Below are 1,084,571 nucleotides of genomic sequence, written 5' to 3'. Positions count from 1 at the left end.
TTTCGGATTTGTGGAGTTTTGGAGTTTTTAAGTTTTCGATTTTTGGAGTTTTGGATTTTTAAAGCATTGGAGTTTTGGTGTTTTGGATTTTTGGAGGTTTTGAGTTTGGAGGGGTTGTGGAGTTTTGGAGTTTTGGAGGTTCGGAGTTTTGGAGTTTCCGAGTTTTGGAGTTTCCGAGTTTCGGAATTTTGGAGTTTTGGAGTTTTGGATTTTTGGAGTTTTGGATTTTTGGAGTTTTGGATTGTTTGAGTTTTGGACTTTCGGAGTTTCGGATTATTGGACTTTTGGAGTTTTAGAGCTTTGGAGTTTTGGAGTTCCAGATTTTCGGAGTTTCGGAGTTTTGCAGTTTCGGAATTTTGGAGTTTTGGAGTTTCGAATTTTAAGTTTTAGAGCTTTGGAGTTTCGGAGTTTTGGAGATTTAGTGTTGTGAGTTTAAGTATTTTGGAGTTTCATAGTTTTGGAGTTTCGGAATTTTGTAGTTTTGGAGATTCGGAGTTTTGGAGTTTTGGAGTTTCGGATTTTTGTAGTTTTGGTGTTTCAGAGTTTTGGAGTTTTGGAGTTTCGGATTTTTGGAGTTTTGGAGTTTTTGAGTTTTGGATTTTGCACTTTTGGAGTTTTGGATTTTTGGAGTTTTGGAGGTATGGATTTTTGGAGATTTGGGGTATTGTTCCAGAATTTTGTAGTTTTGGAGTTTTGGAGTTTTAGAATTTTGGATTTTGGAGGTATGGATTTTTGGAGTTTTGGAGTTTTGGAGATTCGGGGTTTCGGAGTTTTCATGTTTTGGAGCTTCGGATTTTTCGTTTTTTGAGTTTTTAAGTTTTCGATTTTTGGAGTTTTGGATATTTGGGGTTTTGGATTTTTGGATCATTGGAGTTTTTGTGTTTTGGATTTTTGGAGCTTTGGATTTTCAGAGTTGCAGATTATTGGAGTTTTGGAGTTTCGGAGTTTCGGAGTTTTTGAGTTTTGGACTTTCGGAGTTTCGGAGTTTTGGAGTATTCCAGTTTCGCAGTTTTGGAGTTTCGGAGTTTCCGAGTTTCGGAGTTTTGGAGTTTCGGAGTTTTTTAGTTTGGGAGTTGCACCGTATGGAGAATCGGGGTTGTGGAGTTCCGGATTTTTGGAGTTTCGGATTTTTGAATTTTCAGAGTTTCGGATTTTTGGAGTTTTAGAGTTTCGGACTATTGCAGTTTCGGAGTTTTGGAAATTCGGGGTTTTGGAGTTTCCGAATTCTGTAGTTTTGGAGGTATTGATTGTTGGAGTTTCGGAGTTTTGGAGTTTCGGAGTTTCGGAGTTTCGGAGTTCCGGAGTTTCGGAGTTTTGGAGTTTTGCAGTTCGGAGTTTTGGAGTTTTGGAGTTTCGGAATTTCGAAGTTTTGGAGTTTCGGAGTTTTGGAGGTTCAGGGTTGTGGAGTTTCGGAATTTGAGTTTTGGGGTTTCGGATTTTTGGATTTTTGGATATTCAGGGTTTTGTTGTTCCAGAATTTTGCAGTTTTGGAGTTTTGGAGTTTCGGAGTTTTGGAGTTTCGGAGTTTCAAGTTTTGTAGTTTTGGGGGTTCAGAGTTTTGGAGTTTCTGAGTTTTGGAGTTTCGCAGTTTTGCAGATTCGTGGTTGTGGAGTTTCGGAATTTTGGAGTTTCAGTTTTTTGCAGTTGTGGAGTTTTCTAGTTTTGGATTTAAGGAGTTTCGGATTTTTGGAGTTTTGGAGTTTTAGAGCTTTGGAGTTTTGGAGTTCCAGAAATTCGGAGTTTCGGAGTGTTGGAGTTTTGGAGTTTCGGAGTTTTGGATTTTTGGAGTTTAGGATTTTCGGAGTTTCGGATTATTGGAGTTTTGGAGTTTTAGAGTTTCCGAGTTTCAGAGTTTTGGAGTTTTGGAGTTTCGGAGTTTTTGAGTTTGAGAGTTGCGCCGTTTTGGAGATTCGGAGTTGTGGAGTTTCGGAATTTTGGAGTTTCGGATTTTTGCAGTTTTGGAGTTCTAGAGCTTTGGAGTTTTGGAGTTCCAGATTTTTGTGGTTTCGGAGTTTCTGACTTTTGGAGTTTTTGAGTTTCGGAGTTTTGGAGTTTTGCAGTTTTGCAGTTTTGGAGTTTTCTAGTTTTGGATTTGTGGAGTTTTGGAGATTTGGGGTTGTGGAGTTTCGGAATTTCGGATTTTCGGAGTCTTGACTTTTTGGAGTTTTGAATTTTCAGAGTTTCGGAGTTTAGGAGTTTTCGAGTTTCGGAGTTTTGGAGTTTCGGAGTTTTGGAGTTTTGGATTTTTGGAGTTCTGGAGTTTTTGAGTTTTGGAGTTTTGGATTTTTGCACTTTTGGAGTTTTGGAGTTTCCGAGTTTTGGAGATTCGGGGTTAGGGAGTTTTCGAAGTTTGGAGGTTTGGAGTTTTGGAGTTTTTGTTTTTTGGAGTTTTTGAGTTTCGGAGTTCTGGATTTTTGCACTTTTGGAGTTTTGGAGTTTTGGAGTTTTGGATTTTTGGAGTTTTGGAGTTTTCGAGTTTTGGATTTTCGGAGTTTTGGATTTTTGGAGTCTTGGATTTTTGGAGTTTTGGACTTTCTGAGTTTCGGATTATTGGACTTTTGGAGTTTTAGAGCTTTCGAGTTTTGGATTTTTGCACTTTTGGAGTTTTGGAGTTTCGGAGTTTTGGATTTTTGGAGTTTTGGAGGTATGGATTTTCGGAGATTTGGGGTTTTGTTGTTCCAATATTTTGAAGTTTTGGAGTTTTGGAGTTTTAGAATTTTGGATTTTGGAGGTATGGATTTTTTGAGTTTCAGAGTTTTGGAGATTCGGGGTTGTGGAGCTTTGGAGATTTTGGAGGTTCAGAGTTTTGGAGTTTCCGAGTTTCGGAATTTTGGAGTTTTGGATTTTTGCAGTTTTGGAGTTTTCGAGTTTTGGATTTTTGGAGTTTTGGATTTTTGGAGTTTTGGATTTTTGGAGTTTTGGACTTTCGGAGTTTCGGATTATTGGACTTTTGGAGTTTTAGAGCTTTGGAGTTTTGGAGTTCCAGATTTTCGGAGTTTCGGAGTTTTGGAGTTTCGGAATTTTGGAGTTTTGGAGTTTCGAATTTTAAGTTTTAGAGCTTTGGAGTTTCGGAGTTTTGGAGATTCAGTGTTGTGAGTTTAAGTATTTTGGAGTGTCATAGTTGTGGAGTTTCGGAATTTTGTAGTTTTGGAGTTTCGGAGTTTTGGAGTTTCGGAATTTCGTAATTTCGGTGTTGCAGAGTTTTGGAGTTTTGGAGTTTTTGAGTTTTGGATTTTGCACATTTGGAGTTTTGGATTTTTGGAGTTTTGGAGATTTGGGGTTTTATTCCAGAATTTTGTAGTTTTTGCAGTTTTGGAGTTTTAGAATTTTGGATTTTGGAGGTATGGATTTTTGGAGTTTTGGAGATTCGGGGTTTCGGAGTTTTCATGTTTTGGAGCTTCGGATTTTTCGAGTTTTGGAGTTTTTAAGTTTTCGATTTTTGGAGTTTTGGATATTTGGAGCATTGGAGTTTTTGTGTTTTGGATTTTTTGAGTTTTGGACTTTCGGAGTTTCGGAGTTTTGGAGTTTTCGAGTTTCGGAGTTTTGGAGTTTTGGAGTTTCGGATTTCCGGAGTTTCGGAGTTTTGGAGTTTCGGAGTTTCGGAGTTTTGGAGTTTTGGAGTTTCGGAGTTTTAGAGGTTCAGGGTTGTGGAGTTTTGGAATTTTTGTGTTTTGGAGTTTCGGAATTTGTGAGTTTTGGAGTTTTGGAGTTTCGGATTTTTGGATTTTTGGAGATTCGGGGTTTTGTTCGAAAATTTTGTAGTTTTGCAGTTTTGGAGTTTTAGAATTTTGGATTTTGGAGGTATGGATTTTTGGAGTTTCGGAGTTTTGGAGATTCGGGGTTGTGGAGCTTTGGAGATTTTGGAGGTTCGGAGTTTTGGAATTTCCGAGTTTCGGAATTTTGGAGTTTTGGATTTTTGCAGTTTTGGAGTTTTCGAGTTTTGGATTTTTGGAGTTTTGGATTTTAGGAGTTTTGGATTTTTGGAGTTTTGGACTTTCGGAGTTTCGGATTATTAGACTTTTGGAGCTTTAGAGCTGTGGAGTTTTGGAGTTCTGGATTTTTGGAGTTTCGGAGTTTTGGAGTTTCTGAGTTTTGGAGATTCGGGGTTGCGGAGTTTCGGAATTTGTGAGTTTCGGAGTTTCGGAGTTTTTAAGTTTTAGATTTTTGGAGTTTTGGATTTTTAAAGCATTGGAGTTTTGGTGTTTTGGATTTTTGGAGTTTTGCAGTTTCGGAGTTTTGGAGTTTCGAATTTTAAGTTGGATTTTTGGAGTTTTGTATGTTTGGAGTTTTGGACTTTCGGAGTTTCGGATTATTGGACGTCTGGAGTTTTAGAGCTTTGGAGTTTTGGAGTTTTGGAGTTCTGGATTTTCGGAGTTTCGGAGTTTTGGAGTTTCCGAGTTTCGGAATTTTGGAGTTTTGGATTTTTGCAGTTTTGGAGTTTCGTAATTTTGTAGTTTTGGAGTTTTGGAGTTTCAGAGTTTTGGAGTTTTGGTGTTTTGGATTTTCGGAGTTTCGGAGTTTTGGAGTTTTGGATTTTTGGAGTTTTGGAGTTTTTGAGTTTTTAAGTTTTGGAGTTTTGGATTTTTGCACTTTTGGAGTTTTCGAGTTTTCGATTTTTGGAGTTTTGGATTTTTGGAGTTTTGGATTTTTGGAGTTTTGGACTTTCGGAGTTTCGGATTATTGGACTTTCGGAGTTTTATAGCTTTGGAGTTTTGCAGTTCCAGATTTTCGGAGTTTCGGAGTTTTGGAGTTTCGGAATTTTGGAGTTTTGGAGTTTCGAATTTTAAGTTTTGGATTTTTGGAGTTCTGGATTGTTTGAGTTTTGGACTTTCGGAGTTTCGGATTATTGGACTTTTGGAGTTTTAGAGCTTTGGAGTTTCAGAGTTCTGGATTTTTGAGTTTCGGAGTTTTGTAGTTTCAGTTTTGGAGATTCGGGGTTGCGGAGTTTCGGAATTTGTCAGTTTCGGAGTTTTGGAGTTTCAGAGTTTTGGAGTTTCGGAGTTTTGGAGTTTTGGAGTTTCAGATTTGTGGAGTTTTGGAGTTTTTAAGTTTTTAGATATTTGGAGTTTTGGATTTTTAAAGCATTGGAGTTTTGGTGTTTTGGATTTTTGGAGGTTTTCAGTTTTGAGGGGTTGTGGAGTTTTGGAGTTTTGGAATTTCGGATTTGTGGAGTTTCGGATTTGTGGAGTTTTGGAGTTTTTAAGTTTTCGATTTTTGGAGTTTTGGATTTTTGGAGTTTTGGATTTTTAAAGCATTGGAGTTTGGTGTTTTGGATTTTTGGAGGTTTTGAGTTTTGAGGGGTTGTGGAGTTTTGGAGTTTTGGAGGTTCGGAGTTTTGGAGTTTCCGAGTTTTGGAGTTTCCGAGTTTCGGAATTTTGGAGTTTTGCATTTTTGGAGTTTTGGAGTTTTGGAGTTTTAGAGCTTTGGAGTTTTGGAGTTGTGGAGTTCCGGATTTTCGGAGTTTCGGAGTTTCGGAGTTTTGGAGTTTTGCAGTTTCGGAGTTTTGGAGTTTTGGAGTTTCAAATTTTAAGTTTTGGATTTTTGGAGTTTTGGATGTTTGGAGTTTTGGGCTTTCGGAGTTTCGGATTATTGGACGTCTGGAGTTTTAGAGCTTTGGAGTTTTGGAGTTTTGGTGTTCTGGATTTTCAGTGTTTCGGAGTTTTGGAGTTTCCGAGTTTCGGAATTTTGGAGTTTTGGATTTTTGCAGTTTTGGAGTTTCGTAATTTTGTAGTTTTGGAGTTTTGGAGTTTTAGAGTTTCAGAGTTTTGGAGTTTTGGTGTTTTGGATTTTCGGAGTTTCGGAGTTTCGGAGTTTTGGTAGTTTTGAAGTTTTGGATTTTTGGAGTTTTGGAGTTTTGGTGTTTTGGATTTTCGGAGTTTCGGAGTTTCGGAGTTTTGGTAGTTTTTAAGTTTTTAGATTTTTGGAGTTTTTGATTTTTGGAGTTTTGGAGTTTTGGAGTTTTAGAGCTTTGGAGATTTTGGAGGTTCGGAGTTTTGGAGTTTCCGAGTTTCGGAATTTTGGAGTTTTAGATTTTTCCAGTTTTGGAGTTTTCGAGTTTTCGATTTTTGGAGTTTTGGATTTTTGGAGTTTTGGATTTTTGGAGTTTTGGACTTTCGGAGTTTCGGATTATTGGACTTTCGGAGTTTTATAGCTTTGGAGTTTTGCAGTTGCAGATTTTCGGAGTTTCGGAGTTTTGGAGTTTCAGTTTTGGAGATTCGGGGTTGCGGAGTTTCGGAATTTGTCAGTTTCGGAGTTTTGGAGTTTCAGAGTTTTGGAGTTTCGGAGTTTTGGAGTTTTGGAGTTTCAGATTTGTGGAGTTTTGGAGTTTTTAAGTTTTTAGATATTTGGAGTTTTGGATTTTTAAAGCATTGGAGTTTTGGTGTTTTGGATTTTTGGAGGTTTTCAGTTTTGAGGGGTTGTGGAGTTTTGGAGTTTTGGAATTTCGGATTTGTGGAGTTTCGGATTTGTGGAGTTTTGGAGTTTTTAAGTTTTCGATTTTTGGAGTTTTGGATTTTTAAAGCATTGGAGTTTTGGTGTTTTGGATTTTTGGAGGTTTTGAGTTTGGAGGGGTTGTGGAGTTTTGGAGTTTTGGAGGTTCGGAGTTTTGGAGTTTCCGAGTTTTGGAGTTTCCGAGTTTCGGAATTTTGGAGTTTTGGAGTTTTGGATTTTTGGAGTTTTGGATTTTTGGAGTTTTGGATTGTTTGAGTTTTGGACTTTCGGAGTTTCGGATTATTGGACTTTTGGAGTTTTAGAGCTTTGGAGTTTTGGAGTTCCAGATTTTCGGAGTTTCGGAGTTTTGCAGTTTCGGAATTTTGGAGTTTTGGAGTTTCGAATTTTAAGTTTTAGAGCTTTGGAGTTTCGGAGTTTTGGAGATTTAGTGTTGTGAGTTTAAGTATTTTGGAGTTTCATAGTTTTGGAGTTTCGGAATTTTGTAGTTTTGGAGATTCGGAGTTTTGGAGTTTTGGAGTTTCGGATTTTTGTAGTTTTGGTGTTTCAGAGTTTTGGAGTTTTGGAGTTTCGGATTTTTGGAGTTTTGGAGTTTTTGAGTTTTGGATTTTGCACTTTTGGAGTTTTGGATTTTTGGAGTTTTGGAGGTATGGATTTTTGGAGATTTGGGGTATTGTTCCAGAATTTTGTAGTTTTGGAGTTTTGGAGTTTTAGAATTTTGGATTTTGGAGGTATGGATTTTTGGAGTTTTGGAGTTTTGGAGATTCGGGGTTTCGGAGTTTTCATGTTTTGGAGCTTCGGATTTTTCGTTTTTTGAGTTTTTAAGTTTTCGATTTTTGGAGTTTTGGATATTTGGGGTTTTGGATTTTTGGATCATTGGAGTTTTTGTGTTTTGGATTTTTGGAGCTTTGGATTTTCAGAGTTGCAGATTATTGGAGTTTTGGAGTTTCGGAGTTTCGGAGTTTTTGAGTTTTGGACTTTCGGAGTTTCGGAGTTTTGGAGTATTCCAGTTTCGCAGTTTTGGAGTTTCGGAGTTTCCGAGTTTCGGAGTTTTGGAGTTTCGGAGTTTTTTAGTTTGGGAGTTGCACCGTATGGAGAATCGGGGTTGTGGAGTTCCGGATTTTTGGAGTTTCGGATTTTTGAATTTTCAGAGTTTCGGATTTTTGGAGTTTTAGAGTTTCGGACTATTGCAGTTTCGGAGTTTTGGAAATTCGGGGTTTTGGAGTTTCCGAATTCTGTAGTTTTGGAGGTATTGATTGTTGGAGTTTCGGAGTTTTGGAGTTTCGGAGTTTCGGAGTTTCGGAGTTCCGGAGTTTCGGAGTTTTGGAGTTTTGCAGTTCGGAGTTTTGGAGTTTTGGAGTTTCGGAATTTCGAAGTTTTGGAGTTTCGGAGTTTTGGAGGTTCAGGGTTGTGGAGTTTCGGAATTTGAGTTTTGGGGTTTCGGATTTTTGGATTTTTGGATATTCAGGGTTTTGTTGTTCCAGAATTTTGCAGTTTTGGAGTTTTGGAGTTTCGGAGTTTTGGAGTTTCGGAGTTTCAAGTTTTGTAGTTTTGGGGGTTCAGAGTTTTGGAGTTTCTGAGTTTTGGAGTTTCGCAGTTTTGCAGATTCGTGGTTGTGGAGTTTCGGAATTTTGGAGTTTCAGTTTTTTGCAGTTGTGGAGTTTTCTAGTTTTGGATTTAAGGAGTTTCGGATTTTTGGAGTTTTGGAGTTTTAGAGCTTTGGAGTTTTGGAGTTCCAGAAATTCGGAGTTTCGGAGTGTTGGAGTTTTGGAGTTTCGGAGTTTTGGATTTTTGGAGTTTAGGATTTTCGGAGTTTCGGATTATTGGAGTTTTGGAGTTTTAGAGTTTCCGAGTTTCAGAGTTTTGGAGTTTTGGAGTTTCGGAGTTTTTGAGTTTGAGAGTTGCGCCGTTTTGGAGATTCGGAGTTGTGGAGTTTCGGAATTTTGGAGTTTCGGATTTTTGCAGTTTTGGAGTTCTAGAGCTTTGGAGTTTTGGAGTTCCAGATTTTTGTGGTTTCGGAGTTTCTGACTTTTGGAGTTTTTGAGTTTCGGAGTTTTGGAGTTTTGCAGTTTCGCAGTTTTGGAGTTTTCTAGTTTTGGATTTGTGGAGTTTTGGAGATTTGGGGTTGTGGAGTTTCGGAATTTCGGATTTTCGGAGTCTTGACTTTTTGGAGTTTTGAATTTTCAGAGTTTCGGAGTTTAGGAGTTTTCGAGTTTCGGAGTTTTGGAGTTTCGGAGTTTTGGAGTTTTGGATTTTTGGAGTTCTGGAGTTTTTGAGTTTTGGAGTTTTGGATTTTTGCACTTTTGGAGTTTTGGAGTTTCCGAGTTTTGGAGATTCGGGGTTAGGGAGTTTTCGAAGTTTGGAGGTTTGGAGTTTTGGAGTTTTTGTTTTTTGGAGTTTTTGAGTTTCGGAGTTCTGGATTTTTGCACTTTTGGAGTTTTGGAGTTTTGGAGTTTTGGATTTTTGGAGTTTTGGAGTTTTCGAGTTTTGGATTTTCGGAGTTTTGGATTTTTGGAGTCTTGGATTTTTGGAGTTTTGGACTTTCTGAGTTTCGGATTATTGGACTTTTGGAGTTTTAGAGCTTTCGAGTTTTGGATTTTTGCACTTTTGGAGTTTTGGAGTTTCGGAGTTTTGGATTTTTGGAGTTTTGGAGGTATGGATTTTCGGAGATTTGGGGTTTTGTTGTTCCAATATTTTGAAGTTTTGGAGTTTTGGAGTTTTAGAATTTTGGATTTTGGAGGTATGGATTTTTTGAGTTTCAGAGTTTTGGAGATTCGGGGTTGTGGAGCTTTGGAGATTTTGGAGGTTCAGAGTTTTGGAGTTTCCGAGTTTCGGAATTTTGGAGTTTTGGATTTTTGCAGTTTTGGAGTTTTCGAGTTTTGGATTTTTGGAGTTTTGGATTTTTGGAGTTTTGGATTTTTGGAGTTTTGGACTTTCGGAGTTTCGGATTATTGGACTTTTGGAGTTTTAGAGCTTTGGAGTTTTGGAGTTCCAGATTTTCGGAGTTTCGGAGTTTTGGAGTTTCGGAATTTTGGAGTTTTGGAGTTTCGAATTTTAAGTTTTAGAGCTTTGGAGTTTCGGAGTTTTGGAGATTCAGTGTTGTGAGTTTAAGTATTTTGGAGTGTCATAGTTGTGGAGTTTCGGAATTTTGTAGTTTTGGAGTTTCGGAGTTTTGGAGTTTCGGAATTTCGTAATTTCGGTGTTGCAGAGTTTTGGAGTTTTGGAGTTTTTGAGTTTTGGATTTTGCACATTTGGAGTTTTGGATTTTTGGAGTTTTGGAGATTTGGGGTTTTATTCCAGAATTTTGTAGTTTTTGCAGTTTTGGAGTTTTAGAATTTTGGATTTTGGAGGTATGGATTTTTGGAGTTTTGGAGATTCGGGGTTTCGGAGTTTTCATGTTTTGGAGCTTCGGATTTTTCGAGTTTTGGAGTTTTTAAGTTTTCGATTTTTGGAGTTTTGGATATTTGGAGCATTGGAGTTTTTGTGTTTTGGATTTTTTGAGTTTTGGACTTTCGGAGTTTCGGAGTTTTGGAGTTTTCGAGTTTCGGAGTTTTGGAGTTTTGGAGTTTCGGATTTCCGGAGTTTCGGAGTTTTGGAGTTTCGGAGTTTCGGAGTTTTGGAGTTTTGGAGTTTCGGAGTTTTAGAGGTTCAGGGTTGTGGAGTTTTGGAATTTTTGTGTTTTGGAGTTTCGGAATTTGTGAGTTTTGGAGTTTTGGAGTTTCGGATTTTTGGATTTTTGGAGATTCGGGGTTTTGTTCGAAAATTTTGTAGTTTTGCAGTTTTGGAGTTTTAGAATTTTGGATTTTGGAGGTATGGATTTTTGGAGTTTCGGAGTTTTGGAGATTCGGGGTTGTGGAGCTTTGGAGATTTTGGAGGTTCGGAGTTTTGGAATTTCCGAGTTTCGGAATTTTGGAGTTTTGGATTTTTGCAGTTTTGGAGTTTTCGAGTTTTGGATTTTTGGAGTTTTGGATTTTAGGAGTTTTGGATTTTTGGAGTTTTGGACTTTCGGAGTTTCGGATTATTAGACTTTTGGAGCTTTAGAGCTGTGGAGTTTTGGAGTTCTGGATTTTTGGAGTTTCGGAGTTTTGGAGTTTCTGAGTTTTGGAGATTCGGGGTTGCGGAGTTTCGGAATTTGTGAGTTTCGGAGTTTCGGAGTTTTTAAGTTTTAGATTTTTGGAGTTTTGGATTTTTAAAGCATTGGAGTTTTGGTGTTTTGGATTTTTGGAGTTTTGCAGTTTCGGAGTTTTGGAGTTTCGAATTTTAAGTTGGATTTTTGGAGTTTTGTATGTTTGGAGTTTTGGACTTTCGGAGTTTCGGATTATTGGACGTCTGGAGTTTTAGAGCTTTGGAGTTTTGGAGTTTTGGAGTTCTGGATTTTCGGAGTTTCGGAGTTTTGGAGTTTCCGAGTTTCGGAATTTTGGAGTTTTGGATTTTTGCAGTTTTGGAGTTTCGTAATTTTGTAGTTTTGGAGTTTTGGAGTTTCAGAGTTTTGGAGTTTTGGTGTTTTGGATTTTCGGAGTTTCGGAGTTTTGGAGTTTTGGATTTTTGGAGTTTTGGAGTTTTTGAGTTTTTAAGTTTTGGAGTTTTGGATTTTTGCACTTTTGGAGTTTTCGAGTTTTCGATTTTTGGAGTTTTGGATTTTTGGAGTTTTGGATTTTTGGAGTTTTGGACTTTCGGAGTTTCGGATTATTGGACTTTCGGAGTTTTATAGCTTTGGAGTTTTGCAGTTCCAGATTTTCGGAGTTTCGGAGTTTTGGAGTTTCGGAATTTTGGAGTTTTGGAGTTTCGAATTTTAAGTTTTGGATTTTTGGAGTTCTGGATTGTTTGAGTTTTGGACTTTCGGAGTTTCGGATTATTGGACTTTTGGAGTTTTAGAGCTTTGGAGTTTCGGAGTTCTGGATTTTTGAGTTTCGGAGTTTTGTAGTTTCAGTTTTGGAGATTCGGGGTTGCGGAGTTTCGGAATTTGTCAGTTTCGGAGTTTTGGAGTTTCAGAGTTTTGGAGTTTCGGAGTTTTGGAGTTTTGGAGTTTCAGATTTGTGGAGTTTTGGAGTTTTTAAGTTTTTAGATATTTGGAGTTTTGGATTTTTAAAGCATTGGAGTTTTGGTGTTTTGGATTTTTGGAGGTTTTCAGTTTTGAGGGGTTGTGGAGTTTTGGAGTTTTGGAATTTCGGATTTGTGGAGTTTCGGATTTGTGGAGTTTTGGAGTTTTTAAGTTTTCGATTTTTGGAGTTTTGGATTTTTAAAGCATTGGAGTTTTGGTGTTTTGGATTTTTGGAGGTTTTGAGTTTGGAGGGGTTGTGGAGTTTTGGAGTTTTGGAGGTTCGGAGTTTTGGAGTTTCCGAGTTTTGGAGTTTCCGAGTTTCGGAATTTTGGAGTTTTGGAGTTTTGGATTTTTGGAGTTTTGGATTTTTGGAGTTTTGGATTGTTTGAGTTTTGGACTTTCGGAGTTTCGGATTATTGGACTTTTGGAGTTTTAGAGCTTTGGAGTTTTGGAGTTCCAGATTTTCGGAGTTTCGGAGTTTTGCAGTTTCGGAATTTTGGAGTTTTGGAGTTTCGAATTTTAAGTTTTAGAGCTTTGGAGTTTCGGAGTTTTGGAGATTTAGTGTTGTGAGTTTAAGTATTTTGGAGTTTCATAGTTTTGGAGTTTCGGAATTTTGTAGTTTTGGAGATTCGGAGTTTTGGAGTTTTGGAGTTTCGGATTTTTGTAGTTTTGGTGTTTCAGAGTTTTGGAGTTTTGGAGTTTTTGAGTTTTGGATTTTGCACTTTTGGAGTTTTGGATTTTTGGAGTTTTGGAGGTATGGATTTTTGGAGATTTGGGGTATTGTTCCAGAATTTTGTAGTTTTGGAGTTTTGGAGTTTTAGAATTTTGGATTTTGGAGGTATGGATTTTTGGAGTTTTGGAGTGTTGGAGATTCGGGGTTTCGGAGTTTTCATGTTTTGGAGCTTCGGATTTTTCGTTTTTTGAGTTTTTAAGTTTTCGATTTTTGGAGTTTTGGATATTTGGGGTTTTGGATTTTTGGATCATTGGAGTTTTTGTGTTTTGGATTTTTGGAGCTTTGGATTTTCAGAGTTGCAGATTATTGGAGTTTTGGAGTTTCGGAGTTTCGGAGTTTTTGAGTTTTGGACTTTCGGAGTTTCGGAGTTTTGGAGTATTCCAGTTTCGCAGTTTTGGAGTTTCGGAGTTTTGGAGTTTTGGAGTTTTGGAGTTTTGGAGTTTCGGAGTTTTGGAGGTTCAGGGTTGTGGAGTTTCGGAATTTTTGAGTTTTGGAGTTCCAGAGTTTTGGAGTTTTGGAGTTTTGGAGGTATGGATTTTTGGAGATTCAGAATTTTGGAGTTCCAGAATTTTGTAGTTTTGGAGTTTTGGAGTTTCCGAGTTTCGGAGTTTTGGAGTTTCGGAGTTTTTTAGTTTGGGAGTTGCACCGTATGGAGAATCGGGGTTGTGGAGTTCCGGATTTTTGGAGTTTCGGATTTTTGAATTTTCAGAGTTTCGGATTTTTGGAGTTTTAGAGTTTCGGACTATTGCAGTTTCGGAGTTTTGGAAATTCGGGGTTTTGGAGTTTCCGAATTCTGTAGTTTTGGAGGTATTGATTGTTGGAGTTTCGGAGTTTTGGAGTTTCGGAGTTTCGGAGTTTCGGAGTTCCGGAGTTTCGGAGTTTTGGAGTTTTGCAGTTCGGAGTTTTGGAGTTTTGGAGTTTCGGAATTTCGAAGTTTTGGAGTTTCGGAGTTTTGGAGGTTCAGGGTTGTGGAGTTTCGGAATTTGAGTTTTGGGGTTTCGGATTTTTGGATTTTTGGATATTCAGGGTTTTGTTGTTCCAGAATTTTGCAGTTTTGGAGTTTTGGAGTTTCGCAGTTTTGCAGATTCGTGGTTGTGGAGTTTCGGAATTTTGGAGTTTCAGTTTTTTGCAGTTGTGGAGTTTTCTAGTTTTGGATTTAAGGAGTTTCGGATTTTTGGAGTTTTGGAGTTTTAGAGCTTTGGAGTTTTGGAGTTCCAGAAATTCGGAGTTTCGGAGTGTTGGAGTTTTGGAGTTTCGGAGTTTTGGATTGTTTGAGTTTTGGACTTTCGGAGTTTCGGATTATTGGACTTTTGGAGTTTTAGAGCTTTGGAGTTTTGGAGTTCCAGATTTTCGGAGTTTCGGAGTTTTGCAGTTTCGGAATTTTGGAGTTTTGGAGTTTCGAATTTTAAGTTTTAGAGCTTTGGAGTTTCGGAGTTTTGGAGATTTAGTGTTGTGAGTTTAAGTATTTTGGAGTTTCATAGTTTTGGAGTTTCGGAATTTTGTAGTTTTGGAGATTCGGAGTTTTGGAGTTTTGGAGTTTCGGATTTTTGTAGTTTTGGTGTTTCAGAGTTTTGGAGTTTTGGAGTTTTGGATTTTTGGAGTTTTGGAGTTTTTGAGTTTTGGATTTTGCACTTTTGGAGTTTTGGATTTTTGGAGTTTTGGAGGTATGGATTTTTGGAGATTTGGGGTATTGTTCCAGAATTTTGTAGTTTTGGAGTTTTGGAGTTTTAGAATTTTGGATTTTGGAGGTATGGATTTTTGGAGTTTTGGAGTGTTGGAGATTCGGGGTTTCGGAGTTTTCATGTTTTGGAGCTTCGGATTTTTCGTTTTTTGAGTTTTTAAGTTTTCGATTTTTGGAGTTTTGGATATTTGGGGTTTTGGATTTTTGGATCATTGGAGTTTTTGTGTTTTGGATTTTTGGAGCTTTGGATTTTCAGAGTTGCAGATTATTGGAGTTTTGGAGTTTCGGAGTTTCGGAGTTTTTGAGTTTTGGACTTTCGGAGTTTCGGAGTTTTGGAGTATTCCAGTTTCGCAGTTTTGGAGTTTCGGAGTTTTGGAGTTTTGGAGTTTTGGAGTTTTGGAGTTTCGGAGTTTTGGAGGTTCAGGGTTGTGGAGTTTCGGAATTTTTGAGTTTTGGAGTTCCAGAGTTTTGGAGTTTTGGAGTTTTGGAGGTATGGATTTTTGGAGATTCAGAATTTTGGAGTTCCAGAATTTTGTAGTTTTGGAGTTTTGGAGTTTCCGAGTTTCGGAGTTTTGGAGTTTCGGAGTTTTTTAGTTTGGGAGTTGCACCGTATGGAGAATCGGGGTTGTGGAGTTCCGGATTTTTGGAGTTTCGGATTTTTGAATTTTCAGAGTTTCGGATTTTTGGAGTTTTAGAGTTTCGGACTATTGCAGTTTCGGAGTTTTGGAAATTCGGGGTTTTGGAGTTTCCGAATTCTGTAGTTTTGGAGGTATTGATTGTTGGAGTTTCGGAGTTTCGGAGTTTTGGAGTTTTGCAGTTCGGAGTTTTGGAGTTTTGGAGTTTCGGAATTTCGAAGTTTTGGAGTTTCGGAGTTTTGGAGGTTCAGGGTTGTGGAGTTTCGGAATTTGAGTTTTGGGGTTTCGGATTTTTGGATTTTTGGATATTCAGGGTTTTGTTGTTCCAGAATTTTGCAGTTTTGGAGTTTTGGAGTTTCGCAGTTTTGCAGATTCGTGGTTGTGGAGTTTCGGAATTTTGGAGTTTCAGTTTTTTGCAGTTGTGGAGTTTTCTAGTTTTGGATTTAAGGAGTTTCGGATTTTTGGAGTTTTGGAGTTTTAGAGCTTTGGAGTTTTGGAGTTCCAGAAATTCGGAGTTTCGGAGTGTTGGAGTTTTGGAGTTTCGGAGTTTTGGATTTTTGGAGTTTAGGATTTTCGGAGTTTCGGATTATTGGAGTTTTGGAGTTTTAGAGTTTCCGAGTTTCAGAGTTTTGGAGTTTTGGAGTTTCGGAGTTTTTGAGTTTGAGAGTTGCGCCGTTTTGGAGATTCGGAGTTGTGGAGTTTCGGAATTTTGGAGTTTCGGATTTTTGCAGTTTTGGAGTTCTAGAGCTTTGGAGTTTTGGAGTTCCAGATTTTTGTGGTTTCGGAGTTTCTGACTTTTGGAGTTTTTGAGTTTCGGAGTTTTGGAGTTTTGCAGTTTTGCAGTTTTGGAGTTTTATAGTTTTGGATTTGTGGAGTTTTGGAGATTTGGGGTTGTGGAGTTTCGGAATTTCGGATTTTCGGAGTCTTGACTTTTTGGAGTTTTGAATTTTCAGAGTTTCGGAGTTTAGGAGTTTTCGAGTTTCGGAGTTTTGGAGTTTCGGAGTTTTGGAGTTTTGGATTTTTGGAGTTCTGGAGTTTTTGAGTTTTGGAGTTTTGGATTTTTGCACTTTTGGAGTTTTGGAGTTTCCGAGTTTTGGAGATTCGGGGTTTGGGAGTTTTCGAAGTTTGGAGGTTTGGAGTTTTGGAGTTTTTGTTTTTTGGAGTTTTTGAGTTTCGGAGTTCTGGATTTTTGCACTTTTGGAGTTTTGGAGTTTTGGAGTTTTGGATTTTTGGAGTTTTGGAGTTTTCGAGTTTTGGATTTTCGGAGTTTTGGATTTTTGGAGTCTTGGATTTTTGGAGTTTTGGACTTTCTGAGTTTCGGATTATTGGACTTTTGGAGTTTTAGAGCTTTCGAGTTTTGGATTTTTGCACTTTTGGAGTTTTGGAGTTTCGGAGTTTTGGATTTTTGGAGTTTTGGAGGTATGGATTTTCGGAGATTTGGGGTTTTGTTGTTCCAATATTTTGAAGTTTTGGAGTTTTGGAGTTTTAGAATTTTGGATTTTGGAGGTATGGATTTTTTGAGTTTCAGAGTTTTGGAGATTCGGGGTTGTGGAGCTTTGGAGATTTTGGAGGTTCAGAGTTTTGGAGTTTCCGAGTTTCGGAATTTTGGAGTTTTGGATTTTTGCAGTTTTGGAGTTTTCGAGTTTTGGATTTTTGGAGTTTTGGATTTTTGGAGTTTTGGATTTTTGGAGTTTTGGACTTTCGGAGTTTCGGATTATTGGACTTTTGGAGTTTTAGAGCTTTGGAGTTTTGGAGTTCCAGATTTTCGGAGTTTCGGAGTTTTGGAGTTTCGGAATTTTGGAGTTTTGGAGTTTCGAATTTTAAGTTTTAGAGCTTTGGAGTTTCGGAGTTTTGGAGATTCAGTGTTGTGAGTTTAAGTATTTTGGAGTGTCATAGTTGTGGAGTTTCGGAATTTTGTAGTTTTGGAGTTTCGGAGTTTTGGAGTTTCGGAATTTCGTAATTTCGGTGTTGCAGAGTTTTGGAGTTTTGGAGTTTTTGAGTTTTGGATTTTGCACATTTGGAGTTTTGGATTTTTGGAGTTTTGGAGATTTGGGGTTTTATTCCAGAATTTTGTAGTTTTTGCAGTTTTGGAGTTTTAGAATTTTGGATTTTGGAGGTATGGATTTTTGGAGTTTTGGAGATTCGGGGTTTCGGAGTTTTCATGTTTTGGAGCTTCGGATTTTTCGAGTTTTGGAGTTTTTAAGTTTTCGATTTTTGGAGTTTTGGATATTTGGAGCATTGGAGTTTTTGTGTTTTGGATTTTTTGAGTTTTGGACTTTCGGAGTTTCGGAGTTTTGGAGTTTTCGAGTTTCGGAGTTTTGGAGTTTTGGAGTTTCGGATTTCCGGAGTTTCGGAGTTTTGGAGTTTCGGAGTTTCGGAGTTTTGGAGTTTTGGAGTTTCGGAGTTTTAGAGGTTCAGGGTTGTGGAGTTTCGGAATTTTTGTGTTTTGGAGTTTCGGAATTTGTGAGTTTTGGAGTTTTGGAGTTTCGGATTTTTGGATTTTTGGAGATTCGGGGTTTTGTTCGAAAATTTTGTAGTTTTGCAGTTTTGGAGTTTTAGAATTTTGGATTTTGGAGGTATGGATTTTTGGAGTTTCGGAGTTTTGGAGATTCGGGGTTGTGGAGCTTTGGAGATTTTGGAGGTTCGGAGTTTTGGAATTTCCGAGTTTCGGAATTTTGGAGTTTTGGATTTTTGCAGTTTTGGAGTTTTCGAGTTTTGGATTTTTGGAGTTTTGGATTTTAGGAGTTTTGGATTTTTGGAGTTTTGGACTTTCGGAGTTTCGGATTATTAGACTTTTGGAGCTTTAGAGCTGTGGAGTTTTGGAGTTCTGGATTTTTGGAGTTTCGGAGTTTTGGAGTTTCTGAGTTTTGGAGATTCGGGGTTGCGGAGTTTCGGAATTTGTGAGTTTCGGAGTTTCGGAGTTTTTAAGTTTTAGATTTTTGGAGTTTTGGATTTTTAAAGCATTGGAGTTTTGGTGTTTTGGATTTTTGGAGTTTTGCAGTTTCGGAGTTTTGGAGTTTCGAATTTTAAGTTGGATTTTTGGAGTTTTGTATGTTTGGAGTTTTGGACTTTCGGAGTTTCGGATTATTGGACGTCTGGAGTTTTAGAGCTTTGGAGTTTTGGAGTTTTGGAGTTCTGGATTTTCGGAGTTTCGGAGTTTTGGAGTTTCCGAGTTTCGGAATTTTGGAGTTTTGGATTTTTGCAGTTTTGGAGTTTCGTAATTTTGTAGTTTTGGAGTTTTGGAGTTTCAGAGTTTTGGAGTTTTGGTGTTTTGGATTTTCGGAGTTTCGGAGTTTTGGAGTTTTAGATTTTTGGAGTTTTGGAGTTTTTGAGTTTTTAAGTTTTGGAGTTTTGGATTTTTGCACTTTTGGAGTTTTCGAGTTTTCGATTTTTGGAGTTTTGGATTTTTGGAGTTTTGGATTTTTGGAGTTTTGGACTTTCGGAGTTTCGGATTATTGGACTTTAGGAGTTTTATAGCTTTGGAGTTTTGCAGTTCCAGATTTTCGGAGTTTCGGAGTTTTGGAGTTTTGGATTTTTGGAGTTCTGGATTGTTTGAGTTTTGGACTTTCGGAGTTTCGGATTATTGGACTTTTGGAGTTTTAGAGCTTTGGAGTTTCGGAGTTCTGGATTTTTGAGTTTCGGAGTTTTGGAGTTTCAGTTTTGGAGATTCGGGGTTGCGGAGTTTCGGAATTTGTCAGTTTCGGAGTTTTGGAGTTTCAGAGTTTTGGAGTTTCGGAGTTTTGGAGTTTTGGAGTTTCAGATTTGTGGAGTTTTGGAGTTTTTAAGTTTTTAGATATTTGGAGTTTTGGATTTTTAAAGCATTGGAGTTTTGGTGTTTTGGATTTTTGGAGGTTTTCAGTTTTGAGGGGTTGTGGAGTTTTGGAGTTTTGGAATTTCGGATTTGTGGAGTTTCGGATTTGTGGAGTTTTGGAGTTTTTAAGTTTTCGATTTTTGGAGTTTTGGATTTTTAAAGCATTGGAGTTTTGGTGTTTTGGATTTTTGGAGGTTTTGAGTTTGGAGGGGTTGTGGAGTTTTGGAGTTTTGGAGGTTCGGAGTTTTGGAGTTTCCGAGTTTTGGAGTTTCCGAGTTTCGGAATTTTGGAGTTTTGGAGTTTTGGATTTTTGGAGTTTTGGATTTTTGGAGTTTTGGATTGTTTGAGTTTTGGACTTTCGGAGTTTCGGATTATTGGACTTTTGGAGTTTTAGAGCTTTGGAGTTTTGGAGTTCCAGATTTTCGGAGTTTCGGAGTTTTGCAGTTTCGGAATTTTGGAGTTTTGGAGTTTCGAATTTTAAGTTTTAGAGCTTTGGAGTTTCGGAGTTTTGGAGATTTAGTGTTGTGAGTTTAAGTATTTTGGAGTTTCATAGTTTTGGAGTTTCGGAATTTTGTAGTTTTGGAGATTCGGAGTTTTGGAGTTTTGGAGTTTCGGATTTTTGTAGTTTTGGTGTTTCAGAGTTTTGGAGTTTTGGAGTTTTGGATTTTTGGAGTTTTGGAGTTTTTGAGTTTTGGATTTTGCACTTTTGGAGTTTTGGATTTTTGGAGTTTTGGAGGTATGGATTTTTGGAGATTTGGGGTATTGTTCCAGAATTTTGTAGTTTTGGAGTTTTGGAGTTTTAGAATTTTGGATTTTGGAGGTATGGATTTTTGGAGTTTTGGAGTGTTGGAGATTCGGGGTTTCGGAGTTTTCATGTTTTGGAGCTTCGGATTTTTCGTTTTTTGAGTTTTTAAGTTTTCGATTTTTGGAGTTTTGGATATTTGGGGTTTTGGATTTTTGGATCATTGGAGTTTTTGTGTTTTGGATTTTTGGAGCTTTGGATTTTCAGAGTTGCAGATTATTGGAGTTTTGGAGTTTCGGAGTTTCGGAGTTTTTGAGTTTTGGACTTTCGGAGTTTCGGAGTTTTGGAGTATTCCAGTTTCGCAGTTTTGGAGTTTCGGAGTTTTGGAGTTTTGGAGTTTTGGAGTTTTGGAGTTTCGGAGTTTTGGAGGTTCAGGGTTGTGGAGTTTCGGAATTTTTGAGTTTTGGAGTTCCAGAGTTTTGGAGTTTTGGAGTTTTGGAGGTATGGATTTTTGGAGATTCAGAATTTTGGAGTTCCAGAATTTTGTAGTTTTGGAGTTTTGGAGTTTCCGAGTTTCGGAGTTTTGGAGTTTCGGAGTTTTTTAGTTTGGGAGTTGCACCGTATGGAGAATCGGGGTTGTGGAGTTCCGGATTTTTGGAGTTTCGGATTTTTGAATTTTCAGAGTTTCGGATTTTTGGAGTTTTAGAGTTTCGGACTATTGCAGTTTCGGAGTTTTGGAAATTCGGGGTTTTGGAGTTTCCGAATTCTGTAGTTTTGGAGGTATTGATTGTTGGAGTTTCGGAGTTTTGGAGTTTCGGAGTTTCGGAGTTTCGGAGTTCCGGAGTTTCGGAGTTTTGGAGTTTTGCAGTTCGGAGTTTTGGAGTTTTGGAGTTTCGGAATTTCGAAGTTTTGGAGTTTCGGAGTTTTGGAGGTTCAGGGTTGTGGAGTTTCGGAATTTGAGTTTTGGGGTTTCGGATTTTTGGATTTTTGGATATTCAGGGTTTTGTTGTTCCAGAATTTTGCAGTTTTGGAGTTTTGGAGTTTCGCAGTTTTGCAGATTCGTGGTTGTGGAGTTTCGGAATTTTGGAGTTTCAGTTTTTTGCAGTTGTGGAGTTTTCTAGTTTTGGATTTAAGGAGTTTCGGATTTTTGGAGTTTTGGAGTTTTAGAGCTTTGGAGTTTTGGAGTTCCAGAAATTCGGAGTTTCGGAGTGTTGGAGTTTTGGAGTTTCGGAGTTTTGGATTGTTTGAGTTTTGGACTTTCGGAGTTTCGGATTATTGGACTTTTGGAGTTTTAGAGCTTTGGAGTTTTGGAGTTCCAGATTTTCGGAGTTTCGGAGTTTTGCAGTTTCGGAATTTTGGAGTTTTGGAGTTTCGAATTTTAAGTTTTAGAGCTTTGGAGTTTCGGAGTTTTGGAGATTTAGTGTTGTGAGTTTAAGTATTTTGGAGTTTCATAGTTTTGGAGTTTCGGAATTTTGTAGTTTTGGAGATTCGGAGTTTTGGAGTTTTGGAGTTTCGGATTTTTGTAGTTTTGGTGTTTCAGAGTTTTGGAGTTTTGGAGTTTTGGATTTTTGGAGTTTTGGAGTTTTTGAGTTTTGGATTTTGCACTTTTGGAGTTTTGGATTTTTGGAGTTTTGGAGGTATGGATTTTTGGAGATTTGGGGTATTGTTCCAGAATTTTGTAGTTTTGGAGTTTTGGAGTTTTAGAATTTTGGATTTTGGAGGTATGGATTTTTGGAGTTTTGGAGTGTTGGAGATTCGGGGTTTCGGAGTTTTCATGTTTTGGAGCTTCGGATTTTTCGTTTTTTGAGTTTTTAAGTTTTCGATTTTTGGAGTTTTGGATATTTGGGGTTTTGGATTTTTGGATCATTGGAGTTTTTGTGTTTTGGATTTTTGGAGCTTTGGATTTTCAGAGTTGCAGATTATTGGAGTTTTGGAGTTTCGGAGTTTCGGAGTTTTTGAGTTTTGGACTTTCGGAGTTTCGGAGTTTTGGAGTATTCCAGTTTCGCAGTTTTGGAGTTTCGGAGTTTTGGAGTTTTGGAGTTTTGGAGTTTTGGAGTTTCGGAGTTTTGGAGGTTCAGGGTTGTGGAGTTTCGGAATTTTTGAGTTTTGGAGTTCCAGAGTTTTGGAGTTTTGGAGTTTTGGAGGTATGGATTTTTGGAGATTCAGAATTTTGGAGTTCCAGAATTTTGTAGTTTTGGAGTTTTGGAGTTTCCGAGTTTCGGAGTTTTGGAGTTTCGGAGTTTTTTAGTTTGGGAGTTGCACCGTATGGAGAATCGGGGTTGTGGAGTTCCGGATTTTTGGAGTTTCGGATTTTTGAATTTTCAGAGTTTCGGATTTTTGGAGTTTTAGAGTTTCGGACTATTGCAGTTTCGGAGTTTTGGAAATTCGGGGTTTTGGAGTTTCCGAATTCTGTAGTTTTGGAGGTATTGATTGTTGGAGTTTCGGAGTTTTGGAGTTTCGGAGTTTCGGAGTTTCGGAGTTCCGGAGTTTCGGAGTTTTGGAGTTTTGCAGTTCGGAGTTTTGGAGTTTTGGAGTTTCGGAATTTCGAAGTTTTGGAGTTTCGGAGTTTTGGAGGTTCAGGGTTGTGGAGTTTCGGAATTTGAGTTTTGGGGTTTCGGATTTTTGGATTTTTGGATATTCAGGGTTTTGTTGTTCCAGAATTTTGCAGTTTTGGAGTTTTGGAGTTTCGCAGTTTTGCAGATTCGTGGTTGTGGAGTTTCGGAATTTTGGAGTTTCAGTTTTTTGCAGTTGTGGAGTTTTCTAGTTTTGGATTTAAGGAGTTTCGGATTTTTGGAGTTTTGGAGTTTTAGAGCTTTGGAGTTTTGGAGTTCCAGAAATTCGGAGTTTCGGAGTGTTGGAGTTTTGGAGTTTCGGAGTTTTGGATTTTTGGAGTTTAGGATTTTCGGAGTTTCGGATTATTGGAGTTTTGGAGTTTTAGAGTTTCCGAGTTTCAGAGTTTTGGAGTTTTGGAGTTTCGGAGTTTTTGAGTTTGAGAGTTGCGCCGTTTTGGAGATTCGGAGTTGTGGAGTTTCGGAATTTTGGAGTTTCGGATTTTTGCAGTTTTGGAGTTCTAGAGCTTTGGAGTTTTGGAGTTCCAGATTTTTGTGGTTTCGGAGTTTCTGACTTTTGGAGTTTTTGAGTTTCGGAGTTTTGGAGTTTTGCAGTTTTGCAGTTTTGGAGTTTTCTAGTTTTGGATTTGTGGAGTTTTGGAGATTTGGGGTTGTGGAGTTTCGGAATTTCGGATTTTCGGAGTCTTGACTTTTTGGAGTTTTGAATTTTCAGAGTTTCGGAGTTTAGGAGTTTTCGAGTTTCGGAGTTTTGGAGTTTCGGAGTTTTGGAGTTTTGGATTTTTGGAGTTCTGGAGTTTTTGAGTTTTGGAGTTTTGGATTTTTGCACTTTTGGAGTTTTGGAGTTTCCGAGTTTTGGAGATTCGGGGTTTGGGAGTTTTCGAAGTTTGGAGGTTTGGAGTTTTGGAGTTTTTGTTTTTTGGAGTTTTTGAGTTTCGGAGTTCTGGATTTTTGCACTTTTGGAGTTTTGGAGTTTTGGAGTTTTGGATTTTTGGAGTTTTGGAGTTTTCGAGTTTTGGATTTTCGGAGTTTTGGATTTTTGGAGTCTTGGATTTTTGGAGTTTTGGACTTTCTGAGTTTCGGATTATTGGACTTTTGGAGTTTTAGAGCTTTCGAGTTTTGGATTTTTGCACTTTTGGAGTTTTGGAGTTTCGGAGTTTTGGATTTTTGGAGTTTTGGAGGTATGGATTTTCGGAGATTTGGGGTTTTGTTGTTCAATATTTTGAAGTTTTGGAGTTTTGGAGTTTTAGAATTTTGGATTTTGGAGGTATGGATTTTTTGAGTTTCAGAGTTTTGGAGATTCGGGGTTGTGGAGCTTTGGAGATTTTGGAGGTTCAGAGTTTTGGAGTTTCCGAGTTTCGGAATTTTGGAGTTTTGGATTTTTGCAGTTTTGGAGTTTTCGAGTTTTGGATTTTTGGAGTTTTGGATTTTTGGAGTTTTGGATTTTTGGAGTTTTGGACTTTCGGAGTTTCGGATTATTGGACTTTTGGAGTTTTAGAGCTTTGGAGTTTTGGAGTTCCAGATTTTCGGAGTTTCGGAGTTTTGGAGTTTCGGAATTTTGGAGTTTTGGAGTTTCGAATTTTAAGTTTTAGAGCTTTGGAGTTTCGGAGTTTTGGAGATTCAGTGTTGTGAGTTTAAGTATTTTGGAGTGTCATAGTTGTGGAGTTTCGGAATTTTGTAGTTTTGGAGTTTCGGAGTTTTGGAGTTTCGGAATTTCGTAATTTCGGTGTTGCAGAGTTTTGGAGTTTTGGAGTTTTTGAGTTTTGGATTTTGCACATTTGGAGTTTTGGATTTTTGGAGTTTTGGAGATTTGGGGTTTTATTCCAGAATTTTGTAGTTTTTGCAGTTTTGGAGTTTTAGAATTTTGGATTTTGGAGGTATGGATTTTTGGAGTTTTGGAGATTCGGGGTTTCGGAGTTTTCATGTTTTGGAGCTTCGGATTTTTCGAGTTTTGGAGTTTTTAAGTTTTCGATTTTTGGAGTTTTGGATATTTGGAGCATTGGAGTTTTTGTGTTTTGGATTTTTTGAGTTTTGGACTTTCGGAGTTTCGGAGTTTTGGAGTTTTCGAGTTTCGGAGTTTTGGAGTTTTGGAGTTTCGGATTTCCGGAGTTTCGGAGTTTTGGAGTTTCGGAGTTTCGGAGTTTTGGAGTTTTGGAGTTTCGGAGTTTTAGAGGTTCAGGGTTGTGGAGTTTCGGAATTTTTGTGTTTTGGAGTTTCGGAATTTGTGAGTTTTGGAGTTTTGGAGTTTCGGATTTTTGGATTTTTGGAGATTCGGGGTTTTGTTCGAAAATTTTGTAGTTTTGCAGTTTTGGAGTTTTAGAATTTTGGATTTTGGAGGTATGGATTTTTGGAGTTTCGGAGTTTTGGAGATTCGGGGTTGTGGAGCTTTGGAGATTTTGGAGGTTCGGAGTTTTGGAATTTCCGAGTTTCGGAATTTTGGAGTTTTGGATTTTTGCAGTTTTGGAGTTTTCGAGTTTTGGATTTTTGGAGTTTTGGATTTTAGGAGTTTTGGATTTTTGGAGTTTTGGACTTTCGGAGTTTCGGATTATTAGACTTTTGGAGCTTTAGAGCTGTGGAGTTTTGGAGTTCTGGATTTTTGGAGTTTCGGAGTTTTGGAGTTTCTGAGTTTTGGAGATTCGGGGTTGCGGAGTTTCGGAATTTGTGAGTTTCGGAGTTTCGGAGTTTTTAAGTTTTAGATTTTTGGAGTTTTGGATTTTTAAAGCATTGGAGTTTTGGTGTTTTGGATTTTTGGAGTTTTGCAGTTTCGGAGTTTTGGAGTTTCGAATTTTAAGTTGGATTTTTGGAGTTTTGTATGTTTGGAGTTTTGGACTTTCGGAGTTTCGGATTATTGGACGTCTGGAGTTTTAGAGCTTTGGAGTTTTGGAGTTTTGGAGTTCTGGATTTTCGGAGTTTCGGAGTTTTGGAGTTTCCGAGTTTCGGAATTTTGGAGTTTTGGATTTTTGCAGTTTTGGAGTTTCGTAATTTTGTAGTTTTGGAGTTTTGGAGTTTCAGAGTTTTGGAGTTTTGGTGTTTTGGATTTTCGGAGTTTCGGAGTTTTGGAGTTTTGGATTTTTGGAGTTTTGGAGTTTTTGAGTTTTTAAGTTTTGGAGTTTTGGATTTTTGCACTTTTGGAGTTTTCGAGTTTTCGATTTTTGGAGTTTTGGATTTTTGGAGTTTTGGATTTTTGGAGTTTTGGACTTTCGGAGTTTCGGATTATTGGACTTTAGGAGTTTTATAGCTTTGGAGTTTTGCAGTTCCAGATTTTCGGAGTTTCGGAGTTTTGGAGTTTTGGATTTTTGGAGTTCTGGATTGTTTGAGTTTTGGACTTTCGGAGTTTCGGATTATTGGACTTTTGGAGTTTTAGAGCTTTGGAGTTTCGGAGTTCTGGATTTTTGAGTTTCGGAGTTTTGGAGTTTCAGTTTTGGAGATTCGGGGTTGCGGAGTTTCGGAATTTGTCAGTTTCGGAGTTTTGGAGTTTCAGAGTTTTGGAGTTTCGGAGTTTTGGAGTTTTGGAGTTTCAGATTTGTGGAGTTTTGGAGTTTTTAAGTTTTTAGATATTTGGAGTTTTGGATTTTTAAAGCATTGGAGTTTTGGTGTTTTGGATTTTTGGAGGTTTTCAGTTTTGAGGGGTTGTGGAGTTTTGGAGTTTTGGAATTTCGGATTTGTGGAGTTTCGGATTTGTGGAGTTTTGGAGTTTTTAAGTTTTCGATTTTTGGAGTTTTGGATTTTTAAAGCATTGGAGTTTTGGTGTTTTGGATTTTTGGAGGTTTTGAGTTTGGAGGGGTTGTGGAGTTTTGGAGTTTTGGAGGTTCGGAGTTTTGGAGTTTCCGAGTTTTGGAGTTTCCGAGTTTCGGAATTTTGGAGTTTTGGAGTTTTGGATTTTTGGAGTTTTGGATTTTTGGAGTTTTGGATTGTTTGAGTTTTGGACTTTCGGAGTTTCGGATTATTGGACTTTTGGAGTTTTAGAGCTTTGGAGTTTTGGAGTTCCAGATTTTCGGAGTTTCGGAGTTTTGCAGTTTCGGAATTTTGGAGTTTTGGAGTTTCGAATTTTAAGTTTTAGAGCTTTGGAGTTTCGGAGTTTTGGAGATTTAGTGTTGTGAGTTTAAGTATTTTGGAGTTTCATAGTTTTGGAGTTTCGGAATTTTGTAGTTTTGGAGATTCGGAGTTTTGGAGTTTTGGAGTTTCGGATTTTTGTAGTTTTGGTGTTTCAGAGTTTTGGAGTTTTGGAGTTTTGGATTTTTGGAGTTTTGGAGTTTTTGAGTTTTGGATTTTGCACTTTTGGAGTTTTGGATTTTTGGAGTTTTGGAGGTATGGATTTTTGGAGATTTGGGGTATTGTTCCAGAATTTTGTAGTTTTGGAGTTTTGGAGTTTTAGAATTTTGGATTTTGGAGGTATGGATTTTTGGAGTTTTGGAGTGTTGGAGATTCGGGGTTTCGGAGTTTTCATGTTTTGGAGCTTCGGATTTTTCGTTTTTTGAGTTTTTAAGTTTTCGATTTTTGGAGTTTTGGATATTTGGGGTTTTGGATTTTTGGATCATTGGAGTTTTTGTGTTTTGGATTTTTGGAGCTTTGGATTTTCAGAGTTGCAGATTATTGGAGTTTTGGAGTTTCGGAGTTTCGGAGTTTTTGAGTTTTGGACTTTCGGAGTTTCGGAGTTTTGGAGTATTCCAGTTTCGCAGTTTTGGAGTTTCGGAGTTTTGGAGTTTTGGAGTTTTGGAGTTTTGGAGTTTCGGAGTTTTGGAGGTTCAGGGTTGTGGAGTTTCGGAATTTTTGAGTTTTGGAGTTCCAGAGTTTTGGAGTTTTGGAGTTTTGGAGGTATGGATTTTTGGAGATTCAGAATTTTGGAGTTCCAGAATTTTGTAGTTTTGGAGTTTTGGAGTTTCCGAGTTTCGGAGTTTTGGAGTTTCGGAGTTTTTTAGTTTGGGAGTTGCACCGTATGGAGAATCGGGGTTGTGGAGTTCCGGATTTTTGGAGTTTCGGATTTTTGAATTTTCAGAGTTTCGGATTTTTGGAGTTTTAGAGTTTCGGACTATTGCAGTTTCGGAGTTTTGGAAATTCGGGGTTTAGGAGTTTCCGAATTCTGTAGTTTTGGAGGTATTGATTGTTGGAGTTTCGGAGTTTTGGAGTTTCGGAGTTTCGGAGTTTCGGAGTTTCGGAGTTTCGGAGTTCCGGAGTTTCGGAGTTTTGGAGTTTTGCAGTTCGGAGTTTTGGAGTTTTGGAGTTTCGGAATTTCGAAGTTTTGGAGTTTCGGAGTTTTGGAGGTTCAGGGTTGTGGAGTTTCGGAATTTGAGTTTTGGGGTTTCGGATTTTTGGATTTTTGGAGATTCAGGGTTTTGTTGTTCCAGAATTTTGCAGTTTTGGAGTTTTGGAGTTTCGGAATTTTGGAGTTTCGGAGTTTCAAGTTTTGTAGTTTTGGGGGTTCAGAGTTTTGGAGTTTCTGAGTTTTGGAGTTTCGCAGTTTTGCAGATTCGTGGTTGTGGATTACAAGTGTAGACGTGCAGGCTAGTTGGTGAACCATGATTTCTTTAAAACAGCGCGAAAGACAGGGACACAGATAGAAAAGACACACACAGCGCTGTGTGTGTCTTTTCTATCTGTGTCCCTGTCTTTCGCGCTGTTTTAAAGAAATCGTGGTTGTGGAGTTTCGGAATTTTGGAGTTTCAGTTTTTTGCAGTTGTGGAGTTTTCTAGTTTTGGGTTTAAGGAGTTTCGGATTTTTGGAGTTTTGGAGTTTTAGAGCTTTGGAGTTTTGGAGTTCCAGAAATTCGGAGTTTCGGAGTGTTGGAGTTTTGGAGTTTCGGAGTTTTGGATTTTTGGAGTTTAGGATTTTCGGAGTTTCGGATTATTGGAGTTTTGGAGTTTTAGAGTTTCCGAGTTTCAGAGTTTTGGAGTTTTGGAGTTTCGGAGTTTTTGAGTTTGAGAGTTGCGCCGTTTTGGAGATTCGGAGTTGTGGAGTTTCGGAATTTTGGAGTTTCGGATTTTTGCAGTTTTGGAGTTCTAGAGCTTTGGAGTTTTGGAGTTCCAGATTTTTGTGGTTTCGGAGTTTCTGACTTTTGGAGTTTTTGAGTTTCGGAGTTTTGGAGTTTTGCAGTTTTGCAGTTTTGGAGTTTTCTAGTTTTGGATTTGTGGAGTTTTGGAGATTTGGGGTTGTGGAGTTTCGGAATTTCGGATTTTCGGAGTCTTGACTTTTTGGAGTTTTGAATTTTCAGTTTCGGAGTTTAGGAGTTTTCGAGTTTCGGAGTTTTGGAGTTTCGGAGTTTTGGAGTTTTGGATTTTTGGAGTTCTGGAGTTTTTGAGTTTTGGAGTTTTGGATTTTTGCACTTTTGGAGTTTTGGAGTTTCCGAGTTTTGGAGATTCGGGGTTTGGGAGTTTTCGAAGTTTGGAGGTTTGGAGTTTTGGAGTTTTTGTTTTTTGGAGTTTTTGAGTTTCGGAGTTCTGGATTTTTGCACTTTTGGAGTTTTGGAGTTTTGGAGTTTTGGATTTTTGGAGTTTTGGAGTTTTCGAGTTTTGGATTTTCGGAGTTTTGGATTTTTGGAGTCTTGGATTTTTGGAGTTTTGGACTTTCTGAGTTTCGGATTATTGGACTTTTGGAGTTTTAGAGCTTTCGAGTTTTGGATTTTTGCACTTTTGGAGTTTTGGAGTTTCGGAGTTTTGGATTTTTGGAGTTTTGGAGGTATGGATTTTCGGAGATTTGGGGTTTTGTTGTTCCAATATTTTGAAGTTTTGGAGTTTTGGAGTTTTAGAATTTTGGATTTTGGAGGTATGGATTTTTTGAGTTTCAGAGTTTTGGAGATTCGGGGTTGTGGAGCTTTGGAGATTTTGGAGGTTCAGAGTTTTGGAGTTTCCGAGTTTCGGAATTTTGGAGTTTTGGATTTTTGCAGTTTTGGAGTTTTCGAGTTTTGGATTTTTGGAGTTTTGGATTTTTGGAGTTTTGGATTTTTGGAGTTTTGGACTTTCGGAGTTTCGGATTATTGGACTTTTGGAGTTTTAGAGCTTTGGAGTTTTGGAGTTCCAGATTTTCGGAGTTTCGGAGTTTTGGAGTTTTGGAATTTTGGAGTTTTGGAGTTTCGAATTTTAAGTTTTAGAGCTTTGGAGTTTCGGAGTTTTGGAGATTCAGTGTTGTGAGTTTAAGTATTTTGGAGTGTCATAGTTGTGGAGTTTCGGAATTTTGTAGTTTTGGAGTTTCGGAGTTTTGGAGTTTCGGAATTTCGTAATTTCGGTGTTGCAGAGTTTTGGAGTTTTGGAGTTTTTGAGTTTTGGATTTTGCACATTTGGAGTTTTGGATTTTTGGAGTTTTGGAGATTTGGGGTTTTATTCCAGAATTTTGTAGTTTTTGCAGTTTTGGAGTTTTAGAATTTTGGATTTTGGAGGTATGGATTTTTGGAGTTTTGGAGATTCGGGGTTTCGGAGTTTTCATGTTTTGGAGCTTCGGATTTTTCGAGTTTTGGAGTTTTTAAGTTTTCGATTTTTGGAGTTTTGGATATTTGGAGCATTGGAGTTTTTGTGTTTTGGATTTTTTGAGTTTTGGACTTTCGGAGTTTCGGAGTTTTGGAGTTTTCGAGTTTCGGAGTTTTGGAGTTTTGGAGTTTCGGATTTCCGGAGTTTCGGAGTTTTGGAGTTTCGGAGTTTCGGAGTTTTGGAGTTTTGGAGTTTCGGAGTTTTAGAGGTTCAGGGTTGTGGAGTTTCGGAATTTTTGTGTTTTGGAGTTTCGGAATTTGTGAGTTTTGGAGTTTTGGAGTTTCGGATTTTTGGATTTTTGGAGATTCGGGGTTTTGTTCGAAAATTTTGTAGTTTTGCAGTTTTGGAGTTTTAGAATTTTGGATTTTGGAGGTATGGATTTTTGGAGTTTCGGAGTTTTGGAGATTCGCGGTTGTGGAGCTTTGGAGATTTTGGAGGTTCGGAGTTTTGGAGTTTCCGAGTTTCGGAATTTTGGAGTTTTGGATTTTTGCAGTTTTGGAGTTTTCGAGTTTTGGATTTTTGGAGTTTTGGATTTTAGGAGTTTTGGATTTTTGGAGTTTTGGACTTTCGGAGTTTCGGATTATTAGACTTTTGGAGCTTTAGAGCTGTGGAGTTTTGGAGTTCTGGATTTTTGGAGTTTCGGAGTTTTGGAGTTTCTGAGTTTTGGAGATTCGGGGTTGCGGAGTTTCGGAATTTGTGAGTTTCGGAGTTTCGGAGTTTTTAAGTTTTAGATTTTTGGAGTTTTGGATTTTTAAAGCATTGGAGTTTTGGTGTTTTGGATTTTTGGAGTTTTGCAGTTTCGGAGTTTTGGAGTTTCGAATTTTAAGTTGGATTTTTGGAGTTTTGTATGTTTGGAGTTTTGGACTTTCGGTGTTTCGGATTATTGGACGTCTGGAGTTTTAGAGCTTTGGAGTTTTGGAGTTTTGGAGTTCTGGATTTTCGGAGTTTCGGAGTTTTGGAGTTTCCGAGTTTCGGAATTTTGGAGTTTTGGATTTTTGCAGTTTTGGAGTTTCGTAATTTTGTAGTTTTGGAGTTTTGGAGTTTCAGAGTTTTGGAGTTTTGGTGTTTTGGATTTTCGGAGTTTCGGAGTTTTGGAGTTTTGGAGTTTTGGATTTTTGGAGTTTTGGAGTTTTTGAGTTTTTAAGTTTTGGAGTTTTGGATTTTTGCACTTTTGGAGCTTTGGAGTTTCGGAGTTTTGGATTTTTGGAGTTTTGGAGGTATGGATTTTTGGAGATTCGGGGTTTTGTTGTTCCAGACTTTCGGAGTTTCGGAGTTTTGGAGTTTCGGAATTTTGGAGTTTTGGAGTTTCGAATTTTAAGTTTTGGATTTTTGGAGTTTTGGATTGTTTGAGTTTTGGACTTTCGGAGTTTCGGATTATTGGACATTTGGAGTTTTAGAGCTTTGGAGTTTTGGCGTTCTGGATTTTTGGAGTTTCGGAGTTTTGGAGTTTCAGAGTTTTGGAGATTCGGGGTTGCGGAGTTTCGGAGTTTGTGAGTTTCGGAGTTTTGGAGTTTCAGAGTTTTGGAGTTTCGGAGTTTCGGAGTTTTGGAGTTTCGGATTTGTGGAGTTTTGGAGTTTTTAAGTTTTCGATTTTTGGAGTTTTGGATTTTTGGAGTTTTGGATTTTTAAAGCATTGGAGTTTGGTGTTTTGCATTTTTGGAGGTTTTGAGTTTTGAGGGGTTGTGGAGTTTTGGAGTTTTGGAGGTTCGGAGTTTTGGAGTTTCCGAGTTTTGGAGTTTCCGAGTTTTGGAGTTTCCGAGTTTCGGAATTTTGGAGTTTTGGATTTTTGGAGTTTTGGAGTTTTGGAGTTTTAGAGCTTTGGAGTTTTGGAGTTTTGGAGTTCCGGATTTTCGGAGTTTCGGAGTTTTGGAGTTTCGGAATTTTGGAGTTTCGGAGTTTTGGAGTTTTGCAGTTTCGGAGTTTTGGAGTTTCGGAGTTTCAAATTTTAAGTTTTGGATTTTTGGAGTTTTGGATGTTTGGAGTTTTGGACTTTCAGAGTTTCAGATTATTGGACGTCTGGAGTTTTAGAGCTTTGGAGTTTTGGAGTTCTGGAGTTCTGGATTTTCAGAGTTTCGGAGTTTTGGAGTTTCCGAGTTTCGGAATTTTGGAGTTTTGGATTTTTGCAGTTTTGGAGTTTCGTAATTTTGTAGTTTTGGAGTTTTGGAGTTTTAGAGTTTCAGAGTTTTGGATTTTTGGAGTTTTGGATTTTTGGAGTTTTGGACTTTCGGAGTTTCGGATTATTGGACTTTTCGAGTTTTAGAACTTTGGAGTTTTGGAATTCCAGATTTTCGGAGTTTCGGAGTTTTGGAGTTTCGAATTTTAAGTTTTGGATTTTTGGAGTTTTGGATTGTTTGAGTTTTGGACTTTCGGAGTTTCGGATTATTGGACTTTTGGAGTTTTAGAGCTTTGGAGTTTTGGAGTTCTGGATTTTTGGAGTTTCGGAGTTTTGGAGTTTCAGAGTTTTGAAGATTCGGGGTTGCGGAGTTTCGGAATTTGTCAGTTTCGGAGTTTTGGAGTTTCAGAGTTTTGGAGTTTCGGAGTTTTGGAGTTTTGGAGTTTCAGATTTGTGGAGTTTTTGAGTTTTTAAGTTTTTAGATTTTTGGAGTTTTGGATTTTTAAAGCATTGGAGTTGGTGTTTTGGATTTTTGGAGGTTCTCAGTTTTGAGGGGTTGTGGAGTTTTGGAGTTTTGGAGGTTCGGAGTTTTGGAGTTTCCAAGTTTTGGAGTTTCCGAGTTTCGGAATTTTGGAGTTTTGGATTTTTGGAGTTTTGGACTTTTGGAGTTTTAGAGCTTTGGAGTTTTGGAGTTTTGGAGTTCCGGATTTTCGGAGTTTCGGAGTTTTGGAGTTTCGGAATTTTGGAGTTTTGCAGTTTCGGAGTTTTGGAGTTTCGAATTTTAAGTTTTGGATTTTTGGAGTTTTGGATGTTTGGAGTTTTGGACTTTCGGAGTTTCGGATTATTGGACTTTTGGAGTTTTAGAGCTTTGGAGTTTTGGATTTTTGCACTTTTGGAGTTTTGGAGTTTCGGAGTTTTGGATTTTTGGAGTTTTGGAGGTATGGATTTTTGGAGATTTGGGGTTTTGTTGTTCCAATATTTTGTAGTTTTGGAGTTTTGGAGTTTTAGAATTTTGGATTTTGGAGGTATGGATTTTTGGAGTTTCGGAGTTTTGGAGATTCGGGGTTGTGGAGCTTTGGAGATTTTGGAGGTTCGGAGTTTTGGAGTTTCCGAGTTTCGGAATTTTGGAGTTTTGGATTTTTGCAGTTTTGGAGTTTTCGAGTTTTGGATTTTTGGAGTTTTGGATTTTAGGAGTTTTGGATTTTTGGAGTTTTGGACTTTCGGAGTTTCGGATTATTGGACTTTTGGAGCTTTAGAGCTGTGGAGTTTTGGAGTTCTGGATTTTTGGAGTTTCGGAGTTTTGGAGTTTCTGAGTTTTGGAGATTCGGGGTTGCGGAGTTTCGGAATTTGTGAGTTTCGGAGTTTCGGAGTTTTTAAGTTTTAGATTTTTGGAGTTTTGGATTTTTAAAGCATTGGAGTTTTGGTGTTTTGGATTTTTGGAGTTTTGCAGTTTCGGAGTTTTGGAGTTTCGAATTTTAAGTTGGATTTTTGGAGTTTTGTATGTTTGGAGATTTGGACTTTCGGAGTTTCGGATTATTGGACGTCTGGAGTTTTAGAGCTTTGCAGTTTTGGAGTTTTGGAGTTCTGGATTTTCGGAGTTTCGGAGTTTTGGAGTTTCCGAGTTTCGGAATTTTGGAGTTTTGGATTTTTGCAGTTTTGGAGTTTCGTAATTTTGTAGTTTTGGAGTTTTGGAGTTTCAGAGTTTTGGAGTTTTGGTGTTTTGGATTTTCGGAGTTTCGGAGTTTTGGAGTTTTGGATTTTTGGAGTTTTGGAGTTTTTGAGTTTTTAAGTTTTGGAGTTTTGGATTTTTGCACTTTTGGAGCTTTGGAGTTTCGGAGTTTTGGATTTTTGGAGTTTTGGAGGTATGGATTTTTGGAGATTCGGGGTTTTGTTGTTCCAGACTTTCGGAGTTTCGGAGTTTTGGAGTTTCGGAATTTTGGAGTTTTGGAGTTTCGAATTTTAAGTTTTGGATTTTTGGAGTTTTGGATTGTTTGAGTTTTGGACTTTTGGAGTTTCGGATTATTGGACATTTGGAGTTTTAGAGCTTTGGAGTTTTGGCGTTCTGGATTTTTGGAGTTTCGGAGTTTTGGAGTTTCAGAGTTTTGGAGATTCGGGGTTGCGGAGTTTCGGAGTTTGTGAGTTTCGGAGTTTTGGAGTTTCAGAGTTTTGGAGTTTCGGAGTTTCGGAGTTTTGGAGTTTCGGATTTGTGGAGTTTTGGAGTTTTTAAGTTTTCGATTTTTGGAGTTTTGGATTTTTGGAGTTTTGGATTTTTAAAGCATTGGAGTTTGGTGTTTTGCATTTTTGGAGGTTTTGAGTTTTGAGGGGTTGTGGAGTTTTGGAGTTTTGGAGGTTCGGAGTTTTGGAGTTTCCGAGTTTTGGAGTTTCCGAGTTTTGGAGTTTCCGAGTTTCGGAATTTTGGAGTTTTGGATTTTTGGAGTTTTGGAGTTTTGGAGTTTTAGAGCTTTGGAGTTTTGGAGTTTTGGAGTTCCGGATTTTCGGAGTTTCGGAGTTTTGGAGTTTCGGAATTTTGGAGTTTCGGAGTTTTGGAGTTTTGCAGTTTCGGAGTTTTGGAGTTTCGGAGTTTCAAATTTTAAGTTTTGGATTTTTGGAGTTTTGGATGTTTGGAGTTTTGGACTTTCGGAGTTTCAGATTATTGGACGTCTGGAGTTTTAGAGCTTTGGAGTTTTGGAGTTCTGGAGTTCTGGATTTTCAGAGTTTCGGAGTTTTGGAGTTTCCGAGTTTCGGAATTTTGGAGTTTTGGATTTTTGCAGTTTTGGAGTTTCGTAATTTTGTAGTTTTGGAGTTTTGGAGTTTTAGAGTTTCAGAGTTTTGGAGTTTTGGTGTTTTGGATTTTTGGAGTTTCGGAGTTTCGGAGTTTTGGTAGTTTTGGAGTTTTGGATTTTTGGAGTTTTGGAGTTTTGGTGTTTTGGATTTTCGGAGTGTCGGAGTTTCGGAGTTTTGGTAGTTTTTAAGTTTTTAAATTTTTGGAGTTTTGGATTTTTGGAGTTTTGGAGCTTTAGAGCTTTGGAGATTTTGGAGGTTCGGAGTTTTGGAGTTTCCGAGTTTCGGAATTTTGGAGTTTTGGATTTTTCCAGTTTTGGAGTTTTCGAGTTTTCGATTTTTGGAGTTTTGGATTTTTGGAGTTTTGGATTTTTGGAGTTTTGGACTTTCGGAGTTTCGGATTATTGGACTTTTGGAGTTTTATAGCTTTGGAGTTTTGCAGTTCCAGATTTTCGGAGTTTCGGAGTTTTGGAGTTTCGGAATTTTGGAGTTTTGGAGTTTCGAATTTTAAGTTTTGGATTTTTGGAGTTCTGGATTGTTTGAGTTTTGGACTTTCGGAGTTTCGGATTATTGGACTTTTGGAGTTTTAGAGCTTTGGAGTTTCGGAGTTCTGGATTTTTGAGTTTCGGAGTTTTGGAGTTTCAGTTTTGGAGATTCGGGGTTGCGGAGTTTCGGAATTTGTCAGTTTCGGAGTTTTGGAGTTTCAGACTTTTGGAGTTTCGGAGTTTTGGAGTTTTGGAGTTTCAGATTTGTGGAGTTTTGGAGTTTTGAAGTTTTTAGATTTTTGGAGTTTTAGATTTTTAAAGCATTGGAGTTTTGGTGTTTTGGATTTTTGGAGGTTTTCAGTTTTGAGGGGTTGTGGAGTTTTGGAGTTTTGGAGTTTTGGAGTTTCGGATTTGTGGAGTTTCGGATTTGTGGAGTTTTGAAGTTTTTAAGTTTTCGATTTTTGGAGTTTTGGATTTTTAAAGCATTGGAGTTTTGGTGTTTTGGATTTTTGGAGGTTTTCAGTTTGGAGGGGTTGTGGAATTTTGGAGTTTTGGAGGTTCGGAGTTTTGGAGTTTCCGAGTTTTGGAGTTTCCGAGTTCCGGAATTTTCGAGTTTTGGAGTTTTGAATTTTTGGAGTTTTGGATTTTTGGAGTTTTGGATTGTTTGAGTTTTGGACTTTCGCAGTTTCGGATTATTGGACTTTTGGAGTTTTAGAGCTTTGGAGTTTTGGAGTTCCAGATTTTCGGAGTTTCCGAGTTTTGCAGTTTCGGAATTTTGGAGTTTTGGAGTTTCGAATTTTAAGTTTTAGAGCTTTGGAGTTTCGGAGTTTTGGAGATTTAGTGTTGTGAGTTTAAGTATTTTGGAGTTTCATAGTTTTGGAGTTTCGGAATTTTGTAGTTTTGGAGATTCGGAGTTTTGGAGTTTTGGAGTTTCGGAATTTTGTAGTTTTGGTGTTTCAGAGTTTTGGAGTTTTGGATTTTTGGAGTTTTGGATGTATGGATTTTTGGAGATTTGGGGTTTTGTTCCAGAATTTTGTAGTTTTGGAGTTTTGGAGTTTTAGAATTTTGGATTTTGGAGGTATGGATTTTTGGAGTTTTGGAGTTTTGGAGATTCGGGGTTTCGGAGTTTTCATGTTTTGGAGCTTCGGATTTTTCGATTTTTGGAGTTTTTAAGTTTTCGATTTTTGGAGTTTTGGATATTTGGGGTTTTGGATTTTTGGATCATTGGAGTTTTTGTGTTTTGGATTTTTGGAGCTTTGGATTTTCAGAGTTGCAGATTATTGGAGTTTTGGAGTTTCGGAGTTTTGGAGTTTTTGAGTTTTGGACTTTCGGAGTTTCGGAGTTTTGGAGTTTTCCAGTTTCGCAGTTTTGGAGTTTCGGAGTTTTGGAGTTTTGGAGTTTTGGAGTTTCGGAGTTTTGGAGGTTCAGGGATGTGGAGTTTCGGAATTTTGAGTTTTGGAGTTCCGGAGTTTTGGAGTTTTGGAGGTATGGATTTTTGGAGATTCAGAATTTTGGAGTTCCAGAATTTTGTAGTTTTGGAGTTTTGGAGTTTCCGAGTTTCGGAGTTTTGGAGTTTCGGAGTTTTTTAGTTTGGGAGTTGCGCCGTATGGAGAATCGGGGTTGTGGAGTTCCGGATTTTTGGAGTTTCGGATTTTTGAATTTTCAGAGTTTGGGATTTTTGGAGTTTTAGAGTTTCGGACTATTGCAGTTTCGGAGTTTTGGAAATTCGGGGTTTTGGAGTTTCCGAATTCTGTAGTTTTGGAGGTATTGATTGTTGGAGTTTCGGAGTTTTGGAGTTTCGGATTTTTGGAGTTTTGGAGTTTTAGAGCTTTGGAGTTTTGGATTTTTCCACTTTAGGAGTTTTGGAGTTTTGGAGTTTTAGAATTTTGGATTTTGGAGGTATGGATTTTTGGAGTTTTGGAGTTTTGGAGATTCGGGGTTGTGGAGCTTTGGAGATTTTGGAGGTTCGGAGTTTTGGAGTTTCCGAGTTTCGGAATTTTGGAGTTTTGGATTTTTGCAGTTTTGGAGTTTTGGAGTTTTGGATTTTTGGAGTTTTGGATTTTTGGAGTTTTGGATTTTTGGAGTTTTGGACTTTCGGAGTTTCGGATTATTGGACTTTTGGTGTTTTGGAGTTCCAGATTTTCGGAGTTCCAGATTTTCGGAGTTTCGGAGTTTTGGAGTTTCGGAATTTTGGAGTTTCGGAGTTTCGAATTTTAAGTTTTGGATTTTAGGAGTTTTGGATTGTTTGAGTTGTGGACTTTCGGAGTTTCGGATTATTGGACTTTTGGAGTTTTAGAGCTTTGGAGTTTTGGAGTTCTGGATTTTTGGAGTTTCGGAGTTTTGGAGTTTCAGAGTTTTGGACATTCGGGGTTGCGGAGTTTCGGAATTTGTCAGTTTCGGAGTTTTGGAGTTTCAGAGTTTTGGAGTTTCGGAGTTTTGGATTTTTGGAGTTTTGGAGGTATGGATTTTTTGAGATTTGGGGTTTTGTTCGAAAATTTTGTAGTTTTGGAGTTTTGGAGTTTTAGAATTTTGGATTTTGGAGGTATGGATTTTTGGAGTTTCGGAGTTTTGGAGATTCGGGGTTGTGGAGCTTTGGAGATTTTGGAGGTTCGAAGTTTTGGAGTTTCCGAGTTTCGGAATTTTGGAGTTTTGAATTTTTGCAGTTTTGGAGTTTTCGAGTTTTGGTTTTTTGGAGTTTTGGATTTTAGGAGTTTTGGATTTTTGGAGTTTTGGACTTTCGGAGTTTCGGATTATTGGACTTTTGGAGTTTTAGAGCTTTGGAGTTTTGGAGTTCCAGATTTTCGGAGTTTCGGAGTTTTGGAGTTTCGGAATTTTGGAGTTTTGGAGTTTCGAATTTTTAGTTTTGGATTTTTGGAGTTTTGGATTGTTTGAGTTTTGGACTTTCGGAGTTTCGGATTATTGGACTTTTGGAGTTTTAGAGCTTTGGAGTTTTGGAGTTCTGGATTTTTGGAGTTTCGGAGTTTTGGAGTTTCTGAGTTTTGGAGATTCGGGGTTGCGGAGTTTCGGAATTTGTGAGTTTCGGAGTTTCGGAGTTTCAGTTTTGGAGTTTTGGAGTTTAGGATTTGTGGAGTTTTTGAGTTTTGGAGTTTTTAAGTTTTAGATTTTTGGAGTTTTGGATTTTTAAATCATTGGAGTTTTGGTGTTTTGGATTTTTGGAGTTCTGCAGTTTCGGAGTTTTGGAGTTTCGAATTTTAAGTTGGATTTTTGGAGTTTTGTATGTTTGGAGATTTGGACTTTCGGAGTTTCGGATTATTGGACGTCTGGAGTTTTAGAGCTTTGCAGTTTTGGAGTTTTGGAGTTCTGGATTTTCGGAGTTTCGGAGTTTTGGAGTTTCCGAGTTTCGGAATTTTGGAGTTTTGGATTTTTGCAGTTTTGGAGTTTCGTAATTTTGTAGTTTTGGAGTTTTGGAGTTTCAGAGTTTTGGAGTTTTGGTGTTTTGGATTTTCGGAGTTTCGGAGTTTTGGAGTTTTGGATTTTTGGAGTTTTGGAGTTTTTGAGTTTTTAAGTTTTGGAGTTTTGGATTTTTGCACTTTTGGAGCTTTGGAGTTTCGGAGTTTTGGATTTTTGGAGTTTTGGAGGTATGGATTTTTGGAGATTCGGGGTTTTGTTGTTCCAGACTTTCGGAGTTTCGGAGTTTTGGAGTTTCGGAATTTTGGAGTTTTGGAGTTTCGAATTTTAAGTTTTGGATTTTTGGAGTTTTGGATTGTTTGAGTTTTGGACTTTTGGAGTTTCGGATTATTGGACATTTGGAGTTTTAGAGCTTTGGAGTTTTGGCGTTCTGGATTTTTGGAGTTTCGGAGTTTTGGAGTTTCAGAGTTTTGGAGATTCGGGGTTGCGGAGTTTCGGAGTTTGTGAGTTTCGGAGTTTTGGAGTTTCAGAGTTTTGGAGTTTCGGAGTTTCGGAGTTTTGGAGTTTCGGATTTGTGGAGTTTTGGAGTTTTTAAGTTTTCGATTTTTGGAGTTTTGGATTTTTGGAGTTTTGGATTTTTAAAGCATTGGAGTTTGGTGTTTTGCATTTTTGGAGGTTTTGAGTTTTGAGGGGTTGTGGAGTTTTGGAGTTTTGGAGGTTCGGAGTTTTGGAGTTTCCGAGTTTTGGAGTTTCCGAGTTTTGGAGTTTCCGAGTTTCGGAATTTTGGAGTTTTGGATTTTTGGAGTTTTGGAGTTTTGGAGTTTTAGAGCTTTGGAGTTTTGGAGTTTTGGAGTTCCGGATTTTCGGAGTTTCGGAGTTTTGGAGTTTCGGAATTTTGGAGTTTCGGAGTTTTGGAGTTTTGCAGTTTCGGAGTTTTGGAGTTTCGGAGTTTCAAATTTTAAGTTTTGGATTTTTGGAGTTTTGGATGTTTGGAGTTTTGGACTTTCGGAGTTTCAGATTATTGGACGTCTGGAGTTTTAGAGCTTTGGAGTTTTGGAGTTCTGGAGTTCTGGATTTTCAGAGTTTCGGAGTTTTGGAGTTTCCGAGTTTCGGAATTTTGGAGTTTTGGATTTTTGCAGTTTTGGAGTTTCGTAATTTTGTAGTTTTGGAGTTTTGGAGTTTTAGAGTTTCAGAGTTTTGGAGTTTTGGTGTTTTGGATTTTTGGAGTTTCGGAGTTTCGGAGTTTTGGTAGTTTTGGAGTTTTGGATTTTTGGAGTTTTGGAGTTTTGGTGTTTTGGATTTTCGGAGTGTCGGAGTTTCGGAGTTTTGGTAGTTTTTAAGTTTTTAAATTTTTGGAGTTTTGGATTTTTGGAGTTTTGGAGCTTTAGAGCTTTGGAGTTTTGGAGGTTCGGAGTTTTGGAGTTTCCGAGTTTTGGAGTTTCCGAGTTTTGGAGTTTCCGAGTTTCGGAATTTTGGAGTTTTGGATTTTTGGAGTTTTGGAGTTTTGGAGTTTTAGAGCTTTGGAGTTTTGGAGTTTTGGAGTTCCGGATTTTCGGAGTTTCGGTGTTTTGGAGTTTCGGAATTTTGGAGTTTCGGAGTTTTGGAGTTTTGCAGTTTCGGAGTTTTGGAGTTTCGGAGTTTCAAATTTTAAGTTTTGGATTTTTGGAGTTTTGGATGTTTGGAGTTTTGGACTTTCAGAGTTTCAGATTATTGGACGTCTGGAGTTTTAGAGCTTTGGAGTTTTGGAGTTCTGGAGTTCTGGATTTTCAGAGTTTCGGAGTTTTGGAGTTTCCGAGTTTCGGAATTTTGGAGTTTTGGATTTTTGCAGTTTTGGAGTTTCGTAATTTTGTAGTTTTGGAGTTTTGGAGTTTTAGAGTTTCAGAGTTTTGGAGTTTTGGTGTTTTGGATTTTTGGAGTTTCGGAGTTTCGGAGTTTTGGTAGTTTTGGAGTTTTGGATTTTTGGAGTTTTGGAGTTTTGGTGTTTTGGATTTTCGGAGTTTCGGAGTTTCGGAGTTTTGGTAGTTTTTAAGTTTTTAAATTTTTGGAGTTTTGGATTTTTGGAGTTTTGGATTTTTGGAGTTTTGGATTTTTGGAGTTTTGGACTTTCGGAGTTTCGGATTATTGGACTTTTCGAGTTTTAGAACTTTGGAGTTTTGGAATTCCAGATTTTCGGAGTTTCGGAGTTTTGGAGTTTCGAATTTTAAGTTTTGGATTTTTGGAGTTTTGGATTGTTTGAGTTTTGGACTTTCGGAGTTTCGGATTATTGGACTTTTGGAGTTTTAGAGCTTTGGAGTTTTGGAGTTCTGGATTTTTGGAGTTTCGGAGTTTTGGAGTTTCAGAGTTTTGAAGATTCGGGGTTGCGGAGTTTCGGAATTTGTCAGTTTCGGAGTTTTGGAGTTTCAGAGTTTTGGAGTTTCGGAGTTTTGGAGTTTTGGAGTTTCAGATTTGTGGAGTTTTTGAGCTTTTAAGTTTTTAGATTTTTGGAGTTTTGGATTTTTAAAGCATTGGAGTTGGTGTTTTGGATTTTTGGAGGTTCTCAGTTTTGAGGGGTTGTGGAGTTTTGGAGTTTTGGAGGTTCGGAGTTTTGGAGTTTCCAAGTTTTGGAGTTTCCGAGTTTCGGAATTTTGGAGTTTTGGATTTTTGGAGTTTTGGACTTTTGGAGTTTTAGAGCTTTGGAGTTTTGGAGTTTTGGAGTTCCGGATTTTCGGAGTTTCGGAGTTTTGGAGTTTCGGAATTTTGGAGTTTTGCAGTTTCGGAGTTTTGGAGTTTCGAATTTTAAGTTTTGGATTTTTGGAGTTTTGGATGTTTGGAGTTTTGGACTTTCGGAGTTTCGGATTATTGGACTTTTGGAGTTTTAGAGCTTTGGAGTTTTGGATTTTTGCACTTTTGGAGTTTTGGAGTTTCGGAGTTTTGGATTTTTGGAGTTTTGGAGGTATGGATTTTTGGAGATTTGGGGTTTTGTTGTTCCAATATTTTGTAGTTTTGGAGTTTTGGAGTTTTAGAATTTTGGATTTTGGAGGTATGGATTTTTGGAGTTTCGGAGTTTTGGAGATTCGGGGTTGTGGAGCTTTGGAGATTTTGGAGGTTCGGAGTTTTGGAGTTTCCGAGTTTCGGAATTTTGGAGTTTTGGATTTTTGCAGTTTTGGAGTTTTCGAGTTTTGGATTTTTGGAGTTTTGGATTTTAGGAGTTTTGGATTTTTGGAGTTTTGGACTTTCGGAGTTTCGGATTATTGGACTTTTGGAGCTTTAGAGCTGTGGAGTTTTGGAGTTCTGGATTTTTGGAGTTTCGGAGTTTTGGAGTTTCTGAGTTTTGGAGATTCGGGGTTGCGGAGTTTCGGAATTTGTGAGTTTCGGAGTTTCGGAGTTTTTAAGTTTTAGATTTTTGGAGTTTTGGATTTTTAAAGCATTGGAGTTTTGGTGTTTTGGATTTTTGGAGTTTTGCAGTTTCGGAGTTTTGGAGTTTCGAATTTTAAGTTGGATTTTTGGAGTTTTGTATGTTTGGAGATTTGGACTTTCGGAGTTTCGGATTATTGGACGTCTGGAGTTTTAGAGCTTTGCAGTTTTGGAGTTTTGGAGTTCTGGATTTTCGGAGTTTCGGAGTTTTGGAGTTTCCGAGTTTCGGAATTTTGGAGTTTTGGATTTTTGCAGTTTTGGAGTTTCGTAATTTTGTAGTTTTGGAGTTTTGGAGTTTCAGAGTTTTGGAGTTTTGGTGTTTTGGATTTTCGGAGTTTCGGAGTTTTGGAGTTTTGGATTTTTGGAGTTTTGGAGTTTTTGAGTTTTTAAGTTTTGGAGTTTTGGATTTTTGCACTTTTGGAGCTTTGGAGTTTCGGAGTTTTGGATTTTTGGAGTTTTGGAGGTATGGATTTTTGGAGATTCGGGGTTTTGTTGTTCCAGACTTTCGGAGTTTCGGAGTTTTGGAGTTTCGGAATTTTGGAGTTTTGGAGTTTCGAATTTTAAGTTTTGGATTTTTGGAGTTTTGGATTGTTTGAGTTTTGGACTTTTGGAGTTTCGGATTATTGGACATTTGGAGTTTTAGAGCTTTGGAGTTTTGGCGTTCTGGATTTTTGGAGTTTCGGAGTTTTGGAGTTTCAGAGTTTTGGAGATTCGGGGTTGCGGAGTTTCGGAGTTTGTGAGTTTCGGAGTTTTGGAGTTTCAGAGTTTTGGAGTTTCGGAGTTTCGGAGTTTTGGAGTTTCGGATTTGTGGAGTTTTGGAGTTTTTAAGTTTTCGATTTTTGGAGTTTTGGATTTTTGGAGTTTTGGATTTTTAAAGCATTGGAGTTTGGTGTTTTGCATTTTTGGAGGTTTTGAGTTTTGAGGGGTTGTGGAGTTTTGGAGTTTTGGAGGTTCGGAGTTTTGGAGTTTCCGAGTTTTGGAGTTTCCGAGTTTTGGAGTTTCCGAGTTTCGGAATTTTGGAGTTTTGGATTTTTGGAGTTTTGGAGTTTTGGAGTTTTAGAGCTTTGGAGTTTTGGAGTTTTGGAGTTCCGGATTTTCGGAGTTTCGGAGTTTTGGAGTTTCGGAATTTTGGAGTTTCGGAGTTTTGGAGTTTTGCAGTTTCGGAGTTTTGGAGTTTCGGAGTTTCAAATTTTAAGTTTTGGATTTTTGGAGTTTTGGATGTTTGGAGTTTTGGACTTTCGGAGTTTCAGATTATTGGACGTCTGGAGTTTTAGAGCTTTGGAGTTTTGGAGTTCTGGAGTTCTGGATTTTCAGAGTTTCGGAGTTTTGGAGTTTCCGAGTTTCGGAATTTTGGAGTTTTGGATTTTTGCAGTTTTGGAGTTTCGTAATTTTGTAGTTTTGGAGTTTTGGAGTTTTAGAGTTTCAGAGTTTTGGAGTTTTGGTGTTTTGGATTTTTGGAGTTTCGGAGTTTCGGAGTTTTGGTAGTTTTGGAGTTTTGGATTTTTGGAGTTTTGGAGTTTTGGTGTTTTGGATTTTCGGAGTGTCGGAGTTTCGGAATTTTGGAGTTTTGGATTTTTCCAGTTTTGGAGTTTTCGAGTTTTCGATTTTTGGAGTTTTGGATTTTTGGAGTTTTGGATTTTTGGAGTTTTGGACTTTCGGAGTTTCGGATTATTGGACTTTTGGAGTTTTATAGCTTTGGAGTTTTGCAGTTCCAGATTTTCGGAGTTTCGGAGTTTTGGAGTTTCGGAATTTTGGAGTTTTGGAGTTTCGAATTTTAAGTTTTGGATTTTTGGAGTTCTGGATTGTTTGAGTTTTGGACTTTCGGAGTTTCGGATTATTGGACTTTTGGAGTTTTAGAGCTTTGGAGTTTCGGAGTTCTGGATTTTTGAGTTTCGGAGTTTTGGAGTTTCAGTTTTGGAGATTCGGGGTTGCGGAGTTTCGGAATTTGTCAGTTTCGGAGTTTTGGAGTTTCAGACTTTTGGAGTTTCGGAGTTTTGGAGTTTTGGAGTTTCAGATTTGTGGAGTTTTGGAGTTTTGAAGTTTTTAGATTTTTGGAGTTTTAGATTTTTAAAGCATTGGAGTTTTGGTGTTTTGGATTTTTGGAGGTTTTCAGTTTTGAGGGGTTGTGGAGTTTTGGAGTTTTGGAGTTTTGGAGTTTCGGATTTGTGGAGTTTCGGATTTGTGGAGTTTTGAAGTTTTTAAGTTTTCGATTTTTGCAGTTTTGGATTTTTAAAGCATTGGAGTTTTGGTGTTTTGGATTTTTGGAGGTTTTCAGTTTGGAGGGGTTGTGGAATTTTGGAGTTTTGGAGGTTCGGAGTTTTGGAGTTTCCGAGTTTTGGAGTTTCCGAGTTCCGGAATTTTCGAGTTTTGGAGTTTTGGATTTTTGGAGTTTTGGATTTTTGGAGTTTTGGATTGTTTGAGTTTTGGACTTTCGCAGTTTCGGATTATTGGACTTTTGGAGTTTTAGAGCTTTGGAGTTTTGGAGTTCCAGATTTTCGGAGTTTCCGAGTTTTGCAGTTTCGGAATTTTGGAGTTTTGGAGTTTCGAATTTTAAGTTTTAGAGCTTTGGAGTTTCGGAGTTTTGGAGATTTAGTGTTGTGAGTTTAAGTATTTTGGAGTTTCATAGTTTTGGAGTTTCGGAATTTTGTAGTTTTGGAGATTCGGAGTTTTGGAGTTTTGGAGTTTCGGAATTTTGTAGTTTTGGTGTTTCAGAGTTTTGGAGTTTTGGATTTTTGGAGTTTTGGACGTATGGATTTTTGGAGATTTGGGGTTTTGTTCCAGAATTTTGTAGTTTTGGAGTTTTGGAGTTTTAGAATTTTGGATTTTGGAGGTATGGATTTTTGGAGTTTTGGAGTTTTGGAGATTCGGGGTTTCGGAGTTTTCATGTTTTGGAGCTTCGGATTTTTCGATTTTTGGAGTTTTTAAGTTTTCGATTTTTGGAGTTTTGGATATTTGGGGTTTTGGATTTTTGGATCATTGGAGTTTTTGTGTTTTGGATTTTTGGAGCTTTGGATTTTCAGAGTTGCAGATTATTGGAGTTTTGGAGTTTCGGAGTTTTGGAGTTTTTGAGTTTTGGACTTTCGGAGTTTCGGAGTTTTGGAGTTTTCCAGTTTCGCAGTTTTGGAGTTTCGGAGTTTTGGAGTTTTGGAGTTTTGGAGTTTCGGAGTTTTGGAGGTTCAGGGATGTGGAGTTTCGGAATTTTGAGTTTTGGAGTTCCGGAGTTTTGGAGTTTTGGAGGTATGGATTTTTGGAGATTCAGAATTTTGGAGTTCCAGAATTTTGTAGTTTTGGAGTTTTGGAGTTTCCGAGTTTCGGAGTTTTGGAGTTTCGGAGTTTTTTAGTTTGGGAGTTGCGCCGTATGGAGAATCGGGGTTGTGGAGTTCCGGATTTTTGGAGTTTCGGATTTATGAATTTTCAGAGTTTGGGATTTTTGGAGTTTTAGAGTTTCGGACTATTGCAGTTTCGGAGTTTTGGAAATTCGGGGTTTTGGAGTTTCCGAATTCTGTAGTTTTGGAGGTATTGATTGTTGGAGTTTCGGAGTTTTGGAGTTTCGGATTTTTGGAGTTTTGGAGTTTTAGAGCTTTGGAGTTTTGGATTTTTCCACTTTAGGAGTTTTGGAGTTTTGGAGTTTTAGAATTTTGGATTTTGGAGGTATGGATTTTTGGAGTTTTGGAGTTTTGGAGATTCGGGGTTGTGGAGCTTTGGAGATTTTGGAGGTTCGGAGTTTTGGAGTTTCCGAGTTTCGGAATTTTGGAGTTTTGGATTTTTGCAGTTTTGGAGTTTTGGAGTTTTGGATTTTTGGAGTTTTGGATTTTTGGAGTTTTGGATTTTTGGAGTTTTGGACTTTCGGAGTTTCGGATTATTGGACTTTTGGTGTTTTGGAGTTCCAGATTTTCGGAGTTCCAGATTTTCGGAGTTTCGGAGTTTTGGAGTTTCGGAATTTTGGAGTTTCGGAGTTTCGAATTTTAAGTTTTGGATTTTAGGAGTTTTGGATTGTTTGAGTTGTGGACTTTCGGAGTTTCGGATTATTGGACTTTTGGAGTTTTAGAGCTTTGGAGTTTTGGAGTTCTGGATTTTTGGAGTTTCGGAGTTTTGGAGTTTCAGAGTTTTGGACATTCGGGGTTGCGGAGTTTCGGAATTTGTCAGTTTCGGAGTTTTGGAGTTTCAGAGTTTTGGAGTTTCGGAGTTTTGGATTTTTGGAGTTTTGGAGGTATGGATTTTTGGAGATTCGGGGTTTTGTTGTTCCAGACTTTCGGAGTTTCGGAGTTTTGGAGTTTCGGAATTTTGGAGTTTTGGAGTTTCGAATTTTAAGTTTTGGATTTTTGGAGTTTTGGATTGTTTGAGTTTTGGACTTTTGGAGTTTCGGATTATTGGACATTTGGAGTTTTAGAGCTTTGGAGTTTTGGAGTTCCAGATTTTCGGAGTTTCGGAGTTTTGCAGTTTCGGAATTTTGGAGTTTTGGAGTTTCGAATTTTAAGTTTTAGAGCTTTGGAGTTTCGGAGTTTTGGAGATTTAGTGTTGTGAGTTTAAGTATTTTGGAGTTTCATAGTTTTGGAGTTTCGGAATTTTGTAGTTTTGGAGATTCGGAGTTTTGGAGTTTTGGAGTTTCGGATTTTTGTAGTTTTGGTGTTTCAGAGTTTTGGAGTTTTGGAGTTTTGGATTTTTGGAGTTTTGGAGTTTTTGAGTTTTGGATTTTGCACTTTTGGAGTTTTGGATTTTTGGAGTTTTGGAGGTATGGATTTTTGGAGATTTGGGGTATTGTTCCAGAATTTTGTAGTTTTGGAGTTTTGGAGTTTTAGAATTTTGGATTTTGGAGGTATGGATTTTTGGAGTTTTGGAGTGTTGGAGATTCGGGGTTTCGGAGTTTTCATGTTTTGGAGCTTCGGATTTTTCGTTTTTTGAGTTTTTAAGTTTTCGATTTTTGGAGTTTTGGATATTTGGGGTTTTGGATTTTTGGATCATTGGAGTTTTTGTGTTTTGGATTTTTGGAGCTTTGGATTTTCAGAGTTGCAGATTATTGGAGTTTTGGAGTTTCGGAGTTTCGGAGTTTTTGAGTTTTGGACTTTCGGAGTTTCGGAGTTTTGGAGTATTCCAGTTTCGCAGTTTTGGAGTTTCGGAGTTTTGGAGTTTTGGAGTTTTGGAGTTTTGGAGTTTCGGAGTTTTGGAGGTTCAGGGTTGTGGAGTTTCGGAATTTTTGAGTTTTGGAGTTCCAGAGTTTTGGAGTTTTGGAGTTTTGGAGGTATGGATTTTTGGAGATTCAGAATTTTGGAGTTCCAGAATTTTGTAGTTTTGGAGTTTTGGAGTTTCCGAGTTTCGGAGTTTTGGAGTTTCGGAGTTTTTTAGTTTGGGAGTTGCACCGTATGGAGAATCGGGGTTGTGGAGTTCCGGATTTTTGGAGTTTCGGATTTTTGAATTTTCAGAGTTTCGGATTTTTGGAGTTTTAGAGTTTCGGACTATTGCAGTTTCGGAGTTTTGGAAATTCGGGGTTTAGGAGTTTCCGAATTCTGTAGTTTTGGAGGTATTGATTGTTGGAGTTTCGGAGTTTTGGAGTTTCGGAGTTTCGGAGTTTCGGAGTTTCGGAGTTTCGGAGTTCCGGAGTTTCGGAGTTTTGGAGTTTTGCAGTTCGGAGTTTTGGAGTTTTGGAGTTTCGGAATTTCGAAGTTTTGGAGTTTCGGAGTTTTGGAGGTTCAGGGTTGTGGAGTTTCGGAATTTGAGTTTTGGGGTTTCGGATTTTTGGATTTTTGGAGATTCAGGGTTTTGTTGTTCCAGAATTTTGCAGTTTTGGAGTTTTGGAGTTTCGGAGTTTTGGAGTTTCGGAGTTTCAAGTTTTGTAGTTTTGGGGGTTCAGAGTTTTGGAGTTTCTGAGTTTTGGAGTTTCGCAGTTTTGCAGATTCGTGGTTGTGGATTACAAGTGTAGACGTGCAGGCTAGTTGGTGAACCATGATTTCTTTAAAACAGCGCGAAAGACAGGGACACAGATAGAAAAGACACACACAGCGCTGTGTGTGTCTTTTCTATCTGTGTCCCTGTCTTTCGCGCTGTTTTAAAGAAATCGTGGTTGTGGAGTTTCGGAATTTTGGAGTTTCAGTTTTTTGCAGTTGTGGAGTTTTCTAGTTTTGGGTTTAAGGAGTTTCGGATTTTTGGAGTTTTGGAGTTTTAGAGCTTTGGAGTTTTGGAGTTCCAGAAATTCGGAGTTTCGGAGTGTTGGAGTTTTGGAGTTTCGGAGTTTTGGATTTTTGGAGTTTAGGATTTTCGGAGTTTCGGATTATTGGAGTTTTGGAGTTTTAGAGTTTCCGAGTTTCAGAGTTTTGGAGTTTTGGAGTTTCGGAGTTTTTGAGTTTGAGAGTTGCGCCGTTTTGGAGATTCGGAGTTGTGGAGTTTCGGAATTTTGGAGTTTCGGATTTTTGCAGTTTTGGAGTTCTAGAGCTTTGGAGTTTTGGAGTTCCAGATTTTTGTGGTTTCGGAGTTTCTGACTTTTGGAGTTTTTGAGTTTCGGAGTTTTGGAGTTTTGCAGTTTTGCAGTTTTGGAGTTTTCTAGTTTTGGATTTGTGGAGTTTTGGAGATTTGGGGTTGTGGAGTTTCGGAATTTCGGATTTTCGGAGTCTTGACTTTTTGGAGTTTTGAATTTTCAGTTTCGGAGTTTAGGAGTTTTCGAGTTTCGGAGTTTTGGAGTTTCGGAGTTTTGGAGTTTTGGATTTTTGGAGTTCTGGAGTTTTTGAGTTTTGGAGTTTTGGATTTTTGCACTTTTGGAGTTTTGGAGTTTCCGAGTTTTGGAGATTCGGGGTTTGGGAGTTTTCGAAGTTTGGAGGTTTGGAGTTTTGGAGTTTTTGTTTTTTGGAGTTTTTGAGTTTCGGAGTTCTGGATTTTTGCACTTTTGGAGTTTTGGAGTTTTGGAGTTTTGGATTTTTGGAGTTTTGGAGTTTTCGAGTTTTGGATTTTCGGAGTTTTGGATTTTTGGAGTCTTGGATTTTTGGAGTTTTGGACTTTCTGAGTTTCGGATTATTGGACTTTTGGAGTTTTAGAGCTTTCGAGTTTTGGATTTTTGCACTTTTGGAGTTTTGGAGTTTCGGAGTTTTGGATTTTTGGAGTTTTGGAGGTATGGATTTTCGGAGATTTGGGGTTTTGTTGTTCCAATATTTTGAAGTTTTGGAGTTTTGGAGTTTTAGAATTTTGGATTTTGGAGGTATGGATTTTTTGAGTTTCAGAGTTTTGGAGATTCGGGGTTGTGGAGCTTTGGAGATTTTGGAGGTTCAGAGTTTTGGAGTTTCCGAGTTTCGGAATTTTGGAGTTTTGGATTTTTGCAGTTTTGGAGTTTTCGAGTTTTGGATTTTTGGAGTTTTGGATTTTTGGAGTTTTGGATTTTTGGAGTTTTGGACTTTCGGAGTTTCGGATTATTGGACTTTTGGAGTTTTAGAGCTTTGGAGTTTTGGAGTTCCAGATTTTCGGAGTTTCGGAGTTTTGGAGTTTTGGAATTTTGGAGTTTTGGAGTTTCGAATTTTAAGTTTTAGAGCTTTGGAGTTTCGGAGTTTTGGAGATTCAGTGTTGTGAGTTTAAGTATTTTGGAGTGTCATAGTTGTGGAGTTTCGGAATTTTGTAGTTTTGGAGTTTCGGAGTTTTGGAGTTTCGGAATTTCGTAATTTCGGTGTTGCAGAGTTTTGGAGTTTTGGAGTTTTTGAGTTTTGGATTTTGCACATTTGGAGTTTTGGATTTTTGGAGTTTTGGAGATTTGGGGTTTTATTCCAGAATTTTGTAGTTTTTGCAGTTTTGGAGTTTTAGAATTTTGGATTTTGGAGGTATGGATTTTTGGAGTTTTGGAGATTCGGGGTTTCGGAGTTTTCATGTTTTGGAGCTTCGGATTTTTCGAGTTTTGGAGTTTTTAAGTTTTCGATTTTTGGAGTTTTGGATATTTGGAGCATTGGAGTTTTTGTGTTTTGGATTTTTTGAGTTTTGGACTTTCGGAGTTTCGGAGTTTTGGAGTTTTCGAGTTTCGGAGTTTTGGAGTTTTGGAGTTTCGGATTTCCGGAGTTTCGGAGTTTTGGAGTTTCGGAGTTTCGGAGTTTTGGAGTTTTGGAGTTTCGGAGTTTTAGAGGTTCAGGGTTGTGGAGTTTCGGAATTTTTGTGTTTTGGAGTTTCGGAATTTGTGAGTTTTGGAGTTTTGGAGTTTCGGATTTTTGGATTTTTGGAGATTCGGGGTTTTGTTCGAAAATTTTGTAGTTTTGCAGTTTTGGAGTTTTAGAATTTTGGATTTTGGAGGTATGGATTTTTGGAGTTTCGGAGTTTTGGAGATTCGCGGTTGTGGAGCTTTGGAGATTTTGGAGGTTCGGAGTTTTGGAGTTTCCGAGTTTCGGAATTTTGGAGTTTTGGATTTTTGCAGTTTTGGAGTTTTCGAGTTTTGGATTTTTGGAGTTTTGGATTTTAGGAGTTTTGGATTTTTGGAGTTTTGGACTTTCGGAGTTTCGGATTATTAGACTTTTGGAGCTTTAGAGCTGTGGAGTTTTGGAGTTCTGGATTTTTGGAGTTTCGGAGTTTTGGAGTTTCTGAGTTTTGGAGATTCGGGGTTGCGGAGTTTCGGAATTTGTGAGTTTCGGAGTTTCGGAGTTTTTAAGTTTCAGATTTTTGGAGTTTTGGATTTTTAAAGCATTGGAGTTTTGGTGTTTTGGATTTTTGGAGTTTTGCAGTTTCGGAGTTTTGGAGTTTCGAATTTTAAGTTGGATTTTTGGAGTTTTGTATGTTTGGAGTTTTGGACTTTCGGTGTTTCGGATTATTGGACGTCTGGAGTTTTAGAGCTTTGGAGTTTTGGAGTTTTGGAGTTCTGGATTTTCGGAGTTTCGGAGTTTTGGAGTTTCCGAGTTTCGGAATTTTGGAGTTTTGGATTTTTGCAGTTTTGGAGTTTCGTAATTTTGTAGTTTTGGAGTTTTGGAGTTTCAGAGTTTTGGAGTTTTGGTGTTTTGGATTTTCGGAGTTTCGGAGTTTTGGAGTTTTGGAGTTTTGGATTTTTGGAGTTTTGGAGTTTTTGAGTTTTTAAGTTTTGGAGTTTTGGATTTTTGCACTTTTGGAGCTTTGGAGTTTCGGAGTTTTGGATTTTTGGAGTTTTGGAGGTATGGATTTTTGGAGATTCGGGGTTTTGTTGTTCCAGACTTTCGGAGTTTCGGAGTTTTGGAGTTTCGGAATTTTGGAGTTTTGGAGTTTCGAATTTTAAGTTTTGGATTTTTGGAGTTTTGGATTGTTTGAGTTTTGGACTTTCGGAGTTTCGGATTATTGGACATTTGGAGTTTTAGAGCTTTGGAGTTTTGGCGTTCTGGATTTTTGGAGTTTCGGAGTTTTGGAGTTTCAGAGTTTTGGAGATTCGGGGTTGCGGAGTTTCGGAGTTTGTGAGTTTCGGAGTTTTGGAGTTTCAGAGTTTTGGAGTTTCGGAGTTTCGGAGTTTTGGAGTTTCGGATTTGTGGAGTTTTGGAGTTTTTAAGTTTTCGATTTTTGGAGTTTTGGATTTTTGGAGTTTTGGATTTTTAAAGCATTGGAGTTTGGTGTTTTGCATTTTTGGAGGTTTTGAGTTTTGAGGGGTTGTGGAGTTTTGGAGTTTTGGAGGTTCGGAGTTTTGGAGTTTCCGAGTTTTGGAGTTTCCGAGTTTTGGAGTTTCCGAGTTTCGGAATTTTGGAGTTTCGGATTTGTGGAGTTTTGGAGTTTTTAAGTTTTCGATTTTTGGAGTTTTGGATTTTTGGAGTTTTGGATTTTTAAAGCATTGGAGTTTGGTGTTTTGCATTTTTGGAGGTTTTGAGTTTTGAGGGGTTGTGGAGTTTTGGAGTTTTGGAGGTTCGGAGTTTTGGAGTTTCCGAGTTTTGGAGTTTCCGAGTTTTGGAGTTTCCGAGTTTCGGAATTTTGGAGTTTTGGATTTTTGGAGTTTTGGAGTTTTGGAGTTTTAGAGCTTTGGAGTTTTGGAGTTTTGGAGTTCCGGATTTTCGGAGTTTCGGAGTTTTGGAGTTTCGGAATTTTGGAGTTTCGGAGTTTTGGAGTTTTGCAGTTTCGGAGTTTTGGAGTTTCGGAGTTTCAAATTTTAAGTTTTGGATTTTTGGAGTTTTGGATGTTTGGAGTTTTGGACTTTCAGAGTTTCAGATTATTGGACGTCTGGAGTTTTAGAGCTTTGGAGTTTTGGAGTTCTGGAGTTCTGGATTTTCAGAGTTTCGGAGTTTTGGAGTTTCCGAGTTTCGGAATTTTGGAGTTTTGGATTTTTGCAGTTTTGGAGTTTCGTAATTTTGTAGTTTTGGAGTTTTGGAGTTTTAGAGTTTCAGAGTTTTGGATTTTTGGAGTTTTGGATTTTTGGAGTTTTGGACTTTCGGAGTTTCGGATTATTGGACTTTTCGAGTTTTAGAGCTTTGGAGTTTTGGAATTCCAGATTTTCGGAGTTTCGGAGTTTTGGAGTTTCGAATTTTAAGTTTTGGATTTTTGGAGTTTTGGATTGTTTGAGTTTTGGACTTTCGGAGTTTCGGATTATTGGACTTTTGGAGTTTTAGAGCTTTGGAGTTTTGGAGTTCTGGATTTTTGGAGTTTCGGAGTTTTGGAGTTTCAGAGTTTTGAAGATTCGGGGTTGCGGAGTTTCGGAATTTGTCAGTTTCGGAGTTTTGGAGTTTCAGAGTTTTGGAGTTTCGGAGTTTTGGAGTTTTGGAGTTTCAGATTTGTGGAGTTTTTGAGTTTTTAAGTTATTAGATTTTTGGAGTTTTGGATTTTTAAAGCATTGGAGTTGGTGTTTTGGATTTTTGGAGGTTCTCAGTTTTGAGGGGTTGTGGAGTTTTGGAGTTTTGGAGGTTCGGAGTTTTGGAGTTTCCAAGTTTTGGAGTTTCCGAGTTTCGGAATTTTGGAGTTTTGGATTTTTGGAGTTTTGGACTTTTGGAGTTTTAGAGCTTTGGAGTTTTGGAGTTTTGGAGTTCCGGATTTTCGGAGTTTCGGAGTTTTGGAGTTTCGGAATTTTGGAGTTTTGCAGTTTCGGAGTTTTGGAGTTTCGAATTTTAAGTTTTGGATTTTTGGAGTTTTGGATGTTTGGAGTTTTGGACTTTCGGAGTTTCGGATTATTGGACTTTTGGAGTTTTAGAGCTTTGGAGTTTTGGATTTTTGCACTTTTGGAGTTTTGGAGTTTCGGAGTTTTGGATTTTTGGAGTTTTGGAGGTATGGATTTTTGGAGATTTGGGGTTTTGTTGTTCCAATATTTTGTAGTTTTGGAGTTTTGGAGTTTTAGAATTTTGGATTTTGGAGGTATGGATTTTTGGAGTTTCGGAGTTTTGGAGATTCGGGGTTGTGGAGCTTTGGAGATTTTGGAGGTTCGGAGTTTTGGAGTTTCCGAGTTTCGGAATTTTGGAGTTTTGGATTTTTGCAGTTTTGGAGTTTTCGAGTTTTGGATTTTTGGAGTTTTGGATTTTAGGAGTTTTGGATTTTTGGAGTTTTGGACTTTCGGAGTTTCGGATTATTGGACTTTTGGAGCTTTAGAGCTGTGGAGTTTTGGAGTTCTGGATTTTTGGAGTTTCGGAGTTTTGGAGTTTCTGAGTTTTGGAGATTCGGGGTTGCGGAGTTTCGGAATTTGTGAGTTTCGGAGTTTCGGAGTTTTTAAGTTTTAGATTTTTGGAGTTTTGGATTTTTAAAGCATTGGAGTTTTGGTGTTTTGGATTTTTGGAGTTTTGCAGTTTCGGAGTTTTGGAGTTTCGACTTTTAAGTTGGATTTTTGGAGTTTTGTATGTTTGGAGATTTGGACTTTCGGAGTTTCGGATTATTGGACGTCTGGAGTTTTAGAGCTTTGCAGTTTTGGAGTTTTGGAGTTCTGGATTTTCGGAGTTTCGGAGTTTTGGAGTTTCCGAGTTTCGGAATTTTGGAGTTTTGGATTTTTGCAGTTTTGGAGTTTCGTAATTTTGTAGTTTTGGAGTTTTGGAGTTTCAGAGTTTTGGAGTTTTGGTGTTTTGGATTTTCGGAGTTTCGGAGTTTTGGAGTTTTGGATTTTTGGAGTTTTGGAGTTTTTGAGTTTTTAAGTTTTGGAGTTTTGGATTTTTGCACTTTTGGAGCTTTGGAGTTTCGGAGTTTTGGATTTTTGGAGTTTTGGAGGTATGGATTTTTGGAGATTCGGGGTTTTGTTGTTCCAGACTTTCGGAGTTTCGGAGTTTTGGAGTTTCGGAATTTTGGAGTTTTGGAGTTTCGAATTTTAAGTTTTGGATTTTTGGAGTTTTGGATTGTTTGAGTTTTGGACTTTTGGAGTTTCGGATTATTGGACATTTGGAGTTTTAGAGCTTTGGAGTTTTGGCGTTCTGGATTTTTGGAGTTTCGGAGTTTTGGAGTTTCAGAGTTTTGGAGATTCGGGGTTGCGGAGTTTCGGAGTTTGTGAGTTTCGGAGTTTTGGAGTTTCAGAGTTTTGGAGTTTCGGAGTTTCGGAGTTTTGGAGTTTCGGATTTGTGGAGTTTTGGAGTTTTTAAGTTTTCGATTTTTGGAGTTTTGGATTTTTGGAGTTTTGGATTTTTAAAGCATTGGAGTTTGGTGTTTTGCATTTTTGGAGGTTTTGAGTTTTGAGGGGTTGTGGAGTTTTGGAGTTTTGGAGGTTCGGAGTTTTGGAGTTTCCGAGTTTTGGAGTTTCCGAGTTTTGGAGTTTCCGAGTTTCGGAATTTTGGAGTTTTGGATTTTTGGAGTTTTGGAGTTTTGGAGTTTTAGAGCTTTGGAGTTTTGGAGTTTTGGAGTTCCGGATTTTCGGAGTTTCGGAGTTTTGGAGTTTCGGAATTTTGGAGTTTCGGAGTTTTGGAGTTTTGCAGTTTCGGAGTTTTGGAGTTTCGGAGTTTCAAATTTTAAGTTTTGGATTTTTGGAGTTTTGGATGTTTGGAGTTTTGGACTTTCGGAGTTTCAGATTATTGGACGTCTGGAGTTTTAGAGCTTTGGAGTTTTGGAGTTCTGGAGTTCTGGATTTTCAGAGTTTCGGAGTTTTGGAGTTTCCGAGTTTCGGAATTTTGGAGTTTTGGATTTTTGCAGTTTTGGAGTTTCGTAATTTTGTAGTTTTGGAGTTTTGGAGTTTTAGAGTTTCAGAGTTTTGGAGTTTTGGTGTTTTGGATTTTTGGAGTTTCGGAGTTTCGGAGTTTTGGTAGTTTTGGAGTTTTGGATTTTTGGAGTTTTGGAGTTTTGGTGTTTTGGATTTTCGGAGTGTCGGAGTTTCGGAGTTTTGGTAGTTTTTAAGTTTTTAAATTTTTGGAGTTTTGGATTTTTGGAGTTTTGGAGCTTTAGAGCTTTGGAGATTTTGGAGGTTCGGAGTTTTGGAGTTTCCGAGTTTCGGAATTTTGGAGTTTTGGATTTTTCCAGTTTTGGAGTTTTCGAGTTTTCGATTTTTGGAGTTTTGGATTTTTGGAGTTTTGGATTTTTGGAGTTTTGGACTTTCGGAGTTTCGGATTATTGGACTTTTGGAGTTTTATAGCTTTGGAGTTTTGCAGTTCCAGATTTTCGGAGTTTCGGAGTTTTGGAGTTTCGGAATTTTGGAGTTTTGGAGTTTCGAATTTTAAGTTTTGGATTTTTGGAGTTCTGGATTGTTTGAGTTTTGGACTTTCGGAGTTTCGGATTATTGGACTTTTGGAGTTTTAGAGCTTTGGAGTTTCGGAGTTCTGGATTTTTGAGTTTCGGAGTTTTGGAGTTTCAGTTTTGGAGATTCGGGGTTGCGGAGTTTCGGAATTTGTCAGTTTCGGAGTTTTGGAGTTTCAGACTTTTGGAGTTTCGGAGTTTTGGAGTTTTGGAGTTTCAGATTTGTGGAGTTTTGGAGTTTTGAAGTTTTTAGATTTTTGGAGTTTTAGATTTTTAAAGCATTGGAGTTTTGGTGTTTTGGATTTTTGGAGGTTTTCAGTTTGGAGGGGTTGTGGAATTTTGGAGTTTTGGAGGTTCGGAGTTTTGGAGTTTCCGAGTTTTGGAGTTTCCGAGTTCCGGAATTTTCGAGTTTTGGAGTTTTGAATTTTTGGAGTTTTGGATTTTTGGAGTTTTGGATTGTTTGAGTTTTGGACTTTCGCAGTTTCGGATTATTGGACTTTTGGAGTTTTAGAGCTTTGGAGTTTTGGAGTTCCAGATTTTCGGAGTTTCCGAGTTTTGCAGTTTCGGAATTTTGGAGTTTTGGAGTTTCGAATTTTAAGTTTTAGAGCTTTGGAGTTTCGGAGTTTTGGAGATTTAGTGTTGTGAGTTTAAGTATTTTGGAGTTTCATAGTTTTGGAGTTTCGGAATTTTGTAGTTTTGGAGATTCGGAGTTTTGGAGTTTTGGAGTTTCGGAATTTTGTAGTTTTGGTGTTTCAGAGTTTTGGAGTTTTGGATTTTTGGAGGTTTTCAGTTTTGAGGGGTTGTGGAGTTTTGGAGTTTTGGAGTTTTGGAGTTTCGGATTTGTGGAGTTTCGGATTTGTGGAGTTTTGAAGTTTTTAAGTTTTCGATTTTTGGAGTTTTGGATTTTTAAAGCATTGGAGTTTTGGTGTTTTGGATTTTTGGAGGTTTTCAGTTTGGAGGGGTTGTGGAATTTTGGAGTTTTGGAGGTTCGGAGTTTTGGAGTTTCCGAGTTTTGGAGTTTCCGAGTTCCGGAATTTTCGAGTTTTGGAGTTTTGAATTTTTGGAGTTTTGGATTTTTGGAGTTTTGGATTGTTTGAGTTTTGGACTTTCGCAGTTTCGGATTATTGGACTTTTGGAGTTTTAGAGCTTTGGAGTTTTGGAGTTCCAGATTTTCGGAGTTTCCGAGTTTTGCAGTTTCGGAATTTTGGAGTTTTGGAGTTTCGAATTTTAAGTTTTAGAGCTTTGGAGTTTCGGAGTTTTGGAGATTTAGTGTTGTGAGTTTAAGTATTTTGGAGTTTCATAGTTTTGGAGTTTCGGAATTTTGTAGTTTTGGAGATTCGGAGTTTTGGAGTTTTGGAGTTTCGGAATTTTGTAGTTTTGGTGTTTCAGAGTTTTGGAGTTTTGGATTTTTGGAGTTTTGGACGTATGGATTTTTGGAGATTTGGGGTTTTGTTCCAGAATTTTGTAGTTTTGGAGTTTTGGAGTTTTAGAATTTTGGATTTTGGAGGTATGGATTTTTGGAGTTTTGGAGTTTTGGAGATTCGGGGTTTCGGAGTTTTCATGTTTTGGAGCTTCGGATTTTTCGATTTTTGGAGTTTTTAAGTTTTCGATTTTTGGAGTTTTGGATATTTGGGGTTTTGGATTTTTGGATCATTGGAGTTTTTGTGTTTTGGATTTTTGGAGCTTTGGATTTTCAGAGTTGCAGATTATTGGAGTTTTGGAGTTTCGGAGTTTTGGAGTTTTTGAGTTTTGGACTTTCGGAGTTTCGGAGTTTTGGAGTTTTCCAGTTTCGCAGTTTTGGAGTTTCGGAGTTTTGGAGTTTTGGAGTTTTGGAGTTTCGGAGTTTTGGAGGTTCAGGGATGTGGAGTTTCGGAATTTTGAGTTTTGGAGTTCCGGAGTTTTGGAGTTTTGGAGGTATGGATTTTTGGAGATTCAGAATTTTGGAGTTCCAGAATTTTGTAGTTTTGGAGTTTTGGAGTTTCCGAGTTTCGGAGTTTTGGAGTTTCGGAGTTTTTTAGTTTGGGAGTTGCGCCGTATGGAGAATCGGGGTTGTGGAGTTCCGGATTTTTGGAGTTTCGGATTTTTGAATTTTCAGAGTTTGGGATTTTTGGAGTTTTAGAGTTTCGGACTATTGCAGTTTCGGAGTTTTGGAAATTCGGGGTTTTGGAGTTTCCGAATTCTGTAGTTTTGGAGGTATTGATTGTTGGAGTTTCGGAGTTTTGGAGTTTCGGATTTTTGGAGTTTTGGAGTTTTAGAGCTTTGGAGTTTTGGATTTTTCCACTTTAGGAGTTTTGGAGTTTTGGAGTTTTAGAATTTTGGATTTTGGAGGTATGGATTTTTGGAGTTTTGGAGTTTTGGAGATTCGGGGTTGTGGAGCTTTGGAGATTTTGGAGGTTCGGAGTTTTGGAGTTTCCGAGTTTCGGAATTTTGGAGTTTTGGATTTTTGCAGTTTTGGAGTTTTGGAGTTTTGGATTTTTGGAGTTTTGGATTTTTGGAGTTTTGGATTTTTGGAGTTTTGGACTTTCGGAGTTTCGGATTATTGGACTTTTGGTGTTTTGGAGTTCCAGATTTTCGGAGTTCCAGATTTTCGGAGTTTCGGAGTTTTGGAGTTTCGGAATTTTGGAGTTTCGGAGTTTCGAATTTTAAGTTTTGGATTTTAGGAGTTTTGGATTGTTTGAGTTGTGGACTTTCGGAGTTTCGGATTATTGGACTTTTGGAGTTTTAGAGCTTTGGAGTTTTGGAGTTCTGGATTTTTGGAGTTTCGGAGTTTTGGAGTTTCAGAGTTTTGGACATTCGGGGTTGCGGAGTTTCGGAATTTGTCAGTTTCGGAGTTTTGGAGTTTCAGAGTTTTGGAGTTTCGGAGTTTTGGATTTTTGGAGTTTTGGAGGTATGGATTTTTTGAGATTTGGGGTTTTGTTCGAAAATTTTGTAGTTTTGGAGTTTTGGAGTTTTAGAATTTTGGATTTTGGAGGTATGGATTTTTGGAGTTTCGGAGTTTTGGAGATTCGGGGTTGTGGAGCTTTGGAGATTTTGGAGGTTCGAAGTTTTGGAGTTTCCGAGTTTCGGAATTTTGGAGTTTTGAATTTTTGCAGTTTTGGAGTTTTCGAGTTTTGGTTTTTTGGAGTTTTGGATTTTAGGAGTTTTGGATTTTTGGAGTTTTGGACTTTCGGAGTTTCGGATTATTGGACTTTTGGAGTTTTAGAGCTTTGGAGTTTTGGAGTTCCAGATTTTCGGAGTTTCGGAGTTTTGGAGTTTCGGAATTTTGGAGTTTTGGAGTTTCGAATTTTTAGTTTTGGATTTTTGGAGTTTTGGATTGTTTGAGTTTTGGACTTTCGGAGTTTCGGATTATTGGACTTTTGGAGTTTTAGAGCTTTGGAGTTTTGGAGTTCTGGATTTTTGGAGTTTCGGAGTTTTGGAGTTTCTGAGTTTTGGAGATTCGGGGTTGCGGAGTTTCGGAATTTGTGAGTTTCGGAGTTTCGGAGTTTCAGTTTTGGAGTTTTGGAGTTTAGGATTTGTGGAGTTTTTGAGTTTTGGAGTTTTTAAGTTTTAGATTTTTGGAGTTTTGGATTTTTAAATCATTGGAGTTTTGGTGTTTTGGATTTTTGGAGTTCTGCAGTTTCGGAGTTTTGGAGTTTCGAATTTTAAGTTGGATTTTTGGAGTTTTGTATGTTTGGAGATTTGGACTTTCGGAGTTTCGGATTATTGGACGTCTGGAGTTTTAGAGCTTTGCAGTTTTGGAGTTTTGGAGTTCTGGATTTTCGGAGTTTCGGAGTTTTGGAGTTTCCGAGTTTCGGAATTTTGGAGTTTTGGATTTTTGCAGTTTTGGAGTTTCGTAATTTTGTAGTTTTGGAGTTTTGGAGTTTCAGAGTTTTGGAGTTTTGGTGTTTTGGATTTTCGGAGTTTCGGAGTTTTGGAGTTTTGGATTTTTGGAGTTTTGGAGTTTTTGAGTTTTTAAGTTTTGGAGTTTTGGATTTTTGCACTTTTGGAGCTTTGGAGTTTCGGAGTTTTGGATTTTTGGAGTTTTGGAGGTATGGATTTTTGGAGATTCGGGGTTTTGTTGTTCCAGACTTTCGGAGTTTCGGAGTTTTGGAGTTTCGGAATTTTGGAGTTTTGGAGTTTCGAATTTTAAGTTTTGGATTTTTGGAGTTTTGGATTGTTTGAGTTTTGGACTTTTGGAGTTTCGGATTATTGGACATTTGGAGTTTTAGAGCTTTGGAGTTTTGGCGTTCTGGATTTTTGGAGTTTCGGAGTTTTGGAGTTTCAGAGTTTTGGAGATTCGGGGTTGCGGAGTTTCGGAGTTTGTGAGTTTCGGAGTTTTGGAGTTTCAGAGTTTTGGAGTTTCGGAGTTTCGGAGTTTTGGAGTTTCGGATTTGTGGAGTTTTGGAGTTTTTAAGTTTTCGATTTTTGGAGTTTTGGATTTTTGGAGTTTTGGATTTTTAAAGCATTGGAGTTTGGTGTTTTGCATTTTTGGAGGTTTTGAGTTTTGAGGGGTTGTGGAGTTTTGGAGTTTTGGAGGTTCGGAGTTTTGGAGTTTCCGAGTTTTGGAGTTTCCGAGTTTTGGAGTTTCCGAGTTTCGGAATTTTGGAGTTTTGGATTTTTGGAGTTTTGGAGTTTTGGAGTTTTAGAGCTTTGGAGTTTTGGAGTTTTGGAGTTCCGGATTTTCGGAGTTTCGGAGTTTTGGAGTTTCGGAATTTTGGAGTTTCGGAATTTTGGAGTTTTGCAGTTTCGGAGTTTTGGAGTTTCGGAGTTTCAAATTTTAAGTTTTGGATTTTTGGAGTTTTGGATGTTTGGAGTTTTGGACTTTCGGAGTTTCAGATTATTGGACGTCTGGAGTTTTAGAGCTTTGGAGTTTTGGAGTTCTGGAGTTCTGGATTTTCAGAGTTTCGGAGTTTTGGAGTTTCCGAGTTTCGGAATTTTGGAGTTTTGGATTTTTGCAGTTTTGGAGTTTCGTAATTTTGTAGTTTTGGAGTTTTGGAGTTTTAGAGTTTCAGAGTTTTGGAGTTTTGGTGTTTTGGATTTTTGGAGTTTCGGAGTTTCGGAGTTTTGGTAGTTTTGGAGTTTTGGATTTTTGGAGTTTTGGAGTTTTGGTGTTTTGGATTTTCGGAGTGTCGGAGTTTCGGAGTTTTGGTAGTTTTTAAGTTTTTAAATTTTTGGAGTTTTGGATTTTTGGAGTTTTGGAGCTTTAGAGCTTTGGAGTTTTGGCGTTCTGGATTTTTGGAGTTTCGGAGTTTTGGAGTTTCAGAGTTTTGGAGATTCGGGGTTGCGGAGTTTCGGAGTTTGTGAGTTTCGGAGTTTTGGAGTTTCAGAGTTTTGGAGTTTCGGAGTTTCGGAGTTTTGGAGTTTCGGATTTGTGGAGTTTTGGAGTTTTTAAGTTTTCGATTTTTGGAGTTTTGGATTTTTGGAGTTTTGGATTTTTAAAGCATTGGAGTTTGGTGTTTTGCATTTTTGGAGGTTTTGAGTTTTGAGGGGTTGTGGAGTTTTGGAGTTTTGGAGGTTCGGAGTTTTGGAGTTTCCGAGTTTTGGAGTTTCCGAGTTTTGGAGTTTCCGAGTTTCGGAATTTTGGAGTTTTGGATTTTTGGAGTTTTGGAGTTTTGGAGTTTTAGAGCTTTGGAGTTTTGGAGTTTTGGAGTTCCGGATTTTCGGAGTTTCGGAGTTTTGGAGTTTCGGAATTTTGGAGTTTCGGAGTTTTGGAGTTTTGCAGTTTCGGAGTTTTGGAGTTTCGGAGTTTCAAATTTTAAGTTTTGGATTTTTGGAGTTTTGGATGTTTGGAGTTTTGGACTTTCAGAGTTTCAGATTATTGGACGTCTGGAGTTTTAGAGCTTTGGAGTTTTGGAGTTCTGGAGTTCTGGATTTTCAGAGTTTCGGAGTTTTGGAGTTTCCGAGTTTCGGAATTTTGGAGTTTTGGATTTTTGCAGTTTTGGAGTTTCGTAATTTTGTAGTTTTGGAGTTTTGGAGTTTTAGAGTTTCAGAGTTTTGGAGTTTTGGTGTTTTGGATTTTTGGAGTTTCGGAGTTTCGGAGTTTTGGTAGTTTTGGAGTTTTGGATTTTTGGAGTTTTGGAGTTTTGGTGTTTTGGATTTTCGGAGTTTCGGAGTTTCGGAGTTTTGGTAGTTTTTAAGTTTTTAAATTTTTGGAGTTTTGGATTTTTGGAGTTTTGGATTTTTGGAGTTTTGGATTTTTGGAGTTTTGGACTTTCGGAGTTTCGGATTATTGGACTTTTCGAGTTTTAGAACTTTGGAGTTTTGGAATTCCAGATTTTCGGAGTTTCGGAGTTTTGGAGTTTCGAATTTTAAGTTTTGGATTTTTGGAGTTTTGGATTGTTTGAGTTTTGGACTTTCGGAGTTTCGGATTATTGGACTTTTGGAGTTTTAGAGCTTTGGAGTTTTGGAGTTCTGGATTTTTGGAGTTTCGGAGTTTTGGAGTTTCAGAGTTTTGAAGATTCGGGGTTGCGGAGTTTCGGAATTTGTCAGTTTCGGAGTTTTGGAGTTTCAGAGTTTTGGAGTTTCGGAGTTTTGGAGTTTTGGAGTTTCAGATTTGTGGAGTTTTTGAGCTTTTAAGTTTTTAGATTTTTGGAGTTTTGGATTTTTAAAGCATTGGAGTTGGTGTTTTGGATTTTTGGAGGTTCTCAGTTTTGAGGGGTTGTGGAGTTTTGGAGTTTTGGAGGTTCGGAGTTTTGGAGTTTCCAAGTTTTGGAGTTTCCGAGTTTCGGAATTTTGGAGTTTTGGATTTTTGGAGTTTTGGACTTTTGGAGTTTTAGAGCTTTGGAGTTTTGGAGTTTTGGAGTTCCGGATTTTCGGAGTTTCGGAGTTTTGGAGTTTCGGAATTTTGGAGTTTTGCAGTTTCGGAGTTTTGGAGTTTCGAATTTTAAGTTTTGGATTTTTGGAGTTTTGGATGTTTGGAGTTTTGGACTTTCGGAGTTTCGGATTATTGGACTTTTGGAGTTTTAGAGCTTTGGAGTTTTGGATTTTTGCACTTTTGGAGTTTTGGAGTTTCGGAGTTTTGGATTTTTGGAGTTTTGGAGGTATGGATTTTTGGAGATTTGGGGTTTTGTTGTTCCAATATTTTGTAGTTTTGGAGTTTTGGAGTTTTAGAATTTTGGATTTTGGAGGTATGGATTTTTGGAGTTTCGGAGTTTTGGAGATTCGGGGTTGTGGAGCTTTGGAGATTTTGGAGGTTCGGAGTTTTGGAGTTTCCGAGTTTCGGAATTTTGGAGTTTTGGATTTTTGCAGTTTTGGAGTTTTCGAGTTTTGGATTTTTGGAGTTTTGGATTTTAGGAGTTTTGGATTTTTGGAGTTTTGGACTTTCGGAGTTTCGGATTATTGGACTTTTGGAGCTTTAGAGCTGTGGAGTTTTGGAGTTCTGGATTTTTGGAGTTTCGGAGTTTTGGAGTTTCTGAGTTTTGGAGATTCGGGGTTGCGGAGTTTCGGAATTTGTGAGTTTCGGAGTTTCGGAGTTTTTAAGTTTTAGATTTTTGGAGTTTTGGATTTTTAAAGCATTGGAGTTTTGGTGTTTTGGATTTTTGGAGTTTTGCAGTTTCGGAGTTTTGGAGTTTCGAATTTTAAGTTGGATTTTTGGAGTTTTGTATGTTTGGAGATTTGGACTTTCGGAGTTTCGGATTATTGGACGTCTGGAGTTTTAGAGCTTTGCAGTTTTGGAGTTTTGGAGTTCTGGATTTTCGGAGTTTCGGAGTTTTGGAGTTTCCGAGTTTCGGAATTTTGGAGTTTTGGATTTTTGCAGTTTTGGAGTTTCGTAATTTTGTAGTTTTGGAGTTTTGGAGTTTCAGAGTTTTGGAGTTTTGGTGTTTTGGATTTTCGGAGTTTCGGAGTTTTGGAGTTTTGGATTTTTGGAGTTTTGGAGTTTTTGAGTTTTTAAGTTTTGGAGTTTTGGATTTTTGCACTTTTGGAGCTTTGGAGTTTCGGAGTTTTGGATTTTTGGAGTTTTGGAGGTATGGATTTTTGGAGATTCGGGGTTTTGTTGTTCCAGACTTTCGGAGTTTCGGAGTTTTGGAGTTTCGGAATTTTGGAGTTTTGGAGTTTCGAATTTTAAGTTTTGGATTTTTGGAGTTTTGGATTGTTTGAGTTTTGGACTTTTGGAGTTTCGGATTATTGGACATTTGGAGTTTTAGAGCTTTGGAGTTTTGGCGTTCTGGATTTTTGGAGTTTCGGAGTTTTGGAGTTTCAGAGTTTTGGAGATTCGGGGTTGCGGAGTTTCGGAGTTTGTGAGTTTCGGAGTTTTGGAGTTTCAGAGTTTTGGAGTTTCGGAGTTTCGGAGTTTTGGAGTTTCGGATTTGTGGAGTTTTGGAGTTTTTAAGTTTTCGATTTTTGGAGTTTTGGATTTTTGGAGTTTTGGATTTTTAAAGCATTGGAGTTTGGTGTTTTGCATTTTTGGAGGTTTTGAGTTTTGAGGGGTTGTGGAGTTTTGGAGTTTTGGAGGTTCGGAGTTTTGGAGTTTCCGAGTTTTGGAGTTTCCGAGTTTTGGAGTTTCCGAGTTTCGGAATTTTGGAGTTTTGGATTTTTGGAGTTTTGGAGTTTTGGAGTTTTAGAGCTTTGGAGTTTTGGAGTTTTGGAGTTCCGGATTTTCGGAGTTTCGGAGTTTTGGAGTTTCGGAATTTTGGAGTTTCGGAGTTTTGGAGTTTTGCAGTTTCGGAGTTTTGGAGTTTCGGAGTTTCAAATTTTAAGTTTTGGATTTTTGGAGTTTTGGATGTTTGGAGTTTTGGACTTTCGGAGTTTCAGATTATTGGACGTCTGGAGTTTTAGAGCTTTGGAGTTTTGGAGTTCTGGAGTTCTGGATTTTCAGAGTTTCGGAGTTTTGGAGTTTCCGAGTTTCGGAATTTTGGAGTTTTGGATTTTTGCAGTTTTGGAGTTTCGTAATTTTGTAGTTTTGGAGTTTTGGAGTTTTAGAGTTTCAGAGTTTTGGAGTTTTGGTGTTTTGGATTTTTGGAGTTTCGGAGTTTCGGAGTTTTGGTAGTTTTGGAGTTTTGGATTTTTGGAGTTTTGGAGTTTTGGTGTTTTGGATTTTCGGAGTGTCGGAGTTTCGGAGTTTTGGTAGTTTTTAAGTTTTTAAATTTTTGGAGTTTTGGATTTTTGGAGTTTTGGAGCTTTAGAGCTTTGGAGATTTTGGAGGTTCGGAGTTTTGGAGTTTCCGAGTTTCGGAATTTTGGAGTTTTGGATTTTTCCAGTTTTGGAGTTTTCGAGTTTTCGATTTTTGGAGTTTTGGATTTTTGGAGTTTTGGATTTTTGGAGTTTTGGACTTTCGGAGTTTCGGATTATTGGACTTTTGGAGTTTTATAGCTTTGGAGTTTTGCAGTTCCAGATTTTCGGAGTTTCGGAGTTTTGGAGTTTCGGAATTTTGGAGTTTTGGAGTTTCGAATTTTAAGTTTTGGATTTTTGGAGTTCTGGATTGTTTGAGTTTTGGACTTTCGGAGTTTCGGATTATTGGACTTTTGGAGTTTTAGAGCTTTGGAGTTTCGGAGTTCTGGATTTTTGAGTTTCGGAGTTTTGGAGTTTCAGTTTTGGAGATTCGGGGTTGCGGAGTTTCGGAATTTGTCAGTTTCGGAGTTTTGGAGTTTCAGACTTTTGGAGTTTCGGAGTTTTGGAGTTTTGGAGTTTCAGATTTGTGGAGTTTTGGAGTTTTGAAGTTTTTAGATTTTTGGAGTTTTAGATTTTTAAAGCATTGGAGTTTTGGTGTTTTGGATTTTTGGAGGTTTTCAGTTTTGAGGGGTTGTGGAGTTTTGGAGTTTTGGAGTTTTGGAGTTTCGGATTTGTGGAGTTTCGGATTTGTGGAGTTTTGAAGTTTTTAAGTTTTCGATTTTTGCAGTTTTGGATTTTTAAAGCATTGGAGTTTTGGTGTTTTGGATTTTTGGAGGTTTTCAGTTTGGAGGGGTTGTGGAATTTTGGAGTTTTGGAGGTTCGGAGTTTTGGAGTTTCCGAGTTTTGGAGTTTCCGAGTTCCGGAATTTTCGAGTTTTGGAGTTTTGGATTTTTGGAGTTTTGGATTTTTGGAGTTTTGGATTGTTTGAGTTTTGGACTTTCGCAGTTTCGGATTATTGGACTTTTGGAGTTTTAGAGCTTTGGAGTTTTGGAGTTCCAGATTTTCGGAGTTTCCGAGTTTTGCAGTTTCGGAATTTTGGAGTTTTGGAGTTTCGAATTTTAAGTTTTAGAGCTTTGGAGTTTCGGAGTTTTGGAGATTTAGTGTTGTGAGTTTAAGTATTTTGGAGTTTCATAGTTTTGGAGTTTCGGAATTTTGTAGTTTTGGAGATTCGGAGTTTTGGAGTTTTGGAGTTTCGGAATTTTGTAGTTTTGGTGTTTCAGAGTTTTGGAGTTTTGGATTTTTGGAGTTTTGGACGTATGGATTTTTGGAGATTTGGGGTTTTGTTCCAGAATTTTGTAGTTTTGGAGTTTTGGAGTTTTAGAATTTTGGATTTTGGAGGTATGGATTTTTGGAGTTTTGGAGTTTTGGAGATTCGGGGTTTCGGAGTTTTCATGTTTTGGAGCTTCGGATTTTTCGATTTTTGGAGTTTTTAAGTTTTCGATTTTTGGAGTTTTGGATATTTGGGGTTTTGGATTTTTGGATCATTGGAGTTTTTGTGTTTTGGATTTTTGGAGCTTTGGATTTTCAGAGTTGCAGATTATTGGAGTTTTGGAGTTTCGGAGTTTTGGAGTTTTTGAGTTTTGGACTTTCGGAGTTTCGGAGTTTTGGAGTTTTCCAGTTTCGCAGTTTTGGAGTTTCGGAGTTTTGGAGTTTTGGAGTTTTGGAGTTTCGGAGTTTTGGAGGTTCAGGGATGTGGAGTTTCGGAATTTTGAGTTTTGGAGTTCCGGAGTTTTGGAGTTTTGGAGGTATGGATTTTTGGAGATTCAGAATTTTGGAGTTCCAGAATTTTGTAGTTTTGGAGTTTTGGAGTTTCCGAGTTTCGGAGTTTTGGAGTTTCGGAGTTTTTTAGTTTGGGAGTTGCGCCGTATGGAGAATCGGGGTTGTGGAGTTCCGGATTTTTGGAGTTTCGGATTTATGAATTTTCAGAGTTTGGGATTTTTGGAGTTTTAGAGTTTCGGACTATTGCAGTTTCGGAGTTTTGGAAATTCGGGGTTTTGGAGTTTCCGAATTCTGTAGTTTTGGAGGTATTGATTGTTGGAGTTTCGGAGTTTTGGAGTTTCGGATTTTTGGAGTTTTGGAGTTTTAGAGCTTTGGAGTTTTGGATTTTTCCACTTTAGGAGTTTTGGAGTTTTGGAGTTTTAGAATTTTGGATTTTGGAGGTATGGATTTTTGGAGTTTTGGAGTTTTGGAGATTCGGGGTTGTGGAGCTTTGGAGATTTTGGAGGTTCGGAGTTTTGGAGTTTCCGAGTTTCGGAATTTTGGAGTTTTGGATTTTTGCAGTTTTGGAGTTTTGGAGTTTTGGATTTTTGGAGTTTTGGATTTTTGGAGTTTTGGATTTTTGGAGTTTTGGACTTTCGGAGTTTCGGATTATTGGACTTTTGGTGTTTTGGAGTTCCAGATTTTCGGAGTTCCAGATTTTCGGAGTTTCGGAGTTTTGGAGTTTCGGAATTTTGGAGTTTCGGAGTTTCGAATTTTAAGTTTTGGATTTTAGGAGTTTTGGATTGTTTGAGTTGTGGACTTTCGGAGTTTCGGATTATTGGACTTTTGGAGTTTTAGAGCTTTGGAGTTTTGGAGTTCCGGATTTTCGGAGTTTCGGAGTTTTGGAGTTTCGGAATTTTGGAGTTTCGGAGTTTTGGAGTTTTGCAGTTTCGGAGTTTTGGAGTTTCGGAGTTTCAAATTTTAAGTTTTGGATTTTTGGAGTTTTGGATGTTTGGAGTTTTGGACTTTCAGAGTTTCAGATTATTGGACGTCTGGAGTTTTAGAGCTTTGGAGTTTTGGAGTTCTGGAGTTCTGGATTTTCAGAGTTTCGGAGTTTTGGAGTTTCCGAGTTTCGGAATTTTGGAGTTTTGGATTTTTGCAGTTTTGGAGTTTCGTAATTTTGTAGTTTTGGAGTTTTGGAGTTTTAGAGTTTCAGAGTTTTGGATTTTTGGAGTTTTGGATTTTTGGAGTTTTGGACTTTCGGAGTTTCGGATTATTGGACTTTTCGAGTTTTAGAGCTTTGGAGTTTTGGAATTCCAGATTTTCGGAGTTTCGGAGTTTTGGAGTTTCGAATTTTAAGTTTTGGATTTTTGGAGTTTTGGATTGTTTGAGTTTTGGACTTTCGGAGTTTCGGATTATTGGACTTTTGGAGTTTTAGAGCTTTGGAGTTTTGGAGTTCTGGATTTTTGGAGTTTCGGAGTTTTGGAGTTTCAGAGTTTTGAAGATTCGGGGTTGCGGAGTTTCGGAATTTGTCAGTTTCGGAGTTTTGGAGTTTCAGAGTTTTGGAGTTTCGGAGTTTTGGAGTTTTGGAGTTTCAGATTTGTGGAGTTTTTGAGTTTTTAAGTTTTTAGATTTTTGGAGTTTTGGATTTTTAAAGCATTGGAGTTGGTGTTTTGGATTTTTGGAGGTTCTCAGTTTTGAGGGGTTGTGGAGTTTTGGAGTTTTGGAGGTTCGGAGTTTTGGAGTTTCCAAGTTTTGGAGTTTCCGAGTTTCGGAATTTTGGAGTTTTGGATTTTTGGAGTTTTGGACTTTTGGAGTTTTAGAGCTTTGGAGTTTTGGAGTTTTGGAGTTCCGGATTTTCGGAGTTTCGGAGTTTTGGAGTTTCGGAATTTTGGAGTTTTGCAGTTTCGGAGTTTTGGAGTTTCGAATTTTAAGTTTTGGATTTTTGGAGTTTTGGATGTTTGGAGTTTTGGACTTTCGGAGTTTCGGATTATTGGACTTTTGGAGTTTTAGAGCTTTGGAGTTTTGGATTTTTGCACTTTTGGAGTTTTGGAGTTTCGGAGTTTTGGATTTTTGGAGTTTTGGAGGTATGGATTTTTGGAGATTTGGGGTTTTGTTGTTCCAATATTTTGTAGTTTTGGAGTTTTGGAGTTTTAGAATTTTGGATTTTGGAGGTATGGATTTTTGGAGTTTCGGAGTTTTGGAGATTCGGGGTTGTGGAGCTTTGGAGATTTTGGAGGTTCGGAGTTTTGGAGTTTCCGAGTTTCGGAATTTTGGAGTTTTGGATTTTTGCAGTTTTGGAGTTTTCGAGTTTTGGATTTTTGGAGTTTTGGATTTTAGGAGTTTTGGATTTTTGGAGTTTTGGACTTTCGGAGTTTCGGATTATTGGACTTTTGGAGCTTTAGAGCTGTGGAGTTTTGGAGTTCTGGATTTTTGGAGTTTCGGAGTTTTGGAGTTTCTGAGTTTTGGAGATTCGGGGTTGCGGAGTTTCGGAATTTGTGAGTTTCGGAGTTTCGGAGTTTTTAAGTTTTAGATTTTTGGAGTTTTGGATTTTTAAAGCATTGGAGTTTTGGTGTTTTGGATTTTTGGAGTTTTGCAGTTTCGGAGTTTTGGAGTTTCGAATTTTAAGTTGGATTTTTGGAGTTTTGTATGTTTGGAGATTTGGACTTTCGGAGTTTCGGATTATTGGACGTCTGGAGTTTTAGAGCTTTGCAGTTTTGGAGTTTTGGAGTTCTGGATTTTCGGAGTTTCGGAGTTTTGGAGTTTCCGAGTTTCGGAATTTTGGAGTTTTGGATTTTTGCAGTTTTGGAGTTTCGTAATTTTGTAGTTTTGGAGTTTTGGAGTTTCAGAGTTTTGGAGTTTTGGTGTTTTGGATTTTCGGAGTTTCGGAGTTTTGGAGTTTTGGATTTTTGGAGTTTTGGAGTTTTTGAGTTTTTAAGTTTTGGAGTTTTGGATTTTTGCACTTTTGGAGCTTTGGAGTTTCGGAGTTTTGGATTTTTGGAGTTTTGGAGGTATGGATTTTTGGAGATTCGGGGTTTTGTTGTTCCAGACTTTCGGAGTTTCGGAGTTTTGGAGTTTCGGAATTTTGGAGTTTTGGAGTTTCGAATTTTAAGTTTTGGATTTTTGGAGTTTTGGATTGTTTGAGTTTTGGACTTTTGGAGTTTCGGATTATTGGACATTTGGAGTTTTAGAGCTTTGGAGTTTTGGCGTTCTGGATTTTTGGAGTTTCGGAGTTTTGGAGTTTCAGAGTTTTGGAGATTCGGGGTTGCGGAGTTTCGGAGTTTGTGAGTTTCGGAGTTTTGGAGTTTCAGAGTTTTGGAGTTTCGGAGTTTCGGAGTTTTGGAGTTTCGGATTTGTGGAGTTTTGGAGTTTTTAAGTTTTCGATTTTTGGAGTTTTGGATTTTTGGAGTTTTGGATTTTTAAAGCATTGGAGTTTGGTGTTTTGCATTTTTGGAGGTTTTGAGTTTTGAGGGGTTGTGGAGTTTTGGAGTTTTGGAGGTTCGGAGTTTTGGAGTTTCCGAGTTTTGGAGTTTCCGAGTTTTGGAGTTTCCGAGTTTCGGAATTTTGGAGTTTTGGATTTTTGGAGTTTTGGAGTTTTGGAGTTTTAGAGCTTTGGAGTTTTGGAGTTTTGGAGTTCCGGATTTTCAGAGTTTCGGAGTTTTGGAGTTTCGGAATTTTGGAGTTTCGGAGTTTTGGAGTTTTGCAGTTTCGGAGTTTTGGAGTTTCGGAGTTTCAAATTTTAAGTTTTGGATTTTTGGAGTTTTGGATGTTTGGAGTTTTGGACTTTCGGAGTTTCAGATTATTGGACGTCTGGAGTTTTAGAGCTTTGGAGTTTTGGAGTTCTGGAGTTCTGGATTTTCAGAGTTTCGGAGTTTTGGAGTTTCCGAGTTTCGGAATTTTGGAGTTTTGGATTTTTGCAGTTTTGGAGTTTCGTAATTTTGTAGTTTTGGAGTTTTGGAGTTTTAGAGTTTCAGAGTTTTGGAGTTTTGGTGTTTTGGATTTTTGGAGTTTCGGAGTTTCGGAGTTTTGGTAGTTTTGGAGTTTTGGATTTTTGGAGTTTTGGAGTTTTGGTGTTTTGGATTTTCGGAGTGTCGGAGTTTCGGAGTTTTGGTAGTTTTTAAGTTTTTAAATTTTTGGAGTTTTGGATTTTTGGAGTTTTGGAGCTTTAGAGCTTTGGAGATTTTGGAGGTTCGGAGTTTTGGAGTTTCCGAGTTTCGGAATTTTGGAGTTTTGGATTTTTCCAGTTTTGGAGTTTTCGAGTTTTCGATTTTTGGAGTTTTGGATTTTTGGAGTTTTGGATTTTTGGAGTTTTGGACTTTCGGAGTTTCGGATTATTGGACTTTTGGAGTTTTATAGCTTTGGAGTTTTGCAGTTCCAGATTTTCGGAGTTTCGGAGTTTTGGAGTTTCGGAATTTTGGAGTTTTGGAGTTTCGAATTTTAAGTTTTGGATTTTTGGAGTTCTGGATTGTTTGAGTTTTGGACTTTCGGAGTTTCGGATTATTGGACTTTTGGAGTTTTAGAGCTTTGGAGTTTCGGAGTTCTGGATTTTTGAGTTTCGGAGTTTTGGAGTTTCAGTTTTGGAGATTCGGGGTTGCGGAGTTTCGGAATTTGTCAGTTTCGGAGTTTTGGAGTTTCAGACTTTTGGAGTTTCGGAGTTTTGGAGTTTTGGAGTTTCAGATTTGTGGAGTTTTGGAGTTTTGAAGTTTTTAGATTTTTGGAGTTTTAGATTTTTAAAGCATTGGAGTTTTGGTGTTTTGGATTTTTGGAGGTTTTCAGTTTTGAGGGGTTGTGGAGTTTTGGAGTTTTGGAGTTTTGGAGTTTCGGATTTGTGGAGTTTCGGATTTGTGGAGTTTTGAAGTTTTTAAGTTTTCGATTTTTGGAGTTTTGGATTTTTAAAGCATTGGAGTTTTGGTGTTTTGGATTTTTGGAGGTTTTCAGTTTGGAGGGGTTGTGGAATTTTGGAGTTTTGGAGGTTCGGAGTTTTGGAGTTTCCGAGTTTTGGAGTTTCCGAGTTCCGGAATTTTCGAGTTTTGGAGTTTTGAATTTTTGGAGTTTTGGATTTTTGGAGTTTTGGATTGTTTGAGTTTTGGACTTTCGCAGTTTCGGATTATTGGACTTTTGGAGTTTTAGAGCTTTGGAGTTTTGGAGTTCCAGATTTTCGGAGTTTCCGAGTTTTGCAGTTTCGGAATTTTGGAGTTTTGGAGTTTCGAATTTTAAGTTTTAGAGCTTTGGAGTTTCGGAGTTTTGGAGATTTAGTGTTGTGAGTTTAAGTATTTTGGAGTTTCATAGTTTTGGAGTTTCGGAATTTTGTAGTTTTGGAGATTCGGAGTTTTGGAGTTTTGGAGTTTCGGAATTTTGTAGTTTTGGTGTTTCAGAGTTTTGGAGTTTTGGATTTTTGGAGTTTTGGACGTATGGATTTTTGGAGATTTGGGGTTTTGTTCCAGAATTTTGTAGTTTTGGAGTTTTGGAGTTTTAGAATTTTGGATTTTGGAGGTATGGATTTTTGGAGTTTTGGAGTTTTGGAGATTCGGGGTTTCGGAGTTTTCATGTTTTGGAGCTTCGGATTTTTCGATTTTTGGAGTTTTTAAGTTTTCGATTTTTGGAGTTTTGGATATTTGGGGTTTTGGATTTTTGGATCATTGGAGTTTTTGTGTTTTGGATTTTTGGAGCTTTGGATTTTCAGAGTTGCAGATTATTGGAGTTTTGGAGTTTCGGAGTTTTGGAGTTTTTGAGTTTTGGACTTTCGGAGTTTCGGAGTTTTGGAGTTTTCCAGTTTCGCAGTTTTGGAGTTTCGGAGTTTTGGAGTTTTGGAGTTTTGGAGTTTCGGAGTTTTGGAGGTTCAGGGATGTGGAGTTTCGGAATTTTGAGTTTTGGAGTTCCGGAGTTTTGGAGTTTTGGAGGTATGGATTTTTGGAGATTCAGAATTTTGGAGTTCCAGAATTTTGTAGTTTTGGAGTTTTGGAGTTTCCGAGTTTCGGAGTTTTGGAGTTTCGGAGTTTTTTAGTTTGGGAGTTGCGCCGTATGGAGAATCGGGGTTGTGGAGTTCCGGATTTTTGGAGTTTCGGATTTTTGAATTTTCAGAGTTTGGGATTTTTGGAGTTTTAGAGTTTCGGACTATTGCAGTTTCGGAGTTTTGGAAATTCGGGGTTTTGGAGTTTCCGAATTCTGTAGTTTTGGAGGTATTGATTGTTGGAGTTTCGGAGTTTTGGAGTTTCGGATTTTTGGAGTTTTGGAGTTTTAGAGCTTTGGAGTTTTGGATTTTTCCACTTTAGGAGTTTTGGAGTTTTGGAGTTTTAGAATTTTGGATTTTGGAGGTATGGATTTTTGGAGTTTTGGAGTTTTGGAGATTCGGGGTTGTGGAGCTTTGGAGATTTTGGAGGTTCGGAGTTTTGGAGTTTCCGAGTTTCGGAATTTTGGAGTTTTGGATTTTTGCAGTTTTGGAGTTTTGGAGTTTTGGATTTTTGGAGTTTTGGATTTTTGGAGTTTTGGATTTTTGGAGTTTTGGACTTTCGGAGTTTCGGATTATTGGACTTTTGGTGTTTTGGAGTTCCAGATTTTCGGAGTTCCAGATTTTCGGAGTTTCGGAGTTTTGGAGTTTCGGAATTTTGGAGTTTCGGAGTTTCGAATTTTAAGTTTTGGATTTTAGGAGTTTTGGATTGTTTGAGTTGTGGACTTTCGGAGTTTCGGATTATTGGACTTTTGGAGTTTTAGAGCTTTGGAGTTTTGGAGTTCTGGATTTTTGGAGTTTCGGAGTTTTGGAGTTTCAGAGTTTTGGACATTCGGGGTTGCGGAGTTTCGGAATTTGTCAGTTTCGGAGTTTTGGAGTTTCAGAGTTTTGGAGTTTCGGAGTTTTGGATTTTTGGAGTTTTGGAGGTATGGATTTTTTGAGATTTGGGGTTTTGTTCGAAAATTTTGTAGTTTTGGAGTTTTGGAGTTTTAGAATTTTGGATTTTGGAGGTATGGATTTTTGGAGTTTCGGAGTTTTGGAGATTCGGGGTTGTGGAGCTTTGGAGATTTTGGAGGTTCGAAGTTTTGGAGTTTCCGAGTTTCGGAATTTTGGAGTTTTGAATTTTTGCAGTTTTGGAGTTTTCGAGTTTTGGTTTTTTGGAGTTTTGGATTTTAGGAGTTTTGGATTTTTGGAGTTTTGGACTTTCGGAGTTTCGGATTATTGGACTTTTGGAGTTTTAGAGCTTTGGAGTTTTGGAGTTCCAGATTTTCGGAGTTTCGGAGTTTTGGAGTTTCGGAATTTTGGAGTTTTGGAGTTTCGAATTTTTAGTTTTGGATTTTTGGAGTTTTGGATTGTTTGAGTTTTGGACTTTCGGAGTTTCGGATTATTGGACTTTTGGAGTTTTAGAGCTTTGGAGTTTTGGAGTTCTGGATTTTTGGAGTTTCGGAGTTTTGGAGTTTCTGAGTTTTGGAGATTCGGGGTTGCGGAGTTTCGGAATTTGTGAGTTTCGGAGTTTCGGAGTTTCAGTTTTGGAGTTTTGGAGTTTAGGATTTGTGGAGTTTTTGAGTTTTGGAGTTTTTAAGTTTTAGATTTTTGGAGTTTTGGATTTTTAAATCATTGGAGTTTTGGTGTTTTGGATTTTTGGAGTTCTGCAGTTTCGGAGTTTTGGAGTTTCGAATTTTAAGTTGGATTTTTGGAGTTTTGTATGTTTGGAGATTTGGACTTTCGGAGTTTCGGATTATTGGACGTCTGGAGTTTTAGAGCTTTGCAGTTTTGGAGTTTTGGAGTTCTGGATTTTCGGAGTTTCGGAGTTTTGGAGTTTCCGAGTTTCGGAATTTTGGAGTTTTGGATTTTTGCAGTTTTGGAGTTTCGTAATTTTGTAGTTTTGGAGTTTTGGAGTTTCAGAGTTTTGGAGTTTTGGTGTTTTGGATTTTCGGAGTTTCGGAGTTTTGGAGTTTTGGATTTTTGGAGTTTTGGAGTTTTTGAGTTTTTAAGTTTTGGAGTTTTGGATTTTTGCACTTTTGGAGCTTTGGAGTTTCGGAGTTTTGGATTTTTGGAGTTTTGGAGGTATGGATTTTTGGAGATTCGGGGTTTTGTTGTTCCAGACTTTCGGAGTTTCGGAGTTTTGGAGTTTCGGAATTTTGGAGTTTTGGAGTTTCGAATTTTAAGTTTTGGATTTTTGGAGTTTTGGATTGTTTGAGTTTTGGACTTTTGGAGTTTCGGATTATTGGACATTTGGAGTTTTAGAGCTTTGGAGTTTTGGCGTTCTGGATTTTTGGAGTTTCGGAGTTTTGGAGTTTCAGAGTTTTGGAGATTCGGGGTTGCGGAGTTTCGGAGTTTGTGAGTTTCGGAGTTTTGGAGTTTCAGAGTTTTGGAGTTTCGGAGTTTCGGAGTTTTGGAGTTTCGGATTTGTGGAGTTTTGGAGTTTTTAAGTTTTCGATTTTTGGAGTTTTGGATTTTTGGAGTTTTGGATTTTTAAAGCATTGGAGTTTGGTGTTTTGCATTTTTGGAGGTTTTGAGTTTTGAGGGGTTGTGGAGTTTTGGAGTTTTGGAGGTTCGGAGTTTTGGAGTTTCCGAGTTTTGGAGTTTCCGAGTTTTGGAGTTTCCGAGTTTCGGAATTTTGGAGTTTTGGATTTTTGGAGTTTTGGAGTTTTGGAGTTTTAGAGCTTTGGAGTTTTGGAGTTTTGGAGTTCCGGATTTTCGGAGTTTCGGAGTTTTGGAGTTTCGGAATTTTGGAGTTTCGGAATTTTGGAGTTTTGCAGTTTCGGAGTTTTGGAGTTTCGGAGTTTCAAATTTTAAGTTTTGGATTTTTGGAGTTTTGGATGTTTGGAGTTTTGGACTTTCGGAGTTTCAGATTATTGGACGTCTGGAGTTTTAGAGCTTTGGAGTTTTGGAGTTCTGGAGTTCTGGATTTTCAGAGTTTCGGAGTTTTGGAGTTTCCGAGTTTCGGAATTTTGGAGTTTTGGATTTTTGCAGTTTTGGAGTTTCGTAATTTTGTAGTTTTGGAGTTTTGGAGTTTTAGAGTTTCAGAGTTTTGGAGTTTTGGTGTTTTGGATTTTTGGAGTTTCGGAGTTTCGGAGTTTTGGTAGTTTTGGAGTTTTGGATTTTTGGAGTTTTGGAGTTTTGGTGTTTTGGATTTTCGGAGTGTCGGAGTTTCGGAGTTTTGGTAGTTTTTAAGTTTTTAAATTTTTGGAGTTTTGGATTTTTGGAGTTTTGGAGCTTTAGAGCTTTGGAGTTTTGGCGTTCTGGATTTTTGGAGTTTCGGAGTTTTGGAGTTTCAGAGTTTTGGAGATTCGGGGTTGCGGAGTTTCGGAGTTTGTGAGTTTCGGAGTTTTGGAGTTTCAGAGTTTTGGAGTTTCGGAGTTTCGGAGTTTTGGAGTTTCGGATTTGTGGAGTTTTGGAGTTCTGGAGTTCTGGATTTTCAGAGTTTCGGAGTTTTGGAGTTTCCGAGTTTCGGAATTTTGGAGTTTTGGATTTTTGCAGTTTTGGAGTTTCGTAATTTTGTAGTTTTGGAGTTTTGGAGTTTTAGAGTTTCAGAGTTTTGGAGTTTTGGTGTTTTGGATTTTTGGAGTTTCGGAGTTTCGGAGTTTTGGTAGTTTTGGAGTTTTGGATTTTTGGAGTTTTGGAGTTTTGGTGTTTTGGATTTTCGGAGTTTCGGAGTTTCGGAGTTTTGGTAGTTTTTAAGTTTTTAAATTTTTGGAGTTTTGGATTTTTGGAGTTTTGGATTTTTGGAGTTTTGGATTTTTGGAGTTTTGGACTTTCGGAGTTTCGGATTATTGGACTTTTCGAGTTTTAGAACTTTGGAGTTTTGGAATTCCAGATTTTCGGAGTTTCGGAGTTTTGGAGTTTCGAATTTTAAGTTTTGGATTTTTGGAGTTTTGGATTGTTTGAGTTTTGGACTTTCGGAGTTTCGGATTATTGGACTTTTGGAGTTTTAGAGCTTTGGAGTTTTGGAGTTCTGGATTTTTGGAGTTTCGGAGTTTTGGAGTTTCAGAGTTTTGAAGATTCGGGGTTGCGGAGTTTCGGAATTTGTCAGTTTCGGAGTTTTGGAGTTTCAGAGTTTTGGAGTTTCGGAGTTTTGGAGTTTTGGAGTTTCAGATTTGTGGAGTTTTTGAGCTTTTAAGTTTTTAGATTTTTGGAGTTTTGGATTTTTAAAGCATTGGAGTTGGTGTTTTGGATTTTTGGAGGTTCTCAGTTTTGAGGGGTTGTGGAGTTTTGGAGTTTTGGAGGTTCGGAGTTTTGGAGTTTCCAAGTTTTGGAGTTTCCGAGTTTCGGAATTTTGGAGTTTTGGATTTTTGGAGTTTTGGACTTTTGGAGTTTTAGAGCTTTGGAGTTTTGGAGTTTTGGAGTTCCGGATTTTCGGAGTTTCGGAGTTTTGGAGTTTCGGAATTTTGGAGTTTTGCAGTTTCGGAGTTTTGGAGTTTCGAATTTTAAGTTTTGGATTTTTGGAGTTTCGGAGTTTTGGAGATTCGGGGTTGTGGAGCTTTGGAGATTTTGGAGGTTCGGAGTTTTGGAGTTTCCGAGTTTCGGAATTTTGGAGTTTTGGATTTTTGCAGTTTTGGAGTTTTCGAGTTTTGGATTTTTGGAGTTTTGGATTTTAGGAGTTTTGGATTTTTGGAGTTTTGGACTTTCGGAGTTTCGGATTATTGGACTTTTGGAGCTTTAGAGCTGTGGAGTTTTGGAGTTCTGGATTTTTGGAGTTTCGGAGTTTTGGAGTTTCTGAGTTTTGGAGATTCGGGGTTGCGGAGTTTCGGAATTTGTGAGTTTCGGAGTTTCGGAGTTTTTAAGTTTTAGATTTTTGGAGTTTTGGATTTTTAAAGCATTGGAGTTTTGGTGTTTTGGATTTTTGGAGTTTTGCAGTTTCGGAGTTTTGGAGTTTCGAATTTTAAGTTGGATTTTTGGAGTTTTGTATGTTTGGAGATTTGGACTTTCGGAGTTTCGGATTATTGGACGTCTGGAGTTTTAGAGCTTTGCAGTTTTGGAGTTTTGGAGTTCTGGATTTTCGGAGTTTCGGAGTTTTGGAGTTTCCGAGTTTCGGAATTTTGGAGTTTTGGATTTTTGCAGTTTTGGAGTTTCGTAATTTTGTAGTTTTGGAGTTTTGGAGTTTCAGAGTTTTGGAGTTTTGGTGTTTTGGATTTTCGGAGTTTCGGAGTTTTGGAGTTTTGGATTTTTGGAGTTTTGGAGTTTTTGAGTTTTTAAGTTTTGGAGTTTTGGATTTTTGCACTTTTGGAGCTTTGGAGTTTCGGAGTTTTGGATTTTTGGAGTTTTGGAGGTATGGATTTTTGGAGATTCGGGGTTTTGTTGTTCCAGACTTTCGGAGTTTCGGAGTTTTGGAGTTTCGGAATTTTGGAGTTTTGGAGTTTCGAATTTTAAGTTTTGGATTTTTGGAGTTTTGGATTGTTTGAGTTTTGGACTTTTGGAGTTTCGGATTATTGGACATTTGGAGTTTTAGAGCTTTGGAGTTTTGGCGTTCTGGATTTTTGGAGTTTCGGAGTTTTGGAGTTTCAGAGTTTTGGAGATTCGGGGTTGCGGAGTTTCGGAGTTTGTGAGTTTCGGAGTTTTGGAGTTTCAGAGTTTTGGAGTTTCGGAGTTTCGGAGTTTTGGAGTTTCGGATTTGTGGAGTTTTGGAGTTTTTAAGTTTTCGATTTTTGGAGTTTTGGATTTTTGGAGTTTTGGATTTTTAAAGCATTGGAGTTTGGTGTTTTGCATTTTTGGAGGTTTTGAGTTTTGAGGGGTTGTGGAGTTTTGGAGTTTTGGAGGTTCGGAGTTTTGGAGTTTCCGAGTTTTGGAGTTTCCGAGTTTTGGAGTTTCCGAGTTTCGGAATTTTGGAGTTTTGGATTTTTGGAGTTTTGGAGTTTTGGAGTTTTAGAGCTTTGGAGTTTTGGAGTTTTGGAGTTCCGGATTTTCAGAGTTTCGGAGTTTTGGAGTTTCGGAATTTTGGAGTTTCGGAGTTTTGGAGTTTTGCAGTTTCGGAGTTTTGGAGTTTCGGAGTTTCAAATTTTAAGTTTTGGATTTTTGGAGTTTTGGATGTTTGGAGTTTTGGACTTTCGGAGTTTCAGATTATTGGACGTCTGGAGTTTTAGAGCTTTGGAGTTTTGGAGTTCTGGAGTTCTGGATTTTCAGAGTTTCGGAGTTTTGGAGTTTCCGAGTTTCGGAATTTTGGAGTTTTGGATTTTTGCAGTTTTGGAGTTTCGTAATTTTGTAGTTTTGGAGTTTTGGAGTTTTAGAGTTTCAGAGTTTTGGAGTTTTGGTGTTTTGGATTTTTGGAGTTTCGGAGTTTCGGAGTTTTGGTAGTTTTGGAGTTTTGGATTTTTGGAGTTTTGGAGTTTTGGTGTTTTGGATTTTCGGAGTGTCGGAGTTTCGGAGTTTTGGTAGTTTTTAAGTTTTTAAATTTTTGGAGTTTTGGATTTTTGGAGTTTTGGAGCTTTAGAGCTTTGGAGATTTTGGAGGTTCGGAGTTTTGGAGTTTCCGAGTTTCGGAATTTTGGAGTTTTGGATTTTTCCAGTTTTGGAGTTTTCGAGTTTTCGATTTTTGGAGTTTTGGATTTTTGGAGTTTTGGATTTTTGGAGTTTTGGACTTTCGGAGTTTCGGATTATTGGACTTTTGGAGTTTTATAGCTTTGGAGTTTTGCAGTTCCAGATTTTCGGAGTTTCGGAGTTTTGGAGTTTCGGAATTTTGGAGTTTTGGAGTTTCGAATTTTAAGTTTTGGATTTTTGGAGTTCTGGATTGTTTGAGTTTTGGACTTTCGGAGTTTCGGATTATTGGACTTTTGGAGTTTTAGAGCTTTGGAGTTTCGGAGTTCTGGATTTTTGAGTTTCGGAGTTTTGGAGTTTCAGTTTTGGAGATTCGGGGTTGCGGAGTTTCGGAATTTGTCAGTTTCGGAGTTTTGGAGTTTCAGACTTTTGGAGTTTCGGAGTTTTGGAGTTTTGGAGTTTCAGATTTGTGGAGTTTTGGAGTTTTGAAGTTTTTAGATTTTTGGAGTTTTAGATTTTTAAAGCATTGGAGTTTTGGTGTTTTGGATTTTTGGAGGTTTTCAGTTTTGAGGGGTTGTGGAGTTTTGGAGTTTTGGAGTTTTGGAGTTTCGGATTTGTGGAGTTTCGGATTTGTGGAGTTTTGAAGTTTTTAAGTTTTCGATTTTTGGAGTTTTGGATTTTTAAAGCATTGGAGTTTTGGTGTTTTGGATTTTTGGAGGTTTTCAGTTTGGAGGGGTTGTGGAATTTTGGAGTTTTGGAGGTTCGGAGTTTTGGAGTTTCCGAGTTTTGGAGTTTCCGAGTTCCGGAATTTTCGAGTTTTGGAGTTTTGAATTTTTGGAGTTTTGGATTTTTGGAGTTTTGGATTGTTTGAGTTTTGGACTTTCGCAGTTTCGGATTATTGGACTTTTGGAGTTTTAGAGCTTTGGAGTTTTGGAGTTCCAGATTTTCGGAGTTTCCGAGTTTTGCAGTTTCGGAATTTTGGAGTTTTGGAGTTTCGAATTTTAAGTTTTAGAGCTTTGGAGTTTCGGAGTTTTGGAGATTTAGTGTTGTGAGTTTAAGTATTTTGGAGTTTCATAGTTTTGGAGTTTCGGAATTTTGTAGTTTTGGAGATTCGGAGTTTTGGAGTTTTGGAGTTTCGGAATTTTGTAGTTTTGGTGTTTCAGAGTTTTGGAGTTTTGGATTTTTGGAGTTTTGGACGTATGGATTTTTGGAGATTTGGGGTTTTGTTCCAGAATTTTGTAGTTTTGGAGTTTTGGAGTTTTAGAATTTTGGATTTTGGAGGTATGGATTTTTGGAGTTTTGGAGTTTTGGAGATTCGGGGTTTCGGAGTTTTCATGTTTTGGAGCTTCGGATTTTTCGATTTTTGGAGTTTTTAAGTTTTCGATTTTTGGAGTTTTGGATATTTGGGGTTTTGGATTTTTGGATCATTGGAGTTTTTGTGTTTTGGATTTTTGGAGCTTTGGATTTTCAGAGTTGCAGATTATTGGAGTTTTGGAGTTTCGGAGTTTTGGAGTTTTTGAGTTTTGGACTTTCGGAGTTTCGGAGTTTTGGAGTTTTCCAGTTTCGCAGTTTTGGAGTTTCGGAGTTTTGGAGTTTTGGAGTTTTGGAGTTTCGGAGTTTTGGAGGTTCAGGGATGTGGAGTTTCGGAATTTTGAGTTTTGGAGTTCCGGAGTTTTGGAGTTTTGGAGGTATGGATTTTTGGAGATTCAGAATTTTGGAGTTCCAGAATTTTGTAGTTTTGGAGTTTTGGAGTTTCCGAGTTTCGGAGTTTTGGAGTTTCGGAGTTTTTTAGTTTGGGAGTTGCGCCGTATGGAGAATCGGGGTTGTGGAGTTCCGGATTTTTGGAGTTTCGGATTTTTGAATTTTCAGAGTTTGGGATTTTTGGAGTTTTAGAGTTTCGGACTATTGCAGTTTCGGAGTTTTGGAAATTCGGGGTTTTGGAGTTTCCGAATTCTGTAGTTTTGGAGGTATTGATTGTTGGAGTTTCGGAGTTTTGGAGTTTCGGATTTTTGGAGTTTTGGAGTTTTAGAGCTTTGGAGTTTTGGATTTTTCCACTTTAGGAGTTTTGGAGTTTTGGAGTTTTAGAATTTTGGATTTTGGAGGTATGGATTTTTGGAGTTTTGGAGTTTTGGAGATTCGGGGTTGTGGAGCTTTGGAGATTTTGGAGGTTCGGAGTTTTGGAGTTTCCGAGTTTCGGAATTTTGGAGTTTTGGATTTTTGCAGTTTTGGAGTTTTGGAGTTTTGGATTTTTGGAGTTTTGGATTTTTGGAGTTTTGGATTTTTGGAGTTTTGGACTTTCGGAGTTTCGGATTATTGGACTTTTGGTGTTTTGGAGTTCCAGATTTTCGGAGTTCCAGATTTTCGGAGTTTCGGAGTTTTGGAGTTTCGGAATTTTGGAGTTTCGGAGTTTCGAATTTTAAGTTTTGGATTTTAGGAGTTTTGGATTGTTTGAGTTGTGGACTTTCGGAGTTTCGGATTATTGGACTTTTGGAGTTTTAGAGCTTTGGAGTTTTGGAGTTCTGGATTTTTGGAGTTTCGGAGTTTTGGAGTTTCAGAGTTTTGGACATTCGGGGTTGCGGAGTTTCGGAATTTGTCAGTTTCGGAGTTTTGGAGTTTCAGAGTTTTGGAGTTTCGGAGTTTTGGATTTTTGGAGTTTTGGAGGTATGGATTTTTTGAGATTTGGGGTTTTGTTCGAAAATTTTGTAGTTTTGGAGTTTTGGAGTTTTAGAATTTTGGATTTTGGAGGTATGGATTTTTGGAGTTTCGGAGTTTTGGAGATTCGGGGTTGTGGAGCTTTGGAGATTTTGGAGGTTCGAAGTTTTGGAGTTTCCGAGTTTCGGAATTTTGGAGTTTTGAATTTTTGCAGTTTTGGAGTTTTCGAGTTTTGGTTTTTTGGAGTTTTGGATTTTAGGAGTTTTGGATTTTTGGAGTTTTGGACTTTCGGAGTTTCGGATTATTGGACTTTTGGAGTTTTAGAGCTTTGGAGTTTTGGAGTTCCAGATTTTCGGAGTTTCGGAGTTTTGGAGTTTCGGAATTTTGGAGTTTTGGAGTTTCGAATTTTTAGTTTTGGATTTTTGGAGTTTTGGATTGTTTGAGTTTTGGACTTTCGGAGTTTCGGATTATTGGACTTTTGGAGTTTTAGAGCTTTGGAGTTTTGGAGTTCTGGATTTTTGGAGTTTCGGAGTTTTGGAGTTTCTGAGTTTTGGAGATTCGGGGTTGCGGAGTTTCGGAATTTGTGAGTTTCGGAGTTTCGGAGTTTCAGTTTTGGAGTTTTGGAGTTTAGGATTTGTGGAGTTTTTGAGTTTTGGAGTTTTTAAGTTTTAGATTTTTGGAGTTTTGGATTTTTAAATCATTGGAGTTTTGGTGTTTTGGATTTTTGGAGTTCTGCAGTTTCGGAGTTTTGGAGTTTCGAATTTTAAGTTGGATTTTTGGAGTTTTGTATGTTTGGAGATTTGGACTTTCGGAGTTTCGGATTATTGGACGTCTGGAGTTTTAGAGCTTTGCAGTTTTGGAGTTTTGGAGTTCTGGATTTTCGGAGTTTCGGAGTTTTGGAGTTTCCGAGTTTCGGAATTTTGGAGTTTTGGATTTTTGCAGTTTTGGAGTTTCGTAATTTTGTAGTTTTGGAGTTTTGGAGTTTCAGAGTTTTGGAGTTTTGGTGTTTTGGATTTTCGGAGTTTCGGAGTTTTGGAGTTTTGGATTTTTGGAGTTTTGGAGTTTTTGAGTTTTTAAGTTTTGGAGTTTTGGATTTTTGCACTTTTGGAGCTTTGGAGTTTCGGAGTTTTGGATTTTTGGAGTTTTGGAGGTATGGATTTTTGGAGATTCGGGGTTTTGTTGTTCCAGACTTTCGGAGTTTCGGAGTTTTGGAGTTTCGGAATTTTGGAGTTTTGGAGTTTCGAATTTTAAGTTTTGGATTTTTGGAGTTTTGGATTGTTTGAGTTTTGGACTTTTGGAGTTTCGGATTATTGGACATTTGGAGTTTTAGAGCTTTGGAGTTTTGGCGTTCTGGATTTTTGGAGTTTCGGAGTTTTGGAGTTTCAGAGTTTTGGAGATTCGGGGTTGCGGAGTTTCGGAGTTTGTGAGTTTCGGAGTTTTGGAGTTTCAGAGTTTTGGAGTTTCGGAGTTTCGGAGTTTTGGAGTTTCGGATTTGTGGAGTTTTGGAGTTTTTAAGTTTTCGATTTTTGGAGTTTTGGATTTTTGGAGTTTTGGATTTTTAAAGCATTGGAGTTTGGTGTTTTGCATTTTTGGAGGTTTTGAGTTTTGAGGGGTTGTGGAGTTTTGGAGTTTTGGAGGTTCGGAGTTTTGGAGTTTCCGAGTTTTGGAGTTTCCGAGTTTTGGAGTTTCCGAGTTTCGGAATTTTGGAGTTTTGGATTTTTGGAGTTTTGGAGTTTTGGAGTTTTAGAGCTTTGGAGTTTTGGAGTTTTGGAGTTCCGGATTTTCGGAGTTTCGGAGTTTTGGAGTTTCGGAATTTTGGAGTTTCGGAATTTTGGAGTTTTGCAGTTTCGGAGTTTTGGAGTTTCGGAGTTTCAAATTTTAAGTTTTGGATTTTTGGAGTTTTGGATGTTTGGAGTTTTGGACTTTCGGAGTTTCAGATTATTGGACGTCTGGAGTTTTAGAGCTTTGGAGTTTTGGAGTTCTGGAGTTCTGGATTTTCAGAGTTTCGGAGTTTTGGAGTTTCCGAGTTTCGGAATTTTGGAGTTTTGGATTTTTGCAGTTTTGGAGTTTCGTAATTTTGTAGTTTTGGAGTTTTGGAGTTTTAGAGTTTCAGAGTTTTGGAGTTTTGGTGTTTTGGATTTTTGGAGTTTCGGAGTTTCGGAGTTTTGGTAGTTTTGGAGTTTTGGATTTTTGGAGTTTTGGAGTTTTGGTGTTTTGGATTTTCGGAGTGTCGGAGTTTCGGAGTTTTGGTAGTTTTTAAGTTTTTAAATTTTTGGAGTTTTGGATTTTTGGAGTTTTGGAGCTTTAGAGCTTTGGAGTTTTGGCGTTCTGGATTTTTGGAGTTTCGGAGTTTTGGAGTTTCAGAGTTTTGGAGATTCGGGGTTGCGGAGTTTCGGAGTTTGTGAGTTTCGGAGTTTTGGAGTTTCAGAGTTTTGGAGTTTCGGAGTTTCGGAGTTTTGGAGTTTCGGATTTGTGGAGTTTTGGAGTTCTGGAGTTCTGGATTTTCAGAGTTTCGGAGTTTTGGAGTTTCCGAGTTTCGGAATTTTGGAGTTTTGGATTTTTGCAGTTTTGGAGTTTCGTAATTTTGTAGTTTTGGAGTTTTGGAGTTTTAGAGTTTCAGAGTTTTGGAGTTTTGGTGTTTTGGATTTTTGGAGTTTCGGAGTTTCGGAGTTTTGGTAGTTTTGGAGTTTTGGATTTTTGGAGTTTTGGAGTTTTGGTGTTTTGGATTTTCGGAGTTTCGGAGTTTCGGAGTTTTGGTAGTTTTTAAGTTTTTAAATTTTTGGAGTTTTGGATTTTTGGAGTTTTGGATTTTTGGAGTTTTGGATTTTTGGAGTTTTGGACTTTCGGAGTTTCGGATTATTGGACTTTTCGAGTTTTAGAACTTTGGAGTTTTGGAATTCCAGATTTTCGGAGTTTCGGAGTTTTGGAGTTTCGAATTTTAAGTTTTGGATTTTTGGAGTTTTGGATTGTTTGAGTTTTGGACTTTCGGAGTTTCGGATTATTGGACTTTTGGAGTTTTAGAGCTTTGGAGTTTTGGAGTTCTGGATTTTTGGAGTTTCGGAGTTTTGGAGTTTCAGAGTTTTGAAGATTCGGGGTTGCGGAGTTTCGGAATTTGTCAGTTTCGGAGTTTTGGAGTTTCAGAGTTTTGGAGTTTCGGAGTTTTGGAGTTTTGGAGTTTCAGATTTGTGGAGTTTTTGAGCTTTTAAGTTTTTAGATTTTTGGAGTTTTGGATTTTTAAAGCATTGGAGTTGGTGTTTTGGATTTTTGGAGGTTCTCAGTTTTGAGGGGTTGTGGAGTTTTGGAGTTTTGGAGGTTCGGAGTTTTGGAGTTTCCAAGTTTTGGAGTTTCCGAGTTTCGGAATTTTGGAGTTTTGGATTTTTGGAGTTTTGGACTTTTGGAGTTTTAGAGCTTTGGAGTTTTGGAGTTTTGGAGTTCCGGATTTTCGGAGTTTCGGAGTTTTGGAGTTTCGGAATTTTGGAGTTTTGCAGTTTCGGAGTTTTGGAGTTTCGAATTTTAAGTTTTGGATTTTTGGAGTTTTGGATGTTTGGAGTTTTGGACTTTCGGAGTTTCGGATTATTGGACTTTTGGAGTTTTAGAGCTTTGGAGTTTTGGATTTTTGCACTTTTGGAGTTTTGGAGTTTCGGAGTTTTGGATTTTTGGAGTTTTGGAGGTATGGATTTTTGGAGATTTGGGGTTTTGTTGTTCCAATATTTTGTAGTTTTGGAGTTTTGGAGTTTTAGAATTTTGGATTTTGGAGGTATGGATTTTTGGAGTTTCGGAGTTTTGGAGATTCGGGGTTGTGGAGCTTTGGAGATTTTGGAGGTTCGGAGTTTTGGAGTTTCCGAGTTTCGGAATTTTGGAGTTTTGGATTTTTGCAGTTTTGGAGTTTTCGAGTTTTGGATTTTTGGAGTTTTGGATTTTAGGAGTTTTGGATTTTTGGAGTTTTGGACTTTCGGAGTTTCGGATTATTGGACTTTTGGAGCTTTAGAGCTGTGGAGTTTTGGAGTTCTGGATTTTTGGAGTTTCGGAGTTTTGGAGTTTCTGAGTTTTGGAGATTCGGGGTTGCGGAGTTTCGGAATTTGTGAGTTTCGGAGTTTCGGAGTTTTTAAGTTTTAGATTTTTGGAGTTTTGGATTTTTAAAGCATTGGAGTTTTGGTGTTTTGGATTTTTGGAGTTTTGCAGTTTCGGAGTTTTGGAGTTTCGAATTTTAAGTTGGATTTTTGGAGTTTTGTATGTTTGGAGATTTGGACTTTCGGAGTTTCGGATTATTGGACGTCTGGAGTTTTAGAGCTTTGCAGTTTTGGAGTTTTGGAGTTCTGGATTTTCGGAGTTTCGGAGTTTTGGAGTTTCCGAGTTTCGGAATTTTGGAGTTTTGGATTTTTGCAGTTTTGGAGTTTCGTAATTTTGTAGTTTTGGAGTTTTGGAGTTTCAGAGTTTTGGAGTTTTGGTGTTTTGGATTTTCGGAGTTTCGGAGTTTTGGAGTTTTGGATTTTTGGAGTTTTGGAGTTTTTGAGTTTTTAAGTTTTGGAGTTTTGGATTTTTGCACTTTTGGAGCTTTGGAGTTTCGGAGTTTTGGATTTTTGGAGTTTTGGAGGTATGGATTTTTGGAGATTCGGGGTTTTGTTGTTCCAGACTTTCGGAGTTTCGGAGTTTTGGAGTTTCGGAATTTTGGAGTTTTGGAGTTTCGAATTTTAAGTTTTGGATTTTTGGAGTTTTGGATTGTTTGAGTTTTGGACTTTTGGAGTTTCGGATTATTGGACATTTGGAGTTTTAGAGCTTTGGAGTTTTGGCGTTCTGGATTTTTGGAGTTTCGGAGTTTTGGAGTTTCAGAGTTTTGGAGATTCGGGGTTGCGGAGTTTCGGAGTTTGTGAGTTTCGGAGTTTTGGAGTTTCAGAGTTTTGGAGTTTCGGAGTTTCGGAGTTTTGGAGTTTCGGATTTGTGGAGTTTTGGAGTTTTTAAGTTTTCGATTTTTGGAGTTTTGGATTTTTGGAGTTTTGGATTTTTAAAGCATTGGAGTTTGGTGTTTTGCATTTTTGGAGGTTTTGAGTTTTGAGGGGTTGTGGAGTTTTGGAGTTTTGGAGGTTCGGAGTTTTGGAGTTTCCGAGTTTTGGAGTTTCCGAGTTTTGGAGTTTCCGAGTTTCGGAATTTTGGAGTTTTGGATTTTTGGAGTTTTGGAGTTTTGGAGTTTTAGAGCTTTGGAGTTTTGGAGTTTTGGAGTTCCGGATTTTCGGAGTTTCGGAGTTTTGGAGTTTCGGAATTTTGGAGTTTCGGAGTTTTGGAGTTTTGCAGTTTCGGAGTTTTGGAGTTTCGGAGTTTCAAATTTTAAGTTTTGGATTTTTGGAGTTTTGGATGTTTGGAGTTTTGGACTTTCGGAGTTTCAGATTATTGGACGTCTGGAGTTTTAGAGCTTTGGAGTTTTGGAGTTCTGGAGTTCTGGATTTTCAGAGTTTCGGAGTTTTGGAGTTTCCGAGTTTCGGAATTTTGGAGTTTTGGATTTTTGCAGTTTTGGAGTTTCGTAATTTTGTAGTTTTGGAGTTTTGGAGTTTTAGAGTTTCAGAGTTTTGGAGTTTTGGTGTTTTGGATTTTTGGAGTTTCGGAGTTTCGGAGTTTTGGTAGTTTTGGAGTTTTGGATTTTTGGAGTTTTGGAGTTTTGGTGTTTTGGATTTTCGGAGTGTCGGAGTTTCGGAGTTTTGGTAGTTTTTAAGTTTTTAAATTTTTGGAGTTTTGGATTTTTGGAGTTTTGGAGCTTTAGAGCTTTGGAGATTTTGGAGGTTCGGAGTTTTGGAGTTTCCGAGTTTCGGAATTTTGGAGTTTTGGATTTTTCCAGTTTTGGAGTTTTCGAGTTTTCGATTTTTGGAGTTTTGGATTTTTGGAGTTTTGGATTTTTGGAGTTTTGGACTTTCGGAGTTTCGGATTATTGGACTTTTGGAGTTTTATAGCTTTGGAGTTTTGCAGTTCCAGATTTTCGGAGTTTCGGAGTTTTGGAGTTTCGGAATTTTGGAGTTTTGGAGTTTCGAATTTTAAGTTTTGGATTTTTGGAGTTCTGGATTGTTTGAGTTTTGGACTTTCGGAGTTTCGGATTATTGGACTTTTGGAGTTTTAGAGCTTTGGAGTTTCGGAGTTCTGGATTTTTGAGTTTCGGAGTTTTGGAGTTTCAGTTTTGGAGATTCGGGGTTGCGGAGTTTCGGAATTTGTCAGTTTCGGAGTTTTGGAGTTTCAGACTTTTGGAGTTTCGGAGTTTTGGAGTTTTGGAGTTTCAGATTTGTGGAGTTTTGGAGTTTTGAAGTTTTTAGATTTTTGGAGTTTTAGATTTTTAAAGCATTGGAGTTTTGGTGTTTTGGATTTTTGGAGGTTTTCAGTTTTGAGGGGTTGTGGAGTTTTGGAGTTTTGGAGTTTTGGAGTTTCGGATTTGTGGAGTTTCGGATTTGTGGAGTTTTGAAGTTTTTAAGTTTTCGATTTTTGCAGTTTTGGATTTTTAAAGCATTGGAGTTTTGGTGTTTTGGATTTTTGGAGGTTTTCAGTTTGGAGGGGTTGTGGAATTTTGGAGTTTTGGAGGTTCGGAGTTTTGGAGTTTCCGAGTTTTGGAGTTTCCGAGTTCCGGAATTTTCGAGTTTTGGAGTTTTGGATTTTTGGAGTTTTGGATTTTTGGAGTTTTGGATTGTTTGAGTTTTGGACTTTCGCAGTTTCGGATTATTGGACTTTTGGAGTTTTAGAGCTTTGGAGTTTTGGAGTTCCAGATTTTCGGAGTTTCCGAGTTTTGCAGTTTCGGAATTTTGGAGTTTTGGAGTTTCGAATTTTAAGTTTTAGAGCTTTGGAGTTTCGGAGTTTTGGAGATTTAGTGTTGTGAGTTTAAGTATTTTGGAGTTTCATAGTTTTGGAGTTTCGGAATTTTGTAGTTTTGGAGATTCGGAGTTTTGGAGTTTTGGAGTTTCGGAATTTTGTAGTTTTGGTGTTTCAGAGTTTTGGAGTTTTGGATTTTTGGAGTTTTGGACGTATGGATTTTTGGAGATTTGGGGTTTTGTTCCAGAATTTTGTAGTTTTGGAGTTTTGGAGTTTTAGAATTTTGGATTTTGGAGGTATGGATTTTTGGAGTTTTGGAGTTTTGGAGATTCGGGGTTTCGGAGTTTTCATGTTTTGGAGCTTCGGATTTTTCGATTTTTGGAGTTTTTAAGTTTTCGATTTTTGGAGTTTTGGATATTTGGGGTTTTGGATTTTTGGATCATTGGAGTTTTTGTGTTTTGGATTTTTGGAGCTTTGGATTTTCAGAGTTGCAGATTATTGGAGTTTTGGAGTTTCGGAGTTTTGGAGTTTTTGAGTTTTGGACTTTCGGAGTTTCGGAGTTTTGGAGTTTTCCAGTTTCGCAGTTTTGGAGTTTCGGAGTTTTGGAGTTTTGGAGTTTTGGAGTTTCGGAGTTTTGGAGGTTCAGGGATGTGGAGTTTCGGAATTTTGAGTTTTGGAGTTCCGGAGTTTTGGAGTTTTGGAGGTATGGATTTTTGGAGATTCAGAATTTTGGAGTTCCAGAATTTTGTAGTTTTGGAGTTTTGGAGTTTCCGAGTTTCGGAGTTTTGGAGTTTCGGAGTTTTTTAGTTTGGGAGTTGCGCCGTATGGAGAATCGGGGTTGTGGAGTTCCGGATTTTTGGAGTTTCGGATTTATGAATTTTCAGAGTTTGGGATTTTTGGAGTTTTAGAGTTTCGGACTATTGCAGTTTCGGAGTTTTGGAAATTCGGGGTTTTGGAGTTTCCGAATTCTGTAGTTTTGGAGGTATTGATTGTTGGAGTTTCGGAGTTTTGGAGTTTCGGATTTTTGGAGTTTTGGAGTTTTAGAGCTTTGGAGTTTTGGATTTTTCCACTTTAGGAGTTTTGGAGTTTTGGAGTTTTAGAATTTTGGATTTTGGAGGTATGGATTTTTGGAGTTTTGGAGTTTTGGAGATTCGGGGTTGTGGAGCTTTGGAGATTTTGGAGGTTCGGAGTTTTGGAGTTTCCGAGTTTCGGAATTTTGGAGTTTTGGATTTTTGCAGTTTTGGAGTTTTGGAGTTTTGGATTTTTGGAGTTTTGGATTTTTGGAGTTTTGGATTTTTGGAGTTTTGGACTTTCGGAGTTTCGGATTATTGGACTTTTGGTGTTTTGGAGTTCCAGATTTTCGGAGTTCCAGATTTTCGGAGTTTCGGAGTTTTGGAGTTTCGGAATTTTGGAGTTTCGGAGTTTCGAATTTTAAGTTTTGGATTTTAGGAGTTTTGGATTGTTTGAGTTGTGGACTTTCGGAGTTTCGGATTATTGGACTTTTGGAGTTTTAGAGCTTTGGAGTTTTGGAGTTCTGGATTTTTGGAGTTTCGGAGTTTTGGAGTTTCAGAGTTTTGGACATTCGGGGTTGCGGAGTTTCGGAATTTGTCAGTTTCGGAGTTTTGGAGTTTCAGAGTTTTGGAGTTTCGGAGTTTTGGATTTTTGGAGTTTTGGAGGTATGGATTTTTGGAGATTCGGGGTTTTGTTGTTCCAGACTTTCGGAGTTTCGGAGTTTTGGAGTTTCGGAATTTTGGAGTTTTGGAGTTTCGAATTTTAAGTTTTGGATTTTTGGAGTTTTGGATTGTTTGAGTTTTGGACTTTTGGAGTTTCGGATTATTGGACATTTGGAGTTTTAGAGCTTTGGAGTTTTGGCGTTCTGGATTTTTGGAGTTTCGGAGTTTTGGAGTTTCAGAGTTTTGGAGATTCGGGGTTGCGGAGTTTCGGAGTTTGTGAGTTTCGGAGTTTTGGAGTTTCAGAGTTTTGGAGTTTCGGAGTTTCGGAGTTTTGGAGTTTCGGATTTGTGGAGTTTTGGAGTTTTTAAGTTTTCGATTTTTGGAGTTTTGGATTTTTGGAGTTTTGGATTTTTAAAGCATTGGAGTTTGGTGTTTTGCATTTTTGGAGGTTTTGAGTTTTGAGGGGTTGTGGAGTTTTGGAGTTTTGGAGGTTCGGAGTTTTGGAGTTTCCGAGTTTTGGAGTTTCCGAGTTTTGGAGTTTCCGAGTTTCGGAATTTTGGAGTTTTGGATTTTTGGAGTTTTGGAGTTTTGGAGTTTTAGAGCTTTGGAGTTTTGGAGTTTTGGAGTTCCGGATTTTCAGAGTTTCGGAGTTTTGGAGTTTCGGAATTTTGGAGTTTCGGAGTTTTGGAGTTTTGCAGTTTCGGAGTTTTGGAGTTTCGGAGTTTCAAATTTTAAGTTTTGGATTTTTGGAGTTTTGGATGTTTGGAGTTTTGGACTTTCGGAGTTTCAGATTATTGGACGTCTGGAGTTTTAGAGCTTTGGAGTTTTGGAGTTCTGGAGTTCTGGATTTTCAGAGTTTCGGAGTTTTGGAGTTTCCGAGTTTCGGAATTTTGGAGTTTTGGATTTTTGCAGTTTTGGAGTTTCGTAATTTTGTAGTTTTGGAGTTTTGGAGTTTTAGAGTTTCAGAGTTTTGGAGTTTTGGTGTTTTGGATTTTTGGAGTTTCGGAGTTTCGGAGTTTTGGTAGTTTTGGAGTTTTGGATTTTTGGAGTTTTGGAGTTTTGGTGTTTTGGATTTTCGGAGTGTCGGAGTTTCGGAGTTTTGGTAGTTTTTAAGTTTTTAAATTTTTGGAGTTTTGGATTTTTGGAGTTTTGGAGCTTTAGAGCTTTGGAGATTTTGGAGGTTCGGAGTTTTGGAGTTTCCGAGTTTCGGAATTTTGGAGTTTTGGATTTTTCCAGTTTTGGAGTTTTCGAGTTTTCGATTTTTGGAGTTTTGGATTTTTGGAGTTTTGGATTTTTGGAGTTTTGGACTTTCGGAGTTTCGGATTATTGGACTTTTGGAGTTTTATAGCTTTGGAGTTTTGCAGTTCCAGATTTTCGGAGTTTCGGAGTTTTGGAGTTTCGGAATTTTGGAGTTTTGGAGTTTCGAATTTTAAGTTTTGGATTTTTGGAGTTCTGGATTGTTTGAGTTTTGGACTTTCGGAGTTTCGGATTATTGGACTTTTGGAGTTTTAGAGCTTTGGAGTTTCGGAGTTCTGGATTTTTGAGTTTCGGAGTTTTGGAGTTTCAGTTTTGGAGATTCGGGGTTGCGGAGTTTCGGAATTTGTCAGTTTCGGAGTTTTGGAGTTTCAGACTTTTGGAGTTTCGGAGTTTTGGAGTTTTGGAGTTTCAGATTTGTGGAGTTTTGGAGTTTTGAAGTTTTTAGATTTTTGGAGTTTTAGATTTTTAAAGCATTGGAGTTTTGGTGTTTTGGATTTTTGGAGGTTTTCAGTTTTGAGGGGTTGTGGAGTTTTGGAGTTTTGGAGTTTTGGAGTTTCGGATTTGTGGAGTTTCGGATTTGTGGAGTTTTGAAGTTTTTAAGTTTTCGATTTTTGGAGTTTTGGATTTTTAAAGCATTGGAGTTTTGGTGTTTTGGATTTTTGGAGGTTTTCAGTTTGGAGGGGTTGTGGAATTTTGGAGTTTTGGAGGTTCGGAGTTTTGGAGTTTCCGAGTTTTGGAGTTTCCGAGTTCCGGAATTTTCGAGTTTTGGAGTTTTGGATTTTTGGAGTTTTGGATTTTTGGAGTTTTGGATTGTTTGAGTTTTGGACTTTCGCAGTTTCGGATTATTGGACTTTTGGAGTTTTAGAGCTTTGGAGTTTTGGAGTTCCAGATTTTCGGAGTTTCCGAGTTTTGCAGTTTCGGAATTTTGGAGTTTTGGAGTTTCGAATTTTAAGTTTTAGAGCTTTGGAGTTTCGGAGTTTTGGAGATTTAGTGTTGTGAGTTTAAGTATTTTGGAGTTTCATAGTTTTGGAGTTTCGGAATTTTGTAGTTTTGGAGATTCGGAGTTTTGGAGTTTTGGAGTTTCGGAATTTTGTAGTTTTGGTGTTTCAGAGTTTTGGAGTTTTGGATTTTTGGAGTTTTCGACGTATGGATTTTTGGAGATTTGGGGTTTTGTTCCAGAATTTTGTAGTTTTGGAGTTTTGGAGTTTTAGAATTTTGGATTTTGGAGGTATGGATTTTTGGAGTTTTGGAGTTTTGGAGATTCGGGGTTTCGGAGTTTTCATGTTTTGGAGCTTCGGATTTTTCGATTTTTGGAGTTTTTAAGTTTTCGATTTTGGAGTTTTGGATATTTGGGGTTTTGGATTTTTGGATCATTGGAGTTTTTGTGTTTTGGATTTTTGGAGCTTTGGATTTTCAGAGTTGCAGATTATTGGAGTTTTGGAGTTTCGGAGTTTTGGAGTTTTTGAGTTTTGGACTTTCGGAGTTTCGGAGTTTTGGAGTTTTCCAGTTTCGCAGTTTTGGAGTTTCGGAGTTTTGGAGTTTTGGAGTTTTGGAGTTTCGGAGTTTTGGAGGTTCAGGGATGTGGAGTTTCGGAATTTTGAGTTTTGGAGTTCCGGAGTTTTGGAGTTTTGGAGGTATGGATTTTTGGAGATTCAGAATTTTGGAGTTCCAGAATTTTGTAGTTTTGGAGTTTTGGAGTTTCCGAGTTTCGGAGTTTTGGAGTTTCGGAGTTTTTTAGTTTGGGAGTTGCGCCGTATGGAGAATCGGGGTTGTGGAGTTCCGGATTTTTGGAGTTTCGGATTTTTGAATTTTCAGAGTTTGGGATTTTTGGAGTTTTAGAGTTTCGGACTATTGCAGTTTCGGAGTTTTGGAAATTCGGGGTTTTGGAGTTTCCGAATTCTGTAGTTTTGGAGGTATTGATTGTTGGAGTTTCGGAGTTTTGGAGTTTCGGATTTTTGGAGTTTTGGAGTTTTAGAGCTTTGGAGTTTTGGATTTTTCCACTTTAGGAGTTTTGGAGTTTTGGAGTTTTAGAATTTTGGATTTTGGAGGTATGGATTTTTGGAGTTTTGGAGTTTTGGAGATTCGGGGTTGTGGAGCTTTGGAGATTTTGGAGGTTCGGAGTTTTGTAGTTTCCGAGTTTCGGAATTTTGGAGTTTTGGATTTTTGCAGTTTTGGAGTTTTGGAGTTTTGGATTTTTGGAGTTTTGGATTTTTGGAGTTTTGGATTTTTGGAGTTTTGGACTTTCGGAGTTTCGGATTATTGGACTTTTGGTGTTTTGGAGTTCCAGATTTTCGGAGTTCCAGATTTTCGGAGTTTCGGAGTTTTGGAGTTTCGGAATTTTGGAGTTTCGGAGTTTCGAATTTTAAGTTTTGGATTTTAGGAGTTTTGGATTGTTTGAGTTGTGGACTTTCGGAGTTTCGGATTATTGGACTTTTGGAGTTTTAGAGCTTTGGAGTTTTGGAGTTCTGGATTTTTGGAGTTTCGGAGTTTTGGAGTTTCAGAGTTTTGGACATTCGGGGTTGCGGAGTTTCGGAATTTGTCAGTTTCGGAGTTTTGGAGTTTCAGAGTTTTGGAGTTTCGGAGTTTTGGATTTTTGGAGTTTTGGAGGTATGGATTTTTTGAGATTTGGGGTTTTGTTCGAAAATTTTGTAGTTTTGGAGTTTTGGAGTTTTAGAATTTTGGATTTTGGAGGTATGGATTTTTGGAGTTTCGGAGTTTTGGAGATTCGGGGTTGTGGAGCTTTGGAGATTTTGGAGGTTCGAAGTTTTGGAGTTTCCGAGTTTCGGAATTTTGGAGTTTTGAATTTTTGCAGTTTTGGAGTTTTCGAGTTTTGGTTTTTTGGAGTTTTGGATTTTAGGAGTTTTGGATTTTTGGAGTTTTGGACTTTCGGAGTTTCGGATTATTGGACTTTTGGAGTTTTAGAGCTTTGGAGTTTTGGAGTTCCAGATTTTCGGAGTTTCGGAGTTTTGGAGTTTCGGAATTTTGGAGTTTGGAGTTTCGAATTTTTAGTTTTGGATTTTTGGAGTTTTGGATTGTTTGAGTTTTGGACTTTCGGAGTTTCGGATTATTGGACTTTTGGAGTTTTAGAGCTTTGGAGTTTTGGAGTTCTGGATTTTTGGAGTTTCGGAGTTTTGGAGTTTCTGAGTTTTGGAGATTCGGGGTTGCGGAGTTTCGGAATTTGTGAGTTTCGGAGTTTCGGAGTTTCAGTTTTGGAGTTTTGGAGTTTAGGATTTGTGGAGTTTTTGAGTTTTGGAGTTTTTAAGTTTTAGATTCTTGGAGTTTTGGATTTTTAAATCATTGGAGTTTTGGTGTTTTGGATTTTTGGAGTTCTGCAGTTTCGGAGTTTTGGAGTTTCGAATTTTAAGTTGGATTTTTGGAGTTTTGTATGTTTGGAGATTTGGACTTTCGGAGTTTCGGATTATTGGACGTCTGGAGTTTTAGAGCTTTGCAGTTTTGGAGTTTTGGAGTTCTGGATTTTCGGAGTTTCGGAGTTTTGGAGTTTCCGAGTTTCGGAATTTTGGAGTTTTGGATTTTTGCAGTTTTGGAGTTTCGTAATTTTGTAGTTTTGGAGTTTTGGAGTTTCAGAGTTTTGGAGTTTTGGTGTTTTGGATTTTCGGAGTTTCGGAGTTTTGGAGTTTTGGATTTTTGGAGTTTTGGAGTTTTTGAGTTTTTAAGTTTTGGAGTTTTGGATTTTTGCACTTTTGGAGCTTTGGAGTTTCGGAGTTTTGGATTTTTGGAGTTTTGGAGGTATGGATTTTTGGAGATTCGGGGTTTTGTTGTTCCAGACTTTCGGAGTTTCGGAGTTTTGGAGTTTCGGAATTTTGGAGTTTTGGAGTTTCGAATTTTAAGTTTTGGATTTTTGGAGTTTTGGATTGTTTGAGTTTTGGACTTTTGGAGTTTCGGATTATTGGACATTTGGAGTTTTAGAGCTTTGGAGTTTTGGCGTTCTGGATTTTTGGAGTTTCGGAGTTTTGGAGTTTCAGAGTTTTGGAGATTCGGGGTTGCGGAGTTTCGGAGTTTGTGAGTTTCGGAGTTTTGGAGTTTCAGAGTTTTGGAGTTTCGGAGTTTCGGAGTTTTGGAGTTTCGGATTTGTGGAGTTTTGGAGTTTTTAAGTTTTCGATTTTTGGAGTTTTGGATTTTTGGAGTTTTGGATTTTTAAAGCATTGGAGTTTGGTGTTTTGCATTTTTGGAGGTTTTGAGTTTTGAGGGGTTGTGGAGTTTTGGAGTTTTGGAGGTTCGGAGTTTTGGAGTTTCCGAGTTTTGGAGTTTCCGAGTTTTGGAGTTTCCGAGTTTCGGAATTTTGGAGTTTTGGATTTTTGGAGTTTTGGAGTTTTGGAGTTTTAGAGCTTTGGAGTTTTGGAGTTTTGGAGTTCCGGATTTTCGGAGTTTCGGAGTTTTGGAGTTTCGGAATTTTGGAGTTTCGGAGTTTTGGAGTTTTGCAGTTTCGGAGTTTTGGAGTTTCGGAGTTTCAAATTTTAAGTTTTGGATTTTTGGAGTTTTGGATGTTTGGAGTTTTGGACTTTCGGAGTTTCAGATTATTGGACGTCTGGAGTTTTAGAGCTTTGGAGTTTTGGAGTTCTGGAGTTCTGGATTTTCAGAGTTTCGGAGTTTTGGAGTTTCCGAGTTTCGGAATTTTGGAGTTTTGGATTTTTGCAGTTTTGGAGTTTCGTAATTTTGTAGTTTTGGAGTTTTGGAGTTTTAGAGTTTCAGAGTTTTGGAGTTTTGGTGTTTTGGATTTTTGGAGTTTCGGAGTTTCGGAGTTTTGGTAGTTTTGGAGTTTTGGATTTTTGGAGTTTTGGAGTTTTGGTGTTTTGGATTTTCGGAGTGTCGGAGTTTCGGAGTTTTGGTAGTTTTTAAGTTTTTAAATTTTTGGAGTTTTGGATTTTTGGAGTTTTGGAGCTTTAGAGCTTTGGAGATTTTGGAGGTTCGGAGTTTTGGAGTTTCCGAGTTTCGGAATTTTGGAGTTTTGGATTTTTCCAGTTTTGGAGTTTTCGAGTTTTCGATTTTTGGAGTTTTGGATTTTTGGAGTTTTGGATTTTTGGAGTTTTGGACTTTCGGAGTTTCGGATTATTGGACTTTTGGAGTTTTATAGCTTTGGAGTTTTGCAGTTCCAGATTTTCGGAGTTTCGGAGTTTTGGAGTTTCGGAATTTTGGAGTTTTGGAGTTTCGAATTTTAAGTTTTGGATTTTTGGAGTTCTGGATTGTTTGAGTTTTGGACTTTCGGAGTTTCGGATTATTGGACTTTTGGAGTTTTAGAGCTTTGGAGTTTCGGAGTTTTGGAGTTTCAGTTTTGGAGATTCGGGGTTGCGGAGTTTCGGAATTTGTCAGTTTCGGAGTTTTGGAGTTTCAGACTTTTGGAGTTTCGGAGTTTTGGAGTTTTGGAGTTTCAGATTTGTGGAGTTTTGGAGTTTTGAAGTTTTTAGATTTTTGGAGTTTTAGATTTTTAAAGCATTGGAGTTTTGGTGTTTTGGATTTTTGGAGGTTTTCAGTTTTGAGGGGTTGTGGAGTTTTGGAGTTTTGGAGTTTTGGAGTTTCGGATTTGTGGAGTTTCGGATTTGTGGAGTTTTGAAGTTTTTAAGTTTTCGATTTTTGGAGTTTTGGATTTTTAAAGCATTGGAGTTTTGGTGTTTTGGATTTTTGGAGGTTTTCAGTTTGGAGGGGTTGTGGAATTTTGGAGTTTTGGAGGTTCGGAGTTTTGGAGTTTCCGAGTTTTGGAGTTTCCGAGTTCCGGAATTTTCGAGATTTGGAGTTTTGGATTTTTGGAGTTTTGGATTTTTGGAGTTTTGGATTGTTTGAGTTTTGGACTTTCGCAGTTTCGGATTATTGGACTTTTGGAGTTTTAGAGCTTTGGAGTTTTGGAGTTCCAGATTTTCGGAGTTTCCGAGTTTTGCAGTTTCGGAATTTTGGAGTTTTGGAGTTTCGAATTTTAAGTTTTAGAGCTTTGGAGTTTCGGAGTTTTGGAGATTTAGTGTTGTGAGTTTAAGTATTTTGGAGTTTCATAGTTTTGGAGTTTCGGAATTTTGTAGTTTTGGAGATTCGGAGTTTTGGAGTTTTGGAGTTTCGGAATTTTGTAGTTTTGGTGTTTCAGAGTTTTGGAGTTTTGGATTTTTGGAGTTTTGGACGTATGGATTTTTGGAGATTTGGGGTTTTGTTCCAGAATTTTGTAGTTTTGGAGTTTTGGAGTTTTAGAATTTTGGATTTTGGAGGTATGGATTTTTGGAGTTTTGGAGTTTTGGAGATTCGGGGTTTCGGAGTTTTCATGTTTTGGAGCTTCGGATTTTTCGATTTTTGGAGTTTTTAAGTTTTCGATTTTTGGAGTTTTGGATATTTGGGGTTTTGGATTTTTGGATCATTGGAGTTTTTGTGTTTTGGATTTTTGGAGCTTTGGATTTTCAGAGTTGCAGATTATTGGAGTTTTGGAGTTTCGGAGTTTTGGAGTTTTTGAGTTTTGGACTTTCGGAGTTTCGGAGTTTTGGAGTTTTCCAGTTTCGCAGTTTTGGAGTTTCGGAGTTTTGGAGTTTTGGAGTTTTGGAGTTTCGGAGTTTTGGAGGTTCAGGGATGTGGAGTTTCGGAATTTTGAGTTTTGGAGTTCCGGAGTTTTGGAGTTTTGGAGGTATGGATTTTTGGAGATTCAGAATTTTGGAGTTCCAGAATTTTGTAGTTTTGGAGTTTTGGAGTTTCCGAGTTTCGGAGTTTTGGAGTTTCGGAGTTTTTTAGTTTGGGAGTTGCGCCGTATGGAGAATCGGGGTTGTGGAGTTCCGGATTTTTGGAGTTTCGGATTTTTGAATTTTCAGAGTTTGGGATTTTTGGAGTTTTAGAGTTTCGGACTATTGCAGTTTCGGAGTTTTGGAAATTCGGGGTTTTGGAGTTTCCGAATTCTGTAGTTTTGGAGGTATTGATTGTTGGAGTTTCGGAGTTTTGGAGTTTCGGATTTTTGGAGTTTTGGAGTTTTAGAGCTTTGGAGTTTTGGATTTTTCCACTTTAGGAGTTTTGGAGTTTTGGAGTTTTAGAATTTTGGATTTTGGAGGTATGGATTTTTGGAGTTTTGGAGTTTTGGAGATTCGGGGTTGTGGAGCTTTGGAGATTTTGGAGGTTCGGAGTTTTGGAGTTTCCGAGTTTCGGAATTTTGGAGTTTTGGATTTTTGCAGTTTTGGAGTTTTGGAGTTTTGGATTTTTGGAATTTTGGATTTTTGGAGTTTTGGATTTTTGGAGTTTTGGACTTTCGGAGTTTCGGATTATTGGACTTTTGGTGTTTTGGAGTTCCAGATTTTCGGAGTTCCAGATTTTCGGAGTTTCGGAGTTTTGGAGTTTCGGAATTTTGGAGTTTCGGAGTTTCGAATTTTAAGTTTTGGATTTTAGGAGTTTTGGATTGTTTGAGTTGTGGACTTTCGGAGTTTCGGATTATTGGACTTTTGGAGTTTTAGAGCTTTGGAGTTTTGGAGTTCTGGATTTTTGGAGTTTCGGAGTTTTGGAGTTTCAGAGTTTTGGACATTCGGGGTTGCGGAGTTTCGGAATTTGTCAGTTTCGGAGTTTTGGAGTTTCAGAGTTTTGGAGTTTCGGAGTTTTGGATTTTTGGAGTTTTGGAGGTATGGATTTTTTGAGATTTGGGGTTTTGTTCGAAAATTTTGTAGTTTTGGAGTTTTGGAGTTTTAGAATTTTGGATTTTGGAGGTATGGATTTTTGGAGTTTCGGAGTTTTGGAGATTCGGGGTTGTGGAGCTTTGGAGATTTTGGAGGTTCGAAGTTTTGGAGTTTCGGAGTTTCGGAATTTTGGAGTTTTGAATTTTTGCAGTTTTGGAGTTTTCGAGTTTTGGTTTTTTGGAGTTTTGGATTTTAGGAGTTTTGGATTTTTGGAGTTTTGGACTTTCGGAGTTTCGGATTATTGGACTTTTGGAGTTTTAGAGCTTTGGAGTTTTGGAGTTCCAGATTTTCGGAGTTTCGGAGTTTTGGAGTTTCGGAATTTTGGAGTTTTGGAGTTTCGAATTTTTAGTTTTGGATTTTTGGAGTTTTGGATTGTTTGAGTTTTGGACTTTCGGAGTTTCGGATTATTGGACTTTTGGAGTTTTAGAGCTTTGGAGTTTTGGAGTTCTGGATTTTTGGAGTTTCGGAGTTTTGGAGTTTCTGAGTTTTGGAGATTCGGGGTTGCGGAGTTTCGGAATTTGTGAGTTTCGGAGTTTCGGAGTTTCAGTTTTGGAGTTTTGGAGTTTAGGATTTGTGGAGTTTTTGAGTTTTGGAGTTTTTAAGTTTTAGATTTTTGGAGTTTTGGATTTTTAAATCATTGGAGTTTTGGTGTTTTGGATTTTTGGAGTTCTGCAGTTTCGGAGTTTTGGAGTTTCGAATTTTAAGTTGGATTTTTGGAGTTTTGTATGTTTGGAGTTTTGGACTTTCGGAGTTTCGGATTATTGGACGTCTGGAGTTTTAGAGCTTTGGAGTTTTGGAGTTCTGGATTTTCGGAGTTTCGGAGTTTTGGAGTTTCCGAGTTTCGGAATTTTGGAGTTTTGGATTTTTGCAGTTTTGGAGTTTCGTAATTTTGTAGTTTTGGAGTTTTGGAGTTTCAGAGTATTGGAGTTTTGGTGTTTTGGATTTTCGGAGTTTCGGAGTTTTGGAGTTTTGGATTTTTGGAGTTTTGGAGTTTTTGAGTTTTTAAGTTTTGGAGTTTTGGATTTTTGCACTTTTGGAGCTTTGGAGTTTCGGAGTTTTGGATTTTTGGAGTTTTGGAGGTATGGATTTTTGGAGATTCGGGGTTTTGTTGTTCCAGACTTTCGGAGTTTCGGAGTTTTGGAGTTTCGGAATTTTGGAGTTTTGGAGTTTCGAATTTTAAGTTTTGGATTTTTGGAGTTTTGGATTGTTTGAGTTTTGGACTTTCGGAGTTTCGGATTATTGGACATTTGGAGTTTTAGAGCTTTGGAGTTTTGGCGTTCTGGATTTTTGGAGTTTCGGAGTTTTGGAGTTTCAGAGTTTCGGAGATTCGGGGTTGCGGAGTTTCGGATTTGTGGAGTTTTGGAGTTTTTAAGTTTTCGATTTTTGGAGTTTTGGATTTTTGGAGTTTTGGATATTTAAAGCATTGGAGTTTGGTGTTTTGGATTTTTGGAGGTTTTGAGTTTTGAGGGGTTGTGGAGTTTTGGAGTTTTGGAGGTTCGGAGTTTTGGAGTTTCCGAGTTTTGGAGTTTCCGAGTTTCGGAATTTTGGAGTTTTGGATTTTTGGAGTTTTGGAGTTTTGGAGTTTTAGAGCTTTGGAGTTTTGGAGTTTCGCAGTTTTGGAGTTTTGGAGTTTCAAATTTTAAGTTTTGGATTTTTGGAGTTTTGGATGTTTGGAGTTTTGGACTTTCGGAGTTTCGGATTATTGGACGTCTGGAGTTTTAGAGCTTTGGAGTTTTGGAGTTTCCGAGTTTCGGAATTTTGGAGTTTTGGATTTTTGCAGTTTTGGAGTTTCGTAATTTTGTAGTTTTGGAGTTTTGGAGTTTTAGAGTTTCAGAGTTTTGGAATTTTGGTGTTTTGGATTTTCGGAGTTTCGGAGTTTCGGAGTTTTGGTAGTTTTGGAGTTTTGGATTTTTGGAGTTTTGGAGTTTTGGTGTTTTGGATTTTCGGAGTTTCGGAGTTTCGGAGTTTTGGTAGTTTTTAAGTTTTTAGATTTTTGGAGTTTTGGATTTTTGGAGTTTTGGAGTTTTGGAGTTTTAGAGCTTTGGAGATTTTGGAGGTTCGGAGTTTTGGAGTTTCCGAGTTTCGGAATTTTGGAGCTTTGGATTTTTCCAGTTTTGGAGTTTTCGAGTTTTCGATTTTTGGAGTTTTGGATTTTTGGAGTTTTGGATTTTTGGAGTTTTGGAATTTCGGAGTTTCGGATTATTGGACTTTCGGAGTTTTATAGCTTTGGAGTTTTGCAGTTCCAGATTTTCGGAGTTTCGGAGTTTTGGAGTTTCGGAATTTTGGAGTTTTGGAGTTTCGAATTTTAAGTTTTGGATTTTTGGAGTTCTGGATTGTTTGAGTTTTGGACTTTCGGAGTTTCGGATTATTGGACTTTTGGAGTTTTAGAGCTTTGGAGTTTCGGAGTTCTGGATTTTTGAGTTTCGGAGTTTTGGAGTTTCAGTTTTGGAGATTCGGGGTTGCGGAGTTTCGGAATTTGTCAGTTTCGGAGTTTTGGAGTTTCAGAGTTTTGGAGTTTCGGAGTTTTGGAGTTTTGGAGTTTCAGATTTGTGGAGTTTTGGAGTTTTTAAGTTTTTAGATTTTTGGAGTTTTGGATTTTTAAAGCATTGGAGTTTTGGTGTTTTGGATTTTTGGAGGTTTTCAGTTTTGAGGGGTTGTGGAGTTTTGGAGTTTTGGAGTTTCGGATTTGTGGAGTTTCGGATTTGTGGAGTTTTGGAGTTTTTAAGTTGTCGATTTTTGGAGTTTTGGATTTTTAAAGCATTGGAGTTTTGGTGTTTTGGATTTTTGGAGGTTTTGAGTTTGGAGGGGTTGTGGAGTTTTGGAGTTTTGGAGGTTCGGAGTTTTGGAGTTTCCGAGTTTTGGAGTTTCCGAGTTTCGGAATTTTGGAGTTTTGGAGTTTTGGATTTTTGGAGTTTTGGATTTTTGGAGTTTTGGATTGTTTGAGTTTTGGACTTTCGGAGTTTCGGATTATTGGACTTTTGGAGTTTTAGAGCTTTGGAGTTTTGGAGTTCCAGATTTTCGGAGTTTCGGAGTTTTGCAATTTCGGAATTTTGGAGTTTTGGAGTTTCGAATTTTAAGTTTTAGAGCTTTGGAGTTTCGGAGTTTTGGAGATTTAGTGTTGTGAGTTTAAGTATTTTGGAGTTTCATAGTTTTGGAGTTTCGGATTTTTGTAGTTTTGGTGTTTCAGAGTTTTGGAGTTTTGGAGTTTTGGATTTTTGGAGTTTTGGAGTTTTTGAGTTTTGGATTTTGCACTTTTGGAGTTTTGGATTTTTGGAGTTTTGGAGGTATGGATTTTTGGAGATTTGGGGTTTTGTTCCAGAATTTTGTAGTTTTGGAGTTTTGGAGTTTTAGAATTTTGGATTTTGGAGGTATGGATTTTTGGAGTTTTGGAGTTTTGGAGATTCGGGGTTTCGGAGTTTTCATGTTTTGGAGCTTCGGATTTTTCGATTTTTGGGGTTTTTAAGTTTTCGATTTTTGGAGTTTTGGATATTTGGGGTTTTGGATTTTTGGATCATTGGAGTTTTTGTGTTTTGGATTTTTGGAGCTTTGGATTTTCAGAGTTGCCGATTATTGGAGTTTTGGAGTTTCGGAGTTTTGGAGTTTTTGAGTTTTGGACTTTCGGAGTTTCGGAGTTTTGGAGTTTTCCAGTTTCGCAGTTTTGGAGTTTCGGAGTTTTGGAGTTTTGGAGTTTTGGATTTTTGGAGTTTTGGAGTTTTTGAGTTTTGGATTTTGCACTTTTGGAGTTTTGGATTTTTGGAGTTTTGGAGGTATGGATTTTTGGAGATTTGGGGTTTTGTTCCAGAATTTTGTAGTTTTGGAGTTTTGGAGTTTTAGAATTTTGGATTTTGGAGGTATGGATTTTTGGAGTTTTGGAGTTTTGGAGATTCGGGGTTTCGGAGTTTTCATGTTTTGGAGCTTCGGATTTTTCGATTTTTGGGGTTTTTAAGTTTTCGATTTTTGGAGTTTTGGATATTTGGGGTTTTGGATTTTTGGATCATTGGAGTTTTTGTGTTTTGGATTTTTGGAGCTTTGGATTTTCAGAGTTGCAGATTATTGGAGTTTTGGAGTTTCGGAGTTTTGGAGTTTTTGAGTTTTGGACTTTCGGAGTTTCGGAGTTTTGGAGTTTTCCAGTTTCGCAGTTTTGGAGTTTCGGAGTTTTGGAGTTTTGGAGTTTTGGAGTTTTGGAGTTTTGGAGTTTTGGAGTTTCGGAGTTTTGGAGGTTCAGGGTTGTGGAGTTTCGGAATTTTTGAGTTTTGGAGTTCCAGAGTTTTGGAGTTTTGGAGTTCTGGAGGTATGGATTTTTGGAGATTCAGAATTTTGGAGTTCCAGAATTTTGTAGTTTTGGAGTTTTGGAGTTTCCGAGTTTCGGAGTTTTGGAGTTTCGGAGTTTTTTAGTTTGGGAGTTGCGCCGTATGGAGAATCGGGGTTGTGGAGTTCCGGATTTTTGGAGTTTCGGATTTTTGAATTTTCAGAGTTTCGGATTTTTGGAGTTTTAGAGTTTCGGACTATTGCAGTTTCGGAGTTTTGGAAATTCGGCGTTTTGGAGTTTCCGAATTCTGTAGTTTTGGAGGTATTGATTGTTGGAGTTTCGGAGTTTTGGAGTTTCGGAGTTTCGGAGTTTCGGAGTTTCGGAATTTCGAAGTTTTGGAGTTTCGGAGTTTTGGAGGTTCAGGGTTGTGGAGTTTCGGAATTTGAGTTTTGGGGTTTCGGATTTTTGGATTTTTGGAGATTCAGGGTTTTGTTGTTCCAGAATTTTGCAGTTTTGGAGTTTTGGAGTTTCGGAGTTTTGGAGTTTCGGAGTTTCAAGTTTTGTAGTTTTGGGGGTTCAGAGTTTTGGAGTTTCTGAGTTTTGGAGTTTCGCAGTTTTGCAGATTCGTGGTTGTGGAGTTTCGGAATTTTGGAGTTTCAGTTTTTTGCAGTTGTGGAGTTTTCTAGTTTTGGATTTAAGGAGTTTCGGATTTTTGGAGTTTTGGAGTTTTAGAGCTTTGGAGTTTTGGAGTGTTGGAGTTTTGGTGTTTTGGAGTTCCAGATTTTCGGAGTTCCAGATTTTCGGAGTTTCGGAGTTTTGGAGTTTCGGAATTTTGGAGTTTCGGAGTTTCGAATTTTAAGTTTTGGATTTTAGGAGTTTTGGATTGTTTGAGTTGTGGACTTTCGGAGTTTCGGATTATTGGACTTTTGGAGTTTTAGAGCTTTGGAGTTTTGGAGTTCTGGATTTTTGGAGTTTCGGAGTTTTGGAGTTTCAGAGTTTTGGACATTCGGGGTTGCGGAGTTTCGGAATTTGTCAGTTTCGGAGTTTTGGAGTTTCAGAGTTTTGGAGTTTCGGAGTTTTGGATTTTTGGAGTTTTGGAGGTATGGATTTTTGGAGATTTGGGGTTTTGTTCGAAAATTTTGTAGTTTTGGAGTTTTGGAGTTTTAGAATTTTGGATTTTGGAGGTATGGATTTTTGGAGTTTCGGAGTTTTGGAGATTCGGGGTTGTGGAGCTTTGGAGATTTTGGAGGTTCGAAGTTTTGGAGTTTCCGAGTTTCGGAATTTTTGAGTTTTGAATTTTTGCAGTTTTGGAGTTTTCGAGTTTTGGTTTTTTGGAGTTTTGGATTTTAGGAGTTTTGGATTTTTGGAGTTTTGGACTTTCGGAGTTTCGGATTATTGGACTTTTGGAGTTTTAGAGCTTTGGAGTTTTGGAGTTCCAGATTTTCGGAGTTTCGGAGTTTTGGAGTTTCGGAATTTTGGAGTTTTGGAGTTTCGAATTTTTAGTTTTGGATTTTTGGAGTTTTGGATTGTTTGAGTTTTGGACTTTCGGAGTTTCGGATTATTGGACTTTTGGAGTTTTAGAGCTTTGGAGTTTTGGAGTTCTGGATTTTTGGAGTTTCGGAGTTTTGGAGTTTCTGAGTTTTGGAGATTCGGGGTTGCGGAGTTTCGGAATTTGTGAGTTTCGGAGTTTCGGAGTTTCAGTTTTGGAGTTTTGGAGTTTAGGATTTGTGGAGTTTTTGAGTTTTGGAGTTTTTAAGTTTTAGATTTTTGGAGTTTTGGATTTTTAAATCATTGGAGTTTTGGTGTTTTGGATTTTTGGAGTTCTGCAGTTTCGGAGTTTTGGAGTTTCGAATTTTAAGTTGGATTTTTGGAGTTTTGTATGTTTGGAGTTTTGGACTTTCGGAGTTTCGGATTATTGGACGTCTGGAGTTTTAGAGCTTTGGAGTTTTGGAGTTTTGGAGTTCTGGATTTTCGGAGTTTCGGAGTTTTGGAGTTTCCGAGTTTCGGAATTTTGGAGTTTTGGATTTTTGCAGTTTTGGAGTTTCGTAATTTTGTAGTTTTGGAGTTTTGGAGTTTCAGAGTATTGGAGTTTTGGTGTTTTGGATTTTCGGAGTTTCGGAGTTTTGGAGTTTTGGATTTTTGGAGTTTTGGAGTTTTTGAGTTTTTAAGTTTTGGAGTTTTGGATTTTTGCACTTTTGGAGCTTTGGAGTTTCGGAGTTTTGGATTTTTGGAGTTTTGGAGGTATGGATTTTTGGAGATTCGGGGTTTTGTTGTTCCAGACTTTCGGAGTTTCGGAGTTTTGGAGTTTCGGAATTTTGGAGTTTTGGAGTTTCGAATTTTAAGTTTTGGATTTTTGGAGTTTTGGATTGTTTGAGTTTTGGACTTTCGGAGTTTCGGATTATTGGACATTTGGAGTTTTAGAGCTTTGGAGTTTTGGCGTTCTGGATTTTTGGAGTTTCGGAGTTTTGGAGTTTCAGAGTTTTGGAGATTCGGGGTTGCGGAGTTTCGGATTTGTGGAGTTTTGGAGTTTTTAAGTTTTCGATTTTTGGAGTTTTGGATTTTTGGAGTTTTGGATATTTAAAGCATTGGAGTTTGGTGTTTTGGATTTTTGGAGGTTTTGAGTTTTGAGGGGTTGTGGAGTTTTGGAGTTTTGGAGGTTCGGAGTTTTGGAGTTTCCGAGTTTTGGAGTTTCCGAGTTTCGGAATTTTGGAGTTTTGGATTTTTGGAGTTTTGGAGTTTTGGAGTTTTAGAGCTTTGGAGTTTTGGAGTTTCGCAGTTTTGGAGTTTTGGAGTTTCAAATTTTAAGTTTTGGATTTTTGGAGTTTTGGATGTTTGGAGTTTTGGACTTTCGGAGTTTCGGATTATTGGACGTCTGGAGTTTTAGAGCTTTGGAGTTTTGGAGTTTCCGAGTTTCGGAATTTTGGAGTTTTGGATTTTTGCAGTTTTGGAGTTTCGTAATTTTGTAGTTTTGGAGTTTTGGAGTTTTAGAGTTTCAGAGTTTTGGAATTTTGGTGTTTTGGATTTTCGGAGTTTCGGAGTTTCGGAGTTTTGGTAGTTTTGGAGTTTTGGATTTTTGGAGTTTTGGAGTTTTGGTGTTTTGGATTTTCGGAGTTTCGGAGTTTCGGAGTTTTGGTAGTTTTTAAGTTTTTAGATTTTTGGAGTTTTGGATTTTTGGAGTTTTGGAGTTTTGGAGTTTTAGAGCTTTGGAGATTTTGGAGGTTCGGAGTTTTGGAGTTTCCGAGTTTCGGAATTTTGGAGCTTTGGATTTTTCCAGTTTTGGAGTTTTCGAGTTTTCGATTTTTGGAGTTTTGGATTTTTGGAGTTTTGGATTTTTGGAGTTTTGGACTTTCGGAGTTTCGGATTATTGGACTTTCGGAGTTTTATAGCTTTGGAGTTTTGCAGTTCCAGATTTTCGGAGTTTCGGAGTTTTGGAGTTTCGGAATTTTGGAGTTTTGGAGTTTCGAATTTTAAGTTTTGGATTTTTGGAGTTCTGGATTGTTTGAGTTTTGGACTTTCGGAGTTTCGGATTATTGGACTTTTGGAGTTTTAGAGCTTTGGAGTTTCGGAGTTCTGAATTTTTGAGTTTCGGAGTTTTGGAGTTTCAGTTTTGGAGATTCGGGGTTGCGGAGTTTCGGAATTTGTCAGTTTCGGAGTTTTGGAGTTTCAGAGTTTTGGAGTTTCGGAGTTTTGGAGTTTTGGAGTTTCAGATTTGTGGAGTTTTGGAGTTTTTAAGTTTTTAGATTTTTGGAGTTTTGGATTTTTAAAGCATTGGAGTTTTGGTGTTTTGGATTTTTGGAGGTTTTCAGTTTTGAGGGGTTGTGGAGTTTTGGAGTTTTGGAGTTTCGGATTTGTGGAGTTTCGGATTTGTGGAGTTTTGGAGTTTTTAAGTTGTCGATTTTTGGAGTTTTGGATTTTTAAAGCATTGGAGTTTTGGTGTTTTGGATTTTTGGAGGTTTTGAGTTTGGAGGGGTTGTGGAGTTTTGGAGTTTTGGAGGTTCGGAGTTTTGGAGTTTCCGAGTTTTGGAGTTTCCGAGTTTTGGAATTTTGGAGTTTTGGAGTTTTGGATTTTTGGAGTTTTGGATTTTTGGAGTTTTGGATTGTTTGAGTTTTGGACTTTCGGAGTTTCGGATTATTGGACTTTTGGAGTTTTAGAGCTTTGGAGTGTTGGAGTTCCAGATTTTCGGAGTTTCGGAGTTTTGCAATTTCGGAATTTTGGAGTTTTGGAGTTTCGAATTTTAAGTTTTAGAGCTTTGGAGTTTCGGAGTTTTGGAGATTTAGTGTTGTGAGTTTAAGTATTTTGGAGTTTCATAGTTTTGGAGTTTCGGAATTTTGTAGTTTTGGAGATTCGGAGTTTTGGAGTTTTGGAGTTTCGGATTTTTGTAGTTTTGGTGTTTCAGAGTTTTGGAGTTTTGGAGTTTTGGATTTTTGGAGTTTTGGAGTTTTTGAGTTTTGGATTTTGCACTTTTGGAGTTTTGGATTTTTGGAGTTTTGGAGGTATGGAATTTTGGAGATTTGGGGTTTTGTTCCAGAATTTTGTAGTTTTGGAGTTTTGGAGTTTTAGAATTTTGGATTTTGGAGGTATGGATTTTTGGAGTTTTGGAGTTTTGGAGATTCGGGGTTTCGGAGTTTTCATGTTTTGGAGCTTCGGATTTTTCGATTTTTGGGGTTTTTAAGTTTTCGATTTTTGGAGTTTTGGATATTTGGGGTTTTGGATTTTTGGATCATTGGAGTTTTTGTGTTTTGGATTTTTGGAGCTTTGGATTTTCAGAGTTGCAGATTATTGGAGTTTTGGAGTTTCGGAGTTTTGGAGTTTTTGAGTTTTGGACTTTCGGAGTTTCGGAGTTTTGGAGTTTTCCAGTTTCGCAGTTTTGGAGTTTCGGAGTTTTGGAGTTTTGGAGTTTTGGAGTTTTGGAGTTTCGGAGTTTTGGAGGTTCAGGGTTGTGGAGTTTCGGAATTTTTGAGTTTTGGAGTTCCAGAGTTTTGGAGTTTTGGAGTTCTGGAGGTATGGATTTTTGGAGATTCAGAATTTTGGAGTTCCAGAATTTTGTAGTTTTGGAGTTTTGGAGTTTCCGAGTTTCGGAGTTTTGGAGTTTCGGAGTTTTTTAGTTTGGGAGTTGCGCCGTATGGAGAATCGGGGTTGTGGAGTTCCGGATTTTTGGAGTTTCGGATTTTTGAATTTTCAGAGTTTCGGATTTTTGGAGTTTTAGAGTTTCGGACTATTGCAGTTTCGGAGTTTTGGAAATTCGGCGTTTTGGAGTTTCCGAATTCTGTAGTTTTGGAGGTATTGATTGTTGGAGTTTCGGAGTTTTGGAGTTTCGGAGTTTCGGAGTTTCGGAGTTTCGGAATTTCGAAGTTTTGGAGTTTCGGAGTTTTGGAGGTTCAGGGTTGTGGAGTTTCGGAATTTGAGTTTTGGGGTTTCGGATTTTTGGATTTTTGGAGATTCAGGGTTTTGTTGTTCCAGAATTTTGCAGTTTTGGAGTTTTGGAGTTTCGGAGTTTTGGAGTTTCGGAGTTTCAAGTTTTGTAGTTTTGGGGGTTCAGAGTTTTGGAGTTTCTGAGTTTTGGAGTTTCGCAGTTTTGCAGATTCGTGGTTGTGGAGTTTCGGAATTTTGGAGTTTCAGTTTTTTGCAGTTGTGGAGTTTTCTAGTTTTGGATTTAAGGAGTTTCGGATTTTTGGAGTTTTGGAGTTTTAGAGCTTTGGAGTTTTGGAGTTCCAGAAATTCGGAGTTTCGGAGTATTGGAGTTTGGGAGTTTCGGAGTTTTGGATTTTTGGAGTTTAGGATTTTCGGAGTTTCAGATTATTGGAGTTTTGGAGTTTTAGAGTTTCCGAGTTTCAGAGTTTTGGAGTTTTGGAGTTTCGGAGTTTTTGAGTTTGAGAGTTGCGCCGTTTTGGAGATTCGGAGTTGTGGAGTTTCGGAATTTTGGAGTTTCGGATTTTTGCAGTTTTGGAGTTCTAGAGCTTTGGAGTTTTGGAGTTCCAGATTTTTGTGGTTTCGGAGTTTCTGACTTTTGGAGTTTTTGAGTTTCGGAGTTTTGGAGTTTTGCAGTTTTGGAGTTTTGGAGTTTTCTAGTTTTGGATTTGTGGAGTTTTGGAGATTTGGGGTTGTGGAGTTTCGGAATTTCGGATTTTCGGAGTCTTGACTTTTTGGAGTTTTGAATTTTCAGAGTTTCGGAGTTTAGGAGTTTTCGAGTTTCGGAGTTTTGGAGTTTCGGAGTTTTGGAGTTTTGGAGTTTCGGATTCTCGGAGTTTCGGAGTTTTGGAGTTTTGGATTTTTGGAGTTCTGGAGTTTTTGAGTTTTGGAGTTTTGGATTTTTGCACTTTTGGAGTTTTGGAGTTTCCGAGTTTTGGAGATTCGGGGTTTGGGAGTTTTCGAAGTTTGGAGGTTTGGAGTTTTGGAGTTTTGGTTTTTTGGAGTTTTTGAGTTTCGGAGTTCTCGATTTTTGCACTTTTGGAGTTTTGGAGTTTTGGATTTTTGGAGTTTTGGAGTTTTCGAGTTTTGGATTTTTGGAGTTTTGGATTTTTGGAGTCTTGGATTTTTGGAGTTTTGGACTTTCTGAGTTTCGGATTATTGGACTTTTGGAGTTTTAGAGCTTTGGAGTTTTGGATTTTTGCACTTTTGGAGTGTTGGAGTTTCGGAGTTTTGGATTTTTGGAGTTTTGGAGGTATGGATTTTTGGAGATTTGGGGTTTTGTTCGAAAATTTTGTAGTTTTGGAGTTTTGGAGTTTTAGAATTTTGGATTTTGGAGGTATGGATTTTTGGAGTTTCGGAGTTTTGGAGATTCGGGGTTGTGGAGCTTTGGAGATTTTGGAGGTTCGGAGTTTTGGAGTTTCCGAGTTTCGGAATTTTGGAGTTTTGGATTTTTGCAGTTTTGGAGTTTTCGAGTTTTGGATTTTTGGAGTTTTGGCATTTTGGAGTTTTGGATTTTTGGAGCTTTGGACTTTCGGAGTTTCGGATTATTGGACTTTTGGAGTTTTAGAACTTTGGAGTTTTGGAGTTCCAGATTTTCGGAGTTTCGGAGTTTTGGAGTTTCGGAATTTTGGAGTTTTGGAGTTTCGAATTTTAAGTTTTGGATTTTTGGAGTTATGGATTGTTTGAGTTTTGGACTTTCGGAGTTTCGGATTATTGGACTTTTGGAGTTTTAGAGCTTTGGAGTTTTGGAGTTCTGGATTTTTGGAGTTTCGGAGTTTTGGAGTTTCTGAGTTTTGGAGATTCGGGGTTGCGGAGTTTCGGAATTTGTGAGTTTCGGAGTTTTGGAGTTTCAGTTTTGGAGTTTTGGAGTTTAGGATTTGTGGAGTTTTGGAGTTTTGGAGTTTTTAAGTTTTCGATTTTTGGAGTTTTGGATTTTTAAAGCATTGGAGTTTTGGTGTTTTGGATTTTTGGAGGTTTTGAGTTTTGAGGGGTTGTGGAGTTTTGGAGTTTTGGAGGTTCGGAGCATTGGAGTTTCCAAGTTTTGGAGTTTCCGAGTTTCGGAATTTTGGAGTTTTGGATTTTTGGAGTTTTGGACTTTTGGAGTTTTAGAGCTTTGGAGTTGCGGAGTTTTGGAGTTTCGGAGTTTTGGAGTTTTGCAGTTTCGGAGTTTTGGAGTTTCGAATTTTAAGTTGGATGTTTGGAGTTTTGTATGTTTGGAGTTTTGGACTTTCGGAGTTTCGGATTATTGGACATTTGGAGTTTTAGAGCTTTGGAGTTTTGGCGTTCTGGATTTTTGGAGTTTCGGAGTTTTGGAGTTTCAGAGTTTTGGAGATTCGGGGTTGCGGAGTTTCGGATTTGTGGAGTTTTGGAGTTTTTAAGTTTTCGATTTTTGGAGTTTTGGATTTTTGGAGTTTTGGATTTTTAAAGCATTGGAGTTTGGTGTTTTGGATTTTTGGAGGTTTTGAGTTTTGAGGGGTTGTGGAGTTTTGGAGTTTTGGAGGTTCGGAGTTTTGGAGTTTCCGAGTTTTGGAGTTTCCGAGTTTCGGAATTTTGGAGTTTTGGATTTTTGGAGTTTTGGAGTTTTGGAGTTTTAGAGCTTTGGAGTTTTGGAGTTGTGGAGTTCCGGATTTTCGGAGTTTCGGAGTTTTGGAGTTTCGGAGTTTTTGAGTTTTGCAGTTTCGGAGTTTTGGAGTTTTGGAGTTTCAAATTTTAAGTTTTGGATTTTTGGAGTTTTGGATGTTTGGAGTTTTGGACTTTCGGAGTTTCGGATTATTGGACGTCTGGAGTTTTAGAGCTTTGGAGTTTTCGAGTTTCCGAGTTTCGGAATTTTGGAGTTTTGGATTTTTGCAGTTTTGGAGTTTCGTAATTTTGTAGTTTTGGAGTTTTGGAGTTTTAGAGTTTCAGAGTTTTGGAGTTTTGGTGTTTTGGATTTTCGGAGTTTCGGAGTTTCGGAGTTTTGGTAGTTTTGGAGTTTTGGATTTTTGGAGTTTTGGAGTTTTGGTGTTTTGGATTTTCGGAGTTTCGGAGTTTTGATAGTTTTTAAGTTTTTAGATTTTTTTGTAGTTTTGGATTTTTGGAGTTTTGGAGTTTTGGAGTTTTAGAGCTTTGGAGATTTTGGAGGTTCGGAGTTTTGGAGTTTCCGAGTTTCGGAATTTTGGAGCTTTGGATTTTTCCAGTTTTGGAGTTTTCGAGTTTTCGATTTTTGGAGTTTTGGATTTTTGGAGTTTTGGATTTTTGGTGTTTTGGACTTTCGGAGTTTCGGATTATTGGACTTTCGGAGTTTTATAGCTTTGGAGTTTTGCAGTTCCAGATTTTCGGAGTTTCGGAGTTTTGGAGTTTCGGAATTTTGGAGTTTTGGAGTTTCGAATTTTAAGTTTTGGATTTTTGGAGTTCTGGATTGTTTGAGTTTTGGACTTTCGGAGTTTCGGATTATTGGACTTTTGGAGTTTTAGAGCTTTGGAGTTTCGGAGTTCTGGATTTTTGAGTTTCGGAGTTTTGGAGTTTCAGTTTTGGAGATTCGGGGTTGCGGAGTTTCGGAATTTGTCAGTTTCGGAGTTTTGGAGTTTCAGAGTTTTGGAGTTTCGGAGTTTTGGAGTTTTGGAGTTTCAGATTTGTGGAGTTTTGGAGTTTTTAAGTTTTTAGATTTTTGGAGTTTTGGATTTTTAAAGCATTGGAGTTTTGGTGTTTTGGATTTTTGGAGGTTTTCAGTTTTGAGGGGTTCTGGAGTTTTGGAGTTTTGGAGGTTCGGAGTTTTGGAGTTTCCGAGTTTTGGAGTTTCCGAGTTTCGGAATTTTGGAGTTTTGGAGTTTTGGATTTTTGGAGTTTTGGATTTTTGGAGTTTTGGATTGTTTGAGTTTTGGACTTTCGGAGTTTCGGATTATTGGACTTTTGGAGTTTTAGAGCTTTGGAGTTTCGGAATTTTGTAGTTTTGGAGATTCGGAGTTTTGGAGTTTTGGAGTTTCGGATTTTTGTAGTTTTGGTGTTTCAGAGTTTTGGAGTTTTGGATTTTTGGAGTTTTGGACGTATGGATTTTTGGAGATTTGGGGTTTTGTTCCAGAATTTTGTAGTTTTGGAGTTTTAGAATTTTGGATTTTGGAGGTATGGATTTTCGGAGTTTTGGAGTTTTGGAGATTCGGGGTTTCGGAGTTTTCATGTTTTGGAGCTTCGGATTTTTCGATTTTTGGAGTTTTTAAGTTTTCGATTTTTGGAGTTTTGGATATTTGGGGTTTTGGATTTTTGGATCATTGGAGTTTTTGTGTTTTGGATTTTTGGAGCTTTGGATTTTCAGAGTTGCAGATTATTGGAGTTTTGGAGTTTCGGAGTTTTGGAGTTTTTGAGTTTTGGACTTTCGGAGTTTCGGAGTTTTGGAGTTTTCCAGTTTCGCAGTTTTGGAGTTTCAGAGTTTTGGAGTTTTGGAGTTTTGGAGTTTCGGAGTTTTGGAGGTTCAGGGATGTGGAGTTTCGGAATTTTGAGTTTTGGAGTTCTGGAGTTTTGGAGTTTTGGAGGTATGGATTTTTGGAGATTCAGAATTTTGGAGTTCCAGAATTTTGTAGTTTTGGAGTTTTGGAGTTTCCGAGTTTCGGAGTTTTGGAGTTTCGGAGTTTTTTAGTTTTGGAGTTGCGCCGTATGGAGAATCGGGGTTGTGGAGTTCCGGATTTTTGGAGTTTCGGATTTTTGAATTTTCAGAGTTTCGGATTTTTGGAGTTTTAGAGTTTCGGACTATTGCAGTTTCGGAGTTTTGGAAATTCGGGGTTTTGGAGTTTCCGAATTCTGTAGTTTTGGAGGTATTGATTGTTGGAGTTTCGGAGTTTTGGAGTTTCGGATTTTTGCAGTTTTGGAGTTTTAGAGCTTTGGAGTTTTGGATTTTTCAACTTTAGGAGTTTTGGAGTTTTGGAGTTTTAGAATTTTGGATTTTGGAGGTATGGATTTTTGGAGTTTCGGAGTTTTGGAGATTCGGGTTTGTGGAGCTTTGGAGATTTTGGAGGTTCGGAGTTTTGGAGTTTCCGAGTTTCGGAATTTTGGAGTTTTGGATTTTTGCAGTTTTGAGTTTTGGAGTTTTGGATTTTTGGAGTTTTGGATTTTTGGAGTTTTGGATTTTTGGAGTTTTGGACTTTCGGAGTTTCGGATTATTGGACTTTTGGTGTTTTGGAGTTCCAGATTTTCGGAGTTCCAGATTTTCGGAGTTTCGGAGTTTTGGAGTTTCGGAATTTTGGAGTTTCGAATTTTAAGTTTTGGATTTTAGGAGTTTTGGATTGTTTGAGTTGTGGACTTTCGGAGTTTCGGATTATTGGACTTTTGGAGTTTTAGAGCTTTGGAGTTTTGGAGTTCTGGATTTTTGGAGTTTCGGAGTTTTGGAGTTTCAGAGTTTTGGACATTCGGGGTTGCGGAGTTTCGGAATTTGTCAGTTTCGGAGTTTTGGAGTTTCAGAGTTTTGGAGTTTCGGAGTTTTGGAGTTTTGCAGTTTCAGATTTGTGGAGTTTTGGAGTTTTTAAGTTTTTAGATTTTTGGAGTTTTGGATTTTTAAAGCATTGGAGTTTCGGAGTTTTGGATTTTTGGAGTTTTGGAGGTATGGATTTTTGGAGATTTGGGGTTTTGTTCGAAAATTTTGTAGTTTTGGAGTTTTGGAGTTTCCGAGTTTCGGAATTTTGGAGTTTTGAATTTTTGCAGTTTTGGAGTTTTCGAGTTTTGGTTTTTTGGAGTTTTGGATTTTTGGAGTTTTGGATTTTTGGAGTTTTGGACTTTCGGAGTTTCGGATTATTGGACTTTTGGAGTTTTAGAGCTTTGGAGTTTTGGAGTTCCAGATTTTCGGAGTTTCCGAGTTTTGCAGTTTCGGAGTTTTGGAGATTTAGTGTTGTGAGTTTAAGTATTTTGGAGTTTCATAGTTTTGGAGTTTCGGAATTTTGTAGTTTTGGAGATTCGGAGTTTTGGAGTTTTCGAGTCTTGGATTTTTGGAGTTTTGGATTTTTGGAGTCTTGGATTTTTGGAGTTTTGGACTTTCTGAGTTTCGGATTATTGGACTTTTGGAGTTTTAGAGCTTTGGAGTTTTGGATTTTTGCACTTTTGGAGTTTTGGAGTTTCGGAGTTTTGGATTTTTGGAGTTTTGGAGGTATGGATTTTCGGAGATTTGGGGTTTTGTTGTTCCAATATTTTGCAGTTTTGGAGTTTTGGAGTTTTAGAATTTTGGATTTTGGAGGTATGGATTTTTTGAGTTTCAGAGTTTTGGAGATTCGTGGTTGTGGAGCTTTGGAGATTTTGGAGGTTCAGAGTTTTGGAGTTTCCGAGTTTCGGAGTTTCCGAGTTTCGGAATTTTGGAGTTTTGGATTTTTGCAGTTTTGGATTTTTCGAGTTTTGGATTTTTGGAGTTTTGGATTTTTGGAGTTTTGGACTTTCGGAGTTTCGGATTATTGGACTTTTGGTGTTTTGGAGTTCCAGATTTTCGGAGTTCCAGATTTTCGGAGTTTTGGAGTTTTGGAGTTTCGGAATTTTGGAGTTTTGGAGTTTCGAATTTTAAGTTTTGGATTTTTGGAGTTTTGGATTGTTTGAGTTTTGGACTTTCGGAGTTTCGGATTATTGGACTTTTGGAGTTTTAGAGCTTTGGAGTTTTGGAGTTCTGGAGTTTTGGATTTTTGGAGTTTTGGAGTTTTGGTGTTTTGGATTTTCGGAGTTTCGGAGTTTCGGAGTTTTGGTAGTTTTTAAGTTTTTAGATTTTTGGAGTTTTGGATTTTTGGAGTTTTGGAGATTTGGAGCTTTAGAGCTTTGGAGATTTTGGAGGTTCGGAGTTTTGGAGTTTCCGAGTTTCAGAATTTTGGAGTTTTGGATTTTTCCAGTTTTGGAGTTTTCGAGTTTTCGATTTTTGGAGTTTTCGATTTTTGGAGTTTTGGATTTTTGGAGTTTTGGACTTTCGGAGTTTCGGATTATTGGACTTTTGGAGTTTTATAGCTTTGGAGTTTTGCAGTTCCAGATTTTCGGAGTTTCGGAGTTTTGGAGTTTCGGAATTTTGGAGTTTTGGAGTTTCGAATTTTAAGTTTTGGATTTTTGGAGTTCTGGATTGTTTGAGTTTTGGACTTTCGGAGTTTCGGATTATTGGACTTTTGGAGTTTTAGAGCTTTGGAGTTTCGGAGTTCTGGATTTTTGAGTTTCGGAGTTTTGGAGTTTCAGTTTTGGAGATTCGGGGTTGCGGAGTTTCGGAATTTGTCAGTTTCGGAGTTTTGGAGTTTCAGAGTTTTGGAGTTTCGTAGTTTTGGAGTTTCAGATTTGTGGAGTTTTGGAGTTTTGAAGTTTTTAGATTTTTGGAGTTTTGGATTTTTAAAGCATTGGAGTTTTGGTGTTTTGGATTTTTGGAGGTTTTCAGTTTTGAGGGGTTGTGGAGTTTTGGAGTTTTGGAGTTTTGGAGTTTCGGATTTGTGGAGTTTCGGATTTGTGGAGTTTTGAAGTTTTTAAGTTTTCGATTTTTGGAGTTTTGGATTTTTAAAGCATTGGAGTTTTGGTGTTTTGGATTTTTGGAGGTTTTCAGTTTGGAGGGGTTGTGGAATTTTGGAGTTTTGGAGGTTCGGAGTTTTGGAGTTTCCGAGTTTTGGAGTTTCCGAGTTTCGGAATTTTGGAGTTTTGGAGTTTTGGATTTTTGGAGTTTTGGATTTTTGGAGTTTTGGATTGTTTGAGTTTTGGACTTTCGGAGTTTCGGATTATTGGACTTTTGGAGTTTTAGAGCTTTGGAGTTTTGGAGTTCCAGATTTTCGGAGTTTCCGAGTTTTGGAGTTTTGGAGTTTTGGATTTTTGGAGTTTTGGATTTTTGGAGTTTTGGATTGTTTGAGTTTTGGACTTTCGGAGTTTCGGATTATTGGACTTTTGGAGTTTTAGAGCTTTGGAGTTTTGGAGTTTCAGATTTGTGGAGTTTTGGAGTTTTGAAGTTTTTAGATTTTTGGAGTTTTGGATTTTTAAAGCATTGGAGTTTTGGTGTTTTGGATTTTTGGAGGTTTTCAGTTTTGAGGGGTTGTGGAGTTTTGGAGTTTTGGAGTTTTGGAGTTTCGGATTTGTGGAGTTTCGGATTTGTGGAGTTTTGAAGTTTTTAAGTTTTCGATTTTTGGAGTTTTGGATTTTTAAAGCATTGGAGTTTTGGTGTTTTGGATTTTTGGAGGTTTTCAGTTTGGAGGGGTTGTGGAATTTTGGAGTTTTGGAGGTTCGGAGTTTTGGAGTTTCCGAGTTTTGGAGTTTCCGAGTTTCGGAATTTTGGAGTTTTGGAGTTTTGGATTTTTGGAGTTTTGGATTTTTGGAGTTTTGGATTGTTTGAGTTTTGGACTTTCGGAGTTTCGGATTATTGGACTTTTGGAGTTTTAGAGCTTTGGAGTTTTGGAGTTCCAGATTTTCGGAGTTTCCGAGTTTTGCAGTTTCGGAATTTTGGAGTTTTGGAGTTTCGAATTTTAAGTTTTAGAGCTTTGCAGTTTCGGAGTTTTGGAGATTTAGTGTTGTGAGTTTAAGTATTTTGGAGTTTCATAGTTTTGGAGTTTCGGAATTTTGTAGTTTTGGAGATTCGGAGTTTTGGAGTTTTCGAGTCTTGGATTTTTGGAGTTTTGGATTTTTGGAGTCTTGGATTTTTGGAGTTTTGGACTTTCTGAGTTTCGGATTATTGGACTTTTGGAGTTTTAGAGCTTTGGAGTTTTGGATTTTTGCACTTTTGGAGTTTTGGAGTTTCGGAGTTTTGGATTTTTGGAGTTTTGGAGGTATGGATTTTCGGAGATTTGGGGTTTTGTTGTTCCAATATTTTGCAGTTTTGGAGTTTTGGAGTTTTAGAATTTTGGATTTTGGAGGTATGGATTTTTTGAGTTTCAGAGTTTTGGAGATTCGGGGTTGTGGAGCTTTGGAGATTTTGGAGGTTCAGAGTTTTGGAGTTTCCGAGTTTCGGAATTTTGGAGTTTTGGATTTTTGCAGTTTTGGAGTTTTCGAGTTTTGGATTTTTGGAGTTTTGGATTTTTGGAGTTTTGGATTTTTGGAGTTTTGGACTTTCGGAGTTTCGGATTATTGGGCTTTTGGAGTTTTAGAGCTTTGGAGTTTTGGAGTTCCAGATTTTCGGAGTTTCGGAGTTTTGGAGTTTCGGAATTTTGGAGTTTTGGAGTTTCGAATTTTAAGTTTTAGAGCTTTGGAGTTTCGGAGTTTTGGAGATTCAGTGTTGTGAGTTTAAGTATTTTGGAGTTTCATAGTTTTGGAGTTTCGGAATTTTGTAGTTTTGGAGTTTCGGAGTTTTGGAGTTTCGGAATTTCGTAATTTCGGTGTTTCAGAGTTTTGGAGTTTTGGAGTTTTTGAGTTTTGGATTTTGCACATTTGGAGTTTTGGATTTTTGGAGTTTTGGAGATTTAGGGTTTTATTCCAGAATTTTGTAGTTTTTGCAGTTTTGGAGTTTTAGAATTTTGGATTTTGGAGGTATGGATTTTTGGAGTTTTGGAGATTCGGGGTTTCGGAGTTTTCATGTTTTGGAGCTTCGGATTTTTCGAGTTTTGGAGTTTTTAAGTTTTCGATTTTTGGAGTTTTGGATATTTGGAGCATTGGAGTTTTTGCGTTTTGGATTTTTTGAGTTTTGGGCTTTCGGAGTTTCGGAGTTTCGGAGTTTTGGAGATTCGGGGTTGTGGAGCTTTGGAGATTTTGGAGGTTCGGAGTTTTGGAGTTTCCGAGTTTCGGAATTTTGGAGTTTTGGATTTTTGCAGTTTTGGAGTTTTCGAGTTTTGGATTTTTGGAGTTTTGGATTTTTGGAGTTTTGGATTTTTGGAGTTTTGGACTTTCGGAGTTTCGGATTATTGGACTTTTGGAGTTTTAGAACTTTGGAGTTTTGGAGTTCCAGATTTTCGGAGTTTCGGAGTTTTGGAGTTTCGGAATTTTGGAGTTTTGGAGTTTCGAATTTTAAGTTTTGGATTTTTGGAGTTTTGGATTGTTTGAGTTTTGGACTTTCGGAGTTTCGGATTATTGGACTTTTGGAGTTTTAGAGCTTTGGAGTTTTGGAGTTCTGGATTTTTGGAGTTTCGGAGTTTTGGAGTTTCTGAGTTTTGGAGATTCGGGGTTGCGGAGTTTCGGAATTTGTGAGTTTCGGAGTTTTGGAGTTTCAGTTTTGGAGTTTTGGAGTTTAGGATTTGTGGAGTTTTGGAGTTTTGGAGTTTTTAAGTTTTCGATTTTTGGAGTTTTGGATTTTTAAAGCATTGGAGTTTTGGTGTTTTGGATTTTTGGAGGTTTTGAGTTTTGAGGGGTTGTGGAGTTTTGGAGTTTTGGAGGTTCGGAGTATTGGAGTTTCCAAGTTTTGGAGTTTCCGAGTTTCGGAATTTTGGAGTTTTGGATTTTTGGAGTTTTGGACTTTTGGAGTTTTAGAGCTTTGGAGTTGCGGAGTTTTGGAGTTTCGGAGTTTTGGAGTTTTGCAGTTTCGGAGTTTTGGAGTTTCGAATTTTAAGTTGGATTTTTGGAGTTTTGTATGTTTGGAGTTTTGGACTTTCGGAGTTTCGGATTATTGGACGTCTGGAGTTTTAGAGCTTTGGAGTTTTGGAGTTTTGGAGGTATGGATTTTTGGAGATTTGGGGTTTTGTTCGAAAATTTTGTAGTTTTGGAGTTTTGGAGTTTTAGAATTTTGGATTTTGGAGGTATGGATTTTTGGAGTTTCGGAGTTTTGGAGATTCGGGGTTGTGGAGCTTTGGAGATTTTGGAGGTTCGGAGTTTTGGAGTTTCTGAGTTTCGGAATTTTGGAGTTTTGGATTTTTGCAGTTTTGGAGTTTTCGAGTTTTGGATTTTTGGAGTTTTGGATTTTTGGAGTTTTGGATTTTTGGAGTTTTGGACTTTCGGAGTTTCGGATTATTGGACTTTTGGAGTTTTAGAGCTTTGGAGTTTTGGAGTTCCAGATTTTCGGAGCTTCGGAGTTTTGGAGTTTCGGAATTTTGGAGTTTTGGAGTTTCGAATTTTAAGTTTTAGAGCTTTGGAGTTTCGGAGTTTTGGAGATTCAGTGTTGTGAGTTTAAGTATTTTGGAGTTTCATAGTTTTGGAGTTTCGGAATTTTGTAGTTTTGGAGTTTCGGAGTTTTGGAGTTTCGGAATTTCGTAATTTCGGTGTTTCAGAGTTTTGGAGTTTTGGAGTTTTTGAGTTTTGGATTTTGCACATTTGGAGTTTTGGATTTTTGGAGTTTTGGAGATTTAGGGTTTTATTCCAGAATTTTGTAGTTTTTGCAGTTTTGGAGTTTTAGAATTTTGGATTTTGGAGGTATGGATTTTTGGAGTTTTGGAGATTCGGGGTTTCGGAGTTTTCATGTTTTGGAGCTTCGGATTTTTCGAGTTTTGGAGTTTTTAAGTTTTCGATTTTTGGAGTTTTGGATATTTGGAGCATTGGAGTTTTTGCGTTTTGGATTTTTTGAGTTTTGGACTTTCGGAGTTTCGGAGTTTCGGAGTTTTGGAGATTCGGGGTTGTGGAGCTTTGGAGATTTTGGAGGTTCGGAGTTTTGGAGTTTCCGAGTTTCGGAATTTTGGAGTTTTGGATTTTTGCAGTTTTGGAGTTTTCGAGTTTTGGATTTTTGGAGTTTTGGATTTTTGGAGTTTTGGATTTTTGGAGTTTTGGACTTTCGGAGTTTCGGATTATTGGACTTTTGGAGTTTTAGAACTTTGGAGTTTTGGAGTTCCAGATTTTCGGAGTTTCGGAGTTTTGGAGTTTCGGAATTTTGGAGTTTTGGAGTTTCGAATTTTAAGTTTTGGATTTTTGGAGTTTTGGATTGTTTGAGTTTTGGACTTTCGGAGTTTCGGATTATTGGACTTTTGGAGTTTTAGAGCTTTGGAGTTTTGGAGTTCTGGATTTTTGGAGTTTCGGAGTTTTGGAGTTTCTGAGTTTTGGAGATTCGGGGTTGCGGAGTTTCGGAATTTGTGAGTTTCGGAGTTTTGGAGTTTCAGTTTTGGAGTTTTGGAGTTTAGGATTTGTGGAGTTTTGGAGTTTTGGAGTTTTTAAGTTTTCGATTTTTGGAGTTTTGGATTTTTAAAGCATTGGAGTTTTGGTGTTTTGGATTTTTGGAGGTTTTGAGTTTTGAGGGGTTGTGGAGTTTTGGAGTTTTGGAGGTTCGGAGTATTGGAGTTTCCAAGTTTTGGAGTTTCCGAGTTTCGGAATTTTGGAGTTTTGGATTTTTGGAGTTTTGGACTTTTGGAGTTTTAGAGCTTTGGAGTTGCGGAGTTTTGGAGTTTCGGAGTTTTGGAGTTTTGCAGTTTCGGAGTTTTGGAGTTTCGAATTTTAAGTTGGATTTTTGGAGTTTTGTATGTTTGGAGTTTTGGACTTTCGGAGTTTCGGATTATTGGACGTCTGGAGTTTTAGAGCTTTGGAGTTTTGGAGTTTTGGAGGTATGGATTTTTGGAGATTTGGGGTTTTGTTCGAAAATTTTGTAGTTTTGGAGTTTTGGAGTTTTAGAATTTTGGATTTTGGAGGTATGGATTTTTGGAGTTTCGGAGTTTTGGAGATTCGGGGTTGTGGAGCTTTGGAGATTTTGGAGGTTCGGAGTTTTGGAGTTTCCGAGTTTCGGAATTTTGGAGTTTTGGATTTTTGCAGTTTTGGAGCTTTCGAGTTTTGGATTTTTGGAGTTCTGGATTTTTGGAGTTTTAGATTTTTGGAGTTTTGGACTTTCGGAGTTTCGGATTATTGGACTTTTGGAGTTTTAGAACTTTGGAGTTTTGGAGTTCCAGATTTTCGGAGTTTTGGAGTTTCGAATTTTAAGTTTTGGATTTTTGGAGTTTTGGATTGTTTGAGTTTTGGACTTTCGGAGTTTCGGATTATTGGACTTTTGGAGTTTTAGAGCTTTGGAGTTTTGGAGTTCTGGATTTTTGGAGTTTCGGAGTTTCGGAGTTTCTGAGTTTTGGAGATTCGGGGTTGCGGAGTTTCGGAATTTGTGAGTTTCGGAGTTTTGGAGTTTCAGTTTTGGAGTTTTGGAGTTTAGGATTTGTGGAGTTTTGGAGTTTTGGAGTTTTTAAGTTTTCGATTTTTGGAGTTTTGGATTTTTAAAGCATTGGAGTTTTGGTGTTTTGGATTTTTGGAGGTTTTGAGTTTTGAGGGGTTGTGGAGTTTTGGAGTTTTGGAGGTTCGGAGTATTGGAGTTTCCAAGTTTTGGAGTTTCCGAGTTTCGGAATTTTGGAGTTTTGGATTTTTGGAGTTTTGGACTTTTGGAGTTTTAGAGCTTTGGGGTTTTGGATTTTTCCACTTTAGGAGTTTTGGAGTTTCGGAGTTTTGGATTTTTGGAGTTTTGGAGGTATGGATTTTTGGAGATTTGGGGTTTTGTTGTTCGAAAATTTTGTAGTTTTGGAGTTTTGGAGTTTTAGATTTTTCGATTTTGGAGGTATGGATTTTTGGAGTTTCGGAGTTTTGGAGATTCGGGGTTGTGGACCTTTGGAGATTTTGGAGGTTCGGAGTTTTGGAGTTTCCGAGTTTCGGAATTTTGGAGTTTTGGATTTTTGCAGTTTTGGAGTTTTGGAGTTTTGGATTTTTGGAGTTTTGGATTTTTGGAGTTTTGGATTTTTGGAGTTTTGGACTTTCGGAGTTTCGGATTATTGGACTTTTGGTGTTTTGGAGTTCCAGATTTTCGGAGTTCCAGATTTTCGGAGTTTTGGAGTTTCGGAATTTTGGAGTTTTGGAGTTTCGAATTTTAAGTTTTGGATTTTTGGAGTTTTGGATTGTTTGAGTTTTGGACTTTCGGAGTTTCGGATTATTGGACTTTTGGAGTTTTAGAGCTTTGGAGTTTTGGAGTTCTGGATTTTTGGAGTTTCGGAGTTTTGGAGTTTCAGAGTTTTGGAGATTTGGGGTTTCGGATTTTTGGATTTTTGGAGATTCGGGGTTTTGTTGTTCCAGAATTTTGTAGTTTTGTAGTTTTGGAGTTTTAGAATTTTGGATTTTGGAGGTATGAATTTTTGGAGTTTCGGAGTTTTGGAGATTCGGGGTTGTGGAGTTTCGGAGATTTTGGAGGTTCGGAGTTTTGGAGTTTCCGAGTTTCGGAGTTTCCGAGTTTCGGAATTTTGGAGTTTTGGATTTTTGCAGTTTTGGATTTTTCGAGTTTTGGATTTTTGGAGTTTTGGATTTTTGGAGTTTTGGACTTTCGGAGTTTCGGATTATTGGACTTTTGGTGTTTTGGAGTTCCAGATTTTCGGAGTTCCAGATTTTCGGAGTTTCGGAGTTTTGGAGTTTCGGAATTTTGGAGTTTTGGAGTTTCGAATTTTAAGTTTTGGATTTTTGGAGTTTTGGATTGTTTGAGTTTTGGACTTTCGGAGTTTCGGATTATTGGACTTTTGGAGTTTTATAGCTTTGGAGTTTTGGAGTTCTGGAGTTTTGGATTTTTGGAGTTTTGGAGTTTTGGTGTTTTGGATTTTCGGAGTTTCGGAGTTTCGGAGTTTTGGTAGTTTTTAAGTTTTTAGATTTTTGGAGTTTTGGATTTTTGGAGTTTTGGAGATTTGGAGCTTTAGAGCTTTGGAGATTTTGGAGGTTCGGAGTTTTGGAGTTTCCGAGTTTCGGAATTTTGGAGTTTTGGATTTTTCCAGTTTTGGAGTTTTCGAGTTTTCGATTTTTGGAGTTTTGGATTTTTGGAGTTTTGGATTTTTGGAGTTTTGGACTTTCGGAGTTTCGGATTATTGGACTTTTGGAGTTTTATAGCTTTGGAGTTTTGCAGTTCCAGATTTTCGGAGTTTCGGAGTTTTGGAGTTTCGGAATTTTGGAGTTTTGGAGTTTCGAATTTTAAGTTTTGGATTTTTGGAGTTTTGGACTTTCTGAGTTTCGGATTATTGGACTTTTGGAGTTTTAGAGCTTTGGAGTTTTGGATTTTTGCACTTTTGGAGTTTTGGAGTTTCGGAGTTTTGGATTTTTGGAGTTTTGGAGGTATGGATTTTCGGAGATTTGGGGTTTTGTTGTTCCAATATTTTGCAGTTTTGGAGTTTTGGAGTTTTAGAATTTTGGATTTTGGAGGTATGGATTTTTTGAGTTTCAGAGTTTTGGAGATTCGGGGTTGTGGACCTTTGGAGATTTTGGAGGTTCAGAGTTTTGGAGTTTCCGAGTTTCGGAATTTTGGAGTTTTGGATTTTTGCAGTTTTGGAGTTTTCGAGTTTTGGATTTTTGGAGTTTTGGATTTTTGGAGTTTTGGATTTTTGGAGTTTTGGACTTTCGTAGTTTCGGATTATTGGACTTTTGGAGTTTTAGAGCTTTGGAGTTTTGGAGTTCCAGATTTTCGGAGTTTCGGAGTTTTGGAGTTTCGGAATTTTGGAGTTTTGGAGTTTCGAATTTTAAGTTTTAGAGCTTTGGAGTTTCGGAGTTTTGGAGATTCAGTGTTGTGAGTTTAAGTATTTTGGAGTTTCATAGTTTTGGAGTTTCGGAATTTTGTAGTTTTGGAGTTTCGGAGTTTTGGAGTTTCGGAATTTCGTAATTTCGGTGTTTCAGAGTTTTGGAGTTTTGGAGTTTTTGAGTTTTGGATTTTGCACATTTGGAGTTTTGGATTTTTGGAGTTTTGGAGATTTGGGGTTTTATTCCAGAATTTTGTAGTTTTTGCAGTTTTGGAGTTTTAGAATTTTGGATTTTGGAGGTATGGATTTTTGGAGTTTTGGAGATTCGGGGTTTCGGAGTTTTCATGTTTTGGAGCTTCGGATTTTTCGAGTTTTGGAGTTTTTAAGTTTTCCATTTTTGGAGTTTTGGATATTTGGAGCATTGGAGTTTTTGCGTTTTGGATTTTTTGAGTTTTGGACTTTCGGAGTTTCGGAGTTTCGGAGTTTTGGAGATTCGGGGTTGTGGAGCTTTGGAGATTTTGAAGGTTCGGAGTTTTGGAGTTTCCGAGTTTCGGAATTTTGGAGTTTTGGATTTTTGCAGTTTTGGAGTTTTCGAGTTTTGGATTTTTGGAGTTTTGGATTTTTGGAGTTTTGGATTTTTGGAGTTTTGGACTTTCGGAGTTTCGGATTATTGGACTTTTGGAGTTTTAGAACTTTGGAGTTTTGGAGTTCCAGATTTTCGGAGTTTCGGAGTTTTGGAGTTTCGGAATTTTGGAGTTTTGGAGTTTCGAATTTTAAGTTTTGGATTTTTGGAGTTTTGGATTGTTTGAGTTTTGGACTTTCGGAGTTTCGGATTATTGGACTTTTGGAGTTTTAGAGCTTTGGAGTTTTGGAGTTCTGGATTTTTGGAGTTTCGGAGTTTTGGAGTTTTGGAGTTTCTGAGTTTTGGAGATTCGGGGTTGCGGAGTTTCGGAATTTGTGAGTTTCGGAGTTTTGGAGTTTCAGTTTTGGAGTTTTGGAGTTTAGGATTTGTGGAGTTTTGGAGTTTTGGAGTTTTTAAGTTTTCGATTTTTGGAGTTTTGGATTTTTAAAGCATTGGAGTTTTGGTGTTTTGGATTTTTGGAGGTTTTGAGTTTTGAGGGGTTGTGGAGTTTTGGAGTTTTGGAGGTTCGGAGTATTGGAGTTTCCAAGTTTTGGAGTTTCCAAGTTTCGGAATTTTGGAGTTTTGGATTTTTGGAGTTTTGGACTTTTGGAGTTTTAGAGCTTTGGAGTTGCGGAGTTTTGGAGTTTCGGAGTTTTGGAGTTTTGCAGTTTCGGAGTTTTGGAGTTTCGAATTTTAAGTTGGATTTTTGGAGTTTTGTATATTTGGAGTTTTGGACTTTCGGAGTTTCGGATTATTGGACGTCTGGAGTTTTAGAGCTTTGGAGTTTTGGAGTTTTGGAGGTATGGATTTTTGGAGATTTGGGGTTTTGTTCGAAAATTTTGTAGTTTTGGAGTTTTGGAGTTTTAGAATTTTGGATTTTGGAGGTATGGATTTTTGGAGTTTCGGAGTTTTGGAGATTCGGGGTTGTGGAGCTTTGGAGATTTTGGAGGTTCGGAGTTTTGGAGTTTCCGAGTTTCGGAATTTTGGAGTTTTGGATTTTTGCAGTTTTGGAGTTTTCGAGTTTTGGATTTTTGGAGTTTTGGATTTTTGGAGTTTTAGATTTTTGGAGTTTTGGACTTTCGGAGTTTCGGATTATTGGACTTTTGGAGTTTTAGAACTTTGGAGTTTTGGAGTTCCAAATTTTCGGAGTTTTGGAGTTTCGAATTTTAAGTTTTGGATTTTTGGAGTTTTGGATTGTTTGAGTTTTGGACTTTCGGAGTTTCGGATTATTGGACTTTTGGAGTTTTAGAGCTTTGGAGTTTTGGAGTTCTGGATTTTTGGAGTTTCGGAGTTTCGGAGTTTCTGAGTTTTGGAGATTCGGGGTTGCAGAGTTTCGGAATTTGTGAGTTTCGGAGTTTTGGAGTTTCAGTTTTGGAGTTTTGGAGTTTAGGATTTGTGGAGTTTTGGAGTTTTGGAGTTTTTAAGTTTTCGATTTTTGGAGTTTTGGATTTTTAAAGCATTGGAGTTTTGGTGTTTTGGATTTTTGGAGGTTTTGAGTTTTGAGGGGTTGTGGAGTTTTGGAGTTTTGGAGGTTCGGAGTATTGGAGTTTCCAAGTTTTGGAGTTTCCGAGTTTCGGAATTTTGGAGTTTTGGATTTTTGGAGTTTTGGACTTTTGGAGTTTTAGAGCTTTGGAGTTGCGGAGTTTTGGAGTTTCGGAGTTTTGGAGTTTTGCAGTTTCGGAGTTTTGGAGTTTCGAATTTTAAGTTGGATTTTTGGAGTTTTGTATGTTTGGAGTTTTGGACTTTCGGAGTTTCGGATTATTGGACGTCTGGAGTTTTAGAGCTTTGGAGTTTTGGAGTTTTGGAGGTATGGATTTTTGGAGATTTGGGGTTTTGTTCGAAAATTTTGTAGTTTTGGAGTTTTGGAGTTTTAGAATTTTGGATTTTGGAGGTATGGATTTTTGGAGTTTCGGAGTTTTGGAGATTCGGGGTTGTGGAGCTTTGGAGATTTTGGAGGTTCGGAGTTTTGGAGTTTCCGAGTTTCGGAATTTTGGAGTTTTGGATTTTTGCAGTTTTGGAGTTTTCGAGTTTTGGATTTTTGGAGTTCTGGATTTTTGGAGTTTTAGATTTTTGGAGTTTTGGACTTTCGGAGTTTCGGATTATTGGACTTTTGGAGTTTTAGAACTTTGGAGTTTTGGAGTTCCAGATTTTCGGAGTTTTGGAGTTTCGAATTTTAAGTTTTGGATTTTTGGAGTTTTGGATTGTTTGAGTTTTGGACTTTCGGAGTTTCGGATTATTGGACTTTTGGAGTTTTAGAGCTTTGGAGTTTTGGAGTTCTGGATTTTTGGAGTTTCGGAGTTTCGGAGTTTCTGAGTTTTGGAGATTCGGGGTTGCGGAGTTTCGGAATTTGTGAGTTTCGGAGTTTTGGAGTTTCAGTTTTGGAGTTTTGGAGTTTAGGATTTGTGGAGTTTTGGAGTTTTGGAGTTTTTAAGTTTTCGATTTTTGGAGTTTTGGATTTTTAAAGCATTGGAGTTTTGGTGTTTTGGATTTTTGGAGGTTTTGAGTTTTGAGGGGTTGTGGAGTTTTGGAGTTTTGGAGGTTCGGAGTATTGGAGTTTCCAAGTTTTGGAGTTTCCGAGTTTCGGAATTTTGGAGTTTTGGATTTTTGGAGTTTTGGACTTTTGGAGTTTTAGAGCTTTGGGGTTTTGGATTTTTCAACTTTAGGAGTTTTCGAGTTTCGGAGTTTTGGATTTTTGGAGTTTTGGAGGTATGGATTTTTGGAGATTTGGGGTTTTGTTGTTCGAAAATTTTGTAGTTTTGGAGTTTTGGAGTTTTAGATTTTTCGATTTTGGAGGTATGGATTTTTGGAGTTTCGGAGTTTTGGAGATTCGGGGTTGTGGACCTTTGGAGATTTTGGAGGTTCGGAGTTTTGGAGTTTCCGAGTTTCGGAATTTTGGAGTTTTGGATTTTTGCAGTTTTGGAGTTTTGGAGTTTTGGATTTTTGGAGTTTTGGATTTTTGGAGTTTTGGATTTTTGGAGTTTTGGACTTTCGGAGTTTCGGATTATTGGACTTTTGGTGTTTTGGAGTTCCAGATTTTCGGAGTTCCAGATTTTCGGAGTTTCGGAGTTTTGGAGTTTCGGAATTTTGGAGTTTTGGAGTTTCGAATTTTAAGTTTTGGATTTTTGGAGTTTTGGATTGTTTGAGTTTTGGACTTTCGGAGTTTCGGATTATTGGACTTTTGGAGTTTTAGAGCTTTGGAGTTTTGGAGTTCTGGATTTTTGGAGTTTCGGAGTTTTGGAGTTTCAGAGTTTTGGAGATTTGGGGTTTCGGATTTTTGGATTTTTGGAGATTCGGGGTTTTGTTGTTCCAGAATTTTGTAGTTTTGTAGTTTTGGAGTTTTAGAATTTTGGATTTTGGAGGTATGAATTTTTGGAGTTTCGGAGTTTTGGAGATTCGGGGTTGTGGAGTTTCGGAGATTTTGGAGGTTCGGAGTTTTGGAGTTTCCGAGTTTCGGAGTTTCCGAGTTTCGGAATTTTGGAGTTTTGGATTTTTGCAGTTTTGGATTTTTCGAGTTTTGGATTTTTGGAGTTTTGGATTTTTGGAGTTTTGGACTTTCGGAGTTTCGGATTATTGGACTTTTGGTGTTTTGGAGTTCCAGATTTTCGGAGTTCCAGATTTTCGGAGTTTCGGAGTTTTGGAGTTTCGGAATTTTGGAGTTTTGGAGTTTCGAATTTTAAGTTTTGGATTTTTGGAGTTTTGGATTGTTTGAGTTTTGGACTTTCGGAGTTTCGGATTATTGGACTTTTGGAGTTTTAGAGCTTTGGAGTTTTGGAGTTCTGGATTTTTGGAGTTTCGGAGTTTCGGAGTTTCTGAGTTTTGGAGATTCGGGGTTGCGGAGTTTCGGAATTTGTGAGTTTCGGAGTTTTGGAGTTCCAGTTTTGGAGTTTTGGAGTTTAGGATTTGTGGAGTTTTGGAGTTTTGGAGTTTTTAAGTTTTCGATTTTTGGAGTTTTGGATTTTTAAAGCATTGGAGTTTTGGTGTTTTGGATTTTTGGAGGTTTTGAGTTTTGAGGGGTTGTGGAGTTTTGGAGTTTTGGAGGTTCGGAGTATTGGAGTTTCCAAGTTTTGGAGTTTCCGAGTTTCGGAATTTTGGAGTTTTGGATTTTTGGAGTTTTGGACTTTTGGAGTTTTAGAGCTTTGGGGTTTTGGATTTTTCAACTTTAGGAGTTTTGGAGTTTCGGAGTTTTGGATTTTTGGAGTTTTGGAGGTATGGATTTTTGGAGATTTGGGGTTTTGTTGTTCGAAAATTTTGTAGTTTTGGAGTTTTGGAGTTTTAGATTTTTCGATTTTGGAGGTATGGATTTTTGGAGTTTCGGAGTTTTGGAGATTCGGGGTTGTGGACCTTTGGAGATTTTGGAGGTTCGGAGTTTTGGAGTTTCCGAGTTTCGGAATTTTGGAGTTTTGGATTTTTGCAGTTTTGGAGTTTTGGAGTTTTGGATTTTTGGAGTTTTGGATTTTTGGAGTTTTGGATTTTTGGAGTTTTGGACTTTCGGAGTTTCGGATTATTGGACTTTTGGTGTTTTGGAGTTCCAGATTTTCGGAGTTCCAGATTTTCGGAGTTTCGGAGTTTTGGAGTTTCGGAATTTTGGAGTTTTGGAGTTTCGAATTTTAAGTTTTGGATTTTTGGAGTTTTGGATTGTTTGAGTTTTGGACTTTCGGAGTTTCGGATTATTGGACTTTTGGAGTTTTAGAGCTTTGGAGTTTTGGAGTTCTGGATTTTTGGAGTTTCGGAGTTTTGGAGTTTCAGAGTTTTGGAGATTTGGGGTTTCGGATTTTTGGATTTTTGGAGATTCGGGGTTTTGTTGTTCCAGAATTTTGTAGTTTTGTAGTTTTGGAGTTTTAGAATTTTGGATTTTGGAGGTATGAATTTTTGGAGTTTCGGAGTTTTGGAGATTCGGGGTTGTGGAGTTTCGGAGATTTTGGAGGTTCGGAGTTTTGGAGTTTCCGAGTTTCGGAGTTTCCGAGTTTCGGAATTTTGGAGTTTTGGATTTTTGCAGTTTTGGATTTTTCGAGTTTTGGATTTTTGGAGTTTTGGATTTTTGGAGTTTTGGACTTTCGGAGTTTCGGATTATTGGACTTTTGGTGTTTTGGAGTTCGAGATTTTCGGAGTTCCAGATTTTCGGAGTTTCTGAGTTTTGGAGTTTCGGAATTTTGGAGTTTTGGAGTTTCGAATTTTAAGTTTTGGATTTTTGGAGTTTTGGATTGTTTGAGTTTTGGACTTTCGGAGTTTCGGATTATTGGACTTTTGGAGTTTTATAGCTTTGGAGTTTTGGAGTTCTGGAGTTTTGGATTTTTGGAGTTTTGGAGTTTTGGTGTTTTGGATTTTCGGAGTTTCGGAGTTTCGGAGTTTTGGTAGTTTTTAAGTTTTTAGATTTTTGGAGTTTTGGATTTTTGGAGTTTTGGAGATTTGGAGCTTTAGAGCTTTGGAGATTTTGGAGGTTCGGAGTTTTGGAGTTTCGGAGTTTCGGAATTTTGGAGTTTTGGATTTTTCCAGTTTTGGAGTTTTCGAGTTTTCGATTTTTGGAGTTTTGGATTTTTGGAGTTTTGGATTTTTGGAGTTTTGGACTTTCGGAGTTTCGGATTATTGGACTTTTGGAGTTTTATAGCTTTGGAGTTTTGCAGTTCCAGATTTTCGGAGTTTCGGAGTTTTGGAGTTTCGGAATTTTGGAGTTTTGGAGTTTCGAATTTTAAGTTTTGGATTTTTGGAGTTTTGGACTTTCTGAGTTTCGGATTATTGGACTTTTGGAGTTTTAGAGCTTTGGAGTTTTGGATTTTTGCACTTTTGGAGTTTTGGAGTTTCGGAGTTTTGGATTTTTGGAGTTTTGGAGGTATGGATTTTCGGAGATTTGGGGTTTTGTTGTTCCAATATTTTGCAGTTTTGGAGTTTTGGAGTTTTAGAATTTTGGATTTTGGAGGTATGGATTTTTTGAGTTTCAGAGTTTTGGAGATTCGGGGTTGTGGAGCTTTGGAGATTTTGGAGGTTCAGAGTTTTGGAGTTTCCGAGTTTCGGAATTTTGGAGTTTTGGATTTTTGCAGTTTTGGAGTTTTCGAGTTTTGGATTTTTGGAGTTTTGGATTTTTGGAGTTTTGGATTTTTGGAGTTTTGGACTTTCGGAGTTTCGGATTATTGGACTTTTGGAGTTTTATAGCTTTGGAGTTTTGCAGTTCCAGATTTTCGGAGTTTCGGAGTTTTGGAGTTTCGGAATTTTGGAGTTTTGGAGTTTCGAATTTTAAGTTTTGGATTTTTGGAGTTTTGGACTTTCTGAGTTTCGGATTATTGGACTTTTGGAGTTTTAGAGCTTTGGAGTTTTGGATTTTTGCACTTTTGGAGTTTTGGAGTTTCGGAGTTTTGGATTTTTGGAGTTTTGGAGGTATGGATTTTCGGAGATTTGGGGTTTTGTTGTTCCAATATTTTGCAGTTTTGGAGTTTTGGAGTTTTTGAGTTTTGGATTTTGCACATTTGGAGTTTTGGATTTTTGGAGTTTTGAAGATTTGGGGTTTTATTCCAGAATTTTGTAGTTTTTGCAGTTTTGGAGTTTTAGAATTTTGGATTTTGGAGGTATGGATTTTTGGAGTTTTGGAGATTCGGGGTTTCGGAGTTTTCATGTTTTGGAGCTTCGGATTTTTCGAGTTTTGGAGTTTTTAAGTTTTCGATTTTTGGAGTTTTGGATATTTGGAGCATTGGAGTTTTTGCGTTTTGGATTTTTTGAGTTTTGGACTTTCGGAGTTTCGGAGTTTCGGAGTTTTGGAGATTCGGGGTTGTGGAGCTTTGGAGATTTTGGAGGTTCGGAGTTTTGGAGTTTCCGAGTTTCGGAATTTTGGAGTTTTGGATTTTTGCAGTTTTGGAGTTTTGGAGTTTCGAATTTTAAGTTTTGGATTTTTGGAGTTTTGGATTGTTTGAGTTTTGGACTTTCGGAGTTTCGGATTATTGGACTTTTGGAGTTTTAGAGCTTTGGAGTTTTGGAGTTCTGGATTTTTGGAGTTTCGGAGTTTTGGAGTTTCTGAGTTTTGGAGATTCGGGGTTGCGGAGTTTCGGAATTTGTGAGTTTCGGAGTTTTGGAGTTTCAGTTTTGGAGTTTTGGAGTTTAGGATTTGTGGAGTTTTGGAGTTCTGGAGTTTTTAAGTTTTCGATTTTTGGAGTTTTGGATTTTTAAAGCATTGGTGTTTTGGTGTTTTGGATTTTTGGAGGTTTTGAGTTTTGAGGGGTTGTGGAGTTTTGGAGGTTCGGAGTATTGGAGTTTCCAAGTTTTGGAGTTTCCGAGTTTCGGAATTTTGGAGTTTTGGATTTTTGGAGTTTTGGACTTTTGGAGTTTTAGAGCTTTGGAGTTGCGGAGTTTTGGAGTTTCGGAGTTTTGGAGTTTTGCAGTTTCGGAGTTTTGGAGTTTCGAATTTTAAGTTGGATTTTTGGAGTTTTGTATGTTTGGAGTTTTGGACTTTCGGAGTTTCGGATTATTGGACGTCTGGAGTTTTAGAGCTTTGGAGTTTTGGAGTTTTGGAGGTATGGATTTTTGGAGATTTGGGGTTTTGTTCGAAAATTTTGTAGTTTTGGAGTTTTGGAGTTTTAGAATTTTGGATTTTGGAGGTATGGATTTTTGGAGTTTCGGAGTTTTGGAGATTCGGGGTTGTGGAGCTTTGGAGATTTTGGAGGTTCGGAGTTTTGGAGTTTCCGAGTTTCGGAATTTTGGAGTTTTGGATTTTTGCAGTTTTGGAGTTTTCGAGTTTTGGATTTTTGGAGTTTTGGATTTTTGGAGTTTTAGATTTTTGGAGTTTTGGACTTTCGGAGTTTCGGATTATTGGACTTTTGGAGTTTTAGAACTTTGGAGTTTTGGAGTTCCAGATTTTCGGAGTTTTGGAGTTTCGAATTTTAAGTTTTGGATTTTTGGAGTTTTGGATTGTTTGAGTTTTGGACTTTCGGAGTTTCTGATTATTGGACTTTTGGAGTTTTAGAGCTTTGGAGTTTTGGAGTTCTGGATTTTTGGAGTTTCGGAGTTTCGGAGTTTCTGAGTTTTGGAGATTCGGGGTTGCGGAGTTTCGGAATTTGTGAGTTTCGGAGTTTTGGAGTTTCAGTTTTGGAGTTTTGGAGTTTAGGATTTGTGGAGTTTCGGAGTTTTGGAGTTTTTAAGTTTTCGATTTTTGGAGTTTTGGATTTTTAAAGCATTGGAGTTTTGGTGTTTTGGATTTTTGGAGGTTTTGAGTTCTGAGGGGTTGTGGAGCTTTGGAGATTTTGGAGGTTCGGAGTTTTGGAGTTTCCGAGTTTCGGAATTTTGGAGTTTTGGATTTTTGCAGTTTTGGAGTTTTCGAGTTTTGGATTTTTGGAGTTTTGGATTTTTGGAGTTTTGGATTTTTGGAGTTTTGGACTTTCGGAGTTTCGGATTATTGGACTTTTGGAGTTTTAGAACTTTGGAGTTTTGGAGTTCCAGATTTTCGGAGTTTCGGAGTTTTGGAGTTTCGGAATTTTGGAGTTTTGGAGTTTCGAATTTTAAGTTTTGGATTTTTGGAGTTTTGGATTGTTTGAGTTTTGGACTTTCGGAGTTTCGGATTATTGGACTTTTGGAGTTTTAGAGCTATGGAGTTTTGGAGTTCTGGATTTTTGGAGTTTCAGAGTTTTGGAGTTTCTGAGTTTTGGAGATTCGGGGTTGCGGAGTTTCGGAATTTGTGAGTTTCGGAGTTTTGGAGTTTCAGTTTTGGAGTTTTGGAGTTTAGGATTTGTGGAGTTTTGGAGTTTTGGAGTTTTTAAGTTTTCGATTTTTGGAGTTTTGGATTTTTAAAGCATTGGAGTTTTGGTGTTTTGGATTTTTGGAGGTTTTGAGTTTTGAGGGGTTGTGGAGTTTTGGAGTTTTGGAGGTTCGGAGTATTGGAGTTTCCAAGTTTTGGAGTTTCCGAGTTTCGGAATTTTGGAGTTTTGGATTTTTGGAGTTTTGGACTTTTGGAGTTTTAGAGCTTTGGAGTTGCGGAGTTTTGGAGTTTCGGAGTTTTGGAGTTTTGCAGTTTCGGAGTTTTGGAGTTTCGAATTTTAAGTTGGATTTTTGGAGTTTTGTATGTTTGGAGTTTTGGACTTTCGGAGTTTCGGATTATTGGACGTCTGGAGTTTTAGAGCTTTGGAGTTTTGGAGTTTTGGAGGTATGGATTTTTGGAGATTTGGGGTTTTGTTCGAAAATTTTGTAGTTTTGGAGTTTTGGAGTTTTAGAATTTTGGATTTTGGAGGTATGGATTTTTGGAGTTTCGGAGTTTTGGAGATTCGGGGTTGTGGAGCTTTGGAGATTTTGGAGGTTCGGAGTTTTGGAGTTTCCGAGTTTCGGAATTTTGGAGTTTTGGATTTTTGCAGTTTTGGAGTTTTCGAGTTTTGGATTTTTGGAGTTTTGGATTTTTGGAGTTTTAGATTTTTGGAGTTTTGGACTTTCGGAGTTTCGGATTATTGGACTTTTGGAGTTTTAGAACTTTGGAGTTTTGGAGTTCCTGATTTTCGGAGTTTTGGAGTTTCGAATTTTAAGTTTTGGATTTTTGGAGTTTTGGATTGTTTGAGTTTTGGACTTTCGGAGTTTCGGATTATTGGACTTTTGGAGTTTTAGAGCTTTGGAGTTTTGGAGTTCTGGATTTTTGGAGTTTCGGAGTTTCGGAGTTTCTGAGTTTTGGAGATTCGGGGTTGTGGAGTTTCGGAATTTGTGAGTTTCGGAGTTTCGGAGTTTCAGTTTTGGAGTTTTGGAGTTTAGGATTTGTGGAGTTTTGGAGTTTTGGAGTTTTTAAGTTTTCGATTTTTGGAGTTTTGGATTTTTAAAGCATTGGAGTTTTGGTGTTTTGGATTTTTGGAGGTTTTGAGTTTTGAGGGGTTGTGGAGTTTTGGAGTTTTGGAGGTTCGGAGTATTGGAGTTTCCAAGATTTGGAGTTTCCGAGTTTCGGAATTTTGGAGTTTTGGATTTTTGGAGTTTTGGACTTTTGGAGTTTTAGAGCTTTGGGGTTTTGGATTTTTCAACTTTAGGAGTTTTGGAGTTTCGGAGTTTTGGATTTTTGGAGTTTTGGAGGTATGGATTTTTGGAGATTTGGGGTTTTGTTGTTCGAAAATTTTGTAGTTTTGGAGTTTTGGAGTTTTAGATTTTTCGATTTTGGAGGTATGGATTTTTGGAGTTTCGGAGTTTTGGAGATTCGGGGTTGTGGAGCTTTGGAGATTTTGGAGGTTCGGAGTTTTGGAGTTTCCGAGTTTCGGAATTTTGGAGTTTTGGATTTTTGCAGTTTTGGAGTTTTGGTGTTTTGGATTTTCGGAGTTTCGGAGTTTCGGAGTTTTGGTAGTTTTTAAGTTTTTAGATTTTTGGAGTTTTGGATTTTTGGAGTTTTGGAGATTTGGAGCTTTAGAGCTTTGGAGATTTTGGAGGTTCGGAGTTTTGGAGTTTCCGAGTTTCGGAATTTTGAAGTTTTGGATTTTTCCAGTTTTGGAGTTTTCGAGTTTTCGATTTTTGGAGTTTTGGATTTTTGGAGTTTTGGATTTTTGGAGTTTTGGACTTTCGGAGTTTCGGATTATTGGACTTTTGGAGTTTTATAGCTTTGGAGTTTTGCAGTTCCAGATTTTCGGAGTTTCGGAGTTTTGGAGTTTCGGAATTTTGGAGTTTTGGAGTTTCGAATTTTAAGTTTTGGATTTTTGGAGTTTTGGACTTTCTGAGTTTCGGATTATTGGACTTTTGGAGTTTTAGAGCTTTGGAGTTTTGGATTTTTGCACTTTTGGAGTTTTGGAGTTTCGGAGTTTTGGATTTTTGGAGTTTTGGAGGTATGGATTTTCGGAGATTTGGGGTTTTGTTGTTCCAATATTTTGCAGTTTTGGAGTTTTGGAGTTTTAGAATTTTGGATTTTGGAGGTATGGATTTTTTGAGTTTCAGAGTTTTGGAGATTCGGGGTTGTGGAGCTTTGGAGATTTTGGAGGTTCAGAGTTTTGGAGTTTCCGAGTTTCGGAATTTTGGAGTTTTGGATTTTTGCAGTTTTGGAGTTTTCGAGTTTTGGATTTTTGGAGTTTTGGATTTTTGGAGTTTTGGATTTTTGGAGTTTTGGACTTTCGGAGTTTCGGATTATTGGACTTTTGGAGTTTTATAGCTTTGGAGTTTTGCAGTTCCAGATTTTCGGAGTTTCGGAGTTTTGGAGTTTCGGAATTTTGGAGTTTTGGAGTTTCGAATTTTAAGTTTTGGATTTTTGGAGTTTTGGACTTTCTGAGTTTCGGATTATTGGACTTTTGGAGTTTTAGAGCTTTGGAGTTTTGGATTTTTGCACTTTTGGAGTTTTGGAGTTTCGGAGTTTTGGATTTTTGGAGTTTTGGAGGTATGGATTTTCGGAGATTTGGGGTTTTGTTGTTCCAATATTTTGCAGTTTTGGAGTTTTGGAGTTTTTGAGTTTTGGATTTTGCACATTTGGAGTTTTGGATTTTTGGAGTTTTGAAGATTTGGGGTTTTATTCCAGAATTTTGTAGTTTTTGCAGTTTTGGAGTTTTAGAATTTTGGATTTTGGAGGTATGGATTTTTGGAGTTTTGGAGATTCGGGGTTTCGGAGTTTTCATGTTTTGGAGCTTCGGATTTTTCGAGTTTTGGAGTTTTTAAGTTTTCGATTTTTGGAGTTTTGGATATTTGGAGCATTGGAGTTTTTGCGTTTTGGATTTTTTGAGTTTTGGACTTTCGGAGTTTCGGAGTTTCGGAGTTTTGGAGATTCGGGGTTGTGGAGCTTTGGAGATTTTGGAGGTTCGGAGTTTTGGAGTTTCCGAGTTTCGGAATTTTGGAGTTTTGGATTTTTGCAGTTTTGGAGTTTTGGAGTTTCGAATTTTAAGTTTTGGATTTTTGGAGTTTTGGATTGTTTGAGTTTTGGACTTTCGGAGTTTCGGATTATTGGACTTTTGGAGTTTTAGAGCTTTGGAGTTTTGGAGTTCTGGATTTTTGGAGTTTCGGAGTTTTGGAGTTTCTGAGTTTTGGAGATTCGGGGTTGCGGAGTTTCGGAATTTGTGAGTTTCGGAGTTTTGGAGTTTCAGTTTTGGAGTTTTGGAGTTTAGGATTTGTGGAGTTTTGGAGTTCTGGAGTTTTTAAGTTTTCGATTTTTGGAGTTTTGGATTTTTAAAGCATTGGTGTTTTGGTGTTTTGGATTTTTGGAGGTTTTGAGTTTTGAGGGGTTGTGGAGTTTTGGAGGTTCGGAGTATTGGAGTTTCCAAGTTTTGGAGTTTCCGAGTTTCGGAATTTTGGAGTTTTGGATTTTTGGAGTTTTGGACTTTTGGAGTTTTAGAGCTTTGGAGTTGCGGAGTTTTGGAGTTTCGGAGTTTTGGAGTTTTGCAGTTTCGGAGTTTTGGAGTTTCGAATTTTAAGTTGGATTTTTGGAGTTTTGTATGTTTGGAGTTTTGGACTTTCGGAGTTTCGGATTATTGGACGTCTGGAGTTTTAGAGCTTTGGAGTTTTGGAGTTTTGGAGGTATGGATTTTTGGAGATTTGGGGTTTTGTTCGAAAATTTTGTAGTTTTGGAGTTTTGGAGTTTTAGAATTTTGGATTTTGGAGGTATGGATTTTTGGAGTTTCGGAGTTTTGGAGATTCGGGGTTGTGGAGCTTTGGAGATTTTGGAGGTTCGGAGTTTTGGAGTTTCCGAGTTTCGGAATTTTGGAGTTTTGGATTTTTGCAGTTTTGGAGTTTTCGAGTTTTGGATTTTTGGAGTTTTGGATTTTTGGAGTTTTAGTTTTTTGTAGTTTTGGACTTTCGGAGTTTCGGATTATTGGACTTTTGGAGTTTTAGAACTTTGGAGTTTTGGAGTTCCAGATTTTCGGAGTTTTGGAGTTTCGAATTTTAAGTTTTGGATTTTTGGAGTTTTGGATTGTTTGAGTTTTGGACTTTCGGAGTTTCTGATTATTGGACTTTTGGAGTTTTAGAGCTTTGGAGTTTTGGAGTTCTGGATTTTTGGAGTTTCGGAGTTTCGGAGTTTCTGAGTTTTGGAGATTCGGGGTTGCGGAGTTTCGGAATTTGTGAGTTTCGGAGTTTTGGAGTTTCAGTTTTGGAGTTTTGGAGTTTAGGATTTGTGGAGTTTTGGAGTTTTGGAGTTTTTAAGTTTTCGATTTTTGGAGTTTTGGATTTTTAAAGCATTGGAGTTTTGGTGTTTTGGATTTTTGGAGGTTTTGAGTTCTGAGGGGTTGTGGAGCTTTGGAGATTTTGGAGGTTCGGAGTTTTGGAGTTTCCGAGTTTCGGAATTTTGGAGTTTTGGATTTTTGCAGTTTTGGAGTTTTCGAGTTTTGGATTTTTGGAGTTTTGGATTTTTGGAGTTTTGGATTTTTGGAGTTTTGGACTTTCGGAGTTTCGGATTATTGGACTTTTGGAGTTTTAGAACTTTGGAGTTTTGGAGTTCCAGATTTTCGGAGTTTCGGAGTTTTGGAGTTTCGGAATTTTGGAGTTTTGGAGTTTCGAATTTTAAGTTTTGGATTTTTGGAGTTTTGGATTGTTTGAGTTTTGGACTTTCGGAGTTTCGGATTATTGGACTTTTGGAGTTTTAGAGCTATGGAGTTTTGGAGTTCTGGATTTTTGGAGTTTCAGAGTTTTGGAGTTTCTGAGTTTTGGAGATTCGGGGTTGCGGAGTTTCGGAATTTGTGAGTTTCGGAGTTTTGGAGTTTCAGTTTTGGAGTTTTGGAGTTTAGGATTTGTGGAGTTTTGGAGTTTTGGAGTTTTTAAGTTTTCGATTTTTGGAGTTTTGGATTTTTAAAGCATTGGAGTTTTGGTGTTTTGGATTTTTGGAGGTTTTGAGTTTTGAGGGGTTGTGGAGTTTTGGAGTTTTGGAGGTTCGGAGTATTGGAGTTTCCAAGTTTTGGAGTTTCCGAGTTTCGGAATTTTGGAGTTTTGGATTTTTGGAGTTTTGGACTTTTGGAGTTTTAGAGCTTTGGAGTTGCGGAGTTTTGGAGTTTCGGAGTTTTGGAGTTTTGCAGTTTCGGAGTTTTGGAGTTTCGAATTTTAAGTTGGATTTTTGGAGTTTTGTATGTTTGGAGTTTTGGACTTTCGGAGTTTCGGATTATTGGACGTCTGGAGTTTTAGAGCTTTGGAGTTTTGGAGTTTTGGAGGTATGGATTTTTGGAGATTTGGGGTTTTGTTCGAAAATTTTGTAGTTTTGGAGTTTTGGAGTTTTAGAATTTTGGATTTTGGAGGTATGGATTTTTGGAGTTTCGGAGTTTTGGAGATTCGGGGTAGTGGAGCTTTGGAGATTTTGGAGGTTCGGAGTTTTGGAGTTTCCGAGTTTCGGAATTTTGGAGTTTTGGATTTTTGCAGTTTTGGAGTTTTCGAGTTTTGGATTTTTGGAGTTTTGGATTTTTGGAGTTTTAGATTTTTGGAGTTTTGGACTTTCGGAGTTTCGGATTATTGGACTTTTCGAGTTTTAGAACTTTGGAGTTTTGGAGTTCCAGATTTTCGGAGTTTTGGAGTTTCGAATTTTAAGTTTTGGATTTTTGGAGTTTTGGATTGTTTGAGTTTTGGACTTTCGGAGTTTCTGATTATTGGACTTTTGGAGTTTTAGAGCTTTGGAGTTTTGGAGTTCTGGATTTTTGGAGTTTCGGAGTTTCGGAGTTTCTGAGTTTTGGAGATTCGGGGTTGCGGAGTTTCGGAATTTGTGAGTTTCGGAGTTTTGGAGTTTCAGTTTTGGAGTTTTGGAGTTTAGGATTTGTGGAGTTTTGGAGTTTTGGAGTTTTTAAGTTTTCGATTTTTGGAGTTTTGGATTTTTAAAGCATTGGAGTTTTGGTGTTTTGGATTTTTGGAGGTTTTGAGTTCTGAGGGGTTGTGGAGCTTTGGAGATTTTGGAGGTTCGGAGTTTTGGAGTTTCCGAGTTTCGGAATTTTGGAGTTTTGGATTTTTGCAGTTTTGGAGTTTTCGAGTTTTGGATTTTTGGAGTTTTGGATTTTTGGAGTTTTGGATTTTTGGAGTTTTGGACTTTCGGAGTTTCGGATTATTGGACTTTTGGAGTTTTAGAACTTTGGAGTTTTGGAGTTCCAGATTTTCGGAGTTTCGGAGTTTTGGAGTTTCGGAATTTTGGAGTTTTGGAGTTTCGAATTTTAAGTTTTGGATTTTTGGAGTTTTGGATTGTTTGAGTTTTGGACTTTCGGAGTTTCGGATTATTGGACTTTTGGAGTTTTAGAGCTATGGAGTTTTGGAGTTCTGGATTTTTGGAGTTTCAGAGTTTTGGAGTTTCTGAGTTTTGGAGATTCGGGGTTGCGGAGTTTCGGAATTTGTGAGTTTCGGAGTTTTGGAGTTTCAGTTTTGGAGTTTTGGAGTTTAGGATTTGTGGAGTTTTGGAGTTTTGGAGTTTTTAAGTTTTCGATTTTTGGAGTTTTGGATTTTTAAAGCATTGGAGTTTTGGTGTTTTGGATTTTTGGAGGTTTTGAGTTTTGAGGGGTTGTGGAGTTTTGGAGTTTTGGAGGTTCGGAGTATTGGAGTTTCCAAGTTTTGGAGTTTCCGAGTTTCGGAATTTTGGAGTTTTGGATTTTTGGAGTTTTGGACTTTTGGAGTTTTAGAGCTTTGGAGTTGCGGAGTTTTGGAGTTTCGGAGTTTTGGAGTTTTGCAGTTTCGGAGTTTTGGAGTTTCGAATTTTAAGTTGGATTTTTGGAGTTTTGTATGTTTGGAGTTTTGGACTTTCGGAGTTTCGGATTATTGGACGTCTGGAGTTTTAGAGCTTTGGAGTTTTGGAGTTTTGGAGGTATGGATTTTTGGAGATTTGGGGTTTTGTTCGAAAATTTTGTAGTTTTGGAGTTTTGGAGTTTTAGAATTTTGGATTTTGGAGGTATGGATTTTTGGAGTTTCGGAGTTTTGGAGATTCGGGGTTGTGGAGCTTTGGAGATTTTGGAGGTTCGGAGTTTTGGAGTTTCCGAGTTTCGGAATTTTGGAGTTTTGGATTTTTGCAGTTTTGGAGTTTTCGAGTTTTGGATTTTTGGAGTTTTGGATTTTTGGAGTTTTAGATTTTTGGAGTTTTGGACTTTCGGAGTTTCGGATTATTGGACTTTTGGAGTTTTAGAACTTTGGAGTTTTGGAGTTCCTGATTTTCGGAGTTTTGGAGTTTCGAATTTTAAGTTTTGGATTTTTGGAGTTTTGGATTGTTTGAGTTTTGGACTTTCGGAGTTTCGGATTATTGGACTTTTGGAGTTTTAGAGCTTTGGAGTTTTGGAGTTCTGGATTTTTGGAGTTTCGGAGTTTCGGAGTTTCTGAGTTTTGGAGATTCGGGGTTGCGGAGTTTCGGAATTTGTGAGTTTCGGAGTTTCGGAGTTTCAGTTTTGGAGTTTTGGAGTTTAGGATTTGTGGAGTTTTGGAGTTTTGGAGTTTTTAAGTTTTCGATTTTTGGAGTTTTGGATTTTTAAAGCATTGGAGTTTTGGTGTTTTGGATTTTTGGAGGTTTTGAGTTTTGAGGGGTTGTGGAGTTTTGGAGTTTTGGAGGTTCGGAGTATTGGAGTTTCCAAGATTTGGAGTTTCCGAGTTTCGGAATTTTGGAGTTTTGGATTTTTGGAGTTTTGGACTTTTGGAGTTTTAGAGCTTTGGGGTTTTGGATTTTTCAACTTTAGGAGTTTTGGAGTTTCGGAGTTTTGGATTTTTGGAGTTTTGGAGGTATGGATTTTTGGAGATTTGGGGTTTTGTTGTTCGAAAATTTTGTAGTTTTGGAGTTTTGGAGTTTTAGATTTTTCGATTTTGGAGGTATGGATTTTTGGAGTTTCGGAGTTTTGGAGATTCGGGGTTGTGGAGCTTTGGAGATTTTGGAGGTTCGGAGTTTTGGAGTTTCCGAGTTTCGGAATTTTGGAGTTTTGGATTTTTGCAGTTTTGGAGTTTTGGTGTTTTGGATTTTCGGAGTTTCGGAGTTTCGGAGTTTTGGTAGTTTTTAAGTTTTTAGATTTTTGGAGTTTTGGATTTTTGGAGTTTTGGAGATTTGGAGCTTTAGAGCTTTGGAGATTTTGGAGGTTCGGAGTTTTGGAGTTTCCGAGTTTCGGAATTTTGAAGTTTTGGATTTTTCCAGTTTTGGAGTTTTCGAGTTTTCGATTTTTGGAGTTTTGGATTTTTGGAGTTTTGGATTTTTGGAGTTTTGGACTTTCGGAGTTTCGGATTATTGGACTTTTGGAGTTTTATAGCTTTGGAGTTTTGCAGTTCCAGATTTTCGGAGTTTCGGAGTTTTGGAGTTTCGGAATTTTGGAGTTTTGGAGTTTCGAATTTTAAGTTTTGGATTTTTGGAGTTTTGGACTTTCTGAGTTTCGGATTATTGGACTTTTGGAGTTTTAGAGCTTTGGAGTTTTGGATTTTTGCACTTTTGGAGTTTTGGAGTTTCGGAGTTTTGGATTTTTGGAGTTTTGGAGGTATGGATTTTCGGAGATTTGGGGTTTTGTTGTTCCAATATTTTGCAGTTTTGGAGTTTTGGAGTTTTAGAATTTTGGATTTTGGAGGTATGGATTTTTTGAGTTTCAGAGTTTTGGAGATTCGGGGTTGTGGAGCTTTGGAGATTTTGGAGGTTCAGAGTTTTGGAGTTTCCGAGTTTCGGAATTTTGGAGTTTTGGATTTTTGCAGTTTTGGAGTTTTCGAGTTTTGGATTTTTGGAGTTTTGGATTTTTGGAGTTTTGGATTTTTGGAGTTTTGGACTTTCGGAGTTTCGGATTATTGGACTTTTGGAGTTTTAGAGCTTTGGAGTTTTGGAGTTCCAGATTTTCGGAGTTTCGGAGTTTTGGAGTTTCGGAATTTTGGAGTTTTGGAGTTTCGAATTTTAAGTTTTAGAGCTTTGGAGTTTCGGAGTTTTGGAGATTCAGTGTTGTGAGTTTAAGTATTTTGGAGTTTCATAGTTTTGGAGTTTCGGAATTTTGTAGTTTTGGAGTTTCGGAGTTTTGGAGTTTCGGAATTTCGTAATTTCGGTGTTTCAGAGTTTTGGAGTTTTGGAGTTTTTGAGTTTTGGATTTTGCACATTTGGAGTTTTGGATTTTTGGAGTTTTGGAGATTTGGGGTTTTATTCCAGAATTTTGTAGTTTTTGCAGTTTTGGAGTTTTAGAATTTTGGATTTTGGAGGTATGGATTTTTGGAGTTTTGGAGATTCGGGGTTTCGGAGTTTTCATGTTTTGGAGCTTCGGATTTTTCGAGTTTTGGAGTTTTTAAGTTTTCGATTTTTGGAGTTTTGGATATTTGGAGCATTGGAGTTTTTGCGTTTTGGATTTTTTGAGTTTTGGACTTTCGGAGTTTCGGAGTTTCGGAGTTTTGGAGATTCGGGGTTGTGGAGCTTTGGAGATTTTGGAGGTTCGGAGTTTTGGAGTTTCCGAGTTTCGGAATTTTGGAGTTTTGGATTTTTGCAGTTTTGGAGTTTTGGAGTTTCGAATTTTAAGTTTTGGATTTTTGGAGTTTTGGATTGTTTGAGTTTTGGACTTTCGGAGTTTCGGATTATTGGACTTTTGGAGTTTTAGAGCTTTGGAGTTTTGGAGTTCTGGATTTTTGGAGTTTCGGAGTTTTGGAGTTTCTGAGTTTTGGAGATTCGGGGTTGCGGAGTTTCGGAATTTGTGAGTTTCGGAGTTTTGGAGTTTCAGTTTTGGAGTTTTGGAGTTTAGGATTTGTGGAGTTTTGGAGTTCTGGAGTTTTTAAGTTTTCGATTTTTGGAGTTTTGGATTTTTAAAGCATTGGAGTTTTGGTGTTTTGGATTTTTGGAGGTTTTGAGTTTTGAGGGGTTGTGGAGTTTTGGAGGTTCGGAGTATTGGAGTTTCCAAGTTTTGGAGTTTCCGAGTTTCGGAATTTTGGAGTTTTGGATTTTTGGAGTTTTGGACTTTTGGAGTTTTAGAGCTTTGGAGTTGCGGAGTTTTGGAGTTTCGGAGTTTTGGAGTTTTGCAGTTTCGGAGTTTTGGAGTTTCGAATTTTAAGTTGGATTTTTGGAGTTTTGTATGTTTGGAGTTTTGGACTTTCGGAGTTTCGGATTATTGGACGTCTGGAGTTTTAGAGCTTTGGAGTTTTGGAGTTTTGGAGGTATGGATTTTTGGAGATTTGGGGTTTTGTTCGAAAATTTTGTAGTTTTGGAGTTTTGGAGTTTTAGAATTTTGGATTTTGGAGGTATGGATTTTTGGAGTTTCGGAGTTTTGGAGATTCGGGGTTGTGGAGCTTTGGAGATTTTGGAGGTTCGGAGTTTTGGAGTTTCCGAGTTTCGGAATTTTGGAGTTTTGGATTTTTGCAGTTTTGGAGTTTTCGAGTTTTGGATTTTTGGAGTTTTGGATTTTTGGAGTTTTAGATTTTTGGAGTTTTGGACTTTCGGAGTTTCGGATTATTGGACTTTTGGAGTTTTAGAACTTTGGAGTTTTGGAGTTCCAGATTTTCGGAGTTTTGGAGTTTCGAATTTTAAGTTTTGGATTTTTGGAGTTTTGGATTGTTTGAGTTTTGGACTTTCGGAGTTTCTGATTATTGGACTTTTGGAGTTTTAGAGCTTTGGAGTTTTGGAGTTCTGGATTTTTGGAGTTTCGGAGTTTCGGAGTTTCTGAGTTTTGGAGATTCGGGGTTGCGGAGTTTCGGAATTTGTGAGTTTCGGAGTTTTGGAGTTTCAGTTTTGGAGTTTTGGAGTTTAGGATTTGTGGAGTTTTGGAGTTTTGGAGTTTTTAAGTTTTCGATTTTTGGAGTTTTGGATTTTTAAAGCATTGGAGTTTTGGTGTTTTGGATTTTTGGAGGTTTTGAGTTTTGAGGGGTTGTGGAGTTTTGGAGTTTTGGAGGTTCGGAGTATTGGAGTTTCCAAGTTTTGGAGTTTCCGAGTTTCGGAATTTTGGAGTTTTGGATTTTTGGAGTTTTGGACTTTTGGAGTTTTAGAGCTTTGGAGTTGCGGAGTTTTGGAGTTTCGGAGTTTTGGAGTTTTGCAGTTTCGGAGTTTTGGAGTTTCGAATTTTAAGTTGGATTTTTGGAGTTTTGTATGTTTGGAGTTTTGGACTTTCGGAGTTTCGGATTATTGGACGTCTGGAGTTTTAGAGCTTTGGAGTTTTGGAGTTTTGGAGGTATGGATTTTTGGAGATTTGGGGTTTTGTTCGAAAATTTTGTAGTTTTGGAGTTTTGGAGTTTTAGAATTTTGGATTTTGGAGGTATGGATTTTTGGAGTTTCGGAGTTTTGGAGATTCGGGGTTGTGGAGCTTTGGAGATTTTGGAGGTTCGGAGTTTTGGAGTTTCCGAGTTTCGGAATTTTGGAGTTTTGGATTTTTGCAGTTTTGGAGTTTTCGAGTTTTGGATTTTTGGAGTTTTGGATTTTTGGAGTTTTAGATTTTTGGAGTTTTGGACTTTCGGAGTTTCGGATTATTGGACTTTTGGAGTTTTAGAACTTTGGAGTTTTGGAGTTCCTGATTTTCGGAGTTTTGGAGTTTCGAATTTTAAGTTTTGGATTTTTGGAGTTTTGGATTGTTTGAGTTTTGGACTTTCGGAGTTTCGGATTATTGGACTTTTGGAGTTTTAGAGCTTTGGAGTTTTGGAGTTCTGGATTTTTGGAGTTTCGGAGTTTCGGAGTTTCTGAGTTTTGGAGATTCGGGGTTGCGGAGTTTCGGAATTTGTGAGTTTCGGAGTTTCGGAGTTTCAGTTTTGGAGTTTTGGAGTTTAGGATTTGTGGAGTTTTGGAGTTTTGGAGTTTTTAAGTTTTCGATTTTTGGAGTTTTGGATTTTTAAAGCATTGGAGTTTTGGTGTTTTGGATTTTTGGAGGTTTTGAGTTTTGAGGGGTTGTGGAGTTTTGGAGTTTTGGAGGTTCGGAGTATTGGAGTTTCCAAGATTTGGAGTTTCCGAGTTTCGGAATTTTGGAGTTTTGGATTTTTGGAGTTTTGGACTTTTGGAGTTTTAGAGCTTTGGGGTTTTGGATTTTTCAACTTTAGGAGTTTTGGAGTTTCGGAGTTTTGGATTTTTGGAGTTTTGGAGGTATGGATTTTTGGAGATTTGGGGTTTTGTTGTTCGAAAATTTTGTAGTTTTGGAGTTTTGGAGTTTTAGATTTTTCGATTTTGGAGGTATGGATTTTTGGAGTTTCGGAGTTTTGGAGATTCGGGGTTGTGGAGCTTTGGAGATTTTGGAGGTTCGGAGTTTTGGAGTTTCCGAGTTTCGGAATTTTGGAGTTTTGGATTTTTGCAGTTTTGGAGTTTTGGAGTTTTGGATTTTTGGAGTTTTGGATTTTTGGAGTTTTGGATTTTTGGAGTTTTGGACTTTCGGAGTTTCGGATTATTGGACTTTTGGTGTTTTGGAGTTCCAGATTTTCGGAGTTCCAGATTTTCGGAGTTTCGGAGTTTTGGAGTTTCGGAATTTTGGAGTTTTGGAGTTTCGAATTTTAAGTTTTGGATTTTTGGAGTTTTGGATTGTTTGAGTTTTGGACTTTCGGAGTTTCGGATTATTGGACTTTTGGAGTTTTAGAGCTTTGGAGTTTTGGAGTTCTGGATTTTTGGAGTTTCGGAGTTTCGGAGTTTCTGAGTTTTGGAGATTCGGGGTTGCGGAGTTTCGGAATTTGTGAGTTTCGGAGTTTTGGAGTTCCAGTTTTGGAGTTTTGGAGTTTAGGATTTGTGGAGTTTTGGAGTTTTGGAGTTTTTAAGTTTTCGATTTTTGGAGTTTTGGATTTTTAAAGCATTGGAGTTTTGGTGTTTTGGATTTTTGGAGGTTTTGAGTTTTGAGGGGTTGTGGAGTTTTGGAGTTTTGGAGGTTCGGAGTATTGGAGTTTCCAAGTTTTGGAGTTTCCGAGTTTCGGAATTTTGGAATTTTGGATTTTTGGAGTTTTGGACTTTTGGAGTTTTAGAGCTTTGGGGTTTTGGATTTTTCAACTTTAGGAGTTTTGGAGTTTCGGAGTTTTGGATTTTTGGAGTTTTGGAGGTATGGATTTTTGGAGATTTGGGGTTTTGTTGTTCGAAAATTTTGTAGTTTTGGAGTTTTGGAGTTTTAGATTTTTCGATTTTGGAGGTATGGATTTTTGGAGTTTCGGAGTTTTGGAGATTCGGGGTTGTGGAGCTTTGGAGATTTTGGAGGTTCGGAGTTTTGGAGTTTCCGAGTTTCGGAATTTTGGAGTTTTGGATTTTTGCAGTTTTGGAGTTTTGGAGTTTTGGATTTTTGGAGTTTTGGATTTTTGGAGTTTTGGATTTTTGGAGTTTTGGACTTTCGGAGTTTCGGATTATTGGACTTTTGGTGTTTTGGAGTTCCAGATTTTCGGAGTTCCAGATTTTCGGAGTTTCGGAGTTTTGGAGTTTCGGAATTTTGGAGTTTTGGAGTTTCGAATTTTAAGTTTTGGATTTTTGGAGTTTTGGATTGTTTGAGTTTTGGACTTTCGGAGTTTCGGATTATTGGACTTTTGGAGTTTTAGAGCTTTGGAGTTTTGGAGTTCTGGATTTTTGGAGTTTCGGAGTTTTGGAGTTTCAGAGTTTTGGAGATTTGGGGTTTCGGATTTTTGGATTTTTGGAGATTCGGGGTTTTGTTGTTCCAGAATTTTGTAGTTTTGTAGTTTTGGAGTTTTAGAATTTTGGATTTTAGAGGTATGAATTTTTGGAGTTTCGGAGTTTTGGAGATTCGGGGTTGTGGAGTTTCGGAGATTTTGGAGGTTCGGAGTTTTGGAGTTTCCGAGTTTCGGAGTTTCCGAGTTTCGGAATTTTGGAGTTTTGGATTTTTGCAGTTTTGGATTTTTCGAGTTTTGGATTTTTGGAGTTTTGGATTTTTGGAGTTTTGGACTTTCGGAGTTTCGGATTATTGGACTTTTGGTGTTTTGGAGTTCCAGATTTTCGGAGTTCCAGATTTTCGGAGTTTCGGAGTTTTGGAGTTTCGGAATTTTGGAGTTTTGGAGTTTCGAATTTTAAGTTTTGGATTTTTGGAGTTTTGGATTGTTTGAGTTTTGGACTTTCGGAGTTTCGGATTATTGGACTTTTGGAGTTTTATAGCTTTGGAGTTTTGGAGTTCTGGAGTTTTGGATTTTTGGAGTTTTGGAGTTTTGGTGTTTTGGATTTTCGGAGTTTCGGAGTTTCGGAGTTTTGGTAGTTTTTAAGTTTTTAGATTTTTGGAGTTTTGGATTTTTGGAGTTTTGGAGATTTGGAGCTTTAGAGCTTTGGAGATTTTGGAGGTTCGGAGTTTTGGAGTTTCCGAGTTTCGGAATTTTGAAGTTTTGGATTTTTCCAGTTTTGGAGTTTTCGAGTTTTCGATTTTTGGAGTTTTGGATTTTTGGAGTTTTGGATTTTTGGAGTTTTGGACTTTCGGAGTTTCGGATTATTGGACTTTTGGAGTTTTATAGCTTTGGAGTTTTGCAGTTCCAGATTTTCGGAGTTTCGGAGTTTTGGAGTTTCGGAATTTTGGAGTTTTGGAGTTTCGAATTTTAAGTTTTGGATTTTTGGAGTTTTGGACTTTCTGAGTTTCGGATTATTGGACTTTTGGAGTTTTAGAGCTTTGGAGTTTTGGATTTTTGCACTTTTGGAGTTTTGGAGTTTCGGAGTTTTGGATTTTTGGAGTTTTGGAGGTATGGATTTTCGGAGATTTGGGGTTTTGTTGTTCCAATATTTTGCAGTTTTGGAGTTTTGGAGTTTTAGAATTTTGGATTTTGGAGGTATGGATTTTTTGAGTTTCAGAGTTTTGGAGATTCGGGGTTGTGGAGCTTTGGAGATTTTGGAGGTTCAGAGTTTTGGAGTTTCCGAGTTTCGGAATTTTGGAGTTTTGGATTTTTGCAGTTTTGGAGTTTTCGAGTTTTGGATTTTTGGAGTTTTGGATTTTTGGAGTTTTGGATTTTTGGAGTTTTGGACTTTCGGAGTTTCGGATTATTGGACTTTTGGAGTTTTAGAGCTTTGGAGTTTTGGAGTTCCAGATTTTCGGAGTTTCGGAGTTTTGGAGTTTCGGAATTTTGGAGTTTTGGAGTTTCGAATTTTAAGTTTTAGAGCTTTGGAGTTTCGGAGTTTTGGAGATTCAGTGTTGTGAGTTTAAGTATTTTGGAGTTTCATAGTTTTGGAGTTTCGGAATTTTGTAGTTTTGGAGTTTCGGAGTTTTGGAGTTTCGGAATTTCGTAATTTCGGTGTTTCAGAGTTTTGGAGTTTTGGAGTTTTTGAGTTTTGGATTTTGCACATTTGGAGTTTTGGATTTTTGGAGTTTTGGAGATTTGGGGTTTTATTCCAGAATTTTGTAGTTTTTGCAGTTTTGGAGTTTTAGAATTTTGGATTTTGGAGGTATGGATTTTTGGAGTTTTGGAGATTCGGGGTTTCGGAGTTTTCATGTTTTGGAGCTTCGGATTTTTCGAGTTTTGGAGTTTTTAAGTTTTCGATTTTTGGAGTTTTGGATATTTGGAGCATTGGAGTTTTTGCGTTTTGGATTTTTTGAGTTTTGGACTTTCGGAGTTTCGGAGTTTCGGAGTTTTGGAGATTCGGGGTTGTGGAGCTTTGGAGATTTTGGAGGTTCGGAGTTTTGGAGTTTCCGAGTTTCGGAATTTTGGAGTTTTGGATTTTTGCAGTTTTGGAGTTTTGGAGTTTCGAATTTTAAGTTTTGGATTTTTGGAGTTTTGGATTGTTTGAGTTTTGGACTTTCGGAGTTTCGGATTATTGGACTTTTGGAGTTTTAGAGCTTTGGAGTTTTGGAGTTCTGGATTTTTGGAGTTTCGGAGTTTTGGAGTTTCTGAGTTTTGGAGATTCGGGGTTGCGGAGTTTCGGAATTTGTGAGTTTCGGAGTTTTGGAGTTTCAGTTTTGGAGTTTTGGAGTTTAGGATTTGTGGAGTTTTGGAGTTCTGGAGTTTTTAAGTTTTCGATTTTTGGAGTTTTGGATTTTTAAAGCATTGGAGTTTTGGTGTTTTGGATTTTTGGAGGTTTTGAGTTTTGAGGGGTTGTGGAGTTTTGGAGGTTCGGAGTATTGGAGTTTCCAAGTTTTGGAGTTTCCGAGTTTCGGAATTTTGGAGTTTTGGATTTTTGGAGTTTTGGACTTTTGGAGTTTTAGAGCTTTGGAGTTGCGGAGTTTTGGAGTTTCGGAGTTTTGGAGTTTTGCAGTTTCGGAGTTTTGGAGTTTCGAATTTTAAGTTGGATTTTTGGAGTTTTGTATGTTTGGAGTTTTGGACTTTCGGAGTTTCGGATTATTGGACGTCTGGAGTTTTAGAGCTTTGGAGTTTTGGAGTTTTGGAGGTATGGATTTTTGGAGATTTGGGGTTTTGTTCGAAAATTTTGTAGTTTTGGAGTTTTGGAGTTTTAGAATTTTGGATTTTGGAGGTATGGATTTTTGGAGTTTCGGAGTTTTGGAGATTCGGGGTTGTGGAGCTTTGGAGATTTTGGAGGTTCGGAGTTTTGGAGTTTCCGAGTTTCGGAATTTTGGAGTTTTGGATTTTTGCAGTTTTGGAGTTTTCGAGTTTTGGATTTTTGGAGTTTTGGATTTTTGGAGTTTTAGATTTTTGGAGTTTTGGACTTTCGGAGTTTCGGATTATTGGACTTTTGGAGTTTTAGAACTTTGGAGTTTTGGAGTTCCAGATTTTCGGAGTTTTGGAGTTTCGAATTTTAAGTTTTGGATTTTTGGAGTTTTGGATTGTTTGAGTTTTGGACTTTCGGAGTTTCTGATTATTGGACTTTTGGAGTTTTAGAGCTTTGGAGTTTTGGAGTTCTGGATTTTTGGAGTTTCGGAGTTTCGGAGTTTCTGAGTTTTGGAGATTCGGGGTTGCGGAGTTTCGGAATTTGTGAGTTTCGGAGTTTTGGAGTTTCAGTTTTGGAGTTTTGGAGTTTAGGATTTGTGGAGTTTTGGAGTTTTGGAGTTTTTAAGTTTTCGATTTTTGGAGTTTTGGATTTTTAAAGCATTGGAGTTTTGGTGTTTTGGATTTTTGGAGGTTTTGAGTTCTGAGGGGTTGTGGAGCTTTGGAGATTTTGGAGGTTCGGAGTTTTGGAGTTTCCGAGTTTCGGAATTTTGGAGTTTTGGATTTTTGCAGTTTTGGAGTTTTCGAGTTTTGGATTTTTGGAGTTTTGGATTTTTGGAGTTTTGGATTTTTGGAGTTTTGGACTTTCGGAGTTTCGGATTATTGGACTTTTGGAGTTTTAGAACTTTGGAGTTTTGGAGTTCCAGATTTTCGGAGTTTCGGAGTTTTGGAGTTTCGGAATTTTGGAGTTTTGGAGTTTCGAATTTTAAGTTTTGGATTTTTGGAGTTTTGGATTGTTTGAGTTTTGGACTTTCGGAGTTTCGGATTATTGGACTTTTGGAGTTTTAGAGCTATGGAGTTTTGGAGTTCTGGATTTTTGGAGTTTCAGAGTTTTGGAGTTTCTGAGTTTTGGAGATTCGGGGTTGCGGAGTTTCGGAATTTGTGAGTTTCGGAGTTTTGGAGTTTCAGTTTTGGAGTTTTGGAGTTTAGGATTTGTGGAGTTTTGGAGTTTTGGAGTTTTTAAGTTTTCGATTTTTGGAGTTTTGGATTTTTAAAGCATTGGAGTTTTGGTGTTTTGGATTTTTGGAGGTTTTGAGTTTTGAGGGGTTGTGGAGTTTTGGAGTTTTGGAGGTTCGGAGTATTGGAGTTTCCAAGTTTTGGAGTTTCCGAGTTTCGGAATTTTGGAGTTTTGGATTTTTGGAGTTTTGGACTTTTGGAGTTTTAGAGCTTTGGAGTTGCGGAGTTTTGGAGTTTCGGAGTTTTGGAGTTTTGCAGTTTCGGAGTTTTGGAGTTTCGAATTTTAAGTTGGATTTTTGGAGTTTTGTATGTTTGGAGTTTTGGACTTTCGGAGTTTCGGATTATTGGACGTCTGGAGTTTTAGAGCTTTGGAGTTTTGGAGTTTTGGAGGTATGGATTTTTGGAGATTTGGGGTTTTGTTCGAAAATTTTGTAGTTTTGGAGTTTTGGAGTTTTAGAATTTTGGATTTTGGAGGTATGGATTTTTGGAGTTTCGGAGTTTTGGAGATTCGGGGTTGTGGAGCTTTGGAGATTTTGGAGGTTCGGAGTTTTGGAGTTTCCGAGTTTCGGAATTTTGGAGTTTTGGATTTTTGCAGTTTTGGAGTTTTCGAGTTTTGGATTTTTGGAGTTTTGGATTTTTGGAGTTTTAGATTTTTGGAGTTTTGGACTTTCGGAGTTTCGGATTATTGGACTTTTGGAGTTTTAGAACTTTGGAGTTTTGGAGTTCCTGATTTTCGGAGTTTTGGAGTTTCGAATTTTAAGTTTTGGATTTTTGGAGTTTTGGATTGTTTGAGTTTTGGACTTTCGGAGTTTCGGATTATTGGACTTTTGGAGTTTTAGAGCTTTGGAGTTTTGGAGTTCTGGATTTTTGGAGTTTCGGAGTTTCGGAGTTTCTGAGTTTTGGAGATTCGGGGTTGCGGAGTTTCGGAATTTGTGAGTTTCGGAGTTTCGGAGTTTCAGTTTTGGAGTTTTGGAGTTTAGGATTTGTGGAGTTTTGGAGTTTTGGAGTTTTTAAGTTTTCGATTTTTGGAGTTTTGGATTTTTAAAGCATTGGAGTTTTGGTGTTTTGGATTTTTGGAGGTTTTGAGTTTTGAGGGGTTGTGGAGTTTTGGAGTTTTGGAGGTTCGGAGTATTGGAGTTTCCAAGATTTGGAGTTTCCGAGTTTCGGAATTTTGGAGTTTTGGATTTTTGGAGTTTTGGACTTTTGGAGTTTTAGAGCTTTGGGGTTTTGGATTTTTCAACTTTAGGAGTTTTGGAGTTTCGGAGTTTTGGATTTTTGGAGTTTTGGAGGTATGGATTTTTGGAGATTTGGGGTTTTGTTGTTCGAAAATTTTGTAGTTTTGGAGTTTTGGAGTTTTAGATTTTTCGATTTTGGAGGTATGGATTTTTGGAGTTTCGGAGTTTTGGAGATTCGGGGTTGTGGAGCTTTGGAGATTTTGGAGGTTCGGAGTTTTGGAGTTTCCGAGTTTCGGAATTTTGGAGTTTTGGATTTTTGCAGTTTTGGATTTTTGGAGTTTTGGATTTTTGGAGTTTTGGACTTTCGGAGTTTCGGATTATTGGACTTTTGGAGTTTTAGAGCTTTGGAGTTTTGGAGTTCCAGATTTTCGGAGTTTCGGAGTTTTGGAGTTTCGGAATTTTGGAGTTTTGGAGTTTCGAATTTTAAGTTTTAGAGCTTTGGAGTTTCGGAGTTTTGGAGATTCAGTGTTGTGAGTTTAAGTATTTTGGAGTTTCATAGTTTTGGAGTTTCGGAATTTTGTAGTTTTGGAGTTTCGGAGTTTTGGAGTTTCGGAATTTCGTAATTTCGGTGTTTCAGAGTTTTGGAGTTTTGGAGTTTTTGAGTTTTGGATTTTGCACATTTGGAGTTTTGGATTTTTGGAGTTTTGGAGATTTGGGGTTTTATTCCAGAATTTTGTAGTTTTTGCAGTTTTGGAGTTTTAGAATTTTGGATTTTGGAGGTATGGATTTTTGGAGTTTTGGAGATTCGGGGTTTCGGAGTTTTCATGTTTTGGAGCTTCGGATTTTTCGAGTTTTGGAGTTTTTAAGTTTTCGATTTTTGGAGTTTTGGATATTTGGAGCATTGGAGTTTTTGCGTTTTGGATTTTTTGAGTTTTGGACTTTCGGAGTTTCGGAGTTTCGGAGTTTTGGAGATTCGGGGTTGTGGAGCTTTGGAGATTTTGGAGGTTCGGAGTTTTGGAGTTTCCGAGTTTCGGAATTTTGGAGTTTTGGATTTTTGCAGTTTTGGAGTTTTGGAGTTTCGAATTTTAAGTTTTGGATTTTTGGAGTTTTGGATTGTTTGAGTTTTGGACTTTCGGAGTTTCGGATTATTGGACTTTTGGAGTTTTAGAGCTTTGGAGTTTTGGAGTTCTGGATTTTTGGAGTTTCGGAGTTTTGGAGTTTCTGAGTTTTGGAGATTCGGGGTTGCGGAGTTTCGGAATTTGTGAGTTTCGGAGTTTTGGAGTTTCAGTTTTGGAGTTTTGGAGTTTAGGATTTGTGGAGTTTTGGAGTTCTGGAGTTTTTAAGTTTTCGATTTTTGGAGTTTTGGATTTTTAAAGCATTGGAGTTTTGGTGTTTTGGATTTTTGGAGGTTTTGAGTTTTGAGGGGTTGTGGAGTTTTGGAGGTTCGGAGTATTGGAGTTTCCAAGTTTTGGAGTTTCCGAGTTTCGGAATTTTGGAGTTTTGGATTTTTGGAGTTTTGGACTTTTGGAGTTTTAGAGCTTTGGAGTTGCGGAGTTTTGGAGTTTCGGAGTTTTGGAGTTTTGCAGTTTCGGAGTTTTGGAGTTTCGAATTTTAAGTTGGATTTTTGGAGTTTTGTATGTTTGGAGTTTTGGACTTTCGGAGTTTCGGATTATTGGATGTCTGGAGTTTTAGAGCTTTGGAGTTTTGGAGTTTTGGAGGTATGGATTTTTGGAGATTTGGGGTTTTGTTCGAAAATTTTGTAGTTTTGGAGTTTTGGAGTTTTAGAATTTTGGATTTTGGAGGTATGGATTTTTGGAGTTTCGGAGTTTTGGAGATTCGGGGTTGTGGAGCTTTGGAGATTTTGGAGGTTCGGAGTTTTGGAGTTTCCGAGTTTCGGAATTTTGGAGTTTTGGATTTTTGCAGTTTTGGAGTTTTCGAGTTTTGGATTTTTGGAGTTTTGGATTTTTGGAGTTTTAGATTTTTGGAGTTTTGGACTTTCGGAGTTTCGGATTATTGGACTTTTGGAGTTTTAGAACTTTGGAGTTTTGGAGTTCCAGATTTTCGGAGTTTTGGAGTTTCGAATTTTAAGTTTTGGATTTTTGGAGTTTTGGATTGTTTGAGTTTTGGACTTTCGGAGTTTCTGATTATTGGACTTTTGGAGTTTTAGAGCTTTGGAGTTTTGGAGTTCTGGATTTTTGGAGTTTCGGAGTTTCGGAGTTTCTGAGTTTTGGAGATTCGGGGTTGCGGAGTTTCGGAATTTGTGAGTTTCGGAGTTTTGGAGTTTCAGTTTTGGAGTTTTGGAGTTTAGGATTTGTGGAGTTTTGGAGTTTTGGAGTTTTTAAGTTTTCGATTTTTGGAGTTTTGGATTTTTAAAGCATTGGAGTTTTGGTGTTTTGGATTTTTGGAGGTTTTGAGTTCTGAGGGGTTGTGGAGCTTTGGAGATTTTGGAGGTTCGGAGTTTTGGAGTTTCCGAGTTTCGGAATTTTGGAGTTTTGGATTTTTGCAGTTTTGGAGTTTTCGAGTTTTGGATTTTTGGAGTTTTGGATTTTTGGAGTTTTGGATTTTTGGAGTTTTGGACTTTCGGAGTTTCGGATTATTGGACTTTTGGAGTTTTAGAACTTTGGAGTTTTGGAGTTCCAGATTTTCGGAGTTTCGGAGTTTTGGAGTTTCGGAATTTTGGAGTTTTGGAGTTTCGAATTTTAAGTTTTGGATTTTTGGAGTTTTGGATTGTTTGAGTTTTGGACTTTCGGAGTTTCGGATTATTGGACTTTTGGAGTTTTAGAGCTATGGAGTTTTGGAGTTCTGGATTTTTGGAGTTTCAGAGTTTTGGAGTTTCTGAGTTTTGGAGATTCGGGGTTGCGGAGTTTCGGAATTTGTGAGTTTCGGAGTTTTGGAGTTTCAGTTTTGGAGTTTTGGAGTTTAGGATTTGTGGAGTTTTGGAGTTTTGGAGTTTTTAAGTTTTCGATTTTTGGAGTTTTGGATTTTTAAAGCATTGGAGTTTTGGTGTTTTGGATTTTTGGAGGTTTTGAGTTTTGAGGGGTTGTGGAGTTTTGGAGTTTTGGAGGTTCGGAGTATTGGAGTTTCCAAGTTTTGGAGTTTCCGAGTTTCGGAATTTTGGAGTTTTGGATTTTTGGAGTTTTGGACTTTTGGAGTTTTAGAGCTTTGGAGTTGCGGAGTTTTGGAGTTTCGGAGTTTTGGAGTTTTGCAGTTTCGGAGTTTTGGAGTTTCGAATTTTAAGTTGGATTTTTGGAGTTTTGTATGTTTGGAGTTTTGGACTTTCGGAGTTTCGGATTTTGGACGTCTGGAGTTTTAGAGCTTTGGAGTTTTGGAGTTTTGGAGGTATGGATTTTTGGAGATTTGGGGTTTTGTTCGAAAATTTTGTAGTTTTGGAGTTTTGGAGTTTTAGAATTTTGGATTTTGGAGGTATGGATTTTTGGAGTTTCGGAGTTTTGGAGATTCGGGGTTGTGGAGCTTTGGAGATTTTGGAGGTTCGGAGTTTTGGAGTTTCCGAGTTTCGGAATTTTGGAGTTTTGGATTTTTGCAGTTTTGGAGTTTTCGAGTTTTGGATTTTTGGAGTTTTGGATTTTTGGAGTTTTAGATTTTTGGAGTTTTGGACTTTCGGAGTTTCGGATTATTGGACTTTTGGAGTTTTAGAACTTTGGAGTTTTGGAGTTCCTGATTTTCGGAGTTTTGGAGTTTCGAATTTTAAGTTTTGGATTTTTGGAGTTTTGGATTGTTTGAGTTTTGGACTTTCGGAGTTTCGGATTATTGGACTTTTGGAGTTTTAGAGCTTTGGAGTTTTGGAGTTCTGGATTTTTGGAGTTTCGGAGTTTCGGAGTTTCTGAGTTTTGGAGATTCGGGGTTGCGGAGTTTCGGAATTTGTGAGTTTCGGAGTTTCGGAGTTTCAGTTTTGGAGTTTTGGAGTTTAGGATTTGTGGAGTTTTGGAGTTTTGGAGTTTTTAAGTTTTCGATTTTTGGAGTTTTGGATTTTTAAAGCATTGGAGTTTTGGTGTTTTGGATTTTTGGAGGTTTTGAGTTTTGAGGGGTTGTGGAGTTTTGGAGTTTTGGAGGTTCGGAGTATTGGAGTTTCCAAGATTTGGAGTTTCCGAGTTTCGGAATTTTGGAGTTTTGGATTTTTGGAGTTTTGGACTTTTGGAGTTTTAGAGCTTTGGGGTTTTGGATTTTTCAACTTTAGGAGTTTTGGAGTTTCGGAGTTTTGGATTTTTGGAGTTTTGGAGGTATGGATTTTTGGAGATTTGGGGTTTTGTTGTTCGAAAATTTTGTAGTTTTGGAGTTTTGGAGTTTTAGATTTTTCGATTTTGGAGGTATGGATTTTTGGAGTTTCGGAGTTTTGGAGATTCGGGGTTGTGGAGCTTTGGAGATTTTGGAGGTTCGGAGTTTTGGAGTTTCCGAGTTTCGGAATTTTGGAGTTTTGGATTTTTGCAGTTTTGGAGTTTTGGAGTTTTGGATTTTTGGAGTTTTGGATTTTTGGAGTTTTGGATTTTTGGAGTTTTGGACTTTCGGAGTTTCGGATTATTGGACTTTTGGAGTTTTAGAGCTTTGGAGTTTTGGAGTTCCAGATTTTCGGAGTTTCGGAGTTTTGGAGTTTCGGAATTTTGGAGTTTTGGAGTTTCGAATTTTAAGTTTTAGAGCTTTGGAGTTTCGGAGTTTTGGAGATTCAGTGTTGTGAGTTTAAGTATTTTGGAGTTTCATAGTTTTGGAGTTTCGGAATTTTGTAGTTTTGGAGTTTCGGAGTTTTGGAGTTTCGGAATTTCGTAATTTCGGTGTTTCAGAGTTTTGGAGTTTTGGAGTTTTTGAGTTTTGGATTTTGCACATTTGGAGTTTTGGATTTTTGGAGTTTTGGAGATTTGGGGTTTTATTCCAGAATTTTGTAGTTTTTGCAGTTTTGGAGTTTTAGAATTTTGGATTTTGGAGGTATGGATTTTTGGAGTTTTGGAGATTCGGGGTTTCGGAGTTTTCATGTTTTGGAGCTTCGGATTTTTCGAGTTTTGGAGTTTTTAAGTTTTCGATTTTTGGAGTTTTGGATATTTGGAGCATTGGAGTTTTTGCGTTTTGGATTTTTTGAGTTTTGGACTTTCGGAGTTTCGGAGTTTCGGAGTTTTGGAGATTCGGGGTTGTGGAGCTTTGGAGATTTTGGAGGTTCGGAGTTTTGGAGTTTCCGAGTTTCGGAATTTTGGAGTTTTGGATTTTTGCAGTTTTGGAGTTTTGGAGTTTCGAATTTTAAGTTTTGGATTTTTGGAGTTTTGGATTGTTTGAGTTTTGGACTTTCGGAGTTTCGGATTATTGGACTTTTGGAGTTTTAGAGCTTTGGAGTTTTGGAGTTCTGGATTTTTGGAGTTTCGGAGTTTTGGAGTTTCTGAGTTTTGGAGATTCGGGGTTGCGGAGTTTCGGAATTTGTGAGTTTCGGAGTTTTGGAGTTTCAGTTTTGGAGTTTTGGAGTTTAGGATTTGTGGAGTTTTGGAGTTCTGGAGTTTTTAAGTTTTCGATTTTTGGAGTTTTGGATTTTTAAAGCATTGGAGTTTTGGTGTTTTGGATTTTTGGAGGTTTTGAGTTTTGAGGGGTTGTGGAGTTTTGGAGGTTCGGAGTATTGGAGTTTCCAAGTTTTGGAGTTTCCGAGTTTCGGAATTTTGGAGTTTTGGATTTTTGGAGTTTTGGACTTTTGGAGTTTTAGAGCTTTGGAGTTGCGGAGTTTTGGAGTTTCGGAGTTTTGGAGTTTTGCAGTTTCGGAGTTTTGGAGTTTCGAATTTTAAGTTGGATTTTTGGAGTTTTGTATGTTTGGAGTTTTGGACTTTCGGAGTTTCGGATTATTGGACGTCTGGAGTTTTAGAGCTTTGGAGTTTTGGAGTTTTGGAGGTATGGATTTTTGGAGATTTGGGGTTTTGTTCGAAAATTTTGTAGTTTTGGAGTTTTGGAGTTTTAGAATTTTGGATTTTGGAGGTATGGATTTTTGGAGTTTCGGAGTTTTGGAGATTCGGGGTTGTGGAGCTTTGGAGATTTTGGAGGTTCGGAGTTTTGGAGTTTCCGAGTTTCGGAATTTTGGAGTTTTGGATTTTTGCAGTTTTGGAGTTTTCGAGTTTTGGATTTTTGGAGTTTTGGATTTTTGGAGTTTTAGATTTTTGGAGTTTTGGACTTTCGGAGTTTCGGATTATTGGACTTTTGGAGTTTTAGAACTTTGGAGTTTTGGAGTTCCAGATTTTCGGAGTTTTGGAGTTTCGAATTTTAAGTTTTGGATTTTTGGAGTTTTGGATTGTTTGAGTTTTGGACTTTCGGAGTTTCTGATTATTGGACTTTTGGAGTTTTAGAGCTTTGGAGTTTTGGAGTTCTGGATTTTTGGAGTTTCGGAGTTTCGGAGTTTCTGAGTTTTGGAGATTCGGGGTTGCGGAGTTTCGGAATTTGTGAGTTTCGGAGTTTTGGAGTTTCAGTTTTGGAGTTTTGGAGTTTAGGATTTGTGGAGTTTTGGAGTTTTGGAGTTTTTAAGTTTTCGATTTTTGGAGTTTTGGATTTTTAAAGCATTGGAGTTTTGGTGTTTTGGATTTTTGGAGGTTTTGAGTTCTGAGGGGTTGTGGAGCTTTGGAGATTTTGGAGGTTCGGAGTTTTGGAGTTTCCGAGTTTCGGAATTTTGGAGTTTTGGATTTTTGCAGTTTTGGAGTTTTCGAGTTTTGGATTTTTGGAGTTTTGGATTTTTGGAGTTTTGGATTTTTGGAGTTTTGGACTTTCGGAGTTTCGGATTATTGGACTTTTGGAGTTTTAGAACTTTGGAGTTTTGGAGTTCCAGATTTTCGGAGTTTCGGAGTTTTGGAGTTTCGGAATTTTGGAGTTTTGGAGTTTCGAATTTTAAGTTTTGGATTTTTGGAGTTTTGGATTGTTTGAGTTTTGGACTTTCGGAGTTTCGGATTATTGGACTTTTGGAGTTTTAGAGCTATGGAGTTTTGGAGTTCTGGATTTTTGGAGTTTCAGAGTTTTGGAGTTTCTGAGTTTTGGAGATTCGGGGTTGCGGAGTTTCGGAATTTGTGAGTTTCGGAGTTTTGGAGTTTCAGTTTTGGAGTTTTGGAGTTTAGGATTTGTGGAGTTTTGGAGTTTTGGAGTTTTTAAGTTTTCGATTTTTGGAGTTTTGGATTTTTAAAGCATTGGAGTTTTGGTGTTTTGGATTTTTGGAGGTTTTGAGTTTTGAGGGGTTGTGGAGTTTTGGAGTTTTGGAGGTTCGGAGTATTGGAGTTTCCAAGTTTTGGAGTTTCCGAGTTTCGGAATTTTGGAGTTTTGGATTTTTGGAGTTTTGGACTTTTGGAGTTTTAGAGCTTTGGAGTTGCGGAGTTTTGGAGTTTCGGAGTTTTGGAGTTTTGCAGTTTCGGAGTTTTGGAGTTTCGAATTTTAAGTTGGATTTTTGGAGTTTTGTATGTTTGGAGTTTTGGACTTTCGGAGTTTCGGATTATTGGACGTCTGGAGTTTTAGAGCTTTGGAGTTTTGGAGTTTTGGAGGTATGGATTTTTGGAGATTTGGGGTTTTGTTCGAAAATTTTGTAGTTTTGGAGTTTTGGAGTTTTAGAATTTTGGATTTTGGAGGTATGGATTTTTGGAGTTTCGGAGTTTTGGAGATTCGGGGTTGTGGAGCTTTGGAGATTTTGGAGGTTCGGAGTTTTGGAGTTTCCGAGTTTCGGAATTTTGGAGTTTTGGATTTTTGCAGTTTTGGAGTTTTCGAGTTTTGGATTTTTGGAGTTTTGGATTTTTGGAGTTTTAGATTTTTGGAGTTTTGGACTTTCGGAGTTTCGGATTATTGGACTTTTGGAGTTTTAGAACTTTGGAGTTTTGGAGTTCCTGATTTTCGGAGTTTTGGAGTTTCGAATTTTAAGTTTTGGATTTTTGGAGTTTTGGATTGTTTGAGTTTTGGACTTTCGGAGTTTCGGATTATTGGACTTTTGGAGTTTTAGAGCTTTGGAGTTTTGGAGTTCTGGATTTTTGGAGTTTCGGAGTTTCGGAGTTTCTGAGTTTTGGAGATTCGGGGTTGCGGAGTTTCGGAATTTGTGAGTTTCGGAGTTTCGGAGTTTCAGTTTTGGAGTTTTGGAGTTTAGGATTTGTGGAGTTTTGGAGTTTTGGAGTTTTTAAGTTTTCGATTTTTGGAGTTTTGGATTTTTAAAGCATTGGAGTTTTGGTGTTTTGGATTTTTGGAGGTTTTGAGTTTTGAGGGGTTGTGGAGTTTTGGAGTTTTGGAGGTTCGGAGTATTGGAGTTTCCAAGATTTGGAGTTTCCGAGTTTCGGAATTTTGGAGTTTTGGATTTTTGGAGTTTTGGACTTTTGGAGTTTTAGAGCTTTGGGGTTTTGGATTTTTCAACTTTAGGAGTTTTGGAGTTTCGGAGTTTTGGATTTTTGGAGTTTTGGAGGTATGGATTTTTGGAGATTTGGGGTTTTGTTGTTCGAAAATTTTGTAGTTTTGGAGTTTTGGAGTTTTAGATTTTTCGATTTTGGAGGTATGGATTTTTGGAGTTTCGGAGTTTTGGAGATTCGGGGTTGTGGAGCTTTGGAGATTTTGGAGGTTCGGAGTTTTGGAGTTTCCGAGTTTCGGAATTTTGGAGTTTTGGATTTTTGCAGTTTTGGATTTTTGGAGTTTTGGATTTTTGGAGTTTTGGACTTTCGGAGTTTCGGATTATTGGACTTTTGGAGTTTTAGAGCTTTGGAGTTTTGGAGTTCCAGATTTTCGGAGTTTCGGAGTTTTGGAGTTTCGGAATTTTGGAGTTTTGGAGTTTCGAATTTTAAGTTTTAGAGCTTTGGAGTTTCGGAGTTTTGGAGATTCAGTGTTGTGAGTTTAAGTATTTTGGAGTTTCATAGTTTTGGAGTTTCGGAATTTTGTAGTTTTGGAGTTTCGGAGTTTTGGAGTTTCGGAATTTCGTAATTTCGGTGTTTCAGAGTTTTGGAGTTTTGGAGTTTTTGAGTTTTGGATTTTGCACATTTGGAGTTTTGGATTTTTGGAGTTTTGGAGATTTGGGGTTTTATTCCAGAATTTTGTAGTTTTTGCAGTTTTGGAGTTTTAGAATTTTGGATTTTGGAGGTATGGATTTTTGGAGTTTTGGAGATTCGGGGTTTCGGAGTTTTCATGTTTTGGAGCTTCGGATTTTTCGAGTTTTGGAGTTTTTAAGTTTTCGATTTTTGGAGTTTTGGATATTTGGAGCATTGGAGTTTTTGCGTTTTGGATTTTTTGAGTTTTGGACTTTCGGAGTTTCGGAGTTTCGGAGTTTTGGAGATTCGGGGTTGTGGAGCTTTGGAGATTTTGGAGGTTCGGAGTTTTGGAGTTTCCGAGTTTCGGAATTTTGGAGTTTTGGATTTTTGCAGTTTTGGAGTTTTGGAGTTTCGAATTTTAAGTTTTGGATTTTTGGAGTTTTGGATTGTTTGAGTTTTGGACTTTCGGAGTTTCGGATTATTGGACTTTTGGAGTTTTAGAGCTTTGGAGTTTTGGAGTTCTGGATTTTTGGAGTTTCGGAGTTTTGGAGTTTCTGAGTTTTGGAGATTCGGGGTTGCGGAGTTTCGGAATTTGTGAGTTTCGGAGTTTTGGAGTTTCAGTTTTGGAGTTTTGGAGTTTAGGATTTGTGGAGTTTTGGAGTTCTGGAGTTTTTAAGTTTTCGATTTTTGGAGTTTTGGATTTTTAAAGCATTGGAGTTTTGGTGTTTTGGATTTTTGGAGGTTTTGAGTTTTGAGGGGTTGTGGAGTTTTGGAGGTTCGGAGTATTGGAGTTTCCAAGTTTTGGAGTTTCCGAGTTTCGGAATTTTGGAGTTTTGGATTTTTGGAGTTTTGGACTTTTGGAGTTTTAGAGCTTTGGAGTTGCGGAGTTTTGGAGTTTCGGAGTTTTGGAGTTTTGCAGTTTCGGAGTTTTGGAGTTTCGAATTTTAAGTTGGATTTTTGGAGTTTTGTATGTTTGGAGTTTTGGACTTTCGGAGTTTCGGATTATTGGACGTCTGGAGTTTTAGAGCTTTGGAGTTTTGGAGTTTTGGAGGTATGGATTTTTGGAGATTTGGGGTTTTGTTCGAAAATTTTGTAGTTTTGGAGTTTTGGAGTTTTAGAATTTTGGATTTTGGAGGTATGGATTTTTGGAGTTTCGGAGTTTTGGAGATTCGGGGTTGTGGAGCTTTGGAGATTTTGGAGGTTCGGAGTTTTGGAGTTTCCGAGTTTCGGAATTTTGGAGTTTTGGATTTTTGCAGTTTTGGAGTTTTCGAGTTTTGGATTTTTGGAGTTTTGGATTTTTGGAGTTTTAGATTTTTGGAGTTTTGGACTTTCGGAGTTTCGGATTATTGGACTTTTGGAGTTTTAGAACTTTGGAGTTTTGGAGTTCCAGATTTTCGGAGTTTTGGAGTTTCGAATTTTAAGTTTTGGATTTTTGGAGTTTTGGATTGTTTGAGTTTTGGACTTTCGGAGTTTCTGATTATTGGACTTTTGGAGTTTTAGAGCTTTGGAGTTTTGGAGTTCTGGATTTTTGGAGTTTCGGAGTTTCGGAGTTTCTGAGTTTTGGAGATTCGGGGTTGCGGAGTTTCGGAATTTGTGAGTTTCGGAGTTTTGGAGTTTCAGTTTTGGAGTTTTGGAGTTTAGGATTTGTGGAGTTTTGGAGTTTTGGAGTTTTTAAGTTTTCGATTTTTGGAGTTTTGGATTTTTAAAGCATTGGAGTTTTGGTGTTTTGGATTTTTGGAGGTTTTGAGTTCTGAGGGGTTGTGGAGCTTTGGAGATTTTGGAGGTTCGGAGTTTTGGAGTTTCCGAGTTTCGGAATTTTGGAGTTTTGGATTTTTGCAGTTTTGGAGTTTTCGAGTTTTGGATTTTTGGAGTTTTGGATTTTTGGAGTTTTGGATTTTTGGAGTTTTGGACTTTCGGAGTTTCGGATTATTGGACTTTTGGAGTTTTAGAACTTTGGAGTTTTGGAGTTCCAGATTTTCGGAGTTTCGGAGTTTTGGAGTTTCGGAATTTTGGAGTTTTGGAGTTTCGAATTTTAAGTTTTGGATTTTTGGAGTTTTGGATTGTTTGAGTTTTGGACTTTCGGAGTTTCGGATTATTGGACTTTTGGAGTTTTAGAGCTATGGAGTTTTGGAGTTCTGGATTTTTGGAGTTTCAGAGTTTTGGAGTTTCTGAGTTTTGGAGATTCGGGGTTGCGGAGTTTCGGAATTTGTGAGTTTCGGAGTTTTGGAGTTTCAGTTTTGGAGTTTTGGAGTTTAGGATTTGTGGAGTTTTGGAGTTTTGGAGTTTTTAAGTTTTCGATTTTTGGAGTTTTGGATTTTTAAAGCATTGGAGTTTTGGTGTTTTGGATTTTTGGAGGTTTTGAGTTTTGAGGGGTTGTGGAGTTTTGGAGTTTTGGAGGTTCGGAGTATTGGAGTTTCCAAGTTTTGGAGTTTCCGAGTTTCGGAATTTTGGAGTTTTGGATTTTTGGAGTTTTGGACTTTTGGAGTTTTAGAGCTTTGGAGTTGCGGAGTTTTGGAGTTTCGGAGTTTTGGAGTTTTGCAGTTTCGGAGTTTTGGAGTTTCGAATTTTAAGTTGGATTTTTGGAGTTTTGTATGTTTGGAGTTTTGGACTTTCGGAGTTTCGGATTTTGGACGTCTGGAGTTTTAGAGCTTTGGAGTTTTGGAGTTTTGGAGGTATGGATTTTTGGAGATTTGGGGTTTTGTTCGAAAATTTTGTAGTTTTGGAGTTTTGGAGTTTTAGAATTTTGGATTTTGGAGGTATGGATTTTTGGAGTTTCGGAGTTTTGGAGATTCGGGGTTGTGGAGCTTTGGAGATTTTGGAGGTTCGGAGTTTTGGAGTTTCCGAGTTTCGGAATTTTGGAGTTTTGGATTTTTGCAGTTTTGGAGTTTTCGAGTTTTGGATTTTTGGAGTTTTGGATTTTTGGAGTTTTAGATTTTTGGAGTTTTGGACTTTCGGAGTTTCGGATTATTGGACTTTTGGAGTTTTAGAACTTTGGAGTTTTGGAGTTCCTGATTTTCGGAGTTTTGGAGTTTCGAATTTTAAGTTTTGGATTTTTGGAGTTTTGGATTGTTTGAGTTTTGGACTTTCGGAGTTTCGGATTATTGGACTTTTGGAGTTTTAGAGCTTTGGAGTTTTGGAGTTCTGGATTTTTGGAGTTTCGGAGTTTCGGAGTTTCTGAGTTTTGGAGATTCGGGGTTGCGGAGTTTCGGAATTTGTGAGTTTCGGAGTTTCGGAGTTTCAGTTTTGGAGTTTTGGAGTTTAGGATTTGTGGAGTTTTGGAGTTTTGGAGTTTTTAAGTTTTCGATTTTTGGAGTTTTGGATTTTTAAAGCATTGGAGTTTTGGTGTTTTGGATTTTTGGAGGTTTTGAGTTTTGAGGGGTTGTGGAGTTTTGGAGTTTTGGAGGTTCGGAGTATTGGAGTTTCCAAGATTTGGAGTTTCCGAGTTTCGGAATTTTGGAGTTTTGGATTTTTGGAGTTTTGGACTTTTGGAGTTTTAGAGCTTTGGGGTTTTGGATTTTTCAACTTTAGGAGTTTTGGAGTTTCGGAGTTTTGGATTTTTGGAGTTTTGGAGGTATGGATTTTTGGAGATTTGGGGTTTTGTTGTTCGAAAATTTTGTAGTTTTGGAGTTTTGGAGTTTTAGATTTTTCGATTTTGGAGGTATGGATTTTTGGAGTTTCGGAGTTTTGGAGATTCGGGGTTGTGGAGCTTTGGAGATTTTGGAGGTTCGGAGTTTTGGAGTTTCCGAGTTTCGGAATTTTGGAGTTTTGGATTTTTGCAGTTTTGGAGTTTTGGAGTTTTGGATTTTTGGAGTTTTGGATTTTTGGAGTTTTGGATTTTTGGAGTTTTGGACTTTCGGAGTTTCGGATTATTGGACTTTTGGTGTTTTGGAGTTCCAGATTTTCGGAGTTCCAGATTTTCGGAGTTTCGGAGTTTTGGAGTTTCGGAATTTTGGAGTTTTGGAGTTTCGAATTTTAAGTTTTGGATTTTTGGAGTTTTGGATTGTTTGAGTTTTTGACTTTCGGAGTTTCGGATTATTGGACTTTTGGAGTTTTAGAGCTTTGGAGTTTTGGAGTTCTGGATTTTTGGAGTTTCGGAGTTTTGGAGTTTCAGAGTTTTGGAGATTTGGGGTTTCGGATTTTTGGATTTTTGGAGATTCGGGGTTTTGTTGTTCCAGAATTTTGTAGTTTTGTAGTTTTGGAATTTTAGAATTTTGGATTTTGGAGGTATGAATTTTTGGAGTTTCGGAGTTTTGGAGATTCGGGGTTGTGGAGTTTCGGAGATTTTGGAGGTTCGGAGTTTTGGAGTTTCCGAGTTTCGGAGTTTCCGAGTTTCGGAATTTTGGAGTTTTGGAGTTTTGGATTTTTGGAGTTTTGGATTTTTGGAGTTTTGAATTTTTGGAGTTTTGGATTGTTTGAGTTTTGGACTTTCGGAGTTTCGGATTATTGGACTTTTGGAGTTTTAGAGCTTTGGAGTTTTGGAGTTCCAGATTTTCGGAGTTTCCGAGTTTTGCAGTTTCGGAATTTTGGAGTTTTGGAGTTTCGAATTTTAAGTTTTAGAGCTTTGCAGTTTCGGAGTTTTGGAGATTTAGTGTTGTGAGTTTAAGTATTTTGGAGTTTCATAGTTTTGGAGTTTCGGAATTTTGTAGTTTTGGAGATTCGGAGTTTTGGAGTTTTCGAGTCTTGGATTTTTGGAGTTTTGGATTTTTGGAGTCTTGGATTTTTGGAGTTTTGGACTTTCTGAGTTTCGGATTATTGGACTTTTGGAGTTTTAGAGCTTTGGAGTTTTGGAGTTCTGGATTTTTGGAGTTTCGGAGTTTTGGAGTTTCTGAGTTTTGGAGATTCGGGGTTGCGGAGTTTCGGAATTTGTGAGTTTCGGAGTTTTGGAGTTTCAGTTTTGGAGTTTTGGAGTTTAGGATTTGTGGAGTTTTGGAGTTCTGGAGTTTTTAAGTTTTCCATTTTTGGAGTTTTGGATTTTTAAAGCATTGGAGTTTTGGTGTTTTGGATTTTTGGAGGTTTTGAGTTTTGAGGGGTTGTGGAGTTTTGGAGGTTCGGAGTATTGGAGTTTCCAAGTTTTGGAGTTTCCGAGTTTCGGAATTTTGGAGTTTTGGATTTTTGGAGTTTTGGACTTTTGGAGTTTTAGAGCTTTGGAGTTGCGGAGTTTTGGAGTTTCGGAGTTTTGGAGTTTTGCAGTTTCGGAGTTTTGGAGTTTCGAATTTTAAGTTGGATTTTTGGAGTTTTGTATGTTTGGAGTTTTGGACTTTCGGAGTTTCGGATTATTGGACGTCTGGAGTTTTAGAGCTTTGGAGTTTTGGAGTTTTGGAGGTATGGATTTTTGGAGATTTGGGGTTTTGTTCGAAAATTTTGTAGTTTTGGAGTTTTGGAGTTTTAGAATTTTGGATTTTGGAGGTATGGATTTTTGGAGTTTCGGAGTTTTGGAGATTCGGGGTTGTGGAGCTTTGGAGATTTTGGAGGTTCGGAGTTTTGGAGTTTCCGAGTTTCGGAATTTTGGAGTTTTGGATTTTTGCAGTTTTGGAGTTTTCGAGTTTTGGATTTTTGGAGTTTTGGATTTTTGGAGTTTTAGATTTTTGGAGTTTTGGACTTTCGGAGTTTCGGATTATTGGACTTTTGGAGTTTTAGAACTTTGGAGTTTTGGAGTTCCAGATTTTCGGAGTTTTGGAGTTTCGAATTTTAAGTTTTGGATTTTTGGAGTTTTGGATTGTTTGAGTTTTGGACTTTCGGAGTTTCTGATTATTGGACTTTTGGAGTTTTAGAGCTTTGGAGTTTTGGAGTTCTGGATTTTTGGAGTTTCGGAGTTTCGGAGTTTCTGAGTTTTGGAGATTCGGGGTTGCGGAGTTTCGGAATTTGTGAGTTTCGGAGTTTTGGAGTTTCAGTTTTGGAGTTTTGGAGTTTAGGATTTGTGGAGTTTTGGAGTTTTGGAGTTTTTAAGTTTTCGATTTTTGGAGTTTTGGATTTTTAAAGCATTGGAGTTTTGGTGTTTTGGATTTTTGGAGGTTTTGAGTTCTGAGGGGTTGTGGAGCTTTGGAGATTTTGGAGGTTCGGAGTTTTGGAGTTTCCGAGTTTCGGAATTTTGGAGTTTTGGATTTTTGCAGTTTTGGAGTTTTCGAGTTTTGGATTTTTGGAGTTTTGGATTTTTGGAGTTTTGGATTTTTGGAGTTTTGGACTTTCGGAGTTTCGGATTATTGGACTTTTGGAGTTTTAGAACTTTGGAGTTTTGGAGTTCCAGATTTTCGGAGTTTCGGAGTTTTGGAGTTTCGGAATTTTGGAGTTTTGGAGTTTCGAATTTTAAGTTTTGGATTTTTGGAGTTTTGGATTGTTTGAGTTTTGGACTTTCGGAGTTTCGGATTATTGGACTTTTGGAGTTTTAGAGCTATGGAGTTTTGGAGTTCTGGATTTTTGGAGTTTCAGAGTTTTGGAGTTTCTGAGTTTTGGAGATTCGGGGTTGCGGAGTTTCGGAATTTGTGAGTTTCGGAGTTTTGGAGTTTCAGTTTTGGAGTTTTGGAGTTTAGGATTTGTGGAGTTTTGGAGTTTTTAAGTTTTCGATTTTTGGAGTTTTGGATTTTTAAAGCATTGGAGTTTTGGTGTTTTGGATTTTTGGAGGTTTTGAGTTTTGAGGGGTTGTGGAGTTTTGGAGTTTTGGAGGTTCGGAGTATTGGAGTTTCCAAGTTTTGGAGTTTCCGAGTTTCGGAATTTTGGAGTTTTGGATTTTTGGAGTTTTGGACTTTTGGAGTTTTAGAGCTTTGGAGTTGCGGAGTTTTGGAGTTTCGGAGTTTTGGAGTTTTGCAGTTTCGGAGTTTTGGAGTTTCGAATTTTAAGTTGGATTTTTGGAGTTTTGTATGTTTGGAGTTTTGGACTTTCGGAGTTTCGGATTTTGGACGTCTGGAGTTTTAAAGCTTTGGAGTTTTGGAGTTTTGGAGGTATGGATTTTTGGAGATTTGGGGTTTTGTTCGAAAATTTTGTAGTTTTGGAGTTTTGGAGTTTTAGAATTTTGGATTTTGGAGGTATGGATTTTTGGAGTTTCGGAGTTTTGGAGATTCGGGGTTGTGGAGCTTTGGAGATTTTGGAGGTTCGGAGTTTTGGAGTTTCCGAGTTTCGGAATTTTGGAGTTTTGGATTTTTGCAGTTTTGGAGTTTTCGAGTTTTGGATTTTTGGAGTTTTGGATTTTTGGAGTTTTAGATTTTTGGAGTTTTGGACTTTCGGAGTTTCGGATTATTGGACTTTTGGAGTTTTAGAACTTTGGAGTTTTGGAGTTCCTGATTTTCGGAGTTTTGGAGTTTCGAATTTTAAGTTTTGGATTTTTGGAGTTTTGGATTGTTTGAGTTTTGGACTTTCGGAGTTTCGGATTATTGGACTTTTGGAGTTTTAGAGCTTTGGAGTTTTGGAGTTCTGGATTTTTGGAGTTTCGGAGTTTCGGAGTTTCTGAGTTTTGGAGATTCGGGGTTGCGGAGTTTCGGAATTTGTGAGTTTCGGAGTTTCGGAGTTTCAGTTTTGGAGTTTTGGAGTTTAGGATTTGTGGAGTTTTGGAGTTTTGGAGTTTTTAAGTTTTCGATTTTTGGAGTTTTGGATTTTTAAAGCATTGGAGTTTTGGTGTTTTGGATTTTTGGAGGTTTTGAGTTTTGAGGGGTTGTGGAGTTTTGGAGTTTTGGAGGTTCGGAGTATTGGAGTTTCCAAGATTTGGAGTTTCCGAGTTTCGGAATTTTGGAGTTTTGGATTTTTGGAGTTTTGGACTTTTGGAGTTTTAGAGCTTTGGGGTTTTGGATTTTTCAACTTTAGGAGTTTTGGAGTTTCGGAGTTTTGGATTTTTGGAGTTTTGGAGGTATGGATTTTTGGAGATTTGGGGTTTTGTTGTTCGAAAATTTTGTAGTTTTGGAGTTTTGGAGTTTTAGATTTTTCGATTTTGGAGGTATGGATTTTTGGAGTTTCGGAGTTTTGGAGATTCGGGGTTGTGGAGCTTTGGAGATTTTGGAGGTTCGGAGTTTTGGAGTTTCCGAGTTTCGGAATTTTGGAGTTTTGGATTTTTGCAGTTTTGGAGTTTTGGAGTTTTGGATTTTTGGAGTTTTGGATTTTTGGAGTTTTGGATTTTTGGAGTTTTGGACTTTCGGAGTTTCGGATTATTGGACTTTTGGTGTTTTGGAGTTCCAGATTTTCGGAGTTCCAGATTTTCGGAGTTTCGGAGTTTTGGAGTTTCGGAATTTTGGAGTTTTGGAGTTTCGAATTTTAAGTTTTGGATTTTTGGAGTTTTGGATTGTTTGAGTTTTTGACTTTCGGAGTTTCGGATTATTGGACTTTTGGAGTTTTAGAGCTTTGGAGTTTTGGAGTTCTGGATTTTTGGAGTTTCGGAGTTTTGGAGTTTCAGAGTTTTGGAGATTTGGGGTTTCGGATTTTTGGATTTTTGGAGATTCGGGGTTTTGTTGTTCCAGAATTTTGTAGTTTTGTAGTTTTGGAATTTTAGAATTTTGGATTTTGGAGGTATGAATTTTTGGAGTTTCGGAGTTTTGGAGATTCGGGGTTGTGGAGTTTCGGAGATTTTGGAGGTTCGGAGTTTTGGAGTTTCCGAGTTTCGGAGTTTCCGAGTTTCGGAATTTTGGAGTTTTGGAGTTTTGGATTTTTGGAGTTTTGGATTTTTGGAGTTTTGAATTTTTGGAGTTTTGGATTGTTTGAGTTTTGGACTTTCGGAGTTTCGGATTATTGGACTTTTGGAGTTTTAGAGCTTTGGAGTTTTGGAGTTCCAGATTTTCGGAGTTTCCGAGTTTTGCAGTTTCGGAATTTTGGAGTTTTGGAGTTTCGAATTTTAAGTTTTAGAGCTTTGCAGTTTCGGAGTTTTGGAGATTTAGTGTTGTGAGTTTAAGTATTTTGGAGTTTCATAGTTTTGGAGTTTCGGAATTTTGTAGTTTTGGAGATTCGGAGTTTTGGAGTTTTCGAGTCTTGGATTTTTGGAGTTTTGGATTTTTGGAGTCTTGGATTTTTGGAGTTTTGGACTTTCTGAGTTTCGGATTATTGGACTTTTGGAGTTTTAGAGCTTTTTAGTTTTGGATTTTTGCACTTTTGGAGTTTTGGAGTTTCGGAGTTTTGGATTTTTGGAGTTTTGGAGGTATGGATTTTCGGAGATTTGGGGTTTTGTTGTTCCAATATTTTGTAGTTTTGGAGTTTTGGAGTTTTAGAATTTTGGATTTTGGAGGTATGGATTTTTTGAGTTTCAGAGTTTTGGAGATTCGGGGTTGTGGAGCTTTGGAGATTTTGGAGGTTCAGAGTTTTGGAGTTTCCGAGTTTCGGAATTTTGGAGTTTTGGATTTTTGCAGTTTTGGAGTTTTCGAGTTTTGGATTTTTGGAGTTTTGGATTTTTGGAGTTTTGGATTTTTGGAGTTTTGGACTTTCGGAGTTTCGGATTATTGGACTTTTGGAGTTTTAGAGCTTTGGAGTTTTGGAGTTCCAGATTTTCGGAGTTTCGGAGTTTTGGAGTTTCGGAATTTTGGAGTTTTGGAGTTTCGAATTTTAAGTTTTAGAGCTTTGGAGTTTCGGAGTTTTGGAGATTCAGTGTTGTGAGTTTAAGTATTTTGGAGTTTCATAGTTTTGGAGTTTCGGAATTTTGTAGTTTTGGAGTTTCGGAGTTTTGGAGTTTCGGAATTTCGTAATTTCGGTGTTTCAGAGTTTTGGAGTTTTGGAGTTTTGGAGATTTGGGGTTTTATTCCAGAATTTTGTAGTTTTTGCAGTTTTGGAGTTTTAGAATTTTGGATTTTGGAGGTATGGATTTTTGGAGTTTTGGAGATTCGGGGTTTCGGAGTTTTCATGTTTTGGAGCTTCGGATTTTTCGAGTTTTGGAGTTTTTAAGTTTTCGATTTTTGGAGTTTTGGATATTTGGAGCATTGGAGTTTTTGTGTTTTGGATTTTTTGAGTTTTGGACTTTCGGAGTTTCGGAGTTTTGGAGTTTTGGAGTTTCGGATTTCCGGAGTTTCGGAGTTTTGGAGTTTGGGAGTTTCGGAGTTTTGGAGGTTTGGAGTTTCGGAGTTTTAGAGGTTCAGGGTTGTGGAGTTTCGGAATTTTTGTGTTTTGGAGTTCCGGAGTTTATGAGTTTTGGAGTTTTGGAGTTTCGGATTTTTGGATTTTTGGAGATTCGGGGTTTTGTTGTTCCAGAATTTTGTAGTTTTGTAGTTTTGGAGTTTTAGAATTATGGATTTTGGATGTATGAATTTTTGGAGTTTCGGAGTTTTGGAGATTCGGGGTTGTGGAGTTTCGGAGATTTTGGAGGTTCGGAGTTTTGGAGTTTCCGAGTTTCGGAGTTTCCGAGTTTCGGAATTTTGGAGTTTTGGATTTTTGCAGTTTTGGATTTTTCGAGTTTTGGATTTTTGGAGTTTTAGATTTTTGGAGTTTTGGACTTTCGGAGTTTCGGATTATTGGACTTTTGGAGTTTTAGAACTTTGGAGTTTTGGAGTTCCAAATTTTCGGAGTTTTGGAGTTTCGAATTTTAAGTTTTGGATTTTTGGAGTTTTGGATTGTTTGAGTTTTGGACTTTCGGAGTTTCGGATTATTGGACTTTTGGAGTTTTAGAGCTTTGGAGTTTTGGAGTTCTGGATTTTTGGAGTTTCGGAGTTTCGGAGTTTCTGAGTTTTGGAGATTCGGGGTTGCAGAGTTTCGGAATTTGTGAGTTTCGGAGTTTTGGAGTTTCAGTTTTGGAGTTTTGGAGTTTAGGATTTGTGGAGTTTTGGAGTTTTGGAGTTTTTAAGTTTTCGATTTTCGGAGTTTTGGATTTTTAAAGCATTGGAGTTTTGGTGTTTTGGATTTTTGGAGGTTTTGAGTTTTGAGGGGTTGTGGAGTTTTGGAGTTTTGGAGGTTCGGAGTATTGGAGTTTCCAAGTTTTGGAGTTTCCGAGTTTCGGAATTTTGGAGTTTTGGATTTTTGGAGTTTTGGACTTTTGGAGTTTTAGAGCTTTGGGGTTTTGGATTTTTCAACTTTAGGAGTTTTGGAGTTTCGGAGTTTTGGATTTTTGGAGTTTTGGAGGTATGGATTTTTGGAGATTTGGGGTTTTGTTGTTCGAAAATTTTGTAGTTTTGGAGTTTTGGAGTTTTAGATTTTTCGATTTTGGAGGTATGGATTTTTGGAGTTTCGGAGTTTTGGAGATTCGGGGTTGTGGAGCTTTGGAGATTTTGGAGGTTCGGAGTTTTGGAGTTTCCGAGTTTCGGAATTTTGGAGTTTGGGATTTTTGCAGTTTTGGAGTTTTGGAGTTTTGGATTTTTGGAGTTTTGGATTTTTGGAGTTTTGGATTTTTGGAGTTTTGGACTTTCGGAGTTTCGGATTATTGGACTTTTGGTGTTTGGGAGTTCCAGATTTTCGGAGTTCCAGATTTTCGGAGTTTCGGAGTTTTGGAGTTTCGGAATTTTGGAGTTTTGGAGTTTCGAATTTTAAGTTTTGGATTTTTGGAGTTTTGGATTGTTTGAGTTTTGGACTTTCGGAGTTTCGGATTATTGGACTTTTGGAGTTTTAGAGCTTTGGAGTTTTGGAGTTCTGGATTTTTGGAGTTTCGGAGTTTTGGAGTTTCAGAGTTTTGGAGATTTGGGGTTTCGGATTTTTGGATTTTTGGAGATTCGGGGTTTTGTTGTTCCAGAATTTTGTAGTTTTGTAGTTTTGGAATTTTAGAATTTTGGATTTTGGAGGTATGAATTTTTGGAGTTTCGGAGTTTTGGAGATTCGGGGTTGTGGAGTTTCGCAGATTTTGGAGGTTCGGAGTTTTGGAGTTTCCGAGTTTCGGAGTTTCCGAGTTTCGGAATTTTGGAGTTTTGGAGTTTTGGATTTTTGGAGTTTTGGATTTTTGGAGTTTTGAATTTTTGGAGTTTTGGATTGTTTGAGTTTTGGACTTTCGGAGTTTCGGATTATTGGACTTTTGGAGTTTTAGAGCTTTGGAGATTTGGAGTTCCAGATTTTCGGAGTTCCAGATTTTCGGAGTTTCGGAGTTTTGGAGTTTCGGAATTTTGGAGTTTTGGAGTTTCGAATTTTAAGTTTTGGATTTTTGGAGTTTTGGATTGTTTGAGTTTTGGACTTTCGGAGTTTCGGATTATTGGACTTTTGGAGTTTTATAGCTTTGGAGTTTTGGAGTTCTGGAGTTTTGGATTTTTGGAGTTTTGGAGTTTTGGTGTTTTGGATTTTCGGAGTTTCGGAGTTTCGGAGTTTTGGTAGTTTTTAAGTTTTTAGATTTTTGGAGTTTTGGATTTTTGGAGTTTTGGAGATTTGGAGCTTTAGAGCTTTGGAGATTTTGGAGGTTCGGAGTTTTGGAGTTTCCGAGTTTCGGAATTTTGGAGTTTTGGATTTTTCCAGTTTTGGAGTTTTCGAGTTTTCGATTTTTGGAGTTTTGGATTTTTGGAGTTTTGGATTTTTGGAGTTTTGGACTTTCGGAGTTTCGGATTATTGGACTTTTGGAGTTTTATAGCTTTGGAGTTTTGCAGTTCCAGATTTTCGGAGTTTCGGAGTTTTGGAGTTTCGGAATTTTGGAGTTTTGGAGTTTCGAATTTTAAGTTTTGGATTTTTGGAGTTTTGGACTTTCTGAGTTTCGGATTATTGGACTTTTGGAGTTTTAGAGCTTTGGAGTTTTGGATTTTTGCACTTTTGGAGTTTTGGAGTTTCGGAGTTTTGGATTTTTGGAGTTTTGGAGGTATGGATTTTCGGAGATTTGGGGTTTTGTTGTTCCAATATTTTGCAGTTTTGGAGTTTTGGAGTTTTAGAATTTTGGATTTTGGAGGTATGGATTTTTTGAGTTTCAGAGTTTTGGAGATTCGGGGTTGTGGAGCTTTGGAGATTTTGGAGGTTCAGAGTTTTGGAGTTTCCGAGTTTCGGAATTTTGGAGTTTTGGATTTTTGCAGTTTTGGAGTTTTCGAGTTTTGGATTTTTGGAGTTTTGGATTTTTGGAGTTTTGGATTTTTGGAGTTTTGGACTTTCGGAGTTTCGGATTATTGGACTTTTGGAGTTTTAGAGCTTTGGAGTTTTGGAGTTCCAGATTTTCGGAGTTTCGGAGTTTTGGAGTTTCGGAATTTTGGAGTTTTGGAGTTTCGAATTTTAAGTTTTGGATTTTTGGAGTTTTGGACTTTCTGAGTTTCGGATTATTGGACTTTTGGAGTTTTAGAGCTTTGGAGTTTTGGATTTTTGCACTTTTGGAGTTTTGGAGTTTCGGAGTTTTGGATTTTTGGAGTTTTGGAGGTATGGATTTTCGGAGATTTGGGGTTTTGTTGTTCCAATATTTTGCAGTTTTGGAGTTTTGGAGTTTTAGAATTTTGGATTTTGGAGGTATGGATTTTTTGAGTTTCAGAGTTTTGGAGATTCGGGGTTGTGGAGCTTTGGAGATTTTGGAGGTTCAGAGTTTTGGAGTTTCCGAGTTTCGGAATTTTGGAGTTTTGGATTTTTGCAGTTTTGGAGTTTTCGAGTTTTGGATTTTTGGAGTTTTGGATTTTTGGAGTTTTGGATTTTTGGAGTTTTGGACTTTCGGAGTTTCGGATTATTGGACTTTTGGAGTTTTATAGCTTTGGAGTTTTGCAGTTCCAGATTTTCGGAGTTTCGGAGTTTTGGAGTTTCGGAATTTTGGAGTTTTGGAGTTTCGAATTTTAAGTTTTAGAGCTTTGGAGTTTCGGAGTTTTGGAGATTCAGTGTTGTGAGTTTAAGTATTTTGGAGTTTCATAGTTTTGGAGTTTCGGAATTTTGTAGTTTTGGAGTTTCGGAGTTTTGGAGTTTCGGAATTTCGTAATTTCGGTGTTTCAGAGTTTTGGAGTTTTGGAGTTTTTGAGTTTTGGATTTTGCACATTTGGAGTTTTGGATTTTTGGAGTTTTGGAGATTTGGGGTTTTATTCTAGAATTTTGTAGTTTTTGCAGTTTTGGAGTTTTAGAATTTTGGATTTTGGAGGTATGGATTTTTGGAGTTTTGGAGATTCGGGGTTTCGGAGTTTTCATGTTTTGGAGCTTCGGATTTTTCGAGTTTTGGAGTTTTTAAGTTTTCGATTTTTGGAGTTTTGGATATTTGGAGCATTGGAGTTTTTGCGTTTTGGATTTTTTGAGTTTTGGACTTTCGGAGTTTCGGAGTTTCGGAGTTTTGGAGATTCGGGGTTGTGGAGCTTTGGAGATTTTGGAGGTTCGGAGTTTTGGAGTTTCCGAGTTTCGGAATTTTGGAGTTTTGGATTTTTGCAGTTTCGGAGTTTTGCAGTTTTGGAGTTTCGAATTTTAAGTTTTGGATTTTTGGACTTTTGGATTGTTTGAGTTTTGGACTTTCGGAGTTTCGGATTATTGGACTTTTGGAGTTTTAGAGCTTTGGAGTTTTGGAGTTCTGGATTTTTGGAGTTTCGGAGTTTTGGAGTTTCTGAGTTTTGGAGATTCGGGGTTGCGGAGTTTCGGAATTTGTGAGTTTCGGAGTTTTGGAGTTTCAGTTTTGGAGTTTTGGAGTTTAGGATTTGTGGAGTTTTGGAGTTCTGGAGTTTTTAAGTTTTCGATTTTTGGAGTTTTGGATTTTTAAAGCATTGGAGTTTTGGTGTTTTGGATTTTTGGAGGTTTTGAGTTTTGAGGGGTTGTGGAGTTTTGGAGGTTCGGAGTATTGGAGTTTCCAAGTTTTGGAGTTTCCGAGTTTCGGAATTTTGGAGTTTTGGATTTTTGGAGTTTTGGACTTTTGGAGTTTTAGAGCTTTGGAGTTGCGGAGTTTTGGAGTTTCGGAGTTTTGGAGTTTTGCAGTTTCGGAGTTTTGGAGTTTCGAATTTTAAGTTGGATTTTTGGAGTTTTGTATGTTTGGAGTTTTGGACTTTCGGAGTTTCGGATTATTGGACGTCTGGAGTTTTAGAGCTTTGGAGTTTTGGAGTTTTGGAGGTATGGATTTTTGGAGATTTGGGGTTTTGTTCGAAAATTTTGTAGTTTTGGAGTTTTGGAGTTTTAGAATTTTGGATTTTGGAGGTATGGATTTTTGGAGTTTCGGAGTTTTGGAGATTCGGGGTTGTGGAGCTTTGGAGATTTTGGAGGTTCGGAGTTTTGGAGTTTCCGAGTTTCGGAATTTTGGAGTTTTGGATTTTTGCAGTTTTGGAGTTTTCGAGTTTTGGATTTTTGGAGTTTTGGATTTTTGGAGTTTTAGATTTTTGGAGTTTTGGACTTTCGGAGTTTCGGATTATTGGACTTTTGGAGTTTTAGAACTTTGGAGTTTTGGAGTTCCAGATTTTCGGAGTTTTGGAGTTTCGAATTTTAAGTTTTGGATTTTTGGAGTTTTGGATTGTTTGAGTTTTGGACTTTCGGAGTTTCTGATTATTGGACTTTTGGAGTTTTAGAGCTTTGGAGTTTTGGAGTTCTGGATTTTTGGAGTTTCGGAGTTTCGGAGTTTCTGAGTTTTGGAGATTCGGGGTTGCGGAGTTTCGGAATTTGTGAGTTTCGGAGTTTTGGAGTTTCAGTTTTGGAGTTTTGGAGTTTAGGATTTGTGGAGTTTTGGAGTTTTGGAGTTTTTAAGTTTTCGATTTTTGGAGTTTTGGATTTTTAAAGCATTGGAGTTTTGGTGTTTTGGATTTTTGGAGGTTTTGAGTTCTGAGGGGTTGTGGAGCTTTGGAGATTTTGGAGGTTCGGAGTTTTGGAGTTTCCGAGTTTCGGAATTTTGGAGTTTTGGATTTTTGCAGTTTTGGAGTTTTCGAGTTTTGGATTTTTGGAGTTTTGGATTTTTGGAGTTTTGGATTTTTGGAGTTTTGGACTTTCGGAGTTTCGGATTATTGGACTTTTGGAGTTTTAGAACTTTGGAGTTTTGGAGTTCCAGATTTTCGGAGTTTCGGAGTTTTGGAGTTTCGGAATTTTGGAGTTTTGGAGTTTCGAATTTTAAGTTTTGGATTTTTGGAGTTTTGGATTGTTTGAGTTTTGGACTTTCGGAGTTTCGGATTATTGGACTTTTGGAGTTTTAGAGCTATGGAGTTTTGGAGTTCTGGATTTTTGGAGTTTCAGAGTTTTGGAGTTTCTGAGTTTTGGAGATTCGGGGTTGCGGAGTTTCGGAATTTGTGAGTTTCGGAGTTTTGGAGTTTCAGTTTTGGAGTTTTGGAGTTTAGGATTTGTGGAGTTTTGGAGTTTTGGAGTTTTTAAGTTTTCGATTTTTGGAGTTTTGGATTTTTAAAGCATTGGAGTTTTGGTGTTTTGGATTTTTGGAGGTTTTGAGTTTTGAGGGGTTGTGGAGTTTTGGAGTTTTGGAGGTTCGGAGTATTGGAGTTTCCAAGTTTTGGAGTTTCCGAGTTTCGGAATTTTGGAGTTTTGGATTTTTGGAGTTTTGGACTTTTGGAGTTTTAGAGCTTTGGAGTTGCGGAGTTTTGGAGTTTCGGAGTTTTGGAGTTTTGCAGTTTCGGAGTTTTGGAGTTTCGAATTTTAAGTTGGATTTTTGGAGTTTTGTATGTTTGGAGTTTTGGACTTTCGGAGTTTCGGATTATTGGACGTCTGGAGTTTTAGAGCTTTGGAGTTTTGGAGTTTTGGAGGTATGGATTTTTGGAGATTTGGGGTTTTGTTCGAAAATTTTGTAGTTTTGGAGTTTTGGAGTTTTAGAATTTTGGATTTTGGAGGTATGGATTTTTGGAGTTTCGGAGTTTTGGAGATTCGGGGTTGTGGAGCTTTGGAGATTTTGGAGGTTCGGAGTTTTGGAGTTTCCGAGTTTCGGAATTTTGGAGTTTTGGATTTTTGCAGTTTTGGAGTTTTCGAGTTTTGGATTTTTGGAGTTTTGGATTTTTGGAGTTTTAGATTTTTGGAGTTTTGGACTTTCGGAGTTTCGGATTATTGGACTTTTGGAGTTTTAGAACTTTGGAGTTTTGGAGTTCCTGATTTTCGGAGTTTTGGAGTTTCGAATTTTAAGTTTTGGATTTTTGGAGTTTTGGATTGTTTGAGTTTTGGACTTTCGGAGTTTCGGATTATTGGACTTTTGGAGTTTTAGAGCTTTGGAGTTTTGGAGTTCTGGATTTTTGGAGTTTCGGAGTTTCGGAGTTTCTGAGTTTTGGAGATTCGGGGTTGCGGAGTTTCGGAATTTGTGAGTTTCGGAGTTTCGGAGTTTCAGTTTTGGAGTTTTGGAGTTTAGGATTTGTGGAGTTTTGGAGTTTTGGAGTTTTTAAGTTTTCGATTTTTGGAGTTTTGGATTTTTAAAGCATTGGAGTTTTGGTGTTTTGGATTTTTGGAGGTTTTGAGTTTTGAGGGGTTGTGGAGTTTTGGAGTTTTGGAGGTTCGGAGTATTGGAGTTTCCAAGATTTGGAGTTTCCGAGTTTCGGAATTTTGGAGTTTTGGATTTTTGGAGTTTTGGACTTTTGGAGTTTTAGAGCTTTGGGGTTTTGGATTTTTCAACTTTAGGAGTTTTGGAGTTTCGGAGTTTTGGATTTTTGGAGTTTTGGAGGTATGGATTTTTGGAGTTTCGGAGTTTTGGAGATTCGGGGTTGTGGAGCTTTGGAGATTTTGGAGGTTCGGAGTTTTGGAGTTTCCGAGTTTCGGAATTTTGGAGTTTTGGATTTTTGCAGTTTTGGAGTTTTGGAGTTTTGGATTTTTGGAGTTTTGGATTTTTGGAGTTTTGGATTTTTGGAGTTTTGGACTTTCGGAGTTTCGGATTATTGGACTTTTGGTGTTTGGGAGTTCCAGATTTTCGGAGTTCCAGATTTTCGGAGTTTCGGAGTTTTGGAGTTTCGGAATTTTGGAGTTTTGGAGTTTCGAATTTTAAGTTTTGGATTTTTGGAGTTTTGGATTGTTTGAGTTTTGGACTTTCGGAGTTTCGGATTATTGGACTTTTGGAGTTTTAGAGCTTTGGAGTTTTGGAGTTCTGGATTTTTGGAGTTTCGGAGTTTTGGAGTTTCAGAGTTTTGGAGATTTGGGGTTTCGGATTTTTGGATTTTTGGAGATTCGGGGTTTTGTTGTTCCAGAATTTTGTAGTTTTGTAGTTTTGGAATTTTAGAATTTTGGATTTTGGAGGTATGAATTTTTGGAGTTTCGGAGTTTTGGAGATTCGGGGTTGTGGAGTTTCGGAGATTTTGGAGGTTCGGAGTTTTGGAGTTTCCGAGTTTCGGAGTTTCCGAGTTTCGGAATTTTGGAGTTTTGGAGTTTTGGATTTTTGGAGTTTTGGATTTTTGGAGTTTTGAATTTTTGGAGTTTTGGATTGTTTGAGTTTTGGACTTTCGGAGTTTCGGATTATTGGACTTTTGGAGTTTTAGAGCTTTGGAGTTTTGGAGTTCCAGATTTTCGGAGTTCCAGATTTTCGGAGTTTCGGAGTTTTGGAGTTTCGGAATTTTGGAGTTTTGGAGTTTCGAATTTTAAGTTTTGGATTTTTGGAGTTTTGGATTGTTTGAGTTTTGGACTTTCGGAGTTTCGGATTATTGGACTTTTGGAGTTTTATAGCTTTGGAGTTTTGGAGTTCTGGAGTTTTGGATTTTTGGAGTTTTGGAGTTTTGGTGTTTTGGATTTTCGGAGTTTCGGAGTTTCGGAGTTTTGGTAGTTTTTAAGTTTTTAGATTTTTGGAGTTTTGGATTTTTGGAGTTTTGGAGATTTGGAGCTTTAGAGCTTTGGAGATTTTGGAGGTTCGGAGTTTTGGAGTTTCCGAGTTTCGGAATTTTGGAGTTTTGGATTTTTCCAGTTTTGGAGTTTTCGAGTTTTCGATTTTTGGAGTTTTGGATTTTTGGAGTTTTGGATTTTTGGAGTTTTGGACTTTCGGAGTTTCGGATTATTGGACTTTTGGAGTTTTATAGCTTTGGAGTTTTGCAGTTCCAGATTTTCGGAGTTTCGGAGTTTTGGAGTTTCGGAATTTTGGAGTTTTGGAGTTTCGAATTTTAAGTTTTGGATTTTTGGAGTTTTGGACTTTCTGAGTTTCGGATTATTGGACTTTTGGAGTTTTAGAGCTTTGGAGTTTTGGATTTTTGCACTTTTGGAGTTTTGGAGTTTCGGAGTTTTGGATTTTTGGAGTTTTGGAGGTATGGATTTTCGGAGATTTGGGGTTTTGTTGTTCCAATATTTTGCAGTTTTGGAGTTCTGGAGTTTTAGAATTTTGGATTTTGGAGGTATGGATTTTTTGAGTTTCAGAGTTTTGGAGATTCGGGGTTGTGGAGCTTTGGAGATTTTGGAGGTTCAGAGTTTTGGAGTTTCCGAGTTTCGGAATTTTGGAGTTTTGGATTTTTGCAGTTTTGGAGTTTTCGAGTTTTGGATTTTTGGAGTTTTGGATTTTTGGAGTTTTGGATTTTTGGAGTTTTGGACTTTCGGAGTTTCGGATTATTGGACTTTTGGAGTTTTAGAGCTTTGGAGTTTTGGAGTTCCAGATTTTCGGAGTTTCGGAGTTTTGGAGTTTCGGAATTTTGGAGTTTTGGAGTTTCGAATTTTAAGTTTTAGAGCTTTGGAGTTTCGGAGTTTTGGAGATTCAGTGTTGTGAGTTTAAGTATTTTGGAGTTTCATAGTTTTGGAGTTTCGGAATTTTGTAGTTTTGGAGTTTCGGAGTTTTGGAGTTTCGGAATTTCGTAATTTCGGTGTTTCAGAGTTTTGGAGTTTTGGAGTTTTTGAGTTTTGGATTTTGCACATTTGGAGTTTTGGATTTTTGGAGTTTTGGAGATTTGGGGTTTTATTCCAGAATTTTGTAGTTTTTGCAGTTTTGGAGTTTTAGAATTTTGGATTTTGGAGGTATGGATTTTTGGAGTTTTGGAGATTCGGGGTTTCGGAGTTTTCATGTTTTGGAGCTTCGGATTTTTCGAGTTTTGGAGTTTTTAAGTTTTCGATTTTTGGAGTTTTGGATATTTGGAGCATTGGAGTTTTTGCGTTTTGGATTTTTTGAGTTTTGGACTTTCGGAGTTTCGGAGTTTCGGAGTTTTGGAGATTCGGGGTTGTGGAGCTTTGGAGATTTTGGAGGTTCGGAGTTTTGGAGTTTCCGAGTTTCGGAATTTTGGAGTTTTGGATTTTTGCAGTTTTGGAGTTTTGGAGTTTCGAATTTTAAGTTTTGGATTTTTGGAGTTTTGGATTGTTTGAGTTTTGGACTTTCGGAGTTTCGGATTATTGGACTTTTGGAGTTTTAGAGCTTTGGAGTTTTGGAGTTCTGGATTTTTGGAGTTTCGGAGTTTTGGAGTTTCTGAGTTTTGGAGATTCGGGGTTGCGGAGTTTCGGAATTTGTGAGTTTCGGAGTTTTGGAGTTTCAGTTTTGGAGTTTTGGAGTTTAGGATTTGTGGAGTTTTGGAGTTCTGGAGTTTTTAAGTTTTCGATTTTTGGAGTTTTGGATTTTTAAAGCATTGGAGTTTTGGTGTTTTGGATTTTTGGAGGTTTTGAGTTTTGAGGGGTTGTGGAGTTTTGGAGGTTCGGAGTATTGGAGTTTCCAAGTTTTGGAGTTTCCGAGTTTCGGAATTTTGGAGTTTTGGATTTTTGGAGTTTTGGACTTTTGGAGTTTTAGAGCTTTGGAGTTGCGGAGTTTTGGAGTTTCGGAGTTTTGGAGTTTTGCAGTTTCGGAGTTTTGGAGTTTCGAATTTTAAGTTGGATTTTTGGAGTTTTGTATGTTTGGAGTTTTGGACTTTCGGAGTTTCGGATTATTGGACGTCTGGAGTTTTAGAGCTTTGGAGTTTTGGAGTTTTGGAGGTATGGATTTTTGGAGATTTGGGGTTTTGTTCGAAAATTTTGTAGTTTTGGAGTTTTGGAGTTTTAGAATTTTGGATTTTGGAGGTATGGATTTTTGGAGTTTCGGAGTTTTGGAGATTCGGGGTTGTGGAGCTTTGGAGATTTTGGAGGTTCGGAGTTTTGGAGTTTCCGAGTTTCGGAATTTTGGAGTTTTGGATTTTTGCAGTTTTGGAGTTTTCGAGTTTTGGATTTTTGGAGTTTTGGATTTTTGGAGTTTTAGATTTTTGGAGTTTTGGACTTTCGGAGTTTCGGATTATTGGACTTTTGGAGTTTTAGAACTTTGGAGTTTTGGAGTTCCAGATTTTCGGAGTTTTGGAGTTTCGAATTTTAAGTTTTGGATTTTTGGAGTTTTGGATTGTTTGAGTTTTGGACTTTCGGAGTTTCTGATTATTGGACTTTTGGAGTTTTAGAGCTTTGGAGTTTTGGAGTTCTGGATTTTTGGAGTTTCGGAGTTTCGGAGTTTCTGAGTTTTGGAGATTCGGGGTTGCGGAGTTTCGGAATTTGTGAGTTTCGGAGTTTTGGAGTTTCAGTTTTGGAGTTTTGGAGTTTAGGATTTGTGGAGTTTTGGAGTTTTGGAGTTTTTAAGTTTTCGATTTTTGGAGTTTTGGATTTTTAAAGCATTGGAGTTTTGGTGTTTTGGATTTTTGGAGGTTTTGAGTTTTGAGGGGTTGTGGAGTTTTGGAGTTTTGGAGGTTCGGAGTATTGGAGTTTCCAAGATTTGGAGTTTCCGAGTTTCGGAATTTTGGAGTTTTGGATTTTTGGAGTTTTGGACTTTTGGAGTTTTAGAGCTTTGGGGTTTTGGATTTTTCAACTTTAGGAGTTTTGGAGTTTCGGAGTTTTGGATTTTTGGAGTTTTGGAGGTATGGATTTTTGGAGATTTGGGGTTTTGTTGTTCGAAAATTTTGTAGTTTTGGAGTTCTGGAGTTTTAGATTTTTCGATTTTGGAGGTATGGATTTTTGGAGTTTCGGAGTTTTGGAGATTCGGGGTTGTGGAGCTTTGGAGATTTTGGAGGTTCGGAGTTTTGGAGTTTCCGAGTTTCGGAATTTTGGAGTTTTGGATTTTTGCAGTTTTGGAGTTTTGGAGTTTTGGATTTTTGGAGTTTTGGATTTTTGGAGTTTTGGATTTTTGGAGTTTTGGACTTTCGGAGTTTCGGATTATTGGACTTTTGGTGTTTTGGAGTTCCAGATTTTCGGAGTTCCAGATTTTCGGAGTTTCGGAGTTTTGGAGTTTCGGAATTTTGGAGTTTTGGAGTTTCGAATTTTAAGTTTTGGATTTTTGGAGTTTTGGATTGTTTGAGTTTTGGACTTTCGGAGTTTCGGATTATTGGACTTTTGGAGTTTTAGAGCTTTGGAGTTTTGGAGTTCTGGATTTTTGGAGTTTCGGAGTTTTGGAGTTTCAGAGTTTTGGAGATTTGGGGTTTCGGATTTTTGGATTTTTGGAGATTCGGGGTTTTGTTGTTCCAGAATTTTGTAGTTTTGTAGTTTTGGAATTTTAGAATTTTGGATTTTGGAGGTATGAATTTTTGGAGTTTCGGAGTTTTGGAGATTCGGGGTTGTGGAGTTTCGGAGATTTTGGAGGTTCGGAGTTTTGGAGTTTCCGAGTTTCGGAGTTTCCGAGTTTCGGAATTTTGGAGTTTTGGAGTTTTGGATTTTTGGAGTTTTGGATTTTTGGAGTTTTGAATTTTTGGAGTTTTGGATTGTTTGAGTTTTGGACTTTCGGAGTTTCGGATTATTGGACTTTTGGAGTTTTAGAGCTTTGGAGTTTTGGAGTTCCAGATTTTCGGAGTTTCCGAGTTTTGCAGTTTCGGAATTTTGGAGTTTTGGAGTTTCGAATTTTAAGTTTTAGAGCTTTGCAGTTTCGGAGTTTTGGAGATTTAGTGTTGTGAGTTTAAGTATTTTGGAGTTTCATAGTTTTGGAGTTTCGGAATTTTGTAGTTTTGGAGATTCGGAGTTTTGGAGTTTTCGAGTCTTGGATTTTTGGAGTTTTGGATTTTTGGAGTCTTGGATTTTTGGAGTTTTGGACTTTCTGAGTTTCGGATTATTGGACTTTTGGAGTTTTAGAGCTTTTTAGTTTTGGATTTTTGCACTTTTGGAGTTTTGGAGTTTCGGAGTTTTGGATTTTTGGAGTTTTGGAGGTATGGATTTTCGGAGATTTGGGGTTTTGTTGTTCCAATATTTTGTAGTTTTGGAGTTTTGGAGTTTTAGAATTTTGGATTTTGGAGGTATGGATTTTTTGAGTTTCAGAGTTTTGGAGATTCGGGGTTGTGGAGCTTTGGAGATTTTGGAGGTTCAGAGTTTTGGAGTTTCCGAGTTTCGGAATTTTGGAGTTTTGGATTTTTGCAGTTTTGGAGTTTTCGAGTTTTGGATTTTTGGAGTTTTGGATTTTTGGAGTTTTGGATTTTTGGAGTTTTGGACTTTCGGAGTTTCGGATTATTGGACTTTTGGAGTTTTAGAGCTTTGGAGTTTTGGAGTTCCAGATTTTCGGAGTTTCGGAGTTTTGGAGTTTCGGAATTTTGGAGTTTTGGAGTTTCGAATTTTAAGTTTTAGAGCTTTGGAGTTTCGGAGTTTTGGAGATTCAGTGTTGTGAGTTTAAGTATTTTGGAGTTTCATAGTTTTGGAGTTTCGGAATTTTGTAGTTTTGGAGTTTCGGAGTTTTGGAGTTTCGGAATTTCGTAATTTCGGTGTTTCAGAGTTTTGGAGTTTTGGAGTTTTGGAGATTTGGGGTTTTATTCCAGAATTTTGTAGTTTTTGCAGTTTTGGAGTTTTAGAATTTTGGATTTTGGAGGTATGGATTTTTGGAGTTTTGGAGATTCGGGGTTTCGGAGTTTTCATGTTTTGGAGCTTCGGATTTTTCGAGTTTTGGAGTTTTTAAGTTTTCGATTTTTGGAGTTTTGGATATTTGGAGCATTGGAGTTTTTGTGTTTTGGATTTTTTGAGTTTTGGACTTTCGGAGTTTCGGAGTTTTGGAGTTTTGGAGTTTCGGATTTCCGGAGTTTCGGAGTTTTGGAGTTTCGGAGTTTCGGAGTTTTGGAGGTTTGGAGTTTCGGAGTTTTAGAGGTTCAGGGTTGTGGAGTTTCGGAATTTTTGTGTTTTGGAGTTCCGGAGTTTATGAGTTTTGGAGTTTTGGAGTTTCGGATTTTTGGATTTTTGGAGATTCGGGGTTTTGTTGTTCCAGAATTTTGTAGTTTTGTAGTTTTGGAGTTTTAGAATTATGGATTTTGGAGGTATGAATTTTTGGAGTTTCGGAGTTTTGGAGATTCGGGGTTGTGGAGTTTCGGAGATTTTGGAGGTTCGGAGTTTTGGAGTTTCCGAGTTTCGGAGTTTCCGAGTTTCGGAATTTTGGAGTTTTGGATTTTTGCAGTTTTGGATTTTTCGAGTTTTGGATTTTTGGAGTTTTAGATTTTTGGAGTTTTGGACTTTCGGAGTTTCGGATTATTGGACTTTTGGAGTTTTAGAACTTTGGAGTTTTGGAGTTCCAAATTTTCGGAGTTTTGGAGTTTCGAATTTTAAGTTTTGGATTTTTGGAGTTTTGGATTGTTTGAGTTTTGGACTTTCGGAGTTTCGGATTATTGGACTTTTGGAGTTTTAGAGCTTTGGAGTTTTGGAGTTCTGGATTTTTGGAGTTTCGGAGTTTCGGAGTTTCTGAGTTTTGGAGATTCGGGGTTGCAGAGTTTCGGAATTTGTGAGTTTCGGAGTTTTGGAGTTTCAGTTTTGGAGTTTTGGAGTTTAGGATTTGTGGAGTTTTGGAGTTTTGGAGTTTTTAAGTTTTCGATTTTCGGAGTTTTGGATTTTTAAAGCATTGGAGTTTTGGTGTTTTGGATTTTTGGAGGTTTTGAGTTTTGAGGGGTTGTGGAGTTTTGGAGTTTTGGAGGTTCGGAGTATTGGAGTTTCCAAGTTTTGGAGTTTCCGAGTTTCGGAATTTTGGAGTTTTGGATTTTTGGAGTTTTGGACTTTTGGAGTTTTAGAGCTTTGGGGTTTTGGATTTTTCAACTTTAGGAGTTTTGGAGTTTCGGAGTTTTGGATTTTTGGAGTTTTGGAGGTATGGATTTTTGGAGATTTGGGGTTTTGTTGTTCGAAAATTTTGTAGTTTTGGAGTTTTGGAGTTTTAGATTTTTCGATTTTGGAGGTATGGATTTTTGGAGTTTCGGAGTTTTGGAGATTCGGGGTTGTGGAGCTTTGGAGATTTTGGAGGTTCGGAGTTTTGGAGTTTCCGAGTTTCGGAATTTTGGAGTTTTGGATTTTTGCAGTTTTGGAGTTTTGGAGTTTTGGATTTTTGGAGTTTTGGATTTTTGGAGTTTTGGATTTTTGGAGTTTTGGACTTTCGGAGTTTCGGATTATTGGACTTTTGGTGTTTGGGAGTTCCAGATTTTCGGAGTTTCGGAGTTTTGGAGTTTCGGAATTTTGGAGTTTTGGAGTTTCGAATTTTAAGTTTTGGATTTTTGGAGTTTTGGATTGTTTGAGTTTTGGACTTTCGGAGTTTCGGATTATTGGACTTTTGGAGTTTTAGAGCTTTGGAGTTTTGGAGTTCTGGATTTTTGGAGTTTCGGAGTTTTGGAGTTTCAGAGTTTTGGAGATTTGGGGTTTCGGATTTTTGGATTTTTGGAGATTCGGGGTTTTGTTGTTCCAGAATTTTGTAGTTTTGTAGTTTTGGAATTTTAGAATTTTGGATTTTGGAGGTATGAATTTTTGGAGTTTCGGAGTTTTGGAGATTCGGGGTTGTGGAGTTTCGGAGATTTTGGAGGTTCGGAGTTTTGGAGTTTCCGAGTTTCGGAGTTTCCGAGTTTCAGAATTTTGGAGTTTTGGAGTTTTGGATTTTTGGAGTTTTGGATTTTTGGAGTTTTGAATTTTTGGAGTTTTGGATTGTTTGAGTTTTGGACTTTCGGAGTTTCGGATTATTGGACTTTTGGAGTTTTAGAGCTTTGGAGTTTTGGAGTTCCAGATTTTCGGAGTTTCCGAGTTTTGCAGTTTCGGAATTTTGGAGTTTTGGAGTTTCGAATTTTAAGTTTTAGAGCTTTGCAGTTTCGGAGTTTTGGAGATTTAGTGTTGTGAGTTTAAGTATTTTGGAGTTTCATAGTTTTGGAGTTTCGGAATTTTGTAGTTTTGGAGATTCGGAGTTTTGGAGTTTTCGAGTCTTGGATTTTTGGAGTTTTGGATTTTTGGAGTCTTGGATTTTTGGAGTTTTGGACTTTCTGAGTTTCGGATTTTTGGACTTTTGGAGTTTTAGAGCTTTTTAGTTTTGGATTTTTGCACTTTTGGAGTTTTGGAGTTTCGGAGTTTTGGATTTTTGGAGTTTTGGAGGTATGGATTTTCGGAGATTTGGGGTTTTGTTGTTCCAATATTTTGTAGTTTTGGAGTTTTGGAGTTTTAGAATTTTGGATTTTGGAGGTATGGATTTTTTGAGTTTCAGAGTTTTGGAGATTCGGGGTTGTGGAGCTTTGGAGATTTTGGAGGTTCAGAGTTTTGGAGTTTCCGAGTTTCGGAATTTTGGAGTTTTGGATTTTTGCAGTTTTGGAGTTTTCGAGTTTTGGATTTTTGGAGTTTTGGATTTTTGGAGTTTTGGATTTTTGGAGTTTTGGACTTTCGGAGTTTCGGATTATTGGACTTTTGGAGTTTTAGAGCTTTGGAGTTTTGGAGTTCCAGATTTTCGGAGTTTCGGAGTTTTGGAGTTTCGGAATTTTGGAGTTTTGGAGTTTCGAATTTTAAGTTTTAGAGCTTTGGAGTTTCGGAGTTTTGGAGATTCAGTGTTGTGAGTTTAAGTATTTTGGAGTTTCATAGTTTTGGAGTTTCGGAATTTTGTAGTTTTGGAGTTTCGGAGGTTTGGAGTTTCGGAATTTCGTAATTTCGGTGTTTCAGAGTTTTGGAGTTTTGGAGTTTTTGAGTTTTGGATTTTGCACATTTGGAGTTTTGGATTTTTGGAGTTTTGGAGATTTGGGGTTTTATTCCAGAATTTTGTAGTTTTTGCAGTTTTGGAGTTTTAGAATTTTGGATTTTGGAGGTATGGATTTTTGGAGTTTTGGAGATTCGGGGTTTCGGAGTTTTCATGTTTTGGAGCTTCGGATTTTTCGAGTTTTGGAGTTTTTAAGTTTTCGATTTTTGGAGTTTTGGATATTTGGAGCATTGGAGTTTTTGTGTTTTGGATTTTTTGAGTTTTGGACTTTCGGAGTTTCGGAGTTTTGGAGTTTTGGAGTTTCGGATTTCCGGAGTTTCGGAGTTTTGGAGTTTCGGAGTTTCGGAGTTTTGGAGGTTTGGAGTTTCGGAGTTTTAGAGGTTCAGGGTTGTGGAGTTTCGGAATTTTTGTGTTTTGGAGTTCCGGAGTTTATGAGTTTTGGAGTTTTGGAGTTTCGGATTTTTGGATTTTTGGAGATTCGGGGTTTTGTTGTTCCAGAATTTTGTAGTTTTGTAGTTTTGGAGTTTTAGAATTTTGGATTTTGGAGGTATGAATTTTTGGAGTTTCGGAGTTTTGGAGATTCGGGGTTGTGGAGTTTCGGAGATTTTGGAGGTTCGGAGTTTTGGAGTTTCCGAGTTTCGGAGTTTCCGAGTTTCGGAATTTTGGAGTTTTGGATTTTTGCCGTTTCGGATTTTTCGAGTTTTGGATTTTTGGAGTTTTAGATTTTTGGAGTTTTGGACTTTCGGAGTTTCGGATTATTGGACTTTTGGTGTTTTGGAGTTCCAGATTTTCGGAGTTCCAGATTTTCGGAGTTTCGGAGTTTTGGAGTTTCGGAATTTTGGAGTTTTGGAGTTTCGAATTTTAAGTTTTGGATTTTTGGAGTTTTGGATTGTTTGAGTTTTGGACTTTCGGAGTTTCGGATTATTGGACTTTTGGAGTTTTAGAGCTTTGGAGTTTTGGAGTTCTGGATTTTTGGAGTTTCGGGGTTTTGGAGTTTCAGAGTTTTGGAGATTTGGGGTTGCGGAGTTTCGGAATTTGTCAGTTTCGGAGTTTTGGAGTTTCAGAGTTTTGGAGTTTCGGAGTTTTAGTTTTGGAGTTTCAGATTTGTGGAGTTTTGGAGTTTTTAAGTTTTTAGATTTTTGGAGTTTTGGATTTTTAAAGCATTGGAGTTTTGGTGTTTTGGATTTTTGGAGGTTTTCAGTTTTGAGGGGTTGTGGAGTTTTGGAGTTTTGGAGGTTCGGAGTTTTGGAGTTTCCAAGTTTTGGAGTTTCCGAGTTTCGGAATTTTGGAGTTTTGGATTTTTGGAGTTTTGGAATTTAGGAGTTTTGCAGTTTCGGAGTTTTGGAGTTTCGAATTTTAAGTTTTGGATTTTTGGAGTTTTGGATGTTTGGAGTTTTGGACTTTCGGAGTTTCGGATTATTGGACTTTTGGAGTTTAAGCGCTTTGGAGTTTTGGATTTTTGCACTTTTGGAGTTTTGGAGTTTCGGAGTTTTGGATTTTTGGAGTTTTGGAGGTATGGATTTTTGGAGATTTGGGGTTTTGTTCGAAAATTTTGTAGTTTTGGAGTTTTGGAGTTTTAGAATTTTGGATTTTGGAGGTATGGATTTTTGGAGTTTCGGAGTTTTGGAGATTCGGGGTTGTGGAGCTTTGGAGATTTTGGAGGTTCGGAGTTTTGGAGTTTCCGAGTTTCGGAATTTTGGAGTTTTGGATTTTTGCAGTTTTGGAGTTTTCGAGTTTTGGATTTTTGAGTTTTGGATTTTTGGACTTTTGGATTTTTGGAGTTTTGGACTTTCGGAGTTTCGGATTATTGGACTTTTGGAGTTTTAGAACTTTGGAGTTTTGGAGTTCCAGATTTTCGGAGTTTCGGAGTTTTGGAGTTTCGGAATTTTGGAGTTTTGGAGTTTCCAATCTTAAGTTTTGGATTTTTGGAGTTTTGGATTGTTTGAGTTTTGGACTTTCGAAGTTTCGGATTATTGGACTTTTGGAGTTTTAGAGCTTTGGAGTTTTGGAGTTCTGGATTTTTGGAGTTTCGGAGTTTAGGAGTTTCTGAGTTTTGGAGATTCGGGGTTGCGGAGTTTCGGAATTTGTGAGTTTCGGAGTTTTGGAGTTTCAGTTTTGGAGTTTTGGAGTTTAGGATTGGTGGAGTTTTGGAGTTTTGGAGTTTTTAAGTTTTCGATTTTTGGAGTTTTGGATTTTTAAAGCATTGGAGTTTTGGTGTTTTGGATTTTTGGAGGTTTTGAGTTTTGAGGGGTTGTGGAGTTTTGGAGTTTTGGAGGTTCGGAGTATTGGAGTTTCCAAGTTTTGGAGTTTCCGAGTTTCGGAATTTTGGAGTTTTGGATTTTTGGAGTTTTGGACTTTTGGAGTTTTAGAGCTTTGGAGTTGCGGAGTTTTGGAGTTTCGGAGTTTTGGAGTTTTGCAGTTTCGGAGTTTTGGAGTTTCGAATTTTAAGTTGGATTTTTGGAGTTTTGTATGTTTGGAGTTTTGGACTTTCGGAGTTTCGGATTATTGGACATCTGGAGTTTTAGAGCTTTGGAGTTTTGGAGTTTTGGAGGTATGGATTTTTGGAGATTTGGGGTTTTGTTCGAAAATTTGGTAGTTTTGGAGTTTTGGAGTTTTAGAATTTTGGATTTTGGAGGTATGGATTTTTGGAGTTTCGGAGTTTTGGAGATTCGGGGTTGTGGAGCTTTGGAGATTTTGGACGTTCGGAGTTTTGGAGTTTCCGAGTTTCGGAATTTTGGAGTTTTGGATTTTTGCAGTTTTGGAGTTTTCGAGTTTTGGATTTTTGGAGTTTTGGATTTTTGGAGTTTTGGATTTTTGGAGTTTTGGACTTTCGGAGTTTCGGATTATTGGACTTTTGGAGTTTTAGAACTTTGGAGTTTTGGAGTTCCAGATTTTTGGAGTTTCGGAGTTTTGGAGTTTCGGAATTTTGGAGTTTTGGAGTTTCGAATTTTAAGTTTTGGATTTTTGGAGTTTTGGATTGTTTGAGTTTTGGACTTTCGGAGTTTCGGATTATTGTACTTTTGGAGTTTTAGAGCTTTGGAGTTTTGGAGTTCTGGATTTTTGGAGCTTCGGAGTTTTGGAGTTTCTGAGTTTTGGAGATTCGGGGTTGCGGAGTTTCGGAATTTGTGAGTTTCGGAGTTTTGGAGTTTCAGTTTTGGAGTTTTGGAGTTTAGGATTTGTGGAGTTTTGGAGTTTTGGAGTTTTGGAGTTTTTAAGTTTTCGATTTTTGGAGTTTTGGATTTTTAAAGCATTGGAGTTTTGGTGTTTTGGATTTTTGGAGGTTTTGAGTTTGAGGGGTTGTGGAGTTTTGGAGTTTTGGAGGTTCGGTGTATTGGAGTTTCCAAGTTTTGGAGTTTCCGAGTTTCGGAATTTTGGAGTTTTGGATTTTTGGAGTTTTGGACTTTTGGAGTTTTAGAGCTTTGGAGTTTTGGATTTTTCAACTTTAGGAGTTTTTGAGTTTCGGAGTTTTGGATTTTTGGAGTTTTGGAGGTATGGATTTTTGGAGATTTGGGGTTTTGTTGTTCGAAAATTTTGTAGTTTTGGAGTTTTGGAGTTTTAGATTTTTGGATTTTTGAGGTATGGATTTTTGGAGTTTCGGAGTTTTGGAGATTCGGGGTTGTGGAGCTTTGGAGATTTTGGAGGTTCGGAGTTTTGGAGTTTCCGAGTTTCGGAATTTTGGAGTTTTGGATTTTTGCAGTTTTGGAGTTTTGGAGTTTTGGATTTTTGGAGTTTTGGATTTTTGGAGTTTTGGATTTTTGGAGTTTTGGACTTTCGGAGTTTCGGATTATTGGACTTTTGGTGTTTTGGAGTTCCAGATTTTCGGAGTTCCAGATTTTCGGAGTTTCGGAGTTTTGGAGTTTCGGAATTTTGGAGTTTTGGAGTTTCGAATTTTAAGTTTTGGACTTTCGGAGTTTCGGATTATTGGACTTTTGGAGTTTTAGAGCTTTGGAGTTTTGGAGTTCTGGATTTTTGGAGTTTCGGAGTTTTGGAGTTTCAGAGTTTTGGAGATTTGGGGTTGCGGAGTTTCGGAATTTGTCAGTTTCGGAGTTTTGGAGTTTCAGAGTTTTGGAGTTTCGGAGTTTTAGTTTTGGAGTTTCAGATTTGTGGAGTTTTGGAGTTTTTAAGTTTTTAGATTTTTGGAGTTTTGGATTTTTAAAGCATTGGAGTTTTGGTGTTTTGGATTTTTGGAGGTTTTCAGTTTTGAGGGGTTGTGGAGTTTTGGAGTTTTGGAGGTTCGGAGTTTTGGAGTTTCCAAGTTTTGGAGTTTCCGAGTTTCGGAATTTTGGAGTTTTGGATTTTTGGAGTTTTGGAATTTAGGAGTTTTGCAGTTTCGGAGTTTTGGAGTTTCGAATTTTAAGTTTTGGATTTTTGGAGTTTTGGATGTTTGGAGTTTTGGACTTTCGGAGTTTCGGATTATTGGACTTTTGGAGTTTAAGCGCTTTGGAGTTTTGGATTTTTGCACTTTTGGAGTTTTGGAGTTTCGGAGTTTTGGATTTTTGGAGTTTTGGAGGTATGGATTTTTGGAGATTTGGGGTTTTGTTCGAAAATTTTGTAGTTTTGGAGTTTTGGAGTTTTAGAATTTTGGATTTTGGAGGTATGGATTTTTGGAGTTTCGGAGTTTTGGAGATTCGGGGTTGTGGAGCTTTGGAGATTTTGGAGGTTCGGAGTTTTGGAGTTTCCGAGTTTCGGAATTTTGGAGTTTTGGATTTTTGCAGTTTTGGAGTTTTCGAGTTTTGGATTTTTGAGTTTTGGATTTTTGGACTTTTGGATTTTTGGAGTTTTGGACTTTCGGAGTTTCGGATTATTGGACTTTTGGAGTTTTAGAACTTTGGAGTTTTGGAGTTCCAGATTTTCGGAGTTTCGGAGTTTTGGAGTTTCGGAATTTTGGAGTTTTGGAGTTTCCAATCTTAAGTTTTGGATTTTTGGAGTTTTGGATTGTTTGAGTTTTGGACTTTCGAAGTTTCGGATTATTGGACTTTTGGAGTTTTAGAGCTTTGGAGTTTTGGAGTTCTGGATTTTTGGAGTTTCGGAGTTTAGGAGTTTCTGAGTTTTGGAGATTCGGGGTTGCGGAGTTTCGGAATTTGTGAGTTTCGGAGTTTTGGAGTTTCAGTTTTGGAGTTTTGGAGTTTAGGATTGGTGGAGTTTTGGAGTTTTGGAGTTTTTAAGTTTTCGATTTTTGGAGTTTTGGATTTTTAAAGCATTGGAGTTTTGGTGTTTTGGATTTTTGGAGGTTTTGAGTTTTGAGGGGTTGTGGAGTTTTGGAGTTTTGGAGGTTCGGAGTATTGGAGTTTCCAAGTTTTGGAGTTTCCGAGTTTCGGAATTTTGGAGTTTTGGATTTTTGGAGTTTTGGACTTTTGGAGTTTTAGAGCTTTGGAGTTGCGGAGTTTTGGAGTTTCGGAGTTTTGGAGTTTTGCAGTTTCGGAGTTTTGGAGTTTCGAATTTTAAGTTGGATTTTTGGAGTTTTGTATGTTTGGAGTTTTGGACTTTCGGAGTTTCGGATTATTGGACATCTGGAGTTTTAGAGCTTTGGAGTTTTGGAGTTTTGGAGGTATGGATTTTTGGAGATTTGGGGTTTTGTTCGAAAATTTTGTAGTTTTGGAGTTTTGGAGTTTTAGAATTTTGGATTTTGGAGGTATGGATTTTTGGAGTTTCGGAGTTTTGGAGATTCGGGGTTGTGGAGCTTTGGAGATTTTGGACGTTCGGAGTTTTGGAGTTTCCGAGTTTCGGAATTTTGGAGTTTTGGATTTTTGCAGTTTTGGAGTTTTCGAGTTTTGGATTTTTGGAGTTTTGGATTTTTGGAGTTTTGGATTTTTGGAGTTTTGGACTTTCGGAGTTTCGGATTATTGGACTTTTGGAGTTTTAGAACTTTGGAGTTTTGGAGTTCCAGATTTTTGGAGTTTCGGAGTTTTGGAGTTTCGGAATTTTGGAGTTTTGGAGTTTCGAATTTTAAGTTTTGGATTTTTGGAGTTTTGGATTGTTTGAGTTTTGGACTTTCGGAGTTTCGGATTATTGTACTTTTGGAGTTTTAGAGCTTTGGAGTTTTGGAGTTCTGGATTTTTGGAGCTTCGGAGTTTTGGAGTTTCTGAGTTTTGGAGATTCGGGGTTGCGGAGTTTCGGAATTTGTGAGTTTCGGAGTTTTGGAGTTTCAGTTTTGGAGTTTTGGAGTTTAGGATTTGTGGAGTTTTGGAGTTTTGGAGTTTTGGAGTTTTTAAGTTTTCGATTTTTGGAGTTTTGGATTTTTAAAGCATTGGAGTTTTGGTGTTTTGGATTTTTGGAGGTTTTGAGTTTGAGGGGTTGTGGAGTTTTGGAGTTTTGGAGGTTCGGTGTATTGGAGTTTCCAAGTTTTGGAGTTTCCGAGTTTCGGAATTTTGGAGTTTTGGATTTTTGGAGTTTTGGACTTTTGGAGTTTTAGAGCTTTGGAGTTTTGGATTTTTCAACTTTAGGAGTTTTTGAGTTTCGGAGTTTTGGATTTTTGGAGTTTTGGAGGTATGGATTTTTGGAGATTTGGGGTTTTGTTGTTCGAAAATTTTGTAGTTTTGGAGTTTTGGAGTTTTAGATTTTTGGATTTTTGAGGTATGGATTTTTGGAGTTTCGGAGTTTTGGAGATTCGGGGTTGTGGAGCTTTGGAGATTTTGGAGGTTCGGAGTTTTGGAGTTTCCGAGTTTCGGAATTTTGGAGTTTTGGATTTTTGCAGTTTTGGAGTTTTGGAGTTTTGGATTTTTGGAGTTTTGGATTTTTGGAGTTTTGGATTTTTGGAGTTTTGGACTTTCGGAGTTTCGGATTATTGGACTTTTGGTGTTTTGGAGTTCCAGATTTTCGGAGTTCCAGATTTTCGGAGTTTCGGAGTTTTGGAGTTTCGGAATTTTGGAGTTTTGGAGTTTCGAATTTTAAGTTTTGGACTTTCGGAGTTTCGGATTATTGGACTTTTGGAGTTTTAGAGCTTTGGAGTTTTGGAGTTCTGGATTTTTGGAGTTTCGGAGTTTTGGAGTTTCAGAGTTTTGGAGATTTGGGGTTGCGGAGTTTCGGAATTTGTCAGTTTCGGAGTTTTGGAGTTTCAGAGTTTTGGAGTTTCGGAGTTTTAGTTTTGGAGTTTCAGATTTGTGGAGTTTTGGAGTTTTTAAGTTTTTAGATTTTTGGAGTTTTGGATTTTTAAAGCATTGGAGTTTAGGTGTTTTGGATTTTTGGAGGTTTTCAGTTTTGAGGGGTTGTGGAGTTTTGGAGTTTTGGAGGTTCGGAGTTTTGGAGTTTCCAAGTTTTGGAGTTTCCGAGTTTCGGAATTTTGGAGTTTTGGATTTTTGGAGTTTTGGACTTTTGGAGTTTTAGAGCTTTGGAGTTTTGGAGTTTTGGAGTTTTGGAGTTCCGGATTTTCGGAGTTTCGGAGTTTTGGAGTTTCAGAATTTAGGAGTTTTGCAGTTTCGGAGTTTTGGTGTTTCGAATTTTAAGTTTTGGATTTTTGGAGTTTTGGATGTTTGGAGTTTTGGACTTTCTGAGTTTCGGATTATTGGACTTTTGGAGTTTAAGCGCTTTGGAGTTTGGATTTTTGCACTTCTGGAGTTTTGGAGTTTCGGAGTTTTGGATTTTTGGAGTTTTGGAGGTATGGATTTTTGGAGATTTGGGGTTTTGTTCGAAAATTTTGTAGTTTTGGAGTTTTGGAGTTTTAGAATTTTGGATTTTGGAGGTATGGATTTTTGGAGTTTCGGAGTTTTGGAGATTCGGGGTTGTGGAGCTTTGGAGATTTTGGAGGTTCGGAGTTTTGGAGTTTCCGAGTTTCGGAATTTTGGAGTTTTGGATTTTTGCAGTTTTGGAGTTTTCGAGTTTTGGATTTTTGGAGTTTTGGATTTTTGGAGTTTTGGACTTTCGGAGTTTCGGATTATTGGACTTTTGGAGTTTTAGAACTTTGGAGTTTTGGAGTTCCAGATTTTCGGAGTTTCGGAGTTTTGGAGTTTCGGAATTTTGGAGTTTTGGAGTTTCGAATTTTAAGATTTGGCTTTTTGGAGTTTTGGATTGTTTGAGTTTTGGACTTTCGGAGTTTCGGATTATTGGACTTTTGGAGTTTTAGAGCTTTGGAGTTTTGGAGTTCCAGATTTTCGGAGTTTCGGAGTTTTGGAGTTTCGGAATTTTGGAGTTTTGGAGTTTCGAATTTTAAGTTTTAGAGCTTTGGAGTTTCGGAGTTTTGGAGATTCAGTGTTGTGAGTTTAAGTATTTTGGAGTTTCATAGTTTTGGAGTTTCGGAATTTTGTAGTTTTGGAGTTTCGGAGTTTTGGAGTTTCGGAATTTCGTAATTTCGGTGTTTCAGAGTTTTGGAGTTTTGGAGTTTTTGAGTTTTGGATTTTGCACATTTGGAGTTTTGGATTTTTGGAGTTTTGGAGATTTGGTGTTTTATTCCAGAATTTTGTAGTTTTTGCAGTTTTGGAGTTTTAGAATTTTGGATTTTGGAGGTATGGATTTTTGGAGTTTTGGAGATTCGGGGTTTCGGAGTTTTAATGTTTTGGAGCTTCGGATTTTTCGAGTTTTGGAGTTTTTAAGTTTTCGATTTTTGCAGTTTTGGATATTTGGAGCATTGGAGTTTTTGTGTTTTGGATTTTTTGAGTTTTGGACTTTCGGAGTTTCGGAGTTTTGGAGTTTTGGAGTTTCGGATTTCCGGAGTTTCGGAGTTTTGGAGTTTCGGAGTTTCGGAGTTTTGGAGTTTTGGAGTTTCGGAGTTTTAGAGGTTCAGGGTTGTGGAGTTTCGGAATTTTTGTGTTTTGGAGTTCCGGAGTTTATGAGTTTTGGAGTTTTGGAGTTTCGGATTTTTGGATTTTTGGAGATTCGGGGTTTTGTTGTTCCAGAATTTTGTAGTTTTGTAGTTTTGGAGTTTTAGAATTTTGGATTTTGGAGGTATGAATTTTTGGAGTTTCGGAGTTTTGGAGATTCGGGGTTGTGGAGTTTCGGAGATTTTGGAGGTTCGGAGTTTCCGAGTTTCGGAATTTTGGAGTTTTGGATTTTTGCAGTTTTGGATTTTTCGACTTTTGGATTTTTGGAGTTTTAGATTTTTGGAGTTTTGGACTTTCGGAGTTTCGGATTATTGGACTTTTGGTGTTTTGGAGTTCCAGATTTTCGGAGTTCCAGATTTTCGGAGTTTCGGAGTTTTGGAGTTTCGGAATTTTGGAGTTTTGGAGTTTCGAATTTTAAGTTTTGGATTTTTGGAGTTTTGGATTGTTTGAGTTTTGGACTTTCGGAGTTTCGGATTATTGGACTTTTGGAGTTTTAGAGCTTTGGAGTTTTGGAGTTCTGGATTTTTGGAGTTTCGGAGTTTTGGAGTTTCAGAGTTTTGGAGATTTGGGGTTGCGGAGTTTCGGAATTTGTCAGTTTCGGAGTTTTGGAGTTTCAGAGTTTTGGAGTTTCGGAGTTTTAGTTTTGGAGTTTCAGATTTGTGGAGTTTTGGAGTTTTTAAGTTTTTAGATTTTTGGAGTTTTGGATTTTTAAAGCATTGGAGTTTTGGTGTTTTGGATTTTTGGAGGTTTTCAGTTTTGAGGGGTTGTGGAGTTTTGGAGTTTTGGAGGTTCGGAGTTTTGGAGTTTCCAAGTTTTGGAGTTTCCGAGTTTCGGAATTTTGGAGTTTTGGATTTTTGGAGTTTTGGAGGTATGGATTTTTGGAGATTTGGGGTTTTGTTCGAAAATTTTGTAGTTTTGGAGTTTTGGAGTTTTAGAATTTTGGATTTTGGAGGTATGGATTTTTGGAGTTTCGGAGTTTTGGAGATTCGGGGTTGTGGAGCTTTGGAGATTTTGGAGGTTCGGAGTTTTGGAGTTTCCGAGTTTCGGAATTTTGGAGTTTTGGATTTTTGCAGTTTTGGAGTTTTCGAGTTTTGGATTTTTGGAGTTTTGGATTTTTGGACTTTTGGATTTTTGGAGTTTTGGACTTTCGGAGTTTCGGATTATTGGACTTTTGGAGTTTTAGAACTTTGGAGTTTTGGAGTTCCAGATTTTCGGAGTTTCGGAGTTTTGGAGTTTCGGAATTTTGGAGTTTTGGAGTTTCCAATCTTAAGTTTTGGAAACTGAGAAAAAACCAGTCACACAAGACGACGGACAAGAAGAGTGTACACACCACAACGACTGGACTAACAACTGAAGTTTATTGGAAAATACATGGTCCGAGCAAGGCCAGCAGAGCATGCGCAACAACATCATCACTAATCACTGCGCAAAAGAGACAAAGACAAGAAATCTAAACTATCGTGGACGATCTAAAAAAGCAAATTCTTTTTCAAGTAAGCTCACCGAAGTTGTGCTTATACAATCAGAGCCTAACAAACCGATATGATATGCCTCCAGTATTTCCCGCTCCTGTTTTCCCTTGCCTCTACCAAGAATGGTGGCATTACTAAACAAAGGATAACAGCCACATTCGTTGCAATGGCGAGGCAAGTTTGCACCGCCACCGGACCCCAGGGAGGAGTGATGCTCACGAAGCCGGTCATTAATACACCGGCCAGTTTGGCCGATGTAAACTCTCTCGCATGTGAGGGGGAACTTGTACACCACCTGTGCGACACATGTCGTGAAGCGATTCTCATGCTGCGTTGTGCACACGTGGTTCCTTTCCCTGCCTCGAGAAATGCGCGAACACAGTCCCGACAGCTTGCAAGGAGCAGAGAACACCATGCTCACTCCCTGCTTGGCCGCCACTTTTTTCAAGTTGTGGCTCACTTTGTGCACGTACGGCATGACCTCGAACTTCTTTCGTTCAGTTGGCCCAACGTCAGTCCTCTTCGTGCGTCCTTTCTTGAGGTTCTGAAGCAGCGATTCAGCCACTGCCTTCAAAAGGGGTTTAGGGAACCCCGCGGCTTCCAAACCTTTGCATTGATTGTCAAGGCTGGTTTTGATGGTATGGTGACAGCTTTTTCCCAGTGCATTGCGGAAACAGTTCATCGCAATCCCTCTCTTTACAATCTTAGAGTGCGCAGAACCGAAAGGTAACAAAGCTTTCTTGCTTCTAGGCGAAAACATCCAGCATAAATGGCCATCGTCAAGGAATGTTAGTTGCAGTTCTAGGAACCTGATAGAATGATTGCTAGGGAGTTCATGAGTAAAATTAAGAGTGCGTGAAGAAGCTTTAAAAGCAGTCAAAACATCGTCTACTGCTGCGGGCAGAGTGTCATTAGGTGAAAGGTCTAAAAATACTAAAAAATCGTCCACGTACCTAAAAACTTTGCACACACGCTTGTCATGAAGTAAGTTTTGAAGTGTTCTGTCAAATTTTGCTAAAAATATCTGGGAAAGCACTGGGGCAACGCTAGAACCAATACATATTCCATTTTTCTGAAGGAACAAGGAACCTTTGAATTCAACAACAGTAGATGACAGGTAAAAAGATAACAACTCCAAAAAAGAATCAACCGGCATGCCACATGCGTTCTGAAAGTTCACAGGACTGCAATAATCAATAAGATCACGCACGGCTGCAAAGAGTTCATCGTGGGGAATGCTGTAGAAGAGGTCCTCAATGTCAACCGAAAAAGCCGTGGTGGCACCGGGGATGCCGAGATTAAGTGCGTCAACAACCGCAGCCGAGCTGGCCACGCTATAAGGGTCCTGTACAGGAAGGGCCGTCAACTGCTGCTGAAGAAATTGGCTCACTACCTTCTGCCATGAACCATTCTCCGTAACGATGGCTCTCAGAGGGCAACCCACCTTGTGTGTTTTAGCTGAAAAGAACACTTGCAGGCGGTCACCCTTGCTTTTCGGAAGCCCTCAAGGATAAAGACCGCCGCCATGAAGCTCCTGAAAGAAAACAACTTGGAGAAACTTTCGAATGGTTTTTGGGAGTTTTGGATTTTTGGAGTTTTGGATTTTTGGAGTTTTGGATTTTTGGAGTTTTGGACTTTCGGAGTTTCGGATTATTGGACTTTTGGTGTTTTGGAGTTCCAGATTTTCGGAGTTCCAGATTTTCGGAGTTTCGGAGTTTTGGAGTTTCAGAATTTTGGAGTTTTGGAGTTTCGAATTTTAAGTTTTGGATTTTTGGAGTTTTGGATTGTTTGAGTTTTGGACTTTCGGAGTTTCGGATTATTGGACTTTTGGAGTTTTAGAGCTTTGGAGTTTTGGAGTTCTGGATTTTTGGAGTTTCGGAGTTTTGGAGTTTCAGAGTTTTGGAGATTTGGGGTTGCGGAGTTTCGGAATTTGTCAGTTTCGGAGTTTTGGAGTTTCAGAGTTTTGGAGTTTCGGAGTTTTAGTTTTGGAGTTTCAGATTTGTGGAGTTTTGGAGTTTTTAAGTTTTTAGATTTTTGGAGTTTTGGATTTTTAAAGCATTGGAGTTTTGGTGTTTTGGATTTTTGGAGGTTTTCAGTTTTGAGGGGTTGTGGAGTTTTGGAGTTTTGGAGGTTCGGAGTTTTGGAGTTTCCAAGTTTTGGAGTTTCCGAGTTTCGGAATTTTGGAGTTTTGGATTTTTGGAGTTTTGGACTTTTGGAGTTTTAGAGCTTTGGAGTTTTGGAGTTTTGGAGTTTTGGAGTTCCGGATTTTCGGAGTTTCGGAGTTTTGGAGTTTCAGAATTTAGGAGTTTTGCAGTTTCGGAGTTTTGGTGTTTCGAATTTTAAGTTTTGGATTTTTGGAGTTTTGGATGTTTGGAGTTTTGGACTTTCTGAGTTTCGGATTATTGGACTTTTGGAGTTTAAGCGCTTTGGAGTTTTGGATTTTTGCACTTTTGGAGTTTTGGAGTTTCGGAGTTTTGGATTTTTGGAGTTTTGGAGGTATGGATTTTTGGAGATTTGGGGTTTTGTTCGAAAATTTTGTAGTTTTGGAGTTTTGGAGTTTTAGAATTTTGGATTTTGGAGGTATGGATTTTTGGAGTTTCGGAGTTTTGGAGATTCGGGGTTGTGGAGCTTTGGAGATTTTGGAGGTTCGGAGTTTTGGAGTTTCCGAGTTTCGGAATTTTGGAGTTTTGGATTTTTGCAGTTTTGGAGTTTTCGAGTTTTGGATTTTTGGAGTTTTGGATTTTTGGAGTTTTGGATTTTTGGAGTTTTGGACTTTCGGAGTTTCGGATTATTGGACTTTTGGAGTTTTAGAACTTTGGAGTTTTGGAGTTCCAGATTTTCGGAGTTTCGGAGTTTTGGAGTTTCGGAATTTTGGAGTTTTGGAGTTTCGAATTTTAAGATTTGGCTTTTTGGAGTTTTGGATTGTTTGAGTTTTGGACTTTCGGAGTTTCGGATTATTGGACTTTTGGAGTTTTAGAGCTTTGGAGTTTTGGAGATCCAGATTTTCGGAGTTTCGGAGTTTTGGAGTTTCGGAATTTTGGAGTTTTGGAGTTTCGAATTTTAAGTTTTAGAGCTTTGGAGTTTCGGAGTTTTGGAGATTCAGTGTTGTGAGTTTAAGTATTTTGGAGTGTCATAGTTTTGGAGTTTCGGAATTTTGTAGTTTTGGAGTTTCGGAGTTTTGGAGTTTCGGAATTTCGTAATTTCGGTGTTTCAGAGTTTTGGAGTTTTGGAGTTTTTGAGTTTTGGATTTTGCACATTTGGAGTTTTGGATTTTTGGAGTTTTGGAGATTTGGGGTTTTATTCCAGAATTTTGTAGTTTTTGCAGTTTTGGAGTTTTAGAATTTTGGATTTTGGAGGTATGGATTTTTGGAGTTTTGGAGATTCGGGGTTTCGGAGTTTTCATGTTTTGGAGCTTCGGATTTTTCGAGTTTTGGAGTTTTTAAGTTTTCGATTTTTGGAGTTTTGGATATTTGGAGCATTGGAGTTTTTGTGTTTTGGATTTTTTGAGTTTTGGACTTTCGGAGTTTCGGAGTTTTGGAGTTTTGGAGTTTCGGATTTCCGGAGTTTCGGAGTTTTGGAGTTTCGGAGTTTCGGAGTTTTGGAGTTTTGGAGTTTCGGAGTTTTAGAGGTTCAGGGTTGTGGAGTTTCGGAATTTTTGTGTTTTGGAGTTCCGGAGTTTATGAGTTTTGGAGTTTTGGAGTTTCGGATTTTTGGATTTTTGGAGATTCGGGGTTTTGTTGTTCCAGAATTTTGTAGTTTTGTAGTTTTGGAGTTTTGGAATTTTGTAGTTGTGGAGTTTCGGAGATTTTGGAGGTTCGGAGTTTTGGAGTTTCCGAGTTTCGGAGTTTCCGAGTTTCGGAATTTTGGAGTTTTGGATTTTTGCAGTTTTGGATTTTTCGAGTTTTGGATTTTTGGAGTTTTAGATTTTTGGAGTTTTGGACTTTCGGAGTTTCGGATTATTGGACTTTTGGTGTTTTGGAGTTCCAGATTTTCGGAGTTCCAGATTTTCGGAGTTTCGGAGTTTTGGAGTTTCGGAATTTTGGAGTTTTGGAGTTTCGAATTTTAAGTTTTGGATTTTTGGAGTTTTGGATTGTTTGAGTTTTGGACTTTCGGAGTTTCGGATTATTGGACTTTTGGAGTTTTAGAGCTTTGGAGTTTTGGAGTTCTGGATTTTTGGAGTTTCGGGGTTTTGGAGTTTCAGAGTTTTGGAGATTTGGGGTTGCGGAGTTTCGGAATTTGTCAGTTTCGGAGTTTTGGAGTTTCAGAGTTTTGGAGTTTCGGAGTTTTAGTTTTGGAGTTTCAGATTTGTGGAGTTTTGGAGTTTTTAAGTTTTTAGATTTTTGGAGTTTTGGATTTTTAAAGCATTGGAGTTTTGGTGTTTTGGATTTTTGGAGGTTTTCAGTTTTGAGGGGTTGTGGAGTTTTGGAGTTTTGGAGGTTCGGAGTTTTGGAGTTTCCAAGTTTTGGAGTTTCCGAGTTTCGGAATTTTGGAGTTTTGGATTTTTGGAGTTTTGGACTTTTGGAGTTTTAGAGCTTTGGAGTTTTGGAGTTTTGGAGTTCCGGATTTTCGGAGTTTCGGAGTTTTGGAGTTTCGGAATTTAGGAGTTTTGCAGTTTCGGAGTTTTGGAGTTTCGAATTTTAAGTTTTGGATTTTTGGAGTTTTGGATGTTTGGAGTTTTGGACTTTCGGAGTTTCGGATTATTGGACTTTTGGAGTTTAAGCGCTTTGGAGTTTTGGATTTTTGCACTTTTGGAGTTTTGGAGTTTCGGAGTTTTGGATTTTTGGAGTTTTGGAGGTATGGATTTTTGGAGATTTGGGGTTTTGTTCGAAAATTTTGTAGTTTTGGAGTTTTGGAGTTTTAGAATTTTGGATTTTGGAGGTATGGATTTTTGGAGTTTCGGAGTTTTGGAGATTCGGGGTTGTGGAGCTTTGGAGATTTTGGAGGTTCGGAGTTTTGGAGTTTCCTAGTTTCGGAATTTTGGAGTTTTGGATTTTTGCAGTTTTGGAGTTTTCGAGTTTTGGATTTTTGGAGTTTTGGATTTTTGGACTTTTGGATTTTTGGAGTTTTGGACTTTCGGAGTTTCGGATTATTGGACTTTTGGAGTTTTAGAACTTTGTAGTTTTGGAGTTCCAGATTTTCGGAGTTTTGGATTTTTGGAGTTTTAGATTTTTGGAGTTTTGGACTTTCGGAGTTTCGGATTATTGGACTTTTGGTGTTTTGGAGTTCCAGATTTTCGGAGTTCCAGATTTTCGGAGTTTCGGAGTTTTGGAGTTTCGGAATTTTGGAGTTTTGGAGTTTCGAATTTTAAGTTTTGGATTTTTGGAGTTTTGGATTGTTTGAGTTTTGGACTTTCGGAGTTTCGGATTATTGGACTTTTGGAGTTTTAGAGCTTTGGAGTTTTGGAGTTCTGGATTTTTGGAGTTTCGGAGTTTTGGAGTTTCAGAGTTTTGGAGATTTGGGGTTGCGGAGTTTCGGAATTTGTCAGTTTCGGAGTTTTGGAGTTTCAGACTTTTGGAGTTTCGGAGTTTTAGTTTTGGAGTTTCAGATTTGTGGAGTTTTGGAGTTTTTAAGTTTTTAGATTTTTGGAGTTTTGGATTTTTAAAGCATTGGAGTTTTGGTGTTTTGGATTTTTGGAGGTTTTCAGTTTTGAGGGGTTGTGGAGTTTTGGAGTTTTGGAGGTTCGGAGTTTTGGAGTTTCCAAGTTTTGGAGTTTCCGAGTTTCGGAATTTTGGAGTTTTGGATTTTTGGAGTTTTGGACTTTTGGAGTTTTAGAGCTTTGGAGTTTTGGAGTTTTGGAGTTTTGGAGTTCCGGATTTTCGGAGTTTCGGAGTTTTGGAGTTTCAGAATTTAGGAGTTTTGCAGTTTCGGAGTTTTGGTGTTTCGAATTTTAAGTTTTGGATTTTTGGAGTTTTGGATGTTTGGAGTTTTGGACTTTCTGAGTTTCGGATTATTGGACTTTTGGAGTTTAAGCGCTTTGGAGTTTTGGATTTTTGCACTTTTGGAGTTTTGGAGTTTCGGAGTTTTGGATTTTTGGAGTTTTGGAGGTATGGATTTTTGGAGATTTGGGGTTTTGTTCGAAAATTTTGTAGTTTTGGAGTTTTGGAGTTTTAGAATTTTGGATTTTGGAGGTATGGATTTTTGGAGTTTCGGAGTTTTGGAGATTCGGGGTTGTGGAGCTTTGGAGATTTTGGAGGTTCGGAGTTTTGGAGTTTCCGAGTTTCGGAATTTTGGAGTTTTGGATTTTTGCAGTTTTGGAGTTTTCGAGTTTTGGATTTTTGGAGTTTTGGATTTTTGGAGTTTTGGATTTTTGGAGTTTTGGACTTTCGGAGTTTCGGATTATTGGACTTTTGGAGTTTTAGAGCTTTGGAGTTTTGGAGTTCCAGATTTTCGGAGTTTCGGAGTTTTGGAGTTTCGGAATTTTGGAGTTTTGGAGTTTCGAATTTTAAGTTTTAGAGCTTTGGAGTTTCGGAGTTTTGGAGATTCAGTGTTGTGAGTTTAAGTATTTTGGAGTTTCATAGTTTTGGAGTTTCGGAATTTTGTAGTTTTGGAGTTTCGGAGTTTTGGAGTTTCGGAATTTCGTAATTTCGGTGTTTCAGAGTTTTGGAGTTTTGGAGTTTTTGAGTTTTGGATTTTGCACATTTGGAGTTTTGGATTTTTGGAGTTTTGGAGATTTGGGGTTTTATTCCAGAATTTTGTAGTTTTTGCAGTTTTGGAGTTTTAGAATTTTGGATTTTGGAGGTATGGATTTTTGGAGTTTTGGAGATTCGGGGTTTCGGAGTTTTCATGTTTTGGAGCTTCGGATTTTTCGAGTTTTGGAGTTTTTAAGTTTTCGATTTTTGGAGTTTTGGATATTTGGAGCATTGGAGTTTTTGTGTTTTGGATTTTTTGAGTTTTGGACTTTCGGAGTTTCGGAGTTTTGGAGTTTTGGAGTTTCGGATTTCCGGAGTTTCGGAGTTTTGGAGTTTCGGAGTTTCGGAGTTTTGGAGTTTTGGAGTTTCGGAGTTTTAGAGGTTCAGGGTTGTGGAGTTTCGGAATTTTTGTGTTTTGGAGTTCCGGAGTTTATGAGTTTTGGAGTTTTGGAGTTTCGGATTTTTGGATTTTTGGAGATTCGGGGTTTTGTTGTTCCAGAATTTTGTAGTTTTGTAGTTTTGGAGTTTTAGAATTTTGGATTTTGGAGGTATGAATTTTTGGAGTTTCGGAGTTTTGGAGATTCGGGGTTGTGGAGTTTCGGAGATTTTGGAGGTTCGGAGTTTTGGAGTTTCCGAGTTTCGGAGTTTCCGAGTTTCGGAATTTTGGAGTTTTGGATTTTTGCAGTTTTGGATTTTTCGAGTTTTGGATTTTTGGAGTTTTAGATTTTTGGAGTTTTGGACTTTCGGAGTTTCGGATTATTGGACTTTTGGTGTTTTGGAGTTCCAGATTTTCGGAGTTCCACATTTTCGGAGTTTCGGAGTTTTGGAGTTTCGGAATTTTGGAGTTTTGGAGTTTCGAATTTTAAGTTTTGGATTTTTGGAGTTTTGGATTGTTTGAGTTTTGGAATTTCGGAGTTTCGGATTATTGGACTTTTGGAGTTTTAGAGCTTTGGAGTTTTGGAGTTCTGGATTTTTGGAGTTTCGGGGTTTTGGAGTTTCAGAGTTTTGGAGATTTGGGGTTGCGGAGTTTCGGAATTTGTCAGTTTCGGAGTTTTGGAGTTTCAGAGTTTTGGAGTTTCGGAGTTTTAGTTTTAGATATTCAGATTTGTGGAGTTTTGGAGTTTTTAAGTTTTTAGATTTTTGGAGTTTTGGATTTTTAAAGCATTGGAGTTTTGGTGTTTTGGATTTTTGGAGGTTTTCAGTTTTGAGGGGTTGTGGAGTTTTGGAGTTTTGGAGGTTCGGAGTTTTGGAGTTTCCAAGTTTTGGAGTTTCCGAGTTTCGGAATTTTGGAGTTTTGGATTTTTGGAGTTTTGGACTTTTGGAGTTTTAGAGCTTTGGAGTTATGGAGTTTTGGAGTTCCGGATTTTCGGAGTTTCGGAGTTTTGGAGTTTCGGAATTTAGGAGTTTTGCAGTTTCGGAGTTTTGGAGTTTCGAATTTTAAGTTTTGGATTTTTGGAGTTTTGGATGTTTGGAGTTTTGGACTTTCGGAGTTTCGGATTATTGGACTTTTGGAGTTTTAGAACTTTGGAGTTTTGGAGTTCCAGATTTTCGGAGTTTCGGAGTTTTGGAGTTTCGGAATTTTGGAGTTTTGGAGTTTCCAATCTTAAGTTTTGGATTTTTGGAGTTTTGGATTGTTTGAGTTTTGGACTTTCGAAGTTTCGGATTATTGGACTTTTGGAGTTTTAGAGCTTTGGAGTTTTGGAGTTCTGGATTTTTGGAGTTTCGGAGTTTTGGAGTTTCTGAGTTTTGGAGATTCGGGGTTGCGGAGTTTCGGAATTTGTGAGTTTCGGAGTTTTGGAGTTTCAGTTTTGGAGTTTTGGAGTTTAGGATTTGTGGAGTTTTGGAGTTTTGGAGTTTTTAAGTTTTCGATTTTTGGAGTTTTGGATTTTTAAAGCATTGGAGTTTTGGTGTTTTGGATTTTTGGAGGTTTTGAGTTTTGAGGGGTTGTGGAGTTTTGGAGTTTTGGAGGTTCGGAGTATTGGAGTTTCCAAGTTTTGGAGTTTCCGAGTTTCGGAATTTTGGAGTTTTGGATTTTTGGAGTTTTGGACTTTTGGAGTTTTAGAGCTTTGGAGTTGCGGAGTTTTGGAGTTTCGGAGTTTTGGAGTTTTGCAGTTTCGGAGTTTTGGAGTTTCGAATTTTAAGTTGGATTTTTGGAGTTTTGTATGTTTGGAGTTTTGGACTTTCGGAGTTTCGGATTATTGGACATCTGGAGTTTTAGAGCTTTGGAGTTTTGGAGTTTTGGAGGTATGGATTTTTGGAGATTTGGGGTTTTGTTCGAAAATTTTGTAGTTTTGGAGTTTTGGAGTTTTAGAATTTTGGATTTTGGAGGTATGGATTTTTGGAGTTTCGGAGTTTTGGAGATTCGGGGTTGTGGAGCTTTGGAGATTTTGGACGTTCGGAGTTTTGGAGTTTCCGAGTTTCGGAATTTTGGAGTTTTGGATTTTTGCAGTTTTGGAGTTTTCGAGTTTTGGATTTTTGGAGTTTTGGATTTTTGGAGTTTTGGATTTTTGGAGTTTTGGACTTTCGGAGTTTCGGATTATTGGACTTTTGGAGTTTTAGAACTTTGGAGTTTTGGAGTTCCAGATTTTTGGAGTTTCGGAGTTTTGGAGTTTCGGAATTTTGGAGTTTTGGAGTTTCGAATTTTAAGTTTTGGATTTTTGGAGTTTTGGATTGTTTGAGTTTTGGACTTTCGGAGTTTCGGATTATTGTACTTTTGGAGTTTTAGAGCTTTGGAGTTTTGGAGTTCTGGATTTTTGGAGCTTCGGAGTTTTGGAGTTTCTGAGTTTTGGAGATTCGGGGTTGCGGAGTTTCGGAATTTGTGAGTTTCGGAGTTTTGGAGTTTCAGTTTTGGAGTTTTGGAGTTTAGGATTTGTGGAGTTTTGGAGTTTTGGAGTTTTGGAGTTTTTAAGTTTTCGATTTTTGGAGTTTTGGATTTTTAAAGCATTGGAGTTTTGGTGTTTTGGATTTTTGGAGGTTTTGAGTTTGAGGGGTTGTGGAGTTTTGGAGTTTTGGAGGTTCGGTGTATTGGAGTTTCCAAGTTTTGGAGTTTCCGAGTTTCGGAATTTTGGAGTTTTGGATTTTTGGAGTTTTGGACTTTTGGAGTTTTAGAGCTTTGGAGTTTTGGATTTTTCAACTTTAGGAGTTTTTGAGTTTCGGAGTTTTGGATTTTTGGAGTTTTGGAGGTATGGATTTTTGGAGATTTGGGGTTTTGTTGTTCGAAAATTTTGTAGTTTTGGAGTTTTGGAGTTTTAGATTTTTGGATTTTTGAGGTATGGATTTTTGGAGTTTCGGAGTTTTGGAGATTCGGGGTTGTGGAGCTTTGGAGATTTTGGAGGTTCGGAGTTTTGGAGTTTCCGAGTTTCGGAATTTTGGAGTTTTGGATTTTTGCAGTTTTGGAGTTTTGGAGTTTTGGATTTTTGGAGTTTTGGATTTTTGGAGTTTTGGATTTTTGGAGTTTTGGACTTTCGGAGTTTCGGATTATTGGACTTTTGGTGTTTTGGAGTTCCAGATTTTCGGAGTTCCAGATTTTCGGAGTTTCGGAGTTTTGGAGTTTCGGAATTTTGGAGTTTTGGAGTTTCGAATTTTAAGTTTTGGACTTTCGGAGTTTCGGATTATTGGACTTTTGGAGTTTTAGAGCTTTGGAGTTTTGGAGTTCTGGATTTTTGGAGTTTCGGAGTTTTGGAGTTTCAGAGTTTTGGAGATTTGGGGTTGCGGAGTTTCGGAATTTGTCAGTTTCGGAGTTTTGGAGTTTCAGAGTTTTGGAGTTTCGGAGTTTTAGTTTTGGAGTTTCAGATTTGTGGAGTTTTGGAGTTTTTAAGTTTTTAGATTTTTGGAGTTTTGGATTTTTAAAGCATTGGAGTTTAGGTGTTTTGGATTTTTGGAGGTTTTCAGTTTTGAGGGGTTGTGGAGTTTTGGAGTTTTGGAGGTTCGGAGTTTTGGAGTTTCCAAGTTTTGGAGTTTCCGAGTTTCGGAATTTTGGAGTTTTGGATTTTTGGAGTTTTGGACTTTTGGAGTTTTAGAGCTTTGGAGTTTTGGAGTTTTGGAGTTTTGGAGTTCCGGATTTTCGGAGTTTCGGAGTTTTGGAGTTTCAGAATTTAGGAGTTTTGCAGTTTCGGAGTTTTGGTGTTTCGAATTTTAAGTTTTGGATTTTTGGAGTTTTGGATGTTTGGAGTTTTGGACTTTCTGAGTTTCGGATTATTGGACTTTTGGAGTTTAAGCGCTTTGGAGTTTTGGATTTTTGCACTTCTGGAGTTTTGGAGTTTCGGAGTTTTGGATTTTTGGAGTTTTGGAGGTATGGATTTTTGGAGATTTGGGGTTTTGTTCGAAAATTTTGTAGTTTTGGAGTTTTGGAGTTTTAGAATTTTGGATTTTGGAGGTATGGATTTTTGGAGTTTCGGAGTTTTGGAGATTCGGGGTTGTGGAGCTTTGGAGATTTTGGAGGTTCGGAGTTTTGGAGTTTCCGAGTTTCGGAATTTTGGAGTTTTGGATTTTTGCAGTTTTGGAGTTTTCGAGTTTTGGATTTTTGGAGTTTTGGATTTTTGGAGTTTTGGATTTTTGGAGTTTTGGACTTTCGGAGTTTCGGATTATTGGACTTTTGGAGTTTTAGAACTTTGGAGTTTTGGAGTTCCAGATTTTCGGAGTTTCGGAGTTTTGGAGTTTCGGAATTTTGGAGTTTTGGAGTTTCGAATTTTAAGATTTGGCTTTTTGGAGTTTTGGATTGTTTGAGTTTTGGACTTTCGGAGTTTCGGATTATTGGACTTTTGGAGTTTTAGAGCTTTGGAGTTTTGGAGTTCCAGATTTTCGGAGTTTCGGAGTTTTGGAGTTTCGGAATTTTGGAGTTTTGGAGTTTCGAATTTTAAGTTTTAGAGCTTTGGAGTTTCGGAGTTTTGGAGATTCAGTGTTGTGAGTTTAAGTATTTTGGAGTTTCATAGTTTTGGAGTTTCGGAATTTTGTAGTTTTGGAGTTTCGGAGTTTTGGAGTTTCGGAATTTCGTAATTTCGGTGTTTCAGAGTTTTGGAGTTTTGGAGTTTTTGAGTTTTGGATTTTGCACATTTGGAGTTTTGGATTTTTGGAGTTTTGGAGATTTGGTGTTTTATTCCAGAATTTTGTAGTTTTTGCAGTTTTGGAGTTTTAGAATTTTGGATTTTGGAGGTATGGATTTTTGGAGTTTTGGAGATTCGGGGTTTCGGAGTTTTCATGTTTTGGAGCTTCGGATTTTTCGAGTTTTGGAGTTTTTAAGTTTTCGATTTTTGCAGTTTTGGATATTTGGAGCATTGGAGTTTTTGTGTTTTGGATTTTTTGAGTTTTGGACTTTCGGAGTTTCGGAGTTTTGGAGTTTTGGAGTTTCGGATTTCCGGAGTTTCGGAGTTTTGGAGTTTCGGAGTTTCGGAGTTTTGGAGTTTTGGAGTTTCGGAGTTTTAGAGGTTCAGGGTTGTGGAGTTTCGGAATTTTTGTGTTTTGGAGTTCCGGAGTTTATGAGTTTTGGAGTTTTGGAGTTTCGGATTTTTGGATTTTTGGAGATTCGGGGTTTTGTTGTTCCAGAATTTTGTAGTTTTGTAGTTTTGGAGTTTTAGAATTTTGGATTTTGGAGGTATGAATTTTTGGAGTTTCGGAGTTTTGGAGATTCGGGGTTGTGGAGTTTCGGAGATTTTGGAGGTTCGGAGTTTCCGAGTTTCGGAATTTTGGAGTTTTGGATTTTTGCAGTTTTGGATTTTTCGACTTTTGGATTTTTGGAGTTTTAGATTTTTGGAGTTTTGGACTTTCGGAGTTTCGGATTATTGGACTTTTGGTGTTTTGGAGTTCCAGATTTTCGGAGTTCCAGATTTTCGGAGTTTCGGAGTTTTGGAGTTTCGGAATTTTGGAGTTTTGGAGTTTCGAATTTTAAGTTTTGGATTTTTGGAGTTTTGGATTGTTTGAGTTTTGGACTTTCGGAGTTTCGGATTATTGGACTTTTGGAGTTTTAGAGCTTTGGAGTTTTGAAGTTCTGGATTTTTGGAGTTTCGGAGTTTTGGAGTTTCAGAGTTTTGGAGATTTGGGGTTGCGGAGTTTCGGAATTTGTCAGTTTCGGAGTTTTGGAGTTTCAGAGTTTTGGAGTTTCGGAGTTTTAGTTTTGGAGTTTCAGATTTGTGGAGTTTTGGAGTTTTTAAGTTTTTAGATTTTTGGAGTTTTGGATTTTTAAAGCATTGGAGTTTTGGTGTTTTGGATTTTTGGAGGTTTTCAGTTTTGAGGGGTTGTGGAGTTTTGGAGTTTTGGAGGTTCGGAGTTTTGGAGTTTCCAAGTTTTGGAGTTTCCGAGTTTCGGAATTTTGGAGTTTTGGATTTTTGGAGTTTTGGAGGTATGGATTTTTGGAGATTTGGGGTTTTGTTCGAAAATTTTGTAGTTTTGGAGTTTTGGAGTTTTAGAATTTTGGATTTTGGAGGTATGGATTTTTGGAGTTTCGGAGTTTTGGAGATTCGGGGTTGTGGAGCTTTGGAGATTTTGGAGGTTCGGAGTTTTGGAGTTTCCGAGTTTCGGAATTTTGGAGTTTTGGATTTTTGCAGTTTTGGAGTTTTCGAGTTTTGGATTTTTGGAGTTTTGGATTTTTGGACTTTTGGATTTTTGGAGTTTTGGACTTTCGGAGTTTCGGATTATTGGACTTTTGGAGTTTTAGAACTTTGGAGTTTTGGAGTTCCAGATTTTCGGAGTTTCGGAGTTTTGGAGTTTCGGAATTTTGGAGTTTTGGAGTTTCCAATCTTAAGTTTTGGAAACTGAGAAAAAACCAGTCACACAAGACGACGGACAAGAAGAGTGTACACACCACAACGACTGGACTAACAACTGAAGTTTATTGGAAAATACATGGTCCGAGCAAGGCCAGCAGAGCATGCGCAACAACATCATCACTAATCACTGCGCAAAAGAGACAAAGACAAGAAATCTAAACTATCGTGGACGATCTAAAAAAGCAAATTCTTTTTCAAGTAAGCTCACCGAAGTTGTGCTTATACAATCAGAGCCTAACAAACCGATATGATATGCCTCCAGTATTTCCCGCTCCTGTTTTCCCTTGCCTCTACCAAGAATGGTGGCATTACTAAACAAAGGATAACAGCCACATTCGTTGCAATGGCGAGGCAAGTTTGCACCGCCACCGGACCCCAGGGAGGAGTGATGCTCACGAAGCCGGTCATTAATACACCGGCCAGTTTGGCCGATGTAAACTCTCTCGCATGTGAGGGGGAACTTGTACACCACCTGTGCGACACATGTCGTGAAGCGATTCTCATGCTGCGTTGTGCACACGTGGTTCCTTTCCCTGCCTCGAGAAATGCGCGAACACAGTCCCGACAGCTTGCAAGGAGCAGAGAACACCATGCTCACTCCCTGCTTGGCCGCCACTTTTTTCAAGTTGTGGCTCACTTTGTGCACGTACGGCATGACCTCGAACTTCTTTCGTTCAGTTGGCCCAACGTCAGTCCTCTTCGTGCGTCCTTTCTTGAGGTTCTGAAGCAGCGATTCAGCCACTGCCTTCAAAAGGGGTTTAGGGAACCCCGCGGCTTCCAAACCTTTGCATTGATTGTCAAGGCTGGTTTTGATGGTATGGTGACAGCTTTTTCCCAGTGCATTGCGGAAACAGTTCATCGCAATCCCTCTCTTTACAATCTTAGAGTGCGCAGAACCGAAAGGTAACAAAGCTTTCTTGCTTCTAGGCGAAAACATCCAGCATAAATGGCCATCGTCAAGGAATGTTAGTTGCAGTTCTAGGAACCTGATAGAATGATTGCTAGGGAGTTCATGAGTAAAATTAAGAGTGCGTGAAGAAGCTTTAAAAGCAGTCAAAACATCGTCTACTGCTGCGGGCAGAGTGTCATTAGGTGAAAGGTCTAAAAATACTAAAAAATCGTCCACGTACCTAAAAACTTTGCACACACGCTTGTCATGAAGTAAGTTTTGAAGTGTTCTGTCAAATTTTGCTAAAAATATCTGGGAAAGCACTGGGGCAACGCTAGAACCAATACATATTCCATTTTTCTGAAGGAACAAGGAACCTTTGAATTCAACAACAGTAGATGACAGGTAAAAAGATAACAACTCCAAAAAAGAATCAACCGGCATGCCACATGCGTTCTGAAAGTTCACAGGACTGCAATAATCAATAAGATCACGCACGGCTGCAAAGAGTTCATCGTGGGGAATGCTGTAGAAGAGGTCCTCAATGTCAACCGAAAAAGCCGTGGTGGCACCGGGGATGCCGAGATTAAGTGCGTCAACAACCGCAGCCGAGCTGGCCACGCTATAAGGGTCCTGTACAGGAAGGGCCGTCAACTGCTGCTGAAGAAATTGGCTCACTACCTTCTGCCATGAACCATTCTCCGTAACGATGGCTCTCAGAGGGCAACCCACCTTGTGTGTTTTAGCTGAAAAGAACACTTGCAGGCGGTCACCCTTGCTTTTCGGAAGCCCTCAAGGATAAAGACCGCCGCCATGAAGCTCCTGAAAGAAAACAACTTGGAGAAACTTTCGAATGGTTTTTGGGAGTTTTGGATTTTTGGAGTTTTGGATTTTTGGAGTTTTGGATTTTTGGAGTTTTGGACTTTCGGAGTTTCGGATTATTGGACTTTTGGTGTTTTGGAGTTCCAGATTTTCGGAGTTCCAGATTTTCGGAGTTTCGGAGTTTTGGAGTTTCAGAATTTTGGAGTTTTGGAGTTTCGAATTTTAAGTTTTGGATTTTTGGAGTTTTGGATTGTTTGAGTTTTGGACTTTCGGAGTTTCGGATTATTGGACTTTTGGAGTTTTAGAGCTTTGGAGTTTTGGAGTTCTGGATTTTTGGAGTTTCGGAGTTTTGGAGTTTCAGAGTTTTGGAGATTTGGGGTTGCGGAGTTTCGGAATTTGTCAGTTTCGGAGTTTTGGAGTTTCAGAGTTTTGGAGTTTCGGAGTTTTAGTTTTGGAGTTTCAGATTTGTGGAGTTTTGGAGTTTTTAAGTTTTTAGATTTTTGGAGTTTTGGATTTTTAAAGCATTGGAGTTTTGGTGTTTTGGATTTTTGGAGGTTTTCAGTTTTGAGGGGTTGTGGAGTTTTGGAGTTTTGGAGGTTCGGAGTTTTGGAGTTTCCAAGTTTTGGAGTTTCCGAGTTTCGGAATTTTGGAGTTTTGGATTTTTGGAGTTTTGGACTTTTGGAGTTTTAGAGCTTTGGAGTTTTGGAGTTTTGGAGTTTTGGAGTTCCGGATTTTCGGAGTTTCGGAGTTTTGGAGTTTCAGAATTTAGGAGTTTTGCAGTTTCGGAGTTTTGGTGTTTCGAATTTTAAGTTTTGGATTTTTGGAGTTTTGGATGTTTGGAGTTTTGGACTTTCTGAGTTTCGGATTATTGGACTTTTGGAGTTTAAGCGCTTTGGAGTTTTGGATTTTTGCACTTTTGGAGTTTTGGAGTTTCGGAGTTTTGGATTTTTGGAGTTTTGGAGGTATGGATTTTTGGAGATTTGGGGTTTTGTTCGAAAATTTTGTAGTTTTGGAGTTTTGGAGTTTTAGAATTTTGGATTTTGGAGGTATGGATTTTTGGAGTTTCGGAGTTTTGGAGATTCGGGGTTGTGGAGCTTTGGAGATTTTGGAGGTTCGGAGTTTTGGAGTTTCCGAGTTTCGGAATTTTGGAGTTTTGGATTTTTGCAGTTTTGGAGTTTTCGAGTTTTGGATTTTTGGAGTTTTGGATTTTTGGAGTTTTGGATTTTTGGAGTTTTGGACTTTCGGAGTTTCGGATTATTGGACTTTTGGAGTTTTAGAACTTTGGAGTTTTGGAGTTCCAGATTTTCGGAGTTTCGGAGTTTTGGAGTTTCGGAATTTTGGAGTTTTGGAGTTTCGAATTTTAAGATTTGGCTTTTTGGAGTTTTGGATTGTTTGAGTTTTGGACTTTCGGAGTTTCGGATTATTGGACTTTTGGAGTTTTAGAGCTTTGGAGTTTTGGAGATCCAGATTTTCGGAGTTTCGGAGTTTTGGAGTTTCGGAATTTTGGAGTTTTGGAGTTTCGAATTTTAAGTTTTAGAGCTTTGGAGTTTCGGAGTTTTGGAGATTCAGTGTTGTGAGTTTAAGTATTTTGGAGTGTCATAGTTTTGGAGTTTCGGAATTTTGTAGTTTTGGAGTTTCGGAGTTTTGGAGTTTCGGAATTTCGTAATTTCGGTGTTTCAGAGTTTTGGAGTTTTGGAGTTTTTGAGTTTTGGATTTTGCACATTTGGAGTTTTGGATTTTTGGAGTTTTGGAGATTTGGGGTTTTATTCCAGAATTTTGTAGTTTTTGCAGTTTTGGAGTTTTAGAATTTTGGATTTTGGAGGTATGGATTTTTGGAGTTTTGGAGATTCGGGGTTTCGGAGTTTTCATGTTTTGGAGCTTCGGATTTTTCGAGTTTTGGAGTTTTTAAGTTTTCGATTTTTGGAGTTTTGGATATTTGGAGCATTGGAGTTTTTGTGTTTTGGATTTTTTGAGTTTTGGACTTTCGGAGTTTCGGAGTTTTGGAGTTTTGGAGTTTCGGATTTCCGGAGTTTCGGAGTTTTGGAGTTTCGGAGTTTCGGAGTTTTGGAGTTTTGGAGTTTCGGAGTTTTAGAGGTTCAGGGTTGTGGAGTTTCGGAATTTTTGTGTTTTGGAGTTCCGGAGTTTATGAGTTTTGGAGTTTTGGAGTTTCGGATTTTTGGATTTTTGGAGATTCGGGGTTTTGTTGTTCCAGAATTTTGTAGTTTTGTAGTTTTGGAGTTTTGGAATTTTGTAGTTGTGGAGTTTCGGAGATTTTGGAGGTTCGGAGTTTTGGAGTTTCCGAGTTTCGGAGTTTCCGAGTTTCGGAATTTTGGAGTTTTGGATTTTTGCAGTTTTGGATTTTTCGAGTTTTGGATTTTTGGAGTTTTAGATTTTTGGAGTTTTGGACTTTCGGAGTTTCGGATTATTGGACTTTTGGTGTTTTGGAGTTCCAGATTTTCGGAGTTCCAGATTTTCGGAGTTTCGGAGTTTTGGAGTTTCGGAATTTTGGAGTTTTGGAGTTTCGAATTTTAAGTTTTGGATTTTTGGAGTTTTGGATTGTTTGAGTTTTGGACTTTCGGAGTTTCGGATTATTGGACTTTTGGAGTTTTAGAGCTTTGGAGTTTTGGAGTTCTGGATTTTTGGAGTTTCGGGGTTTTGGAGTTTCAGAGTTTTGGAGATTTGGGGTTGCGGAGTTTCGGAATTTGTCAGTTTCGGAGTTTTGGAGTTTCAGAGTTTTGGAGTTTCGGAGTTTTAGTTTTGGAGTTTCAGATTTGTGGAGTTTTGGAGTTTTTAAGTTTTTAGATTTTTGGAGTTTTGGATTTTTAAAGCATTGGAGTTTTGGTGTTTTGGATTTTTGGAGGTTTTCAGTTTTGAGGGGTTGTGGAGTTTTGGAGTTTTGGAGGTTCGGAGTTTTGGAGTTTCCAAGTTTTGGAGTTTCCGAGTTTCGGAATTTTGGAGTTTTGGATTTTTGGAGTTTTGGACTTTTGGAGTTTTAGAGCTTTGGAGTTTTGGAGTTTTGGAGTTCCGGATTTTCGGAGTTTCGGAGTTTTGGAGTTTCGGAATTTAGGAGTTTTGCAGTTTCGGAGTTTTGGAGTTTCGAATTTTAAGTTTTGGATTTTTGGAGTTTTGGATGTTTGGAGTTTTGGACTTTCGGAGTTTCGGATTATTGGACTTTTGGAGTTTAAGCGCTTTGGAGTTTTGGATTTTTGCACTTTTGGAGTTTTGGAGTTTCGGAGTTTTGGATTTTTGGAGTTTTGGAGGTATGGATTTTTGGAGATTTGGGGTTTTGTTCGAAAATTTTGTAGTTTTGGAGTTTTGGAGTTTTAGATTTTTGGATTTTGGAGGTATGGATTTTTGGAGTTTCGGAGTTTTGGAGATTCGGGGTCGTGGAGCTTTGGAGATTTTGGAGGTTCGGAGTTTTGGAGTTTCCTAGTTTCGGAATTTTGGAGTTTTGGATTTTTGCAGTTTTGGAGTTTTCGAGTTTTGGATTTTTGGAGTTTTGGATTTTTGGACTTTTGGATTTTTGGAGTTTTGGACTTTCGGAGTTTCGGATTATTGGACTTTTGGAGTTTTAGAACTTTGTAGTTTTGGAGTTCCAGATTTTCGGAGTTTTGGATTTTTGGAGTTTTAGATTTTTGGAGTTTTGGACTTTCGGAGTTTCGGATTATTGGACTTTTGGTGTTTTGGAGTTCCAGATTTTCGGAGTTCCAGATTTTCGGAGTTTCGGAGTTTTGGAGTTTCGGAATTTTGGAGTTTTGGAGTTTCGAATTTTAAGTTTTGGATTTTTGGAGTTTTGGATTGTTTGAGTTTTGGACTTTCGGAGTTTCGGATTATTGGACTTTTGGAGTTTTAGAGCTTTGGAGTTTTGGAGTTCTGGATTTTTGGAGTTTCGGGGTTTTGGAGTTTCAGAGTTTTGGAGATTTGGGGTTGCGGAGTTTCGGAATTTGTCAGTTTCGGAGTTTTGGAGTTTCAGAGTTTTGGAGTTTCGGAGTTTTAGTTTTGGAGTTTCAGATTTGTGGAGTTTTGGAGTTTTTAAGTTTTTAGATTTTTGGAGTTTTGGATTTTTAAAGCATTGGAGTTTTGGTGTTTTGGATTTTTGGAGGTTTTCAGTTTTGAGGGGTTGTGGAGTTTTGGAGTTTTGGAGGTTCGGAGTTTTGGAGTTTCCAAGTTTTGGAGTTTCCGAGTTTCGGAATTTTGGAGTTTTGGATTTTTGGAGTTTTGGACTTTTGGAGTTTTAGAGCTTTGGAGTTTTGGAGTTTTGGAGTTCCGGATTTTCGGAGTTTCGGAGTTTTGGAGTTTCGGAATTTAGGAGTTTTGCAGTTTCGGAGTTTTGGAGTTTCGAATTTTAAGTTTTGGATTTTTGGAGTTTTGGATGTTTGGAGTTTTGGACTTTCGGAGTTTCGGATTATTGGACTTTTGGAGTTTAAGCGCTTTGGAGTTTTGGATTTTTGCACTTTTGGAGTTTTGGAGTTTCGGAGTTTTGGATTTTTGGAGTTTTGGAGGTATGGATTTTTGGAGATTTGGGGTTTTGTTCGAAAATTTTGTAGTTTTGGAGTTTTGGAGTTTTAGAATTTTGGATTTTGGAGGTATGGATTTTTGGAGTTTCGGAGTTTTGGAGATTCGGGGTTGTGGAGCTTTGGAGATTTTGGAGGTTCGGAGTTTTGGAGTTTCCTAGTTTCGGAATTTTGGAGTTTTGGATTTTTGCAGTTTTGGAGTTTTCGAGTTTTGGATTTTTGGAGTTTTGGATTTTTGGACTTTTGGATTTTTGGAGTTTTGGACTTTCGGAGTTTCGGATTATTGGACTTTTGGAGTTTTAGAACTTTGTAGTTTTGGAGTTCCAGATTTTCGGAGTTTTGGATTTTTGGAGTTTTAGATTTTTGGAGTTTTGGACTTTCGGAGTTTCGGATTATTGGACTTTTGGTGTTTTGGAGTTCCAGATTTTCGGAGTTCCAGATTTTCGGAGTTTCGGAGTTTTGGAGTTTCGGAATTTTGGAGTTTTGGAGTTTCGAATTTTAAGTTTTGGATTTTTGGAGTTTTGGATTGTTTGAGTTTTGGACTTTCGGAGTTTCGGATTATTGGACTTTTGGAGTTTTAGAGCTTTGGAGTTTTGGAGTTCTGGATTTTTGGAGTTTCGGAGTTTTGGAGTTTCAGAGTTTTGGAGATTTGGGGTTGCGGAGTTTCGGAATTTGTCAGTTTCGGAGTTTTGGAGTTTCAGACTTTTGGAGTTTCGGAGTTTTAGTTTTGGAGTTTCAGATTTGTGGAGTTTTGGAGTTTTTAAGTTTTTAGATTTTTGGAGTTTTGGATTTTTAAAGCATTGGAGTTTTGGTGTTTTGGATTTTTGGAGGTTTTCAGTTTTGAGGGGTTGTGGAGTTTTGGAGTTTTGGAGGTTCGGAGTTTTGGAGTTTCCAAGTTTTGGAGTTTCCGAGTTTCGGAATTTTGGAGTTTTGGATTTTTGGAGTTTTGGACTTTTGGAGTTTTAGAGCTTTGGAGTTTTGGAGTTTTGGAGTTTTGGAGTTCCGGATTTTCGGAGTTTCGGAGTTTTGGAGTTTCAGAATTTAGGAGTTTTGCAGTTTCGGAGTTTTGGTGTTTCGAATTTTAAGTTTTTGATTTTTGGAGTTTTGGATGTTTGGAGTTTTGGACTTTCTGAGTTTCGGATTATTGGACTTTTGGAGTTTAAGCGCTTTGGAGTTTTGGATTTTTGCACTTTTGGAGTTTTGGAGTTTCGGAGTTTTGGATTTTTGGAGTTTTGGAGGTATGGATTTTTGGAGATTTGGGGTTTTGTTCGAAAATTTTGTAGTTTTGGAGTTTTGGAGTTTTAGAATTTTGGATTTTGGAGGTATGGATTTTTGGAGTTTCGGAGTTTTGGAGATTCGGGGTTGTGGAGCTTTGGAGATTTTGGAGGTTCGGAGTTTTGGAGTTTCCGAGTTTCGGAATTTTGGAGTTTTGGATTTTTGCAGTTTTGGAGTTTTCGAGTTTTGGATTTTTGGAGTTTTGGATTTTTGGAGTTTTGGATTTTTGGAGTTTTGGACTTTCGGAGTTTCGGATTATTGGACTTTTGGAGTTTTAGAGCTTTGGAGTTTTGGAGTTCCAGATTTTCGGAGTTTCGGAGTTTTGGAGTTTCGGAATTTTGGAGTTTTGGAGTTTCGAATTTTAAGTTTTAGAGCTTTGGAGTTTCGGAGTTTTGGAGATTCAGTGTTGTGAGTTTAAGTATTTTGGAGTTTCATAGTTTTGGAGTTTCGGAATTTTGTAGTTTTGGAGTTTCGGAGTTTTGGAGTTTCGGAATTTCGTAATTTCGGTGTTTCAGAGTTTTGGAGTTTTGGAGTTTTTGAGTTTTGGATTTTGCACATTTGGAGTTTTGGATTTTTGGAGTTTTGGAGATTTGGGGTTTTATTCCAGAATTTTGTAGTTTTTGCAGTTTTGGAGTTTTAGAATTTTGGATTTTGGAGGTATGGATTTTTGGAGTTTTGGAGATTCGGGGTTTCGGAGTTTTCATGTTTTGGAGCTTCGGATTTTTCGAGTTTTGGAGTTTTTAAGTTTTCGATTTTTGGAGTTTTGGATATTTGGAGCATTGGAGTTTTTGTGTTTTGGATTTTTTGAGTTTTGGACTTTCGGAGTTTCGGAGTTTTGGAGTTTTGGAGTTTCGGATTTCCGGAGTTTCGGAGTTTTGGAGTTTCGGAGTTTCGGAGTTTTGGAGTTTTGGAGTTTCGGAGTTTTAGAGGTTCAGGGTTGTGGAGTTTCGGAATTTTTGTGTTTTGGAGTTCCGGAGTTTATGAGTTTTGGAGTTTTGGAGTTTCGGATTTTTGGATTTTTGGAGATTCGGGGTTTTGTTGTTCCAGAATTTTGTAGTTTTGTAGTTTTGGAGTTTTAGAATTTTGGATTTTGGAGGTATGAATTTTTGGAGTTTCGGAGTTTTGGAGATTCGGGGTTGTGGAGTTTCGGAGATTTTGGAGGTTCGGAGTTTTGGAGTTTCCGAGTTTCGGAGTTTCCGAGTTTCGGAATTTTGGAGTTTTGGATTTTTGCAGTTTTGGATTTTTCGAGTTTTGGATTTTTGGAGTTTTAGATTTTTGGAGTTTTGGACTTTCGGAGTTTCGGATTATTGGACTTTTGGTGTTTTGGAGTTCCAGATTTTCGGAGTTCCACATTTTCGGAGTTTCGGAGTTTTGGAGTTTCGGAATTTTGGAGTTTTGGAGTTTCGAATTTTAAGTTTTGGATTTTTGGAGTTTTGGATTGTTTGAGTTTTGGAATTTCGGAGTTTCGGATTATTGGACTTTTGGAGTTTTAGAGCTTTGGAGTTTTGGAGTTCTGGATTTTTGGAGTTTCGGGGTTTTGGAGTTTCAGAGTTTTGGAGATTTGGGGTTGCGGAGTTTCGGAATTTGTCAGTTTCGGAGTTTTGGAGTTTCAGAGTTTTGGAGTTTCGGAGTTTTAGTTTTGGAGTTTCAGATTTGTGGAGTTTTGGAGTTTTTAAGTTTTTAGATTTTTGGAGTTTTGGATTTTTAAAGCATTGGAGTTTTGGTGTTTTGGATTTTTGGAGGTTTTCAGTTTTGAGGGGTTGTGGAGTTTTGGAGTTTTGGAGGTTCGGAGTTTTGGAGTTTCCAAGTTTTGGAGTTTCCGAGTTTCGGAATTTTGGAGTTTTGGATTTTTGGAGTTTTGGACTTTTGGAGTTTTAGAGCTTTGGAGTTTTGGAGTTTTGGAGTTTTGGAGTTCCGGATTTTCGGAGTTTCGGAGTTTTGGAGTTTCAGAATTTAGGAGTTTTGCAGTTTCGGAGTTTTGGTGTTTCGAATTTTAAGTTTTGGATTTTTGGAGTTTTGGATGTTTGGAGTTTTGGACTTTCTGAGTTTCGGATTATTGGACTTTTGGAGTTTAAGCGCTTTGGAGTTTTGGATTTTTGCACTTTTGGAGTTTTGGACTTTCGGAGTTTCGGATTATTGGACTTTTGGAGTTTTAGAACTTTGTAGTTTTGGAGTTCCAGATTTTCGGAGTTTTGGATTTTTGGAGTTTTAGATTTTTGGAGTTTTGGACTTTCGGAGTTTCGGATTATTGGACTTTTGGTGTTTTGGAGTTCCAGATTTTCGGAGTTCCAGATTTTCGGAGTTTCGGAGTTTTGGAGTTTCGGAATTTTGGAGTTTTGGAGTTTCGAATTTTAAGTTTTGGATTTTTGGAGTTTTGGATTGTTTGAGTTTTGGACTTTCGGAGTTTCGGATTATTGGACTTTTGGAGTTTTAGAGCTTTGGAGTTTTGGAGTTCTGGATTTTTGGAGTTTCGGGGTTTTGGAGTTTCAGAGTTTTGGAGATTTGGGGTTGCGGAGTTTCGGAATTTGTCAGTTTCGGAGTTTTGGAGTTTCAGAGTTTTGGAGTTTCGGAGTTTTAGTTTTGGAGTTTCAGATTTGTGGAGTTTTGGAGTTTTTAAGTTTTTAGATTTTTGGAGTTTTGGATTTTTAAAGCATTGGAGTTTTGGTGTTTTGGATTTTTGGAGGTTTTCAGTTTTGAGGGGTTGTGGAGTTTTGGAGTTTTGGAGGTTCGGAGTTTTGGAGTTTCCAAGTTTTGGAGTTTCCGAGTTTCGGAATTTTGGAGTTTTGGATTTTTGGAGTTTTGGACTTTTGGAGTTTTAGAGCTTTGGAGTTTTGGAGTTTTGGAGTTCCGGATTTTCGGAGTTTCGGAGTTTTGGAGTTTCGGAATTTAGGAGTTTTGCAGTTTCGGAGTTTTGGAGTTTCGAATTTTAAGTTTTGGATTTTTGGAGTTTTGGATGTTTGGAGTTTTGGACTTTCGGAGTTTCGGATTATTGGACTTTTGGAGTTTAAGCGCTTTGGAGTTTTGGATTTTTGCACTTTTGGAGTTTTGGAGTTTCGGAGTTTTGGATTTTTGGAGTTTTGGAGGTATGGATTTTTGGAGATTTGGGGTTTTGTTCGAAAATTTTGTAGTTTTGGAGTTTTGGAGTTTTAGAATTTTGGATTTTGGAGGTATGGATTTTTGGAGTTTCGGAGTTTTGGAGATTCGGGGTTGTGGAGCTTTGGAGATTTTGGAGGTTCGGAGTTTTGGAGTTTCCTAGTTTCGGAATTTTGGAGTTTTGGATTTTTGCAGTTTTGGAGTTTTCGAGTTTTGGATTTTTGGAGTTTTGGATTTTTGGACTTTTGGATTTTTGGAGTTTTGGACTTTCGGAGTTTCGGATTATTGGACTTTTGGAGTTTTAGAACTTTGTAGTTTTGGAGTTCCAGATTTTCGGAGTTTTGGATTTTTGGAGTTTTAGATTTTTGGAGTTTTGGACTTTCGGAGTTTCGGATTATTGGACTTTTGGTGTTTTGGAGTTCCAGATTTTCGGAGTTCCAGATTTTCGGAGTTTCGGAGTTTTGGAGTTTCGGAATTTTGGAGTTTTGGAGTTTCGAATTTTAAGTTTTGGATTTTTGGAGTTTTGGATTGTTTGAGTTTTGGACTTTCGGAGTTTCGGATTATTGGACTTTTGGAGTTTTAGAGCTTTGGAGTTTTGGAGTTCTGGATTTTTGGAGTTTCGGAGTTTTGGAGTTTCAGAGTTTTGGAGATTTGGGGTTGCGGAGTTTCGGAATTTGTCAGTTTCGGAGTTTTGGAGTTTCAGACTTTTGGAGTTTCGGAGTTTTAGTTTTGGAGTTTCAGATTTGTGGAGTTTTGGAGTTTTTAAGTTTTTAGATTTTTGGAGTTTTGGATTTTTAAAGCATTGGAGTTTTGGTGTTTTGGATTTTTGGAGGTTTTCAGTTTTGAGGGGTTGTGGAGTTTTGGAGTTTTGGAGGTTCGGAGTTTTGGAGTTTCCAAGTTTTGGAGTTTCCGAGTTTCGGAATTTTGGAGTTTTGGATTTTTGGAGTTTTGGACTTTTGGAGTTTTAGAGCTTTGGAGTTTTGGAGTTTTGGAGTTTTGGAGTTCCGGATTTTCGGAGTTTCGGAGTTTTGGAGTTTCAGAATTTAGGAGTTTTGCAGTTTCGGAGTTTTGGTGTTTCGAATTTTAAGTTTTTGATTTTTGGAGTTTTGGATGTTTGGAGTTTTGGACTTTCTGAGTTTCGGATTATTGGACTTTTGGAGTTTAAGCGCTTTGGAGTTTTGGATTTTTGCACTTTTGGAGTTTTGGAGTTTCGGAGTTTTGGATTTTTGGAGTTTTGGAGGTATGGATTTTTGGAGATTTGGGGTTTTGTTCGAAAATTTTGTAGTTTTGGAGTTTTGGAGTTTTAGAATTTTGGATTTTGGAGGTATGGATTTTTGGAGTTTCGGAGTTTTGGAGATTCGGGGTTGTGGAGCTTTGGAGATTTTGGAGGTTCGGAGTTTTGGAGTTTCCGAGTTTCGGAATTTTGGAGTTTTGGATTTTTGCAGTTTTGGAGTTTTCGAGTTTTGGATTTTTGGAGTTTTGGATTTTTGGAGTTTTGGATTTTTGGAGTTTTGGACTTTCGGAGTTTCGGATTATTGGACTTTTGGAGTTTTAGAGCTTTGGAGTTTTGGAGTTCCAGATTTTCGGAGTTTCGGAGTTTTGGAGTTTCGGAATTTTGGAGTTTTGGAGTTTCGAATTTTAAGTTTTAGAGCTTTGGAGTTTCGGAGTTTTGGAGATTCAGTGTTGTGAGTTTAAGTATTTTGGAGTTTCATAGTTTTGGAGTTTCGGAATTTTGTAGTTTTGGAGTTTCGGAGTTTTGGAGTTTCGGAATTTCGTAATTTCGGTGTTTCAGAGTTTTGGAGTTTTGGAGTTTTTGAGTTTTGGATTTTGCACATTTGGAGTTTTGGATTTTTGGAGTTTTGGAGATTTGGGGTTTTATTCCAGAATTTTGTAGTTTTTGCAGTTTTGGAGTTTTAGAATTTTGGATTTTGGAGGTATGGATTTTTGGAGTTTTGGAGATTCGGGGTTTCGGAGTTTTCATGTTTTGGAGCTTCGGATTTTTCGAGTTTTGGAGTTTTTAAGTTTTCGATTTTTGGAGTTTTGGATATTTGGAGCATTGGAGTTTTTGTGTTTTGGATTTTTTGAGTTTTGGACTTTCGGAGTTTCGGAGTTTTGGAGTTTTGGAGTTTCGGATTTCCGGAGTTTCGGAGTTTTGGAGTTTCGGAGTTTCGGAGTTTTGGAGTTTTGGAGTTTCGGAGTTTTAGAGGTTCAGGGTTGTGGAGTTTCGGAATTTTTGTGTTTTGGAGTTCCGGAGTTTATGAGTTTTGGAGTTTTGGAGTTTCGGATTTTTGGATTTTTGGAGATTCGGGGTTTTGTTGTTCCAGAATTTTGTAGTTTTGTAGTTTTGGAGTTTTAGAATTTTGGATTTTGGAGGTATGAATTTTTGGAGTTTCGGAGTTTTGGAGATTCGGGGTTGTGGAGTTTCGGAGATTTTGGAGGTTCGGAGTTTTGGAGTTTCCGAGTTTCGGAGTTTCCGAGTTTCGGAATTTTGGAGTTTTGGATTTTTGCAGTTTTGGATTTTTCGAGTTTTGGATTTTTGGAGTTTTAGATTTTTGGAGTTTTGGACTTTCGGAGTTTCGGATTATTGGACTTTTGGTGTTTTGGAGTTCCAGATTTTCGGAGTTCCACATTTTCGGAGTTTCGGAGTTTTGGAGTTTCGGAATTTTGGAGTTTTGGAGTTTCGAATTTTAAGTTTTGGATTTTTGGAGTTTTGGATTGTTTGAGTTTTGGAATTTCGGAGTTTCGGATTATTGGACTTTTGGAGTTTTAGAGCTTTGGAGTTTTGGAGTTCTGGATTTTTGGAGTTTCGGGGTTTTGGAGTTTCAGAGTTTTGGAGATTTGGGGTTGCGGAGTTTCGGAATTTGTCAGTTTCGGAGTTTTGGAGTTTCAGAGTTTTGGAGTTTCGGAGTTTTAGTTTTGGAGTTTCAGATTTGTGGAGTTTTGGAGTTTTTAAGTTTTTAGATTTTTGGAGTTTTGGATTTTTAAAGCATTGGAGTTTTGGTGTTTTGGATTTTTGGAGGTTTTCAGTTTTGAGGGGTTGTGGAGTTTTGGAGTTTTGGAGGTTCGGAGTTTTGGAGTTTCCAAGTTTTGGAGTTTCCGAGTTTCGGAATTTTGGAGTTTTGGATTTTTGGAGTTTTGGACTTTTGGAGTTTTAGAGCTTTGGAGTTTTGGAGTTTTGGAGTTTTGGAGTTCCGGATTTTCGGAGTTTCGGAGTTTTGGAGTTTCAGAATTTAGGAGTTTTGCAGTTTCGGAGTTTTGGTGTTTCGAATTTTAAGTTTTGGATTTTTGGAGTTTTGGATGTTTGGAGTTTTGGACTTTCTGAGTTTCGGATTATTGGACTTTTGGAGTTTAAGCGCTTTGGAGTTTTGGATTTTTGCACTTTTGGAGTTTTGGAGTTTCGGAGTTTTGGATTTTTGGAGTTTTGGAGGTATGGATTTTTGGAGATTTGGGGTTTTGTTCGAAAATTTTGTAGTTTTGGAGTTTTGGAGTTTTAGAATTTTGGATTTTGGAGGTATGGATTTTTGGAGTTTCGGAGTTTTGGAGATTCGGGGTTGTGGAGCTTTGGAGATTTTGGAGGTTCGGAGTTTTGGAGTTTCCGAGTTTCGGAATTTTGGAGTTTTGGATTTTTGCAGTTTTGGAGTTTTCGAGTTTTGGATTTTTGGAGTTTTGGATTTTTGGAGTTTTGGATTTTTGGAGTTTTGGACTTTCGGAGTTTCGGATTATTGGACTTTTGGAGTTTTAGAGCTTTGGAGTTTTGGAGTTCCAGATTTTCGGAGTTTCGGAGTTTTGGAGTTTCGGAATTTTGGAGTTTTGGAGTTTCGAATTTTAAGTTTTAGAGCTTTGGAGTTTCGGAGTTTTGGAGATTCAGTGTTGTGAGTTTAAGTATTTTGGAGTTTCATAGTTTTGGAGTTTCGGAATTTTGTAGTTTTGGAGTTTCGGAGTTTTGGAGTTTCGGAATTTCGTAATTTCGGTGTTTCAGAGTTTTGGAGTTTTGGAGTTTTTGAGTTTTGGATTTTGCACATTTGGAGTTTTGGATTTTTGGAGTTTTGGAGATTTGGGGTTTTATTCCAGAATTTTGTAGTTTTTGCAGTTTTGGAGTTTTAGAATTTTGGATTTTGGAGGTATGGATTTTTGGAGTTTTGGAGATTCGGGGTTTCGGAGTTTTCATGTTTTGGAGCTTCGGATTTTTCGAGTTTTGGAGTTTTTAAGTTTTCGATTTTTGGAGTTTTGGATATTTGGAGCATTGGAGTTTTTGTGTTTTGGATTTTTTGAGTTTTGGACTTTCGGAGTTTCGGAGTTTTGGAGTTTTGGAGTTTCGGATTTCCGGAGTTTCGGAGTTTTGGAGTTTCGGAGTTTCGGAGTTTTGGAGTTTTGGAGTTTCGGAGTTTTAGAGGTTCAGGGTTGTGGAGTTTCGGAATTTTTGTGTTTTGGAGTTCCGGAGTTTATGAGTTTTGGAGTTTTGGAGTTTCGGATTTTTGGATTTTTGGAGATTCGGGGTTTTGTTGTTCCAGAATTTTGTAGTTTTGTAGTTTTGGAGTTTTAGAATTTTGGATTTTGGAGGTATGAATTTTTGGAGTTTCGGAGTTTTGGAGATTCGGGGTTGTGGAGTTTCGGAGATTTTGGAGGTTCGGAGTTTTGGAGTTTCCGAGTTTCGGAGTTTCCGAGTTTCGGAATTTTGGAGTTTTGGATTTTTGCAGTTTTGGATTTTTCGAGTTTTGGATTTTTGGAGTTTTAGATTTTTGGAGTTTTGGACTTTCGGAGTTTCGGATTATTGGACTTTTGGTGTTTTGGAGTTCCAGATTTTCGGAGTTCCACATTTTCGGAGTTTCGGAGTTTTGGAGTTTCGGAATTTTGGAGTTTTGGAGTTTCGAATTTTAAGTTTTGGATTTTTGGAGTTTTGGATTGTTTGAGTTTTGGAATTTCGGAGTTTCGGATTATTGGACTTTTGGAGTTTTAGAGCTTTGGAGTTTTGGAGTTCTGGATTTTTGGAGTTTCGGGGTTTTGGAGTTTCAGAGTTTTGGAGATTTGGGGTTGCGGAGTTTCGGAATTTGTCAGTTTCGGAGTTTTGGAGTTTCAGAGTTTTGGAGTTTCGGAGTTTTAGTTTTGGAGTTTCAGATTTGTGGAGTTTTGGAGTTTTTAAGTTTTTAGATTTTTGGAGTTTTGGATTTTTAAAGCATTGGAGTTTTGGTGTTTTGGATTTTTGGAGGTTTTCAGTTTTGAGGGGTTGTGGAGTTTTGGAGTTTTGGAGGTTCGGAGTTTTGGAGTTTCCAAGTTTTGGAGTTTCCGAGTTTCGGAATTTTGGAGTTTTGGATTTTTGGAGTTTTGGACTTTTGGAGTTTTAGAGCTTTGGAGTTTTGGAGTTTTGGAGTTCCGGATTTTCGGAGTTTCGGAGTTTTGGAGTTTCGGAATTTAGGAGTTTTGCAGTTTCGGAGTTTTGGAGTTTCGAATTTTAAGTTTTGGATTTTTGGAGTTTTGGATGTTTGGAGTTTTGGACTTTCGGAGTTTCGGATTATTGGACTTTTGGAGTTTAAGCGCTTTGGAGTTTTGGATTTTTGCACTTTTGGAGTTTTGGAGTTTCGGAGTTTTGGATTTTTGGAGTTTTGGAGGTATGGATTTTTGGAGATTTGGGGTTTTGTTCGAAAATTTTGTAGTTTTGGAGTTTTGGAGTTTTAGAATTTTGGATTTTGGAGGTATGGATTTTTGGAGTTTCGGAGTTTTGGAGATTCGGGGTTGTGGAGCTTTGGAGATTTTGGAGGTTCGGAGTTTTGGAGTTTCCGAGTTTCGGAATTTTGGAGTTTTGGATTTTTGCAGTTTTGGAGTTTTCGAGTTTTGGATTTTTGGAGTTTTGGATTTTTGGAGTTTTGGATTTTTGGAGTTTTGGACTTTCGGAGTTTCGGATTATTGGACTTTTGGAGTTTTAGAACTTTGGAGTTTTGGAGTTCCAGATTTTCGGAGTTTCGGAGTTTTGGAGTTTCGGAATTTTGGAGTTTTGGAGTTTCGAATTTTAAGATTTGGCTTTTTGGAGTTTTGGATTGTTTGAGTTTTGGACTTTCGGAGTTTCGGATTATTGGACTTTTGGAGTTTTAGAGCTTTGGAGTTTTGGAGATCCAGATTTTCGGAGTTTCGGAGTTTTGGAGTTTCGGAATTTTGGAGTTTTGGAGTTTCGAATTTTAAGTTTTAGAGCTTTGGAGTTTCGGAGTTTTGGAGATTCAGTGTTGTGAGTTTAAGTATTTTGGAGTGTCATAGTTTTGGAGTTTCGGAATTTTGTAGTTTTGGAGTTTCGGAGTTTTGGAGTTTCGGAATTTCGTAATTTCGGTGTTTCAGAGTTTTGGAGTTTTGGAGTTTTTGAGTTTTGGATTTTGCACATTAGGAGTTTTGGATTTTTGGAGTTTTGGAGATTTGGGGTTTTATTCCAGAATTTTGTAGTTTTTGCAGTTTTGGAGTTTTAGAATTTTGGATTTTGGAGGTATGGATTTTTGGAGTTTTGGAGATTCGGGGTTTCGGAGTTTTCATGTTTTGGAGCTTCGGATTTTTCGAGTTTTGGAGTTTTTAAGTTTTCGATTTTTGGAGTTTTGGATATTTGGAGCATTGGAGTTTTTGTGTTTTGGATTTTTTGAGTTTTGGACTTTCGGAGTTTCGGAGTTTTGGAGTTTTGGAGTTTCGGATTTCCGGAGTTTCGGAGTTTTGGAGTTTCGGAGTTTCGGAGTTTTGGAGTTTTGGAGTTTCGGAGTTTTAGAGGTTCAGGGTTGTGGAGTTTCGGAATTTTTGTGTTTTGGAGTTCCAGAGTTTATGAGTTTTGGAGTTTTGGAGTTTCGGATTTTTGGATTTTTGGAGATTCGGGGTTTTGTTGTTCCAGAATTTTGTAGTTTTGTAGTTTTGGAGTTTTGGAATTTTGTAGTTGTGGAGTTTCGGAGATTTTGGAGGTTCGGAGTTTTGGAGTTTCCGAGTTTCGGAGTTTCCGAGTTTCGGAATTTTGGAGTTTTGGATTTTTGCAGTTTTGGATTTTTCGAGTTTTGGATTTTTGGAGTTTTAGATTTTTGGAGTTTTGGACTTTCGGAGTTTCGGATTATTGGACTTTTGGTGTTTTGGAGTTCCAGATTTTCGGAGTTCCAGATTTTCGGAGTTTCGGAGTTTTGGAGTTTCGGAATTTTGGAGTTTTGGAGTTTCGAATTTTAAGTTTTGGATTTTTGGAGTTTTGGATTGTTTGAGTTTTGGACTTTCGGAGTTTCGGATTATTGGACTTTTGGAGTTTTAGAGCTTTGGAGTTTTGGAGTTCTGGATTTTTGGAGTTTCAGAGTTTTGGAGATTTGGGGTTGCGGAGTTTCGGAATTTGTCAGTTTCGGAGTTTTGGAGTTTCAGAGTTTTGGAGTTTCGGAGTTTTAGTTTTGGAGTTTCAGATTTGTGGAGTTTTGGAGTTTTTAAGTTTTTAGATTTTTGGAGTTTTGGATTTTTAAAGCATTGGAGTTTTGGTGTTTTGGATTTTTGGAGGTTTTCAGTTTTGAGGGGTTGTGGAGTTTTGGAGTTTTGGAGGTTCGGAGTTTTGGAGTTTCCAAGTTTTGGAGTTTCCGAGTTTCGGAATTTTGGAGTTTTGGATTTTTGGAGTTTTGGACTTTTGGAGTTTTAGAGCTTTGGAGTTTTGGAGTTTTGGAGTTCCGGATTTTCGGAGTTTCGGAGTTTTGGAGTTTCGGAATTTAGGAGTTTTGCAGTTTCGGAGTTTTGGAGTTTCGAATTTTAAGTTTTGGATTTTTGGAGTTTTGGATGTTTGGAGTTTTGGACTTTCGGAGTTTCGGATTATTGGACTTTTGGAGTTTAAGCGCTTTGGAGTTTTGGATTTTTGCACTTTTGGAGTTTTGGAGTTTCGGAGTTTTGGATTTTTGGAGTTTTGGAGGTATGGATTTTTGGAGATTTGGGGTTTTGTTCGAAAATTTTGTAGTTTTGGAGTTTTGGAGTTTTAGAATTTTGGATTTTGGAGGTATGGATTTTTGGAGTTTCGGAGTTTTGGAGATTCGGGGTTGTGGAGCTTTGGAGATTTTGGAGGTTCGGAGTTTTGGAGTTTCCTAGTTTCGGAATTTTGGAGTTTTGGATTTTTGCAGTTTTGGAGTTTTCGAGTTTTGGATTTTTGGAGTTTTGGATTTTTGGACTTTTGGATTTTTGGAGTTTTGGACTTTCGGAGTTTCGGATTATTGGACTTTTGGAGTTTTAGAACTTTGTAGTTTTGGAGTTCCAGATTTTCGGAGTTTTGGATTTTTGGAGTTTTAGATTTTTGGAGTTTTGGACTTTCGGAGTTTCGGATTATTGGACTTTTGGTGTTTTGGAGTTCCAGATTTTCGGAGTTCCAGATTTTCGGAGTTTCGGAGTTTTGGAGTTTCGGAATTTTGGAGTTTTGGAGTTTCGAATTTTAAGTTTTGGATTTTTGGAGTTTTGGATTGTTTGAGTTTTGGACTTTCGGAGTTTCGGATTATTGGACTTTTGGAGTTTTAGAGCTTTGGAGTTTTGGAGTTCTGGATTTTTGGAGTTTCGGGGTTTTGGAGTTTCAGAGTTTTGGAGATTTGGGGTTGCGGAGTTTCGGAATTTGTCAGTTTCGGAGTTTTGGAGTTTCAGAGTTTTGGAGTTTCGGAGTTTTAGTTTTGGAGTTTCAGATTTGTGGAGTTTTGGAGTTTTTAAGTTTTTAGATTTTTGGAGTTTTGGATTTTTAAAGCATTGGAGTTTTGGTGTTTTGGATTTTTGGAGGTTTTCAGTTTTGAGGGGTTGTGGAGTTTTGGAGTTTTGGAGGTTCGGAGTTTTGGAGTTTCCAAGTTTTGGAGTTTCCGAGTTTCGGAATTTTGGAGTTTTGGATTTTTGGAGTTTTGGACTTTTGGAGTTTTAGAGCTTTGGAGTTTTGGAGTTCCGGATTTTCGGAGTTTCGGAGTTTTGGAGTTTCGGAATTTAGGAGTTTTGCAGTTTCGGAGTTTTGGAGTTTCGAATTTTAAGTTTTGGATTTTTGGAGTTTTGGATGTTTGGAGTTTTGGACTTTCGGAGTTTCGGATTATTGGACTTTTGGAGTTTAAGCGCTTTGGAGTTTTGGATTTTTGCACTTTTGGAGTTTTGGAGTTTCGGAGTTTTGGATTTTTGGAGTTTTGGAGGTATGGATTTTTGGAGATTTGGGGTTTTGTTCGAAAATTTTGTAGTTTTGGAGTTTTGGAGTTTTAGAATTTTGGATTTTGGAGGTATGGATTTTTGGAGTTTCGGAGTTTTGGAGATTCGGGGTTGTGGAGCTTTGGAGATTTTGGAGGTTCGGAGTTTTGGAGTTTCCTAGTTTCGGAATTTTGGAGTTTTGGATTTTTGCAGTTTTGGAGTTTTCGAGTTTTGGATTTTTGGAGTTTTGGATTTTTGGACTTTTGGATTTTTGGAGTTTTGGACTTTCGGAGTTTCGGATTATTGGACTTTTGGAGTTTTAGAACTTTGTAGTTTTGGAGTTCCAGATTTTCGGAGTTTTGGATTTTTGGAGTTTTAGATTTTTGGAGTTTTGGACTTTCGGAGTTTCGGATTATTGGACTTTTGGTGTTTTGGAGTTCCAGATTTTCGGAGTTCCAGATTTTCGGAGTTTCGGAGTTTTGGAGTTTCGGAATTTTGGAGTTTTGGAGTTTCGAATTTTAAGTTTTGGATTTTTGGAGTTTTGGATTGTTTGAGTTTTGGACTTTCGGAGTTTCGGATTATTGGACTTTTGGAGTTTTAGAGCTTTGGAGTTTTGGAGTTCTGGATTTTTGGAGTTTCGGAGTTTTGGAGTTTCAGAGTTTTGGAGATTTGGGGTTGCGGAGTTTCGGAATTTGTCAGTTTCGGAGTTCTGGAGTTTCAGACTTTTGGAGTTTCGGAGTTTTAGTTTTGGAGTTTCAGATTTGTGGAGTTTTGGAGTTTTTAAGTTTTTAGATTTTTGGAGTTTTGGATTTTTAAAGCATTGGAGTTTTGGTGTTTTGGATTTTTGGAGGTTTTCAGTTTTGAGGGGTTGTGGAGTTTTGGAGTTTTGGAGGTTCGGAGTTTTGGAGTTTCCAAGTTTTGGAGTTTCCGAGTTTCGGAATTTTGGAGTTTTGGATTTTTGGAGTTTTGGACTTTTGGAGTTTTAGAGCTTTGGAGTTTTGGAGTTTTGGAGTTTTGGAGTTCCGGATTTTCGGAGTTTCGGAGTTTTGGAGTTTCAGAATTTAGGAGTTTTGCAGTTTCGGAGTTTTGGTGTTTCGAATTTTAAGTTTTTGATTTTTGGAGTTTTGGATGTTTGGAGTTTTGGACTTTCTGAGTTTCGGATTATTGGACTTTTGGAGTTTAAGCGCTTTGGAGTTTTGGATTTTTGCACTTTTGGAGTTTTGGAGTTTCGGAGTTTTGGATTTTTGGAGTTTTGGAGGTATGGATTTTTGGAGATTTGGGGTTTTGTTCGAAAATTTTGTAGTTTTGGAGTTTTGGAGTTTTAGAATTTTGGATTTTGGAGGTATGGATTTTTGGAGTTTCGGAGTTTTGGAGATTCGGGGTTGTGGAGCTTTGGAGATTTTGGAGGTTCGGAGTTTTGGAGTTTCCGAGTTTCGGAATTTTGGAGTTTTGGATTTTTGCAGTTTTGGAGTTTTCGAGTTTTGGATTTTTGGAGTTTTGGATTTTTGGAGTTTTGGATTTTTGGAGTTTTGGACTTTCGGAGTTTCGGATTATTGGACTTTTGGAGTTTTAGAGCTTTGGAGTTTTGGAGTTCCAGATTTTCGGAGTTTCGGAGTTTTGGAGTTTCGGAATTTTGGAGTTTTGGAGTTTCGAATTTTAAGTTTTAGAGCTTTGGAGTTTCGGAGTTTTGGAGATTCAGTGTTGTGAGTTTAAGTATTTTGGAGTTTCATAGTTTTGGAGTTTCGGAATTTTGTAGTTTTGGAGTTTCGGAGTTTTGGAGTTTCGGAATTTCGTAATTTCGGTGTTTCAGAGTTTTGGAGTTTTGGAGTTTTTGAGTTTTGGATTTTGCACATTTGGAGTTTTGGATTTTTGGAGTTTTGGAGATTTGGGGTTTTATTCCAGAATTTTGTAGTTTTTGCAGTTTTGGAGTTTTAGAATTTTGGATTTTGGAGGTATGGATTTTTGGAGTTTTGGAGATTCGGGGTTTCGGAGTTTTCATGTTTTGGAGCTTCGGATTTTTCGAGTTTTGGAGTTTTTAAGTTTTCGATTTTTGGAGTTTTGGATATTTGGAGCATTGGAGTTTTTGTGTTTTGGATTTTTTGAGTTTTGGACTTTCGGAGTTTCGGAGTTTTGGAGTTTTGGAGTTTCGGATTTCCGGAGTTTCGGAGTTTTGGAGTTTCGGAGTTTCGGAGTTTTGGAGTTTTGGAGTTTCGGAGTTTTAGAGGTTCAGGGTTGTGGAGTTTCGGAATTTTTGTGTTTTGGAGTTCCGGAGTTTATGAGTTTTGGAGTTTTGGAGTTTCGGATTTTTGGATTTTTGGAGATTCGGGGTTTTGTTGTTCCAGAATTTTGTAGTTTTGTAGTTTTGGAGTTTTAGAATTTTGGATTTTGGAGGTATGAATTTTTGGAGTTTCGGAGTTTTGGAGATTCGGGGTTGTGGAGTTTCGGAGATTTTGGAGGTTCGGAGTTTTGGAGTTTCCGAGTTTCGGAGTTTCCGAGTTTCGGAATTTTGGAGTTTTGGATTTTTGCAGTTTTGGATTTTTCGAGTTTTGGATTTTTGGAGTTTTAGATTTTTGGAGTTTTGGACTTTCGGAGTTTCGGATTATTGGACTTTTGGTGTTTTGGAGTTCCAGATTTTCGGAGTTCCACATTTTCGGAGTTTCGGAGTTTTGGAGTTTCGGAATTTTGGAGTTTTGGAGTTTCGAATTTTAAGTTTTGGATTTTTGGAGTTTTGGATTGTTTGAGTTTTGGAATTTCGGAGTTTCGGATTATTGGACTTTTGGAGTTTTAGAGCTTTGGAGTTTTGGAGTTCTGGATTTTTGGAGTTTCGGGGTTTTGGAGTTTCAGAGTTTTGGAGATTTGGGGTTGCGGAGTTTCGGAATTTGTCAGTTTCGGAGTTTTGGAGTTTCAGAGTTTTGGAGTTTCGGAGTTTTAGTTTTGGAGTTTCAGATTTGTGGAGTTTTGGAGTTTTTAAGTTTTTAGATTTTTGGAGTTTTGGATTTTTAAAGCATTGGAGTTTTGGTGTTTTGGATTTTTGGAGGTTTTCAGTTTTGAGGGGTTGTGGAGTTTTGGAGTTTTGGAGGTTCGGAGTTTTGGAGTTTCCAAGTTTTGGAGTTTCCGAGTTTCGGAATTTTGGAGTTTTGGATTTTTGGAGTTTTGGACTTTTGGAGTTTTAGAGCTTTGGAGTTTTGGAGTTTTGGAGTTTTGGAGTTCCGGATTTTCGGAGTTTCGGAGTTTTGGAGTTTCAGAATTTAGGAGTTTTGCAGTTTCGGAGTTTTGGTGTTTCGAATTTTAAGTTTTGGATTTTTGGAGTTTTGGATGTTTGGAGTTTTGGACTTTCTGAGTTTCGGATTATTGGACTTTTGGAGTTTAAGCGCTTTGGAGTTTTGGATTTTTGCACTTTTGGAGTTTTGGAGTTTCGGAGTTTTGGATTTTTGGAGTTTTGGAGGTATGGATTTTTGGAGATTTGGGGTTTTGTTCGAAAATTTTGTAGTTTTGGAGTTTTGGAGTTTTAGAATTTTGGATTTTGGAGGTATGGATTTTTGGAGTTTCGGAGTTTTGGAGATTCGGGGTTGTGGAGCTTTGGAGATTTTGGAGGTTCGGAGTTTTGGAGTTTCCGAGTTTCGGAATTTTGGAGTTTTGGATTTTTGCAGTTTTGGAGTTTTCGAGTTTTGGATTTTTGGAGTTTTGGATTTTTGGAGTTTTGGATTTTTGGAGTTTTGGACTTTCGGAGTTTCGGATTATTGGACTTTTGGAGTTTTAGAGCTTTGGAGTTTTGGAGTTCCAGATTTTCGGAGTTTCGGAGTTTTGGAGTTTCGGAATTTTGGAGTTTTGGAGTTTCGAATTTTAAGTTTTAGAGCTTTGGAGTTTCGGAGTTTTGGAGATTCAGTGTTGTGAGTTTAAGTATTTTGGAGTTTCATAGTTTTGGAGTTTCGGAATTTTGTAGTTTTGGAGTTTCGGAGTTTTGGAGTTTCGGAATTTCGTAATTTCGGTGTTTCAGAGTTTTGGAGTTTTGGAGTTTTTGAGTTTTGGATTTTGCACATTTGGAGTTTTGGATTTTTGGAGTTTTGGAGATTTGGGGTTTTATTCCAGAATTTTGTAGTTTTTGCAGTTTTGGAGTTTTAGAATTTTGGATTTTGGAGGTATGGATTTTTGGAGTTTTGGAGATTCGGGGTTTCGGAGTTTTCATGTTTTGGAGCTTCGGATTTTTCGAGTTTTGGAGTTTTTAAGTTTTCGATTTTTGGAGTTTTGGATATTTGGAGCATTGGAGTTTTTGTGTTTTGGATTTTTTGAGTTTTGGACTTTCGGAGTTTCGGAGTTTTGGAGTTTTGGAGTTTCGGATTTCCGGAGTTTCGGAGTTTTGGAGTTTCGGAGTTTCGGAGTTTTGGAGTTTTGGAGTTTCGGAGTTTTAGAGGTTCAGGGTTGTGGAGTTTCGGAATTTTTGTGGTTTGGAGTTCCGGAGTTTATGAGTTTTGGAGTTTTGGAGTTTCGGATTTTTGGATTTTTGGAGATTCGGGGTTTTGTTGTTCCAGAATTTTGTAGTTTTGTAGTTTTGGAGTTTTAGAATTTTGGATTTTGGAGGTATGAATTTTTGGAGTTTCGGAGTTTTGGAGATTCGGGGTTGTGGAGTTTCGGAGATTTTGGAGGTTCGGAGTTTTGGAGTTTCCGAGTTTCGGAGTTTCCGAGTTTCGGAATTTTGGAGTTTTGGATTTTTGCAGTTTTGGATTTTTCGAGTTTTGGATTTTTGGAGTTTTAGATTTTTGGAGTTTTGGACTTTCGGAGTTTCGGATTATTGGACTTTTGGTGTTTTGGAGTTCCAGATTTTCGGAGTTCCACATTTTCGGAGTTTCGGAGTTTTGGAGTTTCGGAATTTTGGAGTTTTGGAGTTTCGAATTTTAAGTTTTGGATTTTTGGAGTTTTGGATTGTTTGAGTTTTGGAATTTCGGAGTTTCGGATTATTGGACTTTTGGAGTTTTAGAGCTTTGGAGTTTTGGAGTTCTGGATTTTTGGAGTTTCGGGGTTTTGGAGTTTCAGAGTTTTGGAGATTTGGGGTTGCGGAGTTTCGGAATTTGTCAGTTTCGGAGTTTTGGAGTTTCAGAGTTTTGGAGTTTCGGAGTTTTAGTTTTGGAGTTTCAGATTTGTGGAGTTTTGGAGTTTTTAAGTTTTTAGATTTTTGGAGTTTTGGATTTTTAAAGCATTGGAGTTTTGGTGTTTTGGATTTTTGGAGGTTTTCAGTTTTGAGGGGTTGTGGAGTTTTGGAGTTTTGGAGGTTCGGAGTTTTGGAGTTTCCAAGTTTTGGAGTTTCCGAGTTTCGGAATTTTGGAGTTTTGGATTTTTGGAGTTTTGGACTTTTGGAGTTTTAGAGCTTTGGAGTTTTGGAGTTTTGGAGTTCCGGATTTTCGGAGTTTCGGAGTTTTGGAGTTTCGGAATTTAGGAGTCTTGCAGTTTCGGAGTTTTGGAGTTTCGAATTTTAAGTTTTGGATTTTTGGAGTTTTGGATGTTTGGAGTTTTGGACTTTCGGAGTTTCGGATTATTGGACTTTTGGAGTTTAAGCGCTTTGGAGTTTTGGATTTTTGCACTTTTGGAGTTTTGGAGTTTCGGAGTTTTGGATTTTTGGAGTTTTGGAGGTATGGATTTTTGGAGATTTGGGGTTTTGTTCGAAAATTTTGTAGTTTTGGAGTTTTGGAGTTTTAGAATTTTGGATTTTGGAGGTATGGATTTTTGGAGTTTCGGAGTTTTGGAGATTCGGGGTTGTGGAGCTTTGGAGATTTTGGAGGTTCGGAGTTTTGGAGTTTCCGAGTTTCGGAATTTTGGAGTTTTGGATTTTTGCAGTTTTGGAGTTTTCGAGTTTTGGATTTTTGGAGTTTGGGATTTTTGGACTTTTGGATTTTTGGAGTTTTGGACTTTCGGAGTTTCGGATTATTGGACTTTTGGAGTTTTAGAACTTTGTAGTTTTGGAGTTCCAGATTTTCGGAGTTTCGGAGTTTTGGAGTTTCGGAATTTTGGAGTTTTGGAGTTTCCAATCTTGAGTTTTGGATTTTTGGAGTTTTGGATTGTTTGAGTTTTGGACTTTCGGAGTTTCGGATTATTGGACTTTTGGAGTTTTAGAGCTTTGGAGTTTTGGAGTTCTGGATTTTTGGAGTTTCGGAGTTTTGGAGTTTCTGAGTTTTGGAGATTCGGGGTTGCGGAGTTTCGGAATTTGTGAGTTTCGGAGTTTTGGAGTTTCAGTTTTGGAGTTTTGGAGTTTAGGATTTGTGGAGTTTTGGAGTTTTGGAGTTTTTAAGTTTTCGATTTTTGGAGTTTTGGATTTTTAAAGCATTGGAGTTTTGGTGTTTTGGATTTTTGGAGGTTTTGAGTTTTGAGGGGTTGTGGAGTTTTGGAGTTTTGGAGGTTCGGAGTATTGGAGTTTCCAAGTTTTGGAGTTTCCGAGTTTCGGAATTTTGGAGTTTTGGATTTTTGGAGTTTTGGACTTTTGGAGTTTTAGAGCTTTGGAGTTGCGGAGTTTTGGAGTTTCGGAGTTTTGGAGTTTCTGAGTTTTGGAGATTCGGGGTTGCGGAGTTTCGGAATTTGTGAGTTTCGGAGTTTTGGAGTTTCAGTTTTGGAGTTTTGGAGTTTAGGATTTGTGGAGTTTTGGAGTTTTGGAGTTTTTAAGTTTTCGATTTTTGGAGTTTTGGATTTTTAAAGCATTGGAGTTTTGGTGTTTTGGATTTTTGGAGGTTTTGAGTTTTGAGGGGTTGTGGAGTTTTGGAGTTTTGGAGGTTCGGAGTATTGGAGTTTCCAAGTTTTGGAGTTTCCGAGTTTCGGAATTTTGGAGTTTTGGATTTTTGGAGTTTTGGACTTTTGGAGTTTTAGAGCTTTGGAGTTGCGGAGTTTTGGAGTTTCGGAGTTTTGGAGTTTTGCAGTTTCGGAGTTTTGGAGTTTCGAATTTTAAGTTGGATTTTTGGAGTTTTGTATGTTTGGAGTTTTGGACTTTCGGAGTTTCGGATTATTGGACATCTGGAGTTTTAGAGCTTTGGAGTTTTGGAGTTTTGGAGGTATGGATTTTTGGAGATTTGGGGTTTTGTTCGAAAATTTTGTAGTTTTGGAGTTTTGGAGTTTTAGAATTTTGGATTTTGGAGGTATGGATTTTTGGAGTTTCGGAGTTTTGGAGATTCGGGGTTGTGGAGCTTTGGAGATTTTGGAGGTTCGGAGTTTTGGAGTTTCCGAGTTTCGGAATTTTGGAGTTTTGGATTTTTGCAGTTTTGGAGTTTTCGAGTTTTGGATTTTTGGAGTTTTGGATTTTTGGAGTTTTGGATTTTTGGAGTTTTGGACTTTCGGAGTTTCGGATTATTGGACTTTTGGAGTTTTAGAACTTTGGAGTTTTGGAGTTCCAGATTTTCGGAGTTTCGGAGTTTTGGAGTTTCGGAATTTTGGAGTTTTGGAGTTTCGAATTTTAAGTTTTGGATTTTTGGAGTTTTGGATTGTTTGAGTTTTGGACTTTCGGAGTTTCGGATTATTGGACTTTTGGAGTTTTAGAGCTTTGGAGTTTTGGAGTTCTGGATTTTTGGAGTTTCGGAGTTTTGGAGTTTCTGAGTTTTGGAGATTCGGGGTTGCGGAGTTTCGGAATTTGTGAGTTTCGGAGTTTTGGAGTTTCAGTTTTGGAGTTTTGGAGTTTAGGATTTGTGGAGTTTTGGAGTTTTGGAGTTTTGGAGTTTTTAAGTTTTCGATTTTTGGAGTTTTGGATTTTTAAAGCATTGGAGTTTTGGTGTTTTAGATTTTTGGAGGTTTTGAGTTTTGAGGGGTTGTGGAGTTTTGGAGTTTTGGAGGTTCGGAGTATTGGAGTTTCCAAGTTTTGGAGTTTCCGAGTTTCGGAATTTTGGAGTTTTGGATTTTTGGAGTTTTGGACTTTTGGAGTTTTAGAGCTTTGGAGTTTTGGATTTTTCAACTTTAGGAGTTTTGGAGTTTCGGAGTTTTGGATTTTTGGAGTTTTGGAGGTATGGATTTTTGGAGATTTGGGGTTTTGTTGTTCGAAAATTTTGTAGTTTTGGAGTTTTGGAGTTTTAGATTTTTGGATTTTTGAGGTATGGATTTTTGGAGTTTTGGAGTTTTGGAGATTCGGGGTTGTGGAGCTTTGGAGATTTTGGAGGTTCGGAGTTTTGGAGTTTCCGAGTTTCGGAATTTTGGAGTTTTGGATTTTTGCAGTTTTGGAGTTTTGGAGTTTTGGATTTTTGGAGTTTTGGATTTTTGGAGTTTTGGATTTTTGGAGTTTTGGACTTTCGGAGTTTCGGATTATTGGACTTTTGGTGTTTTGGAGTTCCAGATTTTCGGAGTTCCAGATTTTCGGAGTTTCGGAGTTTTGGAGTTTCGGAATTTTGGAGTTTTGGAGTTTCGAATTTTAAGTTTTGGATTTTTGGAGTTTTGGATTGTTTGAGTTTTGGACTTTCGGAGTTTCGGATTATTGGACTTTTGGAGTTTTAGAGCTTTGGAGTTTTGGAGTTCTGGATTTTTGGAGTTTCGGAGTTTTGGAGTTTCAGAGTTTTGGAGTTTCGGAGTTTTAGTTTTGGAGTTTCAGATTTGTGGAGTTTTGGAGTTTTTAAGTTTTTAGATTTTTGGAGTTTTGGATTTTTAAAGCATTGGAGTTTTGGTGTTTTGGATTTTTGGAGGTTTTCAGTTTTGAGGGGTTGTGGAGTTTTGGAGTTTTGGAGGTTCGGAGTTTTGGAGTTTCCAAGTTTTGGAGTTTCCGAGTTTCGGAATTTTGGAGTTTTGGATTTTTGGAGTTTTGGACTTTTGGAGTTTTAGAGCTTTGGAGTTTTGGAGTTTTGGAGTTTTGGAGTTCCGGATTTTCGGAGTTTCGGAGTTTTGGAGTTTCAGAATTTAGGAGTCTTGCAGTTTCGGAGTTTTGGTGTTTCGAATTTTAAGTTTTGGATTTTTGGAGTTTTGGATGTTTGGAGTTTTGGACTTTCTGAGTTTCGGATTATTGGACTTTTGGAGTTTAAGCGCTTTGGAGTTTTGGATTTTTGCACTTTTGGAGTTTTGGAGTTTCGGAGTTTTGGATTTTTGGAGTTTTGGAGGTATGGATTTTTGGAGATTTGGGGTTTTGTTCGAAAATTTTGTAGTTTTGGAGTTTTGGAGTTTTAGAATTTTGGATTTTGGAGGTATGGATTTTTGGAGTTTCGGAGTTTTGGAGATTCGGGGTTGTGGAGCTTTGGAGATTTTGGAGGTTCGGAGTTTTGGAGTTTCCGAGTTTCGGAATTTTGGAGTTTTGGATTTTTGCAGTTTTGGAGTTTTCGAGTTTTGGATTTTTGGAGTTTTGGATTTTTGGAGTTTTGGATTTTTGGAGTTTTGGACTTTCGGAGTTTCGGATTATTGGACTTTTGGAGTTTTAGAACTTTGGAGTTTTGGAGTTCCAGATTTTCGGAGTTTCGGAGTTTTGGAGTTTCGGAATTTTGGAGTTTTGGAGTTTCGAATTTTAAGTTTTGGATTTTTGGAGTTTTGGATTGTTTGAGTTTTGGACTTTCGGAGTTACGGATTATTGGACTTTTGGAGTTTTAGAGCTTTGGAGTTTTGGAGTTCTGGATTTTTGGAGTTTCGGAGTTTTGGAGTTTCTGAGTTTTGGAGATTCGGGGTTGCGGAGTTTCGGAATTTGTGAGTTTCGGAGTTTTGGAGTTTCAGTTTTGGACTTTTGGAGTTTAGGATTTGTGGAGTTTTGGAGTTTTGGAGTTTTTAAGTTTTCGATTTTTGGAGTTTTGGATTTTTAAAGCATTGGAGTTTTGGTGTTTTGGATTTTTGGAGGTTTTGAGTTTTGAGGGGTTGTGGAGTTTTGGAGTTTTGGAGTTCCAGATTTTCGGAGTTTCGGAGTTTTGGAGTTTCGGAATTTTGGAGTTTTGGAGTTTCGAATTTTAAGTTTTGGATTTTTGGAGTTTTGGATTGTTTGAGTTTTGGACTTTCGGAGTTTCGGATTATTGGACATTTGGAGTTTTAGAGCTTTGGAGTTTTGGAGTTCTGGATTTTTGGAGTTTCGGAGTTTTGGAGTTTCAGTTTTGGAGATTCGGGGTTGCAGAGTTTCGGAATTTGTGAGTTTCGGAGTTTTGGGGTTTAGAGTTTTGGAGTTTCGGAGTTTTGAAGTTTCGGATTTGTGGAGTTTTGGAGTTTTTAAGTTTTCGATTTTTGGAGTTTTGGAGTTTCGGAGTTTTGGAGTTTTTGAGTTTTGGACTTTCGGAGTTTCGGAGTTTTGGAGTTTTCGAGATTCGCAGTTTTGGAGTTTCGGAGTTTTGGAGTTTTGGAGTTTTAGAGTTTCGGAGTTTTGGAGTTTTGGAGTTTCGGATTTGTGGAGTTTTGGAGGTATGGATTTTTGGAGATTCAGAATTTTGGAGTTCCAGAATTTTGTAGTTTTGGAGTTTTGGAGTTTCCGAGTTTCGGAGTTTTGGAGATTAGGAGTTTTTTAGTTTGGGAGTTGCGCCGTATGGAGAATCGGGGTTGTGGAGTTCCGGATTTTTTGGAGTTTCGGATTTTTGAATTTTCAGAGTTTCGGATTTTTGGAGTTTTAGTGTTTCGGACTATTGCAGTTTCGGAGTTCTGGAAATTCGGGGTTTTGGAGTTTCCGAATTCTGTAGTTTTGGAGTTTTGGAGGTATTGATTGTTGGAGTTTCGGAGTTTCGGAGTTTCGGAGTTCCGGAGTTTCGGAGTTTCGGAGTTTTGGAGTTTTGCAGTTTCGGAGTTTTGGAGTTTTGGAGTTTCGGAATTTCGAAGTTTTGGAGTTTCGGAGTTTTGGAGGTTCAGGGTTGTGGAGTTTCGGAATTTGAGTTTTGGAGTTTCGGATTTTTGGATTTTTGGAGATTCAGGGTTTTGTTGTTCCAGAATTTTGCAGTTTTGGAGTTTTGGAGTTTCGGAGTTTTGGAGTTTCGGAGTTTCAAGTTTTGTAGTTTTGGGGGTTCAGAGTTTTGGAGTTTTTGAGTTTTGGATTTTGCACTTTTGGAGTTTTGGATTTTTGGAGTTTTGGAGATTTGGGGTTTTGTTCCAGAATTTTGTAGTTTTGGAGTTTCGGAGTTTCGGAGTTTTGGAGTTTTGGAGTTTCGGAGTTTTAGAGGTTCAGGGTTGTGGAGTTTCGGATTTTTGTGTTTTGGAGTTCCGGAATTTATGAGTTTTGGAGTTTTGGAGTTTCGGATTTTTGGATTTTTGGAGATTCGGGGTTTTGTTGTTCCAGAATTTTGTAGTTTTGTAGTTTTGGAGTTTTAGAATTTTGGATTTTGGAGGTATGAATTTTTGGAGTTTCGGAGTTTTGGAGATTCGGGGTTGTGGAGTTTCGGAGATTTTGGAGGTTCGGAGTTTTGGAGTTTCCGAGTTTCGGAGTTTCCGAGTTTCGGAATTTTGGAGTTTTGGATTTTTGCAGTTTTGGATTTTTCGAGTTTTGGATTTTTGGAGTTTTAGATTTTTGGAGTTTTGGACTTTCGGAGTTTCGGATTATTGGACTTTTGGTGTTTTGGAGTTCCAGATTTTCGGAGTTCCAGATTTTCGGAGTTTCGGAGTTTTGAAGTTTCGGAATTTTGGAGTTTTGGAGTTTCGAATTTTAAGTTTTGGATTTTTGGAGTTTTGGATTGTTTGAGTTTTGGACTTTCGGACTTTCGGATTATTGGACTTTTGGAGTTTTAGAGCTTTGGAGTTTTGGAGTTCTGGATTTTTGGAGTTTCGGGGTTTTGGAGTTTCAGAGTTTTGGAGATTTGGGGTTGCGGAGTTTCGGAATTTGTCAGTTTCGGAGTTTTGGAGTTTCAGAGTTTTGGAGTTTCGGAGTTTTAGTTTTGGAGTTTCAGATTTGTGGAGTTTTGGAGTTTTTAAGTTTTTAGATTTTTGGAGTTTTGGATTTTTAAAGCATTGGAGTTTTGGTGTTTTGGATTTTTGGAGGTTTTCAGTTTTGAGGGGTTGTGGAGTTTTGGAGTTTTGGAGGTTCGGAGTTTTGGAGTTTCCAAGTTTTGGAGTTTCCGAGTTTCGGAATTTTGGAGTTTTGGATTTTTGGAGTTTTGGACTTTTGGAGTTTTAGAGCTTTGGAGTTTTGGAGTTTTGGAGTTCCGGATTTTCGGAGTTTCGGAGTTTTGGAGTTTCGGAATTTAGGAGTTTTGCAGTTTCGGAGTTTTGGAGTTTCGAATTTTAAGTTTTGGATTTTTGGAGTTTTGGATGTTTGGAGTTTTGGACTTTCGGAGTTTCGGATTATTGGACTTTTGGAGTTTAAGCGTTTTGGAGTTTTGGATTTTTGCACTTTTGGAGTTTTGGAGTTTCGGAGTTTTGGATTTTTGGAGTTTTGGAGGTATGGATTTTTGGAGATTTGGGGTTTTGTTCGAAAATTTTGTAGTTTTGGAGTTTTGGAGTTTTAGAATTTTGGATTTTGGAGGTATGGATTTTTGGAGTTTCGGAGTTTTGGAGATTCGGGGTTGTGGAGCTTTGGAGATTTTGGAGGTTCGGAGTTTTGGAGTTTCCGAGTTTCGGAATTTTGGAGTTTTGGATTTTTGCAGTTTTGGAGTTTTCGAGTTTTGGATTTTTGGAGTTTTGGATTTTTGGAGTTTTGGATTTTTGGAGTTTTGGACTTTCGGAGTTTCGGATTATTGGACTTTTGGAGTTTTAGAACTTTGGAGTTTTATAGTTCCAGATTTTCGGAGTTTCGGAGTTTTGGAGTTTCGGAATTTTGGAGTTTTGGAGTTTCCAATTTTAAGTTTTGGATTTTTGGAGTTTTGGATTGTTTGAGTTTTGGACTTTCGGAGTTTCGGATTATTGGACTTTTGCAGTTTTAGAGCTTTGGAGTTTTGGAGTTCTGGATTTTTGGAGTTTCGGAGTTTTGGAGTTTCTGAGTTTTGGAGTTTTGGAGTTTTTAAGTTTTCGATTTTTGGAGTTTTGGATTTTTAAAGCATTGGAGTTTTGGAGTTTTGGAGGTTCGGAGTATTGGAGTTTCCAAGTTTTGGAGTTTCCGAGTTTCGGAATTTTGGAGTTTTGGATTTTTGGAGTTTTGGACTTTTGGAGTTTTAGAGCTTTGGAGTTTTGGATTTTTCAACTTTGGGAGTTTTGGAGTTTCGGAGTTTTGGATTTTTGGAGTTTTGGAGGTATGGATTTTTGGAGATTTGGGGTTTTGTTGTTCGAAAATTTTGTAGTTTTGGAGTTTTGGAGTTTTAGATTTTTGGATTTTGGAGGTATGGATTTTTGGAGTTTCGGAGTTTTGGAGATTCGGGGTTGTGGAGCTTTGGAGATTTTGGAGGTTCGGAGTTTTGGAGTTTCCGAGTTTCGGAATTTTGGAGTTTTGGATTTTTGCAGTTTTGGAGTTTTGGAGGTTTGGATTTTTGGAGTTTTGGATTTTTGGAGTTTTGGATTTTTGGAGTTTTGGACTTTCGGAGTTTCGGATTATTGGACTTTTGGTGTTTTGGAGTTCCAGATTTTCGGAGTTCCAGATTTTCGGAGTTTCGGAGTTTTGGAGTTTCGGAATTTTGGAGTTTTGGAGTTTCGAATTTTAAGTTTTGGATTTTTGGAGTTTTGGATTGTTTGAGTTTTGGACTTTCGGAGTTTCGGATTATTGGACTTTTGGAGTTTTAGAGCTTTGGAGTTTTGGAGTTCTGGATTTTTGGAGTTTCGGAGTTTTGGAGTTTCAGTTTTGGAGATTTGGGGTTTCGGATTTTTGGATTTTTGGAGATTCGGGGTTTTGTTGTTCCAGAATTTTGTAGTTTTGTAGTTTTGGAGTTTTAGAATTTTGGATTTTGGAGGTATGAATTTTTGGAGTTTCGGAGTTTTGGAGATTCGGGGTTGTGGAGTTTCGGAGATTTTGGAGGTTCGGAGTTTTGGAGTTTCCGAGTTTCGGAGTTTCCGAGTTTCGGATTTTGGTGTTTTGGATTTTTGCAGTTTTGGATTTTTCGAGTTTTGGATTTTTGGAGTTCTGGATTGTTTGAGTTTTGGACTTTCGGAGTTTCGGATTATTGGACTTTTGGAGTTTTAGAGCTTTGGAGTTTCGGAGTTCTGGATTTTTGAGTTCCGGAGTTTTGGAGTTTCAGTTTTGGAGATTCGGGGTTGTGGAGTTTCGGAATTTGTCAGTTTCGGAGTTTTGGAGTTTCAGAGTTTTGGAGTTTCGGAGTTTTGGAGTTTCAGAGTTTTGGAGTTTCGGAGTTTTGGAGTTTCAGATTTGTGGAGTTTTGGAGTTTTGAAGTTTTTAGATTTTTGGAGTTTTGGATTTTTAAAGCATTGGAGTTTTGGTGTTTTGGATTTTTGGAGGTTTTCAGTTTTGAGGGGTTGTGGAGTTTTGGAGTTTTGGAGTTTCGGATTTGTGGAGTTTCGGATTTGTGGAGTTTTGAAGTTTTTAAGTTTTCGATTTTTGGAGTTTAGGATTTTTAAAGCATTGGAGTTTTGGTGTTTTGGATTTTTGGAGGTTTTCAGTTTGGAGGGGTTGTGGAATTTTGGAGTTTTGGAGGTTCGGAGTTTTGGAGTTTCCGAGTTTTGGAGTTTCCGAGTTTCGGAATTTTGGAGTTTTGGAGTTTTGGATTTTTGGAGTTTTGGATTTTTGGAGTTTTGGATTTTTGGAGTTTTGGATTGTTTGAGTTTTGGACTTTCGGAGTTTCGGATTATTGGACTTTTGGAGTTTTAGAGCTTTGGAGTTTTGGAGTTCCAGATTTTCGGAGTTTCCGAGTTTTGCAGTTTCGGAATTTTGGAGTTTTGGAGTTTCGAATTTTAAGTTTTAGAGCTTTGCAGTTTCGGAGTTTTGGAGATTTAGTGTTGTGAGTTTAAGTATTTTGGAGTTTCATAGTTTTGGAGTTTCGGAATTTTGTAGTTTTGGAGATTCGGAGTTTTGGAGTTTTCGAGTCTTGGATTTTTGGAGTTTTGGATTTTTGGAGTCTTGGATTTTTGGAGTTTTGGACTTTCTGAGTTTCGGATTATTGGACTTTTGGAGTTTTAGAGCTTTGGAGTTTTGGATTTTTGCACTTTTGGAGTTTTGGAGTTTCGGAGTTTTGGATTTTTGGAGTTTTGGAGGTATGGATTTTCGGAGATTTGGGGTTTTGTTGTTCCAATATTTTGTAGTTTTGGAGTTTTGGAGTTTTAGAATTTTGGATTTTGGAGGTATGGATTTTTTGAGTTTCAGAGTTTTGGAGATTCGGAGTTTTGGAGATTCGGGGTTGTGGAGTTTCGGAGATTTTGGAGTTTCCGAGTTTCGGAGTTTCCGAGTTTCGGATTTTGGTGTTTTGGTTTTTTGCAGTTTTGGATTTTTCGAGTTTTGGATTTTTGGAGTTTTGGATTGTTTGAGTTTTGGACTTTCGGAGTTTCGGATTATTGGACTTTTGGAGTTTTAGAGCTTTGGAGTTTTGGAGTTCTGGATTTTTGGAGTTTCGGAGTTTTGGAGTTTCAGTTTTGGAGATTTGGGGTTTCGGATTTTTGGATTTTTGGAGATTCGGGGTTTTGTTGTTCCAGAATTTTGTAGTTTTGTAGTTTTGGAGTTTTAGAATTTTGGATTTTGGAGGTATGAATTTTTGGAGTTTCGGAGTTTTGGAGATTCGGGGTTGTGGAGTTTCGGAGATTTTGGAGGTTCGGAGTTTTGGAGTTTCCGAGTTTCGGAGTTTCCGAGTTTCGGATTTTGGTGTTTTGGATTTTTGCAGTTTTGGATTTTTCGAGTTTTGGATTTTTGGAGTTCTGGATTGTTTGAGTTTTGGACTTTCGGAGTTTCGGATTATTGGACTTTTGGAGTTTTAGAGCTTTGGAGTTTCGGAGTTCTGGATTTTTGAGTTCCGGAGTTTTGGAGTTTCAGTTTTGGAGATTCGGGGTTGTGGAGTTTCGGAATTTGTCAGTTTCGGAGTTTTGGAGTTTCAGAGTTTTGGAGTTTCGGAGTTTTGGAGTTTCAGAGTTTTGGAGTTTCGGAGTTTTGGAGTTTCAGATTTGTGGAGTTTTGGAGTTTTGAAGTTTTTAGATTTTTGGAGTTTTGGATTTTTAAAGCATTGGAGTTTTGGTGTTTTGGATTTTTGGAGGTTTTCAGTTTTGAGGGGTTGTGGAGTTTTGGAGTTTTGGAGTTTCGGATTTGTGGAGTTTCGGATTTGTGGAGTTTTGAAGTTTTTAAGTTTTCGATTTTTGGAGTTTAGGATTTTTAAAGCATTGGAGTTTTGGTGTTTTGGATTTTTGGAGGTTTTCAGTTTGGAGGGGTTGTGGAATTTTGGAGTTTTGGAGGTTCGGAGTTTTGGAGTTTTGGATTTTTGGAGTTTTGGATTTTTGGAGTTTTGGATTGTTTGAGTTTTGGACTTTCGGAGTTTCGGATTATTGGACTTTTGGAGTTTTAGAGCTTTGGAGTTTTGGAGTTCCAGATTTTCGGAGTTTCCGAGTTTTGCAGTTTCGGAATTTTGGAGTTTTGGAGTTTCGAATTTTAAGTTTTAGAGCTTTGCAGTTTCGGAGTTTTGGAGATTTAGTGTTGTGAGTTTAAGTATTTTGGAGTTTCATAGTTTTGGAGTTTCGGAATTTTGTAGTTTTGGAGATTCGGAGTTTTGGAGTTTTCGAGTCTTGGATTTTTGGAGTTTTGGATTTTTGGAGTCTTGGATTTTTGGAGTTTTGGACTTTCTGAGTTTCGGATTATTGGACTTTTGGAGTTTTAGAGCTTTGGAGTTTTGGATTTTTGCACTTTTGGAGTTTTGGAGTTTCGGAGTTTTGGATTTTTGGAGTTTTGGAGGTATGGATTTTCGGAGATTTGGGGTTTTGTTGTTCCAATATTTTGTAGTTTTGGAGTTTTGGAGTTTTAGAATTTTGGATTTTGGAGGTATGGATTTTTTGAGTTTCAGAGTTTTGGAGATTCGGGGTTGTGGAGCTTTGGAGATTTTGGAGGTTCAGAGTTTTGGAGTTTCCGAGTTTCGGAATTTTGGAGTTTTGGATTTTTGCAGTTTTGGAGTTTTCGAGTTTTGGATTTTTGGAGTTTTGGATTTTTGGAGTTTTGGATTTTTGGAGTTTTGGACTTTCGGAGTTTCGGATTATTGGACTTTTGGAGGTTTAGAGCTTTGGAGTTTTGGAGTTCCAGATTTTCGGAGTTTCGGAGTTTTGGAGTTTCGGAATTTTGGAGTTTTGGAGTTTCGAATTTTAAGTTTTAGAGCTTTGGAGTTTCGGAGTTTTGGAGATTCAGTGTTGTGAGTTTAAGTATTTTGGAGTTTCATAGTTTTGGAGTTTCGGAATTTTGTAGTTTTGGAGTTTGTGAGTTTTGGAGTTTCGGAATTTCGTAATTTCGGTGTTTCAGAGTTTTGGAGTTTTGGAGATTCGGAGTTTCGGAGTTTTGGAGTTTCGAATTTTAAGTTTTGGATTTTTGGAGTTTTGGATGTTTGGAGTTTTGGACTTTCGGAGTTTCGGATTATTGGACTTTTGGAGTTTAAGCGTTTTGGAGTTTTGGATTTTTGCACTTTTGGAGTTTTGGAGTTTCGGAGTTTTGGATTTTTGGAGTTTTGGAGGTATGGATTTTTGGAGATTTGGGGTTTTGTTCGAAAATTTTGTAGTTTTGGAGTTTTGGAGTTTTAGAATTTTGGATTTTGGAGGTATGGATTTTTGGAGTTTCGGAGTTTTGGAGATTCGGGGTTGTGGAGCTTTGGAGATTTTGGAGGTTCGGAGTTTTGGAGTTTCCGAGTTTCGGAATTTTGGAGTTTTGGATTTTTGCAGTTTTGGAGTTTTCGAGTTTTGGATTTTTGGAGTTTTGGATTTTTGGAGTTTTGGATTTTTGGAGTTTTGGACTTTCGGAGTTTCGGATTATTGGACTTTTGGAGTTTTAGAACTTTGGAGTTTTGGAGTTCCAGATTTTCGGAGTTTCGGAGTTTTGGAGTTTCGGAATTTTGGAGTTTTGGAGTTTCCAATTTTAAGTTTTGGATTTTTGGAGTTTTGGATTGTTTGAGTTTTGGACTTTCGGAGTTTCGGATTATTGGACTTTTGGAGTTTTAGAGCTTTGGAGTTTTGGAGTTCTGGATTTTTGGAGTTTCGGAGTTTTGGAGTTTCTGAGTTTTGGAGATTCGGGGTTGCGGAGTTTCGGAATTTGTGAGTTTCGGAGTTTTGGAGTTTCAGTTTTGGAGTTTTGGAGTTTAGGATTTGTGGAGTTTTGGAGTTTTGGAGTTTTTAAGTTTTCGATTTTTGGAGTTTTGGATTTTTAAAGCATTGGAGTTTTGGTGTTTTTGATTTTTGGAGGTTTTGAGTTTTGAGGGGTTGTGGAGTTTTGGAGTTTTGAAGGTTCGGAGTATTGGAGTTTCCAAGTTTTGGAGTTTCCGAGTTTCGGAATTTTGGAGTTTTGGATTTTTGGAGTTTTGGACTTTTGGAGTTTTAGAGCTTTGGAGTTGCGGAGTTTTGGAGTTTCGGAGTTTTGGAGTTTTGCAGTTTCGGAGTTTTGGAGTTTCGAATTTTAAGTTGGATTTTTGGAGTTTTGTATGTTTGGAGTTTTGGACTTTCGGAGTTTCGGATTATTGGACATCTGGAGTTTTAGAGCTTTGGAGTTTTGGAGTTTTGGAGGTATGGATTTTTGGAGATTTGGGGTTTTGTTCGAAAATTTTGTAGTTTTGGAGTTTTGGAGTTTTAGAATTTTGGATTTTGGAGGTATGGATTTTTGGAGTTTCGGAGTTTTGGAGATTCGGGGTTGTGGAGCTTTGGAGATTTTGGAGGTTCGGAGTTTTGGAGTTTCCGAGTTTCGGAATTTTGGAGTTTTGGATTTTTGCAGTTTTGGAGTTTTCGAGTTTTCGATTTTTGGAGTTTTCGATTTTTGGAGTTTTGGATTTTTGGAGTTTTGGACTTTCGGAGTTTCGGATTATTGGACTTTTGGAGTTTTAGAGCTTTGGAGTTTTGGAGTTCCAGATTTTCGGAGTTTCGGAGTTTTGGAGTTTCGGAATTTTGGAGTTTTGGAGTTTCGAATTTTAAGTTTTAGAGCTTTGGAGTTTCGGAGTTTTGGAGATTCAGTGTTGTGAGTTTAAGTATTTTGGAGTTTCATAGTTTTGGAGTTTCGGAATTTTGTAGTTTTGGAGTTTCGGAGTTTTGGAGTTTCGGAATTTCGTAATTTCGGTGTTTCAGAGTTTTGGAGTTTTGGAGTTTTTGAGTTTTGGATTTTGCACATTTGGAGTTTTGGATTTTTGGAGTTTTGGAGATTTGGGGTTTTATTCCAGAATTTTGTAGTTTTTGCAGTTTTGGAGTTTTAGAATTTTGGATTTTGGAGGTATGGATTTTTGGAGTTTTGGAGATTCGGGGTTTCGGAGTTTTCATGTTTTGGAGCTTCGGATTTTTCGAGTTTTGGAGTTTTTAAGTTTTCGATTTTTGGAGTTTTGGATATTTGGAGCATTGGAGTTTTTGTGTTTTGGATTTTTTGAGTTTTGGACTTTCGGAGTTTCAGAGTTTTGGAGTTTTGGAGTTTCGGATTTCCGGAGTTTCGGAGTTTTGGAGTTTCGGAGTTTCGGAGTTTTGGAGTTTTGGAGTTTCGGAGTTTTAGAGGTTCAGGGTTGTGGAGTTTCGGAATTTTTGTGTTTTGGAGTTCCGGAGTTTATGAGTTTTGGAGTTTTGGAGTTTTGGATTTTTGGATTTTCGGAGATTCGGGGTTTTGTTGTTCCAGAATTTTGTAGTTTTGTAGTTTTGGAGATTTAGAATTTTGGATTTTGGAGGTATGAATTTTTGGAGTTTCGGAGTTTTGGAGATTCGGGGTTGGGGAGTTTCGGAGATTTTGGAGGTTCGGAGTTTTGGAGTTTCCGAGTTTCGGAGTTTCCGAGTTTCGGAATTTTGGAGTTTTGGATTTTTGCAGTTTTGGATTTTTCGAGTTTTGGATTTTTGGAGTTTTAGATTTTTGGAGTTTTGGACTTTCGGAGTTTCGGATTATTGGACTTTTGGTGTTTTGGAGTTCCAGATTTTCGGAGTTCCAGATTTTCGGAGTTTCGGAGTTTTGGAGTTTCGGAATTTTGGAGTTTTGGAGTTTCGAATTTTAAGTTTTGGATTTTTGGAGTTTTGGATTGTTTGAGTTTTGGACTTTCGGAGTTTCGGATTATTGGACTTTTGGAGTTTTAGAGCTTTGGAGTTTTGGAGTTCTGGATTTTTGGAGTTTCGGGGTTTTGGAGTTTCAGAGTTTTGGAGATTTGGGGTTGCGGAGTTTCGGAATTTGTCAGTTTCGGAGTTTTGGAGTTTCAGAGTTTTGGAGTTTCGGAGTTTTAGTTTTGGAGTTTCAGATTTGTGGAGTTTTGGAGTTTTTAAGTTTTTAGATTTTTGGAGTTTTGGATTTTTAAAGCATTGGAGTTTTGGTGTTTTGGATTTTTGGAGGTTTTCAGTTTTGAGGGGTTGTGGAGTTTTGGAGTTTTGGAGGTTCGGAGTTTTGGAGTTTCCAAGTTTTGGAGTTTCCGAGTTTCGGAATTTTGGAGTTTTGGATTTTTGGAGTTTTGGACTTTTGGAGTTTTAGAGCTTTGGAGTTTTGGAGTTTTGGAGTTCCGGATTTTCGGAGTTTCGGAGTTTTGGAGTTTCGGAATTTAGGAGTTTTGCAGTTTCGGAGTTTTGGAGTTTCGAATTTTAAGTTTTGGATTTTTGGAGTTTTGGATGTTTGGAGTTTTGGACTTTCGGAGTTTCGGATTATTGGACTTTTGGAGTTTAAGCGCTTTGGAGTTTTGGATTTTTGCACTTTTGGAGTTTTGGAGTTTCGGAGTTTTGGATTTTTGGAGTTTTGGAGGTATGGATTTTTGGAGATTTGGGGTTTTGTTCGAAAATTTTGTAGTTTTGGAGTTTTGGAGTTTTAGAATTTTGGATTTTGGAGGTATGGATTTTTGGAGTTTCGGAGTTTTGGAGATTCGGGGTTGTGGAGCTTTGGAGATTTTGGAGGTTCGGAGTTTTGCAGTTTCCGAGTTTCGGAATTTTGGAGTTTTGGATTTTTGCAGTTTTGGAGTTTTCGAGTTTTGGATTTTTGGAGTTTTGGATTTTTGGACTTTTGGATTTTTGGAGTTTTGGACTTTCGGAGTTTCGGATTATTGGACTTTTGGAGTTTTAGAACTTTGGAGTTTTGGAGTTCCAGATTTTCGGAGTTTCAGAGTTTTGGAGTTTCGGAATTTTGGAGTTTTGGAGTTTCCAATCTTAAGTTTTGGATTTTTGGAGTTTTGGATTGTTTGAGTTTTGGACTTTCGGAGTTTCGGATTATTGGACTTTTGGAGTTTTAGAGCTTTGGAGTTTTGGAGTTCTGGATTTTTGGAGTTTCGGAGTTTTGGAGTTTCTGAGTTTTGGAGATTCGGGGTTGCGGAGTTTCGGAATTTGTGAGTTTCGGAGTTTTGGAGTTTCAGTTTTGGAGTTTTGGAGTTTAGGATTTGTGGAGTTTTGGAGTTTTGGAGTTTTGGAGTTTTTAAGTTTTCGATTTTTGGAGTTTTGGATTTTTAAAGCATTGGAGTTTTGGTGTTTTGGATTTTTGGAGGTTTTGAGTTTTGAGGGGTTGTGGAGTTTTGGAGTTTTGGAGGTTCGGAGTATTGGAGTTTCCAAGTTTTGGAGTTTCCGAGTTTCGGAATTTTGGAGTTTTGGATTTTTGGAGTTTTGGACTTTTGGAGTTTTAGAGCTTTGGAGTTGCGGAGTTTTGGAGTTTCGGAGTTTTGGAGTTTTGCAGTTTCGGAGTTTTGGAGTTTCGAATTTTAAGTTGGATTTTTGGAGTTTTGTATGTTTGGAGTTTTGGACTTTCGGAGTTTCGGATTATTGGACATCTGGAGTTTTAGAGCTTTGGAGTTTTGGAGTTTTGGAGGTATGGATTTTTGGAGATTTGGGGTTTTGTTCGAAAATTTTGTAGTTTTGGAGTTTTGGAGTTTTAGAATTTTGGATTTTGGAGGTATGGATTTTTGGAGTTTCGGAGTTTTGGAGATTCGGGGTTGTGGAGCTTTGGAGATTTTGGAGGTTCGGAGTTTTGGAGTTTCCGAGTTTCGGAATTTTGGAGTTTTGGATTTTTGCAGTTTTGGAGTTTTCGAGTTTTGGATTTTTGGAGTTTTGGATTTTTGGAGTTTTGGATTTTTGGAGTTTTGGACTTTCGGAGTTTCGGATTATTGGACTTTTGGAGTTTTAGAACTTTGGAGTTTTGGAGTTCCAGATTTTCGGAGTTTCGGAGTTTTGGAGTTTCGGAATTTTGGAGTTTTGGAGTTTCGAATTTTAAGTTTTGGATTTTTGGAGTTTTGGATTGTTTGAGTTTTGGACTTTCGGAGTTTCGGATTATTGGACTTTTGGAGTTTTAGAGCTTTGGAGTTTTGGAGTTCTGGATTTTTGGAGTTTCGGAGTTTTGGAGTTTCTGAGTTTTGGAGATTCGGGGTTGCGGAGTTTCGGAATTTGTGAGTTTCGCAGTTTTGGAGTTTCAGTTTTGGAGTTTTGGTGTTTAGGATTTGTGGAGTTTTGGAGTTTTGGAGTTTTTAAGTTTTCGATTTTTGGAGTTTTGGATTTTTAAAGCATTGGAGTTTTGGTGTTTTGGATTTTTGGAGGTTTTGAGTTTTGAGGGGTTGTGGAGTTTTGGAGTTTTGGAGGTTCGGAGTATTGGAGTTTCCAAGTTTTGGAGTTTCCGAGTTTCGGAATTTTGGAGTTTTGGATTTTTGGAGTTTTGGACTTTTGGAGTTTTAGAGCTTTGGAGTTTTGGATTTTTCAACTTTAGGAGTTTTGGAGTGTCGGAGTTTTGGATTTTTGGAGATTTGGAGGTATGGATTTTTGGAGATTTGGGGTTTTGTTGTTCGAAAATTTTGTAGTTTTGGAGTTTTGGAGTTTTAGATTTTTGGATTTTTGAGGTATGGATTTTTGGAGTTTCGGAGTTTTGGAGATTCGGGGTTGTGGAGCTTTGGAGATTTTGGAGGTTCGGAGTTTTGGAGTTTCCGAGTTTCGGAATTTTGGAGTTTTGGATTTTTGCAGTTTTGGAGTTTTGGAGTTTTGGATTTTTGGAGTTTTGGATTTTTGGAGTTTTGGATTTTTGGAGTTTTGGACTTTCGGAGTTTCGGATTATTGGACTTTTGGTGTTTTGGAGTTCCAGATTTTCGGAGTTCCAGATTTTTGGAGTTTAGGATTTGTGGAGTTTTGGAGTTTTGGAGTTTTTAAGTTTTCGATTTTTGGAGTTTTGGATTTTTAAAGCATTGGAGTTTTGGTGTTTTGGATTTTTGGAGGTTTTGAGTTTTGAGGGGTTGTGGAGTTTTGGAGTTTTGGAGGTTCGGAGTATTGGAGTTTCCAAGTTTTGGAGTTTCCGAGTTTCGGAATTTTGGAGTTTTGGATTTTTGGAGTTTTGGACTTTTGGAGTTTTAGAGCTTTGGAGTTGTGGAGTTTTGGAGTTTCGGAGTTTTGGAGTTTTGCAGTTTCGGAGTTTTGGAGTTTCGAATTTTAAGTTGGATTTTTGGAGTTTTGTATGTTTGGAGTTTTGGACTTTCGGAGTTTCGGATTATTGGACGTCTGGAGTTTTAGAGCTTTGGAGTTTTGGAGTTTTGGAGTTCTGGATTTTCGGAGTTTCGGAGTGTTGGAGTTTCCGAGTTTCGGAATTTTGGAGTTTTGGATTTTTGCAGTTTTGGAGTTTCGTAATGTTGTAGTTTTGGAGTTTTGGAGTTTCAGAGTTTTGGAGTTTTGGTGTTTCGGATTTTTGGAGTTTCGGAGTTTTGGAGTTTTGGATTTTTGGAGTTTTGGAGTTTTAGAGCTTTGGAGTTTTGGATTTTTCAACTTTAGGAGTTTTGGAGTTTCGGAGTTTTGGATTTTTGGAGTTGGAGGTATGGATTTTTGGAGATTTGGGGTTTTGTTGTTCGAAAATTTTGTAGTTTTGGAGTTTTGGAGTTTTAGAATTTTGGATTTTGGAGGTATGGATTTTTGGAGTTTCGGAGTTTTGGAGATTCGGGGTTGTGGAGCTTTGGAGATTTTGGAGGTTCGGAGTTTTGGAGTTTCCGAGTTTCGGAATTTTGGAGTTTTGGATTTTTGCAGTTTTGGAGTTTTGGAGTTTTGGATTTTTGGAGTTTTGGATTTTTGGAGTTTTGGATTTTTGCAGTTTTGGACTTTCGGAGTTTCGGATTATTGGACTTTTGGTGTTTTGGAGTTCCAGATTTTCGGAGTTCCAGATTTTCGGAGTTTCGGAGTTTTGGAGTTTCGGAATTTTGGAGTTTTGGAGTTTCGAATTTTAAGTTTTGGATTTTTGGAGTTTTGGATTGTTTGAGTTGTGGACTTTCGGAGTTTCGGATTATTGGACTTTTGGAGTTTTAGAGCTTTGGAGTTTTGGAGTTCTGGATTTTAGGAGTTTCGGAGTTTTGGAGTTTCAGAGTTTTGGAGTTTCGGAGTTTTGGAGTTTTGCAGTTTCAGATTTGTGGAGTTTTGGAGTTTTTAAGTTTTTAGATTTTTGGAGTTTTGGATGTTTAAAGCATTGGAGTTTTGGTGTTTTGAATTTTTGGAGGTTTTCAGTTTTGAGGGGTTGTGGAGTTTTAGAGTTTTGGAGGTTCGGAGTTTTGGAGTTTCCAAGTTTTGGAGTTTCCGAGTTTCGGAATTTTGGAGTTTTGGATTTTTGGAGTTTTGGACTTTTGGAGTTTTAGAGCTTTGGAGTTTTGAGTTTTGGAGTTCCGGATTTTCGGAGTTTCGGAGTTTTGGAGTTTCGGAATTTTGGAGTTTTGCAGTTTCGGAGTTTTGGAGTTTCGAATTTTAAGTTTTGGATTTTTGGAGTTTTGGATGTTTGGAGTTTTGGACTTTCGGAGTTTCGGATTATTGGACTTTTGGAGTTTTAGAGCTTTGGAGTGTTGGATTTTTGCACTTTTGGAGTTTTGGAGTTTCGGAGTTTTGGATTTTTGGAGTTTTGGAGGTATGGATTTTTGGAGATTTGGGGTTTTGTTCGAAAATTTTGTAGTTTTGGAGTTCTGGAGTTTTAGAATTTTGGATTTTGGAGGTATGGATTTTTGGAGTTTCGGAGTTTTGGAGATTCGGGGTTGTGGAGCTTTGGAGATTTTGGAGGTTCGGAGTTTTGGAGTTTCCGAGTTTCGGAATTTTGGAGTTTTGGATTTTTGCAGTTTTGGAGTTTTCGAGTTTTGGATTTTTGGAGTTTTGGATTGTTTGAGTTTTGGACTTTCGGAGTTTCGGATTATTGGACATTTGGAGTTTTAGAGCTTTGGAGTTTTGGCGTTCTGGATTTTTGGAGTTTCGGAGTTTTGGAGTTTCAGAGTTTTGGAGATTCGGTGTTGCGGAGTTTCGGAGTTTGTGAGTTTCGGAGTTTTGGAGTTTCAGAGTTTTGGAGTTTCGGAGTTTTCGAGTTTCGGATTTGTGGAGTTTTGGAGTTTTTAAGTTTTCGATTTTTGGAGTTTTGGATTTTTGGAGTTTTGGATTTTTAAAGCATTGGAGTTTGGTGTTTTGCATTTTTGGAGGTTTTGAGTTTTGAGGGGTTGTGGAGTTTTGGAGTTTTGGAGGTTCGGAGTTTTGGAGTTTCCGAGTTTTGGAGTTTCCGAGTTTTGGAGTTTCCGAGTTTCGGAATTTTGGAGTTTTGGATTTTTGGAGTTTTGGAGTTTTGGAGTTTTAGAGCTTTGGAGTTTTGGAGTTTTGGAGTTCCGGATTTTCGGAGTTTCGGAGTTTTGGAGTTTCGGAATTTTGGAGTTTCGGAGTTTTGGAGTTTTGCAGTTTCGGAGTTTTGGAGTTTCGGAGTTTCAAATTTTAAGTTTTGGATTTTTGGAGTTTTGGATGTTTGGAGTTTTGGACTTTCGGAGTTTCGGATTATTGGACGTCTGGAGTTTTAGAGCTTTGGAGTTTTGGAGTTCTGGAGTTCTGGATTTTCAGAGTTTCGGAGTTTTGGAGTTTCCGAGTTTCGGAATTTTGGAGTTTTGGATTTTTGCAGTTTTGGAGTTTCGTAATTTTGTAGTTTTGGAGTTTTGGAGTTTAAGAGTTTCAGAGTTTTGGAGTTTTGGTGTTTTGGATTTTTGGAGTTTCGGAGTTTCAGAGTTTTGGTAGTTTTGGAGTTTTGGATTTTTGGAGTTTTGGAGTTTTGGTGTTTTGGATTTTCGGAGTTTCGGAGTTTCGGAGTTTTGGATTTTTCCAGTTTTGGAGTTTTCGAGTTTTCGATTTTTGGAGTTTTGGATTTTTGGAGTTTTGGATTTTTGGAGTTTTGGACTTTCGGAGTTTCGGATTATTGGACTTTTGGAGTTTTATAGCTTTGGAGTTTTGCAGTTCCAGATTTTCGGAGTTTCGGAGTTTTGGAGTTTCGGAATTTTGGAGTTTTGGAGTTTCGAATTTTAAGTTTTGGATTTTTGGAGTTTTGGATTGTTTGAGTTTTGGACTTTCGGAGTTTCGGATTATTGGACTTTTGGAGTTTTAGAGCTTTGGAGTTTTGGAGTTCTGGAGTTTTGGATTTTTGGAGTTTTGGAGTTTTGGTGTTTTGGATTTTCGGAGTTTCGGAGTTTCGGAGTTTTGGTAGTTTTTAAGTTTTTAGATTTTTGGAATTTTGGATTTTTGGAGTTTTGGAGATTTGGAGCTTTAGAGCTTTGGAGATTTTGGAGGTTCGGAGTTTTGGAGTTTTCGAGTTTCGGAATTTTGGAGTTTTGGATTTTTCCAGTTTTGGAGTTTTCGAGTTTTCGATTTTTGGAGTTTTGGATTTTTGGAGTTTTGGATTTTTGGAGTTTTGGACTTTCGGAGTTTCGGATTATTGGACTTTTGGAGTTTTATAGCTTTGGAGTTTTGCAGTTCCAGATTTTCGGAGTTTTGGAGTTTTGGAGTTTCGGAATTTTGGAGTTTTGGAGTTTCGAATTTTAAGTTTTGGATTTTTGGAGTTCTGGATTGTTTGAGTTTTGGACTTTCGGAGTTTCGGATTATTGGACTTTTGGAGTTTTAGAGCTTTGGAGTTTCGGAGTTCTGGATTTTTGAGTTTCGGAGTTTTGGAGTTTCAGTTTTGGAGATTCGGGGTTGCGGAGTTTCGGAATTTGTCAGTTTCGGAGTTTTGGAGTTTCAGAGTTTTGGAGTTTCGGAGTTTTGGAGTTTTGGAGTTTCAGATTTGTGGAGTTTTGGAGTTTTGAAGTTTTTAGATTTTTGGAGTTTTGGATTTTTAAAGCATTGGAGTTTTGGTGTTTTGGATTTTTGGAGGTTTTGAGTTTTGAGGGGTTGTGGAGTTTTGGAGTTTTGGAGGTTCGGAGTATTGGAGTTTCCAAGTTTTGGAGTTTCCGAGTTTCGGAATTTTGGAGTTTTGGATTTTTGGAGTTTTGGACTTTTGGAGTTTTAGAGCTTTGGAGTTTTGGATTTTTCAACTTTAGGAGTTTTGGAGTTTCGGAGTTTTGGATTTTTGGAGTTTTGGAGGTATGGATTTTTGGAGATTTGGGGTTTTGTTGTTCGAAAATTTTGTAGTTTTGGAGTTTTGGAGTTTTAGATTTTTGGATTTTGGAGGTATGGATTTTTGGAGTTTCGGAGTTTTGGAGATTCGGGGTTGTGGAGCTTAGGAGATTTTGGAGGTTCGGAGTTTTGGAGTTACGAGTTTCGGAATTTTGGAGTTTTGGATTTTTGCAGTTTTGGAGTTTTGGAGTTTTGGATTTTTGGAGTTTTGGATTTTTGGAGTTTTGGATTTTTGGAGTTTTGGACTTTCGGAGTTTCGGATTATTGGACTTTTGGTGTTTTGGAGTTCCAGATTTTCGGAGTTCCAGATTTTCGGAGTTTCGGAGTTTTGGAGTTTCGGAATTTTGGAGTTTTGGAGTTTCGAATTTTAAGTTTTGGATTTTTGGAGTTTTGGATTGTTTGAGTTTTGGACTTTCGGAGTTTCGGATTATTGGACTTTTGGAGTTTTAGAGCTTTGGAGTTTTGGAGTTCTGGATTTTTGGAGTTTCGGAGTTTTGGAGTTTCAGAGTTTTGGAGATTTGGGGTTTCGGATTTTTGGATTTTTGGAGATTCGGGGTTTTGTTGTTCCAGAATTTTGTAGTTTTGTAGTTTTGGTGTTTTAGAATTTTGGATTTTGGAGGTATGAATTTTTGGAGGTTCGGAGTTTTGGAGATTCGGGGTTGTGGAGTTTCGGAGCTTTTGGAGGTTCGGAGTTTTGGAGTTTCCGAGTTTCGGAGTTTCCGAGTTTCGGAATTTTGGAGTTTTGGATTTTTGCAGTTTTGGATTTTTCGAGTTTTGGATTTTTCGAGTTTTGGATTTTTGCAGTTTTGGACTTTCGGAGTTTCGGATTATTGGACTTTTGGTGTTTTGGAGTTCCAGATTTTCGGAGTTCCAGATTTTCGGAGTTTCGGAGTTTTGGAGTTTCGGAATTTTGGAGTTTTGGAGTTTCGAATTTTAAGTTTTGGATTTTTGGAGTTTTGGATTGTTTGAGTTTTGGACTTTCGGAGTTTCGGATTATTGGACTTTTGGAGTTTTAGATCTTTGGAGTTTTGGAGTTCTGGAGTTTTGGATTTTTGGAGTTTTGGAGTTTTGGTGTTTTGGATTTTCGGAGTTTCGGAGTTTCGGAGTTTTGGTAGTTTTTACGTTTTTAGATTTTTGGAGTTTTGGATTTTTGGAGTTTTGGAGATTTGGAGCTTTAGAGCTTTGGAGATTTTGGAGGTTCGGAGTTTTGGAGTTTCCGAGTTTCGGAATTTTGGAGTTTTGGATTTTTCCAGTTTTGGAGTTTTCGAGTTTTCGATTTTTGGAGTTTTGGATTTTTGGAGTTTTGGATTTTTGGAGTTTTGGACTTTCGGAGTTTCGGATTATTGGACTTTTGGAGTTTTATAGCTTTGGAGTTTTGCAGTTCCAGATTTTCGGAGTTTCGGAGTTTTGGAGTTTCGGAATTTTGGAGTTTTGGAGTTTCGAATTTTAAGTTTTGGATTTTTGGAGTTCTGGATTGTTTGAGTTTTGGACTTTCGGAGTTTCGGATTATTGGACTTTTGGAGTTTTAGAGCTTTGGAGTTTCGGAGTTCTGGATTTTTGAGTTTCGGAGTTTTGGAGTTTCAGTTTTGGAGATTCGGGGTTGCGGAGTTTCGGAATTTGTCAGTTTCGGAGTTTTGGAGTTTCAGAGTTTTGGAGTTTCGGAGTTTTGGAGTTTCAGATTTGTGGAGTTTTGGAGTTTTGAAGTTTTTAGATTTTTGGAGTTTTGGATTTTTAAAGCATTGGAGTTTTGGTGTTTTGGATTTTTGGAGGTTTTCAGTTTTGAGGGGTTGTGGAGTTTTGGAGTTTTGGAGTTTCGGATTTGTGGAGTTTCGGATTTGTGGAGTTTTGAAGTTTTTAAGTTTTCGATTTTTGGAGTTTTGGATTTTTAAAGCATTGGAGTTTTGGTGTTTTGGATTTTTGGAGGTTTTCAGTTTGGAGGGGTTGTGGAATTTTGGAGTTTTGGAGGTTCGGAGTTTTGGAGTTTCCGAGTTTTGGAGTTTCCGAGTTTCGGAATTTTGGAGTTTTGGAGTTTTGGATTTTTGGAGTTTTGGATTTTTGGTGTTTTGGATTTTTGGAGTTTTGGATTGTTTGAGTTTTGGACTTTCGGAGTTTCGGATTATTGGACTTTTGGAGTTTTAGAGCTTTGGAGTTTTGGAGTTCCAGATTTTCGGAGTTTCCGAGTTTTGCAGTTTCGGAATTTTGGAGTTTTGGAGTTTCGAATTTTAAGTTTTAGAGCTTTGCAGTTTCGGAGTTTTGGAGATTTAGTGTTGTGAGTTTAAGTATTTTGGAGTTTCATAGTTTTGGAGTTTCGGAATTTTGTAGTTTTGGAGATTCGGAGTTTTGGAGTTTTCGAGTCTTGGATTTTTGGAGTTTTGGATTTTTGGAGTCTTGGATTTTTGGAGTTTTGGACTTTCTGAGTTTCGGATTATTGGACTTTTGGAGTTTTAGAGCTTTGGAGTTTTGGATTTTTGCACTTTTGGAGTTTTGGAGTTTCGGAGTTTTGGATTTTTGGAGTTTTGGAGGTATGGATTTTCGGAGATTTGGGGTTTTGTTGTTCCAATATTTTGTAGTTTTGGAGTTTTGGAGTTTTAGAATTTTGGATTTTGGAGGTATGGATTTTTTGAGGTTCAGAGTTTTGGAGATTCGGGGTTGTGGAGCTTTGGAGATTTTGGAGGTTCAGAGTTTTGGAGTTTCCAAGTTTCGGAATTTTGGAGTTTTGGATTTTTGCAGTTTTGGAGTTTTCGAGTTTTGGATTTTTGGAGTTTTGGATTTTTGGAGTTTTGGATTTTTGGAGTTTTGGACTTTCGGAGTTTCGGATTATTGGACTTTTGGAGTTTTAGAGCTTTGGAGTTTTGGAGTTCCAGATTTTCGGAGTTTCGGAGTTTTGGAGTTTCGGAATTTTGGAGTTTTGGAGTTTCGAATTTTAAGTTTTAGAGCTTTGGAGTTTCGGAGTTTTGGAGATTCAGTGTTGTGAGTTTAGGTATTTTGGAGTTTCATAGTTTTGGAGTTTCGGAATTTTGTAGTTTTGGAGTTTCGGAGTTTTGGAGTTTCAGAATTTCGTAATTTCGGTGTTTCAGAGTTTTGGAGTTTTTGAGTTTTTGATTTTGCACATTTGGAGTTTTGGATTTTTGGAGTTTTGGAGATTTGGGGTTTTATTCCAGAATTTTGTAGTTTTTGCAGTTTTGGAGTTTTAGAATTTTGGATTTTGGAGGTATGGATTTTTGGAGTTTTGGAGATTCGGGGTTTCGAAGTTTTCATGTTTTGGAGCTTCGGATTTTTCGAGTTTTGGAGTTTTTAAGTTTTCGATTTTTGGAGTTTTGGATATTTGGAGCATTGGAGTTTTTGTGTTTTGGATTTTTTGAGTTTTGGACTTTCGGAGTTTCGGAGTTTTGGAGTTTTGGAGTTTCGGATTTCCGGAGTTTCGGAGTTTTGGAGTTTCGGAGTTTCGGAGTTTTGGAGTTTTGGAGTTTCGGAGTTTTAGAGGTTCAGGGTTGTGGAGTTCCCGAATTTTTGTGTTTTGGAGTTCCGGAATTTATGAGTTTTGGAGTTTTGGAGTTTCGGATTTTTGGATTTTTGGAGATTCGGGGTTTTGTTGTTCAAGAATTTTGTAGTTTTGTAGTTTTGGAGTTTTAGAATTTTGGATTTTGGAGGTATGAATTTTTGGAGTTTCGGAGTTTTGGAGATTCGGGGTTGTGGAGTTTCGGAGATTTTGGAGGTTCGGAGTTTTGGAGTTTCCGAGTTTCGGAGTTTCCGAGTTTCGGAATTTTGGAGTTTTGGATTTTTGCAGTTTTGGATTTTTCGAGTTTTGGATTTTTGGAGTTTTAGATTTTTGGAGTTTTGGACTTTCGGAGTTTCGGATTATTGGACTTTTGGTGTTTTGGAGTTCCAGATTTTCGGAGTTCCAGATTTTCGGAGTTTCGGAGTTTTGGAGTTTCGGAATTTTGGAGTTTTGGAGTTTCGAATTTTAAGTTTTGGATTTTTGGAGTTTTGGATTGTTTGAGTTTTGGACTTTCGGAGTTTCGGATTATTGGACTTTTGGAGTTTTAGAGCTTTGGAGTTTTGGAGTTCTGGATTTTTGGAGTTTCGGGGTTTTGGAGTTTCAGAGTTTTGGAGATTTGGGGTTGCGGAGTTTCAGAATTTGTCAGTTTCGGAGTTTTGGAGTTTCAGAGTTTTGGAGTTTCGGAGTTTTAGTTTTGGAGTTTCAGATTTGTGGAGTTTTGGAGTTTTTAAGTTTTCAGATTTTTGGAGTTTTGGATTTTTAAAGCATTGGAGTTTTGGTGTTTTGGATTTTTGGAGGTTTTCAGTTTTGAGGGGTTGTGGAGTTTTGGAGTTTTGGAGGTTCGGATTTTTGGAGTTTCCAAGTTTTGGAGTTTCCGAGTTTCGGAATTTTGGAGTTTTGGATTTTTGGAGTTTTGGACTTTTGGAGTTTTAGAGCTTTGGAGTTTTGGAGTTTTGGAGTTCCGGATTTTCGGAGTTTCGGAGTTTTGGAGTTTCGGAATTTAGGAGTTTTGCAGTTTCGGAGTTTTGGAGTTTCGAATTTTAAGTTTTGGATTTTTGGAGTTTTGGATGTTTGGAGTTTTGGACTTTCGGAGTTTCGGATTATTGGACTTTTGGAGTTTAAGCGCTTTGGAGTTTTGGATTTTTGCACTTTTGGAGTTTTGGAGTTTCGGAGTTTTGGATTTTTGGAGTTTTGGAGGTATGGATTTTTGGAGATTTGGGGTTTTGTTCGAAAATTTTGTAGTTTTGGAGTTTTGGAGTTTTAGAATTTTGGATTTTGGAGGTATGGATTTTTGGAGTTTCGGAGTTTTGGAGATTCGGGGTTGTGGAGCTTTGGAGATTTTGGAGGTTCGTAGTTTTGGAGTTTCCGAGTTTCGGAATTTTGGAGTTTTTGATTTTTGCAGTTTTGAAGTTTTGGAGTTTTGGATTTTTGGAGTTTTGGATTTTTGGAGTTTTGGACTTTCGGAGTTTCGGATTATTGGACTTTTGGAGTTTTAGAACTTTGGAGTTTTGGAGTTCCAGATTTTCGGAGTTTCGGAGTTTTGGAGTTTCGGAATTTTGGAGTTTTGGAGTTTCCAATTTTAAGTTTTGGATTTTTGGAGTTTTGGATTGTTTGAGTTTTGGACTTTCGGAGTTTCGGATTATTGGACTTTTGGAGTTTTAGAGCTTTGGAGTTTTGGAGTTCTGGATTTTTGGAGTTTCGGAGTTTTGGAGTTTCTGAGTTTTGGAGATTCGGGGTTGCGGAGTTTCGGAATTTGTGAGTTTCGGAGTTTTGGAGTTTCAGTTTTGGAGTTTTGGAGTTTAGGATTTGTGGAGTTTTGGAGTTTTGGAGTTTTTAAGTTTTCGATTTTTGGAGTTTTGGATTTTTAAAGCATTGGAGTTTTGGTGTTTTGGATTTTTGGAGGTTTTGAGTTTTGAGGGGTTGTGGAGTTTTGGAGTTTTGGAGGTTCGGAGTATTGGAGTTTCCAAGTTTTGGAGTTTCCGAGTTTCGGAATTTTGGAGTTTTGGATTTTTGGAGTTTTGGACTTTTGGAGTTTTAGAGCTTTGGAGTTGCGGAGTTTTGGAGTTTCGGAGTTTTGGAGTTTTGCAGTTTCGGAGTTTTAGAGTTTCGAATTTTAAGTTGGATTTTTGGAGTTTTGTATGTTTGGAGTTTTGGACTTTCGGAGTTTCGGATTATTGGACATCTGGAGTTTTAGAGCTTTGGAGTTTTGGAGTTTTGGAGGTATGGATTTTTGGAGATTTGGGGTTTTGTTCGAAAATTTTGTAGTTTTGGAGTTTTGGAGTTTTAGAATTTTGGATTTTGGAGGTATGGATTTTTGGAGTTTCGGAGTTTTGGAGATTCGGGGTTGTGGAGCTTTGGAGATTTTGGAGGTTCGGAGTTTTGGAGTTTCCGAGTTTCGGAATTTTGGAGTTTTGGATTTTTGCAGTTTTGGAGTTTTCGAGTTTTGGATTTTTGGAGTTTTGGATTTTTGGAGTTTTGGATTTTTGGAGTTTTGGACTTTCGGAGTTTTAGAGCTTTGGAGTTGCGGAGTTTTGGAGTTTCGGAGTTTTGGAGTTTTGCAGTTTCGGAGTTTTAGAGTTTCGAATTTTAAGTTGGATTTTTGGAGTTTTGTATGTTTGGAGTTTTGGACTTTCGGAGTTTCGGATTATTGGACATCTGGAGTTTTAGAGCTTTGGAGTTTTGGAGTTTTGGAGGTATGGATTTTTGGAGATTTGGGGTTTTGTTCGAAAATTTTGTAGTTTTGGAGTTTTGGAGTTTTAGAATTTTGGATTTTGGAGGTATGGATTTTTGGAGTTTCGGAGTTTTGGAGATTCGGGGTTGTGGAGCTTTGGAGATTTTGGAGGTTCGGAGTTTTGGAGTTTCCGAGTTTCGGAATTTTGGAGTTTTGGATTTTTGCAGTTTTGGAGTTTTCGAGTTTTGGATTTTTGGAGTTTTGGATTTTTGGAGTTTTGGATTTTTGGAGTTTTGGACTTTCGGAGTTTCGGATTATTGGACTTTTGGAGTTTTAGAACTTTGGAGTTTTGGAGTTCCAGATTTTCGGAGTTTCGGAGTTTTGGAGTTTCGGAATTTTGGAGTTTTGGAGTTTCGAATTTTAAGTTTTGGATTTTTGGAGTTTTGGATTGTTTGAGTTTTGGACTTTCGGAGTTTCGGATTATTGGACTTTTGGAGTTTTAGAGCTTTGGAGTTTTGGAGTTCTGGATTTTTGGAGTTTCGGAGTTTTGGAGTTTCTGAGTTTTGGAGATTCGGGGTTGCGGAGTTTCGGAATTTGTGAGTTTCGGAGTTTTGGAGTTTCAGTTTTGGAGTTTTGGAGTTTAGGATTTGTGGAGTTTTGGAGTTTTGGAGTTTTGGAGTTTTTAAGTTTTCGATTTTTGGAGTTTTGGATTTTTAAAGCATTGGAGTTTTGGTGTTTTGGATTTTTGGAGGTTTTGAGTTTTGAGGGGTTGTGGAGTTTTGGAGTTTTGGAGGTTCGGAGTATTGGAGTTTCCAAGTTTTGGAGTTTCCGAGTTTCGGAATTTTGGAGTTTTGGATTTTTGGAGTTTTGGACTTTTGGAGTTTTAGAGCTTTGGAGTTTTGGATTTTTCAACTTTAGGAGTTTTGGAGTTTCGGAGTTTTGGATTTTTGGAGTTTTGGAGGTATGGATTTTTGGAGATTTGGGGTTTTGTTGTTCGAAAATTTTGTAGTTTTGGAGTTTTGGAGTTTTAGATTTTTGGATTTTTGAGGTATGGATTTTTGGAGTTTCGGAGTTTTGGAGATTCGGGGTTGTGGAGCTTTGGAGATTTTGGAGGTTCGGAGTTTTGGAGTTTCCGAGTTTCGGAATTTTGGAGTTTTAGATTTTTGCAGTTTTGGAGTTTTGGAGTTTTGGATTTTTGGAGTTTTGGACTTTCGGAGTTTCGGATTATTGGACTTTTGGTGTTTTGGAGTTCCAGATTTTCGGAATTCCAGATTTTCGGAGTTTCGTAGTTTTGGAGTTTCGGAATTTTGGAGTTTTGGAGTTTCGAATTTTAAGTTTTGGATTTTTGGAGTTTTGGATTGTTTGAGTTTTGGACTTTCGGAGTTTCGGATTATTGGACTTTTGGAGTTTTAGAGCTTTGGAGTTTTGGAGTTCTGGATTTTTGGAGTTTCGGAGTTTTGGAGTTTCAGAGTTTTGGAGATTTGGGGTTGCGGAGTTTCGGAATTTGTCAGTTTCGGAGTTTTGGAGTTTCAGAGTTTTGGAGTTTCGGAGTTTTAGTTTTGGAGTTTTTAAGTTTTTAGATTTTTGGAGTTTTGGATTTTTAAAGCATTGGAGTTTTGGTGTTTTGGATTTTTGGAGGTTTTCAGTTTTGAGGGGTTGTGGAGTTTTGGAGTTTTGGAGGTTCGGAGTTTTGGAGTTTCCAAGTTTTGGAGTTTCCGAGTTTCGGAATTTTGGAGTTTTGGATTTTTGGAGTTTTGGACTTTTGGAGTTTTAGAGCTTTGGAGTTTTGGAGTTTTGGAGTTCCGGATTTTCGGAGTTTCGGAGTTTTGGAGTTTCAGAATTTAGGAGTTTTGCAGTTTCGGAGTTTTGGAGTTTCGAATTTTAAGTTTTGGATTTTTGGAGTTTTGGATGTTTGGAGTTTTGGACTTTCGGAGTTTCGGATTATTGGACTTTTGGAGTTTAAGCGCTTTGGAGTTTTGGATTTTTGCACTTTTGGAGTTTTGGAGTTTCGGAGTTTTGGATTTTTGGAGTTTTGGAGGTATGGATTTTTGGAGATTTGGGGTTTTGTTCGAAAATTTTGTAGTTTTGGAATTTTGGAGTTTTAGAATTTTGGATTTTGGAGGTATGGATTTTTGGAGTTTCGGAGTTTTGGAGATTCGGGGTTGTGGAGCTTTGGAGATTTTGGAGGTTCGGAGTTTTGGAGTTTCCGAGTTTCGGAATTTTGGAGTTTTGGATTTTTGCAGTTTTGGAGTTTTCGAGTTTTGGATTTTTGGAGTTTTGGATTTTTTGGAGTTTTGGATTTTTGGAGTTTTGGACTTTCGGAGTTTCGGATTATTGGACTTTTGGAGTTTTAGAACTTTGGAGTTTTGGAGTTCCAGATTTTCGGAGTTTCGTAGTTTTGGAGTTTCGGAATTTTGGAGTTTTGGAGTTTCGAATTTTAAGTTTTGGATTTTTGGAGTTTTGGATTGTTTGAGTTTTGGACTTTCGGAGTTTCGGATTATTGGACTTTTGGAGTTTTAGAGCTTTGGAGTTTTGGAGTTCTGGATTTTTGGAGTTTCGGAGTTTTGGAGTTTCTGAGTTTTGGAGATTCGGGGTTGCGGAGTTTCGGAATTTGTGAGTTTCGGAGTTTTGGAGTTTCAGTTTTGGAGTTTTGGAGTTTAGGATTTGTGGAGTTTTGGAGTTTTGGAGTTTTTAAGTTTTCGATTTTTGGAGTTTTGGATTTTTAAAGCATTGGAGTTTTGGTGTTTTGGATTTTTGGAGGTTTTGAGTTTTGAGGGGTTCTGGAGTTTTGGAGTTTTGGAGGTTCGGAGTATTGGAGTTTCCAAGTTTTGGAGTTTCCGAGTTTCGGAATTTTGGAGTTTTGGATTTTTGGAGTTTTGGACTTTTGGAGTTTTAGAGCTTTGGAGTTGCGGAGTTTTGGAGTTTCGGAGTTTTGGAGTTTCGAATTTTAAGTTGGATTTTTGGAGTTTTGCATGTTTGGAGTTTTGGACTTTCGGAGTTTCGGATTATTGGACGTCTGGAGTTTTAGAGCTTTGGAGTTTTGGAGTTTTGGAGTTCTGGATTTTCGGAGTTTCGGAGTTTTGGAGTTTCCGAGTTTCGGAATTTTGGAGTTTTGGATTTTTGCAGTTTTGGAGCTTCGTAATGTTGTAGTTTTGGAGTTTTGGAGTTTCAGAGTTTTGGAGTTTTGGTGTTTTGGATTTTTGGAGTTTCGGAGTTTTGGAGTTTTGGATTTTTGGAGTTTTGGAGTTTTAGAGCTTTGGAGTTTTGGATTTTTCAACTTTAGGAGTTTTGGAGTTTCGGAGTTTTGGATTTTTGGAGTTGGAGGTATGGATTTTTGGAGATTTGGGGTTTTGTTGTTCGAAAATTTTGTAGTTTTGGAGTTTTGGAGTTTTAGAATTTTGGATTTTGGAGGTATGGATTTTTGGAGTTTCGGAGTTTTGGAGATTCGGGGTTGTGGAGCTTTGGAGATTTTGGAGGTTCGGAGTTTTGGAGTTTCCGAGTTTCGGAATTTTGGAGTTTTGGATTTTTGCAGTTTTGGAGTTTTGGAGTTTTGGATTTTTGGAGTTTTGGATTTTTGGAGTTTTGGATTTTTGCAGTTTTGGACTTTCGGAGTTTCGGATTATTGGACTTTTGGTGTTTTGGAGTTCCAGATTTTCGGAGTTCCAGATTTTCGGAGTTTCGGAGTTTTGGAGTTTCGGAATTTTGGAGTTTTGGAGTTTCGAATTTTAAGTTTTGGATTTTTGGAGTTTTGGATTGTTTGAGTTGTGGACTTTCGGAGTTTCGGATTATTGGACTTTTGGAGTTTTAGAGCTTTGGAGTTTTGGAGTTCTGGATTTTTGGAGTTTCGGAGTTTTGGAGTTTCAGAGTTTTGGACATTCGGGGTTGCGGAGTTTCGGAATTTGTCAGTTTCGGAGTTTTGGAGTTTCAGAGTTTTGGAGTTTCGGAGTTTTGGAGTTTTGCAGTTTCAGATTTGTGGAGTTTTGGAGTTTTTAAGTTTTTAGATTTTTGGAGTTTTGGATTTTTAAAGCATTGGAGTTTTGGTGTTTTGGATTTTCAGAGGTTTTCAGTTTTGAGGGGTTGTGGAGTTTTAGAGTATTGGAGGTTCGGAGTTTTGGAGTTTCCAAGTTTTGGAGTTTCCGAGTTTCGGAATTTTGGAGTTTTGGATTTTTGGAGTTTTGGACTTTTGGAGTTTTAGAGCTTTGGAGTTTTGAGTTTTGGAGTTCCGGATTTTCGGAGTTTCGGAGTTTTGGAGTTTCGGAATTTTGGAGTTTTGCAGTTTCGGAGTTTTGGAGTTTCGAATTTTAAGTTTTGGATTTTTGGAGTTTTGGATGTTTGGAGTTTTGGACTTTCGGAGTTTCGGATTATTGGACTTTTGGAGTTTTAGAGCTTTGGAGTTTTGGATTTTTGCACTTTTGGAGTTTTGGAGTTTCGGAGTTTTGGATTTTTGGAGTTTTGGAGGTATGGATTTTTGGAGATTTGGGGTTTTGTTCGAAAATTTTGTAGTTTTGGAGTTTTGGAGTTTTAGAATTTTGGATTTTGGAGGTATGGATTTTTGGAGTTTCGGAGTTTTGGAGATTCGGGGTTGTGGAGCTTTGGAGATTTTGGAGGTTCGGAGTTTTGGAGTTTCCGAGTTTCGGAATTTTGGAGTTTTGGATTTTTGCAGTTTTGGAGTTTTCGAGTTTTGGATTTTTGGAGTTCTGGATTGTTTGAGTTTTGGACTTTCGGAGTTTCGGATTATTGGACTTTTGGAGTTTTAGAGCTTTGGAGTTTCGGAGTTCTGGATTTTTGAGTTTCGGAGTTTTGGAGTTTCAGTTTTGGAGATTCGGGGTTGCGGAGTTTCGGAATTTGTCAGTTTCGGAGTTTTGGAGTTTCAGAGTTTTGGAGTTTCGGAGTTTTGGAGTTTCAGATTTGTGGAGTTTTGGAGTTTTGAAGTTTTTAGATTTTTGGAGTTTTGGATTTTTAAAGCATTGGAGTTTTGGTGTTTTGGATTTTTGGAGGTTTTCAGTTTTGAGGGGTTGTGGAGTTTTGGAGTTTTGGAGTTTCGGATTTGTGGAGTTTCGGATTTGTGGAGTTTTGAAGTTTTTAGGTTTTCGATTTTTGGAGTTTTGGATTTTTAAAGCATTGGAGTTTTGGTGTTTTGGATTTTTGGAGGTTTTCAGTTTGGAGGGGTTGTGGAATTTTGGAGTTTTGGAGGTTCGGAGTTTTGGAGTTTCCGAGTTTTGGAGTTTCCGAGTTTCGGAATTTTGGAGTTTTGGAGTTTTGGATTTTTGGAGTTTTGGATTTTTGGTGTTTTGGATTTTTGGAGTTTTGGATTGTTTGAGTTTTGGACTTTCGGAGTTTCGGATTATTGGACTTTTGGAGTTTTAGAGCTTTGGAGTTTTGGAGTTCCAGATTTTCGGAGTTTCCGAGTTTTGCAGTTTCGGAATTTTGGAGTTTTGGAGTTTCGAATTTTAAGTTTTAGAGCTTTGCAGTTTCGGAGTTTTGGAGATTTAGTGTTGTGAGTTTAAGTATTTTGGAGTTTCATAGTTTTGGAGTTTCGGAATTTTGTAGTTTTGGAGATTCGGAGTTTTGGAGTTTTCGAGTCTTGGATTTTTGGAGTTTTGGATTTTTGGAGTCTTGGATTTTTGGAGTTTTGGACTTTCTGAGTTTCGGATTATTGGACTTTTGGAGTTTTAGAGCTTTGGAGTTTTGGATTTTTGCACTTTTGGAGTTTTGGAGTTTCGGAGTTTTGGATTTTTGGAGTTTTGGAGGTATGGATTTTCGGAGATTTGGGGTTTTGTTGTTCCAATATTTTGTAGTTTTGGAGTTTTGGAGTTTTAGAATTTTGGAGAAGGGTTGAAATGCGGGCCAGTTGGTACATTGGCAACGGAAAAAAAAACCAGTCAAACAAGACGACAATGCAAAGGTTTGGAAGCCGCGGGGTTCCCTAAACCCCTTTTGAAGGCAGTGGCGGAATCGCTGCTTCAGGACCTCAAGAAAGGACGCACGAAGAGGACTGACGTTGGGCCAACTGAACGAAAGAAGTTCGAGGTCATGCCGTACGTGCATAAAGTGAGCCACAACATGAAAAAAGTGGCGGCCAAGCAGGGAGTGAGCATGGTGTTCTCTGCTCCTTGCGAGCTGTCGGGTCTGTGTTCGCGCATTTCTCGAGGCAGGGAAAGGAAGCACGTTTGCACAACGCAGCATGAGAATCGCTTCACGACATGTGTCGCACAGGTGGTGTACAAGTTCCCCCTCACATGCGAGAGAGTTTACATCGGCCAAACTGGCCGGTGTATTAATGACCGGCTTCGTGAGCATCACTCCTCCCTGGGGTCCGGTGGCGGTGCAAACTTGCCTCGCCATTGCAATGAATGTGGCTGTTATCCTTTGTTTAGCAATGCCACCATTCTTGGTAGAGGCAAGGGCAAACAGGAGCGGGAAATACTGGAGGCATATCATATCGGTTTGTTAGGCTCTGATTGTATAAGCACAACTTCGCTGCGCTTACTTGAAAAAGAATTTGCTTTTTTAGGTCGTCCACGATAGTTTAGATTTCTTGTCTTTGTCTCTTTTGCGCAGTGATTAGTGATGATGCTGTTGCGCATGCTCTGCTGGCCTTGTTCGGACCATGTATTTTCCAATAAACTTCAGTTGTTAGTCCAGTCGTTGTGGTGTGTACACTCTTCTTGTCCGTCATCTTGTTTGACTGGTTTTTTTTCCGTTGAGAATTTTGGATTTTGGAGGTATGGATTTTTTGAGTTTCAGAGTTTTGGAGATTCGGGGTTGTGGAGCTTTGGAGATTTTGGAGGTTCAGAGTTTTGGAGTTTCCGAGTTTCGGAATTTTGGAGTTTTGGATTTTTGGAGTTTTGGACTTTTGGAGTTTTAGAGCTTTGGAGTTTTGAGTTTTGGAGTTCCGGATTTTCGGAGTTTCGGAGTTTTGGAGTTTCGGAATTTAGGAGTTTTGCAGTTTCGGAGTTTTGGAGTTTCGAATTTTAAGTTTTGGATTTTTGGAGTTTTGGATGTTTGGAGTTTTGGACTTTCGGAGTTTCGGATTATTGGACTTTTGGAGTTTAAGCGTTTTGGAGTTTTGGATTTTTGCACTTTTGGAGTTTTGGAGTTTCGGAGTTTTGGATTTTTGGAGTTTTGGAGGTATGGATTTTTGGAGATTTGGGGTTTTGTTCGAAAATTTTGTAGTTTTGGAGTTTTGGAGTTTTAGAATTTTGGATTTTGGAGGTATGGATTTTTGGAGTTTCGGAGTTTTGGAGATTCGGGGTTGTGGAGCTTTGGAGATTTTGGAGGTTCGGAGTTTTGGAGTTTCCGAGTTTCGGAATTTTGGAGTTTTGGATTTTTGCAGTTTTGGAGTTTTCGAGTTTTGGATTTTTGGAGTTTTGGATTTTTGGAGTTTTGGATTTTTGGAGTTTTGGACTTTCGGAGTTTCGGATTATTGGACTTTTGGAGTTTTAGAACTTTGGAGTTTTATAGTTCCAGATTTTCGGAGTTTCGGAGTTTTGGAGTTTCGGAATTTTGGAGTTTTGGAGTTTCCAATTTTAAGTTTTGGATTTTTGGAGTTTTGGATTGTTTGAGTTGTGGGTTTCTACGTGGACAAAGGCCACCACCCACCGCGGGTTCGAGCTTCGCGCGAGCCAAGGGCCCCGATCAGCCGTCACCACACACCACTGGGACACCGATGCGGTGCACTCAACCTCCGCTGGGAGCAGAGCGATTCGCCGCAAAGAAATAGGCCTCCAAGTTCACAAAGGAGACGTTTATTCACATCGTCCTCCAGCTGATACACACACACTCAATAGTCACCCCGTCCCGGGGCGCGCGAGGAGCAAGGCTCCGCTGCGCGCACGAAGCGACTCGAGTAATGCGCACCGCTAGCACGCCGCTGCAGGAGAATGTCCCCGCGGCAGTGCTGTGATCTCTCTCTCGTGTCGACCGTTGGGCCGGTTGCGAGAGAGAGTGGGCATTCAACGCAAGGTACGCCTGTCAGAGGTCGCTGGACCCCGCTGGACAGGCTCGAGCCGCTGCAGGTCAGAGGACACGTGCGGGCAAGCTCGAGTAAGCACTGGTCCGAGCGGCAAAGCCGGCACGGACAAACAGTAACGTACGCACCTTTCGCTGTCTCGGAGGGATCTCTCTCTCTCGGGCCCCGCTCGGATGGTCGCGCGGCGCGCGGCCGCCCAAAGCGGGGTCCCGAATTCCCGCCAAAAGGCGCCAATGGCAAAGGCCCTTGGGGAGCCGGGGCGGAGCTGTGGCTAAATGACAGTGATTAGTCACCCAGCCGCCTCTCCACCGCCTGAGGCGGGAGCAAGGGAAAGAGGAGAAACAACGCGGGCGGCCGGCACAGCCGCGCAAAGGCGACGGCGGAAAGCCAGATTCCCACATCCCCCTCGAGCCTGTCCAGCGGGGTCCAGCGACCTCTGACAGGCGTACCTTGCGTTGAATGCCCACTCTCTCTCGCAACCGGCCCAACGGTCGACACGAGAGAGAGAGATCCCTTGCTCCTCGCGCGCCCCCGGGACGGGGTGACGATTGAGTGTGTGTGTACTGCTGAAGGACGACGTGAATAAACGTCTCCTTTGTGAACTTGGAGGCCTATTTCTTTGCGGCGAATCGCTCTCCTCCCAGCGGAGGTTGAGTGCGCTGCATCGGTGTCCCAGTGGTGTGTGGTGACGGCTGATCGGGGCCCTTGGCTCGCGCGAAGCTCGAACCCGCGGTGGGTGGTGGCCTGTGTCCACGTAGAAACCCACAACTGGTGACGGCTGATCGGGGCCCTTGGCTCGCGCGAAGCTCGAACCCGCGGTGGGTGGTGGCCTTTGTCCACGTAGAAACCCACAACTGGCGCCCAACGTGGGGCGCCAGTTGTGGGTTTCTACGTGGACACAGGCCACCACCCACCGCGGGTTCGAGCTTCGCGCGAGCCAAGGGCCCCGATCAGCCGTCACCACACACCACTGGGACACCGATGCAGCGCACTCAACCTCCGCTGGGAGGAGAGCGATTCGCCGCAAAGAAATAGGCCTCCAAGTTCACAAAGGAGACGTTTATTCACGTCGTCCTTCAGCAGTACACACACACTCAATCGTCACCCCGTCCCGGGGGCGCGCGAGGAGCAAGGCTCCGCTGCGCGCACGAAGCGACTCGAGTATCGCGCACCGCTAGCACGCCGCTGCAGGAGAATGTCCCCGCGGCAGTGCTGTGATCTCTCTCTCGTGTCGACCGTTGGGCCGGTTGCGAGAGAGAGTGGGCAATCAACGCAAGGTACGCCTGTCAGAGGTCGCTGGACCCCGCTGGACAGGCTCGAGCCGCTGCAGGTCAGAGGACACGTGCGGGCAAGCTCGAGTAAGCACTGGTCCGAGCGGCAAAGCCGGCACGGACAAACAGTAACGTACGCACCTTTCGCTGTCTCGGAGGGATCTCTCTCTCTCGGGCCCCGCTCGGATGGTCGCGCGGCGCGCGGCCGCCCAAAGCGGGGTCCCGAATTCCCGCCAAAAGGCGCCAATGGCAAAGGCCCTTGGGGAGCCGGGGCGGAGCTGTGGCTAAATGACAGTGATTAGTCACCCAGCCGCCTCTCCACCGCCTGAGGCGGGAGCAAGGGAAAGAGGAGAAACAACGCGGGCGGCCGGCAGAGCCGCGCAAAGGCGACGGCGGAAAGCCAGATTCCCACAGAGTTTTGGACTTTCGGAGTTTCGGATTATTGGACTTTTGCAGTTTTAGAGCTTTGGAGTTTTGGAGTTCTGGATTTTTGGAGTTTCGGAGTTTTGGAGTTTCTGAGTTTTGGAGTTTTGGAGTTTTTAAGTTTTCGATTTTTGGAGTTTTGGATTTTTAAAGCATTGGAGTTTTGGAGTTTTGGAGGTTTGGAGTATTGGAGTTTCCAAGTTTTGGAGTTTCCGAGTTTCGGAGTTTTGGAGTTTCGGAGTTTTGGATTTTTGGAGTTTTGGAGGTATGGATTTTTGGAGATTTGGGGTTTTGTTGTTCGAAAATTTTGTAGTTTTGGAGTTTTGGAGTTTTAGATTTTTGGATTTTGGAGGTATGGATTTTTGGAGTTTCGGAGTTTTGGAGATTCGGGGTTGTGGAGCTTTGGAGATTTTGGAGGTTCGGAGTTTTGGAGTTTCCGAGTTTCGGAATTTTGGAGTTTTGGATTTTTGCAGTTTTGGAGTTTTGGAGGTTTGGATTTTTGGAGTTTTGGATTTTTGGAGTTTTGGATTTTTGGAGTTTTGGACTTTCGGAGTTTCGGATTATTGGACTTTTGGTGTTTTGGAGTTCCAGATTTTCGGAGTTCCAGATTTTCGGAGTTTCGGAGTTTTGGAGTTTCGGAATTTTGGAGTTTTGGAGTTTCGAATTTTAAGTTTTGGATTTTTGGAGTTTTGGATTGTTTGAGTTTTGGACTTTCGGAGTTTCGGATTATTGGACTTTTGGAGTTTTAGAGCTTTGGAGTTTTGGAGTTCTGGATTTTTGGAGTTTCGGAGTTTTGGAGTTTCAGTTTTGGAGATTTGGGGTTTCGGATTTTTGGATTTTTGGAGATTCGGGGTTTTGTTGTTCCAGAATTTTGTAGTTTTGTAGTTTTGGAGTTTTAGAATTTTGGATTTTGGAGGTATGAATTTTTGGAGTTTCGGAGTTTTGGAGATTCGGGGTTGTGGAGTTTCGGAGATTTTGGAGGTTCGGAGTTTTGGAGTTTCCGAGTTTCGGAGTTTCCGAGTTTCGGATTTTGGTGTTTTGGATTTTTGCAGTTTTGGATTTTTCGAGTTTTGGATTTTTGGAGTTCTGGATTGTTTGAGTTTTGGACTTTCGGAGTTTCGGATTATTGGACTTTTGGAGTTTTAGAGCTTTGGAGTTTCGGAGTTCTGGATTTTTGAGTTCCGGAGTTTTGGAGTTTCAGTTTTGGAGATTCGGGGTTGTGGAGTTTCGGAATTTGTCAGTTTCGGAGTTTTGGAGTTTCAGAGTTTTGGAGTTTCGGAGTTTTGGAGTTTCAGAGTTTTGGAGTTTCGGAGTTTTGGAGTTTCAGATTTGTGGAGTTTTGGAGTTTTGAAGTTTTTAGATTTTTGGAGTTTTGGATTTTTAAAGCATTGGAGTTTTGGTGTTTTGGATTTTTGGAGGTTTTCAGTTTTGAGGGGTTGTGGAGTTTTGGAGTTTTGGAGTTTCGGATTTGTGGAGTTTCGGATTTGTGGAGTTTTGAAGTTTTTAAGTTTTCGATTTTTGGAGTTTAGGATTTTTAAAGCATTGGAGTTTTGGTGTTTTGGATTTTTGGAGGTTTTCAGTTTGGAGGGGTTGTGGAATTTTGGAGTTTTGGAGGTTCGGAATTTTGGAGTTTCCGAGTTTTGGAGTTTCCGAGTTTCGGAATTTTGGAGTTTTGGAGTTTTGGATTTTTGGAGTTTTGGATTTTTGGAGTTTTGGATTTTTGGAGTTTTGGATTGTTTGAGTTTTGGACTTTCGGAGTTTCGGATTATTGGACTTTTGGAGTTTTAGAGCTTTGGAGTTTTGGAGTTCCAGATTTTCGGAGTTTCCGAGTTTTGCAGTTTCGGAATTTTGGAGTTTTGGAGTTTCGAATTTTAAGTTTTAGAGCTTTGCAGTTTCGGAGTTTTGGAGATTTAGTGTTGTGAGTTTAAGTATTTTGGAGTTTCATAGTTTTGGAGTTTCGGAATTTTGTAGTTCTGGAGATTCGGAGTTTTGGAGTTTTCGAGTCTTGGATTTTTGGAGTTTTGGATTTTTGGAGTCTTGGATTTTTGGAGTTTTGGACTTTCTGAGTTTCGGATTATTGGACTTTTGGAGTTTTAGAGATTTGGAGTTTTGGATTTTTGCACTTTTGGAGTTTTGGAGTTTCGGAGTTTTGGATTTTTGGAGTTTTGGAGGTATGGATTTTCGGAGATTTGGGGTTTTGTTGTTCCAATATTTTGTAGTTTTGGAGTTTTGGAGTTTTAGAATTTTGGATTTTGGAGGTATGGATTTTTTGAGTTTCAGAGTTTTGGAGATTCGGGGTTGTGGAGCTTTGGAGATTTTGGAGGTTCAGAGTTTTGGAGTTTCCGAGTTTCGGAATTTTGGAGTTTTGGATTTTTGCAGTTTTGGAGTTTTCGAGTTTTGGATTTTTGGAGTTTTGGATTTTTGGAGTTTTGGATTTTTGGAGTTTTGGACTTTCGGAGTTTCGGATTATTGGACTTTTGGAGGTTTAGAGCTTTGGAGTTTTGGAGTTCCAGATTTTCGGAGTTTCGGAGTTTTGGAGTTTCGGAATTTTGGAGTTTTGGAGTTTCGAATTTTAAGTTTTAGAGCTTTGGAGTTTCGGAGTTTTGGAGATTCAGTGTTGTGAGTTTAAGTATTTTGGAGTTTCATAGTTTTGGAGTTTCGGAATTTTGTAGTTTTGGAGTTTCGGAGTTTTGGAGTTTCGGAATTTCGTAATTTCGGTGTTTCAGAGTTTTGGAGTTTTGGAGATTCGGAGTTTCGGAGTTTTGGAGTTTCGAATTTTAAGTTTTGGATTTTTGGAGTTTTGGATGTTTGGAGTTTTGGACTTTCGGAGTTTCGGATTATTGGACTTTTGGAGTTTAAGCGTTTTGGAGTTTTGGATTTTTGCACTTTTGGAGTTTTGGAGTTTCGGAGTTTTGGATTTTTGGAGTTTTGGAGGTATGGATTTTTGGAGATTTGGGGTTTTGTTCGAAAATTTTGTAGTTTTGGAGTTTTGGAGTTTTAGAATTTTGGATTTTGGAGGTATGGATTTTTGGAGTTTCGGAGTTTTGGAGATTCGGGGTTGTGGAGCTTTGGAGATTTTGGAGGTTCGGAGTTTTGGAGTTTCCGAGTTTCGGAATTTTGGAGTTTTGGATTTTTGCAGTTTTGGAGTTTTCGAGTTTTGGATTTTTGGAGTTTTGGATTTTTGGAGTTTTGGATTTTTGGAGTTTTGGACTTTCGGAGTTTCGGATTATTGGACTTTTGGAGTTTTAGAACTTTGGAGTTTTGGAGTTCCAGATTTTCGGAGTTTCGGAGTTTTGGAGTTTCGGAATTTTGGAGTTTTGGAGTTTCCAATTTTAAGTTTTGGATTTTTGGAGTTTTGGATTGTTTGAGTTTTGGACTTTCGGAGTTTCGGATTATTGGACTTTTGGAGTTTTAGAGCTTTGGAGTTTTGGAGTTCTGGATTTTTGGAGTTTCGGAGTTTTGGAGTTTCTGAGTTTTGGAGATTCGGGGTTGCGGAGTTTCGGAATTTGTGAGTTTCGGAGTTTTGGAGTTTCAGTTTTGGAGTTTTGGAGTTTAGGATTTGTGGAGTTTTGGAGTTTTGGAGTTTTTAAGTTTTCGATTTTTGGAGTTTTGGATTTTTAAAGCATTGGAGTTTTGGTGTTTTGGATTTTTGGAGGTTTTGAGTTTTGAGGGGTTGTGGAGTTTTGGAGTTTTGAAGGTTCGGAGTATTGGAGTTTCCAAGTTTTGGAGTTTCCAAGTTTCGGAATTTTGGAGTTTTGGATTTTTGGAGTTTTGGACTTTTGGAGTTTTAGAGCTTTGGAGTTGCGGAGTTTTGGAGTTTCGGAGTTTTGGAGTTTTGCAGTTTCGGAGTTTTGGAGTTTCGAATTTTAAGTTGGATTTTTGGAGTTTTGTATGTTTGGAGTTTTGGACTTTCGGAGTTTCGGATTATTGGACATCTGGAGTTTTAGAGCTTTGGAGTTTTGGAGTTTTGGAGGTATGGATTTTTGGAGATTTGGGGTTTTGTTCGAAAATTTTGTAGTTTTGGAGTTTTGGAGTTTTAGAATTTTGGATTTTAGAGGTATGGATTTTTGGAGTTTCGGAGTTTTGGAGATTCGGGGTTGTGGAGCTTTGGAGATTTTGGAGGTTCGGAGTTTTGGAGTTTCCGAGTTTCGGAATTTTGGAGTTTTGGATTTTTGCAGTTTTGGAGTTTTCGAGTTTTCGATTTTTGGAGTTTTCGATTTTTGGAGTTTTGGATTTTTGGAGTTTTGGACTTTCGGAGTTTCGGATTATTGGACTTTTGGAGTTTTAGAGCTTTGGAGTTTTGGAGTTCCAGATTTTCGGAGTTTCGGAGTTTTGGAGTTTCGGAATTTTGGAGTTTTGGAGTTTCGAATTTTAAGTTTTAGAGCTTTGGAGTTTCGGAGTTTTGGAGATTCAGTGTTGTGAGTTTAAGTATTTTGGAGTTTCATAGTTTTGGAGTTTCGGAATTTTGTAGTTTTGGAGTTTCGGAGTTTTGGAGTTTCGGAATTTCGTAATTTCGGTGTTTCAGAGTTTTGGAGTTTTGGAGTTTTTGAGTTTTGGATTTTGCACATTTGGAGTTTTGGATTTTTGGAGTTTTGGAGATTTGGGGTTTTATTCCAGAATTTTGTAGTTTTTGCAGTTTTGGAGTTTTAGAATTTTGGATTTTGGAGGTATGGATTTTTGGAGTTTTGGAGATTCGGGGTTTCGGAGTTTTCATGTTTTGGAGCTTCGGATTTTTCGAGTTTTGGAGTTTTTAAGTTTTCGATTTTTGGAGTTTTGGATATTTGGAGCATTGGAGTTTTTGTGTTTTGGATTTTTTGAGTTTTGGACTTTCGGAGTTTCAGAGTTTTGGAGTTTTGGAGTTTCGGATTTCCGGAGTTTCGGAGTTTTGGAGTTTCGGAGTTTCGGAGTTTTGGAGTTTTGGAGTTTCGGAGTTTTAGAGGTTCAGGGTTGTGGAGTTTCGGAATTTTTGTGTTTTGGAGTTCCGGAGTTTATGAGTTTTGGAGTTTTGGAGTTTTGGATTTTTGGATTTTTGGAGATTCGGGGTTTTGTTGTTCCAGAATTTTGTAGTTTTGTAGTTTTGGAGATTTAGAATTTTGGATTTTGGAGGTATGAATTTTTGGAGTTTCGGAGTTTTGGAGATTCGGGGTTGTGGAGTTTCGGAGATTTTGGAGGTTCGGAGTTTTGGAGTTTCCGAGTTTCGGAGTTTCCGAGTTTCGGAATTTTGGAGTTTTGGATTTTTGCAGTTTTGGATTTTTCGAGTTTTGGATTTTTGGAGTTTTAGATTTTTGGAGTTTTGGACTTTCGGAGTTTCGGATTATTGGACTTTTGGTGTTTTGGAGTTCCAGATTTTCGGAGTTCCAGATTTTCGGAGTTTCGGAGTTTTGGAGTTTCGGAATTTTGGAGTTTTGGAGTTTCGAATTTTAAGTTTTGGATTTTTGGAGTTTTGGAGTTTCCGAGTTTCGGAATTTTGGAGTTTTGGAGTTTTGGATTTTTGGAGTTTTGGATTTTTGGTGTTTTGGATTTTTGGAGTTTTGGATTGTTTGAGTTTTGGACTTTCGGAGTTTCGGATTATTGGACTTTTGGAGTTTTAGAGCTTTGGAGTTTTGGAGTTCCAGATTTTCGGAGTTTCCGAGTTTTGCAGTTTCGGAATTTTGGAGTTTTGGAGTTTCGAATTTTAAGTTTTAGAGCTTTGCAGTTTCGGAGTTTTGGAGATTTAGTGTTGTGAGTTTAAGTATTTTGGAGTTTCATAGTTTTGGAGTTTCGGAATTTTGTAGTTTTGGAGATTCGGAGTTTTGGAGTTTTCGAGTCTTGGATTTTTGGAGTTTTGGATTTTTGGAGTCTTGGATTTTTGGAGTTTTGGACTTTCTGAGTTTCGGATTATTGGACTTTTGGAGTTTTAGAGCTTTGGAGTTTTGGATTTTTGCACTTTTGGAGTTTTGGAGTTTCGGAGTTTTGGATTTTTGGAGTTTTGGAGGTATGGATTTTCGGAGATTTGGGGTTTTGTTGTTCCAATATTTTGTAGTTTTGGAGTTTTGGAGTTTTAGAATTTTGGAGAAGGGTTGAAATGCGGGCCAGTTGGTACATTGGCAACGGAAAAAAAAACCAGTCAAACAAGACGACAATGCAAAGGTTTGGAAGCCGCGGGGTTCCCTAAACCCCTTTTGAAGGCAGTGGCGGAATCGCTGCTTCAGGACCTCAAGAAAGGACGCACGAAGAGGACTGACGTTGGGCCAACTGAACGAAAGAAGTTCGAGGTCATGCCGTACGTGCATAAAGTGAGCCACAACATGAAAAAAGTGGCGGCCAAGCAGGGAGTGAGCATGGTGTTCTCTGCTCCTTGCGAGCTGTCGGGTCTGTGTTCGCGCATTTCTCGAGGCAGGGAAAGGAAGCACGTTTGCACAACGCAGCATGAGAATCGCTTCACGACATGTGTCGCACAGGTGGTGTACAAGTTCCCCCTCACATGCGAGAGAGTTTACATCGGCCAAACTGGCCGGTGTATTAATGACCGGCTTCGTGAGCATCACTCCTCCCTGGGGTCCGGTGGCGGTGCAAACTTGCCTCGCCATTGCAATGAATGTGGCTGTTATCCTTTGTTTAGCAATGCCACCATTCTTGGTAGAGGCAAGGGCAAACAGGAGCGGGAAATACTGGAGGCATATCATATCGGTTTGTTAGGCTCTGATTGTATAAGCACAACTTCGCTGCGCTTACTTGAAAAAGAATTTGCTTTTTTAGGTCGTCCACGATAGTTTAGATTTCTTGTCTTTGTCTCTTTTGCACAGTGATTAGTGATGATGCTGTTGCGCATGCTCTGCTGGCCTTGTTCGGACCATGTATTTTCCAATAAACTTCAGTTGTTAGTCCAGTCGTTGTGGTGTGTACACTCTTCTTGTCCGTCATCTTGTTTGACTGGTTTTTTTTCCGTTGAGAATTTTGGATTTTGGAGGTATGGATTTTTTGAGTTTCAGAGTTTTGGAGATTCGGGGTTGTGGAGCTTTGGAGATTTTGGAGGTTCAGAGTTTTGGAGTTTCCGAGTTTCGGAATTTTGGAGTTTTGGATTTTTGGAGTTTTGGACTTTTGGAGTTTTAGAGCTTTGGAGTTTTGAGTTTTGGAGTTCCGGATTTTCGGAGTTTCGGAGTTTTGGAGTTTCGGAATTTAGGAGTTTTGCAGTTTCGGAGTTTTGGAGTTTCGAATTTTAAGTTTTGGATTTTTGGAGTTTTGGATGTTTGGAGTTTTGGACTTTCGGAGTTTCGGATTATTGGACTTTTGGAGTTTAAGCGTTTTGGAGTTTTGGATTTTTGCACTTTTGGAGTTTTGGAGTTTCGGAGTTTTGGATTTTTGGAGTTTTGGAGGTATGGATTTTTGGAGATTTGGGGTTTTGTTCGAAAATTTTGTAGTTTTGGAGTTTTGGAGTTTTAGAATTTTGGATTTTGGAGGTATGGATTTTTGGAGTTTCGGAGTTTTGGAGATTCGGGGTTGTGGAGCTTTGGAGATTTTGGAGGTTCGGAGTTTTGGAGTTTCCGAGTTTCGGAATTTTGGAGTTTTGGATTTTTGCAGTTTTGGAGTTTTCGAGTTTTGGATTTTTGGAGTTTTGGATTTTTGGAGTTTTGGATTTTTGGAGTTTTGGACTTTCGGAGTTTCGGATTATTGGACTTTTGGAGTTTTAGAACTTTGGAGTTTTATAGTTCCAGATTTTCGGAGTTTCGGAGTTTTGGAGTTTCGGAATTTTGGAGTTTTGGAGTTTCCAATTTTAAGTTTTGGATTTTTGGAGTTTTGGATTGTTTGAGTTTTGGACTTTCGGAGTTTCGGATTATTGGACTTTTGCAGTTTTAGAGCTTTGGAGTTTTGGAGTTCTGGATTTTTGGAGTTTCGGAGTTTTGGAGTTTCTGAGTTTTGGAGTTTTGGAGTTTTTAAGTTTTCGATTTTTGGAGTTTTGGATTTTTAAAGCATTGGAGTTTTGGAGTTTTGGAGGTTCGGAGTATTGGAGTTTCCAAGTTTTGGAGTTTCCGAGTTTCGGAGTTTTGGAGTTTCGGAGTTTTGGATTTTTGGAGTTTTGGAGGTATGGATTTTTGGAGATTTGGGGTTTTGTTGTTCGAAAATTTTGTAGTTTTGGAGTTTTGGAGTTTTAGATTTTTGGATTTTGGAGGTATGGATTTTTGGAGTTTCGGAGTTTTGGAGATTCGGGGTTGTGGAGCTTTGGAGATTTTGGAGGTTCGGAGTTTTGGAGTTTCCGAGTTTCGGAATTATGGAGTTTTGGATTTTTGCAGTTTTGGAGTTTTGGAGGTTTGGATTTTTGGAGTTTTGGATTTTTGGAGTTTTGGATTTTTGGAGTTTTGGACTTTCGGAGTTTCGGATTATTGGACTTTTGGTGTTTTGGAGTTCCAGATTTTCGGAGTTCCAGATTTTCGGAGTTTCGGAGTTTTGGAGTTTCGGAATTTTGGAGTTTTGGAGTTTCGAATTTTAAGTTTTGGATTTTTGGAGTTTTGGATTGTTTGAGTTTTGGACTTTCGGAGTTTCGGATTATTGGACTTTTGGAGTTTTAGAGCTTTGGAGTTTTGGAGTTCTGGATTTTTGGAGTTTCGGAGTTTTGGAGTTTCAGTTTTGGAGATTTGGGGTTTCGGATTTTTGGATTTTTGGAGATTCGGGGTTTTGTTGTTCCAGAATTTTGTAGTTTTGTAGTTTTGGAGTTTTAGAATTTTGGATTTTGGAGGTATGAATTTTTGGAGTTTCGGAGTTTTGGAGATTCGGGGTTGTGGAGTTTCGGAGATTTTGGAGTTTCCGAGTTTCGGAGTTTCCGAGTTTCGGATTTTGGTGTTTTGGTTTTTTGCAGTTTTGGATTTTTCGAGTTTTGGATTTTTGGAGTTCTGGATTGTTTGAGTTTTGGACTTTCGGAGTTTCGGATTATTGGACTTTTGGAGTTTTAGAGCTTTGGAGTTTCGGAGTTCTGGATTTTTGAGTTCCGGAGTTTTGGAGTTTCAGTTTTGGAGATTCGGGGTTGTGGAGTTTCGGAATTTGTCAGTTTCGGAGTTTTGGAGTTTCAGAGTTTTGGAGTTTCGGAGTTTTGGAGTTTCAGAGTTTTGGAGTTTCGGAGTTTTGGAGTTTCAGATTTGTGGAGTTTTGGAGTTTTGAAGTTTTTAGATTTTTGGAGTTTTGGATTTTTAAAGCATTGGAGTTTTGGTGTTTTGGATTTTTGGAGGTTTTCAGTTTTGAGGGGTTGTGGAGTTTTGGAGTTTTGGAGTTTCGGATTTGTGGAGTTTCGGATTTGTGGAGTTTTGAAGTTTTTAAGTTTTCGATTTTTGGAGTTTAGGATTTTTAAAGCATTGGAGTTTTGGTGTTTTGGATTTTTGGAGGTTTTCAGTTTGGAGGGGTTGTGGAATTTTGGAGTTTTGGAGGTTCGGAGTTTTGGAGTTTCCGAGTTTTGGAGTTTCCGAGTTTCGGAATTTTGGAGTTTTGGAGTTTTGGATTTTTGGAGTTTTGGATTTTTGGAGTTTTGGATTTTTGGAGTTTTGGATTGTTTGAGTTTTGGACTTTCGGAGTTTCGGATTATTGGACTTTTGGAGTTTTAGAGCTTTGGAGTTTTGGAGTTCCAGATTTTCGGAGTTTCCGAGTTTTGCAGTTTCGGAATTTTGGAGTTTTGGAGTTTCGAATTTTAAGTTTTAGAGCTTTGCAGTTTCGGAGTTTTGGAGATTTAGTGTTGTGAGTTTAAGTATTTTGGAGTTTCATAGTTTTGGAGTTTCGGAATTTTGTAGTTTTGGAGATTCGGAGTTTTGGAGTTTTCGAGTCTTGGATTTTTGGAGTTTTGGATTTTTGGAGTCTTGGATTTTTGGAGTTTTGGACTTTCTGAGTTTCGGATTATTGGACTTTTGGAGTTTTAGAGCTTTGGAGTTTTGGATTTTTGCACTTTTGGAGTTTTGGAGTTTCGGAGTTTTGGATTTTTGGAGTTTTGGAGGTATGGATTTTCGGAGATTTGGGGTTTTGTTGTTCCAATATTTTGTAGTTTTGGAGTTTTGGAGTTTTAGAATTTTGGATTTTGGAGGTATGGATTTTTTGAGTTTCAGAGTTTTGGAGATTCGGGGTTGTGGAGCTTTGGAGATTTTGGAGGTTCAGAGTTTTGGAGTTTCCGAGTTTCGGAATTTTGGAGTTTTGATTTTTGCAGTTTTGGAGTTTTCGAGTTTTGGATTTTTGGAGTTTTGGATTTTTGGAGTTTTGGATTTTTGGAGTTTTGGACTTTCGGAGTTTCGGATTATTGGACTTTTGGAGGTTTAGAGCTTTGGAGTTTTGGAGTTCCAGATTTTCGGAGTTTCGGAGTTTTGGAGTTTCGGAATTTTGGAGTTTTGGAGTTTCGAATTTTAAGTTTTAGAGCTTTGGAGTTTCGGAGTTTTGGAGATTCAGTGTTGTGAGTTTAAGTATTTTGGAGTTTCATAGTTTTGGAGTTTCGGAATTTTGTAGTTTTGGAGTTTCGGAGTTTTGGAGTTTCGGAATTTCGTAATTTCGGTGTTTCAGAGTTTTGGAGTTTTGGAGATTCGGAGTTTCGGAGTTTTGGAGTTTCGAATTTTAAGTTTTGGATTTTTGGAGTTTTGGATGTTTGGAGTTTTGGACTTTCGGAGTTTCGGATTATTGGACTTTTGGAGTTTAAGCGTTTTGGAGTTTTGGATTTTTGCACTTTTGGAGTTTTGGAGTTTCGGAGTTTTGGATTTTTGGAGTTTTGGAGGTATGGATTTTTGGAGATTTGGGGTTTTGTTCGAAAATTTTGTAGTTTTGGAGTTTTGGAGTTTTAGAATTTTGGATTTTGGAGGTATGGATTTTTGGAGTTTCGGAGTTTTGGAGATTCGGGGTTGTGGAGCTTTGGAGATTTTGGAGGTTCGGAGTTTTGGAGTTTCCGAGTTTCGGAATTTTGGAGTTTTGGATTTTTGCAGTTTTGGAGTTTTCGAGTTTTGGATTTTTGGAGTTTTGGATTTTTGGAGTTTTGGATTTTTGGAGTTTTGGACTTTCGGAGTTTCGGATTATTGGACTTTTGGAGTTTTAGAACTTTGGAGTTTTGGAGTTCCAGATTTTCGGAGTTTCGGAGTTTTGGAGTTTCGGAATTTTGGAGTTTTGGAGTTTCCAATTTTAAGTTTTGGATTTTTGGAGTTTTGGATTGTTTGAGTTTTGGACTTTCGGAGTTTCGGATTATTGGACTTTTGGAGTTTTAGAGCTTTGGAGTTTTGGAGTTCTGGATTTTTGGAGTTTCGGAGTTTTGGAGTTTCTGAGTTTTGGAGATTCGGGGTTGCGGAGTTTCGGAATTTGTGAGTTTCGGAGTTTTGGAGTTTCAGTTTTGGAGTTTTGGAGTTTAGGATTTGTGGAGTTTTGGAGTTTTGGAGTTTTTAAGTTTTCGATTTTTGGAGTTTTGGATTTTTAAAGCATTGGAGTTTTGGTGTTTTGGATTTTTGGAGGTTTTGAGTTTTGAGGGGTTGTGGAGTTTTGGAGTTTTGAAGGTTCGGAGTATTGGAGTTTCCAAGTTTTGGAGTTTCCGAGTTTCGGAATTTTGGAGTTTTGGATTTTTGGAGTTTTGGACTTTTGGAGTTTTAGAGCTTTGGAGTTGCGGAGTTTTGGAGTTTCGGAGTTTTGGAGTTTTGCAGTTTCGGAGTTTTGGAGTTTCGAATTTTAACTTGGATTTTTGGAGTTTTGTATGTTTGGAGTTTTGGACTTTCGGAGTTTCGGATTATTGGACATCTGGAGTTTTAGAGCTTTGGAGTTTTGGAGTTTTGGAGGTATGGATTTTTGGAGATTTGGGGTTTTGTTCGAAAATTTTGTAGTTTTGGAGTTTTGGAGTTTTAGAATTTTGGATTTTGGAGGTATGGATTTTTGGAGTTTCGGAGTTTTGGAGATTCGGGGTTGTGGAGCTTTGGAGATTTTGGAGGTTCGGAGTTTTGGAGTTTCCGAGTTTCGGAATTTTGGAGTTTTGGATTTTTGCAGTTTTGGAGTTTTCGAGTTTTCGATTTTTGGAGTTTTCGATTTTTGGAGTTTTGGATTTTTGGAGTTTTGGACTTTCGGAGTTTCGGATTATTGGACTTTTGGAGTTTTAGAGCTTTGGAGTTTTGGAGTTCCAGATTTTCGGAGTTTCGGAGTTTTGGAGTTTCGGAATTTTGGAGTTTTGGAGTTTCGAATTTTAAGTTTTAGAGCTTTGGAGTTTCGGAGTTTTGGAGATTCAGTGTTGTGAGTTTAAGTATTTTGGAGTTTCATAGTTTTGGAGTTTCGGAATTTTGTAGTTTTGGAGTTTCGGAGTTTTGGAGTTTCGGAATTTCGTAATTTCGGTGTTTCAGAGTTTTGGAGTTTTGGAGTTTTTGAGTTTTGGATTTTGCACATTTGGAGTTTTGGATTTTTGGAGTTTTGGAGATTTGGGGTTTTATTCCAGAATTTTGTAGTTTTTGCAGTTTTGGAGTTTTAGAATTTTGGATTTTGGAGGTATGGATTTTTGGAGTTTTGGAGATTCGGGGTTTCGGAGTTTTCATGTTTTGGAGCTTCGGATTTTTCGAGTTTTGGAGTTTTTAAGTTTTCGATTTTTGGAGTTTTGGATATTTGGAGCATTGGAGTTTTTGTGTTTTGGATTTTTTGAGTTTTGGACTTTCGGAGTTTCAGAGTTTTGGAGTTTTGGAGTTTCGGATTTCCGGAGTTTCGGAGTTTTGGAGTTTCGGAGTTTCGGAGTTTTGGAGTTTTGGAGTTTCGGAGTTTTAGAGGTTCAGGGTTGTGGAGTTTCGGAATTTTTGTGTTTTGGAGTTCCGGAGTTTATGAGTTTTGGAGTTTTGGAGTTTTGGATTTTTGGATTTTTGGAGATTCGGGGTTTTGTTGTTCCAGAATTTTGTAGTTTTGTAGTTTTGGAGATTTAGAATTTTGGATTTTGGAGGTATGAATTTTTGGAGTTTCGGAGTTTTGGAGATTCGGGGTTGTGGAGTTTCGGAGATTTTGGAGGTTCGGAGTTTTGGAGTTTCCGAGTTTCGGAGTTTCCGAGTTTCGGAATTTTGGAGTTTTGGATTTTTGCAGTTTTGGATTTTTCGAGTTTTGGATTTTTGGAGTTTTAGATTTTTGGAGTTTTGGACTTTCGGAGTTTCGGATTATTGGACTTTTGGTGTTTTGGAGTTCCAGATTTTCGGAGTTCCAGATTTTCGGAGTTTCGGAGTTTTGGAGTTTCGGAATTTTGGAGTTTTGGAGTTTCGAATTTTAAGTTTTGGATTTTTGGAGTTTTGGATTGTTTGAGTTTTGGACTTTCGGAGTTTCGGATTATTGGACTTTTGGAGTTTTAGAGCTTTGGAGTTTTGGAGTTCTGGATTTTTGGAGTTTCGGGGTTTTGGAGTTTCAGAGTTTTGGAGATTTGGGGTTGCGGAGTTTCGGAATTTGTCAGTTTCGGAGTTTTGGAGTTTCAGAGTTTTGGAGTTTCGGAGTTTTAGTTTTGGAGTTTCAGATTTGTGGAGTTTTGGAGTTTTTAAGTTTTTAGATTTTTGGAGTTTTGGATTTTTAAAGCATTGGAGTTTTGGTGTTTTGGATTTTTGGAGGTTTTCAGTTTTGAGGGGTTGTGGAGTTTTGGAGTTTTGGAGGTTCGGAGTTTTGGAGTTTCCAAGTTTTGGAGTTTCCGAGTTTCGGAATTTTGGAGTTTTGGATTTTTGGAGTTTTGGACTTTTGGAGTTTTAGAGCTTTGGAGTTTTGGAGTTTTGGAGTTCCGGATTTTCGGAGTTTCGGTGTTTTGGAGTTTCGGAATTTAGGAGTTTTGCAGTTTCGGAGTTTTGGAGTTTCGAATTTTAAGTTTTGGATTTTTGGAGTTTTGGATGTTTGGAGTTTTGGACTTTCGGAGTTTCGGATTATTGGACTTTTGGAGTTTAAGCGCTTTGGAGTTTTGGATTTTTGCACTTTTGGAGTTTTGGAGTTTCGGAGTTTTGGATTTTTGGAGTTTTGGAGGTATGGATTTTTGGAGATTTGGGGTTTTGTTCGAAAATTTTGTAGTTTTGGAGTTTTGGAGTTTTAGAATTTTGGATTTTGGAGGTATGGATTTTTGGAGTTTCGGAGTTTTGGAGATTCGGGGTTGTGGAGCTTTGGAGATTTTGGAGGTTCGGAGTTTTGCAGTTGCCGAGTTTCGGAATTTTGGAGTTTTGGATTTTTGCAGTTTTGGAGTTTTCGAGTTTTGGATTTTTGGAGTTTTGGATTTTTGGACTTTTGGATTTTTGGAGTTTTGGACTTTCGGAGTTTCGGATTATTGGACTTTTGGAGTTTTAGAACTTTGGAGTTTTGGAGTTCCAGATTTTCGGAGTTTCAGAGTTTTGGAGTTTCGGAATTTTGGAGTTTTGGAGTTTCCAATCTTAAGTTTTGGATTTTTGGAGTTTTGGATTGTTTGAGTTTTGGACTTTCGGAGTTTCGGATTATTGGACTTTTGGAGTTTTAGAGCTTTGGAGTTTTGGAGTTCTGGATTTTTGGAGTTTCGGAGTTTTGGAGTTTCTGAGTTTTGGAGATTCGGGGTTGCGGAGTTTCGGAATTTGTGAGTTTCGGAGTTTTGGAGTTTCAGTTTTGGAGTTTTGGAGTTTAGGATTTGTGGAGTTTTGGAGTTTTGGAGTTTTGGAGTTTTTAAGTTTTCGATTTTTGGAGTTTTGGATTTTTAAAGCATTGGAGTTTTGGTGTTTTGGATTTTTGGAGGTTTTGAGTTTTGAGGGGTTGTGGAGTTTTGGAGTTTTGGAGGTTCGGAGTATTGGAGTTTCCAAGTTTTGGAGTTTCCGAGTTTCGGAATTTTGGAGTTTTGGATTTTTGGAGTTTTGGACTTTTGGAGTTTTAGAGCTTTGGAGTTGCGGAGTTTTGGAGTTTCGGAGTTTTGGAGTTTTGCAGTTTCGGAGTTTTGGAGTTTCGAATTTTAAGTTTTGGATTTTTGGAGTTTTGGATGTTTGGAGTTTTGGACTTTCGGAGTTTCGGATTATTGGACTTTTGGAGTTTAAGCGTTTTGGAGTTTTGGATTTTTGCACTTTTGGAGTTTTGGAGTTTCGGAGTTTTGGATTTTTGGAGTTTTGGAGGTATGGATTTTTGGAGATTTGGGGTTTTGTTCGAAAATTTTGTAGTTTTGGAGTTTTGGAGTTTTAGAATTTTGGATTTTGGAGGTATGGATTTTTGGAGTTTCGGAGTTTTGGAGATTCGGGGTTGTGGAGCTTTGGAGATTTTGGAGGTTCGGAGTTTTGGAGTTTCCGAGTTTCGGAATTTTGGAGTTTTGGATTTTTGCAGTTTTGGAGTTTTCGAGTTTTGGATTTTTGGAGTTTTGGATTTTTGGAGTTTTGGATTTTTGGAGTTTTGGACTTTCGGAGTTTCGGATTATTGGACTTTTGGAGTTTTAGAACTTTGGAGTTTTATAGTTCCAGATTTTCGGAGTTTCGGAGTTTTGGAGTTTCGGAATTTTGGAGTTTTGGAGTTTCCAATTTTAAGTTTTGGATTTTTGGAGTTTTGGATTGTTTGAGTTTTGGACTTTCGGAGTTTCGGATTATTGGACTTTTGCAGTTTTAGAGCTTTGGAGTTTTGGAGTTCTGGATTTTTGGAGTTTCGGAGTTTTGGAGTTTCTGAGTTTTGGAGTTTTGGAGTTTTTAAGTTTTCGATTTTTGGAGTTTTGGATTTTTAAAGCATTGGAGTTTTGGAGTTTTGGAGGTTCGGAGTATTGGAGTTTCCAAGTTTTGGAGTTTCCGAGTTTCGGAGTTTTGGAGTTTCGGAGTTTTGGATTTTTGGAGTTTTGGAGGTATGGATTTTTGGAGATTTGGGGTTTTGTTGTTCGAAAATTTTGTAGTTTTGGAGTTTTGGAGTTTTAGATTTTTGGATTTTGGAGGTATGGATTTTTGGAGTTTCGGAGTTTTGGAGATTCGGGGTTGTGGAGCTTTGGAGATTTTGGAGGTTCGGAGTTTTGGAGTTTCCGAGTTTCGGAATTATGGAGTTTTGGATTTTTGCAGTTTTGGAGTTTTGGAGGTTTGGATTTTTGGAGTTTTGGATTTTTGGAGTTTTGGATTTTTGGAGTTTTGGACTTTCGGAGTTTCGGATTATTGGACTTTTGGTGTTTTGGAGTTCCAGATTTTCGGAGTTCCAGATTTTCGGAGTTTCGGAGTTTTGGAGTTTCGGAATTTTGGAGTTTTGGAGTTTCGAATTTTAAGTTTTGGATTTTTGGAGTTTTGGATTGTTTGAGTTTTGGACTTTCGGAGTTTCGGATTATTGGACTTTTGGAGTTTTAGAGCTTTGGAGTTTTGGAGTTCTGGATTTTTGGAGTTTCGGAGTTTTGGAGTTTCAGTTTTGGAGATTTGGGGTTTCGGATTTTTGGATTTTTGGAGATTCGGGGTTTTGTTGTTCCAGAATTTTGTAGTTTTGTAGTTTTGGAGTTTTAGAATTTTGGATTTTGGAGGTATGAATTTTTGGAGTTTCGGAGTTTTGGAGATTCGGGGTTGTGGAGTTTCGGAGATTTTGGAGTTTCCGAGTTTCGGAGTTTCCGAGTTTCGGATTTTGGTGTTTTGGTTTTTTGCAGTTTTGGATTTTTCGAGTTTTGGATTTTTGGAGTTCTGGATTGTTTGAGTTTTGGACTTTCGGAGTTTCGGATTATTGGACTTTTGGAGTTTTAGAGCTTTGGAGTTTCGGAGTTCTGGATTTTTGAGTTCCGGAGTTTTGGAGTTTCAGTTTTGGAGATTCGGGGTTGTGGAGTTTCGGAATTTGTCAGTTTCGGAGTTTTGGAGTTTCAGAGTTTTGGAGTTTCGGAGTTTTGGAGTTTCAGAGTTTTGGAGTTTCGGAGTTTTGGAGTTTCAGATTTGTGGAGTTTTGGAGTTTTGAAGTTTTTAGATTTTTGGAGTTTTGGATTTTTAAAGCATTGGAGTTTTGGTGTTTTGGATTTTTGGAGGTTTTCAGTTTTGAGGGGTTGTGGAGTTTTGGAGTTTTGGAGTTTCGGATTTGTGGAGTTTCGGATTTGTGGAGTTTTGAAGTTTTTAAGTTTTCGATTTTTGGAGTTTAGGATTTTTAAAGCATTGGAGTTTTGGTGTTTTGGATTTTTGGAGGTTTTCAGTTTGGAGGGGTTGTGGAATTTTGGAGTTTTGGAGGTTCGGAGTTTTGGAGTTTCCGAGTTTTGGAGTTTCCGAGTTTCGGAATTTTGGAGTTTTGGAGTTTTGGATTTTTGGAGTTTTGGATTTTTGGAGTTTTGGATTTTTGGAGTTTTGGATTGTTTGAGTTTTGGACTTTCGGAGTTTCGGATTATTGGACTTTTGGAGTTTTAGAGCTTTGGAGTTTTGGAGTTCCAGATTTTCGGAGTTTCCGAGTTTTGCAGTTTCGGAATTTTGGAGTTTTGGAGTTTCGAATTTTAAGTTTTAGAGCTTTGCAGTTTCGGAGTTTTGGAGATTTAGTGTTGTGAGTTTAAGTATTTTGGAGTTTCATAGTTTTGGAGTTTCGGAATTTTGTAGTTTTGGAGATTCGGAGTTTTGGAGTTTTCGAGTCTTGGATTTTTGGAGTTTTGGATTTTTGGAGTCTTGGATTTTTGGAGTTTTGGACTTTCTGAGTTTCGGATTATTGGACTTTTGGAGTTTTAGAGCTTTGGAGTTTTGGATTTTTGCACTTTTGGAGTTTTGGAGTTTCGGAGTTTTGGATTTTTGGAGTTTTGGAGGTATGGATTTTCGGAGATTTGGGGTTTTGTTGTTCCAATATTTTGTAGTTTTGGAGTTTTGGAGTTTTAGAATTTTGGATTTTGGAGGTATGGATTTTTTGAGTTTCAGAGTTTTGGAGATTCGGGGTTGTGGAGCTTTGGAGATTTTGGAGGTTCAGAGTTTTGGAGTTTCCGAGTTTCGGAATTTTGGAGTTTTGATTTTTGCAGTTTTGGAGTTTTCGAGTTTTGGATTTTTGGAGTTTTGGATTTTTGGAGTTTTGGATTTTTGGAGTTTTGGACTTTCGGAGTTTCGGATTATTGGACTTTTGGAGGTTTAGAGCTTTGGAGTTTTGGAGTTCCAGATTTTCGGAGTTTCGGAGTTTTGGAGTTTCGGAATTTTGGAGTTTTGGAGTTTCGAATTTTAAGTTTTAGAGCTTTGGAGTTTCGGAGTTTTGGAGATTCAGTGTTGTGAGTTTAAGTATTTTGGAGTTTCATAGTTTTGGAGTTTCGGAATTTTGTAGTTTTGGAGTTTCGGAGTTTTGGAGTTTCGGAATTTCGTAATTTCGGTGTTTCAGAGTTTTGGAGTTTTGGAGATTCGGAGTTTCGGAGTTTTGGAGTTTCGAATTTTAAGTTTTGGATTTTTGGAGTTTTGGATGTTTGGAGTTTTGGACTTTCGGAGTTTCGGATTATTGGACTTTTGGAGTTTAAGCGTTTTGGAGTTTTGGATTTTTGCACTTTTGGAGTTTTGGAGTTTCGGAGTTTTGGATTTTTGGAGTTTTGGAGGTATGGATTTTTGGAGATTTGGGGTTTTGTTCGAAAATTTTGTAGTTTTGGAGTTTTGGAGTTTTAGAATTTTGGATTTTGGAGGTATGGATTTTTGGAGTTTCGGAGTTTTGGAGATTCGGGGTTGTGGAGCTTTGGAGATTTTGGAGGTTCGGAGTTTTGGAGTTTCCGAGTTTCGGAATTTTGGAGTTTTGGATTTTTGCAGTTTTGGAGTTTTCGAGTTTTGGATTTTTGGAGTTTTGGATTTTTGGAGTTTTGGATTTTTGGAGTTTTGGACTTTCGGAGTTTCGGATTATTGGACTTTTGGAGTTTTAGAACTTTGGAGTTTTGGAGTTCCAGATTTTCGGAGTTTCGGAGTTTTGGAGTTTCGGAATTTTGGAGTTTTGGAGTTTCCAATTTTAAGTTTTGGATTTTTGGAGTTTTGGATTGTTTGAGTTTTGGACTTTCGGAGTTTCGGATTATTGGACTTTTGGAGTTTTAGAGCTTTGGAGTTTTGGAGTTCTGGATTTTTGGAGTTTCGGAGTTTTGGAGTTTCTGAGTTTTGGAGATTCGGGGTTGCGGAGTTTCGGAATTTGTGAGTTTCGGAGTTTTGGAGTTTCAGTTTTGGAGTTTTGGAGTTTAGGATTTGTGGAGTTTTGGAGTTTTGGAGTTTTTAAGTTTTCGATTTTTGGAGTTTTGGATTTTTAAAGCATTGGAGTTTTGGTGTTTTGGATTTTTGGAGGTTTTGAGTTTTGAGGGGTTGTGGAGTTTTGGAGTTTTGAAGGTTCGGAGTATTGGAGTTTCCAAGTTTTGGAGTTTCCGAGTTTCGGAATTTTGGAGTTTTGGATTTTTGGAGTTTTGGACTTTTGGAGTTTTAGAGCTTTGGAGTTGCGGAGTTTTGGAGTTTCGGAGTTTTGGAGTTTTGCAGTTTCGGAGTTTTGGAGTTTCGAATTTTAACTTGGATTTTTGGAGTTTTGTATGTTTGGAGTTTTGGACTTTCGGAGTTTCGGATTATTGGACATCTGGAGTTTTAGAGCTTTGGAGTTTTGGAGTTTTGGAGGTATGGATTTTTGGAGATTTGGGGTTTTGTTCGAAAATTTTGTAGTTTTGGAGTTTTGGAGTTTTAGAATTTTGGATTTTGGAGGTATGGATTTTTGGAGTTTCGGAGTTTTGGAGATTCGGGGTTGTGGAGCTTTGGAGATTTTGGAGGTTCGGAGTTTTGGAGTTTCCGAGTTTCGGAATTTTGGAGTTTTGGATTTTTGCAGTTTTGGAGTTTTCGAGTTTTCGATTTTTGGAGTTTTCGATTTTTGGAGTTTTGGATTTTTGGAGTTTTGGACTTTCGGAGTTTCGGATTATTGGACTTTTGGAGTTTTAGAGCTTTGGAGTTTTGGAGTTCCAGATTTTCGGAGTTTCGGAGTTTTGGAGTTTCGGAATTTTGGAGTTTTGGAGTTTCGAATTTTAAGTTTTAGAGCTTTGGAGTTTCGGAGTTTTGGAGATTCAGTGTTGTGAGTTTAAGTATTTTGGAGTTTCATAGTTTTGGAGTTTCGGAATTTTGTAGTTTTGGAGTTTCGGAGTTTTGGAGTTTCGGAATTTCGTAATTTCGGTGTTTCAGAGTTTTGGAGTTTTGGAGTTTTTGAGTTTTGGATTTTGCACATTTGGAGTTTTGGATTTTTGGAGTTTTGGAGATTTGGGGTTTTATTCCAGAATTTTGTAGTTTTTGCAGTTTTGGAGTTTTAGAATTTTGGATTTTGGAGGTATGGATTTTTGGAGTTTTGGAGATTCGGGGTTTCGGAGTTTTCATGTTTTGGAGCTTCGGATTTTTCGAGTTTTGGAGTTTTTAAGTTTTCGATTTTTGGAGTTTTGGATATTTGGAGCATTGGAGTTTTTGTGTTTTGGATTTTTTGAGTTTTGGACTTTCGGAGTTTCAGAGTTTTGGAGTTTTGGAGTTTCGGATTTCCGGAGTTTCGGAGTTTTGGAGTTTCGGAGTTTCGGAGTTTTGGAGTTTTGGAGTTTCGGAGTTTTAGAGGTTCAGGGTTGTGGAGTTTCGGAATTTTTGTGTTTTGGAGTTCCGGAGTTTATGAGTTTTGGAGTTTTGGAGTTTTGGATTTTTGGATTTTTGGAGATTCGGGGTTTTGTTGTTCCAGAATTTTGTAGTTTTGTAGTTTTGGAGATTTAGAATTTTGGATTTTGGAGGTATGAATTTTTGGAGTTTCGGAGTTTTGGAGATTCGGGGTTGTGGAGTTTCGGAGATTTTGGAGGTTCGGAGTTTTGGAGTTTCCGAGTTTCGGAGTTTCCGAGTTTCGGAATTTTGGAGTTTTGGATTTTTGCAGTTTTGGATTTTTCGAGTTTTGGATTTTTGGAGTTTTAGATTTTTGGAGTTTTGGACTTTCGGAGTTTCGGATTATTGGACTTTTGGTGTTTTGGAGTTCCAGATTTTCGGAGTTCCAGATTTTCGGAGTTTCGGAGTTTTGGAGTTTCGGAATTTTGGAGTTTTGGAGTTTCGAATTTTAAGTTTTGGATTTTTGGAGTTTTGGATTGTTTGAGTTTTGGACTTTCGGAGTTTCGGATTATTGGACTTTTGGAGTTTTAGAGCTTTGGAGTTTTGGAGTTCTGGATTTTTGGAGTTTCGGGGTTTTGGAGTTTCAGAGTTTTGGAGATTTGGGGTTGCGGAGTTTCGGAATTTGTCAGTTTCGGAGTTTTGGAGTTTCAGAGTTTTGGAGTTTCGGAGTTTTAGTTTTGGAGTTTCAGATTTGTGGAGTTTTGGAGTTTTTAAGTTTTTAGATTTTTGGAGTTTTGGATTTTTAAAGCATTGGAGTTTTGGTGTTTTGGATTTTTGGAGGTTTTCAGTTTTGAGGGGTTGTGGAGTTTTGGAGTTTTGGAGGTTCGGAGTTTTGGAGTTTCCAAGTTTTGGAGTTTCCGAGTTTCGGAATTTTGGAGTTTTGGATTTTTGGAGTTTTGGACTTTTGGAGTTTTAGAGCTTTGGAGTTTTGGAGTTTTGGAGTTCCGGATTTTCGGAGTTTCGGTGTTTTGGAGTTTCGGAATTTAGGAGTTTTGCAGTTTCGGAGTTTTGGAGTTTCGAATTTTAAGTTTTGGATTTTTGGAGTTTTGGATGTTTGGAGTTTTGGACTTTCGGAGTTTCGGATTATTGGACTTTTGGAGTTTAAGCGCTTTGGAGTTTTGGATTTTTGCACTTTTGGAGTTTTGGAGTTTCGGAGTTTTGGATTTTTGGAGTTTTGGAGGTATGGATTTTTGGAGATTTGGGGTTTTGTTCGAAAATTTTGTAGTTTTGGAGTTTTGGAGTTTTAGAATTTTGGATTTTGGAGGTATGGATTTTTGGAGTTTCGGAGTTTTGGAGATTCGGGGTTGTGGAGCTTTGGAGATTTTGGAGGTTCGGAGTTTTGCAGTTTCCGAGTTTCGGAATTTTGGAGTTTTGGATTTTTGCAGTTTTGGAGTTTTCGAGTTTTGGATTTTTGGAGTTTTGGATTTTTGGACTTTTGGATTTTTGGAGTTTTGGACTTTCGGAGTTTCGGATTATTGGACTTTTGGAGTTTTAGAACTTTGGAGTTTTGGAGTTCCAGATTTTCGGAGTTTCAGAGTTTTGGAGTTTCGGAATTTTGGAGTTTTGGAGTTTCCAATCTTAAGTTTTGGATTTTTGGAGTTTTGGATTGTTTGAGTTTTGGACTTTCGGAGTTTCGGATTATTGGACTTTTGGAGTTTTAGAGCTTTGGAGTTTTGGAGTTCTGGATTTTTGGAGTTTCGGAGTTTTGGAGTTTCTGAGTTTTGGAGATTCGGGGTTGCGGAGTTTCGGAATTTGTGAGTTTCGGAGTTTTGGAGTTTCAGTTTTGGAGTTTTGGAGTTTAGGATTTGTGGAGTTTTGGAGTTTTGGAGTTTTGGAGTTTTTAAGTTTTCGATTTTTGGAGTTTTGGATTTTTAAAGCATTGGAGTTTTGGTGTTTTGGATTTTTGGAGGTTTTGAGTTTTGAGGGGTTGTGGAGTTTTGGAGTTTTGGAGGTTCGGAGTATTGGAGTTTCCAAGTTTTGGAGTTTCCGAGTTTCGGAATTTTGGAGTTTTGGATTTTTGGAGTTTTGGACTTTTGGAGTTTTAGAGCTTTGGAGTTGCGGAGTTTTGGAGTTTCGGAGTTTTGGAGTTTTGCAGTTTCGGAGTTTTGGAGTTTCGAATTTTAAGTTGGATTTTTGGAGTTTTGTATGTTTGGAGTTTTGGACTTTCGGAGTTTCGGATTATTGGACATCTGGAGTTTTAGAGCTTTGGAGTTTTGGAGTTTTGGAGGTATGGATTTTTGGAGATTTGGGGTTTTGTTCGAAAATTTTGTAGTTTTGGAGTTTTGGAGTTTTAGAATTTTGGATTTTGGAGGTATGGATTTTTGGAGTTTCGGAGTTTTGGAGATTCGGGGTTGTGGAGCTTTGGAGATTTTGGAGGTTCGGAGTTTTGGAGTTTCCGAGTTTCGGAATTTTGGAGTTTTGGATTTTTGCAGTTTTGGAGTTTTCGAGTTTTGGATTTTTGGAGTTTTGGATTTTTGGAGTTTTGGATTTTTGGAGTTTTGGACTTTCGGAGTTTCGGATTATTGGACTTTTGGAGTTTTAGAACTTTGGAGTTTTGGAGTTCCAGATTTTCGGAGTTTCGGAGTTTTGGAGTTTCGGAATTTTGGAGTTTTGGAGTTTCGAATTTTAAGTTTTGGATTTTTGGAGTTTTGGATTGTTTGAGTTTTGGACTTTCGGAGTTTCGGATTATTGGACTTTTGGAGTTTTAGAGCTTTGGAGTTTTGGAGTTCTGGATTTTTGGAGTTTCGGAGTTTTGGAGTTTCTGAGTTTTGGAGATTCGGGGTTGCGGAGTTTCGGAATTTGTGAGTTTCGCAGTTTTGGAGTTTCAGTTTTGGAGTTTTGGTGTTTAGGATTTGTGGAGTTTTGGAGTTTTGGAGTTTTGGAGTTTTTAAGTTTTCGATTTTTGGAGTTTTGGATTTTTAAAGCATTGGAGTTTTGGTGTTTTGGATTTTTGGAGGTTTTGAGTTTTGAGGGGTTGTGGAGTTTTGGAGTTTTGGAGGTTCGGAGTATTGGAGTTTCCAAGTTTTGGAGTTTCCGAGTTTCGGAATTTTGGAGTTTTGGATTTTTGGAGTTTTGGACTTTTGGAGTTTTAGAGCTTTGGAGTTTTGGATTTTTCAACTTTAGGAGTTTTGGAGTGTCGGAGTTTTGGATTTTTGGAGATTTGGAGGTATGGATTTTTGGAGATTTGGGGTTTTGTTGTTCGAAAATTTTGTAATTTTGGAGTTTTGGAGTTTTAGATTTTTGGATTTTTGAGGTATGGATTTTTGGAGTTTCGGAGTTTTGGAGATTCGGGGTTGTGGAGCTTTGGAGATTTTGGAGGTTCGGAGTTTTGGAGTTTCCGAGTTTCGGAATTTTGGAGTTTTGGATTTTTGCAGTTTTGGAGTTTTGGAGTTTTGGAGTTTTGGATTTTTGGAGTTTTGGATTTTTGGAGTTTTGGATTTTTGGAGTTTTGGACTTTCGGAGTTTCGGATTATTGGACTTTTGGTGTTTTGGAGTTCCAGATTTTCGGAGTTCCAGATTTTCGGAGTTTCGGAGTTCTGGAGTTTCGGAATTTGGAGTTTTGGAGTTTCGAATTTTAAGTTTTGGATTTTTGGAGTTTTGGATTGTTCGAGTTTTGGACTTTCGGAGTTTCGGATTATTGGACTTTTGGAGTTTTAGAGCTTTGGAGTTTTGGAGTTCTGGATTTTTGGAGTTTCGGAGTTTTGGAGTTTCAGAGTTTTGGAGATTTGGGGTTGCGGAGTTTCGGAATTTGTCAGTTTCGGAGTTTTGGAGTTTCAGAGTTTTGGAGTTTCGGAGTTTTAGTTTTGGAGTTTCAGATTTGTGGAGTTTTGGAGTTTTTAAGTTTTTAGATTTTTGGAGTTTTGGATTTTTAAAGCATTGGAGTTTTGGTGTTTTGGATTTTTGGAGGTTTTCAGTTTTGAGGGGTTGTGGAGTTTTGGAGTTTTGGAGGTTCGGAGTTTTGGAGTTACCAAGTTTTGGAGTTTCCGAGTTTCGGAATTTTGGAGTTTTGGATTTTTGGAGTTTTGGACTTTTGGAGTTTTAGAGCTTTGGAGTTTTGGAGTTTTGGAGTTTTGGAGTTCCGGATTTTCGGAGTTTCGGAGTTTTGGAGTTTCAGAATTTAGGAGTTTTGCAGTTTCGGAGTTTTGGTGTTTCGAATTTTAAGTTTTGGATTTTTGGAGTTTTGGATGTTTGGAGTTTTGGACTTTCTGAGTTTCGGATTATTGGACTTTTGGAGTTTAAGCGCTTTGGAGTTTTGGATTTTTGCACTTTTGGAGTTTTGGAGTTTCGGAGTTTTGGATTTTTGGAGTTTTGGAGGTATGGATTTTTGGAGATTTGGGGTTTTGTTCGAAAATTTTGTAGTTTTGGAGTTTTGGAGATTCGGGGTTGTGGAGCTTTGGAGATTTTGGAGGTTCGGAGTTTTGGAGTTTCCGAGTTTCGGAATTTTGGAGTTTTGGATTTTTGCAGTTTTGGAGTTTTCGAGTTTTGGATTTTTGGAGTTTCGGATTATTGGACTTTTGGAGTTTTAGAACTTTGGAGTTTTGTAGTTCCAGATTTTCGGAGTTTCGGAGTTTTGGAGTTTCGGAATTTTGGAGTTTTGGAGTTTCGAATTTTAAGTTTTGGATTTTTGGAGTTTTGGATTGTTTGAGTTTTGGACTTTCGGAGTTTCGGATTATTGGACTTTTGGAGTTTTAGAGCTTTGGAGTTTTGGAGTTCTGGATTTTTGGAGTTTCGGAGTTTTGGAGTTTCTGAGTTTTGGAGATTCGGGGTTGCGGAGTTTCGGAATTTGTGAGTTTCGGAGTTTTGGAGTTTCAGTTTTGGAGTTTTGGAGTTTAGGATTTGTGGAGTTTTGGAGTTTTGGAGTTTTTAAGTTTTCGATTTTTGGAGTTTTGGATTTTTAAAGCATTGGAGTTTTGGTGTTTTGGATTTTTGGAGGTTTTGAGTTTTGAGGGGTTGTGGAGTTTTGGAGTTTTGGAGGTTCGGAGTATTGGAGTTTCCAAGTTTTGGAGTTTCCGAGTTTCGGAATTTTGGAGTTTTGGATTTTTGGAGTTTTGGACTTTTGGAGTTTTAGAGCTTTGGATTTGTGGAGTTTTGGAGTTTCGGAGTTTTGGAGTTTTGCAGTTTCGGAGTTTTGGAGTTTCGAATTTTAAGTTGGATTTTTGGAGTTTTGTATGTTTGGAGTTTTGGACTTTCGGAGTTTCGGATTATTGGACGTCTGGAGTTTTAGAGCTTTGGAGTTTTGGAGTTTTGGAGTTCTGGATTTTCGGAGTTTCGGAGTTTTGGAGTTTCCGAGTTTCGGAATTTTGGAGTTTTGGATTTTTGCAGTTTTGGAGTTTCGTAATGTTGTAGTTTTGGAGTTTTGGAGTTTCAGAGTTTTGGAGTTTTGGTGTTTCGGATTTTTGGAGTTTCGGAGTTTTGGAGTTTTGGATTTTTGGAGTTTTGGAGTTTTAGAGCTTTGGAGTTTTGGATTTTTCAACTTTAGGAGTTTTGGAGTTTCGGAGTTTTGGATTTTTGGAGTTGGAGGTATGGATTTTTGGAGATTTGGGGTTTTGTTGTTCGAAAATTTTGTAGTTTTGGAGTTTTGGAGTTTTAGAATTTTGGATTTTGGAGGTATGGATTTTTGGAGTTTCGGAGTTTTGGAGATTCGGGGTTGTGGAGCTTTGGAGATTTTGGAGGTTCGGAGTTTTGGAGTTTCCGAGTTTCGGAATTTTGGAGTTTTGGATTTTTGCAGTTTTGGAGTTTTGGAGTTTTGGATTTTTGGAGTTTTGGATTTTTGGAGTTTTGGATTTTTGCAGTTTTGGACTTTCGGAGTTTCGGATTATTGGACTTTTGGTGTTTTGGAGTTCCAGATTTTCGGAGTTCCAGATTTTCGGAGTTTCGGAGTTTTGGAGTTTCGGAATTTTGGAGTTTTGGAGTTTCGAATTTTAAGTTTTGGATTTTTGGAGTTTTGGATTGTTTGAGTTGTGGACTTTCGGAGTTTCGGATTATTGGACTTTTGGAGTTTTAGAGCTTTGGAGTTTTGGAGTTCTGGATTTTAGGAGTTTCGGAGTTTTGGAGTTTCAGAGTTTTGGACATTCGGGGTTGCGGAGTTTCGGAATTTGTCAGTTTCGGAGTTTTGGAGTTTCAGAGTTTTGGAGTTTCGGAGTTTTGGAGTTTTGCAGTTTCAGATTTGTGGAGTTTTGGAGTTTTTAAGTTTTTAGATTTTTGGAGTTTTGGATGTTTAAAGCATTGGAGTTTTGGTGTTTTGGATTTTTGGAGGTTTTCAGTTTTGAGGGGTTGTGGAGTTTTAGAGTTTTGGAGGTTCGGAGTTTTGGAGTTTCCAAGTTTTGGAGTTTCCGAGTTTCGGAATTTTGGAGTTTTGGATTTTTGGAGTTTTGGACTTTTGGAGTTTTAGAGCTTTGGAGTTTTGAGTTTTGGAGTTCCGGATTTTCGGAGTTTCGGAGTTTTGGAGTTTCGGAATTTTGGAGTTTTGCAGTTTCGGAGTTTTGGAGTTTCGAATTTTAAGTTTTGGATTTTTGGAGTTTTGGATGTTTGGAGTTTTGGACTTTCGGAGTTTCGGATTAATGGACTTTTGGAGTTTTAGAGCTTTGGAGTGTTGGATTTTTGCACTTTTGGAGTTTTGGAGTTTCGGAGTTTTGGATTTTTGGAGTTTTGGAGGTATGGATTTTTGGAGATTTGGGGTTTTGTTCGAAAATTTTGTAGTTTTGGAGTTCTGGAGTTTTAGAATTTTGGATTTTGGAGGTATGGATTTTTGGAGTTTCGGAGTTTTGGAGATTCGGGGTTGTGGAGCTTTGGAGATTTTGGAGGTTCGGAGTTTTGGAGTTTCCGAGTTTCGGAATTTTGGAGTTTTGGATTTTTGCAGTTTTGGAGTTTTCGAGTTTTGGATTTTTGGAGTTTTGGATTGTTTGAGTTTTGGACTTTCGGAGTTTCGGATTATTGGACATTTGGAGTTTTAGAGCTTTGGAGTTTTGGCGTTCTGGATTTTTGGAGTTTCGGAGTTTTGGAGTTTCAGAGTTTTGGAGATTCGGTGTTGCGGAGTTTCGGAGTTTGTGAGTTTCGGAGTTTTGGAGTTTCAGAGTTTTGGAGTTTCGGAGTTTTCGAGTTTCGGATTTGTGGAGTTTTGGAGTTTTTAAGTTTTCGATTTTTGGAGTTTTGGATTTTTGGAGTTTTGGATTTTTAAAGCATTGGAGTTTGGTGTTTTGCATTTTTGGAGGTTTTGAGTTTTGAGGGGTTGTGGAGTTTTGGAGTTTTGGAGGTTCGGAGTTTTGGAGTTTCCGAGTTTTGGAGTTTCCGAGTTTTGGAGTTTCCGAGTTTCGGAATTTTGGAGTTTTGGATTTTTGGAGTTTTGGAGTTTTGGAGTTTTAGAGCTTTGGAGTTTTGGAGTTTTGGAGTTCCGGATTTTCGGAGTTTCGGAGTTTTGGAGTTTCGGAATTTTGGAGTTTCGGAGTTTTGGAGTTTTGCAGTTTCGGAGTTTTGGAGTTTCGGAGTTTCAAATTTTAAGTTTTGGATTTTTGGAGTTTTGGATGTTTGGAGTTTTGGACTTTCGGAGTTTCGGATTATTGGACGTCTGGAGTTTTAGAGCTTTGGAGTTTTGGAGTTCTGGAGTTCTGGATTTTCAGAGTTTCGGAGTTTTGGAGTTTCCGAGTTTCGGAATTTTGGAGTTTTGGATTTTTGCAGTTTTGGAGTTTCGTAATTTTGTAGTTTTGGAGTTTTGGAGTTTAAGAGTTTCAGAGTTTTGGAGTTTTGGTGTTTTGGATTTTTGGAGTTTCGGAGTTTCAGAGTTTTGGTAGTTTTGGAGTTTTGGATTTTTGGAGTTTTGGAGTTTTGGTGTTTTGGATTTTCGGAGTTTCGGAGTTTCGGAGTTTTGGATTTTTCCAGTTTTGGAGTTTTCGAGTTTTCGAGTTTTCGATTTTTGGAGTTTTGGATTTTTGGAGTTTTGGATTTTTGGAGTTTTGGACTTTCGGAGTTTCGGATTATTGGACTTTTGGAGTTTTATAGCTTTGGAGTTTTGCAGTTCCAGATTTTAGGAGTTTCGGAGTTTTGGAGTTTCGGAATTTTGGAGTTTTGGAGTTTCGAATTTTAAGTTTTGGATTTTTGGAGTTTTGGATTGTTTGAGTTTTGGACTTTCGGAGTTTCGGATTATTGGACTTTTGGAGTTTTAGAGCTTTGGAGTTTTGGAGTTCTGGAGTTTTGGATTTTTGGAGTTTTGGAGTTTTGGTGTTTTGGATTTTCGGAGTTTCGGAGTTTTGGTAGTTTTTAAGTTTTTAGATTTTTGGAATTTTGGATTTTTGGAGTTTTGGAGATTTGGAGCTTTAGAGCTTTGGAGATTTTGGAGGTTCGGAGTTTTGGAGTTTTCGAGTTTCGGAATTTTGGAGTTTTGGATTTTTCCAGTTTTGGAGTTTTCGAGTTTTCGATTTTTGGAGTTTTGGATTTTTGGAGTTTTGGATTTTTGGAGTTTTGGACTTTCGGAGTTTCGGATTATTGGACTTTTGGAGTTTTATAGCTTTGGAGTTTTGCAGTTCCAGATTTTCGGAGTTTCGGAGTTTTGGAGTTTCGGAATTTTGGAGTTTTGGAGTTTCGAATTTTAAGTTTTGGATTTTTGGAGTTCTGGATTGTTTGAGTTTTGGACTTTCGGAGTTTCGGATTATTGGACTTTTGGAGTTTTAGAGCTTTGGAGTTTCGGAGTTCTGGATTTTTGAGTTTCGGAGTTTTGGAGTTTCAGTTTTGGAGATTCGGGGTTGCGGAGTTTCGGAATTTGTCAGTTTCGGAGTTTTGGAGTTTCAGAGTTTTGGAGTTTCGGAGTTTTGGAGTTTTGGAGTTTTGGAGTTTCAGATTTGTGGAGTTTTGGAGTTTTGAAGTTTTTAGATTTTTGGAGTTTTGGATTTTTAAAGCATTGGAGTTTTGGTGTTTTGGATTTTTGGAGGTTTTGAGTTTTGAGGGGTTGTGGAGTTTTGGAGTTTTGGAGGTTCGGAGTATTGGAGTTTCCAAGTTTTGGAGTTTCCGAGTTTCGGAATTTTGGAGTTTTGGATTTTTGGAGTTTTGGACTTTTGGAGTTTTAGAGCTTTGGAGTTTTGGATTTTTCAACTTTAGGAGTTTTGGAGTTTCGGAGTTTTGGATTTTTGGAGTTTTGGAGGTATGGATTTTTGGAGATTTGGGGTTTTGTTGTTCGAAAATTTTGTAGTTTTGGAGTTTTGGAGTTTTAGATTTTTGGATTTTGGAGGTATGGATTTTTGGAGTTTCGGAGTTTTGGAGATTCGGGGTTGTGGAGCTTTGGAGATTTTGGAGGTTCGGAGTTTTGGAGTTACGAGTTTCGGAATTTTGGAGTTTTGGATTTTTGCAGTTTTGGAGTTTTGGAGTTTTGGATTTTTGGAGTTTTGGATTTTTGGAGTTTTGGATTTTTGGAGTTTTGGACTTTCGGAGTTTCGGATTATTGGACTTTTGGTGTTTTGGAGTTCCAGATTTTCGGAGTTCCAGATTTTCGGAGTTTCGGAGTTTTGGAGTTTCGGAATTTTGGAGTTTTGGAGTTTCGAATTTTAAGTTTTGGATTTTTGGAGTTTTGGATTGTTTGAGTTTTGGACTTTCGGAGTTTCGGATTATTGGACTTTTGGAGTTTTAGAGCTTTGGAGTTTTGGAGTTCTGGATTTTTGGAGTTTCGGAGTTTTGGAGTTTCAGAGTTTTGGAGATTTGGGGTTTCGGATTTTTGGATTTTTGGAGATTCGGGGTTTTGTTGTTCCAGAATTTTGTAGTTTTGTAGTTTTGGTGTTTTAGAATTTTGGATTTTGGAGGTATGAATTTTTGGAGGTTCGGAGTTTTGGAGATTCGGGGTTGTGGAGTTTCGGAGCTTTTGGAGGTTCGGAGTTTTGGAGTTTCCGAGTTTCGGAGTTTCCGAGTTTCGGAATTTTGGAGTTTTGGATTTTTGCAGTTTTGGATTTTTCGAGTTTTGGATTTTTCGAGTTTTGGATTTTTGCAGTTTTGGACTTTCGGAGTTTCGGATTATTGGACTTTTGGTGTTTTGGAGTTCCAGATTTTCGGAGTTCCAGATTTTCGGAGTTTCGGAGTTTTGGAGTTTCGGAATTTTGGAGTTTTGGAGTTTCGAATTTTAAGTTTTGGATTTTTGGAGTTTTGGATTGTTTGAGTTTTGGACTTTCGGAGTTTCGGATTATTGGACTTTTGGAGTTTTAGATCTTTGGAGTTTTGGAGTTCTGGAGTTTTGGATTTTTGGAGTTTTGGAGTTTTGGTGTTTTGGATTTTCGGAGTTTCGGAGTTTCGGAGTTTTGGTAGTTTTTACGTTTTTAGATTTTTGGAGTTTTGGATTTTTGGAGTTTTGGAGATTTGGAGCTTTAGAGCTTTGGAGATTTTGGAGGTTCGGAGTTTTGGAGTTTCCGAGTTTCGGAATTTTGGAGTTTTGGATTTTTCCAGTTTTGGAGTTTTCGAGTTTTCGATTTTTGGAGTTTTGGATTTTTGGAGTTTTGGATTTTTGGAGTTTTGGACTTTCGGAGTTTCGGATTATTGGACTTTTGGAGTTTTATAGCTTTGGAGTTTTGCAGTTCCAGATTTTCGGAGTTTCGGAGTTTTGGAGTTTCGGAATTTTGGAGTTTTGGAGTTTCGAATTTTAAGTTTTGGATTTTTGGAGTTCTGGATTGTTTGAGTTTTGGACTTTCGGAGTTTCGGATTATTGGACTTTTGGAGTTTTAGAGCTTTGGAGTTTCGGAGTTCTGGATTTTTGAGTTTCGGAGTTTTGGAGTTTCAGTTTTGGAGATTCGGGGTTGCGGAGTTTCGGAATTTGTCAGTTTCGGAGTTTTGGAGTTTCAGAGTTTTGGAGTTTCGGAGTTTTGGAGTTTCAGATTTGTGGAGTTTTGGAGTTTTGAAGTTTTTAGATTTTTGGAGTTTTGGATTTTTAAAGCATTGGAGTTTTGGTGTTTTGGATTTTTGGAGGTTTTCAGTTTTGAGGGGTTGTGGAGTTTTGGAGTTTTGGAGTTTCGGATTTGTGGAGTTTCGGATTTGTGGAGTTTTGAAGTTTTTAAGTTTTCGACTTTTGGAGTTTTGGATTTTTAAAGCATTGGAGTTTTGGTGTTTTGGATTTTTGGAGGTTTTCAGTTTGGAGGGGTTGTGGAATTTTGGAGTTTTGGAGGTTCGGAGTTTTGGAGTTTCCGAGTTTTGGAGTTTCCGAGTTTCGGAATTTTGGAGTTTTGGAGTTTTGGATTTTTGGAGTTTTGGATTTTTGGTGTTTTGGATTTTTGGAGTTTTGGATTGTTTGAGTTTTGGACTTTCGGAGTTTCGGATTATTGGACTTTTGGAGTTTTAGAGCTTTGGAGTTTTGGAGATCCAGATTTTCGGAGTTTCCGAGTTTTGCAGTTTCGGAATTTTGGAGTTTTGGAGTTTCGAATTTTAAGTTTTAGAGCTTTGCAGTTTCGGAGTTTTGGAGATTTAGTGTTGTGAGTTTAAGTATTTTGGAGTTTCATAGTTTTGGAGTTTCGGAATTTTGTAGTTTTGGAGATTCGGAGTTTTGGAGTTTTCGAGTCTTGGATTTTTGGAGTTTTGGATTTTTGGAGTCTTGGATTTTTGGAGTTTTGGACTTTCTGAGTTTCGGATTATTGGACTTTTGGAGTTTTAGAGCTTTGGAGTTTTGGATTTTTGCACTTTTGGAGTTTTGGAGTTTCGGAGTTTTGGATTTTTGGAGTTTTGGAGGTATGGATTTTCGGAGATTTGGGGTTTTGTTGTTCCAATATTTTGTAGTTTTGGAGTTTTGGAGTTTTAGAATTTTGGATTTTGGAGGTATGGATTTTTTGAGGTTCAGAGTTTTGGAGATTCGGGGTTGTGGAGCTTTGGAGATTTTGGAGGTTCAGAGTTTTGGAGTTTCCAAGTTTCGGAATTTTGGAGTTTTGGATTTTTGCAGTTTTGGAGTTTTCGAGTTTTGGATTTTTGGAGTTTTGGATTTTTGGAGTTTTGGATTTTTGGAGTTTTGGACTTTCGGAGTTTCGGATTATTGGACTTTTGGAGTTTTAGAGCTTTGGAGTTTTGGAGTTCCAGATTTTCGGAGTTTCGGAGTTTTGGAGTTTCGGAATTTTGGAGTTTTGGAGTTTCGAATTTTAAGTTTTAGAGCTTTGGAGTTTCGGAGTTTTGGAGATTCAGTGTTGTGAGTTTAGGTATTTTGGAGTTTCATAGTTTTGGAGTTTCGGAATTTTGTAGTTTTGGAGTTTCGGAGTTTTGGAGTTTCAGAATTTCGTAATTTCGGTGTTTCAGAGTTTTGGAGTTTTGGAGTTTTTGAGTTTTTGATTTTGCACATTTGGAGTTTTGGATTTTTGGAGTTTTGGAGATTTGGGGTTTTATTCCAGAATTTTGTAGTTTTTGCAGTTTTGGAGTTTTAGAATTTTGGATTTTGGAGGTATGGATTTTTGGAGTTTTGGAGATTCGGGGTTTCGAAGTTTTCATGTTTTGGAGCTTCGGATTTTTCGAGTTTTGGAGTTTTTAAGTTTTCGATTTTTGGAGTTTTGGATATTTGGAGCATTGGAGTTTTTGTGTTTTGGATTTTTTGAGTTTTGGACTTTCGGAGTTTCGGAGTTTTGGAGTTTTGGAGTTTCGGATTTCCGGAGTTTCGGAGTTTTGGAGTTTCGGAGTTTCGGAGTTTTGGAGTTTTGGAGTTTCGGAGTTTTAGAGGTTCAGGGTTGTGGAGTTCCCGAATTTTTGTGTTTTGGAGTTCCGGAATTTATGAGTTTTGGAGTTTTGGAGTTTCGGATTTTTGGATTTTTGGAGATTCGGGGTTTTGTTGTTCAAGAATTTTGTAGTTTTGTAGTTTTGGAGTTTTAGAATTTTGGATTTTGGAGGTATGAATTTTTGGAGTTTCGGAGTTTTGGAGATTCGGGGTTGTGGAGTTTCGGAGATTTTGGAGGTTCGGAGTTTTGGAGTTTCCGAGTTTCGGAGTTTCCGAGTTTCGGAATTTTGGAGTTTTGGATTTTTGCAGTTTTGGATTTTTCGAGTTTTGGATTTTTGGAGTTTTAGATTTTTGGAGTTTTGGACTTTCGGAGTTTCGGATTATTGGACTTTTGGTGTTTTGGAGTTCCAGATTTTCGGAGTTCCAGATTTTCGGAGTTTCGGAGTTTTGGAGTTTCGGAATTTTGGAGTTTTGGAGTTTCGAATTTTAAGTTTTGGATTTTTGGAGTTTTGGATTGTTTGAGTTTTGGACTTTCGGAGTTTCGGATTATTGGACTTTTGGAGTTTTAGAGCTTTGGAGTTTTGGAGTTCTGGATTTTTGGAGTTTCGGGGTTTTGGAGTTTCAGAGTTTTGGAGATTTGGGGTTGCGGAGTTTCAGAATTTGTCAGTTTCGGAGTTTTGGAGTTTCAGAGTTTTGGAGTTTCGGAGTTTTAGTTTTGGAGTTTCAGATTTGTGGAGTTTTGGAGTTTTTAAGTTTTCAGATTTTTGGAGTTTTGGATTTTTAAAGCATTGGAGTTTTGGTGTTTTGGATTTTTGGAGGTTTTCAGTTTTGAGGGGTTGTGGAGTTTTGGAGTTTTGGAGGTTCGGATTTTTGGAGTTTCCAAGTTTTGGAGTTTCCGAGTTTCGGAATTTTGGAGTTTTGGATTTTTGGAGTTTTGGACTTTTGGAGTTTTAGAGCTTTGGAGTTTTGGAGTTTTGGAGTTCCGGATTTTCGGAGTTTCGGAGTTTTGGAGTTTCGGAATTTAGGAGTTTTGCAGTTTCGGAGTTTTGGAGTTTCGAATTTTAAGTTTTGGATTTTTGGAGTTTTGGATGTTTGGAGTTTTGGACTTTCGGAGTTTCGGATTATTGGACTTTTGGAGTTTAAGCGCTTTGGAGTTTTGGATTTTTGCACTTTTGGAGTTTTGGAGTTTCGGAGTTTTGGATTTTTGGAGTTTTGGAGGTATGGATTTTTGGAGATTTGGGGTTTTGTTCGAAAATTTTGTAGTTTTGGAGTTTTGGAGTTTTAGAATTTTGGATTTTGGAGGTATGGATTTTTGGAGTTTCGGAGTTTTGGAGATTCGGGGTTGTGGAGCTTTGGAGATTTTGGAGGTTCGTAGTTTTGGAGTTTCCGAGTTTCGGAATTTTGGAGTTTTTGATTTTTGCAGTTTTGAAGTTTTGGAGTTTTGGATTTTTGGAGTTTTGGATTTTTGGAGTTTTGGATTTTTGGAGTTTTGGACTTTCGGAGTTTCGGATTATTGGACTTTTGGAGTTTTAGAACTTTGGAGTTTTGGAGTTCCAGATTTTCGGAGTTTCGGAGTTTTGGAGTTTCGGAATTTTGGAGTTTTGGAGTTTCCAATTTTAAGTTTTGGATTTTTGGAGTTTTGGATTGTTTGAGTTTTGGACATTCGGAGTTTCGGATTATTGGACTTTTGGAGTTTTAGAGCTTTGGAGTTTTGGAGTTCTGGATTTTTGGAGTTTCGGAGTTTTGGAGTTTCTGAGTTTTGGAGATTCGGGGTTGCGGAGTTTCGGAATTTGTGAGTTTCGGAGTTTTGGAGTTTCAGTTTTGGAGTTTTGGAGTTTAGGATTTGTGGAGTTTTGGAGTTTTGGAGTTTTTAAGTTTTCGATTTTTGGAGTTTTGGATTTTTAAAGCATTGGAGTTTTGGTGTTTTGGATTTTTGGAGGTTTTGAGTTTTGAGGGGTTGTGGAGTTTTGGAGTTTTGGAGGTTCGGAGTATTGGAGTTTCCAAGTTTTGGAGTTTCCGAGTTTCGGAATTTTGGAGTTTTGGATTTTTGGAGTTTTGGACTTTTGGAGTTTTAGAGCTTTGGAGTTGCGGAGTTTTGGAGTTTCGGAGTTTTGGAGTTTTGCAGTTTCGGAGTTTTAGAGTTTCGAATTTTAAGTTGGATTTTTGGAGTTTTGTATGTTTGGAGTTTTGGACTTTCGGAGTTTCGGATTATTGGACATCTGGAGTTTTAGAGCTTTGGAGTTTTGGAGTTTTGGAGGTATGGATTTTTGGAGATTTGGGGTTTTGTTCGAAAATTTTGTAGTTTTGGAGTTTTGGAGTTTTAGAATTTTGGATTTTGGAGGTATGGATTTTTGGAGTTTCGGAGTTTTGGAGATTCGGGGTTGTGGAGCTTTGGAGATTTTGGAGGTTCGGAGTTTTGGAGTTTCCGAGTTTCGGAATTTTGGAGTTTTGGATTTTTGCAGTTTTGGAGTTTTCGAGTTTTGGATTTTTGGAGTTTTGGATTTTTGGAGTTTTGGATTTTTGGAGTTTTGGACTTTCGGAGTTTTAGAGCTTTGGAGTTGCGGAGTTTTGGAGTTTCGGAGTTTTGGAGTTTTGCAGTTTCGGAGTTTTAGAGTTTCGAATTTTAAGTTGGATTTTTGGAGTTTTGTATGTTTGGAGTTTTGGACTTTCGGAGTTTCGGATTATTGGACATCTGGAGTTTTAGAGCTTTGGAGTTTTGGAGTTTTGGAGGTATGGATTTTTGGAGATTTGGGGTTTTGTTCGAAAATTTTGTAGTTTTGGAGTTTTGGAGTTTTAGAATTTTGGATTTTGGAGGTATGGATTTTTGGAGTTTCGGAGTTTTGGAGATTCGGGGTTGTGGAGCTTTGGAGATTTTGGAGGTTCGGAGTTTTGGAGTTTCCGAGTTTCGGAATTTTGGAGTTTTGGATTTTTGCAGTTTTGGAGTTTTCGAGTTTTGGATTTTTGGAGTTTTGGATTTTTGGAGTTTTGGATTTTTGGAGTTTTGGACTTTCGGAGTTTCGGATTATTGGACTTTTGGAGTTTTAGAACTTTGGAGTTTTGGAGTTCCAGATTTTCGGAGTTTCGGAGTTTTGGAGTTTCGGAATTTTGGAGTTTTGGAGTTTCGAATTTTAAGTTTTGGATTTTTGGAGTTTTGGATTGTTTGAGTTTTGGACTTTCGGAGTTTCGGATTATTGGACTTTTGGAGTTTTAGAGCTTTGGAGTTTTGGAGTTCTGGATTTTTGGAGTTTCGGAGTTTTGGAGTTTCTGAGTTTTGGAGATTCGGGGTTGCGGAGTTTCGGAATTTGTGAGTTTCGGAGTTTTGGAGTTTCAGTTTTGGAGTTTTGGAGTTTAGGATTTGTGGAGTTTTGGAGTTTTGGAGTTTTTAAGTTTTCGATTTTTGGAGTTTTGGATTTTTAAAGCATTGGAGTTTTGGTGTTTTGGATTTTTGGAGGTTTTGAGTTTTGAGGGGTTGTGGAGTTTTGGAGTTTTGGAGGTTCGGAGTATTGGAGTTTCCAAGTTTTGGAGTTTCCGAGTTTCGGAATTTTGGAGTTTTGGATTTTTGGAGTTTTGGACTTTTGGAGTTTTAGAGCTTTGGAGTTTTGGATTTTTCAACTTTAGGAGTTTTGGAGTTTCGGAGTTTTGGATTTTTGGAGTTTTGGAGGTATGGATTTTTGGAGATTTGGGGTTTTGTTGTTCGAAAATTTTGTAGTTTTGGAGTTTTGGAGTTTTAGATTTTTGGATTTTTGAGGTATGGATTTTTGGAGTTTCGGAGTTTTGGAGATTCGGGGTTGTGGAGCTTTGGAGATTTTGGAGGTTCGGAGTTTTGGAGTTTCCGAGTTTCGGAATTTTGGAGTTTTAGATTTTTGCAGTTTTGGAGTTTTGGAGTTTTGGATTTTTGGAGTTTTGGACTTTCGGAGTTTCGGATTATTGGACTTTTGGTGTTTTGGAGTTCCAGATTTTCGGAATTCCAGATTTTCGGAGTTTCGTAGTTTTGGAGTTTCGGAATTTTGGAGTTTTGGAGTTTCGAATTTTAAGTTTTGGATTTTTGGAGTTTTGGATTGTTTGAGTTTTGGACTTTCGGAGTTTCGGATTATTGGACTTTTGGAGTTTTAGAGCTTTGGAGTTTTGGAGTTCTGGATTTTTGGAGTTTCGGAGTTTTGGAGTTTCAGAGTTTTGGAGATTTGGGGTTGCGGAGTTTCGGAATTTGTCAGTTTCGGAGTTTTGGAGTTTCAGAGTTTTGGAGTTTCGGAGTTTTAGTTTTGGAGTTTTTAAGTTTTTAGATTTTTGGAGTTTTGGATTTTTAAAGCATTGGAGTTTTGGTGTTTTGGATTTTTGGAGGTTTTCAGTTTTGAGGGGTTGTGGAGTTTTGGAGTTTTGGAGGTTCGGAGTTTTGGAGTTTCCAAGTTTTGGAGTTTCCGAGTTTCGGAATTTTGGAGTTTTGGATTTTTGGAGTTTTGGACTTTTGGAGTTTTAGAGCTTTGGAGTTTTGGAGTTTTGGAGTTCCGGATTTTCGGAGTTTCGGAGTTTTGGAGTTTCAGAATTTAGGAGTTTTGCAGTTTCGGAGTTTTGGAGTTTCGAATTTTAAGTTTTGGATTTTTGGAGTTTTGGATGTTTGGAGTTTTGGACTTTCGGAGTTTCGGATTATTGGACTTTTGGAGTTTAAGCGCTTTGGAGTTTTGGATTTTTGCACTTTTGGAGTTTTGGAGTTTCGGAGTTTTGGATTTTTGGAGTTTTGGAGGTATGGATTTTTGGAGATTTGGGGTTTTGTTCGAAAATTTTGTAGTTTTGGAATTTTGGAGTTTTAGAATTTTGGATTTTGGAGGTATGGATTTTTGGAGTTTCGGAGTTTTGGAGATTCGGGGTTGTGGAGCTTTGGAGATTTTGGAGGTTCGGAGTTTTGGAGTTTCCGAGTTTCGGAATTTTGGAGTTTTGGATTTTTGCAGTTTTGGAGTTTTCGAGTTTTGGATTTTTGGAGTTTTGGATTTTTTGGAGTTTTGGATTTTTGGAGTTTTGGACTTTCGGAGTTTCGGATTATTGGACTTTTGGAGTTTTAGAACTTTGGAGTTTTGGAGTTCCAGATTTTCGGAGTTTCGGAGTTTTGGAGTTTCGGAATTTTGGAGTTTTGGAGTTTCGAATTTTAAGTTTTGGATTTTTGGAGTTTTGGATTGTTTGAGTTTTGGACTTTCGGAGTTTCGGATTATTGGACTTTTGGAGTTTTAGAGCTTTGGAGTTTTGGAGTTCTGGATTTTTGGAGTTTCGGAGTTTTGGAGTTTCTGAGTTTTGGAGATTCGGGGTTGCGGAGTTTCGGAATTTGTGAGTTTCGGAGTTTTGGAGTTTCAGTTTTGGAGTTTTGGAGTTTAGGATTTGTGGAGTTTTGGAGTTTTGGAGTTTTTAAGTTTTCGATTTTTGGAGTTTTGGATTTTTAAAGCATTGGAGTTTTGGTGTTTTGGATTTTTGGAGGTTTTGAGTTTTGAGGGGTTCTGGAGTTTTGGAGTTTTGGAGGTTCGGAGTATTGGAGTTTCCAAGTTTTGGAGTTTCCGAGTTTCGGAATTTTGGAGTTTTGGATTTTTGGAGTTTTGGACTTTTGGAGTTTTAGAGCTTTGGAGTTGCGGAGTTTTGGAGTTTCGGAGTTTTGGAGTTTCGAATTTTAAGTTGGATTTTTGGAGTTTTGCATGTTTGGAGTTTTGGACTTTCGGAGTTTCGGATTATTGGACGTCTGGAGTTTTAGAGCTTTGGAGTTTTGGAGTTTTGGAGTTCTGGATTTTCGGAGTTTCGGAGTTTTGGAGTTTCCGAGTTTCGGAATTTTGGAGTTTTGGATTTTTGCAGTTTTGGAGCTTCGTAATGTTGTAGTTTTGGAGTTTTGGAGTTTCAGAGTTTTGGAGTTTTGGTGTTTTGGATTTTTGGAGTTTCGGAGTTTTGGAGTTTTGGATTTTTGGAGTTTTGGAGTTTTAGAGCTTTGGAGTTTTGGATTTTTCAACTTTAGGAGTTTTGGAGTTTCGGAGTTTTGGATTTTTGGAGTTGGAGGTATGGATTTTTGGAGATTTGGGGTTTTGTTGTTCGAAAATTTTGTAGTTTTGGAGTTTTGGAGTTTTAGAATTTTGGATTTTGGAGGTATGGATTTTTGGAGTTTCGGAGTTTTGGAGATTCGGGGTTGTGGAGCTTTGGAGATTTTGGAGGTTCGGAGTTTTGGAGTTTCCGAGTTTCGGAATTTTGGAGTTTTGGATTTTTGCAGTTTTGGAGTTTTGGAGTTTTGGATTTTTGGAGTTTTGGATTTTTGGAGTTTTGGATTTTTGCAGTTTTGGACTTTCGGAGTTTCGGATTATTGGACTTTTGGTGTTTTGGAGTTCCAGATTTTCGGAGTTCCAGATTTTCGGAGTTTCGGAGTTTTGGAGTTTCGGAATTTTGGAGTTTTGGAGTTTCGAATTTTAAGTTTTGGATTTTTGGAGTTTTGGATTGTTTGAGTTGTGGACTTTCGGAGTTTCGGATTATTGGACTTTTGGAGTTTTAGAGCTTTGGAGTTTTGGAGTTCTGGATTTTTGGAGTTTCGGAGTTTTGGAGTTTCAGAGTTTTGGACATTCGGGGTTGCGGAGTTTCGGAATTTGTCAGTTTCGGAGTTTTGGAGTTTCAGAGTTTTGGAGTTTCGGAGTTTTGGAGTTTTGCAGTTTCAGATTTGTGGAGTTTTGGAGTTTTTAAGTTTTTAGATTTTTGGAGTTTTGGATTTTTAAAGCATTGGAGTTTTGGTGTTTTGGATTTTCGGAGGTTTTCAGTTTTGAGGGGTTGTGGAGTTTTAGAGTATTGGAGGTTCGGAGTTTTGGAGTTTCCAAGTTTTGGAGTTTCCGAGTTTCGGAATTTTGGAGTTTTGGATTTTTGGAGTTTTGGACTTTTGGAGTTTTAGAGCTTTGGAGTTTTGAGTTTTGGAGTTCCGGATTTTCGGAGTTTCGGAGTTTTGGAGTTTCGGAATTTTGGAGTTTTGCAGTTTCGGAGTTTTGGAGTTTCGAATTTTAAGTTTTGGATTTTTGGAGTTTTGGATGTTTGGAGTTTTGGACTTTCGGAGTTTCGGATTATTGGACTTTTGGAGTTTTAGAGCTTTGGAGTTTTGGATTTTTGCACTTTTGGAGTTTTGGAGTTTCGGAGTTTTGGATTTTTGGAGTTTTGGAGGTATGGATTTTTGGAGATTTGGGGTTTTGTTCGAAAATTTTGTAGTTTTGGAGTTTTGGAGTTTTAGAATTTTGGATTTTGGAGGTATGGATTTTTGGAGTTTCGGAGTTTTGGAGATTCGGGGTTGTGGAGCTTTGGAGATTTTGGAGGTTCGGAGTTTTGGAGTTTCCGAGTTTCGGAATTTTGGAGTTTTGGATTTTTGCAGTTTTGGAGTTTTCGAGTTTTGGATTTTTGGAGTTCTGGATTGTTTGAGTTTTGGACTTTCGGAGTTTCGGATTATTGGACTTTTGGAGTTTTAGAGCTTTGGAGTTTCGGAGTTCTGGATTTTTGAGTTTCGGAGTTTTGGAGTTTCAGTTTTGGAGATTCGGGGTTGCGGAGTTTCGGAATTTGTCAGTTTCGGAGTTTTGGAGTTTCAGAGTTTTGGAGTTTCGGAGTTTTGGAGTTTCAGATTTGTGGAGTTTTGGAGTTTTGAAGTTTTTAGATTTTTGGAGTTTTGGATTTTTAAAGCATTGGAGTTTTGGTGTTTTGGATTTTTGGAGGTTTTCAGTTTTGAGGGGTTGTGGAGTTTTGGAGTTTTGGAGTTTCGGATTTGTGGAGTTTCGGATTTGTGGAGTTTTGAAGTTTTTAGGTTTTCGATTTTTGGAGTTTTGGATTTTTAAAGCATTGGAGTTTTGGTGTTTTGGATTTTTGGAGGTTTTCAGTTTGGAGGGGTTGTGGAATTTTGGAGTTTTGGAGGTTCGGAGTTTTGGAGTTTCCGAGTTTTGGAGTTTCCGAGTTTCGGAATTTTGGAGTTTTGGAGTTTTGGATTTTTGGAGTTTTGGATTTTTGGTGTTTTGGATTTTTGGAGTTTTGGATTGTTTGAGTTTTGGACTTTCGGAGTTTCGGATTATTGGACTTTTGGAGTTTTAGAGCTTTGGAGTTTTGGAGTTCCAGATTTTCGGAGTTTCCGAGTTTTGCAGTTTCGGAATTTTGGAGTTTTGGAGTTTCGAATTTTAAGTTTTAGAGCTTTGCAGTTTCGGAGTTTTGGAGATTTAGTGTTGTGAGTTTAAGTATTTTGGAGTTTCATAGTTTTGGAGTTTCGGAATTTTGTAGTTTTGGAGATTCGGAGTTTTGGAGTTTTCGAGTCTTGGATTTTTGGAGTTTTGGATTTTTGGAGTCTTGGATTTTTGGAGTTTTGGACTTTCTGAGTTTCGGATTATTGGACTTTTGGAGTTTTAGAGCTTTGGAGTTTTGGATTTTTGCACTTTTGGAGTTTTGGAGTTTCGGAGTTTTGGATTTTTGGAGTTTTGGAGGTATGGATTTTCGGAGATTTGGGGTTTTGTTGTTCCAATATTTTGTAGTTTCGGAGTTTTGGAGTTTCGGAGTTTCGGAGTTTTGGAGTTTTGGAGTTTCGGAGTTTTAGAGGTTCAGGGTTGTGGTGTTTCCGAATTTTTGTGTTTTGGAGTTCCGGAATTTATGAGTTTTGGAGTTTTGGAGTTTCGGATTTTTGGATTTTTGGAGATTCGGGGTTTTGTTGTTCAAGAATTTTGTAGTTTTGTAGTTTTGGAGTTTTAGAATTTTGGATTTTGGAGGTATGAATTTTTGGAGTTTCGGAGTTTTGGAGATTCGGGGTTGTGGAGTTTCGGAGATTTTGGAGGTTCGGAGTTTTGGAGTTTCCGAGTTTCGGAGTTTCCGAGTTTCGGAATTTTGGAGTTTTGGATTTTTGCAGTTTTGGATTTTTCGAGTTTTGGATTTTTGGAGTTTTAGATTTTTGGAGTTTTGGACTTTCGGAGTTTCGGATTATTGGACTTTTGGTGTTTTGGAGTTCCAGATTTTCGGAGTTCCAGATTTTCGGAGTTTCGGAGTTTTGGAGTTTCGGAATTTTGGAGTTTTGGAGTTTCGAATTTTAAGTTTTGGATTTTTGGAGTTTTGGATTGTTTGAGTTTTGGACTTTCAGAGTTTCGGATTATTGGACTTTTGGAGTTTTAGAGCTTTGGAGTTTTGGAGTTCTGGATTTTTGGAGTTTCGGGGTTTTGGAGTTTCAGAGTTTTGGAGATTTGGGGTTGCGGAGTTTCAGAATTTGTCAGTTTCGGAGTTTTGGAGTTTCAGAGTTTTGGAGTTTCGGAGTTTTAGTTTTGGAGTTTCAGATTTGTGGAGTTTTGGAGTTTTTAAGTTTTCAGATTTTTGGAGTTTTGGATTTTTAAAGCATTGGAGTTTTGGTGTTTTGGATTTTTGGAGGTTTTCAGTTTTGAGGGGTTGTGGAGTTTTGGAGTTTTGGAGGTTCGGATTTTTGGAGTTTCCAAGTTTTGGAGTTTCCGAGTTTCGGAATTTTGGAGTTTTGGATTTTTGGAGTTTTGGACTTTTGGAGTTTTAGAGCTTTGGAGTTTTGGAGTTTTGGAGTTCCGGATTTTCGGAGTTTCGGAGTTTTGGAGTTTCGGAATTTAGGAGTTTTGCAGTTTCGGAGTTTTGGAGTTTCGAATTTTAAGTTTTGGATTTTTGGAGTTTTGGATGTTTGGAGTTTTGGACTTTCGGAGTTTCGGATTATTGGACTTTTGGAGTTTAAGCGCTTTGGAGTTTTGGATTTTTGCACTTTTGGAGTTTTGGAGTTTCGGAGTTTTGGATTTTTGGAGCTTTGGAGGTATGGATTTTTGGAGATTTGGGGTTTTGTTCGAAAATTTTGTAGTTTTGGAGTTTTGGAGTTTTAGAATTTTGGATTTTGGAGGTATGGATTTTTGGAGTTTCGGAGTTTTGGAGATTCGGGGTTGTGGAGCTTCGGAGATTTTGGAGGTTCGGAGTTTTGGAGTTTCCGAGTTTCGGAATTTTGGAGTTTTGGATTTTTGCAGTTTTGGAGTTTTGGAGTTTTGGATTTTTGGAGTTTTGGATTTTTGGAGTTTTGGATTTTTGGAGTTTTGGACTTTCGGAGTTTCGGATTATTGGACTTTTGGAGTTTTAGAACTTTGGAGTTTTGGAGTTCCAGATTTTCGGAGTTTCGGAGTTTTGGAGTTTCGGAATTTTGGAGTTTTGGAGTTTCCATTTTAAGTTTTGGATTTTTGGAGTTTTGGATTGTTTGAGTTTTGGACTTTCGGAGTTTCGGATTATTGGACTTTTGGAGTTTTAGAGCTTTGGAGTTTTGGAGTTCTAGAGTTTTGGAGTTTCGGAGTTTTGGAGTTTCTGAGTTTTGGAGATTCGGGGTTGCGGAGTTTCGGAATTTGTGAGTTTCGGAGTTTTGGAGTTTCAGTTTTGGAGTTTTGGAGTTTAGGATTTGTGGAGTTTTGGAGTTTTGGAGTTTTTAAGTTTTCGATTTTTGGAGTTTTGGATTTTTAAACCATTGGAGTTTTGGTGTTTTGGATTTTTGGAGGTTTTGAGTTTTGAGGGGTTGTGGAGTTTTGGAGTTTTGGAGGTTCGGAGTATTGGAGTTTCCAAGTTTTGGAGTTTCCGAGTTTCGGAATTTTGGAGTTTTGGATTTTTGGAGTTTTGGACTTTTGGAGTTTTAGAGCTTTGGAGTTGCGGAGTTTTGGAGTTTCGGAGTTTTGGAGTTTTGCAGTTTCGGAGTTTTAGAGTTTCGAATTTTAAGTTGGATTTTTGGAGTTTTGTATGTTTGGAGTTTTGGACTTTCGGAGTTTCGGATTATTGGACATCTGGAGTTTTAGAGCTTTGGAGTTTTGGAGTTTTGGAGGTATGGATTTTTGGAGATTTGGGGTTTTGTTCGAAAATTTTGTAGTTTTGGAGTTTTGGAGTTTTAGAATTTTGGATTTTGGAGGTATGGATTTTTGGAGTTTCGGAGTTTTGGAGATTCGGGGTTGTGGAGCTTTGGAGATTTTGGAGGTTCGGAGTTTTGGAGTTTCCGAGTTTCGGAATTTTGGAGTTTTGGATTTTTGCAGTTTTGGAGTTTTCGAGTTTTGGATTTTTGGAGTTTTGGATTTTTGGAGTTTTGGATTTTTGGAGTTTTGGACTTTCGGAGTTTCGGATTATTGGACTTTTGGAGTTTTAGAACTTTGGAGTTTTGGAGTTCCAGATTTTCGGAGTTTTGGAGTTTTGGAGTTTCGGAATTTTGGAGTTTTGGAGTTTCGAATTTTAAGTTTTGGATTTTTGGAGTTTTGGATTGTTTGAGTTTTGGACTTTCGGAGTTTCGAATTATTGGACTTTTGGAGTTTTAGAGCTTTGGAGTTTTGGAGTTCTGGATTTTTGGAGTTTCGGAGTTTTGGAGTTTCTGAGATTTGGAGATTCGGGGTTGCGGAGTTTCGGAACTTGTGAGTTTCGGAGTTTTGGAGTTTCAGTTTTGGAGTTTTGGAGTTTAGGATTTGTGGAGTTTTGGAGTTTTGGAGTTTTGGAGTTTTTAAGTTTTCGATTTTTGGAGTTTTGGATTTTTAAAGCATTGGAGTTTTGGTGTTTTGGATTTTTGGAGGTTTTGAGTTTTGAGGGGTTGTGGAGTTTTGGAGTTTTGGAGGTTCGGAGTATTGGAGTTTCCAAGTTTTGGAGTTTCCGAGTTTCGGAATTTTGGAGTTTTGGATTTTTGGAGTTTTGGACTTTTGGAGTTTTAGAGCTTTGGAGTTTTGGATTTTTCAACTTTAGGAGTTTTGGAGTTTCGGAGTTTTGGATTTTTGGAGTTTTGGAGGTATGGATTTTTGGAGATTTGGGGTTTTGTTGTTCGAAAATTTTGTAGTTTTGGAGTTTTGGAGTTTTAGATTTTTGGATTTTTGAGGTATGGATTTTTGGAGTTTCGGAGTTTTGGAGATTCCGGGTTGTGGAGCTTTGGAGATTTTGGAGGTTCGGAGTTTTGGAGTTTCCGAGTTTCGGAATTTTGGAGTTTCGAATTTTAAGTTTTGGATTTTTGGAGTTTTGGATGTTTGGAGTTTTGGACTTTCGGAGTTTCGGATTATTGGACTTTTGGAGTTTAAGCGCTTTGGAGTTTTGGATTTTTGCACTTTTGGAGTTTTGGAGTTTCGGAGTTTTGGATTTTTGGAGTTTTGGAGGTATGGATTTTTGGAGATTTGGGGTTTTGTTCGAAAATTTTGTAGTTTTGGAGTTTTGGAGTTTTAGAATTTTGGATTTTGGAGGTATGGATTTTTGGAGTTTCGGAGTTTTGGAGATTCGGGGTTGTGGAGCTTCGGAGATTTTGGAGGTTCGGAGTTTTGGAGTTTCCGAGTTTCGGAATTTTGGAGTTTTGGATTTTTGCAGTTTTGGAGTTTTGGAGTTTTGGATTTTTGGAGTTTTGGATTTTTGGAGTTTTGGATTTTTGGAGTTTTGGACTTTCGGAGTTTCGGATTATTGGACTTTTGGAGTTTTAGAACTTTGGAGTTTTGGAGTTCCAGATTTTCGGAGTTTCGGAGTTTTGGAGTTTCGGAATTTTGGAGTTTTGGAGTTTCCAATTTTAAGTTTTGGATTTTTGGAGTTTTGGATTGTTTGAGTTTTGGACTTTCGGAGTTTCGGATTATTGGACTTTTGGAGTTTTAGAGCTTTGGAGTTTTGGAGTTCTGGATTTTTGGAGTTTCGGAGTTTTGGAGTTTCTGAGTTTTGGAGATTCGGGGTTGCGGAGTTTCGGAATTTGTGAGTTTCGGAGTTTTGGAGTTTCAGTTTTGGAGTTTTGGAGTTTAGGATTTGTGGAGTTTTGGAGTTTTGGAGTTTTTAAGTTTTCGATTTTTGGAGTTTTGGATTTTTAAACCATTGGAGTTTTGGTGTTTTGGATTTTTGGAGGTTTTGAGTTTTGAGGGGTTGTGGAGTTTTGGAGTTTTGGAGGTTCGGAGTATTGGAGTTTCCAAGTTTTGGAGTTTCCGAGTTTCGGAATTTTGGAGTTTTGGATTTTTGGAGTTTTGGACTTTTGGAGTTTTAGAGCTTTGGAGTTGCGGAGTTTTGGAGTTTCGGAGTTTTGGAGTTTTGCAGTTTCGGAGTTTTAGAGTTTCGAATTTTAAGTTGGATTTTTGGAGTTTTGTATGTTTGGAGTTTTGGACTTTCGGAGTTTCGGATTATTGGACATCTGGAGTTTTAGAGCTTTGGAGTTTTGGAGTTTTGGAGGTATGGATTTTTGGAGATTTGGGGTTTTGTTCGAAAATTTTGTAGTTTTGGAGTTTTGGAGTTTTAGAATTTTGGATTTTGGAGGTATGGATTTTTGGAGTTTCGGAGTTTTGGAGATTCGGGGTTGTGGAGCTTTGGAGATTTTGGAGGTTCGGAGTTTTGGAGTTTCCGAGTTTCGGAATTTTGGAGTTTTGGATTTTTGCAGTTTTGGAGTTTTCGAGTTTTGGATTTTTGGAGTTTTGGATTTTTGGAGTTTTGGATTTTTGGAGTTTTGGACTTTCGGAGTTTCGGATTATTGGACTTTTGGAGTTTTAGAACTTTGGAGTTTTGGAGTTCCAGATTTTCGGAGTTTCGGAGTTTTGGAGTTTCGGAATTTTGGAGTTTTGGAGTTTCGAATTTTAAGTTTTGGATTTTTGGAGTTTTGGATTGTTTGAGTTTTGGACTTTCGGAGTTTCGGATTATTGGACTTTTGGAGTTTTAGAGCTTTGGAGTTTTGGAGTTCTGGATTTTTGGAGTTTCGGAGTTTTGGAGTTTCTGAGTTTTGGAGATTCGGGGTTGCGGAGTTTCGGAATTTGTGAGTTTCGGAGTTTTGGAGTTTCAGTTTTGGAGTTTTGGAGTTTAGGATTTGTGGAGTTTTGGAGTTTTGGAGTTTTTAAGTTTTCGATTTTTGGAGTTTTGGATTTTTAAAGCATTGGAGTTTTGGTGTTTTGGATTTTTGGAGGTTTTGAGTTTTGAGGGGTTGTGGAGTTTTGGAGTTTTGGAGGTTCGGAGTATTGGAGTTTCCAAGTTTTGGAGTTTCCGAGTTTCGGAATTTTGGAGTTTTGGATTTTTGGAGTTTTGGACTTTTGGAGTTTTAGAGCTTTGGAGTTTTGGATTTTTCAACTTTAGGAGTTTTGGAGTTTCGGAGTTTTGGATTTTTGGAGTTTTGGAGGTATGGATTTTTGGAGATTTGGGGTTTTGTTGTTCGAAAATTTTGTAGTTTTGGAGTTTTGGAGTTTTAGATTTTTGGATTTTTGAGGTATGGATTTTTGGAGTTTCGGAGTTTTGGAGATTCGGGGTTGTGGAGCTTTGGAGATTTTGGAGGTTCGGAGTTTTGGAGTTTCCGAGTTTCGGAATTTTGGAGTTTTAGATTTTTGCAGTTTTGGAGTTTTGGAGTTTTGGATTTTTGGAGTTTTGGACTTTCGGAGTTTCGGATTATTGGACTTTTGGTGTTTTGGAGTTCCAGATTTTCGGAATTCCAGATTTTCGGAGTTTCGTAGTTTTGGAGTTTCGGAATTTTGGAGTTTTGGAGTTTCGAATTTTAAGTTTTGGATTTTTGGAGTTTTGGATTGTTTGAGTTTTGGACTTTCGGAGTTTCGGATTATTGGACTTTTGGAGTTTTAGAGCTTTGGAGTTTTGGAGTTCTGGATTTTTGGAGTTTCGGAGTTTTGGAGTTTCAGAGTTTTGGAGATTTGGGGTTGCGGAGTTTCGGAATTTGTCAGTTTCGGAGTTTTGGAGTTTCAGAGTTTTGGAGTTTCGGAGTTTTAGTTTTGGAGTTTTTAAGTTTTTAGATTTTTGGAGTTTTGGATTTTTAAAGCATTGGAGTTTTGGTGTTTTGGATTTTTGGAGGTTTTCAGTTTTGAGGGGTTGTGGAGTTTTGGAGTTTTGGAGGTTCGGAGTTTTGGAGTTTCCAAGTTTTGGAGTTTCCGAGTTTCGGAATTTTGGAGTTTTGGATTTTTGGAGTTTTGGACTTTTGGAGTTTTAGAGCTTTGGAGTTTTGGAGTTTTGGAGTACCGGATTTTCGGAGTTTCGGAGTTTTGGAGTTTCAGAATTTAGGAGTTTTGCAGTTTCGGAGTTTTGGAGTTTCGAATTTTAAGTTTTGGATTTTTGGAGTTTTGGATGTTTGGAGTTTTGGACTTTCGGAGTTTCGGATTATTGGACTTTTGGAGTTTAAGCGCTTTGGAGTTTTGGATTTTTGCACTTTTGGAGTTTTGGAGTTTCGGAGTTTTGGATTTTTGGAGTTTTGGAGGTATGGATTTTTGGAGATTTGGGGTTTTGTTCGAAAATTTTGTAGTTTTGGAGTTTTGGAGTTTTAGATTTTTGGATTTTGGAGGTATGGATTTTTGGAGTTTCGGAGTTTTGGAGATTCGGGGTTGTGGAGCTTTGGAGATTTTGGAGGTTCGGAGTTTTGGAGTTTCCGAGTTTCGGAATTTTGGAGTTTTGGATTTTTGCAGTTTTGGAGTTTTCGAGTTTTGGATTTTTGGAGTTTTGGATTTTTTGGAGTTTTGGATTTTTGGAGTTTTGGACTTTCGGAGTTTCGGATTATTGGACTTTTGGAGTTTTAGAACTTTGGAGTTTTGGAGTTCCAGATTTTCGGAGTTTCGGAGTTTTGGAGTTTCGGAATTTTGGAGTTTTGGAGTTTCGAATTTTAAGTTTTGGATTTTTGGAGTTTTGGATTGTTTGAGTTTTGGACTTTCGGAGTTTCGGATTATTGGACTTTTGGAGTTTTAGAGCTTTGGAGTTTTGGAGTTCTGGATTTTTGGAGTTTCGGAGTTTTGGAGTTTCTGAGTTTTGGAGATTCGGGGTTGCGGAGTTTCGGAATTTGTGAGTTTCGGAGTTTTGGAGTTTCAGTTTTGGAGTTTTGGAGTTTAGGATTTGTGGAGTTTTGGAGTTTTGGAGTTTTTAAGTTTTCGATTTTTGGAGTTTTGGATTTTTAAAGCATTGGAGTTTTGGTGTTTTGGATTTTTGGAGGTTTTGAGTTTTGAGGGGTTCTGGAGTTTTGGAGTTTTGGAGGTTCGGAGTATTGGAGTTTCCAAGTTTTGGAGTTTCCGAGTTTCGGAATTTTGGAGTTTTGGATTTTTGGAGTTTTGGACTTTTGGAGTTTTAGAGCTTTGGAGTTGCGGAGTTTTGGAGTTTCGGAGTTTTGGAGTTTCGAATTTTAAGTTGGATTTTTGGAGTTTTGCATGTTTGGAGTTTTGGACTTTCGGAGTTTCGGATTATTGGACGTCTGGAGTTTTAGAGCTTTGGAGTTTTGGAGTTTTGGAGTTCTGGATTTTCGGAGTTTCGGAGTTTTGGAGTTTCCGAGTTTCGGAATTTTGGAGTTTTGGATTTTTGCAGTTTTGGAGCTTCGTAATGTTGTAGTTTTGGAGTTTTGGAGTTTCAGAGTTTTGGAGTTTTGGTGTTTTGGATTTTTGGAGTTTCGGAGTTTTGGAGTTTTGGATTTTTGGAGTTTTGGAGTTTTAGAGCTTTGGAGTTTTGGATTTTTCAACTTTAGGAGTTTTGGAGTTTCGGAGTTTTGGATTTTTGGAGTTGGAGGTATGGATTTTTGGAGATTTGGGGTTTTGTTGTTCGAAAATTTTGTAGTTTTGGAGTTTTGGAGTTTTAGAATTTTGGATTTTGGAGGTATGGATTTTTGGAGTTTCGGAGTTTTGGAGATTCGGGGTTGTGGAGCTTTGGAGATTTTGGAGGTTCGGAGTTTTGGAGTTTCCGAGTTTCGGAATTTTGGAGTTTTGGATTTTTGCAGTTTTGGAGTTTTGGAGTTTTGGATTTTTGGAGTTTTGGATTTTTGGAGTTTTGGATTTTTGCAGTTTTGGACTTTCGGAGTTTCGGATTATTGGACTTTTGGTGTTTTGGAGTTCCAGATTTTCGGAGTTCCAGATTTTCGGAGTTTCGGAGTTTTGGAGTTTCGGAATTTTGGAGTTTTGGAGTTTCGAATTTTAAGTTTTGGATTTTTGGAGTTTTGGATTGTTTGAGTTGTGGACTTTCGGAGTTTCGGATTATTGGACTTTTGGAGTTTTAGAGCTTTGGAGTTTTGGAGTTCTGGATTTTTGGAGTTTCGGAGTTTTGGAGTTTCAGAGTTTTGGACATTCGGGGTTGCGGAGTTTCGGAATTTGTCAGTTTCGGAGTTTTGGAGTTTCAGAGTTTTGGAGTTTCGGAGTTTTGGAGTTTTGCAGTTTCAGATTTGTGGAGTTTTGGAGTTTTTAAGTTTTTAGATTTTTGGAGTTTTGGATTTTTAAAGCATTGGAGTTTTGGTGTTTTGGATTTTCGGAGGTTTTCAGTTTTGAGGGGTTGTGGAGTTTTAGAGTATTGGAGGTTCGGAGTTTTGGAGTTTCCAAGTTTTGGAGTTTCCGAGTTTCGGAATTTTGGAGTTTTGGATTTTTGGAGTTTTGGACTTTTGGAGTTTTAGAGCTTTGGAGTTTTGAGTTTTGGAGTTCCGGATTTTCGGAGTTTCGGAGTTTTGGAGTTTCGGAATTTTGGAGTTTTGCAGTTTCGGAGTTTTGGAGTTTCGAATTTTAAGTTTTGGATTTTTGGAGTTTTGGATGTTTGGAGTTTTGGACTTTCGGAGTTTCGGATTATTGGACTTTTGGAGTTTTAGAGCTTTGGAGTTTTGGATTTTTGCACTTTTGGAGTTTTGGAGTTTCGGAGTTTTGGATTTTTGGAGTTTTGGAGGTATGGATTTTTGGAGATTTGGGGTTTTGTTCGAAAATTTTGTAGTTTTGGAGTTTTGGAGTTTTAGAATTTTGGATTTTGGAGGTATGGATTTTTGGAGTTTCGGAGTTTTGGAGATTCGGGGTTGTGGAGCTTTGGAGATTTTGGAGGTTCGGAGTTTTGGAGTTTCCGAGTTTCGGAATTTTGGAGTTTTGGATTTTTGCAGTTTTGGAGTTTTCGAGTTTTGGATTTTTGGAGTTCTGGATTGTTTGAGTTTTGGACTTTCGGAGTTTCGGATTATTGGACTTTTGGAGTTTTAGAGCTTTGGAGTTTCGGAGTTCTGGATTTTTGAGTTTCGGAGTTTTGGAGTTTCAGTTTTGGAGATTCGGGGTTGCGGAGTTTCGGAATTTGTCAGTTTCGGAGTTTTGGAGTTTCAGAGTTTTGGAGTTTCGGAGTTTTGGAGTTTCAGATTTGTGGAGTTTTGGAGTTTTGAAGTTTTTAGATTTTTGGAGTTTTGGATTTTTAAAGCATTGGAGTTTTGGTGTTTTGGATTTTTGGAGGTTTTCAGTTTTGAGGGGTTGTGGAGTTTTGGAGTTTTGGAGTTTCGGATTTGTGGAGTTTCGGATTTGTGGAGTTTTGAAGTTTTTAGGTTTTCGATTTTTGGAGTTTTGGATTTTTAAAGCATTGGAGTTTTGGTGTTTTGGATTTTTGGAGGTTTTCAGTTTGGAGGGGTTGTGGAATTTTGGAGTTTTGGAGGTTCGGAGTTTTGGAGTTTCCGAGTTTTGGAGTTTCCGAGTTTCGGAATTTTGGAGTTTTGGAGTTTTGGATTTTTGGAGTTTTGGATTTTTGGTGTTTTGGATTTTTGGAGTTTTGGATTGTTTGAGTTTTGGACTTTCGGAGTTTCGGATTATTGGACTTTTGGAGTTTTAGAGCTTTGGAGTTTTGGAGTTCCAGATTTTCGGAGTTTCCGAGTTTTGCAGTTTCGGAATTTTGGAGTTTTGGAGTTTCGAATTTTAAGTTTTAGAGCTTTGCAGTTTCGGAGTTTTGGAGATTTAGTGTTGTGAGTTTAAGTATTTTGGAGTTTCATAGTTTTGGAGTTTCGGAATTTTGTAGTTTTGGAGATTCGGAGTTTTGGAGTTTTCGAGTCTTGGATTTTTGGAGTTTTGGATTTTTGGAGTCTTGGATTTTTGGAGTTTTGGACTTTCTGAGTTTCGGATTATTGGACTTTTGGAGTTTTAGAGCTTTGGAGTTTTGGATTTTTGCACTTTTGGAGTTTTGGAGTTTCGGAGTTTTGGATTTTTGGAGTTTTGGAGGTATGGATTTTCGGAGATTTGGGGTTTTGTTGTTCCAATATTTTGTAGTTTTGGAGTTTTGGAGTTTTAGAATTTTGGAGAAGGGTTGAAATGCGGGCCAGTTGGTACATTGGCAACGGAAAAAAAAACCAGTCAAACAAGACGACAATGCAAAGGTTTGGAAGCCGCGGGGTTCCCTAAACCCCTTTTGAAGGCAGTGGCGGAATCGCTGCTTCAGGACCTCAAGAAAGGACGCACGAAGAGGACTGACGTTGGGCCAACTGAACGAAAGAAGTTCGAGGTCATGCCGTACGTGCATAAAGTGAGCCACAACATGAAAAAAGTGGCGGCCAAGCAGGGAGTGAGCATGGTGTTCTCTGCTCCTTGCGAGCTGTCGGGTCTGTGTTCGCGCATTTCTCGAGGCAGGGAAAGGAAGCACGTTTGCACAACGCAGCATGAGAATCGCTTCACGACATGTGTCGCACAGGTGGTGTACAAGTTCCCCCTCACATGCGAGAGAGTTTACATCGGCCAAACTGGCCGGTGTATTAATGACCGGCTTCGTGAGCATCACTCCTCCCTGGGGTCCGGTGGCGGTGCAAACTTGCCTCGCCATTGCAATGAATGTGGCTGTTATCCTTTGTTTAGCAATGCCACCATTCTTGGTAGAGGCAAGGGCAAACAGGAGCGGGAAATACTGGAGGCATATCATATCGGTTTGTTAGGCTCTGATTGTATAAGCACAACTTCGCTGCGCTTACTTGAAAAAGAATTTGCTTTTTTAGGTCGTCCACGATAGTTTAGATTTCTTGTCTTTGTCTCTTTTGCGCAGTGATTAGTGATGATGCTGTTGCGCATGCTCTGCTGGCCTTGTTCGGACCATGTATTTTCCAATAAACTTCAGTTGTTAGTCCAGTCGTTGCGGTGTGTACACTCTTCTTGTCCGTCATCTTGTTTGACTGGTTTTTTTTCCGTTGAGAATTTTGGATTTTGGAGGTATGGATTTTTTGAGTTTCAGAGTTTTGGAGATTCGGGGTTGTGGAGCTTTGGAGATTTTGGAGGTTCAGAGTTTTGGAGTTTCCAAGTTTCGGAATTTTGGAGTTTTGGATTTTTGCAGTTTTGGAGTTTTCGAGTTTTGGATTTTTGGAGTTTTGGATTTTTGGAGTTTTGGATTTTTGGAGTTTTGGACTTTCGGAGTTTCGGATTATTGGACTTTTGGAGTTTTAGAGCTTTGGAGTTTTGGAGTTCCAGATTTTCGGAGTTTCGGAGTTTTGGAGTTTCGGAATTTTGGAGTTTTGGAGTTTCGAATTTTAAGTTTTAGAGCTTTGGAGTTTCGGAGTTTTGGAGATTCAGTGTTGTGAGTTTAGGTATTTTGGAGTTTCATAGTTTTGGAGTTTCGGAATTTTGTAGTTTTGGAGTTTCGGAGTTTTGGAGTTTCAGAATTTCGTAATTTCGGTGTTTCAGAGTTTTGGAGTTTTGGAGTTTTTGAGTTTTGGATTTTGCACATTTGGAGTTTTGGATTTTTGGAGTTTTGGAGATTTGGGGTTTTATTCCAGAATTTTGCAGTTTTTGCAGTTTTGGAGTTTTAGAATTTTGGATTTTGGAGGTATGGATTTTTGGAGTTTTGGAGATTCGGGGTTTCGAAGTTTTCATGTTTTGGAGCTTCGGATTTTTCGAGTTTTGGAGTTTTTAAGTTTTCGATTTTTGGAGTTTTGGATATTTGGAGCATTGGAGTTTTTGTGTTTTGGATTTTTTGAGTTTTGGACTTTCGGAGTTTCGGAGTTTTGGAGTTTTGGAGTTTCGGATTTCCGGAGTTTCGGAGTTTTGGAGTTTCGGAGTTTCGGAGTTTTGGAGTTTTGGAGTTTCGGAGTTTTAGAGGTTCAGGGTTGTGGTGTTTCCGAATTTTTGTGTTTTGGAGTTCCGGAATTTATGAGTTTTGGAGTTTTGGAGTTTCGGATTTTTGGATTTTTGGAGATTCGGGGTTTTGTTGTTCAAGAATTTTGTAGTTTTGTAGTTTTGGAGTTTTAGAATTTTGGATTTTGGAGGTATGAATTTTTGGAGTTTCGGAGTTTTGGAGATTCGGGGTTGTGGAGTTTCGGAGATTTTGGAGGTTCGGAGTTTTGGAGTTTCCGAGTTTCGGAGTTTCCGAGTTTCGGAATTTTGGAGTTTTGGATTTTTGCAGTTTTGGATTTTTCGAGTTTTGGATTTTTGGAGTTTTAGATTTTTGGAGTTTTGGACTTTCGGAGTTTCGGATTATTGGACTTTTGGTGTTTTGGAGTTCCAGATTTTCGGAGTTCCAGATTTTCGGAGTTTCGGAGTTTTGGAGTTTCGGAATTTTGGAGTTTTGGAGTTTCGAATTTTAAGTTTTGGATTTTTGGAGTTTTGGATTGTTTGAGTTTTGGACTTTCAGAGTTTCGGATTATTGGACTTTTGGAGTTTTAGAGCTTTGGAGTTTTGGAGTTCTGGATTTTTGGAGTTTCGGGGTTTTGGAGTTTCAGAGTTTTGGAGATTTGGGGTTGCGGAGTTTCAGAATTTGTCAGTTTCGGAGTTTTGGAGTTTCAGAGTTTTGGAGTTTCGGAGTTTTAGTTTTGGAGTTTCAGATTTGTGGAGTTTTGGAGTTTTTAAGTTTTCAGATTTTTGGAGTTTTGGATTTTTAAAGCATTGGAGTTTTGGTGTTTTGGATTTTTGGAGGTTTTCAGTTTTGAGGGGTTGTGGAGTTTTGGAGTTTTGGAGGTTCGGATTTTTGGAGTTTCCAAGTTTTGGAGTTTCCGAGTTTCGGAATTTTGGAGTTTTGGATTTTTGGAGTTTTGGACTTTTGGAGTTTTAGAGCTTTGGAGTTTTGGAGTTTTGGAGTTCCGGATTTTCGGAGTTTCGGAGTTTTGGAGTTTCGGAATTTAGGAGTTTTGCAGTTTCGGAGTTTTGGAGTTTCGAATTTTAAGTTTTGGATTTTTGGAGTTTTGGATGTTTGGAGTTTTGGACTTTCGGAGTTTCGGATTATTGGACTTTTGGAGTTTAAGCGCTTTGGAGTTTTGGATTTTTGCACTTTTGGAGTTTTGGAGTTTCGGAGTTTTGGATTTTTGGAGCTTTGGAGGTATGGATTTTTGGAGATTTGGGGTTTTGTTCGAAAATTTTGTAGTTTTGGAGTTTTGGAGTTTTAGAATTTTGGATTTTGGAGGTATGGATTTTTGGAGTTTCGGAGTTTTGGAGATTCGGGGTTGTGGAGCTTCGGAGATTTTGGAGGTTCGGAGTTTTGGAGTTTCCGAGTTTCGGAATTTTGGAGTTTTGGATTTTTGCAGTTTTGGAGTTTTGGAGTTTTGGATTTTTGGAGTTTTGGATTTTTGGAGTTTTGGATTTTTGGAGTTTTGGACTTTCGGAGTTTCGGATTATTGGACTTTTGGAGTTTTAGAACTTTGGAGTTTTGGAGTTCCAGATTTTCGGAGTTTCGGAGTTTTGGAGTTTCGGAATTTTGGAGTTTTGGAGTTTCCAATTTTAAGTTTTGGATTTTTGGAGTTTTGGATTGTTTGAGTTTTGGACTTTCGGAGTTTCGGATTATTGGACTTTTGGAGTTTTAGAGCTTTGGAGTTTTGGAGTTCTGGAGTTTTGGAGTTTCGGAGTTTTGGAGTTTCTGAGTTTTGGAGATTCGGGGTTGCGGAGTTTCGGAATTTGTGAGTTTCGGAGTTTTGGAGTTTCAGTTTTGGAGTTTTGGAGTTTAGGATTTGTGGAGTTTTGGAGTTTTGGAGTTTTTAAGTTTTCGATTTTTGGAGTTTTGGATTTTTAAACCATTGGAGTTTTGGTGTTTTGGATTTTTGGAGGTTTTGAGTTTTGAGGGGTTGTGGAGTTTTGGAGTTTTGGAGGTTCGGAGTATTGGAGTTTCCAAGTTTTGGAGTTTCCGAGTTTCGGAATTTTGGAGTTTTGGATTTTTGGAGTTTTGGACTTTTGGAGTTTTAGAGCTTTGGAGTTGCGGAGTTTTGGAGTTTCGGAGTTTTGGAGTTTTGCAGTTTCGGAGTTTTAGAGTTTCGAATTTTAAGTTGGATTTTTGGAGTTTTGTATGTTTGGAGTTTTGGACTTTCGGAGTTTCGGATTATTGGACATCTGGAGTTTTAGAGCTTTGGAGTTTTGGAGTTTTGGAGGTATGGATTTTTGGAGATTTGGGGTTTTGTTCGAAAATTTTGTAGTTTTGGAGTTTTGGAGTTTTAGAATTTTGGATTTTGGAGGTATGGATTTTTGGAGTTTCGGAGTTTTGGAGATTCGGGGTTGTGGAGCTTTGGAGATTTTGGAGGTTCGGAGTTTTGGAGTTTCCGAGTTTCGGAATTTTGGAGTTTTGGATTTTTGCAGTTTTGGAGTTTTCGAGTTTTGGATTTTTGGAGTTTTGGATTTTTGGAGTTTTGGATTTTTGGAGTTTTGGACTTTCGGAGTTTCGGATTATTGGACTTTTGGAGTTTTAGAACTTTGGAGTTTTGGAGTTCCAGATTTTCGGAGTTTCGGAGTTTTGGAGTTTCGGAATTTTGGAGTTTTGGAGTTTCGAATTTTAAGTTTTGGATTTTTGGAGTTTTGGATTGTTTGAGTTTTGGACTTTCGGAGTTTCGAATTATTGGACTTTTGGAGTTTTAGAGCTTTGGAGTTTTGGAGTTCTGGATTTTTGGAGTTTCGGAGTTTTGGAGTTTCTGAGTTTTGGAGATTCGGGGTTGCGGAGTTTCGGAACTTGTGAGTTTCGGAGTTTTGGAGTTTCAGTTTTGGAGTTTTGGAGTTTAGGATTTGTGGAGTTTTGGAGTTTTGGAGTTTTGGAGTTTTTAAGTTTTCGATTTTTGGAGTTTTGGATTTTTAAAGCATTGGAGTTTTGGTGTTTTGGATTTTTGGAGGTTTTGAGTTTTGAGGGGTTGTGGAGTTTTGGAGTTTTGGAGGTTCGGAGTATTGGAGTTTCCAAGTTTTGGAGTTTCCGAGTTTCGGAATTTTGGAGTTTTGGATTTTTGGAGTTTTGGACTTTTGGAGTTTTAGAGCTTTGGAGTTTTGGATTTTTCAACTTTAGGAGTTTTGGAGTTTCGGAGTTTTGGATTTTTGGAGTTTTGGAGGTATGGATTTTTGGAGATTTGGGGTTTTGTTGTTCGAAAATTTTGTAGTTTTGGAGTTTTGGAGTTTTAGATTTTTGGATTTTTGAGGTATGGATTTTTGGAGTTTCGGAGTTTTGGAGATTCCGGGTTGTGGAGCTTTGGAGATTTTGGAGGTTCGGAGTTTTGGAGTTTCCGAGTTTCGGAATTTTGGAGTTTCGAATTTTAAGTTTTGGATTTTTGGAGTTTTGGATGTTTGGAGTTTTGGACTTTCGGAGTTTCGGATTATTGGACTTTTGGAGTTTAAGCGCTTTGGAGTTTTGGATTTTTGCACTTTTGGAGTTTTGGAGTTTCGGAGTTTTGGATTTTTGGAGTTTTGGAGGTATGGATTTTTGGAGATTTGGGGTTTTGTTCGAAAATTTTGTAGTTTTGGAGTTTTGGAGTTTTAGAATTTTGGATTTTGGAGGTATGGATTTTTGGAGTTTCGGAGTTTTGGAGATTCGGGGTTGTGGAGCTTCGGAGATTTTGGAGGTTCGGAGTTTTGGAGTTTCCGAGTTTCGGAATTTTGGAGTTTTGGATTTTTGCAGTTTTGGAGTTTTGGAGTTTTGGAGTTTTGGATTTTTGGAGTTTTGGATTTTTGGAGTTTTGGATTTTTGGAGTTTTGGACTTTCGGAGTTTCGGATTATTGGACTTTTGGAGTTTTAGAACTTTGGAGTTTTGGAGTTCCAGATTTTCGGAGTTTCGGAGTTTTGGAGTTTCGGAATTTTGGAGTTTTGGAGTTTCCAATTTTAAGTTTTGGATTTTTGGAGTTTTGGATTGTTTGAGTTTTGGACTTTCGGAGTTTCGGATTATTGGACTTTTGGAGTTTTAGAGCTTTGGAGTTTTGGAGTTCTGGATTTTTGGAGTTTCGGAGTTTTGGAGTTTCTGAGTTTTGGAGATTCGGGGTTGCGGAGTTTCGGAATTTGTGAGTTTCGGAGTTTTGGAGTTTCAGTTTTGGTGTTTTGGAGTTTAGGATTTGTGGAGTTTTGGAGTTTTGGAGTTTTTAAGTTTTCGATTTTTGGAGTTTTGGATTTTTAAACCATTGGAGTTTTGGTGTTTTGGATTTTTGGAGGTTTTGAGTTTTGAGGGGTTGTGGAGTTTTGGAGTTTTGGAGGTTCGGAGTATTGGAGTTTCCAAGTTTTGGAGTTTCCGAGTTTCGGAATTTTGGAGTTTTGGATTTTTGGAGTTTTGGACTTTTGGAGTTTTAGAGCTTTGGAGTTGCGGAGTTTTGGAGTTTCGGAGTTTTGGAGTTTTGCAGTTTCGGAGTTTTAGAGTTTCGAATTTTAAGTTGGATTTTTGGAGTTTTGTATGTTTGGAGTTTTGGACTTTCGGAGTTTCGGATTATTGGACATCTGGAGTTTTAGAGCTTTGGAGTTTTGGAGTTTTGGAGGTATGGATTTTTGGAGATTTGGGGTTTTGTTCGAAAATTTTGTAGTTTTGGAGTTTTGGAGTTTTAGAATTTTGGATTTTGGAGGTATGGATTTTTGGAGTTTCGGAGTTTTGGAGATTCGGGGTTGTGGAGCTTTGGAGATTTTGGAGGTTCGGAGTTTTGGAGTTTCCGAGTTTCGGAATTTTGGAGTTTTGGATTTTTGCAGTTTTGGAGTTTTCGAGTTTTGGATTTTTGGAGTTTTGGATTTTTGGAGTTTTGGATTTTTGGAGTTTTGGACTTTCGGAGTTTCGGATTATTGGACTTTTGTAGTTTTAGAACTTTGGAGTTTTGGAGTTCCAGATTTTTGGAGTTTCGGAGTTTTGGAGTTTCTGAGTTTTGGAGATTCGGGGTTGCGGAGTTTCGGAATTTGTGAGTTTCGGAGTTTTGGAGTTTCAGTTTTGGAGTTTTGGAGTTTAGGATTTGTGGAGTTTTGGAGTTTTGGAGTTTTGGAGTTTTTAAGTTTTCGATTTTTGGAGTTTTGGATTTTTAAAGCATTGGAGTTTTGGTGTTTTGGATTTTTGGAGGTTTTGAGTTTTGAGGGGTTGTGGAGTTTTGGAGTTTTGGAGGTTCGGAGTATTGGACTTTCCAAGTTTTGGAGTTTCCGAGTTTCGGAATTTTGGAGTTTTGGATTTTTGGAGTTTTGGACTTTTGGAGTTTTAGAGCTTTGGAGTTTTGGATTTTTCAACTTTAGGAGTTTTGGAGTTTCGGAGTTTTGGATTTTTGGAGTTTTGGAGGTATGGATTTTTGGAGATTTGGGGTTTTGTTGTTCGAAAATTTTGTAGTTTTGGAGTTTTGGAGTTTTAGATTTTTGGATTTTTGAGGTATGGATTTTTGGAGTTTCGGAGTTTTGGAGATTCGGGGTTGTGGAGCTTTGGAGATTTTGGAGGTTCGGAGTTTTGGAGTTTCCGAGTTTCGGAATTTTGGAGTTTTGGATTTTTGCAGTTTTGGAGTTTTGGAGTTTTGGATTTTTGGAGTTTTGGATTTTTGGAGTTTTGGATTTTTGGAGTTTTGGACTTTCGGAGTTTCGGATTATTGGACTTTTGGTGTTTTGGAGTTCCAGATTTTCGGAATTCCAGATTTTCGGAGTTTCGTAGTTTTGGAGTTTCGGAATTTTGGAGTTTTGGAGTTTCGAATTTTAAGTTTTGGATTTTTGGAGTTTTGGATAGTTTGAGTTTTGGACTTTCGGAGTTTCGGATTATTGGACTTTTGGAGTTTTAGAGCTTTGGAGTTTTGGAGTTCTGGATTTTTGGAGTTTCGGAGTTTTGGAGTTTTAGAGTTTTGGAGATTTGGGGTTGCGGAGTTTCGGAATTTGTCAGTTTCGGAGTGTTAGAGTTTCAGAGTTTTGGAGTTTCGGAGTTTTAGTTTTGGAGTTTCAGATTTGTGGAGTTTTGGAGTTTTTAAGTTTTTAGATTTTTGGAGTTTTGGATTTTTAAAGCATTGGAGTTTTGGTGTTTTGGATTTTTGGAGGTTTTCAGTTTTGAGGGGTTGTGGAGTTTTGGAGTTTTGGAGGTTCGGAGTTTTGGAGTTTCCAAGTTTTGGAGTTTCCGAGTTTCGGAATTTTGGAGTTTTGGATTTTTGGAGTTTTGGACTTTTGGAGTTTTAGAGCTTTGGAGTTTTGGAGTTTTGGAGTTCCAGATTTTTGGAGTTTCGGAGTTTTGGAGTTTCGGAATTTTGGAGTTTTGGAGTTTCGAATTTTAAGTTTTAGAGCTTTGGAGTTTCGGAGTTTTGGAGATTCAGTGTTGTGAGTTTAGGTATTTTGGAGTTTCATAGTTTTGGAGTTTCGGAATTTTGTAGTTTTGGAGTTTCGGAGTTTTGGAGTTTCAGAATTTCGTAATTTCGGTGTTTCAGAGTTTTGGAGTTTTGGAGTTTTTGAGTTTTGGATTTTGCACATTTGGAGTTTTGGATTTTTGGAGTTTTGGAGATTTGGGGTTTTATTCCAGAATTTTGTAGTTTTTGCAGTTTTGGAGTTTTAGAATTTTGGATTTTGGAGGTATGGATTTTTGGAGTTTTGGAGATTCGGGGTTTCGAAGTTTTCATGTTTTGGAGCTTCGTATTTTTCGAGTTTTGGAGTTTTTAAGTTTTCGATTTTTGGAGTTTTGGATATTTGGAGCATTGGAGTTTTTGTGTTTTGGATTTTTTGAGTTTTGGACTTTCGGAGTTTCGGAGTTTTGGAGTTTTGGAGTTTCGGATTTCCGGAGTTTCGGAGTTTTGGAGTTTCGGAGTTTCGGAGTTTTGGAGTTTTGGAGTTTCGGAGTTTTAGAGGTTCAGGGTTGTGGAGTTTCCGAATTTTTGTGTTTTGGAGTTCCGGAATTTATGAGTTTTGGAGTTTTGGAGTTTCGGATTTTTGAAGATTCGGGGTTTTGTTGTTCAAGAATTTTGTAGTTTTGTAGTTTTGGAGTTTTAGAATTTTGGATTTTGGAGGTATGAATTTTTGGAGTTTCGGAGTTTTGGAGATTCGGGGTTGTGGAGTTTCTGAGATTTTGGAGGTTCGGAGTTTTGGAGTTTCCGAGTTTCGGAGTTTCCGAGTTTCGGAATTTTGGAGTTTTGGATTTTTGCAGTTTTGGATTTTTCGAGTTTTGGATTTTTGGAGTTTTAGATTTTTGGAGTTTTGGACTTTCGGAGTTTCGGATTATTGGACTTTTGGTGTTTTGGAGTTCCAGATTTTCGGAGTTCCAGATTTTCGGAGTTTCGGAGTTTTGGAGTTTCGGAATTTTGGAGTTTTGGAGTTTCGAATTTTAAGTTTTGGATTTTTGGAGTTTTGGATTGTTTGAGTTTTGGACTTTCGGAGTTTCGGATTATTGGACTTTTGGAGTTTTAGAGCTTTGGAGTTTTGGAGTTCTGGATTTTTGGAGTTTCGGGGTTTTGGAGTTTCAGAGTTTTGGAGATTTGGGGTTGCGGAGTTTCAGAATTTGTCAGTTTCGGAGTTTTGGAGTTTCAGAGTTTTGGAGTTTCGGAGTTTTAGTTTTGGAGTTTCAGATTTGTGGAGTTTTGGAGTTTTTAAGTTTTCAGATTTTTGGAGTTTTGGATTTTTAAAGCATTGGAGTTTTGGTGTTTTGGATTTTTGGAGGTTTTCAGTTTTGAGGGGTTGTGGAGTTTTGGAGTTTTGTAGGTTCGGATTTTTGGAGTTTCCAAGTTTTGGAGTTTCCGAGTTTCGGAATTTTGGAGTTTTGGATTTTTGGAGTTTTGGACTTTTGGAGTTTTAGAGCTTTGGAGTTTTGGAGTTTTGGAGTTCCGGATTTTCGGAGTTTCGGAGTTTTGGAGTTTCGGAATTTAGGAGTTTTGCAGTTTCGGAGTTTTGGAGTTTCGAATTTTAAGTTTTGGATTTTTGGAGTTTTGGATGTTTGGAGTTTTGGACTTTCGGAGTTTCGGATTATTGGACTTTTAGAGTTTAAGCGCTTTGGAGTTTTGGATTTTTGCACTTTTGGAGTTTTGGAGTTTCGGAGTTTTGGATTTTTGGAGTTTTGGAGGTATGGATTTTTGGAGATTTGGGGTTTTGTTCGAAAATTTTGTAGTTTTGGAGTTTTGGAGTTTTAGAATTTTGGATTTTGGAGGTATGGATTTTTGGAGTTTCGGAGTTTTGGAGATTCGGGGTTGTGGAGCTTTGGAGATTTTGGAGGTTCGGAGTTTTGGAGTTTCCGAGTTTCGGAATTTTGAAGTTTTGGATTTTTGCAGTTTTGGAGTTTTGGAGTTTTGAATTTTTGGAGTTTTGGATTTTTGGAGTTTTGGATTTTTGGAGTTTTGGACTTTCGGAGTTTCGGATTATTGGACTTTTGGAGTTTTAGAACTTTGGAGTTTTGGAGTTCCAGATTTTCGGAGTTTCGGAGTTTTGGAGTTTCGGAATTTTGGAGTTTTGGAGTTTCCAATTTTAAGTTTTGGATTTTTGGAGTTTTGGATTGTTTGAGTTTTGGACTTTCGGAGTTTCGGATTATTGGACTTTTGGAGTTTTAGAGCTTTGTAGTTTTGGAGTTCTGGATTTTTGGAGTTTCGGAGTTTTGGAGTTTCTGAGTTTTGGAGATTCGGGGTTGCGGAGTTTCGGAATTTGTGAGTTTCGGAGTTTTGGAGTTTCAGTTTTGGAGTTTTGGAGTTTAGGATTTGTGGAGTTTTGGAGTTTTGGAGTTTTTAAGTTTTCGATTTTTGGAGTTTTGGATTTTTAAAGCATTGGAGTTTTGGTGTTTTGGATTTTTGGAGGTTTTGAGTTTTGAGGGGTTGTGGAGTTTTGGAGTTTTGGAGGTTCGGAGTATTGGAGTTTCCAAGTTTTGGAGTTTCCGAGTTTCGGAATTTTGGAGTTTTGGATTTTTGGAGTTTTGGACTTTTGGAGTTTTAGAGCTTTGGAGTTGCGGAGTTTTGGAGTTTCGGAGTTTTGGAGTTTTGCAGTTTCGGAATTTTAGAGTTTCGAATTTTAAGTTGGATTTTTGGAGTTTTGTATGTTTGGAGTTTTGGACTTTCGGAGTTTCGGATTATTGGACATCTGGAGTTTTAGAGCTTTGGAGTTTTGGAGTTTCGGAGGTATGGATTTTTGGAGATTTGGGGTTTTGTTCGAAAATTTTGTAGTTTTGGAGTTTTGGAGTTTTAGAATTTTGGATTTTGGAGGTATGGATTTTTGGAGTTTCGGAGTTTTGGAGATTCGGGGTTGTGGAGCTTTGGAGATTTTGGAGGTTCGGAGTTTTGGAGTTTCCGAGTTTCGGAATTTTGGAGTTTTGGATTTTTGCAGTTTTGGAGTTTTCGAGTTTTGGATTTTTGGAGTTTTGGATTTTTGGAGTTTTGGATTTTTGGAGTTTTGGACTTTCGGAGTTTCGGATTATTGGACTTTTGGAGTTTTAGAACTTTGGAGTTTTGGAGTTCCAGATTTTCGGAGTTTCGGAGTTTTGGAGTTTCGGAATTTTGGAGTTTTGGAGTTTCGAATTTTAAGTTTTGGATTTTTGGAGTTTTGGATTGTTTGAGTTTTGGACTTTCGGAGTTTCGGATTATTGGACTTTTGGAGTTTTAGAGCTTTGGAGTTTTGGAGTTCTGGATTTTTGGAGTTTCGGAGTTTTGGAGTTTCTGAGTTTTGGAGATTCGGGGTTGCGGAGTTTCGGAATTTGTGAGTTTCGGAGTTTTGGAGTTTCAGTTTTGGAGTTTTGGAGTTTAGGATTTGTGGAGTTTTGGAGTTTTGGAGTTTTGGAGTTTTGGAGTTTTTAAGTTTTCGATTTTTGGAGTTTTGGATTTTTAAAGCATTGGAGTTTTGGTGTTTTGGATTTTTGGAGGTTTTGAGTTTTGAGGGGTTGTGGAGTTTTGGAGTTTTGGAGGTTCGGAGTATTGGAGTTTCCAAGTTTTGGAGTTTCCGAGTTTCGGAATTTTGGAGTTTTGGATTTTTGGAGTTTTGGACTTTTGGAGTTTTAGAGCTTTGGAGTTTTGGATTTTTCAACTTTAGGAGTTTTGGAGTTTCGGAGTTTTGGATTTTTGGAGTTTTGGAGGTATGGATTTTTGGAGATTTGGGGTTTTGTTGTTCGAAAATTTTGTAGTTTTGTAGTTTTGGAGTTTTAGATTTTTGGATTTTTGAGGTATGGATTTTTGGAGTTTCGGAGTTTTGGAGATTCGGGGTTGTGGAGCTTTGGAGATTTTGGAGGTTCGGAGTTTTGGAGTTTCCGAGTTTCGGAATTTTGGAGTTTTGGATTTTTGCAGTTTTGGAGTTTTGGAGTTTTGGATTTTTGGAGTTTTGGATTTTTGGAGTTTTGGATTTTTGGAGTTTTGGACTTTCGGAGTTTCGGATTATTGGACTTTTGGTGTTTTGGAGTTCCAGATTTTCGGAATTCCAGATTTTCGGAGTTTCGTAGTTTTGGAGTTTCGGAATTTTGGAGTTTTGGAGTTTCGAATTTTAAGTTTTGGATTTTTGGAGTTTTGGATAGTTTGAGTTTTGGACTTTCGGAGTTTCGGATTATTGGACTTTTGGAGTTTTAGAGCTTTGGAGTTTTGGAGTTCTGGATTTTTGGAGTTTCGGAGTTTTGGAGTTTTAGAGTTTTGGAGATTTGGGGTTGCGGAGTTTCGGAATTTGTCAGTTTCGGAGTGTTAGAGTTTCAGAGTTTTGGAGTTTCGGAGTTTTAGTTTTGGAGTTTCAGATTTGTGGAGTTTTGGAGTTTTTAAGTTTTTAGATTTTTGGAGTTTTGGATTTTTAAAGCATTGGAGTTTTGGTGTTTTGGATTTTTGGAGGTTTTCAGTTTTGAGGGGTTGTGGAGTTTTGGAGTTTTGGAGGTTCGGAGTTTTGGAGTTTCCAAGTTTTGGAGTTTCCGAGTTTCGGAATTTTGGAGTTTTGGATTTTTGGAGTTTTGGACTTTTGGAGTTTTAGAGCTTTGGAGTTTTGGAGTTTTGGAGTTCCAGATTTTTGGAGTTTCGGAGTTTTGGAGTTTCGGAATTTTGGAGTTTTGGAGTTTCGAATTTTAAGTTTTAGAGCTTTGGAGTTTCGGAGTTTTGGAGATTCAGTGTTGTGAGTTTAGGTATTTTGGAGTTTCATAGTTTTGGAGTTTCGGAATTTTGTAGTTTTGGAGTTTCGGAGTTTTGGAGTTTCAGAATTTCGTAATTTCGGTGTTTCAGAGTTTTGGAGTTTTGGAGTTTTTGAGTTTTGGATTTTGCACATTTGGAGTTTTGGATTTTTGGAGTTTTGGAGATTTGGGGTTTTATTCCAGAATTTTGTAGTTTTTGCAGTTTTGGAGTTTTAGAATTTTGGATTTTGGAGGTATGGATTTTTGGAGTTTTGGAGATTCGGGGTTTCGAAGTTTTCATGTTTTGGAGCTTCGTATTTTTCGAGTTTTGGAGTTTTTAAGTTTTCGATTTTTGGAGTTTTGGATATTTGGAGCATTGGAGTTTTTGTGTTTTGGATTTTTTGAGTTTTGGACTTTCGGAGTTTCGGAGTTTTGGAGTTTTGGAGTTTCGGATTTCCGGAGTTTCGGAGTTTTGGAGTTTCGGAGTTTCGGAGTTTTGGAGTTTTGGAGTTTCGGAGTTTTAGAGGTTCAGGGTTGTGGAGTTTCCGAATTTTTGTGTTTTGGAGTTCCGGAATTTATGAGTTTTGGAGTTTTGGAGTTTCGGATTTTTGAAGATTCGGGGTTTTGTTGTTCAAGAATTTTGTAGTTTTGTAGTTTTGGAGTTTTAGAATTTTGGATTTTGGAGGTATGAATTTTTGGAGTTTCGGAGTTTTGGAGATTCGGGGTTGTGGAGTTTCTGAGATTTTGGAGGTTCGGAGTTTTGGAGTTTCCGAGTTTCGGAGTTTCCGAGTTTCGGAATTTTGGAGTTTTGGATTTTTGCAGTTTTGGATTTTTCGAGTTTTGGATTTTTGGAGTTTTAGATTTTTGGAGTTTTGGACTTTCGGAGTTTCGGATTATTGGACTTTTGGTGTTTTGGAGTTCCAGATTTTCGGAGTTCCAGATTTTCGGAGTTTCGGAGTTTTGGAGTTTCGGAATTTTGGAGTTTTGGAGTTTCGAATTTTAAGTTTTGGATTTTTGGAGTTTTGGATTGTTTGAGTTTTGGACTTTCGGAGTTTCGGATTATTGGACTTTTGGAGTTTTAGAGCTTTGGAGTTTTGGAGTTCTGGATTTTTGGAGTTTCGGGGTTTTGGAGTTTCAGAGTTTTGGAGATTTGGGGTTGCGGAGTTTCAGAATTTGTCAGTTTCGGAGTTTTGGAGTTTCAGAGTTTTGGAGTTTCGGAGTTTTAGTTTTGGAGTTTCAGATTTGTGGAGTTTTGGAGTTTTTAAGTTTTCAGATTTTTGGAGTTTTGGATTTTTAAAGCATTGGAGTTTTGGTGTTTTGGATTTTTGGAGGTTTTCAGTTTTGAGGGGTTGTGGAGTTTTGGAGTTTTGTAGGTTCGGATTTTTGGAGTTTCCAAGTTTTGGAGTTTCCGAGTTTCGGAATTTTGGAGTTTTGGATTTTTGGAGTTTTGGACTTTTGGAGTTTTAGAGCTTTGGAGTTTTGGAGTTTTGGAGTTCCGGATTTTCGGAGTTTCGGAGTTTTGGAGTTTCGGAATTTAGGAGTTTTGCAGTTTCGGAGTTTTGGAGTTTCGAATTTTAAGTTTTGGATTTTTGGAGTTTTGGATGTTTGGAGTTTTGGACTTTCGGAGTTTCGGATTATTGGACTTTTAGAGTTTAAGCGCTTTGGAGTTTTGGATTTTTGCACTTTTGGAGTTTTGGAGTTTCGGAGTTTTGGATTTTTGGAGTTTTGGAGGTATGGATTTTTGGAGATTTGGGGTTTTGTTCGAAAATTTTGTAGTTTTGGAGTTTTGGAGTTTTAGAATTTTGGATTTTGGAGGTATGGATTTTTGGAGTTTCGGAGTTTTGGAGATTCGGGGTTGTGGAGCTTTGGAGATTTTGGAGGTTCGGAGTTTTGGAGTTTCCGAGTTTCGGAATTTTGAAGTTTTGGATTTTTGCAGTTTTGGAGTTTTGGAGTTTTGAATTTTTGGAGTTTTGGATTTTTGGAGTTTTGGATTTTTGGAGTTTTGGACTTTCGGAGTTTCGGATTATTGGACTTTTGGAGTTTTAGAACTTTGGAGTTTTGGAGTTCCAGATTTTCGGAGTTTCGGAGTTTTGGAGTTTCGGAATTTTGGAGTTTTGGAGTTTCCAATTTTAAGTTTTGGATTTTTGGAGTTTTGGATTGTTTGAGTTTTGGACTTTCGGAGTTTCGGATTATTGGACTTTTGGAGTTTTAGAGCTTTGTAGTTTTGGAGTTCTGGATTTTTGGAGTTTCGGAGTTTTGGAGTTTCTGAGTTTTGGAGATTCGGGGTTGCGGAGTTTCGGAATTTGTGAGTTTCGGAGTTTTGGAGTTTCAGTTTTGGAGTTTTGGAGTTTAGGATTTGTGGAGTTTTGGAGTTTTGGAGTTTTTAAGTTTTCGATTTTTGGAGTTTTGGATTTTTAAAGCATTGGAGTTTTGGTGTTTTGGATTTTTGGAGGTTTTGAGTTTTGAGGGGTTGTGGAGTTTTGGAGTTTTGGAGGTTCGGAGTATTGGAGTTTCCAAGTTTTGGAGTTTCCGAGTTTCGGAATTTTGGAGTTTTGGATTTTTGGAGTTTTGGACTTTTGGAGTTTTAGAGCTTTGGAGTTGCGGAGTTTTGGAGTTTCGGAGTTTTGGAGTTTTGCAGTTTCGGAATTTTAGAGTTTCGAATTTTAAGTTGGATTTTTGGAGTTTTGTATGTTTGGAGTTTTGGACTTTCGGAGTTTCGGATTATTGGACATCTGGAGTTTTAGAGCTTTGGAGTTTTGGAGTTTCGGAGGTATGGATTTTTGGAGATTTGGGGTTTTGTTCGAAAATTTTGTAGTTTTGGAGTTTTGGAGTTTTAGAATTTTGGATTTTGGAGGTATGGATTTTTGGAGTTTCGGAGTTTTGGAGATTCGGGGTTGTGGAGCTTTGGAGATTTTGGAGGTTCGGAGTTTTGGAGTTTCCGAGTTTCGGAATTTTGGAGTTTTGGATTTTTGCAGTTTTGGAGTTTTCGAGTTTTGGATTTTTGGAGTTTTGGATTTTTGGAGTTTTGGATTTTTGGAGTTTTGGACTTTCGGAGTTTCGGATTATTGGACTTTTGGAGTTTTAGAACTTTGGAGTTTTGGAGTTCCAGATTTTCGGAGTTTCGGAGTTTTGGAGTTTCGGAATTTTGGAGTTTTGGAGTTTCGAATTTTAAGTTTTGGATTTTTGGAGTTTTGGATTGTTTGAGTTTTGGACTTTCGGAGTTTCGGATTATTGGACTTTTGGAGTTTTAGAGCTTTGGAGTTTTGGAGTTCTGGATTTTTGGAGTTTCGGAGTTTTGGAGTTTCTGAGTTTTGGAGATTCGGGGTTGCGGAGTTTCGGAATTTGTGAGTTTCGGAGTTTTGGAGTTTCAGTTTTGGAGTTTTGGAGTTTAGGATTTGTGGAGTTTTGGAGTTTTGGAGTTTTGGAGTTTTGGAGTTTTTAAGTTTTCGATTTTTGGAGTTTTGGATTTTTAAAGCATTGGAGTTTTGGTGTTTTGGATTTTTGGAGGTTTTGAGTTTTGAGGGGTTGTGGAGTTTTGGAGTTTTGGAGGTTCGGAGTATTGGAGTTTCCAAGTTTTGGAGTTTCCGAGTTTCGGAATTTTGGAGTTTTGGATTTTTGGAGTTTTGGACTTTTGGAGTTTTAGAGCTTTGGAGTTTTGGATTTTTCAACTTTAGGAGTTTTGGAGTTTCGGAGTTTTGGATTTTTGGAGTTTTGGAGGTATGGATTTTTGGAGATTTGGGGTTTTGTTGTTCGAAAATTTTGTAGTTTTGTAGTTTTGGAGTTTTAGATTTTTGGATTTTTGAGGTATGGATTTTTGGAGTTTCGGAGTTTTGGAGATTCGGGGTTGTGGAGCTTTGGAGATTTTGGAGGTTCGGAGTTTTGGAGTTTCCGAGTTTCGGAATTTTGGAGTTTTGGATTTTTGCAGTTTTGGAGTTTTGGAGTTTTGGATTTTTGGAGTTTTGGATTTTTGGAGTTTTACTTTTCGGAGTTTCGGATTATTGGACTTTTGGTGTTTTGGAGTTCCAGATTTTCGGAATTCCAGATTTTCGGAGTTTCGTAGTTTTGGAGTTTCGGAATTTTGGAGTTTTGGAGTTTCGAATTTTAAGTTTTGGATTTTTGGAGTTTTGGATTGTTTGAGTTTTGGACTTTCGGAGTTTCGGATTATTGGACTTTTAGAGTTTTAGAGCTTTGGAGTTTTGGAGTTCTGGATTTTTGGAGTTTCGGAGTTTTGGAGTTTCAGAGTTTTGGAGATTTGGGGTTGCGGAGTTTCGGAATTTGTCAGTTTCGGAGTTTTGGAGTTTCAGAGTTTTGGAGTTTCGGAGTTTTAGTTTTGGAGTTTCAGATTTGTGGAGTTTTGGAGTTTTTAAGTTTTTAGATTTTTGGAGTTTTGGATTTTTAAAGCATTGGAGTTTTGGTGTTTTGGATTTTTGGAGGTTTTCAGTTTTGAGGGGTTGTGGAGTTTTGGAGTTTTGGAGGTTCGGAGTTTTGGAGTTTCCAAGTTTTGGAGTTTCCGAGTTTCGGAATTTTGGAGTTTTGGATTTTTGGAGTTTTGGACTTTTGGAGTTTTAGAGCTTTGGAGTTTTGGAGTTTTGGAGTTCCGGATTTTCGGAGTTTCGGAGTTTTGGAGTTTCAGAATTTAGGAGTTTTGCAGTTTCGGAGTTTTGGAGTTTCGAATTTTAAGTTTTGGATTTTTGGAGTTTTGGATGTTTGGAGTTTTGGACTTTCGGAGTTTCGGATTATTGGACTTTTGGAGTTTAAGCGCTTTGGAGTTTTGGATTTTTGCACTTTTGGAGTTTTGGAGTTTCGGAGTTTTGGATTTTTGGAGTTTTGGAGGTATGGATTTTTGGAGATTTGGGGTTTTGTTCGAAAATTTTGTAGTTTTGGAATTTTGGAGTTTTAGAATTTTGGATTTTGGAGGTATGGATTTTTGGAGTTTCGGAGTTTTGGAGATTCGGGGTTGTGGAGCTTTGGAGATTTTGGAGGTTCGGAGTTTTGGAGTTTCCGAGTTTCGGAATTTTGGAATTTTGGATTTTTGCAGTTTTGGAGTTTTCGAGTTTTGGATTTTTGGAGTTTTGGATTTTTGGAGTTTTGGATTTTTGGAGTTTTGGACTTTCGGAGTTTCGGATTATTGGACTTTTGGAGTTTTAGAACTTTGGAGTTTTGGAGTTCCAGATTTTCGGAGTTTCGGAGTTTTGGAGTTTCGGAATTTTGGAGTTTTGGAGTTTCGAATTTTAAGTTTTGGATTTTTGGAGTTTTGGATTGTTTGAGTTTTGGACTTTCGGAGTTTCGGATTATTGGACTTTTGGAGTTTTAGAGCTTTGGAGTTTTGGAGTTCTGGATTTTTGGAGTTTCGGAGTTTTGGAGTTTCTGAGTTTTGGAGATTCGGGGTTGCGGAGTTTCGGAATTTGTGAGTTTCGGAGTTTTGGAGTTTCAGTTTTGGAGTTTTGGAGTTTAGGATTTGTGGAGTTTTGGAGTTTTGGAGTTTTTAAGTTTTCGATTTTTGGAGTTTTGGATTTTTAAAGCATTGGAGTTTTGGTGTTTTGGATTTTTGGAGGTTTTGAGTTTTGAGGGGTTCTGGAGTTTTGGAGTTTTGGAGGTTCGGAGTATTGGAGTTTCCAAGTTTTGGAGTTTCCGAGTTTCGGAATTTTGGAGTTTTGGATTTTTGGAGTTTTGGACTTTTGGAGTTTTAGAGCTTTGGAGTTGCGGAGTTTTGGAGTTTCGGAGTTTTGGAGTTTCGAATTTTAAGTTGGATTTTTGGAGTTTTGCATGTTTGGAGTTTTGGACTTTCGGAGTTTCGGATTATTGGACGTCTGGAGTTTTAGAGCTTTGGAGTTTTGGAGCTTTGGAGTTCTGGATTTTCGGAGTTTCGGAGTTTTGGAGTTTCCGAGTTTCGGAATTTTGGAGTTTTGGATTTTTGCAGTTTTGGAGCTTCGTAATGTTGTAGTTTTGGAGTTTTGGAGTTTCAGAGTTTTGGAGTTTTGGTGTTTTGGATTTTTGGAGTTTCGGAGTTTTGGAGTTTTGGATTTTTGGAGTTTTGGAGTTTTAGAGCTTTGGAGTTTTGGATTTTTCAACTTTAGGAGTTTTGGAGTTTCGGAGTTTTGGATTTTTGGAGTTGGAGGTATGGATTTTTGGAGATTTGGGGTTTTGCTGTTCGAAAATTTTGTAGTTTTGGAGTTTTGGAGTTTTAGAATTTTGGATTTTGGAGGTATGGATTTTTGGAGTTTCGGAGTTTTGGAGATTCGGGGTTGTGGAGCTTTGGAGATTTTGGAGCTTCGGAGTTTTGGAGTTTCCGAATTTCGGAATTTTGGAGTTTTGGATTTTTGCAGTTTTGGAGTTTTGGAGTTTTGGATTTTTGGAGTTTTGGATTTTTGGAGTTTTGGATTTTTGCAGTTTTGGACTTTCGGAGTTTCGGATTATTGGACTTTTGGTGTTTTGGAGTTCCAGATTTTCGGAGTTCCAGATTTTCGGAGTTTTGGAGTTTTGGAGTTTCGGAATTTTGGAGTTTTGGAGTTTCGAATTTTAAGTTTTGGATTTTTGGAGTTTTGGATTGTTTGAGTTGTGGACTTTCGGAGTTTCGGATTATTGGACTTTTGGAGTTTTAGAGCTTTGGAGTTTTGGAGTTCTGGATTTTTGGAGTTTCGGAGTTTTGGAGTTTCAGAGTTTTGGACATTCGGGGTTGCGGAGTTTCGGAATTTGTCAGTTTCGGAGTTTTGGAGTTTCAGAGTTTTGGAGTTTCGGAGTTTTGGAGTTTTGCAGTTTCAGATTTGTGGAGTTTTGGAGTTTTTAAGTTTTTAGATTTTTGGAGTTTTGGATTTTTAAAGCATTGGAGTTTTGGTGTTTTGGATTTTTGGAGGTTTTCAGTTTTGAGGGGTTGTGGAGTTTTAGAGTATTGGAGGTTCGGAGTTTTGGAGTTTCCAAGTTTTGGAGTTTCCGAGTTTCGGAATTTTGGAGTTTTGGATTTTTGGAGTTTTGGACTTTTGGAGTTTTAGAGCTTTGGAGTTTTGAGTTTTGGAGTTCCGGATTTTCGGAGTTTCGGAGTTTTGGAGTTTCGGAATTTTGGAGTTTTGCAGTTTCGGAGTTTTGGAGTTTCGAATTTTAAGTTTTGGATTTTTGGAGTTTTGGATGTTTGGAGTTTTGGACTTTCGGAGTTTCGGATTATTGGACTTTTGGAGTTTTAGAGCTTTGGAGTTTTGGATTTTTGCACTTTTGGAGTTTTGGAGTTTCGGAGTTTTGGATTTTTGGAGTTTTGGAGGTATGGATTTTTGGAGATTTGGGGTTTTGTTCGAAAATTTTGTAGTTTTGGAGTTTTGGAGTTTTAGAATTTTGGATTTTGGAGGTATGGATTTTTGGAGTTTCGGAGTTTTGGAGATTCGGGGTTGTGGAGCTTTGGAGATTTTGGAGGTTCGGAGTTTTGGAGTTTCCGAGTTTCGGAATTTTGGAGTTTTGGATTTTTGCAGTTTTGGAGTTTTCGAGTTTTGGATTTTTGGAGTTTTGGATTGTTTGAGTTTTGGACTTTCGGAGTTTCGGATTATTGGACATTTGGAGTTTTAGAGCTTTGGAGTTTTGGCGTTCTGGATTTTTGGAGTTTCGGAGTTTTGGAGTTTCAGAGTTTTGGAGATTCGGGGTTGTAGAGTTTCGGAGTTTGTGAGTTTCGGAGTTTTGGAGTTTCAGAGTTTTGGAGTTTCGGAGTTTTGGAGTTTCGGATTTGTGTAGTTTTGGAGTTTTTAAGTTTTCGATTTTTGGAGTTTTGGATTTTTGGAGTTTTGGATTTTTAAAGCATTGGAGTTTGGTGTTTTGCATTTTTGGAGGTTTTGAGTTTTGAGGGGTTGTGGAGTTTTGGAGTTTTGGAGGTTCGGAGTTTTGGAGTTTCCGAGTTTTGGAGTTTCCGAGTTTTGGAGTTTCCGAGTTTCGGAATTTTGGAGTTTGGATTTTTGGAGTTTTGGAGTTTTGGAGTTTTAGAGCTTTGGAGTTTTGGAGTTCCGGATTTTCGGAGTTTCGGAGTTTTGGAGTTTCGGAATTTTGGAGTTTCGGAGTTTTGGAGTTTTGCAGTTTCGGAGTTTTGGAGTTTCGGAGTTTCAAATTTTAAGTTTTGGATTTTTGGAGTTTTGGATGTTTGGAGTTTTGGACTTTCGGAGTTTCGGATTATTGGACGTCTGGAGTTTTAGAGCTTTGGAGTTTTGGAGTTCTGGAGTTCTGGATTTTCAGAGTTTCGGAGTTTCCGAGTTTCGGAATTTTGGAGTTTTGGATTTTTGCAGTTTTGGAGTTTCGTAATTTTGTAGTTTTGGAGTTTTGGAGTTTTAGAGTTTCAGAGTTTTGGAGTTTTGGTGTTTTGGATTTTTGGAGTTTCGGAGTTTCGGAGTTTTGGTAGTTTTGGAGTTTTGGATTTTTGGAGTTTTGGAGTTTTGGTGTTTTGGATTTTCGGAGTTTCGGAGTTTCGGAGTTTTGGTAGTTTTTAAGTTTTTAGATTTTTGGAGTTTTGGATTTTTGGAGTTTTGGAGTTTTGGAGCTTTAGAGCTTTGGAGATTTTGGAGGTTCGGAGTTTTGGAGTTTCCGAGTTTTGGAATTTTGGAGTTTTGGATTTTTCCAGTTTTGGAGTTTTCGAGTTTTCGATTTTTGGAGTTTTGGATTTTTGGAGTTTTGGATTTTTGGAGTTTTGGACTTTCGGAGTTTCGGATTATTGGACTTTTGGTGTTTTGGAGTTCCAGATTTTCGGAGTTCCAGATTTTCGGAGTTTCGGAGTTTTGGAGTTTCGAATTTTAAGTTTTGGATTTTTGGAGTTTTGGATTGTTTGAGTTGTGGACTTTCGGAGTTTCGGATTATTGGACTTTTGGAGTTTTAGAGCTTTGGAGTTTTGGAGTTCTGGATTTTTGGAGTTTCGGAGTTTTGGAGTTTCAGAGTTTTGGACATTCGGGGTTGCGGAGTTTCGGAATTTGTCAGTTTCGGAGTTTTGGAGTTTCAGAGTTTTGGAGTTTCGGAGTTTTGGAGTTTTGCAGTTTCAGATTTGTGGAGTTTTGGAGTTTTTAAGTTTTTAGATTTTTGGAGTTTTGGATTTTTAAAGCATTGGAGTTTTGGTGTTTTGGATTTTTGGAGGTTTTCAGTTTTGAGGGGTTGTGGAGTTTTAGAGTATTGGAGGTTCGGAGTTTTGGAGTTTCCAAGTTTTGGAGTTTCCGAGTTTCGGAATTTTGGAGTTTTGGATTTTTGGAGTTTTGGACTTTTGGAGTTTTAGAGCTTTGGAGTTTTTAGTTTTGGAGTTCCGGATTTTCGGAGTTTCGGAGTTTTGGAGTTTCGGAATTTTGGAGTTTTGCAGTTTCGGAGTTTTGGAGTTTCGAATTTTAAGTTTTGGATTTTTGGAGTTTTGGATGTTTGGAGTTTTGGACTTTCGGAGTTTCGGATTATTGGACTTTTGGAGTTTTAGAGCTTTGGAGTTTTGGATTTTTGCACTTTTGGAGTTTTGGAGTTTCGGAGTTTTGGATTTTTGGAGTTTTGGAGGTATGGATTTTTGGAGATTTGGGGTTTTGTTCGAAAATTTTGTAGTTTTGGAGTTTTGGAGTTTTAGAATTTTGGATTTTGGAGGTATGGATTTTTGGAGTTTCGGAGTTTTGGAGATTCGGGGTTGTGGAGCTTTGGAGATTTTGGAGGTTCGGAGTTTTGGAGTTTCCGAGTTTCGGAATTTTGGAGTTTTGGATTTTTGCAGTTTTGGAGTTTTCGAGTTTTGGATTTTTGGAGTTTTGGATTGTTTGAGTTTTGGACTTTCGGAGTTTCGGATTATTGGACATTTGGAGTTTTAGAGCTTTGGAGTTTTGGCGTTCTGGATTTTTGGAGTTTCGGAGTTTTGGAGTTTCAGAGTTTTGGAGATTCGGGGTTGCGGAGTTTCGGAGTTTGTGAGTTTCGGAGTTTTGGAGTTTCAGAGTTTTGGAGTTTCGGAGTTTTGGAGTTTCGGATTTGTGTAGTTTTGGAGTTTTTAAGTTTTCGATTTTTGGAGTTTTGGATTTTTGGAGTTTTGGATTTTTAAAGCATTGGAGTTTGGTGTTTTGCATTTTTGGAGGTTTTGAGTTTTGAGGGGTTGTGGAGTTTTGGAGTTTTGGAGGTTCGGAGTTTTGGAGTTTCCGAGTTTTGGAGTTCCGAGTTTTGGAGTTTCCGAGTTTCGGAATTTTGGAGTTTTGGATTTTTGGAGTTTTGGAGTTTTGGAGTTTTAGAGCTTTGGAGTTTTGGAGTTCCGGATTTTCGGAGTTTCGGAGTTTTGGAGTTTCGGAATTTTGGAGTTTCGGAGTTTTGGAGTTTTGCAGTTTCGGAGTTTTGGAGTTTCGGAGTTTCAAATTTTAAGTTTTGGATTTTTGGAGTTTTGGATGTTTGGAGTTTTGGACTTTCGGAGTTTCGGATTATTGGACGTCTGGAGTTTTAGAGCTTTGGAGTTTTGGAGTTCTGGAGTTCTGGATTTTCAGAGTTTCGGAGTTTCCGAGTTTCGGAATTTTGGAGTTTTGGATTTTTGCAGTTTTGGAGTTTCGTAATTTTGTAGTTTTGGAGTTTTGCAGTTTTAGAGTTTCAGAGTTTTGGAGTTTTGGTGTTTTGGATTTTTGGAGTTTCGGAGTTTCGGAGTTTTGGTAGTTTTGGAGTTTTGGATTTTTGGAGTTTTGGAGTTTTGGTGTTTTGGATTTTCGGAGTTTCGGAGTTTCGGAGTTTTGGTAGTTTTTAAGTTTTTAGATTTTTGGAGTTTTGGATTTTTGGAGTTTTGGAGTTTTGGAGCTTTAGAGCTTTGGAGATTTTGGAGGTTCGGAGTTTTGGAGTTTCCGAGTTTCGGAATTTTGGAGTTTTGGATTTTTCCAGTTTTGGAGTTTTCGAGTTTTCGATTTTTGGAGTTTTGGATTTTTGGAGTTTTGGATTTTTGGAGTTTTGGACTTTCGGAGTTTCGGATTATTGGACTTTTGGAGTTTTATAGCTTTGGAGTTTTGCAGTTCCAGATTTTCGGAGTTTCGGAGTTTCGGAGTTTTGGAGTATCGGAATTTTGGAGTTTTGGAGTTTCGAATTTTAAGTTTTGGATTTTTGGAGTTCTGGACTGTTTGAGTTTTGGACTTTCGGAGTTTCGGATTATTGGACTTTTGGAGTTTTAGAGCTTTGGAGTTTCGGAGTTCTGGATTTTTGAGTTTCGGAGTTTTGGAGTTTCAGTTTTGGAGATTCGGGGTTGCGGAGTTTCGGAATTTGTCAGTTTCGGAGTTTTGGAGTTTCAGAGTTTTGGAGTTTCGGAGTTTTGGAGTTTTGGAGTTTCAGATTTGTGGAGTTTTGGAGTTTTGAAGTTTTTAGATTTTTGGAGTTTTGGATTTTTAAAGCATTGGAGTTTTGGTGTTTTGGATTTTTGGAGGTTTTCAGTTTTGAGGGGTTGTGGAGTTTTGGTGTTTTGGATTTTTGGAGGTTTTCAGTTTGGAGGGGTTGTGGAGTTTCGGAGTTTTGGAGTTTCGGAATTTTGGAGTTTCGGAGTTTTGGAGTTTTGCAGTTTCGGAGTTTTGGAGTTTCGGAGTTTCAAATTTTAAGTTTTGGATTTTTGGAGTTTTGGATGTTTGGAGTTTTGGACTTTCGGAGTTTCGGATTATTGGACGTCTGGAGTTTTAGAGCTTTGGAGTTTTGGAGTTCTGGAGTTCTGGATTTTCAGAGTTTCGGAGTTTCCGAGTTTCGGAATTTTGGAGTTTTGGATTTTTGCAGTTTTGGAGTTTCGTAATTTTGTAGTTTTGGAGTTTTGGAGTTTTAGAGTTTCAGAGTTTTGGAGTTTTGGTGTTTTGGATTTTTGGAGTTTCGGAGTTTCGGAGTTTTGGTAGTTTTGGAGTTTTGGATTTTTGGAGTTTTGGAGTTTTGGTGTTTTGGATTTTCGGAGTTTCGGAGTTTCGGAGTTTTGGTAGTTTTTAAGTTTTTAGATTTTTGGAGTTTTGGATTTTTGGAGTTTTGGAGTTTTGGAGCTTTAGAGCTTTGGAGATTTTGGAGGTTCGGAGTTTTGGAGTTTCCGAGTTTCGGAATTTTGGAGTTTTGGATTTTTCCAGTTTTGGAGTTTTCGAGTTTTCGATTTTTGGAGTTTTGGATTTTTGGAGTTTTGGATTTTTGGAGTTTTGGACTTTCGGAGTTTCGGATTATTGGACTTTTGGTGTTTTGGAGTTCCAGATTTTCGGAGTTCCAGATTTTCGGAGTTTCGGAGTTTTGGAGTTTCGGAATTTTGGAGTTTTGGAGTTTCGAATTTTAAGTTTTGGATTTTTGGAGTTTTGGATTGTTTGAGTTGTGGACTTTCGGAGTTTCGGATTATTGGACTTTTGGAGTTTTAGAGCTTTGGAGTTTTGGAGTTCTGGATTTTTGGAGTTTCGGAGTTTTGGAGTTTCAGAGTTTTGGACATTCGGGGTTGCGGAGTTTCGGAATTTGTCAGTTTCGGAGTTTTGGAGTTTCAGAGTTTTGGAGTTTCGGAGTTTTGGAGTTTTGCAGTTTCAGATTTGTGGAGTTTTGGAGTTTTTAAGTTTTTAGATTTTTGGAGTTTTGGATTTTTAAAGCATTGGAGTTTTGGTGTTTTGGATTTTTGGAGGTTTTCAGTTTTGAGGGGTTGTGGAGTTTTAGAGTATTGGAGGTTCGGAGTTTTGGAGTTTCCAAGTTTTGGAGTTTCCGAGTTTCGGAATTTTGGAGTTTTGGATTTTTGGAGTTTTGGACTTTTGGAGTTTTAGAGCTTTGGAGTTTTGAGTTTTGGAGTTCCGGATTTTCGGAGTTTCGGAGTTTTGGAGTTTCGGAATTTTGGAGTTTTGCAGTTTCGGAGTTTTGGAGTTTCGAATTTTAAGTTTTGGATTTTTGGAGTTTTGGATGTTTGGAGTTTTGGACTTTCGGAGTTTCGGATTATTGGACTTTTGGAGTTTTAGAGCTTTGGAGTTTTGGATTTTTGCACTTTTGTAGTTTTGGAGTTTCGGAGTTTTGGATTTTTGGAGTTTTGGAGGTATGGATTTTTGGAGATTTGGGGTTTTGTTCGAAAATTTTGTAGTTTTGGAGTTTTGGAGTTTTAGAATTTTGGATTTTGGAGGTATGGATTTTTGGAGTTTCGGAGTTTTGGAGATTCGGGGTTGTGGAGCTTTGGAGATTTTGGAGGTTCGGAGTTTTGGAGTTTCCGAGTTTCGGAATTTTGGAGTTTTGGATTTTTGCAGTTTTGGAGTTTTCGAGTTTTGGATTTTTGGAGTTTTGGATTGTTTGAGTTTTGGACTTTCGGAGTTTCGGATTATTGGACATTTGGAGTTTTAGAGCTTTGGAGTTTTGGCGTTCTGGATTTTTGGAGTTTCGGAGTTTTGGAGTTTCAGAGTTTTGGAGATTCGGGGTTGCGGAGTTTCGGAGTTTGTGAGTTTCGGAGTTTTGGAGTTTCAGAGTTTTGGAGTTTCGGAGTTTTGGAGTTTCGGATTTGTGTAGTTTTGGAGTTTTTAAGTTTTCGATTTTTGGAGTTTTGGATTTTTGGAGTTTTGGATTTTTAAAGCATTGGAGTTTGGTGTTTTGCATTTTTGGAGGTTTTGAGTTTTGAGGGGTTGTGGAGTTTTGGAGTTTTGGAGGTTCGGAGTTTTGGAGTTTCCGAGTTTTGGAGTTCCGAGTTTTGGAGTTTCCGAGTTTCGGAATTTTGGAGTTTTGGATTTTTGGAGTTTTGGAGTTTTGGAGTTTTAGAGCTTTGGAGTTTTGGAGTTCCGGATTTTCGGAGTTTCGGAGTTTTGGAGTTTCGGAATTTTGGAGTTTCGGAGTTTTCGAGTTTTGCAGTTTCGGAGTTTTGGAGTTTCGGAGTTTCAAATTTTAAGTTTTGGATTTTTGGAGTTTTGGATGTTTGGAGTTTTGGACTTTCGGAGTTTCGGATTATTGGACGTCTGGAGTTTTAGAGCTTTGGAGTTTTGGAGTTCTGGAGTTCTGGATTTTCAGAGTTTCGGAGTTTCCGAGTTTCGGAATTTTGGAGTTTTGGATTTTTGCAGTTTTGGAGTTTCGTAATTTTGTAGTTTTGGAGTTTTGCAGTTTTAGAGTTTCAGAGTTTTGGAGTTTTGGTGTTTTGGATTTTTGGAGTTTCGGAGTTTCGGAGTTTTGGTAGTTTTGGAGTTTTGGATTTTTGGAGTTTTGGAGTTTTGGTGTTTTGGATTTTCGGAGTTTCGGAGTTTCGGAGTTTTGGTAGTTTTTAAGTTTTTAGATTTTTGGAGTTTTGGATTTTTGGAGTTTTGGAGTTTTGGAGCTTTAGAGCTTTGGAGATTTTGGAGGTTCGGAGTTTTGGAGTTTCCGAGTTTCGGAATTTTGGAGTTTTGGATTTTTCCAGTTTTGGACTTTCGGAGTTTCGGATTATTGGACTTTTGGAGTTTTATAGCTTTGGAGTTTTGCAGTTCCAGATTTTCGGAGTTTCGGAGTTTCGGAGTTTTGGAGTATCGGAATTTTGGAGTTTTGGAGTTTCGAATTTTAAGTTTTGGATTTTTGGAGTTCTGGATTGTTTGAGTTTTGGACTTTCGGAGTTTCGGATTATTGGACTTTTGGAGTTTTAGAGCTTTGGAGTTTCGGAGTTCTGGATTTTTGAGTTTCGGAGTTTTGGAGTTTCAGTTTTGGAGATTCGGGGTTGCGGAGTTTCGGAATTTGTCAGTTTCGGAGTTTTGGAGTTTCAGAGTTTTGGAGTTTCGGAGTTTTGGAGTTTTGGAGTTTCAGATTTGTGGAGTTTTGGAGTTTTGAAGTTTTTAGATTTTTGGAGTTTTGGATTTTTAAAGCATTGGAGTTTTGGTGTTTTGGATTTTTGGAGGTTTTCAGTTTTGAGGGGTTGTGGAGTTTTGGTGTTTTGGATTTTTGGAGGTTTTCAGTTTGGAGGGGTTGTGGAATTTTGGAGTTTTGGAGGTTCGGAGTTTTGGAGTTTCCGAGTTTTGGAGTTTCCGAGTTTCGGAATTTTGGAGTTTTGGAGTTTTGGATTTTTGGAGTTTTGGATTTTTGGAGTTCTGGATTGTTTGAGTTTTGGACTTTCGGAGTTTCGGATTATTGGACTTTTGGAGTTTTAGAGCTTTGGAGTTTTGGAGTTCCAGATTTTCGGAGTTTCCGAGTTTTGCAGTTTCGGAATTTTGGAGTTTTGGAGTTTCGAATTTTAAGTTTTAGAGCTTTGGAGTTTCGGAGTTTTGGAGATTTAGTGTTGTGAGTTTAAGTATTTTGGAGTTTCATAGTTTTGGAGTTTCGGAATTTTGTAGTTTTGGAGATTCGGAGTTTTGGAGTTTTGGAGTTTCGGATTTTTGTAGTTTTGGTGTTTCAGAGTTTTGGAGTTTTGGATTTTTGGAGTTTTGGAGGTATGGATTTTTGGAGATTTGGGGTTTTGTTCCAGAATTTTGTAGTTTTGGAGTTTTGGAGTTTTAGAATTTTGGATTTTGGAGGTATGGATTTTTGGAGTTTTGGAGTTTTGGAGATTCGGGGTTTCGGAGTTTTCATGTTTTGGAGCTTCGGATTTTGTGATTTTTGGAGTTTTTAAGTTTTCGATTTTTGGAGTTTTGGATATTTGGGGTTTTGGATTTTTGGATCATTGGAGTTTTTGTGTTTTGGATTTTTGGAGCTTTGGATTTTCAGAGTTGCAGATTATTGGAGTTTTGGAGTTTCGGAGTTTTGGAGTTTTTGAGTTTTGGACTTTCGGAGTTTCGGAGTTTTGGAGTTTTCCAGTTTCGCAGTTTTGGAGTTTTGGAGTTTTGGAGTTTTGGAGTTTTGGAGTTTTGAAGTTTCGGAGTTTTGGAGGTTCAGGGTTGTGGAGTTTCGGAATTTTGAGTTTTGGAGTTCCGGAGTTTTGGAGTTTTGGAGGTATGGATTTTTGGAGATTCAGAATTTTGGAGTTCCAGAATATTGTAGTTTTGGAGTTTTGGAGTTTCCGAGTTTCGGAGTTTTGGAGTTTCGGAGTTTTTTAGTTTGGGAGTTGCGCCGTATGGAGAATCGGGGTTGTGGAGTTCCGGATTTTTGGAGTTTCGGATTTTTGAATTTTCAGAGTTTCGGATTTTTGGAGTTTTAGAGTTTCGGACAATTGCAGTTTCGGAGTTTTGGAAATTCGGGGTTTTGGAGTTTCCGAATTCTGTAGTTTTGGAGGTATTGATTGTTGGAGTTTCGGAGTTTTGGAGTTTCGGAGTTTCGGAGTTTCGGAGTTCCGGAGTTTCGGAGTTTCGGAGTTTTGGAGTTTTGCAGTTCGGAGTTTTGGAGTTTTGGAGTTTCGGAATTTCGAAGTTTTGGAGTTTCGGAGTTTTGGAGGTTCAGGGTTGTGGAGTTTCGGAATTTGAGTTTTGGGGTTTCGGATTTTTCGATTTTTGGAGATTCAGGGTTTTGTTGTTCCAGAATTTTGCAGTTTTGGAGTTTTGGAGTTTCGGAGTTTTGGAGTTTCGGAGTTTCAAGTTTTGTAGTTTTGGGGGTTCAGAGTTTTGGAGTTTCTGAGTTTTGGAGTTTCGCAGTTTTGCAGATTCGTGGTTGTGGAGTTTCGGAATTTTGGAGTTTCAGTTTTTTGCAGTTGTGGAGTTTTCTAGTTTTGGATTTAAGGAGTTTCGGATTTTTGGAGTTTTGGAGTTTTAGAGCTTTGGAGTTTTGGAGTTCCAGAAATTCGAAGTTTCGGAGTGTTGGAGTTTTGGAGTTTCGGAGTTTTGGATTTTTGGAGTTTAGGATTTTCGGAGTTTCGGATTATTGGAGTTTTGCAGTTTTAGAGTTTCCGAGTTTCGGAGTTGTGGAGTTTCGGAATTTTGGAGTTTTGGATTTTTGCAGTTTTGGATTTTTCGAGTTTTGGATTTTTGGAGTTTTGGATTTTTGGAGTTTTGGACTTTCGGAGTTTCGGATTATTGGACTTTTGGAGTTTTAGAACTTTGGAGTTTTGGAGTTCCAGATTTTCGGAGTTTCGGAGTTTTGGAGTTTCGGAATTTTGGAGTTTTGGAGTTTCGAATTTTAAGTTTTGGATTTTTGGAGTTTTGGATTGTTTGAGTTTTGGACTTTCGGAGTTTCGGATTATTGGACTTTTGGAGTTTTAGAGCTTTGGAGTTTTGGAGTTCTGGATTTTTGGAGTTTCGGAGTTTTGGAGTTTCTGAGTTTTGGAGATTCGGGGTTGCGGAGTTTCGGAATTTGTGAGTTTCGGAGTTTTGGAGTTTCAGTTTTGGAGTTTTGGAGTTTAGGATTTGTGGAGTTTTGGAGTTTTGGAGTTTTGGAGTTTTTAAGTTTTCGATTTTTGGAGTTTTGGATTTTTAAAGCATTGGAGTTTTGGTGTTTTGGATTTTTGGAGGTTTTCAGTTTTGAGGGGTTGTGGAGTTTTGGAGTTTTGGAGGTTCGGAGTTTTGGAGTTTCCAAGTTTTGGAGTTTCCGAGTTTCGGAATTTTGGAGTTTTGGATTTTTGGAGTTTTGGACTTTTGGAGTTTTAGAGCTTTGGAGTTTTGGAGTTTTGGAGTTCCGGATTTTCGGAGTTTCGGAGTTTTGGAGTTTCGGAATTTTGGAGTTTTGCAGTTTCGGAGTTTTGGAGTTTCGAATTTTAAGTTTTGGATTTTTGGAGTTTTGGATGTTTGGAGTTTTGGACTTTCGGAGTTTCGGATTATTGGACTTTTGGAGTTTTAGAGCTTTGGAGTTTTGGATTTTTGCACTTTTGGAGTTTTGGAGTTTCGAAGTTTTGGATTTTTGGAGTTTTGGAGGTATGGATTTTTGGAGATTTGGGGTTTTGTTCGAAAATTTTGTAGTTTTGGAGTTTTGGAGTTTTAGAATTTTGGATTTTGGAGGTATGGATTTTTGGAGTTTCGGAGTTTTGGAGATTCGGGGTTGTGGAGCTTTGGAGATTTTGGAGGTTCGGAGTTTTGGAGTTTCCGAGTTTCGGAATTTTGGAGTTTTGGATTTTTGCAGTTTTGGAGTTTTGGAGTTTTGGATTTTTGGAGTTTTGGATTTTTCGAGTTTTGGATTTTTGGAGTTTTGGACTTTCGGAGTTTCGGATTATTGGACTTTTGGAGTTTTAGAACTTTGGAGCTTTGGAGTTCCAGATTTTCGGAGTTTCGGAGTTTTGGAGTTTCGGAATTTTGGAGTTTTGGAGTTTCGAATTTTAAGTTTTGGATTTTTGGAGTTTTGGATTGTTTGAGTTTTGGACTTTCGGAGTTTCGGATTATTGGACTTTTGGAGTTTTAGAGCTTTGGAGTTTTGGAGTTCTGGATTTTTGGAGTTTCGGAGTTTTGGAGTTTCTGAGTTTTGGAGATTCGGGGTTGCGGAGTTTCGGAATTTGTGAGTTTCGGAGTTTTGGAGTTTCAGTTTTGGAGTTTTGGAGTTTAGGATTTGTGGAGTTTTGGAGTTTTGGAGTTTTGGAGTTTTTAAGTTTTCGATTTTTGGAGTTTTGGATTTTTAAAGCATTGGAGTTTTGGTGTTTTGGATTTTTGGAGGTTTTGAGTTTTGAGGGGTTGTGGAGTTTTGGAGTTTTGGAGGTTCGGAGTATTGGAGTTTCCAAGTTTTGGAGTTTCCGAGTTTCGGAATTTTGGAGTTTTGGATTTTTGGAGTTTTGGACTTTTCGAGTTTTAGAGCTTTGGAGTTTTGGATTTTTCAACTTTAGGAGTTTTGGAGTTTCGGAGTTTTGGATTTTTGGAGTTTTGGAGGTATGGATTTTTGGAGATTTGGGGTTTTGTTGTTCGAAAATTTTGTAGTTTTGGAGTTTTGGAGTTTTAGATTTTTGGATTTTTGAGGTATGGATTTTTGGAGTTTCGGAGTTTTGGAGATTCGGGGTTGTGGAGCTTTGGAGATTTTGGAGGTTCGGAGTTTTGGAGTTTCCGAGTTTCGGAATTTTGGAGTTTTGGATTTTTGCAGTTTTGGAGTTTTGGAGTTTTGGATTTTTGGAGTTTTGGATTTTTCGAGTTTTGGATTTTTGGAGTTTTGGACTTTCGGAGTTTCGGATTATTGGACTTTTGGAGTTTTAGAACTTTGGAGCTTTGGAGTTCCAGATTTTCGGAGTTTCGGAGTTTTGGAGTTTCGGAATTTTGGAGTTTTGGAGTTTCGAATTTTAAGTTTTGGATTTTTGGAGTTTTGGATTGTTTGAGTTTTGGACTTTCGGAGTTTCGGATTATTGGACTTTTGGAGTTTTAGAGCTTTGGAGTTTTGGAGTTCTGGATTTTTGGAGTTTCGGAGTTTTGGAGTTTCTGAGTTTTGGAGATTCGGGGTTGCGGAGTTTCGGAATTTGTGAGTTTCGGAGTTTTGGAGTTTCAGTTTTGGAGTTTTGGAGTTTAGGATTTGTGGAGTTTTGGAGTTTTGGAGTTTTGGAGTTTTTAAGTTTTCGATTTTTGGAGTTTTGGATTTTTAAAGCATTGGAGTTTTGGTGTTTTGGATTTTTGGAGGTTTTGAGTTTTGAGGGGTTGTGGAGTTTTGGAGTTTTGGAGGTTCGGAGTATTGGAGTTTCCAAGTTTTGGAGTTTCCGAGTTTCGGAATTTTGGAGTTTTGGATTTTTGGAGTTTTGGACTTTCCGAGTTTTAGAGCTTTGGAGTTTTGGATTTTTCAACTTTAGGAGTTTTGGAGTTTCGGAGTTTTGGATTTTTGGAGTTTTGGAGGTATGGATTTTTGGAGATTTGGGGTTTTGTTGTTCGAAAATTTTGTAGTTTTGGAGTTTTGGAGTTTTAGATTTTTGGATTTTTGAGGTATGGATTTTTGGAGTTTCGGAGTTTTGGAGATTCGGGGTTGTGGAGCTTTGGAGATTTTGGAGGTTCGGAGTTTTGGAGTTTCCGAGTTTCGGAATTTTGGAGTTTTGGATTTTTGCAGTTTTGGAGTTTTGGAGTTTTGGATTTTTGGAGTTGTGGACTTTCGGAGTTTCGGATTATTGGACTTTTGGTGTTTTGGAGTTCCAGATTTTCGGAGTTCCAGATTTTCGGAGTTTCGGAGTTTTGGAGTTTCGGAATTTTGGAGTTTTGGAGTTTCGAATTTTAAGTTTTGGATTTTTGGAGTTTTGGATTGTTTGAGTTTTGGACTTTCGGAGTTTCGGATTATTGGACTTTTGGAGTTTTAGAGCTTTGGAGTTTTGGAGTTCTGGATTTTTGGAGTTTCGGAGTTTTGGAGTTTCAGAGTTTTGGAGATTTGGGGTTGCGGAGTTTCGGAATTTGTCAGTTTCGGAGTTTTGGAGTTTCAGAGTTTTGGAGTTTCGGAGTTTTAGTTTTGGAGTTTCAGATTTGTGGAGTTTTGGAGTTTTTAAGTTTTTAGATTTTTGGAGTTTTGGATTTTTAAAGCATTGGAGTTTTGGTGTTTTGGATTTTTGGAGGTTTTCAGTTTTGAGGGGTTGTGGAGTTTTGGAGTTTTGGAGGTTCGGAGTTTTGGAGTTTCCAAGTTTTGGAGTTTCCGAGTTTCGGAATTTTGGAGTTTTGGATTTTTGGAGTTTTGGAGTTTTGGAGTTTTAGAATTTTGGATTTTGGAGGTATGGATTTTTGGAGTTTTGGAGTTTTGGAGATTCGGGGTTTCGGAGTTTTCATGTTTTGGAGCTTCGGATTTTTTGATTTTTGGAGTTTTTAAGTTTTCGATTTTTGGAGTTTTGGATATTTGGGGTTTTGGATTTTTGGATCATTGGAGTTTTTGTGTTTTGGATTTTTGGAGCTTTGGATTTTCAGAGTTGCAGATTATTGGAGTTTTGGAGTTTCGGAGTTTTGGAGTTTTTGAGTTTTGGACTTTCGGAGTTTCGGAGTTTTGGAGTTTTCCAGTTTCGCAGTTTTGGAGTTTTGGAGTTTTGGAGTTTTGGAGTTTTGGAGTTTTGGAGTTTTGAAGTTTCGGAGTTTTGGAGGTTCAGGGTTGTGGAGTTTCGGAATTTTGAGTTTTGGAGTTCCGGAGTTTTGGAGTTTTGGAGGTATGGATTTTTGGAGATTCAGAATTTTGGAGTTCCAGAATATTGTAGTTTTGGAGTTTTGGAGTTTCCGAGTTTCGGAGTTTTGGAGTTTCGGAGTTTTTTAGTTTGGGAGTTGCGCCGTATGGAGAATCGGGGTTGTGGAGTTCCGGATTTTTGGAGTTTCGGATTTTTGAATTTTCAGAGTTTCGGATTTTTGGAGTTTTAGAGTTTCGGACTATTGCAGTTTCGGAGTTTTGGAAATTCGGGGTTTTGGAGTTTCCGAATTCTGTAGTTTTGGAGGTATTGATTGTTGGAGTTTCGGAGTTTTGGAGTTTCGGAGTTTCGGAGTTTCGGAGTTCCGGAGTTTCGGAGTTTCGGAGTTTTGGAGTTTTGCAGTTCGGAGTTTTGGAGTTTTGGAGTTTCGGAATTTCGAAGTTTTGGAGTTTCGGAGTTTTGGAGGTTCAGGGTTGTGGAGTTTCGGAATTTGAGTTTTGGGGTTTCGGATTTTTGGATTTTTGGAGATTCAGGGTATTGTTGTTCCAGAATTTTGCAGTTTTGGAGTTTTGGAGTTTCGGAGTTTTGGAGTTTCGGAGTTTCAAGTTTTGTAGTTTTGGGGGTTCAGAGTTTTGGAGTTTCTGAGTTTTGGAGTTTCGCAGTTTTGCAGATTCGTGGTTGTGGAGTTTCGGAATTTTGGAGTTTCAGTTTTTTGCAGTTGTGGAGTTTTCTAGTTTTGGATTTAAGGAGTTTCGGATTTTTGGAGTTTTGGAGTTTTAGAGCTTTGGAGTTTTGGAGTTCCAGAAATTCGGAGTTTCGGAGTGTTGGAGTTTTGGAGTTTCGGAGTTTTGGATTTTTGGAGTTTAGGATTTTCGGAGTTTCGGATTATTGGAGTTTTGCAGTTTTAGAGTTTCCGAGTTTCGGAGTTGTGGAGTTTCGGAATTTTGGAGTTTTGGATTTTTGCAGTTTTGGATTTTTCGAGTTTTGGATTTTTGGAGTTTTGGATTTTTGGAGTTTTGGACTTTCGGAGTTTCGGATTATTGGACTTTTGGAGTTTTAGAACTTTGGAGTTTTGGAGTTCCAGATTTTCGGAGTTTCGGAGTTTTGGAGTTTCGGAATTTTGGAGTTTTGGAGTTTCGAATTTTAAGTTTTGGATTTTTGGAGTTTTGGATTGTTTGAGTTTTGGACTTTCGGAGTTTCGGATTATTGGACTTTTGGAGTTTTAGAGCTTTGGAGTTTTGGAGTTCTGGATTTTTGGAGTTTCGGAGTTTTGGAGTTTCTGAGTTTTGGAGATTCGGGGTTGCGGAGTTTCGGAATTTGTGAGTTTCGGAGTTTTGGAGTTTCAGTTTTGGAGTTTTGGAGTTTAGGATTTGTGGAGTTTTGGAGTTTTGGAGTTTTGGAGTTTTTAAGTTTTCGATTTTTGGAGTTTTGGATTTTTAAAGCATTGGAGTTTTGGTGTTTTGGATTTTTGGAGGTTTTCAGTTTTGAGGGGTTGTGGAGTTTTGGAGTTTTGGAGGTTCGGAGTTTTGGAGTTTCCAAGTTTTGGAGTTTCCGAGTTTCGGAATTTTGGAGTTTTGGATTTTTGGAGTTTTGGACTTTTGGAGTTTTAGAGCTTTGGAGTTTTGGAGTTTTGGAGTTCCGGATTTTCGGAGTTTCGGAGTTTTGGAGTTTCGGAATTTTGGAGTTTTGCAGTTTCGGAGTTTTGGAGTTTCGAATTTTAAGTTTTGGATTTTTGGAGTTTTGGATGTTTGGAGTTTTGGACTTTCGGAGTTTCGGATTATTGGACTTTTGGAGTTTTAGAGCTTTGGAGTTTTGGATTTTTGCACTTTTGGAGTTTTGGAGTTTCGAAGTTTTGGATTTTTGGAGTTTTGGAGGTATGGATTTTTGGAGATTTGGGGTTTTGTTCGAAAATTTTGTAGTTTCGGAGTTTTGGAGTTTCGAATTTTAAGTTTTGGATTTTTGGAGTTTTGGATGTTTGGAGTTTTGGACTTTCGGAGTTTCGGATTATTGGACTTTTGGAGTTTTAGAGCTTTGGAGTTTTGGATTTTTGCACTTTTGGAGTTTTGGAGTTTCGAAGTTTTGGATTTTTGGATTTTGGAGGTATGGATTTTTGGAGTTTCGGAGTTTTGGAGATTCGGGGTTGTGGAGCTTTGGAGATTTTGGAGGTTCGGAGTTTTGGAGTTTCCGAGTTTCGGAATTTTGGAGTTTTGGATTTTTGCAGTTTTGGAGTTTTGGAGTTTTGGATTTTTGGAGTTTTGGATTTTTCGAGTTTTGGATTTTTGGAGTTTTGGACTTTCGGAGTTTCGGATTATTGGACTTTTGGAGTTTTAGAACTTTGGAGCTTTGGAGTTCCAGATTTTCGGAGTTTCGGAGTTTTGGAGTTTCGGAATTTTGGAGTTTTGGAGTTTCGAATTTTAAGTTTTGGATTTTTGGAGTTTTGGATTGTTTGAGTTTTGGACTTTCGGAGTTTCGGATTATTGGACTTTTGGAGTTTTAGAGCTTTGGAGTTTTGGAGTTCTGGATTTTTGGAGTTTCGGAGTTTTGGAGTTTCTGAGTTTTGGAGATTCGGGGTTGCGGAGTTTCGGAATTTGTGAGTTTCGGAGTTTTGGAGTTTCAGTTTTGGAGTTTTGGAGTTTAGGATTTGTGGAGTTTTGGAGTTTTGGAGTTTTGGAGTTTTTAAGTTTTCGATTTTTGGAGTTTTGGATTTTTAAAGCATTGGAGTTTTGGTGTTTTGGATTTTTGGAGGTTTTGAGTTTTGAGGGGTTGTGGAGTTTTGGAGTTTTGGAGGTTCGGAGTATTGGAGTTTCCAAGTTTTGGAGTTTCCGAGTTTCGGAATTTTGGAGTTTTGGATTTTTGGAGTTTTGGACTTTTCGAGTTTTAGAGCTTTGGAGTTTTGGATTTTTCAACTTTAGGAGTTTTGGAGTTTCGGAGTTTTGGATTTTTGGAGTTTTGGAGGTATGGATTTTTGGAGATTTGGGGTTTTGTTGTCGAAAATTTTGTAGTTTTGGAGTTTTGGAGTTTTAGATTTTTGGATTTTTGAGGTATGGATTTTTGGAGTTTCGGAGTTTTGGAGATTCGGGGTTGTGGAGCTTTGGAGATTTTGGAGGTTCGGAGTTTTGGAGTTTCCGAGTTTCGGAATTTTGGAGTTTTGGATTTTTGCAGTTTTGGAGTTTTGGAGTTTTGGATTTTTGGAGTTGTGGACTTTCGGAGTTTCGGATTATTGGACTTTTGGTGTTTTGGAGTTCCAGATTTTCGGAGTTCCAGATTTTCGGAGTTTCGGAGTTTTGGAGTTTCGGAATTTTGGAGTTTTGGAGTTTCGAATTTTAAGTTTTGGATTTTTGGAGTTTTGGATTGTTTGAGTTTTGGACTTTCGGAGTTTCGGATTATTGGACTTTTGGAGTTTTAGAGCTTTGGAGTTTTGGAGTTCTGGATTTTTGGAGTTTCGGAGTTTTGGAGTTTCAGAGTTTTGGAGATTTGGGGTTGCGGAGTTTCGGAATTTGTCAGTTTCGGAGTTTTGGAGTTTCAGAGTTTTGGAGTTTCGGAGTTTTAGTTTTGGAGTTTCAGATTTGTGGAGTTTTGGAGTTTTTAAGTTTTTAGATTTTTGGAGTTTTGGATTTTTAAAGCATTGGAGTTTTGGTGTTTTGGATTTTTGGAGGTTTTCAGTTTTGAGGGGTTGTGGAGTTTTGGAGTTTTGGAGGTTCGGAGTTTTGGAGTTTCCAAGTTTTGGAGTTTCCGAGTTTCGGAATTTTGGAGTTTTGGATTTTTGGAGTTTTGGACTTTTGGAGTTTTAGAGCTTTGGAGTTTTGGAGTTTTGGAGTTCCGGATTTTCGGAGTTTCGGAGTTTTGGAGTTTCAGAATTTAGGAGTTTTGCAGTTTCGGAGTTTTGGAGTTTCGAATTTTAAGTTATGGATTTTTGGAGTTTTGGATGTTTGGAGTTTTGGACTTTCGGAGTTTCGGATTATTGGACTTTTGGAGTTTAAGCGCTTTGGAGTTTTGGATTTTTGCACTTTTGGAGTTTTGGAGTTTCGGAGTTTTGGATTTTTGGAGTTTTGGAGGTATGGATTTTTGGAGATTTGGGGTTTTGTTCGAAAATTTTGTAGTTTTGGAGTTTTGGAGTTTTAGAATTTTGGATTTTGGAGGTATGGATTTTTGGAGTTTCGGAGTTTTGGAGATTCGGGGTTGTGGAGCTTTGGAGATTTTGGAGGTTCGGAGTTTTGGAGTTTCCGAGTTTCGGAATTTTGGAGTTTTGGATTTTTGCAGTTTTGGAGTTTTCGAGTTTTGGATTTTTGGAGTTTTGGATTTTTGGAGTTTTGGATTTTTGGAGTTTTGGATTTTTGGAGTTTTGGACTTTCGGAGTTTCGGATTATTGGACTTTTGGAGTTTTAGAACTTTGGAGTTTTGGAGTTCCAGATTTTCGGAGTTTCGGAGTTTTGGAGTTTCGGAATTTTGGAGTTTTGGAGTTTCGAATTTTAAGTTTTGGATTTTTGGAGTTTTGGATTGTTTGAGTTTTGGACTTTCGGAGTTTCGGATTATTGGACTTTTGGAGTTTTAGAGCTTTGGAGTTTTGGAGTTCTTGATTTTTGGAGTTTCGGAGTTTTGGAGTTTCTGAGTTTTGGAGATTCGGGGTTGCGGAGTTTCGGAATTTGTGAGTTTCGGAGTTTTGGAGTTTCAGTTTTGGAGTTTTGGAGTTTAGGATTTGTGGAGTTTTGGAGTTTTGGAGTTTTTAAGTTTTCGATTTTTGGACTTTTGGATTTTTAAAGCATTGGAGTTTTGGTGTTTTGGATTTTTGGAGGTTTTGAGTTTTGAGGGGTTGTGGAGTTTTGGAGTTTTGGAGGTTCGGAGTATTGGAGTTTCCAAGTTTTGGAGTTTCCGAGTTTCGGAATTTTGGAGTTTTGGATTTTTGGAGTTTTGGACTTTTGGAGTTTTAGAGCTTTGGAGTTGCGGAGTTTTGGAGTTTCGGAGTTTTGGAGTTTTGCAGTTTCGGAGTTTTGGGGTTTCGAATTTTAAGTTGGATTTTTGGAGTTTTGTATGTTTGGAGTTTTGGACTTTCGGAGTTTCGGATTATTGGACGTCTGGAGTTTTAGAGCATTGGAGTTTTGGAGTTCTGGATTTTCGGAGTTTCGGAGTTTTGGAGTTTCCGAGTTTCGGAATTTTGGAGTTTTGGATTTTTGCAGTTTTGGAGTTTCGTAATGTTGTAGTTTTGGAGTTTTGGAGTTTCAGAGTTTTGGAGTTTTGGTGTTTTGGAGATTTAGTGTTGTGAGTTTAAGTATTTTGGAGTTTCATAGTTTTGGAGTTTCGGAATTTTGTAGTTTTGGAGATTCGGAGTTTTGGAGTTTTGGAGTTTCGGATTTTTGTAGTTTTGGTGTTTCAGAGTTTTGGAGTTTTGGATTTTTGGAGTTTTGGAGGTATGGATTTTTGGAGATTTGGGGTTTTGTTCCAGAATTTTGTAGTTTTGGAGTTTTGGAGTTTTAGAATTTTGGATTTTGGAGGTATGGATTTTTGGAGTTTTGGAGTTTTGGAGATTCGGGGTTTCGGAGTTTTCATGTTTTGGAGCTTCGGATTTTTTGATTTTTGGAGTTTTTAAGTTTTCGATTTTTGGAGTTTTGGATATTTGGGGTTTTGGATTTTTGGATCATTGGAGTTTTTGTGTTTTGGATTTTTGGAGCTTTGGATTTTCAGAGTTGCAGATTATTGGAGTTTTGGAGTTTCGGAGTTTTGGAGTTTTTGAGTTTTGGACTTTCGGAGTTTCGGAGTTTTGGAGTTTTCCAGTTTCGCAGTTTTGGAGTTTTGGAGTTTTGGAGTTTTGGAGTTTTGGAGTTTTGGAGTTTTGGAGTTTTGAAGTTTCGGAGTTTTGGAGGTTCAGGGTTGTGGAGTTTCGGAATTTTGAGTTTTGGAGTTCCGGAGTTTTGGAGTTTTGGAGGTATGGATTTTTGGAGATTCAGAATTTTGGAGTTCCAGAATATTGTAGTTTTGGAGTTTTGGAGTTTCCGAGTTTCGGAGTTTTGGAGTTTCGGAGTTTTTTAGTTTGGGAGTTGCGCCGTATGGAGAATCGGGGTTGTGGAGTTCCGGATTTTTGGAGTTTCGGATTTTTGAATTTTCAGAGTTTCGGATTTTTGGAGTTTTAGAGTTTCGGACTATTGCAGTTTCGGAGTTTTGGAAATTCGGGGTTTTGGAGTTTCCGAATTCTGTAGTTTTGGAGGTATTGATTGTTGGAGTTTCGGAGTTTTGGAGTTTCGGAGTTTCGGAGTTTCGGAGTTCCGGAGTTTCGGAGTTTCGGAGTTTTGGAGTTTTGCAGTTCGGAGTTTTGGAGTTTTGGAGTTTCGGAATTTCGAAGTTTTGGAGTTTCGGAGTTTTGGAGGTTCAGGGTTGTGGAGTTTCGGAATTTGAGTTTTGGGGTTTCGGATTTTTGGATTTTTGGAGATTCAGGGTTTTGTTGTTCCAGAATTTTGCAGTTTTGGAGTTTTGGAGTTTCGGAGTTTTGGAGTTTCGGAGTTTCAAGTTTTGTAGTTTTGGGGGTTCAGAGTTTTGGAGTTTCTGAGTTTTGGAGTTTCGCAGTTTTGCAGATTCGTGGTTGTGGAGTTTCGGAATTTTGGAGTTTCAGTTTTTTGCAGTTGTGGAGTTTTCTAGTTTTGGATTTAAGGAGTTTCGGATTTTTGGAGTTTTGGAGTTTTAGAGCTTTGAAGTTTTGGAGTTCCAGAAATTCGGAGTTTCGGAGTGTTGGAGTTTTGGAGTTTCGGAGTTTTGGATTTTTGGAGTTTAGGATTTTCGGAGTTTCGGATTATTGGAGTTTTGCAGTTTTAGAGTTTCCGAGTTTCGGAGTTGTGGAGTTTCGGAATTTTGGAGTTTTGGATTTTTGCAGTTTTGGATTTTTCGAGTTTTGGATTTTTGGAGTTTTGGATTTTTGGAGTTTTGGACTTTCGGAGTTTCGGATTATTGGACTTTTGGAGTTTTAGAACTTTGGAGTTTTGGAGTTCCAGATTTTCGGAGTTTCGGAGTTTTGGAGTTTCGGAATTTTGGAGTTTTGGAGTTTCGAATTTTAAGTTTTGGATTTTTGGAGTTTTGGATTGTTTGAGTTTTGGACTTTCGGAGTTTCGGATTATTGGACTTTTGGAGTTTTAGAGCTTTGGAGTTTTGGAGTTCTGGATTTTTGGAGTTTCGGAGTTTTGGAGTTTCTGAGTTTTGGAGATTCGGGGTTGCGGAGTTTCGGAATTTGTGAGTTTCGGAGTTTTGGAGTTTCAGTTTTGGAGTTTTGGAGTTTAGGATTTGTGGAGTTTTGGAGTTTTGGAGTTTTGGAGTTTTTAAGTTTTCGATTTTTGGAGTTTTGGATTTTTAAAGCATTGGAGTTTTGGTGTTTTGGATTTTTGGAGGTTTTCAGTTTTGAGGGGTTGTGGAGTTTTGGAGTTTTGGAGGTTCGGAGTTTTGGAGTTTCCAAGTTTTGGAGTTTCCGAGTTTCGGAATTTTGGAGTTTTGGATTTTTGGAGTTTTGGACTTTTGGAGTTTTAGAGCTTTGGAGTTTTGGAGTTTTGGAGTTCCGGATTTTCGGAGTTTCGGAGTTTTGGAGTTTCGGAATTTTGGAGTTTTGCAGTTTCGGAGTTTTGGAGTTTCGAATTTTAAGTTTTGGATTTTTGGAGTTTTGGATGTTTGGAGTTTTGGACTTTCGGAGTTTCGGATTATTGGACTTTTGGAGTTTTAGAGCTTTGGAGTTTTGGATTTTTGCACTTTTGGAGTTTTGGAGTTTCGAAGTTTTGGATTTTTGGAGTTTTGGAGGTATGGATTTTTGGAGATTTGGGGTTTTGTTCGAAAATTTTGTAGTTTTGGAGTTTTGGAGTTTTAGAATTTTGGATTTTGGAGGTATGGATTTTTGGAGTTTCGGAGTTTTGGAGATTCGGGGTTGTGGAGCTTTGGAGATTTTGGAGGTTCGGAGTTTTGGAGTTTCCGAGTTTCGGAATTTTGGAGTTTTGGATTTTTGCAGTTTTGGAGTTTTGGAGTTTTGGATTTTTGGAGTTTTGGATTTTTCGAGTTTTGGATTTTTGGAGTTTTGGACTTTCGGAGTTTCGGATTATTGGACTTTTGGAGTTTTAGAACTTTGGAGCTTTGGAGTTCCAGATTTTCGGAGTTTCGGAGTTTTGGAGTTTCGGAATTTTGGAGTTTTGGAGTTTCGAATTTTAAGTTTTGGATTTTTGGAGTTTTGGATTGTTTGAGTTTTGGACTTTCGGAGTTTCGGATTATTGGACTTTTGGAGTTTTAGAGCTTTGGAGTTTTGGAGTTCTGGATTTTTGGAGTTTCGGAGTTTTGGAGTTTCTGAGTTTTGGAGATTCGGGGTTGCGGAGTTTCGGAATTTGTGAGTTTCGGAGTTTTGGAGTTTCAGTTTTGGAGTTTTGGAGTTTAGGATTTGTGGAGTTTTGGAGTTTTGGAGTTTTGGAGTTTTTAAGTTTTCGATTTTTGGAGTTTTGGATTTTTAAAGCATTGGAGTTTTGGTGTTTTGGATTTTTGGAGGTTTTGAGTTTTGAGGGGTTGTGGAGTTTTGGAGTTTTGGAGGTTCGGAGTATTGGAGTTTCCAAGTTTTGGAGTTTCCGAGTTTCGGAATTTTGGAGTTTTGGATTTTTGGAGTTTTGGACTTTTCGAGTTTTAGAGCTTTGGAGTTTTGGATTTTTCAACTTTAGGAGTTTTGGAGTTTCGGAGTTTTGGATTTTTGGAGTTTTGGAGGTATGGATTTTTGGAGATTTGGGGTTTTGTTGTTCGAAAATTTTGTAGTTTTGGAGTTTTGGAGTTTTAGATTTTTGGATTTTTGAGGTATGGATTTTTGGAGTTTCGGAGTTTTGGAGATTCGGGGTTGTGGAGCTTTGGAGATTTTGGAGGTTCGGAGTTTTGGAGTTTCCGAGTTTCGGAATTTTGGAGTTTTGGATTTTTGCAGTTTTGGAGTTTTGGAGTTTTGGATTTTTGGAGTTGTGGACTTTCGGAGTTTCGGATTATTGGACTTTTGGTGTTTTGGAGTTCCAGATTTTCGGAGTTCCAGATTTTCGGAGTTTCGGAGTTTTGGAGTTTCGGAATTTTGGAGTTTTGGAGTTTCGAATTTTAAGTTTTGGATTTTTGGAGTTTTGGATTGTTTGAGTTTTGGACTTTCGGAGTTTCGGATTATTGGACTTTTGGAGTTTTAGAGCTTTGGAGTTTTGGAGTTCTGGATTTTTGGAGTTTCGGAGTTTTGGAGTTTCAGAGTTTTGGAGATTTGGGGTTGCGGAGTTTCGGAATTTGTCAGTTTCGGAGTTTTGGAGTTTCAGAGTTTTAGAGTTTCGGAGTTTTAGTTTTGGAGTTTTGGATTTTTAAAGCATTGGAGTTTTGGTGTTTTGGATTTTTGGAGGTTTTCAGTTTTGAGGGGTTGTGGAGTTTTGGAGTTTTGGAGGTTCGGAGTTTTGGAGTTTCCAAGTTTTGGAGTTTCCAAGTTTCGGAATTTTGGAGTTTTGGATTTTTGGAGTTTTGGACTTTTGGAGTTTTAGAGCTTTGGAGTTTTGGAGTTTTGGAGTTCCGGATTTTCGGAGTTTCGGAGTTTTGGAGTTTCAGAATTTAGGAGTTTTGCAGTTTCGGAGTTTTGGAGTTTCGAATTTTAAGTTATGGATTTTTGGAGTTTTGGATGTTTGGAGTTTTGGACTTTCGGAGTTTCGGATTATTGGACTTTTGGAGTTTAAGCGCTTTGGAGTTTTGGATTTTTGCACTTTTGGAGTTTTGGAGTTTCGGAGTTTTGGATTTTTGGAGTTTTGGAGGTATGGATTTTTGGAGATTTGGGGTTTTGTTCGAAAATTTTGTAGTTTTGGAGTTTTGGAGTTTTAGAATTTTGGATTTTGGAGGTATGGATTTTTGGAGTTTCGGAGTTTTGGAGATTCGGGGTTGTGGAGCTTTGGAGATTTTGGAGGTTCGGAGTTTTGGAGTTTCCGAGTTTCGGAATTTTGGAGTTTTGGATTTTTGTAGTTTTGGAGTTTTCGAGTTTTGGATTTTTGGAGTTTTAGATTTTTGGAGTTTTGGATTTTTGGAGTTTTGGATTTTTGGAGTTTTGGACTTTCGGAGTTTCGGATTATTGGACTTTTGGAGTTTTAGAACTTTGGAGTTTTGGAGTTCCAGATTTTCGGAGTTTCGGAGTTTTGGAGTTTCGGAATTTTGGAGTTTTGGAGTTTCGAATTTTAAGTTTTGGATTTTTGGAGTTTTGGATTGTTTGAGTTTTGGACTTTCGGAGTTTCGGATTATTGGACTTTTGGAGTTTTAGAGCTTTGGAGTTTTGGAGTTCTTGATTTTTGGAGTTTCGGAGTTTTGGAGTTTCTGAGTTTTGGAGATTCGGGGTTGCGGAGTTTCGGAATTTGTGAGTTTCGGAGTTTTGGAGTTTCAGTTTTGGAGTTTTGGAGATTTGGAGCTTTAGAGCTTTGGAGATTTTGGAGGTTCGGAGTTTTGGAGTTTCCGAGTTTCGGAATTTTGGAGTTTTGGATTTTTCCAGTTTTGGAGTTTTCGAGTTTTCGATTTTTGGAGTTTTGGATTTTTGGAGTTTTGGATTTTTGGAGTTTTGGACTTTCGGAGTTTCGGATTATTGGACTTTTGGGGTTTTATAGCTTTGGAGTTTTGCAGTTCCAGATTTTCGGAGTTTCGGAGTTTTGGAGTATCGGAATTTTGGAGTTTTGGAGTTTCGAATTTTAAGTTTTGGATTTTTGGAGTTCTGGATTGTTTGAGTTTTGGACTTTCGGAGTTTCGGATTATTGGACTTTTGGAGTTTTAGAGCTTTGGAGTTTCGGAGTTCTGGATTTTTGAGTTTCGGAGTTTTGGAGTTTCAGTTTTGGAGATTCGGGGTTGCGGAGTTTCGGAATTTGTCAGTTTCGGAGTTTTGGAGTTTCAGAGTTTTGGAGTTTCGGAGTTTTGGAGTTTTGGAGTTTCAGATTTGTGGAGTTTTGGAGTTTTGAAGTTTTTAGATTTTTGGAGTTTTGGATTTTTAAAGCATTGGAGTTTTGGTGTTTTGGATTTTTGGAGGTTTTCAGTTTTGAGGGGTTGTGGAGGTTTGGTGTTTTGGATTTTTGGAGGTTTTCAGTTTGGAGGGGTTGTGGAATTTTGGAGTTTTGGAGGTTCGGAGTTTTGGAGTTTCCGAGTTTTGGAGTTTCCGAGTTTCGGAATTTTGGAGTTTTGGAGTTTTGGATTTTTGGAGTTTTGGATTTTTGGAGTTTTGGATTGTTTGAGTTTTGGACTTTCGGAGTTTCGGATTATTGGACTTTTGGAGTTTTAGAGCTTTGGAGTTTTGGAGTTCCAGATTTTCGGACTTTCCGAGTTTTGCAGTTTCGGAATTTTGGAGTTTTGGAGTTTCGAATTTTAAGTTTTAGAGCTTTGGAGTTTCGGAGTTTTGGAGATTTAGTGTTGTGAGTTTAAGTATTTTGGAGTTTCATAGTTTTGGAGTTTCGGAATTTTGTAGTTTTGGAGATTCGGAGTTTTGGAGTTTTGGAGTTTCGGATTTTTGTAGTTTTGGTGTTTCAGAGTTTTGGAGTTTTGGATTTTTGGAGTTTTGGAGGTATGGATTTTTGGAGATTTGGGGTTTTGTTCCAGAATTTTGTAGTTTTGGAGTTTTGGAGTTTTAGAATTTTGGATTTTGGAGGTATGGATTTTTGGAGTTTTGGAGTTTTGGAGATTCGGGGTTTCGGAGTTTTCATGTTTTGGAGCTTCGGATTTTTTGATTTTTGGAGTTTTTAAGTTTTCGATTTTTGGAGTTTTGGATATTTGGGGTTTTGGATTTTTGGATCATTGGAGTTTTTGTGTTTTGGATTTTTGGAGCTTTGGATTTTCAGAGTTGCAGATTATTGGAGTTTTGGAGTTTCGGAGTTTTGGAGTTTTTGAGTTTTGGACTTTCGGAGTTTCGGAGTTTTGGAGTTTTCCAGTTTCGCAGTTTTGGAGTTTTGGAGTTTTGGAGTTTTGGAGTTTTGGAGTTTTGGAGTTTTGGAGTTTTGAAGTTTCGGAGTTTTGGAGGTTCAGGGTTGTGGAGTTTCGGAATTTTGAGTTTTGGAGTTCCGGAGTTTTGGAGTTTTGGAGGTATGGATTTTTGGAGATTCAGAATTTTGGAGTTCCAGAATATTGTAGTTTTGGAGTTTTGGAGTTTCCGAGTTTCGGAGTTTTGGAGTTTCGGAGTTTTTTAGTTTGGGAGTTGCGCCGTATGGAGAATCGGGGTTGTGGAGTTCCGGATTTTTGGAGTTTCGGATTTTTGAATTTTCAGAGTTTCGGATTTTTGGAGTTTTAGAGTTTCGGACTATTGCAGTTTCGGAGTTTTGGAAATTCGGGGTTTTGGAGTTTCCGAATTCTGTAGTTTTGGAGGTATTGATTGTTGGAGTTTCGGAGTTTTGGAGTTTCGGAGTTTCGGAGTTTCGGAGTTCCGGAGTTTCGGAGTTTCGGAGTTTTGGAGTTTTGCAGTTCGGAGTTTTGGAGTTTTGGAGTTTCGGAATTTCGAAGTTTTGGAGTTTCGGAGTTTTGGAGGTTCAGGGTTGTGGAGTTTCGGAATTTGAGTTTTGGGGTTTCGGATTTTTGGATTTTTGGAGATTCAGGGTATTGTTGTTCCAGAATTTTGCAGTTTTGGAGTTTTGGAGTTTCGGAGTTTTGGAGTTTCGGAGTTTCAAGTTTTGTAGTTTTGGGGGTTCAGAGTTTTGGAGTTTCTGAGTTTTGGAGTTTCGCAGTTTTGCAGATTCGTGGTTGTGGAGTTTCGGAATTTTGGAGTTTCAGTTTTTTGCAGTTGTGGAGTTTTCTAGTTTTGGATTTAAGGAGTTTCGGATTTTTGGAGTTTTGGAGTTTTAGAGCTTTGGAGTTTTGGAGTTCCAGAAATTCGGAGTTTCGGAGTGTTGGAGTTTTGGAGTTTCGGAGTTTTGGATTTTTGGAGTTTAGGATTTTCGGAGTTTCGGATTATTGGAGTTTTGCAGTTTTAGAGTTTCCGAGTTTCGGAGTTGTGGAGTTTCGGAATTTTGGAGTTTTGGATTTTTGCAGTTTTGGATTTTTCGAGTTTTGGATTTTTGGAGTTTTGGATTTTTGGAGTTTTGGACTTTCGGAGTTTCGGATTATTGGACTTTTGGAGTTTTAGAACTTTGGAGTTTTGGAGTTCCAGATTTTCGGAGTTTCGGAGTTTTGGAGTTTCGGAATTTTGGAGTTTTGGAGTTTCGAATTTTAAGTTTTGGATTTTTGGAGTTTTGGATTGTTTGAGTTTTGGACTTTCGGAGTTTCGGATTATTGGACTTTTGGAGTTTTAGAGCTTTGGAGTTTTGGAGTTCTGGATTTTTGGAGTTTCGGAGTTTTGGAGTTTCTGAGTTTTGGAGATTCGGGGTTGCGGAGTTTCGGAATTTGTGAGTTTCGGAGTTTTGGAGTTTCAGTTTTGGAGTTTTGGAGTTTAGGATTTGTGGAGTTTTGGAGTTTTGGAGTTTTGGAGTTTTTAAGTTTTCGATTTTTGGAGTTTTGGATTTTTAAAGCATTGGAGTTTTGGTGTTTTGGATTTTTGGAGGTTTTCAGTTTTGAGGGGTTGTGGAGTTTTGGAGTTTTGGAGGTTCGGAGTTTTGGAGTTTCCAAGTTTTGGAGTTTCCGAGTTTCGGAATTTTGGAGTTTTGGATTTTTGGAGTTTTGGACTTTTGGAGTTTTAGAGCTTTGGAGTTTTGGAGTTTTGGAGTTCCGGATTTTCGGAGTTTCGGAGTTTTGGAGTTTCGGAATTTTGGAGTTTTGCAGTTTCGGAGTTTTGGAGTTTCGAATTTTAAGTTTTGGATTTTTGGAGTTTTGGATGTTTGGAGTTTTGGACTTTCGGAGTTTCGGATTATTGGACTTTTGGAGTTTTAGAGCTTTGGAGTTTTGGATTTTTGCACTTTTGGAGTTTTGGAGTTTCGAAGTTTTGGATTTTTGGAGTTTTGGAGGTATGGATTTTTGGAGATTTGGGGTTTTGTTCGAAAATTTTGTAGTTTTGGAGTTTTGGAGTTTTAGAATTTTGGATTTTGGAGGTATGGATTTTTGGAGTTTCGGAGTTTTGGAGATTCGGGGTTGTGGAGCTTTGGAGATTTTGGAGGTTCGGAGTTTTGGAGTTTCCGAGTTTCGGAATTTTGGAGTTTTGGATTTTTGCAGTTTTGGAGTTTTGGAGTTTTGGATTTTTGGAGTTTTGGATTTTTCGAGTTTTGGATTTTTGGAGTTTTGGACTTTCGGAGTTTCGGATTATTGGACTTTTGGAGTTTTAGAACTTTGGAGCTTTGGAGTTCCAGATTTTCGGAGTTTCGGAGTTTTGGAGTTTCGGAATTTTGGAGTTTTGGAGTTTCGAATTTTAAGTTTTGGATTTTTGGAGTTTTGGATTGTTTGAGTTTTGGACTTTCGGAGTTTCGGATTATTGGACTTTTGGAGTTTTAGAGCTTTGGAGTTTTGGAGTTCTGGATTTTTGGAGTTTCGGAGTTTTGGAGTTTCTGAGTTTTGGAGATTCGGGGTTGCGGAGTTTCGGAATTTGTGAGCTTCGGAGTTTTGGAGTTTCAGTTTTGGAGTTTTGGAGTTTAGGATTTGTGGAGTTTTGGAGTTTTGGAGTTTTGGAGTTTTTAAGTTTTCGATTTTTGGAGTTTTGGATTTTTAAAGCATTGGAGTTTTGGTGTTTTGGATTTTTGGAGGTTTTGAGTTTTGAGGGGTTGTGGAGTTTTGGAGTTTTGGAGGTTCGGAGTATTGGAGTTTCCAAGTTTTGGAGTTTCCGAGTTTCGGAATTTTGGAGTTTTGGATTTTTGGAGTTTTGGACTTTTCGAGTTTTAGAGCTTTGGAGTTTTGGATTTTTCAACTTTAGGAGTTTTGGAGTTTCGGAGTTTTGGATTTTTGGAGTTTTGGAGGTATGGATTTTTGGAGATTTGGGGTTTTGTTGTTCGAAAATTTTGTAGTTTTGGAGTTTTGGAGTTTTAGATTTTTGGATTTTTGAGGTATGGATTTTTGGAGTTTCGGAGTTTTGGAGATTCGGGGTTGTGGAGCTTTGGAGATTTTGGAGGTTCGGAGTTTTGGAGTTTCCGAGTTTCGGAATTTTGGAGTTTTGGATTTTTGCAGTTTTGGAGTTTTGGAGTTTTGGATTTTTGGAGTTGTGGACTTTCGGAGTTTCGGATTATTGGACTTTTGGTGTTTTGGAGTTCCAGATTTTCGGAGTTCCAGATTTTCGGAGTTTCGGAGTTTTGGAGTTTCGGAATTTTGGAGTTTTGGAGTTTCGAATTTTAAGTTTTGGATTTTTGGAGTTTTGGATTGTTTGAGTTTTGGACTTTCGGAGTTTCGGATTATTGGACTTTTGGAGTTTTAGAGCTTTGGAGTTTTGGAGTTCTGGATTTTTGGAGTTTCGGAGTTTTGGAGTTTCAGAGTTTTGGAGATTTGGGGTTGCGGAGTTTCGGAATTTGTCAGTTTCGGAGTTTTGGAGTTTCAGAGTTTTGGAGTTTCGGAGTTTTAGTTTTGGAGTTTCAGATTTGTGGAGTTTTGGAGTTTTTAAGTTTTTAGATTTTTGGAGTTTTGGATTTTTAAAGCATTGGAGTTTTGGTGTTTTGGATTTTTGGAGGTTTTCAGTTTTGAGGGGTTGTGGAGTTTTGGAGTTTTGGAGGTTCGGAGTTTTGGAGTTTCCAAGTTTTGGAGTTTCCGAGTTTCGGAATTTTGGAGTTTTGGATTTTTGGAGTTTTGGACTTTTGGAGTTTTAGAGCTTTGGAGTTTTGGAGTTTTGGAGTTCCGGATTTTCGGAGTTTCGGAGTTTTGGAGTTTCAGAATTTAGGAGTTTTGCAGTTTCGGAGTTTTGGAGTTTCGAATTTTAAGTTATGGATTTTTGGAGTTTTGGATGTTTGGAGTTTTGGACTTTCGGAGTTTCGGATTATTGGACTTTTGGAGTTTAAGCGCTTTGGAGTTTTGGATTTTTGCACTTTTGGAGTTTTGGAGTTTCGGAGTTTTGGATTTTTGGAGTTTTGGAGGTATGGATTTTTGGAGATTTGGGGTTTTGTTCGAAAATTTTGTAGTTTTGGAGTTTTGGAGTTTTAGAATTTTGGATTTTGGAGGTATGGATTTTTGGAGTTTCGGAGTTTTGGAGATTCGGGGTTGTGGAGCTTTGGAGATTTTGGAGGTTCGGAGTTTTGGAGTTTCCGAGTTTCGGAATTTTGGAGTTTTGGATTTTTGCAGTTTTGGAGTTTTCGAGTTTTGGATTTTTGGAGTTTTGGATTTTTGGAGTTTTGGATTTTTGGAGTTTTGGATTTTTGGAGTTTTGGACTTTCGGAGTTTCGGATTATTGGACTTTTGGAGTTTTAGAACTTTGGAGTTTTGGAGTTCCAGATTTTCGGAGTTTCGGAGTTTTGGAGTTTCGGAATTTTGGAGTTTTGGAGTTTCGAATTTTAAGTTTTGGATTTTTGGAGTTTTGGATTGTTTGAGTTTTGGACTTTCGGAGTTTCGGATTATTGGACTTTTGGAGTTTTAGAGCTTTGGAGTTTTGGAGTTCTGGATTTTTGGAGTTTCGGAGTTTTGGAGTTTCTGAGTTTTGGAGATTCGGGGTTGCGGAGTTTCGGAATTTGTGAGTTTCGGAGTTTTGGAGTTTCAGTTTTGGAGTTTTGGAGTTTAGGATTTGTGGAGTTTTGGAGTTTTGGAGTTTTTAAGTTTTCGATTTTTGGACTTTTGGATTTTTAAAGCATTGGAGTTTTGGTGTTTTGGATTTTTGGAGGTTTTGAGTTTTGAGGGGTTGTGGAGTTTTGGAGTTTTGGAGGTTCGGAGTATTGGAGTTTCCAAGTTTTGGAGTTTCCGAGTTTCGGAATTTTGGAGTTTTGGATTTTTGGAGTTTTGGACTTTTGGAGTTTTAGAGCTTTGGAGTTGCGGAGTTTTGGAGTTTCGGAGTTTTGGAGTTTTGCAGTTTCGGAGTTTTGGGGTTTCGAATTTTAAGTTGGATTTTTGGAGTTTTGTATGTTTGGAGTTTTGGACTTTCGGAGTTTCGGATTATTGGACGTCTGGAGTTTTAGAGCATTGGAGTTTTGGAGTTCTGGATTTTCGGAGTTTCGGAGTTTTGGAGTTTCCGAGTTTCGGAATTTTGGAGTTTTGGATTTTTGCAGTTTTGGAGTTTCGTAATGTTGTAGTTTTGGAGTTTTGGAGTTTCAGAGTTTTGGAGTTTTGGTGTTTTGGATTTTTGGAGTTTCGGAGTTTTGGAGTTTTGGATTTTTGGAGTTTTGGATTTTTAAAGCATTGGAGTTTGGTGTTTTGCATTTTTGGAGGTTTTGAGTTTTGAGGGGTTGTGGAGTTTTGGAGTTTTGGAGGTTCGGAGTTTTGGAGTTTCCGAGTTTTGGAGTTTCCGAGTTTTGGAGTTTCCGAGTTTCGGAATTTTGGAGTTTTGGATTTTTGGAGTTTTGGAGTTTTGGAGTTTTAGAGCTTTGGAGTTTTGGAGTTTTGGAGTTCCGGATTTTCGGAGTTTCGGAGTTTTGGAGTTTCGGAATTTTGGAGTTTCGGAGTTTTGGAGTTTTGCAGTTTCGGAGTTTTGGAGTTTCGGAGTTTCAAATTTTAAGTTTTGGATTTTTGGAGTTTTGGATGTTTGGAGTTTTGGACTTTCGGAGTTTCGGATTATTGGACGTCTGGAGTTTTAGAGCTTTGGAGTTTTGGAGTTCTGGAGTTCTGGATTTTCAGAGTTTCGGAGTTTCCGAGTTTCGGAATTTTGGAGTTTTGGATTTTTGCAGTTTTGGAGTTTCGTAATTTTGTAGTTTTGGAGTTTTGGAGTTTTAGAGTTTCAGAGTTTTGGAGTTTTGGTGTTTTGGATTTTTGGAGTTTCGGAGTTTCGGAGTTTTGGTAGTTTTTAAGTTTTTAGATTTTTGGAGTTTTGGATTTTTGGAGTTTTGGAGATTTGGAGCTTTAGAGCTTTGGAGATTTTGGAGGTTCGGAGTTTTGGAGTTTCCGAGTTTCGGAATTTTGGAGTTTTGGATTTTTCCAGTTTTGGAGTTTTCGAGTTTTCGATTTTTGGAGTTTTGGATTTTTGGAGTTTTGGATTTTTGGTGTTTTGGACTTTCGGAGTTTCGGATTATTGGACTTTTGGGGTTTTATAGCTTTGGAGTTTTGCAGTTCCAGATTTTCGGAGTTTCGGAGTTTTGGAGTATCGGAATTTTGGAGTTTTGGAGTTTCGAATTTTAAGTTTTGGATTTTTGGAGTTCTGGATTGTTTGAGTTTTGGACTTTCGGAGTTTCGGATTATTGGACTTTTGGAGTTTTAGAGCTTTGGAGTTTCGGAGTTCTGGATTTTTGAGTTTCGGAGTTTTGGAGTTTCAGTTTTGGAGATTCGGGGTTGCGGAGTTTCGGAATTTGTCAGTTTCGGAGTTTTGGAGTTTCAGAGTTTTGGAGTTTCGGAGTTTTGGAGTTTTGGAGTTTCAGATTTGTGGAGTTTTGGAGTTTTGAAGTTTTTAGATTTTTGGAGTTTTGGATTTTTAAAGCATTGGAGTTTTGGTGTTCTGGATTTTTGGAGGTTTTCAGTTTTGAGGGGTTGTGGAGGTTTGGTGTTTTGGATTTTTGGAGGTTTTCAGTTTGGAGGGGTTGTGGAATTTTGGAGTTTTGGAGGTTCGGAGTTTTGGAGTTTCCGAGTTTTGGAGTTTCCGAGTTTCGGAATTTTGGAGTTTTGGAGTTTTGGATTTTTGGAGTTTTGGATTTTTGGAGTTTTGGATTGTTTGAGTTTTGGACTTTCGGAGTTTCGGATTATTGGACTTTTGGAGTTTTAGAGCTTTGGAGTTTTGGAGTTCCAGATTTTCGGAGTTTCCGAGTTTTGCAGTTTCGGAATTTTGGAGTTTTGGAGTTTCGAATTTTAAGTTTTAGAGCTTTGGAGTTTCGGAGTTTTGGAGATTTAGTGTTGTGAGTTTAAGTATTTTGGAGTTTCATAGTTTTGGAGTTTCGGAATTTTGTAGTTTTGGAGATTCGGAGTTTTGGAGTTTTGGAGTTTCGGATTTTTGTAGTTTTGGTGTTTCAGAGTTTTGGAGTTTTGGATTTTTGGAGTTTTGGAGGTATGGATTTTTGGAGATTTGGGGTTTTGTTCCAGAATTTTGTAGTTTTGGAGTTTTGGAGTTTTAGAATTTTGGATTTTGGAGGTATGGATTTTTGGAGTTTTGGAGTTTTGGAGATTCGGGGTTTCGGAGTTTTCATGTTTTGGAGCTTCGGATTTTTCGATTTTTGGAGTTTTTAAGTTTTCGATTTTTGGAGTTTTGGATATTTGGGGTTTTGGATTTTTGGATCATTGGAGTTTTTGTGTTTTGGATTTTTGGAGCTTTGGATTTTCAGAGTTGCAGATTATTGGAGTTTTGGAGTTTCGGAGTTTTGGAGTTTTTGAGTTTTGGACTTTCGGAGTTTCGGAGTTTTGGAGTTTTCCAGTTTCGCAGTTTTGGAGTTTCGGAGTTTTGGAGTTTTGGAGTTTTGGAGTTTTGGAGTTTCGGAGTTTTGGAGGTTCAGGGTTGTGGAGTTTCGGAATTTTGAGTTTTGGAGTTCCGGAGTTTTGGAGTTTTGGAGGTATGGATTTTTGGAGATTCAGAATTTTGGAGTTCCAGAATATTGTAGTTTTGGAGTTTTGGAGTTTCCGAGTTTCGGAGTTTTGGAGTTTCGGAGTTTTTTAGTTTGGGAGTTGCGCCGTATGGAGAATCGGGGTTGTGGAGTTCCGGATTTTTGGAGTTTCGGATTTTTGAATTTTCAGAGTTTCGGATTTTTGGAGTTTTAGAGTTTCGGACTATTGCAGTTTCGGAGTTTTGGAAATTCGGGGTTTTGGAGTTTCCGAATTCTGTAGTTTTGGAGGTATTGATTGTTGGAGTTTCGGAGTTTTGGAGTTTAGGATTTTTGGAGTTTTGGAGTTTTAGAGCTTTGGAGTTTTGGATTTTTCAACTTTAGGAGTTTTGGAGTTTTGGAGTTTTAGAATTTTGGATTTTGGAGGTATGGATTTTTGGAGTTTCGGAGTTTTGGAGATTCGGGGTTGTGGAGCTTTGGAGATTTTGGAGGTTCGGAGTTTTGGAGTTTCGTAATTTTGGAGTTTCGGAGTTTCGAATTTTAAGTTTTGGATTTTTGGAGTTTTGGATTGTTTGAGTTGTGGACTTTCGGAGTTTCGGATTATTGGACTTTTGGAGTTTTAGAGCTTTGGAGTTTTGGAGTTCTGGATTTTTGGAGTTTCGGAGTTTTGGAGTTTCAGAGTTTTGGACATTCGGGGTTGCGGAGTTTCGGAATTTGTCAGTTTCGGAGTTTTGGAGTTTCAGAGTTTTGGAGTTTCGGAGTTTTGGAGTTTTGCAGTTTCAGATTTGTGGAGTTTTGGAGTTTTTAAGTTTTTAGATTTTTGGAGTTTTGGATTTTTAAAGCATTGGAGTTTTGGTGTTTTGGATTTTTGGAGGTTTTCAGTTTTGAGGGGTTGTGGAGTTTTGGAGGTTCGGAGTTTTGGAGGTTCCAAGTTTTGGAGTTTCCGAGTTTCGGAATTTTGGAGTTTTGGATTTTTGGAGTTTTGGACTTTCGGAGTTTTAGAGCTTTGGAGTTTTGGAGTTTTGGAGTTCCGGATTTTCGGAGTTTCGGAGTTTTGGAGTTTCGGAATTTTGGAGTTTTGCAGTTTCGGAGTTTTGGAGTTTCGAATTTTAAGTTTTGGATTTTTGGAGTTTTGGATGTTTGGAGTTTTGGACTTTCGGAGTTTCGGATTATTGGACTTTTGGAGTTTTAGAGCTTTGGAGTTTTGGATTTTTGCACTTTTGGAGTTTTGGAGTTTCGAAGTTTTGGATTTTTGGAGTTTTGGAGGTATGGATTTTTGGAGATTTGGGGTTTTGTTCGAAAATTTTGTAGTTTTGGAGTTTTGGAGTTTTAGAATTTTGGATTTTGGAGGTATGGATTTTTGGAGTTTCGGAGTTTTGGAGATTCGGGGTTGTGGAGCTTTGGAGATTTTGGAGGTTCGGAGTTTTGGAGTTTCCGAGTTTCGGAATTTTGGAGTTTTGGATTTTTGCAGTTTTGGAGTTTTCGAGTTTTGGATTTTTGGAGTTTTGGATTTTTGGAGTTTTGGATTTTTGGAGTTTTGGACTTTCGGAGTTTCGGATTATTGGACTTTTGGAGTTTTAGAACTTTGGAGTTTTGGAGTTCCAGATTTTCGGAGTTTCGGAGTTTTGGAGTTTCTGAGTTTTGGAGATTCGGGGTTGCGGAGTTTCGGAATTTGTGAGTTTCGGAGTTTTGGAGTTTCAGTTTTGGAGTTTTGGAGTTTAGGATTTGTGGAGTTTTGGAGTTTTGGAGTTTTTAAGTTTTCGATTTTTGGAGTTTTGGATTTTTAAAGCATTGGAGTTTTGGTGTTTTGGATTTTTGGAGGTTTTGAGTTTTGAGGGGTTGTGGAGTTTTGGAGTTTTGGAGGTTCGGAGTATTGGAGTTTCCAAGTTTTGGAGTTTCCGAGTTTCGGAATTTTGGAGTTTTGGATTTTTGGAGTTTTGGACTTTTGGAGTTTTAGAGCTTTGGAGTTGCGGAGTTTTGGAGTTTCGGAGTTTTGGAGTTTTGCAGTTTCGGAGTTTTGGAGTTTCGAATTTTAAGTTGGATTTTTGGAGTTTTGTATGTTTGGAGTTTTGGACTTTCGGAGTTTCGGATTATTGGACGTCTGGAGTTTTAGAGCTTTGGAGTTTTGGAGTTCTGGATTTTCGGAGTTTCGGAGTTTTGGAGTTTCCGAGTTTCGGAATTTTGGAGTTTTGGATTTTTGCACTTTTGGAGTTTCGTAATGTTGTAGTTTTGGAGTTTTGGAGTTTCAGAGTTTTGGAGTTTTGGTGTTTTGGATTTTTGGAGTTTCGGAGTTTTGGAGTTTTGGATTTTTGGAGTTTTGGAGTTTTAGAGCTTTGGAGTTTTGGATTTTTCAACTTTAGGAGTTTTGGAGTTTCGGAGTTTTGGTTTTTTGGAGTTGGAGGTATGGATTTTTGGAGATTTGGGGTTTTGTTGTTCGAAAATTTTGTAGTTTTGGAGTTTTGGAGTTTTAGAATTTTGGATTTTGGAGGTATGGATTTTTGGAGTTTCGGAGTTTTGGAGATTCGGGGTTGTGGAGCTTTGGAGATTTTGGAGGTTCGGAGTTTTGCAGTTTCCGAGTTTCGGAATTTTGGAGTTTTGGATTTTTGCAGTTTTGGAGTTTTGGAGTTTTGGATTTTTGGAGTTTTGGATTTTTGGAGTTTTGGATTTTTGCAGTTTTGGACTTTCGGAGTTTCGGATTATTGGACTTTTGGTGTTTTGGAGTTCCAGATTTTCGGAGTTCCAGATTTTCGGAGTTTCGGAGTTTTGGAGTTTCGGAATTTTGGAGTTTTGGAGTTTCGAATTTTAAGTTTTGGATTTTTGGAGTTTTGGATTGTTTGAGTTGTGGACTTTCGGAGTTTCGGATTATTGGACTTTTGGAGTTTTAGAGCTTTGGAGTTTTGGAGTTCTGGATTTTTGGAGTTTCAGAGTTTTGGACATTCGGGGTTGCGGAGTTTCGGAATTTGTCAATTTCGGAGTTTTGGAATTTCAGAGTTTTGGAGTTTCGGAGTTTTGGAGTTTTGCAGTTTCAGATTTGTGGAGTTTTGGAGTTTTTAAGTTTTTAGATTTTTGGAGTTTTGGATTTTTAAAGCATTGGAGTTTTGGTGTTTTGGATTTTTGGAGGTTTTCAGTTTTGAGGGGTTGTGGAGTTTTAGAGTTTTGGAGGTTCGGAGTTTTGGAGTTTCCAAGTTTTGGAGTTTCCGAGTTTCGGAATTTTGGAGTTTTGGATTTTTGGAGTTTTGGACTTTTGGAGTTTTAGAGCTTTGGAGTTTTGAGTTTTGGAGTTCCGGATTTTCGGAGTTTCGGAGTTTTGGAGTTTCGGAATTTTGGAGTTTTGCAGTTTCGGAGTTTTGGAGTTTCGAATTTTAAGTTTTGGATTTTTGGAGTTTTGGATGTTTGGAGTTTTGGACTTTCGGAGTTTCGGATTATTGGCCTTTTGGTTTAGAGCTTTGGAGTTTTGGATTTTTGCACTTTTGGAGTTTTGGAGTTTCGGAGTTTTGGATTTTTGGAGTTTTGGAGGTATGGATTTTTGGAGATTTGGGGTTTTGTTCGAAAATTTTGTAGTTTTGGAGTTTTGGAGTTTTAGAATTTTGGATTTTGGAGGTATGGATTTTTGGAGTTTCGGAGTTTTGGAGATTCGGGGTTGTGGAGCTTTGGAGATTTTGGAGGTTCGGAGTTTTGGAGTTTCCGAGTTTCGGAATTTTGGAGTTTTGGATTTTTGCAGTTTTGGAGTTTTCGAGTTTTGGATTTTTGGAGTTTTGGATTGTTTGAGTTTTGGACTTTCGGAGTTTCGGATTATTGGACATTTGGAGTTTTAGAGCTTTGGAGTTTTGGCGTTCTGGATTTTTGGAGTTTCGGAGTTTTGGAGTTTCAGAGTTTTGGAGATTCGGGGTTGCGGAGTTTCGGAGTTTGTGAGTTTCGGAGTTTTGGAGTTTCAGAGTTTTGGAGTTTCGGAGTTTTGGAGTTTCGGATTTGTGGAGTTTTGGAGTTTTTAAGTTTTCGATTTTTGGAGTTTTGGATTTTTGGAGTTTTGGATTTTTAAAGCATTGGAGTTTGGTGTTTTGCATTTTTGGAGGTTTTGAGTTTTGAGGGGTTGTGGAGTTTTGGAGTTTTGGAGGTTCGGAGTTTTGGAGTTTCCGAGTTTCGGAATTTTGGAGTTTTGGATTTTTGCAGTTTTGGAGTTTCGTAATGTTGTAGTTTTGGAGTTTTGGAGTTTCAGAGTTTTGGAGTTTTGGTGTTTTGGATTTTTGGAGTTTCGGAGTTTTGGAGTTTTGGATTTTTGGAGTTTTGGAGTTTTAGAGCTTTGGAGTTTTGGATTTTTCAACTTTAGGAGTTTTGGAGTTTCGGAGTTTTGGATTTTTGGAGTTGGAGGTATGGATTTTTGGAGATTTGGGGTTTTGTTGTTCGAAAATTTTGTAGTTTTGGAGTTTTGGAGTTTTAGAATTTTGGATTTTGGAGGTATGGATTTTTGGAGTTTCGGAGTTTTGGAGATTCGGGGTTGTGGAGCTTTGGAGATTTTGGAGGTTCGGAGTTTTGGAGTTTCCGAGTTTCGGAATTTTGGAGTTCTGGATTTTTGCAGTTTTGGAGTTTTCGAGTTTTGGATTTTTGGAGTTTTGTATTTTAGGAGTTTTGGATTTTTGGAGTTTTGGACTTTCGGAGTTTCGGATTATTGGACTTTTGGAGTTTTAGAGCTTTGGAGTTTTGGAGTTCTGGATTTTTGGAGTTTCGGAGTTTTGGAGTTTCTGAGTTTTGGAGATTCGGGGTTGCGGAGTTTCGGAATTTGTGAGTTTCGGAGTTTCGGAGTTTTAAGTTTTAGATTTTTGGAGTTTTGGATTTTTAAAGCATTGGAGTTTTGGTGTTTTGGATTTTTGGAGTTTTGCAGTTTCGGAGTTTTGGAGTTTCGAATTTTAAGTTGGATTTTTGGAGTTTTGTATGTTTGGAGTTTTGGACTTTCGGAGTTTCGGATTATTGGACGTCTGGAGTTTTAGAGCTTTGGAGTTTTGGAGTTTTCGAGTTCTGGATTTTCGGAGTTTCGGAGTTTTGGAGTTTCCGAGTTTCGGAATTTTGGAGTTTTGGATTTTTGCAGTTTTGGAGTTTCGTATTTTTGTAGTTTTGGAGTTTTGGAGTTTCAGAGTTTTGGAGTTTTGGTGTTTTGGATTTTCGGAGTTTCGGAGTTTTGGAGTTTTGGATTTTTGGAGTTTTGGAGTTTTTGAGTTTTTAAGTTTTGGAGTTTTGGATTTTTGCACTTTTGGAGCTTTGGAGTTTCGGAGTTTTGGATTTTTGGAGTTTTGGAGGTATGGATTTTTGGAGATTCGGGGTTTTGTTGTTCCAGACTTTCGGAGTTTCGGAGTTTTGGAGTTTCGGAATTTTGGAGTTTTGGAGTTTCGAATTTTAAGTTTTGGATTTTTGGAGTTTTGGATTGTTTGAGTTTTGGACTTTCGGAGTTTCGGATTATTGGACATTTGGAGTTTTAGAGCTTTGGAGTTTTGGCGTTCTGGATTTTTGGAGTTTCGGAGTTTTGGAGTTTCAGATGTTTGGAGATTCGGGGTTGCGGAGTTTCGGAGTTTGTGAGTTTCGGAGTTTTGGAGTTTCAGAGTTTTGGAGTTTCGGAGTTTTGGAGTTTCGGATTTGTGGAGTTTTGGAGTTTTTAAGTTTTCGATTTTTGGAGTTTTGGATTTTTGGAGTTTTGGATTTTTAAAGCATTGGAGTTTGGTGTTTTGCATTTTTGGAGGTTTTGAGTTTTAAGGGGTTGTGGAGTTTTGGAGTTTTGGAGGTTCGGAGTTTTGGAGTTTCCGAGTTTTGGAGTTTCCGAGTTTTGGAGTTTCCGAGTTTCGGAATTTTGGAGTTTTGGATTTTTGGAGTTTCGGAGTTTTGGAGTTTTAGAGCTTTGGAGTTTTGGAGTTTTGGAGTTCCGGATTTTCGGAGTTTCGGAGTTTTGGAGTTTCGGAATTTTGGAGTTTCGGAGTTTTGGAGTTTTGCAGTTTCGGAGTTTTGGAGTTTCGGAGTTTCAAATTTTAAGTTTTGGATTTTTGGAGTTTTGGATGTTTGGAGTTTTGGACTTTCGGAGTTTCGGATTATTGGACGTCTGGAGTTTTAGAGCTTTGGAGTTTTGGAGTTCTGGAGTTCTGGATTTTCAGAGTTTCGGAGTTTTGGAGTTTCCGAGTTTCGGAATTTTGGAGTTTTGGATTTTTGCAGTTTTGGAGTTTCGTAATTTTGTAGTTTTGGAGTTTTGGAGTTTTAGAGTTTCAGAGTTTTGGAGTTTTGGTGTTTTGGATTTTTGGAGTTTCGGAGTTTCGGAGTTTTGGTAGTTTTGGAGTTTTGGATTTTTGGAGTTTTGGAGTTTTGGTGTTTTGGATTTTCGGAGTTTCGGAGTTTCGGAGTTTTGGTAGTTTTTAAGTTTTTAGATTTTTGGAGTTTTGGATTTTTGGAGTTTTGGAGTTTTGGAGCTTTAGAGCTTTGGAGATTTTGGAGGTTCGGAGTTTTGGAGTTTCCGAGTTTTCGATTTTTGGAGTTTTGGATTTTTGGAGTTTTGGATTTTTGGAGTTTTGGACTTTCGGAGTTTCGGATTATAGGACTTTTGGAGTTTTATAGCTTTGGAGTTTTGCAGTTCCAGATTTTCGGAGTTTCGGAGTTTTGGAGTTTCGGAATTTTGGAGTTTTGGAGTTTCGAATTTTAAGTTTTGGATTTTTGGAGTTGTGGATTGTTTGAGTTTTGGACTTTCGGAGTTTCGGATTATTGGACTTTTGGAGTTTTAGAGCTTTGGAGTTTCGGAGTTCTGGATTTTTGAGTTTCGGAGTTTTGGAGTTTCAGTTTTGGAGATTCGGGGTTGCGGAGTTTCGGAATTTGTCAGTTTCGGAGTTTTGCAGTTTCAGAGTTTTGGAGTTTCGGAGTTTTGGAGTTTTGGAGTTTCAGATTTGTGGAGTTTTGTAGTTTTGAAGTTTTTAGATTTTTGGAGTTTTGGATTTTTAAAGCATTGGAGTTTTGGTGTTTTGGATTTTTGGAGGTTTTCAGTTTTGAGGGGTTCTGGAGTTTTGGTGTTTTGGATTTTTGGAGGTTTTCAGTTTGGAGGGGTTGTGGAATTTTGGAGTTTTGGAGGTTCGGAGTTTTGGAGTTTCCGAGTTTTGGAGTTTCCGAGTTTCGGAATTTTGGAGTTTTGGAGTTTTGGATTTTTGGAGTTTTGGATTTTTGGAGTTTTGGATTGTTTGAGTTTTGGACTTTCGGAGTTTCGGATTATTGGACTTTTGGAGTTTTAGAGCTTTGGAGTTTTGGAGTTCCAGATTTTCGGAGTTTCCGAGTTTTGCAGTTTCGGAATTTTGGAGTTTTGGAGTTTCGAATTTTAAGTTTTAGAGCTTTGGAGTTTCGGAGTTTTGGAGATTTAGTGTTGTGAGTTTAAGTATTTTGGAGTTTCATAGTTTTGGAGTTTCGGAATTTTGTAGTTTTGGAGTTTTGGATTTTTGGAGTTTTGGAGGTATGGATTTTTGGAGATTTGGGGTTTTGTTCCAGAATTTTGTAGTTTTGGAGTTTTGGAGTTTTAGAATTTTGGATTTTGGAGGTATGGATTTTTGGAGTTTTGGAGTTTTGGAGATTCGGGGTTTCGGAGTTTTCATGTTTTGGAGCTTCGGATTTTTCGATTTTTGGAGTTTTTAAGTTTTCGATTTTTGGAGTTTTGGATATTTGGGGTTTTGGATTTTTGGATCATTGGAGTTTTTGTGTTTTGGATTTTTGGAGCTTTGGATTTTCAGAGTTGCAGATTATTGGAGTTTTGGAGTTTCGGAGTTTTGGAGTTTTTGAGTTTTGGACTTTCGGAGTTTCGGAGTTTTGGAGTTTTCCAGTTTCGCAGTTTTGGAGTTTCGGAGTTTTGGAGTTTTGGAGTTTTGGAGTTTTGGAGTTTTGGAGTTTTGGAGTTTCGGAGTTTTGTAGGTTCAGGGTTGTGGAGTTTCGGAATTTTGAGTTTTGGAGTTCCGGAGTTTTGGAGTTTTGGAGGTATGGATTTTTGGAGATTCAGAATTTTGGAGTTCCAGAATATTGTAGTTTTGGAGTTTTGGAGTTTCCGAGTTTTGGAGTTTTGGAGTTTCGGAGTTTTTTAGTTTGGGAGTTGCGCCGTATGGAGAATCGGGGTTGTGGAGTTCCGGATTTTTGGAGTTTCGGATTTTTGAATTTTCAGAGTTTCGGATTTTTGGAGTTTTAGAGTTTCGGACTATTGCAGTTTCGGAGTTTTGGAAATTCGGGGTTTTGGAGTTTCCGAATTCTGTAGTTTTGGAGGTATTGATTGTTGGAGTTTCGGAGTTTTGGAGTTTAGGATTTTTGGAGTTTTGGAGTTTTAGAGCTTTGGAGTTTTGGATTTTTCAACTTTAGGAGTTTTGGAGTTTTAGAATTTTGGATTTTGGAGGTATGGATTTTTGGAGTTTCGGAGTTTTGGAGATTCGGGGTTGTGGAGCTTTGGAGATTTTGGAGGTTCGGAGTTTTGGAGTTTCGGAATTTTGGAGTTTCGGAGTTTCGAATTTTAAGTTTTGGATTTTTGGAGTTTTGGATTGTTTGAGTTGTGGACTTTCGGAGTTTCGGATTATTGGACTTTTGGAGTTTTAGAGCTTTGGAGTTTTGGAGTTCTGGATTTTTGGAGTTTCGGAGTTTTGGAGTTTCAGAGTTTTGGACATTCGGGGTTGCGGAGTTTCGGAATTTGTCAGTTTCGGAGTTTTGGAGTTTCAGAGTTTTGGAGTTTCGGAGTTTTGGAGTTTTGCAGTTTCAGATTTGTGGAGTTTTGGAGTTTTTAAATTTTTAGATTTTTGGAGTTTTGGATTTTTAAAGCATTGGAGTTTTGGTGTTTTGGATTTTTGGAGGTTTTCAGTTTTGAGGGGTTGTGGAGTTTTGGAGTTTTGGAGTTCCGGATTTTCGGAGTTTCGGAGTTTTGGAGTTTCGGAATTTTGGAATTTTGCAGTTTCGGAGTTTTGGAGTTTCGAATTTTAAGTTTTGGATTTTTGGAGTTTTGGATGTTTGGAGTTTTGCACTTTCGGAGTTTCGGATTTTTGGACTTTTGGAGTTTTAGAGCTTTGAAGTTTTGGATTTTTGCACTTTTGGAGTTTTGGAGTTTCGAAGTTTTGGATTTTTGGAGTTTTGGAGGTATGGATTTTTGGAGATTTGGGGTTTTGTTCGAAAATTTTGTAGTTTTGGAGTTTTGGAATTTTAGAATTTTGGATTTTGGAGGTATGGATTTTTGGAGTTTCGGAGTTTTGGAGATTCGGGGTTGTGGAGCTTTGGAGATTTTGGAGGTTCGGAGTTTTGGAGTTTCCGAGTTTCGGAATTTTGGAGTTTTGGATTTTTGCAGTTTTGGAGTTTGCGAGTTTTAGATTTTTGGAGTTTTGGATTTTTGGAGTTTTGGATTTTTGGAGTTTTGGACTTTCGGAGTTTCGGATTATTGGACTTTTCGAGTTTTAGAACTTTGGAGTTTTGGAGTTCCAGATTTTCGGAGTTTCGGAGTTTTGGAGTTTCGGAATTTTGGAGTTTTGGAGTTTCGAATTTTAAGTTTTGGATTTTTGGAGTTTTGGATTGTTTGAGTTTTGGACTTTCGGAGTTTCGGATTATTGGACTTTTGGAGTTTTAGAGCTTTGGAGTTTTGGATTTTTGCACTTTTGGAGTTTCGGAGTTTCGGAGTTTCAGAGTTTTGGAGATTCGGGGTTGCGGAGTTTCGGAATTTGTCAGTTTCGGAGTTTTGGAGTTTCAGAGTTTTGGAGTTTCGGAGTTTTGGAGTTTTGGAGTTTCAGATTTGTGGAGTTTTGGAGTTTTTAAGTTTTTAGATTTTTGGAGTTTTGGATTTTTAAAGCATTGGAGTTTTGGTGTTTTGGATTTTTGGAGGTTTTCAGTTTTGAGGGGTTGTGGAGTTTTGGAGTTTTGGAGGTTCGGAGTTTTGGAGTTTCCAAGTTTTGGAGTTTCCGAGTTTCGGAATTTTGGAGTTTTGGATTTTTGGAGTTTTGGACTTTTGGAGTTTTAGAGCTTTGGAGTTTTGGAGTTCCGGATTTTCGGAGTTTCGGAGTTTTGGAGTTTCGGAATTTTGGAGTTTTGCAGTTTCGGAGTTTTGGAGTTTCGAATTTTAAGTTTTGGATTTTTGAAGTTTTGGATGTTTGGAGTTTTGGACTTTCGGAGTTTCGGATTATTGGACTTTTGGAGTTTTAGAGCTTTGGAGTTTTGGATTTTTGCACTTTTGGAGTTTTGGAGTTTCGGAGTTTTGGATTTTTGGAGTTTTGGAGGTATGGATTTTTGGAGATTTCGGGTTTTGTTCGAAAATTTTGTAGTTTTGGAGTTTTGGAGTTTTAGAATTTTGGATTTTGGAGGTATGGATTTTTGGAGTTTCGGAGTTTTGGAGATTCGGGGTTGTGGAGCTTTGGAGATTTTGGAGGTTCGTAGTTTTGGAGTTTCCGAGTTTCGGAATTTTGGAGTTTTGGATTTTTGCAGTTTTGGAGTTTTCGAGTTTTGGATTTTTGGAGTTTTGGATTTTAGGAGTTTTGGATTTTTGGAGTTTTGGACTTTCGGAGTTTCGGATTATTGGACTTTTGGAGTTTTAGAGCTTTGGAGTTTTGGAGTTCTGGATTTTTGGAGTTTCGGAGTTTTGGAGTTTCTGAGTTTTGGAGATTCGGGGTTGCGGAGTTTCGGAATTTGTGAGTTTCGGAGTTTCGGAGTTTCAGTTTTGGAGTTTTGGAGTTTAGGATTTGTGGAGTTTTGGAGTTTTGGAGTTTTTAAGTTTTAGATTTTTGGAGTTTTGGATTTTTAAATCATTGGAGTTTTGGTGTTTTGGATTTTTGGAGTTTTGCAGTTTCGGAGTTTTGGAGTTTCGAATTTTAAGTTGGATTTTTGGAGTTTTGTATGTTTGGAGTTTTGGACTTTCGGAGTTTCGGATTATTGGACGTCTGGAGTTTTAGAGCTTTGGAGTTTTGGAGTTTTGGAGTTCTGGATTTTCGGAGTTTCGGAGTTTTGGAGTTTCCGAGTTTCGGAATTTTGGAGTTTTGGATTTTTGCAGTTTTGGAGTTTCGTAATTTTGTAGTTTTGGAGTTTTGGAGTTTCAGAGTTTTGGAGTTTTGGTGTTTTGGATTTTCGGAGTTTCGGAGTTTTGGAGTTTTGGATTTTTGGAGTTTTGGAGTTTTTGAGTTTTTAAGTTTTGGAGTTTTGGATTTTTGCACTTTTGGAGCTTTGGAGTTTCGGAGTTTTGGATTTTTGGAGTTTTGGAGGTATGGATTTTTGGAGATTCGGGGTTTTGTTGTTCCAGACTTTCGGAGTTTCGGAGTTTTGGAGTTTCGGAATTTTGGAGTTTTGGAGTTTCGAATTTTAAGTTTTGGATTTTTGGAGTTTTGTATTGTTTGAGTTTTGGACTTTCGGAGTTTCGGATTATTGGACATTTGGAGTTTTAGAGCTTTGGAGTTTTGGCGTTCTGGATTTTTGGAGTTTCGGAGTTTTGGAGTTTCAGAGTTTTGGAGATTCGGGGTTGCGGAGTTTCGGAGTTTGTGAGTTTCAGAGTTTTGGAGTTTCAGAGTTTTGGAGTTTTGGAGTTCTGGATTTTTGGAGTTTCGGAGTTTTGGAGTTTCAGAGTTTTGGACATTCGGGGTTGCGGAGTTTCGGAATTTGTCAGTTTCGGAGTTTTGGAGTTTCAGAGTTTTGGAGTTTCGGAGTTTTGGAGTTTTGCAGTTTCAGATTTGTGGAGTTTTGGAGTTTTTAAGTTTTTAGATTTTTGGAGTTTTGGATTTTTAAAGCATTGGAGTTTTGGTGTTTTGGATTTTTGGAGGTTTTCAGTTTTGAGGGGTTGTGGAGTTTTGGAGTTTTGGAGTTCCGGATTTTCGGAGTTTCGGAGTTTTGGAGTTTCGGAATTTTGGAATTTTGCAGTTTCGGAGTTTTGGAGTTTCGAATTTTAAGTTTTGGATTTTTGGAGTTTTGGATGTTTGGAGTTTTGCACTTTCGGAGTTTCGGATTTTTGGACTTTTGGAGTTTTAGAGCTTTGAAGTTTTGGATTTTTGCACTTTTGGAGTTTTGGAGTTTCGAAGTTTTGGATTTTTGGAGTTTTGGAGGTATGGATTTTTGGAGATTTGGGGTTTTGTTCGAAAATTTTGTAGTTTTGGAGTTTTGGAATTTTAGAATTTTGGATTTTGGAGGTATGGATTTTTGGAGTTTCGGAGTTTTGGAGATTCGGGGTTGTGGAGCTTTGGAGATTTTGGAGGTTCGGAGTTTTGGAGTTTCCGAGTTTCGGAATTTTGGAGTTTTGGATTTTTGCAGTTTTGGAGTTTGCGAGTTTTAGATTTTTGGAGTTTTGGATTTTTGGAGTTTTGGATTTTTGGAGTTTTGGACTTTCGGAGTTTCGGATTATTGGACTTTTCGAGTTTTAGAACTTTGGAGTTTTGGAGTTCCAGATTTTCGGAGTTTCGGAGTTTTGGAGTTTCGGAATTTTGGAGTTTTGGAGTTTCGAATTTTAAGTTTTGGATTTTTGGAGTTTTGGATTGTTTGAGTTTTGGACTTTCGGAGTTTCGGATTATTGGACTTTTGGAGTTTTAGAGCTTTGGAGTTTTGGATTTTTGCACTTTTGGAGTTTCGGAGTTTCGGAGTTTCAGAGTTTTGGAGATTCGGGGTTGCGGAGTTTCGGAATTTGTCAGTTTCGGAGTTTTGGAGTTTCAGAGTTTTGGAGTTTCGGAGTTTTGGAGTTTTGGAGTTTCAGATTTGTGGAGTTTTGGAGTTTTTAAGTTTTTAGATTTTTGGAGTTTTGGATTTTTAAAGCATTGGAGTTTTGGTGTTTTGGATTTTTGGAGGTTTTCAGTTTTGAGGGGTTGTGGAGTTTTGGAGTTTTGGAGGTTCGGAGTTTTGGAGTTTCCAAGTTTTGGAGTTTCCGAGTTTCGGAATTTTGGAGTTTTGGATTTTTGGAGTTTTGGACTTTTGGAGTTTTAGAGCTTTGGAGTTTTGGAGTTCCGGATTTTCGGAGTTTCGGAGTTTTGGAGTTTCGGAATTTTGGAGTTTTGCAGTTTCGGAGTTTTGGAGTTTCGAATTTTAAGTTTTGGATTTTTGAAGTTTTGGATGTTTGGAGTTTTGGACTTTCGGAGTTTCGGATTATTGGACTTTTGGAGTTTTAGAGCTTTGGAGTTTTGGATTTTTGCACTTTTGGAGTTTTGGAGTTTCGGAGTTTTGGATTTTTGGAGTTTTGGAGGTATGGATTTTTGGAGATTTCGGGTTTTGTTCGAAAATTTTGTAGTTTTGGAGTTTTGGAGTTTTAGAATTTTGGATTTTGGAGGTATGGATTTTTGGAGTTTCGGAGTTTTGGAGATTCGGGGTTGTGGAGCTTTGGAGATTTTGGAGGTTCGTAGTTTTGGAGTTTCCGAGTTTCGGAATTTTGGAGTTTTGGATTTTTGCAGTTTTGGAGTTTTCGAGTTTTGGATTTTTGGAGTTTTGGATTTTAGGAGTTTTGGATTTTTGGAGTTTTGGACTTTCGGAGTTTCGGATTATTGGACTTTTGGAGTTTTAGAGCTTTGGAGTTTTGGAGTTCTGGATTTTTGGAGTTTCGGAGTTTTGGAGTTTCTGAGTTTTGGAGATTCGGGGTTGCGGAGTTTCGGAATTTGTGAGTTTCGGAGTTTCGGAGTTTCAGTTTTGGAGTTTTGGAGTTTAGGATTTGTGGAGTTTTGGAGTTTTGGAGTTTTTAAGTTTTAGATTTTTGGAGTTTTGGATTTTTAAATCATTGGAGTTTTGGTGTTTTGGATTTTTGGAGTTTTGCAGTTTCGGAGTTTTGGAGTTTCGAATTTTAAGTTGGATTTTTGGAGTTTTGTATGTTTGGAGTTTTGGACTTTCGGAGTTTCGGATTATTGGACGTCTGGAGTTTTAGAGCTTTGGAGTTTTGGAGTTTTGGAGTTCTGGATTTTCGGAGTTTCGGAGTTTTGGAGTTTCCGAGTTTCGGAATTTTGGAGTTTTGGATTTTTGCAGTTTTGGAGTTTCGTAATTTTGTAGTTTTGGAGTTTTGGAGTTTCAGAGTTTTGGAGTTTTGGTGTTTTGGATTTTCGGAGTTTCGGAGTTTTGGAGTTTTGGATTTTTGGAGTTTTGGAGTTTTTGAGTTTTTAAGTTTTGGAGTTTTGGATTTTTGCACTTTTGGAGCTTTGGAGTTTCGGAGTTTTGGATTTTTGGAGTTTTGGAGGTATGGATTTTTGGAGATTCGGGGTTTTGTTGTTCCAGACTTTCGGAGTTTCGGAGTTTTGGAGTTTCGGAATTTTGGAGTTTTGGAGTTTCGAATTTTAAGTTTTGGATTTTTGGAGTTTTGTATTGTTTGAGTTTTGGACTTTCGGAGTTTCGGATTATTGGACATTTGGAGTTTTAGAGCTTTGGAGTTTTGGCGTTCTGGATTTTTGGAGTTTCGGAGTTTTGGAGTTTCAGAGTTTTGGAGATTCGGGGTTGCGGAGTTTCGGAGTTTGTGAGTTTCAGAGTTTTGGAGTTTCAGAGTTTTGGAGTTTTGGAGTTCTGGATTTTTGGAGTTTCGGAGTTTTGGAGTTTCAGAGTTTTGGACATTCGGGGTTGCGGAGTTTCGGAATTTGTCAGTTTCGGAGTTTTGGAGTTTCAGAGTTTTGGAGTTTCGGAGTTTTGGAGTTTTGCAGTTTCAGATTTGTGGAGTTTTGGAGTTTTTAAGTTTTTAGATTTTTGGAGTTTTGGATTTTTAAAGCATTGGAGTTTTGGTGTTTTGGATTTTTGGAGGTTTTCAGTTTTGAGGGGTTGTGGAGTTTTGGAGTTTTGGAGTTCCGGATTTTCGGAGTTTCGGAGTTTTGGAGTTTCGGAATTTTGGAATTTTGCAGTTTCGGAGTTTTGGAGTTTCGAATTTTAAGTTTTGGATTTTTGGAGTTTTGGATGTTTGGAGTTTTGCACTTTCGGAGTTTCGGATTTTTGGACTTTTGGAGTTTTAGAGCTTTGAAGTTTTGGATTTTTGCACTTTTGGAGTTTTGGAGTTTCGAAGTTTTGGATTTTTGGAGTTTTGGAGGTATGGATTTTTGGAGATTTGGGGTTTTGTTCGAAAATTTTGTAGTTTTGGAGTTTTGGAATTTTAGAATTTTGGATTTTGGAGGTATGGATTTTTGGAGTTTCGGAGTTTTGGAGATTCGGGGTTGTGGAGCTTTGGAGATTTTGGAGGTTCGGAGTTTTGGAGTTTCCGAGTTTCGGAATTTTGGAGTTTTGGATTTTTGCAGTTTTGGAGTTTGCGAGTTTTAGATTTTTGGAGTTTTGGATTTTTGGAGTTTTGGATTTTTGGTGTTTTGGACTTTCGGAGTTTCGGATTATTGGACTTTTCGAGTTTTAGAACTTTGGAGTTTTGGAGTTCCAGATTTTCGGAGTTTCGGAGTTTTGGAGTTTCGGAATTTTGGAGTTTTGGAGTTTCGAATTTTAAGTTTTGGATTTTTGGAGTTTTGGATTGTTTGAGTTTTGGACTTTCGGAGTTTCGGATTATTGGACTTTTGGAGTTTTAGAGCTTTGGAGTTTTGGATTTTTGCACTTTTGGAGTTTCGGAGTTTCGGAGTTTCAGAGTTTTGGAGATTCGGGGTTGCGGAGTTTCGGAATTTGTCAGTTTCGGAGTTTTGGAGTTTCAGAGTTTTGGAGTTTCGGAGTTTTGGAGTTTTGGAGTTTCAGATTTGTGGAGTTTTGGAGTTTTTAAGTTTTTAGATTTTTGGAGTTTTGGATTTTTAAAGCATTGGAGTTTTGGTGTTTTGGATTTTTGGAGGTTTTCAGTTTTGAGGGGTTGTGGAGTTTTGGAGTTTTGGAGGTTCGGAGTTTTGGAGTTTCCAAGTTTTGGAGTTTCCGAGTTTCGGAATTTTGGAGTTTTGGATTTTTGGAGTTTTGGAGGTATGGATTTTTGGAGATTTCGGGTTTTGTTCGAAAATTTTGTAGTTTTGGAGTTTTGGAGTTTTAGAATTTTGGATTTTGGAGGTATGGATTTTTGGAGTTTCGGAGTTTTGGAGATTCGGGGTTGTGGAGCTTTGGAGATTTTGGAGGTTCGTAGTTTTGGAGTTTCCGAGTTTCGGAATTTTGGAGTTTTGGATTTTTGCTGTTTTGGAGTTTTCGAGTTTTGGATTTTTGGAGTTTTGGATTTTAGGAGTTTTGGATTTTTGGAGTTTTGGACTTTCGGAGTTTCGGATTATTGGACTTTTGGAGTTTTAGAGCTTTGGAGTTTTGGAGTTCTGGATTTTTGGAGTTTCGGAGTTTTGGAGTTTCTGAGTTTTGGAGATTCGGGGTTGCGGAGTTTCGGAATTTGTGAGTTTCGGAGTTTCGGAGTTTCAGTTTTGGAGTTTTGGAGTTTAGGATTTGTGGAGTTTTGGAGTTTTGGAGTTTTTAAGTTTTAGATTTTTGGAGTTTTGGATTTTTAAATCATTGGAGTTTTGGTGTTTTGGATTTTTGGAGTTTTGCAGTTTCGGAGTTTTGGAGTTTCGAATTTTAAGTTGGATTTTTGGAGTTTTGTATGTTTGGAGTTTTGGACTTTCGGAGTTTCGGATTATTGGACGTCTGGAGTTTTAGAGCTTTGGAGTTTTGGAGTTTTGGAGTTCTGGATTTTCGGAGTTTCGGAGTTTTGGAGTTTCCGAGTTTCGGAATTTTGGAGTTTTGGATTTTTGCAGTTTTGGAGTTTCGTAATTTTGTAGTTTTGGAGTTTTGGAGTTTCAGAGTTTTGGAGTTTTGGTGTTTTGGATTTTCGGAGTTTCGGAGTTTTGGAGTTTTGGATTTTTGGAGTTTTGGAGTTTTTGAGTTTTTAAGTTTTGGAGTTTTGGATTTTTGCACTTTTGGAGCTTTGGAGTTTCGGAGTTTTGGATTTTTGGAGTTTTGGAGGTATGGATTTTTGGAGATTCGGGGTTTTGTTGTTCCAGACTTTCGGAGTTTCGGAGTTTTGGAGTTTCGGAATTTTGGAGTTTTGGAGTTTCGAATTTTAAGTTTTGGATTTTTGGAGTTTTGTATTGTTTGAGTTTTGGACTTTCGGAGTTTCGGATTATTGGACATTTGGAGTTTTAGAGCTTTGGAGTTTTGGCGTTCTGGATTTTTGGAGTTTCGGAGTTTTGGAGTTTCAGAGTTTTGGAGATTCGGGGTTGCGGAGTTTCGGAGTTTGTGAGTTTCAGAGTTTTGGAGTTTCAGAGTTTTGGAGTTTCGGAGTTTCGGAGTTTCGGATTTGTGGAGTTTTGGAGTTTTTAAGTTTTCGATTTTTGGAGTTTTGGATTTTTGGAGTTTTGGATTTTTAAAGCATTGGAGTTTGGTGTTTTGGATTTTTGGAGGTTTTGAGTTTTGAGGGGTTGTGGAGTTTTGGAGTTTTGGAGGTTCGGAGTTTTGGAGTTTCCGAGTTTTGGAGTTTCCGAGTTTCGGAATTTTGGAGTTTTGGATTTTTGGAGTTTTGGAGTTTTAGAGCTTTGGAGTTTTGGAGTTGTGGAGTTCCGGATTTTCGGAGTTTCGGAGTTTTGGAGTTTCGGAATTTTGGAGTTTCGGAGTTTTGGAGTTTTGCAGTTTCGGAGTTTTGGAGTTTCGGAGTTTCAAATTTTAAGTTTTGGATTTTTGGAGTTTTGGATGTTTGGAGTTTTGGACTTTCGGAGTTTCGGATTATTGGACGTCTGGAGTTTTAGAGCTTTGGAGTTTTGGAGTTTTGGTGTTCTGGATTTTCAGAGTTTCGGAGTTTTGGAGTTTCCGAGTTTCGGAATTTTGGAGTTTTGGATTTTTGCAGTTTTGGAGTTTCGTAATTTTGTAGTTTTGGAGTTTTGGAGTTTTAGAGTTTCAGAGTTTTGGAGTTTTGGTGTTTTGGATTTTCGGAGTTTCGGAGTTTCGGAGTTTTGGTAGTTTTGGAGTTTTGGATTTTTGGAGTTTTGGAGTTTTGGTGTTTTGGATTTTCGGAGTTTCGGAGTTTCGGAGTTTTGGTAGTTTTTAAGTTTTTAGATTTTTGGAGTTTTGGATTTTTGGAGTTTTGGAGTTTTGGAGTTTTAGAGCTTTGGAGATTTTGGAGTTTTGGATTTTTGCAGTTTTGGAGTTTCGTAATGTTGTAGTTTTGGAGTTTTGGAGTTTCAGAGTTTTGGAGTTTTGGTGTTTTGGATTTTTGGAGTTTCGGAGTTTTGGAGTTTTGGATTTTTGGAGTTTTGGATTTTTAAAGCATTGGAGTTTGGTGTTTTGCATTTTTGGAGGTTTTGAGTTTTGAGGGGTTGTGGAGTTTTGGAGTTTTGGAGGTTCGGAGTTTTGGAGTTTCCGAGTTTTGGAGTTTCCGAGTTTTGGAGTTTCCGAGTTTCGGAATTTTGGAGTTTTGGATTTTTGGAGTTTTGGAGTTTTGGAGTTTTAGAGCTTTGGAGTTTTGGAGTTTTGGAGTTCCGGATTTTCGGAGTTTCGGAGTTTTGGAGTTCCGGAATTTTGGAGTTTCGGAGTTTTGGAGTTTTGCAGTTTCGGAGTTTTGGAGTTTCGGAGTTTCAAATTTTAAGTTTTGGATTTTTGGAGTTTTGGATGTTTGGAGTTTTGGACTTTCGGAGTTTCGGATTATTGGACGTCTGGAGTTTTAGAGCTTTGGAGTTTCGGAGTTCTGGAGTTCTGGATTTTCAGAGTTTCGGAGTTTCCGAGTTTCGGAATTTTGGAGTTTTGGATTTTTGCAGTTTTGGAGTTTCGTAATTTTGTAGTTTTGGAGTTTTGGAGTTTTAGAGTTTCAGAGTTTTGGAGTTTTGGTGTTTTGGATTTTTGGAGTTTCGGAGTTTTGGAGTTTTGGTAGTTTTGGAGTTTTGGATTTTTGGAGTTTTGGAGTTTTGGTGTTTTGGATTTTCGGAGTTTCGGAGTTTCGGAGTTTTGGTAGTTTTTAAGTTTTTAGATTTTTGGAGTTTTGGATTTTTGGAGTTTTGGAGTTTTGGAGCTTTAGAGCTTTGGAGATTTTGGAGGTTCGGAGTTTTGGAGTTTCCGAGTTTCGGAATTTTGGAGTTTTGGATTTTTCCAGTTTTGGAGTTTTCGAGTTTTCGATTTTTGGAGTTTTGGATTTTTGGAGTTTTGGATTTTTGGAGTTTTGGACTTTCGGAGTTTCGGATTATTGGACTTTTGGAGTTTTAGAGCTTTGGAGTTTTGGAGTTCCAGATTTTCGGAGTTTCCGAGTTTTGCAGTTTCGGAATTTTGGAGTTTTGGAGTTTCGAATTTTAAGTTTTAGAGCTTTGGAGTTTCGGAGTTTTGGAGATTTAGTGTTGTGAGTTTAAGTATTTTGGAGTTTCATAGTTTTGGAGTTTCGGAATTTTGTAGTTTTGGAGATTCGGAGTTTTGGAGTTTTGGAGTTTTGGATTTTTGTAGTTTTGGTGTTTCAGAGTTTTGGAGTTTTGGATTTTTGGAGTTCTGGAGGTATGGATTTTTGGAGATTTGGGGTTTTGTTCCAGAATTTTGTAGTTTTGGAGTTTTGGAGTTTTAGAATTTTGGATTTTGGAGGTATGGATTTTTGGAGTTTTGGAGTTTTGGAGATTCGGGGTTTCGGAGTTTTCATGTTTTGGAGCTTCGGATTTTTCGATTTTTGGAGTTTTTAAGTTTACGATTTTTGGAGTTTTGGATATTTGGGGTTTTGGATTTTTGGATCATTGGAGTTTTTGTGTTTTGGATTTTTGGAGCTTTGGATTTTCAGAGTTGCAGATTATTGGAGTTTTGGAGTTTCGGAGTTCTGGAGTTTTTGAGTTTTGGACTTTCGGAGTTTCGGAGTTTTGGAGTTTTCCAGTTTCGCAGTTTTGGAGTTTCGGAGTTTTGGAGTTTTGGAGTTTTGGAGTTTTGGAGTTTTGGAGTTTTGGAGTTTCGGAGTTTTGGAGGTTCAGGGTTGTGGAGTTTCGGAATTTTGAGTTTTGGAGTTCCGGAGTTTTGGAGTTTTGGAGGTATGGATTTTTGGAGATTCAGAATTTTGGAGTTCCAGAATATTGTAGTTTTGGAGTTTTGGAGTTTCCGAGTTTCGGAGTTTTGGAGTTTCGGAGTTTTTTAGTTTGGGAGTTGCGCCGTATGGAGAATCGGGGTTGTGGAGTTCCGGATTTTTGGAGTTTCGGATTTTTGAATTTTCAGAGCTTCGGATTTTTGGAGTTTTAGAGTTTCGGACTATTGCAGTTTCGGAGTTTTGGAAATTCGGGGTTTTGGAGTTTCCGAATTCTGTAGTTTTGGAGGTATTGATTGTTGGAGTTTCGGAGTTTTGGAGGTATGGATTTTTGGAGTTTCGGAGTTTTGGAGATTCGGGGTTGTGGAGCTTTGGAGATTTTGGAGGTTCGGAGTTTTGGAGTTTCGGAATTTTGGAGTTTCGGAGTTTCGAATTTTAAGTTTTGGATTTTTGGAGTTTTGGATTGTTTGAGTTGTGGACTTTCGGAGTTTCGGATTATTGGACTTTTGGAGTTTTAGAGCTTTGGAGTTTTGGAGTTCTGGATTTTTGGAGTTTCGGAGTTTTGGAGTTTCAGAGTTTTGGACATTCGGGGTTGCGGAGTTTCGGAATTTGTCAGTTTCGGAGTTTTGGAGTTTCAGAGTTTTGGAGTTTCGGAGTTTTGGAGTTTTGCAGTTTCAGATTTGTGGAGTTTTGGAGTTTTTAAGTTTTTAGATTTTTGGAGTTTTGGATTTTTAAAGCATTGGAGTTTTGGTGTTTTGGATTTTTGGAGGTTTTCAGTTTTGAGGGGTTGTGGAGTTTTGGAGTTTTGGAGGTTCGGAGTTTTGGAGGTTCCAAGTTTTGGAGTTTCCGAGTTTCGGAATTTTGGAGTTTTGGATTTTTGGAGTTTTGGACTTTCGGAGTTTTAGAGCTTTGGAGTTTTGGAGTTTTGGAGTTCCGGATTTTCGGAGTTTTGGAGTTTTGGAGTTTCGGAATTTTGGAGTTTTGCAGTTTCGGAGTTTTGGAGTTTCGAATTTTAAGTTTTGGATTTTTGGAGTTTTGGATGTTTGGAGTTTTGGACTTTCGGAGTTTCGGATTATTGGACTTTTGGAGTTTTAGAGCTTTGGAGTTTTGGATTTTTGCACTTTTGGAGTTTTGGAGGTATGGATTTTTGGAGATGTGGGGTTTTGTTCGAAAATTTTGTAGTTTTGGAGTTTTGGAGTTTTAGAATTTTGGATTTTGGAGGTATGGATTTTTGGAGTTTCTGAGTTTTGGAGATTCGGGGTTGTGGAGCTTTGGAGATTTTGGAGGTTCGGAGTTTTGGAGTTTCCGAGTTTCGGAATTTTGGAGTTTTGGATTTTTGCAGTTTTGGAGTTTTCGAGTTTTGGATTTTTGGAGTTTTGGATTTTTGGAGTTTTGGATTTTTGGACTTTCGGAGTTTCGGATTATTGGACTTTTGGAGTTTTAGAACTTTGGAGTTTTGGAGTTCCAGATTTTCGGAGTTTCGGAGTTTTGGAGTTTCGGAATTTTGGAGTTTTGGAGTTTCGAATTTTAAGTTTTGGATTTTTGGAGTTTTGGATTGTTTGAGTTTTGGACTTTCGGAGTTTCGGATTATTGGACTTTTGGAGTTTTAGAGCTTTGGAGTTTTGGAGTTCTGGATTTTTGGAGTTTCGGAGTTTTGGAGTTTCTGAGTTTTGGAGATTCGGGGTTGCGGAGTTTCGGAATTTGTGAGTTTCGGAGTTTTGGAGTTTCAGTTTTGGAGTTTTGGAGTTTAGGATTTGTGGAGTTTTGGAGTTTTGGAGTTTTTAAGTTTTCGATTTTTGGAGTTTTGGATTTTTAAAGCATTGGAGTTTTTGTGTTTTGGATTTTTGGAGGTTTTGAGTTTTGAGGGGTTTTGGAGTTTTGGAGTTTTGGAGGTTCGGAGTATTGGAGTTTCCAAGTTTTGGAGTTTCCGAGTTTCGGAATTTTGGAGTTTTGGATTTTTGGAGTTTTGGACTTTTGGAGTTTTAGAGCTTTGGAGTTTTGGATTTTTCAACTTTAGGTGTTTTGGAGTTTCGGAGTTTTGGATTTTTGGAGTTTTGGAGGTATGGATTTTTGGAGATTTGGGGTTTTGTTGTTCGAAAATTTTGTAGTTTTGGAGTTTTGGAGTTTTAGATTTTTGGATTTTTGAGGTATGGATTTTTGGAGTTTCGGAGTTTTGGAGATTCGGGGTTGTGGAGCTTTGGAGATTTTGGAGGTTCGGAGTTTTGGAGTTTCCGAGTTTCGGAATTTTGGAGTTTTGGATTTTTGCAGTTTTGGAGTTTTGGAGTTTTGGATTTTTGGAGTTTTGGATTTTTGGAGTTTTGGATTTTTGGAGTTTTGGACTTTCGGAGTTTCGGATTATTGGACTTTTGGTGTTTTGGAGTTCCAGATTTTCGGAGTTCCAGATTTTCGGAGTTTCGGAGTTTTGGAGTTTCGGAATTTTGGAGTTTTGGATTTTTGGAGTTTTGGATTGTTTGAGTTTTGGACTTTCGGAGTTTCGGATTATTGGACTTTTGGAGTTTTAGAGCTTTGGAGTTTTGGAGTTCTGGATTTTTGGAGTTTCGGAGTTTTGGAGTTTCAGAGTTTTGGAGATTTGGGGTTGCGGAGTTTCGGAATTTTTCAGTTTCGGAGTTTTGGAGTTTCAGAGTTTTGGAGTTTCAGAGTTTTGGAGTTTCGGAGTTTTAGTTTTGGAGTTTCAGATTTGTGGAGTTTTGGAGTTTTTAAGTTTTTAGATTTTTGGAGTTTTGGATTTTTAAAGCATTGGAGTTTTGGTGTTTTGGATTTTTGGAGGTTTTCAGTTTTGAGGGGTTGTGGAGTTTTGGAGTTTTGGAGGTTCGGAGTTTTGGAGTTTCCAAGTTTTGGAGTTTCCGAGTTTCGGAATTTTGGAGTTTTGGATTTTTGGAGTTTTGGACTTTTGGAGTTTTAGAGCTTTGGAGTTTTGGAGTTTTGGAGTTCCGGATTTTCGGAGTTTCGGAGTTTTGGAGTTTCAGAATTTAGGAGTTTTGCAGTTTCGGAGTTTTGGAGTTTCGAATTTTAAGTTTTGGATTTTTGGAGTTTTGGATGTTTGGAGTTTTGGACTTTCGGAGTTTCGGATTATTGGACTTTTGGAGTTTAAGCACTTTGGAGTTTTGAATTTTTGCACTTTTGGAGTTTTGGAGTTTCGGAGTTTTGGATTTTTGTTGTTTTGGAGGTATGGATTTTTGGAGATTTGGGGTTTTGTTCGAAAATTTTGTAGTTTTGGAGTTTTGGAGTTTTAGAATTTTGGATTTTGGAGGTATGGATTTTTGGAGTTTCGGAGTTTTGGAGATTCGGGGTTGTGGAGCTTTGGAGATTTTGGAGGTTCGGAGTTTTGGAGTTTCCGAGTTTCGGAATTTTGGAGTTTTGGATTTTTGCAGTTTTGGAGTTTTCGAGTTTTGGATTTTTGGAGTTTTGGATTTTTGGAGTTTTGGATTTTTGGAGTTTTGGACTTTCGGAGTTTCGGATGATTGGAATTTTGGAGTTTTAGAACTTTGGAGTTTTGGGGTTCCAGATTTTCGGAGTTTCGGAGTTTTGGAGTTTCGGAATTTTGGAGTTGTGGAGTTTCGAATTTTAAGTTTTGGATTTTTGGAGTTTTGGATTGTTTGAGTTTTGGACTTTCGGAGTTTCGGATTATTGGACTTTTGGAGTTTTAGAGCTTTGGAGTTTTGGAGTTCTGGATTTTTGGAGTTTCGGAGTTTTGGAGTTTCTGAGTTTTGGAGATTCGGGGTTGCGGAGTTTCGGAATTTGTGAGTTTCGGAGTTTTGGAGTTTCAGTTTTGGAGTTTTGGAGTTTAGGATTTGTGGAGTTTTGGAGTTTTGGAGTTTTTAAGTTTTTGATTTTTGGAGTTTTGGATTTTTAAAGCATTGGAGTTTTGGTGTTTTGGATTTTTGGAGGTTTTGAGTTTTGAGGGGTTGTGGAGTTTTGGAGTTTTGGAGGTTCGGAGTATTGGAGTTTTCAAGTTTTGGAGTTTCCGAGTTTCGGAATTTTGGAGTTTTGGATTTTTGGAGTTTTGGACTTTTGGAGTTTTAGAGCTTTGGAGTTGCGGAGTTTTGGAGTTTCGGAGTTTTGGAGTTTTGCAGTTTCGGGAGTTTTGGAGTTTCGAATTTTAAGTTGGATTTTTGGAGTTTTGTATGTTTGGAGTTTTGGACTTTCGGAGTTTCGGATTATTGGACGTCTGGAGTTTTAGAGCTTTGGAGTTTTGGAGTTCTGGATTTTCGGAGTTTCGGAGTTTTGGAGTTTCCGAGTTTCGGAATTTTGGAGTTTTGGATTTTTGCAGTTTTGGAGTTTCGTAATGTTGTAGTTTTGGAGTTTTGGAGTTTCAGAGTTTTGGAGTTTTGGTGTTTTGGATTTTTGGAGCTTCGGAGTTTTGGAGTTTTGGATTTTTGGAGTTTTGGAGTTTTAGAGCTTTCGAGTTTTGGATTTTTCAACTTTAGGAGTTTTGGAGTTTCGGAGTTTTGGATTTTTGGAGTTGGAGGTATGGATTTTTGGAGATTTGGGGTTTTGTTGTTCGAAAATTTTGTAGTTTTGGAGTTTTGGAGTTTTAGAATTTTGGATTTTGGAGGTATGGATTTTTGGAGTTTCGGAGTTTTGGAGATTCGGGGTTGTGGAGCTTTGGAGATTTTGGAGGTTCGGAGTTTTGGAGTTTCCGAGTTTCGGAATTTTGGAGTTTTGGATTTTTGCAGTTTTGGAGTTTTGGAGTTTTGGATTTTTGGAGTTTTAGATTTTTGGAGTTTTGGATTTTTGCAGTTTTGGACTTTCGGAGTTTCGGATTATTGGACTTTTGGTGTTTTGGAGTTCCAGATTTTCGGAGTTCCAGATTTTCGGAGTTTCGGAGTTTTGGAGTTTCGGAATTTTGGAGTTTTGGAGTTTCGAATTTTAAGTTTTGGATTTTTGGAGTTTTGGATTGTTTGAGTTGTGGACTTTCGGAGTTTCGGATTATTGGACTTTTGGAGTTTTAGAGCTTTGGAGTTTTGGAGTTCTGGATTTTTGGAGTTTCGGAGTTTTGGAGTTTCAGAGTTTTGGACATTCGGGGTTGCGGAGTTTCGGAATTTGTCAGTTTCGGAGTTTTGGAGTTTCAGAGTTTTGGAGTTTCGGAGTTTTGGAGTTTTGCAGTTTCAGATTTGTGGAGTTTTGGAGTTTTTAAGTTTTTAGATTTTTGGAGTTTTGGATTTTTAAAGCATTGGAGTTTTGGTGTTTTGGATTTTTGGAGGTTTTCAGTTTTGAGGGGTTTTGGAGTTTTAGAGTTTTGGAGGTTCGGAGTTTTGGAGTTTCCAAGTTTTGGAGTTTCCGAGTTTCGGAATTTTGGAGTTTTGGATTTTTGGAGTTTTGGACTTTTGGAGTTTTGGACTTTCGGAGTTTCGGATTATTGGACTTTTGGAGTTTTAGAGCTTTGGAGTTTTGGATTTTTGCACTTTTGGAGTTTTGGAGTTTCGGAGTTTTGGATTTTTGGAGTTTTGGAGGTATGGATTTTTGGAGATTTGGGGTTTTCGAAAATTTTGTAGTTTTGGAGTTTTGGAGTTTTAGAATTTTGGATTTTGGAGGTATGGATTTTTGGAGTTTCGGAGTTTTGGAGATTCGGGGTTGTGGAGCTTTGGAGATTTTGGAGGTTCGGAGTTTTGGAGTTTCCGAGTTTCGGAATTTTGGAGTTTTGGATTTTTGCAGTTTTGGAGTTTTCGAGTTTTGGATTTTTGGAGTTTTGGATTGTTTGAGTTTTGGACTTTCGGAGTTTCGGATTATTGGACATTTGGAGTTTTAGAGCTTTGGAGTTTTGGCGTTCTGGATTTTTGGAGTTTCGGAGTTTTGGAGTTTCAGAGTTTTGGAGATTCGGGGTTGCGGAGTTTCGGAGTTTGTGAGTTTCGGAGTTTTGGAGTTTCAGAGTTTTGGAGTTTCGGAGTTTTGGAGTTTCGGATTTGTGGAGTTTTGGAGTTTTTAAGTTTTCGATTTTTGGAGTTTTGGAGTTTTGGAGTTCCGGATTTTCGGAGTTTCGGAGTTTTGGAGTTTCAGAATTTAGGAGTTTTGCAGTTTCGGAGTTTTGGAGTTTCGAATTTTAAGTTTTGGATTTTTGGAGTTTTGGATGTTTGGAGTTTTGGACTTTCGGAGTTTCGGATTATTGGACTTTTGGAGTTTAAGCGCTTTGGAGTTTCGGAGTTTTGGAGTTTCTGAGTTTTGGAGATTCGGGGTTGCGGAGTTTAGGAATTTGTGAGTTTCGGAGTTTTGGAGTTTCAGTTTTGGAGTTTTGGAGTTTAGGATTTGTGGAGTTTTGGAGTTTTAGAGTTTTTAAGTTTTCGATTTTTGGAGTTTTGGATTTTTAAAGCATTGGAGTTTTGGTGTTTTGGATTTTTGGAGTTTCGGAGTTTTGGAGTTTTGGAGATTCGAATTTTAAGTTTCGGAGTTTTGGAGTTTCAGAGTTTTGGAGATTCGGGGTTACGGAGTTTCGGAGTTTGTGAGTTTCGGAATTTTGGAGTTTTGGAGTTTTGGAGTTTTTGTTTTTTGGAGTTTTTGAGTTTCGGAGTTCTGGATTTTTGCACTTTTAGAGCTTTGGAGTTTCGGAGTTTTGGAGATTTAGTGTTGTGAGTTTAAGTATTTTGGAGTTTCATAGTTTTGGAGTTTCGGAATTTTGTAGTTTTGGAGATTCGGAGTTTTGGAGTTTCGGATTTTTGTAGTTTCGGTGTTTCAGAGTTTTGGAGTTTTGGAGTTTTGGATTTTTGGAGTTTTGGAGTTTTTGAGTTTTGGATTTTGCACTTTTGGAGTTTCGGACTTTTGGAGTTTTGGAGGTATGGATTTTTGGAGATTTGGGGTTTTGTTGTTCCAGAATTTTGTAGTTTTGTAGTTTTGGAGTTTGAGAAGTTTGGATTTTGGAGGTATGGAATTTTGGAGTTTTCGGAGTTTTGGAGATTCGGGGTTGTGGAGTTTTGGAGATTTTGGAGGTTCGGAGTTTTGGAGTTTCCGAGTTTTGGAGTTTCCGAGTTTTGGATTTGTGAGTTTTGGAGTTTTGGATTTTTGCACTTTTGCAGTTTTGGAGTTTCGGAGTTTTGGAGGTATGGATTTTTGGAGATTCGGGGTTTTGTTGTTCCAGAATTTTGTAGTTTTGAACTTTTAGAAGTTTGGATTTTGGAGGTATGGAATTTTGGAGTTTTCGGAGTTTTGGAGATTCGGGGTTGTGGAGTTTTAGAGATTTTGGAGGTTCGGAGTTTTGGAGTTTCCGAGTTTTGGAGTTTCCGAGTTTCGGAATTTGGGAGTTTTGGATTTTTGCAGTTTCGGAGTTTTGGAGGTATGGATTTTTGGAGATTCGGGGTTTTGTTGTTCCAGAATTTTGTAGTTTTGTAGTTTTGGAGTTTTAGAAGTTTTGGAGATTCGGGGTTGTGGAGTTTTGGAGATTTTGGAGGTTCGGAGTTTTGGAGTTTCCGAGTTTTGGAGTTTCCGAGTTTTGGATTTGTGAGTTTTGGAGTTTTGGATTTTTGCACTTTTGGAGTTTTGGAGTTTCGGAGTTTTGGAGGTATGGATTTTTGGAGATTCGGGGTTTTGTTGTTCCAGAAATTTGTAGTTTTGTAGCTTTGGACTTTTAGAAGTTTGGATTTTGGAGGTATGGAATTTTGGAGTTTTCGGAGTTTTGGAGATTCGGGGTTGTGGAGTTTTGGAGATTTTGGAGGTTCGGAGTTTTGGAGTTTCCGAGTTTTGGAGTTTCCGAGTTTGGGAATTTTGGAGTTTTTAAGTTTTTAGATTTTTGGAGTTTTGGATTTTTAAAGCATTGGAGTTTTGGTGTTTTGGATTTTTGGAGGTTTTCAGTTTTGAGGGGTTTTGGAGTTTTAGAGTTTTGGAGGTTCGGAGTTTTGGAGTTTCCAAGTTTTGGAGTTTCCGAGTTTCGGAATTTTGGAGTTTTGGATTTTTGGAGTTTTGGACTTTTGGAGTTTTAGAGCTTTGGAGTTTTGAGTTTTGGAGTTCCGGATTTTCGGAGTTTCGGAGTTTTGGAGTTTCGGAATTTTGGAGTTTTGCAGTTTCGGAGTTTTGGAGTTTCGAATTTTAAGTTTTGGATTTTTGGAGTTTTGGATGTTTGGAGTTTTGGACTTTCGGAGTTTCGGATTATTGGACTTTTGGAGTTTTAGAGCTTTGGAGTTTTGGATTTTTGCACTTTTGGAGTTTTGGAGTTTCGGAGTTTTGGATTTTTGGAGTTTTGGAGGTATGGATTTTTGGAGATTTGGGGTTTTCGAAAATTTTGTAGTTTTGGAGTTTTGGAGTTTTAGAATTTTGGATTTTGGAGGTATGGATTTTTGGAGTTTCGGAGTTTTGGAGATTCGGGGTTGTGGAGCTTTGGAGATTTTGGAGGTTCGGAGTTTTGGAGTTTCCGAGTTTCGGAATTTTGGAGTTTTGGATTTTTGCAGTTTTGGAGTTTTCGAGTTTTGGATTTTTGGAGTTTTGGATTGTTTGAGTTTTGGACTTTCGGAGTTTCGGATTATTGGACATTTGGAGTTTTAGAGCTTTGGAGTTTTGGCGTTCTGGATTTTTGGAGTTTCGGAGTTTTGGAGTTTCAGAGTTTTGGAGATTCGGGGTTGCGGAGTTTCGGAGTTTGTGAGTTTCGGAGTTTTGGAGTTTCAGAGTTTTGGAGTTTCGGAGTTTTGGAGTTTCGGATTTGTGGAGTTTTGGAGTTTTTAAGTTTTCGATTTTTGGAGTTTTGGAGTTTTGGAGTTCCGGATTTTCGGAGTTTCGGAGTTTTGGAGTTTCAGAATTTAGGAGTTTTGCAGTTTCGGAGTTTTGGAGTTTCGAATTTTAAGTTTTGGATTTTTGGAGTTTTGGATGTTTGGAGTTTTGGACTTTCGGAGTTTCGGATTATTGGACTTTTGGAGTTTAAGCGCTTTGGAGTTTCGGAGTTTTGGAGTTTCTGAGTTTTGGAGATTCGGGGTTGCGGAGTTTAGGAATTTGTGAGTTTCGGAGTTTTGGAGTTTCAGTTTTGGAGTTTTGGAGTTTAGGATTTGTGGAGTTTTGGAGTTTTAGAGTTTTTAAGTTTTCGATTTTTGGAGTTTTGGATTTTTAAAGCATTGGAGTTTTGGTGTTTTGGATTTTTGGAGGTTTTGAGTTTTGAGGGGTTGTGGAGTTTTGGAGTTTTGGAGGTTCGGAGTATTGGAGTTTCCAAGTTTTGGAGTTTCCGAGTTTCGGAATTTTGGAGTTTTGGATTTTTGGAGTTTTGGACTTTTGGAGTTTTAGAGCTTTGGAGTTGCGGAGTTTTGGAGTTTCGGAGTTTTGGAGTTTTGCAGTTTCGGAGTTTTGGAGTTTCGAATTTTAAGTTGGATTTTTGGAGTTTTGTATGTTTGGAGTTTTGGACTTTCGGAGTTTCGGATTATTGGACATCTGGAGTTTTAGAGCTTTGGAGTTTTGGAGTTTAGGATTTGTGGAGTTTTGGAGTTTTGGAGTTTTGGAGTTTTTAAGTTTTCGATTTTTGGAGTTTTGGATTTTTAAAGCATTGGAGTTTTGGTGTTTTGGATTTTTGGAGGTTTTGAGTTTTGAGGGGTTGTGGAGTTTTGGAGTTTTGGAGGTTCGGAGTATTGGAGTTTCCAAGTTTTGGAGTTTCCGAGTTTCGGAATTTTGGAGTTTTGGATTTTTGGAGTTTTGGACTTTTGGAGTTTTAGAGCTTTGGAGTTTTGGATTTTTCAACTTTAGGAGTTTTGGAGTTTCGGAGTTTTGGATTTTTGGAGATTTGGAGGTATGGATTTTTGGAGATTTGGGGTTTTGTTGTTCGAAAATTTTGTAGTTTTGGAGTTTTGGAGTTTTAGATTTTTGGATTTTTGAGGTATGGATTTTTGGAGTTTCGGAGTTTTGGAGATTCGGGGTTGTGGAGCTTTGGAGATTTTGGAGGTTCGGAGTTTTGGAGTTTCCGAGTTTCGGAATTTTGGAGTTTTGGATTTTTGCAGTTTTGGAGTTTTGGAGTTTTGGATTTTTGGAGTTTTGGATTTTTGGAGTTTTGGATTTTTGGAGTTTTGGACTTTCGGAGTTTCGGATTATTGGACTTTTGGTGTTTTGGAGTTCCAGATTTTCGGAGTTCCAGATTTTCGGAGTTTCGGAGTTTTGGAGTTTCGGAATTTGGAGTTTTGGAGTTTCGAATTTTAAGTTTTGGATTTTTGGAGTTTTGGATTGTTTGAGTTTTGGACTTTCGGAGTTTCGGATTATTGGACTTTTGGAGTTTTAGAGCTTTGGAGTTTTGGAGTTCTGGATTTTTGGAGTTTCGGAGTTTTGGAGTTTCAGAGTTTTGGAGATTTGGGGTTGCGGAGTTTCGGAATTTGTCAGTTTCGGAGTTTTGGAGTTTCAGAGTTTTGGAGTTTCGGAGTTTTAGTTTTGGAGTTTCAGATTTGTGGAGTTTTGGAGTTTTTAAGTTTTTAGATTTTTGGAGTTTTGGATTTTTAAAGCATTGGAGTTTTGGTGTTTTGGATTTTTGGAGGTTTTCAGTTTTGAGGGGTTGTGGAGTTTTGGAGTTTTGGAGGTTCGGAGTTTTGGAGTTTCCAAGTTTTGGAGTTTCCGAGTTTCGGAATTTTGGAGTTTTGGATTTTTGGAGTTTTGGACTTTTGGAGTTTTAGAGCTTTGGAGTTTTGGAGTTTTGGAGTTTTGGAGTTCCGGATTTTCGGAGTTTCGGAGTTTTGGAGTTTCAGAATTTAGGAGTTTTGCAGTTTCGGAGTTTTGGTGTTTCGAATTTTAAGTTTTGGATTTTTGGAGTTTTGGATGTTTGGAGTTTTGGACTTTCTGAGTTTCGGATTATTGGACTTTTGGAGTTTAAGCGCTTTGGAGTTTTGGATTTTTGCACTTTTGGAGTTTTGGAGTTTCGGAGTTTTGGATTTTTGGAGTTTTGGAGGTATGGATTTTTGGAGATTTGGGGTTTTGTTCGAAAATTTTGTAGTTTTGTAGTTTTGGAGTTTTAGAATTTTGGATTTTGGAGGTATGGATTTTTGGAGTTTCGGAGTTTTGGAGATTCGGGGTTGTGGAGCTTTGGAGATTTTGGAGGTTCGGAGTTTTGGAGTTTCCGAGTTTCGGAATTTTGGAGTTTTGGATTTTTGCAGTTTTGGAGTTTTCGAGTTTTGGATTTTTGGAGTTTTGGAGTTTTGGAGTTCCAGATTTTCGGAGTTTCGGAGTTTTGGAGTTTCGGAATTTTGGAGTTTTGGAGTTTCGAATTTTAAGTTTTAGAGCTTTGGAGTTTCGGAGTTTTGGAGATTCAGTGTTGTGAGTTTAGGTATTTTGGAGTTTCATAGTTTTGGAGTTTCGGAATTTTGTAGTTTTGGAGTTTCGGAGTTTTGGAGTTTCAGAATTTCGTAATTTCGGTGTTTCAGAGTTTTGGAGTTTTGGAGTTTTTGAGTTTTGGATTTTGCACATTTGGAGTTTTGGATTTTTGGAGTTTTGGAGATTTGGGGTTTTATTCCAGAATTTTGTAGTTTTTGCAGTTTTGGAGTTTTAGAATTTTGGATTTTGGAGGTATGGATTTTTGGAGTTTTGGAGATTCGGGGTTTCGAAGTTTTCATGTTTTGGAGCTTCGGATTTTTCGAGTTTTGGAGTTTTTAAGTTTTCGATTTTTGGAGTTTTGGATATTTGGAGCATTGGAGTTTTTGTGTTTTGGATTTTTTGAGTTTTGGACTTTCGGAGTTTCGGAGTTTTGGAGTTTTGGAGTTTCGGATTTCCGGAGTTTCGGAGTTTTGGAGTTTCGGAGTTTCGGAGTTTTGGAGTTTTGGAGTTTCGGAGTTTTAGAGGTTCAGGGTTGTGGAGTTTCCGAATTTTTGTGTTTTGGAGTTCCGGAATTTATGAGTTTTGGAGTTTTGGAGTTTCGGATTTTTGGATTTTTGGAGATTCGGGGTTTTGTTGTTCAAGAATTTTGTAGTTTTGTAGTTTTGGAGTTTTAGAATTTTGGATTTTGGAGGTATGAATTTTTGGAGTTTCGGAGTTTTGGAGATTCGGGGTTGTGGAGTTTCTGAGATTTTGGAGGTTCGGAGTTTTGGAGTTTCCGAGTTTCGGAGTTTCCGAGTTTCGGAATTTTGGAGTTTTGGATTTTTGCAGTTTTGGATTTTTCGAGTTTTGGATTTTTGGAGTTTTAGATTTTTGGAGTTTTGGACTTTCGGAGTTTCGGATTATTGGACTTTTGGTGTTTTGGAGTTCCAGATTTTCGGAGTTCCAGATTTTCGGAGTTTCGGAGTTTTGGAGTTTCGGAATTTTGGAGTTTTGGAGTTTCGAATTTTAAGTTTTGGATTTTTGGAGTTTTGGATTGTTTGAGTTTTGGACTTTCGGAGTTTCGGATTATTGGACTTTTGGAGTTTTAGAGCTTTGGAGTTTTGGAGTTCTGGATTTTTGGAGTTTCGGGGTTTTGGAGTTTCAGAGTTTTGGAGATTTGGGGTTGCGGAGTTTCAGAATTTGTCAGTTTCGGAGTTTTGGAGTTTCAGAGTTTTGGAGTTTCGGAGTTTTAGTTTTGGAGTTTCAGATTTGTGGAGTTTTGGAGTTTTTAAGTTTTCAGATTTTTGGAGTTTTGGATTTTTAAAGCATTGGAGTTTTGGTGTTTTGGATTTTTGGAGGTTTTCAGTTTTGAGGGGTTGTGGAGTTTTGGAGTTTTGGAGGTTCGGATTTTTGGAGTTTCCAAGTTTTGGAGTTTCCGAGTTTCGGAATTTTGGAGTTTTGGATTTTTGGAGTTTTGGACTTTTGGAGTTTTAGAGCTTTGGAGTTTTGGAGTTTTGGAGTTCCGGATTTTCGGAGTTTCGGAGTTTTGGAGTTTCGGAATTTAGGAGTTTTGCAGTTTCGGAGTTTTGGAGTTTCGAATTTTAAGTTTTGGATTTTTGGAGTTTTGGATGTTTGGAGTTTTGGACTTTCGGAGTTTCGGATTATTGGACTTTTGGAGTTTAAGCGCTTTGGAGTTTTGGATTTTTGCACTTTTGGAGTTTTGGAGTTTCGGAGTTTTGGATTTTTGGAGTTTTGGAGGTATGGATTTTTGGAGATTTGGGGTTTTGTTCGAAAATTTTGTAGTTTTGGAGTTTTGGAGTTTTAGAATTTTGGATTTTGGAGGTATGGATTTTTGGAGTTTCGGAGTTTTGGAGATTCGGGGTTGTGGAGCTTTGGAGATTTTGGAGGTTCGGAGTTTTGGAGTTTCCGAGTTTCGGAATTTTGGAGTTTTGGATTTTTGCAGTTTTGGAGTTTTGGAGTTTTGGATTTTTGGAGTTTTGGATTTTTGGAGTTTTGGATTTTTGGAGTTTTGGACTTTCGGAGTTTCGGATTATTGGACTTTTGGAGTTTTAGAACTTTGGAGTTTTGGAGTTCCAGATTTTCGGAGTTTCGGAGTTTTGGAGTTTCGGAATTTTGGAGTTTTGGAGTTTCCAATTTTAAGTTTTGGATTTTTGGAGTTTTGGATTGTTTGAGTTTTGGACTTTCGGAGTTTCGGATTATTGGACTTTTGGAGTTTTAGAGCTTTGGAGTTTTGGAGTTCTGGATTTTTGGAGTTTCGGAGTTTTGGAGTTTCTGAGTTTTGGAGATTCGGGGTTGCGGAGTTTCGGAATTTGTGAGTTTCGGAGTTTTGGAGTTTCAGTTTTGGAGTTTTGGAGTTAAGGATTTGTGGAGTTTTGGAGTTTTGGAGTTTTTAAGTTTTCGATTTTTGGAGTTTTGGATTTTTAAAGCATTGGAGTTTTTGTGTTTTGGATTTTTGGAGGTTTTGAGTTTTGAGGGGTTTTGGAGTTTTGGAGTTTTGGAGGTTCGGAGTATTGGAGTTTCCAAGTTTTGGAGTTTCCGAGTTTCGGAATTTTGGAGTTTTGGATTTTTGGAGTTTTGGACTTTTGGAGTTTTAGAGCTTTGGAGTTTTGGATTTTTCAACTTTAGGAGTTTTGGAGTTTCGGAGTTTTGGATTTTTGGAGTTTTGGAGGTATGGATTTTTGGAGATTTGGGGTTTTGTTGTTCGAAAATTTTGTAGTTTTGGAGTTTTGGAGTTTTAGATTTTTGGATTTTTGAGGTATGGATTTTTGGAGTTTCGGAGTTTTGGAGATTCGGGGTTGTGGAGCTTTGGAGATTTTGGAGGTTCGGAGTTTTGGAGTTTCCGAGTTTCGGAATTTTGGAGTTTTGGATTTTTGCAGTTTTGGAGTTTTGGAGTTTTGGATTTTTGGAGTTTTGGATTTTTGGAGTTTTGGATTTTTGGAGTTTTGGACTTTCGGAGTTTCGGATTATTGGACTTTTGGTGTTTTGGAGTTCCAGATTTTCGGAGTTCCAGATTTTCGGAGTTTCGGAGTTTTGGAGTTTCGGAATTTTGGAGTTTTGGATTTTTGGAGTTTTGGATTGTTTGAGTTTTGGACTTTCGGAGTTTCGGATTATTGGACTTTTGGAGTTTTAGAGCTTTGGAGTTTTGGAGTTTCAGAGTTTTGGAGATTTGGGGTTGCGGAGTTTCGGAATTTGTCAGTTTCGGAGTTTTGGAGTTTCAGAGTTTTGGAGTTTCGGAGTTTTAGTTTTGGAGTTTCAGATTTGTGGAGTTTTGGAGTTTTTAAGTTTTTAGATTTTTGGAGTTTTGGATTTTTAAAGCATTGGAGTTTTGGTGTTTTGGATTTTTGGAGGTTTTCAGTTTTGAGGGGTTGTGGAGTTTTGGAGTTTTGGAGGTTCGGAGTTTTGGAGTTTCCAAGTTTTGGAGTTTCCGAGTTTCGGAATTTTGGAGTTTTGGATTTTTGGAGTTTTGGACTTTTGGAGTTTTAGAGCTTTGGAGTTTTGGAGTTCCGGATTTTCGGAGTTTCGGAGTTTTGGAGTTTCAGAATTTAGGAGTTTTGCAGTTTCGGAGTTTTGGAGTTTCGAATTTTAAGTTTTGGATTTTTGGAGTTTTGGATTGTTTGAGTTTTGGACTTTCGGAGTTTCGGATTATTGGACTTTTGGAGTTTTAGAGCTTTGGAGTTTTGGAGTTCTGGATTTTTGGAGTTTCGGAGTTTTGGAGTTTCTGAGTTTTGGAGATTCGGGGTTGCGGAGTTTCGGAATTTGTGAGTTTCGGAGTTTTGGAGTTTCAGTTTTGGAGTTTTGGAGTTTAGGATTTGTGGAGTTTTGGAGTTTTGGAGTTTTTAAGTTTTCGATTTTTGGAGTTTTGGATTTTTAAAGCATTGGAGTTTTTGTGTTTTGGATTTTTGGAGGTTTTGAGTTTTGAGGGGTTTTGGAGTTTTGGAGTTTTGGAGGTTCGGAGTATTGGAGTTTCCAAGTTTTGGAGTTTCCGAGTTTCGGAATTTTGGAGTTTTGGATTTTTGGAGTTTTGGACTTTTGGAGTTTTAGAGCTTTGGAGTTTTGGATTTTTCAACTTTAGGAGTTTTGGAGTTTCGGAGTTTTGGATTTTTGGAGTTTTGGAGGTATGGATTTTTGGAGATTTGGGGTTTTGTTGTTCGAAAATTTTGTAGTTTTGGAGTTTTGGAGTTTTAGATTTTTGGATTTTTGAGGTATGGATTTTTGGAGTTTCGGAGTTTTGGAGATTCGGGGTTGTGGAGCTTTGGAGATTTTGGAGGTTCGGAGTTTTGGAGTTTCCGAGTTTCGGAATTTTGGAGTTTTGGATTTTTGCAGTTTTGGAGTTTTGGAGTTTTGGATTTTTGGAGTTTTGGATTTTTGGAGTTTTGGATTTTTGGAGTTTTGGACTTTCGGAGTTTCGGATTATTGGACTTTTGGTGTTTTGGAGTTCCAGATTTTCGGAGTTCCAGATTTTCGGAGTTTCGGAGTTTTGGAGTTTCGGAATTTTGGAGTTTTGGATTTTTGGAGTTTTGGATTGTTTGAGTTTTGGACTTTCGGAGTTTCGGATTATTGGACTTTTGGAGTTTTAGAGCTTTGGAGTTTTGGAGTTCTGGATTTTTGGAGTTTCGGAGTTTTGGAGTTTCAGAGTTTTGGAGATTTGGGGTTGCGGAGTTTCGGAATTTGTCAGTTTCGGAGTTTTGGAGTTTCAGAGTTTTGGAGTTTCGGAGTTTTAGTTTTGGAGTTTCAGATTTGTGGAGTTTTGGAGTTTTTAAGTTTTTAGATTTTTGGAGTTTTGGATTTTTAAAGCATTGGAGTTTTGGTGTTTTGGATTTTTGGAGGTTTTCAGTTTTGAGGGGTTGTGGAGTTTTGGAGTTTTGGAGGTTCGGAGTTTTGGAGTTTCCAAGTTTTGGAGTTTCCGAGTTTCGGAATTTTGGAGTTTTGGATTTTTGGAGTTTTGGACTTTTGGAGTTTTAGAGCTTTGGAGTTTTGGAGTTCCGGATTTTCGGAGTTTCGGAGTTTTGGAGTTTCAGAATTTAGGAGTTTTGCAGTTTCGGAGTTTTGGAGTTTCGAATTTTAAGTTTTGGATTTTTGGAGTTTTGGATGTTTGGAGTTTTGGACTTTCGGAGTTTCGGATTATTGGACTTTTGGAGTTTAAGCACTTTGGAGTTTTGAATTTTTGCACTTTTGGAGTTTTGGAGTTTCGGAGTTTTGGATTTTTGTTGTTTTGGAGGTATGGATTTTTGGAGATTTGGGGTTTTGTTCGAAAATTTTGTAGTTTTGGAGTTTTGGAGTTTTAGAATTTTGGATTTTGGAGGTATGGATTTTTGGAGTTTCGGAGTTTTGGAGATTCGGGGTTGTGGAGCTTTGGAGATTTTGGAGGTTCGGAGTTTTGGAGTTTCCGAGTTTCGGAATTTTGGAGTTTTGGATTTTTGCAGTTTTGGAGTTTTCGAGTTTTGGATTTTTGGAGTTTTGGATTTTTGGAGTTTTGGATTTTTGGAGTTTTGGACTTTCGGAGTTTCGGATGATTGGAATTTTGGAGTTTTAGAACTTTGGAGTTTTGGGGTTCCAGATTTTCGGAGTTTCGGAGTTTTGGAGTTTCGGAATTTTGGAGTTGTGGAGTTTCGAATTTTAAGTTTTGGATTTTTGGAGTTTTGGATTGTTTGAGTTTTGGACTTTCGGAGTTTCGGATTATTGGACTTTTGGAGTTTTAGAGCTTTGGAGTTTTGGAGTTCTGGATTTTTGGAGTTTCGGAGTTTTGGAGTTTCTGAGTTTTGGAGATTCGGGGTTGCGGAGTTTCGGAATTTGTGAGTTTCGGAGTTTTGGAGTTTCAGTTTTGGAGTTTTGGAGTTTAGGATTTGTGGAGTTTTGGAGTTTTGGAGTTTTTAAGTTTTTGATTTTTGGAGTTTTGGATTTTTAAAGCATTGGAGTTTTGGTGTTTTGGATTTTTGGAGGTTTTGAGTTTTGAGGGGTTGTGGAGTTTTGGAGTTTTGGAGGTTCGGAGTATTGGAGTTTTCAAGTTTTGGAGTTTCCGAGTTTCGGAATTTTGGAGTTTTGGATTTTTGGAGTTTTGGACTTTTGGAGTTTTAGAGCTTTGGAGTTGCGGAGTTTTGGAGTTTCGGAGTTTTGGAGTTTTGCAGTTTCGGGAGTTTTGGAGTTTCGAATTTTAAGTTGGATTTTTGGAGTTTTGTATGTTTGGAGTTTTGGACTTTCGGAGTTTCGGATTATTGGACGTCTGGAGTTTTAGAGCTTTGGAGTTTTGGAGTTCTGGATTTTCGGAGTTTCGGAGTTTTGGAGTTTCCGAGTTTCGGAATTTTGGAGTTTTGGATTTTTGCAGTTTTGGAGTTTCGTAATGTTGTAGTTTTGGAGTTTTGGAGTTTCAGAGTTTTGGAGTTTTGGTGTTTTGGATTTTTGGAGTTTCGGAGTTTTGGAGTTTTGGATTTTTGGAGTTTTGGAGTTTTAGAGCTTTCGAGTTTTGGATTTTTCAACTTTAGGAGTTTTGGAGTTTCGGAGTTTTGGATTTTTGGAGTTGGAGGTATGGATTTTTGGAGATTTGCGGTTTTGTTGTTCGAAAATTTTGTAGTTTTGGAGTTTTGGAGTTTTAGAATTTTGGATTTTGGAGGTATGGATTTTTGGAGTTTCGGAGTTTTGGAGATTCGGGGTTGTGGAGCTTTGGAGATTTTGGAGGTTCGGAGTTTTGGAGTTTCCGAGTTTCGGAATTTTGGAGTTTTGGATTTTTGCAGTTTTGGAGTTTTGGAGTTTTGGATTTTTGGAGTTTTAGATTTTTGGAGTTTTGGATTTTTGCAGTTTTGGACTTTCGGAGTTTCGGATTATTGGACTTTTGGTGTTTTGGAGTTCCAGATTTTCGGAGTTCCAGATTTTCGGAGTTTCGGAGTTTTGGAGTTTCGGAATTTTGGAGTTTTGGAGTTTCGAATTTTAAGTTTTGGATTTTTGGAGTTTTGGATTGTTTGAGTTGTGGACTTTCGGAGTTTCGGATTATTGGACTTTTGGAGTTTTAGAGCTTTGGAGTTTTGGAGTTCTGGATTTTTGGAGTTTCGGAGTTTTGGAGTTTCAGAGTTTTGGACATTCGGGGTTGCGGAGTTTCGGAATTTGTCAGTTTCGGAGTTTTGGAGTTTCAGAGTTTTGGAGTTTCGGAGTTTTGGAGTTTTGCAGTTTCAGATTTGTGGAGTTTTGGAGTTTTTAAGTTTTTAGATTTTTGGAGTTTTGGATTTTTAAAGCATTGGAGTTTTGGTGTTTTGGATTTTTGGAGGTTTTCAGTTTTGAGGGGTTTTGGAGTTTTAGAGTTTTGGAGGTTCGGAGTTTTGGAGTTTCCAAGTTTTGGAGTTTCCGAGTTTCGGAATTTTGGAGTTTTGGATTTTTGGAGTTTTGGACTTTTGGAGTTTTAGAGCTTTGGAGTTTTGAGTTTTGGAGTTCCGGATTTTCGGAGTTTCGGAGTTTTGGAGTTTCGGAATTTTGGAGTTTTGCAGTTTCGGAGTTTTGGAGTTTCGAATTTTAAGTTTTGGATTTTTGGAGTTTTGGATGTTTGGAGTTTTGGACTTTCGGAGTTTCGGATTATTGGACTTTTGGAGTTTTAGAGCTTTGGAGTTTTGGATTTTTGCACTTTTGGAGTTTTGGAGTTTCGGAGTTTTGGATTTTTGGAGTTTTGGAGGTATGGATTTTTGGAGATTTGGGGTTTTCGAAAATTTTGTAGTTTTGGAGTTTTGGAGTTTTAGAATTTTGGATTTTGGAGGTATGGATTTTTGGAGTTTCGGAGTTTTGGAGATTCGGGGTTGTGGAGCTTTGGAGATTTTGGAGGTTCGGAGTTTTGGAGTTTCGGATTATTGGACATTTGGAGTTTTAGAGCTTTGGAGTTTTGGCGTTCTGGATTTTTGGAGTTTCGGAGTTTTGGAGTTTCAGAGTTTTGGAGATTCGGGGTTGCGGAGTTTCGGAGTTTGTGAGTTTCGGAGTTTTGGAGTTTCAGAGTTTTGGAGTTTCGGAGTTTTGGAGTTTCGGATTTGTGGAGTTTTGGAGTTTTTAAGTTTTCGATTTTTGGAGTTTTGGAGTTTTGGAGTTCCGGATTTTCGGAGTTTCGGAGTTTTGGAGTTTCAGAATTTAGGAGTTTTGCAGTTTCGGAGTTTTGGAGTTTCGAATTTTAAGTTTTGGATTTTTGGAGTTTTGCATGTTTGGAGTTTTGGACTTTCGGAGTTTCGGATTATTGGACTTTTGGAGTTTAAGCGCTTTGGAGTTTCGGAGTTTTGGAGTTTCTGAGTTTTGGAGATTCGGGGTTGCGGAGTTTAGGAATTTGTGAGTTTCGGAGTTTTGGAGTTTCAGTTTTGGAGTTTTGGAGTTTAGGATTTGTGGAGTTTTGGAGTTTTAGAGTTTTTAAGTTTTCGATTTTTGGAGTTTTGGATTTTTAAAGCATTGGAGTTTTGGTGTTTTGGATTTTTGGAGTTTCGGAGTTTTGGAGTTTTGGAGATTCGAATTTTAAGTTTCGGAGTTTTGGAGTTTCAGAGTTTTGGAGATTCGGGGTTACGGAGTTTCGGAGTTTGTGAGTTTCGGAATTTTGGAGTTTTGGAGTTTTGGAGTTTTTGTTTTTTGGAGTTTTTGAGTTTCGGAGTTCTGGATTTTTGCACTTTTAGAGCTTTGGAGTTTCGGAGTTTTGGAGATTTAGTGTTGTGAGTTTAAGTATTTTGGAGTTTCATAGTTTTGGAGTTTCGGAATTTTGTAGTTTTGGAGATTCGGAGTTTTGGAGTTTCGGATTTTTGTAGTTTCGGTGTTTCAGAGTTTTGGAGTTTTGGAGTTTTGGATTTTTGGAGTTTTGGAGTTTTTGAGTTTTGGATTTTGCACTTTTGGAGTTTCGGACTTTTGGAGTTTTGGAGGTATGGATTTTTGGAGATTTGGGGTTTTGTTGTTCCAGAATTTTGTAGTTTTGTAGTTTTGGAGTTTGAGAAGTTTGGATTTTGGAGGTATGGAATTTTGGAGTTTTCGGAGTTTTGGAGATTCGGGGTTGTGGAGTTTTGGAGATTTTGGAGGTTCGGAGTTTTGGAGTTTCCGAGTTTTGGAGTTTCCGAGTTTTGGATTTGTGAGTTTTGGAGTTTTGGATTTTTGCACTTTTGCAGTTTTGGAGTTTCGGAGTTTTGGAGGTATGGATTTTTGGAGATTCGGGGTTTTGTTGTTCCAGAATTTTGTAGTTTTGAACTTTTAGAAGTTTGGATTTTGGAGGTATGGAATTTTGGAGTTTTCGGAGTTTTGGAGATTCGGGGTTGTGGAGTTTTAGAGATTTTGGAGGTTCGGAGTTTTGGAGTTTCCGAGTTTTGGAGTTTCCGAGTTTCGGAATTTGGGAGTTTTGGATTTTTGCAGTTTCGGAGTTTTGGAGGTATGGATTTTTGGAGATTCGGGGTTTTGTTGTTCCAGAATTTTGTAGTTTTGTAGTTTTGGAGTTTTAGAAGTTTTGGAGATTCGGGGTTGTGGAGTTTTGGAGATTTTGGAGGTTCGGAGTTTTGGAGTTTCCGAGTTTTGGAGTTTCCGAGTTTTGGATTTGTGAGTTTTGGAGTTTTGGATTTTTGCACTTTTGGAGTTTTGGAGTTTCGGAGTTTTGGAGGTATGGATTTTTGGAGATTCGGGGTTTTGTTGTTCCAGAAATTTGTAGTTTTGTAGCTTTGGACTTTTAGAAGTTTGGATTTTGGAGGTATGGAATTTTGGAGTTTTCGGAGTTTTGGAGATTCGGGGTTGTGGAGTTTTGGAGATTTTGGAGGTTCGGAGTTTTGGAGTTTCCGAGTTTTGGAGTTTCCGAGTTTCGGAATTTTGGAGTTTTTAAGTTTTTAGATTTTTGGAGTTTTGGATTTTTAAAGCATTGGAGTTTTGGTGTTTTGGATTTTTGGAGGTTTTCAGTTTTGAGGGGTTTTGGAGTTTTAGAGTTTTGGAGGTTCGGAGTTTTGGAGTTTCCAAGTTTTGGAGTTTCCGAGTTTCGGAATTTTGGAGTTTTGGATTTTTGGAGTTTTGGACTTTTGGAGTTTTAGAGCTTTGGAGTTTTGAGTTTTGGAGTTCCGGATTTTCGGAGTTTCGGAGTTTCGGAGTTTTGGAGTTTCGGAATTTTGGAGTTTTGCAGTTTCGGAGTTTTGGAGTTTCGAATTTTAAGTTTTGGATTTTTGGAGTTTTGGATGTTTGGAGTTTTGGACTTTCGGAGTTTCGGATTATTGGACTTTTGGAGTTTTAGAGCTTTGGAGTTTTGGATTTTTGCACTTTTGGAGTTTTGGAGTTTCGGAGTTTTGGATTTTTGGAGTTTTGGAGGTATGGATTTTTGGAGATTTGGGGTTTTCGAAAATTTTGTAGTTTTGGAGTTTTGGAGTTTTAGAATTTTGGATTTTGGAGGTATGGATTTTTGGAGTTTCGGAGTTTTGGAGATTCGGGGTTGTGGAGCTTTGGAGATTTTGGAGGTTCGGAGTTTTGGAGTTTCCGAGTTTCGGAATTTTGGAGTTTTGGATTTTTGCAGTTTTGGAGTTTTCGAGTTTTGGATTTTTGGAGTTTTGGATTGTTTGAGTTTTGGACTTTCGGAGTTTCGGATTATTGGACATTTGGAGTTTTAGAGCTTTGGAGTTTTGGCGTTCTGGATTTTTGGAGTTTCGGAGTTTTGGAGTTTCAGAGTTTTGGAGATTCGGGGTTGCGGAGTTTCGGAGTTTGTGAGTTTCGGAGTTTTGGAGTTTCAGAGTTTTGGAGTTTCGGAGTTTTGGAGTTTCGGATTTGTGGAGTTTTGGAGTTTTTAAGTTTTCGATTTTTGCAGTTTCGGAGTTTTGGAGTTTCGAATTTTAAGTTTTGGATTTTTGGAGTTTTGGATGTTTGGAGTTTTGGACTTTCGGAGTTTCGGATTATTGGACTTTTGGAGTTTAAGCGCTTTGGAGTTTCGGAGTTTTGGAGTTTCTGAGTTTTGGAGATTCGGGGTTGCGGAGTTTAGGAATTTGTGAGTTTCGGAGTTTTGGAGTTTCAGTTTTGGAGTTTTGGAGTTTAGGATTTGTGGAGTTTTGGAGTTTTAGAGTTTTTAAGTTTTCGATTTTTGGAGTTTTGGATTTTTAAAGCATTGGAGTTTTGGTGTTTTGGATTTTTGGAGGTTTTGAGTTTTGAGGGGTTGTGGAGTTTTGGAGTTTTGGAGGTTCGGAGTATTGGAGTTTCCAAGTTTTGGAGTTTCCGAGTTTCGGAATTTTGGAGTTTTGGATTTTTGGAGTTTTGGACTTTTGGAGTTTTAGAGCTTTGGAGTTGCGGAGTTTTGGAGTTTCGGAGTTTTGGAGTTTTGCAGTTTCGGAGTTTTGGAGTTTCGAATTTTAAGTTGGATTTTTGGAGTTTTGTATGTTTGGAGTTTTGGACTTTCGGAGTTTCGGATTATTGGACGTCTGGAGTTTTAGAGCTTTGGAGTTTTGGAGTTTAGGATTTGTGGAGTTTTGGAGTTTTGGAGTTTTGGAGTTTTTAAGTTTTCGATTTTTGGAGTTTTGGATTATTAAAGCATTGGAGTTTTGGTGTTTTGGATTTTTGGAGGTTTTGAGTTTTGAGGGGTTGTGGAGTTTTGGAGTTTTGGAGGTTCGGAGTATTGGAGTTTCCAAGTTTTGGAGTTTCCGAGTTTCGGAATTTTGGAGTTTTGGATTTTTGGAGTTTTGGACTTTTGGAGTTTTAGAGCTTTGGAGTTTTGGATTTTTCAACTTTAGGAGTTTTGGAGTTTCGGAGTTTTGGATTTTTGGAGATTTGGAGGTATGGATTTTTGGAGATTTGGGGTTTTGTTGTTCGAAAATTTTGTAGTTTTGGAGTTTTGGAGTTTTAGATTTTTGGATTTTTGAGGTATGGATTTTTGGAGTTTCGGAGTTTTGGAGATTCGGGGTTGTGGAGCTTTGGAGATTTTGGAGGTTCGGAGTTTTGGAGTTTCCGAGTTTCGGAATTTTGGAGTTTTGGATTTTTGCAGTTTTGGAGTTTTGGAGTTTTGGATTTTTGGAGTTTTGGATTTTTGGAGTTTTGGATTTTTGGAGTTTTGGACTTTCGGAGTTTCGGATTATTGGACTTTTGGTGTTTTGGAGTTCCAGATTTTCGGAGTTCCAGATTTTCGGAGTTTCGGAGTTTTGGAGTTTCGGAATTTGGAGTTTTGGAGTTTCGAATTTTAAGTTTTGGATTTTTGGAGTTTTGGATTGTTTGAGTTTTGGACTTTCGGAGTTTCGGATTATTGGACTTTTGGAGTTTTAGAGCTTTGGAGTTTTGGAGTTCTGGATTTTTGGAGTTTCGGAGTTTTGGAGTTTCAGAGTTTTGGAGATTTGGGGTTGCGGAGTTTCGGAATTTGTCAGTTTCGGAGTTTTGGAGTTTCAGAGTTTTGGAGTTTCGGAGTTTTAGTTTTGGAGTTTCAGATTTGTGGAGTTTTGGAGTTTTTAAGTTTTTAGATTTTTGGAGTTTTGGATTTTTAAAGCATTGGAGTTTTGGTGTTTTGGATTTTTGGAGGTTTTCAGTTTTGAGGGGTTGTGGAGTTTTGGAGTTTTGGAGGTTCGGAGTTTTGGAGTTTCCAAGTTTTGGAGTTTCCGAGTTTCGGAATTTTGGAGTTTTGGATTTTTGGAGTTTTGGACTTTTGGAGTTTTAGAGCTTTGGAGTTTTGGAGTTTTGGAGTTTTGGAGTTCCGGATTTTCGGAGTTTCGGAGTTTTGGAGTTTCAGAATTTAGGAGTTTTGCAGTTTCGGAGTTTTGGTGTTTCGAATTTTAAGTTTTGGATTTTTGGAGTTTTGGATGTTTGGAGTTTTGGACTTTCTGAGTTTCGGATTATTGGACTTTTGGAGTTTAAGCGCTTTGGAGTTTTGGATTTTTGCACTTTTGGAGTTTTGGAGTTTCGGAGTTTTGGATTTTTGGAGTTTTGGAGGTATGGATTTTTGGAGATTTGGGGTTTTGTTCGAAAATTTTGTAGTTTTGTAGTTTTGGAGTTTTAGAATTTTGGATTTTGGAGGTATGGATTTTTGGAGTTTCGGAGTTTTGGAGATTCGGGGTTGTGGAGCTTTGGAGATTTTGGAGGTTCGGAGTTTTGGAGTTTCCGAGTTTCGGAATTTTGGAGTTTTGGATTTTTGCAGTTTTGGAGTTTTCGAGTTTTGGATTTTTGGAGTTTTGGAGTTTTGGAGTTCCAGATTTTCGGAGTTTCGGAGTTTTGGAGTTTCGGAATTTTGGAGTTTTGGAGTTTCGAATTTTAAGTTTTAGAGCTTTGGAGTTTCGGAGTTTTGGAGATTCAGTGTTGTGAGTTTAGGTATTTTGGAGTTTCATAGTTTTGGAGTTTCGGAATTTTGTAGTTTTGGAGTTTCGGAGTTTTGGAGTTTCAGAATTTCGTAATTTCGGTGTTTCAGAGTTTTGGAGTTTTGGAGTTTTTGAGTTTTGGATTTTGCACATTTGGAGTTTTGGATTTTTGGAGTTTTGGAGATTTGGGGTTTTATTCCAGAATTTTGTAGTTTTTGCAGTTTTGGAGTTTTAGAATTTTGGATTTTGGAGGTATGGATTTTTGGAGTTTTGGAGATTCGGGGTTTCGAAGTTTTCATGTTTTGGAGCTTCGGATTTTTCGAGTTTTGGAGTTTTTAAGTTTTCGATTTTTGGAGTTTTGGATATTTGGAGCATTGGAGTTTTTGTGTTTTGGATTTTTTGAGTTTTGGACTTTCGGAGTTTCGGAGTTTTGGAGTTTTGGAGTTTCGGATTTCCGGAGTTTCGGAGTTTTGGAGTTTCGGAGTTTCGGAGTTTTGGAGTTTTGGAGTTTCGGAGTTTTAGAGGTTCAGGGTTGTGGAGTTTCCGAATTTTTGTGTTTTGGAGTTCCGGAATTTATGAGTTTTGGAGTTTTGGAGTTTCGGATTTTTGGATTTTTGGAGATTCGGGGTTTTGTTGTTCAAGAATTTTGTAGTTTTGTAGTTTTGGAGTTTTAGAATTTTGGATTTTGGAGGTATGAATTTTTGGAGTTTCGGAGTTTTGGAGATTCGGGGTTGTGGAGTTTCTGAGATTTTGGAGGTTCGGAGTTTTGGAGTTTCCGAGTTTCGGAGTTTCCGAGTTTCGGAATTTTGGAGTTTTGGATTTTTGCAGTTTTGGATTTTTCGAGTTTTGGATTTTTGGAGTTTTAGATTTTTGGAGTTTTGGACTTTCGGAGTTTCGGATTATTGGACTTTTGGTGTTTTGGAGTTCCAGATTTTCGGAGTTCCAGATTTTCGGAGTTTCGGAGTTTTGGAGTTTCGGAATTTTGGAGTTTTGGAGTTTCGAATTTTAAGTTTTGGATTTTTGGAGTTTTGGATTGTTTGAGTTTTGGACTTTCGGAGTTTCGGATTATTGGACTTTTGGAGTTTTAGAGCTTTGGAGTTTTGGAGTTCTGGATTTTTGGAGTTTCGGGGTTTTGGAGTTTCAGAGTTTTGGAGATTTGGGGTTGCGGAGTTTCAGAATTTGTCAGTTTCGGAGTTTTGGAGTTTCAGAGTTTTGGAGTTTCGGAGTTTTAGTTTTGGAGTTTCAGATTTGTGGAGTTTTGGAGTTTTTAAGTTTTCAGATTTTTGGAGTTTTGGATTTTTAAAGCATTGGAGTTTTGGTGTTTTGGATTTTTGGAGGTTTTCAGTTTTGAGGGGTTGTGGAGTTTTGGAGTTTTGGAGGTTCGGATTTTTGGAGTTTCCAAGTTTTGGAGTTTCCGAGTTTCGGAATTTTGGAGTTTTGGATTTTTGGAGTTTTGGACTTTTGGAGTTTTAGAGCTTTGGAGTTTTGGAGTTTTGGAGTTCCGGATTTTCGGAGTTTCGGAGTTTTGGAGTTTCGGAATTTAGGAGTTTTGCAGTTTCGGAGTTTTGGAGTTTCGAATTTTAAGTTTTGGATTTTTGGAGTTTTGGATGTTTGGAGTTTTGGACTTTCGGAGTTTCGGATTATTGGACTTTTGGAGTTTAAGCGCTTTGGAGTTTTGGATTTTTGCACTTTTGGAGTTTTGGAGTTTCGGAGTTTTGGATTTTTGGAGTTTTGGAGGTATGGATTTTTGGAGATTTGGGGTTTTGTTCGAAAATTTTGTAGTTTTGGAGTTTTGGAGTTTTAGAATTTTGGATTTTGGAGGTATGGATTTTTGGAGTTTCGGAGTTTTGGAGATTCGGGGTTGTGGAGCTTTGGAGATTTTGGAGGTTCGGAGTTTTGGAGTTTCCGAGTTTCGGAATTTTGGAGTTTTGGATTTTTGCAGTTTTGGAGTTTTGGAGTTTTGGATTTTTGGAGTTTTGGATTTTTGGAGTTTTGGATTTTTGGAGTTTTGGACTTTCGGAGTTTCGGATTATTGGACTTTTGGAGTTTTAGAACTTTGGAGTTTTGGAGTTCCAGATTTTCGGAGTTTCGGAGTTTTGGAGTTTCGGAATTTTGGAGTTTTGGAGTTTCCAATTTTAAGTTTTGGATTTTTGGAGTTTTGGATTGTTTGAGTTTTGGACTTTCGGAGTTTCGGATTATTGGACTTTTGGAGTTTTAGAGCTTTGGAGTTTTGGAGTTCTGGATTTTTGGAGTTTCGGAGTTTTGGAGTTTCTGAGTTTTGGAGATTCGGGGTTGCGGAGTTTCGGAATTTGTGAGTTTCGGAGTTTTGGAGTTTCAGTTTTGGAGTTTTGGAGTTTAGGATTTGTGGAGTTTTGGAGTTTTTAAGTTTTCGATTTTTGGAGTTTTGGATTTTTAAAGCATTGGAGTTTTGGTGTTTTGGATTTTTGGAGGTTTTGAGTTTTGAGGGGTTGTGGAGTTTTGGAGTTTTGGAGGTTCGGAGTATTGGAGTTTCCAAGTTTTGGAGTTTCCGAGTTTCGGAATTTTGGAGTTTTGGATTTTTGGAGTTTTGGACTTTTGGAGTTTTAGAGCTTTGGAGTTGCGGAGTTTTGGAGTTTCGGAGTTTTAGAGTTTTGCAGTTTCGGAGTTTTAGAGTTTCGAATTTTAAGTTGGATTTTTGGAGTTTTGTATGTTTGGAGTTTTGGACTTTCGGAGTTTCGGATTATTGGACATCTGGAGTTTTAGAGCTTTGGAGTTTTGGAGTTTTGGAGGTATGGATTTTTGGAGATTTGGGGTTTTGTTCGAAAATTTTGTAGTTTTGGAGTTTTGGAGTTTTAGAATTTTGGATTTTGGAGGTATGGATTTTTGGAGTTTCGGAGTTTTGGAGATTCGGGGTTGTGGAGCTTTGGAGATTTTGGAGGTTCGGAGTTTTGGAGTTTCCGAGTTTCGGAATTTTGGAGTTTTGGATTTTTGCAGTTTTGGAGTTTTCGAGTTTTGGATTTTTGGAGTTTTGGATTTTTGGAGTTTTGGATTTTTGGAGTTTTGGACTTTCGGAGTTTCGGATTATTGGACTTTTGGAGTTTTAGAACATTGGAGTTTTGGAGTTCCAGATTTTCGGAGTTTCGGAGTTTTGGAGTTTCGGAATTTTGGAGTTTTGGAGTTTCGAATTTTAAGTTTTGGATTTTTGGAGTTTTGGATTGTTTGAGTTTTGGACTTTCGGAGTTTCGGATTATTGGACTTTTGGAGTTTTAGAGCTTTGGAGTTTTGGAGTTCTGGATTTTTGGAGTTTCGGAGTTTTGGAGTTTCTGAGTTTTGGAGATTCGGGGTTGCGGAGTTTCGGAATTTGTGAGTTTCGGAGTTTTGGAGTTTCAGTTTTGGAGTTTTGGAGTTTAGGATTTGTGGAGTTTTGGAGTTTTGGAGTTTTGGAGTTTTTAAGTTTTCGATTTTTGGAGTTTTGGATTTTTAAAGCATTGGAGTTTTGGTGTTTTGGATTTTTGGAGGTTTTGAGTTTTGAGGGGTTGTGGAGTTTTGGAGTTTTGGAGGTTCGGAGTATTGGAGTTTCCAAGTTTTGGAGTTTCCGAGTTTCGGAATTTTGGAGTTTTGGATTTTTGGAGTTTTGGACTTTTGGAGTTTTAGAGCTTTGGAGTTTTGGATTTTTCAACTTTAGGAGTTTTGGAGTTTCGGAGTTTTGGATTTTTGGAGTTTTGGAGGTATGGATTTTTGGAGATTTGGGGTTTTGTTGTTCGAAAATTTTGTAGTTTTGGAGTTTTGGAGTTTTAGATTTTTGGATTTTTGAGGTATGGATTTTTGGAGTTTCAGAGTTTTGGAGATTCGGGGTTGTGGAGCTTTGGAGATTTTGGAGGTTCGGAGTTTTGGAGTTTCCGTGTTTCGGAATTTTGGAGTTTTGGATTTTTGCAGTTTTGGAGTTTTGGAGTTTTGGATTTTTGGAGTTTTGGATTTTTGGAGTTTTGGATTTTTGGAGTTTTACCTTTCGGAGTTTCGGATTATTGGACTTTTGGTGTTTTGGAGTTCCAGATTTTCGGAATTCCAGATTTTCGGAGTTTCGTAGTTTTGGAGTTTCGGAATTTTGGAGTTTTGGAGTTTCGAATTTTAAGTTTTGGATTTTTGGAGTTTTGGATTGTTTGAGTTTTGGACTTTCGGAGTTTCGGATTATTGGACTTTTGGAGTTTTAGAGCTTTGGAGTTTTGGAGTTCTGGATTTTTGGAGTTTCGGAGTTTTGGAGTTTCAGAGTTTTGGAGATTTGGGGTTGCGGAGTTTCGGAATTTCTCAGTTTCGGAGTTTTGGAGTTTCAGAGTTTTGGAGTTTCGGAGTTTTAGTTTTGGAGTTTCAGATTTGTGGAGTTTTGGAGTTTTTAAGTTTTTAGATTTTTGGAGTTTTGGATTTTTAAAGCATTGGAGTTTTGGTGTTTTGGATTTTTGGAGGTTTTCAGTTTTGAGGGGTTGTGGAGTTTTGGAGTTTTGGAGGTTCGGAGTTTTGGAGTTTCCAAGTTTTGGAGTTTCCGAGTTTCGGAATTTTGGAGTTTTGGATTTTTGGAGTTTTGGACTTTTGGAGTTTTAGAGCTTTGGAGTTTTGGAGTTTTGGAGTTCCGGATTTTCGGAGTTTCGGAGTTTTGGAGTTTCAGAATTTAGGAGTTTTGCAGTTTCGGAGTTTTGGAGTTTCGAATTTTAAGTTTTGGATTTTTGGAGTTTTGGATGTTTGGAGTTTTGGACTTTCGGAGTTTCGGATTATTGGACTTTTGGAGTTTAAGCGCTTTGGAGTTTTGGATTTTTGCACTTTTGGAGTTTTGGAGTTTCGGAGTTTTGGATTTTTGGAGTTTTGGAGGTATGGATTTTTGGAGATTTGGGGTTTTGTTCGAAAATTTTGTAGTTTTGGAATTTTGGAGTTTTAGAATTTTGGATTTTGGAGGTATGGATTTTTGGAGTTTCGGAGTTTTGGAGATTCGGGGTTGTGGAGCTTTGGAGATTTTGGAGGTTCGGAGTTTTGGAGTTTCCGAGTTTCGGAATTTTGGAGTTTTGGATTTTTGCAGTTTTGGAGTTTTCGAGTTTTGGATTTTTGGAGTTTTGGATTTTTGGAGTTTTGGATTTTTGGAGTTTTGGACTTTCGGAGTTTCGGATTATTGGACTTTTGGAGTTTTAGAACTTTGGAGTTTTGGAGTTCCAGATTTTCGGAGTTTCGGAGTTTTGGAGTTTCGGAATTTTGGAGTTTTGGAGTTTCGAATTTTAAGTTTTGGATTTTTGGAGTTTTGGATTGTTTGAGTTTTGGACTTTCGGAGTTTCGGATTATTGGACTTTTGGAGTTTTAGAGCTTTGGAGTTTTGGAGTTCTGGATTTTTGGAGTTTCGGAGTTTTGGAGTTTCTGAGTTTTGGAGATTCGGGGTTGCGGAGTTTCGGAATTTGTGAGTTTCGGAGTTTTGGAGTTTCAGTTTTGGAGTTTTGGAGTTTAGGATTTGTGGAGTTTTGGAGTTTTGGAGTTTTTAAGTTTTCGATTTTTGGAGTTTTGGATTTTTAAAGCATTGGAGTTTTGGTGTTTTGGATTTTTGGAGGTTTTGAGTTTTGAGGGGTTCTGGAGTTTTGGAGTTTTGGAGGTTCGGAGTATTGGAGTTTCCAAGTTTTGGAGTTTCCGAGTTTCGGAATTTTGGAGTTTTGGATTTTTGGAGTTTTGGACTTTTGGAGTTTTAGAGCTTTGGAGTTGCGGAGTTTTGGAGTTTCGGAGTTTTGGAGTTTCGAATTTTAAGTTGGATTTTTGGAGTTTTGCATGTTTGGAGTTTTGGACTTTCGGAGTTTCGGATTATTGGACGTCTGGAGTTTTAGAGCTTTGGAGTTTTGGAGCTTTGGAGTTCTGGATTTTCGGAGTTTCGGAGTTTTGGATTTTCCGAGTTTCGGAATTTTGGAGTTTTGGATTTTTGCAGTTTTGGAGCTTCGTAATGTTGTAGTTTTGGAGTTTTGGAGTTTCAGAGTTTTGGAGTTTTGGTGTTTTGGATTTTTGGAGTTTCGGAGTTTTGGAGTTTTGGATTTTTGGAGTTTTGGAGTTTTAGAGCTTTGGAGTTTTGGATTTTTCAACTTTAGGAGTTTTGGAGTTTCGGAGTTTTGGATTTTTGGAGTTGGAGGTATGGATTTTTGGAGATTTGGGGTTTTGTTGTTCGAAAATTTTGTAGTTTTGGAGTTTTGGAGTTTTAGAATTTTGGATTTTGGAGGTATGGATTTTTGGAGTTTCGGAGTTTTGGAGATTCGGGGTTGTGGAGCTTTGGAGATTTTGGAGGTTCGGAGTTTTGGAGTTTCCGAGTTTCGGAATTTTGGAGTTTTGGATTTTTGCAGTTTTGGAGTTTTGGAGTTTTGGATTTTTGGAGTTTTGGATTTTTGGAGTTTTGGATTTTTGCAGTTTTGGACTTTCGGAGTTTCGGATTATTGGACTTTTGGTGTTTTGGAGTTCCAGATTTTCGGAGTTCCAGATTTTCGGAGTTTCGGAGTTTTGGAGTTTCGGAATTTTGGAGTTTTGGAGTTTCGAATTTTAAGTTTTGGATTTTTGGAGTTTTGGATTGTTTGAGTTTTGGACTTTCGGAGTTTCGGATTATTGGACTTTTGGAGTTTTAGAGCTTTGGAGTTTTGGAGTTCTGGATTTTTGGAGTTTCGGAGTTTTGGAGTTTCTGAGTTTTGGAGATTCGGGGTTGCGGAGTTTCGGAATTTGTGAGTTTCGGAGTTTTGGAGTTTCAGTTTTGGAGTTTTGGAGTTTAGGATTTGTGGAGTTTTGGAGTTTTGGAGTTTTGGAGTTTTTAAGTTTTCGATTTTTGGAGTTTTGGATTTTTAAAGCATTGGAGTTTTGGTGTTTTGGATTTTTGGAGGTTTTGAGTTTTGAGGGGTTGTGGAGTTTTGGAGTTTTGGAGGTTCGGAGTATTGGAGTTTCCAAGTTTTGGAGTTTCCGAGTTTCGGAATTTTGGAGTTTTGGATTTTTGGAGTTTTGGACTTTTGGAGTTTTAGAGCTTTGGAGTTTTGGATTTTTCAACTTTAGGAGTTTTGGAGTTTCGGAGTTTTGGATTTTTGGAGTTTTGGAGGTATGGATTTTTGGAGATTTGGGGTTTTGTTGTTCGAAAATTTTGTAGTTTTGGAGTTTTGGAGTTTTAGATTTTTGGATTTTTGAGGTATGGATTTTTGGAGTTTCGGAGTTTTGGAGATTCGGGGTTGTGGAGCTTTGGAGATTTTGGAGGTTCGGAGTTTTGGAGTTTCCGAGTTTCGGAATTTTGGAGTTTTGGATTTTTGCAGTTTTGGAGTTTTGGAGTTTTGGATTTTTGGAGTTTTGGATTTTTGGAGTTTTGGATTTTTGGAGTTTTGGACTTTCGGAGTTTCGGATTATTGGACTTTTGGTGTTTTGGAGTTCCAGATTTTCGGAATTCCAGATTTTCGGAGTTTCGTAGTTTTGGAGTTTCGGAATTTTGGAGTTTTGGAGTTTCGAATTTTAAGTTTTGGATTTTTGGAGTTTTGGATTGTTTGAGTTTTGGACTTTCGGAGTTTCGGATTATTGGACTTTTGGAGTTTTAGAGCTTTGGAGTTTTGGAGTTCTGGATTTTTGGAGTTTCGGAGTTTTGGAGTTTCAGAGTTTTGGAGATTTGGGGTTGCGGAGTTTCGGAATTTGTCAGTTTCGGAGTTTTGGAGTTTCAGAGTTTTGGAGTTTCGGAGTTTTAGTTTTGGAGTTTTGGAGTTTTCGAGTTTTGGATTTTTGGAGTTTTGGATTTTTGGAGTTTTGGATTTTTGGAGTTTTGGACTTTCGGAGTTTCGGATCATTGGACTTTTGGAGTTTTAGAACTTTGGAGTTTTGGAGTTCCAGATTTTCGGAGTTTCGGAGTTTTGGAGTTTCGGAATTTTGGAGTTTTGGAGTTTCGAATTTTAAGTTTTGGATTTTTGGAGTTTTGGATTGTTTGAGTTTTGGACTTTCGGAGTTTCGGATTATTGGACTTTTGGAGTTTTAGAGCTTTGGAGTTTTGGAGTTCTGGATTTTTGGAGTTTCGGAGTTTTGGAGTTTCTGAGTTTTGGAGATTCGGGGTTGCGGAGTTTCGGAATTTGTGAGTTTCGGAGTTTTGGAGTTTCAGTTTTGGAGTTTTGGAGTTTAGGATTTGTGGAGTTTTGGAGTTTTGGAGTTTTTAAGTTTTCGATTTTTGGAGTTTTGGATTTTTAAAGCATTGGAGTTTTGGTGTTTTGGATTTTTGGAGGTTTTGAGTTTTGAGGGGTTCTGGAGTTTTGGAAATTTGGAGGTTCGGAGTATTGGAGTTTCCAAGTTTTGGAGTTTCCGAGTTTCGGAATTTTGGAGTTTTGGATTTTTGGAGTTTTGGACTTTTGGAGTTTTAGAGCTTTGGAGTTGCGGAGTTTTGGAGTTTCGGAGTTTTGGAGTTTCGAATTTTAAGTTGGATTTTTGGAGTTTTGCATGTTTGGAGTTTTGGACTTTCGGAGTTTCGGATTATTGGACGTCTGGAGTTTTAGAGCTTTGGAGTTTTGGAGCTTTGGAGTTCTGGATTTTCGGAGTTTCGGAGTTTTGGATTTTCCGAGTTTCGGAATTTTGGAGTTTTGGATTTTTGCAGTTTTGGAGCTTCGTAATGTTGTAGTTTTGGAGTTTTGGAGTTTCAGAGTTTTGGAGTTTTGGTGTTTTGGATTTTTGGAGTTTCGGAGTTTTGGAGTTTTGGATTTTTGGAGTTTTGGAGTTTTAGAGCTTTGGAGTTTTGGATTTTTCAACTTTAGGAGTTTTGGAGTTTCGGAGTTTTGGATTTTTGGAGTTGGAGGTATGGATTTTTGGAGATTTGGGGTTTTGTTGTTCGAAAATTTTGTAGTTTTGGAGTTTTGGAGTTTTAGAATTTTGGATTTTGGAGGTATGGATTTTTGGAGTTTCGGAGTTTTGGAGATTCGGGGTTGTGGAGCTTTGGAGATTTTGGAGGTTCGGAGTTTTGGAGTTTCCGAGTTTCGGAATTTTGGAGTTTTGGATTTTTGCAGTTTTGGAGTCTTGGAGTTTTGGATTTTTGGAGTTTTGGATTTTTGGAGTTTTGGATTTTTGCAGTTTTGGACTTTCGGAGTTTCGGATTATTGGACTTTTGGTGTTTTGGAGTTCCAGATTTTCGGAGTTCCAGATTTTCGGAGTTTCGGAGTTTTGGAGTTTCGGAATTTTGGAGTTTTGGAGTTTCGAATTTTAAGTTTTGGATTTTTGGAGTTTTGGATTGTTTGAGTTTTGGACTTTCGGAGTTTCGGATTATTGGACTTTTGGAGTTTTAGAGCTTTGGAGTTTTGGAGTTCTGGATTTTTGGAGTTTCGGAGTTTTGGAGTTTCTGAGTTTTGGAGATTCGGGGTTGCGGAGTTTCGGAATTTGTGAGTTTCGGAGTTTTGGAGTTTCAGTTTTGGAGTTTTGGAGTTTAGGATTTGTGGAGTTTTGGAGTTTTGGAGTTTTGGAGTTTTTAAGTTTTCGATTTTTGGAGTTTTGGATTTTTAAAGCATTGGAGTTTTGGTGTTTTGGATTTTTGGAGGTTTTGAGTTTTGAGGGGTTGTGGAGTTTTGGAGTTTTGGAGGTTCGGAGTATTGGAGTTTCCAAGTTTTGGAGTTTCCGAGTTTCGGAATTTTGGAGTTTTGGATTTGTGGAGTTTTGGACTTTTGGAGTTTTAGAGCTTTGGAGTTTTGGATTTTTCAACTTTAGGAGTTTTGGAGTTTCGGAGTTTTGGATTTTTGGAGTTTTGGAGGTATGGATTTTTGGAGATTTGGGGTTTTGTTGTTCGAAAATTTTGTAGTTTTGGAGTTTTGGAGTTTTAGATTTTTGGATTTTTGAGGTATGGATTTTTGGAGTTTCGGAGTTTTGGAGATTCGGGGTTGTGGAGCTTTGGAGATTTTGGAGGTTCGGAGTTTTGGAGTTTCCGAGTTTCGGAATTTTGGAGTTTTGGATTTTTGCAGTTTTGGAGTTTTGGAGTTTTGGATTTTTGGAGTTTTGGATTTTTGGAGTTTTGGATTTTTGGAGTTTTACCTTTCGGAGTTTCGGATTATTGGACTTTTGGTGTTTTGGAGTTCCAGATTTTCGGAATTCCAGATTTTCGGAGTTTCGTAGTTTTGGAGTTTCGGAATTTTGGAGTTTTGGAGTTTCGAATTTTAAGTTTTGGATTTTTGGAGTTTTGGATTGTTTGAGTTTTGGACTTTCGGAGTTTCGGATTATTGGACTTTTGGAGTTTTAGAGCTTTGGAGTTTTGGAGTTCTGGATTTTTGGAGTTTCGGAGTTTTGGAGTTTCAGAGTTTTGGAGATTTGGGGTTGCGGAGTTTCGGAATTTGTCAGTTTCGGAGTTTTGGAGTTTCAGAGTTTTGGAGTTTCGGAGTTTTAGTTTTGGAGTTTCAGATTTGTGGAGTTTTGGAGTTTTTAAGTTTTTAGATTTTTGGAGTTTTGGATTTTTAAAGCATTGGAGTTTTGGTGTTTTGGATTTTTGGAGGTTTTCAGTTTTGAGGGGTTGTGGAGTTTTGGAGTTTTGGAGGTTCGGAGTTTTGGAGTTTCCAAGTTTTGGAGTTTCCGAGTTTCGGAATTTTGGAGTTTTGGATTTTTGGAGTTTTGGACTTTTGGAGTTTTAGAGCTTTGGAGTTTTGGAGTTTTGGAGTTCCGGATTTTCGGAGTTTCGGAGTTTTGGAGTTTCAGAATTTAGGAGTTTTGCAGTTTCGGAGTTTTGGAGTTTCGAATTTTAAGTTTTGGATTTTTGGAGTTTTGGATGTTTGGAGTTTTGGACTTTCGGAGTTTCGGATTATTGGACTTTTGGAGTTTAAGCGCTTTGGAGTTTTGGATTTTTGCACTTTTGGAGTTTTGGAGTTTCGGAGTTTTGGATTTTTGGAGTTTTGGAGGTATGGATTTTTGGAGATTTGGGGTTTTGTTCGAAAATTTTGTAGTTTTGGAATTTTGGAGTTTTAGAATTTTGGATTTTGGAGGTATGGATTTTTGGAGTTTCGGAGTTTTGGAGATTCGGGGTTGTGGAGCTTTGGAGATTTTGGAGGTTCGGAGTTTTGGAGTTTCCGAGTTTCGGAATTTTGGAGTTTTGGATTTTTGCAGTTTTGGAGTTTTCGAGTTTTGGATTTTTGGAGTTTTGGATTTTTGGAGTTTTGGATTTTTGGAGTTTTGGACTTTCGGAGTTTCGGATCATTGGACTTTTGGAGTTTTAGAACTTTGGAGTTTTGGAGTTCCAGATTTTCGGAGTTTCGGAGTTTTGGAGTTTCGGAATTTTGGAGTTTTGGAGTTTCGAATTTTAAGTTTTGGATTTTTGGAGTTTTGGATTGTTTGAGTTTTGGACTTTCGGAGTTTCGGATTATTGGACTTTTGGAGTTTTAGAGCTTTGGAGTTTTGGAGTTCTGGATTTTTGGAGTTTCGGAGTTTTGGAGTTTCTGAGTTTTGGAGATTCGGGGTTGCGGAGTTTCGGAATTTGTGAGTTTCGGAGTTTTGGAGTTTCAGTTTTGGAGTTTTGGAGTTTAGGATTTGTGGAGTTTTGGAGTTTTGGAGTTTTTAAGTTTTCGATTTTTGGAGTTTTGGATTTTTAAAGCATTGGAGTTTTGGTGTTTTGGATTTTTGGAGGTTTTGAGTTTTGAGGGGTTCTGGAGTTTTGGAAATTTGGAGGTTCGGAGTATTGGAGTTTCCAAGTTTTGGAGTTTCCGAGTTTCGGAATTTTGGAGTTTTGGATTTTTGGAGTTTTGGACTTTTGGAGTTTTAGAGCTTTGGAGTTGCGGAGTTTTGGAGTTTCGGAGTTTTGGAGTTTCGAATTTTAAGTTGGATTTTTGGAGTTTTGCATGTTTGGAGTTTTGGACTTTCGGAGTTTCGGATTATTGGACGTCTGGAGTTTTAGAGCTTTGGAGTTTTGGAGCTTTGGAGTTCTGGATTTTCGGAGTTTCGGAGTTTTGGATTTTCCGAGTTTCGGAATTTTGGAGTTTTGGATTTTTGCAGTTTTGGAGCTTCGTAATGTTGTAGTTTTGGAGTTTTGGAGTTTCAGAGTTTTGGAGTTTTGGTGTTTTGGATTTTTGGAGTTTCGGAGTTTTGGAGTTTTGGATTTTTGGAGTTTTGGAGTTTTAGAGCTTTGGAGTTTTGGATTTTTCAACTTTAGGAGTTTTGGAGTTTCGGAGTTTTGGATTTTTGGAGTTGGAGGTATGGATTTTTGGAGATTTGGGGTTTTGTTGTTCGAAAATTTTGTAGTTTTGGAGTTTTGGAGTTTTAGAATTTTGGATTTTGGAGGTATGGATTTTTGGAGTTTCGGAGTTTTGGAGATTCGGGGTTGTGGAGCTTTGGAGATTTTGGAGGTTCGGAGTTTTGGAGTTTCCGAGTTTCGGAATTTTGGAGTTTTGGATTTTTGCAGTTTTGGAGTTTTGGAGTTTTGGATTTTTGGAGTTTTGGATTTTTGGAGTTTTGGATTTTTGCAGTTTTGGACTTTCGGAGTTTCGGATTATTGGACTTTTGGTGTTTTGGAGTTCCAGATTTTCGGAGTTCCAGATTTTCGGAGTTTCGGAGTTTTGGAGTTTCGGAATTTTGGAGTTTTGGAGTTTCGAATTTTAAGTTTTGGATTTTTGGAGTTTTGGATTGTTTGAGTTTTGGACTTTCGGAGTTTCGGATTATTGGACTTTTGGAGTTTTAGAGCTTTGGAGTTTTGGAGTTCTGGATTTTTGGAGTTTCGGAGTTTTGGAGTTTCTGAGTTTTGGAGATTCGGGGTTGCGGAGTTTCGGAATTTGTGAGTTTCGGAGTTTTGGAGTTTCAGTTTTGGAGTTTTGGAGTTTAGGATTTGTGGAGTTTTGGAGTTTTGGAGTTTTGGAGTTTTTAAGTTTTCGATTTTTGGAGTTTTGGATTTTTAAAGCATTGGAGTTTTGGTGTTTTGGATTTTTGGAGGTTTTGAGTTTTGAGGGGTTGTGGAGTTTTGGAGTTTTGGAGGTTCGGAGTATTGGAGTTTCCAAGTTTTGGAGTTTCCGAGTTTCGGAATTTTGGAGTTTTGGATTTTTGGAGTTTTGGACTTTTGGAGTTTTAGAGCTTTGGAGTTTTGGATTTTTCAACTTTAGGAGTTTTGGAGTTTCGGAGTTTTGGATTTTTGGAGTTTTGGAGGTATGGATTTTTGGAGATTTGGGGTTTTGTTGTTCGAAAATTTTGTAGTTTTGGAGTTTTGGAGTTTTAGATTTTTGGATTTTTGAGGTATGGATTTTTGGAGTTTCGGAGTTTTGGAGATTCGGGGTTGTGGAGCTTTGGAGATTTTGGAGGTTCGGAGTTTTGGAGTTTCCGAGTTTCGGAATTTTGGAGTTTTGGATTTTTGCAGTTTTGGAGTTTTGGAGTTTTGGATTTTTGGAGTTTTGGATTTTTGGAGTTTTGGATTTTTGGAGTTTTGGACTTTCGGAGTTTCGGATTATTGGACTTTTGGTGTTTTGGAGTTCCAGATTTTCGGAATTCCAGATTTTCGGAGTTTCGTAGTTTTGGAGTTTCGGAATTTTGGAGTTTTGGAGTTTCGAATTTTAAGTTTTGGATTTTTGGAGTTTTGGATTGTTTGAGTTTTGGACTTTCGGAGTTTCGGATTATTGGACTTTTGGAGTTTTAGAGCTTTGGAGTTTTGGAGTTCTGGATTTTTGGAGTTTCGGAGTTTTGGAGTTTCAGAGTTTTGGAGATTTGGGGTTGCGGAGTTTCGGAATTTGTCAGTTTCGGAGTTTTGGAGTTTCAGAGTTTTGGAGTTTCGGAGTTTTAGTTTTGGAGTTTCAGATTTGTGGAGTTTTGGAGTTTTTAAGTTTTTAGATTTTTGGAGTTTTGGATTTTTAAAGCATTGGAGTTTTGGTGTTTTGGATTTTTGGAGGTTTTCAGTTTTGAGGGGTTGTGGAGTTTTGGAGTTTTGGAGGTTCGGAGTTTTGGAGTTTCCAAGTTTTGGAGTTTCCGAGTTTCGGAATTTTGGAGTTTTGGATTTTTGGAGTTTTGGACTTTTGGAGTTTTAGAGCTTTGGAGTTTTGGAGTTTTGGAGTTCCAGATTTTCGGAGTTTCGGAGTTTTGGAGTTTCGGAATTTTGGAGTTTTGGAGTTTCGAATTTTAAGTTTTAGAGCTTTGGAGTTTCGGAGTTTTGGAGATTCAGTGTTGTGAGTTTAGGTATTTTGGAGTTTCATAGTTTTGGAGTTTCGGAATTTTGTAGTTTTGGAGTTTCGGAGTTTTGGAGTTTCAGAATTTCGTAATTTCGGTGTTTCAGAGTTTTGGAGTTTTGGAGTTTTTGAGTTTTGGATTTTGCACATTTGGAGTTTTGGATTTTTGGAGTTTTGGAGATTTGGGGTTTTATTCCAGAATTTTGTAGTTTTTGCAGTTTTGGAGTTTTAGAATTTTGGATTTTGGAGGTATGGATTTTTGGAGTTTTGGAGATTCGGGGTTTCGAAGTTTTCATGTTTTGGAGCTTCGGATTTTTCGAGTTTTGGAGTTTTTAAGTTTTCGATTTTTGGAGTTTTGGATATTTGGAGCATTGGAGTTTTTGTGTTTTGGATTTTTTGAGTTTTGGACTTTCGGAGTTTCGGAGTTTTGGAGTTTTGGAGTTTCGGATTTCCGGAGTTTCGGAGTTTTGGAGTTTCGGAGTTTCGGAGTTTTGGAGTTTTGGAGTTTCGGAGTTTTAGAGGTTCAGGGTTGTGGAGTTTCCGAATTTTTGTGTTTTGGAGTTCCGGAATTTATGAGTTTTGGAGTTTTGGAGTTTCGGATTTTTGGATTTTTGGAGATTCGGGGTTTTGTTGTTCAAGAATTTTGTAGTTTTGTAGTTTTGGAGTTTTAGAATTTTGGATTTTGGAGGTATGAATTTTTGGAGTTTCGGAGTTTTGGAGATTCGGGGTTGTGGAGTTTCTGAGATTTTGGAGGTTCGGAGTTTTGGAGTTTCCGAGTTTCGGAGTTTCCGAGTTTCGGAATTTTGGAGTTTTGGATTTTTGCAGTTTTGGATTTTTCGAGTTTTGGATTTTTGGAGTTTTAGATTTTTGGAGTTTTGGACTTTCGGAGTTTCGGATTATTGGACTTTTGGTGTTTTGGAGTTCCAGATTTTCGGAGTTCCAGATTTTCGGAGTTTCGGAGTTTTGGAGTTTCGGAATTTTGGAGTTTTGGAGTTTCGAATTTTAAGTTTTGGATTTTTGGAGTTTTGGATTGTTTGAGTTTTGGACTTTCGGAGTTTCGGATTATTGGACTTTTGGAGTTTTAGAGCTTTGGAGTTTTGGAGTTCTGGATTTTTGGAGTTTCGGGGTTTTGGAGTTTCAGAGTTTTGGAGATTTGGGGTTGCGGAGTTTCAGAATTTGTCAGTTTCGGAGTTTTGGAGTTTCAGAGTTTTGGAGTTTCGGAGTTTTAGTTTTGGAGTTTCAGATTTGTGGAGTTTTGGAGTTTTTAAGTTTTCAGATTTTTGGAGTTTTGGATTTTTAAAGCATTGGAGTTTTGGTGTTTTGGATTTTTGGAGGTTTTCAGTTTTGAGGGGTTGTGGAGTTTTGGAGTTTTGGAGGTTCGGATTTTTGGAGTTTCCAAGTTTTGGAGTTTCCGAGTTTCGGAATTTTGGAGTTTTGGATTTTTGGAGTTTTGGACTTTTGGAGTTTTAGAGCTTTGGAGTTTTGGAGTTTTGGAGTTCCGGATTTTCGGAGTTTCGGAGTTTTGGAGTTTCGGAATTTAGGAGTTTTGCAGTTTCGGAGTTTTGGAGTTTCGAATTTTAAGTTTTGGATTTTTGGAGTTTTGGATGTTTGGAGTTTTGGACTTTCGGAGTTTCGGATTATTGGACTTTTGGAGTTTAAGCGCTTTGGAGTTTTGGATTTTTGCACTTTTGGAGTTTTGGAGTTTCGGAGTTTTGGATTTTTGGAGTTTTGGAGGTATGGATTTTTGGAGAGTTGGGGTTTTGTTCGAAAATTTTGTAGTTTTGGAGTTTTGGAGTTTTAGAATTTTGGATTTTGGAGGTATGGATTTTTGGAGTTTCGGAGTTTTGGAGATTCGGGGTTGTGGAGCTTTGGAGATTTTGGAGTTTTGGAGTTTTGGATTTTTGGAGTTTTGGATTTTTGGAGTTTTGGATTTTTGGAGTTTTGGACTTTCGGAGTTTCGGATTATTGGACTTTTGGAGTTTTAGAACTTTGGAGTTTTGGAGTTCCAGATTTTCGGAGTTTCGGAGTTTTGGAGTTTCGGAATTTTGGAGTTTTGGAGTTTCCAATTTTAAGTTTTGGATTTTTGGAGTTTTGGATTGTTTGAGTTTTGGACTTTCGGAGTTTCGGATTATTGGACTTTTGGAGTTTTAGAGCTTTGGAGTTTTGGAGTTCTGGATTTTTGGAGTTTCGGAGTTTTGGAGTTTCTGAGTTTTGGAGATTCGGGGTTGCGGAGTTTCGGAATTTGTGAGTTTCGGAGTTTTGGAGTTTCAGTTTTGGAGTTTTGGAGTTTAGGATTTGTGGAGTTTTGGAGTTTTGGAGTTTTTAAGTTTTCGATTTTTGGAGTTTTGGATTTTTAAAGCATTGGAGTTTTGGTGTTTTGGATTTTTGGAGGTTTTGAGTTTTGAGGGGTTGTGGAGTTTTGGAGTTTTGGAGGTTCGGAGTATTGGAGTTTCCAAGTTTTGGAGTTTCCGAGTTTCGGAATTTTGGAGTTTTGGATTTTTGGAGTTTTGGACTTTTGGAGTTTTAGAGCTTTGGAGTTGCGGAGTTTTGGAGTTTCGGAGTTTTGGAGTTTTGCAGTTTCGGAGTTTTAGAGTTTCGAATTTTAAGTTGGATTTTTGGAGTTTTGTATGTTTGGAGTTTTGGACTTTCGGAGTTTCGGATTATTGGACATCTGGAGTTTTAGAGCTTTGGAGTTTTGGAGTTTTGGAGGTATGGATTTTTGGAGATTTGGGGTTTTGTTCGAAAATTTTGTAGTTTTGGAGTTTTGGAGTTTTAGAATTTTGGATTTTGGAGGTATGGATTTTTGGAGTTTCGGAGTTTTGGAGATTCGGGGTTGTGGAGCTTTGGAGATTTTGGAGGTTCGGAGTTTTGGAGTTTCCGAGTTTCGGAATTTTGGAGTTTTGGATTTTTGCAGTTTTGGAGTTTTCGAGTTTTGGATTTTTGGAGTTTTGGATTTTTGGAGTTTTGGATTTTTGGAGTTTTGGACTTTCGGAGTTTCGGATTATTGGACTTTTGGAGTTTTAGAACTTTGGAGTTTTGGAGTTCCAGATTTTCGGAGTTTCGGAGTTTTGGAGTTTCGGAATTTTGGAGTTTTGGAGTTTCGAATTTTAAGTTTTGGATTTTTGGAGTTTTGGATTGTTTGAGTTTTGGACTTTCGGAGTTTCGGATTATTGGACTTTTGGAGTTTTAGAGCTTTGGAGTTTTGGAGTTCTGGATTTTTGGCGTTTCGGAGTTTTGGAGTTTCTGAGTTTTGGAGATTCGGGGTTGCGGAGTTTCGGAATTTGTGAGTTTCGGAGTTTTGGAGTTTCAGTTTTGGAGTTTTGGAGTTTAGGATTTGTGGAGTTTTGGAGTTTTGGAGTTTTGGAGTTTTTAAGTTTTCGATTTTTGGAGTTTTGGATTTTTAAAGCATTGGAGTTTTGGTGTTTTGGATTTTTGGAGGTTTTGAGTTTTGAGGGGTTGTGGAGTTTTGGAGTTTTGGAGGTTCGGAGTATTGGAGTTTCCAAGTTTTGGAGTTTCCGAGTTTCGGAATTTTGGAGTTTTGGATTTTTGGAGTTTTGGACTTTTGGAGTTTTAGAGCTTTGGAGTTTTGGATTTTTCAACTTTAGGAGTTTTGGAGTTTCGGAGTTTTGGATTTTTGGAGTTTTGGAGGTATGGATTTTTGGAGATTTGGGGTTTTGTTGTTCGAAAATTTTGTAGTTTTGGAGTTTTGGAGTTTTAGATTTTTGGATTTTTGAGGTATGGATTTTTGGAGTTTCGGAGTTTTGGAGATTCGGGGTTGTGGAGCTTTGGAGATTTTGGAGGTTCGGAGTTTTGGAGTTTCCGAGTTTCGGAATTTTGGAGTTTTGGATTTTTGCAGTTTTGGAGTTTTGGAGTTTTGAATTTTTGGAGTTTTGGATTTTTGGAGTTTTGGATTTTTGGAGTTTTACCTTTCGGAGTTTCGGATTATTGGACTTTTGGTGTTTTGGAGTTCCAGATTTTCGGAATTCCAGATTTTCGGAGTTTCGTAGTTTTGGAGTTTCGGAATTTTGGAGTTTTGGAGTTTCGAATTTTAAGTTTTGGATTTTTGGAGTTTTGGATTGTTTGAGTTTTGGACTTTCGGAGTTTCGGATTATTGGACTTTTGGAGTTTTAGAGCTTTGGAGTTTTGGAGTTCTGGATTTTTGGAGTTTCGGAGTTTTGGAGTTTCAGAGTTTTGGAGATTCGGGGTTGCGGAGTTTCGGAGTTTGTGAGTTTCGGAGTTTTGGAGTTTTTAAGTTTTTAGATTTTTGGAGTTTTGGATTTTTAAAGCATTGGAGTTTTGGTGTTTTGGATTTTTGGAGGTTTTCAGTTTTGAGGGGTTGTGGAGTTTTGGAGTTTTGGAGGTTCGGAGTTTTGGAGTTTCCAAGTTTTGGAGTTTCCGAGTTTCGGAATTTTGGAGTTTTGGATTTTTGGAGTTTTGGACTTTTGGAGTTTTAGAGCTTTGGAGTTTTGGAGTTTTGGAGTTCCGGATTTTCGGAGTTTCGGAGTTTTGGAGTTTCAGAATTTAGGAGTTTTGCAGTTTCGGAGTTTTGGAGTTTCGAATTTTAAGTTTTGGATTTTTGGAGTTTTGGATGTTTGGAGTTTTGGACTTTCGGAGTTTCGCATTATTGGACTTTTGGAGTTTAAGCGCTTTGGAGTTTTGGATTTTTGCACTTTTGGAGTTTTGGAGTTTCGGAGTTTTGGATTTTTGGAGTTTTGGAGGTATGGAGGTATGGATTTTTGGAGATTTGGGGTTTTGTTCGAAAATTTTGTAGTTTTGGAATTTTGGAGTTTTAGAATTTTGGATTTTGGAGGTATGGATTTTTGGAGTTTCGGAGTTTTGGAGATTCGGGGTTGTGGAGCTTTGGAGATTTTGGAGGTTCGGAGTTTTGGAGTTTCCGAGTTTCGGAATTTTGGAGTTTTGGATTTTTGCAGTTTTGGAGTTTTCGAGTTTTGGATTTTTGGAGTTTTGGATTTTTGGAGTTTTGGATTTTTGGAGTTTTGGACTTTCGGAGTTTCGGATTATTGGACTTTTGGAGTTTTAGAACTTTGGAGTTTTGGAGTTCCAGATTTTCGGAGTTTCGGAGTTTTGGAGTTTCGGAATTTTGGAGTTTTCGAGTTTCGAATTTTAAGTTTTGGATTTTTGGAGTTTTGGATTGTTTGAGTTTTGGACTTTCGGAGTTTCGGATTTTTGGACTTTTGGAGTTTTAGAGCTTTGGAGTTTTGGAGTTCTGGATTTTTGGAGTTTCGGAATTTTGGAGTTTCTGAGTTTTGGAGATTCGGGGTTGCGGAGTTTCGGAATTTGTGAGTTTCGGAGTTTTGGAGTTTCAGTTTTGGAGTTTTGGAGTTTAGGATTTGTGGAGTTTTGGAGTTTTGGAGTTTTTAAGTTTTCGATTTTTGGAGTTTTGGATTTTTAAAGCATTGGAGTTTTGGTGTTTTGGATTTTTGGAGGTTTTGAGTTTTGAGGGGTTCTGGAGTTTTGGAGTTTTGGAGGTTCGGAGTATTGGAGTTTCCAAGTTTTGGAGTTTCCGAGTTTCGGAATTTTGGAGTTTTGGATTTTTGGAGTTTTGGACTTTTGGAGTTTTAGAGCTTTGGAGTTGCGGAGTTTTGGAGTTTCGAATTTTAAGTTGGATTTTTGGAGTTTTGCATGTTTGGAGTTTTGGACTTTCGGAGTTTCGGATTATTGGACGTCTGGAGTTTTAGAGCTTTGGAGTTTTGGAGCTTTGGAGTTCTGGATTTTCGGAGTTTCGGAGTTTTGGAGTTTCCGAGTTTCGGAATTTTGGAGTTTTGGATTTTTGCAGTTTTGGAGCTTCGTAATGTTGTAGTTTTGGAGTTTTGGAGTTTCAGAGTTTTGGAGTTTTGGTGTTTTGGATTTTTGGAGTTTCGGAGTTTTGGAGTTTTGGATTTTTGGAGTTTTGGAGTTTTAGAGCTTTGGAGTTTTGGATTTTTCAACTTTAGGAGTTTTGGAGTTTCGGAGTTTTGGATTTTTGGAGTTGGAGGTATGGATTTTTGGAGATTTGGGGTTTTGTTGTTCGAAAATTTTGTAGTTTTGGAGTTTTGGAGTTTTAGAATTTTGGATTTTGGAGGTATGGATTTTTGGAGTTTCGGAGTTTTGGAGATTCGGGGTTGTGGAGCTTTGGAGATTTTGGAGGTTCGGAGTTTTGGAGTTTCCGAGTTTCGGAATTTTGGAGTTTTGGATTTTTGCAGTTTTGGAGTTTTGGAGTTTTGGATTTTTGGAGTTTTGGATTTTTGGAGTTTTGGATTTTTGCAGTTTTGGACTTTCGGAGTTTCGGATTATTGGACTTTTGGTGTTTTGGAGTTCCAGATTTTCGGAGTTCCAGATTTTCGGAGTTTCGGAGTTTTGGAGTTTCGGAATTTTGGAGTTTTGGAGTTTCGAATTTTAAGTTTTGGATTTTTGGAGTTTTGGATTGTTTGAGTTGTGGACTTTCGGAGTTTCGGATTATTGGACTTTTGGAGTTTTAGAGCTTTGGAGTTTTGGAGTTCTGGATTTTTGGCGTTTCGGAGTTTTGGAGTTTCAGAGTTTTGGACATTCGGGGTTGCGGAGTTTCGGAATTTGTCAGTTTCGGAGTTTTGGAGTTTCAGTTTTGGAGTTTTGGAGTTTAGGATTTGTGGAGTTTTGGAGTTCTGGAGTTTTTAAGTTTTCGATTTTTGGAGTTTTGGATTTTTAAAGCATTGGAGTTTTGGTGTTTTGGATTTTTGGAGGTTTTGAGTTTTGAGGGGTTCTGGAGTTTTGGAGTTTTGGAGGTTCGGAGTATTGGAGTTTCCAAGTTTTGGAGTTTCCGAGTTTCGGAATTTTGGAGTTTTAGATTTTTGGAGTTTTGGACTTTTGGAGTTTTAGAGCTTTGGAGTTGCGGAGTTTTGGAGTTTCGGAGTTTTGGAGTTTCGAATTTTAAGTTGGATTTTTGGAGTTTTGCATGTTTGGAGTTTTGGACTTTCGGAGTTTCGGATTATTGGACGTCTGGAGTTTTAGAGCTTTGGAGTTTTGGAGCTTTGGAGTTCTGGATTTTCGGAGTTTCGGAGTTTTGGAGTTTCCGAGTTTCGGAATTTTGGAGTTTTGGATTTTTGCAGTTTTGGAGCTTCGTAATGTTGTAGTTTTGGAGTTTTGGAGTTTCAGAGTTTTGGAGTTTTGGTGTTTTGGATTTTTGGAGTTTCGGAGTTTTGGAGTTTTGGATTTTTGGAGTTTTGGAGTTTTAGAGCTTTGGAGTTTTGGATTTTTCAACTTTAGGAGTTTTGGAGTTTCGGAGTTTTGGATTTTTGGAGTTGGAGGTATGGATTTTTGGAGATTTGGGGTTTTGTTGTTCGAAAATTTTGTAGTTTTGGAGTTTTGGAGTTTTAGAATTTTGGATTTTGGAGGTATGGATTTTTGGAGTTTCGGAGTTTTGGAGATTCGGGGTTGTGGAGCTTTGGAGATTTTGGAGGTTCGGAGTTTTGGAGTTTCCGAGTTTCGGAATTTTGGAGTTTTGGATTTTTGCAGTTTTGGAGTTTTGGAGTTTTGGATTTTTGGAGTTTTGGATTTTTGGAGTTTTGGATTTTTGCAGTTTTGGACTTTCGGAGTTTCGGATTATTGGACTTTTGGTGTTTTGGAGTTCCAGATTTTCGGAGTTCCAGATTTTCGGAGTTTCGGAGTTTTGGAGTTTCGGAATTTTGGAGTTTTGGAGTTTCGAATTTTAAGTTTTGGATTTTTGGAGTTTTGGATTGTTTGAGTTGTGGACTTTCGGAGTTTCGGATTATTGGACTTTTGGAGTTTTAGAGCTTTGGAGTTTTGGAGTTCTGGATTTTTGGAGTTTCGGAGTTTTGGAGTTTCAGAGTTTTGGACATTCGGGGTTGCGGAGTTTCGGAATTTGTCAGTTTCGGAGTTTTGGAGTTTCAGAGTTTTGGAGTTTCGGAGTTTTGGAGTTTTGCAGTTTCAGATTTGTGGAGTTTTGGAGTTTTTAAGTTTTTAGATTTTTGGAGTTTTGGATTTTTAAAGCATTGGAGTTTTGGTGTTTTGGATTTTTGGAGGTTTTCAGTTTTGAGGGGTTGTGGAGTTTTAGAGTATTGGAGGTTCGGAGTTTTGGAGTTTCCAAGTTTTGGAGTTTCCGAGTTTCGGAATTTTGGAGTTTTGGATTTTTGGAGTTTTGGACTTTTGGAGTTTTAGAGCTTTGGAGTTTTGAGTTTTGGAGTTCCAGATTTTCGGAGTTTCGGAGTTTTGGAGTTTCGGAATTTTGGAGTTTTGCAGTTTCGGAGTTTTGGAGTTTCGAATTTTAAGTTTTGGATTTTTGGAGTTTTGGATGTTTGGAGTTTTGGACTTTCGGAGTTTCGGATTATTGGACTTTTGGAGTTTTAGAGCTTTGGAGTTTTGGATTTTTGCACTTTTGGAGTTTTGGAGTTTCGGAGTTTTGGATTTTTGGAGTTTTGGAGGTATGGATTTTTGGAGATTTGGGGTTTTGTTCGAAAATTTTGTAGTTTTGGAGTTTTGGTGTTTTAGAATTTTGGATTTTGGAGGTATGGATTTTTGGAGTTTCGGAGTTTTGGAGATTCGGGGTTGTGGAGCTTTGGAGATTTTGGAGGTTCGGAGTTTTGGAGTTTCCGAGTTTCGGAATTTTGGAGTTTTGGATTTTTGCAGTTTTGGAGTTTTCGAGTTTTGGATTTTTGGAGTTTTGGATTGTTTGAGTTTTGGACTTTCGGAGTTTCGGATTATTGGACATTTGGAGTTTTAGAGCTTTGGAGTTTTGGCGTTCTGGATTTTTGGAGTTTCGGAGTTTTGGAGTTTCAGAGTTTTGGAGATTCGGGGTTGCGGAGTTTCGGAGTTTGTGAGTTTCGGAGTTTTGGAGTTTCAGAGTTTTGGAGTTTCGGAGTTTTGGAGTTTCGGATTTGTGTAGTTTTGGAGTTTTTAAGTTTTCGATTTTTGGAGTTTTGGATTTTTGGAGTTTTGGATTTTTAAAGCATTGGAGTTTGGTGTTTTGCATTTTTGGAGGTTTTGAGTTTTGAGGGGTTGTGGAGTTTTGGAGTTTTGGAGGTTCGGAGTTTTGGAGTTTCCGAGTTTTGGAGTTTCCGAGTTTTGGAGTTTCCGAGTTTCGGAATTTTGGAGTTTTGGATTTTTGGAGTTTTGGAGTTTTGGAGTTTTAGAGCTTTGGAGTTTTGGAGTTCCGGATTTTCGGAGTTTCGGAGTTTTGGAGTTTCGGAATTTTGGAGTTTCGGAGTTTTGGAGTTTTGCAGTTTCGGAGTTTTGGAGTTTCGGAGTTTCAAATTTTAAGTTTTGGATTTTTGGAGTTTTGGATGTTTGGAGTTTTGGACTTTCGGAGTTTCGGATTATTGGACGTCTGGAGTTTTAGAGCTTTGGAGTTTTGGAGTTCTGGAGTTCTGGATTTTCAGAGTTTCGGAGTTTCCGAGTTTCGGAATTTTGGAGTTTTGGATTTTTGCAGTTTTGGAGTTTCGTAATTTTGTAGTTTTGGAGTTTTGGAGTTTTAGAGTTTCAGAGTTTTGGAGTTTTGGTGTTTTGGATTTTTGGAGTTTCGGAGTTTCGGAGCTTTGGTAGTTTTGGAGTTTTGGATTTTTGGAGTTTTGGAGTTTTGGTGTTTTGGATTTTCGGAGTTTCGGAGTTTCGGAGTTTTGGTAGTTTTTAAGTTTTTAGATTTTTGGAGTTTTGGATTTTTGGAGTTTTGGAGTTTTGGAGCTTTAGAGCTTTGGAGATTTTGGAGGTTCGGAGTTTTGGAGTTTCCGAGTTTCGGAATTTTGGAGTTTTGGATTTTTCCAGTTTTGCAGTTTTCGAGTTTTCGATTTTTGGAGTTTTGGATTTTTGGAGTTTTGGATTTTTGGAGTTTTGGACTTTCGGAGTTTCGGATTATTGGACTTTTGGAGTTTTATAGCTTTGGAGTTTTGCAGTTCCAGATTTTCGGAGTTTCGGAGTTTTGGAGTATCGGAATTTTGGAGTTTTGGAGTTTCGAATTTTAAGTTTTGGATTTTTGGAGTTCTGGATTGTTTGAGTTTTGGACTTTCGGAGTTTCGGATTATTGGACTTTTGGAGTTTTAGAGCTTTGGAGTTTCGGAGTTCTGGATTTTTGAGTTTCGGAGTTTTGGAGTTTCAGTTTTGGAGATTCGGGGTTGCGGAGTTTCGTAATTTGTCAGTTTCGGAGTTTTGGAGTTTCAGAGTTTTGGAGTTTCGGAGTTTTGGAGTTTTGGAGTTTCAGATTTGTGGAGTTTTGGAGTTTTGAAGTTTTTAGATTTTTGGAGTTTTGGATTTTTAAAGCATTGGAGTTTTGGTGTTTTGGATTTTTGGAGGTTTTCAGTTTTGAGGGGTTGTGGAGTTTTGGTGTTTTGGAGGTTCGGAGTTTTGGAGTTTCCGAGTTTCGGAGTTTCCGAGTTCCGGAATTTTGGAGTTTTGGATTTTTGCAGTTTTGGATTTTTCGAGTTTTGGATTTTTCGAGTTTTGGATTTTTGGAGTTTTGGACTTTCGGAGTTTCGGATTATTGGACTTTTGGTGTTTTGGAGTTCCAGATTTTCGGAGTTCCAGATTTTCGGAGTTTCGGAGTTTTGGAGTTTCGGAATTTTGGAGTTTTGGAGTTTCGAATTTTAAGTTTTGGATTTTTGGAGTTTTGGATTGTTTGAGTTTTGGACTTTCGGAGTATCGGATTATTGGACTTTTGGAGTTTTAGAGCTTTGGAGTTTTGGAGTTCTGGATTTTTCGAGTTTCGGAGTTTTGGAGTTTCAGAGTTTTGGAGATTTGGGGTTGCGGAGTTTCGGAATTTGTCAGTTTCGGAGTTTTGGAGTTTCAGAGTTTTGGAGTTTCGGAGTTTTGGAGTTTCAGATTTGTGGAGTTTTAGAGTTTTTAAGTTTTTAGATTTTTGGAGTTTTGGATTTTTAAAGCATTGGAGTTTTGGTGTTTTGGATTTTTGGAGGTTTTCAGTTTTGAGGGGTTGTGGAGTTTTGGAGTTTTGGAGGTTCGGAGTTTTGGAGTTTCCAAGTTTTGGAGTTTCCGAGTTTCGGAATTTTGGAGTTTTGGATTTTTGGAGTTGTGGACTTGTGGAGTTTTAGAGCTTTGGAGTTTTGGAGTTTTGGAGTTCCGGATTTTCGGAGTTTCGGAGTTTTGGAGTTTTGGAGTTTCGGAGTTTTGGAGTTTCGAATTTTAAGTTTTGGATTTTTGGAGTTTTGGATGTTTGGAGTTTTGGACTTTCGGAGTTTCGGATTATTGGACTTTTGGAGTTTTAGAGCTTTGGAGTTTTGATTTTTGCACTTTTGGAGTTTTGGAGTTTCGGAGTTTTGGATTTTTGGAGTTTTGGAGGTATGGATTTTTGGAGATTTGGGGTTTTGTTCGAAAATTTTGTAGTTTTGGAGTTTTGGAGTTTTAGAATTTTGGATTTTGGAGGTATGGATTTTTGGAGTTTCGGAGTTTTGGAGATTCGGGGTTGTGGAGCTTTGGAGATTTTGGAGGTTCGGAGTTTTGGAGTTTCCGAGTTTCGGAATTTTGGAGTTTTGGATTTTTGCAGTTTTGGAGTTTTCGAGTTTTGGATTTTTGGAGTTTTGGATTTTTGGAGTTTTGGATTTTTGGAGTTTTGGACTTTCGGAGTTTCGGATTATTGGACTTTTGGAGTTTTAGAACTTTGGAGTTTTGGAGTTCCAGATTTTCGGAGTTTCGGAGTTTTGGAGTTTCGGAATTTTGGAGTTTTGGAGTTTCGAATTTTAAGTTTTGGATTTTTGTAGTTTTGGATTGTTTGAGTTTTGGACTTTCGGAGTTTCGGATTATTGGACTTTTGGAGTTTTAGAGCTTTGGAGTTTTGGAGTTCTGGATTTTTGGAGTTTCGGAGTTTTGGAGTTTCTGAGTTTTGGAGATTCGGGGTTGCGGAGTTGCGGAATTTGTGAGTTTCGGAGTTTTGGAGTTTCAGTTTTGGAGTTTTGGAGTTTAGGATTTGTGGAGTTTTGGAGTTTTGGAGTTTTTAAGTTTTCGATTTTTGGAGTTTTGGATTTTTAAAGCATTGGAGTTTTGGTGTTTTGGATTTTTGGAGGTTTTGAGTTTTGAGGGGTTGTGGAGTTTTGGAGTTTTGGAGGTTCGGAGTATTGGAGTTTCCAAGTTTTGGAGTTTCCGAGTTTCGGAATTTTGGAGTTTTGTATGTTTGGAGTTTTGGACTTTCGGAGTTTCGGATTATTGGACGTCTGGAGTTTTAGAGTTTTGGAGTTTTGGAGTTCTGGATTTTCGGAGTTTCGGAGTTTTGGAGTTTCCGAGTTTCGGAATTTTGGAGTTTTGGATTTTTGCAGTTTTGGAGTTTCGTAATGTTGTAGTTTTGGAGTTTTGGAGTTTCAGAGTTTTGGAGTTTTGGTGTTTTGGATTTTTGGAGTTTCGGAGTTTTGGAGTTCTGGATTTTTGGAGTTTTGGAGTTTTAGAATTTGGGATTTTGGAGGTATGGATTTTTGGAGTTTCGGAGTTTTGGAGATTCGGGGTTGTGGAGCTTTGGAGATTTTGGAGGTTCGGAGTTTTGGAGTTTCCGAGTTTCGGAATTTTGGAGTTTTGGATTTTTGCAGTTTTGGAGTTTTGGAGTTTTGGATTTTTGGAGTTTTGGATTTTTGGAGTTTTGGATTTTTGGAGTTTTGGACTTTCGGAGTTTCGGATTATTGGACTTTTGGAGTTTTAGAGCTTTGGAGTTTTGGAGTTCTGGATTTTTGGAGTTTCGGAGTTTTGGAGTTTCAGAGTTTTGGAGATTTGGGGTTGCGGAGTTTCGGAATTTGTCAGTTTCGGAGTTTTGGAGTTTCAGAGTTTTGGAGTTTCGGAGTTTTGGAGTTTCAGATTTGTGGAGTTTTGGAGTTTTTAAGTTTTTAGATTTTTGGAGTTTTGGATTTTTAAAGCATTGGAGTTTTGGTGTTTTGGATTTTTGGAGGTTTTCAGTTTTGAGGGGTTGTGGAGTTTTGGAGTTTTGGAGGTTCGGAGTTTTGGAGTTTCCAAGTTTTGGAGTTTCCGAGTTTCGGAATTTTGGAGTTTTGGATTTTTGGAGTTGTGGACTTTTGGAGTTTTAGAGCTTTGGAGTTTTGGAGTTTTGGAGTTCCGGATTTTCGGAGTTTCGGAGTTTTGGAGTTTCGGAATTTTGGAGTTTTGGAGTTTCGAATTTTAAGTTTTGGATTTTTGTAGTTTTGGATTGTTTGAGTTTTGGACTTTCGGAGTTTCGGATTATTGGACTTTTGGAGTTTTAGAGCTTTGGAGTTTTGGAGTTCTGGATTTTTGGAGTTTCGGAGTTTTGGAGTTTCTGAGTTTTGGAGATTCGGGGTTGCGGAGTTTCGGAATTTGTGAGTTTCGGAGTTTTGGAGTTTCAGTTTTGGAGTTTTGGAGTTTAGGATTTGTGGAGTTTTGGAGTTTTGGAGTTTTTAAGTTTTCGATTTTTGAGTTTTGGATTTTTAAAGCATTGGAGTTTTGGTGTTTTGGATTTTTGGAGGTTTTGAGTTTTGAGGGGTTGTGGAGTTTTGGAGTTTTGGAGGTTCGGAGTATTGGAGTTTCCAAGTTTTGGAGTTTCCGAGTTTCGGAATTTTGGAGTTTTGTATGTTTGGAGTTTTGGACTTTCGGAGTTTCGGATTATTGGACGTCTCGAGTTTTAGAGTTTTGGAGTTTTGGAGTTCTGGATTTTCGGAGTTTCGGAGTTTTGGAGTTTCCGAGTTTCGGAATTTTGGAGTTTTGGATTTTTGCAGTTTTGGAGTTTCGTAATGTTGTAGTTTTGGAGTTTTCGAGTTTCGGAGTTTTGGAGTTTCGGAGTTTCGGAGTTTTGGAGTTTTGGAGTTTCGGAGTTTTAGAGGTTCAGGGTTGTGGAGTTTCGGAATTTTTGTGTTTTGGAGTTTCGGAATTTATGAGTTTTGGAGTTTTGGAGTTTCGGATTTTTGGATTTTTGGAGATTCGGGGTTTTGTTGTTGCAGAATTTTGTAGTTTTGGAGTTTTAGAATTTTGGATTTTGGAGGTATGAATTTTTGGAGTTTCGGAGTTTTGGAGATTCGGGGTTGTGGAGTTTCGGAGATTTTGGAGGTTCGGAGTTTTGGAGTTTCTGAGTTTCGGAGTTTCCGAGTTTCGGAATTTTGGAGTTTTGGATTTTTGCAGTTTTGGATTTTTCGAGTTTTGGATTTTTCGAGTTTTGGATTTTTGGAGTTTTGGACTTTCGGAGTTTCGGATTATTGGACTTTTGGTGTTTTGGAGTTCCAGATTTTCGGAGTTCCAGATTTTCGGAGTTTCGGAGTTTTGGAGTTTCGGAATTTTGGAGTTTTGGAGTTTCGAATTTTAAGTTTTGGATTTTTGGAGTTTTGGATTGTTTGAGTTTTGGACTTTCGGAGTATCGGATTATTGGACTTTTGGAGTTTTAGAGCTTTGGAGTTTTGGAGTTCTGGATTTTTCGAGTTTCGGAGTTTTGGAGTTTCAGAGTTTTGGAGATTTGGGGTTGCGGAGTTTCGGAATTTGTCAGTTTCGGAGTTTTGGAGTTTCAGAGTTTTGGAGTTTCGGAGTTTTGGAGTTTCAGATTTGTGGAGTTTTAGAGTTTTTAAGTTTTTAGATTTTTGGAGTTTTGGATTTTTAAAGCATTGGAGTTTTGGTGTTTTGGATTTTTGGAGGTTTTCAGTTTTGAGGGGTTGTGGAGTTTTGGAGTTTTGGAGGTTCGGAGTTTTGGAGTTTCCAAGTTTTGGAGTTTCCGAGTTTCGGAATTTTGGAGTTTTGGATTTTTGGAGTTGTGGACTTGTGGAGTTTTAGAGCTTTGGAGTTTTGGAGTTTTGGAGTTCCGGATTTTCGGAGTTTCGGAGTTTTGGAGTTTTGGAGTTTCGGAGTTTTGGAGTTTCGAATTTTAAGTTTTGGATTTTTGGAGTTTTGGATGTTTGGAGTTTTGGACTTTCGGAGTTTCGGATTATTGGACTTTTGGAGTTTTAGAGCTTTGGAGTTTTGATTTTTGCACTTTTGGAGTTTTGGAGTTTCGGAGTTTTGGATTTTTGGAGTTTTGGAGGTATGGATTTTTGGAGATTTGGGGTTTTGTTCGAAAATTTTGTAGTTTTGGAGTTTTGGAGTTTTAGAATTTTGGATTTTGGAGGTATGGATTTTTGGAGTTTCGGAGTTTTGGAGATTCGGGGTTGTGGAGCTTTGGAGATTTTGGAGGTTCGGAGTTTTGGAGTTTCCGAGTTTCGGAATTTTGGAGTTTTGGATTTTTGCAGTTTTGGAGTTTTCGAGTTTTGGATTTTTGGAGTTTTGGATTTTTGGAGTTTTGGATTTTTGGAGTTTTGGACTTTCGGAGTTTCGGATTATTGGACTTTTGGAGTTTTAGAACTTTGGAGTTTTGGAGTTCCAGATTTTCGGAGTTTCGGAGTTTTGGAGTTTCGGAATTTTGGAGTTTTGGAGTTTCGAATTTTAAGTTTTGGATTTTTGTAGTTTTGGATTGTTTGAGTTTTGGACTTTCGGAGTTTCGGATTATTGGACTTTTGGAGTTTTAGAGCTTTGGAGTTTTGGAGTTCTGGATTTTTGGAGTTTCGGAGTTTTGGAGTTTCTGAGTTTTGGAGATTCGGGGTTGCGGAGTTGCGGAATTTGTGAGTTTCGGAGTTTTGGAGTTTCAGTTTTGGAGTTTTGGAGTTTAGGATTTGTGGAGTTTTGGAGTTTTGGAGTTTTTAAGTTTTCGATTTTTGGAGTTTTGGATTTTTAAAGCATTGGAGTTTTGGTGTTTTGGATTTTTGGAGGTTTTGAGTTTTGAGGGGTTGTGGAGTTTTGGAGTTTTGGAGGTTCGGAGTATTGGAGTTTCCAAGTTTTGGAGTTTCCGAGTTTCGGAATTTTGGGGTTTTGTATGTTTGGAGTTTTGGACTTTCGGAGTTTCGGATTATTGGACGTCTGGAGTTTTAGAGTTTTGGAGTTTTGGAGTTCTGGATTTTCGGAGTTTCGGAGTTTTGGAGTTTCCGAGTTTCGGAATTTTGGAGTTTTGGATTTTTGCAGTTTTGGAGTTTCGTAATGTTGTAGTTTTGGAGTTTTGGAGTTTCAGAGTTTTGGAGTTTTGGTGTTTTGGATTTTTGGAGTTTCGGAGTTTTGGAGTTCTGGATTTTTGGAGTTTTGGAGTTTTAGAATTTGGGATTTTGGAGGTATGGATTTTTGGAGTTTCGGAGTTTTGGAGATTCGGGGTTGTGGAGCTTTGGAGATTTTGGAGGTTCGGAGTTTTGGAGTTTCCGAGTTTCGGAATTTTGGAGTTTTGGATTTTTGCAGTTTTGGAGTTTTGGAGTTTTGGATTTTTGGAGTTTTGGATTTTTGGAGTTTTGGATTTTTGGAGTTTTGGACTTTCGGAGTTTCGGATTATTGGACTTTTGGAGTTTTAGAGCTTTGGAGTTTTGGAGTTCTGGATTTTTGGAGTTTCGGAGTTTTGGAGTTTCAGAGTTTTGGAGATTTGGGGTTGCGGAGTTTCGGAATTTGTCAGTTTCGGAGTTTTGGAGTTTCAGAGTTTTGGAGTTTCGGAGTTTTGGAGTTTCAGATTTGTGGAGTTTTGGAGTTTTTAAGTTTTTAGATTTTTGGAGTTTTGGATTTTTAAAGCATTGGAGTTTTGGTGTTTTGGATTTTTGGAGGTTTTCAGTTTTGAGGGGTTGTGGAGTTTTGGAGTTTTGGAGGTTCGGAGTTTTGGAGTTTCCAAGTTTTGGAGTTTCCGAGTTTCGGAATTTTGGAGTTTTGGATTTTTGGAGTTGTGGACTTTTGGAGTTTTAGAGCTTTGGAGTTTTGGAGTTTTGGAGTTCCGGATTTTCGGAGTTTCGGAGTTTTGGAGTTTTGGAGTTTTAGAATTTGGGATTTTGGAGGTATGGATTTTTGGAGTTTCGGAGTTTTGGAGATTCGGGGTTGTGGAGCTTTGGAGATTTTGGAGGTTCGGAGTTTTGGAGTTTCCGAGTTTCGGAATTTTGGAGTTTTGGATTTTTGCAGTTTTGGAGTTTTGGAGTTTTGGATTTTTGGAGTTTATGATTTTTGGAGTTTTGGATTTTTGGAGTTTTGGACTTTCGGAGTTTCGGATTATTGGACTTTTGGAGTTTTAGAGCTTTGGAGTTTTGGAGTTCTGGATTTTTGGAGTTTCGGAGTTTTGGAGTTTCAGAGTTTTGGAGATTTGGGGTTGCGGAGTTTCGGAATTTGTCAGTTTCGGAGTTTTGGAGTTTCAGAGTTTTGGAGTTTCGGAGTTTTGGAGTTTCAGATTTGTGGAGTTTTGGAGTTTTTAAGTTTTTAGATTTTTGGAGTTTTGGATCTTTAAAGCATTGGAGTTTTGGTGTTTTGGATTTTTGGAGGTTTTCAGTTTTGAGGGGTTGTGGAGTTTTGGAGTTTTGGAGGTTCGGAGTTTTGGAGTTTCCAAGTTTTGGAGTTTCCGAGTTTCGGAATTTTGGAGTTTTGGATTTTTGGAGTTGTGGACTTTTGGAGTTTTAGAGCTTTGGAGTTTTGGAGTTTTGGAGTTCCGGATTTTCGGAGTTTCGGAGTTTTGGAGTTTCGGAATTTTGGAGTTTTGGAGTTTCGAATTTTAAGTTTTGGATTTTTGTAGTTTTGGATTGTTTGAGTTTTGGACTTTCGGAGTTTCGGATTATTGGACTTTTGGAGTTTTAGAGCTTTGGAGTTTTGGAGTTCTGGATTTTTGGAGTTTCGGAGTTTTGGAGTTTCTGAGTTTTGGAGATTCGGGGTTGCGGAGTTTCGGAATTTGTGAGTTTCGGAGTTTTGGAGTTTCAGTTTTGGAGTTTTGGAGTTTAGGATTTGTGGAGTTTTGGAGTTTTGGAGTTTTTAAGTTTTCGATTTTTGAGTTTTGGATTTTTAAAGCATTGGAGTTTTGGTGTTTTGGATTTTTGGAGGTTTTGAGTTTTGAGGGGTTGTGGAGTTTTGGAGTTTTGGAGGTTCGGAGTATTGGAGTTTCCAAGTTTTGGAGTTTCCGAGTTTCGGAATTTTGGAGTTTTGTATGTTTGGAGTTTTGGACTTTCGGAGTTTCGGATTATTGGACGTCTCGAGTTTTAGAGTTTTGGAGTTTTGGAGTTCTGGATTTTCGGAGTTTCGGAGTTTTGGAGTTTCCGAGTTTCGGAATTTTGGAGTTTTGGATTTTTGCAGTTTTGGAGTTTCGTAATGTTGTAGTTTTGGAGTTTTCGAGTTTCGGAGTTTTGGAGTTTTGGAGTTTCGGATTTCCGGAGTTTCGGAGTTTTGGAGTTTCGGAGTTTCGGAGTTTTGGAGTTTTGGAGTTTCGGAGTTTTAGAGGTTCAGGGTTGTGGAGTTTCGGAATTTTTGTGTTTTGGAGTTTCGGAATTTATGAGTTTTGGAGTTTTGGAGTTTCGGATTTTTGGATTTTTGGAGATTCGGGGTTTTGTTGTTGCAGAATTTTGTAGTTTTGGAGTTTTTGAATTTTGGATTTTGGAGGTATGAATTTTTGGAGTTTCGGAGTTTTGGAGATTCGGGGTTGTGGAGTTTCGGAGATTTTGGAGGTTCGGAGTTTTGGAGTTTCCGAGTTTCGGAGTTTCCGAGTTTCGGAATTTTGGAGTTTTGGATTTTTGCAGTTTTGGATTTTTCGAGTTTTGGATTTTTCGAGTTTTGGATTTTTGGAGTTTTGGACTTTCGGAGTTTCGGATTATTGGACTTTTGGTGTTTTGGAGTTCCAGATTTTCGGAGTTCCAGATTTTCGGAGTTTCGGAGTTTTGGAGTTTCGGAATTTTGGAGTTTTGGAGTTTCGAATTTTAAGTTTTGGATTTTTGGAGTTTTGGATTGTTTGAGTTTTGGACTTTCGGAGTATCGGATTATTGGACTTTTGGAGTTTTAGAGCTTTGGAGTTTTGGAGTTCTGGATTTTTCGAGTTTCGGAGTTTTGGAGTTTCAGAGTTTTGGAGATTTGGGGTTGCGGAGTTTCGGAATTTGTCAGTTTCGGAGTTTTGGAGTTTCAGAGTTTTGGAGTTTCGGAGTTTTGGAGTTTCAGATTTGTGGAGTTTTAGAGTTTTTAAGTTTTTAGATTTTTGGAGTTTTGGATTTTTAAAGCATTGGAGTTTTGGTGTTTTGGATTTTTGGAGGTTTTCAGTTTTGACGGGTTGTGGAGTTTTGGAGTTTTGGAGGTTCGGAGTTTTGGAGTTTCCAAGTTTTGGAGTTTCCGAGTTTCGGAATTTTGGAGTTTTGGATTTTTGGAGTTGTGGACTTGTGGAGTTTTAGAGCTTTGGAGTTTTGGAGTTTTGGAGTTCCGGATTTTCGGAGTTTCGGAGTTTTGGAGTTTTGGAGTTTCGGAGTTTTGGAGTTTCGAATTTTAAGTTTTGGATTTTTGGAGTTTTGGATGTTTGGAGTTTTGGACTTTCGGAGTTTCGGATTATTGGACTTTTGGAGTTTTAGAGCTTTGGAGTTTTGATTTTTGCACTTTTGGAGTTTTGGAGTTTCGGAGTTTTGGATTTTTGGAGTTTTGGAGGTATGGATTTTTGGAGATTTGGGGTTTTGTTCGAAAATTTTGTAGTTTTGGAGTTTTGGAGTTTTAGAATTTTGGATTTTGGAGGTATGGATTTTTGGAGTTTCGGAGTTTTGGAGATTCGGGGTTGTGGAGCTTTGGAGATTTTGGAGGTTCGGAGTTTTGGAGTTTCCGAGTTTCGGAATTTTGGAGTTTTGGATTTTTGCAGTTTTGGAGTTTTCGAGTTTTGGATTTTTGGAGTTTTGGATTTTTGGAGTTTTGGATTTTTGGAGTTTTGGACTTTCGGAGTTTCGGATTATTGGACTTTTGGAGTTTTAGAACTTTGGAGTTTTGGAGTTCCAGATTTTCGGAGTTTCGGAGTTTTGGAGTTTCGGAATTTTGGAGTTTTGGAGTTTCGAATTTTAAGTTTTGGATTTTTGTAGTTTTGGATTGTTTGAGTTTTGGACTTTCGGAGTTTCGGATTATTGGACTTTTGGAGTTTTAGAGCTTTGGAGTTTTGGAGTTCTGGATTTTTGGAGTTTCGGAGTTTTGGAGTTTCTGAGTTTTGGAGATTCGGGGTTGCGGAGTTGCGGAATTTGTGAGTTTCGGAGTTTTGGAGTTTCAGTTTTGGAGTTTTGGAGTTTAGGATTTGTGGAGTTTTGGAGTTTTGGAGTTTTTAAGTTTTCGATTTTTGGAGTTTTGGATTTTTAAAGCATTGGAGTTTTGGTGTTTTGGATTTTTGGAGGTTTTGAGTTTTGAGGGGTTGTGGAGTTTTGGAGTTTTGGAGGCTCGGAGTATTGGAGTTTCCAAGTTTTGGAGTTTCCGAGTTTCGGAATTTTGGAGTTTTGTATGTTTGGAGTTTTGGACTTTCGGAGTTTCGGATTATTGGACGTCTGGAGTTTTAGAGTTTTGGAGTTTTGGAGTTCTGGATTTTCGGAGTTTCGGAGTTTTGGAGTTTCCGAGTTTCGGAATTTTGGAGTTTTGGATTTTTGCAGTTTTGGAGTTTCGTAATGTTGTAGTTTTGGAGTTTTGGAGTTTCAGAGTTTTGGAGTTTTGGTGTTTTGGATTTTTGGAGTTTCGGAGTTTTGGAGTTCTGGATTTTTGGAGTTTTGGAGTTTTAGAATTTGGGATTTTGGAGGTATGGATTTTTGGAGTTTCGGAGTTTTGGAGATTCGGGGTTGTGGAGCTTTGGAGATTTTGGAGGTTCGGAGTTTTGGAGTTTCCGAGTTTCGGAATTTTGGAGTTTTGGATTTTTGCAGTTTTGGAGTTTTGGAGTTTTGGATTTTTGGAGTTTTGGATTTTTGGAGTTTTGGATTTTTGGAGTTTTGGACTTTCGGAGTTTCGGATTATTGGACTTTTGGAGTTTTAGAGCTTTGGAGTTTTGGAGTTCTGGATTTTTGGAGTTTCGGAGTTTTGGAGTTTCAGAGTTTTGGAGATTTGGGGTTGCGGAGTTTCGGAATTTGTCAGTTTCGGAGTTTTGGAGTTTCAGAGTTTTGGAGTTTCGGAGTTTTGGAGTTTGAGATTTGTGGAGTTTTGGAGTTTTTAAGTTTTTAGATTTTTGGAGTTTTGGATTTTTAAAGCATTGGAGTTTTGGTGTTTTGGATTTTTGGAGGTTTTCAGTTTTGAGGGTGTTAAGAGTGGACAACGAGACCTGGCGCCGGCGGCAGAAGCATAGACGACGACGGACGGGGGTTGTTGCTCTCCAAATCACCGAACCTCCTAACCGATCGAAGGACGCTGTCTCCCACGGACCTGGGAGGAATTACTGTCAGACGAGTGTCGTCGTTAGGCAAAGATGCGGCGACAGCTTGCGACAGCAGCGGCAACGGTGAAAGCAGAGATGCACAGCAGCACGGCGGGAGCAGCGGTATACGTTGGCCGAGTCGGCCTTCGGGTCACCGGACTGGATGATGCTACGCAAGGTCACGCTGAGCGAGGCTGCTAATTGAAAGACGCTGTGTCGAATGGGTCTCGTGCTTCGGCCACCCGGCGGGGGAGTTCGAGAAGGTTCAACCACCTGCGAGGAGGCTGCGGGATTCTGCTTTCCCACGGAGGCAACGTACAGAAAACTTGCGGCAGTGGTCAAGGTGACGCATCTGTGTTTGATGACTGTCTTCCCCTTCTCATCCCCCAAGCTGTGAGAGAGCGAGAGCTTCAGCACCGCCCCGTGCCGTGGGTGGTACCGCCAGCGTCATCAATGGCCCATCCGATTGGACAACGTTATTCGAACTAAGTTCCCCGGTCAGGGATCTGGGGAACGCGAACCGTATTTAACGGGATGTTGTTGTGTGATCGGAGGATTGCTTTGCATTCGCATTGCATTGCATTCGATTCTCATCTGTAATTATGTAGAATAAACCCTTCTGTACAGTTTCCTCGACAACGCAGTCCGACATCGTCATTCGGAGCCGGTACCTGCGAGGCTAAACGAGTTAGTCATCTCCAGGACCCCTCCGTCTTCAACTCTGGTTCCAGCGGTGGGATAGAAGCCCCATCTTTAACCCTGGTTCCAACGGTGGTCATGTGCGGCCCGTTTCTAACACTGGTTGGCAGCAGCTGGGATGGACCGTGCGACATCGTGCTTTCTCCACGGGTGAGCGTTTTGGCTTTTGCAATGGGATTCGCCAGGCTTTAAGATTCAGAGAATAATCTTCACTGGGAATCAGGGCTTTGTCGTTTGAGAGGGGTTATTCTCAAGGCATTGTTGTGTTAGCAGAGCCAAAGCAGAGAAAGCGTTGTCATGGACCTAATGAGGTTGTATAAGTCGGACTTGCTGTTGATATGCGAGGAACTGTCGGTTGAAGTGCCTAGCAAACTAACCAAAATTGAATTGGGCGAATTCATTCTTAAACAAGTCAAGCATAACGATCAGTTGCTGGTAGATACGTGGAATTTGGTACAAGGGGAAAAAGCCCGCAAAGTAAAATCCGACCAGGAGGCTAGAGAGAAAGCCGACCAGGAGGCTAAAGAGAAAGCCGATCGGGAGAAACAAAAAGCACGTAAGGAGGAAGCTGATCGGGAGTGGGAAAAAGAGAAAGAAAGACAAAAATGGGAAGCTGAAAAGGCTGAAAGGGATCTAAAGCGTATACAGCTTGAAGACGAACTGAGAAGAAAAGGCGGTATTGTGAGAGCCGGAACTCCTGAAAGAGCAAGCGATGCTTATAAAATAGGTCCGCAGGCAAGACCCGCAAAGTCTGTGACCGTAGCCGAGTTGGTAAATCGCGACACCACGAGGGAAGTGGCAGAGAACGTGTGCAACCGGTACGGTAGTCCAAGGAACGCCGCAGAATCCGAGACCGTGTCCAGTGTAGTTGGACGTAATGCTAAGAGAGAGCATTCCGAGATAGCGTCTCAACGACACGAGTGCGAGGATTCTCCTCCAAGTGAGGCAGGAGTGGCAACGGACAACTTTGTCGGGACTGTTACGAGCGCGACCCTTTCAGTAGAGTTGATACAGGCGTCAAACCGGCAGGACCGCGAAAAGGGAGATTTTAATATCGGAAAAGGTTTCGAGGTAGAAACAGCGGAAACCCCCTTTGAGAGTAACAACCGCAGTAGAGAGAATGGCGCGCAGAGCGACAGCCAGGCGGGCTCAGTTGTGGCTGAGCACTGCAGTAGAGAGAATGGCGCGCAGAGCGACAGCCAGGCGGGCTCAGTTGTAGCTGAGCACTGCAGTTCAGGGAATGGCACGCAGAGCGACAGCCAGGCGGTCTCAGTTGTGGCTGAGCACTGCAATGTAGACAATGGCGCGCAGAGCGACAGCCAGGCGGGCTCAGTTGTAGCTGAGCACTGCAATGTAGACAATGACGCACAGAGCGGCAGGCAAGCGGGCTCAGTTGTAGCTGAGCACTGCAATGCAGAGAATGGCGCGCAAAGCGACAGACAAGCTGCAGAGGACAAACCCCGAAGGAATGAGCTGGGAATCTCAGGGACAGTTTTCTGTCCGTCTGTCAGCTGCGTGGAGCTGGCACTCTGCTGCGAAGGCACAGAGGCCAGTTTGGAATTTCATGAAAATTTCCGAGGTGCGACGGAAAAACTAGAGATAGCTAGTTGTCATCAGGAGACGCACGCGACACAGTCTAGGCGCAGAAAAAGAACAAGGGCAAGAACCAAGAAAAAACGAATCAAATTCAAAGCCCTAAATTCGGTTGCGCGGACAGGTGCGAAAGAAAGAAATGCGGTAGAAGGAAAGGCGAGGCCTTCCCGCGTTGCACCTCGCAGACTTGCAGCTGCAGTTAATGATCTCGCGACGCGTGCAGCTCGTTCGAAGGCTGACGGCAGTAATGAAAAGGGAAGAGCGCGTCTTCCAAGCAAAACTGGCGCGAAGTGCATAAAGGGGCATCGGCCTGCAAGAAAGACTAGACCGCGCCGTCCGGACAAAAAGCCAGTTAGGAAAAAGGCAAAGCGGCCCAAGAGATCAGCAACCGCAAGGTTGCGCGGCACTCAGCGCATGCGAACGCAGGCGTCGAACAACCGAGACGACACATGCAGGCGTGTTCGGCGGGCGCACTTGAAAAGGAATCGTCCTTCACTTTTGGCCCCGCATTCTATGAAGCGCGCATGGCGAATGAGTAGCCGAGCTTCCTGCTTGGGGCGAGAGAAAGAGGCACCTTCTCGCGCTGGTCACTGCTCGTTGTCCAGAGCCAGAGTCGGTTATCGACATTGTAGGAGCGACCAAGGTTTTCGTAGAGCCTCGAGGGGGCGCGGAAACGACACTGAGAGTAGGGGATCGTTTTTTTCTGCAGCGTTTTGTCACGAGTTGACCGCAGTACAATCAGTCAAAGCGCGACCGCGGCGGGCGCGTCTGAAAGACTAATCCTTTCAACTCGGCGGCGGGGAGTCAGCTTTCCCCCCCGCGTGGCGATTTGAAGTAGCTGTTTTTTTTTTTATTCCTCTTTTTTTTTTGTGTGTTTGTGAAATCAGGCAGGGAAAGGCTACTTTTGAGTTAAAACGAGTTGATCGGAGGTTACTGTTTTTTTTTCCTTACCTTAGAAAGGCTATGGTGTCACTGAGTTAGAAATCACAGGTGTCGATTTCCCATGCTACCAAGAGATAAGGGCACTCACAGGAGTGCAGCTCGAGTAGAACTACGCTTAACGTCGCGTAGACGGAGCGTAGATCCCTTGATTGACTGACACCTTACGAAAGGGAGCCTCACTGACGTATACTGAGATGACCTAAGAGAGAACTCTTTAAGGAGCCTGAGAGATACGCTCGGGTCCAGACCTTTGCTTCGGACCACTTACTATGGTGAAGAGTTTAGTTCAGTGTGACGTCAATGATAGAGGACTGGGTGCTATTTTAGGTCAAGTTGGCGACGGCCACGAAGAGCACCATGTTCAGTACATCAGCCGCAGGCTGACATGTAGAGAAGGGTTAAGCGCTTTAGACAAAGAGCGCGCGTTTGGTTTAGGCGGCACAGATGTTGTCGGGTTACCAGAGCTACTTGAACGGCGCAAGGTTCATATTTGAGACTGATCATCGTCTGAAATATGCTTATGACAGTTTTGTCCCCCCAAAAATGGTCGCTTGCTTAGACGGAGTCCTGCTCTCCAAAAACAATTTCTCGATGCGTTTCAGGAAGGGAAAACCGCACGGAAATGCTGATGGATTCAGCCGATTGTTGTAGACAGGAGTACTTGGTAGGACCACCTACTGTGTGTGGGTTTTTATTTTTAACCTTGGTACAAGCAGTCCGTCTTTGGCGATTTCAAAGGGGATATTTTGCGCTTTCTCGGCACCAAAATTGCGCCAAAATTCTGTCATGACTTAGTAAACATTTGTTGTCATTGTGGGAAGCCTGGTGGGTCTTTGGCAAATTCCGAGCGCTTGCTTGTGGGTCAGTGCCCTGTCTCGTGGAACAGTCCACTGATGCCATTCTTTGTTGAATGTTCGAGCTTGGATGCCATTTCTGGAAACCAGCCCTTCCACCCGACTCCGGCCTCATCTCTTCCTGCCCAGCGGTCGTGAACGCTGGCCATTCGAGATTTTTCGGGCCGCGGACGAGCTGTTAAGAGTGGACAACGAGACCTGGCGCCGGCGGCAGAAGCATAGACGACGACGGACGGGGGTTGTTGCTCTCCAAATCACCGAACCTCCTAACCGATCGAAGGACGCTGTCTCCCACGGACCTGGGAGGAATTACTGTCAGACGAGTGTCGTCGTTAGGCAAAGATGCGGCGACAGCTTGCGACAGCAGCGGCAACGGTGAAAGCAGAGATGCACAGCAGCACGGCGGGAGCAGCGGTATACGTTGGCCGAGTCGGCCTTCGGGTCACCGGACTGGATGATGCTACGCAAGGTCACGCTGAGCGAGGCTGCTAATTGAAAGACGCTGTGTCGAATGGGTCTCGTGCTTCGGCCACCCGGCGGGGGAGTTCGAGAAGGTTCAACCACCTGCGAGGAGGCTGCGGGATTCTGCTTTCCCACGGAGGCAACGTACAGAAAACTTGCGGCAGTGGTCAAGGTGACGCATCTGTGTTTGATGACTGTCTTCCCCTTCTCATCCCCCAAGCTGTGAGAGAGCGAGAGCTTCAGCACCGCCCCGTGCCGTGGGTGGTACCGCCAGCGTCATCAATGGCCCATCCGATTGGACAACGTTATTCGAACTAAGTTCCCCGGTCAGGGATCTGGGGAACGCGAACCGTATTTAACGGGATGTTGTTGTGTGATCGGAGGATTGCTTTGCATTCGCATTGCATTGCATTCGATTCTCATCTGTAATTATGTAGAATAAACCCTTCTGTACAGTTTCCTCGACAACGCAGTCCGACATCGTCATTCGGAGCCGGTACCTGCGAGGCTAAACGAGTTAGTCATCTCCAGGACCCCTCCGTCTTCAACTCTGGTTCCAGCGGTGGGATAGAAGCCCCATCTTTAACCCTGGTTCCAACGGTGGTCATGTGCGGCCCGTTTCTAACAAGGGGTTGTGGAGTTTTGGAGTTTTGGAGGTTCGGAGTTTTGGAGTTTCCAAGTTTTGGAGTTTCCGAGTTTCGGAATTTTGGAGTTTTGGATTTTTGGAGTTGTGGACTTTTGGAGTTTTAGAGCTTTGGAGTTTTGGAGTTTTGGAGTTCCGGATTTTCGGAGTTTCGGAGTTTTGGAGTTTCGGAATTTTGGAGTTTTGGAGTTTCGAATTTTAAGTTTTGGATTTTTGTAGTTTTGGATTGTTTGAGTTTTGGACTTTCGGAGTTTCGGATTATTGGACTTTTGGAGTTTTAGAGCTTTGGAGTTTTGGAGTTCTGGATTTTTGGAGTTTCGGAGTTTTGGAGTTTCTGAGTTTTGGAGATTCGGGGTTGCGGAGTTTCGGAATTTGTGAGTTTCGGAGTTTTGGAGTTTCAGTTTTGGAGTTTTGGAGTTTAGGATTTGTGGAGTTTTGGAGTTTTGGAGTTTTTAAGTTTTCGATTTTTGGAGTTTTGGATTTTTAAAGCATTGGAGTTTTGGTGTTTTGGATTTTTGGAGGTTTTGAGTTTTGAGGGGTTGTGGAGTTTTGGAGTTTTGGAGGTTCGGAGTATTGGAGTTTCCAAGTTTTGGAGTTTCCGAGTTTCGGAATTTTGGAGTTTTGTATGTTTGGAGTTTTGGACTTTCGGAGTTTCGGATTATTGGACGTCTCGAGTTTTAGAGTTTTGGAGTTTTGGAGTTCTGGATTTTCGGAGTTTCGGAGTTTTGGAGTTTCCGAGTTTCGGAATTTTGGAGTTTTGGATTTTTGCAGTTTTGGAGTTTCGTAATGTTGTAGTTTTGGAGTTTTGGAGTTTCAGAGTTTTGGAGTTTTGGTGTTTTGGATTTTTGGAGTTTCGGAGTTTTGGAGTTTTGGATTTTTGGAGTTTTGGAGTTTTAGAGCTTTGGAGTTTTGGATTTTTCAACTTTAGGAGTTTTGGAGTTTCGGAGTTTTGGATTTTTGGAGTTTTGGAGGTATGGATTTTTGGAGATTTGGGGTTTTGTTGTTCGAAAATTTTGTAGTTTTGGAGTTTTGGAGTTTTAGAATTTGGGATTTTGGAGGTATGGATTTTTTGAGTTTCGGAGTTTTGGAGATTCGGGGTTGTGGAGCTTTGGAGATTTTGGAGGTTCGGAGTTTTGGAGTTTCCGAGTTTCGGAATTTTGGAGTTTTGGATTTTTGCAGTTTTGGAGTTTTGGAGTTTTGGATTTTTGGAGTTTTGGATTTTTGGAGTTTTGGATTTTTGGAGTTTTGGACTTTCGGAGTTTCGGATTTTTGGACTTTTGGTGTTTTGGAGTTCCAGATTTTCGGAGTTCCAGATTTTCGGAGTTTCGGAGTTTTGGAGTTTCGGAATTTTGGAGTTTTGGAGTTTCGAATTTTAAGTTTTGGATTTTTGGAGTTTTGAATTGTTTGAGTTGTGGACTTTCGGAGTTTCGGATTATTGGACTTTTGGAGTTTTAGAGCTTTGGAGTTTTGGAGTTCTGGATTTTTGGAGTTTCGGAGTTTTGGAGTTTCAGAGTTTTGGAGATTCGGGGTTGCGGAGTTTCGGAATTTGTCAGTTTCGGAGTTTTGGAGTTTCAGAGTTTTGGAGTTTCGGAGTTTTGGAGTTTTGGAGTTTCAGATTTGTGGAGTTTTGGAGTTTTTAAGTTTTTAGATTTTTGGAGTTTTGGATTTTTAAAGCATTGGAGTTTTGGTGTTTTGGATTTTTGGAGGTTTTCAGTTTTGAGGGGTTGTGGAGTTTTGGAGTTTTGGAGGTTCGGAGTTTTGGAGTTTCCAAGTTTTGGAGTTTCCGAGTTTCGGAATTTTGGAGTTTTGGATTTTTGGAGTTTTGGACTTTTGGAGTTTTAGAGCTTTGGAGTTTTGGAGTTTTGGAGTTCCGGATTTTCGGAGTTTCGGAGTTTTGGAGTTTCGGAATTTTGGAGTTTTGCAGTTTCGGAGTTTTGGAGTTTCGAATTTTAAGTTTTGGATTTTTGGAGTTTTGGATGTTTGGAGTTTTGGACTTTCGGAGTTTTGGATTTTTGCACTTTTGGAGTTTTGGAGTTTCGGAGTTTTGGATTTTTGGAGTTTTGGAGGTATGGATTTTTGGAGATTTGGGGTTTTGTTAGAAAATTTTGTAGTTTTGGAGTTTTGGAGTTTTAGAATTTTGGATTTTGGAGGTATGGATTTTTGGAGTTTCGGAGTTTTGGAGATTCGGGGTTGTGGAGCTTTGGAGATTTTGGAGGTTCGGAGTTTTGGAGTTTCCGAGTTTCGGAATTTTGGAGTTTTCGAGTTTTGGATTTTTGGAGTTTTGGATTTTAGGAGTTTTGGATTTTTGGAGTTTTGGACTTTCGGAGTTTCGGATTATTGGAGCTTTAGAGCTGTGGAGTTTTGGAGTTCTGGATTTTTGGAGTTTCGGAGTTTTGGAGTTTCTGAGTTTTGGAGATTCGGGGTTGCGGAGTTTCGGAATTTGTGAGTTTCGGAGTTTCGGAGTTTTTAAGTTTTAGATTTTTGGAGTTTTGGATTTTTAAAGCATTGGAGTTTTGGTGTTTTGGATTTTTGGAGTTTTGCAGTTTCGGAGTTTTGGAGTTTCGAATTTTAAGTTGGATTTTTGGAGTTTTGTATGTTTGGAGTTTTGGACTTTCGGAGTTTCGGATTATTGGACGTCTGGAGTTTTAGAGCTTTGGAGTTTTGGAGTTTTGGAGTTCTGGATTTTCGGAGTTTCGGAGTTTTGGAGTTTCCGAGTTTCGGAATTTTGGAGTTTTGGATTTTTGCAGTTTTGGAGTTTCGTAATTTTGTAGTTTTGGAGTTTTGGAGTTTCAGAGTTTTGGAGTTTTGGATTTTCGGAGTTTCGGAGTTTTGGAGTTTTGGATTTTTGGAGTTTTGGAGTTTTTGAGTTTTTAAGTTTTGGAGTTTTGGATTTTTTCACTTTTGGAGCTTTGGAGTTTCGGAGTTTTGGATTTTTGGAGTTTTGGAGGTATGGATTTTTGGAGATTCGGGGTTTTGTTGTTCCAGACTTTCGGAGTTTCGGAGTTTTGGAGTTTCGGAATTTTGGAGTTTTGGAGTTTCGAATTTTAAGTTTTGGATTTTTGGAGTTTTGGATTGTTTGAGTTTTGGACTTTCGGAGTTTCGGATTATTGGACATTTGGAGTTTTAGAGCTTTGGAGTTTTGGCGTTCTGGATTTTTGGAGTTTCGGAGTTTTGGAGTTTCAGAGTTTTGGAGATTCGGGGTTGCGGAGTTTCGGAGTTTGTGAGTTTCGGAGTTTTGGAGTTTCAGAGTTTTGGAGTTTCGGAGTTTTGGAGTTTCGGATTTGTGGAGTTTTGGAGTTTTTAAGTTTTCGATTTTTGGAGTTTTGGATTTTTGGAGTTTTGGATTTTTAAAGCATTGGAGTTTGGTGTTTTGCATTTTTGGAGGTTTTGAGTTTTGAGGGGTTGTGGAGTTTTGGAGTTTTGGAGGTTCGGAGTTTTGGAGTTTCCGAGTTTTGGAGTTTCCGAGTTTTGGAGTTTCGGAGTTTTGGAGTTTCGGATTTGTGGAGTTTTGGAGTTTTTAAGTTTTCGATTTTTGGAGTTTTGGATTTTTGGAGTTTTGGATTTTTAAAGCATTGGAGTTTGGTGTTTTGCATTTTTGGAGGTTTTGAGTTTTGAGGGGTTGTGGAGTTTTGGAGTTTTGGAGGTTCGGAGTTTTGGAGTTTCCGAGTTTTGGAGTTTCCGAGTTTTGGAGTTTCCGAGTTTCGGAATTTTGGAGTTTTGGATTTTTGGAGTTTTGGAGTTTTGGAGTTTTAGAGCTTTGGAGTTTTGGAGTTTTGGAGTTCCGGATTTTCGGAGTTTCGGAGTTTTGGAGTTTCGGAATTTTGGAGTTTCGGAGTTTTGGAGTTTTGCAGTTTCGGAGTTTTGGAGTTTCGGAGTTTTGGAGTTTTGCAGTTTCGGAGTTTTGGAGTTTCGAATTTTAAGTTGGATTTTTGGAGTTTTGTATGTTTGGAGTTTTGGACTTTCGGAGTTTTTGGAGTTCTGGATTTTCGGAGTTTCGGAGTTTTGGAGTTTCCGAGTTTCGGAATTTTGGAGTTTTGGATTTTTGCAGTTTTGGAGTTTCGTAATGTTGTAGTTTTGGAGTTTTGGAGTTTCAGAGTTTTGGAGTTTTGGTGTTTTGGATTTTTGGAGTTTCGAAGTTTTGGAGTTTTGGATGTTTGGAGTTTTGGACTTTCGGAGTTTCGGATTATTGGACGTCTGGAGTTTTAGAGCTTTGGAGTTTTGGAGTTCTGGAGTTCTGGATTTTCAGAGTTTCGGAGTTTTGGAGTTTCCGAGTTTCGGAATTTTGGAGTTTTGGATTTTTGCAGTTTTGGAGTTTCGTAATTTTGTAGTTTTGGAGTTTTGGAGTTTTAGAGTTTCAGAGTTTTGGAGTTTTGGTGTTTTGGATTTTTGGAGTTTCGGAGTTTCGGAGTTTTGGTAGTTTTGGAGTTTTGGATTTTTGGAGTTTTGGAGTTTTGGTGTTCTGGATTTTCAGAGTTTCGGAGTTTTGGAGTTTCCGAGTTTCGGAATTTTGGAGTTTTGGATTTTTGCAGTTTTGGAGTTTCGTAATTTTGGAGTTTTGGAGTTTTGGAGTTTTAGAGTTTCAGAGTTTTGGAGTTTTGGTGTTTTGGATTTTCGGAGTTTCGGAGTTTCGGAGTTTTGGTAGTTTTGGAGTTTTGGATTTTTGGAGTTTCGGAGTTTTGGTGTTTTGGATTTTCGGAGTTTCGGAGTTTCGCAGTTTTGGTAGTTTTTAAGTTTTTAGATTTTTGGAGGTTTGGATTTTTGGAGTTTTGGATTTTTGGAGTTTTGGACTTTCGGAGTTTCGGATTATTGGACTTTCGGAGTTTTAGAGCTTTGGAGTTTTGGAGTTCCAGATTTTCGGAGTTTCGGAGTTTTGGAGTTTCGGAATTTTGGAGTTTTGGAGTTTCGAATTTTAAGTTTTGGATTTTTGGAGTTTTGGATTGTTTGAGTTTTGGACTTTCGGAGTTTCGGATTATTGGACTTTTGGAGTTTTAGAGCTTTGCAGTTTTGGAGTTCTGGATTTTTGGAGTTTCGGAGTTTTGGAGTTTCTGAGTTTTGGAGATTCGGGGTTGCGGAGTTTCGGAATTTGTGAGTTTCGGAGTTTTGGAGTTTCAGTTTTGGAGTTTTGGAGTTTAGGATTTGTGGAGTTTTGGAGTTTTGGATTTTTAAAGCATTGGAGTTTTGGTGTTTTGGATTTTTGGAGGTTTTGAGTTTTGAGGGGTTGTGGAGTTTTGGAGTTTTGGAGGTTCGGAGTATTGGAGTTTCCAAGTTTTGGAGTTTCCGAGTTTCGGAATTTTGGAGTTTTGGATTTTTGGAGTTTTGGACTTTTGGAGTTTTAGAGCTTTGGAGTTGCGGAGTTTTGGAGTTTCGGAGTTTTGGAGTTTTGCAGTTTCGGAGTTTTGGAGTTTCGAATTTTAAGTTGGATTTTTGGAGTTTTGTATGTTTGGAGTTTTGGACTTTCGGAGTTTTTGGAGTTCTGGATTTTCGGAGTTTCGGAGTTTTGGAGTTTCCGAGTTTCGGAATTTTGGAGTTTTGGATTTTTGCAGTTTTGGAGTTTCGTAATGTTGTAGTTTTGGAGTTTTGGAGTTTCAGAGTTTTGGAGTTTTGGTGTTTTGGATTTTTGGAGTTTCGAAGTTTTGGAGTTTTGGATTTTTGGAGTTTTGGAGTTTTAGAGCTTTGGAGTTTTGGATTTTTCAACTTTAGGAGTTTTGGAGTTTCGGAGTTTTGGATTTTTGGAGTTTTGGAGGTATGGATTTTTGGAGATTTGGGGTTTTGTTGTTCGAAAATTTTGTAGTTTTGGAGTTTTGGAGTTTTAGAATTTTGGATTTTGGAGGTATGGATTTTTGGAGTTTCGGAGTTTTGGAGATTCGGGGTTGTGGAGCTTTGGAGATTTTGGAGGTTCGGAGTTTTGGAGTTTCCGAGTTTCGGAATTTTGGAGTTTTGGATTTTTGCAGTTTTGGAGTTTTGGAGTTTTGGATTTTTGGAGTTTTGGATTTTTGGAGTTTTGGATTTTTGGAGTTTTGGACTTTCGGAGTTTCGGATTATTGGACTTTTGGAGTTTTAGAGCTTTGGAGTTTTGGATTTTTGCACTTTTGGAGTTTTGGAGTTTCGGAGTTTTGGATTTTTGGAGTTTTGGAGGTATGGATTTTTGGAGATTTGGGGTTTTGTCCGAAAATTTTGTAGTTTTGGAGTTTTGGAGTTTTAGAATTTTGGATTTTGGAGGCATGGATTTTTGGAGTTTCGGAGTTTTGGAGATTCGGGGTTGTGGAGCTTTGGAGATTTTGGAGGTTCGGAGTTTTGGAGTTTCCGAGTTTCGGAATTTTGGAGTTTTGGATTTTTGCAGTTTTGGAGTTTTCGAGTTTTGGATTTTTGGAGTTTTGGATTTTTGGAGTTTTGGATTTTTGGAGTTTTGGACTTTCGGAGTTTCGGATTATTGGACTTTTCGAGTTTTAGAACTTTGGAGTTTTGGAATTCCAGATTTTCGGAGTTTCGGAGTTTTGGAGTTTCGGAATTTTGGAGTTTTGGAGTTTCGAATTTTAAGTATTGGATTTTTGGAGTTTTGGATTGTTTGAGTTTTGGACTTTCGGAGTTTCTGATTATTGGACTTTTGGAGTTTTAGAGCTTTGGAGTTTTGGAGTTCTGGATTTTTGGAGTTTCGGAGTTTTGGAGTTTCAGAGTTTTGGAGATTCGGGGTTGCGGAGTTTCGGAATTTGTCAGTTTCGGAGTTTTGGAGTTTCAGAGTTTTGGAGTTTCGGAGTTTTGGAGTTTTGGAGTTTCAGATTTGTGGAGTTTTGGAGTTTTTAAGTTTTTAGATTTTTGGAGTTTTGGATTTTTAAAGCATTGGAGTTTTGGTGTTTTGGATTTTTGGAGGTTTTCAGTTTTGAGGGGTTGTGGAGTTTTGGAGTTTTGGAGGTTCGGAGTTTTGGAGTTTCCAAGTTTTGGAGTTTCCGAGTTTCGGAATTTTGGAGTTTTGGATTTTTGGAGTTTTGGACTTTTGGAGTTTTAGAGCTTTGGAGTTTTGGAGTTTTGGAGTTCCGGATTTTCGGAGTTTCGGAGTTTTGGAGTTTCGGAATTTTGGAGTTTTGCAGTTTCGGAGTTTTGGAGTTTCGAATTTTAAGTTTTGGATTTTTGGAGTTTTGGATGTTTGGAGTTTTGGACTTTCGGAGTTTCGGATTATTGGACTTTTGGAGTTTTAGAGCTTTGGAGTTTTGGATTTTTGCACTTTTGGAGTTTTGGAGTTTCGGAGTTTTGGATTTTTGGAGTTTTGGAGGTATGGATTTTTGGAGATTTGGGGTTTTGTTAGAAAATTTTGTAGTTTTGGAGTTTTGGAGTTTTAGAATTTTGGGTTTTGGAGGTATGGATTTTTGGAGTTTCGGAGTTTTGGAGATTCGGGGTTGTGGAGCTTTGGAGATTTTGGAGGTTCCGAGTTTTGGAGTTTCCGAGTTTCGGAATTTTGGAGTTTTGGATTTTTGCAGTTTTGGAGTTTTCGAGTTTTGGATTTTTGGAGTTTTGGATTTTAGGAGTTTTGGATTTTTGGAGTTTTGGACTTTCGGAGTTTCGGATTATTGGAGCTTTAGAGCTGTGGAGTTTTGGAGTTCTGGATTTTTGGAGTTTCGGAGTTTTGGAGTTTCTGAGTTTTGGAGATTCGGGGTTGCGGAGTTTCGGAATTTGTGAGTTTCGGAGTTTCGGAGTTTTTAAGTTTTAGATTTTTGGAGTTTTGGATTTTTAAAGCATTGGAGTTTTGGTGTTCTGGATTTTTGGAGTTTTGCAGTTTCGGAGTTTTGGAGTTTCGAATTTTAAGTTGGATTTTTGGAGTTTTGTATGTTTGGAGTTTTGGACTTTCGGAGTTTCGGATTATTGGACGTCTGGAGTTTTAGAGCTTTGGAGTTTTGGAGTTTTGGAGTTCTGGATTTTCGGAGTTTCGGAGTTTTGGAGTTTCCGAGTTTCGGAATTTTGGAGTTTTGGATTTTTGCAGTTTTGGAGTTTCGTAATTTTGTAGTTTTGGAGTTTTGGAGTTTCAGAGTTTTGGAGTTTTGGTGTTTTGGATTTTCGGAGTTTCGGAGTTTTGGAGTTTTGGATTTTTGGAGTTTTGGAGTTTTTGAGTTTTTAAGTTTTGGAGTTTTGGATTTTTGCACTTTTGGAGCTTTGGAGTTTCGGAGTTTTGGATTTTTGGAGTTTTGGAGGTATGGATTTTTGGAGATTCGGGGTTTTGTTGTTCCAGACTTTCGGAGTTTCGGAGTTTTGGAGTTTCGGAATTTTGGAGTTTTGGAGTTTCGAATTTTAAGTTTTGGATTTTTGGAGTTTTGGATTGTTTGAGTTTTGGACTTTCGGAGTTTCGGATTATTGGACTTTCGGAGTTTTAGAGCTTTGGAGTTTTGGAGTTTTGGAGTTCTGGATTTTTGGAGTTTCGGAGTTTTGGAGTTTCAGAGTTTTGGAGATTTGGGGTTGCGGAGTTTCGGAATTTTTCAGTTTCGGAGTTTTGGAGTTTCAGAGTTTTGGAGTTTCGGAGTTTTAGTTTTGGAGTTTCAGAATTGTGGAGTTTTGGAGTTTTTAAGTTTTTAGATTTTTGGAGTTTTGGATTTTTAAAGCATTGGAGTTTTGGTGTTTTGGATTTTTGGAGGTTTTCAGTTTTGAGGGGTTGTGGAGTTTTGGAGTTTTGGAGGTTCGGAGTTTTGGAGTTTCCAAGTTTTGGAGTTTCCGAGTTTCGGAATTTTGGAGTTTTGGATTTTTGGAGTTTTGGACTTTTGGAGTTTTAGAGCTGTGGAGTTTTGGAGTTTTGGATTTCTGGATTTTCGGAGTTTCGGAGTTTTGGAGTTTCGGAATTTAGGAGTTTTGCAGTTTCGGAGTTTTGGAGTTTCGAATTTTAAGTTTTGGATTTTTGGAGTTTTGGATGTTTGGAGTTTTGGACTTTCGGAGTTTCGGATTATTGGACTTTTGGAGTTTTAGAGCTTTGGAGTTTTGGATTTTTGCACTTTTGGAGTTTTGGAGTTTCGGAGTTTTGGATTTTTGGAGTTTTGGAGGTATGGATTTTTGGAGATTTGGGGTTTTGTTCGAAAATTTTGTAGTTTTGGAGTTTTGGAGTTTTAGAATTTTGGATTTTGGAGGTATGGATTTTTGGAGTTTCGGAGTTTTGGAGATTCGGGGTTGTGGAGCTTTGGAGATTTTGGAGGTTCGGAGTTTTGGAGTTTCCGAGTTTCGGAATTTTGGAGTTTTGGATTTTTGCAGTTTTGGAGTTTTCGAGTTTTGGATTTTTGGAGTTTTGGATTTTTGGAGTTTTGGATTTTTGGAGTTTTGGACTTTCGGAGTTTCGGATTATTGGACTTTTGGAGTTTTAGAGCTTTGGAGTTTTGGAGTTCCAGATTTTCGGAGTTTCGGAGTTTTGGAGTTTCGGAATTTTGGAGTTTTGGAGTTTCGAATTTTAAGTTTTGGATTTTTGGAGTTTTGGATTGTTTGAGTTTTGGACTTTCGGAGTTTCGGATTATTGGACTTTTGGAGTTTTAGAGCTTTGGAGTTTTGGAGTTCTGGATTTTTGGAGTTTCGGAGTTTTGGAGTTTCTGAGTTTTGGAGATTCGGGGTTGCGGAGTTTCGGAATTTGTGAGTTTTGGAGTTTTGGAGTTTTTAAGTTTTCGATTTTTGGAGTTTTTGATTTTTAAAGCATTGGAGTTTTGGTGTTTTGGATTTTTGGAGGTTTTGAGTTTTGAGGGGTTGTGGAGTTTTGGAGTTTTGGAGGTTCGGAGTATTGGAGTTTCCAAGTTTTGGAGTTTCCGAGTTTCGGAATTTTGGAGTTTTGGATTTTTGGAGTTTTGGACTTTTGGAGTTTTAGAGCTTTGGAGTTGCGGAGTTTTGGAGTTTCGGAGTTTTGGAGTTTTGCAGTTTCGGAGTTTTGGAGGTTCGAATTTTAAGTTGGATTTTTGGAGTTTTGTATGTTTGGAGTTTTGGACTTTCGGAGTTTCGGATTATTGGACGTCTGGAGTTTTAGAGCTTTGGAGTTTTGGAGTTTTGGAGTTGTGGATTTTCGGAGTTTCGGAGTTTTGGAGTTTCCGAGTTTCGGAATTTTGGAGTTTTGGATTTTTGCAGTTTTGGAGTTTCGTAATGTTGTAGTTTTGGAGTTTTGGAGTTTCAGAGTTTTGGAGTTTTTGTGTTTTGGATTTTTGGAGTTTCGAAGTTTTGGAGTTTTGGAGTTTTGGATTTTTGGAGTTTTGGAGGTATGGATTTTTGGAGATTTGGGGTTTTGTTGTTCGAAAATTTTGTAGTTTTGGAGTTTTGGAGTTTTAGAATTTTGGATTTTGGAGGTATGGATTTTTGGAGTTTCGGAGTTTTGGAGATTCGGGGTTGTGGAGCTTTGGAGATTTTGGAGGTTCGGAGTTTTGGAGTTTCCGAGTTTCGGAATTTTGGAGTTTTTGATTTTTGCAGTTTTGGAGTTTTGGAGTTTTGGATTTTTGGGGTTTTGGATTTTTGGAGTTTTGGATTTTTGGAGTTTTGGACTTTCGTAGTTTCGGATTATTGGACTTTTGGAGTTTTAGAGCTTTGGAGTTTTGGATTTTTGCACTTTTGGAGTTTTGGAGTTTCGGAGTTTTGGATTTTTGGAGTTTTGGAGGTAGGGATTTTTGGAGATTTGGGGTTTTGTTCGAAAATTTTGTAGTTTTGGAGTTTTGGAGTTTTAGAATTTTGGATTTTGGAGGTATGGATTTTTGGAGTTTCGGAGTTTTGGAGATTCGGGGTTGTGGAGCTTTGGAGATTTTGGAGGTTCGGAGTTTTGGAATTTCCGAGTTTCGGAATTTTGGAGTTTTGGATTTTCGCAGTTTTGGAGTTTTCGAGTTTTGGATTTTTGGAGTTTTGGATTTTTGGAGTTTTGGATTTTTGGAGTTTTGGACTTTCGGAGTTTCGGATTATTGGACTTTTCGAGTTTTAGAACTTTGGAGTTTTGGAATTCCAGATTTTCGGAGTTTCGGAGTTTTGGAGTTTCGGAATTTTGGAGTTTTGGAGTTTCGAATTTTAAGTTTTGGATTTTTGGAGTTTTGGATTGTTTGAGTTTTGGACTTTCGGAGTTTCGGATTATTGGACTTTTGGAGTTTTAGAGCTTTGGAGTTTTGGAGTTCTGGATTTTTGGAGTTTCGGAGTTTTGGAGTTTCAGAGTTTTGGAGATTCGGGGTTGCGGAGTTTCGGAATTTGTCAGTTTCGGAGTTTTGGAGTTTCAGAGTTTTGGAGTTTCGGAGTTTTGGAGTTTTGGAGTTTCAGATTTGTGGAGTTTTGGAGTTTTTAAGTTTTTAGATTTTTGGAGTTTTGGATTTTTAAAGCATTGGAGTTTTGGTGTTTTGGATTTTTGGAGGTTTTCAGTTTTGAGGGGTTGTGGAGTTTTGGAGTTTTGGAGGTTCGGAGTTTTGGAGTTTCCAAGTTTTGGAGTTTCCGAGTTTCGGAATTTTGGAGTTTTGGACTTTTGGAGTTTTGGACTTTTGGAGTTTTAGAGCTTTGGAGTTTTGGAGTTTTGGAGTTCCGGATTTTCGGAGTTTCGGAGTTTTGGAGTTTCGGAATTTTGGAGTTTTGCAGTTTCGGAGTTTTGGAGTTTCGAATTTTAAGTTTTGGATTTTTGGAGTTTTGGATGTTTGGAGTTTTGGACTTTCGGAGTTTTGGATTTTTGCACTTTTGGAGTTTTGGAGTTTCGGAGTTTTGGATTTTTGGAGTTTTGGAGGTATGGATTTTTGGAGATTTGGGGTTTTGTTAGAAAATTTTGTAGTTTTGGAGTTTTGGAGTTTTAGAATTTTGGATTTTGGAGGTATGGATTTTTGGAGTTTCGGAGTTTTGGAGATTCGGGGTTGTGGAGCTTTGGAGATTTTGGAGGTTCGGAGTTTTGGAGTTTCCGAGTTTCGGAATTTTGGAGTTTTCGAGTTTTGGATTTTTGGAGTTTTGGATTTTAGGAGTTTTGGATTTTTGGAGTTTTGGACTTTCGGAGTTTCGGATTATTGGAGCTTTAGAGCTGTGGAGTTTTGGAGTTCTGGATTTTTGGAGTTTCGGAGTTTTGGAGTTTCTGAGTTTTGGAGATTCGGGGTTGCGGAGTTTCGGAATTTGTGAGTTTCGGAGTTTCGGAGTTTTTAAGTTTTAGATTTTTGGAGTTTTGGATTTTTAAAGCATTGGAGTTTTGGTGTTTTGGATTTTTGGAGTTTTGCAGTTTCGGAGTTTTGGAGTTTCGAATTTTAAGTTGGATTTTTGGAGTTTTGTATGTTTGGAGTTTTGGACTTTCGGAGTTTCGGATTATTGGACGTCTGGAGTTTTAGAGCTTTGGAGTTTTGGAGTTTTGGAGTTCTGGATTTTCGGAGTTTCGGAGTTTTGGAGTTTCCGAGTTTCGGAATTTTGGAGTTTTGGATTTTTGCAGTTTTGGAGTTTCGTAATTTTGTAGTTTTGGAGTTTTGGAGTTTCAGAGTTTTGGAGTTTTGGATTTTCGGAGTTTCGGAGTTTTGGAGTTTTGGATTTTTGGAGTTCTGGAGTTTTTGAGTTTTTAAGTTTTGGAGTTTTGGATTTTTTCACTTTTGGAGCTTTGGAGTTTCGGAGTTTTGGATTTTTGGAGTTTTGGAGGTATGGATTTTTGGAGATTCGGGGTTTTGTTGTTCCAGACTTTCGGAGTTTCGGAGTTTTGGAGTTTCGGAATTTTGGAGTTTTGGAGTTTCGAATTTTAAGTTTTGGATTTTTGGAGTTTTGGATTGTTTGAGTTTTGGACTTTCGGAGTTTCGGATTATTGGACTTTTGGAGTTTTAGAGCTTTGGAGTTTTGGAGTTCTGGATTTTTGGAGTTTCGGAGTTTTGGAGTTTCAGAGTTTTGGAGATTCGGGGTTGCGGAGTTTCGGAGTTTGTGAGTTTCGGAGTTTTGGAGTTTCAGAGTTTTGGAGTTTCGGAGTTTTGGAGTTTCGGATTTGTGGAGTTTTGGAGTTTTTAAGTTTTCAATTTTTGGAGTTTTGGATTTTTGGAGTTTTGGATTTTTAAAGCATTGGAGTTTGGTGTTTTGCATTTTTGGAGGTTTTGAGTTTTGAGGGGTTGTGGAGTTTTGGAGTTTTGGAGGTTCGGAGATTTGGAGTTTCCGAGTTTTGGAGTTTCCGAGTTTTGGAGTTTCCGAGTTTCGGAATTTTGGAGTTTTGGATTTTTGGAGTTTTGGAGTTTTGGAGTTTTAGAGCTTTGGAGTTTTGGAGTTTTGGAGTTCCGGATTTTCGGAGTTTCGGAGTTTTGGAGTTTCGGAATTTTGGAGTTTCGGAGTTTTGGAGTTTTGCAGTTTCGGAGTTTTGGAGTTTCGGAGTTTCAAATTTTAAGTTTTGGATTTTTGGAGTTTTGGATGTTTGGAGTTTTGGACTTTCGGAGTTTCGGATTATTGGACGTCTGGAGTTTTAGAGCTTTGGAGTTTTGGAGTTCTGGAGTTCTGGATTTTCAGAGTTTCGGAGTTTTGGAGTTTCCGAGTTTCGGAATTTTGGAGTTTTGGATTTTTGCAGTTTTGGAGTTTCGTAATTTTGTAGTTTTGGAGTTTTGGAGTTTTAGAGTTTCAGAGTTTTGGAGTTTTGGTGTTTTGGATTTTTGGAGTTTCGGAGTTTCGGAGTTTTGGTAGTTTTGGAGTTTTGGATTTTTGGAGTTTTGGAGTTTTGGTGTTTTGGATTTTCGGAGTTTCGGAGTTTCGGAGTTTTGGTAGTTTTTAAGTTTTTAAATTTTTGGAGTTTTGGATTTTTGGAGTTTTGGAGCTTTAGAGCTTTGGAGATTTTGGAGGTTCGGAGTTTTGGAGTTTCCGAGTTTCGGAATTTTGGAGTTTTGGATTTTTCCAGTTTTGGAGTTTTCGAGTTTTCGATTTTTGGAGTTTTGGATTTTTGGAGTTTTGGATTTTTGGAGTTTTGGACTTTCGGAGTTTCGGATTATTGGACTTTTGGAGTTTTATAGCTTTGGAGTTTTGCAGTTCCAGATTTTCGGAGTTTCGGAGTTTTGGAGTTTCGGAATTTTGGAGTTTTCGAGTTTCGAATTTTAAGTTTTGGATTTTTTTAGTTCTGGATTGTTTGAGTTTTGGACTTTCGGAGTTTCGGATTATTGGACTTTTGGAGTTTTAGAGCTTTGGAGTTTCGGAGTTCTGGATTTTTGAGTTTCGGAGTTTTGGAGTTTCAGTTTTGGAGATTCGGGGTTGCGGAGTTTCGGAATTTGTCAATTTCGGAGTTTTGGAGTTTCAGAGTTTTGGAGTTTCGGAGTTTTGGAGTTTTGGAGTTTCAGATTTGTGGAGTTTTGGAGTTTTGAAGTTTTTAGATTTTTGGAGTTTTGGATTTTTAAAGCATTGGAGTTTTGGTGTTTTGGATTTTTGGAGGTTTTCAGTTTGGAGGGGTTGTGGAATTTTGGAGTTTTGGAGGTTCGGAGTTTTGGAGTTTCCGAGTTTTGGAGTTTCCGAGTTTCGGAATTTTGGAGTTTTGGAGTTTTGGATTTTTGGAGTTTTGGATTTTTGGAGTTTTGGATTGTTTGAGTTTTGGACTTTCGGAGTTTCGGATTATTGGACTTTTGGAGTTTTAGAGCTTTGGAGTTTTGGAGTTCCAGATTTTCGGAGTTTCCGAGTTTTGCAGTTTCGGAATTTTGGAGTTTTGGAGTTTCGAATTTTAAGTTTTAGAGCTTTGGAGTTTCGGAGTTTTGGAGATTTAGTGTTGTGAGTTTAAGTATTTTGGAGTTTCATAGTTTTGGAGTTTCGGAATTTTGTAGTTTTGGAGATTCGGAGTTTTGGAGTTTTGGAGTTTCGGATTTTTGTAGTTTTGGTGTTTCAGAGTTTTGGAGTTTTGGATTTTTGGAGTTTTGGAGGTATGGATTTTTGGAGATTTGGGGTTTTGTTCCAGAATTTTGTAGTTTTGGAGTTTTGGAGTTTTAGAATTTTGGATTTTGGAGGTATGGATTTTTGGAGTTTTGGAGTTTTGGAGATTCGGAGTTTCGGAATTTGTCAGTTTCGGAGTTTTGGAGTTTGTGGGTTCCTACGTGGACACAGGCCACCACCCACCGCGGGTTCGAGCTTCGCGCGAGCCAAGGGCCCCGATCAGCCGTCACCACACACACACTGGGACACCGATGCAGCGCACTCAACCTCCGCTGGGAGGAGAGCGATTCGCCGCAAAGAAATAAGCCTCCAAGTTCACAAAGGAGACGTTTATTCACATCGTCCTCCAGCAGATACACAAACACTCAATAGTCACCCCGTCCCGGGGGCGCGCGAGGAGCAAGGCTCCGCTGCGCGCACGAAGCGACTCGAGCAATGTGCGCCGCTAGCACGCCGCTGCAGGAGAATGTCCCCGCGGCAGTGCTGTGATCTCTCTCTCGTGTCGACCGTTGGGCCGGTTGCGAGAGAGAGTGGGCATTCAACGCAAGGTACGCCTGTCAGAGGTCGCTGGACCCCGCTGGACAGGCTCGAGCCGCTGCAGGTCAGAGGACACGTGCGGGCGAGCTCGAGTATATGCACTGGTCCGAGCGGCAAAGGCCGGCAGGGACAAACAGTAACGTACGCACCTTTCGCTGTCTCGGAGGGATCTCTCTCTCTCTGGGCCCCGCTCGGACGGTCGCGCGGCGCGCGGCCGCCCAAAGCGGGGTCCCGAATTCCCGCCAAAAGGCGCCAATGGCAAAGGCCCTTGGGGAGCCGGGGCGGAGCTGTGGCTAAATGACAGTGATTAGTCACCCAGCCGCCTCTCCACCGCCTGAGGCGGGAGCAAGGGAAAGAGGAGAAACAACGCGGGCGGCCGGCACAGCCGCGCAAAGGCGACGGCGGAAAGCCAGATTCCCACATCCCCCTCTCCTTAAATGCCCTCCTACCCATCGGCAAAGCACGCGGCCAAAATAAAGAAATCAATACACAAAAAAAAATAAGCTACACTTCAGTTCCCAAAATAAAGAAATGAATACACAAAACAAAACTAGCTACCCTTCAGTTCCAGCCAGAACAACGTAAGAAAACAAAGGGAAAACAAGGCAAACACTGGCATACGCTTCAGTAAATCAAAACAGCTTGCAGATTATATACACGGTACACAAGAAGATGTGATAACTGTACAACTATGTGACAGGTGGGTGACAGTCCCAAAGTTCGGTGGCGCGGCCCAATGGGCCTGTCGGCGACTCACCGCTCGCAGACTTCAAGTTGAACGGGTTGGGAGGGCCGACGACTGATGGTGTTCTTCTTTCCGTTGATGTAGGGTGCGTTGATGACGACGGGGCCGCGGCAGAGCACTGACCTCGCGCCCTTGGACACGACATCACGTTCGGCACAAAACAGTTAGTGCACCCCCTTCACGCCGGCTGAAACGGGCGAGGACGTTCGGCGGCGTCCAGATGTGTAACCTTGTCCACAGCGAGGGGTCCTTCTCATCCTCGCGCTCACGCAGAAGGACACAACGGCACAACTCACAGGCGTCGCCTTGGCTCATCGTTACGCGCGCACACAGCCACAGCCACTAACACGCATATACCGGCCCGTGCGCGGACGCTGGTCGGCGACAACGATTCCCTCATCAGAAGCGTCCAGAGGCGCCGCGGCGAGGGTCAAAGGGTGCACGTTCCGCCCCCCCCATCGCCCCAAACGCCCCGCCAACTTCCCCTCCATACGGGCCGCACAAAACTCGCACCGCGACACACGGCTCCTTAACGAGCCAACCACCCACAGTCGGGCCGGAAATGAGAAAAGGCGCCGTACAAACGACAGGCAAACTCTGCGCTTCAAAAGATAAGCGCAAGAGAGAGCGGCTGAAGTATACATATGTACAAGTCTGGTTAAAAAAAACTGAACGCCAACGCAGACGCATGTTACCTATGTACATCTCGGTACGTTAGAACGAAAACAGACGTACAAGCAGGAAACGAAAGTGGCTAGAAACTGACGCAAGCAAACAAATAAATAAACTGATAAACACACAAGGCTGGAACTGATCATGCTGCCAAAACAACAACAACAACAAAAAAATAACACACCGTGCTTCGCCTGGGTAGGGCCCGACGAGAAAGCTCGCCAGCTAGCTGAGGCTGCGTGCCTTCGGTTGCGGAAGAGTCCGCCGTCCGGCATCAATCACGCCGGTGACCGTCGCCTCAGATTGTACCGGTGCTCCGTACGCTTGCGTTCCGCAGCACCAGTTGTGCCTTTGCGCTTGCCTTTGATACCAATGGGTACCGGCGCAAGCTCGTCAGACCGTGACGCGTAGGCCTTCAGGTCTATGAACCCCTGCTTGCTCCTGGGGAAAGGCCCCATCAAATCGCAGGTGGCCATCTGCCACGGACGCACACTGTCAATCGGTTTCATCATTCCAGGCGGCTTGCCGCCCCGTAACTTCACCGCTTGACAGACATGGCAGGAACGGCAATAGCGGAAAATGTCACGCTTCATGCCGGGCCACGTCACCGAATGACTCAGTTTCGCGAAAACTTTGGAGCCACTCAGATGACCGGCCAGTGGTTCGTCATGAGAGAATCGCAAAAGTGCGCCTCTCAGACTTTTGGGGATAACCACCTAGAACGGGTCGATGGACTCGTCATCGGTGGCTATGTACTTCAGCACGAGCCCGTCATTGTCCAGCAAATATAAATCCCCGGGGTTCGCCGCGACACACGCTGGCTTCTGCCCCCCTGCGCCCGCTACAATACAAGTAGCGTCACGGCGCTCCGTCTCCCTGAGACCGTCGCTCACCTCGCGACAAAACGGGTCATTTTGCTGGGCTTCAGTAGCTCTTTAGGGCTGAAAACGATTCCAGTCATCCCAGAGGGGAGCCTGGTCTCGTCCCCACTCAGGTTCGCAGCCAAAATTTCCGTTCGCGTCGGCACCTCCGAGGCGCTCACGAAGAGCTTTGCCTCTCGTCCGCTTTGCGAAGCGCTGCTTGCCTGGTTAGCGGAATGGGTTAGCCCGTTTGCGGGTTCCCCCTCCTTGCCGCCCGGCGGCTCGTCCGCTGTTTCGCCCCCTCTGCCTACAGGCGTCAAGGCGCCGCTGGCGAGTGGGGCACGGGATAGCGCGTCAGCTACCACGTTTGTGCTCCCCTTTCGACACTGCACGGAAAAGTCGTAATGCTGTATCAGGAGAGCCCAGCGCGCCAGCCGACCCGCAGGCTCGCGGAGCCGCATCAGCCAACTGAGCGCACTGCACCCCTGCCTCAGTGGAGGCTTGGGCGGGCTACACGAACGAGGGAGGCAAGGCTCCTAGTTCGATGAGCGGCGTGGTTTCCACAGGGAACCGGGCCAGCGCCTCGCCGTTCCCAGAGCAGAATTGACTGCTCGCGGGGCACGGCTGCTGCTGTTCGAAACTGCCGGTTGCGGCAGCGTGACACGAACTGCTTTCGCACTGGGCGGAAAGCTTGCACAGCTGAGGCATGCGACCAGCGGATGCACCGCAGGGTGCTTCCGATACAGCTCCAATGGGAGCCGCGTGGTCGACATTTTGGGTTGTCTCGCCGTTCGAAGGAACAGCTAGCTATTCGAAGGAACAGCAGCCAGCGGATCAAACGACGCCACAACTCCGTAGGGAGCCGACATGTAGCTGCCGAGTGCCTCGCTGGGGGTATTAGACATGGTGCGCAAGCGTGATCGGCAAGGCGACCTGCTCGGCTAATGTGCCATCAAAGGCGTAAGCGCCAATGACTAAGCACGTTGGGCGCCAGTTGTGGTTTCCTACGTGGACACAGGCCACCACCCACCGCGGGTTCGAGCTTCGCGCGAGCCAAGGGCCCCGATCAGCCGTCACCACACACACACTGGGACACCGATGCAGCGCACTCAACCTCCGCTGGGAGGAGAGCGATTCGCCGCAAAGAAATAAGCCTCCAAGTTCACAAAGGAGACGTTTATTCACATCGTCCTCCAGCAGATACACAAACACTCAATAGTCACCCCGTCCCGGGGGCGCGCGAGGAGCAAGGCTCCGCTGCGCGCACGAAGCGACTCGAGCAATGTGCGCCGCTAGCACGCCGCTGCAGGAGAATGTCCCCGCGGCAGTGCTGTGATCTCTCTCTCGTGTCGACCGTTGGGCCGGTTGCGAGAGAGAGTGGGCATTCAACGCAAGGTACGCCTGTCAGAGGTCGCTGGACCCCGCTGGACAGGCTCGAGCCGCTGCAGGTCAGAGGACACGTGCGGGCGAGCTCGAGTATATGCACTGGTCCGAGCGGCAAAGGCCGGCAGGGACAAACAGTAACGTACGCACCTTTCGCTGTCTCGGAGGGATCTCTCTCTCTCTGGGCCCCGCTCGGACGGTCGCGCGGCGCGCGGCCGCCCAAAGCGGGGTCCCGAATTCCCGCCAAAAGGCGCCAATGGCAAAGGCCCTTGGGGAGCCGGGGCGGAGCTGTGGCTAAATGACAGTGATTAGTCACCCAGCCGCCTCTCCACCGCCTGAGGCGGGAGCAAGGGAAAGAGGAGAAACAACGCGGGCGGCCGGCACAGCCGCGCAAAGGCGACGGCGGAAAGCCAGATTCCCACAAGTTTCAGAGTTTTGGAGTTTCGGAGTTTTAGTTTTGGAGTTTCAGAATTGTGGAGTTTTGGAGTTTTTAAGTTTTTAGATTTTTGGAGTTTTGGATTTTTAAAGCATTGGAGTTTTGGTGTTTTGGATTTTTGGAGGTTTTCAGTTTTGAGGGGTTGTGGAGTTTTGGAGTTTTGGAGGTTCGGAGTTTTGGAGTTTCCAAGTTTTGGAGTTTCCGAGTTTCGGAATTTTGGAGTTTTGGATTTTTGGAGTTTTGGACTTTTGGAGTTTTAGAGCTGTGGAGTTTTGGAGTTTTGGAGTTCTGGATTTTCGGAGTTTCGGAGTTTTGGAGTTTCGGAATTTAGGAGTTTTGCAGTTTCGGAGTTTTGGAGTTTCGAATTTTAAGTTTTGGATTTTTGGAGTTTTGGATGTTTGGAGTTTTGGACTTTCGGAGTTTCGGATTATTGGACTTTTGGAGTTTTAGAGCTTTGGAGTTTTGGATTTTTGCACTTTTGGAGTTTTGGAGTTTCGGAGTTTTGGATTTTTGGAGTTTTGGAGGTATGGATTTTTGGAGATTTGGGGTTTTGTTCGAAAATTTTGTAGTTTTGGAGTTTTGGAGTTTTAGAATTTTGGATTTTGGAGGTATGGATTTTTGGAGTTTCGGAGTTTTGGAGATTCGGGGTTGTGGAGCTTTGGAGATTTTGGAGGTTCGGAGTTTTGGAGTTTCCGAGTTTCGGAATTTTGGAGTTTTGGATTTTTGCAGTTTTGGAGTTTTCGAGTTTTGGATTTTTGGAGTTTTGGATTTTTGGAGTTTTGGATTTTTGGAGTTTTGGACTTTCGGAGTTTCGGATTATTGGACTTTTGGAGTTTTAGAGCTTTGGAGTTTTGGAGTTCCAGATTTTCGGAGTTTCGGAGTTTTGGAGTTTCGGAATTTTGGAGTTTTGGAGTTTCGAATTTTAAGTTTTGGATTTTTGGAGTTTTGGATTGTTTGAGTTTTGGACTTTCGGAGTTTCGGATTATTGGACTTTTGGAGTTTTAGAGCTTTGGAGTTTTGGAGTTCTGGATTTTTGGAGTTTCGGAGTTTTGGAGTTTCTGAGTTTTGGAGATTCGGGGTTGCGGAGTTTCGGAATTTGTGAGTTTCGGAGTTTTGGAGTTTCAGTTTTGGAGTTTTGGAGTTTAGGATTTGTGGAGTTTTGGAGTTTTGGAGTTTTTAAGTTTTCGATTTTTGGAGTTTTTGATTTTTAAAGCATTGGAGTTTTGGTGTTTTGGATTTTTGGAGGTTTTGAGTTTTGAGGGGTTGTGGAGTTTTGGAGTTTTGGAGGTTCGGAGTATTGGAGTTTCCAAGTTTTGGAGTTTCCGAGTTTCGGAATTTTGGAGTTTTGGATTTTTGGAGTTTTGGACTTTTGGAGTTTTAGAGCTTTGGAGTTGCGGAGTTTTGGAGTTTCGGAGTTTTGGAGTATTGCAGTTTCGGAGTTTTGGAGGTTCGAATTTTAAGTTGGATTTTTGGAGTTTTGTATGTTTGGAGTTTTGGACTTTCGGAGTTTCGGATTATTGGACGTCTGGAGTTTTAGAGCTTTGGAGTTTTGGAGTTTTGGAGTTCTGGATTTTCGGAGTTTCGGAGTTTTGGAGTTTCCGAGTTTCGGAATTTTGGAGTTTTGGATTTTTGCAGTTTTGGAGTTTCGTAATGTTGTAGTTTTGGAGTTTTGGAGTTTCAGAGTTTTGGAGTTTTTGTGTTTTGGATTTTTGGAGTTTCGAAGTTTTGGAGTTTTGGAGTTTTGGATTTTTGGAGTTTTGGAGGTATGGATTTTTGGAGATTTGGGGTTTTGTTGTTCGAAAATTTTGTAGTTTTGGAGTTTTGGAGTTTTAGAATTTTGGATTTTGGAGGTATGGATTTTTGGAGTTTCAGAGTTTTGGAGATTCGGGGTTGTGGAGCTTTGGAGATTTTGGAGGTTCGGAGTTTTGGAGTTTCCGAGTTTCGGAATTTTGGAGTTTTGGATTTTTGCAGTTTTGGAGTTTTGGAGTTTTGGATTTTTGGAGTTTTGGATTTTTGGAGTTTTGGATTTTTGGAGTTTTGGACTTTCGGAGTTTCGGATTATTGGACTTTTGGAGTTTTAGAGCTTTGGAGTTTTGGATTTTTGCACTTTTGGAGTTTTGGAGTTTCGGAGTTTTGGATTTTTGGAGTTTTGGAGGTATGGATTTTTGGAGATTTGGGGTTTTGTTCGAAAATTTTGTAGTTTTGGAGTTTTAGAATTTTGGATTTTGGAGGTATGGATTTTTGGAGTTTCGGAGTTTTGGAGATTCGGGGTTGTGGAGCTTTGGAGATTTTGGAGGTTCGGAGTTTTGGAGTTTCCGAGTTTCGGAATTTTGGAGTTTTGGATTTTTGCAGTTTTGGAGTTTTCGAGTTTTGCATTTTTGGAGTTTTGGATTTTTGGAGTTTTGGATTTTTGGAGTTTTGGACTTTCGGAGTTTCGGATTATTGGACTTTTCGAGTTTTAGAACTTTGGAGTTTTGGAATTCCAGATTTTCGGAGTTTCGGAGTTTTGGAGTTTCGGAATTTTGGAGTTTTGGAGTTTCGAATTTTAAGTTTTGGATTTTTGGAGTTTTGGATTGTTTGAGTTTTGGACTTTCGGAGTTTCGGATTATTGGACTTTTGGAGTTTTAGAGCTTTGGAGTTTTTGAGTTCTGGATTTTTGGAGTTTCGGAGTTTTGGAGTTTCAGAGTTTTGGAGATTCGGGGTTGCGGAGTTTCGGAATTTGTCAGTTTCGGAGTTTTGGAGTTTGAGAGTTTTGGAGTTTCGGAGTTTTGGAGTTTCAGATTTGTGGAGTTTTGGAGTTTTTAAGTTTTTAGATTTTTGGAGTTTTGGATTTTTAAAGCATTGGAGTTTTGGTGTTTTGGATTTTTGGAGGTTTTCAGTTTTGAGGGGTTGTGGAGTTTTGGAGTTTTGGAGGTTCGGAGTTTTGGTGTTTCCAAGTTTTGGAGTTTCCGAGTTTCGGAATTTTGGAGTTTTGGATTTTTGGAGTTTTGGACTTTTGGAGTTTTAGAGCTTTGGAGTTTTGGAGTTTTGGAGTTCCGGATTTTCGGAGTTTCGGAGTTTTGGAGTTTCGGAATTTTGGAGTTTTGCAGTTTCGGAGTTTTGGAGTTTCGAATTTTAAGTTTTGGATTTTTGGAGTTTTGGATGTTTGGAGTTTTGGACTTTCGGAGTTTCGGATTATTGGACTTTTGGAGTTTTAGAGCTTTGGAGTTTTGGATTTTTGCACTTTTGGAGTTTTGGAGTTTCGGAGTTTTGGATTTTTGGAGTTTTGGAGGTATGGATTTTTGGAGATTTGGGGTTTTGTTAGAAAATTTTGTAGTTTTGGAGTTTTGGAGTTTTAGAATTTTGGATTTTGGAGGTATGGATTTTTGGAGTTTCGGAGTTTTGGAGATTCGGGGTTGTGGAGCTTTGGAGATTTTGGAGGTTCGGAGTTTTGGAGTTTCCGAGTTTCTGAATTTTGGAGTTTTCGAGTTTTGGATTTTTGGAGTTTTGGATTTTAGGAGTTTTGGATTTTTGGAGTTTTGGACTTTCGGAGTTTCGGATTATTGGAGCTTTAGAGCTGTGGAGTTTTGGAGTTCTGGATTTTTGGAGTTTCGGAGTTTTGGAGTTTCTGAGTTTTGGAGATTCGGGGTTGCGGAGTTTCGGAATTTGTGAGTTTCGGAGTTTCGGAGTTTTTAAGTTTTAGATTTTTGGAGTTTTGGATTTTTAAAGCATTGGAGTTTTGGTGTTTTGGATTTTTGGAGTTTTGCAGTTTCGGAGTTTTGGAGTTTCGAATTTTAAGTTGGATTTTTGGAGTTTTGTATGTTTGGAGTTTTGGACTTTCGGAGTTTCGGATTATTGGACGTCTGGAGTTTTAGAGCTTTGGAGTTTTGGAGTTTTGGAGTTCTGGATTTTCGGAGTTTCGGAGTTTTGGAGTTTCCGAGTTTCGGAATTTTGGAGTTTTGGATTTTTGCAGTTTTGGAGTTTCGTAATTTTGTAGTTTTGGAGTTTTGGAGTTTCAGAGTTTTGGAGTTTTGGATTTTCGGAGTTTCGGAGTTTTGGAGTTTTGGATTTTTGGAGTTTTGGAGTTTTTGAGTTTTTAAGTTTTGGAGTTTTGGATTTTTTCACTTTTGGAGCTTTGGAGTTTCGGAGTTTTGGATTTTTGGAGTTTTGGAGGTATGGACTTTTGGAGATTCGGGGTTTTGTTGTTCCAGACTTTCGGAGTTTCGGAGTTTTGGAGTTTCGGAATTTTGGAGTTTTGGAGTTTCGAATTTTAAGTTTTGGATTTTTGGAGTTTTGGATTGTTTGAGTTTTGGACTTTCGGAGTTTCGGATTATTGGACATTTGGAGTTTTAGAGCTTTGGAGTTTTGGCGTTCTGGATTTTTGGAGTTTCGGAGTTTTGGAGTTTCAGAGTTTTGGAGATTCGGGGTTGCGGAGTTTCGGAGTTTGTGAGTTTCGGAGTTTTGGAGTTTCAGAGTTTTGGAGTTACGGAGTTTTGGAGTTTCGGATTTGTGGAGTTTTGGAGTTTTTAAGTTTTCGATTTTTGGAGTTTTGGATTTTTGGAGTTTTGGATTTTTAAAGCATTGGAGTTTGGTGTTTTGCATTTTTGGAGGTTTTGAGTTTTGAGGGGTTGTGGAGTTTTGGAGTGTTGGAGGTTCGGAGTTTTGGAGTTTCCGAGTTTTGGAGTTTCCGAGTTTTGGAGTTTCCGAGTTTCGGAATTTTGGAGTTTTGGATTTTTGGAGTTTTGGAGTTTTGGAGTTTTAGAGCTTTGGAGTTTTGGAGTTTTGGAGTTCCGGATTTTCGGAGTTTCGGAGTTTTGGAGTTTCGGAATTTTGGAGTTTCGGAGTTTTGGAGTTTTGCAGTTTCGGAGTTTTGGAGTTTCGGAGTTTCAAATTTTAAGTTTTGGATTTTTGGAGTTTTGGATGTTTGGAGTTTTGGACTTTCGGAGTTTCGGATTATTGGACGTCTGGAGTTTTAGAGCTTTGGAGTTTTGGAGTTCTGGAGTTCTGGATTTTCAGAGTTTCGGAGTTTTGGAGTTTCCGAGTTTCGGAATTTTGGAGTTTTGGATTTTTGCAGTTTTGGAGTTTCGTAATTTTGTAGTTTTGGAGTTTTGGAGTTTTAGAGTTTCAGAGTTTTGGAGTTTTGGTGTTTTGGATTTTTGGAGTTTCGGAGTTTCGGAGTTTTGGTAGTTTTGGAGTTTTGGATTTTTGGAGTTTTGGAGTTTTGGTGTTTTGGATTTTCGGAGTTTCGGAGTTTCGGAGTTTTGGTAGTTTTCAAGTTTTTAAATTTTTGGAGTTTTGGATTTTTGGAGTTTTGGAGCTTTAGAGCTTTGGAGATTTTGGAGGTTCGGAGTTTTGGAGTTTCCGAGTTTCGGAATTTTGGAGTTTTGGATTTTTCCAGTTTTGGAGTTTTCGAGTTTTCGATTTTTGGAGTTTTGGATTTTTGGAGTTTTGGATTTTTGGAGTTTTGGACTTTCGGAGTTTCGGATTATTGGACTTTTGGAGTTTTATAGCTTTGGAGTTTTGCAGTTCCAGATTTTCGGAGTTTCGGAGTTTTGGAGTTTCGGAATTTTGGAGTTTTCGAGTTTCGAATTTTAAGTTTTCGATTTTTTTAGTTCTGGATTGTTTGAGTTTTGGACTTTCGGAGTTTCGGATTATTGGACTTTTGGAGTTTTAGAGCTTTGGAGTTTCGGAGTTCTGGATTTTTGAGTTTCGGAGATTTGGAGTTTCAGTTTTGGAGATTCGGGGTTGCGGAGTTTCGGAATTTGTCAGTTTCGGAGTTTTGGAGTTTCAGAGTTTTGGAGTTTCGGAGTTTTGGAGTTTTGGAGTTTCAGATTTGTGGAGTTTTGGAGTTTTGAAGTTTTTTGATTTTTGGAGTTTTGGATTTTTAAAGCATTGGAGTTTTGGTGTTTTGGATTTTTGGAGGTTTTCAGTTTTGAGGGGTTGTGGAGTTTTGGAGTTTCGGATTTGTGGAGTTTCGGATTTGTGGAGTTTTGAAGTTTTTAAGTTTTCGATTTTTGGAGTTTTGGATTTTTAAAGCATTGGAGTTTTGGTGTTTTGGATTTTTGGAGGTTTTCAGTTTGGAGGGGTTGTGGAATTTTGGAGTTTTGGAGGTTCGGAGTTTTGGAGTTTCCGAGTTTTGGAGTTTCCGAGTTTCGGAATTTTGGAGTTTTGGAGTTTTGGATTTTTGGAGTTTTGGATTTTTGGAGTTTTGGATTGTTTGAGTTTTGGACTTTCGGAGTTTCGGATTATTGGACTTTTGGAGTTTTAGAGCTTTGGAGTTTTGGAGTTCCAGATTTTCGGAGTTTCCGAGTTTTGCAGTTTCGGAATTTTGGAGTTTTGGAATTTCGAATTTTAAGTTTTAGAGCTTTGGAGTTTCGGAGTTTTGGAGATTTAGTGTTGTGAGTTTAAGTATTTTGGAGTTTCATAGTTTTGGAGTTTCGGAATTTTGTAGTTTTGGAGATTCGGAGTTTTGGAGTTTTGGAGTTTCGGATTTTTGTAGTTTTGGTGTTTCAGAGTTTTGGAGTTTTGGATTTTTGGAGTTTTGGAGGTATGGATTTTTGGAGATTTGGGGTTTTGTTCCAGAATTTTGTAGTTTTGGAGTTTTGGAGTTTTAGAATTTTGGATTTTGGAGGTATGGATTTTTGGAGTTTTGGAGTTTTGGAGATTCGGGGTTTCGGAGTTTTCATGTTTTGGAGCTTCGGATTTTTCGATTTTAGGAGTTTTTAAGTTTTCGATTTTTGGAGTTTTGGATATTTGGGGTTTTGGATTTTTGGATCATTGGAGTTTTTGTGTTTTGGATTTTTGGAGCTTTGGATTTTCAGAGTTGCAGATTATTGGAGTTTTGGAGTTTCGGAGTTTTGGAGTTTTTGAGTTTTGGACTTTCGGAGTTTCGGAGTTTTGGAGTTTTCCAGTTTCGCAGTTTTGGAGTTTCGGAGTTTTGGAGTTTTGGAGTTTTGGAGTTTTGGAGTTTCGGAGTTTTGGAGGTTCAGGGTTGTGGAGTTTCGGAATTTTGAGTTTTGGAGTTCCGGAGTTTTGGAGTTTTGGAGGTATGGATTTTTGGAGATTCAGAATTTTGGAGTTCCAGAATTTTGTAGTTTTGGAGTTTTGGAGTTTCCGAGTTTCGGAGTTTTGGAGTTTCGGAGTTTTTTAGTTTGGGAGTTGCGCCGTATGGAGAATCGGGGTTGTGGAGTTCCGGATTTTTGGAGTTTCGGATTTTTGAATTTTCAGAGTTTCGGATTTTTGGAGTTTTAGAGTTTCGGACTATTGCAGTTTCGGAGTTTTGGAAATTCGGGGTTTTGGAGTTTCCGAATTCTGTAGTTTTGGAGGTATTGATTGTTGGAGTTTCGGAGTTTTGGAGTTTCGGATTTTTGGAGTTTTGGAGTTTTAGAGCTTTGGAGTTTTGGATTTTTCAACTTTAGGAGTTTTGGAGTTTTGGAGTTTTAGAATTTTGGATATTGGAGGTATGGATTTTTGGAGTTTCGGAGTTTTGGAGATTCGGGGTTGTGGAGCTTTGGAGATTTTGGAGGTTCGGAGTTTTGGAGTTTCCGAGTTTCGGAATTTTGGAGTTTTGGATTTTTGCAGTTTTGGAGTTTTGGAGTTTTGGATTTTTGGAGTTTTGGATTTTTGGAGTTTTGGATTTTTGGAGTTTTGGACTTTCGGAGTTTCGGATTATTGGACTTTTGGTGTTTTGGAGTTCCAGATTTTCGGAGTTCCAGATTTTCGGAGTTTCGGAGTTTTGGAGTTTCGGAATTTTGGAGTTTCGGAGTTTCGAATTTTAAGTTTTGGATTTTTGGAGTTTTGGATTGTTTGAGTTGTGAACTTTCGGAGTTTCGGATTATTGGACTTTTGGAGTTTTAGAGCTTTGGAGTTTTGGAGTTCTGGATTTTTGGAGTTTCGGAGTTTTGGAGTTTCAGAGTTTTGGACATTCGGGGTTGCAGAGTTTCGGAATTTGTCAGTTTCGGAGTTTTGGAGTTTCAGAGTTTTGGAGTTTTGGAGTTTTGGAGTTTTGCAGTTTCAGATTTGTGGAGTTTTGGAGTTTTTAAGTTTTTAGATTTTTGGAGTTTTGGATTTTTAAAGCATTGGAGTTTCGGAGTTTTGGATTTTTGGAGTTTTGGAGGTATGGATTTTTGGAGATTTGGGGTTTTGTTCGAAAATTTTGTAGTTTTGGAGTTTTGGAGATTTAGAATTTTGGATTTTGGAGGTATGGATTTTTGGAGTTTCGGAGTTTTGGAGATTTGGGGTTGTGGAGCTTTGGAGATTTTGGAGGTTTGGAGTTTTGGAGTTTCCGAGTTTCGGAATTTTGGAGTTTTGAATTTTTGCAGTTTTGGAGTTTTCGAGTTTTGGTTTTTTGGAGTTTTGGATTTTAGGAGTTTTGGATTTTTGGAGTTTTGGACTTTCGGAGTTTCGGATTATTGGACTTTTGGAGTTTTAGAGCTTTGGAGTTTTGGAGTTCCAGATTTTCGGAGTTTCGGAGTTTTGGAGTTTCGGAATTTTGGAGTTTTGGAGTTTCGAATTTTTAGTTTTGGATTTTTGGAGTTTTGGATTGTTTGAGTTTTGGACTTTCGGAGTTTCGGATTATTGGACTTTTGGAGTTTTAGAGCTTTGGAGTTTTGGAGTTCTGGATTTTTGGAGTTTTGGAGTTTCTGAGTTTTGGAGATTCGGGGTTGCGGAGTTTCGGAATTTGTGAGTTTCGGAGTTTCGGAGTTTCAGTTTTGGAGTTTTGGAGTTTAGGATTTGTGGAGTTTTGGAGTTTTGGAGTTTTTAAGTTTTAGATTTTTGGAGTTTTGGATTTTTAAATCATTGGAGTTTTGGTGTTTTGGATTTTTGGAGTTCTGCAGTTTCGGAGTTTTGGAGTTTTGAATTTTAAGTTGGACTTTCGGAGTTTCGGATTATTGGACGTCTGGAGTTTTAGAGCTTTGGAGTTTTGGAGTTTTGGAGTTCTGGATTTTCGGAGTTTCGGAGTTTTGGAGTTTCCGAGTTTCGGAATTTTGGAGTTTTGGATTTTTGCAGTTTTGGAGTTTTGTAATTTTGTAGTTTTGGATTTTTGGAGTTTTGGAGGTATGGATTTTTGGAGATTCGGGGTTTTGTTGTTCCAGACTTTCGGAGTTTCGGAGTTTTGGAGTTTCGGAATTTTGGAGTTTTGGAGTTTCGAATTTTAAGTTTTGGATTTTTGGAGTTTTGGATTGTTTGAGTTTTGGACTTTCGGAGTTTCGGATTAGTGGACATTTGGAGTTTTAGAGCTTTGGAGTTTTGGCGTTCTGGATTTTTGGAGTTTCGGAGTTTTGGAGTTTCAGAGTTTTGGAGATTCGGGGTTGCGGAGTTTCGGAGTTTGTGAGTTTCAGAGTTTTGGAGTTTCAGAGTTTTGGAGTTTCGGAGTTTCGGAGTTTTGGATTTGTGGAGTTTTGGAGTTTTTAAGTTTTCGATTTTTGGAGTTTTTAAGTTTTCGATTTTTGGAGTTTTGGATTTTTGGAGTTTTGGATTTTTAAAGCATTGGAGTTTGGTGTTTTGGATTTTTGGAGGTTTTGAGTTTTGAGGGGTTGTGGAGTTTTGGAGTTTTGGAGGTTCGGAGTTTTGGAATTTCCGAGTTTTGGAGTTTCCGAGTTTCGGAATTTTGGAGTTTTGGATTTTTGGATTTTTGGAGTTTTGGATTTTTGGAGTTTTGGATTTTTGGAGTTTTGGACTTTCGGAGTTTCGGATTATTGGACTTTTGGTGTTTTGGAGTTCCAGATTTTCGGAGTTCCAGATTTTCGGAGTTTCGGAGTTTTGGAGTTTCGGAATTTTGGAGTTTCGGAGTTTCGAATTTTAAGTTTTGGATTTTTGGAGTTTTGGATTGTTTGAGTTGTGGACTTTCGGAGTTTCGGATTATTGGACTTTTGGAGTTTTAGAGCTTTGGAGTTTTGGAGTTCTGGATTTTTGGAGTTTCGGAGTTTTGGAGTTTCAGAGTTTTGGACATTCGGGGTTGCGGAGTTTCGGAATTTGTCAGTTTCGGAGTTTTGGAGTTTCAGAGTTTTGGAGTTTCGGAGTTTTTAAGTTTTTAGATTTTTGGAGTTTTGGATTTTTAAAGCATATGAGTTTCGGAGTTTTGGATTTTTGGAGTTTTGGAGGTATGGATTTTTGGAGATTTGGGGTTTTGTTCGAAAATTTTGTAGTTTTGGAGTTTTGGAGTTTTAGAATTTTGGATTTTGGAGGTATGGATTTTTGGAGTTTCGGAGTTTTGGAGATTCGGGGTTGTGGAGCTTTGGAGATTTTGGAGGTTTGGAGTTTTGGAGTTTCCGAGTTTCGGAATTATGGAGTTTTGAATTTTTGCAGTTTTGGAGTTTTCGAGTTTTGGTTTTTTGGAGTTTTGGATTTTAGGAGTTTTGGATTTTTGGAGTTTTGGACTTTCGGAGTTTCGGATTATTGGACTTTTGGAGTTTTAGAGCTTTGGAGTTTTGGAGTTCCAGATTTTCGGAGTTTCGGAGTTTTGGAGTTTTGGAGTTTCGAATTTTTAGTTTTGGATTTTTGGAGTTTTGGATTGTTTGAGTTTTGGACTTTCGGAGTTTCGGATTATTGGACTTTTGGTGTTTTAGAGCTTTGGAGTTTTGGAGTTCTGGATTTTTGGAGTGTCGGAGTTTTGGAGTTTGTGAGTTTTGGAGATTCGGGGTTGCGGAGTTTCGGAATTTGTGAGTTTCGGAGTTTCGGAGTTTCAGTTTTGGAGTTTTGGAGTTTAGGATTTGTGGAGTTTTGGAGTTTTGGAGTTTTTAAGTTTTAGATTTTTGGAGTTTTGGATTTTTAAATCATTGGAGTTTTGGTGTTTTGGATTTTTGGAGTTCTGCAGTTTCGGAGTTTTGGAGTTTCGAATTTTAAGTTGGATTTTTGGAGTTTTGTATGTTTGGAGTTTTGGACTTTCGGAGTTTCGGATTATTGGACGTCTGGAGTTTTAGAGCTTTGGAGTTTTGGAGTTCTGGATTTTCGGAGTTTCGGAGTTTTGGAGTTTCCGAGTTTCGGAATTTTGGAGTTTTGGATTTTTGCAGTTTTGGAGTTTCGTAATTTTGTAGTTTTGGAGTTTTGGAGTTTCAGAGTATTGGAGTTTTGGTGTTTTGGATTTTCGGAGTTTCGGAGTTTTGGAGTTTTGGATTTTTGGAGTTTTGGAGTTTTTGAGTTTTTAAGTTTTGGAGTTTTGGATTTTTGCACTTTTGGAGCTTTGGAGTTTCGGAGTTTTGGATTTTTGGAGTTTTGGAGGTATGGATTTTTGGAGATTCGGGGTTTTGTTGTTCCAGACTTTCGGAGTTTCGGAGTTTTGGAGTTTCGGAATTTTGGAGTTTTGGAGTTTCGAATTTTAAGTTTTGGATTTTTGGAGTTTTGGATTGTTTGAGTTTTGGACTTTCGGAGTTTCGGATTATTGGGCATTTGGAGTTTTAGAGCTTTGGAGTTTTGGCGTTCTGGATTTTTGGAGTTTCGGAGTTTTGGAGTTTCAGAGTTTTGGAGATTCGGGGTTGCGGAGTTTCGGAGTTTGTGAGTTTCAGAGTTTTGGAGTTTCAGAGTTTTGGAGTTTCGGAGTTTCGGAGTTTCGGATTTGTGGAGTTTTGGAGTTTTTAAGTTTTCGATTTTTGGAGTTTTGGATTTTTGGAGTTTTGGATTTTTAAAGCATTGGAGTTTGGTGTTTTGGATTTTTGGAGGTTTTGAGTTTTGAGGGGTTGTGGAGTTTTGGAGTTTTGGAGGTTCGGAGTTTTGGAGTTTCCGAGTTTTGGAGTTTCCGAGTTTCGGAATTTTGGAGTTTTGGATTTTTGGAGTTTTGGAGTTTTGGAGTTTTAGAGCTTTGGAGTTTTGGAGTTGTGGAGTTCCGGATTTTCGGAGTTTCGGAGTTTTGGAGTTTCGGAATTTTGGAGTTTCGGAGTTTTTGAGTTTTGCAGTTTCGGAGTTTTGGAGTTTTGGAGTTTGAAATTTTAAGTTTTGGATTTTTGGAGTTTTGGATGTTTGGAGTTTTGGACTTTCAGAGTTTCGGATTATTGGACGTCTGGAGTTTTAGAGCTTTGGAGTTTTGGAGTTTTGGTGTTCTGGATTTTCAGTTTCGGAGTTTTGGAGTTTCCGAGTTTCGGAATTTTGGAGTTTTGGATTTTTGCAGTTTTGGAGTTTCGTAATTTTGTAGTTTTGGAGTTTTGGAGTTTTAGAGTTTCAGAGTTTTGGAGTTTTGGTGTTTTGGATTTTCGGAGTTTCGGAGTTTCGGAGTTTTGGTAGTTTTGGAGTTTTGGATTTTTGGAGTTTTGGAGTTTTGGTGTTTTGGATTTTCGGAGTTTCGGAGTTTCGGAGTTTTGGTAGTTTTTAAGTTTTTAGATTTTTGTAGTTTTGGATTTTTGGAGTTTTGGAGTTTTGGAGTTTTAGAGCTTTGGAGATTTTGGAGGTTCGGTGTTTTGGAGTTTCCGAGTTTCGGAATTTTGGAGCTTTGGATTTTTCCAGTTTTGGAGTTTTCAAATTTTCGATTTTTGGAGTTTTGGATTTTTGGAGTTTTGGATTTTTGGAGTTTTGGACTTTCGGAGTTTCGGATTATTGGACTTTCGGAGTTTTATAGCTTTGGAGTTTTGCAGTTCCAGATTTTCGGAGTTTCGGAGTTTTGGAGTTTCGGAATTTTGGAGTTTTGGAGTTTCGAATTTTAAGTTTTGGATTTTTGGAGTTCTGGATTGTTTGAGTTTTGGACTTTCGGAGTTTCGGATTATTGGACTTTTGGAGTTTTAGAGCTTTGGAGTTTCGGAGTTCTGGATTTTTGAGTTTCGGAGTTTTGGAGTTTCAGTTTTGGAGATTCGGGGTTGCGGAGTTTCGGAATTTGTGAGTTTCGGAGTTTCGGAGTTTCAGTTTTGGAGTTTTGGAGTTTAGGATTTGTGGAGTTTTGGAGTTTTGGAGTTTTTAAGTTTTAGATTTTTGGAGTTTTGGATTTTTAAATCATTGGAGTTTTGGTGTTTTGGATTTTTGGAGTTCTGCAGTTTCGGAGTTTTGGAGTTTTGAATTTTAAGTTGGATTTTTGGAGTTTTGTATGTTTGGAGTTTTGGACTTTCGGAGTTTCGGATTATTGGACGTCTGGAGTTTTAGAGCTTTGGAGTTTTGGAGTTTTGGAGTTCTGGATTTTCGGAGTTTCAGAGTTTTGGAGTTTCCGAGTTTCGGAATTTTGGAGTTTTGGATTTTTGCAGTTTTGGAGTTTCGTAATTTTGTAGTTTTGGAGTTTTGGAGTTTCAGAGTATTGGAGTTTTGGTGTTTTGGATTTTCGGAGTTTCGGAGTTTTGGAGTTTTGGATTTTTGGAGTTTTGGAGTTTTTGAGTTTTTAAGTTTTGGAGTTTTGGATTTTTGCACTTTTGGAGCTTTGGAGTTTCGGAGTTTTGGATTTTTGGAGTTTTGGAGGTATGGATTTTTGGAGATTCGGGGTTTTGTTGTTCCAGACTTTCGGAGTTTCGGAGTTTTGGAGTTTCGGAATTTTGGAGTTTTGGAGTTTCGAATTTTAAGTTTTGGATTTTTGGAGTTTTGGATTGTTTGAGTTTTGGACTTTCGGAGTTTCGGATTAGTGGACATTTGGAGTTTTAGAGCTTTGGAGTTTTGGCGTTCTGGATTTTTGGAGTTTCGGAGTTTTGGAGTTTCAGAGTTTTGGAGATTCGGGGTTGCGGAGTTTCGGAGTTTGTGAGTTTCAGAGTTTTGGAGTTTCAGAGTTTTGGAGTTTCGGAGTTTTGGATTTGTGGAGTTTTGGAGTTTTTAAGTTTTCGATTTTTGGAGTTTTTAAGTTTTCGATTTTTGGAGTTTTGGATTTTTGGAGTTTTGGATTTTTATAGCATTGGAGTTTGGTGTTTTGGATTTTTGGAGGTTTTGAGTTTTGAGGGGTTGTGGAGTTTTGGAGTTTTGGAGGTTCGGAGTTTTGGAATTTCCGAGTTTTGGAGTTTCCGAGTTTCGGAATTTTGGAGTTTTGGATTTTTGGATTTTTGGAGTTTTGGATTTTTGGAGTTTTGGATTTTTGGACTTTTGGACTTTCGGAGTTTCGGATTATTGGACTTTTGGTGTTTTGGAGTTCCAGATTTTCGGAGTTCCAGATTTTCGGAGTTTCGGAGTTTTGGAGTTTCGGAATTTTGGAGTTTCGGAGTTTCGAATTTTAAGTTTTGGATTTTTGGAGTTTTGGATTGTTTGAGTTGTGGACTTTCGGAGTTTCGGATTATTGGACTTTTGGAGTTTTAGAGGTTTGGAGTTTTGGAGTTCTGGATTTTTGGAGTTTCGGAGTTTTGGAGTTTCAGAGTTTTGGACATTCGGGGTTGCGGAGTTTCGGAATTTGTCAGTTTCGGAGTTTTGGAGTTTCAGAGTTTTGGAGTTTCGGAGTTTTGGAGTTTTGCAGTTTCAGATTTGTGGAGTTTTGGAGTTTTTAAGTTTTTAGATTTTTGGAGTTTTGGATTTTTAAAGCATTGGAGTTTCGGAGTTTTGGATTTTTGGAGTTTTGGAGGTATGGATTTTTGGAGATTTGGGGTTTTGTTCGAAAATTTTGTAGTTTTGGAGTTTTGGAGTTTTAGAATTTTGGATTTTGGAGGTATGGATTTTTGGAGTTTTGGAGTTTTGGAGATTCGGGGTTGTGGAGCTTTGGAGATTTTTGAGGTTTGGAGTTTTGGAGTTTCCGAGTTTCGGAATTTTGGAGTTTTGAATTTTTGCAGTTTTGGAGTTTTCGAGTTTTGGTTTTTTGGAGTTTTGGATTTTAGGAGTTTTGGATTTTTGGAGTTTTGGACTTTCGGAGTTTCGGATTATTGGACTTTTGGAGTTTTAGAGCTTTGGAGTTTTGGAGTTCCAGATTTTCGGAGTTTCGGAGTTTTGGAGTTTCGGAATTTTGGAGTTTTGGAGTTTCGAATTTTTAGTTTTGGATTTTTGGAGTTTTGGATTGTTTGAGTTTTGGACTTTCGGAGTTTCGGATTATTGGACTTTTGGAGTTTTAGAGCTTTGGAGTTTTGGAGTTCTGGATTTTTGGAGTTTCGGAGTTTTGGAGTTTCTGAGTTTTGGAGATTCGGGGTTGCGGAGTTTCGGAATTTGTGAGTTTCGGAGTTTCGGAGTTTCAGTTTTGGAGTTTTGGAGTTTAGGATTTGTGGAGTTTTGGAGTTTTGGAGTTTTTAAGTTTTAGATTTTTGGAGTTTTGGATTTTTAAATCATTGGAGTTTTGGTGTTTTGGATTTTTGGAGTTCTGCAGTTTCGGAGTTTTGGAGTTTCGAATTTTAAGTTGGATTTTTGGAGTTTTGTATGTTTGGAGTTTTGGACTTTCGGAGTTTCGGATTATTGGACGTCTGGAGTTTTAGAGCTTTGGAGTTTTGGAGTTTTGGAGTTCTGGATTTTCGGAGTTTCGGAGTTTTGGAGTTTCCGAGTTTCGGAATTTTGGAGTTTTGGATTTTTGCAGTTTTGGAGTTTCGTAATTTTGTAGTTTTGGAGTTTTGGAGTTTCAGAGTATTGGAGTTTTGGTGTTTTGGATTTTCGGAGTTTCGGAGTTTTGGAGTTTTGGATTTTTGGAGTTTTGGAGTTTTTGAGTTTTTAAGTTTTGGAGTTTTGGATTTTTGCACTTTTGGAGCTTTGGAGTTTCGGAGTTTTGGATTTTTGGAGTTTTGGAGGTATGGATTTTTGGAGATTCGGGGTTTTGTTGTTCCAGACTTTCGGAGTTTCGGAGTTTTGGAGTTTCGGAATTTTGGAGTTTTGGAGTTTCGAATTTTAAGTTTTGGATTTTTGGAGTTTTGGATTGTTTGAGTTTTGGACTTTCGGAGTTTCGGATTATTGGGCATTTGGAGTTTTAGAGCTTTGGAGTTTTGGCGTTCTGGATTTTTGGAGTTTCGGAGTTTTGGAGTTTCAGAGTTTTGGAGATTCGGGGTTGCGGAGTTTCGGAGTTTGTGAGTTTCAGAGTTTTGGAGTTTCAGAGTTTTGGAGTTTCGGAGTTTCGGAGTTTCGGATTTGTGGAGTTTTGGAGTTTTTAAGTTTTCGATTTTTGGAGTTTTGGATTTTTGGAGTTTTGGATTTTTAAAGCATTGGAGTTTGGTGTTTTGGATTTTTGGAGGTTTTGAGTTTTGAGGGGTTGTGGAGTTTTGAAGTTTTGGAGGTTCGGAGTTTTGGAGTTTCCGAGTTTTGGAGTTTCCGAGTTTCGGAATTTTGGAGTTTTGGATTTTTGGAGTTTTGGAGTTTTGGAGTTTTAGAGCTTTGGAGTTTTGGAGTTGTGGAGTTCCGGATTTTCGGAGTTTCGGAGTTTTGGAGTTTCGGAATTTTGGAGTTTCGGAGTTTTTGAGTTTTGCAGTTTCGGAGTTTTGGAGTTTTGGAGTTTGAAATTTTAAGTTTTGGATTTTTGGAGTTTTGGATGTTTGGAGTTTTGGACTTTCAGAGTTTCGGATTATTGGACGTCTGGAGTTTTAGAGCTTTGGAGTTTTGGAGTTTTGGTGTTCTGGATTTTCAGTTTCGGAGTTTTGGAGTTTCCGAGTTTCGGAATTTTGGAGTTTTGGATTTTTGCAGTTTTGGAGTTTCGTAATTTTGTAGTTTTGGAGTTTTGGAGTTTTAGAGTTTCAGAGTTTTGGAGTTTTGGTGTTTTGGATTTTCGGAGTTTCGGAGTTTCGGAGTTTTGGTAGTTTTGGAGTTTTGGATTTTTGGAGTTTTGGAGTTTTGGTGTTTTGGATTTTCGGAGTTTCGGAGTTTCGGAGTTTTGGTAGTTTTTAAGTTTTTAGATTTTTGTAGTTTTGGATTTTTGGAGTTTTGGAGTTTTGGAGTTTTAGAGCTTTGGAGATTTTGGAGGTTCGGTGTTTTGGAGTTTCCGAGTTTCGGAATTTTGGAGCTTTGGATTTTTCCAGTTTTGGAGTTTTCAAATTTTCGATTTTTGGAGTTTTGGATTTTTGGAGTTTTGGATTTTTGGAGTTTTGGACTTTCGGAGTTTCGGATTATTGGACTTTCGGAGTTTTATAGCTTTGGAGTTTTGCAGTTCCAGATTTTCGGAGTTTCGGAGTTTTGGAGTTTCGGAATTTTGGAGTTTTGGAGTTTCGAATTTTAAGTTTTGGATTTTTGGAGTTCTGGATTGTTTGAGTTTTGGACTTTCGGAGTTTCGGATTATTGGACTTTTGGAGTTTTAGAGCTTTGGAGTTTCGGAGTTCTGGATTTTTGAGTTTCGGAGTTTTGGAGTTTCAGTTTTGGAGATTCGGGGTTGCGGAGTTTCGGAATTTGTGAGTTTCGGAGTTTCGGAGTTTCAGTTTTGGAGTTTTGGAGTTTAGGATTTGTGGAGTTTTGGAGTTTTGGAGTTTTTAAGTTTTAGATTTTTGGAGTTTTGGATTTTTAAATCATTGGAGTTTTGGTGTTTTGGATTTTTGGAGTTCTGCAGTTTCGGAGTTTTGGAGTTTTGAATTTTAAGTTGGATTTTTGGAGTTTTGTATGTTTGGAGTTTTGGACTTTCGGAGTTTCGGATTATTGGACGTCTGGAGTTTTAGAGCTTTGGAGTTTTGGAGTTTTGGAGTTCTGGATTTTCGGAGTTTCAGAGTTTTGGAGTTTCCGAGTTTCGGAATTTTGGAGTTTTGGATTTTTGCAGTTTTGGAGTTTCGTAATTTTGTAGTTTTGGAGTTTTGGAGTTTCAGAGTATTGGAGTTTTGGTGTTTTGGATTTTCGGAGTTTCGGAGTTTTGGAGTTTTGGATTTTTGGAGTTTTGGAGTTTTTGAGTTTTTAAGTTTTGGAGTTTTGGATTTTTGCACTTTTGGAGCTTTGGAGTTTCGGAGTTTTGGATTTTTGGAGTTTTGGAGGTATGGATTTTTGGAGATTCGGGGTTTTGTTGTTCCAGACTTTCGGAGTTTCGGAGTTTTGGAGTTTCGGAATTTTGGAGTTTTGGAGTTTCGAATTTTAAGTTTTGGATTTTTGGAGTTTTGGATTGTTTGAGTTTTGGACTTTCGGAGTTTCGGATTAGTGGACATTTGGAGTTTTAGAGCTTTGGAGTTTTGGCGTTCTGGATTTTTGGAGTTTCGGAGTTTTGGAGTTTCAGAGTTTTGGAGATTCGGGGTTGCGGAGTTTCGGAGTTTGTGAGTTTCAGAGTTTTGGAGTTTCAGAGTTTTGGAGTTTCGGAGTTTTGGATTTGTGGAGTTTTGGAGTTTTTAAGTTTTCGATTTTTGGAGTTTTTAAGTTTTCGATTTTTGGAGTTTTGGATTTTTGGAGTTTTGGATTTTTAAAGCATTGGAGTTTGGTGTTTTGGATTTTTGGAGGTTTTGAGTTTTGAGGGGTTGTGGAGTTTTGGAGTTTTGGAGGTTCGGAGTTTTGGAATTTCCGAGTTTTGGAGTTTCCGAGTTTCGGAATTTTGGAGTTTTGGATTTTTGGATTTTTGGAGTTTTGGATTTTTGGAGTTTTGGATTTTTGGACTTTTGGACTTTCGGAGTTTCGGATTATTGGACTTTTGGTGTTTTGGAGTTCCAGATTTTCGGAGTTCCAGATTTTCGGAGTTTCGGAGTTTTGGAGTTTCGGAATTTTGGAGTTTCGGAGTTTCGAATTTTAAGTTTTGGATTTTTGGAGTTTTGGATTGTTTGAGTTGTGGACTTTCGGAGTTTCGGATTATTGGACTTTTGGAGTTTTAGAGGTTTGGAGTTTTGGAGTTCTGGATTTTTGGAGTTTCGGAGTTTTGGAGTTTCTGAGTTTTGGAGATTCGGGGTTGCGGAGTTTCGGAATTTGTGAGTTTCGGAGTTTCGGAGTTTCAGTTTTGGAGTTTTGGAGTTTAGGATTTGTGGAGTTTTGGAGTTTTGGAGTTTTTAAGTTTTAGATTTTTGGAGTTTTGGATTTTTAAATCATTGGAGTTTTGGTGTTTTGGGTTTTTGGAGTTCTGCAGTTTCGGAGTTTTGGAGTTTCGAATTTTAAGTTGGATTTTTGGAGTTTTGTATGTTTGGAGTTTTGGACTTTCGGAGTTTCGGATTATTGGACGTCTGGAGTTTTAGAGCTTTGGAGTTTTGGAGTTTTGGAGTTCTGGATTTTCGGAGTTTCGGAGTTTTGGAGTTTCCGAGTTTCGGAATTTTGGAGTTTTGGATTTTTGCAGTTTTGGAGTTTCGTAATTTTGTAGTTTTGGAGTTTTGGAGTTTCAGAGTATTGGAGTTTTGGTGTTTTGGATTTTCGGAGTTTCGGAGTTTTGGAGTTTTGGATTTTTGGAGTTTTGGAGTTTTTGAGTTTTTAAGTTTTGGAGTTTTGGATTTTTGCACTTTTGGAGCTTTGGAGTTTCGGAGTTTTGGATTTTTGGAGTTTTGGAGGTATGGATTTTTGGAGATTCGGGGTTTTGTTGTTCCAGACTTTCGGAGTTTCGGAGTTTTGGAGTTTCGGAATTTTGGAGTTTTGGAGTTTCGAATTTTAAGTTTTGGATTTTTGGAGTTTTGGATTGTTTGAGTTTTGGACTTTCGGAGTTTCGGATTATTGGACATTTGGAGTTTTAGAGCTTTGGAGTTTTGGCGTTCTGGATTTTTGGAGTTTCGGAGTTTTGGAGTTTCAGAGTTTTGGAGATTCGGGGTTGCGGAGTTTCGGAGTTTGTGAGTTTCGGAGTTTTGGAGTTTCAGAGTTTCGGAGTTTCGGATTTGTGGAGTTTTCAATTTTTGGAGTTTTGGATTTTTGGAGTTTTGGATTTTTAAAGCATTGGAGTTTGGTGTTTTGGATTTTTGGAGGTTTTGAGTTTTGAGGGGTTGTGGAGTTTTGGAGTTTTGGAGGTTCGGAGTTGTGGAGTTTCCGAGTTTTGGAGTTTCCGAGTTTCGGAATTTTGGAGTTTTGGATTTTTGGAGTTTTGTAGTTTCGGAGTTTTGGAGTTTCGGAATTTTGGAGTTTCGGAGTTTTTGAGTTTTGCAGTTTCGGAGTTTTGGAGTTTTGGAGTTTCAAATTTTAAGTTTTGGATTTTTGGAGTTTTGGATGTTTGGAGTTTTGGACTTTCGGAGTTTCGGATTATTGGACGTCTGGAGTTTTAGAGCTTTGGAGTTTTGGAGTTTTGGATTTTTGCAGTTTTGGAGTTTCGTAATTTTGTAGTTTTGGAGTTTAGGAGTTTTAGAGTTTCAGAGTTTTGGAGTTTTGGTGTTTTGGATTTTCGGAGTTTCGGAGTTTCGGAGTTTTGGTAGTTTTGGAGTTTTGGATTTTTGGAGTTTTGGAGTTTTGGTGTTTTGGATTTTCGGAGTTTCGGAGTTTCGGAGTTTTAGAGCTTTGGAGATTTTGGAGGTTCGGAATTTTGGAGTTTCCGAGTTTCGGAATTTTGGAGCTTTGGATTTTTCCAGTTTTGGAGTTTTCAAATTTTCGATTTTTGGAGTTTTGGATTTTTGGAGTTTTGGATTTTTGTAGTTTTGGACTTTCGGAGTTTCGGATTATTGGACTTTCGGAGTTTTATAGCTTTGGAGTTTTGCAGTTCCAGATTTTCGGAGTTTCGGAGTTTTGGAGTTTCGGAATTTTGGAGTTTTGGAGTTTCGAATTTTAAGTTTTGGATTTTTGGAGTTCTGGATTGTCTGAGTTTTGGACTTTCGGAGTTTCGGATTATTGGACTTTTGGAGTTTTAGAGCTTTGGAGTTTCGGAGTTCTGGATTTTTGAGTTTCGGAGTTTTGGAGTTTCAGTTTTGGAGATTCGGGGTTGCGGAGTTTCGGAATTTGTCAGTTTCGGAGTTTTGGAGTTTCAGAGTTTTGGAGTTTCGGAGTTTTGGAGTTTTGGAGTTTCAGATTTGTGGAGTTTTGGAGTTTTTAAGTTTTTAGATTTTTGGAGTTTTGGATTTTTAAAGCATTGGAGTTTTGGTGTTTTGGATTTTTGGAGGTTTTCAGTTTTGAGGGGTTGTGGAGTTTTGGAGTTTTGGAGTTTCGGATTTGTGGAGTTTTGGATTTTTAAAGCATTGGAGTTTTGGTGTTTTGGATTTTTGGAGGTTTTGAGTTTGGAGGGGTTGTGGAGTTTTGGAGTTTTGGAGGTTCGGAGTTTTGGACTTTCGGAGTTTCGGATTATTGGACGTCTGGAGTTTTAGAGCTTTGGAGTTTTGGAGTTTTGGAGTTCTGGATTTTCGGAGTTTCGGAGTTTTGGAGTTTCCGAGTTTCGGAATTTTGGAGTTTTGGATTTTTGCAGTTTTGGAGTTTCGTAATTTTGTAGTTTTGGAGTTTTGGAGTTTCAGAGTATTGGAGTTTTGGTGTTTTGGATTTTCGGAGTTTCGGAGTTTTGGAGTTTTGGATTTTTGGAGTTTTGGAGTTTTTGAGTTTTTAAGTTTTGGAGTTTTGGATTTTTGCACTTTTGGAGCTTTGGAGTTTCGGAGTTTTGGATTTTTGGAGTTTTGGAGGTATAGATTTTTGGAGATTCGGGGTTTTGTTGTTCCAGACTTTCGGAGTTTCGGAGTTTTGGAGTTTCGGAATTTTGGAGTTTTGGAGTTTCGAATTTTAAGTTTTGGATTTTTGGAGTTTTGGATTGTTTGAGTTTTGGACTTTCGGAGTTTCGGATTATTGGACATTTGGAGTTTTAGAGCTTTGGAGTTTTGGCGTTCTGGATTTTTGGAGTTTCGGAGTTTTGGAGTTTCAGAGTTTTGGAGATTCGGGGTTGCGGAGTTTCGGAGTTTGTGAGTTTCGGAGTTTTGGAGTTTCAGAGTTTCGGAGTTTCGGATTTGTGGAGTTTTCAATTTTTGGAGTTTTGGATTTTTGGAGTTTTGGATTTTTAAAGCATTGGAGTTTGGTGTTTTGGATTTTTGGAGGTTTTGAGTTTTGAGGGGTTGTGGAGTTTTGGAGTTTTGGAGGTTCGGAGTTGTGGAGTTTCCGAGTTTTGGAGTTTCCGAGTTTCGGAATTTTGGAGTTTTGGATTTTTGGAGTTTTGGAGTTTTGGTGTTTTGGATTTTCGGAGTTTCGGAGTTTCGGAGTTTTGGTAGTTTTTAAGTTTTTAGATTTTTGGAGTTTTGGATTTTTGGAGTTTTGGAGTTTTGGAGTTTTAGAGCTTTGGAGATTTTGGAGGTTCGGAGTTTTGGAGTTTCCGAGTTTCGGAATTTTGGAGCTTTGGATTTTTCCAGTTTTGGAGTTTTCAAATTTTCGATTTTTGGAGTTTTGGATTTTTGGAGTTTTGGATTTTTGTAGTTTTGGACTTTCGGAGTTTCGGATTATTGGACTTTCGGAGTTTTATAGCTTTGGAGTTTTGCAGTTCCAGATTTTCGGAGTTTCGGAGTTTTGGAGTTTCGGAATTTTGGAGTTTTGGAGTTTCGAATTTTAAGTTTTGGATTTTTGGAGTTCTGGAGGTATGGATTTTTGGAGATTCGGGGTTTTGTTGTTCCAGACTTTCGGAGTTTCGGAGTTTTGGAGTTTCGGAATTTTGGAGTTTTGGAGTTTCGAATTTTAAGTTTTGGATTTTTGGAGTTTTGGATTGTTTGAGTTTTGGACTTTCGGAGTTTCGGATTATTGGACATTTGGAGTTTTAGAGCTTTGGAGTTTTGGCGTTCTGGATTTTTGGAGTTTCCGAGTTTTGGAGTTTCAGAGTTTTGGAGATTCGGGGTTGCGGAGTTTCGGAGTTTGTGAGTTTCGGAGTTTTGGAGTTTCAGAGTTTCGGAGTTTCGGATTTGTGGAGTTTTCAATTTTTGGAGTTTTGGATTTTTGGAGTTTTGGATTTTTAAAGCATTGGAGTTTGGTGTTTTGGATTTTTGGAGGTTTTGAGTTTTGAGGGGTTGTGGAGTTTTGGAGTTTTGGAGGTTCGGAGTTGTGGAGTTTCCGAGTTTTGGAGTTTCCGAGTTTCGGAATTTTGGAGTTTTGGATTTTTGGAGTTTTGGAGTTTTGGTGTTTTGGATTTTCGGAGTTTCGGAGTTTCGGAGTTTTGGTAGTTTTTAAGTTTTTAGATTTTTGGAGTTTTGGATTTTTGGAGTTTTGGAGTTTTGGAGTTTTAGAGCTTTGGAGATTTTGGAGGTTCGGAGTTTTGGAGTTTCCGAGTTTCGGAATTTTGGAGCTTTGGATTTTTCCAGTTTTGGAGTTTTCAAATTTTCGATTTTTGGAGTTTTGGATTTTTGGAGTTTTGGATTTTTGTAGTTTTGGACTTTCGGAGTTTCGGATTATTGGACTTTCGGAGTTTTATAGCTTTGGAGTTTTGCAGTTCCAGATTTTCGGAGTTTCGGAGTTTTGGAGTTTCGGAATTTTGGAGTTTTGGAGTTTCGAATTTTAAGTTTTGGATTTTTGGAGTTCTGGATTGTCTGAGTTTTGGACTTTCGGAGTTTCGGATTATTGGACTTTTCGAGTTTTAGAGTTTTGGAGTTTCGGAGTTCTGGATTTTTGAGTTTCGGAGTTTTGGAGTTTCAGTTTTGGAGATTCGGGGTTGCGGAGTTTCGGAATTTGTCAGTTTCGGAGTTTTGGAGTTTCAGAGTTTTGGAGTTTCGGAGTTTTGGAGTTTTGGAGTTTCAGATTTGTGGAGTTTTGGAGTTTTTAAGTTTTTAGATTTTTGGAGTTTTGGATTTTTAAAGCATTGGAGTTTTGGTGTTTTGGATTTTTGGAGGTTTTCAGTTTTGAGGGGTTGTGGAGTTTTGGAGTTTTGGAGTTTCGGATTTGTGGAGTTTTGGAGTTTTTAAGTTTTCGATTTTTGGAGTTTTGGATTTTTAAAGCATTGGAGTTTTGGTGTTTTGGATTTTTGGAGGTTTTGAGTTTGGAGGGGTTGTGGAGTTTTGGAGTTTTGGAGGTTCGGAGTTTTGGAGTTTCCGAGTTTTGGAGTTTCCGAGTTTCGGAATTTTGGAGTTTTGGAGTTTTGGATTTTTGGAGTTTTGGATTTTTGGAGTTTTGGATTGTTTGAGTTTTGGACTTTCGGAGTTTCGGATTATTGGACTTTTGGAGTTTTAGAGCTTTGGAGTTTTGGAGTTCCAGATTTTCGGAGTTTCGGAGTTTTGCAGTTTCGGAATTTTGGAGTTTTGGAGTTTCGAATTTTAAGTTTTAGAGCTTTGGAGTTTCGGAGTTTTGGAGATTTAGTGTTGTGAGTTTAAGTATTTTGGAGTTTCATAGTTTTGGAGTTTCGGAATTTTGTAGTTTTGGAGATTCGGAGTTTTGGAGTTTTGGAGTTTCGGATTTTTGTAGTTTTGGTGTTTCAGAGTTTTGGAGTTTTGGAGTTTTGGATTTTTGGAGTTTTGGAGTTTTTGAGTTTTGGATTTTGCACTTTTGGAGTTTTGGATTTTTGGAGTTTTGGAGGTATGGATTTTTGGAGATTTGGGGTTTTGTTCCTGAATTTTGTAGTTTTGTAGTTTTGGAGTTTTAGAATTTTGGATTTTGGAGGTATGGATTTTTGGAGTTTTGGAGTTTTGGAGATTCGAGGTTTCGGAGTTTTCATGTTTTGGAGCTTCGGATTTTTCGATTTTTGGGGTTTTTAAGTTTTCGATTTTTGGAGTTTTGGATATTTGGGGTTTTGGATTTTTGGATCATTGGAGTTTTTGTGTTTTGGATTTTTGGAGCTTTGGATTTTCAGAGTTGCAGATTATTGGAGTTTTGGAGTTTCGGAGTTTTGGAGTTTTTGAGTTTTGGACTTTCGGAGTTTCGGAGTTTTGGAGTTTTCCAGTTTCGCAGTTTTGGAGTTTCGGAGTTTTGGAGTTTTGGAGTTTTGGAGTTTTGGAGTTTCGGAGTTTTGGAGGTTCAGGGTTGTGGAGTTTCGGAATTTTTGAGTTTTGGAGTTCCAGAGTTTTGGAGTTTTGGAGTTTTGGAGGTATGGATTTTTGGAGATTCAGAATTTTGGAGTTCCAGAATTTTGTAGTTTTGGAGTTTTGGAGTTTCCGAGTTTCGGAGTTTTGGAGTTTCGGAGTTTTTTAGTTTGGGAGTTGCGCCGTATGGAGAATCGGGGTTGTGGAGTTCCGGATTTTTGGAGTTTCGGATTTTTGGAGTTTTAGAGTTTCGGACTATTGCAGTTTCGGAGTTTTGGAAATTCGGCGTTTTGGAGTTTCCGAATTCTGTAGTTTTGGAGGTATTGATTGTTGGAGTTTCGGAGTTTTGGAGTTTCGGAGTTTCGGAGTTTCGGAGTTCCGGAGTTTCGGAGTTTCGGAGTTTTGGAGTTTTGCAGTTCGGAGTTTTGGAGTTTTGGAGTTTCGGAATTTCGAAGTTTTGGAGTTTCGGAGTTTTGGAGGTTCAGGGTTGTGGAGTTTCGGAATTTGAGTTTTGGGGTTTCGGATTTTTGGATTTTTGGAGATTCAGGGTTTTGTTGTTCCAGAATTTTGCAGTTTTGGAGTTTTGGAGTTTCGGAGTTTTGGAGTTTCGGAGTTTCAAGTTTTGTAGTTTTGGGGGTTCAGAGTTTTGGAGTTTCTGAGTTTTGGAGTTTCGCAGTTTTGCAGATTCGTGGTTGTGGAGTTTCGGAATTTTGGAGTTTCAGTTTTTTGCAGTTGTGGAGTTTTCTAGTTTTGGATTTAAGGAGTTTCGGATTTTTGGAGTTTTGGAGTTTTAGAGCTCTGGAGTTTTGGAGTTCCAGAAATTCGGAGTTTCGGAGTTTTGGATTTTTGGAGTTTAGGATTTTCGGAGTTTCGGATTATTGGAGTTTTGGAGTTTTAGAGTTTCCGAGTTTCAGAGTTTTGGAGTTTTGGAGTTTCGGAGTTTTTGAGTTTGAGAGTTGCGCCGTTTTGGAGATTCGGAGTTGTGGAGTTTCGGAATTTTGGAGTTTCGGATTTTTGTAGTTTTGGAGTTCTAGAGCTTTGGAGTTTTGGAGTTCCAGATTTTTGTGGTTTCGGAGTTTCTGACTTTTGGAGTTTTTGAGTTTCGGAGTTTTGGAGTTTTGCAGTTTTGCAGTTTTGGAGTTTTCTAGTTTTGGATTTGTAGAGTTTTGGAGATTTGGGGTTGTGGAGTTTCGGAATTTCGGATTTTCGGAGTCTTGACTTTTTGGAGTTTTGAATTTTCAGAGTTTTGGAGTTTAGGAGTTTTCGAGTTTCGGAGTTTTGGAGTTTCGGAGTTTTGGAGTTTTGGAGTTTCGGATTCTCGGAGTTTCGGAGTTTTGGAGTTTTGGATTTTTGGAGTTCTGGAGTTTTGGAGTTTTGGAGTTTTGGATTTTTGCACTTTTGGAGTTTTGGAGTTTCCGAGTTTTGGAGATTCGGGGTTTGGGAGTTTTCGAAGTTTGGAGGTTTGGAGTTTTGGAGTTTTGGTTTTTTGGAGTTTTTGAGTTTCGGAGTTCTGGATTTTTGCACTTTTGGAGTTTTGGAGTTTTGGATTTTTGGAGTTTTGGAGTTTTCGAGTTTTGGATTTTTGGAGTTTTGGATTTTTGGAGTCTTGGATTTTTGGAGTTTTGGACTTTCTGAGTTTCGGATTATTGGACTTTTGGAGTTTTAGAGCTTTGGAGTTTTGGATTTTTGCACTTTTGGAGTTTTGGAGTTTCGGAGTTTTAGATTTTTGGAGATTTGGGGTTTCGGATTTTTGGATTTTTGGAGATTCGGGGTTTTGTTGTTCCAGAATTTTGTAGTTTTGTAGTTTTGGAGTTTTAGAATTTTGGATTTTGGAGGTATGAATTTTTGGAGTTTCGGAGTTTTGGAGATTCGGGGTTGTGGAGTTTCGGAGATTTTGGAGGTTCGGAGTTTTGGAGTTTCCGAGTTTCGGAGTTTCCGAGTTTCGGAATTTTGGAGTTTTGGATTTTTGCAGTTTTGGATTTTTCGAGTTTTGGATTTTTGGAGTTTTGGATTTTTGGAGTTTTGGACTTTCGGAGTTTCGGATTATTGGACTTTTGGTGTTTTGGAGTTCCAGATTTTCGGAGTTCCAGATTTTCGGAGTTTCGGAGTTTTGGAGTTTCGGAATTTTGGAGTTTTGGACTTTCGGAGTTTCGGATTATTGGACTTTTGGAGTTTTATAGCTTTGGAGTTTTGCAGTTCCAGATTTTCGGAGTTTCGGAGTTTTGGAGTTTCGGAATTTTGGAGTTTTGGAGTTTCGAATTTTAAGTTTTGGATTTTTGGAGTTCTGGATTGTTTGAGTTTTGGACTTTCGGAGTTTCGGATTATTGGACTTTTGGAGTTTTAGAGCTTTGGAGTTTCGGAGTTCTGGATTTTTGAGTTTCGGAGTTTTGGAGTTTCAGTTTTGGAGATTCGGGGTTGCGGAGTTTCGGAATTTGTCAGTTTCGGAGTTTTGGAGTTTCAGAGTTTTGGAGTTTCGGAGTTTTGGAGTTTCAGATTTGTGGAGTTTTGGAGTTTTGAAGTTTTTAGATTTTTGGAGTTTTGGATTTTTAAAGCATTGGAGTTTTGGTGTTTTGGATTTTTGGAGGTTTTCAGTTTTGAGGGGTTGTGGAGTTTTGGAGTTTTGGAGTTTCGGATTTGTGGAGTTTCGGATTTGTGGAGTTTTGAAGTTTTTAAGTTTTCGATTTTTGGAGTTTTGGATTTTTAAAGCATTGGAGTTTTGGTGTTCTGGATTTTTGGAGGTTTTCAGTTTGGAGGGGTTGTGGAATTTTGGAGTTTTGGAGGTTCGGAGTTTTGGAGTTTCCGAGTTTTGGAGTTTCCGAGTTTCGGAATTTTGCAGTTTTGCAGTTTTGGATTTTTGGAGTTTTGGATTTTTGGAGTTTTGGATTGTTTGAGTTTTGGACTTTCGGAGTTTGGGATTATTGGACTTTTGGAGTTTTAGAGCTTTGGAGTTTTGGAGTTCCAGATTTTCGGAGTTTCCGAGTTTTGCAGTTTCGGAATTTTGGAGTTTTGGAGTTTCGAATTTTAAGTTTTAGAGCTTTGCAGTTTCGGAGTTTTGGAGATTTAGTGTTGTGAGTTTAAGTATTTTGGAGTTTCATAGTTTTGGAGTTTCGGAATTTTGTAGTTTTGGAGATTCGGAGTTTTGGAGTTTCCGAGTTTTGGATTTTTGGAGTTTTGGATTTTTGGAGTCTTGGATTTTTGGAGTTTTGGACTTTCTGAGTTTCGGATTATTGGACTTTTGGAGTTTTAGAGCTTTGGAGTTTTGGATTTTTGCACTTTTGGAGTTTTGGAGTTTCGGAGTTTTGGATTTTTGGAGTTTTGGAGGTATGGATTTTCGGAGATTTGGGGTTTTGTTGTTCCAATATTTTGTAGTTTTGGAGTTTTGGAGTTTTAGAATTTTGGATTTTGGAGGTATGGATTTTTTGAGTTTCAGAGTTTTGGAGATTCGGGGTTGTGGAGCTTTGGAGATTTTGGAGGTTCAGAGTTTTGGACTTTCGGAGTTTCGGATTATTGGACTTTTGGTGTTTTGGAGTTCCAGATTTTCGGAGTTCCAGATTTTCGGAGTTTCGGAGTTTTGGAGTTTCGGAATTTTGGAGTTTTGGACTTTCGGAGTTTCGGATTATTGGACTTTTGGAGTTTTATAGCTTTGGAGTTTTGCAGTTCCAGATTTTCGGAGTTTCGGAGTTTTGGAGTTTCGGAATTTTGGAGTTTTGGAGTTTCGAATTTTAAGTTTTGGATTTTTGGAGTTCTGGATTGTTTGAGTTTTGGACTTTCGGAGTTTCGGATTATTGGACTTTTGGAGTTTTAGAGCTTTGGAGTTTCGGAGTTCTGGATTTTTGAGTTTCGGAGTTTTGGAGTTTCAGTTTTGGAGATTCGGGGTTGCGGAGTTTCGGAATTTGTCAGTTTCGGAGTTTTGGAGTTTCAGAGTTTTGGAGTTTCGGAGTTTTGGAGTTTCAGATTTGTGGAGTTTTGGAGTTTTGAAGTTTTTAGATTTTTGGAGTTTTGGATTTTTAAAGCATTGGAGTTTTGGTGTTTTGGATTTTTGGAGGTTTTCAGTTTTGAGGGGTTGTGGAGTTTTGGAGTTTTGGAGTTTCGGATTTGTGGAGTTTCGGATTTGTGGAGTTTTGAAGTTTTTAAGTTTTCGATTTTTGGAGTTTTGGATTTTTAAAGCATTGGAGTTTTGGTGTTCTGGATTTTTGGAGGTTTTCAGTTTGGAGGGGTTGTGGAATTTTGGAGTTTTGGAGGTTCGGAGTTTTGGAGTTTCCGAGTTTTGGAGTTTCCGAGTTTCGGAATTTTGCAGTTTTGCAGTTTTGGATTTTTGGAGTTTTGGATTTTTGGAGTTTTGGATTGTTTGAGTTTTGGACTTTCGGAGTTTCGGATTATTGGACTTTTGGAGTTTTAGAGCTTTGGAGTTTTGGAGTTCCAGATTTTCGGAGTTTCCGAGTTTTGCAGTTTCGGAATTTTGGAGTTTTGGAGTTTCGAATTTTAAGTTTTAGAGCTTTGCAGTTTCGGAGTTTTGGAGATTTAGTGTTGTGAGTTTAAGTATTTTGGAGTTTCATAGTTTTGGAGTTTCGGAATTTTGGAGTTTTGGATTTTTGCAGTTTTGGAGTTTTCGAGTTTTGGATTTTTGGAGTTTTGGATTTTTGGAGTTTTGGATTTTTGGAGTTTTGGACTTTCGGAGTTTCGGATTATTGGACTCTTGGAGTTTTAGAGCTTTGGAGTTTTGGAGTTCCAGATTTTCGGAGTTTCGGAGTTTTGGAGTTTCGGAATTTTGGAGTTTTGGAGTTTCGAATTTTAAGTTTTAGAACTTTGGAGTTTCGGAGTTTTGGAGATTCAGTGTTGTGAGTTTAAGTATTTTGGAGTTTCATAGTTTTGGAGTTTCGGAATTTTGTAGTTTTGGAGTTTCGGAGTTTTGGAGTTTCGGAATTTCGTAATTTCGATGTTTCAGAGTTTTGGAGTTTTGGAGTTTTTGAGTTTTGGATTTTGCACATTTGGAGTTTTGGATTTTTGGAGTTTTGGAGATTTGGGGTTTTTATTCCAGAATTTTGTAGTTTTTGCAGTTTTGGAGTTTTAGAATTTTGGATTTTGGAGGTATGGATTTTTGGAGTTTTGGAGATTCGGGGTTTCGGAGTTTTCATGTTTTGGAGCTTCGGATTTTTCGAGTTTTGGAGTTTTTAAGTTTTCGATTTTTGGAGTTTTGGATATTTGGAGCATTGGAGTTTTTGTGTTTTGGATTTTTTGAGTTTTGGACTTTCGGAGTTTCGGAGTTTTGGAGTTTTGGAGTTTCGGATTTCCGGAGTTTCGGAGTTTTGGAGTTTCGGAGTTTCGGAGTTTTGGAGTTTTGGAGTTTCGGAGTTTTAGAGGTTCAGCGTTGTGGAGTTTCGGAATTTTTGTGTTTTGGAGTTCCGGAATTTATGAGTTTTGGAGTTTTGGAGTTTCGGATTTTTGGATTTTTGGAGATTCGGGGTTTTGTTGTTCCAGAATTTTGTACTTTTGTAGTTTTGGAGTTTTGGAATTTTGGATTTTGGAGGTATGAATTTTTGGAGTTTCGGAGTTTTGGAGATTCGGGGTTGTGGAGTTTCGGAGATTTTGGAGGTTCGGAGTTTTGGAGTTTCCGAGTTTCGGAGTTTCCGAGTTTCGGAATTTTGGAGTTTTGGATTTTTGCAGTTTTGGATTTTTCGAGTTTTGGATTTTTGGAGTTTTGGATGTTTGGAGTTTTGGACTTTCGGAGTTTCGGATTATTGGACTTTTGGAGTTTAAGCGCTTTGGAGTTTTGGATTTTTGCACTTTTGGAGTTTTGGAGTTTCGGAGTTTTGGATTTTTGGAGTTTTGGAGGTATGGATTTTTGGAGATTTGGGGTTTTGTTCGAAAATTTTGTAGTTTTGGAGTTTTGGAGTTTTAGAATTTTGGATTTTGGAGGTATGGATTTTTGGAGTTTCGGAGTTTTAAGAATTCGGGGTTGTGGAGCTTTGGAGATTATGGAGGTTCGGAGTTTTGGAGTTTCCGAGTTTCGGAATTTTGGAGTTTTGGATTTTTGCAGTTTTGGAGTTTTCGAGTTTTGGATTTTTGGAGTTTTGGATTTTTGGAGTTTTGGATTTTTGGAGTTTTGGACTTTCGGAGTTTCGGATTATTGGACTTTTGGAGTTTTAGAACTTTGGAGTTTCGGAGTTCCAGATTTTCGGAGTTTTGGAGTTTCGGAATTTTGGAGTTTTGGAGTTTCGAATTTTAAGTTTTGGATTTTTGGAGTTTTGGATTGTTTGAGTTTTGGACTTTCGGAGTTTCGGATTATTGGACTTTTGGAGTTTTAGAGCTTTGGAGTTTTGGAGTTCCAGATTTTCGGAGTTTCCGAGTTTTGCAGTTTCGGAATTTTGGAGTTTTGGAGTTTCGAATTTTAAGTTTTAGAGCTTTGCAGTTTCGGAGTTTTGGAGATTTAGTGTTGTGAGTTTAAGTATTTTGGAGTTTCATAGTTTTGGAGTTTCGGAATTTTGGAGTTTTGGATTTTTGCAGTTTTGGAGTTTTCGAGTTTTGGATTTTTGGAGTTTTGGATTTTTGGAGTTTTGGATTTTTGGAGTTTTGGACTTTCGGAGTTTCGGATTATTGGACTCTTGGAGTTTTAGAGCTTTGGAGTTTTGGAGTTCCAGATTTTCGGAGTTTCGGAGTTTTGGAGTTTCGGAATTTTGGAGTTTTGGAGTTTCGAATTTTAAGTTTTAGAGCTTTGGAGTTTCGGAGTTTTGGAGATTCAGTGTTGTGAGTTTAAGTATTTTGGAGTTTCATAGTTTTGGAGTTTCGGAATTTTGTAGTTTTGGAGTTTCGGAGTTTTGGAGTTTCGGAATTTCGTAATTTCGATGTTTCAGAGTTTTGGAGTTTTGGAGTTTTTGAGTTTTGGATTTTGCACATTTGGAGTTTTGGATTTTTGGAGTTTTGGAGATTTGGGGTTTTTATTCCAGAATTTTGTAGTTTTTGCAGTTTTGGAGTTTTAGAATTTTGGATTTTGGAGTTATGGATTTTTGGAGTTTTGGAGATTCGGGGTTTCAGAGTTTTCATGTTTTGGAGCTTCGGATTTTTCGAGTTTTGGAGTTTTTAAGTTTTCGATTTTTGGAGTTTTGGATATTTGGAGCATTGGAGTTTTTGTGTTTTGGATTTTTTGAGTTTTGGACTTTCGGAGTTTCGGAGTTTTGGAGTTTTGGAGTTTCGGATTTCCGGAGTTTCGGAGTTTTGGAGTTTCGGAGTTTCGGAGTTTTGGAGTTTTGGAGTTTCGGAGTTTTAGAGGTTCAGCGTTGTGGAGTTTCGGAATTTTTGTGTTTTGGAGTTCCGGAATTTATGAGTTTTGGAGTTTTGGAGTTTCGGATTTTTGGATTTTTGGAGATTCGGGGTTTTGTTGTTCCAGAATTTTGTAGTTTTGTAGTTTTGGAGTTTTGGAATTTTGGATTTTGGAGGTATGAATTTTTGGAGTTTCGGAGTTTTGGAGATTCGGGGTTGTGGAGTTTCGGAGATTTTGGAGGTTCGGAGTTTTGGAGTTTCCGAGTTTCGGAGTTTCCGAGTTTCGGAATTTTGGAGTTTTGGATTTTTGCAGTTTTGGATTTTTCGAGTTTTGGATTTTTGGAGTTTTGGATGTTTGGAGTTTTGGACTTTCGGAGTTTCGGATTATTGGACTTTTGGAGTTTAAGCGCTTTGGAGTTTTGGATTTTTGCACTTTTGGAGTTTTGGAGTTTCGGAGTTTTGGATTTTTGGAGTTTTGGAGGTATGGATTTTTGGAGATTTGGGGTTTTGTTCGAAAATTTTGTAGTTTTGGAGTTTTGGAGTTTTAGAATTTTGGATTTTGGAGGTATGGATTTTTGGAGTTTCGGAGTTTTAAGAATTCGGGGTTGTGGAGCTTTGGAGATTATGGAGGTTCGGAGTTTTGGAGTTTCCGAGTTTCGGAATTTTGGAGTTTTGGATTTTTGCAGTTTTGGAGTTTTCGAGTTTTGGATTTTTGGAGTTTTGGATTTTTGGAGTTTTGGATTTTTGGAGTTTTGGACTTTCGGAGTTTCGGATTATTGGACTTTTGGAGTTTTAGAACTTTGGAGTTTTGGAGTTCCAGATTTTCGGAGTTTTGGAGTTTCGGAATTTTGGAGTTTTGGAGTTTCGAATTTTAAGTTTTGGATTTTTGGAGTTTTGGATTGTTTGAGTTTTGGACTTTCGGAGTTTCGGATTATTGGACTTTTGGAGTTTTAGAGCTTTGGAGTTTTGGAGTTCTGGATTTTTGGAGTTTCGGAGTTTTGGAGTTTCTGAGTTTTGGAGATTCGGGGTTGCGGAGTTTCGGAATTTGTGAGTTTCGGAGTTTTGGAGTTTCAGTTTTGGAGTTTTGGAGTTTAGGATTTGTGGAGTTTTGGAGTTTTGGAGTTTTTAAGTTTTCGATTTTTGGAGTTTTGTATTTTTAAAGCATTGGAGTTTTGGTGTTTTGGATTTTTGGAGGTTTTCAGTTTTGAGGGGTTGTGGAGTTTTGGAGTTTTGGAGTTTCGGATTTGTGGAGTTTTGGATTTTTAAAGCATTGGAGTTTTGGTGTTTTGGATTTTTGGAGGTTTTGAGTTTGGAGGGGTTGTGGAGTTTTGGAGTTTTGGAGGTTCGGAGTTTTGGACTTTCGGAGTTTCGGATTATTGGACGTCTGGAGTTTTAGAGCTTTGGAGTTTTGGAGTTTTGGAGTTCTGGATTTTCGGAGTTTCGGAGTTTTGGAGTTTCCGAGTTTCGGAATTTTGGAGTTTTGGATTTTTGCAGTTTTGGAGTTTCGTAATTTTGTAGTTTTGGAGTTTTGGAGTTTCAGAGCATTGGAGTTTTTGTGTTTTGGATTTTTTGAGTTTTGGACTTTCGGAGTTTCGGAGTTTTGGAGTTTTGGAGTTTCGGATTTCCGGAGTTTCGGAGTTTTGGAGTTTCGGAGTTTCGGAGTTTTGGAGTTTTGGAGTTTCGGAGTTTTAGAGGTTCAGCGTTGTGGAGTTTCGGAATTTTTGTGTTTTGGAGTTCCGGAATTTATGAGTTTTGGAGTTTTGGAGTTTCGGATTTTTGGATTTTTGGAGATTCGGGGTTTTGTTGTTCCAGAATTTTGTAGTTTTGTAGTTTTGGAGTTTTGGAATTTTGGATTTTGGAGGTATGAATTTTTGGAGTTTCGGAGTTTTGGAGATTCGGGGTTGTGGAGTTTCGGAGATTTTGGAGGTTCGGAGTTTTGGAGTTTCCGAGTTTCGGAGTTTCCGAGTTTCGGAATTTTGGAGTTTTGGATTTTTGCAGTTTTGGATTTTTCGAGTTTTGGATTTTTGGAGTTTTGGATGTTTGGAGTTTTGGACTTTCGGAGTTTCGGATTATTGGACTTTTGGAGTTTAAGCGCTTTGGAGTTTTGGATTTTTGCACTTTTGGAGTTTTGGAGTTTCGGAGTTTTGGATTTTTGGAGTTTTGGAGGTATGGATTTTTGGAGATTTGGGGTTTTGTTCGAAAATTTTGTAGTTTTGGAGTTTTGGAGTTTTAGAATTTTGGATTTTGGAGGTATGGATTTTTGGAGTTTCGGAGTTTTAAGAATTCGGGGTTGTGGAGCTTTGGAGATTATGGAGGTTCGGAGTTTTGGAGTTTCCGAGTTTCGGAATTTTGGAGTTTTGGATTTTTGCAGTTTTGGAGTTTTCGAGTTTTGGATTTTTGGAGTTTTGGATTTTTGGAGTTTTGGATTTTTGGAGTTTTGGACTTTCGGAGTTTCGGATTATTGGACTTTTGGAGTTTTAGAACTTTGGAGTTTTGGAGTTCCAGATTTTCGGAGTTTTGGAGTTTCGGAATTTTGGAGTTTTGGAGTTTCGAATTTTAAGTTTTGGATTTTTGGAGTTTTGGATTGTTTGAGTTTTGGACTTTCGGAGTTTCGGATTATTGGACTTTTGGAGTTTTAGAGCTTTGGAGTTTTGGAGTTCCAGATTTTCGGAGTTTCCGAGTTTTGCAGTTTCGGAATTTTGGAGTTTTGGAGTTTCGAATTTTAAGTTTTAGAGCTTTGCAGTTTCGGAGTTTTGGAGATTTAGTGTTGTGAGTTTAAGTATTTTGGAGTTTCATAGTTTTGGAGTTTCGGAATTTTGGAGTTTTGGATTTTTGCAGTTTTGGAGTTTTCGAGTTTTGGATTTTTGGAGTTTTGGATTTTTGGAGTTTTGGATTTTTGGAGTTTTGGACTTTCGGAGTTTCGGATTATTGGACTCTTGGAGTTTTAGAGCTTTGGAGTTTTGGAGTTCCAGATTTTCGGAGTTTCGGAGTTTTGGAGTTTCGGAATTTTGGAGTTTTGGAGTTTCGAATTTTAAGTTTTAGAGCTTTGGAGTTTCGGAGTTTTGGAGATTCAGTGTTGTGAGTTTAAGTATTTTGGAGTTTCATAGTTTTGGAGTTTCGGAATTTTGTAGTTTTGGAGTTTCGGAGTTTTGGAGTTTCGGAATTTCGTAATTTCGATGTTTCAGAGTTTTGGAGTTTTGGAGTTTTTGAGTTTTGGATTTTGCACATTTGGAGTTTTGGATTTTTGGAGTTTTGGAGATTTGGGGTTTTTATTCCAGAATTTTGTAGTTTTTGCAGTTTTGGAGTTTTAGAATTTTGGATTTTGGAGGTATGGATTTTTGGAGTTTTGGAGATTCGGGGTTTCGGAGTTTTCATGTTTTGGAGCTTCGGATTTTTCGAGTTTTGGAGTTTTTAAGTTTTCGATTTTTGGAGTTTTGGATATTTGGAGCATTGGAGTTTTTGTGTTTTGGATTTTTTGAGTTTTGGACTTTCGGAGTTTCGGAGTTTTGGAGTTTTGGAGTTTCGGATTTCCGGAGTTTCGGAGTTTTGGAGTTTCGGAGTTTCGGAGTTTTGGAGTTTTGGAGTTTCGGAGTTTTAGAGGTTCAGCGTTGTGGAGTTTCGGAATTTTTGTGTTTTGGAGTTCCGGAATTTATGAGTTTTGGAGTTTTGGAGTTTCGGATTTTTGGATTTTTGGAGATTCGGGGTTTTGTTGTTCCAGAATTTTGTAGTTTTGTAGTTTTGGAGTTTTGGAATTTTGGATTTTGGAGGTATGAATTTTTGGAGTTTCGGAGTTTTGGAGATTCGGGGTTGTGGAGTTTCGGAGATTTTGGAGGTTCGGAGTTTTGGAGTTTCCGAGTTTCGGAGTTTCCGAGTTTCGGAATTTTGGAGTTTTGGATTTTTGCAGTTTTGGATTTTTCGAGTTTTGGATTTTTGGAGTTTTGGATGTTTGGAGTTTTGGACTTTCGGAGTTTCGGATTATTGGACTTTTGGAGTTTAAGCGCTTTGGAGTTTTGGATTTTTGCACTTTTGGAGTTTTGGAGTTTCGGAGTTTTGGATTTTTGGAGTTTTGGAGGTATGGATTTTTGGAGATTTGGGGTTTTGTTCGAAAATTTTGTAGTTTTGGAGTTTTGGAGTTTTAGAATTTTGGATTTTGGAGGTATGGATTTTTGGAGTTTCGGAGTTTTAAGAATTCGGGGTTGTGGAGCTTTGGAGATTATGGAGGTTCGGAGTTTTGGAGTTTCCGAGTTTCGGAATTTTGGAGTTTTGGATTTTTGCAGTTTTGGAGTTTTCGAGTTTTGGATTTTTGGAGTTTTGGATTTTTGGAGTTTTGGATTTTTGGAGTTTTGGACTTTCGGAGTTTCGGATTATTGGACTTTTGGAGTTTTAGAACTTTGGAGTTTTGGAGTTCCAGATTTTCGGAGTTTTGGAGTTTCGGAATTTTGGAGTTTTGGAGTTTCGAATTTTAAGTTTTGGATTTTTGGAGTTTTGGATTGTTTGAGTTTTGGACTTTCGGAGTTTCGGATTATTGGACTTTTGGAGTTTTAGAGCTTTGGAGTTTTGGAGTTCTGGATTTTTGGAGTTTCGGAGTTTTGGAGTTTCTGAGTTTTGGAGATTCGGGGTTGCGGAGTTTCGGAATTTGTGAGTTTCGGAGTTTTGGAGTTTCAGTTTTGGAGTTTTGGAGTTTAGGATTTGTGGAGTTTTGGAGTTTTGGAGTTTTTAAGTTTTCGATTTTTGGAGTTTTGTATTTTTAAAGCATTGGAGTTTTGGTGTTTTGGATTTTTGGAGGTTTTCAGTTTTGAGGGGTTGTGGAGTTTTGGAGTTTTGGAGTTTCGGATTTGTGGAGTTTTGGATTTTTAAAGCATTGGAGTTTTGGTGTTTTGGATTTTTGGAGGTTTTGAGTTTGGAGGGGTTGTGGAGTTTTGGAGTTTTGGAGGTTCGGAGTTTTGGACTTTCGGAGTTTCGGATTATTGGACGTCTGGAGTTTTAGAGCTTTGGAGTTTTGGAGTTTTGGAGTTCTGGATTTTCGGAGTTTCGGAGTTTTGGAGTTTCCGAGTTTCGGAATTTTGGAGTTTTGGATTTTTGCAGTTTTGGAGTTTCGTAATTTTGTAGTTTTGGAGTTTTGGAGTTTCAGAGTATTGGAGTTTTGGTGTTTTGGATTTTCGGAGTTTCGGAGTTTTGGAGTTTTGGATTTTTGGAGTTTTGGAGTTTTTGAGTTTTTAAGTTTTGGAGTTTTGGATTTTTGCACTTTTGGAGCTTTGGAGTTTCGGAGTTTTGGATTTTTGGAGTTTTGGAGGTATGGATTTTTGGAGATTCGGGGTTTTGTTGTTCCAGACTTTCGGAGTTTCGGAGTTTTGGAGTTTCGGAATTTTGGAGTTTTGGAGTTTCGAATTTTAAGTTTTGGATTTTTGGAGTTTTGGATTGTTTGAGTTTTGGACTTTCGGAGTTTCGGATTATTGGACATTTGGAGTTTTAGAGCTTTGGAGTTTTGGCGTTCTGGATTTTTGGAGTTTCGGAGTTTTGGAGTTTCAGAGTTTTGGAGATTCGGGGTTGCGGAGTTTCGGAGTTTGTGAGTTTCGGAGTTTTGGAGTTTCAGAGTTTCGGAGTTTCGGATTTGTGGAGTTTTCAATTTTTGGAGTTTTGGATTTTTGGAGTTTTGGATTTTTAAAGCATTGGAGTTTGGTGTTTTGGATTTTTGGAGGTTTTGAGTTTTGAGGGGTTGTGGAGTTTTGGAGTTTTGGAGGTTCGGAGTTGTGGAGTTTCCGAGTTTTGGAGTTTCCGAGTTTCGGAATTTTGGAGTTTTGGATTTTTGGAGTTTTGGAGTTTTGGAGTTTTAGAGCTTTGGAGTTTTGGAGTTGTGGAGTTCCGGATTTTCGGAGTTTCGGAGTTTTGGAGTTTCGGAATTTTGGAGTTTCGGAGTTTTTGAGTTTTGCAGTTTCGGAGTTTTGGAGTTTTGGAGTTTCAAATTTTAAGTTTTGGATTTTTGGAGTTTTGGATGTTTGGAGTTTTGGACTTTCGGAGTTTCGGATTATTGGACGTCTGGAGTTTTAGAGCTTTGGAGTTTTGGAGTTTTGGATTTTTGCAGTTTTGGAGTTTCGTAATTTTGTAGTTTTGGAGTTTAGGAGTTTTAGAGTTTCAGAGTTTTGGAGTTTTGGTGTTTTGGATTTTCGGAGTTTCGGAGTTTCGGAGTTTTGGTAGTTTTGGAGTTTTGGATTTTTGGAGTTTTGGAGTTTTGGTGTTTTGGATTTTCGGAGTTTCGGAGTTTCGGAGTTTTGGTAGTTTTTAAGTTTTTAGATTTTTGGAGTTTTGGATTTTTGGAGTTTTGGAGTTTTGGAGTTTTAGAGCTTTGGAGATTTTGGAGGTTCGGAGTTTTGGAGTTTCCGAGTTTCGGAATTTTGGAGCTTTGGATTTTTCCAGTTTTGGAGTTTTCAAATTTTCGATTTTTGGAGTTTTGGATTTTTGGAGTTTTGGATTTTTGTAGTTTTGGACTTTCGGAGTTTCGGATTATTGGACTTTCGGAGTTTTATAGCTTTGGAGTTTTGCAGTTCCAGATTTTCGGAGTTTCGGAGTTTTGGAGTTTCGGAATTTTGGAGTTTTGGAGTTTCGAATTTTAAGTTTTGGATTTTTGGAGTTCTGGATTGTCTGAGTTTTGGACTTTCGGAGTTTCGGATTATTGGACTTTTGGAGTTTTAGAGTTTTGGAGTTTCGGAGTTCTGGATTTTTGAGTTTCGGAGTTTTGGAGTTTCAGTTTTGGAGATTCGGGGTTGCGGAGTTTCGGAATTTGTCAGTTTCGGAGTTTTGGAGTTTCAGAGTTTTGGAGTTTCGGAGTTTTGGAGTTTTGGAGTTTCAGATTTGTGGAGTTTTGGAGTTTTTAAGTTTTTAGATTTTTGGAGTTTTGGATTTTTAAAGCATTGGAGTTTTGGTGTTTTGGATTTTTGGAGGTTTTCAGTTTTGAGGGGTTGTGGAGTTTTGGAGTTTTGGAGTTTCGGATTTGTGGAGTTTTGGAGTTTTTAAGTTTTCGATTTTTGGAGTTTTGGATTTTTAAAGCATTGGAGTTTTGGTGTTTTGGATTTTTGGAGGTTTTGAGTTTGGAGGGGTTGTGGAGTTTTGGAGTTTTGGAGGTTCGGAGTTTTGGAGTTTCCGAGTTTTGGAGTTTCCGAGTTTCGGAATTTTGGAGTTTTGGAGTTTTGGATTTTTGGAGTTTTGGATTTTTGGAGTTTTGGATTGTTTGAGTTTTGGACTTTCGGAGTTTCGGATTATTGGACTTTTGGAGTTTTAGAGCTTTGGAGTTTTGGAGTTCCAGATTTTCGGAGTTTCGGAGTTTTGCAGTTTCGGAATTTTGGAGTTTTGGAGTTTCGAATTTTAAGTTTTAGAGCTTTGGAGTTTCGGAGTTTTGGAGATTTAGTGTTGTGAGTTTAAGTATTTTGGAGTTTCATAGTTTTGGAGTTTCGGAATTTTGTAGTTTTGGAGATTCGGAGTTTTGGAGTTTTGGAGTTTCGGATTTTTGTAGTTTTGGTGTTTCAGAGTTTTGGAGTTTTGGAGTTTTGGATTTTTGGAGTTTTGGAGTTTTTGAGTTTTGGATTTTGCACTTTTGGAGTTTTGGATTTTTGGAGTTTTGGAGGTATGGATTTTTGGAGATTTGGGGTTTTGTTCCTGAATTTTGTAGTTTTGTAGTTTTGGAGTTTTAGAATTTTGGATTTTGGAGGTATGGATTTTTGGAGTTTTGGAGTTTTGGAGATTCGAGGTTTCGGAGTTTTCATGTTTTGGAGCTTCGGATTTTTCGATTTTTGGGGTTTTTAAGTTTTCGATTTTTGGAGTTTTGGATATTTGGGGTTTTGGATTTTTGGATCATTGGAGTTTTTGTGTTTTGGATTTTTGGAGCTTTGGATTTTCAGAGTTGCAGATTATTGGAGTTTTGGAGTTTCGGAGTTTTGGAGTTTTTGAGTTTTGGACTTTCGGAGTTTCGGAGTTTTGGAGTTTTCCAGTTTCGCAGTTTTGGAGTTTCGGAGTTTTGGAGTTTTGGAGTTTTGGAGTTTTGGAGTTTCGGAGTTTTGGAGGTTCAGGGTTGTGGAGTTTCGGAATTTTTGAGTTTTGGAGTTCCAGAGTTTTGGAGTTTTGGAGTTTTGGAGGTATGGATTTTTGGAGATTCAGAATTTTGGAGTTCCAGAATTTTGTAGTTTTGGAGTTTTGGAGTTTCCGAGTTTCGGAGTTTTGGAGTTTCGGAGTTTTTTAGTTTGGGAGTTGCGCCGTATGGAGAATCGGGGTTGTGGAGTTCCGGATTTTTGGAGTTTCGGATTTTTGGAGTTTTAGAGTTTCGGACTATTGCAGTTTCGGAGTTTTGGAAATTCGGCGTTTTGGAGTTTCCGAATTCTGTAGTTTTGGAGGTATTGATTGTTGGAGTTTCGGAGTTTTGGAGTTTCGGAGTTTCGGAGTTTCGGAGTTCCGGAGTTTCGGAGTTTCGGAGTTTTGGAGTTTTGCAGTTCGGAGTTTTGGAGTTTTGGAGTTTCGGAATTTCGAAGTTTTGGAGTTTCGGAGTTTTGGAGGTTCAGGGTTGTGGAGTTTCGGAATTTGAGTTTTGGGGTTTCGGATTTTTGGATTTTTGGAGATTCAGGGTTTTGTTGTTCCAGAATTTTGCAGTTTTGGAGTTTTGGAGTTTCGGAGTTTTGGAGTTTCGGAGTTTCAAGTTTTGTAGTTTTGGGGGTTCAGAGTTTTGGAGTTTCTGAGTTTTGGAGTTTCGCAGTTTTGCAGATTCGTGGTTGTGGAGTTTCGGAATTTTGGAGTTTCAGTTTTTTGCAGTTGTGGAGTTTTCTAGTTTTGGATTTAAGGAGTTTCGGATTTTTGGAGTTTTGGAGTTTTAGAGCTCTGGAGTTTTGGAGTTCCAGAAATTCGGAGTTTCGGAGTGTTGGAGTTTTGGAGTTTCGGAGTTTTGGATTTTTGGAGTTTAGGATTTTCGGAGTTTCGGATTATTGGAGTTTTGGAGTTTTAGAGTTTCCGAGTTTCAGAGTTTTGGAGTTTTGGAGTTTCGGAGTTTTTGAGTTTGAGAGTTGCGCCGTTTTGGAGATTCGGAGTTGTGGAGTTTCGGAATTTTGGAGTTTCGGATTTTTGTAGTTTTGGAGTTCTAGAGCTTCGGAGTTTTGGAGTTCCAGATTTTTGTGGTTTCGGAGTTTCTGACTTTTGGAGTTTTTGAGTTTCGGAGTTTTGGAGTTTTGCAGTTTTGCAGTTTTGGAGTTTTCTAGTTTTGGATTTGTAGAGTTTTGGAGATTTGGGGTTGTGGAGTTTCGGAATTTCGGATTTTCGGAGTCTTGACTTTTTGGAGTTTTGAATTTTCAGAGTTTTGGAGTTTAGGAGTTTTCGAGTTTCGGAGTTTTGGAGTTTCGGAGTTTTGGAGTTTTGGAGTTTCGGATTCTCGGAGTTTCGGAGTTTTGGAGTTTTGGATTTTTGGAGTTCTGGAGTTTTGGAGTTTTGGAGTTTTGGATTTTTGCACTTTTGGAGTTTTGGAGTTTCCGAGTTTTGGAGATTCGGGGTTTGGGAGTTTTCGAAGTTTGGAGGTTTGGAGTTTTGGAGTTTTGGTTTTTTGGAGTTTTTGAGTTTCGGAGTTCTGGATTTTTGCACTTTTGGAGTTTTGGAGTTTTGGATTTTTGGAGTTTTGGAGTTTTCGAGTTTTGGATTTTTGGAGTTTTGGATTTTTGGAGTCTTGGATTTTTGGAGTTTTGGACTTTCTGAGTTTCGGATTATTGGACTTTTGGAGTTTTAGAGCTTTGGAGTTTTGGATTTTTGCACTTTTGGAGTTTTGGAGTTTCGGAGTTTTAGATTTTTGGAGATTTGGGGTTTCGGATTTTTGGATTTTTGGAGATTCGGGGTTTTGTTGTTCCAGAATTTTGTAGTTTTGTAGTTTTGGAGTTTTAGAATTTTGGATTTTGGAGGTATGAATTTTTGGAGTTTCGGAGTTTTGGAGATTCGGGGTTGTGGAGTTTCGGAGATTTTGGAGGTTCGGAGTTTTGGAGTTTCCGAGTTTCGGAGTTTCCGAGTTTCGGAATTTTGGAGTTTTGGATTTTTGCAGTTTTGGATTTTTCGAGTTTTGGATTTTTGGAGTTTTGGATTTTTGGAGTTTTGGACTTTCGGAGTTTCGGATTATTGGACTTTTGGTGTTTTGGAGTTCCAGATTTTCGGAGTTCCAGATTTTCGGAGTTTCGGAGTTTTGGAGTTTCGGAATTTTGGAGTTTTGGACTTTCGGAGTTTCGGATTATTGGACTTTTGGAGTTTTATAGCTTTGGAGTTTTGCAGTTCCAGATTTTCGGAGTTTCGGAGTTTTGGAGTTTCGGAATTTTGGAGTTTTGGAGTTTCGAATTTTAAGTTTTGGATTTTTGGAGTTCTGGATTGTTTGAGTTTTGGACTTTCGGAGTTTCGGATTATTGGACTTTTGGAGTTTTAGAGCTTTGGAGTTTCGGAGTTCTGGATTTTTGAGTTTCGGAGTTTTGGAGTTTCAGTTTTGGAGATTCGGGGTTGCGGAGTTTCGGAATTTGTCAGTTTCGGAGTTTTGGAGTTTCAGAGTTTTGGAGTTTCGGAGTTTTGGAGTTTCAGATTTGTGGAGTTTTGGAGTTTTGAAGTTTTTAGATTTTTGGAGTTTTGGATTTTTAAAGCATTGGAGTTTTGGTGTTTTGGATTTTTGGAGGTTTTCAGTTTTGAGGGGTTGTGGAGTTTTGGAGTTTTGGAGTTTCGGATTTGTGGAGTTTCGGATTTGTGGAGTTTTGAAGTTTTTAAGTTTTCGATTTTTGGAGTTTTGGATTTTTAAAGCATTGGAGTTTTGGTGTTCTGGATTTTTGGAGGTTTTCAGTTTGGAGGGGTTGTGGAATTTTGGAGTTTTGGAGGTTCGGAGTTTTGGAGTTTCCGAGTTTTGGAGTTTCCGAGTTTCGGAATTTTGCAGTTTTGCAGTTTTGGATTTTTGGAGTTTTGGATTTTTGGAGTTTTGGATTGTTTGAGTTTTGGACTTTCGGAGTTTGGGATTATTGGACTTTTGGAGTTTTAGAGCTTTGGAGTTTTGGAGTTCCAGATTTTCGGAGTTTCCGAGTTTTGCAGTTTCGGAATTTTGGAGTTTTGGAGTTTCGAATTTTAAGTTTTAGAGCTTTGCAGTTTCGGAGTTTTGGAGATTTAGTGTTGTGAGTTTAAGTATTTTGGAGTTTCATAGTTTTGGAGTTTCGGAATTTTGTAGTTTTGGAGATTCGGAGTTTTGGAGTTTCCGAGTTTTGGATTTTTGGAGTTTTGGATTTTTGGAGTCTTGGATTTTTGGAGTTTTGGACTTTCTGAGTTTCGGATTATTGGACTTTTGGAGTTTTAGAGCTTTGGAGTTTTGGATTTTTGCACTTTTGGAGTTTTGGAGTTTCGGAGTTTTGGATTTTTGGAGTTTTGGAGGTATGGATTTTCGGAGATTTGGGGTTTTGTTGTTCCAATATTTTGTAGTTTTGGAGTTTTGGAGTTTTAGAATTTTGGATTTTGGAGGTATGGATTTTTTGAGTTTCAGAGTTTTGGAGATTCGGGGTTGTGGAGCTTTGGAGATTTTGGAGGTTCAGAGTTTTGGACTTTCGGAGTTTCGGATTATTGGACTTTTGGTGTTTTGGAGTTCCAGATTTTCGGAGTTCCAGATTTTCGGAGTTTCGGAGTTTTGGAGTTTCGGAATTTTGGAGTTTTGGACTTTCGGAGTTTCGGATTATTGGACTTTTGGAGTTTTATAGCTTTGGAGTTTTGCAGTTCCAGATTTTCGGAGTTTCGGAGTTTTGGAGTTTCGGAATTTTGGAGTTTTGGAGTTTCGAATTTTAAGTTTTGGATTTTTGGAGTTCTGGATTGTTTGAGTTTTGGACTTTCGGAGTTTCGGATTATTGGACTTTTGGAGTTTTAGAGCTTTGGAGTTTCGGAGTTCTGGATTTTTGAGTTTCGGAGTTTTGGAGTTTCAGTTTTGGAGATTCGGGGTTGCGGAGTTTCGGAATTTGTCAGTTTCGGAGTTTTGGAGTTTCAGAGTTTTGGAGTTTCGGAGTTTTGGAGTTTCAGATTTGTGGAGTTTTGGAGTTTTGAAGTTTTTAGATTTTTGGAGTTTTGGATTTTTAAAGCATTGGAGTTTTGGTGTTTTGGATTTTTGGAGGTTTTCAGTTTTGAGGGGTTGTGGAGTTTTGGAGTTTTGGAGTTTCGGATTTGTGGAGTTTCGGATTTGTGGAGTTTTGAAGTTTTTAAGTTTTCGATTTTTGGAGTTTTGGATTTTTAAAGCATTGGAGTTTTGGTGTTCTGGATTTTTGGAGGTTTTCAGTTTGGAGGGGTTGTGGAATTTTGGAGTTTTGGAGGTTCGGAGTTTTGGAGTTTCCGAGTTTTGGAGTTTCCGAGTTTCGGAATTTTGCAGTTTTGCAGTTTTGGATTTTTGGAGTTTTGGATTTTTGGAGTTTTGGATTGTTTGAGTTTTGGACTTTCGGAGTTTCGGATTATTGGACTTTTGGAGTTTTAGAGCTTTGGAGTTTTGGAGTTCCAGATTTTCGGAGTTTCCGAGTTTTGCAGTTTCGGAATTTTGGAGTTTTGGAGTTTCGAATTTTAAGTTTTAGAGCTTTGCAGTTTCGGAGTTTTGGAGATTTAGTGTTGTGAGTTTAAGTATTTTGGAGTTTCATAGTTTTGGAGTTTCGGAATTTTGGAGTTTTGGATTTTTGCAGTTTTGGAGTTTTCGAGTTTTGGATTTTTGGAGTTTTGGATTTTTGGAGTTTTGGATTTTTGGAGTTTTGGACTTTCGGAGTTTCGGATTATTGGACTCTTGGAGTTTTAGAGCTTTGGAGTTTTGGAGTTCCAGATTTTCGGAGTTTCGGAGTTTTGGAGTTTCGGAATTTTGGAGTTTTGGAGTTTCGAATTTTAAGTTTTAGAGCTTTGGAGTTTCGGAGTTTTGGAGATTCAGTGTTGTGAGTTTAAGTATTTTGGAGTTTCATAGTTTTGGAGTTTCGGAATTTTGTAGTTTTGGAGTTTCGGAGTTTTGGAGTTTCGGAATTTCGTAATTTCGATGTTTCAGAGTTTTGGAGTTTTGGAGTTTTTGAGTTTTGGATTTTGCACATTTGGAGTTTTGGATTTTTGGAGTTTTGGAGATTTGGGGTTTTTATTCCAGAATTTTGTAGTTTTTGCAGTTTTGGAGTTTTAGAATTTTGGATTTTGGAGGTATGGATTTTTGGAGTTTTGGAGATTCGGGGTTTCGGAGTTTTCATGTTTTGGAGCTTCGGATTTTTCGAGTTTTGGAGTTTTTAAGTTTTCGATTTTTGGAGTTTTGGATATTTGGAGCATTGGAGTTTTTGTGTTTTGGATTTTTTGAGTTTTGGACTTTCGGAGTTTCGGAGTTTTGGAGTTTTGGAGTTTCGGATTTCCGGAGTTTCGGAGTTTTGGAGTTTCGGAGTTTCGGAGTTTTGGAGTTTTGGAGTTTCGGAGTTTTAGAGGTTCAGCGTTGTGGAGTTTCGGAATTTTTGTGTTTTGGAGTTCCGGAATTTATGAGTTTTGGAGTTTTGGAGTTTCGGATTTTTGGATTTTTGGAGATTCGGGGTTTTGTTGTTCCAGAATTTTGTAGTTTTGTAGTTTTGGAGTTTTGGAATTTTGGATTTTGGAGGTATGAATTTTTGGAGTTTCGGAGTTTTGGAGATTCGGGGTTGTGGAGTTTCGGAGATTTTGGAGGTTCGGAGTTTTGGAGTTTCCGAGTTTCGGAGTTTCCGAGTTTCGGAATTTTGGAGTTTTGGATTTTTGCAGTTTTGGATTTTTCGAGTTCTGGATTTTTGGAGTTTTGGATGTTTGGAGTTTTGGACTTTCGGAGTTTCGGATTATTGGACTTTTGGAGTTTAAGCGCTTTGGAGTTTTGGATTTTTGCACTTTTGGAGTTTTGGAGTTTCGGAGTTTTGGATTTTTGGAGTTTTGGAGGTATGGATTTTTGGAGATTTGGGGTTTTGTTCGAAAATTTTGTAGTTTTGGAGTTTTGGAGTTTTAGAATTTTGGATTTTGGAGGTATGGATTTTTGGAGTTTCGGAGTTTTAAGAATTCGGGGTTGTGGAGCTTTGGAGATTATGGAGGTTCGGAGTTTTGGAGTTTCCGAGTTTCGGAATTTTGGAGTTTTGGATTTTTGCAGTTTTGGAGTTTTCGAGTTTTGGATTTTTGGAGTTTTGGATTTTTGGAGTTTTGGATTTTTGGAGTTTTGGACTTTCGGAGTTTCGGATTATTGGACTTTTGGAGTTTTAGAACTTTGGAGTTTTGGAGTTCCAGATTTTCGGAGTTTTGGAGTTTCGGAATTTTGGAGTTTTGGAGTTTCGAATTTTAAGTTTTGGATTTTTGGAGTTTTGGATTGTTTGAGTTTTGGACTTTCGGAGTTTCGGATTATTGGACTTTTGGAGTTTTAGAGCTTTGGAGTTTTGGAGTTCCAGATTTTCGGAGTTTCCGAGTTTTGCAGTTTCGGAATTTTGGAGTTTTGGAGTTTCGAATTTTAAGTTTTAGAGCTTTGCAGTTTCGGAGTTTTGGAGATTTAGTGTTGTGAGTTTAAGTATTTTGGAGTTTCATAGTTTTGGAGTTTCGGAATTTTGGAGTTTTGGATTTTTGCAGTTTTGGAGTTTTCGAGTTTTGGATTTTTGGAGTTTTGGATTTTTGGAGTTTTGGATTTTTGGAGTTTTGGACTTTCGGAGTTTCGGATTATTGGACTCTTGGAGTTTTAGAGCTTTGGAGTTTTGGAGTTCCAGATTTTCGGAGTTTCGGAGTTTTGGAGTTTCGGAATTTTGGAGTTTTGGAGTTTCGAATTTTAAGTTTTAGAGCTTTGGAGTTTCGGAGTTTTGGAGATTCAGTGTTGTGAGTTTAAGTATTTTGGAGTCTCATAGTTTTGGAGTTTCGGAATTTTGTAGTTTTGGAGTTTCGGAGTTTTGGAGTTTCGGAATTTCGTAATTTCGATGTTTCAGAGTTTTGGAGTTTTGGAGTTTTTGAGTTTTGGATTTTGCACATTTGGAGTTTTGGATTTTTGGAGTTTTGGAGATTTGGGGTTTTTATTCCAGAATTTTGTAGTTTTTGCAGTTTTGGAGTTTTAGAATTTTGGATTTTGGAGGTATGGATTTTTGGAGTTTTGGAGATTCGGGGTTTCGGAGTTTTCATGTTTTGGAGCTTCGGATTTTTCGAGTTTTGGAGTTTTTAAGTTTTCGATTTTTGGAGTTTTGGATATTTGGAGCATTGGAGTTTTTGTGTTTTGGATTTTTTGAGTTTTGGACTTTCGGAGTTTCGGAGTTTTGGAGTTTTGGAGTTTCGGATTTCCGGAGTTTCGGAGTTTTGGAGTTTCGGAGTTTCGGAGTTTTGGAGTTTTGGAGTTTCGGAGTTTTAGAGGTTCAGCGTTGTGGAGTTTCGGAATTTTTGTGTTTTGGAGTTCCGGAATTTATGAGTTTTGGAGTTTTGGAGTTTCGGATTTTTGGATTTTTGGAGATTCGGGGTTTTGTTGTTCCAGAATTTTGTAGTTTTGTAGTTTTGGAGTTTTGGAATTTTGGATTTTGGAGGTATGAATTTTTGGAGTTTCGGAGTTTTGGAGATTCGGGGTTGTGGAGTTTCGGAGATTTTGGAGGTTCGGAGTTTTGGAGTTTCCGAGTTTCGGAGTTTCCGAGTTTCGGAATTTTGGAGTTTTGGATTTTTGCAGTTTTGGATTTTTCGAGTTTTGGATTTTTGGAGTTTTGGATGTTTGGAGTTTTGGACTTTCGGAGTTTCGGATTATTGGACTTTTGGAGTTTAAGCGCTTTGGAGTTTTGGATTTTTGCACTTTTGGAGTTTTGGAGTTTCGGAGTTTTGGATTTTTGGAGTTTTGGAGGTATGGATTTTTGGAGATTTGGGGTTTTGTTCGAAAATTTTGTAGTTTTGGAGTTTTGGAGTTTTAGAATTTTGGATTTTGGAGGTATGGATTTTTGGAGTTTCGGAGTTTTAAGAATTCGGGGTTGTGGAGCTTTGGAGATTATGGAGGTTCGGAGTTTTGGAGTTTCCGAGTTTCGGAATTTTGGAGTTTTGGATTTTTGCAGTTTTGGAGTTTTCGAGTTTTGGATTTTTGGAGTTTTGGATTTTTGGAGTTTTGGATTTTTGGAGTTTTGGACTTTCGGAGTTTCGGATTATTGGACTTTTGGAGTTTTAGAACTTTGGAGTTTTGGAGTTCCAGATTTTCGGAGTTTTGGAGTTTCGGAATTTTGGAGTTTTGGAGTTTCGAATTTTAAGTTTTGGATTTTTGGAGTTTTGGATTGTTTGAGTTTTGGACTTTCGGAGTTTCGGATTATTGGACTTTTGGAGTTTTAGAGCTTTGGAGTTTTGGAGTTCTGGATTTTTGGAGTTTCGGAGTTTTGGAGTTTCTGAGTTTTGGAGATTCGGGGTTGCGGAGTTTCGGAATTTGTGAGTTTCGGAGTTTTGGAGTTTCAGTTTTGGAGTTTTGGAGTTTAGGATTTGTGGAGTTTTGGAGTTTTGGAGTTTTTAAGTTTTCGATTTTTGGAGTTTTGTATTTTTAAAGCATTGGAGTTTTGGTGTTTTGGATTTTTGGAGGTTTTGAGTTTTGAGGGGTTGTGGAGTTTTGGAGTTTTGGAGGTTCGGAGTATTGGAGTTTCCAAGTTTTGGAGTTTCCGAGTTTCGGAATTTTGGAGTTTTTGATTTTTGGAGTTTTGGACTTTTGGAGTTTTAGAGCTTTGGAGTTGCGGAGTTTTGGAGTTTCGGAGTTTTGGAGTTTTGCAGTTTCGGAGTTTTGGAGTTTCGAATTTTAAGTTGGATTTTTGGAGTTTTGTATGTTTGGAGTTTTGGACTTTCGGAGTTTCGGATTATTGGACGTCTGGAGTTTTAGAGCTTTGGAGTTTTGGAGTTTTGGAGGTATGGATTTTTGGAGATTTGGGGTTTTGTTCGAAAATTTTGTAGTTTTGGAGTTTTGGAGTTTTAGAATTTTGGATTTTGGAGGTATGGATTTTTGGAGTTTCGGAGTTTTGGAGATTCGGGGTTGTGGAGCTTTGGAGATTTTGGAGGTTCGGAGTTTTGGAGTTTCCGAGTTTCGGAATTTTGGAGTTTTGGATTTTTGCAGTTTTGGAGTTTACGAGTTTTGGATTTTTGGAGTTTTGGATTTTTGGAGTTTTAGATTTTTGGAGTTTTGGACTTTCGGAGTTTCGGATTATTGGACTTTTGGAGTTTTAGAACTTTGGAGTTTTGGAGTTCCAGATTTTCGGAGTTTCGGAGTTTTGGAGTTTCGGAATTTTGGAGTTTTGGAGTTTCGAATTTTAAGTTTTGGATTTTTGGAGTTTTGGATTGTTTGAGTTTTGGACTTTCGGAGTTTCGGATTATTGGACTTTTGGAGTTTTAGAGCTTTGGAGTTTTGGAGTTCTGGATTTTTGGAGTTTCGGAGTTTTGGATTTTTGGAGTTTTGGAGGTATGGATTTTTGGAGATTTGGGGTTTTGTTGTTCGAAAATTTTGTAGTTTTGGAGTTTTGGAGTTTTAGATTTTTGGATTTTGGAGGTATGGATTTTTGGAGTTTCGGAGTTTTGGAGATTCGGGGTTGTGGAGCTTTGGAGATTTTGGAGGTTCAGAGTTTTGGACTTTCGGAGTTTCGGATTATTGGACTTTTGGTGTTTTGGAGTTCCAGATTTTCGGAGTTCCAGATTTTCGGAGTTTCGGAGTTTTGGAGTTTCGGAATTTTGGAGTTTTGGACTTTCGGAGTTTCGGATTATTGGACTTTTGGAGTTTTATAGCTTTGGAGTTTTGCAGTTCCAGATTTTCGGAGTTTCGGAGTTTTGGAGTTTCGGAATTTTGGAGTTTTGGAGTTTCGAATTTTAAGTTTTGGATTTTTGGAGTTCTGGATTGTTTGAGTTTTGGACTTTCGGAGTTTCGGATTATTGGACTTTTGGAGTTTTAGAGCTTTGGAGTTTCGGAGTTCTGGATTTTTGAGTTTCGGAGTTTTGGAGTTTCAGTTTTGGAGATTCGGGGTTGCGGAGTTTCGGAATTTGTCAGTTTCGGAGTTTTGGAGTTTCAGAGTTTTGGAGTTTCGGAGTTTTGGAGTTTCAGATTTGTGGAGTTTTGGAGTTTTGAAGTTTTTAGATTTTTGGAGTTTTGGATTTTTAAAGCATTGGAGTTTTGGTGTTTTGGATTTTTGGAGGTTTTCAGTTTTGAGGGGTTGTGGAGTTTTGGAGTTTTGGAGTTTCGGATTTGTGGAGTTTCGGATTTGTGGAGTTTTGAAGTTTTTAAGTTTTCGATTTTTGGAGTTTTGGATTTTTAAAGCATTGGAGTTTTGGTGTTCTGGATTTTTGGAGGTTTTCAGTTTGGAGGGGTTGTGGAATTTTGGAGTTTTGGAGGTTCGGAGTTTTGGAGTTTCCGAGTTTTGGAGTTTCCGAGTTTCGGAATTTTGCAGTTTTGCAGTTTTGGATTTTTGGAGTTTTGGATTTTTGGAGTTTTGGATTGTTTGAGTTTTGGACTTTCGGAGTTTCGGATTATTGGACTTTTGGAGTTTTAGAGCTTTGGAGTTTTGGAGTTCCAGATTTTCGGAGTTTCCGAGTTTTGCAGTTTCGGAATTTTGGAGTTTTGGAGTTTCGAATTTTAAGTTTTAGAGCTTTGCAGTTTCGGAGTTTTGGAGATTTAGTGTTGTGAGTTTAAGTATTTTGGAGTTTCATAGTTTTGGAGTTTCGGAATTTTGGAGTTTTGGATTTTTGCAGTTTTGGAGTTTTCGAGTTTTGGATTTTTGGAGTTTTGGATTTTTGGAGTTTTGGATTTTTGGAGTTTTGGACTTTCGGAGTTTCGGATTATTGGACTCTTGGAGTTTTAGAGCTTTGGAGTTTTGGAGTTCCAGATTTTCGGAGTTTCGGAGTTTTGGAGTTTCGGAATTTTGGAGTTTTGGAGTTTCGAATTTTAAGTTTTAGAGCTTTGGAGTTTCGGAGTTTTGGAGATTCAGTGTTGTGAGTTTAAGTATTTTGGAGTTTCATAGTTTTGGAGTTTCGGAATTTTGTAGTTTTGGAGTTTCGGAGTTTTGGAGTTTCGGAATTTCGTAATTTCGATGTTTCAGAGTTTTGGAGTTTTGGAGTTTTTGAGTTTTGGATTTTGCACATTTGGAGTTTTGGATTTTTGGAGTTTTGGAGATTTGGGGTTTTTATTCCAGAATTTTGTAGTTTTTGCAGTTTTGGAGTTTTAGAATTTTGGATTTTGGAGGTATGGATTTTTGGAGTTTTGGAGATTCGGGGTTTCGGAGTTTTCATGTTTTGGAGCTTCGGATTTTTCGAGTTTTGGAGTTTTTAAGTTTTCGATTTTTGGAGTTTTGGATATTTGGAGCATTGGAGTTTTTGTGTTTTGGATTTTTTGAGTTTTGGACTTTCGGAGTTTCGGAGTTTTGGAGTTTTGGAGTTTCGGATTTCCGGAGTTTCGGAGTTTTGGAGTTTCGGAGTTTCGGAGTTTTGGAGTTTTGGAGTTTCGGAGTTTTAGAGGTTCAGCGTTGTGGAGTTTCGGAATTTTTGTGTTTTGGAGTTCCGGAATTTATGAGTTTTGGAGTTTTGGAGTTTCGGATTTTTGGATTTTTGGAGATTCGGGGTTTTGTTGTTCCAGAATTTTGTAGTTTTGTAGTTTTGGAGTTTTGGAATTTTGGATTTTGGAGGTATGAATTTTTGGAGTTTCGGAGTTTTGGAGATTCGGGGTTGTGGAGTTTCGGAGATTTTGGAGGTTCGGAGTTTTGGAGTTTCCGAGTTTCGGAGTTTCCGAGTTTCGGAATTTTGGAGTTTTGGATTTTTGCAGTTTTGGATTTTTCGAGTTCTGGATTTTTGGAGTTTTGGATGTTTGGAGTTTTGGACTTTCGGAGTTTCGGATTATTGGACTTTTGGAGTTTAAGCGCTTTGGAGTTTTGGATTTTTGCACTTTTGGAGTTTTGGAGTTTCGGAGTTTTGGATTTTTGGAGTTTTGGAGGTATGGATTTTTGGAGATTTGGGGTTTTGTTCGAAAATTTTGTAGTTTTGGAGTTTTGGAGTTTTAGAATTTTGGATTTTGGAGGTATGGATTTTTGGAGTTTCGGAGTTTTAAGAATTCGGGGTTGTGGAGCTTTGGAGATTATGGAGGTTCGGAGTTTTGGAGTTTCCGAGTTTCGGAATTTTGGAGTTTTGGATTTTTGCAGTTTTGGAGTTTTCGAGTTTTGGATTTTTGGAGTTTTGGATTTTTGGAGTTTTGGATTTTTGGAGTTTTGGACTTTCGGAGTTTCGGATTATTGGACTTTTGGAGTTTTAGAACTTTGGAGTTTTGGAGTTCCAGATTTTCGGAGTTTTGGAGTTTCGGAATTTTGGAGTTTTGGAGTTTCGAATTTTAAGTTTTGGATTTTTGGAGTTTTGGATTGTTTGAGTTTTGGACTTTCGGAGTTTCGGATTATTGGACTTTTGGAGTTTTAGAGCTTTGGAGTTTTGGAGTTCCAGATTTTCGGAGTTTCCGAGTTTTGCAGTTTCGGAATTTTGGAGTTTTGGAGTTTCGAATTTTAAGTTTTAGAGCTTTGCAGTTTCGGAGTTTTGGAGATTTAGTGTTGTGAGTTTAAGTATTTTGGAGTTTCATAGTTTTGGAGTTTCGGAATTTTGGAGTTTTGGATTTTTGCAGTTTTGGAGTTTTCGAGTTTTGGATTTTTGGAGTTTTGGATTTTTGGAGTTTTGGATTTTTGGAGTTTTGGACTTTCGGAGTTTCGGATTATTGGACTCTTGGAGTTTTAGAGCTTTGGAGTTTTGGAGTTCCAGATTTTCGGAGTTTCGGAGTTTTGGAGTTTCGGAATTTTGGAGTTTTGGAGTTTCGAATTTTAAGTTTTAGAGCTTTGGAGTTTCGGAGTTTTGGAGATTCAGTGTTGTGAGTTTAAGTATTTTGGAGTCTCATAGTTTTGGAGTTTCGGAATTTTGTAGTTTTGGAGTTTCGGAGTTTTGGAGTTTCGGAATTTCGTAATTTCGATGTTTCAGAGTTTTGGAGTTTTGGAGTTTTTGAGTTTTGGATTTTGCACATTTGGAGTTTTGGATTTTTGGAGTTTTGGAGATTTGGGGTTTTTATTCCAGAATTTTGTAGTTTTTGCAGTTTTGGAGTTTTAGAATTTTGGATTTTGGAGGTATGGATTTTTGGAGTTTTGGAGATTCGGGGTTTCGGAGTTTTCATGTTTTGGAGCTTCGGATTTTTCGAGTTTTGGAGTTTTTAAGTTTTCGATTTTTGGAGTTTTGGATATTTGGAGCATTGGAGTTTTTGTGTTTTGGATTTTTTGAGTTTTGGACTTTCGGAGTTTCGGAGTTTTGGAGTTTTGGAGTTTCGGATTTCCGGAGTTTCGGAGTTTTGGAGTTTCGGAGTTTCGGAGTTTTGGAGTTTTGGAGTTTCGGAGTTTTAGAGGTTCAGCGTTGTGGAGTTTCGGAATTTTTGTGTTTTGGAGTTCCGGAATTTATGAGTTTTGGAGTTTTGGAGTTTCGGATTTTTGGATTTTTGGAGATTCGGGGTTTTGTTGTTCCAGAATTTTGTAGTTTTGTAGTTTTGGAGTTTTGGAATTTTGGATTTTGGAGGTATGAATTTTTGGAGTTTCGGAGTTTTGGAGATTCGGGGTTGTGGAGTTTCGGAGATTTTGGAGGTTCGGAGTTTTGGAGTTTCCGAGTTTCGGAGTTTCCGAGTTTCGGAATTTTGGAGTTTTGGATTTTTGCAGTTTTGGATTTTTCGAGTTTTGGATTTTTGGAGTTTTGGATGTTTGGAGTTTTGGACTTTCGGAGTTTCGGATTATTGGACTTTTGGAGTTTAAGCGCTTTGGAGTTTTGGATTTTTGCACTTTTGGAGTTTTGGAGTTTCGGAGTTTTGGATTTTTGGAGTTTTGGAGGTATGGATTTTTGGAGATTTGGGGTTTTGTTCGAAAATTTTGTAGTTTTGGAGTTTTGGAGTTTTAGAATTTTGGATTTTGGAGGTATGGATTTTTGGAGTTTCGGAGTTTTAAGAATTCGGGGTTGTGGAGCTTTGGAGATTATGGAGGTTCGGAGTTTTGGAGTTTCCGAGTTTCGGAATTTTGGAGTTTTGGATTTTTGCAGTTTTGGAGTTTTCGAGTTTTGGATTTTTGGAGTTTTGGATTTTTGGAGTTTTGGATTTTTGGAGTTTTGGACTTTCGGAGTTTCGGATTATTGGACTTTTGGAGTTTTAGAACTTTGGAGTTTTGGAGTTCCAGATTTTCGGAGTTTTGGAGTTTCGGAATTTTGGAGTTTTGGAGTTTCGAATTTTAAGTTTTGGATTTTTGGAGTTTTGGATTGTTTGAGTTTTGGACTTTCGGAGTTTCGGATTATTGGACTTTTGGAGTTTTAGAGCTTTGGAGTTTTGGAGTTCTGGATTTTTGGAGTTTCGGAGTTTTGGAGTTTCTGAGTTTTGGAGATTCGGGGTTGCGGAGTTTCGGAATTTGTGAGTTTCGGAGTTTTGGAGTTTCAGTTTTGGAGTTTTGGAGTTTAGGATTTGTGGAGTTTTGGAGTTTTGGAGTTTTTAAGTTTTCGATTTTTGGAGTTTTGTATTTTTAAAGCATTGGAGTTTTGGTGTTTTGGATTTTTGGAGGTTTTGAGTTTTGAGGGGTTGTGGAGTTTTGGAGTTTTGGAGGTTCGGAGTATTGGAGTTTCCAAGTTTTGGAGTTTCCGAGTTTCGGAATTTTGGAGTTTTTGATTTTTGGAGTTTTGGACTTTTGGAGTTTTAGAGCTTTGGAGTTGCGGAGTTTTGGAGTTTCGGAGTTTTGGAGTTTTGCAGTTTCGGAGTTTTGGAGTTTCGAATTTTAAGTTGGATTTTTGGAGTTTTGTATGTTTGGAGTTTTGGACTTTCGGAGTTTCGGATTATTGGACGTCTGGAGTTTTAGAGCTTTGGAGTTTTGGAGTTTTGGAGGTATGGATTTTTGGAGATTTGGGGTTTTGTTCGAAAATTTTGTAGTTTTGGAGTTTTGGAGTTTTAGAATTTTGGATTTTGGAGGTATGGATTTTTGGAGTTTCGGAGTTTTGGAGATTCGGGGTTGTGGAGCTTTGGAGATTTTGGAGGTTCGGAGTTTTGGAGTTTCCGAGTTTCGGAATTTTGGAGTTTTGGATTTTTGCAGTTTTGGAGTTTACGAGTTTTGGATTTTTGGAGTTTTGGATTTTTGGAGTTTTAGATTTTTGGAGTTTTGGACTTTCGGAGTTTCGGATTATTGGACTTTTGGAGTTTTAGAACTTTGGAGTTTTGGAGTTCCAGATTTTCGGAGTTTCGGAGTTTTGGAGTTTCGGAATTTTGGAGTTTTGGAGTTTCGAATTTTAAGTTTTGGATTTTTGGAGTTTTGGATTGTTTGAGTTTTGGACTTTCGGAGTTTCGGATTATTGGACTTTTGGAGTTTTAGAGCTTTGGAGTTTTGGAGTTCTGGATTTTTGGAGTTTCGGAGTTTTGGATTTTTGGAGTTTTGGAGGTATGGATTTTTGGAGATTTGGGGTTTTGTTGTTCGAAAATTTTGTAGTTTTGGAGTTTTGGAGTTTTAGATTTTTGGATTTTGGAGGTATGGATTTTTGGAGTTTCGGAGTTTTGGAGATTCGGGGTTGTGGAGCTTTGGAGATTTTGGAGGTTCGGAGTTTTGCAGTTTTGGAGTTTCGTAATTTTGGAGTTTTGGAGTTTTGGAGTTTTAGAGTTTCAGAGTTTTGGAGTTTTGGTGTTTTGGATTTTTGGAGTTTCGGAGTTTCGGAGTTTTGGTAGTTTTGGAGTTTTGGATTTTTGGAGTTTTGGAGTTTTGGTGTTTTGGATTTTCGGAGTTTCGGAGTTTCGGAGTTTTGGTAGTTTTCAAGTTTTTAAATTTTTGGAGTTTTGGATTTTTGGAGTTTTGGAGCTTTAGAGCTTTGGAGATTTTGGAGGTTCGGAGTTTTGGAGTTTCCGAGTTTCGGAATTTTGGAGTTTTGGATTTTTCCAGTTTTGGAGTTTTCGAGTTTTCGATTTTTGGAGTTTTGGATTTTTGGAGTTTTGGATTTTTGGAGTTTTGGACTTTCGGAGTTTCGGATTATTGGACTTTTGGAGTTTTATAGCTTTGGAGTTTTGCAGTTCCAGATTTTCTGAGTTTCGGAGTTTTGGAGTTTCGGAATTTTGGAGTTTTCGAGTTTCGAATTTTAAGTTTTGGATTTTTTTAGTTCTGGATTGTTTGAGTTTTGGACTTTCGGAGTTTCGGATTATTGGACTTTTGGAGTTTTAGAGCTTTGGAGTTTCGGAGTTCTGGATTTTTGAGTTTCGGAGTTTTGGAGTTTTGGAGTTTCAGATTTGTGGAGTTTTGGAGTTTTGAAGTTTTTAGATTTTTGGAGTTTTGGATTTTTAAAGCATTGGAGTTTTGGTGTTTTGGATTTTTGGAGGTTTTCAGTTTTGAGGGGTTGTGGAGTTTTGGAGTTTTGGAGTTTCGGATTTGTGGAGTTTCGGATTTGTGGAGTTTTGAAGTTTTTAAGTTTTCGATTTTTGGAGTTTTGGATTTTTAAAGCATTGGAGTTTTGGTGTTTTGGATTTTTGGAGGTTTTCAGTTTGGAGGGGTTGTGGAATTTTGGAGTTTTGGAGGTTCGGAGTTTTGGAGTTTCCGAGTTTTGGAGTTTCCGAGTTTCGGAATTTTGGAGTTTTGGAGTTTTGGATTTTTGGAGTTTTGGATTTTTGGAGTTTTGGATTGTTTGAGTTTTGGACTTTCGGAGTTTCGGATTATTGGACTTTTGGAGTTTTAGAGCTTTGGAGTTTTGGAGTTCCAGATTTTCGGAGTTTCCGAGTTTTGCAGTTTCGGAATTTTGGAGTTTTGGAGTTTCGAATTTTAAGTTTTAGAGCTTTGGAGTTTCGGAGTTTTGGAGATTTAGTGTTGTGAGTTTAAGTATTTTGGAGTTTCATAGTTTTGGAGTTTCGGAATTTTGTAGTTTTGGAGATTCGGAGTTTTGGAGTTTTGGAGTTTCGGATTTTTGTAGTTTTGGTGTTTCAGAGTTTTGGAGTTTTGGATTTTTGGAGTTTTGGAGGTATGGATTTTTGGAGATTTGGGGTTTTGTTCCAGAATTTTGTAGTTTTGGAGTTTTGGAGTTTTAGAATTTTGGATTTTGGAGGTATGGATTTTTGGAGTTTTGGAGTTTTGGAGATTCGGGGTTTCGGAGTTTTCATGTTTTGGAGATTCGGATTTTTCGATTTTAGGAGTTTTTAAGTTTTCGATTTTTGGAGTTTTGGATATTTGGGGTTTTGGATTTTTGGATCATTGGAGTTTTTGTGTTTTGGATTTTTGGAGCTTTGGATTTTCAGAGTTGCAGATTATTGGAGTTTTGGAGTTTCGGAGTTTTGGAGTTTTTGAGTTTTGGACTTTCGGAGTTTCGGAGTTTTGGAGTTTTCCAGTTTCGCAGTTTTGGAGTTTCGGAGTTTTGGAGTTTTGGAGTTTTGGAGTTTTGGAGTTTCGGAGTTTTGGAGGTTCAGGGTTGTGGAGTTTCGGAATTTTGAGTTTTGGAGTTCCGGAGTTTTGGAGTTTTGGAGGTATGGATTTTTGGAGATTCAGAATTTTGGAGTTCCAGAATTTTGTAGTTTTGGAGTTTTGGAGTTTCCGAGTTTCGGAGTTTTGGAGTTTCGGAGTTTTTTAGTTTGGGAGTTGCGCCGTATGGAGAATCGGGGTTGTGGAGTTCCGGATTTTTGGAGTTTCGGATTTTTGAATTTTCAGAGTTTCGGATTTTTGGAGTTTTAGAGTTTCGGACTATTGCAGTTTCGGAGTTTTGGAAATTCGGGGTTTTGGAGTTTCCGAATTCTGTAGTTTTGGAGGTATTGATTGTTGGAGTTTCGGAGTTTTGGAGTTTCGGATTTTTGGAGTTTTGGAGTTTTAGAGCTTTGGAGTTTTGGATTTTTCAACTTTAGGAGTTTTGGAGTTTTGGAGTTTTAGAATTTTGGATATTGGAGGTATGGATTTTTGGAGTTTCGGAGTTTTGGAGATTCGGGGTTGTGGAGCTTTGGAGATTTTGGAGGTTCGGAGTTTTGGAGTTTCCGAGTTTCGGAATTTTGGAGTTTTGGATTTTTGCAGTTTTGGAGTTTTGGAGTTTTGGATTTTTGGAGTTTTGGATTTTTGGAGTTTTGGATTTTTGGAGTTTTGGACTTTCCGAGTTTCGGATTATTGGACTTTTGGTGTTTTGGAGTTCCAGATTTTCGGAGTTCCAGATTTTCGGAGTTTCGGAGTTTTGGAGTTTCGGAATTTTGGAGTTTCGGAGTTTCGAATTTTAAGTTTTGGATTTTTGGAGTTTTGGATTGTTTGAGTTGTGAACTTTCGGAGTTTCGGATTATTGGACTTTTGGAGTTTTAGAGCTTTGGAGTTTTGGAGTTCTGGATTTTTGGAGTTTCGGAGTTTTGGAGTTTCAGAGTTTTGGACATTCGGGGTTGCGGAGTTTCGGAATTTGTCAGTTTCGGAGTTTTGGAGTTTCAGAGTTTTGGAGTTTTGGAGTTTTGGAGTTTTGCAGTTTCAGATTTGTGGAGTTTTGGAGTTTTTAAGTTTTTAGATTTTTGGAGTTTTGGATTTTTAAAGCATTGGAGTTTCGGAGTTTTGGATTTTTGGAGTTTTGGAGGTATGGATTTTTGGAGATTTGGGGTTTTGTTCGAAAATTTTGTAGTTTTGGAGTTTTGGAGTTTTAGAATTTTGGATTTTGGAGGTATGGATTTTTGGAGTTTCGGAGTTTTGGAGATTTGGGGTTGTGGAGCTTTGGAGATTTTGGAGGTTTGGAGTTTTGGAGTTTCCGAGTTTCGGAATTTTGGAGTTTTGAATTTTTGCAGTTTTGGAGTTTTCGAGTTTTGGTTTTCTGGAGTTTTGGATTTTAGGAGTTTTGGATTTTTGGAGTTTTGGACTTTCGGAGTTTCGGATTATTGGACTTTTGGAGTTTTAGAGCTTTGGAGTTTTGGAGTTCCAGATTTTCGGAGTTTCGGAGTTTTGGAGTTTCGGAATTTTGGAGTTTTGGAGTTTCGAATTTTTAGTTTTGGATTTTTGGAGTTTTGGATTGTTTGAGTTTTGGACTTTCGGAGTTTCGGATTATTGGACTTTTGGAGTTTTAGAGCTTTGGAGTTTTGGAGTTCTGGATTTTTGGAGTTTTGGAGTTTCTGAGTTTTGGAGATTCGGGGTTGCGGAGTTTCGGAATTTGTGAGTTTCGGAGTTTCGGAGTTTCAGATTTGGAGTTTTGGAGTTTAGGATTTGTGGAGTTTTGGAGTTTTGGAGTTTTTAAGTTTTAGATTTTTGGAGTTTTGGATTTTTAAATCATTGGAGTTTTGGTGTTTTGGATTTTTGGAGTTCTGCAGTTTCGGAGTTTTGGAGTTTTGAATTTTAAGTTGGATTTTTGGAGTTTTGTATGTTTGGAGTTTTGGACTTTCGGAGTTTCGGATTATTGGACGTCTGGAGTTTTAGAGCTTTGGAGTTTTGGAGTTTTGGAGTTCTGGATTTTCGGAGTTTCGGAGTTTTGGAGTTTCCGAGTTTCGGAATTTTGGAGTTTTGGATTTTTGCAGTTTTGGAGTTTCGTAATTTTGTAGTTTTGGAGTTTTGGAGTTTCAGAGTATTGGAGTTTTGGTGTTTTGGATTTTCGGAGTTTCGGAGTTTTGGAGTTTTGGATTTTTGGAGTTTTGGAGTTTTTGAGTTTTCAAGTTTTGGAGTTTTGGATTTTAGCACTTTTGGAGCTTTGGAGTTTCGGAGTTTTGGATTTTTGGAGTTTTGGAGGTATGGATTTTTGGAGATTCGGGGTTTTGTTGTTCCAGACTTTCGGAGTTTCGGAGTTTTGGAGTTTCGGAATTTTGGAGTTTTGGAGTTTCGAATTTTAAGTTTTGGATTTTTGGAGTTTTGGATTGTTTGAGTTTTGGACTTTCGGAGTTTCGGATTTGTGGACATTTGGAGTTTTAGAGCTTTGGAGTTTTGGCGTTCTGGATTTTTGGAGTTTCGGAGTTTTGGAGTTTCAGAGTTTTGGAGATTCGGGGTTGCGGAGTTTCGGAGTTTGTGAGTTTCAGAGTTTTGGAGTTTCAGAGTTTTGGAGTTTCGGAGTTTCGGAGTTTTGGATTTGTGGAGTTTTGGAGTTTTTAAGTTTTCGATTTTTGGAGTTTTTAAGTTTTCGATTTTTGGAGTTTTGGATTTTTGGAGTTTTGGATTTTTAAAGCATTGGAGTTTGGTGTTTTGGATTTTTGGAGGTTTTGAGTTTTGAGGGGTTGTGGAGTTTTGGAGTTTTGGAGGTTCGGAGTTTTGGAATTTCCGAGTTTTGGAGTTTCCGAGTTTCGGAATTTTGGAGTTTTGGATTTTTGGATTTTTGGAGTTTTGGATTTTTGGAGTTTTGGATTTTTGGAGTTTTGGACTTTCGGAGTTTCGGATTATTGGACTTTTGGTGTTTTGGAGTTCCAGATTTTCGGAGTTCCAGATTTTCGGAGTTTCGGAGTTTTGGAGTTTCGGAATTTTGGAGTTTCGGAGTTTCGAATTTTAAGTTTTGGATTTTTGGAGTTTTGGATTGTTTGAGTTGTGGACTTTCGGAGTTTCGGATTATTGGACTTTTGGAGTTTTAGAGCTTTGGAGTTTTGGAGTTCTGGATTTTTGGAGTTTCGGAGTTTTGGAGTTTCAGAGTTTTGGACATTCGGGGTTGCGGAGTTTCGGAATTTGTCAGTTTCGGAGTTTTGGAGTTTCAGAGTTTTGGAGTTTCGGAGTTTTTAAGTTTTTAGATTTTTGGAGTTTTGGATTTTTAAAGCATTGGAGTTTCGGAGTTTTGGATTTTTGGAGTTTTGGAGGTATGGATTTTTGGAGATTTGGGGTTTTGTTCGAAAATTTTGTAGTTTTGGAGTTTTGGAGTTTTAGAATTTTGGATTTTGGAGGTATGGATTTTTGGAGTTTCGGAGTTTTGGAGATTCGGGGTTGTGGAGCTTTGGAGATTTTGGAGGTTTGGAGTTTTGGAGTTTCCGAGTTTCGGAATTTTGGAGTTTTGAATTTTTGCAGTTTTGGAGTTTTCGAGTTTTGGTTTTTTGGAGTTTTGGATTTTAGGAGTTTTGGATTTTTGGAGTTTTGGACTTTCGGAGTTTCGGATTATTGGACTTTTGGAGTTTTAGAGCTTTGGAGTTTTGGAGTTCCAGATTTTCGGAGTTTCGGAGTTTTGGAGTTTTGGAGTTTCGAATTTTTAGTTTTGGATTTTTGGAGTTTTGGATTGTTTGAGTTTTGGACTTTCGGAGTTTCGGATTATTGGACTTTTGGAGTTTTAGAGCTTTGGAGTTTTGGAGTTCTGGATTTTTGGAGTTTCGGAGTTTTGGAGTTTCTGAGTTTTGGAGATTCGGGGTTGCGGAGTTTCGGAATTTGTGAGTTTCGGAGTTTCGGAGTTTCAGTTTTGGAGTTTTGGAGTTTAGGATTTGTGGAGTTTTGGAGTTTTGGAGTTTTTAAGTTTTAGATTTTTGGAGTTTTGGATTTTTAAATCATTGGAGTTTTGGTGTTTTGGATTTTTGGAGTTCTGCAGTTTCGGAGTTTTGGAGTTTCGAATTTTAAGTTGGATTTTTGGAGTTTTGTATGTTTGGAGTTTTGGACTTTTGGAGTTTCGGATTATTGGACGTCTGGAGTTTTAGAGCTTTGGAGTTTTGGAGTTCTGGATTTTCGGAGTTTCGGAGTTTTGGAGTTTCCGAGTTTCGGAATTTTGGAGTTTTGGATTTTTGCAGTTTTGGAGTTTCGTAATTTTGTAGTTTTGGAGTTTTGGAGTTTCAGAGTATTGGAGTTTTGGTGTTTTGGATTTTCGGAGTTTCGGAGTTTTGGAGTTTTGGATTTTTGGAGTTTTGGAGTTTTTGAGTTTTTAAGTTTTGGAGTTTTGGATTTTTGCACTTTTGGAGCTTTGGAGTTTCGGAGTTTTGGATTTTTGGAGTTTTGGAGGTATGGATTTTTGGAGATTCGGGGTTTTGTTGTTCCAGACTTTCGGAGTTTCGGAGTTTTGGAGTTTCGGAATTTTGGAGTTTTGGAGTTTCGAATTTTAAGTTTTGGATTTTTGGAGTTTTGGATTGTTTGAGTTTTGGACTTTCGGAGTTTCGGATTATTGGACATTTGGAGTTTTAGAGCTTTGGAGTTTTGGCGTTCTGGATTTTTGGAGTTTCGGAGTTTTGGAGTTTCAGAGTTTTGGAGATTCGGGGTTGCGGAGTTTCGGAGTTTGTGAGTTTCAGAGTTTTGGAGTTTCAGAGTTTTGGAGTTTCGGAGTTTCGGAGTTTCGGATTTGTGGAGTTTTGGAGTTTTTAAGTTTTCGATTTTTGGAGTTTTGGATTTTTGGAGTTTTGGATTTTTAAAGCATTGGAGTTTGGTGTTTTGGATTTTTGGAGGTTTTGAGTTTTGAGGGGTTGTGGAGTTTTGGAGTTTTGGAGGTTCGGAGTTTTGGAGTTTCCGAGTTTTGGAGTTTCCGAGTTTCGGAATTTTGGAGTTTTGGATTTTTGGAGTTTTGGAGTTTTGGAGTTTTAGAGCTTTGGAGTTTTGGAGTTGTGGAGTTCCGGATTTTCGGAGTTTCGGAGTTTTGGAGTTTCGGAATTTTGGAGTTTCGGAGTTTTTGAGTTTTGCAGTTTCGGAGTTTTGGAGTTTTGGAGTTTCAAATTTTAAGTTTTGGATTTTTGGAGTTTTGGATGTTTGGAGTTTTGGACTTTCGGAGTTTCGGATTATTGGACGTCTGGAGTTTTAGAGCTTTGGAGTTTTGGAGTCTTGGTGTTCTGGATTTTCAGTTTCGGAGTTTTGGTGTTTCCGAGTTTCGGAATTTTGGAGTTTTGGATTTTTGCAGTTTTGGAGTTTCGTAATTTTGTAGTTTTGGAGTTTTGGAGTTTTGGAGTTTTAGAGTTTCAGAGTTTTGGAGTTTTGGTGTTTTGGATTTTCGGAGTTTCGGAGTTTCGGAGTTTTGGTAGTTTTGGAGTTTTGGATTTTTGGAGTTTTGGAGTTTTGGTGTTTTGGATTTTCGGAGTTTCGGAGTTTCGGAGTTTTGGTAGTTTTTAAGTTTTTAGATTTTTGTAGTTTTGGATTTTTGGAGTTTTGGAGTTTTGGAGTTTTAGAGCTTTGGAGATTTTGGAGGTTCGGAGTTTTGGAGTTTCCGAGTTTCGGAATTTTGGAGCTTTGGATTTTTCCAGTTTTGGAGTTTTCAAATTTTCGATTTTTGGAGTTTTGGATTTTTGGAGTTTTGGATTTTTGGAGTTTTGGACTTTCGGAGTTTCGGATTATTGGACTTTCGGAGTTTTATAGCTTTGGAGTTTTGCAGTTCCAGATTTTCGGAGTTTCGGAGTTTTGGAGTTTCGGAATTTTGGAGTTTTGGAGTTTCGAATTTTAAGTTTTGGATTTTTGGAGTTCTGGATTGTTTGAGTTTTGGACTTTCGGAGTTTCGGATTATTGGACTTTTGGAGTTTTAGAGCTTTGGAGTTTCGGAGTTCTGGATTTTTGAGTTTCGGAGTTTTGGAGTTTCAGTTTTGGAGATTCGGGGTTGCGGAGTTTCGGAATTTGTGAGTTTCGGAGTTTCGGAGTTTCAGTTTTGGAGTTTTGGAGTTTAGGATTTGTGGAGTTTTGGAGTTTTGGAGTTTTTAAGTTTTAGATTTTTGGAGTTTTGGATTTTTAAATCATTGGAGTTTTGGTGTTTTGGATTTTTGGAGTTCTGCAGTTTCGGAGTTTTGGAGTTTTGAATTTTAAGTTGGATTTTTGGAGTTTTGTATGTTTGGAGTTTTGGACTTTCGGAGTTTCGGATTATTGGACGTCTGGAGTTTTAGAGCTTTGGAGTTTTGGAGTTTTGGAGTTCTGGATTTTCGGAGTTTCAGAGTTTTGGAGTTTCCGAGTTTCGGAATTTTGGAGTTTTGGATTTTTGCAGTTTTGGAGTTTCGTAATTTTGTAGTTTTGGAGTTTTGGAGTTTCAGAGTATTGGAGTTTTGGTGTTTTGGATTTTCGGAGTTTCGGAGTTTTGGAGTTTTGGATTTTTGGAGTTTTGGAGTTTTTGAGTTTTTAAGTTTTGGAGTTTTGGATTTTTGCACTTTTGGAGCTTTGGAGTTTCGGAGTTTTGGATTTTTGGAGTTTTGGAGGTATGGATTTTTGGAGATTCGGGGTTTTGTTGTTCCAGACTTTCGGAGTTTCGGAGTTTTGGAGTTTCGGAATTTTGGAGTTTTGGAGTTTCGAATTTTAAGTTTTGGATTTTTGGAGTTTTGGATTGTTTGAGTTTTGGACTTTCGGAGTTTCGGATTAGTGGACATTTGGAGTTTTAGAGCTTTGGAGTTTTGGCGTTCTGGATTTTTGGAGTTTCGGAGTTTTGGAGTTTCAGAGTTTTGGAGATTCGGGGTTGCGGAGTTTCGGAGTTTGTGAGTTTCAGAGTTTTGGAGTTTCAGAGTTTTGGAGTTTCGGAGTTTTGGATTTGTGGAGTTTTGGAGTTTTTAAGTTTTCGATTTTTGGAGTTTTTAAGTTTTCGATTTTTGGAGTTTTGAATTTTTGGAGTTTTGGATTTTTAAAGCATTGGAGTTTGGTGTTTTGGATTTTTGGAGGTTTTGAGTTTTGAGGGGTTGTGGAGTTTTGGAGTTTTGGAGGTTCGGAGTTTTGGAATTTCCGAGTTTTGGAGTTTCCGAGTTTCGGAATTTTGGAGTTTTGGATTTTTGGATTTTTGGAGTTTTGGATTTTTGGAGTTTTGGATTTTTGGAGTTTTGGACTTGCGGAGTTTCGGAATTTTGGAGTTTCGGAGTTTCGAATTTTAAGTTTTGGATTTTTGGAGTTTTGGATTGTTTGAGTTGTGGACTTTCGGAGTTTCGGATTATTGGACTTTTGGAGTTTTAGAGCTTTGGAGTTTTGGAGTTCTGGATTTTTGGAGTTTCGGAGTTTTGGAGTTTCAGAGTTTTGGACATTCGGGGTTGCGGAGTTTCGGAATTTGTCAGTTTCGGAGTTTTGGAGTTTCAGAGTTTTGGAGTTTCGGAGTTTTGGAGTTTTGCAGTTTCAGATTTGTGGAGTTTTGGAGTTTTTAAGTTTTTAGATTTTTGGAGTTTTGGATTTTTAAAGCATTGGAGTTTCGGAGTTTTGGATTTTTGGAGTTTTGGAGGTATGGATTTTTGGAGATTTGGGGTTTTGTTCGAAAATTTTGTAGTTTTGGAGTTTTGGAGTTTTAGAATTTTGGATTTTGGAGGTATGGATTTTTGGAGTTTCGGAGTTTTGGAGATTCGGGGTTGTGGAGCTTTGGAGATTTTGGAGGTTTGGAGTTTTGGAGTTTCCGAGTTTCGGAATTTTGGAGTTTTGAATTTTTGCAGTTTTGGAGTTTTCGAGTTTTGGTTTTTTGGAGTTTTGGATTTTAGGAGTTTTGGAATTTTGGAGTTTTGGACTTTCGGAGTTTCGGATTATTGGACTTTTGGAATTTTAGAGCTTTGGAGTTTTGGAGTTCCAGATTTTCGGAGTTTCGGAGTTTTGGAGTTTCGGAATTTTGGAGTTTTGGAGTTTCGAATTTTTAGTTTTGGATTTTTGGAGTTTTGGATTGTTTGAGTTTTGGACTTTCGGAGTTTCGGATTATTGGACTTTTGGAGTTTTAGAGCTTTGGAGTTTTGGAGTTCTGGATTTTTGGAGTTTCGGAGTTTTGGAGTTTCTGAGTTTTGGAGATTCGGGGTTGCGGAGTTTCGGAATTTGTGAATTTCGGAGTTTCGGAGTTTCAGTTTTGGAGTTTTGGAGTTTAGGATTTGTGGAGTTTTGGAGTTTTGGAGTTTTTAAGTTTTAGATTTTTGGAGTTTTGGATTTTTAAATCATTGGAGTTTTGGTGTTTTGGATTTTTGGAGTTCTGCAGTTTCGGAGTTTTGGAGTTTCGAATTTTAAGTTGGATTTTTGGAGTTTTGTATGTTTGGAGTTTTGGACTTTCGGAGTTTCGGATTATTGGACGTCTGGAGTTTTAGAGCTTTGGAGTTTTGGAGTTTTGGAGTTCTGGATTTTCGGAGTTTCGGAGTTTTGGAGTTTCCGAGTTTCGGAATTTTGGAGTTTTGGATTTTTGCAGTTTTGGAGTTTCGTAATTTTGTAGTTTTGGAGTTTTGGAGTTTCAGAGTATTGGAGTTTTGGTGTTCTGGATTTTCGGAGTTTCGGAGTTTTGGAGTTTTGGATTTTTGGAGTTTTGGAGTTTTTGAGTTTTTAAGTTTTGGAGTTTTGGATTTTTGCACTTTTGGAGCTTTGGAGTTTCGGAGTTTTGGATTTTTGGAGTTTTGGAGGTATGGATTTTTGGAGATTCGGGGTTTTGTTGTTCCAGACTTTCGGAGTTTCGGAGTTTTGGAGTTTCGGAATTTTGGAGTTTTGGAGTTTCGAATTTTAAGTTTTGGATTTTTGGAGTTTTGGATTGTTTGAGTTTTGGACTTTCGGAGTTTCGGATTATTGGACATTTGGAGTTTTAGAGCTTTGGAGTTTTGGCGTTCTGGATTTTTGGAGTTTCGGAGTTTTGGAGTTTCAGAGTTTCGGAGTTTCGGATTTGTGGAGTTTTCAATTTTTGGAGTTTTGGATTTTTGGAGTTTTGGATTTTTAAAGCATTGGAGTTTGGTGTTTTGGATTTTTGGAGGTTTTGAGTTTTGAGGGGTTGTGGAGTTTTGGAGTTTTGGAGGTTCGGAGTTTTGGAGTTTCCGAGTTTTGGAGTTTCCGAGTTTCGGAATTTTGGAGTTTTGGATTTTTGGAGTTTTGGAGTTTTGGAGTTTTAGAGCTTTGGAGTTTTGGAGTTGTGGAGTTCCGGATTTTCGGAGTTTCGGAGTTTTGGAGTTTCGGAATTTTGGAGTTTCGGAGTTTTTGAGTTTTGCAGTTTCGGAGTTTTGGAGTTTTGGAGTTTCAAATTTTAAGTTTTGGATTTTTGGAGTTTTGGATGTTTGGAGTTTTGGACTTTCGGAGTTTCGGATTATTGGACGTCTGGAGTTTTAGAGCTTTGGAGTTTTGGAGTTTTGGATTTTTGCAGTTTTGGAGTTTCGTAATTTTGTAGTTTTGGAGTTTTGGAGTTTTAGAGTTTCAGAGTTTTGGAGTTTTGGTGTTTTGGATTTTCGGAGTTTCGGAGTTTCGGAGTTTTGGTAGTTTTGGAGTTTTGGGTTTTTGGAGTTTTGGAGTTTTGGTGTTTTGGATTTTCGGAGTTTCGGAGTTTCGGAGTTTTGGTAGTTTTTAAGTTTTTAGATTTTTGGAGTTTTGGATTTTTGGAGTTTTGGAGTTTTGGAGTTTTAGAGCTTTGGAGATTTTGGAGGTTCGGAGTTTTGGAGTTTCCGAGTTTCGGAATTTTGGAGCTTTGGATTTTTCCAGTTTTGGAGTTTTCAAATTTTCGATTTTTGGAGTTTTGGATTTTTGGAGTTTTGGATTTTTGGAGTTTTGGACTTTCGGAGTTTCGGATTATTGGACTTTCGGAGTTTTATAGCTTTGGAGTTTTGCAGTTCCAGATTTTCGGAGTTTCGGAGTTTTGGAGTTTCGGAATTTTGGAGTTTTGGAGTTTCGAATTTTAAGTTTTGGATTTTTGGAGTTCTGGATTGTTTGAGTTTTGGACTTTCGGAGTTTCGGATTATTGGACTTTTGGAGTTTTAGAGCTTTGGAGTTTCGGAGTTCTGGATTTTTGAGTTTCGGAGTTTTGGAGTTTCAGTTTTGGAGATTCGGGGTTGCGGAGTTTCGGAATTTGTGAGTTTCGGAGTTTCGGAGTTTCAGTTTTGGAGTTTTGGAGTTTAGGATTTGTGGAGTTTTGGAGTTTTGGAGTTTTTAAGTTTTAGATTTTTGGAGTTTTGGATTTTTAAATCATTGGAGTTTTGGTGTTTTGGATTTTTGGAGTTCTGCAGTTTCGGAGTTTTGGAGTTTTGAATTTTAAGTTGGATTTTTGGAGTTTTGTATGTTTGGAGTTTTGGACTTTCGGAGTTTCGGATTATTGGACGTCTGGAGTTTTAGAGCTTTGGAGTTTTGGAGTTTTGGAGTTCTGGATTTTCGGAGTTTCAGAGTTTTGGAGTTTCCGAGTTTCGGAATTTTGGAGTTTTGGATTTTTGCAGTTTTGGAGCTTCGTAATTTTGTAGTTTTGGAGTTTTGGAGTTTCAGAGTATTGGAGTTTTGGTGTTTTGGATTTTCGGAGTTTCGGAGTTTCGGAGTTTTGGAGTTTTGGATTTTTGGAGTTTTGGAGTTTTTGAGTTTTTAAGTTTTGGAGTTTTGGATTTTTGCACTTTTGGAGCTTTGGAGTTTCGGAGTTTTGGATTTTTGGAGTTTTGGAGGTATGGATTTTTGGAGATTCGGGGTTTTGTTGTTCCAGACTTTCGGAGTTTCGGAGTTTTGGAGTTTCGGAATTTTGGAGTTTTGGAGTTTCGAATTTTAAGTTTTGGATTTTTGGAGTTTTGGATTGTTTGAGTTTTGGACTTTCGGAGTTTCGGATTTGTGGACATTTGGAGTTTTAGAGCTTTGGAGTTTTGGCGTTCTGGATTTTTGGAGTTTCGGAGTTTTGGAGTTTCAGAGTTTTGGAGATTCGGGGTTCCGGAGTTTCGGAATTTGTGAGTTTCGGAGTTTTGGAGTTTCAGTTTTGGAGTTTTCGAGTTTAGGATTTGTGGAGTTTTGGAGTTTTGGAGTTTTTAAGGTTTCGATTTTTGGAGTTTTGTATTTTTAAAGCATTGGAGTTTTGGTGTTTTGGATTTTTGGAGGTTTTGAGTTTTGAGGGGTTGTGGAGTTTTGGAGGTTCGGAGTATTGGAGTTTCCAAGTTTTGGAGTTTCCGAGTTTCGGAATTTTGGAGTTTTGGATTTTTGGAGTTTTGGACTTTTGGAGTTTTAGAGCTTTGGAGTTGCGGAGTTTTGGAGTTTCGGAGTTTTGGAGTTTCGCAGTTTCGGAGTTTTGGAGTTTCGAATTTTAAGTTGGATTTTTGGAGTTTTGTATGTTTGGAGTTTTGGACTTTCGGAGTTTCGGAATATTGGACGTCTGGAGTTTTAGAGCTTTGGAGTTTTGGAGTTTTGGAGGTATGGATTTTTGGAGATTTGGGGTTTTGTTCGAAAATTTTGTAGTTTTGGAGTTTTGGAGTTTTAGAATTTTGGATTTTGGAGGTATGGATTTTTGGAGTTTCGGAGTTTTGGAGATTCGGGGTTGTGGAGCTTTGGAGATTTTGGAGGTTCGGAGTTTTGGAGTTTCCGAGTTTCGGAATTTTGGAGTTTTGGATTTTTGCAGTTTTGGAGTTTTCGAGTTTTGGATTTTTGGAGTTTTGGATTTTTGGAGTTTTGGACTTTCGGAGTTTCGGATTATTGGACTTTTGGAGTTTTAGAACTTTGGAGTTTTGGAGTTCCAGATTTTCGGAGTTTTGGAGTTTCGGAATTTTGGAGTTTTGGAGTTTCGAATTTTAAGTTTTGGATTTTTGGAATTTTGGATTGTTTGAGTTTTGGACTTTCGGAGTTTTGGATTATTGGACTTTTGGAGTTTTAGAGCTTTGGAGTTTTGGAGTTCTGGATTTTTGGAGTTTCGGAGTTTTGGAGTTTCTGAGTTTTGGAGATTCGGGGTTCCGGAGTTTCGGAATTTGTGAGTTTCGGAGTTTTGGAGTTTCAGTTTTGGAGTTTTCGAGTTTAGGATTTGTGGAGTTTTGGAGTTTTGGAGTTTTTAAGTTTTCGATTTTTGGAGTTTTGTATTTTTAAAGCATTGGAGTTTTGGTGTTTTGGATTTTTGGAGGTTTTGAGTTTTGAGGGGTTGTGGAGTTTTGGAGTTTTGGAGGTTCGGAGTATTGGAGTTTCCAAGTTTTGGAGTTTCCGAGTTTCGGAATTTTGGAGTTTTGGATTTTTGGAGTTTTGGACTTTTGGAGTTTTAGAGCTTTGGAGTTGCGGAGTTTTGGAGTTTCGGAGTTTTGGAGTTTTGCAGTTTCGGAGTTTTGGAGTTTCGAATTTTAAGTTGGATTTTTGGAGTTTTGTATGTTTGGAGTTTTGGACTTTCGGAGTTTCGGATTATTGGACGTCTGGAGTTTTAGAGCTTTGGAGTTTTGGAGTTTTGGAGGTATGGATTTTTGGAGATTTGGGGTTTTGTTCGAAAATTTTGTAGTTTTGGAGTTTTGGAGTTTTAGAATTTTGGATTTTGGAGGTATGGATTTTTGGAGTTTCGGAGTTTTGGAGATTCGGGGTTGTGGAGCTTTGGAGATTTTGGAGGTTCGGAGTTTTGGAGTTTCCGAGTTTCGGAATTTTGGAGTTTTGGATTTTTGCAGTTTTGGAGTTTTCGAGTTTTGGATTTTTGGAGTTTTGGATTTTTGGAGTTTTTGATTTTTGGAGTTTTGTACTTTCGGAGTTTCGGATTATTGGACTTTTGGAGTTTTAGAACTTTGGAGTTTTGGAGTTCCAGATTTTCGGAGTTTCGGAGTTTTGGAGTTTCGGAATTTTGGAGTTTTGGAGTTTCGAATTTTAAGTTTTGGATTTTTGGAGTTTTGGATTGTTTGAGTTTTGGACTTTCGGAGTTTCGGATTATTGGACTTTTGGAGTTTTAGAGCTTTGGAGTTTTGGAGTTCTGGATTTTTGGAGTTTTGGAGTTTTGGAGTTTCTGAGTTTTGGAGATTCGGGGTTGCGGAGTTTCGGAATTTGTGAGTTTGGGAGTTTTGGAGTTTCAGTTTTGGAGTTTTGGAGTTTAGGATTTGTGGAGTTTTGGAGTTTTGGAGTTTTTAAGTTTTCGATTTTTGGAGTTTTGGAGTTTTGGATTTTTCAACTTTAGGAGTTTTGGAGTTTCGGAGTTTTGGATTTTTGGAGTTTTGGAGGTATGGATTTTTGGAGATTTGGGGTTTTGTTGTTCGAAAATTTTGTAGTTTTGGAGTTTTGGAGTTTTAGATTTTTGGATTTTGGAGGTATGGATTTTTGGAGTTTCGGAGTTTTGGAGATTCGGGGTTGTGGAGCTTTGGAGATTTTGGAGGTTCGGAGTTTTGGAGTTTCCGAGTTTCGGAATTTTGGAGTTTTGGAGTTTTGGAGTTTTGGATTTTTGGAGTTTTGGATTTTTGGAGTTTTGGATTTTTGGAGTTTTGGACTTTCGGAGTTTCGGATTATTGGACTTTTGGTGTTTTGGAGTTCCAGATTTTCGGAGTTCCAGATTTTCGGAGTTTCGGAGTTTTGGAGTTTCGGAATTTTGGAGTTTTGGAGTTTCGAATTTTAAGTTTTGGATTTTTGGAGTTTTGGATTGTTTGAGTTTTGGACTTTCGGAGTTTCGGATTATTGGACTTTTGGAGTTTTAGAGCTTTGGAGTTTTGGAGTTCTGGATTTTTGGAGTTTCGGAGTTTTGGAGTTTCAGAGTTTTGGAGATTTGGGGTTTCGGATTTTTGGATTTTTGGAGATTCGGGGTTTTGTTGTTCCAGAATTTTGTAGTTTTGTAGTTTTGGAGTTTTAGAATTTTGGATTTTGGAGGTATGAATTTTTGGAGTTTCGGAGTTTTGGAGATTCGGGGTTGTGGAGTTTCGGAGATTTTGGAGGTTCGGAGTTTTGCAGTTTTGGATTTTTCGAGTTTTGGATTTTTGGAGTTTTGGATTTTTGGAGTTTTGGACTTTCGGAGTTTCGGATTATTGGACTTTTGGTGTTTTGGAGTTCCAGATTTTCGGAGTTCCAGATTTTCGGAGTTTCGGAGTTTTGGAGTTTCGGAATTTTGGAGTTTTGGATTTTTCCAGTTTTGGAGTTTTCGAGTTTTCGATTTTTGGAGTTTTGGATTTTTGGAGTTTTGGATTTTTGGAGTTTTGGACTTTCGGAGTTTCGGATTATTGGACTTTTGGAGTTTTATAGCTTTGGAGTTTTGCAGTTCCAGATTTTCGGAGTTTCGGAGTTTTGGAGTTTCGGAATTTTGGAGTTTTGGAGTTTCGAATTTTAAGTTTTGGATTTTTGGAGGTCTGGATTGTTTGAGTTTTGGACTTTCGGAGTTTCGGATTATTGGACTTTTGGAGTTTTAGAGCTTTGGAGTTTCGGAGTTTTGGAGTTTCAGTTTTGGAGATTCGGGGTTGCGGAGTTTCGGAATTTGTCAGTTTCGGAGTTTTGGAGTTTCAGAGTTTTGGAGTTTCGGAGTTTTGGAGTTTTGGAGTTTCAGATTTGTGGAGTTTTGGAGTTTTGAAGTTTTTAGATTTTTGGAGTTTTGGATTTTTAAAGCATTGGAGTTTTGGTGTTTTGGATTTTTGGAGGTTTTCAGTTTTGAGGGGTTGTGGAGTTTTGGAGTTTTGGAGTTTTGGAGTTTCGTAATTTTGTAGTTTTGGAGTTTTGGAGTTTCAGAGTATTGGAGTTTTGGTGTTCTGGATTTTCGGAGTTTCGGAGTTTTGGAATTTTGGATTTTTGGAGTTTTGGAGTTTTTGAGTTTTTAAGTTTTGGAGTTTTGGATTTTTGCACTTTTGGAGCTTTGGAGTTTCGGAGTTTTGGATTTTTGGAGTTTTGGAGGTATGGATTTTTGGAGATTCGGGGTTTTGTTGTTCCAGACTTTCGGAGTTTCGGAGTTTTGGAGTTTCGGAATTTTGGAGTTTTGGAGTTTCGAATTTTAAGTTTTGGATTTTTGGAGTTTTGGATTGTTTGAGTTTTGGACTTTCGGAGTTTCGGATTATTGGACATTTGGAGTTTTAGAGCTTTGGAGTTTTGGCGTTCTGGATTTTTGGAGTTTCGGAGTTTTGGAGTTTCAGAGTTTCGGAGTTTCGGATTTGTGGAGTTTTCAATTTTTGGAGTTTTGGATTTTTGGAGTTTTGGATTTTTAAAGCATTGGAGTTTGGTGTTTTGGATTTTTGGAGGTTTTGAGTTTTGAGGGGTTGTGGAGTTTTGGAGTTTTGGAGGTTCGGAGTTTTGGAGTTTCCGAGTTTTGGAGTTTCCGAGTTTCGGAATTTTGGAGTTTTGGATTTTTGGAGTTTTGGAGTTTTGGAGTTTTAGAGCTTTGGAGTTTTGGAGTTGTGGAGTTCCAGATTTTCGGAGTTTCGGAGTTTTGGAGTTTCGGAATTTTGGAGTTTCGGAGTCTTTGAGTTTTGCAGTTTCGGAGTTTTGGAGTTTTGGAGTTTCAAATTTTAAGTTTTGGATTTTTGGAGTTTTGGATGTTTGGAGTTTTGGACTTTCGGAGTTTCGGATTATTGGACGTCTGGAGTTTTAGAGCTTTGGAGTTTTGGAGTTTTGGATTTTTGCAGTTTTGGAGTTTCGTAATTTTGTAGTTTTGGAGTTTTGGAGTTTTAGAGTTTCAGAGTTTTGGAGTTTTGGTGTTTTGGATTTTCGGAGTTTCGGAGTTTCGGAGTTTTGGTAGTTTTGGAGTTTTGGATTTTTGGAGTTTTGGAGTTTTGGTGTTTTGGATTTTCGGAGTTTCGGAGTTTCGGAGTTTTGGTAGTTTTTAAGTTTTTAGATTTTTGGAGTTTTGGATTTTTGGAGTTTTGGAGTTTTGGAGTTTTAGAGCTTTGGAGATTTTGGAGGTTCGGAGTTTTGGAGTTTCCGAGTTTCGGAATTTTGGAGCTTTGGATTTTTCCAGTTTTGGAGTTTTCAAATTTTCGATTTTTGGAGTTTTGGATTTTTGGAGTTTTGGATTTTTGGAGTTTTGGACTTTCGGAGTTTCGGATTATTGGACTTTCGGAGTTTTATAGCTTTGGAGTTTTGCAGTTCCAGATTTTCGGAGTTTCGGAGTTTTGGAGTTTCGGAATTTTGGAGTTTTGGAGTTTCGAATTTTAAGTTTTGGATTTTTGGAGTTCTGGATTGTTTGAGTTTTGGACTTTCGGAGTTGCGGATTATTGGACTTTTGGAGTTTTAGAGCTTTGGAGTTTCGGAGTTCTGGATTTTTGAGTTTCGGAGTTTTGGAGTTTCAGTTTTGGAGATTCGGGGTTGCGGAGTTTCGGAATTTGTGAGTTTCGGAGTTTCGGAGTTTCAGTTTTGGAGTTTTGGAGTTTAGGATTTGTGGAGTTTTGGAGTTTTGGAGTTTTTAAGTTTTAGATTTTTGGAGTTTTGGATTTTTAAATCATTGGAGTTTTGGTGTTTTGGATTTTTGGAGTTCTGCAGTTTCGGAGTTTTGGAGTTTTGAATTTTAAGTTGGATTTTTGGAGTTTTGTATGTTTGGAGTTTTGGACTTTCGGAGTTTCGGATTATTGGACGTCTGGAGTTTTAGAGCTTTGGAGTTTTGGAGTTTTGGAGTTCTGGATTTTCGGAGTTTCAGAGTTTTGGAGTTTCCGAGTTTCGGAATTTTGGAGTTTTGGATTTTTGCAGTTTTGGAGCTTCGTAATTTTGTAGTTTTGGAGTTTTGGAGTTTCAGAGTATTGGAGTTTTGGTGTTTTGGATTTTCGGAGTTTCGGAGTTTTGGAGTTTTGGATTTTTGGAGTTTTGGAGTTTTTGAGTTTTTAAGTTTTGGAGTTTTGGATTTTTGCACTTTTGGAGCTTTGGAGTTTCGGAGTTTTGGATTTTTGGAGTTTTGGAGGTATGGATTTTTGGAGATTCGGGGTTTTGTTGTTCCAGACTTTCGGAGTTTCGGAGTTTTGGAGTTTCGGAATTTTGGAGTTTTGGAGTTTCGAATTTTAAGTTTTGGATTTTTGGAGTTTTGGATTGTTTGAGTTTTGGACTTTCGGAGTTTCGGATTAGTGGACATTTGGAGTTTTAGAGCTTTGGAGTTTTGGCGTTCTGGATTTTTGGAGTTTCGGAGTTTTGGAGTTTCAGAGTTTTGGAGATTCGGGGTTCCGGAGTTTCGGAATTTGTGAGTTTCGGAGTTTTGGAGTTTCAGTTTTGGAGTTTTCGAGTTTAGGATTTGTGGAGTTTTGGAGTTTTGGAGTTTTTAAGGTTTAGATTTTTGGAGTTTTGTATTTTTAAAGCATTGGAGTTTTGGTGTTTTGGATTTTTGGAGGTTTTGAGTTTTGAGGGGTTGTGGAGTTTTGGAGGTTCGGAGTATTGGAGTTTCCAAGTTTTGGAGTTTCCGAGTTTCGGAATTTTGGAGTTTTGGATTTTTGGAGTTTTGGACTTTTGGAGTTTTAGAGCTTTGGAGTTGCGGAGTTTTGGAGTTTCGGAGTTTTGGAGTTTTGCAGTTTCGGAGTTTTGGAGTTTCGAATTTTAAGTTGGATTTTTGGAGTTTTGTATGTTTGGAGTTTTGGACTTTCGGAGTTTCGGATTATTGGACGTCTGGAGTTTTAGAGCTTTGGAGTTTTGGAGTTTTGGAGGTATGGATTTTTGGAGATTTGGGGTTTTGTTCGAAAATTTTGTAGTTTTGGAGTTTTGGAGTTTTAGAATTTTGGATTTTGGAGGTATGGATTTTTGGAGTTTCGGAGTTTTGGAGATTCGGGGTTGTGGAGCTTTGGAGATTTTGGAGGTTCGGAGTTTTGGAGTTTCCGAGTTTCGGAATTTTGGAGTTTTGGATTTTTGCAGTTTTGGAGTTTTCGAGTTTTGGATTTTTGGAGTTTTGGATTTTTGGAGTTTTGGACTTTCGGAGTTTCGGATTATTGGACTTTTGGAGTTTTAGAACTTTGGAGTTTTGGAGTTCCAGATTTTCGGAGTTTTGGAGTTTCGGAATTTTGGAGTTTTGGAGTTTCGAATTTTAAGTTGTGGATTTTTGGAGTTTTGGATTGTTTGAGTTTTGGACTTTCGGAGTTTTGGATTATTGGACTTTTGGAGTTTTAGAGCTTTGGAGTTTTGGAGTTCTGGATTTTTGGAGTTTCGGAGTTTTGGAGTTTCTGAGTTTTGGAGATTCGGGGTTCCGGAGTTTCGGAATTTGTGAGTTTCGGAGTTTTGGAGTTTCAGTTTTGGAGTTTTCGAGTTTAGGATTTGTGGAGTTTTGGAGTTTTGGAGTTTTTAAGTTTTCGATTTTTGGAGTTTTGTATTTTTAAAGCATTGGAGTTTTGGTGTTTTGGATTTTTGGAGGTTTTGAGTTTTGAGGGGTTGTGGAGTTTTGGAGTTTTGGAGGTTCGGAGTATTGGAGTTTCCAAGTTTTGGAGTTTCCGAGTTTCGGAATTTTGGAGTTTTGGATTTTTGGAGTTTTGGACTTTTGGAGTTTTAGAGCTTTGGAGTTGCGGAGTTTTGGAGTTTCGGAGTTTTGGAGTTTTGCAGTTTCGGAGTTTTGGAGTTTCGAATTTTAAGTTGGATTTTTGGAGTTTTGTATGTTTGGAGTTTTGGACTTTCGGAGTTTCGGATTATTGGACGTCTGGAGTTTTAGAGCTTTGGAGTTTTGGAGTTTTGGAGGTATGGATTTTTGGAGATTTGGGGTTTTGTTCGAAAATTTTGTAGTTTTGGAGTTTTGGAGTTTTAGAATTTTGGATTTTGGAGGTATGGATTTTTGGAGTTTCGGAGTTTTGGAGATTCGGGGTTGTGGAGCTTTGGAGATTTTGGAGGTTCGGAGTTTTGGAGTTTCCGAGTTTCGGAATTTTGGAGTTTTGGATTTTTGCAGTTTTGGAGTTTTCGAGTTTTGGATTTTTGGAGTTTTGGATTTTTGGAGTTTTAGATTTTTGGAGTTTTGGACTTTCGGAGTTTCGGATTATTGGACTTTTGGAGTTTTAGAACTTTGGAGTTTTGGAGTTCCAGATTTTCGGAGTTTCGGAGTTTTGGAGTTTCGGAATTTTGGAGTTTTGGAGTTTCGAATTTTAAGTTTTGGATTTTTGGAGTTTTGGATTGTTTGAGTTTTGGACTTTCGGAGTTTCGGATTATTGGACTTTTGGAGTTTTAGAGCTTTGGAGTTTTGGAGTTCTGGATTTTTGGAGTTTTGGAGTTTTGGAGTTTCTGAGTTTTGGAGATTCGGGGTTGCGGAGTTTCGGAATTTGTGAGTTTGGGAGTTTTGGAGTTTCAGTTTTGGAGTTTTGGAGTTTAGGATTTGTGGAGTTTTGGAGTTTTGGAGTTTTTAAGTTTTCGATTTTTGGAGTTTTGGAGTTTTGGATTTTTCAACTTTAGGAGTTTTGGAGTTTCGGAGTTTTGGATTTTTGGAGTTTTGGAGGTATGGATTTTTGGAGATTTGGGGTTTTGTTGTTCGAAAATTTTGTAGTTTTGGAGTTTTGGAGTTTTAGATTTTTGGATTTTGGAGGTATGGATTTTTGGAGTTTCGGAGTTTTGGAGATTCGGGGTTGTGGAGCTTTGGAGATTTTGGAGGTTCGGAGTTTTGGAGTTTCCGAGTTTCGGAATTTTGGAGTTTTGGATTTTTGCAGTTTTGGAGTTTTGGAGTTTTGGCTTTTTGGAGTTTTGGATTTTTGGAGTTTTGGATTTTTGGAGTTTTGGACTTTCGGAGTTTCGGATTATTGGACTTTTGGTGTTTTGGAGTTCCAGATTTTCGGAGTTCCAGATTTTCGGAGTTTCGGAGTTTTGGAGTTTCGGAATTTTGGAGTTTTGGAGTTTCGAATTTTAAGTTTTGGATTTTTGGAGTTTTGGATTGTTTGAGTTTTGGACTTTCGGAGTTTCGGATTATTGGACTTTTGGAGTTTTAGAGCTTTGGAGTTTTGGAGTTCTGGATTTTTGGAGTTTCGGAGTTTTGGAGTTTCAGAGTTTTGGAGATTTGGGGTTTCGGATTTTTGGATTTTTGGAGATTCGGGGTTTTGTTGTTCCAGAATTTTGTAGTTTTGTAGTTTTGGAGTTTTAGAATTTTGGATTTTGGAGGTATGAATTTTTGGAGTTTCGGAGTTTTGGAGATTCGGGGTTGTGGAGTTTCGGAGATTTTGGAGGTTCGGAGTTTTGCAGTTTTGGATTTTTCGAGTTTTGGATTTTTGGAGTTTTGGATTTTTGGAGTTTTGGACTTTCGGAGTTTCGGATTATTGGACTTTTGGTGTTTTGGAGTTCCAGATTTTCGGAGTTCCAGATTTTCGGAGTTTCGGAGTTTTGGAGTTTCGGAATTTTGGAGTTTTGGATTTTTCCAGTTTTGGAGTTTTCGAGTTTTCGATTTTTGGAGTTTTGGATTTTTGGAGTTTTGGATTTTTGGAGTTTTGGACTTTCGGAGTTTCGGATTATTGGACTTTTGGAGTTTTATAGCTTTGGAGTTTTGCAGTTCCAGATTTTCGGAGTTTCGGAGTTTTGGAGTTTCGGAATTTTGGAGTTTTGGAGTTTCGAATTTTAAGTTTTGGATTTTTGGAGGTCTGGATTGTTTGAGTTTTGGACTTTCGGAGTTTCGGATTATTGGACTTTTGGAGTTTTAGAGCTTTGGAGTTTCGGAGTTCTGGATTTTTGAGTTTCGGAGTTTTGGAGTTTCAGTTTTGGAGATTCGGGGTTGCGGAGTTTCGGAATTTGTCAGTTTCGGAGTTTTGGAGTTTCAGAGTTTTGGAGTTTCGGAGTTTTGGAGTTTTGGAGTTTCAGATTTGTGGAGTTTTGGAGTTTTGAAGTTTTTAGATTTTTGGAGTTTTGGATTTTTAAAGCATTGGAGTTTTGGTGTTTTGGATTTTTGGAGGTTTTCAGTTCTGAGGGGTTGTGGAGTTTTGGAGTTTTGGAGTTTCGGATTTGTGGAGTTTCGGATTTGTGGAGTTTTGAAGTTTTTAAGTTTTCGATTTTTGGAGTTTTGGATTTTTAAAGCATTGGAGTCTTGGTGTTTTGGATTTTTGGAGGTTTTCAGTTTTGAGGGGTTGTGGAATTTTGGAGTTTTGGAGGTTCGGAGTTTTGGAGTTTCCGAGTTTTGGAGTTTCCGAGTTTCGGAATTTTGGAGTTTTGGAGTTTTGGATTTTTGGAGTTTTGGATTTTTGGAGTTTTGGATTGTTTGAGTTTTGGACTTTCGGAGTTTCGGATTATTGGACTTTTGCAGTTTTAGAGCTTTGGAGTTTTGGAGTTCCAGATTTTCGGAGTTTCCGAGTTTTGCAGTTTCGGAATTTTGGAGTTTTGGAGTTTCGAATTTTAAGTTTTAGAGCTTTGGAGTTTCGGAGTTTTGGAGATTTAGTGTTGTGAGTTTAAGTATTTTGGAGTTTCATAGTTTTGGAGTTTCGGAATTTTGTAGTTTTGGAGATTAGGAATTTTGGAGTTTTGGAGTTTCGGATTTTTGTAGTTTTGGTGTTTCAGAGTTTTGGAGTTTTGGATTTTTGGAGTTTTGGAGGTATGGATTTTTGGAGATTTGGGGTTTTGTTCCAGAATTTTGTAGTTTTGGATTTTTGGAGTTTTGGAGTTTTGGAGATTCGGGGTTTCGGAGTTTTCATGTTTTGGAGCTTCGGATTTTTCGATTTTAGGAGTTTTTAAGTTTTCGATTTTTGGAGTTTTGGATATTTGGGGTTTTGGATTTTTGGATCATTGGAGTTTTTGTGTTTTGGATTTTTGGAGCTTTGGATTTTCAGAGTTGCAGATTATTGGAGTTTTGGAGTTTCGGAGTTTTGGAGTTTTTGAGTTTTGGACTTTCGGAGTTTCGGAGTTTTGGAGTTTTCCAGTTTCGCAGTTTTGGAGTTTCGGAGTTTTGGAGTCTTGGAGTTTTGTAGTTTTGGAGTTTCGGAGTTTTGGAGGTTCAGGGTTGTGGAGTTTTGGAATTTTGAGTTTTGGAGTTCCGGAGTTCCGGAGTTTTGGAGTTTTGGAGGTATGGATTTTTGGAGATTCAGAATTTTGGAGTTCCAGAATTTTGTAGTTTTGGAGTTTTGGAGTTTCCGAGTTTCGGAGTTTTGGAGTTTCGGAGTTTTTTAGTTTGGGAGTTGCGCCGTATGGAGAATCGGGGTTGTGGAGTTCCGGATTTTTGGAGTTTCGGATTTTTGAATTTTCAGAGTTTCGGATTTTTGGAGTTTTAGAGTTTCGGACTATTGCAGTTTCGGAGTTTTGGAAATTCGGGGTTTTGGAGTTTCCGAATTCTGTAGTTTTGGAGGTATTGATTGTTGGAGTTTCGGAGTTTTGGAGTTTCGGATTTTTGGAGTTTTGGAGTTTTAGAGCTTTGGAGTTTTGGATTTTTCAACTTTAGGAGTTTTGGAGTTTTGGAGTTTTAGAATTTTGGATTTTGGAGGTATGGATTTTTGGAGTTTCGGAGTTTTGGAGATTCGGGGTTGTGGAGCTTTGGAGATTTTGGAGGTTCGGAGTTTTGGAGTTTCCGAGTTTCGGAATTTTGGAGTTTTGGATTTTTGCAGTTTTGGAGTTTTGGAGTTTTGGATTTTTGGAGTTTTGGATTTTTGGAGTTTTGGATTTTTGGAGTTTTGGACTTTCGGAGTTTCGGATTATTGGACTTTTGGTGTTTTGGAGTTCCAGATTTTCGGAGTTCCAGATTTTCGGAGTTTCGGAGTTTTGGAGTTTCGGAATTTTGGAGTTTCGGAGTTTCGAATTTTAAGTTTTGGATTTTTGGAGTTTTGGATTGTTTGAGTTGTGAACTTTCGGAGTTTCGGATTATTGGACTTTTGGAGTTTTAGAGCTTTGGAGTTTTGGAGTTCTGGATTTTTGGAGTTTCGGAGTTTTGGAGTTTCAGAGTTTTGGACATTCGGGGTTGCGGAGTGTCGGAATTTGTCAGTTTCGGAGTTTTGGAGTTTCAGAGTTTTGGAGTTTTGGAGTTTTGGAGTTTTGCAGTTTCAGATTTGTGGAGTTTTGGAGTTTTTAAGTTTTTAGATTTTTGGAGTTTTGGATTTTTAAAGCATTGGAGTTTCGGAGTTTTGGATTTTTGGAGTTTTGGAGGTATGGATTTTTGGAGATTTGGGGTTTTGTTCGAAAATTTTGTAGTTTTGGAGTTTTGGAGTTTTAGAATTTTGGATTTTGGAGGTATGGATTTTTGGAGTTTCGGAGTTTTGGAGATTTGGGGTTGTGGAGCTTTGGAGATTTTAGAGGTTTGGAGTTTTGGAGTTTCCGAGTTTCGGAATTTTGGAGTTTTGAATTTTTGCAGTTTTGGAGTTTTCGAGTTTTGGTTTTTTGGAGTTTTGGATTTTAGGAGTTTTGGATTTTTGGAGTTTTGGACTTTCGGAGTTTCGGATTATTGGACTTTTGGAGTTTTAGAGCTTTGGAGTTTTGGAGTTCCAGATTTTCGGAGTTTCGGAGTTTTGGAGTTTCGGAATTTTGGAGTTTTGGAGTTTCGAATTTTTAGTTTTGGATTTTTGGAGTTTTGGATTGTTTGAGTTTTGGACTTTCGGAGTTTCGGATTATTGGACTTTTGGTGTTTTGGAGTTCCAGATTTTCGGAGTTCCAGATTTTCGGAGTTTCGGAGTTTTGGAGTTTCGGAATTTTGGAGTTTTGGAGTTTCGAATTTTAAGTTTTGGATTTTTGGAGTTTTGGATTGTTTGAGTTTTGGACTTTCGGAGTTTCGGATTATTGGACTTTTGGAGTTTTAGAGCTTTGGAGTTTTGGAGTTCTGGATTTTTGGAGTTTCGGAGTTTTGGAGTTTCAGAGTTTTGGAGATTTGGGGTTTCGGATTTTTGGATTTTTGGAGATTCGGGGTTTTGTTGTTCCAGAATTTTGTAGTTTTGTAGTTTTGGAGTTTTAGAATTTTGGATTTTGGAGGTATGAATTTTTGGAGTTTCGGAGTTTTGGAGATTCGGGGTTGTGGAGTTTCGGAGATTTTGGAGGTTCGGAGTTTTGCAGTTTTGGATTTTTCGAGTTTTGGATTTTTGGAGTTTTGGATTTTTGGAGTTTTGGACTTTCGGAGTTTCGGATTATTGGACTTTTGGTGTTTTGGAGTTCCAGATTTTCGGAGTTCCAGATTTTCGGAGTTTCGGAGTTTTGGAGTTTCGGAATTTTGGAGTTTTGGATTTTTCCAGTTTTGGAGTTTTCGAGTTTTCGATTTTTGGAGTTTTGGATTTTTGGAGTTTTGGATTTTTGGAGTTTTGGACTTTCGGAGTTTCGGATTATTGGACTTTTGGAGTTTTATAGCTTTGGAGTTTTGCAGTTCCAGATTTTCGGAGTTTCGGAGTTTTGGAGTTTCGGAATTTTGGAGTTTTGGAGTTTCGAATTTTAAGTTTTGGATTTTTGGAGGTCTGGATTGTTTGAGTTTTGGACTTTCGGAGTTTCGGATTATTGGACTTTTGGAGTTTTAGAGCTTTGGAGTTTCGGAGTTCTGGATTTTTGAGTTTCGGAGTTTTGGAGTTTCAGTTTTGGAGATTCGGGGTTGCGGAGTTTCGGAATTTGTCAGTTTCGGAGTTTTGGAGTTTCAGAGTTTTGGAGTTTCGGAGTTTTGGAGTTTTGGAGTTTCAGATTTGTGGAGTTTTGGAGTTTTGAAGTTTTTAGATTTTTGGAGTTTTGGATTTTTAAAGCATTGGAGTTTTGGTGTTTTGGATTTTTGGAGGTTTTCAGTTTTGAGGGGTTGTGGAGTTTTGGAGTTTTGGAGTTTCGGATTTGTGGAGTTTCGGATTTGTGGAGTTTTGAAGTTTTTAAGTTTTCGATTTTTGGAGTTTTGGATTTTTAAAGCATTGGAGTCTTGGTGTTTTGGATTTTTGGAGGTTTTCAGTTTTGAGGGGTTGTGGAATTTTGGAGTTTTGGAGGTTCGGAGTTTTGGAGTTTCCGAGTTTTGGAGTTTCCGAGTTTCGGAATTTTGGAGTTTTGGAGTTTTGGATTTTTGGAGTTTTGGATTTTTGGAGTTTTGGATTGTTTGAGTTTTGGACTTTCGGAGTTTCGGATTATTGGACTTTTGCAGTTTTAGAGCTTTGGAGTTTTGGAGTTCCAGATTTTCGGAGTTTCCGAGTTTTGCAGTTTCGGAATTTTGGAGTTTTGGAGTTTCGAATTTTAAGTTTTAGAGCTTTGGAGTTTCGGAGTTTTGGAGATTTAGTGTTGTGAGTTTAAGTATTTTGGAGTTTCATAGTTTTGGAGTTTCGGAATTTTGTAGTTTTGGAGATTAGGAATTTTGGAGTTTTGGAGTTTCGGATTTTTGTAGTTTTGGTGTTTCAGAGTTTTGGAGTTTTGGATTTTTGGAGTTTTGGAGGTATGGATTTTTGGAGATTTGGGGTTTTGTTCCAGAATTTTGTAGTTTTGGATTTTTGGAGTTTTGGAGTTTTGGAGATTCGGGGTTTCGGAGTTTTCATGTTTTGGAGCTTCGGATTTTTCGATTTTAGGAGTTTTTAAGTTTTCGATTTTTGGAGTTTTGGATATTTGGGGTTTTGGATTTTTGGATCATTGGAGTTTTTGTGTTTTGGATTTTTGGAGCTTTGGATTTTCAGAGTTGCAGATTATTGGAGTTTTGGAGTTTCGGAGTTTTGGAGTTTTTGAGTTTTGGACTTTCGGAGTTTCGGAGTTTTGGAGTTTTCCAGTTTCGCAGTTTTGGAGTTTCGGAGTTTTGGAGTCTTGGAGTTTTGTAGTTTTGGAGTTTCGGAGTTTTGGAGGTTCAGGGTTGTGGAGTTTTGGAATTTTGAGTTTTGGAGTTCCGGAGTTTTGGAGTTTTGGAGGTATGGATTTTTGGAGATTCAGAATTTTGGAGTTCCAGAATTTTGTAGTTTTGGAGTTTTGGAGTTTCCGAGTTTCGGAGTTTTGGAGTTTCGGAGTTTTTTAGTTTGGGAGTTGCGCCGTATGGAGAATCGGGGTTGTGGAGTTCCGGATTTTTGGAGTTTCGGATTTTTGAATTTTCAGAGTTTCGGATTTTTGGAGTTTTAGAGTTTCGGACTATTGCAGTTTCGGAGTTTTGGAAATTCGGGGTTTTGGAGTTTCCGAATTCTGTAGTTTTGGAGGTATTGATTGTTGGAGTTTCGGAGTTTTGGAGTTTCGGATTTTTGGAGTTTTGGAGTTTTAGAGCTTTGGAGTTTTGGATTTTTCAACTTTAGGAGTTTTGGAGTTTTGGAGTTTTAGAATTTTGGATTTTGGAGGTATGGATTTTTGGAGTTTCGGAGTTTTGGAGATTCGGGGTTGTGGAGCTTTGGAGATTTTGGAGGTTCGGAGTTTTGGAGTTTCCGAGTTTCGGAATTTTGGAGTTTTGGATTTTTGCAGTTTTGGAGTTTTGGATTTTTGGAGTTTTGGATTTTTGGAGTTTTGGATTTTTGGAGTTTTGGACTTTCGGAGTTTCGGATTATTGGACTTTTGGAGTTTTAGAGCTTTGGAGTTTTGGAGTTCTGGATTTTTGGAGTTTCGGAGTTTTGGAGTTTCTGAGTTTTGGAGATTCGGGGTTGCGGAGTTTCGGAATTTGTGAGTTTCGGAGTTTCGGAGTTTCAGTTTTGGAGTTTTGGAGTTTAGGATTTGTGGAGTTTTGGAGTTTTGGAGTTTTTAAGTTTTAGATTTTTGGAGTTTTGGATTTTTAAATCATTGGAGTTTTGGTGTTTTGGATTTTTGGAGTTCTGCAGTTTCGGAGTTTTGGAGTTTCGAATTTTAAGTTGGATTTTTGGAGTTTTTTATGTTTGGAGTTTTGGACTTTCGGAGTTTCGGATTATTGGACGTCTGGAGTTTTAGAGCTTTGGAGTTTTGGAGTTTTGGAGTTCTGGATTTTCGGAGTTTCGGAGTTTTGGAGTTTCCGAGTTTCGGAATTTTGGAGTTTTGGATTTTTGCAGTTTTGGAGTTTCGTAATTTTGTAGTTTTGGAGTTTTGGAGTTTCAGAGTATTGGAGTTTTGGTGTTTTGGATTTTCGGAGTTTCGGAGTTTTGGAGTTTTGGATTTTTGCACTTTTGGAGCTTTGGAGTTTCGGAGTTTTGGATTTTTGGAGTTTTGGAGGTATGGATTTTTGGAGATTCGGGGTTTTGTTGTTCCAGACTTTCGGAGTTTCGGAGTTTTGGAGTTTCGGAATTTTGGAGTTTTGGAGTTTCGAATTTTAAGTTTTGGATTTTTGGAGTTTTGGATTGTTTGAGTTTTGGACTTTCGGAGTTTCGGATTATTGGACATTTGGAGTTTTAGAGCTTTGGAGTTTTGGCGTTCTGGATTTTTGGAGTTTCGGAGTAATGGAGTTTCAGAGTTTTGGATTTTCAGAGTTTTGGTGATTCGGGGTTGCGGAGTTTCGGAGTTTGTGAGTTTCAGAGTTTTGGAGTTTCAGAGTTTTGGAGTTTCGGAGTTTCGGAGTTTCGGAGTTTCGGATTTGTGGAGTTTTGGAGTTTTTAAGTTTTCGATTTTTGGAGTTTTGGATTTTTGGAGTTTTGGATTTTTAAAGCATTGGAGTTTGGTGTTTTGGATTTTTGGAGGTTTTGAGTTTTGAGGGGTTGTGGAGTTTTGGAGTTTTGGAGGTTCGGAGTTTTGGAATTTCTGAGTTTTGGAGTTTCCGAGTTTCGGAATTTTGGAGTTTTGGATTTTTGGAGTTTTGGAGTTTTGGAGTTTTGGATTTTTGGAGTTTTGGATTTTTGGAGTTTTGGATTTTTGGAGTTTTGGACTTTCGGAGTTTCGGATTATTGGACTTTTGGTGTTTTGGAGTTCCAGATTTTCGGAGTTCCAGATTTTCGGAGTTTCGGAGTTTTGGAGTTTCGGAATTTTGGAGTTTCGGAGTTTCGAATTTTAAGTTTTGGATTTTTGGAGTTTTGGATTGTTTGAGTTGTGGACTTTCGGAGTTTCGGATTATTGGACTTTTGGAGTTTTAGAGCTTTGGAGTTTTGGAGTTCTGGATTTTTGGAGTTTCGGAGTTTTGGAGTTTCAGAGTTTTGGACATTCGGGGTTGCGGAGTTTCGGAATTTGTCAGTTTCGGAGTTTTGGAGTTTCAGAGTTTTGGAGTTTCGGAGTTTTGGAGTTTTGCAGTTTCAGATTTGTGGAGTTTTGGAGTTTTTAAGTTTTTAGATTTTTGGAGTTTTGGATTTTTAAAGCATTGGAGTTTCGGAGTTTTGGATTTTTGGAGTTTTCGAGGTATGGATTTTTGGAGATTTGGGGTTTTGTTCGAAAATTTTGTAGTTTTGGAGTTTTGGAGTTTTAGAATTTTGGATTTTGGAGGTATGGATTTTTGGAGTTTCGGAGTTTTGGAGATTCGGGGTTGTGGAGCTTTGGAGATTTTGGAGGTTTGGAGTTTTGGAGTTTCCGAGTTTCGGAATTTTGGAGTTTTGAATTTTTGCAGTTTTGGAGTTTTCGAGTTTTGGTTTTTTGGAGTTTTGGATTTTAGGAGTTTTGGATTTTTGGAGTTTTGGACTTTCGGAGTTTCGGATTATTGGACTTTTGGAGTTTTAGAGCTTTGGAGTTTTGGAGTTCCAGATGTTCGGAGTTTCGGAGTTTTGGAGTTTCGGAATTTTGGACTTTTGGAGTTTCGAATTTTTAGTTTTGGATTTTTGGAGTTTTGGATTGTTTGAGTTTTGGACTTTCGGAGTTTCGGATTATTGGACTTTTGGAGTTTTAGAGCTTTGGAGTTTTGGAGTTCTGGATTTTTGGAGTTTCGGAGTTTTGGAGTTTCTGAGTTTTGGAGATTCGGGGTTGCGGAGTTTCGGAATTTGTGAGTTTCGGAGTTTCGGAGTTTCAGTTTTGGAGTTTTGGAGTTTAGGATTTGTGGAGTTTTGGAGTTTTGGAGTTTTTAAGTTTTAGATTTTTGGAGTTTTGGATTTTTAAATCATTGGAGTTTTGGTGTTTTGGATTTTTGGAGTTCTGCAGTTTCGGAGTTTTGGAGTTTCGAATTTTAAGTTGGATTTTTGGAGTTTTTTATGTTTGGAGTTTTGGACTTTCGGAGTTTCGGATTATTGGACGTCTGGAGTTTTAGAGCTTTGGAGTTTTGGAGTTTTGGAGTTCTGGATTTTCGGAGTTTCGGAGTTTTGGAGTTTCCGAGTTTCGGAATTTTGGAGTTTTGGATTTTTGCAGTTTTGGAGTTTCGTAATTTTGTAGTTTTGGAGTTTTGGAGTTTCAGAGTATTGGAGTTTTGGTGTTTTGGATTTTCGGAGTTTCGGAGTTTTGGAGTTTTGGATTTTTGCACTTTTGGAGCTTTGGAGTTTCGGAGTTTTGGATTTTTGGAGTTTTGGAGGTATGGATTTTTGGAGATTCGGGGTTTTGTTGTTCCAGACTTTCGGAGTTTCGGAGTTTTGGAGTTTCGGAATTTTGGAGTTTTGGAGTTTCGAATTTTAAGTTTTGGATTTTTGGAGTTTTGGATTGTTTGAGTTTTGGACTTTCGGAGTTTCGGATTATTGGACATTTGGAGTTTTAGAGCTTTGGAGTTTTGGCGTTCTGGATTTTTGGAGTTTCGGAGTAATGGAGTTTCAGAGTTTTGGATTTTCAGAGTTTTGGTGATTCGGGGTTGCGGAGTTTCGGAGTTTGTGAGTTTCAGAGTTTTGGAGTTTCAGAGTTTTGGAGTTTCGGAGTTTCGGAGTTTCGGAGTTTCGGATTTGTGGAGTTTTGGAGTTTTTAAGTTTTCGATTTTTGGAGTTTTGGATTTTTGGAGTTTTGGATTTTTAAAGCATTGGAGTTTGGTGTTTTGGATTTTTGGAGGTTTTGAGTTTTGAGGGGTTGTGGAGTTTTGGAGTTTTGGAGGTTCGGAGTTTTGGAATTTCTGAGTTTTGGAGTTTCCGAGTTTCGGAATTTTGGAGTTTTGGATTTTTGGAGTTTTGGAGTTTTGGAGTTTTGGATTTTTGGAGTTTTGGATTTTTGGAGTTTTGGATTTTTGGAGTTTTGGACTTTCGGAGTTTCGGATTATTGGACTTTTGGTGTTTTGGAGTTCCAGATTTTCGGAGTTCCAGATTTTCGGAGTTTCGGAGTTTTGGAGTTTCGGAATTTTGGAGTTTCGGAGTTTCGAATTTTAAGTTTTGGATTTTTGGAGTTTTGGATTGTTTGAGTTGTGGACTTTCGGAGTTTCGGATTATTGGACTTTTGGAGTTTTAGAGCTTTGGAGTTTTGGAGTTCTGGATTTTTGGAGTTTCGGAGTTTTGGAGTTTCAGAGTTTTGGACATTCGGGGTTGCGGAGTTTCGGAATTTGTCAGTTTCGGAGTTTTGGAGTTTCAGAGTTTTGGAGTTTCGGAGTTTTGGAGTTTTGCAGTTTCAGATTTGTGGAGTTTTGGAGTTTTTAAGTTTTTAGATTTTTGGAGTTTTGGATTTTTAAAGCATTGGAGTTTCGGAGTTTTGGATTTTTGGAGTTTTCGAGGTATGGATTTTTGGAGATTTGGGGTTTTGTTCGAAAATTTTGTAGTTTTGGAGTTTTGGAGTTTTAGAATTTTGGATTTTGGAGGTATGGATTTTTGGAGTTTCGGAGTTTTGGAGATTCGGGGTTGTGGAGCTTTGGAGATTTTGGAGGTTTGGAGTTTTGGAGTTTCCGAGTTTCGGAATTTTGGAGTTTTGAATTTTTGCAGTTTTGGAGTTTTCGAGTTTTGGTTTTTTGGAGTTTTGGATTTTAGGAGTTTTGGATTTTTGGAGTTTTGGACTTTCGGAGTTTCGGATTATTGGACTTTTGGAGTTTTAGAGCTTTGGAGTTTTGGAGTTCCAGATGTTCGGAGTTTCGGAGTTTTGGAGTTTCGGAATTTTGGAGTTTTGGAGTTTCGAATTTTTAGTTTTGGATTTTTGGAGTTTTGGATTGTTTGAGTTTTGGACTTTCGGAGTTTCGGATTATTGGACTTTTGGAGTTTTAGAGCTTTGGAGTTTTGGAGTTCTGGATTTTTGGAGTTTCGGAGTTTTGGAGTTTCTGAGTTTTGGAGATTCGGGGTTGCGGAGTTTCGGAATTTGTGAGTTTCGGAGTTTCGGAGTTTCAGTTTTGGAGTTTTGGAGTTTAGGATTTGTGGAGTTTTGGAGTTTTGGAGTTTTTAAGTTTTAGATTTTTGGAGTTTTGGATTTTTAAATCATTGGAGTTTTGGTGTTTTGGATTTTTGGAGTTCTGCAGTTTCGGAGTTTTGGAGTTTCGAATTTTAAGTTGGATTTTTGGAGTTTTGTATGTTTGGAGTTTTGGACTTTCGGAGTTTCGGATTATTGGACGTCTGGAGTTTTAGAGCTTTGGAGTTTTGGAGTTTTGGAGTTCTGGATTTTCGGAGTTTCGGAGTTTTGGAGTTTCCGAGTTTCGGAATTTTGGAGTTTTGGATTTTTGCAGTTTTGGAGTTTCGTAAATTTGTAGTTTTGGAGTTTTGGAGTTTTGGAGTTTCAGAGTATTGGAGTTTTGGTGTTTTGGATTTTCGGAGTTTCGGAGTTTTGGAGTTTTGGAGTTTTGGATTTTTGGAGTTTTGGAGTTTTTGAGTTTTTAAGTTTTGGAGTTTTGGATTTTTGCACTTTTGGAGCTTTGGAGTTTCGGAGTTTTGGATTTTTGGAGTTTTGGAGGTATGGATTTTTGGAGATTCGGGGTTTTGTTGTTCCAGACTTTCGGAGTTTCGGAGTTTTGGAGTTTCGGAATTTTGGAGTTTTGGAGTTTCGAATTTTAAGTTTTGGACTTTTGGAGTTTTAGAGCTTTGGAGTTTTGGCGTTCTGGATTTTTGGAGTTTCGGAGTTTTGGAGTTTCAGAGTTTTGGAGATTCGGGGTTGCGGAGTTTCGGAGTTTGTGAGCTTCAGAGTTTTGGAGTTTCAGAGTTTTGGAGTTTCGGAGTTTCGGATTTGTGGAGTTTTGGAGTTTTTAAGTTTGCGATTTTTGGAGTTTTGGATTTTTGGAGTTTTGGATTTTTAAAGCATTGGAGTTTGGTGTTTTGGATTTTTGGAGGTTTTGAGTTTTGAGGGGTTGTGGAGTTTTGGAGTTTTGGAGGTTCGGAGTTTTGGAGTTTCCGAGTTTTGGAGTTTCCGAGTTTCGGAATTTTGGAGTTTTGGATTTTTGGAGTTTTGGAGTTTTGGAGTTTTAGAGCTTTGGAGTTTTGGAGTTGTGGAGTTCCGGATTTTCGGAGTTTCGGAGTTTTGGAGTTTCGGAATTTTGGAGTTTCGGAGTTTTTGAGTTTTGCAGTTTCGGAGTTTTGGAGTTTTGGAGTTTCAAATTTTAAGTTTTGGATTTTTGGAGTTTTGGATGTTTGGAGTTTTGGACTTTCGGAGTTTCGGATTATTGGACGTCTGGAGTTTTAGAGCTTTGGAGTTTTGGAGTTTTGGTGTTCTGGATTTTCAGAGTTTCGGAGTTTTGGAGTTTCCGAGTTTCGGAATTTTGGAGTTTTGGATTTTTGCAGTTTTGGAGTTTCGTAATTTTGTAGTTTTGGAGTTTTGGAGTTTTAGAGTTTCAGAGTTTTGGAGTTTTGGTGTTTTGGATTTTCGGAGTTTCGGAGTTTCGGAGTTTTGGTAGTTTTGGAGTTTTGGATTTTTGGAGTTTTGGAGTTTTGGTGTTTTGGATTTTCGGAGTTTCGGAGTTTCGGAGTTTTGGTAGTTTTTAAGTTTTTAGATTTTTGGAGTTTTGGATTTTTGGAGTTTTGGAGATTTTGGAGGTTCGGAGTTTTGGAGTTTCCGAGTTTCGGAATTTTGGAGCTTTGGATTTTTCCAGTTTTGGAGTTTTCAAATTTTCGATTTTTGGAGTTTTGGATTTTTGGAGTTTTGGACTTTCGGAGTTTCGGATTATTGGACTTTCGGAGTTTTATAGCTTTGGAGTTTTGCAGTTCCAGATTTTCGGAGTTTCGGAGTTTTGGAGTTTCGGAATTTTGGAGTTTTGGAGTTACGAATTTTAAGTTTTGGATTTTTGGAGTTCTGGATTGTTTGAGTTTTGGACTTTCGGAGTTTCGGATTATTGGACTTTTGGAGTTTTAGAGCTTTGGAGTTTCGGAGTTCTGGATTTTTGAGTTTCGGAGTTTTGGAGTTTCAGTTTTGGAGATTCGGGGTTGCGGAGTTTCGGAATTTGTCAGTTTCGGAGTTTTGGAGTTTCAGAGTTTTGGAGTTTTGGAGTTTCAGATTTGTGGAGTTTTGGAGTTTTTAAGTTTTTAGATTTTTGGAGTTTTGGATTTTTAAAGCATTGGAGTTTTGGTGTTTTGGATTTTTGGAGGTTTTCAGTTTTGAGGGGTTGTGGAGTTTTGGAGTTTTGGAGTTTCGGATTTGTGGAGTTTCGGATTTGTGGAGTTTTGGAGTTTTTAAGTTTTCGATTTTTGGAGTTTTGGATTTTTAAAGCATTGGAGTTTTGGTGTTTTGGAGATTTAGTGTTGTGAGTTTAAGTATTTTGGAGTTTCATAGTTTTGGAGTTTCGAATTTTTAGTTTTGGATTTTTGGAGTTTTGGATTGTTTGAGTTTTGGACTTTCGGAGTTTCGGATTATTGGACTTTTGGAGTTTTAGAGCTTTGGAGTTTTGGAGTTCTGGATTTTTGGAGTTTCGGAGTTTTGGAGTTTCTGAGTTTTGGAGATTCGGGGTTGCGGAGTTTCGGAATTTGTGAGTTTCGGAGTTTCGGAGTTTCAGTTTTGGAGTTTTGGAGTTTAGGATTTGTGGAGTTTTGGAGTTTTGGAGTTTTTAAGTTTTAGATTTTTGGAGTTTTGGATTTTTAAATCATTGGAGTTTTGGTGTTTTGGATTTTTGGAGTTCTGCAGTTTCGGAGTTTTGGAGTTTCGAATTTTAAGTTGGATTTTTGGAGTTTTGTATGTTTGGAGTTTTGGACTTTCGGAGTTTCGGATTATTGGACGTCTGGAGTTTTAGAGCTTTGGAGTTTTGGAGTTTTGGAGTTCTGGATTTTCGGAGTTTCGGAGTTTTGGAGTTTCCGAGTTTCGGAATTTTGGAGTTTTGGATTTTTGCAGTTTTGGAGTTTCGTAATTTTGTAGTTTTGGAGTTTTGGAGTTTCAGAGTATTGGAGTTTTGGTGTTTTGGATTTTCGGAGTTTCGGAGCTTTGGAGTTTCGGAGTTTTGGATTTTTGGAGTTTTGGAGGTATGGATTTTTGGAGATTCGGGGTTTTGTTGTTCCAGACTTTCGGAGTTTCGGAGTTTTGGAGTTTCGGAATTTTGGAGTTTTGGAGTTTCGAATTTTAAGTTTTGGATTTTTGGAGTTTTGGATTGTTTGAGTTTTGGACTTTCGGAGTTTCGGATTATTGGACATTTGGAGTTTTAGAGCTTTGGAGTTTTGGCGTTCTGGATTTTTGGAGTTTCGGAGTTTTGGAGTTTCAGAGTTTTGGAGATTCGGGGTTGCGGAGTTTCGGAGTTTGTGAGCTTCAGAGTTTTGGAGTTTCAGAGTTTTGGAGTTTCGGAGTTTCGGAGTTTCGGATTTGTGGAGTTTTGGAGTTTTTAAGTTTTCGATTTTTGGAGTTTTGGATTTTTGGAGTTTTGGATTTTTAAAGCATTGGAGTTTGGTGTTTTGGATTTTTGGAGGTTTTGAGTTTTGAGGGGTTGTGGAGTTTTGGAGTTTTGGAGGTTCGGAGTTTTGGAGTTTTCCAGTTTCGCAGTTTTGGAGTTTCGGAGTTTTGGAGTCTTGGAGTTTTGTAGTTTTGGAGTTTCGGAGTTTTGGAGGTTCAGGGTTGTGGAGTTTTGGAATTTTGAGTTTTGGAGTTCCGGAGTTTTGGAGTTTTGGAGGTATGGATTTTTGGAGATTCAGAATTTTGGAGTTCCAGAATTTTGTAGTTTTGGAGTTTTGGAGTTTCCGAGTTTCGGAGTTTTGGAGTTTCGGAGTTTTTTAGTTTGGGAGTTGCGCCGTATGGAGAATCGGGGTTGTGGAGTTCCGGATTTTTGGAGTTTCGGATTTTTGAATTTTCAGAGTTTCGGATTTTTGGAGTTTTAGAGTTTCGGACTATTGCAGTTTCGGAGTTTTGGAAATTCGGGGTTTTGGAGTTTCCGAATTCTGTAGTTTTGGAGGTATTGATTGTTGGAGTTTCGGAGTTTTGGAGTTTCGGATTTTTGGAGTTTTGGAGTTTTAGAGCTTTGGAGTTTTGGATTTTTCAACTTTAGGAGTTTTGGAGTTTTGGAGTTTTAGAATTTTGGATTTTGGAGGTATGGATTTTTGGAGTTTCGGAGTTTTGGAGATTCGGGGTTGTGGAGCTTTGGAGATTTTGGAGGTTCGGAGTTTTGGAGTTTCCGAGTTTCGGAATTTTGGAGTTTTGGATTTTTGCAGTTTTGGAGTTTTGGATTTTTGGAGTTTTGGATTTTTGGAGTTTTGGATTTTTGGAGTTTTGGACTTTCGGAGTTTCGGATTATTGGACTTTTGGAGTTTTAGAGCTTTGGAGTTTTGGAGTTCTGGATTTTTGGAGTTTCGGAGTTTTGGAGTTTCTGAGTTTTGGAGATTCGGGGTTGCGGAGTTTCGGAATTTGTGAGTTTCGGAGTTTCGGAGTTTCAGTTTTGGAGTTTTGGAGTTTAGGATTTGTGGAGTTTTGGAGTTTTGGAGTTTTTAAGTTTTAGATTTTTGGAGTTTTGGATTTTTAAATCATTGGAGTTTTGGTGTTTTGGATTTTTGGAGTTCTGCAGTTTCGGAGTTTTGGAGTTTCGAATTTTAAGTTGGATTTTTGGAGTTTTTTATGTTTGGAGTTTTGGACTTTCGGAGTTTCGGATTATTGGACGTCTGGAGTTTTAGAGCTTTGGAGTTTTGGAGTTTTGGAGTTCTGGATTTTCGGAGTTTCGGAGTTTTGGAGTTTCCGAGTTTCGGAATTTTGGAGTTTTGGATTTTTGCAGTTTTGGAGTTTCGTAATTTTGTAGTTTTGGAGTTTTGGAGTTTCAGAGTATTGGAGTTTTGGTGTTTTGGATTTTCGGAGTTTCGGAGTTTTGGAGTTTTGGATTTTTGCACTTTTGGAGCTTTGGAGTTTCGGAGTTTTGGATTTTTGGAGTTTTGGAGGTATGGATTTTTGGAGATTCGGGGTTTTGTTGTTCCAGACTTTCGGAGTTTCGGAGTTTTGGAGTTTCGGAATTTTGGAGTTTTGGAGTTTCGAATTTTAAGTTTTGGATTTTTGGAGTTTTGGATTGTTTGAGTTTTGGACTTTCGGAGTTTCGGATTATTGGACATTTGGAGTTTTAGAGCTTTGGAGTTTTGGCGTTCTGGATTTTTGGAGTTTCGGAGTAATGGAGTTTCAGAGTTTTGGATTTTCAGAGTTTTGGTGATTCGGGGTTGCGGAGTTTCGGAGTTTGTGAGTTTCAGAGTTTTGGAGTTTCAGAGTTTTGGAGTTTCGGAGTTTCGGAGTTTCGGAGTTTCGGATTTGTGGAGTTTTGGAGTTTTTAAGTTTTCGATTTTTGGAGTTTTGGATTTTTGGAGTTTTGGATTTTTAAAGCATTGGAGTTTGGTGTTTTGGATTTTTGGAGGTTTTGAGTTTTGAGGGGTTGTGGAGTTTTGGAGTTTTGGAGGTTCGGAGTTTTGGAATTTCTGAGTTTTGGAGTTTCCGAGTTTCGGAATTTTGGAGTTTTGGATTTTTGGAGTTTTGGAGTTTTGGAGTTTTGGATTTTTGGAGTTTTGGATTTTTGGAGTTTTGGATTTTTGGAGTTTTGGACTTTCGGAGTTTCGGATTATTGGACTTTTGGTGTTTTGGAGTTCCAGATTTTCGGAGTTCCAGATTTTCGGAGTTTCGGAGTTTTGGAGTTTCGGAATTTTGGAGTTTCGGAGTTTCGAATTTTAAGTTTTGGATTTTTGGAGTTTTGGATTGTTTGAGTTGTGGACTTTCGGAGTTTCGGATTATTGGACTTTTGGAGTTTTAGAGCTTTGGAGTTTTGGAGTTCTGGATTTTTGGAGTTTCGGAGTTTTGGAGTTTCAGAGTTTTGGACATTCGGGGTTGCGGAGTTTCGGAATTTGTCAGTTTCGGAGTTTTGGAGTTTCAGAGTTTTGGAGTTTCGGAGTTTTGGAGTTTTGCAGTTTCAGATTTGTGGAGTTTTGGAGTTTTTAAGTTTTTAGATTTTTGGAGTTTTGGATTTTTAAAGCATTGGAGTTTCGGAGTTTTGGATTTTTGGAGTTTTCGAGGTATGGATTTTTGGAGATTTGGGGTTTTGTTCGAAAATTTTGTAGTTTTGGAGTTTTGGAGTTTTAGAATTTTGGATTTTGGAGGTATGGATTTTTGGAGTTTCGGAGTTTTGGAGATTCGGGGTTGTGGAGCTTTGGAGATTTTGGAGGTTTGGAGTTTTGGAGTTTCCGAGTTTCGGAATTTTGGAGTTTTGAATTTTTGCAGTTTTGGAGTTTTCGAGTTTTGGTTTTTTGGAGTTTTGGATTTTAGGAGTTTTGGATTTTTGGAGTTTTGGACTTTCGGAGTTTCGGATTATTGGACTTTTGGAGTTTTAGAGCTTTGGAGTTTTGGAGTTCCAGATGTTCGGAGTTTCGGAGTTTTGGAGTTTCGGAATTTTGGACTTTTGGAGTTTCGAATTTTTAGTTTTGGATTTTTGGAGTTTTGGATTGTTTGAGTTTTGGACTTTCGGAGTTTCGGATTATTGGACTTTTGGAGTTTTAGAGCTTTGGAGTTTTGGAGTTCTGGATTTTTGGAGTTTCGGAGTTTTGGAGTTTCTGAGTTTTGGAGATTCGGGGTTGCGGAGTTTCGGAATTTGTGAGTTTCGGAGTTTCGGAGTTTCAGTTTTGGAGTTTTGGAGTTTAGGATTTGTGGAGTTTTGGAGTTTTGGAGTTTTTAAGTTTTAGATTTTTGGAGTTTTGGATTTTTAAATCATTGGAGTTTTGGTGTTTTGGATTTTTGGAGTTCTGCAGTTTCGGAGTTTTGGAGTTTCGAATTTTAAGTTGGATTTTTGGAGTTTTTTATGTTTGGAGTTTTGGACTTTCGGAGTTTCGGATTATTGGACGTCTGGAGTTTTAGAGCTTTGGAGTTTTGGAGTTTTGGAGTTCTGGATTTTCGGAGTTTCGGAGTTTTGGAGTTTCCGAGTTTCGGAATTTTGGAGTTTTGGATTTTTGCAGTTTTGGAGTTTCGTAAATTTGTAGTTTTGGAGTTTTGGAGTTTTGGAGTTTCAGAGTATTGGAGTTTTGGTGTTTTGGATTTTCGGAGTTTCGGAGTTTTGGAGTTTTGGAGTTTTGGATTTTTGGAGTTTTGGAGTTTTTGAGTTTTTAAGTTTTGGAGTTTTGGATTTTTGCACTTTTGGAGCTTTGGAGTTTCGGAGTTTTGGATTTTTGGAGTTTTGGAGGTATGGATTTTTGGAGATTCGGGGTTTTGTTGTTCCAGACTTTCGGAGTTTCGGAGTTTTGGAGTTTCGGAATTTTGGAGTTTTGGAGTTTCGAATTTTAAGTTTTGGACTTTTGGAGTTTTAGAGCTTTGGAGTTTTGGCGTTCTGGATTTTTGGAGTTTCGGAGTTTTGGAGTTTCAGAGTTTTGGAGATTCGGGGTTGCGGAGTTTCGGAGTTTGTGAGCTTCAGAGTTTTGGAGTTTCAGAGTTTTGGAGTTTCGGAGTTTCGGATTTGTGGAGTTTTGGAGTTTTTAAGTTTGCGATTTTTGGAGTTTTGGATTTTTGGAGTTTTGGATTTTTAAAGCATTGGAGTTTGGTGTTTTGGATTTTTGGAGGTTTTGAGTTTTGAGGGGTTGTGGAGTTTTGGAGTTTTGGAGGTTCGGAGTTTTGGAGTTTCCGAGTTTTGGAGTTTCCGAGTTTCGGAATTTTGGAGTTTTGGATTTTTGGAGTTTTGGAGTTTTGGAGTTTTAGAGCTTTGGAGTTTTGGAGTTGTGGAGTTCCGGATTTTCGGAGTTTCGGAGTTTTGGAGTTTCGGAATTTTGGAGTTTCGGAGTTTTTGAGTTTTGCAGTTTCGGAGTTTTGGAGTTTTGGAGTTTCAAATTTTAAGTTTTGGATTTTTGGAGTTTTGGATGTTTGGAGTTTTGGACTTTCGGAGTTTCGGATTATTGGACGTCTGGAGTTTTAGAGCTTTGGAGTTTTGGAGTTTTGGTGTTCTGGATTTTCAGAGTTTCGGAGTTTTGGAGTTTCCGAGTTTCGGAATTTTGGAGTTTTGGATTTTTGCAGTTTTGGAGTTTCGTAATTTTGTAGTTTTGGAGTTTTGGAGTTTTAGAGTTTCAGAGTTTTGGAGTTTTGGTGTTTTGGATTTTCGGAGTTTCGGAGTTTCGGAGTTTTGGTAGTTTTGGAGTTTTGGATTTTTGGAGTTTTGGAGTTTTGGTGTTTTGGATTTTCGGAGTTTCGGAGTTTCGGAGTTTTGGTAGTTTTTAAGTTTTTAGATTTTTGGAGTTTTGGATTTTTGGAGTTTTGGAGATTTTGGAGGTTCGGAGTTTTGGAGTTTCCGAGTTTCGGAATTTTGGAGCTTTGGATTTTTCCAGTTTTGGAGTTTTCAAATTTTCGATTTTTGGAGTTTTGGATTTTTGGAGTTTTGGACTTTCGGAGTTTCGGATTATTGGACTTTCGGAGTTTTATAGCTTTGGAGTTTTGCAGTTCCAGATTTTCGGAGTTTCGGAGTTTTGGAGTTTCGGAATTTTGGAGTTTTGGAGTTACGAATTTTAAGTTTTGGATTTTTGGAGTTCTGGATTGTTTGAGTTTTGGACTTTCGGAGTTTCGGATTATTGGACTTTTGGAGTTTTAGAGCTTTGGAGTTTCGGAGTTCTGGATTTTTGAGTTTCGGAGTTTTGGAGTTTCAGTTTTGGAGATTCGGGGTTGCGGAGTTTCGGAATTTGTCAGTTTCGGAGTTTTGGAGTTTCAGAGTTTTGGAGTTTTGGAGTTTCAGATTTGTGGAGTTTTGGAGTTTTTAAGTTTTTAGATTTTTGGAGTTTTGGATTTTTAAAGCATTGGAGTTTTGGTGTTTTGGATTTTTGGAGGTTTTCAGTTTTGAGGGGTTGTGGAGTTTTGGAGTTTTGGAGTTTCGGATTTGTGGAGTTTCGGATTTGTGGAGTTTTGGAGTTTTTAAGTTTTCGATTTTTGGAGTTTTGGATTTTTAAAGCATTGGAGTTTTGGTGTTTTGGAGATTTAGTGTTGTGAGTTTAAGTATTTTGGAGTTTCATAGTTTTGGAGTTTCGAATTTTTAGTTTTGGATTTTTGGAGTTTTGGATTGTTTGAGTTTTGGACTTTCGGAGTTTCGGATTATTGGACTTTTGGAGTTTTAGAGCTTTGGAGTTTTGGAGTTCTGGATTTTTGGAGTTTCGGAGTTTTGGAGTTTCTGAGTTTTGGAGATTCGGGGTTGCGGAGTTTCGGAATTTGTGAGTTTCGGAGTTTCGGAGTTTCAGTTTTGGAGTTTTGGAGTTTAGGATTTGTGGAGTTTTGGAGTTTTGGAGTTTTTAAGTTTTAGATTTTTGGAGTTTTGGATTTTTAAATCATTGGAGTTTTGGTGTTTTGGATTTTTGGAGTTCTGCAGTTTCGGAGTTTTGGAGTTTCGAATTTTAAGTTGGATTTTTGGAGTTTTGTATGTTTGGAGTTTTGGACTTTCGGAGTTTCGGATTATTGGACGTCTGGAGTTTTAGAGCTTTGGAGTTTTGGAGTTTTGGAGTTCTGGATTTTCGGAGTTTCGGAGTTTTGGAGTTTCCGAGTTTCGGAATTTTGGAGTTTTGGATTTTTGCAGTTTTGGAGTTTCGTAATTTTGTAGTTTTGGAGTTTTGGAGTTTCAGAGTATTGGAGTTTTGGTGTTTTGGATTTTCGGAGTTTCGGAGCTTTGGAGTTTCGGAGTTTTGGATTTTTGGAGTTTTGGAGGTATGGATTTTTGGAGATTCGGGGTTTTGTTGTTCCAGACTTTCGGAGTTTCGGAGTTTTGGAGTTTCGGAATTTTGGAGTTTTGGAGTTTCGAATTTTAAGTTTTGGATTTTTGGAGTTTTGGATTGTTTGAGTTTTGGACTTTCGGAGTTTCGGATTATTGGACATTTGGAGTTTTAGAGCTTTGGAGTTTTGGCGTTCTGGATTTTTGGAGTTTCGGAGTTTTGGAGTTTCAGAGTTTTGGAGATTCGGGGTTGCGGAGTTTCGGAGTTTGTGAGCTTCAGAGTTTTGGAGTTTCAGAGTTTTGGAGTTTCGGAGTTTCGGAGTTTCGGATTTGTGGAGTTTTGGAGTTTTTAAGTTTTCGATTTTTGGAGTTTTGGATTTTTGGAGTTTTGGATTTTTAAAGCATTGGAGTTTGGTGTTTTGGATTTTTGGAGGTTTTGAGTTTTGAGGGGTTGTGGAGTTTTGGAGTTTTGGAGGTTCGGAGTTTTGGAGTTTCCGAGTTTTGGAGTTTCCGAGTTTCGGAATTTTGGAGTTTTGGATTTTTGGAGTTTTGGAGTTTTGGAGTTTTAGAGCTTTGGAGTTTTGGAGTTGTGGAGTTCCGGATTTTCGGAGTTTCGGAGTTTTGGAGTTTCGGAATTTTGGAGTTTCGGAGTTTTTGAGTTTTGCAGTTTCGGAGTTTTGGAGTTTTGGAGTTTCAAATTTTAAGTTTTGGATTTTTGGAGTTTTGGATGTTTGGAGTTTTGGACTTTCGGAGTTTCGGATTATTGGACGTCTGGAGTTTTAGAGCTTTGGAGTTTTGGAGTTTTGGTGTTCTGGATTTTCAGAGTTTCGGAGTTTTGGAGTTTCCGAGTTTCGGAATTTTGGAGTTTTGGATTTTTGCAGTTTTGGAGTTTCGTAATTTTGTAGTTTTGGAGTTTTGGAGTTTTAGAGTTTCAGAGTTTTGGAGTTTTGGTGTTTTGGATTTTCGGAGTTTCGGAGTTTCGGAGTTTTGGTAGTTTTGGAGTTTTGGATTTTTGGAGTTTTGGAGTTTTGGTGTTTTGGATTTTCGGAGTTTCGGAGTTTCGGAGTTTTGGTAGTTTTCAAGTTTTTAGATTTTTGGAGTTTTGGATTTTTGGAGTTTTGGAGATTTTGGAGGTTCGGAGTTTTGGAGTTTCCGAGTTTCGGAATTTTGGAGCTTTGGATTTTTCCAGTTTTGGAGTTTTCAAATTTTCGATTTTTGGAGTTTTGGATTTTTGGAGTTTTGGATTTTTGGAGTTTTGGACTTTCGGAGTTTCGGATTATTGGACTTTCGGAGTTTTATAGCTTTGGAGTTTTGCAGTTCCAGATATTCGGAGTTTCGGAGTTTTGGAGTTTCGGAATTTTGGAGTTTTGGAGTTTCGAATTTTAAGTTTTGGATTTTTGGAGTTCTGGATTGTTTGAGGTTTGGACTTTCGGAGTTTCGGATTATTGGACTTTTGGAGTTTTAGAGCTTTGGAGTTTCGGAGTTCTGGATTTTTGAGTTTCGGAGTTTTGGAGTTTCAGTTTTGGAGATTCGGGGTTGCGGTGTTTCGGAATTTGTCAGTTTCGGAGTTTTGGAGTTTCAGAGTTTTGGAGTTTCGGAGTTTTGGAGTTTTGGAGTTTCAGATTTGTGGAGTTTTGGAGTTTTTAAGTTTTTAGATTTTTGGAGTTTTGGATTTTTAAAGCATTGGAGTTTTGGTGTTTTGGATTTTTGGAGGTTTTCAGTTTTGAGGGGTTGTGGAGTTTTGGAGTTTTGGAGTTTCGGATTTGTGGAGTTTCGGATTTGTGGAGTTTTGGAGTTTTTAAGTTTTCGATTTTTGGAGTTTTGGATTTTTAAAGCATTGGAGTTTTGGTGTTTTGGATTTTTGGAGGTTTTGAGTTTGGAGGGGTTGTGGAGTTTTGGAGTTTTGGAGGTTCGGAGTTTTGGAGTTTCCGAGTTTTGGAGTTTCCGAGTTTCGGATTTTTGGAGTTTTGGATTTTTGGAGTTTTGGATTGTTTGAGTTTTGGACTTTTGGAGTTTCGGATTATTGGACTTTTGGAGTTTTAGAGCTTTGGAGTTTTGGAGTTCCAGATTTTCGGAGTTTCGGAGTTTTGCAGTTTCGGAATTTTGGAGTTTTGGAGTTTCGAATTTTAAGTTTTAGAGCTTTGGAGTTTCGGAGTTTTGGAGATTTAGTGTTGTGAGTTTAAGTATTTTGGAGTTTCATAGTTTTGGAGTTTCGAATTTTTAGTTTTGGATTTTTGGAGTTTTGGATTGTTTGAGTTTTGGACTTTCGGAGTTTCGGATTATTGGACTTTTGGAGTTTTAGAGCTTTGGAGTTTTGGAGTTCTGGATTTTTGGAGTTTCGGAGTTTTGGAGTTTCTGAGTTTTGGAGATTCGGGGTTGCGGAGTTTCGGTTTTGTGAGTTTCGGAGTTTCAGTTTTGGAGTTTTGGAGTTTAGGATTTGTGGAGTTTTGGAGTTTTGGAGTTTTTAAGTTTTAGATTTTTGGAGTTTTGGATTTTTAAATCATTGGAGTTTTGGTGTTTTGGATTTTTGGAGTTCTGCAGTTTCGGAGTTTTGGAGTTTCGAATTTTAAGTTGGATTTTTGGAGTTTTGTATGTTTGGAGTTTTGGACTTTCGGAGTTTCGGATTATTGGACGTCTGGAGTTTTAGAGCTTTGGAGTTTTGGAGTTTTGGAGTTCTGGATTTTCGGAGTTTCGGAGTTTTGGAGTTTCCGAGTTTCGGAATTTTGGAGTTTTGGATTTTTGCAGTTTTGGAGTTTCGTAATTTTGTAGTTTTGGAGTTTTGGAGTTTCAGAGTATTGGAGTTTTGGTGTTTTGGATTTTCGGAGTTTCGGAGCTTTGGAGTTTCGGAGTTTTGGATTTTTGGAGTTTTGGAGGTATGGATTTTTGGAGATTCGGGGTTTTGTTGTTCCAGACTTTCGGAGTTTCGGAGTTTTGGAGTTTCGGAATTTTGGAGTTTTGGAGTTTCGAATTTTAAGTTTTGGATTTTTGGAGTTTTGGATTGTTTGAGTTTTGGACTTTCGGAGTTTCGGATTATTGGACATTTGGAGTTTTAGAGCTTTGGAGTTTTGGCGTTCTGGATTTTTGGAGTTTCGGAGTTTTGGAGTTTCAGAGTTTTGGAGATTCGGGGTTGCGGAGTTTCGGAGTTTGTGAGCTTCAGAGTTTTGGAGTTTCAGAGTTTTGGAGTTTCGGAGTTTCGGAGTTTCGGATTTGTGGAGTTTTGGAGTTTTTAAGTTTTCGATTTTTGGAGTTTTGGATTTTTGGAGTTTTGGATTTTTAAAGCATTGGAGTTTGGTGTTTTGGATTTTTGGAGGTTTTGAGTTTTGAGGGGTTGTGGAGTTTTGGAGTTTTGGAGGTTCGGAGTTTTGGAGTTTCCGAGTTTTGGAGTTTCCGAGTTTCGGAATTTTGGAGTTTTGGATTTTTGGAGTTTTGGAGTTTTGGAGTTTTAGAGCTTTGGAGTTTTGGAGTTGTGGAGTTCCGGATTTTCGGAGTTTCGGAGTTTTGGAGTTTCGGAATTTTGGAGTTTCGGAGTTTTTGAGTTTTGCAGTTTCGGAGTTTTGGAGTTTTGGAGTTTCAAATTTTAAGTTTTGGATTTTTGGAGTTTTGGATGTTTGGAGTTTTGGACTTTCGGAGTTTCGGATTATTGGACGTCTGGAGTTTTAGAGCTTTGGAGTTTTGGAGTTTTGGTGTTCTGGATTTTCAGAGTTTCGGAGTTTTGGAGTTTCCGAGTTTCGGAATTTTGGAGTTTTGGATTTTTGCAGTTTTGGAGTTTCGTAATTTTGTAGTTTTGGAGTTTTGGAGTTTTAGAGTTTCAGAGTTTTGGAGTTTTGGTGTTTTGGATTTTCGGAGTTTCGGAGTTTCGGAGTTTTGGTAGTTTTGGAGTTTTGGATTTTTGGAGTTTTGGAGATTTTGGAGGTTCGGAGTTTTGGAGTTTCCGAGTTTCGGAATTTTGGAGCTTTGGATTTTTCCAGTTTTGGAGTTTTCAAATTTTCGATTTTTGGAGTTTTGGATTTTTGGAGTTTTGGATTTTTGGAGTTTTGGACTTTCGGAGTTTCGGATTATTGGACTTTCGGAGTTTTATAGCTTTGGAGTTTTGCAGTTCCAGATATTCGGAGTTTCGGAGTTTTGGAGTTTCGGAATTTTGGAGTTTTGGAGTTTCGAATTTTAAGTTTTGGATTTTTGGAGTTCTGGATTGTTTGAGGTTTGGACTTTCGGAGTTTCGGATTATTGGACTTTTGGAGTTTTAGAGCTTTGGAGTTTCGGAGTTCTGGATTTTTGAGTTTCGGAGTTTTGGAGTTTCAGTTTTGGAGATTCGGGGTTGCGGTGTTTCGGAATTTGTCAGTTTCGGAGTTTTGGAGTTTCAGAGTTTTGGAGTTTCGGAGTTTTGGAGTTTTGGAGTTTCAGATTTGTGGAGTTTTGGAGTTTTTAAGTTTTTAGATTTTTGGAGTTTTGGATTTTTAAAGCATTGGAGTTTTGGTGTTTTGGATTTTTGGAGGTTTTCAGTTTTGAGGGGTTGTGGAGTTTTGGAGTTTTGGAGTTTCGGATTTGTGGAGTTTCGGATTTGTGGAGTTTTGGAGTTTTTAAGTTTTCGATTTTTGGAGTTTTGGATTTTTAAAGCATTGGAGTTTTGGTGTTTTGGATTTTTGGAGGTTTTGAGTTTGGAGGGGTTGTGGAGTTTTGGAGTTTTGGAGGTTCGGAGTTTTGGAGTTTCCGAGTTTTGGAGTTTCCGAGTTTCGGATTTTTGGAGTTTTGGATTTTTGGAGTTTTGGATTGTTTGAGTTTTGGACTTTTGGAGTTTCGGATTATTGGACTTTTGGAGTTTTAGAGCTTTGGAGTTTTGGAGTTCCAGATTTTCGGAGTTTCGGAGTTTTGCAGTTTCGGAATTTTGGAGTTTTGGAGTTTCGAATTTTAAGTTTTAGAGCTTTGGAGTTTCGGAGTTTTGGAGATTTAGTGTTGTGAGTTTAAGTATTTTGGAGTTTCATAGTTTTGGAGTTTCGAATTTTTAGTTTTGGATTTTTGGAGTTTTGGATTGTTTGAGTTTTGGACTTTCGGAGTTTCGGATTATTGGACTTTTGGAGTTTTAGAGCTTTGGAGTTTTGGAGTTCTGGATTTTTGGAGTTTCGGAGTTTTGGAGTTTCTGAGTTTTGGAGATTCGGGGTTGCGGAGTTTCGGAATTTGTGAGTTTCGGAGTTTCAGTTTTGGAGTTTTGGAGTTTAGGATTTGTGGAGTTTTGGAGTTTTGGAGTTTTTAAGTTTTAGATTTTTGGAGTTTTGGATTTTTAAATCATTGGAGTTTTGGTGTTTTGGATTTTTGGAGTTCTGCAGTTTCGGAGTTTTGGAGTTTCGAATTTTAAGTTGGATTTTTGGAGTTTTGTATGTTTGGAGTTTTGGACTTTCGGAGTTTCGGATTATTGGACGTCTGGAGTTTTAGAGCTTTGGAGTTTTGGAGTTTTGGAGTTCTGGATTTTCGGAGTTTCGGAGTTTTGGAGTTTCCGAGTTTCGGAATTTTGGAGTTTTGGATTTTTGCAGTTTTGGAGTTTCGTAATTTTGTAGTTTTGGAGTTTTGGAGTTTCAGAGTATTGGAGTTTTGGTGTTTTGGATTTTCGGAGTTTCGGAGTTTTGGAGTTTTGGATTTTTGCACTTTTGGAGCTTTGGAGTTTCGGAGTTTTGGATTTTTGGAGTTTTGGAGGTATGGATTTTTGGAGATTCGGGGTTTTGTTGTTCCAGACTTTCGGAGTTTCGGAGTTTTGGAGTTTCGGAATTTTGGAGTTTTGGAGTTTCGAATTTTAAGTTTTGGATTTTTGGAGTTTTGGATTGTTTCAGTTTTGGACTTTCGGAGTTTCGGATTATTGGACATTTGGAGTTTTAGAGCTTTGGAGTTTTGGCGTTCTGGATTTTTGGAGTTTCGGAGTTTTGGAGTTTCAGAGTTTTGGAGATTCGGGGTTGCGGAGTTTCGGAGTTTGTGAGCTTCAGAGTTTTGGAGTTTCAGAGTTTTGGAGTTTCGGAGTTTCGGAGTTTCGGATTTGTGGAGTTTTGGAGTTTTTAAGTTTTCGATTTTTGGAGTTTTGGATTTTTGGAGTTTTGGATTTTTAAAGCATTGGAGTTTGGTGTTTTGGATTTTTGGAGGTTTTGAGTTTTGAGGGGTTGTGGAGTTTTGGAGTTTTGGAGGTTCGGAGTTTTGGAGTTTCCGAGTTTTGGAGTTTCCGAGTTTCGGAATTTTGGAGTTTTGGATTTTTGGAGTTTTGGAGTTTTGGAGTTTTAGAGCTTTGGAGTTTTGGAGTTGTGGAGTTCCGGATTTTCGGAGTTTCGGAGTTTTGGAGTTTCGGAATTTTGGAGTTTCGGAGTTTTTGAGTTTTGCAGTTTCGGAGTTTTGGAGTTTTGGAGTTTCAAATTTTAAGTTTTGGATTTTTGGAGTTTTGGATGTTTGGAGTTTTGGACTTTCGGAGTTTCGGATTATTGGACGTCTGGAGTTTTAGAGCTTTGGAGTTTTGGAGTTTTGGTGTTCTGGATTTTCAGAGTTTCGGAGTTTTGGAGTTTCCGAGTTTCGGAATTTTGGAGTTTTGGATTTTTGCAGTTTTGGAGTTTCGTAATTTTGTAGTTTTGGAGTTTTGGAGTTTTAGAGTTTCAGAGTTTTGGAGTTTTGGTGTTTTGGATTTTTGGAGTTTCGGAGTTTCGGAGTTTTGGTAGTTTTGGAGTTTTGGATTTTTGGAGTTTTGGAGTTTTGGTGTTTTGGATTTTCGGAGTTTCGGAGTTTCGGAGTTTTGGTAGTTTTTAAGTTTTTAGATTTTTGGAGTTTTGGATTTTTGGAGTTTTGGAGATTTTGGAGGTTCGGAGTTTTGGAGTTTCCGAGTTTCGGAATTTTGGAGCTTTGGATTTTTCCAGTTTTGGAGTTTTCAAATTTTCGATTTTTGGAGTTTTGGATTTTTGGAGTTTTGGATTTTTGGAGTTTTGGACTTTCGGAGTTTCGGATTATTGGACTTTCGGAGTTTTATAGCTTTGGAGTTTTGCAGTTCCAGATATTCGGAGTTTCGGAGTTTTGGAGTTTCGGAATTTTGGAGTTTTGGAGTTTCGAATTTTAAGTTTTGGATTTTTGGAGTTCTGGATTGTTTGAGTTTTGGACTTTCGGAGTTTCGGATTATTGGACTTTTGGAGTTTTAGAGCTTTGGAGTTTCGGAGTTCTGGATTTTTGAGTTTCGGAGTTTTGGAGTTTCAGTTTTGGAGATTCGGGGTCGCGGAGTTTCGGAATTTGTCAGTTTCGGAGTTTTGGAGTTTCAGAGTTTTGGAGTTTCGGAGTTTTGGAGTTTTGGAGTTTCAGATTTGTGGAGTTTTGGAGTTTTTAAGTTTTTAGATTTTTGGAGTTTTGGATTTTTAAAGCATTGGAGTTTTGGTGTTTTGGATTTTTGGAGGTTTTCAGTTTTGAGGGGTTGTGGAGTTTTGGAGTTTTGGAGTTTCGGATTTGTGGAGTTTCGGATTTGTGGAGTTTTGGAGTTTTTAAGTTTTCGATTTTTGGAGTTTTGGATTTTTAAAGCATTGGAGTTTTGGTGTTTTGGATTTTTGGAGGTTTTGAGTTTGGAGGGGTTGTGGAGTTTTGGAGTTTTGGAGGTTCGGAGTTTTGGAGTTTCCGAGTTTTGGAGTTTCCGAGTTTCGGATTTTTGGAGTTTTGGATTTTTGGAGTTTTGGATTGTTTGAGTTTTGGACTTTCGGAGTTTCGGATTATTGGACTTTTGGAGTTTTAGAGCTTTGGAGTTTTGGAGTTCCAGATTTTCGGAGTTTCGGAGTTTTGCAGTTTCGGAATTTTGGAGTTTTGGAGTTTCGAATTTTAAGTTTTAGAGCTTTGGAGTTTCGGAGTTTTGGAGATTTAGTGTTGTGAGTTTAAGTATTTTGGAGTTTCATAGTTTTGGAGTTTCGAATTTTTAGTTTTGGATTTTTGGAGTTTTGGATTGTTTGAGTTTTGGACTTTCGGAGTTTCGGATTATTGGACTTTTGGAGTTTTAGAGCTTTGGAGTTTTGGAGTTCTGGATTTTTGGAGTTTCGGAGTTTTGGAGTTTCTGAGTTTTGGAGATTCGGGGTTGCGGAGTTTCGGAATTTGTGAGTTTCGGAGTTTCGGAGTTTCAGTTTTGGAGTTTTGGAGTTTAGGATTTGTGGAGTTTTGGAGTTTTGGAGTTTTTAAGTTTTAGATTTTTGGAGTTTTGGATTTTTAAATCATTGGAGTTTTGGTGTTTTGGATTTTTGGAGTTCTGCAGTTTCGGAGTTTTGGAGTTTCGAATTTTAAGTTTTGGATTTTTGGAGTTTTGGATTGTTTGGGTTTTGGACTTTCGGAGTTTCGGATTATTGGACTTTTGGAGTTTTAGAGCTTTGGAGTTTTGGAGTTCTGGATTTTTGGAGTTTCGGAGTTTTGGAGTTTCTGAGTTTTGGAGATTCGGGGTTGCGGAGTTTCGGAATTTGTGAGTTTCGGAGTTTTGGAGTTTCAGTTTTGGAGTTTTGGAGTTTAGGATTTGTGGAGTTTTGGAGCTTTGGAGTTTTTAAGTTTTCGATTTTTGGAGTTTTGGATTTTTAAAGCATTGGAGTTTTGGTGTTTTGGATTTTTGGAGGTTTTGAGTTTTGAGGGGTTGTGGAGTTTTGGAGTTTTGGAGGTTCGGAGTATTGGAGTTTCCAAGTTTTGGAGTTTCCGAGTTTCGGAATTTTGGAGTTTTGGATTTTTGGAGTTTTGGACTTTTGGAGTTTTAGAGCTTTGGAGTTTTGGATTTTTCAACTTTAGGAGTTTTGGAGTTTCGGAGTTTTGGATTTTTGGAGTTTTGGAGGTATGGATTTTTGGAGATTTGGGGTTTTGTTGTTCGAAAATTTTGTAGTTTTGGAGTTTTGGAGTTTTAGATTTTTGGATTTTGGAGGTATGGATTTTTGGAGTTTCGGAGTTTTGGAGATTCGGGGTTGTGGAGCTTTGGAGATTTTGGAGGTTCGGAGTTTTGGAGTTTCCGAGTTTCGGAATTTTGGAGTTTTGGATTTTTGCAGTTTTGGAGTTTTGGAGTTTTGGATTTTTGGAGTTTTGGATTTTTGGAGTTTTGGATTTTTGGAGTTTTGGACTTTCGGAGTTTCGGATTATTGGACTTTTGGTGTTTTGGAGTTCCAGATTTTCGGAGTTCCAGATTTTCGGAGTTTCGGAGTTTTGGAGTTTCGGAATTTTGGAGTTTTGGAGTTTCGAATTTTAAGTTTTGGATTTTTGGAGTTTTGGATTGTTTGAGTTTTGGACTTTCGGAGTTTCGGATTATTGGACTTTTGGAGTTTTAGAGCTTTGGAGTTTTGGAGTTCTGGATTTTTGGAGTTTCGGAGTTTTGGAGTTTCTGAGTTTTGGAGATTCGGGGTTGCGGAGTTTCGGAATTTGTGAGTTTCGGAGTTTCGGAGTTTCAGTTTTGGAGTTTTGGAGTTTAGGATTTGTGGAGTTTTGGAGTTTTGGAGTTTTTAAGTTTTAGATTTTTGGAGTTTTGGATTTTTAAATCATTGGAGTTTTGGTGTATTGGATTTTTGGAGTTCTGCAGTTTCGGAGTTTTGGAGTTTCGAATTTTAAGTTGGATTTTTGGAGTTTTGTATGTTTGGAGTTTTGGACTTTCGGAGTTTCGGATTATTGGACGTCTGGAGTTTTAGAGCTTTGGAGTTTTGGAGTTTTGGAGTTCTGGATTTTCGGAGTTTCGGAGTTTTGGAGTTTCCGAGTTTCGGAATTTTGGAGTTTTGGATTTTTGCAGTTTTGGAGTTTCGTAATTTTGTAGTTTTGGAGTTTTGGAGTTTCAGAGTATTGGAGTTTTGGTGTTTTGGATTTTCGGAGTTTCGGAGTTTTGGAGTTTTGGATTTTTGCACTTTTGGAGCTTTGTAGTTTCGGAGTTTTGGATTTTTGGAGTTTTGGAGGTATGGATTTTTGGAGATTCGGGGTTTTGTTGTTCCAGACTTTCGGAGTTTCGGAGTTTTGGAGTTTCGGAATTTTGGAGTTTTGGAGTTTCGAATTTTAAGTTTTGGATTTTTGGAGTTTTGGATTGTTTGAGTTTTGGACTTTCGGAGTTTCGGATTATTGGACATTTGGAGTTTTAGAGCTTTGGAGTTTTGGCGTTCTGGATTTTTGGAGTTTCGGAGTTTTGGAGTTTCAGAGTTTTGGAGATTCGGGGTTGCGGAGTTTCGGAGTTTGTGAGCTTCAGAGTTTTGGAGTTTCAGAGTTTTGGAGTTTCGGAGTTTCGGAGTTTCGGATTTGTGGAGTTTTGGAGTTTTTAAGTTTTCGATTTTTGGAGTTTTGGATTTTTGGAGTTTTGGATTTTTAAAGCATTGGAGTTTGGTGTTTTGGATTTTTGGAGGTTTTGAGTTTTGAGGGGTTGTGGAGTTTTGGAGTTTTGGAGGTTCGGAGTTTTGGAGTTTCCGAGTTTTGGAGTTTCCGAGTTTCGGAATTTTGGAGTTTTGGATTTTTGGAGTTTTGGAGTTTTGGAGTTTTAGAGCTTTGGAGTTTTGGAGTTGTGGAGTTCCGGATTTTCGGAGTTTCGGAGTTTTGGAGTTTCGGAATTTTGGAGTTTCGGAGTTTTTGAGTTTTGCAGTTTCGGAGTTTTGGAGTTTTGGAGTTTCAAATTTTAAGTTTTGGATTTTTGGAGTTTTGGATGTTTGGAGTTTTGGACTTTCGGAGTTTCGGATTATTGGACGTCTGGAGTTTTAGAGCTTTGGAGTTTTGGAGTTTTGGTGTTCTGGATTTTCAGAGTTTCGGAGTTTTGGAGTTTCCGAGTTTCGGAATTTTGGAGTTTTGGATTTTTGCAGTTTTGGAGTTTCGTAATTTTGTAGTTTTGGAGTTTTGGAGTTTTAGAGTTTCAGAGTTTTGGAGTTTTGGTGTTTTGGATTTTCGGAGTTTCGGAGTTTCGGAGTTTTGGTAGTTTTGGAGTTTTGGATTTTTGGAGTTTTGGAGTTTTGGTGTTTTGGATTTTCGGAGTTTCGGAGTTTCGGAGTTTTGGTAGTTTTTAAGTTTTTAGATTTTTGGAGTTTTGGATTTTTGGAGTTTTGGAGATTTTGGAGGTTCGGAGTTTTGGAGTTTCCGAGTTTCGGAATTTTGGAGCTTTGGATTTTTCCAGTTTTGGAGTTTTCAAATTTTCGATTTTTGGAGTTTTGGATTTTTGGAGTTTTGGATTTTTGGAGTTTTGGACTTTCGGAGTTTCGGATTATTGGACTTTCGGAGTTTTATAGCTTTGGAGTTTTGCAGTTCCAGATATTCGGAGTTTCGGAGTTTTGGAGTTTCGGAATTTTGGAGTTTTGGAGTTTCGAATTTTAAGTTTTGGATTTTTGGAGTTCTGGATTGTTTGAGTTTTGGACTTTCGGAGTTTCGGATTATTGGACTTTTGGAGTTTTAGAGCTTTGGAGTTTCGGAGTTCTGGATTTTTGAGTTTCGGAGTTTTGGAGTTTCAGTTTTGGAGATTCGGGGTTGCGGAGTTTCGGAATTTGTCAGTTTCGGAGTTTTGGAGTTTCAGAGTTTTGGAGTTTCGGAGTTTTGGAGTTTCAGATTTGTGGAGTTTTGGAGTTTTTAAGTTTTTAGATTTTTGGAGTTTTGGATTTTTAAAGCATTGGAGTTTTGGTGTTTTGGATTTTTGGAGGTTTTCAGTTTTGAGGGGTTGTGGAGTTTTGGAGTTTTGGAGTTTCGGATTTGTGGAGTTTCGGATTTGTGGAGTTTTGGAGTTTTTAAGTTTTCGATTTTTGGAGTTTTGGATTTTTAAAGCATTGGAGTTTTGGTGTTTTGGATTTTTGGAGGTTTTGAGTTTGGAGGGGTTGTGGAGTTTTGGAGTTTTGGAGGTTCGGAGTTTTGGAGTTTCCGAGTTTTGGAGTTTCCGAGTTTCGGATTTTTGGAGTTTTGGATTTTTGGAGTTTTGGATTGTTTGAGTTTTGGACTTTCGGAGTTTCGGATTATTGGACTTTTGGAGTTTTAGAGCTTTGGAGTTTTGGAGTTCCAGATTTTCGGAGTTTCGGAGTTTTGCAGTTTCGGAATTTTGGAGTTTTGGAGTTTCGAATTTTAAGTTTTAGAGCTTTGGAGTTTCGGAGTTTTGGAGATTTAGTGTTGTGAGTTTAAGTATTTTGGAGTTTCATAGTTTTGGAGTTTCGGAATTTTGTAGTTTTGGAGATTCGGAGTTTTGGAGTTTTGGAGTTTCGGGTTTTGTAGTTTTGGTGTTTCAGAGTTTTGGAGTTTTGGAGTTTTGGATTTTTGGATTTTTGGAGTTTTGGAGTTTTTGAGTTGTGGATTTTGCACTTTTGGAGTTTTGGATTTTTGGAGTTTTGGAGGTATGGATTTTTGGAGATTTGGGGTTTTGTTCCAGAATTTTGTAGTTTTGTAGTTTTGGAGTTTTAGAATTTTGGATTTTGGAGGTATGGATTTTTGGAGTTTTGGAGTTTTGGAGATTCGAGGTTTCGGAGTTTTCATGTTTTGGAGCTTCGGATTTTTCGATTTTTGGGGTTTTTAAGTTTTCGATTTTTGGAGTTTTGGATATTTGGGGTTTTGGATTTTTGGATCATTGGAGTTTTTGTGTTTTGGATTTTTGGAGCTTTGGATTTTCAGAGTTGCAGATTATTGGAGTTTTGGAGTTTCGGAGTTTTGGAGTTTTTGAGTTTTGGACTTTCGGAGTTTCGGAGTTTTGGAGTTTTCCAGTTTCGCAGTTTTGGAGTTTCGGAGTTTTGGAGTTTTGGAGTTTTGGAGTTTTGGAGTTTCGGAGTTTTGGAGGTTCAGGGTTGTGGAGTTTCGGAATTTTTGAGTTTTGGAGTTCCAGAGTTTTGGAGTTTCGGAGTTTTTTAGTTTGGGAGTTGCACCGTATGGAGAATCGGGGTTGTGGAGTTCCGGATTTTTGGAGTTTCGGATTTTTGAATTTTCAGAGTTTCGGATTTTTGGAGTTTTAGAGTTTCGGACTATTGCAGTTTCGGAGTTTTGGAAATTCGGCGTTTTGGAGTTTCCGAATTCTGTAGTTTTGGAGGTATTGATTGTTGGAGTTTCGGAGTTTTGGAGTTTCGGAGTTTCGGAGTTTCGGAGTTCCGGAGTTTCGGAGTTTCGGAGTTTTGGAGTTTTGCAGTTCGGAGTTTTGGAGTTTCGGAATTTCGAAGTTTTGGAGTTTCGGAGTTTTGGAGGTTCAGGGTTGTGGAGTTTCGGAATTTGAGTTTTGGGGTTTCGGATTTTTGGATTTTTGGAGATTCAGGGTTTTGTTGTTCCAGAATTTTGCAGTTTTGGAGTTTTGGAGTTTCGGAGTTTTGGAGTTTCGGAGTTTCAAGTTTTGTAGTTTTGGGGGTTCAGAGTTTTGGAGTTTCTGAGTTTTGGAGTTTCGCAGTTTTGCAGATTCGTGGTTGTGGAGTTTCGGAATTTTGTAGTTTCAGTTTTTTGCAGTTGTGGAGTTTTCTAGTTTTGGATTTAAGGAGTTTCGGATTTTTGGAGTTTTGGAGTTTTAGAGCTCTGGAGTTTTGGAGTTCCAGAAATTCGGAGTTTCGGAGTGTTGGAGTTTTGGAGTTTCGGAGTTTTGGATTTTTGGAGTTTAGGATTTTCGGAGTTTCGGATTATTGGAGTTTTGGAGTTTTAGAGTTTCCGAGTTTCAGAGTTTTGGAGTTTTGGAGTTTCGGAGTTTTTGAGTTTGAGAGTTGCGCCGTTTTGGAGATTCGGAGTTGTGGAGTTTCGGAATTTTGGAGTTTCGGATTTTTGCAGTTTTGGAGTTCTAGAGCTTTGGAGTTTTGGAGTTCCAGATTTTTGTGGTTTCGGAGTTTCTGACTTTTGGAGTTTTTGAGTTTCGGAGTTTTGGAGTTTTGCAGTTTTGCAGTTTTGGAGTTTTCTAGTTTTGGATTTGTGGAGTTTTGGAGATTTGGGGTTGTGGAGTTTCGGAATTTCGGATTTTCGGAGTCTTGACTTTGTGGAGTTTTGAATTTTCAGAGTTTCGGAGTTTAGGAGTTTTCGAGTTTCGGAGTTTTGGAGTTTCGGAGTTTTGGAGTTTTGGAGTTTCGGTTTCTCGGAGTTTCGGAGTTTTGGAGTTTTTGATTTTTGGAGTTCTGGAGTTTTGGAGTTTTGGAGTTTTGGATTTTTGCACTTTTGGAGTTTTGGAGTTTCCGAGTTTTGGAGATTCGGGGTTTGGGAGTTTTCGAAGTTTGGAGGTTTGGAGTTTTGGAGTTTTGGTTTGTTGGAGTTTTTGAGTTTCGGAGTTCTGGATTTTTGCACTTTTGGAGTTTTGGAGTTTTGGATTTTTGGAGTTTTGGAGTTTTCGAGTTTTGGATTTTTGGAGTTTTGGATTTTTGGAGTCTTGGATTTTTGGAGTTTTGGACTTTCTGAGTTTCGGATTATTGGACTTTTGGAGTTTTAGAGCTTTGGAGTTTTGGATTTTTGCACTTTTGGAGTTTTGGAGTTTCGGAGTTTTGGATTTTTGGAGTTTTGGAGGTATGGATTTTCGGAGATTTGGGGTTTTGTTGTTCCAATATTTTGTAGTTTTGGAGTTTTGGAGTTTTAGAATTTTGGATTTTGGAGGTATGGATTTTTTGAGTTTCAGAGTTTTGGAGATTCGGGGTTGTGGAGCTTTGGAGATTTTGGAGGTTCAGAGTTTTGGAGTTTCCGAGTTTCGGAATTTTGGAGTTTTGGATTTTTGCAGTTTTGGAGTTTTCGAGTTTTAGAGCTTTGGAGTTTTGGAGTTGTGGAGTTCCGGATTTTCGGAGTTTCGGAGTTTTGGAGTTTCGGAATTTTGGAGTTTCGGAGTTTTTGAGTTTTGCAGTTTCGGAGTTTTGGAGTTTTGGAGTTTCAAATTTTAAGTTTTGGATTTTTGGAGTTTTGGATGTTTGGAGTTTTGGACTTTCGGAGTTTCGGATTATTGGACGTCTGGAGTTTTAGAGCTTTGGAGTTTTGGAGTTTTGGTGTTCTGGATTTTCAGAGTTTCGGAGTTTTGGAGTTTCCGAGTTTCGGAATTTTGGAGTTTTGGATTTTTGCAGTTTTGGAGTTTCGTAATTTTGTAGTTTTGGAGTTTTGGAGTTTTAGAGTTTCAGAGTTTTGGAGTTTTGGTGTTTTGGATTTTCGGAGTTTCGGAGTTTCGGAGTTTTGGTAGTTTTGGAGTTTTGGATTTTTGGAGTTTTGGAGTTTTGGTGTTTTGGATTTTCGGAGTTTCGGAGTTTCGGAGTTTTGGTAGTTTTTAAGTTTTTAGATTTTTGGAGTTTTGGATTTTTGGAGTTTTGGAGATTTTGGAGGTTCGGAGTTTTGGAGTTTCCGAGTTTCGGAATTTTGGAGCTTTGGATTTTTCCAGTTTTGGAGTTTTCAAATTTTCGATTTTTGGAGTTTTGGATTTTTGGAGTTTTGGATTTTTGGAGTTTTGGACTTTCGGAGTTTCGGATTATTGGACTTTCGGAGTTTTATAGCTTTGGAGTTTTGCAGTTCCAGATATTCGGAGTTTCGGAGTTTTGGAGTTTCGGAATTTTGGAGTTTTGGAGTTTCGAATTTTAAGTTTTGGATTTTTGGAGTTCTGGATTGTTTGAGTTTTGGACTTTCGGAGTTTCGGATTATTGGACTTTTGGAGTTTTAGAGCTTTGGAGTTTCGGAGTTCTGGATTTTTGAGTTTCGGAGTTTTGGAGTTTCAGTTTTGGAGATTCGGGGTTGCGGAGTTTCGGAATTTGTCAGTTTCGGAGTTTTGGAGTTTCAGAGTTTTGGAGTTTCGGAGTTTTGGAGTTTTGGAGTTTCAGATTTGTGGAGTTTTGGAGTTTTTAAGTTTTTAGATTTTTGGAGTTTTGGATTTTTAAAGCATTGGAGTTTTGGTGTTTTGGATTTTTGGAGGTTTTCAGTTTTGAGGGGTTGTGGAGTTTTGGAGTTTTGGAGTTTCGGATTTGTGGAGTTTCGGATTTGTGGAGTTTTGGAGTTTTTAAGTTTTCGATTTTTGGAGTTTTGGATTTTTAAAGCATTGGAGTTTTGGTGTTTTGGATTTTTGGAGGTTTTGAGTTTGGAGGGGTTGTGGAGTTTTGGAGTTTTGGAGGTTCGGAGTTTTGGAGTTTCCGAGTTTTGGAGTTTCCGAGTTTCGGATTTTTGGAGTTTTGGATTTTTGGAGTTTTGGATTGTTTGAGTTTTGGACTTTCGGAGTTTCGGATTATTGGACTTTTGGAGTTTTAGAGCTTTGGAGTTTTGGAGTTCCAGATTTTCGGAGTTTCGGAGTTTTGCAGTTTCGGAATTTTGGAGTTTTGGAGTTTCGAATTTTAAGTTTTAGAGCTTTGGAGTTTCGGAGTTTTGGAGATTTAGTGTTGTGAGTTTAAGTATTTTGGAGTTTCATAGTTTTGGAGTTTCGGAATTTTGTAGTTTTGGAGATTCGGAGTTTTGGAGTTTTGGAGTTTCGGGTTTTGTAGTTTTGGTGTTTCAGAGTTTTGGAGTTTTGGAGTTTTGGATTTTTGGATTTTTGGAGTTTTGGAGTTTTTGAGTTTTGGATTTTGCACTTTTGGAGTTTTGGATTTTTGGAGTTTTGGAGGTATGGATTTTTGGAGATTTGGGGTTTTGTTCCAGAATTTTGTAGTTTTGTAGTTTTGGAGTTTTAGAATTTTGGATTTTGGAGGTATGGATTTTTGGAGTTTTGGAGTTTTGGAGATTCGAGGTTTCGGAGTTTTCATGTTTTGGAGCTTCGGATTTTTCGATTTTTGGGGTTTTTAAGTTTTCGATTTTTGGAGTTTTGGATATTTGGGGTTTTGGATTTTTGGATCATTGGAGTTTTTGTGTTTTGGATTTTTGGAGCTTTGGATTTTCAGAGTTGCAGATTATTGGAGTTTTGGAGTTTCGGAGTTTTGGAGTTTTTGAGTTTTGGACTTTCGGAGTTTCGGAGTTTTGGAGTTTTCCAGTTTCGCAGTTTTGGAGTTTCGGAGTTTTGGAGTTTTGGAGTTTTGGAGTTTTGGAGTTTCGGAGTTTTGGAGGTTCAGGGTTGTGGAGTTTCGGAATTTTTGAGTTTTGGAGTTCCAGAGTTTTGGAGTTTCGGAGTTTTTTAGTTTGGGAGTTGCGCCGTATGGAGAATCGGGGTTGTGGAGTTCCGGATTTTTGGAGTTTCGGATTTTTGAATTTTCAGAGTTTCGGATTTTTGGAGTTTTAGAGTTTCGGACTATTGCAGTTTCGGAGTTTTGGAAATTCGGCGTTTTGGAGTTTCCGAATTCTGTAGTTTTGGAGGTATTGATTGTTGGAGTTTCGGAGTTTTGGAGTTTCGGAGTTTCGGAGTTTCGGAGTTCCGGAGTTTCGGAGTTTCGGAGTTTTGGAGTTTTGCAGTTCGGAGTTTTGGAGTTTCGGAATTTCGAAGTTTTGGAGTTTCGGAGTTTTGGAGGTTCAGGGTTGTGGAGTTTCGGAATTTGAGTTTTGGGGTTTCGGATTTTTGGATTTTTGGAGATTCAGGGTTTTGTTGTTCCAGAATTTTGCAGTTTTGGAGTTTTGGAGTTTCGGAGTTTTGGAGTTTCGGAGTTTCAAGTTTTGTAGTTTTGGGGGTTCAGAGTTTTGGAGTTTCTGAGTTTTGGAGTTTCGCAGTTTTGCAGATTCGTGGTTGTGGAGTTTCGGAATTTTGTAGTTTCAGTTTTTTGCAGTTGTGGAGTTTTCTAGTTTTGGATTTAAGGAGTTTCGGATTTTTGGAGTTTTGGAGTTTTAGAGCTCTGGAGTTTTGGAGTTCCAGAAATTCGGAGTTTCGGAGTGTTGGAGTTTTGGAGTTTCGGAGTTTTGGATTTTTGGAGTTTAGGATTTTCGGAGTTTCGGATTATTGGAGTTTTGGAGTTTTAGAGTTTCCGAGTTTCAGAGTTTTGGAGTTTTGGAGTTTCGGAGTTTTTGAGTTTGAGAGTTGCGCCGTTTTGGAGATTCGGAGTTGTGGAGTTTCGGAATTTTGGAGTTTCGGATTTTTGCAGTTTTGGAGTTCTAGAGCTTTGGAGTTTTGGAGTTCCAGATTTTTGTGGTTTCGGAGTTTCTGACTTTTGGAGTTTTTGAGTTTCGGAGTTTTGGAGTTTTGCAGTTTTGCAGTTTTGGAGTTTTCTAGTTTTGGATTTGTGGAGTTTTGGAGATTTGGGGTTGTGGAGTTTCGGAATTTCGGATTTTCGGAGTCTTGACTTTGTGGAGTTTTGAATTTTCAGAGTTTCGGAGTTTAGGAGTTTTCGAGTTTCGGAGTTTTGGAGTTTCGGAGTTTTGGAGTTTTGGAGTTTCGGATTCTCGGAGTTTCGGAGTTTTGGAGTTTTTGATTTTTGGAGTTCTGGAGTTTTGGAGTTTTGGAGTTTTGGATTTTTGCACTTTTGGAGTTTTGGAGTTTCCGAGTTTTGGAGATTCGGGGTTTGGGAGTTTTCGAAGTTTGGAGGTTTGGAGTTTTGGAGTTTTGGTTTGTTGGAGTTTTTGAGTTTCGGAGTTCTGGATTTTTGCACTTTTGGAGTTTTGGAGTTTTGGATTTTTGGAGTTTTGGAGTTTTCGAGTTTTGGATTTTTGGAGTTTTGGATTTTTGGAGTCTTGGATTTTTGGAGTTTTGGACTTTCTGAGTTTCGGATTATTGGACTTTTGGAGTTTTAGAGCTTTGGAGTTTTGGATTTTTGCACTTTTGGAGTTTTGGAGGTTCGGAGTTTTGGATTTTTGGAGTTTTGGAGGTATGGATTTTCGGAGATTTGGGGTTTTGTTGTTCCAATATTTTGTAGTTTTGGAGTTTTGGAGTTTTAGAATTTTGGATTTTGGAGGTATGGATTTTTTGAGTTTCAGAGTTTTGGAGATTCGGGGTTGTGGAGCTTTGGAGATTTTGGAGGTTCAGAGTTTTGGAGTTTCCGAGTTTCGGAATTTTGGAGTTTTGGATTTTTGCAGTTTTGGAGTTTTCGAGTTTTGGATTTTTGGAGTTTTGGATTTTTGGAGTTTTGGATTTTAGGAGTTTTGGACTTTCGGAGTTTCGGATTATTGGACTTTTGGAGTTTTAGAGCTTTGGAGTTTTGGAGTTCCAGATTTTCGGAGTTTCGGAGTTTTGGAGTTTCGGAATTTTGGAGTTTTGGAGTTTCGAATTTTAAGTTTTAGAGCTTTGGAGTTTCGGAGGTTTGGAGATTCAGTGTTGTGAGTTTAAGTATTTTGGAGTTTCATAGTTTTGGAGTTTCGGAATTTTGTAGTTTTGGAGTTTCGGAGTTTTGGAGTTTCGGAATTTCGTAATTTCGGTGTTTCAGAGTTTTGGAGTTTTGGAGTTTTTGAGTTTTGGATTTTGCACATTTGGAGTTTTGGATTTTTGGAGTTTTGGAGATTTGGGGTTTTATTCCAGAATTTTGTAGTTTTTGCAGTTTTGGAGTTTTAGAATTTTGGATTTTGGAGGTATGGATTTTTGGAGTTTTGGAGATTCGGGGTTTCGGAGTTTTCATGTTTTGGAGCTTCGGATTTTTCGAGTTTTGGAGTTTTTAAGTTTTCGATTTTTGGAGTTTTGGATATTTGGAGCATTGGAGTTTTTGTGTTTTGGATTTTTTGAGTTTTGGACTTTCGGAGTTTCGGAGTTTTGGAGTTTTGGAGTTTCGGATTTCCGGAGTTTCGGAGTTTTGGAGTTTCGGAGTTTCGGAGTTTTGGAGTTTTGGAGTTTCGGATTTTTGGATTTTTGGAGATTCGGGGTTTTGTTGTTCCAGAATTTTGTAGTTTTGTAGTTTTGGAGTTTTAGAATTTTGGATTTTGGAGGTATGAATTTTTGGAGTTTCGGAGTTTTGGAGATTCGGGGTTGTGGAGTTTCGGAGATTTTGGAGGTTCGGAGTTTTGGAGTTTCCGAGTTTCGGAGTTTCCGAGTTGCGGAATTTTGGAGTTTTGGATTTTTGCAGTTTTGGATTTTTCGAGTTTTGGATTTTTGGAGTTTTGGATGTTTGGAGTTTTGGACTTTCGGAGTTTCGGATTATTGGACTTTTGGAGTTTAAGCGCTTTGGAGTTTTGGATTTTTGCACTTTTGGAGTTTTGGAGTTTCGGAGTTTTGGATTTTTGGAGTTTTGGAGGTATGGATTTTTGGAGATTTGGGGTTTTGTTCGAAAATTTTGTAGTTTTGGAGTTTTGGAGTTTTAGAATTTTGGATTTTGGAGGTATGGATTTTTGGAGTTTCGGAGTTTTAAGAATTCGGGGTTGTGGAGCTTTGGAGATTTTGGAGGTTCGGAGTTTTGGAGTTTCCGAGTTTCGGAATTTTGGAGTTTTGGATTTTTGCAGTTTTGGAGTTTTCGAGTTTTGGATTTTTGGAGTTTTGGATTTTTGGAGTTTTGGATTTTTGGAGTTTTGGACTTTCGGAGTTTCGGATTATTGGACTTTTGGAGTTTTAGAACTTTGGAGTTTTGGAGTTCCAGATTTTCGGAGTTTTGGAGTTTCGGAATTTTGGAGTTTTGGAGTTTCGAATTTTAAGTTTTGGATTTTTGGAGTTTTGGATTGTTTGAGTTTTGGACTTTCGGAGTTTCGGATTATTGGACTTTTGGAGTTTTAGAGCTTTGGAGTTTTGGAGTTCTGGATTTTTGGAGTTTCGGAGTTTTGGAGTTTCAGAGTTTTGGAGATTTGGGGTTTCGGATTTTTGGATTTTTGGAGATTCGGGGTTTTGTTGTTCCAGAATTTTGTAGTTTTGTAGTTTTGGAGTTTTAGAATTTTGGATTTTGGAGGTATGAATTTTTGGAGTTTCGGAGTTTTGGAGATTCGGGGTTGTGGAGTTTCGGAGATTTTGGAGGTTCGGAGTTTTGGAGTTTCCGAGTTTCGGAGTTTCCGAGTTTCCGAGTTTCGGAATTTTGGAGTTTTGGATTTTTGCAGTTTTGGATTTTTCGAGTTTTGGATTTTTGGAGTTTTGGATTTTTGGAGTTTTGGACTTTCGGAGTTTCGGATTATTGGACTTTTGGTGTTTTGGAGTTCCAGATTTTCGGAGTTCCAGATTTTCGGAGTTTCGGAGTTTTGGAGTTTCGGAATTTTGGAGTTTTGGATTTTTCCAGTTTTGGAGTTTTCGAGTTTTCGATTTTTGGAGTTTTGGATTTTTGGAGTTATGGATTTTTGGAGTTTTGGACTTTCGGAGTTTCGGATTATTGGACTTTTGGAGTTTTATAGCTTTGGAGTTTTGCAGTTCCAGATTTTTGGAGTTTCGGAGTTTTGGAGTTTCGGAATTTTGGAGTTTTGGAGTTTCGAATTTTAAGTTTTGGATTTTTGGAGTTCTGGATTGTTTGAGTTTTGGACTTTCGGAGTTTCGGATTATTGGACTTTTGGAGTTTTAGAGCTTTGGAGTTTCGGAGTTTTTGAGTTTGAGAGTTGCGCCGTTTTGGAGATTCGGAGTTGTGGAGTTTCGGAATTTTGGAGTTTCGGATTTTTGCAGTTTTGGAGTTCTAGAGCTTTGGAGTTTTGGAGTTCCAGATTTTTGTGGTTTCGGAGTTTCTGACTTTTGGAGTTTTTGAGTTTCGGAGTTTTGGAGTTTTGCAGTTTTGCAGTTTTGGAGTTTTCTAGTTTTGGATTTGTGGAGTTTTGGAGATTTGGGGTTGTGGAGTTTCGGAATTTCGGATTTTCGGAGTCTTGACTTTGTGGAGTTTTGAATTTTCAGAGTTTCGGAGTTTAGGAGTTTTCGAGTTTCGGAGTTTTGGAGTTTCGGAGTTTTGGAGTTTTGGAGTTTCGGATTCTCGGAGTTTCGGAGTTTTGGAGTTTTTGATTTTTGGAGTTCTGGAGTTTTGGAGTTTTGGAGTTTTGGATTTTTGCACTTTTGGAGTTTTGGAGTTTCCGAGTTTTGGAGATTCGGGGTTTGGGAGTTTTCGAAGTTTGGAGGTTTGGAGTTTTGGAGTTTTGGTTTGTTGGAGTTTTTGAGTTTCGGAGTTCTGGATTTTTGCACTTTTGGAGTTTTGGAGTTTTGGATTTTTGGAGTTTTGGAGTTTTCGAGTTTTGGATTTTTGGAGTTTTGGATTTTTGGAGTCTTGGATTTTTGGAGTTTTGGACTTTCTGAGTTTCGGATTATTGGACTTTTGGAGTTTTAGAGCTTTGGAGTTTTGGATTTTTGCACTTTTGGAGTTTTGGAGTTTCGGAGTTTTGGATTTTTGGAGTTTTGGAGGTATGGATTTTCGGAGATTTGGGGTTTTGTTGTTCCAATATTTTGTAGTTTTGGAGTTTTGGAGTTTTAGAATTTTGGATTTTGGAGGTATGGATTTTTTGAGTTTCAGAGTTTTGGAGATTCGGGGTTGTGGAGCTTTGGAGATTTTGGAGGTTCAGAGTTTTGGAGTTTCCGAGTTTCGGAATTTTGGAGTTTTGGATTTTTGCAGTTTTGGAGTTTTCGAGTTTTGGATTTTTGGAGTTTTGGATTTTTGGAGTTTTGGATTTTTGGAGTTTTGGACTTTCGGAGTTTCGGATTATTGGACTTTTGGAGTTTTAGAGCTTTGGAGTTTTGGAGTTCCAGATTTTCGGAGTTTCGGAGTTTTGGAGTTTCGGAATTTTGGAGTTTTGGAGTTTCGAATTTTAAGTTTTAGAGCTTTGGAGTTTCGGAGGTTTGGAGATTCAGTGTTGTGAGTTTAAGTATTTTGGAGTTTCATAGTTTTGGAGTTTCGGAATTTTGTAGTTTTGGAGTTTCGGAGTTTTGGAGTTTCGGAATTTCGTAATTTCGGTGTTTCAGAGTTTTGGAGTTTTGGAGTTTTTGAGTTTTGGATTTTGCACATTTGGAGTTTTGGATTTTTGGAGTTTTGGAGATTTGGGGTTTTATTCCAGAATTTTGTAGTTTTTGCAGTTTTGGAGTTTTAGAATTTTGGATTTTGGAGGTATGGATTTTTGGAGTTTTGGAGATTCGGGGTTTCGGAGTTTTCATGTTTTGGAGCTTCGGATTTTTCGAGTTTTGGAGTTTTTAAGTTTTCGATTTTTGGAGTTTTGGATATTTGGAGCATTGGAGTTTTTGTGTTTTGGATTTTTTGAGTTTTGGACTTTCGGAGTTTCGGAGTTTTGGAGTTTTGGAGTTTCGGATTTCCGGAGTTTCGGAGTTTTGGAGTTTCGGAGTTTCGGAGTTTTGGAGTTTTGGAGTTTCGGATTTTTGGATTTTTGGAGATTCGGGGTTTTGTTGTTCCAGAATTTTGTAGTTTTGTAGTTTTGGAGTTTTAGAATTTTGGATTTTGGAGGTATGAATTTTTGGAGTTTCGGAGTTTTGGAGATTCGGGGTTGTGGAGTTTCCGAGTTTCGGAGTTTCCGAGTTGCGGAATTTTGGAGTTTTGGATTTTTGCAGTTTTGGAGTTTTCTAGTTTTGGATTTGTGGAGTTTTGGAGATTTGGGGTTGTGGAGTTTCGGAATTTCGGATTTTCGGAGTCTTGACTTTGTGGAGTTTTGAATTTTCAGAGTTTCGGAGTTTAGGAGTTTTCGAGTTTCGGAGTTTTGGAGTTTCGGAGTTTTGGAGTTTTGGAGTTTCGGATTCTCGGAGTTTCGGAGTTTTGGAGTTTTTGATTTTTGGAGTTCTGGAGTTTTGGAGTTTTGGAGTTTTGGATTTTTGCACTTTTGGAGTTTTGGAGTTTCCGAGTTTTGGAGATTCGGGGTTTGGGAGTTTTCGAAGTTTGGAGGTTTGGAGTTTTGGAGTTTTGGTTTGTTGGAGTTTTTGAGTTTCGGAGTTCTGGATTTTTGCACTTTTGGAGTTTTGGAGTTTTGGATTTTTGGAGTTTTGGAGTTTTCGAGTTTTGGATTTTTGGAGTTTTGGATTTTTGGAGTCTTGGATTTTTGGAGTTTTGGACTTTCTGAGTTTCGGATTATTGGACTTTTGGAGTTTTAGAGCTTTGGAGTTTTGGATTTTTGCACTTTTGGAGTTTTGGAGTTTCGGAGTTTTGGATTTTTGGAGTTTTGGAGGTATGGATTTTCGGAAATTTGGGGTTTTGTTGTTCCAATATTTTGTAGTTTTGGAGTTTTGGAGTTTTAGAATTTTGGATTTTGGAGGTATGGATTTTTTGAGTTTCAGAGTTTTGGAGATTCGGGGTTGTGGAGCTTTGGAGATTTTGGAGGTTCAGAGTTTTGGAGTTTCCGAGTTTCGGAATTTTGGAGTTTTGGATTTTTGCAGTTTTGGAGTTTTCGAGTTTTGGATTTTTGGAGTTTTGGATTTTTGGAGTTTTGGATTTTTGGAGTTTTGGACTTTCGGAGTTTCGGATTATTGGACTTTTGGAGTTTTAGAGCTTTGGAGTTTTGGAGTTCCAGATTTTCGGAGTTTCGGAGTTTTGGAGTTTCGGAATTTTGGAGTTTTGGAGTTTCGAATTTTAAGTTTTAGAGCTTTGGAGTTTCGGAGGTTTGGAGATTCAGTGTTGTGAGTTTAAGTATTTTGGAGTTTCATAGTTTTGGAGTTTCGGAATTTTGGAGTTTTGGAGTTTTTGAGTTTTGGATTTTGCACATTTGGAGTTTTGGATTTTTGGAGTTTTGGAGATTTGGGGTTTTATTCCAGAATTTTGTAGTTTTTGCAGTTTTGGAGTTTTAGAATTTTGGATTTTGGAGGTATGGATTTTTGGAGTTTTGGAGATTCGGGGTTTCGGAGTTTTCATGTTTTGGAGCTTCGGATTTTTCGAGTTTTGGAGTTTTTAAGTTTTCGATTTTTGGAGTTTTGGATATTTGGAGCATTGGAGTTTTTGTGTTTTGGATTTTTTGAGTTTTGGACTTTCGGAGTTTCGGAGTTTTGGAGTTTTGGAGTTTCGGATTTCCGGAGTTTCGGAGTTTTGGAGTTTCGGAGTTTCGGAGTTTTGGAGTTTTGGAGTTTCGGATTTTTGGATTTTTGGAGATTCGGGGTTTTGTTGTTCCAGAATTTTGTAGTTTTGTAGTTTTGGAGTTTTAGAATTTTGGATTTTGGAGGTATGAATTTTTGGAGTTTCGGAGTTTTGGAGATTCGGGGTTGTGGAGTTTCGGAGATTTTGGAGGTTCGGAGTTTTGGAGTTTCCGAGTTTCGGAGTTTCCGAGTTGCGGAATTTTGGAGTTTTGGATTTTTGCAGTTTTGGATTTTTCGAGTTTTGGATTTTTGGAGTTTTGGATGTTTGGAGTTTTGGACTTTCGGAGTTTCGGATTATTGGACTTTTGGAGTTTTAGAGCTTTGGAGTTTCGGAGTTCTGGATTTTTGAGTTTCGGAGTTTTGGAGTTTCAGTTTTGGAGATTCGGGGTTGCGGAGTTTCGGAATTTGTCAGTTTCGGAGTTTTGGAGTTTCAGAGTTTTGGAGTTTCGGAGTTTTGGAGTTTTGGAGTTTCAGATTTGTGGAGTTTTGGAGTTTTTAAGTTTTTAGATTTTTGGAGTTTTGGATTTTTAAAGCATTGGAGTTTTGGTGTTTTGGATTTTTGGAGGTTTTCAGTTTTGAGGGGTTGTGGAGTTTTGGAGTTTTGGAGTTTCGGATTTGTGGAGTTTCGGATTTGTGGAGTTTTGGAGTTTTTAAGTTTTCGATTTTTGGAGTTTTGGATTTTTAAAGCATTGGAGTTTTGGTGTTTTGGATTTTTGGAGGTTTTGAGTTTGGAGGGGTTGTGGAGTTTTGGAGTTTTGGAGGTTCGGAGTTTTGGAGTTTCCGAGTTTTGGAGTTTCCGAGTTTCGGATTTTTGGAGTTTTGGATTTTTGGAGTTTTGGATTGTTTGAGTTTTGGACTTTCGGAGTTTCGGATTATTGGACTTTTGGAGTTTTAGAGCTTTGGAGTTTTGGAGTTCCAGATTTTCGGAGTTTCGGAGTTTTGCAGTTTCGGAATTTTGGAGTTTTGGAGTTTCGAATTTTAAGTTTTAGAGCTTTGGAGTTTCGGAGTTTTGGAGATTTAGTGTTGTGAGTTTAAGTATTTTGGAGTTTCATAGTTTTGGAGTTTCGGAATTTTGTAGTTTTGGAGATTCGGAGTTTTGGAGTTTTGGAGTTTCGGGTTTTGTAGTTTTGGTGTTTCAGAGTTTTGGAGTTTTGGAGTTTTGGATTTTTGGATTTTTGGAGTTTTGGAGTTTTTGAGTTTTGGATTTTGCACTTTTGGAGTTTTGGATTTTTGGAGTTTTGGAGGTATGGATTTTTGGAGATTTGGGGTTTTGTTCCAGAATTTTGTAGTTTTGTAGTTTTGGAGTTTTAGAATTTTGGATTTTGGAGGTATGGATTTTTGGAGTTTTGGAGTTTTGGAGATTCGAGGTTTCGGAGTTTTCATGTTTTGGAGCTTCGGATTTTTCGATTTTTGGGGTTTTTAAGTTTTCGATTTTTGGAGTTTTGGATATTTGGGGTTTTGGATTTTTGGATCATTGGAGTTTTTGTGTTTTGGATTTTTGGAGCTTTGGATTTTCAGAGTTGCAGATTATTGGAGTTTTGGAGTTTCGGAGTTTTGGAGTTTTTGAGTTTTGGACTTTCGGAGTTTCGGAGTTTTGGAGTTTTCCAGTTTCGCAGTTTTGGAGTTTCGGAGTTTTGGAGTTTTGGAGTTTTGGAGTTTTGGAGTTTCGGAGTTTTGGAGGTTCAGGGTTGTGGAGTTTCGGAATTTTTGAGTTTTGGAGTTCCAGAGTTTTGGAGTTTCGGAGTTTTTTAGTTTGGGAGTTGCGCCGTATGGAGAATCGGGGTTGTGGAGTTCCGGATTTTTGGAGTTTCGGATTTTTGAATTTTCAGAGTTTCGGATTTTTGGAGTTTTAGAGTTTCGGACTATTGCAGTTTCGGAGTTTTGGAAATTCGGCGTTTTGGAGTTTCCGAATTCTGTAGTTTTGGAGGTATTGATTGTTGGAGTTTCGGAGTTTTGGAGTTTCGGAGTTTCGGAGTTTCGGAGTTCCGGAGTTTCGGAGTTTCGGAGTTTTGGAGTTTTGCAGTTCGGAGTTTTGGAGTTTCGGAATTTCGAAGTTTTGGAGTTTCGGAGTTTTGGAGGTTCAGGGTTGTGGAGTTTCGGAATTTGAGTTTTGGGGTTTCGGATTTTTGGATTTTTGGAGATTCAGGGTTTTGTTGTTCCAGAATTTTGCAGTTTTGGAGTTTTGGAGTTTCGGAGTTTTGGAGTTTCGGAGTTTCAAGTTTTGTAGTTTTGGGGGTTCAGAGTTTTGGAGTTTCTGAGTTTTGGAGTTTCGCAGTTTTGCAGATTCGTGGTTGTGGAGTTTCGGAATTTTGTAGTTTCAGTTTTTTGCAGTTGTGGAGTTTTCTAGTTTTGGATTTAAGGAGTTTCGGATTTTTGGAGTTTTGGAGTTTTAGAGCTCTGGAGTTTTGGAGTTCCAGAAATTCGGAGTTTCGGAGTGTTGGAGTTTTGGAGTTTCGGAGTTTTGGATTTTTGGAGTTTAGGATTTTCGGAGTTTCGGATTATTGGAGTTTTGGAGTTTTAGAGTTTCCGAGTTTCAGAGTTTTGGAGTTTTGGAGTTTCGGAGTTTTTGAGTTTGAGAGTTGCGCCGTTTTGGAGATTCGGAGTTGTGGAGTTTCGGAATTTTGGAGTTTCGGATTTTTGCAGTTTTGGAGTTCTAGAGCTTTGGAGTTTTGGAGTTCCAGATTTTTGTGGTTTCGGAGTTTCTGACTTTTGGAGTTTTTGAGTTTCGGAGTTTTGGAGTTTTGCAGTTTTGCAGTTTTGGAGTTTTCTAGTTTTGGATTTGTGGAGTTTTGGAGATTTGGGGTTGTGGAGTTTCGGAATTTCGGATTTTCGGAGTCTTGACTTTGTGGAGTTTTGAATTTTCAGAGTTTCGGAGTTTAGGAGTTTTCGAGTTTCGGAGTTTTGGAGTTTCGGAGTTTTGGAGTTTTGGAGTTTCGGATTCTCGGAGTTTCGGAGTTTTGGAGTTTTTGATTTTTGGAGTTCTGGAGTTTTGGAGTTTTGGAGTTTTGGATTTTTGCACTTTTGGAGTTTTGGAGTTTCCGAGTTTTGGAGATTCGGGGTTTGGGAGTTTTCGAAGTTTGGAGGTTTGGAGTTTTGGAGTTTTGGTTTGTTGGAGTTTTTGAGTTTCGGAGTTCTGGATTTTTGCACTTTTGGAGTTTTGGAGTTTTGGATTTTTGGAGTTTTGGAGTTTTCGAGTTTTGGATTTTTGGAGTTTTGGATTTTTGGAGTCTTGGATTTTTGGAGTTTTGGACTTTCTGAGTTTCGGATTATTGGACTTTTGGAGTTTTAGAGCTTTGGAGTTTTGGATTTTTGCACTTTTGGAGTTTTGGAGGTTCGGAGTTTTGGATTTTTGGAGTTTTGGAGGTATGGATTTTCGGAGATTTGGGGTTTTGTTGTTCCAATATTTTGTAGTTTTGGAGTGTTGGAGTTTTAGAATTTTGGATTTTGGAGGTATGGATTTTTTGAGTTTCAGAGTTTTGGAGATTCGGGGTTGTGGAGCTTTGGAGATTTTGGAGGTTCAGAGTTTTGGAGTTTCCGAGTTTCGGAATTTTGGAGTTTTGGATTTTTGCAGTTTTGGAGTTTTCGAGTTTTGGATTTTTGGAGTTTTGGATTTTTGGAGTTTTGGATTTTAGGAGTTTTGGACTTTCGGAGTTTCGGATTATTGGACTTTTGGAGTTTTAGAGCTTTGGAGTTTTGGAGTTCCAGATTTTCGGAGTTTCGGAGTTTTGGAGTTTCGGAATTTTGGAGTTTTGGAGTTTCGAATTTTAAGTTTTAGAGCTTTGGAGTTTCGGAGGTTTGGAGATTCAGTGTTGTGAGTTTAAGTATTTTGGAGTTTCATAGTTTTGGAGTTTCGGAATTTTGTAGTTTTGGAGTTTCGGAGTTTTGGAGTTTCGGAATTTCGTAATTTCGGTGTTTCAGAGTTTTGGAGTTTTGGAGTTTTTGAGTTTTGGATTTTGTACATTTGGAGTTTTGGATTTTTGGAGTTTTGGAGATTTGGGGTTTTATTCCAGAATTTTGTAGTTTTTGCAGTTTTGGAGTTTTAGAATTTTGGATTTTGGAGGTATGGATTTTTGGAGTTTTGGAGATTCGGGGTTTCGGATTTTCATGTTTTGGAGCTTCGGATTTTTCGAGTTTTGGAGTTTTTAAGTTTTCGATTTTTGGAGTTTTGGATATTTGGAGCATTGGAGTTTTTGTGTTTTGGATTTTTTGAGTTTTGGACTTTCGGAGTTTCGGAGTTTTGGAGTTTTGGAGTTTCGGATTTCCGGAGTTTCGGAGTTTTGGAGTTTCGGAGTTTCGGAGTTTTGGAGTTTTGGAGTTTCGGATTTTTGGATTTTTGGAGATTCGGGGTTTTGTTGTTCCAGAATTTTGTAGTTTTGTAGTTTTGGAGTTTTAGAATTTTGGATTTTGGAGGTATGAATTTTTGGAGTTTCGGAGTTTTGGAGATTCGGGGTTGTGGAGTTTCGGAGATTTTGGAGGTTCGGAGTTTTGGAGTTTCCGAGTTTCGGAGTTTCCGAGTTGCGGAATTTTGGAGTTTTGGATTTTTGCAGTTTTGGATTTTTCGAGTTTTGGATTTTTGGAGTTTTGGATGTTTGGAGTTTTGGACTTTCGGAGTTTCGGATTATTGGACTTTTGGAGTTTAAGCGCTTTGGAGTTTTGGATTTTTGCACTTTTGGAGTTTTGGAGTTTCGGAGTTTTGGATTTTTGGAGTTTTGGAGGTATGGATTTTTGGAGATTTGGGGTTTTGTTCGAAAATTTTGTAGTTTTGGAGTTTTGGAGTTTTAGAATTTTGGATTTTGGAGGTATGGATTTTTGGAGTTTCGGAGTTTTAAGAATTCGGGGTTGTGGAGCTTTGGAGATTTTGGAGGTTCGGAGTTTTGGAGTTTCCGAGTTTCGGAATTTTGGAGTTTTGGATTTTTGCAGTTTTGGAGTTTTCGAGTTTTGGATTTTTGGAGTTTTGGATTTTTGGAGTTTTGGATTTTTGGAGTTTTGGACTTTCGGAGTTTCGGATTATTGGACTTTTGGAGTTTTAGAACTTTGGAGTTTTGGAGTTCCAGATTTTCGGAGTTTTGGAGTTTCGGAATTTTGGAGTTTTGGAGTTTCGAATTTTAAGTTTTGGATTTTTGGAGTTTTGGATTGTTTGAGTTTTGGACTTTCGGAGTTTCGGATTATTGGACTTTTGGAGTTTTAGAGCTTTGGAGTTTTGGAGTTCTGGATTTTTGGAGTTTCGGAGTTTTGGAGTTTCAGAGTTTTGGAGATTTGGGGTTTCGGATTTTTGGATTTTTGGAGATTCGGGGTTTTGTTGTTCCAGAATTTTGTAGTTTTGTAGTTTTGGAGTTTTAGAATTTTGGATTTTGGAGGTATGAATTTTTGGAGTTTCGGAGTTTTGGAGATTCGGGGTTGTGGAGTTTCGGAGATTTTGGAGGTTCGGAGTTTTGGAGTTTCCGAGTTTCGGAGTTTCCGAGTTTCCGAGTTTCGGAATTTTGGAGTTTTGGATTTTTGCAGTTTTGGATTTTTCGAGTTTTGGATTTTTGGAGTTTTGGATTTTTGGAGTTTTGGACTTTCGGAGTTTCGGATTATTGGACTTTTGGTGTTTTGGAGTTCCAGATTTTCGGAGTTCCAGATTTTCGGAGTTTCGGAGTTTTGGAGTTTCGGAATTTTGGAGTTTTGGATTTTTCCAGTTTTGGAGTTTTCGAGTTTTCGATTTTTGGAGTTTTGGATTTTTGGAGTTATGGATTTTTGGAGTTTTGGACTTTCGGAGTTTCGGATTATTGGACTTTTGGAGTTTTATAGCTTTGGAGTTTTGCAGTTCCAGATTTTTGGAGTTTCGGAGTTTTGGAGTTTCGGAATTTTGGAGTTTTGGAGTTTCGAATTTTAAGTTTTGGATTTTTGGAGTTCTGGATTGTTTGAGTTTTGGACTTTCGGAGTTTCGGATTATTGGACTTTTGGAGTTTTAGAGCTTTGGAGTTTCGGAGTTTTTGAGTTTGAGAGTTGCGCCGTTTTGGAGATTCGGAGTTGTGGAGTTTCGGAATTTTGGAGTTTCGGATTTTTGCAGTTTTGGAGTTCTAGAGCTTTGGAGTTTTGGAGTTCCAGATTTTTGTGGTTTCGGAGTTTCTGACTTTTGGAGTTTTTGAGTTTCGGAGTTTTGGAGTTTTGCAGTTTTGCAGTTTTGGAGTTTTCTAGTTTTGGATTTGTGGAGTTTTGGAGATTTGGGGTTGTGGAGTTTCGGAATTTCGGATTTTCGGAGTCTTGACTTTGTGGAGTTTTGAATTTTCAGAGTTTCGGAGTTTAGGAGTTTTCGAGTTTCGGAGTTTTGGAGTTTCGGAGTTTTGGAGTTTTGGAGTTTCGGATTCTCGGAGTTTCGGAGTTTTGGAGTTTTTGATTTTTGGAGTTCTGGAGTTTTGGAGTTTTGGAGTTTTGGATTTTTGCACTTTTGGAGTTTTGGAGTTTCCGAGTTTTGGAGATTCGGGGTTTGGGAGTTTTCGAAGTTTGGAGGTTTGGAGTTTTGGAGTTTTGGTTTGTTGGAGTTTTTGAGTTTCGGAGTTCTGGATTTTTGCACTTTTGGAGTTTTGGAGTTTTGGATTTTTGGAGTTTTGGAGTTTTCGAGTTTTGGATTTTTGGAGTTTTGGATTTTTGGAGTCTTGGATTTTTGGAGTTTTGGACTTTCTGAGTTTCGGATTATTGGACTTTTGGAGTTTTAGAGCTTTGGAGTTTTGGATTTTTGCACTTTTGGAGTTTTGGAGTTTCGGAGTTTTGGATTTTTGGAGTTTTGGAGGTATGGATTTTCGGAGATTTGGGGTTTTGTTGTTCCAATATTTTGTAGTTTTGGAGTTTTGGAGTTTTAGAATTTTGGATTTTGGAGGTATGGATTTTTTGAGTTTCAGAGTTTTGGAGATTCGGGGTTGTGGAGCTTTGGAGATTTTGGAGGTTCAGAGTTTTGGAGTTTCCGAGTTTCGGAATTTTGGAGTTTTGGATTTTTGCAGTTTTGGAGTTTTCGAGTTTTGGATTTTTGGAGTTTTGGATTTTTGGAGTTTTGGATTTTTGGAGTTTTGGACTTTCGGAGTTTCGGATTATTGGACTTTTGGAGTTTTAGAGCTTTGGAGTTTTGGAGTTCCAGATTTTCGGAGTTTCGGAGTTTTGGAGTTTCGGAATTTTGGAGTTTTGGAGTTTCGAATTTTAAGTTTTAGAGCTTTGGAGTTTCGGAGGTTTGGAGATTCAGTGTTGTGAGTTTAAGTATTTTGGAGTTTCATAGTTTTGGAGTTTCGGAATTTTGTAGTTTTGGAGTTTCGGAGTTTTGGAGTTTCGGAATTTCGTAATTTCGGTGTTTCAGAGTTTTGGAGTTTTGGAGTTTTTGAGTTTTGGATTTTGCACATTTGGAGTTTTGGATTTTTGGAGTTTTGGAGATTTGGGGTTTTATTCCAGAATTTTGTAGTTTTTGCAGTTTTGGAGTTTTAGAATTTTGGATTTTGGAGGTATGGATTTTTGGAGTTTTGGAGATTCGGGGTTTCGGAGTTTTCATGTTTTGGAGCTTCGGATTTTTCGAGTTTTGGAGTTTTTAAGTTTTCGATTTTTGGAGTTTTGGATATTTGGAGCATTGGAGTTTTTGTGTTTTGGATTTTTTGAGTTTTGGACTTTCGGAGTTTCGGAGTTTTGGAGTTTTGGAGTTTCGGATTTCCGGAGTTTCGGAGTTTTGGAGTTTCGGAGTTTCGGAGTTTTGGAGTTTTGGAGTTTCGGATTTTTGGATTTTTGGAGATTCGGGGTTTTGTTGTTCCAGAATTTTGTAGTTTTGTAGTTTTGGAGTTTTAGAATTTTGGATTTTGGAGGTATGAATTTTTGGAGTTTCGGAGTTTTGGAGATTCGGGGTTGTGGAGTTTCGGAGATTTTGGAGGTTCGGAGTTTTGGAGTTTCCGAGTTTCGGAGTTTCCGAGTTGCGGAATTTTGGAGTTTTGGATTTTTGCAGTTTTGGAGTTTTCTAGTTTTGGATTTGTGGAGTTTTGGAGATTTGGGGTTGTGGAGTTTCGGAATTTCGGATTTTCGGAGTCTTGACTTTGTGGAGTTTTGAATTTTCAGAGTTTCGGAGTTTAGGAGTTTTCGAGTTTCGGAGTTTTGGAGTTTCGGAGTTTTGGAGTTTTGGAGTTTCGGATTCTCGGAGTTTCGGAGTTTTGGAGTTTTTGATTTTTGGAGTTCTGGAGTTTTGGAGTTTTGGAGTTTTGGATTTTTGCACTTTTGGAGTTTTGGAGTTTCCGAGTTTTGGAGATTCGGGGTTTGGGAGTTTTCGAAGTTTGGAGGTTTGGAGTTTTGGAGTTTTGGTTTGTTGGAGTTTTTGAGTTTCGGAGTTCTGGATTTTTGCACTTTTGGAGTTTTGGAGTTTTGGATTTTTGGAGTTTTGGAGTTTTCGAGTTTTGGATTTTTGGAGTTTTGGATTTTTGGAGTCTTGGATTTTTGGAGTTTTGGACTTTCTGAGTTTCGGATTATTGGACTTTTGGAGTTTTAGAGCTTTGGAGTTTTGGATTTTTGCACTTTTGGAGTTTTGGAGTTTCGGAGTTTTGGATTTTTGGAGTTTTGGAGGTATGGATTTTCGGAAATTTGGGGTTTTGTTGTTCCAATATTTTGTAGTTTTGGAGTTTTGGAGTTTTAGAATTTTGGATTTTGGAGGTATGGATTTTTTGAGTTTCAGAGTTTTGGAGATTCGGGGTTGTGGAGCTTTGGAGATTTTGGAGGTTCAGAGTTTTGGAGTTTCCGAGTTTCGGAATTTTGGAGTTTTGGATTTTTGCAGTTTTGGAGTTTTCGAGTTTTGGATTTTTGGAGTTTTGGATTTTTGGAGTTTTGGATTTTTGGAGTTTTGGACTTTCGGAGTTTCGGATTATTGGACTTTTGGAGTTTTAGAGCTTTGGAGTTTTGGAGTTCCAGATTTTCGGAGTTTCGGAGTTTTGGAGTTTCGGAATTTTGGAGTTTTGGAGTTTCGAATTTTAAGTTTTAGAGCTTTGGAGTTTCGGAGGTTTGGAGATTCAGTGTTGTGAGTTTAAGTATTTTGGAGTTTCATAGTTTTGGAGTTTCGGAATTTTGGAGTTTTGGAGTTTTTGAGTTTTGGATTTTGCACATTTGGAGTTTTGGATTTTTGGAGTTTTGGAGATTTGGGGTTTTATTCCAGAATTTTGTAGTTTTTGCAGTTTTGGAGTTTTAGAATTTTGGATTTTGGAGGTATGGATTTTTGGAGTTTTGGAGATTCGGGGTTTCGGAGTTTTCATGTTTTGGAGCTTCGGATTTTTCGAGTTTTGGAGTTTTTAAGTTTTCGATTTTTGGAGTTTTGGATATTTGGAGCATTGGAGTTTTTGTGTTTTGGATTTTTTGAGTTTTGGACTTTCGGAGTTTCGGAGTTTTGGAGTTTTGGAGTTTCGGATTTCCGGAGTTTCGGAGTTTTGGAGTTTCGGAGTTTCGGAGTTTTGGAGTTTTGGAGTTTCGGATTTTTGGATTTTTGGAGATTCGGGGTTTTGTTGTTCCAGAATTTTGTAGTTTTGTAGTTTTGGAGTTTTAGAATTTTGGATTTTGGAGGTATGAATTTTTGGAGTTTCGGAGTTTTGGAGATTCGGGGTTGTGGAGTTTCGGAGATTTTGGAGGTTCGGAGTTTTGGAGTTTCCGAGTTTCGGAGTTTCCGAGTTGCGGAATTTTGGAGTTTTGGATTTTTGCAGTTTTGGATTTTTCGAGTTTTGGATTTTTGGAGTTTTGGATGTTTGGAGTTTTGGACTTTCGGAGTTTCGGATTATTGGACTTTTGGAGTTTAAGCGCTTTGGAGTTTTGGATTTTTGCACTTTTGGAGTTTTGGAGTTTCGGAGTTTTGGATTTTTGGAGTTTTGGAGGTATGGATTTTTGGAGATTTGGGGTTTTGTTCGAAAATTTTGTAGTTTTGGAGTTTTGGAGTTTTAGAATTTTGGATTTTGGAGGTATGGATTTTTGGAGTTTCGGAGTTTTAAGAATTCGGGGTTGTGGAGCTTTGGAGATTTTGGAGGTTCGGAGTTTTGGAGTTTCCGAGTTTCGGAATTTTGGAGTTTTGGATTTTTGCAGTTTTGGAGTTTTCGAGTTTTGGATTTTTGGAGTTTTGGATTTTTGGAGTTTTGGATTTTTGGAGTTTTGGACTTTCGGAGTTTCGGATTATTGGACTTTTGGAGTTTTAGAACTTTGGAGTTTTGGAGTTCCAGATTTTCGGAGTTTTGGAGTTTCGGAATTTTGGAGTTTTGGAGTTTCGAATTTTAAGTTTTGGATTTTTGGAGTTTTGGATTGTTTGAGTTTTGGACTTTCGGAGTTTCGGATTATTGGACTTTTGGAGTTTTAGAGCTTTGGAGTTTTGGAGTTCTGGATTTTTGGAGTTTCGGAGTTTTGGAGTTTCAGAGTTTTGGAGATTTGGGGTTTCGGATTTTTGGATTTTTGGAGATTCGGGGTTTTGTTGTTCCAGAATTTTGTAGTTTTGTAGTTTTGGAGTTTTAGAATTTTGGATTTTGGAGGTATGAATTTTTGGAGTTTCGGAGTTTTGGAGATTCGGGGTTGTGGAGTTTCGGAGATTTTGGAGGTTCGGAGTTTTGGAGTTTCCGAGTTTCGGAGTTTCCGAGTTTCGGAATTTTGGAGTTTTGGATTTTTGCAGTTTTGGATTTTTCGAGTTTTGGATTTTTGGAGTTTTGGATTTTTGGAGTTTTGGACTTTCGGAGTTTCGGATTATTGGACTTTTGGTGTTTTGGAGTTCCAGATTTTCGGAGTTCCAGATTTTCGGAGTTTCGGAGTTTTGGAGTTTCGGAATTTTGGAGTTTTGGATTTTTCCAGTTTTGGAGTTTTCGAGTTTTCGATTTTTGGAGTTTTGGATTTTTGGAGTTTTGGATTTTTGGAGTTTTGGACTTTCGGAGTTTCGGATTATTGGACTTTTGGAGTTTTATAGCTTTGGAGTTTTGCAGTTCCAGATTTTCGGAGTTTCGGAGTTTTGGAGTTTCGGAATTTTGGAGTTTTGGAGTTTCGAATTTTAAGTTTTGGATTTTTGGAGTTCTGGATTGTTTGAGTTTTGGACTTTCGGAGTTTCGGATTATTGGACTTTTGGAGTTTTAGAGCTTTGGAGTTTCGGAGTTCTGGATTTTTGAGTTTCGGAGTTTTGGAGTTTCAGTTTTGGAGATTCGGGGTTGCGGAGTTTCGGAATTTGTCAGTTTCGGAGTTTTGGAGTTTCAGAGTTTTGGAGTTTCGGAGTTTTGGAGTTTCAGATTTGTGGAGTTTTGGAGTTTTGAAGTTTTTAGATTTTTGGAGTTTTGGATTTTTAAAGCATTGGAGTTTTGGTGTTTTGGATTTTTGGAGGTTTTCAGTTTTGAGGGGTTGTGGAGTTTTGGAGTTTTGGAGTTTCGGAGTTTTGGAGTTTCCGAGTTTTGGAGTTTCCGAGTTTCGGAATTTTGGAGTTTTGCAGTTTTGGATTTTTGGAGTTTTGGATTTAGGGAGTTTTGGATTGTTTGAGTTTTGGACTTTCGGAGTTTCGGATTATTGGACTTTTGGAGTTTTAGAGCTTTGGAGTTTTGGAGTTCCAGATTTTCGGAGTTTCCGAGTTTTGCAGTTTCGGAATTTTGGAGTTTTGGAGTTTCGAATTTTAAGTTTTAGAGCTTTGCAGTTTCGGAGTTTTGGAGATTTAGTGTTGTGAGTTTAAGTATTTTGGAGTTTCATAGTTTTGGAGTTTCGGAATTTTGTAGTTTTGGAGATTCGGAGTTTTGGAGTTTCCGAGTTTTGGATTTTTGCAGTTTTGGATTTTTGGAGTCTTGGATTTTTGGAGTTTTGGACTTTCTGAGTTTCGGATTATTGGACTTTTGGAGTTTTAGAGCTTTGGAGTTTTGGATTTTTGCACTTTTGGAGTTTTGGAGTTTCGGAGTTTTGGATTTTTGGAGTTTTGGAGGTATGGATTTTCGGAGATTTGGGGTTTTGTTGTTCCAATATTTTGTAGTTTTGGAGTTTTGGAGTTTTAGAATTTTGGATTTTGGAGGTATGAATTTTTGAGTTTCAGAGTTTTGGAGATTCGGGGTTGTGGAGCTTTGGAGATTTTGGAGGTTCAGAGTTTTGGAGTTTCCGAGTTTCGGAATTTTGGAGTTTTGGATTTTTGCAGTTTTGGAGTTTTCGAGTTTTGGATTTTTGGAGTTTTGGATTTTTGGAGTTTTGGATTTTTGGAGTTTTGGACTTTCGGAGTTTCGGATTATTGGACTTTTGGAGTTTTAGAGCTTTGGAGTTTTGGAGTTCCAGATTTTCGGAGTTTCGGAGTTTTGGAGTTTCGGAATTTTGGAGTTTTGGAGTTTCGAATTTTAAGTTTTAGAGCTTTGGAGTTTCGGAGTTTTGGAGATTCAGTGTTGTGAGTTTAAGTATTTTGGAGTTTCATAGTTTTGGAGTTTCGGAATTTTGTAGTTTTGGAGTTTCGGAGTTTTGGAGTTTCGGAATTTCGTAATTTCGATGTTTCAGAGTTTTGGAGTTTTGGAGTTTTTGAGTTTTGGATTTTGCACATTTGGAGTTTTGGATTTTTGGAGTTTTTGAGATTTGGGGTTTTTATTCCAGAATTTTGTAGTTTTTGCAGTTTTGGAGTTTTAGAATTTTGGATTTTGGAGGTATGGATTTTTGGAGTTTTGGAGATTCGGGGTTTCGGAGTTTTCATGTTTTGGAGCTTCGGATTTTTCGAGTTTTGGAGTTTTTAAGTTTTCGATTTTTGGAGTTTTGGATATTTGGAGCATTGGAGTTTTTGTGTTTTGGATTTTTTGAGTTTTGGACTTTCGGAGTTTCGGAGTTTTGGAGTTTTGGAGTTTTGGAGTTTCGGATTTCCGGAGTTTCGGAGTTTTGGAGTTTCGGAGTTTCGGAGTTTTGGAGTTTTGGAGTTTCGGAGTTTTAGAGGTTCAGCGTTGTGGAGTTTCGGAATTTTTGTGTTTTGGAGTTCCGGAATTTATGAGTTTTGGAGTTTTGGAGTTTCGGATTTTTGGATTTTTGGAGATTCGGGGTTTTGTTGTTCCAGAATTTTGTAGTTTTGTAGTTTTGGAGTTTTAGAATTTTGGATTTTGGAGGTATGAATTTTTGGAGTTTCGGAGTTTTGGAGATTCGGGGTTGTGGAGTTTCGGAGATTTTGGAGGTTCGGAGTTTTGGAGTTTCCGAGTTTCGGAGTTTCCGAGTTTCGGAATTTTGGAGTTTTGGATTTTTGCAGTTTTGGATTTTTCGAGTTTTGGATTTTTGGAGTTTTGGATGTTTGGAGTTTTGGACTTTCGGAGTTTCGGATTATTGGACTTTTGGAGTTTAAGCGCTTTGGAGTTTTGGATTTTTGCACTTTTGGAGTTTTGGAGTTTCGGAGTTTTGGATTTTTGGAGTTTTGGAGGTATGGATTTTTGGAGATTTGGGGTTTTGTTCGAAAATTTTGTAGTTTTGGAGTTTTGGAGTTTTAGAATTTTGGATTTTGGAGGTATGGATTTTTGGAGTTTCGGAGTTTTAAGAATTCGGGGTTGTGGAGCTTTGGAGATTGTGGAGGTTCGGAGTTTTGGAGTTTCCGAGTTTCGGAATTTTGGAGTTTTGGATTTTTGCAGTTTTGGAGTTTTCGAGTTTTGGATTTTTGGAGTTTTGGATATTTGGAGTTTTGGATTTTTGGAGTTTTGGACTTTCGGAGTTTCGGATTATTGGACTTTTGGAGTTTTAGAACTTTGGAGTTTTGGAGTTCCAGATTTTCGGAGTTTTGGAGTTTCGGAATTTTGGAGTTTTGGAGTTTCGAATTTTAAGTTTTGGATTTTTGGAGTTTTGGATTGTTTGAGTTTTGGACTTTCGGAGTTTCGGATTATTGGACTTTTGGAGTTTTAGAGCTTTGGAGTTTTGGAGTTCTGGATTTTTGGAGTTTCGGAGTTTTGGAGTTTCTGAGTTTTGGAGATTCGGGGTTGCGGAGTTTCGGAATTTGTGAGTTTCGGAGTTTTGGAGTTTCAGTTTTGGAGTTTTGGAGTTTAGGATTTGTGGAGTTTTGGAGTTTTGGAGTTTTTAAGTTTTCGATTTTTGGAGTTTTGTATTTTTAAAGCATTGGAGTTTTGGTGTTTTGGATTTTTGGAGGTTTTGAGTTTTGAGGGGTTGTGGAGTTTTGGAGTTTTGGAGGTTCGGAGTATTGGAGTTTCCAAGTTTTGGAGTTTCCGAGTTTCGGAATTTTGGAGTTTTGGATTTTTGGAGTTTTGGACTTTTGGAGTTTTAGAGCTTTGGAGTGGCGGAGTTTTGGAGTTTCGGAGTATTGGAGTTTTGCAGTTTCGGAGTTTTGGAGTTTCGAATTTTAAGTTGGATTTTTGGAGTTTTGTATGTTTGGAGTTTTGGACTTTCGGAGTTTCGGATTATTGGACGTCTGGAGTTTTAGAGCTTTGGAGTTTTGGAGTTTTGGAGGTATGGATTTTTGGAGATTTGGGGTTTTGTTCGAAAATTTTGTAGTTTTGGAGTTTTGGAGTTTTAGAATTTTGGATTTTGGAGGTATGGATTTTTGGAGTTTCGGAGTTTTGGAGATTCGGGGTTGTGGAGCTTTGGAGATTTTGGAGGTTCGGAGTTTTGGAGTTTCCGAGTTTCGGAATTTTGGAGTTTTGGATTTTTGCAGTTTTGGAGTTTACGAGTTTTGGATTTTTGGAGTTTTGGATTTTTGGAGTTTTAGATTTTTGGAGTTTTGGACTTTCGGAGTTTCGGATTATTGGACTTTTGGAGTTTTAGAACTTTGGAGTTTTGGAGTTCCAGATTTTCGGAGTTTCGGAGTTTTGGAGTTTCGGAATTTTGGAGTTTTGGAGTTTCGAATTTTAAGTTTTGGATTTTTGGAGTTTTGGATTGTTTGAGTTTTGGACTTTCGGAGTTTCGGATTATTGGACTTTTGGAGTTTTAGAGCTTTGGAGTTTTGGAGTTCTGGATTTTTGGAGTTTCGGAGTTTTGGAGTTTCTGAGTTTTGGAGATTCGGGGTTGCGGAGTTTCGGAATTTGTGAGTTTCGGAGTTTTGGAGTTTCAGTTTTGGAGTTTTGGAGTTTAGGATTTGTGGAGTTTTGGAGTTTTGGAGTTTTTAAGTTTTCGATTTTTGGAGTTTTGGATTTTTAAAGCATTGGAGTTTTGGTGTTTTGGATTTTTGGAGGTTTTGAGTTTTGAGGGGTTGTGGAGTTTTGGAGTTTTGGAGGTTCGGAGTATTGGAGTTTCCAAGTTTTGGAGTTTCCGAGTTTCGGAATTTTGGAGTTTTGGATTTTTGGAGTTTTGGACTTTTGGAGTTTTAGAGCTTTGGAGTTTTGGATTTTTCAACTTTAGGAGTTTTGGAGTTTCGGAGTTTTGGATTTTTGGAGTTTTGGAGGTATGGATTTTTGGAGATTTGGGGTTTTGTTGTTCGAAAATTTTGTAGTTTTGGAGTTCTGGAGTTTTAGATTTTTGGATTTTGGAGGTATGGATTTTTGGAGTTTCGGAGTTTTGGAGATTCGGGGTTGTGGAGCTTTGGAGATTTTGGAGGTTCGGAGTTTTGGAGTTTCCGAGTTTCGGAATTTTGGAGTTTTGGATTTTTGCAGTTTTGGAGTTTTGGAGTTTTGGATATTTGGAGTTTTGGATTTTTGGAGTTTTGGATTTTTGGAGTTTTGGACTTTCGGAGTTTCGGATTATTGGACTTTTGGTGTTTTGGAGTTCCAGATTTTCGGAGTTCCAGATTTTCGGAGTTTCGGAGTTTTGGAGTTTCGGAATTTTGGAGTTTTGGAGTTTCGAATTTTAAGTTTTGGATTTTTGGAGTTTTGGATTGTTTGAGTTTTGGACTTTCGGAGTTTCGGATTATTGGACTTTTGGAGTTTTAGAGCTTTGGAGTTTTGGAGTTCTGGATTTTTGGAGTTTCGGAGTTTTGGAGTTTCAGAGTTTTGGAGATTTGGGGTTTCGGATTTTTGGATTTTTGGAGATTCGGGGTTTTGTTGTTCCAGAATTTTGTAGTTTTGTAGTTTTGGAGTTTTAGAATTTTGGATTTTGGAGGTATGAATTTTTGGAGTTTCGGAGTTTTGGAGATTCGGGGTTGTGGAGTTTCGGAGATTTTGGAGGTTCGGAGTTTTGGAGTTTCCGAGTTTCGGAGTTTCCGAGTTTCGGAATTTTGGAGTTTTGGATTTTTGCAGTTTTGGATTTTTCGAGTTTTGGATTTTTGGAGTTTTGGATTTTTGGAGTTTTGGACTTTCGGAGTTTCGGATTATTGGACTTTTGGTGTTTTGGAGTTCCAGATTTTCGGAGTTCCAGATTTTCGGAGTTTCGGAGTTTTGGAGTTTCGGAATTTTGAAGTTTTGGATTTTTCCAGTTTTGGAGTTTTCGAGTTTTCGATTTTTGGAGTTTTGGATTTTTGGAGTTTTGGATTTTTGGAGTTTTGGACTTTCGGAGTTTCGGATTATTGGACTTTTGGAGTTTTATAGCTTTGGAGTTTTGCAGTTCCAGATTTTCGGAGTTTCGGAGTTTTGGAGTTTCGGAATTTTGGAGTTTTGGAGTTTCGAATTTTAAGTTTTGGATTTTTGGAGTTCTGGATTGTTTGAGTTTTGGACTTTCGGAGTTTCGGATTATTGGACTTTTGGAGTTTTAGAGCTTTGGAGTTTCGGAGTTCTGGATTTTTGAGTTTCGGAGTTTTGGAGTTTCAGTTTTGGAGATTCGGGGTTGCGGAGTTTCGGAATTTGTCAGTTTCGGAGTTTTGGAGTTTCAGAGTTTTGGAGTTTCGGAGTTTTGGAGTTTCAGATTTGTGGAGTTTTGGAGTTTTGAAGTTTTTAGATTTTTGGAGTTTTGGATTTTTAAAGCATTGGAGTTTTGGTGTTTTGGATTTTTGGAGGTTTTCAGTTTTGAGGGGTTGTGGAGTTTTGGAGTTTTGGAGTTTCGGATTTGTGGAGTTTCGGATTTGTGGAGTTTTGAAGTTTTTAAGTTTTCGATTTTTGGAGTTTTGGATTTTTAAAGCATTGGAGTTTTGGTGTTTTGGATTTTTGGAGGTTTTCAGTTTGGAGGGGTTGTGGAATTTTGGAGTTTTGGAGGTTCGGAGTTTTGGAGTTTCCGAGTTTTGGAGTTTCCGAGTTTCGGAATTTTGGAGTTTTGCAGTTTTGGATTTTTGGAGTTTTGGATTTTTGGAGTTTTGGATTGTTTGAGTTTTGGACTTTCGGAGTTTCGGATTATTGGACTTTTGGAGTTTTAGAGCTTTGGAGTTTTGGAGTTCCAGATTTTCGGAGTTTCCGAGTTTTGCAGTTTCGGAATTTTGGAGTTTTGGAGTTTCGAATTTTAAGTTTTAGAGCTTTGCAGTTTCGGAGTTTTGGAGATTTAGTGTTGTGAGTTTAAGTATTTTGGAGTTTCATAGTTTTGGAGTTTCGGAATTTTGTAGTTTTGGAGATTCGGAGTTTTGGAGTTTCCGAGTTTTGGATTTTTGGAGTTTTGGATTTTTGGAGTCTTGGATTTTTGGAGTTTTGGACTTTCTGAGTTTCGGATTATTGGACTTTTGGAGTTTTAGAGCTTTGGAGTTTTGGATTTTTGCACTTTTGGAGTTTTGGAGTTTCGGAGTTTTGGATTTTTGGAGTTTTGGAGGTATGGATTTTCGGAGATTTGGGGTTTTGTTGTTCCAATATTTTGTAGTTTTGGAGTTTTGTAGTTTTAGAATTTTGGATTTTGGAGGTATGGATTTTTTGAGTTTCAGAGTTTTGGAGATTCGGGGTTGTGGAGCTTTGGAGATTTTGGAGGTTCAGAGTTTTGGAGTTTCCGAGTTTCGGAATTTTGGAGTTTTGGATTTTTGCAGTTTTGGAGTTTTCGAGTTTTGGATTTTTGGAGTTTTGGATTTTTGGAGTTTTGGATTTTTGGAGTTTTGGACTTTCGGAGTTTCGGATTATTGGACTTTTGGAGTTTTAGAGCTTTGGAGTTTTGGAGTTCCAGATTTTCGGAGTTTCGGAGTTTTGGAGTTTCGGAATTTTGGAGTTTTGGAGTTTCGAATTTTAAGTTTTAGAGCTTTGGAGTTTCGGAGTTTTGGAGATTCAGTGTTGTGAGTTTAAGTATTTTGGAGTTTCATAGTTTTGGAGTTTCGGAATTTTGTAGTTTTGGAGTTTCGGAGTTTTGGAGTTTCGGAATTTCGTAATTTCGATGTTTCAGAGTTTTGGAGTTTTGGAGTTTTTGAGTTTTGGATTTTGCACATTTGGAGTTTTGGATTTTTGGAGTTTTGGAGATTTGGGGTTTTTATTCCAGAATTTTGTAGTTTTTGCCGTTTTGGAGTTTTAGAATTTTGGATTTTGGAGGTATGGATTTTTGGAGTTTTGGAGATTCGGGGTTTCGGAGTTTTCATGTTTTGGAGCTTCGGATTTTTCGAGTTTTGGAGTTTTTAAGTTTTCGATTTTTGGAGTTTTGGATATTTGGAGCATTGGAGTTTTTGTGTTTTGGATTTTTTGAGTTTTGGACTTTCGGAGTTTCGGAGTTTTGGAGTTTTGGAGTTTCGGATTTCCGGAGTTTCGGAGTTTTGGAGTTTCGGAGTTTCGGAGTTTTGGAGTTTTGGAGTTCCGGAATTTATGAGTTTTGGAGTTTTGGAGTTTCGGATTTTTGGATTTTTGGAGATTCGGGGTTTTGTTGTTCCAGAATTTTGTAGTTTTGTAGTTTTGGAGTTTTAGAATTTTGGATTTTGGAGGTATGAATTTTTGGAGTTTCGGAGTTTTGGAGATTCGGGGTTGTGGAGTTTCGGAGATTTTGGAGGTTCGGAGTTTTGGAGTTTCCGAGTTTCGGAGTTTCCGAGTTTCGGAATTTTGGAGTTTTGGATTTTTGCAGTTTTGGATTTTTCGAGTTTTGGATTTTTGGAGTTTTGGATGTTTGGAGTTTTGGACTTTCGGAGTTTCGGATTATTGGACTTTTGGAGTTTAAGCGCTTTGGTGTTTTGGATTTTTGCACTTTTGGAGTTTTGGAGTTTCGGAGTTTTGGATTTTTGGAGTTTTGGAGGTATGGATTTTTGGAGATTTGGGGTTTTGTTCGAAAATTTTGTAGTTTTGGAGTTTTGGAGTTTTAGAATTTTGGATTTTGGAGTTTCGGAGTTTTAAGAATTCGGGGTTGTGGAGCTTTGGAGATTATGGAGGTTCGGAGTTTTGGAGTTTCCGAGTTTCGGAATTTTGGAGTTTTGGATTTTTGCAGTTTTGGAGTTTTCGAGTTTTGGATTTTTGGAGTTTTGGATTTTTGGAGTTTTGGATTTTTGGAGTTTTGGACTTTCGGAGTTTCGGATTATTGGACTTTTGGAGTTTTAGAACTTTGGAGTTTTGGAGTTCCAGATTTTCGGAGTTTTGGAGTTTCGGAACTTTGGAGTTTTGGAGTTTCGAATTTTAAGTTTTGGATTTTTGGAGTTTTGGATTGTTTGAGTTTTGGACTTTCGGAGTTTCGGATTATTGGAATTTTGGAGTTTTAGAGCTTTGGAGTTTTGGAGTTCTGGATTTTTGGAGTTTCGGAGTTTTGGAGTTTCTGAGTTTTGGAGATTCGGGGTTGCGGAGTTTCGGAATTTGTGAGTTTCGGAGTTTTGGAGTTTCAGTTTTGGAGTTTTGGAGTTTAGGATTTGTGGAGTTTTGGAGTTTTGGAGTTTTTAAGTTTTCGATTTTTGGAGTTTTGGATTTTTAAAGCATTGGAGTTTTGGTGTTTTGGATTTTTGGAGGTTTTGAGTTTTGAGGGGTTGTGGAGTTTTGGAGTTTTGGAGGTTCGGAGTATTGGAGTTTCCAAGTTTTGGAGTTTCCGAGTTTCGGAATTTTGGAGTTTTGGATTTTTGGAGTTTTGGACTTTTGGAGTTTTAGAGCTTTGGAGTTGCGGAGTTTTGGAGTTTCGGAGTTTTGGAGTTTTGCAGTTTCGGAGTTTTGGAGTTTCGAATTTTAAGTTGGATTTTTGGAGTTTTGTATGTTTGGAGTTTTGGACTTTCGGAGTTTCGGATTATTGGACGTCTGGAGTTTTAGAGCTTTGGAGTTTTGGAGTTTTGGAGGTATGGATTTTTGGAGATTTGGGGTTTTGTTCGAAAATTTTGTAGTTTAGGAGTTTTGGAGTTTTAGAATTTTGGATTTTGGAGGTATGGATTTTTGGAGTTTCGGAGTTTTGGAGATTCGGGGTTGTGGAGCTTTGGAGATTTTGGAGGTTCGGAGTTTTGGAGTTTCCGAGTTTCGGAATTTTGGAGTTTTGGATTTTTGCAGTTTTGGAGTTTACGAGTTTTGGATTTTTGGAGTTTTGGATTTTTGGAGTTTTAGATTTTTGGAGTTTTGGACTTTCGGAGTTTCGGATTATTGGACTTTTGGAGTTTTAGAACTTTGGAGTTTTGGAGTTCCAGATTTTCGGAGTTTCGGAGTTTTGGAGTTTCGGAATTTTGGAGTTTTGGAGTTTCGAATTTTAAGTTTTGGATTTTTGGAGTTTTGGATTGTTTGAGTTTTGGACTTTCGGAGTTTCGGATTATTGGACTTTTGGAGTTTTAGAGCTTTGGAGTTTTGGAGTTCTGGATTTTTGGAGTTTCGGAGTTTTGGAGTTTCTGAGTTTTGGAGATTCGGGGTTGCGGAGTTTCGGAATTTGTGAGTTTCGGAGTTTTGGAGTTTCAGTTTTGGAGTTTTGGAGTTTAGGATTTGTGGAGTTTTGGAGTTTTGGAGTTTTTAAGTTTTCGATTTTTGGAGTTTTGGATTTTTAAAGCATTGGAGTTTTGGTGTTTTGGATTTTTGGAGGTTTTGAGTTTTGAGGGGTTGTGGAGTTTTGGAGTTTTGGAGGTTCGGAGTATTGGAGTTTCCAAGTTTTGGAGTTTCCGAGTTTCGGAATTTTGGAGTTTTGGATTTTTGGAGTTTTGGACTTTTGGAGTTTTAGAGCTTTGGAGTTTTGGATTTTTCAACTTTAGGAGTTTTGGAGTTTCGGAGTTTTGGATTTTTGGAGTTTTGGAGGTATGGATTTTTGGAGATTTGGGGTTTTGTTGTTCGAAAATTTTGTAGTTTTGGAGTTTTGGAGTTTTAGATTTTTGGATTTTGGAGGTATGGATTTTTGGAGTTTCGGAGTTTTGGAGATTCGGGGTTGTGGAGCTTTGGAGATTTTGGAGGTTCGGAGTTTTGGAGTTTCCGAGTTTCGGAAGTTTGGAGTTTTGGATTTTTGCAGTTTTGGAGTTTTGGATTTTTGGAGTTTTGGATTTTTGGAGTTTTGGATTTTTGGAGTTTTGGACTTTCGGAGTTTCGGATTATTGGACTTTTGGTGTTTTGGAGTTCCAGATTTTCGGAGTTCCAGATTTTCGGAGTTTCGGAGTTTTGGAGTTTCGGAATTTTGGAGTTTTGGAGTTTCGAATTTTAAGTTTTGGATTTTTGGAGTTTTGGATTGTTTGAGTTTTGGACTTTCGGAGTTTCGGATTATTGGACTTTTGGAGTTTTAGAGCTTTGGAGTTTTGGAGTTCTGGATTTTTGGAGTTTCGGAGTTTTGGAGTTTCAGAGTTTTGGAGATTTGGGGTTTCGGATTTTTGGATTTTTGGAGATTCGGGGTTTTGTTGTTCCAGAATTTTGTAGTTTTGTAGTTTTGGAGTTTTAGAATTTTGGATTTTGGAGGTATGAATTTTTGGAGTTTCGGAGTTTTGGAGATTCGGGGTTGTGGAGTTTCGGAGATTTTGGAGGTTCGGAGTTTTGGAGTTTCCGAGTTTCGGAGTTTCCGAGTTTCGGAATTTTGGAGTTTTGGATTTTTGCAGTTTTGGATTTTTCGAGTTTTGGATTTTTGGAGTTTTGGATTTTTGGAGTTTCGGATTATTGGACTTTTGGTGTTTTGGAGTTCCAGATTTTCGGAGTTCCAGATTTTCGGAGTTTCGGAGTTTTGGAGTTTCGGAATTTTGGAGTTTTGGATTTTTCCAGTTTTGGAGTTTTCGAGTTTTCGATTTTTGGAGTTTTGGATTTTTGGAGTTTTGGATTTTTGGAGTTTTGGACTTTCGGAGTTTCGGATTATTGACTTTTGGAGTTTTATAGCTTTGGAGTTTTGCAGTTCCAGATTTTCGGAGTTTCGGAGTTTTGGAGTTTCGGAATTTTTGAGTTTTGGAGTTTCGAATTTTAAGTTTTGGATTTTTGGAGTTCTGGATTGTTTGAGTTTTGGACTTTCGGAGTTTCGGATTATTGGACTTTTGGAGTTTTAGAGCTTTGGAGTTTCGGAGTTCTGGATTTTTGAGTTTCGGAGTTTTGGAGTTTCAGTTTTGGAGATTCGGGGTTGCGGAGTTTCGGAATTTGTCAGTTTCGGAGTTTTGGAGTTTCAGAGTTTTGGAGTTTCGGAGTTTTGGAGTTTCAGATTTGTGGAGTTTTGGAGTTTTGAAGTTTTTAGATTTTTGGAGTTTTGGATTTTTAAAGCATTGGAGTTTTGGTGTTTTGGATTTTTGGAGGTTTTCAGTTTTGAGGGGTTGTGGAGTTTTGGAGTTTTGGAGTTTCGGATTTGTGGAGTTTCGGATTTGTAGAGTTTTGAAGTTTTTAAGTTTTCGATTTTTGGAGTTTTGGATTTTTAAAGCATTGGAGTTTTGGTGTTTTGGATTTTTGGAGGTTTTCAGTTTGGAGGGGTTGTGGAATTTTGGAGTTTTGGAGGTTCGGAGTTTTGGAGTTTCCGAGTTTTGGAGTTTCCGAGTTTCGGAATTTTGGAGTTTTGCAGTTTTGGATTTTTGGAGTTTTGGATTTTTGGAGTTTTGGATTGTTTGAGTTTTGGACTTTCGGAGTTTCGGATTATTGGACTTTTGGAGTTTTAGAGCTTTGGAGTTTTGGAGTTCCAGATTTTCGGAGTTTCCGAGTTTTGCAGTTTCGGAATTTTGGAGTTTTGGAGTTTCGAATTTTAAGTTTTAGACCTTTGCAGTTTCGGAGTTTTGGAGATTTAGTGTTGTGAGTTTAAGTATTTTGGAGTTTCATAGTTTTGGAGTTTCGGAATTTTGTAGTTTTGGAGATTCGGAGTTTTGGAGTTTTCGAGTTTTGGATTTTTGGAGTTTTGGATTTTTGGAGTCTTGGATTTTTGGAGTTTTGGACTTTCTGAGTTTCGGATTATTGGACTTTTGGAGTTTTAGAGCTTTGGAGTTTTGGATTTTTGCACTTTTGGAGTTTCGGATTATTGGACTTTTGGAGTTTTAGAGCTTTGGAGTTTTGGATTTTTGCACTTTTGGAGTTTTGGAGTTTCGGAGTTTTGGATTTTTGGAGTTTTGGAGGTATGGATTTTCGGAGATTTGGGGTTTTGTTGTTCCAATATTTTGTAGTTTTGGAGTTTTGGAGTTTTAGAATTTTGGATTTTGGAGGTATGGATTTTTTGAGTTTCAGAGTTTTGGAGATTCGGGGTTGTGGAGCTTTGGAGATTTTGGAGGTTCAGAGTTTTGGAGTTTCCGAGTTTCGGAATTTTGGAGTTTTGGATTTTTGCAGTTTTGGAGTTTTCGAGTTTTGGATTTTTGGAGTTTTGGATTTTTGGAGTTTTGGATTTTTGGAGTTTTGGACTTTCGGAGTTTCGGATTATTGGACTTTTGGAGTTTTAGAGCTTTGGAGTTTTGGAGTTCCAGATTTTCGGAGTTTCGGAGTTTTGGAGTTTCGGAATTTTGGAGTTTTGGAGTTTCGAATTTTAAGTTTTAGAGCTTTGGAGTTTCGGAGTTTTGGAGATTCAGTGTTGTGAGTTTAAGTATTTTGGAGTTTCATAGTTTTGGAGTTTCGGAATTTTGTAGTTTTGGAGTTTCGGAGTTTTGGAGTTTCGGAATTTCGTAATTTCGATGTTTCAGAGTTTTGGAGTTTTGGAGTTTTTGAGTTTTGGATTTTGCACATTTGGAGTTTTGGATTTTTGGAGTTTTGGAGATTTGGGGTTTTTATTCCAGAATTTTGTAGTTTTTGCCGTTTTGGAGTTTTAGAATTTTGGATTTTGGAGGTATGGATTTTTGGAGTTTTGGAGATTCGGGGTTTCGGAGTTTTCATGTTTTGGAGCTTCGGATTTTTCGAGTTTTGGAGTTTTTAAGTTTTCGATTTTTGGAGTTTTGGATATTTGGAGCATTGGAGTTTTTGTGTTTTGGATTTTTTGAGTTTTGGACTTTCGGAGTTTCGGAGTTTTGGAGTTTTGGAGTTTCGGATTTCCGGAGTTTCGGAGTTTTGGAGTTTCGGAGTTTCGGAGTTTTGGAGTTTTGGAGTTCCGGAATTTATGAGTTTTGGAGTTTTGGAGTTTCGGATTTTTGGATTTTTGGAGATTCGGGGTTTTGTTGTTCCAGAATTTTGTAGTTTTGTAGTTTTGGAGTTTTAGAATTTTGGATTTTGGAGGTATGAATTTTTGGAGTTTCGGAGTTTTGGAGATTCGGGGTTGTGGAGTTTCGGAGATTTTGGAGGTTCGGAGTTTTGGAGTTTCCGAGTTTCGGAGTTTCCGAGTTTCGGAATTTTGGAGTTTTGGATTTTTGCAGTTTTGGATTTTTCGAGTTTTGGATTTTTGGAGTTTTGGATGTTTGGAGTTTTGGACTTTCGGAGTTTCGGATTATTGGACTTTTGGAGTTTAAGCGCTTTGGTGTTTTGGATTTTTGCACTTTTGGAGTTTTGGAGTTTCGGAGTTTTGGATTTTTGGAGTTTTGGAGGTATGGATTTTTGGAGATTTGGGGTTTTGTTCGAAAATTTTGTAGTTTTGGAGTTTTGGAGTTTTAGAATTTTGGATTTTGGAGTTTCGGAGTTTTAAGAATTCGGGGTTGTGGAGCTTTGGAGATTATGGAGGTTCGGAGTTTTGGAGTTTCCGAGTTTCGGAATTTTGGAGTTTTGGATTTTTGCAGTTTTGGAGTTTTCGAGTTTTGGATTTTTGGAGTTTTGGATTTTTGGAGTTTCGGATTATTGGACTTTTGGAGTTTTAGAACTTTGGAGTTTTGGAGTTCCAGATTTTCGGAGTTTTGGAGTTTCGGAACTTTGGAGTTTTGGAGTTTCGAATTTTAAGTTTTGGATTTTTGGAGTTTTGGATTGTTTGAGTTTTGGACTTTCGGAGTTTCGGATTATTGGACTTTTGGAGTTTTAGAGCTTTGGAGTTTTGGAGTTCTGGATTTTTGGAGTTTCGGAGTTTTGGAGTTTCTGAGTTTTGGAGATTCGGGGTTGCGGAGTTTCGGAATTTGTGAGTTTCGGAGTTTTGGAGTTTCAGTTTTGGAGTTTTGGAGTTTAGATTTGTGGAGTTTTGGAGTTTTGGAGTTTTTAAGTTTTCGATTTTTGGAGTTTTGGATTTTTAAAGCATTGGAGTTTTGGTGTTTTGGATTTTTGGAGGTTTTGAGTTTTGAGGGGTTGTGGAGTTTTGGAGTTTTGGAGGTTCGGAGTATTGGAGTTTCCAAGTTTTGGAGTTTCCGAGTTTCGGAATTTTGGAGTTTTGGATTTTTGGAGTTTTGGACTTTTGGAGTTTTAGAGCTTTGGAGTTGCGGAGTTTTGGAGTTTCGGAGTTTTGGAGTTTTGCAGTTTCGGAGTTTTGGAGTTTCGAATTTTAAGTTGGATTTTTGGAGTTTTGTATGTTTGGAGTTTTGGACTTTCGGAGTTTCGGATTATTGGACGTCTGGAGTTTTAGAGCTTTGGAGTTTTGGAGTTTTGGAGGTATGGATTTTTGGAGATTTGGGGTTTTGTTCGAAAATTTTGTAGTTTTGGAGTTTTGGAGTTTTAGAATTTTGGATTTTGGAGGTATGGATTTTTGGAGTTTCGGAGTTTTGGAGATTCGGGGTTGTGGAGCTTTGGAGATTTTGGAGGTTCGGAGTTTTGGAGTTTCCGAGTTTCGGAATTTTGGAGTTTTGGATTTTTGCAGTTTTGGAGTTTACGAGTTTTGGATTTTTGGAGTTTTGGATTTTTGGAGTTTTAGATTTTTGGAGTTTTGGACTTTCGGAGTTTCGGATTATTGGACTTTTGGAGTTTTAGAACTTTGGAGTTTTGGAGTTCCAGATTTTCGGAGTTTCGGAGTTTTGGAGTTTCGGAATTTTGGAGTTTTGGAGTTTCGAATTTTAAGTTTTGGATTTTTGGAGTTTTGGATTGTTTGAGTTTTGGACTTTCGGAGTTTCGGATTATTGGACTTTTGGAGTTTTAGAGCTTTGGAGTTTTGGAGTTCTGGATTTTTGGAGTTTCGGAGTTTTGGAGTTTCTGAGTTTTGGAGATTCGGGGTTGCGGAGTTTCGGAATTTGTGAGTTTCGGAGTTTTGGAGTTTCAGTTTTGGAGTTTTGGAGTTTAGGATTTGTGGAGTTTTGGAGTTTTGGAGTTTTTAAGTTTTCGATTTTTGGAGTTTTGGATTTTTAAAGCATTGGAGTTTTGGTGTTTTGGATTTTTGGAGGTTTTGAGTTTTGAGGGGTTGTGGAGTTTTGGAGTTTTGGAGGTTCGGAGTATTGGAGTTTCCAAGTTTTGGAGTTTCCGAGTTTCGGAATTTTGGAGTTTTGGATTTTTGGAGTTTTGGACTTTTGGAGTTTTAGAGCTTTGGAGTTTTGGATTTTTCAACTTTAGGAGTTTTGGAGTTTCGGAGTTTTGGATTTTTGGAGTTTTGGAGGTATGGATTTTTGGAGATTTGGGGTTTTGTTGTTCGAAAATTTTGTAGTTTTGGAGTTTTGGAGTTTTAGATTTTTGGATTTTGGAGGTATGGATTTTTGGAGTTTCGGAGTTTTGGAGATTCGGGGTTGTGGAGCTTTGGAGATTTTGGAGGTTCGGAGTTTTGGAGTTTCCGAGTTTCGGAAGTTTGGAGTTTTGGATTTTTGCAGTTTTGGAGTTTTGGATTTTTGGAGTTTTGGATTTTTGGAGTTTTGGATTTTTGGAGTTTTGGACTTTCGGAGTTTCGGATTATTGGACTTTTGGTGTTTTGGAGTTCCAGATTTTCGGAGTTCCAGATTTTCGGAGTTTCGGAGTTTTGGAGTTTCGGAATTTTGGAGTTTTGGAGTTTCGAATTTTAAGTTTTGGATTTTTGGAGTTTTGGATTGTTTGAGTTTTGGACTTTCGGAGTTTCGGATTATTGGACTTTTGGAGTTTTAGAGCTTTGGAGTTTTGGAGTTCTGGATTTTTGGAGTTTCGGAGTTTTGGAGTTTCAGAGTTTTGGAGATTTGGGGTTTCGGATTTTTGGATTTTTGGAGATTCGGGGTTTTGTTGTTCCAGAATTTTGTAGTTTTGTAGTTTTGGAGTTTTAGAATTTTGGATTTTGGAGGTATGAATTTTTGGAGTTTCGGAGTTTTGGAGATTCGGGGTTGTGGAGTTTCGGAGATTTTGGAGGTTCGGAGTTTTGGAGTTTCCGAGTTTCGGAGTTTCCGAGTTTCGGAATTTTGGAGTTTTGGATTTTTGCAGTTTTGGATTTTTCGAGTTTTGGATTTTTGGAGTTTTGGATTTTTGGAGTTTCGGATTATTGGACTTTTGGTGTTTTGGAGTTCCAGATTTTCGGAGTTCCAGATTTTCGGAGTTTCGGAGTTTTGGAGTTTCGGAATTTTGGAGTTTTGGATTTTTCCAGTTTTGGAGTTTTCGAGTTTTCGATTTTTGGAGTTTTGGATTTTTGGAGTTTTGGATTTTTGGAGTTTTGGACTTTCGGAGTTTCGGATTATTGACTTTTGGAGTTTTATAGCTTTGGAGTTTTGCAGTTCCAGATTTTCGGAGTTTCGGAGTTTTGGAGTTTCGGAATTTTTGAGTTTTGGAGTTTCGAATTTTAAGTTTTGGATTTTTGGAGTTCTGGATTGTTTGAGTTTTGGACTTTCGGAGTTTCGGATTATTGGACTTTTGGAGTTTTAGAGCTTTGGAGTTTCGGAGTTCTGGATTTTTGAGTTTCGGAGTTTTGGAGTTTCAGTTTTGGAGATTCGGGGTTGCGGAGTTTCGGAATTTGTCAGTTTCGGAGTTTTAGAGTTTCAGAGTTTTGGAGTTTCGGAGTTTTGGAGTTTCAGATTTGTGGAGTTTTGGAGTTTTGAAGTTTTTAGATTTTTGGAGTTTTGGATTTTTAAAGCATTGGAGTTTTGGTGTTTTGGATTTTTGGAGGTTTTCAGTTTTGAGGGGTTGTGGAGTTTTGGAGTTTTGGAGTTTCGGATTTGTGGAGTTTCGGATTTGTAGAGTTTTGAAGTTTTTAAGTTTTCGATTTTTGGAGTTTTGGATTTTTAAAGCATTGGAGTTTTGGTGTTTTGGATTTTTGGAGGTTTTCAGTTTGGAGGGGTTGTGGAATTTTGGAGTTTTGGAGGTTCGGAGTTTTGGAGTTTCCGAGTTTTGGAGTTTCCGAGTTTCGGAATTTTGGAGTTTTGCAGTTTTGGATTTTTGGAGTTTTGGATTTTTGGAGTTTTGGATTGTTTGAGTTTTGGACTTTCGGAGTTTCGGATTATTGGACTTTTGGAGTTTTAGAGCTTTGGAGTTTTGGAGTTCCAGATTTTCGGAGTTTCCGAGTTTTGCAGTTTCGGAATTTTGGAGTTTTGGAGTTTCGAATTTTAAGTTTTAGAGCTTTGCAGTTTCGGAGTTTTGGAGATTTAGTGTTGTGAGTTTAAGTATTTTGGAGTTTCATAGTTTTGGAGTTTCGGAATTTTGTAGTTTTGGAGATTCGGAGTTTTGGAGTTTTCGAGTTTTGGATTTTTGGAGTTTTGGATTTTTGGAGTCTTGGATTTTTGGAGTTTTGGACTTTCTGAGTTTCGGATTATTGGACTTTTGGAGTTTTAGAGCTTTGGAGTTTTGGATTTTTGCACTTTTGGAGTTTTGGAGTTTCGGAGTTTTGGATTTTTGGAGTTTTGGAGGTATGGATTTTCGGAGATTTGGGGTTTTGTTGTTCCAATATTTTGTAGTTTTGGAGTTTTGGAGTTTTAGAATTTTGGATTTTGGAGGTATGGATTTTTTGAGTTTCAGAGTTTTGGAGATTCGGGGTTGTGGAGCTTTGGAGATTTTGGAGGTTCAGAGTTTTGGAGTTTCCGAGTTTCGGAATTTTGGAGTTTTGGATTTTTGCAGTTTTGGAGTTTTCGAGTTTTGGATTTTTGGAGTTTTGGATTTTTGGAGTTTTGGATTTTTGGAGTTTTGGACTTTCGGAGTTTCGGATTATTGGACTTTTTGAGTTTTAGAGCTTTGGAGTTTTGGAGTTCCAGATTTTCGGAGTTTCGGAGTTTTGGAGTTTCGGAATTTTGGAGTTTTGGAGTTTCGAATTTTAAGTTTTAGAGCTTTGGAGTTTCGGAGGTTTGGAGATTCAGTGTTGTGAGTTTAAGTATTTTGGAGTTTCATAGTTTTGGAGTTTCGGAATTTTGTAGTTTAGGAGTTTCGGAGTTTTGGAGTTTCGGAATTTCGTAATTTCGGTGTTTCAGAGTTTTGGAGTTTTGGAGTTTTTGAGTTTTGGATTTTGCACATTTGGAGTTTTGGATTTTTGGAGTTTTGGAGATTTGGGGTTTTATTCCAGAATTTTGTAGTTTTTGCAGTTTTGGAGTTTTAGAATTTTGGATTTTGGAGGTATGGATTTTTGGAGTTTTGGAGATTCGGGGTTTCGGAGTTTTCATGTTTTGGAGCTTCGGATTTTTCGAGTTTTGGAGTTTTTAAGTTTTCGATTTTTGGAGTTTTGGATATTTGGAGCATTGGAGTTTTTGTGTTTTGGATTTTTTGAGTTTTGGACTTTCGGAGTTTCGGAGTTTTGGAGTTTTGGAGTTTCGGATTTCCGGAGTTTCGGAGTTTTGGAGTTTCGGAGTTTCGGAGTTTTGGAGTTTTGGAGTTTCGGAGTTTTAGAGGTTCAGGGTTGTGGAGTTTCGGAATTTTTGTGTTTTGGAGTTCCGGAATTTATGAGTTTTGGAGTTTTGGAGTTTCGGATTTTTGGATTTTTGGAGATTCGGGGTTTTGTTGTTCCAGAATTTTGTAGTTTTGGAGTTCTAGAATTTTGGATTTTGGAGGTATGAATTTTTGGAGTTTCGGAGTTTTGGAGATTCGGGGTTGTGGAGTTTCGGAGATTTTGGAGGTTCGGAGTTTTGGAGTTTCCGAGTTTCGGAGTTTCCGAGTTGCGGAATTTTGGAGTTTTGGATTTTTGCAGTTTTGGATTTTTCGAGTTTTGGATTTTTGGAGTTTTGGATGTTTGGAGTTTTGGACTTTCGGAGTTTCGGATTATTGGACTTTTGGAGTTTAAGCGCTTTGGAGTTTTGGATTTTTGCACTTTTGGAGTTTTGGAGTTTCGGAGTTTTGGATTTTTGGAGTTTTGGAGGTATGGATTTTTGGAGATTTGGGGTTTTGTTCGAAAATTTTGTAGTGTTGGAGTTTTGGAGTTTTAGAATTTTGGATTTTGGAGGTATGGATTTTTGGAGTTTCGGAGTTTTAAGAATTCGGGGTTGTGGAGCTTTGGAGATTTTGGAGGTTCGGAGTTTTGGAGTTTCCGAGTTTCGGAATTTTGGAGTTTTGGATTTTTGCAGTTTTGGAGTTTTCGAGTTTTGGATTTTTGGAGTTTTGGATTTTTGGAGTTTTGGATTTTTGGAGTTTTGGACTTTCGGAGTTTCGGATTATTGGACTTTTGGAGTTTTAGAACTTTGGAGTTTTGGAGTTCCAGATTTTCGGAGTTTTGGAGTTTCGGAATTTTGGAGTTTTGGAGTTTCGAATTTTAAGTTTTGGATTTTTGGAGTTTTGGATTGTTTGAGTTTTGGACTTTCGGAGTTTCGGATTATTGGACTTTTGGAGTTTTAGAGCTTTGGAGTTTTGGAGTTCTGGATTTTTGGAGTTTCGGAGTTTTGGAGTTTCTGAGTTTTGGAGATTCGGGGTTGCGGAGTTTCGGAATTTGTGAGTTTCGGAGTTTTGGAGTTTCAGTTTTGGAGTTTTGGAGTTTAGGATTTGTGGAGTTTTGGAGTTTTGGAGTTTTTAAGTTTTCGATTTTTGGAGTTTTGGATTTTTAAAGCATTGGAGTTTTGGTGTTTTGGATTTTTGGAGGTTTTGAGTTTTGAGGGGTTGTGGAGTTTTGGAGTTTTGGAGGTTCGGAGTATTGGAGTTTCCAAGTTTTGGAGTTTCCGAGTTTCGGAATTTTGGAGTTTTGGATTTTTGGAGTTTTGGACTTTTGGAGTTTTAGAGCTTTGGAGTTTTGGATTTTTCAACTTTAGGAGTTTTGGAGTTTCGGAGTTTTGGATTTTTGGAGTTTTGGAGGTATGGATTTTTGGAGATTTGGGGTTTTGTTGTTCGAAAATTTTGTAGTTTTGGAGTTTTGGAGTTTTAGATTTTTGGATTTTGGAGGTATGGATTTTTGGAGTTTCGGAGTTTTGGAGATTCGGGGTTGTGGAGCTTTGGAGATTTTGGAGGTTCGGAGTTTTGGAGTTTCCGAGTTTCGGAATTTTGGAGTTTTGGATTTTTGCAGTTTTGGAGTTTTGGAGTTTTGGATATTTGGAGTTTTGGATTTTTGGAGTTTTGGATTTTTGGAGTTTTGGACTTTCGGAGTTTCGGATTATTGGACTTTTGGTGTTTTGGAGTTCCAGATTTTCGGAGTTCCAGATTTTCGGAGTTTCGGAGTTTTGGAGTTTCGGAATTTTGGAGTTTTGGAGTTTCGAATTTTAAGTTTTGGATTTTTGGAGTTTTGGATTGTTTGAGTTTTGGACTTTCGGAGTTTCGGATTATTGGACTTTTGGAGTTTTAGAGCTTTGGAGTTTTGGAGTTCTGGATTTTTGGAGTTTCGGAGTTTTGGAGTTTCAGAGTTTTGGAGATTTGGGGTTTCGGATTTTTGGATTTTTGGAGATTCGGGGTTTTGTTGTTCCAGAATTTTGTAGTTTTGTAGTTTTGGAGTTTTAGAATTTTGGATTTTGGAGGTATGAATTTTTGGAGTTTCGGAGTTTTGGAGATTCGGGGTTGTGGAGTTTCGGAGATTTTGGAGGTTCGGAGTTTTGGAGTTTCCGAGTTTCGGAGTTTCCGAGTTTCGGAATTTTGGAGTTTTGGATTTTTGCAGTTTTGGATTTTTCGAGTTTTGGATTTTTGGAGTTTTGGATTTTTGGAGTTTTGGACTTTCGGAGTTTCGGATTATTGGACTTTTGGTGTTTTGGAGTTCCAGATTTTCGGAGTTCCAGATTTTCGGAGTTTCGGAGTTTTGGAGTTTCGGAATTTTGAAGTTTTGGATTTTTCCAGTTTTGGAGTTTTCGAGTTTTCGATTTTTGGAGTTTTGGATTTTTGGAGTTTTGGATTTTTGGAGTTTTGGACTTTCGGAGTTTCGGATTATTGGACTTTTGGAGTTTTATAGCTTTGGAGTTTTGCAGTTCCAGATTTTCGGAGTTTCGGAGTTTTGGAGTTTCGGAATTTTGGAGTTTTGGAGTTTCGAATTTTAAGTTTTGGATTTTTGGAGTTCTGGATTGTTTGAGTTTTGGACTTTCGGAGTTTCGGATTATTGGACTTTTGGAGTTTTAGAGCTTTGGAGTTTCGGAGTTCTGGATTTTTGAGTTTCGGAGTTTTGGAGTTTCAGTTTTGGAGATTCGGGGTTGCGGAGTTTCGGAATTTGTCAGTTTCGGAGTTTTGGAGTTTCAGAGTTTTGGAGTTTCGGAGTTTTGGAGTTTCAGATTTGTGGAGTTTTGGAGTTTTGAAGTTTTTAGATTTTTGGAGTTTTGGATTTTTAAAGCATTGGAGTTTTGGTGTTTTGGATTTTTGGAGGTTTTCAGTTTTGAGGGGTTGTGGAGTTTTGGAGTTTTGGAGTTTCGGATTTGTGGAGTTTCGGATTTGTGGAGTTTTGAAGTTTTTAAGTTTTCGATTTTTGGAGTTTTGGATTTTTAAAGCATTGGAGTTTTGGTGTTTTGGATTTTTGGAGGTTTTCAGTTTGGAGGGGTTGTGGAATTTTGGAGTTTTGGAGGTTCGGAGTTTTGGAGTTTCCGAGTTTTGGAGTTTCCGAGTTTCGGAATTTTGGAGTTTTGCAGTTTTGGATTTTTGGAGTTTTGGATTTTTGGAGTTTTGGATTGTTTGAGTTTTGGACTTTCGGAGTTTCGGATTATTGGACTTTTGGAGTTTTAGAGCTTTGGAGTTTTGGAGTTCCAGATTTTCGGAGTTTCCGAGTTTTGCAGTTTCGGAATTTTGGAGTTTTGGAGTTTCGAATTTTAAGTTTTAGAGCTTTGCAGTTTCGGAGTTTTGGAGATTTAGTGTTGTGAGTTTAAGTATTTTGGAGTTTCATAGTTTTGGAGTTTCGGAATTTTGTAGTTTTGGAGATTCGGAGTTTTGGAGTTTCCGAGTTTTGGATTTTTGGAGTTTTGGATTTTTGGAGTCTTGGATTTTTGGAGTTTTGGACTTTCTGAGTTTCGGATTATTGGACTTTTGGAGTTTTAGAGCTTTGGAGTTTTGGATTTTTGCACTTTTGGAGTTTTGGAGTTTCGGAGTTTTGGATTTTTGGAGTTTTGGAGGTATGGATTTTCGGAGATTTGGGGTTTTGTTGTTCCAATATTTTGTAGTTTTGGAGTTTTGGAGTTTTAGAATTTTGGATTTTGGAGGTATGGATTTTTTGAGTTTCAGAGTTTTGGAGATTCGGGGTTGTGGAGCTTTGGAGATTTTGGAGGTTCAGAGTTTTGGAGTTTCCGAGTTTCGGAATTTTGGAGTTTTGGATTTTTGCAGTTTTGGAGTTTTCGAGTTTTGGATTTTTGGAGTTTTGGATTTTTGGAGTTTTGGATTTTTGGAGTTTTGGACTTTCGGAGTTTCGGATTATTGGACTTTTGGAGTTTTAGAGCTTTGGAGTTTTGGAGTTCCAGATTTTCGGAGTTTCGGAGTTTTGGAGTTTCGGAATTTTGGAGTTTTGGAGTTTCGAATTTTAAGTTTTAGAGCTTTGGAGTTTCGGAGTTTTGGAGATTCAGTGTTGTGAGTTTAAGTATTTTGGAGTTTCATAGTTTTGGAGTTTCGGAATTTTGTAGTTTTGGAGTTTCGGAGTTTTGGAGTTTCGGAATTTCGTAATTTCGATGTTTCAGAGTTTTGGAGTTTTGGAGTTTTTGAGTTTTGGATTTTGCACATTTGGAGTTTTGGATTTTTGGAGTTTTGGAGATTTGGGGTTTTTATTCCAGAATTTTGTAGTTTTTGCCGTTTTGGAGTTTTAGAATTTTGGATTTTGGAGGTATGGATTTTTGGAGTTTTGGAGATTCGGGGTTTCGGAGTTTTCATGTTTTGGAGCTTCGGATTTTTCGAGTTTTGGAGTTTTTAAGTTTTCGATTTTTGGAGTTTTGGATATTTGGAGCATTGGAGTTTTTGTGTTTTGGATTTTTTGAGTTTTGGACTTTCGGAGTTTCGGAGTTTTGGAGTTTTGGAGTTTCGGATTTCCGGAGTTTCGGAGTTTTGGAGTTTCGGAGTTTCGGAGTTTTGGAGTTTTGGAGTTCCGGAATTTATGAGTTTTGGAGTTTTGGAGTTTCGGATTTTTGGATTTTTGGAGATTCGGGGTTTTGTTGTTCCAGAATTTTGTAGTTTTGTAGTTTTGGAGTTTTAGAATTTTGGATTTTGGAGGTATGAATTTTTGGAGTTTCGGAGTTTTGGAGATTCGGGGTTGTGGAGTTTCGGAGATTTTGGAGGTTCGGAGTTTTGGAGTTTCCGAGTTTCGGAGTTTCCGAGTTTCGGAATTTTGGAGTTTTGGATTTTTGCAGTTTTGGATTTTTCGAGTTTTGGATTTTTGGAGTTTTGGATGTTTGGAGTTTTGGACTTTCGGAGTTTCGGATTATTGGACTTTTGGAGTTTAAGCGCTTTGGTGTTTTGGATTTTTGCACTTTTGGAGTTTTGGAGTTTCGGAGTTTTGGATTTTTGGAGTTTTGGAGGTATGGATTTTTGGAGATTTGGGGTTTTGTTCGAAAATTTTGTAGTTTTGGAGTTTTGGAGTTTTAGAATTTTGGATTTTGGAGTTTCGGAGTTTTAAGAATTCGGGGTTGTGGAGCTTTGGAGATTATGGAGGTTCGGAGTTTTGGAGTTTCCGAGTTTCGGAATTTTGGAGTTTTGGATTTTTGCAGTTTTGGAGTTTTCGAGTTTTGGATTTTTGGAGTTTTGGATTTTTGGAGTTTTGGATTTTTGGAGTTTTGGACTTTCGGAGTTTCGGATTATTGGACTTTTGGAGTTTTAGAACTTTGGAGTTTTGGAGTTCCAGATTTTCGGAGTTTTGGAGTTTCGGAACTTTGGAGTTTTGGAGTTTCGAATTTTAAGTTTTGGATTTTTGGAGTTTTGGATTGTTTGAGTTTTGGACTTTCGGAGTTTCGGATTATTGGACTTTTGGAGTTTTAGAGCTTTGGAGTTTTGGAGTTCTGGATTTTTGGAGTTTCGGAGTTTTGGAGTTTCTGAGTTTTGGAGATTCGGGGTTGCGGAGTTTCGGAATTTGTGAGTTTCGGAGTTTTGGAGTTTCAGTTTTGGAGTTTTGGAGTTTAGGATTTGTGGAGTTTTGGAGTTTTGGAGTTTTTAAGTTTTCGATTTTTGGAGTTTTGGATTTTTAAAGCATTGGAGTTTTGGTGTTTTGGATTTTTGGAGGTTTTGAGTTTTGAGGGGTTGTGGAGTTTTGGAGTTTTGGAGGTTCGGAGTATTGGAGTTTCCAAGTTTTGGAGTTTCCGAGTTTCGGAATTTTGGAGTTTTGGATTTTTGGAGTTTTGGACTTTTGGAGTTTTAGAGCTTTGGAGTTGCGGAGTTTTGGAGTTTCGGAGTTTTGGAGTTTTGCAGTTTCGGAGTTTTGGAGTTTCGAATTTTAAGTTGGATTTTTGGAGTTTTGTATGTTTGGAGTTTTGGACTTTCGGAGTTTCGGATTATTGGACGTCTGGAGTTTTAGAGCTTTGGAGTTTTGGAGTTTTGGAGGTATGGATTTTTGGAGATTTGGGGTTTTGTTCGAAAATTTTGTAGTTTTGGAGTTTTGGAGTTTTAGAATTTTGGATTTTGGAGGTATGGATTTTTGGAGTTTCGGAGTTTTGGAGATTCGGGGTTGTGGAGCTTTGGAGATTTTGGAGGTTCGGAGTTTTGGAGTTTCCGAGTTTCGGAATTTTGGAGTTTTGGATTTTTGCAGTTTTGGAGTTTACGAGTTTTGGATTTTTGGAGTTTTGGATTTTTGGAGTTTTAGATTTTTGGAGTTTTGGACTTTCGGAGTTTCGGATTATTGGACTTTTGGAGTTTTAGAACTTTGGAGTTTTGGAGTTCCAGATTTTCGGAGTTTCGGAGTTTTGGAGTTTCGGAATTTTGGAGTTTTGGAGTTTCGAATTTTAAGTTTTGGATTTTTGGAGTTTTGGATTGTTTGAGTTTTGGACTTTCGGAGTTTCGGATTATTGGACTTTTGGAGTTTTAGAGCTTTGGAGTTTTGGAGTTCTGGATTTTTGGAGTTTCGGAGTTTTGGAGTTTCTGAGTTTTGGAGATTCGGGGTTGCGGAGTTTCGGAATTTGTGAGTTTCGGAGTTTTGGAGTTTCAGTTTTGGAGTTTTGGAGTTTAGGATTTGTGGAGTTTTGGAGTTTTGGAGTTTTTAAGTTTTCGATTTTTGGAGTTTTGGATTTTTAAAGCATTGGAGTTTTGGTGTTTTGGATTTTTGGAGGTTTTGAGTTTTGAGGGGTTGTGGAGTTTTGGAGTTTTGGAGGTTCGGAGTATTGGAGTTTCCAAGTTTTGGAGTTTCCGAGTTTCGGAATTTTGGAGTTTTGGATTTTTGGAGTTTTGGACTTTTGGAGTTTTAGAGCTTTGGAGTTTTGGATTTTTCAACTTTAGGAGTTTTGGAGTTTCGGAGTTTTGGATTTTTGGAGTTTTGGAGGTATGGATTTTTGGAGATTTGGGGTTTTGTTGTTCGAAAATTTTGTAGTTTTGGAGTTTTGGAGTTTTAGATTTTTGGATTTTGGAGGTATGGATTTTTGGAGTTTCGGAGTTTTGGAGATTCGGGGTTGTGGAGCTTTGGAGATTTTGGAGGTTCGGAGTTTTGGAGTTTCCGAGTTTCGGAAGTTTGGAGTTTTGGATTTTTGCAGTTTTGGAGTTTTGGATTTTTGGAGTTTTGGATTTTTGGAGTTTTGGATTTTTGGAGTTTTGGACTTTCGGAGTTTCGGATTATTGGACTTTTGGTGTTTTGGAGTTCCAGATTTTCGGAGTTCCAGATTTTCGGAGTTTCGGAGTTTTGGAGTTTCGGAATTTTGGAGTTTTGGAGTTTCGAATTTTAAGTTTTGGATTTTTGGAGTTTTGGATTGTTTGAGTTTTGGACTTTCGGAGTTTCGGATTATTGGACTTTTGGAGTTTTAGAGCTTTGGAGTTTTGGAGTTCTGGATTTTTGGAGTTTCGGAGTTTTGGAGTTTCAGAGTTTTGGAGATTTGGGGTTTCGGATTTTTGGATTTTTGGAGATTCGGGGTTTTGTTGTTCCAGAATTTTGTAGTTTTGTAGTTTTGGAGTTTTAGAATTTTGGATTTTGGAGGTATGAATTTTTGGAGTTTCGGAGTTTTGGAGATTCGGGGTTGTGGAGTTTCGGAGATTTTGGAGGTTCGGAGTTTTGGAGTTTCCGAGTTTCGGAGTTTCCGAGTTTCGGAATTTTGGAGTTTTGGATTTTTGCAGTTTTGGATTTTTCGAGTTTTGGATTTTTGGAGTTTTGGATTTTTGGAGTTTCGGATTATTGGACTTTTGGTGTTTTGGAGTTCCAGATTTTCGGAGTTCCAGATTTTCGGAGTTTCGGAGTTTTGGAGTTTCGGAATTTTGGAGTTTTGGATTTTTCCAGTTTTGGAGTTTTCGAGTTTTCGATTTTTGGAGTTTTGGATTTTTGGAGTTTTGGATTTTTGGAGTTTTGGACTTTCGGAGTTTCGGATTATTGACTTTTGGAGTTTTATAGCTTTGGAGTTTTGCAGTTCCAGATTTTCGGAGTTTCGGAGTTTTGGAGTTTCGGAATTTTTGAGTTTTGGAGTTTCGAATTTTAAGTTTTGGATTTTTGGAGTTCTGGATTGTTTGAGTTTTGGACTTTCGGAGTTTCGGATTATTGGACTTTTGGAGTTTTAGAGCTTTGGAGTTTCGGAGTTCTGGATTTTTGAGTTTCGGAGTTTTGGAGTTTCAGTTTTGGAGATTCGGGGTTGCGGAGTTTCGGAATTTGTCAGTTTCGGAGTTTTGGAGTTTCAGAGTTTTGGAGTTTCGGAGTTTTGGAGTTTCAGATTTGTGGAGTTTTGGAGTTTTGAAGTTTTTAGATTTTTGGAGTTTTGGATTTTTAAAGCATTGGAGTTTTGGTGTTTTGGATTTTTGGAGGTTTTCAGTTTTGAGGGGTTGTGGAGTTTTGGAGTTTTGGAGTTTCGGATTTGTGGAGTTTCGGATTTGTAGAGTTTTGAAGTTTTTAAGTTTTCGATTTTTGGAGTTTTGGATTTTTAAAGCATTGGAGTTTTGGTGTTTTGGATTTTTGGAGGTTTTCAGTTTGGAGGGGTTGTGGAATTTTGGAGTTTTGGAGGTTCGGAGTTTTGGAGTTTCCGAGTTTTGGAGTTTCCGAGTTTCGGAATTTTGGAGTTTTGCAGTTTTGGATTTTTGGAGTTTTGGATTTTTGGAGTTTTGGATTGTTTGAGTTTTGGACTTTCGGAGTTTCGGATTATTGGACTTTTGGAGTTTTAGAGCTTTGGAGTTTTGGAGTTCCAGATTTTCGGAGTTTCCGAGTTTTGCAGTTTCGGAATTTTGGAGTTTTGGAGTTTCGAATTTTAAGTTTTAGAGCTTTGCAGTTTCGGAGTTTTGGAGATTTAGTGTTGTGAGTTTAAGTATTTTGGAGTTTCATAGTTTTGGAGTTTCGGAATTTTGTAGTTTTGGAGATTTGGAGTTTTGGAGTTTTCGAGTTTTGGATTTTTGGAGTTTTGGATTTTTGGAGTCTTGGATTTTTGGAGTTTTGGACTTTCTGAGTTTCGGATTATTGGACTTTTGGAGTTTTAGAGCTTTGGAGTTTTGGATTTTTGCACTTTTGGAGTTTTGGAGTTTCGGAGTTTTGGATTTTTGGAGTTTTGGAGGTATGGATTTTCGGAGATTTGGGGTTTTGTTGTTCCAATATTTTGTAGTTTTGGAGTTTTGGAGTTTTAGAATTTTGGATTTTGGAGGTATGGATTTTTTGAGTTTCAGAGTTTTGGAGATTCGGGGTTGTGGAGCTTTGGAGATTTTGGAGGTTCAGAGTTTTGGAGTTTCCGAGTTTCGGAATTTTGGAGTTTTGGATTTTTGCAGTTTTGGAGTTTTCGAGTTTTGGATTTTTGGAGTTTTGGATTTTTGGAGTTTTGGATTTTTGGAGTTTTGGACTTTCGGAGTTTCGGATTATTGGACTTTTTGAGTTTTAGAGCTTTGGAGTTTTGGAGTTCCAGATTTTCGGAGTTTCGGAGTTTTGGAGTTTCGGAATTTTGGAGTTTTGGAGTTTCGAATTTTAAGTTTTAGAGCTTTGGAGTTTCGGAGGTTTGGAGATTCAGTGTTGTGAGTTTAAGTATTTTGGAGTTTCATAGTTTTGGAGTTTCGGAATTTTGTAGTTTAGGAGTTTCGGAGTTTTGGAGTTTCGGAATTGCGTAATTTCGGTGTTTCAGAGTTTTGGAGTTTTGGAGTTTTTGAGTTTTGGATTTTGCACATTTGGAGTTTTGGATTTTTGGAGTTTTGGAGATTTGGGGTTTTATTCCAGAATTTTGTAGTTTTTGCAGTTTTGGAGTTTTAGAATTTTGGATTTTGGAGGTATGGATTTTTGGAGTTTTGGAGATTCGGGGTTTCGGAGTTTTCATGTTTTGGAGCTTCGGATTTTTCGAGTTTTGGAGTTTTTAAGTTTTCGATTTTTGGAGTTTTGGATATTTGGAGCATTGGAGTTTTTGTGTTTTGGATTTTTTGAGTTTTGGACTTTCGGAGTTTCGGAGTTTTGGAGTTTTGGAGTTTCGGATTTCCGGAGTTTCGGAGTTTTGAAGTTTCGGAGTTTCGGAGTTTTGGAGTTTTGGAGTTTCGGAGTTTTAGAGGTTCAGGGTTGTGGAGTTTCGGAATTTTTGTGTTTTGGAGTTCCGGAATTTATGAGTTTTGGAGTTTTGGAGTTTCGGATTTTTGGATTTTTGGAGATTCGGGGTTTTGTTGTTCCAGAATTTTGTAGTTTTGGAGTTTTAGAATTTTGGATTTTGGAGGTATGAATTTTTGGAGTTTCGGAGTTTTGGAGATTCGGGGTTGTGGAGTTTCGGAGATTTTGGAGGTTCGGAGTTTTGGAGTTTCCGAGTTTCGGAGTTTCCGAGTTGCGGAATTTTGGAGTTTTGGATTTTTGCAGTTTTGGATTTTTCGAGTTTTGGATTTTTGGAGTTTTGGATGTTTGGAGTTTTGGACTTTCGGAGTTTCGGATTATTGGACTTTTGGAGTTTAAGCGCTTTGGAGTTTTGGATTTTTGCACTTTTGGAGTTTTGGAGTTTCGGAGTTTTGGATTTTTGGAGTTTTGGAGGTATGGATTTTTGGAGATTTGGGGTTTTGTTCGAAAATTTTGTAGTGTTGGAGTTTTGGAGTTTTAGAATTTTGGATTTTGGAGGTATGGATTTTTGGAGTTTCGGAGTTTTAAGAATTCGGGGTTGTGGAGCTTTGGAGATTTTGGAGGTTCGGAGTTTTGGAGTTTCCGAGTTTCGGAATTTTGGAGTTTTGGATTTTTGCAGTTTTGGAGTTTTCGAGTTTTGGATTTTTGGAGTTTTGGATTTTTGGAGTTTTGGATTTTTGGAGTTTTGGACTTTCGGAGTTTCGGATTATTGGACTTTTGGAGTTTTAGAACTTTGGAGTTTTGGAGTTCCAGATTTTCGGAGTTTTGGAGTTTCGGAATTTTGGAGTTTTGGAGTTTCGAATTTTAAGTTTTGGATTTTTGGAGTTTTGGATTGTTTGAGTTTTGGACTTTCGGAGTTTCGGATTATTGGACTTTTGGAGTTTTAGAGCTTTGGAGTTTTGGAGTTCTGGATTTTTGGAGTTTCGGAGTTTTGGAGTTTCTGAGTTTTGGAGATTCGGGGTTGCGGAGTTTCGGAATTTGTGAGTTTCGGAGTTTTGGAGTTTCAGTTTTGGAGTTTTGGAGTTTAGGATTTGTGGAGTTTTGGAGTTTTGGAGTTTTTAAGTTTTCGATTTTTGGAGTTTTGTATTTTTAAAGCATTGGAGTTTTGGTGTTTTGGATTTTTGGAGGTTTTGAGTTTTGAGGGGTTGTGGAGTTTTGGAGTTTTGGAGGTTCGGAGTATTGGAGTTTCCAAGTTTTGGAGTTTCCGAGTTTCGGAATTTTGGAGTTTTGGATTTTTGGAGTTTTGGACTTTTGGAGTTTTAGAGCTTTGGAGTTGCGGAGTTTTGGAGTTTCGGAGTTTTGGAGTTTTGCAGGTTTCGGAGTTTTGGAGTTTCGAATTTTAAGTTGGATTTTTTAGTTTTGTATGTTTGGAGTTTTGGACTTTCGGAGTTTCGGATTATTGGGCGTCTGGAGTTTTAGAGCTTTGGAGTTTTGGAGTTTTGGAGGTATGGATTTTTGGAGATTTGGGGTTTTGTTCGAAAATTTTGTAGTTTTGGAGTTTTGGAGTTTTAGATTTTTGGATTTTGGAGGTATGGATTTTTGGAGTTTCGGAGTTTTGGAGATTCGGGGTTGTGGAGCTTTGGAGATTTTGGAGGTTCGGAGTTTTGGAGTTTCCGAGTTTCGGAATTTTGGAGTTTTGGATTTTTGCAGTTTTGGAGTTTCGAATTTTAAGTTTTGGATTTTTGGAGTTTTGGATTGTTTGAGTTTTGGACTTTCGGAGTTTCGGATTATTGGACTTTTGGAGTTTTAGAGCTTTGGAGTTTAGGAGTTCTGGATTTTTGGAGTTTCGGAGTTTTGGAGTTTCAGAGTTTTGGAGATTTGGGGTTTCGGATTTTTGGATTTTTGGAGATTCGGGGTTTTGTTGTTCCAGAATTTTGTAGTTTTGTAGTTTTGGAGTTTTAGAATTTTGGATTTTGGAGGTATGAATTTTTGGAGTTTCGGAGTTTTGGAGATTCGGGGTTGTGGAGTTTCGGAGATTTTGGAGGTTCGGAGTTTTGGAGTTTCCGAGTTTCGGAGTTTCCGAGTTTCGGAATTTTGGAGTTTTGGATTTTTGCAGTTTTGGATTTTTCGAGTTTTGGATTTTTGGAGTTTTGGATTTTTGGAGTTTTGGACTTTCGGAGTTTCGGATTATTGGACTTTTGGTGTTTTGGAGTTCCAGATTTTCGGAGTTCCAGATTTTCGGAGTTTCGGAGTTTTGGAGTTTCGGAATTTTGGAGTTTTGGAGTTTCGAATTTTAAGTTTTGGATTGTTTGAGTTGTGGACTTTCGGAGTTTCGGATTATTGGACTTTTGGAGTTTTAGAGCTTTGGAGTTTTGGAGTTCTGGATTTTTGGAGTTTCGGAGTTTTGGAGTTTCAGAGTTTTGGACATTCGGGGTTGCGGAGTTTCGGAATTTGTCAGTTTCGGAGTTTTGGAGTTTCAGAGTTTTGGAGTTTCTGAGTTTTGGAGTTTTTCAGTTTCAGATTTGTGGAGTTTTGGAGTTTTTAAGTTTTTAGATTTTTGGAGTTTTGGATTTTTAAAGCATTGGAGTTTTGGTGTTTTGGATTTTTGGAGGTTTTCAGTTTTGAGGGGTTGTGGAGTTTTAGAGTTTTGGAGGTTCGGAGTTTTGGAGTTTCCAAGTTTTGGAGTTTCCGAGTTTCGGAATTTTGGAGTTTTGGATTTTTGGAGTTTTGGACTTTTGGAGTTTTAGAGCTTTGGAGTTTTGAGTTTTGGAGTTCCGGATTTTCGGAGTTTCGGAGTTTTGGAGTTTCGGAGTTTTGGAGTTTCGAATTTTAAGTTTTGGATTTTTGGAGTTTTGGATGTTTGGAGTTTTGGACTTTCGGAGTTTCGGATTATTGAACTTTTGGAGTTTTAGAGCTTTGGAGTTTTGGATTTTTGCACTTTTGGAGTTTTGGAGTTTCGGAGTTTTGGATTTTTGGAGTTTTGGAGGTATGGATTTTTGGAGATTTGGGGTTTTGTTCGAAAATTTTGTAGTTTTGGAGTTTTGGAGTTTTAGAATTTTGGATTTTGGAGGTATGGATTTTTGGAGTTTCGGAGTTTTGGAATTCGGGGTTGTGGAGCTTTGGAGATTTTGGAGGTTCGGAGTTTTGGAGTTTCCGAGTTTCGGAATTTTGGAGTTTTGGATTTTTGCAGTTTTGGAGTTTTCGAGTTTTGGATTTTTGGAGTTTTGAATTTTTGGAGTTTTGGATTTTTGGAGTTTTGGACTTTCGGAGTTTCGGATTATTGGACTTTTCGAGTTTTAGAACTTTGGAGTTTTGTAGTTCCAGATTTTCGGAGTTTCGGAGTTTTGGAGTTTCGGAATTTTGGAGTTTTGGAGTTTCGAATTTTAAGTTTTGGATTTTTGGAGTTTTGGATTGTTTGAGTTTTGGACTTTCGGAGTTTCGGATTATTGGACTTTTGGAGTTTTAGAGCTTTGGAGTTTTGGAGTTCTGGATTTTTGGAGTTTCGGAGTTTTGGAGTTTCAGAGTTTTGGAGATTCGGGGTTGCGGAGTTTCGGAATTTGTCAGTTTCGGAGTTTTGGAGTTTCAGAGTTTTGGAGTTTCGGAGTTTTGGCGATTTGGAGTTTCAGATTTGTGGAGTTTTGGAGTTTTTAAGTTTTTAGATTTTTGGAGTTTTGGATTTTTAAAGCATTGGAGTTTTGGTGTTTTGGATTTTTGGAGGTTTTCAGTTTTGAGGGGTTGTGGAGTTTTGGAGTTTTGGAGGTTCGGAGTTTTGGAGTTTCCAAGTTTTGGAGTTTCCGAGTTTCGGAATTTTGGAGTTTTGGATTTTTGGAGTTTTGGACTTTTGGAGTTTTAGAGCTTTGGAGTTTTGGAGTTTTGGAGTTCCGGATTTTCGGAGTTTCGGAGTTTTGGAGTTTCGGAATTTTGGAGTTTTGCAGTTTCGGAGTTTTGGAGTTTCGAATTTTAAGTTTTGGATTTTTGGAGTTTTGGATGTTTGGAGTTTTGGACTTTCGGAGTTTCGGATTATTGGACTTTTGGAGTTTTAGTGCTTTGGAGTTTTGGATTTTTGCACTTTTGGAGTTTTGGAGTTTCGGAGTTTTGGATTTTTGGTGTTTTGGAGGTATGGATTTTTGGAGATTTGGGGTTTTGTTCGAAAATTTTGTAGTTTTGGAGTTTTGGAGTTTTAGAATTTTGGATTTTGGAGGTATGGATTTTTGGAGTTTTGGAGTTTTGGAGATTCGGGGTTGTGGAGCTTTGGAGATTTTGGAGGTTCGGAGTTTTGGAGTTTCCGAGTTTCGGAATTTTGGAGTTCTGGATTTTTGCAGTTTTGGAGTTTTCGAGTTTTGGATTTTTGGAGTTTTGGATTTTAGGAGTTTTGGATTTTTGGAGTTTTGGACTTTCGGAGTTTCGGATTATTGGACTTTTGGAGTTTTAGAGCTTTGGAGTTTTGGAGTTCTGGATTTTTGGAGTTTCGGAGTTTTGGAGTTTTCTGAGTTTTGGAGATTCGGGGTTGCGGAGTTTCGGAATTTGTGAGTTTCGGAGTTTCGGAGTTTTTAAGTTTTAGATTTTTGGAGTTTTGGATTTTTAAAGCATTGGAGTTTTGGTGTTTTGGATTTTTGGAGTTTTGCAGTTTCGGAGTTTTGGAGTTTCGAATTTGTGGGTTTCTAAGTGGACACAGGCCACCACCCACCGCGGGTTCGAGCTTCGCGCGAGCCAAGGGCCCCGATCAGCCGTCACCACACACACACTGGGACACCGTTGCAGCGCACTCAACCTCCGCTGGGAGGAGAGCGATTCGCCGCAAAGAAATAGGCCTCCAAGTTCACAAAGGAGACGTTTATTCACGTCGTCCTCCAGCTGATACACACACACTCAATAGTCACCCCGTCCCGGGGGCGCGCGAGGAGCAAGGCTCCGCTGCGCGCACGAAGCGACTCGAGTAATGCGCACCGCTAGCACGCCGCTGCAGGAGAATGTCCCCGCGGCAGTGCTGTGATCTCTCTCTCGTGTCGACCGTTGGGCCGGTTGCGAGAGAGAGTGGGCATTCAACGCAAGGTACGCCTGTCAGAGGTCGCTGGACCCCGCTGGACAGGCTCGAGCCGCTGCAGGTCAGAGGACACGTGCGGGCGAGCTCGAGTAAGCACTGGTCCGAACGGCAAAGGCCGGCACGGACAAACAGTAACGTACGCACCTTACGCTGTCTCGGAGGGATCTCTCTCTCCGGGCCCCGCTCGGACGGTCGCGCGGCGCGCGGCCGCCCAAAGCGGGGTCCCGAATTCCCGCCAAAAGGCGCCAATGGCAAAGGCCCTTGGGGAGCCGGGGCGGAGCTGTGGCCAAATGACAGTGATTAGTCACCAAGCCGCCTCTCCACCGCCTGAGGCGGGAGCAAGGGAAAGAGGAGAAACAACGCGGGAGGCCGGCTAGCCGCGCAAAGGCGACGGCGAAAGCCAGGATTCCCACATCCCCCTCTCCTTAAATGCCCTCCTACCCATCGGCAAAGCACGCGGCCAAAATAAAGAAATCAATACACAAAAAAATAAGCTACACTTCAGTTCCAAAATAAAGAAATCAATACACACAAAAAAAAACTAGCTACACTTCAGTTCCAGCCACAACAACGTAATAAAAAAAAACAACACACAAAGGAAAACAAGGCAAACAAACACTTGTATACGCTTCAGTAAATCAAAAACAGCTTGCAGATTATATACATGGTACACAAGATGTGAATAAAACTGTACAGCTATGTGACAGGTGGATGTCAGCCTCAAAGTTCGATGGCGCGGCCCAATGGGCCGGTCGGCGACTCACCGCTCGCAGACTTCAAGTTGAACGGGTTGGGAGGGCCGACGACTGATGGCGGTCTTCTTTCAGTTGATGACGACAGGGCCGCGGCAGAGCACTGACCTCGCGCCCTTGGACACGACATCACGTTCGGCACAAGAGAGTTAGTGCACCCCCCATCACGCCAGCTGAAACGGGCGAGGACGTTCGGCGGCGTCCAGATGTGTAACCTTGTCCACAGCGAGGGGTCCTTCTCATCCTCGCGCTCACGCAGAAGGACACAACGGCACAACTCACAGGTGTCGCCTTGGCTCATGCTTACGCGCGCACACAGTCACAGCCACAACCACGCATACACCGGCAAGTGCGCGGACGCTGGTCGGCGACAACGATCCCCTCATCAGAAGCGTCCAGAGGCGCCGCGGCGAGGGTCAAAGGGTGCACTTTCCGCCCCCCCCCCCCCCCCATCGCCCCAAACGCCCCGCCAACTTCCCCTCCATACGGGCCGCACAAAACTCGCACCGCGACACACGGCTCCTTAACGAGCCAACCACCCACAGTCGGGCCGGAAATGAGAAAAGGCGCGCTGTACAAACGACACCTAATCCAATCTATTCCTTCTAGAAGATAAGAGCAAGCATGAGCGGGCTGAAGTTTGCCTATGTACATATCGGTACGTTAGAACAAAAACAGACGAGAGAAGCAGGAAACGAAAGTGGCTAGAAACTGACTCAAGCAAAACAAATAAATAAATAGATAAACACGCAAGGCTGGAACTGATCATGCTGCCAAAAACAAAAAAAAAATAACACACCGTGCTTCGCCTGGGTAGGGCCTGACGAGAAAGCTCGCCAGCTAGCTGAGGCTGCGTGCCTTCGGTTGCGGAAGAGTCCGCCGTCCGGCATCAATCACGCCGGTGACCGTCGCCTCAGATTGTACCGGTGCTCCGTACGCTTGCGTTCCGCAGCACCAGTTGTGCCTTTGCGCTTGCCTTTGATACCAATGGGTACCGGCGCAAGCTCGTCAGACCGTGACGCGTAGGCCTTCAGGTCTATGAACCCCTGCTTGCTCCTGGGGAAAGGCCCCATCAAATCGCAGGTGGCCATCTGCCACGGACGCCCACTGTCAATCGGTTTCATCATTCCAGGCGGCTTGCCGCCCCGTGACTTCACCGCTTGACAGACATGGCAGGAACGGCAATGGCGGGAAATGTCACGCTACATGCCGGGCCACGTCACCGAATGACTCAGTTTTGCAAAAACTTTGGAGCCACTCAGATGACCGGCCAGTGGCTCGTCATTAGAGAATCGCAAAAGTGCGCCTCTTAGACTTTTGGGGATAACCACCTAGAACGGGTCGATGGACTCGTCATCGGTGGCTATGTACTTCAGCACGAGCCCGTCATTGTCCAGCAAATATGAATCCCCGGGGTTCGCCGCGACACACGCTGGCTTCTGCCCCCCTGCGCCCGCTACAATACAAGTAGCGTCACGGCGCTCCGTCTCCCTGAGACCGTCGCTCACCTCGCGACAAAAGGGGTCATTTTCCTCGGCTTTCAGTAGCTCTTACGGCTGAAAACGATTCCGGTCATCCCAGAGGGGAGCATGGTCTCGTCCCCACTCAGGTTTGCAGCCAAAATTTCCGTTCGCGTCGGCACCTCCGAGGCGCTCACGAAGAGCTTTCCCTCTCGTCCGCTTTGCGAAGCGCTGCTCGCCTGGTTAGCGGAATGGGTTAACCCGTTTGCGGGTTCCCCCTTCCTTGCCGCCCGGCGGCTCGTCCGCTGTTTCGCCCCCTCCGCCTACAGGCGTCAAGGCGCCGCTGGCGAGTGGGGCACGGGATAGCGCGTCAGCTACCACGTTTGTGCTCCCCTTTCGACACTGCACGGAAAAGTCGTAATGCTGTATCAGGAGAGCCCAGCGCGCCAGCCGACCCGCAGGCTCGCGGAGCCGCATCAGCCAACTGAGCGCACTGCACCCCTGCCTCAGTGGAGGCTTGGGCGGGCTACACGAACGAGGGAGGCAAGGCTCCTAGTTCGATGAGCGGCGTGGTTTCCACAGGGAACCGGGCCAGCGCCTCGCCGTTCCCAGAGCAGAATTGACTGCTCGCGGGGCACGGCTGCTGCTGTTCGAAACTGCCGGTTGCGGCAGCGTGACACGAACTGCTTTCGCACTGGGCGGAAAGCGTGCACAGCTGAGGCATGTGACCAGCGGATGCACCGCAGGGTGCTTCCGATACAGCTCCAATGGGAGCCACGTGGTCAACATTTTGGGTTGTGTCACCGTAAACCCCAATGGGGGCCGCGGCCAACCACGGTGTCTAGCTATTCGTAGGAACAGCAGCCAGCGGATAAAACGACGCTACAACTCCGTAGGGAGCCGACATATAGCTGCCGAGTGCCCCGCTGGGGGTGTTAGACATGGTGCGCAAGCGTGATCGGCAAGGCGACCTGCTCGGCTAATGTGCCATCAAAGGCGTAAGCGCCAATGACTTAGCACGTTGGGCGCCAGTTGTGGGTTCCTAAGTTGACACAGGCCACCACCCACCGCGGGTTCGAGCTTCGCGCGAGCCAAGGGCCCCGATCAGCCGTCACCACACACCACTGGGACACCGATGCGGTGCACTCAACCTCCGCTGGGAGGAGAGCGATTCGCCGCAAAGAAATAGGCCTCCAAGTTCACAAAGGAGACGTTTATTCACGTCGTCCTTCAGCAGGTACACACGCACTCAATAGTCACCCCGTCCCGGGGGCGCGCGAGGAGCAAGCCTCCGCTGCGCGCACGAAGCGACTCGAGCAAGGTGCGCCGCTAGCACGCCGCTGCAGGAGAATGTCCCCGCGGCAGTGCTGTGATCTCTCTCTCGTGTCGACCGTTGGGCCGGTTGCGAGAGAGAGTGGGCATTCAACGCAAGGTACGCCTGTCAGAGGTCGCTGGACCCCGCTGGACAGGCTCGAGCCGCTGCAGGTCAGAGGACACGTGCGGGCGAGCTCGAGTAAGCACTGGTCCGAACGGCAAAGGCCGGCAGGGACAAACAGTAACGTACGCACCTTTCGCTGTCTCGGAGGGATCTCTCTCTCTCTGGGCCCCGCTCGGACGGTCCCGCGGCGCGCGGCCGCCCAAAGCGGGGTCCCGAATTCCCGCCAAAAGGCGCCAATGGCAAAGGCCCTTGGGGAGCCGGGGCGGAGCTGTGGCTAAATGACAGTGATTAGTCACCCAGCCGCCTCTCCACCGCCTGAGGCGGGAGCAAGGGAAAGAGGAGAAACAACGCGGGCGGCCGGCACAGCCGCGCAAAGGCGACGGCGAAAGCCAGGATTCCCACAAATTTTAAGTTGGATTTTTGGAGTTTTGTATGTTTGGAGTTTTGGACTTTCGGAGTTTCGCATTATTGGACGTCTGGAGTTTTAGAGCTTTGGAGTTTTGGAGTTTTGGAGTTCTGGATTTTCGGAGTTTCGGAGTTTTGGAGTTTCCGAGTTTCGGAATTTTGGAGTTTTGGATTTTTGCAGTTTTGGAGTTTCGTAATTTTGTAGTTTTGGAGTTTTGGAGTTTCAGAGTTTTGGAGTTTTGGTGTTTTGGATTTTCGGAGTTTCGGAGATTTGAAGTTTTGGATTTTTGGAGTTTTGGAGTTTTTGAGTTTTTAAGTTTTGGAGTTTTGGATTTTTGCACTTTTGGAGCTTTGGAGTTTCGGAGTTTTGGATTTTTGGAGTTTTGGAGGTATGGATTTTTGGAGATTCGGGGTTTTGTTGTTCCAGACTTTCGGAGTTTCGGAGTTTTGGAGTTTCGGAATTTTGGAGTTTTGGAGTTTCGAATTTTAAGTTTTGGATTTTTGGAGTTTTGGATTGTTTGAGTTTTGGACTTTCGGAGTTTCGGATTATTGGACATTTGGAGTTTTAGAGCTTTGGAGTTTTGGCATTCTGGATTTTTGGAGTTTCGGAGTTTTGGAGTTTCAGAGTTTTGGAGATTCGGGGTTGCGGAGTTTCGGAGTTTGTGAGTTTCGGAGTTTTGGAGTTTCAGAGTTTTGGAGTTTCGGAGTTTTGGGGTTTCGGATTTGTGGAGTTTTGGAGTTTTTAAGTTTTCGATTTTTGGAGTTTTGGATTTTTGGAGTTTTGGATTTTTAAAGCATTGGAGTTTGGTGTTTTGCATTTTTGGAGGTTTTGAGTTTTGAGGGGTTGTGGAGTTTTGGAGTTTTGGAGGTTCGGAGTTTTGGAGTTTCCGAGTTTTGGAGTTTCCGAGTTTTGGAGTTTCCGAGTTTCGGAATTTTGGAGTTTTGGATTTTTGGAGTTTTGGAGTTTTGGAGTTTTAGAGCTTTGGAGTTTTGGAGTTTTGGAGTTCCGGATTTTCGGAGTTTCGGAGTTTTGGAGTTTCGGAATTTTGGAGTTTCGGAGTTTTGGAGTTTTGCAGTTTCGGAGTTTTGGAGTTTCGGAGTTTCAAATTTTAAGTTTTGGATTTTTGGAGTTTTGGATGTTTGGAGTTTTGGACTTTCGGAGTTTCGGATTATTGGACGTCTGGAGTTTTAGAGCTTTGGAGTTTTGGAGTTCTGGAGTTCTGGATTTTCAGAGTTTCGGAGTTTTGGAGTTTCCGAGTTTCGGAATTTTGGAGTTTTGGATTTTTGGAGCTTTGGATTTTCAGTTGCAGATTATTGGAGTTTTGGAGTTTCGGAGTTTTGGAGTTTTTGAGTTTTGGACTTTCGGAGTTTCGGAGTTTTGGAGTTTTCCAGTTTCGCAGTTTTGGAGTTTCGGAGTTTTGGAGTTTTGGAGTTTTGGAGTTTTGGAGTTTCCGAGTTTTGGAGGTTCAGGGTTGTGGAGTTTCGGAATTTTGAGTTTTGGAGTTCCGGAGTTTTGGAGTTTTGGAGGTATGGATTTTTGGAGATTCAGAATTTTGGAGTTCCAGAATATTGTAGTTTTGGAGTTTGGAGTTTCCGAGTTTCGGAGTTTTGGAGTTTCGGAGTTTTTAGTTTGGGAGTTGCGCCGTATGGAGAATCGGGTTTGTGGAGTTCCGGATTTTTGGAGTTTCGGATTTTTGAATTTTCAGAGTTTCGGATTTTTGGAGTTTTAGAGTTTCGGACTATTGCAGTTTCGGAGTTTTGGAAATTCGGGGTTTTGGAGTTTCCGAATTCTGTAGTTTTGGAGGTATTGATTGTTGGAGTTTCGGAGTTTTGGAGTTTAGGATTTTTGGAGTTTTGGAGTTTTAGAGCTTTGGAGTTTTGGATTTTTCAACTTTAGGAGTTTTGGAGTTTTGGAGTTTTAGAATTTTGGATTTTGGAGGTATGGATTTTTGGAGTTTCGGAGTTTTGGAGATTCGGGGTTGTGGAGCTTTGGAGATTTTGGAGGTTCAGAGTTTTGGAGTTTCGGAATTTTGGAGTTTCGGAGTTTCGAATTTTAAGTTTTGGATTTTTGGAGTTTTGGATTGTTTGAGTTGTGGACTTTCGCAGTTTCGGATTATTGGACTTTTGGAGTTTTAGAGCTTTGGAGTTTTGGAGTTCTGGATTTTTGGAGTTTCGGAGTTTTGGAGTTTCAGAGTTTTGGACATTCGGGGTTGCGGAGTTTCGGAATTTGTCAGTTTCGGAGTTTTGGAGTTTCAGAGTTTTGGAGTTTCGGAGTTTTGGAGTTTTGCAGTTTCAGATTTGTGGAGTTTTGGAGTTTTTAAGTTTTTAGATTTTTGGAGTTTTGGATTTTTAAAGCATTGGAGTTTTGGTGTTTTGGATTTTTGGAGGTTTTCAGTTTTGAGGGGTTGTGGAGTTTTGGAGTTTTGGAGGTTCGGAGTTTTGGAGGTTCCAAGTTTTGGAGTTTCCGAGTTTCGGAATTTTGGAGTTTTGGATTTTTGGAGTTTTGGACTTTTGGAGTTTTAGAGCTTTGGAGTTTTGGAGTTTTGGAGTTCCGGATTTTCGGAGTTTCGGAGTTTTGGAGTTTCGGAATTTTGGAGTTTTGCAGTTTCGGAGTTTTGGAGTTTCGAATTTTAAGTTTTGGATTTTTGGAGTTTTGGATGTTTGGAGTTTTGGAGATTTGGGGTTTTGTTGTTCGAAAATTTTGTAGTTTTGGAGTTTTGGAGTTTTAGAATTTTGGATTTTGGAGGTATGGATTTTTGGAGTTTCGGAGTTTTGGAGATTCGGGGTTGTGGAGCTTTGGAGATTTTGGAGGTTCGGAGTTTTGGAGTTTCCGAGTTTCGGAATTTTGGAGTTTTGGATTTTTGCAGTTTTGGAGTTTTGGAGTTTTGGATTTTTGGAGTTTTGGATTTTTGGAGTTTTGGATTTTTGGAGTTTTGGACTTTCGGAGTTTCGGATTATTGGACTTTTGGAGTTTTAGAGCTTTGGAGTTTTGGATTTTTGCACTTTTGGAGTTTTGGAGTTTCGAAGTTTTGGATTTTTGGAGTTTTGGAGGTATGGATTTTTGGAGATTTGGGGTTTTGTTCGAAAATTTTGTAGTTTTGGAGTTTTGGAGTTTTAGAATTTTGGATTTTGGAGTTTTGGAGTTTTGCAGTTTCGGAGTTTTGGAGTTTCGGAGTTTCAAATTTTAAGTTTTGGATTTTTGGAGTTTTGGATGTTTGGAGTTTTGGACTTTCGGAGTTTCGGATTATTGGACGTCTGGAGTTTTAGAGCTTTGGAGTTTTGGAGTTCTGGAGTTCTGGATTTTCAGAGTTTCGGAGTTTTGGAGTTTCCGAGTTTCGGAATTTTGGAGTTTTGGATTTTTGCAGTTTTGGAGTTTCGTAATTTTGTAGTTTTGGAGTTTTGGAGTTTTAGAGTTTCAGAGTTTTGGAGTTTTGGTGTTTTGGATTTTTGGAGTTTCGGAGTTTCGGAGTTTTGGTAGTTTTGGAGTTTTGGATTTTTGGAGTTTTGGAGTTTTGGTGTTTTGGATTTTCGGAGTTTCGGAGTTTCGGAGTTTTGGTAGTTTTTAAGTTTTTAGATTTTTGGAGTTTTGGATTTTTGGAGTTTTGGAGATTTGGAGCTTTAGAGCTTTGGAGATTTTGGAGGTTCGGAGTTTTGGAGTTTCCGAGTTTCGGAATTTTGGAGTTTTGTATTTTTCCAGTTTTGGAGTTTTCGAGTTTTCGATTTTTGGAGTTTTGGATTTTTGGAGTTCTGGATTTTTGGAGTTTTGGACTTTCGGAGTTTCGGATTATTGGACTTTTGGAGTTTTATAGCTTTGGAGTTTTGCAGTTCCAGATTTTCGGAGTTTCGGAGTTTTGGAGTTTCGGAATTTTGGAGTTTTGGAGTTTCGAATTTTAAGTTTTGGATTTTTGGAGTTCTGGATTGTTTGAGTTTTGGACTTTCGGAGTTTCGGATTATTGGACTTTTGGAGTTTTAGAGCTTTGGAGTTTCGGAGTTCTGGATTTTTGAGTTTCGGAGTTTTGGAGTTTCAGTTTTGGAGATTCGGGGTTGCGGAGTTTCGGAATTTGTCAGTTTCGGAGTTTTGGAGTTTCAGATTTGTGGAGTTTTGGAGTTTTTAAGTTTTCGATTTTTGGAGTTTTGGATTTTTAAAGCATTGGAGTTTTGGTGTTTTGGATTTTTGGAGGTTTTCAGTTTGGAGGGGTTGTGGAATTTTGGAGTTTTGGAGGTTCGGAGTTTTGGAGTTTCCGAGTTTTGGAGTTTCCGAGTTTCGGAATTTTGGAGTTTTGGAGTTTTGGATTTTTGGAGTTTTGGATTTTTGGAGTTTTGGATTGTTTGAGTTTTGGACTTTCGGAGTTTCGGATTATTGGACATTTGGAGTTTTAGAGCTTTGGAGTTTTGGCGTTCTGGATTTTTGGAGCTTCGGATTTTTGGAGTTTCAGAGTTTTGGAGATTCGGGGTTGCGGAGTTTCGGAGTTTGTGAGTTTCGGAGTTTTTGAGTTTCAGAGTTTTGGAGTTTCGGAGTTTTGGAGTTTCGGATTTGTGGAGTTTTGGAGTTTTTAAGTTTTCGATTTTTGGAGTTTTGGATTTTTGGAGTTTTGGATTTTTAAAGCATTGGAGTTTGGTGTTTTGCATTTTTGGAGGTTTTGAGTTTTGAGGGGTTGTGGAGTTTTGGAGTTTTGGAGGTTCGGAGTTTTGGAGTTTCCGAGTTTTGGAGTTTCCGAGTTTTGGAGATTCCGAGTTTCGGAATTTTGGAGTTTTGGATTTTTGGAGTTTTGGAGTTTTGGAGTTTTAGAGCTTTGGAGTTTTGGAGTTCCGGATTTTCGGAGTTTCGGAGTTTTGGAGTTTCGGAATTTTGGAGTTTCGGAGTTTTGGAGTTTTGCAGTTTCGGAGTTTTGGAGTTTCGGAGTTTCAAATTTTAAGTTTTGGATTTTTGGAGTTTTGGATGTTTGGAGTTTTGGACTTTCGGAGTTTCGGATTATTGGACGTCTGGAGTTTTAGAGCTTTGGAGTTTTGGAGTTCTGGAGTTCTGGATTTTCAGAGTTTCGGAGTTTTGGAGTTTCCGAGTTTCGGAATTTTGGAGTTTTGGATTTTTGCAGTTTTGGAGTTTCGTAATTTTGTAGTTTTGGAGTTTTGGAGTTTTAGTTTCAGAGTTTTGGAGTTTTGTGTGTTTTGGATTTTTGGAGTTTCGGAGTTTCGGAGTTTTGGTAGTTTTGGAGTTTTGGATTTTTGGAGTTTTGGAGTTTTGGTGTTTTGGATTTTCGGAGTTTCGGAGTTTCGGAGTTTTGGTAGTTTTTAAGTTTTTAGATTTTTGGAGTTTTGGATTTTTGGAGTATTGGAGATTTGGAGCTTTAGAGCTTTGGAGATTTTGGAGGTTCGGAGTTTTGGAGTTTCCGAGTTTCGGAATTTTGGAGTTTTGGATTTTTCCAGTTTTGGAGTTTTCGAGTTTTTGATTTTTGGAGTTTTGGATTTTTGGAGTTCTGGATTTTTGGAGTTTTGGACTTTCGGAGTTTCGGATTATTGGACTTTTGGAGTTTTATAGCTTTGGAGTTTTGCAGTTCCAGATTTTCGGAGTTTCGGAGTTTTGGAGTTTCGGAATTTTGGAGTTTTGGAGTTTCGAATTTTAAGTTTTGGATTTTTGGAGTTCTGGATTGTTTGAGTTTTGGACTTTCGGAGTTTCGGATTATTGGACTTTTGGAGTTTTAGAGCTTTGGAGTTTCGGAGTTCTGGATTTTTGAGTTTCGGAGTTTTGGAGTTTCAGTTTTGGAGATTCGGGGTTGCGGAGTTTCGGAATTTGTCAGTTTCGGAGTTTTGGAGTTTCAGAGTTTTGGAGTTTCGGAGTTTTGGAGTTTCAGATTTGTGGAGTTTTGGAGTTTTTAAGTTTTCGATTTTTGGAGTTTTGGATTTTTAAAGCATTGGAGTTTTGGTGTTTTGGATTTTTGGAGGTTTTCAGTTTGGAGGGGTTGTGGAATTTTGGAGTTTTGGAGGTTCGGAGTTTTGGAGTTTCCGAGTTTTGGAGTTTCCGAGTTTCGGAATTTTGGAGTTTTGGAGTTTTGGATTTTTGGAGTTTTGGATTTTTGGAGTTTTGGATTGTTTGAGTTTTGGACTTTCGGAGTTTCGGATTATTGGACATTTGGAGTTTTAGAGCTTTGGAGTTTTGGCGTTCTGGATTTTTGGAGTTTCGGATTTTTGGAGTTTCAGAGTTTTGGAGATTCGGGGTTGCGGAGTTTCGGAGTTTGTGAGTTTCGGAGTTTTTGAGTTTCAGAGTTTTGGAGTTTCGGAGTTTTGGAGTTTCGGATTTGTGGAGTTTTGGAGTTTTTAAGTTTTCGATTTTTGGAGTTTTGGATTTTTGGAGTTTTGGATTTTTAAAGCATTGGAGTTTGGTGTTTTGCATTTTTGGAGGTTTTGAGTTTTGAGGGGTTGTGGAGTTTTGGAGTTTTGGAGGTTCGGAGTTTTGGAGTTTCCGAATTTTGGAGTTTCCGAGTTTTGGAGATTCCGAGTTTCGGAATTTTGGAGTTTTGGATTTTTGGAGTTTTGGAGTTTTGGAGTTTTAGAGCTTTGGAGTTTTGGAGTTCCGGATTTTCGGAGTTTCGGAGTTTTGGAGTTTCGGAATTTTGGAGTTTCGGAGTTTTGGAGTTTTGCAGTTTCGGAGTTTTGGAGTTTCGGAGTTTCAAATTTTAAGTTTTGGATTTTTGGAGTTTTGGATGTTTGGAGTTTTGGACTTTCGGAGTTTCGGATTATTGGACGTCTGGAGTTTTAGAGCTTTGGAGTTTTGGAGTTCTGGAGTTCTGGATTTTCAGAGTTTCGGAGTTTTGGAGTTTCCGAGTTTCGGAATTTTGGAGTTTTGGATTTTTGCAGTTTTGGAGTTTCGTAATTTTGTAGTTTTGGAGTTTTGGAGTTTTAGAGTTTCAGAGTTTTGGAGTTTTGGTGTTTTGGATTTTTGGAGTTTCGGAGTTTCGGAGTTTTGGTAGTTTTGGAGTTTTGGATTTTTGGAGTTTTGGAGTTTTGGTGTTTTGGATTTTCGGAGTTTCGGAGTTTCGGAGTTTTGGTAGTTTTTAAGTTTTTAGATTTTTGGAGTTTTGGATTTTTGGAGTTTTGGAGATTTGGAGCTTTAGAGCTTTGGAGATTTTGGAGGTTCGGAGTTTTGGAGTTTCCGAGTTTCGGAATTTTGGAGTTTTGGATTTTTCCAGTTTTGGAGTTTTCGAGTTTTTGATTTTTGGAGTTTTGGATTTTTGGAGTTCTGGATTTTTGGAGTTTTGGACTTTCGGAGTTTCGGATTATTGGACTTTTGGAGTTTTATAGCTTTGGAGTTTTGCAGTTCCAGATTTTCGGAGTTTCGGAGTTTTGGAGTTTCGGAATTTTGGAGTTTTGGAGTTTCGAATTTTAAGTTTTGGATTTTTGGAGTTCTGGATTGTTTGAGTTTTGGACTTTCGGAGTTTCGGATTATTGGACTTTTGGAGTTTTAGAGCTTTGGAGTTTCGGAGTTCTGGATTTTTGAGTTTCGGAGTTTTGGAGTTTCAGTTTTGGAGATTCGGGGTTGCGGAGTTTCGGAATTTGTCAGTTTCGGAGTTTTGGAGTTTCAGAGTTTTGGAGTTTCGGAGTTTTGGAGTTTCAGATTTGTGGAGTTTTGGAGTTTTTAAGTTTTCGATTTTTGGAGTTTTGGATTTTTAAAGCATTGGAGTTTTGGTGTTTTGGATTTTTGGAGGTTTTCAGTTTGGAGGGGTTGTGGAATTTTGGAGTTTTGGAGGTTCGGAGTTTTGGAGTTTCCGAGTTTTGGAGTTTCCGAGTTTCGGAATTTTGGAGTTTTGGAGTTTTGGATTTTTGGAGTTTTGGATTTTTGGAGTTTTGGATTGTTTGAGTTTTGGACTTTCGGAGTTTCGGATTATTGGACATTTGGAGTTTTAGAGCTTTGGAGTTTTGGCGTTCTGGATTTTTGGAGTTTCCGAGTTTTGCAGTTTCGGAATTTTGGAGTTTTGGAGTTTCGAATTTTAAGTTTTAGAGCTTTGGAGTTTCGGAGTTTTGGAGATTTAGTGTTGTGAGTTTAAGTATTTTGGAGTTTCATAGTTTTGGAGTTTCGGAATTTTGTAGTTTTGGAGATTCGGAGTTTTGGAGTTTTGGAGTTTCGGATTTTTGTAGTTTTGGTGTTTCAGAGTTTTGGAGTTTTGGATTTTTGGAGATTTGGGGTTTTGTTCCAGAATTTTGTAGTTTTGGATTTTTGGAGTTTTGGAGTTTTGGAGATTCGGGGTTTCGGAGTTTTCATGTTTTGGAGCTTCGGATTTTTCGATTTTTGGAGTTTTTAAGTTTTCGATTTTTGGAGTTTTGGATATTTGGGGTTTTGGATTTTTGGATCATTGGAGTTTTTGTGTTTTGGATTTTTGGAGCTTTGGATTTTCAGAGTTGCAGATTATTGGAGTTTTGGAGTTTCGGAGTTTTGGAGTTTTTGAGTTTTGGACTTTCGGAGTTTCGGAGTTTTGGAGTTTTCCAGTTTCGCAGTTTTGGAGTTTCGGAGTTTTGGAGTTTTGGAGTTTTGGAGTTTCGGAGTTTTGGAGGTTCAGGGTTGTGGAGTTTCGGAATTTTGAGTTTTGGAGTTCCGGAGTTTTGGAGTTTTGGAGGTATGGATTTTTGGAGATTCAGAATTTTGGAGTTCCAGAATTTTGTAGTTTTGGAGTTTTGGAGTTTCCGAGTTTCGGAGTTTTGGAGTTTCGGTGTTTTTTAGTTTGGGAGTTGCGCCGTATGGAGAATTGGGGTTGTGGAGTTCCGGATTTTTGGAGTTTCGGATTTTTGAATTTTCAGAGTTTCGGATTTTTGGAGTTTTAGAGTTTCGGACTATTGCAGTTTCGGAGTTTTGGAAATTCGGGGTTTTGGAGTTTCCGAATTCTGTAGTTTTGGAGGTATTGATTGTTGGAGTTTCGGAGTTTTGGAGTTTCGGATTTTTGGAGTTTTGGAGTTTTAGAATTTTGGATTTTGGAGGTATGGATTTTTGGAGTTTCGGAGTTTTGGAGATTCGGGGTTGTGGAGCTTTGGAGATTTTGGAGGTTCGGAGTTTTGGAGTTTCCGAGTTTCGGAATTTTGGAGTTTTGGATTTTTGCAGTTTTGGAGTTTTGGACTTTTGGAGTTTTAGAGCTTTGGAGTTTTGGAGTTTTGGAGTTCCGGATTTTCGGAGTTTCGGAGTTTTGGAGTTTCGGAATTTTGGAGTTTTGCAGTTTCGGAGTTTTGGAGTTTCGAATTTTAAGTTTTGGATTTTTGGAGTTCTGGATTGTTTGAGTTTTGGACTTTCGGAGTTTCGGATTATTGGACTTTTGGAGTTTTAGAGCTTTGGAGTTTTGGAGTTCTGGATTTTTGGAGTTTCGGAGTTTTGGAGTTTCTGAGTTTTGGAGATTCGGGGTTGCGGAGTTTCGGAATTTGTGAGTTTCGGAGTTTTGGAGTTTCAGTTTTGGAGTTTTGGAGTTTAGGATTTGTGGAGTTTTGGAGTTTTGGAGTTTTTAAGTTTTCGATTTTTGGAGTTTTGGATTTTTAAAGCATTGGAGTTTTGGTGTTTTGGATTTTTGGAGGTTTTGAGTTTTGAGGGGTTGTGGAGTTTTGGAGGTTCGGAGTATTGGAGTTTCCAAGTTTTGGAGTTTCCGAGTTTCGGAATTTTGGAGTTTTGGATTTTTGGAGTTTTGGACTTTTGGAGTTTTAGAGCTTTGGAGTTGCGGAGTTTTGGAGTTTCGTAGTTTTGGAGTTTTGCAGTTTCGGAGTTTTGGAGTTTCGAATTTTAAGTTGGATTTTTGGTGTTTTGTATGTTTGGAGTTTTGGACTTTCGGAGTTTCGGATTATTGGACGTCTGGAGTTTTAGAGCTTTGGAGTTTTGGAGTTTTGGAGTTCTGGATTTTCGGAGGTTCGGAGTTTTGGAGTTTCCGAGTTTCGGAATTTTGGAGTTTTGGATTTTTGCAGTTTTGGAGTTTTGGAGTTTTGGATTTTTGGAGTTTTGGATTTTTGGAGTTTTGGACTTTCGGAGTTTCGGATTATTGGACTTTTGGTGTTTTGGAGTTCCAGATTTTCGGAGTTCCAGATTTTCGGAGTTTCGGAGTTTTGGAGTTTCGGAATTTTGGAGTTTTGCAGTTTCGAATTTTAAGTTTTGGATTTTTGGAGTTTTGGATTGTTTGAGTTGTGGACTTTCGGAGTTTCGGATTATTGGACTTTTGGAGTTTTAGAGCTTTGGAGTTGGAGTTCTGGATTTTTGGAGTTTCGGAGTTTTGGAGTTTCAGAGTTTTGGACATTCGGGGTTGCGGAGTTTCGGAATTTGTCAGTTTGGGAGTTTTGGAGTTTCAGAGTTTTGGAGTTTCGGAGTTTTGGAGTTTTGCAGTTTCAGATTTGTGGAGTTTTGGAGTTTTTAAGTTTTTAGATTTTTGGAGTTTTGGATTTTTAAAGCATTGGAGTTTTGGTGTTTTGGATTTTTGGAGGTTTTCAGTTTTGAGGGGTTGTGGAGTTTTAGAGTTTTGGAGGTTCGGAGTTTTGGAGTTTCCAAGTTTTGGAGTTTCCGAGTTTCGGAATTTGGGAGTTTTGGATTTTTGGAGTTTTGGACTTTTGGAGTTTTAGAGCTTTGGAGTTTTGGAGTTTTGGAGTTCCGGATTTTCGGAGTTACGGAGTTTTGGAGTTTCGAATTTTAAGTTTTGGATTTTTGGGGTTTTGGATGTTTGGAGTTTTGGACTTTCGGAGTTTCGGATTATTGGACTTTTGGAGTTTTAGAGCTTTGGAGTTTTGGATTTTTGCACTTTTGGAGTTTTGGAGTTTCGGAGTTTTGGATTTTTGGAGTTTTGGAGGTATGGATTTTTGGAGATTTGGGGTTTTGTTCGAAAATTTTGTAGTTTTGGAGTTTTGGAGTTTTAGAATTTTGGATTTTGGAGGTATGGATTTTTGGAGTTTCGGAGTTTTGGAGATTCGGGGTTGTGGAGCTTTGGAGATTTTGGAGGTTCGGAGTTTTGGAGTTTCCGAGTTTCGGAATTTTGGAGTTTTGGATTTTTGCAGTTTTGGAGTTTTGGAGTTTCGAATTTTAAGTTTTGGATTTTTGGAGTTTTGGATTGTTTGAGTTTTGGACTTTCGGAGTTTCGGATTATTGGACATTTGGAGTTTTAGAGCTTTGGAGTTTTGGCGTTCTGGATTTTTGGAGTTTCGGAGTTTTGGAGTTTCAGAGTTTTGGAGATTCGGGGTTGCGGAGTTTCGGAGTTGCGGAGTTTCGGAGTTTTTGAGTTTCAGAGTTTTGGAGTTTCGGAGTTTTGGAGTTTCGGATTTGTGGAGTTTTGTAGTTTTTAAGTTTTCGATTTTTGGAGTTTTGGATTTTTGGAGTTTTGGATTTTTAAAGCATTGGAGTTTGGTGTTTTGCATTTTTGGAGGTTTTGAGTTTTGAGGGGTTGTGGAGTTTTGGAGTTTTGGAGGTTCGGAGTTTTGGAGTTTCTGAGTTTTGGAGTTTCCGAGTTTTGGAGATTCCGAGTTTCGGAATTTTGGAGTTTTGGATTTTTGGAGTTTTGGAGTTTTGGAGTTTTAGAGCTTTGGAGTTTTGGAGTTCCGGATTTTCGGAGTTTCGGAGTTTTGGAGTTTCGGAATTTTGGAGTTTCGGAGTTTTGGAGTTTTGCAGTTTCGGAGTTTTGGAGTTTCGGAGTTTCAAATTTTAAGTTTTGGATTTTTGGGGTTTTGGATGTTTGGAGTTTTGGACTTTCGGAGTTTCGGATTATTGGACGTCTGGAGTTTTAGAGCTTTGGAGTTTTGGAGTTCTGGAGTTCTGGATTTTCAGAGTTTCGGAGTTTTGGAGTTTCCGAGTTTCGGAATTTTGGAGTTTTGGATTTTTGCAGTTTTGGAGTTTCGTAATTTTGTAGTTTTGGAGTTTTGGAGTTTTAGTTTCAGAGTTTTGGAGTTTTGGTGTTTTGGATTTTTGGAGTTTCGGAGTTTCGGAGTTTTGGTAGTTTTGGAGTTTTGGATTTTTGGAGTTTTGGAGTTTTGGTGTTTTGGATTTTCGGAGTTTCGGAGTTTCGGAGTTTTGGTAGTTTTTAAGTTTTTAGATTTTTGGAGTTTTGGATTTTTGGAGTTTTGGAGATTTGGAGCTTTAGAGCTTTGGAGATTTTGGAGGTTCGGAGTTTTGGAGTTTCCGAGTTTCGGAATTTTGGAGTTTTGGATTTTTCCAGTTTTGGAGTTTTCGAGTTTTTGATTTTTGGAGTTTTGGATTTTTGGAGTTCTGGATTTTTGGAGTTTTGGACTTTCGGAGTTTCGGATTATTGGACTTTTGGAGTTTTATAGCTTTGGAGTTTTGCAGTTCCAGATTTTCGGAGTTTCGGAGTTTTGGAGTTTCGGAATTTTGGAGTTTTGGAGTTTCGAATTTTAAGTTTTGGATTTTTGGAGTTCTGGATTGTTTGAGTTTTGGACTTTCGGAGTTTCGGATTATTGGACTTTTGGAGTTTTAGTGCTTTGGAGTTTCGGAGTTCTGGATTTTTGAGTTTCGGAGTTTTGGAGTTTCAGTTTTGGAGATTCGGGGTTGCGGAGTTTCGGAATTTGTCAGTTTCGGAGTTTTGGAGTTTCAGAGTTTTGGAGTTTCGGAGTTTTGGAGTTTCAGATTTGTGGAGTTTTGGAGTTTTTAAGTTTTCGATTTTTGGAGTTTTGGATTTTTAAAGCATTGGAGTTTTGGTGTTTTGGATTTTTGGAGGTTTTCAGTTTGGAGGGGTTGTGGAATTTTGGAGTTTTGGAGGTTCGGAGTTTTGGAGTTTCCGAGTTTTGGAGTTTCCGAGTTTCGGAATTTTGGAGTTTTGGAGTTTTGGATTTTTGGAGTTTTGGATTTTTGGAGTTTTGGATTGTTTGAGTTTTGGACTTTCGGAGTTTCGGATTATTGGACATTTGGAGTTTTAGAGCTTTGGAGTTTTGGCGTTCTGGATTTTTGGAGTTTCGGATTTTTGGAGTTTCAGAGTTTTGGAGATTCGGGGTTGCGGAGTTTCGGAGTTTGTGAGTTTCGGAGTTTTTGAGTTTCAGAGTTTTGGAGTTTCGGAGTTTTGGAGTTTCGGATTTTTGGAGTTTTGGAGTTTTTAAGTTTTCGATTTTTGGAGTTTTGGATTTTTGGAGTTTTGGATTTTTAAAGCATTGGAGTTTGGTGTTTTGCATTTTTGGAGGTTTTGAGTTTTGAGGGGTTGTGGAGTTTTGGAGTTTTGGAGGTTCGGAGTTTTGGAGATTCCGAATTTTGGAGTTTCCGAGTTTTGGAGATTCCGAGTTTCGGAATTTTGGAGTTTTGGATTTTTGGAGTTTTGGAGTTTTGGAGTTTTAGAGCTTTGGAGTTTTGGAGTTCCGGATTTTCGGAGTTTCGGAGTTTTGGAGTTTCGGAATTTTGGAGTTTCGGAGTTTTGGAGTTTTGCAGTTTCGGAGTTTTGGAGTTTCGGAGTTTCAAATTTTAAGTTTTGGATTTTTGGAGTTTTGGATGTTTGGAGTTTTGGACTTTCGGAGTTTCGGATTATTGGACGTCTGGAGTTTTAGAGCTTTGGAGTTTTGGAGTTCTGGAGTTCTGGATTTTCAGAGTTTCGGAGTTTTGGAGTTTCCGAGTTTCGGAATTTTGGAGTTTTGGATTTTTGCAGTTTTGGAGTTTCGTAATTTTGTAGTTTTGGAGTTTTGGAGTTTTAGAGTTTCAGAGTTTTGGAGTTTTGGTGTTTTGGATTTTTGGAGTTTCGGAGTTTCGGAGTTTTGGTAGTTTTGGAGTTTTGGATTTTTGGAGTTTTGGAGTTTTGGTGTTTTGGATTTTCGGAGTTTCGGAGTTTCGGAGTTTTGGTAGTTTTTAAGTTTTTAGATTTTTGGAGTTTTGGATTTTTGGAGTTTTGGAGATTTGGAGCTTTAGAGCTTTGGAGATTTTGGAGGTTCGGAGTTTTGGAGTTTCCGAGTTTCGGAATTTTGGAGTTTTGGATTTTTCCAGTTTTGGAGTTTTCGAGTTTTTGATTTTTGGAGTTTTGGATTTTTGGAGTTCTGGATTTTTGGAGTTTTGGACTTTCGGAGTTTCGGATTATTGGACTTTTGGAGTTTTATAGCTTTGGAGTTTTGCAGTTCCAGATTTTCGGAGTTTCGGAGTTTTGGAGTTTCGGAATTTTGGAGTTTTGGAGTTTCGAATTTTAAGTTTTGGATTTTTGGAGTTCTGGATTGTTTGAGTTTTGGACTTTCGGAGTTTCGGATTATTGGACTTTTGGAGTTTTAGAGCTTTGGAGTTTCGGAGTTCTGGATTTTTGAGTTTCGGAGTTTTGGAGTTTCAGTTTTGGAGATTCGGGGTTGCGGAGTTTCGGAATTTGTCAGTTTCGGAGTTTTGGAGTGTCAGAGTTTTGGAGTTTCGGAGTTTTGGAGTTTCAGATTTGTGGAGTTTTGGAGTTTTTAAGTTTTCGATTTTTGGAGTTTTGGATTTTTAAAGCATTGGAGTTTTGGTGTTTTGGATTTTTGGAGGTTTTCAGTTTGGAGGGGTTGTGGAATTTTGGAGTTTTGGAGGTTCGGAGTTTTGGAGTTTCCGAGTTTTGGAGTTTCCGAGTTTCGGAATTTTGGAGTTTTGGAGTTTTGGATTTTTGGAGTTTTGGATTTTTGGAGTTTTGGATTGTTTGAGTTTTGGACTTTCGGAGTTTCGGATTATTGGACATTTGGAGTTTTAGAGCTTTGGAGTTTTGGCGTTCTGGATTTTTGGAGTTTCGGATTTTTGGAGTTTCAGAGTTTTGGAGATTCGGGGTTGCGGAGTTTCGGAGTTTGTGAGTTTCGGAGTTTTTGAGTTTCAGAGTTTTGGAGTTTCGGATTTGTGGAGTTTTGGAGTTTTTAAGTTTTCGATTTTTGGAGTTTTGGATTTTTGGAGTTTTGGATTTTTAAAGCATTGGAGTTTGGTGTTTTGCATTTTTGGAGGTTTTGAGTTTTGAGGGGTTGTGGAGTTTTGGAGTTTTGGAGGTTCGGAGTTTTGGAGTTTCCGAGTTTTGGAGTTTCCGAGTTTTGGAGATTCCGAGTTTCGGAATTTTGGAGTTTTGGATTTTTGGAGTTTTGGAGTTTTGGAGTTTTAGAGCTTTGGAGTTTTGGAGTTCCGGATTTTCGGAGTTTCGGAGTTTTGGAGTTTCGGAATTTTGGAGTTTCGCAGTTTTGGAGTTTTGCAGTTTCGGAGTTTTGGAGTTTCGGAGTTTCAAATTTTAAGTTTTGGATTTTTGGGGTTTTGGATGTTTGGAGTTTTGGACTTTCGGAGTTTCGGATTACTGGACGTCTGGAGTTTTAGAGCTTTGGAGTTTTGGAGTTCTGGAGTTCTGGATTTTCAGAGTTTCGGAGTTTTGGAGTTTCCGAGTTTCGGAAATTTGGAGTTTTGGATTTTTGCAGTTTTGGAGTTTCGTAATTTTGTAGTTTTGGAGTTTTGGAGTTTTAGTTTCAGAGTTTTGGAGTTTTGGTGTTTTGGATTTTTGGAGTTTCGGAGTTTCGGAGTTTTGGTAGTTTTGGAGTTTTGGATTTTTGGAGTTTTGGAGTTTTGGTGTTTTGGATTTTCGGAGTTTCGGAGTTTCGGAGTTTTGGTAGTTTTTAAGTTTTTAGATTTTTGGAGTTTTGGATTTTTGGAGTTTTGGAGATTTGGAGCTTTAGAGCTTTGGAGATTTTGGAGGTTCGGAGTTTTGGAGTTTCCGAGTTTCGGAATTTTGGAGTTTTGGATTTTTCCAGTTTTGGAGTTTTCGAGTTTTTGATTTTTGGAGTTTTGGATTTTTGGAGTTCTGGATTTTTGGAGTTTTGGACTTTCGGAGTTTCGGATTATTGGACTTTTGGAGTTTTATAGCTTTGGAGTTTTGCAGTTCCAGATTTTCGGAGTTTCGGAGTTTTGGAGTTTCGGAATTTTGGAGTTTTGGAGTTTCGAATTTTAAGTTTTGGATTTTTGGAGTTCTGGATTGTTTGAGTTTTGGACTTTCGGAGTTTCGGATTATTGGACTTTTGGAGTTTTAGAGCTTTGGAGTTTCGGAGTTCTGGATTTTTGAGTTTCGGAGTTTTGGAGTTTCAGTTTTGGAGATTCGGGGTTGCGGAGTTTCGGAATTTGTCAGTTTCGGAGTTTTGGAGTTTCAGAGTTTTGGAGTTTCGGAGTTTTGGAGTTTCAGATTTGTGGAGTTTTGGAGTTTTTAAGTTTTCGATTTTTGGAGTTTTGGATTTTTAAAGCATTGGAGTTTTGGTGTTTTGGATTTTTGGAGGTTTTCAGTTTGGAGGGGTTGTGGAATTTTGGAGTTTTGGAGGTTCGGAGTTTTGGAGTTTCCGAGTTTTGGAGTTTCCGAGTTTCGGAATTTTGGAGTTTTGGAGTTTTGGATTTTTGGAGTTTTGGATTTTTGGAGTTTTGGATTGTTTGAGTTTTGGACTTTCGGAGTTTCGGATTATTGGACATTTGGAGTTTTAGAGCTTTGGAGTTTTGGCGTTCTGGATTTTTGGAGTTTCGGATTTTTGGAGTTTCAGAGTTTTGGAGATTCGGGGTTGCGGAGTTTCGGAGTTTGTGAGTTTCGGAGTTTTTGAGTTTCAGAGTTTTGGAGTTTCGGAGTTTTGGAGTTTCGGATTTTTGGAGTTTTGGAGTTTTTAAGTTTTCGATTTTTGGAGTTTTGGATTTTTGGAGTTTTGGATTTTTAAAGCATTGGAGTTTGGTGTTTTGCATTTTTGGAGGTTTTGAGTTTTGAGGGGTTGTGGAGTTTTGGAGTTTTGGAGGTTCGGAGTTTTGGAGATTCCGAATTTTGGAGTTTCCGAGTTTTGGAGATTCCGAGTTTCGGAATTTTGGAGTTTTGGATTTTTGGAGTTTTGGAGTTTTGGAGTTTTAGAGCTTTGGAGTTTTGGAGTTCCGGATTTTCGGAGTTTCGGAGTTTTGGAGTTTCGGAATTTTGGAGTTTCGGAGTTTTGGAGTTTTGCAGTTTCGGAGTTTTGGAGTTTCGGAGTTTCAAATTTTAAGTTTTGGATTTTTGGAGTTTTGGATGTTTGGAGTTTTGGACTTTCGGAGTTTCGGATTATTGGACGTCTGGAGTTTTAGAGCTTTGGAGTTTTGGAGTTCTGGAGTTCTGGATTTTCAGAGTTTCGGAGTTTTGGAGTTTCCGAGTTTCGGAATTTTGGAGTTTTGGATTTTTGCAGTTTTGGAGTTTCGTAATTTTGTAGTTTTGGAGTTTTGGAGTTTTAGAGTTTCAGAGTTTTGGAGTTTTGGTGTTTTGGATTTTTGGAGTTTCGGAGTTTCGGAGTTTTGGTAGTTTTGGAGTTTTGGATTTTTGGAGTTTTGGAGTTTTGGTGTTTTGGATTTTCGGAGTTTCGGAGTTTCGGAGTTTTGGTAGTTTTTAAGTTTTTAGATTTTTGGAGTTTTGGATTTTTGGAGTTTTGGAGATTTGGAGCTTTAGAGCTTTGGAGATTTTGGAGGTTCGGAGTTTTGGAGTTTCCGAGTTTCGGAATTTTGGAGTTTTGGATTTTTCCAGTTTTGGAGTTTTCGAGTTTTTGATTTTTGGAGTTTTGGATTTTTGGAGTTCTGGATTTTTGGAGTTTTGGACTTTCGGAGTTTCGGATTATTGGACTTTTGGAGTTTTATAGCTTTGGAGTTTTGCAGTTCCAGATTTTCGGAGTTTCGGAGTTTTGAAGTTTCGGAATTTTGGAGTTTTGGAGTTTCGAATTTTAAGTTTTGGATTTTTGGAGTTCTGGATTGTTTGAGTTTTGGACTTTCGGAGTTTCGGATTATTGGACTTTTGGAGTTTTAGAGCTTTGGAGTTTCGGAGTTCTGGATTTTTGAGTTTCGGAGTTTTGGAGTTTCAGTTTTGGAGATTCGGGGTTGCGGAGTTTCGGAATTTGTCAGTTTCGGAGTTTTGGAGTTTCAGAGTTTTGGAGTTTCGGAGTTTTGGAGTTTCAGATTTGTGGAGTTTTGGAGTTTTTAAGTTTTCGATTTTTGGAGTTTTGGATTTTTAAAGCATTGGAGTTTTGGTGTTTTGGATTTTTGGAGGTTTTCAGTTTGGAGGGGTTGTGGAATTTTGGAGTTTTGGAGGTTCGGAGTTTTGGAGTTTCCGAGTTTTGGAGTTTCCGAGTTTCGGAATTTTGGAGTTTTGGAGTTTTGGATTTTTGGAGTTTTGGATTTTTGGAGTTTTGGATTGTTTGAGTTTTGGACTTTCGGAGTTTCGGATTATTGGACATTTGGAGTTTTAGAGCTTTGGAGTTTTGGCGTTCTGGATTTTTGGAGTTTCAGAGTTTTGGAGATGCGGGGTTGCGGAGTTTCGGAGTTTGTGAGTTTCGGAGTTTTTGAGTTTCAGAGTTTTGGAGTTTCAGAGTTTTGGAGTTTCGGAGTTTTGGAGTTTCGGATTTTTGGAGTTTTGGAGTTTTTAAGTTTTCGATTTTTGGAGTTTTGGATTTTTAAAGCATTGGAGTTTGGTGTTTTGCATTTTTGGAGGTTTTGAGTTTTGAGGGGTTGTGGAGTTTTGGAGTTTTGGAGGTTCGGAGTTTTGGAGATTCCGAATTTTGGAGTTTCCGAGTTTTGGAGATTCCGAGTTTCGGAATTTTGGAGTTTTGGATTTTTGGAGTTTTGGAGTTTTGGAGTTTTAGAGCTTTGGAGTTTTGGAGTTCCGGATTTTCGGAGTTTCGGAGTTTTGGAGTTTCGGAATTTTGGAGTTTCGGAGTTTTGGAGTTTTGCAGTTTCGGAGTTTTGGAGTTTCGGAGTTTCAAATTTTAAGTTTTGGATTTTTGGAGTTTTGGATGTTTGGAGTTTTGGACTTTCGGAGTTTCGGATTATTGGACGTCTGGAGTTTTAGAGCTTTGGAGTTTTGGAGTTCTGGAGTTCTGGATTTTCAGAGTTTCGGAGTTTTGGAGTTTCCGAGTTTCGGAATTTTGGAGTTTTGGATTTTTGCAGTTTTGGAGTTTCGTAATTTTGTAGTTTTGGAGTTTTGGAGTTTTAGAGTTTCAGAGTTTTGGAGTTTTGGTGTTTTGGATTTTTGGAGTTTCGGAGTTTCGGAGTTTTGGTAGTTTTGGAGTTTTGGATTTTTGGAGTTTTGGAGTTTTGGTGTTTTGGATTTTCGGAGTTTCGGAGTTTCGGAGTTTTGGTAGTTTTTAAGTTTTTAGATTTTTGGAGTTTTGGATTTTTGGAGTTTTGGAGATTTGGAGCTTTAGAGCTTTGGAGATTTTGGAGGTTCGGAGTTTTGGAGTTTCCGAGTTTCGGAATTTTGGAGTTTTGGATTTTTCCAGTTTTGGAGTTTTCGAGTTTTTGATTTTTGGAGTTTTGGATTTTTGGAGTTCTGGATTTTTGGAGTTTTGGACTTTCGGAGTTTCGGATTATTGGACTTTTGGAGTTTTATAGCTTTGGAGTTTTGCAGTTCCAGATTTTCGGAGTTTCGGAGTTTTGGAGTTTCGGAATTTTGGAGTTTTGGAGTTTCGAATTTTAAGTTTTGGATTTTTGGAGTTCTGGATTGTTTGAGTTTTGGACTTTCGGAGTTTCGGATTATTGGACTTTTGGAGTTTTAGAGCTTTGGAGTTTCGGAGTTCTGGATTTTTGAGTTTCGGAGTTTTGGAGTTTCAGTTTTGGAGATTCGGGGTTGCGGAGTTTCGGAATTTGTCAGTTTCGGAGTTTTGGAGTTTCAGAGTTTTGGAGTTTCGGAGTTTTGGAGTTTCAGATTTGTGGAGTTTTGGAGTTTTTAAGTTTTCGATTTTTGGAGTTTTGGATTTTTAAAGCATTGGAGTTTTGGTGTTTTGGATTTTTGGAGGTTTTCAGTTTGGAGGGGTTGTGGAATTTTGGAGTTTTGGAGGTTCGGAGTTTTGGAGTTTCCGAGTTTTGGAGTTTCCGAGTTTCGGAATTTTGGAGTTTTGGAGTTTTGGATTTTTGGAGTTTTGGATTTTTGGAGTTTTGGATTGTTTGAGTTTTGGACTTTCGGAGTTTCGGATTATTGGACATTTGGAGTTTTAGAGCTTTGGAGTTTTGGCGTTCTGGATTTTTGGAGTTTCGGATTTTTGGAGTTTCAGAGTTTTGGAGATGCGGGGTTGCGGAGTTTCGGAGTTTGTGAGTTTCGGAGTTTTTGAGTTTCAGAGTTTTGGAGTTTCGGAGTTTTGGAGTTTCGGATTTGTGGAGTTTTGGAGTTTTTAAGTTTTCGATTTTTGGAGTTTTGGATTTTTGGAGTTTTGGATTTTTAAAGCATTGGAGTTTGGTGTTTTGCATTTTTGGAGGTTTTGAGTTTTGAGGGGTTGTGGAGTTTTGGAGTTTTGGAGGTTCGGAGTTTTGGAGTTTCCGAGTTTTGGAGTTTCCGAGTTTTGGAGATTCCGAGTTTCGGAATTTTGGAGTTTTGGATTTTTGGAGTTTTGGAGTTTTGGAGTTTTAGAGCTTTGGAGTTTTGGAGTTCCGGATTTTCGGAGTTTCGGAGTTTTGGAGTTTCGGAATTTTGGAGTTTCGGAGTTTTGGAGTTTTGCAGTTTCGGAGTTTTGGAGTTTCGGAGTTTCAAATTTTAAGTTTTGGATTTTTGGAGTTTTGGATGTTTGGAGTTTTGGACTTTCGGAGTTTCGGATTATTGGACGTCTGGAGTTTTAGAGCTTTGGAGTTTTGGAGTTCTGGAGTTCTGGATTTTCAGAGTTTCGGAGTTTTGGAGTTTCCGAGTTTCGGAATTTTGGAGTTTTGGATTTTTGCAGTTTTGGAGTTTCGTAATTTTGTAGTTTTGGAGTTTTGGAGTTTTAGAGTTTCAGAGTTTTGGTGTTTTGGTGTTTTGGATTTTTGGAGTTTCGGAGTTTCGGAGTTTTGGTAGTTTTGGAGTTTTGGATTTTTGGAGTTTTGGAGTTTTGGTGTTTTGGATTTTCGGAGTTTCGGAGTTTCGGAGTTTTGGTAGTTTTTAAGTTTTTAGATTTTTGGAGTTTTGGATTTTTGGAGTTTTGGAGATTTGGAGCTTTAGAGCTTTGGAGATTTTGGAGGTTCGGAGTTTTGGAGTTTCCGAGTTTCGGAATTTTGGAGTTTTGGATTTTTCCAGTTTTGGAGTTTTCGAGTTTTTGATTTTTGGAGTTTTGGATTTTTGGAGTTCTGGATTTTTGGAGTTTTGGACTTTCGGAGTTTCGGATTATTGGACTTTTGGAGTTTTATAGCTTTGGAGTTTTGCAGTTCCAGATTTTCGGAGTTTCGGAGTTTTGGAGTTTCGGAATTTTGGAGTTTTGGAGTTTCGAATTTTAAGTTTTGGATTTTTGGAGTTCTGGATTGTTTGAGTTTTGGACTTTCGGAGTTTCGGATTATTGGACTTTTGGAGTTTTAGAGCTTTGGAGTTTCGGAGTTCTGGATTTTTGAGTTTCGGAGTTTTGGAGTTTCAGTTTTGGAGATTCGGGGTTGCGGAGTTTCGGAATTTGTCAGTTTCGGAGTTTTGGAGTTTCAGAGTTTTGGAGTTTCGGAGTTTTGGAGTTTCAGATTTGTGGAGTTTTGGAGTTTTTAAGTTTTCGATTTTTGGAGTTTTGGATTTTTAAAGCATTGGAGTTTTGGTGTTTTGGATTTTTGGAGGTTTTCAGTTTGGAGGGGTTGTGGAATTTTGGAGTTTTGGAGGTTCGGAGTTTTGGAGTTTCCGAGTTTTGGAGTTTCCGAGTTTCGGAATTTTGGAGTTTTGGAGTTTTGGATTTTTGGAGTTTTGGATTTTTGGAGTTTTGGATTGTTTGAGTTTTGGACTTTCGGAGTTTCGGATTATTGGACTTTTGGAGTTTTAGAGCTTTGGAGTTTTGGAGTTCCAGATTTTCGGAGTTTCCGAGTTTTGCAGTTTCGGAATTTTGGAGTTTTGGAGTTTCGAATTTTAAGTTTTAGAGCTTTGGAGTTTCGGAGTTTTGGAGATTTAGTGTTGTGAGTTTAAGTATTTTGGAGTTTCATAGTTTTGGAGTTTCGGAATTTTGTAGTTTTGGAGATTCGGAGTTTTGGAGTTTTGGAGTTTCGGATTTTTGTAGTTTTGGTGTTTCAGAGTTTTGGAGTTTTGGATTTTTGGAGATTTGGGGTTTTGTTCCAGAATTTTGTAGTTTTGGATTTTTGGAGTTTTGGAGTTTTGGAGATTCGGGGTTTCGGAGTTTTCATGTTTTGGAGCTTCGGATTTTTCGATTTTTAGAGTTTTTAAGTTTTCGATTTTTGGAGTTTTGGATATTTGGGGTTTTGGATTTTTGGATCATTGGAGTTTTTGTGTTTTGGATTTTTGGAGCTTTGGATTTTCAGAGTTGCAGATTATTGGAGTTTTGGAGTTTCGGAGTTTTGGAGTTTTTGAGTTTTGGACTTTCGGAGTTTCGGAGTTTTGGAGTTTTCCAGTTTCGCAGTTTTGGAGTTTCGGAGTTTTGGAGTTTTGGAGTTTTGGAGTTTCGGAGTTTTGGAGGTTCAGGGTTGTGGAGTTTCGGAATTTTGAGTTTTGGAGTTCCGGAGTTTTGGAGTTTTGGAGGTATGGATTTTTGGAGATTCAGAATTTTGGAGTTCCAGAATTTTGTAGTTTTGGAGTTTTGGAGTTTCCGAGTTTCGGAGTTTTGGAGTTTCGGTGTTTTTTAGTTTGGGAGTTGCGCCGTATGGAGAATTGGGGTTGTGGAGTTCCGGATTTTTGGAGTTTCGGATTTTTGAATTTTCAGAGTTTCGGATTTTTGGAGTTTTAGAGTTTCGGACTATTGCAGTTTCGGAGTTTTGGAAATTCGGGGTTTTGGAGTTTCCGAATTCTGTAGTTTTGGAGGTATTGATTGTTGGAGTTTCGGAGTTTTGGAGTTTCGGATTTTTGGAGTTTTGGAGTTTTAGAATTTTGGATTTTGGAGGTATGGATTTTTGGAGTTTCGGAGTTTTGGAGATTCGGGGTTGTGGAGCTTTGGAGATTTTGGAGGTTCGGAGTTTTGGAGTTTCCGAGTTTCGGAATTTTGGAGTTTTGGATTTTTGCAGTTTTGGAGTTTTGGACTTTTGGAGTTTTAGAGCTTTGGAGTTTTGGAGTTTTGGAGTTCCGGATTTTCGGAGTTTCGGAGTTTTGGAGTTTCGGAATTTTGGAGTTTTGCAGTTTCGGAGTTTTGGAGTTTCGAATTTTAAGTTTTGGATTTTTGGAGTTCTGGATTGTTTGAGTTTTGGACTTTCGGAGTTTCGGATTATTGGACTTTTGGAGTTTTAGAGCTTTGGAGTTTTGGAGTTCTGGATTTTTGGAGTTTCGGAGTTTTGGAGTTTCTGAGTTTTGGAGATTCGGGGTTGCGGAGTTTCGGAATTTGTGAGTTTCGGAGTTTTGGAGTTTCAGTTTTGGAGTTTTGGAGTTTAGGATTTGTGGAGTTTTGGAGTTTTGGAGTTTTTAAGTTTTCGATTTTTGGAGTTTTGGATTTTTAAAGCATTGGAGTTTTGGTGTTTTGGATTTTTGGAGGTTTTGAGTTTTGAGGGGTTGTGGAGTTTTGGAGTTTTGGAGGTTCGGAGTATTGGAGTTTCCAAGTTTTGGAGTTTCCGAGTTTCGGAATTTTGGAGTTTTGGATTTTTGGAGTTTTGGACTTTTGGAGTTTTAGAGCTTTGGAGTTGCGGAGTTTTGGAGTTTCGGAGTTTTGGAGTTTTGCAGTTTCGGAGTTTTGGAGTTTCGAATTTTAAGTTGGATTTTTGGTGTTTTGTATGTTTGGAGTTTTGGACTTTCGGAGTTTCGGATTATTGGACGTCTGGAGTTTTAGAGCTTTGGAGTTTTGGAGTTTTGGAGTTCTGGATTTTCGGAGTTTCGGAGTTTTGGAGTTTCCGAGTTTCGGAATTTTGGAGTTTTGGATTTTTGCAGTTTTGGAGTTTCGTAATGTTGTAGTTTTGGAGTTTTGGAGTTTCAGAGTTTTGGAGTTTTGGTGTTTTGGATTTTTGGAGTGTCGGAGTTTTGGAGTTTTGGATTTTTGGAGTTTTGGAGTTTTAGAGCTTTGGAGTTTTGGATTTTTCAACTTTAGGAGTTTTGGAGTTTCGGAGTTTTGGATTTTTGGAGTTTTGGTTGTATGGATTTTTGGAGATTTGGGGTTTTGTTGTTCGAAAATTTTGTAGTTTTGGAGTTTTGGAGTTTTAGAATTTTGGATTTTGGAGGTATGGATTTTTGGAGTTTCGGAGTTTTGGAGATTCGGGGTTGTGGAGCTTTGGAGATTTTGGAGGTTCGGAGTTTTGGAGTTTCCGAGTTTCGGAATTTTGGAGTTTTGGATTTTTGCAGTTTTGGAGTTTTGGAGTTTTGGATTTTTGGAGTTTTGGATTTTTGGAGTTTTGGATTTTTGGAGTTTTGGACTTTCGGAGTTTCGGATTATTGGACTTTTGGTGTTTTGGAGTTCCAGATTTTCGGAGTTCCAGATTTTCGGAGTTTCGGAGTTTTGGAGTTTCGGAATTTTGGAGTTTTGCAGTTTCGAATTTTAAGTTTTGGATTGTTTGAGTTGTGGACTTTCGGAGTTTCGGATTATTGGACTTTTGGAGTTTTAGAGCTTTGGAGTTTTGGAGTTCTGGATTTTTGGAGTTTCGGAGTTTTGGAGTTTCAGAGTTTTGGAGTTTCGGAGTTTTGGAGTTTTGCAGTTTCAGATTTGTGGAGTTTTGGAGTTTTTAAGTTTTTAGATTTTTGGAGTTTTGGATTTTTAAAGCATTGGAGTTTTGGTGTTTTGGATTTTTGGAGGTTTTCAGTTTTGAGGGGTTGTGGAGTTTTAGAGTTTTGGAGGTTCGGAGTTTTGGAGTTTCCAAGTTTTGGAGTTTCCGAGTTTCGGAATTTTGGAGTTTTGGATTTTTGGAGTTTTGGACTTTTGGAGTTTTAGAGCTTTGGAGTTTCGGATTATTGGACTTTTGGAGTTTTAGAGCTTTGGAGTTTTGGATTTTTGCACTTTTGGAGTTTTGGAGTTTCGGAGTTTTGGATTTTTGGAGTTTTGGAGGTATGGATTTTTGGAGATTTGGGGTTTTGTTCGAAAATTTTGTAGTTTTGGAGTTTTGGAGTTTTAGAATTTTGGATTTTGGAGGTATGGATTTTTGGAGTTTCGAAGTTTTGGAGATTCGGGGTTGTGGAGCTTTGGAGATTTTGGAGGTTCGGAGTTTTGGAGTTTCCGAGTTTCGGAATTTTGGAGTTTTGGATTTTTGCAGTTTTGGAGTTTTCGAGTTTTGGATTTTTGGAGTTTTGAATTTTTGGAGTTTTGGATTTTTGGAGTTTTGGACTTTCGGAATTTCGGATTATTGGACTTTTCGAGTTTTAGAACTTTGGAGTTTTGTAGTTCCAGATTTTCGGAGTTTCGGAGTTTTGGAGTTTCGGAATTTTGGAGTTTTGGAGTTTCGAATTTTAAGTTTTGGATTTTTGGAGTTTTGGATTGTTTGAGTTTTGGACTTTCGGAGTTTCGGATTATTGGACTTTTGGAGTTTTAGAGCTTTGGAGTTTTGGAGTTCTGGATTTTTGGAGTTTCGGAGTTTTGGAGTTTCAGAGTTTTGGAGATTCGGGGTTGCGGAGTTTCGGAATTTGTCAGTTTCGGAGTTTTGGAGTTTCAGAGTTTTGGAGTTTCGGAGTTTTGGCGATTTGGAGTTTCAGATTTGTGGAGTTTTGGAGTTTTTAAGTTTTTAGATTTTTGGAGTTTTGGATTTTTAAAGCATTGGAGTTTTGGTGTTTTGGATTTTTGGAGGTTTTCAGTTTTGAGGGGTTGTGGAGTTTTGGAGTTTTGGAGGTTCGGAGTTTTGGAGTTTCCAAGTTTTGGTGTTTCCGAGTTTCGGAATTTTGGAGTTTTGGATTTTTGGAGTTTTGGACTTTTGGAGTTTTAGAGCTTTGGAGTTTTGGAGTTTTGGAGTTCCGGATTTTCGGAGTTTCGGAGTTTTGGAGTTTCGGAATTTTGGAGTTTTGCAGTTTCGGAGTTTTGGAGTTTCGAATTTTAAGTTTTGGATTTTTGGAGTTTTGGATGTTTGGAGTTTTGGACTTTCGGAGTTTCGGATTATTGGACTTTTGGAGTTTTAGTGCTTTGGAGTTTTGGATTTTTGCACTTTTGGAGTTTTGGAGTTTCGGAGTTTTGGATTTTTGGAGTTTTGGAGGTATGGATTTTTGGAGATTTGGGGTTTTGTTGTTCGAAAATTTTGTAGTTTTGGAGTTTTGGAGTTTTAGAATTTTGGATTTTGGAGGTATGGATTTTTGGAGTTTCGGAGTTTTGGAGATTCGGGGTTGTGGAGCTTTGGAGATTTTGGAGGTTCGGAGTTTTGGAGTTTCCGAGTTTCGGAATTTTGGAGTTTTGGATTTTTGCAGTTTTGGAGTTTTGGAGTTTTGGATTTTTGGAGTTTTGGATTTTTGGAGTTTTGGATTTTTGGAGTTTTGGACTTTCGGAGTTTCGGATTATTGGACTTTTGGTGTTTTGGAGTTCCAGATTTTCGGAGTTCCAGATTTTCGGAGTTTCGGAGTTTTGGAGTTTCGGAATTTTGGAGTTTTGCAGTTTCGAATTTTAAGTTTTGGATTGTTTGAGTTGTGGACTTTCGGAGTTTCGGATTATTGGACTTTTGGAGTTTTAGAGCTTTGGAGTTTTGGAGTTCTGGATTTTTGGAGTTTCGGAGTTTTGGAGTTTCAGAGTTTTGGAGTTTCGGAGTTTTGGAGTTTTGCAGTTTCAGATTTGTGGAGTTTTGGAGTTTTTAAGTTTTTAGATTTTTGGAGTTTTGGATTTTTAAAGCATTGGAGTTTTGGTGTTTTGGATTTTTGGAGGTTTTCAGTTTTGAGGGGTTGTGGAGTTTTAGAGTTTTGGAGGTTCGGAGTTTTGGAGTTTCCAAGTTTTGGAGTTTCCGAGTTTCGGAATTTTGGAGTTTTGGATTTTTGGAGTTTTGGACTTTTGGAGTTTTAGAGCTTTGGAGTTTTGAGTTTTGGAGTTCCGGATTTTCGGAGTTTCGGAGTTTTGGAGTTTCGGAGTTTTGGAGTTTCGAATTTTAAGTTTTGGATTTTTGGAGTTTTGGATGTTTGGAGTTTTGGACTTTCGGAGTTTCGGATTATTGGACTTTTGGAGTTTTAGAGCTTTGGAGTTTTGGATTTTTGCACTTTTGGAGTTTTGGAGTTTCGGAGTTTTGGATTTTTGGAGTTTTGGAGGTATGGATTTTTGGAGATTTGGGGTTTTGTTCGAAAATTTTGTAGTTTTGGAGTTTTGGAGTTTTAGAATTTTGGATTTTGGAGGTATGGATTTTTGGAGTTTCGAAGTTTTGGAGATTCGGGGTTGTGGAGCTTTGGAGATTTTGGAGGTTCGGAGTTTTGGAGTTTCCGAGTTTCGGAATTTTGGAGTTTTGGATTTTTGCAGTTTTGGAGTTTTCGAGTTTTGGATTTTTGGAGTTTTGAATTTTTGGAGTTTTGGATTTTTGGAGTTTTGGACTTTCGGAATTTCGGATTATTGGACTTTTCGAGTTTTAGAACTTTGGAGTTTTGTAGTTCCAGATTTTCGGAGTTTCGGAGTTTTGGAGTTTCGGAATTTTGGAGTTTTGGAGTTTCGAATTTTAAGTTTTGGATTTTTGGAGTTTTGGATTGTTTGAGTTTTGGACTTTCGGAGTTTCGGATTATTGGACTTTTGGAGTTTTAGAGCTTTGGAGTTTTGGAGTTCTGGATTTTTGGAGTTTCGGAGTTTTGGAGTTTCAGAGTTTTGGAGATTCGGGGTTGCGGAGTTTCGGAATTTGTCAGTTTCGGAGTTTTGGAGTTTCAGAGTTTTGGAGTTTCGGAGTTTTGGCGATTTGGAGTTTCAGATTTGTGGAGTTTTGGAGTTTTTAAGTTTTTAGATTTTTGGAGTTTTGGATTTTTAAAGCATTGGAGTTTTGGTGTTTTGGATTTTTGGAGGTTTTCAGTTTTGAGGGGTTGTGGAGTTTTGGAGTTTTGGAGGTTCGGAGTTTTGGAGTTTCCAAGTTTTGGTGTTTCCGAGTTTCGGAATTTTGGAGTTTTGGATTTTTGGAGTTTTGGACTTTTGGAGTTTTAGAGCTTTGGAGTTTTGGAGTTTTGGAGTTCCGGATTTTCGGAGTTTCGGAGTTTTGGAGTTTCGGAATTTTGGAGTTTTGCAGTTTCGGAGTTTTGGAGTTTCGAATTTTAAGTTTTGGATTTTTGGAGTTTTGGATGTTTGGAGTTTTGGACTTTCGGAGTTTCGGATTATTGGACTTTTGGAGTTTTAGTGCTTTGGAGTTTTGGATTTTTGCACTTTTGGAGTTTTGGAGTTTCGGAGTTTTGGATTTTTGGTGTTTTGGAGGTATGGATTATTGGAGATTTGGGGTTTTGTTCGAAAATTTTGTAGTTTTGGAGTTTTGGAGTTTTAGAATTTTGGATTTTGGAGGTATGGATTTTTGGAGTTTCGGAGTTTTGGAGATTCGGGGTTGTGGAGCTTTGGAGATTTTGGAGGTTCGGAGTTTTGGAGTTTCCGAGTTTCGGAATTTTGGAGTTCTGGATTTTTGCAGTTTTGGAGTTTTCGAGTTTTGGATTTTTGGAGTTTTGGATTTTAGGAGTTTTGGATTTTTGGAGTTTTGGACTTTCGGAGTTTCGGATTATTGGACTTTTGGAGTTTTAGAGCTTTGGAGTTTTGGAGTTCTGGATTTTTGGAGTTTCGGAGTTTTGGAGTTTTCTGAGTTTTGGAGATTCGGGGTTGCGGAGTTTCGGAATTTGTGAGTTTCGGAGTTTCGGAGTTTTTAAGTTTTAGATTTTTGGAGTTTTGGATTTTTAAAGCATTGGAGTTTTGGTGTTTTGGATTTTTGGAGTTTTGCAGTTTCGGAGTTTTGGAGTTTCGAATTTGTGGGTTTCTAAGTGGACACAGGCCACCACCCACCGCGGGTTCGAGCTTCGCGCGAGCCAAGGGCCCCGATCAGCCGTCACCACACACACACTGGGACACCGTTGCAGCGCACTCAACCTCCGCTGGGAGGAGAGCGATTCGCCGCAAAGAAATAGGCCTCCAAGTTCACAAAGGAGACGTTTATTCACGTCGTCCTCCAGCTGATACACACACACTCAATAGTCACCCCGTCCCGGGGGCGCGCGAGGAGCAAGGCTCCGCTGCGCGCACGAAGCGACTCGAGTAATGCGCACCGCTAGCACGCCGCTGCAGGAGAATGTCCCCGCGGCAGTGCTGTGATCTCTCTCTCGTGTCGACCGTTGGGCCGGTTGCGAGAGAGAGTGGGCATTCAACGCAAGGTACGCCTGTCAGAGGTCGCTGGACCCCGCTGGACAGGCTCGAGCCGCTGCAGGTCAGAGGACACGTGCGGGCGAGCTCGAGTAAGCACTGGTCCGAACGGCAAAGGCCGGCACGGACAAACAGTAACGTACGCACCTTACGCTGTCTCGGAGGGATCTCTCTCTCCGGGCCCCGCTCGGACGGTCGAGCGGCGCGCGGCCGCCCAAAGCGGGGTCCCGAATTCCCGCCAAAAGGCGCCAATGGCAAAGGCCCTTGGGGAGCCGGGGCGGAGCTGTGGCCAAATGACAGTGATTAGTCACCAAGCCGCCTCTCCACCGCCTGAGGCGGGAGCAAGGGAAAGAGGAGAAACAACGCGGGAGGCCGGCTAGCCGCGCAAAGGCGACGGCGAAAGCCAGGATTCCCACATCCCCCTCTCCTTAAATGCCCTCCTACCCATCGGCAAAGCACGCGGCCAAAATAAAGAAATCAATACACAAAAAAATAAGCTACACTTCAGTTCCAAAATAAAGAAATCAATACACACAAAAAAAAACTAGCTACACTTCAGTTCCAGCCACAACAACGTAATAAAAAAAAAACAACACACAAAGGAAAACAAGGCAAACAAACACTTGTATACGCTTCAGTAAATCAAAAACAGCTTGCAGATTATATACATGGTACACAAGATGTGAATAAAACTGTACAGCTATGTGACAGGTGGATGTCAGCCTCAAAGTTCGATGGCGCGGCCCAATGGGCCGGTCGGCGACTCACCGCTCGCAGACTTCAAGTTGAACGGGTTGGGAGGGCCGACGACTGATGGCGGTCTTCTTTCAGTTGATGACGACAGGGCCGCGGCAGAGCACTGACCTCGCGCCCTTGGACACGACATCACGTTCGGCACAAGAGAGTTAGTGCACCCCCCATCACGCCAGCTGAAACGGGCGAGGACGTTCGGCGGCGTCCAGATGTGTAACCTTGTCCACAGCGAGGGGTCCTTCTCATCCTCGCGCTCACGCAGAAGGACACAACGGCACAACTCACAGGTGTCGCCTTGGCTCATGCTTACGCGCGCACACAGTCACAGCCACAACCACGCATACACCGGCAAGTGCGCGGACGCTGGTCGGCGACAACGATCCCCTCATCAGAAGCGTCCAGAGGCGCCGCGGCGAGGGTCAAAGGGTGCACTTTCCGCCCCCCCCCATCGCCCCAAACGCCCCGCCAACTTCCCCTCCATACGGGCCGCACAAAACTCGCACCGCGACACACGGCTCCTTAACGAGCCAACCACCCACAGTCGGGCCGGAAATGAGAAAAGGCGCGCTGCACAAACGACACCTAATCCAATCTATTCCTTCTAGAAGATAAGAGCAAGCATGAGCGGGCTGAAGTTTGCCTATGTACATATCGGTACGTTAGAACAAAAACAGACGAGAGAAGCAGGAAACGAAAGTGGCTAGAAACTGACTCAAGCAAAACAAATAAATAAATAGATAAACACGCAAGGCTGGAACTGATCATGCTGCCAAAAACAAAAAAAAAATAACACACCGTGCTTCGCCTGGGTAGGGCCTGACGAGAAAGCTCGCCAGCTAGCTGAGGCTGCGTGCCTTCGGTTGCGGAAGAGTCCGCCGTCCGGCATCAATCACGCCGGTGACCGTCGCCTCAGATTGTACCGGTGCTCCGTACGCTTGCGTTCCGCAGCACCAGTTGTGCCTTTGCGCTTGCCTTTGATACCAATGGGTACCGGCGCAAGCTCGTCAGACCGTGACGCGTAGGCCTTCAGGTCTATGAACCCCTGCTTGCTCCTGGGGAAAGGCCCCATCAAATCGCAGGTGGCCATCTGCCACGGACGCACACTGTCAATCGGTTTCATCATTCCAGGCGGCTTGCCGCCCCGTGACTTCACCGCTTGACAGACATGGCAGGAACGGCAATGGCGGGAAATGTCACGCTACATGCCGGGCCACGTCACCGAATGACTCAGTTTTGCAAAAACTTTGGAGCCACTCAGATGACCGGCCAGTGGCTCGTCATTAGAGAATCGCAAAAGTGCGCCTCTTAGACTTTTGGGGATAACCACCTAGAACGGGTCGATGGACTCGTCATCGGTGGCTATGTACTTCAGCACGAGCCCGTCATTGTCCAGCAAATATGAATCCCCGGGGTTCGCCGCGACACACGCTGGCTTCTGCCCCCCTGCGCCCGCTACAATACAAGTAGCGTCACGGCACTCCGTCTCCCTGAGACCGTCGCTCACCTCGCGACAAAAGGGGTCATTTTCCTGGGCTTTCAGTAGCTCTTACGGCTGAAAACGATTCCGGTCATCCCAGAGGGGAGCATGGTCTTGTCCCCACTCAGGTTTGCAGCCAAAATTTCCGTTCGCGTCGGCACCTCCGAGGCGCTCACGAAGAGCTTTGCCTCTCGTCCGCTTTGCGAAGCGCTGCTCGCCTGGTTAGCGGAATGGGTTAACCCGTTTGCGGGTTCCCCCTTCCTTGCCGCCCGGCGGCTCGTCCGCTGTTTCGCCCCCTCCGCCTACAGGCGTCCAGGCGCCGCTGGCGAGTGGGGCACGGGATAGCGCGTCAGCTACCACGTTTGTGCTCCCCTTTCGACACTGCACGGAAAAGTCGTAATGCTGTATCAGGAGAGCCCAGCGCGCCAGCCGACCCGCAGGCTCGCGGAGCCGCATCAGCCAACTGAGCGCACTGCACCCCTGCCTCAGTGGAGGCTTGGGCGGGCTACACGAACGAGGGATGCAAGGCTCCTAGTTCGATGAGCGGCGTGGTTTCCACAGGGAACCGGGCCAGCGCCTCGCCGTTCCCAGAGCAGAATTGACTGCTCGCGGGGCACGGCTGCTGCTGTTCGAAACTGCCGGTTGCGGCAGCGTGACACGAACTGCTTTCGCACTGGGCGGAAAGCGTGCACAGCTGAGGCATGTGACCAGCGGATGCACCGCAGGGTGCTTCCGATACAGCTCCAATGGGAGCCACGTGGTCAACATTTTGGGTTGTGTCACCGTAAACCCCAATGGGGGCCGCGGCCAACCACGGTGTCTAGCTATTCGTAGGAACAGCAGCCAGCGGATAAAACGACGCTACAACTCCGTAGGGAGCCGACATATAGCTGCCGAGTGCCCCGCTGGGGGTGTTAGACATGGTGCGCAAGCGTGATCGGCAAGGCGACCTGCTCGGCTAATGTGCCATCAAAGGCGTAAGCGCCAATGACTTAGCACGTTGGGCGCCTGTTGTGGGTTCCTAAGTTGACACAGGCCACCACCCACCGCGGGTTCGAGCTTCGCGCGAGCCAAGGGCCCCGATCAGCCGTCACCACACACCACTGGGACACCGATGCGGTGCACTCAACCTCCGCTGGGAGGAGAGCGATTCGCCGCAAAGAAATAGGCCTCCAAGTTCACAAAGGAGACGTTTATTCACGTCGTCCTTCAGCAGGTACACACGCACTCAATAGTCACCCCGTCCCGGGGGCGCGCGAGGAGCAAGGCTCCGCTGCGCGCACGAAGCGACTCGAGCAAGGTGCGCCGCTAGCACGCCGCTGCAGGAGAATGTCCCCGCGGCAGTGCTGTGATCTCTCTCTCGTGTCGACCGTTGGGCCGGTTGCGAGAGAGAGTGGGCATTCAACGCAAGGTACGCCTGTCAGAGGTCGCTGGACCCCGCTGGACAGGCTCGAGCCGCTGCAGGTCAGAGGACACGTGCGGGCGAGCTCGAGTAAGCACTGGTCCGAACGGCAAAGGCCGGCAGGGAGAAACAGTAACGTACGCACCTTTCGCTGTCTCGGAGGGATCTCTCTCTCTCTGGGCCCCGCTCGGACGGTCCCGCGGCGCGCGGCCGCCCAAAGCGGGGTCCCGAATTCCCGCCAAAAGGCGCCAATGGCAAAGGCCCTTGGGGAGCCGGGGCGGAGCTGTGGCTAAATGACAGTGATTAGTCACCCAGCCGCCTCTCCACCGCCTGAGGCGGGAGCAAGGGAAAGAGGAGAAACAACGCGGGCGGCCGGCACAGCCGCGCAAAGGCGACGGCGAAAGCCAGGATTCCCACAAATTTTAAGTTGGATTTTTGGAGTTTTGTATGTTTGGAGTTTTGGACTTTCGGAGTTTCGCATTATTGGACGTCTGGAGTTTTAGAGCTTTGGAGTTTTGGAGTTTTGGAGTTCTGGATTTTCGGAGTTTTGGAGTTTTGGAGTTTCCGAGTTTCGGAATTTTGGAGTTTTGGATTTTTGCAGTTTTGGAGTTTCGTAATTTTGTAGTTTTGGAGTTTTGGAGTTTCAGAGTTTTGGAGTTTTGGTGTTTTGGATTTTCGGAGTTTCGGAGTTTTGAAGTTTTGGATTTTTGGAGTTTTGGAGTTTTTGAGTTTTTAAGTTTTGGAGTTTTGGATTTTTGCACTTTTGGAGCTTTGGAGTTTCGGAGTTTTGGATTTTTGGAGTTTTGGAGGTATGGATTTTTGGAGATTCGGGGTTTTGTTGTTCCAGACTTTCGGAGTTTCGGAGTTTTGGAGTTTCGGAATTTTGGAGTTTTGGAGTTTCGAATTTTAAGTTTTGGATTTTTGGAGTTTTGGATTGTTTGAGTTTTGGACTTTCGGAGTTTCGGATTATTGGACATTTGGAGTTTTAGAGCTTTGGAGTTTTGGCATTCTGGATTTTTGGAGTTTCGGAGTTTTGGAGTTTCAGAGTTTTGGAGATTCGGGGTTGCGGAGTTTCGGAGTTTGTGAGTTTCGGAGTTTTGGAGTTTCAGAGTTTTGGAGTTTCGGAGGTTTGGGGTTTCGGATTTGTGGAGTTTTGGAGTTTTTAAGTTTTCGATTTTTGGAGTTTTGGATTTTTGCAGTTTTGGATTTTTAAAGCATTGGAGTTTGGTGTTTTGCATTTTTGGAGGTTTTGAGTTTTGAGGGGTTGTGGAGTTTTGGAGTTTTGGAGGTTCGGAGTTTTGGAGTTTCCGAGTTTTGGAGTTTCCGAGTTTTGGAGTTTCCGAGTTTCGGAATTTTGGAGTTTTGGATTTTTGGAGTTTTGGAGTTTTGGAGTTTTAGAGCTTTGGAGTTTTGGAGTTTTGGAGTTCCGGATTTTCGGAGTTTCGGAGTTTTGGAGTTTCGGAATTTTGGAGTTTCGGAGTTTTGGAGTTTTGCAGTTTCGGAGTTTTGGAGTTTCGGAGTTTCAAATTTTAAGTTTTGGATTTTTGGAGTTTTGGATGTTTGGAGTTTTGGACTTTCGGAGTTTCGGATTATTGGACGTCTGGAGTTATAGAGCTTTGGAGTTTTGGAGTTCTGGAGTTCTGGATTTTCAGAGTTTCGGAGTTTTGGAGTTTCCGAGTTTCGGAATTTTGGAGTTTTGGATTTTTGCAGTTTTGGAGTTTCGTAATTTTGTAGTTTTGGAGTTTTGGAGTTTTAGAGTTTCAGAGTTTTGGAGTTTTGGTGTTTTGGATTTTTGGAGTTTCGGAGTTTCGGAGTTTTGGTAGTTTTGGAGTTTTGGATTTTTGGAGTTTTGGAGTTTTGGTGTTTTGGATTTTCGGAGTTTCGGAGTTTCGGAGTTTTGGTAGTTTTTAAGTTTTTAGATTTTTGGAGTTTTGGATTTTTGGAGTTTTGGAGTTTTGGAGCTTTAGAGCTTTGGAGATTTTGGAGGTTCGGAGTTTTGGAGTTTCCGAGTTTCGGAATTTTGGAGTTTTGGATTTTTCCAGTTTTGGAGTTTTCGAGTTTTCGATTTTTGGAGTTTTGGATTTTTGGAGTTTTGGATTTTTGGAGTTTTGGACTTTCGGAGTTTCGGATTATTGGACTTTTGGAGTTTTATAGCTTTGGAGTTTTGCAGTTCCAGATTTTCGGAGTTTCGGAGTTTTGGAGTTTCGGAATTTTGGAGTTTTGGAGTTTCGAATTTTAAGTTTTGGATTTTTGGAGTTCTGGATTGTTTGAGTTTTGGACTTTCGGAGTTTCGGATTATTGGACTTTTGGAGTTTTAGAGCTTTGGAGTTTCGGAGTTCTGGATTTTTGAGTTTCGGAGTTTTGGAGTTTCAGTTTTGGAGATTCGGGGTTGCGGAGTTTCGGAATTTGTCAGTTTCGGAGTTTTGGAGTTTCAGAGTTTTGGAGTTTCGGAGTTTTGGAGTTTTGGAGTTTCAGATTTGTGGAGTTTTGGAGTTTTGAAGTTTTTAGATTTTTGGAGTTTTGGATTTTTAAAGCATTGGAGTTTTGGTGTTTTGGATTTTTGGAGGTTTTCAGTTTTGAGGGGTTGTGGAGTTTTGGTGTTTTGGATTTTTGGAGGTTTTCAGTTTGGAGGGGTTGTGGAATTTTGGAGTTTTGGAGGTTCGGAGTTTTGGAGTTTCCGAGTTTTGGAGTTTCCGAGTTTCGGAATTTTGGAGTTTTGGAGTTTTGGATTTTTGGAGTTTTGGATTTTTGGAGTTTTGGATTGTTTGAGTTTTGGACTTTCGGAGTTTCGGATTATTGGACTTTTGCAGTTTTAGAGCTTTGGAGTTTTGGAGTTCCAGATTTTCGGAGTTTCCGAGTTTTGCAGTTTCGGAATTTTGGAGTTTTGGAGTTTCGAATTTTAAGTTTTAGAGCTTTGGAGTTTCGGAGTTTTGGAGATTTAGTGTTGTGAGTTTAAGTATTTTGGAGTTTCATAGTTTTGGAGTTTCGGAATTTTGTAGTTTTGGAGATTCGGAGTTTTGGAGTTTTGGAGTTTCGGATTTTTGTAGTTTTGGTGTTTCAGAGTTTTGGAGTTTTGGATTTTTGGAGTTTTGGAGGTATGGATTTTTGGAGATTTGGGGTTTTGTTCCAGAATTTTGTAGTTTTGGAGTTTTGGAGTTTTAGAATTTTGGATTTTGGAGGTATGGATTTTTGGAGTTTTGGAGTTTTGGAGATTCGGGGTTTCGGAGTTTTCATGTTTTGGAGCTTCGGATTTTTCGATTTTTGGAGTTTTTAAGTTTTCGATTTTTGGAGTTTTGGATATTTGGGGTTTTGGATTTTTGGATCATTGGAGTTTTTGTGTTTTGGATTTTTGGAGCTTTGGATTTTCAGTTGCAGATTATTGGAGTTTTGGAGTTTCGGAGTTTTGGAGTTTTTGAGTTTTGGACTTTCGGAGTTTCGGAGTTTTGGAGTTTTCCAGTTTCGCAGTTTTGGAGTTTCGGAGTTTTGGAGTTTTGGAGTTTTGGAGTTTTGGAGTTTTGGAGTTTCGGAGTTTTGGAGGTTCAGGGTTGTGGAGTTTCGGAATTTTGAGTTTTGGAGTTCCGGAGTTTTGGAGTTTTGGAGGTATGGATTTTTGGAGATTCAGAATTTTGGAGTTCCAGAATATTGTAGTTTTGGAGTTTTGGAGTTTCCGAGTTTCGGAGTTTTGGAGTTTCGGAGTTTTTAGTTTGGGAGTTGCGCCGTATGGAGAATCGGGTTTGTGGAGTTCCGGATTTTTGGAGTTTCGGATTTTTGAATTTTCAGAGTTTCGGATTTTTGGAGTTTTAGAGTTTCGGACTATTGCAGTTTCGGAGTTTTGGAGTTTCGGAATTTTGGAGTTTTGGAGTTTCGAATTTTAAGTTTTGGATTTTTGGAGTTTTGGATTGTTTGAGTTTTGGACTTTCGGAGTTTCGGATTATTGGACATTTGGAGTTTTAGAGCTTTGGAGTTTTGGCATTCTGGATTTTTGGAGTTTCGGAGTTTTGGAGTTTCAGAGTTTTGGAGATTCGGGGTTGCGGAGTTTCGGAGTTTGTGAGTTTCGGAGTTTTGGAGTTTCAGAGTTTTGGAGTTTCGGAGTTTTTGGGTTTCGGATTTGTGGAGTTTTGGAGTTTTTAAGTTTTCGATTTTTGGAGTTTTGGATTTTTGGAGTTTTGGATTTTTAAAGCATTGGAGTTTGGTGTTTTGCATTTTTGGAGGTTTTGAGTTTTGAGGGGTTGTGGAGTTTTGGAGTTTTGGAGGTTCGGAGTTTTGGAGTTTCCGAGTTTTGGAGTTTCCGAGTTTTGGAGTTTCCGAGTTTCGGAATTTTGGAGTTTTGGATTTTTGGAGTTTTGGAGTTTTGGAGTTTTAGAGCTTTGGAGTTTTGGAGTTTTGGAGTTCCGGATTTTCGGAGTTTCGGAGTTTTGGAGTTTCGGAATTTTGGAGTTTCGGAGTTTTGGAGTTTTGCAGTTTCGGAGTTTTGGAGTTTCGGAGTTTCAAATTTTAAGTTTTGGATTTTTGGAGTTTTGGATGTTTGGAGTTTTGGACTTTCGGAGTTTCGGATTATTGGACGTCTGGAGTTTTAGAGCTTTGGAGTTTTGGAGTTCTGGAGTTCTGGATTTTCAGAGTTTCGGAGTTTTGGAGTTTCCGAGTTTCGGAATTTTGGAGTTTTGGATTTTTGCAGTTTTGGAGTTTCGTAATTTTGTAGTTTTGGAGTTTTGGAGTTTTAGAGTTTCAGAGTTTTGGAGTTTTGGTGTTTTGGATTTTTGGAGTTTCGGAGTTTCGGAGTTTTGGTAGTTTTGGAGTTTTGGATTTTTGGAGTTTTGGAGTTTTGGTGTTTTGGATTTTCGGAGTTTCGGAGTTTCGGAGTTTTGGTAGTTTTTAAGTTTTTAGATTTTTGGAGTTTTGGATTTTTGGAGTTTTGGAGTTTTGGAGCTTTAGAGCTTTGGAGATTTTGGAGGTTCGGAGTTTTGGAGTTTCCGAGTTTCGGAATTTTGGAGTTTTGGATTTTTCCAGTTTTGGAGTTTTCGAGTTTTCGATTTTTGGAGTTTTGGATTTTTGGAGTTTTGGATTTTTGGAGTTTTGGACTTTCGGAGTTTCGGATTATTGGACTTTTGGAGTTTTATAGCTTTGGAGTTTTGCAGTTCCAGATTTTCGGAGTTTCGGAGTTTTGGAGTTTCGGAATTTTGGAGTTTTGGAGTTTCGAATTTTAAGTTTTGGATTTTTGGAGTTCTGGATTGTTTGAGTTTTGGACTTTCGGAGTTTCGGATTATTGGACTTTTGGAGTTTTAGAGCTTTGGAGTTTCGGAGTTCTGGATTTTTGAGTTTCGGAGTTTTGGAGTTTCAGTTTTGGAGATTCGGGGTTGCGGAGTTTCGGAATTTGTCAGTTTCGGAGTTTTGGAGTTTCAGAGTTTTGGAGTTTCGGAGTTTTGGAGTTTTGGAGTTTCAGGTTTGTGGAGTTTTGGAGTTTTGAAGTTTTTAGATTTTTGGAGTTTTGGATTTTTAAAGCATTGGAGTTTTGGTGTTTTGGATTTTTGGAGGTTTTCAGTTTTGAGGGGTTGTGGAGTTTTGGTGTTTTGGATTTTTGGAGGTTTTCAGTTTGGAGGGGTTGTGGAATTTTGGAGTTTTGGAGGTTCGGAGTTTTGGAGTTTCCGAGTTTTGGAGTTTCCGAGTTTCGGAATTTTGGAGTTTTGGAGTTTTGGATTTTTGGAGTTTTGGATTTTTGGAGTTTTGGATTGTTTGAGTTTTGGACTTTCGGAGTTTCGGATTATTGGACTTTTGCAGTTTTAGAGCTTTGGAGTTTTGGAGTTCCAGATTTTCGGAGTTTCCGAGTTTTGCAGTTTCGGAATTTTGGAGTTTTGGAGTTTCGAATTTTAAGTTTTAGAGCTTTGGAGTTTCGGAGTTTTGGAGATTTAGTGTTGTGAGTTTAAGTATTTTGGAGTTTCATAGTTTTGGAGTTTCGGAATTTTGTAGTTTTGGAGATTCGGAGTTTTGGAGTTTTGGAGTTTCGGATTTTTGTAGTTTTGGTGTTTCAGAGTTTTGGAGTTTTGGATTTTTGGAGTTTTGGAGGTATGGATTTTTGGAGATTTGGGGTTTTGTTCCAGAATTTTGTAGTTTTGGAGTTTTGGAGTTTTAGAATTTTGGATTTTGGAGGTATGGATTTTTGGAGTTTTGGAGTTTTGGAGATTCGGGGTTTCGGAGTTTTCATGTTTTGGAGCTTCGGATTTTTCGATTTTTGGAGTTTTTAAGTTTTCGATTTTTGGAGTTTTGGATATTTGGGGTTTTGGATTTTTGGATCATTGGAGTTTTTGTGTTTTGGATTTTTGGAGCTTTGGATTTTCAGTTGCAGATTATTGGAGTTTTGGAGTTTCGGAGTTTTGGAGTTTTTGAGTTTTGGACTTTCGGAGTTTCGGAGTTTTGGAGTTTTCCAGTTTCGCAGTTTTGGAGTTTCGGAGTTTTGGAGTTTTGGAGTTTTGGAGTTTTGGAGTTTTGGAGTTTCGGAGTTTTGGAGGTTCAGGGTTGTGGAGTTTCGGAATTTTGAGTTTTGGAGTTCCGGAGTTTTGGAGTTTTGGAGGTATGGATTTTTGGAGATTCAGAATTTTGGAGTTCCAGAATATTGTAGTTTTGGAGTTTTGGAGTTTCCGAGTTTCGGAGTTTTGGAGTTTCGGAGTTTTTAGTTTGGGAGTTGCGCCGTATGGAGAATCGGGTTTGTGGAGTTCCGGATTTTTGGAGTTTCGGATTTTTGAATTTTCAGAGTTTCGGATTTTTGGAGTTTTAGAGTTTCGGACTATTGCAGTTTCGGAGTTTTGGAGTTTCGGAATTTTGGAGTTTTGGAGTTTCGAATTTTAAGTTTTGGATTTTTGGAGTTTTGGATTGTTTGAGTTTTGGACTTTCGGAGTTTCGGATTATTGGACAGTTGGAGTTTTAGAGCTTTGGAGTTTTGGCATTCTGGATTTTTGGAGTTTCGGAGTTTTGGAGTTTCAGAGTTTTGGAGATTCGGGGTTGCGGAGTTTCGGAGTTTGTGAGTTTCGGAGTTTTGGAGTTTCAGAGTTTTGGAGTTTCGGAGTTTTGGGGTTTCGGATTTGTGGAGTTTTGGAGTTTTTAAGTTTTCGATTTTTGGAGTTTTGGATTTTTGGAGTTTTGGATTTTTAAAGCATTGGAGTTTGGTGTTTTGCATTTTTGGAGGTTTTGAGTTTTGAGGGGTTGTGGAGTTTTGGAGTTTTGGAGGTTCGGAGTTTTGGAGTTTCCGAGTTTTGGAGTTTCCGAGTTTTGGAGTTTCCGAGTTTCGGAATTTTGGAGTTTTGGATTTTTGGAGTTTTGGAGTTTTGGAGTTTTAGAGCTTTGGAGTTTTGGAGTTTTGGAGTTCCGGATTTTCGGAGTTTCGGAGTTTTGGAGTTTCGGAATTTTGGAGTTTCGGAGTTTTGGAGTTTTGCAGTTTCGGAGTTTTGGAGTTTCGGAGTTTCAAATTTTAAGTTTTGGATTTTTGGAGTTTTGGATGTTTGGAGTTTTGGACTTTCGGAGTTTCGGATTATTGGACGTCTGGAGTTTTAGAGCTTTGGAGTTTTGGAGTTCTGGAGTTCTGGATTTTCAGAGTTTCGGAGTTTTGGAGTTTCCGAGTTTCGGAATTTTGGAGTTTTGGATTTTTGCAGTTTTGGAGTTTCGTAATTTTGTAGTTTTGGAGTTTTGGAGTTTTAGAGTTTCAGAGTTTTGGAGTTTTGGTGTTTTGGATTTTTGGAGTTTCGGAGTTTCGGAGTTTTGGTAGTTTTGGAGTTTTGGATTTTTGGAGTTTTGGAGTTTTGGTGTTTTGGATTTTCGGAGTTTCGGAGTTTCGGAGTTTTGGTAGTTTTTAAGTTTTTAGATTTTTGGAGTTTTGGATTTTTGGAGTTTTGGAGTTTTGGAGCTTTAGAGCTTTGGAGATTTTGGAGGTTCGGAGTTTTGGAGTTTCCGAGTTTCGGAATTTTGGAGTTTTGGATTTTTCCAGTTTTGGAGTTTTCGAGTTTTCGATTTTTGGAGTTTTGGATTTTTGGAGTTTTGGATTTTTGGAGTTTTGGACTTTCGGAGTTTCGGATTATTGGACTTTTGGAGTTTTATAGCTTTGGAGTTTTGCAGTTCCAGATTTTCGGAGTTTCGGAGTTTTGGAGTTTCGGAATTTTGGAGTTTTGGAGTTTCGAATTTTAAGTTTTGGATTTTTGGAGTTCTGGATTGTTTGAGTTTTGGACTTTCGGAGTTTCGGATTATTGGACTTTTGGAGTTTTAGAGCTTTGGAGTTTCGGAGTTCTGGATTTTTGAGTTTCGGAGTTTTGGAGTTTCAGTTTTGGAGATTCGGGGTTGCGGAGTTTCGGAATTTGTCAGTTTCGGAGTTTTGGAGTTTCAGAGTTTTGGAGTTTCGGAGTTTTGGAGTTTTGGAGTTTCAGGTTTGTGGAGTTTTGGAGTTTTGAAGTTTTTAGATTTTTGGAGTTTTGGATTTTTAAAGCATTGGAGTTTTGGTGTTTTGGATTTTTGGAGGTTTTCAGTTTTGAGGGGTTGTGGAGTTTTGGTGTTTTGGATTTTTGGAGGTTTTCAGTTTGGAGGGGTTGTGGAATTTTGGAGTTTTGGAGGTTCGGAGTTTTGGAGTTTCCGAGTTTTGGAGTTTCCGAGTTTCGGAATTTTGGAGTTTTGGAGTTTTGGATTTTTGGAGTTTTGGATTTTTGGAGTTTTGGATTGTTTGAGTTTTGGACTTTCGGAGTTTCGGATTATTGGACTTTTGCAGTTTTAGAGCTTTGGAGTTTTGGAGTTCCAGATTTTCGGAGTTTCCGAGTTTTGCAGTTTCGGAATTTTGGAGTTTTGGAGTTTCGAATTTTAAGTTTTAGAGCTTTGGAGTTTCGGAGTTTTGGAGATTTAGTGTTGTGAGTTTAAGTATTTTGGAGTTTCATAGTTTTGGAGTTTCGGAATTTTGTAGTTTTGGAGATTCGGAGTTTTGGAGTTTTGGAGTTTCGGATTTTTGTAGTTTTGGTGTTTCAGAGTTTTGGAGTTTTGGATTTTTGGAGTTTTGGAGGTATGGATTTTTGGAGATTTGGGGTTTTGTTCCAGAATTTTGTAGTTTTGGAGTTTTGGAGTTTTAGAATTTTGGATTTTGGAGGTATGGATTTTTGGAGTTTTGGAGTTTTGGAGATTCGGGGTTTCGGAGTTTTCATGTTTTGGAGCTTCGGATTTTTCGATTTTTGGAGTTTTTAAGTTTTCGATTTTTGGAGTTTTGGATATTTGGGGTTTTGGATTTTTGGATCATTGGAGTTTTTGTGTTTTGGATTTTTGGAGCTTTGGATTTTCAGTTGCAGATTATTGGAGTTTTGGAGTTTCGGAGTTTTGGAGTTTTTGAGTTTTGGACTTTCGGAGTTTCGGAGTTTTGGAGTTTTCCAGTTTCGCAGTTTTGGAGTTTCGGAGTTTTGGAGTTTTGGAGTTTTGGAGTTTTGGAGTTTTGGAGTTTCGGAGTTTTGGAGGTTCAGGGTTGTGGAGTTTCGGAATTTTGAGTTTTGGAGTTCCGGAGTTTTGGAGTTTTGGAGGTATGGATTTTTGGAGATTCAGAATTTTGCAGTTCCAGAATATTGTAGTTTTGGAGTTTTGGAGTTTCCGAGTTTCGGAGTTTTGGAGTTTCGGAGTTTTTAGTTTGGGAGTTGCGCCGTATGGAGAATCGGGTTTGTGGAGTTCCGGATTTTTGGAGTTTCGGATTTTTGAATTTTCATAGTTTCGGATTTTTGGAGTTTTAGAGTTTCGGACTATTGCAGTTTCGGAGTTTTGGAAATTCGGGGTTTTGGAGTTTCCGAATTCTGTAGTTTTGGAGGTATTGATTGTTGGAGTTTCGGAGTTTTGGAGTTTAGGATTTTTGGAGTTTTGGAGTTTTAGAGCTTTGGAGTTTTGGATTTTTCAACTTTAGGAGTTTTGGAGTTTTGGAGTTTTAGAATTTTGGATTTTGGAGGTATGGATTTTTGGAGTTTCGGAGTTTTGGAGATTCGGGGTTGTGGAGCTTTGGAGATTTTGGAGGTTCAGAGTTTTGGAGTTTCGGAATTTTGGAGTTTCGGAGTTTCGAATTTTAAGTTTTGGATTTTTGGAGTTTTGGATTGTTTGAGTTGTGGACTTTCGGAGTTTCGGATTATTGGACTTTTGGAGTTTTAGAGCTTTGGAGTTTTGGAGTTCTGGATTTTTGGAGTTTCGGAGTTTTGGAGTTTCAGAGTTTTGGACATTCGGGGTTGCGGAGTTTCGGAATTTGTCAGTTTCGGAGTTTTGGAGTTTCAGAGTTTTGGAGTTTCGGAGTTTTGGAGTTTTGCAGTTTTGAGATTTGTGGAGTTTTGGAGTTTTTAAGTTTTTAGATTTTTGGAGTTTTGGATTTTTAAAGCATTGGAGTTTTGGTGTTTTGGATTTTTGGAGGTTTTCAGTTTTGAGGGGTTGTGGAGTTTTGGAGTTTTGGAGGTTCGGAGTTTTGGAGGTTCCAAGTTTTGGAGTTTCCGAGTTTCGGAATTTTGGAGTTTTGGATTTTTGGAGTTTTGGACTTTTGGAGTTTTAGAGCTTTGGAGTTTTGGAGTTTTGGAGTTCCGGATTTTCGGAGTTTCGGAGTTTTGGAGTTTCGGAATTTTGGAGTTTTGCAGTTTCGGAGTTTTGGAGTTTCGAATTTTAAGTTTTGGATTTTTGGAGTTTTGGATGTTTGGAGTTTTGGAGATTTGGGGTTTTGTTGTTCGAAAATTTTGTAGTTTTGGAGTTTTGGAGTTTTAGAATTTTGGATTTTGGAGGTATGGATTTTTGGAGTTTCGGAGTTTTGGAGATTCGGGGTTGTGGAGCTTTGGAGATTTTGGAGGTTCGGAGTTTTGGAGTTTCCGAGTTTCGGAATTTTGGAGTTTTGGATTTTTGCAGTTTTGGAGTTTTGGAGTTTTGGATTTTTGGAGTTTTGGATTTTTGGAGTTTTGGATTTTTGGAGTTTTGGAGTTTCGAATTTTAAGTTTTGGATTTTTGGAGTTTTGGATTGTTTGAGTTTTGGACTTTCGGAGTTTCGGATTATTGGACTTTTGGAGTTTTAGAGCTTTGGAGTTTTGGAGTTCTGGAGTTTTGGATTTTTGGAGTTTTGGAGTTTTGGAGTTTTGGATTTTCGGAGTTTCGGAGTTTTGGTAGTTTTTAAGTTTTTAGATTTTTGGAGTTTTGGATTTTTGGAGTTTTGGAGATTTGGAGCTTTAGAGCTTTGGAGATTTTGGAGGTTCGGAGTTTTGGAGTTTCCGAGTTTCGGAATTTTGGAGTTTTGGATTTTTCCAGTTTTGGAGTTTTCGAGTTTTCGATTTTTGGAGTTTTGGATTTTTGGAGTTTTGGATTTTTGGAGTTTTGGACTTTCGGAGTTTCGGATTATTGGACTTTTGGAGTTTTAGAGCTTTGGAGTTTTGGAGTTCTGGATTTTTGGAGTTTCGGAGTTTTGGAGTTTCTGAGTTTTGGAGATTCGGGGTTGCGGAGTTTCGGAATTTGTGAGTTTCGGAGTTTTGGAGTTTCAGTTTTGGAGTTTTGGAGTTTAGGATTTGTGGAGTTTTGGAGTTTTGGAGTTTTTAAGTTTTCGATTTTTGGAGTTTTGTATTTTTAAAGCATTGGAGTTTTGGTGTTTTGGATTTTTGGAGGTTTTGAGTTTTGAGGGGTTGTGGAGTTTTGGAGTTTTGGAGGTTCGGAGTATTGGAGTTTCCAAGTTTTGGAGTTTCCGAGTTTCGGAATTTTGGAGTTTTGGATTTTTGGAGTTTTGGACTTTTGGAGTTTTAGAGCTTTGGAGTTGCGGAGTTTTGGAGTTTCGGAGTTTTGGAGTTTTGCAGTTTCGGAGTTTTGGAGTTTCGAATTTTAAGTTGGATTTTTGGTGTTTTGTATGTTTGGAGTTTTGGACTTTCGGAGTTTCGGATTATTGGACGTCTGGAGTTTTAGAGCTTTGGAGTTTTGGAGTTCTGGATTTTCGGAGTTTCGGAGTTTTGGAGTTTCCGAGTTTCGGAATTTTGGAGTTTTGGATTTTTGCAGTTTTGGAGTTTCGTAATGTTGTAGTTTTGGAGTTTTGGAGTTTCAGAGTTTTGGAGTTTTGGTGTTTTGGATTTTTGGAGTGTCGGAGTTTTGGAGTTTTGGATTTTTGGAGTTTTGGAGTTTTAGAGCTTTGGAGTTTTGGATTTTTCAACTTTAGGAGTTTTGGAGTTTCGGAGTTTTGGATTTTTGGAGTTTTGGAGGTATGGATTTTTGGAGATTTGGGGTTTTGTTGTTCGAAAATTTTGTAGTTTTGGAGTTTTGGAGTTTTAGAATTTTGGATTTTGGAGGTATGGATTTTTGGAGTTTCGGAGTTTTGGAGATTCGGGGTTGTGGAGCTTTGGAGATTTTGGAGGTTCGGAGTTTTGGAGTTTCCGAGTTTCGGAATTTTGGAGTTTTGGATTTTTGCAGTTTTGGAGTTTTGGAGTTTTGGATTTTTGGAGTTTTGGATTTTTGGAGTTTTGGATTTTTGGAGTTTTGGACTTTCGGAGTTTCGGATTATTGGACTTTTGGTGTTTTGGAGTTCCAGATTTTCGGAGTTCCAGATTTTCGGAGTTTCGGAGTTTTGGAGTTTCGGAATTTTGGAGTTTTGCAGTTTCGAATTTTAAGTTTTGGATTTTTGGAGTTTTGGATTGTTTGAGTTGTGGACTTTCGGAGTTTCGGATTATTGGACTTTTGGAGTTTTAGAGCTTTGGAGTTTTGGAGTTCTGGATTTTTTGAGTTTCGGAGTTTTGGAGTTTCAGAGTTTTGGACATTCGGGGTTGCGGAGTTTCGGAATTTGTCAGTTTGGGAGTTTTGGAGTTTCAGAGTTTTGGAGTTTCGGAGTTTTGGAGTTTTGCAGTTTCAGATTTGTGGAGTTTTGGAGTTTTTAAGTTTTTAGATTTTTGGAGTTTTGGATTTTTATAGCATTGGAGTTTTGGTGTTTTGGATTTTTGGAGGTTTTCAGTTTTGAGGGGTTGTGGAGTTTTAGAGTTTTGGAGGTTCGGAGTTTTGGAGTTTCCAAGTTTTGGAGTTTCCGAGTTTCGGAATTTTGGAGTTTTGGATTTTTGGAGTTTTGGACTTTTGGAGTTTTAGAGCTTTGGAGTTTTGGAGTTTTGGAGTTCCGGATTTTCGGAGTTACGGAGTTTTGGAGTTTCGGAATTTTGGAGTTTTGCAGTTTCGGAGTTTTGGAGTTTCGAATTTTAAGTTTTGGATTTTTGGGGTTTTGGATGTTTGGAGTTTTGGACTTTCGGAGTTTCGGATTATTGGACTTTTGGAGTTTTAGAGCTTTGGAGTTTTGGATTTTTGCACTTTTGGAGTTTTGGAGTTTCGGAGTTTTGGATTTTTGGAGTTTTGGAGGTATGGATTTTTGGAGATTTGGGGTTTTGTTCGAAAATTTTGTAGTTTTGGAGTTTTGGAGTTTTAGAATTTTGGATTTTGGAGGTATGGATTTTTGGAGTTTCGGAGTTTTGGAGATTCGGGGTTGTGGAGCTTTGGAGATTTTGGAGGTTCGGAGTTTTGGAGTTTCCGAGTTTCGGAATTTTGGAGTTTTGGATTTTTGCAGTTTTGGAGTTTTGGAGTTTCGAATTTTAAGTTTTGGATTTTTGGAGTTTTGGATTGTTTGAGTTTTGGACTTTCGGAGTTTCGGATTATTGGACATTTGGAGTTTTAGAGCTTTGGAGTTTTGGCGTTCTGGATTTTTGGAGTTTCGGAGTTTTGGAGTTTCAGAGTTTTGGAGATTCGGGGTTGCGGAGTTTCGGAGTTTGTGAGTTTCGGAGTTTTTGAGTTTCAGAGTTTTGGAGTTTCGGAGTTTTGGAGTTTCGGATTTGTGGAGTTTTGGAGTTTTTAAGTTTTCGATTTTTGGAGTTTTGGATTTTTGGAGTTTTGGATTTTTAAAGCATTGGAGTTTGGTGTTTTGCATTTTTGGAGGTTTTGAGTTTTGAGGGGTTGTGGAGTTTTGGAGTTTTGGAGGTTCGGAGTTTTGGAGTTTCCGAGTTTTGGAGTTTCCGAGTTTTGGAGATTCCGAGTTTCGGAATTTTGGAGTTTTGGATTTTTGAAGTTTTGGAGTTTTGGAGTTTTAGAGCTTTGGAGTTTTGGAGTTCCGGATTTTCGGAGTTTCGGAGTTTTGGAGTTTCGGAATTTTGGAGTTTCGGAGTTTTGGAGTTTTGCAGTTTCGGAGTTTTGGAGTTTCGGAGTTTCAAATTTTAAGTTTTGGATTTTTGGAGTTTTGGATGTTTGGAGTTTTGGACTTTCGGAGTTTCGGATTATTGGACGTCTGGAGTTTTAGAGCTTTGGAGTTTTGGAGTTCTGGAGTTCTGGATTTTCAGAGTTTCGGAGTTTTGGAGTTTCCGAGTTTCGGAATTTTGGAGTTTTGGATTTTTGCAGTTTTGGAGTTTCGTAATTTTGTAGTTTTGGAGTTTTGGAGTTTTAGAGTTTCAGAGTTTTGGAGTTTTGGTGTTTTGGATTTTTGGAGTTTCGGAGTTTCGGAGTTTTGGTAGTTTTGGAGTTTTGGATTTTTGGAGTTTTGGAGTTTTGGTGTTTTGGATTTTCGGAGTTTCGGAGTTTCGGAGTTTTGGTAGTTTTTAAGTTTTTAGATTTTTGGAGTTTTGGATTTTTGGAGTTTTGGAGATTTGGAGCTTTAGAGCTTTGGAGATTTTGGAGGTTCGGAGTTTTGGAGTTTCCGAGTTTCGGAATTTTGGAGTTTTGGATTTTTCCAGTTTTGGAGTTTTCGAGTTTTTGATTTTTGGAGTTTTGGATTTTTGGAGTTCTGGATTTTTGGAGTTTTGGACTTTCGGAGTTTCGGATTATTGGACTTTTGGAGTTTTATAGCTTTGGAGTTTTGCAGTTCCAGATTTTCGGAGTTTCGGAGTTTTGGAGTTTCGGAATTTTGGAGTTTTGGAGTTTCGAATTTTAAGTTTTGGATTTTTGGAGTTCTGGATTGTTTGAGTTTTGGACTTTCGGAGTTTCGGATTATTGGACTTTTGGAGTTTTAGAGCTTTGGAGTTTCGGAGTTCTGGATTTTTGAGTTTCGGAGTTTTGGAGTTTCAGTTTTGGAGATTCGGGGTTGCGGAGTTTCGGAATTTGTCAGTTTCGGAGTTTTGGAGTTTCAGAGTTTTGGAGTTTCGGAGTTTTGGAGTTTCAGATTTGTGGAGTTTTGGAGTTTTTAAGTTTTCGATTTTTGGAGTTTTGGATTTTTAAAGCATTGGAGTTTTGGTGTTTTGGATTTTTGGAGGTTTTCAGTTTGGAGGGGTTGTGGAATTTTGGAGTTTTGGAGGTTCGGAGTTTTGGAGTTTCCGAGTTTTGGAGTTTCCGAGTTTCGGAATTTTGGAGTTTTGGAGTTTTGGATTTTTGGAGTTTTGGATTTTTGGAGTTTTGGATTGTTTGCGTTTTGGACTTTCGGAGTTTCGGATTATTGGACATTTGGAGTTTTAGAGCTTTGGAGTTTTGGCGTTCTGGATTTTTGGAGTTTCGGATTTTTGGAGTTTCAGAGTTTTGGAGATTCGGGGTTGCGGAGTTTCGGAGTTTGTGAGTTTCGGAGTTTTTGAGTTTCAGAGTTTTGGAGTTTCGGAGTTTTGGAGTTTCGGATTTGTGGAGTTTTGGAGTTTTTAAGTTTTCGATTTTTGGAGTTTTGGATTTTTGGAGTTTTGGATTTTTAAAGCATTGGAGTTTGGTGTTTTGCATTTTTGGAGGTTTTGAGTTTTGAGGGGTTGTGGAGTTTTGGAGTTTTGGAGGTTCGGAGTTTTGGAGGTTCCAAGTTTTGGAGTTTCCGAGTTTCGGAATTTTGGAGTTTTGGATTTTTGGAGTTTTGGACTTTTGGAGTTTTAGAGCTTTGGAGTTTTGGAGTTTTGGAGTTCCGGATTTTCGGAGTTTCGGAGTTTTGGAGTTTCGGAATTTTGGAGTTTTGCAGTTTCGGAGTTTTGGAGTTTCGAATTTTAAGTTTTGGATTTTTGGAGTTTTGGATGTTTGGAGTTTTGGAGATTTGGGGTTTTGTTGTTCGAAAATTTTGTAGTTTTGGAGTTTTGGAGTTTTAGAATTTTGGATTTTGGAGGTATGGATTTTTGGAGTTTCGGAGTTTTGGAGATTCGGGGTTGTGGAGCTTTGGAGATTTTGGAGGTTCGGAGTTTTGGAGTTTCCGAGTTTCGGAATTTTGGAGTTTTGGATTTTTGCAGTTTTGGAGTTTTGGAGTTTTGGATTTTTGGAGTTTTGGATTTTTGGAGTTTTGGATTTTTGGAGTTTTGGAGTTTCGAATTTTAAGTTTTGGATTTTTGGAGTTTTGGATTGTTTGAGTTTTGGACTTTCGGAGTTTCGGATTATTGGACTTTTGGAGTTTTAGAGCTTTGGAGTTTTGGAGTTCTGGAGTTTTGGATTTTTGGAGTTTTGGAGTTTTGGAGTTTTGGATTTTCGGAGTTTCGGAGTTTTGGTAGTTTTTAAGTTTTTAGATTTTTGGAGTTTTGGATTTTTGGAGTTTTGGAGATTTGGAGCTTTAGAGCTTTGGAGATTTTGGAGGTTCGGAGTTTTGGAGTTTCCGAGTTTCGGAATTTTGGAGTTTTGGATTTTTCCAGTTTTGGAGTTTTCGAGTTTTCGATTTTTGGAGTTTTGGATTTTTGGAGTTTTGGATTTTTGGAGTTTTGGACTTTCGGAGTTTCGGATTATTGGACTTTTGGAGTTTTAGAGCTTTGGAGTTTTGGAGTTCTGGATTTTTGGAGTTTCGGAGTTTTGGAGTTTCTGAGTTTTGGAGATTCGGGGTTGCGGAGTTTCGGAATTTGTGAGTTTCGGAGTTTTGGAGTTTCAGTTTTGGAGTTTTGGAGTTTAGGATTTGTGGAGTTTTGGAGTTTTGGAGTTTTTAAGTTTTCGATTTTTGGAGTTTTGTATTTTTAAAGCATTGGAGTTTTGGTGTTTTGGATTTTTGGAGGTTTTGAGTTTTGAGGGGTTGTGGAGTTTTGGAGTTTTGGAGGTTCGGAGTATTGGAGTTTCCAAGTTTTGGAGTTTCCGAGTTTCGGAATTTTGGAGTTTTGGATTTTTGGAGTTTTGGACTTTTGGAGTTTTAGAGCTTTGGAGTTGCGGAGTTTTGGAGTTTCGGAGTTTTGGAGTTTTGCAGTTTCGGAGTTTTGGAGTTTCGAATTTTAAGTTGGATTTTTGGTGTTTTGTATGTTTGGAGTTTTGGACTTTCGGAGTTTCGGATTATTGGACGTCTGGAGTTTTAGAGCTTTGGAGTTTTGGAGTTCTGGATTTTCGGAGTTTCGGAGTTTTGGAGTTTCCGAGTTTCGGAATTTTGGAGTTTTGGATTTTTGCAGTTTTGGAGTTTCGTAATGTTGTAGTTTTGGAGTTTTGGAGTTTCAGAGTTTTGGAGTTTTGGTGTTTTGGATTTTTGGAGTGTCGGAGTTTTGGAGTTTTGGATTTTTGGAGTTTTGGAGTTTTAGAGCTTTGGAGTTTTGGATTTTTCAACTTTAGGAGTTTTGGAGTTTCGGAGTTTTGGATTTTTGGAGTTTTGGAGGTATGGATTTTTGGAGATTTGGGGTTTTGTTGTTCGAAAATTTTGTAGTTTTGGAGTTTTGGAGTTTTAGAATTTTGGATTTTGGAGGTATGGATTTTTGGAGTTTCGGAGTTTTGGAGATTCGGGGTTGTGGAGCTTTGGAGATTTTGGAGGTTCGGAGTTTTGGAGTTTCCGAGTTTCGGAATTTTGGAGTTTTGGATTTTTGCAGTTTTGGAGTTTTGGAGTTTTGGATTTTTGGAGTTTTGGATTTTTGGAGTTTTGGATTTTTGGAGTTTTGGACTTTCGGAGTTTCGGATTATTGGACTTTTGGTGTTTTGGAGTTCCAGATTTTCGGAGTTCCAGATTTTCGGAGTTTCGGAGTTTTGGAGTTTCGGAATTTTGGAGTTTTGCAGTTTCGAATTTTAAGTTTTGGATTTTTGGAGTTTTGGATTGTTTGAGTTGTGGACTTTCGGAGTTTCGGATTATTGGACTTTTGGAGTTTTAGAGCTTTGGAGTTTTGGAGTTCTGGATTTTTTGAGTTTCGGAGTTTTGGAGTTTCAGAGTTTTGGACATTCGGGGTTGCGGAGTTTCGGAATTTGTCAGTTTGGGAGTTTTGGAGTTTCAGAGTTTTGGAGTTTCGGAGTTTTGGAGTTTTGCAGTTTCAGATTTGTGGAGTTTTGGAGTTTTTAAGTTTTTAGATTTTTGGAGTTTTGGATTTTTATAGCATTGGAGTTTTGGTGTTTTGGATTTTTGGAGGTTTTCAGTTTTGAGGGGTTGTGGAGTTTTAGAGTTTTGGAGGTTCGGAGTTTTGGAGTTTCCAAGTTTTGGAGTTTCCGAGTTTCGGAATTTTGGAGTTTTGGATTTTTGGAGTTTTGGACTTTTGGAGTTTTAGAGCTTTGGAGTTTTGGAGTTTTGGAGTTCCGGATTTTCGGAGTTACGGAGTTTTGGAGTTTCGGAATTTTGGAGTTTTGCAGTTTCGGAGTTTTGGAGTTTCGAATTTTAAGTTTTGGATTTTTGGGGTTTTGGATGTTTGGAGTTTTGGACTTTCGGAGTTTCGGATTATTGGACTTTTGGAGTTTTAGAGCTTTGGAGTTTTGGATTTTTGCACTTTTGGAGTTTTGGAGTTTCGGAGTTTTGGATTTTTGGAGTTTTGGAGGTATGGATTTTTGGAGATTTGGGGTTTTGTTCGAAAATTTTGTAGTTTTGGAGTTTTGGAGTTTTAGAATTTTGGATTTTGGAGGTATGGATTTTTGGAGTTTCGGAGTTTTGGAGATTCGGGGTTGTGGAGCTTTGGAGATTTTGGAGGTTCGGAGTTTTGGAGTTTCCGAGTTTCGGAATTTTGGAGTTTTGGATTTTTGCAGTTTTGGAGTTTTGGAGTTTCGAATTTTAAGTTTTGGATTTTTGGAGTTTTGGATTGTTTGAGTTTTGGACTTTCGGAGTTTCGGATTATTGGACATTTGGAGTTTTAGAGCTTTGGAGTTTTGGCGTTCTGGATTTTTGGAGTTTCGGAGTTTTGGAGTTTCAGAGTTTTGGAGATTCGGGGTTGCGGAGTTTCGGAGTTTGTGAGTTTCGGAGTTTTTGAGTTTCAGAGTTTTGGAGTTTCGGAGTTTTGGAGTTTCGGATTTGTGGAGTTTTGGAGTTTTTAAGTTTTCGATTTTTGGAGTTTTGGATTTTTGGAGTTTTGGATTTTTAAAGCATTGGAGTTTGGTGTTTTGCATTTTTGGAGGTTTTGAGTTTTGAGGGGTTGTGGAGTTTTGGAGTTTTGGAGGTTCGGAGTTTTGGAGTTTCCGAGTTTTGGAGTTTCCGAGTTTTGGAGATTCCGAGTTTCGGAATTTTGGAGTTTTGGATTTTTGAAGTTTTGGAGTTTTGGAGTTTTAGAGCTTTGGAGTTTTGGAGTTCCGGATTTTCGGAGTTTCGGAGTTTTGGAGTTTCGGAATTTTGGAGTTTCGGAGTTTTGGAGTTTTGCAGTTTCGGAGTTTTGGAGTTTCGGAGTTTCAAATTTTAAGTTTTGGATTTTTGGAGTTTTGGATGTTTGGAGTTTTGGACTTTCGGAGTTTCGGATTATTGGACGTCTGGAGTTTTAGAGCTTTGGAGTTTTGGAGTTCTGGAGTTCTGGATTTTCAGAGTTTCGGAGTTTTGGAGTTTCCGAGTTTCGGAATTTTGGAGTTTTGGATTTTTGCAGTTTTGGAGTTTCGTAATTTTGTAGTTTTGGAGTTTTGGAGTTTTAGAGTTTCAGAGTTTTGGAGTTTTGGTGTTTTGGATTTTTGGAGTTTCGGAGTTTCGGAGTTTTGGTAGTTTTGGAGTTTTGGATTTTTGGAGTTTTGGAGTTTTGGTGTTTTGGATTTTCGGAGTTTCGGAGTTTCGGAGTTTTGGTAGTTTTTAAGTTTTTAGATTTTTGGAGTTTTGGATTTTTGGAGTTTTGGAGATTTGGAGCTTTAGAGCTTTGGAGATTTTGGAGGTTCGGAGTTTTGGAGTTTCCGAGTTTCGGAATTTTGGAGTTTTGGATTTTTCCAGTTTTGGAGTTTTCGAGTTTTTGATTTTTGGAGTTTTGGATTTTTGGAGTTCTGGATTTTTGGAGTTTTGGACTTTCGGAGTTTCGGATTATTGGACTTTTGGAGTTTTATAGCTTTGGAGTTTTGCAGTTCCAGATTTTCGGAGTTTCGGAGTTTTGGAGTTTCGGAATTTTGGAGTTTTGGAGTTTCGAATTTTAAGTTTTGGATTTTTGGAGTTCTGGATTGTTTGAGTTTTGGACTTTCGGAGTTTCGGATTATTGGACTTTTGGAGTTTTAGAGCTTTGGAGTTTCGGAGTTCTGGATTTTTGAGTTTCGGAGTTTTGGAGTTTCAGTTTTGGAGATTCGGGGTTGCGGAGTTTCGGAATTTGTCAGTTTCGGAGTTTTGGAGTTTCAGAGTTTTGGAGTTTCGGAGTTTTGGAGTTTCAGATTTGTGGAGTTTTGGAGTTTTTAAGTTTTCGATTTTTGGAGTTTTGGATTTTTAAAGCATTGGAGTTTTGGTGTTTTGGATTTTTGGAGGTTTTCAGTTTGGAGGGGTTGTGGAATTTTGGAGTTTTGGAGGTTCGGAGTTTTGGAGTTTCCGAGTTTTGGAGTTTCCGAGTTTCGGAATTTTGGAGTTTTGGAGTTTTGGATTTTTGGAGTTTTGGATTTTTGGAGTTTTGGATTGTTTGCGTTTTGGACTTTCGGAGTTTCGGATTATTGGACATTTGGAGTTTTAGAGCTTTGGAGTTTTGGCGTTCTGGATTTTTGGAGTTTCGGATTTTTGGAGTTTCAGAGTTTTGGAGATTCGGGGTTGCGGAGTTTCGGAGTTTGTGAGTTTCGGAGTTTTTGAGTTTCAGAGTTTTGGAGTTTCGGAGTTTTGGAGTTTCGGATTTGTGGAGTTTTGGAGTTTTTAAGTTTTCGATTTTTGGAGTTTTGGATTTTTGGAGTTTTGGATTTTTAAAGCATTGGAGTTTGGTGTTTTGCATTTTTGGAGGTTTTGAGTTTTGAGGGGTTGTGGAGTTTTGGAGTTTTGGAGGTTCGGAGTTTTGGAGTTTCCGAGTTTTGGAGTTTCCGAGTTTTGGAGATTCCGAGTTTCGGAATTTTGGAGTTCTGGATTTTTGGAGTTTTGGAGTTTTGGAGTTTTAGAGCTTTGGAGTTTTGGAGTTCCGGATTTTCGGAGTTTCGGAGTTTTGGAGTTTCGGAATTTTGGAGTTTCGGAGTTTTGGAGTTTTGCAGTTTCGGAGTTTTGGAGTTTCGGAGTTTCAAATTTTAAGTTTTGGATTTTTGGAGTTTTGGATGTTTGGAGTTTTGGACTTTCGGAGTTTCGGATTATTGGACGTCTGGAGTTTTAGAGCTTTGGAGTTTTGGAGTTCTGGAGTTCTGGATTTTCAGAGTTTCGGAGTTTTGGATTTTTGCAGTTTTGGAGTTTCGTAATTTTGTAGTTTTGGAGTTTTGGAGTTTTAGAGTTTCAGAGTTTTGGAGTTTTGGTGTTTTGGATTTTTGGAGTTTCAGAGTTTCGGAGTTTTGGTAGTTTTGGAGTTTTGGATTTTTGGAGTTTTCGAGTTTTGGTGTTTTGGATTTTCGGAGTTTCGGAGTTTCGGAGTTTTGGAGTTTCGGAATTTTGGAGTTTTGGAGTTTCGAATTTTAAGTTTTGGATTTTTGGAGTTCTGGATTGTTTGAGTTTTGGACTTTCGGAGTTTCGGATTATTGGACTTTTGGAGTTTTAGAGCTTTGGAGTTTCGGAGTTCTGGATTTTTGAGTTTCGGAGTTTTGGAGTTTCAGTTTTGGAGATTCGGGGTTGAGGAGTTTCGGAATTTGTCAGTTTCGGAGTTTTGGAGTTTCAGAGTTTTGGAGTTTCGGAGTTTTGGAGTTTCAGATTTGTGGAGTTTTGGAGTTTTTAAGTTTTCGATTTTTGGAGTTTTGGATTTTTAAAGCATTGGAGTTTTGGTGTTTTGGATTTTTGGAGGTTTTCAGTTTGGAGGGGTTGTGGAATTTTGGAGTTTTGGAGGTTCGGAGTTTTGGAGTTTCCGAGTTTTGGAGTTTCCGAGTTTCGGAATTTTGGAGTTTTGGAGTTTTGGATTTTTGGAGTTTTGGATTTTTGGAGTTTTGGATTGTTTGAGTTTTGGACTTTCGGAGTTTCGGATTATTGGACTTTTGGAGTTTTAGAGCTTTGGAGTTTTGGAGTTCCAGATTTTCGGAGTTTCCGAGTTTTGCAGTTTCGGAATTTTGGAGTTTTGGAGTTTCGAATTTTAAGTTTTAGAGCTTTGGAGTTTCGGAGTTTTGGAGATTTAGTGTTGTGAGTTTATGTATTTTGGAGTTTCATAGTTTTGGAGTTTCGGAATTTTGTAGTTTTGGAGATTCGGAGTTTTGGAGTTTTGGAGTTTCGGATTTTTGTAGTTTTGGTGTTTCAGAGTTTTGGAGTTTTGGATTTTTGGAGTTTTGGAGGTATGGATTTTTGGAGATTTGGGGTTTTGTTCCAGAATTTTGTAGTTTTGGATTTTTGGAGTTTTGGAGTTTTGGAGATTCGGGGTTTCGGAGTTTTCATGTTTTGGAGCTTCGGATTTTTCGATTTTTGGAGTTTTTAAGTTTTCGATTTTTGGAGTTTTGGATATTTGGGGTTTTGGATTTTTGGATCATTGGAGTTTTTGTGTTTTGGATTTTTGGAGCTTTGGATTTTCAGAGTTGCAGATTATTGGAGTTTTGGAGTTTCGGAGTTTTGGAGTTTTTGAGTTTTGGACTTTCGGAGTTTCGGAGTTTTGGAGTTTTCCAGTTTCGCAGTTTTGGAGTTTCGGAGTTTTGGAGTTTTGGAGTTTCGGAGTTTTGGAGGTTCAGGGTTGTGGAGTTTCGGAATTTTGAGTTTTGGAGTTCCGGAGTTTTGGAGTTTTGGAGGTATGGATTTTTGGAGATTCAGAATTTTGGAGTTCCAGAATTTTGTAGTTTTGGAGTTTTGGAGTTTCCGAGTTTCGGAGTTTTGGAGTTTCGGTGTTTTTTAGTTTGGGAGTTGCGCCGTATGGAGAATTGGGGTTGTGGAGTTCCGGATTTTTGGAGTTTCGGATTTTTGAATTTTCAGAGTTTCGGATTTTTGGAGTTTTAGAGTTTCGGACTATTGCAGTTTCGTAGTTTTGGAAATTCGGGGTTTTGGAGTTTCCGAATTCTGTAGTTTTGGAGGTATTGATTGTTGGAGTTTCGGAGTTTTGGAGTTTCGGATTTTTGGAGTTTTGGAGTTTTAGAATTTTGGATTTTGGAGGTATGGATTTTTGGAGTTTCGGAGTTTTGGAGATTCGGGGTTGTGGAGCTTTGGAGATTTTGGAGGTTCGGAGTTTTGGAGTTTCCGAGTTTCGGAATTTTGGAGTTTTGGATTTTTGCAGTTTTGGAGTTTTGGACTTTTGGAGTTTTAGAGCTTTGGAGTTTTGGAGTTTTGGAGTTCCGGATTTTCGGAGTTTCGGAGTTTTGGAGTTTCGGAATTTTGGAGTTTTGCAGTTTCGGAGTTTTGGAGTTTCGAATTTTAAGTTTTGGATTTTTGGAGTTCTGGATTGTTTGAGTTTTGGACTTTCGGAGTTTCGGATTATTGGACTTTTGGAGTTTTAGAGCTTTGGAGTTTTGGAGTTCTGGATTTTTGGAGTTTCGGAGTTTTGGAGTTTCTGAGTTTTGGAGATTCGGGGTTGCGGAGTTTCGGAATTTGTGAGTTTCGGAGTTTTGGAGTTTCAGTTTTGGAGTTTTGGAGTTTAGGATTTGTGGAGTTTTGGAGTTTTGGAGTTTTTAAGTTTTCGATTTTTGGAGTTTTGGATTTTTAAAGCATTGGAGTTTTGGTGTTTTGGATTTTTGGAGGTTTTGAGTTTTGAGGGGTTGTGGAGTTTTGGAGTTTTGGAGGTTCGGAGTATTGGAGTTTCCAAGTTTTGGAGTTTCCGAGTTTCGGAATTTTGGAGTTTTGGATTTTTGGAGTTTTGGACTTTTGGAGTTTTAGAGCTTTGGAGTTGCGGAGTTTTGGAGTTTCGGAGTTTTGGAGTTTTGCAGTTTCGGAGTTTTGGAGTTTCGAATTTTAAGTTGGATTTTTGGTGTTTTGTATGTTTGGAGTTTTGGACTTTCGGAGTTTCGGATTATTGGACGTCTGGAGTTTTAGAGCTTTGGAGTTTTGGAGTTTTGGAGTTCTGGATTTTCGGAGTTTCGGAGTTTTGGAGTTTCCGAGTTTCGGAATTTTGGAGTTTTGGATTTTTGCAGTTTTGGAGTTTCGTAATGTTGTAGTTTTGGAGTATTGGAGTTTCAGAGTTTTGGAGTTTTGGTGTTTTGGATTTTTGGAGTGTCGGAGTTTTGGAGTTTTGGATTTTTGGAGTTTTGGAGTTTTAGAGCTTTGGAGTTTTGGATTTTTCAACTTTAGGAGTTTTGGAGTTTCGGAGTTTTGGATTTTTGGAGTTTTGGAGGTATGGATTTTTGGAGATTTGGGGTTTTGTTGTTCGAAAATTTTGTAGTTTTGGAGTTTTGGAGTTTTAGAATTTTGGATTTTGGAGGTATGGATTTTTGGAGTTTCGGAGTTTTGGAGATTCGGGGTTGTGGAGCTTTGGAGATTTTGGAGGTTCGGAGTTTTGGAGTTTCCGAGTTTCGGAATTTTGGAGTTTTGGATTTTTGCAGTTTTGGAGTTTTGGAGTTTTGGATTTTTGGAGTTTTGGATTTTTGGAGTTTTGGACTTTCGGAGTTTCGGATTATTGGACTTTTGGTGTTTTGGAGTTCCAGATTTTCGGAGTTCCAGATTTTCGGAGTTTCGGAGTTTTGGAGTTTCGGAATTTTGGAGTTTTGCAGTTTCGAATTTTAAGTTTTGGATTTTTGGAGTTTTGGATTGTTTGAGTTGTGGACTTTCGGAGTTTCGGATTATTGGACTTTTGGAGTTTTAGAGCTTTGGAGTTTTGGAGTTCTGGATTTTTGGAGTTTCGGAGTTTTGGAGTTTCAGAGTTTTGGACATTCGGGGTTGCGGAGTTTCGGAATTTGTCAGTTTGGGAGTTTTGGAGTTTCAGAGTTTTGGAGTTTCGGAGTTTTGGAGTTTTGCAGTTTCAGATTTGTGGAGTTTTGGAGTTTTTAAGTTTTTAGATTTTTGGAGTTTTGGATTTTTAAAGCATTGGAGTTTTGGTGTTTTGGATTTTTGGAGGTTTTCAGTTTTGAGGGGTTGTGGAGTTTTAGAGTTTTGGAGGTTCGGAGTTTTGGAGTTTCCAAGTTTTGGAGTTTCCGAGTTTCGGAATTTTGGAGTTTTGGATTTTTGGAGTTTTGGACTTTTGGAGTTTTAGAGCTTTGGAGTTTTGGAGTTTTGGAGTTCAGGATTTTCGGAGTTTCGGAGTTCTGGAGTTTCGGAATTTTGGAGTTTTGCAGTTTCGGAGTTTTGGAGTTTCGAATTTTAAGTTTTGGATTTTTGGGGTTTTGGATGTTTGGAGTTTTGGACTTTCGGAGTTTCGGATTATTGGACTTTTGGAGTTTTAGAGCTTTGGAGTTTTGGATTTTTGCACTTTTGGAGTTTTGGAGTTTCGGAGTTTTGGATTTTTGGAGTTTTGAAGGTATGGAATTTTGGAGATTTGGGGTTTTGTTCGAAAATTTTGTAGTTTTGGAGTTTTGGATTTTTAGAATTTTGGATTTTGGAGGTATGGATTTTTGGAGTTTCGGAGTTTTGGAGATTCGGGGTTGTGGAGCTTTGGAGATTTTGGAGGTTCGGAGTTTTGGAGTTTCCGAGTTTCGGAATTTTGGAGTTTTGGATTTTTGCAGTTTTGGAGTTTTGGAGTTTCGAATTTTAAGTTTTGGATTTTTGGAGTTTTGGATTGTTTGAGTTTTGGACTTTCGGAGTTTCGGATTATTGGACATTTGGAGTTTTAGAGCTTTGGAGTTTTGGCGTTCTGGATTTTTGGAGTTTCGGAGTTTTGGAGTTTCAGAGTTTTGGAGATTCGGGGTTGCGGAGTTTCGGAGTTTGTGAGTTTCGGAGTTTTTGAGTTTCAGAGTTTTGGAGTTTCGGAGTTTTGGAGTTTCGGATTTGTGGAGTTTTGGAGTTTTTAAGTTTTCGATTTTTGGAGTTTTGGATTTTTGGAGTTTTCGATTTTTAAAGCATTGGAGTTTGGTGTTTTGCATTTTTTGAGGTTTTGAGTTTTGAGGGGTTGTGGAGTTTTGGAGTTTTGGAGGTTCGGAGTTTTGGAGTTTCCGAGTTTTGGAGATTCCGAGTTTCGGAATTTTGGAGTTTTGGATTTTTGGAGTTTTGGAGTTTTGGAGTTTTAGAGCTTTGGAGTTTTGGAGTTCCGGATTTTCGGAGTTTCGGAGTTTTGGAGTTTCGGAATTTTGGAGTTTCGGAGTTTTGGAGTTTTGCAGTTTCGGAGTTTTGGAGTTTCGGAGTTTCAAATTTGAAGTTTTGGATTTTTGGAGTTTTGGATGTTTGGAGTTTTGGACTTTCGGAGTTTCGGATTATTGGACGTCTGGAGTTTTAGAGCTTTGGAGTTTTGGAGTTCTGGAGTTCTGGATTTTCAGAGTTTCGGAGTTTTGGAGTTTCCGAGTTTTGGAATTTTGGAGTTTTGGATTTTTGCAGTTTTGGAGTTTCGTAATTTTGTAGTTTTGGAGTTTTGGAGTTTTAGAGTTTTAGAGTTTTGTAGTTTTGGTGTTTTGGATTTTTGGAGTTTCGGAGTTTCGGAGTTTTGGTAGTTTTGGAGTTTTGGATTTTTGGAGTTTTGGAGTTTTGGTGTTTTGGATTTTCGGAGTTTCGGAGTTTCGGAGTTTTGGTAGTTTTTAAGTTTTTAGATTTTTGGAGTTTTGGATTTTTGGAGTTTTGGAGATTTGGAGCTTTAGAGCTTTGGAGATTTTGGAGGTTCGGAGTTTTGGAGTTCTGGATTTTTGGAGTTTCGGAGTTTTGGAGTTTCTGAGTTTTGGAGATTCGGGGTTGCGGAGTTTCGGAATTTGTGAGTTTCGGAGTTTTGAAGTTTCAGTTTTGGAGTTTTGGAGTTTAGGATTTGTGGAGTTTTGGAGTTTTGGAGTTTTTAAGTTTTCGATTTTTGGAGTTTTGGATTTTTAAAGCATTGGAGTTTTGGTGTTTTGGATTTTTGGAGGTTTTGAGTTTTGAGGGGTTGTGGAGTTTTGGAGTTTTGGAGGTTCGGAGTATTGGAGTTTCCAAGTTTTGGAGTTTCCGAGTTTCGGAATTTTGGAGTTTTGGATTTTTGGAGTTTTGGACTTTTGGAGTTTTAGAGCTTTGGAGTTGCGGAGTTTTGGAGTTTCGGAGTTTTGGAGTTTTGCAGTTTCGGAGCTTTGGAGTTTCGAATTTTAAGTTGGATTTTTGGAGTTTTGTATGTTTGGAGTTTTGGACTTTCGGAGTTTCGGATTATTGGACGTCTGGAGTTTTAGAGCTTTGGAGTTTTGGAGTTCTGGATTTTCGGAGTTTCGGAGTTTTGGAGTTTCCGAGTTTCGGAATTTTGGAGTTTTGGATTTTTGCAGTTTTGGAGTTTCGTAATGTTGTAGTTTTGGAGTTTTGGAGTTTCAGAGTTTTGGAGTTTTGGTGTTTTGGATTTTTGGAGTTTCGGAGTTTTGGAGTTTTGGATTTTTGGAGTTTTGGAGTTTTAGAGCTTTGGAGTTTTGGATTTTTCAACTTTAGGAGTTTTGGAGTTTCGGAGTTTTGGATTTTTGGAGTTGGAGGTATGGATTTTTGGAGATTTGGGGTTTTGTTGTTCGAAAATTTTGTAGTTTTGGAGTTTTGGAGTTTTAGAATTTTGGATTTTGGAGGTATGGATTTTTGGAGTTTCGGAGTTTTGGAGATTCGGGGTTGTGGAGCTTTGGAGATTTTGGAGGTTCGGAGTTTTGGAGTTTCCGAGTTTCGGAATTTTGGAGTTTTGGATTTTTGCAGTTTTGGAGTTTTGGAGTTTTGGATTTTTGGAGTTTTGGATTTTTGGAGTTTTGGATTTTTGCAGTTTTGGACTTTCGGAGTTTCGGATTATTGGACTTTTGGTGTTTTGGAGTTCCAGATTTTCGGAGTTCCAGATTTTCGGAGTTTCGGAGTTTTAGAGTTTCGGAATTTTGGAGTTTTGGAGTTTCGAATTTTAAGTTTTGGATTTTTGGAGTTTTGGATTGTTTGAGTTGTGGACTTTCGGAGTTTCGGATTATTGGACTTTTGGAGTTTTAGAGCTTTGGAGTTTTGGAGTTCTGGATTTTTGGAGTTTCGGAGTTTTGGAGTTTCAGAGTTTTGGACATTCGGGGTTGCGGAGTTTCGGAATTTGTCAGTTTCGGAGTTTTGGAGTTTCAGAGTTTTGCAGTTTCGGAGTTTTGGAGTTTCGAATTTTATGTTTTGGATTTTTGGAGTTCTGGATTGTTTGAGTTTTGGACTTTCGGAGTTTCGGATTATTGGACTTTTGGAGTTTTAGAGCTTTGGAGTTTTGGAGTTCTGGATTTTTGGAGTTTCGGAGTTTTGGAGTTTCTGAGTTTTGGAGATTCGGGGTTGCGGAGTTTCGGAATTTGTGAGCTTCGGAGTTTTGGAGTTTCAGTTTTGGAGTTTTGGAGTTTAGGATTTGTGGAGTTTTGGAGTTTTGGAGTTTTTAAGTTTTCGATTTTTGGAGTTTTGGATTTTTAAAGCATTGGAGTTTTGGTGTTTTGGATTTTTGGAGGTTTTGAGTTTTGAGGGGTTGTGGAGTTTTGGAGTTTTGGAGGTTCGGAGTATTGGAGTTTCCAAGTTTCGGAGTTTCCGAGTTTCGGAATTTTGGAGTTTTGGATTTTTGGAGTTTTGGACTTTTGGAGTTTTAGAGCTTTGGAGTTGCGGAGTTTTGGAGTTTCGGAGTTTTGGAGTTTTGCAGTTTCGGAGTTTTGGAGTTTCGAATTTTAAGTTGGATTTTTGGTGTTTTGTATGTTTGGAGTTTTGGACTTTCGGAGTTTCGGATTATTGGACGTCTGGAGTTTTAGAGCTTTGGAGTTTTGGAGTTTTGGAGTTCTGGATTTTCGGAGTTTCGGAGTTTTGGAGTTTCCGAGTTTCGGAATTTTGGAGTTTTGGATTTTTGCAGTTTTGGAGTTTCGTAATGTTGTAGTTTTGGAGTATTGGAGTTTCAGAGTTTTGGAGTTTTGGTGTTTTGGATTTTTGGAGTGTCGGAGTTTTGGAGTTTTGGATTTTTGGAGTTTTGGAGTTTTAGAGCTTTGGAGTTTTGGATTTTTCAACTTTAGGAGTTTTGGAGTTTCGGAGTTTTGGATTTTTGGAGTTTTGGAGGTATGGATTTTTGGAGATTTGGGGTTTTGTTGTTCGAAAATTTTGTAGTTTTGGAGTTTTGGAGTTTTAGAATTTTGGATTTTGGAGGTATGGATTTTTGGAGTTTCGGAGTTTTGGAGATTCGGGGTTGTGGAGCTTTGGAGATTTTGGAGGTTCGGAGTTTTGGAGTTTCCGAGTTTCGGAATTTTGGAGTTTTGGATTTTTGCAGTTTTGGAGTTTTGGAGTTTTGGATTTTTGGAGTTTTGGATTTTTGGAGTTTTGGACTTTCGGAGTTTCGGATTATTGGACTTTTGGTGTTTTGGAGTTCCAGATTTTCGGAGTTCCAGATTTTCGGAGTTTCGGAGTTTTGGAGTTTCGGAATTTTGGAGTTTTGCAGTTTCGAATTTTAAGTTTTGGATTTTTGGAGTTTTGGATTGTTTGAGTTGTGGACTTTCGGAGTTTCGGATTATTGGACTTTTGGAGTTTTAGAGCTTTGGAGTTTTGGAGTTCTGGATTTTTGGAGTTTCGGAGTTTTGGAGTTTCAGAGTTTTGGACATTCGGGGTTGCGGAGTTTCGGAATTTGTCAGTTTGGGAGTTTTGGAGTTTCAGAGTTTTGGAGTTTCGGAGTTTTGGAGTTTTGCAGTTTCAGATTTGTGGAGTTTTGGAGTTTTTAAGTTTTTAGATTTTTGGAGTTTTGGATTTTTAAAGCATTGGAGTTTTGGTGTTTTGGATTTTTGGAGGTTTTCAGTTTTGAGGGGTTGTGGAGTTTTAGAGTTTTGGAGGTTCGGAGTTTTGGAGTTTCCAAGTTTTGGAGTTTCCGAGTTTCGGAATTTTGGAGTTTTGGATTTTTGGAGTTTTGGACTTTTGGAGTTTTAGAGCTTTGGAGTTTTGGAGTTTTGGAGTTCAGGATTTTCGGAGTTTCGGAGTTCTGGAGTTTCGGAATTTTGGAGTTTTGCAGTTTCGGAGTTTTGGAGTTTCGAATTTTAAGTTTTGGATTTTTGGGGTTTTGGATGTTTGGAGTTTTGGACTTTCGGAGTTTCGGATTATTGGACTTTTGGAGTTTTAGAGCTTTGGAGTTTTGGATTTTTGCACTTTTGGAGTTTTGGAGTTTCGGAGTTTTGGATTTTTGGAGTTTTGAAGGTATGGAATTTTGGAGATTTGGGGTTTTGTTCGAAAATTTTGTAGTTTTGGAGTTTTGGATTTTTAGAATTTTGGATTTTGGAGGTATGGATTTTTGGAGTTTCGGAGTTTTGGAGATTCGGGGTTGTGGAGCTTTGGAGATTTTGGAGGTTCGGAGTTTTGGAGTTTCCGAGTTTCGGAATTTTGGAGTTTTGGATTTTTGCAGTTTTGGAGTTTTGGAGTTTCGAATTTTAAGTTTTGGATTTTTGGAGTTTTGGATTGTTTGAGTTTTGGACTTTCGGAGTTTCGGATTATTGGACATTTGGAGTTTTAGAGCTTTGGAGTTTTGGCGTTCTGGATTTTTGGAGTTTCGGAGTTTTGGAGTTTCAGAGTTTTGGAGATTCGGGGTTGCGGAGTTTCGGAGTTTGTGAGTTTCGGAGTTTTTGAGTTTCAGAGTTTTGGAGTTTCGGAGTTTTGGAGTTTCGGATTTGTGGAGTTTTGGAGTTTTTAAGTTTTCGATTTTTGGAGTTTTGGATTTTTGGAGTTTTCGATTTTTAAAGCATTGGAGTTTGGTGTTTTGCATTTTTGGAGGTTTTGAGTTTTGAGGGGTTGTGGAGTTTTGGAGTTTTGGAGGTTCGGAGTTTTGGAGTTTCCGAGTTTTGGAGTTTCCGAGTTTTGGAGATTCCGAGTTTCGGAATTTTGGAGTTTTGGATTTTTGGAGTTTTGGAGTTTTGGAGTTTTAGAGCTTTGGAGTTTTGGAGTTCCGGATTTTCGGAGTTTCGGAGTTTTGGAGTTTCGGAATTTTGGAGTTTCGGAGTTTTGGAGTTTTGCAGTTTCGGAGTTTTGGAGTTTCGGAGTTTCAAATTTGAAGTTTTGGATTTTTGGAGTTTTGGATTTTTGGAGTTTTGGACTTTCGGAGTTTCGGATTATTGGACGTCTGGAGTTTTAGAGCTTTGGAGTTTTGGAGTTCTGGAGTTCTGGATTTTCAGAGTTTCGGAGTTTTGGAGTTTCCGAGTTTTGGAATTTTGGAGTTTTGGATTTTTGCAGTTTTGGAGTTTCGTAATTTTGTAGTTTTGGAGTTTTGGAGTTTTAGAGTTTCAGAGTTTTGTAGTTTTGGTGTTTTGGATTTTTGGAGTTTCGGAGTTTCGGAGTTTTGGTAGTTTTGGAGTTTTGGATTTTTGGAGTTTTGGAGTTTTGGTGTTTTGGATTTTCGGAGTTTCGGAGTTTCGGAGTTTTGGTAGTTTTTAAGTTTTTAGATTTTTGGAGTTTTGGATTTTTGGAGTTTTGGAGATTTGGAGCTTTAGAGCTTTGGAGATTTTGGAGGTTCGGAGTTTTGGAGTTCTGGATTTTTGGAGTTTCGGAGTTTTGGAGTTTCTGAGTTTTGGAGATTCGGGGTTGCGGAGTTTCGGAATTTGTGAGTTTCGGAGTTTTGAAGTTTCAGTTTTGGAGTTTTGGAGTTTAGGATTTGTGGAGTTTTGGAGTTTTGGAGTTTTTAAGTTTTCGATTTTTGGAGTTTTGGATTTTTAAAGCATTGGAGTTTTGGTGTTTTGGATTTTTGGAGGTTTTGAGTTTTGAGGGGTTGTGGAGTTTTGGAGTTTTGGAGGTTCGGAGTATTGGAGTTTCCAAGTTTTGGAGTTTCCGAGTTTCGGAATTTTGGAGTTTTGGATTTTTGGAGTTTTGGACTTTTGGAGTTTTAGAGCTTTGGAGTTGCGGAGTTTTGGAGTTTCGGAGTTTTGGAGTTTTGCAGTTTCGGAGTTTTGGAGTTTCGAATTTTAAGTTGGATTTTTGGAGTTTTGTATGTTTGGAGTTTTGGACTTTCGGAGTTTCGGATTATTGGACGTCTGGAGTTTTAGAGCTTTGGAGTTTTGGAGTTTTGGAGTTCTGGATTTTCGGAGTTTCGGAGTTTTGGAGTTTCCGAGTTTCGGAATTTTGGAGTTTTGGATTTTTGCAGTTTTGGAGTTTCGTAATGTTGTAGTTTTGGAGTTTTGGAGTTTCAGAGTTTTGGAGTTTTGGTGTTTTGGATTTTTGGAGTTTCGGAGTTTTGGAGTTTTGGATTTTTGGAGTTTTGGAGTTTTAGAGCTTTGGAGTTTTGGATTTTTCAACTTTAGGAGTTTTGGAGTTTCGGAGTTTTGGATTTTTGGAGTTGGAGGTATGGATTTTTGGAGATTTGGGGTTTTGTTGTTCGAAAATTTTGTAGTTTTGGAGTTTTGGAGTTTTAGAATTTTGGATTTTGGAGGTATGGATTTTTGGAGTTTCGGAGTTTTGGAGATTCGGGGTTGTGGAGCTTTGGAGATTTTGGAGGTTCGGAGTTTTGGAGTTTCCGAGTTTCGGAATTTTGGAGTTTTGGATTTTTGCAGTTTTGGAGTTTTGGAGTTTTGGATTTTTGGAGTTTTGGATTTTTGGAGTTTTGGATTTTTGCAGGTTTGGACTTTCGGAGTTTCGGATTATTGGACTTTTGGTGTTTTGGAGTTCCAGATTTTCGGAGTTCCAGATTTTCGGAGTTTCGGAGTTTTAGAGTTTCGGAATTTTGGAGTTTTGGAGTTTCGAATTTTAAGTTTTGGATTTTTGGAGTTTTGGATTGTTTGAGTTGTGGACTTTCGGAGTTTCGGATTATTGGACTTTTGGAGTTTTAGAGCTTTGGAGTTTTGGAGTTCTGGATTTTTGGAGTTTCGGAGTTTTGGAGTTTCAGAGTTTTGGACATTCGGGGTTGCGGAGTTTCGGAATTTGTCAGTTTCGGAGTTTTGGAGTTTCAGAGTTTTGGAGTTTCGGAGTTTTGGAGTTTTGCAGTTTCAGATTTGTGGAGTTTTGGAGTTTTTAAGGTTTTAGATTTTTGGAGTTTTGGATTTTGAAAGCATTGGAGTTTTGGTGTTTTGGATTTTTGGAGGTTTTCAGTTTTGAGGGGTTGTGGAGTTTTAGAGTTTTGGAGGTTCGGAGTTTTGGAGTTTCCAAGTTTTGGAGTTTCCGAGTTTCGGAATTTTGGAGTTTTGGATTTTTGGAGTTTTGGACTTTTGGAGTTTTAGAGCTTTGGAGTTTTGAGTTTTGGAGTTCCGGATTTTCGGAGTTTCGGAGTTTTGGAGTTTCGGAATTTTGGAGTTTTGCAGTTTCGGAGTTTTGGAGTTTCGAATTTTAAGTTTTGGATTTTTGGAGTTTTGGAGTTTTGGAGTTCCAGATTTTCGGAGTTTCCGAGTTTTGCAGTTTCGGAATTTTGGAGTTTTGGAGTTTCGAATTTTAAGTTTTAGAGCTTTGGAGTTTCGGAGTTTTGGAGATTTAGTGTTGTGAGTTTAAGTATTTTGGAGTTTCATAGTTCTGGAGTTTCGGAATTTTGTAGTTTTGGAGTTTTGGATTTTTGGAGTTTTGGAGGTATGGATTTTTGGAGATTTGGGGTTTTGTTCCAGAATTTTGTAGTTTTGTAGTTTTGGAGTTTTAGAATTTTCGATTTTGGAGGTATGGATTTTTGGAGTTTTGGAGTTTTGGAGATTCGGGGTTTCGGAGTTTTCAAGTTTTGGAGCTTCGGATTTTTCGATTTTTGGAGTTTTTAAGTTTTCGATTTTTGGAGTTTTGGATATTTGGGGTTTTGGATTTTTGGATCATTGGAGTTTTTGTGTTTTGGATTTTTGGAGCTTTGGATTTTCAGAGTTGCAGATTATTGGAGTTTTGGAGTTTTGGAGTTTTTGAGTTTTGGACTTTCGGAGTTTCGGAGTTTTGGAGTTTTCCAGTTTCGCAGTTTTGGAGTTTCGGAGTTTTGGAGTTTTGGAGTTTTGGAGTTTCGGAGTTTTGGAGGTTCAGGGTTGTGGAGTTTCGGAATTTTGAGTTTTGGAGTTCCAGAGTTTTGGAGTTTTGGAGGTATGGATTTTTGGAGATTCAGAATTTTGGAGTTCCAGAATATTGTAGTTTTGGAGTTTTGGAGTTTCCGAGTTTCGGAGTTTTGGAGTTTCGGAGTTTTTTAGTTTGGGAGTTGCGCTGTATGGAGAATCGGGGTTGTGGAGTTCCGGATTTTTGGAGTTTCGGATTTTTGAATTTTCAGAGTTTCGGATTTTTGGAGTTTTAGAGTTTCGGACTATTGCAGTTTCGGAGTTTTGGAAATTCGGGGTTTTGGAGTTTCCGAATTCTGTAGTTTTGGAGGTATTGATTGTTGGAGTTTCGGAGTTTTGGAGTTTAGGATTTTTGGAGTTTTGGAGTTTTAGAGCTTTGGAGTTTTGGATTTTTCAACTTTAGGAGTTTTGGAGTTTTGGAGTTTTAGAATTTTGGATTTTGGAGGTATGGATTTTTGGAGTTTCGGAGTTTTGGAGATTCGGGGTTGTGGAGCTTTGGAGATTTTGGAGGTTCGGAGTTTTGGTGTTTCGGAATTTTGGAGTTTCGGAGTTTCGAATTTTAAGTTTTGGATTTTTGGAGTTTTGGATTGTTTGAGTTGTGGACTTTCGGAGTTTCGGATTATTGGACTTCTGGAGTTTTAGAGCTTTGGAGTTTTGGAGTTCCGGATTTTTGGAGTTTCGGAGTTTTGGAGTTTCAGAGTTTTGGACATTCGGGGTTGCGGAGTTTCGGAATTTGTCAGTTTCGGAGTTTTGGAGTTTCGGAGTTTTGGAGTTTTGCAGTTTCAGATTTGTGGAGTTTTGGAGTTTTTAAGTTTTTAGATTTTGGGAGTTTTGGATTTTTAAAGCATTGTTTTGGATTTTTGGAGGTTTTCAGTTTTGAGGGGTTGTGGAGTTTTGGAGTTTTGGAGGTTCGGAGTTTTGGAGGTTCCAAGTTTTGGAGTTTCCGAGTTTCGGAATTTTGGAGTTTTGGATTTTTGGAGTTTTGGACTTTTGGAGTTTTAGAGCTTTGGAGTTTTGGAGTTTTGGAGTTCCGGATTTTCGGAGTTTCGGAGTTTTGGAGTTTCGGAATTTTGGAGTTTTGCAGTTTCGGAGTTTTGGAGTTTCGAATTTTAAGTTTTGGATTTTTGGAGTTTTGGATGTTTGGAGTTTTGGACTTTCGGAGTTTCGGATTATTGGACTTTTGGAGTTTTAGAGCTTTGAAGTTTTGGATTTTTGCACTTTTAGAGTTTTGGAGTTTCGAAGTTTTGGATTTTTGGAGTTTTGGAGGTATGGATTTTTGGAGATTTGGGGTTTTGTTCGAAAATTTTGTAGTTTTGGAGTTTTGGAGTTTTAGAATTTTGGATTTTGGAGGTATGGATTTTTGGAGTTTCGGAGTTTTGGAGATTCGGGGTTGTGGAGCTTTGGAGATTTTGGAGGTTCGGAGTTTTGGAGTTTCCGAGTTTCGGAATTTTGGAGTTTTGGATTTTTGCAGTTTTGGAGTTTTCGAGTTTTGGATTTTTGGAGTTTTGGATTTTTGGAGTTTTGGATTTTTGGAGTTTTGGACTTTCGGAGTTTCGGATTATTGGACTTTTCGAGTTTTAGAACTTTGGAGTTTTGGAGTTCCAGATTTTCGGAGTTTCGGAGTTTTGGAGTTTCGGAATTTTGGAGTTTTGGAGTTTCGAATTTTAAGTTTTGGATTTTTGGAGTTTTGGATTGTTTGAGTTTTGGACTTTCGGAGTTTCGGATTATTGGACTTTTGGAGTTTTAGAGCTTTGGAGTTTTGGAGTTCTGGATTTTTGGAGTTTCGGAGTTTTGGAGTTTCAGAGTTTTGGAGATTCGGGGTTGCGGAGTTTCGGAATTTGTCAGTTTCGAAGTTTTGGAGTTTCAGAGTTTTGGAGTTTCGGAGTTTTGGAGTTTTGGAGTTTCAGATTTGTGGAGTTTTGGAGTTTTTAAGTTTTTAGATTTTTGGAGTTTTGGATTTTTAAAGCATTGGAGTTTTGGTGTTTTGGATTTTTGGAGGTTTTCAGTTTTGAGGGGTTGTGGAGTTTTGGAGTTTTGGAGGTTCGGAGTTTTGGAGTTTCCAAGTTTTGGAGTTTCCGAGTTTCGGAATTTTGGAGTTTTGGATTTTTGGAGTTTTGGACTTTTGGAGTTTTAGAGCTTTGGAGTTTTGGAGTTTTGGAGTTCCGGATTTTCGGAGTTTCGGAGTTTTGGAGTTTCGGAATTTTGGAGTTTTGCAGTTTCGGAGTTTTGGAGTTTCGAATTTTAAGTTTTGGATTTTTGAAGTTTTGGATGTTTGGAGTTTTGGACTTTCGGAGTTTCGGATTTTTGGACTTTTGGAGTTTTAGAGCTTTGGAGTTTTGGATTTTTGCACTTTTGGAGTTTTGGAGTTTCGGAGTTTTGGATTTTTGGAGTTTTGGAGGTATGGATTTTTGGAGATTTGGGGTTTTGTTCGAAAATTTTGTAGTTTTGGAGTTTTGGAGTTTTGGATTTTAGGAGTTTTGGATTTTTGGAGTTTTGGACTTTCGGAGTTTCGGATTATTGGACTTTTGGAGTTTTAGAGCTTTGGAGTTTTGGAGTTCCAGATTTTCGGAGTTTCGGAGTTTTGGAGTTTCGGAATTTTTAGTTTTGGATTTTTGGAGTTTTGGATTGTTTGAGTTTTGGACTTTCGGAGTTTGGGATTATTGGACTTTTGGAGTTTTAGAGCTTTGGAGTTTTGGAGTTCTGGATTTTTGGAGTTTCGGAGTTTTGGAGTTTCTGAGTTTTGGAGATTCGGGGTTGCGGAGTTTCGGAGTTTGTGAGTTTCGGAGTTTCGGAGTTTCAGTTTTGGAGTTTTGGAGTTTAGGATTTGTGGAGTTTTGGAGTTTTGGAGTTTTTAAGTTTTAGATTTTTGGAGTTTTGGATTTTTAAATCATTGGAGTTTTGGTGTTTTGGATTTTTGGAGTTTTGCAGTTTCGGAGTTTTGGAGTTTCGGAGTTTCGGATTATTGGACGTCTGGAGTTTTAGAGCTTTGGAGTTTTGGAGTTCTGGATTTTCGGAGTTTCGGAGTTTTGGAGTTTCCGAGTTTCGGAATTTTGGAGTTTTGGATTTTTGCAGTTTTGGAGTTTCGTAGTTTTGTAGTTTTGGAGTTTTGGAGTTTCAGAGTTTTGGAGTTTTGGTGTTTTGGATTTTCGGAGTTTCGGAGTTTTGGAGTTTTGGATTTTTGGAGTTTTGGAGTTTTTGAGTTTTTAAGTTTTGGAGTTTTGGATTTTTGCACTTTTGGAGCTTTGGAGTTTCGGAGTTTTGGATTTTTGGAGTTTTGGAGGTATGGATTTTTGGATATTCGGGGTTTTGTTGTTCCAGACTTTCGGAGTTTCGGAGTTTTGGAGTTTCGGAATTTTGGAGTTTTGGAGTTTCGAATTTTAAGTTTTGGATTTTTGGAGTTTTGGATTGTTTGAGTTTTGGACTTTCGGAGTTTCGGATTATTGGACATTTGGAGTTTTAGAGCTTTGGAGTTTTGGCCTTCTGGATTTTTGGAGTTTCGGAGTTTTGGAGTTTCAGAGTTTTGGAGATTCGGGGTTGCGGAGTTTCGGAGTTTGTGAGTTTCAGAGTTTTGGAGTTTCAGAGTTTTGGAGTTTCGGAGTTTCGGAGTTTCGGATTTGTGGAGTTTTGGAGTTTTTAAGTTTTCGATTTTTGGAGTTTTGGATTTTTAAAGGATTGGAGTTTGGTGTTTTGGATTTTTGGAGGTTTTGAGTTTTGAGGGGTTGTGGAGTTTTGGAGTTTTGGAGGTTCGGAGTTTTGGAGTTTCCGAGTTTTGGAGTTTCCGAGTTTCGGAATTTTGGAGTTTTGGATTTTTGGAGTTTTGGAGTTTTGGAGTTTTAGAGCTTTGGAGTTTTGGAGTTGTGGAGTTCCGGATTTTCGGAGTTTCGGAGTTTCGGAGTTCCGGAGTTTCGGAGTTTCGGAGTTTTGGAGTTTTGCAGTTCGGAGTTTTGGAGTTTTGGAGTTTCGGAATTTTGGAGTTTTGGAGTTTCGAATTTTAAGTTTTGGATTTTTGGAGTTTTGGATTGTTTGAGTTTTAGACTTTCGGAGTTTCGGATTATTGGACATTTGGAGTTTTAGAGCTTTGGAGTTTTGGCCTTCTGGATTTTTGGAGTTTCGGAGTTTTGGAGTTTCAGAGTTTTGGAGATTCGGGGTTGCGGAGTTTCGGAGTTTGTGAGTTTCAGAGTTTTGGAGTTTCAGAGTTTTGGAGTTTCGGAGTTTCGGAGTTTCGGATTTGTGGAGTTTTGGAGTTTTTAAGTTTTCGATTTTTGGAGTTTTGGATTTTTAAAGCATTGGAGTTTGGTGTTTTGGATTTTTGGAGGTTTTGAGTTTTGAGGGGTTGTGGAGTTTTGGAGTTTTGGAGGTTCGGAGTTTTGGAGTTTCCGAGTTTTGGAGTTTCCGAGTTTCGGAATTTTGGAGTTTTGGATTTTTGGAGTTTTGGAGTTTTGGAGTTTTAGAGCTTTGGAGTTTTGGAGTTGTGGAGTTCCGGATTTTCGGAGTTTTGGAGTTTTGCAGTTTCGGAGTTTTGGAGTTTCGGAGTTTCAAATTTTAAGTTTTGGATTTTTGGAGTTTTGGATGTTTGGAGTTTTGGACTTTCGGAGTTTCGGATTATTGGACGTCTGGAGTTTTAGAGCTTTGGAGTTTTGGAGTTTTGGTGTTCTGGATTTTCAGAGTTTCGGAGTTTTGGAGTTTCCGAGTTTCGGAATTTTGGAGTTTTGGATTTTTGCAGTTTTGGAGTTTCGTAATTTTGTAGTTTTGGAGTTTTGGAGTTTTAGAGTTTCAGAGTTTTGGAGTTTTGGTGTTTTGGATTTTCGGAGTTTCGGAGTTTCGGAGTTTTGGTAGTTTTGGAGTTTTGGATTTTTGGAGTTTTGGAGTTTTGGTGTTTTGGATTTTCGGAGTTTCGGAGTTTCGGAGTTTTGGTAGTTTTTAAGTTTTTAGATTTTTGGAGTTTTGGATTTTTGGAGTTTTGGAGTTTTAGAGCTTTGGAGATTTTGGAGGTTCGGAGTTTTGGAGTTCACGAGTTTCGGAATTTTGGAGTTTTGGATTTTTGGAGTTTTGGACTTTCGGAGTTTCGGATTATTGGACTTTTGGAGTTTTATAGCTTTGGAGTTTTGCAGTTCCAGATTTTCGGAGTTTCGGAGTTTTGGAGTTTCGGAATTTTGGAGTTTTGGAGTTTCGAATTTTAAGTTTTGGATTTTTGGAGTTCTGGATTGTTTCAGTTTTGGACTTTCGGAGTTTCGGATTATTGGACTTTTGGAGTTTTAGAGCTTTGGAGTTTCGGAGTTCTGGATTTTTGACTTTCGGAGTTTTGGAGTTTCAGTTTTGGAGATTCGGGGTTGCGGAGTTTCGGAATTTGTCAGTTTCGGAGTTTTGGAGTTTCAGAGTTTTGGAGTTTCGGAGTTTTGGAGTTTTGGAGTTTCAGATTTGTGGAGTTTTGAGTTTTTAAGTTTTTAGATTTTTGGAGTTTTGGATTTTTAAAGCATTGGAGTTTTGGTGTTTTGGATTTTTGGAGGTTTTCAGTTTTGAGGGGTTGTGGAGTTTTGGAGTTTTGGAGTTTTGGAGTTTCGGATTTGTGGAGTTTCGGATTTGTGGAGTTTTGGAGTTTTTAAGTTTTCGATTTTTGGAGTTTTGGATTTTTAAAGCATTGGAGTTTTGGTGTTTTGGATTTTTGGAGGTTTTGAGTTTGGAGGGGTTGTGGAGTTTTGGAGTTTTGGAGGTTCGGAGTTTTGGAGTTTCCGAGTTTTGGAGTTTCCGAGTTTCGGAATTTTGGAGTTTTGGAGTTTTGGATTTTTGGAGTTTTGGATTTTTGGAGTTTTGGATTGTTTGAGTTTTGGACTTTCGGAGTTTCGGATTATTGGACTTTTGGAGTTTTAGAGCTTTGGAGTTTTGGAGTTCCAGTTTTTCGGAGTTTCCGAGTTTTGCAGTTTCGGAATTTTGGAGTTTTGGAGTTTCGAATTTTAAGTTTTAGAGCTTTGGAGTTTCGGGGTTTTGGAGATTTAGTGTTGTGAGTTTAAGTATTTTGGAGTTTCATAGTTTTGGAGTTTCGGAATTTTGTAGTTTTGGAGATTCGGAGTTTTGGAGTTTTGGAGTTTCGGATTTTTGTAGTTTTGGTGTTTCAGAGTTTTGGAGTTTTGGAGTTTTGGATTTTTGGAGTTTTGGAGTTTTTGAGTTTTGGATTTTGCACTTTTGGAGTTTTGGATTTTTGGAGTTTTGGAGGTATGGATTTTTGGAGATTAGGGGTTTTGTTCCAGAATTTTGCAGTTTTGGAGTTTTCGATTTTTGGAGTTTTGGATATTTGGGGTTTTGGATTTTTGGATCATTGGAGTTTTTGTGTTTTGGATTTTTGGAGCTTTGGATTTTCAGAGTTGCAGATTATTGGAGTTTTGGAGTTTCGGAGTTTTGGAGTTCTTGAGTTTTGGACTTTCGGAGTTTCGGAGTTTTGGAGTTTTCCAGTTTCGCAGTTTTGGAGTTTCGGAGTTTTGGAGTTTTGGAGTTTTGGAGTTTTGGAGTTTCGGAGTTTTGGAGGTTCAGGGTTGTGGAGTTTCGGAATTTTTGAGTTTTGGAGTTCCAGAGTTTTGGAGTTTTGGAGTTTTGGAGGTATGGATTTTTGGAGATTCAGAATTTTGGAGTTCCAGAATTTTGTAGTTTTGGAGTTTTGGAGTTTCCGAGTTTCGGAGTTTTGGAGTTTCGGAGTTTTTTAGTTTGGGAGTTGCGCCGTATGGAGAATCGGGGTTGTGGAGTTCAGGATTTTTGGAGTTTCGGATTTTTGAATTTTCAGAGTTTCGGATTTTTGGAGTTTTAGAGTTTCGGACTATTGCAGTTTCGGAGTTTTGGAAATTCGGGGTTTTGGAGTTTCCGAATTCTGTAGTTTTGGAGGTATTGATTGTTGGAGTTTCGGAGTTTTGGAGTTTCGGAGTTTCGGAGTTTCGGAGTTCCGGAGTTTCGGAGTTTCGGAGTTTTGGAGTTTTGCAGTTCGGAGTTTTGGAGTTTTGGAGTTTCGGAATTTCGAAGTTTTGGAGTTTCGGAGTTTTGGAGGTTCAGGGTTGTGGAGTTTCGGAATTTGAGTTTTAGGGTTTCGGATTTTTGGATTTTTGGAGATTCAGGGTTTTGTTGTTCCAGAATTTTGCAGTTTTGGAGTTTTGGAGTTTCGGAGTTTCGGAGTTTCGGAGTTTCAAGTTTTGTAGTTTTGGGGGTTCAGAGTTTTGGAGTTTCTGAGTTTTGGAGTTTCGCAGTTTTGCAGATTCGTGGTTGTGGAGTTTCGGAATTTTGGAGTTTCAGTTTTTTGCAGTTGTGGAGTTTTCTAGTTTTGGATTTAAGGAGTTTCGGATTTTTGGAGTTTTGGAGTTTTAGAGCTTTGGAGTTTTGGAGTTCCAGAAATTCGGAGTTTCGGAGTGTTGGAGTTTTGGAGTTTCGGAGTTTTGGATTTTTGGAGTTTAGGATTTTCGGAGTTTCGGATTATTGGAGTTTTGGAGTTTTAGAGTTTCCGAGTTTCAGAGTTTTGGAGTTTTGGAGTTTCGGAGTTTTTAAGTTTGAGAGTTGCGCCGTTTTGGAGATTCGGAGTTGTGGAGTTTCGGAATTTTGGAGTTTCGGATTTTTGCAGTTTTGGAGTTCTAGAGCTTTGGAGTTTTGGAGTTCCAGATTTTTGTGGTTTCGGAGTTTCGGACTTTTGGAGTTTTGGAGTTTCGGAGTTTTGGAGTTTTGCAGTTTTGCAGTTTTGGAGTTTTCTAGTTTTGGATTGGTGGAGTTTTGGAGATTTGGGGTTGTGGAGCTTCGGAATTTCGGATTTTCGGAGTCTTGACTTTTTGGAGTTTTGAATTTTCAGAGTTTCGGAGTTTAGGAGTTTTCGAGTTTCGGAGTTTTGGAGTTTCGGAGTTTTGGAGTTTTGGAGTTTCGGATTTTCGGAGTTTCGGAGTTTTGGAGTTTTGGATTTTTGGAGTTCTGGAGATTTTGAGTTTTGGAGTTTTGGATTTTTGCACTTTTGGGGTTTTGGAGTTTCCGAGTTTTGGAGATTCGGGGTTTGGGAGTTTTCGAAGTTTGGAGGTTTGGAGTTTTGGAGTTTTGGTTTTTTGGAGTTTTTGAGTTTCGGAGTTCTGGATTTTTGCACTTTTGGAGTTTTGGATTTTTGGAGTTTTGGAGGCATGGATTTTTGGAGATTCGGGGTTTTGTTGTTGCAGAATTTCGTATTTTTGTAGTTTTGGAGTTCTAGAATTTTGGATTGTGGAGGTATGGATTTTTGGAGTTTCGGAGTTTTGGAGATTCGTGGTTGTTTAGTTTTGGAGATTTTGGAGGTTTGGAGTTTTGGAGTTTCCGAGTTTTGGAGTTTCCAAGTTTCGGAATTTTGGAGTTTTGGATTTTTGCAGTTTTGGAGTTTCGTAATTTTGTAGTTTTGGAGTTTTGGAGTTTCAGAGTTTTGGAGTTTTGGTGTTTTGGATTTTCGGAGTTTCGGAGTTTTGGAGTTTTGGATTTTTGGAGTTTTGGAGTTTTTGAGTTTTTAAGTTTTGGAGTTTTGGATTTTTGCACTTTTGGAGCTTTGGAGTTTCGGAGTTTTGGATTTTTGGAGTTTTGGAGGTATGGATTTTTGGAGATTCGGGGTTTTGTTGTTCCAGACTTTCGGAGTTTCGGAGTTTTGGAGTTTCGGAATTTTGGAGTTTTGGAGTTTCGAATTTTAAGTTTTGGATTTTTGGAGTTTTGGATTGTTTGAGTTTTGGACTTTCGGAGTTTCGGATTATTGGACATTTGGAGTTTTAGAGCTTTGGAGTTTTGGCCTTCTGGATTTTTGGAGTTTCGGAGTTTGTGAGTTTCAGAGTTTTGGAGTTTCAGAGTTTTGGAGTTTCGGAGTTTCGGAGTTTCGGATTTGTGGAGTTTTGGAGTTTTTAAGTTTTCGATTTTTGGAGTTTTGGATTTTTGGAGTTTTGGATTTTTAAAGCATTGGAGTTTGGTGTTTTGGATTTTTGGAGGTTTTGAGTTTTGAGGGGTTGTGGAGTTTTGGAGTTTTGGAGGTTCGGAGTTTTGGAGTTTCCGAGTTTTGGAGTTTCCGAGTTTCGGAATTTTGGAGTTTTGGATTTTTGGAGTTTTGGAGTTTTGGAGTTTTAGAGCTTTGGAGTTTTGGAGTTGTGGAGTTCCGGATTTTCGGAGTTTTGGAGTTTTGCAGCTTCGGAGTTTCGGATTATTGGACGTCTGGAGTTTTAGAGCTTTGGAGTTTTGGAGTTTTGGTGTTCTGGATTTTCAGAGTTTCGGAGTTTTGGAGTTTCCGAGTTTCGGAATTTTGGAGTTTTGGATTTTTGCAGTTTTGGAGTTTCGTAATTTTGTAGTTTTGGAGTTTTGGAGTTTTAGAGTTTCAGAGTTTTGGAGTTTTGGTGTTTTGGATTTTCGGAGTTTCGGAGTTTCGGAGTTTTGGTAGTTTTGGAGTTTTGTATTTTTGGAGTTTTGGAGTTTTGGTGTTTTGGATTTTCGGAGTTTCGGAGTTTCGGAGTTTTGGTAGTTTTTAAGTTTTTACATTTTTGGAGTTTTGGATTTTTGGAGTTTTGGAGTTTTGGAGTTTTAGAGCTTTGGAGATTTTGGAGTTTCGGAGTTTTGGAGTTTCCGAGTTTCGGAATTTTGGAGTTTTGGATTTTTGGAGTTTTGAACTTTCGGAGTTTCGGATTATTGGACTTTTGGAGTTTTATAGCTTTGGAGTTTTGCAGTTCCAGATTTTCGGAGTTTCGGAGTTTTGGAGTTTCGGAATTTTGGAGTTTTGGAGTTTCGAATTTTAAGTTTTGGATTTTTGGAGTTCTGGATTGTTTGAGTTTTGGACTTTCGGAGTTTCGGATTATTGGACTTTTGGAGTTTTAGAGCTTTGGAGTTTCGGAGTTCTGGATTTTTGAGTTTCGGAGTTTTGGAGTTTCAGTTTTGGAGATTCGGGGTTGCGGAGTTTCGGAATTTGTCAGTTTCGGAGTTTTGGAGTTTCGGAGTTTTGGAGTTTTGGAGTTTCAGATTTGTGGAGTTTTGGAGTTTTTAAGTTTTTAGATTTTTGGAGTTTTGGATTTTTAAAGCATTGGAGTTTTGGTGTTTTGGATTTTTGGAGGTTTTCAGTTTTGAGGGGTTGTGGAGTTTTGGAGTTTTGTAGTTTTGGGGGTTCAGAGTTTTGGAGTTTCTGAGTTTTGGAGTTTCGCAGTTTTGCAGATTCGTGGTTGTGGAGTTTCGGAATTTTGGAGTTTCAGTTTTTTGCAGTTGTGGAGTTTTCTAGTTTTGGATTTAAGGAGTTTTGGATTTTTGGAGTTTTGGAGTTTTAGAGCTTTGGAGTTTTGGAGTTCCAGAAATTCGGAGTTTCGGAGTGTTGGAGTTTTGGAGTTTCGGAGTTTTGGATTTTTGGAGTTTAGGATTTTCGGAGTTTCGGATTATTGGAGTTTTGGAGTTTTAGAGTTTCCGAGTTTCAGAGTTTTGGAGTTTTGGAGTTTCGGAGTTTTTGAGTTTGAGAGTTGCGCCGTTTTGGAGATTCAGAGTTGTGGAGTTTCGGAATTTTGGAGTTTCGGATTTTTGCAGTTTTGGAGTTCTAGAGCTTTGGAGTTTTGGAGTTCCAGATTTTTGTGGTTTCGGAGTTTCGGACTTTTGGAGTTTTGGAGTTTCGGAGTTTTGGAGTTTTGCAGTTTTGCAGTTTTGGAGTTTTCTAGTTTTGGATTTGTGGAGTTTTGGAGATTTGGGGTTGTGGAGTTTCGGAATTTCGGATTTTCGGAGTCTTGACTTTTTGGAGTTTTGAATTTTCAGAGTTTCGGAGTTTAGGAGTTTTCGAGTTTCGGAGTTTTGGAGTTTCGGAGTTTTGGAGTTTTGGAGTTTCGGATTTTCGGAGTTTCGGAGTTTTGGAGTTTTGGATTTTTGGTTTTTTGGAGTTTTTGAGTTTCGGAGTTCTGGATTTTTGCACTTTTGGAGTTTTGGATTTTTGGAGTTTTGGAGGCATGGATTTTTGGAGATTCGGGGTTTTGTTGTTGCAGAATTTCGTATTTTTGTAGTTTTGGAGTTCTAGAATTTTGGATTGTGGAGGTATGGATTTTTGGAGTTTCGGAGTTTTGGAGATTCGGGGTTGTTTAGTTTTGGAGATTTTGGAGGTTTGGAGTTTTGGAGTTTCCGAGTTTTGGAGTTTCCGAGTTTCGGAATTTTGGAGTTTTGGATTTTTGCAGTTTTGGAGTTTTCGAGTTTTGGATTTTTGGAGTTTTGGATTTTTGGAGTCTTGAATTTTTGGAGTTTTGGGCTTTCAGAGTTTCGGATTATTGGACTTTTGGAGTTTTAGAGCTTTGGTGTTTTGGATTTTTGCACTTTTGGAGTGTTGGAGTTTTGGAGTTTTGGATTTTTGGAGTTTTGGAGGTATGGATTTTTGGAGTTTCGGAGTTTTGGAAATTCGGAGTTGTGGAGCTTTGGAGATTTTGGAGGTTCGGAGTTTTGGAGTTTCCGAGTTTCGGAATTTTGGAGTTTTGGATTTTTGCAGTTTTGGAGTTTTCGAGTTTTCGATTTTAGGAGTTTTGGATTTTTGGAGTTTTGGATTTTTGGAGTTTTGGACTTTCGGAGTTTCGGATTATTGGACTTTTGGAGTTTTAGAGCTTTGGAGTTTTGGAGTTCCAGATTTTCGGAGTTTCAGAGTTTTGGAGTTTCGGAATTTTGGAGTTTTGGAGTTTCGAATTTTAAGTTTTGGATTTTTGGAGTTCTGGATTCTTTGAGTTTTGGACTTTCGGAGTTTCGGATTATTGGACTTTTGGAGCTTTAGAGCTTTGGAGTTTTGGAGTTCTGGATTTTTGAGTTTCGGAGTTTTGGTGTTTCAGTTTTGAAGATTCGGGGTTGCGGAGTTTCGGAATTTGTGAGTTTCGGAGTTTTGGAGTTTCAGAGTTTTGGAGTTTCGGAGTTTTGGAGTTTTGGAGTTTCGGATTTGTGGAGTTTTGGAGTTTTTAAGTTTTCGATTTTTGGAGTTTTGGATTTTTGGAGTTTTGGATTTTTAAAGCATTGGAGTTTTGGTGTTTTGGATTTTTGGAGGTTTTGAGTTTGGAGGGGTTGTGGAGTTTTGGAGTTTTGGAGGTTCGGAGTTTTGGAGTTTCCGAGTTTTGGAGTTTCCGAGTTTCGGAATTTTGGAGTTTTGGATTTTTGGAGTTTTGGATTTTTGGAGTTTTGGATTGTTTGAGTTTTGGACTTTCGGAGTTTCGGATTATTGGACATTTGGAGTTTTACAGCTTTGGAGTTTTGGAGTTCTGGATTTTTGGAGTTTCGGAGCTTTGGAGTTTCAGAGTTTAGGAGATTCGGGGTTGTGGAGTTCGGAGTTTGTGAGTTTCGGAGTTTTGGAGTTTCAGAGTTTTGAAGTTTCGGAGTTTTGGAGTTTCGGATTTGTGGAGTTTTCAATCTTTCGAGTTTTGGATTTTTGGAGTTTTGGATTTTTAAAGCATTGGAGTTTTGGTGTTTTGGATTTTTGGAGGTTTTGAGTTTTGAGGGGTTGTGGAGTTTTGGAATTTTGGAGGTTCGGTGTTTTGGAGTTTCCGAGTTTTGGAGTTTCCGAGTTTCGGAATTTTGGAGTTTTGGATTTTTGGAGGTTTGGAGTTTTGGAGTTTTAGAGCTTTGGAGTTTTGGAGTTTTGGAGTTCCAGATTTTCGGAGTTTCGGAGTTTTGGAGTTTCGGAATTTTGGAGTTTCGGAGTTTTGGAGTTTTGCAGTTTCGGAGTTTTGGAGTTTTGGAGTTTCGAATTTTAAGTTTTGGATTTTTGGAGTTTTGGATGTTTGGAGTTTTGGACTTTCGGAGTTTCGGATTATTGGACGTCTGGAGTTTTAGAGCTTTGGAGTTTTGGAGTTTTGGAGTTCTGGATTTTCGGAGTTTCGGAGTTTTGGAGTGTCCGAGTTTCGGAATTTTGGAGTTTTGGATTTTTGCAGTTTTGGAGTTTCGTAATTTTGTAGTTTTGGAGTTTTGGAGTATCAGAGTTTTGGAGTTTTGGTGTTTCGGAGTTTCGGAGTTTCGGAGTTTCGGAGTTTCGGAGTTTTGGAGTTTTGGAGTTTTGGATTTTTGGAGTTTTGGAGTTTTGGAGTTTTGGATTTTTGCACTTTTGGAGTTTTGGAGTTTTGGAGTTTTGGAGTTTTGGAGTTTTGGATTTTTGGAGTTTTGGAGGTATGGATTTTTGGAGATTCGGGGTTTTGTTGTTCCAGAATTTTGTAGTTTTGTAGTTTTGGAGTTTTAGAAGTTTGGATTTTGGAGGTATGGAATTTTGGAGTTTTCGGAGTTTTGGAGATTCGGTGTTGTGGAGTTTTGGAGATTTTGGAGGTTCGGAGTTTAGGAGTTTCCGAGTTTTGGAGTTTCCGATTTTCGGAATTTTGGAGTTTTGGATTTTTGCAGTTTTGGAGTTTTCGAGTTTTGGATTTTTGGAGTTTTGGATTTTTGGAGTCTTGGATTTTTGGAGTTTTGGACTTTTGGAGTTTCGGATTATTGGACTTTTGGAGTTTTAGAGCTTTGGAGTTTTGGATTTTTGCACTTTTGGAGTTTTGGAGTTTCGGAGTTTTGGATTTTTGGAGTTTTGGAGGTATGGATTTTTTGAGTTTCAGAGTTTTGGAGATTCGGGGTTGTGGAGCTTTGGAGATTTTGGAGGTTCAGAGTTTTGGAGTTTCCGAGTTTCGGAATTTTGGAGTTTTGGATTTTTGCAGTTTTGGAGTTTTCGAGTTTTGGATTTTTGGAGTTTTGGATTTTTGGAGTTTTGGAGTTTTGGAGGTTCGGAGTTTTGGAGTTTTAGAGCTTTGGAGTTTTGGAGTTTTGGAGTTCTGGATTTTCGGAGTTTCGGAGTTTTGGAGTTTCGGAATTTTGGAGTTTTGCAGTTTCGGAGTTTTGGAGTTTCGAATTTTAAGTTTTGGATTTTTGGAGTTTTGGATGTTTGGAGTTTTGGACTTTCGGAGTTTCGGATTATTGAACTTTTGGAGTTTTAGAGCTTTGGAGTTTTGGATTTTTGCACTTTTGGAGTTTTGGAGTTTCAGAGTTGGATTTTTGGAGTTTTGGAGGTATGGATTTTTGGAGTTTCGGAGTTTTGGAGATTCGGGGTTGTGGAGCTTTGGAGATTTTGGAGGTTCGGAGTTTTGGAGTTTCCGAGTTTCGGAATTTTGGAGTTTTGGATTTTTGCAGTTTTGGAGTTTTCGAGTTTTGGATTTTTGGAGTTTCGGAGTTTTGGAGTTTCGGAGTTTCGGAGTTTTGGAGTTTCGGAGTTTGAGAGGTTCAGGGGTGTGGAGTTTCGGAATTTTTGTGTTTTGGAGTTTCGGATTTTTGGATTTTTGGAGATTCGGGGTTTTGTTGTTCCAGAATTTTGTAGTTTTGTAGTTTTGGAGTTTTAGAATTTTCGATTTTGTGGTATAGATTTTTGGAGTTTCGGAGTTTTGGAGATTCGGGGTTGTGGAGTTTTGGAGATTTTGGAGGTTCGGAGTTTTGAAGTTTCCGAGTTTTGGAGTTTCCGAGTCTCGGAATTTTGGAGTTTTGGATTTTTGCAGTTTTGGAGTTTTCGAGTTTTGGATTTTTGGAGTCTTGGATTTTTGGAGTTTTGGACTTTCGGAGTTTCGAATTATTGGACTTTTGGAGTTTTAGAGCTTTGGAGTTTTGGATTTTTCAACATTTGGAGTTTTGGAGTTTCGGAGTTTTGGATTTTTGGAGTTTTGGAGGTATGAATTTTTGGAGATTTGGGGTTTTGTTGTTCGAAAATTTTGTAGTTTTGGAGTTTTGGAGTTCTTGAGTTTTGGACTTTCGGAGTTTCGGAGTTTTGGAGTTTTCCAGTTTCGCAGTTTTGGAGTTTCGGAGTTTTGGAGTTTTGGAGTTTTGGAGTTTTGGAGTTTCGGAGTTTTGGAGGTTCAGGGTTGTGGAGTTTCGGAATTTTTGAGTTTTGGAATTCCAGAGTTTTGGAGTTTTGGAATTTTGGAGCTATGGATTTTTGGAGATTCAGAATTTTGGAGTTCCAGAATTTTGTAGTTTTGGAGTTTTGGAGTTTCCGAGTTTCGGAGTTTTGGAGTTTCGGAGTTTTTTAGTTTGGGAGTTGCGCCGTATGGAGAATCGGGGTTGTGGAGTTCCGGATTTTTGGAGTTTCGGATTTTTGAATTTTCAGAGTTTCGGATTTTTGGAGTTTTAGAGTTTCGGACTATTGCAGTTTCGGAGTTTTGGAAATTCGGGGTTTTGGAGTTTCCGAATTCTGTAGTTTTGGAGGTATTGATTGTTGGAGTTTCGGAGTTTTGGAGTTTCGGACTTTCGGAGTTTCGGAGTTCCGGAGTTTCGGAGTTTCGGAGTTTTGGAGTTTTGCAGTTCGGAGTTTTGGAGTTTTGGAGTTTCGGAATTTCGAAGTTTTGGAGTTTCGGAGTTTTGGAGGTTCAGGGTTGTGGAGTTTCGGAATTTGAGTTTTGGGGTTTCGGATTTTTGGATTTTTGGAGATTCAGGGTTTTGTTGTTCCAGAATTTTGCAGTTTTGGAGTTTTGGAGTTTCGGAGTTTCGGAGTTTCGGAGTTTCAAGTTTTGTAGTTTTGGGGGTTCAGAGTTTTGGAGTTTCTGAGTTTTGGAGTTTCGCAGTTTTGCAGATTCGTGGTTGTGGAGTTTCGGAATTTTGGAGTTTCAGTTTTTTGCAGTTGTGGAGTTTTCTAGTTTTGGATTTAAGGAGTTTTGGATTTTTGGAGTTTTGGAGTTTTAGAGCTTTGGAGTTTTGGAGTTCCAGAAATTCGGAGTTTCGGAGTGTTGGAGTTTTGGAGTTTCGGAGTTTTGGATTTTTGGAGTTTAGGATTTTCGGAGTTTCGGATTATTGGAGTTTTGGAGTTTTAGAGTTTCCGAGTTTCAGAGTTTTGGAGTTTTGGAGTTTCGGAGTTTTTGAGTTTGAGAGTTGCGCCGTTTTGGAGATTCAGAGTTGTGGAGTTTCGGAATTTTGGAGTTTCGGATTTTTGCAGTTTTGGAGTTCTAGAGCTTTGGAGTTTTGGAGTTCCAGATTTTTGTGGTTTCGGAGTTTCGGACTTTTGGAGTTTCGGAGTTTTGGAGTTTTGCAGTTTTGCAGTTTTGGAGTTTTCTAGTTTTGGATTTGTGGAGTTTTGGAGATTTGGGGTTGTGGAGTTTCGGAATTTCGGATTTTCGGAGTCTTGACTTTTTGGAGTTTTGAATTTTCAGAGTTTCGGAGTTTAGGAGTTTTGGAGTTTCGGAGTTTTGGAGTTTTGGAGTTTCGGATTTTCGGAGTTTCGGAGTTTTGGAGTTTTGGATTTTTGGAGTTCTGGAGATTTTGAGTTTTGGAGTTTTGGATTTTTGCACTTTTGGAGTTTTGGAGTTTCCGAGTTTTGGAGATTCGGGGTTTGGGAGTTTTCGAAGTTTGGAGGTTTGGAGTTTTGGAGTTTTGGTTTTTTGGAGTTTTTGAGTTTCGGAGTTCTGGATTTTTGCACTTTTGGAGTTTTGGATTTTTGGAGTTTTGGAGGCATGGATTTTTGGAGATTCGGGGTTTTGTTGTTGCAGAATTTCGTATTTTTGTAGTTTTCGAGTTCTAGAATTTTGGATTGTGGAGGTATGGATTTTTGGAGTTTCGGAGTTTTGGAGATTCGGGGTTGTTTAGTTTTGGAGATTTTGGAGGTTTGGAGTTTTGGAGTTTCCGAGTTTTGGAGTTTCCGAGTTTCGGAATTTTGGAGTTTTGGATTTTTGCAGTTTTGGAGTTTTCGAGTTTTGGATTTTTGGAGTTTTGGATTTTTGGAGTCTTGAATTTTTGGAGTTTTGGGCTTTCAGAGTTTCGGATTATTGGACTTTTGGAGTTTTAGAGCTTTGGAGTTTTGGAGTTCCAGATTTTCGGAGTTTCAGAGTTTTGGAGTTTCGGAATTTTGGAGTTTTGGAGTTTCGAATTTTAAGTTTTGGATTTTTGGAGTTCTGGATTCTTTGAGTTTTGGACTTTCGGAGTTTCGGATTATTGGACTTTTGGAGCTTTAGAGCTTTGGAGTTTTGGAGTTCTGGATTTTTGAGTTTCGGAGTTTTGGTGTTTCAGTTTTGGAGATTCGGGGTTGCGGAGTTTCGGAATTTGTGAGTTTCGGAGTTTTGGAGTTTCAGAGTTTTGGAGTTTCGGAGTTTTGGAGTTTTGGAGTTTCGGATTTGTGGAGTTTTGGAGTTTTTAAGTTTTCGATTTTTGGAGTTTTGGATTTTTGGAGTTTTGGATTTTTAAAGCATTGGAGTTTTGGTGTTTTGGATTTTTGGAGGTTTTGAGTTTGGAGGGGTTGTGGAGTTTTGGAGTTTTGGAGGTTCGGAGTTTTGGAGTTTCCGAGTTTTGGAGTTTCCGAGTTTCGGAATTTTGGAGTTTTGGATTTTTGGAGTTTTGGATTTTTGGAGTTTTGGATTGTTTGAGTTTTGGACTTTCGGAGTTTCGGATTATTGGACATTTGGAGTTTTACAGCTTTGGAGTTTTGGAGTTCTGGATTTTTGGAGTTTCGGAGCTTTGGAGTTTCAGAGTTTAGGAGATTCGGGGTTGTGGAGTTCGGAGTTTGTGAGTTTCGGAGTTTTGGAGTTTCAGAGTTTTGAAGTTTCGGAGTTTTGGAGTTTCGGATTTGTGGAGTTTTCAATCTTTCGAGTTTTGGATTTTTGGAGTTTTGGATTTTTAAAGCATTGGAGTTTTGGATTTTTGGAGGTTTTGAGTTTTGAGGGGTTGTGGAGTTTTGGAATTTTGGAGGTTCGGTGTTTTGGAGTTTCCGAGTTTTGGAGTTTCCGAGTTTCGGAATTTTGGAGTTTTGGATTTTTGGAGGTTTGGAGTTTTGGAGTTTTAGAGCTTTGGAGTTTTGGAGTTTTGGAGTTCCAGATTTTCGGAGTTTCGGAGTTTTGGAGTTTCGGAATTTTGGAGTTTCGGAGTTTTGGAGTTTTGCAGTTTCGGAGTTTTGGAGTTTTGGAGTTTCGAATTTTAAGTTTTGGATTTTTGGAGTTTTGGATGTTTGGAGTTTTGGACTTTCGGAGTTTCGGATTATTGGACGTCTGGAGTTTTAGAGCTTTGGAGTTTTGGAGTTTTGGAGTTCTGGATTTTCGGAGTTTCGGAGTTTTGGAGTGTCCGAGTTTCGGAATTTTGGAGTTTTGGATTTTTGCAGTTTTGGAGTTTCGTAATTTTGTAGTTTTGGAGTTTTGGAGTTTCAGAGTTTTGGAGTTTTGGTGTTTCGGAGTTTCGGAGTTTCGGAGTTTCGGAGTTTCGGAGTTTTGGAGTTTTGGAGTTTTGGATTTTTGGAGTTTTGGAGTTTTGGAGTTTTGGATTTTTGCACTTTTGGAGTTTTGGAGTTTTGGAGTTTTGGAGTTTTGGAGTTTTGGATTTTTGGAGTTTTGGAGGTATGGATTTTTGGAGATTCGGGGTTTTGTTGTTCCAGAATTTTGTAGTTTTGTAGTTTTGGAGTTTTAGAAGTTTGGATTTTGGAGGTATGGAATTTTGGAGTTTTCGGAGTTTTGGAGATTCGGTGTTGTGGAGTTTTGGAGATTTTGGAGGTTCGGAGTTTAGGAGTTTCCGAGTTTTGGAGTTTCCGATTTTCGGAATTTTGGAGTTTTGGATTTTTGCAGTTTTGGAGTTTTCGAGTTTTGGATTTTTGGAGTTTTGGATTTTTGGAGTCTTGGATTTTTGGAGTTTTGGACTTTTGGAGTTTCGGATTATTGGACTTTTGGAGTTTTAGAGCTTTGGAGTTTTGGATTTTTGCACTTTTGGAGTTTTGGAGTTTCGGAGTTTTGGATTTTTGGAGTTTTGGAGGTATGGATTTTTTGAGTTTCAGAGTTTTGGAGATTCGGGGTTGTGGAGCTTTGGAGATTTTGGAGGTTCAGAGTTTTGGAGTTTCCGAGTTTCGGAATTTTGGAGTTTTGGATTTTTGCAGTTTTGGAGTTTTCGAGTTTTGGATTTTTGGAGTTTTGGATTTTTGGAGTTTTGGAGTTTTGGAGGTTCGGAGTTTTGGAGTTTTAGAGCTTTGGAGTTTTGGAGTTTTGGAGTTCTGGATTTTCGGAGTTTCGGAGTTTTGGAGTTTCGGAATTTTGGAGTTTTGCAGTTTCGGAGTTTTGGAGTTTCGAATTTTAAGTTTTGGATTTTTGGAGTTTTGGATGTTTGGAGTTTTGGACTTTCGGAGTTTCGGATTATTGAACTTTTGGAGTTTTAGAGCTTTGGAGTTTTGGATTTTTGCACTTTTGGAGTTTTGGAGTTTCAGAGTTGGATTTTTGGAGTTTTGGAGGTATGGATTTTTGGAGTTTCGGAGTTTTGGAGATTCGGGGTTGTGGAGCTTTGGAGATTTTGGAGGTTCGGAGTTTTGGAGTTTCCGAGTTTCGGAATTTTGGAGTTTTGGATTTTTGCAGTTTTGGAGTTTTCGAGTTTTGGATTTTTGGAGTTTCGGAGTTTTGGAGTTTCGGAGTTTCGGAGTTTTGGAGTTTCGGAGTTTGAGAGGTTCAGGGGTGTGGAGTTTCGGAATTTTTGTGTTTTGGAGTTTCGGATTTTTGGATTTTTGGAGATTCGGGGTTTTGTTGTTCCAGAATTTTGTAGTTTTGTAGTTTTGGAGTTTTAGAATTTTCGATTTTGTGGTATAGATTTTTGGAGTTTCGGAGTTTTGGAGATTCGGGGTTGTGGAGTTTTGGAGATTTTGGAGGTTCGGAGTTTTGAAGTTTCCGAGTTTTGGAGTTTCCGAGTCTCGGAATTTTGGAGTTTTGGATTTTTGCAGTTTTGGAGTTTTCGAGTTTTGGATTTTTGGAGTCTTGGATTTTTGGAGTTTTGGACTTTCGGAGTTTCGAATTATTGGACTTTTGGAGTTTTAGAGCTTTGGAGTTTTGGATTTTTCAACATTTGGAGTTTTGGAGTTTCGGAGTTTTGGATTTTTGGAGTTTTGGAGGTATGAATTTTTGGAGATTTGGGGTTTTGTTGTTCGAAAATTTTGTAGTTTTGGAGTTTTGGAGTTCTTGAGTTTTGGACTTTCGGAGTTTCGGAGTTTTGGAGTTTTCCAGTTTCGCAGTTTTGGAGTTTCGGAGTTTTGGAGTTTTGGAGTTTTGGAGTTTTGGAGTTTCGGAGTTTTGGAGGTTCAGGGTTGTGGAGTTTCGGAATTTTTGAGTTTTGGAATTCCAGAGTTTTGGAGTTTTGGAATTTTGGAGCTATGGATTTTTGGAGATTCAGAATTTTGGAGTTCCAGAATTTTGTAGTTTTGGAGTTTTGGAGTTTCCGAGTTTCGGAGTTTTGGAGTTTCGGAGTTTTTTAGTTTGGGAGTTGCGCCGTATGGAGAATCGGGGTTGTGGAGTTCCGGATTTTTGGAGTTTCGGATTTTTGAATTTTCAGAGTTTCGGATTTTTGGAGTTTTAGAGTTTCGGACTATTGCAGTTTCGGAGTTTTGGAAATTCGGGGTTTTGGAGTTTCCGAATTCTGTAGTTTTGGAGGTATTGATTGTTGGAGTTTCGGAGTTTTGGAGTTTCGGAGTTTCGGAGTTTCGGAGTTCCGGAGTTTCGGAGTTTCGGAGTTTTGGAGTTTTGCAGTTCGGAGTTTTGGAGTTTTGGAGTTTCGGAATTTCGAAGTTTTGGAGTTTCGGAGTTTTGGAGGTTCAGGGTTGTGGAGTTTCGGAATTTGAGTTTTGGGGTTTCGGATTTTTGGATTTTTGGAGATTCAGGGTTTTGTTGTTCCAGAATTTTGCAGTTTTGGAGTTTTGGAGTTTCGGAGTTTCGGAGTTTCGGAGTTTCAAGTTTTGTAGTTTTGGGGGTTCAGAGTTTTGGAGTTTCTGAGTTTTGGAGTTTCGCAGTTTTGCAGATTCGTGGTTGTGGAGTTTCGGAATTTTGGAGTTTCAGTTTTTTGCAGTTGTGGAGTTTTCTAGTTTTGGATTTAAGGAGTTTTGGATTTTTGGAGTTTTGGAGTTTTAGAGCTTTGGAGTTTTGGAGTTCCAGAAATTCGGAGTTTCGGAGTGTTGGAGTTTTGGAGTTTCGGAGTTTCGGATTATTGGAGTTTTGGAGTTTTAGAGTTTCCGAGTTTCAGAGTTTTGGAGTTTTGGAGTTTCGGAGTTTTTGAGTTTGAGAGTTGCGCCGTTTTGGAGATTCAGAGTTGTGGAGTTTCGGAATTTTGGAGTTTCGGATTTTTGCAGTTTTGGAGTTCTAGAGCTTTGGAGTTTTGGAGTTCCAGATTTTTGTGGTTTCGGAGTTTCGGACTTTTGGAGTTTCGGAGTTTTGGAGTTTTGCAGTTTTGCAGTTTTGGAGTTTTCTAGTTTTGGATTTGTGGAGTTTTGGAGATTTGGGGTTGTGGAGTTTCGGAATTTCGGATTTTCGGAGTCTTGACTTTTTGGAGTTTTGAATTTTCAGAGTTTCGGAGTTTAGGAGTTTTGGAGTTTCGGAGTTTTGGAGTTTTGGAGTTTCGGATTTTCGGAGTTTCGGAGTTTTGGAGTTTTGGATTTTTGGAGTTCTGGAGATTTTGAGTTTTGGAGTTTTGGATTTTTGCACTTTTGGAGTTTTGGAGTTTCCGAGTTTTGGAGATTCGGGGTTTGGGAGTTTTCGAAGTTTGGAGGTTTGGAGTTTTGGAGTTTTGGTTTTTTGGAGTTTTTGAGTTTCGGAGTTCTGGATTTTTGCACTTTTGGAGTTTTGGATTTTTGGAGTTTTGGAGGCATGGATTTTTGGAGATTCGGGGTTTTGTTGTTGCAGAATTTCGTATTTTTGTAGTTTTGGAGTTCTAGAATTTTGGATTGTGGAGGTATGGATTTTTGGAGTTTCGGAGTTTTGGAGATTCGGGGTTGTTTAGTTTTGGAGATTTTGGAGGTTTGGAGTTTTGGAGTTTCCGAGTTTTGGAGTTTCCGAGTTTCGGAATTTTGGAGTTTTGGATTTTTGCAGTTTTGGAGTTTTCGAGTTTTGGATTTTTGGAGTTTTGGATTTTTGGAGTCTTGAATTTTTGGAGTTTTGGGCTTTCAGAGTTTCGGATTATTGGACTTTTGGAGTTTTAGAGCTTTGGTGTTTTGGATTTTTGCACTTTTGGAGTGTTGGAGTTTTGGAGTTTTGGATTTTTGGAGTTTTGGAGGTATGGATTTTTGGAGTTTCGGAGTTTTGGAAATTCGGAGTTGTGGAGCTTTGGAGATTTTGGAGGTTCGGAGTTTTGGAGTTTCCGAGTTTCGGAATTTTGGAGTTTTGGATTTTTGCAGTTTTGGAGTTTTCCAGTTTTCGATTTTAGGAGTTTTGGATTTTTGGAGTTTTGGATTTTTGGAGTTTTGGACTTTCGGAGTTTCGGATTATTGGACTTTTGGAGTTTTAGAGCTTTGGAGTTTTGGAGTTCCAGATTTTCGGAGTTTCAGAGTTTTGGAGTTTCGGAATTTTGGAGATTCGGGGTTGCGGAGTTTCGGAATTTGTGAGTTTCGGAGTTTTGGAGTTTCAGAGTTTTGGAGTTTCGGAGTTTTGGAGTTTTGGAGTTTCGGATTTGTGGAGTTTTGGAGTTTTTAAGTTTTCGATTTTTGGAGTTTTGGATTTTTGGAGTTTTGGATTTTTAAAGCATTGGAGTTTTGGTGTTTTGGATTTTTGGAGGTTTTGAGTTTGGAGGGGTTGTGGAGTTTTGGAGTTTTGGAGGTTCGGAGTTTTGGAGTTTCCGAGTTTTGGAGTTTCCGAGTTTCGGAATTTTGGAGTTTTGGATTTTTGGAGTTTTGGATTTTTGGAGTTTTGGATTGTTTGAGTTTTGGACTTTCGGAGTTTCGGATTATTGGACATTTGGAGTTTTACAGCTTTGGAGTTTTGGAGTTCTGGATTTTTGGAGTTTCGGAGCTTTGGAGTTTCAGAGTTTAGGAGATTCGGGGTTGTGGAGTTCGGAGTATGTGAGTTTCGGAGTTTTGGAGTTTCAGAGTTTTGAAGTTTCGGAGTTTTGGAGTTTCGGATATGTGGAGTTTTCAATCTTTCGAGTTTTGGATTTTTGGAGTTTTGGATTTTTAAAGCATTGGAGTTTTGGTGTTTTGGATTTTTGGAGGTTTTGAGTTTTGAGGGGTTGTGGAGTTTTGGAATTTTGGAGGTTCGGTGTTTTGGAGTTTCCGAGTTTTGGAGTTTCCGAGTTTCGGAATTTTGGAGTTTTGGATTTTTGGAGGTTTGGAGTTTTGGAGTTTTAGAGCTTTGGAGTTTTGGAGTTTTGGAGTTCCAGATTTTCGGAGTTTCGGAGTTTCGGAGTTTTGGAGTTTCGGAATTTTGGAGTTTCGGAGTTTTGGAGTTTTGCAGTTTCGGAGTTTTGGAGTTTTGGAGTTTCGAATTTTAAGTTTTGGATTTTTGGAGTTTTGGATGTTTGGAGTTTTGGACTTTCGGAGTTTCGGATTATTGGACGTCTGGAGTTTTAGAGCTTTGGAGTTTTGGAGTTTTGGAGTTCTGGATTTTCGGAGTTTCGGAGTTTCGGAGTTTTGGAGTGTCCGAGTTTCGGAATTTTGGAGTTTTGGATTTTTGCAGTTTTGGAGTTTCGTAATTTTGTAGTTTTGGAGTTTTGGAGTTTCAGAGTTTTGGAGTTTTGGTGTTTCGGAGTTTCGGAGTTTTGGAGTTTTGGAGTTTTGGATTTTTGGAGTTTTGGAGTTTTGGAGTTTTGGATTTTTGCACTTTTGGAGTTTTGGAGTTTTGGAGTTTTGGAGTTTCGGAGTTTTGGGTTTTTGGAGTTTTGGAGGTATGGATTTTTGGAGATTCGGGGTTTTGTTGTTCCAGAATTTTGTAGTTTTGTAGTTTTGGAGTTTTAGAAGTTTGGATTTTGGAGGTATGGAATTTTGGAGTTTTCGGAGTTTTGGAGATTCGGTGTTGTGGAGTTTTGGAGATTTTGGAGGTTCGGAGTTTAGGAGTTTCCGAGTTTTGGAGTTTCCGATTTTCGGAATTTTGGAGTTTTGGATTTTTGCAGTTTTGGAGTTTTCGAGTTTTGGATTTTTGGAGTTTTGGATTTTTGGAGTCTTGGATTTTTGGAGTTTTGGACTTTTGGAGTTTCGGATTATTGGACTTTTGGAGTTTTAGAGCTTTGGAGTTTTGGATTTTTGCACTTTTGGAGTTTTGGAGTTTCGGAGTTTTGGATTTTTGGAGTTTTGGAGGTATGGATTTTTTGAGTTTCAGAGTTTTGGAGATTCGGGGTTGTGGAGCTTTGGAGATTTTGGAGGTTCAGAGTTTTGGAGTTTCCGAGTTTCGGAATTTTGGAGTTTTGGATTTTTGCAGTTTTGGAGTTTTCGAGTTTTGGATTTTTGGAGTTTTGGATTTTTGGAGTTTTGGAGTTTTGGAGGTTCGGAGTTTTGGAGTTTTAGAGCTTTGGAGTTTTGCACTTTTGGAGTTTTGGAGTTTCGGAGTTTTGGATTTTTGGAGTTTTGGAGGTATGGATTTTTTGAGTTTCAGAGTTTTGGAGATTCGGGGTTGTGGAGCTTTGGAGATTTTGGAGGTTCAGAGTTTTGGAGTTTCCGAGTTTCGGAATTTTGGAGTTTTGGATTTTTGCAGTTTTGGAGTTTTCGAGTTTTGGATGTTTGGAGTTTTGGACTTTCGGAGTTTCGGATTATTGAACTTTTGGAGTTTTAGAGCTTTGGAGTTTTGGATTTTTGCACTTTTGGAGTTTTGGAGTTTCAGAGTTGGATTTTTGGAGTTTTGGAGGTATGGATTTTTGGAGTTTCGGAGTTTTGGAGATTCGGGGTTGTGGAGCTTTGGAGATTTTGGAGGTTCGGAGTTTTGGAGTTTCCGAGTTTCGGAATTTTGGAGTTTTGGATTTTTGCAGTTTTGGAGTTTTCGAGTTTTGGATTTTTGGAGTTTCGGAGTTTTGGAGTTTCGGAGTTTCGGAGTTTTGGAGTTTCGGAGTTTTAGAGGTTCAGGGGTGTGGAGTTTCGGAATTTTTGTGTTTTGGAGTTTCGGATTTTTGGATTTTTGGAGATTCGGGGTTTTGTTGTTCCAGAATTTTGTAGTTTTGTAGTTTTGGAGTTTTAGAATTTTCGATTTTGGAGGTATAGATTTTTGGAGTCTCGGAGTTTTGGAGATTCGGGGTTGTGGAGTTTTGGAGATTTTGGAGGTTCGGAGTTTTGAAGTTTCCGAGTTTTGGAGTTTCCGAGTCTCGGAATTTTGGAGTTTTGGATTTTTGCAGTTTTGGAGTTTTCGAGTTTTGGATTTTTGGAGTCTTGGATTTTTGGAGTTTTGGACTTTCGGAGTTTCGAATTATTGGACTTTTGGAGTTTTAGAGCTTTGGAGTTTTGGATTTTTCAACATTTGGAGTTTTGGAGTTTCGGAGTTTTGGATTTTTGGAGTTTTGGAGGTATGAATTTTTGGAGATTTGGGGTTTTGTTGTTCGAAAATTTTGTAGTTTTGGAGTTTTGGAGTTTTAGAATTTTGGATTTTGGAGGTATGGATTTTTGGAGTTTCGGAGTTTTGGAGATTCGGGGTTGTGGAGCTTTGGAGATTTTGGAGGTTCGGAGTTTCGGAGTTTCCGAGTTTCGGAATTTTGGAGTTTTGGATTTTTGCAGTTTTGGAGTTTTCGAGTTTTGGATTTTTGGAGTTTTGGATTTTTGGAGTTTTGGATTTTTGGAGTTTGGACTTTTGGAGTTTCGGATTATTGGACTTTTGGTGTTTTGGAGTTCCAGATTTTCGGAGTTCCAGATTTTCGGAGTTTCGGAGTTTTGGAGTTTCGGAATTTTGGAGTTTTGGAGTTTCGAATTTTAAGTTTTGGATTTTTGGAGTTTTCGATTGTTTGAGTTGTGGACTTTCGGAGTTTCGGATTATTGGACTTTTGGAGTTTTAGAGCTTTGGAGTTTTGGAGTTCTGGATTTTTGGAGCTTCGGAGTTTTGGAGTTTCAGAGTTTTGGAAATTCGGGGTTGGGGAGTTTCGGAATTTGTCAGTTTCGGAGTTTTGGAGTTTCAGAGTTTTGGAGTTTCGGAGTTTCGGAGTTTTGGAGTTTTGGAGTTTCAGATTTGTGGAGTTTTGGAGTTTTTAAGTTTTTAGATTTTTGGAGTTTTGGATTTTTAAAGCATTGGAGTTTTGGTGTTTTGGATTTTTGGAGGTTTTCAGTATTGAGGGGTTGTGGAGTTTTGGAGTTTTGGAGGTTCGGAGTTTTGGAGTTTTAGAGCTTTGGAGTTTTGGAGTTTTGGAGTTCCGGATTTTCGGAGTTTCGGAGTTTTGGAGTTTCGGAATTCTGGAGTTTTGCAGTTTCGGAGTTTTGGAGTTTCGAATTTTAAGTTTTGGATTTTTGGAGTTTTGGATGTTTGGAGTTTTGGACTTTCGGAGTTTCGGATTATTGAACTTTTGGAGTTTTAGAGCTTTGGAGTTTTGGATTTTTGCACTTTTGGAGTTTTGGAGTTTCAGAGTTTTGGATTTTTGGAGTTTTGGAGGTATGGATTTTTGGAGTTTCGGAGTTTTGGAGATTCGGGGTTGTGAAGCTTTGGAGATTTTGGAGGTTCGGAGTTTTGGAGTTTCCGAGTTTCGGAATTTTGGAGGTTTGGATTTTTGCAGTTTTGGAGTTTTCGAGTTTTGGATTTTTGGAGTTTCGGAGTTTTGGAGTTTCGGAGTTTTGGAGTTTTGGACTTTCGGAGTTTCGGATTATTGGACTTTTGGAGTTTTAGAGCTTTGGAGTTTTGGAGTTCCAGATTTTCGAAGTTTCGGAGTTTTGGAGTTTCGGAATTTTGGAGTTTTGGAGTTTCGAATTTTAAGTTTTGGATTTTTGGAGTTTTGGATTGTTTGAGTTTTGGACTTTCGGAGTTTCGGATTATTGGACTTTTGGAGTTTTAGAGCTTTGGAGTTTTGGAGTTCTGGATTTTTGGAGTTTCGGAGTTTTGGAGTTTCTGAGTTTTGGAGATTCGGGGTTGTGGAGTTTCGGAATTTGTGAGTTTCGGAGTTTTGGAGTTTCAGTTTTGGAGTTTTGGAGTTTAGGATTTGTGGAGTTTTGGAGTTTTGGAGTTTTTAAGTTTTCGATTTTTGGAGTTTTGGATTTTTAAAGCATTGGAGTTTTGGTGTTTTGGATTTTTGGAGGTTTTGAGTTTTGAGGGGTTGTGGAGTTTTGGAGTTTTGGAGGTTCGGAGTATTGGAGTTTTGCAGTTTCGGAGTTTTGGAGTTTCGAATTTTATTTGGATTTTTGGAGTTTTGTATGTTTGGAGTTTTGGACTTTCGGAGTTTCGGATTATTGGACGTCTGGAGTTTTAGAGCTTTGGAGTTTTGGAGTTTTAGAGTTCTGGATTTTCGGAGTTTCGGAGTTTCGGAGTTTTGGAGTTTCCGAGTTTCGGAATTTTGGAGTTTTGGATTTTTGCAGTTTTGGAGTTTCGTAATTTTGTAGTTTTGGAGTTTTGGAGTTTCAGAGTTTTGGAGTTTCGGAGTTTTGGAGTTTTGGATTTTTGGAGTTTTGGAGTTTTTGAGTTTTTAACTTTTGGAGTTTTGGATTTTTGCACTTTTGGAGCTTTGGAGTTTCGGAGTTTTGGATTTTTGGAGTTTTGGAGGTATGGATTTTTGGAGATTCGGGGTTTTGTTGTTCCAGACTTTCGGAGTTTCGGAGTTTTGGAGTTTCGGAATTTTGGAGTTTTGGAGTTTCAAATTTTAAGTTTTGGATTTTTGGAGTTTTGGATTGTTTGAGTTTTGGACTTTCGGAGTTTCGGATTATTGGACATTTGGAGTTTTAGAGCTTTGGAGTTTTTGGCGTTCTGGATTTTTGGAGTTTCGGAGTTTTGGAGTTTCAGAGTTTTGGAGATTCGGGGTTGCGGAGTTTCGGAGTTTGTGAGTTTCGGAGTTTTGGAGTTTCAGAGTTTTGGAGTTTCGGAGTTTTGGAGTTTCGGATTTGTGGAGTTTTGGAGTTTTTAAGTTTTCGATTTTTGGAGTTTTGGATTTTTGGGAGTTTTGGATTTTTAAAGCATTGGAGTTTTGGTGTTTTGGATTTTTGGAGGTTTTGAGTTTTGAGGGGTTGTGGAGTTTTGGAGTTTTGGAGGTTCGGAGTTTTGGAGTTTCCGAGTTTTGGAGTTTCCGAGTTTCGGAATTTTGGAGTTTTGCATTTTTGGAGTTTTGGAGTTTTGGAGTTTTAGAGCTTTGGAGTTTTGGAGTTTTGGAGTTCCGGATTTTCGGAGTTTCGGAGTTTTCGAGTTTCGGAATTTTGGAGTTTCGGAGTTTTGGAGTTTTGCAGTTTTGGAGTTTTGGAGTTTCGGAGTTTCAAATTTTAAGTTTTGGATTTTTGGAGTTTTGGATGTTTGGAGTTTGGACTTTCGGAGTTTCGGATTATTGGACGTCTGGAGTTTTAGAGCTTTGGAGTTTTGGAGTTTTGGAGTTCTGGATTTTCAGAGTTTCGGAGGTTTGGAGTTTCCGAGTTTTGGAATTTTGGAGTTTTGGATTTTTGCAGTTTTGGAGTTTCGTAATTTTGTAGTTTTGGAGTTTTGGAGTTTTAGAGTTTCAGAGTTTTGGAGTTTTGGTGTTTTGGATTTTCGGAGTTTCGGAGTTTCGGAGTTTCGGAGTTTTGGCAGTTTTGGAGTTTTGGATTTTTGGAGTTTTGGAGTTTTGGTGTTTTGGAGTTTTGGATTCTTGCACTTTTGGAGTTTTGGAGTTTCGGAGTTTTGGATTTTTGGAGTTTTGGAGGTATGGATTTTTGGAGATTCGGGGTTTTGTTCCAGAATTTTGTAGTTTTGTAGTTTTAGAGTTTTAGAAGTTTGGATTTTGGAGGTATGGAATTTTGGAGTTTTCGGAGTTTTGGAGATTCGGGGTTGTGGAGTTTTAGAGATTTTGGAGGTCCGGAGTTTTGCAGTTTCCGAGTTTTGGAGTTTCCGAGTTTCAGAATTTTGGAGTTTTGGATTTTTGCAGTTTTGCAGTTTTCGAGTTTTGGATTTTTGGAGTTTTGGATTTTTGGAGTCTTGGATTTTTGGAGTTTTGTACTTTCGGAGTTTCGGATTATTGGACTTTTGGAGTTTTAGAGCTTTGGAGTTTTGGATTTTTGCACTTTTGGAGTTTTGGAGTTTCGGAGTTTTGGATTTTTGGAGTTTTGGAGGTATGGATTTTTGGAGATTTGGGGTTTTGTTGTTCCAATATTTTGTAGTTTTGGAGTTTTGGAGTTTTAGAATTTTGGATTTTGGAGGTATGGATTTTTGGAGTTTCAGAGTTTTGGAGATTCGGGGTTGTGGAGGTTTGGAATTTTGGAGGTTCAGAGTTTTGGAGTTTCCGAGTTTGGGAATTTCGGAGTTTTGGATTTTTGCAGTTTTGGAGTTTTCGAGTTTTGGATTTTTGGAGTTTTGGATTTTTGGAGTTTTGGACTTTCGGAGTGTTACGACGCAGTGGAAGTGCAAGACGAAGTGGACTCCCGCGTGAAAGGGACGAACGAAGAAGAAGAGGTTGATGGTGCTTCCTCTTCGCGCTGGTCCTCCCGGCTAGGAATTATTCACCTACGGCTTGTAAATAAATGTAAATAGTATTTCCCCGTAACATCTTTGGTGGAGGTGCGACAAGACGGAACTACGCAGCGGACGCTACCTTCCACCCCCGACCTACCTTTCACGCCGCCGCTACCTTCCACGGCCGACAATGACGGAAACAACTCCTCCAGATACGGCAGCATCGGTGTCCTCCGTCGTCCTCACTCACCCTCGTGATCCTGGACCCTTCTCTGGGGACGACGACGCTGACGTCGAGACTTGGCTTCGCAAGTATGAACGGTGCAGCGCTAACAACCGGTGGGACCAAACTTTCATGCTTGCGAACATCGTTTTTTACCTTAAGGGCACGGCGCTCAAGTGGTACGATACCAACGAAGAAGCATTGACCAGTTGGGATGACTGTAAGCAGAAACTTATCGACCTTTTCGGCAAACCACTCGGCCGGCAGCTTGCCGCAAAACGAGATCTCGCAAGTCGCGCCCAGTCATCCACGGAGTCCTACGTCTCTTATATTCAGGATGTGTTGGCTCTTTGCTACACCGTGGATACAGAGATGAGCGAGGCTGACGAAGTGGTCCATGTGCTCAAGGGCATCGCAGACGACGCATTCAGTCTGCTCGTTTACAAAAACTTTGACAAGATTGCAGGCATCATAAAGGAATGCCGCCGCTTCGAGGACGCCAAAAGCCGACGGATAACCCAGCATATCGCACGCCTGCCCAACACGGCTGCGTCTTCGTCGTGCCAAGATCTTTGTTCTCGGAACCAGCCGACCTCACCTGAGAACGTGACCCGTATTGTACACCGTGAGCTTGAAGCCATTGCTCCGGCTTCCTTAGCAACACCCGTAGCCAACCAGCCCCTGTCCCTTCCACTTATTCAAGCCGTCGTGCGACAGGAAATTGCTAACTTAGGCTTAAGCTCTGTCGCCGCTCTTCATCCCTCCCAAGTACCTGAAGTCCCTCCTCTCTACCCTGTCCGGCCTGTTTACACCGCTCCTCGACCGCGCAACCCCTCCGAGTGGCGTACACCTGACGACAGGCCCATCTGTTTCAACTGTTCCCATGTCGGCCACATCGCCCGTCATTGCCGTAGTCGATGGTATTCCTCCCAGCGGACCCGTTACTCGGCCCCACATTATCGCCCCGACGCTCCAGACTCAAGCTCTTTCTCGCGACCCTTGAACCCATCAAGCCCCACCACCGACGTCTCGCCGCCCCGCTTCAGCCGCTCACCGTCCCCACAGCGCCGCCAGTCCCGTTCGCCGCAACGACCGCGCGCTTCCTCTCCTGGCCCCTACGGACGATCACAGGCAGAAAACTAGTTTCTGCAGCGTCTAGAGGTGATGCTGCAGTGACGACCCGGGCCCAAAATCCTCGTTTAGTTCTTCGTGCCCCGCGCAATTTACTGACCATACAAGTCGATGGCGTTGCCGTCTCTGCTCTGGTTGACACGGGCGCCCACATTTCTGTGATGAGTTCCGACCTACGACGCCGTCTTCGCAAAGTACTGACGCCTGCTCCTACAGCCGTTGTTCGAGTTGCCGATGGTACAACGTCCCCAGTCCTCGGCCTGTGTGCTGCTCGTGTGACGATTTCTGACCGACAAACCACCGTGCTCTTTACCGTTATGAATCAGTGCCCTCATGACATCATACTCGGCCTTGATTTCCTTGGTGAGCACGCAGCCCTTATTGACTGTGCTACAAGTGTGGTTGAGTTGGACCTACCGTTCCTCTCTGACCCACCTGCCCCAGTTGTGCACCGTCTCTGTACTGCCGAGTTCATCCGGTTGCCACCTGAAGCCGCTACTTACGTATTGTTTAAATCTGTTCCACCTCTTCCTACCGGCCAGTATATCATCACTCCTGTCCTTGATTTGCCCGTCACGAAGAATGTTGCCCTTGCCCATACAGTTGTTACAGTCTCGGCAAACAGCGCATGTCTACCTGTTCTCAACTTCAGCACGCACGTCCAGATGCTTCCTCAAGGCATGTGCCTCGCCACGCTGTCCCCTACCGACGACTACGTGATCTCCGCAGTCACAAACTGTGTATCGTCCTCTCCGGACGATCATGTCACAGCTCTTTCGAGACCTGACCACTTCGCCAATATGATCGCTTCCGATCTCTCTTCTGACCAAGCAGAGGCGCTTACCCATCTTCTGGCATCTTTTCAGGACATATTTGATTTCAATGACCGCCCTTTGGCTCGTACGACTATTGTGAAGCATCGTATCAACACCGGTGACGCCGCTCCTCTGCACCGCCGGCCTTATAGGGTGTCCAGTTCCGAACGCCAAGTGATACAACAGGAAGTCGAAAAGATGCTCACTAAGGACATCATCGAACCGTCGTCCAGTCCTTGGGCCTCTCCAGTCGTCCTTGTTAAAAAGAAAGACGGCAGTTGGCGTTTCTGCGTCGACTATCGCCACCTGAACCGCATCACAAGAAGAGACGTATACCCGCTCCCTAGGATCGATGACGCTCTCGACTGCTTCCACGGATCTCAATACTTTTCTTCCATTGATCTTCGTTCCGGTTATTTTCAAATCACCGTTGACGAGCAGGACCGCGAGAAAACAGCTTTTATCACGCCTGATGGTTTATACCAGTTCAAAGTCATGCCGTTCGGACTTTGTAATGCACCAGCTACTTTCGAACGGATGATGGACTCACTACTTCGCGGATTTAAGTGGACAACGTGTATGTGCTACCTTGACGATGTTGTTGTCTTCTCGCCCACATTTGCCTCGCACCTTGAGCGTCTCAGGAGTATCCTGACTGTATTTCGTACGGCTGGGCTACAGCTCAACTCGTCCAAATGCCGATTCGGCCACCGCCAACTCACCATTCTTGGACATCTCGTCGACGCCTCCGGTGTACGTCCTGATCCAGCTAAAATTGCAGCGGTGCAACACTTCCCTCGTCCACATTCCCATAAAGACGTGCGCAGTTTTCTTGGGCTGTGTTCCTACTTCCGCCGTTTTATTCAAGATTTTGCTCTTATCGCTCGTCCCCTCACTGACCTCCTGAAGACCGACACAGACTTTACCTGGGGCACTGATCAACAACGTGCGTTTTCCACGCTTGTCCGCCTGCTGACATCATCCCCGATTCTGGCACATTTCGATGCCGCGGCCTCAACTGAACTCTGCACGGACGCCTGTGGCTACGGGATCGGAGCCGTGCTGGCTCAACGCTCCCGGGGTCCACACCGCGTGGTTGCGTATGCTAGCCGCCTGCTGTCACCTGCTGAGCGAAATTACTCCATCACCGAACGTGAGTGCCTCGCCCTGGTTTGGGCTGTAGCTAAATTCCGGCCATACTTGTTCGGGCGTGCTTTTTCTGTTGTCACGGATCACCATGCCCTTTGCTGGCTGTCCTCGCTGAAAGACCCTTCCGGGCGTCTTGGCCGCTGGGCGCTACGCCTTCAGGAGTATTCGTACACTGTCGTGTACAAGTCTGGACGTCTCCACCAAGACGCTGATTGCCTGTCTCGGTACTCTGTCGAGCCACCTGCTCTCAGTGACACTGACGATATCCCTTCCCTGTTTGGCATTTCTGATCTACACAACATCGCCGAGGAGCAGCGCAAAGACCCATATTTGCAAACCATCATCGAGGGCCTCAGCTCTGGAAGCTCGAAGCGGTCCCTGCAGCTCTTCGTTACCGAAAATGACATCCTCTATCGCCGCAACTTCCGTCCTGACGGGCCCTCCCTCCTTCTAGTCATTCCCCAGCAGCTGCGGTCTTCTATAATTGCAGAACTCCATGACCTGCCTGCCGCTGGCCACCTTGGTGTGGCACGAACTTACGACCGGATACGGCGCCGTTTCTTTTGGCCTGGATTATACCGTACAGTCCGGCATTACGTCACCACTTGCGACCTCTGTCAGCGCAGGAAGAAGCCTTCGGTATCACCTCCTGGTCTTCTGCATCCTATAGACGTGCCTGAGGAACCGTTCCACCGTGTAGGGCTCGACCTCCTTGGGCCATTCCCGACCTCGGACTCCGGAAATAGGTGGATCGCGGTAGCCACAGACTATGCGACTCGGTATGCGATCACCCGTGCATTGCCTACGAGCTGCGCGACCGATGTGGCAGACTTTCTTTTGCACAATCTCATTCTGCAACATGGTGCCCCTCGTCAGTTACTCACAGACCGCGGACGCTATTTCCTGTCCAGAGTTGTTGACGACATCCTGCGTTCATGTTCTACCAAGCATAAGATTGCCACAGCATACCACCCGCAGACCAACGGGCTAACCGAGCGTTTGAACCGAACATTGACAGACATGTTGTCTATGTACGTCTCCCCCGACCACAAAGACTGGGATCTCGCCTTGCCCTACGTCACGTTCGCTTACAACACCTCGCGGCATGACACAACTGGTTACTCTCCTTTTTATCTCTTGTACGGGAGACACGCCGTCCTGCCTTTGGATACACTCGTCCCATCTGCTGACCGCCCAGTCACCGCCTATGCCCGTGACGCCATTGCTCAAGCTGCAGACACTCGCCAAATCGCCCGTACTCGGCTACAAGCGTCCCAGCAAGCACAGAAGTCTCTGTATGATCATCACCATCGCCATGTCACTTACGAGCCGGGGTCGCTCGTTCTTCTGTGGTCCCCTTCCCGCCGCGTCGGTCTTTCTGAGAAACTTTTGTCCCCCTACCATGGTCCTTATCGCGTTGTGCGTCAGGTCACCGACGTCACGTATGAAGTTGCACCTCATACACTTGCGTCCTCATCATGTCGACCATCCACCGATATTGTTCACGTTACGCGCCTCAAGCCCTATCACGCAGCTCCTCTCTCATCGGCCTAGCACCGGGACGGCGCTTGTGCCGCCGGGGGTCATGTTACGACGCAGTGGGAGTGGAAGACGAAGTGGACTCCCGCATGAAATGGACGAACGAAGAAGAAGAGGTTGATGGTGCTTCCTGTTCGCGCTGGTGCTCCCGGCTAGGAATTATTCACCTACGGCTTGTAAATAAATGTAAATAGTATTTCCCCGTAACAGGAGTTTCGGATTATTGGACTTTTGGAGTTTTAGAGCTTTGGAGTTTTGGAGTTTCGAATTTTAAGTTTTAGAGCTTTGGAGTTTCGGAGTTTTGGAGTTTCGGATTTTCGTAGTTTCGGTGTTCCAGAGTTTTGGATTTTTGGAGTTTTGGAGGTATGGATTTTTGGAGATTTGGGGTTTTGTTGTTCCAGAATTTTGTAGTTTTGGAGTTTTGGAGTTTTAGAATTTTGGATTTTGGAGGTATGGATATTTGGAGTTTTGGAGATTCGGGGTTTCGGAGTTTTCATGTTTTGGAGCTTCGGATTTTTCGAGTTTGTGAGTTTTTAAGTTTTCGATTTTTGGAGTTTTGGATATTTGGAGCATTGGAGTTTTTGTGTTTTGGATTTTCGGAGTTGCGGATTATTGGAGTTTCGGAGTTTCGGAGTTTCGGAGTTTGGGAGTTTGGGAGTTTTTGAGTTTTGGACTTTTGGAGTTTCGGAGTTTTGGAGTTTTGGAGTTTTCGAGTTTCGGAGTTTTGGAGTTTTGGAGTTTCGGATTTTCGGAGTTTCGGAGTTTTGGAGTTTCGGAATTTTGGAGTTTTGGAGTTTCGAATTTTAAGTTTTGGATTTTTGGAGTTTTGGATTGTTTGAGTTTTCGACTTTCGGAGTTTCGGATTATTGGACATTTGGAGTTTTAGAGCTTTGGAGTTTTGGAGTTCTGGATTTTTGGAGTTTCGGAGTTTTGGAGTTTCAGAGTTTTGGAGATTCGGGGTTGCGGAGTTTCGGAGTTTGTGAGTTTCGGAGTTTTGGAGTTTCAGAGTTTTGGAGTTTCGGAGTTTTGGAGTTTCGGAGTTTTGGAGTTTTGGAGTTTCAAATTTTAAGTTTTGGATTTTTGGAGTTTTGGACTTTCGGAGTTTCGGATTATTGGACGTCTGGAGTTTTAGAGCTTTGGAGTTTTGGAGTTTTGGAGTTCTGGATTTTCGGAGTTTCGGAGTTTCGGAGTTTTGGAGTTTCCGAGTTTCGGAATTTTGGAGTTTTGGATTTTTGGAGTTTTGGAGTTCCGGATTTTCGGAGTTTCGGAGTTTTGGAGTTTCGGAATTTTGGAGTTTCGAAGTTTTGGAGTTTTGCAGTTTCGGAGTTTTGGAGTTTCGGAGTTTCAAATTTTAAGTTTTGGATTTTTGGAGTTTTGGATGTTTGGAGTTTTGGACTTTTGGAGTTTCGGATTATTGGACGTCTGGAGTTTTAGAGCTTTGGAGTTTTGGAGTTTTGGAGTTCCGGATTTTCAGAGTTTCGGAGTTTTGGAGTTTCCGAGTTTCGGAATTTTGGAGTTTTGGATTTTTGCAGTTTTGGAGTTTCGTAATTTTGTAGTTTTGGAGTTTTGGAGTTTTAGAGTTTCAGAGTTTTGGAGTTTTGGTGTTTTGGATTTTCGGAGTTTCGGAGTTTCGGAGTTTCGGAGTTTTGGTAGTTTTGGAGTTTTGGATTTTTGGAGTTTTGGAGTTTTGGTGTTTTGGAGTTTTGGATTCTTGCACTTTTGGAGTTTTGGAGTTTCGGAGTTTTGGATTTTTGGAGTTTTGGAGGTATGGATTTTTGGAGATTCGGGGTTTTGATCCAGAATTTTGTAGTTTTGTAGTTTTAGAGTTTTAGAAGTTTGGATTTTGGAGGTATGGAATTTTGGAGTTTTCGGAGTTTTGGAGATTCGGGGTTGTGGAGTTTTAGAGATTTTGGAGGTTCGGAGTTTTGGAGTTTCCGAGTTTTGGAGTTTCCGAGTTTCAGAATTTTGGAGTTTTGGATTTTTGCAGTTTTGGAGTTTTCGAGTTTTGGATTTTTGGAGTTTTGGATTTTTGGAGTCTTGGATTTTTGGAGTTTTGGACTTTCGGAGTTTCGGATTATTGGACTTTTGGAGTTTTAGAGCTTTGGAGTTTTGGATTTTTGCGCTTTTCGAGTTTTGGAGTTTCGGAGTTTTGGATTTTTGGAGTTTTGGAGGTATGGATTTTTGGAGATTCGGGGTTTTGATCCAGAATTTTGTAGTTTTGTAGTTTTAGAAGTTTGGATTTTGGAGGTATGGAATTTTGGAGTTTTCGGAGTTTTGGAGATTCGGGGTTGTGGAGTTTTAGAGATTTTGTAGGTTCGGAGTTTTGGAGTTTCCGAGTTTTGGAGTTTCCGAGTTTCAGAATTTTGGAGTTTTGGATTTTTGCAGTTTTGGAGTTTTCGAGTTTTGGATTTTTGGAGTTTTGGATTTTTGGAGTCTTGGATTTTTGGAGTTTTGGACTTTCGGAGTTTCGGATTATTGGACTTTTGGAGTTTTAGAGCTTTGGAGTTTTGGATTTTTGCGCTTTTCGAGTTTTGGAGTTTCGGAGTTTCGGAGTTTCGGAGTTTCGGAGTTTCGGAGTTTCAGAATTTTGGAGTTTTGGATTTTTGCAGTTTTGGAGTTTTCGAGTTTTGGATTTTTGGAGTTTTGGATTTTTGGAGTCTTGGATTTTTGGAGTTTTGGACTTTCGGAGTTTCGGATTATTGGACTTTTGGAGTTTTAGAGCTTTGGAGTTTTGGATTTTTGCGCTTTTCGAGTTTTGGAGTTTCGGAGTTTCGGAGTTTCGGAGTTTCGGAGTTTCGGAGTTTCGGAGTTTTGGAGTTTCGGAGTTTTGGAGTTTCGGAGTTTCGGAGTTTCGGAGTTTTGGAGTTTCGGAGTTTCGGAGTTTCGGAGTTTTGGAGTTTTGGAGTTTCGGAGTTTTGGAGTTTTGGAGTTTTGCAGTTTTGGAGTTTTGGAGTTTTGGAGTTTTGGAGTTTCGGAGCTTTGGAGTTTTGGAGTTTTGGAGTTTTGGAGTTTCGGAGTTTTGGAGTTTCGGAGTTTTGGAGTTTTGGAGTTTTGGAGTTTCGGAGTTTCGGAGTTTTGGAGTTTTGGAGTTTTGGAGTTTTGGAGTTTTGGAGTTTCGGAGTTTTGGAGTTTTGGAGTTTTGGAGTTTCGGAGTTTCGGAGTTTCGGAGTTTTGGAGTTTTGGAGTTTCGGAGTTTCGGAGTTTTGGAGTTTTGGTGTTTTGGAGTTTTGGAGTTTCGGAGTTTCGGAGTTTCGGAGTTTCGGAGTTTCGGAGTTTTGGAGTTTTGGAGTTTTGGAGTTTCGGAGTTTTGGAGTTTTGGAGTTTCGGAGTTTTGGAGTTTCGGAGTTTCGGAGTTTCGGAGTTTCGGAGTTTCGGAGTTTCGGAGTTTTGGAGTTTCGGAGTTTCGGAGTTTCGGAGTTTTGGAGTTTTGGAGTTTTGGAGTTTTGGAGTTTCGGAGTTTCGGAGTTTCGGAGTTTCGGAGTTTTGGAGTTTTGGAGTATTGGAGTTTCGGAGTATCGGAGTTTTAGGAGTTTCGGAGTTTTGGAGTTTTGGAGTTTTGGAGTTTCGGAGTTTCGGAGTTTTGGAGTTTTGGAGTTTCGGAGTTTCGGAGTTTCGGAGTTTTGGACTTTTGGAGTTTTGGAGTTTCGGAGTTTTGCAGTTTTGGAGTTTTGCAGTTTCGGAGTTTTGGAGTTTTGGAGTTTCGGAGTTTCGGAGTTTTGGAGTTTTGGAGTTTCGGAGTTTCGGAGTTTTGGAGTTTTGGAGTTTCCGAGTTTCGGAGTTTCGGAGTTTTGGAGTTTTGGAGTTTCGGAGTTTTGGAGTTTTGGAGTTTTGGAGTTTCGGAGTTTTGGAGTTTCGGAGTTTTGGAGTTTTGGAGTTTCGGAGTTTTGGAGTTTCGGAGTTTTGGAGTTTTGGAGTTTTGGAGTTTCGGAGTTTCGGAGTTTCGGAGTTTTGGAGTTTTGGAGTTTTGGAGTTTTGGAGTTTCGGAGTTTCGGAGTTTCGGAGTTTCGGAGTTTCGGAGTTTTGGAGTTTCGGAGTTTCGGAGTTTTGGATTTTTGGAGTTTTGGATTTTTGGAGTTTTGGACTTTCGGAGTGTTACGACGCAGTGGAAGTGCAAGACGAAGTGGACTCCCGCGTGAAAGGGACGAACGAAGAAGAAGAGGTTGATGGTGCTTCCTGTTCGCGCTGGTCCTCCCGGCTAGGAATTATTCACCTACGGCTTGTAAATAAATGTAAATAGTATTTCCCCGTAACATCTTTGGTGGAGGTGCGACAAGACGGAACTACGCAGCGGACGCTACCTTCCACCGCCGACCTACCTTTCACGCCGCCGCTACCTTCCACGGCCGACAATGACGGAAACAACTCCTCCAGATACGGCAGCATCGGTGTCCTCCGTCGTCCTCACTCACCCTCGTGATCCTGGACCCTTCTCTGGGGACGACGACGCTGACGTCGAGACTTGGCTTCGCAAGTATGAACGGTGCAGCGCTAACAACCGGTGGGACCAAACTTTCATGCTTGCGAACATCGTTTTTTACCTTAAGGGCACGGCGCTCAAGTGGTACGATACCAACGAAGAAGCATTGACCAGTTGGGATGACTGTAAGCAGAAACTTATCGACCTTTTCGGCAAACCACTCGGCCGGCAGCTTGCCGCAAAACGAGATCTCGCAAGTCGCGCCCAGTCATCCACGGAGTCCTACGTCTCTTATATTCAGGATGTGTTGGCTCTTTGCTACACCGTGGATACAGAGATGAGCGAGGCTGACAAAGTGGGCCATGTGCTCAAGGGCATCGCAGACGACGCATTCAGGCTGCTCGTTTATCAATCAATCAAATCTTTATTTCAGTTTGTACACGCAAACTGGGGATGGTGAGAAAAAAGCAGTGAATGATACACCGCTTGACGGGCCTCACCATCCTTACAAGTCGGCAGTTGGCACGAGGCAAAAAGAGAGAGAGAAAAAAAAAACACTGTTGAAAAGTGGATACAAGTCCGCTTATGAAGAACAATGTATTATAGGAAACAGATATCTAGCAATTGGCAGTAATAATTATAATAAAAGACAGTGAGGTTATTACACAGAGTGGCGTAGTACACCCAGACGCTTCGCATCACTGTACCACATATTGCTGAATAAAGCTTTTCCGGATGGCAGACAAAGACAAAATATTCACTTGGTCACTGAATGAGGTATTGAGGAACTTTGGCACAATATACCTTAACATACAGAATCCATAGTTTGTTCTGCATTTTGGTAGTACAAACCTACATTGCAATCGGATGTCGTACGATGATTGGCGATATGTCAATGGCACAATCTGAGAAATAAATGAATCACCCTTTTTTACCACTGTTTTGTAAAAACATGCAAATCTGTAGTCAAATAGTTTGTTGACAGGTATAATATTATAATGTAGGTAAATGTGTCTAGTAGGTGAATCATATGACCCATTGACGATTGCACGAAGCATTTTCTTTTGCAATGTTTGCAGTTTTAGGACGTTAGATGCAGTTGTGTTGCCCCAGACAAGGAAACAATAGCTTAGGTGGGAATAGAAAAATGCATAATACAAAGTAATTTTAGTTTTGGTAGGTAAAATATGCCTGTTACGCAACGTAATTCCGACGATTCTAGAAAGTGTTGATACAATGTTATTAACATGTGCATCCCATGTCATCGTACTGCTGAATATTACACCCAATGATTTAAAGGTGTCCACATATTCGATCACACTGCCACTGAGGTATAGCGAGGGGCGGTGAAATAGTTGCTTCCTTTTAGGAAGGAACAGTACTGCTTTAGTTTTCTCTTTATTTATCTTTAGTGAGTTAACTGATGACCATGCGGCAAGTGATAATAGCGTACGGTTTGCGGTATCTACTAAGCGGTGTACATCATTGGAAGAAAAGAATAGGCTGGTGTCGTCTGCATATATAATATATTTTGCATGGTTGCTAATGTTAGGAATATCATTTATATATATATTGAACAGTAGTGGCCCCAAGATGCTACCCTGAGGGACCCCATTCGAAATTCTTAGAATCTGTGAAGAGGAATGATTAATCACCACATATTGGGACCGGGAACTCAAATAAGATTTAATTAGGCTGAGAGCATGCCCGCGTATGCCGTAGTGCTCCAGTTTTGCATAAAGAACATCGTGATTCAAGCAATCGAAGGCTTTGCTGAAGTCAACAAAGATACCAAGGGTTAAAAGCTGTGACTCAAAATTTTTTAATATGTATTCTTTTTGAACCAGCAGTGCATGCTCCGTAGACCTATTTTCTCTAAATCCATATTGGCAGTCAGTTATTACGGAATGTTTAGACAGGAAATGTTGAAGACGGATGCGAATTAGCTGTTCTAAGCCCTTAGAAAAATACGGAAGTATAGACACTGGTCTATAGTTCCCCAATTTGTTTGCATCGCCATTTTTATATATCACGGCTACCCTGGCTAGCTGCATGTCAGAAGGGAATTAAGCGGTCATGAGTGCGGTATTATGTATATAGGTTAGACATGGCGTAATTATGTCAAGAATATATTTAACTGGTCGGCTTTGTATACTGTGTGCATCAAGACTACACGTATCTTTTAACTTTCTGCATATTGTGAAAACTTCAGCTTCGTCCGTTGGCCCGAAGAATAGAGATGCTTTTAACTTGCCGCCTAAAAAATTGGAGATGCCAGCATTAAATTGGCTAGTACCTACTTCGGAGAAGAATTTATTAAATGTGTTTGCGAGGTGTGATCCAGAAGTTTCTGTACCATCGATTATTAAACTTGTTATCTTCCTGCCATGTGTGTTTCTATTTAAGAGCAAGTTTAAGCGCCTCCATTTTTCTTTGGGGTTGCTAGGGAGCTGGTTATCAAACAAGTTGTTATAGTAAGTGACCTTAGCTATCCTAATTGCTTTATTTAAACGATTGCGCAATGATTTATACCTGGCTAATACGTCCGCGTCCCTAGTTTTAATAAATTGTGCAAACATCTTGTGTTTCTTTTTTACAAGTCGAGTAAGGCGACGGCTCATCCAGGGTTTACGAGCATTCTTGCAAGGCGTTATATCAACCACAGGGAAGCAGTCATTGTACAATAAAAGAAACATTTCAAGGAATTTGCGATAAGCGCCCTCAGCTGTGTTTTCTCTGTATACGGGATCCCAGTCGACTAAAGCAATGCGGCTCCTAAATTGCTCAAGCCTTTCTTGCGAAATAAGTTGCCGCCGAGCCTGTGCATTTGCCTTCGTATGGATTTGTTTGTCTAGGCGCAAGAAAACAGGTAAGTGATCACTGATATCAAGTGCGATACGGCCTGAAAAGAGTGCATTATGATTATTTGTTACGATAAGGTCTAGCGTGGAAGAACAGGTAGGAGTGATGCGTGTTGGACTACTGATAGCGTTGTGGAAACCAGTCACTTCTAGAAGTGTTAAAAGTTTTTGCTGTGCTGAGCTGACTGTGCTTATATCTATGTTGAAATCTCCCGCTATAAAGGAAAAAAAGGTTTCTGTGTTAAAAAAGAATAATTCACGCTCGAGGTGGTCAAAAAACGTTGCTAAGTTGCCCTGGGGGGGCCGGTAAAGAACAGAAAAAGTTTGGCAGGCAGACTTCACAGTGAGCATTTCGATTTCACTATTGCAGAAGCAATGATCAGATAAGAGTTCACAAGTGTACTTGTTTTTCACAAGCAGCGCAACGCCTCCCCCACGTTTCGTGGTGCGGTTAACATAAAAAGAGTTATACCCCGGTATTCGCAGCACATCAGTGTCGTGACAATACCATGTTTCCGTTAAACAGATGACATCAAACGATACCGTTAAGCTTGCCAAAAAATGAGTCAGTTCATCAACTTTGTTCACAGCTGATTGCATGTTGAAATGAATTAACATGAATTGCTTATTTTTATCTAAGCCAACATATTTATTAAATTGTGAGGGTGTGTAAAGAGGTGTAGTGCTCGATCCATTTTCCAGAGGCAAGAAAGGAAGAACAACTCCTGTATGATGAGTAATGACGCCGCATTACGTCATTTTTAGCAGATCGGCTTGACTGCTTATCCGAATGATATCAGAAGTATCTGTTCTGCGTGCGAGTATGCTGCCGTTTTTTGTCCAGACGTACTTCCAAGACGTTTCCTTTTTTCTTGCAATTGCGGCACCAAGAAGGCGTTTGTTGTCAGGAGTCAAATGTTCATTGACATAAATCCGTTGAGAGGGACCAGCAAAACCAATGTCAGTAGTTGATAGGGTTGCCATTTTTGCTGCCTCAAGAAAATGGTTTCTCTTCGTACGGGTCGTGAATCTCACAACTAGGTTAATGTCATTGCTGTTTTTGGTTTTAACACTATGCGCGATGTCAATGTCTGCCAGGTCAAGCGGAATGCTGGTGGACTGTGCGATTTGCAAGGCTACCTCAGCAGCTCGGTCTTTAGCTGTGAGTGGCAAGCCCTTTATCTCCACATTGTTCGACCGGCTGTATTGCTCCAGTTCAGCAATTCTCCCTTCAGCTTTAGTTAGCCTCTCTGTTAGGTCCTTGTTTTCCTGCCTTAAGACAGCACATTCCTCCTTTGTCCTCTTGACCTCGGCAGTCAGAGTTTTCAGTTCTGATAGAGCATTTTTGAAGTCATCAGCAGCGTCAGAGCAAAAAGTTATGCTCTGGTTCATTGAGCGTATTTCGACACGCATTTCACGTTTGAAATCTTCAATGGCTTTCATGACATCAGCAGTAGCAGTCGACATCGTCAATACAAATCACAAGACACTCAGTCGGCAGTGGCAAATAATGGAAAGTTTGGTCTTGTATAGGTAAACACCTCAATGCAGGTGCACTCACCTATGATGCACAAAGCAGCATAGGAAGCAGTTAGTTTCCTGCACAACGTGCCACCGCCGACTGGATGGCAGATCCGATGAGGGGATCCTTATGTAGCCCGGGCAGCAGGTGACGTCACAACTGCATCTGTGGCTGGCAGCTCTCGTAGGCGTTGTCGATAAGACGCTCTCCCGCACGTGTCTTCTTCTTGCACAGTTCGCTGGTGCAGTAGCGTGAAACCTATGAGGCACAAAGCAGCATAGGAAGCAGTTAGTTTCCTGCACAACGTGCCACCGCCGACTGGATGGCAGATCCGATGAGGGGATCCTTATGTAGCCCGGGCAGCAGGTGACGTCACAACTGCATCTGTGGCTGGCAGCTCTCGTAGGCGTTGTCGATAAGACGCTCTCCCGCACGTGTCTTCTTCTTGCACAGTTCGCTGGTGCAGTAGCGTGAAACCTATGAGGCACAAAGCAGCATAGGAAGCAGTTAGTTTCCTGCACAACGTGCCACCGCCGACTGGACAAGATTGCAGACATCATAAAGGAATGCCGCCTCTTCGAGGACGCCAAAAGCCGACGGATAACCCAGCATATCGCACGCCTGCCCAACACGGCTGCGTCTTCGTCGTGCCAAGATCTTTGTTCTCGGAACCAGCCGACCTCACCTGAGAACGTGACCCGTATTGTACGCCGTGAGCTTGAAGCCATTGCTCCGGCTTCCTTAGCAACACCCGTAGCCAACCAGCCCCTGTCCCTTCCACTTATTCAAGCCGTCGTGCGACAGGAAATTGCTAACTTAGGCTTAAGCTCTGTCGCCGCTCTTCATCCCTCCCAAGTACCTGAAGTCCCTCCTCTCTACCCTGTCCGGCCTGTTTACACCGCTCCTCGACCGCGCAACCCCTCCGAGTGGCGTACACCTGACGACAGGCCCATCTGTTTCAACTGTTCCCATGTCGGCCACATCGCCCGTCATTGCCGTAGTCGATGGTATTCCTCCCAGCGGACCCGTTACTCGGCCCCACATTATCGCCCCGACGCTCCAGACTCAAGCTCTTTCTCGCGACCCTTGAACCCATCAAGCCCCACCACCGACGTCTCGCCGCCCCGCTTCAGCCGCTCACCGTCCCCACAGCGCCGCCAGTCCCGTTCGCCGCAACGACCGCGCGCTTCCTCTCCTGGCCCCTACGGACGATCACAGGCGGAAAACTAGTTTCTGCAGCGTCTAGAGGTGATGCTGCAGTGACGACCCGGGCCCAAAATCCTCGTTTAGTTCTTCGTGCCCCGCGCAATTTACTGACCATACAAGTCGATGGCGTTGCCGTCTCTTCTCTGGTTGACACGGGCGCCCACATTTCTGTGATGAGTTCCGACCTACGACGCCGCCTTCGCAAAGTACTGACGCCTGCTCCTACAGCCGTTGTTCGAGTTGCCGATGGTACAACGTCCCCAGTCCTCGGCCTGTGTGCTGCTCGTGTGACGATTTCTGACCGACAAACCACCGTGCTCTTTACCGTTATGAATCAGTGCCCTCATGACATCATACTCGGCCTTGATTTCCTTGGTGAGCACGCAGCCCTTATAGACTGTGCTACAAGTGTGGTTGAGTTGGACCTACCGTTCCTCTCTGACCCACCTGCCCCAGTTGTGCACCGTCTCTGTACTGCCGAGTTCATCCGGTTGCCACCTGAAGCCGCTACTTACGTATTGTTTAAATCTGTTCCACCTCTTCCTACCGGCCAGTATATCATCACTCCTGTCCTTGATTTGCCCGTCACGAAGAATGTTGCCCTTGCCCATACAGTTGTTACAGTCTCGGCAAACAGCGCATGTCTACCTGTTCTCAACTTCAGCACGCACGTCCAGATGCTTCCTCAAGGCATGTGCCTCGCCACGCTGTCCCCTACCGACGACTACGTGATCTCCGCAGTCACAAACTGTGTATCGTCCTCTCCGGACGATCATGTCACAGCTCTTTCGAGACCTGACCACTTCGCCAATATGATCGCTTCCGATCTCTCTTCTGACCAAGCAGAGGCGCTTACCCATCTTCTGGCATCTTTTCAGGACATATTTGATTTCAATGACCGCCCTTTGGCTCGTACGACTATTGTGAAGCATCGTATCAACACCGGTGACGCCGCTCCTCTGCACCGCCGGCCTTATAGGGTGTCCAGTTCCGAACGCCAAGTGATACAACAGGAAGTCGAAAAGATGCTCACTAAGGACATCATCGAACCGTCGTCCAGTCCTTGGGCCTCTCCAGTCGTCCTTGTTAAAAAGAAAGACGGCAGTTGGCGTTTCTGCGTCGACTATCGCCACCTGAACCGCATCACAAGAAGAGACGTATACCCGCTCCCTAGGATCGATGACGCTCTCGACTGCTTCCACGGATCTCAATACTTTTCTTCCATTGATCTTCGTTCCGGTTATTGGCAAATCACCGTTGACGAGCAGGACCGCGAGAAAACAGCTTTTATCACGCCTGATGGTTTATACCAGTTCAAAGTCATGCCGTTCGGACTTTGTAATGCACCAGCTACTTTCGAACGGATGATGGACTCACTACTTCGCGGATTTAAGTGGACAACGTGTATGTGCTACCTTGACGATGTTGTTGTCTTCTCGCCCACATTTGCCTCGCACCTTGAGCGTCTCAGGAGTATCCTGACTGTATTTCGTACGGCTGGGCTACAGCTCAACTCGTCCAAATGCCGATTCGGCCACCGCCAACTCACCATTCTTGGACATCTCGTCGACGCCTCCGGTGTACGTCCTGATCCAGCTAAAGTTGCAGCGGTGCAACACTTCCCTCGTCCACATTCCCATAAAGACGTGCGCAGTTTTCTTGGGCTGTGTTCCTACTTCCGCCGTTTTATTCAAGATTTTGCTCTTATCGCTCGTCCCCTCACTGACCTCCTGAAGACCGACACAGACTTTACCTGGGGCACTGATCAACAACGTGCGTTTTCCACGCTTGTCCGCCTGCTGACATCATCCCCGATTCTGGCACATTTCGATGCCGCGGCCTCAACTGAACTCTGCACGGACGCCTGTGGCTACGGGATCGGAGCCGTGCTGGCTCAACGCTCCCGGGGTCCACACCGCGTGGTTGCGTATGCTAGCCGCCTGCTGTCACCTGCTGAGCGAAATTACTCCATCACCGAACGTGAGTGCCTCGCCCTGGTTTGGGCTGTAGCTAAATTCCGGCCATACTTGTTCGGGCGTGCTTTTTCTGTTGTCACGGATCACCATGCCCTTTGCTGGCTGTCCTCGCTGAAAGACCCTTCCGGGCGTCTTGGCCGCTGGGCGCTACGCCTTCAGGAGTATTCGTACACTGTCGTGTACAAGTCTGGGCGTCTCCACCAAGACGCTGATTGCCTGTCTCGGTACTCTGTCGAGCCACCTGCTCTCAGTGACACTGACGATATCCCTTCCCTGTTTGGCATTTCTGATCTACACAACATCGCCGAGGAGCAGCGCAAAGACCCATATTTGCAAACCATCATCGAGGGCCTCAGCTCTGGAAGCTCGAAGCGGTCCCTGCAGCTCTTCGTTACCGAAAATGACATCCTCTATCGCCGCAACTTCCGTCCTGACGGGCCCTCCCTCCTTCTAGTCATTCCCCAGCAGCTGCGGTCTTCTATAATTGCAGAACTCCATGACCTGCCTGCCCCTGGCCACCTTGGTGTGGCACGAACTTACGACCGGATACGGCGCCGTTTCTTTTGGCCTGGATTATACCGTACAGTCCGGCATTACGTCACCACTTGCGACCTCTGTCAGCGCAGGAAGAAGCCTTCGGTATCACCTCCTGGTCTTCTGCATCCTATAGACGTGCCTGAGGAACCGTTCCACCGTGTAGGGCTCGACCTCCTTGGGCCATTCCCGACCTCGGACTCCGGAAATAGGTGGATCGCGGTAGCCACAGACTATGCGACTCGGTATGCGATCACCCGTGCATTGCCTACGAGCTGCGCGACCGATGTGGCAGACTTTCTTTTGCACAATCTCATTCTGCAACATGGTGCCCCTCGTCAGTTACTCACAGACCGCGGACGCTATTTCCTGTCCAGGGTTGTTGACGACATCCTGCGTTCATGTTCTACCAAGCATAAGATTGCCACAGCATACCACCCGCAGACCAACGGGCTAACCGAGCGTTTGAACCGAACATTGACAGACATGTTGTCTATGTACTATCAGCGTCAAATGAAATGCGAACCGCGGAAAGCCTGGCCACAGGTCCCACTTACTCATCAGCCTGTCGACAGGAAACACAGGCGCGCTCATCCGGTTTGCGATGCTTTTGCTTGCGTTTTCTTTGACGTTCGTTGTCGCTTTTTGCCACTGGAGCGCCACAATCATTCTTTCTACGTATGGAAGCTTGAGCAGCGCGGTTTCGCTGGCGGCAGCGGCTCTAGCCCGTGTGGTTCAGAGAAACGAGCGTTCTTGGCTCGCTTGCCAGCCGCGCTATAATTTTGCTTCCGTCATCGTCGTATTATCAGCGCCTTGCTGCAAAGCAAACAATAAAAAAACTGACCGGGTTAAGGTCGGGGTTCTGAATCGCTTCTTTCTGGTAGTGAGTGATTATCATGTCTACAGTGATTGCAGACGAGTGCACAAAGTCGCGAATGACATGCATTATGCTGTGTGCGCCGTTCTCGATTTCTTGCTTCCGTCTGCAAGCGCTATGAATCCCATGATGACTGAAGGAAACTAGCTCGTCCGCCCAGCAACTAATCGTGTTCTGTTAGTGAACATATTTTTATTGCCGCCGGGAAGACTAATAAACTGGGAACCGATCTTCAACGCGTCATTTGAAAGCGACAGTGCCAAGAGTTCGGATGGAAGATAGACAGCGAATCGTTTCCCTTTACCTCCACGGTGTGCAACAACGTGCCATTGCAAATTAACTGGGTCGACCACTGTCGACAATTAACAGAATTTGCAAGGCATAACGGGATGAGGGAAGGCTCAGTAACTTGCCCCTTGGGCACAGACAGCGGGCGACAAGCAAGAAAGAAGACGAGCACATTGTCGCCTCTGCAGCCGACACGCCCAATATTACTGCTCGTGAGATAAAGGATACCTTTCAGTTGGGTGCCAGCACGTCGACTATTAGACGTCGCCTGCACGAGGCTACTCTTCGAAGCCGAGTAGCGTCGCAGAAACCGGCGGTCTCAGAGGCAAACAGAAATGCAAGGCTTGCATTTGCGGAAGACCACTCTTCATGGACGGTGGAGGACTGGCGCTGCGTTCTCTGACGAGTCAACTTTTTCAACCCGTTGGTGCCAGCGTCAGCGAATTTGGAGAGCTGTAAACACCAGGTGTGTATTTTCTGCCATGTGAGCATGTAGACTCTGCGAGATTTGAGGTAGAATTGCTTCAATGCGATAGCCGTCGTCTTTAAAAATGCGAAGCAGAAAGAAGTTTTTGTTATATTCTGGGTCCTATCGATACTTGGTCCTTATGCGTATACTATTTGTGCTACGTGTTTGTTTAGGCATTTTCGCCGTCTCTGCTGATGGTAAAATTATATCATAGGCACTAAATCCTCGGTTCTTTTCCTCTGTTCAGGTTCGAGCCAAAGAAGTTTCATCGCGTTGCAAGCAGCGGCCGCTGCTCCGTCAGTGTATGGGGGGCGGTGTGCAAGGACGGCCTTGGACCATTGGTTCGCCTGCACGGAAAGTTTGATGCCGCAGCTTACCGCGACCTGATCCAGAGTGTCGTGGTTCCCTACGCCCTGAACGGCCCATTTCCCGACGGGCTGTACTATTTTCAACAGGACCGCAGCCCCATACACAGTCAAGTCAGTTACCTGTCTGCTGGAACAACTGGGAATCATGTTGCTGGAGTGGCCTCCACAAGGCGCTGACATGAACATAGTGGAGAATGTGTGGGGTGCTATGAAGAAGGCTCTTTCGCGGCGGCCACTCCAGGCTGGCTCCCAGGATGCTTTGTGGGCCGCTGTGCAAGAGGAGTGGGAGCGCTTACGGACTTCGGACTTTGCGGCCCGGCTTATGAGAGTATCCCTCGGCGAATGGCAGCGGTGGTCGCCGCTAGAGGCGATTTCACGAAGTACTGACTTTGTCAGACAGCTGCTCCTCACCGGATGCACGCCACCGACCCCTTGACGGGTCCTCCCTAAGTGCCTCTTGTATGTCTGATGCCGAGGTTTTGCGCATCCATATAGTTACCCTGAATAAAATTTCTTTTTTCTATGGCGTACGGAGAAAGCACCAACTTTTTTTTTATTCGACAAGTGTGCCATGATGCATAAGTTGAGAATGGGTGAAATAATTGCAGGTGGTAAAAAGTCAAGGAGTGATGTCCCGTTTCCGTTAGGTAGTCCGCGCGCGTTTCACTTTTCAAGCACAAATACTGCGGAAGGTAGCAACGTTGCATGCTGTAGCAAGCGCCGTGAACCTCCCGTCTTAATTCCCGCGAACCGGCCAACGTTTATTTCTTGGCATCGCAGACGGACGCTGATAACACGGCGATGACGGAAGCAAATTCAAAGCGCTGGCTTCACCCACGCGGGCCAGAGCCGCGCCCGCCAGCGGAAACGCGCTGCCCAAGCTTCCATACCTAGAAAGAATGATTGTGGCGCTCCAGTGGCAAAAAGCGACAACGAACGTCAAAGAAAACGCAAGCAAAAGCATCGCAAACCGGATGAGCGTGCCTGTGTTTCCTGTCGACAGGCTGATGAGTAAGTGGGACCTGTGGCCAGGCTTTCCGCGGTTCGTATTTCATTTGACGCTGATAGTACGTCTCCCCCGACCACAAAGACTGGGATCTCGCCTTGCCCTACGTCACGTTCGCTTACAACACCTCGCGGCATGACACAACTGGTTACTCTCCTTTTTATCTCTTGTACGGGAGACACGCCGTCCTGCCTTTGGATACACTCGTCCCATCTGCTGACCGTCCAGTCACCGCCTATGCCCGTGACGCCATTGCTCAAGCTGCAGACACTCGCCAAATCGCCCGTACTCGGCTACAAGCGTCCCAGCAAGCACAGAAGTCTCTGTATGATCATCACCATCGCCATGTCACTTACGAGCCGGGGTCGCTCGTTCTTCTGTGGTCCCCTTCCCGCCGCGTCGGTCTTTCTGAGAAACTTTTGTCCCCCTACCATGGTCCTTATCGCGTTGTGCGTCAGGTCACCGACGTCACGTATGAAGTTGCACCTCATACACTTGCGTCCTCATCATGTCGACCATCCACCGATATTGTTCACGTTACGCGCCTCAAGCCCTATCACGCAGCTCCTCTCTCATCGGCCTAGCACCGGGACGGCGCTTGTGCCGCCGGGGGTCATGTTACGACGCAGTGGAAGTGGAAGACGAAGTGGACTCCCGCGGGAAAGGGACGAACGAAGAAGAAGAGGTTGATGGTGCTTCCTGTTCGCGCTGGTGCTCCCGGCTAGGAATTATTCACCTACGGCTTGTAAATAAATGTAAATAGTATTTCCCCGTAACAGGAGTTTCGGATTATTGGACTTTTGGAGTTTTAGAGCTTTGGAGTTTTGGAGTTTCGAATTTTAAGTTTTAGAGCTTTGGAGTTTCGGAGTTTTGGAGTTTCGGATTTTCGTAGTTTCGGTGTTCCAGAGATTTGGAGTTTTGGATTTTTGTAGTTTTGGAGTTTTTGAGTTTTGGATTTTGCACTTTTGGAGTTTTGGATTTTTGGAGTTTTGGAGGTGTGGATTTTTGGAGATTTGGGGATTTGTTGTTCCAGAATTTTGTAGTTTTGGAGTTTTGGAGTTTTAGAATTTTGGATTTTGGAGGTATGGATATTTGGAGTTTTGGAGATTCGGGGTTTCGGAGTTTTCATGTTTTGGAGCTTCGGATTTTTCGAGTTTTTGAGTTTTTATGTTTTCGATTTTTGGAGTTTTGGATATTTGGAGCATTGGAGTTTTTGTGTTTTAGATTTTCGGAGTTGCGGATTATTGGAGTTTCGGAGTTTCGGAGTTTTCGAGTTTTCGAGTTTCGGAGTTTTGGAGTTTTGGAGTTTCGGATTTTCGGAGTTTCGGAGTTTTGGAGTTTCGGAATTTTGGAGTTTTGGAGTTTCGAATTTTAAGTTTTGGATTTTTGGAGTTTTGGATTGTTTGAGTTTTCGACTTTCGGAGTTTCGGATTATTGGACATTTGGAGTTTTAGAGCTTTGGAGTTTTGGAGTTCTGGATTTTTGGAGTTTCGGAGTTTTGGAGTTTCAGAGTTTTGGAGATTCGGGGTTGCGGAGTTTTGGAGTTTGTGAGTTTCGGAGTTTTGGAGTTTCAGAGTTTTGGAGTTTCGGAGTTTTGGAGTTTCGGAGTTTTGGAGTTTTGGAGTTTCAAATTTTAAGTTTTGGATTTTTGGAGTTTTGGATGTTTGGAGTTTTGGACTTTCGGAGTTTCGGATTATTGGACGTCTGGAGTTTTAGAGCTTTGGAGTTTTGGAGTTTTGGAGTTCTGGATTTTCGGAGTTTCGGAGTTTCGGAGTTTTGGAGTTTCCGAGTTTCGGAATTTTGGAGTTTTGGATTTTTGCAGTTTTGGAGTTTCGTAATTTTGTAGTTTTGGAGTTTTGGAGTTTTAGAGTTTCAGAGTTTTGGAGTTTTGGTGTTTTGGATTTTCGGAGTTTCGGAGTTTCGGAGTTTTGGTAGTTTTGGAGTTTTGGATTTTTGGAGTTTTGGTGTTTTGGAGTTTTGGATTCTTGCACTTTTGGAGTTTTGGAGTTTCGGAGTTTTGGATTTTTGGAGTTTTGGAGGTATGGATTTTTGGAGATTCGGGGTTTTGTTCCAGAATTTTGTAGTTTTGTAGTTTTAGAGTTTTAGAAGTTTGGATTTTGGAGGTATGGAATTTTGGAGTTTTGGGAGTTTTGGAGATTCGGGGTTGTGGAGTTTTGGAGATTTTGGAGGTTCGGAGTTTTGGAGTTTCCGAGTTTCAGAATTTTGGAGTTTTGGATTTTTGCAGTTTTGGAGTTTTCGAGTTTTGGATTTTTGGAGTTTTGGATTTTTGGAGTCTTGGTTTTTTGGAGTTTTGGACTTTCGGAGTTTCGGATTATTGGACTTTTGGAGTTTTAGAGCTTTGGAGATTTGGATTTTTGCACTTTTGGAGTTTTGGAGTTTCGGAGTTTTGGATTTTTGGAGTTTTGGAGGTATGGATTTTTGGAGATTTGGGGTTTTGTTGTTCCAATTTTTTGTAGTTTTGGAGTTTTGGAGTTTTAGAATTTTGGATTTTGGAGGTATGGATTTTTGGAGTTTCAGAGTTTTGGAGATTCGGGGTTGTGGAGGTTTGGAGATTTTGGAGGTTCAGAGTTTTGGAGTTTTTGAGTTTCGGAATTTTGGAGTTTTGGATTTTTGCAGTTTTGGAGTTTTCGAGTTTTGGATTTTTGGAGTTTTGGATTTTTGGAGTTTTGGATTTTTGGAGTTTTGGACTTTCGGAGTTTCGGATTATTGGACTTTTGGAGTTTTAGTGCTTTGGAGTTTTGGAGTTTCGAATTTTAAGTTTTAGAGCTTTGGAGTTTCGGAGTTTTGGAGTTTCGGATTTTCGTAGTTTTGGTGTTCCAGAGTTTTGGAGTTTTGGATTTTTGGAGTTTAGGAGTTTTTGAGTGTTGGATTTTGCACTTTTGGAGTTTTGGATTTTTGGAGTTTTGGAGGTATGGATTTTTGGAGATTTGGGGTTTTGTTTTCCAGAATTTTGTAGTTTTGGAGTTTTGGAGTTTTAGAATTTTGGATTTTGGAGGTATGGATTTTTGGAGTTTTGGAGATTCGGGGTTTCGGAGTTTTCATGTTTTGGAGCTTCGGATTTTTCGAGTTTTTGAGTTTTTAAGTTTTCGATTTTTGGAGTTTTGGATATTTGGAGCATTGGAGTTTTTGTGTTTTGGATTTTCGGAGTTGCGGATTATTGGAGTTTCGGAGTTTCGGAGTTTTGGAGTTTTCGAGTTTCGGAGTTTTGGAGTTTTGGAGTTTCGGATTTTCGGAGTTTCGGAGTTTTGGAGTTTTGGAGGTATGGATTTTTGGAGTTTCGGAGTTTTGGAGATTCGGGGTTGTGGAGTTTTGGAGATTTTGGAGGTTCGGAGTTTTGGAGTTTCCGAGTTTCGGAATTTTGGAGTTTTGAATTTTTGCAGTTCTGGAGTTTTGGTGTTTTCGAGTTTTGGATTTTTGGAGTTTTGGACTTTCGGAGTTCCGGATTATTGGACTTTTGGAGTTTTGGAGTTTCGGAGTTTTGGATTTTTGGAGTTTTGGAGGTATTTTTTTTGGAGATTTGGGGTTTTGTTCTTCCAAAATTTTGTAGTTTTGGAGTTTTGGAGTTTTAGAATTTTGGATTTTGGACGTATGGATTTTTGGAGTTTCGGAGTTTTGGAGATTCGGAGTTGTGGAGCTTTAGAGATTTTGGAGGTTCGGAGTTTTGGAGTTTCTGAGTTTCGGAATTTTGGAGTTTTGGATTTTTGCAGTTTTGGAGTTTTCGAGTTTTGGATTTTTGGAGTTCTGGATTGTTTGAGTTTTGGACTTTCGGAGTTTCGGATTATTGGACTTTTGGAGTTTAAGAGCTTTGAGGTTTGGAGTTCTGGATTTTTGGAGTTTCGGAGTTTTGGAGTTTCAGAGTTTTGGAGTTTCGGAGTTTTGGAGTTTCGGAGTTTTGGAGTTTTGGAGTTTCAAATTTTAAGTTTTGGATTTTTGGAGTTTTGGATGTTTGGAGTTTTGGACTTTCGGAGTTTCGGATTATTGGACGTCTGGAGTTTTAGAGCTTTGGAGTTTTGGAGTTTTGGAGTTCTGGATTTTCGGAGTTTCGGAGTTTTGGAGTTTCCGAGTTTCGGAATTTTGGAGTTTTGGATTTTTGCAGTTTTGGAGTTTCGTAATTTTGTAGTTTTGGAGTTTTGGAGTTTTAGAGTTTCAGAGTTTTGGAGTTTTGGTGTTTTGGATTTTCGGAGTTTCGGAGTTTCGGAGTTTTGGTAGTTTTGGAGTTTTGGATTTTTGGAGTTTTGGTGTTTTGGAGTTTTGGATTCTTGCACTTTTGGAGTTTTGGAGTTTCGGAGTTTTGGATTTTTGGAGTTTTGGAGGTATGGATTTTTGGAGATTCGGGGTTTTGTTCCAGAATTTTGTAGTTTTGTAGTTTTAGAGTTTTAGAAGTTTGGATTTTGGAGGTATGGAATTTTGGAGTTTTGGGAGTTTTGGAGATTCGGGGTTGTGGAGTTTTGGAGATATTGGAGGTTCGGAGTTTTGGAGTTTCCGAGTTTCAGAATTTTGGAGTTTTGGATTTTTGCAGTTTTGGAGTTTTCGAGTTTTGGATTTTTGGAGTTTTGGATTTTTGGAGTCTTGGTTTTTTGGAGTTTTGGACTTTCGGAGTTTCGGATTATTGGACTTTTGGAGTTTTAGAGCTTTGGAGATTTGGATTTTTGCACTTTTGGAGTTTTGGAGTTTCGGAGTTTCGGATTTTTGGAGTTTTGGAGGTATGAATTTTTGGAGATTTGGGGTTTTGTTGTTCCAATTTTTTGTAGTTTTGGAGTTTTGGAGTTTTAGAATTTTGGATTTTGGAGGTATGGATTTTTGGAGTTTCAGAGTTTTGGAGATTCGGGGTTGTGGAGGTTTGGAGATTTTGGAGGTTCAGAGTTTTGGAGTTTTTGAGTTTCGGAATTTTGGAGTTTTGGATTTTTGCAGTTTTGGAGTTTTCGAGTTTTGGATTTTTGGAGTTTTGGATTTTTGGAGTTTTGGATTTTTGGAGTTTTGGACTTTCGGAGTTTCGGATTATTGGACTTTTGGAGTTTTAGTGCTTTGGAGTTTTGGAGTTTCGAATTTTAAGTTTTAGAGCTTTGGAGTTTCGGAGTTTTGGAGTTTCGGATTTTCGTAGTTTTGGTGTTCCAGAGTTTTGGAGTTTTGGATTTTTGGAGTTTTGGAGTTTTTGAGTGTTGGATTTTGCACTTTTGGAGTTTTGGATTTTTGGAGTTTTGGAGGTATGGATTTTTGGAGATTTGGGGTTTTGTTTTCCAGAATTTTGTAGTTTTGGAGTTTTGGAGTTTTAGAATTTTGGATTTTGGAGGTATGGATTTTTGGAGTTTTGGAGATTCGGGGTTTCGGAGTTTTCATGTTTTGGAGCTTCGGATTTTTCGAGTTTTTGAGTTTTTAAGTTTTCGATTTTTGGAGTTTTGGATATTTGGAGCAATGGAGTTTTTGTGTTTTGGATTTTCGGAGTTGCGGATTATTGGAGTTTCGGAGTTTCGGAGTTTTGGAGTTTTCGAGTTTCGGAGTTTTGGAGTTTTGGAGTTTCGGATTTTCGGAGTTTCGGAGTTTTGGAGTTTTGGAGGTATGGATTTTTGGAGTTTCGGAGTTTTGGAGATTCGGGGTTGTGGAGTTTTGGAGATTTTGGAGGTTCGGAGTTTTGGAGTTTCCGAGTTTCGGAATTTTGGAGTTTTGAATTTTTGCAGTTCTGGAGTTTTGGTGTTTTCGAGTTTTGGATTTTTGGAGTTTTGGACTTTCGGAGTTCCGGATTATTGGACTTTTGGAGTTTTGGAGTTTCGGAGTTTTGGATTTTTGGAGTTTTGGAGGTATTTTTTTTGGAGATTTGGGGTTTTGTTCTTCCAAAATTTTGTAGTTTTGGAGTTTTGGAGTTTTAGAATTTTGGATTTTGGACGTATGGATTTTTGGAGTTTCAGAGTTTTGGAGATTCGGAGTTGTGGAGCTTTAGAGATTTTGGAGGTTCGGAGTTTTGGAGTTTCTGAGTTTCGGAATTTTGGAGTTTTGGATTTTTGCAGTTTTGGAGTTTTCGAGTTTTGGATTTTTGGAGTTCTGGATTGTTTGAGTTTTGGACTTTCGGAGTTTCGGATTATTGGACTTTTGGAGTTGAAGAGCTTTGAGGTTTGGAGTTCTGGATTTTTGGAGTTTCGGAGTTTTGGAGTTTCAGAGTTTTGGAGATTCGGAGTTGCGGAGTTTCGGAATTTGTGAGTTTCGGAGTTTTGGAGTTTCAGAGTTTTGCAGTTTCGGAGTTTTGGAGTTTTGGAGTTTCGGATTTGTGGAGTTTTGGAGTTTTTAAGTTTTCGATTTTTGGAGTTTTGGATTTTTGGAGTTTTGGATTTTTAAAGCATTGGAGTTTTGGTGTTTTGGATTTTTGGAGGTTTTGAGTTTTGAGGGGTTGTGGAGTTTTGGAGGTTCGGAGTTTTGGAGTTTCCGAGTTTCCGAGTTTCGGAATTTTGGAGTTTCGGAGTTTTGGAGTTTCGAAATTTTGGAGTTTTGGAGTTTTGGAGTTTTGCAGTTTCGGAGTTTTGGAGTTTTGGAGTTTCGAATTTTAAGTTTTGGATTTTTGGAGTTTTGGATGTTTGGAGTTTTGGACTTTTGGAGTTTCAGATTATTCGACGTCTGGAGGTTTAGAGCCTTGGAGTTTTGGAGTTTTGGAGTTCTGGATTTTCGGAGTTTCGGAGTTTCAGAGTTTTGGTAGTTTTGGAGTTTTGGATTTTTGGAGTTTTGGAGTTTTGGTGTTTTGGAGTTTTGGATTCTTGCACTTTTGGAGTTTTGGAGTTTCGGAGTATTGGATTTTTGGAGTTTTGGAGGTATGGATTTTTGGAGATTCGGGGTTTTGTTGTTCCAGAATTTTGTAGTTTTGTAGTTTTGGAGTTTTAGAAGTTTGGATTTTGGAGGTACGGAATTTTGGAGTTTTCGGAGTTTTGGAGATTCGGGGTTGTGGAGTTTTGGAGATTTTGGAGGTTCGAAGTTTTGGAGTTTCCGAGTTTCAGAATTTTGGAGTTTTGGATTTTTGCAGTTTTGGAGTTTTCGAGTTTCGGATTTTTAGAGTTTTGGATTTTTGGAGTCTTGGATTTTTGGAGTTTTGGACTTTCGGAGTTTCGGATTATTGGACTTTTGGAGTTTTAGAGCTTTGGAGTTTTGGATTTTTGCACTTTTGGAGTTTTGGAGTTTCGGAGTTTTGGAGGTATGGAGTTTTGGAGATTTGGGGTTTTGTTGTTCCAATATTTTGTAGTTTTGGAGTTTTGGAGTTTTAGAATTTTGGATTTTGGTGGTATGGATTTTTGGAGTTTCAGAGTTTTGGAGATTCGGGGTTGTGGAGCTTTGGAGATTTTGGAGGTTCAGAGTTTTGGAGTTTCCGAGTTTCGGAATTTTGGAGTTTTGGATTTTTGCAGTTTTGGAGTTTTCGAGTTTTGGATTTTTGGAGTTTTGGATTTTTGGAGTTTTGGACTTTCGGAGTTTCGGATTATTGGACTTTTGGAGTTTTAGAGCTTTGGAGTTTTGGAGTTCCAGATTTTCGGAGTTTCGGAGTTTTGGAGTTTTGGATTTTTGGAGTTTCGGAGTTTTTGAGTTTTGGAGTTTTGGATTTTTGCACTTTTGGAGTTTTGGAGTTTCGGAGTTTTGGAGTTTCAGAATTTTGGAGTTTTGGAGTTTCGAATTTTAAGTTTTACAGCTTTGGAGTTTCGCAGTTTTGGAGATTCAGGGTTGTGAGTTTAAGAATTTTGGAGTTTCATAGTTTTGGAGTTTCGGAATTTTGTAGTTTTGGAGTTTTTGAGTTTTGGATTTTGCACTTTTGGAGTTTTGGATTTTTGGAGTTTTGGAGGTATGGATTTTTGGAGATTCGGGGTTTTGTTCCAGAATTTTGTAGTTTTGTAGTTTTAGAGTTTTAGAAGTTTGGATTTTGGAGGTATGGAATTTTGGAGTTTTCGGAGTTTTGGAGATTCGGGGTTGTGGAGTTTTGGAGATTTTGGAGGTTCGGAGTTTTGGAGTTTCCGAGTTTTGGAGTTTCCGAGTTTCGGAATTTTGGAGTTCTGGATTTTTGCAGTTTTGGAGTTTTCGAGTTTTGGATTTTTGGAGTTTTGGATTTTTGGAGTCTTGGATTTGTGGAGTTTTGGGCTTTCAGAGTTTCGGATTATTGGACTTTTGGAGTTTTAGAGCTTTGGTGTTTTGGATTTTTGCACTTTTGGAGTTTTGGAGTTTTGGATTTTTGGAGTTTGGAGGTATGGATTTTTGGAGATTTGGGGTTTTGTTCCAAAATTTTGTAGTTTTGGAGTTTTAGAATTTTGGATTTTGGAGTTTTGGATTTTTGCAGTTTTGGAGTTTTCGAGTTTTCGATTTTTGGAGTTTTGGATATTTGGAGCATTGGAGTTTTTGTGTTTTGGATTTTCGGAGTTGCGGATTATTGGAGTTTCGGAGTTTCGGAGTTTGGGAGTTTCGGAGTTTTTGAGTTTTGGACTTTTGGAGTTTCGGAGTTTTGGAGTTTTCGAGTTTTCGAGTTTCGGAGTTTTGGAGTTTTGGAGTTTCGGATTTTCGGAGTTTCGGAGTTTTGGAGTTTCGGAATTTTGGAGCTTTGGAGATTTTGGAGGTTCGGAGTTTTGGAGTTTCCGAGTTTCGGAATTTTGGAGTTTTGGATTTTTGCAGTTTTGGAGTTTTCGAGTTTTCGATTTTTGGAGTTTTGGATATTTGGAGCATTGGAGTTTTTGTGTTTTGGATTTTCGGAGTTGCGGATTATTGGAGTTTCGGAGTTTGGGAGTTTGGGAGTTTTTGAGTTTTGGACTTTTGGAGTTTCGGAGTTTTGGAGTTTTCGAGTTTTCGAGTTTCGGAGTTTTGGTGTTTTGGAGTTTCGGATTTTCGGAGTTTCGGAGTTTTGGAGTTTCGGAATTTTGGAGTTTTGGAGTTTCGAATTTTAAGTTCTGGATTTTTGGAGTTTCGGAGTTTTGGAGTTTCAGAGTTTTGGAGATTCGGGGTTGCGGAGTTTCGGAGTTTGTGAGTTTCGGAGTTTTGGAGTTTCAGAGTTTTGGAGTTTCGGAGTTTTGGAGTTTCAAATTTTAAGTTTTGGATTTTTGGAGTTTTGGATGTTTGGAGTTTTGGACTTTCGGAGTTTCGGATTATTGGACGTCTGGAGTTTTAGAGCTTTGGAGTTTTGGAGTTTTGGAGTTCTGGATTTTCGGAGTTTCGGAGTTTCGGAGTTTTGGAGTTTCCGAGTTTCGGAATTTTGGAGTTTTGGATTTTTGTAGTTTTGGAGTTTCGTAATTTTGTAGTTTTGGAGTTTTGGAGTTTTAGAGTTTCAGAGTTTTGGAGTTTTGGTGTTTTGGATTTTCGGAGTTTCGGAGTTTCGGAGTTTTGGTAGTTTTGGAGTTTTGGATTTTTGGAGTTTTGGTGTTTTGGAGTTTTGGATTCTTGCACTTTTGGAGTTTTGGAGTTTCGGAGTATTGGATTTTTGGAGTTTTGGAGGTATGGATTTTTGGAGATTCGGGGTTTTGTTGTTCCAGAATTTTGTAGTTTTGTAGTTTTGGAGTTTTAGAAGTTTGGATTTTGGAGGTATGGAATTTTGGAGTTTTCGGAGTTTTGGAGATTCGGGGTTGTGGAGTTTTGGAGATTTTGGAGGTTCCAAGTTTTGGAGTTTCCGAGTTTCAGAATTTTGGAGTTTTGGATTTTTGCAGTTTTGGAGTTTTCGAGTTTCGGATTTTTGGAGTTTTGGATTTTTGGAGTCTTGGATTTTTGGAGTTTTGGACTTTCGGAGTTTCGGATTATTGGACTTTTGGAGTTTTAGAGCTTTGTAGTTTTGGATTTTTGCACTTTTGGAGTTTTGGAGTTTCGGAGTTTTGGATTTTTGGAGTTTTGGAGGTATGGATTTTTGGAGATTTGGGGTTTTGTTGTTCCAATATTTTGTAGTTTTGGAGTTTTAGAATTTTGGATTTTGGTGGTATGGATTTTTGGAGTTTCAGAGTTTTTAGATTCGGGGTTGTGGAGCTTTGGAGATTTTGGAGGTTCAGAGTTTTGGAGTTTCCGAGTTTCGGAATTTTGGAGTTTTGGATTTTTGCAGTTTTGGAGTTTTCGAGTTTTGGATTTTTGGAGTTTTGGAGTTTTGGAGTTTTAGAGCTTTGGAGTTTTGGAGTTCCGGATTTTCGGAGTTTCGGAGTTTTGGAGTTTCGAAATTTTGGAGTTTTGGAGTTTTGGAGTTTTGCAGTTTCGGAGTTTTGGAGTTTTGGAGTTTCGAATTTTAAGTTTTGGATTTTTGGAGTTTTGTATGTTTGGAGTTTTGGACTTTTGGAGTTTCGGATTATTGGACGTCTGGAGGTTTAGAGCCTTGGAGTTTTGGAGTTTTGGAGTTCTGGATTTTCGGAGTTTTGGAGTTTCAGAGTTTTGGTAGTTTTGGAGTTTTGGAGTTTTGGTGTTTTGGAGTTTTGGATTCTTGCACTTTTGGAGTTTTGGAGTTTCGGAGTATTGGATTTTTGGAGTTTTGGAGGTATGGATTTTTGGAGATTCGGGGTTTTGTTGTTCCAGAATTTTGTAGTTTTGTAGTTTTGGAGTTTTAGAAGTTTGGATTTTGGAGGTGTGGAATTTTGGAGTTTTCGGAGTTTTGGAGATTCGGGGTTGTGGAGTTTTGGAGATTTTGGAGGTTCGAAGTTTTGGAGTTTCCGAGTTTCAGAATTTTGGAGTTTTGGATTTTTGCAGTTTTGGAGTTTTCGAGTTTCGGATTTTTGGAGTTTTTGATTTTTGGAGTCTTGGATTTTTGGAGTTTTGGACTTTCGGAGTTTCGGATTATTGGACTTTTGGAGTTTTAGAGCTTTGGAGTTTTTGATTTTTGCACTTTTGGAGTTTTGGAGTTTCGGAGTTTTGGATTTTTGGAGTTTTGGAGGTATGGAGTTTTGGAGATTTGGGGTTTTGTTGTTCCAATATTTTGTAGTTTTGGAGTTTTGGAGTTTTAGAATTTTGGATTTTGGTGGTATGGATTTTTGGAGTTTCAGAGTTTTGGAGATTCGGGGTTGTGGAGCTTTGGAGATTTTGGAGGTTCAGAGTTTTGGAGTTTCCGAGTTTCGGAATTTTGGAGTTTTGGATTTTTGCAGTTTTGGAGTTTCGTAATTTTGTAGTTTTGGAGTTTTGGAGTTTTAGAGTTTCAGAGTTTTGGAGTTTTGGTGTTTTGGATTTTCGGAGTTTCGGAGTTTCGGAGTTTTGGTAGTTTTGGAGTTTTGGATTTTTGGAGTTTTGGTGTTTTGGAGTTTTGGATTCTTGCACTTTTGGAGTTTTGGAGTTTCGGAGTTTTGGATTTTTGGAGTTTTGGAGGTATGGATTTTTGGAGATTCGGGGTTTTGTTCCAGAATTTTGTAGTTTTGTAGTTCTAGAGTTTTAGAAGTTTGGATTTTGGAGGTATGGAATTTTGGAGTTTTCGGAGTTTTGGAGATTCGGGGTTGTGGAGTTTTGGAGATTTTGGAGGTTCGGAGTTTTGGAGTTTCCGAGTTTTGGAGTTTCCGAGTTTCAGAATTTTGGAGTTTTGGATTTTTGCAGTTTTGGAGTTTTCGAGTTTTGGATTTTTGTAGTTTTGGATTTTTGGAGTTTTGGACTTTCGGAGTTTCGGATTATTGGACTTTTGGAGTTTTAGAGCTTTGGAGTTTTGGAGTTTCGAATTTTAAGTTTTACAGCTTTGGAGTTTCGGAGTTTTGGAGTTTCGGATTTTCGTAGTTTTGGTGTTCCAGAGTTTTGGAGTTTTGGATTTTTGGAGTTTTGGAGGTATGGATTTTTGGAGTTTTGGAGGTATGGATTTTTGGAGATTTGGGGTTTTGTTTTCCAGAATTTTGTAGTTTTGGAGTTTTGGAGTTTTAGAATTTTGGATTTTGGAGGTATGGATTTTTGGAGTTTTGGAGATTCGGGGTTTCGGAGGTTTCATGTTTTGGAGCTTCGGATTTTTCGAGTTTTTGAGTTTTTAAGTTTTCGATTTTTGGAGTTTTGGATATTTGGAGCATTGGAGTTTTTGTGTTTTGGATTTTCGGAGTTGCGGATTATTGGAGTTTCGGAGTTTTGGAGTTTTCGAGTTTCGGAGTTTTGGAGTTTTGGATTTTTGTAGTTTTGGATTTTTGGAGTTTTGGACTTTCGGAGTTTCGGATTATTGGACTTTTGGAGTTTTAGAGCTTTGGAGTTTTGGAGTTTCAAATTTTAAGTTGGAGTTAAGCTTTGGAGTTTCGGAGTTTTGGAGTTTCGGATTTTCGTAGTTTTGGTGTTCCAGAGTTTTGGAGTTTTGGATTTTTGGAGTTTTGGAGTTTTTGAGTTTTGGATTTTGCACTTCTGGAGTTTTGGATTTTTGGAGTTTTGGAGGTATGGATTTTTGGAGTTTTGGAGGTATGGATTTTTGGAGATTTGGGGTTTTGTTTTCCAGAATTTTGTAGTTTTGGAGTTTTGGAGTTTTAGAATTTTGGATTTTGGAGGTATGGATTTTTGGAGTTTTGGAGATTCGGGGTTTCGGAGTTTTCATGTTTTGGAGCTTCGGATTTTTCGAGTTTTTGAGTTTTTAAGTTTTCGATTTTTGGAGTTTTGGATATTTGGAGCATTGGAGTTTTTGTGTTTTGGATTTTCGGAGTTGCGGATTATTGGAGTTTCGGAGTTTTGGAGTTTTCGAGTTTCGGAGTTTTGGAGTTTTGGAGTTTCGGATTTTCGGAGTTTCGGAGTTTTGGAGTTTTGGAGGTATGGATTTTTGGAGTTTCGGAGTTTTGGAGATTCGGGGTTGTGGAGTTCTGGATTTTTGGAGTTTCGGAGTTTTGGAGTTTCAGAGTTTTGTAGATTCGGGGTTGCGGAGTTTCGGAGTTTGTGAGTTTCGGAGTTTTGGAGTTTCAGAGTTTTGGAGTTTCGGAGTTTTGGAGTTTCGGAGTTTTGGAGTTTTGGAGTTTCAAATTTTAAGTTTTGGATTTTTGGAGTTTTGGATGTTTGGAGTTTTGGACTTTCGGAGTTTCGGATTATTGGACGTCTGGAGTTTTAGAGCTTTGGAGTTTTGGAGTTTTGGAGTTCTGGATTTTCGGAGTTTCGGAGTTTCGGAGTTTTGGAGTTTCCGAGTTTCGGAATTTTGGAGTTTTGGATTTTTGCAGTTTTGGAGTTTCGTAATTTTGTAGTTTTGGAGTTTTGGAGTTTTAGAGTTTCAGAGTTTTGGAGTTTTGGTGTTTTGGATTTTCGGAGTTTCGGAGTTTCGGAGTTTTGGTAGTTTTGGAGTTTTGGATTTTTGGAGTTTTTGTGTTTTGGAGTTTTGGATTCTTGCACTTTTGGAGTTTTGGAGTTTCGGAGTTTTGGATTTTTGGAGTTTTGGAGGTATGGATTTTTGGAGATTCGGGGTTTTGTTCCAGAATTTTGTAGTTTTGTAGTTTTAGAGTTTTAGAAGTTTGGATTTTGGAGGTATGGATTCTTGGAGTTTTCGGAGTTTTGGAGATTCGGGGTTGTGGAGTTTTGGAGGTTCGGAGTTTTGGAGTTTCCGAGTTTTGGAGTTTCCGCGTTTCAGAATTTTGGAGTTTTGGATTTTTGCAGTTTTGGAGTTTTCGAGTTTTGGATTTTTGGAGTTTTGGATTTTTGGAGTCTTGGTTTTTTGGAGTTTTGGACTTTCGGAGTTTCGGATTATTGGACATTTGGAGTTTTAGAGCTTTGGAGATTTGGATTTTTGCACTTTTGGAGTTTTGGAGTTTCGGAGTATTGGATTTTTGGAGTTTTGGAGGTATGGATTTTTGGAGATTCGGGGTTTTGTTGTTCCAGAATTTTTAGTTTTGTAGTTTTGGAGTTTTAGAAGTTTGGATTTTGGAGGTATGGAATTTTGGAGTTTTCGGAGTTTTGGAGATTCGGGGTTGTGGAGTTTTGGAGATTTTGGAGGTTCGAAGTTTTGGAGTTTCCGAGTTTCAGAATTTTGGAGTTTTGGATTTTTGCAGTTTTGGAGTTTTCGAGTTTCGGATTTTTGGAGTTTTTGATTTTTGGAGTCTTGGATTTTTGGAGTTTTGGACTTTCGGAGTTTCGGATTATTGGACTTTTGGAGTTTTAGAGCTTTGGAGTTTTTGATTTTTGCACTTTTGGAGTTTTGGAGTTTCGGAGTTTTGGATTTTTGGAGTTTTGGAGGTATGGAGTTTTGGAGATTTGGGGTTTTGTTGTTCCAATATTTTGTAGTTTTGGAGTTTTGGAGTTTTAGAATTTTGGATTTTGGTGGTATGGATTTTTGGAGTTTCAGAGTTTTGGAGATTCGGGGTTGTGGAGCTTTGGAGATTTTGGAGGTTCAGAGTTTTGGAGTTTTGGAGTTTTGGAGTTTTGGAGTTTCGGAGTTTTGGAGTTTTGGAATTTTGGAGTTTCGGAGTTTTGGAGTTTTGGAGTTTTGGAGTTTCGGAGTTTCGGAGTTTCGGAGTTTTGGAGTTTTGGAGTTTCGGAGTTTTGGAGTTTCGGAGTTTCGGAGTTTTGGAGTTTTGGAGTTTTGGAGTTTCGGAGTTTTGGAGTATTGGAGTTTTGGAGTTTCGGAGTTTTGGAGTTTCGGAGTTTTGGAGTTTTGGAGTATTGGAGTTTTGGAGTTTTGGAGTTTCGGAGTTTTGGAGTTTTGGAGTTTCGGAGTTTCGGAGTTTTGGAGTTTTGGAGTTTCGGAGTTTTGGAGTTTTGGAGTTTTGGAGTTTTGGAGTTTTGGAGTTTTGGAGTTTCGGAGTTTTGGAGTTTTGGAGTTTTGGAGTTTCGGAGTTTTGGAGTTTTGGAGTTTTGGAGTTTCGGAGTTTCGGAGTTTTGGAGTTTTGGAGTTTTGGAGTTTCGGAGTTTTGGAGTTTTGGAGTTTTGGAGTATTGGAGTTTTGGAGTTTTGGAGTTTTGGAGTTTCGGAGTTTTGGAGTTTCGGAGTTTAGGAGTTTCGGAGTTTCGGAGTTTTGGAGTTTCGGAGTTTTGGAGTTTTGGAGTTTTGGAGTATTGGAGTTTTGGAGTTTTGGAGTTTCAGAGTTTTGGAGTTTTGGAGTTTCGGAGTTTTGGAGTTTTGGAGTTTCGGAGTTTCGGAGTTTTGGAGTTTTGGAGTTTCGGAGTTTCGGAGTTTTGGAGTTTTGGAGTTTTGGAGTTTCGGAGTTTTGGAGTTTTGGAGTTTTGGAGTATTGGAGTTTTGGAGTTTTGGAGTTTTGGAGTTTCGGAGTTTTCGAGTTTCGGAGTTTAGGAGTTTCGGAGTTTTGGTAGTTTTGGAGTTTTGGATTTTTGGAGTTTTGGTGTTTTGGAGTTTTGGATTCTTGCACTTTTGGAGTTTTGGAGTTTCGGAGTTTTGGATTTTTGGAGTTTTGGAGGTATGGATTTTTGGAGATTCGGGGTTTTGTTCCAGAATTTTGTAGTTTTGTAGTTTTAGAGTTTTAGAAGTTTGGATTTTGGAGGTATGGAATTTTGGAGTTTTTGGAGTTTTGGAGATTCGGGGTTGTGGAGTTTTGGAGATTTTGGAGGTTCGGAGTTTTGGAGTTTCCGAGTTTTGGAGTTTCCGAGTTTCAGAATTTTGGAGTTTTGGATTTTTGCAGTTTTGGAGTTTTCGAGTTTTGGATTTTTGGAGTTTTGGATTTTTGGAGTTGGTTTTTTGGAGTTTTGGACTTTCGGAGTTTCCGATTATTGGACTTTTGGAGTTTTAGAGCTTTGGAGATTTGGATTTTTGCACTTTTGGAGTTTTGGAGTTTCGGAGTTTTGGATTTTTGGAGTTTTGGAGGTATGGATTTTTGGAGATTTGGGGTTTTGTTGTTCCAATTTTTTTAGTCTTGGAGTTTTGGAGTTTTAGAATTTTGGATTTTGGAGGTATGGATTTTTGGAGTTTCAGAGTTTTGGAGATTCGGGGTTGTGGAGGTTTGGAGATTTTGGAGGTTCAGAGTTTTGGAGTTTTCGAGTTTCGGAATTTTGGAGTTTTGGATTTTTGCAGTTTTGGAGTTTTCGAGTTTTGGATTTTTGGAGTTTTGGATTTTTGTAGTTTTGGATTTTTGGAGTTTTGGACTTTCGGAGTTTCGGATTATTGGACTTTTGGAGTTTTAGAGCTTTGGAGTTTTGGAGTTTCGAATTTTAAGTTGGAGTTAAGCTTTGGAGTTTCGGAGTTTTGGAGTTTCGGATTTTCGTAGTTTTGGTGTTCCAGAGTTTTGGAGTTTTGGATTTTTGGAGTTTTGGAGTTTTTGAGTTTTGGATTTTGCACTTCTGGAGTTTTGGATTTTTGGAGTTTTGGAGGTATGGATTTTTGGAGTTTTGGAGGTATGGATTTTTGGAGATTTGGGGTTTTGTTTTCCAGAATTTTGTAGTTTTGGAGTTTTGGAGTTTTAGAATTTTGGATTTTGGAGGTATGGATTTTTGGAGTTTTGGAGATTCGGGGTTTCGGAGTTTTCATGTTTTGGAGCTTCGGATTTTTCGAGTTTTTGAGTTTTTAAGTTTTCGATTTTTGGAGTTTTGGATATTTGGAGCATTGGAGTTTTTGTGTTTTGGATTTTCGGAGTTGCGGATTATTGGAGTTTCGGAGTTTTGGAGTTTTCGAGTTTCGGAGTTTTGGAGTTTTGGAGTTTCGGATTTTCGGAGTTTCGGAGTTTTGGAGTTTTGGAGGTATGGATTTTTGGAGTTTCGGAGTTTTGGAGATTCGGGGTTGTGGAGTTCTGGATTTTTGGAGTTTCGGAGTTTTGGAGTTTCAGAGTTTTGGAGATTCGGGGTTGCGGAGTTTCGGAGTTTGTGAGTTTCGGAGTTTTGGAGTTTCAGAGTTTTGGAGTTTCGGAGTTTTGGAGTTTCGGAGTTTTGGAGTTTTGGAGTTTCAAATTTTAAGTTTTGGATTTTTGGAGTTTTGGATGTTTGGAGTTTTGGACTTTCGGAGTTTCGGATTATTGGACGTCTGGAGTTTTAGAGCTTTGGAGTTTTGGAGTTTTGGAGTTCTGGATTTTCGGAGTTTCGGAGTTTCGGAGTTTTGGAGTTTCCGAGTTTCGGAATTTTGGAGTTTTGGATTTTTGCAGTTTTGGAGTTTCGTAATTTTGTAGTTTTGTAGTTTTGGAGTTTTAGAGTTTCAGAGTTTTGGAGTTTTGGTGTTTTGGATTTTCGGAGTTTCGGAGTTTCGGAGTTTTGGTAGTTTTGGAGTTTTGGATTTTTGGAGTTTTGGTGTTTTGGAGTTTTGGATTCTTGCACTTTTGGAGTTTTGGAGTTTCGGAGTTTTGGATTTTTGGAGTTTTGGAGGTATGGATTTTTGGAGATTCGGGGTTTTGTTCCAGAATTTTGTAGTTTTGTAGTTTTAGAGTTTTAGAAGTTTGGATTTTGGAGGTATGGAATTTTGGAGTTTTCGGAGTTTTGGAGATTCGGGGTTGTGGAGTTTTGGAGGTTCGGAGTTTTGGAGTTTCCGAGTTTTGGAGTTTCCGAGTTTCAGAATTTTGGAGTTTTGGATTTTTGCAGTTTTGGAGTTTTCGAGTTTTGGATTTTTGGAGTTTTGGATTTTTGGAGTCTTGGTTTTTTGGAGTTTTGGACTTTCGGAGTTTCGGATTATTGGACTTTTGGAGTTTTAGAGCTTTGGAGATTTGGATTTTTGCACTTTTGGAGTTTTGGAGTTTCGGAGTATTGGATTTTTGGAGTTTTGGAGGTATGGATTTTTGGAGATTCGGGGTTTTGTTGTTCCAGAATTTTGTAGTTTTGTAGTTTTGGAGTTTTAGAAGTTTGGATTTTGGAGGTATGGAATTTTGGAGTTTTCGGAGTTTTGGAGATTCGGGGTTGTGGAGTTTTGGAGATTTTGGAGGTTCGAAGTTTTGGAGTTTCCGAGTTTCAGAATTTTGGAGTTTTGGATTTTTGCAGTTTTGGAGTTTTCGAGTTTCGGATTTTTGGAGTTTTTGATTTTTGGAGTCTTGGATTTTTGGAGTTTTGGACTTTCCGAGTTTCGGATTATTGGACTTTTGGAGTTTTAGAGCTTTGGAGTTTTTGATTTTTGCACTTTTGGAGTTTTGGAGTTTCGGAGTTTTGGATTTTTGGAGTTTTGGAGGTATGGAGTTTTGGAGATTTGGGGTTTTGTTGTTCCAATATTTTGTAGTTTTGGAGTTTTGGAGTTTTAGAATTTTGGATTTTGGTGGTATGGATTTTTGGAGTTTCAGAGTTTTGGAGATTCGGGGTTGTGGAGCTTTGGAGATTTTGGAGGTTCCGAGTTTTGGAGTTTCCGAGTTTCGGAATTTTGGAGTTTTGGATTTTTGCAGTTTTGGAGTTTCGTAATTTTGTAGTTTTGGAGTTTTGGAGTTTTAGAGTTTCAGAGTTTTGGAGTTTTGGTGTTTTGGATTTTCGGAGTTTCGGAGTTTCGGAGTTTTGGTAGTTTTGGAGTTTTGGATTTTTGGAGTTTTGGTGTTTTGGAGTTTTGGATTCTTGCACTTTTGGAGTTTTGGAGTTTCGGAGTTTTGGATTTTTGGAGTTTTGGAGGTATGGATTTTTGGAGATTTGGGGTTTTGTTGTTCCAATTTTTTGTAGTTTTGGAGTTTTGGAGTTTTAGAATTTTGGATTTTGGAGGTATGGATTTTTGGAGTTTCAGAGTTTTGGAGATTCGGGGTTGTGGAGGTTTGGAGATTTTGGAGGTTCAGAGTTTTGGAGTTTTCGAGTTTCGGAATTTTGGAGTTTTGGATTTTTGCAGTTTTGGAGTTTTCGAGTTTTGGATTTTTGGAGTTTTGGATTTTTGTAGTTTTGGATTTTTGGAGTTTTGGACTTTCGGAGTTTCGGATTATTGGACTTTTGGAGTTTTAGAGCTTTGGAGTTTTGGAGTTTCGAATTTTAAGTTTTAGAGCTTTGGAGTTTCGGAGTTTTGGAGTTTCGGATTTTCGTAGTTTTGGTGTTCCAGAGTTTTGGAGTTTTGGATTTTTGGAGTTTTGGAGTTTTTGAGTTTTGGATTTTGCACTTTTGGAGTTTTGGATTTTTGGAGTTTTGGAGGTATGGATTTTTGGAGTTTTGGAGGTATGGATTTTTGGAGATTTGGGGTTTTGTTTTCCAGAATTTTGTAGTTTTGGAGTTTTGGAGTTTTAGAATATTGGATTTTGGAGGTATGGATTTTTGGAGTTTTGGAGATTCGGGGTTTCGGAGTTTTCATGTTTTGGAGCTTCGGATTTTTCGAGTTTTTGAGTTTTTAAGTTTTCGATTTTTGGAGTTTTGGATATTTGGAGCATTGGAGTTTTTGTGTTTTGGATTTTCGGAGTTGCGGATTATTGGAGTTTCGGAGTTTTGGAGTTTTCGAGTTTCGGAGTTTTGGAGTTTTGGAGTTTCGGATTTTCGGAGTTTCGGAGTTTTGGAGTTTTGGAGGTATGGATTTTTGGAGTTTCGGAGTTTTGGAGATTCGGGGTTGTGGAGTTTTGGAGATTTTGGAGGTTCGGAGTTTTGGAGTTTCCGAGTTTCGGAATTTTGGAGTTTTGAATTTTTGCAGTTCTGGAGTTTTCGAGTTTTCGAGTTTTGGATTTTTGGAGTTTTGGACTTTCGGAGTTCCGGATTATTGGAGTTTTGGAGTTTCGAATTTGTGGAGTTTTGGAGTTTTTAAGTTTTCGATTTTTGGAGTTTTGGATTTTTGGAGTTTTGGATTTTTAAAGCATTGGAGTTTTGGTGTTTTGGATTTTTGGAGGTTTTGAGTTTTGAGGGGTTGTGGAGTTTTGGAGGTTCGGAGTTTTGGAGTTTCCGAGTTTTGGAGTTTCCGAGTTTCGGAATTTTGGAGTTTTGGATTTTTGGAGTTTTGGAGTTTTGGAGTTTTAGAGCTTTGGAGTTTGAGTTCCGGATTTTCGGAGTTTCGGAGTTTTGGAGTTTCGAAATTTTGGAGTTTTGGAGTTTTGGAGTTTTGCAGTTCCGGAGTTTTGGAGTTTTGGAGTGTCGAATTTTAAGTTTTGGATTTTTGGAGTTTTGGATGTTTGGAGTTTTGGACTTTTGGAGTTTCAGATTATTGGACGTCTGGAGGTTTAGAGCCTTGGAGTTTTGGAGTTTTGGAGTTCTAGATTTTCGGAGTTTCGGAGTTTCAGAGTTTTGGTAGTTTTGGAGTTTTGGATTTTTGGAGTTTTGGAGTTTTGGTGTTTTGGAGTTTTGGATTCTTGCACTTTTGGAGTTTTGGAGTTTCGGAGTATTGGATTTTTGGAGTTTTGGAGGTATGGATTTTTGGAGATTCGGGGTTTTGTTGTTCCAGAATTTTGTAGTTTTGTAGTTTTGGAGTTTTAGAAGTTTGGATTTTGGAGGTATGGAATTTTGGAGTTTTTGGAGTTTTGGAGATTCGGGGTTGTGGAGTTTTGGAGATTTTGGAGGTTCCAAGTTTTGGAGTTTCCGAGTTTCAGAATTTTGGAGTTTTGGATTTTTGCAGTTTTGGAGTTTTCGAGTTTCGGATTTTTGGAGTTTTGGATTTTTGGAGTCTTGGATTTTTGGAGTTTTGGACTTTCGGAGTTTCGGATTATTGGACTTTTGGAGTTTTAGAGCTTTGGAGTTTTGGATTTTTGCACTTTTGGAGTTTTGGAGTTTTGGAGTTTTGGAGTTTCGGAGTTTTGGAGTTTTGAAGTTTCGGAGTTTTGGAGTTTCGGAGTTTCGGAGTTTTGGAGTTTTAGAGTTTTGGAATTTTGGAGTTTTGCAGTTTTGGAGTTTTGGAGTTTTGGAGTTTTAGAGTTTTGGAGTTTTGGAGTTTCGGAGTTTTGGAGTTTCGGAGTTTTGGAGTTTTGGAGTTTTGGAGTTTCGGAGTTTCGGAGTTTTGGAGTTTTGGAGTTTTGGAGTTTTGGAGTTTTGGAGTTTCGGAGTTTTGGAGTTTTGGAGTTTTGGAGTATTGGAGTTTTCGGAGCATTGGAGTTTTGGAGTTTTGGAGTTTCGGAGTTTTGGAGTTTTCGAGTTTCGGAGTTTTGGAGTTTTGGAGTTTCGGATTTTCGGAGTTTCGGAGTTTTGGAGTTTTGGAGGTATGGATTTTTGGAGTTTCGGAGTTTTGGAGATTCGGGGTTGTGGAGTTCTGGATTTTTGGAGTTTCGGAGTTTTGGAGTTTCAGAGTTTTGGAGATTCGGGGTTGCGGAGTTTCGGAGTTTGTGAGTTTCGGAGTTTTGGAGTTTCAGAGTTTTGGAGTTTCGGAGTTTTGGAGTTTCGGAGTTTTGGAGTTTTGGAGTTTCAAATTTTAAGTTTTGGATTTTTGGAGTTTTGGATGTTTGGAGTTTTGGACTTTCGGAGTTTCGGATTATTGGACGTGTGGAGTTTTAGAGCTTTGGAGTTTTGGAGTTTTGGAGTTCTGGATTTTCGGAGTTTCGGAGTTTCGGAGTTTTGGAGTTTCCGAGTTTCGGAATTTTGGAGTTTTGGATTTTTGCAGTTTTGGAGTTTCGTAATTTTGTAGTTTTGGAGTTTTGGAGTTTTAGAGTTTCAGAGTTTTGGAGTTTTGGTGTTTTGGATTTTCGGAGTTTCGGAGTTTCGGAGTTTTGGTAGTTTTGGAGTTTTGGATTTTTGGAGTTTTGGTGTTTTGGAGTTTTGGATTCTTGCACTTTTGGAGTTTTGGAGTTTCGGAGTTTTGGATTTTTGGAGTTTTGGAGGTATGGATTTTTTGAGATTCGGGGTTTTGTTCCAGAATTTTGTAGTTTTGTAGTTTTAGAGTTTTAGAAGTTTGGATTTTGGAGGTATGGAATTTTGGAGTTTTCGGAGTTTTGGAGATTCGGGGTTGTGGAGTTTTGGAGGTTCGGAGTTTTGGAGTTTCCGAGTTTTGGAGTTTCCGAGTTTCAGAATTTTGGAGTTTTGGATTTTTGCAGTTTTGGAGTTTTCGAGTTTTGGATTTTTGGAGTTTTGGATTTTTCGAGTCTTGGTTTTTTGGAGTTTTGGACTTTCGGAGTTTCGGATTATTGGACTTTTGGAGTTTTAGAGCTTTGGAGATTTGGATTTTTGCACTTTTGGAGTTTTGGAGTTTCGGAGTATTGGATTTTTGGAGTTTTGGAGGTATGGATTTTTGGAGATTCGGGGTTTTGTTGTTCCAGAATTTTGTAGTTTTGTAGTTTTGGAGTTTTAGATGTTTGGATTTTGGAGGTATGGAATTTTGGAGTTTTCGGAGTTTTGGAGATTCGGGGTTGTGGAGTTTTGGAGATTTTGGAGGTTCGAAGTTTTGGAGTTTCCGAGTTTCAGAATTTTGGAGTTTTGGATTTTTGCAGTTTTGGAGTTTTCGAGTTTCGGATTTTTGGAGTTTTTGATTTTTGGAGTCTTGGATTTTTGGAGTTTTGGACTTTCGGAGTTTCGGATTATTGGACTTTTGGAGTTTTAGAGCTTTGGAGTTTTTGATTTTTGCACTTTTGGAGTTTTGGAGTTTCGGAGTTTTGGATTTTTGGAGTTTTGGAGGTATGGAGTTTTGGAGATTTGGGGTTTTGTTGTTCCAATATTTTGTAGTTTTGGAGTTTTGGAGTTTCAGAATTTTGGATTTTGGTGGTATGGATTTTTGGAGTTTCAGAGTTTTGGAGATTCGGGGTTGTGGAGCTTTGGAGATTTTGGAGGTTCCGAGTTTTGGAGTTTCCGAGTTTCGGAATTTTGGAGTTTTGGATTTTTGCAGTTTTGGAGTTTCGTAATTTTGTAGTTTTGGAGTTTTGGAGTTTTAGAGTTTCAGAGTTTTGGAGTTTTGGTGTTTTGGATTTTCGGAGTTTCGGAGTTTCGGAGTTTTGGTAGTTTTGGAGTTTTGGATTTTTGGAGTTTTGGTGTTTTGGAGTTTTGGATTCTTGCACTTTTGGAGTTTTGGAGTTTCGGAGTTTTGGATTTTTGGAGTTTTGGAGGTATGGATTTTTGGAGATTCGAGGTTTTGTTCCAGAATTTTGTAGTTTTGTAGTTTTAGAGTTTTAGAAGTTTGGATTTTGGACGTATGGAATTTTGGAGTTTTCGGAGTTTTGGAGATTCGGGGTTGTGGAGTTTTGGAGATTTTGGAGGTTCGGAGTTTTGGAGTTTCCGAGTTTTGGAGTTTCCGAGTTTCAGAATTTTGGAGTTTTGGATTTTTGCAGTTTTGGAGTTTTCGAGTTTTGGATTTTTGGAGTTTTGGATTTTTGGAGTCTTGGTTTTTTGGAGTTTTGGACTTTCGGAGTTTCGGATTATTGGACTTTTGGAGTTTTAGAGATTTGGAGATTTGGATTTTTGCACTTTTGGAGTTTTGGAGTTTCGGAGTTTTGGATTTTTGGAGTTTTGGAGGTATGGATTTTTGGAGATTTGGGGTTTTGTTGTTCCAATTTTTTGTAGTTTTGGAGTTTTGGAGTTTTAGAATTTTGGATTTTGGAGGTATGGATTTTTGGAGTTTCAGAGTTTTGGAGATTCGGGGTTGTGGAGGTTTGGAGATTTTGGAGGTTCAGAGTTTTGGAGTTTTCGAGTTTCGGAATTTTGGAGTTTTGGATTTTTGCAGTTTTGGAGTTTTCGAGTTTTGGATTTTTGGAGTTTTGGATTTTTGTAGTTTTGGATTTTTGGAGTTTTGGACTTTCGGAGTTTCGGATTATTGTACTTTTGGAGTTTTAGAGCTTTGGAGTTTTGGAGTTTCGAATTTTAAGTTTTAGAGCTTTGGAGTTTCGGAGTTTTGGAGTTTCGGATTTTCGTAGTTTTGGTGTTCCAGAGTTTTGGAGTTTTGGATTTTTGGAGTTTTGGAGTTTTTGAGTTTTGGATTTTGCACTTTTGGAGTTTTGGATTTTTGGAGTTTTGGAGGTATGGATTTTTGGAGTTTTGGAGGTATGGATTTTTGGAGATTTGGGGTTTTGTTTTCCAGAATTTTGTAGTTTTGGAGTTTTGGAGTTTTAGAATTTTGGATTTTGGAGGTATGGATTTTTGGAGTTTTGGAGATTCGGGGTTTCGGAGTTTTCATGTTTTGGAGCTTCGGATTTTTCGAGTTTTTGAGTTTTTAAGTTTTCGATTTTTGGAGTTTTGGATATTTGGAGCATTGGAGTTTTTGTGTTTTGGATTTTCGGAGTTGCGGATTATTGGAGTTTCGGAGTTTTGGAGTTTTCGAGTTTCGGAGTTTTGGAGTTTTGGAGTTTCGGATTTTCGGAGTTTCGGAGTTTTGGAGTTTTGGAGGTATGGATTTTTGGAGTTTCGGAGTTTTGGAGATTCGGGGTTGTGGAGTTTTGGAGATTTTGGAGGTTCGGAGTTTTGGAGTTTCCGAGTTTCGGAATTTTGGAGTTTTGAATTTTTGCAGTTCTGGAGTTTTCGAGTTTTCGAGTTTTGGATTTTTGGAGTTTTGGACTTTCGGAGTTCCGGATTATTGGAGTTTTGGAGTTTCGAATTTGTGGAGTTTTGGAGTTTTTAAGTTTTCGATTTTTGGAGTTTTGGATTTTTGGAGTTTTGGATTTTTAAAGCATTGGAGTTTTGGTGTTTTGGATTTTTGGAGGTTTTGAGTTTTGAGGGGTTGTGGAGTTTTGGAGGTTCGGAGTTTTGGAGTTTCCGAGTTTTGGAGTTTCCGAGTTTCGGAATTTTGGAGTTTTGGATTTTTGGAGTTTTGGAGTTTTGGAGTTTTAGAGCTTTGGAGTTTGAGTTCCGGATTTTCGGAGTTTCGGAGTTTTGGAGTTTCGAAATTTTGGAGTTTTGGAGTTTTGGAGTTTTGCAGTTTCGGAGTTTTGGAGTTTTGGAGTTTCGAATTTTAAGTTTTGGATTTTTGGAGTTTTGGATGTTTGGAGTTTTGGACTTTTGGAGTTTCAGATTATTGGACGTCTGGAGGTTTAGAGCCTTGGAGTTTTGGAGTTTTGGAGTTCTAGATTTTCGGAGTTTCGGAGTTTCAGAGTTTTGGTAGATTTGGAGTTTTGGATTTTTGGAGTTTTGGAGTTTTGGTGTTTTGGAGTTTTGGATTCTTGCACTTTTGGAGTTTTGGAGTTTCGGAGTATTGGATTTTTGGAGTTTTGGAGGTATGGATTTTTGGAGATTCGGGGTTTTGTTGTTCCAGAATTTTGTAGTTTTGTAGTTTTGGAGTTTTAGAAGTTTGGATTTTGGAGGTATGGAATTTTGGAGTTTTCAGAGTTTTGGAGATTCGGGGTTGTGGAGTTTTGGAGATTTTGGAGGTTCCAAGTTTTGGAGTTTCCGAGTTTCAGAATTTTGGAGTTTCGGATTTTTGGAGTTTTGAATTTTTGGAGTCTTGGATTTTTGGAGTTTTGGACTTTCGGAGTTTCGGATTATTGGACTTTTGGAGTTTTAGAGCTTTGGAGTTTTGGATTTTTGCACTTTTGGAGTTTTGGAGTTTCGGAGTTTTGGATTTTTGGAGTTTTGGAGGTATGGATTTTTGGAGATTTGGGGTTTTGTTGTTCCAATATTTTGTAGTTTTGGAGTTTTGGAGTTTTAGAATTTTGGATTTTGGTGGTATGGATTTTTGGAGTTTCAGAGTTTTGGAGATTCGGGGTTGTGGAGCTTTGGAGATTTTGGAGGTTCTGAGTTTTGGAGTTTCCGAGTTTCGGAATTTTGGAGTTTTGGATTTTTGCAGTTTTGGAGTTTTCGAGTTTTGGATTTTTGGAGTTTTGGAGTTTTAGAGCTTTGGAGTTTTGGAGTTCCGGATTTTCGGAGTTTCGGAGTTTTGGAGTTTCGAAATTTTGGAGTTCTGGAGTTTTGGAGTTTTGCAGTTTCGGAGTTTTGGAGTTTTGGAGTTTCGAATTTTAAGTTTTGGATTTTTGGAGTTTTGGATGTTTGGAGTTTTGGACTTTTGGAGTTTCGGATTATTGGACGTCTGGAGGTTTAGAGCCTTGGAGTTTTGGAGTTTTGGAGTTCTGGATTTTCGGAGTTTCGGAGTTTCAGAGTTTTGGTAGTTTTGGAGTTTTGGAGTTTTGGTGTTTTGGAGTTTTGGATTCTTGCACTTTTGGAGTTTTGGAGTTTCGGAGTATTGGATTTTTGGAGTTTTGGAGGTATGGATTTTTGGAGATTCGGGGTTTTGTTGTTCCAGAATTTTGTAGTTTTGTAGTTTTGGAGTTTTAGAAGTTTGGATTTTGGAGGTATGGAATTTTGGAGTTTTCGGAGTTTTGGAGATTCGGGGTTGTGGAGTTTTGGAGATTTTGGAGGTTCGAAGTTTTGGAGTTTCCGAGTTTCAGAATTTTGGAGTTTTGGATTTTTGCAGTTTTGGAGTTTTCAAGTTTCGGATTTTTGGAGTTTTTGATTTTTGGAGTCTTGGATTTTTGGAGTTTTGGACTTTCGGAGTTTCGGATTATTGGACTTTTGGAGTTTTAGAGCTTTGGAGTTTTTGATTTTTGCACTTTTGGAGTTTTGGAGTTTCGGAGTTTTGGATTTTTGGAGTTTTGGAGGTGTGGAGTTTTGGAGATTTGAGGTTTTGTTGTTCCAATATTTTGTAGTTTTGGAGTTTTGGAGTTTTAGAATTTTGGATTTTGGTTTTATGGATTTTTGGAGTTTCAGAGTTTTGGAGATTCGGGGTTGTGGAGCTTTGGAGATTTTGGAGGTTCAGAGTTTTGGAGTTTCCGAGTTTCGGAATTTTGGAGTTTTGGATTTTTGCAGTTTTGGAGTTTTCGAGTTTTGGATTTTTGGAGTCTTGGAAATTTGGAGTTTTGGATTTTTGGAGTTTTGGACTTTCGGAGTTTCGGATTATTGGACTTTTGGAGTTTTAGAGCTTTGGAGTTTTGGAGTTCCAGATTTTCGGAGTTTCGGAGTTTTGGAGTTTCGGAATTTTGGAGTTTTGGAGTTTCGAATTTTAAGTTTTACAGCTTTGGAGTTTCGGAGTTTTGGAGATTCAGTGTTGTGAGTTTAAGTATTTTGAGTTTGATAGTTTTGGAGTTTCGGAATTTTGTAGTTTTGGAGTTTCGGAGTTTTGGAGTTTTGGAGTTTCGGAGTTTTGGAGTTTCGGATTTTCGTAGTTTCGGTGTTTCAGAGTTTTGGAGTTTTGGAGTTTTGGATTTTTGGAGTTTTGGAGTTTTTGAGTTTTGGATTTTGCATTTTTGGAGTTTTGGATTTTTGGAGTTTTGGAGGTATGGATTTTTGGAGATTTGGGGTTTTGTTGTTCCAGAATTTTGTAGTTTTGGAGTTTTGGAGTTTTAGAAATTTGGATTTTAGAGGTATGGATTTTTGGAGTTTTGGAGATTCGGGGTTTCGGAGTTTTCATGTTTTGGAGCTTCGGATTTTTCGAGTTTTTGAGTTTTTAAGTTTCCGATTTTTAGAGTTTTGGATATTTGGAGCATTGGAGTTTTTGTGTTTTGGATTTTCGGAGTTGCAGATTATTGGAGTTTCGGAGTTACGGAGTTTTCGAGTTTCGGAGTTTTGAAGTTTTGGAGTTTCGGATTTTCGGAGTTTCGGAGTTTTGGAGTTTCGGAGTTTTGGAGTTTTGGAGTTTCGGAGTTTTGGAGGTTCAGGGTTGTGGAGTTTCGGAATTTTTGAGTTTTGGAGTTCCGGAGTTTTGGAGTTTTGGAGTTTTGGAGGTATGGATTTTTGAAGATTCAGAATTTTGGAGTTCCAGAATTTTGTAGTTTTGGAGTTTTGGAGTTTCCGAGTTTCGGAGTTTTGGAGTTTCGGAGTTTTTTAGTTTGGGAGTTGCGCCGTATGGAGAATCGGGGTTGTGGAGTTCCGGATTTTTGGAGTTTCGGATTTTTGAATTTTCAGTTTCGGATTTTTGGAGTTTTAGAGTTTCGGACTATTGCAGTTTCAGAGTTTTGGAAATTCGGGGTTTTGGAGTTTCCGAATTCTGTAGTTTTGGAGTTTTGGAGGTATTGATTGTTGGAGTTTCGGAGTTTCGGAGTTCCGGAGTTTCGGAGTTTCGGAGTTTTGGAGTTTTGCAGTTTCGGAGTTTTGGAGTTTTGGAGTTTCGGAATTTCGAAGTTTTGGAGTTTCGGAGTTTTGGAGGTTCAGGGTTGTGGAGTTTCGGAATTTGAGTTTTGGAGTTTCGGATTTTTGGATTTTTGGAGATTCAGGGTTTTGTTGTTCCAGAATTTTGCAGTTTTGGAGTTTTGGAGTTTCGGAGTTTTGGAGTTTCGGAGTTTCAAGTTTTGTAGTTTTGGGGGTTTAGAGTTTTGGAGTTTCTGAGTTTTGGAGTTTCGCAGTTTTTCAGATTCGTGGTTGTGGAGTTTCGGAATTTTGGAGTTTCATTTTTTTGCAGTTGTGGAGTTTTCTAGTTTTGGATTTAAGGAGTTTCGGATTTTTGGAGTTTTGGAGTTGCTTTGGAGTTTTGGAGTTCCAGAAATTCGGAGTTTCGGAGTGTTGGAGTTTTGGAGTTTCGGAGTTCTGGATTTTGGGAGTTTAGGATTTTCGGAGTTTCGGATTATTGGAGTTTTGGAGTTTTAGAGTTTCTGAGTTTCGGAGTTTTGGAGTTTTGGAGTTTCGGAGTTTTTGAGTTTGAGAGTTGCGCCGTTTTGGAGATTCGGAGTTGTGGAGTTTCGGAATTTTGGAGTTTCGGATTTTTGCAGTTTTGGAGTTCTAGAGCTTTGGAGTTTTGGAGTTCCAGATTTTTGTGGTTTCGGAGTTTCGGACTTTTGGAGTTTTGGAGTTTCGGAGTTTTGGAGTTTTGCAGTTTTGCAGTTTTGGAGTTTTCTAGTTTTGGATTTGTGGAGTTTTGGAGATTTGGGGTTGTGGAGTTTCGGAATTTCGGATTTTCGGAGTTTTTACTTTTTGGAGTTTTGAATTTTCAGAGTATCGGAGTTTAGGAGTTTTCGAGTTTCGGAGTTTTGGAGTTTCGGAGTTTTGGAGTTTTGGAGTTTCGGATTTTCGGAGTTTCGGAGTTTTGGAGTTTTGGATTTTTGGAGCTCTGGAGTTTTTGAGTTTTAGAGTTTCGGACTATTGCAGTTTCAGAGTTTTGGAAATTCGGGGTTTTGGAGTTTCCGAATTCTGTAGTTTTGGAGTTTTGGAGGTATTGATTGTTGGAGTTTCGGAGTTTCGGAGTTTCGGAGTTCCGGAGTTTCGGAGTTTCGGAGTTTTGGAGTTTTGCAGTTTCGGAGTTTTGGAGTTTTGGAGTTTCGGAATTTCGAAGTTTTGGAGTTTCGGAGTTTTGGAGGTTCAGGGTTGTGGAGTTTCGGAATTTGAGTTTTGGAGTTTCGGATTTTTGGATTTTTGGAGATTCAGGGTTTTGTTGTTCCAGAATTTTGCAGTTTTGGAGTTTTGGAGTTTCGGAGTTTTGGAGTTTCGGAGTTTCAAGTTTTGTAGTTTTGGGGGTTTAGAGTTTTGGAGTTTCTGAGTTTTGGAGTTTCGCAGTTTTGCAGATTCGTGGTTGTGGAGTTTCGGAATTTTGGAGTTTCATTTTTTTGCAGTTGTGGAGTTTTCTAGTTTTGGATTTAAGGAGTTTCGGATTTTTGGAGTTTTGGAGTTGCTTTGGAGTTTTGGAGTTCCAGAAATTCGGAGTTTCGGAGTGTTGGAGTTTTGGAGTTTCGGAGTTCTGGATTTTGGGAGTTTAGGATTTGCGGAGTTTCGGATTATTGGAGTTTTGGAGTTTTAGAGTTTCTGAGTTTCGGAGTTTTGGAGTTTTGGAGTTTCGGAGTTTTTGAGTTTGAGAGTTGCGCCGTTTTCGAGATTCGGAGTTGTGGAGTTTCGGAATTTTGGAGTTTCGGATTTTTGCAGTTTTGGAGTTCTAGAGCTTTGGAGTTTTGGAGTTCCAGATTTTTGTGGTTTCGGAGTTTCGGACTTTTGGAGTTTTGGAGTTTCGGAGTTTTGGAGTTTTGCAGTTTTGCAGTTTTGGAGTTTTCTAGTTTTGGATTTGTGGAGTTTTGGAGATTTGGGGTTGTGGAGTTTCGGAATTTCGGATTTTCGGAGTTTTGACTTTTTGGAGTTTTGAATTTTCAGAGTTTCGGAGTTTAGGAGTTTTCGAGTTTCGGAGTTTAGGAGTTTCGGAGTTTTGGAGTTTTGGAGTTTTGGAGTTTCGGATTTTCGGAGTTTCGGAGTTTTGGAGTTTTGGATTTTTGGAGTTCTGGAGTTTTTGAGTTTTGGAGTTTTGGATTTTTGCACTTTTGGTGTTTTGGAGTTTCCGAGTTTTGGAGATTCGGGGTTTGGGAGTTTTCGAGGTTTGGAGGTTTGGAGTTTTGGAGTTTTGGTTTTTTGGAGTTTTTGAGTTTCGGAGTTCTGGATTTTTGCACTTTTGGAGTTTTGGAGTTTTGGAGTTTTGGATTTTTGGAGTTTTGGAGGTATGGATTTTTGGAGATTCGGGGTTTTGTTGTTCCAGAATTTTGTATTTTTGTAGTTTTGGAGTTCTAGAATTTTGGATTTTGGAGGTATGGATTTTTGGAGTTTCGGAGTTTTGGAGATTCGGGGTTTAGTTTTGGAGATTTTGGAGGTTTGGAGTTTTGGAGTTTTTAAGTTTTCGATTTTTGGAGTTTTGGATTTTTGGAGTTTTGGATTTTTGCAGTTTTGGAGTTTTCGAGTTTTGGATTTTTGGAGTTTTGGATTTTTGGAGTCTTGGATTTGTGGAGTTTTGGGCCTTCAGAGTTTCGGATTATTGGACTTTTGGAGTTTTAGAGCTTTGGTGTTTTGGATTTTTGCACTTTTGGAGTTTCGGAGTTTTGGAGATTCGGAGTTGTGGAGCTTTGGAGATTTTGGAGGTTCGGAGTTTTGGAGTTTCCGAGTTTCGGATTTTTGGAGTTTTGGATTTTTGGAGTCTTGGATTTTTGGAGTTTTGGACTTTCGGAGTTTCGGATTATTGGACTTTTGGAGTTTTAGAGCTTTGGAGTTTTGGATTTTTGCACTTTTGGAGTTTTGGAGTTTCGGAGTTTTGGATTTTTGGAGTTTTGGAGGTGTGGAGTTTTGGAGATTTGAGGTTTTGTTGTTCCAATATTTTGTAGTTTTGGAGTTTTGGAGTTTTAGAATTTTGGATTTTGGTTTTATGGATTTTTGGAGTTTCAGAGTTTTGGAGATTCGGGGTTGTGGAGCTTTGGAGATTTTGGAGGTTCAGAGTTTTGGAGTTTCCGAGTTTCGGAATTTTGGAGTTTTGGATTTTTGCAGTTTTGGAGTTTTCGAGTTTTGGATTTTTGGAGTCTTGGAAATTTGGAGTTTTGGATTTTTGGAGTTTTGGACTTTCGGAGTTTCGGATTATTGGACTTTTGGAGTTTTAGAGCTTTGGAGTTTTGGAGTTCCAGATTTTCGGAGTTTCGGAGTTTTGGAGTTTCGGAATTTTGGAGTTTTGGAGTTTCGAATTTTAAGTTTTACAGCTTTGGAGTTTCGGAGTTTTGGAGATTCAGTGTTGTGAGTTTAAGTATTTTGAGTTTGATAGTTTTGGAGTTTCGGAATTTTGTAGTTTTGGAGTTTCGGAGTTTTGGAGTTTTGGAGTTTCGGAGTTTTGGAGTTTCGGATTTTCGTAGTTTCGGTGTTTCAGAGTTTTGGAGTTTTGGAGTTTTGGATTTTTGGAGTTTTGGAGTTTTTGAGTTTTGGATTTTGCATTTTTGGAGTTTTGGATTTTTGGAGTTTTGGAGGTATGGATTTTTGGAGATTTGGGGTTTTGTTGTTCCAGAATTTTGTAGTTTTGGAGTTTTGGAGTTTTAGAAATTTGGATTTTAGAGGTATGGATTTTTGGAGTTTTGGAGATTCGGGGTTTCGGAGTTTTCATGTTTTGGAGCTTCGGATTTTTCGAGTTTTTGAGTTTTTAAGTTTCCGATTTTTAGAGTTTTGGATATTTGGAGCATTGGAGTTTTTGTGTTTTGGATTTTCGGAGTTGCAGATTATTGGAGTTTCGGAGTTACGGAGTTTTCGAGTTTCGGAGTTTTGAAGTTTTGGAGTTTCGGATTTTCGGAGTTTCGGAGTTTTGGAGTTTCGGAGTTTTGGAGTTTTGGAGTTTCGGAGTTTTGGAGGTTCAGGGTTGTGGAGTTTCGGAATTTTTGAGTTTTGGAGTTCCGGAGTTTTGGAGTTTTGGAGTTTTGGAGGTATGGATTTTTGAAGATTCAGAATTTTGGAGTTCCAGAATTTTGTAGTTTTGGAGTTTTGGAGTTTCCGAGTTTCGGAGTTTTGGAGTTTCGGAGTTTTTTAGTTTGGGAGTTGCGCCGTATGGAGAATCGGGGTTGTGGAGTTCCGGATTTTTGGAGTTTCGGATTTTTGAATTTTCAGTTTCGGATTTTTGGAGTTTTAGAGTTTCGGACTATTGCAGTTTCAGAGTTTTGGAAATTCGGGGTTTTGGAGTTTCCGAATTCTGTAGTTTTGGAGTTTTGGAGGTATTGATTGTTGGAGTTTCGGAGTTTCGGAGTTCCGGAGTTTCGGAGTTTCGGAGTTTTGGAGTTTTGCAGTTTCGGAGTTTTGGAGTTTTGGAGTTTCGGAATTTCGAAGTTTTGGAGTTTCGGAGTTTTGGAGGTTCAGGGTTGTGGAGTTTCGGAATTTGAGTTTTGGAGTTTCGGATTTTTGGATTTTTGGAGATTCAGGGTTTTGTTGTTCCAGAATTTTGCAGTTTTGGAGTTTTGGAGTTTCGGAGTTTTGGAGTTTCGGAGTTTCAAGTTTTGTAGTTTTGGGGGTTTAGAGTTTTGGAGTTTCTGAGTTTTGGAGTTTCGCAGTTTTTCAGATTCGTGGTTGTGGAGTTTCGGAATTTTGGAGTTTCATTTTTTTGCAGTTGTGGAGTTTTCTAGTTTTGGATTTAAGGAGTTTCGGATTTTTGGAGTTTTGGAGTTGCTTTGGAGTTTTGGAGTTCCAGAAATTCGGAGTTTCGGAGTGTTGGAGTTTTGGAGTTTCGGAGTTCTGGATTTTGGGAGTTTAGGATTTTCGGAGTTTCGGATTATTGGAGTTTTGGAGTTTTAGAGTTTCTGAGTTTCGGAGTTTTGGAGTTTTGGAGTTTCGGAGTTTTTGAGTTTGAGAGTTGCGCCGTTTTGGAGATTCGGAGTTGTGGAGTTTCGGAATTTTGGAGTTTCGGATTTTTGCAGTTTTGGAGTTCTAGAGCTTTGGAGTTTTGGAGTTCCAGATTTTTGTGGTTTCGGAGTTTCGGACTTTTGGAGTTTTGGAGTTTCGGAGTTTTGGAGTTTTGCAGTTTTGCAGTTTTGGAGTTTTCTAGTTTTGGATTTGTGGAGTTTTGGAGATTTGGGGTTGTGGAGTTTCGGAATTTCGGATTTTCGGAGTTTTTACTTTTTGGAGTTTTGAATTTTCAGAGTATCGGAGTTTAGGAGTTTTCGAGTTTCGGAGTTTTGGAGTTTCGGAGTTTTGGAGTTTTGGAGTTTCGGATTTTCGGAGTTTCGGAGTTTTGGAGTTTTGGATTTTTGGAGCTCTGGAGTTTTTGAGTTTTAGAGTTTCGGACTATTGCAGTTTCAGAGTTTTGGAAATTCGGGGTTTTGGAGTTTCCGAATTCTGTAGTTTTGGAGTTTTGGAGGTATTGATTGTTGGAGTTTCGGAGTTTCGGAGTTTCGGAGTTCCGGAGTTTCGGAGTTTCGGAGTTTTGGAGTTTTGCAGTTTCGGAGTTTTGGAGTTTTGGAGTTTCGGAATTTCGAAGTTTTGGAGTTTCGGAGTTTTGGAGGTTCAGGGTTGTGGAGTTTCGGAATTTGAGTTTTGGAGTTTCGGATTTTTGGATTTTTGGAGATTCAGGGTTTTGTTGTTCCAGAATTTTGCAGTTTTGGAGTTTTGGAGTTTCGGAGTTTTGGAGTTTCGGAGTTTCAAGTTTTGTAGTTTTGGGGGTTTAGAGTTTTGGAGTTTCTGAGTTTTGGAGTTTCGCAGTTTTGCAGATTCGTGGTTGTGGAGTTTCGGAATTTTGGAGTTTCATTTTTTTGCAGTTGTGGAGTTTTCTAGTTTTGGATTTAAGGAGTTTCGGATTTTTGGAGTTTTGGAGTTGCTTTGGAGTTTTGGAGTTCCAGAAATTCGGAGTTTCGGAGTGTTGGAGTTTTGGAGTTTCGGAGTTCTGGATTTTGGGAGTTTAGGATTTGCGGAGTTTCGGATTATTGGAGTTTTGGAGTTTTAGAGTTTCTGAGTTTCGGAGTTTTGGAGTTTTGGAGTTTCGGAGTTTTTGAGTTTGAGAGTTGCGCCGTTTTCGAGATTCGGAGTTGTGGAGTTTCGGAATTTTGGAGTTTCGGATTTTTGCAGTTTTGGAGTTCTAGAGCTTTGGAGTTTTGGAGTTCCAGATTTTTGTGGTTTCGGAGTTTCGGACTTTTGGAGTTTTGGAGTTTCGGAGTTTTGGAGTTTTGCAGTTTTGCAGTTTTGGAGTTTTCTAGTTTTGGATTTGTGGAGTTTTGGAGATTTGGGGTTGTGGAGTTTCGGAATTTCGGATTTTCGGAGTTTTGACTTTTTGGAGTTTTGAATTTTCAGAGTTTCGGAGTTTAGGAGTTTTCGAGTTTCGGAGTTTAGGAGTTTCGGAGTTTTGGAGTTTTGGAGTTTTGGAGTTTCGGATTTTCGGAGTTTCGGAGTTTTGGAGTTTTGGATTTTTGGAGTTCTGGAGTTTTTGAGTTTTGGAGTTTTGGATTTTTGCACTTTTGGTGTTTTGGAGTTTCCGAGTTTTGGAGATTCGGGGTTTGGGAGTTTTCGAGGTTTGGAGGTTTGGAGTTTTGGAGTTTTGGTTTTTTGGAGTTTTTGAGTTTCGGAGTTCTGGATTTTTGCACTTTTGGAGTTTTGGAGTTTTGGAGTTTTGGATTTTTGGAGTTTTGGAGGTATGGATTTTTGGAGATTCGGGGTTTTGTTGTTCCAGAATTTTGTATTTTTGTAGTTTTGGAGTTCTAGAATTTTGGATTTTGGAGGTATGGATTTTTGGAGTTTCGGAGTTTTGGAGATTCGGGGTTTAGTTTTGGAGATTTTGGAGGTTTGGAGTTTTGGAGTTTTTAAGTTTTCGATTTTTGGAGTTTTGGATTTTTGGAGTTTTGGATTTTTGCAGTTTTGGAGTTTTCGAGTTTTGGATTTTTGGAGTTTTGGATTTTTGGAGTCTTGGATTTGTGGAGTTTTGGGCCTTCAGAGTTTCGGATTATTGGACTTTTGGAGTTTTAGAGCTTTGGTGTTTTGGATTTTTGCACTTTTGGAGTTTCGGAGTTTTGGAGATTCGGAGTTGTGGAGCTTTGGAGATTTTGGAGGTTCGGAGTTTTGGAGTTTCCGAGTTTCGGATTTTTGGAGTTTTGGATTTTTGGAGTCTTGGATTTTTGGAGTTTTGGACTTTCGGAGTTTCGGATTATTGGACTTTTGGAGTTTTAGAGCTTTGGAGTTTTGGATTTTTGCACTTTTGGAGTTTTGGAGTTTCGGAGTTTTGGATTTTTGGAGTTTTGGAGGTATGGATTTTTGGAGATTTGGGGTTTTGTTGTTCCAATATTTTGTAGTTTTGGAGTTTTGGAGTTTTAGAATTTTGGATTTTGGTGGTATGGATTTTTGGAGTTTCAGAGTTTTGGAGATTCGGGGTTGTGGAGCTTTGGAGATTTTGGAGGTTCCGAGTTTTGGAGTTTCCGAGTTTCGGAATTTTGGAGTTTTGGATTTTTGCAGTTTTGGAGTTTCGTAATTTTGTAGTTTTGGAGTTTTGGAGTTTTAGAGTTTCAGAGTTTTGGAGTTCTGGTGTTTTGCATTTTCGGAGTTTCGGAGTTTCGGAGTTTTGGTAGTTTTGGAGTTTTGGATTTTTGGAGTTTTGGTGTTTTGGAGTTTTGGATTCTTGCACTTTTGGAGTTTTGGAGTTTCGGAGTTTTGGATTTTTGGAGTTTTGGAGGTATGGATTTTTGGAGATTCGGGGTTTTGTTCCAGAATTTTGTAGTTTTGTAGTTTTAGAGTTTTAGAAGTTTGGATTTTGGACGTATGGAATTTTGGAGTTTTCGGAGTTTTGGAGATTCGGGGTTGTGGAGTTTTGGAGATTTTGGAGGTTCGGAGTTTTGGAGTTTCCGAGTTTTGGAGTTTCCGAGTTTCAGAATTTTGGAGTTTTGGATTTTTGCAGTTTTGGAGTTTTCGAGTTTTGGATTTTTGGAGTTTTGGATTTTTGGAGTCTTGGTTTTTTGGAGTTTTGGACTTTCGGAGTTTCGGATTATTGGACTTTTGGAGTTTTAGAGATTTGGAGATTTGGATTTTTGCACTTTTGGAGTTTTGGAGTTTCGGAGTTTTGGATTTTTGGAGTTTTGGAGGTATGGATTTTTGGAGATTTGGGGTTTTGTTGTTCCAATTTTTTGTAGTTTTGGAGTTTTGGAGTTTTAGAATTTTGGATTTTGGAGGTATGGATTTTTGGAGTTTCAGAGTTTTGGAGATTCGGGGTTGTGGAGGTTTGGAGATTTTGGAGGTTCAGAGTTTTGGAGTTTTCGAGTTTCGGAATTTTGGAGTTTTGGATTTTTGCAGTTTTGGAGTTTTCGAGTTTTGGATTTTTGGAGTTTTGGATTTTTGTAGTTTTGGATTTTTGGAGTTTTGGACTTTCGGAGTTTCGGATTATTGGACTTTTGGAGTTTTAGAGCTTTGGAGTTTTGGAGTTTCGAATTTTAAGTTTTAGAGCTTTGGAGTTTCGGAGTTTTGGAGTTTCGGATTTTCGTAGTTTTGGTGTTCCAGAGTTTTGGAGTTTTGGATTTTTGGAGTTTTGGAGTTTTTGAGTTTTGGATTTTGCACTTTTGGAGTTTTGGATTTTTGGAGTTTTGGAGGTATGGATTTTTGGAGTTTTGGAGGTATGGATTTTTGGAGATTTGGGGTTTTGTTTTCCAGAATTTTGTAGTTTTGGAGTTTTGGAGTTTTAGAATTTTGGATTTTGGAGGTATGGATTTTTGGAGTTTTGGAGATTCGGGGTTTCGGAGTTTTCATGTTTTGGAGCTTCGGATTTTTCGAGTTTTTGAGTTTTTAAGTTTTCGATTTTTGGAGTTTTGGATATTTGGAGCATTGGAGTTTTTGTGTTTTGGATTTTCGGAGTTGCGGATTATTGGAGTTTCGGAGTTTTGGAGTTTTCGAGTTTCGGAGTTTTGGAGTTTTGGAGTTTCGGATTTTCGGAGTTTCGGAGTTTTGGAGTTTTGGAGGTATGGATTTTTGGAGTTTCGGAGTTTTGGAGATTCGGGGTTGTGGAGTTTTGGAGATTTTGAAGGTTCGGAGTTTTGGAGTTTCCGAGTTTCGGAATTTTGGAGTTTTGAATTTTTGCAGTTCTGGAGTTTTCGAGTTTTCGAGTTTTGGATTTTTGGAGTTTTGGACTTTCGGAGTTCCGGATTATTGGAGTTTTGGAGTTTCGAATTTGTGGAGTTTTGGAGTTTTTAAGTTTTCGATTTTTGGAGTTTTGGATTTTTGGAGTTTTGGATTTTTAAAGCATTGGAGTTTTGGTGTTTTGGATTTTTGGAGGTTTTGAGTTTTGAGGGGTTGTGGAGTTTTGGAGGTTCGGAGTTTTGGAGTTTCCGAGTTTTGGAGTTTCCGAGTTTCGGAATTTTGGAGTTTTGGATTTTTGGAGTTTTGGAGTTTTGGAGTTTTAGAGCTTTGGAGTTTGAGTTCCGGATTTTCGGAGTTTCGGAGTTTTGGAGTTTCGAAATTTTGGAGTTTTGGAGTTTTGGAGTTTTGCAGTTTCGGAGTTTTGGAGTTTTGGAGTTTCGAATTTTAAGTTTTGGATTTTTGGAGTTTTGGATGTTTGGAGTTTTGGACTTTTGGAGTTTCAGATTATTGGACGTCTGGAGGTTTAGAGCCTTGGAGTTTTGGAGTTTTGGAGTTCTAGATTTTCGGAGTTTCGGAGTTTCAGAGTTTTGGTAGTTTTGGAGTTTTGGATTTTTGGAGTTTTGGAGTTTTGGTGTTTTGGAGTTTTGGATTCTTGCACTTTTGGAGTTTTGGAGTTTCGGAGTATTGGATTTTTGGAGTTTTGGAGGTATGGATTTTTGGAGATTCGGGGTTTTGTTGTTCCAGAATTTTGTAGTTTTGTAGTTTTGGAGTTTTAGAAGTTTGGATTTTGGAGGTATGGAATTTTGGAGTTTTCGGAGTTTTGGAGATTCGGGGTTGTGGAGTTTTGGAGATTTTGGAGGTTCCAAGTTTTGGAGTTTCCGAGTTTCAGAATTTTGGAGTTTCGGATTTTTGGAGTTTTGAATTTTTGGAGTCTTGGATTTTTGGAGTTTTGGACTTTCGGAGTTTCGGATTATTGGACTTTTGGAGTTTTAGAGCTTTGGAGTTTTGGATTTTTGCACTTTTGGAGTTTTGGAGTTTCGGAGTTTTGGATTTTTGGAGTTTTGGAGGTATGGATTTTTGGAGATTTGGGGTTTTGTTGTTCCAATATTTTGTAGTTTTGGAGTTTTGGAGTTTTAGAATTTTGGATTTTGGTGGTATGGATTTTTGGAGTTTCAGAGTTTTGGAGATTCGGGGTTGTGGAGCTTTGGAGATTTTGGAGGTTCAGAGTTTTGGAGTTTCCGAGTTTCGGAATTTTGGAGTTTTGGATTTTTGCAGTTTTGGAGTTTTCGAGTTTTGGATTTTTGGAGTTTTGGAGTTTTGGAGTTTTAGAGCTTTGGAGTTTTGGAGTTCCGGATTTTCGGAGTTTCGGAGTTTTGGAGTTTCGAAATTTTGGAGTTCTGGAGTTTTGGAGTTTTGCAGTTTCGGAGTTTTGGAGTTTTGGAGTTTCGAATTTTAAGTTTTGGATTTTTGGAGTTTTGGATGTTTGGAGTTTTGGACTTTTGGAGTTTCGGATTATTGGACGTCTGGAGGTTTAGAGCCTTGGAGTTTTGGAGTTTTGGAGTTCTGGATTTTCGGAGTTTCGGAGTTTCAGAGTTTTGGTAGTTTTGGAGTTTTGGAGTTTTGGTGTTTTGGAGTTTTGGATTCTTGCACTTTTGGAGTTTTGGAGTTTCGGAGTATTGGATTTTTGGAGTTTTGGAGGTATGGATTTTTGGAGATTCGGGGTTTTGTTGTTCCAGAATTTTGTAGTTTTGTAGTTTTGGAGTTTTAGAAGTTTGGATTTTGGAGGTATGGAATTTTGGAGTTTTCGGAGTTTTGGAGATTCGGGGTTGTGGAGTTTTGGAGATTTTGGAGGTTCGAAGTTTTGGAGTTTCCGAGTTTCAGAATTTTGGAGTTTTGGATTTTTGCAGTTTTGGAGTTTTCGAGTTTCGGATTTTTGGAGTTTTTGATTTTTGGAGTCTTGGATTTTTGGAGTTTTGGACTTTCGGAGTTTCGGATTATTGGACTTTTGGAGTTTTAGAGCTTTGGAGTTTTTGATTTTTGCACTTTTGGAGTTTTGGAGTTTCGGAGTTTTGGATTTTTGGAGTTTTGGAGGTGTGGAGTTTTGGAGATTTGAGGTTTTGTTGTTCCAATATTTTGTAGTTTTGGAGTTTTGGAGTTTTAGAATTTTGGATTTTGGTTTTATGGATTTTTAGAGTTTCAGAGTTTTGGAGATTCGGGGTTGTGGAGCTTTGGAGATTTTGGAGGTTCAGAGTTTTGGAGTTTCCGAGTTTCGGAATTTTGGAGTTTTGGATTTTTGCAGTTTTGGAGTTTTCGAGTTTTGGATTTTTGGAGTCTTGGAAATTTGGAGTTTTGGATTTTTGGAGTTTTGGACTTTCGGAGTTTCGGATTATTGGACTTTTGGAGTTTTAGAGCTTTGGAGTTTTGGAGTTCCAGATTTTCGGAGTTTCGGAGTTTTGGAGTTTCGGAATTTTGGAGTTTTGGAGTTTCGAATTTTAAGTTTTACAGCTTTGGAGTTTCGGAGTTTTGGAGATTCAGTGTTGTGAGTTTAAGTATTTTGAGTTTGATAGTTTTGGAGTTTCGGAATTTTGTAGTTTTGGAGTTTCGGAGTTTTGGAGTTTTGGAGTTTCGGAGTTTTGGAGTTTCGGATTTTCGTAGTTTCGGTGTTTCAGAGTTTTGGAGTTTTGGAGTTTTGGATTTTTGGAGTTTTGGAGTTTTTGAGTTTTGGATTTTGCATTTTTGGAGTTTTGGATTTTTGGAGTTTTGGAGGTATGGATTTTTGGAGATTTGGGGTTTTGTTGTTCCAGAATTTTGTAGTTTTGGAGTTTTGGAGTTTTAGAATTTTGGATTTTAGAGGTATGGATTTTTGGAGTTTTGGAGATTCGGGGTTTCGGAGTTTTCATGTTTTGGAGCTTCGGATTTTTCGAGTTTTTGAGTTTTTAAGTTTCCGATTTTTAGAGTTTTGGATATTTGGAGCATTGGAGTTTTTGTGTTTTGGATTTTCGGAGTTGCAGATTATTGGAGTTTCGGAGTTACGGAGTTTTCGAGTTTCGGAGTTTTGAAGTTTTGGAGTTTCGGATTTTCGGAGTTTCGGAGTTTTGGAGTTTCGGAGTTTTGGAGTTTTGGAGTTTCGGAGTTTTGGAGGTTCAGGGTTGTGGAGTTTCGGAATTTTTGAGTTTTGGAGTTCCGGAGTTTTGGAGTTTTGGAGTTTTGGAGGTATGGATTTTTGAAGATTCAGAATTTTGGAGTTCCAGAATTTTGTAGTTTTGGAGTTTTGGAGTTTCCGAGTTTCGGAGTTTTGGAGTTTCGGAGTTTTTTAGTTTGGGAGTTGCGCCGTATGGAGAATCGGGGTTGTGGAGTTCCGGATTTTTGGAGTTTCGGATTTTTGAATTTTCAGTTTCGGATTTTTGGAGTTTTAGAGTTTCGGACTATTGCAGTTTCAGAGTTTTGGAAATTCGGGGTTTTGGAGTTTCCGAATTCTGTAGTTTTGGAGTTTTGGAGGTATTGATTGTTGGAGTTTCGGAGTTTCGGAGTTCCGGAGTTTCGGAGTTTCGGAGTTTTGGAGTTTTGCAGTTTCGGAGTTTTGGAGTTTTGGAGTTTCGGAATTTCGAAGTTTTGGAGTTTCGGAGTTTTGGAGGTTCAGGGTTGTGGAGTTTCGGAATTTGAGTTTTGGAGTTTCGGATTTTTGGATTTTTGGAGATTCAGGGTTTTGTTGTTCCAGAATTTTGCAGTTTTGGAGTTTTGGAGTTTCGGAGTTTTGGAGTTTCGGAGTTTCAAGTTTTGTAGTTTTGGGGGTTTAGAGTTTTGGAGTTTCTGAGTTTTGGAGTTTCGCAGTTTTGCAGATTCGTGGTTGTGGAGTTTCGGAATTTTGGAGTTTCATTTTTTTGCAGTTGTGGAGTTTTCTAGTTTTGGATTTAAGGAGTTTCGGATTTTTGGAGTTTTGGAGTTGCTTTGGAGTTTTGGAGTTCCAGAAATTCGGAGTTTCGGAGTGTTGGAGTTTTGGAGTTTCGGAGTTCTGGATTTTGGGAGTTTAGGATTTTCGGAATTTCGGATTATTGGAGTTTTGGAGTTTTAGAGTTTCTGAGTTTCGGATTATTGGACGTCTGGAGTTTTAGAGCTTTGGAGTTTTGGAGTTTTGGAGTTCTGGATTTTCGGAGTTTCGGAGTTTCGGAGTTTTGGAGTTTCCGAGTTTCGGAATTTTGGAGTTTTGGATTTTTGCAGTTTTGGAGTTTCGTAATTTTGTAGTTTTGGAGTTTTGGAGTTTTAGAGTTTCAGAGTTTTGGAGTTTTGGTGTTTTGGATTTTCGGAGTTTCGGAGTTTCGGAGTTTTGGTAGTTTTGGAGTTTTGGATTTTTGGAGTTTTTGTGTTTTGGAGTTTTGGATTCTTGCACTTTTGGAGTTTTGGAGTTTCGGAGTTTTGGATTTTTGGAGTTTTGGAGGTATGGATTTTTGGAGATTCGGGGTTTTGTTCCAGAATTTTGTAGTTTTGTAGTTTTAGAGTTTTAGAAGTTTGGATTTTGGAGGTATGGATTTTTGGAGTTTTCGGAGTTTTGGAGATTCGGGGTTGTGGAGTTTTGGAGGTTCGGAGTTTTGGAGTTTCCGAGTTTTGGAGTTTCCGCGTTTCAGAATTTTGGAGTTTTGGATTTTTGCAGTTTTGGAGTTTTCGAGTTTTGGATTTTTGGAGTTTTGGATTTTTGGAGTCTTGGTTTTTTGGAGTTTTGGACTTTCGGAGTTTCGGATTATTGGACATTTGGAGTTTTAGAGCTTTGGAGATTTGGATTTTTGCACTTTTGGAGTTTTGGAGTTTCGGAGTATTGGATTTTTGGAGTTTTGGAGGTATGGATTTTTGGAGATTCGGGGTTTTGTTGTTCCAGAATTTTGTAGTTTTGTAGTTTTGGAGTTTTAGAAGTTTGGATTTTGGAGGTATGGAATTTTGGAGTTTTCGGAGTTTTGGAGATTCGGGGTTGTGGAGTTTTGGAGATTTTGGAGGTTCGAAGTTTTGGAGTTTCCGAGTTTCAGAATTTTGGAGTTTTGGATTTTTGCAGTTTTGGAGTTTTCGAGTTTCGGATTTTTGGAGTTTTTGATTTTTGGAGTCTTGGATTTTTGGAGTTTTGGACTTTCCGAGTTTCGGATTATTGGACTTTTGGAGTTTTAGAGCTTTGGAGTTTTTGATTTTTGCACTTTTGGAGTTTTGGAGTTTCGGAGTTTTGGATTTTTGGAGTTTTGGAGGTATGGATTTTGGAGATTTGGGGTTTTGTTGTTCCAATATTTTGTAGTTTTGGAGTTTTGGAGTTTTAGAATTTTGGATTTTGGTGGTATGGATTTTTGGAGTTTCAGAGTTTTGGAGATTCGGGGTTGTGGAGCTTTGGAGATTTTGGAGGTTCCGAGTTTTGGAGTTTCCGAGTTTCGGAATTTTGGAGTTTTGGATTTTTGCAGTTTTGGAGTTTCGTAATTTTGTAGTTTTGGAGTTTTGGAGTTTTAGAGTTTCAGAGTTTTGGAGTTTTGGTGTTTTGGATTTTCGGAGTTTCGGAGTTTCGGAGTTTTGGTAGTTTTGGAGTTTTGGATTTTTGGAGTTTTGGTGTTTTGGAGTTTTGGATTCTTGCACTTTTGGAGTTTTGGAGTTTCGGAGTTTTGGATTTTTGGAGTTTTGGAGGTATGGATTTTTGGAGATTTGGGGTTTTGTTGTTCCAATTTTTTGTAGTTTTGGAGTTTTGGAGTTTTAGAATTTTGGATTTTGGAGGTATGGATTTTTGGAGTTTCAGAGTTTTGGAGATTCGGGGTTGTGGAGGTTTGGAGATTTTGGAGGTTCAGAGTTTTGGAGTTTTCGAGTTTCGGAATTTTGGAGTTTTGGATTTTTGCAGTTTTGGAGTTTTCGAGTTTTGGATTTTTGGAGTTTTGGATTTTTGTAGTTTTGGATTTTTGGAGTTTTGGACTTTCGGAGTTTCGGATTATTGGACTTTTGGAGTTTTAGAGCTTTGGAGTTTTGGAGTTTCGAATTTTAAGTTTTAGAGCTTTGGAGTTTCGGAGTTTTGGAGTTTCGGATTTTCGTAGTTTTGGTGTTCCAGAGTTTTGGAGTTTTGGATTTTTGGAGTTTTGGAGTTTTTGAGTTTTGGATTTTGCACTTTTGGAGTTTTGGATTTTTGGAGTTTTGGAGGTATGGATTTTTGGAGTTTTGGAGGTATGGATTTTTGGAGATTTGGGGTTTTGTTTTCCAGAATTTTGTAGTTTTGGAGTTTTGGAGTTTTAGAATATTGGATTTTGGAGGTATGGATTTTTGGAGTTTTGGAGATTCGGGGTTTCGGAGTTTTCATGTTTTGGAGCTTCGGATTTTTCGAGTTTTTGAGTTTTTAAGTTTTCGATTTTTGGAGTTTTGGATATTTGGAGCATTGGAGTTTTTGTGTTTTGGATTTTCGGAGTTGCGGATTATTGGAGTTTCGGAGTTTTGGAGTTTTCGAGTTTCGGAGTTTTGGAGTTTTGGAGTTTCGGATTTTCGGAGTTTCGGAGTTTTGGAGTTTTGGAGGTATGGATTTTTGGAGTTTCGGAGTTTTGGAGATTCGGGGTTGTGGAGTTTTGGAGATTTTGGAGGTTCGGAGTTTTGGAGTTTCCGAGTTTCGGAATTTTGGAGTTTTGAATTTTTGCAGTTCTGGAGTTTTCGAGTTTTCGAGTTTTGGATTTTTGGAGTTTTGGACTTTCGGAGTTCCGGATTATTGGAGTTTTGGAGTTTCGAATTTGTGGAGTTTTGGAGTTTTTAAGTTTTCGATTTTTGGAGTTTTGGATTTTTGGAGTTTTGGATTTTTAAAGCATTGGAGTTTTGGTGTTTTGGATTTTTGGAGGTTTTGAGTTTTGAGGGGTTGTGGAGTTTTGGAGGTTCGGAGTTTTGGAGTTTCCGAGTTTTGGAGTTTCCGAGTTTCGGAATTTTGGAGTTTTGGATTTTTGGAGTTTTGGAGTTTTGGAGTTTTAGAGCTTTGGAGTTTGAGTTCCGGATTTTCGGAGTTTCGGAGTTTTGGAGTTTCGAAATTTTGGAGTTTTGGAGTTTTGGAGTTTTGCAGTTCCGGAGTTTTGGAGTTTTGGAGTTTCGAATTTTAAGTTTTGGATTTTTGGAGTTTTGGATGTTTGGAGTTTTGGACTTTTGGAGTTTCAGATTATTGGACGTCTGGAGGTTTAGAGCCTTGGAGTTTTGGAGTTTTGGAGTTCTAGATTTTCGGAGTTTCGGAGTTTCAGAGTTTTGGTAGTTTTGGAGTTTTGGATTTTTGGAGTTTTGGAGTTTTGGTGTTTTGGAGTTTTGGATTCTTGCACTTTTGGAGTTTTGGAGTTTCGGAGTATTGGATTTTTGGAGTTTTGGAGGTATGGATTTTTGGAGATTCGGGGTTTTGTTGTTCCAGAATTTTGTAGTTTTGTAGTTTTGGAGTTTTAGAAGTTTGGATTTTGGAGGTATGGAATTTTGGAGTTTTTGGAGTTTTGGAGATTCGGGGTTGTGGAGTTTTGGAGATTTTGGAGGTTCCAAGTTTTGGAGTTTCCGAGTTTCAGAATTTTGGAGTTTTGGATTTTTGCAGTTTTGGAGTTTTCGAGTTTCGGATTTTTGGAGTTTTGGATTTTTGGAGTCTTGGATTTTTGGAGTTTTGGACTTTCGGAGTTTCGGATTATTGGACTTTTGGAGTTTTAGAGCTTTGGAGTTTTGGATTTTTGCACTTTTGGAGTTTTGGAGTTTTGGAGTTTTGGAGTTTCGGAGTTTTGGAGTTTTGAAGTTTCGGAGTTTTGGAGTTTCGGAGTTTCGGAGTTTTGGAGTTTTAGAGTTTTGGAATTTTGGAGTTTTGCAGTTTTGGAGTTTTGGAGTTTTGGAGTTTTAGAGTTTTGGAGTTTTGGAGTTTCGGAGTTTTGGAGTTTCGGAGTTTTGGAGTTTTGGAGTTTTGGAGTTTCGGAGTTTCGGAGTTTTGGAGTTTTGGAGTTTTGGAGTTTTGGAGTTTTGGAGTTTCGGAGTTTTGGAGTTTTGGAGTTTTGGAGTATTGGAGTTTTCGGAGCATTGGAGTTTTGGAGTTTTGGAGTTTCGGAGTTTTGGAGTTTTCGAGTTTCGGAGTTTTGGAGTTTTGGAGTTTCGGATTTTCGGAGTTTCGGAGTTTTGGAGTTTTGGAGGTATGGATTTTTGGAGTTTCGGAGTTTTGGAGATTCGGGGTTGTGGAGTTCTGGATTTTTGGAGTTTCGGAGTTTTGGAGTTTCAGAGTTTTGGAGATTCGGGGTTGCGGAGTTTCGGAGTTTGTGAGTTTCGGAGTTTTGGAGTTTCAGAGTTTTGGAGTTTCGGAGTTTTGGAGTTTCGGAGTTTTGGAGTTTTGGAGTTTCAAATTTTAAGTTTTGGATTTTTGGAGTTTTGGATGTTTGGAGTTTTGGACTTTCGGAGTTTCGGATTATTGGACGTGTGGAGTTTTAGAGCTTTGGAGTTTTGGAGTTTTGGAGTTCTGGATTTTCGGAGTTTCGGAGTTTCGGAGTTTTGGAGTTTCCGAGTTTCGGAATTTTGGAGTTTTGGATTTTTGCAGTTTTGGAGTTTCGTAATTTTGTAGTTTTGGAGTTTTGGAGTTTTAGAGTTTCAGAGTTTTGGAGTTTTGGTGTTTTGGATTTTCGGAGTTTCGGAGTTTCGGAGTTTTGGTAGTTTTGGAGTTTTGGATTTTTGGAGTTTTGGTGTTTTGGAGTTTTGGATTCTTGCACTTTTGGAGTTTTGGAGTTTCGGAGTTTTGGATTTTTGGAGTTTTGGAGGTATGGATTTTTTGAGATTCGGGGTTTTGTTCCAGAATTTTGTAGTTTTGTAGTTTTAGAGTTTTAGAAGTTTGGATTTTGGAGGTATGGAATTTTGGAGTTTTCGGAGTTTTGGAGATTCGGGGTTGTGGAGTTTTGGAGGTTCGGAGTTTTGGAGTTTCCGAGTTTTGGAGTTTCCGAGTTTCAGAATTTTGGAGTTTTGGATTTTTGCAGTTTTGGAGTTTTCGAGTTTTGGATTTTTGGAGTTTTGGATTTTTCGAGTCTTGGTTTTTTGGAGTTTTGGACTTTCGGAGTTTCGGATTATTGGACTTTTGGAGTTTTAGAGCTTTGGAGATTTGGATTTTTGCACTTTTGGAGTTTTGGAGTTTCGGAGTATTGGATTTTTGGAGTTTTGGAGGTATGGATTTTTGGAGATTCGGGGTTTTGTTGTTCCAGAATTTTGTAGTTTTGTAGTTTTGGAGTTTTAGATGTTTGGATTTTGGAGGTATGGAATTTTGGAGTTTTCGGAGTTTTGGAGATTCGGGGTTGTGGAGTTTTGGAGATTTTGGAGGTTCGAAGTTTTGGAGTTTCCGAGTTTCAGAATTTTGGAGTTTTGGATTTTTGCAGTTTTGGAGTTTTCGAGTTTCGGATTTTTGGAGTTTTTGATTTTTGGAGTCTTGGATTTTTGGAGTTTTGGACTTTCGGAGTTTCGGATTATTGGACTTTTGGAGTTTTAGAGCTTTGGAGTTTTTGATTTTTGCACTTTTGGAGTTTTGGAGTTTCGGAGTTTTGGATTTTTGGAGTTTTGGAGGTATGGAGTTTTGGAGATTTGGGGTTTTGTTGTTCCAATATTTTGTAGTTTTGGAGTTTTGGAGTTTCAGAATTTTGGATTTTGGTGGTATGGATTTTTGGAGTTTCAGAGTTTTGGAGATTCGGGGTTGTGGAGCTTTGGAGATTTTGGAGGTTCCGAGTTTTGGAGTTTCCGAGTTTCGGAATTTTGGAGTTTTGGATTTTTGCAGTTTTGGAGTTTCGTAATTTTGTAGTTTTGGAGTTTTGGAGTTTTAGAGTTTCAGAGTTTTGGAGTTTTGGTGTTTTGGATTTTCGGAGTTTCGGAGTTTCGGAGTTTTGGTAGTTTTGGAGTTTTGGATTTTTGGAGTTTTGGTGTTTTGGAGTTTTGGATTCTTGCACTTTTGGAGTTTTGGAGTTTCGGAGTTTTGGATTTTTGGAGTTTTGGAGGTATGGATTTTTGGAGATTCGGGGTTTTGTTCCAGAATTTTGTAGTTTTGTAGTTTTAGAGTTTTAGAAGTTTGGATTTTGGACGTATGGAATTTTGGAGTTTTCGGAGTTTTGGAGATTCGGGGTTGTGGAGTTTTGGAGATTTTGGAGGTTCGGAGTTTTGGAGTTTCCGAGTTTTGGAGTTTCCGAGTTTCAGAATTTTGGAGTTTTGGATTTTTGCAGTTTTGGAGTTTTCGAGTTTTGGATTTTTGGAGTTTTGGATTTTTGGAGTCTTGGTTTTTTGGAGTTTTGGACTTTCGGAGTTTCGGATTATTGGACTTTTGGAGTTTTAGAGATTTGGAGATTTGGATTTTTGCACTTTTGGAGTTTTGGAGTTTCGGAGTTTTGGATTTTTGGAGTTTTGGAGGTATGGATTTTTGGAGATTTGGGGTTTTGTTGTTCCAATTTTTTGTAGTTTTGGAGTTTTGGAGTTTTAGAATTTTGGATTTTGGAGGTATGGATTTTTGGAGTTTCAGAGTTTTGGAGATTCGGGGTTGTGGAGGTTTGGAGATTTTGGAGGTTCAGAGTTTTGGAGTTTTCGAGTTTCGGAATTTTGGAGTTTTGGATTTTTGCAGTTTTGGAGTTTTCGAGTTTTGGATTTTTGGAGTTTTGGATTTTTGTAGTTTTGGATTTTTGGAGTTTTGGACTTTCGGAGTTTCGGATTATTGTACTTTTGGAGTTTTAGAGCTTTGGAGTTTTGGAGTTTCGAATTTTAAGTTTTAGAGCTTTGGAGTTTCGGAGTTTTGGAGTTTCGGATTTTCGTAGTTTTGGTGTTCCAGAGTTTTGGAGTTTTGGATTTTTGGAGTTTTGGAGTTTTTGAGTTTTGGATTTTGCACTTTTGGAGTTTTGGATTTTTGGAGTTTTGGAGGTATGGATTTTTGGAGTTTTGGAGGTATGGATTTTTGGAGATTTGGGGTTTTGTTTTCCAGAATTTTGTAGTTTTGGAGTTTTGGAGTTTTAGAATTTTGGATTTTGGAGGTATGGATTTTTGGAGTTTTGGAGATTCGGGGTTTCGGAGTTTTCATGTTTTGGAGCTTCGGATTTTTCGAGTTTTTGAGTTTTTAAGTTTTCGATTTTTGGAGTTTTGGATATTTGGAGCATTGGAGTTTTTGTGTTTTGGATTTTCGGAGTTGCGGATTATTGGAGTTTCGGAGTTTTGGAGTTTTCGAGTTTCGGAGTTTTGGAGTTTTGGAGTTTCGGATTTTCGGAGTTTCGGAGTTTTGGAGTTTTGGAGGTATGGATTTTTGGAGTTTCGGAGTTTTGGAGATTCGGGGTTGTGGAGTTTTGGAGATTTTGGAGGTTCGGAGTTTTGGAGTTTCCGAGTTTCGGAATTTTGGAGTTTTGAATTTTTGCAGTTCTGGAGTTTTCGAGTTTTCGAGTTTTGGATTTTTGGAGTTTTGGACTTTCGGAGTTCCGGATTATTGGAGTTTTGGAGTTTCGAATTTGTGGAGTTTTGGAGTTTTTAAGTTTTCGATTTTTGGAGTTTTGGATTTTTGGAGTTTTGGATTTTTAAAGCATTGGAGTTTTGGTGTTTTGGATTTTTGGAGGTTTTGAGTTTTGAGGGGTTGTGGAGTTTTGGAGGTTCGGAGTTTTGGAGTTTCCGAGTTTTGGAGTTTCCGAGTTTCGGAATTTTGGAGTTTTGGATTTTTGGAGTTTTGGAGTTTTGGAGTTTTAGAGCTTTGGAGTTTGAGTTCCGGATTTTCGGAGTTTCGGAGTTTTGGAGTTTCGAAATTTTGGAGTTTTGGAGTTTTGGAGTTTTGCAGTTTCGGAGTTTTGGAGTTTTGGAGTTTCGAATTTTAAGTTTTGGATTTTTGGAGTTTTGGATGTTTGGAGTTTTGGACTTTTGGAGTTTCAGATTATTGGACGTCTGGAGGTTTAGAGCCTTGGAGTTTTGGAGTTTTGGAGTTCTAGATTTTCGGAGTTTCGGAGTTTCAGAGTTTTGGTAGATTTGGAGTTTTGGATTTTTGGAGTTTTGGAGTTTTGGTGTTTTGGAGTTTTGGATTCTTGCACTTTTGGAGTTTTGGAGTTTCGGAGTATTGGATTTTTGGAGTTTTGGAGGTATGGATTTTTGGAGATTCGGGGTTTTGTTGTTCCAGAATTTTGTAGTTTTGTAGTTTTGGAGTTTTAGAAGTTTGGATTTTGGAGGTATGGAATTTTGGAGTTTTCAGAGTTTTGGAGATTCGGGGTTGTGGAGTTTTGGAGATTTTGGAGGTTCCAAGTTTTGGAGTTTCCGAGTTTCAGAATTTTGGAGTTTCGGATTTTTGGAGTTTTGAATTTTTGGAGTCTTGGATTTTTGGAGTTTTGGACTTTCGGAGTTTCGGATTATTGGACTTTTGGAGTTTTAGAGCTTTGGAGTTTTGGATTTTTGCACTTTTGGAGTTTTGGAGTTTCGGAGTTTTGGATTTTTGGAGTTTTGGAGGTATGGATTTTTGGAGATTTGGGGTTTTGTTGTTCCAATATTTTGTAGTTTTGGAGTTTTGGAGTTTTAGAATTTTGGATTTTGGTGGTATGGATTTTTGGAGTTTCAGAGTTTTGGAGATTCGGGGTTGTGGAGCTTTGGAGATTTTGGAGGTTCTGAGTTTTGGAGTTTCCGAGTTTCGGAATTTTGGAGTTTTGGATTTTTGCAGTTTTGGAGTTTTCGAGTTTTGGATTTTTGGAGTTTTGGAGTTTTAGAGCTTTGGAGTTTTGGAGTTCCGGATTTTCGGAGTTTCGGAGTTTTGGAGTTTCGAAATTTTGGAGTTCTGGAGTTTTGGAGTTTTGCAGTTTCGGAGTTTTGGAGTTTTGGAGTTTCGAATTTTAAGTTTTGGATTTTTGGAGTTTTGGATGTTTGGAGTTTTGGACTTTTGGAGTTTCGGATTATTGGACGTCTGGAGGTTTAGAGCCTTGGAGTTTTGGAGTTTTGGAGTTCTGGATTTTCGGAGTTTCGGAGTTTCAGAGTTTTGGTAGTTTTGGAGTTTTGGAGTTTTGGTGTTTTGGAGTTTTGGATTCTTGCACTTTTGGAGTTTTGGAGTTTCGGAGTATTGGATTTTTGGAGTTTTGGAGGTATGGATTTTTGGAGATTCGGGGTTTTGTTGTTCCAGAATTTTGTAGTTTTGTAGTTTTGGAGTTTTAGAAGTTTGGATTTTGGAGGTATGGAATTTTGGAGTTTTCGGAGTTTTGGAGATTCGGGGTTGTGGAGTTTTGGAGATTTTGGAGGTTCGAAGTTTTGGAGTTTCCGAGTTTCAGAATTTTGGAGTTTTGGATTTTTGCAGTTTTGGAGTTTTCAAGTTTCGGATTTTTGGAGTTTTTGATTTTTGGAGTCTTGGATTTTTGGAGTTTTGGACTTTCGGAGTTTCGGATTATTGGACTTTTGGAGTTTTAGAGCTTTGGAGTTTTTGATTTTTGCACTTTTGGAGTTTTGGAGTTTCGGAGTTTTGGATTTTTGGAGTTTTGGAGGTGTGGAGTTTTGGAGATTTGAGGTTTTGTTGTTCCAATATTTTGTAGTTTTGGAGTTTTGGAGTTTTAGAATTTTGGATTTTGGTTTTATGGATTTTTGGAGTTTCAGAGTTTTGGAGATTCGGGGTTGTGGAGCTTTGGAGATTTTGGAGGTTCAGAGTTTTGGAGTTTCCGAGTTTCGGAATTTTGGAGTTTTGGATTTTTGCAGTTTTGGAGTTTTCGAGTTTTGGATTTTTGGAGTCTTGGAAATTTGGAGTTTTGGATTTTTGGAGTTTTGGACTTTCGGAGTTTCGGATTATTGGACTTTTGGAGTTTTAGAGCTTTGGAGTTTTGGAGTTCCAGATTTTCGGAGTTTCGGAGTTTTGGAGTTTCGGAATTTTGGAGTTTTGGAGTTTCGAATTTTAAGTTTTACAGCTTTGGAGTTTCGGAGTTTTGGAGATTCAGTGTTGTGAGTTTAAGTATTTTGAGTTTGATAGTTTTGGAGTTTCGGAATTTTGTAGTTTTGGAGTTTCGGAGTTTTGGAGTTTTGGAGTTTCGGAGTTTTGGAGTTTCGGATTTTCGTAGTTTCGGTGTTTCAGAGTTTTGGAGTTTTGGAGTTTTGGATTTTTGGAGTTTTGGAGTTTTTGAGTTTTGGATTTTGCATTTTTGGAGTTTTGGATTTTTGGAGTTTTGGAGGTATGGATTTTTGGAGATTTGGGGTTTTGTTGTTCCAGAATTTTGTAGTTTTGGAGTTTTGGAGTTTTAGAAATTTGGATTTTAGAGGTATGGATTTTTGGAGTTTTGGAGATTCGGGGTTTCGGAGTTTTCATGTTTTGGAGCTTCGGATTTTTCGAGTTTTTGAGTTTTTAAGTTTCCGATTTTTAGAGTTTTGGATATTTGGAGCATTGGAGTTTTTGTGTTTTGGATTTTCGGAGTTGCAGATTATTGGAGTTTCGGAGTTACGGAGTTTTCGAGTTTCGGAGTTTTGAAGTTTTGGAGTTTCGGATTTTCGGAGTTTCGGAGTTTTGGAGTTTCGGAGTTTTGGAGTTTTGGAGTTTCGGAGTTTTGGAGGTTCAGGGTTGTGGAGTTTCGGAATTTTTGAGTTTTGGAGTTCCGGAGTTTTGGAGTTTTGGAGTTTTGGAGGTATGGATTTTTGAAGATTCAGAATTTTGGAGTTCCAGAATTTTGTAGTTTTGGAGTTTTGGAGTTTCCGAGTTTCGGAGTTTTGGAGTTTCGGAGTTTTTTAGTTTGGGAGTTGCGCCGTATGGAGAATCGGGGTTGTGGAGTTCCGGATTTTTGGAGTTTCGGATTTTTGAATTTTCAGTTTCGGATTTTTGGAGTTTTAGAGTTTCGGACTATTGCAGTTTCAGAGTTTTGGAAATTCGGGGTTTTGGAGTTTCCGAATTCTGTAGTTTTGGAGTTTTGGAGGTATTGATTGTTGGAGTTTCGGAGTTTCGGAGTTCCGGAGTTTCGGAGTTTCGGAGTTTTGGAGTTTTGCAGTTTCGGAGTTTTGGAGTTTTGGAGTTTCGGAATTTCGAAGTTTTGGAGTTTCGGAGTTTTGGAGGTTCAGGGTTGTGGAGTTTCGGAATTTGAGTTTTGGAGTTTCGGATTTTTGGATTTTTGGAGATTCAGGGTTTTGTTGTTCCAGAATTTTGCAGTTTTGGAGTTTTGGAGTTTCGGAGTTTTGGAGTTTCGGAGTTTCAAGTTTTGTAGTTTTGGGGGTTTAGAGTTTTGGAGTTTCTGAGTTTTGGAGTTTCGCAGTTTTTCAGATTCGTGGTTGTGGAGTTTCGGAATTTTGGAGTTTCATTTTTTTGCAGTTGTGGAGTTTTCTAGTTTTGGATTTAAGGAGTTTCGGATTTTTGGAGTTTTGGAGTTGCTTTGGAGTTTTGGAGTTCCAGAAATTCGGAGTTTCGGAGTGTTGGAGTTTTGGAGTTTCGGAGTTCTGGATTTTGGGAGTTTAGGATTTTCGGAGTTTCGGATTATTGGAGTTTTGGAGTTTTAGAGTTTCTGAGTTTCGGAGTTTTGGAGTTTTGGAGTTTCGGAGTTTTTGAGTTTGAGAGTTGCGCCGTTTTGGAGATTCGGAGTTGTGGAGTTTCGGAATTTTGGAGTTTCGGATTTTTGCAGTTTTGGAGTTCTAGAGCTTTGGAGTTTTGGAGTTCCAGATTTTTGTGGTTTCGGAGTTTCGGACTTTTGGAGTTTTGGAGTTTCGGAGTTTTGGAGTTTTGCAGTTTTGCAGTTTTGGAGTTTTCTAGTTTTGGATTTGTGGAGTTTTGGAGATTTGGGGTTGTGGAGTTTCGGAATTTCGGATTTTCGGAGTTTTTACTTTTTGGAGTTTTGAATTTTCAGAGTATCGGAGTTTAGGAGTTTTCGAGTTTCGGAGTTTTGGAGTTTCGGAGTTTTGGAGTTTTGGAGTTTCGGATTTTCGGAGTTTCGGAGTTTTGGAGTTTTGGATTTTTGGAGCTCTGGAGTTTTTGAGTTTTAGAGTTTCGGACTATTGCAGTTTCAGAGTTTTGGAAATTCGGGGTTTTGGAGTTTCCGAATTCTGTAGTTTTGGAGTTTTGGAGGTATTGATTGTTGGAGTTTCGGAGTTTCGGAGTTTCGGAGTTCCGGAGTTTCGGAGTTTCGGAGTTTTGGAGTTTTGCAGTTTCGGAGTTTTGGAGTTTTGGAGTTTCGGAATTTCGAAGTTTTGGAGTTTCGGAGTTTTGGAGGTTCAGGGTTGTGGAGTTTCGGAATTTGAGTTTTGGAGTTTCGGATTTTTGGATTTTTGGAGATTCAGGGTTTTGTTGTTCCAGAATTTTGCAGTTTTGGAGTTTTGGAGTTTCGGAGTTTTGGAGTTTCGGAGTTTCAAGTTTTGTAGTTTTGGGGGTTTAGAGTTTTGGAGTTTCTGAGTTTTGGAGTTTCGCAGTTTTGCAGATTCGTGGTTGTGGAGTTTCGGAATTTTGGAGTTTCATTTTTTTGCAGTTGTGGAGTTTTCTAGTTTTGGATTTAAGGAGTTTCGGATTTTTGGAGTTTTGGAGTTGCTTTGGAGTTTTGGAGTTCCAGAAATTCGGAGTTTCGGAGTGTTGGAGTTTTGGAGTTTCGGAGTTCTGGATTTTGGGAGTTTAGGATTTGCGGAGTTTCGGATTATTGGAGTTTTGGAGTTTTAGAGTTTCTGAGTTTCGGAGTTTTGGAGTTTTGGAGTTTCGGAGTTTTTGAGTTTGAGAGTTGCGCCGTTTTCGAGATTCGGAGTTGTGGAGTTTCGGAATTTTGGAGTTTCGGATTTTTGCAGTTTTGGAGTTCTAGAGCTTTGCAGTTTTGGAGTTCCAGATTTTTGTGGTTTCGGAGTTTCGGACTTTTGGAGTTTTGGAGTTTCGGAGTTTTGGAGTTTTGCAGTTTTGCAGTTTTGGAGTTTTCTAGTTTTGGATTTGTGGAGTTTTGGAGATTTGGGGTTGTGGAGTTTCGGAATTTCGGATTTTCGGAGTTTTGACTTTTTGGAGTTTTGAATTTTCAGAGTTTCGGAGTTTAGGAGTTTTCGAGTTTCGGAGTTTAGGAGTTTCGGAGTTTTGGAGTTTTGGAGTTTTGGAGTTTCGGATTTTCGGAGTTTCGGAGTTTTGGAGTTTTGGATTTTTGGAGTTCTGGAGTTTTTGAGTTTTGGAGTTTTGGATTTTTGCACTTTTGGTGTTTTGGAGTTTCCGAGTTTTGGAGATTCGGGGTTTGGGAGTTTTCGAGGTTTGGAGGTTTGGAGTTTTGGAGTTTTGGTTTTTTGGAGTTTTTGAGTTTCGGAGTTCTGGATTTTTGCACTTTTGGAGTTTTGGAGTTTTGGAGTTTTGGATTTTTGGAGTTTTGGAGGTATGGATTTTTGGAGATTCGGGGTTTTGTTGTTCCAGAATTTTGTATTTTTGTAGTTTTGGAGTTCTAGAATTTTGGATTTTGGAGGTATGGATTTTTGGAGTTTCGGAGTTTTGGAGATTCGGGGTTTAGTTTTGGAGATTTTGGAGGTTTGGAGTTTTGGAGTTTTTAAGTTTTTGATTTTTGGAGTTTTGGATTTTTGGAGTTTTGGATTTTTGCAGTTTTGGAGTTTTCGAGTTTTGGATTTTTGGAGTTTTGGATTTTTGGAGTCTTGGATTTGTGGAGTTTTGGGCCTTCAGAGTTTCGGATTATTGGACTTTTGGAGTTTTAGAGCTTTGGTGTTTTGGATTTTTGCACTTTTGGAGTTTCGGAGTTTTGGAGATTCGGAGTTGTGGAGCTTTGGAGATTTTGGAGGTTCGGAGTTTTGGAGTTTCCGAGTTTCGGATTTTTGGAGTTTTGGATTTTTGGAGTGTTGGATTTTTGGAGTTTTGGACTTTCGGAGTTTCGGATTATTGGACTTTTGGAGTTTTAGAGCTTTGGAGTTTTGGATTTTTGCACTTTTGGAGTTTTGGAGTTTCGGAGTTTTGGATTTTTGGAGTTTTGGAGGTATGGATTTTTGGAGATTTGGGGTTTTGTTGTTCCAATATTTTGTAGTTTTGGAGTTTTGGAGTTTTAGAATTTTGGATTTTGGTGGTATGGATTTTTGGAGTTTCAGAGTTTTGGAGATTCGGGGTTGTGGAGCTTTGGAGATTTTGGAGGTTCCGAGTTTTGGAGTTTCCGAGTTTCGGAATTTTGGAGTTTTGGATTTTTGCAGTTTTGGAGTTTCGTAATTTTGTAGTTTTGGAGTTTTGGAGTTTTAGAGTTTCAGAGTTTTGGAGTTCTGGTGTTTTGCATTTTCGGAGTTTCGGAGTTTCGGAGTTTTGGTAGTTTTGGAGTTTTGGATTTTTGGAGTTTTGGTGTTTTGGAGTTTTGGATTCTTGCACTTTTGGAGTTTTGGAGTTTCGGAGTTTTGGATTTTTGGAGTTTTGGAGGTATGGATTTTTGGAGATTCGGGGTTTTGTTCCAGAATTTTGTAGTTTTGTTTTTTTTGAGTTTTAGAAGTTTGGATTTTGGACGTATGGAATTTTGGAGTTTTCGGAGTTTTGGAGATTCGGGGTTGTGGAGTTTTGGAGATTTTGGAGGTTCGGAGTTTTGGAGTTTCCGAGTTTTGGAGTTTCCGAGTTTCAGAATTTTGGAGTTTTGGATTTTTGCAGTTTTGGAGTTTTCGAGTTTTGGATTTTTGGAGTTTTGGATTTTTGGAGTCTTGGTTTTTTGGAGTTTTGGACTTTCGGAGTTTCGGATTATTGGACTTTTGGAGTTTTAGAGATTTGGAGATTTGGATTTTTGCACTTTTGGAGTTTTGGAGTTTCGGAGTTTTGGATTTTTGGAGTTTTGGAGGTATGGATTTTTGGAGATTTGGGGTTTTGTTGTTCCAATTTTTTGTAGTTTTGGAGTTTTGGAGTTTTAGAATTTTGGATTTTGGAGGTATGGATTTTTGGAGTTTCAGAGTTTTGGAGATTCGGGGTTGTGGAGGTTTGGAGATTTTGGAGGTTCAGAGTTTTGGAGTTTTCGAGTTTCGGAATTTTGGAGTTTTGGATTTTTGCAGTTTTGGAGTTTTCGAGTTTTGGATTTTTGGAGTTTTGGATTTTTGTAGTTTTGGATTTTTGGAGTTTTGGACTTTCGGAGTTTCGGATTATTGGACTTTTGGAGTTTTAGAGCTTTGGAGTTTTGGAGTTTCGAATTTTAAGTTTTAGAGCTTTGGAGTTTCGGAGTTTTGGAGTTTCGGATTTTCGTAGTTTTGGTGTTCCAGAGTTTTGGAGTTTTGGATTTTTGGAGTTTTGGAGTTTTTGAGTTTTGGATTTTGCACTTTTGGAGTTTTGGATTTTTGGAGTTTTGGAGGTATGGATTTTTGGAGTTTTGGAGGTATGGATTTTTCGAGATTTGGGGTTTTGTTTTCCAGAATTTTGTAGTTTTGGAGTTTTGGAGTTTTAGAATTTTGGATTTTGGAGGTATGGATTTTTGGAGTTTTGGAGATTCGGGGTTTCGGAGTTTTCATGTTTTGGAGCTTCGGATTTTTCGAGTTTTTGAGTTTTTAAGTTTTCGATTTTTGGAGTTTTGGATATTTGGAGCATTGGAGTTTTTGTGTTTTGGATTTTCGGATTTGCGGATTATTGGAGTTTCGGAGTTTTGGAGTTTTCGAGTTTCGGAGTTTTGGAGTTTTGGAGTTTCGGATTTTCGGAGTTTCGGAGTTTTGGAGTTTTGGAGGTATGGATTTTTGGAGTTTCGGAGTTTTGGAGATTCGGGGTTGTGGAGTTTTGGAGATTTTGAAGGTTCGGAGTTTTGGAGTTTCCGAGTTTCGGAATTTTGGAGTTTTGAATTTTTGCAGTTCTGGAGTTTTCGAGTTTTCGAGTTTTGGATTTTTGGAGTTTTGGACTTTCGGAGTTCCGGATTATTGGAGTTTTGGAGTTTCGAATTTGTGGAGTTTTGGAGTTTTTAAGTTTTCGATTTTTGGAGTTTTGGATTTTTGGAGTTTTGGATTTTTAAAGCATTGGAGTTTTGGTGTTTTGGATTTTTGGAGGTTTTGAGTTTTGAGGGGTTGTGGAGTTTTGGAGGTTCGGAGTTTTGGAGTTTCCGAGTTTTGGAGTTTCCGAGTTTCGGAATTTTGGAGTTTTGGATTTTTGGAGTTTTGGAGTTTTGGAGTTTTAGAGCTTTGGAGTTTGAGTTCCGGATTTTCGGAGTTTCGGAGTTTTGGAGTTTCGAAATTTTGGAGTTTTGGAGTTTTGGAGTTTTGCAGTTTCGGAGTTTTGGAGTTTTGGAGTTTCGAATTTTAAGTTTTGGATTTTTGGAGTTTTGGATGTTTGGAGTTTTGGACTTTTGGAGTTTCAGATTATTGGACGTCTGGAGGTTTAGAGCCTTGGAGTTTTGGAGTTTTGGAGTTCTAGATTTTCGGAGTTTCGGAGTTTCAGAGTTTTGGTAGTTTTGGAGTTTTGGATTTTTGGAGTTTTGGAGTTTTGGTGTTTTGGAGTTTTGGATTCTTGCACTTTTGGAGTTTTGGAGTTTCGGAGTATTGGATTTTTGGAGTTTTGGAGGTATGGATTTTTGGAGATTCGGGGTTTTGTTGTACCAGAATTTTGTAGTTTTGTAGTTTTGGAGTTTTAGAAGTTTGGATTTTGGAGGTATGGAATTTTGGAGTTTTCGGAGTTTTGGAGATTCGGGGTTGTGGAGTTTTGGAGATTTTGGAGGTTCCAAGTTTTGGAGTTTCCGAGTTTCAGAATTTTGGAGTTTCGGATTTTTGGAGTTTTGAATTTTTGGAGTCTTGGATTTTTGGAGTTTTGGACTTTCGGAGTTTCGGATTATTGGACTTTTGGAGTTTTAGAGCTTTGGAGTTTTGGATTTTTGCACTTTTGGAGTTTTGGAGTTTCGGAGTTTTGGATTTTTGGAGTTTTGGAGGTATGGATTTTTGGAGATTTGGGGTTTTGTTGTTCCAATATTTTGTAGTTTTGGAGTTTTGGAGTTTTAGAATTTTGGATTTTGGTGGTATGGATTTTTGGAGTTTCAGAGTTTTGGAGATTCGGGGTTGTGGAGCTTTGGAGATTTTGGAGGTTCAGAGTTTTGGAGTTTCCGAGTTTCGGAATTTTGGAGTTTTGGATTTTTGCAGTTTTGGAGTTTTCGAGTTTTGGATTTTTGGAGTTTTGGAGTTTTGGAGTTTTAGAGCTTTGGAGTTTTGGAGTTCCGGATTTTCGGAGTTTCGGAGTTTTGGAGTTTCGAAATTTTGGAGTTCTGGAGTTTTGGAGTTTTGCAGTTTCGGAGTTTTGGAGTTTTGGAGTTTCGAATTTTAAGTTTTGGATTTTTGGAGTTTTGGATGTTTGGAGTTTTGGACTTTTGGAGTTTCGGATTATTGGACGTCTGGAGGTTTAGAGCCTTGGAGTTTTGGAGTTTTGGAGTTCTGGATTTTCGGAGTTTCGGAGTTTCAGAGTTTTGGTAGTTTTGGAGTTTTGGAGTTTTGGTGTTTTGGAGTTTTGGATTCTTGCACTTTTGGAGTTTTGGAGTTTCGGAGTATTGGATTTTTGGAGTTTTGGAGGTATGGATTTTTGGAGATTCGGGGTTTTGTTGTTCCAGAATTTTGTAGTTTTGTAGTTTTGGAGTTTTAGAAGTTTGGATTTTGGAGGTATGGAATTTTGGAGTTTTCGGAGTTTTGGAGATTCGGGGTTGTGGAGTTTTGGAGATTTTGGAGGTTCGAAGTTTTGGAGTTTCCGAGTTTCAGAATTTTGGAGTTTTGGATTTTTGCAGTTTTGGAGTTTTCGAGTTTCGGATTTTTGGAGTTTTTGATTTTTGGAGTCTTGGATTTTTGGAGTTTTGGACTTTCGGAGTTTCGGATTATTGGACTTTTGGAGTTTTAGAGCTTTGGAGTTTTTGATTTTTGCACTTTTGGAGTTTTGGAGTTTCGGAGTTTTGGATTTTTGGAGTTTTGGAGGTGTGGAGTTTTGGAGATTTGAGGTTTTGTTGTTCCAATATTTTGTAGTTTTGGAGTTTTGGAGTTTTAGAATTTTGGATTTTGGTTTTATGGATTTTTAGAGTTTCAGAGTTTTGGAGATTCGGGGTTGTGGAGCTTTGGAGATTTTGGAGGTTCAGAGTTTTGGAGTTTCCGAGTTTCGGAATTTTGGAGTTTTGGATTTTTGCAGTTTTGGAGTTTTCGAGTTTTGGATTTTTGGAGTCTTGGAAATTTGGAGTTTTGGATTTTTGGAGTTTTGGACTTTCGGAGTTTCGGATTATTGGACTTTTGGAGTTTTAGAGCTTTGGAGTTTTGGAGTTCCAGATTTTCGGAGTTTCGGAGTTTTGGAGTTTCGGAATTTTGGAGTTTTGGAGTTTCGAATTTTAAGTTTTACAGCTTTGGAGTTTCGGAGTTTTGGAGATTCAGTGTTGTGAGTTTAAGTATTTTGAGTTTGATAGTTTTGGAGTTTCGGAATTTTGTAGTTTTGGAGTTTCGGAGTTTTGGAGTTTTGGAGTTTCGGAGTTTTGGAGTTTCGGATTTTCGTAGTTTCGGTGTTTCAGAGTTTTGGAGTTTTGGAGTTTTGGATTTTTGGAGTTTTGGAGTTTTTGAGTTTTGGATTTTGCATTTTTGGAGTTTTGGATTTTTGGAGTTTTGGAGGTATGGATTTTTGGAGATTTGGGGTTTTGTTGTTCCAGAATTTTGTAGTTTTGGAGTTTTGGAGTTTTAGAATTTTGGATTTTAGAGGTATGGATTTTTGGAGTTTTGGAGATTCGGGGTTTCGGAGTTTTCATGTTTTGGAGCTTCGGATTTTTCGAGTTTTTGAGTTTTTAAGTTTCTGATTTTTAGAGTTTTGGATATTTGGAGCATTGGAGTTTTTGTGTTTTGGATTTTCGGAGTTGCAGATTATTGGAGTTTCGGAGTTACGGAGTTTTCGAGTTTCGGAGTTTTGAAGTTTTGGAGTTTCGGATTTTCGGAGTTTCGGAGTTTTGGAGTTTCGGAGTTTTGGAGTTTTGGAGTTTCGGAGTTTTGGAGGTTCAGGGTTGTGGAGTTTCGGAATTTTTGAGTTTTGGAGTTCCGGAGTTTTGGAGTTTTGGAGTTTTGGAGGTATGGATTTTTGAAGATTCAGAATTTTGGAGTTCCAGAATTTTGTAGTTTTGGAGTTTTGGAGTTTCCGAGTTTCGGAGTTTTGGAGTTTCGGAGTTTTTTAGTTTGGGAGTTGCGCCGTATGGAGAATCGGGGTTGTGGAGTTCCGGATTTTTGGAGTTTCGGATTTTTGAATTTTCAGTTTCGGATTTTTGGAGTTTTAGAGTTTCGGACTATTGCAGTTTCAGAGTTTTGGAAATTCGGGGTTTTGGAGTTTCCGAATTCTGTAGTTTTGGAGTTTTGGAGGTATTGATTGTTGGAGTTTCGGAGTTTCGGAGTTCCGGAGTTTCGGAGTTTCGGAGTTTTGGAGTTTTGCAGTTTCGGAGTTTTGGAGTTTTGGAGTTTCGGAATTTCGAAGTTTTGGAGTTTCGGAGTTTTGGAGGTTCAGGGTTGTGGAGTTTCGGAATTTGAGTTTTGGAGTTTCGGATTTTTGGATTTTTGGAGATTCAGGGTTTTGTTGTTCCAGAATTTTGCAGTTTTGGAGTTTTGGAGTTTCGGAGTTTTGGAGTTTCGGAGTTTCAAGTTTTGTAGTTTTGGGGGTTTAGAGTTTTGGAGTTTCTGAGTTTTGGAGTTTCGCAGTTTTGCAGATTCGTGGTTGTGGAGTTTCGGAATTTTGGAGTTTCATTTTTTTGCAGTTGTGGAGTTTTCTAGTTTTGGATTTAAGGAGTTTCGGATTTTTGGAGTTTTGGAGTTGCTTTGGAGTTTTGGAGTTCCAGAAATTCGGAGTTTCGGAGTGTTGGAGTTTTGGAGTTTCGGAGTTCTGGATTTTGGGAGTTTAGGATTTTCGGAATTTCGGATTATTGGAGTTTTGGAGTTTTAGAGTTTCTGAGTTTCGGAGTTTTGGAGTTTTGGAGTTTCGGAGTTTTTGAGTTTGAGAGTTGCGCCGTTTTGGAGATTCGGAGTTGTGGAGTTTCGGAATTTTGGAGTTTCGGATTTTTGCAGTTTTGGAGTTCTAGAGCTTTGGAGTTTTGGAGTTCCAGATTTTTGTGGTTTCGGAGTTTCGGACTTTTGGAGTTTTAGAGTTTCGGAGTTTTGGAGTTTTGCAGTTTTGCAGTTTTGGAGTTTTCTAGTTTTGGATTTGTGGAGTTTTGGAGATTTGGGGTTGAGGAGTTTCGGAATTTCGGATTTTCGGAGTTTTTACTTTTTGGAGTTTTGAATTTTCAGAGTATCGGAGTTTAGGAGTTTTCGAGTTTCGGAGTTTTGGAGTTTCGGAGTTTTGGAGTTTTGGAGTTTCGGATTTTCGGAGTTTCGGAGTTTTGGAGTTTTGGATTTTTGGAGTTCTGGAGTTTTTGAGTTTTAGAGTTTCGGACTATTGCAGTTTCAGAGTTTTGGAAATTCGGGGTTTTGGAGTTTCCGAATTCTGTAGTTTTGGAGTTTTGGAGGTATTGATTGTTGGAGTTTCGGAGTTTCGGAGTTTCGGAGTTCCGGAGTTTCGGAGTTTCGGAGTTTTGGAGTTTTGCAGTTTCGGAGTTTTGGAGTTTTGGAGTTTCGGAATTTCGAAGTTTTGGAGTTTCGGAGTTTTGGAGGTTCAGGGTTGTGGAGTTTCGGAATTTGAGTTTTGGAGTTTCGGATTTTTGGATTTTTGGAGATTCAGGGTTTTGTTGTTCCAGAATTTTGCAGTTTTGGAGTTTTGGAGTTTCGGAGTTTTGGAGTTTCGGAGTTTCAAGTTTTGTAGTTTTGGGGGTTTAGAGTTTTGGAGTTTCTGAGTTTTGGAGTTTCGCAGTTTTGCAGATTCGTGGTTGTGGAGTTTCGGAATTTTGGAGTTTCATTTTTTTGCAGTTGTGGAGTTTTCTAGTTTTGGATTTAAGGAGTTTCGGATTTTTGGAGTTTTGGAGTTGCTTTGGAGTTTTGGAGTTCCAGAAATTCGGAGTTTCGGAGTGTTGGAGTTTTGGAGTTTCGGAGTTCTGGATTTTGGGAGTTTAGGATTTTCGGAGTTTCGGATTATTGGAGTTTTGGAGTTTTAGAGTTTCTGAGTTTCGGAGTTTTGGAGTTTTGGAGTTTCGGAGTTTTTGAGTTTGAGAGTTGCGCCGTTTTGGAGATTCGGAGTTGTGGAGTTTCGGAATTTTGGAGTTTCGGATTTTTGCAGTTTTGGAGTTCTAGAGCTTTGGAGTTTTGGAGTTCCAGATTTTTGTGGTTTCGGAGTTTCGGACTTTTGGAGTTTTGGAGTTTCGGAGTTTTGGAGTTTTGCAGTTTTGCAGTTTTGGAGTTTTCTAGTTTTGGATTTGTGGAGTTTTGGAGATTTGGGGTTGTGGAGTTTCGGAATTTCGGATTTTCGGAGTTTTGACTTTTTGGAGTTTTGAATTTTCAGAGTTTCGGAGTTTAGGAGTTTTCGAGTTTCGGAGTTTAGGAGTTTCGGAGTTTTGGAGTTTTGGAGTTTCGGATTTTCGGAGTTTCGGAGTTTTGGAGTTTTGGATTTTTGGAGTTCTGGAGTTTTTGAGTTTTGGAGTTTTGGATTTTTGCACTTTTGGAGTTTTGGAGTTTCCGAGTTTTGGAGATTCGGGGTTTGGGAGTTTTCGAGGTTTGGAGGTTTGGAGTTTTGGAGTTTTGGTTTTTTGGAGTTTTTGAGTTTCGGAGTTCTGGATTTTTGCACTTTTGGAGTTTTGGAGTTTTGGAGTTTTGGATTTTTGGAGTTTTGGAGGTATGGATTTTTGGAGATTCGGGGTTTTGTTGTTCCAGAATTTTGTATTTTTGTAGTTTTGGAGTTCTAGAATTTTGAATTTTGGAGGTATGGATTTTTGGAGTTTCGGAGTTTTGGAGATTCGGGGTTTAGTTTTGGAGATTTTGGAGGTTTGGAGTTTTGGAGTTTTTAAGTTTTCGATTTTTGGAGTTTTGGATTTTTGGAGTTTTGGATTTTTGCAGTTTTGGAGTTTTCGAGTTTTGGATTTTTGGAGTTTTGGATTTTTGGAGTCTTGGATTTGTGGAGTTTTGGGCTTTCAGAGTTTCGGATTATTGGACTTTTGGAGTTTTAGAGCTTTGGTGTTTTGGATTTTTGCACTTTTGGAGTTTCGGAGTTTTGGAGATTCGGAGTTGTGGAGCTTTGGAGATTTTGGGGGTTCGGAGTTTTGGAGTTTCCGAGTTTCGGATTTTTGGAGTTTTGGATTTTTGGAGTCTTGGATTTTTGTAGTTTTGGACTTTCGGAGTTTCGGATTATTGGACTTTTGGAGTTTTAGAGCTTTGGAGTTTTGGATTTTTGCACTTTTGGAGTTTTGGAGTTTCGGAGTTTTGGATTTTTGGAGTTTTGGAGGTATGGATTTTTGGAGATTTGGGGTTTTGTTGTTCCAATATTTTGTAGTTTTGGAGTTTTGGAGTTTTAGAATTTTGGATTTTGGTGGTATGGATTTTTGGAGTTTCAGAGTTTTGGAGATTCGGGGTTGTGGAGCTTTGGAGATTTTGGAGGTTCAGAGTTTTGGAGTTTCCGAGTTTCGGAATTTTGGAGTTTTGGATTTTTGCAGTTTTGGAGTTTTCGAGTTTTGGATTTTTGGAGTCTTGGAATTTTGGAGTTTTGGATTTTTGGAGTTTTGGACTTTCGGAGTTTCGGATTATTGGACTTTTGGAGTTTTAGAGCTTTGGAGTTTTGGAGTTCCAGATTTTCGGAGTTTCGGAGTTTTGGAGTTTCGGAATTTTGGAGTTTTGGAGTTTCGAATTTTAAGTTTTAGAGCTTTGGAGTTTCGGAGTTTTGGAGATTCAGTGTTGTGAGTTTAAGTATTTTGAGTTTGATAGTTTTGGAGTTTCGGAATTTTGTAGTTTTGGAGTTTCGGAGTTTTGGAGTTTTGGAGTTTCGGAGTTTTGGAGTTTCGGATTTTCGTAGTTTCGGTGTTTCAGAGTTTTGGAGTTTTGGAGTTTTGGATTTTTGGAGATTTGGGGTTTTGTTGTTCCAGAATTTTGTAGTTTTGGAGTTTTGGAGTTTTAGAATTTTGGATTTTAGAGCTATGGATTTTTGGAGTTTTGGAGATTCGGGGTTTCGGAGTTTTCATGTTTTGGAGCTTCGGATTTTTCGAGTTTTTGAGTTTTTAAGTTTTCGATATTTAGAGTTTTGGATATTTGGAGCATTGGAGTTTTTGTGTTTTGGATTTTCGGAGTTGCGGATTATTGGAGTTTCGGAGTTTCGGAGTTACGGAGTTTTTGAGTTTTGGACTTTCGGAGTTTCGGAGTTTTGGAGTTTTCGAGTTTCGGAGTTTTGAAGTTTTGGAGTTTCGGATTTTCGGAGTTTCGGAGTTTTGGATTTTTGCACTTTGGAGTTTTGGAGTTTCGGAGTTTTGGATTTTTGGAGTTTTGGAGGTATGGATTTTTGGAGATTCGGGTCGGGGTTTTGTTGTTCCAGAATTTTGTAGTTTTGTAGTTTTGGAGTTTTAGAAGTTTGGATTTTGGAGGTATGGATTTTTGGAGTTTTGGAGATTCGGGGTTGTGGAGTTTTGGAGATTTTGGAGGTTCGGGGTTTTGGAGTTTCCGAGTTTCGGAATTTTGGAGTTCTGAATTTTTGCAGTTTTGGAGTTTTGGAGTTTTCGAGTTTTGGATTTTTGGAGTTTTGGACTTTCGGAGTTTCGGATTATTGGACTTTTGGAGTTTTAGAGCTTTGGAGTTTTGGAGTTCCAGATTTTCGGAGTTTCAGAGTTTTGGAGTTTTGGATTTTTGGAGATTCGGAGTTTTTAAGTTTTGGAGTTTTGGATTTTTGCACTTTTGGAGTTTTGGAGTTTCGGAGTTTTGGAGTTTCAGAATTTTGGAGCTTTGGAGTTTCGAATTTTAAGTTTTACAGCTTTGGAGTTTCGCAGTTTTGGAGATTCAGGGTTGTGAGTTTAAGAATTTTGGAGTTTCATAGTTTTGGAGTTTCGGAATTTTGTAGTTTTGGAGTTTTTGAGTTTTGGATTTTGCACTTTTGGAGTTTATGATTTTTGGAGTTTTGGAGGTATGGATTTTTGGAGATTCGGGGTTTTGTTCCAGAATTTTGTAGTTTTGTAGTTTTAGAGTTTTAGAAGTTTGGATTTTGGAGGTATGGAATTTTGGAGTTTTCGGAGTTTTGGAGATTCGGGGTTGTGGAGTTTTGGAGATTTTGGAGGTTCGGAGTTTTGGAGTTTCCGAGTTTTGGAGTTTCCGAGTTTCAGAATTTTGGAGTTTTGGATTTTTGCAGTTTTGGAGTTTTCGAGTTTTGGATTTTTGGAGTTTTGGATTTTTGGAGTCTTGGATTTTTGGAGTTTTGGAGGTATGGATTTTTGGAGACTTGGGGTTTTGTTGTTCTCAAATTTTGTAGTTTTGGAGTTTTAGAATTTTGGATTTTGGAGGTATGGATTTTTGGAGTTTCGGAGTTTTGGAGATTCGGAGTTGTGGAGCTTTGGAGATTTTGGAGGTTCGGAGTTTTGGAGTTTCCGAGTTTCGGAATTTTGGAGTTTTGGATTTTTGCAGTTTTGGAGTTTTCGAGTTTTCGATTTTTGGAGTTTTGGATTTTTGGAGTTTTGGAGTTTTGGACTTTCGGAGTTTCGGATTATTGGACTTTTGGAGTTTTAGAGCTTTGGAGTTTTTGAGTTCCAGATTTTCGGAGTTTCGGTGTTTTGGAGTTTCGGAATTTTGGAGTTTTGGAGTTTCGAATTTTAAGTTTTGGATTTTTGGAGTTCTGGATTGTTTGAGTTTTGGACTTTCGGAGTTTCGGATTATTGGACTTTTGGAGTTTTAGAGCTTTGGAGTTTTGGAGGTATGGATTTTTGGAGATTTGGGGTTTTGTTGTTCCAGAATTTTGTAGTTTTGGAGTTTTGGAGTTTTAGAATTTTGGATTTCGGAGGTATGGATTTTTGGAGTTTTGGAGATTCGGGGTTTCGGAGTTTTCATGTTTTGGAGCTTCGGATTTTTCGAGTTTTCGATTTTTAGAGTTTTGGATATTTGGAGCATTGGAGTTTTTGTGTTTTGGATTTTCGGAGTTGCGGATTATTGGAGTTTCGGAGTTTCGGAGTTACGGAGTTTTTGAGTTTTGGATTTCGGAGTTTCGGAGTTTTCGAGTTTTCGAGTTTCAGAGTATTGAAGTTTTGGAGTTTCGGATTTTCGGAGTTTCGGAGTTTTGGAGTTTCGGAGTTTTGGATTTTTGCACTTTGGAGTTTTGGAGTTTCGGAGTTTTGGATTTTTGGAGTTTTGGAGGTATGGATTTTTGGAGATTCGGGGTTTTGTTGTTCCAGAATTTTGTAGTTTTGTAGTTTTGGAGTTTTAGAAGTTTGGATTTTGGAGGTATGGATTTTTGGAGTTTCAGAGTTTCGGAATTTTGGAATTCTGGCTTTTTGCAGTTTAGGAGTTTTCGAGTTTTGGATTTTTGGAGTTTTGGATTTTTGGACTCTTGGATTTGTGGAGTTTTGGGCTTTCAGAGTTTCGGATTATTGGACTTTTGGAGTTTTAGAGCTTTGGTGTTTTGGATTTTTGCACTTTTGGAGTTTTGGAGTTTTGGAGTTTTGGATTTTTGGAGTTTTGGAGGTATGGATTTTTGGAGATTTGGGGTTTTGTTCCAAAATTTTGTTTGGAGTTTGGAGGGGTTGTGGAGTTTTGGAGTTTTGGAGGTTCGGAGTTTTGGAGTTTCCGAGTTTTGGAGTTTCCGAGTTTCGGAATTTTGGAGTTTTGGATTTTTGGAGTTTTGGATTCTTGGAGTTTTGGATTATTTCAGTTTTGGACTTTCGGAGTTTCGGATTATTGGACTTTTGGAGTTTTTGAGCTTTGGAGTTTTGGAGTTCCAGATTTTCGGAGTTTCGGAGTTTTGCAGTTTCGGAATTTTGGAGTTTTGGAGTTTCGAATTTTAAGTTTTAGAGCTTTGGAGATTCGGAGTTTTGGAGTTTTGGAGTTTCGGATTTTTGTAGTTTCGGTGTTTTGGAGTTTTGGAGTTTTGGATTTTTGGAGTTTTGGATTTTTGGAGTTTTGGAGTTTTTGAGTTTTGGATTTTGCACTTTTGGAGTTTTGGATTTTTGGAGTTTTGGAGGTATGGATTTTTGGAGATTTGGGGTTTTGTTGTTCCAGAATTTTGTAGTTTTGGAGTTTTGGAGTTTTAGAATTTTGGATTTTGGAGGTATGGATTTTTGGAGTTTTGGAGATTTGGAGATTCGGGGTTTCGGAGTTTTCATGTTTTGGAGCTTCGGATTTTTCGATTTTTGGAGTTTTTAAGTTTTCGATTTTTGGAGTTTTGGATATTTGGGGTTTTGGATTTTTGGAGCATTGGAGTTTTTGTGTTTTGGATTTTTGGAGCTTTGGATTTTCAGAGTTGCAGATTATTGGAGTTTTGGAGTTTCGGAGTTTTGGAGTTTTTGAGTTTTGGACTTTCGGAATTTCGGAGTTTTGGAGTTTTCGAGTTTCGCAGTTTTGGAGTTTCGGAGTTTTGGAGTTTTGGAGTTTCGCAGTTTTGGAGTTTCGGATTTTCGTAGTTTCGGTGTTTCAGAGTTTTGGACTTTTGGAGTTTTGGATTTTTGGAGATTTGGGGTTTTGTTGTTCCAGAATTTTGTAGTTTTGGAGTTTTGGAGTTTTAGGATTTTGGATTTTAGAGGTATGGATTTTTGGAGTTTTGGAGATTCGGGGTTTCGGAGTTTTCATGTTTTGGAGCTTCGGATTTTTCGAGTTTTTGAGTTTTTAAGTTTTCGATATTTAGAGTTTTGGATATTTGGAGCATTGGAGTTTTTGTGTTTTGGATTTTCGGAGTTGCGGATTATTGGAGTTTCGGAGTTTCGGAGTTACGGAGTTTTTGAGTTTTGGACTTTCGGAGTTTCGGAGTTTTGGAGTTTTCGAGTTTCGGAGTTTTGAAGTTTTGGAGTTTCGGATTTTCGGAGTTTCGGAGTTTTGGATTTTTGCACTTTGGAGTTTTGGAGTTTCGGAGTTTTGGATTTTTGGAGTTTTGGAGGTATGGATTTTTGGAGATTCGGGGTTTTGTTGTTCCAGAATTTTGTAGTTTTGTAGTTTTGGAGTTTTAGAAGTTTGGATTTTGGAGGTATGGATTTTTGGAGTTTTGGAGATTCGGGGTTGTGGAGTTTTGGAGATTTTGGAGGTTCGGGGTTTTGGAGTTTCCGAGTTTCGGAATTTTGGAGTTCTGAATTTTTGCAGTTTTGGAGTTTTGGAGTTTTCGAGTTTTGGATTTTTGGAGTTTTGGACTTTCGGAGTTTCGGATTATTGGACTTTTGGAGTTTTAGAGCTTTGGAGTTTTGGAGTTCCAGATTTTCGGAGTTTCAGAGTTTTGGAGTTTTGGATTTTTGGAGATTCGGAGTTTTTAAGTTTTGGAGTTTTGGATTTTTGCACTTTTGGAGTTTTGGAGTTTCGGAGTTTTGGAGTTTCAGAATTTTGGAGTTTTGGATTTTCGAATTTTAAGTTTTACAGCTTTGGAGTTTCGCAGTTTTGGAGATTCAGGGTTGTGAGTTTAAGAATTTTGGAGTTTCATAGTTTTGGAGTTTCGGAATTTTGTAGTTTTGGAGTTTTTGAGTTTTGGATTTTGCACTTTTGGAGTTTTGGATTTTTGGAGTTTTGGAGGTATGGATTTTTGGAGATTCGGGGTTTTGTTCCAGAATTTTGTAGTTTTGTAGTTTTAGAGTTTTAGAAGTTTGGATTTTGGAGGTATGGAATTTTGGAGTTTTCGGAGTTTTGGAGATTCGGGGTTGTGGAGTTTTGGAGATTTTGGAGGTTCGGAGTTTTGGAGTTTCCGAGTTTTGGAGTTTCCGAGTTTCAGAATTTTGGAGTTTTGGATTTTTGCAGTTTTGGAGTTTTCGAGTTTTGGATTTTTGGAGTTTTGGATTTTTGGAGTTTTGGATTTTTGGAGTTTTGGAGGTATGGATTTTTGGAGACTTGGGGTTTTGTTGTTCTCAAATTTTGTAGTTTTGGAGTTTTAGAATTTTGGATTTTGGAGGTATGGATTTTTGGAGTTTCGGAGTTTTGGAGATTCGGAGTTGTGGAGCTTTGGAGATTTTGGAGGTTCGGAGTTTTGGAGTTTCCGAGTTTCGGAATTTTGGAGTTTTGGATTTTTGCAGTTTTGGAGTTTTGGATTTTTGGAGTTTTGGATTCTTGGAGTTTTGGATTATTTCAGTTTTGGACTTTCGGAGTTTCGGATTATTGGACTTTTGGAGTTTTTGAGCTTTGGAGTTTTGGAGTTCCAGATTTTCGGAGTTTCGGAGTTTTGCAGTTTCGGAATTTTGGAGTTTTGGAGTTTCGAATTTTAAGTTTTAGAGCTTTGGAGATTCGGAGTTTTGGAGTTTCGGATTTTTGTAGTTTCGGTGTTTTGGAGTTTTGGAGTTTTGGATTTTTGGAGTTTTGGATTTTTGGAGTTTTGGAGTTTTTGAGTTTTGGATTTTGCACTTTTGGAGTTTTGGATTTTTGGAGTTTTGGAGGTATGGATTTTTGGAGATTTGGGGTTTTGTTGTTCCAGAATTTTGTAGTTTTGGAGTTTTGGAGTTTTAGAATTTTGGATTTTGGAGGTATGGATTTTTGGAGTTTTGGAGATTTGGAGATTCGGGGTTTCGGAGTTTTCATGTTTTGGAGCTTCGGATTTTTCGATTTTTGGAGTTTTTAAGTTTTCGATTTTTGGAGTTTTGGATATTTGGGGTTTTGGATTTTTGGAGCATTGGAGTTTTTGTGTTTTGGATTTTTGGAGCTTTGGATTTTCAGAGTTGCAGATTATTGGAGTTTTGGAGTTTCGGAGTTTTGGAGTTTTTGAGTTTTGGACTTTCGGAATTTCGGAGTTTTGAAGTTTTCGAGTTTCGCAGTTTTGGAGTTTCGGAGTTTTGGAGTTTTGGAGTTTCGGAGTTTTGGAGTTTCGGATTTTCGTAGTTTCGGTGTTTCAGAGTTTTGGAGTTTTGGAGTTTTGGATTTTTGGAGATTTGGGGTTTTGTTGTTCCAGAATTTTGTAGTTTTGGAGTTTTGGAGTTTTAGGATTTTGGATTTTAGAGGTATGGATTTTTGGAGTTTTGGAGATTCGGGGTTTCGGAGTTTTCATGTTTTGGAGCTTCGGATTTTTCGAGTTTTTGAGTTTTTAAGTTTTCGATATTTAGAGTTTTGGATATTTGGAGCATTGGAGTTTTTGTGTTTTGGATTTTCGGAGTTGCGGATTATTGGAGTTTCGGAGTTTCGGAGTTACGGAGTTTTTGAGTTTTGGACTTTCGGAGTTTCGGAGTTTTGGAGTTTTCGAGTTTCGGAGTTTTGAAGTTTTGGAGTTTCGGATTTTCGGAGTTTCGGAGTTTTGGATTTTTGCACTTTGGAGTTTTGGAGTTTCGGAGTTTTGGATTTTTGGAGTTTTGGAGGTATGGATTTTTGGAGATTCGGGGTTTTGTTGTTCCAGAATTTTGTAGTTTTGTAGTTTTGGAGTTTTAGAAGTTTGGATTTTGGAGGTATGGATTTTTGGAGTTTTGGAGATTCGGGGTTGTGGAGTTTTGGAGATTTTGGAGGTTCGGGGTTTTGGAGTTTCCGAGTTTCGGAATTTTGGAGTTCTGAATTTTTGCAGTTTTGGAGTTTTGGAGTTTTCGAGTTTTGGATTTTTGGAGTTTTGGACTTTCGGAGTTTCGGATTATTGGACTTTTGGAGTTTTAGAGCTTTGGAGTTTTGGAGTTCCAGATTTTCGGAGTTTCAGAGTTTTGGAGTTTTGGATTTTTGGAGATTCGGAGTTTTTAAGTTTTGGAGTTTTGGATTTTTGCACTTTTGGAGTTTTGGAGTTTCGGAGTTTTGGAGTTTCAGAATTTTGGAGTTTTGGATTTTCGAATTTTAAGTTCTACAGCTTTGGAGTTTCGCAGTTTTGGAGATTCAGGGTTGTGAGTTTAAGAATTTTGGAGTTTCATAGTTTTGGAGTTTCGGAATTTTGTAGTTTTGGAGTTTTTGAGTTTTGGATTTTGCACTTTTGGAGTTTTGGATTTTTGGAGTTTTGGAGGTATGGATTTTTGGAGATTCGGGGTTTTGTTCCAGAATTTTGTAGTTTTGTAGTTTTAGAGTTTTAGAAGTTTGGATTTTGGAGGTATGGAATTTTGGAGTTTTCGGAGTTTTGGAGATTCGGGGTTGTGGAGTTTTGGAGATTTTGGAGGTTCGGAGTTTTGGAGTTTCCGAGTTTTGGAGTTTCCGAGTTTCAGAATTTTGGAGTTTTGGATTTTTGCAGTTTTGGAGTTTTCGAGTTTTGGATTTTTGGAGTTTTGGATTTTTGGAGTCTTGGATTTTTGGAGTTTTGGAGGTATGGATTTTTGGAGACTTGGGGTTTTGTTGTTCTCAAATTTTGTAGTTTTGGAGTTTTAGAATTTTGGATTTTGGAGGTATGGATTTTTGGAGTTTCGGAGTTTTGGAGATTCGGAGTTGTGGAGCTTTGGAGATTTTGGAGGTTCGGAGTTTTGGAGTTTCCGAGTTTCGGAATTTTGGAGTTTTGGATTTTTGCAGTTTTGGAGTTTTGGATTTTTGGAGTTTTGGATTCTTGGAGTTTTGGATTATTTCAGTTTTGGACTTTCGGAGTTTCGGATTATTGGACTTTTGGAGTTTTTGAGCTTTGGAGTTTTGGAGTTCCAGATTTTCGGAGTTTCGGAGTTTTGCAGTTTCGGAATTTTGGAGTTTTGGAGTTTCGAATTTTAAGTTTTAGAGCTTTGGAGATTCGGAGTTTTGGAGTTTTGGAGTTTCGGATTTTTGTAGTTTCGGTGTTTTGGAGTTTTGGAGTTTTGGATTTTTGGAGTTTTGGATTTTTGGAGTTTTGGAGTTTTTGAGTTTTGGATTTTGCACTTTTGGAGTTTTGGATTTTTGGAGTTTTGGAGGTATGGATTTTTGGAGATTTGGGGTTTTGTTGTTCCAGAATTTTGTAGTTTTGGAGTTTTGGAGTTTTAGAATTTTGGATTTTGGAGGTATGGATTTTTGGAGTTTTGGAGATTTGGAGATTCGGGGTTTCGGAGTTTTCATGTTTTGGAGCTTCGGATTTTTCGATTTTTGGAGTTTTTAAGTTTTCGATTTTTGGAGTTTTGGATATTTGGGGTTTTGGATTTTTGGAGCATTGGAGTTTTTGTGTTTTGGATTTTTGGAGCTTTGGATTTTCAGAGTTGCAGATTATTGGAGTTTTGGAGTTTCGGAGTTTTGGAGTTTTTGAGTTTTGGACTTTCGGAATTTCGGAGTTTTGGAGTTTTCGAGTTTCGCAGTTTTGGAGTTTCGGAGTTTTGGAGTTTTGGAGTTTCGGAGTTTTGGAGTTTCGGATTTTCGTAGTTTCGGTGTTTCAGAGTTTTGGAGTTTTGGAGTTTTGGATTTTTGGAGATTTGGGGTTTTGTTGTTCCAGAATTTTGTAGTTTTGGAGCTTTGGAGTTTTAGGATTTTGTATTTTAGAGGTATGGATTTTTGGAGTTTTGGAGATTCGGGGTTTCGGAGTTTTCATGTTTTGGAGCTTCGGATTTTTCGAGTTTTTGAGTTTTTAAGTTTTCGATATTTAGAGTTTTGGATATTTGGAGCATTGGAGTTTTTGTGTTTTGGATTTTCGGAGTTGCGGATTATTGGAGTTTCGGAGTTTCGGAGTTACGGAGTTTTTGAGTTTTGGACTTTCGGAGTTTCGGAGTTTTGGAGTTTTCGAGTTTCGGAGTTTTGAAGTTTTGGAGTTTCGGATTTTCGGAGTTTCGGAGTTTTGGATTTTTGCACTTTGGAGTTTTGGAGTTTCGGAGTTTTGGATTTTTGGAGTTTTGGAGGTATGGATTTTTGGAGATTCGGGGTTTTGTTGTTCCAGAATTTTGTAGTTTTGTAGTTTTGGAGTTTTAGAAGTTTGGATTTTGGAGGTATGGATTTTTGGAGTTTTGGAGATTCGGGGTTGTGGAGTTTTGGAGATTTTGGAGGTTCGGGGTTTTGGAGTTTCCGAGTTTCGGAATTTTGGAGTTCTGAATTTTTGCAGTTTTGGAGTTTTGGAGTTTTCGAGTTTTGGATTTTTGGAGTTTTGGACTTTCGGAGTTTCGGATTATTGGACTTTTGGAGTTTTAGAGCTTTGGAGTTTTGGAGTTCCAGATTTTCGGAGTTTCAGAGTTTTGGAGTTTTGGATTTTTGGAGATTCGGAGTTTTTAAGTTTTGGAGTTTTGGATTTTTGCACTTTTGGAGTTTTGGAGTTTCGGAGTTTTGGAGTTTCAGAATTTTGGAGTTTTGGATTTTCGAATTTTAAGTTTTACAGCTTTGGAGTTTCGCAGTTTTGGAGATTCAGGGTTGTGAGTTTAAGAATTTTGGAGTTTCATAGTTTTGGAGTTTCGGAATTTTGTAGTTTTGGAGTTTTTGAGTTTTGGATTTTGCACTTTTGGAGTTTTGGATTTTTGGAGTTTTGGAGGTATGGATTTTTGGAGATTCGGGGTTTTGTTCCAGAATTTTGTAGTTTTGTAGTTTTAGAGTTTTAGAAGTTTGGATTTTGGAGGTATGGAATTTTGGAGTTTTCGGAGTTTTGGAGATTCGGGGTTGTGGAGTTTTGGAGATTTTGGAGGTTCGGAGTTTTGGAGTTTCCGAGTTTTGGAGTTTCCGAGTTTAAGAATTTTGGAGTTTTGGATTTTTGCAGTTTTGGAGTTTTCGAGTTTTGGATTTTTGGAGTTTTGGATTTTTGGAGTCTTGGATTTTTGGAGTTTTGGAGGTATGGATTTTTGGAGACTTGGGGTTTTGTTGTTCTCAAATTTTGTAGTTTTGGAGTTTTAGAATTTTGGATTTTGGAGGTATGGATTTTTGGAGTTTCGGAGTTTTGGAGATTCGGAGTTGTGGAGCTTTGGAGATTTTGGAGGTTCGGAGTTTTGGAGTTTCCGAGTTTCGGAATTTTGGAGTTTTGGATTTTTGCAGTTTTGGAGTTTTGGAGTTTTCGATTTTTGGAGTTTTGGATTTTTGGAGTTTTGGAGTTTTGGACTTTCGGAGTTTCGGATTATTGGACTTTTGGAGTTTTAGAGCTTTGGAGTTTTTGAGTTCCAGATTTTCGGAGTTTCGGTGTTTTGGAGTTTCGGAATTTTGGAGTTTTGGAGTTTCGAATTTTAAGTTTTGGATTTTTGGAGTTCTGGATTGTTTGAGTTTTGGACTTTCGGAGTTTCGGATTATTGGACTTTTGGAGTTTTAGAGCTTTGGAGTTTTGGAGGTATGGATTTTTGGAGATTTTGGTTTTGTTGTTCCAGAATTTTGTAGTTTTGGAGTTTTGGAGTTTTAGAATTTTGGATTTCGGAGGTATGGATTTTTGGAGTTTTGGAGATTCGGGGTTTCGGAGTTTTCATGTTTTGGAGCTTCGGATTTTTCGAGTTTTCGATTTTTAGAGTTTTGGATATTTGGAGCATTGGAGTTTTTGTGTTTTGGATTTTCGGAGTTGCGGATTATTGGAGTTTCGGAGTTTCGGAGTTTTTGAGTTTTGGATTTCGGAGTTTCGGAGTTTTGGAGTTTTCGAGTTTCAGAGTATTGAAGTTTTGGAGTTTCGGATTTTCGGAGTTTCGGAGTTTTGGAGTTTCGGAGTTTTGGATTTTTGCACTTTGGAGTTTTGGAGTTTTGGAGTTTTGGATTTTTGGAGTTTTGGAGGTATGGATTTTTGGAGATTCGGGGTTTTGTTGTTCCAGAATTTTGTAGTTTTGTAGTTTTGGAGTTTTAGAAGTTTGGATTTAGGAGGTATGGATTTTTGGAGTTTCGGAGTTTTGGAGATTCGGGGTTGTTTAGTTTTGGAGATTTTTGAGGTTTGGAGTTTTGGAGTTTCCGAGTTTCGGAATTTTGGAGTTCTGGCTTTTTGCAGTTTTGGAGTTTTCGAGTTTTGGATTTTTGGAGTTTTGGATTTTTGGACTCTTGGATTTGTGGAGTTTTGGGCTTTCAGAGTTTCGGATTATTGGACTTTTGGAGTTTTAGAGCTTTGGTGTTTTGGATTTTTGCACTTTTGGAGTTTTGGAGTTTTGGAGTTTTGGATTTTTGGAGTTTTGGAGGTATGGATTTTTGGAGATTTGGGGTTTTGTTGTTCCAAAATTTTGTTTGGAGTTTGGAGGGGTTGTGGAGTTTTGGAGTTTTTGAGGTTCGGAGTTTTGGAGTTTCCGAGTTTTGGAGTTTCCGAGTTTCGGAATTTTGGAGTTTCGGATTTTTGGATTTTTGGAGTTTTGGATTATTTCAGTTTTGGACTTTCGGAGTTTCGGATTATTGGACTTTTGGAGTTTTAGAGCTTTGGAGTTTTGGAGTTCCAGATTTTCGGAGTTTCGGAGTTTTGCAGTTTCGGAATTTTGGAGTTTTGGAGTTTCGAATTTTAAGTTTTAGAGCTTTGGAGATTCGGAGTTTTGGAGTTTTGGAGTTTCGGATTTTTGTAGTTTCGGTGTTTTGGAGTTTTGGAGTTTTGGATTTTTGGAGTTTTGGATTTTTGGAGTTTTGGAGTTTTTGAGTTTTGGATTTTGCACTTTTGGAGTTTTGGATTTTTGGAGTTTTGGAGTTTTTGAGTTTTGGATTTTGCACTTTTGGAGTTTTGGATTTTTGGAGTTTTGGAGGTATGGATTTTTGGAGATTTGGGGTTTTGTTGTTCCAGAATTTTGTAGTTTTGGAGTTTTGGAGTTTTAGAATTTTGGATTTTGGAGGTATGAATTTTTGGAGTTTTGGAGATTTGGAGATTCGGGGTTTCGGAGTTTTCATGTTTTGGAGCTTCGGATTTTTCGATTTTTGGAGTTTTTAAGTTTTCGATTTTTGGAGTTTTGGATATTTGGGGTTTTGGATTTTTGGAGCATTGAAGTTTATGTGTTTTGGATTTTTGGAGCTTTCGATTTTCAGCGTTGCAGATTATTGGAGTTTTGGAGTTTCGGAGTTTTGGAGTTTTTGAGTTTTGGACTTTCGGAGTTTCGGAGTTTTGGAGTTTTCGAGTTTCGCAGTTTTGGAGTTTCGGAGTTTTGGAGTTTTGGAGTTTTGGAGTTTCAGAGTTTTGGAGGTTCAGGGTTGTGGAGTTTCGGAATTTTTGAGTTTTGGAGTTCCGGAGTTTTGGAGTTTTGGAGGTATGGATTTGTGGAGATTCAGAATTTTGGAGTTCTAGAATTTTGTAGTTTTGGAGTTTTGGAGTTTCCGAGTTTCGGAGTTTTGGAGTTTCGGAGTTTTTTAGTTTGGGAGTTGCGCCGTATGGAGAATCGGGGTTGTGGAGTTCCGGATTTTCTGAGTTTCGGATTTTTGAATTTTCAGTTTCGGATTTTTGGAGTTTTAGAGTTTCGGACTATTGCAGTTTCAGAGTTTTGGAAATTCGGGGTTTTGGAGTTTCCGAATTCTGTAGTTTTGGAGTTTTGGAGGAAATTGATTGTTGGAGTTTCGGAGTTTCGGAGTTTCGGAGTTCCGGAGTTTCGGAGTTTCGGAGTTTTGGAGTTTTGCAGTTTCGGAGTTTTGGAGTTTTGAAGTTTCGGAATTTCGAAGTTTTGGAGTTTCGGAGTTTTGGAGGTTCAGGGTTGTGGAGTTTCGGAATTTGAGTTTTGGAGTTTCGGATTTTTGGATTTTTGGAGATTCAGGGTTTTGTTGTTCCAGAATTTTGCAGTTTTGGAGTTTTGGAGTTTCGGAGTTTTGGAGTTTCGGAGTTTCAAGTTTTGTAGTTTTGGGGGTTCAGAGTTTTGGAGTTTCTGAGTTTTGGAGTTTCGCAGTTTTGCAGATTCGTGGTTGTGGAGTTTCGGAATTTTGGAGTTTCAGTTTTTTGCAGTTGTGGAGTTTTCTAGTTTTGGATTTAAGGAGTTTGGGATTTTTGGAGTTTTGGAGTTTTAGAGCTTTGGAGTTTTGGAGTTCCAGAAATTCGGAGTTTCGGAGTGTTGGAGTTTCGGAGTTTTGGATTTTTGGATTTTTGGAGTTTAGGGTTTTCGGAGTTTCGGATTATTGGAGTTTTGGAGTTTTAGAGTTTCCGAGTTTCGGAGTTTTGGAGTTTTGGAGTTTCGGAGTTTTTGAGTTTGAGAGTTGCGCCGTTTTGGAGATTCGGAGTTGTGGAGTTTCGGAATTTTGGAGTTTCGGATTTTTGCAGTTTTGGAGTTCTAGAGCTTTGGAGTTTTGGAGTTCCAGATTTTTGTGGTTTCGGAGTTTCGGACTTTTGGAGTTTTGGAGTTTCGGAGTTTTGGAGTTTTGCAGTTTTGCAGTTTTGGTGTTTTCTAGTTTTGAATTTGTGGAGTTTTGGAGATTTGGGGTTGTGGAGTTTCGGAATTTCGGATTTTCGGAGTTTTGACTTTTTGGAGTTTTGAATTTTCAGAGTTTCGGAGTTTAGGAGTTTTCGAGTTTCGTGGTTTTGGAGTTTCGGAGTTTTGGAGTTTTGGAGTTTCGGATTTTCGGAGTTTCGGAGTTTTGGAGTTTTGGATTTTTGGAGTTCTGGAGTTTTTGAGTTTTGGAGTTTTGGATTTTTGCACTTTTGGAGTTTTGGAGTTTCCGAGTTTTGGAGATTCGGGGTTTGGGAGTTTTCGAAGTTTGGAGGTTTGGAGTTTTGGAGTTTTGGTTTTTTGGAGTTTTGGAGGTATGGATTTTTGGAGATTCGGGGTTTTGTTCTTCCAGAATTTTGTATTTTTGTAGTTTTGGAGTTCTAGAATTTTGCATTTTGGAGGTATGGATTTTTGGAGTTTCGGAGTTTTGGAGATTCGGGGTTGTTTAGTTTTGGAGATTTTGGAGGTTTGGAGTTTTGGAGTTTCCGAGTTTCGGAATTTTGGAGTTCTGGATTTTTGCAGTTTTGGAGATTTCGAGTTTTGGATTTTTGGAGTTTTGGATTTTTGGAGTCTTGGATTTGTGGAGTTTTGGGCTTTCAGAGTTTCGGATTATTGGACTTTTGGAGTTTTAGAGCTTTGGTGTTTTGGATTTTTGCACTTTTGGAGTTTTGGAGTTTTGGATTTTTGGAGTTTTGGAGGTATGGATTTTGGGAGATTTGGGGTTTTGTTGTTCCAAAATTTTGTAGTTTTGGAGTTTTGGAGTTTTAGAATTTTGGATTTTGGAGGTATGGATTTTTGGAGTTTCGGAGTTTTGGAGATTCGGAGTTGTGGAGCTTTGGAGATTTTGGAGGTTCGGAGTTTTGGAGTTTCCGAGTTTCGGAATTTTGGAGTTTTGGATTTTTGCAGTTTTGGAGTTTTCGAGTTTTCGATTTTTGGTGTTTTGGATTTTTGGAGTTTTGGATTTTTGGAGTTTTGGACTTTCGGAGTTTCGGATTATTGGACTTTTGGAGTTTTAGAGCTTTGGAGTTTTGGAGTTCCAGATTTTCGGAGTTTCGGAGTTTTGGAGTTTCGGAATTTTGGAGTTTTGGAGTTTCGAATTTTAAGTTTTGGATTTTTGGAGTTCAGGATTGTTTGAGTTTTGGACTTTCGGAGTTTCGGATTATTGGACTTGTGGAGCTTTAGAGCTTTGGAGTTTTGGAGTTCTGGATTTTTGAGTTTGGGAGTTTTGGAGTTTCAGTTTTGGAGATTCGGGGTTGCGGAGTTTTGGAGATTTTGGAGGTTCAGAGTTTTGGAGTTTCCGAGTTTCGGAATTTTGGAGTTTTGGATTTTTGCAGTTTTGGAGTTTTCGAGTTTTGGATTTTTGGAGTCTTGGAATTTTGGAGTTTTGGATTTTTGGAGTTTTGGACTTTCGGAGTTTCGGATTATTGGACTTTTGGAGTTTTAGAGCTTTGGAGTTTTGGAGTTCCAGATTTTCGGAGTTTCGGAGTTTTGGAGTTTCGGAATTTTGGAGTTTTGGAGTTTCGAATTTTAAGTTTTAGAGCTTTGGAGTTTCGGAGTTTTGGAGATTCAGTGTTGTGAGTTTAAGTATTTTGAGTTTGATAGTTTTGGAGTTTCGGAATTTTGTAGTTTTGGAGTTTCGGAGTTTTGGAGTTTTGGAGTTTCGGAGTTTTGGAGATTCAGGGTTGTGAGTTTAAGAATTTTGGAGTTTCATAGTTTTGGAGTTTCGGAATTTTGTAGTTTTGGAGTTTTTGAGTTTTGGATTTTGCACTTTTGGAGTTTATGATTTTTGGAGTTTTGGAGGTATGGATTTTTGGAGATTCGGGGTTTTGTTCCAGAATTTTGTAGTTTTGTAGTTTTAGAGTTTTAGAAGTTTGGATTTTGGAGGTATGGAATTTTGGAGTTTTCGGAGTTTTGGAGATTCGGGGTTGTGGAGTTTTGGAGATTTTGGAGGTTCGGAGTTTTGGAGTTTCCGAGTTTTGGAGTTTCCGAGTTTCAGAATTTTGGAGTTTTGGATTTTTGCAGTTTTGGAGTTTTCGAGTTTTGGATTTTTGGAGTTTTGGATTTTTGGAGTCTTGGATTTTTGGAGTTTTGGAGGTATGGATTTTTGGAGACTTGGGGTTTTGTTGTTCTCAAATTTTGTAGTTTTGGAGTTTTAGAATTTTGGATTTTGGAGGTATGGATTTTTGGAGTTTCGGAGTTTTGGAGATTCGGAGTTGTGGAGCTTTGGAGATTTTGGAGGTTCGGAGTTTTGGAGTTTCCGAGTTTCGGAATTTTGGAGTTTTGGATTTTTGCAGTTTTGGAGTTTTCGAGTTTTCGATTTTTGGAGTTTTGGATTTTTGGAGTTTTGGAGTTTTGGACTTTCGGAGTTTCGGATTATTGGACTTTTGGAGTTTTAGAGCTTTGGAGTTTTTGAGTTCCAGATTTTCGGAGTTTCGGTGTTTTGGAGTTTCGGAATTTTGGAGTTTTGGAGTTTCGAATTTTAAGTTTTGGATTTTTGGAGTTCTGGATTGTTTGAGTTTTGGACTTTCGGAGTTTCGGATTATTGGACTTTTGGAGTTTTAGAGCTTTGGAGTTTTGGAGGTATGGATTTTTGGAGATTTGGGGTTTTGTTGTTCCAGAATTTTGTAGTTTTGGAGTTTTGGAGTTTTAGAATTTTGGATTTCGGAGGTATGGATTTTTGGAGTTTTGGAGATTCGGGGTTTCGGAGTTTTCATGTTTTGGAGCTTCGGATTTTTCGAGTTTTCGATTTTTAGAGTTTTGGATATTTGGAGCATTGGAGTTTTTGTGTTTTGGATTTTCGGAGTTGCAGATTATTGGAGTTTCGGAGTTTCGGAGTTACGGAGTTTTTGAGTTTTGGATTTCGGAGTTTCGGAGTTTTGGAGTTTTCGAGTTTCAGAGTATTGAAGTTTTGGAGTTTCGGATTTTCGGAGTTTCGGAGTTTTGGAGTTTCGGAGTTTTGGATTTTTGCACTTTGGAGTTTTGGAGTTTCGGAGTTTTGGATTTTTGGAGTTTTGGAGGTATGGATTTTTGGAGATTCGGGGTTTTGTTGTTCCAGAATTTTGTAGTTTTGTAGTTTTGGAGTTTTAGAAGTTTGGATTTTGGAGGTATGGATTTTTGGAGTTTCGGAGTTTTGGAGATTCGGGGTTGTTTAGTTTTGGAGATTTTGGAGGTTTGGAGTTTTGGAGTTTCCGAGTTTCGGAATTTTGGAGTTCTGGCTTTTTGCAGTTTAGGAGTTTTCGAGTTTTGGATTTTTGGAGTTTTGGATTTTTGGACTCTTGGATTTGTGGAGTTTTGGGCTTTCAGAGTTTCGGATTAATGGACTTTTGGAGTTTTAGAGCTTTGGTGTTTTGGATTTTTGCACTTTTGGAGTTTTGGAGTTTTGGAGTTTTGGATTTTTGGAGTTTTGGAGGTATGGATTTTTGGAGATTTGGGGTTTTGTTCCAAAATTTTGTTTGGAGTTTGGAGGGGTTGTGGAGTTTTGGAGTTTTGGAGGTTCGGAGTTTTGGAGTTTCCGAGTTTTGGAGTTTCCGAGTTTCGGAATTTTGGAGTTTTGGATTTTTGGAGTTTTGGATTCTTGGAGTTTTGGATTATTTCAGTTTTGGACTTTCGGAGTTTCGGATTATTGGACTTTTGGAGTTTTTGAGCTTTGGAGTTTTGGAGTTCCAGATTTTCGGAGTTTCGGAGTTTTGCAGTTTCGGAATTTTGGAGTTTTGGAGTTTCGAATTTTAAGTTTTAGAGCTTTGGAGATTCGGAGTTTTGGAGTTTTGGAGTTTCGGATTTTTGTAGTTTCGGTGTTTTGGAGTTTTGGAGTTTTGGATTTTTGGAGTTTTGGATTTTTGGAGTTTTGGAGTTTTTGAGTTTTGGATTTTGCACTTTTGGAGTTTTGGATTTTTGGACTTTTGGAGGTATGGATTTTTGGAGATTTGGGGTTTTGTTGTTCCAGAATTTTGTAGTTCTGGAGTTTTGGAGTTTTAGAATTTTGGATTTTGGAGGTATGGATTTTTGGAGTTTTGGAGATTTGGAGATTCGGGGTTTCGGAGTTTTCATGTTTTGGAGCTTCGGATTTTTCGATTTTTGGAGTTTTTAAGTTTTCGATTTTTGGAGTTTTGGATATTTGGGGTTTTGGATTTTTGGAGCATTGGAGTTTTTGTGTTTTGGATTTTTGGAGCTTTGGATTTTCAGAGTTGCAGATTATTGGAGTTTTGGAGTTTCGGAGTTTTGGAGTTTTTGAGTTTTGGACTTTCGGAATTTCGGAGTTTTGGAGTTTTCGAGTTTCGCAGTTTTGGAGTTTCGGAGTTTTGGAGTTTTGGAGTTTCGGAGTTTTGGAGTTTCGGATTTTCGTAGTTTCGGTGTTTCAGAGTTTTGGAGTTTTGGAGTTTTGGATTTTTGGAGATTTGGGGTTTTGTTGTTCCAGAATTTTGTAGTTTTGGAGTTTTGGAGTTTTAGGATTTTGGATTTTAGAGGTATGGATTTTTGGAGTTTTGGAGATTCGGGGTTTCGGAGTTTTCATGTTTTGGAGCTTCGGATTTTTCGAGTTTTTGAGTTTTTAAGTTTTCGATATTTAGAGTTTTGGATATTTGGAGCATTGGAGTTTTTGTGTTTTGGATTTTCGGAGTTGCGGATTATTGGAGTTTCGGAGTTTCGGAGTTACGGAGTTTTTGAGTTTTGGACTTTCGGAGTTTCGGAGTTTTGGAGTTTTCGAGTTTCGGAGTTTTGAAGTTTTGGAGTTTCGGATTTTCGGAGTTTCGGAGTTTTGGATTTTTGCACTTTGGAGTTTTGGAGTTTCGGAGTTTTGGATTTTTGGAGTTTTGGAGGTATGGATTTTTGGAGATTCGGGGTTTTGTTGTTCCAGAATTTTGTAGTTTTGTAGTTTTGGAGTTTTAGAAGTTTGGATTTTGGAGGTATGGATTTTTGGAGTTTTGGAGATTCGGGGTTGTGGAGTTTTGGAGATTTTGGAGGTTCGGGGTTTTGGAGTTTCCGAGTTTCGGAATTTTGGAGTTCTGAATTTTTGCAGTTTTGGAGTTTTGGAGTTTTCGAGTTTTGGATTTTTGGAGTTTTGGACTTTCGGAGTTTCGGATTATTGGACTTTTGGAGTTTTAGAGCTTTGGAGTTTTGGAGTTCCAGATTTTCGGAGTTTCAGAGTTTTGGAGTTTTGGATTTTTGGAGATTCGGAGTTTTTAAGTTTTGGAGTTTTGGATTTTTGCACTTTTGGAGTTTTGGAGTTTCGGAGTTTTGGAGTTTCAGAATTTTGGAGTTTTGGATTTTCGAATTTTAAGTTTTACAGCTTTGGAGTTTCGCAGTTTTGGAGATTCAGGGTTGTGAGTTTAAGAATTTTGGAGTTTCATAGTTTTGGAGTTTCGGAATTTTGTAGTTTTGGAGTTTTTGAGTTTTGGATTTTGCACTTTTGGAGTTTTGGATTTTTGGAGTTTTGGAGGTATGGATTTTTGGAGATTCGGGGTTTTGTTCCAGAATTTTGTAGTTTTGTAGTTTTAGAGTTTTAGAAGTTTGGATTTTGGAGGTATGGAATTTTGGAGTTTTCGGAGTTTTGGAGATTCGGGGTTGTGGAGTTTTGGAGATTTTGGAGGTTCGGAGTTTTGGAGTTTCCGAGTTTTGGAGTTTCCGAGTTTCAGAATTTTGGAGTTTTGGATTTTTGCAGTTTTGGAGTTTTCGAGTTTTGGATTTTTGGAGTTTTGGATTTTTGGAGTCTTGGATTTTTGGAGTTTTGGAGGTATGGATTTTTGGAGACTTGGGGTTTTGTTGTTCTCAAATTTTGTAGTTTTGGAGTTTTAGAATTTTGGATTTTGGAGGTATGGATTTTTGGAGTTTCGGAGTTTTGGAGATTCGGAGTTGTGGAGCTTTGGAGATTTTGGAGGTTCGGAGTTTTGGAGTTTCCGAGTTTCGGAATTTTGGAGTTTTGGATTTTTGCAGTTTTGGAGTTTTGGAGTTTTCGATTTTTGGAGTTTTGGATTTTTGGAGTTTTGGAGTTTTGGACTTTCGGAGTTTCGGATTATTGGACTTTTGGAGTTTTAGAGCTTTGGAGCTTTTGAGTTCCAGATTTTCGGAGTTTCGGTGTTTTGGAGTTTCGGAATTTTGGAGTTTTGGAGTTTCGAATTTTAAGTTTTGGATTTTTGGAGTTCTGGATTGTTTGAGTTTTGGACTTTCGGAGTTTCGGATTATTGGACTTTTGGAGTTTTAGAGCTTTGGAGTTTTGGAGGTATGGATTTTTGGAGATTTGGGGTTTTGTTGTTCCAGAATTTTGTAGTTTTGGAGTTTTGGAGTTTTGGAGTTTTAGAATTTTGGATTTCGGAGGTATGGATTTTTGGAGTTTTGGAGATTCGGGGTTTCGGAGTTTTCATGTTTTGGAGCTTCGGATTTTTCGAGTTTTCGATTTTTAGAGTTTTGGATATTTGGAGCATTGGAGTTTTTGTGTTTTGGATTTTCGGAGTTGCGGATTATTGGAGTTTCGGAGTTTCGGAGTTTTTGAGTTTTGGATTTCGGAGTTTCGGAGTTTTGGAGTTTTCGAGTTTCAGAGTATTGAAGTTTTGGAGTTTCGGATTTTCGGAGTTTCGGAGTTTTGGAGTTTCGGAGTTTTGGATTTTTGCACTTTGGAGTTTTGGAGTTTTGGAGTTTTGGATTTTTGGAGTTTTGGAGGTATGGATTTTTGGAGATTCGGGGTTTTGTTGTTCCAGAATTTTGTAGTTTTGGAGTTTTAGAAGTTTGGATTTAGGAGGTATGGATTTTTGGAGTTTCGGAGTTTTGGAGATTCGGGGTTGTTTAGTTTTGGAGATTTTTGAGGTTTGGAGTTTTGGAGTTTCCGAGTTTCGGAATTTTGGAGTTCAGGCTTTTTGCAGTTTTGGAGTTTTCGAGTTTTGGATTTTTGGAGTTTTGGATTTTTGGACTCTTGGATTTGTGGAGTTTTGGGCTTTCAGAGTTTCGGATTATTGGACTTTTGGAGTTTTAGAGCTTTGGTGTTTTGGATTTTTGCACTTTTGGAGTTTTGGAGTTTTGGAGTTTTGGATTTTTGGAGTTTTGGAGGTATGGATTTTTGGAGATTTGGGGTTTTGTTGTTCCAAAATTTTGTTTGGAGTTTGGAGGGGTTGTGGAGTTTTGGAGTTTTGGAGGTTCGGAGTTTTGGAGTTTCCGAGTTTTGGAGTTTCCGAGTTTCGGAATTTTGGAGTTTTGGATTTTTGGAGTTTTGGATTCTTGGAGTTTTGGATTATTTCAGTTTTGGACTTTCGGAGTTTCGGATTATTGGACTTTTGGAGTTTTAGAGCTTTGGAGTTTTGGAGTTTTGGAGTTTTGGAGTTTCGGATTTTTGTAGTTTCGGTGTTTTGGAGTTTTGGAGTTTTGGATTTTTGGAGTTTTGGATTTTTGGAGTTTTGGAGTTTTTGAGTTTTGGATTTTGCACTTTTGGAGTTTTGGATTTTTGGAGTTTTGGAGTTTTTGAGTTTTGGATTTTGCACTTTTGGAGTTTTGGATTTTTGGAGTTTTGGAGGTATGGATTTTTGGAGATTTGGGGTTTTGTTGTTCCAGAATTTTGTAGTTTTGTAGTTTTGGAGTTTTAGAATTTTGGATTTTGGAGGTATGGATTTTTGGAGTTTTGGAGATTTGGAGATTCGGGGTTTCGGAGTTTTCATGTTTTGGAGCTTCGGATTTTTCGATTTTTGGAGTTTTTAAGTTTTCGATTTTTGGAGTTTTGGATATTTGGGGTTTTGGATTTTTGGAGCATTGGAGTTTTTGTGTTTTGGATTTTTGGAGCTTTCGATTTTCAGAGTTGCAGATTATTGGAGTTTTGGAGTTTCGGAGTTTTGGAGTTTTTGAGTTTTGGACTTTCGGAGTTTCGGAGTTTTGGAGTTTTCGAGTTTCGCAGTTTTGGAGTTTCGGAGTTTTGGAGTTTTGGAGTTTTGGAGTTTCGGAGTTTTGGAGGTTCAGGGTTGTGGAGTTTCGGAATTTTTGAGTTTTGGAGTTCCGGAGTTTTGGAGTTTTGGAGGTATGGATTTTTGGAGATTCAGAATTTTGGAGTTCTAGAATTTTGTAGTTTTGGAGTTTTGGAGTTTCCGAGTTTCGGAGTTTTGGAGTTTCGGAGTTTTTTAGTTTGGGAGTTGCGCCGTATGGAGAATCGGGGTTGTGGAGTTCCGGATTTTCTGAGTTTCGGATTTTTGAATTTTCAGTTTCGGATTTTTGGAGTTTTAGAGTTTCGGACTATTGCAGTTTCAGAGTTTTGGAAATTCGGGGTTTTGGAGTTTCCGAATTCTGTAGTTTTGGAGTTTTGGAGGTATTGATTGTTGGAGTTTCGGAGTTTCGGAGTTTCGGAGTTCCGGAGTTTCGGAGTTTCGGAGTTTTGGAGTTTTGCAGTTTCGGAGTTTTGGAGTTTTGAAGTTTCGGAATTTCGAAGTTTTGGAGTTTCGGAGTTTTGGAGGTTCAGGGTTGTGGAGTTTCGGAATTTGAGTTTTGGAGTTTCGGATTTTTGGATTTTTGGAGATTCAGGGTTTTGTTGTTCCAGAATTTTGCAGTTTTGGAGTTTTGGAGTTTCGGAGTTTTGGAGTTTCGGAGTTTCAAGTTTTGTAGTTTTGGGGGTTCAGAGTTTTGGAGTTTCTGAGTTTTGGAGTTTCGCAGTTTTGCAGATTCGTGGTTGTGGAGTTTCGGAATTTTGGAGTTTCAGTTTTTTGCAGTTGTGGAGTTTTCTAGTTTTGGATTTAAGGAGTTTCGGATTTTTGGAGTTTTGGAGTTTTAGAGCTTTGGAGTTTTGGAGTTCCAGAAATTCGGAGTTTCGGAGTGTTGGAGTTTCGGAGTTTTGGATTTTTGGATTTTTGGAGTTTAGGATTTTCGGAGTTTCGGATTATTGGAGTTTTGGAGTTTTAGAGTTTCCGAGTTTCGGAGTTTTGGAGTTTTGGAGTTTCGGAGTTTTTGAGTTTGAGAGTTGCGCCGTTTTGGAGATTCGGAGTTGTGGAGTTTCGGAATTTTGGAGTTTCGGATTTTTGCAGTTTTGGAGTTCTAGAGCTTTGGAGTTTTGGAGTTCCAGATTTTTGTGGTTTCGGAGTTTCGGACTTTTGGAGTTTTGGAGTTTCGGAGTTTTGGAGTTTTGCAGTTTTGCAGTTTTGGTGTTTTCTAGTTTTGAATTTGTGGAGTTTTGGAGATTTGGGGTTGTGGAGTTTCGGAATTTCGGATTTTCGGAGTTTTGACTTTTTGGAGTTTTGAATTTTCAGAGTTTCGGAGTTTAGGAGTTTTCAAATTTCGTGGTTTTGGAGTTTCGGAGTTTTGGAGTTTTGGAGTTTCGGATTTTCGGAGTTTCGGAGTTTTGGAGTTTTGGATTTTTGGAGTTCTGGAGTTTTTGAGTTTTGGAGTTTTGGATTTTTGCACTTTTGGAGTTTTGGAGTTTCCGAGTTTTGGAGATTCGGGGTTTGGGAGTTTTCGAAGTTTGGAGGTTTGAAGTTTTGGAGTTTTGGTTTTTTGAATTTTTTGAGTTTCGGAGTTCTGGATTTTTGCACTTTTGGAGTGTTGGAGTTTTGGAGTTTTGGATTTTTGGAGTTTTGGAGGTATGGATTTTTGGAGATTCGGGGTTTTGTTCTTCCAGAATTTTGTATTTTTGTAGTTTTGGACTTCTAGAATTTTGCATTTTGGAGGTATGGATTTTTGGAGTTTTGGAGATTCGGGGTTTCGGAGTTTTCATGTTTTGGAGCTTCGGATTTTTCGAGTTTTTGAGTTTTTAAGTTTTCGATTTTTAGAGTTTTGGATATTTGGAGCATTGGAGTTTTTGTGTTTTGGATTTTCGGAGTTGCGGATTATTGGAGTTTCGGAGTTTCGGAGTTACGGAGTTTTTGAGTTTTGGACTTTCGGAGTTTCGGAGTTTTGGAGTTTTCGAGTTTCGGAGTTTTGAAGTTTTGGAGTTTCGGATTTTCGGAGTTTCGGAGTTTTGGAGTTTCGGAGTTTTGGATTTTTGCACTTTGGAGTTTTGGAGTTTCGGAGTTTTGGATTTTTGGAGTTTTGGAGGTATGGATTTTTGGAGATTCGGGGTTTTGTTGTTCCAGAATTTTGTAGTTTTGTAGTTTTGGAGTTTTAGAAGTTTGGATTTTGGAGGTATGGATTTTTGGAGTTTCGGAGTTTTGGAGATTCGGGGTTGTTTAGTTTTGGAGATTTTGGAGGTTTGGAGTTTTGGAGTTTCCAAGTTTCGGAATTTTGGAGTTCTGGATTTTTGCAGTTTTGGAGTTTTCGAGTTTTGGATTTTTGGAGTTTTGGATTTTTGGAGTCTTGGATTTGTGGAGTTTTGGGCTTTCAGAGTTTCGGATTATTTGACTTTTGCAGTTTTAGAGCTTTGGTGTTTTGGATTTTTGCACTTTTGGAGTTTTGGAGTTTCGGAATTTTGTAGTTTTGGAGATTCGGAGTTTTGGAGTTTTGGAGTTTCGGATTTTTGTAGTTTCGGTGTTTCAGAGTTTTGGAGTTTTGGAGTTTTGGATTTTTGGAGTTTTGGAGTTTTTGAGTTTTGGATTTTGCACTTTTGGAGTTTTGGATTTTTGGAGTTTTGGAGGTATGGATTTTTGGAGATTTGGGGTTTTGTTGTTCCAGAATTTTGTAGTTTTGGAGATTCGGGATTTCGGAGTTTTCATGTTTTGGAGCTTCGGATTTTTCGATTTTTGGAGTTTTTAAGTTTTCGATTTTTGGAGTTTTGGATATTTGGGGTTTTGGATTTTTGGAGCATTGGAGTTTTTGTGTTTTGGATTTTTGGAGCTTTGGATTTTCAGAGTTGCAGATTATTGGAGTTTTGGAGTTTCGGAGTTTTGGAGTTTTTGAGTTTTGGACTTTCGGAGTTTCGGAGTTTTGGAGTTTTCGAGTTTCGCAGTTTTGGAGTTTCGGAGTTTTGGAGTTTTGGAGTTTCGGAGTTTTGGAGGTTCAGGGTTGTGGAGTTTCGGAATTTTTGAGTTTTGGAGTTCCGGAGTTTTGGAGTTTTGGAGTTTTGGAGGTATGGATTTTTGAAGATTCAGAATTTTGGAGTTCCAGAATTTTGTAGTTTTGGAGTTTTGGAGTTTCCGAGTTTCGGAGTTTTGGAGTTTCGGAGTTTTTTAGTTTGGGAGTTGCGCCGTATGGAGAATCGGGGTTGTGGAGTTCCGGATTTTTGGAGTTTCGGATTTTTGAATTTTCAGTTTCGGATTTTTGGAGTTTTAGAGTTTCGGACTATTGCAGTTTCAGAGTTTTGGAAATTCGGGGTTTTGGAGTTTCCGAATTCTGTAGTTTTGGAGTTTTGGAGTTTTGGAGTTTCGGATTTTCGGAGTTTCGGAGTTTTGGAGTTTTGGATTTTTGGAGTTCTGGAGTTTTTGAGTTTTAGAGTTTCGGACTATTGCAGTTTCAGAGTTTTGGAAATTCGGGGTTTTGGAGTTTCCGAATTCTGTAGTTTTGGAGTTTTGGAGGTATTGATTGTTGGAGTTTCGGAGTTTCGGAGTTTCGGAGTTCCGGAGTTTCGGAGTTTCGGAGTTTTGGAGTTTTGCAGTTTCGGAGTTTTGGAGTTTTGGAGTTTCGGAATTTCGAAGTTTTGGAGTTTCGGAGTTTTGGAGGTTCAGGGTTGTGGAGTTTCGGAATTTGAGTTTTGGAGTTTCGGATTTTTGGATTTTTGGAGATTCAGGGTTTTGTTGTTCCAGAATTTTGCAGTTTTGGAGTTTTGGAGTTTCGGAGTTTTGGAGTTTCGGAGTTTCAAGTTTTGTAGTTTTGGGGGTTCAGAGTTTTGGAGTTTCTGAGTTTTGGAGTTGCGCCGTTTTGGAGATTCGGAGTTGTGGAGTTTCGGAATTTTGGAGTTTCGGATTTTTGCTGTTTTGGAGTTCTAGAGCTTTGGAGTTTTGGAGTTCCAGATTTTTGTGGTTTCGGAGTTTCGGACTTTTGGAGTTTTGGAGTTTCGGAGTTTTGGAGATTTGCAGTTTTGCAGTTTTGGAGTTTTCTAGTTTTGGATTTGTGGAGTTTTGGAGATTTGGGGTTGTGGAGTTTCGGAATTTCGGATTTTCGGAGTTTTGACTTTTTGGAGTTTTGAATTTTCAGAGTTTCGGAGTTTAGGAGTTTTCGAGTTTCGGAGTTTTGGAGTTTCGGAGTTTTGGAGTTTTGGAGTTTCGGATTTTCGGAGTTTCGGAGTTTTGGAGTTTTGGATTTTTGGAGTTCTGGAGTTTTTGAGTTTTGGAGTTTTGGATTTTTGCACTTTTGGAGTTTTGGAGTTTCCGAGTTTTGGAGATTCGGGGTTTGGGAGTTTTCGAGGTTTGGAGGTTTGGAGTTTTGGAGTTTTGGTTTTTTGGAGTTTTTGAGTTTCGGAGTTCTGGATTTTTGCACTTTTGGAGTTTTGGAGTTTTGGAGTTTTGGATTTTTGGAGTTTTGGAGGTATGAATTTTTGGAGATTCGGGGTTTTGTTGTTCCAGAATTTTGTATTTTTGTAGTTTTGGAGTTCTAGAATTTTGGATTTTGGAGGTATGGATTTTTGGAGTTTCGGAGTTTTGGAGATTCGGGGTTGTTTAGTTTTGGAGATTTTGGAGGTTTGGAGTTTTGGAGTTTTTAAGTTTTCGATTTTTGGAGTTTTGGATTTTTGGAGTTTTGGATTTTTGCAGTTTTGGAGTTTTCGAGTTTTGGATTTTTGGAGTTTTGGATTTTTGGAGTCTTGGATTTGTGGAGTTTTGGGCTTTCAGAGTTTCGGATTATTGGACTTTTGGAGTTTTAGAGCTTTGGTGTTTTGGATTTTTGCACTTTTGGAGTTTTGGAGTTTTCGATTTTTGGAGTTTTGGAGGTATGGATTTTTGGAGTTTCGGAGTTTTGGAGATTCGGAGTTGTGGAGCTTTGGAGATTTTGGAGGTTCGGAGTTTTGGAGTTTCCGAGTTTCGGATTTTTGGAGTTTTGGATTTTTGGAGTCTTGGATTTTTGGAGTTTTGGACTTTCGGAGTTTCGGATTATTGGACTTATGGAGTTTTAGAGCTTTGGAGTTTTCGATTTTTGCACTTTTGGAGTTTTGGAGTTTCGGAGTTTTGGATTTTTGGAGTTTTGGAGGTATGGATTTTTGGAGATTTGGGGTTTTCTTGTTCCAATATTTTGTAGTTTTGGAGTTTTGGAGTTTTAGAATTTTGGATTTTGGTGGTATGGATTTTTGGAGTTTCAGAGTTTTGGAGATTCGGGGTTGTGGAGCTTTGGAGATTTTGGAGGTTCAGAGTTTTGGAGTTTCCGAGTTTCGGAATTTTGGAGTTTTGGATTTTTGCAGTTTTGGAGTTTTCGAGTTTTGGATTTTTGGAGTCTTGGAATTTTGGAGTTATGGATTTTTGGAGTTTTGGACTTTCGGAGTTTCGGATTATTGGACTTTTGGAGTTTTTGAGCTTTGGAGTTTTGGAGTTCCAGATTTTCGGAGTTTCGGAGTTTTGGAGTTTCGGAATTTTGGAGTTTTGGAGTTTCGAATTTTAAGTTTTAGAGCTTTGGAGTTTTGGAGTTTCGGATTTTCGTAGTTTCGGTGTTTCAGAGTTTTGGAGTTTTGGAGTTTTGGATTTTTGGAGATTTGGGGTTTTGTTGTTCCAGAATTTTGTAGTTTTGGAGTTTTGGAGTTTTAGAATTTTGGATTTTAGAGGTATGGATTTTTGGAGTTTTGGAGATTCGGGGTTTCGGAGTTTTCATGTTTTGGAGCTTCGGATTTTTCGAGTTTTTGAGTTTTTAAGTTTTCGATATTTAGAGTTTTGGATATTTGGAGCATTGGAGTTTTTGTGTTTTGGATTTTCGGAGTTGCGGAGTTTTGGAGTTTTCGAGTTTCGGAGTTTTGAAGTTTTGGAGTTTCGGATTTTCGGAGTTTCGGAGTTTTGGATTTTTGCACTTTGGAGTTTTGGAGTTTCGGAGTTTTGGATTTTTGGAGTTTTGGAGGTATGGATTTTTGGAGATTCGGGGTTTTGTTGTTCCAGAATTTTGTAGTTTTGTAGTTTTGGAGTTTTAGAAGTTTGGATTTTGGAGGTATGGATTTTTGGAGTTTCGGAGTTTTGGAGATTCGGGGTTGTGGAGTTTTGGAGATTTTGGAGGTTCGGGGTTTTGGAGTTTCCGAGTTTCGGAATTTTGGAGTTCTGAATTTTTGCAGTTTTGGAGTTTTGGAGTTTTCGAGTTTTGGATTTTTGGAGTTTTGGACTTTCGGAGTTTCGGATTATTGGACTTTTGGAGTTTTAGAGCTTTGGAGTTTTGGAGTTCCAGATTTTCGGAGTTTCAGAGTTTTGGAGTTTTGGATTTTTGGAGTTTCGGAGTTTTTAAGTTTTGGAGTTTTGGATTTTTGCACTTTTGGAGTTTTGGAGTTTCGGAGTTTTGGAGTTTCAGAATTTTGGAGTTTTGGAGTTTCGAATTTTAAGTTTTACAGCTTTGGAGTTTCGCAGTTTTGGAGATTCAGGGTTGTGAGTTTAAGAATTTTGGAGTTTCATAGTTTTGGAGTTTCGGAATTTTGTAGTTTTGGAGTTTTTGAGTTTTGGATTTTGCACTTTTGGAGTTTATGATTTTTGGAGTTTTGGAGGTATGGATTTTTGGAGATTCGGGGTTTTGTTCCAGAATTTTGTAGTTTTGTAGTTTTAGAGTTTTAGAAGTTTGGATTTTGGAGGTATGGAATTTTGGAGTTTTCGGAGTTTTGGAGATTCGGGGTTGTGGAGTTTTGGAGATTTTGGAGGTTCGGAGTTTTGGAGTTTCCGAGTTTTGGAGTTTCCGAGTTTCAGAATTTTGGAGTTTTGGATTTTTGCAGTTTTGGAGTTTTCGAGTTTTGGATTTTTGGAGTTTTGGATTTTTGGAGTCTTGGATTTTTGGAGTTTTGGAGGTATGGATTTTTGGAGACTCGGGGTTTTGTTGTTCCCAAATTTTGTAGTTTTGGAGTTTTAGAATTTTGGATTTTGGAGGTATGGATTTTTGGAGTTTCGGAGTTTTGGAGATTCGGAGTTGTGGAGCTTTGGAGATTTTGGAGGTTCGGAGTTTTGGAGTTTCCGAGTTTCGGAATTTTGGAGTTTTGGATTTTTGCAGTTTTGGAGTTTTCGAGTTTTCGATTTTTGGAGTTTTGGATTTTTGGAGTTTTGGAGTTTTGGACTTTCGGAGTTTCGGATTATTGGACTTTTGGAGTTTTAGAGCTTTGGAGTTTTTGAGTTCCAGATTTTCGGAGTTTCGGTGTTTTGGAGTTTCGGAATTTTGGAGTTTTGGAGTTTCGAATTTTAAGTTTTGGATTTTTGGAGTTCTGGATTGTTTGAGTTTTGGATTTTCGGAGTTTCGGATTATTGGACTTTTGGAGTTTTAGAGCTTTGGAGTTTTAGAGGTATGGATTTTTGGAGATTTGGGGTTTTGTTGTTCCAGAATTTTGTAGTTTTGGAGTTTTGGAGTTTTAGAATTTTGGATTTCGGACGTATGGATTTTTGGAGTTTTGGAGATTCGGGGTTTCGGAGTTTTCATGTTTTGGAGCTTCGGATTTTTCGAGTTTTCGATTTTTAGAGTTTTGGATATTTGGAGCATTGGAGTTTTTGTGTTTTGGATTTTCGGAGTTGCGGATTATTGGAGTTTCGGAGTTTCGGAGTTACGGAGTTTTTGAGTTTTGGATTTCGGAGTTTCGGAGTTTTGGAGTTTTCGAGTTTCAGAGTATTGAAGTTTTGGAGTTTCGGATTTTCGGAGTTTGGGAGTTTTGGAGTTTCGGAGTTTTGGATTTTTGCACTTTGGAGTTTTGGAGTTTCGGAGTTTTGGATTTTTGGAGTTTTGGAGGTATGGATTTTTGGAGATTCGGGGTTTTGTTGTTCCAGAATTTTGTAGTTTTGTAGTTTTGGAGTTTTAGAAGTTTGGATTTTGGAGGTATGGATTTTTGGAGTTTCGGAGTTTTGGAGATTCGGGGTTGTTTAGTTTTGGAGATTTTGGAGGTTTGGAGTTTTGGAGTTTCCGAGTTTCGGAATTTTGGAGTTCTGGCTTTTTGCAGTTTTGGAGTTTTCGAGTTTTGGATTTTTGGAGTTCTGGATTTTTGGACTCTTGGATTTGTGGAGTTTTGGGCTTTCAGAGTTTCGGATTATTGGACTTTTGGAGTTTTAGAGCTTTGGTGTTTTGGATTTTTGCACTTTTGGAGTTTTGGAGTTTTGGAGTTTTGGATTTTTGGAGTTTTGGAGGTATGGATTTTTGGAGATTTGGGGTTTTGTTGTTCCAAAATTTTGTTTGGAGTTTCGAGGGGTTGTGGAGTTTTGGAGTTTTGGAGGTTCGGAGTTTTGGAGTTTCCGAGTTTTGGAGTTTCCGAGTTTCGGAATTTTGGAGTTTTGGATTTTTGGAGTTTTGGATTCTTGGAGTTTTGGATTATTTCAGTTTTGGACTTTCGGAGTTTCGGATTATTGGACTTTTGGAGTTTTAGAGCTTTGGAGTTTTGGAGTTCCAGATTTTCGGAGTTTCGGAGTTTTGCAGTTTCGGAATTTTGGAGTTTTGGAGTTTCGAATTTTAAGTTTTAGAGCTTTGGAGATTCGGAGTTTTGGAGTTTTGGAGTTTCGGATTTTTGTAGTTTCGGTGTTTCAGAGTTTTGGAGTTTTGGAGTTTTGGATTTTTGGAGTTTTGGAGTTTTTGAGTTTTGGATTTTGCACTTTTGGAGTTTTGGATTTTTGGAGTTTTGGAGGTATGGATTTTTGGAGATTCAGAATTTTGGAGTTCTAGAATTTTGTAGTTTTGGAGTTTTGGAGTTTCCGAGTTTCGGAGTTTTGGAGTTTCGGAGTTTTTTAGTTTGGGAGTTGCGCCGTATGGAGAATCGGGGTTGTGGAGTTCCGGATTTTTGGAGTTTCGGATTTTTGAATTTTCAGTTTCGGATTTTTGGAGTTTTAGAGTTTCGGACTATTGCAGTTTCAGAGTTTTGGAAATTCGGGGTTTTGGAGTTTCCGAATTCTGTAGTTTTGGAGTTTTGGAGGTATTGATTGTTGGAGTTTCGGAGTTTCGGAGTTTCGGAGTTCCGGAGTTTCGGAGTTTCGGAGTTTTGGAGTTTTGCAGTTTCGGAGTTTTGGAGTTTTGGAGTTTCGGAATTTCGAAGTTTTGGAGTTTCGGAGTTTTGGAGGTTCAGGGTTGTGGAGTTTCGGAATTTGAGTTTTGGAGTTTCGGATTTTTGGATTTTTGGAGATTCAGGGTTTTGTTGTTCCAGAATTTTGCAGTTTTGGAGTTTTGGAGTTTCGGAATTTTGGAGTTTCAGTTTTTTGCAGTTGTGGAGTTTTCTAGTTTTGGATTTAAGGAGTTTCGGATTTTTGGAGTTTTGGAGTTTTAGAGCTTTGGAGTTTTGGAGTTCCAGAAATTCGGAGTTTCGGAGTGTTGGAGTTTTGGAGTTTCGGAGTTTTGGATTTTTGGAGTTTAGGATTTTCGGAGTTTCGGATTATTGGAGTTTTGGAGTTTTAGAGTTTCCGAGTTTCGGAGTTTTGGAGTTTTGGAGTTTCGGAGTTTTTGAGTTTGAGAGTTGCGCCGTTTTGGAGATTCGGAGTTGTGGAGTTTCGGAATTTTGGAGTTTCGGATTTTTGCAGTTTTGGAGTTCTAGAGCTTTGGAGTTTTGGAGTTCCAGATTTTTGTGGTTTCGGAGTTTCGGACTTTTGGAGTTTTGGAGTTTCGGAGTTTTGGAGTTTTGCAGTTTTGCAGTTTTGGAGTTTTCTAGTTTTGAATTTGTGGAGTTTTGGAGATTTGGGGTTGTGGAGTTTCGGAATTTCGGATTTTCGGAGTTTTGACTTTTTGGAGTTTTGAATTTTCAGAGTTTCGGAGTTTAGGATTTTTCGAGTTTCGTGGTTTTGGAGTTTCGGAGTTTTGGAGTTTTGGAGTTTTGGAATTTTGGAGTTTTGGTTTTTTGGAGTTTTTGAGTTTCGGAGTTCTGGATTTTTGCACTTTTGGAGTTTTGGAGTTTTGGATTTTTGGAGTTTTGGAGGTATGGATTTTTGGAGATTCGGGGTTTTGTTGTTCCAGAATTTTGTATTTTTGTAGTTTTGGAGTTCTAGAATTTTGGATTTTGGAGGTATGGATTTTTGGAGTTTCGGAGTTTTGGAGATTCGGGGTTGTTTAGTTTTGGAGATTTTGGAGGTTTGGAGTTTTGGAGTTTCCGAGTTTCGGAATTTTGGAGTTCTGGATTTTTGCAGTTTTGGAGATTTCGAGTTTTGGATTTTTGGAGTTTTGGATTTTTGGAGTCTTGGATTTGTGGAGTTTTGGGCTTTCAGAGTTTCGGATTATTGGACTTTTGGAGTTTTAGAGCTTTGGTGTTTTGGATTTTTGCACTTTTGGAGTTTTGGAGTTTTGGATTTTTGGAGTTTTGGAGGTATGGATTTTTGGAGATTTGGGGTTTTGTTGTTCCAAAATTTTGTAGTTTTGGAGTTTTGGAGTTTTAGAATTTTGGATTTTGGAGGTATGGATTTTTGGAGTTTCGGAGTTTTGGAGATTCGGAGTTGTGGAGCTTTGGAGATTTTGGAGGTTCAGAGTTTTGGAGTTTCCGAGTTTCGGAATTTTGGAGTTTTGGATTTTTGCAGTTTTGGAGTTTTCGAGTTTTCGATTTTTGGAGTTTTGGATTTTTGGAGTTTTGGATTTTTGGAGTTTTGGACTTTCGGAGTTTCGGATTATTGGACTTTTGGAGTTTTAGAGCTTTGTAGTTTTGGAGTTCCAGATTTTCGGAGTTTCGGAGTTTTGGAGTTTCGGAATTTTGGAGTTTTGGAGTTTCGAATTTTAAGTTTTGGATTTTTGGAGTTCAGGATTGTTTGAGTTTTGGACTTTCGGAGTTTCGGATTATTGGACTTGTGGAGCTTTAGAGCTTTGGAGTTTTGGAGTTCTGGATTTTTGAGTTTCGGAGTTTTGGAGTTTCAGTTTTGGAGATTCCGGGTTGCGGAGTTTCGGAATTTGTGAGTTTCGGAGTTTTGGAGTTTCAGAGTTTTGGAGTTTCGGAGTTTTGGATTTTTGGAGTTCTGGATTGTTTGAGTTTTGGACTTTCGGAGTTTCGGATTATTGGACTTGTGGAGCTTTAGAGCTTTGGAGTTTTGGAGTTCTGGATTTTTGAGTTTCGGAGTTTTGGAGTTTCAGTTTTGGAGATTCGGGGTTGCGGAGTATCGGAATTTGTGAGTTTCGGAGTTTTGGAGTTTCAGAGTTTTGGAGTTTCGGAGTTTTGGAGTTTTGGAGTTTCGGATTTGTGCAGTTTTGGAGTTTTTAAGTTTTCGATTTTTGGAGTTCTGGATTTTGCACTTTTGGAGTTTTGGATTTTTGGAGTTTTGGAGGTATGGATTTTTGGAGATTCAGAATTTTGGAGTTCTAGAATTTTGTAGTTTTGGAGTTTTGGAGTTTCCGAGTTTCGGAGTTTTGGAGTTTCGGAGTTTTTTAGTTTGGGAGTTGCGCCGTATGGAGAATCGGGGTTGTGGAGTTCCGGATTTTTGGAGTTTCGGATTTTTGAATTTTCAGTTTCGGATTTTTGGAGTTTTAGAGTTTCGGACTATTGCAGTTTCAGAGTTTTGGAAATTCGGGGTTTTGGAGTTTCCGAATTCTGTAGTTTTGGAGTTTTGGAGGTATTGATTGTTGGAGTTTCGGAGTTTCGGAGTTTCGGAGTTCCGGAGTTTCGGAGTTTCGGAGTTTTGGAGTTTTGCAGTTTCGGAGTTTTGGAGTTTTGGAGTTTCGGAATTTCGAAGTTTTGGAGTTTCGGAGTTTTGGAGGTTCAGGGTTGTGGAGTTTTGGAATTTGAGTTTTGGAGTTTCGGATTTTTGGATTTTTGGAGATTCAGGGTTTTGTTGTTCCAGAATTTTGCAGTTTTGGAGTTTTGGAGTTTCGGAATTTTGGAGTTTCAGTTTTTTGCAGTTGTGGAGTTTTCTAGTTTTGGATTTAAGGAGTTTCGGATTTTTGGAGTTTTGGAGTTTTAGAGCTTTGGAGTTTTGGAGTTCCAGAAATTCGGAGTTTCGGAGTGTTGGAGTTTTGGAGTTTCGGAGTTTTGGATTTTTGGAGTTTAGGATTTTCGGAGTTTCGGATTATTGGAGTTTTGGAGTTTTAGAGTTTCCGAGTTTCGGAGTTTTGGAGTTTCGGAGTTTCGGAGTTTTTGAGTTTGAGAGTTGCGCCGTTTTGGAGATTCGGAGTTGTGGAGTTTCGGAATTTTGGAGTTTCGGATTTTTGCAGTTTTGGAGTTCTAGAGCTTTGGAGTTTTGGAGTTCCAGATTTTTGTGGTTTCGGAGTTTCGGACTTTTGGAGTTTTGGAGTTTCGGAGTTTTGGAGTTTTGCAGTTTTGCAGTTTTGGAGTTTTCTAGTTTTGAATTTGTGGAGTTTTGGAGATTTGGGGTTGTGGAGTTTCGGAATTTCGGATTTTCGGAGTTTTGACTTTTTGGAGTTTTGAATTTTCAGAGTTTCGGAGTTTAGGATTTTTCGAGTTTCGTGGTTTTGGAGTTTCGGAGTTTTGGAGTTTTGGAGTTTTGGAGTTTCGGATTTTCGGAGTTTCGGAGTTTTGGAGTTTTGGAATTTTGGAGTTTTGGTTTTTTGGAGTTTTTGAGTTTCGGAGTTCTGGATTTTTGCACTTTTGGAGTTTTGGAGTTTTGGATTTTTGGAGTTTTGGAGGTATGGATTTTTGGAGATTCGGGGTTTTGTTGTTCCAGAATTTTGTATTTTTGTAGTTTTGGAGTTCTAGAATTTTGGATTTTGGAGGTATGGATTTTTGGAGTTTCGGAGTTTTGGAGATTCGGGGTTGTTTAGTTTTGGAGATTTTGGAGGTTTGGAGTTTTGGAGTTTCCGAGTTTCGGAATTTTGGAGTTCTGGATTTTTGCAGTTTTGGAGATTTCGAGTTTTGGATTTTTGGAGTTTTGGATTTTTGGAGTCTTGGATTTGTGGAGTTTTGGGCTTTCAGAGTTTCGGATTATTGGACTTTTGGAGTTTTAGAGCTTTGGTGTTTTGGATTTTTGCACTTTTGGAGTTTTGGAGTTTTGGATTTTTGGAGTTTTGGAGGTATGGATTTTTGGAGATTTGGGGTTTTGTTGTTCCAAAATTTTGTAGTTTTGGAGTTTTGGAGTTTTAGAATTTTGGATTTTGGAGGTATGGATTTTTGGAGTTTCGGAGTTTTGGAGATTCGGAGTTGTGGAGCTTTGGAGATTTTGGAGGTTCAGAGTTTTGGAGTTTCCGAGTTTCGGAATTTTGGAGTTTTGGATTTTTGCAGTTTTGGAGTTTTCGAGTTTTCGATTTTTGGAGTTTTGGATTTTTGGAGTTTTGGATTTTTGGAGTTTTGTACTTTCGGAGTTTCGGATTATTGGACTTTTGGAGTTTTAGAGCTTTGTAGTTTTGGAGTTCCAGATTTTCGGAGTTTCGGAGTTTTGGAGTTTCGGAATTTTGGAGTTTTGGAGTTTCGAATTTTAAGTTTTGGATTTTTGGAGTTCAGGATTGTTTGAGTTTTGGACTTTCGAAGTTTCGGATTATTGGACTTGTGGAGCTTTAGAGCTTTGGAGTTTTGGAGTTCTGGATTTTTGAGTTTCGGAGTTTTGGAGTTTCAGTTTTGGAGATTCCGGGTTGCGAAGTTTCGGAATTTGTGAGTTTCGGAGTTTTGGAGTTTCAGAGTTTTGGAGTTTCGGAGTTTTGGATTTTTGGAGTTCTGGATTGTTTGAGTTTTGGACTTTCGGAGTTTCGGATTATTGGACTTGTGGAGCTTTAGAGCTTTGGAGTTTTGGAGTTCTGGATTTTTGAGTTTCGGAGTTTTGGAGTTTCAGTTTTGGAGATTCGGGGTTGCGGAGTATCGGAATTTGTGAGTTTCGGAGTTTTGGAGTTTCAGAGTTTTGGAGTTTCGGAGTTTTGGAGTTTTGGAGTTTCGGATTTGTGCAGTTTTGGAGTTTTTAAGTTTTCGATTTTTGGAGTTTTGGATTTTTGGAGTTTTGGATTTTTAAAGCATTGGAGTTTTGGTGTTTTGGATTTTTGGAGGTTTTGAGTTTGGAGGGGTTGTGGATTTTTGAGTTTTGGAGGTTCGGAGTTTTGGAGTTTCTGAGTTTTGGAGTTTCCGAGTTTCGGAATTTTGGAGTTTTGGATTTTTGGAGTTTTGGATTTTTGGAGTTTTGGATTGTTTGAGTTTTGGACTTTCAGAGTTTCGGATTATTGGACATTTGGAGTTTTACAGCTTTGGTGTTTTGGAGTTCTGGATTTTTGGAGTTTCGGAGTTTTGGAGTTTCAGAGTTTTGGAGATTCGGGGTTGCGGAGTTTCGGAGTTTGTGAGTTTCGGAGTTTTGGAGTTTCAGAGTTTTGGAGTTTCGGAGTTTTGGAGTTTCGGATTTGTGGAGTTTTCAATTTTTGGAGTTTTGGATTTTTGGAGTTTTGGATTTTTAAAGCATTGGAGTTTTGGTGTTTTGGATTTTTGGAGGTTTTGAGTTTTGAGGGGTTGTGGAGTTTTGGAGTTTTGGAGGTTCGGAGTTTTGGAGTTTCCGAGTTTTGGAGTTTCCGAGTTTCGGAATTTTGGAGTTTTGGATTTTTGGAGTTTTGGAGTTTTGGAGTTTTAGAGCTTTGGAGTTTTGGAGTTTTGGAGTTCCAGATTTTCTCAGTTTCGGAGTTTTGGAGTTCCGGAATTTTGGAGTTTCGGAGTTTTGGAGTTTTGCAGTTTCGGAGTTTTGGAGTTTTGGAGTTTCGAATTTTAAGTTTTGGATTTTTGGAGTTTTGGATGTTTGGAGTTTTGGACTTTCGGAGTTTCGGATTCTTGGACGTCTGGAGTTTTAGAGCTTTGGAGTTTTGGGGTTTTGGAGTTCCGGATTTTCGGACTTTCGGAGTTTCGGAGTTTTGGAGTTCCCGAGTTTCGGAATTTTGGAGTTTTGGATTTTTGCAGTTTTGGAGTTTCGTAATTTCGTAGTTTTTGAGTTTTGGAGTTTCAGAGTTTTGGAGTTTTGGTGTTTCGGAGTTTCGGAGTTTCGGAGTTTTGGAGTTTTGGAGTTTTGGATTTTTGGAGTTTTGGAGTTTTGGAGTTTTTGAGTTTTGGATTTTGCATTTTTGGAGTTTTGGATTTTTGGAGTTTTGGAGGTATGGATTTTTGGAGTTTTGGAGATTCGGGGTTTCGGAGTTTTCATGTTTTGGAGCTTCGGATTTTTGGAGTTTTTGAGTTTTTAAATTTTCGATTTTTAGAGTTTTGGATATTTGGAGCATTGGAGTTTTTGTGTTTTGGATTTTCGGAGTTGCGGATTATTGGAGTTTCGGAGTTTCGGAGTTACGGAGATTTTGAGTTTTGGACTTTCGGAGTTTCGGAGTTTTGGAGTTTTCGAGTTTCGGAGTTTTGAAGTTTTGGAGTTTCGGATTTTCGGAGTTTTGGAGTTTCGGAGTTTTGGATTTTTGCACTTTGGAGTTTTGGAGTTTCGGAGTTTTGGATTTTTGGAGTTTTGGAGGTATGGATTTTTGGAGATTCGGGGTTTTGTTGTTCCAGAATTTTGTAGTTTTGTAGTTTTGGAGTTTTAGAAGTTTGGATTTTGGAGGTATGGATTTTTGGAGTTTCGGAGTTTTGGAGATTCGGGGTTGTGGAGTTTTGGAGATTTTGGAGGTTCGAGGTTTTGGAGTTTCCGAGTTTCGGAATTTTGGAGTTCTCAATTTTTGCAGTTTTGGAGTTTTGGAGTTTCCGAGTTTCGGAATTTTGGAGTTTTGGATTTTTGCAGTTTTGGAGTTTTCGAGTTTTCGATTTTTGGAGTTTTGGATTTTTGGAGTTTTGGAGTTTTGGACTTTCGGAGTTTCGGATTATTGGACTTTTGGAGTTTTAGAGCTTTGGAGTTTTGGAGTTCCAGATTTTCGGAGTTTCGGTGTTTTGGAGTTTCGGAATTTTGGAGTTTTGGAGTTTCGAATTTTAAGTTTTGGATTTTTGGAGTTCTGGATTGTTTGAGTTTTGGACTTTCGGAGTTTCGGATTATTGGACTTTTGGAGTTTTAGAGCTTTGGAGTTTTGGAGGTATGGATTTTTGGAGATCTGGGGTTTTGTTGTTCCAGAATTTTGTAGTTTTGGAGTTTTGGAGTTCTAGAATTTTGGATTTTGGAGGTATGGATTTTTGGAGTTTCGGAGTTTTGGAGATTTGGGGTTGTTTAGTTTTGGAGATTTTGGAGGTTTGGAGTTTTGGAGTTTCCGAGTTTCGGAATTTTGGAGTTCTGGATTTTTGCAGTTTTGGAGTTTTCGAGTTTTGGATTTTTAGAGTTTTGGATTTTTGGAGTCTTGGATTTGTGGAGTTTTGGGCTTTCAGAGTTTCGGATTATTGGAATTTTGGAGTTTTAGAGCTTTGGTGTTTTGGATTTTTGCACTTTTGGAGTTTTGGAGTTTTGGATTTTTGGAGTTTTGGAGGTATGGATTTTTGGAGATTTGGGGTTTTGTTGTTCCAAAATTTTGTAGTTTTGGAGTTTTGGAGTTTTAGAATTTTGGATTTTGGAGGTATGGATTTTTGGAGTTTCGGAGTTTTGGAGATTCGGAGTTGTGGAGCTTTGGAGATTTTGGAGGTTCGGAGTTTTGGAGTTTCCGAGTTTCGGAATTTTGGAGTTTTGGATTTTTGCAGTTTTGGACTTTCGGAGTTTCGGATTATTGGACTTTTGGAGTTTTAGATTTTTAGTTTTGGAGTTCCAGATTTTCGGAGTTTCGGAGTTTTGTAGTTTCGGAATTTGGAGTTTTGGAGTTTCGAATTTTAAGTTTTGGATTTTTGGAGTTCTGGATTGTTTGAGTTTTGTACTTTCGGAGTTTCGGATTATTGGACTTCTGGAGCTTTAGAGCTTTGGAGTTTTGGAGTTCTGGATTTTTGAGTTTCGGAGTTTTGGAGTTTCAGTTTTGGAGATTCGGGGTTGCGGAGTTTCGGAATTTGTGAGTTTCGGAGTTTTGGAGTTTCAGAGTTTTGGAGTTTCGGAGTTTTGGAGTTTTGGAGTTTCGGATTTGTCGAGTTTTGGAGTTTTTAAGTTTTCGATTTTTGGAGTTTTGGATTTTTGGAGTTTTGGATTTTTAAAGCATTGGAGTTTTGGTGTTTTGGATTTTTGGAGGTTTTGAGTTTGGAGGGGTTGTGGAGTTTTGGAGTTTTGGAGGTTCGGAGTTTTGGAGTTTCCGAGTTTTGGAGTTTCCGAGTTTCGGAATTTTGGAGGTTTGGATTTTTGGAGTTTTGGATTTTTGGAGTTTTGGATTGTTTGAGTTTTGGACTTTCGGAGTTTCGGATTATTGGACTTGTGGAGCTTTAGAGCTTTGGAGTTTTGGAGTTCTGGATTTTTGAGTTTCGGAGTTTTGGAGTTTCAGTTTTGGAGATTCGGGGTTGCGGAGTTTCGGAATTTGTGAGTTTCGGAGTTTTGTGTTTCAGAGTTTTGGAGTTTCGGAGTTTTGGAGTGTTGGAGTTTCGGATTTGTGGAGTTTTGGAGTTTTTAAGTTTTCGATTTTTGGAGTTTTGGATTTTTGGAGTTTTGGATTTTTAAAGCATTGGAGTTTTGGTGTTTTGGATTTTTGGAGGTTTTGAGTTTGGAGGGGTTGTGGAGTTTTGGAGTTTTGGAGGTTCGGAGTTTTGAAGTTTCCGAGTTTTGGAGTTTCCGAGTTTCGGAATTTTGGAGTTTTGGATTTTTGGAGTTTTGGATTTTTGAAGTTTTGGATTGTTTGAGTTTTGGATTTTTAAAGCATTGGAGTTTTGGTGTTTTGGATTTTTGGAGGTTTTGAGTTTTGAGGGGATGTGGAGTTTTGGAGTTTTGGAGGTTCGGAGTTTTGGAGTTTCCGAGTTTTGGAGTTTCCGAGTTTCGGAATTTTGGAGTTTTGGATTTTTGGAGTTTTGGAGTTTTGGAGTTTTAGAGCTTTGGAGTTTTGGAGTTTTGGAGTTCCAGATTTTTGCAGTTTCGGAGTTTTGGAGTTTCGGAATTTTGGAGTTTCGGAGTTTTGGAGTTTTGCAGTTTCGGAGTTTTGGAGTTTTGGAGTTTCGAATTTTAAGTTTTGGATTTTTGGAGTTTTGGATGTTTGGAGTTTTGGACTTTCGGAGTTTCGGAGTTTTGGAGTTTCCGAGTTTCGGAATTTTGGAGTTTTGGATTTTTGCAGTTTTGGAGTTTCGTAATTTTGTAGTTTTGGAGTTTTGGAGTGTCAGAGTCTTGGAGTTTTGGTGTTTCGGAGTTTCGGAGTTTCGGAGTTTCGGAGTTTTGGAGTTTTGGAGTTTTGGATTTTTGGAGTTTTGGAGTTTTGGAGTTTTTGAGTTTTGCATTTTGCATTTTTGGAGTTTTGGATTTTTGGAGTTTTGGAGGTATGGATTTTTGGAGATTTGGGGTTTTGTTGTTCCAGAATTTTGTAGTTTTGGAGTTTTGGAGTCTTAGAATTTCGGATTTTGGAGGTATGGATTTTTGGAGTTTTGGAGATTCGGGGTTTCGGAGTTTTCATGTTTTGGAGCTTCGGATTTTTCGAGTTTTTGAGTTTTTAAGTTTTCGATTTTTAGAGTTTTGGATATTTGGAGCATTGGAGTTTTTGTGTTTTGGATTTTCGGAGTTGCGGATTATTGGAGTTTCGGAGTTTCGGAGCTACGGAGTTTTTGAGTTTTGGACTTTCGGAGTTTCGGAGTTTTGGAGTTTCCGAGTTTCGGAGTTTTGAAGTTTTGGAGTTTCGGATTTTCGGAGTTTCGGAGTTTTGGAGTTTCGGAGTTTTGGATTTTTGCACTTTGGAGTTTTGGAGTTTCGGAGTTTTGGATTTTTGGAGTTTTGGAGGTATGGATTTTTGGAGATTCGGGGTTTTGTTGTTCCAGAATTTTGTAGTTTTGTAGTTTTGGAGTTTTAGAAGTTTGGATTTTGGAGGTATGGATTTTTGGAGTTTCGGAGTTTTGGAGATTCGGGGTTGTTTTGGAGATTTTGGAGGTTTGGAGTTTTGGAGTTTCCGAGTTTTGGAATTTTGGAGTTCTGGATTTTTGCAGTTTTGGAGTTTTCGAGTTTTGGATTTTTGGAGTTTTGGATTTTTGGACTCTTGGATTTGTGGAGTTTTGGGCTTTCAGAGTTTCGGATTATTGGACTTTTGGAGTTTTAGAGCTTTGGTGTTTTGGATTTTTGCACTTTTGGAGTTTTGGAGTTTTGGAGTTTTGGATTTTTGGAGTTTTGGAGGTATGGATTTTTGGAGATTTGGGGTTTTGTTGTTCCAAAATTTTGTTTGGAGTTTGGAGGGGTTGTGGAGTTTTGGAGTTTTGGAGGTTCGGAGTTTTGGAGTTTCCGAGTTTCGGAATTTTGGAGTTTTGGATTCTTGGAGTTTTGGATTCTTGGACTTTTGGATTATTTCAGGTTTGGACTTTCGGAGTTTCGGATTATTGGACTTTTGGAGTTTTAGAGCTTTGGAGTTTTGGAGTTCCAGATTTTCGGAGTTTCGGAGTTTTGCAGTTTCGGAATTTTGGAGTTTTGGAGTTTCGAATTTTAAGTTTTAGAGCTTTGGAGATTCGGAGTTTTGGAGTTTTGGAGTTTCGGATTTTTGTAGTTTCGGTGTTTCAGAGTTTTGGAGTTTTGGAGTTTTGGATTTTTGGAGTTTTGGAGTTTTTGAGTTTTGGATTTTGCACTTTTAAAGTTTTGGATTTTTGGAGTTTTGGAGTTTTTGAGTTTTGGATTTTGCACTTTTGGAGTTTTGGATTTTTGGAGTTTTGGAGGTATGGATTTTTGGAGATTTGGGGTTTTGTTGTTCCAGAATTTTGTAGTTTTGGAGTTTTGGAGTTTCAGAATTTTGGATTTTGGAGGTATGGATTTTTGGAGTTTTGGAGATTTGGAGATTCGGAGTTTTGGATTTTTGGAGTTTTGGACTTTCGGAGTTTCGGATTATTGGACTTTTGGAGTTTTAGAGCTTTGGAGTTTTGGAGTTCCAGATTTTCGGAGTTTCGGAGTTTTGCAGTTTCGGAATTTTGGAGTTTTGGAGTTTCGAATTTTAAGTTTTAGAGCTTTGGAGATTCGGAGTTTTGGAGTTTTGGAGTTTCGGATTTTTGTAGTTTCGGTGTTTCAGAGTTTTGGAGTTTTGGAGTTTTGGATTTTTGGAGTTTTGGAGTTTTTGAGTTTTGGATTTTGCACTTTTGGAGTTTTGGATTTTTGGAGTTTTGGAGTTTTTGAGTTTTGGATTTTGCACTTTTGGAGTTTTGGATTTTTGGAGTTTTGGAGGTATGGATTTTTGGAGATTTGGGGTTTTGTTGTTCCAGAATTTTGTAGTTTTGGAGTTTTGGAGTTTTAGAATTTTGGATTTTGGAGGTATGGATTTTTGGAGTTTTGGAGATTTGGAGATTCGGAGTTTCGGAATTTTGGAGTTTTGGATTTTTGCAGTTTTGGAGTTTTCGAGTTTTCGATTTTTGGAGTTTTGGATTTTTGGAGTTTTGGATTTTTGGAGTTTCGGATTATTGGACTTTTGGAGTTTTAGAGCTTTGGAGTTTTGGAGTTTCGGAATTTTGGAGTTTTGGAGTTTCGAATTTTAAGTTTTGGATTTTTGGAGTTCTGGATTGTTTGAGTTTTGGACTTTCGGAGTTTCGGATTATTGGACTTGTGGAGCTTTAGAGCTTTGGAGTTTTGGAGTTCTGGATTTTTGAGTTTCGGAGTTTTGGAGTTTCAGTTTTGGAGATTCGGGGTTGCCGAGTTTCGGAATTTGTGAGTTTCGGAGTTTTGGAGTTTCAGAGTTTTGGAGTTTCGGAGTTTTGGATTTTTGGAGTTCTGGATTGTTTGAGTTTTGGACTTTCGGAGTTTCGGATTATTGGACTTGTGGAGCTTTAGAGCTTTGGAGTTTTGGAGTTCTGGATTTTTGAGTTTCGGAGATTTGGAGTTTCAGTTTTGGAGATTCGGGGTTGCGGAGTTTCGGAATTTGTGAGTTTCGGAGTTTTGGAGTTTCAGAGTTTTGGAGTTTCGGAGTTTTCGATTTTTGGAGTTTTGGATTTTTGGAGTTTTGGATTTTTAAAGCATTGGAGTTTTGGTGTTTTGGATTTTTGGAGGTTTTGAGTTTGGAGGGGTTGTGGATTTTGGAGTTTTGGAGGTTCGGAGTTTTGGAGTTTCCGAGTTTTGGAGTTTCCGAGTTTCGGAATTTTGGAGTTTTGGATTTTTGGAGTTTTGGATTTTTGGAGTTTTGGATTGTTTGAGTTTTGGACTTTCGGAGTTTCGGATTATTGGACATTTGGAGTTTTACAGCTTTGGAGTTTTGGAGTTCTGGATTTTTGGAGTTTCGGAGTTTTGGAGTTTCAGAGTTTTGGAGATTCGGGGTTGCGGAGTTTCGGAGTTTGTGAGTTTCGGAGTTTTGGAGTTTCAGAGTTTTGGAGTTTCGGAGTTTTGGAGTTTCGGATTTGTGGAGTTTTCAATTTTTGGAGTTTTGGATTTTTGGAGTTTTGGATTTTTAAAGCATTGGAGTTTTGGTGTTTTGGATTTTTGGAGGTTTTGAGTTTTGAGGGGTTGTGGAGTTTTGGAGTTTTGGAGGTTCGGAGTTTTGGAGTTTCCGAGTTTTGGAGTTTCCGAGTTTCGGAATTTTGGAGTTTTGGATTTTTGGAGTTTTGGAGTTTTGGAGTTTTAGAGCTTTGGAGTTTTGGAGTTTTGGAGTTCCAGATTTTCGCAGTTTCGGAGTTTTGGAGTTTCGGAATTTTGGAGTTTCGGAGTTTTGGAGTTTTGCAGTTTCGGAGTTTTGGAGTTTTGGAGTTTCGAATTTTAAGTTTTGGATTTTTGGAGTTTTGGATGTTTGGAGTTTTGGACTTTCGGAGTTTCGGATTCTTGGACGTCTGGAGTTTTAGAGCTTTGGAGTTTTGGAGTTCCGGATTTTCGGACTTTCGGAGTTTCGGAGTTTTGGAGTTTCCGAGTTTCGGAATTTTGGAGTTTTGGATTTTTGCAGTTTTGGAGTTTCGTAATTTCGTAGTTTTGGAGTTTTGGAGTTTCAGAGTTTTGGAGTTTTGGTGTTTCGGAGTTTCGGAGTTTCGGAGTTATGGAGTTTTGGAGTTTTGGATTTTTGGAGTTTTGGATTTTTGGAGTTTTGGACTTTCGGAGTTTCGGATTATTGGACTTTTGGAGTTTTAGAGCTTTGGAGTTTTGGAGTTCCAGATTTTCGGAGTTTCGGAGTTTTGGAGTTTCGGAATTTTGGAGTTTTGGAGTTTCGAATTTTAAGTTTTGGATTTTTGGAGCTCTGGATTGTTTGAGTTTTGGACTTTCGGAGTTTCGGATTATTGGACTTGTGGAGCTTTAGAGCTTTGGAGTTTTGGAGTTCTGGATTTTTGAGTTTCGGAGTTTTGGAGTTTCAGTTTTGGAGATTCGGGGTTGCGGAGTTTCGGAATTTGTGAGTTTCGGAGTTTTGGAGTTTCAGAGTTTTGGAGTTTCGGAGTTTTGGATTTTTGGAGTTCTGGATTGTTTGAGTTTTGGACTTTCGGAGTTTCGGATTTTTGGACTTGTGGAGCTTTAGAGCTTTGGAGTTTTGGAGTTCTGGATTTTTGAGTTTCGGGGTTTTGGAGTTTCAGTTTTGGAGATTCGGGGTTGCGGAGTTTCGGAATTTGTGAGTTTCGGAGTTTTGGAGTTTCAGAGTTTTGGAGTTTCGGAGTTTTGGAGTTTTGGAGTTTCGGATTTGTCGAGTTTTGGAGTTTTTAAGTTTTCGATTTTTGGAGTTTTGGATTTTTGGAGTTTTGGATTTTTGGAGTTTTGGATTGTTTGAGTTTTGGACTTTCGGAGTTTCGGATTATTGGACTTGTGGAGCTTTAGAGCTTTGGAGTTTTGGAGTTCTGGATTTTTGAGTTTCGGAGTTTTGGAGTTTCAGTTTTGGAGATTCGGGGTTGCGGAGTTTCGGAATTTGTGAGTTTCGGAGTTTTGGAGTTTCAGAGTTTTGGAGTTTCGGAGTTTTGGAGTTTTGGAGTTTCGGATTTGTGGAGTTTTGGAGTTTTTAAGTTTTCGATTTTTGGTGTTTTGGATTTTTGGAGGTTTTGAGTTTGGAGGGGTTGTGGAGTTTTGGAGTTTTGGAGGTTCGGAGTTTTGAAGTTTCCGAGTTTTGGAGTTTCCGAGTTTCGGAATTTTGGAGTTTTGGATTTTTGGAGTTTTGGATTTTTGGAGTTTTGGATTGTTTGAGTTTTGGACTTTCGGAGTTTCGGATTATTGGACATTTGGAGTTTTACAGCTTTGGAGTTTTGGAGTTCTGGATTTTTGGAGTTTCGGAGTTTTGGAGTTTCAGAGTTTTGGAGATTCGGGGTTGCGGAGTTTCGGAGTTTGTGAGTTTCGGAGTTTTGGAGTTTCAGAGTTTTGGAGTTTCGGAGTTTTGGAGTTTCGGATTTGTGGAGTTTTCAATTTTTGGTGTTTTGGATTTTTGGAGGTTTTGAGTTTTGAGGGGTTGTGGAGTTTTGGAGTTTTGGAGAATCGGAGTTTTGGAGTTTCCGAGTTTTGGAGTTTCCGAGTTTCGGAATTTTGGAGTTTTGGATTTTTGGAGTTTTGGAGTTTTGGAGTTTTAGAGCTTTGGAGTTTTGGAGTTTTGGAGTTCCAGATTTTCGCAGTTTCGGAGTTTTGGAGTTTCGGAATTTTGGAGTTTCGGAGTTTTGGAGTTTTGCAGTTTCGGAGTTTTGGAGTTTTGGAGTTTCGAATTTTAAGTTTTGGATTTTTGGAGTTTCCGAGTTTCGGAATTTTGGAGTTTTGGATTTTTGCAGTTTTGGAGTTTCGTAATTTTGTAGTTTTGGAGTTTTGGAGTTTCAGAGTTTTGGAGTTTTGGTGTTTCGGAGTTTCGGAGTTTCGGAGTTTTGGAGTTTTGGATTTTTGGAGTTTTGGAGTTTTGGAGTTTTTGAGTTTTGGATTTTGCATTTTTGGAGTTTTGGATTTTTGGAGGTATGGATTTTTGGAGATTTGGGGTTTTGTTGTTCCAGAATTTTGTAGTTTTGGAGTTTTGGAGTTTTAGAATTTCGGATTTTGGAGGTATGGATTTTTGGAGTTTTGGAGATTCGGGGTTTCGGAGTTTTCATGTTTTGGAGCTTCGGATTTTTCGAGTTTTTGAGTTTTTAAGTTTTCGATTTTTAGAGTTTTGGATATTTGGAGCATTGGTGTTTTTGTGTTTTGGATTTTCGGAGTTGCGGATTATTGGAGTTTCGGAGTTTCGGAGTTACGGAGTTTTTGAGTTTTGGACTTTCAGAGTTTCGGAGTTTTGGAGTTTTGGATTTTTGCACTTTGGAGTTTTGGAGTTTCGGAGTTTTGGATTTTTGGAGTTTTGGAGGTATGGATTTTTGGAGATTCGGGGTTTTGTTGTTCCAGAATTTTGTAGTTTTGTAGTTTTGGAGTTTTAGAAGTTTGGATTTTGGAGGTATGGATTTTTGGAGTTTCGGAGTTTTGGAGATTCGGGGTTGTGGAGTTTTGGAGATTTTGGAGGTTCGAGGTTTTGGAGTTTCCGAGTTTCGGAATTTTGGAGTTCTCAATTTTTGCAGTTTTGGAGTTTTGGAGTTTCCGAGTTTCGGAATTTTGGAGTTTTGGATTTTTGCAGTTTTGGAGTTTTCGAGTTTTCGATTTTTGGAGTTTTGGATTTTTGGAGTTTTGGAGTTTTGGACTTTCGGAGTTTCGGATTATTGGACTTTTGGAGTTTTAGAGCTTTGGAGTTTTGGAGTTCCAGATTTTCGGAGTTTCGGTGTTTTGGAGTTTCGGAATTTTGGAGTTTTGGAGTTTCGAATTTTAAGTTTTGGATTTTTGGAGTTCTGGATTGTTTGAGTTTTGGACTTTCGGAGTTTCGGATTATTGGACTTTTGGAGTTTTAGAGCTTTGGAGTTTTGGAGGTATGGATTTTTGGAGATCTGGGGTTTTGTTGTTCCAGAATTTTGTAGTTTTGGAGTTTTGGAGTTCTAGAATTTTGGATTTTGGAGGTATGGATTTTTGGAGTTTCGGAGTTTTGGAGATTTGGGGTTGTTTAGTTTTGGAGATTTTGGAGGTTTGGAGTTTTGGAGTTTCCGAGTTTCGGAATTTTGGAGTTCTGGATTTTTGCAGTTTTGGAGTTTTCGAGTTTTGGATTTTTAGAGTTTTGGATTTTTGGAGTCTTGGATTTGTGGAGTTTTGGGCTTTCAGAGTTTCGGATTATTGGAATTTTGGAGTTTTAGAGCTTTGGTGTTTTGGATTTTTGCACTTTTGGAGTTTTGGAGTTTTGGATTTTTGGAGTTTTGGAGGTATGGATTTTTGGAGATTTGGGGTTTTGTTGTTCCAAAATTTTGTAGTTTTGGAGTTTTGGAGTTTTAGAATTTTGGATTTTGGAGGTATGGATTTTTGGAGTTTCGGAGTTTTGGAGATTCGGAGTTGTGGAGCTTTGGAGATTTTGGAGGTTCGGAGTTTTGGAGTTTCCGAGTTTCGGAATTTTGGAGTTTTGGATTTTTGCAGTTTTGGACTTTCGGAGTTTCGGATTATTGGACTTTTGGAGTTTTAGATTTTTAGTTTTGGAGTTCCAGATTTTCGGAGTTTCGGAGTTTTGTAGTTTCGGAATTTGGAGTTTTGGAGTTTCGAATTTTAAGTTTTGGATTTTTGGAGTTCTGGATTGTTTGAGTTTTGTACTTTCGGAGTTTCGGATTATTGGACTTCTGGAGCTTTAGAGCTTTGGAGTTTTGGAGTTCTGGATTTTTGAGTTTCGGAGTTTTGGAGTTTCAGTTTTGGAGATTCGGGGTTGCGGAGTTTCGGAATTTGTGAGTTTCGGAGTTTTGGAGTTTCAGAGTTTTGGAGTTTCGGAGTTTTGGAGTTTTGGAGTTTCGGATTTGTCGAGTTTTGGAGTTTTTAAGTTTTCGATTTTTGGAGTTTTGGATTTTTGGAGTTTTGGATTTTTAAAGCATTGGAGTTTTGGTGTTTTGGATTTTTGGAGGTTTTGAGTTTGGAGGGGTTGTGGAGTTTTGGAGTTTTGGAGGTTCGGAGTTTTGGAGTTTCCGAGTTTTGGAGTTTCCGAGTTTCGGAATTTTGGAGGTTTGGATTTTTGGAGTTTTGGATTTTTGGAGTTTTGGATTGTTTGAGTTTTGGACTTTCGGAGTTTCGGATTATTGGACTTGTGGAGCTTTAGAGCTTTGGAGTTTTGGAGTTCTGGATTTTTGAGTTTCGGAGTTTTGGAGTTTCAGTTTTGGAGATTCGGGGTTGCGGAGTTTCGGAATTTGTGAGTTTCGGAGTTTTGTGTTTCAGAGTTTTGGAGTTTCGGAGTTTTGGAGTGTTGGAGTTTCGGATTTGTGGAGTTTTGGAGTTTTTAAGTTTTCGATTTTTGGAGTTTTGGATTTTTGGAGTTTTGGATTTTTAAAGCATTGGAGTTTTGGTGTTTTGGATTTTTGGAGGTTTTGAGTTTGGAGGGGTTGTGGAGTTTTGGAGTTTTGGAGGTTCGGAGTTTTGAAGTTTCCGAGTTTTGGAGTTTCCGAGTTTCGGAATTTTGGAGTTTTGGATTTTTGGAGTTTTGGATTTTTGAAGTTTTGGATTGTTTGAGTTTTGGATTTTTAAAGCATTGGAGTTTTGGTGTTTTGGATTTTTGGAGGTTTTGAGTTTTGAGGGGATGTGGAGTTTTGGAGTTTTGGAGGTTCGGAGTTTTGGAGTTTCCGAGTTTTGGAGTTTCCGAGTTTCGGAATTTTGGAGTTTTGGATTTTTGGAGTTTTGGAGTTTTGGAGTTTTAGAGCTTTGGAGTTTTGGAGTTTTGGAGTTCCAGATTTTTGCAGTTTCGGAGTTTTGGAGTTTCGGAATTTTGGAGTTTCGGAGTTTTGGAGTTTTGCAGTTTCGGAGTTTTGGAGTTTTGGAGTTTCGAATTTTAAGTTTTGGATTTTTGGAGTTTTGGATGTTTGGAGTTTTGGACTTTCGGAGTTTCGGAGTTTTGGAGTTTCCGAGTTTCGGAATTTTGGAGTTTTGGATTTTTGCAGTTTTGGAGTTTCGTAATTTTGTAGTTTTGGAGTTTTGGAGTGTCAGAGTCTTGGAGTTTTGGTGTTTCGGAGTTTCGGAGTTTCGGAGTTTCGGAGTTTTGGAGTTTTGGAGTTTTGGATTTTTGGAGTTTTGGAGTTTTGGAGTTTTTGAGTTTTGCATTTTGCATTTTTGGAGTTTTGGATTTTTGGAGTTTTGGAGGTATGGATTTTTGGAGATTTGGGGTTTTGTTGTTCCAGAATTTTGTAGTTTTGGAGTTTTGGAGTCTTAGAATTTCGGATTTTGGAGGTATGGATTTTTGGAGTTTTGGAGATTCGGGGTTTCGGAGTTTTCATGTTTTGGAGCTTCGGATTTTTCGAGTTTTTGAGTTTTTAAGTTTTCGATTTTTAGAGTTTTGGATATTTGGAGCATTGGAGTTTTTGTGTTTTGGATTTTCGGAGTTGCGGATTATTGGAGTTTCGGAGTTTCGGAGCTACGGAGTTTTTGAGATTTGGACTTTCGGAGTTTCGGAGTTTTGGAGTTTCCGAGTTTCGGAGTTTTGAAGTTTTGGAGTTTCGGATTTTCGGAGTTTCGGAGTTTTGGAGTTTCGGAGTTTTGGATTTTTGCACTTTGGAGTTTTGGAGTTTCGGAGTTTTGGATTTTTGGAGTTTTGGAGGTATGGATTTTTGGAGATTCGGGGTTTTGTTGTTCCAGAATTTTGTAGTTTTGTAGTTTTGGAGTTTTAGAAGTTTGGATTTTGGAGGTATGGATTTTTGGAGTTTCGGAGTTTTGGAGATTCGGGGTTGTTTTGGAGATTTTGGAGGTTTGGAGTTTTGGAGTTTCCGAGTTTTGGAATTTTGGAGTTCTGGATTTTTGCAGTTTTGGAGTTTTCGAGTTTTGGATTTTTAGAGTTTTGGATTTTTGGAGTCTTGGATTTGTGGAGTTTTGGGCTTTCAGAGTTTCGGATTATTGGAATTTTGGAGTTTTAGAGCTTTGGTGTTTTGGATTTTTGCACTTTTGGAGTTTTGGAGTTTTGGATTTTTGGAGTTTTGGAGGTATGGATTTTTGGAGATTTGGGGTTTTGTTGTTCCAAAATTTTGTAGTTTTGGAGTTTTGGAGTTTTAGAATTTTGGATTTTGGAGGTATGGATTTTTGGAGTTTCGGAGGTTTTGGAGATTCGGAGTTGTGGAGCTTTGGAGATTTTGGAGGTTCGGAGTTTTGGAGTTTCCGAGTTTCGGAATTTTGGAGTTTTGGATTTTTGCAGTTTTGGACTTTCGGAGTTTCGGATTATTGGACTTTTGGAGTTTTAGATTTTTAGTTTTGGAGTTCCAGATTTTCGGAGTTTCGGAGTTTTGTAGTTTCGGAATTTGGAGTTTTGGAGTTTCGAATTTTAAGTTTTGGATTTTTGGAGTTCTGGATTGTTTGAGTTTTGTACTTTCGGAGTTTCGGATTATTGGACTTCTGGAGCTTTAGAGCTTTGGAGTTTTGGAGTTCTGGATTTTTGAGTTTCGGAGTTTTGGAGTTTCAGTTTTGGAGATTCGGGGTTGCGGAGTTTCGGAATTTGTGAGTTTCGGAGTTTTGGAGTTTCAGAGTTTTGGAGTTTCGGAGTTTTGGAGTTTTGGAGTTTCGGATTTGTCGAGTTTTGGAGTTTTTAAGTTTTCGATTTTTGGAGTTTTGGATTTTTGGAGTTTTGGATTTTTAAAGCATTGGAGTTTTGGTGTTTTGGATTTTTGGAGGTTTTGAGTTTGGAGGGGTTGTGGAGTTTTGGAGTTTTGGAGGTTCGGAGTTTTGGAGTTTCCGAGTTTTGGAGTTTCCGAGTTTCGGAATTTTGGAGGTTTGGATTTTTGGAGTTTTGGATTTTTGGAGTTTTGGATTGTTTGAGTTTTGGACTTTCGGAGTTTCGGATTATTGGACTTGTGGAGCTTTAGAGCTTTGGAGTTTTGGAGTTCTGGATTTTTGAGTTTCGGAGTTTTGGAGTTTCAGTTTTGGAGATTCGGGGTTGCGGAGTTTCGGAATTTGTGAGTTTCGGAGTTTTGTGTTTCAGAGTTTTGGAGTTTCGGAGTTTTGGAGTGTTGGAGTTTCGGATTTGTGGAGTTTTGGAGTTTTTAAGTTTTCGATTTTTGGAGTTTTGGATTTTTGGAGTTTTGGATTTTTAAAGCATTGGAGTTTTGGTGTTTTGGATTTTTGGAGGTTTTGAGTTTGGAGGGGTTGTGGAGTTTTGGAGTTTTGGAGGTTCGGAGTTTTGAAGTTTCCGAGTTTTGGAGTTTCCGAGTTTCGGAATTTTGGAGTTTTGGATTTTTGGAGTTTTGGATTTTTGAAGTTTTGGATTGTTTGAGTTTTGGATTTTTAAAGCATTGGAGTTTTGGTGTTTTGGATTTTTGGAGGTTTTGAGTTTTGAGGGGATGTGGAGTTTTGGAGTTTTGGAGGTTCGGAGTTTTGGAGTTTCCGAGTTTTGGAGTTTCCGAGTTTCGGAATTTTGGAGTTTTGGATTTTTGGAGTTTTGGAGTTTTGGAGTTTTAGAGCTTTGGAGTTTTGGAGTTTTGGAGTTCCAGATTGTTGCAGTTTCGGAGTTTTGGAGTTTCGGAATTTTGGAGTTTCGGAGTTTTGGAGTTTTGCAGTTTCGGAGTTTTGGAGTTTTGGAGTTTCGAATTTTAAGTTTTGGATTTTTGGAGTTTTGGATGTTTGGAGTTTTGGACTTTCGGAGTTTCGGAGTTTTGGAGTTTCCGAGTTTCGGAATTTTGGAGTTTTGGATTTTTGCAGTTTTGGAGTTTCGTAATTTTGTAGTTTTGGAGTTTTGGAGTGTCAGAGTCTTGGAGTTTTGGTGTTTCGGAGTTTCGGAGTTTCGGAGTTTCGGAGTTTTGGAGTTTTGGAGTTTTGGATTTTTGGAGTTTTGGAGTTTTGGAGTTTTTGAGTTTTGCATTTTGCATTTTTGGAGTTTTGGATTTTTGGAGTTTTGGAGGTATGGATTTTTGGAGATTTGGGGTTTTGTTGTTCCAGAATTTTGTAGTTTTGGAGTTTTGGAGTCTTAGAATTTCGGATTTTGGAGGTATGGATTTTTGGAGTTTTGGAGATTCGGGGTTTCGGAGTTTTCATGTTTTGGAGCTTCGGATTTTTCGAGTTTTTGAGTTTTTAAGTTTTCGATTTTTAGAGTTTTGGATATTTGGAGCATTGGAGTTTTTGTGTTTTGGATTTTCGGAGTTGCGGATTATTGGAGTTTCGGAGTTTCGGAGCTACGGAGTTTTTGAGTTTTGGACTTTCGGAGTTTCGGAGTTTTGGAGTTTCCGAGTTTCGGAGTTTTGAAGTTTTGGAGTTTCGGATTTTCGGAGTTTCGGAGTTTTGGAGTTTCGGAGTTTTGGATTTTTGCACTTTGGAGTTTTGGAGTTTCGGAGTTTTGGATTTTTGGAGTTTTGGAGGTATGGATTTTTGGAGATTCGGGGTTTTGTTGTTCCAGAATTTTGTAGTTTTGTAGTTTTGGAGTTTTAGAAGTTTGGATTTTGGAGGTATGGATTTTTGGAGTTTCGGAGTTTTGGAGATTCGGGGTTGTTTTGGAGATTTTGGAGGTTTGGAGTTTTGGAGTTTCCGAGTTTTGGAATTTTGGAGTTCTGGATTTTTGCAGTTTTGGAGTTTTCGAGTTTTGGATTTTTGGAGTTTTGGATTTTTGGACTCTTGGATTTGTGGAGTTTTGGGCTTTCAGAGTTTCGGATTATTGGACTTTTGGAGTTTTAGAGCTTTGGTGTTTTGGATTTTTGCACTTTTGGAGTTTTGGAGTTTTGGAGTTTTGGATTTTTGGAGTTTTGGAGGTATGGATTTTTGGAGATTTGGGGTTTTGTTGTTCCAAAATTTTGTTTGGAGTTTGGAGGGGTTGTGGAGTTTTGGAGTTTTGGAGGTTCGGAGTTTTGGAGTTTCCGAGTTTCGGAATTTTGGAGTTTTGGATTCTTGGAGTTTTGGATTCTTGGACTTTTGGATTATTTCAGGTTTGGACTTTCGGAGTTTCGGATTATTGGACTTTTGGAGTTTTAGAGCTTTGGAGTTTTGGAGTTCCAGATTTTCGAAGTTTCGGAGTTTTGCAGTTTCGGAATTTTGGAGTTTTGGAGTTTCGAATTTTAAGTTTTAGAGCTTTGGAGATTCGGAGTTTTGGAGTTTTGGAGTTTCGGATTTTTGTAGTTTCGGTGTTTCAGAGTTTTGGAGTTTTGGAGTTTTGGATTTTTGGAGTTTTGGAGTTTTTGAGTTTTGGATTTTGCACTTTTAAAGTTTTGGATTTTTGGAGTTTTGGAGTTTTTGAGTTTTGGATTTTGCACTTTTGGAGTTTTGGATTTTTGGAGTTTTGGAGGTATGGATTTTTGGAGATTTGGGGTTTTGTTGTTCCAGAATTTTGTAGTTTTGGAGTTTTGGAGTTTCAGAATTTTGGATTTTGGAGGTATGGATTTTTGGAGTTTTGGAGATTTGGAGATTCGGAGTTTTGGATTTTTGGAGTTTTGGACTTTCGGAGTTTCGGATTATTGGACTTTTGGAGTTTTAGAGCTTTGGAGTTTTGGAGTTCCAGATTTTCGGAGTTTCGGAGTTTTGCAGTTTCGGAATTTTGGAGTTTTGGAGTTTCGAATTTTAAGTTTTAGAGCTTTGGAGATTCGGAGTTTTGGAGTTTTGGAGTTTCGGATTTTTGTAGTTTCGGTGTTTCAGAGTTTTGGAGTTTTGGAGTTTTGGATTTTTGGAGTTTTGGAGTTTTTGAGTTTTGGATTTTGCACTTTTGGAGTTTTGGATTTTTGGAGTTTTGGATTTTGCACTTTTGGAGTTTTGGATTTTTGGAGTTTTGGAGGTATGGATTTTTGGAGATTTGGGGTTTTGTTGTTCCAGAATTTTGTAGTTTTGGAGTTTTGGAGTTTTAGAATTTTGGATTTTGGAGGTATGGATTTTTGGAGTTTTGGAGATTTGGAGATTCGGAGTTTCGGAATTTTGGAGTTTTGGATTTTTGCAGTTTTGGAGTTTTCGAGTTTTCGATTTTTGGAGTTTTGGATTTTTGGAGTTTTGGATTTTTGGAGTTTCGGATTATTGGACTTTTGGAGTTTTAGAGCTTTGGAGTTTTGGAGTTTCGGAATTTTGGAGTTTTGGAGTTTCGAATTTTAAGTTTTGGATTTTTGGAGTTCTGGATTGTTTGAGTTTTGGACTTTCGGAGTTTCGGATTATTGGACTTGTGGAGCTTTAGAGCTTTGGAGTTTTGGAGTTCTGGATTTTTGAGTTTCGGAGTTTTGGAGTTTCAGTTTTGGAGATTCGGGGTTGCCGAGTTTCGGAATTTGTGAGTTTCGGAGTTTTGGAGTTTCAGAGTTTTGGAGTTTCGGAGTTTTGGATTTTTGGAGTTCTGGATTGTTTGAGTTTTGGACTTTCGGAGTTTCGGATTATTGGACTTGTGGAGCTTTAGAGCTTTGGAGTTTTGGAGTTCTGGATTTTTGAGTTTCGGAGATTTGGAGTTTCAGTTTTGGAGATTCGGGGTTGCGGAGTTTCGGAATTTGTGAGTTTCGGAGTTTTGGAGTTTCAGAGTTTTGGAGTTTCGGAGTTTTCGATTTTTGGAGTTTTGGATTTTTGGAGTTTTGGATTTTTAAAGCATTGGAGTTTTGGTGTTTTGGATTTTTGGAGGTTTTGAGTTTGGAGGGGTTGTGGATTTTGGAGTTTTGGAGGTTCGGAGTTTTGGAGTTTCCGAGTTTTGGAGTTTCCGAGTTTCGGAATTTTGGAGTTTTGGATTTTTGGAGTTTTGGATTGTTTGAGTTTTGGACTTTCGGAGTTTCGGATTATTGGACATTTGGAGTTTTACAGCTTTGGAGTTTTGGAGTTCTGGATTTTTGGAGTTTCGGAGTTTTGGAGTTTCAGAGTTTTGGAGATTCGGGGTTGCGGAGTTTCGGAGTTTGTGAGTTTCGGAGTTTTGGAGTTTCAGAGTTTTGGAGTTTCGGAGTTTTGGAGTTTCGGATTTGTGGAGTTTTCAATTTTTGGAGTTTTGGATTTTTGGAGTTTTGGATTTTTAAAGCATTGGAGTTTTGGTGTTTTGGATTTTTGGAGGTTTTGAGTTTTGAGGGGTTGTGGAGTTTTGGAGTTTTGGAGGTTCGGAGTTTTGGAGTTTCCGAGTTTTGGAGTTTCCGAGTTTCGGAATTTTGGAGTTTTGGATTTTTGGAGTTTTGGAGTTTTGGAGTTTTAGAGCTTTGGAGTTTTGGAGTTTTGGAGTTCCAGATTTTCGCAGTTTCGGAGTTTTGGAGTTTCGGAATTTTGGAGTTTCGGAGTATTGGAGTTTTGCAGTTTCGGAGTTTTGGAGTTTTGGAGTTTCGAATTTTAAGTTTTGGATTTTTGGAGTTTTGGATGTTTGGAGTTTTGGACTTTCGGAGTTTCGGATTCTTGGACGTCTGGAGTTTTAGAGCTTTGGAGTTTTGGAGTTCCGGATTTTCGGACTTTCGGAGTTTCGGAGTTTTGGAGTTTCCGAGTTTCGGAATTTTGGAGTTTTGGATTTTTGCAGTTTTGGAGTTTCGTAATTTCGTAGTTTTGGAGTTTTGGAGTTTCAGAGTTTTGGAGTTTTGGTGTTTCGGAGTTTCGGAGTTTCGGAGTTATGGAGTTTTGGAGTTTTGGATTTTTGGAGTTTTGGAGTTTTGGAGTTTTTGAGTTTTGGATTTTGCATTTTTGGAGTTTTGGATTTTTGGAGTTTTGGAGGTATGGATTTTTGGAGTTTTGGAGATTCGGGGTTTCGGAGTTTTCATGTTTTGGAGCTTCGGATTTTTTGAGTTTTTGAGTTTTTAAGTTTTCGATTTTTAGAGTTTTGGATATTTGGAGCATTGGAGTTTTTCTGTTTTGGATTTTGGGAGTTGCGGATTATTGGAGTTTCGGAGTTTCGGAGTTACGGAGTTTTTGAGTTTTGGACTTTCGGAGTTTCGGAGTTTTGGAGTTTTCGAGTTTCGGAGTTTTGAAGTTTTGGAGTTTCGGATTTTCGGAGTTTCGGAGTTTTGGAGTTTCGGAGTTTTGGATTTTTGCACTTTGGAGTTTTGGAGTTTCGGAGTTTTGGATTTTTGGAGTTTTGGAGTTTTGGACTTTCGGAGTTTCGGATTATTGGAATTTTGGAGTTTTAGAGCTTTGGAGTTTTGGAGTTCCAGTTTTTCGGAGTTTCGGTGTTTTGGAGTTTCGGAATTTTGGAGTTTTGGAGTTTCGAATTTTAAGTTTTGGATTTTTGGAGTTCTGGATTGTTTGAGTTTTGGACTTTCGGAGTTTCGGATTATTGGACTTTTGGAGTTTTAGAGCTTTGGAGTTTTGGAGGTATGGATTTTTGGAGATTTGGGGTTTTGTTGTTCCAGAATTTTGTAGTTTTGGAGTTTTGGAGTTCTAGAATTTTGGATTTTGGAGGTATGGATTTTTGGAGTTTCGGAGTTTTGGAGATTTGGGGTTGTTTAGTTTTGGAGATTTTGGAGGTTTGGAGTTTTGGAGTTTCCGAGTTTCGGAATTTTGGAGTTTTGGATTTTTGCAGTTTTGGAGTTTTCGAGTTTTCGATTTTTGGAGTTTTGGATTTTTGGAGTTTTGGATTTTTGGAGTTTTGGACTTTCGGAGTTTCGGATTATTGGACTTTTGGAGTTTTAGAGCTTTGGAGTTTTGGAGTTCCAGATTTTCGGAGTTTCGGAGTTTTGGAGTTTCGGAATTTTGGAGTTTTGGAGTTTCGAATTTTAAGTTTTGGATTTTTGGAGCTCTGGATTGTTTGAGTTTTGGACTTTCGGAGTTTCGGATTATTGGACTTGTGGAGCTTTAGAGCTTTGGAGTTTTGGAGTTCTGGATTTTTGAGTTTCGGAGTTTTGGAGTTTCAGTTTTGGAGATTCGGGGTTGCGGAGTTTCGGAATTTGTGAGTTTCGGAGTTTTGGAGTTACAGAGTTTTGGAGTTTCGGAGTTTTGGATTTTTGGAGTTCTGGATTGTTTGAGTTTTGGACTTTCGGAGTTTCGGATTTTTGGACTTGTGGAGCTTTAGAGCTTTGGAGTTTTGGAGTTCTGGATTTTTGAGTTTCGGAGTTTTGGAGTTTCAGTTTTGAAGATTCGGGGTTGCGGAGTTTCGGAATTTGTGAGTTTCGGAGTTTTGGAGTTTCAGAGTTTTGGAGTTTCGGAGTTTTGGAGTTTTGGAGTTTCGGATTTGTCGAGTTTTGGAGTTTTTAAGTTTTCGATTTTTGGAGTTTTGGATTTTTGGAGTTTTGGATTTTTGGAGTTTTGGATTGTTTGAGTTTTGGACTTTCGGAGTTTCGGATTATTGGACTTGTGGAGCTTTAGAGCTTTGGAGTTTTGGAGTTCTGGATTTTTGAGTTTCGGAGTTTTGGAGTTTCAGTTTTGGAGATTCGGGGTTGCGGAGTTTCGGAATTTGTGAGTTTCGGAGTTTTGGAGTTTCAGAGTTTTGGAGTTTCGGAGTTTTGGAGTTTTGGAGTTTCGGATTTGTGGAGTTTTGGAGTTTTTAAGTTTTCGATTTTTGGTGTTTTGGATTTTTGGAGGTTTTGAGTTTGGAGGGGTTGTGGAGTTTTGGAGTTTTGGAGGTTCGGAGTTTTGAAGTTTCCGAGTTTTGGAGTTTCCGAGTTTCGGAATTTTGGAGTTTTGGATTTTTGGAGTTTTGGATTTTTGGAGTTTTGGATTGTTTGAGTTTTGGACTTTCGGAGTTTCGGATTATTGGACATTTGGAGTTTTACAGCTTTGGAGTTTTGGAGTTCTGGATTTTTGGAGTTTCGGAGTTTTGGAGTTTCAGAGTTTTGGAGATTCGGGGTTGCGGAGTTTCGGAGTTTGTGAGTTTCGGAGTTTTGGAGTTTCAGAGTTTTGGAGTTTCGGAGTTTTGGAGTTTCGGATTTGTGGAGTTTTCAATTTTTGGAGTTTTGGATTTTTGGAGTTTTGGATTTTTAAAGCATTGGAGTTTTGGTGTTTTGGATTTTTGGAGGTTTTGAGTTTTGAGGGGTTGTGGAGTTTTGGAGTTTTGGAGGTTCGGAGTTTTGGAGTTTCCGAGTTTTGGAGTTTCCGAGTTTCGGAATTTTGGAGTTTTGGATTTTTGGAGTTTTGGAGTTTTGGAGTTTTAGAGCTTTGGAGTTTTGGAGTTTTGGAGTTCCAGATTTTCGCAGTTTCGGAGTTTTGGAGTTTCGGAATTTTGGAGTTTCGGAGTTTTGGAGTTTTGCAGTTTCGGAGTTTTGGAGTTTTGGAGTTTCGAATTTTAAGTTTTGGATTTTTGGAGTTTCCGAGTTTCGGAATTTTGGAGTTTTGGATTTTTGCAGTTTTGGAGTTTCGTAATTTTGTAGTTTTGTAGTTTTGGAGTTTCAGAGTTTTGGAGTTTTGGTGTTTCGGAGTTTCGGAGTTTCGGAGTTTTGGAGTTTTGGATTTTTGGAGTTTTGGAGTTTTGGAGTTTTTGAGTTTTGGATTTTGCATTTTTGGAGTTTTGGATTTTTGGAGGTATGGATTTTCCGAGATTTGGGGTTTTGTTGTTCCAGAATTTTGTAGTTTTGGAGTTTTGGAGTTTTAGAATTTCGGATTTTGGAGGTATGGATTTTTGGAGTTTTGGAGATTCGGGGTTTCGGAGTTTTTGAGTTTTTAAGTTTTCGATTTTTAGAGTTTTGGATATTTGGAGCATTGGTGTTTTTGTGTTTTGGATTTTCGGAGTTGCGGATTATTGGAGTTTCGGAGTTTCGGAGTTACGGAGTTTTTGAGTTTTGGACTTTCAGAGTTTCGGAGTTTTGGAGTTTTGGATTTTTGCACTTTGGAGTTTTGGAGTTTCGGAGTTTTGGATTTTTGGAGTTTTGGAGGTATGGATTTTTGGAGATTCGGGGTTTTGTTGTTCCAGAATTTTGTAGTTTTGTAGTTTTGGAGTTTTAGAAGTTTGGATTTTGGAGGTATGGATTTTTGGAGTTTCGGAGTTTTGGAGATTCGGGGTTGTGGAGTTTTGGAGATTTTGGAGGTTCGGGGTTTTGGAGTTTCCGAGTTTCGGAATTTTGGAGTTCTGAATTTTTGCAGTTTTGGAGTTTTGGAGTTTCCGAGTTTCGGAATTTTGGAGTTTTGGATTTTTGCAGTTTTGGAGTTTTCGAGTTTTCGATTTTTGGAGTTTTGGATTTTTGGAGTTTTGGAGTTTTGGACTTTCGGAGATTCGGATTATTGGACTTTTGGAGTTTTAGAGCTTTGGAGTTTTGGAGGTATGGATTTTTGGAGATTTGGGGTTTTGTTGTTTCAGAATTTTGTAGTTTTGGAGTTCTAGAATTTTGGATTTTGGAGGTATGGATTTTTGGAGTTTCGGAGTTTTGGAGATTCGGGGTTGTTTAGTTTCGGAATTTTGGAGTTCTGGATTTTTGCAGTTTTGGAGTTTTCGAGTTTTCGATTTTTGGAGTTTTGGATTTTTGGAGTCTTGGATTTGCGGAGTTTTGGGCTTTCAGAGTTTCGGATTATTGGACTTTTGGAGTTTTAGAGCTTTGGTGTTTTGGATTTTTGCACTTTTGGAGTTTTGGAGTTTTGGATTTTTGGAGTTTTGGAGGTATGGATTTTTGGAGAATTGGGGTTTTGTTGTTCCAAAATTTTGTAGTTTTGGAGTTTTGGAGTTTTAGAATTTTGGATTTCGGAGGTATGGATTTTTGGAGTTTTGGAGCTTCGGATTTTTCGAGTTTTTGAGTTTTTAAGTTTTCGATTTTTAGAGTTTTGGATATTTGGAGCATTGGAGTTTTTTTGTTTTGGATTTTCGGAGTTGCGGATAATTGGAGTTTCGGAGTTTCGGAGTTACGGAGTTTTTGAGTTTTGGACTTTCGGAGTTTCGGAGTTTTGGAGTTTTCGAGTTTCAGAGTATTGAAGTTTTGGAGTTTCGGATTTTCGGAGTTTCGGAGTTTTGGAGTTTCGGAGTTTTGGATTTTTGCACTTTCGAGTTTTGGAGTTTCGGAGGTTTGGATTTTTGGAGTTTTGGAGGTGTGGATTTTTGGAGATTCGGGGTTTTGTTGTTCCAGAATTTTGTAGTTTTGTAGTTTTGGAGTTTTAGAAGTTTGGATTTTGGAGGTATGGATTTTTGGAGTTTCGGAGTTTTGGAGATTCGGGGTTGTTTAGTTTTGGAGATTTTGGAGGTTTGGAGTTTTGGAGTTTCCGAGTTTCGGAATTTTGGAGTTCTGGATTTTTGCAGTTTTGGAGTTTTCGAGTTTTGGATTTTTGGAGTTTTGGATTTTTGGACTCTTGGATTTGTGGAGTTTTGGGCTTTCAGAGTTTCGGATTATTGGACTTTTGGAGTTTTAGAGCTTTGGTGTTTTGGATTTTTGCACTTTTGGAGTTTTGGAGTTTTGGAGTTTTGGATTTTTGGAGTTTTGGAGGTATGGATTTTTGGAGATTTGGGGTTTTGTTGTTCCAAAATTTTGTTTGGAGTTTGGAGGGGTTGTGGAGTTTTGGAGTTTTGGAGGTTCGGAGTTTTGGAGTTTCCGAGTTTTGGAGTTTCCTAGTTTCGGAATTTTGGAGTTTTGGTTTTTTGGAGTTTTGGATTCTTGGAGTTTTGGATTATTTCAGTTTTGGACTTTCGGAGTTTCGGATTATTGGACTTTTGGAGTTTTAGAGCTTTGGAGTTTTGGAGTTCCAGATTTTCGGAGTTTCGGAGTTTTGCAGTTTCGGAATTTTGGAGTTTTGGAGTTTCGAATTTTAAGTTTTAGAGCTTTGGAGATTCGGAGTTTTGGAGTTTTGGAGTTTCGGATTTTTGTAGTTTCGGTGTTTCAGAGTTTTGGAGTTTTGGAGTTTTGGAGTTTTGGAGTTTCGGAGTTTTTGAGTTTTGGAGTTCCGGAGTTTTGGAGTTTTGGAGTTTTGGAGGTATCGATTTTTGGAGATTCAGAATTTTGGAGTTCCAGAATTTTGTAGTTTTGGAGTTTTGGAGTTTCCGAGTTTCGGAGTTTTGGAGTTTCGGAGTTTTTTAGTTTGGGAGCTGCGCCGTATGGAGAATCGGGGTTGTGGAGTTCCGGATTTTTGGAGTTTCGGATTTTTGAATTTTCAGTTTCGGATTTTTGGAGTTTTAGAGTTTCGGACTATTGCAGTTTCAGAGTTTTGGAAATTCGGGGTTTTGGAGTTTCCGAATTCTGTAGTTTTGGAGTTTTGGAGGTATTGATTGTTGGAGTTTCGGAGTTTCGGAGTTTCGGAGTTCCGGAGTTTCGGAGTTTCGGAGTTTTGGAGTTTTGCAGTTTCGGAGTTTTGGAGTTTTGGAGTTTCGGAATTTCGAAGTTTTGGAGTTTCGGAGTTTTGGAGGTTCAGGGTTTTGTTGTTCCAGAATTTTGCAGTTTTGGAGTTTTGGAGTTTCGGAATTTTGGAGTTTCAGTTTTTTGCAGTTGTGGAGTTTTCTAGTTTTGGATTTAAGGAGTTTCGGGTTTTTGGAGTTTTGGAGTTTTAGAGCTTTGGAGTTTTGGAGTTCCAGAAATTCGGAGTTTCGGAGTGTTGGAGTTTTGGAGTTTCGGAGTTTTGGATTTTTGGAGTTTAGGATTTTCGGAGTTTCGGATTATTGGAGTTTTTGAGTTTTAGAGTTTCCGAGTTTCGGAGTTTTGGAGTTTTGGAGTTTCGGAGTTTTTGAGTTTGAGAGTTGCGCCGTTTTGGAGATTCGGAGTTGTGGAGTTTCGGAATTTTGGAGTTTCGGATTTTTGCAGTTTTGGAGTTCTAGAGCTTTGGAGTTTTGGAGTTCCAGATTTTTGTGGTTTCGGAGTTTCGGACTTTTGGAGTTTTGGAGTTTCGGAGTTTTGGAGTTTTGCAGTTTTGCAGTTTTGGAGTTTTCTAGTTTTGAATTTGTGGAGTTTTGGAGATTTGGGGTTGTGGAGTTTCGGAATTTCGGATTTTCGGAGTTTTGGAGTTTTGGATTTTTAGAGTTCTGGAGTTTTTGAGTTTTGGAGATTTGGATTTTTGCACTTTTGGAGTTTTGGAGTTTCCGAGTTTTGGAGATTCGGGGTTTGGGAGTTTTCGAAGTTTGGAGGTTTGGAGTTTTGGAGTTTTGGTTTTTTGGAGTTTTTGAGTTTCGGAGTTCTGGATTTTTGCACTTTTGGAGTTTTGGAGTTTTGGAGTTTTGGATTTTTGGACTTTTGGAGGTATGGATTTTTGGAGATTCGGGGTTTTGTTGTTCCAGAATTTTGTATTTTTGTAGTTTTGGAGTTCTAGAATTTTGGATTTTGGGGGTATGGATTTTTGGAGGTTCGGAGTTTTGGAGATTCGGGGTTGTTTAGTTTTGGAGATTTTGGAGGTTTGGAGTTTCCGAGTTTCGGAATTTTGGAGTTCTGGATTTTTGCAGTTTTGGAGATTTCGAGTTTTGGATTTTTGGAGTTTTGGATTTTTGGAGTCTTGGATTTGTGGAGTTTTGGGCTTTCAGAGTTTCGGATTATTGGACTTTTGGAGTTTTAGAGCTTTGGTGTTTTGGATTTTTGCACTTTTGGAGTTTTGGATTTTTGGAGTTTTGGAGGTATGGATTTTTGGAGATTTGGGGTTTTGTTGTTCCAAAATTTTGTAGTTTTGGAGTTTTGGAGTTTTAGAATTTTGGATTTTGGAGGTATGGATTTTTGGAGTTTCGGAGTTTTGGAGATTCGGAGTTGTGGAGCTTTGGAGATTTTGGAGGTTCGGAGTTTTGGAGTTTCCGAGTTTCGGAATTTTGGAGTTTTGGATTTTTGCAGTTTTGGAGGTTTCGAGTTTTCGATTTTTGGTGTTTTGGATTTTTGGAGTTTTGGATTTTTGGAGTTTTGGACTTTCGGAGTTTCGGATTATTGGACATTTGGAGTTTTACAGCTTTGGAGTTTTGGAGTTCTGGATTTTTGGAGTTTCGGAGTTTTGGAGTTTCAGAGTTTTGGAGATTCGGGGTTGCGGAGTTTCGGAGTTTGTGAGTTTCGGAGTTTTGGAGTTTCAGAGTTTTGGAGTTTCGGAGTTTTGGAGTTTCGGATTTGTGGAGTTTTCAATTTTTGGAGTTTTGGATTTTTGGAGTTTTGGATTTTTAAAGCATTGGAGTTTTGGTGTTTTGGATTTTTGGAGGTTTTGAGTTTTGAGGGGTTGTGGAGTTTTGGAGTTTTGGAGGTTCGGAGTTTTGGAGTTTCCGAGTTTTGGAGTTTCCGAGTTTCGGAATTTTGGAGTTTTGGATTTTTGGACTTTTGGAGTTTTGGAGTTTTAGAGCTTTGGAGTTTTGGAGTTTTGGAGTTCCAGATTTTCGCAGTTTCGGAGTTTTGGAGTTTCGGAATTTTGGAGCTTCGGATTTTTCGAGTTTTTGAGTTTTTAAGTTTTCGATTTTTAGAGTTTTGGATATTTGGAGCATTGGAGTTTTTGTGTTTTGGATTTTCGGAGTTGCGGATATTGGAGTTTCGGAGTTTCGGAGTTCCGGAGTTTTTGAGTTTTGGACTTTCGGAGTTTCGGAGTTTTGGAGTTTTGGAGTTTCGGAGTTTTGAAGTTTTGGAGTTTCGGATTTTCGGAGTTTCGGAGTTTTGGAGTTTCGGAGTTTTGGATTTTTGCACTTTGGAGTTTTGGAGTTTCGGAGTTTTGGATTTTTGGAGTTTTGGAGGTATGGATTTTTGGAGATTCGGGGTTTTGTTCCAGAATTTTGTAGTTTTGTAGTTTTGGAGTTTTAGAAGTTTGGATTTTGGAGGTATGGATTTTTGGAGTTGCGCCGTATGGAGAATCGGGGTTGTGGAGTTCCGGATTTTTGGAGTTTCGGATTTTTGAATTTTCAGTTTCGGATTTTTGGAGTTTGAGTTTCGGACTATTGCAGTTTCAGAGTTTTGGAAATTCGGGGTTTTGGAGTTTTCCGAATTCTGTAGTTTTGGAGTTTTGGAGGTATTGATTGTTGGAGTTTCGGAGTTTCGGAGTTTCGGAGTTCCGGAGTTTCGGAGTTTCGGAATTTCGAAGTTTTGGAGTTTCGGAGTTTTGGAGGTTCAGGGTTGTGGAGTTTCGGAATTTGAGTTTTGGAGTTTCGGATTTTTGGATTTTTGGAGATTCAGGGTTTTGTTATTCCAGAATTTTGCAGTTTTGGAGTTTCTGAGTTTTGGAGTTTCGGAGTTTCAAGTTTTGTTGTTTTGGGGGTTCAGAGTTTTGGAGTTTCTGAGTTTTGGAGTTTCGCAGTTTTGCAGATTCGTGGTTGTGGAGTTTCTGAATTTTGGAGTTTCAGTTTTTTGCAGTTGTGGAGTTTTCTAGTTTTGGATTTAAGGAGTTTCGGATTTTTGGAGTTTTGGAGTTTTAGAGCTTTGGAGTTTTAGAGTTCCAGAAATTCGGAGTTTCGGAGTGTTGGAGTTTTTGAGTTTCGGAGTTTTGGATTTTTGGAGTTTAGGATTTTCGGAGTTTCGAATTATTGGAGTTTTGGAGTTTTAGAGTTTCCGAGTTTCGGAGTTTTGGAGTTTTGGAGTTTCGGAATTTTGGAGTTTCGGATTTTTGCAGTTTTGGAGTTCTAGAGCTTTGGAGTTTTGGAGTTCCAGATTTTTGTGGTTTCGGAGTTTCGGACTTTTGGAGTTTTGGAGTTTCGGAGTTTTGGAGTTTTGCAGTTTTGCAGTTTCGGAGTTTTCTAGTTTTGGATTTGTGGAGTTTTGGAGATTTGGGGTTGTGGAGTTTCGGAATTTCGGATTTTCGGAGTTTTGGAGTTTTGGATTTTTGGAGTTCTGGAGTTTTTGAGTTTTGGAGTTTTGGATTTTTGCACTTTTGGAGTTTTGGAGTTTCCGAGTTTTGGAGATTCGGGGTTTGGGAGTCATCGAAGTTTGGAGGTTTGGAGTTTTGGAGTTTTGGTTTTTTGGAGTGTTTGAGTTTCGGAGTTCTTGATTTTTGCACTTTTGGAGTTTTGGAGTTTTGGAGTTTTGGATTTTTGGAGTTTTGGAGGTATGGATTTTAGGAGATTCGGGGTTTTGTTGTTCCAGAATTTTGTATTTTTGTAGTTTTGGAGTTCTAGAATTTTGGATTTTGGAGGTATGGATTTTTGGAGTTTCGGAGTTTTGGAGATTCGGGGTTGTTTAGTTTTGGAGATTTTGGAGGTTTGGAGTTTTGGAGTTTCCGAGTTTCGGAATATTGTAGTTCTGGATGTTTGCAGTTTTGGAGTTTTCGAGTTTTGGATTTTTGGAGTTTTGGATTTTTGGAGTCTTGGATTTGTGGAGTTTTGGGCTTTCAGAGTTTCGGATTATTGGACTTTTGGAGTTTTAGAGCTTTGGTGTTTTGGATTTTTGCACTTTTGGAGTTATGGAGTTTTGGATTTTTGGAGTTTTGGAGGTATGGATTTTTGGAGATTTGGGGTTTTGTTGTTCCAAAATTTTGTAGTTTTGGAGTTTTGGAGTTTTAGAATTTTGGATTTTGGAGGTATGGATTTTTGGAGTTTCGGAGTTTTGGAGTTCCAGTTTTGGAGATTCGGGGTTGCGGAGTTTCGGAATTTGTGAGTTTCGGAGTTTTGGAGTTTCAGAGTTTTGGAGTTTCGGAGTTTTGGATTTTTGGAGTTCTGGATTGTTTGAGTTTTGGACTTTCGGAGTTTCGGATTATTGGACTTGTGGAGCTTTAGAGCTTTGGAGTTTTGGAGTTCTGGATTTTTGAGTTTCGGAGTTTTGGAGTTTCAGTTTTGGAGATTCGGGGTTGCGGAGTTTCGGAATTTGTGAGTTTCGGAGTTTTGGAGTTTCAGAGTTTTGGAGTTTCGGAGTTTTGGAGTTTTGGAGTTTCGGATTTGTGGAGTTTTGGAGTTTTTAAGTATTCGATTTTTGGAGTTTTGAATATTTGGAGTTTTGGATTTTTAAAGCATTGGAGTTTTGGTGTTTTGGATTTTTGGAGGTTTTGAGTTTGGAGGGGTTGTGGATTTTGGAGTTTTGGAGGTTCGGAGTTTTGGAGTTTCCGAGTTTTGGAGTTTCCGAGTTTCGGAATTTTGGAGTTTTGGATTGTTTGAGTTTTGGACTTTCGGAGTTTCGGATTATTGGACATTTGGAGTTTTACAGCTATGGAGTTTTGGAGTTCTGGATTTTTGGAGTTTCGGAGTTTTGGAGTTTCAGAGTTTTGGAGATTCGGGGTTGCGGAGTTTCGGAGTTTGTGAGTTTCGGAGTTTTGGAGTTTCAGAGTTTTGGAGTTTCGGAGTTTTGCAGTTTCGGATTTGTGGAGTTTTCAATTTTTGGAGTTTTGGATTTTTGGAGTTTTGGATTTTTAAAGCATTGGAGTTTTGGTGTTTTGGATTTTTTGAGGTTTTGAGTTTTGAGGGGTTGTGGAGTTTTGGAGTTTTGGAGGTTCGGAGTTTTGGAGTTTCCGAGTTTTGGAGTTTCCGAGTTTCGGAATTTTGGAGTTTTGGATTTTTGGAGTTTTGGAGTTTTGGAGTTTTAGAGCTTTGGAGTTTTGGAGTTCCAGATTTTCGCAGTTTTGGAGTTTTGGAGTTTCGGAATTTTGGAGTTTCGGAGTTTTGGAGTTTTGCAGTTTCGGAGTTTTGGAGTTTTGGAGTTTCGAATTTTAAGTTTTGGATTTTTGGAGTTTTGGATGTTTGGAGTTTTGGACTTTCGGAGTTTCGGATTCTTGGACGTCTGGAGTTTTAGAGCTTTGGAGTTTTGGAGTTTTGGAGTTCTGGATTTTCGGACTTTCGGAGTTTCGGAGTTTTGGAGTTTCCGAGTTTCGGAATTTTGGAGTTTTGGATTTTTGCAGTTTTGGAGTTTCGTAATTTTGTAGTTTTGGAGTTTTGGAGTTTCAGAGTTTTGGAGTTTTGGTGTTTCGGAGTTTTGGAGTTTCGGAGTTTTGGAGTTTTGGAGTTTTGGATTTTTGGAGTTTTGGAGTTTTGGAGTTTTTGAGTTTTGGATTTTGAATTTTTGGAGTTTTGGATTTTTGGAGTCTTGGAGGTATGGATTTTTGGAGATTTGGGGTTTTGTTGTTCCAGAATTTTGTAGTTTTGGAGTTTTGGAGTTTTAGAATTTCGGATTTTGGAGGTATGGATTTTTGGAGTTTTGGAGATTCGGGGTTTCGGAGTTTTCATGTTTTGGAGCTTCGGATTTTTCGAGTTTTTGAGTTTTTAAGTTTTCGATTTTTAGAGTTTTGGATATTTGGAGCATTGGAGTTTTTGTGTTTTGGATTTTCGGAGTTGCGGATTATTGGAGTTTCGGAGTTTCGGAGTTACGGAGTTTTTGAGTTTTGGACTTTCGGAGTTTCGGAGTTTTGGAGTTTTCGAGTTTCGGAGTTTTGAAGTTTTGGAGTTTCGGATTTTCGGAGTTTCGGAGTTTTGGAGTTTCGGAGTTTTGGATTTTTGCACTTTGGAGTTTTGGAGTTTCGGAGTTTTGGATTTTTGGAGTTTTGGAGGTATGGATTTTTGGAGATTCGGGGTTTTGTTGTTCCAGAATTTTGTAGTTTTGTAGTTTTGGAGTTTTAGAAGTTTGGATTTTGGAGGTATGGATTTTTGGAGTTTCGGAGTTTTGGAGATTCGGGGTTGTGGAGATTTGGAGATTTTGGAGGTTCGGGGTTTTGGAGTTTCCGAGTTTCGGAATTTTGGAGTTCTCAATTTTTGCAGTTTTGGAGTTTTGGAGTTTCCGAGTTTTGGAATTTTGGAGTTTTGGAGGTATGCATTTTAGGAAATTCGGGGTTTTGTTGTTCCAGAATTTTGTATTTTTGTAGTTTTGGAGTTCTAGAATTTTGGATTTTGGAGGTATGGATTTTTGGAGTTTCGGAGTTTTGGAGATTCGGGGTTGTTTAGTTTTGGAGATTTTGGAGGTTTGGAGTTTTGGAGTTTCCGAGTTTCGGAATATTGTAGTTCTGGATTTTTGCAGTTTTGGAGTTTTCGAGTTTTGGATTTTTGGAGTTTTGGATTTTTGGAGTCTTGGATTTGTGGAGTTTTGGGCTTTCAGAGTTTCGGATTATTGGACTTTTGGAGTTTTAGAGCTTTGGTGTTTTGGATTTTTGCACTTTTGGAGTTTTGGAGTTTTGGATTTTTGGAGTTTTGGAGGTATGGATTTTTGGAGATTTGGGGTTTTGTTGTTCCAAAATTTTGTAGTTTTGGAGTTTTGGAGTTTTAGAAATTTGGATTTTGGAGGTATGGATTTTTGGAGTTTCGGAGTTTTGGAGTTTCAGTTTTGGAGATTCGGGGTTGCGGAGTTTCGGAATTTGTGAGTTTCGGAGTTTTGGAGTTTCAGAGTTTTGGAGTTTCGGAGTTTTGGATTTTTGGAGTTCTGGATTGTTTGAGTTTTGGACTTTCGGAGTTTCGGATTATTGGACTTGTGGAGCTTTAGAGCTTTGGAGTTTTGGAGTTCTGGATTTTTGAGTTTCGGAGTTTTGGAGTTTCAGTTTTGGAGATTCGGGGTTGCGGAGTTTCGGAATTTGTGAGTTTCGGAGTTTTGGAGTTTCAGAGTTTTGGAGTTTCGGAGTTTTGGAGTTTTGGAGTTTCGGATTTGTGGAGTTTTGGAGTTTTTAAGTATTCGATTTTTGGAGTTTTGAATATTTGGAGTTTTGGATTTTTAAAGCATTGGAGTTTTGGTGTTTTGGATTTTTGGAGGTTTTGAGTTTGGAGGGGTTGTGGATTTTGGAGTTTTGGAGGTTCGGAGTTTTGGAGTTTCCGAGTTTTGGAGTTTCCGAGTTTCGGAATTTTGGAGTTTTGGATTTTTGGAGTTTTGGATTGTTTGAGTTTTGGACTTTCGGAGTTTCGGATTATTGGACATTTGCAGTTTTACAGCTATGGAGTTTTGGAGTTCTGGATTTTTGGAGTTTCGGAGTTTTGGAGTTTCAGAGTTTTGGAGATTCGGGGTTGCGGAGTTTCGGAGTTTGTGAGTTTCGGAGTTTTGGAGTTTCAGAGTTTTGGAGTTTCGGAGTTTTGCAGTTTCGGATTTGTGGAGTTTTCAATTTTTGGAGTTTTGGATTTTTGGAGTTTTGGATTTTTAAAGCATTGGAGTTTTGGTGTTTTGGATTTTTTGAGGTTTTGAGTTTTGAGGGGTTGTGGAGTTTTGGAGTTTTGGAGGTTCGGAGTTTTGGAGTTTCCGGGTTTTGGAGTTTCCGAGTTTCGGAATTTTGGAGTTTTGGATTTTTGGAGTTTTGGAGTTTTGGAGTTTTAGAGCTTTGGAGTTTTGGAGTTTTGGAGTTCCAGATTTTCGCAGTTTTGGAGTTTTGGAGTTTCGGAATTTTGGAGTTTCGGAGTTTTGGAGTTTTGCAGTTTCGGAGTTTTGGAGTTTTGGAGTTTCGAATTTTAAGTTTTGGATTTTTGGAGTTTTGGATGTTTGGAGTTTTGGACTTTCGGAGTTTCGGATTCTTGGACGTCTGGAGTTTTAGAGCTTTGGAGTTTTGGAGTTTTGGAGTTCTAGATTTTCGGACTTTCGGAGTTTCGGAGTTTTGGAGTTTCCGAGTTTCGGAATTTTGGAGTTTTGGATTTTTGCAGTTTTGGAGTTTCGTAATTTTGTAGTTTTGGAGTTTTGGAGTTTCAGAGTTTTGGAGTTTTGGTGTTTCGGAGTTTCGGAGTTTCGGAGTTTTGGAGTTTTGGAGTTTTGGATTTTTGGAGTTTTGGAGTTTTGGAGTTTTTGAGTTTTGGATTTTGCATTTTTGGAGTTTTGGATTTTTGGAGTTTTAGAATTTCGGATTTTGGAGGTATGGATTTTTGGAGTTTTGGAGATTCGGGGTTTCGGAGTTTTCATGTTTTGGAGCTTCGGATTTTTCGAGTTTTTGAGTTTTTAAGTTTTCGATTTTTAGAGTTTTGGATATTTGGAGCATTGGAGTTTTTGTGTTTTGGATTTTCGGAGTTGCGGATTATTGGAGTTTCGGAGTTTCGGAGTTACGGAGTTTTTGAGTTTTGGACTTTCGGAGTTTCGGAGTTTTGGAGTTTTCGAGTTTCGGAGTTTTGAAGTTTTGGAGTTTCGGATTTTCGGAGTTTCGGAGTTTTGGAGTTTCGGAGTTTTGGATTTTTGCACTTTGGAGTTTTGGAGTTTCGGAGTTTTGGATTTTTGGAGTTTTGGAGGTATGGATTTTTGGAGATTCGGGGTTTTGTTGTTCCAGAATTTTGTAGTTTTGTAGTTTTGGAGTTTTAGAAGTTTGGATTTTGGAGGTATGGATTTTTGGAGTTTCGGAGTTTTGGAGATTCGGGGTTGTGGAGTTTTGGAGATTTTGGAGGTTCGGGGTTTTGGAGTTTCCGAGTTTCGGAATTTTGGAGTTCTCAATTTTTGCAGTTTTGGAGTTTTGGAGTTTCCGAGTTTTGGAATTTTGGAGTTTTGGATTTTTGCAGTTTTGGAGTTTTCGAGTTTTCGATTTTTGGAGTTTTGGATTTTTGGAGTTTTGGAGTTTTGGACTTTCGGAGTTTCGGATTATTGGAATTTTGGAGTTTTAGAGCTTTGGAGTTTTGGAGTTCCAGATTTTCGGAGTTTCGGTGTTTTGGAGTTTCGGAATTTTGGAGTTTTGGAGTTTCGAATTTTAAGTTTTGGATTTTTGGAGTTCTGGATTGTTTGAGTTTCGGAGTTTTGGAGATTTGGGGTTGTTTAGTTTTGGAGATTTTGGAGGTTTGGAGTTTTGGAGTTTCCGAGTTTCGGAATTTTGGAGTTCTGGATTTTTGCAGTTTTGGAGTTTTCGAGTTTTGGATTTTTGGAGTTTTGGATTTTTGGAGTCTTGGATTTCTGGAGTTTTGGGCTTTCAGAGTTTCGGATTATTGGACTTTTGGAGTTTTAGAGCTTTGGTGTTTTGGATTTTTGCACTTTTGGAGTTTTGGAGTTTTGGATTTTTGGAGTTTTGGAGGTATGGATTTTTGGAGATTTGGGGTTTTGTTGTTCCAAAATTTTGTAGTTTTGGAGTTTTGGAGTTTCAGAATTTTGGATTTTAGAGGTATGGATTTTTGGAGTTTCGGAGTTTTGGAGACTCGGAGTTGTGGAGCTTTGGAGATTTTGGAGGTTCGGAGTATTGGAGTTTCCGAGTTTCGGAATTTTGGAGTTTTGGATTTTTGCAGTTTTGGAGTTTTCGAGTTTTCGATTTTTGGAGTTTTGGATTTTTGGAGTTTTGGATTTTTGGAGTTTTGGACTTTCGGAGTATCGGATTATTGGACTTTTGGAGTTTTAGAGCTTTGGAGTTTTGGAGTTCCAGATTTTCGGAATTTCGGAGTTTTGGAGTTTCGGAATTTTGGAGTTTTGGAGTTTCGAATTTTAAGTTTTGGATTTTTGGAGTTCTGGATTGTTTGAGTTTTGGACTTTCGGAGTTTCGGATTATTGGACTTGCGGAGCTTTAGAGCTTTGGAGTTTTGGAGTTCTGGATTTTTGAGTTTCGGAGTTTTGGAGTTTCAGTTTTGGAGATTCGGGGTTGCGGAGTTTCGGAATTTGTGAGTTTCGGAGTTTTGGAGTTTCAGAGTTTTGGAGTTTCGGAGTTTTGGATTTTTGGAGTTCTGGATTGTTTGAGTTTTGGACTTTCGGAGTTTCGGATTATTGGACTTGTGGAGCTTTAGAGCTTTGGAGTTTTGGAGTTCTGGATTTTTGAGTTTCGGAGTTTTGGAGTTTCAGTTTTGGAGATTCGGGGTTGCGGAGTTTCGGAATTTGTGAGTTTCGGAGTTTTGGAGTTTCAGAGTTTTGGAGTTTCGGAGTTTTGGAGTTTTGGAGTTTCGGATTTGTCGAGTTTTGGAGTTTTTAAGTTTTCGATTTTTAGAGTTTTGGATTTTTGGAGTTTTGGATTTTTAAAGCATTGGAGTTTTGGTGTTTTGGATTTTTGGAGGTTTTGAGTTTGGAGGGGTTGTGGAGTTTTGGAGTTTTGGAGGTTCGGAGTTTTGGAGTTTCCGAGTTTTGGAGTTTCCGAGTTTCGGAATTTTGGAGTTTTGGATTTTTGGAGTTTTGTATTTTTGGAGTTTTGGATTGTGTGAGTTTTGGACTTTCGGAGTTTCGGATTATTGGACTTGTGGAGCTTTAGAGCTTTGGAGTTTTGGAGTTCTGGATTTTTGAGTTTCGGAGTTTTGGAGTTTCAGTTTTGGAGATTCGGGGTTGCGGAGTTTCGGAATTTGTGAGTTTCGGAGTTTTGGAGTTTCAGAGTTTTGGAGTTTCGGAGTTTTGGAGTTTTGGAGTTTCGGATTTGTGGAGTTTTGGAGTTTTTAAGTTTTCGATTTTTGGAGTTTTGGATTTTTGGAGTTTTGGATTTTTAAAGCATTGGAGTTTTGGTGTTTTGGATTTTTGGAGGTTTTGAGTTTGGAGGGGTTGTGGAGTTTTGGAGTTTTGGAGGTTCGGAGTTTTGAAGTTTTGGAGTTTCGGATTTTCGGAGTTTCGGAGTTTTGGAGTTTCGGAGTTTTGGATTTTTGCACTTTGGAGTTTTGGAGTTTCGGAGTTTTGGATTTTTGGAGTTTTGGAGGTATGGATTTTTGGAGATTCGGGGTTTTGTTGTTCCAGAATTTTGTAGTTTTGTAGTTTTGGAGTTTTAGAAGTTTGGATTTTGGAGGTATGGATTTTTGGAGTTTCGGAGTTTTGGAGATTCGGGGTTGTGGAGTTTTGGAGATTTTGGAGGTTCGGGGTTTTGGAGTTTCCGAGTTTCGGAATTTTGGAGTTCTCAATTTTTGCAGTTTTGGAGTTTTGGAGTTTCCGAGTTTTGGAATTTTGGAGTTTTGGATTTTTGCAGTTTTGGAGTTTTCGAGTTTTCGATTTTTGGAGTTTTGGATTTTTGGAGTTTTGGAGTTTTGGACTTTCGGAGTTTCGGATTATTGGAATTTTGGAGTTTTAGAGCTTTGGAGTTTTGGAGTTCCAGATTTTCGGAGTTTCGGTGTTTTGGAGTTTCGGAATTTTGGAGTTTTGGAGTTTCGAATTTTAAGTTTTGGATTTTTGGAGTTCTGGATTGTTTGAGTTTCGGAGTTTTGGAGATTTGGGGTTGTTTAGTTTTGGAGATTTTGGAGGTTTGGAGTTTTGGAGTTTCCGAGTTTCGGAATTTTGGAGTTCTGGATTTTTGCAGTTTTGGAGTTTTCGAGTTTTGGATTTTTGGAGTTTTGGATTTTTGGAGTCTTGGATTTCTGGAGTTTTGGGCTTTCAGAGTTTCGGATTATTGGACTTTTGGAGTTTTAGAGCTTTGGTGTTTTGGATTTTTGCACTTTTGGAGTTTTGGAGTTTTGGATTTTTGGAGTTTTGGAGGTATGGATTTTTGGAGATTTGGGGTTTTGTTGTTCCAAAATTTTGTAGTTTTGGAGTTTTGGAGTTTCAGAATTTTGGATTTTAGAGGTATGGATTTTTGGAGTTTCGGAGTTTTGGAGACTCGGAGTTGTGGAGCTTTGGAGATTTTGGAGGTTCGGAGTATTGGAGTTTCCGAGTTTCGGAATTTTGGAGTTTTGGATTTTTGCAGTTTTGGAGTTTTCGAGTTTTCGATTTTTGGAGTTTTGGATTTTTGGAGTTTTGGATTTTTGGAGTTTTGGACTTTCGGAGTATCGGATTATTGGACTTTTGGAGTTTTAGAGCTTTGGAGTTTTGGAGTTCCAGATTTTCGGAATTTCGGAGTTTTGGAGTTTCGGAATTTTGGAGTTTTGGAGTTTCGAATTTTAAGTTTTGGATTTTTGGAGTTCTGGATTGTTTGAGTTTTGGACTTTCGGAGTTTCGGATTATTGGACTTGCGGAGCTTTAGAGCTTTGGAGTTTTGGAGTTCTGGATTTTTGAGTTTCGGAGTTTTGGAGTTTCAGTTTTGGAGATTCGGGGTTGCGGAGTTTCGGAATTTGTGAGTTTCGGAGTTTTGGAGTTTCAGAGTTTTGGAGTTTCGGAGTTTTGGATTTTTGGAGTTCTGGATTGTTTGAGTTTTGGACTTTCGGAGTTTCGGATTATTGGACTTGTGGAGCTTTAGAGCTTTGGAGTTTTGGAGTTCTGGATTTTTGAGTTTCGGAGTTTTGGAGTTTCAGTTTTGGAGATTCGGGGTTGCGGAGTTTCGGAATTTGTGAGTTTCGGAGTTTTGGAGTTTCAGAGTTTTGGAGTTTCGGAGTTTTGGAGTTTTGGAGTTTCGGATTTGTCGAGTTTTGGAGTTTTTAAGTTTTCGATTTTTAGAGTTTTGGATTTTTGGAGTTTTGGATTTTTAAAGCATTGGAGTTTTGGTGTTTTGGATTTTTGGAGGTTTTGAGTTTGGAGGGGTTGTGGAGTTTTGGAGTTTTGGAGGTTCGGAGTTTTGGAGTTTCCGAGTTTTGGAGTTTCCGAGTTTCGGAATTTTGGAGTTTTGGATTTTTGGAGTTTTGTATTTTTGGAGTTTTGGATTGTGTGAGTTTTGGACTTTCGGAGTTTCGGATTATTGGACTTGTGGAGCTTTAGAGCTTTGGAGTTTTGGAGTTCTGGATTTTTGAGTTTCGGAGTTTTGGAGTTTCAGTTTTGGAGATTCGGGGTTGCGGAGTTTCGGAATTTGTGAGTTTCGGAGTTTTGGAGTTTCAGAGTTTTGGAGTTTCGGAGTTTTGGAGTTTTGGAGTTTCGGATTTGTGGAGTTTTGGAGTTTTTAAGTTTTCGATTTTTGGAGTTTTGGATTTTTGGAGTTTTGGATTTTTAAAGCATTGGAGTTTTGGTGTTTTGGATTTTTGGAGGTTTTGAGTTTGGAGGGGTTGTGGAGTTTTGGAGTTTTGGAGGTTCGGAGTTTTGGAGTTTCCGAGTTTTGGAGTTTCCGAGTTTCGGAATTTTGGAGTTTTGGATTTTTGGAGTTTTGGATTTTTGGAGTTTTGGATTGTTTGAGTTTTGGACTTTCGGAGTTTCGGATTATTGGACATTTGGAGTTTTACAGCTTTGGAGTTTCAGAGTTTTGGAGATTCGGGGTTGCGGAGTTTCGGAGTTTGTGAGTTTCGGAGTTTTGGAGTTTCAGAGTTTTGGAGTTTCGGAGTTTTGGAGTTTCGGATTTGTGGAGTTTTCAATTTTTGGAGTTTTGGATTTTTGGAGTTTTGGATTTTTAAAGCATTGGAGTTTTGGTGTTTTGGATTTTTGGAGGTTTTGAGTTTTGAGGGGTTGTGGAGTTTTGGAGTTTTGGAGGTTCGGAGTTTTGGAGTTTCCGAGTTTTGGAGTTTCCGAGTTTCGGAATTTTGGAGTTTTGGATTTTTGGAGTTTTGGAGTTTTGGAGTCTTAGAGCTTTGGAGTTTTGGAGTTTTGGAGTTCCAGATTTTCGCAGTTTCGGAGTTTTGGAGTTTCGGAATTTTGGAGTTTCGGAGTTTTGGAGTTTTGCAGTTTCGGAGTTTTGGAGTTTTGGAGTTTCGAATTTTAAGTTTTGGATTTTTGGAGTTTTGGATGTTTGGAGTTTTGGACTTTCGGAGTTTCGGATTCTTGGACGTCTGGAGTTTTAGAGCTTTGGAGTTTTGGAGTTTTGGAGTTCTGGATTTTCGGACTTTCGGAGTTTCGGAGTTTTGGAGTTTCCGAGTTTCGGAATTTTTTTGGATTTTTGCAGTTTTGGAGTTTCGTAATTTTGTAGTTTTGGAGTTTTGGAGTTTCAGAGTTTTGGAGTTTTGGTGTTTCGGAGTTTCGGAGTTTCGGAGTTTTGGAGTTTTGGAGTTTTGGATTTTTAAAGCATTGGAGTTTTGGTGTTTTGGATTTTTGGAGGTTTTGAGTTTGGAGGGGTTGTGGAGTTTTGGAGTTTTGGAGGTTCGGAGTTTTGGAGTTTCCGAGTTTTGGAGTTTCCGAGTTTCGGAATTTTGGAGTTTTGGATTTTTGGAGTTTTGTATTTTTGGAGTTTTGGATTGTTTGAGTTTTGGACTTTCGGAGTTTCGGATTATTGGACTTGTGGAGCTTTAGAGCTTTGGAGTTTTGGAGTTCTGGATTTTTGAGTTTCGGAGTTTTGGAGTTTCAGTTTTGGAGATTCGGGGTTGCGGAGTTTCGGAATTTGTGAGTTTCGGAGTTTTGGAGTTTCAGAGTTTTGGAGTTTCGGAGTTTTGGAGTTTTGGAGTTTCGGATTTGTGGAGTTTTGGAGTTTTTAAGTTTTCGATTTTTGGAGTTTTGGATTTTTGGAGTTTTGGATTTTTAAAGCATTGGAGTTTTGGTGTTTTGGATTTTTGGAGGTTTTGAGTTTGGAGGGGTTGTGGAGTTTTGGAGTTTTGGAGGTTCGGAGTTTTGGAGTTTCCGAGTTTTGGAGTTTCCGAGTTTCGGAATTTTGGAGTTTTGGATTTTTGGAGTTTTGGATTTTTGGAGTTTTGGATTGTTTGAGTTTTGGACTTTCGGAGTTTCGGATTATTGGACATTTGGAGTTTTACAGCTTTGGAGTTTCAGAGTTTTGGAGATTCGGGGTTGCGGAGTTTCGGAGTTTGTGAGTTTCGGAGTTTTGGAGTTTCAGAGTTTTGGAGTTTCGGAGTTTTGGAGTTTCGGATTTGTGGAGTTTTCAATTTTTGGAGTTTTGGATTTTTGGAGTTTTGGATTTTTAAAGCATTGGAGTTTTGGTGTTTTGGATTTTTGGAGGTTTTGAGTTTTGAGGGGTTGTGGAGTTTTGGAGTTTTGGAGGTTCGGAGTTTTGGAGTTTCCGAGTTTTGGAGTTTCCGAGTTTCGGAATTTTGGAGTTTTGGATTTTTGGAGTTTTGGAGTTTTGGAGTTTTAGAGCTTTGGAGTTTTGGAGTTTTGGAGTTCCAGATTTTCGCAGTTTCGGAGTTTTGGAGTTTCGGAATTTTGGAGTTTCGGAGTTTTGGAGTTTTGCAGTTTCGGAGTTTTGGAGTTTTGGAGTTTCGAATTTTAAGTTTTGGATTTTTGGAGTTTTGGATGTTTGGAGTTTTGGACTTTCGGAGTTTCGGATTCTTGGACGTCTGGAGTTTTAGAGCTTTGGAGTTTTGGAGTTTTGGAGTTCTGGATTTTCGGACTTTCGGAGTTTCGGAGTTTTGGAGTTTCCGAGTTTCGGAATTTTTTTGGATTTTTGCAGTTTTGGAGTTTCGTAATTTTGTAGTTTTGGAGTTTTGGAGTTTCAGAGTTTTGGAGTTTTGGTGTTTCGGAGTTTCGGAGTTTCGGAGTTTTGGAGTTTTGGAGTTTTGGATTTTTGGAGTTTTGGAGTTTTGGAGTTTTTGAGTTTTGGATTTTGCATTTTTGGAGTTTTGGATTTTTGGAGTTTTGGAGGTATGGATTTTTGGAGATTTGGGGTTTTGTTGTTCCAGAATTTTGTAGTTTTGGAGTTTTGGAGTTTTAGAATTTCGGATTTTGGAGGTATGGATTTTTGGAGTTTTGGAGATTCGGGGTTTCGGAGTTTTCATGTTTTGGAGCTTCGGATTTTTCGAGTTTTTGAGTTTTTAAGTTTTCGATTTTTAGAGTTTTGGATATTTGGAGCATTGGAGTTTTTGTGTTTTGGATTTTCGGAGTTGCTGATTATTGGAGTTTCAGAGTTTCGGAGTTACGGAGTTTTTGAGTTTTGGACTTTCGGAGTTTTGGAGTTTTCGAGTTTCGGAGTTTTGAAGTTTTGGAGTTTCGGATTTTCGGAGTTTCGGAGTTTTGGAGTTTCGGAGTTTTTGATTTTTGCACTTTGGAGTTTTGGAGTTTCGGAATGTGTGATTTTTGGAGTTTTGGAGGTATGGATTTTTGGAGATTCGGGGTTTTGTTGTTCCAGAATTTTGTAGTTTTGTAGTTTTGGAGTTTTAGAAGTTTGGATTTTGGAGGTATGGATTTTCGGAGTTTCGGAGTTTTGGAGATTCGGGGTTGTGGAGTTTTGGAGATTTTGGAGGTTCGGGGTTTTGGAGTTTACGAGTTTCGGAATTTTGGAGTTCTGAATTTTTGCAGTTTTGGAGTTTTGGAGTTTCCGAGTTTCGGAATTTTGGAGTTTTGGATTTTTGCAGTTTTGGAGTTTTCGAGTTTTCGATTTTTGGAGTTTTGGATTTTTGGAGTTTTGGAGTTTTGGACTTTCGGAGATTCGGATTATTGGACTTTTGGAGTTTTAGAGCTTTGGAGTTTTGGAGTTCCAGATTTTCGGAGTTTCGGTGTTTTGGAGTTTCGGAATTTTGGAGTTTTGGAGTTTCGAATTTTAAGTTTTGGATTTTTGGAGTTCTGGATTGTTTGAGTTTTGGACTTTCGGAGTTTCGGATTATTGGACTTTTGGAGTTTTAGAGCTTTGGAGTTTTGGAGGTATGGATTTTTGGAGATTTGGGGTTTTGTTGTTTCAGAATTTTGTAGTTTTGGAGTTTTGGAGTTCTAGAATTTTGGATTTTGGAGGTATGGATTTTTGGAGTTTCGGAGTTTTGGAGATTCGGGGTTGTTTAGTTTTGGAGATTTTGGAGGTTTGGAGTTTTGGAGTTTCCGAGTTTCGGAATTTTGGAGTTCTGGATTTTTGCAGTTTTGGAGTTTTCGAGTTTTGGATTTTTGGAGTTTTGGATTTTTGGAGTCTTGGATTTGTGGAGTTTTGGGCTTTCAGAGTTTCGGATTATTGGACTTTTGGAGTTTTAGAGCTTTGGTGTTTTGGATTTTTGCACTTTTGGAGTTTTGGAGTTTTGGATTTTTGGAGTTTTGGAGGTATGGATTTTTGGAGATTTGGGGTTTTGTTGTTCCAAAATTTTGTAGTTTTGGAGTTTTGGAGTTTTAGAATTTTGGATTTTGGAGGTATGGATTTTTGGAGTTTCGGAGTTTTGGAGATTCGGAGTTGTGGAGCTTTGGAGATTTTGGAGGTTTGGAGTTTTGGAGTTTCCGAGTTTCGGAATTTTGGAGTTTTGGATTTTTGCAGTTTTGGAGTTTTCGAGTTTTCGATTTTTGGAGTTTTGGATTTTTGGAGTTTTGGATTTTTGGAGTTTTGGACTTTCGGAGTTTCGGATTATTGGACTTTTGGAGTTTTAGAGCTTTGGAGTTTTGGAGTTCCAGATTTTCGGAGTTTCGGAGTTTTGGAGTTTCGGAATTTTGGAGGTTTGGAGTTTCGAATTTTAAGTTTTGGGTTTTTGGAGTTCTGGATTGTTTGAGTTTTGGACTTTCGGAGGTTCGGATTATTGGACTTGTGGAGCTTTAGAGTTTTGGAGTTTTGGAGTTCTGGATTTTTGAGTTTCGGAGTTTTGGAGTTTCAGTTTTGGAGATTCGGGGTTGCGGAGTTTCGGAATTTGTGAGTTTCGGAGTTTTGGAGTTTCAGTTTTGGAGTTTCGGAGTTTTGGATTTTTGGAGTTCTGGATTGTTTGAGTTTTGGACTTTCGGAGTTTCGGATTATTGGACTTGTGGAGCTTTAGAGCTTTGGAGTTTTGGAGTTCTGGATTTTTGAGTTTCGGAGTTTTGGAGTTTCGGAGTTTTGGAGTTTTGGAGTTTCGGATTTGTCGAGTTTTGGAGTTTTTAAGTTTTAGATTTTTAGAGTTTTGGATTTTTGGAGTTTTGGATTTTTAAAGCATTGGAGTTTTGGCGTTTTGGATTTTTGGAGGTTTTGAGTTTGGAGGGGTTGTGGAGTTTTGGAGTTTTGGAGTTTCGGTTTATTGGACATTTGGAGTTTTACAGCTTTGGAGTTTTGGAGGTATGGATTTTTCGAGATTTGGGGTTTTGTTGTTCCAAAATTTTGTAGTTTGGGAGTTTTGGAGTTTTAGAATTTTGGATTTTGGAGGTATGGATTTTTGGAGTTTCGGAGTTTTGGAGATTCGGAGTTGTGGAGCTTTGGAGATTTTGGAGGTTCGGAGTTTTGGAGTTTCCGAGTTTCGGAATTTTGGAGTTTTGGATTTTTGCAGTTTTGGAGTTTTCGAGTTTTCGATTTTTGGAGTTTTGGATTTTTGGAGTTTTGGATTTTTGGAGTTTTGGACTTTCGGAGTATCGGATTATTGGACTTTTGGAGTTTTAGAGCTTTGGAGTATTGGAGTTCCAGATTTTCGGAATTTCGGAGTTTTGGAGTTTCGGAATTTTGGAGTTTTGGAGTTTCGAATTTTAAGTTTTGGATTTTTGGAGTTCTGGATTGTTTGAGTTTTGGACTTTCGGAGTTTCGGATTATTGGACTTGTGGAGCTTTAGAGCTTTGGAGTTTTGGAGTTCTGGATTTTTGAGTTTCGGAAATTTTGGAGTTTCAGTTTTGGAGATTCGGGGTTGTGGAGTTTCGGAATTTGTGAGTTTCGGAGTTTTGGAGTTTCAGAGTTTTGGAGTTTCGGAGTTTTGGAGTTTTGGAGTTTCGGATTTGTCGAGTTTTCGAGTTTTTAAGTTTTCGATTTTTGGAGTTTTGGATTTTTGGAGTTTTGGATTTTTAAAGCATTGGAGTTTTGGTGTTTTGGATTTTTGGAGGTTTTGAGTTAGGAGGGGTTGTGGAGTTTTGGAGTTTTGGAGGTTCGGAGTTTTGGAGTTTCCGAGTTTTGGAGTTTCCGAGTTTCGGAATTTTGGAGTTTTGGATTTTTGGAGTTTTGTATTTTTGGAGTTTTGGATTGTTTGAGTTTTGGACTTTCGGAGTTTCGGATTATTGGACTTGTGGAGCTTTAGAGCTTTGGAGTTTTGGAGTTCTGGATTTTTGAGTTTCGGAGTTTTGGAGTTTCAGTTTTGGAGATTCGGGGTTGCGGAGTTTCGGAATTTGTGAGTTTCGGAGTTTTGGAGTTTCAGAGTTTTGGAGTTTCGGAGTTTTGGAGTTTTGGAGTTTCGGATTTGTGGAGTTTTGGAGTTTTTAAGTTTTCGATTTTTGGAGTTTTGGATTTTTGGAGTTTTGGATTTTTAAAGCATTGGAGTTTTGGTGTTTTGGATTTTTGGAGGTTTTGAGTTTGGAGGGGTTGTGGAGTTTTGGAGTTTTGGAGGTTCGGAGTTTTGGAGTTTCCGAGTTTTGGAGTTTCCGAGTTTCGGAATTTTGGAGTTTTGGATTTTTGGAGTTTTGGATTTTTGGAGTTTTGGATTGTTTGAGTTTTGGACTTTCGGAGTTTCGGATTATTGGACATTTGGAGTTTTACAGCTTTGGAGTTTTGGAGTTCTGGATTTTTGGAGTTTCGGAGTTTTGGAGTTTCAGAGTTTTGGAGATTCGGTGTTGCGGAGTTTCGGAGTTTGTGAGTTTCGGAGTTTTGGAGTTTCAGAGTTTTGGAGTTTCGGAGTTTTGGAGTTTCGGATTTGTGGAGTTTTCAATTTTTGGAGTTTTGGATTTTTGGAGTTTTGGATTTTTAAAGCATTGGAGTTTTGGTGTTTTGGATTTTTGGAGGTTTTGAGTTTTGAGGGGTTGTGGAGTTTTGGAGTTTTGGAGGTTCGGAGTTTTGGAGTTTCCGAGTTTTGGAGTTTCCGAGTCTCGGAATTTTGGAGTTTTAATTGGATTTTTGGAGTTTTGGAGTTTTGGAGTTTTAGAGCTTTGGAGTTTTGGAGTTTTGGAGTTCCAGATTTTCGCAGTTTCGGAGTTTTGGAGTTTCGGAATTTTGGAGTTTCGGAGTTTTGGAGTTTTGCAGTTTCGGAGTTTTGGAGTTTTGGAGTTTCGAATTTTAACTTTTGGATTTTTGGAGTTTTGGATGTTTGGAGTTTTGGACTTTCGGAGTTTCGGATTCTTGGACGTCTGGAGTTTTAGAGCTTTGGAGTTTTGGAGTTCTGGATTTTCGGACTTTCGGAGTTTCGGAGTTTTGGAGTTTCCGAGTTTCGGAATTTTGGAGTTTTGGATTTTTGCAGTTTTGGAGTTTCGTAATTTTGTAGTTTTGGAGTTTTGGAGTTTCAGAGTTTTGGAGTTTTGGTGTTTCGGAGTTTCGGAGTTTCGGAGTTTCGGAGTTTTGGAGTTTTGGAGTTTTGGATTTTGCATTTTTGGAGTTTTGGATTTTTGGAGTTTTGGAGGTATGGATTTTTGGAGATTTGGGGTTTTGTTGTTCCAGAATTTTGTAGTTTTGGAGTTTTGGAGTTTTAGAATTTCGGATTTTGGAGGTATGAATTTTTGGAGTTTTGGAGATTCGGGGTTTCGGAGTTTTCATGTTTTGGAGCTTCGGATTTTTCGAGTTTTTGAGTTTTTAAGTTTTCGATTTTTAGAGTTTTGGATATTTGGAGCATTGGAGTTTTTGTGTTTTGGATTTTCGGAGTTGCGGATTATTGGAGTTTCGGAGTTTCGGAGTTACGGAGTTTTTGAGTTTTGGACTTTCGGAGTTTCGGAGTTTTGGAGTTTTCGAGTTTCGGAGTTTTGAAGTTTTGGAGTTTCGGATTTTCGGAGTTTCGGAGTTTTGGAGTTTCGGAGTTTTGGATTTTTGCACTTTGGAGTTTTGGAGTTTCGGAGTTTTGGATTTTTGGAGTTTTGGAGGTATGGATTTTTGGAGATTCGGGGTTTTGTTGTTCCAGAATTTTGTAGTTTTGTAGTTTTGGAGTTTTAGAAGTTTGGATTTTGGAGGTATGGATTTTTGGAGTTTCGGAGTTTTGGAGATTCGGGGTTGTGGAGTTTTGGAGATTTTGGAGGTTCGGGGTTTTGGAGTTTCCGAGTTTCGGAATTTTGGAGTTCTCAATTTTTGCAGTTTTGGAGTTTTGGAGTTTCCGAGTTTCGGAATTTTGGAGTTTTGGATTTTTGCAGTTTTGGAGTTTTCGAGTTTTCGATTTTTGGAGTTTTGGATTTTTGGAGTTTTGGAGTTTTGGACTTTCGGAGTTTCGGATTATTGGACTTTTGGAGTTTTAGAGCTTTGGAGATTTGGAGTTCCAGATTTTCGGAGTTTCGGTGTTTTGGAGTTTCGGAATTTTGGAGTTTTGGAGTTTCGAATTTTAAGTTTTGGATTTTTGGAGTTCTGGATTGTTTGAGTTTTGGACTTTCGGAGTTTCGGATTATTGGGGCCGCCGCGGTGGCTCAGCGGCTATGATGCTCGGCTGCTGACCCAAAAGACGTGGGTTCGATCCCGGCCGCGGCGGCTAGAATTTCTTTGGAGGAGAAATTCTAGAGGCCCGTGTACTGTGCGATGTCAGTGCACGTTAAAGAACCCCAGGTGGTCGAAATTTCCGGAGCCCTCCACTACGGCGTCTCTCATAGCCTTAGTCGCTTTGTGACGTTAAACCCCATAAACCAACCAACCAACCATTATTGGACTTTTGGAGTTTTAGAGCTTTGGAGTTTTGGAGGTATGGATTTTTGGAGATTTGGGGTTTTGTTGTTCCAGAATTTTGTAGTTTTGGAGTTTTGGAGTTCTAGAATTTTGGATTTTGGAGGTATGGATTTTTGGAGTTTCGGAGTTTTGGAGATTTGGGGTTGTTTAGTTTTGGAGATTTTGGAGGTTTGGAGTTTTGGAGTTTCCGAGTTTCGGAATTTTGGAGTTCTGGATTTTTGCAGTTTTGGAGTTTTCGAGTTTTCGATTTTTGGAGTTTTGGATTTTTGGAGTTTTGGATTTTTGGAGTTTTGGACTTTCGGAGTATCGTATTATTGGACTTTTGGAGTTTTAGAGCTTTGGAGTTTTGGAGTTCCAGATTTCCGGAATTTCGGAGTTTTGGAGTTTCGGAATTTTGGAGTTTTGGAGTTTCGAATTTTAAGTTTTGGATTTTTGGAGTTCTGGATTGTTTGAGTTTTGGACTTTCGGAGTTTCGGATTATTGGACTTGTGGAGCTTTAGAGCTTTGGAGTTTTGGAGTTCTGGATTTTTGAGTTTCGGAGTTTTGGAGTTTCAGTTTTGGAGATTCGGGGTTGCGGAGTTTCGGAATTTGTGAGTTTCGGAGTTTTGGAGTTTCAGAGTTTTGGAGTTTCGGAGTTTTGGATTTTTGGAGTTCTGGATTGTTTGAGTTTTGGACTTTCGGAGTTTCGGATTATTGGACTTGTGGAGCTTTAGAGCTTTGGAGTTTTGGAGTTCTGGATTTTTGAGTTTCGGAGTTTTGGAGTTTCAGTTTTGGAGATTCGGGGTTGCGGAGTTTCGGAATTTGTGAGTTTCGGAGTTTTGGAGTTTCAGAGTTTTGGAGTTTCGGAGTTTTGGAGTTTTGGAGTTTCGGATTTGTCGAGTTTTGGAGTTTTTAAGTTTTCGATTTTTAGAGTTTTGGATTTTTGGAGTTTTGGATTTTTAAAGCATTGGAGTTTTGGTGTTTTGGATTTTTGGAGGTTTTGAGTTTGGAGGGGTTGTGGAGTTTTGGAGTTTTGGAGGTTCGGAGTTTTGGAGTTTCCGAGTTTTGGAGTTTCCGAGTTTCGGAATTTTGGAGTTTTGTATTTTTGGAGTTTTGGATTGTTTGAGTTTTGTACTTTCGGAGTTTCGGATTTTTGGACTTGTGGAGCTTTAGAGCTTTGGAGTTTTGGAGTTCTGGATTTTTGAGTTTCGGAGTTTTGGAGTTTCAGTTTTGGAGATTCGGGGTTGCGGAGTTTCGGAATTTGTGAGTTTCGGAGTTTTGGAGTTTCACAGTTTTGGAGTTTCGGAGTTTTGGAGTTTTGGAGTTTCGGATTTGTGGAGTTTTGGAGTTTTTAAGTTTTCGATTTTTGGAGTTTTGGATTTTAGGAGTTTTGGATTTTTAAAGCATTGGAGTTTTGGTGTTTTGGATTTTTGGAGGTTTTGAGTTTGGAGGGGTTGTGGAGTTTTGGAGTTTTGGAGGTTCGGAGTTTTGGAGTTTCCGAGTTCTGGAGTTTCCGAGTTTCGGAATTTTGGAGTTTTGGATTTTTGGAGTTTTGGATTTTTGGAGTTTTGGATTGTTTGAGTTTTGGACTTTCGGAGTTTCGGATTATTGGACATTTGGAGTTTTACAGCTTTGGAGTTTTGGAGTTCTGGATTTTTGGAGTTTCGGAGTTTTGGAGTTTCAGAGTTTTGGAGATTCGGGGTTGCGGAGTTTCGGAGTTTGTGAGTTTCGGAGTTTTGGAGTTTCAGAGTTTTGGAGTTTCGGAGTTTTGGAGTTTCGGATTTGTGGAGTTTTCAATTTTTGGAGTTATGGATTTTTGGAGTTTTGGATTTTTAAAGCATTGGAGTTTTGGTGTTTTGGATTTTTGGAGGTTTTGAGTTTTGAGGGGTTGTGGAGTTTTGGAGTTTTGGAGGTTCGGAGTTTTGGAGTTTCCGAGTTTTGGAGTTTCCGAGTTTAGGAATTTTGGAGTTTTGGATTTTTGGAGTTTTGGAGTTTTGGAGTTTTAGAGCTTTGGAGTTTTGGAGTTTTGGAGTTCCAGATTTTCGCAGTTTCGGAGTTTTGGAGTTCCGGAATTTTGGAGTTTCGGAGTTTTGGAGTTTTGCAGTTTCGGAGTTTTGGAGTTTTGGAGTTTCGAATTTTAAGTTTTGGATTTTTGGAGTTTTGGATGTTTGGAGTTTTGGACTTTCGGAGTTTCGGATTCTTGGACGTCTGGAGTTTTAGAGCTTTGGAGTTTTGGAGTTTTGGAGTTCCGGATTTTCGGACTTTCGGAGTTTCGGAGTTTTGGAGTTTCCGAGTTTCGGAATTTTGGAGTTTTGGATTTTTGCAGTTTTGGAGTTTCGTAATTTCGTAGTTTTTGAGTTTTGGAGTTTCAGAGTTTTGGAGTTTTGGTGTTTCGGAGTTTCGGAGTTTCGGAGTTTTGGAGTTTTGGAGTTTTGGATTTTTGGAGTTTTGGAGTTTTGGAGTTTTTGAGTTTTGGATTTTGCATTTTTGGAGTTTTGGATTTTTGGAGTTTTGGAGGTATGGATTTTTGGAGTTTTGGAGATTCGGGGTTTCGGAGTTTTCATGTTTTGGAGCTTCGGATTTTTCGAGTTTTTGAGTTTTTAAGTTTTCGATTTTTAGAGTTTTGGATATTTGGAGCATTGGAGTTTTTGTGTTTTGGATTTTCGGAGTTGCGGATTATTGGAGTTTCGGAGTTTCGGAGTTACGGAGTTTTTGAGTTTTGGACTTTCGGAGTTTCGGAGTTTTGGAGTTTTCGAGTTTCGGAGTTTTGAAGTTTTGGAGTTTCGGATTTTCGGAGTTTCGGAGTTTTGGAGTTTCGGAGTTTTGGATTTTTGCACTTTGGAGTTTTGGAGTTTCGGAGTTTTGGATTTTTGGAGTTTGGGAGGTATGGATTTTTGGAGATTCGGGGTTTTGTTGTTCCAGAATTTTGTAGTTTTGTAGTTTTGGAGTTTTAGAAGTTTGGATTTTGGAGGTATGGATTTTTGGAGTTTCGGAGTTTTGGAGATTCGGGGTTGTGGAGTTTTGGAGATTTTGGAGGTTCGGGGTTTTGGAGTTTCCGAGTTTCGGAATTTTGGAGGTCTCAATTTTTGCAGTTTTGGAGTTTTGGAGTTTCCGAGTTTCGGAATTTTGGAGTTTTGGATTTTTGCAGTTTTGGAGTTTTCGAGTTTTCGATTTTTGGAGTTTTGGATTTTTGGAGTTTTGGAGTTTTGGATTTTCGGAGTTGCGGATTTTTGGAGTTTTGGAGATTCGGGGTTTCGGAGTTTTCATGTTTTGGAGCTTCGGATTTTTCGAGTTTTTGAGTTTTTAAGTTTTCGATTTTTAGAGTTTTGGATATTTGGAGCATTGGAGTTTTTGTGTTTTGGACTTTCGGAGATTCGGATTATTGGACTTTTGGAGTTTTAGAGCTTTGGAGTTTTGGAGTTCCAGATTTTCGGAGTTTCGGTGTTTTGGAGTTTCGGAATTTTGGAGTTTTGGAGTTTCGAATTTTAAGTTTTGGATTTTTGGAGTTCTGGATTGTTTGAGTTTTGGACTTTCGGAGTTTCGGATTATTGGACTTTTGGAGTTTTAGAGCTTTGGAGTTTTGGAGGTATGGATTTTTGGAGATTTGGGGTTTTGTTGTTCCAAAATTTTGTAGTTTTGGAGTTTTGGAGTTTTAGAATTTTGGATTTTGGAGGTATGGATTTTTGGAGTTTCGGAGTTTTGGAGATTCGGAGTTGTGGAGCTTTGGAGATTTTGGAGGTTTGGAGTTTTGGAGTTTCCGAGTTTCGGAATTTTGGAGTTTTGGATTTTTGCAGTTTTGGAGTTTTCGAGTTTTCGATTTTTGGAGTTTTGGATTTTTGGAGTTTTGGATTTTTGGAGTTTTGGACTTTCGGAGTTTCGGATTATTGGACTTTTGGAGTTTTAGAGCTTTGGAGTTTTGGAGTTCCAGATTTTCGGAGTTTCGGAGTTTTGGAGTTTCGGAATTTTGGAGGTTTGGAGTTTCGAATTTTAAGTTTTGGGTTTTTGGAGTTCTGGATTGTTTGAGTTTTGGACTTTCGGAGGTTCGGATTATTGGACTTGTGGAGCTTTAGAGTTTTGGAGTTTTGGAGTTCTGGATTTTTGAGTTTCGGAGTTTTGGAGTTTCAGTTTTGGAGATTCGGCGTTGCGGAGTTTCGGAATTTGTGAGTTTCGGAGTTTTGGAGTTTCAGTTTTGGAGTTTCGGAGTTTTGGATTTTTGGAGTTCTGGATTGTTTGAGTTTTGGACTTTCGGAGTTTCGGATTATTGGACTTGTGGAGCTTTAGAGCTTTGGAGTTTTGGAGTTCTGGATTTTTGAGTTTCGGAGTTTTGGAGTTTCGGAGTTTTGGAGTTTTGGAGTTTCGGATTTGTCGAGTTTTGGAGTTTTTAAGTTTTAGATTTTTAGAGTTTTGGATTTTTGGAGTTTTGGATTTTTAAAGCATTGGAGTTTTGGCGTTTTGGATTTTTGGAGGTTTTGAGTTTGGAGGGGTTGTGGAGTTTTGGAGTTTTGGAGTTTCGGATTATTGGACATTTGGAGTTTTACAGCTTTGGAGTTTTGGAGGTATGGATTTTTCGAGATTTGGGGTTTTGTTGTTCCAAAATTTTGTAGTTTTGGAGTTTTGGAGTTTTAGAATTTTGGATTTTGGAGGTATGGATTTTTGGAGTTTCGGAGTTTTGGAGATTCGGAGTTGTGGAGCTTTGGAGATTTTGGAGGTTCGGAGTTTTGGAGTTTCCGAGTTTCGGAATTTTGGAGTTTTGGATTTTTGCAGTTTTGGAGTTTTCGAGTTTTCGATTTTTGGAGTTTTGGATTTTTGGAGTTTTGGATTTTTGGAGTTTTGGACTTTCGGAGTATCGGATTATTGGACTTTTGGAGTTTTAGAGCTTTGGAGTATTGGAGTTCCAGATTTTCGGAATTTCGGAGTTTTGGAGTTTAGGAATTTTGGAGTTTTGGAGTTTCGAATTTTAAGTTTTGGATTTTTGGAGTTCTGGATTGTTTGAGTTTTGGACTTTCGGAGTTTCGGATTATTGGACTTGTGGAGCTTTAGAGCTTTGGAGTTTTGGAGTTCTGGATTTTTGAGTTTCGGAAATTTTGGAGTTTCAGTTTTGGAGATTCGGGGTTGTGGAGTTTCGGAATTTGTGAGTTTCGGAGTTTTGGAGTTTCAGAGTTTTGGAGTTTCGGAGTTTTGGAGTTTTGGAGTTTCGGATTTGTCGAGTTTTCGAGTTTTTAAGTTTTCGATTTTTGGAGTTTTGGATTTTTGGAGTTTTGGATTTTTAAAGCATTGGAGTTTTGGTGTTTTGGATTTTTGGAGGTTTTGAGTTAGGAGGGGTTGTGGAGTTTTGGAGTTTTGGAGGTTCGGAGTTTTGGAGTTTCCGAGTTTTGGAGTTTCCGAGTTTCGGAATTTTGGAGTTTTGGATTTTTGGAGTTTTGTATTTTTGGAGTTTTGGATTGTTTGAGTTTTGGACTTTCGGAGTTTCGGATTATTGGACTTGTGGAGCTTTAGAGCTTTGGAGTTTTGGAGTTCTGGATTTTTGAGTTTCGGAGTTTTGGAGTTTCAGTTTTGGAGATTCGGGGTTGCGGAGTTTCGGAATTTGTGAGTTTCGGAGTTTTGGAGTTTCAGAGTTTTGGAGTTTCGGAGTTTTGGAGTTTTGGAGTTTCGGATTTGTGGAGTTTTGGAGTTTTTAAGTTTTCGATTTTTGGAGTTTTGGATTTTTGGAGTTTTGGATTTTTAAAGCATTGGAGTTTTGGTGTTTTGGATTTTTGGAGGTTTTGAGTTTGGAGGGGTTGTGGAGTTTTGGAGTTTTGGAGGTTCGGAGTTTTGGAGTTTCCGAGTTTTGGAGTTTCCGAGTTTCGGAATTTTGGAGTTTTGGATTTTTGGAGTTTTGGATTTTTGGAGTTTTGGATTGTTTGAGTTTTGGACTTTCGGAGTTTCGGATTATTGGACATTTGGAGTTTTACAGCTTTGGAGTTTTGGAGTTCTGGATTTTTGGAGTTTCGGAGTTTTGGAGTTTCAGAGTTTTGGAGATTCGGTATTGCGGAGTTTCGGAGTTTGTGAGTTTCGGAGTTTTGGAGTTTCAGAGTTTTGGAGTTTCGGAGTTTTGGAGTTTCGGATTTGTGGAGTTTTCAATTTTTGGAGTTTTGGATTTTTGGAGTTTTGGATTTTTAAAGCATTGGAGTTTTGGTGTTTTGGATTTTTGGAGGTTTTGAGTTTTGAGGGGTTGTGGAGTTTTGGAGTTTTGGAGGTTCGGAGTTTTGGAGTTTCCGAGTTTTGGAGTTTCCGAGTCTCGGAATTTTGGAGTTTTGGATTTTTGGAGTTTTGGAGTTTTGGAGTTTTAGAGCTTTGGAGTTTTGGAGTTTTGGAGTTCCAGATTTTCGCAGTTTCGGAGTTTTGGAGTTTCGGAATTTTGGAGTTTCGGAGTTTTGGAGTTTTGCAGTTTCGGAGTTTTGGAGTTTTGGAGTTTCGAATTTTAACTTTTGGATTTTTGGAGTTTTGGATGTTTGGAGTTTTGGACTTTCGGAGTTTCGGATTCTTGGACGTCTGGAGTTTTAGAGCTTTGGAGTTTTGGAGTTCTGGATTTTCGGACTTTCGGAGTTTCGGAGTTTTGGAGTTTCCGAGTTTCGGAATTTTGGAGTTTTGGATTTTTGCAGTTTTGGAGTTTCGTAATTTTGTAGTTTTGGAGTTTTGGAGTTTCAGAGTTTTGGAGTTTTGGTGTTTCGGAGTTTCGGAGTTTCGGAGTTTCGGAGTTTTGGAGTTTTGGAGTTTTGGATTTTGCATTTTTGGAGTTTTGGATTTTTGGAGTTTTGGAGGTATGGATTTTTGGAGATTTGGGGTTTTGTTGTTCCAGAATTTTGTAGTTTTGGAGTTTTGGAGTTTTAGAATTTCGGATTTTGGAGGTATGAATTTTTGGAGTTTTGGAGATTCGGGGTTTCGGAGTTTTCATGTTTTGGAGCTTCGGATTTTTCGAGTTTTTGAGTTTTTAAGTTTTCGATTTTTAGAGTTTTGGATATTTGGAGCATTGGAGTTTTTGTGTTTTGGATTTTCGGAGTTGCGGATTATTGGAGTTTCGGAGTTTCGGAGTTACGGAGTTTTTGAGTTTTGGACTTTCGGAGTTTCGGAGTTTTGGAGTTTTCGAGTTTCGGAGTTTTGAAGTTTTGGAGTTTCGGATTTTCGGAGTTTCGGAGTTTTGGAGTTTCGGAGTTTTGGATTTTTGCACTTTGGAGTTTTGGAGTTTCGGAGTTTTGGATTTTTGGAGTTTTGGAGGTATGGATTTTTGGAGATTCGGGGTTTTGTTGTTCCAGAATTTTGTAGTTTTGTAGTTTTGGAGTTTTAGAAGTTTGGATTTTGGAGGTATGGATTTTTGGAGTTTCGGAGTTTTGGAGATTCGGGGTTGTGGAGTTTTGGAGATTTTGGAGGTTCGGGGTTTTGGAGTTTCCGAGTTTCGGAATTTTGGAGTTCTCAATTTTTGCAGTTTTGGAGTTTTGGAGTTTCCGAGTTTCGGAATTTTGGAGTTTTGGATTTTTGCAGTTTTGGAGTTTTCGAGTTTTCGATTTTTGGAGTTTTGGATTTTTGGAGTTTTGGAGTTTTGGACTTTCGGAGTTTCGGATTATTGGACTTTTGGAGTTTTAGAGCTTTGGAGATTTGGAGTTCCAGATTTTCGGAGTTTCGGTGTTTTGGAGTTTCGGAATTTTGGAGTTTTGGAGTTTCGAATTTTAAGTTTTGGATTTTTGGAGTTCTGGATTGTTTGAGTTTTGGACTTTCGGAGTTTCGGATTATTGGGGCCGCCGCGGTGGCTCAGCGGCTATGATGCTCGGCTGCTGACCCAAAAGACGTGGGTTCGATCCCGGCCGCGGCGGCTAGAATTTCTTTGGAGGAGAAATTCTAGAGGCCCGTGTTTGTGCGATGTCAGTGCACGTTAAAGAACCCCAGGTGGTCGAAATTTCCGGAGCCCTCCACTACGGCGTCTCTCATAGCCTTAGTCGCTTTGTGACGTTAAACCCCATAAACCAACCAACCAACCATTATTGGACTTTTGGAGTTTTAGAGCTTTGGAGTTTTGGAGGTATGGATTTTTGGAGATTTGGGGTTTTGTTGTTCCAGAATTTTGTAGTTTTGGAGTTTTGGAGTTCTAGAATTTTGGATTTTGGAGGTATGGATTTTTGGAGTTTCGGAGTTTTGGAGATTTGGGGTTGTTTAGTTTTGGAGATTTTGGAGGTTTGGAGTTTTGGAGTTTCCGAGTTTCGGAATTTTGGAGTTCTGGATTTTTGCAGTTTTGGAGTTTTCGAGTTTTCGATTTTTGGAGTTTTGGATTTTTGGAGTTTTGGATTTTTGGAGTTTTGGACTTTCGGAGTATCGTATTATTGGACTTTTGGAGTTTTAGAGCTTTGGAGTTTTGGAGTTCCAGATTTCCGGAATTTCGGAGTTTTGGAGTTTCGGAATTTTGGAGTTTTGGAGTTTCGAATTTTAAGTTTTGGATTTTTGGAGTTCTGGATTGTTTGAGTTTTGGACTTTCGGAGTTTCGGATTATTGGACTTGTGGAGCTTTAGAGCTTTGGAGTTTTGGAGTTCTGGATTTTTGAGTTTCGGAGTTTTGGAGTTTCAGTTTTGGAGATTCGGGGTTGCGGAGTTTCGGAATTTGTGAGTTTCGGAGTTTTGGAGTTTCAGAGTTTTGGAGTTTCGGAGTTTTGGATTTTTGGAGTTCTGGATTGTTTGAGTTTTGGACTTTCGGAGTTTCGGATTATTGGACTTGTGGAGCTTTAGAGCTTTGGAGTTTTGGAGTTCTGGATTTTTGAGTTTCGGAGTTTTGGAGTTTCAGTTTTGGAGATTCGGGGTTGCGGAGTTTCGGAATTTGTGAGTTTCGGAGTTTTGGAGTTTCAGAGTTTTGGAGTTTCGGAGTTTTGGAGTTTTGGAGTTTCGGATTTGTCGAGTTTTGGAGTTTTTAAGTTTTCGATTTTTAGAGTTTTGGATTTTTGGAGTTTTGGATTTTTAAAGCATTGGAGTTTTGGTGTTTTGGATTTTTGGAGGTTTTGAGTTTGGAGGGGTTGTGGAGTTTTGGAGTTTTGGAGGTTCGGAGTTTTGGAGTTTCCGAGTTTTGGAGTTTCCGAGTTTCGGAATTTTGGAGTTTTGTATTTTTGGAGTTTTGGATTGTTTGAGTTTTGTACTTTCGGAGTTTCGGATTTTTGGACTTGTGGAGCTTTAGAGCTTTGGAGTTTTGGAGTTCTGGATTTTTGAGTTTCGGAGTTTTGGAGTTTCAGTTTTGGAGATTCGGGGTTGCGGAGTTTCGGAATTTGTGAGTTTCGGAGTTTTGGAGTTTTGGAGTTTTGGATTTTTGGAGTTTTGGAGTTTTGGAGTTTTTGAGTTTTGGATTTTGCATTTTTGGAGTTTTGGATTTTTGGAGTTTTGGAGGTATGGATTTTTGGAGTTTTGGAGATTCGGGGTTTCGGAGTTTTCATGTTTTGGAGCTTCGGATTTTTCGAGTTTTTGAGTTTTTAAGTTTTCGATTTTTAGAGTTTTGGATATTTGGAGCATTGGAGTTTTTGTGTTTTGGATTTTCGGAGTTGCGGATTATTGGAGTTTCGGAGTTTCGGAGTTACGGAGTTTTTGAGTTTTGGACTTTCGGAGTTTCGGAGTTTTGGAGTTTTCGAGTTTCGGAGTTTTGAAGTTTTGGAGTTTCGGATTTTCGGAGTTTCGGAGTTTTGGAGTTTCGGAGTTTTGGATTTTTGCACTTTGGAGTTTTGGAGTTTCGGAGTTTTGGATTTTTGGAGTTTGGGAGGTATGGATTTTTGGAGATTCGGGGTTTTGTTGTTCCAGAATTTTGTAGTTTTGTAGTTTTGGAGTTTTAGAAGTTTGGATTTTGGAGGTATGGATTTTTGGAGTTTCGGAGTTTTGGAGATTCGGGGTTGTGGAGTTTTGGAGATTTTGGAGGTTCGGGGTTTTGGAGTTTCCGAGTTTCGGAATTTTGGAGGTCTCAATTTTTGCAGTTTTGGAGTTTTGGAGTTTCCGAGTTTCGGAATTTTGGAGTTTTGGATTTTTGCAGTTTTGGAGTTTTCGAGTTTTCGATTTTTGGAGTTTTGGATTTTTGGAGTTTTGGAGTTTTGGATTTTCGGAGTTGCGGATTTTTGGAGTTTTGGAGATTCGGGGTTTCGGAGTTTTCATGTTTTGGAGCTTCGGATTTTTCGAGTTTTTGAGTTTTTAAGTTTTCGATTTTTAGAGTTTTGGATATTTGGAGCATTGGAGTTTTTGTGTTTTGGACTTTCGGAGATTCGGATTATTGGACTTTTGGAGTTTTAGAGCTTTGGAGTTTTGGAGTTCCAGATTTTCGGAGTTTCGGTGTTTTGGAGTTTCGGAATTTTGGAGTTTTGGAGTTTCGAATTTTAAGTTTTGGATTTTTGGAGTTCTGGATTGTTTGAGTTTTGGACTTTCGGAGTTTCGGATTATTGGACTTTTGGAGTTTTAGAGCTTTGGAGTTTTGGAGGTATGGATTTTTGGAGATTTGGGGTTTTGTTGTTCCAAAATTTTGTAGTTTTGGAGTTTTGGAGTTTTAGAATTTTGGATTTTGGAGGTATGGATTTTTGGAGTTTCGGAGTTTTGGAGATTCGGAGTTGTGGAGCTTTGGAGATTTTGGAGGTTTGGAGTTTTGGAGTTTCCGAGTTTCGGAATTTTGGAGTTTTGGATTTTTGCAGTTTTGGAGTTTTCGAGTTTTCGATTTTTGGAGTTTTGGATTTTTGGAGTTTTGGATTTTTGGAGTTTTGGACTTTCGGAGTTTCGGATTATTGGACTTTTGGAGTTTTAGAGCTTTGGAGTTTTGGAGTTCCAGATTTTCGGAGTTTCGGAGTTTTGGAGTTTCGGAATTTTGGAGGTTTGGAGTTTCGAATTTTAAGTTTTGGGTTTTTGGAGTTCTGGATTGTTTGAGTTTTGGACTTTCGGAGGTTCGGATTATTGGACTTGTGGAGCTTTAGAGTTTTGGAGTTTTGGAGTTCTGGATTTTTGAGTTTCGGAGTTTTGGAGTTTCAGTTTTGGAGATTCGGGGTTGCGGAGTTTCGGAATTTGTGAGTTTCGGAGTTTTGGAGTTTCAGAGTTTTGGAGTTTCGGAGTTTTGGAGTTTCGGATTTGTGGAGTTTTCAATTTTTGGAGTTTTGGATTTTTGGAGTTTTGGATTTTTAAAGCATTGGAGTTTTGGTGTTTTGGATTTTTGGAGGTTTTGAGTTTTGAGGGGTTGTGGAGTTTTGGAGTTTTGGAGGTTCGGAGTTTTGGAGTTTCCGAGTTTTGGAGTTTCCGAGTCTCGGAATTTTGGAGTTTTGGATTTTTGGAGTTTTGGAGTTTTGGAGTTTTAGAGCTTTGGAGTTTTGGAGTTTTGGAGTTCCAGATTTTCGCAGTTTCGGAGTTTTGGAGTTTCGGAATTTTGGAGTTTCGGAGTTTTGGAGTTTTGCAGTTTCGGAGTTTTGGAGTTTTGGAGTTTCGAATTTTAACTTTTGGATTTTTGGAGTTTTGGATGTTTGGAGTTTTGGACTTTCGGAGTTTCGGATTCTTGGACGTCTGGAGTTTTAGAGCTTTGGAGTTTTGGAGTTCTGGATTTTCGGACTTTCGGAGTTTCGGAGTTTTGGAGTTTCCGAGTTTCGGAATTTTGGAGTTTTGGATTTTTGCAGTTTTGGAGTTTCGTAATTTTGTAGTTTTGGAGTTTTGGAGTTTCAGAGTTTTGGAGTTTTGGTGTTTCGGAGTTTCGGAGTTTCGGAGTTTCGGAGTTTTGGAGTTTTGGAGTTTTGGATTTTGCATTTTTGGAGTTTTGGATTTTTGGAGTTTTGGAGGTATGGATTTTTGGAGATTTGGGGTTTTGTTGTTCCAGAATTTTGTAGTTTTGGAGTTTTGGAGTTTTAGAATTTCGGATTTTGGAGGTATGAATTTTTGGAGTTTTGGAGATTCGGGGTTTCGGAGTTTTCATGTTTTGGAGCTTCGGATTTTTCGAGTTTTTGAGTTTTTAAGTTTTCGATTTTTAGAGTTTTGGATATTTGGAGCATTGGAGTTTTTGTGTTTTGGATTTTCGGAGTTGCGGATTATTGGAGTTTCGGAGTTTCGGAGTTACGGAGTTTTTGAGTTTTGGACTTTCGGAGTTTCGGAGTTTTGGAGTTTTCGAGTTTCGGAGTTTTGAAGTTTTGGAGTTTCGGATTTTCGGAGTTTCGGAGTTTTGGAGTTTCGGAGTTTTGGATTTTTGCACTTTGGAGTTTTGGAGTTTCGGAGTTTTGGATTTTTGGAGTTTTGGAGGTATGGATTTTTGGAGATTCGGGGTTTTGTTGTTCCAGAATTTTGTAGTTTTGTAGTTTTGGAGTTTTAGAAGTTTGGATTTTGGAGGTATGGATTTTTGGAGTTTCGGAGTTTTGGAGATTCGGGGTTGTGGAGTTTTGGAGATTTTGGAGGTTCGGGGTTTTGGAGTTTCCGAGTTTCGGAATTTTGGAGTTCTCAATTTTTGCAGTTTTGGAGTTTTGGAGTTTCCGAGTTTCGGAATTTTGGAGTTTTGGATTTTTGCAGTTTTGGAGTTTTCGAGTTTTCGATTTTTGGAGTTTTGGATTTTTGGAGTTTTGGAGTTTTGGACTTTCGGAGTTTCGGATTATTGGACTTTTGGAGTTTTAGAGCTTTGGAGATTTGGAGTTCCAGATTTTCGGAGTTTCGGTGTTTTGGAGTTTCGGAATTTTGGAGTTTTGGAGTTTCGAATTTTAAGTTTTGGATTTTTGGAGTTCTGGATTGTTTGAGTTTTGGACTTTCGGAGTTTCGGATTATTGGGGCCGCCGCGGTGGCTCAGCGGCTATGATGCTCGGCTGCTGACCCAAAAGACGTGGGTTCGATCCCGGCCGCGGCGGCTAGAATTTCTTTGGAGGAGAAATTCTAGAGGCCCGTGTTTGTGCGATGTCAGTGCACGTTAAAGAACCCCAGGTGGTCGAAATTTCCGGAGCCCTCCACTACGGCGTCTCTCATAGCCTTAGTCGCTTTGTGACGTTAAACCCCATAAACCAACCAACCAACCATTATTGGACTTTTGGAGTTTTAGAGCTTTGGAGTTTTGGAGGTATGGATTTTTGGAGATTTGGGGTTTTGTTGTTCCAGAATTTTGTAGTTTTGGAGTTTTGGAGTTCTAGAATTTTGGATTTTGGAGGTATGGATTTTTGGAGTTTCGGAGTTTTGGAGATTTGGGGTTGTTTAGTTTTGGAGATTTTGGAGGTTTGGAGTTTTGGAGTTTCCGAGTTTCGGAATTTTGGAGTTCTGGATTTTTGCAGTTTTGGAGTTTTCGAGTTTTCGATTTTTGGAGTTTTGGATTTTTGGAGTTTTGGATTTTTGGAGTTTTGGACTTTCGGAGTATCGTATTATTGGACTTTTGGAGTTTTAGAGCTTTGGAGTTTTGGAGTTCCAGATTTCCGGAATTTCGGAGTTTTGGAGTTTCGGAATTTTGGAGTTTTGGAGTTTCGAATTTTAAGTTTTGGATTTTTGGAGTTCTGGATTGTTTGAGTTTTGGACTTTCGGAGTTTCGGATTATTGGACTTGTGGAGCTTTAGAGCTTTGGAGTTTTGGAGTTCTGGATTTTTGAGTTTCGGAGTTTTGGAGTTTCAGTTTTGGAGATTCGGGGTTGCGGAGTTTCGGAATTTGTGAGTTTCGGAGTTTTGGAGTTTCAGAGTTTTGGAGTTTCGGAGTTTTGGATTTTTGGAGTTCTGGATTGTTTGAGTTTTGGACTTTCGGAGTTTCGGATTATTGGACTTGTGGAGCTTTAGAGCTTTGGAGTTTTGGAGTTCTGGATTTTTGAGTTTCGGAGTTTTGGAGTTTCAGTTTTGGAGATTCGGGGTTGCGGAGTTTCGGAATTTGTGAGTTTCGGAGTTTTGGAGTTTCAGAGTTTTGGAGTTTCGGAGTTTTGGAGTTTTGGAGTTTCGGATTTGTCGAGTTTTGGAGTTTTTAAGTTTTCGATTTTTAGAGTTTTGGATTTTTGGAGTTTTGGATTTTTAAAGCATTGGAGTTTTGGTGTTTTGGATTTTTGGAGGTTTTGAGTTTGGAGGGGTTGTGGAGTTTTGGAGTTTTGGAGGTTCGGAGTTTTGGAGTTTCCGAGTTTTGGAGTTTCCGAGTTTCGGAATTTTGGAGTTTTGTATTTTTGGAGTTTTGGATTGTTTGAGTTTTGTACTTTCGGAGTTTCGGATTTTTGGACTTGTGGAGCTTTAGAGCTTTGGAGTTTTGGAGTTCTGGATTTTTGAGTTTCGGAGTTTTGGAGTTTCAGTTTTGGAGATTCGGGGTTGCGGAGTTTCGGAATTTGTGAGTTTCGGAGTTTTGGAGTTTTGGAGTTTTGGATTTTTGGAGTTTTGGAGTTTTGGAGTTTTTGAGTTTTGGATTTTGCATTTTTGGAGTTTTGGATTTTTGGAGTTTTGGAGGTATGGATTTTTGGAGTTTTGGAGATTCGGGGTTTCGGAGTTTTCATGTTTTGGAGCTTCGGATTTTTCGAGTTTTTGAGTTTTTAAGTTTTCGATTTTTAGAGTTTTGGATATTTGGAGCATTGGAGTTTTTGTGTTTTGGATTTTCGGAGTTGCGGATTATTGGAGTTTCGGAGTTTCGGAGTTACGGAGTTTTTGAGTTTTGGACTTTCGGAGTTTCGGAGTTTTGGAGTTTTCGAGTTTCGGAGTTTTGAAGTTTTGGAGTTTCGGATTTTCGGAGTTTCGGAGTTTTGGAGTTTCGGAGTTTTGGATTTTTGCACTTTGGAGTTTTGGAGTTTCGGAGTTTTGGATTTTTGGAGTTTGGGAGGTATGGATTTTTGGAGATTCGGGGTTTTGTTGTTCCAGAATTTTGTAGTTTTGTAGTTTTGGAGTTTTAGAAGTTTGGATTTTGGAGGTATGGATTTTTGGAGTTTCGGAGTTTTGGAGATTCGGGGTTGTGGAGTTTTGGAGATTTTGGAGGTTCGGGGTTTTGGAGTTTCCGAGTTTCGGAATTTTGGAGGTCTCAATTTTTGCAGTTTTGGAGTTTTGGAGTTTCCGAGTTTCGGAATTTTGGAGTTTTGGATTTTTGCAGTTTTGGAGTTTTCGAGTTTTCGATTTTTGGAGTTTTGGATTTTTGGAGTTTTGGAGTTTTGGATTTTCGGAGTTGCGGATTTTTGGAGTTTTGGAGATTCGGGGTTTCGGAGTTTTCATGTTTTGGAGCTTCGGATTTTTCGAGTTTTTGAGTTTTTAAGTTTTCGATTTTTAGAGTTTTGGATATTTGGAGCATTGGAGTTTTTGTGTTTTGGACTTTCGGAGATTCGGATTATTGGACTTTTGGAGTTTTAGAGCTTTGGAGTTTTGGAGTTCCAGATTTTCGGAGTTTCGGTGTTTTGGAGTTTCGGAATTTTGGAGTTTTGGAGTTTCGAATTTTAAGTTTTGGATTTTTGGAGTTCTGGATTGTTTGAGTTTTGGACTTTCGGAGTTTCGGATTATTGGACTTTTGGAGTTTTAGAGCTTTGGAGTTTTGGAGGTATGGATTTTTGGAGATTTGGGGTTTTGTTGTTCCAAAATTTTGTAGTTTTGGAGTTTTGGAGTTTTAGAATTTTGGATTTTGGAGGTATGGATTTTTGGAGTTTCGGAGTTTTGGAGATTCGGAGTTGTGGAGCTTTGGAGATTTTGGAGGTTTGGAGTTTTGGAGTTTCCGAGTTTCGGAATTTTGGAGTTTTGGATTTTTGCAGTTTTGGAGTTTTCGAGTTTTCGATTTTTGGAGTTTTGGATTTTTGGAGTTTTGGATTTTTGGAGTTTTGGACTTTCGGAGTTTCGGATTATTGGACTTTTGGAGTTTTAGAGCTTTGGAGTTTTGGAGTTCCAGATTTTCGGAGTTTCGGAGTTTTGGAGTTTCGGAATTTTGGAGGTTTGGAGTTTCGAATTTTAAGTTTTGGGTTTTTGGAGTTCTGGATTGTTTGAGTTTTGGACTTTCGGAGGTTCGGATTATTGGACTTGTGGAGCTTTAGAGTTTTGGAGTTTTGGAGTTCTGGATTTTTGAGTTTCGGAGTTTTGGAGTTTCAGTTTTGGAGATTCGGGGTTGCGGAGTTTCGGAATTTGTGAGTTTCGGAGTTTTGGAGTTTCAGTTTTGGAGTTTCGGAGTTTTGGATTTTTGGAGTTCTGGATTGTTTGAGTTTTGGACTTTCGGAGTTTCGGATTATTGGACTTGTGGAGCTTTAGAGCTTTGGAGTTTTGGAGTTCTGGATTTTTGAGTTTCGGAGTTTTGGAGTTTCGGAGTTTTGGAGTTTTGGAGTTTCGGATTTGTCGAGTTTTGGAGTTTTTAAGTTTTAGATTTTTAGAGTTTTGGATTTTTGGAGTTTTGGATTTTTAAAGCATTGGAGTTTTGGCGTTTTGGATTTTTGGAGGTTTTGAGTTTGGAGGGGTTGTGGAGTTTTGGAGTTTTGGAGTTTCGGATTATTGGACATTTGGAGTTTTACAGCTTTGGAGTTTTGGAGGTATGGATTTTTCGAGATTTGGGGTTTTGTTGTTCCAAAATTTTGTAGTTTTGGAGTTTTGGAGTTTTAGAATTTTGGATTTTGGAGGTATGGATTTTTGGAGTTTCGGAGTTTTGGAGATTCGGAGTTGTGGAGCTTTGGAGATTTTGGAGGTTCGGAGTTTTGGAGTTTCCGAGTTTCGGAATTTTGGAGTTTTGGATTTTTGCAGTTTTGGAGTTTTCGAGTTTTCGATTTTTGGAGTTTTGGATTTTTGGAGTTTTGGATTTTTGGAGTTTTGGACTTTCGGAGTATCGGATTATTGGACTTTTGGAGTTTTAGAGCTTTGGAGTATTGGAGTTCCAGATTTTCGGAATTTCGGAGTTTTGGAGTTTAGGAATTTTGGAGTTTTGGAGTTTCGAATTTTAAGTTTTGGATTTTTGGAGTTCTGGATTGTTTGAGTTTTGGACTTTCGGAGTTTCGGATTATTGGACTTGTGGAGCTTTAGAGCTTTGGAGTTTTGGAGTTCTGGATTTTTGAGTTTCGGAAATTTTGGAGTTTCAGTTTTGGAGATTCGGGGTTGTGGAGTTTCGGAATTTGTGAGTTTCGGAGTTTTGGAGTTTCAGAGTTTTGGAGTTTCGGAGTTTTGGAGTTTTGGAGTTTCGGATTTGTCGAGTTTTCGAGTTTTTAAGTTTTCGATTTTTGGAGTTTTGGATTTTTGGAGTTTTGGATTTTTAAAGCATTGGAGTTTTGGTGTTTTGGATTTTTGGAGGTTTTGAGTTAGGAGGGGTTGTGGAGTTTTGGAGTTTTGGAGGTTCGGAGTTTTGGAGTTTCCGAGTTTTGGAGTTTCCGAGTTTCGGAATTTTGGAGTTTTGGATTTTTGGAGTTTTGTATTTTTGGAGTTTTGGATTGTTTGAGTTTTGGACTTTCGGAGTTTCGGATTATTGGACTTGTGGAGCTTTAGAGCTTTGGAGTTTTGGAGTTCTGGATTTTTGAGTTTCGGAGTTTTGGAGTTTCAGTTTTGGAGATTCGGGGTTGCGGAGTTTCGGAATTTGTGAGTTTCGGAGTTTTGGAGTTTCAGAGTTTTGGAGTTTCGGAGTTTTGGAGTTTTGGAGTTTCGGATTTGTGGAGTTTTGGAGTTTTTAAGTTTTCGATTTTTGGAGTTTTGGATTTTTGGAGTTTTGGATTTTTAAAGCATTGGAGTTTTGGTGTTTTGGATTTTTGGAGGTTTTGAGTTTGGAGGGGTTGTGGAGTTTTGGAGTTTTGGAGGTTCGGAGTTTTGGAGTTTCCGAGTTTTGGAGTTTCCGAGTTTCGGAATTTTGGAGTTTTGGATTTTTGGAGTTTTGGATTTTTGGAGTTTTGGATTGTTTGAGTTTTGGACTTTCGGAGTTTCGGATTATTGGACATTTGGAGTTTTACAGCTTTGGAGTTTTGGAGTTCTGGATTTTTGGAGTTTCGGAGTTTTGGAGTTTCAGAGTTTTGGAGATTCGGTGTTGCGGAGTTTCGGAGTTTGTGAGTTTCGGAGTTTTGGAGTTTCAGAGTTTTGGAGTTTCGGAGTTTTGGAGTTTCGGATTTGTGGAGTTTTCAATTTTTGGAGTTTTGGATTTTTGGAGTTTTGGATTTTTAAAGCATTGGAGTTTTGGTGTTTTGGATTTTTGGAGGTTTTGAGTTTTGAGGGGTTGTGGAGTTTTGGAGTTTTGGAGGTTCGGAGTTTTGGAGTTTCCGAGTTTTGGAGTTTCCGAGTCTCGGAATTTTGGAGTTTTGGATTTTTGGAGTTTTGGAGTTTTGGAGTTTTAGAGCTTTGGAGTTTTGGAGTTTTGGAGTTCCAGATTTTCGCAGTTTCGGAGTTTTGGAGTTTCGGAATTTTGGAGTTTCGGAGTTTTGGAGTTTTGCAGTTTCGGAGTTTTGGAGTTTTGGAGTTTCGAATTTTAACTTTTGGATTTTTGGAGTTTTGGATGTTTGGAGTTTTGGACTTTCGGAGTTTCGGATTCTTGGACGTCTGGAGTTTTAGAGCTTTGGAGTTTTGGAGTTCTGGATTTTCGGACTTTCGGAGTTTCGGAGTTTTGGAGTTTCCGAGTTTCGGAATTTTGGAGTTTTGGATTTTTGCAGTTTTGGAGTTTCGTAATTTTGTAGTTTTGGAGTTTTGGAGTTTCAGAGTTTTGGAGTTTTGGTGTTTCGGAGTTTCGGAGTTTCGGAGTTTCGGAGTTTCGGAGTTTTGGAGTTTTGGAGTTTTGGATTTTGCATTTTTGGAGTTTTGGATTTTTGGAGTTTTGGAGGTATGGATTTTTGGAGATTTGGGGTTTTGTTGTTCCAGAATTTTGTAGTTTTGGAGTTTTGGAGTTTTAGAATTTCGGATTTTGGAGGTATGAATTTTTGGAGTTTTGGAGATTCGGGGTTTCGGAGTTTTCATGTTTTGGAGCTTCGGATTTTTCGAGTTTTTGAGTTTTTAAGTTTTCGATTTTTAGAGTTTTGGATATTTGGAGCATTGGAGTTTTTGTGTTTTGGATTTTCGGAGTTGCGGATTATTGGAGTTTCGGAGTTTCGGAGTTACGGAGTTTTTGAGTTTTGGACTTTCGGAGTTTCGGAGTTTTGGAGTTTTCGAGTTTCGGAGTTTTGAAGTTTTGGAGTTTCGGATTTTCGGAGTTTCGGAGTTTTGGAGTTTCGGAGTTTTGGATTTTTGCACTTTGGAGTTTTGGAGTTTCGGAGTTTTGGATTTTTGGAGTTTTGGAGGTATGGATTTTTGGAGATTCGGGGTTTTGTTGTTCCAGAATTTTGTAGTTTTGTAGTTTTGGAGTTTTAGAAGTTTGGATTTTGGAGGTATGGATTTTTGGAGTTTCGGAGTTTTGGAGATTCGGGGTTGTGGAGTTTTGGAGATTTTGGAGGTTCGGGGTTTTGGAGTTTCCGAGTTTCGGAATTTTGGAGTTCTCAATTTTTGCAGTTTTGGAGTTTTGGAGTTTCCGAGTTTCGGAATTTTGGAGTTTTGGATTTTTGCAGTTTTGGAGTTTTCGAGTTTTCGATTTTTGGAGTTTTGGATTTTTGGAGTTTTGGAGTTTTGGACTTTCGGAGTTTCGGATTATTGGACTTTTGGAGTTTTAGAGCTTTGGAGATTTGGAGTTCCAGATTTTCGGAGTTTCGGTGTTTTGGAGTTTCGGAATTTTGGAGTTTTGGAGTTTCGAATTTTAAGTTTTGGATTTTTGGAGTTCTGGATTGTTTGAGTTTTGGACTTTCGGAGTTTCGGATTATTGGGGCCGCCGCGGTGGCTCAGCGGCTATGATGCTCGGCTGCTGACCCAAAAGACGTGGGTTCGATCCCGGCCGCGGCGGCTAGAATTTCTTTGGAGGAGAAATTCTAGAGGCCCGTGTACTGTGCGATGTCAGTGCACGTTAAAGAACCCCAGGTGGTCGAAATTTCCGGAGCCCTCCACTACGGCGTCTCTCATAGCCTTAGTCGCTTTGTGACGTTAAACCCCATAAACCAACCAACCAACCATTATTGGACTTTTGGAGTTTTAGAGCTTTGGAGTTTTGGAGGTATGGATTTTTGGAGATTTGGGGTTTTGTTGTTCCAGAATTTTGTAGTTTTGGAGTTTTGGAGTTCTAGAATTTTGGATTTTGGAGGTATGGATTTTTGGAGTTTCGGAGTTTTGGAGATTTGGGGTTGTTTAGTTTTGGAGATTTTGGAGGTTTGGAGTTTTGGAGTTTCCGAGTTTCGGAATTTTGGAGTTCTGGATTTTTGCAGTTTTGGAGTTTTCGAGTTTTCGATTTTTGGAGTTTTGGATTTTTGGAGTTTTGGATTTTTGGAGTTTTGGACTTTCGGAGTATCGTATTATTGGACTTTTGGAGTTTTAGAGCTTTGGAGTTTTGGAGTTCCAGATTTCCGGAATTTCGGAGTTTTGGAGTTTCGGAATTTTGGAGTTTTGGAGTTTCGAATTTTAAGTTTTGGATTTTTGGAGTTCTGGATTGTTTGAGTTTTGGACTTTCGGAGTTTCGGATTATTGGACTTGTGGAGCTTTAGAGCTTTGGAGTTTTGGAGTTCTGGATTTTTGAGTTTCGGAGTTTTGGAGTTTCAGTTTTGGAGATTCGGGGTTGCGGAGTTTCGGAATTTGTGAGTTTCGGAGTTTTGGAGTTTCAGAGTTTTGGAGTTTCGGAGTTTTGGATTTTTGGAGTTCTGGATTGTTTGAGTTTTGGACTTTCGGAGTTTCGGATTATTGGACTTGTGGAGCTTTAGAGCTTTGGAGTTTTGGAGTTCTGGATTTTTGAGTTTCGGAGTTTTGGAGTTTCAGTTTTGGAGATTCGGGGTTGCGGAGTTTCGGAATTTGTGAGTTTCGGAGTTTTGGAGTTTCAGAGTTTTGGAGTTTCGGAGTTTTGGAGTTTTGGAGTTTCGGATTTGTCGAGTTTTGGAGTTTTTAAGTTTTCGATTTTTAGAGTTTTGGATTTTTGGAGTTTTGGATTTTTAAAGCATTGGAGTTTTGGTGTTTTGGATTTTTGGAGGTTTTGAGTTTGGAGGGGTTGTGGAGTTTTGGAGTTTTGGAGGTTCGGAGTTTTGGAGTTTCCGAGTTTTGGAGTTTCCGAGTTTCGGAATTTTGGAGTTTTGTATTTTTGGAGTTTTGGATTGTTTGAGTTTTGTACTTTCGGAGTTTCGGATTTTTGGACTTGTGGAGCTTTAGAGCTTTGGAGTTTTGGAGTTCTGGATTTTTGAGTTTCGGAGTTTTGGAGTTTCAGTTTTGGAGATTCGGGGTTGCGGAGTTTCGGAATTTGTGAGTTTCGGAGTTTTGGAGTTTCACAGTTTTGGAGTTTCGGAGTTTTGGAGTTTTGGAGTTTCGGATTTGTGGAGTTTTGGAGTTTTTAAGTTTTCGATTTTTGGAGTTTTGGATTTTAGGAGTTTTGGATTTTTAAAGCATTGGAGTTTTGGTGTTTTGGATTTTTGGAGGTTTTGAGTTTGGAGGGGTTGTGGAGTTTTGGAGTTTTGGAGGTTCGGAGTTTTGGAGTTTCCGAGTTCTGGAGTTTCCGAGTTTCGGAATTTTGGAGTTTTGGATTTTTGGAGTTTTGGATTTTTGGAGTTTTGGATTGTTTGAGTTTTGGACTTTCGGAGTTTCGGATTATTGGACATTTGGAGTTTTACAGCTTTGGAGTTTTGGAGTTCTGGATTTTTGGAGTTTCGGAGTTTTGGAGTTTCAGAGTTTTGGAGATTCGGGGTTGCGGAGTTTCGGAGTTTGTGAGTTTCGGAGTTTTGGAGTTTCAGAGTTTTGGAGTTTCGGAGTTTTGGAGTTTCGGATTTGTGGAGTTTTCAATTTTTGGAGTTATGGATTTTTGGAGTTTTGGATTTTTAAAGCATTGGAGTTTTGGTGTTTTGGATTTTTGGAGGTTTTGAGTTTTGAGGGGTTGTGGAGTTTTGGAGTTTTGGAGGTTCGGAGTTTTGGAGTTTCCGAGTTTTGGAGTTTCCGAGTTTAGGAATTTTGGAGTTTTGAATTTTTGGAGTTTTGGAGTTTTAGAGCTTTGGAGTTTTGGAGTTTTGGAGTTCCAGATTTTCGCAGTTTCGGAGTTTTGGAGTTCCGGAATTTTGGAGTTTCGGAGTTTTGGAGTTTTGCAGTTTCCGAGTTTCGGAATTTTGGAGTTTTGGATTTTTGCAGTTTTGGAGTTTCGTAATTTCGTAGTTTTTGAGTTTTGGAGTTTCAGAGTTTTGGAGTTTTGGTGTTTCGGAGTTTCGGAGTTTCGGAGTTTTGGAGTTTTGGAGTTTTGGATTTTTGGAGTTTTGGAGTTTTGGAGTTTTTGAGTTTTGGATTTTGCATTTTTGGAGTTTTGGATTTTTGGAGTTTTGGAGGTATGGATTTTTGGAGTTTTGGAGATTCGGGGTTTCGGAGTTTTCATGTTTTGGAGCTTCGGATTTTTCGAGTTTTTGAGTTTTTAAGTTTTCGATTTTTAGAGTTTTGGATATTTGGAGCATTGGAGTTTTTGTGTTTTGGATTTTCGGAGTTGCGGATTATTGGAGTTTCGGAGTTTCGGAGTTACGGAGTTTTTGAGTTTTGGACTTTCGGAGTTTCGGAGTTTTGGAGTTTTCGAGTTTCGGAGTTTTGAAGTTTTGGAGTTTCGGATTTTCGGAGTTTCGGAGTTTTGGAGTTTCGGAGTTTTGGATTTTTGCACTTTGGAGTTTTGGAGTTTCGGAGTTTTGGATTTTTGGAGTTTGGGAGGTATGGATTTTTGGAGATTCGGGGTTTTGTTGTTCCAGAATTTTGTAGTTTTGTAGTTTTGGAGTTTTAGAAGTTTGGATTTTGGAGGTATGGATTTTTGGAGTTTCGGAGTTTTGGAGATTCGGGGTTGTGGAGTTTTGGAGATTTTGGAGGTTCGGGGTTTTGGAGTTTCCGAGTTTCGGAATTTTGGAGGTCTCAATTTTTGCAGTTTTGGAGTTTTGGAGTTTCCGAGTTTCGGAATTTTGGAGTTTTGGATTTTTGCAGTTTTGGAGTTTTCGAGTTTTCGATTTTTGGAGTTTTGGATTTTTGGAGTTTTGGAGTTTTGGATTTTCGGAGTTGCGGATTATTGGAGTTTCGGAGTTTCGGAGTTACGGAGTTTTTGAGTTTTGGACTTTCGGAGTTTCGGAGTTTTGGAGTTTTCGAGTTTCGGAGTTTTGAAGTTTTGGAGTTTCGGATTTTCGGAGTTTCGGAGTTTTGGAGTTTCGGAGTTTTGGATTTTTGCACTTTGGAGTTTTGGAGTTTCGGAGTTTTGGATTTTTGGAGTTTGGGAGGTATGGATTTTTGGAGATTCGGGGTTTTGTTGTTCCAGAATTTTGTAGTTTTGTAGTTTTGGAGTTTTAGAAGTTTGGATTTTGGAGGTATGGATTTTTGGAGTTTCGGAGTTTTGGAGATTCGGGGTTGTGGAGTTTTGGAGATTTTGGAGGTTCGGGGTTTTGGAGTTTCCGAGTTTCGGAATTTTGGAGTTCTCAATTTTTGCAGTTTTGGAGTTTTGGAGTTTCCGAGTTTCGGAATTTTGGAGTTTTGGATTTTTGCAGTTTTGGAGTTTTCGAGTTTTCGATTTTTGGAGTTTTGGATTTTTGGAGTTTTGGAGTTTTGGACTTTCGGAGTTTCGGATTATTGGACTTTTGGAGTTTTAGAGCTTTGGAGTTTTGGAGTTCCAGATTTTCGGAGTTTCGGTGTTTTGGAGTTTCGGAATTTTGGAGTTTTGGAGTTTCGAATTTTAAGTTTTGGATTTTTGGAGTTCTGGATTGTTTGAGTTTTGGACTTTCGGAGTTTCGGATTATTGGACTTTTGGAGTTTTAGAAGTTTGGATTTTGGAGGTATGGATTTTTGGAGTTTCGGAGTTTTGGAGATTTGGGGTTGTTTAGTTTTGGAGATTTTGGAGGTTTGGAGTTTTGGAGTTTCCGAGTTTCGGAATTTTGGAGTTCTGGATTTTTGCAGTTTTGGAGTTTTCGAGTTTTGGATTTTTGGAGTTTTGGATTTTTGGAGTCTTGGATTTGTGGAGTTTTGGGCTTTCAGAGTTTCGGATTATTGGAATTTTGGAGTTTTAGAGCTTTGGTGTTTTGGATTTTTGCACTTTTGGAGTTTTGGAGTTTTGGATTTTTGGAGTTTTGGAGGTATGGATTTTTGGAGATTTGGGGTTTTGTTGTTCCAAAATTTTGTAGTTTTGGAGTTTTGGAGTTTTAGAATTTTGGATTATGGAGGTATGGATTTTTGGAGTTTCGGAGTTTTGGAGATTCGGAGTTGTGGAGCTTTGGAGATTTTGGAGGTTCGGAGTTTTTGAGTTGCCGAGTTTCGGAATTTTGGAGTTTTGGATTTTTGCAGTTTTGGACTTTCGGAGTTTCGGATTATTGGATTTTGGAGTTTCGGAGTTTTGTATTTTCGGAATTTTGGAGTTTTGGAGTTTCGAATTTTAAGTTTTGGATTTTTGGAGTTCTGGATTGTTTGAGTTTTGGACTTTCGGAGTTTCGGATTATTGGACTTGTGGAGCTTTAGACCTTTGGAGTTTTGGAGTTCTGGATTTTTGAGTTTCGGAGTTTTGGAGTTTCAGTTTTGGAGATTCGGGGTTGCGGAGTTTCGGAATTTGTGAGTTTCGGAGTTTTGGAGTTTCAGAGTTTTGGAGTTTCGGAGTTTTGCATTTTTGGAGTTCTGGATTGTTTGAGTTTTGGACTTTCGGAGTTTCGGATTTTTGGACTTGTGGAGCTTTAGAGCTTTGGAGTTTTGGAGTTCTGGATTTTTGAGTTTCGGAGTTTTGGAGTTTCAGTTTTGGAGATTCGGGGTTGCGGAGTTTCGGAATTTGTGAGTTTCGGAGTTTTGGAGTTTCAGAGTTTTGGAGTTTCGGAGTTTTGGAGTTTTGGAGTTTCGAATTTGTCGAGTTTTGGAGTTTTTAAGTTTTCGATTTTTGGAGTTTTGGATTTTTGGAGTTTTGGATTTTTAAAGCATTGGAGTTTTGGTGTTTTGGATTTTTCGAGGTTTTGAGTTTGGAGGGGTTGTGGAGTTTTGGAGTTTTGGAGGTTCGGAGTTTTGGAGTTTCCGAGTTTTGGAGTTTCCGAGTTTCGGAATTTTGGAGTTTTGGATTTTTGGAGTTTTGGATTTTTGGAGTTTTGGATTGTTTGAGTTTTGGACTTTCGGAGTTTCGGATTATTGGACTTGTGGAGCTTTAGAGCTTTGGAGTTTTGGAGTTCTGGATTTTTGAGTTTCGGAGTTTTGGAGTTTCAGTTTTGGAGATTCGGGGTTGCGGAGTTTCGGAATTTGTGAGTTTCGGAGTTTTGGAGTTTCAGAGTTTTGGAGTTTCGGAGTTTTGGAGTTTTGGAGTTTCGGATTTGTGGAGTTTTGGATTTTTGGAGTTTTGGATTTTTGGAGTTTTGGATTGTTTGAGTTTTGGATTTTTAAAGCATTGGAGTTTTGGTGTTTTGGATTTTTGGAGGTTTTGAGTTTTGAGGGGTTGTGGAGTTTTGGAGTTTTGCAGGTTCGGAGTTTTGGAGTTTCCGAGTTTTGGAGTTTCCGAGTTTCGGAATTTTGGAGTTTTGGATTTTTGGAGTTTTGGAGTTTTGGAGTTTTAGAGCTTTGGAGTTTTGGAGTTTTGGAGTTCCAGATTTTCGCAGTTTCGGAGTTTTGGAGTTTCGGAATTTTGGAGTTTCGGAGTTTTGGAGTTTTGCAGTTTCGGAGTTTTGGAGTTTTGGAGTTTCGAATTTTAAGTTTTGGATTTTTGGAGTTTTGGATGTTTGGAGTTTTCGACTTTCGGAGTTTCGGAGTTTTGGAGTTTCCGAGTTCCGGAATTTTGGAGTTTTGGATTTTTGCAGTTTTGGAGTTTCGTAATTTTGTAGTTTTGGAGTTTTGGAGTTTCAGAGTCTTGGAGTTTTGGTGTTTCGGAGTTTCGGAGTTTCGGAGTTTCGGAGTTTTGGAGTTTTGGAGTTTTGGATTTTTGGAGTTTTGGAGTTTTGGAGTTTTTGAGTTTTGGATTTTGCATTTTTGGAGTTTTGGATTTTTGGAGTTTTGGAGGTATGGATTTTTGGAGATTTGGGGTTTTGTTGTTCCAGAATTTTGTAGTTTTGGAGTTTTGGAGTTTTAGAATTTCGGATTTTGGAGGTATGGATTTTTGGAGTTTTGGAGATTCGGGGTTTCGGAGTTTTCATGTTTTGGAGCTTCGGATTTTTCGAGTTTTTGAGTTTTTAAGTTCTCGATTTTTAGAGTTTTGGATATTTGGAGCATTGGAGTTTTTGTGTTTTGGATTTTCGGAGTTGCGGATTATTGGAGTTTCGGAGTTTCGGAGCTACGAAGTTTTTGAGTTTTGGACTTTCGGAGTTTCGGAGTTTTGGAGTTTCCGAGTTTCGGAGTTTTGAAGTTTTGGAGTTTCGGATTTTCAGAGTTTCGGAGTTTTGGAGTTTCAGAGTTTTGGATTTTTGCACTTTGGAGTTTTGGAGTTTCGGAGTTTTGGATTTTTGGAGTTTTGGAGGTATGGATTTTTGGAGATTCGGGGTTTTGTTGTTCCAGAATTTTGTAGTTTTGTAGTTTTGGAGTTTTAGAAGTTTGGATTTTGGAGGTATGGATTTTTGGAGTTTCGGAGTTTTGGAGATTCGGGGTTGTGGAGTTTTGGAGATTTTGGAGGTTCGGGGTTTTGGAGTTTCCGAGTTTCGGAATTTTGGAGTTCTGAATTTTTGCAGTTTTGGAGTTTTGGAGTTTCCGAGTTTCGGAATTTTGGAGTTTTGGATTTTTGCAGTTTTGGAGTTTTCGAGTTTTCGATTTTTGGAGTTTTGGATTTTTGGAGTTTTGAAGTTTTGGATTTTCGGAGATTCGGATTATTGGACTTTTGGAGTTTTAGAGCTTTGGAGTTTTGGAGTTCCAGATTTTCGGAGTTTCGGTGTTTTGGAGTTTCGGAATTTTGGAGTTTTGGAGTTTCGAATTTTAAGTTTTGGATTTTTGGAGTTCTGAATTGTTTGAGTTTTGGACTTTCGGAGTTTCGGATTATTGGACTTTTGGAGTTTTAGAGCTTTGGAGTTTTGGAGGTATGGATTTTTGGAGATTTGGGGTTTTGTTGTTTCAGAATTTTGTAGTTTTGGAGTTTTGGAGTTCTAGAATTTTGGATTTTGGAGATATGGATTTTTGGAGTTTCGGAGTTTTGGAGATTCGGGGTTGTTTAGTTTTGGAGATTTTGGAGGTTTGGAGTTTTGGAGTTTCCGAGTTTCGGAATTTTGGAGTTCTGGATTTTTGCAGTTTTGGAGTTTTCGAGTTTTGTATTTTTGGAGTTTTGGATTTTTGGAGTCTTGGATTTGTGGAGTTTTGGGCTTTCAGAGTTTCGGATTATTGGACTTTTGGAGTTTTAGAGCTTTGGTGTTTTGGATTTTTGCACTTTTGGAGTTTTGGAGTTTTGGATTTTTGGAGTTTTGGAGGTATGGATTTTTGGAGATTTTGGGTTTTGTTGTTCCAAAATTTTGTAGTTTTGGAGTTTTGGAGTTTTAGAATTTTGGATTTCGGAGGTATGGATTTTTGGAGTTTTGGAGATTCGGGGCTTCGGAGTTTTCATGTTTTGGAGCTTCGGATTTTTCGAGTTTTTGAGTTTTTAAGTTTTCGATTTTTAGAGTTTTGGATATTTGGAGCATTGGAGTTTTTGTGTTTTGGATTTTCGGAGTTGCGGATTATTGGAGTTTCGGAGTTTCGGAGTTACGGAGTTTTTGAGTTTTGGATTTTCGGAGTCTCGGAGTTTTGGAGTTTTCGAGTTTCAGAGTATTGAAGTTTTGGAGTTTCGGATTTTCGGAGTTTCGGAGTTTCGGAGTTTTGGAGTTTCGGAGTTTTGGATTTTTGCACTTTGGAGTTTTGGAGTTTCGGAGTTTTGGATTTTTGGAGTTTTGGAGGTATGGATTTTTGGAGATTCGGGGTTTTGTTGTTCCAGAATTTTGTAGTTTTGTAGTTTTGGAGTTTTAGAAGTTTGGATTTTGGAGGTATGGATTTTTGGAGTTTCGGAGTTTTGGAGATTCGGGGTTGTTTAGTTTTGGAGATTTTGGAGGTTTGGAGTTTTGGAGTTTCCGAGTTTTGGAATTTTGGAGTTCTGGATTTTTGCAGTTTTGGAGTCTTCGAGTTTTGGATTTTTGGAGTTTTGGATTTTTGGACTCTTGGATTTGTGGAGTTTTGGGCTTTCAGAGTTTCGGATTATTGGACTTTTGGAGTTTAAGAGCTTTGGTGTTTTGGATTTTTGCACTTTTGGAGTTTTGGAGTTTTGGAGTTTTGGATTTTTGGAGTTTTGGAGGTATGGATTTTTGGAGATTTGGGGTTTTGTTGTTCCAAAATTTTGTTTGGAGTTTGGAGGGGTTGTGGAGTTTTGGAGTTTTGGAGGTTCGGAGTTTTGGAGTTTCCGAGTTTTGGAGTTTCCGAGTTTCGGAATTTTGGAGTTTTGGATTTTTGGAGTTTTGGATTCTTGGACTTTTGGATTATTTCAGTTTTGGACTTTCGGAGTTTCGGATTATTGGACTTTTGGAGTTTTAGAGCTTTGGAGTTTTGGAGTTCCAGATTTTCGGAGTTTCGGAGTTTTGCAGTTTCGGAATTTTGGAGTTTTGGAGTTTCGAATTTTAAGTTTTAGAGCTTTGGAGATTCGGAGTTTTGGAGTTTTGGAGTTTCGGATTTTTGTAGTTTCGGTGTTTCAGAGTTTTGGAGTTTTGGAGTTTTGGATTTTTGGAGTTTTGGAGTTTTTGAGTTTTGGATTTTGCACTTTTGGAGTTTTGGATTTTTGGAGTTTTGGAGTTTTTGAGTTTTGGATTTTGCACTTTTGGAGTTTTCGATTTTTGGAGTTTTGGAGGTATGGATTTTTGGAGATTTGGGGTTTTGTTGTTCCAGAATTTTGTAGTTTTGGAGTTTTGGAGTTTTAGAATTTTGGATTTTGGAGGTATGGATTTTTGGAGTTTTGGAGATTTGGAGATTCGGAGTTTTGGAGTTTCCGAGTTTCGGAATTTTGCAGTTTTGGATTTTTGCAGTTTTGGAGTTTTCGAGTTTTCGATTTTTGGAGTTTTGGATTTTTGGAGTTTTGGACTTTCGGAGTTTCGGATTATTGGACTTTTGGAGTTTTAGAGCTTTGGAGTTTTGGAGTTCCAGATTTTCGGAGTTTCGGTGTTTTGGAGTTTCGGAATTTTGGAGTTTTGGAGTTTCGAATTTTAAGTTTTGGATTTTTGGAGTTCTGGATTGTTTGAGTTTTGGACTTTCGGAGTTTCGGATTATTGGACTTTTGGAGTTTTAGAGCTTTGGAGTTTTGGAGGTATGGATTTTTGGAGATTTGGGGTTTTGTTGTTCCAGAATTTTGTAGTTTTGGAGTTTTGGAGTTCTAGAATTTTGGATTTTGGAGGTATGGATTTTTGGAGTTTCGGAGTTTTGGAGATTTGGGGTTGTTTAGTTTTGGAGATTTTGGAGGTTTGGAGTTTTGGAGTTTCCGAGTTTCGGAATTTTGGAGTTCTGGATTTTTGCAGTTTTGGAGTTTTCGAGTTTTGGATTTTTGGAGTTTTGGATTTTTGGAGTCTTGGATTTGTGGAGTTTTGGGCTTTCAGAGTTTCGGATTATTGGAATTTTGGAGTTTTAGAGCTTTGGTGTTTTGGATTTTTGCACTTTTGGAGTTTTGGAGTTTTGGATTTTTGGAGTTTTGGAGGTATGGATTTTTGGAGATTTGGGGTTTTGTTGTTCCAAAATTTTGTAGTTTTGGAGTTTTGGAGTTTTAGAATTTTGGATTTCGGAGGTATGGATTTTTGGAGTTTTGGAGATTCGGGGCTTCGGAGTTTTCATGTTTTGGAGCTTCGGATTTTTCGAGTTTTTGAGTTTTTAAGTTTTCGATTTTTAGAGTTTTGGATATTTGGAGCATTGGAGTTTTTGTGTTTTGGATTTTCGGAGTTGCGGATTATTGGAGTTTCGGAGTTTCGGAGTTACGGAGTTTTTGAGTTTTGGATTTTCGGAGTCTCGGAGTTTTGGAGTTTTCGAGTTTCAGAGTATTGAAGTTTTGGAGTTTCGGATTTTCGGAGTTTCGGAGTTTCGGAGTTTTGGAGTTTCGGAGTTTTGGATTTTTGCACTTTGGAGTTTTGGAGTTTCGGAGTTTTGGATTTTTGGAGTTTTGGAGGTATGGATTTTTGGAGATTCGGGGTTTTGTTGTTCCAGAATTTTGTAGTTTTGTAGTTTTGGAGTTTTAGAAGTTTGGATTTTGGAGGTATGGATTTTTGGAGTTTCGGAGTTTTGGAGATTCGGGGTTGTTTAGTTTTGGAGATTTTGGAGGTTTGGAGTTTTGGAGTTTCCGAGTTTTGGAATTTTGGAGTTCTGGATTTTTGCAGTTTTGGAGTCTTCGAGTTTTGGATTTTTGGAGTTTTGGATTTTTGGACTCTTGGATTTGTGGAGTTTTGGGCTTTCAGAGTTTCGGATTATTGGACTTTTGGAGTTTTAGAGCTTTGGTGTTTTGGATTTTTGCACTTTTGGAGTTTTGGAGTTTTGGAGTTTTGGATTTTTGGAGTTTTGGAGGTATGGATTTTTGGAGATTTGGGGTTTTGTTGTTCCAAAATTTTGTTTGGAGTTTGGAGGGGTTGTGGAGTTTTGGAGTTTTGGAGGTTCGGAGTTTTGGAGTTTCCGAGTTTTGGAGTTTCCGAGTTTCGGAATTTTGGAGTTTTGGATTTTTGGAGTTTTGGATTCTTGGACTTTTGGATTATTTCAGTTTTGGACTTTCGGAGTTTCGGATTATTGGACTTTTGGAGTTTTAGAGCTTTGGAGTTTTGGAGTTCCAGATTTTCGGAGTTTCGGAGTTTTGCAGTTTCGGAATTTTGGAGTTTTGGAGTTTCGAATTTTAAGTTTTAGAGCTTTGGAGATTCGGAGTTTTGGAGTTTTGGAGTTTCGGATTTTTGTAGTTTCGGTGTTTCAGAGTTTTGGAGTTTTGGAGTTTTGGATTTTTGGAGTTTTGGAGTTTTTGAGTTTTGGATTTTGCACTTTTGGAGTTTTGGATTTTTGGAGTTTTGGAGTTTTTGAGTTTTGGATTTTGCACTTTTGGAGTTTTGGATTTTTGGAGTTTTGGAGGTATGGATTTTTGGAGATTTGGGGTTTTGTTGTTCCAGAATTTTGTAGTTTTGGAGTTTTGGAGTTTTAGAATTTTGGATTTTGGAGGTATGGATTTTTGGAGTTTTGGAGATTTGGAGATTCGGAGTTTTGGAGTTTCCGAGTTTCGGAATTTTGCAGTTTTGGATTTTTGCAGTTTTGGAGTTTTCGAGTTTTCGATTTTTGGAGTTTTGGATTTTTGGAGTTTTGGACTTTCGGAGTTTCGGATTATTGGACTTTTGGAGTTTTAGAGCTTTGGAGTTTTGGAGTTCCAGATTTTCGGAGTTTCGGTGTTTTGGAGTTTCGGAATTTTGGAGTTTTGGAGTTTCGAATTTTAAGTTTTGGATTTTTGGAGTTCTGGATTGTTTGAGTTTTGGACTTTCGGAGTTTCGGATTATTGGACTTTTGGAGTTTTAGAGCTTTGGAGTTTTGGAGGTATGGATTTTTGGAGATTTGGGGTTTTGTTGTTCCAGAATTTTGTAGTTTTGGAGTTTTGGAGTTCTAGAATTTTGGATTTTGGAGGTATGGATTTTTGGAGTTTCGGAGTTTTGGAGATTTGGGGTTGTTTAGTTTTGGAGATTTTGGAGGTTTGGAGTTTTGGAGTTTCCGAGTTTCGGAATTTTGGAGTTCTGGATTTTTGCAGTTTTGGAGTTTTCGAGTTTTGGATTTTTGGAGTTTTGGATTTTTGGAGTCTTGGATTTGTGGAGTTTTGGGCTTTCAGAGTTTCGGATTATTGGAATTTTGGAGTTTTAGAGCTTTGGTGTTTTGGATTTTTGCACTTTTGGAGTTTTGGAGTTTTGGATTTTTGGAGTTTTGGAGGTATGGATTTTTGGAGATTTGGGGTTTTGTTGTTCCAAAATTTTGTAGTTTTGGAGTTTTGGAGTTTTAGAATTTTGGATTTTGGAGGTATGGATTTTTGGAGTTTCGGAGTTTTGGAGATTCGGAGTTGTGGAGCTTTGGAGATTTTGGAGGTTCGGAGTTTTTGAGTTGCCGAGTTTCGGAATTTTGGAGTTTTGGATTTTTGCAGTTTTGGACTTTCGGAGTTTCGGATTATTGGATTTTGGAGTTTCGGAGTTTTGTAGTTTCGGAATTTTGGAGTTTTGGAGTTTCGAATTTTAAGTTTTGGATTTTTGGAGTTCTGGATTGTTTGAGTTTTGGACTTTCGGAGTTTCGGATTATTGGACATTTGGAGTTTTACAGCTTTGGAGTTTTGGAGTTCTGGATTTTTGGAGTTTCGGAGTTTTGGAGTTTCAGAGTTTTGGAGATTCGGGGTTGCGGAGTTTCGGAGTTTGTGAGTTTCGGAGTTTTGGAGTTTCAGAGTTTTGGAGTTTCGGAGTTTTGGAGTTTCGGATTTGTGGAGTTTTCAATTTTTGGAGTTATGGATTTTTGGAGTTTTGGATTTTTAAAGCATTGGAGTTTTGGTGTTTTGGATTTTTGGAGGTTTTGAGTTTTGAGGGGTTGTGGAGTTTTGGAGTTTTGGAGGTTCGGAGTTTTGGAGTTTCCGAGTTTCGGAATTTTGGAGTTTTGGATTTTTGGAGTTTTGGAGTTTTGGAGTTTTAGAGCTTTGGAGTTTTGGAGTTTTGGAGTTCCAGATTTTCGCAGTTTCGGAGTTTTGGAGTTCCGGAATTTTGGAGTTTCGGAGTTTTGGAGTTTTGCAGTTTCGGAGTTTTGGAGTTTTGGAGTTTCGAATTTTAAGTTTTGGATTTTTGGAGTTTTGGATGTTTGGAGTTTTGGACTTTCGGAGTTTCGGATTCTTGGACGTCTGGAGTTTTAGAGCTTTGGAGTTTTGGAGTTTTGGAGTTCCGGATTTTCGGACTTTCGGAGTTTCGGAGTTTTGGAGTTTCCGAGTTTCGGAATTTTGGAGTTTTGGATTTTTGCAGTTTTGGAGTTTCGTAATTTCGTAGTTTTTGAGTTTTGGAGTTTCAGAGTTTTGGAGTTTTGGTGTTTCGGAGTTTCGGAGTTTCGGAGTTTTGGAGTTCTGGAGTTTTGGATTTTTGGAGTTTTGGAGTTTTGGAGTTTTTGAGTTTTGGATTTTGCATTTTTGGAGTTTTGGATTTTTGGAGTTTTGGAGGTATGGATTTTTGGAGTTTTGGAGATTCGGGGTTTCGGAGTTTCATGTTTTGGAGCTTCGGATTTTTCGAGTTTTTGAGTTTTTAAGTTTTCGATTTTTAGAGTTTTGGATATTTGGAGCATTGGAGTTTTTGTGTTTTGGATTTTCGGAGTTGCGGATTATTGGAGTTTCGGAGTTTCGGAGTTACGGAGTTTTTGAGTTTTGGACTTTCGGAGTTTCGGAGTTTCGGAGTTTTGGAGTTTTCGAGTTTCGGAGTTTTGAAGTTTTGGAGTTTCGGATTTTTGGAGTTTCGGAGTTTTGGAGTTTCGGAGTTTTGGATTTTTGCACTTTGGAGTTTTGGAGTTTCGGAGTTTTGGATTTTTGGAGTTTGGGAGGTATGGATTTTTGGAGATTCGGGGTTTTGTTGTTCCAGAATTTTGTAGTTTTGTAGTTTTGGAGTTTTAGAAGTTTGGATTTTGGAGGTATGGATTTTTGGAGTTTCGGAGTTTTGGAGATTCGGGGTTGTGGAGTTTTGGAGATTTTGGAGGTTCGGGGTTTTGGAGTTTCGGAATTTTGGAGTTCTCAATTTTTGCAGTTTTGGAGTTTTGGAGTTTCCGAGTTTCGGAATTTTGGAGTTTTGGATTTTTGCAGTTTTGGAGTTTTCGAGTTTTCGATTTTTGGAGTTTTGGATTTTTGGAGTTTTGGAGTTTTGGACTTTCGGAGTTTCGGATTATTGGACTTTTGGAGTTTTAGAGCTTTGGAGTTTTGGAGTTCCAGATTTTCGGAGTTTCGGTGTTTTGGAGTTTCGGAATTTTGGAGTTTTGGAGTTTCGAATTTTAAGTTTTGGATTTTTGGAGTTCTGGATTGTTTGAGTTTTGGACTTTCGGAGTTTCGGATTATTGGACTTTTGGAGTTTTAGAGCTTTGGAGTTTTGGAGGTATGGATTTTTGGAGATTTGGGGTTTTGTTGTTCCAGAATTTTGTAGTTTTGGAGTTTTGGAGTTCTAGAATTTTGGATTTTGGAGGTATGGATTTTTGGAGTTTCGGAGTTTTGGAGATTTGGGGTTGTTTAGTTTTGGAGATTTTGGAGGTTTGGAGTTTTGGAGTTTCCGAGTTTCGGAATTTTGGAGTTCTGGATTTTTGCAGTTTTGGAGTTTTCGAGTTTTGGATTTTTGGAGTTTTGGATTTTTGGAGTCTTGGATTTGTGGAGTTTTGGGCTTTCAGAGTTTCGGTTTATTGGAATTTTGGAGTTTTAGAGCTTTGGTGTTTTGGATTTTTGCACTTTTGGAGTTTTGGAGTTTTGGATTTTTGGAGTTTTGGAGGTATGGATTTTTGGAGATTTGGGGTTTTGTTGTTCCAAAATTTTGTAGTTTTGGAGTTTTGGAGTTTTAGAATTTTGGATTTTGGAGGTATGGATTTTTGGAGTTTCGGAGTTTTGGAGATTCGGAGTTGTGGAGCTTTGGAGATTTTGGAGGTTCGGAGTTTTTGAGTTGCCGAGTTTCGGAATTTTGGAGTTTTGGATTTTTGCAGTTTTGGACTTTCGGAGTTTCGGATTATTGGATTTTGGAGTTTCGGAGTTTTGTAGTTTCGGAATTTTGGAGTTTTGGAGTTTCGAATTTTAAGTTTTGGATTTTTGGAGTTCTGGATTGTTTGAGTTTTGGACTTTCGGAGTTTCGGATTATTGGACTTGTGGAGCTTTAGACCTTTGGAGTTTTGGAGTTCTGGATTTTTGAGTTTCGGAGTTTTGGAGTTTCAGTTTTGGAGATTCGGGGTTGCGGAGTTTCGGAATTTGTGAGTTTCGGAGTTTTGGAGTTTCAGAGTTTTGGAGTTTCGGAGTTTTGCATTTTTGGAGTTCTGGATTGTTTGAGTTTTGGACTTTCGGAGTTTCGGATTTTTGGACTTGTGGAGCTTTAGAGCTTTGGAGTTTTGGAGTTCTGGATTTTTGAGTTTCGGAGTTTTGGAGTTTCAGTTCTGGAGATTCGGGGTTGCGGAGTTTCGGAATTTGTGAGTTTCGGAGTTTTGGAGTTTCAGAGTTTTGGAGTTTCGGAGTTTTGGAGTTTTGGAGTTTCGGATTTGTCGAGTTTTGGAGTTTTTAAGTTTTCGATTTTTGGAGTTTTGGATTTTTGGAGTTTTGGATTTTTAAAGCATTGGAGTTTTGGAGTTTTGGATTTTTGGAGGTTTTGAGTTTGGAGGGGTTGTGGAGTTTTGGAGTTTTGGAGGTTCGGAGTTTTGGAGTTTCCGAGTTTTGGAGTTTCCGAGTTTCGGAATTTTGGAGTTTTGGATTTTTGGAGTTTTGGATTTTTGGAGTTTTGGATTGTTTGAGTTTTGGACTTTCGGAGTTTCGGATTATTGGACTTGTGGAGCTTTAGAGCTTTGGAGTTTTGGAGTTCTGGATTTTTGAGTTTCGGAGTTTTGGAGTTTCAGTTTTGGAGATTCGGGGTTGCGGAGTTTCGGAATTTGTGAGTTTCGGAGTTTTGGAGTTTCAGAGTTTTGGAGTTTCGGAGTTTTGGAGTTTTGGAGTTTCGGATTTGTGGAGTTTTGGATTTTTGGAGTTTTGGATTTTTGGAGTTTTGGATTGTTTGAGTTTTGGATTTTTAAAGCATTGGAGTTTTGGTGTTTTGGATTTTTGGAGGTTTTGAGTTTTGAGGGGTTGTGGAGTTTTGGAGTTTTGGAGGTTCGGAGTTTTGGAGTTTCCGAGTTTTGGAGTTTCCGAGTTTCGGAATTTTGGAGTTTTGGATTTTTGGAGTTTTGGAGTTTTGGAGTTTTTGAGTTTTGGAGTTTTGGATTTTTGGAGTTTTGGATTTTTGGAGTTTTGGACTTTCGGAGTTTCGGATTATTGGACTTTTGGAGTTTTAGAGCTTTGGAGTTTTGGAGTTCCAGATTTTCGGAGTTTCGGAGTTTTGGAGTTTCGGAATTTTGGAGTTTTGGAGTTTCGAATTTTAAGTTTTGGATTTTTGGAGTTCTGGATTGTTTGAGTTTTGGACTTTCGGAGTTTCGGATTATTGGACTTGTGGAGCTTTAGAGCTTTGGAGTTTTGGAGTTCTGGATTTTTGAGTTTCGGAGTTTTGGAGTTTCAGTTTTGGAGATTCGGGGTTGCAGAGTTTCGGTATTTGTGAGTTTCGGAGTTTTGGAGTTTCAGAGTTTTGGAGTTTCGGAGTTTTGGATTTTTGGAGTTCTGGATTGTTTGAGTTTTGGACTTTCGGAGTTTCGGATTATTGGACTTGTGGAGCTTTAGAGCTTTGGAGTTTTGGAGTTCTGGATTTTTGAGTTTCGGAGTTTTGGAGTTTCAGTTTTGGAGATTCGGGGTTGCGGAGTTTCGGAATTTGTGAGTTTCGGAGTTTTGGAGTTTCAGAGTTTTGGAGTTTCGGAGTTTTGGAGTTTTGGAGTTTCGGATTTGTGCAGTTTTGGAGTTTTTAAGTTTTCGATTTTTGGAGTTTTGGATTTTTGGAGTTTTGGATTTTTAAAGCATTGGAGTTTTGGTGTTTTGGATTTTTGGAGGTTTTGAGTTTGGAGGGGTTGTGGATTTTGGAGTTTTGAAGGTTCGGAGTTTTGGAGTTTCCGAGTTTTGGAGTTTCCGAGTTTCGGAATTTTGGAGTTTTGGATTTTTGGAGTTTTGGATTTTTGGAGTTTTGGATTGTTTGAGTTTTGGACTTTCGGAGTTTCGGATTATTGGACATTTGGAGTTTTACAGCTTTGGAGTTTTGGAGTTCTGGATTTTTGGAGTTTCGGAGTTTTGGAGTTTCAGAGTTTTGGAGATTCGGGGTTGCGGAGTTTCGGAGTTTGTGAGTTTCGGAGTTTTGGAGTTTCAGAGTTTTGGAGTTTCGGAGTTTTGGAGTTTCGGGTTTGTGGAGTTTTCAATTTTTGGAGTTTTGGATTTTTGGAGTTTTGGATTTTTAAAGCATTGGAGTTTTGGTGTTTTGGATTTTTGGAGGTTTTTAGTTTTGAGGGGTTGTGGAGTTTTGGAGTTTTGGAGGTTCGGAGTTTTGGAGTTTCCGAGTTTTAGAGTTTCCGAGTTTCGGAATTTTGGAGTTTTGGATTTTTGGAGTTTTGGAGTTTTGGAGCTTTAGAGCTTTGGAGTTTTGGAGTTTTGGAGTTCCAGATTTTCGCAGTTTCGGAGTTTTGGAGTTTCGGAATTTTGGAGTTTCGGAGTTTTGGAGTTTTGCAGTTTCGGAGTTTTGGAGTTTTGGAGTTTCGAATTTTAAGTTTTGGATTTTTGGAGTTTTGGATGTTTGGAGTTTTGGACTTTCGGAGTTTCGGATTCTTGGACGTCTGGAGTTTTAGAGCTTTGGAGTTTTGGAGTTTCCGAGTTTCGGAATTTTGGAGTTCTGGATTTTTGCAGTTTTGGAGTTTTCGAGTTTTGGATTTTTGGAGTTTTGGATTTTTGGAGTCTTGGATTTGTGGAGTTTTGGGCTTTCAGAGTTTCGGATTATTGGAATTTTGGAGTTTTAGAGCTTTGGTGTTTTGGATTTTTGCACTTTTGGAGTTTTGGAGTTTTGGATTTTTGGAGTTTTGGAGGTATGGATTTTTGGAGATTTGGGGTTTTGTTGTTCCAAAATTTTGTAGTTTTGGAGTTTTGGAGTTTTAGAATTTTGGATTTTGGAGGTATAGATTTTTGGAGTTTCGGAGTTTTGGAGATTCGGAGTTGTGGAGCTTTGGAGATTTTGGAGGTTCGGAGTTTTTGAGTTGCCGAGTTTCGGAATTTTGGAGTTTTGGATTTTTGCAGTTTTGGACTTTCGGAGTTTCGGATTATTGGATTTTGGAGTTTCGGAGTTTTGTAGTTTCGGAATTTTGGAGTTTTGGAGTTTCGAATTTTAAGTTTTGGATTTTTGGAGTTCTGGATTGTTTGAGTTTTGGACTTTCGGAGTTTCGGATTATTGGACTTGTGGAGCTTTAGACCTTTGGAGTTTTGGAGTTCTGGATTTTTGAGGTTCGGAGTTTTGGAGATTCGGGGTTGCGGAGTTTCGGAATTTGTGAGTTTCGGAGTTTTGGAGTTTCAGAGTTTTGGAGTTTCGGAGTTTTGCATTTTTGGAGTTCTGGATTGTTTGAGTTTTGGACTTTCGGAGTTTCGGATTTTTGGACTTGTGGAGCTTTAGAGCTTTGGAGTTTTGGAGTTCTGGATTTTTGAGTTTCGGAGTTTTGGAGTTTCAGTTTTGGAGATTCGGGGTTGCGGAGTTTCGGAATTTGTGAGTTTCGGAGTTTTGGAGTTTCAGAGTTTTGGAGTTTCGGAGTTTTGGAGTTTTGGAGTTTCGGATTTGTCGAGTTTTGGAGTTTTTAAGTTTTCGATTTTTGGAGTTTTGGATTTTTGGAGTTTTGGATTTTTAAAGCATTGGAGTTTTGGTGTTTTGGATTTTTGGAGGTTTTGAGTTTGGAGGGGTTGTGGAGTTTTGGAGTTTTGGAGGTTCGGAGTTTTGGAGTTTCCGAGTTTTGGAGTTTCCGAGTTTCGGAATTTTGGAGTTTTGGATTTTTGGAGTTTTGGATTTTTGGAGTTTTGGATTGTTTGAGTTTTGGACTTTCGGAGTTTCGGATTATTGGACTTGTGGAGCTTTAGAGCTTTGGAGTTTTGGAGTTCTGGATTTTTGAGTTTCGGAGTTTTGGAGTTTCAGTTTTGGAGATTCGGGGTTGCGGAGTTTCGGAATTTGTGAGTTTCGGAGTTTTGGAGTTTCAGAGTTTTGGAGTTTCGGAGTTTTGGAGTTTTGGAGTTTCGGATTTGTGGAGTTTTGGATTTTTGGAGTTTTGGATTTTTGGAGTTTTGGATTGTTTGAGTTTTGGATTTTTAAAGCATTGGAGTTTTGGTGTTTTGGATTTTTGGAGGTTTTGAGTTTTGAGGGGTTGTGGAGTTTTGGAGTTTTGGAGGTTCGGAGTTTTGGAGTTTCCGAGTTTTGGAGTTTCCGAGTTTCGGAATTTTGGAGTTCTGGATTTTTGGAGTTTTGGAGTTTTGGAGTTTTAGAGCTTTGGAGTTTTGGAGTTTTGGAGTTTTCGAGTTTCGGAGTTTTGAAATTTTGGAGTTTCGGATTTTCGGAGTTTCGGAGTTTTGGAGTTTCGGAGTTTTGGATTTTTGCACTTTGGAGTTTTGGAGTTTCGGAGTTTTGGATTTTTGGAGTTTGGGAGGTATGGATTTTTGGAGATTCGGGGTTTTGTTGTTCCAGAATTTTGTAGTTTTGTAGTTTTGGAGTTTTAGAAGTTTGGATTTTGGAGGTATGGATTTTTGGAGTTTCGGAGTTTTGGAGATTCGGGGTTGTGGAGTTTTGGAGATTTTGGAGGTTCGGGGTTTTGGAGTTTCCGAGTTTCGGAATTTTGGAGTTCTCAATTTTTGCAGTTTTGGAGTTTTGGAGTTTCCGAGTTTCGGAATTTTGGAGTTTTGGATTTTTGCAGTTTTGGAGTTTTCGAGTTTTCGATTTTTGGAGTTTTGGATTTTTGGAGTTTTGGAGTTTTGGATTTTCGGAGTTGCGGATTATTGGAGTTTCGGAGTTTCGGAGTTACGGAGTTTTTGAGTTTTGGACTTTCGGAGTTTCGGAGTTTTGGAGTTTTCGAGTTTCGGAGTTTTGAAGTTTTGGAGTTTCGGATTTTCGGAGTTTCGGAGTTTTGGAGTTTCGGAGTTTTGGATTTTTGCACTTTGGAGTTTTGGAGTTTCGGAGTTTTGGATTTTTGGAGTTTGGGAGGTATGGATTTTTGGAGATTCGGGGTTTTGTTGTTCCAGAATTTTGTAGTTTTGTAGTTTTGGAGTTTTAGAAGTTTGGATTTTGGAGGTATGGATTTTTGGAGTTTCGGAGTTTTGGAGATTCGGGGTTGTGGAGTTTTGGAGATTTTGGAGGTTCGGGGTTTTGGAGTTTCCGAGTTTCGGAATTTTGGAGTTCTCAATTTTTGCAGTTTTGGAGTTTTGGAGTTTCCGAGTTTCGGAATTTTGGAGTTTTGGATTTTTGCAGTTTTGGAGTTTTCGAGTTTTCGATTTTTGGAGTTTTGGATTTTTGGAGTTTTGGAGTTTTGGACTTTCGGAGTTTCGGATTATTGGACTTTTGGAGTTTTAGAGCTTTGGAGTTTTGGAGTTCCAGATTTTCGGAGTTTCGGTGTTTTGGAGTTTCGGAATTTTGGAGTTTTGGAGTTTCGAATTTTAAGTTTTGGATTTTTGGAGTTCTGGATTGTTTGAGTTTTGGACTTTCGGAGTTTCGGATTATTGGACTTTTGGAGTTTTAGAGCTTTGGAGTTTTGGAGGTATGGATTTTTGGAGATTTGGGGTTTTGTTGTTCCAGAATTTTGTAGTTTTGGAGTTTTGGAGTTCTAGAATTTTGGATTTTGGAGGTATGGATTTTTGGAGTTTCGGAGTTTTGGAGATTTGGGGTTGTTTAGTTTTGGAGATTTTGGAGGTTTGGAGTTTTGGAGTTTCCGAGTTTCGGAATTTTGGAGTTCTGGATTTTTGCAGTTTTCGAGTTTTCGAGTTTTGGATTTTTGGAGTTTTGGATTTTTGGAGTCTTGGATTTGTGGAGTTTTGGGCTTTCAGAGTTTCGGATTATTGGAATTTTGGAGTTTTAGAGCTTTGGTGTTTTGGATTTTTGCACTTTTGGAGTTTTGGAGTTTTGGATTTTTGGAGTTTTGGAGGTATGGATTTTTGGAGATTTGGGGTTTTGTTGTTCCAAAATTTTGTAGTTTTGGAGTTTTGGAGTTTTAGAATTTTGGATTTTGGAGGTATGGATTTTTGGAGTTTCGGAGTTTTGGAGATTCGGAGTTGTGGAGCTTTGGAGATTTTGGAGGTTCGGAGTTTTTGAGTTGCCGAGTTTCGGAATTTTGGAGTTTTGGATTTTTGCAGTTTTGGACTTTCGGAGTTTCGGATTATTGGATTTTGGAGTTTCGGAGTTTTGTATTTTCGGAATTTTGGAGTTTTGGAGTTTCGAATTTTAAGTTTTGGATTTTTGGAGTTCTGGATTGTTTGAGTTTTGGACTTTCGGAGTTTCGGATTATTGGACTTGTGGAGCTTTAGACCTTTGGAGTTTTGGAGTTCTGGATTTTTGAGTTTCGGAGTTTTGGAGTTTCAGTTTTGGAGATTCGGGGTTGCGGAGTTTCGGAATTTGTGAGTTTCGGAGTTTTGGAGTTTCAGAGTTTTGGAGTTTCGGAGTTTTGCATTTTTGGAGTTCTGGATTGTTTGAGTTTTGGACTTTCGGAGTTTCGGATTTTTGGACTTGTGGAGCTTTAGAGCTTTGGAGTTTTGGAGTTCTGGATTTTTGAGTTTCGGAGTTTTGGAGTTTCAGTTTTGGAGATTCGGGGTTGCGGAGTTTCGGAATTTGTGAGTTTCGGAGTTTTGGAGTTTCAGAGTTTTGGAGTTTCGGAGTTTTGGAGTTTTGGAGTTTCGAATTTGTCGAGTTTTGGAGTTTTTAAGTTTTCGATTTTTGGAGTTTTGGATTTTTGGAGTTTTGGATTTTTAAAGCATTGGAGTTTTGGTGTTTTGGATTTTTCGAGGTTTTGAGTTTGGAGGGGTTGTGGAGTTTTGGAGTTTTGGAGGTTCGGAGTTTTGGAGTTTCCGAGTTTTGGAGTTTCCGAGTTTCGGAATTTTGGAGTTTTGGATTTTTGGAGTTTTGGATTTTTGGAGTTTTGGATTGTTTGAGTTTTGGACTTTCGGAGTTTCGGATTATTGGACTTGTGGAGCTTTAGAGCTTTGGAGTTTTGGAGTTCTGGATTTTTGAGTTTCGGAGTTTTGGAGTTTCAGTTTTGGAGATTCGGGGTTGCGGAGTTTCGGAATTTGTGAGTTTCGGAGTTTTGGAGTTTCAGAGTTTTGGAGTTTCGGAGTTTTGGAGTTTTGGAGTTTCGGATTTGTGGAGTTTTGGATTTTTGGAGTTTTGGATTTTTGGAGTTTTGGATTGTTTGAGTTTTGGATTTTTAAAGCATTGGAGTTTTGGTGTTTTGGATTTTTGGAGGTTTTGAGTTTTGAGGGGTTGTGGAGTTTTGGAGTTTTGGAGGTTCGGAGTTTTGGAGTTTCCGAGTTTTGGAGTTTCCGAGTTTCGGAATTTTGGAGTTTTGGATTTTTGGAGTTTTGGAGTTTTGGAGTTTTAGAGCTTTGGAGTTTTGGAGTTTTGGAGTTCCAGATTTTCGCAGTTTCGGAGTTTTGGAGTTTCGGAATTTTGGAGTTTCGGAGTTTTGGAGTTTTGCAGTATCGGAGTTTTGGAGTTTTGGAGTTTCGAATTTTAAGTTTTGGATTTTTGGAGTTTTGGATGTTTGGAGTTTTCGACTTTCGGAGTTTCGGAGTTTTGGAGTTTCCGAGTTTCGGAATTTTGGAGTTTTGGATTTTTGCAGTTTTGGAGTTTCGTAATTTTGTAGTTTTGGAGTTTTGGAGTTTCAGAGTCTTGGAGTTTTGGTGTTTCGGAGTTTCGGAGTTTCGGAGTTTCGGAGTTTTGGAGTTTTGGAGTTTTGGATTTTTGGAGTTTTGGAGTTTTGGAGTTTTTGAGTTTTGGATTTTGCATTTTTGGAGTTTTGGATTTTTGGAGTTTTGGAGGTATGGATTTTTGGAGATTTGGGGTTTTGTTGTTCCAGAATTTTGTAGTTTTGGAGTTTTGGAGTTTTAGAATTTCGGATTTTGGAGGTATGGATTTTTGGAGTTTTGGAGATTCGGGGTTTCGGAGTTTTCATGTTTTGGAGCTTCGGATTTTTCGAGTTTTTGAGTTTTTAAGTTCTCGATTTTTAGAGTTTTGGATATTTGGAGCATTGGAGTTTTTGTGTTTTGGATTTTCGGAGTTGCGGATTATTGGAGTTTCGGAGTTTCGGAGCTACGGAGTTTTTGAGTTTTGGACTTTCGGAGTTTCGGAGTTTTGGAGTTTCCGAGTTTCGGAGTTTTGAAGTTTTGGAGTTTCGGATTTTCAGAGTTTCGGAGTTTTGGAGTTTCGGAGTTTTGGATTTTTGCACTTTGGAGTTTTGGAGTTTCGGAGTTTTGGATTTTTGGAGTTTTGGAGGTATGGATTTTTGGAGATTCGGGGTTTTGTTGTTCCAGAATTTTGTAGTTTTGTAGTTTTGGAGTTTTAGAAGTTTGGATTTTGGAGGTATGGATTTTTGGAGTTTCGGAGTTTTGGAGATTCGGGGTTGTGGAGTTTTGGAGATTTTGGAGGTTCGGGGTTTTGGAGTTTCCGAGTTTCGGAATTTTGGAGTTCTGAATTTTTGCAGTTTTGGAGTTTTGGAGTTTCCGAGTTTCGGAATTTTGGAGTTTTGGATTTTTGCAGTTTTGGAGTTTTCGAGTTTTCGATTTTTGGAGTTTTGGATTTTTGGAGTTTTGAAGTTTTGGATTTTCGGAGATTCGGATTATTGGACTTTTGGAGTTTTAGAGCTTTGGAGTTTTGGAGTTCCAGATTTTCGGAGTTTCGGTGTTTTGGAGTTTCGGAATTTTGGAGTTTTGGAGTTTCGAATTTTAAGTTTTGGATTTTTGGAGTTCTGAATTGTTTGAGTTTTGGACTTTCGGAGTTTCGGATTATTGGACTTTTGGAGTTTTAGAGCTTTGGAGTTTTGGAGGTATGGATTTTTGGAGATTTGGGGTTTTGTTGTTTCAGAATTTTGTAGTTTTGGAGTTTTGGAGTTCTAGAATTTTGGATTTTGGAGATATGGATTTTTGGAGTTTCGGAGTTTTGGAGATTCGGGGTTGTTTAGTTTTGGAGATTTTGGAGGTTTGGAGTTTTGGAGTTTCCGAGTTTCGGAATTTTGGAGTTCTGGATTTTTGCAGTTTTGGAGTTTTCGAGTTTTGTATTTTTGGAGTTTTGGATTTTTGGAGTCTTGGATTTGTGGAGTTTTGGGCTTTCAGAGTTTCGGATTATTGGACTTTTGGAGTTTTAGAGCTTTGGTGTTTTGGATTTTTGCACTTTTGGAGTTTTGGAGTTTTGGATTTTTGGAGTTTTGGAGGTATGGATTTTTGGAGATTTTGGGTTTTGTTGTTCCAAAATTTTGTAGTTTTGGAGTTTTGGAGTTTTAGAATTTTGGATTTCGGAGGTATGGATTTTTGGAGTTTTGGAGATTCGGGGTTTCGGAGTTTTCATGTTTTGGAGCTTCGGATTTTTCGAGTTTTTGAGTTTTTAAGTTTTCGATTTTTAGAGTTTTGGATATTTGGAGCATTGGAGTTTTTGTGTTTTGGATTTTCGGAGTTGCGGATTATTGGAGTTTCGGAGTTTCGGAGTTACGGAGTTTTTGAGTTTTGGATTTTCGGAGTCTCGGAGTTTTGGAGTTTTCGAGTTTCAGAGTATTGAAGTTTTGGAGTTTCGGATTTTCGGAGTTTCGGAGTTTCGGAGTTTTGGAGTTTCGGAGTTTTGGATTTTTGCACTTTGGAGTTTTGGAGTTTCGGAGTTTTGGATTTTTGGAGTTTTGGAGGTATGGATTTTTGGAGATTCGGGGTTTTGTTGTTCCAGAATTTTGTAGTTTTGTAGTTTTGGAGTTTTAGAAGTTTGGATTTTGGAGGTATGGATTTTTGGAGTTTCGGAGTTTTGGAGATTCGGGGTTGTTTAGTTTTGGAGATTTTGGAGGTTTGGAGTTTTGGAGTTTCCGAGTTTTGGAATTTTGGAGTTCTGGATTTTTGCAGTTTTGGAGTTTTCGAGTTTTGGATTTTTGGAGTTTTGGATTTTTGGACTCTTGGATTTGTGGAGTTTTGGGCTTTCAGAGTTTCGGATTATTGGACTTTTGGAGTTTTAGAGCTTTGGTGTTTTGGATTTTTGCACTTTTGGAGTTTTGGAGTTTTGGAGTTTTGGATTTTTGGAGTTTTGGAGGTATGGATTTTTGGAGATTTGGGGTTTTGTTGTTCCAAAATTTTGTTTGGAGTTTGGAGGGGTTGTGGAGTTTTGGAGTTTTGGAGGTTCGGAGTTTTGGAGTTTCCGAGTTTTGGAGTTTCCGAGTTTCGGAATTTTGGAGTTTTGGATTTTTGGAGTTTTGGATTCTTGGACTTTTGGATTATTTCAGTTTTGGACTTTCGGAGTTTCGGATTATTGGACTTTTGGAGTTTTAGAGCTTTGGAGTTTTGGAGTTCCAGATTTTCGGAGTTTCGGAGTTTTGCAGTTCCGGAATTTTGGAGTTTTGGAGTTTCGAATTTTAAGTTTTAGAGCTTTGGAGATTCGGAGTTTTGGAGTTTTGGAGTTTCGGATTTTTGTAGTTTCGGTGTTTCAGAGTTTTGGAGTTTTGGAGTTTTGGATTTTTGGAGTTTTGGAGTTTTTGAGTTTTGGATTTTGCACTTTTGGAGTTTTGGATTTTTGGAGTTTTGGAGTTTTTGAGTTTTGGATTTTGCACTTTTGGAGTTTTGGATTTTTGGAGTTTTGGAGGTATGGATTTTTGGAGATTTGGGGTTTTGTTGTTCCAGAATTTTGTAGTTTTGGAGTTTTGGAGTTTTAGAATTTTGGATTTTGGAGGTATGGATTTTTGGAGTTTTGGAGATTTGGAGATTCGGAGTTTTGGAGTTTCCGAGTTTCGGAATTTTGCAGTTTTGGATTTTTGCAGTTTTGGAGTTTTCGAGTTTTCGATTTTTGGAGTTTTGGATTTTTGGAGTTTTGGACTTTCGGAGTTTCGGATTATTGGACTTTTGGAGTTTTAGAGCTTTGGAGTTTTGGAGTTCCAGATTTTCGGAGTTTCGGTGTTTTGGAGTTTCGGAATTTTGGAGTTTTGGAGTTTCGAATTTTAAGTTTTGGATTTTTGGAGTTCTGGATTGTTTGAGTTTTGGACTTTCGGAGTTTCGGATTATTGGACTTTTGGAGTTTTAGAGCTTTGGAGTTTTGGAGGTATGGATTTTTGGAGATTTGGGGTTTTGTTGTTCCAGAATTTTGTAGTTTTGGAGTTTTGGAGTTCTAGAATTTTGGATTTTGGAGGTATGGATTTTTGGAGTTTCGGAGTTTTGGAGATTTGGGGTTGTTTAGTTTTGGAGATTTTGGAGGTTTGGAGTTTTGGAGTTTCCGAGTTTCGGAATTTTGGAGTTCTGGATTTTTGCAGTTTTGGAGTTTTCGAGTTTTGGATTTTTGGAGTTTTGGATTTTTGGAGTCTTGGATTTGTGGAGTTTTGGGCTTTCAGAGTTTCGGATTATTGGAATTTTGGAGTTTTAGAGCTTTGGTGTTTTGGATTTTTGCACTTTTGGAGATTTGGAGTTTTGGATTTTTGGAGTTTTGGAGGTATGGATTTTTGGAGATTTGGGGTTTTGTTGTTCCAAAATTTTGTAGTTTTGGAGTTTTGGAGTTTTAGAATTTTGGATTTTGGAGGTATGGATTTTTGGAGTTTCGGAGTTTTGGAGATTCGGAGTTGTGGAGCTTTGGAGATTTTGGAGGTTCGGAGTTTTTGAGTTGCCGAGTTTCGGAATTTTGGAGTTTTGGATTTTTGCAGTTTTGGACTTTCGGAGTTTCGGATTATTGGATTTTGGAGTTTCGGAGTTTTGTAGTTTCGGAATTTTGGAGTTTTGGAGTTTCGAATTTTAAGTTTTGGATTTTTGGAGTTCTGGATTGTTTGAGTTTTGGACTTTCGGAGTTTCGGATTATTGGACATTTGGAGTTTTACAGCTTTGGAGTTTTGGAGTTCTGGATTTTTGGAGTTTCGGAGTTTTGGAGTTTCAGAGTTTTGGAGATTCGGGGTTGCGGAGTTTCGGAGTTTGTGAGTTTCGGAGTTTTGGAGTTTCAGAGTTTTGGAGTTTCGGAGTTTTGGAGTTTCGGATTTGTGGAGTTTTCAATTTTTGGAGTTATGGATTTTTGGAGTTTTGGATTTTTAAAGCATTGGAGTTTTGGTGTTTTGGATTTTTGGAGGTTTTGAGTTTTGAGGGGTTGTGGAGTTTTGGAGTTTTGGAGGTTCGGAGTTTTGGAGTTTCCGAGTTTTGGAGTTTCCGAGTTTCGGAATTTTGGAGTTTTGGATTTTTGGAGTTTTGGAGTTTTGGAGTTTTAGAGCTTTGGAGTTTTGGAGTTTTGGAGTTCCAGATTTTCGCAGTTTCGGAGTTTTGGAGTTCCGGAATTTTGGAGTTTCGGAGTTTTGGAGTTTTGCAGTTTCGGAGTTTTGGAGTTTTGGAGTTTCGAATTTTAAGTTTTGGATTTTTGGAGTTTTGGATGTTTGGAGTTTTGGACTTTCGGAGTTTCGGATTCTTGGACGTCTGGAGTTTTAGAGCTTTGGAGTTTTGGAGTTTTGGAGTTCCGGATTTTCGGACTTTCGGAGTTTCGGAGTTTTGGAGTTTCCGAGTTTCGGAATTTTGGAGTTTTGGATTTTTGCAGTTTTGGAGTTTCGTAATTTCGTAGTTTTTGAGTTTTGGAGTTTCAGAGTTTTGGAGTTTTGGTGTTTCGGAGTTTCGGAGTTTCGGAGTTTTGGAGTTTTGGAGTTTTGGATTTTTGGAGTTTTGGAGTTTTGGAGTTTTTGAGTTTTGGATTTTGCATTTTTGGAGTTTTGGATTTTTGGAGTTTTGGAGGTATGGATTTTTGGAGTTTTGGAGATTCGGGGTTTCGGAGTTTTCATGTTTTGGAGCTTCGGATTTTTCGAGTTTTTGAGTTTTTAAGTTTTCGATTTTTAGAGTTTTGGATATTTGGAGCATTGGAGTTTTTGTGTTTTGGATTTTCGGAGTTGCGGATTATTGGAGTTTCGGAGTTACGGAGTTTTTGAGTTTTGGACTTTCGGAGTTTCGGAGTTTTGGAGTTTTCGAGTTTCGGAGTTTTGAAGTTTTGGAGTTTCGGATTTTCGGAGTTTCGGAGTTTTGGAGTTTCGGAGTTTTGGATTTTTGCACTTTGGAGTTTTGGAGTTTCGGAGTTTTGGATTTTTGGAGTTTGGGAGGTATGGATTTTTGGAGATTCGGGGTTTTGTTGTTCCAGAATTTTGTAGTTTTGTAGTTTTGGAGTTTTAGAAGTTTGGATTTTGGAGGTATGGATTTTTGGAGTTTCGGAGTTTTGGAGATTCGGGGTTGTGGAGTTTTGGAGATTTTGGAGGTTCGGGGTTTTGGAGTTTCGGAATTTTGGAGTTCTCAATTTTTGCAGTTTTGGAGTTTTGGAGTTTCCGAGTTTCGGAATTTTGGAGTTTTGGATTTTTGCAGTTTTGGAGTTTTCGAGTTTTCGATTTTTGGAGTTTTGGATTTTTGGAGTTTTGGAGTTTTGGACTTTCGGAGTTTCGGATTATTGGACTTTTGGAGTTTTAGAGCTTTGGAGTTTTGGAGTTCCAGATTTTCGGAGTTTCGGTGTTTTGGAGTTTCGGAATTTTGGAGTTTTGGAGTTTCGAATTTTAAGTTTTGGATTTTTGGAGTTCTGGATTGTTTGAGTTTTGGACTTTCGGAGTTTCGGATTATTGGACTTTTGGAGTTTTAGAGCTTTGGAGTTTTGGAGGTATGGATTTTTGGAGATTTGGGGTTTTGTTGTTCCAGAATTTTGTAGTTTTGGAGTTTTGGAGTTCTAGAATTTTGGATTTTGGAGGTATGGATTTTTGGAGTTTCGGAGTTTTGGAGATTTGGGGTTGTTTAGTTTTGGAGATTTTGGAGGTTTGGAGTTTTGGAGTTTCCGAGTTTCGGAATTTTGGAGTTCTGGATTTTTGCAGTTTTGGAGTTTTCGAGTTTTGGATTTTTGGAGTTTTGGATTTTTGGAGTCTTGGATTTGTGGAGTTTTGGGCTTTCAGAGTTTCGGATTATTGGAATTTTGGAGTTTTAGAGCTTTGGTGTTTTGGATTTTTGCACTTTTGGAGTTTTGGAGTTTTGGATTTTTGGAGTTTTGGAGGTATGGATTTTTGGAGATTTGGGGTTTTGTTGTTCCAAAATTTTGTAGTTTTGGAGTTTTGGAGTTTTAGAATTTTGGATTTTGGAGGTATGGATTTTTGGAGTTTCGGAGTTTTGGAGATTCGGAGTTGTGGAGCTTTGGAGATTTTGGAGGTTCGGAGTTTTTGAGTTGCCGAGTTTCGGAATTTTGGAGTTTTGGATTTTTGCAGTTTTGGACTTTCGGAGTTTCGGATTATTGGATTTTGGAGTTTCGGAGTTTTGTAGTTTCGGAATTTTGGAGTTTTGGAGTTTCGAATTTTAAGTTTTGGATTTTTGGAGTTCTGGATTGTTTGAGTTTTGGACTTTCGGAGTTTCGGATTATTGGACTTGTGGAGCTTTAGACCTTTGGAGTTTTGGAGTTCTGGATTTTTGAGTTTCGGAGTTTTGGAGTTTCAGTTTTGGAGATTCGGGGTTGCGGAGTTTCGGAATTTGTGAGTTTCGGAGTTTTGGAGTTTCAGAGTTTTGGAGTTTCGGAGTTTTGCATTTTTGGAGTTCTGGATTGTTTGAGTTTTGGACTTTCGGAGTTTCGGATTTTTGGACTTGTGGAGCTTTAGAGCTTTGGAGTTTTGGAGTTCTGGATTTTTGAGTTTCGGAGTTTTGGAGTTTCAGTTTTGGAGATTCGGGGTTGCGGAGTTTCGGAATTTGTGAGTTTCGGAGTTTTGGAGTTTCAGAGTTTTGGAGTTTCGGAGTTTTGGAGTTTTGGAGTTTCGGATTTGTCGAGTTTTGGAGTTTTTAAGTTTTCGATTTTTGGAGTTTTGGATTTTTGGAGTTTTGGATTTTTAAAGCATTGGAGTTTTGGTGTTTTGGATTTTTGGAGGTTTTGAGTTTGGAGGGGTTGTGGAGTTTTGGAGTTTTGGAGGTTCGGAGTTTTGGAGTTTCCGAGTTTTGGAGTTTCCGAGTTTCGGAATTTTGGAGTTTTGGATTTTTGGAGTTTTGGATTTTTGGAGTTTTGGATTGTTTGAGTTTTGGACTTTCGGAGTTTCGGATTATTGGACTTGTGGAGCTTTAGAGCTTTGGAGTTTTGGAGTTCTGGATTTTTGAGTTTCGGAGTTTTGGAGTTTCAGTTTTGGAGATTCGGGGTTGCGGAGTTTCGGAATTTGTGAGTTTCGGAGTTTTGGAGTTTCAGAGTTTTGGAGTTTCGGAGTTTTGGAGTTTTGGAGTTTCGGATTTGTGGAGTTTTGGATTTTTGGAGTTTTGGATTTTTGGAGTTTTGGATTGTTTGAGTTTTGGATTTTTAAAGCATTGGAGTTTTGGTGTTTTGGATTTTTGGAGGTTTTGAGTTTTGAGGGGTTGTGGAGTTTTGGAGTTTTGGAGGTTCGGAGTTTTGGAGTTTCCGAGTTTCGGAATTTTGGAGTTTTGGATTTTTGGAGTTTTGGAGTTTTGGAGTTTTAGAGCTTTGGAGTTTTGGAGTTTTGGAGTTCCAGATTTTCGCAGTTTCGGAGTTTTGGAGTTTCGGAATTTTGGAGTTTCGGAGTTTTGGAGTTTTGCAGTTTCGGAGTTTTGGAGTTTTGGAGTTTCGAATTTTAAGTTTTGGATTTTTGGAGTTTTGGATGTTTGGAGTTTTGGACTTTCGGAGTTTCGGAGTTTTGGAGTTTCCGAGTTTCGGAATTTTGGAGTTTTGGATTTTTGCAGTTTTGGAGTTTCGTAATTTTGTAGTTTTGGAGTTTTGGAGTTTCAGAGTCTTGGAGTTTTGGTGTTTCGGAGTTTCGGAGTTTCGGAGTTTCGGAGTTTTGGAGTTTTGGAGTTTTGGATTTTTGGAGTTTTGGAGTTTTGGAGTTTTTGAGTTTTGGAGTTTTGGATTTTTGGAGTTTTGGATTTTTGGAGTTTTGGACTTTCGGAGTTTCGGATTATTGGACTTTTGGAGTTTTAGAGCTTTGGAGTTTTGGAGTTCCAGATTTTCGGAGTTTCGGAGTTTTGGAGTTTCGGAATTTTGGAGTTTTGGAGTTTCGAATTTTAAGTTTTGGATTTTTGGAGTTCTGGATTGTTTGAGTTTTGGACTTTCGGAGTTTCGGATTATTGGACTTGTGGAGCTTTAGAGCTTTGGAGTTTTGGAGTTCTGGATTTTTGAGTTTCGGAGTTTTGGAGTTTCAGTTTTGGAGATTCGGGGTTGCAGAGTTTCGGTATTTGTGAGTTTCGGAGTTTTGGAGTTTCAGAGTTTTGGAGTTTCGGAGTTTTGGATTTTTGGAGTTCTGGATTGTTTGAGTTTTGGACTTTCGGAGTTTCGGATTATTGGACTTGTGGAGCTTTAGAGCTTTGGAGTTTTGGAGTTCTGGATTTTTGAGTTTCGGAGTTTTGGAGTTTCAGTTTTGGAGATTCGGGGTTGCGGAGTTTCGGAATTTGTGAGTTTCGGAGTTTTGGAGTTTCAGAGTTTTGGAGTTTCGGAGTTTTGGAGTTTTGGAGTTTCGGATTTGTGCAGTTTTGGACTTTTTAAGTTTTCGATTTTTGGAGTTTTGGATTTTTGGAGTTTTGGATTTTTAAAGCATTGGAGTTTTGGTGTTTTGGATTTTTGGAGGTTTTGAGTTTGGAGGGGTTGTGGATTTTGGAGTTTTGAAGGTTCGGAGTTTTGGAGTTTCCGAGTTTTGGAGTTTCCGAGTTTCGGAATTTTGGAGTTTTGGATTTTTGGAGTTTTGGATTTTTGGAGTTTTGGATTGTTTGAGTTTTGGACTTTCGGAGTTTCGGATTATTGGACATTTGGAGTTTTACAGCTTTGGAGTTTTGGAGTTCTGGATTTTTGGAGTTTCGGAGTTTTGGAGTTTCAGAGTTTTGGAGATTCGGGGTTGCAGAGTTTCGGAGTTTGTGAGTTTCGGAGTTTTGGAGTTTCAGAGTTTTGGAGTTTCGGAGTTTTGGAGTTTCGGGTTTGTGGAGTTTTCAATTTTTGGAGTTTTGGATTTTTGGAGTTTTGGATTTTTAAAGCATTGGAGTTTTGGTGTTTTGGATTTTTGGAGGTTTTTAGTTTTGAGGGGTTGTGGAGTTTTGGAGTTTTGGAGGTTCGGAGTTTTGGAGTTTCCGAGTTTTAGAGTTTCCGAGTTTCGGAATTTTGGAGTTTTGGATTTTTGGAGTTTTGGAGTTTTGGAGCTTTAGAGCTTTGGAGTTTTGGAGTTTTGGAGTTCCAGATTTTCGCAGTTTCGGAGTTTTGGAGTTTCGGAATTTTGGAGTTTCGGAGTTTTGGAGTTTTGCAGTTTCGGAGTTTTGGAGTTTTGGAGTTTCGAATTTTAAGTTTTGGATTTTTGGAGTTTTGGATGTTTGGAGTTTTGGACTTTCGGAGTTTCGGATTCTTGGACGTCTGGAGTTTTAGAGCTTTGGAGTTTTGGAGTTTCCGAGTTTCGGAATTTTGGAGTTCTGGATTTTTGCAGTTTTGGAGTTTTCGAGTTTTGGATTTTTGGAGTTTTGGATTTTTGGAGTCTTGGATTTGTGGAGTTTTGGGCTTTCAGAGTTTCGGATTATTGGAATTTTGGAGTTTTAGAGCTTTGGTGTTTTGGATTTTTGCACTTTTGGAGTTTTGGAGTTTTGGATTTTTGGAGTTTTGGAGGTATGGATTTTTGGAGATTTGGGGTTTTGTTGTTCCAAAATTTTGTAGTTTTGGAGTTTTGGAGTTTTAGAATTTTGGATTTTGGAGGTATGGATTTTTGGAGTTTCGGAGTTTTGGAGATTCGGAGTTGTGGAGCTTTGGAGATTTTGGAGGTTCGGAGTTTTTGAGTTGCCGAGTTTCGGAATTTTGGAGTTTTGGATTTTTGCAGTTTTGGACTTTCGGAGTTTCGGATTATTGGATTTTGGAGTTTCGGAGTTTTGTAGTTTCGGAATTTTGGAGTTTTGGAGTTTCGAATTTTAAGTTTTGGATTTTTGGAGTTCTGGATTGTTTGAGTTTTGGACTTTCGGAGTTTCGGATTATTGGACTTGTGGAGCTTTAGACCTTTGGAGTTTTGGAGTTCTGGATTTTTGAGTTTCGGAGTTTTGGAGTTTCAGTTTTGGAGATTCGGGGTTGCGGAGTTTCGGAATTTGTGAGTTTCGGAGTTTTGGAGTTTCAGAGTTTTGGAGTTTCGGAGTTTTGCATTTTTGGAGTTCTGGATTGTTTGAGTTTTGGACTTTCGGAGTTTCGGATTTTTGGACTTGTGGAGCTTTAGAGCTTTGGAGTTTTGGAGTTCTGGATTTTTGAGTTTCGGAGTTTTGGAGTTTCAGTTTTGGAGATTCGGGGTTGCGGAGTTTCGGAATTTGTGAGTTTCGGAGTTTTGGAGTTTCAGAGTTTTGGAGTTTCGGAGTTTTGGAGTTTTGGAGTTTCGGATTTGTCGAGTTTTGGAGTTTTTAAGTTTTCGATTTTTGGAGTTTTGGATTTTTGGAGTTTTGGATTTTTAAAGCATTGGAGTTTTGGTGTTTTGGATTTTTGGAGGTTTTGAGTTTGGAGGGGTTGTGGAGTTTTGGAGTTTTGGAGGTTCGGAGTTTTGGAGTTTCCGAGTTTTGGAGTTTCCGAGTTTCGGAATTTTGGAGTTTTGGATTTTTGGAGTTTTGGATTTTTGGAGTTTTGGATTGTTTGAGTTTTGGACTTTCGGAGTTTCGGATTATTGGACTTGTGGAGCTTTAGAGCTTTGGAGTTTTGGAGTTCTGGATTTTTGAGTTTCGGAGTTTTGGAGTTTCAGTTTTGGAGATTCGGGGTTGCGGAGTTTCGGAATTTGTGAGTTTCGGAGTTTTGGAGTTTCAGAGTTTTGGAGTTTCGGAGTTTTGGAGTTTTGGAGTTTCGGATTTGTGGAGTTTTGGATTTTTGGAGTTTTGGATTTTTGGAGTTTTGGATTGTTTGAGTTTTGGATTTTTAAAGCATTGGAGTTTTGGTGTTTTGGATTTTTGGAGCTTTTGAGTTTTGAGGGGTTGTGGAGTTTTGGAGTTTTGGAGGTTCGGAGTTTTGGAGTTTCCGAGTTTCGGAATTTTGGAGTTTTGGATTTTTGGAGTTTTGGAGTTTTGGAGTTTTAGAGCTTTGGAGTTTTGGAGTTTTGGAGTTCCAGATTTTCGCAGTTTCGGAGTTTTGGAGTTTCGGAATTTTGGAGTTTCGGAGTTTTGGAGTTTTGCAGTTTCGGAGTTTTGGAGTTTTGGAGTTTCGAATTTTAAGTTTTGGATTTTTGGAGTTTTGGATGTTTGGAGTTTTGGACTTTCGGAGTTTCGGAGTTTTGGAGTTTCCGAGTTTCGGAATTTTGGAGTTTTGGATTTTTGCAGTTTTGGAGTTTCGTAATTTTGTAGTTTTGGAGTTTTGGAGTTTCAGAGTCTTGGAGTTTTGGTGTTTCGGAGTTTCGGAGTTTCGGAGTTTCGGAGTTTTGGAGTTTTGGAGTTTTGGATTTTTGGAGTTTTGGAGTTTTGGAGTTTTTGAGTTTTGGAGTTTTGGATTTTTGGAGTTTTGGATTTTTGGAGTTTTGGACTTTCGGAGTTTCGGATTATTGGACTTTTGGAGTTTTAGAGCTTTGGAGTTTTGGAGTTCCAGATTTTCGGAGTTTCGGAGTTTTGGAGTTTCGGAATTTTGGAGTTTTGGAGTTTCGAATTTTAAGTTTTGGATTTTTGGAGTTCTGGATTGTTTGAGTTTTGGACTTTCGGAGTTTCGGATTATTGGACTTGTGGAGCTTTAGAGCTTTGGAGTTTTGGAGTTCTGGATTTTTGAGTTTCGGAGTTTTGGAGTTTCAGTTTTGGAGATTCGGGGTTGCAGAGTTTCGGTATTTGTGAGTTTCGGAGTTTTGGAGTTTCAGAGTTTTGGAGTTTCGGAGTTTTGGATTTTTGGAGTTCTGGATTGTTTGAGTTTTGGACTTTCGGAGTTTCGGATTATTGGACTTGTGGAGCTTTAGAGCTTTGGAGTTTTGGAGTTCTGGATTTTTGAGTTTCGGAGTTTTGGAGTTTCAGTTTTGGAGATTCGGGGTTGCGGAGTTTCGGAATTTGTGAGTTTCGGAGTTTTGGAGTTTCAGAGTTTTGGAGTTTCGGAGTTTTGGAGTTTTGGAGTTTCGGATTTGTGCAGTTTTGGACTTTTTAAGTTTTCGATTTTTGGAGTTTTGGATTTTTGGAGTTTTGGATTTTTAAAGCATTGGAGTTTTGGTGTTTTGGATTTTTGGAGGTTTTGAGTTTGGAGGGGTTGTGGATTTTGGAGTTTTGAAGGTTCGGAGTTTTGGAGTTTCCGAGTTTTGGAGTTTCCGAGTTTCGGAATTTTGGAGTTTTGGATTTTTGGAGTTTTGGATTTTTGGAGTTTTGGATTGTTTGAGTTTTGGACTTTCGGAGTTTCGGATTATTGGACATTTGGAGTTTTACAGCTTTGGAGTTTTGGAGTTCTGGATTTTTGGAGTTTCGGAGTTTTGGAGTTTCAGAGTTTTGGAGATTCGGGGTTGCGGAGTTTCGGAGTTTGTGAGTTTCGGAGTTTTGGAGTTTCAGAGTTTTGGAGTTTCGGAGTTTTGGAGTTTCGGGTTTGTGGAGTTTTCAATTTTTGGAGTTTTGGATTTTTGGAGTTTTGGATTTTTAAAGCATTGGAGTTTTGGTGTTTTGGATTTTTGGAGGTTTTTAGTTTTGAGGGGTTGTGGAGTTTTGGAGTTTTGGAGGTTCGGAGTTTTGGAGTTTCCGAGTTTTAGAGTTTCCGAGTTTCGGAATTTTGGAGTTTTGGATTTTTGGAGTTTTGGAGTTTTGGAGCTTTAGAGCTTTGGAGTTTTGGAGTTTTGGAGTTCCAGATTTTCGCAGTTTCGGAGTTTTGGAGTTTCGGAATTTTGGAGTTTCGGAGTTTTGGAGTTTTGCAGTTTCGGAGTTTTGGAGTTTTGGAGTTTCGAATTTTAAGTTTTGGATTTTTGGAGTTTTGGATGTTTGGAGTTTTGGACTTTCGGAGTTTCGGATTCTTGGACGTCTGGAGTTTTAGAGCTTTGGAGTTTTGGAGTTTCCGAGTTTCGGAATTTTGGAGTTCTGGATTTTTGCAGTTTTGGAGTTTTCGAGTTTTGGATTTTTGGAGTTTTGGATTTTTGGAGTCTTGGATTTGTGGAGTTTTGGGCTTTCAGAGTTTCGGATTATTGGAATTTTGGAGTTTTAGAGCTTTGGTGTTTTGGATTTTTGCACTTTTGGAGTTTTGGAGTTTTGGATTTTTGGAGTTTTGGAGGTATGGATTTTTGGAGATTTGGGGTTTTGTTGTTCCAAAATTTTGTAGTTTTGGAGTTTTGGAGTTTTAGAATTTTGGATTTTGGAGGTATGGATTTTTGGAGTTTCGGAGTTTTGGAGATTCGGAGTTGTGGAGCTTTGGAGATTTTGGAGGTTCGGAGTTTTTGAGTTGCCGAGTTTCGGAATTTTGGAGTTTTGGATTTTTGCAGTTTTGGACTTTCGGAGTTTCGGATTATTGGATTTTGGAGTTTCGGAGTTTTGTAGTTTCGGAATTTTGGAGTTTTGGAGTTTCGAATTTTAAGTTTTGGATTTTTGGAGTTCTGGATTGTTTGAGTTTTGGACTTTCGGAGTTTCGGATTATTGGACTTGTGGAGCTTTAGACCTTTGGAGTTTTGGAGTTCTGGATTTTTGAGTTTCGGAGTTTTGGAGTTTCAGTTTTGGAGATTCGGGGTTGCGGAGTTTCGGAATTTGTGAGTTTCGGAGTTTTGGAGTTTCAGAGTTTTGGAGTTTCGGAGTTTTGCATTTTTGGAGTTCTGGATTGTTTGAGTTTTGGACTTTCGGAGTTTCGGATTTTTGGACTTGTAGAGCTTTAGAGCTTTGGAGTTTTGGAGTTCTGGATTTTTGAGTTTCGGAGTTTTGGAGTTTCAGTTTTGGAGATTCGGGGTTGCGGAGTTTCGGAATTTGTGAGTTTCGGAGTTTTGGAGTTTCAGAGTTTTGGAGTTTCGGAGTTTTGGAGTTTTGGAGTTTCGGATTTGTCGAGTTTTGGAGTTTTTAAGTTTTCGATTTTTGGAGTTTTGGATTTTTGGAGTTTTGGATTTTTAAAGCATTGGAGTTTTGGTGTTTTGGATTTTTGGAGGTTTTGAGTTTGGAGGGGTTGTGGAGTTTTGGAGTTTTGGAGGTTCGGAGTTTTGGAGTTTCCGAGTTTTGGAGTTTCCGAGTTTCGGAATTTTGGAGTTTTGGATTTTTGGAGTTTTGGATTTTTGGAGTTTTGGATTGTTTGAGTTTTGGACTTTCGGAGTTTCGGATTATTGGACTTGTGGAGCTTTAGAGCTTTGGAGTTTTGGAGTTCTGGATTTTTGAGTTTCGGAGTTTTGGAGTTTCAGTTTTGGAGATTCGGGGTTGCGGAGTCTCGGAATTTGTGAGTTTCGGAGTTTTGGAGTTTCAGAGTTTTGGAGTTTCGGAGTTTTGGAGTTTTGGAGTTTCGGATTTGTGGAGTTTTGGATTTTTGGAGTTTTGGATTTTTGGAGTTTTGGATTGTTTGAGTTTTGGATTTTTAAAGCATTGGAGTTTTGGTGTTTTGGATTTTTGGAGGTTTTGAGTTTTGAGGGGTTGTGGAGTTTTGGAGTTTTGGAGGTTCGGAGTTTTGGAGTTTCCGAGTTTTGGAGTTTCCGAGTTTCGGAATTTTGGAGTTTTGGATTTTTGGAGTTTTGGAGTTTTGGAGTTTTAGAGCTTTGGAGTTTTGGAGTTTTGGAGTTCCAGATTTTCGCAGTTTCGGAGTTTTGGAGTTTCGGAATTTTGGAGTTTCGGAGTTTTGGAGTTTTGCAGTTTCGGAGTTTTGGAGTTTTGGAGTTTCGAATTTTAAGTTTTGGATTTTTGGAGTTTTGGATGTTTGGAGTTTTGGACTTTCGGAGTTTCGGAGTTTTGGAGTTTCCGAGTTTCGGAATTTTGGAGTTTTGGATTTTTGCAGTTTTGGAGTTTCGTAATTTTGTAGTTTTGGAGTTTTGGAGTTTCAGAGTCTTGGAGTTTTGGTGTTTCGGAGTTTCGGAGTTTCGGAGTTTCGGAGTTTTGGAGTTTTCGAGTTTTGGATTTTTGGAGTTTTGGAGTTTTGGAGTTTTTGAGTTTTGGATTTTGCATTTTTGGAGTTTTGGATTTTTGGAGTTTTGGAGGTATGGATTTTTGGAGATTTGGGGTTTTGTTGTTCCAGAATTTTGTAGTTTTGGAGTTTTGGAGTTTTAGAATTTCGGATTTTGGAGGTATGGATTTTTGGAGTTTTGGAGATTCGGGGTTTCGGAGTTTTCATGTTTTGGAGCTTCGGATTTTTCGAGTTTTTGAGTTTTTAAGTTCTCGATTTTTAGAGTTTTGGATATTTTTAGCATTGGAGTTTTTGTGTTTTGGATTTTCGGAGTTGCGGATTATTGGAGTTTCGGAGTTTCGGAGCTACGGAGTTTTTGAGTTTTGGACTTTCGGAGTTTCGGAGTTTTGGAGTTTCCGAGTTTCGGAGTTTTGAAGTTTTGGAGTTTCGGATTTTCAGAGTTTCGGAGTTTTGGAGTTTCGGAGTTTTGGATTTTTGCACTTTGGAGTTTTGGAGATTCGGAGTTTTGGATTTTTGGAGATTCGGGGTTTTGTTGTTCCAGAATTTTGTAGTTTTGTAGTTTTGGAGTTTTAGAAGTTTGGATTTTGGAGGTATGGATTTTTGGAGTTTCGGAGTTTTGGAGATTCGGGGTTGTGGAGTTTTGGAGATTTTGGAGGTTCGGGGTTTTGGAGTTCTGAATTTTTGCAGTTTTGGAGTTTTGGAGTTTCCGAGTTTCGGAATTTTGGAGTTTTGGATTTTTGCAGTTTTGGAGTTTTCGAGTTTTCGATTTTTGGAGTTTTGGATTTTTGGAGTTTTGGAGTTTTGGACTTTCGGAGATTCGGATTATTGGACTTTTGGAGTTTTAGAGCTTTGGAGTTTTGGAGTTCCAGATTTTCGGAGTTTCGGTGTTTTGGAGTTTCGGAATTTTGGAGTTTTGGAGTTTCGAATTTTAAGTTTTGGATTTTTGGAGTTCTGAATTGTTTGAGTTTTGGACTTTCGGAGTTTCGGATTATTGGACTTTTGGAGTTTTAGAGCTTTGGAGTTTTGGAGGTATGGATTTTTGGAGATTTGGGGTTTTGTTGTTTCAGAATTTTGTAGTTTTGGAGTTTTGGAGTTCTAGAATTTTGGATTTTGGAGATATGGATTTTTGGAGTTTCGGAGTTTTGGAGATTCGGGGTTGTTTAGTTTTGGAGATTTTGGAGGTTTGGAGTTTTGGAGTTTCCGAGTTTCGGAATTTTGGAGTTCTGGATTTTTGCAGTTTTGGAGTTTTCGAGTTTTGTATTTTTGGAGTTTTGGATTTTTGGAGTCTTGGATTTGTGGAGTTTTGGGCTTTCAGAGTTTCGGATTATTGGACTTTTGGAGTTTTAGAGCTTTGGTGTTTTGGATTTTTGCACTTTTGGAGTTTTGGAGTTTTGGATTTTTGGAGTTTTGGAGGTATGGATTTTTGGAGATTTTGGGTTTTGTTGTTCCAAAATTTTGTAGTTTTGGAGTTTTGGAGTTTTAGAATTTTGGATTTCGGAGGTATGGATTTTTGGAGTTTTGGAGATTCGGGCTTTCGGAGTTTTCATGTTTTGGAGCTTCGGATTTTTCGAGTTTTTGAGTTTTTAAGTTTTCGATTTTTAGAGTTTTGGATATTTGGAGCATTGGAGTTTTTGTGTTTTGGATTTTCGGAGTTGCGGATTATTGGAGTTTCGGAGTTTCGGAGTTACGGAGTTTTTGAGTTTTGGATTTTCGGAGTCTCGGAGTTTTGGAGTTTTCGAGTTTCAGAGTATTGAAGTTTTGGAGTTTCGGATTTTCGGAGTTTCGGAGTTTCGGAGTTTTGGAGTTTCGGAGTTTTGGATTTTTGCACTTTGGAGTTTTGGAGTTTCGGAGTTTTGGATTTTTGGAGTTTTGGAGGTATGGATTTTTGGAGATTCGGGGTTTTGTTGTTCCAGAATTTTGTAGTTTTGTAGTTTTGGAGTTTTAGAAGTTTGGATTTTGGAGGTATGGATTTTTGGAGTTTCGGAGTTTTGGAGATTCGGGGTTGTTTAGTTTTGGAGATTTTGGAGGTTTGGAGTTTTGGAGTTTCCGAGTTTTGGAATTTTGGAGTTCTGGATTTTTGCAGTTTTGGAGTTTTCGAGTTTTGGATTTTTGGAGTTTTGGATTTTTGGACTCTTGGATTTGTGGAGTTTTGGGCTTTCAGAGTTTCGGATTATTGGACTTTTGGAGTTTTAGAGCTTTGGTGTTTTGGATTTTTGCACTTTTGGAGTTTTGGAGTTTTGGATTTTTGGAGTTTTGGAGGTATGGATTTTTGGAGATTTGGGGTTTTGTTGTTCCAAAATTTTGTTTGGAGTTTGGAGGGGTTGTGGAGTTTTGGAGTTTTGGAGGTTCGGAGTTTTGGAGTTTCCGAGTTTTGGAGTTTCCGAGTTTCGGAATTTTGGAGTTTTGGATTTTTGGAGTTTTGGATTCTTGGACTTTTGGATTATTTCAGTTTTGGACTTTCGGAGTTTCGGATTATTGGACTTTTGGAGTTTTAGAGCTTTGGAGTTTTGGAGTTCCAGATTTTCGGAGTTTCGGAGTTTTGCAGTTTCGGAATTTTGGAGTTTTGGAGTTTCAGAGTCTTGGAGTTTTGGTGTTTCGGAGTTTTGGAGTTTTGGAGTTTCGGATTTTTGTAGTTTCGGTGTTTCAGAGTTTTGGAGTTTTGGAGTTTTGGATTTTTGGAGTTTTGGAGTTTTTGAGTTTTGGATTTTGCACTTTTGGAGTTTTGGATTTTTGGAGTTTTGGAGTTTTTGAGTTTTGGATTTTGCACTTTTGGAGTTTTGGATTTTTGGAGTTTTGGAGGTATGGATTTTTGGAGATTTGGGGTTTTGTTGTTCCAGAATTTTGTAGTTTTGGAGTTTTGGAGTTTTAGAATTTTGGATTTTGGAGGTATGGATTTTTGGAGTTTTGGAGATTTGGAGATTCGGAGTTTTGGAGTTTCCGAGTTTCGGAATTTTGCAGTTTTGGATTTTTGCAGTTTTGGAGTTTTCGAGTTTTCGATTTTTGGAGTTTTGGATTTTTGGAGTTTTGGATTTTTGGAGTTTTGGACTTTCGGAGTTTCGGATTATTGGACTTTTGGAGTTTTAGAGCTTTGGAGTTTTGGAGTTCCAGATTTTCGGAGTTTCGGAGTTTTGGAGTTTCGGAATTTTGGAGTTTTGGAGTTTCGAATTTTAAGTTTTTGATTTTTGGAGTTCTGGATTGTTTGAGTTTTGGACTTTCGGAGTTTCGGATTATTGGACTTGTGGAGCTTTAGAGCTTTGGAGTTTTGGAGTTCTGGATTTTTGAGTTTCGGAGTTTTGGAGTTTCAGTTTTGGAGATTCGGGGTTGCAGAGTTTCGGTATTTGTGAGTTTCGGAGTTTTGGAGTTTCAGAGTTTTGGAGTTTCGGAGTTTTGGATTTTTGGAGTTCTGGATTGTTTGAGTTTTGGACTTTCGGAGTTTCGGATTATTGGACTTGTGGAGCTTTAGAGCTTTGGAGTTTTGGAGTTCTGGATTTTTGAGTTTCGGAGTTTTGGAGTTTCAGTTTTGGAGATTCGGGGTTGCGGAGTTTCGGAATTTGTGAGTTTCGGAGTTTTGGAGTTTCAGAGTTTTGGAGTTTCGGAGTTTTGGAGTTTTGGAGTTTCGGATTTGTGCAGTTTTGGAGTTTTTAAGTTTTCGATTTTTGGAGTTTTGGATTTTTGGAGTTTTGGATTTTTAAAGCATTGGAGTTTTGGTGTTTTGGATTTTTGGAGGTTTTGAGTTTGGAGGGGTTGTGGATTTTGGAGTTTTGAAGGTTCGGAGTTTTGGAGTTTCCGAGTTTTGGAGTTTCCGAGTTTCGGAATTTTGGAGTTTTGGATTTTTGGAGTTTTGGATTTTTGGAGTTTTGGATTGTTTGAGTTTTGGACTTTTCGGAGTTTCGGATTATTGGACATTTGGAGTTTTACAGCTTTGGAGTTTTGGAGTTCTGGATTTTTGGAGTTTCGGAGTTTTGGAGTTTCAGAGTTTTGGAGATTCGGGGTTGCGGAGTTTCGGAGTTTGTGAGTTTCGGAGTTTTGGAGTTTCAGAGTTTTGGAGTTTCGGAGTTTTGGAGTTTCGGGTTTGTGGAGTTTTCAATTTTTGGAGTTTTGGATTTTTGGAGTTTTTGATTTTTAAAGCATTGGAGTTTTGGTGTTTTGGATTTTTGGAGGTTTTTAGTTTTGAGGGGTTGTGGAGTTTTGGAGGTTCGGAGTTTTGGAGTTTCCGAGTTTTGGAGTTTCCGAGTTTCGGAATTTTGGAGTTTTGGATTTTTGGAGTTTTGGAGTTTTGGAGCTTTAGAGCTTTGGAGTTTTGGAGTTTTGGAGTTCCAGATTTTCGCAGTTTCGGAGTTTTGGAGTTTCGGAATTTTGGAGTTTCGGAGTTTTGGAGTTTTGCAGTTTCGGAGTTTTGGAGTTTTGGAGTTTCGAATTTTAAGTTTTGGATTTTTGGAGTTTTGGATGTTTGGAGTTTTGGACTTTCGGAGTTTCGGATTCTTGGACGTCTGGAGTTTTAGAGCTTTGGAGTTTTGGAGTTTCCGAGTTTCGGAATTTTGGAGTTCTGGATTTTTGCAGTTTTGGAGTTTTCGAGTTTTGGATTTTTGGAGTTTTGGATTTTTGGAGTCTTGGATTTGTGGAGTTTTGGGCTTTCAGAGTTTCGGATTATTGGAATTTTGGAGTTTTAGAGCTTTGGTGTTTTGGATTTTTGCACTTTTGGAGTTTTGGAGTTTTGGATTTTTGGAGTTTTGGAGGTATGGATTTTTGGAGATTTGGGGTTTTGTTGTTCCAAAATTTTGTAGTTTTGGAGTTTTGGAGTTTTAGAATTTTGGATTTTGGAGGTATGGATTTTTGGAGTTTCGGAGTTTTGGAGATTCGGAGTTGTGGAGCTTTGGAGATTTTGGAGGTTCGGAGTTTTTGAGTTGCCGAGTTTCGGAATTTTGGAGTTTTGGATTTTTGCAGTTTTGGACTTTCGGAGTTTCGGATTATTGGATTTTGGAGTTTCGGAGTTTTGTAGTTTCGGAATTTTGGAGTTTTGGAGTTTCGAATTTTAAGTTTTGGATTTTTGGAGTTCTGGATTGTTTGAGTTTTGGACTTTCGGAGTTTCGGATTATTGGACTTGTGGAGCTTTAGACCTTTGGAGTTTTGGAGTTCTGGATTTTTGAGTTTCGGAGTTTTGGAGTTTCAGTTTTGGAGATTCGGGGTTGCGGAGTTTCGGAATTTGTGAGTTTCGGAGTTTTGGAGTTTCAGAGTTTTGGAGTTTCGGAGTTTTGCATTTTTGGAGTTCTGGATTGTTTGAGTTTTGGACTTTCGGAGTTTCGGATTATTGGACTTGTGGAGCTTTAGAGCTTTGGAGTTTTGGAGTTCTGGATTTTTGAGTTTCGGAGTTTTGGAGTTTCAGTTTTGGAGATTCGGGGTTGCGGAGTTTCGGAATTTGTGAGTTTCGGAGTTTTGGAGTTTCAGAGTTTTGGAGTTTCGGAGTTTTGGAGTTTTGGAGTTTCGGATTTGTCGAGTTTTGGAGTTTTTAAGTTTTCGATTTTTGGAGTTTTGGATTTTTGGAGTTTTGGATTTTTAAAGCATTGGAGTTTTGGTGTTTTGGATTTTTGGAGGTTTTGAGTTTGGAGGGGTTGTGGAGTTTTGGAGTTTTGGAGGTTCGGAGTTTTGGAGTTTCCGAGTTTTGGAGTTTCCGAGTTTCGGAATTTTGGAGTTTTGGATTTTTGGAGTTTTGGAGTTTTGGAGTTTTAGAGCTTTGGAGTTTTGGAGTTTTGGAGTTCCAGATTTTCGCAGTTTCGGAGTTTTGGAGTTTCGGAATTTTGGAGTTTCGGAGTTTTGGAGTTTTGCAGTTTCGGAGTTTTGGAGTTTTGGAGTTTCGAATTTTAAGTTTTGGATTTTTGGAGTTTTGGATGTTTGGAGTTTTGGACTTTCGGAGTTTCGGAGTTTTGGAGTTTCCGAGTTTCGGAATTTTGGAGTTTTGGATTTTTGCAGTTTTGGAGTTTCGTAATTTTGTAGTTTTGGAGTTTTGGAGTTTCAGAGTCTTGGAGTTTTGGTGTTTCGGAGTTTCGGAGTTTCGGAGTTTCGGAGTTTTGGAGTTTTGGAGTTTTGGATTTTTGGAGTTTTGGAGTTTTGGAGTTTTTGAGTTTTGGAGTTTTGGATTTTTGGAGTTTTGGATTTTTGGAGTTTTGGACTTTCGGAGTTTCGGATTATTGGACTTTTGGAGTTTTAGAGCTTTGGAGTTTTGGAGTTCCAGATTTTCGGAGTTTCGGAGTTTTGGAGTTTCGGAATTTTGGAGTTTTGGAGTTTCGAATTTTAAGTTTTGGATTTTTGGAGTTCTGGATTGTTTGAGTTTTGGACTTTCGGAGTTTCGGATTATTGGACTTGTGGAGCTTTAGAGCTTTGGAGTTTTGGAGTTCTGGATTTTTGAGTTTCGGAGTTTTGGAGTTTCAGTTTTGGAGATTCGGGGTTGCAGAGTTTCGGTATTTGTGAGTTTCGGAGTTTTGGAGTTTCAGAGTTTTGGAGTTTCGGAGTTTTGGATTTTTGGAGTTCTGGATTGTTTGAGTTTTGGACTTTCGGAGTTTCGGATTATTGGACTTGTGGAGCTTTAGAGCTTTGGAGTTTTGGAGTTCTGGATTTTTGAGTTTCGGAGTTTTGGAGTTTCAGTTTTGGAGATTCGGGGTTGCGGAGTTTCGGAATTTGTGAGTTTCGGAGTTTTGGAGTTTCAGAGTTTTGGAGTTTCGGAGTTTTGGAGTTTTGGAGTTTCGGATTTGTGCAGTTTTGGAGTTTTTAAGTTTTCGATTTTTGGAGTTTTGGATTTTTGGAGGTATGGATTTTTGGAGATTTGGGGTTTTGTTCTTCCAGAATTTTGTAGTTTTGGAGTTTTGGAGTTTTAGAATTTTGGATTTTGGAGGTATGGATTTTTGGAGTTTTGGAGATTTGGAGATTCGGAGTTTTGGAGTTTCCGAGTTTCGGAATTTTGCAGTTTTGGATTTTTGCAGTTTTGGAGTTTTCGAGTTTTCGATTTTTGGAGTTTTGGATTTTTGGAGTTTTGGATTTTTGGAGTTTTGGACTTTCGGAGTTTCGGATTATTGGACTTTTGGAGTTTTAGAGCTTTGGAGTTTTGGAGTTCCAGATTTTCGGAGTTTCGGAGTTTTGGAGTTTCGGAATTTTGGAGTTTTGGAGTTTCGAATTTTAAGTTTTGGATTTTTGGAGTTCTGGATTGTTTGAGTTTTGGACTTTCGGAGTTTCGGATTATTGGACTTGTGGAGCTTTAGAGCTTTGGAGTTTTGGAGTTCTGGATTTTTGAGTTTCGGAGTTTTGGAGTTTCAGTTTTGGAGATTCGGGGTTGCAGAGTTTCGGTATTTGTGAGTTTCGGAGTTTTGGAGTTTCAGAGTTTTGGAGTTTCGGAGTTTTGGAGTTTTGGAGTTTCGGATTTGTGCAGTTTTGGAGTTTTTAAGTTTTCGATTTTTGGAGTTTTGGATTTTTGGAGTTTTGGATTTTTAAAGCATTGGAGTTTTGGTGTTTTGGATTTTTGGAGGTTTTGAGTTTGGAGGGGTTGTGGATTTTGGAGTTTTGAAGGTTCGGAGTTTTGGAGTTTCCGAGTTTTGGAGTTTCCGAGTTTCGGAATTTTGGAGTTTTGGATTTTTGGAGTTTTGGATTTTTGGAGTTTTGGATTGTTTGAGTTTTGGACTTTTCGGAGTTTCGGATTATTGGACATTTGGAGTTTTACAGCTTTGGAGTTTTGGAGTTCTGGATTTTTGGAGTTTCGGAGTTTTGGAGTTTCAGAGTTTTGGAGATTCGGGGTTGCGGAGTTTCGGAGTTTGTGAGTTTCGGAGTTTTGGAGTTTCAGAGTTTTGGAGTTTCGGAGTTTTGGAGTTTCGGGTTTGTGGAGTTTTCAATTTTTGGAGTTTTGGATTTTTGGAGTTTTTGATTTTTAAAGCATTGGAGTTTTGGTGTTTTGGATTTTTGGAGGTTTTTAGTTTTGAGGGGTTGTGGAGTTTTGGAGGTTCGGAGTTTTGGAGTTTCCGAGTTTTGGAGTTTCCGAGTTTCGGAATTTTGGAGTTTTGGATTTTTGGAGTTTTGGAGTTTTGGAGCTTTAGAGCTTTGGAGTTTTGGAGTTTTGGAGTTCCAGATTTTCGCAGTTTCGGAGTTTTGGAGTTTCGGAATTTTGGAGTTTCGGAGTTTTGGAGTTTTGCAGTTTCGGAGTTTTGGAGTTTTGGAGTTTCGAATTTTAAGTTTTGGATTTTTGGAGTTTTGGATGTTTGGAGTTTTGGACTTTCGGAGTTTCGGATTCTTGGACGTCTGGAGCTTTAGAGCTTTGGAGTTTTGGAGTTTCCGAGTTTCGGAATTTTGGAGTTCTGGATTTTTGCAGTTTTGGAGTTTTCGAGTTTTGGATTTTTGGAGTTTTGGATTTTTGGAGTCTTGGATTTGTGGAGTTTTGGGCTTTCAGAGTTTCGGATTATTGGAATTTTGGAGTTTTAGAGCTTTGGTGTTTTGGATTTTTGCACTTTTGGAGTTTTGGAGTTTTGGATTTTTGGAGTTTTGGAGGTATGGATTTTTGGAGATTTGGGGTTTTGTTGTTCCAAAATTTTGTAGTTTTGGAGTTTTGGAGTTTTAGAATTTTGGATTTTGGAGGTATGGATTTTTGGAGTTTCGGAGTTTTGGAGATTCGGAGTTGTGGAGCTTTGGAGATTTTGGAGGTTCGGAGTTTTTGAGTTGCCGAGTTTCGGAATTTTGGAGTTTTGGATTTTTGCAGTTTTGGACTTTCGGAGTTTCGGATTATTGGATTTTGGAGTTTCGGAGTTTTGTAGTTTCGGAATTTTGGAGTTTTGGAGTTTCGAATTTTAAGTTTTGGATTTTTGGAGTTCTGGATTGTTTGAGTTTTGGACTTTCGGAGTTTCGGATTATTGGACTTGTGGAGCTTTAGACCTTTGGAGTTTTGGAGTTCTGGATTTTTGAGTTTCGGAGTTTTGGAGTTTCAGTTTTGGAGATTCGGGGTTGCGGAGTTTCGGAATTTGTGAGTTTCGGAGTTTTGGAGTTTCAGAGTTTTGGAGTTTCGGAGTTTTGCATTTTTGGAGTTCTGGATTGTTTGAGTTTTGGACTTTCGGAGTTTCGGATTATTGGACTTGTGGAGCTTTAGAGCTTTGGAGTTTTGGAGTTCTGGATTTTTGAGTTTCGGAGTTTTGGAGTTTCAGTTTTGGAGATTCGGGGTTGCGGAGTTTCGGAATTTGTGAGTTTCGGAGTTTTGGAGTTTCAGAGTTTTGGAGTTTCGGAGTTTTGGAGTTTTGGAGTTTCGGATTTGTCGAGTTTTGGAGTTTTTAAGTTTTCGATTTTTGGAGTTTTGGATTTTTGGAGTTTTGGATTTTTAAAGCATTGGAGTTTTGGTGTTTTGGATTTTTGCAGGTTTTGAGTTTGGAGGGGTTGTGGAGTTTTGGAGTTTTGGAGGTTCGGAGTTTTGGAGTTTCCGAGTTTTGGAGTTTCCGAGTTTCGGAATTTTGGAGTTTTGGATTTTTGGAGTTTTGGAGTTTTGGAGTTTTAGAGCTTTGGAGTTTTGGAGTTTTGGAGTTCCAGATTTTCGCAGTTTCGGAGTTTTGGAGTTTCGGAATTTTGGAGTTTCGGAGTTTTGGAGTTTTGCAGTTTCGGAGTTTTGGAGTTTTGGAGTTTCGAATTTTAAGTTTTGGATTTTTGGAGTTTTGGATGTTTGGAGTTTTGGACTTTCGGAGTTTCGGAGTTTTGGAGTTTCCGAGTTTCGGAATTTTGGAGTTTTGGATTTTTGCAGTTTTGGAGTTTCGTAATTTTGTAGTTTTGGAGTTTTGGAGTTTCAGAGTCTTGGAGTTTTGGTGTTTCGGAGTTTCGGAGTTTCGGAGTTTCGGAGTTTTGGAGTTTTGGAGTTTTGGATTTTTGGAGTTTTGGAGTTTTGGAGTTTTTGAGTTTTGGAGTTTTGGATTTTTGGAGTTTTGGATTTTTGGAGTTTTGGACTTTCGGAGTTTCGGATTATTGGACTTTTGGAGTTTTAGAGCTTTGGAGTTTTGGAGTTCCAGATTTTCGGAGTTTCGGAGTTTTGGAGTTTCGGAATTTTGGAGTTTTGGAGTTTCGAATTTTAAGTTTTGGATTTTTGGAGTTCTGGATTGTTTGAGTTTTGGACTTTCGGAGTTTCGGATTATTGGACTTGTGGAGCTTTAGAGCTTTGGAGTTTTGGAGTTCTGGATTTTTGAGTTTCGGAGTTTTGGAGTTCTGGATTTTTGAGTTTCGGAGTTTTGGAGTTTCAGTTTTGGAGATTCGGGGTTGCAGAGTTTCGGTATTTGTGAGTTTCGGAGTTTTGGAGTTTCAGAGTTTTGGAGTTTCGGAGTTTTGGATTTTTGGAGTTCTGGATTGTTTGAGTTTTGGACTTTCGGAGTTTCGGATTATTGGACTTGTGGAGCTTTAGAGCTTTGGAGTTTTGGAGTTCTGGATTTTTGAGTTTCGGAGTTTTGGAGTTTCAGTTTTGGAGATTCGGGGTTGCGGAGTTTCGGAATTTGTGAGTTTCGGAGTTTTGGAGTTTCAGAGTTTTGGAGTTTCGGAGTTTTGGAGTTTTGGAGTTTCGGATTTGTGCAGTTTTGGAGTTTTTAAGTTTTCGATTTTTGGAGTTTTGGATTTTTGGAGGTATGGATTTTTGGAGATTTGGGGTTTTGTTCTTCCAGAATTTTGTAGTTTTGGAGTTTTGGAGTTTTAGAATTTTGGATTTTGGAGGTATGGATTTTTGGAGTTTTGGAGATTTGGAGATTCGGAGTTTTGGAGTTTCCGAGTTTCGGAATTTTGCAGTTTTGGATTTTTGCAGTTTTGGAGTTTTCGAGTTTTCGATTTTTGGAGTTTTGGATTTTTGGAGTTTTGGATTTTTGGAGTTTTGGACTTTCGGAGTTTCGGATTATTGGACTTTTGGAGTTTTAGAGCTTTGGAGTTTTGGAGTTCCAGATTTTCGGAGTTTCGGAGTTTTGGAGTTTCGGAATTTTGGAGTTTTGGAGTTTCGAATTTTAAGTTTTGGATTTTTGGAGTTCTGGATTGTTTGAGTTTTGGACTTTCGGAGTTTCGGATTATTGGACTTGTGGAGCTTTAGAGCTTTGGAGTTTTGGAGTTCTGGATTTTTGAGTTTCGGAGTTTTGGAGTTTCAGTTTTGGAGATTCGGGGTTGCAGAGTTTCGGTATTTGTGAGTTTCGGAGTTTTGGAGTTTCAGAGTTTTGGAGTTTCGGAGTTTTGGATTTTTGGAGTTCTGGATTGTTTGAGTTTTGGACTTTCGGAGTTTCGGATTATTGGACTTGTGGAGCTTTAGAGCTTTGGAGTTTTGGAGTTCTGGATTTTTGAGTTTCGGAGTTTTGGAGTTTCAGTTTTGGAGATTCGGGGTTGCGGAGTTTCGGAATTTGTGAGTTTCGGAGTTTTGGAGTTTCAGAGTTTTGGAGTTTCGGAGTTTTGGAGTTTTGGAGTTTCGGATTTGTGCAGTTTTGGAGTTTTTAAGTTTTCGATTTTTGGAGTTTTGGATTTTTGGAGTTTTGGATTTTTAAAGCATTGGAGTTTTGGTGTTTTGGATTTTTGGAGGTTTTGAGTTTGGAGGGGTTGTGGATTTTGGAGTTTTGAAGGTTCGGAGTTTTGGAGTTTCCGAGTTTTGGAGTTTCCGAGTTTCGGAATTTTGGAGTTTTGGATTTTTGGAGTTTTGGATTTTTGGAGTTTTGGATTGTTTGAGTTTTGGACTTTCGGAGTTTCGGATTATTGGACATTTGGAGTTTTACAGCTTTGGAGTTTTGGAGTTCTGGATTTTTGGAGTTTAGGAGTTTTGGAGTTTCAGAGTTTTGGAGATTCGGGGTTGCGGAGTTTCGGAGTTTGTGAGTTTCGGAGTTTTGGAGTTTCAGAGTTTTGGAGTTTCGGAGTTTTGGAGTTTCGGGTTTGTGGAGTTTTCAATTTTTGGAGTTTTGGATTTTTGGAGTTTTTGATTTTTAAAGCATTGGAGTTTTGGTGTTTTGGATTTTTGGAGGTTTTTAGTTTTGAGGGGTTGTGGAGTTTTGGAGTTTTGGAGGTTCGGAGTTTTGGAGTTTCCGAGTTTTGGAGTTTCCGAGTTTCGGAATTTTGGAGTTTTGGATTTTTGGAGTTTTGGAGTTTTGGAGCTTTAGAGCTTTGGAGTTTTGGAGTTTTGGAGTTCCAGATTTTCGCAGTTTCGGAGTTTTGGAGTTTCGGAATTTTGGAGTTTCGGAGTTTTGGAGTTTTGCAGTTTCGGAGTTTTGGAGTTTTGGAGTTTCGAATTTTAAGTTTTGGATTTTTGGAGTTTTGGATGTTTGGAGTTTTGGACTTTCGGAGTTTCGGATTCTTGGACGTCTGGAGTTTTAGAGCTTTGGAGTTTTGGAGTTCCGGATTTTCGGACTTTCGGAGTTTCGGAGTTTTGGAGTTTCCGAGTTTCGGAATTTTGGAGTTTCGGATTTTTGCAGTTTTGGAGTTTCGTAATTTCGTAGTTTTGGAGTTTTGGAGTTTCAGAGTTTTGGAGTTTTGGTGTTTCGGAGTTTCGCAGTTTCGGAGTTTTGGAGTTTTGGAGTTTTGGATTTTTGGAGTTTTGGAGTTTTGGAGTTTTTGAGTTTTGGATTTTGCATTTTTGGAGTTTTGGATTTTTGGAGTTTTGGAGGTATGGATTTTTGGAGTTTTGGAGATTCGGGGTTTCGGAGTTTTCATGTTTCGGAGCTTCGGATTTTTCGAGTTTTTGAGTTTTTAAGTTTTCGATTTTTAGAGTTTTGGATATTTGGAGCATTGGAGTTTTTGTGTTTTGGATTTTCGGAGTTGCGGATTATTGGAGTTTCGGAGTTTCGGAGTTACGGAGTTTTTGAGTTTTGGACTTTCGGAGTTTCGGAGTTTTGGAGTTTTCGAGTTTCGGAGTTTTGAAGTTTTGGAGTTTTGGAGTTTCGGATTTTCGGAGTTTCGGAGTTTTGGAGTTTCGGAGTTTTGGATTTTTGCACTTTGGAGTTTTGGAGTTTCGGAGTTTTGGATTTTTGGAGTTTTGGAGGTATGGATTTTTGGAGATTCGGGGTTTTGTTGTTCCAGAATTTTGTAGTTTTGTAGTTTTGGAGTTTTAGAAGTTTGGATTTTGGAGGTATGGATTTTTGGAGTTTCGGAGTTTTGGAGATTCGGGGTTGTGGAGTTTTGGAGATTTTGGAGGTTCGGGGTTTTGGAGTTTCCGAGTTTCGGAATTTTGGAGTTCTCAATTTTTGCAGTTTTGGAGTTTTGGAGTTTCCGAGTTTCGGAATTTTGGAGTTTTGGATTTTTGCAGTTTTGGAGTTTTCGAGTTTTCGATTTTTGGAGTTTTGGATTTTTGGAGTTTTGGAGTTTTGGACTTTCGGAGTTTCGGATTATTGGAATTTTGGAGTTTTAGAGCTTTGGAGTTTTGGAGTTCCAGTTTTTCGGAGTTTCGGCGTTTTGGAGTTTCGGAATTTTGGAGTTTTGGAGTTTCGAATTTTAAGTTTTGGATTTTTGGAGTTCTGGATTGTTTCAGTTTTGGACTTTCGGAGTTTCGGATTATTGGACTTTTGGAGTTTTAGAGCTTTGGAGTTTTGGAGGTATGGATTTTTGGATTTGGGGTTTTGTTGTTCCAGAATTTTGTAGTTTTGGAGTTTTGGAGTTCTAGAATTTTGGATTTTGGAGGTATGGATTTTTGGAGTTTCGGAGTTTTGGAGATTTGGGGTTGTTTAGTTTTGGAGATTTTGGAGGTTTGGAGTTTTGGAGTTTCCGAGTTTCGGAATTTTGGAGTTTTGGATTTTTGCAGTTTTGGAGTTTTCGAGTTTTCGATTTTTGGAGTTTTGGATTTTTGGAGTTTTGGATTTTTGGAGTTTTGGACTTTCGGAGTTTCGGATTATTGGACTTTTGGAGTTTTAGAGCTTTGGAGTTTTGGAGTTCCAGATTTTCGGAGTTTCGGAGTTTTGGAGTTTCGGAATTTTGGAGTTTTGGAGTTTCGAATTTTAAGTTTTGGATTTTTGGAGCTCTGGATTGTTTGAGTTTTGGACTTTCGGAGTTTCGGATTATTGGACTTGTGGAGCTTTAGAGCTTTGGAGTTTTGGAGTTCTGGATTTTTGAGTTTCGGAGTTTTGGAGTTTCAGTTTTGGAGATTCGGGGTTGCGGAGTTTCGGAATTTGTGAGTTTCGGAGTTTTGGAGTTTCAGAGTTTTGGAGTTTCGGAGTTTTGGATTTTTGGAGTTCTGGATTGTTTGAGTTTTGGACTTTCGGAGTTTCGGATTATTGGACTTGTGGAGCTTTAGAGCTTTGGAGTTTTGGAGTTCTGGATTTTTGAGTTTCGGAGTTTTGCAGTTTCAGTTTTGGAGATTCGGGGTTGCGGAGTTTCGGAATTTTTGAGTTTCGGAGTTTTGGAGTTTCAGAGTTTTGGAGTTTCGGAGTTTTAGAGTTTTGGAGTTTCGGATTTGTGCAGTTTTGGAGTTTTTAAGTTTTCGATTTTTGGAGTTTTGGATTTTTAAAGCATTGGAGTTTTGGTGTTTTGGATTTTTGGAGGTTTTGAGTTTGGAGGGGTTGTGGATTTTGGAGTTTTGGAGGTTCGGAGTTTTGGAGTTTCCGAGTTTTGGAGTTTCCGAGTTTCGGAATCTTGGAGTTTTGGATTTTTGGAGTTTTGGATTTTTGGTGTTTTGGATTGTTTGAGTTTTGGACTTTCGGAGTTTCGGATTATTGGACATTTGGAGTTTTACAGCTTTGGAGTTTTGGAGTTCTGGATTTTTGGAGTTTCGGAGTTTTGGAGTTTCAGAGTTTTGGAGATTCGGGGTTGCGGAGTTTCGGAGTTTGTGAGTTTCGGAGTTTTGGAGTTTCAGAGTTTTGGAGTTTCGGAGTTTTGGAGTTTCGGATTTGTGGAGTTTTCAATTTTTGGGGTTTTGGATTTTTATAGTTTTGGATTTTTAAAGCATTGGAGTTTTGGTGTTTTGGATTTTTGGAGGTTTTGAGTTTTGAGGGGTTGTGGAGTTTTGGAGTTTTGGAGGTTCGGAGTTTTGGAGTTTCCGAGTTTTGGAGTTTCCGAGTTTCGGAATTTTGGAGTTTTGGATTTTTGGAGTTTTGGAGTTTTGGAGTTTTAGAGCTTTGGAGTTTTGGAGTTTTGGAGTTCCAGATTTTCGCAGTTTCGGAGTTTTGGAGTTTCGGAATTTTGGAGTTTCGGAGTTTTGGAGTTTTGCAGTTTCGGAGTTTTGGAGTTTTGGAGTTTCGAATTTTAAGTTTTGGATTTTTGGAGTTTTGGATGTTTGGAGTTTTGGACTTTCGGAGTTTCGGATTCTTGGACGTCTGGAGTTTTAGAGCTTTGGAGTTTTGGAGTTCCGGATTTTCGGACTTTCGGAGTTTTGGAGTTTCCGAGTTTCGGAATTTTGGAGTTTTGAATTTTTGCAGTTTTGGAGTTTCGTAATTTCGTAGTTTTGGAGTTTTGGAGTTTTTGAGTTTTGGATTTTGCATTTTTGGAGTTTTGGATTTTTGGAGTTTTGGAGGTATGGATTTTTGGAGTTTTGGAGATTCGGGGTTTCGGAGTTTTCATGTTTTGGAGCTTCGGATTTTTCGAGTTTTTGAGTTTTTAAGTTTTCAATTTTTAGAGTTTTGGATATTTGGAGCATTGGAGTTTTTGTGTTTTGGATTTTCGGAGTTGCGGATTATTGGAGTTTCGGAGTTTCGGAGTTACGGAGTTTTTGAGTTTTGGACTTTCGGAGTTTCGGAGTTTTGGAGTTTTCGAGTTTCGGAGTTTTGAAGTTTTGGAGTTTCGGATTTTCGGAGTTTCGGAGTTTTGGAGTTTCGGAGTTTTGGATTTTTGCACTTTGGAGTTTTGGAGTTTCGGAGTTTTGGATTTTTGGAGTTTTGGAGGTATGGATTTTTGGAGATTCGGGGTTTTGTTGTTCCAGAATTTTGTAGTTTTGTAGTTTTGGAGTTTTAGAAGTTTGGATTTTGGAGGTATGGATTTTTGGAGTTTCGGAGTTTTGGAGATTCGGGGTTGTGGAGTTTTGGAGATTTTGGAGGTTCGGGGTATTGGAGTTTCCGAGTTTCGGAATTTTGGAGTTCTCAATTTTTGCAGTTTTGGAGTTTCCGAGTTTCGGAATTTTGGAGTTTTGGATTTTTGCAGTTTTGGAGTTTTCGAGTTTTCGATTTTTGGAGTTTTGGATTTTTGGAGTTTTGGAGTTTTGGAGTTTCGGAGTTTCGGATTATTGGACTTTTGGAGTTTTAGAGCTTTGGAGTTTTGGAGTTCCAGTTTTTCGGAGTTTCGGTGTTTTGGAGTTTCGGAATTTTGGAGTTTTGGAGTTTCGAATTTTAAGTTTTGGATTTTTGGAGTTCTGGATTGTTTGAGTTTTGGACTTTCGGAGTTTCGGATTATTGGACTTTTGGAGTTTTAGAGCTTTGGAGTTTTGGAGGTATGGATTTTTGGAGATTTGGGGTTTTGTTGTTCCAGAATTTTGTAGTTTTGGAGTTTTGGAGTTTTAGAATTTTGGATTTTGGAGGTATGGATTTTTGGAGTTTCGGAGTTTTGGAGATTCGGAGTTGTGGAGCTTTGGAGATTTTGGAGGTTCGGTGTTTTGGAGTTTCCGAGTTTCGGAATTTTGGAGTTTTGGATTTTTGCAGTTTTGGAGTTTTCGAGTTTTCGATTTTTGGAGTTTTGGATTTTTGGAGTTTTGGATTTTTGGAGTTTTGGACTTTCGGAGTTTCGGATTATTGGACTTTAGGAGTTTTAGAGCTTTGGAGTTTTCGAGTTCCAGATTTTCGGAGTTTCGGAGTTTTGGAGTTCCGGAATTTTGGAGTTTTGGAGTTTCGAATTTTAAGTTTTGGATTTTTGGAGTTCTGGATTGTTTGAGGATTGGACTTTCGGAGTTTCGGATTATTGGACTTGTGGAGCTTTAGACCTTTGGAGTTTTGGAGTTCTGGATTTTTGAGTTTCGGAGTTTTGGAGTTTCAGTTTTGGAGATTCGGGGTTGCGGAGTTTCGGAATTTGTGAGTTTCGGAGTTTTGGAGTTTCAGAGTTTTGGAGTTTCGGAGTTTTGGATTTTTGGAGTTCTGGATTGTTTGAGTTTTGGACTTTCGGAGTTTCGGATTTTTGGACTTGTGGAGCTTTAGAGCTTTGGAGTTTTGGAGTTCTGGATTTTTGAGTTTCGGAGTTTTGGAGTTTCAGTTTTGGAGATTCGGGGTTGCGGAGTTTCGGAATTTGTGAGTTTCGGAGTTTTGGAGTTTCAGAGTTTTGGAGTTTCGGAGTTTTGGAGTTTTGGAGTTTCGGATTTGTGGAGTTTTGGAGTTAAGTTTTCGATTTTTGGAGTTTTGGATTTTTGGAGTTTTGGATTTTTAAAGCATTGGAGTTTTGGTGTTTTGGATTTTTGGAGGTTTTGAGTTTGGAGGGGTTGTGGAGTTTTGGAGTTTTGGATTGTTTGAGTTTTGGACTTTCGGAGTTTCGGATTATTGGACATTTGGAGTTTTACAGCTTTGGAGTTTTGGAGTTTTGGAGATTCGGGGTTTCGGAGTTTTCATGTTTTGGAGCTTCGGATTTTTCGAGTTTTTGAGTTTTTAAGTTTTCGATTTTTAGAGTTTTGGATATTTGGAGCATTGGAGTTTTTGTGTTTTGGATTTTCGGAGTTGCGGATTATTGGAGTTTCGGAGTTTCGGAGTTACGGAGTTTTTGAGTTTTGGACTTTCGGAGTTTCGGAGTTTTGGAGTTTTCGAGTTTCGGAGTTTTGAAGTTTTGGAGTTTCGGATTTTCGGAGTTTCGGAGTTTTGGAGTTTCGGAGTTTTGGATTTTTGCACTTTGGAGTTTTGGAGTTTCGGAGTTTTGGATTTTTGGAGTTTTGGAGGTATGGATTTTTGGAGATTCGGGGTTTTGTTGTTCCAGAATTTTGTAGTTTTGTAGTTTTGGAGTTTTAGAAGTTTGGATTTTGGAGGTATGGATTTTTGGAGTTTCGGAGTTTTGGAGATTCGGGGTTGTGGAGTTTTGGAGATTTTGGAGGTTCGGGGTATTGGAGTTTCCGAGTTTCGGAATTTTGGAGTTCTCAATTTTTGCAGTTTTGGAGTTTCCGAGTTTCGGAATTTTGGAGTTTTGGATTTTTGCAGTTTTGGAGTTTTCGAGTTTTCGATTTTTGGAGTTTTGGATTTTTGGAGTTTTGGAGTTTTGGAGTTTCGGAGTTTCGGATTATTGGACTTTTGGAGTTTTAGAGCTTTGGAGTTTTGGAGTTCCAGTTTTTCGGAGTTTCGGTGTTTTGGAGTTTCGGAATTTTGGAGTTTTGGAGTTTCGAATTTTAAGTTTTGGATTTTTGGAGTTCTGGATTGTTTGAGTTTTGGACTTTCGGAGTTTCGGATTATTGGACTTTTGGAGTTTTAGAGCTTTGGAGTTTTGGAGGTATGGATTTTTGGAGATTTGGGGTTTTGTTGTTCCAGAATTTTGTAGTTTTGGAGTTTTGGAGTTTTAGAATTTTGGATTTTGGAGGTATGGATTTTTGGAGTTTCGGAGTTTTGGAGATTCGGAGTTGTGGAGCTTTGGAGATTTTGGAGGTTCGGAGTTTTGGAGTTTCCGAGTTTCGGAATTTTGGAGTTTTGGAGTTTTGCAGTTTTGGAGTTTTCGAGTTTTCGATTTTTGGAGTTTTGGATTTTTGGAGTTTTGGATTTTTGGAGTTTTGGACTTTCGGAGTTTCGGATTATTGGACTTTAGGAGGTTTAGAGCTTTGGAGTTTTCGAGTTCCAGATTTTCGGAGTTTCGGAGTTTTGGAGTTCCGGAATTTTGGAGTTTTGGAGTTTCGAATTTTAAGTTTTGGATTTTTGGAGTTCTGGATTGTTTGAGGATTGGACTTTCGGAGTTTCGGATTATTGGACTTGTGGAGCTTTAGACCTTTGGAGTTTTGGAGTTCTGGATTTTTGAGTTTCGGAGTTTTGGAGTTTCAGTTTTGGAGATTCGGGGTTGCGGAGTTTCGGAATTTGTGAGTTTCGGAGTTTTGGAGTTTCAGAGTTTTGGAGTTTCGGAGTTTTGGATTTTTGGAGTTCTGGATTGTTTGAGTTTTGGACTTTCGGAGTTTCGGATTTTTGGACTTGTGGAGCTTTAGAGCTTTGGAGTTTTGGAGTTCTGGATTTTTGAGTTTCGGAGTTTTGGAGTTTCAGTTTTGGAGATTCGGGGTTGCGGAGTTTCGGAATTTGTGAGTTTCGGAGTTTTGGAGTTTCAGAGTTTTGGAGTTTCGGAGTTTTGGAGTTTTGGAGTTTCGGATTTGTGGAGTTTTGGAGTTAAGTTTTCGATTTTTGGAGTTTTGGATTTTTGGAGTTTTGGATTTTTAAAGCATTGGAGTTTTGGTGTTTTGGATTTTTGGAGGTTTTGAGTTTGGAGGGGTTGTGGAGTTTTGGAGTTTTGGAGGTTCGGAGTTTTGGAGTTTCCGAGTTTCGGAATTTTGGAGTTTTGGATTTTTGGAGTTTTGGATTTTTGGAGTTTTGGATTGTTTGAGTTTTGGACTTTCGGAGTTTCGGATTATTGGACATTTGGAGTTTTACAGCTTTGGAGTTTTGGAGTTCTGGATTTTTGGAGTTTCGGAGTTTTGGAGTTTCAGAGTTTTGGAGTTTCGGAGTTTTGGAGTTTCGGATTTGTGGAGTTTTCAATTTTTGGAGTTTTGGATTTTTGGAGTTTTGGATTTTTAAAGCATTGGAGTTTTGGTGTTTTGGATTTTTGGAGGTTTTGAGTTTTGAGGGGTTGTGGAGTTTTGGAGTTTTGGAGGTTCGGAGTTTTGGAGTTTCCGAGTTTTGGAGTTTCCGAGTTTCGGAATTTTGGAGTTTTGGATTTTTGGAGTTTTGGAGTTTTGGAGTTTTAGAGCTTTGGAGTTTTGGAGTTCCAGATTTTCGCAGTTTCGGAGTTTTGGAGTTCCGGAATTTTGGAGTTTCGGAGTTTTGGAGTTTTGCAGTTTCGGAGTTTTGGAGTTTTGGAGTTTCGAATTTTAAGTTTTGGATTTTTGGAGTTTTGGATGTTTGGAGTTTTGTACTTTCGGAGTTTCGGAGTTTTGGAGTTTCCGAGTTTCGGAATTTTGGAGTTTTGGATTTTTGCAGTTTTGGAGTTTCGTAATTTTGTAGTTTTGGAGTTTTGGAGTTTCAGAGTTTCGGAGTTTTGGAGTTTTGGAGTTTTGGATTTTTGGAGTTTTGGAGTTTTGGAGTTTTTGAGTTTTGGATTTTGCATTTTTGGAGTTTTGGATTTTTGGAGTTTTGGAGGTATGATTTTGGAGATTTGGGGTTTTGTTGTTCCAGAATTTTGTAGTTTTGGAGTTTTGGAGTTTTAGAATTTCGGATTTTGGAGGTATGGATTTTTGGAGTTTTGGAGATTCGGGGTTTCGGAGTTTTCATGTTTTGGAGCTTCGGATTTTTCGAGTTTTTGAGTTTTTAAGTTTTCGATTTTTAGAGTTTTGGATATTTGGAGCATTGGTGTTTTTGTGTTTTGGATTTTCGGAGTTGCGGATTATTGGAGTTTCGGAGTTTCGGAGTTACGGAGTTTTTGAGTTTTGGACTTTCGGAGTTTCGGAGTTTTGGAGTTCCCGAGTTTCGGAGTTTTGAAGTTTTGGAGTTTCGGATTTTCGGAGTTTCGGAGTTTTGGTGTTTCGGAGTTTTGGATTTTTGCACTTTGGAGTTTTGGAGTTTCGGAGTTTTGGATTTTTGGAGTTTTGGAGGTATGGATTTTTGGAGATTCGGGGTTTTGTTGTTCCAGAATTTTGTAGTTTTGTAGTTTTGGAGTTTTAGAAGTTTGGATTTTGGAGGTATGGATTTTTGGAGTTTCGGAGTTTTGGAGATTCGGGGTTGTGGAGTTTTGGAGATTTTGGAGGTTCGGGGTTTTGGAGTTTCCGAGTTTCGAAATTTTGGTGTTCTGAATTTTTGCAGTTTTGGAGTTTTGGAGTTTCCGAGTTTCGGAATTTTGGAGCTTTGGATTTTTGCAGTTTTGGAGTTTTCGAGTTTTCGATTTTTGGAGTTTTGGATTTTTGGAGTTTTGGAGTTTTGGACTTTCGGAGATTCGGATTATTGGACTTTTGGAGTTTTAGAGCTTTGGAGTTTTGGAGTTCCAGATTTTCGGAGTTTCGCTGTTTTGGAGTTTCGGAATTTTGGAGTTTTGGAGTTTCGAATTTTAAGTTTTGGATTTTTGGAGTTCTGGATTGTTTGAGTTTTGGACTTTCGGAGTTTCGGATTATTGGACTTTTGGAGTTTTAGAGCTTTGGAGTTTTGGAGGTATGGATTTTTGGAGATTTGGGGTTTTGTTGTTTCAGAATTTTGTAGTTTTGGAGTTTTGGAATTCTAGAATTTTGGATTTTGGAGGTATGGATTTTTGGAGCTTCGGAGTTTTGGAGATTCGAGGGTTGTTTAGTTTTGGAGATTTTGGAGGTTTGGAGTTTTGGAGTTTCCGAGTTTCGGAATTTTGGAGTTCTGGATTTTTGCAGTTTTGGAGTTTTCGAGTTTTCGATTTTTGGAGTTTTGGCATTTTGGAGTCTTGGATTTGTGGAGTTTTGGGCTTTCAGAGTTTCGGATTATTGGACTTTTGGAGTTTTAGAGCTTTGGTGTTTTGGATTTTTGCACTTTTGGAGTTTTGGAGTTTTGGATTTTTGGAGTTTTGGAGGTATGGATTTTTGGAGAATTGGGGTTTTGTTGTTCCAAAATTTTGTAGTTTTGGAGTTTTGGAGTTTTAGAATTTTGGATTTCGGAGGTATGGATTTTTGGAGTTTTGGAGATTCGGGGTTTCGGAGTTTTCATGTTTTGGAGCTTCGGATTTTTCGAGTTTTTGAGTTTTTAAGTTTTCGATTTTTAGAGTTTTGGATATTTGGAGCATTGGAGTTTTTGTGTTTTGGATTTTCGGAGTTGCGGATTATTGGAGTTTCGGAGTTTCGGAGTTACGGAGTTTTTGAGTTTTGGACTTTCTGAGTTTCGGAGTTTTGGAGTTTTCGAGTTTCAGAGTATTGAAGTTTTGGAGTTTCGGATTTTCGGAGTTTCGGAGTTTTGGAGTTTCGGAGTTTTGGATTTTTGCACTTTGGAGTTTTGGAGTTTCGGAGTTTTGGATTTTTGGAGTTTTGGAGGTATGGATTTTTGGAGATTCGGGGTTTTGTTGTTCCAGAATTTTGTAGTTTTGTAGTTTTGGAGTTTTAGAAGTTTGGATTTTGGAGGTATGGATTTTTGGAGTTTCGGAGTTTTGGAGATTCGGAGTTGTGGAGCTTTGGAGATTTTGGAGGTTCGGAGTTTTGGAGTTTCCGAGTTTCGGAATTTTGGAGTTTTGGATTTTTGCAGTTTTGGAGTTTTCGAGTTTTCGATTTTTGGAGTTTTGGATTTTTGTAGTTTTGGATTTTTGGAGTTTTGGACTTTCGGAGTTTCGGATTATTGGACTTTAGGAGTTTTAGAGCTTTGGAGTTTTCGAGTTCCAGATTTTCGGAGTTTCGGAGTTTTGGAGTTCCGGAATTTTGGAGTTTTGGAGTTTCGAATTTTAAGTTTTGGATTTTTGGAGTTCTGGATTGTTTGAGTTTTGGACTTTCGGAGTTTCGGATTATTGGACTTGTGGAGCTTTAGACCTTTGGAGTTTTGGAGTTCTGGATTTTTGAGTTTCGGAGTTTTGGAGTTTCAGTTTTGGAGATTCGGGGTTGCGGAGTTTCGGAATTTGTGAGTTTCGGAGTTTTGGAGTTTCAGAGTTTTGGCGTTTCGGAGTTTTGGATTTTTGTAGTTCTGGATTGTTTGAGTTTTGGACTTTCGGAGTTTCGGATTTTTGGACTTGTGGAGCTTTAGAGCTTTGGAGTTTTGGAGTTCTGGATTTTTGAGTTTCGGAGTTTTGGAGTTTCAGTTTTGGAGATTCGGGGTTGCGGAGTTTCGGAATTTGTGAGTTTCGGAGTTTTGGAGTTTCAGAGTTTTGGAGTTTCGGAGTTTTGGAGTTTTGGAGTTTCGGATTTGTCGAGTTTTGGAGTTTTTAAGTTTTCGATTTTTGGAGTTTTGGATTTTTGGAGTTTTGGATTTTTAAAGCATTGGAGTTTTGGTGTTTTGGATTTTTGGAGGTTTTGAGTTTGGAGGGGTTGTGGAGTTTTGGAGTTTTGGAGGTTCGGAGTTTTGGAGTTTCCGAGTTTTGGAGTTTCCGAGTTTCGGAATTTTGGAGTTTTGGATTTTTGGAGTTTTGGATTTTTGGAGTTTTGGATTGTTTAAGTTTTGGAGTTTCGGAGTTTCGGATTATTGGACTTGTGGAGCTTTAGAGCTTTGGAGTTTTGGAGTTCTGGATTTTTGAGTTTCGGAGTTTTGGAGTTTCAGTTTTGGAGATTCGGGATTGCGGAGTTTCGGAATTTGTGAGTTTCGGAGTTTTGGAGTTTCAGAGTTTTGGAGTTTCGGAGTTTTGGAGTTTTGGAGTTTCGGATTTGTGGAGTTTTGGAGTTAAGTTTTCGATTTTTGGAGTTTTGGATTTTTGGAGTTTTGGATTTTTAAAGCATTGGAGTTTTGGTGTTTTGGATTTTTGGAGGTTTTGAGTTTGGAGGGGTTGTGGAGTTTTGGAGTTTTGGAGGTTCGGAGTTTTGGAGTTTCCGAGTTTCGGAATTTTGGAGTTTTGGATTTTTGGAGTTTTGGATTTTTGGAGTTTTGGATTGTTTGAGTTTTGGACTTTCGGAGTTTCGGATTATTGGACATTTGGAGTTTTACAGCTTTGGAGTTTTGGAGTTCTGGATTTTTGGAGTTTCGGAGTTTTGGAGTTTCAGAGTTTTGGAGTTTCGGAGTTTTGGAGTTTCGGATTTGTGGAGTTTTCAATTTTTGGAGTTTTGGATTTTTGGAGTTTTGGATTTTTAAAGCATTGGAGTTTTGGTGTTTTGGATTTTTGGAGGTTTTGAGTTTTGAGGGGTTGTGGAGTTTTGGAGTTTTGGAGGTTCGGAGTTTTGGAGTTTCCGAGTTTTGGAGTTTCCGAGTTTCGGAATTTTGGAGTTTTGGATTTTTGGAGTTTTGGAGTTTTGGAGTTTTAGAGCTTTGGAGTTTTGGAGTTCCAGATTTTCGCAGTTTCGGAGTTTTGGAGTTTCGGAATTTTGGAGTTTCGGAGTTTTGGAGTTTTGCAGTTTCGGAGTTTTGGAGTTTTGGAGTTTCGAATTTTAAGTTTTGGATTTTTGGAGTTTTGGATGTTTGGAGTTTTGTACTTTCGGAGTTTCGGAGTTTTGGAGTTTCCGAGTTTCGGAATTTTGGAGTTTTGGATTTTTGCAGTTTTGGAGTTTCGTAATTTTGTAGTTTTGGAGTTTTGGAGTTTCAGAGTTTCGGAGTTTTGGAGTTTTGGAGTTTTGGATTTTTGGAGTTTTGGAGTTTTGGAGTTTTTGAGTTTTGGATTTTGCATTTTTGGAGTTTTGGATTTTTGGAGTTTTGGAGGTATGATTTTGGAGATTTGGGGTTTTGTTGTTCCAGAATTTTGTAGTTTTGGAGTTTTGGAGTTTTAGAATTTCGGATTTTGGAGGTATGGATTTTTGGAGTTTTGGAGATTCGGGGTTTCGGAGTTTTCATGTTTTGGAGCTTCGGATTTTTCGAGTTTTTGAGTTTTTAAGTTTTCGATTTTTAGAGTTTTGGATATTTGGAGCATTGGTGTTTTTGTGTTTTGGATTTTCGGAGTTGCGGATTATTGGAGTTTCGGAGTTTCGGAGTTACGGAGTTTTTGAGTTTTGGACTTTCGGAGTTTCGGAGTTTTGGAGTTCCCGAGTTTCGGAGTTTTGAAGTTTTGGAGTTTCGGATTTTCGGAGTTTCGGAGTTTTGGTGTTTCGGAGTTTTGGATTTTTGCACTTTGGAGTTTTGGAGTTTCGGAGTTTTGGATTTTTGGAGTTTTGGAGGTATGGATTTTTGGAGATTCGGGGTTTTGTTGTTCCAGAATTTTGTAGTTTTGTAGTTTTGGAGTTTTAGAAGTTTGGATTTTGGAGGTATGGATTTTTGGAGTTTCGGAGTTTTGGAGATTCGGGGTTGTGGAGTTTTGGAGATTTTGGAGGTTCGGGGTTTTGGAGTTTCCGAGTTTCGAAATTTTGGTGTTCTGAATTTTTGCAGTTTTGGAGTTTTGGAGTTTCCGAGTTTCGGAATTTTGGAGCTTTGGATTTTTGCAGTTTTGGAGTTTTCGAGTTTTCGATTTTTGGAGTTTTGGATTTTTGGAGTTTTGGAGTTTTGGACTTTCGGAGATTCGGATTATTGGACTTTTGGAGTTTTAGAGCTTTGGAGTTTTGGAGTTCCAGATTTTCGGAGTTTCGCTGTTTTGGAGTTTCGGAATTTTGGAGTTTTGGAGTTTCGAATTTTAAGTTTTGGATTTTTGGAGTTCTGGATTGTTTGAGTTTTGGACTTTCGGAGTTTCGGATTATTGGACTTTTGGAGTTTTAGAGCTTTGGAGTTTTGGAGGTATGGATTTTTGGAGATTTGGGGTTTTGTTGTTTCAGAATTTTGTAGTTTTGGAGTTTTGGAATTCTAGAATTTTGGATTTTGGAGGTATGGATTTTTGGAGCTTCGGAGTTTTGGAGATTCGAGGGTTGTTTAGTTTTGGAGATTTTGGAGGTTTGGAGTTTTGGAGTTTCCGAGTTTCGGAATTTTGGAGTTCTGGATTTTTGCAGTTTTGGAGTTTTCGAGTTTTCGATTTTTGGAGTTTTGGCATTTTGGAGTCTTGGATTTGTGGAGTTTTGGGCTTTCAGAGTTTCGAATTATTGGACTTTTGGAGTTTTAGAGCTTTGGTGTTTTGGATTTTTGCACTTTTGGAGTTTTGGAGTTTTGGATTTTTGGAGTTTTGGAGGTATGGATTTTTGGAGAATTGGGGTTTTGTTGTTCCAAAATTTTGTAGTTTTGGAGTTTTGGAGTTTTAGAATTTTGGATTTCGGAGGTATGGATTTTTGGAGTTTTGGAGATTCGGGGTTTCGGAGTTTTCATGTTTTGGAGCTTCGGATTTTTCGAGTTTTTGAGTTTTTAAGTTTTCGATTTTTAGAGTTTTGGATATTTGGAGCATTGGAGTTTTTGTGTTTTGGATTTTCGGAGTTGCGGATTATTGGAGTTTCGGAGTTTCGGAGTTACGGAGTTTTTGAGTTTTGGACTTTCTGAGTTTCGGAGTTTTGGAGTTTTCGAGTTTCAGAGTATTGAAGTTTTGGAGTTTCGGATTTTCGGAGTTTCGGAGTTTTGGAGTTTCGGAGTTTTGGATTTTTGCACTTTGGAGTTTTGGAGTTTCGGAGTTTTGGATTTTTGGAGTTTTGGAGGTATGGATTTTTGGAGATTCGGGGTTTTGTTGTTCCAGAATTTTGTAGTTTTGTAGTTTTGGAGTTTTAGAAGTTTGGATTTTGGAGGTATGGATTTTTGGAGTTTCGGAGTTTTGGAGATTCGGAGTTGTGGAGCTTTGGAGATTTTGGAGGTTCGGAGTTTTGGAGTTTCCGAGTTTCGGAATTTTGGAGTTTTGGATTTTTGCAGTTTTGGAGTTTTCGAGTTTTCGATTTTTGGAGTTTTGGATTTTTGTAGTTTTGGATTTTTGGAGTTTTGGACTTTCGGAGTTTCGGATTATTGGACTTTAGGAGTTTTAGAGCTTTGGAGTTTTCGAGTTCCAGATTTTCGGAGTTTCGGAGTTTTGGAGTTCCGGAATTTTGGAGTTTTGGAGTTTCGAATTTTAAGTTTTGGATTTTTGGAGTTCTGGATTGTTTGAGTTTTGGACTTTCGGAGTTTCGGATTATTGGACTTGTGGAGCTTTAGACCTTTGGAGTTTTGGAGTTCTGGATTTTTGAGTTTCGGAGTTTTGGAGTTTCAGTTTTGGAGATTCGGGGTTGCGGAGTTTCGGAATTTGTGAGTTTCGGAGTTTTGGAGTTTCAGAGTTTTGGCGTTTCGGAGTTTTGGATTTTTGTAGTTCTGGATTGTTTGAGTTTTGGACTTTCGGAGTTTCGGATTTTTGGACTTGTGGAGCTTTAGAGCTTTGGAGTTTTGGAGTTCTGGATTTTTGAGTTTCGGAGTTTTGGAGTTTCAGTTTTGGAGATTCGGGGTTGCGGAGTTTCGGAATTTGTGAGTTTCGGAGTTTTGGAGTTTCAGAGTTTTGGAGTTTCGGAGTTTTGGAGTTTTGGAGTTTCGGATTTGTCGAGTTTTGGAGTTTTTAAGTTTTCGATTTTTGGAGTTTTGGATTTTTGGAGTTTTGGATTTTTAAAGCATTGGAGTTTTGGTGTTTTGGATTTTTGGAGGTTTTGAGTTTGGAGGGGTTGTGGAGTTTTGGAGTTTTGGAGGTTCGGAGTTTTGGAGTTTCCGAGTTTTGGAGTTTCCGAATTTCGGAATTTTGGAGTTTTGGATTTTTGGAGTTTTGGATTTTTGGAGTTTTGGATTGTTTAAGTTTTGGAGTTTCGGAGTTTCGGATTATTGGACTTGTGGAGCTTTAGAGCTTTGGAGTTTTGGAGTTCTGGATTTTTGAGTTTCGGAGTTTTGGAGTTTCAGTTTTGGAGATTCGGGATTGCGGAGTTTCGGAATTTGTGAGTTTCGGAGTTTTGGAGTTTCAGAGTTTTGGAGTTTCGGAGTTTTGGAGTTTTGGAGTTTCGGATTTGTGGAGTTTTGGAGTTAAGTTTTCGATTTTTGGAGTTTTGGATTTTTGGAGTTTTGGATTTTTAAAGCATTGGAGTTTTGGTGTTTTGGATTTTTGGAGGTTTTGAGTTTGGAGGGGTTGTGGAGTTTTGGAGTTTTGGAGGTTCGGAGTTTTGGAGTTTCCGAGTTTCGGAATTTTGGAGTTTTGGATTTTTGGAGTTTTGGATTTTTGGAGTTTTGGATTGTTTGAGTTTTGGACTTTCGGAGTTTCGGATTATTGGACATTTGGAGTTTTACAGCTTTGGAGTTTTGGAGTTCTGGATTTTTGGAGTTTCGGAGTTTTGGAGTTTCAGAGTTTTGGAGATTCGGGGTTGCGGAGTTTCGGAGTTTGTGAGTTTCGGAGTTTTGGAGTTTCAGAGTTTTGGAGTTTCGGAGTTTTGGAGTTTCGGATTTGTGGAGTTTTCAATTTTTGGAGTTTTGGATTTTTGGAGTTTTGGATTTTTAAAGCATTGGAGTTTTGGTGTTTTGGATTTTTGGAGGTTTTGAGTTTTGAGGGGTTGTGGAGTTTTGGAGTTTTGGAGGTTCGGAGTTTTGGAGTTTCCGAGTTTTGGAGTTTCCGAGTTTCGGAATTTTGGAGTTTTGGATTTTTGGAGTTTTGGAGTTTTGGAGTTTTATGGCTTTGGAGTTTTGGAGTTTTGGAGTTCCAGATTTTCGCAGTTTCGGAGTTTTGGAGTTTCGGAATTTTGGAGTTTCGGAGTTTTGGAGTTTTGCAGTTTCGGAGTTTTGGAGTTTTGGAGTTTCGAATTTTAAGTTTTGGATTTTTGGAGTTTTGGATGTTTGGAGTTTTGGACTTTCGGAGTTTCGGAGTTTTGGAGTTTCCGAGTTTCGGAATTTTGGAGTTTTGGATTTTTGCAGTTTTGGAGTTTCGTAATTTTGTAGTTTTGGAGTTTTGGAGTTTCAGAGTTTTGGAGTTTTGGTGTTTCGGAGTTTCGGAGTTTCGGAGTTTCGGAGTTTTGGAGTTTTGGAGTTTTGGATTTTTGGAGTTTTGGAGTTTTGGAGTTTTTGAGTTTTGGATTTTGCATTTTTGGAGTTTTGGATTTTTGGAGTTTTGGAGGTATGATTTTGGAGATTTGGGGTTTTGTTGTTCCAGAATTTTGTAGTTTTGGAGTTTTGGAGTTTTAGAATTTCGGATTTTGGAGGTATGGATTTTTGGAGTTTTGGAGATTCGGGGTTTCGGAGTTTTCATGTTTTGGAGCTTCGGATTTTTCGAGTTTTTGAGTTTTTAAGTTTTCGATTTTTAGAGTTTTGGATATTTGGAGCATTGGTGTTTTTGTGTTTTGGATTTTCGGAGTTGCGGATTATTGGAGTTTCGGAGTTTCGGAGTTACGGAGTTTTTGAGTTTTGGACTTTCGGAGTTTCGGAGTTTTGGAGTTCCCGAGTTTCGGAGTTTTGAAGTTTTGGAGTTTCGGATTTTCGGAGTTTCGGAGTTTTGGAGTTTTCAATTTTTGGAGTTTTGGATTTTTGGAGTTTTGGATTTTTAAAGCATTGGAGTTTTGGTGTTTTGGATTTTTGGAGGTTTTGAGTTTTGAGGGGTTTTGGAGTTTTGGAGTTTTAGAGCTTTGGAGTTTTGGAGTTTTGGAGTTCCAGATTTTCGCAGTTTCGGAGTTTTGGAGTTTCGGAATTTTGGAGTTTCGGAGTTTTGGAGTTTTGCAGTTTCGGAGTTTTGGAGTTTTGGAGTTTCGAATTTTAAGTTTTGGATTTTTGGAGTTTTGGATGTTTGGAGTTTTGGACTTTCGGAGTTTCGGAGTTTTGGAGTTTCCGAGTTTCGGAATTTTGGAGTTTTGGATTTTTGCAGTTTTGGAGTTTCGTAATTTTGTAGTTTTGGAGTTTTGGAGTTTCAGAGTTTTGGAGTTTTGGTGTTTCGGAGTTTCGGAGTTTCGGAGTTTCGGAGTTTTGGAGTTTTGGAGTTTTGGATTTTTGGAGTTTTGGAGTTTTGGAGTTTTTGAGTTTTGGATTTTGCATTTTTGGAGTTTTGGATTTTTGGAGTTTTGGAGGTATGATTTTGGAGATTTGGGGTTTTGTTGTTCCAGAATTTTGTAGTTTTGGAGTTTTGGAGTTTTAGAATTTCGGATTTTGGAGGTATGGATTTTTGGAGTTTTGGAGATTCGGGGTTTCGGAGTTTTCATGTTTTGGAGCTTCGGATTTTTCGAGTTTTTGAGTTTTTAAGTTTTCGATTTTTAGAGTTTTGGATATTTGGAGCATTGGTGTTTTTGTGTTTTGGATTTTCGGAGTTGCGGATTATTGGAGTTTCGGAGTTTCGGAGTTACGGAGTTTTTGAGTTTTGGACTTTCGGAGTTTCGGAGTTTTGGAGTTCCCGAGTTTCGGAGTTTTGAAGTTTTGGAGTTTCGGATTTTCGGAGTTTCGGAGTTTTGGAGTTTCGGAGTTTTGGATTTTTGCACTTTGGAGTTTTGGAGTTTCGGAGTTTTGGATTTTTGGAGTTTTGGAGGTATGGATTTTTGGAGAATTGGGGTTTTTGTTGTTCCAGAATTTTGTAGTTTTGTAGTTTTGGAGTTTTAGAAGTTTGGATTTTGGAGGTATGGATTTTTGGAGTTTCGGAGTTTTGGAGATTCGGGGTTGTGGAGTTTTGGAGATTTTGGAGGTTCGGGGTTTTGGAGTTTCCGAGTTTCGAAATTTTGGAGTTCTGAATTTTTGCAGTTTTGGAGTTTTGGAGTTTCCGAGTTTCGGAATTTTGGAGTTTTGGATTTTTGCAGTTTTGGAGTTCTCGAGTTTTCGATTTTTGGAGTTTTGGATTTTTGGAGTTTTGGAGTTTTGGACTTTCGGAGATTCGGATTATTGGACTTTTGGAGTTTTAGAGCTTTGGAGTTTTGGAGTTCCAGATTTTCGGAGTTTCGCTGTTTTGGAGTTTCGGAATTTTGGAGTTTTGGAGTTTCGAATTTTAAGTTTTGGATTTTTGGAGTTCTGGATTGTTTGAGTTTTGGACTTTCGGAGTTTCGGATTATTGGACTTTTGGAGTTTTAGAGCTTTGGAGTTTTGGAGGTATGGATTTTTGGAGATTTGGGGTTTTGTTGTTTCAGAATTTTGTAGTTTTGGAGTTTTGGAATTCTAGAATTTTGGATTTTGGAGGTATGGATTTTTGGAGCTTCGGAGTTTTGGAGATTCGGGGTTGTTTAGTTTTGGAGATTTTGGAGGTTTGGAGTTTTGGAGTTTCCGAGTTTCGGAATTTTGGAGTTCTGGATTTTTGCAGTTTTGGAGTTTTCAAGTTTTCGATTTTTGGAGTTTTGGCATTTTGGAGTCTTGGATTTGTGGAGTTTTGGGCTTTCAGAGTTTCGGATTATTGGACTTTTGGAGTTTTAGAGCTTTGGTGTTTTGGATTTTTGCACTTTTGGAGTTTTGGAGTTTTGGATTTTTGGAGTTTTGGAGGTATGGATTTTTCGAGAATTGGGGTTTTGTTGTTCCAAAATTTTGTAGTTTTGGAGTTTTGGAGTTTTAGAATTTTGGATTTCGGAGGTATGGATTTTTGGAGTTTTGGAGATTCGGGGTTTCGGAGTTTTCATGTTTTGGAGCTTCGGATTTTTCGAGTTTTTGAGTTTTTAAGTTTTCGATTTTTAGAGTTTTGGATATTTGGAGCATTGGAGTTTTTGTGTTTTGGATTTTCGGAGTTGCGGATTATTGGAGTTTCGGAGTTTCGGAGTTACGGAGTTTTTGAGTTTTGGACTTTCTGAGTTTCGGAGTTTTGGAGTTTTCGAGTTTCAGAGTATTGAAGTTTTGGAGTTTCGGATTTTCGGAGTTTCGGAGTTTTGGAGTTTCGGAGTTTTGGATTTTTGCACTTTGGAGTTTTGGAGTTTCGGAGTTTTGGATTTTTGGAGTTTTGGAGGTATGGATTTTTGGAGATTCGGGGTTTTGTTGTTCCAGAATTTTGTAGTTTTGTAGTTTTGGAGTTTTAGAAGTTTGGATTTTGGAGGTATGGATTTTTGGAGTTTCGGAGTTATGGAGATTCGGAGTTGTGGAGCTTTGGAGATTTTGGAGGTTCGGAGTTTTGGAGTTTCCGAGTTTCGGAATTTTGGAGTTTTGGATTTTTGCAGTTTTGGAGTTTTCGAGTTTTCGATTTTTGGAGTTTTGGATTTTTGTAGTTTTGGATTTTTGGAGTTTTGGACTTTCGGAGTTTCGGATTATTGGACTTTAGGAGTTTTAGAGCTTTGGAGTTTTCGAGTTCCAGATTTTCGGAGTTTCGGAGTTTTGGAGTTCCGGAATTTTGGAGTTTTGGAGTTTCGAATTTTAAGTTTTGGATTTTTGGAGTTCTGGATTGTTTGAGTTTTGGACTTTCGGAGTTTCGGATTATTGGACTTGTGGAGCTTTAGACCTTTGGAGTTTTGGAGTTCTGGATTTTTGAGTTTCGGAGTTTTGGAGTTTCAGTTTTGGAGATTCGGGGTTGCGGAGTTTCGGAATTTGTGAGTTTCGGAGTTTTGGAGTTTCAGAGTTTTGGAGTTTCGGAGTTTTGGATTTTTGGAGTTCTGGATTGTTTGAGTTTTGGACTTTCGGAGTTTCGGATTTTTGGACTTGTGGAGCTTTAGAGCTTTGGAGTTTTGGAGTTCTGGATTTTTGAGTTTCGGAGTTTTGGAGTTTCAGTTTTGGAGATTCGGGGTTGCGGAGTTTCGGAATTTGTGAGTTTCGGAGTTTTGGAGTTTCGGAGTTTTGGAGTTTTGGAGTTTCGGATTTGTCGAGTTTTGGAGTTTTTAAGTTTTCGATTTTTGGAGTTTTGGATTTTTGGAGTTTTGGATTTTTAAAGCATTGGAGTTTTGGTGTTTTGGATTTTTGGAGGTTTTGAGTTTGGAGGGGTTGTGGAGTTTTGGAGTTTTGGAGGTTCGGAGTTTTGGAGTTTCCGAGTTTTGGAGTTTCCGAGTTTCGGAATTTTGGAGTTTTGGATTTTTGGAGTTTTGGATTTTTGGAGTTTTGGATTGTTTAAGTTTTGGACTTTCGGAGTTTCGGATTATTGGACTTGTGGAGCTTTAGAGCTTTGGAGTTTTGGAGTTCTGGATTTTTGAGTTTCGGAGTTTTGGAGTTTCAGTTTTGGAGATTCGGGATTGCGGAGTTTCGGAATTTGTGAGTTTCGGAGTTTTGGAGTTTCAGAGTTTTGGAGTTTCGGAGTTTTGGAGTTTTGGAGTTTCGGATTTGTGGAGTTTTGGAGTTAAGTTTTCGATTTTTGGAGTTTTGGATTTTTGGAGTTTTGGATTTTTAAAGCATTGGAGTTTTGGTGTTTTGGATTTTTGGAGGTTTTGAGTTTGGAGGGGTTGTGGAGTTTTGGAGTTTTGGAGGTTCGGAGTTTTGGAGTTTCCGAGTTTCGGAATTTTGGAGTTTTGGATTTTTGGAGTTTTGGATTTTTGGAGTTTTGGATTGTTTGAGTTTTGGACTTTCGGAGTTTCGGATTATTGGACATTTGGAGTTTTACAGCTTTGGAGTTTTGGAGTTCTGGATTTTTGGAGTTTCGGAGTTTTGGAGTTTCAGAGTTTTGGAGATTCGGGGTTGCGGAGTTTCGGAGTTTGTGAGTTTCGGAGTTTTGGAGTTTCAGAGTTTTGGAGTTTCGGAGTTTTGGAGTTTCGGATTTGTGGAGTTTTCAATTTTTGGAGTTTTGGATTTTTGGAGTTTTGGATTTTTAAAGCATTGGAGTTTTGGTGTTTTAAAAGTTTGGATTTTTGAGGTATGGATTTTTGGAGTTTCGGAGTTTTGGAGATTCGGGGTTGTTTAGTTTTGGAGATTTTGGAGGTTTGGAGTTTTGGAGTTTCCGAGTTTCGGAATTTTGGAGTTCTGGATTTTTGCAGTTTTGGAGTTTTCGAGTTTTGGATTTTTGGAGTTTTGGATTTTTGGACTCTTGGATTTGTGGAGTTTTGGGCTTTCAGAGTTTCGGATTATTGGACTTTTGGAGTTTTAGAGCTTTGGTGTTTTGGATTTTTGCACTTTTGGAGTTTTGGAGTTTTGGAGTTTTGGATTTTTGGAGTTTTGGAGGTATGGATTTTTGGAGATTTGGGGTTTTGTTGTTCCAAAATTTTGTTTGGAGTTTGGAGGGGTTGTGGAGTTTTGGAGTTTTGGAGGTTCGGAGTTTTGGAGTTTCCGAGTTTTGGAGTTTCCGAGTTTCGGAATTTTGGAGTTTTGGATTTTTGGAGTTTTGGATTCTTGGAGTTTTGGATTATTTCAGTTTTGGACTTTCGGAGTTTCGGATTATTGGACTTTTGGAGTTTTAGAGCTTTGGAGTTTTGGAGTTCCAGATTTTCGGAGTTTCGGAGTTTTGCAGTTTCGGAAGTTTGGAGTTTTGGAGTTTCGAATTTTAAGTTTTAGAGCTTTGGAGATTCGGAGTTTTGGAGTTTTGGAGTTTCGGATTTTTGTAGTTTCGGTGTTTCAGAGTTTTGGAGTTTTGGAGTTTTGGATTTTTGGAGTTTTGGAGTTTTTTAGTTTTGGATTTTGCACTTTTGGAGTTTTGGATTTTTGGAGTTTTGGAGTTTTTAGTTTTGGATTTTGCACTTTTGGAGTTTTGGATTTTTGGAGTTTTGGAGGTATGGATTTTTGGAGATTTGGGGTTTTGTTGTTCCAGAATTTTGTAGTTTTGGAGTTTTAGAATTTTGGATTTTGGAGGTATGGATTTTTGGAGTTTTGGAGATTTGGAGATTCGGGGTTTCGGAGTTTTCATGTTTTGGAGCTTTCGGATTTTTCGATTTTTGGAGTTTTTAAGTTTTCGATTTTTGGAGTTTTGGATATTTGGGGTTTTGGATTTTTGGAGCATTGGAGTTTTTGTGTTTTGGATTTTTGGAGCTTTGGATTTTCAGAGTTGCAGATTATTGGAGTTTTGGAGTTTCGGAGTTTTGGAGTTTTTGAGTTTTGGACTTTCGGAGTTTCGGAGTTTTGGAGTTTTCGAGTTTCGCGGTTTTGGAGTTTCGGAATTTTTGAGTTTTGGAGTTTTGGAGTTTCGGAGTTTTGGAGGTTCAGGGTTGTGGAGTTTCGGAATTTTTGAGTTTTGGAGTTCCGGAGTTTTGGAGTTTTGGAGTTTTGGAGGTATGGATTTTTGGAGATTCAGAATTTTGGAGTTCCAGAATTTTGTAGTTTTGGAGTTTTGGAGTTTCCGAGTTTCGGAGTTTTGGAGTTTCGGAGTTTTTTTAGTTTGGGAGTTGCGCCGTATAGAGAATCGGGGTTGTGGAGTTCCGGATTTTTGGAGTTTCGGATTTTTGAATTTTCAGTTTCGGATTTTTGGAGTTTTAGAGTTTCGGACTATTGCAGTTTCAGAGTTTTGGAAATTCGGGGTTTTGGAGTTTCCGAATTCTGTAGTTTTGGAGTTTTGGAGGTATTGATTGTTGGAGTTTCGGAGTTTCGGAGTTTCGGGGTTCCGGAGTTTCGGAGTTTCGGAGTTTTGGAGTTTTGCAGTTTCGGAGTTTTGGAGTTTTGGAGTTTTGGAGTTTCGGAATTTCGAAGTTTTGGAGTTTCGGAGTTTTGGAGGTTCAGGGTTGTGGAGTTTCGGAATTTGAGTTTTGGAGTGTTGGATTTTTGGATTTTTGGAGATTCAGGGTTTTGTTGTTCCAGAATTTTGCAGTTTTGGAGTTTTGGAGTTTCGGAGTTTTGGAGTTTCGGAGTTTCAAGTTTTGTAGTTTTGGGGGTTCAGAGTTTTGGAGTTTCTGAGTTTTGGAGGTTCGCAGTTTTGCAGATTCGTGGTTGTGGAGTTTCGGAATTTTGGAGTTTTGGAGTTTTAGAGCTTTGGAGTTTTGGAGTTCCAGAAATTCGGAGTTTCGGAGTGTTGGAGTTTTGGAGTTTCGGAGTTTTGGATTTTTGGAGTTTAGGATTTTCGGAGTTTCGGATTATTGGAGTTTTTGAGTTTTAGAGTTTCCGAGTTTCGGAGTTTTGGAGTTTTGGAGTTTCGGAGTTTTTGAGTTTGAGAGTTGCGCCGTTTTGGAGATTCGGAGTTGTGGAGTTTCGGAATTTTGGAGTTTCGGATTTTTGCAGTTTTGGAGTTCTAGAGCTTTGGAGTTTTGGAGTTCCAGATTTTTGTGGTTTCGGAGTTTCGGACTTTTGGAGTTTTGGAGTTTCGGAGTTTTGGAGTTTTGCAGTTTTGCAGTTTTGGAGTTTTCTAGTTTTGAATTTGTGGAGTTTTGGAGATTTGGGGTTGTGGAGTTTCGGAATTTCGGATTTTCGGAGTTTTGAATTTTTGGAGTTTTGAATTTTCAGAGTTTCGGAGTTTAGGAGTTTTCGAGTTTCGGAGTTTTGGAGTTTCGGAGTTTTGGAGTTTTGGAGTTTCGGATTTTCGGAGTTTCGGAGTTTTGGAGTTTTGGATTTTTAGAGTTCTGGAGTTTTTGAGTTTTGGAGTTTTGGATTTTTGCACTTTTGGAGTTTTGGAGTTTCCGAGTTTTGGAGATTCGGGGTTTGGGAGTTTTCGAAGTTTGGAGGTTTGGAGTTTTGGAGTTCTGGTTTTTTGGAGTTTCTGAGTTTCGGAGTTCTGGATTTTTGCACTTTTGGAGTTTTGGAGTTTTGGAGTTTTGGATTTTTGGAGTTTTGGATTTTTGCAGTTTTGGAGTTTTCGAGTTTTCGATTTTTGGAGTTTTGGATTTTTGGAGATTTGGATTTTTGGAGTTTTGGACTTTCGGAGTTTCGGATTATTGGACTTTTGGAGTTTTAGAGCTTTGGAGTTTTGGAGTTCCAGATTTTTGAGTTTCGGAGTTTTGGAGTTTCAGTTTTGGAGATTCGGGGTTGCGGAGTTTCGGAATTTGTGAGTTTCGGAGTTTTGGAGTTTCAGAGTTTTGGAGTTTCGGAGTTTTGGAGTTTTGGAGTTTCGGATTTGTGCAGTTTTGGAGTTTTTAAGTTTTCGATTTTTGGAGTTTTGGATTTTTGGAGTTTTGGATTTTTAAAGCATTGGAGTTTTGGTGTTTTGGATTTTTGGAGGTTTTGAGTTTGGAGGGGTTGTGGATTTTGGAGTTTTGGAGGTTCGGAGTTTTGGAGTTTCCGAGTTTTGGAGTTTCCGAGTTTCGGAATTTTGGAGTTTTGGATTTTTGGAGTTTTGGATTTTTGGAGTTTTGGATTCTTTGAGTTTTGGACTTTCGGAGTTTCGGATTATTGGACATTTGGAGTTTTACAGCTTTGGAGTTTTGGAGTTCTGGATTTTTGGAGTTTCGGAGTTTTGGAGTTTCAGAGTTTTGGAGATTCGGGGTTGCGGAGTTTCGGAGTTTGTGAGTTTCGGAGTTTTGGAGTTTCAGAGTTTTGGAGTTTCGGAGTTTTGGAGTTTCGGATTTGTGGAGTTTTCAATTTTTGGAGTTTTGGATTTTTGGAGTTTTGGATTTTTAAAGCATTGGAGTTTTGGTGTTTTGGATTTTTGGAGGTTTTGAGTTTTGAGGGGTTGTGGAGTTTTGGAGTTTTGGAGGTTCGGAGTTTTGGAGTTTCCGAGTTTTGGAGTTTCCGAGTTTCGGAATTTTGGAGTATTGGATTTTTGGAGTTTTGGAGTTTTGGAGTTTTAGAGCTTTGGAGTTTTGGAGTTTTGGAGTTCCAGATTTTCGCAGTTTCGGAGTTTTGGAGTTTCGGAATTTTGGAGTTTCGGAGTTTTGGAGTTTTGCAGTTTCGGAGTTTTGGAGTTTTGGAGTTTCGAATTTTAAGTTTTGGATTTTTGGAGTTTGGATGTTTGGAGTTTTGGACTTTCGGAGTTTCGGATTCTTGGACGTCTGGAGTTTTAGAGCTTTGGAGTTTTGGAGTTTTGGAGTTCCGGATTTTCGGACTTTCGGAGTTTCGGAGTTTTGGAGTGTCCGAGTTTCGGAATTTTGGAGTTTTGGATTTTTGCAGTTTTGGAGTTTCGTAATTTCGTAGTTTTGGAGTTTCAGAGTTTTGGAGTTTTGGTGTTTCGGAGTTTCGGAGTTTCGGAGTTTTGGAGTTTTGGAGTTTTGGATTTTTGGAGTTTTGGAGTTTTGGAGTTTTTGAGTTTTGGATTTTGCATTTTTGGAGTTTTGGATTTTTGGAGTTTTGGAGGTATGGATTTTTGGAGTCTTGGAGATTCGGGGTTTCGGAGTTTTCATGTTTTGGAGCTTCGGATTTTTCGAGTTTTTGAGTTTTTAAGTTTTCGATTTTTAGAGTTTTGGATATTTGGAGCATTGGAGTTTTTGTGTTTTGGATTTTCGGAGTTGCGGATTATTGGAGTTTCGGAGTTTCGGAGTTACGGAGTTTTTGAGTTTTGGACTTTCGGAGTTTCGGAGTTTTGGAGTTTTCGAGTTTCGGAGTTTTGAAGTTTTGGAGTTTCGGATTTTCGGAGTTTCGGAGTTTTGGAGTTTCGGAGTTTTGGATTTTTTCACTTTGGAGTTTTGGAGTTTCGGAGTTTTGGATTTTTGGAGTTTTGGAGGTATGGATTTTTGGAGATTCGGGGTTTTGTTGTTCCAGAATTTTGTAGTTTTGTAGTTTTGGAGTTTTTGAAGTTTGGATTTTGGAGGTATGGATTTTTGGAGTTTCGGAGTTTTGGAGATTCGGGGTTGTGGAGTTTTGGAGATTTTGGAGGTTCGGGGTTTTGGAGTTTCCGAGTTTCGGAATTTTGGGGTTCTCAATTTTTGCAGTTTTGGAGTTTTGGAGTTTCCGAGTTTCGGAATTTTGGAGTTTTGGATTTTTGCAGTTTTGGAGTTTTCGAGTTTTCGTTTTTTGGAGTTTTGGATTTTTGGAGTTTTGGAGTTTTGGACTTTCGGAGTTTCGGATTATTGGACTTTTGGAGTTTTAGAGCTTTGGAGTTTTGGAGTTCCAGATTTTCGGAGTTTCGGTGTTTTGGAGTTTCGGAATTTTGGAGTTTTGGAGTTTCGAATTTTAAGTTTTGGATTTTTGGAGTTCTGGATTGTTTGAGTTTTGGACTTTCGGAGTTTCGGATTATTGGACTTTTGGAGTTTTAGAGCTTTGGAGTTTTGGAGGTATGGATTTTTGGAGATTTGGGGTTTTGTTCCAGAATTTTGTAGTTTTGGAGTTTTGGAGTTCTAGAATTTTGGATTTTGGAGGTATGGATTTTTGGAGTTTCGGAGTTTTGGAGATTTGGGGTTGTTTAGTTTTGGAGATTTTGGAGGTTTGGAGTTTTGGAGTTTCCGAGTTTCGGAATTTTGGAGTTCTGGATTTTTGCAGTTTTGGAGTTTTCGAGTTTTGGATTTTTGGAGTTTTGGATTTTTGGAGTCTTGGATTTGTGGAGTTTTGGGCTTTCAGAGTTTCGGATTATTGGACTTTTGGAGTTTTAGAGCTTTGGTGTTTTGGATTTTTGCACTTTTGGAGTTTTGGAGTTTTGGATTTTTGGAGTTTTGGAGGTATGGATTTTTGAAGATTTGGGGTTTTGTTGTTCCAAAATTTTGTAGTTTTGGAGTTTTGGAGTTTTAGAATTTTGGATTTTGGAGGTATGGATTTTTGGAGTTTCGGAGTTTTGGAGATTCGGAGTTGTGGAGCTTTGGAGATTTTGGAGGTTCGGGGTTTTGGAGTTTCCGAGTTTCGGAATTTTGGGGTTCTCAATTTTTGCAGTTTTGGAGTTTTGGAGTTTCCGAGTTTCGAAATTTTGGAGTTTTGGATTTTTGCAGTTTTGGAGTTTTCGAGTTTTCGTTTTTTGGAGTTTTGGATTTTTGGAGTTTTGGAGTTTTGGACTTTCGGAGTTTCGGATTATTGGACTTTTGGAGTTTTAGAGCTTTGGAGTTTTGGAGTTCCAGATTTTCGGAGTTTCGGTGTTTTGGAGTTTCGGAATTTTCGAGTTTTGGAGTTTCGAATTTTAAGTTTTGGATTTTTGGAGTTCTGGATTGTTTGAGTTTTGGACTTTCGGAGTTTCGGATTATTGGACTTTTGGAGTTTTAGAGCTTTGGAGTTTTGGAGGTATGGATTTTTGGAGATTTGGGGTTTTGTTCCAGAATTTTGTAGTTTTGGAGTTTTGGAGTTCTAGAATTTTGGATTTTGGAGGTATGGATTTTTGGAGTTTCGGAGTTTTGGAGATTTGGGGTTGTTTAGTTTTGGAGATTTTGGAGGTTTGGAGTTTTGGAGTTTCCGAGTTTCGGAATTTTGGAGTTCTGGATTTTTGCAGTTTTGGAGTTTTCGAGTTTTGGATTTTTGGAGTTTTGGATTTTTGGAGTCTTGGATTTGTGGAGTTTTGGGCTTTCAGAGTTTCGGATTATTGGACTTTTGGAGTTTTAGAGCTTTGGTGTTTTGGATTTTTGCACTTTTGGAGTTTTGGAGTTTTGGATTTTTGGAGTTTTGGAGGTATGGATTTTTGAAGATTTGGGGTTTTGTTGTTCCAAAATTTTGTAGTTTTGGAGTTTTGGAGTTTTAGAATTTTGGATTTTGAAGGTATGGATTTTTGGAGTTTCGGAGTTTTGGAGATTCGGAGTTGTGGAGCTTTGGAGATTTTGGAGGTTCGGAGTTTTGGAGTTTCCGAGTTTAGGAATTTTGGAGTTTTGGATTTTTGCAGTTTTGGAGTTTTCGAGTTTTCGATTTTTGGAGTTTTGAATTTTTGGAGTTTTGGATTTTTGGAGTTTTGACTTTCGGAGTTTCAAATTATTGGACTTTTGGAGTTTTAGAGCTTTGGAGTTTTGGAGTTCCAGATTTTCGGAGTTTCGGAGTTTTGGAGTTTCGGAATTTTGGAGTTTTGGAGTTTCGAATTTTAAGTTTTCGATTTTTGGAGTTCTGGATTGTTTGAGTTTTGGACTTTCGGAGTTTCGGATTTTTGGACTTGTGGAGCTTTAGAGCTTTGGAGTTTTGGAGTTCTGGATTTTTGAGTTTCGGAGTTTTGGAGTTTCAGTTTTGGAGATTCGGGGTTGCGGAGTTTCGGAATTTGTGAGTTTCGGAGTTTTGGAGTTTCAGAGTTTTGGAGTTTCGGAGTTTTGGAGTTTTGGAGTTTCGGATTTGTCGAGTTTTGGAGTTTTTAAGTTTTCGATTTTTGGAGTTTTGGATTTTTGGAGTTTTGGATTTTTGGAGTTTTGGATTTTTAAAGCATTGGAGTTTTGGTGTTTTGGATTTTTGGAGGTTTTGAGTTTGGAGGGGTTGTGGAGTTTTGGAGTTTTGGAGGTTCGGAGTTTTGGAGTTTCCGAGTTTTGGAGTTTCCGAGTTTCGGAATTTTGGAGTTTTGGATTTTTGGAGTTTTGGATTGTTTGAGTTTTGGACTTTCGGAGTTTCGGATTATTGGACTTGTGGAGCTTTAGAGCTTTGGAGTTTTGGAGTTCTGGATTTTTGAGTTTCGGAGTTTTGGAGTTTCAGTTTTGGAGATTCGGGGTTGCGGAGTTTCGGAATTTGTGAGTTTCGGAGTTTTGGAGTTTCAGAGTTTTGGAGTTTCGGAGTTTTGGAGTTTTGGAGTTTCGGATTTGTGCAGTTTTGGAGTTTTTAAGTTTTCGATTTTTGGAGTTTTGGATTTTTGGAGTTTTGGATTTTTAAAGCATTGGAGTTTTGGTGTTTTGGATTTTTGGAGGTTTTGAGTTTGGAGGGGTTGTGGATTTTGGAGTTTTGGAGGTTCGGAGTTTTGGAGTTTCCGAGTTTTGGAGTTTCCGAGTTTCGGAATTTTGGAGTTTTGGATTTTTGGAGTTTTGGATTTTTGGAGTTTTGGATTCTTTGAGTTTTGGACTTTCGGAGTTTCGGATTATTGGACATTTGGAGTTTTACAGCTTTGGAGTTTTGGAGTTCTGGATTTTTGGAGTTTCGGAGTTTTGGAGTTTCAGAGTTTTGGAGATTCGGGGTTGCGGAGTTTCGGAGTTTGTGAGTTTCGGAGTTTTGGAGTTTCAGAGTTTTGGAGTTTCGGAGTTTTGGAGTTTCGGATTTGTGGAGTTTTCAATTTTTGGAGTTTTGGATTTTTGGAGTTTTGGATTTTTAAAGCATTGGAGTTTTGGTGTTTTGGATTTTTGGAGGTTTTGAGTTTTGAGGGGTTGTGGAGTTTTGGAGTTTTGGAGGTTCGGAGTTTTGGAGTTTCCGAGTTTTGGAGTTTCCGACTTTCGGAATTTTGGAGTATTGGATTTTTGGAGTTTTGGAGTTTTGGAGTTTTAGAGCTTTGGAGTTTTGGAGTTTTGGAGTTCCAGATTTTCGCAGTTTCGGAGTTTTGGAGTTTCGGAATTTTGGAGTTTCGGAGTTTTGGAGTTTTGCAGTTTCGGAGTTTTGGAGTTTTGGAGTTTCGAATTTTAAGTTTTGGATTTTTGGAGTTTGGATGTTTGGAGTTTTGGACTTTCGGAGTTTCGGATTCTTGGACGTCTGGAGTTTTAGAGCTTTGGAGTTTTGGAGTTTTGGAGTTCCGGATTTTCGGACTTTCGGAGTTTCGGAGTTTTGGAGTGTCCGAGTTTCGGAATTTTGGAGTTTTGGATTTTTGCAGTTTTGGAGTTTCGTAATTTCGTAGTTTTGGAGTTTCAGAGTTTTGGAGTTTTGGTGTTTCGGAGTTTCGGAGTTTCGGAGTTTTGGAGTTTTGGAGTTTTGGATTTTTGGAGTTTTGGAGTTTTGGAGTTTTTGAGTTTTGGATTTTGCATTTTTGGAGTTTTGGATTTTTGGAGTTTTGGAGGTATGGATTTTTGGAGTCTTGGAGATTCGGGGTTTCGGAGTTTTCATGTTTTGGAGCTTCGGATTTTTCGAGTTTTTGAGTTTTTAAGTTTTCGATTTTTAGAGTTTTGGATATTTGGAGCATTGGAGTTTTTGTGTTTTGGATTTTCGGAGTTGCGGATTATTGGAGTTTCGGAGTTTCGGAGTTACGGAGTTTTTGAGTTTTGGACTTTCGGAGTTTCGGAGTTTTGGAGTTTTCGAGTTTCGGAGTTTTGAAGTTTTGGAGTTTCGGATTTTCGGAGTTTCGGAGTTTTGGAGTTTCGGAGTTTTGGATTTTTTCACTTTGGAGTTTTGGAGTTTCGGAGTTTTGGATTTTTGGAGTTTTGGAGGTATGGATTTTTGGAGATTCGGGGTTTTGTTGTTCCAGAATTTTGTAGTTTTGTAGTTTTGGAGTTTTTGAAGTTTGGATTTTGGAGGTATGGATTTTTGGAGTTTCGGAGTTTTGGAGATTCGGGGTTGTGGAGTTTTGGAGATTTTGGAGGTTCGGGGTTTTGGAGTTTCCGAGTTTCGGAATTTTGGGGTTCTCAATTTTTGCAGTTTTGGAGTTTTGGAGTTTCCGAGTTTCGGAATTTTGGAGTTTTGGATTTTTGCAGTTTTGGAGTTTTCGAGTTTTCGTTTTTTGGAGTTTTGGATTTTTGGAGTTTTGGAGTTTTGGACTTTCGGAGTTTCGGATTATTGGACTTTTGGAGTTTTAGAGCTTTGGAGTTTTGGAGTTCCAGATTTTCGGAGTTTCGGTGTTTTGGAGTTTCGGAATTTTGGAGTTTTGGAGTTTCGAATTTTAAGTTTTGGATTTTTGGAGTTCTGGATTGTTTGAGTTTTGGACTTTCGGAGTTTCGGATTATTGGACTTTTGGAGTTTTAGAGCTTTGGAGTTTTGGAGGTATGGATTTTTGGAGATTTGGGGTTTTGTTCCAGAATTTTGTAGTTTTGGAGTTTTGGAGTTCTAGAATTTTGGATTTTGGAGGTATGGATTTTTGGAGTTTCGGAGTTTTGGAGATTTGGGGTTGTTTAGTTTTGGAGATTTTGGAGGTTTGGAGTTTTGGAGTTTCCGAGTTTCGGAATTTTGGAGTTCTGGATTTTTGCAGTTTTGGAGTTTTCGAGTTTTGGATTTTTGGAGTTTTGGATTTTTGGAGTCTTGGATTTGTGGAGTTTTGGGCTTTCAGAGTTTCGGATTATTGGACTTTTGGAGTTTTAGAGCTTTGGTGTTTTGGATTTTTGCACTTTTGGAGTTTTGGAGTTTTGGATTTTTGGAGTTTTGGAGGTATGGATTTTTGAAGATTTGGGGTTTTGTTGTTCCAAAATTTTGTAGTTTTGGAGTTTTGGAGTTTTAGAATTTTGGATTTTGGAGGTATGGATTTTTGGAGTTTCGGAGTTTTGGAGATTCGGAGTTGTGGAGCTTTGGAGATTTTGGAGGTTCGGGGTTTTGGAGTTTCCGAGTTTCGGAATTTTGGGGTTCTCAATTTTTGCAGTTTTGGAGTTTTGGAGTTTCCGAGTTTCGAAATTTTGGAGTTTTGGATTTTTGCAGTTTTGGAGTTTTCGAGTTTTCGTTTTTTGGAGTTTTGGATTTTTGGAGTTTTGGAGTTTTGGACTTTCGGAGTTTCGGATTATTGGACTTTTGGAGTTTTAGAGCTTTGGAGTTTTGGAGTTCCAGATTTTCGGAGTTTCGGTGTTTTGGAGTTTCGGAATTTTCGAGTTTTGGAGTTTCGAATTTTAAGTTTTGGATTTTTGGAGTTCTGGATTGTTTGAGTTTTGGACTTTCGGAGTTTCGGATTATTGGACTTTTGGAGTTTTAGAGCTTTGGAGTTTTGGAGGTATGGATTTTTGGAGATTTGGGGTTTTGTTCCAGAATTTTGTAGTTTTGGAGTTTTGGAGTTCTAGAATTTTGGATTTTGGAGGTATGGATTTTTGGAGTTTCGGAGTTTTGGAGATTTGGGGTTGTTTAGTTTTGGAGATTTTGGAGGTTTGGAGTTTTGGAGTTTCCGAGTTTCGGAATTTTGGAGTTCTGGATTTTTGCAGTTTTGGAGTTTTCGAGTTTTGGATTTTTGGAGTTTTGGATTTTTGGAGTCTTGGATTTGTGGAGTTTTGGGCTTTCAGAGTTTCGGATTATTGGACTTTTGGAGTTTTAGAGCTTTGGTGTTTTGGATTTTTGCACTTTTGGAGTTTTGGAGTTTTGGATTTTTGGAGTTTTGGAGGTATGGATTTTTGAAGATTTGGGGTTTTGTTGTTCCAAAATTTTGTAGTTTTGGAGTTTTGGAGTTTTAGAATTTTGGATTTTGAAGGTATGGATTTTTGGAGTTTCGGAGTTTTGGAGATTCGGAGTTGTGGAGCTTTGGAGATTTTGGAGGTTCGGAGTTTTGGAGTTTCCGAGTTTAGGAATTTTGGAGTTTTGGATTTTTGCAGTTTTGGAGTTTTCGAGTTTTCGATTTTTGGAGTTTTGAATTTTTGGAGTTTTGGATTTTTGGAGTTTTGACTTTCGGAGTTTCAAATTATTGGACTTTTGGAGTTTTAGAGCTTTGGAGTTTTGGAGTTCCAGATTTTCGGAGTTTCGGAGTTTTGGAGTTTCGGAATTTTGGAGTTTTGGAGTTTCGAATTTTAAGTTTTCGATTTTTGGAGTTCTGGATTGTTTGAGTTTTGGACTTTCGGAGTTTCGGATTTTTGGACTTGTGGAGCTTTAGAGCTTTGGAGTTTTGGAGTTCTGGATTTTTGAGTTTCGGAGTTTTGGAGTTTCAGTTTTGGAGATTCGGGGTTGCGGAGTTTCGGAATTTGTGAGTTTCGGAGTTTTGGAGTTTCAGAGTTTTGGAGTTTCGGAGTTTTGGAGTTTTGGAGTTTCGGATTTGTCGAGTTTTGGAGTTTTTAAGTTTTCGATTTTTGGAGTTTTGGATTTTTGGAGTTTTGGATTTTTGGAGTTTTGGATTTTTAAAGCATTGGAGTTTTGGTGTTTTGGATTTTTGGAGGTTTTGAGTTTGGAGGGGTTGTGGAGTTTTGGAGTTTTGGAGGTTCGGAGTTTTGGAGTTTCCGAGTTTTGGAGTTTCCGAGTTTCGGAATTTTGGAGTTTTGGATTTTTGGAGTTTTGGATTGTTTGAGTTTTGGACTTTCGGAGTTTCGGATTATTGGACTTGTGGAGCTTTAGAGCTTTGGAGTTTTGGAGTTCTGGATTTTTGAGTTTCGGAGTTTTGGAGTTTCAGTTTTGGAGATTCGGGGTTGCGGAGTTTCGGAATTTGTGAGTTTCGGAGTTTTGGAGTTTCAGAGTTTTGGAGTTTCGGAGTTTTGGAGTTTTGGAGTTTCGGATTTGTGGAGTTTTGGAGTTTTTAAGTTTTCGATTTTTGGAGTTTTGGATTTTTGGAGTTTTGGATTTTTAAAGCATTGGAGTTTTGGTGTTTTGGATTTTTGGAGGTTTTGAGTTTGGAGGGGTTGTGGAGTTTTGGAGTTTTGGAGGTTCGGAGTTTTGAAGTTTCCGAGTTTTGGAGTTTCCGAGTTTCGGAATTTTGGAGTTTTGGATTTTTGGAGTTTTGGATTTTTGGAGTTTTGGATTGTTTGAGTTTTGGACTTTCGGAGTTTCGGATTATTGGACATTTGGAGTTTTACAGCTTTGGAGTTTTGGAGTTCTGGATTTTTGGAGTTTCGGAGCTTTGGAGTTTCAGAGTTTTGGAGATTCGGGGTTGCGGAGTTTCGGAGTTTGTGAGTTTCGGAGTTTTGGAGTTTCAGAGTTTTGGAGTTTCGGAGTTTTGGAGTTTCGGATTTGTGGAGTTTTCAATTTTTGGAGTTTTGGATTTTTAGAGTTTTGGATTTTTAAAGCATTGGAGTTTTGGTGGTTTGGATTTTTGGAGGTTTTGAGTTTTGAGGGGTTGTGGAGTTTTGGAGTTTTGGAGGTTCGGAGTTTTGGAGTTTCCGAGTTTTGGAGTTTCCGAGTTTCGGAATTTTGGAGTTTTGGATTTTTGGAGTTTTGGAGTTTTGGAGTTTTAGAGCTTTGGAGTTTTGGAGTTTTGGAGTTCCAGATTTTCGCAGTTTCGGAGTTTTGGAGTTTCGGAATTTTGGAGTTTCGGAGTTTTGGAGTTTTGCAGTTTCGGAGTTTTGGAGTTTTGGAGTTTCGAATTTTAAGTTTTGGATTTTTGGAGTTTTGGATGTTTGGAGTTTTGGATTTTCGGAGTTTCGGATTCTTGGACGTCTGGAGTTTTAGAGCTTTGGAGTTTTGGAGTTCCGGATTTTCGGACTTTCGGAGTTTCGGAGTTTTGGTGTTTCCGAGTTTCGGAATTTTGGAGTTTTGGATTTTTGCAGTTTTGGAGTTTCGTAATTTCGTAAATTTGGAGTTTTGGAGTTTCAGAGTTTTGGAGTTTTGGTGTTTCGGAGTTTCGGAGTTTCGGAGTTTTGGAGTTTTGGAGTTTTGGATTTTTGGAGTTTTGGAGTTTTGGAGTTTTTGAGTTTTGGATTTTGCATTTTTGGAGTTTTGGATTTTTGGAGTTTTGGAGGTATGGATTTTTGGAGTTTTGGAGATTCGGGGTTTCGGAGTTTTCATGTTTTGGAGCTTCGGATTTTTCGAGTTTTTGAGTTTTTAAGTTTTCGATTGTTAGAGTTTTGGATATTTGGAGCATTGGAGTTTTTGTGTTTTGGATTTTCGGAGTTGCGGATTATTGGAGTTTCGGAGTTTCGGAGTTACGGAGTTTTTGAGTTTTGGACTTTCAGAGTTTCGGAGTTTTGGAGTTTTCGAGTTTCGGAGTTTTGAAGTTTTGGAGTTTCGGATTTTCGGAGTTTCGGAGTTTTGGAGTTTCGGAGTTTTGGATTTTTGCACTATGGAGTTTTGGAGTTTCGGAGTTTTGGATTTTTGGAGTTTTGGAGGTATGGATTTTTGGAGATTCGGGGTTTTGTTGTTCCAGAATTTTGTAGTCTTGTAGTTTTGGAGTTTTAGAAGTTTGGATTTTGGAGGTATGGATTTTTGGAGTTTCGGAGTTTTGGAGATTCGGGGTTGTGGAGTTTTGGAGATTTTGGAGGTTCGGGGTTTTGGAGTTTCCGAGTTTCGGAATTTTGGAGTTCTCAATTTTTGCAGTTTTGGAGTTTCCGAGTTTCGGAATTTTGGAGTTTTGGATTTTTGCAGTTTTGGAGTTTTCGAGTTTTCGATTTTTGGAGTTTTGGATTTTTGGAGTTTTGGAGTTTTGGACTTTCGGAGTTTCGGATTATTGGACTTTTGGAGTTTTAGAGCTTTGGAGTTTTGGAGTTCCAGTTTTTCGGAGTTTCGGTGTTTTGGAGTTTCGGAATTTTGGAGTTTTGGAGTTTCGAATTTTAAGTTTTGGATTTTTGGAGTTCTGGATTGTTTGAGTTTTGGACTTTCGGAGTTTCGGATTATTGGACTTTTGGAGTTTTAGAGCTTTGGAGTTTTGGAGGTATGGATTTTTGGAGATTTGGGGTTTTGTTGTTCCAGAATTTTGTAGTTTTGGAGTTTTGGAGTTCTAGAATTTTGGATTTTGGAGGTATGGATTTTTGGAGTTTCGGAGTTTTGGAGATTTGGGGTTGTTTAGTTTTGGAGATTTTGGAGGTTTGGAGTTTTGGAGTTTCCGAGTTTCGGAATTTTGGAGTTCTGGATTTTTGCAGTTTTGGAGTTTTCGAGTTTTGGATTTTTGGAGTTTTGGATTTTTGGAGTCTTGGATTTGTGGAGTTTTGGGCTTTCAGAGTTTCGGATTATTGGACTTTTGGAGTTTTAGAGCTTTGGTGTTTTGGATTTTTGCACTTTTGGAGTTTTGGAGTTTTGGATTTTTGGAGTTTTGGAGGTATGGATTTTTGGAGATTTGGGGTTTTGTTGTTCCAAAATTTTGTAGTTTTGGAGTTTTGGAGTTTTAGAATTTTGGATTTTGGAGGTATGGATTTTTGGAGTTTCGGAGTTTTGGAGATTCGGAGTTGTGGAGCTTTGGAGATTTTGGAGGTTCGGAGTTTTGGAGTTTCCGAGTTTCGGAATTTTGGAGTTTTGGATTTTTGCAGTTTTGGAGTTTTCGAGTTTTCGATTTTTGGAGTTTTGGATTTTTGGAGTTTTGGATTTTTGGAGTTTTGGACTTTCGGAGTTTCGGATTATTGGACTTTAGGAGTTTTAGAGCTTTGGAGTTTTCGAGTTCCAGATTTTCGGAGTTTCGGAGTTTTGGAGTTTCGGAGTTTCGGAGTTTTGGAGTTTTGGAGTTTTGGAGTTTTGGAGTTTCGGAGTTTCGGAGTTTTGGAGTTTTGGAGTTTCGGAGTTTTGGAGTTTCGGAGTTTCGGAGTTTCGGAGTTTCGGAGTTTCGGAGTTTCGGAGTTTTGGAGTTTCGGAGTTTCGGAGTTTCGGAGTTTCGGAGTTTTGGAGTTTTGGAGTTTCGGAGTTTTGGAGTTTCGGAGTTTTGGAGTTTTGGAGTTTTGGAGTTTTGGAGTTTTGGAGTTTTGGAGTTTTGGAGTTTCGGAGTTTCGGAGTTTCGGAGCTTTGGAGTTTTGGAGTTTTGGAGTTTCGGAGTTTCGGAGTTTCGGAGTTTCGGAGTTTTGGAGTTTCGGAGTTTCGGAGTTTTGGAGTTTTGGAGTTTTGGAGTTTTGGAGTTTTGGAGTTTTGGAGTTTCGGAGTTTTGGAGTTTTGGAGTTTTGGAGTTTTGGAGTTTTGGAGTTTTGGAGTTTTGGAGCTTTGGAGTTTTGGAGTTTTGGAGTTTCGGAGTTTTGGAGTTTCGGAGTTTTGGAGTTTTGGAGTTTCGGAGTTTCGGAGTTTCGGAGTTTTGGAGTTTCGGAGTTTCGGAGTTTTGGAGTTTTGGAGTTTTGGAGTTTCGGAGTTTTGGAGTTTCGGAGTTTCGGAGTTTCGGAGTTTTGGAGTTTTCAATTTTTGGAGTTTTGGATTTTTGGAGTTTTGGATTTTTAAAGCATTGGAGTTTTGGTGGTTTGGATTTTTGGAGGTTTTGAGTTTTGAGGGGTTGTGGAGTTTTGGAGTTTTGGAGGTTCGGAGTTTTGGAGTTTCCGAGTTTTGGAGTTTCCGAGTTTCGGAATTTTGGAGTTTTGGATTTTTGGAGTTTTGGAGTTTTGGAGTTTTAGAGCTTTGGAGTTTTGGAGTTTTGGAGTTCCAGATTTTCGCAGTTTCGGAGTTTTGGAGTTTCGGAATTTTGGAGTTTCGGAGTTTTGGAGTTTTGCAGTTTCGGAGTTTTGGAGTTTTGGAGTTTCGAATTTTAAGTTTTGGATTTTTGGAGTTTGGATGTTTGGAGTTTTGGACTTTCGGAGTTTCGGATTCTTGGACGTCTGGAGTTTTAGAGCTTTGGAGTTTTGGAGTTTTGGAGTTCCGGATTTTCGGACTTTCGGAGTTTCGGAGTTTTGGAGTTTCCGAGTTTCGGAATTTTGGAGTTTTGGATTTTTGCAGTTTTGGAGTTTCGTAATTTCGTAGTTTTGGAGTTTCAGAGTTTTGGAGTTTTGGTGTTTCGGAGTTTCGGAGTTTCGGAGTTTTGGAGTTTTGGAGTTTTGGATTTTTGGAGTTTTGGAGTTTTGGAGTTTTTGAGTTTTGGATTTTGCATTTTTGGAGTTTTGGATTTTTGGAGTTTTGGAGGTATGGATTTTTGGAGTCTTGGAGATTCGGGGTTTCGGAGTTTTCATGTTTTGGAGCTTCGGATTTTTCGAGTTTTTGAGTTTTTAAGTTTTCGATTTTTAGAGTTTTGGATATTTGGAGCATTGGAGTTTTTGTGTTTTGGATTTTCGGAGTTGCGGATTATTGGAGTTTCGGAGTTTCGGAGTTACGGAGTTTTTGAGTTTTGGACTTTCGGAGTTTCGGAGTTTTGGAGTTTTCGAGTTTCGGAGTTTTGAAGTTTTGGAGTTTCGGATTTTCGGAGTTTCGGAGTTTTGGAGTTTCGGAGTTTTGGATTTTTTCACTTTGGAGTTTTGGAGTTTCGGAGTTTTGGATTTTTGGAGTTTTGGAGGTATGGATTTTTGGAGATTCGGGGTTTTGTTGTTCCAGAATTTTGTAGTTTTGTAGTTTTGGAGTTTTTGAAGTTTGGATTTTGGAGGTATGGATTTTTGGAGTTTCGGAGTTTTGGAGATTCGGGGTTGTGGAGTTTTGGAGATTTTGGAGGTTCGGGGTTTTGGAGTTTCCGAGTTTCGGAATTTTGGGGTTCTCAATTTTTGCAGTTTTGGAGTTTTGGAGTTTCCGAGTTTCGGAATTTTGGAGTTTTGGATTTTTGCAGTTTTGGAGTTTTCGAGTTTTCGTTTTTTGGAGTTTTGGATTTTTGGAGTTTTGGAGTTTTGGAGTTTTGGACTTTCGGAGTTTCGGATTATTAGACTTTTGGAGTTTTAGAGCTTTGGAGTTTTGGAGTTCCAGATTTTCGGAGTTTCGGTGTTTTGGAGTTTCGGAATTTTGGAGTTTTGGAGTTTCGAATTTTAAGTTTTGGATTTTTGGAGTTCTGGATTGTTTGAGTTTTGGACTTTCGGAGTTTCGGATTATTGGACTTTTGGAGTTTTAGAGCTTTGGAGTTTTGGAGGTATGGATTTTTGGAGATTTGGGGTTTTGTTCCAGAATTTTGTAGTTTTGGAGTTTTGGAGTTCTAGAATTTTGGATTTTGGAGGTATGGATTTTTGGAGTTTCGGAGTTTTGGAGATTTGGGGTTGTTTAGTTTTGGAGATTTTGGAGGTTTGGAGTTTTGGAGTTTCCGAGTTTCGGAATTTTGGAGTTCTGGATTTTTGCAGTTTTGGAGTTTTCGAGTTTTGGATTTTTGGAGTTTTGGATTTTTGGAGTCTTGGATTTGTGGAGTTTTGGGCTTTCAGAGTTTCGGATTATTGGACTTTTGGAGTTTTAGAGCTTTGGTGTTTTGGATTTTTGCACTTTTGGAGTTTTGGAGTTTTGGATTTTTGGAGTTTTGGAGGTATGGATTTTTGAAGATTTGGGGTTTTGTTGTTCCAAAATTTTGTAGTTTTGGAGTTTTGGAGTTTTAGAATTTTGGATTTTGGAGGTATGGATTTTTGGAGTTTCGGAGTTTTGGAGATTCGGAGTTGTGGAGCTTTGGAGATTTTGGAGGTTCGGGGTTTTGGAGTTTCCGAGTTTCGGAATTTTGGGGTTCTCAATTTTTGCAGTTTTGGAGTTTTGGAGTTTCCGAGTTTCGGAATTTTGGAGTTTTGGATTTTTGCAGTTTTGGAGTTTTCGAGTTTTCGTTTTTTGGAGTTTTGGATTTTTGGAGTTTTGGAGTTTTGGACTTTCGGAGTTTCGGATTATTGGACTTTTGGAGTTTTAGAGCTTTGGAGTTTTGGAGTTCCAGATTTTCGGAGTTTCGGTGTTTTGGAGTTTCGGAATTTTCGAGTTTTGGAGTTTCGAATTTTAAGTTTTGGATTTTTGGAGTTCTGGATTGTTTGAGTTTTGGACTTTCGGAGTTTCGGATTATTGGACTTTTGGAGTTTTAGAGCTTTGGAGTTTTGGAGGTATGGATTTTTGGAGATTTGGGGTTTTGTTCCAGAATTTTGTAGTTTTGGAGTTTTGGAGTTCTAGAATTTTGGATTTTGGAGGTATGGATTTTTGGAGTTTCGGAGTTTTGGAGATTTGGGGTTGTTTAGTTTTGGAGATTTTGGAGGTTTGGAGTTTTGGAGTTTCCGAGTTTCGGAATTTTGGAGTTCTGGATTTTTGCAGTTTTGGAGTTTTCGAGTTTTGGATTTTTGGAGTTTTGGATTTTTGGAGTCTTGGATTTGTGGAGTTTTGGGCTTTCAGAGTTTCGGATTATTGGACTTTTGGAGTTTTAGAGCTTTGGTGTTTTGGATTTTTGCACTTTTGGAGTTTTGGAGTTTTGGATTTTTGGAGTTTTGGAGGTATGGATTTTTGAAGATTTGGGGTTTTGTTGTTCCAAAATTTTGTAGTTTTGGAGTTTTGGAGTTTTAGAATTTTGGATTTTGGAGGTATGGATTTTTGGAGTTTCGGAGTTTTGGAGATTCGGAGTTGTGGAGCTTTGGAGATTTTGGAGGTTCGGAGTTTTGGAGTTTCCGAGTTTAGGAATTTTGGAGTTTTGGATTTTTGCAGTTTTGGAGTTTTCGAGTTTTCGATTTTTGGAGTTTTGAATTTTTGGAGTTTTGGATTTTTGGAGTTTTGGACTTTCGGAGTTTCAAATTATTGGACTTTTGGAGTTTTAGAGCTTTGGAGTTTTGGAGTTCCAGATTTTCGGAGTTTCGGAGTTTTGGAGTTTCGGAATTTTGGAGTTTTGGAGTTTCGAATTTTAAGTTTTCGATTTTTGGAGTTCTGGATTGTTTGAGTTTTGGACTTTCGGAGTTTCGGATTTTTGGACTTGTGGAGCTTTAGAGCTTTGGAGTTTTGGAGTTCTGGATTTTTGAGTTTCGGAGTTTTGGAGTTTCAGTTTTGGAGATTCGGGGTTGCGGAGTTTCGGAATTTGTGAGTTTCGGAGTTTTGGAGTTTCAGAGTTTTGGAGTTTCGGAGTTTTGGAGTTTTGGAGTTTCGGATTTGTCGAGTTTTGGAGTTTTTAAGTTTTCGATTTTTGGAGTTTTGGATTTTTGGAGTTTTGGATTTTTGGAGTTTTGGATTTTTAAAGCATTGGAGTTTTGGTGTTTTGGATTTTTGGAGGTTTTGAGTTTGGAGGGGTTGTGGAGTTTTGGAGTTTTGGAGGTTCGGAGTTTTGGAGTTTCCGAGTTTTGGAGTTTCCGAGTTTCGGAATTTTGGAGTTTTGGATTTTTGGAGTTTTGGATTGTTTGAGTTTTGGACTTTCGGAGTTTCGGATTATTGGACTTGTGGAGCTTTAGAGCTTTGGAGTTTTGGAGTTCTGGATTTTTGAGTTTCGGAGTTTTGGAGTTTCAGTTTTGGAGATTCGGGGTTGCGGAGTTTCGGAATTTGTGAGTTTCGGAGTTTTGGAGTTTCAGAGTTTTGGAGTTTCGGAGTTTTGGAGTTTTGGAGTTTCGGATTTGTGGAGTTTTGGAGTTTTTAAGTTTTCGATTTTTGGAGTTTTGGATTTTTGGAGTTTTGGATTTTTAAAGCATTGGAGTTTTGGTGTTTTGGATTTTTGGAGGTTTTGAGTTTGGAGGGGTTGTGGAGTTTTGGAGTTTTGGAGGTTCGGAGTTTTGAAGTTTCCGAGTTTTGGAGTTTCCGAGTTTCGGAATTTTGGAGTTTTGGATTTTTGGAGTTTTGGATTTTTGGAGTTTTGGATTGTTTGAGTTTTGGACTTTCGGAGTTTCGGATTATTGGACATTTGGAGTTTTACAGCTTTGGAGTTTTGGAGTTCTGGATTTTTGGAGTTTCGGAGCTTTGGAGTTTCAGAGTTTTGGAGATTCGGGGTTGCGGAGTTTCGGAGTTTGTGAGTTTCGGAGTTTTGGAGTTTCAGAGTTTTGGAGTTTCGGAGTTTTGGAGTTTCGGATTTGTGGAGTTTTCAATTTTTGGAGTTTTGGATTTTTGGAGTTTTGGATTTTTAAAGCATTGGAGTTTTGGTGGTTTGGATTTTTGGAGGTTTTGAGTTTTGAGGGGTTGTGGAGTTTTGGAGTTTTGGAGGTTCGGAGTTTTGGAGTTTCCGAGTTTTGGAGTTTCCGAGTTTCGGAATTTTGGAGTTTTGGATTTTTGGAGTTTTGGAGTTTTGGAGTTTTAGAGCTTTGGAGTTTTGGAGTTTTGGAGTTCCAGATTTTCGCAGTTTCGGAGTTTTGGAGTTTCGGAATTTTGGAGTTTCGGAGTTTTGGAGTTTTGCAGTTTCGGAGTTTTGGAGTTTTGGAGTTTCGAATTTTAAGTTTTGGATTTTTGGAGTTTTGGATGTTTGGAGTTTTGGATTTTCGGAGTTTCGGATTCTTGGACGTCTGGAGTTTTAGAGCTTTGGAGTTTTGGAGTTCCGGATTTTCGGACTTTCGGAGTTTCGGAGTTTTGGTGTTTCCGAGTTTCGGAATTTTGGAGTTTTGGATTTTTGCAGTTTTGGAGTTTCGTAATTTCGTAGTTTTGGAGTTTTGGAGTTTCAGAGTTTTGGAGTTTTGGTGTTTCGGAGTTTCGGAGTTTCGGAGTTTTGGAGTTTTGGAGTTTTGGATTTTTGGAGTTTTGGAGTTTTGGAGTTTTTGAGTTTTGGATTTTGCATTTTTGGAGTTTTGGATTTTTGGAGTTTTGGAGGTATGGATTTTTGGAGTTTTGGAGATTCGGGGTTTCGGAGTTTTCATGTTTTGGAGCTTCGGATTTTTCGAGTTTTTGAGTTTTTAAGTTTTCGATTGTTAGAGTTTTGGATATTTGGAGCATTGGAGTTTTTGTGTTTTGGATTTTCGGAGTTGCGGATTATTGGAGTTTCGGAGTTTCGGAGTTACGGAGTTTTTGAGTTTTGGACTTTCAGAGTTTCGGAGTTTTGGAGTTTTCGAGTTTCGGAGTTTTGAAGTTTTGGAGTTTCGGATTTTCGGAGTTTCGGAGTTTTGGAGTTTCGGAGTTTTGGATTTTTGCACTATGGAGTTTTGGAGTTTCGGAGTTTTGGATTTTTGGAGTTTTGGAGGTATGGATTTTTGGAGATTCGGGGTTTTGTTGTTCCAGAATTTTGTAGTCTTGTAGTTTTGGAGTTTTAGAAGTTTGGATTTTGGAGGTATGGATTTTTGGAGTTTCGGAGTTTTGGAGATTCGGGGTTGTGGAGTTTTGGAGATTTTGGAGGTTCGGGGTTTTGGAGTTTCCGAGTTTCGGAATTTTGGAGTTCTCAATTTTTGCAGTTTTGGAGTTTCCGAGTTTCGGAATTTTGGAGTTTTGGATTTTTGCAGTTTTGGAGTTTTCGAGTTTTCGATTTTTGGAGTTTTGGATTTTTGGAGTTTTGGAGTTTTGGACTTTCGGAGTTTCGGATTATTGGACTTTTGGAGTTTTAGAGCTTTGGAGTTTTGGAGTTCCAGTTTTTCGGAGTTTCGGTGTTTTGGAGTTTCGGAATTTTGGAGTTTTGGAGTTTCGAATTTTAAGTTTTGGATTTTTGGAGTTCTGGATTGTTTGAGTTTTGGACTTTCGGAGTTTCGGATTATTGGACTTTTGGAGTTTTAGAGCTTTGGAGTTTTGGAGGTATGGATTTTTGGAGATTTGGGGTTTTGTTGTTCCAGAATTTTGTAGTTTTGGAGTTTTGGAGTTCTAGAATTTTGGATTTTGGAGGTATGGATTTTTGGAGTTTCGGAGTTTTGGAGATTTGGGGTTGTTTAGTTTTGGAGATTTTGGAGGTTTGGAGTTTTGGAGTTTCCGAGTTTCGGAATTTTGGAGTTCTGGATTTTTGCAGTTTTGGAGTTTTCGAGTTTTGGATTTTTGGAGTTTTGGATTTTTGGAGTCTTGGATTTGTGGAGTTTTGGGCTTTCAGAGTTTCGGATTATTGGACTTTTGGAGTTTTAGAGCTTTGGTGTTTTGGATTTTTGCACTTTTGGAGTTTTGGAGTTTTGGATTTTTGGAGTTTTGGAGGTATGGATTTTTGGAGATTTGGGGTTTTGTTGTTCCAAAATTTTGTAGTTTTGGAGTTTTGGAGTTTTAGAATTTTGGATTTTGGAGGTATGGATTTTTGGAGTTTCGGAGTTTTGGAGATTCGGAGTTGTGGAGCTTTGGAGATTTTGGAGGTTCGGAGTTTTGGAGTTTCCGAGTTTCGGAATTTTGGAGTTTTGGATTTTTGCAGTTTTGGAGTTTTCGAGTTTTCGATTTTTGGAGTTTTGGATTTTTGGAGTTTTGGATTTTTGGAGTTTTGGACTTTCGGAGTTTCGGATTATTGGACTTTAGGAGTTTTAGAGCTTTGGAGTTTTCGAGTTCCAGATTTTCGGAGTTTCGGAGTTTTGGAGTTTCGGAGTTTCGGAGTTTTGGAGTTTTGGAGTTTTGGAGTTTTGGAGTTTCGGAGTTTCGGAGTTTTGGAGTTTTGGAGTTTCGGAGTTTTGGAGTTTCGGAGTTTCGGAGTTTCGGAGTTTCGGAGTTTCGGAGTTTCGGAGTTTTGGAGTTTCGGAGTTTCGGAGTTTCGGAGTTTCGGAGTTTTGGAGTTTTGGAGTTTCGGAGTTTTGGAGTTTCGGAGTTTTGGAGTTTTGGAGTTTTGGAGTTTTGGAGTTTTGGAGTTTTGGAGTTTTGGAGTTTTGGAGTTTCGGAGTTTCGGAGTTTCGGAGCTTTGGAGTTTTGGAGTTTTGGAGTTTCGGAGTTTCGGAGTTTCGGAGTTTCGGAGTTTTGGAGTTTCGGAGTTTCGGAGTTTTGGAGTTTTGGAGTTTTGGAGTTTTGGAGTTTTGGAGTTTTGGAGTTTCGGAGTTTTGGAGTTTTGGAGTTTTGGAGTTTTGGAGTTTTGGAGTTTTGGAGTTTTGGAGCTTTGGAGTTTTGGAGTTTTGGAGTTTCGGAGTTTTGGAGTTTCGGAGTTTTGGAGTTTTGGAGTTTCGGAGTTTCGGAGTTTCGGAGTTTTGGAGTTTCGGAGTTTCGGAGTTTTGGAGTTTTGGAGTTTTGGAGTTTCGGAGTTTTGGAGTTTCGGAGTTTCGGAGTTTCGGAGTTTTGGAGTTTTCAATTTTTGGAGTTTTGGATTTTTGGAGTTTTGGATTTTTAAAGCATTGGAGTTTTGGTGGTTTGGATTTTTGGAGGTTTTGAGTTTTGAGGGGTTGTGGAGTTTTGGAGTTTTGGAGGTTCGGAGTTTTGGAGTTTCCGAGTTTTGGAGTTTCCGAGTTTCGGAATTTTGGAGTTTTGGATTTTTGGAGTTTTGGAGTTTTGGAGTTTTAGAGCTTTGGAGTTTTGGAGTTTTGGAGTTCCAGATTTTCGCAGTTTCGGAGTTTTGGAGTTTCGGAATTTTGGAGTTTCGGAGTTTTGGAGTTTTGCAGTTTCGGAGTTTTGGAGTTTTGGAGTTTCGAATTTTAAGTTTTGGATTTTTGGAGTTTGGATGTTTGGAGTTTTGGACTTTCGGAGTTTCGGATTCTTGGACGTCTGGAGTTTTAGAGCTTTGGAGTTTTGGAGTTTTGGAGTTCCGGATTTTCGGACTTTCGGAGTTTCGGAGTTTTGGAGTTTCCGAGTTTCGGAATTTTGGAGTTTTGGATTTTTGCAGTTTTGGAGTTTCGTAATTTCGTAGTTTTGGAGTTTCAGAGTTTTGGAGTTTTGGTGTTTCGGAGTTTCGGAGTTTCGGAGTTTTGGAGTTTTGGAGTTTTGGATTTTTGGAGTTTTGGAGTTTTGGAGTTTTTGAGTTTTGGATTTTGCATTTTTGGAGTTTTGGATTTTTGGAGTTTTGGAGGTATGGATTTTTGGAGTCTTGGAGATTCGGGGTTTCGGAGTTTTCATGTTTTGGAGCTTCGGATTTTTCGAGTTTTTGAGTTTTTAAGTTTTCGATTTTTAGAGTTTTGGATATTTGGAGCATTGGAGTTTTTGTGTTTTGGATTTTCGGAGTTGCGGATTATTGGAGTTTCGGAGTTTCGGAGTTACGGAGTTTTTGAGTTTTGGACTTTCGGAGTTTCGGAGTTTTGGAGTTTTCGAGTTTCGGAGTTTTGAAGTTTTGGAGTTTCGGATTTTCGGAGTTTCGGAGTTTTGGAGTTTCGGAGTTTTGGATTTTTTCACTTTGGAGTTTTGGAGTTTCGGAGTTTTGGATTTTTGGAGTTTTGGAGGTATGGATTTTTGGAGATTCGGGGTTTTGTTGTTCCAGAATTTTGTAGTTTTGTAGTTTTGGAGTTTTTGAAGTTTGGATTTTGGAGGTATGGATTTTTGGAGTTTCGGAGTTTTGGAGATTCGGGGTTGTGGAGTTTTGGAGATTTTGGAGGTTCGGGGTTTTGGAGTTTCCGAGTTTCGGAATTTTGGGGTTCTCAATTTTTGCAGTTTTGGAGTTTTGGAGTTTCCGAGTTTCGGAATTTTGGAGTTTTGGATTTTTGCAGTTTTGGAGTTTTCGAGTTTTCGTTTTTTGGAGTTTTGGATTTTTGGAGTTTTGGAGTTTTGGAGTTTTGGACTTTCGGAGTTTCGGATTATTGGACTTTTGGAGTTTTAGAGCTTTGGAGTTTTGGAGTTCCAGATTTTCGGAGTTTCGGTGTTTTGGAGTTTCGGAATTTTGGAGTTTTGGAGTTTCGAATTTTAAGTTTTGGATTTTTGGAGTTCTGGATTGTTTGAGTTTTGGACTTTCGGAGTTTCGGATTATTGGACTTTTGGAGTTTTAGAGCTTTGGAGTTTTGGAGGTATGGATTTTTGGAGATTTGGGGTTTTGTTCCAGAATTTTGTAGTTTTGGAGTTTTGGAGTTCTAGAATTTTGGATTTTGGAGGTATGGATTTTTGGAGTTTCGGAGTTTTGGAGATTTGGGGTTGTTTAGTTTTGGAGATTTTGGAGGTTTGGAGTTTTGGAGTTTCCGAGTTTCGGAATTTTGGAGTTCTGGATTTTTGCAGTTTTGGAGTTTTCGAGTTTTGGATTTTTGGAGTTTTGGATTTTTGGAGTCTTGGATTTGTGGAGTTTTGGGCTTTCAGAGTTTCGGATTATTGGACTTTTGGAGTTTTAGAGCTTTGGTGTTTTGGATTTTTGCACTTTTGGAGTTTTGGAGTTTTGGATTTTTGGAGTTTTGGAGGTATGGATTTTTGAAGATTTGGGGTTTTGTTGTTCCAAAATTTTGTAGTTTTGGAGTTTTGGAGTTTTAGAATTTTGGATTTTGGAGGTATGGATTTTTGGAGTTTCGGAGTTTTGGAGATTCGGAGTTGTGGAGCTTTGGAGATTTTGGAGGTTCGGGGTTTTGGAGTTTCCGAGTTTCGGAATTTTGGGGTTCTCAATTTTTGCAGTTTTGGAGTTTTGGAGTTTCCGAGTTTCGGAATTTTGGAGTTTTGGATTTTTGCAGTTTTGGAGTTTTCGAGTTTTCGTTTTTTGGAGTTTTGGATTTTTGGAGTTTTGGAGTTTTGGACTTTCGGAGTTTCGGATTATTGGACTTTTGGAGTTTTAGAGCTTTGGAGTTTTGGAGTTCCAGATTTTCGGAGTTTCGGTGTTTTGGAGTTTCGGAATTTTCGAGTTTTGGAGTTTCGAATTTTAAGTTTTGGATTTTTGGAGTTCTGGATTGTTTGAGTTTTGGACTTTCGGAGTTTCGGATTATTGGTCTTTTGGAGTTTTAGAGCTTTGGAGTTTTGGAGGTATGGATTTTTGGAGATTTGGGGTTTTGTTCCAGAATTTTGTAGTTTTGGAGTTTTGGAGTTCTAGAATTTTGGATTTTGGAGGTATGGATTTTTGGAGTTTCGGAGTTTTGGAGATTTGGGGTTGTTTAGTTTTGGAGATTTTGGAGGTTTGGAGTTTTGGAGTTTCCGAGTTTCGGAATTTTGGAGTTCTGGATTTTTGCAGTTTTGGAGTTTTCGAGTTTTGGATTTTTGGAGTTTTGGATTTTTGGAGTCTTGGATTTGTGGAGTTTTGGGCTTTCAGAGTTTCGGATTATTGGACTTTTGGAGTTTTAGAGCTTTGGTGTTTTGGATTTTTGCACTTTTGGAGTTTTGGAGTTTTGGATTTTTGGAGTTTTGGAGGTATGGATTTTTGAAGATTTGGGGTTTTGTTGTTCCAAAATTTTGTAGTTTTGGAGTTTTGGAGTTTTAGAATTTTGGATTTTGGAGGTATGGATTTTTGGAGTTTCGGAGTTTTGGAGATTCGGAGTTGTGGAGCTTTGGAGATTTTGGAGGTTCGGAGTTTTGGAGTTTCCGAGTTTAGGAATTTTGGAGTTTTGGATTTTTGCAGTTTTGGAGTTTTCGAGTTTTCGATTTTTGGAGTTTTGAATTTTTGGAGTTTTGGATTTTTGGAGTTTTGGACTTTCGGAGTTTCAAATTATTGGACTTTTGGAGTTTTAGAGCTTTGGAGTTTTGGAGTTCCAGATTTTCGGAGTTTCGGAGTTTTGGAGTTTCGGAATTTTGGAGTTTTGGAGTTTCGAATTTTAAGTTTTCGATTTTTGGAGTTCTGGATTGTTTGAGTTTTGGACTTTCGGAGTTTCGGATTTTTGGACTTGTGGAGCTTTAGAGCTTTGGAGTTTTGGAGTTCTGGATTTTTGAGTTTCGGAGTTTTGGAGTTTCAGTTTTGGAGATTCGGGGTTGCGGAGTTTCGGAATTTGTGAGTTTCGGAGTTTTGGAGTTTCAGAGTTTTGGAGTTTCGGAGTTTTGGAGTTTTGGAGTTTCGGATTTGTCGAGTTTTGGAGTTTTTAAGTTTTCGATTTTTGGAGTTTTGGATTTTTGGAGTTTTGGATTTTTGGAGTTTTGGATTTTTAAAGCATTGGAGTTTTGGTGTTTTGGATTTTTGGAGGTTTTGAGTTTGGAGGGGTTGTGGAGTTTTGGAGTTTTGGAGGTTCGGAGTTTTGGAGTTTCCGAGTTTTGGAGTTTCCGAGTTTCGGAATTTTGGAGTTTTGGATTTTTGGAGTTTTGGATTGTTTGAGTTTTGGACTTTCGGAGTTTCGGATTATTGGACTTGTGGAGCTTTAGAGCTTTGGAGTTTTGGAGTTCTGGATTTTTGAGTTTCGGAGTTTTGGAGTTTCAGTTTTGGAGATTCGGGGTTGCGGAGTTTCGGAATTTGTGAGTTTCGGAGTTTTGGAGTTTCAGAGTTTTGGAGTTTCGGAGTTTTGGAGTTTTGGAGTTTCGGATTTGTGGAGTTTTGGAGTTTTTAAGTTTTCGATTTTTGGAGTTTTGGATTTTTGGAGTTTTGGATTTTTAAAGCATTGGAGTTTTGGTGTTTTGGATTTTTGGAGGTTTTGAGTTTGGAGGGGTTGTGGAGTTTTGGAGTTTTGGAGGTTCGGAGTTTTGAAGTTTCCGAGTTTTGGAGTTTCCGAGTTTCGGAATTTTGGAGTTTTGGATTTTTGGAGTTTTGGATTTTTGGAGTTTTGGATTGTTTGAGTTTTGGACTTTCGGAGTTTCGGATTATTGGACATTTGGAGTTTTACAGCTTTGGAGTTTTGGAGTTCTGGATTTTTGGAGTTTCGGAGCTTTGGAGTTTCAGAGTTTTGGAGATTCGGGGTTGCGGAGTTTCGGAGTTTGTGAGTTTCGGAGTTTTGGAGTTTCAGAGTTTTGGAGTTTCGGAGTTTTGGAGTTTCGGATTTGTGGAGTTTTCAATTTTTGGAGTTTTGGATTTTTGGAGTTTTGGATTTTTAAAGCATTGGAGTTTTGGTGGTTTGGATTTTTGGAGGTTTTGAGTTTTGAGGGGTTGTGGAGTTTTGGAGTTTTGGAGGTTCGGAGTTTTGGAGTTTCCGAGTTTTGGAGTTTCCGAGTTTCGGAATTTTGGAGTTTTGGATTTTTGGAGTTTTGGAGTTTTGGAGTTTTAGAGCTTTGGAGTTTTGGAGTTTTGGAGTTCCAGATTTTCGCAGTTTCGGAGTTTTGGAGTTTCGGAATTTTGGAGTTTCGGAGTTTTGGAGTTTTGCAGTTTCGGAGTTTTGGAGTTTTGGAGTTTCGAATTTTAAGTTTTGGATTTTTGGAGTTTTGGATGTTTGGAGTTTTGGATTTTCGGAGTTTCGGATTCTTGGACGTCTGGAGTTTTAGAGCTTTGGAGTTTTGGAGTTCCGGATTTTCGGACTTTCGGAGTTTCGGAGTTTTGGTGTTTCCGAGTTTCGGAATTTTGGAGTTTTGGATTTTTGCAGTTTTGGAGTTTCGTAATTTCGTAGTTTTGGAGTTTTGGAGTTTCAGAGTTTTGGAGTTTTGGTGTTTCGGAGTTTCGGAGTTTCGGAGTTTTGGAGTTTTGGAGTTTTGGATTTTTGGAGTTTTGGAGTTTTGGAGTTTTTGAGTTTTGGATTTTGCATTTTTGGAGTTTTGGATTTTTGGAGTTTTGGAGGTATGGATTTTTGGAGTTTTGGAGATTCGGGGTTTCGGAGTTTTCATGTTTTGGAGCTTCGGATTTTTCGAGTTTTTGAGTTTTTAAGTTTTCGATTTTTAGAGTTTTGGATATTTGGAGCATTGGAGTTTTTGTGTTTTGGATTTTCGGAGTTGCGGATTATTGGAGTTTCGGAGTTTCGGAGTTACGGAGTTTTTGAGTTTTGGACTTTCGGAGTTTCGGAGTTTTGGAGTTTTCGAGTTTCGGAGTTTTGAAGTTTTGGAGTTTCGGATTTTCGGAGTTTCGGAGTTTTGGAGTTTCGGAGTTTTGGATTTTTTCACTTTGGAGTTTTGGAGTTTCGGAGTTTTGGATTTTTGGAGTTTTGGAGGTATGGATTTTTGGAGATTCGGGGTTTTGTTGTTCCAGAATTTTGTAGTTTTGTAGTTTTGGAGTTTTTGAAGTTTGGATTTTGGAGGTATGGATTTTTGGAGTTTCGGAGTTTTGGAGATTCGGGGTTGTGGAGTTTTGGAGATTTTGGAGGTTCGGGGTTTTGGAGTTTCCGAGTTTCGGAATTTTGGGGTTCTCAATTTTTGCAGTTTTGGAGTTTTGGAGTTTCCGAGTTTCGGAATTTTGGAGTTTTGGATTTTTGCAGTTTTGGAGTTTTCGAGTTTTCGTTTTTTGGAGTTTTGGATTTTTGGAGTTTTGGAGTTTTGGAGTTTTGGACTTTCGGAGTTTCGGATTATTGGACTTTTGGAGTTTTAGAGCTTTGGAGTTTTGGAGTTCCAGATTTTCGGAGTTTCGGTGTTTTGGAGTTTCGGAATTTTGGAGTTTTGGAGTTTCGAATTTTAAGTTTTGGATTTTTGGAGTTCTGGATTGTTTGAGTTTTGGACTTTCGGAGTTTCGGATTATTGGACTTTTGGAGTTTTAGAGCTTTGGAGTTTTGGAGGTATGGATTTTTGGAGATTTGGGGTTTTGTTCCAGAATTTTGTAGTTTTGGAGTTTTGGAGTTCTAGAATTTTGGATTTTGGAGGTATGGATTTTTGGAGTTTCGGAGTTTTGGAGATTTGGGGTTGTTTAGTTTTGGAGATTTTGGAGGTTTGGAGTTTTGGAGTTTCCGAGTTTCGGAATTTTGGAGTTCTGGATTTTTGCAGTTTTGGAGTTTTCGAGTTTTGGATTTTTGGAGTTTTGGATTTTTGGAGTCTTGGATTTGTGGAGTTTTGGGCTTTCAGAGTTTCGGATTATTGGACTTTTGGAGTTTTAGAGCTTTGGTGTTTTGGATTTTTGCACTTTTGGAGTTTTGGAGTTTTGGATTTTTGGAGTTTTGGAGGTATGGATTTTTGAAGATTTGGGGTTTTGTTGTTCCAAAATTTTGTAGTTTTGGAGTTTTGGAGTTTTAGAATTTTGGATTTTGGAGGTATGGATTTTTGGAGTTTCGGAGTTTTGGAGATTCGGAGTTGTGGAGCTTTGGAGATTTTGGAGGTTCGGGGTTTTGGAGTTTCCGAGTTTCGGAATTTTGGGGTTCTCAATTTTTGCAGTTTTGGAGTTTTGGAGTTTCCGAGTTTCGGAATTTTGGAGTTTTGGATTTTTGCAGTTTTGGAGTTTTCGAGTTTTCGTTTTTTGGAGTTTTGGATTTTTGGAGTTTTGGAGTTTTGGACTTTCGGAGTTTCGGATTATTGGACTTTTGGAGTTTTAGAGCTTTGGAGTTTTGGAGTTCCAGATTTTCGGAGTTTCGGTGTTTTGGAGTTTCGGAATTTTCGAGTTTTGGAGTTTCGAATTTTAAGTTTTGGATTTTTGGAGTTCTGGATTGTTTGAGTTTTGGACTTTCGGAGTTTCGGATTATTGGACTTTTGGAGTTTTAGAGCTTTGGAGTTTTGGAGGTATGGATTTTTGGAGATTTGGGGTTTTGTTCCAGAATTTTGTAGTTTTGGAGTTTTGGAGTTCTAGAATTTTGGATTTTGGAGGTATGGATTTTTGGAGTTTCGGAGTTTTGGAGATTTGGGGTTGTTTAGTTTTGGAGATTTTGGAGGTTTGGAGTTTTGGAGTTTCCGAGTTTCGGAATTTTGGAGTTCTGGATTTTTGCAGTTTTGGAGTTTTCGAGTTTTGGATTTTTGGAGTTTTGGATTTTTGGAGTCTTGGATTTGTGGAGTTTTGGGCTTTCAGAGTTTCGGATTATTGGACTTTTGGAGTTTTAGAGCTTTGGTGTTTTGGATTTTTGCACTTTTGGAGTTTTGGAGTTTTGGATTTTTGGAGTTTTGGAGGTATGGATTTTTGAAGATTTGGGGTTTTGTTGTTCCAAAATTTTGTAGTTTTGGAGTTTTGGAGTTTTAGAATTTTGGATTTTGGAGGTATGGATTTTTGGAGTTTCGGAGTTTTGGAGATTCGGAGTTGTGGAGCTTTGGAGATTTTGGAGGTTCGGAGTTTTGGAGTTTCCGAGTTTAGGAATTTTGGAGTTTTGGATTTTTGCAGTTTTGGAGTTTTCGAGTTTTCGATTTTTGGAGTTTTGAATTTTTGGAGTTTTGGATTTTTGGAGTTTTGGACTTTCGGAGTTTCAAATTATTGGACTTTTGGAGTTTTAGAGCTTTGGAGTTTTGGAGTTCCAGATTTTCGGAGTTTCGGAGTTTTGGAGTTTCGGAATTTTGGAGTTTTGGAGTTTCGAATTTTAAGTTTTCGATTTTTGGAGTTCTGGATTGTTTGAGTTTTGGACTTTCGGAGTTTCGGATTTTTGGACTTGTGGAGCTTTAGAGCTTTGGAGTTTTGGAGTTCTGGATTTTTGAGTTTCGGAGTTTTGGAGTTTCAGTTTTGGAGATTCGGGGTTGCGGAGTTTCGGAATTTGTGAGTTTCGGAGTTTTGGAGTTTCAGAGTTTTGGAGTTTCGGAGTTTTGGAGTTTTGGAGTTTCGGATTTGTCGAGTTTTGGAGTTTTTAAGTTTTCGATTTTTGGAGTTTTGGATTTTTGGAGTTTTGGATTTTTGGAGTTTTGGATTTTTAAAGCATTGGAGTTTTGGTGTTTTGGATTTTTGGAGGTTTTGAGTTTGGAGGGGTTGTGGAGTTTTGGAGTTTTGGAGGTTCGGAGTTTTGGAGTTTCCGAGTTTTGGAGTTTCCGAGTTTCGGAATTTTGGAGTTTTGGATTTTTGGAGTTTTGGATTGTTTGAGTTTTGGACTTTCGGAGTTTCGGATTATTGGACTTGTGGAGCTTTAGAGCTTTGGAGTTTTGGAGTTCTGGATTTTTGAGTTTCGGAGTTTTGGAGTTTCAGTTTTGGAGATTCGGGGTTGCGGAGTTTCGGAATTTGTGAGTTTCGGAGTTTTGGAGTTTCAGAGTTTTGGAGTTTCGGAGTTTTGGAGTTTTGGAGTTTCGGATTTGTGGAGTTTTGGAGTTTTTAAGTTTTCGATTTTTGGAGTTTTGGATTTTTGGAGTTTTGGATTTTTAAAGCATTGGAGTTTTGGTGTTTTGGATTTTTGGAGGTTTTGAGTTTGGAGGGGTTGTGGAGTTTTGGAGTTTTGGAGGTTCGGAGTTTTGAAGTTTCCGAGTTTTGGAGTTTCCGAGTTTCGGAATTTTGGAGTTTTGGATTTTTGGAGTTTTGGATTTTTGGAGTTTTGGATTGTTTGAGTTTTGGACTTTCGGAGTTTCGGATTATTGGACATTTGGAGTTTTACAGCTTTGGAGTTTTGGAGTTCTGGATTTTTGGAGTTTCGGAGCTTTGGAGTTTCAGAGTTTTGGAGATTCGGGGTTGCGGAGTTTCGGAGTTTGTGAGTTTCGGAGTTTTGGAGTTTCAGAGTTTTGGAGTTTCGGAGTTTTGGAGTTTCGGATTTGTGGAGTTTTCAATTTTTGGAGTTTTGGATTTTTGGAGTTTTTTATTTTTAAAGCATTGGAGTTTTGGTGGTTTGGATTTTTGGAGGTTTTGAGTTTTGAGGGGTTGTGGAGTTTTGGAGTTTTGGAGGTTCGGAGTTTTGGAGTTTCCGAGTTTTGGAGTTTCCGAGTTTCGGAATTTTGGAGTTTTGGATTTTTGGAGTTTTGGAGTTTTGGAGTTTTAGAGCTTTGGAGTTTTGGAGTTTTGGAGTTCCAGATTTTCGCAGTTTCGGAGTTTTGGAGTTTCGGAATTTTGGAGTTTCGGAGTTTTGGAGTTTTGCAGTTTCGGAGTTTTGGAGTTTTGGAGTTTCGAATTTTAAGTTTTGGATTTTTGGAGTTTTGGATGTTTGGAGTTTTGGATTTTCGGAGTTTCGGATTCTTGGACGTCTGGAGTTTTAGAGCTTTGGAGTTTTGGAGTTCCGGATTTTCGGACTTTCGGAGTTTCGGAGTTTTGGTGTTTCCGAGTTTCGGAATTTTGGAGTTTTGGATTTTTGCAGTTTTGGAGTTTCGTAATTTCGTAGTTTTGGAGTTTTGGAGTTTCAGAGTTTTGGAGTTTTGGTGTTTCGGAGTTTCGGAGTTTCGGAGTTTTGGAGTTTTGGAGTTTTGGATTTTTGGAGTTTTGGAGTTTTGGAGTTTTTGAGTTTTGGATTTTGCATTTTTGGAGTTTTGGATTTTTGGAGTTTTGGAGGTATGGATTTTTGGAGTTTTGGAGATTCGGGGTTTCGGAGTTTTCATGTTTTGGAGCTTCGGATTTTTCGAGTTTTTGAGTTTTTAAGTTTTCGATTGTTAGAGTTTTGGATATTTGGAGCATTGGAGTTTTTGTGTTTTGGATTTTCGGAGTTGCGGATTATTGGAGTTTCGGAGTTTCGGAGTTACGGAGTTTTTGAGTTTTGGACTTTCAGAGTTTCGGAGTTTTGGAGTTTTCGAGTTTCGGAGTTTTGAAGTTTTGGAGTTTCGGATTTTCGGAGTTTCGGAGTTTTGGAGTTTCGGAGTTTTGGATTTTTGCACTATGGAGTTTTGGAGTTTCGGAGTTTTGGATTTTTGGAGTTTTGGAGGTATGGATTTTTGGAGATTCGGGGTTTTGTTGTTCCAGAATTTTGTAGTCTTGTAGTTTTGGAGTTTTAGAAGTTTGGATTTTGGAGGTATGGATTTTTGGAGTTTCGGAGTTTTGGAGATTCGGGGTTGTGGAGTTTTGGAGATTTTGGAGGTTCGGGGTTTTGGAGTTTCCGAGTTTCGGAATTTTGGAGTTCTCAATTTTTGCAGTTTTGGAGTTTCCGAGTTTCGGAATTTTGGAGTTTTGGATTTTTGCAGTTTTGGAGTTTTCGAGTTTTCGATTTTTGGAGTTTTGGATTTTTGGAGTTTTAGAGTTTTGGACTTTCGGAGTTTCGGATTATTGGACTTTTGGAGTTTTAGAGCTTTGGAGTTTTGGAGTTCCAGTTTTTCGGAGTTTCGGTGTTTTGGAGTTTCGGAATTTTGGAGTTTTGGAGTTTCGAATTTTAAGTTTTGGATTTTTGGAGTTCTGGATTGTTTGAGTTTTGGACTTTCGGAGTTTCGGATTATTGGACTTTTGGAGTTTTAGAGCTTTGGAGTTTTGGAGGTATGGATTTTTGGAGATTTGGGGTTTTGTTGTTCCAGAATTTTGTAGTTTTGGAGTTTTGGAGTTCTAGAATTTTGGATTTTGGAGGTATGGATTTTTGGAGTTTCGGAGTTTTGGAGATTTGGGGTTGTTTAGTTTTGGAGATTTTGGAGGTTTGGAGTTTTGGAGTTTCCGAGTTTCGGAATTTTGGAGTTCTGGATTTTTGCAGTTTTGGAGTTTTCGAGTTTTGGATTTTTGGAGTTTTGGATTTTTGGAGTCTTGGATTTGTGGAGTTTTGGGCTTTCAGAGTTTCGGATTATTGGACTTTTGGAGTTTTAGAGCTTTGGTGTTTTGGATTTTTGCACTTTTGGAGTTTTGGAGTTTTGGATTTTTGGAGTTTTGGAGGTATGGATTTTTGGAGATTTGGGGTTTTGTTGTTCCAAAATTTTGTAGTTTTGGAGTTTTGGAGTTTTAGAATTTTGGATTTTGGAGGTATGGATTTTTGGAGTTTCGGAGTTTTGGAGATTCGGAGTTGTGGAGCTTTGGAGATTTTGGAGGTTCGGAGTTTTGGAGTTTCCGAGTTTCGGAATTTTGGAGTTTTGGATTTTTGCAGTTTTGGAGTTTTCGAGTTTTCGATTTTTGGAGTTTTGGATTTTTGGAGTTTTGGATTTTTGGAGTTTTGGACTTTCGGAGTTTCGGATTATTGGACTTTAGGAGTTTTAGAGCTTTGGAGTTTTCGAGTTCCAGATTTTCGGAGTTTCGGAGTTTTGGAGTTCCGGAATTTTGGAGTTTTGGAGTTTCGAATTTTAAGTTTTGGATTTTTGGAGTTCTGGATTGTTTGAGTTTTGGACTTTCGGAGTTTCGGATTATTGGACTTGTGGAGCTTTAGACCTTTGGAGTTTTGGAGTTCTGGATTTTTGAGTTTCGGAGTTTTGGAGTTTCAGTTTTGGAGATTCGGGGTTGCGGAGTTTCGGAATTTGTGAGTTTCGGAGTTTTGGAGTTTCAGAGTTTTGGAGTTTCGGAGTTTTGGATTTTTGGAGTTCTGGATTGTTTGAGTTTTGGACTTTCGGAGTTTCGGATTTTTGGACTTGTGGAGCTTTAGAGCTTTGGAGTTTTGGAGTTCTGGATTTTTGAGTTTCGGAGTTTTGGAGTTTCAGTTTTGGAGATTCGGGGTTGCGGAGTTTCGGAATTTGTGAGTTTCGGAGTTTTGGAGTTTCAGAGTTTTGGAGTTTCGGAGTTTTGGAGTTTCGGATTTGTCGAGTTTTGGAGTTTTTAAGTTTTCGATTTTTGGAGTTTTGGATTTTTGGAGTTTTGGATTTTTAAAGCATTGGAGTTTTGGTGTTTTGGATTTTTGGAGGTTTTGAGTTTGGAGGGGTTGTGGAGTTTTGGAGTTTTGGAGGTTCGGAGTTTTGGAGTTTGCGAGTTTTGGAGTTTCCGAGTTTCGGAATTTTGGAGTTTTGGATTTTTGGAGTTTTGGATTTTTGGAGTTTTGGATTGTTTAAGTTTTGGACTTTCGGAGTTTCGGATTATTGGACTTGTGGAGCTTTAGAGCTTTGGAGTTTTGGAGTTCTGGATTTTTGAGTTTCGGAGTTTTGGAGTTTCAGTTTTGGAGATTCGGGGTTGCGGGGTTTCGGAATTTGTGAGTTTCGGAGTTTTGGAGTTTCAGAGTTTTGGAGTTTCGGAGTTTTGGAGTTTTGGAGTTTCGGATTTGTGGAGTTTTGGAGTTAAGTTTTCGATTTTTGGAGTTTTGGATTTTTGGAGTTTTGGATTTTTAAAGCATTGGAGTTTTGGTGTTTTGGATTTTTGGAGGTTTTGAGTTTGGAGGGGTTGTGGAGTTTTGGAGTTTTGGAGGTTCGGAGTTTTGGAGTTTCCGAGTTTCGGAATTTTGGAGTTTTGGATTTTTGGAGTTTTGGATTTTTGGAGTTTTGGATTGTTTGAGTTTTGGACTTTCGGAGTTTCGGATTATTGGACATTTGGAGTTTTACAGCTTTGGAGTTTTGGAGTTCTGGATTTTTGGAGTTTCGGAGTTTTGGAGTTTCAGAGTTTTGGAGATTCGGGGTTGCGGAGTTTCGGAGTTTGTGAGTTTCGGAGTTTTGGAGTTTCAGAGTTTTGGAGTTTCGGAGTTTTGGAGTTTCGGATTTGTGGAGTTTTCAATTTTTGGAGTTTTGGATTTTTGGAGTTTTGGATTTTTAAAGCATTGGAGTTTTGGTGTTTTGGATTTTTGGAGGTTTTGAGTTTTGAGGGGTTGTGGAGTTTTGGAGTTTTGGATGTTCAGAGTTTTGGAGTTTCCGAGTTTTGGAGTTTCCGAGTTTCGGAATTTTGGAGTTTTGGATTTTTGGAGTTTTGGAGTTTTGGAGTTTTAGAGCTTTGGAGTTTTGGAGTTTTGGAGTTCCAGATTTTCGCAGTTTCGGAGTTTTGGAGTTTCGGAATTTTGGAGTTTCGGAGTTTTGGAGTTTTGCAGTTTCGGAGTTTTGGAGTTTTGGAGTTTCGAATTTTAAGTTTTGGATTTTTGGAGTTTTGGATGTTTGGAGTTTTGGACTTTCGGAGTTTCGGAGTTTTGGAGTTTCCGAGTTTCGGAATTTTGGAGTTTTGGATTTTTGCAGTTTTGGAGTTTCGTAATTTTGTAGTTTTGGAGTTTTGGAGTTTCAGAGTTTTGGAGTTTTGGTGTTTCGGAGTTTCGGAGTTTCGGAGTTTCGGAGTTTTGGAGTTTTGGAGTTTTGGATTTTTGGAGTTTTGGAGTTTTGGAGTTTTTGAGTTTTGGATTTTGCATTTTTTGGAGTTTTGGAGATTCGGGGTTTCGGAGTTTTCATGTTTTGGAGCTTCGGATTTTTCGAGTTTTTGAGTTTTTAAGTTTTCGATTTTTAGAGGTTTGGATATTTGGAGCATTGGTGTTTTTGTGTTTTGGATTTTCGGAGTTGCGGATTATTGGAGTTTCGGAGTTTCGGAGTTACGGAGTTTTTGAGTTTTGGACTTTCGGAGTTTCGGAGTTTTGGAGTTCCCGAGTTTCGGAGTTTTGAAGTTTTGGAGTTTCGGATTTTCGGAGTTTCGGAGTTTTGGAGTTTCGGAGTTTTGGATTTTTGCACTTTGGAGTTTTGGAGTTTCGGAGTTTTGGATTTTTGGAGTTTTGGAGGTATGGATTTTTGGAGATTCGGGGTTTTGTTGTTCCAGAATTTTGTAGTTTTGTAGTTTTGGAGTTTTAGAAGTTTGGATTTTGGAGGTATGGATTTTTGGAGTTTCGGAGTTTTGGAGATTCGGGGTTGTGGAGTTTTGGAGATTTTGGAGGTTCGGGGTTTTGGAGTTTCCGAGTTTCGGAATTTTGGAGTTCTCAATTTTTGCAGTTTTGGAGTTTTGGAGTTTCCGAGTTTCGGAATTTTGGAGTTTTGGATTTTTGCAGTTTTGGAGTTTTCGAGTTTTCGATTTTTGGAGTTTTGGATTTTTGGAGTTTTGGAGTTTTGGACTTTCGGAGTTTCGGATTATTGGACTTTTGGAGTTTTAGAGCTTTGGAGTTTTGGAGTTCCAGATTTTCGGAGTTTCGGTGTTTTGGAGTTTCGGAATTTTGGAGTTTTGGAGTTTCGAATTTTAAGTTTTGGATTTTTGGAGTTCTGGATTGTTTGAGTTTTGGACTTTCGGAGTTTCGGATTATTGGACTTTTGGAGTTTTAGAGCTTTGGAGTTTTGGAGGTATGGATTTTTGGAGATTTGGGGTTTTGTTGTTCCAGAATTTTGTAGTTTTGGAGTTTTGGAGTTCTAGAATTTTGGATTTTGGAGGTATGGATTTTTGGAGTTTCGGAGTTTTGGAGATTTGGGGTTGTTTAGTTTTGGAGATTTTGGAGGTTTGGAGTTTTGGAGTTTCCGAGTTTCGGAATTTTGGAGTTCTGGATTTTTGCAGTTTTGGAGTTTTCGAGTTTTGGATTTTTGGAGTTTTGGAGTTTCGGAGTTTTGGAGTTGTTGAGTATTGGAGTTTTGGAATTTTGGAGTTTTTAAGTTTTCGATTTTCGGAGTTCTGGACTTTTGGAGTTTTGCATTTTTGGAGCATTGGAGTTTTGGAGTTTCGGAGTTTCGGATTATTGGAGTTTTCGCGTTTTAGAGCATTGGAGTTTTGAAGTTTTGGAGTTCTGGATTTTCGGAGTTTCGGAGTTTCGGAGTTTCCGAGTTTTGGAGATTCGGGGTTGTGGGGTTTCGGAATTTCGGATTTTTGGAGTTTTGGAGTTTTAGATTTTTAGAGCTTTGGAGTTTTGGAGTTTTGGAGTTCTGGATTTTCGGAGTTTTGGAGTTTTGGAGTTTCGGAGTTTTGGAGATTTGGGGTTGTGGAGTTTCGGAATTTTGGAGTTTCGGAGTTTTGGAGTTTCGGAGTTTCGGATTTTCGGAGTTTCGGAGGTTTTACTTTTTGGAGTTTTGAATTTTCAGAGTTTCGGATTTTTGGAGTTTTAGAGTTTCGGAATATTGCAGTTTCGGAGTTCTGGAAATTCGGGGTTTTGGAGTTTCGGAATTCTGTAGTTTTGGAGGTATTGATTAGTGGAGATTCGGAGTTATGGAGTTTCGGATTTTTGCAGTTTTGGAGTTTTCGAGGTTTGGTTTTATGGGGTTCTGGATTTGTGGAGTTTTGGATTTTCGGAGTTTTGGAGTTTCGGAGTTTTGGAGATTCAGGGTTGTGGAGTTTTGGAATTCTGGAGTTTTGAAGTTTTTGAGTTTTGGAGTTTTGGAGTTTTAGAGTTGCAGATTATCGGAGTTTCGGAGTTTTGGAAATTCGGAATTTTGGAGTTTCAGAGTTCTGGAGTTTTGCAGTTTCGGAGTTTTCGAGTTTTACAATTTTTGATTTTTGGAGGTGTGGATTTTTGGAGTTTCGGAGTTGTGGAGATTCGGGGTTGTGGAGTTTTAGAGGTTAGAAGTTTTGGAGTTTCCGAGTTTCGGAGTATTGGAGTTTCGGAGTTTTTGAGTTTGGGAGTTTCGCAGTTTTGGAGATTCGGAGTTGTGAAGTTTCGAATTTTGGTGTTTCGCATTTTTGCAGTTTTGGAGTTTTCAAGTTTTGGATTTTTGGAGTTTTGGATTTTTGGAGTTTTGGAGTTTTGGAGTTTAGACTTTCGGAGTTTTTTGATTATTGGACTTTTGGAGTTTTAGAGCTTTCGATTTTTGGAGTTTTGGATTTTTGGAGTCTTGGATTTGTGGAGTTTTTGGCTTTCAGAGTTTCGGATTATTGGACTTTCGGAGTTTTAGAGCTTTGGTGTTTTGGATTTTTGCACTTTTGGAGTTTTGGAGTTTTGGATTTTTGGAGTTTTGGAGGTATGGATTTTTGAAGATTTGGGGTTTTGTTGTTCCAAAATTTTGTAGTTTTGGAGTTTTGGAGTTTTAGAATTTTGGATTTTGGAGGTATGGATTTTTGGAGTTTCGGAGTTTTGGAGATTCGGAGTTGTGGAGCTTTGGAGATTTTGGAGGTTCGGAGTTTTGGAGTTTCCGAGTTTAGGAATTTTGGAGTTTTGGATTTTTGCAGTTTTGGAGTTTTCGAGTTTTCGATTTTTGGAGTTTTGAATTTTTGGAGTTTTGGATTTTGGAGTTTTGGACTTTCGGAGTTTCAAATTATTGGACTTTTGGAGTTTTAGAGCTTTGGAGTTTTGGAGTTCCAGATTTTCGGAGTTTCGGAGTTTTGGAGTTTCGGAATTTTGGAGTTTTCGAGTTTCGAATTTTAAGTTTTCGATTTTTGGAGTTCTGGATTGTTTGAGTTTTGGACTTTCGGAGTTTCGGATTTTTGGACTTGTGGAGCTTTAGAGATTTGGAGTTTTGGAGTTCTGGATTTTTGAGTTTCGGAGTTTTGGAGTTTCAGTTTTGGAGATTCGGGGTTGCGGAGTTTCGGAATTTGTGAGTTTCGGAGTTTTGGAGTTTCAGAGTTTTGGAGTTTCGGAGTTTTGGAGTTTTGGAGTTTCGGATTTGTCGAGTTTTGGAGTTTTTAAGTTTTCGATTTTTGGAGTTTTGGATTTTTGGAGTTTTGGATTTTTAAAGCATTGGAGTTTTGGTGTTTTGGATTTTTGGAGGTTTTGAGTTTGGAGGGGTTGTGGAGTTTTGGAGTTTTGGAGGTTCGGAGTTTTGGAGTTTCCGAGTTTTGGAGTTTCCGAGTTTCGGAATTTTGGAGTTTTGGATTTTTGGAGTTTTGGATTTTTGGAGTTTTGGATTGTTTGAGTTTTGGACTTTCGGAGTTTCGGATTATTGGACATTTGGAGTTTTACAGCTTTGGAGTTTTGGAGTTCTGGATTTTTGGAGTTTCGGAGTTTTGGAGTTTCAGAGTTTTGGAGATTCGGGGTTGCGGAGTTTCGGATTTGTGGAGTTTTCAATTTTTGGAGTTTTGGATTTTTGGAGTTTTGGATTTTTAAAGCATTGGAGTTTTGGTGGTTTGGATTTTTGGAGGTTTTGAGTTTTGAGGGGTTGTGGAGTTTTGGAGTTTTGGAGGTTCGGAGTTTTGGAGTTTCCGAGTTTTGGAGTTTCCGAGTTTCGGAATTTTGGAGTTTTGGATTTTTGGAGTTTTGGAGTTTTGGAGTTTTAGAGCTTTGGAGTTTTGGAGTTTTGGAGTTCCAGATTTTCGCAGTTTCGGAGTTTTGGAGTTTCGGAATTTTGGAGATTCGGAGTTTTGGAGTTTTGCAGTTTCGGAGTTTTGGAGTTTTGGAGTTTCGAATTTTAAGTTTTGGATTTTTGGAGTTTTGGATATTTGGAGTTTTGGACTTTCGGAGTTTCAGAGTTTTGGAGTTTCCGAGTTTCGGAATTTTGGAGTTTTGGATTTTTGCAGTTTTGGAGTTTCGTAATTTTGTAGTTTTGGAGTTTTGGAGTTTCAGAGTTTTGGAGTTTTGGTGTTTCGGAGTTTCGGAGTTTCGGAGTTTCGGAGTTTTGGAGTTTTGGAGTTCTGGATTTTTGGAGTTTTGGAGTTTTGGAGTTTTTGAGTTTTGGATTTTGCATTTTTGGAGTTTTGGATTTTTGGAGTTTTGGAGGTATGGATTTTTGGAGATTTGGGGTTTTGTTGTTCCAGAATTTTGTAGTATTGGAGTTTTGGAGTTTTAGAATTTCGGATTTTGGAGGTATGGATTTTTGGAGTTTTGGAGATTCGGGGTTTCGGAGTTTTCATGTTTTGGAGCTTCGGATTTTTCGAGTTTTTGAGTTTTTAAGTTTTCGATTTTTAGAGTTTTGGATATTTGGAGCATTGGAGTTTTTGTGTTTTGGATTTTCGGAGTTGCGGATTATTGGAGTTTCGGAGTTTCGGAGTTACAGAGTTTTTGAGTTTTGGACTTTCGGAGTTTCGGAGTTTTGGAGTTTCCGAGTTTCGGAGTTTTGAAGTTTTGGAGTTTCGGATTTTCGGAGTTTCGGAGTTTTGGAGTTTCGGAGTTTTGGACTTTTGCACTTTGGAGTTTTGGAGTTTCGGAGTTTTGGATTTTTGGAGTTTTGGAGGTATGGATTTTTGGAGATTCGGGGTTTTGTTGTTCCAGAATTTTGTAGTTTTGTAGTTTTGGAGTTTTAGAAGTTTGGATTTTGGAGGTATGGATTTTTGGAGTTTCGGAGTTTTGGAGATTCGGGGTTGTGGAGTTTTGGAGATTTTGGAGGTTCGGGGTTTTGGAGTTTCCGAGTTTCGGAATTTTGGAGTTCTGAATTTTTGCAGTTTTGGAGTTTTGGAGTTTCCGAGTTTCGGAATTTTGGAGTTTTGGATTTTTGCAGTTTTGGAGTTTTCGAGTTTTCGATTTTTGGAGTTTTGGATTTTTGGAGTTTTGGAGTTTTGGACTTTCGGAGATTTGGATTATTGGACTTTTGGAGTTTTAGAGCTATGGAGTTTTGGAGTTCCAGATTTTCGGAGTTTCGGTGTTTTGGAGTTTCGGAATTTTGGAGTTTTGGAGTTTCGAATTTTAAGTTTTGGATTTTTGGAGTTCTGGATTGTTTGAGTTTTGGACTTTCGGAGTTTCGGATTATTGGACTTTTGGAGTTTTAGAGCTTTGGAGTTTTGGAGGTATGGATTTTTGGAGATTTGGGGTTTTGTTGTTTCAGAATTTTGTAGTTTTGGAGTTTTGGAGTTCTAGAATTTTGGATTTTGGAGGTATGGATTTTTGGAGTTTCGGAGTTTTGGAGATTCGGGGTTGTTTAGTTTTGGAGATTTTGGAGGTTTGGAGTCTTGGAGTTTCCGAGTTTCGGAATTTTGGAGTTCTGGATTTTTGCAGTTTTGGAGTTTTCGAGTTTTGAATTTTTGGAGTTTTGGATTTTTGGAGTCTTGGATTTGTGGAGTTTTGGGCTTTCAGAGTTTCGGATTATTGGACTTTTGGAGTTTTAGAGCTTTGGTGTTTTGGATTTTTGCACTTTTGGAGTTTTGGAGTTTTGGATTTTTGGAGTTTTGGAGGTATGGATTTTTGGAGATTTGGGGTTTTGTTGTTCCAAAATTTTGTAGTTTTGGAGTTTTAGAATTTTGGATTTTGGAGGTATGGATTTTTGCAGTTTTGGAGTTTTCGAGTTTTCGATTTTTGGAGTTTTGGATTTTTGGAGTTTTGGATTTTTTGGAGTTTTGGACTTTCGGAGTTTCGGATTATTGGACTTTTGGAGTTTTAGAGCTTTGGAGTTTTGGAGGTATGGATTTTTGGAGATTTGGGGTTTTGTTGTTCCAGAATTTTGTAGTTTTGGAGTTTTGGAGTTCTAGAATTTTGGATTTTGGAGGTATGGATTTTTGGAGTTTCGGAGTTTTGGAGATTTGGGGTTGTTTAGTTTTGGAGATTTTGGAGGTTTGGAGTTTTGGAGTTTCCGAGTTTCGGAATTTTGGAGTTCTGGATTTTTGCAGTTTTGGAGTTTTCGAGTTTTGGATTTTTGGAGTTTTGGATTTATGGAGTCTTGGATTTGTGGAGTTTTGGGCTTTCAGAGTTTCGGATTATTGGACTTTTGGAGTTTTAGAGCTTTGGTGTTTTGGATTTTTGCACTTTTGGAGTTTTGGAGTTTTGATTTTTGGAGTTTTGGAGGTATGGATTTTTGGAGATTTGGGGTTTTGTTGTTCCAAAATTTTGTAGTTTTGGAGTTTTGGAGTTTTAGAATTTTGGATTTTGGAGGTATGGATTTTTGGAGTTTCGGAGTTTTGGAGATTCGGAGTTGTGGAGCTTTGGAGATTTTGGAGGTTCGGAGTTTTGGAGTTTCCGAGTTTAGGAATTTTGGAGTTTTGGATTTTTGCAGTTTTGGAGTTTTCGAGTTTTCGATTTTTGGAGTTTTGAATTTTTGGAGTTTTGGATTTTTGGAGTTTTGGACTTTCGGAGTTTCAAATTATTGGACTTTTGGAGTTTTAGAGCTTTGGAGTTTTGGAGTTCCAGATTTTCGGAGTTTCGGAGTTTTGGAGTTTCGGAATTTTGGAGTTTTGGAGTTTCGAATTTTAAGTTTTCGATTTTTGGAGTTCTGGATTGTTTGAGTTTTGGACTTTCGGAGTTTCGGATTTTTGGACTTGTGGAGCTTTAGAGCTTTGGAGTTTTGGAGTTCTGGATTTTTGAGTTTCGGAGTTTTGGAGTTTCAGTTTTGGAGATTCGGGGTTGCGGAGTTTCGGAATTTGTGAGTTTCGGAGTTTTGGAGTTTCAGAGTTTTGGAGTTTCGGAGTTTTGGAGTTTTGGAGTTTCGGATTTGTCGAGTTTTGGAGTTTTTAAGTTTTCGATTTTTGGAGTTTTGGATTTTTGGAGTTTTGGATTTTTAAAGCATTGGAGTTTTGGTGTTTTGGATTTTTGGAGGTTTTGAGTTTGGAGGGGTTGTGGAGTTTTGGAGTTTTGGAGGTTCGGAGTTTTGGAGTTTCCGAGTTTTGGAGTTTCCGAGTTTCGGAATTTTGGAGTTTTGGATTTTTGGAGTTTTGGATTGTTTGAGTTTTGGACTTTCGGAGTTTCGGATTATTGGACTTGTGGAGCTTTAGAGCTTTGGAGTTTTGGAGTTCTGGATTTTTGAGTTTCGGAGTTTTGGAGTTTCAGTTTTGGAGATTCGGGGTTGCGGAGTTTCGGAATTTGTGAGTTTCGGGTGTTTTGGAGTTTCAGAGTTTTGGAGTTTCGGAGTTTTGGAGTTTTGGAGTTTCGGATTTGTGGAGTTTTGGAGTTTTTAAGTTTTCGATTTTTGGAGTTTTGGATTTTTGGAGTTTTGGATTTTTAAAGCATTGGAGTTTTGGTGTTTTGGATTTTTGGAGGTTTTGAGTTTGGAGGGGTTGTGGAGTTTTGGAGTTTTGGAGGTTCGGAGTTTTGAAGTTTCCGAGTTTTGGAGTTTCCGAGTTTCGGAATTTTGGAGTTTTGGATTTTTGGAGTTTTGGATTTTTGGAGTTTTGGATTGTTTGAGTTTTGGACTTTCGGAGTTTCGGATTATTGGACATTTGGAGTTTTACAGCTTTGGAGTTTTGGAGTTCTGGATTTTTGGAGTTTCGGAGTTTTGGAGTTTCAGAGTTTTGGAGATTCGGGGTTGCGGAGTTTCGGAGTTTGTGAGTTTCGGAGTTTTGGAGTTTCAGAGTTTTGGAGTTTCGGAGTTTTGGAGTTTCGGATTTGTGGAGTTTTCAATTTTTGGAGTTTTGGATTTTTGGAGTTTTGGATTTTTAAAGCATTGGAGTTTTGGTGGTTTGGATTTTTGGAGGTTTTGAGTTTTGAGGGGTTGTGGAGTTTTGGAGTTTTGGAGGTTCGGAGTTTTGGAGTTTCCGAGTTTTGGAGTTTCCGAGTTTCGGAATTTTGGAGTTTTGGATTTTTGGAGTTTTGGAGTTTTGGAGTTTTAGAGCTTTGGAGTTTTGGAGTTTCGGTGTTTTGGAGTTTCGGCGTTTTGGAGTATTGGAGTTTTGGAGATTCGGAGTTTTGGAGTTTTGGAGTTTTGGAGTTTCGGAGTTTTGGAGTTTTGGAGTTTTGGAGTTTCGCAGTTTTGGAGTTTTGGAGTTTTGGAGTTTTGGAGTTTCGGAGTTTTGGAGTTTTGGAGTTTTGGAGTTTTTGGAGTTTTGGAGTTTTGGAGTTTCGGAGTTTTGGAGTTTTGGAGTTTTGGAGTTTCGGAGTTTCGGAGTTTTGGAGTTTTGGAGTTTCGGAGTTTTGGAGTTTTGGAGTTTCGGAGTTTTGGAGTTTCGGAGTTTTGGAGTTTTGGAGTTTTGGAGTTTCGGAGTTTCGGAGTTTCGGTGTTTTGGAGTTTCGGAGTTTTGGAGTATTGGAGTTTTGGAGATTCGGAGTTTTTGAGTTTCGGAGTTTTGGAGTTTCGGAGTTTTGGAGTTTTGGAGTTTTGGAGTTTCCGAGTTTTGGAGTTTCGGAGTTTTGGAGTTTCGGAATTTCGGAGTTTTGGAGTTTTGCAGTTTTGGAGTTTTGGAGTTTTGGAGTTTTGGAGTTTTGGAGTTTCGGAGTTTCGGAGTTTTGGAGTATTGGAGTTTTGGAGTTTTGGAGTTTCAGAGTTTTGGAGTATTGGAGTTTTGGAGTTTTGGAGTTTTGCAGTTTTGGAGTTTCGGAGTTTTGGAGTTTCGGAGTTTTGGAGTTCTGGAGTTTTGGAATTTTAGAGTTTTGGATTTTTGCAGTTTTGGAGTTTCGTAATTTTGTAGTTTTGGAGTTTTGGAGTTTCAGAGTTTTGGAGTTTTGGTGTTTCGGAGTTTCGGAGTTTCGGAGTTTTGGATTTTTGGAGTTTTGGAGGTATGGATTTTTGGAGTTTTGGAGATTCGGGGTTTCGGAGTTTTCATGTTTTGGAGCTTCGGATTTTTCGAGTTTTTGAGTTTTTAAGTTTTCGATTTTTAGAGTTTTGGATATTTGGAGCATTGGAGTTTTTGTGTTTTGGATTTTCGGAGTTGCGGATTATTGGAGTTTCGGAGTTTCGGAGTTACGGAGTTTTTGAGTTTTGGACTTTCGGAGTTTCGGAGTTTTGGAGTTTTCGAGTTTCGGAGTTTTGAAGTTTTGGAGTTTCGGATTTTCGGAGTTTCGGAGTTTTGGAGTTTCGGAGTTTTGGATTTTTGCACTTTGGAGTTTTGGAGTTTCGGAGTTTTGGATTTTTGGAGTTTTGGAGGTATGGATTTTTGGAGATTCGGGGTTTTGTTGTTCCAGAATTTTGTAGTTTTGTAGTTTTGGAGTTTTAGAAGTTTGGATTTTGGAGGTATGGATTTTTGGAGTTTCGGAGTTTTGGAGATTCGGGGTTGTGGAGTTTTGGAGATTTTGGAGGTTCGGAGTTTTGGAGTTTCCGAGTTTTGGAGTTTCCGAGTTTCGGAATTTTGGAGTTTTGGATTTTTGGAGTTTTGGATTTTTGGAGTTTTGGATTGTTTGAGTTTTGGACTTTCGGAGTTTCGGATTATTGGACATTTGGAGTTTTACAGCTTTGGAGTTTTGGAGTTCTGGATTTTTGGAGTTTCGGAGTTTTGGAGTTTCAGAGTTTTGGAGATTCGGGGTTGCGGAGTTTCGGATTTGTGGAGTTTTCAATTTTTGGAGTTTTGGATTTTTGGAGTTTTGGATTTTTAAAGCATTGGAGTTTTGGTGGTTTGGATTTTTGGAGGTTTTGAGTTTTGAGGGGTTGTGGAGTTTTGGAGTTTTGGAGGTTCGGAGTTTTGGAGTTTCCGAGTTTTGGAGTTTCCGAGTTTCGGAATTTTGGAGTTTTGGATTTTTGGAGTTTTGGAGTTTTGGAGTTTTAGAGCTTTGGAGTTTTGGAGTTTTGGAGTTCCAGATTTTCGCAGTTTCGGAGTTTTGGAGTTTCGGAATTTTGGAGATTCGGAGTTTTGGAGTTTTGCAGTTTCGGAGTTTTGGAGTTTTGGAGTTTCGAATTTTAAGTTTTGGATTTTTGGAGTTTTGGATATTTGGAGTTTTGGACTTTCGGAGTTTCAGAGTTTTGGAGTTTCCGAGTTTCGGAATTTTGGAGTTTTGGATTTTTGCAGTTTTGGAGTTTCGTAATTTTGTAGTTTTGGAGTTTTGGAGTTTCAGAGTTTTGGAGTTTTGGTGTTTCGGAGTTTCGGAGTTTCGGAGTTTCGGAGTTTTGGAGTTTTGGAGTTCTGGATTTTTGGAGTTTTGGAGTTTTGGAGTTTTTGAGTTTTGGATTTTGCATTTTTGGAGTTTTGGATTTTTGGAGTTTTGGAGGTATGGATTTTTGGAGATTTGGGGTTTTGTTGTTCCAGAATTTTGTAGTATTGGAGTTTTGGAGTTTTAGAATTTCGGATTTTGGAGGTATGGATTTTTGGAGTTTTGGAGATTCGGGGTTTCGGAGTTTTCATGTTTTGGAGCTTCGGATTTTTCGAGTTTTTGAGTTTTTAAGTTTTCGATTTTTAGAGTTTTGGATATTTGGAGCATTGGAGTTTTTGTGTTTTGGATTTTCGGAGTTGCGGATTATTGGAGTTTCGGAGTTTCGGAGTTACAGAGTTTTTGAGTTTTGGACTTTCGGAGTTTCGGAGTTTTGGAGTTTCCGAGTTTCGGAGTTTTGAAGTTTTGGAGTTTCGGATTTTCGGAGTTTCGGAGTTTTGGAGTTTCGGAGTTTTGGACTTTTGCACTTTGGAGTTTTGGAGTTTCGGAGTTTTGGATTTTTGGAGTTTTGGAGGTATGGATTTTTGGAGATTCGGGGTTTTGTTGTTCCAGAATTTTGTAGTTTTGTAGTTTTGGAGTTTTAGAAGTTTGGATTTTGGAGGTATGGATTTTTGGAGTTTCGGAGTTTTGGAGATTCGGGGTTGTGGAGTTTTGGAGATTTTGGAGGTTCGGGGTTTTGGAGTTTCCGAGTTTCGGAATTTTGGAGTTCTGAATTTTTGCAGTTTTGGAGTTTTGGAGTTTCCGAGTTTCGGAATTTTGGAGTTTTGGATTTTTGCAGTTTTGGAGTTTTCGAGTTTTCGATTTTTGGAGTTTTGGATTTTTGGAGTTTTGGAGTTTTGGACTTTCGGAGATTTGGATTATTGGACTTTTGGAGTTTTAGAGCTATGGAGTTTTGGAGTTCCAGATTTTCGGAGTTTCGGTGTTTTGGAGTTTCGGAATTTTGGAGTTTTGGAGTTTCGAATTTTAAGTTTTGGATTTTTGGAGTTCTGGATTGTTTGAGTTTTGGACTTTCGGAGTTTCGGATTATTGGACTTTTGGAGTTTTAGAGCTTTGGAGTTTTGGAGGTATGGATTTTTGGAGATTTGGGGTTTTGTTGTTTCAGAATTTTGTAGTTTTGGAGTTTTGGAGTTCTAGAATTTTGGATTTTGGAGGTATGGATTTTTGGAGTTTCGGAGTTTTGGAGATTCGGGGTTGTTTAGTTTTGGAGATTTTGGAGGTTTGGAGTCTTGGAGTTTCCGAGTTTCGGAATTTTGGAGTTCTGGATTTTTGCAGTTTTGGAGTTTTCGAGTTTTGAATTTTTGGAGTTTTGGATTTTTGGAGTCTTGGATTTGTGGAGTTTTGGGCTTTCAGAGTTTCGGATTATTGGACTTTTGGAGTTTTAGAGCTTTGGTGTTTTGGATTTTTGCACTTTTGGAGTTTTGGAGTTTTGGATTTTTGGAGTTTTGGAGGTATGGATTTTTGGAGATTTGGGGTTTTGTTGTTCCAAAATTTTGTAGTTTTGGAGTTTTAGAATTTTGGATTTTGGAGGTATGGATTTTTGCAGTTTTGGAGTTTTCGAGTTTTCGATTTTTGGAGTTTTGGATTTTTGGAGTTTTGGATTTTTTGGAGTTTTGGACTTTCGGAGTTTCGGATTATTGGACTTTTGGAGTTTTAGAGCTTTGGAGTTTTGGAGGTATGGATTTTTGGAGATTTGGGGTTTTGTTGTTCCAGAATTTTGTAGTTTTGGAGTTTTGGAGTTCTAGAATTTTGGATTTTGGAGGTATGGATTTTTGGAGTTTCGGAGTTTTGGAGATTTGGGGTTGTTTAGTTTTGGAGATTTTGGAGGTTTGGAGTTTTGGAGTTTCCGAGTTTCGGAATTTTGGAGTTCTGGATTTTTGCAGTTTTGGAGTTTTCGAGTTTTGGATTTTTGGAGTTTTGGATTTATGGAGTCTTGGATTTGTGGAGTTTTGGGCTTTCAGAGTTTCGGATTATTGGACTTTTGGAGTTTTAGAGCTTTGGTGTTTTGGATTTTTGCACTTTTGGAGTTTTGGAGTTTTGATTTTTGGAGTTTTGGAGGTATGGATTTTTGGAGATTTGGGGTTTTGTTGTTCCAAAATTTTGTAGTTTTGGAGTTTTGGAGTTTTAGAATTTTGGATTTTGGAGGTATGGATTTTTGGAGTTTCGGAGTTTTGGAGATTCGGAGTTGTGGAGCTTTGGAGATTTTGGAGGTTCGGAGTTTTGGAGTTTCCGAGTTTAGGAATTTTGGAGTTTTGGATTTTTGCAGTTTTGGAGTTTTCGAGTTTTCGATTTTTGGAGTTTTGAATTTTTGGAGTTTTGGATTTTTGGAGTTTTGGACTTTCGGAGTTTCAAATTATTGGACTTTTGGAGTTTTAGAGCTTTGGAGTTTTGGAGTTCCAGATTTTCGGAGTTTCGGAGTTTTGGAGTTTCGGAATTTTGGAGTTTTGGAGTTTCGAATTTTAAGTTTTCGATTTTTGGAGTTCTGGATTGTTTGAGTTTTGGACTTTCGGAGTTTCGGATTTTTGGACTTGTGGAGCTTTAGAGCTTTGGAGTTTTGGAGTTCTGGATTTTTGAGTTTCGGAGTTTTGGAGTTTCAGTTTTGGAGATTCGGGGTTGCGGAGTTTCGGAATTTGTGAGTTTCGGAGTTTTGGAGTTTCAGAGTTTTGGAGTTTCGGAGTTTTGGAGTTTTGGAGTTTCGGATTTGTCGAGTTTTGGAGTTTTTAAGTTTTCGATTTTTGGAGTTTTGGATTTTTGGAGTTTTGGATTTTTAAAGCATTGGAGTTTTGGTGTTTTGGATTTTTGGAGGTTTTGAGTTTGGAGGGGTTGTGGAGTTTTGGAGTTTTGGAGGTTCGGAGTTTTGGAGTTTCCGAGTTTTGGAGTTTCCGAGTTTCGGAATTTTGGAGTTTTGGATTTTTGGAGTTTTGGATTGTTTGAGTTTTGGACTTTCGGAGTTTCGGATTATTGGACTTGTGGAGCTTTAGAGCTTTGGAGTTTTGGAGTTCTGGATTTTTGAGTTTCGGAGTTTTGGAGTTTCAGTTTTGGAGATTCGGGGTTGCGGAGTTTCGGAATTTGTGAGTTTCGGGTGTTTTGGAGTTTCAGAGTTTTGGAGTTTCGGAGTTTTGGAGTTTTGGAGTTTCGGATTTGTGGAGTTTTGGAGTTTTTAAGTTTTCGATTTTTGGAGTTTTGGATTTTTGGAGTTTTGGATTTTTAAAGCATTGGAGTTTTGGTGTTTTGGATTTTTGGAGGTTTTGAGTTTGGAGGGGTTGTGGAGTTTTGGAGTTTTGGAGGTTCGGAGTTTTGAAGTTTCCGAGTTTTGGAGTTTCCGAGTTTCGGAATTTTGGAGTTTTGGATTTTTGGAGTTTTGGATTTTTGGAGTTTTGGATTGTTTGAGTTTTGGACTTTCGGAGTTTCGGATTATTGGACATTTGGAGTTTTACAGCTTTGGAGTTTTGGAGTTCTGGATTTTTGGAGTTTCGGAGTTTTGGAGTTTCAGAGTTTTGGAGATTCGGGGTTGCGGAGTTTCGGAGTTTGTGAGTTTCGGAGTTTTGGAGTTTCAGAGTTTTGGAGTTTCGGAGTTTTGGAGTTTCGGATTTGTGGAGTTTTCAATTTTTGGAGTTTTGGATTTTTGGAGTTTTGGATTTTTAAAGCATTGGAGTTTTGGTGGTTTGGATTTTTGGAGGTTTTGAGTTTTGAGGGGTTGTGGAGTTTTGGAGTTTTGGAGGTTCGGAGTTTTGGAGTTTCCGAGTTTTGGAGTTTCCGAGTTTCGGAATTTTGGAGTTTTGGATTTTTGGAGTTTTGGAGTTTTGGAGTTTTAGAGCTTTGGAGTTTTGGAGTTTCGGTGTTTTGGAGTTTCGGCGTTTTGGAGTATTGGAGTTTTGGAGATTCGGAGTTTTGGAGTTTTGGAGTTTTGGAGTTTCGGAGTTTTGGAGTTTTGGAGTTTTGGAGTTTCGCAGTTTTGGAGTTTTGGAGTTTTGGAGTTTTGGAGTTTCGGAGTTTTGGAGTTTTGGAGTTTTGGAGTTTTTGGAGTTTTGGAGTTTTGGAGTTTCGGAGTTTTGGAGTTTTGGAGTTTTGGAGTTTCGGAGTTTCGGAGTTTTGGAGTTTTGGAGTTTCGGAGTTTTGGAGTTTTGGAGTTTCGGAGTTTTGGAGTTTCGGAGTTTTGGAGTTTTGGAGTTTTGGAGTTTTGGAGTTTCGGAGTTTCGGAGTTTCGGTGTTTTGGAGTTTCGGAGTTTTGGAGTATTGGAGTTTTGGAGATTCGGAGTTTTTGAGTTTCGGAGTTTTGGAGTTTCGGAGTTTTGGAGTTTTGGAGTTTTGGAGTTTTGGAGTTTCCGAGTTTTGGAGTTTCGGAGTTTTGGAGTTTCGGAATTTCGGAGTTTTGGAGTTTTGCAGTTTTGGAGTTTTGGAGTTTTGGAGTTTTGGAGTTTTGGAGTTTCGGAGTTTCGGAGTTTTGGAGTATTGGAGTTTTGGAGTTTTGGAGTTTCAGAGTTTTGGAGTATTGGAGTTTTGGAGTTTTGGAGTTTTGCAGTTTTGGAGTTTCGGAGTTTTGGAGTTTCGGAGTTTTGGAGTTCTGGAGTTTTGGAATTTTAGAGTTTTGGATTTTTGCAGTTTTGGAGTTTCGTAATTTTGTAGTTTTGGAGTTTTGGAGTTTCAGAGTTTTGGAGTTTTGGTGTTTCGGAGTTTCGGAGTTTCGGAGTTTTGGATTTTTGGAGTTTTGGAGGTATGGATTTTTGGAGTTTTGGAGATTCGGGGTTTCGGAGTTTTCATGTTTTGGAGCTTCGGATTTTTCGAGTTTTTGAGTTTTTAAGTTTTCGATTTTTAGAGTTTTGGATATTTGGAGCATTGGAGTTTTTGTGTTTTGGATTTTCGGAGTTGCGGATTATTGGAGTTTCGGAGTTTCGGAGTTACGGAGTTTTTGAGTTTTGGACTTTCGGAGTTTCGGAGTTTTGGAGTTTTCGAGTTTCGGAGTTTTGAAGTTTTGGAGTTTCGGATTTTCGGAGTTTCGGAGTTTTGGAGTTTCGGAGTTTTGGATTTTTGCACTTTGGAGTTTTGGAGTTTCGGAGTTTTGGATTTTTGGAGTTTTGGAGGTATGGATTTTTGGAGATTCGGGGTTTTGTTGTTCCAGAATTTTGTAGTTTTGTAGTTTTGGAGTTTTAGAAGTTTGGATTTTGGAGGTATGGATTTTTGGAGTTTCGGAGTTTTGGAGATTCGGGGTTGTGGAGTTTTGGAGATTTTGGAGGTTCGGGGTTTTGGAGTTTCCGAGTTTCGGAATTTTGGAGTTCTCAATTTTTGCAGTTTTGGAGTTTTGGAGTTTCCGAGTTTCGGAATTTTGGAGTTTTGGATTTTTGCAGTTTTGGAGTTTTCGAGTTTTCGATTTTTGGAGTTTTGGATTTTTGGAGTTTTGGAGTTTTGGACTTTCGGAGTTTCGGATTATTGGACTTTTGGAGTTTTAGAGCTTTGGAGTTTTGGAGTTCCAGATTTTCGGAGTTTCGGTGTTTTGGAGTTTCGGAATTTTGGAGTTTTGGAGTTTCGAATTTTAAGTTTTGGATTTTTGGAGTTCTGGATTGTTTGAGTTTTGGACTTTCGGAGTTTCGGATTATTGGACTTTTGGAGTTTTAGAGCTTTGGAGTTTTGGAGGTATGGATTTTTGGAGATTTGGGGTTTTGTTGTTCCAGAATTTTGTAGTTTTGGAGTTTTGGAGTTCTAGAATTTTGGATTTTGGAGGTATGGATTTTTGGAGTTTCGGAGTTTTGGAGATTTGGGGTTGTTTAGTTTTGGAGATTTTGGAGGTTTGGAGTTTTGGAGTTTCCGAGTTTCGGAATTTTGGAGTTCTGGATTTTTGCAGTTTTGGAGTTTTCGAGTTTTGGATTTTTGGAGTTTTGGAGTTTCGGAGTTTTGGAGTTGTTGAGTATTGGAGTTTTGGAATTTTGGAGTTTTTAAGTTTTCGATTTTCGGAGTTCTGGACTTTTGGAGTTTTGCATTTTTGGAGCATTGGAGTTTTGGAGTTTCGGAGTTTCGGATTATTGGAGTTTTCGCGTTTTAGAGCATTGGAGTTTTGAAGTTTTGGAGTTCTGGATTTTCGGAGTTTCGGAGTTTCGGAGTTTCCGAGTTTTGGAGATTCGGGGTTGTGGGGTTTCGGAATTTCGGATTTTTGGAGTTTTGGAGTTTTAGATTTTTAGAGCTTTGGAGTTTTGGAGTTTTGGAGTTCTGGATTTTCGGAGTTTTGGAGTTTTGGAGTTTCGGAGTTTTGGAGATTTGGGGTTGTGGAGTTTCGGAATTTTGGAGTTTCGGAGTTTTGGAGTTTCGGAGTTTCGGATTTTCGGAGTTTCGGAGGTTTTACTTTTTGGAGTTTTGAATTTTCAGAGTTTCGGATTTTTGGAGTTTTAGAGTTTCGGAATATTGCAGTTTCGGAGTTCTGGAAATTCGGGGTTTTGGAGTTTCGGAATTCTGTAGTTTTGGAGGTATTGATTAGTGGAGATTCGGAGTTATGGAGTTTCGGATTTTTGCAGTTTTGGAGTTTTCGAGGTTTGGTTTTATGGGGTTCTGGATTTGTGGAGTTTTGGATTTTCGGAGTTTTGGAGTTTCGGAGTTTTGGAGATTCAGGGTTGTGGAGTTTTGGAATTCTGGAGTTTTGAAGTTTTTGAGTTTTGGAGTTTTGGAGTTTTAGAGTTGCAGATTATCGGAGTTTCGGAGTTTTGGAAATTCGGAATTTTGGAGTTTCAGAGTTCTGGAGTTTTGCAGTTTCGGAGTTTTCGAGTTTTACAATTTTTGATTTTTGGAGGTGTGGATTTTTGGAGTTTCGGAGTTGTGGAGATTCGGGGTTGTGGAGTTTTAGAGGTTAGAAGTTTTGGAGTTTCCGAGTTTCGGAGTATTGGAGTTTCGGAGTTTTTGAGTTTGGGAGTTTCGCAGTTTTGGAGATTCGGAGTTGTGAAGTTTCGAATTTTGGTGTTTCGCATTTTTGCAGTTTTGGAGTTTTCAAGTTTTGGATTTTTGGAGTTTTGGATTTTTGGAGTTTTGGAGTTTTGGAGTTTAGACTTTCGGAGTTTTTTGATTATTGGACTTTTGGAGTTTTAGAGCTTTCGATTTTTGGAGTTTTGGATTTTTGGAGTCTTGGATTTGTGGAGTTTTTGGCTTTCAGAGTTTCGGATTATTGGACTTTCGGAGTTTTAGAGCTTTGGTGTTTTGGATTTTTGCACTTTTGGAGTTTTGGAGTTTTGGATTTTTGGAGTTTTGGAGGTATGGATTTTTGAAGATTTGGGGTTTTGTTGTTCCAAAATTTTGTAGTTTTGGAGTTTTGGAGTTTTAGAATTTTGGATTTTGGAGGTATGGATTTTTGGAGTTTCGGAGTTTTGGAGATTCGGAGTTGTGGAGCTTTGGAGATTTTGGAGGTTCGGAGTTTTGGAGTTTCCGAGTTTAGGAATTTTGGAGTTTTGGATTTTTGCAGTTTTGGAGTTTTCGAGTTTTCGATTTTTGGAGTTTTGAATTTTTGGAGTTTTGGATTTTTGGAGTTTTGGACTTTCGGAGTTTCAAATTATTGGACTTTTGGAGTTTTAGAGCTTTGGAGTTTTGGAGTTCCAGATTTTCGGAGTTTCGGAGTTTTGGAGTTTCGGAATTTTGGAGTTTTCGAGTTTCGAATTTTAAGTTTTCGATTTTTGGAGTTCTGGATTGTTTGAGTTTTGGACTTTCGGAGTTTCGGATTTTTGGACTTGTGGAGCTTTAGAGATTTGGAGTTTTGGAGTTCTGGATTTTTGAGTTTCGGAGTTTTGGAGTTTCAGTTTTGGAGATTCGGGGTTGCGGAGTTTCGGAATTTGTGAGTTTCGGAGTTTTGGAGTTTCAGAGTTTTGGAGTTTCGGAGTTTTGGAGTTTTGGAGTTTCGGATTTGTCGAGTTTTGGAGTTTTTAAGTTTTCGATTTTTGGAGTTTTGGATTTTTGGAGTTTTGGATTTTTAAAGCATTGGAGTTTTGGTGTTTTGGATTTTTGGAGGTTTTGAGTTTGGAGGGGTTGTGGAGTTTTGGAGTTTTGGAGGTTCGGAGTTTTGGAGTTTCCGAGTTTTGGAGTTTCCGAGTTTCGGAATTTTGGAGTTTTGGATTTTTGGAGTTTTGGATTTTTGGAGTTTTGGATTGTTTGAGTTTTGGACTTTCGGAGTTTCGGATTATTGGACATTTGGAGTTTTACAGCTTTGGAGTTTTGGAGTTCTGGATTTTTGGAGTTTCGGAGTTTTGGAGTTTCAGAGTTTTGGAGATTCGGGGTTGCGGAGTTTCGGATTTGTGGAGTTTTCAATTTTTGGAGTTTTGGATTTTTGGAGTTTTGGATTTTTAAAGCATTGGAGTTTTGGTGGTTTGGATTTTTGGAGGTTTTGAGTTTTGAGGGGTTGTGGAGTTTTGGAGTTTTGGAGGTTCGGAGTTTTGGAGTTTCCGAGTTTTGGAGTTTCCGAGTTTCGGAATTTTGGAGTTTTGGATTTTTGGAGTTTTGGAGTTTTGGAGTTTTAGAGCTTTGGAGTTTTGGAGTTTTGGAGTTCCAGATTTTCGCAGTTTCGGAGTTTTGGAGTTTCGGAATTTTGGAGATTCGGAGTTTTGGAGTTTTGCAGTTTCGGAGTTTTGGAGTTTTGGAGTTTCGAATTTTAAGTTTTGGATTTTTGGAGTTTTGGATATTTGGAGTTTTGGACTTTCGGAGTTTCAGAGTTTTGGAGTTTCCGAGTTTCGGAATTTTGGAGTTTTGGATTTTTGCAGTTTTGGAGTTTCGTAATTTTGTAGTTTTGGAGTTTTGGAGTTTCAGAGTTTTGGAGTTTTGGTGTTTCGGAGTTTCGGAGTTTCGGAGTTTCGGAGTTTTGGAGTTTTGGAGTTCTGGATTTTTGGAGTTTTGGAGTTTTGGAGTTTTTGAGTTTTGGATTTTGCATTTATGGAGTTTTGGATTTTTGGAGTTTTGGAGGTATGGATTTTTGGAGATTTGGGGTTTTGTTGTTCCAGAATTTTGTAGTATTGGAGTTTTGGAGTTTTAGAATTTCGGATTTTGGAGGTATGGATTTTTGGAGTTTTGGAGATTCGGGGTTTCGGAGTTTTCATGTTTTGGAGCTTCGGATTTTTCGAGTTTTTGAGTTTTTAAGTTTTCGATTTTTAGAGTTTTGGATATTTGGAGCATTGGAGTTTTTGTGTTTTGGATTTTCGGAGTTGCGGATTATTGGAGTTTCGGAGTTTCGGAGTTACAGAGTTTTTGAGTTTTGGACTTTCGGAGTTTCGGAGTTTTGGAGTTTCCGAGTTTCGGAGTTTTGAAGTTTTGGAGTTTCGGATTTTCGGAGTTTCGGAGTTTTGGAGGTTCGGGGTTTTGGAGTTTCCGAGTTTCGGAATTTTGGAGTTCTGAATTTTTGCAGTTTTGGAGTTTTGGAGTTTCCGAGTTTCGGAATTTTGGAGTTTTGGATTTTTGCAGTTTTGGAGTTTTCGAGTTTTCGATTTTTGGAGTTTTGGATTTTTGGAGTTTTGGAGTTTTGGACTTTCGGAGATTTGGATTATTGGACTTTTGGAGTTTTAGAGCTATGGAGTTTTGGAGTTCCAGATTTTCGGAGTTTCGGTGTTTTGGAGTTTCGGAATTTTGGAGTTTTGGAGTTTCGAATTTTAAGTTTTGGATTTTTGGAGTTCTGGATTGTTTGAGTTTTGGACTTTCGGAGTTTCGGATTATTGGACTTTTGGAGTTTTAGAGCTTTGGAGTATTGGAGGTATGGATTTTTGGAGATTTGGGGTTTTGTTGTTTCAGAATTTTGTAGTTTTGGAGTTTTGGAGTTCTAGAATTTTGGATTTTGGAGGTATGGATTTTTGGAGTTTCGGAGTTTTGGAGATTCGGGGTTGTTTAGTTTTGGAGATTTTGGAGGTTTGGAGTCTTGGAGTTTCCGAGTTTCGGAATTTTGGAGTTCTGGATTTTTGCAGTTTTGGAGTTTTCGAGTTTTGAATTTTTGGAGTTTTGGATTTTTGGAGTCTTGGATTTGTGGAGTTTTGGGCTTTCAGAGTTTCGGATTATTGGACTTTTGGAGTTTTAGAGCTTTGGTGTTTTGGATTTTTGCACTTTTGGAGTTTTGGAGTTTTGGATTTTTGGAGTTTTGGAGGTATGGATTTTTGGAGATTTGGGGTTTTGTTGTTCCAAAATTTTGTAGTTTTGGAGTTTTAGAATTTTGGATTTTGGAGGTATGGATTTTTGCAGTTTTGGAGTTTTCGAGTTTTCGATTTTTGGAGTTTTGGATTTTTGGAGTTTTGGATTTTTTGGAGTTTTGGACTTTCGGAGTTTCGGATTATTGGACTTTTGGAGTTTTAGAGCTTTGGAGTTTTGGAGGTATGGATTTTTGGAGATTTGGGGTTTTGTTGTTCCAGAATTTTGTAGTTTTGGAGTTTTGGAGTTCTAGAATTTTGGATTTTGGAGGTATGGATTTTTGGAGTTTCGGAGTTTTGGAGATTTGGGGTTGTTTAGTTTTGGAGATTTTGGAGGTTTGGAGTTTTGGAGTTTCCGAGTTTCGGAATTTTGGAGTTCTGGATTTTTGCAGTTTTGGAGTTTTCGAGTTTTGGATTTTTGGAGTTTTGGATTTATGGAGTCTTGGATTTGTGGAGTTTTGGGCTTTCAGAGTTTCGGATTATTGGACTTTTGGAGTTTTAGAGCTTTGGTGTTTTGGATTTTTGCACTTTTGGAGTTTTGGAGTTTTGATTTTTGGAGTTTTGGAGGTATGGATTTTTGGAGATTTGGGGTTTTGTTGTTCCAAAATTTTGTAGTTTTGGAGTTTTGGAGTTTTAGAATTTTGGATTTTGGAGGTATGGATTTTTGGAGTTTCGGAGTTTTGGAGATTCGGAGTTGTGGAGCTTTGGAGATTTTGGAGGTTCGGAGTTTTGGAGTTTCCGAGTTTAGGAATTTTGGAGTTTTGGATTTTTGCAGTTTTGGAGTTTTCGAGTTTTCGATTTTTGGAGTTTTGAATTTTTGGAGTTTTGGATTTTTGGAGTTTTGGACTTTCGGAGTTTCAAATTATTGGACTTTTGGAGTTTTAGAGCTTTGGAGTTTTGGAGTTCCAGATTTTCGGAGTTTCGGAGTTTTGGAGTTTCGGAATTTTGGAGTTTTGGAGTTTCGAATTTTAAGTTTTCGATTTTTGGAGTTCTGGATTGTTTGAGTTTTGGACTTTCGGAGTTTCGGATTTTTGGACTTGTGGAGCTTTAGAGCTTTGGAGTTTTGGAGTTCTGGATTTTTGAGTTTCGGAGTTTTGGAGTTTCAGTTTTGGAGATTCGGGGTTGCGGAGTTTCGGAATTTGTGAGTTTCGGAGTTTTGGAGTTTCAGAGTTTTGGAGTTTCGGAGTTTTGGAGTTTTGGAGTTTCGGATTTGTCGAGTTTTGGAGTTTTTAAGTTTTCGATTTTTGGAGTTTTGGATTTTTGGAGTTTTGGATTTTTAAAGCATTGGAGTTTTGGTGTTTTGGATTTTTGGAGGTTTTGAGTTTGGAGGGGTTGTGGAGTTTTGGAGTTTTGGAGGTTCGGAGTTTTGGAGTTTCCGAGTTTTGGAGTTTCCGAGTTTCGGAATTTTGGAGTTTTGGATTTTTGGAGTTTTGGATTGTTTGAGTTTTGGACTTTCGGAGTTTCGGATTATTGGACTTGTGGAGCTTTAGAGCTTTGGAGTTTTGGAGTTCTGGATTTTTGAGTTTCGGAGTTTTGGAGTTTCAGTTTTGGAGATTCGGGGTTGCGGAGTTTCGGAATTTGTGAGTTTCGGGTGTTTTGGAGTTTCAGAGTTTTGGAGTTTCGGAGTTTTGGAGTTTTGGAGTTTCGGATTTGTGGAGTTTTGGAGTTTTTAAGTTTTCGATTTTTGGAGTTTTGGATTTTTGGAGTTTTGGATTTTTAAAGCATTGGAGTTTTGGTGTTTTGGATTTTTGGAGGTTTTGAGTTTGGAGGGGTTGTGGAGTTTTGGAGTTTTGGAGGTTCGGAGTTTTGAAGTTTCCGAGTTTTGGAGTTTCCGAGTTTCGGAATTTTGGAGTTTTGGATTTTTGGAGTTTTGGATTTTTGGAGTTTTGGATTGTTTGAGTTTTGGACTTTCGGAGTTTCGGATTATTGGACATTTGGAGTTTTACAGCTTTGGAGTTTTGGAGTTCTGGATTTTTGGAGTTTCGGAGTTTTGGAGTTTCAGAGTTTTGGAGATTCGGGGTTGCGGAGTTTCGGAGTTTGTGAGTTTCGGAGTTTTGGAGTTTCAGAGTTTTGGAGTTTCGGAGTTTTGGAGTTTCGGATTTGTGGAGTTTTCAATTTTTGGAGTTTTGGATTTTTGGAGTTTTGGATTTTTAAAGCATTGGAGTTTTGGTGGTTTGGATTTTTGGAGGTTTTGAGTTTTGAGGGGTTGTGGAGTTTTGGAGTTTTGGAGGTTCGGAGTTTTGGAGTTTCCGAGTTTTGGAGTTTCCGAGTTTCGGAATTTTGGAGTTTTGGATTTTTGGAGTTTTGGAGTTTTGGAGTTTTAGAGCTTTGGAGTTTTGGAGTTTTGGAGTTCCAGATTTTCGCAGTTTCGGAGTTTTGGAGTTACGGAATTTTGGAGATTCGGAGTTTTGGAGTTTTGCAGTTTCGGAGTTTTGGAGTTTTGGAGTTTCGAATTTTAAGTTTTGGATTTTTGGAGTTTTGGATGTTTGGAGTTTTGGACTTTCGGAGTTTCAGAGTTTTGGAGTTTCCGAGTTTCGGAATTTTGGAGTTTTGGATTTTTGCAGTTTTGGAGTTTCGTAATTTTGTAGTTTTGGAGTTTTGGAGTTTCAGAGTTTTGGAGTTTTGGTGTTTCGGAGTTTCGGAGTTTCGGAGTTTCGGAGTTTTGGAGTTTTGGAGTTTTGGATTTTTGGAGTTTTGGAGTTTTGGAGTTTTTGAGTTTTGGATTTTGCATTTTTGGAGTTTTGGATTTTTGGAGTTTTGGAGGTATGGATTTTTGGAGATTTGGGGTTTTGTTGTTCCAGAATTTTGTAGTATTGGAGTTTTGGAGTTTTAGAATTTCGGATTTTGGAGGTATGGATTTTTGGAGTTTTGGAGATTCGGGGTTTCGGAGTTTTCATGTTTTGGAGCTTCGGATTTTTCGAGTTTTTGAGTTTTTAAGTTTTCGATTTTTAGAGTTTTGGATATTTGGAGCATTGGAGTTTTTGTGTTTTGGATTTTCGGAGTTGCGGATTATTGGAGTTTCGGAGTTTCGGAGCTACGGAGTTTTTGAGTTTTGGACTTTCGGAGTTTCGGAGTTTTGGAGTTTCCGAGTTTCGGAGTTTTGAAGTTTTGGAGTTTCGGATTTTCAGAGTTTCGGAGTTTTGGAGTTTCGGAGTTTTGGATTTTTGCACTTTGGAGTTTTGGAGTTTCGGAGTTTTGGATTTTTGGAGTTTTGGAGGTATGGATTTTTGGAGATTCGGGGTTTTGTTGTTCCAGAATTTTGTAGTTTTGTAGTTTTGGAGTTTTAGAAGTTTGGATTTTGGAGGTATGGATTTTTGGAGTTTCGGAGTTTTGGAGATTCGGGGTTGTGGAGTTTTGGAGATTTTGGAGGTTCGGGGTTTTGGAGTTTCCGAGTTTCGGAATTTTGGAGTTCTGAATTTTTGCAGTTTTGGAGTTTTGGAGTTTCCGAGTTTCGGAATTTTGGAGTTTTGGATTTTTGCAGTTTTGGAGTTTTCGAGTTTTCGATTTTTGGAGTTTTGGATTTTTGGAGTTTTGGAGTTTTGGACTTTCAAAGATTCGGATTATTGGACTTTTGGAGTTTTAGAGCTTTGGAGTTTTGGAGTTCCAGATTTTCGGAGTTTCGGTGTTTTGGAGTTTCGGAATTTTGGAGTTTTAGAGTTTCGAATTTTAAGTTTTGGATTTTTGGAGTTCTGAATTGTTTGAGTTTTGGACTTTCGGAGTTTCGGATTATTGGACTTTTGGAGTTTTAGAGCTTTGGAGTATTGGAGGTATGGATTTTTGGAGATTTGGGGTTTTGTTGTTTCAGAATTTTGTAGTTTTGGAGTTTTGGAGTTCTAGAATTTTGGATTTTGGAGATATGGATTTTTGGAGTTTCGGAGTTTTGGAGATTCGGGGTTGTTTAGTTTTGGAGATTTTGGAGGTTTGGAGTTTTGGAGTTTCCGAGTTTCGGAATTTTGGAGTTCTGGATTTTTGCAGTTTTGGAGTTTTCGAGTTTTGTATTTTTGGAGTTTTGGATTTTTGGAGTCTTGGATTTGTGGAGTTTTGGGCTTTCAGAGTTTCGGATTATTGGACTTTTGGAGTTTTAGAGCTTTGGTGTTTTGGATTTTTGCACCTTTGGAGTTTTGGAGTTTTGGATTTTTGGAGTTTTGGAGGTATGGATTTTTGGAGATTTTGGGTTTTGTTGTTCCAAAATTTTGTAGTTTTGGAGTTTTGGAGTTTTAGAATTTTGGATTTCGGAGGTATGGATTTTTGGAGTTTTGGAGATTCGGGGTTTCGGAGTTTTCATGTTTTGGAGCTTCGGATTTTTCGAGTTTTTGAGTTTTTAAGTTTTCGATTTTTAGAGTTTTGGATATTTGGAGCATTGGAGTTTTTGTGTTTTGGATTTTCGGAGTTGCGGATTATTGGAGTTTCGGAGTTTCGGAGTTACGGAGTTTTTGAGTTTTGGATTTTCGGAGTCTCGGAGTTTTGGAGTTTTCGAGTTTCAGAGTATTGAAGTTTTGGAGTTTCGGATTTTCGGAGTTTCGGAGTTTTGGAGTTTCAGAGTTTTGGATTTTTGCACTTTGGAGTTTTGGAGTTTCGGAGTTTTGGATTTTTGGAGTTTTGGAGGTATGGATTTTTGGAGATTCGGGGTTTTGTTGTTCCAGAATTGTGTAGTTTTGTAGTTTTGGAGTTTTAGAAGTTTGGATTTTGGAGGTATGGATTTTTGGAGTTTCGGAGTTTTGGAGATTCGGGGTTGTGGAGTTTTGGAGATTTTGGAGGTTCGGGGTTTTGGAGTTTCCGAGTTTCGGAATTTTGGGGTTCTCAATTTTTGCAGTTTTGGAGTTTTGGAGTTTCCGAGTTTCGGAATTTTGGAGTTTTGGATTTTTGCAGTTTTGGAGTTTTCGAGTTTTCGATTTTTGGAGTTTTGGATTTTTGGAGTTTTGGAGTTTTGGACTTTCGGAGTTTCGGATTATTGGACTTTTGGAGTTTTAGAGCTTTGGAGTTTTGGAGTTCCAGATTTTCGGAGTTTCGGTGTTTTGGAGTTTCGGAATTTTGGAGTTTTGGAGTTTCGAATTTTAAGTTTTGGATTTTTGGAGTTCTGGATTGTTTGAGTTTTGGACTTTCGGAGTTTCGGATTATTGGACTTTTGGAGTTTTAGAGCTTTGGAGTTTTGGAGGTATGGATTTTTGGAGATTTGGGGTTTTGTTGTTCCAGAATTTTGTAGTTTTGGAGTTTTGGAGTTCTACAATTTTGGATTTTGGAGGTATGGATTTTTGGAGTTTCGGAGTTTTGGAGATTTGGGGTTGTTTAGTTTTGGAGATTTTGGAGGTTTGGAGTTTTGGAGTTTCCGAGTTTCGGAATTTTGGAGTTCTGGATTTTTGCAGTTTTGGAGTTTTCGAGTTTTGGATTTTTGGAGTTTTGGATTTTTGGAGTCTTGGATTTGTGGAGTTTTGGGCTTTCAGAGTTTCGGATTATTGGACTTTTGGAGTTTTAGAGCTTGGTGTTTTGGATTTTTGCACTTTTGGAGTTTTGGAGTTTTGGATTTTTGGAGTTTTGGAGGTATGAGTTTTGAAGATTTGGGGTTTTGTTGTTCCAAAATTTTGTAGTTTTGGAGTTTTGTAGTTTTAGAATTTTGGATTTTGGAGGTATGGATTTTTGGAGTTTCGGAGTTTTGGAGATTCGGAGTTGTGGAGCTTTGGAGATTTTGGAGGTTCGGAGTTTTGGAGTTTCCGAGTTTAGGAATTTTGGAGTTTTGGATTTTTGCAGTTTTCGAGTTTTCGAGTTTTCGATTTTTGGAGTTTTGAATTTTTGGAGTTTTGGATTTTTGGAGTTTTGGACTTTCGGAGTTTCAAATTATTGGACTTTTGGAGTTTTAGAGCTTTGGAGTTTTGGAGTTCCAGATTTTCGGAGTTTCGGAGTTTTGGAGTTTCGGAATTTTGGAGTTTTGGAGTTTCGAATTTTAAGTTTTCGATTTTTGGAGTTCTGGATTGTTTGAGTTTTGGACTTTCGGAGTTTCGGATTTTTGGACTTGTGGAGCTTTAGAGCTTTGGAGTTTTGGAGTTCTGGATTTTTGAGTTTCGGAGTTTTGGAGTTTCAGTTTTGGAGATTCGGGGTTGCGGAGTTTCGGAATTTGTGAGTTTCGGAGTTTTGGAGTTTCAGAGTTTTGGAGTTTCGGAGTTTTGGAGTTTTGGAGTTTCGGATTTGTCGAGTTTTGGAGTTTTTAAGTTTTCGATTTTTGGAGTTTTGGATTTTTGGAGTTTTGGATTTTTAAAGCATTGGAGTTTTGGTGTTTTGGATTTTTGGAGGTTTTGAGTTTGGAGGGGTTGTGGAGTTTTGGAGTTTTGGAGGTTCGGAGTTTTGGAGTTTCCGAGTTTTGGAGTTTCCGAGTTTCGGAATTTTGGAGTTTTGGATTTTTGGAGTTTTGGATTGTTTGAGTTTTGGACTTTCGGAGTTTCGGATTATTGGACTTGTGGAGCTTTAGAGCTTTGGAGTTTTGGAGTTCTGGATTTTTGAGTTTCGGAGTTTTGGAGTTTCAGTTTTGGAGATTCGGGGTTGCGGAGTTTCGGAATTTGTGAGTTTCGGAGTTTTGGAGTTTCAGAGTTTTGGAGTTTCGGAGTTTTGGAGTTTTGGAGTTTCGGATTTGTGGAGTTTTGGAGTTTTTAAGTTTTCGATTTTTGGAGTTTTGGGTTTTTGGAGTTTTGGATTTTTAAAGCATTGGAGTTTTGGTGTTTTGGATTTTTGGAGGTTTTGAGTTTGGAGGGGTTGTGGAGTTTTGGAGTTTTGGAGGTTCGGAGTTTTGAAGTTTCCGAGTTTTGGAGTTTCCGAGTTTCGGAATTTTGGAGTTTTGGATTTTTGGAGTTTTGGATTTTTGGAGTTTTGGAATGTTTGAGTTTTGGACTTTCGGAGTTTCGGATTATTGGACATTTGGAGTTTTACAGCTTTGGAGTTTTGGAGTTCTGGATTTTTGGAGTTTCGGAGTTTTGGAGTTTCAGAGTTTTGGAGATTCGGGGTTGCGGAGTTTCGGAGTTTGTGAGTTTCGGAGTTTTGGAGTTTCAGAGTTTTGGAGTTTCGGAGTTTTGGAGTTTCGGATTTGTGGAGTTTTCAATTTTTGGAGTTTTGGATTTTTGGAGTTTTGGATTTTTAAAGCATTGGAGTTTTGGTGGTTTGGATTTTTGGAGATTTTGAGTTTTGAGGGGTTGTGGAGTTTTGGAGTTTTGGAGGTTCGGAGTTTTGGAGTTTCCGAGTTTTGGAGTTTCCGAGTTTCGGAATTTTGGAGTTTTGGATTTTTGGAGTTTTGGAGTTTTGGAGTTTTAGAGCTTTGGAGTTTTGGAGTTTTGGAGTTCCAGATTTTCGCAGTTTCGGAGTTTTGGAGTTTCGGAATTTTGGAGATTCGGAGTTTTGGAGTTTTGCAGTTTCGGAGTTTTGGAGTTTTGGAGTTTCGAATTTTAAGTTTTGGATTTTTGGAGTTTTGGATGTTTGGAGTTTTGGACTTTCGGAGTTTCAGAGTTTTGGAGTTTCCGAGTTTCGGAATTTTAGAATTTTGGATTTTTGCAGTTTTGGAGTTTCGTAATTTTGTAGTTTTGGAGTTTTGGAGTTTCAGAGTTTTGGAGTTTTGGTGTTTCGGAGTTTCGGAGTTTCGGAGTTTTGGATTTTTGGAGTTTTGGAGGTATGGATTTTTGGAGTTTTGGAGATTCGGGGTTTCGGAGTTTTCATGTTTTGGAGCTTCGGATTTTTCGAGTTTTTGAGTTTTTAAGTTTTCGATTTTTAGAGTTTTGGATATTTGGAGCATTGGAGTTTTTGTGTTTTGGATTTTCGGAGTTGCGGATTATTGGAGTTTCGGAGTTTCGGAGTTACGGAGTTTTTGAGTTTTGGACTTTCGGAGTTTCGGAGTTTTGGAGTTTTCGAGTTTCGGAGTTTTGAAGTTTTGGAGTTTCGGATTTTCGGAGTTTCGGAGTTTTGGAGTTTCGGAGTTTTGGATTTTTGCACTTTGGAGTTTTGGAGTTTCGGAGTTTTGGATTTTTGGAGTTTTGGAGGTATGGATTTTTGGAGATTCGGGGTTTTGTTGTTCCAGAATTTTGTAGTTTTGTAGTTTTGGAGTTTTAGAAGTTTGGATTTTGGAGGTATGGATTTTTGGAGTTTCGGAGTTTTGGAGATTCGGGGTTGTGGAGTTTTGGAGATTTTGGAGGTTCGGGGTTTTGGAGTTTCCGAGTTTCGGAATTTTGGAGTTCTCAATTTTTGCAGTTTTGGAGTTTTGGAGTTTCCGAGTTTCGGAATTTTGGAGTTTTGGATTTTTGCAGTTTTGGAGTTTTCGAGTTTTCGATTTTTGGAGTTTTGGATTTTTGGAGTTTTGGAGTTTTGGACTTTCGGAGTTTCGGATTATTGGACTTTTGGAGTTTTAGAGCTTTGGAGTTTTGGAGTTCCAGATTTTCGGAGTTTCGGTGTTTTGGAGTTTCGGAATTTTGGAGTTTTGGAGTTTCGAATTTTAAGTTTTGGATTTTTCGAGTTCTGGATTGTTTGAGTTTTGGACTTTCGGAGTTTCGGATTATTGGACTTTTGGAGTTTTAGAGCTTTGGAGTTTTGGAGGTATGGATTTTTGGAGATTTGGGGTTTTGTTGTTCCAGAATTTTGTAGTTTTGGAGTTTTGGAGTTCTAGAATTTTGGATTTTGGAGGTATGGATTTTTGGAGTTTCGGAGTTTTGGAGATTTGGGGTTGTTTAGTTTTGGAGATTTTGGAGGTTTGGAGTTTTGGAGTTTCCGAGTTTCGGAATTTTGGAGTTCTGGATTTTTGCAGTTTTGGAGTTTTCGAGTTTTGGATTTTTGGAGTTTTGGAGTTTCGGAGTTTTGGAGTTGTTGAGTATTGGAGTTTTGGAATTTTGGAGTTTTTAAGTTTTCGATTTTCGGAGTTCTGGACTTTTGGAGTTTTGCATTTTTGGAGCATTGGAGTTTTGGAGTTTCGGAGTTTCGGATTATTGGAGTTTTCGCGTTTTAGAGCATTGGAGTTTTGAAGTTTTGGAGTTCTGGATTTTCGGAGTTTCGGAGTTTCGGAGTTTCCGAGTTTTGGAGATTCGGGGTTGTGGGGTTTCGGAATTTCGGATTTTTGGAGTTTTGGAGTTTTAGATTTTTAGAGCTTTGGAGTTTTGGAGTTTTGGAGTTCTGGATTTTCGGAGTTTTGGAGTTTTGGAGTTTCGGAGTTTTGGAGATTTGGGGTTGTGGAGTTTCGGAATTTTGGAGTTTCGGAGTTTCGGATTTTCGGAGTTTCGGAGGTTTTACTTTTTGGAGTTTTGAATTTTCAGAGTTTCGGATTTTTGGAGTTTTAGAGTTTCGGAATATTGCAGTTTCGGAGTTCTGGAAATTCGGGGTTTTGGAGTTTCGGAATTCTGTAGTTTTGGAGGTATTGATTAGAGGAGATTCGGAGTTATGGAGTTTCGGATTTTTGCAGTTTTGGAGTTTTCGAGGTTTGGTTTTATGGGGTTCTGGATTTGTGGAGTTTTGGATTTTCGGAGTTTTGGAGTTTCGGAGTTTTGGAGATTCAGGGTTGTGGAGTTTTGGAATTCTGGAGTTTTGAAGTTTTTGAGTTTTGGAGTTTTGGAGTTTTAGAGTTGCAGATTATCGGAGTTTCGGAGTTTTGGAAATTCGGAATTTTGGAGTTTCAGAGTTCTGGAGTTTTGCAGTTTCGGAGTTTTCGAGTTTTACAATTTTTGATTTTTGGAGGTGTGGATTTTTGGAGTTTCGGAGTTGTGGAGATTCGGGGTTGTGGAGTTTTAGAGGTTAGAAGTTTTGGAGTTTCCGAGTTTCGGAGTATTGGAGTTTCGGAGTTTTTGAGTTTGGGAGTTTCGCAGTTTTGGAGATTCGGAGTTGTGAAGTTTCGAATTTTGGTGTTTCGCATTTTTGCAGTTTTGGAGTTTTCAAGTTTTGGATTTTTGGAGTTTTGGATTTTTGGAGTTTTGGAGTTTTGGAGTTTAGACTTTCGGAGTTTTTTGATTATTGGACTTTTGGAGTTTTAGAGCTTTCGATTTTTGGAGTTTTGGATTTTTGGAGTCTTGGATTTGTGGAGTTTTGGGCTTTCAGAGTTTCGGATTATTGGACTTTCGGAGTTTTAGAGCTTTGGTGTTTTGGATTTTTGCACTTTTGGAGTTTTGGAGTTTTGGATTTTTGGAGTTTTGGAGGTATGGATTTTTGAAGATTTGGGGTTTTGTTGTTCCAAAATTTTGTAGTTTTGGAGTTTTGGAGTTTTAGAATTTTGGATTTTGGAGGTATGGATTTTTGGAGTTTCGGAGTTTTGGAGATTCGGAGTTGTGGAGCTTTGGAGATTTTGGAGGTTCGGAGTTTTGGAGTTTCCGAGTTTAGGAATTTTGGAGTTTTGGATTTTTGCAGTTTTGGAGTTTTCGAGTTTTCGATTTTTGGAGTTTTGAATTTTTGGAGTTTTGGATTTTTGGAGTTTTGGACTTTCGGAGTTTCAAATTATTGGACTTTTGGAGTTTTAGAGCTTTGGAGTTTTGGAGTTCCAGATTTTCGGAGTTTCGGAGTTTTGGAGTTTCGGAATTTTGGAGTTTTCGAGTTTCGAATTTTAAGTTTTCGATTTTTGGAGTTCTGGATTGTTTGAGTTTTGGACTTTCGGAGTTTCGGATTTTTGGACTTGTGGAGCTTTAGAGCTTTGGAGTTTTGGAGTTCTGGATTTTTGAGTTTCGGAGTTTTGGAGTTTCAGTTTTGGAGATTCGGGGTTGCGGAGTTTCGGAATTTGTGAGTTTCGGAGTTTTGGAGTTTCAGAGTTTTGGAGTTTCGGAGTTTTGGAGTTTTGGAGTTTCGGATTTGTCGAGTTTTGGAGTTTTTAAGTTTTCGATTTTTGGAGTTTTGGATTTTTGGAGTTTTGGATTTTTAAAGCATTGGAGTTTTGGTGTTTTGGATTTTTGGAGGTTTTGAGTTTGGAGGGGTTGTGGAGTTTTGGAGTTTTGGAGGTTCGGAGTTTTGGAGTTTCCGAGTTTTGGAGTTTCCGAGTTTCGGAATTTTGGAGTTTTGGATTTTTGGAGTTTTGGATTGTTTGAGTTTTGGACTTTCGGAGTTTCGGATTATTGGACTTGTGGAGCTTTATAGCTTTGGAGTTTTGGAGTTCTGGATTTTTGAGTTTCGGAGTTTTGGAGTTTCAGTTTTGGAGATTCGGGGTTGCGGAGTTTCGGAATTTGTGAGTTTCGGAGTTTTGGAGTTTCAGAGTTTTGGAGTTTCGGAGTTTTGGAGTTTTGGAGTTTCGGATTTGTGCAGTTTTGGAGTTTTTAAGTTTTCGATTTTTGGAGTTTTGGATTTTTGGAGTTTTGGATTTTTAAAGCATTGGAGTTTTGGTGTTTTGGATTTTTGGAGGTTTTGAGTTTGGAGGGGTTGTGGATTTTGGAGTTTTGGAGGTTCGGAGTTTTGGAGCTTCCGAGTTTTGGAGTTTCCGAGTTTCGGAATTTTGGAGTTTTGGATTTTTGGAGTTTTGGATTTTTGGAGTTTTGGATTGTTTGAGTTTTGGACTTTCGGAGTTTCGGATTATTGGACATTTGGAGTTTTACAGCTTTGGAGTTTTGGAGTTCTGGATTTTTGGAGTTTCGGAGTTTTGGAGTTTCAGAGTTTTGGAGATTCGGGGTTGCGGAGTTTCGGAGTTTGTGAGTTTCGGAGTTTTGGAGTTTCAGAGTTTTGGAGTTTCGGAGTTTTGGAGTTTCGGATTTGTGGAGTTTTCAATTTTTGGAGTTTTGGATTTTTGGAGTTTTGGATTTTTAAAGCATTGGAGTTTTGGTGGTTTGGATTTTTGGAGGTTTTGAGTTTTGAGGGGTTGTGGAGTTTTGGAGTTTTGGAGGTTCGGAGTTTTGGAGTTTCCGAGTTTTGGAGTTTCCGAGTTTCGGAATTTTGGAGTTTTGGATTTTTGGAGTTTTGGAGTTTTGGAGTTTTAGAGCTTTGGAGTTTTGGAGTTTTGGAGTTCCAGATTTTCGCAGTTTCGGAGTTTTGGAGTTTCGGAATTTTGGAGATTCGGAGTTTTGGAGTTTTGCAGTTTCGGAGTTTTGGAGTTTTGGAGTTTCGAATTTTAAGTTTTGGATTTTTGGAGTTTTGGATATTTGGAGTTTTGGACTTTCGGAGTTTCAGAGTTTTGGAGTTTCCGAGTTTCGGAATTTTGGAGTTTTGGATTTTTGCAGTTTTGGAGTTTCGTAATTTTGTAGTTTTGGAGTTTTGGAGTTTCAGAGTTTTGGAGTTTTGGTGTTTCGGAGTTTCGGAGTTTCGGAGTTTCGGAGTTTTGGAGTTTTGGAGTTTTGGATTTTTGGAGTTTTGGAGTTTTGGAGTTTTTGAGTTTTGGATTTTGCATTTTTGGAGTTTTGGATTTTTGGAGTTTTGGAGGTATGGATTTTTGGAGATTTGGGGTTTTGTTGTTCCAGAATTTTGTAGTATTGGAGTTTTGGAGTTTTAGAATTTCGGATTTTGGAGGTATGGATTTTTGGAGTTTTGGAGATTCGGGGTTTCGGAGTTTTCATGTTTTGGAGCTTCGGATTTTTCGAGTTTTTGAGTTTTTAAGTTTTCGATTTTTAGAGTTTTGGATATTTGGAGCATTGGAGTTTTTGTGTTTTGGATTTTCGGAGTTGCGGATTATTGGAGTTTCGGAGTTTCGGAGTTACAGAGTTTTTGAGTTTTGGACTTTCGGAGTTTCGGAGTTTTGGAGTTTCCGAGTTTCGGAGTTTTGAAGTTTTGGAGTTTCGGATTTTCGGAGTTTCGGAGTTTTGGAGTTTCGGAGTTTTGGACTTTTGCACTTTGGAGTTTTGGAGTTTCGGAGTTTTGGATTTTTGGAGTTTTGGAGGTATGGATTTTTGGAGATTCGGGGTTTTGTTGTTCCAGAATTTTGTAGTTTTGTAGTTTTGGAGTTTTAGAAGTTTGGATTTTGGAGGTATGGATTTTTGGAGTTTCGGAGTTTTGGAGATTCGGGGTTGTGGAGTTTTGGAGATTTTGGAGGTTCGGGGTTTTGGAGTTTCCGAGTTTCGGAATTTTGGAGTTCTGAATTTTTGCAGTTTTGGAGTTTTGGAGTTTCCGAGTTTCGGAATTTTGGAGTTTTGGATTTTTGCAGTTTTGGAGTTTTCGAGTTTTCGATTTTTGGAGTTTTGGATTTTTGGAGTTTTGGAGTTTTGGACTTTCGGAGATTTGGATTATTGGACTTTTGGAGTTTTAGAGCTATGGAGTTTTGGAGTTCCAGATTTTCGGAGTTTCGGTGTTTTGGAGTTTCGGAATTTTGGAGTTTTGGAGTTTCGAATTTTAAGTTTTGGATTTTTGGAGTTCTGGATTGTTTGAGTTTTGGACTTTCGGAGTTTCGGATTATTGGACTTTTGGAGTTTTAGAGCTTTGGAGTTTTGGAGGTATGGATTTTTGGAGATTTGGGGTTTTGTTGTTTCAGAATTTTGTAGTTTTGGAGTTTTGGAGTTCTAGAATTTTGGATTTTGGAGGTATGGATTTTTGGAGTTTCGGAGTTTTGGAGATTCGGGGTTGTTTAGTTTTGGAGATTTTGGAGGTTTGGAGTCTTGGAGTTTCCGAGTTTCGGAATTTTGGAGTTCTGGATTTTTGCAGTTTTGGAGTTTTCGAGTTTTGAATTTTTGGAGTTTTGGATTTTTGGAGTCTTGGATTTGTGGAGTTTTGGGCTTTCAGAGTTTCGGATTATTGGACTTTTGGAGTTTTAGAGCTTTGGTGTTTTGGATTTTTGCACTTTTGGAGTTTTGGAGTTTTGGATTTTTGGAGTTTTGGAGGTATGGATTTTTGGAGATTTGGGGTTTTGTTGTTCCAAAATTTTGTAGTTTTGGAGTTTTAGAATTTTGGATTTTGGAGGTATGGATTTTTGCAGTTTTGGAGTTTTCGAGTTTTCGATTTTTGGAGTTTTGGATTTTTGGAGTTTTGGATTTTTTGGAGTTTTGGACTTTCGGAGTTTCGGATTATTGGACTTTTGGAGTTTTAGAGCTTTGGAGTTTTGGAGGTATGGATTTTTGGAGATTTGGGGTTTTGTTGTTCCAGAATTTTGTAGTTTTGGAGTTTTGGAGTTCTAGAATTTTGGATTTTGGAGGTATGGATTTTTGGAGTTTCGGAGTTTTGGAGATTTGGGGTTGTTTAGTTTTGGAGATTTTGGAGGTTTGGAGTTTTGGAGTTTCCGAGTTTCGGAATTTTGGAGTTCTGGATTTTTGCAGTTTTGGAGTTTTCGAGTTTTGGATTTTTGGAGTTTTGGATTTATGGAGTCTTGGATTTGTGGAGTTTTGGGCTTTCAGAGTTTCGGATTATTGGACTTTTGGAGTTTTAGAGCTTTGGTGTTTTGGATTTTTGCACTTTTGGAGTTTTGGAGTTTTGATTTTTGGAGTTTTGGAGGTATGGATTTTAGGAGATTTGGGGTTTTGTTGTTCCAAAATTTTGTAGTTTTGGAGTTTTGGAGTTTTAGAATTTTGGATTTTGGAGGTATGGATTTTTGGAGTTTCGGAGTTTTGGAGATTCGGAGTTGTGGAGCTTTGGAGATTTTGGAGGTTCGGAGTTTTGGAGTTTCCGAGTTTAGGAATTTTGGAGTTTTGGATTTTTGCAGTTTTGGAGTTTTCGAGTTTTCGATTTTTGGAGTTTTGAATTTTTGGAGTTTTGGATTTTTGGAGTTTTGGACTTTCGGAGTTTCAAATTATTGGACTTTTGGAGTTTTAGAGCTTTGGAGTTTTGGAGTTCCAGATTTTCGGAGTTTTGGAGTTTCGGAATTTTGGAGTTTTGGAGTTTCGAATTTTAAGTTTTCGATTTTTGGAGTTCTGGATTGTTTGAGTTTTGGACTTTCGGAGTTTCGGATTTTTGGACTTGTGGAGCTTTAGAGCTTTGGAGTTTTGGAGTTCTGGATTTTTGAGTTTCGGAGTTTTGGAGTTTCAGTTTTGGAGATTCGGGGTTGCGGAGTTTCGGAATTTGTGAGTTTCGGAGTTTTGGAGTTTCAGAGTTTTGGAGTTTCGGAGTTTTGGAGTTTTGGAGTTTCGGATTTGTCGAGTTTTGGAGTTTTTAAGTTTTCGATTTTTGGAGTTTTGGATTTTTGGAGTTTTGGATTTTTAAAGCATTGGAGTTTTGGTGTTTTGGATTTTTGGAGGTTTTGAGTTTGGAGGGGTTGTGGAGTTTTGGAGTTTTGGAGGTTCGGAGTTTTGGAGTTTCCGAGTTTTGGAGTTTCCGAGTTTCGGAATTTTGGAGTTTTGGATTTTTGGAGTTTTGGATTGTTTGAGTTTTGGACTTTCGGAGTTTCGGATTATTGGACTTGTGGAGCTTTAGAGCTTTGGAGTTTTGGAGTTCTGGGTTTTTGAGTTTCGGAGTTTTGGAGTTTCAGTTTTGGAGATTCGGGGTTGCGGAGTTTCGGAATTTGTGAGTTTCGGAGTTTTGGAGTTTCAGAGTTTTGGAGTTTCGGAGTTTTGGAGTTTTGGAGTTTCGGATTTGTGGAGTTTTGGAGTTTTTAAGTTTTCGATTTTTGGAGTTTTGGATTTTTGGAGTTTTGGATTTTTAAAGCATTGGAGTTTTGGTGTTTTGGATTTTTGGAGGTTTTGAGTTTGGAGGGGTTGTGGAGTTTTGGAGTTTTGGAGGTTCGGAGTTTTGAAGTTTCCGAGTTTTGGAGTTTCCGAGTTTCGGAATTTTGGAGTTTTGGATTTTTGGAGTTTTGGATTTTTGGAGTTTTGGATTGTTTGAGTTTTGGACTTTCGGAGTTTCGGATTATTGGACATTTGGAGTTTTACAGCTTTGGAGTTTTGGAGTTCTGGATTTTTGGAGTTTCGGAGTTTTGGAGTTTCAGAGTTTTGGAGATTCGGGGTTGCGGAGTTTCGGAGTTTGTGAGTTTCGGAGTTTTGGAGTTTCAGAGTTTTGGAGTTTCGGAGTTTTGGAGTTTCGGATTTGTGGAGTTTCCGAGTTTTGGAGTTTCCGAGTTTCGGAATTTTGGAGTTTTGGATTTTTGGAGTTTTGGAGTTTTGGAGTTTTAGAGCTTTGGAGTTTTGGAGTTTTGGAGTTCCAGATTTTCGCAGTTTCGGAGTTTTGGAGTTACGGAATTTTGGAGATTCGGAGTTTTGGAGTTTTGCAGTTTCGGAGTTTTGGAGTTTTGGAGTTTCGAATTTTAAGTTTTGGATTTTTGGAGTTTTGGATGTTTGGAGTTTTGGACTTTCGGAGTTTCAGAGTTTTGGAGTTTCCGAGTTTCGGAATTTTGGAGTTTTGGATTTTTGCAGTTTTGGAGTTTCGTAATTTTGTAGTTTTGGAGTTTTGGAGTTTCAGAGTTTTGGAGTTTTGGTGTTTCGGAGTTTCGGAGTTTCGGAGTTTCGGAGTTTTGGAGTTTTGGAGTTTTGGATTTTTGGAGTTTTGGAGTTTTGGAGTTTTTGAGTTTTGGATTTTGCATTTTTGGAGTTTTGGATTTTTGGAGTTTTGGAGGTATGGATTTTTGGAGATTTGGGGTTTTGTTGTTCCAGAATTTTGTAGTATTGGAGTTTTGGAGTTTTAGAATTTCGGATTTTGGAGGTATGGATTTTTGGAGTTTTGGAGATTCGGGGTTTCGGAGTTTTCATGTTTTGGAGCTTCGGATTTTTCGAGTTTTTGAGTTTTTAAGTTTTCGATTTTTAGAGTTTTGGATATTTGGAGCATTGGAGTTTTTGTGTTTTGGATTTTCGGAGTTGCGGATTATTGGAGTTTCGGAGTTTCGGAGCTACGGAGTTTTTGAGTTTTAGACTTTCGGAGTTTCGGAGTTTTGGAGTTTCCGAGTTTCGGAGTTTTGAAGTTTTGGAGTTTCGGATTTTCAGAGTTTCGGAGTTTTGGAGTTTCGGAGTTTTGGATTTTTGCACTTTGGAGTTTTGGAGTTTCGGAGTTTTGGATTTTTGGAGTTTTGGAGGTATGGATTTTTGGAGATTCGGGGTTTTGTTGTTCCAGAATTTTGTAGTTTTGTAGTTTTGGAGTTTTAGAAGTTTGGATTTTGGAGGTATGGATTTTTGGAGTTTCGGAGTTTTGGAGATTCGGGGTTGTGGAGTTTTGGAGATTTTGGAGGTTCGGGGTTTTGGAGTTTCCGAGTTTCGGAATTTTGGAGTTCTGAATTTTTGCAGTTTTGGAGTTTTGGAGTTTCCGAGTTTCGGAATTTTGGAGTTTTGGATTTTTGCAGTTTTGGAGTTTTCGAGTTTTCGATTTTTGGAGTTTTGGATTTTTGGAGTTTTGGAGTTTTGGACTTTCGGAGATTCGGATTATTGGACTTTTGGAGTTTTAGAGCTTTGGAGTTTTGGAGTTCCAGATTTTCGGAGTTTCGGTGTTTTGGAGTTTCGGAATTTTGGAGTTTTAGAGTTTCGAATTTTAAGTTTTGGATTTTTGGAGTTCTGAATTGTTTGAGTTTTGGACTTTCGGAGTTTCGGATTATTGGACTTTTGGAGTTTTAGAGCTTTGGAGTATTGGAGGTATGGATTTTTGGAGATTTGGGGTTTTGTTGTTTCAGAATTTTGTAGTTTTGGAGTTTTGGAGTTCTAGAATTTTGGATTTTGGAGATATGGATTTTTGGAGTTTCGGAGTTTTGGAGATTCGGGGTTGTTTAGTTTTGGAGATTTTGGAGGTTTGGAGTTTTGGAGTTTCCGAGTTTCGGAATTTTGGAGTTCTGGATTTTTGCAGTTTTGGAGTTTTCGAGTTTTGTATTTTTGGAGTTTTGGATTTTTGGAGTCTTGGATTTGTGGAGTTTTGGGCTTTCAGAGTTTCGGATTATTGGACTTTTGGAGTTTTAGAGCTTTGGTGTTTTGGATTTTTGCACCTTTGGAGTTTTGGAGTTTTGGATTTTTGGAGTTTTGGAGGTATGGATTTTTGGAGATTTTGGGTTTTGTTGTTCCAAAATTTTGTAGTTTTGGAGTTTTGGAGTTTTAGAATTTTGGATTTCGGAGGTATGGATTTTTGGAGTTTTGGAGATTCGGGGTTTCGGAGTTTTCATGTTTTGGAGCTTCGGATTTTTCGAGTTTTTGAGTTTTTAAGTTTTCGATTTTTAGAGTTTTGGATATTTGGAGCATTGGAGTTTTTGTGTTTTGGATTTTCGGAGTTGCGGATTATTGGAGTTTCGGAGTTTCGGAGTTACGGAGTTTTTGAGTTTTGGATTTTCGGAGTCTCGGAGTTTTGGAGTTTTCGAGTTTCAGAGTATTGAAGTTTTGGAGTTTCGGATTTTCGGAGTTTCGGAGTTTTGGAGTTTCAGAGTTTTGGATTTTTGCACTTTGGAGTTTTGGAGTTTCGGAGTTTTGGATTTTTGGAGTTTTGGAGGTATGGATTTTTGGAGATTCGGGGTTTTGTTGTTCCAGAATTTTGTAGTTTTGTAGTTTTGGAGTTTTAGAAGTTTGGATTTTGGAGGTATGGATTTTAGGAGTTTCGGAGTTTTGGAGATTCGGGGTTGTTTAGTTTTGAAAATTTTGGAGGTTTGGAGTTTTGGAGTTTCCGAGTTTTGGAATTTTGGAGTTCTGGATTTTTGCAGTTTTGGAGTTTTCGAGTTTTGGATTTTTGGAGTTTTGGATTTTTGGACTCTTGGATTTGTGGAGTTTTGGGCTTTCAGAGTTTCGGATTATTGGACTTTTGGAGTTTTAGAGCTTTGGTGTTTTGGATTTTTGCACTTTTGGAGTTTTGGAGTTTTGGAGTTTTGGATTTTTGGAGTTTTGGAGGTATGGATTTTTGGAGATTTGGGGTTTTGTTGTTCCAAAATTTTGTTTGGAGTTTGGAGGGGTTGTGGAGTTTTGGAGTTTTGGAGGTTCGGAGTTTTGGAGTTTCCGAGTTTTGGAGTTTCCGAGTTTCGGAATTTTGGAGTTTTGGATTTTTGGAGTTTTGGATTCTTGGACTTTTGGATTATTTCAGTTTTGGACTTTCGGAGTTTCGGATTATTGGACTTTTGGAGTTTTAGAGCTTTGGAGTTTTGGAGTTCGAGATTTTCGGAGTTTCGGAGTTTCGGAGTTTTGCAGTTTCGGAATTTTGGAGTTTTGGAGTTTCGAATTTTAAGTTTTAGAGCTTTGGAGATTCGGAGTTTTGGAGTTTTGGAGTTTCGGATTTTTGTAGTTTCGGTGTTTCAGAGTTTTGGAGTTTTGGAGTTTTGGATTTTTGGAGTTTTTGAGTTTTGGATTTTGCACTTTTGGAGTTTTGGATTTTTGGAGTTTTGGAGTTTTTGAGTTTTGGATTTTGCACTTTTGGAGTTTTGGATTTTTGGAGTTTTGGAGGTATGGATTTTTGGAGATTTGGGGTTTTGTTGTTCCAGAATTTTGTAGTTTTGGAGTTTTGGAGTTTTAGAATTTTGGATTTTGGAGGTATGGATTTTTGGAGTTTTGGAGATTTGGAGATTCGGAGTTTTGGAGTTTCCGAGTTTCGGAATTTTGGAGTTTTGGATTTTTGCAGTTTTGGAGTTTTCGAGTTTTCGATTTTTTGAGTTTTGGATTTTTGGAGTTTTGGATTTTTGGAGTTTTGGACTTTCGGAGTTTTGGATTATTGGACTTTTGGAGTTTTAGAGCTTTGGAGTTTTGGAGTTCCAGATTTTCGGAGTTTCGGAGTTTTGGAGTTTCGGAATTTTGGAGTTTTGGAGTTTCGAATTTTAAGTTTTGGATTTTTGGAGTTCTGGATTGTTTGAGTTTTGGACTTTCGGAGTTTCGGATTATTGGACTTGTGGAGCTTTAGAGCTTTGGAGTTTTGGAGTTCTGGATTTTTGAGTTTCGGAGTTTTGGAGTTTCAGTTTTGGAGATTCGGGGTTGCGGAGTTTCGGAATTTGTGAGTTTCGGAGTTTTGGAGTTTCAGAGTTTTGGAGTTTCGGAGTTTTGGATTTTTGGAGTTCTGGATTGTTTGAGTTTTGGACTTTCGGAGTTTCGGATTATTGGACTTGTGGAGCTTTAGAGCTTTGGAGTTTTGGAGTTCTGGATTTTTGAGTTAAGGAGTTTTGGAGTTTCAGTTTTGGAGATTCGGGGTTGCGGAGTTTCGGAATTTGTGAGTTTCGGAGTTTTGGAGTTTCAGAGTTTCGGAGTTTCGGAGTTTTGGAGTTTTGGAGTTTCGGATTTGTGCAGTTTTGGAGTTTTTAAGTTTTCGATTTTTGGAGTTTTGGATTTTTGGAGTTTTGGATTTTTAAAGCATTGGAGTTTTGGTGTTTTGGATTTTTGGAGATTTTGAGTTTGGAGGGGTTGTGGATTTTGGAGTTTTGGAGGTTCGGAGTTTTGGAGTTTCCGAGTTTTGGAGTTTCTGAGTTTCGGAATTTTGGAGTTTTGGATTTTTGGAGTTTTGGATTTTTGGAGTTTTGGATTGTTTGAGTTTTGGACTTTCGGAGTTTCGGATTATTGGAGATTTGGAGTTTTAGAGCTTTGGAGTTTTGGAGTTCTGGATTTTTGGAGTTTCGGAGTTTTGGAGTTTCAGAGTTTTGGAGATTCGGGGTTGCGGAGTTTCGGAGTTTGTGAGTTTCGGAGTTTTGGAGTTTCAGAGTTTTGGAGTTTCGGAGTTTTGGAGTTTCGGGTTTGTGGAGTTTTCAATTTTTGGAGTTTTGGATTTTTGGAGTTTTGGATTTTTAAAGCATTGGAGTTTTGGTGTTTTGGATTTTTGGAGGTTTTTAGTTTTGAGGGGTTGTGGAGTTTTGGAGTTTTGGAGGTTCGGAGTTTTGGAGTTTCCGAGTTTTGGAGTTTCCGAGTTTCGGAATTTTGGAGTTTTGGATTTTTGGAGTTTTCGAGTTTTGGAGCTTTAGAGCTTTGGAGTTTTGGAGTTTTGGAGTTCCAGATTTTCGCAGTTTCGGAGTTTTGGAGTTTCGGAATTTTGGAGTTTGGGAGTTTTGGAGTTTTGCAGTTTCGGAGTTTTGGAGTTTTGGAGTTTCGAATTTTAAGTTTTGGATTTTTGGAGTTTTGGATGTTTGGAGTTTTGGACTTTCGGAGTTTCGGATTCTTGGACGTCTGGAGTTTTAGAGCTTTGGAGTTTTGGAGTTCCGGATTTTCGGACTTTCGGAGTTTCGGAGTTTTGGAGTTTCCGAGTTTCGGAATTTTGGAGTTTTGGATTTTTGCAGTTTTGGAGTTTCGTAATTTCGTAGTTTTGGAGTTTTGGAGTTTCAGAGTTTTGGAGTTTTGGTGTTTCGGAGTTTCGGAGTTTCGGAGTTTTGGAGTTTTGGAGTTTTGGATTTTTGGAGTTTTGGAGTTTTGGAGTTTTTGAGTTTTGGATTTTGCATTTTTGGAGTTTTGGATTTTTGGAGTTTTGGAGGTATGGATTTTTGGAGTTTTGGGGTTTTGTTGTTCCAGAATTTTGTAGTATTGGAGTTTTGGAGTTTTAGAATTTCGGATTTTGGAGGTATGGATTTTTGGAGTTTTGGAGATTCGGGGTTTCGGAGTTTTCATGTTTTGGAGCTTCGGATTTTTCGAGTTTTTGAGTTTTTAAGTTTTCGATTTTTAGAGTTTTGGATATTTGGAGCATTGGAGTTTTTGTGTTTTGGATTTTCGGAGTTGCGGATTATTGGAGTTTCGGAGTTTCGGAGCTACGGAGTTTTTGAGTTTTGGACTTTCGGAGTTTCGGAGTTTTGGAGTTTCCGAGTTTCGGAGTTTTGAAGTTTTGGAGTTTCGGATTTTCAGAGTTTCGGAGTTTTGGAGTTTCGGAGTTTTGGATTTTTGCACTTTGGAGTTTTGGAGTTTCGGAGTTTTGGATTTTTGGAGTTTTGGAGGTATGGATTTTTGGAGATTCGGGGTTTTGTTGTTCCAGAATTTTGTAGTTTTGTAGTTTTGGAGTTTTAGAAGTTTGGATTTTGGAGGTATGGATTTTTGGAGTTTCGGAGTTTTGGAGATTCGGGGTTGTGGAGTTTTGGAGATTTTGGAGGTTCGGGGTTTTGGAGTTTCCGAGTTTCGGAATTTTGGAGTTCTGAATTTTTGCAGTTTTGGAGTTTTGGAGTTTCCGAGTTTCGGAATTTTGGAGTTTTGGATTTTTGCAGTTTTGGAGTTTTCGAGTTTTCGATTTTTGGAGTTTTGGATTTTTGGAGTTTTGGAGTTTTGGACTTTCGGAGATTCGGATTATTGGACTTTTGGAGTTTTAGAGCTTTGGAGTTTTGGAGTTCCAGATTTTCGGAGTTTCGGTGTTTTGGAGTTTCGGAATTTTGGAGTTTTAGAGTTTCGAATTTTAAGTTTTGGATTTTTGGAGTTCTGAATTGTTTGAGTTTTGGACTTTCGGAGTTTCGGATTATTGGACTTTTGGAGTTTTAGAGCTTTGGAGTATTGGAGGTATGGATTTTTGGAGATTTGGGGTTTTGTTGTTTCAGAATTTTGTAGTTTTGGAGTTTTGGAGTTCTAGAATTTTGGATTTTGGAGATATGGATTTTTGGAGTTTCGGAGTTTTGGAGATTCGGGGTTGTTTAGTTTTGGAGATTTTGGAGGTTTGGAGTTTTGGAGTTTCCGAGTTTCGGAATTTTGGAGTTCTGGATTTTTGCAGTTTTGGAGTTTTCGAGTTTTGGATTTTTGGAGTTTTGGATTTTTGGACTCTTGGATTTGTGGAGTTTTGGGCTTTCAGAGTTTCGGATTATTGGACTTTTGGAGTTTTAGAGCTTTGGTGTTTTGGATTTTTGGAGTTTTGGATTTTTGGAGTCTTGGATTTGTGGAGTTTTGGGCTTTCAGAGTTTCGGATTATTGGACTTTTGGAGTTTTAGAGCTTTGGTGTTTTGGATTTTTGCACCTTTGGAGTTTTGGAG

The sequence above is a fragment of the Amblyomma mixtum genome, unplaced genomic scaffold (genome assembly GCF_055824585.1).
Source record: "Amblyomma mixtum isolate Tamu unplaced genomic scaffold, ASM5582458v1 scaffold_12, whole genome shotgun sequence".
NCBI lineage: Eukaryota > Metazoa > Arthropoda > Arachnida > Ixodida > Ixodidae > Amblyomma > Amblyomma mixtum.
This window is presented reverse-complemented; position numbering follows the sequence as displayed.